Genomic DNA, 1,153,433 nt, shown 5'->3' with positions numbered 1-1,153,433 from the left:
CGGGAGGACGTTCGTAGTGGGGCGCTTAATAGAGCGTGCCGTGATCTTGTGTTATGATAAAATGTATGAAGTAAGCATAGGCGGGAAACGACGCGGCGTGATTCTAGTGTTGAGAGACGGAGGGACTGCTTGAGGGTGGTGACACTAGCTTCTCTTGAGTAACATGAAGTGATGAACCGAGCTGCACGATTTTGGATCGATTCCAATTCGATGGTGAGATACGACTGCCATGGGTGCCAGATGGATGATGCATACTCTAATTTTGGCCGCACAAATGTTTCATACGCGAGTTGTTTTATGTTAGGGGATGCAGATTTCATATTTCTTCTCAGGTAGCCAAGTGTGCGTGAAGTGTCGGAGCAAATGGTTCTAATGTGGGTGACCCAAGAAAGTATTGATGTGAGATGTACACCAAGATATTTATAAGATTTTGCAACGGTTATAGGGACTGATGAAATGCTGTAAGTGTGATTCGTCAAGGTGTGTTTGTGAGTGAAGGACAACGATTTGCACTTAGTAAGATTTAAAGGCATCTGCCATTTTTCACACCATGATGCAATAACGTCAAGGTCCTGTTGCAAAGTGAGGTTATCGGTAGGGCTACTTATTGCATTGTAGATGACACAATCATCCGGAAAGAGTCGCAATTTGCATTGAATATTGGAGGGCAGGTCTTCGATGTATATTAAGAAGAGTAATGGTGATAACCCGGCCCCTTGAGGGACACCAGATGTTACATCTGTTAAGGGTAACTGGATGTTATTGGCGGATGTGAACTGCGAGCGTCCTTTTAGAAAATGTTCGAGCCAGCATATCAGATTGGCAGGAATTCCCAGGAACGAAAGTTTCGCAAGCAGATGATTGTGAGGTACGCGATCAAATGCCTTAATGTTAATACAATGTTAATAATGTTAATACAATTTATCTCGTTTGTAAAACCTACCACTCTTCACGCGAATGATTCTTCTGAACACCCGGCGTCGCACCATTACCAAGACCGCTACATAATGCCTTTTCAAACCCTTTCAGCCAGTTATCAGCATGAAGAAGAGTCTGTAAGCCTCATCTCTAATCTAACAACGCGCTTATAAGACCCAAGAGACGCCTTTCTGCATCCCCGACTCCTGAAAGCAATGACATAAAGACACAACACGCTATTCTGTTCCCTCCTAAAGGCTCTGCCTCGCGAATATATCATCTTTTCTTCATGCTGAAAGGACTTCCCGGTCCGGATGAGAACAGTTCGGTCTTGTTGTAGTAGTTCCCTTTCAAAGCGAGCAAGTCCTACGACCCAGACACCGCGATTACCGTTACTGGGGGCATAATAACAACCTTGGCTTTGGTGGCCGGGAGAGATGAAAGGAAGGGGATATGATGAAGCACCCACCAGATGGTCTCTTTTCCGCTATTTGTCTTCTTCCTACTCCCGTTTCTCAGAAGGACTTCCGACTCTTTTAATCATGGCCATCCTTAGATCAGCGCATCTGTCTTGCTGAAATATCAAGCTGCTTCACCTTTGTGGAACATTGACCACGTGTATTGATCCCGGTGGTCCTCGTTCCACCTTCTGTCCACAAAATGGAGGCGGCGTCCCAGTTCGGCAACATAAGGAAGGTCTCACTTGCTTCGTAAAGCCAAAGAACGCCTGCACTTCTCTGCAGGCCAGAGGTTATTCATGGCAACACATTTTGTCTGCTTCCGTTTTAGCCCTTGTTTTTTCGCTCTTTTCTTTAAAAGGTTTATGCCTTCGATAAAGTATGCGCGCAGAAATGCTCCGTCACTTTTTACTGCAACATGAAAGAAAAATTGTTTCTGGGTATTGATAAGCATGAACACAGATATCTTTGCCATTGTTTCAGGCCGACATCATATCCATAGGGCTCTTTGTGAATTGGTTGCATTGCAGATGCACTTTACCACTATTTGCATCTTGGGCCGTTGCTGATGCCTTACACCACCAATAGTCCCCCTAACATTTGCATCCCTGGCCACTGCTCATACTTAGGGTTATTCGTTTTCGTGTTTTTCTTGGAAAAACTCCGAAATTCGGGTTTTTGGGTTAAATTTGGAAACTAATAATTTATTCGATTTGCTCTGTCCGGTGGGTAACAATTAGGGCTATATTTTGGGCTGCTTTCAAGAAAGTATTGCAAAATTTGGCGTTTCTTTGGTAATTTATTATTACTCGCAGTGAGAGGCAACGGTCAGTCTTGAGGAAAAAAAACATTTTATTCACGAGGGCTGGTCATCGACGTTCTACCCGTCCTTATTAACATACATAATCATCTGCATGCGCAACATCTCGGTTTCCATCCGAGACCTGTCTGGTCTCTACAGGTACCTTAGCTCAGAGAACGTTCGCTCAACGTCACAGCTGCCATTAGCTAGGCACAATAATGACAACGCTGCATTTGCTAGCCTTGGGTAACGCACACTTGCGTCGTTCCAATAGTCCACCACTTCAACACCTTCATTTGTGGGGCTTGCTTCCAGCAAGTACTGGTTAAACGCCTCGCGAAGGTAGCCTACATTGTCCATCACGGAAATAAAGAGAGCTCGGTAATCATCAAACGACTGACTCAGCAGCCGCTTCTGGAACGGATCGAGTACGGCTACACCACTGTAGTACGGCTCCCAGTTTCCACAATGTCAACTGGTTTTCTTCTTTGTCTGAGACGTTCCATTTCAAAGTGCAGTCCCATTTTGTAGAGATTTCGGCGCTGTCTTGTCTGTCTGTCGGCCGCCTTGGCCGCCTCTCGCCTGCGCGCCAACTAGAGGCACAGCAATTCCGTGGGCACAATTGTTTCAGAAATCTGGAAAAATCGGGTTTTACCCGATATTTTAGGTGCACGTTCGGGGTGCAAAAATCGGTTAAAATCGGGTTTTACCCGAAAACGAACAACCCTACACTTCGTTACCACCAGGAACGCAAAATTTCCGCACACTTTAAAAAAAAAACGTTAAATTCAGCCGGAAGATGGTAATAATATTACCCGAGAAGCTGACATTATATTTAATGACGTTTTATTGATTAGCCTACACGAAAATAACGGGTTGGTTTTTTTCACCCCAATTGTTTTCCCAGAATGGGGTACTTAGGCGAAAATATGCAATTGATGAAAAACGCTTTCAAACATCCAAAAGCGTGTAGTTTTGCTCCGAAAGTGTAGTTCTTTAAGAAGCTTCAGAATTATTTTTTCTTCAATATGGGCGAAAAAATTGAAAATTCTAACATCGAAATATGCTTCCAAGCAAGCATTTTATACTGCGTGTTTCAATTGGTTTGAAATACATTTCCATACTACCATTGTAAGAACTTCAAGGCACCGATGTCCTCACAAATAATAACGTTCTTATTCCAGCAAAAAAAAAAGGCAATCAGTAATCCTCACATTACTAAGTCAGCCTAGAGACTTTACAAAATAATTGATCCTAGAACATAATCAGAACAGAAACTGAAGTGGATGCTTTCACATGCAGTTTATTTTCTTTTGGCGTGTGAATTCCTCAAACTTGGGCTGAATATTTTATATTACAATATCCTCACAGGATCCGCTGGCTGGGTTGTTTCTTTATCGCGTGTTACGCATCAACGCTCGGTTAGTGCTGCATGAGAGCTCTGTATATGGAGGACATATGCATGCCAATCTAAAAAATAACGTACTATCGGGGACATATGTGGTATACTCCACGAGGCGGGAGCCGAAGCAACGGAAAACTGCATTGTAACGCCATCTACAGGCGGCATCTGGGATCGAGACAACCAATGCGGGACCTTTATTATCAGCAGGCATGTCGCTGGGCTCGTTTCAATGTTTCGCGCTTTATCTCGCCAAAATTCCGTACTTTTCTGTTGCTCCGGCTACCACCGCGTGGGGTGTACCACATTTCTAGTCCATGAGGCTGTGTTTGTTTGTTTGTGTGTTTAGCGCTGTATTTGTCCTTTTCTTCCCTTGGCCTTATGCCGTTGCGCTGCTTCACTAGATATGTCAGACCAACTCGCCCTCCAGTTCACGTTGTACCACATTTGTCCCCGATAGTATAGTAACAAGCGGCGCTTATTTGACGCATCTTTAAAAAAATTCTACAACACTTTCAAGAAAAGAAACGCTGCATGTCCAACGCATGCCTAGTGACCGCTACAATATAAGTCACGTACATTTTGCCAGTTATGCCACACCTAACAATGATTAACGAATTTTCCGCCAACATCTTTCATATCATTTGCGTCACATCGTTTCAAGTGTACCTCGGTGCCCAGCCTTCCCGCTGAGAGTGGTATCGAGGCACACTAATGAGACCTGTGCGCCAATATCTTGAAACTTGCTCTTTTTCTATTCTCTTAACACATTAGGAACCAGCGTACTTTAAAAAAAAAACTGTTTTGTTCTGTAAGATCTGAAAACTACAGATCCAGTGTTTCTTTTCAACTGATTCGCGCTTTTGTCAAGACCCCTGCCGATGCCCCCCCGCCCCGCCCCCCCCCCCCCCCCCCCCCCCCCCCCCCCCCCCCCCCCCAAAAAAAAAAAGAGCCAAAACGCGTTTCCTCTTTTCATTGCGTCATCTATCCCTGGTCAAAGTTCAGAGCGGTTGTTTGCCGCAAACTGTATCGTGCAGCATTCTGTTATAATTTTTCCGCGGCTGCATTTATCGGCGTAACATGCTTGTTTCAAGTTTACAGCTGCACGAAAGGTAAATGTAAACACTGGGTGCATTAAATTTTAGGCATTTGTCACTTTTTTGCGCTTTGATCAAGTAAATGTCACTGTACTTTTCACAGTACTCTGGGTCTTCGTGTACGCACAATGACGCTCGCTGTTCTAGGCCACGGATCTTATGAGTTAGCGCCTCATCCCCGAAAGCAGCCGCTATTTCGGCTCAGCGATGACTTAGAGGTCGCTGCTCATATCGCAACCGATCCTGAAGAATAGGAGGTGTGGATATAATTTCTCCGGATCCGTCAACAGAGGCAGACGAAGAATGAGATGGTGATTGTATACGGGCGCTTTCGTTGTAAATGATGTTGCGTATATGAAGATGCGTAGTTATGCACCGTGCTCACAATAAGAGCAGTTCCCACTACAACTAATTTATTCAATTTTCTGACTTCCTGTACATTGCAAGTGATATCATAGGCCACCATTGTAGCAACTATGACTAGCAACTATGACAGCGTTGATCCATTATGTTTTATAAAGCCATAGTCACTAACAGCGCACGAAAATTAAGACGTTTCCCAGCCAAAACCTTTTCCAGTTATAACAGTGCATAGGATGTGTCGACCTATCGGTTCCAGCTGCAAACCACTATAACATCCACATCAGGGGTGAATAGCCGTGGTGGCGGTTTTCTACAGAGATGTTCAATAGTGAACACCTGTAAAATCGATCTGATGACTGGAGGCTAGCGCACTGACCTTTTTATTTTCATAAGAAGCGGTACTAGTCATTACCAGCGCCTTGTCACGCAGAAATCAGCCGTTCGCAGGCGCACCGCCTAAATAGCGCTTGATGTTGTCTTTGGCTGAAGAGGACATTTATTCAGCACAAACTACAGAAGCAACTGCGGTGCCAGTATTGCCGCAAAAGACCCGTGTGGGTCTGTGAGAAGTCCAATCTCACCATCTGCATAAAGCGCGGAAGCTTCAATAAGTTTCACGCCACCAAATATAGTAGTGGGTTGTGCTATGGGGAGGATCCAGCGCCCAATAAGAACTACACCTGTGTAACTCTTGATCAAACTATGCAATCTTTTCGGGAGTGGGATTATTGCTATAAAACAGCAAAATGTGTCAAAAATTACTAAAATCCCGCCGATAGATAATTCTTGGTCATTACTGGGTTAAAGAAATGTGAACGAATGAAACCGGGTATGGATACACTCTTATGTGACCTATATGTCGATTGAGCAAAGTTGCTTTGTCTTTCTGGTCACCCTCGCGCATAACAACTTTCACACTACAGACATTTTTTTTATGCGAAGCATACTAAAATAGCCCAGCCCAGCTCCTCGAGCGCGGCGGTGTCGTTACCATTGACCTTTTGTGACCTCCATGTCATACCACGTGATGCGTGACGTCACAGCAGATGAAAAACGGGGGTCCAACTCGCGCCGTCGCGCGAGGCGTCGTGTCCAAGGATGACCACGTGGTGCGTGACGTAACGACATAGGCAAAACGGGGGCCCAGCTCGCGCCGTCGCGCGAGGCGTCGCGACCAATGTGTTTCCTTCTTCTGCCGCTAGGTGCGCTGTAGTGAACTCGTGATGCTGGAGCGGCGGTATACAAGGGGGTGCGCCTGCCTCTGCTAGGCGTACACGGGATAGAGATGCCTCCTGGAGACAGGGCTGCTCGTTGGAATGAGAAGAAAAAGTTGCGGCGTGCTACAGAGACTGATGAAGAGCGTGAAGAACGTCTAGCCAAGCGGCGTGCTCGATATGCAACTCGGCGACAATATGCTTCGCATCTGACTAGGCTTAACCTAAGCTAAGCCTCAGCCATTTTTTTCCTTCCTTCTCCGCATTTGCTCCCTCCACATTGAGCTTGTTATCTTGTTCGGCGGCCTGCAACTCCTCCCTCACCTCATCCTATCTTTATTCCTGTTTCCCCATCCCTTTCAGGGGGCGGGTTAAATTAGCTCCAACGTAATGACCGCAAGATAGACGGCCCCTATTTTCCCCTCTTTTCTCTTCATAATCAAATACATATAGCGCCATAGAAACGTGCATGCAACTTCTAGACAAAGAGCTTGCAGCAATGCCATCATCGCAGTGAAGGAACCAATCAGTATTGAATCATTAAAATGTGAAAATAACAACAGTGATATCATGCTAATAGACTAATTATACAAGTTGAAACTTAAAAAACAGGCAGAATGAACAATGACGAACGCCATGACTATAAGCATTACTGAGATAAATGTGGCTTCAAAATACAGCCTGTACTAAAAACTCTTTCTCTCTATGAATTAATGCCCTTGTGATGATTCGTTTCTTACTAATGGAACAACAGACACCATAGGTACTAATATACTATTCTTCTTGACTATTTTTTCTTCGACCCGTTCGGTGGCTCAGCGGCTTTGGCATTCGACTACTGATCCAAAGCTGGCGGGTTGGACCCCGCGTTACGATGAGGCTTAATACAAAAACTCCTGCTACATGTCAGCGCACATTGAAGAAATTCATGTGCTCTAAACTAATGCGGAGCTCTCCGCTACTTCATCCTTCATAGACCGTTTGACACTTGGGGACGATTAAACGCCACAATTTAGACTTTTATTTTTTATTCAGCTTTGGTGCCTCTGAATTTACAAACAGCTATATAGATACTTTCGTCTTTTGTGTATAAAAGTATTTTTACGTACTTTATAAATACGGCAGTGGCAATTTTGTGATAGTCAGTGACAAACTGCAATGGACCAAATACTGAAGTTTGAAACTTGCTACAAATCCAACAAAAAATTGAATGGCATTATTCGATTTTTGTTTTCATATGTAGCTAGAGGGCAAAAAAATCGAAAAACGCATCAAAAAGAAATCCTGGCATTCGGACTATGGCGAAAGCTAACGTCTAAGATACTGTTGGAAGACATTTCGCTCGTTTGCAGCATCACGCCCTGTTCTAACTCTCATTGCCCACCTGTGTGACAGAAAGGGTAAGTTAACTTCGCCGACAAATACGAAGGGGTGAACACTGCTTCCGAGATAAATCACAGAATGGCGAAGTAAGGCTTCCTCTTTGCAAACAAGTACCCTTACGAAGTACACTGTGCTGCGCATAAAACGCGTCCGATTTTTTTTTTTTTTGTATGTGCATAGCGCAAGATACATCCTAATTGACCACGACTTCCTAGTTTTTCTGTGTTTTAAAAGAAGCAAAGAACTTATTTAGGACAACTAAATACAAAAAGTTGTGGTAAATAAATTTTTCTGCTTCGTGTTATACCCTGTATTGCGATTTCTTTTGGGGTGTTTCAGTTCACTTAAAACTGCAAGCTAATGCATTATTTATTACCGAAATCATACACGTATTTTTTAGTCTCATGAGCTACCTATGCTCCCGTGTGGGTGTGCAAATTCTTCGTAACAAGCGAGGGTATTGGTCCTTTCATTAGAATGAACGTGTAAATTCTGTTATTTGTGCTGTTCTCGTTTTTTTACACCATTTGCTACATCAGGTACAAGAACAATTATTTCATGCAGTACGCAAATGAGAAAATCGTTTTTGATTTATGAAATACATAATTCTTGACAAACTCTAAACTATAAACTGATAGTCTATAACTTATGTTAGTAACTAAATAAAGCAAACTTGATTTTAACTCCTTGGTCTCTTGTTCTCGCGCCAGTAACGTGAATATTGTTCCGAGAGACGCACATAGTAATTACTCAAGCCAATAGTACTGTACAACGACTCGTGTTAACAGCAAGGTACTTCTAGAACAAATTACTCGAGGCAATGTGTGCTATGCAAGTGCAAAAAAGAATTCTGACCGAAATTTATAGGCTGCATGCCTTACTGAGACCGAACAGAGGAGCAAACTTCCGAATACAGCTAATGCAAGGCTGTAGGAACACAACGGCTGCATTGTTTTACAGCTCTGGAACAGATCCCACGTTCATTCCAGCAGATTTAAATTTTCTGCAGAGGCAAAAAGATCTGCGTTAATAAAGAATCAAAGCACTCAATTTTCCATTCTGCCCGGACTGTTTCATTTCACATATCTGGCGACAAATCATTGCAGAGAACTCTGCTATTTTCATTCCAGGTCACACTTCGACAAAACGCCACCCCTTTTCAGTAATGTCCCTATAAGGGAAAGCACAATAAATCAATACTTTCTCTATCTCTCTACGCCCCCCCCCCCCTTCCTCCTGCCATTCACTATAAAATTTTAAATGCGCAGATGGTGTCGAAAATTTCGCCGGAGGTTTTGAGTCGCGCTTATTTTCTCTGTGCCTTTAATTAATTCAGGTCACCCTGCAGTCGCTCTAATTAGGAGTAATGATGAACCGAAAATGAGTTTCTGCGAGTGGGCCGACGGACAGTGCAGGCCGGAGTGAATGCGAAGCGCTGAGCGACCGCGCAGTCAGCAGGCGGCGTATATAGCGCGTCTTTTATCCTATGTCTTAAATGCTGATTTACCGGGTGTACTGAACTGGACATTTTTTTTTTTCGTTTTGGGTGCGTAGCTCATCCAGTAGAGTTTCGTAGCATGAAGAATGCAGAAATAAATTAAAACAATAATTATAATTATATTAAGCGGTTCAGTGCTTTAGTGCTTTTAGTGCGCTACGAAGAGTGCTTCCAGCGTGAATCTACCTGCGTGATCAAAGAAGTTAATCTTCAGGTATTTAAAAGTATTATTCCTGCTTCTTCCAGACCACGCCTGCAACAAAATCTGGAGAAGCAGCCACCTCAAAAGTTTTCCCAATTCATCTCCAAACGCCAACCGCATTCTACAGTTCACTTGTACCCATACATATTTGCTGAAGTCGTAATGATTCCGTCTCTTTGAACGTGCTTGTGTTTGAACTGGGCACCTTGGATGATGAGAACGGTGACAGTAAACCAAGAGCTCCAAAAAGTCAGTGCACAGTCTGTAGCAAATCTCTGATACGCATCCCTTTCGGCGTGGAACAGAGGCCGTGAGTACTTCGCTTTGGTTTAGGGTTTATGGAGGTTTAACATCCCAACTTGACAGTGAAAGCGCTGACAGTGAAAGCGCAGTGAAAACCAACTCGCCCACTCAATTCCATTATTCTATTAACATCCCAAAGCGACTCAGGTGATGAGGAACGTCGTGGTGAAGGCTCCGGAAATTTCGACCACCTGGGGTTCTTCAACGTGCACTGACTTCGCACAGTACACGGGCCTCTAGAATTTCGCCTCCATTGAAATTTGGCCGCCGCGGTCGGGATCAAACCCGCGCCTTTCGGGTCAGCAGCTGAGCGCCGTAACCACTGAGCCACCGCGGCGGATGGTGAGCACTTCAATTTTTTTTAGTTAGTAAAGCAAAAAAAAACACAATTTAGTAATTTGGGTAAACGAGTCATCACAAAATAATAATTTCCGCATCAAATGTAAATGTCACGTTTATTTTTTTGTTTTCTTTACCTTAATTTTCTGTGTTTTGAGTCGGAAGCCTATCTTAAAGGACAACTCGGAAATTTTTCCAACATTTTAGGTACTGATCACATCACATTCATTGTAGCCATTGCCTCCGCCATAACAAACAGTGTTTCAAAATACCAAACAAAACCACTTTAAAACAGCAAAAAGAGCGAACCGAAACCATTACTGGGTTCGTTGCCAGAGACAATGCTCTGGTTGACGCAGACATGGCGTCACATACATCATTCAAAAAAGACTCGCAGACTCGTTGAATGGTTGAAATAACGACTGGACATGGCAGCCCACTTCATAAAAAGCATATTACGAGGCAATACAGGCCTTATAATTTGCAATTCACGTGTGAAATAGGTAATGCAGAACAATTACTGTCTCAGCGTCGCAAACGCAATGTTGCAAGCCGAAATCGACTGAACTGAGGCCGTGAAAACGGCAAATTATAAAATCGCTTTATTATAAGCGGCGATCTATATTATAAAATATCGATTGCAGCAGAGCTCACAAAGTTGGTGAAAAGCATTAAGATACAACGGAAAACACAAAGTAAAAGTTTTAGAATACGTGGGTCTCGAAATACCCCCGAAGTTACCCTTTAAGGCACACGTCAAACAACAAAATTTGCGCACCATTTTCAGGTGGACAGCCTTAAAACACAAACAGAAGAAGGGGGCGCAAGACGCCTCAGTAGGAAACTCATCTTTCTTTTTGGCAGTGCCGCACTTCACAAAAATTTCTAAAGATGAATGCTGCGCACGACAAGACAGTAAATGAGGCCCGTAGTGGATCGGCAGCTCATTACATTAGACCACGTGAGCTTTTTTAATGCGCATGAAAATCTCAGTGCACAAGCATAGGTTCAGTTTGCTTGCATCAGATCACAATCGGCACGGCCGTTATCGAGCTCACGACCTGGTACTCAATAATAGAATACCATAGACGCTGAGCCACCTCTTCTGGTTAGAGGGCAGAAAAAGGCACCACGAGCGGTAAGCGAAAGGAGCAAGAGATGGCACTGGGGGTTTACGTTCTAAAGTGACGTGCACTGAGAGAAGCCGTGGTAGAGGACTTCGGATTAATTTTGACCACTTGGAGTTAATTAGCGTCCAATAATATAGCATAGTACACGGACGCCTTGCGTTTCACCTCCAACGAAACGAGTCCGCCATGGACGGGATCGAACCCATGTCCTCGGGCTCAGCAGCCTCTCGGTCTAACCACTCAGCCACCACAGTAGGTCTCAAAGTAGAGAGAAAAAAAAATGCCCTGTAACAAAATAAAACTAAAGAAAACAGAAATCGCACTGCTCGGAATTGTAGGGAGCCTTCAGCACTCATGTTTCTTTTCCCTCTCAGATTAACCTTCAAGGTGAGGTCACTCCTCTTGGCATCACCATAAACAAATAACAAGGGCCGCCACGGTCACTCAATTGTTGTGGTGCTGGCTGCTTGCCTAAAAGATGCGGGTTCGATCCTGGCAGCGGCGGATGCATTTCGATGAAGTCGAAATGCTACAGGCCGGTGCTACAGGCCGATGTACAGGCTGGTGTTCAGTGCACGTTAAAGAACCCCAGGTGGGCTAAATTATCTGAAGCTGTCTAGTATAGCAACCCTCATTGCCTGAGTCGCTTTGGGACGACAAACGTGATAAAATCAAACCAAACCAAAACTTTCCATGGTTTCTGTCTCCATTCCCTTTATCTACACTGATAATTTGAGGACGGCATTTTTGCTGCATTCCATAAACAGCCTTTTGAGACGGAATGTTATACAGAACGATAGAGGAGCTTGTCTATGCTGAATAAAAAAAACTAGAGAATTACACAGAAAAGTATTTCGCATCCCTGGCTGAGTTTTCATTTAGAACCACCACTTATGGCCATTATCGTTGGCATCTTTGTCAAAACTCCTCATTGAGCTTGCTGCAATGGCGTTCGGAAATTACTCTCCATAGCGCAACACGTTGCTGACGGTATTGTAACGTTCAAACCAACACTGTTCGATATTTTTCCGTGCAACAGTCCGTTTCACTGTTCACGCTACTCTAATGCTCCCCTCAGCAAGCGTACGACATTTAACTCAGTCCCGGCCCTCATATTATTTGCCACCAATGCCAGCGAGAAATGGTCTAGGCTGCAAGGAACTTTCTTTGAGACCACATCTCTCATAAAGACACTTGTGAAAGTTCGCATTTTCTTCTGTGCACTCTGATTCAGGGAAATAGCACGCCTGCAACACTTCACCCTCATGCATCAGACTAATGGTGGTTTTGTGCGATATTTTTATGCTCTTCCCTTATTGCTGACACTTTCATTTGCATGTTACACCTAACTTGACAAAACTTGTTTGCTCCAATAGCCTGACCGGCTACTAGCTGTTGATCAAGGTAGCAAAGTAATTCAGCATGCGGTGACACCACAGCTAAACAGTTAGAAACGCCCTGCGTAGTTAGACGCCGTATAGAAAATAATTACAAAATAACATATAATTAAGACATAGTAACAGCTCATTGACTAAATAGGCAAATTACGTTTGCTTGTTAAAATAGCATTTTTTGAACAATAACTTCATTCAGACAGATTATACTGCTGTAATTTATTGTCTAGAAGCGGTGATTGCGCAGGAAAAACGCATGTCACTGCGGTGCCTGGATACTTATATGCAACTGGAATACTTGTAAGGCTCACGAAGCTTCTTTTATTTTTAAGTAGAGGATTATGCCTTAAGGGCCCACTCCGTTTATAAAATGAAGACGCCGCTACACCAAGCACTAGAAATACCAGTGCGGTTTCACTGAATTTTTTTCTCAGTGTACTTCGTAGTGAATACTGCTGGTAAACATCATTTTTACGGGCCCAGATGCATATGCTGCAATGGAAGTATACACAGTAATGGGCAAAACTAATGCGATGTTCTCCCGACATCGCTTATACCGGCCTAATGGCCTCAGATTTGCGCTCATACTCCGCTTGCAGTAGAATACTAATTTCCTGAATAATCTAGCAAATCCTACGGCATAATGTGCAGCAATATAATGACAGCCATTTAGAAGGAAATCTTGCAACGAAACTAGGAACTTCGTATAACTGGTCCTTTCAAGCCTTACTCTTCCTTCATTTCTTCTTCTCATCTCTAGTACCTACATTTCCTTTTCTTTCATTTTTGCCCAGGAGATCGCAGACGCATCAGAGCAAGAGAGCTGCAACGCCGCTGTGTCCTCGCAAGCGATTTGCCGCCGTCGTGGAGGCACGGTCACATTAAGCAACAAAGAACGCACAGCCCTTATGAAGAGCAGTAATAATCCCCCAGTGAATAACACCACCTTCAATGTCTCTGCCGCATTCCTTCCGATGTTGTTTGTGTTTTTTTTTGTCTTCTCTGTATTGTATTGGTCTTGGTGAATTTTTTTTTTTTTTGCCTCGCGCAATCTTCGCGCAAGTTCCCCTTAGGTTTGTGCTATGAAATGCATTAACTTGGCAGAGTTTCAGTGGGCTAGCGGCAAGGCTTCCAATCCTGAAAAAAACCTTTGTATTTGTCTTTGTCTGAAGCCACATAGCCCTGCTTAATAATTTAAATAATGCCGCGACTGCGCCGCGCCTTGTTTTTGAACCCACGGCGGCACGAACAGGTCAGCTTCGTAGGCTACTGCACCAGGCCACTACGCTATCACTCTTTTAACGTGATAGCGTTCAAGGCCCAGTTCTGCAGAAAATCCGGTGTCGGCGTTCTAGGCGTCATGGTTGTCAGTGACAAAATCACGAACATGGCTTTGGCAGGTTGTCCCCAGAGAACAACCTAGGACGCAGGTGAGCCACATAGGTCACGTGGCTTTGTGGCATCTTCACAACCTGCCCACCGGATAGTAAGCAAACTGTCCACCGTGGCAGGTGGCAGTTAAAATTAATGATTGGTAGCTCGGGAAGAGCAACCCGGGTCGCACAAGGCCCGCCGCTGGGAGCACTTCCCACCGCAGGGTAGTGGCGCATCGCTTAACCGCTGCGCCACTGCGCTAGGAGGGCTATGAGGAGCCCCAGAGATCTACAGGTATAAATGCAAAGCAAAAAATGACCTTCCGCATATATGAGATTTAACCCATTGCGCTATCGCGACATGCACTTAATGTGGGTCTTAGGCGTACTTTCGAATGTTTTCTAATGTTGATGAAGCTCTTTATATCTTTTTCTGATTGGATTGCACAGCTTATGGAAAACTAGAATGGTGGACCGGCACTATGAATCAGATGCTGCGAAAAACTCTTATATGCCAAATGGTTGTTCACTTGAGAAAATGCCTGAACAGACTGTCCTTAAACTGGAGTGGCACTCCCTCTGGGTGATGTGCTCAGCTTTACCTCCCGTCTAGAGCTCTTTTGCTCTGTCTTCCTGACGTGTTTTTCGTGGTGTTTCATAAAAGCATTGTAAAAAGTTCATATAAACCGGACATATTTTAAGTGTAAAAAAAAATTCAGAGGCCACTTAAGACTGCTCACGTGCTGTGAAGGTGAAAGCATTAGTGTGCCATTGTTATATTTGGACCTCGATGCAGGTAGCGCACTAGGAAATGCAACGAAGACGCGCCTCCCGACGCTGATTCCACAAACGCCACACTCGGACGAACACCTGCCACGAGATAGCCTCCAAGAAACGTATGCTACATGCAACGAGAAATCGTTTGTCGCCCCCCGCAATGTTGTATTACGAACGGTTTTTTGAGCAAAAATTTTTTTGAACAAAGGAAATGGCTAGTAACTTTTACACATCGTGGTGCACACCTCAGCCGTACCTTAAATGAACAGGTAAAGAGCCTGTGAAAGCATACAATTGAAGGTACATATGTCGTCAATTCGAATCCCTGTCACAAGCTCGCCTCCAACGGGACTACCACATATAAACTAAATGGAACGAGAAATCGTATCACACAACCCGGAACGCTGTACGATAAACGGTCGCTCATAGCTTTGGCACGAATGCAGTCGAGAAACTGGCGCCCCATCGGAGTCAACCAGTGTGGAGTTTATAAAGCGAATGTAATGATTATGATGGTCCAAAATCTCTCATAGCCTAAGTCGCTTTGGGACGTTAAGTCCCATAAACCATAAACCAACCAAAATTAGAGGCACAGGTTGGTCACTAGATGGCCTTTATCGCACTGCTGAACCGAAAACGAAGCTGCAAAAAACGTAACACGGTGAAATAGCCTTCCTTCGATATTCAATTCCTCCTAAAGCGCAGACCTATCAGGTTTCAGCACTTTCAAGATCCGTGGCACTATCGCCGCAAACACGTCTACACTCAGCTCGCCGAAGAACAGTACGAGAGCGAGTAAGCTACCGCTCACGGCAGCGCGGTCGGCGAGACACGTCAGCTCGCATGATTCTCCACTGGGTTCTAGAGGCAACAGAGCGTGACTGAACAGGAACAATGCCTCGTGGAGGGCGCTGCAGCCCAGAGGCGCCGGGTCACTGCAAATGAACCATGCCTGACCTAGGGTTTGGAATTCTAGGTTACGTCGCAAAGCCAGTGCAGAACCCCTACTCAGTAACAGCTGCTTCTGGAGTAGCTCGCTAGAAAGCGGGGAGCCCGGAGTCCTCTCTTCCTTACTTTTGTCTTTTTATTGTTTTTTGTCTTTGCAGCCGTCCATAGTGCATGCCAGAAGAAGAATGAGCTGCCGTGCCCCTGTCGACAGGTTGGTCTCCGTGGCCTTCGAGGCATCTCGCCAGAGGGTAGAAGCCTGACCCTGTGCGAGGAGGGACCGCACTATCTCGCTTCTTTTGCACCTTTTCATAGGCGCATTAATAACGCGCTGAGGAAAGGTGCTTGCGCTCGTGGAAGACACCAAATATGTCTAGCTTGTTGCCATCCTATCTCTTCATGCGGACATTCGACGCGACGTCGCCGCAATAGGCACCGGCCGACTATGCTCTGATGTTATGGTCATGACAAGAGCCCCTTTATTACACCCTACAAAGCGCCATATATCAGACTTATATATGTCGGAACTCTCCCAGAATGGACCTTCGGGTGCGTCTGCCGCCACGACCTGCAATAGCGACGTCATTTGAAGAAGACGCACAGCTTTCAGGAGTGCAAACAAAGAACTGCAGTGTCAAGGGTCTACTTCCGCGTCCAAATTAGACTTAGTGACTGAAGTGTTATCCTACGTCTTTGGTGACAAACAGAATGCAACTGACATTAGTTGCAGCACCCAGGCCCTTGTAATGATGGAAAAAGGGTCGCTATAATGTAATCAACAGCATGCAGCACTGCTGAGTAATGCATGATGTGATTGCTTTGTAAACTGTGAGGCGACGCATGGTTCCACTACTTTTATTGCGAAAGCAATACTAGTTGCACTTTCAGCCCGTCGCGTAGCGAGGCCGGTAGCTACCAAATTAGCATATCGGATTGAATTGGATTGGACTGAATTGAATTGTATAACCGATGCATCACCACAAGTCTAACCACAAGCACCACCACCAGCTACAGTACCAGCTGAACCATGGCGTAGCTACGGATATTGCTTTCGCAATTACCGAACTTAACCAAGCTAAGCCACAGCCAATTTTTATCGTTGCAAAGCCACAGTTTATTGCGAGAAAAAAATTATAAAAATTTTGTGAGCGCTGCAGATGCATGACAAGGCGATTTCACCCTTCACGCCACTCTGTGAGGTAGATCGCGGGATACACGCTATGAGCGGCCATGAAGTGGCGTGTGGTCAAATCGAGAGCGGGGCAGACAGTCAGCCCCGCTGCGCCCTTTTCCCGACTCGGCGGGTTTCATTTCCGCAAGGCGTGATTGCGAGATGTGGCCAGGCCCGGTTCATAGGACGCGAAGGAGAGCGTGAGGAGGGGAGTACAGTAAGGCTTTGTCCGCTCGTTATATAACGCTGACTGTGTCGCACTCATATGGCTGTGAGCGAAACTCACGTCCAAACACTGCTTGGAGGGAGCATTGGAGTCAGCGCAAGAAGAATGACGCGATGAAGAAGAAAAGAAGGGCAGCGAGGCTGGCTAGGTTTATTAACTAGGCTGCTACCATGCAGGCGCGAAGGGAGGGGAAGCGGAGCGAAAGAAGAGTGTAGAAGACAGAGCATACATTTGAATCACATCATCTTTATGCGGGGTCAATGAAGGAAAGCAGTACAAAACTTGTAGCTTATCTCTAGGCAGTCGCTCATACGCATAGGATATTTATACGCACAAAGAGCAACACCCGACTCTTGAGAAAAAATTGTATTCGGGTGTTCGAATTATTTTCTCACATTATTTTCAAGCAGGAAAAGCGACAACGACATCTGCCTTTAAGTAACCCAATTGAGAATGACTGCCGCATTTCAAGTGCCGTAAGCTTGCATTCGCGACCCTTATAAATGTAGCTGAAGACTTGCAACAACGCAGTGCCCAAAAAGGCACGCAATATAAAGCACGGTTTTCATACATACGCCCTGAAAAGTGGACAAGGCACCAACAACGCAGTGGCAACTGTAGTCAACTCGGAATTACACGAGATTACCAGCGCCTCACTGCAACCCTGCACGATAACTGAGGCTGAAGAAGCGGCCATCGCTCTAGCGGCAGCGGAGGGCTATCGGACTGCGCTTTCACTGGCAATTCTTACTGATTCACAAGCAGCCTGCCGCAACTATCTTTGTGGCACAGTCGGTCACAGAGCACTCCGCATACTCCGCTCTGTAGACTGCAAGACGCAACAAACACATGCAAAACCACAGAAGCCGATCAAACATAAGATCCTCTGGGTACCGGGGCACACGGGGGTGGCAGGAAACCAAGAGGCGGACAGGATAGCTCGAGGATATACTAACTACCGCGAATCCAACGTCAACGACCTTAAGGAATCCCTGCCAGTACCTGAGGAATACTCGGCCATACTCAACAGCTACAGAGGCAGCAGGATGCGGTACCCACCACCGCACAAATCTTTAAACAAAGAAGAGGCTGTCACATGGAGACAACTTCAAACGAGGTCATATTCAAATCTAAACACACTAAGTAAAATTCACCCCACACTTTACGCACACAATTGTCCGTGTTGCCACGAAAAACCTACACTGTATCACATAAAATGGGCATGTCAAAAAGTCGACGTCGCCCCAGTGATACAAAACCCAAGTGCGGAGCAATGGGAGGGTCTGCTCTCCACCGACTGCCGCGATGACCAGACCGGTTTGATACGGCGAGCTCAGCTGACAGCAGCATCCAGCGGAGCCCTCGAATAGGGGCAACCGACCGTTGCGGATGGACTCATCTGACCGCATAAAAACACTTGTGCTAGAGCCAAATGTAGATATCCTATCCTATCCTATCATACATAAAGAGACATTAATGAAAAATAGTGTAATGCAGTCGCATTAGCACATATGGTTTTCGCTTGCACCAGCTTTTCGAATCCTGAAAAGCCTCGTACAGCTGTCTCCCTGTGTTCGGTCGTAGCGAACAGGTCTCCATATCTCTTTAAGAGTGAACATAATCTTTGCAGAGATTTAATTGTCTTTTACAAGTGCTGTCTGCATGCAAGCATGTGCTCAGAATTCTTGCTCTCGAAAAAAATAGCGCCGACACTTTGCCAAGCTGCCTTATTTCTTTCAAGCTTTCAACCATGAACATTAATGTAAACTAATAGGAATACTCCGTTTCTTGTGCGGCACAAGAATGAGAAAAATTGCAGTTGTACTTTCTATATAAAGTGTTGCGCTGCGACTATATTCACTTACGTAGCCCATTTCTCCTATCCATGTGTTTATTTCCAATACACGCTTAGCCGCAGTCTAACTTAGGGCCTCTGACTGATTAATGGCCAGTCAAAAAAGCAGTTCGTAAGGCATACGCTGCTTGTGAGCTTCGCGACTATAGATACAATTCTGTGAAGCAAATGGCGCAGACATAAGAAAACAGAAGCCAAGGATATCTATGAACAAGGGAGGAAGGATGGATACGTCGGAGCTACAGCGAGGAAAGAAGCAGCCCCGACAGTGTTAGGTTTCGAAGTGAAACGTTTTATTCCACCGCTCACGCTGCCTGCAAAAGCGCTGACTTCGTCGTCTACAGGCGACGGCCTAAGCGTGACGCAAGAAGCGCTACTGCCACCCCCTCCCCCACTCTCCCCCCCAATCTAAAGAGCAATCTCAAGTGGATCAAATCTGGAGGAAGGCCAAAGTCAGAGATTGTGTGTGGCTATCGATGACGCGGTCAGTCTATTAGCGGTCTGCCGACGCTAATGCGGCGGAAGTGTTGTAGGCGCTGAGCAGTAGGAAGCTGAAAACGTGGTTGGTTGTGCGGAGGATCTAGAGGGTGAAACGCAGGGGTGGAAGGCAGAGGTACGGGGCGTCAGTCACATAGCCACATTTGGCGAGATGCTGAGACTCCCACGCTGTGCTTGTTTGCTTGCCCAGGAGCGCAACTGCTGAAAAACCAGCTCGTCTAATGTGATACGAACGTGCAGATGTTGCAAGCTACTCCTGAGTAGGGACGCAATATTGGGTGGGCCAACTCGCAATGAGTGCGCATCCTGAGTACACTGATGTTGCTCTAGTTTTCTCTGCTTGTCAGTATAGCTTAGACGAGAGCAAACAACTGCCACATTTTGGATGCAAGGTTTTCTGGCCAGCTGAAGGAAATTTTACAAAATTAGGGAAGAAAAAAGTAAAAGAACGTTTTGGAGTAGAGTTGCGTTACAGTTTGTACGTTGTCCATTTTTCCGCCAGTGATGGAGTAAGTGCGCAGTAGTACAAGCGAAGAAGAAAACAAGATCTCTGATGTTTTTGTTACTATGTTATGCTCGAAGTGTGTTCTATTTGAGTAAAAGGGCGACGCAGGATATTCACAAAATGTTCAACAAATCTAAGCATTTTCCTACTTTAATAAAATTTTGGCTCTAGATAATCTCTCTAGGGAAAGCTGCAGCACCAATACCGTTGGGACTTCGAAACGGTATGGTTTATCGCCAAATAAGCATTGCTCTGGCCTCGGCACATAAATTTCATTTCACCAGGTTACGCTTTCATAAAAAAAATTGCCGCGAAAGTTTTTTATGTTTATTGGTTGGCAAGCAATAAAATCGTCATGCGAGTTCAGGATAAGGTTTTGGTTTACTGGGGTTTAACATCCCAAAGCAACTCAGGCTATGAGGAACGCCGTAGTGAAGGGCTCCAGTAATTTCGACCAATTACAATTCTTCCTTGACTATTGCTCCTACGTGACCCTAACACAGTTCCGTTTCAGAAGCAACGAAATCACCTCAAGTATGGACAAAGCCCGTTCAGTTCACCAGTCGACGGGTCATCTTGGTTGTGCTAGAGTCTAGGTATTTAGAAGTCTTTAGGTTCTTAACGGTCTAAGAGCTTAGGGCCAAGCTGCCCTGGCGTTTCGGGGCGAATTGGCTTTCACCTACCATGACCTGGTTTCGCCTAAAATAATTATAACGGTAATCGAAAAAATCAGTTCCACTGCACTTCGGAACCAAACCAGAGACCCTGCCTCGAGCAGCTCTGCATTCGAATGAGCTTGGAGTAGGTGGGACTGCTTTATTGAAACATAAGGCTCGTTGTACCAGAACACCGCGAGACTTTCAACGAGGCAGTCTTCTCTTCAGTAATATTTGCTTCGTATCTTTTCCTTTCGATCACTAATCCATGATCTCGAACTTACTTTTAAAGCGGAGAAGCAACTTGGGCAATGGCTTCACAGCCGAGACATCTTGGAGAGCTTCCTCCGCGTTTTAGCTCTGCCCTTTTTCTGCTCCGGACTGCGCTGCAGTCACCAGCGACGAGCAAACCTTTTGTCAATATAAACCTCTAGACCAAGAATATCACCCGCACGAAATGCATAAGTTTGCTTCCGAGAAAAAAAGTAAACATTTACTAGGGCTCCTTTCCTTGCGCCGTAACATTTTGTATCCTGGCGGCATTCTCTTTCCTGCACCGTTTTCTCAAAAATGGTAATAGCGCTGCAATAAGACGTACACAAGAAAGACTGACACAGGACATGTGCTTTGTTAGTTTTTTTATTATTTACTGCAAAGCCAGCAAATATATCGAAAATTCAAGGCATGCGCAAAAAACACCGCTACGACAGGCATCAACAAAACCGTTCAAGGTATGATATCTCAGTGTTGAAAAGGCGGACCGCGGTATCACTCACGCAGTCTAATCCCCTCTTACTAATGTGGAATGCTTCCAAAAGCTCCCACGCCCTCATATCTCCACTACTGCCCAGAATCATTATCTCCCGAAGCCGTGGCTCACACTTCTTGCATTGCTGGCATCTTTCTTGCCCTGGCCCATGTTTTTCCGCACGATAACACACGAAGCACTCAGCGCAGTGCTGCGAAAGATGTACACCTCCTAGATTTGTTAGCGATCGTGCGTGCTCAGCCGCGCGGTCATTAACGCACCGCCCCGTTTGGCCCACATAGGCTTTTCCGCAGGTCAGTGGTATTTCATGCACCACACCTGTGCAGCACTTCACGCACTGCTTGCCATGCATTTTGTTGCAGCAGCTCTTTTTATCGCTCCCAATGCGCGCGCATACCTGGCCAAGCTTACGTGGAGCAGAAAACACGACCGGCACGCCATGTCGCTTTGCCACCTTCTTCACATTGTGCGCGACCCTGTGCACATAAGGCACCACTTCTGGTCTCACGGACTGTTTGTTCGGCTCAGTCGACTTCTGAAACATCGCACACTTCATTTTTCTTAGGAGGGCTTCAGCAACTGCTGTGATAACCGTGCATAACGAAGCGGATGTCCTGTGTCCGTCTTTCTTGTGTACGTCTTATTGCAGCGCTATTACCATTTCTGTCTCAAATAATGCAACATCTAGCCCAAATTGACGTTCTTCTAAACCGTCTGTCGAAAACCCAGGGCCCGTTTGTGTGTGACCACCCGTCGTCTTCTTAACTCGATACCTTTGTGTTTCTCATCGCAGCATTATTCATTATTCTTCTTTATGGCTTCATTTTCAGCTGAAGTGTTGGCGGACGTGCCATTCACAGCGATGTTTTGTTGTTCCCACACATCTCTTTCCGAGAGAGGAATGGGGAATGAGTCCGCCCGCATCCGAAGCCCAACGCTGCATTAAAAAAAAATAAAGCTGGTACCCATTACCTCACGACAGGGCTACTCTTTGTGAGGAAAATTATCCTGTTAGGACTATTTCTTCGAGTCATCGCAAAACGAGCAACGATGTACAGAAATAGAGCCATCTTGTGTCATTTCACACCATTTCCTTCTGTCATGTGGCAGAATTTCACTTCCATTTTTGTCAGCTGCTAGTGTAGAATTTGAATGCGGGACGCTACGTTGATAAATGATTCAAGCAGTTGAATACCTTGGACATGGGGTACCAATTGACAAATTTTGGTAGCAGTACCTTTAATTAGGGAGGTTTCACTGCACCCATTCGCTACGTTCAACACTGAATGTACCTCTTTTCAGTTTCATCAGTCATAATCATAATACTCTACCACTGAAACCGGTTGCAAAGTTACATTTGCCGCTTCCTCGAAATATCTCGCATTTTGAACGGCTCTCCTGCTTAGTTAGCGTTGTCAGCCACCTCGTAAGCCGGCGACATTGGCGTTCTATACACGCAGTAGCAAACCTCGTAACTTGTGTTATCTTTGCACAGCCAGAAAACGTATCGTGTGGCGGAGACTAGTGATAACAAAATAACACTGCCCGAAAGTACTCGCGTAGCCAGTTTTGCTTCCAACACACAGGCATCGGCTTCCTTTTACGAGGGTTGTTCAATAAAGATTTCCCCTGACCCACTTTCTTTGGACGGAGAGCAATGAAACTTTGCAGATTTATTAGTCCTTCTCTACATAGGTGCCACCCAGGGACACACACTTCTCCCATTTTTTTATGCATCTGTAAACACCTTGCTTGTAGAAGTGAACAGGTAGCTCCAAAAGCCATGTTGTGACTTCGGAAATCAGAGTCTCATCATCTGGAAAATGCTTACCCTTCAAATATGACTTCATTGTTGGAAAGAGGAGGCAGTCCGATGGTGCGAGGTCGGGTGAATAAGGGGGATCCGGTAGAATTTCAAAGCCGCAGCAGCATGCTTCCATCTGGGCAACATGAGAGTTGTGAACTGAGGCATTGTCTTTCAGAAGGCGGACACCTTTGGTGAGCATGCCACGTTTCTTGCTCTTGATGGCCTCCCGCAATTTCCGCCGCAGTGAAGCATAGTATGCCCCAGTAATCGTGGCACCCTTTGCTAGGAAATCCATAAAGACTACTCCGTGCTGGTCCCAAAAGACTTTGAGCATGACCTTGCCCGCCGAGGGCTGGGCGCGTGTGCCTTCTTTGGAGGCGGTGAGTCCAAGTGCTTCGATTGCACCGACTGGACATTAGTCTCCGGATCATAGTAATGAACTCAGCTTTCATACTGTGCAATCAGTCTGTTGAAAAAGTCCTCCTGGTTTCCGTGGCACATGGTCAAAAGAGCCTGGGAGCATTCGACTCGTTCCTGCTTTCGGAAAGGTGTGAGCAGCCGGGGAACCCAGCGAGCGGATACCTTACGCATGTGAAGATGGTTCTGAATGATTTTTTCCCTCGACCCCACACTAATATTGATATTTTGGGCTAGGTCTCGAACGGTTGCGCTGCAATTTTCTAAAATGGCGGCCTCTACTTGCTGGATAGTGTGTTCATCGATAATGGAGTGAGGTCGCCCTGCAATCGGAGCCGTTTGCACCAAAGTCCGACCACATTTGAATTAACGATGCCAGTTCTTTGCTACACCATATGATGGGGAATCCTCCCCATAAACCTGTTTTGTCTCATCGAAAGTCTCCCTTGGAGTGCGGCCTTTCAAGTACAGGAACTTGACGACTGCTTTGTATTCCACTGCATCCATTATCACACCTCACACCACTTCAGCACCTGTGAAAGGAAGACCGTTATTAGTTAAGAGTTGCACATTAGCACGCGACCTATAGGGACTTAAGTCATTACACATGCGCAGTTTCAGCATCCTGCAATAAGTAGAAGTGAGTCAGGGGAAATCTTTATTGAACGCCCCTCGTAGAAGCATCCTGTTTTGCGTGTGCAGAGATTTTCCTGCTTCAGTTGAAATTTGAATTTTTGGAAGTGAAAATTAAAAATTAGTTTTTGAGAAAACGAAATGGCGCAGTAACGGCCTGACATCTCGGTGGAAAACCGAACCACCCGTAAGGGAAGGGATAGAAGAAGGAGTGAAAGAAGAAACGAAGAAAGAGGTGCCGTAGTGAAGGGCTGCGGAATAATTTTGAGCACTTGAATGTTACCTCAAATTCACGCAATAAAGCACAATCTGGTAAGTTTTACTCTAGTTCTCTCGAATGCGCCTTCATTGAAAAGAAAATATATTATCGCTGCTACTGCCAGTTTCGAAATGCTCTAAAATTTGGGTCGCAGTCAAGCAAAAATAACATGGTCATGCATTGTAAGGACTGCAATGGCCTTGAAGCAGTTCTTAGCCATACCATTATTCTCTCCACATTAAAGACGAGACCTACGCTACGCGGGGGAAAAAATTGTGATTGGTCACATAATTCTCAGGGGCGAAATTGACATCACTAGACCTGGAAGTGCAACTACTCATTTCGATGTATCTTCATTGCGTCCGCGTCGCCTTCTCTAAACACCTCAAGGGAAAGATTTAACCACCAGCTGCATCACTGAAAAAGATGTCTGGTTGTGTGTAGACAGATGTCTAGGCGTTCGCAAACATAACTATGAAATAATGGGGCAAAACGTGATGCAAAGGCGTCATCAGTTTCAAATACCACAACACTGCCAACACATTACCCAATTGGGTTTTCCTGTTAATTGTTTATTTCTGATAACTCCAGTTATTCATTTCAAAAGTAGTCACTGTGAAGACTCCAGCTTTTCTACGACCCCTCGGCGCCATATTACAAAACTCGTAAACTACTTATTACAGGGTTTAAATGCCTCACTTTGTGTAGCCACCCAAAAAGAAATCTGATCATGCGTGTTAAAGCCTCGACCATCAAGGTCCGAGGAACACAGCAAACAACTTGGCCAAGACACAGCTCCTCACCGCGATCTATACGCTGTCGATACAAGTTCGTAGAAAACAGACGGCTCGTTTCAAGCCAGACTGGCGCCTCGCGGCACCATTTATCGGAAAACGCTGACTCCCAGACGGCGGCGGAAGGAGCTTGCAAGGGAACGAGTCAATACCTTGTCGCCTTGCCGGCTGACTTGGAGTACTACCGCCTATAGCACTGGTCAGATTGGGGCGTGGGACTGGGAATAGCGTGGGCGTCCAGTGCTTGCAGTTGTAGTGCCGACATTCTCCCTGCGGGAACTCTGGAGGTTGTTTTGAAAGCGCCTTCTGTCTGGTTAGCTATGGCCACCATTTCATAACGGTCTCGTGCATCTATAGACGTCTAGCACGCTTTTACATGTATGAGATAACTCGCAAGATCCCGTACAAGCACTGCGGTGGTGTGTTATAAACATCATCAAGTGAGCAAAAGTACTGGATCCACCTTTTAAACCGAAACCTCAAAGTCAAAGTCAAAGTCAAAGTGTTTATTTAGACAACTCAATGGTACAGTTGCCTAGGGCACCTTTACCTTATATCCGCACCGACTGTAACGTGCATGGGTCTGCCTGATTTATATGCATTTGTTTTGATGCTTGTATTTATTTCTGGTGCACCCTCACGGTTTCATTCCTTTATTCTGTCTATTTTCTTGTATTTCTCTGTTGTGTATTTTTTTTTAGGTTTCGTCATGCATTCTGCGCAATGCACGACGACCACTGAGACCCGACCCGTCCATTCATTTTGAAGTGATCTGTTACTAAAGGTTAAACGCATTACTTAAGGCAACACACGCTGAGAAAAAAATATTTCATTTCTTTACAAAATTCTTGCCAGCACGCAACTTCCACGCGAAAACCTAGAAGCCTAGTTATTGACGCTTGCGCGATATCTGCAGCAGCGTGGCGAGCAGTGCACGAGCATGATTAAGTAATCCAAAATTCCGCTATTCCGGAGGTGTTCACTTCCGCCCGGTACATCATTAACAAGGCCCCTTCGGGTGGGCGAGATAAAGCGTTGGAGAGGGCGAAATTTCAGGCTACCCCGTCCAGCCGCCATTTCCCTTAGCGAGCAAACTGCTCGCGGCATGTGCATTTTGGCTCCGGCTTTCAAAGAACATCGTTGGTCGAGTCTCACTGCTTCTGCCACGTGCATTTTGATCTGCGACGGTGTGCGGTGCGATCCACAAAAAGGTAGATAAACGACTCCGAGCAGGGATTCGTAACGGCGCTCAGTAATAACGGCGTCGTATCTACAGGTTGCTTCTTTGTAATCGACACTTGTTGTCTAGAATAGAATAATTACGAATGTAATCAATAGTTGTACCTTGCCAGTACTCACCTATGACGCATAAACTTCGTGTCTGATAAAAAAGCTTGAAATTAGAATGAGTACCACTCTACTACTCTACTAAAAAAAATGCATGTCTAATATAAAGGCACAAGAAGAGAGCACAATGCAGCAGTGACACGAGCGATTTAAAAGAGTAGTAGAGGCTCAAATTTCTGAACGCAAACGACAAGATTTTATTCATGGGTGTGAAGAAGCGGCTTCTAGCAAGTTTAAGTCGCAGGCGTTCAGTTGAATATATTTTAATATAATTTTGAATGTTGTCCGAGCAGCCACTCTGCACTTCCACCCGAGTCGAATGACGGCAAGGTGCATTTGCTCTAATTAGAGTGACATCACCTTACGCAGAACAACCAGTGATTGCAGGCGACGTCGACGTCGACAGAAAATCGCCCGTACAAAATCGTTTGCACTTTGTTATTCATGCAGCACACTAGTGTTTCAAGCTTATTTCTATGATCACTAGGCCTTTAGGATTCATTTAAAGAAAAAAAAAGCCTCCAAAGCTTTGGATCTGTACCCCTTTGATGATATCCTATCTTAAATGAAGCAAAAGAAACAAGCATGGGTAGGGCGTCTGATGCAAAGAGAAGATAGCCGGTTGTCCTTTAGGAAAAGAGAATTGATTTCAAGAGAGGGCAAGAAAAGCGATGGGGGGGGGGGGGGGGGGGAGAGTCAAGGACAGAGGTTAGGCAGTCTGCAGATATGAAGTGACAGGAGTTGGCACAGGACTGGGTTAATTGGCGTTCTGTGGTCGAGCCTCTCTTCTGCAGTGGACATGATCTAATAGTGATGTTGATAAGGCAAATAATCAACAATGTTACCGCATATGCTTGAGCGAATTCTTCGCCTGGCCAGATTTCCCAACCGTTAAATGTGACGCGCGACAGCTAATATAGCATTTTGACTAAAAGTATGCAGGCGGCTGAATAAAATAAATAATCCGATATGACCAGGGCGGTGGCAGTAGTGATTGTTTCCGGCGCACATTTTACGTCGCTTATGAGAAATTTCGCTTGTCATCTCAAACCCTGGTATATGTGAGCGACTCGCCGTCTAGGTTTCGGGGACTTTCTGCGTGCATCGCCCGAAGTTCCCATTGCAAACGTTGGAGGAAACCCGACTTTCACTGCACTCTGGCAGCAGGCTGCCATCTTCGTACTCAATGAATGAGAGTGCACAGGGCTACCTTTGAGGCTCTGCTACACGCAATGATCAGGTGGTCAGGTTTTGGGGGCGCTAGCTGCATCAGTCTCGTGTCGTTGCTGTCGTCGCCGTCGTCCCAACAGCATGACCTATTCCGCAACAATAAAGAGACGGGTATATACGAGTACATACGTACAAAGCTGCCTGTCGGGCACGGCCAACCTAGGATGGCTCTACTCCGGATTTCCCACTCCGTTGATGCCCTGATTGTGCAACTGAATTTACTGGAGGCTCTGACCCACACACTGGTGCACTATAGGTTTTTCTCAGTCACAAATCCGCCCACACATTCATGGGCTACAACCGTTATTTCTGTTTCTTCAGTGTCAGTTCAAAGGACTTTGAGGCGAGCGTGGCGTCAGTCTTGTGTTTATTTATCGAAACCGCCAGCGCAGATCGTTTGTCTAATGGCTGTAAATTTTAACGTCCATAGGCAATTTCTGTGGTTATTGAGGATTGAAAACCTCTTTATTATCCACAAGAGCAACACGTGGGTCCCTAGTACGGGACCAACGTGTTCTTGAAGTTTCGGCTACGAGTTGATTGTTTATAGGTTGGTTTATAGGGTTTCACGTCACAAAGCGACTAAGGCTATGAGAGACGCCGTAGTGGAGGGCTCAGGAAATTTCGACCACTTGGGGTTCTTTAACGTGCACTGACATCGCACAGTACACGGGCCTCTAGAATTTCGCCTTCAAAGAAATTCAACCGCCGCGGCCGGGATCGAACCCGAGTCTTTCGGGTCAGCAGCCGAGCACCATAACCGCTGAGCCACCGCGGCGGCGGGCTACGAGTTGAGTAGGGTGGTCTCCTGTTGAGTAGGTTCAGGGTTGGGGAGTGAGTCTAAAGCTGGGTTTTGCTAGCATGCCCCAACCTTGTGGTACAGCATGGCCGTGTTTCCACAATGCAAGAATTTAAGGGGGTATATCGAATGCTACCACATATGTAGTAAGTATGACGACGGGAACGTGCGAGTTTTCAGCAGCTTTCTGTTCGTGGGTTCTTATAGCTTGGAGAAGTGATTGGGCGGGTTCGGGAATGTGTCCCGTGAGGCTATATAATGAGCTAGTATTTTGGAGTAGGCTAGAAGTGGAGTGGCGTAGATCCGGCCGTCCTAATGGGTTGCTCGGGGGAGGAGGTAGCGAGCGTGTAGGCAAGCGGTTTTGTTGTTGGTAACCCACTAGTGACTCGGGGTCCTTGACACATCTACCGCGAATGAGTTAAAGGTTGTACACATGCTGAGGTGTGCATTGGAAGAGCGTGAACAGGGAATCGGGATCTTGCGCGGAAAAATCTCTACCGGTGTTCATTTGAACATTCCAATACCGTCAGCAACCTGTTGCGCATATGGCGTGTAATTTTTGAATGCCATTGCAGTAAGCTCAATGAAGAGTTTTGACAGAGATGCCATTGATAATGGCCGCAAGTGGAGGCTCTGAATAAAACTCAGCCACGGATGCAAAATACTTTTCTGTGCAATTCTCTAGTCTTTTTTTTTTATGCAGCACAGACAACCTTCCCGATCGTTTAATATAGTGTCACGTAGTGGTGACTGCAGTCCGGCGAGCAGGCAAACAGCGAGAATGGCTTATAAACGAAGCTCTTTACTTGGGCTGACTTGCGTCCGAAAAGAACTGAATCGCTCGGCGACGGCGTAGCAACAGGCATTCTCGGCGGTCGTCGAACAGAATCCCCGCCGCTCTCAGCCGTGCTGTTTTTAAAGCTGATAGCGAACTTTCGGGACAACGCGTGCAAAGTTACTAGAACATTCTGGAACAACCTAGAAGCGGCTCCACCTGGATGCAATCAAACGAGACAAATATGGTCGCTTTTTGCATCACAAATAAAATATTGATAAAGCGGCGTGCCGGCAGCTTTGAAGAATGAACATCAAAACACTGCAAAGGTTCGCGGCACCATAGAGTCAGTTTCCAATTATGTACCAATATTCCGGCACTTCGGTGCCTAGCGGCTTCCCCAAGTGTTCTTCACCTGCACCTTATTAACGCCTCATTTTATGATCTGTTTAAAAACTACGTTTATAAACCTTCCTGATATTTCAGAATCCGTGTAGTCAGGTTGTTAAAAATTTTATCACTGCAGAGGAAAAAAGCCAGTAATACTTTGTTGCTAGCTGCATAAACTGAGAAAACTGTTAGGCAATCAAAGGGAATAATGCGCTCAGTGACAAGTACGCGCTCCTGCTTCGGGCAAGATATAACTCGAAAAACATGCCATACTTTCATTATGCCTACTGTGTTCTGTAGAGTGCCCGGAGTTCTGCCGGAGCTGCACACACACGCATCGTCAACTCCGTCACTATACTCTTTGCTGATCTTCCTTCTTTTCCAAGAGGCTCTGAAATGCGCACGGAGTGCATGCGCTTGCATGTAAATAACGTCTACTGCACGCGATTTGTTCCTTTCTTCGCTCGGTTTAGCCCTCCTTGCAGCTTTGTTAGGTCATAACCTGCCATCAACAGAAAACAACTTTTGTCTGTGCCTTTGGGCGCTGGATAGCACGTTGCGCTTTTTCCTGCCTGTAATCTTCCGGAGACTTAATTATCACGCACCAACTCGCCTTCACGCTTCACGCTATTATGTACGTCGCGCCTAGTCTTGTAATACTAGTTTCGGAGTCTGTTTATCGCTCCATCTTCTTAGGTCTCCCTGGATAGCGCTCTGCAAACGTCGACAGATAGAGAGCGACAGCAGTAGCAAGCCGACCATCGAGATTTTTGTTTGTTTGTTTGTTTGTTTGCTTGTTTGCTTGTTTGCTTGTTTGTTTGTTTGTTTGTTTGTTTGTTTGTTTGTTTGTTTGTTTGTTTGTTTGTTTGTTTGTTTTTGCATGCCAGCTGTTGCTTCACTGAGCCGCTGTGATTGTTATCGCTCTTTGTTTTTTTTTTCCTTCATTTATTCTTGGCAGTAATTAATGTTCCTGCCCAGGGTATATTCGCTTACTTTTTCATGGATTTCTTCCTTTTTGCGTGTCTGCTACGGCGTTGCTTCTCCTTCCGTAACCACCCGGTCTTCTAGAGATGCCGAGCAGGCGTGTTGCTCAGCCACCGGCAAACGATCGCTGGTGAGGCAGTATGATCCGCTATCTCTCTGTGAGCATGTCCGACCTCTATTCCTCTCTCTCGCCCTCATTTCACGGTTCCTCTTCGATCCGCGTTGTGTACACTATCCTTTCAACTATTCGTGCCTTTCTTTTCTTTACTTCATTTCTATTCTGAAGCGTGAATTGAGGGTACGATGCTCTTCCGTGTCTTTAATGCTTCTCTTCCTTTTCAAGTGAAGCATTTTCAGCCCGTAATATCATCCATTGATTTAAGTGCAACATGGCTAGTTGAACAAAGGTGACATAACACAGACCGTTGCTTCAAGCCTATTTTGTTTTTCGCGTCCTTCGTATCGTGTTCCCTCACACATTATTCAACCAAAAGTAAGTTCGTGTAGTGACGACCAGCGAACCTTTTCGTTTTCTTTGCCACTTAATTCATTACTGCAAACAATTTAGCGACTCGTGCGCAAGCACCGGCATGGAGAATCGGGCTTTCTACGGCAAAACTCATGGACCGCCACTGCATCAAGGATGAGGCAATCCTCGTGAATGGGAGGGGGGGGGGGGGGGGGGGGGCGAAACGCTAAGCATTTGTTCTTGTAGCCGCGGACGGTGGAGTCTCGGCTGCAGGAAAATAAGCACGGGCGTTGAAAAACAAACGGAGAGCCTTCGTGCAAATCAGAATATTCTACCGGAGTGATGCCAGAGGCAGGCTTGCAGATGATGTACGAGGTCTGTTAGAAAAGTATCCGACCTTATTTTTTTTTTGCGAACACCTGATGGATATGAAACAAGCGCGCTTGCACCAGCAGACTTTGAGCCGTCGTGCGCATGCACGAATTTTTTCCCGCCTGCCGATAGCGTCAGTCGCTGGGAGGCAGCGTTTGAGTGACGTAGTGCGGGGTGCTCTCGTCGGTTTTTTAGTGCAAGAAAAATGGCGGTGCGACAGGAGCAGCGCTAATGCATCAAATTTTTCCAGAAACGGGGCGACAGCCAAGTGGAAACCATTCGGAATATTCAGACGGTTTTCGGTGATGATGCTTAGAGCAGCACACAAATTAATCCATAGTACAACTGGTTTAAAGATAGCCGCACATCGGTGGAGAGCGAGCCACGCTCCAGTCGGCCATCAACATGCCGAAATGGCCAGGTCATTGCCGAAGTGAACGCTCTGGTGATGCGGTACCGTCGTGTGACTATCCGAGAAATTGCGGAAGAGGTGAACATCAGTAGTTTTTCTGCACATTCCATTATCACCGAAGATTTCGCCATGAAGAGAGTTGCGGCGAAATTCGCGCCGAAGCTGCTCATGGTGGAGCAAAATCAGCTTCTTGTTGAAGTCTCACAGGACACACTGGATTCCACAAACAGTGACCGCGACTTCATCAACACCATCATCACTGGTGACGAGTCTTGGGTGTACGAGTACGACCCGGAAACCAAATCCCAGTCGTCACAGTAGAAGCATTCCACGTCCCCAAGACCAAAGAAGGCCTGCAAATGCTCAGCAACGTCAAAGTGATGCTGACTGCTTTCTTGGACTTTCGCTGTGTGGCACACCACGAGTACGCACACCCCAGGGTCAAACAATGACCAAAGAGTACCACAGGTGTGTCCTCCGTCGCCTACGCGATGCTGTGCGGCGCAAGAGACCGGAGTTGAGGTCAACAAGAAATTGGCGCATCCATCATGACAATGCTCCTGCACATTCCTCGCATTTGATTCAGATTTTTTGGCGAAAAACCAGGCTCCTGTAGTTCGGCAGACTTCTTACTCTCCTGATATGGCCCCCTGCGACTTCTGGTTGTTTCCGAAAATCAAGAGGCCATTGAAAGGAGCGCAATTTCAGACAAGAGAGGACATTATGGCTGCAACGACAGCTGAGCTAAACTCCATTCAGAAAAAGGCCTTTTCGGAATACTTCCAACAGTGGCAGCACATCTGGGAGAAGTGTCTGGAGTCCCAAGGAGACTACTTTGAAGGTAATTAGGTTTCCAACGCTCCAGTTATGCCATTTTTTTTTCTACGGCCAAAGGTCGGATACTTTTCTAACAGACCTCGTAAGTATCCAGCACGAGAGCCGCTCGACGGAGTAAAGGTGCACTGGTCACTCCGACAGCTCGGCAAGCTGCACCTGCAATTAAAACGCGAGATTAATTGCGGTGTTCTCGAACCGACTCAATGGCCACAAAACTTTAGGGGAATGAAACGCGATCGATATTGGCTAAATTGCGCTTGTCTGGGCTTCATCTTTGTTTCTTGGAGGCGTCTTTCCGTTTTAATATCAACAGGTGCGTCCAAAACCGCTGAACTCATTTTACTGCTGCTTTAATGTGCACAAGCAGGACGACGAGCTTTATTCCAGTGATCAGAGCATTTGGATGCATCCTTTATTCATATTTGTATTTTTCTGTTCTCTTCTAGCAATGCAGCTGATAATGGCTTTCGCTTGAGCGCTGAATTCTGTAAACGTTAGTAATACATGCAGACAGAAAAGGCCCAAATGGGCACCCTTTTTTTTCTTGTTTTGCTGTCTGTTGCGAATGGTGTCTTTCCTTTCCATAATGTGTGCCCTTTTTTTCCTTTGGATCGCAATTCTAAATGCAGTCTTCTCGCTCCTTTGCACAAAGGCAAAACTTTGTCGTAGTAGTCGAGAACCTAGCCCTCTTCCTCCGAGCTTGGGACCTACTTTCTGGCAGCGCAAATCATGCGTTTCACGTCACTGAGCACAGTCAGTGAAAACAGTGGAGAAAGTTGTTTTTGCTGAATGATGTTTTTCACATTCTAGGACTGCGTCTCGACTGCAGAAACAGGTTTTTGCAAAGCAGAACAAAGTTTACAAACCATAGCAAATGTACAGTTTCAAAATGTCACATGTATCTAAGACAGCTGTCCATTTTAGAACATGAAGTATACAGAAGTTAAGGGGAAAATACATCTCTTCTGCATGAATTGCTTTATTTCAAAAGCAGGGTCTATGCCTCCGGTAGCCATAAATATTCTGATGTATGCCTAATGCCACCGTTCTGTATTTTTGATTCCACCCATATTAACTTTGCAACCATGCGCAGAGGCGGGCGGGATTACAGTTATAATATATTTCCTAATAGACAATAGGTTTAAGCGTGAAAAGCAAAGCATTAAAGGCTCAGTGATGGTGGCAACTTTTGTTCAAAGAACTTGCTTAAAGAAAAAACGCTCATGTCTGCCACAAAATATAAACAAGCCTGAAGAAAGATATGTGGTTGCAAGTCTGAAGGTTCCCATACTCTAAAAAGCAAAGAAGGGTTCAGCTTCGCAGCAGCACAAGACGTGAAAAAAAAACCCGCATCCCGAATTTCATACATTGATGAAAACAAGGAAAACTTAATAGAATTAAGCATATTATGCTCTCTTTGAAAAGAGCAACAGGCCAATCACTTTTCAGTGAGTGATGCCTCGAGGATCTAGCTAGCTCACTCACCCTTCGCGCATCCAACGGCTTTCCTGTTCCTGAATAACCTATGAAAAATGCTAGTTTTACATGGCATACACAGGTGCTTATGATTGTACGGAGTGCACGAGCACGTATTTCACACTAGCCCATAATTCCACCCTGCTCACGTGCATTGTTCATCATTTCTCGCAACTTGAATTTAGAATTAATCGTTGCACTCATCGCAACCTGAAACTGAAGCTTTCGCAATAGCTTACTTAAGTGAAATTTCGTTAATTCATCTGCAATCACGGCTGACCTAAGAACAAACAAAGGAATAGCATTATTTTTTTATGACAGCCTCAATCCGCAGCTTACTGCTATTCCCGAGGGACTTCTTTTGTTGCGGCTTCTGCCACAATATCAGAATTCCGCAGCCAATTTTCGGCAGCCACAGAGGCCCAAGTTGTGCTAGAAAGAAACCCACGCCCACGTTTCCCCTTCCTTTTGCTTTACTTTCCGGCCAGCAAACAAGCGCTTTGCCGAAGAAGCAAGACAGCTGCCGAACCGTTCTTTGAAGAATTTGTCGTCAACAAATTTGGCGCACGACCAGAGCGCCAACATGCTTTCTTGCTTTTTACTGTTTCAGTGTCTCTGTGTTTTTGGCTTGTTAAGGAAAAATTGCCATTTATTTCGCAGGCTTCTCATTTCGTCCGGGACAATTTGTCTTCCTTTCGCAGCTGGCGCCAGTTTTCTGCGTTCTCATAATACTTCCTAGTGAGAAGAACGTGTCGCCCATTTGTAAGCTCCCTTCGCTCTACACAGCACTTTACAGCTTTCACAACACCTTTCTAAGTTGGCTCTAATTGACGTCGTCATTTCGACCCTAAATAGATTGATTCAGTGCGAAGAAAAAGTTTACTTTGAAATAAGTTGTTTCAGCGAATGACTAAAACTTCGCGTTTTTTTTTTTTTTCATGCGTTGAGACTCCTGCATAGTTCTTGCAGTTTGGTACGCCTCTCCTTTTCCTTTTCTAGTGCTTTCTTTAAATCTGTGCAATCATTTTTCATTTTTTAGGCCAGTTAGCTTCGACTTAGGCTTTCGTTTTCTTGCTGATACTCATGGAAGTGGCAAGCTACGTCATGCTTTATTATTTTCAGTTGGATATATGTATAAAGTGTCCCTGTATCGCCTTGGGTATCGAGCCCGATGGGACTCCCGTGGCTATATTATTATTATTGTCATCCTCCCTCTTAGCTTCCCCTTAAAAGGTTGACGGCATCGAATGATTAAGTTAGGCGTTGTCAGACCAGCTTTGCAAAATAAACCACCGTCTTGATGAGAATGACAAGGTTAATAAAATTACGAACGAAAGCTTGGTTGAAACTGAACGTCTGGGCAGCCTTCGGTAGGTACCAAACTTACGCATTTTTGTGATTTTCAAGTTTTAGTGTCACCATTGTCTAAGCATCAGCAGGCGACTGAGTGTTGAGATCCACGGAACTCTAGAGACCGCTGATGAGAAACTTCTTGGCAATGCCACAATGAGCTTGAACAGAGCCTACTGCTTCCGATCTTCCATAAACATGACTTTGTGGTTCAGCACAGACTAATTTTTGGGTGGGGCAAGAAATCATTTTCCACAGTGCGCTTTAGACGTCATGAAATTAGGGACGCATGTTTGAGCCAGAAAAAAGCCCTGAGAAAAAGTAAGGACATGGTGAAAGCATGCCCTAAATATCTCAGAAACCTCTACTGGCATCAAAGTAATGGGCAACCAATTCTGGTTTTAAATTTTCTTCGAATATGAACGGAAAGACAGTGTTGCGAAGGGAAACTGGTGCTTTCGCCATTGTCGTTAAGAGTGAAGAAGTGTGTGAAATTAAACGCTATATTAAATTATACTTCGTGGCTGGTCTTTTCTCGAATACTGACCTGGCTCACCTAGGACATATCACTCTTGAAAAAATGTGCACGTTTCGAAGCTCAAAGTACTGCTCCTAATGCATACAAATTAATTTGCAATGTCTAAATAGTAAATTGCCTGAAACTGCAGCATTTTTATCCTGGTGCTAATGTCTTCTTTCACGTAGTCACGCTCACACACTCCTGGTATTCGAAATGTAGTGACGTTTTTCATTTACTATACCATGTAAAACATTTCACCTGCGACGGTGGAATCTCATTTCTATCGACGAACCAATAGCTCGCGTTCTTTCTATAGAATTCTCCTGCAAAACAGATGACTATGAAATAATCTGTGATCAAGGTGGAGGAACATTACTCGTGGTTTTTTTTTGTCGCCCACCCATTGACGCATTTAGTGTTTTTCTGGCTTATTTAGAATTTGGCGCGCCGAATACGCTGGATGTCGTTTTTGTGGCCATTCCATTATCGACATGATTTGTGACACGCCCAGGGGACGAGATTATGACAATGTTCGAGCTTTATTGCGTGCATGTGCAGCATTAAAACTCTGACAAAAATTACAACTTCGATTGAAGTTATTCTCGACCTCTTTACTGCAGATTTACGCAAAAAGCTTTAAAAACAAAAAAAAATTGAGAAAAGAAAATGAAGGAGCAGGATAAACTTTATGCAGCGTTAGTTAAAAGTCTTCAACTTTCAGGCTTACTACTTTTTAATATGTTCCGTAACACAATAAACAAAAAGCTAGAGGAAGAGAAGACAGCTGCTATTTACTGTTTTTTTTCGTTGAGTGCTGGGCAGCCGGGAAACATCTCCAAGAATCTAATAAACCTAACAAACGAAATTATCATACAGGTAAATAACATTCAAAATGATGTACGTGAAATAACAGAAATAAGCATCCTGGCTGCCTTTAACGTGTGTTTTTTAATGGGGTCCCCAGTTTCTACTGCCTATTCAGCCCATGGGTTTCTTTTGGTGCGAAACTGTGACCCAATTTTCATCCATCCAACTGCTTACCTTTAGTATTTCTCAACCTTAAAATCAGAGCAGCTTTGGTTTTGCACGTATGCAATTTCGACCTGTCATATATGCAATTTCTGGCCTTTCCTCTTCTCGAGATCACATTTATAACTTTTGCATACCGTTAGGTGTCTTTCATTCAAAAGTAATGGCTGCCAGAGCGATGGCATTTTACAAAAATGGTCAAAAATTCGATGTGAAGAACTATCGCCTTATATTGTCTGTGTTTTCTTTTGAGCTTTGCAAAAAATTATTTTAAACCAACTAACTGTCTATATTTCATAAAAAACACAAACTGATTAACACTTTAAAATATCAATTTGGCTTTCTAACGCAAAAATCAACGAAACTCGCACTGTTAGAACATAAAAAGCAGATTTTGTTAAACTTTAAAACCTAAACTAGTTGCTATAGTGATATTCGCGGACTTCATTGAGGCTTTTCATCACTCTATTAACCGAATTTCACGAAAGAAATTCCTACCCTACGAAAATAAAGGGGCACCACTTCACTACTTCAGGTGGTACAGTCAGGTTTCACCTTGGACTCTATGCATTTTTAAATAGGCTTTTTAAGTTAGAACAGTGGTTTCTGGTCACAGCTTTGTCAGTGGTAGAGTACATAAGAATGCAGCTAAGATATCCTAACTATCCTTCTTTAATATCCTTCTATTAAATACCTAATTTTCTAACTATTCCTGTTAGGCTCCTTAGTTTTGAGAAGCTTGTAGCCCACCGTAAGTAATCTCCAAATCAGTTTTTAAAATTTGAAAACACTGTTACCCTCAGCGCTGTGGCCAGACAAATGCTGGCTATTTCGACGACTTACGTGAACTGGAGAGGTTGCTTTGCCTGCAAGGCTCTCGAAAGCCCATGTATTTTTGAGTGCTATAGCCATACTCTTCTGCCCACAGCAACGAGGGTAACCGCGTTTTTGAAATTTGAAAAACTGATATGGGTATCACTTTCGGTGACCTACACTCCTCTCAACAATTAAGGAGCCTAGAAATAATAGTTAAAAACTGAAATATTCAGTATTATGAAATAAATGGCGGCGCAACAAGGACACTAACAAGAGAGGGGACACCACATGCGCACACTACCAATTGTTTATTGCATGGAAAGGTGGCATATTTAAACATACAGCTCAGGCATGACACTCATCGCATTATCGCTCTTAACCCAACATGTGGAAAAAAAGCAGCAACATCAGGATAACAGACAAGAAATCTTTAACCTCTGCAGAAAAAACTAAAAGATTGTGATAACAGAACTTAGAGTCTGTTGTCCTGATGTTGCTGCTTTTTTTTCCGCGTGTTGGGTTAGGACCGATAATGCGATGAGTGTCATGCCTGAGCTGTATGTTTAAATATTCCACCTTTCCATGCAATAAACAGTTGGTATTGTGCGCATGTGGTGTTCCCTTTCTTGTTAGTGTCCTTGTTGCGCCGCCGTTCATTTCATCATGCACTAACTCGCCCCTCAGGCCATTCTTCTATTCATTATTAGTTCACCAGTCTACTTTTCTACTTGTTAGCATGTCTTACCTCTATTCTAATGTACTACACCGCTGACAATGATGAGCCGAAAAAAGTGATTTTCTTTCTCAAGAAGCCTATTTTCAAATATTGTGTAAAGACACAGGTGAAACACCCTGTATATACTCAAAAAGCACCAGAATGTACTTTTCAACAGTGTAACCTAGAATCAGATTGAAAGAGCTCATGGCGTCCCACTGGTTAACTTAATCGGATTAGTGCTTTTTTAGATACAAACGACATCGCGTATATTAAAACGAATATAAAGTTTGTAACCTATGCTGATGACATTGCTAACTGCATTTCACCTCACTTTTACTCGAACTTGTTTACTGGTGCAAATATAGTCCTATACAAACTTGCTCATTTGTCGAAAAAAATTCCTTGACTATAAATTTACGCAGTACTACACTGCAGCTCTAACTTTTGATACGAAAGATGCACATATTCCTGCCGAAAACAGCTGACTATTTTCGGAGTTTATTTCAAAATACACTGTTAACACGTTTTGGCGGGCTAGTTGGTTAAGCATGTTGAATAAACAGCGCAAACGACGGCAAGCACAAAGAGACAAGGAAACGGACGACACAGCGCTGTGTCATCCGTTTCCTTGTCTCTTTGTGCTTGTCGTCGTTCGCGCTGTTTATTCAAAATACACTCATTGGAATGAACCTGTCAATTTATCATCCAAAAACGTAGGTCATTTCATTGGTATATTAAAGCCTAATAGGCACAGTTTACCGATGTCAGTCAAATTATTAGCATTTCCTGCACGAATTCTATTGTTTATTAATTAAAGCCATCTTGTCTGTGCCACAAAATCTGAGGGAGACCTAAAACTGTCCTTTATTTCATAAAAATATTCTGGCGGCTTCGATAACCTTTTTTGCAAAGAAGACTGGGTACCCCTTTTTAACCAGTATAATATTGCCGAGCTATATCTCATATACAAATCCATGCTGTTGCGAAAATTTTATTTTTCGCTCCAGGTGCATAACACGACTCAATCAGAGATAGGCCCCGGCGCGGTGGCCGAAATTCGATGGAGGCAAAATGCTAAAGACCCGTGTGCTGTGCGATGCAAGTACATGTTAATTAACACTAGGAGGTCGAAATTTCCGGAGCCCTCCACTACAACGTCCCTCATAGCCTGAGTCGCTTTGGGACGATAAACCTCATAAACCATAAATTAATCTATTAGGGATAGCAAACCTGCGTGAAATTCAACGAACGTATGTCTCTCGTCCTCCTTAATTCTACAGTGTTCCTCATTTCCGAAATAAATTCGGCTATCAGATGCTTCACGATACTCTCTCTATGTTATTGAATTCATGCCACACATAACGAATAAATGTTACGAGCCTTACACTTACAAAATTGAAACTGTGTCATAGATGGGCTCTCGGCCTTTAGCCGCAGCTTCGGTCTGAAGTGCACTGGCCACCTACAACACGAAAAAAGCTGTACTCACAGCGGGAGTTATACCACTTTTTGACGGATCATGCGCGAAACCATTAAGCTGAGCTTCCACCACTGAGCTTATTCCAAGCGAGTCAGAACCTCTTCCGTCCACGCGCTAGCAACCCTGTGCGTTCTTCCAGTGGCAGCCACCTTCCGACCTCTCCCTCGTCTTTCTCCTACAAGTGTAGAGCAGAATATTACTCTTTCCACTCTTCTACCTGCTAACCCTGCCTGTGGTTGACAGATTGCAGGCGATGCACACAGCACTACGCCGCCGGACGCCAGACACTATTTCTTCATGACAGGGCCTCTAATGCTCACGCATTAGCAAGGACGGAGGAACAAGTCGATAAATGAGAAAATATTTTTCTGGGACGCGAATTTGTAAGAAAACCGAGCTTGCGACATTTTGAGAAATGAAACACTCGAACATGTAGGGTGGGGTTTCGGCTTGTGGTAGCAATGAACGTGGTCAGTTAATAAGAACAAATGGTCCTTTGCTCGTCGTGTACACCGAAATGCGTAGTAATTTTGATTTGCTCCTCATTTCATGAGCAAGAAGAGAACACCAAGCGAAACCATCCCAGGGAATAGTTTTGGTCTAGATATTAGTGCAGCGCGGAACCTTAGCGCGATGGTAACGTGAATGATGGTGCTTACCACCACCTCCATAAAAAAGAACAGCAGCTGTAACGCGTTGCCTCAAACAGTTAAGGCAGAAAAAAAATCCCCCCAGCGCACATGCCTGCCCTGAATCGAAAATGGAATAATTGCGCATTAGCTGAGCGCTTCTTTTTGCGATTACGACCGCCGCACCAGCTATTCAAGCATGCATAATTTTGACAAAATTGCGCAAATTATCGCCGCTGCAGCATGAAAGTACGGGCGGGTCCCCGGCACACCACAATAGCGCGATGGAAGCCGTGGCATGTACAGGCTAGCAGTTAGGGAGGTAATCGTTTCACGTCTTCCCCACTCCATTCACGCCTATGTGTGAGCAAAGAGCGAGAATATCGTTGATCAAGCTGTCATTCGCGCGAGGTCTCAGCGGCGGTAACGGACTCCCAGTTCTATTGGTTGCTGTCGCAGCCATGCGGTTCTCACACCCGAGGTTTTAGGGAGGCCGAACGTGTTTGTCAGGAGTCACGAACCTTTTTCTGCAGACCGTGTTTCTCGGTCTGTCCGGCCGCTGATGGGATAGTTTGAAACGGTCAGAGTGTGAGAAAGAAGCTCTTAATGATGCTGCTGGAGATTTTACCGCGGGTTTTCGCCTTACAGAGGGCGAATCAACACCTTGTCCTTAGAGGAACTGGGGCTCCTTTACCATTGCAAAATAGGGAACGGGCTGGTACAGCTAAAGGCAAAACTGTACGCTTAGTTTTCAACGGCCAGTTCTTTATTCGAGGCGCACCAACCGTTCACGTTTTATACTGGCCATTTCTTTCGATGCGGCTGCTGGCGCTTGGTTTTGGTGGGAAAGGCCACTTTCGTCACTGTAGCGCTGAACTGGCCGTCGGGCACAAATGCGAAGTACAACTGTGTTTCGAGTGCGCCCTAATAAAATTGCTGGCTAAGTGCGAGACATGTTTTTTTTTCGTCGGAGAAAGGGGTGCGGGGCAATCACCTAACCACGACAGCCATCACCTCCCTAAGTCGGTCACCCTCTACTCATCTCCTCATCCCTCTTCTCCAGTGCAGGGTAGCCAACCAGAACATCCTTCTGGTTAACATATCAGCCTCCCTCTTTCTCTTTATCTTTTATCTTTCTCTCTCTCTTTCTCTGTCCGCACACTATCTCACCACATATGATGACACCGCACATAACACGGCCGATTTTGAATTTTGCCTCCATCTAATTCCGGATGCCGCAGCCGAGATTCTATAGCACCATATTTGGTACAGCGCCGCAAGTCCAAAGGCACCTAGCCACCAATAGATACATATTCCTATCCCGATACTTCTTACCCGGAGCGACAAAGCAACGACTCAGTACAATCACTGAATGGGCATTGCAAGGGAAGGAAAAATTTTTGCGGCTTCAACAACCCTGCCGTTTATCTCGGCAACCAAGCATTTATGCACACAGAGGACTGCACACATATAAACAATCTTCAAAGCATTCCCTTTTTCCTTTATTCTTTGCCCCTATACGGTTCCGGGTGTAGCCAACAGCCCATCCATTTCCGGTTCTGCGCTATCAGCTGTCGTCTGCATCCGAGCAGAGGCTCGGAAATGAAAGCGTGGTAAGGAACTGACATCGGGTTCTGGAGTTACTTAAGGGAGGGGACGGTAGCTTTTCCTTTCCTAAAACGCTAACAGATTAGTTGAATCAGTGCTTGCTGATCAAGCACCAAGAAAACAATAGCAAATTTGCTACTAAGGCATGTTTCGTACTTCTTTTTCTAAAAAGTTGCACCAAGAAGCACCAACGCAAAATCAGCGAAATGATAGTAGATGGCACAGTGAGCTGTAGGACACGATAACGAGATTGGATAAGAATGAATGAAGGCAACTCTTCCGACTGCCAGAGGTCGTGGGATCACATTGCTGGAAGTGTCGGAGGACAGCGCGAAAGAAACGGTTGCTTCCGCTTCTTTGCTGCTTGTTGCCGTTGGTTCCGCCATCCGGAGGCCAGAGGGCGGGTCGCCACTGTCTGTGTACACTCCTTGCTTCCCGTGCACAATGTTTCCAATTAGGGTCCGGATCGGTTCCTTTCCCGCCGGCTAGTGGCTGTAGTAAATATCTGAGACGGAAGATGTCCCGCTTGAGATGTCCCGGTCTTGTGATTGCCCAGAATGAAAACACTAACATCCGAGATGCCCAGACGGAAAAATCAATGATTGGATCCCAACGTGGTATGTTGAAAAGCAACGAGAAGCATAAAATATTTTGTGATAGTGGAAAAGCCATGTGCGTTTTCATGTCACTGAGGAAGCTCTCTTCACCAATCAGAATATTGAAATGCACTTGAGGCAGTGGACTATTTCTTGATGGTGATTATGTTTGTTCTGCAGTAGTTGTCTTCTTTAATATAGATCCACATTTTTTTTCTATCTGAATGCCTTTGCATTAAAAAAAATTACTCATTAACGTCAGGCCAAATGCAGCCACACGACAAGAGAGGAAAGCTGATCAGCTTTCACAGAAACTTCCTTGATGAAGCAATATTCACCCTGGCCCGCTATTCGAAAGAGGGACCACGGATTGGACATGGCATTCCCTGTGCCAACCGAGCCATCAAGGACGGCTATCAAATGGCAGGGCGAGAGCAAATTGATCAAAGCCGCCTGATGTTAACTTTCCTTTCCTTTGTAGCCTTTTGGTTGGGCTTGATTGGATGCTAATGAGTAATTACTCCTTTAATATTCCTCTGCGTAATGAGCGTCAAATAATGTAAATTTTACTTTACCACGCAAGCTGTGTCAAGGTCGATAAAGGATAATGACAATCACATGTTGCTAAGCATTTCAGTGCTAGGTTGTTTACCGATCTAAGCTTTTAAAGATATAGCTGGAAATATGATGGTATAAAATATGCGTCTACTGGGGAGAAGAGAAGAATGTCAAGCTTTCTATAATGCGATGAAACGTACGGGGCTGTAGAAAGTTTATCTGGCGATTTTTTGGACTTGCAATATAAGGAAACCACGCAAAGTACCGGAGTGAAAAGCGACAACCTAAGTAGCTGGTGTTTCAACCTAAGCTGCTTCCCTTCTTCAGTCAACATTCCATCCTTTCTAGAGGCCCCCACGAACGTCGGAATCTAGGCTCACGTGTCAGATCCTTGATCTCCGTGGCTGTGATACCGACAATTATGCATCACGAATGACACCCGGGATGACGCTCCGCAAGGGCTCAGACACTGGCTAGTATATTTGGAAATGGGACGGAACAATTCCTAGCACTTTACACTGATGCCTCACTTTACCACACTGAGGCTGCCGGAGTGTCAGTAATAACCAAGCAAAGAGGCACCCTTGAGCTGGTTTCATCTTTCCGATCAACCGACGTATTATATCTCGAAGAACGAACTCTAATGCTAGGCATTGCGGACGCCTCTAGCGCAGCCCACCCCAGCACCCCAACACTCAGAGTCAGGGACTCACAACCAACCTGCTGAACCTGTCGAACGCTATACGGCATAAATTTTCCACCAGATAAACATGACACACACCCACACACACGCACTCACACAGACGCACGCACGCACGCAGCGGCACACAGACACACACACACAGACACACGCACAGACACACACACACACACACACACACACACACACACACACACACACACACACACACACACACACACACACACACACACACACATACACACACATTGACAGACACCCGCTGGGCGAATCGTCCGGATCTCTGAGCACGGAAATGAGTGCACCCGTCCGCTGGTCCGAGGCTGCACCAGACTGGCACTGTTGGAGGAGCTGTCAACCCAGATATAGAAACCGCAGTCATTAGATGCAAACCGCGCAAACTAGCTAATTATTGTGGCGCACGCACCACCCTTGTCACGCCACCCAGGCCACTCACCACAGTTGGTGGCAAAATTGTGGGGATCACCGTCGTATGCAGGTTGACTGTCGGGATATTGTGAGGGGCAGGGAAGGTGAAGCAGTGACGACTGAGGTATGCCCTCGTCTGCAGTGCGCCAGTCTGGGGTTTATTCTTCCGGTTAGCCTTCCTGCTTTTCCTTCTCCGCCCTTTCTTCCTCCTACTCATGGGAGTGCCCCATACCCAACTCACAAACTCCGCATCCAACTCCATACGCGCGCTTCCTGGGAGGCGGCGCTCACAAGCTCGTTACACGAGGACTAGCGAAAGCTTGTCTCCCGAGCAGGGTCGTTTGCGCCGGCCAATGGGATCCCCGACGGCGAATTCTAACAGGAATACAGCAACATTACTGTCTCAAAAAGAAAAAATATATATTTTTTCTCTATCACTCACTATTTCCGTAATTGACGTGAAAAGCCGTTCAGCTCTAACACTTGACCTCTAGTGGAGGTTGCGGTAATGTGCTTCGCTTTTTTCGTACTTCGAGCTGATTTCTTTTTTTCCTGTAGCACGTTCTTAGAGTGTATGCATTACTTTCAGAACGAGTTCTTCGGAAATAACTTGTTCAAAACTTATCGGCAGCGTTCTGCGTACCTTCCTCAGCTCAATGCTCCCTGCAAACTGCAATGCACACTTTGGAATTCATCAACTACCCAAAGCGCTTGAACCGAACGTCGGCTTAATGCTTCCACTAAGTTTTAATTGGTATTTTGACTATTTTCAACCGACGCTATATTATATTTTTTTTTGCGCCTGAGCGAGTGCTTCAGTAACATTAAAACTGCTATTAGTTCTGCAGTTTTGTTGGAAAGAACGCCGTATATTTTATCTCACAGTTAAGAAACGAGTGTGCGATAAAAAATGTGCTGCCAGCGCCCGCTATTGGCTTCTTCAAGTTTCTTCAAAATTACTGGAAGATTCAAAGAATAATGATTATGCCATTCTCTGTACCAAGCGTAATGCCAGTTCAAAAATTAAAGTCGGCTACTGAAGTCCGACAGCGATAAAATAAAAAATATCAGCCCGTTGAAATTACAGCTACGTTGTTCCGCGTAAGCCTCGTGCCGCTGAAAATTAGGCTCGTGGGTATCGCTTATATTATGACCAGTTCACAAGTGTTCATTCCTAGTATTTTCTCATTTGAGTTTAGAAAGAAGCCAAGCGTACTACCCCACCGAAGTGGTGTGTCTTGTAAAATAAACCCAGCCAATGCAAAACTGCTTTATATGTTCAATAAATAAATGAATACAACAGAACTACTTCAGCCACGTCGGCTTATTTTTCTCTTCCTAAGCCTGCTGTAGAAGGGTGCGCCTCAGTAAACGAGCTATTCTGGCTGCGGCAGTTTGGACAGAGAAAAACCCATTAAATCCGAGAGTGCAAAAAGGCGACTGCCAGCGCAGCATAAAAAAGAAGGCCAGCAAAAGGAAGCCCGTGATTACAAAGAAAGAGAGCAACGTACGTACCACAATATCCAACAGATGGGTGCAAAGACGAGGTCCAAAGGCTCCAAAGGAAGAGAGTGACGTCGAGGGTGTTCTATTGTTGGAAAGCTTGCACCCATTATCGCCACCATGAGCACCGAGAGAAAGAGTAGCCCACGATGTGTCGAAGACTACAGTTTGCGAGTGAGCAAAACAAGGAAGAACTGAAATAGGCGCAAAATGTACCGAAAATGAAAGGCAAGAGAAAACAGATTTCAATCCGGGGGTGGGGTGCTGGCCTCATCCGGCCCGGCTGCGTCCAAAGCGTTGCCCGAGTATAATATCCGCCAGGGTGAGCCCTTTTCCGCGATTACAGAAGGAGAAAGAAGGGGGGTAGTCGTCGACAGTTCTTTCGATCCGAAGCTTCCAACCCTCTAACTCTCTTCTTCTTCCCTCCTTCCCGCTTCTGATGCTTTCATTTTTCGCTCCGAACTGTGCGGCTTATCTGCGAGTCACCCTTCCGAAGCTCGGTCTGGGCTATATGCCGTTTTCGTCCTTTTTGCATCTGCTGTATGTGCTCGGCCTTTCTCAGTATGCAGGCGTTGTTCATTCCCTGTTACTCTTCATCACCTCCCTTTTTCAGTCACTCTCGCTCTTTGGTTCTTAAGATCCCTGAATCTCCCTCGCGGAGGTGTAGCCTTTTCTTTTTTCGGCCCCCTGGTTAGGTATTCAAATTTTATGTTAAACGGCACTTTATATGCTAACGAAATCTGGACAAAACAGGCTAGAACGTGAAGCTTAACAGCACTGAGATTTACGCGAAAGTATTGTCCATTTGAAGTGAGTGCTGGTTTGATGAAGCATTGTTTTTTTCTGTTTCTTATTTAAAAGAGTTCTCAGAATCATATTTTACAGGCTTTTTAGATACTGTGTTGTTAAGAGCCCTCTAAATCATATTTTACAGGCTTTGTAGTTACTGCGTTGTTCAGCGCTCAAACTCGTCTCGGTATTGCGTAAATGGCCCAGAGAACCACGCCTTGATTACCTCCGTCCCCGTACACTGCGCAGAGGTTGTGGCCGCAATGGGCTTGGCACAATCCCTGATACTCAGAGCAAAGTCAACGAGCCAAATTTGGCCTTTTTTTCTCCACAAACAGTTCAGCTTTTGAATTTGTGCCTCTATTAGTGCTTGCAATGAGGTGAAAATAAATCAATTGAGCCAATTTTTTCCACACTGCTTGCTAGCCACAATTTTCCTCCCAATTAATTGAAAAATAAATCGAATAAGCCAACTTTTTTAATTTTCCTTCTGCTTGCCGGCCACAACTGTCAACAGATGGACACTTAACGCATGCATAAGACTGGCTGTGCTGACAAAAAAATTGACGAACGATTATGGCAGTCGGTAATAGAATGCTTTAGCGCAGCTCTTCACGTATTTTAGGTCTGCCATCCTTCGGGAACTTCCCGTGTCAGCCACCTTCCAGCTGTCCATCCCTCCGCTTTCGTCAGGGCAGGTGGCATTTCGATCTGCTACTACCTGGGTGGCCTGTGACCTGTCAGATGGCGTGTTACGCACACTATGCCGACGCGTGGGGGCAGGTGTAATGTTACACTCCTAACCATCTTCCGAGACCTTCACGCGGCAGCCACGTTCCAGGTGGCGTTTCGCTATGCACATTACACGACTGGTTACGTCGACAACACCGACGCCATCTACGACGCGGAATGCAGGAACGAAAACCTAAGAGCTGTGCTCTGAAAGCAGAACGACAAAGCTGGCTTGTTTTTTCTCATTCTGTGCCTGCTGTGTTTATTGGTGCGGGGCAGAAAACACTTTCAGCATCGATGCTGATTTTAGCTGTGAAGGAAGAAACCATGCGCGTCCAAAGGGGCCATGAGAGACTACAGGCAGTAGAAACTGCAGCCCCCCCCCCCCAGCAGAAAGACGACAAGTGCGCAGGAGATGGTCCCTTCTACGCCCTCAATAGCACTGAACGTGATTCCCGCATAGACAAACCCATATTCCCTCTGCATACCTGTGAACAACCTGGTCCCTTTCCCTCGCAGTAGACAGCGCAATAAAAGCTAGATACTGAACAAAGCGAACATTCTGTTTGAGACAAAAACGCTCCGCCGAACAGCTCGGCTTTGGCAACATCAGCGTTTCCAGCCAGAGCAGTGTCAACAACCTCTATCATGGAAAGGACCGTTAGGCGCCGCCGGCAATTGACACGTGAATGCCTCCCTGCATTCGCTGCGTGGGCGAAAGGTGGGAAAAGAGAGGAGGATGAGCAGAAGCATTCTATGGTCTCATGGGAGCCACAGCTCTTTTGTACTGGACTAGAACGAAATGCTAGCCGCCTCGTCAGTAGTTCCCAGAGTGGCTGTAAATTTCGCGGGCCACTAGGTGCGCGTCAGCCGGTTGCTCCATAGATATTCATTCGCTGCAAGGGGTTGCAGAAAAATGTGACCCTGTGCGATCGAACGGGAAAGAGTGCTGCCGAGTGTCAGTACCTAAAAGCGTGCTGTTCTGTCAACCCACGTTCTCGCTTGCGAGTTTGTTTTGCTACTGAATTCATTTTTTGGACTCAAAAACATTAGAAATGGCGCGACGGTTTCTCATTGAGTTCTTCACTATTTACTCCCGCTTTTGACCCCTGTCAAGGCCCTTTCTGCTGAAAACTAAAGTATTTAGATTTAGCATCACACTTCATTGCAAGTCCAGAGGTAAATAAAATAACATTAAGAAAAAATGACGCTGCAACGAAGCATCGCATTGCTTTCGATAATTTGAATCCGTGTTTTTAAGAAGCAGAATGAAAAAAGTTATAATGCTGCCTTCGTTTGTTTGTTTTTTACTCAGGCTTCAGAAACGCTCATGACGACATTGTTTGAAAAGAAATTGGCCGCTTCAAGGAAATACCAGAAAAAAGGGCGAAACACTCGAGAGAAGTTGCAACATAATGAGCGAAAGCCGCAGATGAAGCTGCTAGCCACTTCGAGGAAGCAAGAAAATTACAACTTTTAAATTTCGCTAATGAAGGATTTTCTTTACGCTTACATTTTGTCCTAAAATTGGGAGATTTAGCACTGCTGCACTAAGATGCCTTGGTTTTATTTGAAGACGGGACCAACTAACAAACAATATTTTTTTTCTAGCGTAGCAGATTCTTCAAAACCTGAAAGACAAAGAGACGGGATATGGCTCGAGAGATATGAATGGGAGAGAGATCATGAAGAGAGAATGAAAACACGGACAAGAGAGGCTATACAAAACATGAAAGCTTTCATGGGTGCGAAATTGAACGAACCCAAGGTTTCCAGCCTTCGCGGAGCTCAAGAAATTCACACGTCGGCAAGCCGCAGCCCTCTGCGGGTCCGGAGGAGAATGAAATTATGGAAGGGTTGTAGAAGGGATGGAGTAAGAGTGAGAGAGAAGAAGTTGCTATAATCCGATTGAAAGGATTGCGGAGGTGCTGGGATTCCGAGGGGCTGTAATGAAAAAATAGAGAGTACGCTTGTGGACATTGCATACGAGCATCGACAGTTCCCGACTGGATGGTCAGGCAAGGGTGGTACTGGCAGCTTGGAGATTCAACTTCTCTTTTACTTCTTGCAATTTTAATTCTGACATTCTGACATTGTGCGCCACGTTGAAGGTTCGGAGCATTCGTGGATGATGAAACGTGGATATGCTCGTCAAGTGACATGAAGAAAAAAGCGCACTGCTAGCACGTTTTTTTCTCTCTCTCTTCCGGTTCATATGCCGTTCATGGTCGCTGAATTTAAAAATATGTTGTCCTCAAGAATAAACTTACATCTACATATCCGGTGGATCATATCCCAGATTTGATCCACCGCTATTGCAAGTTTGAAGCAGGTGGTTAATAAAATTACGCCAAAAAATTTAGTTTTATGCCCAGGGCTTGGTCTCTAAATTGCTCGACTGCCAGCTTAAGAAAAAGTTCTGAAAGCTAACTAGCAGCTTCACTACATTGCGTAAGCGGTGGAGTAAATCTATTCTACTTGATGCCTACAGCGATCTATTAGCTGAGAGTCTGTTGAGCAATGTGAAATCCTCTTTATAGACGACCTTATGGGTGTATTTGAACTCGTCGACCTTTTAAGAGATCTTCGTTCTTTCGATAGACCAGTAGAACGATTACATCCTCCTCCTTTCCTCCGTGGGCCCAAGCAAAGGCCAGCTTCAGGCACTGGTTTTTTCAAGATGGCGTGTAGTATGGCTACTGCACTAAAACATTGTGCTCTGGACTTTTGGACAAAATGGCCAAGGAGGAATTAAGGTGGCGAATGGTCTACCTCGACCTCCAACCAACCAAGCGCACCACATTCCACGCCTCAAACCACGGAGACAGCTTAGAAGCCGTCAAACTAAACAGGAGAATATTGTCTCCATTTCACGAAAACCTCAATAAGGAAGAAGCTATATCTTAGTGACAGATCCAGACAAACTCATATACCAACTTGTACTCATACAGCTTGTTTTTCTCTATCAATACCTCAATACAGAGCGCTAGTGTATCATCCGGCGAACACACTTAAATATATCATCGGGCTCAAGTGGTAAACCAGCACACCTAAATACACCACACTCATCGTTCAAGCAGTGGTCAGCAACACTGTCCAGCAATGATCGGGAATATCAGCGCAAGCTCATCAACTCGGTGAAGGTGGGAGTGGCAGCCACCGGTGTCCTGCTGTGAGAATGCTGACCACCAACTTGAAGAATATCTAAAAGAATCCAGAAGAAAAACAACACAAGGAAAAGAACAAGAATTCAAACTAAAATCTTGAAAACAGAGACCAGAAGCGCGACAGTATGAGAAGATGGAAGTTAGAGTGGTACGAACTTAGATTCCAGGATTTCATTCTAAGAGTGGATTCCAAGATTCCCAGAGAAGGAAAGTGAAGCAGGAAGCAGCAGAAAGTTAAATAGCAGATAAGATTAAGAATTTGCTTTGATACAGTGGCCGCAGCTGGCAAAAGAAAGGGTTAATTGGAGAGACATGGGAGAGGCATTTGCCCTGAAGTGGACGTAGTCAGTCTAATCATGATGAAACCTGACACTTCCAGAGAGAGCGGGGATGCGCGGCCGCGTTTACAACGAACGCCCAGCCGTTGGAGGACGGGTACTACGTACTCTCAACGTCACCGCGCACAAGGGAAAGCGTCTGCGCTAAGGCGAGCCAATCGAACAGTAAAGACAGCCAGAAAATGAGATAAGGCACACAGGCATAACTAGGCAACAAAACACAATCACGAAACATCAGACGAAATGTGCGAAACGGAACCCATAAGACGAAGGGGAAATATACAGTGTGCAAAGACGCGCAAAAAAACATGGCGGTAGCTCGACTGTACCACGAAGCGACGAGGCAAATGGCGATGTCTAGTGCGCTACATTGCACGCTGTCTTATCACGCAACGTAAGCGGACCTCGAGGAAAGAAAAGTGGAGCCGAGAAGGACAGGGCAGAAGAAGAGATGCCCGACGCCGACGACCGGCGCGGCAGGCGGAGCGGAGGAGGAATAAGTGTGTGCGCGTTTGTTCGGTCGAAGGAGATGGCTGAAAAAAGAACAATAAGAAGAAAGAATAAAAACTGTGCTCCACTCCTGACAGCATGAATGGAAGGCGTTTCATTGCATTGCGTGTCAGGGGGCACTGACGATGCAAGTCAAGGAAAGATAAACGGGAGGAGGACTGGGCGTGCGGCGCATGCAATCGCCAGCGGGCGAAACCGGTTTCACTGTGTTGGATAAAAGAAATAGAGTGAAGATGGGACGAAGGAAAAATATAAAGGCAAAAATGGCCTGTTGGTGCAGAGTAGGTGCGAAGAAAAGTTTGTAAAGGCTCTGGTGTTTAGGTTTTCTTTCATTTAGATGGTCTATTTTAGTGCAGCGTTCTTCAATCTGCAGTTCAGCTGGACATAATTTTGTTTAAGCGAACATTTCTTCGAAAGGCAATTTGCGATGGCAGTTGGTCTAAGCGGTGCCAGGATGAGGAGATGGGAAAGACAGTGACATTCAGGTTTAGAACGATAGACTGCTAGGCGAGATAGTGGATGTTCTTAACGCGAAGGTTGCAAAGGTAACTGCACAACACAAAAGACACCTCTAATGCACTAGTCTATGTTTTTGATTTCCAGCTTTTTCACGTTGAGAACATTAAATTTTTAGAGGGAGAAACCGGGGGGAAAAGCAGCACTAGACGTGTAGTTTGTTGCTTTGTGACTGTGTTATTTTGCTCAGTACCTCTTCTTGTGCCGTTTTATTTGTGCTAGTTCAAAGCGACTATGGTAGGCGACCAAAAGAGGTCAGAACAAATGTTCAGGTTTTAACAAGTTTGGGTCGGAATGACTGCTCACCAGCGTGAGGCGTTGATTTCAAGAATGTTTGCTGTCATACGCGGGACACATAATAAGAGCAGAACTGTCCGCAAAAAAAAAAATTACCTGATACATTAGCGCCTAAATTATCAGTTTGCCTGCTGAAGCATCGAGAGAAAGGTAGAGAGCGAGAAGAGTGGGCAGAAACGAAAAAAAAAGTTGCTATGCGACCACAGCACATGAACTCGGTTTAAAACTCTCCGAAGTATGATTACAGCCCTAGACAGTGCTGGGTTCCGACGAATAAATTTTTTTTGTCAGGAAAAAGTGCGCGCGTACGCTAGCAGTACTAAGTGAAATATATGTTCTCCGGATAATTACAAAGCCCGGTAACGCACTATATTAGCGTAACAACTGTGGGTACTGCCACTACGCCGTAGACATGCTTCCATGTCTCCTCTCTGGTTGCTCAATTTTTAAACAGCCATTCTTAATTATTGTGCGTGATTTGGGGGTTGCATCTTCCGACGTCACCTCTCTTTATTGGGCATCATCGTTGAAATCAACAATGAGTTCCATGGGACGGTAACTTTCGACGTCGTCTTATGTACCCTTGGCGATGACGTCGCAAATTTTGAGGAGCAGTCAGAAGTGTCTGCGTGATCGCAGAAATCATGATTACGTTTCCCGCAACCAAATGAAATTATCGAAAGTGTCATATGACTGATGACACATGATTTTTAGAACCCATCACAAGGGTTGTATGAGTAACGTTAGTGATCTGAGGTCATGTGATCTGAGAGTGGTCACGCTATGCCTTATTCCAACGCTCTACGCTGACGCCGATGCTCACGCTTGGAGAGAGCCACTGCCAAGTGCTCTGTATTACACAGCCAAACAGAGAAACGGGAATAATGAGGACAAATTTACTAATCCCAACCTGTTAAGAATCTCCAAGCTTGTGTGAAACAAGGATCGCAGAAGACTGGGTTCGTCTAGAAAAGCAGCATATCTACTGACCGCACTGTAATAATAAGGATAATAATAATGAGTTTATTTCCCTCGATATAAGGAAACGAGCAGCTACAAAAAAGTTGCTTTGTCAGAGACACGTCAAAGACTCGTCAGAAGCCACTGAGATTACCTTTTCTAGACACCAACATGATCACAACTCTGAGTATGCAAAGGGAAAGACATCCATGGGTCTATGCCGCGCCTGAATCTTCTGGCATCGCATGATTTCAAGCATTCTATTTTACACCACAGCTGCTATGACTCACTTGTTATGTGTCCAGGGCACAGTGGATGCAGTTGTAGTAGATCGCATGACCAACCCCTCCATATGCCTCGCGCTACCTTAATCGCTATCGGTTGCGGCGCGCTCTTATCCCCAGTCACGTAGCGATGCATAGTTTTTTTCACAATACGGTGAGTCCCGCGTGCACGCAGCCAGCGGCTAGTAGCGATTTGTGCAACCCCCGCTGTCATCCGTTGAGGCGCGCGCCCGTGAGACAGCGCCATACGCCTCGAAACGCCTCTCGGATGCTCTTCAAGAGCTCATGAAGGTCATGAAGGTCATGAAGAAGCTCCTGAGAAGCTGCCCTGTGACCCCACTCACCGCCCACATGAGAACCCACATGAGTACCTAGAAGACCCAACGACCTACGACCCCACTGAACCGAGACCGCCGCCACTGACCAGAGAACCCATTGACCACCGACACTCACACGAGAAACAAATACCCCAGCCCCTGCCGTTGGGTGTCTCCACGGGCCTCGACGTTGACTTCCAGAAGCCGGTGGCTCCTCAGTCTGCGTGGACCTGGCTTCACCCGCTCATCATCTCTTTCATCGTGACGGCAAGCCCTTCTTCTCTTCTCTGTTCATATGTTCTGCCACGCCCATCGTCACGCCCTGCTTGTCATCGTCTGTGGCATTCTTTTAGTTCACGCGATCGGGACGATCGCTTCGTGGCCCCGAGTCACGTGGCGGACTAGAAGACGACGAAGCGGGCAGTGGCATGGGCAGGAGCGCTCGTGCTAGGCTCGCAGACATTAGATCATATCATCGCCATCGGCCATGCAGTCCTTTCTTCATTGCTTGCCGTCACGTAACAATATTTAAGCAGTTCCAAGGAAACTAGCGAAAGCAACCGAACTGCAGCCCATCTGGACAGAGTCATGAAGGAAAGAATTAAGGGATGGGTAAAAGTAGCATGATTTTGATACTTGTTCATCGGTCATAGCAGCGCCAGCTGATCTTTAAAACTCACAGGATGATTACGTTGCTCGGTAAAGGCAGTCGTAAATGCAGTGCCGCCAAGATTCAGCCATGCTAGTTTGATAAAAACAAGGCCAGTGTCATCGCCGAAAAGTTTTGTTGCCTGGGAAAACGCGTTTACATTGAAACGAAGAAATAACTCGCACCAGCTGAGCTTTAATAACGTATTACATTCTGTCGTAATTGTGTTGTCGGATTTTTTTCCTCAACGAGGTGATGATCGATCGCTGCGCGGTAATAACGAATTATAGAGTATCGTAATGTTAGTGTGGGCTTTTTACCTCAACGAAGCCATGGTGTCGAATGGGTAGGCAAATATTTAGGTCCTGAATAGTTTTTCTGACGCAGCTGGAAGAACCAACACGGATGTGCTGCGATGTAAGAAGCTGTGTTATGCACTGTAAAAAAATGACGGTGGATTTTCGTAGTTAGGCCAGAAACGAATAGGTCCACTAGCAGTTCGATTTTCACTTCGGTTCCGGTGTTCAGATCTAGTGTTCACAGATGGCAGCTGTTCAGATAGAGACAACGCATTAATGTTCATATATGTGGAACGGTTCATTCTCTGCATTCGTAGATCCTTGGGAGTATTTCTATCACTCCTGGCGCAGTGATGCAGCGGTCAAGCGATACTCCACGGCCCTTTTATTGCAAGTGCTGCCATCGGTGTGGAACTTGGGTTGATTGGGGCGGTTTACTACCCAGGTTGTTCAACCCCAGCGCCTATTACGATTAATTGAGCTGCCTCCTCACACGGTGCATACGCTGCTCACCTGCCCATGTGAGCATCCTGCACACAAAACCGGCTTTACACAGATAGACACACACAACGGCCAAATGCGGAGAAGGGCCACTATAAACTCTAGCGCACTAAAACATTAACGGAAGCCGGTTCTCCACAAGAAATTATTAGTACGTAAGCACTAATCCGATGGGTACCGACCCCGAGCGAAATCGTCCGTGGTCTGTTCCTTCGTATGTTCGCAGCTGAGCTAGAGCAAGCGCTCCGTCCCGCTGCACTGTCCGCTCATTGTCGTCTTCTACGTAGCACCAATCTGTGCTTTCGCGCTGATTTGAATCTTTTAAACATTTCGTATGGCTCATTTACACAAAGCTTCATGCATTTTCTTTCGAACACAAATTCTCGTCATTTGATTGCTGCTTCCTGAGTAGGCGCATTGTTTAGCACCATCTTCGAAGTCTATCTAGCCCGCTTTCTTTTGTTAAACCTGTGGCTGACTGGACCCCATCTTCAGGAGACTTAGAGTGCTAAGGCGCCAAGTGGTTCCCCGACAAAAGGTTCACGCCTCAAAACACAGCCAGCCCTCTGAGACGCTTCAAGGAAGGTTAAGTATTGTGCTAGGGGCTCCTTCAGGAGGAGTTGCAAGGAAGAATGCCGGGAAAAAAAAACAGCAAGGCAGGAGAGCTGGCCTACCAATCTTGCCTGCAGCTCTTCGACAAAAATCCAGAGGCGTGTTCAGTAAGCAGCGCCTTGAATGCAAATGCTAGGAGCAGTTTTGACGTTAGTAAGCAGGACGTGGAGGTTAATGCAAAGGGCGCTCCGAGGAAAACGCGTTGTAGTTGTGCCCCGAAAAAAAACACGAAATTTACACGCAGCTTGGGATGCAGATAGGTATTCTAATTTCAGGATAACAAGAAAGCAACGCAAGCGCTCAGCGTTTATGCGCCAATTTATCTTGTGCTTCAGACTTCAGATGAGAGCAAGCCAAATTACACACGTGATTTGGTATGTTTACAACTTTCGTAGAGCGCTTCGAAAAGTTAAAGTATGCTTCGGAGCAGCTGGTGTCGGTGCAGTGCTGGAGCTAGTGGACACCCGTTTCTCTTGGTTATCTTCGCAGAACTCTTCTGTGAAGACCTCTGTATCAGTTCGACCTTCTTTCTGTAAAATGTGAAAAGAAGCCCATTCTCCCTTCGACAAAAAAAAAACGTGCTAACAATAACTATGTTTGTTATTATGAATTTATTTGCATACCACACTGTCCAGTTGCTTCTTTGTGGCAAAAAATGAGAAGTGGGAATTGACTGCGAAGAGACAGGATGGGTCAAAGGAGTAAATTGTGAATATTTACGTACCATTTCGGATTGCCGAGGTGGCGAGATGGAAGTCTGCTGACTGAAACGCGAACAAGACACGAATGGAGCAAGGAAATAAAAAAAGAAGTAACTGGGTCGAGAGAGAAAATTATTTTACAAAAATCAAAGCAAAAGAGAAAAAACAGACAGAAAGAAGCAAAGAAAAAGGGAAGGAATGATATAAGACAGAGGAAAAGGAAAGAAAGATGACAATGGGAAAAATGAATGAATGAATGAATGAATGAATGAATGAATGAATGAATGAATGAATGAATGAATGAATGAATGAATGAATGAATGAATGAATGAATGAATGAATGAATGAATGAATGAATGAATTATATCGAGTTCAACATATTAAATAACAGCCGGGAATGTAGTGGAACCCCGAGTATGCTTTGGACAGACAGAAATTCGCGGAACAGTTCAAACAAAATAAAAGTTCGTAAACGTGTCGCTCACATGCAATAAGCTAACCGAGATGTGCAATTTTTAAAATTGCCCAAGCGCTGGTAATTCTTTTTTTTTTTGCATTGCAGATGCATGTTTCTTTGAAATATTTGTTTTCGTAAATGGTGGAGTGTTTTTCTTTTTGGTGTTCGTAAATGGTGGAGTGTTTTTCTTTTTGTTGTTTTATGCCAAGTGCACAGTGCCTGGTGACAGGGGAAAAACTCAAGATTGAAATTAGTGGTATAGCATCACCTGCAAGAAAGAATGAAAAAAGCATTATTCTTCTTTCTCCCAATCTCCGTGACTGTTTGCCTGCTTTATTTGACCCCACGTTTGGGTGATCAAATATTTTTTATACGAAATGTCGTGTTTTAATCGACGACTAGCAAGAAAGACAGGAGAATAATTACGCGCCTCGTCTGTACAATCATTCGTTCGTGTGCTGATTCGTCTTAGAGTTTAGTACGATTCCCTGAAGAAAGAAATTAATGGGACTGCAAAAAACAAGTGAAGTTCTGTTCTGGCCTGCTTAAACTCCAACTGCTCCTTTCGAAGTAAAATCTTGAAGTTTTTATTCTTTACTACAACCTCAAATCAAAATTGTAGAAGCTCCTAATTATTGACCTAGAGGCCAACATAAATGCCCGAACCCCTATGGCATTCCTAATTGCTCCTCACTTTTCTTCCTCTGTCGTTTTCCGATATTAATAGACAGTCTACCTTTAATTCTTCAAGATAGGGTAAAAAGGATTGCAGACGCTATGTGCAAATCTTTTCATTTTTCATGCATGCCCAAGACAGATAATTTTGCTACTGATCTAGCGGAAAATAAATGAAAGCTGTAGTCCAAATGAAAGAACATCTCCTTGTAGCAAAAGGAAGGCCACAAAATGGCATCTCTGTTTTGTTTTATTTTGTTTTGTTTTTTCACAGACAAGCGGAAGCTTCTAATGTAATCCCGGTGTGCAACGTCCAGGCTGATCAACGTTGGGGCAAACGATACTGCTTTGGATGTTGTCATTATGACTGAATCAATAAGCTGAGCAATGCGGAGGCCAGCAAAGAAGGAAGGTTTTTGGGATGATTGATTATCTGTGTGATTTGTCTTAGTTTTCCTCCAATGGCAGATCTATTTGAGATCAATAATGTAACTTCCATAATAAGTGATAGCCTAAGATTAGTGCATTCACAATGAACAAGTACAAGAAGAAGCCGCATACTGAAGTATTTTGGTAGCAGCTCTCGAACTAAATGCAAAAAGATGAAATGTGACAGCACCGATAAAATAGTATTTACACACAGTAGTTATTCGAATATAGGGCATAACAATAAATAAATTATTCATTGGCTGCTAGCCTAAGTTCTTAAAGTCATTAGCACAGATCCGCATGCAAGGTATTTACCGCTAAAATGCGGCCCCCTAAATTTCACCGCACTCTAAGCGCCGCCAGTGGTCAATAACACATAAAATCCGAGCAACAAAGCCGCATTCTGGCACTCGTCCTGCCTGGGGATTTATTGCAGGGAACCGGAAGGCGCAGGCGAAAAGGCGATATACCAGCCGTATTTCCGCCCATCAGCGGTGAGAAAACCGATGCCATTCGATACAGCACTTCACCGGCGGCAGCGTGCAAGCGAAGCAGCGGTGGAATGCCATACGGCTGGCGAGGGAAAGGGCGCTAAACTTCCGACTACTGCGCCCTCCTCGGCGGCAGCGCGAGTCCCGTTTTTTTCTGTAGAGCCCAACGGAGCCCAGACTTCGAGCGGCGCTCGATCGGAGTGTCCGTAGCTGGGACACCTTTGTGCGCGCAGCGGGTTCGATCGCGGCATGCAGTTTGCTATTCCAGTCTCACTCAGTAGGCTTCGCCGTTGCGGTAAAGACGACGTCCCAGCGTGGTACGACGCACTTTGGTGGAGTGGCTCAACGTAAATTGCGATTCCCTGTGAAGCTTATGTTTCACACTTTTTCATAACATTCTGCAGCTGTCGTAGTGACTGGCTTGGTAGAACGTGTCATGCCTTATATTGTGGGTGTTTTATGATTTGTGGACTTCTCCGACCAAGGCTGGCTGGAAGGAGATATTGGTGTGTTTGCTGAAGAAAAGAGAAGAAAACTCATTCGTCGGTGCATTGAACCAACAAGTTTAAACCGGAATGCTCCAACAACACCAGCAAGTTGAGTGATTTATGTGAACTTAACAAGCAAGTGAAAGACGCACCTAATCGCACTGATTGCACCAGGAAGTTATATGTGCCTTTGACATCGTAGCTTGACTTGTTTCTTATGAAGAAAGCCTGAGAAAGGACCTCCCCGCTTTACGAATAGAAACTTAACTGCAGAGATCTAAGGAACCTGAAGATTCAGAATAACACACTGAACATACGAACGACGTCTTATTTTCAATTTGTGTTCATTATCAGCCTCTCCTGGATTCTTTTCCGTTGGGGCAAAAGGGATGCCCCTAATACGTGACCCTCGTGACTCGACGTGAAGGCCGGATATGCTCGTATCACTGTTGAAAATTATCTCAAGAAACAATGGTAAGGTCACTGTTTGCCTTCTTGTATACTGCTTCCATTATTCATGCTCTAAGCACTCTAAAACTGAGATGCTCGCAGAGGCCGATAGTGTTTCTTTTTGCGTGCATTACGTCTTGTATGCACAAAGTTCTGTAATAGCAGGTAGTACACTGTCTCTTTAACACCCTAGCTCAAGCAGTAATAAATGAAGACATTCGTAAGCCTTAGTCCTAAGGCTTCAAGATCCCTGTTGTCGCTTCGAAAAGCTTAGCAGATGCAGGATTTGGGAGAATGAGTGAAAATCTAGCTCCAGCTATTGTTCCCACAAAGACATTTTACAAGACTTAACTTCGAGGTAGTCGATCTATGTTTTTACCGAAAAAGAGCGCTGAGGCAAGGCACCAAGAAAAGGGGGTGAAAACTGTTCCATGGCATGAAGTCTTTTTGTTATTTTCACTGCATTTCTTCTTAGATGGCGCTGAAATGTCGCTTATGTAGAGTTTTTTTTTTTAACTAATAAAGAGAGTAAATTTTTGTAAGTCACCAAGCCAATGAACGATTGTAGCCTATGTCCAGTCTGCGTCAACTTTATTTGGAGCGCTTGAGGAATGTGCATCATGTATAAAGACTGAAAATAGAAAGCAGCCCATGGCTCCACACAAGGGTGACGCAGACTGTATATGCGTTCGTCAAGCGACATGCTGGTCTTGACAGAGTGGCATATACAAGCATGTAGCTTTTTCTATTCATTGAGAGAAAAAAATGCCGCTGCGACTTATGCATTTGAAAAAACAAATTGCGAATATATCTGCTTTCATGCAAAGCGTGTGTGAAGAAACAAAGAATCTAGCGGAAATGGCCTAAATTAGCTCAATAATACGTTCTGTGGTCATCATATACCCATCATCTTTCATCAGTGGAAAAATTAGTGTCTCATTTTCTTCCATTACAGTGAGTTAAAGTCACCGTGCGAAATTGGCATACATAATTAGCAAGAGTAGAAACTGTTGTTGTTTCCCTTCGTGAGCTAGAATCATAACTCTTGGCTTTCTTGCCTTACTTTCTGATCGACCCGCAAACAAAGAACTTTGTGCGGGGACCATAGCTTCGGCAAGTCCTGACCGACAACATCATAGATTCTTCGCCAGGCATGTGAAAGGCTCGCAAAAAAAAATGATCGGTACTTAACAACAGCTTTATAGCTCCATGAGCCACATTTATATTTACTCTCTTGCTGAGAATGGGCAAAACAGCACTTAAAGGAGCGAAGTGGCGCCGCCACTGATGAGTACTTACGAGCAAGTGCAGTAATTCCCGTGCACGCAGCATGGATTGTTGAGTCATGAGCAGTTTAGGAGGAAGTGGAGGCGCAAATAAGACAGGCTGCTGTTTTAGAAGCACTGTGCAAGCGTGTCAATAAATTGTTTGAGATCATCATTCCTCTCAGCATTTTCTATATTTTAAATATTGTAATGGCCGAGCTTAAACTTCCAAAAAAAAAAAGCCTTCAAATGAGCCATTTAGAAAAACTAGGCTGAAATAGGAAATATTCCTCCATTGAGGTTCGAGAATTGTACTTATAAGATAGAGTTTACTGGTAACAGGGCCAATTTTTATATATATATATATATATAAATGGTGGGCAAGTCGCAGAAACCGACAAATAATTTTATTGGTAGGCATTTGTAAAAGAAAGAATGGTTTCTTCTCAAAGTGCCTCTTTAAATTGCAAAGTCCGCTTTATAAGCACTTGCATCGTGCTTTCAAAGACTGTTTAAACTGAAAACGAAATAAATATATTGATGAAATGTCCGAATTTTTTTGTGCTATAGCGAACATTCCTGCCGCCACGATGGCTCGGTGGCTATGGCGTTCAGCTACTGACCCGAAAGACGCGGGTTCGATCCCGGCCGCGGAGGTGGAATTTCGATGAACGCGAAACACTCGAAGTCCATGTACTGTGCGATGTCACTGCATTTTAAAGAACACCAGGGGGTTGAAATTTCCTGGGCCCTTCTCTACGGCGACCTTCATAGCCCGAGTCGGTTTGGGACGTTCAACCTCATAAACCAAAACAAACCGAATAGTGCTCGCTGGTCAACATTTGCAGCGAAGGACGAAGCGTTCATGGAAAGCGCAAATTGAGAAGACAGGCTTCTCCTCATAATAGATCAAAAGGCGGCAAAGCACGCTTTACCGACAACTACAGTTTAAAAGCCTACATACATGTATTTCTTATTAGTATATATTAAGTGGAGATATTTGTCTTATGAACGCACATGTGCCCTGAGCCTGCTGTACATGCGCCCTGAGAGCGGCTTTTTGTTATAGTTTTGAGCCGCTAATTTTTTTTAAGGTTGCTGCTTCGTGCCGCTCCGCTATGTTGGTCAAGGCCCATTTTATTTCCCATAAATGCATTTCTAAGCCGCAGATTACCACCACACTTATTTGGTTTCTGCAACACGAAACAACGATAATAAAGGGGTGAAGGATCATAAGCAGGCCCCCGGAAAGGCCTACAAAGAACACTGAAATCATGTAACGCAGCTATACTTTCCCGGCATGAAACCAGCCTGAAGAGTAATGCCGCACCAGATAATCCTGCTGTACTTGATGGAAGCGCCGGCCCACAAGGCCCGGCTGGTTAGTAACGGTCTGGTTAGTTTATTTCTGCTCTTCACTACATTGTCCATCAAAACGTTCTTGTTTTTTGTTGCAACAAATCGAGCATAAAAAATGTGCGCACACGTAGTTTACCACATCAGGGTGGACAATATATGACGAGTAGTTAGCAAAATTATTCCTGAAGTGCGTTTCTAGTAACTGCTGGCAAAAAAATAGTCATCACACAGATCACGCATTTGCACATCATTGAGTATCGATGTTTCGAAGGGCGTAAGCTGAAACAGGAGCTCCCGCGGTGCGATATCCTGTTCTTGTATGTCAATGTCATTGTGATATAAGAAATGTGGGCATGGGGAATATTAAAGGCACGCCCAAAGGTATTAAGGTTATAATTCATCTCTTAAAAATCCGTTTATTTTGGTCGAGACGCAAAAGGTTTCTGCGAAGCAACTACTATTGAGAATTTTCCAATTGGTAAATTGATAGCTGATTCCGCACCGGCAGCTGTTTGGTCGTGGAATTTAGATAGACCTCATCGTTTTGCTTGACCTTTGTTTCTTCATGCCTTTCAGTGAAGACATTTTTTTTTTACCTTAGAGACCTGGAAGCTGACGGCAGAAACAGGAAACAAGTGGTGAGAATTCTGACGTGCAATTCTGAAGCGACTCCGAGTCGCCAAGATTTTTGAAGACCGGGGCGCCATAGACATTCGCGAATACAACAACGAACATTATTTCATTCATAGATTCACGAGACACACGTATGCGAATGTAAACTAAAATTTGTGCTGGGCTCCCAGTGGCAAAAGACGTCTCCTTGAATGACGTATGTGCAGTTAGCGGGAAACGTGCGTTTTCCCAGTGCAGCTTCCTTTCATATTTTCTCCGGGTAGAGCAATAAACAAAAAGTAGGCGAAGAGATAAGAAGAGAAAGTACTAAGAGGTTAGAAGATAGTACTAAGGGAACCACAAATAACACATTTCGTATGAAATGTGTGCGTTTTTGTTCCTTCCTTCTTAAAATATCTATCTGCACTTGGGCTTTCTTTCTCTCGTTACAAAGCAACGACCGCTAAAGGAAATTTTTTCTGGCAAAAGGAAACACAAGAGAAAAAAAAAGGGTATGACACATTCCAGCTACCGATACTCCCACGTCTGTTAACACTTTGGGCGCACAATGTAAAACAATGCCTTATTTTGCGAAGCAGTGCTCCTCAAAAAAAAAAATCAAATGCAGCAGGAAAGTACGAAGCAACATAGGGAGAAACAGTCGAAAATTGATGCAAAGGAGTCTGCAAGAGCAGAAGAAGGTGCGAACTTTGAAATCGCATCGTTCAGTCCGCGGCTTTTGGAGCTCCAAGCGGTACTCTATCTGCCTAGGAACTGTGTGTCCAAAGCTTACTCTGCTGAAATAGGATAGCACCGGGGATATACCTCGTGCTATACTTTGTACTACAACTTGTATTACATTTCGTACCTGGAACGGTGATGTTTTTACCACCAGACTTACGCATTTTTCAGCGCGCTGGCCTATGTGCAACGCCCCGGATGTGCTCAGACGCTTACCTTTTATAACCGCTAACCCAGTCCGTTCGACAACGAGGCATTGCAAGAATATTTTGTATCGTTGCTTTTTAACGCATGGCTGGGCGCGTTCACATTGTCAAGCGAAAAAAATGCGAGTGTCAGGATCTGCATTTCTTTATTTGGCAGGAATCATAGTGCAATCAATAAGAAGAAAGAAAAAAATACAAATAAAAGAAGAGGATCTTAGAGTCATCTTATTTTGATTAAGCACATTCTTTTTCTTCAAGATGTCATGGCATTGCCTTAGCAACTACAGGAAGCATTCGTCCATGAAGAGCTTTACATCAGTACGAAAATTTTGCGCTGGATATATCATTTTGTAGACCAGCGCAGCGCTCATGGCAGTGTCCTACCGCCAATATACCTCTGTTTCTTTGAAACATCAACTACTTTGCGTGATTTTCTAAGTGTTGCCAGTAGACCTGCAGCTTACTGTTGAGACTGAAGAGTTACCACTCTGTGGATACTAGGCCGTTAAGCATACTTCCATCATGTAATGCATGTCGCCAAATCTGCTTGGCTGTGGCACTTTATGCTCATCATAACGCAAAAAACTGCTGAATTAAACGAAAATACCGCCTATGGCTCAGCTTTCGAACGCTAATGTCACAGTGTTGATATTAAAAGTAACATTGAGTCCTTGAGGCTTGATTGTTGGAATTGATAATAACTATACTCTTTAAACATCATCATCGTCATATTTCTTCCTTGTGTTTACGTAAATAAATGCGCATCGGTTCCTGTACATGCATGAGTAGAGGCAGTGCAGATAAAATTGTTTCTCAGCTAAATCTTTTACTTTTATTTTGAATGTCTAAAATATACGAAATGTTGAACCTGGAAGATTGAGCAAGCCCATTGTCTGGCTTTGAAATATACATTTGTTCATGTATGATCCGAAGCTTGTTTAGCTATTTTTTTTAGTTTCACATTGCTATCCAGAGGCATGAGCTATGCGCAGCTAGTGGAGGCAGTGATTTGCGAAGTTGCATAGCAGAGAAAAAAAAAAATCTGAAATAACACGCGCTAAAGAACGCAGAAAAAAACAAGGTTCAGGCGAAATAGGTAATTGTAACTTTTAGTTCTGAATAATCCTTGAAGTGAAAGCTGAATTCACACCAACCTAAGCATTTTTTTCTTTTTTTCACCCACCCCCTCTATAACGCCCTAGGGCCCTGAGGGCATTATCACAAATAAATAAATAAATAGGCACCCACATGTAAAAATAGGAGCTATATAAATAACAAACAACGTTGTAAACGAGTTCGTTTCATAAGGCTAAATTTATAAAGCTTCCCAATCTCAGGCATCTCGGTCACATTACGACTCTAAGAAAAGCAACTTCTTTCTTTCTTAAAGAGATGCAAGACGCGTAGGACTGCGGGATTCCACATCCCGAAAAGCCACAGGCTACGAGGGATGCCGTTTTAACGGCATCGGATTAATTCAGACCACTTGGAGTTCTTTAACGTGCCCTAACATCGCACAGCTTACGGGTGCTTCTGTATTTCGCCTCCTTCAAAATAGGGCCTCCGTGGCCGAGATTGAACCCGCAACCTTGCGATCAGCAGCCAAACGCCAAAGCCACTAAGCCACCACGGCGGGTGCCAGAGTGCAGGCTTCAACAATCTGTATACTTTGTTTTTTGTTTGAATGGTAAACAATCCTCGTTCGCTCAAAAAATTAACAGAAACCATTATTTCGAATGTAAGCCTGCTGTCGTCAAAAGCCTTTTCCGTTAAAATAGCTAGCCATACCACCACGTAGTCCCATTTGCTCGTGTGCGCCAAGAAAACACCGGGTTACACTGGAGAGCTGAAGGCGGGAGGAAGACGACTCCACCTGTATTTACTATGCTCCCGAGTGGAATCACCGTTTCGAGGGCGTTAAAGGGGGGGGGGGGGGGGGGGGGGGGGCGGAAGCTTTATTCGGAACCACTACGAAACGCCAGTAAAAAAGGACGTTAGGAGGAGGGGAGTGAGTGGCCGCGAAGGCGGACGGAGTTTAATCAACGCCGAGCGCTTAGCTCGAGCCAGCCGGCTGAAGCAAGGCTTTCGCCACCCGAGCGTCGCGCGTCTCTGCGCTAACACCGCCACCAACAGAGCTTTCCGAGAACTGTTGCAAGCAAGAAACCACTTCCTAACACGCGTCACTAAACTCGTTCCCTTCTCTCTAGCTCCCAACGCTAGCATTCTGTTCCCTTTATTCGATCGCCTTTTCCTCCTCATTTCATTTTTGCTCTCATTGTCTACCGCGGCGTCAACCGCAGTAAGTTGCGCCGTCGTTACTGCAGGGCCGCCTGTAATGAACGGCAGCGCTACCCATCCGCCATATTGAAATCAGTGTTCCGTTGTCGCTACTCTCCCCGCCCGTCTTTTCCTTCAGTGAAAGCTCATGCAGAGTCATCTTATCTTTGTTCGCTTTTGCGGTATGCTAGATGTCTGGCTTCATCCGATACCCTTGCATTAAAATAGTGATTTCACCTTTATCGGGCAACTATTATAATGGTTTATTAACCATTTTAAAATCTGTGACACGAATGGCACGTTAAAAGGCATCAAGGAAGAGAACATTTTCCAACGCGTGAACATCCCCTATGGAGTGTGCAGCTTTGGTCAGCAAGGTCGAGTTATTTACTGCTTGGAAATCTCTTCAGCAGTTCTTCTTCATATGCACGAAAGAGTCTTGGAAATGTGACATCAAGCAGTCACTTCTTTCAGAAAAAAAAAAAACACGAGCATATGCTTCAACACGTGTGTGTACAAGATTGAAATAAACAGCTGCCCATTTCAGGTTTCGCCGCTACTGCCATTGCGCTACAGACAGGCGCGCAGTAGTGCTGCAGAGACGAAGCTATTCTGCACTAGAAACGGAACCACTGCAAGCTTAAAGGAAACATCTTACTTCCCTGTGAGTTTTATATTAGCGGCTCCTTATTAAGCATGTGTTTTAATTCGAAGTACAGTACCATGGGGAATGCCTCCATTATATTAAATCTACTTAGTTCAAGGCGTGGTTTGCCATTACTGGCTTTTTTCTCCGGTATATGGTTTACTATGTTGTAATGAGTAATTCCAGTACAAGGGATTCGCAATCGCTCTCGAAGAACTATCGACTCTGAATTAATAAAACAAGCATATTGTAGGTGTTGGGATCCCGTAAGCATGAATTCAGCCGTCAGTTCCAAAAGAGAATCCTAACTTCTGTATAGATATATAGACTTCGCTGCGTGCAGCATCCAGCTTGGGGAAAGCATGTTACTATTAACTGCACTGTTTTCATGTAGTGTGATTCAAGTGTAATAGTCCTTTCTGTGAAAAGACGCACGGACAGCAAGACAGGGTGACACATGAGAAGTGACAGATTAGTCGGGAGCTGAACAAGGCGTCTAGCTTTGTGTTAACCGCTGCAGCAAATTGCTTCTTGCATTCGTGCCTCGCGAAAGCTGGCTCGACTGGGCCACGAAATCCGTGCAGTGAAGCGCAAATTCCTCCTCTCTTTATGGCTGCCGAAGTATGCGGACAGCGGAGAAACCTACACTATACTGAGCCACGTGTCAACAGCGAAACCACATGTGTCAACAGCGAGACCACAAGAGAAAGAGTATGTGGGGGAGCGGTCTTTTAAGAACACTTTTCAATTCACTTCAGTATTCCTCAGCAGTATCACGGCTCACGGCTGTCACTCACAACGTGCGGTCAGCCCTCTACAATGGTAAAAGGATCATTGCTTTCTGCGTGAGGTTTCCCGCGTGCGAGTAGTTCGTCACTGGTCACAGCACGAGGCTTTTCATTCTGCTTCAACTCCAGGAACGGCATTAATTAGTGTGAGCCGTTAAAAAATAAACAAAACAATATTTCCCAGCCCATCCAGGACCGTTAATCGCGCTCGAGCAATTTTGCCCTTTCTCGGCGTCCCTCGGCTGCGGCGTTCTTCACGAAGCAGGTTTCACGCTCGGGCGCACTCAGCTGCCTCCATAGCCATGCGCCGGAGCATCTGTGCTTACGTGCTTCCGGTATCGTGTTACCGTAAGCGGCAGGCGTTAATGGTTCCGCACTGATGTGCCTAATTACTTCGAGGCAGTGGTGGCGTGCTTTTGTCAGTGGGGCCACGGATCGGAACAAGTGACCATAAACGATAACTGTAATCTTCAGTGTCGTGGTTTTACAGTTATCCAGCAAAGTTACTGCTGGGTGCACTGGACAGTGGCCAAGAGGCATATAATGAAATATTAAACGAATTGCTACAAAATACGCCAGCATATATGGCTTTTGTAATATTACTATGACTTAGATGGACGCCCGTATGAAAGTAGTAAAACTTTGTGACCAAATGTTTACCAATTCTTGAAATTTGAAAACTATACCATATCCGAAGTACTTGTCGTCGAAAATGCGTACTGTGCTCCCCACAGCACACAAAAATACCGGTTTCTTTCAATATTCAACGTTGCTTACGTCAAATTAAAGGGCTACGTACACAATTTTTTTTAGGGTGATCTGGTATTTGTTTCCTTTAAGGAGCACTACCAGCCTAGTAACATAAAAATGAGCTCAAAACGACAGTGCACAGCGTGAAAAAATAATTGCAAACCTTTTGGACCAGCTGTTTCGGCGTTGGTCGTGTCAGGGCTGAAGTGCACAATGACGTCATGATCGACCAGCTAACCTGGACTGCAACAATTCTTTTTTTTATGCGAAGCATATTACTAGAGGTACACTACAGCCCTTCGCCGTGGTTACGCGCCGTGCACACCACGTGCCACATGACGTCACGACAGAGGAAGATGAGGGTCCACCTCGCGCCGTCGCTGTGGTTGCACGCCGTGCAGACCACGTGGTACAGTGACGACACACCACGTGACATACCACGTGACACATGACGTCACGACAGATCGCCGTCACGCGCTGGGAGAGGGAGAACGATGCCATCGCCCAGACACCGGAATGTCCTCGAGCGGCATTCCCGCGCATTTCGAACGCGCGTTCACACTCGGTGTAGGTGAAACGCTCGCTCCACCGAGCAGGCGGACGCGGCTTCCGTGGCAATCCAGGCGCCCACCCAACGCGCGTCTCGGGGTTAGTCGGCGTTCCGCTGTAGCCATGCCCTTGTCTTCCCCCACGACGAAGGCTTCTAGTGGTTGTATTAAAATGATCAAGTATTCAACCAAGGAAAGCCATGTATTAACAAGCCCAGCCATCAATATGCTCCGCATCTGACCAGGGTTAACCAAGTTAAGCCTCAGCCATTTTTTTTGTTTATCTTGGTCTAGAACATTCCTGATAACGTAGGCGTCACCGGCAAGTACAGGTTCTTCCTATAACTTACCATTTGGTTCGATGACGTCCCAACGATTGCGGCAAAGGCACCTTTACTACAGTCGATCCGGTTGTAAATGCCGATTGTCTCCTCCGACAACATTTCAACTAATATTAAAATATGTTGCACTTAAACGCCTGCAAATGAAACTTGATAGAAAACGTCTCCTGACGCAATATCGTATCTTTGTGTTCGAAATTTTGCGCCTGCGTAACCTGATCTTCACCAATATTTTTTGTTAATTTACGGGTAAAAGAAGACATCTTAGTGTTTCCGGTGAGCGAAAGTGGCAACATCTTATCCCGGAAAGAGCATTATCCTGGCAAGGGGATGGTCTTGAGAGAAAAAGTAGCCACTTGAGACCCTTCATTGATGTTTTTTTTTAGGCAACTTTCTGCTTTTAATGCATCGTGAAGGCGCTGTCCGTATAGTCAGTGTTTGCCTGTAGTTCTATCTTGATGTACTCTTCAAAGCGATTTTACTTGTCAAAAAGAACATACAGAATGTAAGCTCATCAAAATTATATTTACTAGAGACGGCCATTCCTTCTTGAAGGCATTTTCCGGCTTATGGTTCAATCATCATGGCTTCGCGTTTTTGCTGGCCCTTTAAGTCGAGTTGTGCGTTTCGGAATGAAGTCTACAGTTTCTTCGGCAGCACAAGGCTGCGCAAATTACTAGTATACTACCCTATAATTCTTATTTTTATTTTGCGTCTTCTCCATCGGAATTTCCTATATAAACCCGCCTCTAGTGCTTTAGAGGCTAGAAAAGGAAGCGCTTAGACCGATATACTTACTGAGGTGAGCACAACCTTTATGTGTCTGAGGGAACCACTGCAAAGTCAGAGCAGCGCGAATGGACCATTCTACATGAACGCATGAGAAAACATCCCCGTGGCTCATGTTCAAGTCGTTCATTGTAGGTTACTATTGCACACATTCACTGTGCGCCTCTTCCTTCATTGTGCGCTTCACCCTCTACGACACTCACACAGGCATAGGACACCTTCTAATTCGAGGCATGGCAGCCGAAAACAGAGCCAAAGACTCACCGATTAACGCATCGCCGAATAAGCTTCTTCCCATATTCCCGAAATACAGCCTAGAGTACATAACCTTGAGCGTGGGCGCGTATCTGACGACACGAAGCGGATTGTCGCAATTTTTTGAACGCTTTACGCTGTCGGCTGAATTTGTGATGCAAGCGGTTGTTACCGCTGTCTGCACTTACCGTCAATGCATGCACCGCCAATTGCACTTGATGGTTTTTGCCACTGCAAATTTTCAACATTCACCTAAAGGAAGTAAGCGGCTAGGCAGTCATAAGTACAGAGGTGCAAATAACAAAATTTTTGAATGAGATAGAGTTTGAATTTGTTAGAATAGAAAAGTGTCACGGTTTGGCATGTGAGGCTGGACCATACGAAGTGACATATAAGCTGTGAGGGAAGCCCTGGTGGAGGACTCCAGTTTAATTTAGACCACCTAGATTTCTTTGAACTGCGCTGACTTCGCAAGGTTAACGGTCTCTTTGCATTTCGTCTCCATCTAAATGCGGCCACCGTGGCTGGTATTTTGTCCCCAAACCTTGGGATCAGCAGCCAAACGCCCGAGTGTGCCTTATATTTTGCAATGGCAGCTTCGCCGATGAATGTCTGTGGCCTGTAACACAGCACTGGCGGCGAAGACGGACTGCAGTCAGGAACTCGTGCTCAGGAGCTCAACGAAGCAGCCTCAGCGACGGAATACTTCCCTAGATTCTGCTTAGCACGAAATAAAAATTTGTGTTGTTATCTCAAGCTTACGCCCTTGGATCGCGAACATAATCTATGCTCAGTGCAAGTTAAATCTCGTTTTTTTTTTCCTTTCGCAGAAGCCACGGTTTGAGACAGCATAACGTCCCAAGAGCTTGCTTACAAAATATGCACGGGCAAAGAAGAGTGCCCGAAATCCAACGACTTACTCTGAGGCATGAGCGAAGGAGGCACTGCACACAAGACTAATTGCACAGCCGCTCAGAATCTCGCATTTATTACTGCCTCGCACGCCTGCTGGTCTGAAGATAACAAACAGCTTTTCTGTACCTCACCACTCCTCATGAGCGTGGCTGCCGGGCCACTTGCATTAATTAGAGAGACGAACTAAATGTGTGCAACCGCAAATGCAACCAGGCCTCGCTTTCAAAAACACGGTGGTAGACAGACTCTACCAACTTGTTAAATTAGAGGTGCGAGCAACACTGCGAAGAAAATATGAGTTGTAAATATTAATGCAATGAACAGCAAAACTATTTGTGTGCCCCTTTCAAAGGCGCATGCCTGGAAGCAGAGCATCCACAGCCGAAAAACAGAAACGCGTACACGAGATTTTAAACAATCACACCTACAGGGCTCCTGATGCTCCAGCCCAAGCTTCCAAGCTGTTAATAGGAAAATGACATGTTTCTCTTTCTCTCTCACAAACACTTGAGTTAAGTGCATTCGTTTAAATTTAAACGCTCTGCGTTAGCATTCCTTGCTATGCTGTGCTTCACTTATGAGTGCTGTGTGTCTTTATAGCTTACGGTATAGACGCCATGAGGTTTTTTGTGGCCGCTAGTAACGCAGAGCGCTCAGCATGAGAACTGCTAGAGGACACTAGAGGACACAGGCACACATTCTCACCGCCAGCTGCTTGTCGCCTCACGGCCCTTGTCTCACGTCTTAAACCATTATCAGGGTGACCTTGAATTTCGGACATTTGAAGGATTCGCCACTGAACATGTCAGCACTGAACAGGAGAACTACGCGTCGTGCCCTGTTCGAAGTTTTTGGAGACATGCACAACTTTTATGTTATCTGTGATTGCCCACTTGACAACACCATGGACATCTCTTGGCACTAAACTACGGAGTCGTATGGTGTTTAAGATGCCTCCAACAGTGCGGCAGTGCTTAACATCGCAGATTAGCCGACAGATCGGAAATGGTTCACCGAAGTCACCGTAAAATTGTCTTCATTGCGTTATTACTATAATTGTGTTTGGTGCACGCTTTACAGAAGAATTGTAACGAATGGATCGGTGCTAAGAGAGGTGTTCCCTACTGCATCGCAAAATGATTAAATTGGGTCACATAATTTGAACAGCACCCCTTCAGCGCCAAGGAAAGGAAACAATATGCTCGAGGTGTCTGCGTACTCAGATTTTAAAAACTCGGGAATAAGATATCTGTAAACCTGATACATACTGCGCTATTCCTGAATATTTTTATAAATAAATAACAGTTCTCGTTTTCAACGCTTGGAATGGCGACATATCCAGTAAATTGGGAATATACGCGCCCTGTTTGTTTTTTATAATCATTGTTTGCACAATACCGGAAGCGATTAGTTGGGACGAGTAGAAGGCATCCATCACTCTGCCACTACCTCAAGAGCTGGTGCCCGGTCGAAATAAAGTTAAAAAACATCATGCAAAAATATTTTGGTCAAAAATGCTGTCTGTTGCAAATCGGAAATACCTCAGCCGCAGTATTATATGAAGAAATCTTTGAGTAGGCAATCAGAGATTTATTTTCTTATGCCTGTGCGAGGCGTGTGATCACTTCAAACTGAACTGAGCACCCATGGAACGCATTGCTTTTCTACAAGATCAGAGTTATCTGGTAGCAGAGATTTCTATTCCAGTTGAAATTTACAAAACGATGTTTACGTGATAGAATATGAATAGGGATGATACATTAAAGAAGTTACAAAATACTCTAAAGAAGAAAAGAAACTGACACACGTTGCGCTTCATGGATAATGCCTCTCCAGGAAAGCAACAACGCAAAAACAAAAGTTTTTTACAGTCTACATCGACTACGCAACTCTCGCACCACTAAATATCGCTGCAAAGTGCCCGAAATAGAGTGGATGAAGTTCCTGGTTTTAGTACATCAAAACGTATTTATACAGACCACGAAACCTGCCTAACATTCAATGCCCTCTGCTCTTTTCATCGGACCCTAAGTTTATTGCATTAAACCACCACAGTGCTCGCACAGTTTCGGGAACTGTACTCTTTCAGCATCCTATGAGTTGCATCTCATATAGCCTCCTGCAGGAAAACAAAATAAGTGGTAAAACTTCTGTAAGAGGTCTGGACCAACATAACCGCACACAGCCAGCCCAAGAAGGACGCCTGCATGAAAAGCACTACTCATATGTGCGCGTCCACTTGTTTCCTTTCTTTTTCTTTGATATCCTTTCCTGCCAAACAAAGCAGAGAGTCTACTTCCCCACCCCTTTCTCCCCCGCTCCATTTTGGGGCAGCAACTCGGAGGAATAAAATAATGACCAGTGAAGGGAAAGCAGAGGATGATATAGAGCTTCCACACGGGCACTGCTCGTTAACTAACTTTTCCTCTTACCCGTAGAGTTGTCTACCTCACGCTGGTTGCTCCAGACCTAGCAAGCACTTTCTGTTGTATTCTTATCAGTCCCCAAAACTAGACACGCCAAAAGCATACTATACCCCTTAGCGAAAAGAGGATGTGCTAAAAATGCATTTCAAACATATTGTATTAATTTCATATTTATTTCGCATTTTTTTGTCCCTATGCTTAAACTGCAATACGAATGCTGTCTAAGTATACTAGGAATAATATTTTAAACGCTCTTAAAAATACGTGAAAAGTACATTTTTGCCCGCTTAGCATATTTATAATGCATTAAAAATATAATAAAAATATACATTAGAAATATACTAAAAATATACATTTAATACATTAAAAATATGTTTACTCGGGCTTAAAAAAAAGTCTACTGGGCGGCTCCATGGAATGACACGGGTTAATTCATCAACTGGAGAACAAATCGTACACGGGTATTTATCATTAATCAACAGGAGTCTGATATTATAACGTCACGTGATTGAAAGGGAACGGCAGATACCTACATACAGCATACCAAGACGACAGCGACACAGCAAACAACAAATCCTACGACAAGCGCTATACTTGGCTTGCCGTATATATACCCAGCGAAAGCGACGCACTATTTTGCACGGTGATACCTTTTTTTGCGCAAATACTGTGGGCTTCCAAATTATCGCAGAAGTACCCTACTGATCGCGTTCGAATCTGGGATTAATTGAGAACGGAATTGCTAGTTGAAACTTGCGTCAGGCACAGGTCAGGAGTCGAACTGTCAACCAACAGATACATGGGCGTGTAAGGGAGCCGGTCTGCCCTGCCACACGGGGTCCTTTCCGCTGGCTTATTCGGACCCAGAAGTACCCAAGGCGCTTTTGCTGGTATAGTGCTATCACGTTCTCACACGGAAATGTTTGAATGACATTGAGTGGAATGGCATTCGAGAATAGGAATGACATTCGGACTCGATGGACTGCCGCGGTGCTGCACGACACTTTCGAAACGCATTCGAAAGCCTCAGCTCGTTTTCAGTGTACAGCGACGACGACGACGGCGGTCACACTAGTCCGACAACGACAGTATATATCACGCTGAACAACAGCATGTAATTATAGTGAAATATCTAGTTTACTATAATATGATTCTAGAGGGACACGTTTTTCAGGCCAACGACACCGACGAATCCGGTCGGCGGACGGTCAGCCTTGTCGGCGGCTGAGCGAGAGCACGGTGATGAGGCGGCGGTGTGTGCATGCTCGCGCTTCTAAATGAGCAAAACGAACGGCTATATTTCACGTGTGCATACCTGAACACTCACCAGCGATAAGCGCTTGCCAAATCAGTTTCAATCGACGACGGCTCTGTTCCCTTCCGCGACGACTAGGCCCAGCGAGTTCGCAGGGTTGGATCTGTGATTTCGGCGGTTGTGAAGAGCGAATCACAAGCTTTAGCGAATGCAAATGGTCACCAGGTGTAGTTTTGGCAACAGTGACCTGAAATCAACTATTGCTTACATCGCAGGGCACGCGTACGATGAACGGGAATCGCCGGTGTGACCCAGACTGCCGAGCCGTGCTTTACGGCCAGCAGCAGTCGTCGCCGTCGCTAGCTTGTGGATAACAAGTTAGGCCGTTTCAGTTAAAGCGAACAGTCGCCATACATACTTCTGGATAAAGTAGTTTAAAAAAAAGTACTGGTCACGTCGGAGAAAGCCGGGACAAGAAGCGAGAAGCGCCAGTCCTGCGCGATGCCAACAACCCGGCTTTCTCAGGCGTGCGATCGCATCATCGCTTCCCACACATTGTAGCACTGCGTAAACAATCACGAGTACAACCAGTAAAAAAGAAAACAGATTGTTTATTAGAACCAAAGCGCAGATTGCGTTTTATGTTATGTAAACAAGCGATGTAAACAACAGTATGAGTGCAGTCGTCCTCATCGGCGCACTCCCGGGGAAATTTCGTGCTGACGCGGTTAATATTCATTGGCGTAATATTATCTTCAAGCACTCCCTTAGACAGAACACATGTAGCATCGTTAGATGACATTCGGCTGGAAGGCATTCGAAGCGCCCGTGTAGCAGGGGTATAAGTGGTGATCACCTTCCTGCTAGAAGTTACCATAAACGAAAGGATGACAAGAAAGGGAAAGATTTCACTCTTCGCTGAAACGTCATTTCGAGCCCTAGATTGTTCCACGGTAGCTTGAAGTGTAATGCAAATATGTTTACGCGGACAACCCATTTGTTAGAATTTAAATATACTTCAGACGGATTAATTGCGTATTTACGAAAGTACACTTTAAATAGATGGCCAGCACCAAAATGCGATGTCCCGAAACTCGATTTTGAGCATTAGATTGTTCAACGACAGCTTGTAGTGCGCTGCAAATATGCTAATGCGGACTGCCAATTTGCTAGAATTTCAGTGTTCTTTGGACGAATTAATTACGTATTTACGGAAGTACACTTCAAATACATTGACGACACGCAAATGCCATTTCCCGAAACACGATTTCGAGCACTCGACTGTTCATGGCAGCTAGAAGTGTGCAAAGACGTTTAAAAGGACTGCCCGTTTGTTAGGATTGAAATATATTTCGGATGAATTAATTTCATATTTACGAAAGTTCACTTTTAATACATTGACAAGATGCTAAAACTGCATACATATACGTTTACAAGGGCTGCCCGTTTTCTAGAATTGAAGTATACTTTCGATGAATTAATTTCATATTTCCGAAAATACACTTTTAATACACTGACAAGATGCTAAAACTGCATGCATATTTTTTCATGTATTTGAAAAGTGCTCGAAGTATGCTTTAAGTGAGGTATTTTTGGCACATTTTAAAAATATATTTCGAATACCAAGCATGAAACTTCAGAAACGTATTTCCTACATATTTTTAGTGAATTCATGAATACAAAATATGTTTAAAATACATTTTAAATAGACCTCCGTATATTCCAAACGTATTAGTTTTTGCTAAGGGACAGTTTACCGTGACCAAATGATCTTTCATCATAAATAATTGGCTGCACCGTTCGTGCGGTCTTATCCGATTGCCCGACCATGCACCGTCTGGTGGGTGTGGGGCCTCCAGACTCTTCATTCATCAAAGAAAAACTTGCGCGGAATTCTCTTAATAGTGCTGTTTGTCCGACACGGGCGATGGCGCCCACGCTCCGCGAGTGCGAGTTTTGGTTAGGTGGTCTTGGGCTATTTTATTAAACCGCCTCTTCGTTGAAGGTGATGGTCTTATCGGAGCCTTTATACTGTTATTTTTGTTTCGGTGAGTTTTAGACAAGACACCCTTATACAAGTTCATTACCACGCGAAGACATAACTCTACATATACCTCTTTCCTTGATACTTATGAAAGATGTCACGGAACAATGATAGCTACCATGGGTGGTTTTGAGCTATAAATTGCTATATTAGTACTAGTATAGACAGCATAGCATCATCAGCCGCTTATAGAAGCCTGAATAAACCAGTTAGTGCTTGGTCATATGTCTGCTACTTTTTCTTCATGCTAAAGTATCCGGAATTTTTTCACACTTAACATTACTAGTTTACAACTGAGACATTTGCAAAACACTTAATCCCACAGAAATTCAAAATGTACAGTCAGGGACAAAAGTCTCCGGACCACGTGTTCCTCAAACAAAGCTTATAGCTCTACTATCAGGCAGCGGATGGAGACCGCACATGTGGAGATGAAAGAACAAAAAATTAACTTTTACCTCCACAAGTGTGGTCTCCAGCTGCCGACTAATAGCAGAGCTATCGACTTCGTTAGAGGAACACGTGGTCCGGAGACTTTTGTCCCCGACTGTACGAGCCACACAATGTACTCAGAACCTACACCAAAGCACTCAAATTATTGCCTAACATATTTATTTTGGAGCCGCTTTCAGCAGAAAGAAAACTATACTTTCATAACCACAATCAATACTGAAGTACTTTATGATGCTCGAGCCTTCATTTTGTGTCTATGCAGTACGGTTTTATCCACTGTGCCCTGGAAGACCTTGTCACGAAAAAGTTTGGAGCGGAAACATGGAAGACGCTTCTGTGAGTCAATATCCTGAAATTCTGCTCTACATTAGCTATGTGGCCTAAAAGAAATGTGCCCTCCCTAAATCCTCACCACCCCTGAAGATGTAAACACCTCGCAATAAGTTGACGCAACGATTAATGGATCAGCACAATGTACTAGGTTAAATAACTCACTGTGTCGGTGCGAATCAATGATGCTGAGTTCGGAGTCAAAAACAAAACGGCAAGGAAGTGGAAGGGGAGGATTTTGAATGGAATTAACCCAGTGTTGTTTTCCTCGTAAAATTAAGCAAAATTGCATTCTAATATCAAAGCATACAGAAAAGAAAAAGTAAGATTCCAATTATAAGACTGTCTGTGTGCACGTTCTTTCGCACGCAGCGAGAAGTCCGGCATTGCTATGCACGGGGCCTCCTTCCTGATGCACAAGGTGTACACAGACGACATGACCCTGAAGCTGGTTGCCGCTGCTTGCGAGGTACTCGGTGAGTAATCTAACTTCTTTCTGCCGCTTTTGGAACAGCCGTAAGGAGTAGTCTTCTGTTATGACGTTATTTTCGCTGCATTCCCTGCTGCCGCACTGACGAGGCCGGTGGCGTAGCCCGCGTTCGACTCAGTGCAGAAGGCTCCAAATAAAAGTAATGACAAAACCTCTGCAAGACGTGAAAGCATCCAGAGCGAGAGGACTAAAACCCGACTCAACGATTTCGGCAATGTTCCTTTATCTGAAGGCTAGCTGTGGCAGGATTGTATGTATGTATGTATGTATGTATGTATGTATGTATGTATGTATGTATGTATGTATGTATGTATGTATGTATGTATGTATGTATGTATGTATGTATGTATGTATGTATGTATGTATGTATGTATGTATGTATGTATGTATGTATGTATGTATGTATGTATGTATGTATGTATGTATGTATGTACGTACGTACGTACGTATGTACGTATGTATGTATGTATGTATGTATGTATGTATGTATGTATGTATGTATGTATGTATGTATGCATGCATGCATGCATGCATGCATGCATGTATGTATGTATGTATGTATGTATGTATGTATGTATGTATGTGTGTATGTGTGTATTTATGTATGTATGTATGTATGTATGTATGTATGTATGTATGTATGTATGTATGTATGTATGTATGTATGTATGCAGACACATCTGGTCGGTTGGGATGACGTCACAAGGCAACGTGACCTAGGTGGCGGGCAGGCCACCTGTTTTTCCCTTCACAATAAGAATATTGATATTAATATTGGTGTTCATTTACACCCAGTACATCATAGGTTAAAGAAGCACACCAAAAAATCTCTCGTAATGACAACTTGACAAAGCCGCAGGCCTTCAAATCCCCTAAAATTCCACCGGATGACGCGGGAAATTCTGCAGAACGGAAGCCGGGCCGGAGAACGACTGTAATGTAAATTGTGTGATATATTTACTTTGCTTCATCCACACCTTTCAAACACACACAACGCACGGAATGCACTTGGTATACCACATTAATAGCATAGCAGTATCATGAATAAGAGAGCGTAACCACGATAAAGAATGTGAGACCAATCTGAACAATGCGCAACAATGGACACATAGTGCAAGCGCACCTAATTTCCATGTGGCATAACTACGCAAGTGCGCCGTTATGTTTTCTTTGTAGTTCTCATGTTTTGCTAAAATATACTCACGCAGACTTATGACATTGTCACAGGCAACATTTAAAGGATACGTCAGCCAGTCAAAAGTAAAAAAAAATTCAGGTTGTATTTTTCGCAACAATGCCTACAACATTAAAGCAAATGCAAACGCACTGAATTTACATTCCGTAGCAGCGCACAAATGAGTTATATGCTTTAATTATGAGATATTGCTAGAATATATCGTCATGATCTTTCACAATCAGAAAAGAAATAGAATTTCATCAAAACAAAGGAATACTACGATTTAATATTACAGGTTGGTCCAAATAAAGCGTTGCTATATGGCTATTGCGAACCCTAATAGATGAGAGCAGTTTACTTCCCTGAAACAAACACTTAGCTAGTTGCGTTACAGGCAGTTAGGGCAGCAGTAATCACAAGTCGACTTCTTTTCAATGTCTCTTAGGAGGGCTCTTGCCGAACAAAAATGAATGCCACAACTACACTGCCTCTAAAAGCCCATTACTTTGCTCCCCCCCCACCCCCTCTACTTGCCGAACATTTTGCATAATCGCTATTTATATCGTAAACTATGCTGTACTGAACAGCTAGGTAGTTTTCGACGCTGAGGTTACGAAGTCGGTGTTCTCTGCCCAAGGTCTGGACCTCGACACTTGCCTGGAGGCGTTCGGCGAGCACTTCCTGTACTTCTGCCAGCAGCACGGCTACGACCACATCTTGCGCGTGCTGGGCTCCAACATGGCCGACTTCCTGACCAACCTGGACAACCTGCACGACCACCTGGCCTCCACCTACCCCGGCATGCGGGCGCCCTCCTTCCGCGTCACACCGGGGCCCAGCGGACAGATCATGCTGCACTACTACAGCGACAGGAAAGGTAGCGCTTCTCTTGTGCACCGCTATTTCGGTTCCGGTGCGATATGCTTGGATATTTAAGAATGCTATTTCCGCAACGTTTCGTCTTCCTCCTGACTCAGCGATTCCTTTCCACTGCTATGTCTGCCCTAGAAAAGTGTCCCTCGATTGCTTCTGTACGTGACTGCCAGAGGATACTTCATAGAGTTACCTACGCAGAGCTGGAAAGTAACGTTGTAGCACTTAGTAGAGAAAGCACTCCACCAGGCTTGACAATACTTCTTGCATGCAGGTAACTGAGAAGGAGTGCCTCAGGGCTTAAAAGTAAACAGCAAGAAAATGTGCATTAGGTTCACGAACCGCCACACATGATAAAAAGGTTTAGCCTTACATGAGGTGCCTTATCAATGATGATAAAGGATATGGTGCTGCTTACCTGCGATTGGCCAGGAATAACGTCTAACCTCAGTAATCACCGGAATGATTACGCCGCCATGCTGACGCAAGCCAGAATACTATAAGTGTTAAATCTTAAACCAGAGCACCGGCATTGAATAAAATGAAGGAAACGAAGAGTAGGAATATGATGTGTTTCAGGAGAACCGAAATCAGTGGTTGTGTGAGCACGCATGTGTTGTTGTCAACTGTTATGGCACCGTACTTATCAGATATGTGGTAGCGCTATGGTGAGTAATAAATAGAATAAATTAAAAATTTAGCCACATGAAACAATTAAGTAGGATGAGGCTAATCACAGCCAGCACGCAATGGTGCTGTTTGTAAATGCAGATAACAAAAAATATTGCCTCAGTCAGACGTTTTTTCTTCTTTTTGGGCATCGCCCTGGCTATAGAAGTGCTGTTTTAAAGGTTATTGCCGCTTCTAGAAGGTAGAAGCTTCGCACAGATAATTTTGGCATTTTCGCGTAGTGCGACAGTTACTTTTATCGCGGTGATAAGAGTATTATCTTTGCACTGCACTGATGGTAACTAAACCGTAGCAGATGATAACAAAATACTGTATTGCGTATTCCCACGGTGTGGCATAGAATGCGAGGAGTCTAATGTAGGATGTTGTAGTCCATCAGGACACTGCACAACAGTGAGTACACGACGCTAATAGCGGTATGAAAAAAGTGTTACCTGAAGACCGCACTGCAGTTTGACTTCTGAACATGAGAACTAATGGGCTGACACCAGCGATGGTGGTTGGCACAAAGAAAGAAATGCTGCTACACCAGTACAAGTTGCGGTCACCGAAGCACAATTCAAATGTTAACAGCTCCTGTTTGGTATTTCTAAATTGTTTTGCTTCCTCAGATAATATTCGTTTACTTTATCACTGAGATCAGTAAAGCTGTCTTGTGGCGTCAGAACATAATATTTATTGCTTATCACCTATGTATTGCCTTGTTTTATTCATCGCTGGGCCATTAAAGGTCCCTTTGTCGCTTAATAACTTCCTTTGAGTTTCTTTTTACCGTCCCATATTCAGGGCTGCACCCAATTGTGCTAGGCATCGTCAAGGTAGTCGGAAGAGAGTTCTTCAACACCGAAGTCCGTGCAAACATCTCCGTTGTGTCAGAGTTCGGAGACAAGGCACACGTGACCATGGAAGTGACTGAGAAGAACACCGAAGGCAAGAGCTGCCTGCTTCCGAGGTACGCTGATATGTCACCTCGATTTCTTATAGACGGTGGTTTTGTATGAGAATTTTTTACTCGTGTGTAACGCTCGCTTCTGGGTTATATCTGGAGAGAAAATATTTGCAGCAATAACATCTTGGGGGCAAAATTCAAACGAAATAACGAAACCTGGGTTAGAAGAACGGTAATTTCGGCTAGATGGTGCATTATTTGAGACTGAAATGGCGTTAGCGCTGCAGCAAGACGTGCACGAGAAAGACTTACGCAGGACATGCGCTGGGAGAGAAATGTCCACGTCTTGAAACATGTATCACGTGAAAAAAAAAATTCATTTGTATCACTTGATTCTAGAGATTACGGCTGGGAACTCCTGAAGGCAGTGGCTAATTCACATTCATCATCATCACCATCATAAGCTTGACTCCGCCCACTGCAGCACGAAGGCCTCTCCCATATATCTTCAATTAACTAGGCCCTGCGCCAACCGTCCCAACAAATATACAAGTATTATATTTAAATGAGGTGTCCAGTTTTCATCTGTATGAAGCAGCTCTCTCAAAACAAATGCGCGTTCATAGCAGAGTGAAAGGACGGCATTTTACAGTGCAACATCGACTATTCGGGTTCAAAAAACGACCGACAGCGAAATTAAGTAAATAATAGTGAACACGTAGGCACGCAAAAAATAACAGATGCTTTTTAATTTAAAAGTAGAAAGGAATGAAAGAGAAACATTTGAGGGGTTGCAAAAGCCCAAAAGTAATGATAAGGCTCGATGGACAGCTGGGATGAGGTAGCTCCGACTGACGTGAGGCAAGAGTAACTGCATATAATTCAGATACGGTTTTGGTCTTTAATGGACTTGGCATGGCTTATGACTGCAATGGCGACTTCAAATACCTCATCACTTGCTGGGGTCCTCGCGGTGTTTTCTCGCGACATCGCGATTCTGTTGTCTTTCGATTGCCACACCACCTACCGTACACGAATTAGGAGTAAAAGCTACATGCTATAGATGTTTCAGCTGATGGCTGAAGCTAGCGCTGAACGTTGGTCTCTTGCTATCGCAAGCGGGGAACTTGGTTCTGATGCTTTTCCATTTTGTCCTCCCTGTTTCTCCACAGCAACGCGTCGGAGTCGCTGAGCAACCGCCCCGACGACCTTCCCATCGGGGTGCGAACAATGTGCGCGGCGTTCCCGTTCCACGTACTGTTCGGACGGGACTTCGGCATCTTGCAGGCAGGCAAGGGCCTCCTGCGTCTCGCAGGGCACCGCTGGAAGGATAACCGGGGACGTCGGCTCAAGTTCGATGAAGTATTCGAGATCACCAGGCCTGTCATCGAGTGCACTTTCGAGTCCATACGGAGCTATTGCAACCAGGTAAGTTCTCAAGAATGCGTTTGCATTTTCTTTTGCGTTAGATTTTGCGGGAAATAATTTTGTGATTCTCGACCAGCACCAAGAGTTCCTTCAAGATTAGCTTGAGAAAAACGGCAGTGTTGAAATCAAAATGCCACAAACAGAACGCTCATTGTTAAATGTCAGCCGGAAGTTAACTACGAATTCATTCACGGTCCTAACCTGAATGCAGAATCTAAGTTCACATTTCGGGCAAAATTTTTATTTGAGCACTGCGAATTCCCAGATGGCCAAAGCGAAATTATACATCGGCTATATATCCGCTTTCAGTAATATCCGAAGAGGACTCTAGGCCGCTGAAGGGACCAGTTGAAGCAATCGTGTCGCAGCCTTAAGGCGGAGCTTGCGTGTCGAATCGTCTTTTTTTTATTTTACGACGAGTTGAGGTAGAGAATATGAGAGTTACTTCATATGTGCACACTTTATAATTTTTAATGTACGCTCGCTTTTCGACTACCTCTCCTGTCCATACTGCCGCTCTAGACGCGCGGTGCTTCCGATGACCCTCTCCCCTGGTAGAGCATTTCGCCGCAGCTGCCGCGGATGGAAAGCGCTACATTCCATCGCTCCCGCTGTGCTTTCCCTCCTCCTTGCATTAAAACCACCCTCCGGATGGTTTCTGTGATAAAGAACATTTGTTTACGCATTCCTGTGTCCCCGCCATACCCTCCTCGAAATGCTTCGGCACGGCAAACAAGGACAAGACGTAGAAAACACACCACAGAGCGCTATGTGGTGTGTTTTCTACTTCTTGTCCTTGTCTGCAGGGCCGAAGCATTTCTCCTTCCAGGACAACAGCGCTTCGAATGCTTCCCATGGCAACATTCATTAGCTTGAGCCTCACGCTCTGGCCATTCTTTCCTCATACCAGGTTAACCACCGTCTGCTTGGCGGTTCCTCCGCACTCGCCACATCATTTTTCGTTCATGATAACTGCCTTCTGGTCACACCTTTCTACGCTCTCGGCACAATCTCCTCATTCTAGATTACTTACCCTCTGAGCGTTTTCAACTGCAAGTACCCACCTGACTCATATTTTTATGCTCTTGCCACGCCGTCCTCCTTCCCCAGTAACCATCGTAAGTTTGGAGACTCACCGCTCTCACCACACTCTCCTCCTTCTATGGTAACAACCTTCCGAACGGTTCCCGTGGCAACCCCTCTATGGTTGCGCCTTCCCAAGCTCCCACCATACCGTTCTGCTTCCATGGTAACCCTCCATCTACATCATGGTAACTACCTTCTGGGTGGTTCCCAGTTGAGCCTGGCAGATTTCTCTGCTCGAGTGATAACCTACTCCTTCCACGGTAACCACCCTCTGGACGGTTCTGGTGCCAACTACCCACCGGTTACTTATTCCACAGCTTAAACCACACCCTCCTCTTTCGACTATACCCACCCTTCGAGTGATTAGCATGCTAACGCGCCCACTGGTTACGCCCACTATGAATACTGTGAGATACTACAACCATTCCTACCTCTACTACTGCTCCTACAACGGCGATGATTCGAAACCGAGGAAAGGGCTCCTAACAGTCGCCGCTGTAAAACGAAGGCATGCTTCTCGTGCATACTTCACAGTTGATCATTAGCAGCACGGTAGTACACAAAGATCTTCCATTCACCTCGAAATAAATGACGCATAAGTAAGGAGGTAGAAAAACCGCTGAAATGACGACAGACAAGTCAACTGGTCCGGAGCGAGCCGGACCTATAGTGAATCGCGCACGGGAAAACACGACCATGAGAGTAGTCGACTATAGTAACTCTATCCCGTAGTGCGTGTACATTTCACGCGGAAACGCACCTCTTTACGTGGAACCTCCTTTTGAGCACCACAGTGACCCTCCTCGACCACGCTCATATAGTGTGCACGTTTTCCTGATCTCGGTGCTCCACGTTGCTTTCCGTTTGGCTACAGTTACCCCTGTCTACAAACGTCTTTTCTTCGGACGCTCGCCAAGTCCACCTCTTATCTTCGCCGACAGTCCACGAAGGGATTTTTTTTTTTGCTGCCTTTGCTTTTTTGTCTTAGCGTTGTGTTGCTTCCGCAATGTAGTCGCCCTCGAATCATCTCTGGTTTGCTCCAGTGGGCTATCTGCTCACTCCTGTTTCTGCACCACCGCTCTTCTTTCTGCAGAAATAGGCAGTCCGACTCGCTAGGTGCCTATTGTCCAAAAGGGGCGTCGGGTGACGTTAGATAAAAGCAACATAATAAAAGAAAGCGACCGCAGCATTGCGTTGCATGATTGCTCCGGCTCCTTTCTAGACGTCAGATTCCGCACCCCTCCCCGCCGTTTGGTCTTCTTTGTTATGCTATTGTAGCGCTTGTTGTTTTAGTATCTCATTTTTTGCTTCTCTAAGCCATGTGCTTCCAGAATGTGGTTGGGCTGGGGTCCCAAATTGTACGTGAAGCTTTCCTGGCTCCCGTCCTATCGCCAGCATCGAAAAAAATCATACGAATAATACTTCCTGTTTTCTGCAGCGAGAGGTGTCGATGCTCTCTATCTCCTGCTATGTACCTACCACTTCCTCTCCGCAAGTTTTCTAGCAGCATCAGTGTTCGACGTCAGGATCAAAAAGAGCCGTTGAAAGCACTGCGCAGCCACTGGAGAGAATGAATAACATGACCCATTGAAGCAGTCAAACTGCGATACTTTCGAGACAAATAAAATACCTACGACATCAAGTGACATGACGAATGCTTTAGTCGTTTTCATATCTCAGACACCATTTATAGTCTTAGAAAAATTCCTGGCTCAAAGCGCGTTGGCCTGCTAGATAGCGGAAATGAAGACTGCATTTGATACAACGTTGTCTAAAAACTTACTTCAGTATGCACTTCTTGGTAGGTACAGCCGAAATAACAAGACGCAGACACAGAAAGGAACACGTAGAACGTAGACGAAGCTGACTGTCAACTAAAATTTTATTGGAAAACCAGCGCTTTTTGTTTCCTTGTCAAAAAGATGTTGCTTTTATCTCCCGTGGGGTTCGTTCAAGAAGGAAATTTCTTTTCTTGATAGAGAGATTGATGGTGTACTAACGCACCGCTGTCCTGTTTCCCGTATCGCCAATGCCTCAAGGATCTCACGTGTCACTTGGTCTCCATACCTTTTCATGACTTGAACTTCATGCAACTTGGGCTCACACTTGCGCACTTTTTTTCCTTTTTTGTTTTCTTTACAATCTCTGCAATGCAGGGCTAGATTGCTGCTTGGGGCACCTGATAGCGATGATGCATGTTCCCTTATCCTATCATTAAGGCACCTTCCCGTCTGCCCTATATATTGTTTGCCACAAGCCAGAGGGATATTATAAACCACACCTTTGACACACTCGCTGAATCTTGTTCGGTGTGCGATCTGGCATTGCTGCTTCTTTTGCCTGTTGACTCGGGCACACATGCTCATTGCCTTGTTCGGTGCAGAGCAAACAACCCGGACCCCGTGCTTCTTGCCAATCTTCATGAGGTTGTGGGTCAATCCATGAACATACGGAACCACTGCTAATTTCTCCCTTTCATTGCCTTCTTCAGGCCCACCTTTCCTTGCTTGCACTCCTTTCACTTTCCGCAGCAAGCTTTCAGCTACGCTGCTGAGCATCGGAACGGGGTAATCCGCATGTTTTAGCCTATCAATCTGCCGCCGAAAACTTGTCTCCATCTGATGCTCACACGATTTCTTCAGAGCTGACAAGAGAGCAGCACTCGATATTGCCCTTTTCACGGTCTTTGAATGGCTTGATGAAAAGGGGAGAAACTGTTTCTTCGCCCTAGGCTCGTACCTCCAACATAAGTGTCCGGGTTGGAATTCAAGTCTTGTTATTTCGGCTGTACCCACCAAGAATTATGAACCAACTAGCTCAGTTTTCTACTCTTTCAGTATGCACAGCTTAATATTTAAAAATGCTGCTTCCTGTGTCTCATCCCTGACTCCTGAGGGCAGGTAAGCGCAATTGCTTTGACACCAAACTCTTCGCTACTGCTTTGTAGATTTTTTAGTGCTTTCAGACTTTTCAGACGCTAGAATTCTTTCCTTTTATGGAGTCTTAGCGTCCTCTTTAGTAACAGCTGCGTTATATAAAGTGTTTTGTAACCGCCTTGACATTGCGACTGGGACGAAAATAGACACCAAGAAAAATCAGCTGCCATTGGCTGACTGGAAATAGGTGACAGCTCTTTTGAAAAATAGAAGAAAAATTGATAACGATGTTAGCACCGCGCTTTTAAAAGGGCAGCCTTGAAAATGAGTGATATGGAAGGATGAAGAAAAGGTAGGTTTCAGAATTCGAAGATGCAAACATTATTCGCTCTTTGAGCATCTGAAGCTCAAAACACGTTTTCGAGAAGAAGCGTGACACGCTTGAAAAATCAAAAACTTGAAAAATGACATTAGTGTTCTCTCTAAAAAGCTCTATGAAATAAACTTTAAGAAGCGGACCTCCTACGTACCTTCGCTTGTCCTTAAGAAAGCCATCTATCTTGTTCACCCGTCGGGGGGGGGAAAGGGTTTTTTTATGACGACCAAGGCACTTTTTGTTTATTTCGGGAGTAAAGTGCCTGCATCCATGCTAGTTGCTCCTTTCTTCATGATTGTGATGTGCATTTGATGTTTACAACTGATGCCAGCTAAATTAGGCGGGAAATCGCTATTCCTTATACCGTGTGACGCTTACGACTTCAAGAAAATAAAGCTCTCGAAAGTACCAGCTAATCCTGGTAGCTATTCTTAAAAAGATGAACATCAAATTAGCGAAAGTTGTATCAAAAATACTAAAACCGATTAGAATGAACATCATTTCAGCATTGCATAAAGCTGGATGCATTCACTAAGAGATAAAATAAATATATAAGCACCACTTAAGTCCCAAAAGAGTGTGCTATTCCTCAAGAAAAATCGTCTGTTTTAGACCTGCTCGTTCATCACCACTGGAATACTCCATATGATGGTTATGGAGAATATACGGGACGTTGATTCTTTGCACCATTTTGTGCACACTTTTTAGGATTATTTCTTTCTTTGAGTGCTAGCAAAGCCAAGGGCCGATATCATACTCTTCAGTACGCCCTACTAAGTGTAATAACATTTTCTTTGCCATTCCAGAAGTTGTACAGTGTCGCCTGTCCTAAGGGTGGACATGAGAGCATCCGGGCGTGCAGCTTGCAGCATTCATGCGACATGGCCACGCATCAAAACAAAGCGGTGGAGGCACAGTGGAGCCTGGAAACAGTGTTTCGTGTCGTCTCCCACTCGCTTCGATGAGCGGCTGTGATTTATGCGCCGGTGTTCCGAACAGTGCCACCACGCCTTGCGTGTTTACCCTAAATTATGGAAAACCCTGTAGAAGACCAAATTATCTTGTGCTCAGTCACGCTTACATCGTTACCTACGTGCAAAGAAATGTCTAGAAAGAGACAGAGAGAACGATTTTACTTGAAGGAGCACCCGCTAGGAGCTGCCTTCAAAACCACCGCCTGCAAGAAAGCGTAATGAAAAGAGCGCAGCATTCTATAATTAAAAAATAACACATGTCAAAACATTAGCCAGGGGCCAAGTTAAAAGTTTCTTTAAAAGCCTCGTATTCGTTCTCCTGCTACCTGTGTAGATACCATACAGACAAAAAATCTGACTGTCCTTCGCCGCAGGTGTTCGTAGTGCAAACCAAGGAAGGCGTTCTCAGGACCCGAGTTCCACAAGCCAGCCACACGGAGAAGTTTGACGGCGAGGACAATCCAGCCTCAGTTCCACCGCCGGTGCTTCGTCTCAAGGGCCAGATGGTGTCGGTGGAAGAGACTCAGAGCATCCTGTTCCTGTGCTCGCCGCGCGTCAAGGACATCGACGACATGCGGCGCATGGGGCTTTTTTTCAGTGACCTTGCCATTCACGACCCAGCGAGGGAGCTCATTCTGCGCACTCATCACCACCGCGGCGAGCGAGAGCTCATTGAGAAGCTGGACGAGGCCACCAACCGACTGCGCATGCTCCAGTCGAAGCTTGACGAAGACAAGAAACGCACTGAGGAACTACTGCACGCCATCCTTCCCGCTAAGGCGAGTTTCCTTACGATCTCAGGCGTTCTTCGCCTGTAGTGCTTAAGAAGTGTGTACGACTGCACAGTGGGCATGCTAATTCTTGTCAGCTCAGAGGACAGACCGGCTGTTGACGAATCTGCCTACACAAAAAAAACTTTCCTAATATAGGTATCCCCCGCAATTCTGCCCGCAGCGTAAAGTAAGAAGCCGTTGTCAGTAGTCTCCAACTGCTAGAAGGCATGCCAGCGTTACAGAGATAAACCAAACACGAACATTTTCATTATATAATGTGGCTAGCCAGTCCAGCGCATTGTCCCGATATGCCGCTCATCCCTCGGCCCAGCTGCCAAGTAATTATGTTGCATGGTATCTTATGGGTGCGCTCTCATTTAACGGATTTTATTTCAATTCTGTTCCATGCCCGTTAAAACTCACGCGGGGGTTTCTCGGCGTGCGTTTTCTCACCACGGCGCACATGGGTTTCAGTAAAAAGGGGTTGGAAGGATCGACCAAAAACAGAGGGGAGCAGCGCTCAAGAGTGAGACTTCTGCAGGCGATATGCTACAGAACCAGTGGCACTGGCAGCGCATGAAATGAAATGCAAGGACAAAAATATGGTCGCCATTTGAAAGCGAGCGCGTCAGAGCGCGCTCCCGGGATCGTGTCGTTCTAACTCTCCCCTGTTTTTTTTTTTCATTGTCGCCGGTTTTGCTTCGCCGTTCACACAGCGCGAGAGAAAAAAGAATCCTCCTTCATATTTAATGACGACTCGGGAACCCGGCGAGAAATTTCGTATGCGATGCCTGAATGCTTCTTTCCTGCAACCCTGCGCGAGCTTTAAAAACAAAAAAAGAAAGGAGGTACGTCTTCTCTTCGTCAGCGCAGTCTTACAGGGCAGCAGGAAAGAGGTTTACAGCGCCGCTGTCTTTGAAGGAAAAAGGAAGAATATTTCTTGCTATTTGTTTCTTTTCCAACTGACTCTTCCTTCTCAGAATCGCTCACACATGGTCTCGCTCTTGTATCAACCCCCTTCCACAGTCTCGAAGGCAGCAGTACCAGTACAGATCCGTTAAGGACTTTGAGATAATAAAGCACAGTGAATTACTCACAACCTTCGACAAGGAAACGGAAACCGCCACTACTCACTTCTAAGGGGATGACTGTGACGACTATTATGAGTGCACCAACCGGCCACTTTTATCCAGAATGACATCCAGCATGAGTGAAAACAATTTTTTCCCCTATTCGCTAGCTCGTCTCAGCATCGTCTCAAAAGCGGAAATGCTATTAGAGTGCCCCTCATAGCGAGGGTGGAGATATGTGACAATAGATAGGCCAGTAGCTAAGCTATAAATTTTAAGCTTGGCTAACTAGCTTTAAGCTTTAACCTTTCGCGGTCAATTTATAACCCCTGCATGTATTGTATGCAATTACCAGTAGTTACTATCATGGGGACACTACAACGATGCAAGCATTAACTCTCAGAAAAAGCCCTCCACCAACAAGTGCCACAGTATAACTAATGGCAATGGAGACTCAAGCTACAACAAAGAAACGACGCCATCTAAATAGTCACAGATTTGGCCTCTGTATGCGTATCATGGGATAATATGCGCAGCGCAGCTAACGTGACCGGGCACAACAGGTACAAATTCCTGGTTTATTTTAAAAAGAGGACATCAAACAATGATCGCTCGGTTGAACGTGAACATTGCACACGTTAATGGGGATTTACTGAACGGCCTGCGCTATACTTTAATAATCCGCTTGGCTTCTAAAATGCGTCATCGCCTCCACTGTAGGCCAATCAACTTGAATTCGCCCCAGATTAATGCGTATTGCATTTCATTTGTTATTTATACTGCTTCCCTGAGGGCAACACATCTGGTTAAGTGTGCTCATCAGCCTAATTAATTTGAGTAGTGTCCATGTAAAAATGTTGACCACCCTGAAAGGCGTTCAACAGGAGTTCATTTCGTCCCTTCCTGCGCATCATCTCGCATTTTTTCTTCATTTAAAAACCGTCTTTTTTTTGTGAGCAGGCGGAGGATTTGCTGGTGTGCACACCGCCACAAAAGCACAGAGAAATTACTTCACGACTGTTCAAATTTTCGCCTCGGTCATCCTTCCAAACTGATGCGTTGATTTAGTATGAAAACGTGAGGACGATGGCGTCGTCTGATCCAAAAGTACTGAATACCATGCGAAATAAAGAACAGAAAAATGTGCCTTTTTTTAGGAAATTCTGGTTTCAACAAAAAGAAGGAAACGAATGCCTGACCGCAGCGTTTTTTTTTTCTAGAGTACATACTAGGCGTTTGAGAATAAAACACACATTCTTTTTCGCCAGTTGTCGTCTGCGTGCGGGAGCAACCGTATGAATTTCGTATGCAGAACAAACAGCGTCGTCGCTTCGCATGATTTCTTGAAAGCGCACTGGAACAAGCTCACGAGAACCATAAACTAGGCTGGGGGAGAAGAAATATCTAAAATTTAAGAAACCTAGCCCAAGGCGGAATTGTTCTGGAAGCCATTGTCTACGGGATAAAATTGTAGGGTCAGGAAAACGTTCTCTCGAATACATGTTTATCCACAGTGTAGTTTCATTGTCCTCTGGCTCCTTTGAGACAGTAGGCCAAGGGCTGTTGCGGCAGGTGACCGAAGGTGAACGTCTTCGACGGCTTTCAAAAAATATTTTTTTATGGATTGGCTCTCACTTTTCGTATATATTCGTTGAATTGAACCACACACCAAATTTTGTGACATATTATGAGTGGTAAGTTCACATTTGGATTTTTTTTCCCACTCCTGCCATAACTTCATACAAGGCTACTCTATGTGGAAACAAATAGCAAAAAAAACAGTAAACTAAAGAGCAAAAAAATTAATGAACAATTCTGTGCGTATCTCGAATGGAACCTTCTTGTAAACATGTTTACGGATGCTGTTGAGGGTCGCGAACGGACCCAATAAGGAAGACTTTTCCGTCCGCCGATCATCTAAAAGAAATATCAGATGAAAAAACCTCTAACAAAGAAATGATAATGCAGAAAAGATCGAATGAGCTCGAGGAGAGAAATTCAAAAGCAAAACATATGCTCACTTTTTGCAATATCACATTGGGACATTGTGTGAAGCTGTGCAAGCAGGCCTTTAAACTCATTGTAAAGCCGTTGTTTACATCGTGAATAAAAAAATGAGGTGCCAACCTTCGATCGAAATAAGTTGCTTTTGTTAGGAAAACGTGCCTTCTATGAAAATCAGGAAACAGTGGTTTTTCACGGCTGCCCTAGCCCAAGTCTCAAGCGAGAAATTTAGTCTGGTACGTGAACTACATGAGCACAATAAAAAAATAAATGACTTAGAAAATGCCGTGAGATAAACTGAAACAACTTTTTTCCATTGCTTAAAAAGTGAAATAGTTTCTTCTTTATATTCTATTCCACAATGAAAAAAAGAATGTTTTTCAACCTATTAAACTGAAGTGCACACTCTAATTTCCAAAAATGATATCGATGAGTGTCAAGTGACACAAATGTCAATGGCATTGCAAGGAACGCAGCAAGAATCACCGGAGTCTCCAGTTTATTCATTTGCAAGAGCATAAAATGTGGGAGGGATACGTTTATCGTTTCATACCGAAATGAAAACCATTCGCTTCTCTGAAGCCTAACCACATCATTAAAACTAAATGGTTGCGATAATACAAATCCTTTCTTATTTTACCTCCTTGATTGCCATTTTGCGGAAGCGAACGCAAATGAAAAGCGGCTGCATGGCGACATTCCTGCTTTCCGGTCGTTAGAACAATGCTCGCAGCTAAAATTCACGGCGCGGGGAACGCCACAATTCTTTATGCTAGCCAGCTTGCCGGAAAGTTTTAATTCAATTCATGGCGCTCATGCAGCCTCTTAAAAACACGCGAAACAGTTACAATAGTACATAGTTTAGTTAAAAATGTCAGCTTGTCAAGAACTTCATCTATTTCTTGCTCTTCGTTAGGGTTCCCGTACCCCGAGTACAAATGCTTGCATTCTTAATTTAGAATTACTTCCCTGACTCTGCTTTTCTTTTCTGAAGGCATGTATACGGCCTATGCAAATGACTCCCTTAAGCATGCTCATATCTTTCACATAAATAATTAAATCCCACTTTTTTGCAGCGGGGATGGAGCTTTTTTAAACATGGTAGCAGCACTGAGAAAACATAGGAAGCAGCATTCCACGCTAAAAACCTTTTTTGTGAGTTAGCGTGTATAGTTCCGGCTTCTGGTCGCTTTAAGCCTCTTTATCACATGTGCGTTCATGCGGACACTTTCTCGTTGTGGTCACTGGAGTAAATCTAGGACCACGAAATGGGCATAATTTCGGCTTACTAAAATGTGAGTGCATAGAACAGAAATGCTCATGAATTCACAATAGCTACAGGTAATTTTTGAAATACTGCAATTTCTTTTTAATGAAGCCCTGACGACACATACAAACCATTTTTTTACTTGTACTCTTACACTGCAGCAACCTTACGAGCAGCCGTAATTTTCTAGGAATACTTACAATTTGCATAATTTACACAAAACGCAAATGAAATGAACACATCAAAATTAACAACGCCAAGGAGCAGTTTCATTCCGCTAGCCAAACCTTAGACAAGAGGAACTGCCGTCGTCTGGCTGTTTCGCCCTGTCCAATATTGTCCAGCGGACCGACGCTCATCCTCGACCCTTGCTCCTTTTGGTTCGTGTTGCCAATAATCCCGCCATTCTGCCTCCTCATGACGAAATGGCCAGGGTAATTTCAAAAGCATTATTACTGTTTAAGAATCATAAGGTGAAAAGAGCTTTGCTAAGTGAATTGTCAGAGTTGTCCTTCCATTTGTTGAAATGTGCAACACAACCTGCGTCGAAAACCCTGAGACATTATAGTTAACTAGTGTTTGTTGTGCAATATGCTTGCGGGTAAAAATATGGCGCTTAATTTTTCAACGTTGACATTTGACGCAGCACTGTGATACGGACTGTACTGATGTTAATTGGTGCTTGCATAGACGATGCATATATACGAACACATGAACGGTGTCATAATTAAGACATGAAAAATGATTCAAGCTTCGATAACTATTGCTTTCAAAGATTCCTCGTGAAGGAAAAATTTTAGCGATTTCTCAAGTTGCACACATCAAAAAATTATTTGAGCATTTAGCAGAGTTGATTTTAATGTGACAAAGCAAACTAGCCTAAATAACGTGATCCTTTCTGCATAGCCTTCTAAACAGTTGCCCAGAATTTCTATCGAAAAACAAAACATTGCACATAAAACTACAGGCTTAGTTACGTAGCCTGGGGGAAGAAACCCTGCATCTTTGTCACGACTAGCGAAGCCATCCTGCTTTGCCCACATTTAAGTCGATCAGACGCCTTCTAACCTTGCTTCAGGTCGTTCTTAGGCTGATGGCGATGAGACATCAAAGGTCCTTAGTTTTCAGAACAAAACTTTGTTCAACGTGTCTTGCATATAGGACTTGCCTTCACCGGATTATATTTTCTACTCAGGATAGTTACACACAGTCCAGGTCTCCGTCATTCTATAAGGATTCAAAATCAGGCCCACCTCGCTCTCTGTAGGTAGCGAAGCTTCTCTGCCAGAATCTTCCCGTCGAGGCTGAGAAGTTCGAGACGGTCTCCTGCCTCTTCTCCGACATTGTGGGCTTCACGAACATGTGCGGAAGCTGCGTGCCTATGGACATCGTACGCCTGCTCAACAAGCTGTATCTGCAATTCGACAACCTCTCCCACATCCATGGCGTCTACAAGGTGAGGGGCTCTCTCAGCGGTGCTTACGAATCATTTCCGTGCTGAAATACGATTCAGCTGCTTCACTATGTCCTCTAGAAGCAGTAGCATTTCTATTCTTTGTCCGCATTCTTGACAACGAAATAATTTATGCAAAGCGAAAGTGTTGTAATTCCACTGCATTAAAATGTTTGTTTTTTTCAGTGAAGCCGAAAACAAACCAAATGCGGGAAACTGAGGTTTTTGGTTCGAAAGACTTTGGGTCTGAATACGGAAACAGAAAAAACTGGGACGATTGCCGACTGTAAGGCGCACTTCCGTGTCAGTAGACAGAGCCACTAAACTGAATGGTGGCACGCGCTGCTAATGATTTGCGCCTGCATCGTTGCTTACTGGTTTCTGCGGCACATACTGAAGAGTCTTACCGCTGAACCCGCCTTCATTTGCTTCGGCTGCACGCACTGTTGGATCATCGCATCAGTGTGGTTCTATCTCGGTTTTGACGGGATAAATACTTGCATCTTTTGTCTCTGCGCTCACACAGCACCCGGTATCTCTATGGCCCCTGAAGCAATCATGCACGAATATTTCATTCATGAGGGAGCGGGGTTGGGGGCAGTGTGCAATAGGCAGCAATGAACACCTCTGCGCATGTGATACGATATTCTATCGGCTCAGATGATCGGCAGTTTCCGGAAAATGACAGCGCAGTTATTGATTCCTAAAATTCATTTCCGTAATTACAAAAGGCGTTGTGCGAAATATAATAAAGCCGGTTGTAACTGCGACTACCGGTGTGTGATCCACTCATATGGGCATGGCCCATCGCGGACGCAAAACTTCGTGGCTGCCTGCGCAGGTGGAGACCATCGGTGACGCGTACGTAGTGGTGGCGGGTGTGCCGGACTTCGTGCAAGATCATGCTGACCGGCTGGTTGTCATGGGACTAGACATGATCTCCGCTACAAGGACTGTCGTGAACCCGGTCAGCGGAGAGCCAATTCAGGTAATGTGTGATAGTAGTAATTGAAGCACTGCTGTAGCCCTTAAAACAATTTATAAGACTAGGATCTCTCTTTCCTGCACGACATCGTTTCCCTATTAATGAAGGGTTTTTCGTTCTTCATTACTGCAGATCTGTGTACACCTTCTTCTAAATACTTTTTTTTATAAAAGCCATGAGTTATATTCACAAGCAGAGAACTTCGAATTCCTGGCTATAGGTTACAAAGTTCTTTCAAGGAGCTGATCCAATCAAGGAATAAAATTAAGCAGCCGATGCGAAAAGCTAAACCAAGAGAAGAAAAACTGATGAAACTGGAAGCTCGTAACCATTAGCATCTAAAGAGTCTGGACGCGCAATCCCACCTTTCTTCCAGCTGACAGGCTTGCGAGCTAATGATTCTTCGAGACTTGCTTTTTGCTTGAAGCGCCCTTTAAAAGCGTAAAGTGCAGTCGGATGAATACCACATCGAATAAGTAGTTTTTTCTACTCGATCGAAATGGTGAAAACTTTCCTGTGTTAATGGGAGGTGTTGCCATACCAAAAAAAAAAAAAAGGACGACCACCAAGCAAAGTGATATCGCCATCCCCAACGCACGAGACAGCTTTTCTGATTTAATTTCATCTACAGTCCGCCGCACTCAAACCCTCATGCATGCTATGCCTCAACCAGAACCAAAAGTTCAATACTTTTGGTATTGAAATTACAAATTATTGCAAATGATCTGCGTGGTGTAAGGGGAGAAAATTGTCAAAGTCTTTCAGAGATAGAGAAAAATGTCATCCGGCTACACTGGAACTAACCGTTGCTGAGGCGACCGTCAAACAGTTGGTGGGAGTCTGATTTGGTACCATACTATCTCAGCAGTCAATAACTTTCTTTCCGCTCAGTACACATGATGCTAATGGGCTTTTCCCTGTTCTCTGAAGCATTGTATGGACTCATAAATAGTCTTCTTAGTGCCCCAGGATTAAGCACTTTAAGAGTGAAGAAAATTAGGAAAGAAAAAAAAACATCTTATAAATTTTTTGCTCTAAGCTCTAGAACACAATCGTTAGAGAACTGACAATTTACTTTTTCTGCTAGTGCGGCAAGACCGAAAAAAAGGTAGGAACGAAAATGAAAAGAAGAAAATTTATGAAGACTCAAAATGTTTTCGCCGACTGGCTCAGCGATGCGCGGTAAGAAAGTTCAGAGGATTAATTTATACTAGTGATGGTAGTATAAACGGGCAGTTTATATTTGCTGAGTAAAAATCGTCGTAGGTTGCTTTTATTACCGCACTCGGTGCTTTTTATTCCGGTCGGTGTGTTCAGCCTTTAAATTTCTGTCTTGCCACTTTTCTCAATCAATGATTTTATGCGGAGCCATTTCGAAACCGTTCGGCATTTAACGCTTTCATCATACGGAAGTAGGGGAAAACGGGACAGCAGAGGAAAACTGCCCGACTGATTTTTAAAAGGCCAGTTAGGTCGCAAATTGGTGCTCACTTTAACACTGACACTAGCTTTGTTTGCAGGTGGGCAGGGTAATACAGCCACAGTAAACTCCAAGTTCTTCTGTTACTTTGTTTCTGGATATATCAGATGGTGATCGGTGAGCTTCTTCGGGTGTTATATGCCTGTTTCGTAAATAAGCCAGCGCAACTAATTTTGAGATATTCTCGCCATACGGCTAGCACCACGCATGGTGAAGAAGTGAGTAAGACTCTTACCGTTCTCCTAATGAATATCGAGTGTTATACAATTAGTTCAGAATCCGTTATGTAACTATCCGCAAGCAATGTCTGGCGTTAACACATATTTTTAAGCCTTACTAGTTTTGCTACCAGTATTTCACGTGGTGTCATTCACAAAAGAGTACGTCGGAAAGCTTGCGCCGTTCACTGATGACGGCACACCCATGTTATCCGGCCACCTATTTATCTTCTCCCTTAATAATGTTATAATTTTCATTTTGTGTATCGGTTCGTGGTATGCTGGGATTAACGTCCCGGAGTGTTTAGCATTGAAAGAGAGACACTGGTTAAATATTTAGTTTAACTTGCTTAGGCGAGGGATATGCTGCAATCTCTACGGCATCAGACCGGAAATACCGACCTACCTCCGCAGTCTGTTAGCCTTGATTAAGGCTATGTGGGTTCGACGTGAGACATCCTTGGTGGAGAAGGAACCAAAGTATAATGCCCCGCGAGAGCCTACAATTTCAGTACAATAATAGAAGGTGCCCTCAGATAAGCGCAGCCTTTAAGTGCTGCGATATTACCCAAGTGGACTGAACGAGTTATAGAACTGCGCATTTTATCGTGTCACTAGCCGACAGGAAATTCGTCCGCTTTATCATGCTAGTATTACTTGCGAGAAGAGCAAAGCACTGATATTTTCACACGTGTTTAAGCCTCCCCCACCGGTGTAATCTCGCGCCGTGCTCTTTTTCTGGTATGCGTACTGAGAGTAATTGACTCTTCATGCAGATGCGCATTGGCATTCACACGGGCTACGCTACAGCAGGTGTGGTCGGCAAGACGATGCCGCGGTACTGCCTCTTCGGCAACACGGTCACCCTGTCCAACAAGACCGAGAGCCTGTCTAAACCGTCACGGGTGAACGTCACCGAAGTGGCCAGAAGGTGAGAGCGCATGTAGCCTCTATTTTTTATTTTCTTCAGAAACTTTATTTTCCTATAAATTTTATCTTTGTTAGGCAATGCACAAACGCATGAATTGCTGACACATTGCTGCGGTTTTTTTTTTTGTTTTTTTGCCTAAAGGCACCTAACGAAGCAGCACTACATATTTGAAGACAACCTGGACGTGGGCGACTTCCCTCTCCGTTGTTACCTGGTCGACATTGCCTCTCGGAGCAGCACAGAGGCGCAGCCGGCGGCCGCGGGCGAGCAACCGGCCGACGACAGCATGCTTCTGTCCCCATCGTCGTCGCCCGTGCGCCGCTACTCCGCCGTCACCTCGCCGTCCTTAGAGGCAGACGAGGTACGGCTTTGCTTCGCGTGATCATACGTTACGTAGAAGGCTCATACGTTTTTGTATCCGCCACTGACTGCCAAGATTTTAATATGTCTTACCTCAGAGAGATAATATTTCGTCATGTGCGAGCAGGACACCGTAAGCTCTAAGGACTAGGGTACAGATGGAAATGTGCAAACCAACTTTTCTTTTTAAAAAATTAGGCGGAGGTGAGATTAAATACTCCACTCTCTGCTTAGCAAGCAAAGCTTGGCGTCGCTCCAGTGAAATGATTTATTATAATATGCCGCAGTAGAATTTACATCTCCGCTAAGGTCTCTTTTTAGCGGCAACAGCTAAAGCACTGAATGATCGATATTGTTAACGCAAGAACTGTTTCCTCTTCCAGATCGGTATGTTTATCAAGAGTAGGCTGAATTGCAGTGATACTGAGAGCCAGGCTATCAGCACTGAGGACAGGAGTAAAAACAAGAAAGGTGACAAAAAAGAAACTGCCTCGGCAGACGGAGAAGCACCGCTACCACTTCCTGCAGGCATCGTCTCCGCAGTGCTTAGTGAAGATGGTCCTAGAACAAGCAGCCCAGACCACCCGGATAGGTTTTCTACAGGAGGGAAGCATGACAAGAGCAGCACATCCACCGAAAAGAGTTCCTTCAAAGGCTACACTTGGAACCTAGAGAACACAACCAAGCCAAGAGAAAATGATAACAGCGCTATGCAGTCTCCACCAAATAAGAACTACAGCCGAGAGCACGACCAAATTAGGGAAACATCTCTACCATCAGTGATTGCTGACAACGACGCCGGTCGGCCTCGGTGTCCCTTTTCTAGGTTCCAAAACAGGGACCCTGCATTTCACGAAGCATCGCCAGAGACAAGCAGTGGCAGCAGACTACTAGCACCGGCTCTGGAGTCAACCGGTACGGAAGGCGCAATCAGTGGTGGGTTACACAACACTGCATCCTCAAGGGACTCCGAAGTGCGCAAAAAAGACTTTTTCTGGTCGCAGCACAGCTTTCCTTCTTGAGAGCTAGTGCGGTTTTATCTCGAGTAGCGTACTTCATCTTCGGTAAAGAAACAAAAAAGTACGAAGCCGTGTTGTGTCTGCCGTGCACGTGTGTGATGACTCTTGCCCGTCGCCGACAGCCTGATCACCCCCTGTTCTCCCTGTGCCTGGATCCTCGACGGCAATGACCACACTGGGTTCCTACGTCACCAAGTTCTCCACGACTACGTAAAGGCCTCACACCCGTACCACTACCGCACATCTATACGCAATAATTAGCCGCGACGCTGGACGAGATATTCGCCTATATTCAGGTGAACATTCGGAATATATCCTTCTCACTCCTTTGTTGCGACGGTATGCAATGTATGCTCAAGTGCTCTGTAATTGAATTGAAAAATTAAGGTAAGATGCATATAGTTTTGTTACCCGCACGAAACGCACTTGCGCATTTAAATCACCCAGTCCATATCTTGCATATGAACTGCGGCGATCAACGTCTTTCCGAGAACGCTCGCGACATATAGAACTATCCCGTCACCCTAACTATCCTCGCAGCCTCGTATGTTGCCGATAAACGAGCCACACGAATCTATTGTGTGCGGTGTTTCCTTTACGCAGTCGTCGCGCAGTAGCAAATACATTCATAAACTTATCACGCTTTGTTTTTTCAACATCAATATCGGCGTACCTTTTTTTTGCTGAAAGTGCTCGAAATTAAATTCATCGAGAGCAAAGAGCTACTAACGTTGATTTTAGAAGTACTTCTCTAGTCTTTGAATTGATTCTTGCTAAAACTGCACATCAAACACACTCCTTGTGCAAAGGAAAAAAATCGCTTCGTCATTTTAATGTGCACAAGTGTGAGACATTACCGGCATCCATTCACAAGGGTTTTCTTACTCTATGCATGAAACATTTATTTGATAGTTAAATCTCAACATATTTCTAATGCTTTTGTAATTAGGTGCTTGAACATGAAGCTTCTTCCACTAGATAACTAGTGCACCATCTCAGTCGGCAGAATACTCCAAATCCGTTCAGACAGTGTTTCCGAAAATCACTAATAGTTAGTGACCGTAAGAAGCACTCGCAATATCTATGAAGATGGCACGAATGCACTTGAGAGTGGAATAGCTCGGATATACTTACTTTAGAAGCCGGACTTCTGTTGCCCTCTTACGCAGGCCCTGGTTCAAAACTTACTGGCGCCGGCTGATGGTACCATGCCCTACTTTCTCGAACACGGTGACATCGCTCGCTGGTAGGAGTTTCCTTTCAAGAAACTGACAAGCTGGGACTGTAATCGCCTCTTCTGAGATCTTGTGCTCATCACGGTGCTTTGAATAAATAAGTGGCCTCATAAATTAACACAGACTGCGTACACCTAAATAAAATCGTCAATCCTGAAACAAAAAATGGCCCAGAGTGTCGATGCTTTTGTATTTCCTATTTTTTTTTTACAGTTTACTGCAATAGAGTTCTAGCATGGAGGAATGAGCGACGCACTTTTTGGAGGTGTCATGTGCGGTCGCACACTTCTGAGCCAGAAGGCTCTTGGAGATGCAGTTGGCTATTCATGCAAGCGCATCATGACCCCGCACCGAGCTATTATGCTAGAACTCTCTAAAGATAGCGAACGTAATGATAATTCTGTTTCGAAAGAGCAGAATGTTATTTTGTTCAGCGCTCCCCTGCTTCATATTTGGGGGTTGCCTCCCGCAAACACGGACAAACAGACGCACACGTTTAGCCGCGCACACAGGCTTGGCGTGCTATGTGAACTGATCGAAGTGTTGCAGACGTGCAGATTACATGACGATCTTTATATATAACCGTCACAAATGAAGACAGGCACATGTTGCACGCTGCGATCATAACATCAGTTCATTCTAATTATCAACTTTAGTGACGGTGGGTGCTTCTTTGACGCAGGTACAGCTCAGAACAGTTTACTTTGCTACGCGACGAGGAAGATGATGGCGGAGGAGAAACGCTTACGCAACGCGTTAGACAGAGATGTTAAATGTCGTCCGTTTTATTAAAAACGGGCACCGGTGGCCGTCGCGACCGCTTCTTATCGCGGAAGTTCCTAGGTGCATAAATAATTTTAATTCATTTTCTTCAGCTACCCATTAGTTTTTGTTCTGTAGAAAGAAAAACGTGCCAGCCGGGAATTTGGCGATAGAAAGTTTTTTCAGTTACTCGACGGCTGTCACCGCAGACGTGCCGAGAAGCTGTAATTTACCATCTGGAAACCTTGTACCACTTGCACCTCCTTACGTACCTACGCAGTCGAAGTATGCCTTGCCTGTGTACATCATATCCTAGCATGGGTGGTGACTTCATAAAAAAAAGAAGATGATTTTCGTGTACTGACAGCTGGACGTGATAAGGTAGCTGATGTCTCCGTGAAGTCCACACGACCCGCACAAAGACCACGTAGCTGCAATACACTCCTCCCTATCTCTCGACGCGGTTTTTCTTAACTAAAAACGCAACAGCAATGAGAATTTAGGTCACACCATTTCTCTCAATACATATTCCTGCAGAAGAATGCTTTCATAATAAAAATCGAGGTGATAACCTCCCAAGAAGTAAAAGGCCCGCATAACTCTTATTTTCTTTTTCCGTGCACAGTACTTAAGGGCAGCAACCGCCCACCTAGAATACACTATAAGAGTTTCAAGATGCAAAGTCAGCAGCGTGGCCACCGGCATTAAAAAGTCAGATGGCTTCATGATCCCTGCGTTAGGTGCATAATTTGAGGGTCTTTCTTATAGTACAAAAAAAAAATTCACAGGGCACTTCTCATAAAAAAGAGCGACGTATATCGAAAATAACAAACGAAAAACAATAGTGGGGAGCACTGCGCACCTCTGTAATTATTTCAACCATATACTCTGTAGTAAGAACCCGGTACTAATGGGTTTTTACTGCGCTGCCCAGGCGGGTGTCCAAGCTTCCTTTGCTCTCTGGAGAAGAGGGAGAGAAGAAAGCAGCCCGTTTTATGCTACCCGTGGGAACGAGAACAGCCATGCCGGACTGCACTCCCCTTCGGTAAATGCGTGCAGGCCTGTGATCACTAGATCAGGCGTCAGCTTCCTCGCTGACAAAATAAACAATACTGATAACATGTTAACGCTGTTTGTGACCACTCAAAGGCATCTAGGTCATTCTATAGTTGGCTATTGAGTACCTCGTCTTGTTGATGTCTTGGTTCCCATGGCCTCAGCATAAAAACTGCTCTACTTTGCTAGCTCCCAGCAATTTGCACCACATTGCTCTCTGGTACTTAACGGTCCGAGCTATAGCCCGCTCTGAGCACTGCTGTCGGAGCTGGGCGCGTTGCTTCTTCTGCGGTCGTAAATTTGTCGCCTTTGTCGCTGCCCATTCGAGCGCTGCTCTCCTGAGCATGTTTTCATCCTGAGGGGCGGACTACCGGAAGGCAACCTCTCTGCGAAAACGAAAGGTTCATGGGGTGGGTTTTATCCTAAAGGCAGCGAACCGACTCCTTCTCATATGCGAGTCGCGCTTGTTTTCATCTTTTACTGCCCAGTATCGCGAATTCATGACATAAGGTTTGTCCGCTTTGGAATCATTATTGCATGGAGCTTGAACATAAAGATTGGTGTCAACATGTTCTCAGAAGCCAACGCTCACTTTGGCGATCGAAAGGAAAGCGAACGTCAGACTTAAATCCGACATTCGAAAAATCATTATCATTTTCTGGCAACTTTTGCTGGACGAATTGCCCGAGATTTGTTAAAGGGAGACTGAAGCAGTTTTTTTGAAAATCGGGCTGGCAGCGGCATCCTATAGTTTTTCGTGCTGTATGCTCGTATATCGCATCCAAATAAGGCAAAAACAAGCGCGAATTGCCTTTTTTAGCCGAAATATGCGGCCTGTTCCGCGGGGCACGCCGCGCGGCGCGCCGCCGCCCGTGATTGGTCAAGAGAAGTCGTGACGTCACTTTGAGGACTGGAAAAGCTGCCGATGCGGATCCGGCGCTGCGATCCGGCAGATCGCAGCTTTCCGTGTCGTTGTAAAAGCGAATACGGCGGCTATTTTTTTTTTACTTACCTCCGAAGAAAAGGATACTACAGTTTGCTCATTCCACGTATCGCCTGAAACCAAAAAAGACAAGCAAAAATTTCTCCCCCTAGCACAAGCATGCGCCAGCGTCAAAGACGCGATGCAGACCATGCGTAAAAGGTGCCAGCACAACATGGCTCGTATTCTCGGAAAGGAAGGGGTGCGAACAATACTCAAGTCAATTGCCACCACCGGACGCCTCCTGGCTCGCCCGGAAGAGCGTCATCCTAAAGAAAAGGCCCAAAGCACTCTGTACAAAAAATCCTGTCCTCAGTACCCGGCGTTGCAGGTTGGGGCAAGAAAGTATTTCAAGGAAATGATGAAGGAGCACAAAGTTGGTGTCAAAATTAGCGAAGCGCAATGGCCAAGCACTGCGAGGCACGTGACCACAAGATATTGACGTAATCATTGTGCGCTGGAAACGAAGCCAAATACGCGCACAAGGCTGCTGCTTCACTCATGGCGCGCTCAGCAGATGCCAGAAAATATTAATCGCTGCCTCGGAAACGTTCGTACTTCCTAGATTTGCAGTTTAGGTTCAGTGAAGTAGTTTGTGTCTAAAAGCCAAGCTAGCTGCAACTCGCCCGCTGCCACAACTTGATGAAGAAACCGAGTAAGGTTGCGGTGTTTTTTTCCAAAACCCCGTTGGCATTCATTTCTCTCATAAAATTGCATCCGAAATCAACGTCCAACGCTTTCATTTCAATTGCTTAGCTACGATTGAACGACATGCCGCATATGAAGAGCTTCGATGCTTGCTTGCTTGCTTTGCTTTATTGTACTTTGATCTGCTTGCTTGCTTGCTTGCTTGCGCTTGCTTGCGCTTGCTTGCGCTTGCTTGCGCTTGCTTGCGCTTGCTTGCGCTTGCTTGCGCTTGCTTGCTTTGCTTGCTTTGCTTGCTCTGCTTTGCTTTGCTTTGCTTTGCTTTGCTTTGCTTGCATGCTTGCTTGCTTGCTTGCTTTGCTTGCTTGCTTGCTTGCTTGCTTTGCTTGCTTTGCTTGCTTTGCTTGCTTGCTTTGCTTGCTTGCTTGCTTTGCTTGCTTTGCTTGCTTTGCTTGCTTTGCTTGCTTTGCTTGCTTTGCTTTGCTTTGCTTGCTTTGCTTTGCTTTGCTTTGCTTGCTTGCTTTGCTTTGCTTGCTTGCTTGCTTGCTTGCTTTGCTTGCTTGCTTTGCTTGCTTGCTTTGCTTGCTTGCTTTGCTTGCTTGTTTTGCTTGCTTTGCTTGCTTGCTTGCTTGCTTGCTTGCTTGCTTGCTTGCTTGCTTGCTTGCTTGCTTGCTTGCTTGCTTGCTTGCTTGCTTTGCTTTGCTTTGCTTTGCTTTGCTTGCTTTGCTTGCTTTGCTTGCTTTGCTTTGCTTGCTTTGCTTGCTTTGCTTGCTTTGCTTGCTTTGCATTGCTTTGCTTGCATGCTTGCATGCTTGCATGCTTGCATGCTTTGCTTGCTTTGCTTGCTTTGCTTGCTTTGCTTGCTTGCTTGCTTGCTTGCTTGCTTGCCTGCTTGCCTGCTTGCCTGCTTGCCTGCTTGCTTGCTTGCTTGCTTGCTTGCTTGCTTGCTTGCTTGCTTGCTTGGACACGTCGAACCGAGTATAAAATCACTAACCGAGCCTTGCTGAGCACGTCTCAGGTGGTCTGGCCGCACCTAAGCTGAGGAGAGCGACACATGCTTGAGCCTCTATAAGGTTTCTTCAGGGGCTAAGTGAGCATGTTTCTAGTTTTAAAAGAGGCGCTTCTTCTGAATGGTGACACGCCTCTCATGCGCGAGAAAGTCGAAGGAACTGTGTCATGGTTCAGCCGCGCCTTTTCGACAGAAATCTCCAGAGGACACATTAGGGGCAAGCTCTGCATGTAGCCGCTCATACGAAAGTGCTTCGAGCAGAGTAAGCTTGCTTTGGCCAGCTTGAATTCTTCGTCACAGCAGCGCGCGCTTGCGCTGCGAGCTTTTGATCTTGCTAAAAACAGTGGAAGGAGACAAAGTCTCGGCCGTATTTGTTCATGGACACGAAAGCAGAGTAGTACCTCGTGTTGAATCTGATTCTCAAGGTCGGCCGACACGCTTTGAACGTCACAACGCACGCAGCACGAGAAACAACGCGCGCTGAAAGCTCGCTCGGCTGCGCCGAAGTATCCCCGGCTCCTCAACGTGACGTCACGTTGACCGACATCATGCCGACATGGACGAGGTTTCCCTCTTCACTGTTCTCCTCTCCTACGCACGCGCGGGGCGCGGGAGATTTGAACATCGCGTTTTTAATTGGTGATTGCGCCACTGTTTTAGCCAAAATCGAAAAAATAATTTCACAGACGTGATCAGCAATGACACTACTTCAAAACCCTAAAAAATTAGCTGATTCGAAAACCGCCTCAGTATCCCTTTAAATAAGAAGTTCACTGCTGTACTTGAGCATTCGAGTTGGTTCACGCTCAATCGGTTACGTCTTTCCCACAACTCTACAGACATACAAGTTGCTGGTAATCTGCACATTTCTCAATGTTCAGTGGCGGGGAAAAAGTTTTGATATTCGCTTTTGAATCTCGGTGCACTAGCTCGCAACATTTTTGGCTCAGAAATTCATCTTCACGGAGCAAGTTCAAACGTAAAGACTTCATAAAGCCCGCGCATCACTTGAGGTGTACATCACATTTGCTGATACCGTAGCTAATCACAACTTTAAATAACGGAAGAACAACAGTGGGGCTCCACACAGGCACTCCAATATAAGCATATGTCACGGTATAATGCTCTCTTCAGCAAACGATGCCCTCGCCCAATGCCTCCGTCGCGGCGCGGCACTGGTTAGTCAAACGCAATTATTTTGGTCCATCAGCGCGCATCAGTGCAATATTTATGCATTGTTTACTTTAAATTTTTTATTTTGGAGTTTATGCAGTCTCGCTATTTTTAATCCGTTACGTTTAAAGCAGTGGATAAATTTAATCGCCCTTAAAACATTTAATTTTGCTTGTCAGAGTAGTGCAAATAGCTTCTTATAAAACTGTTAAGTTCCGTGTCGGGAATAGAGAATAAAAATTCAAACGCTAGCTTCATGACTGCCTCATTCAGAATCGAACACATATGTCACCGATTCTTGCTGTTTTCTCTTAGAAGACGCGATTACATCAACCACTCCCTAAGTATCTCAGAAACTCGCAACCGGGCACAATTAGGATGATGTTACACAGCACGAGCTACAAATGAACAACAGAGGCGAACAGCAGAGGAGACTCGATTCTAAATACTCCTCGCAGGTTCCCACTGGTGAACGAATAAAGCGGGACATTCTATGGCTGCAGTAGAAGCCGCATTCACTGGCATGACATCGTTTCCACCTGGGTAGCCCGCCTCCCTGATTGCAACGCAGCTGTCGTCCTAAGCATGCTATGTGCAACAACACCAGCCACGCGAAAGGCGGCAATGCCACGAGGACAAAAGCGACAGACTCAAAGGGAGGAGGGGGGAGAGGGGGTAAGTTTGGCTGCTGTTGAGGGGCGAACATAATGGCCTACGTGATCGGTTTTCTACATTCCCCAGGGAATGGAGCAAGAATAGAAGGTATGGAGGTTGCTACAGCATTTGCCCTTGTTCCCAAGCAGGGGACGTGAGGGAGTTTTCGACACCGACGCCTATGCCGTTGTCAACGCACCACAGTAACGTGCATGGCCATGCGTTCCAGGAACACAATGGAGGTTTGGAAAATCTTTGCTTGGGACTAGGTGCGGGGCTTCGTTCTCTTTCTCCGCCTCTCAACCTATGTTGTTGCAAAATTCTCTTCACTAGAGTGCTGATTCACTTACAGGCACTCTCGGGGCAGGCGGAGCAATTTATTTGAAGGAAGCGAGGTGCTAAATCTGTGCACCACTTCGCGTAAGCCAAAGAGGACGTGTTTCGTTCTCGTGTCCGGTGAAAATTGAGTGCTATGGTGCTTCAATTTGGTAATGCTTCTTTTAGGTGAGCTTTTACCTAGCGAGGATGGGACTTTTTTATTTCTGTGTGTATATGCTTATGATTTCGCTTTCGTATTGTGTGTGTTGAATTCTCGCACAGCATTTTAGGCTTTAGATCCCAACCACCCTCCCTGAAGTCTCTTGTAGCTGTGCATATAATATCTAGGGTGGACCGGTGGTTTTGGAATTCGGCTGCTGATATCATGGTCATGGGTTCGATCCCGGCGTCGACAGCCGTCCTTTCAGGGAGGAGGAAAGCAAAAAATCTCGTGTTCTGCGCGACATCAGCGTGAGTTAAAGAACACCGGGGGGTCCAGATTGATCCAGAGCCCACAACTACGGCGTCCGTCACAGCCCATGTGGTGCTTCGGGAGGTCAAACCGCACAATAAACAATTAAAAATTATAATTCCTGTATAACCAACTGTGCGTTCTGTACTTGTGATTGGAGGATAACTCGCGACCTAATATTCGCGGGAGGGCTTGGGTCATGACAGTTTCCTCAAGGAGTTCAAAAAAAAAATCACATAAGAGGGTGCTGCCGGGGCCATGTCAGCCGTCACATGCACGCCTTTTGCCTCGGTTACCACAGCAGGTCTATAACCATAAAAATATTTAAACTATTCTTTTACCATGTACTTCCATTCTGAAGAAATAAAAATTCTGCTTCATTTTTAATCTTCAGTTTAATGATGTTCAGCGCTGTGTGTTCGTCGTCCTTTTTCAAGCCCTTCGCGTGTCCTCTGTTGCGCTCTGACATTCAAAATGCAAGATCAGCAAGTACGACGGTTTTTTTTTTTTTTTTGTCGAGCCACATTATTAAAAATCTCATGAACTTACGGCCTGAGCAATACTAGAAAGAATTTTTTTTTCTCTTTGCATACTAGACAGAGAGAAGATTGAGGTATGCGTCATACCTCCGCTACCGGCTTCTAATGAAGACTCTGAATTATTCAAAAAAAAAAAAACAGCAGGACACACTCTTGCAGTTTCTGGCTACGTTTGGAACAAAGAAGTGGCGCCAATGCCTTAATCTCTTTCCCACTTCCACTTTGCAATATTCGCGCCCTTGCAGGTTCATCAGGGTCACGTCATCGTGCATGTTGCTTTATAGAAACTCCACTCTCCATCAGAGAGGTCCCATCTACCTAAGTAACATTCTGTATGACTTGCAACTGTAAGCGGAAACTGAAGATTAGTTTATAAGTTATAATTACTTTCATGCAAATAAAGGCTTACAAAAGACCACACTCGTTGCCGGAAAGAAATTTCGTTATAAAGTGGTTTTACCTAGCTCTGTTACGGCGTTTTCTTATGTTTCCTTTTTCTTAACCTATTATTTGTAGCCTTGCGTTTCCACCTGTATCTTCCTAAGCACCCCCCTGAAAGTAGAGTAGCCTGTCAGCGGTTTACATACGCGAGCAAAGATCTCTGTAATTGAGAGTCCTTCTCACTCTCGTCATATAGGTATCAGTTAAGAATGAAAGGGAGCTCCACTGAAATATCATTTGTGACAGAAAATTTTGAAATGGGCCAGCAAACTTAAGCCGGGGAAATTTCAGTGATGGAGGCACTCAGGTAATAGGGATCTGCACCCCTACAGTAGTTCTGAATGCTTCAGCCTCACCTGATGCATGTTCTGCCTTCTCTATCCCTTGAGATGCAGTCTGGCGCTCGTCTTCAGTGCCAAAGTGAACAGGTTAATCGAATTATCCTCTAATTAGTTAACTAACTGAACGGCCCGCAGGTAAACTGATTACTCCCTCCCACATGCCAGGCCACCGTCTCCTCCGGTAAAGAAACGACTGCGTCAGAAAGGTGCGCGTTGTTTGTTAAGCTTTCGTAGGATAATTGAATTTTGCCACGTAATGTTTTCTTCACGAATACAACAAAAATATTGTGCGTTGAATGCTGAAACACAACAGAAGTTCCGACCGAAGGGATGTATTCTCCGGCATATTTTTCGTCGACCAAGCAAGAAATTAAATATCTTCCGGAGGTGTTGACTGTTTGAATCATTTAATTGAGGTTCCCAGACAAGAGGTAAGAAGAAGACATTCAAAGTTCATTCGCGTGGCCACAGCTGTACTGGGTGATTGCAGAGAAATATGTTTCGCACAGCAATACAGTACTGCTCAGGTTCGTCGAGCAGTTTCCTTGCACAGAGGCATACAGAATTGTTCCATATAGCTGGCAACCAACAGGATCCTCTGCGACAGAACAAAATATGCTTACTTTAATGCTTTTTGCTAATTAATCCTTAATGCCTCACATTTATAGACCTGGGATGCAAACGCGAGCCATCTGGCGATTCGTGCCGCATAGCTCCTAAAATTGTGAACAACACACAGGTAACAAGCAATCAATTGGATGTTGAGAATGAACTGAAACTCTGAGTTCAGTACACTGTCCGTATATGAACCACTATGGAAATATGTCGAAGTCTGGATTTTAGTAAGCATTTAGATTTTGCCTGATGCAAAGCTAAACCTGCCACCATATTTTATGGACAATTTCTTCTGTCCTCACGGTCGCTATTCACATATCTAACCAATAAAGTGCGGTTAAAGTGATTCAAAAACTGCTTTTTGGTGGTTCCTCGAAGTTTAATTTCACGATTAGCCAAAATTTTCGCGTTCATAACTTTTGATTTCCTAAAACGCGTCGGTTGAAAGGGCATATTATATTTTTCTACAGAAGGGGCCGCATTGAAAACAACTTTCATTGTTGTCATTTTCTTCTGAGACGAGCAGAGTAAAAAAGAAAGCTCAATCAAAGAAGCCGACAATCGAAAGGAAAAGCCAGTCCCGATCGCCACTTGTTTACATAATTTTCTCAATCCCTGCCATTAACTACATGTTACAAGGAGATTGGGACAGGTTTTATTAATTGGAGTTAAGCCATGCTTGTATGTGACACTTTATTCAGAAAAGTCAAGCGTTTTAGAATGACTAATTGTACACAATCAACTATGTTTTTTTTACTGGGTTCCGCATCAAGTTAGCAGTAGAAGTAGTAGACCTTTATTCGGCCATAATTTACAGGCCGAGCATGTCGACCTGCGCGACCAGAACTCGCTGTTCTTCCTCCCCTTCAACGCCTAGCCAGTCGAGGCAGATGGGAGTACATAGAGAACAGGGGGGGGTTATTGCCCACTGCTGAACAGCCGGGCAATAAAAGAGGCAATGGACCAGGTCCGCATAGATAAAGTGGCAGTTGGGACAGGAAGGGTCCGATCGATAGCGATAGCGAAAGAGGCGGGACGGGGTGATAACTGCATTCATTTGGATGTGCCGAAGAAGGCGAGACTCCGGCACCGTGAGTGATGGATGAGGGGAGGGTAAAGGCGTCTGTCGAGGTGGAGCTCAAGGTGGACCTCTTTTATGGTGCGGCACATTTTCCGCGCACGCCAAAGGGAGCGATGTCTGGATGCCCTCCCTACTGCTTGTTCCTAAACAATTCTAAACATTAAAAATGCGCGTCTGTGCAAAGCGACCAAAACTAAAAGCGCCTTATAGTGACAAAGACGGGACTATAGTAGAACCTAAAGCTCCATTAGTTCTTTGCCAGCGGCTTAAAACACAAACGAGACTGGACATTTCATTATTCACTGCCATTGTTTTCGAACGAAACAGGAAAATTGACAAAAATTCATATCTTCATCGTGAGAGTACCTATCTAACGAAGTCGCGTTGTAAGCCAACGTGTCCACAAGCACACGTACGTCACTCCATTCGCAGGTGGTCTAACCCAAAGACTGCACAGATAAAAAGTGTCTCATGTTGAACCTCCGCTACCAGCGTGTATTTCTCTCACAGAAAAAAGAAATACAGCTGTTAGTTTCTTGACATGTGCCATATCATGACATAGCAAGTGAACTAGACAGTGATCCCTAACACCTGGTAACAATAAAAGAGCAAACTTAAAATAATATTCTTATCTACCGCTTAACAAAACGAAGAAGTGCGAAAGCACTACTTCACGAGGTCTGAGCAACTCACCAAGTTTGACCTGGAAGGCGCTCTTGGCAAAGATTAAAAACAGCCCATGGAGGATGTACAAATATTCTCGCGATTGGGTTTGGAACCGGCGGTGCCGCGAACAGATCAACTTCGCTGGCCACTGCACGACGGCACTATACTATCGCCACAGCCGATGAAGCCTCCAGTTAAATGGCAACACTCTCGAGCTGTGCACTGTACATTGTCGTCTTCATCAACTTGCATCTGCGGCGCGAACACATCAGATCAGCTTAACCTTGATCTCAGCTTAACCCGAGTCTAATATCGTCGGCACTTGTGGCGACGACCCAGCAAATCAGAGCCATGAGCCAACTAGGCTAAACAAATGTTTTAAACCGTATCCCTTTTTTGTACTTGAAGAAAGTGTTTAGGAAAGCGTAGTTACAAGGAACAAAATCACTTGGGAAGGTGACAATTTTTTTCGCTTGTGCTGAAACTTTAATGCAAAGGTAGGTAAAAAGCAGGCTGGAGACAAGGCGGTAGGTGACTATGGCATAGGTTCTAGGAACAGTAGAGTTCGCAGATAGAAATAATTTACGGATTATGAATACCTTCTTCCGCAAACGAGCAAACAGGAAGTGGACGTGGAAGAGCCCCAATGATGAGACTAAAAATGAAATAGACTTCATACTGTGCGCACACCTTGGCATCGTAGAGGATGTGGAGGTCCTCAGTAAGGTCCGTTGTAGCGACCACAGAATGGTAAGGTCTCGTTTTAGCTTAGATTTGAAGAGGGAACGGAGGAAACTGGTGAAGAGAAAGGCTATTAACGAGTTAGCATTAAGAGGGAAGGTAGAGGAATTCAGAATGTCGCTGCAGAACAGATTTTCCGCTTTAACTGAAGAAGACGACCGTAGTGTTGAAAGAATGAATGATAATCTCACAGCTATCGTTACAGAGTGCGCCGCAGAAATAGGTGGTAGGATGGTTCGACAGGATACCAACAAGCTATCTCAGGAGACTAAAGATCTGATTAAGAAACGCCAAAGCATGAGGACGTCTAACTCCACAGACAGGATAGAACTAGCAGAGCTATCGAAGTTAATAAATAAGCGCAAGGTAGCCGACATAAGAAAGCTTAACATGGAGAAAATCGAGCATGCTTAAGGAACGCAGGTAGCCTAAAATCAATGAGGAGAAAACTGGCCATAGGTAAAAACCAGATGTATGCGCTAAAGGATAAGCAGGGCAATGTCATCAGCAATATGGATAAGATAGTTGAATTAGCCGAAGAGTTCTACACAAATCTATACAGTAGCGAATTAATCATCAAGTTACTGAGGGAGGCAGTCGAGCACAGAAATGGGACATCCCTCCAGTAACAAAGGAGGAAGTAAAGAAAGCCTCAGGAGGAATGCAAAGAGGGAAAGCAGCTGGTGACGATCAGGTAACAGCAGATTTGTTGAAGGACGGAGGAGAGATTGTGCTACAAAAACTAGCCACCCTGTATACGCCATGCCTTGTGACCTCGAGAGTATCAGAAGCTTGGAAGAACGCTAACATTCTCTTAATTCATAAGAAAGGAGACGTCAAGGACTTGAAGAATTACAGACCAATCAGATTATTGTCCGTTGCCTACAAGGTATTTACTAAGGTAATCGCTAATAGAGTCAGGACAACCTTGGACGTTAGTCAACCAAATGATCAGGCAGGCTTTCGTAAAGGATACTCGACAATAGACCACATTCACACTATCAATCAGGTGATAGAGAAATGCGCAGAATATAACCAACCCCTATATCTAGCCTTCATTGATTACGAGAAAGCATTTGACTCAGTACAAACCTCAGCTGCCATGCAGGCATTGCGGAATTAGGGTGTGGAAGAGGGTTATGTTAAAATATTGGAAGATATTTATAACGATTGCACAGCTACTATAGTTCTCCATAAAGTCAGCAATAAAATTCCAATACGGAAAGGTGTCAGGCAGGGAGACACGATCTCGCCAATGCTCTTCACTGCCTGCTTACAGGAGGTATTCCGGAGACTGGAATGGGAAGAGTTGGGGATAAGAGTTAATGGAGAATACCCGAGTAATTTGTGATTCGCTGATGACATTGCCTTGCTAAGCCACTCAGGACAAGAACTGCAAAGCATGATCAATCAGTTAGAGAGGCAGAGCAGAACGGTGGGGCTAAGAATTAACATGCAGAAAACCAAAGTAATGTTCAACAGCCTAGCAAGGGAACAGGAGTTCGCAGTTGGTAGCGAGGTGCTGGAAGTAGTAAGAGAATATGTCTACTTAGGGCAGGTAGTGACCGCAGATCCGGATCATGAGAGGGAAATAACTAGAAGAATAAGAATGGGGTGGAGCGCATATGGCAGGTTCTCTCAGACCATGAATGGTAGCTTACCAATATCCCTGAAGAGAAAAGTATACAACAGCTGTATCTTACCGGTACTCACCTATGGGGCAGAAACGTGGAGGCTAACAAGGAGGGTTCAGCTTAAGTTAAGAACAACGCAGCGAGCTATGGAAAGGAAAATGATAGGTGCAGCGTTAAGAGGTCGGAAGAAGGCGGAGTGGGTGAGGGAACAAACGCGGGTTAAGGACATCTTAGTTGAGATCAAAAGAAATGGGCTTGGGCAGGGCATGTAATGCGAAGGCAAGATAACCGCTGGTCCTTAAGGGTAACGGCGTTGATTCCAAGAGAAAGCAAACGTAGCAGGGGACGGCAGAAAGCTAGGTGGGCGGACGAGATTAAGAAGTTCGCGGGGATACAGTGGCGGCAACTGACAAAGGAGAGGATTAATTGGAGAGACATGGGAGAGGCCTTTGCCCTGCAGTGGGTGTAGTCAGGCTGATGATGATGATGATGAAACTCTGCACCTCCTACTCTCTTTTCTTATGGCCCACCTGACAGCAGATTTATTACTGCTCTATCACTTGCTTTTAGTGCATGCTACAGCGATTCAAACCTCTTCTGTCTGTCTCTATTGGACACGCTTATTGTGCTCGCATCTGCCAAGAAATTCAGGCGGAAGAATTTTATTGAAGCACTTGAAAGCAATCGAAGGAGCCTAGACTGGCACCATTCAATCTTCCTTTCGTTTCCTTCTTTTTGCGCCTAGAACAAAGACACTTGGATATGCTAATGGTTCCTTTGTTATCGCACGGCCCCTCAAATAGAACCTCGGAAGAGAATGGTGCAGCCAAAGAGCTCTCGCTGGCATGAGCAGGTAACTGTCTTTGAAAGCATCGATTTTCCACGCGCATTGAAGAGGACGTGTATATAAATCAACACGGCTGGCTCTGAGTGTATTTTATTACACATTCAGCGGAAATGCATGGCTAGAAAGCACCACGTATTAAAATATTAAGCATCTGAAATAGGTGAGCACATGAATAGCCGGAGCTACTGAACACATTTTAAACGTCCAGTTCTTCTGCTCTAGTTTACACAGCTGTCGTCGCTTGATCCCTAAATGCCTAGAGCGAATACGCTTTCGCTCTGTAGTTTCCTAAACTATTGTGTTACTGAAATAAAGAAGCATTCGCTCCTTAGGTGATGTGGGGCAAAAATTAAAAACGGGCGCTACTTGCGGATACACTGACATCTAGTTCCCGAAATTTTGATCGAGTCTCTCTTAGGTGTTAACTCACAAATGTGCATGCCATCACAAGCATTTAACAAATGTTCCAAAAATGAATCCATCAACCTAGCAGTTGCTATTTTTAAGAACTGGAAGTGCTCAACCATGTTTCGTGTACCATTCTTTGTCAACACATTAACAACCCACAAGTTCGGTCACCGAGAGATGTATGTTAGCCCCACGGCGAATTTTTCTAAGTAAAAATGCGGTAAGCGTTTTTCTGGTTAACTTTATTTCTATCCTCAAGTACCGATAATCGAATACCTAGCGCACAATTAAACGGCAGACATTCAATTGCCGAGAAAACACTTGAGCTACGAGATACGCTTTAGTAAGGGCACTCAATTTATTTCAACCACCAATGCATTTTCGATAATTAAGTCAAAATATGAGTAGACGGAAGTTTCCTGTTTCCTTTCGCCTCCATCAAAATGGCAGCCGCCACAGTTAGGATCCAACTCACGGCCTCAGGCAAAGCGAAAGCGGTTCTACTTACGCGAGGAAAGGTTGCCAACACAGCTACAGTTATAACTAAGGGCCAGTGATTAACAAGAAATAGCTGCGATACCTCAGCCTCATCATGTCTCAAGAACTGGTACCGCAGTGCTAAACAAGAACAAGGACGCAGGGTGACAAAGCTAACTTGGCGCCAGTTCAGTTATCTCCTTACATTCTCGTCTTTGACTAGAGCGCCTGCACCTGTTCTAGACTATGAGCCACGACGCCCATCAATGTGTACTGCCCAATTCCTGGTGTAGATGAAGAGACGACGATCGTAGGTGCCTCTGCCTGGATAGGAGAAAGACCAGAGGCAGCTACGTGGTGCCAGCAACTGACTCAGACTACGAACTCGAGACTTTGGCTGCACGCGGTTATATAAACCGTGCAGAGTTGCCTTCTTCAGGCTTGAAATTTGGGGGGGGGGACTTTCTTTTTGTTTCCTATATAGCTTCCCAACGACTTCGCCGCCGTCAGCAGCAATGGAAAAGATGAAGGCTTTACAAGCCTTCATTCAAGGTTTCGCCCGCATGCCTAGAAATGAACGGGGTGAAATAACTATGGACGAAAAGTCGGGCGGAAGAGCGAATGTTGCGTGCCCTGTGTCATGAAATTGATATAATAAAATTAAGAGTTACTGGAAAAAATCCTACACCTACGCGGTGATGCCGCACAAGGGCTGAGCTAGAAGGGATCTCTTAGACCAAAGCATCACATAAAAAGGTCAAATGTTTAGTTTACAGAAGGGGAAAAAAATATCCGATAAAAAAAAAAGAGAAATGATTCCATCCAAGCTGGCGACCACGACCTGGTATCCATGACGCCCTGGGAAACTATGGGACACGCAACACATGAGTGTGAAGCAGCAACGACATCGTGATTGTCAGGCGAGTAAACTTCAAAATGGGAGAGTTAGGGAACTGGCAAGGGGTATTTACAAAGCAGCGCAGTTAGCTTAATGCGACCTTACTGCATTAACACGCAAGAAATCTATGAGAACTTGCGGGTAAGGTTTCTACAGCCACCGAATTCCACTGTGAATACTTCAAAGCTAAGGAGAAAAAGCGTAGCTTGTTGGGCCAGTTGGTGCATGGTATGTAGTTGGTGCATGGTATGGTGCATGGCCAGTTGGTGCATGTTCTAAGGAGAAAGATCTAAGTATATTGGGGAGTGCAGTGGGTTAGGGGGAAAAAATGAATGGGGCAATGTTCTCATAACAAAGGGGAAGCATCCTGGCATTTCTTCGATAGGCGTTACTACGTTTGACGTCTAAGCTATTGAGTGTCAGCGTCCGATCCATATCAAAACACCGAAAGAAGCGCGCTTCATCATAGTGAACAACAGCGAAATTTACCTTATCCTTTAAATGTAGTGAATAGTTTTAACGCACCATGCACAGTGTTTGGCGAACTGTCTCTCTTTTCAAAAACGAATCTGCGCAATAAATATTAAAATGAAAGTTCATTTCGTGTTTCACTGGTCATTGACTGAGAACTGATTATAGAAAGGTGCATGGATTTCTTAAAATGGAGACTTCAAGATTACTGTCAGCGCGCACAATGCTTAGGCGTACTACACTTTGTACTTTAGAAGATAACATGAAGAAAAACAGGCATAGAATAATAACGGCATTGAAGTACAGGGATGGTGATACATGACGAAAGTCGGAAAAGGTTTTTTTTAGCGCAACCAATTTTAAACGCAAATATAGAATCCAACGAAAATTCCGCTTAGAAGGAGACTAGAGCAAGGTTTGCGCTTTTGTTAGTGCAGCTGGCAAGAAATTTTACTGCAGACAGAACGACTCCGGCATTTTATGGCGTCGGGAGCAGTAGGGTCTAAAGAAGGTCGTCAGAGTGATGGCTGGCAAAATAATGAAAGCCTCATCTCCGCAAAGTTCTAGCAACATAAAAGGACCATTCGCTCCATACATAGCTGTAATAGAAAGCTAAAGCTGGGAGACCCAGTTTCAGGAGGAGGATTGTTAGGGCTCTTGAGCTGTATCCGATGATCAGACACAGTTACGAGGTTTGGAAATAATAACTGCTCCGCGGAACCAGGAACTGCTGTTAAACTAAGACCGGAGAATACTGAATGGCTTTATTATCAAACTTTATGGAAGCACCGGGAATTGGGCCTTCCTTTTTTCTTAATTTAGTATTGCTACTGACGTTTGCTACCACATCACACATATATTGCAGTCCGGTTCGGCGTTTAAATGCATCAACACCATCATTATGAGCCTGACTACGCCCACTGTAGGACAAAGACATCTCCCATGTCTCTCTATCTTTTGCCTGCTGCGGCCACCGTATCCACGCAAACTTATTAATCTCATTCGCCCGCCTAACTTTCTGCCGCTCTCTGCTAAGTAGCGTGGCTTTTTGGGCTTGTTGGTACATTCTTCCAATACATCTAAGCTGCTAAGCTTGTCTTCTCTGGAATTCACTCCGTTAGCCTTAAAGACCTCTTAAATTCAGCATTCATACATTATTAATAAAAAAGTAAACCGTACAGAAACATCTTAAACAAGATAGGTGAAATAATTATCAGTATGTGCTATCGTGGTGTCAGGCATTGGACGCGCACAGAATATTAGAAGCTTAACTATTGTTTCAGACAAGCTCGCATCGTCGCAGACAAGCAGACAAGACGTCATAAATGCATCGCTCTTTCTTTGTTTATAAGAAGACTCTACAGCTTGTTCATGCTGCCGCAAAATCTCAGGCTGCCCCATTATCAACGATCTACAAAAGTAGTAACCACGGGAGCAGCGTTCTGCATGTTGCAGCATGAAAAATGCTTCTAACCTTTGTCAGAGCATTGTATGAAGAAGCCAGGAAATATTAGCGAGGTCTCACAATACAGCATCAGGTTTCGAAAATGAGAAACAAAGCTGGAAGCGCCCATTTTATTACCCTTCCACCTGTCGCTTCTAGCAAAACTGCTTACGAAGGGCAGATAAGGCTTAAGTTCTGTTAATTTTCAAAGCTGCTTCAGGTGCACGCAAAATAAATCGCAAAAAAATCTTAACTAGCAGCAGCTGCAAGTAAACGAAATTGGACACAAGCAGATTATCTTCATTGATGGCCGCACTTCACTTGTGTCTGCTCTTATTAAATATTCTTACCGAGGTGTGGAAAAACCCGGCGAAGGGAGTGCTTCTTTATTCCTTTCAAGTCGACACGTGGGCGAGACAGCGGAAATGCCATCGGAATGCAAAGTTGCCTGCCCCCCGTGTCACTTCCGACCTGCCTTACTCGACTTTGTGCGGACCTTTTTAAGGCGAGGTTCCAAGCAGTTCCTACGAAGTTGTTTCCAGCTGAGAGTGCTTTTCTGCGTCGAACTGAAGATACGAAGAGGCGGGTTGTGCTGGTGTGGTGGGCGTTCCTTTGCCCTTCTATCCCATTCACGATGAGCTTGCGTTTCCTTTTGACAGCCCACGCACTGCGTGGGCGATGGTTGTTGTGTGGGCTCGATACACAATTGTTTCAGTTCAGGTTCTCTCTGCCGGTTCATCTCTTTCTTGAGATGGACAGGAATGGTGCAAGACCTACGTGGATTGTAACATAGGGTAAATTTACTGGTATCAGCTAAAGTGCAGACAACGAAGAGCTGCAGAAGAAGGCTGCCAAAGAAGAAGGTTGTTTTATCTTTATCGTATGTCATCTAGTGGAAGGCTTAATGCGCGTGGTGTGTTTCGGTTTGAGATTATGCATTTAAATATCTTTGCCTGAAACGCCAGCAAAAATTGTTCATCATAATCCGCAAAAGTTCCTGAGAACTGCAAGGAAACCTGCAGTAGTCAGAGCACGTAGTGATTATCAGATACCGAAAGAGTATATATTGAAAGTCATCTAGACCAGCAATATCCTCTCAGATTTCATGAGCAATAAGCAATTATCAACGCGTAAAAGTGTTCGAGAAGCAGCAGTGAACCAATGCGAGGCAGCCACCACGGTGCTCACTAGCTTGTTTCAAACCTAACTTTAAAAGTACTCGGACAAGAATTAATACGATGCAACTTGCCGTGCTGTTCTAAGCGGGAAAACCGTAAGTTCAATCCATGCGCTGAAACTTTACAGCCTCTTTCCAGAGGCAAAATCCTCTCACGGAGGAATAGTAAGGAGGTTACGTTTGCAGTGGAAATATGTCTCTGTTTAAAGCTGCTACTTCAAGCGCCTTATGGCGCCTATCACAATGATATTGCCATTACTATTGATTCTTCTCGCCACCAAACGTATTCTAGTTTGTGTAGCAGTATATTTCGTACCTACTTGGGTTTGCCGCTGATACTGTAAATTCAATATCAGCCAAGTCCTTTACGAGGCTTCAATACTTAGCGTCGCATTACGTGACAACTAACCAGCAGTGGTTTGCACTGTTTTTAGCATAAGAGGCAGGAAAAGTAGCGAACAGTGAAATTAGGAAACTATCCATCAGCCCTCGGCGCCGTTATACCCAGCTAACACGAGTTTCGAAAGCATAATTTTGTTCGATGAGAGTCACAGTTTGATTACCTCCGCCTAGAATGCGCCTACGGGACAAGGAGCGCTGATTACACCGGACAGTAAACAACCATGCAGCGATGCACTCTAGCGCTATCTGCTGACGACTGCAGAGGAACTCCTACAACGCCGATTGATTTTCAATCTTGCGCGCCGGCGAGAGGCAGGGTGTTTTCGAGCACAGAGGTGTCGGTGCAGTTGCATTTTAGACGAGGAGCACTAGACAGCAGCCTGGTCGTAACGTTCAAGTTTTCGATTCAGAAATAACCTCAGGCAAGAAAGCTTGTTTGCTAAGCGAGTTCGGCAACTGCCGGGTCGAATGTAATCTGCGTTCGCCTTGTGTTTTACCAGATTTCATTAACACACGACTCTTATGTAGTAAGACAAACAAAAAAGTTATTTCGTGCCCACAACACAAGAAGCCACACATGAGGATCAATAGCTAACGCTGTATGGAAAGTTAAAATAGGATCAGTACCAAAAAGTTAAAAAAGTGTTGGTAGTTCTTGTTAATTTAAGTAAAGAGCCACAATCCTCTTCTTGGCAAAGCAGGGAAAATGCACATTCAGGGATCAAATGTTACGAATGAATATCTTTGTACTGTTAAAAATAATTATTTTGTCCATGCATCGCTTAGCAGTCAGCACGCAAAAAGGCTCCTTGAAATAACTTCAATGTACTCAATGGCATCTAAAAGCCAGCCATAGAGCCCTAACACTCATCTAGTTGTTCTGAGAGGGCTGAAGAAAATATCACTTTAAATTTGGCCTTCGGGTTTATTCTATTCGCACGCAGATCAGGAGGAATGCATTTGTTATTTGTTAACCCCGAGTCTTAGCCCACCGAATGCTACTAGCTCATGTCATCACTGTATATATACACCACTGCCTATTATAGGTAGAGCGCACGGATTTACGACAAAAGCCCCTGGTGTTAGACAGGACATGTGAAGAACTGATATGAACAGAGTGCCTACGGTCCCTGTTACAATATAAATTGCTGCTCATACCACATCGAGCTTTAAGCCAAGTAGCCTTAAGCATCCCAGTTGTACGGCAGTGGTAGCTGCTTCATAAACGCAGGTCTCCGATTTCCGATATTAAAATTTTGTAAAACCTGGGCACTGCATAAACTTTTTTATGAAAAGATCACATGAAGCAGCCATCACAAACAACCAACACGAAGCACTTTAGTGCCTTATCGTACCATGGTCGCATATACTAAATACATTGAACCTCAACACGCTCTGAAAATTGAAACCATGGCGCTGGGTTCCGGGAAGGTTAATCTTGGCCTCATTGTCTCTTTCTACGAGCCTCTGTGTGCCGCAGGTATCTCGTATCATGTTTCAACCACGCACTTTGATACCCACAAAGAGGCACCACAACCTAAATGAAACAATTTTGCAGTTCTAGACTGTATATTCGCCTAGCGCCTGACTGTCTGTGGAAAAGTAGGTTCTCTTTCAGGAGGAGCTTCATCTCTCTTTCTCTGACTCCCTCCTCGTGCTTTTGTGCCGCATAGCATAACAATACAAACACTAGAAGAACATGCCTTCCTCAGAGAGTCATAGGGTAAGTGGTTAATTAATACTTGAACGTGAAATGAATTGACGCCTTGACGCTAGTGTAGTTAAAACAAACGCTGCGGAATTCAAAGGCTATATATGTGGAGCAAAGCTTCCTTACAAACAAATCACCGTGCAATAAGCTGCTAAAGTTTCCAGCACGATTTTACCCGGATGAAAAACCTTTCAAGTGCTCTATCAATTACATGACAACAATCCACCAGCTCAAACAACCAAATCACATTTAAAATGACGTAAGATAAAGCAAATAGATCAAGATAATTACATGGGAGACACCCTCCACGTGAAATAGGATAATTATTAGCCACTCATGAAATTTGAGACAAGGGTAGTTGTCACCTACACTGCTCTAGCCTGTCAATACAGATCTCACGGTGTGGCTCGCTAAGGGTTCAGGATTACGCCTCCCCAACTTTCAAAAGCAAAGAGCGACACAATGATGCGTGACATCTTGCGCGCTCTATCCTGAACATCCAGGCGCCTAACCGGCCTACAGCATCTCCTGGACCTCCCATCACGGTACACTCCTTCAAGAATTGCTCTGTGCTAGGTGTGCGTGACTGGAACTTCAACGGAGCAATCTCCTTGTTTGCACGCGAGTATACCTAGCAGGAGTACCCGCAGCACGCTCATGTTGAGCGCACCGGGGCATAATTGCCTAGAACGTAAGCTTTAAATACACCTTGACGAAGGCCCAGAAAAACATGACACTTCATGCAGCAGCACACAATTAATAGCGCAGGACACAACTTAACAATCGTAAGATTTAGCCTTTCAATACAATACGGCTGTTTCAAAACTAATTGTTGTTCTTAAGGCTTCGACACTTTAAGGTTTCTTGAAGCTGGCTACATTTTTCTTCCCCATACGTTTTTGGCACCGAACTAGGTTGTCGCCGAGCCGCTTCTTTTCCTTCGCTTTGCTCAAAGAAGCGCTATGCTGTACTTTGCATCTTCATCAGTCATAGCCTCTCTTGTCAGAGCTTTAATGTTTTCATGACGTTCATAGATATTCAGCAGTGATGAGCTGAAAATGTGATGTTTGGATCATTTCATGCAGTATATAAGGCTTTGAACATACCGGAGCTGCAATCTGAATTTTCTCACAGATAGTAAATACTAAGTTAGCTCTGAAAAATCTTCTAGTATATCAGAAAAAAAAGAAGCTGGATGAAAGAGGCATTCATTGTACAGCCGTAGAAAGGAAAGAAAATAAAATATGGTTAAAACCCCTAGAATTTCTCGGCTTAATCTCTGTTTAACTTTCCTAAGTGTCATCCCAATTCGTCCCAATCAGCCACCGAGTGTTCCCATTTTAAGTTTGACGCCGTGCTACCCCACAGGAGTACCGTTCACCACATATTTCTCGACATGCTCAATGTCACACAGCGGGCAACCACTGCAGTCGCTTTCAGCTCTGCTTCGCTAGCGCTTACAGCATCCTGTCTGTCGTAATCCTGTAATTGCCGGGAATTACGTGATGGCAAATTGAAAATCTCCCATGGCTCAGCCACACTCTGTTAGGGGCATTAAAGAATCGCGTATGAGTAACGCACAGTGTTGAGTCACACACCCGGCTTACAGTTGCGAGCCGAGAGCGTTGCCGTCTCCTAATGAGGCAGCCCAGCGAGCCTCAGGCGAGGACTGCGCAACGCGGCGCCGGAGAAGTCTGGCGTGCTGAAACCCTTCATCTAAAGAGCTAGAAAAGGCCTGAATGCCTTGGGGCTCACGCAGAAGCTTCCATAAGACGTGCTTGGATCTATGGAACGTCTTTCCACATGCGGGTCCCTCTGGAGTAGGTCAAGATTACGGGGCTTCCCTGTTGGAAATAGAGGACAGCGTTTCGATTAGACTTGCGTAATAAGCATGGGCTCATGTTTGAATAAATGTCACAAGGTGTAAGGAGTAGCGCAAACCAAAAGGACGGACAAAGAATAGATACACATACCTGTAGTGTATGTATCTGCTCTTTTTTCGTCGCCTTGGTTTGCGCTACCCCTCGCCATGAATCACGCCCACAAACTTTCCCAAGTTTCCACCGTTCCTATATTAATGAGAATGAAGATTGTGATGATAAATGGTGTGCCCATTCTTTTCGGCTATCGTCTTCCCATTATACTGACGTCATTTCCATATGTAAAGAAGCAATGTGCTCACTTTTAAGCTAAAAACGCTTTAAGCAGTCAGTTAAAACTTTGCGCTATTTAACGCACTTCTCAAACATGTGCTCGCATGTATACTAATTATTTTCTCTCACTAATGTCATATTATTTGCTTTTCATTCATTCATTTATGAGTTCATTCATAATTGGGATTTTTTTGACACTCTGCAGGGGCCTGGACGAATGAACTTCATTCAGAAGACTTTTCATGATAGAAACCACTGAGAACGAAGTAAATTCACCTGGATCACTTCAGTCTGTAAAATAAAATCAAGAAAAACCTTACAATCTTACCCCAATCCTACCCGTGGCTCAATATGGAACAAGCACATCCTCCGGGATGTTCAAGCTAAGACTCTCCTCACCCCACTGATCCTCTTCCACTCTCTACTGTGTGAAATAGTTCACTGTCCGAACTTTCTGAAGATCACGGCATACACAGAACACATTCTGTAGACATTTAAGGTTGCCATTAGCTCTGCTAATTTCCTTTATCCCCCCCCCTCCCCTAGTTTTTCGGGGAGTGCTGGCTTCGCTTGGTCTCGGCCGATGAGCAACGAACTTTAGCGGATCATGCGCTCCTTTTCGCTCGGTCCTTGTGCGAGCGTTAAATAAAGCTGTTCCTCGTCCCCGATCCCAGAAGAGGCACACAAGATAATATTTAAATTTGCTGCCCAGCTTTACCATAGTGGCCGTTGCTTTCGGTGTAACGAATGTTACCCTATATTCTCTTGGGAAATTAAGATAAAGAGAATTTTGCGAAAGCTTTGTGTCGAGCTTTGTGTATAGTGTGGCTCAAAGTAATAGCGACCGAAGGGCAGAAGGAAAGTACTAAAAGCAAAAAAAAAATAATGCAGTTAGAAATGGACATTAGAGCATGAAAAAAGAATATATACTAATAATAAATTAAACACAAAAAATATGCTGGGATGGTTGTCGCAAAAACAGTTTTAGACGTGAGGCATTGTGCTGAGTGTTGCGCGAAAAGTGCACAGCAGGATTTTAACAAAGGTCGTGTGCGAATAATAAAATTGGAAGAGAAAAAAACGTACAAATCTCATATAATTCGAGCAGACTCTTAATCCTCTCATCTGCCAAAGAAAGATGGTTGATGGGATTTAACGTCCAAAAGCGACTCAGGCTATGAGGGACTGAGGGGGGGCTGACGATAATTCCGACACACTGTGGTTCGGCAACGTGTACTGACATCGCACATTACATGAGCCTCTATCATCTCGCCTCCATCGAGATGCGTCTGCGGCCGCCGGGATCGAACCCGCGTCTTTCGGGTCAGCAGCAGAGCACCATAACCAGCCGCTAAAAACATGTGAAAAATACTGAACGCACTTCCTAAATATGCTATGTCATCAGTCGTCTTTCTTACTCAAAAATATCCGTGGTCGTAAACGCCAATCTGTCTTAGAGTAGGGATATACGAAGTTTCTCCATCACCGAGTTCGCATTGCAAAGGCTCGAAAATTACATATAAAAAAAAAACATAAAGCGCACTGCTAGTGCTCGAAAATTTATCGGTTGCTTAGCGCCATCTTAGGGCTTTTATACGCACTAAACTATGACTAGTGTCGCATAACTTTATAGGGTTTACTTCCTGGTATTAGAACCAACTAAAACTGCCTCCATCCGAAGATGCTTTAGTAAAAGAAGTTCTGATGAATCCCAGTGGTTGCTTAAGTGTCATTCCTGTGAACATATACGAAGGAAATTCCGCATTTTATCACTTGTTTCTTCTTTCTTTAACCTCAAAAATAGTTGCTGCGGCATGCGAAGTTCTTGGCGCTGGTGGCTGAAAAACTCTATTGCCATTGAAAAAATGCTTGAAAAATGACATAAAACGGGGCATAACCCTAGCAGTGAACGTCGCTGCCCGCACTGTTTATTAAAAGCATATATCACGATTATGGAATTGTCTGGCAGCTACATGAATCGAAATGTAAGCTCGAAAAATGTTGAAGTGAGCAGTATCTGCGGGACTCTGAAAGTTTTATATTGCCCATAAAAAGCTTTACGGCCTTCTTTGTGAACGACAGCGACATTTCAGGTCGAATAGGCATGGCTCAGTGAAACTAGCAACAACACAAATAAACAGTAACACGTTCTCTCGTTGTTTTGCAGCAAGAAACGAAAGGAATATAAAAAAGTTTCTGCGCTTTTCGACGAGGTTTCCGGCTACTTATAAGTAAAAACAGACAACAAGTGATATCTTTACCCCGTGTGATTTATTCATTGGCCTTGAAGGGTTTTCCTTGTCTCAGTTGCCCGCCTAGCCTATGAGATATCACTAATAGAACGTTGCTGTGAAGATATTATCCCAAAACATTTATAAAAAAAATTTCAGGGATAGTACGCGCACTCTTTAAACCATAACAGAAACCACGATCTCTTGTCATCTGTATCTAAATATTTCTTCATGAAGTGTATTTTGCAAGCAATTACTTCATAAACGCTCCTGTTGTAACCTAATTTGTCTTAGACTTAGCGGACGACAGGATGAGGAGGTCGGAAATAGAATGCTCATGCCGGAAACGAGCTCTTAGGAATGAACATTCAAATAAACTACAACGACTGAAATACTGTTTAAGAAATAAAATTCAGCGAAAAGCCGGTTCCGTGGCACCGTTCTGGGTGCTGTTCGACTGTGCCAACACGCTGTTTCATCTGTTAGCACGCGTTTAGAAGGTGTCTGCTCCGTCGACGGTCCTGGAACGGCCTAGGAAATAACTGGTTCGGATGCTTCTCTCTCCTGAACATATGCTACGTTCATTCGGGGATGATGTTTCGTTAGACCGCTAAGCCTAAGACAGCTTCGGAATGCTGGCATCTGTAGTTGATGTCTATTCTGGATGTTAGTGATCGTGGCGATCTAAATCTGCTAGGTCACAGATCTGGGCCCTAAGTCTTGTATTCTATTAAGTGTCACTACTGCCAAGCAGTTCTCGGCAGATATAATACAAAGCCAACCTCACCAGTAGCTTACACAACCTCAAACTAACGATCTGCACTCTGAGCCGCAAATAAGAACAAGTGGCTTTGGGTGCGTAAGGTCACTACTGCCTATTCACGTGGTCTCTACAGTTACAACACCGCGAGCACGGAACCGCAAGAGACAAAAGAAACATTAGAATTAAAACGTTTTGGCGCGATATTGGGCCTGGAGGCATCACGAAGCGTACAGAGGAATCGGAGACACACAAACAATGAGAAAGAAACACGAGACGACGCACACCGCTGAATGAAGTTTGATTTCCCTTCACACCATGTATAAATAGAATGTCGCAGCACTCACGCGGAAATAAAACTTGAGCTGTTAGCGTTCTGTACCGGCTCATGTTTCGTCATTTTTTTTTCTGTGCTTCTCTAATAGTGCGCTGTGCACTTCATGAACCTTCCATGAAAAGCTGTGCCGTCAATGTGGACACGCAAGCTGAGAAGCGCCTTTCCGCGGAAGGCTAGCGCATGGGGACGGATCAGTGAAAGTCATCGTCGTTGGGTTTCCTAAACAGCTATCTTTTTTTTTTAACAGATATGCGCCTCTAGGAATGCAGCGAAAACTGATGAAGGTGGTATTTATAGTTAGCGATGAAACAAAAAAGGAAAGTCATGCATATCCGTGCTGACAAATTACTACTTTTTGGATTTCCCGTTAACCAACGATATAATTTTATATGCAGATGATACTAACGTTTTCTTTTATGGTGAAAATCTTAAACAACTTGAAATTATTTCTAATACTTGACTACTGGAACTTAGCACATGGCTTTTTCTAAATGAACTTGAATTAAATACAAATAAAACGAAGTTTATGTTGTTTTGTGCAAAAAATAAGCCCATATCCCATGTTGTGCGACTGTCGTTTCGAACTTCTGAGATTGAACAGGTTGAAAATCTTTCGTTTTTAGGAGTTACTTTTGACAGGAAACTTAGTTGGTCATATCATGTTAATAATGTCCGCATCAAGGTTGCAAAATCACTTGGCATGCTATACAGGCTTCGTAATCTGTTGCCCGTTTGGCTCAAGAAGCGACTGTATTTTTCTCTTGTTCAATCTCATATAAATTATTGTCTGTTGGTATGGGGAACTACCACAAAAACTGATCGCGAAAGACTATGTGCGCTCATTCGGAAAGCTGCACGTTTATTTCAGCCAGCAAATGGACAAGCTAGTGCTTCTGAGCTTATGATCCGCCACAATCTACCGTCTTTCATGTATTCATATCACCTGAAACTGAATCTGTATAATATAAAGAGATGACAACAAATTCTGCGGCGTTTTGTAGTCTGTACTTTGATAGAGATACCGGTTATTCATTGCGCCGTACTACCTTACTGACGGAAAGGCCAAGAACAAATTATGGTACACAAGCTATCGAACATCAAATTTCAAAGTTCTGCACTTCCTATCCAGATATAATAGCTACTGCAAAAAATGTTACATCTGTACATCAGTTTAGGCAAAGAGCACGTGCCTTATTGTGTCATTGATGTTCTGGTTTGTCTTTTTCGTTTTGTTTTTGTTAAATATTCCTATGTTTCTTCATGTCGCTATTAAGCAAAGTGCCACTTATTTCTCGCAGCTTGTGCATATGTATATTGCATGTAGAATTATGTAATCATCTGACCTGATCGTGATTAGGATGTATGATTATGGCGATATGGTATGTACTACTGCCTCTGCTGCGCCCGGCGAGGCCAAGACCTAGTCAGGAGACCAATAGTCTCCTTTTGTCTTGCCTCGTGGGCAATACTTGTATTGCCTAAAAAAATGAACAAATAAATAAATAAAAATCATGGTGAGCTAAGAGGAAAACATTTTTATTCACAAATACTGAGACGTGGTAGTGACATTATTGTACCAGCATCGTTATTGGCTGTACAGCAACAACTAAATAATTAACAACGAGATGTATTAATGTTGGCATGCTTAAGGTATAAAGGCCTACGTGACGACGTACGTAGAGCACTGGTATTTGTTTTTTAGTCGCTTTGGCAAAGTGTAACTACGGCCGAGTCAGCAGCATGTAACTAAATGTCGTCGGCAGTAAGGCGATGTAAACTCCTAAGCCCCAACGCAGCAGCGCCAGTTTCTAGAAGGCATATCAACACCCAAACCACTGCTGTCTACTATGAACGCAAATAAGTATCGCCTTCTTGGCATAAAGTCAGCGTGAAGTATACAGAAATTGTGCAAGGAGAACGAAATGCAGTCCTGGTGGAGAAGGCATAAACCACAAGCAAAAGAGGTTGGCAGCATCAAAAATTCAGGCAGCAGAGTAGATCAAGGTACAGCTGACCACGATGAAAAGAAGTCCGCAGTAGAAAAGAAAGAAGAAAAGGAGACGAAAGGGAACTGGAGCCATACTTTTGCCAATACCCGCGTTAGTATGCGCCGTGTTTACTGAGATCAACAGCAAAAACATCGACTGAAGCGGCAGTAAGACTTCAAGATCCATCCCCGCATACCCCATCTGAACTTTGAATTAAAGGCGCAGATGACACAGCTCGAGTACCACTCGTTGGAGACGGTGCATACGAGGGTTTGCGGCTTTGTGTACAGTGGAACAGCAGCAGGTCTGGCCCTGGCGTCCCAGAACGTGCACCCGCTCTCACGCCACCGACAGCATATTGACGATGCCCGGATCCTGATGATGTTCTGGCGACGTTCTGAACCAGTAGAAAGTGTTACCTTTGAGCGAGATTTGAACATACAAGCCTGTAGTACTCTACGGCTATCTGTACATACACCACTTGAAACGCAATGGCTCAAGAGCTGGCAGCATCACCATTTACGACAGGCGCACCGAAAAGCTGTTGTGTACTCCGTACGTGACAGCTGCAGACAGGGTAATTTTTACATATGAAGACATGTGCACCGTGAGGAGTGATCTCAAAGGACGAGGCACAGTGATGGCATGTGTGTACATTTCGCCAAACACAGATCAGCAAGATATGAAAAATTTCAATGTCAGGACGTTTAAACATTACAGCAAAACCAAAACGTGCGACGCGGCCAACTTGGAGCTACCCGTCACCATTTGCGGGGACTTCAACATCGACGCCAAGGAAACGCTGTGATTGCGAGAGTTCATGGATGAACTTCTCAGCGTCACGATGGCCAACAACCCTCTCCAACCCATCCCCACAAGCAACAGCTACATGAAGGCTTCTTCCCGCGACACGTAGATGCGGCAAGAATGCTCTCACATGGCATTACTCGTCGTTCTAGAGAAAGTCGCAAAAGACAACCAGAATGAAAGGAGGGAATAGCGGCTTGTTTATTGACCACGCTCAAACGTTATACATGGCAGCAACATACGTTTCAGAACACATGTATTATTGCATTCCAGGCGCAGCACGCATTACACCGCAACTTCACCATTTTTTTTTGTTGTTTTTAAAAAGCAGAAAAGACGTTGTGGGACACTCGAGAGGATACCCTACCTGCCGTCACAGGCACGCCTTTGATGCTGTAATAGGATTGGACCATACGCCCAGGAGGAATTGGTTACATGTCAAACACTGGAATAAATGGCATGCAGACGAGCAAATGCAAGCCTTTGCAAATGTTTAGAGCCCAGGAGATTTGCTTCTGAGCCACACCGCGTGGCTCATAATGCATGACCAACGTTCCAAACCTCGATTTCTGGTGCTGCTACCTCCGATGGGTAGGACTTCGACGAATGCTATAGGATCCACAATATCCAGCGTAAAAGCAAGCCCCCTGTGCTCTATGTTTTTCAACAAAGGTTCTACATCGAAAGTGGAAAGCCAATGGCAAGAAAGAATAAAGATTAACTCCTAATCTTACTCAATCGTAATCTGTCACATATCTTTTATCTAAAGCAACAAGGTTTCCAGATCTCTGCGCGTGTTTTATATGGAGCACAAACTAGTGCACAGTCATTTTGGCTTGCTTAACTCCAACAGTCATTTCTTCGTTTTCTCTTCGGTTGGCGTTGTGAAGAACCTGGGTCCACTTACTTATGGATAAAACACGGTCATCGCTTGCGATAGGGAGAATGCGTGGAAAGTAGCGATGCTCCAGTTTCTTTTCATTGGCCTACGGATGCATCACATTTGCAAACAATTTTTCTGACGATCCGTTAAAGTTTAAACATCTCCTCAGCGGGGACAATGCACGAATGTGCATTTGCATGGCAGTGTTTCTACTGCTCGGGGCTGGAGTCTCAAAGGGCTCTAGTCCAACTGGCGCGAGCAGCGGCCTTGTCCAGCGGGGTCCCGGACTAAGGACTCCACCTATATATAGGGCCATTTTTGGCCTGCAAACTCTCCTTTAGTTCATTAAAAAGTTTTCACCACCACCACTCGCGAACACTCAGTATAACGGATGTTTTCTACCTGTCGAGAGTTGTAGAGCGAGAAGGCAGTGCTTGTGCTTGACGAACTTCCACTTCCACGCAAAGCAAAGCCAAACAACAATTCGTTGTTTGAGAAAATCGATAGAAGTGGCTCAACAACTACAACCGTGTTAGAGGCGCGAAAATTTGAAGTGGGAAAAAATTGTGTTCGTAAAACAGGAGCCATTTTATCACACAATCTACATAAAGAGCTTAATAGGGCGGCTAATTTATTCCTACAGTATGCTTGAGTTCGATTTTGAAAACACTGGCTGCGTGTTTACTCTCATTAAATGAGGCGCAAACAAATACAGGCGAGGAAGAACAGCCGGCTCTACCTTGACGCATTGTTTGCCTAGCGTGCAGGGAGAGTACCGCCTACGGAGCGTTTGAACGCTTGATGATCGATTTCCTCAGGTACGCAAAAAGGGCGCGAAAATGGACAGATGAGGGACGCCCGGGGCATATAGACAAGCAGGGGTGTGTGTGTGTGTGTGTGTTTTTTTTTGTGGCAAACAAAGCGCAATTGTAATGCATTGGTATACAACCAGGCCTACTAAATAGATGAATTTTCGAAGAATCTCTCGAAAGAAAGACCTTGCAAAAACCCTAAGAAGTTCCTGCGGGGTGGAGGGGGGCACACACATCTGGAGGGGAAGCATGCAAGCTGCGCCTGGAATTCCATTCATTTCCATATTTATGCCGCCTGACAAGTGCACCTTAAAGACTTCGAGCAGAGAAAGCGGGAGAGTGACAACAGGAGCACCAGAAAGAGAAATAACAGAATGAAGCCATAGCCAGATAAAAATAACAATAAAAAGGGCATACATTATACGGCGAAACGAAGGAATGCACGGACGGTCTTCTACAGTCAGAAAAAAAATTCCTAGTGTATTGTCAAGAATTTGGTTTAGTGCCAAATGCAGGAGAAAGTATCGCGTTTTGCGCTTGGTCTGCTTTTGTTAAGGTTGACTGCTTTTTTGTAGCTTATGAGTAGCCATGAGCAGGTGCTGTCTAAGCAAAACAAAAAGTCTAAGTACGCAAGCACTCATGTCCACTGATTTAGCGTATCGCTATCCACTGTACACTCTTACAAAAAAGGTAATAGTACTTACTAACTTTTGGGATAGTAACTGGTTGTCACATATGTTAATACCCTGTTAGTAACTGCAGTTAGTAAAGGGAACGTTAGTCACGGCTGCTACCTGCAGTTAGTAACGGAAAGCAAGTAGTATTTACTACGAAAATGAATAGAAACTCGCATATGTTGCTGATTCATCGTATGGTGTGCTGGTGTGGCTTGTTAAATTTATGCGTACTCAAAAAACAAAAAAGCTTCACAGTCAATCTGATTAATTCCGGAATCCAGACAGAGCTATCAGAGCGTGCTGGGCGTAAATAACACAGTTAGGTTTAAGCTTATCGCGCACTACGTGTAGAGATTATGCGAGATTCAGAATGCAGGAAAAGCACAAATCAGAAAGAGTCACACTCGCGCACTGCGCTTGCCCATGCAGAGAAATCTTTCTCAGTTTTATATACTCTGTAAATCAGACTCTCATTTTCGGGCTAGTGGCTCTTACCGGCTGAGCTAAGATACCAGCGTTAATTATGAAGTTGAGATTGTAGAAACAGCTTAGTCCACCTAACCATAAGCCCCTGCAGATATGTTTAATTACAAAACCAATTTATTAGCGCGACAATCTGTGTCAGTTTATATTCTTTGACTTTATTTTAGGGTTAATGAAACGGTTCCTAACTTGGTAATAACTAGCGACCATAGGTAGTAAAAAGGTAGCAAGGGCTACTTTTACTAGCTATACCTTGAAGAGGGTAGTAAATAGCTGGTAAAAGGTAGTAAAACGAAGTCAGAGTTAATAACTACTGCACTTACTACCTTTTTACTAACTTTTTTTTAAGAGTTCAGTTGAAAAAAGCTCAGTTTCGAGTTAGGTGTCCCTCAATCAAGGGAAATGGTTTACCGCTTCGGTGGTCCCTAGAAGTTAGCGAATTAATTAAAACGCTATGAAAATCCAATCAGGAATTCCCGCCTTCATTTACAAGCACCAATGATGGCTTGAAGCAGGCGCTTTGGAGTGCATTAGCCAAGCAAAGGCACCTGCGACAAACAAGACCTTCTAGTGACACCCTGAAGCGATGTGCCCTAAGCTCAGCACGGCATCTCGGCCTCGACAATGTACGACTTCTAAAAAGAACAGTCCTTCTTATAGCCTCCCTGAGCTGTGCTGTATAAAGTGAGACAGAAAATCTCTTTAAATGAAAGAAAAATTTCAAACAAGTTCTGAAAACATGTAGACCACAGGCATATTCAATTTCAAAAGCTAGAGAACTCACGTTGAAGATTCATGCTTGCTTTCTCCTGCAACTTCCGTAGTAGGCGCAACTGAACAGTGCTTGGAAGGCATTCGAGAATCAGTCTTTAATGCTCCTGACTTATGTTGCAGCGGTATTTTCTGGTAGTTAGCTTGTTTCAAAGGTGTGCGGAGGAAGGAAACAAATTGCTTTCAGCATTTTACTTCCACGACGGCGTTAAAGTGGTCTCGTTCACAGCTACTTGAAGTTCCTGTATTCTCAGGAAGGGTAACGAGTTTTATTGTGATGACGTCGGAGTGGCCCAGATACTATAAATGTTAAGAATTCACGACAAGTACGCCTTCTCTCAACCTGCAATGAACATCACCAGTGGGAATGAACCTGCTGAATTCAAAGCCTTACAGGAAACTTTACAGGAAACTTTCAGTCGCACCTGGTACAGAATCAAGAAGAAAAAATAAATACAAAAATTGGTCAGAAATGAACACTTCCGTAATGGTCTTGGTAAATATGATACAAACTTAATATTATTTTTATAAAAAACATAACCGCTCTTGCTCAACATATTGTCTGCTGACGGCGACAATACTGGCACACCAAGTTTACAATCTTCGAATATGAATGCAAGTGTCACCAATTAAAGGATTCCTACCATCATTAAAGCGGTGTGGTGCAACGAAACCCAGACGGCACTCAATCGACTATCACCAAGAATTGTTCACCCAGTGCTACGAGACGAGGACACGAAGAAAACAAATACCACATGAAAGTATTTGTTCCTGTGATATTTGTTTCCTTTCTTTTTTTCTTTGTGTCCTCGTCTCGTAGCGCTGGGTCAAAATTTCTAAGCAATCAACCAACAATGCCAGACCAGAATCCACATTACCAAGAATCAGGTTTACTTTGCTGCGCACTTTTGTTGTAATAAAAATTCTTATAATATGTTCGAATAATATAGGTTGTGAGAGTAATATTTCCTAACACTACATCAGTAACATACATAAAATGCACTCTCTTAAGGTGGACGCAAGTGGGGGGCCATCCAGCGGGCAAGCAAAGAGACTGATTAAGTGGTTCTACGTATTCTTCAAAAGAAAGTAGCTTTTTTCACCCCACAGTCACCGTATCCAGAGAAAAGCCTTATTTACATTCATTCGCTGACACGCCCGATGCCCTTATCTAACATTCAGCGCAGATGTGAGAGCTAGTTTTCAGGTTGTTATTGTTGTTGTTGATGATGATGATTGCTGTGTTTACTTCTTTCTTCGCTTCTCTTTCGTCCTGCTATCGCGTGCCTTGGCAACGCATATGCGCATCTTAGCCTTCCAGATGCTGACGGGCCCCCAATGACTGCGTCCGCACCAATTTTCTTGATTAAAGGGTGGGCGTGCTAGCGTTGGGACGGACAGGCAAAGCCAAAGATAAAACGCCGGGGTGCGTCGGCACGTAGCGGGAAGCCGTGATAACGAAACGCTTTGACAGCCTCGGCAGAACCGGCTTTGGGGCTGTGACGCCTTCAACGAAAAAAGGATTTCGCTTTCTTTTCAGCACTGATTCTCTCAGTCGTGGCCTTTTTTGTGCCTTCTCGTTTTTTTTTTTCTTTTTCTATTTCGCTCGTTACAGGCAGGGTGTGTCGGTGTCAGTGTCAGCTGTGTGCCGTGGCGCGACTGTCGCTGTGCATTGTTCGCGTTTAATGAAATGTTTATCGACATCGCCTGAATCGAGATGAGCTCGTGACGGGATTTTCAGGAGACGTCAAGGGAATAAAAAAGAGGCTTAAGCATAGAACGACGCGTAACACTGTGCGCCCTCAAAAATGCGCTAAAGGGCTGGTTTCTAAGAATATCGTATGAGTAAGAGTTTATTCCCTCATTTCCTCTTCTAGCTCGTTTCTTTTACAACGCTTCTCTTTGAGGATTGTGAGTAGCGGGAGTTTGAATGGCGGTGACATTGGCGAGCAATCAGGGGCCACATTACTGTCGCTTTTTGCTTTCCGCTTTTTTTTTTTTTCTAAAGACCGTCGCCGAGATTAAAAGTGGACTTTTAGGGCCTTGGGATCTCTGGGTGGTGCGCAAAGTTTAAACTGTGCAAAAACAAATACGGGCGAAGGCCGAAAAAGACATTACACAAAGTGGACCAAGAAAGTATGCAATGGCCGTATCTTGATTCCTATGCGCTAGTTCTCGCACTATATGAGCTTCGTGCAGCACTATACCAACTAGCTAGAGATGTCATATCGACCTGCGAGCGATTATTCTTATTTTTACGTCATGTATAGAGCAAAGTAGTAAATGTAGAAAGTAGAGAAGTGCGAGATATTTCTTTACCATTCCTAGATTGCTTTATAAACACTCTTTTCCTCCTCTCGTCTTATTGGAATTTTTTTTTTTTTTTTGCAATCAATAGAACTGAAAACTTCATTCTTATACCACAAAAGCACTTTTTTTGCATGTGCAGAAGTCTTACTTTGACGGAGTTTACGCATTGTACCGACGTAAAGTTCACATTTTCGGTACTCTCTTAACGTAAAAAAATGTAATGTTCTCTGCAAGCTTAATAACTTGTTGCGAACCAGGTAAATCTAGTGTATCATCACTATGAACGAACAACAAAGCGGAACCAGGTATTGGTTAGCGCTTGGTTTCTGGCAAAACTATTTTTGCTCATGCATGAGTTATCGCAAGCTCTACTTTATTACCAAAGCTGCAAAAGCCGACTCACCGTTGAAGTCTTGAGCTTCACCTTGAATAAATAAACAAATTAAATAAATATTGAAATGTTTGGGATTATGACTGGCATAGTAATGGGAAGTAAAAGAGCACTCTTCTATCGCCGCAGCCGATCACGCCTCGTGCTAAACTGCTACACACTCTCGCGCTGTGCTTCGCGCATCGTCGTCTTCATCTACTTCAATATCGGCGCAAAAGGTCGGATGAGCTTAACCTCGATCAGAGCTTAACCTGAGTCTGATATCTTCTCCAGATGTCCTGATGACCCAGCCAAGCAAAACTAGAAGCCAATCGGTATAAACACATGCTTTCGCAGATCTACTCGGTTTAACTACGTTAAAACTCTACCATATTTTATTGCCACAGCTTGAAAATGAAGATGAAGTTGCCCAGTCCAGAGGCTGTATATAAGCTGGCGCGAGAAAATTAGCGGGAATAATGTGCGTTTTTCAAACATCGAAAATGTTAAAATAGATCCTAATGCGAATAAGTCTTGCTTTGCAGCCAAGTTTATGTGCAAAAGGGTTGAAAATTGGGCGAGTTGGTACGAATTCATACTGGTGTGGCACCACGGGGACACGGAGAGAGACAGAGTGACAACAACACAAGTGCTCACTAACAACTGAAAAATTTATTAAAAGCACAAAAAATATATAGACAAAACCTATGGTTACATGCACAGTCATAGCACGGTTACAAAGGTTACAGGCACGAACACACGTTAAATCACGACGAATCTACCTGTTATCATGGTTTAGTGTTCGTTGAAGATAATCAACCTCGGCGTCAAGCAGCAGCAAGGATGGCAAACTCACGCATACATCTGCCGACTTCCTTATGCGGAAAGCCTCCATAATCTCCCGGGAAGTCTTATCTTTATGCTTCCAGAGAACGCGTGTTTCCTTGAACAACGGGGCACACTTGTGGCTTTTTCAGGTGCGTCCCCGAACCCCCGTCAAGTGACCTGGCGTGCCTGTAACCTTTGTAACCGTGCTATGACTGTGCATGTAACCATAGGTTTTGTCTATATATTTTTTGTGCTTTTAATAAATTTTTCAGTTGTTAGTGAGCACTTGTGTTGTTGTCACTCTGTCTCTGTCCGTGTCCCTGTCGTGCCACACCAGTATGAAGTTTATGTGGTTTATTTTTTCCTCTCAGGATAAGGTTTCATGTTTAATATCTCTGCCGCAGCAACGGTATTCCGAATCGGGCAAAATCGAAATTCGTATGCACTAGACTTCGCTGCATGTTGCGATGTTGCGAAGCCCCTAGTAGTGGAAGTAATCCGAACTCCCCTCTGCTCCGTGCCTGATGTGCCTCGGATTTCGCACGTAAAAAGCTCTTCAAGAAACCTTACGCTCCTTGAACGAAATCATTTACAGCCCGTCTAGGCTGTATTAGGTCGATTAAATTCGAGTGTTCGAGTGAAAACAAGTAATCAAAAGTTAAAATTCAACGTTTTAGGCGCACATTTCACTCCGAAAGTTTTGAGTGAAAAAAAAGGTAATTTTTGAAATCATCTTTACGATCGTGCTTCTTATTTCCGCCACTCTATAAGCTCTTAAACGCGTTTTCATCTTTGCTGAAAAAATGTTTTTTTTTTCTATGACGCCAGATTCATTCCCGAAGGAAATGATTTGGTTACTTTTAACAGCAGCTGAACTAGAAACACATCTCCGTAGAGCTCGCAAAGCGAAAACACAAGTAGGAAGGAAATACTAAACCCTACATACATATTTTTTCTCCCTCATAGGCCATATGTTCACTTTAGGATCTACCTACGATGGTAAGTGGAACCGTAGACCTCGTTTGTCGGTGCAAAGCGCGACATAAAACTTGCACTCCCGAGTGGGAGGAGGGTCGGCAGGTGCCTTCGTGAGTGAGTAAAAAAAAGACATAACCCTACCTTTTCATAAGGCCGCCGTTGCGATGCTGCGACAGCTAAAGATTTATTTCCCCGACTGCCCGGCTCAGAAGCTCTGAGAATTCCTACACACTAGAGTCATGTTCCTTGCTCCAGGCGGTAATGCGAGAGAAGGCATTCGTATTTGGTCGAAGTACCATTCTGGTCTTCATCTTTATAAGTGTGTCTTCATAAGTGTATCTGATCTTCATAAAGCAGCCGAATATTTTAACTAAGCCGAGGCCTGTTTAATTAAGCCGCAGCCTAGTTTATACAGCTTCCTTTCCCACGTCTATTTAACGGCTGACAAGTCAGGTGGAAAGTACGCCTCATAGCGCGGTTGGAGATAAGTACGACTTGTCCGGAGTTTTTCTTTTATTTTTAATCTACCAGAAGGCTTATATTTAGCAAGAATCAGGGGGATAGAGCAGAAAGAAAAAGGAGTATAGACCAGTTTTGCTCGCACAGTGGCAAAGCTTCTCGATGTCGCGTTTAGTCATTGCCCACCTCCCTGAGAAAGTGTTTGCGTACAGAAACCTTCGCCCGGAATGCGCATAAGCGACGCACTTCGCTCCCCTCAGGTGAATCACCGCAATGAGGGCGCCAGTCAGCCATTAGCAAATGTTTTTAACACCGCCGAAGATGGACAGACGGGGTCAGAGCAGGGCGTCTATACAGTAAAGCTGCGTTAATTCTGGTTTCAGTACCGGAGAATATTTTACCTTAATGTCGAATAATCGAAATTACCGGGAAAAGTCATTATAAGGGTCCCCCATTAACATACCTCCATTTCTTGAAAAAATCTGTACTCGTTGATCTCTTCGTGTAAGAAATTTAAATCGAAACGACCATTAGGCAAACACTGTGAACCAAAACGAATTCCCTCTGGGCAATTCATATATCATCAAAATCCTTCCCAGACTGACTCGCGTAAACAAATATTACACTATATTTACACGCCTAGGATGTATTGCAACATGAGTATAGGCTCTGTGATCACACAACGAATCCTAACAGCATGGATCACGAGGCTCACGCAGCGTAAACTTAGAATAAAATGGCGGAAGACTGCATGAGACAAAAGGGCGTCTCATTGTAACTTCTCGACTAACGAATATAGCTATGAGTACGGTGCCTGAACACTTTGGTTGAATACTAGCGCCACTTGTGCTGCAGTGGCCTTGCTTCTCAGCTGCGCATTGACCATTATCATTACTCGACCTCCGGCGACCTGTGCACAGGAGAAATTCGCTGCCTGCCCTGATAATCCAAAGCGTGCTCAAATTTCTCCGCACCATCGGGAGTTTCCGGCCAAAGAAGAGTATGAACATTTACAAAGGCCGATAGAGGTGACCTGAATTCGTCACTTTTCCTCATTAAAGAGGTGTTACTCCATAAATATCCCGGGATCCTTTCTTGCGCGTTTACTGGCAGTACAAACTGTTCCATCCCATTCGTATGTCTACATTAAATGTTGTTTTGGTAAGAAAAATTTAAAAACTTTGAAAATGGAGGTTTTGATTTATCGAAAATCAATATCCAAGGCTTTTTACCGCAGCAGTGTTAGTCGACGCACTTTATACTCTTATATTCACTCACATCGATTTTCCTGTCCGTGTTTTCAATACCTGATGTAGTACTGTGTGTTACTATTTTTCCTCGCAAAAAAGTAGGTTTGACAGCGCCATGAAAAAGAATTTTCTCAATTCATTCTATCAATTTTCAGTGCTGTCTTCAACCTTGGCTTTCAAAGAATGCAAATACGCCTATAGTTCTGTTCATCACTCATGAAATCAAACTTTTTATTCTAGGGGTTTGCTATAACGGGAGATGTCTTAGATGTTTAGAGGTTCATATTTCATACCGTGAAAAGCACCTTCTTGCAAAATATCTCTTTGTTCTATTGCAAGAGCCAATACCCGGATGGTAACTAAACATAAATGAGAACACATTTACATGCTTACAGAATTACAGTGTGTGTCTAGTTTTTTTTTTTTTTTTTGCGTCGTGAACATGCCATGCAAATCATTTAGCGCGTATTAGGACTACAATAAATATTTGGAACATAATCAACCGAAGCCCAAATTCAGACGGTGAATTTGTTTCTTGCCGATAGCATATGCATTTAAAGCTATACCAAACTTTTTATGCTACCGCTGTTGTAGCTGCAGCAGCATAAGCAGATTAGCCGTACCAAAGAGTTTTATCAATTCGATATCCTGGACTTGCGACCGAAATTACCTTACACGTGGACTCAACTGGATTTGCCGGGAGGTATGCACCCGCCCCTGACCCATTTAGAGGGCCCCAAGTAGCACTAAGCTGAAATTATGTAATAGTACTCGATTTGCAATCGCCGTTGGCGGGGTGGTCCTGTATATTGAGATATGCCAGGTGACTAGATTGAACCAGTCACAAGTTTTTTGGAGCTGCAAACAACCTCCAGAGTTAGGATTTTGATTTCCTGAACCCAGCTGCAGCTGCTCAAAAGCCACATCATTTGAATTAAGCAAAACGAAGATTCAGACTCACTATTATTTACACTGAAGCCGCAGTTACAGGCCTCCATTAAATGAGGGCCGAACTATCAAATCATATCGCAACTAAGCACGACCAGGGCCAGGCAGGCATCCGTCAGTTTCAGTGTCCTGACAACCTTGTCATGAATTAATTTTTAGGCTTGTACGTTACTCTTTGGAATAATATAATTTACGCCCTACCCACTTCACCTGAGTACTGTCTACATTAAAATCGAAGCAGAAATTAACGAAATTTCCCCTTGGCTACAATACCAAGTTTACCAATTCGGTCTGCTTTTATTCTTGTATTTATACTCTGTTTTCTTGCACACTTTCGCGTGCGCAAGAAAACAGAGTATAAATACAAGAATAAAAGCAGACCAAATTGGAAAATGATGTCCGTGCTGTGAAAAAAGTAGTTCATGGATACCGATGCTTGTTTATGAGGGTGGATGAAGGAGCACACGTTATTGCTGAAATGGCACGAGCAGTGCATTGTACGGCGTGAAACTGGGCCACTCTGTTTGATTCCTTCGCAGCCAGTGGTACGCCTACTCAGGGCGAGTCCAGCCCAGATAAGGCACTTGCCCTTTGGTCCATAACGGAGCCGACGCTCCGCGTTCAGTCATACGGAAATTAATGGTGGCGCACATGGGGCATCCAGCTTTGTTCGGATCAAAAAACGACGCAAGAAGCTGGGTAGAGAGAGAAAGCCAAGGCCGGCATTTCATTATCCTCGGGACGCGACCCATTTATAGCTGAAATATTGGTTTGTACTCGCGTTATGATATGTTAAATATTGAGAAAGTCTATACTCTCAACGTCGTAGCCAGCGAAGGATCAATGTCCGTACTGTAGTGAACAATGTCCTTTAAACAGTTGTAATCACACGCTGGAAGACAGTTGCTTAAAATATAGGTTCTTTTTGTTTTTCTACTTGACAGATGCACCTTTAGCTTTACTTCATCTTTGTTGTTGGTTAGAAAACTTGGGCTAAAAGGGAATGCCCATACTTTCAAGTCGCTGAACGACCTTGGCGCTGACCGGGTGCGACAATGCTTAGCAGTTACGGGTGAGGGAATAGTAGTTTTTTTTTTTTTTCAAACCGAATCGAATGCATATAGTTGAGCTTTGCTGCCGAGTCGAACACGAATAGTGCTGCAAAAAGCTGTATTGAATAATAATCGAATAGTGGCAGAACCGAATCGAAAACTACTCAAAATATTTTATTAATATTCTCTACCTGTGCCGATATTCGCCGGCGCTGCGGTTCCGTGCTATAACTCATCGAGTTATATCTACGCTGTGAAACTACACAACACTGATCTCCACTAGGGGATATGCAATAGAACACCAATATAAAAACTCTATGCTCCCATTTTAACAACTTTATGCTCCCATTTTTAATACAGCAAATATGGAATCCATTTGTATTATTTTATGCCGTAGAAGCAGTTAACATGATTTTCGCAACACTACGCTAGTACTGCGTATGTAAGGTCATTGTATGTATTTTATTGCAATATACTCGCTGGTATTTGAACCATTCTAGTGTGTATGTAAAGTCGCTGCTGCCAAAATGGCTCCCTGACCTTGCCAAGTTGTGTTCACAGCTTTTTGTCAGGAAAGCCATCATCATTGTACCAATGTTGAAAAAATATAACTCAGTTGAAGGTCAAAACTAGGCACCAGGCGATCGAAGCACGAGGTCCCGTAGTGAAGCTTTCACTTCACATTTTGATCTGATTTGATTTGATTAATTATGCTTTTCACCACTGAGCTCTACCAAGTGCATAATATCAGACTTGCTGTAAAATTACCCTGCCCAGACATCACCGATGTATCTCTCGCAGGGCTTAAAATAACGATCTGTAAACAGTTAAAAAGAAACGTCCTGTGTAGAGCTGTCTTCTTTTGTTTACTGCGTATTTATGTAAACATATCAGCTCTCACTTCTCTGTAAAACGTCTCCGGGACCCAGTGAAGGCCCCAGTCAGACCTTTTAGTCCCGGAGAACATTACAGTGTACAAACATAAAAAATAACGTGGCCTTAATCAAAAACTGAATGAATCGCTGGGCTTGTGTGTCACTTGGTAGGGAAATATAGCATAAATTGTATTTGCGATTGCGAGCGCGCACGCGTGTGCTATGAACCACAACCAGCGTGGATGTACTCGTAGTAGTTCCTGAACTAAGGCATAGCCCCACTATCGATCAACACCCTGTTTAAGAATACAGGAAGCGTTCGAGGCCACTAGATACGGCCTGGGGTATCGTCTGCACCGTCTGACTGTGGGTTGCCCGCTTATCATGACGTTTGACGACTGTCCACCACGTACAGCTTGTCTGGGCTCTCTAGGTTGAACGACTGCCTTTGCATGCAAATTAAGCTCATGTAGCAGCATATCGGATTATACGAAAGCTTTGTGTCATTCGAAGAAACACCCAGCTGACCAAGCGCCTAGATATTGCCTGGGTGCATGTCAACTATCAACGCGCACTTATTTTCTTAAAACAGCGTCTATGTTTTTTGCGCTGTTTTAAGAAGCATGAACCATCAACTAGCCCACACGTCTGCTCTTGTAAGCACATTTATCATGAAGTTTTAAAGAAATATCAGCTCCGAAATGACGTCGCAAACATTTCATAATGATTTTAAAAGTACTAGCCAGTGGTTGACGAACGATCACCCAGATGGGTGCACTGCGAAATGTGAAAATAATTTTGCAAGGATTTGACACATTACTTTCCGTCAGCCTCACTCCCGCCTTTAACCCTGTCTGAGGATAACTCCCGCAAGTACATAGTGAGGTGCGTTAAAAGTAGATAGGCTTTGAAATAAACTTCTGTAGTCGGATATTCTAATCTGAGATGCACTAGACTGTTGTTAGGACGGAAAACCTGATAGGTGCGCTGTGAAATCAAAAAATAAATCTGAAAAATCATTCCTCATAAGCATTCCTATGATTTTCTTGTTCTCTTCAGTGGACCACGGCCATTCTAAATGTGATCGAAGCAATCTCCGAACAAGGCTGGATTTGCTATACACATGTTTTGCTGCTTTCCAGGGACGCCAACATAGATGCCAACAGTGACTAGATGCGGATGAAAACTGCGTGCCCTGCAAAACCTAAATACACTACCGAGAAATCACTTTTCGTTTCCGATCTCGGCGTTCCTCTAATCGTTTCGGTCAAATAGCGTACGTAGAAGTGTTTAACCTCTTGCTTCTTTTAAGCGACGTACGGATTGTAGGTGCGACCAAAGAGCACTTCTAATGCTTAAAGCGACAATGCAGGGAGATAGGAAACGTTTTATTTTATTCTATGGTTATGTAACTCTGAGCTTGGTACGCTGAAGTAAAGATTACGACCCCTTACTTGCTCCGGTTCTGCGGGCCCCTTCTTTTGTTGTTTAAACAGTTCATAAAATAAGAGCCAAGATCCGGCGGAAACAATACGGCTGAAGAGAAAGATTAAAAAAAAATAGACAGTGCTCATCTGGCGCCTCCTAGACCAAAAAAGAAGGAAGAGCTTTAAACCAAACCGGCTTTATTTATTGAAGTTGTAGCCTTAAGTGAAAATAAAGCGTTCAATATGCGGCTCACGGAGCTCGAAGGGCAATCGAGAAAAGGCAACTTCAGGGACAAAGGTGGGCAAAAAGACTGCCACAAGGCTGAAAGTAAAAATGCTGCTGTGGCAGGAAATAATCAGGGACAAACACGACTGTGAAGACACTTCCGGAAACCATACCTTGTTTTTTTTTTTCAATTAATTTTTGTCAACAAAAACGCCATCCCTTATCGACAGTGGACAGATAACGCGTCGGCACAGCCCAGTGCCTTGGAGACGACTCCCCTGGGAAGAGCGAACGGCGGAGACAAAGCAAGCAGACAAGAGCTCTCAGATCCCTGGCAGACAGGGAACGATCGGTCGATGGGACATCGAGGATAGAAAGAAGGAATGGAGGAGACGCAGGTCAAAGACAAAATCCCCGACAGGATAAAACACGTTGGCATTAGCGCTGTGTTCGAGTGCGGTGGTGCGAAGAGCTGCACAGCCAACCAGTGTGGCGGAAAGTCCAATGGGAGGGCAGTGTCTCCCGCTGGAGATATACAAGAGGAAATTACCTATACGCCCAGGGATAGCGCCCTGGGATTGTTCTCACGGTCATGATCAGCGGGGTTATAGCACGATGAAAGAATGACGGAAATGATTGCTAACTCCACGGTTCCTTTGTCTCCACGCGTCAGTTTTGTAGCTTTGGTTTCCACACCAGCAGAATGTGTCCTAACCGGGGCAGCTTAATTGGACGCCTCTTTTTTCTGGGCTTATACTCCTGAGCAGTGCTCTTTACGTTTGTTTATCAAATAGTTCCTGATAAATTAGAGCGGAAAGAGTGAGATTATTTATTATGTACATGTCACAGTGGACACAGGAGAGCGCATATTTGCCGAATTATGGATCAGTGCCGACGTGTGTCAAAACGTTTGCCTCGCAACGAAGTCAGGTTCATGAAAGAGAGCCATTGGTATTGTTAGTTATTAGAAACTAATGGCGAAAACATTTTTAAGGTAAAAGTTACGGTAACCAAGCGAAGCCCGCCAGTAACTTTTAAATACAGGTACTTTAAGTTTTGAAGTTGCGCTTTCCAGAATCCAGATGACTCCAGTTAATCAGGACCAGTCGCAAGAATAATGCGTCTAATTTTTTACGAGCGATGTGAGGAACTGCCTGAGCATCGTCTCCGCCCTGTCAATGTTTCTGTGTTTTCACGTAGAAGTACCTCGAATTTGTCACTTAGTGAAATGCAAGTACATGGCTGATAGGAGTCTGAGACTAACATCTAAAGAAATGTTAGCAATAAGTTCGATGAAATCTGGTGCATATGTTGCGACCAAGGAAAGTATTAAAAATGCAACAGATGTGCTCATATCCTGCTGAGACCAGGCTATGGCAAATTGGTCTATATATCAGACAACAGAATCGAAGGCGCGGCAGACGGGAAAGAAAATCTTGTGCCCTTATAAGTTTTTTATTGGCTATTTCTAGAACGTATGATGCGATGTAGTGAGCATCCTCAAAGTCGTATTCTTTCTTGCACATCAGCGTTCCTCAAAAAATTGGAATCGATACGATTATGTTTGGTGGCGACGGAAAAAAAAAAAGCAAGAGTACTCACCTGCATTTCAAAAGTATTAAACACTGTTAAGCACATATAAATCGTAACGCTAGAGCAAGGACAGACGAGCAAACATTTGAGTGATGTTAGTTTTAGTTGAGTTCGTGGTTCAGAAAGAAGGAAGGAATAAACATTCATTGAGAGAGAAGAAGAAGGCGTTTGGTAATTTTTGCAGTGTTGTAGATTTCCCAGCGTATGTAGACGAATGTTCGAAAAGCAGCCAAAGTTATTTCAAACACGTTTTGAGATCCCAAATTACCATATCCTAATTTTTTTTAAGGAATAGGTAACACAACTTCCACTCGAGGCCTCAGCCTGGATATGGCGTTTGTTTTTTACTTTCCTCAGAGAGCACTTTTCGAGGTGCTATACAGAAGTTTGCTTCCGATGTGTTACATGTACAACATTGCTATGCACAATGAGTCATGCTTCGCACTACTACTTCGACATGCTTCGCCACCTAACTTGGGTATGTGCGAAGATTATATGTTCGAAGCGAAGACAAAACGCAATAGGTCTTTCGAAATGTATGCGCATTCGGCTCCAACGCTAGGCTGCAGTCCATTGTTGTCGAGCAGAAGCATTAGCGCAACGCAGCCAAAACAAGACACAAGTCACCACGTCAGCGCTTTTATGCAAGGCCTGAGGATGACAAAAGATACTTTTTTTTCTTCTCTTTTATTTCTTCCCTGCTTCAGCGACAGTGTTCTGAAGCTCCCACAAAAATTTTCTCGGCGCCCTGTGCAGGCCGAAGGTTCACAGAGTGCACTGATTCGGCATTTTTATGTACTTTTTTTGTAGACAGTTTGTACATTCCTCTCTGAAGGCATTGCCTCTTTTTTATCTCTCGGGCGCGCTAACGACATTCTGAGCTGCTGCCCCATTTTACGCCTTTGAAAGTGGTTGGTGGCGTAACCAGTCAGTGTTTCGCAAGCGTGTCACCTACTGAGTCTGCTTTCCCTTTTTGAAGTATTAAAAGAAAATGCCGAAACAGCGATTGTCAGCCTAGCAAGGTATCTTTGAACGAAATGTGGAAAGTGAAACTAGCAATGTTTCGAAAATGATAGTAATAAGGGTGACTTTAATATGTGCGTTTTGCTGAAACACGTCAGAGTTGTAAAGAAGGTGTGAAACTTCACCACGAAAGTTTTAACTTTCTTTTGTGCTTGAGGAATGCCATAAAGATGATTCTTGCATCAGGCCTCAAATTTTAATGGCATTGTTACGAAGGCAAGTTTTTATCCTCTATTTTTAGAATTACGTTTTTTTACTATTTAAAGTGGTTCTGACAAAAGCAACTAGTTTCACCTCAATCGTATTATCCGTTCACTTCTACGAGAAACAAACGAGACCATGTTGGCGAGAACGAAGTCTTTTTCTATCGCGTCTCTATTTTCCCGTTTCTTGCCTCGAGATATGGCGAGTGTTCTCCGATAGCTGGTTCATAAAATTATTATGGAAATGACACAATGCAGAGGGAGTTTGATGACCGTTACATAATATGGTGAATGCGTGGTGTGCTTGGTTCAGTCTCGACGTACTATCGCGATGGAAAGAAACGCGAACAACACGGCTCCTACACGCTCCACTGTTCGAATTTCTTTTCATCGCGCTTTTACCTGAGTGATAACGAAAAGACTTTAGAGTCTCCTAAAGTGTTTCACGTACTAGTGTAGCGTCTTTTTGCTACCACTGAAGTAAAAAAATGCGAACAGCGGAGCGCCTAGGCTTCGCTCTGTTAGCGTTTCTTTCCATCGCTCCTGTACACTTCTGCTCTGGAGCCAATTCCACTGACCTCTCACATAGCGTAACGTCACCAGCCCGGAGTTCTGCTCGGCATGGTCTCGCACTTTTTTTTCTTGAATAGCGCACCGCTGTTGTTTTACACCTAACTCTGTTGAGGTTGCTTGAATAGCTCGTCTGTGTTCATTGTTTTACCCTTGGTCCTGTTGAGTTTCTCAAATACCGCAAAAATGCAATGCCATTGTCAGAACTCACTAGCCCATTTAAGACGCTCACAACGTCCTTCTCGATGCTACTTCAACTCTGCAGCGGCTGTGTAGAGTTCCCACTGGTAAAGTAGTTGATGTCCACGGCGACGCCTGTGGTTTCGCTCCCTTATATATTCGCACCGGCGACCAACTGCTATTTCTCTCTCTGTGTAGGAACGCGTTCACTCCAAAGGCCCGGAAGAGCCCGACATCTACTTGGAAGTGTTCGCCATGGCCTGAGGAGATATCTTGTCTGCATGGGGCCTATTTTTGAGGGTGGCTACATGTCTGTCAGTCTGGATATCATTTTCAGTGTAATTGGGTGATTTGCCCAGGAGTATTCAGGGGTTCTCATTTTCGAAAAATTACGGCGGCGCGTCCCGCGCTGGAGGTCCGATATACCGCTGTTTGTGCAGAATTAAGCAGAGATGCACGTTTTTCGAATGTAATGCAAGGCAAAAGTTAAGCATCTATCTGACACAAGCTTGTCACCGCCGTATAGAGATGAAGCTTATGTCTTTGGTATCCCACATGAAAGTGGTAGAAAAAATGCACGCACCAATTAAACTGCTGCTGTAAAAAACTATGCGCTGAAGCCGGTTTTTGTAACGCTTAAATTCTTGGAATATTTTATTCTGTCTTTTTTCGCTTTTCTGCCCTGTCTTTTATACCAACCTCTCTTGCTGAGACTGCTTGCTAATCAGGCCTGGAACCTAGGCGGCAAAGAGCCAGTAACCTGAAAAACAGCTTTAGGAAGACACGGCTTTTGTGATTACGAAATACCACACATCACAAAGCAGCATGGCGAATATGGTTACATTGGACTTAAGATTAAGTGGCCTGAATGCGAGCCACCAAAATGTGCCTAATAGATGGGACTGGTATTTGCGGCAGCCGATAGAAAGGCTGGTATTTGAGTAAAGAAGTTTATGTCCATCGTCTGCGTGCCGAGATGGACCATTAGATTGTTTAGAGCCTTTCAATCAATCAGTAGGAAAACTACCTCTCATAACTACAGTTGTGGATTAAGCCACGTCACTATTTTTTGCCGCGGTTTACTCGGTTATTACATGGAATGAACATTTGTTTTTTAGAAGTAAGGTTTAACTCTCAGTCTCAAAGTGTTCTTGTTTCTGAATAACGGCTTCTATGCTTCAATATTTCTGACACCAATTTAAGTCGGAAACTTCAACATAAAAGATTTTCGCTTCTATGAAGCGCCTACTTGATACCCATGCACAAAAGTTCCCCGATAAAAATTTTCCTTCCCTTTAAAGAAACAGGATATTCCTATAAGTACTGAAGAAGCTCGGTATCCTTTATTAGTATAGAGGCGGACATAATTAGAGGCAAGTCACTGCATTCTAGCAAAACAATAAGACATCATTTCAAGTACATGCATACACATACACTCCTGAAAGCGGGCTAAAACGCACAATGCCTGACAAGGCCCTTGGTACGCATGGAACTCATAAATCATTCTAAAGACTACGAAGGTAAACCTATGTACGAAAACAACGCAGCCTTGACACGACACTCGCGTATATTATCACTTTGAAATGCTAATTATTTGCTTTGTTCTGCAACAACCACCACACTGTCAATAAAGCCATTAATTGCAGTTTTCTCAATACTGTTTTCTTTGGTTAAAAATTTGCTTTGAATGATTCATAACTAATCTATCGTGACTAATTTGTCCTCATTGTTATAGCAACGTAAAAAAATGCTGGAACTTATTAACTTCGACATCCTTAGCTCTTATTTGATTAATTTTAAGGAATCAAGGTGCCCCATACTGCAAAACTCGGAGCAGGTATACCTAGCTATATGTGAATCATTCACTCCGTTTACGATGCAAACAAGTTCTTTAACTACAGAGACTACGATAACATAGTGGTTGGGCAGTTGCCTTTTACCTAACCAACTGCAAGGGAATGAAAGCACCATCCCTGCTAACAGGCAGAGCAGCAACAGAGAATTGTTGCTGCAGGGCCAAGGCAGCCCGGTGAGAGCCGTCGTTCGGAGTAGGGTAACAGCGAAGAACCCCAAAGTTCACGCGGTAGACTTGCGAGCTCACAAATCACGGCTGTCCACTGAGTTACGATTAGCGCTGTACGAAGGCACCCATGGCTGGGCTCATTGTCAGCCTTGGCCAGCGCATGGGCGGCCTGTATCACGGCTAAGAAAATAAAGGTATAGGAAGAAAGGAACGGAGGGTGGTACGTTATCGAGTGACGTCCGGCTGGAAACAATTTATCAACGCCGCTTTTCCTTATTAACTGCGCCAGCGCCATACTGTATGCCTCCTCTTAGCGAACTTCCGTACCACTCCTCTCAAGTCGCGGGTGCTGCGGACGTTAAAGGGTTGGGAAGGAGGGTGCGCTCGGGGTGCCCAAAAGGATCGTTCGTTGCCCGCTGAGATAGCAGAGCCTCCGCGGATCACACGAGTTTGTGCTGGCGCTGCTGCTAGCTTTTTTTTTTTTCGTGGAAGGCTGGCAGCAACAATGTGGTTCCCTTAGCATACCGCGCCAGCCCCGGCACTTTCCCCCAACCTCTACACCCTCGCAACATCTCTGGCACGATGTCTAAGCAGACTTGGCTGTGGAGGGAGTTTGCCTTTGAGAGATGTTCTCCGGGATTTTTTTTAATTCTTCATTCTTTCCGTAATGATCTTCCTTTGCAGTTCTTGCTTTAAATATATCAGTTAGCGGCCTTAAATATAGCAGCAATTAACGCCTTTCTAGGCTACTTAAATTGGCAGGGCACGCTGCTGGGGAGTGTACAAAAATTTGTTTCAATTTGCTTTTGCAGATGCGGCAGCCGTCAGCACAAGTAATATACACCTTCTACAGTGATTCATCAAATAGCTGGAGGCCCCGTTTTTGCATCAAGAATCTCAGCGCACGCTACGTTTCACCTAGTACTCTTACTGAACGGAAGGAAATGAACACTAGACATCTCTGAGCACCTACCATCGTAATGTAGTATGGACTAAAATCCCCGTATTTAGCAGTAAAAATAATTAACTTCTGTCCTTTATGTAGACAATACTCCCTTCCTCAACTTGCCCGCATTTCCAAAATATCAAAGGTGCATCATTTTTCTCCTCTCTTGAAAATTCAGTACATGTATGTATCATATCTCCTCCAAAAGTGTCACATTTCTTTGCCACTACCACCGTCAATTGCAAGAGAGCATGTCGAAATGTACTTAAAAATCATGTGTTAGTCGACTATGGCCCAAGTGAATGTAATCTCTGTGTTAGCGAATTCTTCCCGCTCTCTCCGCGAAGCAAGCCATCACATTTCAAGTGACTGCGCGAAAACAGAAATATTCTGCAGCAGAGGATTTTATAAATTTACTTTCAGAGGTAATTACTTAGGGAAATTTCAATCGCGGAAAAAATGGAACCCAGAAGTAGCACTCATGCAAGAATAAAAAATGGCATACTAGAAGTGGGCCCAGCGCCTAATTCGAAAGAAAAAGAAAAATGCCAACGCCACCTAAATTGAATACGGACTTTTTGATCCGTGATTACTAAACTTCATGCAGCAACCGACAATGCTCAAAAATAGAAAATAACATTTTAAGCCACAGTACCACGAGTAGTGTTTACAGCAAAAAGGGACAACCGTGAAAGAGGAAAAAATTTATTACAGAAAAAGCAATTTAGACATCAAGAAATGTCTCTCGTTTCCATCCGGCGTGCTTCCAACGCTCACGATGTACGAGAGATTTCTTTCGAAGATGAGTACTCCTCTGAACCCTTTTGCCTCGTTTCCGAGCCAGGGAGTTCGACTAGACTTGGCTGTACCCTATTTTTCCTCTTAGCTCTAGCACGGCATCGTTCTTCAAACATCGTCTTTCTGATCCCAACTTTCCCTGCTGATCCGTTAGTCTCATTCACTTCGTCGCTTTGACATTCCAATCTCGGACACGACAGACGCTCTCGAAAACGGTCTCTCCGGCTGACTACGTGTTCTTGCACTAACTCAGATGCTGCAGGGGCATTTTCTATTTATTTTGATTTATGCCGCCTGCATTGTTCGGATCTTTCCAAAGGGCTCTGCGTGTTCATTTGCGAGAGAAAGAAATAAAAATGCAAACAAGCTTTAAAGATTTTCCTCAGTGATTTGCTTTAAACAGACGTCACTTGTGCATTGTTTCGTCGCTTTTATCTATGTTGCTAGAAAGCAGCCTCGTTTAATTGAAGTGGCATCTAATCAGATTTGTCTTTTTTCATCATATACATGATTCATCATATCCATGAACACATCCAGTGGGTGAGGAGGCACACATTGGGGGACAAGTCAGCATCTCATATATTATATAGATGGTGCTGGTATCATATCAACATGGATAGGGTGAAACAACTGCGGCGCGAACGGCAAGCCCGAAAACATTAACAGAAACCTTTTAAGGTGGAGTTGCATGGTGTTAGGTGAATGTAGAGGGTAGGTCAAAAGCTCCTACGTCTCCACGCCGGCGGCAATAGCGGCTGTTCTCAGCCATCGCGGCGTAGGAGTCGGAGGCGCGCTCTGGCGCCTTCCGGGTACGGAGACAGACGCTGCGAGGGTGTTCTTCCCTCTATTTTTCTTGCTCTCTTTCATAAGAAAGGCGCGAAGAAACTGTACTCCACTCCAGCCCCTGCTTTCAGAGCTATGGAAGTTACAGGATTCCTCAACCGAAAGGGAAAGCTCAAAAACTTGACATGGGTGCTGAAGAGTTCTCCCAAAAATTGAGTTAAACATGCCATTCGATGTATTTTTTGCCCTCAAATAAGAATAGCATGCACAAACACATCAAAACTACTCGAAAACACCTTTAATTCTCGAAAAGAAGAGCGCCCGCAGCCCCGCCCGAACAGCGACTCTGGCTGCTGTCTGAGATTGGTCACAACCGCCATGCTGGTTACGCCGTTGACGCAGCCGATGCGTAAAATCTCCGCCGCTGGCGCTCCGTCATAGATCGAAGCTTGAGGCTTCAAAAATACTCTGGATTTTTCAAGTTTGCTAGTTTAGTAGCGGTTCCACACCAAAACAGACCTCAGTGCTAACGTCACGAAGCAGATTCCCGCTCGGTACTTTCTGCTGCCGGCTTGCTTCGCGCGCGACAAAGGGCGGAGCAACCATGTATTTTAATCGGCCATTACGTCGGCCTTCAGAATGGAGTCGACAAATTATATTTACGTTGATTATATGGTACCCAAGTCCAGACACCTGCGGCTTTTAGAATTCGACAGACTCTTGCGCTTCCTGACAAACTGTTGCTGCGCGCCTCGACGTCTGCTTCTCGTCTGTTGGCCGGGTTTGCTTAACCGTTGCAAGAAACTAGTAAGGACGCACCTCGGCTGCTTACGCCTTGAATTTCGTTGCGTTAAAGCGCTTGACGCGATAAAAATTCTGGCGATGACAGTGCTGGCGAATTAGTCTGGCCAAATGTGGACCCTCCTGTCTGTTCAGGGACATGTGAACCTTTGTGATGCAGGTGTGCTTGTGGGGGTGGTTGTGGCAGATATGCTTTATTGTTGTTTTAATAAAGAAAAGAAAGTTAATGTGAGTGAACATGAAGATATACTGTTAAGAAAGAACACCACTAGGCATTTCGATACCTAATCTTTAAACTCCTGCCGCCACTGTCACCTGACTGTACTTGGTGAATTTTGATCTCATCTATAACCAATGCTGCATGTGACGCCAGTGTTGTGAATAGCAAAGGCTATTAAAACGTTTCAAGGGCACCTTAAACTTTGACTTTGATACAGCGTTTTGAATTAGTGTTAGTACATGCTTTAAATGGAAGCCTAATTGAACAGGGATGCACCGATAAGGTTTTGACATCGAGGTGGCCTTTCTGCCCTGTGTCAGCCGCCGAAGCTGACTGCAGGTTCCTGAAAATAAATAGCCATGTAAAATAACTGTAGAAAACCTAGACCCGCATTCTCAAAAGCTCATAACAAAACTTTCTGTCCTGACTACCATTAGCCAGTTAGTCGGTCAGTCATGACAGCTACTTAGAAGACCGTTCGGACCTGTCTAGTCATGCGCCAACCTTAGCAATGAGAACCGTAGTGAACTCAATCATGCCAGCTCTGATTTAATTGTGTTTAATCAACTGCATCTCTAAGCCCTTTCAAAAAGGGGCGCAAACGCTTTCCTCATTTCCCTAATAAAAGGCACCAGCGCAGTGTTCCCATCAGTTCTTACTCCCCTCCAGAGATTTTGTGTCGGCTAATCTCATGGGCCGGCATTGCGACCTGGACGAAATTATCAGGTGTATGAGTCCACTACGCTCAATCCTTTAATTAATTCAGGTCATTCGGCACGATGCTAATGAGTGGTAATGAAGAAAATAAAATTTATTCTTTGACCACTGACCGCGGATGCCAGAATAAAAAAAAAAGCACAGTGTCGGGGATCGCTACAGCTGGGCCGCTTTGAAGAGGTTTCCCATTAAGCCGGACTGCTTGCTTCCATTCTGTGTGCGGATATGATGCCTAGCTAATAGGCTTAATTAGCTTGACCTAAATAATTAAGGGCTGTTAGCCGTTACATTACGCCACGAAGCTATAGATTAGAGGAGGGCGAACAAATGGCATCAGATGCCGGTTTGTTTTAGAGGTCTTTTAGGAGGCCATCAGAAGGATCAAATTTTTTTTCGCCCTAAGTCTTGCGTTGAGCCGTCAAAAGGTGCCCGTAGAATTGGCTGTTACATGCACTTGAAAGATACATAAATTTGATACCTCTTCACTGTTTTCTTTCCAGAGGGGAAGAACTGAAACAAAACGTTAGTGTTCTTCTTGGCTTTGCGCTCTAGTTATTATTGCTGACCAGTCTTCTCTCTTTAAAATTTAAATAAATGCCCCTTTACGATATGAATGTCAACCAGAAGAATGAGGAAGGGAATGACTTTCTCTGCTCCTTTGGACATCCTGATTAAGTGTTTATTGAATTTAAACTCTAATTTTTCGATTTTTTTTTAAACTGCTGTCCGCCGCATGCGTATTTAACAGTCCCATTCACCAAGCCTCACAGGCTACAGGTAGCCTTATTGCATAGCCAAACCAAATTTACAACACCTAACTCATGCCAGGATGGCAACATTAGTGACTGTTAAAACTATGTAGAGATTGTGCTCATGGCCAACTTGCACGTAACAATAATGACCTTGTGCAGCGTGCGCTCGCAGAACAGCATATGAAAAAAATTCAAGTACAGCGCCCGGAGATCATTGTTAAGTGAAGAATGTTTGGAAGAGATGCAGGCCCAATCAAGTATCGTTCGTGCAGGCAGTAGGCAAAATCTGTGGTCTGTGGGAGCGAGGGCACAGCAGGAAAAAAAATGAATATCTCGGACTTTTGTTGCAGGAACTATTGAGAGAGCAAGGAATACTATAGTCTTCCTGAAATTATATGAGAAATAGCTCCTTTCCTCTTCACATTACTACTTTCGTATTTTATTCCAGGCAAAAGTGTCCGTTTTCTGTAACAAATAACGAATCTGCAAATTTCCGTGACAATTTTTTTTCGTTTTTTTTTAGCAGAACATATACTAATTAAACTTATTAGCGGCGAAAATCAGGCAACAATTGCTGCTGCTGCCGGAGCATCAGTATGCCGCAGTAACTTTTCTTAGCGGACAGTGGGACATTGATATACCCACTGCATGAGAACATCCAAATGACAGAGCAGTAGACACTGCAGTAAGCGCAATTACTGTAAGATGAGCTCTCCGTGCAACTGTCTTAACGTCATGGTACCAAATGCAAGAAACTGCGTTTTTCCCTTTGTAACCTTACGTTACAAATGACTACAAACAAAGCCATTTCTATAATAGTTTTTCCCAGTTGTCTCTTACTTAGATGCTTTCTACAACTTTAAAGGGTACTGCGCTGCGAGGAATTGCACACTAATTCGTTCATCATAAACATGAAAGAATGTCTGGGTTATTTTCGGCTCACCAACAAATGGCACATTTTACGCGGGTCAGGTTAGCATATTTAGATCAGGTTACTCAAAATGGCGCAATCTTGAGAGCGCGAACTCGGACAAACAAACTGTTCTGCGGAAATGCGGATATTGCATTTCGGTGGAGGCGAAATGCTTGAGGCCCGTGTTCTGTGCGGCCAGTGCGCTTTGAGAATCCTAGGTGGTCGAAATTAAGAGCCCTCCACTACGGCGTCCCTCATAGCCTGAGTCCGTTTAGAACTGTAAACTCCATAAAGCCAACCAAACCAAACCGTGTGACTGCAACGTTTTTTAGCTTATTTTACGATTCCTCACGAACTGCTCTGCCTCCATGACGCACGTTCTTTAGCCAATAATGGGCACTTCCCAGCATTACAACTCACTTTACTATCGCTATCAAAATTCACTTAGTGTTTGAAAGCAATGAGCTGCACCTCACAGGATTCACTGATGCAATTTTTGTACACAAGTTTTGAGAAAGCTGAGTCTACACGCTATGACTGCTTGACCATTTCGCGCTACGAATAAAGCAGAAATTCCAGCGGTCAGCTGGACTATATAGAAAAAATCGCTCAGTGGTTAAGGCTCGCTTGTTTTCGGACCAGTGATGTTGATTTTTAAGCATTGAGAAGCACGAAACCTTAACGCAGTCAGTGTGACACAAGAACAACTCACAGTGGTGCTGCCAGCTGGGTGTTGCTGCGAGAGTACGCACGCAAAGCGCACAAAATCGAGAAAGAAAAACTCAAATATTCGAGAGGACTGGCTCTCAATTCTTTTAGGCACTGGCTAATCGAATAAACGGTGCTGATCAGAGCTGAACGCACGTACCGAGATGATAGCTGAGTGTGTTCTTTTATTTTTTCACCAGTTCAGAGAACAGAACTCAGCGAGCAGAGGGCGTCGCCACTTCCTGATTCCGGACTGTGTACGTGCCCGGCCGCCAATTCAGGGAAGGGTAGGGTGCTACACATGTGAACGCGCGGCTGGACCTGCCGAGCACGTACTTCTCATTTGGCCTCAATCTCTGCGCGCAATCGTGCCCTTGTAGAAAAAAAGAACGCGTTTCTGCAGCTGCTCTCTCCCCACATCGCATGTTCCCGGGCTCCTTTTTTGGCGATCACAGTTCAGTCCATGGGTCCGTGCAAACAAAGAGAATGCTTCGAGGCTGCCCAAAACAAAAGTGATCGCGAATCCCCGAATAGCTGTATTTATCACTTTCGATCGCTGTCTTCACTGCAACTTTGCTTCGTTCGAAGGTTTTTCTCTGTTGTTGCATATTATTTACGGTCAGAGCGGAGCAAGTTGGCGACGGCACATGCATTTTGCAGCGCCCGCCTCCTTATGGGGCAAAGCAGAGTGGTACTTAGAAGGGGGAAGCTGTTTCTTGCGAGCTGCAATACCATGCTTGCCTTCTTGAGATACGATGACTAGGTGTCCTTCGTCGCCTGTTATTGCGCAGAGTTCGTGAGAAAAGTGCTGATAGGTAAAATCAGAAAGGCATCCTTACTTAGTAAATTACGCTGGAAATATGATTCGTGGCATCTATTTATACAGATTTTGGTTGAGGGTCCGCGGAATGTATCAGAGGAGAACTAGTTGAAAAGAATCCAAAGTGGCGATTTTTTTCTCGCAGTTTCTCGAAATTACTACAGCTCACGAATGGGGTCTAGGCCTATGTGGCCAATATGAAAAGTGCGGAAGTTTAGAGTAAGGCTATTCTTCAACAGCATAGGAAATCTCTCTGATAATGATGCTGTTTCACAGGTTATTGGCCGCACTGAGTGCTTGAAACGGCAGAGGTTTGGTCAGGCGAGCCAGCTCTTGCAAAGGTTGGGCTGTAGTACTCGGGAGAGGCTTTATGAAGCGCTGGCTATTGGGGGTCTATTGTGGGTGCGCTTCCACGTCATATGCGAGCGTATGGGTAATTTTGTAGGAGGTGCTAGGAAGGCAGCATCCCCTGCAAATACAGTGTAGCGAACACGTGTGGCTGGCCCTAAAGAGTGAATGTATCAGGCAGCATAAGTTGAGTTTGCCTTTTGAAAGACCAATCAGCTCCTCTCCTTAACGCCACCTATCAGTGCTTCTAAACCATGCAACGTGGGCGTGTTATCAAGGAGACAAAGCAAGACGTATAGCCCCATTTTTTCGCAGTACAAAAAATCGTTGTGGCCATGTTGCCTTCATGAAGTTCTAAGTGGGTCTTTTTTCTTATAAACACTTCCATCATCCCAGATTACGTCACTGGGGAACGTATGCCAAGGGAGCGGGTCAAAAAAAGTGTTTGTCTTAAAGAGAAGGCGTCACTTCTTGTTTGGTTCTTCCTTTCCGCTGTGACAACTCACGAAAGTTTTTTAATGTTGGTAACGAAAGGCACTCTGAACCTTTCTTCTATTTCTGAACAGAAGCGAACGTATTATCAAGCGCAAAGCTGCCTCTTCAACATTACATAACATTTGCTTACGCTTAAAATTGTATCGCCCGTTCGCACACCCTCTTAGAACTTGAACCGCTGAATGCCGAAAAAGTTGCGAGATAGATATCGGCGTAATCTCCCGCCTTGGTGCTCGAACAATTTCAGAAGAAAGGCTCTGAAATTGCCTGCTTCGGCTGCCGGACTCGAGATAGAGAGAGATAAAAAACCAGAGCCGAGGACTGAGCGAATTTCAGTGACTCGGAAAAGGCTAGGCACTGTCTGCGCTACCCGCCTAATCCCTTTGTCGGTGAAGCTCAAAAGGAGCTAAATCCGACTTGGTGCGAGCAGCAGAAAGTTCTTCGTTTCAGTTAATTCTATCGCAGTCACTTTTTGCTCTTTTCCGAATGATCTAATATCCGAGATGTATGCAGAATTGAATGTAGTGATTTCATTAAGGAAGAATGAAAGCAATGGCGATAGGACTCTCGGGAAAAGTATAAAATAGTTGTTGGAAGTCCTCGGTGCCAGGTTAGCTTGCCAGAGCAATACGTAAGAACCTGTATTCTAAGAAACGTGAAGAAAAAAGCAGGGTGGCTAATACCCTAAAATAGAATAGAATCGGTAATGGTCTCGAGCGGAGGCAAGACGGCGGCGATTCAAAACGGATGAGCCCGGCGAAGGGCTCGATAGCGAAGCAGTTGTTTCTTCGGAGTTAATGCTTGCGTTCCTGGTAGCTTTACTTTATCTTTCAGCAGCCAGACGTTCTACCATACAAGAGTATCTCTGCGTTCTTTAGATCGATTCTGTTTCGAATCTTCTACCACTCGCTTTTCGGTGCGAGATCTGCAGCTTTTTTCAGTAAAAAAAAAAGCGGAACTGAATGTTAACGCGAAAAAAGAAAAATGAGCCACTGGAAAAAAAAAGACTTCAAAACTTGTCTATGCATTAACTTTAGGCCTCCAAATCTTGAATAAAACTGCGATAGCGGAAACAGGTATGCCACTTTCTGGCACCTAAACATCTTTTGCCTTCAGCTGAAATCTATGGGCAAGAGCAGCATATTTGCAGTTTATATTTCTGCCCCTTCAAGATATAGACCTAGTTAAACTTTTGGACATCATTCGCTCATTCCGCAGTCCTCACACGCATAGAGGCTGGCAAGGTTGCCGGCTTCAAACAAAATCTCTGCCTCTATTTTCGTGAATGAATTTCTGTCTCTTACAATGCTTAAATGGTTAATGCCTTTCATTTATGACTCGCATACAACAACAAGCTGCAGTGATCGCGGTGACGTTTCCTCAGGTGCTTTGCTAACGCACAGATCGAAGAAAATGTGTGCCCAGCGTTACCAATGTAAATTGTTTCCAGTAGCGTAGACCCTTTTCGCTCGGTCAATGTCGACAAAAACAGACATCTAAACACCCGTCGTCCATGAAACGAGGTAGTATCTCATTGAATGTCTAAACGACCGGAAGTTTCTATCTCTAGTGAGAAGTGAAAAAGAAGTAGTCGTAACTTTTTTAAGATCAGAGGTGCAAGGCAAGGAGTGCTCCACTCGATCCGAACCCGTGCTATGCCGGGCGACGTTTCCTCATAAACTGACGAGTGTGCCTTCGTACCGGCACAAGAATCACCACTACATGCATGCGGCGAGGAGAGTTACCGCCGCTCCGAACAAAGCGGTGGTGAGCCCGAGGGCTCAGTCCTCACGACGAGCTTGTAATGAGGCGGCTAGCACGCAAAGCTGGGTTCTGTTTTCAAAGCGTCCTTGTGAGTTGCTCCGCCGCAGTAATGATGCCTGTCAAAACAAGTGCCTCTTTGCGCGCGCCTATCTTGTTCACTTAGAGGGCGCTGAAAAAGCCTGTACGGCTCCTTGCACGCTAATGAGGTGAAACACAGCTTCGCTTCGGGAAAATGCGCAAGAAACTTCCTTTCCTATTTGTATTAAGCAAGCCCCGCCATAGCTACGGTGTGGAGGATCTCCCGTTGTACAGAAAGTTCTACACTACTACAGTGGTAAACAATCATTTGTAGTTATCATAACTTTCATAGGAGTATTCTTAACAGCAGCCAACGAGTGTAGGGTCTGCAAATCGAATGTTACTACTCTGGCAAGCCGTTAACCCTCATCATGAACACGCGATTACCCTCAAAGATGAATCAGGCGCGGCTGTGACCGACTCTGAGTGCGCTACTTTATTCAACGCAGCGTTCTCATCCGTCTTTACTAATGAAACCGAAACACAACTTCATACATCTAATTTACACTTTGAGCATGCTATGCCGGTAGTCGCATTCTCCTCACTGGGTATTGCGTCCTTAATTAGAAACATGAAAATCTCATCTTCATCTTGTGTAGACAATATTAACTCAAAACTTCTAAAGAACACTAGTGATATTTGTGCCGAGTTCTTATGTTTACTTTTTACCCAGTCACTCTCAACAGGACAACTACCGGACGATTGAAAAACTGGAAAGGTCGTTCCAGTCTACAAATCAGGTAACAAAGATTCGCCGTTAAATTACCGACCCATTTCCCTTACTAGCGTACCCTGCAAACTAATGGAAAACGTAATCTATACTCATATCATAAACTTCCTCGACTCAAACAATTTTTTCCATTCATCTCAACACGGTTTTCGGAAAGGTTTTTCTTGTGAAACGCAGCTAGACCTATTCATTGATGATTTACATGCTAATCTCGATTCTAACCTACAGACCGACGCCATTTTCCTGGATTTTCAAAAGCATTTGACAAGGTACCTCATAAACGCTTAATCCTAAAACTTTCCCGTTTGAACTTGCCCCCCGACATAGTAAAATGGATAAAAGAATTCCTGACTAATCGCTCACAGTTTCTCGTTGTTAACAATCAAAATTCTAATCCGCTACCAGTAACATCAGGAGTCCCTCAAGGTTCTGTACTAGGCCCGCTTCTATTCCTAACTTATATTAATGACTTACCGACCAATGTATGCTCTAATACTCACATGTTTGCTGACGACTGCATTGTTTATCGCACAGTTACTAACGCCTCCGACCCAACATACCTTCAAGATGACCTAAACCACATACAGGAATGGTTCGACCGTTGGCTAATGGAACTGAACCCTCGTAAATGTAAACGTTTGTCCTTCCACCGCCGCCGTAACCCGCTTGATTTCCCTTATGTAGTAGCTAACGTTCACCTGCAGTCCGTTTCATCATACAAATACTTAGGCGTCATGCTGTGTAACAACTTATCATGGGCTACACACGTTACTAACATCATTTCATCGGCTAATAAAACTCTCGGATTCTTACGACGTCATCTTCGCCACGCCCCACAACAGGTAAAATTACTAGCATATAAATCTCTTGTCAGGTCAAAGTTAGATTACGCATCGCCAGTTTGGAACCCTCATCAAGTTTACCTTATCAATGCGCTCGAGTCACTTCAAAACAGAGCAGCCAGATTCATTCATTCCTCCTATTCGTACGACATCAGTGTGACATCTTTAAAAGCAGAATCCAGTTTAGCGCCCCTTTCACTTCGTCGTCGTATTTCTAGCCTCTGCCTTTACCGTAAATTTTTCCATAGTTCGCTGCGCTGCGCTCCCTACATTGCCCCACCAGCCCGCATATCCCACCACATTCCTCATCCTTTCCAAGTGTTTCGCCCCCGTGCCCGTACTGTTACCTGTGCCGCTTCTTTTTTTCACCGTGTTTTTGTAGACTGGAACGACCTCTCCAATGACATCGCTACCATCTCATGCCCATCCACATTCGCCGAAGCTGTTACCAACCATTTTTCAACATAACACTTGTTCATTTGACTGTTTGTACCCACCCCTTATGTAATACCCCCAGTGGGCCTTTAAGGTATTAAAATGAAATGAAATGAAATTCCTTTCTGTATGTGGAAAAATAAGGCGAAAACAAGTTTAAGATGCATTTTCTTTTTCATGTGTTTCCTGCTTTGTCCTCGGGACATTTCCACCTATACTAAGTGAATATGAGCTTTGGACTTTATCATGGGCTTCAAAGTGGGCTTTACAAGTGGTTTCATCGCACGAGGCGGATTTAAGTTGTCCGACGGCGTAACGAGTCACTAACCCATCAACGCAACGATTAGCTACAAGGCCCTTTTCCCCAGCACTTCACCCCAGAAAAGCTGATCACCAGGCCAAGGAAGTTATTGTACCACCCATTCACAAACCAGCGGGGACCCGGCTGGGTATCGAACCTAGCCTACAAAACAAACGTTATATGAGGACATCGGGTAGTGGCGCTGTCAATGACGAGGCCACTACCTGCACAAAAATCTTGTGGTGCGCCCACCTGCAAACGTATAAAATGCTAACCCCACGTTCTCATCGCTTCGTGGAGTGAAACTGTAATAATAAGAATGCCTGAAAGAATACAAACGCACAGAAAGAGAATGGTAATGAAAGGATGAAAGGAGAAGGCATCCAGGTGACCACCGCTTACCAGACTGTGGTAAAGGCAATCTGCAAAACCAACAGGTGACAGCTTGAGATGACGTCATCGGTACGAAGGCCACCTCTCAATAGGGTTCAACAAATCAGTTGTACCATGTACAGATGCTAAAAGAAGCTAGGGGTGCGAAGTGCCTGCCGACAGCATTACAGGTACTACAATGCAGATGTGCGTACTATACTGCCTAAGGTAAGCGCGTGGCCGGGCCATGCAGGTAAAAAGTTGTTCAAGTTGAAGCGTTATTTTCTGTACCTATTGTTCCTTTGCTCCTATTTTCAGTCTTCCTTTAGGGTAGCCCTTGAATGATTAATACATAATTAATTGCACACACTCCAGGTTCTCGAGGACAATAAAGAGGACAGAGCATTGCCCTGTCGACTTGCACCAACGAAGCCACTTCCCCTAATGCGTGCAGGTAAGAACTAAAAATGAGCAATTTCAATGCTTTCTACAACTCTTGATTCTCTTTTATCTTCAATTCTTTTTTATTTTGCAATTTTATTGATGTCTGCACAATGCCTTCTTTTCCCTTTATATCTCTGCAATCATTTATTGTCACTTTGGCGCTCATTAAACTTTGGCCGCATCTTTCTTGTAGATATGTGTTATTTTAGAATAAACCAACAACAAGACCATCTTTTCTACTCAAATACAAGTGGACTGTTACAATTGGCAATGTATTTCACGAGCGTCTCTAGATGTTCCCAAAACAAAATATGGTTTTCCTGCAAATTTCTCATTATATTCTCTCGTTATGTTTGTATTGAGAAACTTTTCTCCTAACATTTCACCTGTGCTCCAGAAAGAAGCCTAGTGTTCTAACCCGTGTTCCTCGAGACGCAGCACCCAGTTAGGACATGAATCAGGCCGATCCGCTTTTGCAGAGCACAGGAAGCAAGCAATAAGCTTCTGAGCTCATGACGCTTGCATCGGCTTTGATCACATAAGACAGATCGCCAGCTGTCGTTGCTACTGCAAGAAACACTCCACCCTTCTTATGATGGCATTTCCAGCCAACGTCAAACGGCAGCACTTGGTACTCTCCTGAGACAACCGCCACAACAGGTCGTCACATAATCCACCCAGTTATTCGTGCGTTTCTTTTGCGAAGACTTGTTGCCACTATGTCGTGCCCATATCACGGTCATAGCTGTTAGCTGCGTCGGTGGGCAGCCTTGGGTTGAAGTCGAAGTGGACCATGACTTGCTTCCCCAGCTCTCATAACCGAAGTAGTTGGTATAATAAGCTATATATACCTTCGCCTTGCTTAGCTTCTCGAACCTGGTTCTTATTGCACTACTTTTACTTCATACAGGCTGGTTTTACTTTTTACTCTAAATGTGGCTAATTCTACGTCGACATTTCTACAGGTAGCTTGTTTACTTAACAGCTAATAAGTGAACGTCGCAAAATTTACAGCATATTCCTCCCACATTTACTCACAGCCTTTTTATTGGAGTTGGGTTGCCGGTGAAAGCCGATGAAGTCACTTTCACAAAGGGAATTAAGTGCCGTATATCCGTTGTATTCTAAATGTTATAAGTGCAACGTCCGATGACGTCAGGGCTCATGTGGACTTGTAACCTGTAACACCACTATTTCCACTTAAAGTGAAAAACGCTACGCTAAGACCGGAAAATTCGCCGTTTTTTAGAGCTCAGCTGCATGCATGCAAAAGCAAGGCTTCAACTTCCGTGGAAAAGGAGGGCAGTATCGTCATGCTAGTAGAAATGGTGAAAAAACACAGAGCTGAGAGCTGAGCTTAGTGAGCTGATTAATTTAAGTTCTACAGAGAAAGCCGTTAAGCTCTTTTTTCTAGGTTTTGCTTTGTTGCAGTAGTAGTGGTGGCGGTGGTGGTGGTGGTGGTGGAGATGGTAGTAGCAGTAGTAGCAGTCGGCGTAACCGGTGGGTCTCCGTGGATACCACTAGCAGGATGGTTACCGTCGAAGGACGAGGGTATAAGGAGAGAGTAGGAAGGCGTAGCCGGTGGACGAATACCTTTGAAGCAGGAAGGTATGGCGTGAGCAAAAGGCGCAAACGGAGTGCGGTTGGCCCGGGAACTACACTGAGGGTAGTTACTCTGGAAGCATGAGGAGGGTTACTGAAGGCGGAGGGTTTGGCAAGAGCGTAGGAATGCGTAACTGGAGAGTGGTTGCCACGGGTTCCATCTGGAGAGCGGTTACCGTAAAAGGAGCAGGGAGAGTACGAGAACAATAAAGCAGAAAATTGTGCTAGTTGGTAATGACCCATCTAAAAACGGCGCACAGAAAAACACGCAGAACACAGGGAGAACGGACAGGACAGGCGCTCTTGTCCTGTCCGTTCTCCCTGTGTTTTGCGTATTTTTCTGTGCGCCGTTTTTAGATTGAGAGTACGAGAAGAGCACAGGAATGCAGAGCGGGCGAACGCGCCTCAAGAGGAGAGGGTCAGTGAGGGTGCCACGAACGCCCAGATCTGCAGACTGGAGAGGAGATATGGTACCTCAGTACCTCGATCGACCTCAGAACACTGTAAAATATAAGTACCTTAGCAGCTCCAGTTACGTGGTGGTAGCCATCCGTGTGACCTTTTTCTAAACTTTTTAGAAGCCAATGGGCTGATCAGAGCGGACAACTCCCAGGAATACATGTTCAGTACTAATCTGCGACTCGAAAGTAAAATTTTCGCTCTGAGTGGCCCAAAGCAGGAAGGTTGCTTGTCCATTCGTTGTCGTTGCTTATTTGTTGACATTGCTCTACTTGAAGCAGCCATAATCGTTCCCCTGCACGAAATACAACCCTTGCAAGGTGAGGGTGAAAGGCGCACAGAGCAATCACAGAGGTATAGGAAAATGCTCTACCCTCGCACCTACTAAGCCGAGCTTAGCGTGTTTTCAAACGAGCATGATGCTTCCAACACATCGGACGTTGTTACAAACAGCGCTGTAGGCGGCGGACATGCACTACCACAAACGAAGTTATTAGCGGGCTGTTTGGCTTCCGTCGAATCGCCCGAAGCCTGGATACATCGCCCTTTTCTATCGCGTTTAGGGCATACAACAAAAAATCAACAACAGCTGAGATCTTTCACATCCCGTCTCGTTTGCAAGATGAGAGCGATTGTGAAAGTAGTGGTTTTGGGCCACAGTGAGCATTTTCGCTCTGTTTATACGCCAGAGGCAACTTACTCTAGATGCTATATTAAATCTAATTTGCAACGGTTTACTGCTTCAAAATATACAACGGGTTTCAGCATACCCAGTTATCTGGATGGGTGTCACGCTCCTGCTATCGAACAGAACATAGTGAATTCATTTCTTAAAGCCATCGTCCCTCTCACAGCATATTGGTTGTACTTAATTTGCAACCAGTTTTTATCCTTCATTGCCTGCCCTCGAATCTATCAAACGAAACAAGAATTTCCCATATTTGTCGCAGTAATTACAGGAGAGGTCAGAACAATGCCTGCTTCGCTGCTTCCGTAAGACCACCCTACGCAAAACCTGTTCTGGAGTTCAATTATTTTCTTTGATTGTGGCTCAAGCTTTTCCTTTGTTTTAATTTGTAATGTTTTGTCTACTCACAAAAAGATAAATAAAAGAAATGTCTTGAACGTTAGCAGAAAGAAAAAACTGTTACTCGTAAAGGCGGTTAATACAAGTCTCAAACATGCTTCCTTTTTTGCAGCAGACAAATATATCTTCGTTCAGATATTTTTTTCCTACTACAGTTGTTTAAAAGACTTTTGAAAAAAAAATTCTGATTATTTTGCAAAACTTTTTTTCCTAAATGTTCGCTTTTTTTTTTGGTGTGACCTAGCTCGTTTTAAGTAATGAGTAATAATGAGTTTCAACTTTCTTTGCACAAAACACATGAGGACTCCTGAGCAGTACTTTCCTATTTCCAGGCTTTTACTTTGCCTGTTAAATTCCGGTCGTTCTTATATGAAATGTTTAAGCAAATTCTTTCCATTCCGCAGCTCTGGGCCGAATGAGAAGGTTGAAACTGATTGTTTCTTTTCTCTGCAAAAACCGAAACATTGGCAGAAAAAAAAAAGAGCCGACACACAAAGTTCTCGTGCTCAAAAATGTCGTTGTAAAGTGCGCTTAAAACAGTTCTGCCCAACCATTAATAGTTAAGAGATTTATTCTGCGAAGTTGTGCAAATGAGTCGTTTAATATCCTTCATTCATCCTCGTCACTTCATCATGGCTTTGAAAACGAGATCCCATTAGTGGAGCTTCCAGATTGCAGCATATACGATCCACATAGGCAAGTCAGTGATAAGATTATTTAGCTGCACGAAGTAATTCAAAAAGAAAGGGCGAAAACCCCTCGTTTATCAACAACTGTATCGAATGGGGGAAATTTAGAAACTGCAAGGGACACTTCAGCTACTCCTTAAGGGTATATGACATGACAGGTAACTTGCTAATTCCCATATACGCAGAAGACAATTGTCTGCTTTACCTTCATAAATCCCTGGAAGTCCTCATGGCTCTTTCAGCCTTGTGGTGCAGCGGTTAAGCGATGCGCCACTGCCCTGCGATGGCAGATGCACCCCGTGGTTGGTCTTGTGAAACCCAAGTTGCTGTTCCCGAGCTATCAATCATTAATTTAACTGCCACCTGCCATGATGGGCAGTTTTCTCACTATCCGGTTTGCAAGTTGTGATGACGCCGCAAACTCACGTGGCCTAGGTGGTCCACCTGCCTCCACGGGGCCACCTGCCAGAGTCATGCCCGTTTTTTCTCGCTCACAACGCACGCCGACACGGACAATGGCCACACCGGAATTTCTGGAGAACAGCGCCTTTAACGCTACTGCGTTAAAATTTTTGCACACGCGAAATATTTAAGTCTGTTAATAAACAAACCAAGGGTCTTAAGAATTGCCAGCGTGCTTCTCTTTACTAATGCATTGCATACTTTCCTCCTGGATTGGATTGGAAATTTCAACATTAATATGGGTAGCCAGTCTCGTCTGTTTTCATTAAGTATGAAAAAAGGGAGGGAATTTATCGCTGTTCGTAATATGACGCTTTGGATACAACAGCGGTGTCGAAGGCTTGGTACTTCGTGACCCGATTTCCACCTACTCTTCGATGAAGAAGCACCGCTGTGTGCTCTCAGGAAGAGCCAGTTTTTGTACAGGCGAGCTTGCCTGCGCCATTCTGAACGCAGGATTTTGCACAGCATGATGGTTAGACATCATCGGTGCAGCGCATACGACGACGACAAGAGACACAGAAACAACGCTGAACCACCTTCTTAATCAGCCTTTAGCAGCGACAGGGAGTTGTTCTTTAGGAACGACACGCTGTATTTTAGCGGAAGTTAAGCACTGGCGGGTTTACACCTCTGCAAAACGTCCACGCCTTCAGAAACACACCGGTCGGCTTCAGAGGCCGTAGCCAGATTGGACACTTGCCTCAGCATCGTCAAGAAGTTCCGGTGCAGACCGTCCGAGTTCCACGGCGAACTTCGGCCCTCGGCTCAGGATGTGTTCCACTTGTTCCGGGCAGGACACATCACCTACTCTTTGCTGAACAAATAATTTACTAAGAGGGAGTAGTAAAATCTAAATCAAGAAGAAACTCATTCCCAGCTATTTGAACAGCTCTAAATAAGATAATTTAGTTTGTGTCACATTGTTCTTTAGTTCCTACGAACTTCCTACACCCACCCCCCCTTCCCCCCTAGGGGGCATGGTGATTACTTCAAGGTCGCTGCTGCCTTCCCAGGGATTCTTGTCTATGACAAGTTGAGGGTCGAGGGTAATTACGGAGCCACTAGGCTAAAAGATGTCCGAAAAACATAGGCAAAATAGCAAATCTACCGACAAAAAAACTCGTGTAGAAACCGGGCTCTGATGGTGAAATGAAGCGAAGATATTTATCGCGGAATGGGGCACCGCAATCGCAGTCACGATTCGCAGTGCCCAACCAATTGAAACGCAGTTCTCGTTTCGGTTGGTAACATGCACGGTGCAGCACAGCCGAAAAGAGGTGACGCCTCGGGGACAAAAGCGATGGAAGCTCCATCCGCGCCTGTGTGTAGAGGAGGGTGGGGAAGCATTGAATGGCATACGTGACCGCTTTTATCGATTTCCCAGCAGCCTGCAAGGCGCTGTGACGCCGCAGAGTTTGCTATAGCAGCCGCCATGGTTAGAGTGCCGAGACGAACGGAACATGAAAAAGCTTTCCACTTCACAGCTTTCCCTGTTACCAAGGTTATGCCAAAGTGCGGAAAGCGCACAATGGATGCTGCGAGAATGTTCTTCTGAAGCGCAGTTTGTTATATGCCTGGTTGCCCAGTGCTGTCTTGATATACCGCTCTCTCAAGACTAGCGCTGAACCACCTATAGCTGTGTAGGTATCAGCGCCCGTAAATGAAATTAGGATGTTTTAAAAATAGTATCTTTTCCTCTTTGCCGCAGGTAAGCGGCGCATTGACACTGACATTGCTTAGCTACAGTATGTCATGTAAGAGGTGGTACGTGGGACAAACACAATAATTATCAAAGAATAAATCATAAAGTGATTAGTCGGGAAAAAAGGGCATTTGACTTCTTATATACTATTCCTTTCTTTATACCAACTACCCATCACTGTCTTGTACACTGCGAGCGTAACACCTTGTACTTAAGTGAGAAATTCATCTCTGGGAAACTCTTTTCTCGTGCATCCGATGAAAAAATTGGGTTTTTTCTCATACTTCATGAGATTCGTTATCCCCGCCTTACCTTTACATTGCTACAGTTCGAGAAAATTTGTTGTAAACCAAGTTCATGTGTTCTAAGTTTCAACGTTTGTAGTTTCAGTGATTTCAGGAATATTCCATGTCACAACCGAAAATTCTCTCAAATAGACCCTAAATTCCTATTTACTGATCTTTTTTCCAGCAGTGGCTTGAAAAGTGTCCATTCGAAAAAAAAAAGGAGGCATAATTTTGGTTCCCAAGCTTCCCTGCAACTTCATAAATATACTATTGTCGCCAAATTTTGCCCTTAAGATTATTTGAGGAACTAAAATTTCCCGAATGAAACGCCACTGGTTCATTTACCTTTGATTTCTACATCTCACGTCTCATGCACCTTTCGAATGTAGACACAGGATTGTTTGCTTTGTAGTGGTGTTAGGGAGGGGGGGGGGGGGGGATAAATTGAAAACGGTATCTGGCTTGCATTAGCGATGACGGAGCTTTCTCTGCGATGCTAATGTATCTGAGAACTTTCCACGAGACCGTAAATTCTCTGCGACAGTAATATGCGCACAGAGCCGGTTGTGGGAGGTAGAACCGCCCAAGGTTTTGGTAGAGCACCACAAAGTTTTTGTAGAACACCCCAAAGGCTTGTAAAAGAAATGCTTGAAAAAGAAACCTCTTCCTAGAACCTAATGTATAGCCACCAATACAAAGGTTCTTCTCTCCTTTGGGGAAGATGCTCTAAAGGGTGAGGTAGGCCGTACATTGCCTACTGAATGTCTAATGACAGCTCTCAGTGGTGACGAACAAAATGACAAACACCTAATGAACAGATGAACTCTTTTATGAAAGGCGTTCCTCAAGCACGAAATATGAAGCTCGTATTCTATGACGCCACGACTTCTTTTTTTCTCATTCCCAAATACGGATAATTCTCACATTACAAAGCTATTACTGCTGCGAATTCCAATGCTGTGGGACTCCTTACTTATGCCGAGCTGCGCAATAAGGAGGCAATCCTTGTTTTTATCTCCAAGCAAACTTTTCATTCCGAACGGTCACGTGAAAACACAATGGCGCTCTTGTTCAAAAACCACAACCAGTGAAGCCTTTCTGCAGCCTCGTTTTGGCAAAAAGTAAGTCACTTGTTTGGCGTGCAAAGGCCCGTAATTTTTCGTCCTTGTTCACTCCGTTACGACGACCAACTGCTAAGCGCAAGTTTCCAGGTTCCATTCCACGGCGACTCTGTTTCGTTGAAGGCGGAAATGACAGCAGTCATGTACTGGTATTTCGGTGCCCACGAGAAACACAGTCGATCGACATTACTCAGAAGCTGTCCACAACTTCGCGCCTTACAACCCGTCGTATTACTTTCATGAACATAAACCTATAAAAAATTCTGCCTTCCACTTTTCATTGATCTTCCAAAGCACAAATTCATTATAATGCACTGCGTAGGTAAATACTTGCCTTTGCGGCTTTATTACTAGTAATGATGGTACACTATTGCAGTTAGGAAAATTACAAGAAGCAAGAAAACCGCAATACGCAAAATACGCAAAAAAAACGACTTTTGAATTTTTTTTTTTCTACGGTAGTTGAAACATAAATTCAGCACAAGGTTTAGCATCAGTTTTTGTCATTCCTGTGACCAATTCTGTTCAATTTGTGTCACCCACAATACTTACATATTCTTCCGGAAGCTATTTAGAACTTGAAGAAAATTGTTGATCGAATGAAAAAAACCTTATATAGTTTCTTAAAACTCTATAAAGCGCCTTAAATAACACAACCTTCATTGTTTTGAAATGCGGAAGAGAACGCCTCTGGAAAGAGGCTTGCAGATAAGAAAACAAAAAAATTCCAGCAAGAGGCACTTTTAGCGAAAAAAATGAAGGTTGTAAAGAGGCAAGAAAAGCATTCAATATAAAAGGAATGAAAAAGCAGTCAATTCTTCAAAAGAGATTTATGCTAGAAGACAAGCGATGCGTATTCTGCTATAGCCAGCAAAACTTTCCACCAGGAGCAGAACGTTGGACTGGTGCCCACTTTTAAAGTCAGCTTATAGATATAATGAAGAAGGTTGGGTCAACTCATGCAAGTCGACTGGAATAAAAATGCAGCCCGAAGCTATTGTTCGTGAACATCGTGCAAGTCTGGAAATGCCGCAAGTACTGCGGCAGCTGCGGGAATCTCCCGCAGCGCTGTTTCTGTATAAACGTATAGGGGCATGCTCTCAAAGGCCACGATAAGCGCTGGCTATACTCTCAAAACAACATAAATGTAGAAACACTCCGCCAGATCTGAGATCACGGCAAGAAAAATCGGCGCAGTCAACATGAAGATTAATACATTTCGGAAATGTACATTTGTCTATTTACTCCAAGTGCCAGCACTTGAAGTAAAAGCAAATCTGAACGCACCAAGCTATTGTCCCCTTGCACATATTTTTTCAATAGCTTCAATTTCACAATGACATATCCTAATTACCACGAAATGTTTGCGCGCGTTTCTAACATCACTTCATATCATAAAAGGGGCTAAGGTTTCCGCCTAGGAAGTTCTGTCATGTTGTAAAGCACATGTAAAGCCCCCATTTCAGCGTAAAGCTTGTAATGCAAACTAGAACGTCGTAGAAATGAAGTATAGCACCACCAGCAAAAAAGGAACTTGATTCGCAGTAGGTTTAGATTTATTGGAATTAATTTGTGCCACTAGAAGGCATAGTTTCTTCTGTTCATATCTATTGTAGTATAGAGTGGTGCTGCGAAGAAAATAGATGACTGTTCGCACCTGTATCTTTGGCAGTCAAGTTAAAAACATCGGATGAAAAATCATTTTCGAGTTATATCCAATCACCCCTCTGTTGCCCTAGCCTAGGCTACTGTGCCCAAGCAAGTTTCCTCAAGACACCACTCCACGTGATTCTTTCTGTTCCGACTACATTTTTCGGACATTTGTATTTACTCAGTCGTTCTTTGTAGCCACTACTTCCCGTGTGTCACTAAGAAGTTTTGTAATTTACGTGCTGCTTACCTTGCTTACTTCTCTTTCAGTCATTATCACTGTTTCTGAACACAATCACCGTGTCCATATGCAGGATTTCATTGCTAATGAAAGATCACCAGCACCTTTGTGTTCACGTATACTCTAACTTGGGAAGCATACTTCTACTCTTTAGCTGCTGCTGCCAGCAAAGAACGTCAGAGCGGCATCGCCTATTGGAATGTCGGAATTAATTAAAAGCTGCCAGTGAAGAATTCGAATGCATCCGTTGACAAATTTTTTCTCTGAAGGGTGCAGTTCAAACTAAATATGCCGTAAAACCATGCCTTAAAAGAAAAGTTGTGGTTTCCGTGAGGTAAAAAACGTGTCAAGTCAACTTTCCTTAATTTTGGAGGGCAACTATACTAAAGTGAGCTAAAATAGGTAGAAAATAACTAGAAAACGGTAGCTTCACCAGTTCGCTCTGACAAGAACATTTTCTCAGAAAGGTGCCCTTAAGCATGAAAATTGTCTGAATTCGATGTTTAGAAATGCTGCTAGAGGTATAAAAGGCAATAATGAATTTCACATCATATTTATCCCCGACTTTTTAGAGCAGGTTTTCATGCGCACATAACAAAGGCTCACCATGTTAAGCACAGGGACTCGTCTAATTTCTTTTAACACTGCATCTTGCGCAATTCGTGTCTTTTCATTAAATCCAACCATCCCATCAGCCAAAAAAGAAACGTTTGTTTCTGCGTCCGCTCTTACGTACCAAAAATTGTGGCAACAAAGAAATTACGAAAGCAGATCCGCTACTGCGACTCCACAGCAGCGTAAACTGATGACAGACACACGGATTATCCCCAAGAGCTTCCACGCTTGTATGATTGTGATGAGTGGGGCCACACGCACGAAACGGCCAAAGCTCCCATCTATGCGAACTCTGACACTTGAGATGATGCTATTATCCACCAAGCGGGCCTTGGCAGCCAAAATAGACGTCCTCCTAAGCCCATTTTTATATTTCTGAATGAATCCTGTAATACGGTTTGATTATTCATTCGTTTCGGCTGTTGATAGGCCTGTTCAGCGAAGATGCTTGGAGCATTACACACTGAGACCTTCGAAGTATTTGATTCCTGGATTAGGTAGACTGGCAGCAAAGCATTTACCTTTTAATCTTCAAGCGGATTTCACCAAGGTTGAAATACGATACGTTCAAAGGTGTATTAGTAGCACGATATAAAGCTTGGTACATTTAATAATCCTACACTTCTAGTTCTTAAAGCTAAACCCAGTTGCCGTGTGTGGGAGCAAGATAAAATCGAACGTGCTCAGTGCAGCACCTCATCTGTAGACCTCGCTGACAAAAGCCCCACTGCAGTTAACTCATGAAGGACCCAGTACTGCAGACATGCGTCCTCAATTAAAAGCTCGTCCTCCTGTATTACTGCCTTGTTCACTCTAATCAAGCAAAGCGCAAACTGTTTTCACTGCAGCACTTTTACCACTCCATGAATGGTCGCGTAGTCTACGCGTCCACGCTTAACTGGGATAACGGACACACAGTCATGCGAAAACCAAAGATGTGAGAAAACATGGGCAAAGTTGTCTTCGCCTATACTTTTTTTAGAGTTAAATGTCTGACGTGGCGTAAGATTTTTGATTGGCTGCGCACCAGAACGGGGTGGACCGTGGAGGTTTGGAATCTCAAGTCGACAGTCCTGGAGGACATTTTGGGATGGTTATATATGCTTTCTTGTCTGCTGGTATTGTCAGTGTACATTTTCACTTCTTGTGCTTTCAGTCCTGCCATCCCCTTCGGCTTAAGTGGCTAAGCCTACTTGATCAAAGGTCCTTAAATAACCTCCTTCGAGGTTTTTTTACCTCGTATTTCTTTCCCTCTCTTCGACATGCAGTTTGTATTTCTCTTTTTTTTCTTTGCCTGTTAGTTATTGTGAGCTTCAGAAAAATGCTTGGAGCATCATTGCGGCTACCGCGCACCGATCTGCTGAGGAAAACGCAGTGTTTCCTATGCACGTCATACGCATGATCATGACGACTATAAACAACGCAAGCAAGCACGCATTTGACGTTGAAAAAATGGATGGTGGTGGTGGTGCGAAAGCACAATTGTTTGCTGGTGTAAACTATCTCCACGTACCTGAAAGCGCGATTGAGGTGTTCATTGACCTAGGGAGCCGGTTATTCGCGTCTTCAACTTTTTCATTGTGCACATTTACTTAATGTACGCCGGCAGCCTATTCTCCACTGCGGGGTTTCTGCAGCAATGTTGCCAACGCGAACGCCTACTGCTCTAGTGCTGTGTTTCTGCCACAACGCTCGCCATGCCAACGCATGCAGCGCACATCTCTCTGTCACTACCGCCACATAACTCAAAGCGCGAATATTAGTTTGATAATGCTTAGTATTTGGTGATGAGGAAGAGGATGTTCAGTGCACAGCGCGAGAGTGTTGCAGTTTAGCACGAGGCGTGTTCGGCTGCGGCGATAGCCTATTCCTCTCTCGATGTAGCCAGCGCAGTTGATCTGTCCGTTCCGCCGCGGGTTCTAATCCGAGTCACAGATATGTATTTTATTTATTCCTATTTATTTATTTTACCTGGCAGAAACCCACAAACATTGCAAGATCTTGCTCCTTGTTTACCCATCGGAATAGCGGTTTCGCACTATTATGCTAGAAGTTGGGCCTCGCTGACCGCAAGTTACAAGATGCGCTCTCCATTATGGCGGTTATGAATTGTCAAAAAAGAATAAAACGTAAGCTATTACTGTATTTTCACTTAAACACTATAGTTTCCCGTATATTTTCTCGCAGCAATGTCTCCTTTACTAGCTTGTAGCAACACTAATATCCTGTTTATGCACTGCGCTTCTTTGAAAGCAGCGTTGAGATCGCATACTCTCTTTCGGCTCCAGAAGTTATTCCTTGGACGAACAGCGCGTTTGCATGCACTTGAAGAAGTTTGCGGCGGAAAAACACCTGCGCTTCTTTGGATAACTGTACTCAATGTTTTCTCAGCGCAAATGTTTCGCATACTCGCTGCTAAATTCTCTCTGCGCCGTTTCTTAAGTAAACAGCTCGTCACGCTCTGCTTCTATCAGCATTTTTGCGCGCGCCTGCGCTCCTCGATAAAGTTTTCCGCCGTCAGAGACGTACTAATGTGTGCCGTACTTCTACAAAGTGTCGGCACGCGTGTTTCACCCTAGAACACCGACAAGAGCAGTACATTCATTTTCGCGCCCAATTTGTGAAGTAGTCAAGCGTAGAGAAGTAGTCGCCTATTTATAAAGCCTGCACGTCTAAAAGGAGGCAAAGAAAAAGCCATTAAAAACAAGAGTTGAAACTTCAGATACCAAAAGCAGTAAGAAAAAGAAAAACATGAAGCAAAGATACCTTCTCAAGGCAAAGCAAAACAAGACCAAACATAGAAACAATGTTTGGAATAATGCAATAATTTTTTAAACATCACGAAGATTGTTTTCCACAGATCATAGTATAAGGACGAGGATGTGAGCATGTCGGTTCAAAACATGCAAATTTGCGCGCACTAAGCGGAGGGGGAGAATAATGGGCATCCCGCTCAAAATACTCGCTGCAATCGCAAATAACGACAGGAAGTGGACGCCGGAGAAGAGAGATAGATCCTACGAGCAGTTATTCTCTTTGAAGACTCCTATTCGTCATCCTCATGAGTTGAAGCAGTAATCAGCGTCGCGTTTGATATAGCAACAGGCGAATTGAGTTGTATGCTGTCAGTCAGTGTGAAGGCACAGGAGGAAGCTGCCAATGAGGAAAGGAAGGAGGAGCCAGAAAATATGGCACGTGGCCTCTTTATTTCCGTGACTTTAAATTTAAAATAGGACATGTTGATGCTACAACCTCTAATTGCCGAAATTATATAATAATCAAAGAAAAAAATCATTGACTTCATATTACTGTAGCAATGCTTCCACATTAAAACGTCAATGTCAAAATTTTATTGGCTCCACAAGATTTAAGAAACCGGTATGTTGCTAATTCATAACATTGACGTTCCTTCCATTTTTGGCACCCATTCTGAGTTGCGCGACAGTCCAAATCTAAGCCAACTAGCCATCTTGAAGGCCAAGGAGAAGTACAGAACTTCTTGCTTATCATATTTGTCCATATTTCTCCCACAAAAGTTGTGAATAAGAGGAGATGGTGATTATGAAGTGTAATAGCGCAAGGGCTTCCTTGGCCAAACAGTGCCATGGCTCAAGGTCGTTTTCGCCAACACAAGGTGAGATCAGACTCATTTTCCAGGCGTTTCACTCCAGATAAGCCGAACACCAGGCAAAGGCAAAGCTTCTGCCTGCTGGATACAGGTGGGCACGTGGCGGCACTGGGTATTGAACCCCGCAGCTCCCGCATACGCGAAGGATGCTCAAATAAGAAATGAGAAACTAAGAGTTCTTGGAACGCTGGCTTGAAGTCACATATTCGTTCCCCCTTTTCTTTCAATAGCTCTTTCACAGTGCCACCAAACTTACTTATCGGAAAGCGCTGGCTATACTGGTAACCTGCTTACATAGAGCTCTGCCTGCAAGTTCCACACCATAAACAGGAATAAGCCTATAAGAGGGTAAAAAAGGAGTAAGCTGTAATAGAGGATACAGGATAAGGGTCAGGATACCCCAAGTCCTCGGATAGATTTCGGTCACTAAAGATACGGAATGCGTACGATTGGCGACGGAAACCAATTCTCTCTTGAAAACATGCGAAGTTGTAGCAGACTTGTCGGAACAAAAAAGTGGCTGTCATCCCGTACCTCCATACCATCTCCCATAACCTTAGGAAAATAGGCAAGCGGGCAGGAGTGGAAGTGGTATTTTCGGCACCGAATAAGCTGTCCAGACTATGCAAGAAGGTCAACTCTGCCGGCTGTCAGGGTAGGAGCTGCACCACTAGACACCAGCGGCAGTTCGTTGCGTGCACAGAAAACGTGGTGTACTCCATTCCCTTGCCCTGCGGTCGAGCTTACATCGGCCAGACTAGGAGGTGCCTGAATGAGAGGCTCAGAGAGCATAACAACAATGTCAAGAACGCCTCCCGACACCTGGGCATCCACTGCCGTGATTGCGATCTGTGCAGAAAGTACGGGCCTATCTTTGAGCAGACCACAGTTCTGCGCAGGTGTGCGGAAAAAATCACAAGGGAGATCATGGAAGCATGTGAAATCTATATACTTCAGGACAATTGTGTCAGCTTTGCTTCTGTGCAGTTAAGTGCAAAGGAGCGTCATTTCTTAGAATTAATGCCCCAGTAACGGCTGTTGCTAAATGTTGCCCTTCCACGTGTTTTACTCTGTCTCGATAATGTTTAGGTTTTCTTGTTTATGACGTGGCCTGGTTTCGGCTCGACGGCCTTCACCGCTATCAAGGAGTAGCCAGACGTATCACCGTGATGTTTGTTTTATGTTTGTTCTTTTTCCACGAGTGCCAGTGATGCATTGCATAAATTTGGGCGCTTCGCATGCAAAATAAATCAGTTGCAGTACGGCGCTTTGTGGTGTGTGTCTTCTTTCAGTCCTTGTTTCATTCTCGTGCGCTCGTTAAAATTTTTGAGATGTGTAACCAACTAGCCCGCCAGTTCGTCCTGAGTGTAATAGAGCGCCCTCCCTTCTAGTGGCAGGGTATTCTTTTCAGGTTTCGGAGTAGATTTCGATCACTAAATATACAGTATAATTTCATTTGGCATCGTAGTTCTATTGCCGCTGCAAAGCGTAGTAACTTGATCCTGTTCGCAATGGGAGGAGGCTTTTGAACGCGGCACCGGAGGACCTGAGGTTAGGAAATGGAGGAGATTGAAACCTGGATTAAAACCTTCGTAATTGCTACAACTTCGCATGTTTTCAAGAGAGAATTGGTTTCCGTCGCCAATCGTACGCATTCCGTATCTTTAGTGACCGAAATCTATCCGAGGACTTGGGGTATCCTGATCCTTATCCTGTACCTTGTTCCTTAAAAGAAGCCCGCTAGCGAATAGCTTACTATTTTTTTCCTCCTTTCCTGTTTCGAGTGCATGTAGAGAAGACTGGACGGCAAGTAAACAGTTTGTCGCAGAATTCGCGACACCGGGCATTAGAGGGTTAAAAAACGTCTGCGAACGAGCAGAAGCCGGTATCTTGCCTATGTTTAAAAAAGGGCTTCTTAATCCCAGCTCGATGCATACGCCGGGCATTACCTCGGGCACACCGACCAGCAGTATACGAAGTAGAGCATTTGGTTTCCTGTTTCTCTTTCGTGTTCGAGACTGAAACTGTGTAAGGAAAGCAAGAGAAGGTTTCGTGGTAAAAGGTGATATAGGCTTCCTAATGAAGCCACTTCAGCTTGAGGTCAGGGAACATGAAGGCCGGGCTCGGCGCCTTGTTTACGCACGATAAAAGCGCTTACGCTTATGCCGGACGAATAAGCGCTCAATTGAGCGCTCCATTCCGAATAAAACTGTACGAGTTTGTCGCTTAAAAATTTGCGGTGATTTTGTGAACGTTCCAAGCTTTCTTCATTTTCATAGTTTTCATCCGAGGGAGAGACAGAATAAACATTTCACCCTCTTGGGAGCAGTACTCAAAACAGGACAACTCAAGCCGCTCCTAACAGCCAAGCCTCTTGATTAGCTTATATTGTTTTTGAGGCGCATCTGGCATAGAGAGCGGTCCCCAAGGAGACGGGGTCGAAGGGGGAGGGATATATTGTGGGTACGGCAATCGGAGAGGGGCAGGCCCACAAGTAGTGACAATTAGTAAGGGCTTCCTCACATTCAGTACCGTAAGACGGGTAGACGGTGAGCTAGCAGAGATGGCGGAATTAAGGAGAAGTAAATGTCTCTGTCTCTAGTTGACGAAGAATTGCTCCTCAAGACATAAAAAAAACACAGGCAAGATGACACACGAGCTCATATCTTTCCAATCTGGCTCATATCTTTACCATACTCTCTGCACTTGTCTCCAGTAAGCGGCTTTGCATGTGTTGAGGGAGGGGTTAGAAGGCGTAAATTTATATCATGGTGTCACCTAGTAGGCAATTAATCGCTGTGCATTGCTAGTCGATCAGAACAGTTTTCTATAGACGATGGGGGAGGTGGGGGGGGGGGGGGGGGGGGGGGGGGACCGAGGGTCTTAGTCATCTGTGGCGCTTAGGTTCCTGGTCAACGCGTTAACGCGCCCATTTTCTGAGATATCGTCATGCCCAGGGCCTCAGGTGATATGGTTGTGATGCATTGATGAAGGAACAATGCAGAGAATTTTAGCTTACGAGGGTGATACTAATCCGACTTAAAAATGTTGGTACGCTGATTGCTGTGCCAATGGTCCTTGTGGCGTGTGTGGAAAGTGGCGGTATGTGCTACTGCAAGATCTTTGTCGAGTGCCTCAGCTTATAGAGAGGAAGATGTCCGTGTAATAGAGGCGTCTATGATTGTGCCCGCAGAGTTGGTGTAATTCAAAGTGTCAGAGTTCTCTCGCGTTGAGGTAGCGTCAACGTCCGTGAATAGCATATTGGTTCTGTTTCCAAAAGGTTGGTGAGGTACCTAGCTAGGGTTGTGTATGTCCTAGTTTATGTAGGAGTCCATGTTTCGTACATGTATGTACATGCTTCTTAAAACAGCGCAAAGGACAGGGACGCAGAAAGAAGGGACACGCATTGCGCTGTCTCTTCTCTTCTGTCTGCGTCCCTGTCTTTTGTGCTGTTTTAAGAAGCGTAGACCACCAACTAGCCCGCATCTCTACCCTTGTATGCATGTACAGCTTTCAGAACTGGTGTTGTTTCCTGTCAGGGTGGCTGCATCGTTGCGTATCCCAGTGCCTGTAATACTCCTAGTCCAATTTGTGTCAATTGCAGTCGCCTGTGTCGATTTCACATTGGCCCTTTAATTATTTCCTCTACCAGGTTACAGTAGTTTGGCGATGCTAGTGTGTCTGGGGAAACCCAGGCCGGCCTTGAATGCGGCACGAAGCACAATGTTAAGATTGTTCAGTTGATTCTAAGTGAGACTTAAATAAGGGAGGTGGCATGCTAAACCACTGAAAATGAGGGAATGAAAGATGAAAACGGCACCTCCTTCTTTGAGGCCCTCGTGGCTGATTGCAATTTTTTTTTATGAGATGTGTGATTTGCTGTGTTTTGCTTCTAAATATCTTTATCGCTTGCGTGAAGAATGTATCTTGTTGGATTTGTAAGCCCAGCAGGTGAGGTTATGTGATCTGGGTACCTGGATTTCTGACGCGACGATTTATGATTTTTGGCCGGATGGTTAGCAGCTCTTGTTTCTAGGAGCCGCTTGGTACTCCTGCCTGTTCTGTGATGATGTGTATGTGATTCAGGGCCATTTGTAGGGTGTCTTGTATGTCTTTTAGAGAAAAGTTCAACGAACGCTTTGATGATTTGTGAGAAACTTTGTAGTATTAGGCCTAGTCCAGAAGGGTGGCGACTTTTGAAGCTTTTGCCGTTATGCCGCATAGCCCCAGGGAATTTCTACAGCGAACCTTTATCTCCCGTCCAATACCTGTAAGCTGCTGGCTGCTTCCAGTTTTTCATGTCGTTAACAGAAGCGATACCTGGAGTGCTACTAGCAGTTCAGATGGCTCATTTGTGCGAGCACGGCATCCCTGCTCCCCTTCAAAAACAGGAACACGCTGACATAGAGAGATATACTTATTCCACCGTGGCATGGTCTGGTGGTGGCGTACGTTGTATAGAACTAGGGCGCAAATAAGCGAACGAGTTGTTTCAGCACGGCTTACTCCTCCACTTAAGGCGCCTCGTCGGCAGGAGGAAGAATACACAACGGAGCCATCGGACAGACAGCTTGACCTAATGCACAGTGCATTTTGTATGCGCGCTTCCGGTACTATGGCCCTATGGCCATGTGGGCTTCTGGCCCCAGGAAAAAGAGTAAGCGCACTTAAACACTTGCATTGCTTTACTTTACGATTCAGCTGCCCAGAAAGCGCACAACGAAATTTAAAAAAAAATGGCTTTTTAAATACACTTATGAGCCACAACGCAATCGATTTCATGACGAACGCGTTTGACCAATGATGCATTTGTGCTGGATGAATATAGGACTCGCCCCGCCGCGGTGGCTCAGTGGTTACGGCGCTTGGCTGTTGACCCGAAAGACATGGGTTCGATCCTGGCGCGGCGGCTGAATTTCTTGAAGGCGAATTCTAGAGGCCCGTGTGCTGTGCGATGTCAGTGCACGTTAAAGGACCCCAGGTCCTTTAACGTGCTTTAACGTGCTTAACGTGCTTAGTCGCTTTGGGATGTTAAACCCCAATAAACCAAACCGAATATAGGATTCCTTCAAGAATTGGCGATTGCGTAGCGTGAGCAGGTTAAGTACATAAAATCAAACTCAAACTAAAAGAAGCATGTCTCTCCAGCGCATCAGGTCGGCAACAAGGACCGAATAAAGGAGCGTAAAAGAAGAAATAAAATGGTCCAGGCGCTGGTCGTAAAATCGGTCTCAGCCAATTGTCAACAAAGACCGCCGCTCAAATGTCCGCCGAGGTTCCGCAGAGAGCTCACGCAGCAGAAAAACCTGCTGACCCGGAAGGCAGCGAAGATGGGGCTTTCAAACAGAGGCCGATCTCATTGTGTCCACGCAAGGTTCAGTCCCCGGACAGGCCGAATGTATAGTCGTCCTCCCTAACACGACAGGGGCTACTCGAGCGGAACAAAGAGGCCGTTGAACAAAGAAGCGGAGCCATTGTCACTCTGCCCGCATTTCGTTCTTTTATTTCTGCAGATATCTCTAAAGCAAGGTCCTACGCGGGCACTAAACGACCCACTGGGGGAGCGGTCGATATTGAGTCGAGTGCCCCACGTTAAATGATATCGGCAGAGGTTCCTAGAAACGGCTCTGCTCTAACCGAGAATGCGCTCTCCCAGTGCCCATTAAGGCGTCCGCGCCTACGGACCTCAGAATAATAGCACGTTATCAATCTCTGGGCTAAGGCCACATCGAGCGCAAGATGTAGGTTCTGCACAAAATGGTTCTGACCTTGAATGTTGCACCCCGGAGTTATGTGCTTCAGTTAGAGCTGAAAGCATTGCACCTGATTTACCAGAGGGATAATTATAATCGTGATAATAAGGCACTACAAGGCGTTCAAGGCTTTTCACCTCGTTTTCACTTTTTTGGGAAACATGTTTCCTTATTATATCTATAAAACAGAATGATATGTCCAAACGCCCTTCAATATGTATGTATCCAGTAATATCGTACCAGCGCGTTTTTTCAAAGGGCACTTGTTTATTGACGCAAGCGATTTGCAATCTTAAATACTCGGTGCGAGCGCAGCAAAAGCATTGAAAGCAAGATTTTGCTACGCATCCGGAGGTTAGACTATTCCCTTCAATATTTTTTTAACAGTATCTTGCAGTGTTCAGCAGTTCCCTCACAATTAAGCTTTATGTCCAAGAAAGCTGGACTTCAATGAACAATTGCGCACTATTCCTCAGTTAACATGTCGTTTGTCTTGATGTATTCACAGCTGATCCGTTAACACGTATATTTCTTTCGGCACTGTTCCAGAACTACGACTTTTGCTTGCTGTAAAAAGGCTTAGAAGGCGGAGTTCAAGTGACAAGAAACCTTCTGACCCATTTTGGCCTCATGACATCCTAGTAGAGGCCCCGAATTACACCGTTAATTATAAAATATCTAGCTCCTCATGCCTCTTCCTCTCGGACGCTCAGATGGAACAAGTGTTAGCGTATATTTCCTGTGCTTCTTCTTAAATGCGTAATTATCTCATCTCCAATCACTTTTTTTCTGACGCGGTCTCTATTAACAAAACAAAAGCCTTATGTTATGCTACGATTCTTCTCTGTACAATAAGACATTATTAGTGAGAATATTCGCAGCTCACCATTATATGGATTCCGGGAGACGGCGGCGTTCTCCACACGCAAGTAAACTAGAGACGGAAATAACAAGCTTGCAAAAAAACGGTGCGTTCAGGTACTGCCACAAAAATGCGTGTTGAAAATAATTCCCAGAATAATTTGCAGCATTGGCAAAAACTGCACAAAAAAACTGCAATAAAGTAAACAGCTCAAACTAAATAGAACCGCGAACTGCCTACTGAAGCTGCCATACCAAGGACTTCGACATTCTAATCCAAGAAGAGCAGCACAGAGGGCTTAGGTGACCAGGCGGAAAATACTGACGCACTCCCTTGAGGCTTTTGCTCAAGACAGCCTCTTCCCCTGTTAACATTCCCATAGGCCAGCGCGTGAGTGCTATGCATCTATCAATATAATTAGACTAAATGCATACTGAGCATCCTAGATGCCGTATAGATCATTCAGAATGCGCAGAGAAGCCTGCTACATTATCATGTATGATCAGTGGCGCGGAATGTTTGCACAGTGCGGTACCGTATAGTACCGCAAGCCTAACGGACTGCGTTGGTTCAAAAATTGTATACCATCAGTGCGACCCGTACGGCAGAGTATATGTAAGGTTTAGTGTTCTCCCGAGACGGAGCAATCACTGCCACTGAAGTGTTCAAACCGCGCACGCGAGTGGCGTGATCCAGTCCGCTAATCCCCATGTGACACGTCATATTCTCACTCCAATCTCCTGATTCAATCCAGCAATCTCCACTCACACACGCCGTGCCCATTCTCCACTCTCCTCAACCCGTCGCCTGCCACCCTCGCATCGCCACCCTCGTCTCCTCTTAAAGTGGAAAGGGGTATTTTCTCTCTCCACTTTGCCGCCTTCCAAAAGACGCTTGAGACGGACACATTTTTCGGACGTGGAGGTTCCAATGCTAACGCACTAAAAATAACAGCACGCGAAATTCACAGATACAAAAACAGATCCCTGCGATGTGTTCTGCAAGATCCATAGGCTAGTAGACATGTTGGGGATACGGCTTTGTACAGAGCTCGAAGCAGCTGTCCAAACAAAAGAAGAGCGATACACGCGTTGGTAGCTGGCGATAGCCGCATTAGCCCTAAACTGAAGCACAAATACAAACCCAGGCATTAAACGGAGGCACCCACGAAAACTCAGCCAGTCACACTACGCAGTGACACCTAAAGTACAAAAAGAAAGAGATAAAGAGCAAAAATTAGGGCAAGCGGTATCATAATAGTTACAACAGCTGCTTGAATACTTATGCTGAAAAAAGGCGTTAAAGCCGAAGGTTTTTGGCTCATATCAGAGAAAACTGTGATACGGCCAGGGGGAGCAAAGAGACCATGAAACATAGAAAGGCAAAAATGAAGGCACAGGCGAAAAGCAAATACTCACATCAAAACGAAGTTAACGTTAGCATCTACAAGAAGAGTGAAAGAATGCTCCAGGATGACGCTAAAATTCCAATATGAAAATGAGAGTGCTGGTACACGGTTCTTAAAAGGAGCGCTGGTGACATATCAGACAGAAAAAAAAATCCTTGATTCCCCCGCATTTACTCGTTAGAACCAGCTTTATACTAGTAAAACCAGTAAAAGTTACCTCTACCGTTTCTGTTGAGAGCAACATTTCTTGAAAAATACTGAATATAATTCTTTCGTTTTTATGCTTACTAGAAATTTTTACCGATAGGCTCTGTCGGTGCAGAAAAAGGAAAAAGGAACCATTCCTCCCAAGAGAATACCAGGCAGTGTCTTTATATTTGGGCATGTAAATTAGGAGGTCGGGGTTGTAGACTGAAAGGAGCACCCGAGGAAAAAAATGGCTAGCAGTCAAGCTAATGGCATTCAGTCCGCGTGTAAATAGTTAACTCTTTCTCAGCTCCAAATGTCTAACGCCTTATTATGTGATCGAAAAAAAAACATGTACAAGGAAGCAGTATAAATAGCTATCATTGCGCTTAATAGTTTACATAGAGGCTACATGTAGTTAAACACGAGCTCTGCATAAGTGTTTAGGGTTTTTGCACTCTGCTTCCACTATTATTGCTTTCTATTTTGTACATTAGTAACGCAGGCACGCTAGCATAAAAACTTTCCTGTGGCATCCAGAACGAGAAAACATATCCCCAGGAAAAATCGCAGTTGATTTAGTTTTTTTATTTCCCTGGCAGAGAGGTGATAGGAACTTGATTGTTCTCAAGCGAAGAATTTCAACTATAAAAACGGAGGTCTTTCTATAAAACCCGGATTTTTCAAATGATGGTATTTCGCCTATCACAGGTTCTGTCGGACAGCTTGCTATAGTACCATGAATGGTAGTTTTTTTTCTTGGTGTGAGAGCAGATCAAATGTATACATCACAACATTCGAAGACATGTAATACTGCTCGCAGTCATAGTGTGTGCTTCGCCATTGAGACCAATGCCCATTACCGACTCCTTACTGGCTTGTTTAAAGTTATAGATAACCGAATCTGGTGTTGAGCCTCTCTATTTCAAGAGACAGCGCATACGCCGGCACGCAACTAGGTTGTTTTTACCTTGTAAATCACTTCTGATGTTCTGCAGAAGTGGCCGACACTTTCCATTCTTAGGTAATCCTTGAAATCGAAATGAAGGTTGGAAATATAAAGCTTGCGTCAAAAGTGGTGCGTTCAAGTGCTGCCGCAGAAGGCACAAAGTTGAAATGGCAGCTTGCTTGAATTTTTCTTGTTGCAAATATTATAGCATTCTATCGTGAAGACAAGATGGAATATCTGCCTCCTCAGGTAGCAACTCCCTATTAGTTTAAAGCGTCACAAATACCGTTTTCTATTGCAACGATTTATCATTAGGCGACCGTGAAGAACTCATGCTAATACATAACAAAACTTTCATATACCAATTTAAATTTCCTTTCCGCTTCAATTATAATTTGACATTAATCGACACAAACGGAACTGCTGAGAAAAGCACAACCTCACTCAAAATAACCTACTAGAAACAAATTATTCTATGGGAAAATAAAAAAAGACCAAAATAAAAAGCTCTCTTCAGTCTCAGTGAAGCATTGCTTCAAAAAAAAAGACAAAAAGGAAGCCACATTTTTTGAAGCCTAAATTATTTTGCGAGAAACTAGCCGTCCTGCTCATTTCGTCTGCACAGACAGCAGTTCCGCAAGATTATTTATTGCTTGACTTCCATGCTGCAAATTGCTTCATTATCAGGTCGCCAATTTATCGCTAGCAGGCCCACGAAAAATAGAAAACATAGAATGAAACGAAGTTGAAAAGCAGGGCGCCTATTACAAGGAAAAACTCATTCTCTTCTCCCTATTTCCCACCATTCGGATTCGGAAAGTGATTTCCAGAGGTGCTCTTTCATGACTACCGCATAGGAATACGACCTGTGCAGGGTTATTCTAGCTCCACTTTTATAACGAAAATGAATGTTCGATTACCCCACTGGGGCACTGTCAAAGTTGTTTTTTTTTTTTCCTTTCCGTAAATAGATGTAAGAAAGGCGCTAATTGAAACACCGCAATTGACAGTGTCTTTTTCCTTCCATTAAACATGTTCGATTCCGAATAAGCTCCTCTCCCGCATGCGGGGGCATTTTGTTGCTACTAAAATGGTGCAGCGGCTTCCAAACGTCATAATTCGTAGAATGTGCTCGATATGTTAAGCTTTGTTCTGGTGTAATGAAGTGTCAGTGTGGAATTTGCTGCTAAGTCTTCTTTGTATTAACATAAATGGGAAAATAACTTTATTGGCATGCGCTGGTTCGTTAGCCAAGTTAAATTAGAGCTATCATGCACACTCTTCTTTCATTTTAATGGACAAGTGCTGACTCTAACCTTCGCGCCAAGGTTACAGTCGGGTTCACTCCTGTCCGTGCACTTCCATGCGAAGTAATTGCTTCAATACAATCAAGCATAACGGGTTATGGCAGAGACCCTTTTTTTTTTATGGCACCTGCTGAGCTCTAATCAGGATACAATACGATGCCTTCCCCGCGGATAGCAGCTAGTGTTCGAGGTTATAAATGTGACAGATTTGCTTCTGATAGCGTAACGGAAAAGAAAAAACTTCTTCCGCTAGTTTTATTATCAGCCAGGCCAAGATATTGGCCAGTGTTGTCTACAGAGAGCAATACAAAAATGTACATCTGACCATGAAGCCGTAACACGCCGAGCGACCAAAGACCACTCTTCTGTGAAACATCTTTTGAATAATTGGAAATGAACAAAAAGGTGAACTCAAAGTAAGAGACTAAATGCATCCTCAAATGGCTCATTGGGCATGAATAGAAAAAGTAATAGAAAATAATGGCGATTAAGATATTTTTACAGAAGGCAGCAGTCTTTTATCGATTCTTTAGTCGTTTCGATGCATGCACATCATTACGCCAGTCGTTTCTTTGAAAACTGTCGAAAAGAAATGTGCATGTTACATAACAAAAAATAGTTATAACGCATATTAAACAAGACGGCATTATAAACTAGATGGCTGCGCCACCTAAACACTTAGTTTCGATAACACCGGAATGGTATGTGGAACTTAACGTCCTGAAGCTAATCACAGATGTCCTAGTGAAGGACTTTAATGAATTTCTACCCCATGCTTTTGAGTAGTTTGCATTGATATCCTGCACTTAACTGCTAAAACCGTCAGCTTCTGAAGTTTGTCTACTCAAAATATCCTGCCGCGAAGGTGGTTCAATCTCGCAACCTCACCCTCAACAGAAGCAAATAAAAAAAGTCTTCAGATTTCATTGCATAACAGTGAAGTATAACGTGAAGAGCAGTAATTAATACTTTTCTTCAAATTGTTTCAGTTGTTTAATCAAAGTTAGTTCAAAAATAATTTTGCACTGGCACTGAATTAGCAACAGAAAAAAAACGTTCAGAAAGAATCGTTCCCCAAAACACTGCAATAAATTAGGGTAAAGAGAAATAGTTCTTTGCTCGCTACTACTAGACATTGTGAACTTTTGCGGGCAAAAAATCGCGGTAAAGTAAAAAACAACATTAGCGTTTTCCTCGCGATGTTTGAGATGCTGTAAGACAAAAACAACCGTAATATTACATGTTAGCTATATAAAGGAAAGTGGACCGGTTTCAAGACGTTCACCGGAGACCCCATAAACTCTGACATCACAGAATCATGGCATGTGCGGCTGGTGACTCGCGACCTGGCCACCACTCATTTACTCACTACCGAGGCATGGATACGGGCTGCCTAAGGTAGAACTCGGAAAAACTTCGCAAAAGTAGCCGCGTAAGCGTGAAGATCGAGAGTAAAATTGAGCGAAACTATCGACGACAAGAGCATTATGATGTGCGAGCTCCAGACGCCTAAATCAGACAGACGGGTTAGGCTCCTCCGATTCGACACAGTGGTTACCACACCGTCTCTGCATCCATGTATAACGATTGTAAAGATGCAAGAAAAACGACAGAGGAGGCGTGCGCGATCTAAAATGCAACCGGTAGTAAGACAAGGCCCTGGTCTGCACAAACACCTCCAAGACCCGCTTGCATTTAGCATTGAAAAGATCAGTTAATAACATGTGCATTATTTTCTACGAACAAAAAGCTACTTAGTAACCCTGGAATAGGTGCACTGAAGTGAAGAAGTCTCTAGGAAGCACGAAAACAAATCTAAGTGCATAGTTTTTATTACGTCCAACAATCATCCCTTGACAACCATACACTACTGTCCACAAAGCAGAAAATCTGCTAACTAGTAGAAAAAGAATAGGAAACTGAAGGCCCGTGACGGCATACATATGGAGGAAGACAACAGTCACTGAAACCGAGGACATCATAGAAGAATAATTTTATCGTTTTATTTATAGTGTTTATGAATACTAAATTAATAGTGTAATCATTTTTTTACCTAGAAGATGCAGATTGGGATGTTGACGAAAAAACTGCTACATCCACGAACCGACGACCTCCATATGACGCGTGCGGTGCTCTGCCAACTAAACTACGACTGCGGTTCTTTGCACTCCTGATGTCATAACGAGGAATTTGCTAACTGGACCCAAACACTTATCATAATGCAACTAAATATATCATTTTTCCTTCATTAAAGAGTGTATCACTTGAACCCTTCGACCATTCCTGTGTTTTCTTCGGGGACGCTATGTGAAAGGCTTCTACTTTTCTTTGTTCTCACTGATAACTGTTACTGTTCTTTTCATTAGCGAGGACAAACAAAATCATTTTGTCTCAATATTTAAAATCAATCCCTAAATAAATCCTTAGTGATAATTTTCTCGTGCAGTCGGTGTACACGGGGAAAAATATCGGACGCAATGAAAATCAACACCAGCAGAATAACCTATTCCATTATGCACTGAGGCAGTATTATCATGGTGATACCCCAGGGTTTTCATGATCTCCAAGGGCGAAAAGTAACTGCGATATTCAATCTTTTCTCGAAGAAAGCCCAGTATTACAGTTATCGCTCTAGTACAGAATCTACCGCTTTCCGGCATGTTTCTCATTTATCTGCGATTTGTTTTGTTTCCCGTACTCTCAGATTTCTTGTGGTAATCCTACCAATCCTGACTTACTTTGCACCACGCTTGCTAGAAGCCGACGATTATAGACAGCAGTCCAGTACACCACTTATAATCCCTCTAGACGTGCCGATGCGCCAGCGCTGCTCCATTCGTTTTTCATCCCTGACTAGTTCACTGCGCTAAGAAAAGTTTTTATTTACATTTCTCCGCCGCCCACACTTATTTCTTCTTGTCCCAGCAGCTAACTCGTAGCTGAAGCGTGAACGGAAATCCATAAACGTCAGTGTTTAATACCACTCGCAGAGGTTGTCATACATCAACGCTTGAGCTTCTTGCGAAAGCGCCCTGGGCTGCAAATCTCCGATTCGCACGATAGGCCACTCAGTCATTAGGAACACCACAGAAAAGTGATATGCTACTCGAGTCGCACTACAATATCATATAACTAATATCTCACTCATTTTTTAACAACATGTTCGGTAACTTAGCAGTTGCTATAAATACTTATGAGTATAGGAAAGAGCTAAAACTCAATACACTATCAGACCTATTGACTTGCTCTGCCTTGAGGTGAAATGGTCAGCTGCATCGTATTTCTTGCTGCACATGACGTATTTGGCCACACGAGGCACGGTCCAGATTGCGCCCGCTACTCGCCTGTACAGTTGGGTAACCTTCGCTTTGGTCGGCTTGTCAACGTGGCTGTTATAGCTCACATTCCACAACACCGAGGGCGACGCACTTACAAAGTGCACCACCTACAGATAAATAGCGGCGATAGCACTCGTGCACAGACCTTTTGCTGTCGATTTGAAAATTCGAGGTTATCGCAATCAGTATCGTGCTCCTGCTTCGTATCGTTAATTGGTGTAATCCTGTCATATCAAAAAGAGTATATTTTTTGAGCCCCTTGCCCTATTTTGAAGCTTATATGTACGTACAGTCTTTGACAAAAGTGTAGAGCCCAGGGGGTTTGCTTCTAAGCCTCGCAGTGGGACTCCTGTAACATTCGTGGTAGTCCTACCCATTGGAGGAGGAAGGACCAGAAATCTTCTTACCTTCAGCAAATTTGGAGCGCTGGAGACGCATTACGAACCAGACAGTGTGCTTCAGAAGCAAACCCCCTGGGCTCCAAACTTTTGACAAAGGCTGTACATTGCCGACGCTCGTACGACCGCCCCCCAACGCACTTTAGATGCGTCGGTATGATTGGGCAAGTCTTTGCAAAGCTCTTCCGGCCCCTTTCCGTTGAGCTTCACCTTCCGCAAAGCTGTGTAATGTCCACAAATTTTGGAATGTGTCCCAAAGCGATTTCGTTTCGTCTATTTTGCTTCTTTTATATCCTTCCTTCAGAGAGCTGCTTTCTAGTTTTCAAACTTCTTCCGAAGTAAGTACTTTGAGTAAACAAGCCCGTGGCGCAAGGCTAAGAGGTTCCGTCCGATGACAGTAACAAGATATGAAGTAATGTAAACGCACGATCACATAAAGCAAACAAAGTTCCAAAATGAACCGAATGCGCCAGCGCATAAACATTTACGCAAGGACAAAACGTGCACTCGCCGCTATTACCAAAGACAGATAATTTTGTTCTAAAATATCAAGAATACACCAAAAATAGGAAAACAAGACACATAATTATTTGATTAAATACTGAGGAGTCATAACACGCGCTCCATTTGTGTGTGCCCCAGAGGCGAATAAGGAATCGATTATTAAGAATGAGTATATTGGGGCGTGTAAATATAAATTGTGATGTTCTGAAATGCGCTATAGACTACGAAGGGCAAAATGCTGTCAAGAACTTATAAGGAGGTATCAGATGCACGGGAGAAAATTTTATGTGCAGTGGTTGTTCAAGGATCTAGGAAAGTTGTCCTAGGGGTGTGGCATCGAATAAACACCCTTCGGAGAAAGATTTCGCTGTAGCGTAAAGCGCTGAGTCAAATACTGGCTCTAAGTGGACTATGCACTTGGAGAGATGATTGGCTGTCACCAGAGGGAGCACGTTGTGTCGGAATAATAAGGCGAATGTTTAAGCTATTTATGTTACTTTAATGAATGTAAATTTTGTAAAGGCAAAATAACGGTGGAGAGAAAACAAGCATCGGGCCCTAGGTTCTTGCTTTGGTTCTGCTGAGCCATACGTTCATGTCACAGTTGGCTGCGAAATTTATTCTAATATACTGATTCGTTTCTTCAAAATAAAACCTTAGATTTCCGCCGCTTTTCATCACCTCATTACTAGAGTGGCTTTTTTTTATATCCTTCCAAGACGTTCAACAAGGAATGACCGGAAGCGGTCTTGAGAATGGGGTAGTAATACACAAAAGAGCAGTTGTGGTAGGAGGTTTGTTATGTTCTAAAGAAGAGTCTTACAGAATGTTTAAAAGTTTCACGCAAGTGATGTGTAAGTCTACATGGTGTCTCGTCAGTTTAAGAGTACCAGACCCACATAAAAATGAAAAATTACACAATTCAAGAGAGAAACGGTGCCAAATACCGTAACATTGCTCCCTGTTTAGCTTCGTCGCACTACGGAGATATTTCTGAAGGGAATTGCTAATACAGTCACAGCAATCTGATATATAGAAAGAAAAAAAAAACTTTTGTGCGCTAAGTATGAACAATTTACGAATAATTCCAATTTATTTTCTCCACCAGTCGTCCCACGTAGCTGACAAATGTGGGTAAATGCATCACGATCATTAGTAGTTTAGTGAGTGCAAGAAGTTGTATGAAATGCGACAGATTTGTTTACGCGCGATATACGATATGCTAGCGCGCATCCTTAATCACTGGGTCACTCAGCGCTTCGCATTCATTAGTGGCCCTACCAGCGAATCGTTCCATAAGCACATTTTCCATCCGTCATTGTTGTTCATCAGAGCCACGGTCATTAGGATGAAATAATGAGTCTGGCGGGGAAGAAATTTCAGACACACACACACAGAGCGTTCACAATTCGGATGGTCGCCTCGTGTACCCGATTTAGCAGCAAGTCTCGGGAAAATGGAGCCATTGGGCATCAAAATTGCCGCGGAAAGTGCAAGGCGACAGGGTGCTCTGATAACACGATAATGAAGTATAAGATAAAATTAGGTAGAAAATGAAGTAATTCATTTGCATAAAGCACCGCCTATCATTTAGCTGCAAGTAATTTTCTACAGACGCAGTGATAATTACCATTCGAACAGAGCACGCTCCTTTTTGGCGTCGTGTAGGCGTCGTTAACCGCTACATTTAGCCAACGTCTGAAAAAGACGGGAGGTTAATGGACCAAGGACGAAGGACAAAGTAAGCGCTTTAGTAAAAACTGGCGAAAAAATAACATACAAACTGATGTCTCTTATACCTCGTCAGAAACTTGGACCCCTGATTTAAATAAACATCACTGTTGCTCACCGGTTTTCTCTCACTGATAAAAAAAATTTATTCTCGTACAGTCAATTTGGTCTGAGGTTCAAACTTTGTTTGTTTTCAAAAAGTTCATTAAAACCACCTGCTCCTGCTGGAGGATGCGAATTTCTTTCCTTACGTGAATGACAGAGAAGCAAGGCGCAAAAATAAACTGTATGCTTCTCGAAGCACTCTTGAAGGCTTTGCACGGAAACAAGTTTGAACAGTGCCAAAAACGACCTTGGCGACCCTGTTTTGCCCACCATGCCCAAATACGTGCAGACTACGTTTCCAATTAGGAAACCGTACGACAAACTAGGGCAACTCTATCTCTCGTCAATGTTGCGCACGTTTCCAGAATCCAGAAATCCCGCTCCTCAGCTAGCAGGCACAGAAACATTGCAGTGCGTAGCACTAGTGGCTGAAAGCAGAAAAGAACATCAAAAATGACAGTAGGCGCTCCTTCCAACCATCTACCGTTGCATTAACACGCGATCTTGCGGTAGAAGGAATGCGATTCTGTAGATAACCTTTGAAGTTGACGAGAAATAAATGAGACAGTTTATAATGCTAACTGCTGTTGACTCTTTCAACTGCCTTGTCATGCATGGTACTTACGTACCTATGGTCACAATTACTCTTCAATATATTGCCTATAAGAGGGTGAATAAATTTATGGACTGTTCACCGCGCCTTACGTGGTTGAAACTTGTTCCTGTCTGTTTACCGTCCTCTTTGTGCTTCTATATAATGCGTTGAGCTCAAGGAAAGATGTGTAACACACTTTTCGGAACGCACAGACATACCAAACGCTATGTTATTACAACAACGGCTATAATAAGCAGGCCCATTCTTCTGTCACCTGCGCTATCTACATCCATTATGAAAACAAGGCGCTCAGGTTCTGCGCTTATACGACGAGTACGACAATTATTTGCTTCTCTGCACGGATATTTTTCCGTCCTTTGTTATGGGCTCAGCGAAGAGCTGGAAATACGTGCCTGGATGCAGCGAAAATCATTCTCGTAAACAAGTGGACTGCGTACTCAAGCTGATACTGCTTCACACAGCGCCTGAGGGCGTAAACAGCGCTTGAACCCTATCTGCAGATGCGTAGGCTTGTCATATACGCACCACGTCTCATAAGAGCAACGCAAACATTGGAACGGAGTTGTTTACATCTGGCCGTTCCTGAAGCAATTCGGAAGTGTTCCATCGGCAGCGGTAAGGCTTTGCCTCTGGTCTGAGAGTGAGTAGGGCTCTATTCTGTTGCTGCGACAAGCACAATGTAGTACGCTTACTTGCCACAGCATGGTACACCTTGTGTTTATGGATGATGCACTCAGTAAACAACAAAGCGGAAACAGGCTCCTAGCAGAAGGAGATCAATTTCATGGAATGAGAGTGACCTTTGTTTCCGTTCGCTGGTTCGGAGAGTGCTATACAGTCCTGCGAAAATTTGGCAGTGTGAGGGCAAAGAAACCAGTGAATTAGTGCTGATGCTCTGAAAGCAAACATGCCTCTCGTGAAAATTGTAAGAAAAGAATTGTAGCGCAACCAAGCCGTACACAAGAGAGGACCACATACAATTCTTTTCTTAGAACATGCACCATCTAGCCCAACAAAAAGTTCTTCTAAACCTCTCGTGAAAAGCTCAAAGAAACTTTATGCGTGTTCTTCGAACCGCTGTTACTTCCTCGGCCGGACAAATGGACTACATTGACCGACATTTAGGAACCCACCCTTGCATACATCTTCTTTTTTTTTTTAATAACCTGGAAGTGAAACTGTTTCTATTAACGAAAAAAACATGAATTACCAGGGTAATTGTTTTGAAATGATAATCTACACTCCTTGTTAATAATAGAACTTATCCCAATTTGTAAGAACCTCAAAGTTCGACTTTCGAGAAGAAATATTTCGCCGACGTTTGAAGCGCCTGGGCCTGTGTGTATTTCGAAACCTTTTGAATAATCTCAGATTAATAACTATTATGGTAAGCTGTCTTAGTGCTAATTTTTAAGCTATATACTTCTTGTATCGGTAAAAAGTACTGCATGGTATGTAAGGTTAATGCCCCGATGCTCCGCTGGCCCATCGATGGTGGCGTAAGTTCCGGGGAAATTTCGACCACCAAGTGTTCTTAAACGTGCACTAGCTTCTCACAGCTGACGGGAGTTATTCCATTTCCCTCCTACAAAACGCGCGTGTCAGTGGTGGCAATAAATACCGCTACCTTGTGACCAGCAGCCCAAAGTGAAAGCAGCGAAATGACCGTGGCTGATTGTACTGAGTAACAATCGCCTGTAAGGGTAGCTCACCAAATATTTTTTTTTGCTTCCATTTCTCAGCACCGGAAGAACAGCGGCTCACTTTTTTTGTTGCAGACAGTTGTTCACGGTACTAATAGTCGCAACTGCCTCTTTGCTGCGCCACGTATTCACTCTTGTGTTGAATCTACGAAAATGCGTCCGCCATTTTATTCGCATAATTCGTTCAGCTGCAGTTCACATCCCGTGTCTGGAGAGCATTTAGACACTCTTCAGACCCCAGTCTCTTTCGAACCGGATTGTCCTCGTTCGGCAACACTAAAAACACGTTCGCCTGTTTGCTTGACAACACAAAATGAACAAGGAGCGAGGAACCGCAGGGTGCTTCGCAACGTTTCGACAAATAAAATTGTGTCTGGAAAGGAAGGGGGTAGCCTCAGTGCGCTTGCCGACGTTTCGACAAGAGGACTTACACGTCGTCTTTACATTACATTACAAGTGTGCTGTCGACTATGTGACGAAGGATTGTAAGATACAGTTTTCATAGAAGCCACGTATTCTCTGATTCTTTCATAAATGCATGTTCCAGTTTGGCAAGAGTAACTTTCTGACACAGATCCAGGCAATTCTGATCAATGATATCCGGTTCGTACGAATACCGCTTCCCATTTTTTTTTCTCCGTTCCTTTATTTTTTTATACAGCTTGGGGTGTTGACAAATGACGATCTATTGCGATAATGAAATTTTCTTATAATTTTGTGTTTCCCACTTTGCAAATAAAACAGGCGATTTGGTTTTTCGCACTGAACTGCAGACACTTTCTGTAAGCATGTCTGCGCACTCTAGCGGCAGTCGTTGTCATGTCTCCACCAGCCTTTCTTTGCCATGACTGGAACACGGACGTCTAAGCAAGCCTGCGTTTGAGAGACCTTGCTATCCCGGCTCACTGCTGAAGTAACAAACTGCGGCCAAAGTGGAGAAAGCGGCACCATCAATTCCGGCTTGGGGATAGCAAGACTAACTAGATGCCATTAATAATCTCACCCCGACAGAAGATATTAATGGCACACTTCCTTACAGTCGCGGCTACTGCAGAAAAGGATGGCTGCCCACCATGAAATCATTAATTATTCACAGTCTTTGCCAAGAATGCTACTGCATGCAAGAAATATTATAACTTGGTAACGTACAAATTTCGGGCCTACGATTATGCTACTCTGCGTAAGTCACATGTGCAAAACTGGCTGCAGTGACTGCAAGTCTACTGACAGCAGTGCTACTCCAATATTGCATTGTGCGTAAGGGCCAATGAAGATGCATGTACACTTTGTTAATTTTATAGGACTCTTTAGGAGAGCGAGAAAGAACTCTCTCTTGCCATGTGAAAGTGTACACTGGGTACGCGTGCAATATCTCAGAAAATGTGTGCATGTTATGATTATATGAGGGCAATGTGCCGTTCCCGACAAACTGGAGCTGGATTGAGCGCCAAGACAACCACTTTCGGGGACTGTCATATGTTATGAAAGCGGAATCAAGTATGAGGGGGTCACTATAGACTTTTACCTCTACAGCTGGGTGGCTTTAACTGAAGCATTTTTATTTATTATCGTAAGGTAACAGCATCCATTTTTCGCTGGGAACTTAGGATTTTTAAGAACAATATCTCAGGAGTCCAAACCTAAACAATATAGTTGATGTGTCTTGGCAGTAATGTGCTTACGAACGCGGAAAACGAAAAGAACGTAATATTTTAGGATGCTTAATTGTCATTATTTTATGTTGCCCTGTGAAAACTAGAAGAATAAATTCATACACCTCAGCAAATGCACAACACGACGAACTGCATAGAGGCTATCAAGAGTGTCAATTGGGCCATACGTGGGAAGCTTCAAAAAGACTTTGGCGTTTTTCTTTTCACAAGAGTATTAATTCACTAAAATCTAAAATTTATGCCGAATCAGGCCGCAGGCTTTTCTCACATGGCTCGATACAGAAGTCACTGTTTTTGATCACCCTATTTTAAACATGCAGCATATGTGCCGACGACATTCAGTGCAGGTGAATGTTAGCTATATGTTGATATGTTTTAATTTTTAAGTAGATGCTTGATAGCGAGCCTTGCTCCCCATTTCCATGCCTTTATAGATTCTAAGCGAAAATGTTTTCTGTTTTTGTAGGTTACGATTCTCGCCTCAAGAGGGTAGTTGTAAAATATTTTTCTGCGGACTATACTTCGGTTGCGTTATGAGAATACTCACCACTTTAGTACAGCGTGGTGTACCACAGTCCTAAACGGTTAACCCTGGTTTCTATAATACCGAGCTAACTGTCGTTCCAGCTCCTTCTTAATGACATTTTAGGCGGGAGACCTTCACGTGCGCTACCATATAAAGTAGACAGAAAAAAATGGCTGAGGCTTAGCTAACGTTAAGCCTTGTCAGATGCGAAGCATATTGATGGCTAGGCTTGGTAATACATGGCTTTCCTTGGTTGAATACTTGGTCATTTTAATACAACCACTAGAAGCCTTCGTCGTGGGGGAAGACAACGGCATGGCTACAGCGGAACGCCGACTAACCCCGAGACGCGCGTTGGGTGAGCGCCTGGATTGCCACGGAAGCCGCGTCCGCCTGCCCGGTGGAGCGAGCGTTTCACCCACACTGAGTGTGAACGCGCGTTCGAAATGCGCGGAAATGCCGCTCGAGGACATTCCGGCGTCTGTGCGATGGCATCGTTCTCCCTCTCCCAGCGCGTGACGGCGATCTGTCGTGACGTCATCGTGTCACGTGGTTGGTCGAGTACAGCTCCGAGTGACGGCGCGAGGTGGGGGACCTGTTTCTCATCTGTCATGACGTCATCATGTCACGTGGTGTGACGTCATCGTGTCACGTGGTTGGACGCGTACAGCCACGGTGACGGCGTGGGGCATAGCTCTAGCAATATGCTTCGCATAAAAGTAGGAACTGAAGAAAGACGCTTCAGAATGCCTACAGATTTATTCCAATGGCGTCGTAGCTACAAAAGAAACAAGTTCACAGCACGCAAACAAAACAGCATGTGCAGCCACAGGCCAGCATCTGTAACAGATCTTGCTCTCCGACAAAATAAAAAGCTTCCCAGGGACTGTGAGCTCTTGAAAAGCTGTTAGTAGGCGGCGCTTGGGTCTCGCTTAGACTCAAAAGCCAGCCTTGCGGTTTGTTATTTCCCGATACCCTGGTGAAAGAGGCTACCAACAAAAGCAGCAATAGATGAAATTGGGTTGATACCGGGTGCTCTGTCTTCAACTGTGCAATAGGGTTCCACGCGCTATATTTTCAACCTCCCATTCATAGCCAGCCACGAAGAAGGCATCTTTCATGTTGGCTCATAGCGCTCTTCTTCGCCTCTCTGGACCCTCGATTGGGACTATTGATCACTAAGCACCATCCCCACACCTCTTCCTCGACATGCAGGCCTGCTTGAAGGAGCTCGTCTATTGCGTTCGAGACCGCACGCAATGCTCCATCATTCTGCTGTCCAGAATACGTTATATACAGAGCAGACAGCAAGGGCGTTCTCTGATCATCTATGTCATCATCATCATCATCCTGACTACGCCCACTGCAGGGAAAAGGCCTCTTCCATGTTTCCCCAATCAACCCTGCCCTTTGCCAGCTGCGGCCACCGTATCTCCACAAACTTCTTAATCTCATTCGCCCACCTTTCTGCCACCCCTTGCTATGCTTGCCTCCTCTTGGAATTCCCTCCGTTGCGCTTCAGGCCCAGTGGTCATCTTGCCTTCGCATTACATGTCCTGCCCAAGCCCATTTCTTCTTCTTGATTTCGACTAGGATGTCATCAAACCGCGTTTGTTTCCTCTCCCACTCTGCCCGTTTCCGGTCTCTTAGCGGTAGACCAAAATTTTTGTTTCCATACCTCACTGCGCTGTCCTTAATTTAAGGTCAACCCTTTTCGTTAGCCTCCACGTTTCTGCTCCATAGGTAGGTACCGGTAAGATGCAGCTGTTGTATACTTTTCTCTTGAGTGATATTGGTAAACTACCATTCATGATCTGAGAGAGCCTGCCATATGCGCTCCACTCCATTCTTGTACTTAGTTATTTCGCACTCATGATCCGTTTAGCATGATCCGTCCAGAGATGCCGTATTTGACTTTAATTTCCGGTATATTACGCCCTTGAGTTCATCGACGTTCACGTTTTCATTTACCTTTCAGCACAGCAGTTTATCATTCACAGTTTAACCCGGCAGTTGAACCTCAAACACCTGAGGATGGCCTCTTGTTGACTGACTTGCTGACCGAAATTCGACCGACTTAGTTTCATGTATTTCCGAGAAAATCCAAAGCCCCAACAGACCGTCATAGGGTAGTATGGAAGGGAGTGCTCATGTGTAATAGAAATGTGGGTGATTTCCCGGCGATCTTCTACTCATTACGCAGCGGCACGATGAAACAGTGCAGCCTGTATGTCTCTGAGTGCCGTCCTGCACTTTCCGCCGGAAGACACACCTAATTAGACCTTCCTCTATGCGGGTTCCTGCGCTTGTTCCCTTTTTCCGACTCATATATACAGTGCGTCTTCTTCTGTAAGGGAACATTCGCTGAGGAGAATTTTTTTTATTAGCTTCCTCTTGCATGCCACTTGTGCCTGCGTCTGAAGGGCACCCTCGCTCGCTTGCCATATACACCCGCGCACGTCTGGCGGGAAGCTTCTTATTGAGGCTCTCGGTCTGCATGGCTTCATCTTTCCACAAGCTGACGTCACTTCCTGGTGGCATCGTTCATGCGATGCGAGTCACTGCTTCCGGCTAGCCCGTTCTCTGGTGCGTGTTGCCACTGCCTGACTGCGAGCGGAGAGGCCCTAAGAGCCGTGCAACTGTTCTTACTTTGTGTTGTCATTGTGCCAGCGTGAGCTCCACCTCACAAGGCAAGACTGAAAAAAGAAATGAAAAATTCCCCCTTTCCCCATACTGCAATCTTCTCTTTAGAGAATGCTCGTTACGTGTTCTTTCTAGCAACCAAATGTGCAACAAATTGAGCACTCCCACAGTAGTTTTATTTTTATTTTTTTGCTACGACGCGTTCTTATGTATTGCCGCTGTCAAAGGGAGTCTAAAGTTGGCAAAGTTACGTTCTCCGCATAATACCCTGATTAAACTTATAACGAAGCCCGTATTCACAAGAAAAGAGGCCTGACTTTGGACTTTCTGACACTTTGCAGGAGCGCTCATTTCTCAATCCCTCAGTCGAAATTTTTGCGCTTTTTGTAGCTCTGTAATCTAAAAAATTATCGTTAGAATAGACACGGTGCTTTCAAATAGTAAAGTACTGTCCCACACGAAATTCCCGAGCCCTGCGTTCTAATCGTAAAATTAAGATTATCTCCTCACTTTGAACCTTAGTAATTTTCTGCATCTTTTTTGTTGTTTTACTTGCCACTGGTACAGAAAACCATTCGCATGCTTAAGCGAGTTACGGGACATGCAGGAAAAGTAGAGGCTTAAGAGTGTCCAACTTGAAAATCATGCTTCAAGGCAAATTTTTTGTGGTACTCTCAGGCAAATAGACAAGATATTGTGAAATGCTGTTAAACAGAGCAACTCTTGTTGAATAAAGGCCATTTTTGAACAGTCAAGTGAGTAGGCGCAGAAAATGAGCTCACAATTGACCTTGATGACAGTGAACCTCATGAAACGGCACGAAAGGGTCCAAGTTGTTGGGAAAAAAATAGGCAGCTTTGACTAGCTTCTTTCGCTGAAAGCATTAATAATGTCTAATCTGTTATGCGTAATTCATCTCCGTTCCGGCAGAATAGGCTTCTCAGCTTTTAATCATAAAAAAGGGAGTAGAAAACATGTTACGCAGTTATCTTGGCGTGCACTGCAACCTCCACTTCATCACCCAGCGCACTTTCTTAAACATTCGCATTTTGTATAAACCAAACCTTATATTGTGGGTTTCATCATCACTCATAAAATGAAATCATGTTCTGCGCTTGCTTAAAGTGCTCAAACCTTAGTTTTTATACAATGCGGCGTTCATCGATACTTTCGAGTAAAACCATCCGCACATAAGTCCTAAACTGACGAAATTTTATAAAACTTCGTGCCCATTCAATTTGTCATGAAAAGAGCTCTTTACCGTGTGCCCTTTATAATTTTCTTCGTTGGTTCCTTTTGCACCAAAGCAGCCTCTTTTTTTTTTTGTCGGATGCATTACTTTCGGTTCTGGCTAGCAGCAGTCCGCCTTTTTTTCGTGAGTCAAAAATCGAGTACAGCCGAGTTTTTCTAAAAGTGTGTGTTTGAATTCTGTTCTTTCTTTTTTAGTGTGGTTAGTGCTGCGACATGTGTAGAAGTAATACAATATATCCAATGAGCCTCATTTTCTGTAGCAAACAGAATAACTTAATTTCATAAGCGAGTTATAAGAAGGTAAGCTCCATTAACACATTGCTTGTTACTTTACATGCACCATTTGTCTCGTTAACAGTACACTTTACCTTGTTTTACTTGATTTCTGCGCTCGTAATAGAACGGTACTCGCCTTATATTTGACCGCCGTGTACATTCGTCCTGACTGCGAAAATTTTATTGCCACTGAGAATAGAGATTTTGTCACTGCACCAACTGAAGATGATTTAGGGAGGCTTTCTTACTTTTGTATTGCCCTTGAAGCTACCAACGCCTGAAACGGTGATATGATATTTACAGTAATATATCCGCCCTGCTTTCAAGTGCACAAAGCCACTGGGGTGGACTGAATCACCGTTTCAACCTGCAATCTTTTAGCGAATAATTCTTATCTTACGCATCATAATCATGAGATGGGAATTGCCATCGCTGAACGATAAGCATTTGCACAGAGTAAGAAACGCACCTTTTCAAGGCTCTCACTAAGGTCATTATTACCGGGACATAGTGATGCATTTAAGGCTCTTTGCAAAGCGCCTAAAGTACAAACAATTGCGTATCTTTAAAGCAACCGCGTGCTAACTTCTACACTGAAAAGAGTAAAAAAGTACCACGAATTATTGATCTTTAAAGCAACCGCGCGCCAACTTCTACATTCAGAAGAGTAAAAAAGTACAACGAATTACTGATCTTTAATGCAACCGCGCACTAATTTCTACATTGACAACAGTAAAACAAGTGCAATGAATTACTAACCTCTAAAACAACCGCGCACTAATTCCTGCATGTCACCGTGGTCGCTCAGTGGTTAAGGCTCGACTGCTGACCTGAAAGAAGTGAGTTTAATCCCGGCCGCTGTGGTCAAATTTTGATTCCCTTCACCACGGCGTCCCTGATAGCCTGAGTCGGTTTGTGAAGTTAACCCTCCATAAACCAAACCAATTTCTACACTGAGAACAGTAAAAAAAAGTACAACAAATTACTACTCTTTAAAGCAACCATGCACTACCTTCTACATTGAGAAGAGTAAAAGAGGACCACGAAATGCTACCCTTTTAAGCAACCACAAACTACCTTCTATATTGAGAACAGCTTTGAGAACGAAATACTAATATTTTAAGGAACGGCACACTAACTTCTATATTGAGAACACGTAAAAAAGTACAGTGAATCATTAGTCTTCTAGCCAACCGCAGACCAACTTCTACGCAGAAGACGCTAAGCAAAATTAGAACAAATTATTATTCTTTTAAGCAACCGTACGCTAACTTCTACATTGACAACAGTAAAAAAGTACAACGAATTTTTAACCTTATAACCAACCACACACTAGCTTCTATAAATTTGAAAACATTCAAAAAGTGCAACGAAATAATAATCTTTTAAGCAACAGGGCACAAACTGCATGGAGAACAGTAAAACAAGTACAACGAATTACTAATGTTTTAGAGTACGCCGCACTAATTTCTACATTAAGAACAGGTAAAAAATTACAACATATTACTAATCTTTTAAACCGCACACTAACTTCTACATTAGCAATAGTAAAAAGGTACAGTGAATTACCAATATTTAAGCAGCGGCACACTAACTTCTACATCGAGAGCAGTAATAAAAAAAGTACAACGAATTACTAAGCATTACGCCACCGGGACGTAGCTTCTACACTGAGAACACTAAAAAAAACGTAAACGAACTACTAATCTTCAAATCAAACCACCCACTAACTTCTACATTCAGAAGAGTAAAAAATCTGGATTGCAGGAGGCAGAACAACGGCTCCCCGTCGACAGTGCGCCACTGACGATTGCAGACTCGCTGCATCAGTAATCAATCCACTGGAACACAGGTGACAGCAACAACCCCATCGTCGAACGTGGCGTCGCTAGGAAAGCACCACCAGCTCTCGACGCGCAGCCGGGCCTCATATAACACCAGGAAATATCGTTTGGCCTCGGAGGAGCACACCATGCCCTAGAGCTTCAAGGTTCTCTTGTCCTAGGTTGGCGCGGGAACCACGCCGCTATGCAGCCCCAACGAAGGATGTAAATTTCGCGCCTTTTTCCGCGCTGTTCCAAAAGTTCACCCCTATTCGTTTTCGTTATGCATTTGTTGGAGCCAAGAATTCAAGTCCAGACGTCTTTCTTAGGCTTTTCTCAGCTCCGCAGTTCAGGCTTCTACCCACCACCGCCTGCTCTGGTTTCGCGTTAGGGCTATTTTGTAGCAGCTGTTCTCGATCCCCCATATGCGAGGATACATGAGCGCAAAGAATGCGACCGCGCGTGCAGTTGTCGTAACTTAAAAGAAAAGAAAAATTAAGCCCCAGCAAATGTACACGAAGAAGCGATGCTAGATCAGCAACTTTTATAGCGTGGAGGAAAATGCAGCACGAAAAATATACGTTGCGGACGACCGTCTCTTTTTGTTTATAATCGCAGCTTCAATGTGTACCGCTGTTTTCAAAGGAAATTGGCTTCTGCACTTTGAACCGAGCAGAGGTTACTATGCACTTGCATCCAAACGCATAAGGTGGTAGGGGAAAGCCATTTAAAGAGGGGCTTCATTTATTCAGAGTTTTTTTTTTTATTCTTGGTCTGAACTAAGAACCCGTTGTGCTAATTACTCCTGGATAGCTTAATAAGGGCTGTTTATATGCTTCAGCTTCCATGTTGCTTTTATTGTTGCCGAGTGTTTCAAACACAAAACCCTCAGATACAGTGGCATCGCTATGAGCGACACTTGATTCAGGAATGACTGAGGGTAAACAGAGGATTATTATAACGGTGACACGGAAAAGGCTTGTGCTACGTAATGCTCGACATCAATGAACTTTGACACGAACTGCTGCTACACTTTTTACTGAATGTTAACGAGATGTATTCTATAGCATGCACACATTGTGAATTGACGCCTACATAGTCATTCGCACACGTGAAATAACGTGCACATCTCATGAGCCTATGACATTGATAATTTCCGTCGAAATCACACTCGCAGTGTCGAGCATCTACGTACATCACAAGAAGCCTTTTTCCTTGGATGTATGCGAAAAATCACGAGATGCACTACTGAGAGTGACAATTAATAATTTTGATCGCCAAACACGAAATTAGCTAGACGAATTTGAGCAATGGTTAGCACTGACTAAGCCCATCTGCTACTTCGCATGAGGCGAGGCCGCGGCCTTCGAATCTCTGCTGTGACACGTGACACCTGTATATAATTGGACGTGAAATATGAAATTGCCCTTTCGGTTTATGGAGCAAGCGCAGGTTACAGAATCCATGGCTGTAGAGATTAATTTGGAGCCCTTCACTATGGACTCTCCCATAGCCGGTGTGCAATCTTGCCCCTATTACGGGATCTTAGGTACAGTTCGAATACATAGACTATCTCCAAGAAAAAAGAGTCAACAAATAAAAATTTTCTAGCGCTTTTACCAAGTTTCCAACCAATGGCACGCTGAAATGCTCTCGAACAACAACTCTCTTCTGAATCCAAAGTTTAATTTTAAAGTAATCTACACGAATTTGACTTTCTCGAGCTGACGTTGCATTCCGCAGACAAAGTTCGTATGCCTCGGAACCGAATCGATGTCAATGACAAAGAGTTGGCGTAGTTTTAAACGTAAGCGCCTGCGTTTGCTCAATGATATTCTGCTTTTTGTCGTGTACAGCGTCATCTACTCTTAGAGTGAACACGCAAGCGTATGGCCGCGCTCTAAGGAGCGCCTGTGCGTCCATCTCGACCACGCATCAAAGCGAAGTGGCAGCACCACCTCTAAGACTTTCTATTCGTGTGGCAGTTTGATGATGATGACGTGGCAGTCGGCTCCTGTGCCAAGCAGCTGAGCGTTTCTCTCGGGTGGCATTCAGATTGTGAAAGCGCTCGATTCACCAAGTCCACCCCCTCCTTGCAGGTGCACTACTATTGCCAAGCCCGTGAACGTAGTTCATGTGCTCGATGGACGCACAATTCGTACAGTGAGTAAGAGAAGCACGTAACCTTTGAAATTCGTGCCTTTGATGGCTAACGCCGACAATACAATTCTGCAGAATGGTAGGCTTAAGCATGCGCCATCACGTCGCCACAAGTATTCGGTTTATTAAAGATTTCTGCATTGACCTATTCAACACGCTATCCCGCGTAATAAATCAATTATCCACAAGCAATACTAAGCTTATAAAAGCGTTCCATGGTTTCGTAGAAGCTGCAGCAGGATATTAGCTTCGTTTGTGTCGGGAATTCCTCCACTATGTCACCACTTCCGTCTTGTAATCTAATTTAATTTTATGCTGTTTCTCATTTCGATTAATTAACACAGTACCATGATAACTGTGCTGTATATTCCCTGAAGCGTTTCTGTTGCAGAAACCTCGAATGCTGTTTATCTGCCTGTAAAAAAAATGTAAATCACGGTAAAAAGTGACACAGCAACAGGGCAGTTCTCATGCAAGTCCTCCTGGCGTTTGCATGATACAGGCAAGATGTGTGCGATCATTGCCCTCTCGTCGTGAATCCATGTCCTTGACACATATAGGATATTTGCTGTCATTTTTCACGCTACCGTGGCTATTACAGTCTTGTCGATAATAAATACCACCAAGAAAATACAGGTGAAAGTGCAAATCGACGGATGCATTTCGAAACTAGAGGTTAAAACCTTAGTGAAGCGAAGAATTCTAAGGAGAAAAAAAAAACGTAGTTTATATGAGTGTGCTTTGAGTACTGATCACTCTGAGAAAGCAAATATCTTGGCTCTTTGCACAACCTGAGCGAAGAAATAATATATCGTTATGCGTCGATAGCCAGCCCTGAAAAAGGAAACAAAGCAACCTTATTTGAGTTAGGATTTGTGAAAGCAAACGGAGCGCACCCATTGGCACAAGCGAACTTTTTTTTCGGCGTCATGCAACAATAAAAAGCAGAGAGATACTGAGGCTTTCTGAACCTCTGCTTCTCAGTTACTACACAGGAGGATGAAACAAAAGGACAGGAAAAAGCTTTCGACTGCACGGCGGAGCGCAGATGTCAACATCCAAACCAGAACATCGAGTGTTAGGTATACAACGGAGGCCGAGAATCCCTTGTTAGGTGACAGGCTTTGCTTCAAAATTTGCTTTGCCTTCTTTCTAGTGTGAAAGCGCTTCTTAACGCGGTTCCAAGCGAAAATCTTTTGTGAAGCCTCGGAGTAACTCGGATACGCTCGAGTTAGTTCGGAGCAGTGTCGCGCAAACTGCAGCCAATGGGAGGAAGCTCGGGTAAGTTCGGTGGAGCCTCGCGCTAGCTGTAGCCTTGTGATCGTCAGGTTCCTTGCTTTCGGACCTTTTTAGCAAGAGGTTCTTTGAGAGGGACCTTGGCACCCTCCCATTGGCTGCAGCTTCCGCGACACTCCTCCCAACTAACCCGAACTTACCCGAGTTACTCCAAGGCATCAGAAAAAAATTTGCTTTGAACCGCTTTAGGAAGTGCTTTCGAACTAAAAAGAAGGCAAAGCAAGAGGTGCGCACGTATCCCTTGTTTCACACGTCTACTCAGTTTAACTACGTTGAAATCCTATCACATTTTTTCCTTTGCTCCATCATTATTCCCCCTCCTTTGCTTTTCTCAAAATGTGCCCTCACGATGGTTTTCAAACTGTCTAAAGGCGTAATTTCAAACTGCTCTTTATTCATTTTGTGTGAATTACCTCTCATACGCAAGCGTCATTTCGAGTGAGAAAGTATAGTTGAAGGTGAGTTAAAGACCTAAATTTGTGTCGTGCGTTAAAACGTAACCTAGAATTCATCACTTTTTAATAGACAATTAGGCTGTCCTTGGGCGAAATTAGAATGACCTGTTGGGCCATCTTGCTGTTAGAGCCGAAAATGTTTTCTTCCTTCATCCTAGTTAGTCACCTCTCACTTTCCACACCTATAGGGCAAGAAAATTTGGAATTTTCATTTTAATGCCTCGTTTTATTCCTCTGGTCCACCTTGAAAGCTGTATTTCAGATTTCACTCACGTGTGTCCAATTCGTCGCTGATTCTTTTTGAATGAATTGCACGTGGCTAGCCTTTAAGCGAACCTGAAAGGGCTAGGATTTTAAGCGACACGATCTGTGAAGTACTGTGAGTAACTTAGTTTTCTCACTACCTTATTTTCGCGTGCAGTATCGTACAGTCATGCTTCATTTGTGTGGACACTTTGATTCCCGAGTGAATCTCTTCGTAGAGTGAGTCATCCAGAATAACCAGTCGTGATGAAAACCAAGAAAAATATAGGCAGAAAGACGAAAGATGATTTGACAAAACGTTCTTGAGACCTTGAAGTGCATTACTACGGGCCCCAATTTTACAGTGAAAAGTCTGTCATTTACACGAAAGCCCTCGCTAAAAAACTGGACATGTGCGTGTGCTTTTCGACAGCTCCGCGTCATTTGCTGCCTCGCTTCACTTTTTTCAACCTTTCAGGACATCGGACCACCGATCGAAGATCAGCGCAGCGCACTGGCAGCGGCGCTCAAGGAATGCCCGATGATAGCGATTTCAGCCACGTTGGCGCCGATTTTCAGGACCGCTATTCGATCGTCTATTACTTTTTTTTCCTTCTTCTCTTCTTCGACGCCCATCGCGGCCAGGAAGACGACGTGAAGCGATGCGCACGGCTTGATTTTGCAAGGGAAGCGCTTCCGATTTTGTCAGAGTGACGCAGGAATTCTGCGTTGTTTACTGAGGGACAAACCGAGAAAGGCAAAAAAGAAGAAGCTGTAAAAGAATAAAATGTCGCACATTCTGTATCTACGCAACCCGAGAAATGAATACAAGCTAAAAGAGGTCGCGCTGACAAGTGCATTGTTGCTGAGAGCTGTCGGGATAGGGGATAACGCTTTGTATTGCATAGGAAAATATAGCTGCATGAAGAGCGCTGCCAGTGAAAATACAGCACGTCGTGCAGAGTACAAGATGCATAAAAGTTTCACATGAACAATGCGAGATAAGCAAGAGAACAACATGAGGCTTACAAAGACCGCCGGCATATACCTCAATCGGCGGTTTGTGGCAACCCGCTTACGCTGCATGGAGAGTTGCTGACGAGTACAAAAGCGAGCAGTCCTCCTCTGAACATCCATCGATCCCCCCCCCCCCCCCCCAGCTACGCGCAGCCCTCAGGCAATATTCTCTCTGATCTGTCGAACACGCCAGTGCAGCACTCGGGCTAACCTGATAAAGTTTCCTTGGAGCAGAGCAGATGGGGCCTCGCTGCTCCACTGATGCGCCTTGAACAATGTACGGCCTTTTACTTTCCTGCCACCTCGGATTCAACGGTGCCTAAGTGGTCCCGAAAGACGGCGGGAGGTCGAGGCAGCCGCGAAAGTGGGGCTGCGTCTCTCTGGCGCCAATATATCGACATTGTATGGGTATAGCCAAGCGACTCTATGAAGCTCTGGGCAATCGGTCTTGTGTTCTGCGCCCTCTAAACCGCATATGCCTGTAGTGATCATTCCTTTTCGACGTCGGTCTTCGCACTCAGGATGATTTGTACTCTAGGTGTGTTGCTATGTCTGTGTTTCCCCTCAAAGCAAAACAAAATAAATCATTGTATAGGTCGGGAAGGGCTTAATAGAAGAATTTCACCATTCCCGCTAAAAGTTTCGACACTATTTTAAGAGGAACCTAAGAGCAAGGTATGAGATTGCCCCGCTCACTGGCAGAGTGTCTCGTGCCTTTTTACTGAGGTTTTCCATGAAGTTCATGCTATAAAAAGACTTCTTCCCAAATACTTAACACAGCAGTTTTGTTAAGCTTGAAATCTTTTCAGCTCCCGTTCACGGCAAATTAAGGAGAGCATGTCCGGAAACTGCCGCAAACCTCAAGCCGGACATGAGAGTGAACCAGTGGGCGAACTCATGAAGCCTTGTCGACCGCAGCGCCGTAACTCACAGCCTAGTGGGAGGAGCGAGCGTTTTCCAAGTGGACCTTTAGTTCTTTTCCACGCCACCCACAAGCGCTTTCAGGAAGGAGTTTCCGCGCCCTGTTGAAGAGACAAGCAGCGTGTGTCAGCTAAGTCGCCTACGTAGAAAGCACCTTGGCAAGGAACGTTATCAAAAATGCGCCTCTAATTTTTCAGTATGGGGTCAGGCATTCATCGGGACCCAGGCGGCTTGCGGCAGCAGCTTTTAGGCGCGCAGTGTAGCATGAGTTACCGTATACAGAAATAAACGGTCGTCTATCGCACTCCCTAATAGGGGCAGGGTGTGCTCCCAAAGCCCAGGGACATATTTCTTTCACTAAATATAAGGAATGATTACTATTGGCAACGCAGGCATATTCCCAATTCCAAGCATAGTAACTTGATTGAGTTAGCAATAAGAGGCTTGAAACACCGGTTAAAATCTTGGTAACTGCAAAAACTGCGCATGTTTTGAATAGCAATCTGGTTTCATTCCCGTCAAAAGTATGCCGTACTTTAAATAAAATAAATCCACCTTACGGCTTGGGCAGCATACGTTGCCCCTATTAGGGAGTGCGCCCGACGGCCGTTTAGTGGCTCATGCAGTAATTCGTCTTTACAGTGTGGGCACTCCAGGTTGCCTATTTATCAGCCAGAAGCATAATATGCCGCACTATTTGGTTGGCATCCACACAGTGAGCGTAGATTGCGAACTAGACAAGAGACGAACAAGAATTAACTCCATTTGAATAGACGCATTCTATTTTTATGAAACACGATAGAGTGGATAAATATCGCTAAAAGAAGCACTTAGACTTAGCTCACAGTGCAGTTTGGCTTTTTCTTTCAGGTAGCGGAGAAGAGGACGCTTCGCCCAGTTACTTTATTTCTCGGTTTATATAAAATAAACGTTTTAACTTCCTCGTTATCAATGCAATTTTGTTTTCATAGAAGTTTTGGCTAAGCCTAACGTGTGAAGGTGCACTAGCAGGAACTAACAGGGAGGGTTATAGCAACGCGCTTTGCGTCCACATTCCGCCTGGGATGTCACTAAATAAACACGTTCTGTACATATCAAAACCAGATGACACTCCGCTAGCGCGCTCACCGCTCGCTCATCTTTTCTAACTGACCAATTTGCGAAATCAATTCCAGTGCGCTTAGCCAAGAGCGGGGCAGACCATGTTGGGCGCCTGACAACCATTCAGCACAGGCCCTTCCGTCGTTTTAGAAAAACGCCGCGATCATCACGCGCGCCGCGTCAACCGTGAAAGGGCCGACCGTTCTGATATGCTGACCAGTGGAGATGAACGATGAAGGCCGGAAAGTTTAAGCGAGGGGGGAGTTATTCCCGGTGAGCCCTTGCGGGGAGGGGAGAGGGACTTTGAGCTTCAAGACATTACTATGAGTCCCAGATGCGCAGTTTTGGCCACGGGCAATTTGTATCCTTTCCTTGCATGACTGCAGCTGCTGCAGAAAGGAGTTGGCGCATTTCGCCTCTTCAGACATCTGCAGTACGGCGCCGGGTTGGAATTGCTGCAGACCTAGTGCCATCAAGCAACTATGTTTTGTCTGCACGCTGCGGAGAATTGGCTGCGCTCGAGGTGCTGAAAGGGGATCCTTGAAAGTTAGCGTCAGCAAGGACACTTCAGAAACTTCCTGCTGCTAGTGTTTGGCTTTCCCTACCCGCTCTCTCCGTACTAGCAACTACACGCTTGACTGGGAATACGGCACGCGAGACTTGGCAGGACGGTATAAACAAAAGCTGCTTGATGTTCTCTGCACTGATCTCTTTTGTGTGAGCATGGCAGTGTACGCGATGTGTAAAGAAGCTGCATGACAGCCGCACCAGAAACGTATTACAATAAGGGATATTACACTTTTTATCCACACGTTATTGGATGGTGTGGGGCATCTTTTTAAAAAGAACGGAAGAAAAGGTGTATTTGTCACTTGCCAAAAATGTTAGCGACAGGAAGTCGCCTTCTGCACAAAGCAACTGAAGCCAAAGAAAAATGGCGACAAATATGTACTTGCCAAAAAAAAAACAAGGGTAATTTGTATGAACCCCGCGGCCGAAGTCAAGCGTTGCGGTAGAAATCTGGATCATGGCTTTTGCGTATCCGCGCAATAGCCTACCGGGCTCAAAAAACTCACAGGTAAAAGAAATTCAGCGCGTGAAATATTCCTGAAGTTCCGTTTCAAAAAAAAAAGAAGGGAGAGAAAGAGAGACTTTAATGAATGCAGGAGAGGTCGGCCTAGTTATAAACTTAGCATGTTACTCCAGGTGAGGGTGAAATACTGTTCCAAAAAACAGATTAGTGATCTCATTTTATCCAATCTGTAGATCACAGTGATTCTTTAAAAAAAATCACTGTGAATTACAGATTGGATAAAATGAGATCTTCAATGTCAAGATTATAGAGCGTGAGCCGAACGGAACCGGTGGACAACGGAAGGAAATGTCGTATTGAATTTTTTTTCTGATCGGGGTTAATTTGAACAATGTGAAACAATTCCTAAGGGGCATTACAAAAAGGTAAAGGTGATTTATAAAATGGTTTTGTTCTTTAATGCCAGGATACAAAAGCATGCACTATAAAGTTATTCTTATTTTATTTTTTCGCTAATATGTTACGGTCACCTTAAAGGCGGTGCACATTTCTATAATGAGACGCAATTTGCGCTCCTCGTAGTTGTCAATGTTCGTTCATCAATACGATTGCAACGGTTCGTTGAATGACTGCTGATACGTGAACGGGAAAGCCACTGACAGAGACTTAAAACGACCACGAAAGTCTCCTATACGTAAGAGGACTAATTCTCCGGGCCGTCCTCAATAACGGCTTCTGGTTAAGAGTGGCACTTGCATAAATAAGCACAAAACTGCTTAGGAAAGGAGCAGATGCCACATGGAGCATAAGTTCACAATACCACCGAATACTGTCTGGGATCATCACCTGGAATTCGGTACAGCACCCGGATAGTGCCGCTAAGCCTTGTGGCCTATAGCGTTTTAATGGCAGCCACTGGGTCATTCGCTTTCTTTCTTACGTTCCGGATTACGTGAAAGCGCTATTTTTTAATATTCAAAGTCATCTTCCACGTGGAGGCAGCCAAGGAAACTACAAGCGCTTTTCCCGAATTCGTATAAAGAGTCGCTATGGGAACATATAAATCATATTGCGATGCAGTTTCAAAGTTTATTCAAAAATACATGCAAAGCTTACACGTACACAGGAGGATATCGAAAGCGGTCCCAAAATCGTACACTGCAGTGCGACACCTTAAAAGAAAACCCAAAAGCAATAAAAATGAAGTTTATATAACAATACAAAAATATCAGTCGTATTTCAGACAAATACAATAAAATTACATTCAAAAATAAATACAGCAAATAATGTAGATTCCAACGACAGAGGAAAGCCCCAATAGATATAAAGTAGACTAAAATTGTACAAAAACAAATCAAAAGTAAAAAATGTGCAAGCGAACTTTATATCACATAGAGACACCAATGATACCGTTTTCGAACTATAGGCAACTGAATTTCATAATTAGATTACAGAGAACCCAACCGTTTCATTTCAATTCATAGTTTCAACTTTTGGTCATGCAAAATTATTGCGCGATGCATATCTCGTGGGGTTATGGCTACTCCGCTCTTGGAAATGTATATACTGAAAAAAAAAGGTTACGTTTTCCAACACATGATCAGCAAATACACCAATATGAAATTCTGTGTTGTCTGAAATACGGGGGATGTTGAGTATAGACTATAATGACATTAAAGAGGTGTCTCGAGTAAGCCAACTGATTACACGAACCGCTGAGTTCTGGATGAGCTGAAGTGCGGAGAGATTAGATGTATGTCTCCAAGGTGTTGTATAATAATTCAAACGAATATGAATGAAGGCGTGGTACAGCGTAAGTAGCATATGTGAACTGAAGTAATCTCTTGCCTTCCAGCTATGACATTGCTATTACTGCAAGTGAAAAAACAAATTAAGCCTGAAAACTTCGCTTCAGTAAGTTTCAGGGCCACGTTAGAACCAACATTTTTCTATACTTACACAGAAATATTGATTCAAATTTTATGAACACAAGTTGACAGAAAGAACTACTCCAAGGGATTCTTACACCGCGTATGTGATGTGCTTAGCGCTTTTTTACCGCATGCAATAACCATAGTTCAAGGAAGTTAAAAAAGAAACAGAACACAAATGTTTACGAAAGATTAAACCATCCCATCAAAGAACAGCGTAATGCGCCAGAAAATGTCGCTCGGTTCTAAGCAGCAGAATTCTTTAGCACGGCTTAACGTATGTTGGGCGCTTTCAATCAAGAGTAAGACGTGTTTTTCCTGCCTTCACGCCCGCGTGCCACTGAAAAATGCAGACTGTAAAGGTGGCAGCGCACACCTTCTGGGCGTGTACACCTTAAAACGCGCCAAAGGAGGCCGAAGCAATAAGCGCAAGGCCGAGGAACCAGAAAAAGGCGCGCGCTCTCGACGGTGCGTGTCCGTACTTCACCTTAGCCAGCTATAATTAAATCAACATTTTACGGCTGTTTTCGGTAAACAGACCATGCAGGCCCGTTATTCTTTATCCGCTGGCGCGTCGACGGCGCAGTCGCAACGCGCTAGAGAGATGCCACGCTGCCGGTGAAGCTTCTTGACGGATCTCCCTTCCTTTCTTCCCAACTTTCAAAGCAGCGCGCGACGCTCATAAGCACGATGCGTGACATGGTTAGCAATGAAGTTGCTGTCTCTCCTTTCAGCCGTCATCTCTTCAACGCTGGCCCGACAGTCAGGTCGGGGCTCTTATATGACAGGCTCTTTTGCAGACGGCCCATACGTCCGCGATAGTTAAGGGAGAAAGTTTGCACAGCTATGAAGTGAAATGAGCCCTATATCTGACTAGCTCAGGATGGTAACAACAGCTTCTCCGCATGTTGAACATGCGTGTAGCTAGCTAGCTGACCAACTTCGCTTTTTTTTTTTTTTGCGAGAAGGACGTCGGTGGAGCTATAATTTCCACCCCCCCCCCTTTTTTTTTTTGTATGTATAATGTAATGCCAGGTTAGGAAACAAAAAACGAGCCCTAGCACTATATTACGGCAGCGACGAATGCCCTTTGATTGCTTAACTACAGCACCAGTAAAAGCGCCAGCCTCTACGACTACTGGGTATTAAATTCTCTTCGACGTTTGAAAAGCAGGCATCTTGGAGCTTAGCTAAAAAAGAAATCAACTTTGGTAGCAAAACTACCCATATGGCAGGGATGACTAAAGCAAGGTTTCGCTTTTGAACTAGCATCAATTTCAATCATTCAGCGATGCTGCCAGTGAGTAGCTTAGACTGTGACAAGACGAGTCGGCATGGCGCAAAGCGCTGGAAGCTGCTGCACTCCCAGCATGGAGCACCTGCAACGTTTCGAGGAGCCTCCCGCTCTGCTTCAGAAGCTTCATGCAAGCTGACCCGCTCTGTTAGCTTCTATTCTGAAGATTTTGTTTTAAGGCAAGTTGCAGTGTGGCGCCATAGTAAGCGCTGCAAGCAGTTGTACGGATTTAGCCTCGCCTCCTTCTTGAAAGCCCATCGTAGCACGCAACTAACTTTACACGCAGGCGCTCACCGTCTCTCCTAGATAAGCGCAGAAGTGACTCCATTCATGTAGAGGTTGAAAAAAATGTGCGCACTACCCCGTGTCGCGTGACATGCCACGCAAAGGAAGGATGGCGCTTTCCCCTCTGCGACACACACCAGCTACCGCTCTTACCGTTGGTGGCGCCCCCATAAGACTATAGCCACTTATTCCATGCAGTTCAAGGGAGTATATAGTCTTTAGTTTGATCATTTCTCTCAATGATCTACTATGTATTCATACCACAGTGAATCCGCCATCACTAAAATTTACTAAAATTTGGAACCAACTGCCAGCTAACTTAAAAATAGGTGAATTGTCAATCGCCGTAATAAAAAAGTTTTTTCAGAGCCAGCAATATTCGACTCCGCTATAAATCAGTGCTTCTCTTTTGTGAATTCATTCTTTTATTGTTTGTTTTTGTCCTCCTAACTACTGTAAAATTTCTTGAGTATTTCGCTTTTCTTTGTATATAACTGCCGCATAACTCTTGTATAATACTGAGTTGTCTAGCTATAATATTTTTTGCACTTCCTGCATGGGTCCAAGTATAGCCGAGAAGGCTAAGGGCCCAGATGATTCACATGTATTCTTTTTACTAACCGTTTGAATAAAACTGATTTCATATGATCTGACTTGATTTGATTTAAAAGGTGGAATTCAATGTATTGATGACGAGCAGTAATTGATAACGAACAGCAACAGTAATTTGCAATGGTATTTCATTTATTATCGAGGCTTTATTAAAAAGGGCGGAACTAGTCACTGGGAAAATTATGAGCGGAGGCAAATGTTGATCTAAGAATGGAAAATGTCCAGATATTGGCGTGTTGCATCGTCGTAAATGTAAGAGTAATGTCGTAGCTTTATTCCTGCAGAATGCCTGAAGTCTGCCACTGAACTTAGTGATCTAGCGAAGCACGCTTTGTAAATTTTGTTTTTCCCTTCATTCAGATCTCAGTGCTAACTGGTGCATCTAGTGCATAGCAGCGGTCTGCGCACCCAGCTTCGTGCTATGAGAAAGTAGTCGAAAGTCACAAAGGCAGCTAATGCCGCAACAGCCTTAAAGAACGACAAAGCCCATTCTCACTACCACCTCTTCTTGCTTTTATCATCGTTAACACCACAGCACGTTTGGGGAACCACTTTCACCAGAATATACTTAATGCTGGGGCGCAGTAACTTTACATTTTTGTAAAAGATTTTTCTCTCCAAACACAAAGTGTTCGCAGGTTTGATTGGCAACGATAACAGTTTGGTGTCATGCCTTCTTACTCGAGCAGAATCATATAGAATCATGTAGGAAAAAGTAGCAGTAGGAACAACATGGGGAGGTTGACGTGGTTGTGCCTCCACTAAACCTGTAAAGAAAGATGTACGCATTGGAAAAGACGACGCTCTTCTGAACTAACAGTCTCAATATATGTAGCATACGCTACGAGGGTATGGTCTGTCTTTGCAGCATATGTTTAGCAACGGGGTAGTGAAAGATTGGAACAGCATAGCATTACGGTAAAATTTTCTTCTTTTTCTTGTGGTTTTTACCTGAATTGCTTAGTGTTGGTCATTAGAATATGTTTCGAAGCTCTAACTAGGCCCTTTCACACCCTCACAATGAAAACGTGATTGCTGGCAGTGCTTTGAAAAAACTTCATAAATAAATGGTGTGCGATTGTACCGGAATAGATTGTTTGTAGAATATAACACTCTGTTAATAAATGCGTGGTCCTGTGAATGCATCCTTGGTAGTCCTCTTTTCAATTAAAACAAGAAATGTCTTTAAGAAACATAGCAAACCCAATCAAGGTCACTGTGCACCACCCCTCAGGGCTCAGGCAGATTAGCATCTGCGAAAATGCACTACCATGCGAGCACAAATGGTCCAGGGAACCATCTTGCGTAGCCGTGTAGACGCAAGTGCATTGTGATATTGGGGTACACTTGAGACGATGTTTCTACATACGTACTGCCAGTTTGAATTAGAGGGTTATTAAAGCACACGTAATCTTGAGAATGTTAGATAATTGCCAAGGATGTCTTGCGCCACCTTTTATTCTGAGAGTTTCCTTATTCATATTCCAATCGCGTTTCTTTTTCAGTTTATTCGTTGAAAAGACCCCATTACAATATTTCTTCTATTTTCCAGCGATCAAACAGAGCAGTTATTTGACTACAATTGTCATATATGTTGAAAGAATCCCCATGTGTACGTAGAGAATAAAGTAATTATTTTGGTAAGGACGTAAACGCCACCCTTGTAAGCCCATATGTAAGGAAATGTATTTGCGGACAGCAAAAGAATCGATTAAACCAAATTTACCCGACACTACATTTACTAAAAGCGCTGGTATTTGAATTACTTATTTAGTTAACATAGGAAGTCTTCTTCCTTGATTTAGTCATTGCATCGATACTGCCGCTCTAAATCCTAAGTTCGGTGCAAGGAATTTAAGAAATGCATGCAGGACGCTGCTGTTGCATTTACTTTAGCAAATGTACTCCCATGGAAACAGGGGCGTCCGAGTGCAGCAGAATAAAAATATTTTCTTATATGTGTAAGTGTTTACAAGCATTGATAAACTAGCTAACTACACTAGCAACTGCACCTATTGGTTAACAATGCAGAACAAACACAAAAGAGAAACAAGAGCAAGTGCGATGTCTGTTCACTTAATAACGCTGTGCACTGCACCTCTGTGCAGCCCTAGAGGAATCAAAATACGCAAATGCAATCTCCCGCAAATTAAATCAGTAGTTGAGCCTGTGCTGTCTCACGCATGCATAGCAGCTTGTGTAAGAAAACATTACCTCAACCCTGGCGTAAGCTTCGTAGGTTTTTCCGACGTGTAGCATATAGCATTTTCTTTTCCGGGTACTTCGCTGACACATTAGGCAATGTGACCTCTCTGACTCATAGTTTTCTGCTGAGTCTATAAACTGATTCACCCTTACTAAGAACTTGATACGTGGCGGAGTTGTCGATGCTGCGTAAGTCTAAAAAGCCCAACTCGCCTCTTTACGACCAAGCAGCCCTTCCGCCTGTTTGGCCATGATAACACGCATCGTCCAGCGCACAGAAAAAAAAATATTCTTACCAGCTGCAAATTTGGTAAGAATGCTTTAGACAGGCTCACAGAATGGCACGCGCACGGTTGAAGTGAAAAAGCGGCAGCTAGCGGTTCTCGCTGGTAGCATTTAGGCGTTGCTACAGTTCGCACAAGAAAAGTCAGTGCAGCAGGCAGGCGACGGTGGGAGGGCATCATTGTCGCTGGTATATTAGTGACGTCGTCGTTACTATGGCGCTTCCCTGAAAACGGCTTTAGCGATGAGTAAAGAAAAACCAGATGGTCTACGCTATGACGCAAATCAACTACGTACACAAATCAGCCGTGCGCCTACACTCTTTCATCTGAATAGTTCTTTAACAGCAGAGTACTTCTATATTCTTTTTTTTTTTTGCTATTGCATTCTGTCGCCCATCTAAACGCGATGGGAAAGAACGTTGATGAGCTGCTTTGTGGCACGCAGTGTTAATGCGTCCCCGAGCCTAGAAACTCAGGCAATGCTTACGCTGGTTTCCCGCATGGTTAATTTTTGAACACAGAACAAATCTTTCGCTCGATGGCGCAACGCGATGCCGCAACGTTTGAGAAGACAGCGTTTTCTTTATACCTTGCATTTTTGGAGTAACTCGTTTTACTCGCGAAACCAGTGACGTTTCACTTTTCCTACTGCTCGCTGTAGAGCGTTGGTACTTGTCTGTCGTCTTAACTCAGAAGGTGTGCAAACTTCCCTGGAGTAATCGACGTGCTTTCAAGTGCTACACCAGAAGCCATTCCTTTAAAATAAAGGAAAACAAAGAAACGCTTTTAACCAAGTACCTTGTAAGACTGTCAAAATATGCGAACATTTTTATATGCTTAGAAAGAGCTGCCAGATAGAAACGGCTTTAAGAAGGCACCGGTAGTATTTAGATTCAGTGGGAAGTTATTTGTCGCTTTCTGTTGTTACGCGCATGTACTTCGAGAATGTTACAAAAGTCTAAATAACTGCGGCGGCGTTGTTAAATTACTAGTGTAATTTCTTCTTTTAGGACACTTCTTTTAATACAAGGCTAAAACTGGCAGCTAATGAGCGAATAGGCTTTTAAGTTTGACGTCTCCATGCATCGCATCGTTTTCTTGCTGGTCATAAGAAAGAATATCAGGAACATACGATTGATTCGTTGCGTTTCTTTTGGTGTTGCTGTTGCAGCAAGCCGCAAAACAATCTGAGTTTCTTGGTAGCCGACGCCTCGTAGGATAGGTTAAACCGCATCAAGCAACCTCGCCCACAAACAAAAAGGTGTTCCATGTGGTTCTAAAACGTAGGACATCTTTCATAGCGTGAGTACCATCAAAACTTTTTTTCTGAATATCCTTATTACTTTTATATCATGGCAATCCTGACTTGCTGACAAAGAAAGATACCAGTAGCGCTTTATGGGCACCCCTCAGGCTCAAGTTCGGGAAGGGAATGCGCTGAACTCACACGGTGTATAGCTTGCGGACATCGTATAAATGGGTAGCTGGCAGCGTAAATCTCGCTGCATGCCAAACAACTACATTGCGACACAAGCGAACACTTGCTATTCGGAGCAATCTGCTCCGACGTCCATTGATTTTCGATCTTGCGCGCCAGATCCGACGTGTTCTTTTCCTAGCAGGGAGCGTTGTTCGCGCCGTATTTACAGACGAGGTGCGACCGGCATAGGCAGGTCATTCTGTTCGCACCCTCAGGACAAAAATAACACTGCGCTGAGGAGACTCTTCGCTAAGCGAGTTCGGCCACAGAAAGGTCGAGTGAAAAAGGCGGACGCTATGATACTTTGGGCATGCAGAGTGTATGCTTGAGTAAATACAGCGCAACAAAAAAAAAGAATGGAAAACACTGCTCTTGCTTTAAAAACTTCTGAACGATCCGTTACGAAATGGAAACATTATAGGTTATCGAGACTAAATGATCTAATGCGGTTAATCTTGTAACCAAGCAGGAAAAAAATTCGAGGTTTGAGTGATAGCATCAACAAGAACAAGCACCTTTCTTGATTTTTTTTTTTGCAACACAAGAGGTTTTTTCCTGGCAGTTACGTGGTAATATATACATGCTGTATTATCTTTTACGTTCATCGCTTAACATTGTGTTAATGATATGAAATCAGACAAACGCCTTCAGTATGCGTCTTATCAAAGTTTCTGTTCTAAATAATCACTGTTATTAAATTTTCCTGACTGTTATGTGAAATCTTCTTGCAAATACAACAAGCGAGCGCATTACTCCTCTCTGGGACATCGCTCAGTGTTTTCCAAAAAAAAAATTAAATACTTCCTTAATCAGGTACTTGCACAGATTACGTCTTTTCACGGTAATTTCCTCGCCAATTCATAAACTAGGTGGGTTGCAACGACGCAGTATAGCGATAAAGTAACGAATATGCGTTACAAGAGAGTCCATGGAAACACAACAGCTTACTTCTCACGGATTGTTTAAATGGTCACAGTGAATGTAAGAATTACGTTGCTGATGTCATTGAACGATTCTGATATTATTAAGCGCCGCAAGCGACTGTGGTTTCTCTTTTGATTTCACTGGCCCTGCATACACTCCTAAACTATATGAAGAACGAGTGGAAATGACTCATGAAGCTTCAGATCAATGAAAAGAAAGTGTTAAAATTGGAATTCTGAATATAAAAAACTTGCCTCAAATTCAGAACTTTAAGGCTTTAAGATGAGTTTTCCAACAACTGCGCTAAATAAAATCATAACTGTATTCTTTCAGAGCGCCTGTGCGAGATAACTGCAAGGTATTTGTAGCAGTTTCTATTGTACTAATGTAAATTGAGCGTGCCATGTTTTCCTACCGCATTATTTTTGTACTGAGTTCCTCAACGCTAGATATTTATTTCCCCACAGTGGCAGGAAAATTTCGTGTTTACTCTGTTACTTAAGGTAAATTACCAGGCAGTTCCTTTTCACTCGCCAAAAAAAAAAATGAGGCATCAGTGATGACTAAACTTTCCTTAAAAATGGCAGAAATTTGAAATATATTTTCTTCGCACTGCACAAAAAGTTGCAATGAGATAAGAACCCGCACTAAGACATGCTGTTTAGGCCGACATCATCCGCTTTTCGCATGCACCACCGATTTTTAAAAAAGGCATCGATACCAACATCCACCTGCGAACTAAAAATTGGACATACACCAATCACCATTCTCCTGGATCATCGAAATCAGACGCATCTGAGAGAGAGAGCATATAGTGCTAGAAATAAAATTGTTTCTACCACGAGTATCAAGTGACCTTCGATTCGATTCCAGCCTGCATTTGACTCTGCCATGTAGAACAGCGTTGAGGAGAATAATTTGACATATCCGCAGATGGCTACTTCTATTGCGAGTAAAATACGCAGTTCGGCACGAGGTGTGAGTATTCGCTTCAACATGAGCAAAATATCTGAACATTCGTTACGTTTTTTCTCTGATGCTTTCGGTGATGACGCTGAAAGTGAATAGACAGCAATGATGTAGTTCCCTACAGCCCACACAGGAAAGTCGGGCTCATTTAGATGCCTGCAACCTTTATGCGGTCAGAAGCTAGTGGAAGTATGCGCTCGGTGCATGCTTAAGTCTCTAAAACAAACAGCGACTTAAGAACATCGACTGAAGTGCCCATAGTTGTGATCGTAACAAGTACTCGTATGCAGCGATTTGTTATCTTCCTTTTTTTTTCTGACTCTGACTGTGTAGGTATCGGAAAAAAGTACGAACGCAAATCATTATCGCTTTAGATGACATATAATTACACTTCCAAAATAAATATGTATGCTTCATTGCGGTATTTTTTATGGTAAAATAGTCCTTCCAACTATTTATTGTGGTTCGGCTGCAATGATCCAATTTCTTTCGTCGAATTAGAATAGTTCTGTTCGTACTTCATTGGAGCCTGCGCCAGCCTATTGGCGCAGAAGAAGAGGCGGTTCTAGTAAGTGCGCCGCAGACAGAAAGCTCGGTCTTCGCAAACACAGGACGACAGAAAAAAGTCACACCCCTGCGTGTCACTTCTTTCTGTCGTCCTGTTCCTGCTTATTTCGCCCTTTCCGTCATGCACTAGCCATCCTAATTTAACACTTTATTAGGTACTCGTCTGTACCTGACGCTGCCACCACTACTTCGTCAACCACCAGGACAGAGCACCGTAGAAAATCTGTTGCGGTCCTGTACAAAACGACCTCCACAAGCCTAATTGCATGTAACTGCTTGCGTCGAGCTATTCCAGGGAATCACTTTGAAAGCAAAATCTAGTTTTTGCACTCATCTAGAGGCACAAAAAAGGGAGAGGACAGTCCACATCAAGGAAGCGTGCGACAGCTCAAGCTTTACCGAGGCGTGCTGGCAAACGCTCCTAAAAATGAGCTTTCCCGAAACAGATAATTTATCTACCTGCGTATCAATCTCTCCATGTTACGGGCTACTCATTTTTTGCTTAACTCAAACCAGTCTTGTTTTCGTTCACCGGAAAAAGCCTACGCTTTACACAGAGCGCTAAAGCATTATACAATTGGTAAATTTTTCCTGCTTTTTACTGCCTGAAGATTTGTGTAATATCCACATGCCGACCAAAAAGAAAGGAGCGGCTATTTGAACATAATTTGCAACGCATACTGGCCAATACCCCACTGGGCACATGTGCCACTCCACCAGAGGCCAGCAACAACTTTCTCAAAGACCGCGCACAGGAACACCACGAACGAATGAACGTCTCTGCTGGGGCAGTGTCTCACAGGGAAATAATTATATCCCCAAAGAAAGATTCTTTTTGCAAGTGTTACCTGCATACGACGGAATATTCATGCTTCGCTTTCCTGGGCTATATTCTCGCTTCTTTTTTTAATCTCAATGCAAGTTTAGTGAATCTTTTTCCATCTTTTTATTTGTATTTTTGCTCTTACTCCGATGAATACAACGCATCATAGTGTGCTTTCTAAGGACTCCAATTTTTGAGAAACAGACCGAGGCATGCGTGTTTTAACAGGAGCATTTATTTAGTTTTTTTTCTTCAACTATTTAGAGCTACACAAGGAGCAGAATTTGGAAAATGCACCTATTTTTAAACTGACGAAGTCATTTCTCAACATCCCCAACGTAAACGTTGTATTAAGTTTTGGCTGATTCGCTTACTGTATTACCATCAGCAACAAGGCCACATATAATCAATTATTTGCAACCTTGCATTATGACTTGTATCAATCTCATTAGAGTGATCGCCGGTTTGGATACTGTGAAGAATAGATAAGCACACGGGGTTTTATTACACCATAGTTCTTGCTTGTTTGATGATCAGCCCTTCTTGTTGATGTTGACCTCAGCAGAAATGGCACATAAACACGCGGGGAGGTTGTCCAGGCTTTGGTGGATAATGCCAAGTAAAAACACATAGGCGATTGCGAGAAAAAGAGAGGCATCAGGCAGAAATGTAGAAACGTTAATTGTCTGAAAGTAATTTAAAAGAACAAGGAGGGGAAATAATTACATAAATATTAGATATCTACAAGAATTCTGAATAGAGAACAAGTGAACCTTCCAGTTATAATTTTCCAGTCGTAAAGGTATCCACAAACCCTGCTTAACGCGAATCCCATGGCGCTCGCACCAAAGAAAATAAAAGCTGTGAGTGACCCAGAGAGCCCATAACTCGATCGAGGCACCTCCGGAAAAATATTTTTCTGAAGTGCGAACCATCGACAAGGAAGGAGAAAATGTTCTATCGATTCAGCTTCCCTGCACCCATCACTAAGGTTTCTCATGGCGAACCCAAATCTGCGTAAATACAAATTTACATGGGGATTCTGCACCGAAAGAGCTTCATTGCCAACTTACACAAGCTTGATTTAGATGACCGAACATTCCAAAGGTACTTTAAGAGCTGGAAATCTGTGGTAATGAGCAAGGCATCATGGAAACTGACTGAGATATGTTGGGACCACCAGAAATGGGAGACCTCCCACAGCGCGAATGACAGAATATATTACAGGAGCCCTGAGAGCCGACCTGGCCAATAATTAGCCACCTAGTTTAAATAGACACCAGAATGACAAGGTACCCAGAAAAACAAACTTCTCTCACAGTGGGTGGAAGAAAAAGTCTAAGGGAACGATTCAAAAGAGCTTTTCCTGAAGTTTCAAGACAGACTAAAACTGAGAGGCAATCTGCAAGAATGAAAAGCTTTGATAAATTCCAAGGAATTTTGTGAGAGCCGAACCAACAGACAGGAGCTCTGCAAAGAATATAGGAAAAAAATCAGTGAAACGGATGTACAGACGAAACGCTGCAAACCGGCTCCTGCGAATATATCCCGGTCGCCGCCTTCTCACAGCTCACGGAGGCAGTAGCGGAGAGAACAAAAGAATACGGAAAGTTCTCTGGGTGATCCACTTAGGATGTTAGCTGGCATATATTTCTCATTGGAGGAGAAAATATGGTCGTGAAAGAAGCCCACGTCAACCTGCGTGAGGCAGGGCTAACCGGTTCTGCGTGAACGCAATCTGCGGAAATTGATACCGTTTCAGTGATTTGGGGAAAACTGGAGAGGTTGGGAAACAAAAATGTGTCTATTGACGCCGGGCGGCCGGGTGAAATTTAAGGACCTTAAAAATGTTCGTATCTTGAGAAGTTGGAGGTGGGAATAAGGGTCGGGAATACAGGCTTTCAAGTAAAGCAGAGTGTGTAAAACTGATTTTCGTAGCACGAAGCAGAGCCGTAAGGCACCCCTTACCAGTAAGACTACGGGCTGAAGGTTTTACTATGGGGTACCAGGGAACAGAACACAACGAAAGTCAAGTATCCCATATAGAAAACATTTATGGGTCGTGACGCACGCCGAACTTTTTACTGCCTGCTTATGCGCACAAAAACGATAATGTCTGGATGAATGGGGAAGTCACGAACAAATATGTTAAAAATCAATAGATCCTTGCGGCACATCTCTTGAATGAACAGTGGTAATATAATAGACGGTTCCGTCTACACGGAAGAAAAATCTGTCCGTTAAAAATTCACACATCCAAGCATATACCTACTGAGGCAGATGTAACTGAGCGAGCGTGTTAAGAAGGACCGTATCTGACGTAGGCCTTAGCGAAATCAAATGACACCAAGACCTAAAACTCCCTCTTGCGCATTGAGAGTCGGAGACGACTCTAGATTTCCAGTCGTGGACCATATACACCAACTGCGACAAAAGCGAATATTTGCAGAGCTGAGGTCTTTAACAGCATGAACATGCAGTATACTTCTGGTTGAGGATCCGCTTAGCATTCGGAACGTACAGGGTTCGATCTCTGGTGGCGCTGGGTACCCCCCGGTGTTGTAATGAGCACAAGCTTTCGCCCGGCGGGGTGTTCGGCTCTTCTGGGGTGAAATGCTTGTAAAAGAGCCTTCGGTCACCTCACCCTCCTTCGATCAAATATTTACCCTCTAGCAACTCAAAACCACCTTGTCCTGCAAAGTCAACGGCCGCCCTCTGTTGGGAGAGGCTGTTCAGACCACAGTGACAGGATTTGAAGGCGCAGGCTCCTTTTCCAAACCATGCAACCCTAGGAAGTCGGGCGCTGGGCTGGGGCACAGCTTATACCCATTTTGAGAGAACAGGTGAGAAAACGGAAGCAAATTTGAGTCGAACCCACCACCTTTACTGCTACTGGAGCATTTGGACACCACGCCCTAGTCTCTAGCGTCAATGCGCGTGGCTTCCTTCACGAAGCACTGAAAGTTATTTCAAAGATTTAATGAATGGAAATAATACTTAAAGCGCGTGACGCTGCTTCTGGTGGTAAGTACTTGGTACTGGCGGTAGCGCTTATAAAGACAGAAAAGAGGCGAAAAAAAAGCAGATGGCATGCGCTAGTTTCCTGCGTTATTTTATCATGTTACGTCTCGGTGAATACAAAGTAAAAGATTCTTGTTATGAATGTCATGCTAAATTTTAAAGATTAACGCTAGCTTCTAGCGCCTATACACAGGAATGAACTCATGCCGAGTTTAAAGCCCTTCTGCCATTTGCACACACATAATGCAGCTGCAGAGCTCGACTGTCCGCCAACGGGTAGCCACAATAAAGTGTTTTCAAGGTTTTCAGGACATGCTGCAAGCTCCCACAACGCCTAAGGAAACATTTGCTGATAGCAGCCATCCGGGCAAAACTCAATTTCGCTGCATGCTAATTTCATTAGGTTCAGCAGTGAAATTTAGCTGCTGTGCACATTATGATGTTTAAAGCATGCGCAATCTCACGAAAGGCTCTTGCGTACGCTTTGTAAAAGACGCCCTGTTTAGGACAGCTAGAAAGACGTGTAGCCAACGGCCCCTGCGGGATGCCTCCTCGAATCCCGCAGTGCGCTGAAAGAATGAGGACACATAGACGGGAGAACACCCAAACACACTCAGATATACGAGGTCTGTTAGAAAAGTATCCGACCTTTGGCCGAAGAAAAAAAAATAGCATAACTGGAGCGTTGGAAACCTAATTACCTTCAAAGTAGTCTCCTTGGGACTCCACACACTTCTCCCAGATGTGCTGCCACTGTTGGAAGTATTCCGAAAAGGCCTTTTTCGGAATGGAGTTTAGCTCAGCTGTCGTTGCAGCCATAATGTCCTCTGAAATCGCGCTCCTTTCAATGGCCTCTTGATTTTGGGAAACAACCAGAAGTCGCAGGGGGCCATATCAGGAGAGTAAGGAGCCGGTTGAACTACAGGAGTCTGGTTTTTCGCCAAAAAAGTTCGAATCAAGTGCGAAGAATGTTCAGGAGCATTGTCGTGATGGATACGCCAATTTCCTGTTGACCACAACTCCGGTCTCTTGCGCCGCACAGCATCACGTACGCGACCGAGTGCGAAGTTGTTGTACTGTTGTACTTTTTGGTCATTTTTTGACCCTGCGGCGTGCGTACTCACGGTGTGCCACACAGCGAGAGTCCAAGAAAACAATCAGCATCACTTTGACGTTGCTGAGCATTTGGCAGGCCTTCTTTGTTCTTGGGGACGTGGAATGCTTCTACTGTGACGACTGGTATTTGGTTTCCGGGTCGTACCCGAACACCCAAGACTCGTCACCAGTGATTATGGTGTTGATGAAGTCGGGGTCACTGTTTGTGGAATCCAGCGTGTCCTGTGAGACTTCAACCCGGAGCTGCTTTTGCTCCACCGTGAGCAGCTTAGGCGCGAATTTCGCCGCAACTCTCTTCATGGCCAAATCTTCGGTGATAATGGAATGTGCAGAAAAACTACTGATGTTCACCTCTTCCGCAATTTCTCGGATAGTCACACGACGGTCCCGCATCACCAGAGCGTTCACTTCGGCAATGACGTGGCCATTTCGGCATGTTGATGGCCGACCGGAGCGTGGCTCGCTCTCGACCAATGTGCGGCCATCTTTAAACCAGTTGTACTATTGCTTAATTTGTGTGCTGCTCTAAGCATCATCACCGAAAACCGTCTGAATATTCCGAATGGTTTCCACTTGACTGTCGCCCCGTTTCTGGTAAAATTTGATGCATTAGCGCTGCTCCTGTCGCACCGCCATTTTGCTTGCACTAAAAAAGCGACGAGAGCACTGTGCACTACCTTACTCAAACGCTGCCTCCCAGCTACTGACGCTATCGGCAGGCGAGAAAAAATTCGTGCCTGCGCACGATGGTTCAAGGTCTGCTGGTGCAATCGCGCTTGTTTCATATCCATCAGGTGTTCGCAAAAAAAAATAAGGTCGGATACTTTTCTATCAGACCTCGTATACCCACATAGCGATCTTCGTCATGCCCAAGACGCTCTCTAAACAAGAGGGCATTGTTTGCGTGTTAAGGCACGTGAGATGGCACCACAACACAACTCACCAGCCGCCCAGTGGCAGCTTAATTTGCATGCGGAGAAAGCAGCGCTGCCCCTAACTTTGCCCCGCAATTTCCATAGAACTCCGCCCGGCGGACAGTGAATGAGCGGGAGCTAAGGCCGCTCGCCCAGTTATGTACCCAGGAAATAGCACGAACCTGGGCGCATCCGCCTGCCGTAAGTTCTCAAGCGGAAGGGCACACCGGAAGAGCTTGCCGCGGTGAACATTCATTACACGCTCGCTCAGCATCTCGTGTGGCTGGCGCTCTCCGCAGCCAACGGCGTCGGGCAGCGGCTCTGATTACACATATCAGTCACAGCATACAAAGTTGAGTCACAAGTCTATTCCTTTCTTTGTCTGAGTCACTGCAAACGAAGCCAAATGTACAAGCTGCTGAAGCAAATGCGCGAAGCACGGGCCGCACGCTCAAGGCAGACATGCGATCCTGTACTTGGTCCGTGATCTTGGCGCCCGCGTCTCACCAGTCGGGCTGCTATCATCTCTGTAAGTGAATTCTGCAGACGCAGGCGGAAGAAATTGGGAGCAACATTTCGCCTTGCGTAAGCCGTTGCGCACAATCCTGAAGACGCCTCGGCTGGCAAATTGTTCTATCTTTCTGAAGTGCCGGGAATCCCATTTTTCAAAATGATGAAAGCCATTTAGAGAATTCCCAAGGATATTTAGCCATGTAGGCAAAATAGCTGCAATAAAAAAGTATCGTGTGACTGAAGCTGCCCATAATTCCTTTTAAAAAGCACAAGAATCTAAAATAAGGGCAAAATTATACCGTTGGGTGCCATTTTATGAATTTTGTCAAACCGAGCCCTTTTTCTAAGTTTTCTTTTGGAATATTTTTACCTCATTAACGCCCCTCGTGCAGAGAGCAAAGCAAATGCGCCAGATGAATCGAAAGATATAGAAGCACAAAAGCTAACAGTAGTGATTTCTGGCTCTTGTTGCTTTTTCTTTTCCTTCACTTCGTCAGAACAACATACAAAGGTAAATGGTATTTGTGCAAATATTCCAAATAAAGCTTGTAACTGTTCTCACAGCCCGCAAAATTTTAGAAGAAAGCGCCCGCGAGTTATTCGAAATATCGGACACGTTCTGATAAAAAGTGACGGCCGATTTAAGCGCGGTTAAGCCAAATGTCAATTAAGTGCGCTAGCCCGTTGATTTTCATTTGGGTTTCGGTTTCGGTTCATGGCTCGGTTTTCGGAGCCCCGCTCACTTCAAAGAAATTAACGAAGACACTTTGGAAATTCTAAAGTGTGCTTGGCAAAAGCCTGGTCCGTTCTGCCTTCCTTGCTTTCGCATCTGGTGACATGTTCAGTCGGCGCATGCGCATTCGCTCCTTGTTCTTCTGCCGTTTGGTGTCGGGGGAATCTGGCGTCCGCTTCCGCTTCCCCGAACCGCTTGGCGCAGAATCACTGGGCCGCTTCGGAGTCATGCGTCTCACACACTCGACCGCAATGAGATGTCTGGCGAAGGAGCGGCGGTGCAGCTGCCACCGCCGACGCGCGCGCGCTCATTCTGCCGCTACTGTATGACGTCATGGTTGCTATGCACAGCTACGCCCCCCCCCCCCCCCCCCCTGGCGCAACGGTTGCTAAGGAGGGGAGGAGGTTGCGCCGCTGCGCGGAGGCATTATTTTCCTCCTTGCGCGGTGGAGAGGCCACAGTTGGCACGATTCCAGCGCACGGACGGACACCACGAGTATGAGCAATATTTCGCCTTAATATCGGAGAAATCTGTGTGTGTGTGTTTGGGGGGGGGGGGGGGAGGCTCAGTGCTAGCGCAATGGGATAGCGGTGTATTCTGGATCAAGTGCGCACGGACAGAGGTTGATGAAGGCGCCGACATTCAAAACACAGCGCGAGAGAGGGGCAGTTAAACGCGCTGGAAACTCGGCTGCGGTGATGGCGTAGTTCAGTAAACGACAAAAAAGCGGCTATAGCGTAACGGTCTAACGCAGTGGCCAGTAAAGCTTATCTGTTGACGTCGCCACCGGCTCGAAAGCTACTCGCCACCATGAAGTGTTTCAATTTATTGTATTTTATTTTCAAGGTCAAGCAGGCTTCAAAGATCGCCGAATTCAGTGAGGGGGTGGGGGAAGGCGTCAGTGTTTTCGCACGATATGTTTTGCACATGGCTTCAGCGATTATTTGTCTCCCATAGGAACGTCGTGAAAAGTATTACGAATGTCGAAAGAAAGAAAGAAAGAAAGAAAGAAAGGAAGAAAGAAAGAAAGAAAGAAAAGAAAGAAAGAAAGAAAGAAAGAAAGAAAGAAAGAAGGAAAGAAGGAAAGAAAGAAAGAAAGAAAGAAGGAAGGAAAGAAAGAAGGAAGGAAAGAAAGAAGGAAAGAAAGAAAGAAAGAAAGAAGGAAAGAAAGAAAGAAAGAAAGAAGGAAAGAAAGAAAGAAAGAAAGAAAGAAAGAAAGAAGAAAGAAAGAAAGAAAGAAAGAAAGAAAGAAAGAAAGAAAGAAAGAAAGAAAGAAAGAAAGAAAGAAAGAAAGAAAGAAAGAAAGAAAGAAAGAAAGAAAGAAAGAAAGAAAGAAAGAAAGAAAGAAAGAAAGAAAGAAAGAAAGAAAGAAAGAAAGAAAGAAGGAAGGAAAGAAAGAAAGAAGGAAAGACAGACAGACAGACTCAGCTCTGAGCTGAGATCGAGTAAAAAGGAAAGATCCGTCACCGGCTCAAAAAGTGCAAAGCTCAAGTTTTTGTTTTTTACAATTCTGTGGAAAGAATAGTTTAGCTGCCTGGAATGGATGCTGATGTAAACTAGTTGGTTGTTCTCGAATGAATCAACCTTAGCAGCAGAAATGAAGACACAAAAAAGGCAAGCATAAGACAAACTGCCCATTTGTTGCCCTAGAATCTCATTACTCTATCATCGAGTTGTCCAGTTCTTCTTTTTCTTCCTTCTTTCTCCAGCCGAGCATCAAGCAATGCTGTCAGAGAATGTTTGATTTACTCGACGGGATACTTCGACAGTACGTTGCACGCCCTCCGGAAGTTTGACAAAGTTATCTGCTTACTGTTCGGGATACCGAGCACCTTTTCCTCATTGCTCACTCAAGAAAGGAAAACAGGTAAGCCTATTGAACAAGAAAACACTTTAAGGTAAGTAAAAAGGGAAGCTTTCTCTCCTGCTTAATGAACCTACGGGACAGAAAGGCTTTCAGCTTGTAATTATATGCATACTACCCAGAGAGAGTTAAAGAATTCATTCGACATGAAGTAAGGAGGTTGTATGACTTTTCTACCACCGCGGCGAGCGAGAGGCGAAATTAATTCTACAGCCTCACCCCTCCGCCCGACGAATCAGTCGCACTTAAAGGTGCACTAAAGAGGAATCTCAACTCGTCTTTTTGCCGCGGGAACTCGATCTACACGTTCCGAGCATTCTTAGAAACTTCGACTTGTTGCCTTGCGTGGCCGATTTTCCTAATTAAATCGAAATAACGTCCGGCTCCCACCTTTATTTTTTTAATTCTCCCCGTACGGTGGGCGGAGTTGACCAACGCGTGGAGTGCCTTTCAGCCAGCTCCGTAGAGGATTTACTTTCGCTTTATTTTGTTTTTTATGTTTCCGTGCATATTTAATTTCATTCGCAGATAATATAGCCGCAAAATAAGCCCGCAGAAATAAAAATACGCGCGGACTATTTGCTACTACGGATTACTACGCATTACTCCGCCGATGACAGCGCGGCAAGCCGCCACGGGACTGGGTAAAAGGCACTCCACGCGTTGCATGGTCGTACGCGTTGGCCGTACAGGGAGAATACAAAAAAAAAATGCGGGAGCCGGACGTTAATTCGATTTAATTAGGGATATCGGCCGCACAGGGCAATAAGTCGAAGTTTCTAAGAACGCTCGGAACGTGTAGATCGAGTTCCCGCGGCAAAAAGACGAGTTCAGATTCCTCTTCACTGCACCTTTAAAGAGCCGCCGCGGTGGCTCAGTGGCTATGGTGCTCGGCTGCTGACCCAAAAGACGCGGGTTCGATCCCGGCCGCGGCGGCTGGAATTTCTTTGGAGGAGAAATTCTAGAGGCCCGTGTACTGTGCGATGTCAGTGCACGTTAAAGAACCCCAGGTGGTCGAAATTTCCGGAGCCCTCCACTACGGCGTCTCTCATAGCCTTAGTCGCTTTGGGACGTTAAACCCCGTAAACCAAACCGAACCTTTAAAGAGCCCACTTAGGCTCCAGGACTGTTGGAAGCGTACTTCGGTGGTGGTGGACATAAAGCAGCCTGCAACTTTGCCTACAGCGAGCAGTTGAAAGCAGTAGCTTTCATTTACGATATGTTACAAAGCCGGTTCCGAAGGCTTTTACCCTGAAAAAACTTCCTCATTATGACTACAGGGTATGCGGGACTCCGTTTGGTCCAAGTTCACGCTGGTCCTTCCATTGAAGTGGCCGTTATACCCAACAATATTTAACTGGTATTAAAAATGTCATTAAATCGGCTGTAATTATTCTTGAATTTCTCTCCCTAGTCTTCCATCCCTCCGCCTGGGATTACTGCCTTGAAACTTTCTTTTCTAACGTCAAAGCCACGGGCGCCACAGCCATAACAGGCGAACAAGCACACGCAAGACAAACTAGAAAACCATGAAGCAGGGACACTTTCACAACGTGGCGACAACTTAGCCCAGGTGTAGAGGCAACGCGGAGGCACCGCCCTTTTCACGAGGTCGCAATCAGCGAAGCACGCCGATGGCTGAGCAGGGCGTGGTCCCCTTTTTAATCTCGGCCAATTGTCCGCTGTGTACGACATACAGAACAAGGCTGCATACTATGGATGGACTTTGTATAAAGGTCACGAACACAGACCGAATGCTATTTTCGAAGCGAAGTTCTAGTACGAGGGCTGCCCGCTCCCCTGTCGCCACCTGCCCTTGAACCCGGATCTTCAAAAGTTCCTGTTCCCAGCAAGCTCAGGCGTACACCATCCGGGAACCCTGGCGAATAGAAGGGAGAACATGACGACGAACCAGAGGTCAAAGAAGACCTCGAACTTAGCGAAACTTTCCATCCGAATTTTATGCGCCCTTGGCGCACTGAAACCGAAGTGACCAAAGTTTAATCGAACTAATGGCCTACTCCAATCGGCGATCCGTCGCAACTGTCCTAATACTCGAAGCGACTAGCTAGATGTCTACGAAGTCTATGGACCATAGCACCGCGGTCAAATCAGAACTCAAGATGTGGCTTCAAATCGCCCATTGAAAGACACTCCTCGGTTTCTTGGAGCAAGAAAACTTGATTTGGATCGCTGATCGCAATGCGCTATAAAGGAAAGTGCTACGTTCAATTCTTACCGTGACATCTCGCTGTGGTCAGTCGGTCGATCGGTCGGTCGGCATCGAAATGCAATCGCTGCGTCTGGGATCAAACCCATGCCTCTCGGCTCAGCAGCCGAGCACTGTAAGAACTGAGCCACGGCGGAGACTAAAAGCAACTGTTCAAACTCCATCCCTAGCTCTGTGTCCATAGCCTTTCTATGGAAACGCATTGATTCAGATTTCAACCATTATGAGCCTTTTGTCGAATGTTGGCCGAAGATTCAGACAACAACTATATGTGCGAAAATCGCAGCATAATTCTATGTGATACAGTTGAAAACCATGCCATGGAACGCTACTGCAAAAAAAAAAAAAGCGAAACTTTTCCAAGGGCGCATCTGCATGGAACCGCCACATGTTGCTCAGTGTTGAATTAATTGTATCCCCGTTAAAGCGCACAAGTTCAGTTGAGCCAGTCGTCCACCGCTCGTTGTTAAAGTGTCACGTTGAGCGAAGGGAAATTGCGGCGATGTTCTTTGCGCAATGTCATTGTTCACCACGGGGAAGGCGACAGCGCTGTCAGCCGTGGCAGCTAGCGGGGCGAGCACGTCATGGCACGGGAGTTGGCGCCGCCTGAGATCTAATTAAATAGGCTCTCACTGCTGGCGCCATGAAATGGGTTAGGCTCACCCTTTGTTCGTCGTCCGCGGAGGCCCTCACGAAGCGATCTGCACTGCGCGAGATGCGCCTGCAGTGAGCTCCCGTGAAGGACGGTAGATACCACAGCTTTCCTCGCGCAGTGTATAGGCATATTAGACAATCTGTTTCAGCAGCTTGTATGTTTTCCCTCTTTTGATGGGTAAAGAGAGTTAAGCCTGACACCGTATTTCCTTCAGCCGATTGTAAGAGAAAGTGGTTTAGGAGTATTTTCTGTATTATGTTGCAGCACCTAACGTACTATGCCCTTCTCAGTGAACAAACATCGTTTAATTCTTTCTCTGGCGCACATCCTATAATATAATGTGTTTTAGTGTTCGGGAGGCAAAATCGCCTTCCTTTGAAACATCAAATTTAGAGAAAACGGTTACCCTAGCAGTAAACATGCACCCTCTAAAGCTATCACTTTCTATAATGCCTGAAGAAATAAAAACATTACCTCTTAATTATTAGCGTTAGCAAGAAATTCGAGATTAACTTCGGTGCGAATTTCTTTTCCGAGCTCTAGGCGTCCCTTTGACGCTCTAGGAGCCGCAGCAGCAACGTACATTACACTATGTTAAGGCCAACACCACAGACTCCATGGGGGGAGGGGTGAGGGGTCTTCTATATTATGTATATAAAAAGAGAGAAGTTGTTTTCTATAGCTAAACATAATGATGCCCATCTTCCAAAGTGATTATTTTTGTTCAAATCCGGGAAGTCCACTTTAGAAGCCGCGCGCCAATACAAGCTTCCCGGCTTTGTGCTCAGCTTGGCAAAAGAAGAATTGTGATATTCGACCGCTCAGCGAAAAAAACCTTCACAGCCAAAGTTCGCCCGGATCCCCCAGGAGTCCCTGCATTGATCGAAACTACGCAATGGTGGCTTCCATGACGTCCCCGCTAGAGTTCAGTCATCAGGCGAAGGCGCATGTCGTAAAACAGGCTTACGAGTGGTCTGTTCCATGCGGTGATGTATACGCTCCACAGGGGATCTGGAAAGAAGTCGATTTCGTGCTGAGAGAGGAGTACCTTATCGCCTCGAGGTGTCGGATGCCGTGGTGTGACGTAAGGAAGCGGGCTTAATCCCAAGTAAGACGCTATACGACTGCTTGCGAGATTTTAAAAGGTCAACGCGCAAAAGCGAAAGGAAGGGCGAAACAAATAATGAAGCTTTACTCACAGCTTCATGTTACTGCCTTGCCCGTTCCTGAATACAAAAGTGAGAAGCTTTGAACTGAGCAAGTGAACGATGACATGATTTCAAAGGCCCGTATAAGGTATTTTGCAAAGGTTTGTCACATTGACAACCAGTTCATGCTGAGTTATCTAGCGTGGGGTTTATTTTGCAAGAGCTGAATTAGCTGTCGTCATTGATACCTTTTTCTTTGTTGTTCATTATCCCCTTCAGTTATGGCGCAGACAAGTGACTTCTTTCTGTGTTGGTTTTGGTTACTCCTGGAAAAAAAATCTGTCGCGAATGTCTCAAGTTTATAGTTTGCACACTTTGCGATAACCCGCGTAGAACCATTTCAAGCCAAGCAAGCGAAATGAACGCAGAAATGAGTCTTTATGAGGAATACCTCCGCGTTTCACGTAATGATCTGCTGTTCCTCCGGAACGTATGGTTAACAGTACGCTTTTTTTTTTTTTTGAAGGGGGAAAAGCTTCACTACGAGGGTCGGAGCCGAGCTTCACGTATGCCCCCCCCCCCCCCCCCCCCCCCCCCCGTTCTCTAGGACCGCCACTGCTTCCAAGGTAAGAAAACATGAAGTGCTTTTTCAGGTTGCGTGAAAAAATTAACTTACGCTAGCGCAAACCTCAAAGAGTCGAGCTTCGCGTATGCCGCGACCGAATGACGTCACGCGCAGCGTTCGACGCAGCCGCGCGCTACTGCGCATGTGCGCCGCCTTCTCACCGCCCCTACTACTGCGCTCGTTCCTCTCCTCCCTGCCGTTTGACCTTTCGCTGCAGCCCTCCTCTCCGCATTCCTGCGGGCAGTTCTAACCGCACCGATTTCCGTCTCCTCCTCCGCCTCCGTACAGGCAGTGTGTGGACGGCCGAACGCTTCCACCGTTATCGTGGTGCTCCCAGTGCATTGTGCGCTAACTGCGACAGCCATGACGTCAAACCAAGCAGAACTGAAGCTTTTCGCTTGTATATCCAGGCTTAAGCAGAGCTAAGCCACTGCCTAATTTTTTGCACGCAACAGTGTTTTCCAAAGCACTGAAATAATCACCTCTTTCTGTAATCAGCAATTACAGCAATCAGTCCGAAATGATTCAAAAGAGGTATGAATGACCTGCTGAAACCAGTGTAGCATCATGACGTGGATATATCCCGACCCGGTAGCAATTACACAATCATTTATCAATTGAGTTTTTTTCCGGGCTAGCTAGACATGTTCCTCACCGAAATCTGAAATATAACGCTTAATCTATTGAAAAGGAAAATGCTCCTGCTTTCTCTAATAAAGCGAAGACTGCAGGAGGAAAATTATGAGTGGCTTGATGCCGAAGTGTCGTTTTCGCGGATGGCAATACTTAGCAAATTTGAAGTGACGAAGGATGCAAACATTAAACACCTGTGAATATTTTCACGTAGGGGTGATGGCAGTCTGGCGGTCAGGAAGAGATTGAACATGGCTTCGACAAGAAGCTTTTTATTGGGCTGACGTGTGTCCACATACCACTGAATGATTCGACGGCAGCAATATCAACAAGCGTGCTCGGAGGTCGTCGAACAGAATGCCTGCCGTTCATGGCCGCGCTCAATTTAAAGCTGGCGAGGAACCTTCGAGATAAGAGACCAAAAGCAACTACAACAATCTGGAAAAATATGGCAGCAGTTGCGCGTGGCCGGGTTCAATCGAGATAGGTATGGTCGCATCTCGCATTCCATTTCTGCCGAAAAATTTGCAGAGACAAACAGTTTTTCACACAGCGTCAGAACAAAAATGAACATAACCATTTATACCTTAATACAAAAACCTGATACTCGAGATTATTCCGTGTTGCTTCTTTCGTGGTTGCAAACTTGCAGAATATTGGCGCATACGAAAATAGACTCCAGAAGAGAGAGAGAGAGACTCTTTAATGAAGAGCAGAGAATTTAGCCGGCGTTTAAAAATCACTGGCATGCTACTCTGCGTAGGGAGGGGAATTTGGGAGATAAAGACAGAAGGAGAGCAGAGTGGAATAGGTAAAAAAAAACGAAGATAAAATGCGGCCATGAAATGGGTACTAAGGATGCAATGGCGAGTATTGATGTAACCTATGGAGTGATGGAGTGCATAGTCCGTCAAATGGGCTGACGAAGTTCACTGCATGAAGAATGCATGAAGGTGACGTGCAAGTGAATTTAAAGCTTATCGAGATGTCCAATGTCTTTTAAATATGTGAATAGAAAAGTCATTGCAAGTCTCTGTTGCCAAAGGCAGGCTAAGGGACCTAAAACTTTGTCCATTGTAAGGGGCACTGAGCAGAGCTTCTGCATGCAATGTGCGTAGTACGCACGCTCGTTAGCATATGCAGGGCACTCAAGCAAGATATGTTCTACAGTTTCTATCGCGGCACAGTTGTCACAGTGCGGACTGTCCATTTGTCTAAAACGGTATCGTAAGCCGTTTGTATATGCAGCATTAAGACGAAGTCGATGATAAAGTGTTTCCAGATGTCGAGGAATTCTGGGTGAGAGTCTTGATCTAAGATGTGGGTCGATTGAGTGAAGAAATTGGTACTGATATGTCGGCAAACTCCAAAGCCGATACATTTCTTCGGAAGCAAAACTTTTGGCCACCTGGGACGCATCAGTTTTCGTAAAAAAAGTTCGAATGTATCTCCGATGTTGATGGCCCTTACGGGCCGCTTCATCTGCTTTTTCATTAGCCTGACTGCCACAGTGAGCAGGTACCCACTGAAATGTTATGCAGTGGCCTGCGGCAATAGCTAGATGATGTAGATATCCGATGTCCAGGGAAACTGGCTGGTGATTCGTTTTCTTCAGCAGGTTGGCCAGGATCTGGAGAGATCCTTTCGAATCGGTGAAGATAACCCAACGGTCGGCGGTTCGGCGCAGGATGTACGAAACAGCTTCCTTAATGCCGTGAAGCTCAGCTGTCGTAGAGGATGTCCTCCGCTGTAGCCGGTAAGAAAGGGCATGGCCTGTTGAGGGCACATAAAGGCCACATGAAGATGTTTCTTTAGTAGTTGAACCATCGGTGAAGATATGGGTGTGCTGCCTATATTCCTCCGTTAAGTAGGCGAGAGTAGTTTGCAGAAGCGCTGCCTGTGGCATGCGGCTCTTTGCATTCACACCTGGAACAAACTTCTTCACCTTTAGAGGAGAGAGTGTCCATGGAGGAAAGGCCAGAGGTAGTAGTTTCTGTGGCTGATTAATAGTAGGGATGGGCAGGAGCTGCACTGCCTGGCCAAAGCTAGAATTGCTGTGAGTTAGGTGGACACGGTGCAGGAAGTGCTTCTTCCCTTGAAGAACATGGCGGAGATGGGTACGCATAGTTTCCTGGGCGGCAATCACCTCTAGTGGGAGACATCCTGCCTCCGCTACTGTTCCTGATGCAGAGGAACCCTTTGGGAGGCCAAGGCATATTCGCAGGCAGTTGTTCCGTGCGGCATCGAGAGACTTATTGCTTGATGTAGATAATCTTTGAAACACTGGTAGACAGTAGCGCAAGGTTCCTTCAACGTAAGCTTTTTCAAGCAGAAGCATTGATCGGCAGTTGCTACCCCACCTTGTTCCCGCCATGAACCTAAACACTTGCGATGCTGCAGTGATCCTCTCGCGGAGTTTTTTGATCTGAGGTGTCCATGACAGATTATAGTCGATTACAACACCCAGGAATCGCTGAGATCGTACATATGGTAGCGATCGTCCGCCTAGGAGCAGCGGATATCGGGTCATCGTTTTTCTTGTAAACGCCATTGCAACACTCTTTTCTGGCGAGAGACGAAGACCTCTGGAAGCCAGGTACATCGAAATGTGCAATAGCGCTCTCTGTAGACGTTGCTGGGTGATGTAGCGCGAGCGTGATGCGGTCCAGATGCAGATATCATCAGCATAAATTGTTATACGGACCCCTCGCGGAAGGTTTCTTCTTATGTGTATAAGGGCAATATTGAACAGGAAGGGCTGAGCACCGCTCCCTGTGGTACGCCCCTCTCTACTGCGTGAAAGCGTGTTGGACCGTTTGGAGTGGTCATAAAAATTTGCCGTTCTTTCAAATAATGCCCAATCCATTTGTATAGCTTTCCTCCAAGGCCAAGACTGGCAAAGGCGGCGAGAATTGCATGGTGAAAGACAGAGTCAAAGGCGGCCTTGATGTCTAGGAAAACGGCTGTCGGGACGTACCCAGCATGAAGGTACTCCTCAATTGATGAGACGAGGGAGATGATATTGTCAGTCGCAGACCTGTTTTGACGGAACCCGTTCATTTCTTGGGGGAACTCATTTCGGCTTTCCAGGAACCAAGTTATGCGTTTGCAGATCATGCGCTCCATGAGCTTACCTACGCAGCTCAGTAGGGCAATGGGCCGGAATGATGCGTAGCTTGTTGGCTGCTTACAGGGTTTCAAAACAGGCACAATTTTCGCCAGCTTCCATTCCGTGGGGACCTCACCAGTCATCCAGGAAGAATTGTAATACTCCAGGAGTCGAAGACGGGAGGTGTGGGGTAGCTTTGCAATGGCTTCATAGGTCACCTCATCATGACCCGGAGACGTGTGTCTATTTGTCTCCGCGATAGCTGTGGATAGTTCTTCCATTGTGAAAGGCAGGTCTAACGCTGGCACTGCCGCCTTTGGGATGCCTGATTGACCATTTGCGGAGAGTGTCGAATGCGCTGACCCTGCCGACAGTAGCCTGCAGTATTCTTCTGAGACTTCTTTTATAGATTTTTGTTCGTGAAGGGAGAGTGCAGCGAAGGGGTGGAGTTGTTGAGGTGGCGTGCGCATACCTCTAACTATACGCCAAATATTGGTTACTGGTTATTGGTTACTAGGCCAGTATTGCCGCCGAAAATGCCGGCGTTCTTCATAGACACAAAAACTCACTTCTGAGCTGCTAACTACGTAATGTAATTCGGTACATGATTGAAAAGAATAAAATAGGATCAAAATACATGGGGTGTTTGATCCCTCCCGCAATTGCCCATTTACAAGTCTTCAACCAAAGCTGGAAAAAGCAACCTGCTGCACGTCTTTGAGGTTTGCGCTAGCGTAAGTTAATTTAGTTTTCACGCAACCTGAAAAAGCACTTCATGTTTTCTTACCTTGGAAGCAGTGGCGGTCCTAAAGGGGGGGGGGGGGTGTTGCCGCCCCCCCTCCCCCTAAAGCTTTTGCACATTTCCCCGAACATCCGTTTTCGGGCTCTCATAGGGTGAGATCTGAGATCTGATTTTTGACCTTAGAAATGGAAAGCGTTTTCGTCTGTGATGCGTCAAGCAGTCCCCTACTTTGTACGTTCACAAGTCGGCCCTGCCTTGCTTTCTTTTACTTTTGCGGCCGAGGTGGCCACGGCGCCGGTTGTTCGCAGGCATGTCGCGGGGCGGCGGCGATAATTTTGTTCTTTGTGTTGTTTGAGTGTGTTTTGTGTTGTTCTTTGCTCAGTTAAAGGGGTTTGTTAAGGATCGGGTTGCAGCAGCAGCATTCGGGTTGCAGCAGTGGCGGCGGCAAGACAACAGGGCGTATCCTGAAAATTTCTTCGATCGTTTCAGAGCCGCTTCACCGTGGAAAATTCTTACCCGCTAAAGCCGACACCAGGACGACCAACGTAAAGCCTGCTGCTGACCTGGCTATCCTGCTTGTCACGTGGCCCGGTTATCATCAAGGCAGCTACAAAAGGACCACCACCGATCATCGCCGTCACATTCGGGTTGCAGCAGTGGCGGCGGCAAGACAACAGGGCGTATCCTGAAAATTTCTTCGATCGTTTCAGAGCCGCTTCACCGTGGAAAATTCTTACCCGCTAAAGCCGACACCAGGACGACCAACGTAAAGCCTGCTGCTGACCTGGCTATCCTGCTTGTCACGTGGCCCGGTTATCATCAAGGCAGCTACAAAAGGACCACCACCGATCATCGCCGTCACATTCGGGTTGCAGCAGTGGCGGCGGCAAGACAACAGGGCGTATCCTGAAAATTTCTTCGATCGTTTCAGGTTGGTTACAGCACCTTTGCGTTACGCACGCTTCTGTCCCTTATTGTCACCGCCACTGCTATGCTCCCACTTGTAGCTTAAATGCTGTAATTCCGTTCTGCTAGTGCATTGTATTAGTACTGTTTTGTGATGTCTTCAGATGACGAGATTGCCTGCGCATCATGCAGCCTCCAGATTGTTGATGAATTTATGACATGCGCAGAGTGTTGTGAAAAATTTCACTTGGGAAAATGCTGCGGTGTAAGTGCAAAATCTTTTAAGCAGATGAAGAAAGTGACGCAGAAAGCCCTAAAATGTGCAAGCTGCAAAGACACTGCGACAAATAGTGATTTATCCAAACAGCCCAGTGATCTCACAGACCAGTTAACCCAGATAAACAGAAAACTGTCCCAAATACAGGTGCTGGAGTCTAAGGTCAATAAACTGCTCAGCTTACAGGACACTGTAAAGAGTATTGAGACATCGGTTCAGCATCTGTCTGATACATACGATAATCTGAATGTCAAGCTCGAAAAGCAGGATAAAGACATCAACGACTTGCGCCAACGGGTGGAAACACTTGAGCAGTCATCGGATACAGCAGACATTCGCGCAATGAAACAAGAAATGAATGATTTAGAGCAGCGTATGCGTCAACACAACCTTGAAATCCATGGACTGAAACCTTCCGACAACGAAAACCTGATGGATGAGCTTAATAAGATTGCTACCAAACTCGACCTGCCACAGCTATCCGACGATGACATTGAGGCACTGCATCGCTTGCCGCATAAAGAAGGGAAAATTCCGGCAGTCCTGGTCAGGTTTGCAACAAAAAACATGAGATCCAAATGGTTCGGAAAACGGAAAGACGTGAAAGACGCAGTATCGGGAATTTGGTTTCTGGAGAACCTTACCGCGACAAATCGGCGACTGCACTGGCTGACGAAAAACAAGGCGAAAGAACAGAGCTATCAGTTTGTTTGGGTGACCGAGGGCAAGATATTCGCGCGGAAGCAAACCGGCACACGCGCCTTAAGGATCTCAGCCGAAGATGACCTTGACAAGATAGCATAATCTTTTGATAGGACTTTTTTGCTGTTTATTTTTTTAATGATAAGATGTCTTATCATACTACCACTTCATTCAATAATTTAATGCGCACAGACAACCACTTCAAAGCGCAATGTCTTTCGTTATTTCATTTAAATGCCAGGAGCTTAAGAAACAAACAAAATGATGTCGAGGCATATCTATCCGTGCTGCAGTACCCATTTGATCTTATGGCCTTTTCCGAAACATGGTTTGTTGATGATTCTGATGCCATCTGCTTTCAGAGTTATAGGCACATCTCTGTATATCGTGAAAACAAAAGAGGTGGGGGCGTTTCCATATATGTGCGAAACCAACACCGTTTTGATGTACTCTCAAACTACACGTATATCTGTGAAGACTTTGAATCGGTAGCAATCACGATGTACAATGTTGTTGTCATTGCCATTTACCGACCACCCCAAGGCGCTCCTCAAGCGTTGTTTAATTTTTTAGATTCTCTTTTTGAATTTGTAAATAATTCAAAAAGGCACGCGGTAATTGTGGGGGACTTTAATATTGACTTGCTTTCAAATTTACCAGCGAAGACCCAGTTATTAGAATGTATGCTAGCAAATGGTTGTGAGAATATAATTGATGCGCCCACAAGAGTAACCCCAAGTTCTAGTACACTAATTGATCTATGTTTTAGTACCTTTTCAACGAATGCTACTAGATCTGGTGTTTTAAGCTCTGGCATTAGTGACCACTTACCAATATTTGCGGCTTTTCCAATACGACAGAGTGTTGTACATGAAACTGTTCATATGCGGTTCATAAACACGCAGAAAGTTGAAGCCTTTATGTCTGTGGTTGAGAAGGAGAAGTGGGAAGATATATACGATATTATGGATCCTTCTAAAGCCTACGATGTATTTATTACTAGACTGAAAAAATGCTATAATGATGCATTTCCTTATAAACCTGTGATTAAGCACAAAAAGGCTCGAAAAGAATGGGTGACTGGCGAACTTTACAAGCGTATTAAACACAAGGATAGATTATTTAACTTGTTTTTGCGTACACGTGATACAGTACTACTACAGGAATTTAAACAAATCAGAAACAAACTGAGCAGTGACCTAAAGAAGGCGAGATCAGAATTCTATGCTCGTAAATTTGAAGCTTGCAAAAATGACTGCAGTAAAATATGGAAAACATATCGCGAACTAACCGCCAGCAACGCGACTGGCATACCAGCTGAACTGATTCTTAATGGAAAGGCTTATAAAGGTGCAGCGCTTGCAGATGCATTTAATAACCACTTCTTAGACGCGGGGGCATCGACTTCCACTTTTCATGTTTCTTCACAACTCAGCTGTGAACTGTATATTAAGCAAACAATCAGCGGCTCTTTATTCTTCCAACCCACGTCAGAGGATGAGATTATTTCTATTATTAATTCCTTAAACAACAGTTCGGCAGCTGGCGAAGATGAAATAAGAGTGATACCAATCAAAGCAGTTGCTGAATTTATAGCAGGACCTTTAACACACATCTGCAATCGTATGTTCGAGACCGGTTGTTTTCCAGAAAAAATGAAAATCGCTCGGGTTGCTGTAATTCACAAAAAAGGACCATATAATGATCTAAGTAATTATAGGCCTATTTCGGTTCTTCCGCTGTTTTCGAAAGTCGCAGAACTTGTTATATATGTCCGTTTGACTAGCTTTCTTTCGTCACTGCATGTAATTACGAACTGTCAATATGGGTTCCAAAAAGCCAAGTCGACTGAATCCGCATTACTACGAGTTAAAAATAGAATTCTTAGCAATATAGAGAGCAAGCTTTTTACTGTAGGAATTTTTTTAGACTTTAGAAAAGCATTTGATTCTATTAAACACAACATTTTATTACGAAAACTTGAGTTATATGGAATAAGAGGTATTGCACACCAACTAATGCCTAGTTATCTTCAGTCGAGACTGCAGTTTACATCAGTGCACGGTGTTTCATCCGCAATGAGTGTTATAAAATATGGAGTTCCACAGGGATCTATACTAGGTCCTTTACTTTTCATTATTTACATTAATGATATAGTAAACATTCCTTTAACCAATGATATAATTTTATATGCCGATGATACTAACGTTTTCTTTCATGGTGAAAATCTTAAACAACTTGAAATTATTTCTAACACTTGGCTACTGGAACTTAGCACATGGCTTTTCCTAAATGAACTTGAATTAAATACAAATAAAACGAAGTTTATGTTGTTTTGTGCAAAAAATAAGCCCATATCCCATGTTATGCGACTGTCGTTTCGAACTTCTGAGATTGAACAGGTTGAAAATCTTTCGTTTTTAGGAGTTACTTTTGACAGGAAGCTTAGTTGGTCATATCATGTTAATAATGTCCGCATCAAGATTGCAAAATCAGTTGGCATTCTATACAGGCTTCGTAATCTGTTGCCCGTTTGGCTCAAGAAGCGACTGTATTTTTCTCTTGTTCAATCTCATATAAATTATTGTCTGTTGGTATGGGGAACTACCACAAAAACTGATCGCGAAAGACTATGTGTGCTCATTCGGAAAGCTGCACGTTTATTTCAGCCAGCAAATGGACAAGCTAGTGCTTCTGAGCTTATGATCCGCCACAATCTACCGTCTTTCATGTATTCATATCACCTGAAACTGAGTCTGTATATATATAAAGAGATGACAACAAATTCTGCGGCGTTTTGTAGTCAGTACCTTGATAGAGATACCGGTTATTCATTGCGCCATACTACTTTACTGACAGAAAGGCCAAGAACAAATTATGGTACTCAAACTATCGAATATCAAATTTCAAAGTTCTGCAATTCCTATCCAGATATAATAGCTACTGCAAAAAATGTTACATCTGTACATCAGTTTAGGCAAAGAGCACGTGCCTTATTGTGTCATTGATGTTCTGGTTTGTCTTTTTGTTTTGTTTTTATTAAATATTCCTATGTTTCTTCATGTCGCTATTAAGCAAAGTGCCATTTATTTCTCGCAGATTGTGCATATGTATATTGCATGTAGAATTATATAATCATCTGATCTGATCGTGATTAGGATGTATGATTATGGCGATATGTTATGTACTACTGCCTCTGCTGCGCCCGGCGAGGCCAAGACCTAGTCAGGAGACCAATAGTCTCCTTTTGTCTTGCCTCGTGGGCAATACTTGTATTGCCTAAAAAATGAATAAATAAATAAATAAATAAATAAATAAATAAATAAATAAATAAATAAATAAATAAATAAATAAAATCTTGTCTACGACTCATGCCCCCGATCCACGGCTAGTGACGCGTCGCCCCTATCACCAGTCAGCAGTCGAATCTCATCTTTGGCACGCAGGTTGGAGAAGTTTGTCTCTCCTTCCCCTCCAAACTTGCGGAGAGTGCAGTGGTGGGCAGGTTGGCCCGGTTAATTATAATACCGTTCGCTGTTCCTGGGATACATGCGGTATAGCTTTCCCATTTTAAACAATATCAGAAAGACAAACCTTCAGACACTTCAAAGTGTTCAAGCGCAAGCTCTACGAATCTGCCTTGGGCTACCTAAACGTGCCTCAACGGCAGCCACTATTCTTGTCGCTGGGGAGCATCCTGTTACTTCATACATTGCTGTTGAAACCATGAGAACACACATTCGGCACCTCACGCGAGTTCCGAGTCATCATCTTGCAGCTCTTCCCGTACTCAGACCACATACTGCATTTGCAAATGTAATTCAAGCTCACCGTGCCTATCTTCCTTCGCAGTTCGCCCACCCATCAAGATCATGCTCACCCATATGGAGTCTCCATGAACCCCGGGTGCACCTATCTATTCCTGGAATTAATAAGAAATCTGATTTATCATTGCCTGCTCTCAAGCAACTGACACTGCATCATTTGCATTTTAACCATACACACCGCATACATGTCTACACAGATGGCTCAGTGACTTCAACAAGCTCTGCTGGGTCTGTGGTGATACCGGCCAGGTCTATTTTAATGAAGGTGAGGACTACCTATCTCACCTCTTCAACTGGTGCAGAACTAGCTGCCCTACGGGCTGCAGTTCAGTTCATTAGTCAGGAATCTGCACATGACTGGACAGTTTTCACCGACTCTAAAGCAGCCCTTCAAGGCTTGCAAACTGCACTACGCCGTGGGTCACACGAACAACTCGTTGCCGAAATCCGCAAGCTCTACCATGACGCCACATTGAAAGGACATAACATAATTTTCCAGTGGCTGCCGGGCCACTGCGGCATTCATGGCAATCACCAGGCTGACGAAGCTGCCCGTTCTGCCCACAATGACGGAATCCCAGTTAATATCCCCGTAACGAGAGCTGATGCAGCGTGTGGGCTTCGTTCCTTGAGGCTGGAGCTCACACTTTCAGCGTGGAACTCTGGTGAGTTGTGCAACCGTCGCCTCAGGACCTTGGACCCTGGACTGCGCCTCCGTCTTCCGTGTAATGTAGCGCGTCGTGAAGCAACACTACTGTGTCGTCTATGGCTCGGTGTTGCCTTCACGAATAAGTATGCTTTCCGGATCGCGATGGCCGGCAGCCCTTCTTGTGTGAACTGCGCCTGTGATGAGACAATCACCCATATCTTGTGTGAGTGCCCTGCTTTTGTAGCCGAAAGACATAAGCTGCGACGTGCTCTGGACCGCCTGGACCCTCGCCCTTTCACAGAGGCCAAGATCCTCGGTCCGTGGCCACAACAGTCAACTGCCATCAAGGCTTACAAGGCACTCTTTCGCTTTTTGAGAGCGACTGCCTTAATTGACAGACTGTGATAATTTCCCGTTACTTCTCTCTTTCCTCTTTAATTCCCCTAATTCCCTTCCCCTGTGCAGGGTAGCCAACCAGAATCCTTCTGGTTAACACCCCTGCCTTTCCTTCTCTCTCTCTCTCTCTCTCTCGGCGTCAGTTAACGATCTGTCGCGCACAATATCATTACAGTTAGTCGGTGCCTTATTTCACACAATTTTACGTTCTACAGGTTTATTTATTTATTTATTTATTTAAGTACCTCAAAGACCCCAAACAAGTGGCATTACATGAGGAGTGGGTTTTACCGAAATATCAACAAAAAACGAACATATTCTGTACAATGCCAAAATCAATGTTCAAAATACGAATGAAACAGGCAAACAGCTCAGAAAATTAGGATGCAAAATGCTGAAATGCTTTCTAATACAAGAAAAAGAAAGACAAGAATAAAAGACAAGAAGAAGCGCTGAACGTTGGGTAAAAATTCAATAACTGATTAGAGTACAGTAAAAACCGCACAGTAAAATAAAGTGCAATAGGTAAACGTTAGAGGCGAACGGTACACGGAAACCTAAAATGTGTCTAAAGATTTTAGCTTATCTTTGAATGCAAGCGTGTCTTCTATTATTACAGGGGCATTTTGAAGGCCGCTCCAATCTTTTGCTGTTCGGATCAAGAAAGGCTGCACAAATTTTTGTGTTTTTGGGCAGGGTTATGACACCTGTTGACTGGTTTTGTGACGAGCTGATAACAGGGAGTGTTTTCTGACGTAGATGCTTAACGGAAATGAAAAGTAGAAACGACGAAAAAGGGCTAAACTGGCTGGTTTTCGACGGTGCTTTAATAATGGCAAGCTGGATCGGTTCTTCAGATCGGTTACACTTGTGTAGGATAAATAATCGCAATGAACAAATCTAATGGCGTGATTTTGTTAGTTTCTATGCTCTCAGAAAGGGATTCTTCATGTGGTTTCCAAATTTGGGCGCATTAATGTGGTGTAAGCTAATAATTGTACATGTGCTGGGGCAAGCTTCATTGAGCGTTTAAGATGGCCAAGTGATCGGCTGGATGCTGCAGTGATGTGGTTGATGTGCGTTGACCACGTAGGATCGTCAGACGGGTGTAATTCAAGATATTTCTATGCTTTAGTAGCATGCAAACGAGAACCGCAGATAAAACTAGCTATGGGGTATTAAGTTGGAGCGCCTATGGAAATGCATGACCTTACACTTAGCATTATTTAAAGACATTTGCCATTTTTCACGCCAGTTTCCTACTGCTACTGTAAGTCATGTTGTTAGCTAATACTGTCTTACAACAGTGTTAGTTATGCAACAGACTAGTAGTTATAAGGGTGCAATTCATACGTGAATGTCGAGGTATAGCGGTCCTGCCGTGCCCTCAAAGTTCCTTTTGCGCTTCATGACTGGCACTGTCATTCAATTTGAAATATTGTGAGATAAATATATCTGTTTTGTTTGTATGTTTTATGGGGGTTTAACGTCCCAAAACGACTCAAGCTGTGAGGGACGCCGACTCTACGGGCTCATAATATTTCGACCGCCTGGGGTTCTTTAACGTGCACTGACATCGCACAGTACGCTGGCCGCAAGAATTTTTCCTCGATCGAAATTCGACCGCCGCGTAAATATATATGAATTATATAAGCTAATGATTACGTGAGCAATATTCATATATAAGTCATAAATAGATATTAATTACATATGAATATTGTTCACGTAACCGTTGGCATTAAAAGCATGAGTTATGGTAGAACATCTTATCGTTCGCCATTGATTTTTCAACAAGAACGTGCAGAAAAAATGCTTTACAAATAGAGTGTAAATAAAAAAAATCGATCTGTCTATTTTTTTGTTTGTTTTTTTAAATACGGAAGTCCGTCCGCCCCCACTAGAACCTATCGCTGGGACCGCCACTGCTTGGAAGCAAGCATTTTTGGAAGCAGTAAGAAAGCTGTTTACACTCCTATGCAATTAGGCTTCTTTGTGTTTTCACTACATCAAGCCTAAAAAGAAACCATAAGGCGTGATAATAAAAAAAAGCTATTTAACTTGACTGATTTTTACTTCTCTTGAGCGGGATGAATCGGGCTATTTGGTGCAAATATCACATTTTTGCAAACGCTGAGAAAACATACACTAAGAAAGATGCGCTCGTCCCTGCCTGTTTTCTTTGTCGGTGTTGTTCTAGCGCTTGAAAAGAAAATGTGTAATTGGGTCAATTAAATGAATGTAATTCCTGTCTGCATGAAATGTGGAGTACAAACGACTGCAAGTGGTCTGGAGGCCGATCATTTTCCGCCAGTCTTTTCCGAACAAGAAAATCGTCCCATCGTTCTTCAACTGCGCAATGTGTCATTAATTAAAACACTAGCTAATGAGACACGCTATAATTTAAAAATAAATGTCCGAAGAATGCAATCACCTCTGGTATTCCTTCTCACTGCAAGGAGGCAGAAGACACAATAGAGATTTTTCCAGCTTGAACATTTTTTTTGCATTGAACGCCGCTTACAAGGCGATGATAGGTAATAGTTGGTTCTACATTCTGACTTTAAAACGCTACCAGTAGAAACATGCACACAGTTCAAAATTCCGGGGCACTTTGACTGTCTAAAGTGCGTAGAGGCGAAAGCGTTTCCCGCACCACTTTCGCTGCTTCTGTGGCACTGGTGGCGTCACATGCAATTGAGCACTAATTACTAAGTGATGAAAAATCACTAATTAATGGTTAATTATTGATTAATACCTGTATACTAATTAAATGCTAATTGATGACGCTTAAGCTTCGCCTTTAGGAGTGGAACGCGACAGCGTGTTGTAGCGCTGCCAGGGAGTCCACGGAACGCCACCACCCGTTCGGCGCGATGCCTTGCCATTTGAACGCAACGCTTTTTGAGGAAAGGAAATGGCGCAGTAATTCTCTGTCATCTCGGTGGACACCTAAACCGCACCGTAGAGGAAGGAAGTGGGAGTGAAAGAAGAAAGACAAAGATGCCCGTAATGAAGAAAATGAAAATTGTATTTGAGGAAAGGAAATTACGCAGTAACTGTCTCACATATCTCCGTGCACACTCGTCAAAATATCGGGGGGGGGGGGGGGGGGGGCACTTTTTTTTACCTAAAGTGCGGTCACTGATGTGTGGTTAATATGTTAAGCTTCGCCTCTAAGAGTGGAACGCGACAGCGTCTTGCAGCGCTGCCAGGGAGTCCATAGAACGCCATTGCCCATTCGGTTCTACGCCTCGCTCGTCGGTAAATTGCTTTTTGAGGAAAGGAAATGTATCTGTCTCTCATATCTCGGTGGACACCTAAACCTCGCCGGAAGGAAAGGGAGGAGGATGGCAGTGAGCGAAGGCAGCGTATTCACTACACGCGCCTTTGTTCATTCCAAACCATCGAGCTGGCATGGCGGAGTGGATAGCATGCTCGTCTCGCCCTCCGAAGACCAGGGTTCGATTCCCGAGCTCGACCAATTTCAAACTCGGTTTTATTTATTTATATGGCCTGACTAGACAAGTTAATTAGGTTAATTGGGTAATTAAGCAATTAACTAAGCTCAGTCCCACTTACTTGGAGCATCACTATATGATCCCTTCAATTGGTTGCATGGTTACTATTGATTGTAAAACATTTTATTCGCCGGGAAGAGCTTGGCAAGAGGTCGCGTTAAGTGGTCGAGAGTACATAGCCCTCGACGACTTTGTCAGCCCACTCCACCGCCAAAACTTGCGTTCTGGGGTCAGAGCTAGCCAGCACGGTTACTAGCCAAAGTACAATTGGCCCAGTTTGAAATTGGCGCACTGTGACGTCACGACCGTTTCGACCAACTGAAAAGCGTGACATTTCTGTCGACAACTGCTGCTTACAACGATGAGACATTAAAGGCGTTCGCCTTAATAGAACACAGACAATGGCCACAAGACAGGAGCGGTTGTCATGGGGTCTTTGAATTCCGTTAACCTTGTACAAGATCATACTGGTAGCACATTACACCGTTTATCAGAACACTGATTAGTTACGGAACGCAAATAAAAGAAAAAAAATGGGAGAAAAAGCAAAACAAGAGTGTCTAAGGAGCTGGCCTAAGCAAGGAGAGATATACGGGGTAAGAATGCATGCTTTCTAAAACCCACCACATAGACAGTCAATCGCCATGAACAAAAAGGGCTTAAAAGCAAGGGAATGTGGCCTATGTTTATGGCTTGAGGGAGAGAGCGATACGTTTTAGTAATTGCAGGAGAGGTGTGTTTATGATCTGGTCATGCAGTTTCTAGTGCCTTTATAGAGGAGATTGAGTGCCCGGCAGCGTCAGCTAGCCGACCGTTTCATTATGATGCCACCACTACGGAGGGTAGGTACGACATTGACAAATTGTACGTATAGCCTCAAGCACGGATGGTAATCGATAGTGTTCCTGCCTTCTCCGTTCCAGGTCTTTCCGCTCTCCCACTCGTTTCTGTACACCTTCGCCCTCTACACTGCCGCACGTTAGATGGCAAAATGAAGCAACACGTTCAGGTGTTGGCTGCAAACAATCTCCTGCCTGCGAGGCTCATCACCAATCGTAACTCACGCACAATATCGACTTACGGGCTCCCCCTCTTTTCTTGCCTCTTCGTTTGCGCACTCATTATCTGCGTATCACTAATGAGCGCTAAACTCGCTGCACGGCCGCAGTGCTGGTTGCCAGATGCCGGCCCGTCACCTGGCTCTGAGGACGGCGGCGCTGGTTCGCCATCAGGGAGCAGTTTCCTTTGGCGCAGCTGCTGGTGATCGACCGAACCCGTCTGCTGCGGTGTCCCGACATGTTAAACGAGTTGCTCCCGCTATATTCTGCGCGTAATCGTCATTTTTCCTGCCTGCTTGGAGTTTCCTGTACACCAATAATCTCCTGTAGGCTGCAGCTTAATCCTTTTAGTCAGTTATGCCTTCCTTTGTTTGCACTGCCAGCTCAATGATGCGCGTAGTTTATGACAGCGTCAGCGCTGTGCTAGCAGCTGGAGCTAACGACGACGTTAGATGTACCAGAACAGGTGGTTCTATCCATACTCACAGGCGGGAAAGTGGCTTGGGAGGGAGGTAGCCATGAAGTCTGCAGTGAGTAGTCACGTGTTTTTCAAGAACTCTTTCAATAAACTGAAAAGCCAATAGCACCTGCTATTCTCAGACCTGGTAAGGTTCATTCATTCAGACTTTGGAAAACGGAAGATTGGCGTAGACGTTATAAGCTGACAGCCCAAAATTACCATGGTCCTGAGTATGTACGTTTCGCAACGTTTCTTATGTATGTGTATTACAATGTGTGTTATTTGACTTCGGACACATTTCCCGGTCAAAGGTTTATTGTCGGCACCAAAAACTGTATTTCCCTGAAGATATCGGTCACTGCTGTGCTTTAACGTTCTGGCGGCCGCTGCTGCTATTTCCTAATAAATGTGTCAAAGTAGCTTACTTTAGAAAATGGTCAGAATTTCTGAATAGAAGCTTTTTTTGTTGGCGTCGCTCGACTTTAATAACCATGAAATTCGCACTGTTTGGACCGCAGTGAAGAAGACAAATACGACTGAAATACACGCGGTAAATTTTTCAGCAATCCAACGGCGCCAGAAAATACTCCGCCAGTTGAAAGCGCGAAAACAAGAAAGAAAACGAGACAATACGAAAGCAATAAAGATGAGTGTCATCGGTAATATTTCTATAACCACTAATTAAAGTAATCAGTGATGCCCATTTAGGTTTTGCTCCCAAAATTCCTTGGAGCACCCTGTTTTAGAATACGTTTAGACGAGCGCTCTTGACACCACTCACGGCTCGTTGCAAAATACTGGCTTCGGCTACATCGGGTGGGCACTAGGGCTTTCATTCCGGCGAAGACGCGCAGCAAATACGCGAACTGCATTCGTTGTCTGTAACACCACTGCGCGTTAGATCGTCAGGGTCAAACGCGTGACATTCACCGAGACTTACGCATCGAGATCCCGGCCGACCTCGTTAACGTCCAAAACGTGCATTAACCCCGGTCGAGCATTTGGAAGCGACGGCGTTCATGTACCGTTCCAAAGTGGCTTCAAAGGGTCGGTCACAGCAACAAATGTTGCAGCGGTTTGTTGCTCAACATGTACTTTGTCAGAAAAACAGCAACAGCGGTATATGAAATTTGTGTCACAGTGTGATAGCCGGGCTGTCAATTCTTTGACAGTATTCTATGTGACCTAAGTTTTTCTGTTGTGCAGGAGCAACTATATTCCTTATTTAAGACGCAAGCCTTGCACGCTACAATTGATATTAAAGTCAATGAAAAACTGTGCTGACCTTTAGTTGTAAATGGCGGACATGGTATGCATGCTGGACTAAACATAAGTGCACTTCTAGGTAAGCTATGAAGTCCATATGACCAAAACAAACAAAAATAACAAACTAGTTAAATCTTAATATCACAGCCTATAGAGAAATATGATGAACAACCTATATAAGTGCTGCTTCGCGAATAGGGCGGCACTGACGCTGCGGCGTTCCACCTCCATCGGCTTAACCAGGGAATGGGGGCCTATCGCCGTCACGGGAGTCATTCCGAGCCATCGTTCTGTACGGGGAACTTCCGCCCATTTGCACACGCCTGAGCCTCATTCCAACTGCGTAATCAAAGCGAGTGGTGCGTTATGGAAATCAGTCTCACGTTTGGAAAGAGGCATTGCTCCAAGCAATAAATGAATAAAGCAAAACGCAAGCACCGTAGGGACTGGTCGCTGAACCGTCAAAACTATTTAGGTCAGGGCATCGAGGAGATCAGCCATAGCTCCCCACGCTACGCAGGAACCAGGCCCGCACAGTGCTCATTCACTTCTCCAATGAACTCTCCGCCTCCGGATGCAGCTTACAGGCACCGGATACGAGGGCAAGTGGTGTCTGCGTGTGTGCATGTATGTTCGGTGTCGCTGTGATCGTAGTTCTTCGTTATCTTGAAGCCTTCGCTCGTAAAACCCTGGATAAGAATAATGTCATTTAGGTGGGCCGGTAAGCGAGTGCGCTAGAACATTTCGCAGTGCAGATTGATGATATTGGTGAACCTGTCCCATGAAAGCTTTGTACTGGCCCTTTCATTACGGGAGCTGGCTTGGCACAAAATCGACGTAGTCGTCACTAGGTGAAGGTACTCCAAACGATAATAAAAACCAGAATTCTAAGCAATGCGGTACCAAGTGTCACACAAAACCTTAGGACGTTGTTTTAATTTTGTGAGATAAGCTGTCGGTGCAACACAGATGTGACAGACAGAATCTAGATGCCGTCTCATTGCACGTAAAATGCTTTAATAAAAGAAACAAAATTAGAATGCGAATAAAATTGTAAAGGAGGCTACTTGCCCTAGTAGGCGAAGAAATACGCTTCGCAGTGTTCTCTATATGTTAATCAATTTTCTGGCTTATAGTTTCAGGGAAAATGACGGTGGATTTGCTTTGTTAGACCAAATAGCAATTAGGTGCGCAAGCACTGCATGGTCATTGTTTCACTTTCTTTATCTTGCTTTTGCATTGCTTATTATGCTTATGCTTTAGCATTGATTATATTGTTATGCAATTAAAGTGGTATATCAAGGGTGCTATGTGTGTTGTGTCTTTGCACGATACAAAAGAAGCACGTAAATACATGGCACGCTTATTTTGCAATGTTCTATGCATGGATATCAATCTCGGCGCCCGTTCTCCAGAAAATTCGACGTCGTTGCCATTGTTGTCGTCGTCATCGTTTTGCGCGGAAAAGCAGGTGTCCCACCTGCAACCTTGATCACGTGACTTTGTGACGTCATCACAACCTGCCCACCGTGGCAGGTGACAAACACGTGTTAACCGGAGGGTCACAACAACAAAAGGCGTTTCCGTGAATGTAGGCTTGAGTGCTCAAGCACTAAAAAAGTTACCTAATGTTAAACACCCCGCGTTAAAAATAATATACATCGAACTGCTCAACACAAAAGGTAGGAGATTGGGCAGGTGCAGACTCTTCATGCCTTTAAAAAAAATGGCTTCGCCTGTGATTACACCACAGGATTAGAGGCACGTCACATGTTTCAAGGCAGGGATTATGAATGAATGCATTTCCTAAATCAATATGACGTTATGGCCTGTTATAAGACAAGAGGGATTAAAAGAAAAGGCGAGTATTCACTGGCTTTTTTTTGCATGTTAAGTCTTGTGGAAAAAGCTAGAGCACGGAGAGCCATTCCTTGGGCTCGGAGCTGAGCTTTATCTCTGGTTTGAGAATGCAGCGTCTAAATGGGGGGTGGCAGGTTTTGCATAAAACCAGACCACCAATTAGTTAGTGTAAAGCCCATTAGGCTTTCGGTCCAGAGCACTTAGGATGGCTCCGTGCTGTACGGACTTGAAGAACGTAGTCTATTTAGCGGAGGGCTTGATGGTTGTGTGGCGGCACTGTGGTGTGAGGAAACGAATGCAGGCATAAAAGCACTGGCTTGGCGACCACGGGCTCATTTAGTTCATGTTTAGTTCATGCATCAGGTTTCATGATCATGACATGGCACTACTTGTGTGGTCTTTTTGCCGCGCTTATGTTTTTTTACTCATTCCGTGCTTTCGTCACATGGACAAGCAGCGCCCACAATCCCCTATTTAACCAAACTCTGCACTGTAGGCTGGGAATGAGAAGTTCAACAAACTGTATTGAAAGAGTAAATTCTTTACCTCGTCCTTTTTCTCTCAGCCCATAGGGCAGTAAAGGGAAATTTACGTTACAGTACTTATAGTCGGCATGCTGCCACGTGATGACAACTTTTATACTCGCAACTTCAAAGCCACCGGTAACATCGAACATCTTAGGGCATTTTATCAGATGTATTTCATGCTATGGTCAATTCAAGTAGCGCAAAATGATGTACGTGAGCATAGGTGGAAAGGTATGTTGAGCATGAATCATGCTAAAAAGCTGCACTTCTCTCGTGAAGTGGGCATGCAGCCTAAGAGTAAACAATGTGGTCTAAACGCCAGCCCACTACAAGCACTGCCAACCCATCAGTTCCGGGTACCGCGTTCCTGCTGGTAAGAAACAGCTTCTCCACGGCACTCATGGTCCCTAGACTCTTGCTCGCGAGTGTAGACGTAACTTTTATTGTTTTGAACACTATATTTACACGTAATGCATCTATTGTATCTCACAAACGCACGGTTAAGTGCTGCTTGCAAAGAAATAAACTAGTTCTCCCATTTCAAAAACTACTAAGCCTTGAAGAAGCGTAGCTTGTTGGACAAGTTGGTGCATGGTATGTAGAAAACCAGCGTTGTCCGGTGTACTTCTCCTTGTGAATGCGTCCTTTTCGCTGGTTTTCTACAAAGCAAGCTGCAGCAATACAAAAACGCCAGCCAGAAATCTTGAAGCTAGACAGAAGGTGCGATACTTTCTTTGTCCGCACACATCAAAGGCTATCGAAAGAAAGCTTCCGCGGCAAAAGAAAGTAGAAAGCTTCGAAGCGCGTCCGGGAAACACTAAAAGAAAATAGAAACGCTTAACACACAGAAAATGGTCTGCCAAATTGTCACGGTCCTTTAGACAGTCCTCCAAAGACGGTGAGGAGGAGCAGCAAAGACCATGTTCGTTTTTCCTCGAGGGCGGTTGACATCGCCGTCCGTGTGTGTATGTTCCAACGGCATGGCTGTCGAGCCTGTCAAAGGCAACGTAGGGACACTGTCTCTTTCCACTCAAGGAAGAGAGAGAGAGAGAGACAAAATAAATCTGTGGAAAGAGGCAGTGGTTGCTCAGAGGAAGGAGAAGCAGTTCACGGCAGAGAGCCGGAATTGACATGACTCTCTTGTCGGTTAGTGCCTCGAGAAAGGGGACTGAGCCAGACTGCTAATTTTTGTCTTTTCTTTTTTTCGTGTAAAACACACAGAGAATTCTGATCGCTTTCTATTTTCGACAGCTATAACACTGTGTGCACTGGCTGGGAGTTCAAGAGATGATCTTTAAGAAGAACCCTTTGAAACGAGTCCAGACAACGTCGTATTGGGGCGTAATATATCCTTGCTTGTTTTTCGGAAAACAAGACAGCCCCTGTAACTTCCACTCTTACTGAAATTTATTCTCCTTAAAACCCTGATATTCAAAAACTGTTAATAGCGTACTTGAAAGCTGCTTTCTTGTGTGTGTGCCTTTAAATTTAAAACGAGTTTCTGGATCCGTCAGCGGTTTCCTTCCTTCTCTTCCTCTGTAATCAAAATGCAATACCAGCCTAGTACCACGACAATCAACAAATACTGTAAAATATTATTTTTTTTTTTGGGGGGGGGGGGGGGACACCTAATTTCTGCAGATCACAACTTACAAGTTCCACTATAGCAGTCAGGACAAGGCGCGCACCTTGGCCTCCGTGCACTCCGGATGCTCCAATACCACTCTGGTACGGATCAAATAGTTTTCTCAGAAACATGCAATAAGATCCGGGCTACCGATAATCAGTACAGGAAGGAATAGGAAACTTCACAGGCGCTGACATAGAAGACGGTGCGCTCAGCGCCTCTGGTTTCTTCTGCGTTTATTTCTCTAGTAAACGTTTGTATTTGCGCTATATATGTCTTTTACATTGTAGCCAGTTACGTAGTACTTACAACGTTGTGCGCAGAGAGAAGCTCTCAGAAGCGGACAATATTTTGCCTTGTGCTTTCTACTCACCAGATCTTGTGTAGCACATAGTTGGTCAATAAATTTAAAAAAAATATAAACTGGCGTCGATTTCAGCTCTATGAGCTAGAGATATTGTAGTTAAAGGCTGACAAACGGCTTTCTTCTCGAGCGTTCCCTTTTGGAGCTGGAGGTAATAAGGCAAATTCAATTTTTCTACAAGCGCTATTAGTTGGAATAAAGCCTTAATAAGAAGTCGAATTGGGAAATCGCACAGCGGCTAGTAAGAATAATTAGCAGAGAGACCTACCAACCAGTTCAGTTCAGTGCAGTGTTCAGTGCATTTATTTCAGTCATGTACAATGGCTGAGGAGAAAGGAAAAAAAAGCCGCGCACGCGGCTTGACAAAGCTCCCATCTCCCGTAGCGGCTTGGCACGGCGATGACAGACAGCAGTAAAACAATAACAAGAGAATGCATGAAATAACAAATATGTACAATATCTTCATAACAGATCACCAGAATAGTCTCGGTACTGTTACACACACGCAAATGATAGTTTAATCACAGCACATGGACACTTTGTTTATTTTACAGTTGGATATGATTCATTCTTTTGTAAGAACATATTTCTGACAGCGTTATATGAAACGGAAAGAATGGATTGATTAGTGAAAGCGTTACTATTAAGGAAAGATGGCAACACATACCTGAGAGTTTGAAAACCGTAATTTCTGCGTGGACAAGGTACATACCAATATTCGTAGTGTCTTGTGTTGTGAACAGCGGTATTTTCCCGTAGATTCGCAAGGTCAGCAAAAAATGTGGTGTCACTATGTACCTGAGATTTGTACTGCTGAATTACACGGTACTGATGAATAACCCTTGCATCCATAATGCGGTATTTTGCAAATAAAGCACTCGTATGTGCTAAGTATGTGGCACCCGCAATTGCTCTGACTGCATTTTTTTGTAATGTCAAAACCTTCTGAATATTAGTTTGCGTCGTTGTACCCCAGACCAAGTGGCAATATTTAACATGAGAGTCAAAGAGGGCATGGTAAATAACAAGTTTTGTCCTAGTAGGTATCATGCACTTTAACCTTCTGAGTATGCCGACAACGCGAGCTAGCTTACTCTCCATTTGCTCGATGTGGTAGTCCCATAGCATAAATTCATTGAAGTGAACGCCAAGTGTTTTTACAACATTAGTTATTTCTATCATATTACCACCCAATACTAAATCTGTATGTACAGCCCATTTGACATTTTTAGCTCTAAAAAATATCGCCTTTGTTTTCCGTGTGTTTATTAATAGGGAATTTTTTTCAGACCATGAGTTAAGTTTGCCCAACACGCTGTTAGCCTTTTCTACTATACCATTCGCGTTGGTGCCAGACAGAAATAAAGTAGTGTCGTCAGCGTAAATTACGTATTCTGTTTCGGAGTCAATCTGTACTAAGTCATTAATATATACATTAAATAATAAGGGACCAAGGATACTTCCTTGAGGTACACCATGCTTTATTTTATTATAAGTAGAGCGATAATTATCTATAGAAACGTACTGATATCGGTCAGTTAAATAGCTGGTGATAAGAGATAGTGCCTTGTTCCGGACACCGTATGCAGAAAGTTTAAGAGTTTCGTGATGAATCCTATCGAAGGCTTTGGAGAAGTCTATGTATATTCCAAGGGTTATTTGTTTACATTCAATGTTATTTAAGATTATTTCTTATTGCTTCAGGAGAGCCATTTCAGTAGAGGACTTAGGTCTAAATCCAAACTGTCTTGGAGTTATCACGTTGTATTTTTCAAGAAAATTAGTAAGTCGTAAATGTATTGTTTTTTCCAAGCCCTTAGAAAAAATAGGCAATATAGACACTGGTCTATAATTACCAAGATCGTTTTTCGAACCACCTTTATAAAGAACAACTACTTTTGCTATTTTCATGTCCGAAGAGAAAATGCCGGTAGTCAAAGACAAGTTATAAATATAAGTTAAACTTGGGCAGATAATGTCCAAGACGTACATAACAGGTTTCATTTTCAGTCCAAAAGCATCTTCACTGTTTGTATTGTTCATGCCTTTATATATATTAAGCACCTCATTTTCGTCACAACATGTTATAAAAATACTGTTACTTGTATGATTCGTAATGTAATCCAATGCCATATTATTGTGTTCACTATCAACAAGTCCACTGAAATAGCTATTAAACTTGTTTGCGAGTGCGAGTCCGCTATAACTAATGCCTTCCATTGTAATACTTTCAATTGCATTTGTAGAGTTAGGGCTCAAGACTCGATTTAACCTATTCCAAACTTTCTTTTGATCGGTCAAGCCAGCGAACATGTTAAGGTGATATGCATTCCTCGCTTTTCTTAAAGTTAAGTTCAGGTTGTTTCGGTACCTCTTGAATGTTGCCCACGATTCTGGACTGCGACTTTGTAAGAACTTCTGATAGAGGGAGTTTTTCCTGGCAATCATTCGAAGAATATGCGAGGTAATCCAGGGTTTACGAGCTCGTTTTGGTTTCTTTACATCTTTGTACGGAAAACTGTTACGATATATACAAGCGAATATCTTCAGAAAACAACTAAACGCTATGTCAGCAGTCAATGCAGCAAAAACTGGTTCCCAATTGACGTTCATTATTTTGCGTCGAAATGTTTCTAACGTAGTTGAGGTGATCTGCTGTATTTTTACATTTGTTTGTTTACAGTTTGATTTTAATACAGGCACACTATTACATACGATGTAAACAGGCAGGTGGTCACTAATAGCATAATTAATAACCCCGGTTGAGAGCACATTTGTTGCGTTATTTGTAATCAGCAAATCAAGAAGTGTTGCTGTAGTGGGTGTTATGCGTGTAGGCAATGCCACAACGTTTACAAGACAATATTATTTCATTAGTAATGATAGTCGTGACCTTCTGGGTGTATTTTCATGCATATCGACATTGAAATCACCACCTATATATACAGTGTAATTATATTCAGTGGCAAATTGAAAAACATGCTCCATATAGTGAAAAAAGTTCTCAACACAACCATTCGGGGGGCGATACACAACAGTGAAGAGGTTCTTATTGCTACAAACTGAGAGCACCTCATAATCAGGTGTAACCGAAGTAATCTCATCAACCCTTTCACACTGAACACTATCAAGCACAAACAAAGAAACGCCTCCGCCTCTTCTGCTTGTTCTGTTTAGGAAGTAAGACTGATAGCTGAGCAGCTCAGGACAATCAACTTTGTCTTTGACCCATGTCTCAGTAAGCATTACCACAGAGAACATGAATTTAAACTGTTCAAGGAATGCACGTAAAATGTCATGTTTATCACGAACAGACTGAATATTCAAACATAGGACTGAAAAATGGTTAGTCTGACCCTGAACCTCATTGTTAATATCATTAGGAGAGAGGTAAGTATCACCCATATAGAAGGAACTAATTACAACCAAGAGCAGTGACTCACTGCAACAACTTCCTCAAATCGTCATCGCATCGAATCACGTGTGCCAGTTCCCCGTTCGCCTTTCGTACAAGCACTTTGTTGTTCCGGTGCCAGGCATACTTGTAGGCATTCGCATCAGCCCATTTCTTCGCAGAATCGAGAAGCGTTCTGCTCAACCGAGTCAGGTTTTCTACGATTGAGACCTCAGACTCAGACGTTCTGAGTGATTTGCCTTTCAAAAACCATTGATCTCTGAGCTTCTGGGAAGTGAAACGAACTAGCACACCTGGAACTTTGCCTTGTTTCGCGGGAAGCCTGTGTACGGCATCTACATCGCCTTCGCACAGCTCAGGAAGCTCAATTGAGTGGGCCACATCATTCACTTTTTCAAGCAAATTCTCACCATCTGACTCCGAAATGCCGTGGAATACCAAATTTTGCCGTCTACTCCTCCACTCCAAATCGTTCACAGTGACCTTCAGATGATTCACTTCCTCACTTCCTCATGATTCACTTCCTCACCGAACAGAATAATCGCAACTCGCATCGCTAGGGCCTACGAACGCTGATACTGAGAGTTCAAGGGATTCTCCACTCTTCAGTGTTGCGGAAGCTTCAGCAGACAGTTACCGCTTGCAAAAAAAAAAAAAAAAACTTTTTTTTTTATTTTTGCACCATACCAGCCATCGGTCAGTTGTGCGAATATCTTTTAATCGCCACTGTGCACTAGTATAAAGGATGTACTAGGAAACAGGACTCAGTAACCCATCTCTTTTGTGCCGACGGAACTGGTCAGTGAGTGGCGGGCCGAAGTAACCGAAAGTCGGGCGCAGCTGAACTGCGTGCTCCGTGGTCGACTCTTGGTTTAAGAAAGGACACAGAACCCCTCGCTTGCTGACATCATGATCGTGGTTTATGAAGCACTCCTAAGCGCGGGTGAGCTTGAAGATTTAAATTCTCTTCTTTACAACGCAGCGACCATAGTAATTTCGGTACATGAGCATTTTATTTTTCGAGCTTAACTTAAGCGTGAGACACAGTCTGAACATTAATCTCAAATTGTACAAAATAAATGTTTCCGGAAAGTAAATTAAAGTCTTATAAATTTTCATTTTGAAGACTGGCGATATTGTGAGAAAAAAAGTTCAGGATAAGCTGTTTTCTTGTTAGTGCGAAAACACTACTCCGATGGGTACACCCCGAGCAAGATCTTGGGATGCTCGTGGGCTTGCATCAAATTAAACAAATAATTAAAAATAAAATCAAACAAATATCCGCAACTGGGATTCCAACCCGTAGCGGCGCGAACAGATTACCTTCGCAGACCACTGCGTGAGAGCAACAGGGTACCGCCGCAGCCGAACACGCCTCGTGCTAAACGGTAACATGCCCTCTCGCTCTGCATTCCACATCGTCTTCTTCATCAACTAATGCTACTATCAAACTAATATTCGGGCTCCGAGCTATGCGGCGGTAGTTACAGAGAGATGCGCGCAGCATGTGTTAGCGTGGACAATGTTGCGGCAGAAAAAGGCACTATAGCAATACGCGTTGACGTTGACTACACTGCTGCAGAAACGGGGTACTGGAGCATAGGCCACATTGAATAAACTGGCAATGACGATCGAAAAGCTGAATTTGGCCGTAACTGGCACCCTGGGACTGTGGATACCTCAGTCGCGCCTTCAGGTATGCGATGGTGGTGTCTAAAAACCTGAGCTTTCGCTCAGTATTTCGTGCTTAGCAATGCTAAACCACCAACCAAATTTTTTATTGCGAAAGCAATACTACTTTCACTTTCAAGCCTTTGCGGTGCGACGGCGGTGCACATGAAATGACTTTTCGCAAGACCTCTGTGTGATGTCACGCCGAAGAGCTGGGCGACCATCTCGCGCCATCCGTGTGCGACGGCGGTGCATATGAACGGCGGCCTGACTGGATTGGATTGAATTAGATTAGATTGAATTGGATTGGATTGTATAACCGATGCATCACCACAAGTCTAACCACAAGCACCACCACCAGCTACACTACCAGCCGAACCATGGCGTAGGTACGGATATTGCTTTCGCAATTACCGGGCTTAACCAAGCTAAGCCACAGCGAATTTTTTGTTCATGCATTGCTCGGCAAGCGCATGTGTCCCTCGCGCCACGTTTTAACAGAAATATTCGCGGCTAATCTATTACAACAACAACTTGATCTAAGCGCACTGAAGAATTGAAGAACTTACTTCATGCTCTCAGAAGCTGTGAAGAATAGCGATGAAAATTTGCCGCCAGACTTTGTATCTCTCGCAGTGCAAAAGTGTGTGTCAGTACTTTTATCGAAGGAATAAGCACAGAAGCGCGGGTGTAACAAAAGCTGAAAAGAGTCTTTCGGATCTAACACGATGTTCTGTGAAATTTAGCCATTCCGAATTTTCAGTTCTGTTGTTTAGTTCGCGACATGTTTATAAAAATGTTTGATGCTTTTGTTGCCAGATGTGGATGCGACTGCCGTTGGGAAAGCGAATTTCGCCATCGTAGATATAGTACGCAAGAAAAAAAGACGCAAACAGAGATAGAGGGCCTAGTGGCTAGGTACTGCATAATCAATGACTCATTTCAATTTTTTTCTCTGGTAGCTTCCTGTTTTTTGAGTTCTCTGGAGGGTAGCTTTCTTCTCACACGATGAGTAAATAAAACAGGCTTCGTACTCATAGCCTGCAAGGTTTTTTCGTGAAGCAGTCGTCCACTTATACTGGAACTACTTCGCTTTTTCGACAAAAATACTGAGAACTTTTTGAGCCAGCTTACAAGAAGCACAATGGTACACTCATGACCCTGTTGATCTTGCTGCAACAAATCTGTCAATATTTGAACACAATATTTTTTAACTGATGCGTACAGTCTGCTTGCATGCTTAGCGATTGCGCGGCCTAATATCGTGTACCGATTTGGTTAATCAGCAGGGCTTAAAAATAAAGGTCCAGTGCAATGCACTGCACGTTGCTTGAATTTAGTCTAATGCCTCCCAATCCCTCTCAAAACAAAACAAGAAAAAGAAACATTTTCAAACTTTTATCGGCCAACGCACGTCACAGTATTCATGTTCCGCACTAGCGGGCAAGACCAGTAATGTCGATGTTTTCCTTTACGAAGAACCGTGCGAAGTCATGAAGCGTAAAAACAAGTGCAGTGTTTGAGCCGCGAGCATTGTTGGTGCGTTGCCTCGGTACCAAGAAGCGATTCTATGTGAATGAATTCCTGATGAGAAGTTATGCGAGTCTTGAAGTGAAATGAAACTCCATAGCGCTAACGCCTAAAGCTCATTCACTATTGAGGCTTTCAAGGAATGCGTTGCCTCACATGCTCATTGGATAGATCTAAAGACGGCAGGAAGAAAACTGGAAAGAACCCTCAATAGCAGGAAAATAGACTGAAAAGAACAGCTGGTCTGCGGTGAGGCACATTGCGCTTCTCAACAGAATAGCTCACCTGATGGCGTACGAGATGGGTAAATTGGGAGCGGAAGTTTGTCGCGTCGACTTTTCAATGTTAAAAATAGACTTACCTGCCAGAGTGAATGCGTTTCTTTTCCTTAGAGTAAAAGTGAACCACTGAGGTTGTGACTTTGGCTCTGTCCCACAATTAGACTACAGAAAGTATGGCACAGGCCACTGCGGCGCTGAATTTACCGTGTGTCCCAAAAATGACTGATGGATTTTGAAAATCAATAAAAAAAAGAAGAAATGAGATAGAATTGTATTGTTTGCAGCCTTACGCTTAAGAAATCAGAGAAAATTTTATCCCTTCAAAATTCAAATTTAGTTTACATTTCACCTCGATGGCTACGTCAACAAGCAGAACTCGCGTTTTTGGGGAAGTGAAAATCTTCGTATTGCTGAATCATCATCCATGCATTCACCAAAATTATTGGTATGGGCTGCGGTTTCATCAAAAGGAATAATAGGGCCATTTTTCCGAGAGCAACCGGTAAATGTTGTGGTATATTTTGGGATACTCGAAGAATTTGTGGCGATTCATACCGCTTCGGAGGACCGTCCGAACGCCTCCTGGTTCATGCAAGATGGCGCTCGCCCACACCGAACGCGTGCAGTATTTGATTTCTTGAACGAACATTCCACTGAGCGTGTGATTTCCTTGGATTACGACAAGCATACAGGAAGTGGCATAGCATGGCCTCCTTATTCGCCAGACTTGACTCCCTGCGACTTTTTTTTTGAGTTTGGTTTACCACCAAACTCCACAAACAATTGCAGAGCTTAAGCAGCTCATCTGTACGGCATGTGAGACAATTCCAAGTGACATGTTACAACGGGTGTCCGAGAACTTTTGCCTCAGACTGCGCCATGTCGTCGCAGCATCTGGTGGTTACAATGAAAATGTCATTCTTTAGTTTTTTTAACAGTCCTAGCAAAATTTTCATACAGGTGTTTTATTTTTTATACCTATTAGCACCGCTTGTTGGTGGAAAAGTAAACTAAATTTGAATTTTGAAGGGATAAAATTCTCTGATTTCCTAAGCGTAAGGCCGCAAACAATACAATTCTATCTCATTCCGTCTTTTTTTTTATTGATTTTCAAAATCCATCTGTCATTTCTGGGACACACGGTATATGCTCTAGAATATCTCACTGAGCGAAATTCATTCGAGGAGAGTCCTTGAGACTAAACCAATCATCTCTGCTGGTGTCGGCGCCATCAGTTTAATCACACGACATACGAGATGAACTGGCCGGAACGTACTCAACAATGCGCCCGACAGAATTATCCAAAACGTGGCGGGCAGCAGAAGGAGGCTTCTCAAACCATGTTCCCGCATCAGAAGAGAACAAAAGCTGTTGAAGCAAGTGGCACTGGGGCGCATACAAGAAGCAGATGTTGCCCCGTTTTTTGCCCTGCTGCGGCATAATGGTTTGTGGTTTATGTGGGTTTAACGTCCCAAAGAGGCTCAGGTTATGAGGGACGCCGTAGTGAAGGGCTCCGGAAATTTCGGAGCCCTTCACTACGGCGTCCCTCATAGCATGAGCATAATGTACACGTAGTTAGTGCTACACTGTTATGACTGTGCGTACTGCATGCGCCACTGACTTCGTCACTCACGTTTGTTGTCATAACTACCTCCGGCACGAATTCGCGTCCCACGTACACCCGCTTCAGAACCACTGTGGGCAGAGAGTTTATGGCCCTGAAAACGAGGGAACTGTCATAGAGTAAAGAAGCCCGCAATATCGCATGCTGTGTACTAACTATGCTGCGCAGACGTGATGTGTTACATTTGACCCTTAAAGTTAGCAGCATATGGCACCACAACGCAAATATTTCGCACGTGAGAGGAGATTCTGCCGAGAAAGGAGAAGAGTTAGGCTTCGCGCAACGCGAAGAAAATTGACGCTTTCTGTAAAAGATAATTCATGAAAGAGTAGCGTTGCAGTCTTGCGTGCGCACAGAAAAAAGTCAATGTCGCAGTTCCTTAACACTCAAATGGGCTCGCTTTTAGCTGAGGATATATTCTGGAATTCCTTTTTTTTTTGTGGCCGGTTTTTGTTATTATTTCAATGCTGCTGGGTGGCACAGATAATCTTTTAGCTAATCTTCTAGAAATTCTAGAGTGATTTCATTATAACCTGTGATTTCATTATAACCAGCAGTCCTTGAAATACTGAAAGCTTTACAGAAATCATGGCGGCTTCAAGTAACCAGTCTTACTTTTTTCCTTTTTGTTCTTTCTTGTACGAAGTCCAGGTGGCTTTTATCTGTTTTATTTGGACCCTGGAATCTTGGGGGAGATATAACCCCGCTAAAAAAATAATTGCATTACATGGCAGCGAAGGAAGCCCATTCCGTCGAAAGCGAAGGCACCGAACTCTATTACGCACACTGGTCTTGCGCAAACGTCCTTAGCTACATCCCCACGAGCCGCAGCGGTTAAGACATCTGAGCACGCACGCGGCTTAGTTGAGTTTGCCAACATCGCGACGAACAATGACTACGGCTGGCGAAGTTTTTATGACCGCGGTAAGACAACTTACTACTCTCGCCTCCAGCGGTCGTAAGAAAAGGGGATTTCGCGGCCCGGCTCTCTCCAGCCTGTGAGATATCTGTGGAACACCCAAGAAGCCGGGCGTCGCCTAGAAGACAGATAGTGTAACTACATATGCTCCACAAGGCGCCGCACTAGTAGAGCATCATAGCATCTGAGATCTGGCCTTACTGCCGTGCCACATCTTTCCACTAAACGAGTTGCTCTATCTGCGTTCTCACCACAAGCCGCCTTGCAGATTTCCATTCAATGCGCAGACCCTGTCTGCCCGTTTTTTTCTGCGGAGGTTATAAAAGCTTCTTCGCGGCCAATAAAGTGGCTGCTGTTCATCGCATAAGTGGCGGCATCTGGCACCTCGACAACCTGTGGTGGGCGCCTTGAATTCTAACGTGGTCTAATTTGATCTTCGCAGCCACAAAGTTGCCTTTTATTCTGAGCATGCATTTCTTGTGCGCCATTGCTTTTTTTTTCTGATATGTCTCAGTCTGTTCAGTTCAGTTCAGCCTATTCAGTTCCTGTTCAGTCCTGTGACACGAACTAGATAAAAGTCATCAGCAAAATTTCTTAGCTCGAAATAGAATCTGGCCACGTTTTTTTTTTTTTTTTTTTGGCATCATTAAGGATGAGGATGACTAACACTCAGAAGATTACATTCCCTTTTCATTCAAAAGTCAGGAAAAGAAAGTGCATCTAGAGATTGAGTAAACGAAAGAAATATTGAATACCGCTGAACCTTCACCGAATGGGGAAAGTTCAATTACCCCGGAGATGGGAAAGACATTTGCAACGATTTGTCAGTGAACGCAGTTGTCAGTGAACAAATACTGAAGTCATCAGCGCTGCTGAAGCAGGAGAGAGTAACAGCATATGCTGCAGTAACAATTCTTCAAATTTTTTTCGCCCGAAGATTCGGCATTTAATAAAAGTAAGCAGTTCTACTGGTGCGTTGTGAGAGGAAACTAGGATTTTTGATATATGCTTTGGTCCTGGAGAAACATTGGCATATTACCTTTCAGTGGTTCAGTCTACTTAATCTATGAGGTGCGACAGAAACGTGAGTACCACGTGACCAACCAGAATTGTTGTGATCGAGCATTCAAACGAATTTCAGCCCGGCAACTTGACGGCGTACATGAAAGGGTTCCCAGTTCAGCTGTCGCAGCCTATTAATGTCCGATGAAGTTGACCGATAATCAGATCGAATAAATCTCGCAGAAAGCAGAATGCACAAATTTATGTGACCTTTTTCTTAAATTACTCATCCCGATAAAATAGCACACAATTTTATCAGCTTGGCACGTTTTTATCAGCTTGGAAAATGTGTAAGCTGCATCAATGCTTATTGAACTGAATTTGTAGTTTTTAGGTGTTTTTTTAGTACCAGTGTGCCCAATTCAGTATAAAATTAAGCTGAGGGCTCAAGAACAAAACGTAATCTTGACGCAAGATGAATTTTGGGTTGCCAGGCGGAAGTGCTTGAAATGTATTTCTTTCTCATCAAAAACAGTTGCCACGTTCACCTCATTTAAACATTTCAAAAATGAAGAGGGATACATGTATAGAAGCTACGTTTGTTATCAATGCCGACTATGTAAAGTAGGTCAGCAACATTTTTTGCTTTGCGTTTGACAAAGCTGTACATCATAACTCTGAATCTCTCTTTGAGACGAATCCCGACGGCGCCCGATATTTCGACATGCCTCCCATACTTACAAAATTGTTTAAGTGGCTCTTGATCTTGTCTTGTAGGCAGCTCATGTCCTCATCAGTCTTAAGTTTCATAAAACTGTATTTTATAGTCTGCTGAACGTTTACAGTCCGCTCTCAGCTCATATTGAAATGGCCACTATGTGCTTGTTGCTAGCGACGCTCTTTGCGCTGACGGTAATGTTATCGCTAGTTTTTCTGGTCATGTAATCTTCGTGAGTGAGTCATTGTTTCAAGAATAATTTAAAGAGTATACCGCTGGTTACAACTTCTCCACATTTCATAGTCTTTCCTTTGTCGGTACTCGTATACTTGCATCAAAGACATAAAGCACGACCGTGCAGGTAGCCATGAAATAAGCTGGTCTTTGCGGTTTTTAGTTTGATCAAAAAACTCAGCACTTCAAAATTAAACTAAATTTATTTGAAGGGGGCAAGCATTTATGACAAAATCTGGTGGAGCAACATTAACCTCTACATATCTTTTATGAGCAGTGCTATTTAGCAGCGCCTTCATGCTTATAGAGCAAATAAAGAAAAGGCGCTGATAAATGCACGAGGGCAGACAAGTGAAAAAAAAAAAAAGCATTGACCTCCACAGGCTGGAGCCCATCTACTCAGAACACAGCTCGTTTACATCAGATGACGAAAGAAGCATGGCAGCACAACAACCTTGGATCGATATAAGCATGGCATGAGGGGGGTCACCGAAAACCTTGTCTGTTTTTTGCTTTTTGCAAGTGCTTGGTTCAACCTCCAACGCAACCGAGACTAGTGCATGCGAGGGTATGTCCTGTGAAGGACCTCAGGTCAGAGGTAAGTGTCCTGTTTCCCTGAAATTAATGATGACCACAGAGGTTCATCCAACCGCTGCACGATGAAAAATGAGGTGCTGACAGAGAGAGGGAGTAGGGAGCCGCGTTGTATTTCACGCCGCTTGGCGCCAGACTCATTTATTCCCACAATACCGTTATGGTCACGCAAAGGCCAGAGCTGGCGAGCACGGCTGACAGAATGGGGACGACAAGAAGGTCGTTCCAGTGAGCAGCACCTCAAATGCAGAGGCTGGCATTAGAGACGATGAAGAGAAGACCGCTATCTGAAATGCTGAAATTCCGAAGAGTTATTTCATTTGGGAGGCTCGGAACGCACATATTCTCTCCTTCACCTTTGCGTCGTCACTTCGGGCCACCAAACGTATCTGGTCTTTCGTACTGACTAATCACCAAAGTTGACAGATGTTAGCAATCTATTAGCCAACGTTTTACTTGGTCATATTCCTCCACATTCTTTAAATGTCTGGCTGTGAGTAGCGTTAATTGCTGATGCAGGAAGATACCGGCGTATTGTCTGCGAAATAATGTCGTTCGTGGATTTGGCGCCCCTGTATTGATCAGGGGGATCGGAAATGATCGCTTCAAGGCGGCATCTGCCTCGCCTAAGCCTTTGTGCGTTGCCGCGAGGAAGTGAGCCCGTTTTCCGTGCCTCAAGTGGTTACACTAGTTAAATCACCAGAAGATACAAACTGGTAAGAATGCGCAGGTAACTTTGTGTTTTTCAAGTACTCCGCATTTTGTTTCCGTGTCACGAACATTTCTGTTCTCCGTACTTCATCTCACCATGGCTCCAACAACGAGGAGGCAAACCAAATTTTGACGGGACGTTGATAGTCGAAAACAACAGAGTTCTCGTATTAGTGAGTGTCAGTGCTGCTTGCCGCAAATAGGAGTAAACTGATAGAAAGGCTCGAATATAGAAAAGGTAGAAAGGCTCGAATATACTACCTCTACGTTTGCTACTGTTTTAGCAAAAATCTCATGTATTGAGCCTATAATGGGTGCGAGAATATTGCTAAGTTTATTACAGTACGAAAATCCAATATCTAGGTAAATTAACAAAACTAGAACTCGGGCAGAGGAAACAAATGTAGTGCGAGATAATTTCAGAATTCTCAAATAAAAGATAACCGTCTAAGCGGACGAAGCCGCAACGAAAAGTTGAAACTGGCTCAAAGGTCAAGGCTTTGGCTTTTCCAGTCTACAGCAATGGTAGCGAGAAATAGCTGTGCGCAAAAAAACGCAAAAACAATGTTAAAAAATGAAAGCAGGGAAGGCCTTCCGGCTGACCGCAAGCGAATGAAATGGAAATGCAATGCGCCGTGCGCCGTCGCGCGGATATTCCGCAAGTGCTCGACAGCCCATTCAAAGGGCTGTCCATCACGTTTGGGCCTTGAACTCCTCCTTGTAATGCGCCCACTCATGCATTCTCGGCCAGACTCGGCCGCGTGCACTGGGGCGCGTAATGCGCTCCAAAAAACTCGGATGATGAAGTGCCGGACGGAAAACACAGATCAGAGAAAGAAAAATGCGCATATCAAACGCCGCGCCTAAGCGAGAAGGGAAATCTTGGCGAATAAGGCCCCTGGCCCTATTCATAGAAAGGACAGGGGTAAAAAAAGGAGTTTAAACGCTAGCATTGCAATGCTAGTTGAAAGAGAATAAAGAAATCTAAAGAAAGGCTAACAACTAGATGTGGTTGCTGTGGGTGTGGTTCTGGTCCTGCTTGCTTTGTTTCCAAATGGCTATTGAAGAAATGTCACGATGTAAGAACTTTACGCAAACACGAACCATGCACGCTGATGCGCTGCCGGGAACAAGCTGACAGTGTACTTTGCCGCTTTTGACGTTTGGCCATGATGGTTCTCACTAGATGGATAACAGAACAAGATAAGGCATCATTAAAATGACGTTATTATGGTATAATAGAGGAATTTACATAAAGAATGGAAGGCCCTTGACCCGCCGTACCTACGTAAATATGTAGCAGCTGAGAAGTTATAGAAAAGCTATACTACACCTGGAAGCTACAAATTTTCAGAATGCAGAGCCTTGGTCGTCAGTGCATTCGTAGCGTTGTCAATTCATTCCACAGCAATAAAATATCTTGCAAAATAGTATGCATTGCAATACATAAGCAATTTATAACAAACGTGCAATGAGTTCAAATGGTTGCTTTTCTTTAGTGTGGGACTGTATTAGTTGACACTTACTGCATGGACCCCTGAAGGTGCATTGACGAGATTGTATCTAAATAATGCATTACTGAGGGTCATTGCTGCGCACATCTTTAGTGGCACCAGCGTTAGCGGTTAAATGCCAATATGCTGCTTCGTTTCCCGGTTAGAATGGACACTTTTAGAGTCAATATGCGAAAACAGCAGTGTTCTTATTAAGAAGAAAAGCATCATACTACAGCATTATTTGAAGTCATCTTTTCGTGGTAGTGAAAAGTCCAGTCTCGAAAAGAAAAATAAACCAGATTCTTATGCTATTTTGTCTATGCAAACGAAAACATCTAAGGAAGGTCTTTTTTTTTCACACAGCGTCGTTCAAAGTCTATATAAGGAGAGCTGTTGACAGTGCGGCTTTACGATAGCGTGCTTTTTCTGTGCAAGAAGTCGCGATCTTCATCACTGACAGCGTGACTGTTACAAATACAAAAAAAAATTCCTATTCAAACATAAAACGTATCGATACCATTTATTAATAACTTCCGTTAATAACCGAGATATCGTTACAGGCAACGTGGCTTCCGCTTCGCGCCTCGCTAAGAATATACAAGAAAATAACCTCACCCAAATGAACAGGAGGGAATTTATCAGCGCAACACCGTGTAACCACTATATGTAAGGGAGGTTGGCTTTCTTCAAGGAAGACTTATGTTTCTGGTCGGCAGGAAATGTCATTGCATCTTCTGTGCAACGCTTTCAAGCCGTTTTGATTCAGAAACAAAACCGATAGACGCAGTGGCATAATTTTGTCACGCATTCGTGTGAAGCAAACGGCAAATTCAAAGCAATCTTGTATTTCAAGACAAAAAGTTTGGTTTTGTTTATGGGGTTTAACGTCCCAAAGCGACTAAGGCTATGAGAGATGCCGTAGTGGAGGGCTCCGGAAATTTTGACCACCTGGGGTTCTTTAACGTGCACTGACATCGCACAGTACACGGGCCTCTAGAATTTCTCCTCCAATGAAATTCAGCCGCCGCGGCCCGGATCGAACCCGCGTCTTTCGGGTCAGCAGCCGAGCACCATAACTACTGAGCCACCGCGGCGGTACTCAAGACAAAAGGTACAGCCACTTTTCAGAAAACTGCTCTCCAACCAGAACCGCCTATAAACAAATATGCATTATCACTCCTCAATGTGTGACCTCGGTTTATTTGTGTCAGTTAAACCACTTTCCATCACATGGTTACTATCAATAAATATCTACTCATGACGATAACCTCTAACTTAACCCACACGTCTTTGAAAACGCTCACAAAAATAAAGATTTTTCACAACTTGCTAGAGCATTTTCCACACTGCATCAGTTACTAAGCCTTCAAACGAAATTCCGTCGTCACACAACTGCATATTATTGATTGTTCTGCGTTAGTCGTGCCAATATTCTGGCCATGGCTAACTGAACCCTCTGGCTAAACGCATATTAAGACACTTCTAACAGTTTAATAAACAAAAGCGCTTGAAAATAATGGCCTATGGACGGATGGAAAATAATTTACAATTCCAGCACGCGCCGTTCTGAAGAGGCCACGTGCCAGAGAACGACTTTCAAGGTGCATCACAGCAGCGGTGGCATGGCGCAACTGCTTTTGAAATAGGTCTATTCCTATGATGCGTGAACACTAGCGTACGGTCACCGCCAGCGTGTTGCAGATCACAGCGACTGTGAGAGCACGAACATTGAGGACATCGATGAGCTCAGTAACCTCCAAATGAACCAGTAACCTCTCAGTAACCTCTAATTTTCATTCGCGGTCACACTCTGCCGTTCTAACTCATGGCAGGTCGAATATGTAATACCACTTGAATATGAATACCACTTTCTATGGTGCATTGTATGTTGGCATGACGCGCGAAATTTTTTTTTTTTTCTAATCTTTCTTTGTACTATTGGGGACGACCGACTCCAGGCGTACAAACCGCTTTCTAGGCGTATTGGGTGAGATCACTGCCACGAACGACTGATATAGTAGACATCATTAAAGAAGGCGAGTCCGTTTTCAAACGCAGCCTGCAGCCACCCGCTGATAACAAAGCTGCGCCATGAAACTCAAGAACAGTGCAACTTCTATCACTCAGAAGAGAAGCGGTAAGATGCTTCTTCGCGCTTCAGCAATTGCGGATTCGTCCTAGAGACTTGTCGCCTACAGTACATTACATCCGATTCACGGGTCACTGTCGCATAACCGCAGACGTCAGGAAGGAGGGTATAGATAGACGTTCCCCCAGCGTCCCCGGATTCCGCCGCATGAACGAATCTCACAAACACAAGTACAGCGTGACCTCGCGCTTATTGCTCTTTCTTGCACTTTTTTTCTCTTCTTCACAAACGGAAAACTTGTTTTCGAGTCGAGGAAGCACAGCGAATCTATTGATCCTTATTCTTCAGAGGACAACGCGCCGCGAGCTGCGACTGTTCCCGCTGACGACGGGACACGCGGGAAAGTACGACCGAATGGTTGTGTACAAAGCACGGGGAGATGACAGGCGACTGCATGACCTTTCCCTTTGGAGCTCGGGGGGAGTGTTTGTTCTCTGCCTGACGTGCACAGAAGCAAACGCTCGGAGCGAGTCGCCGACAGCGTCTGTTGACACGGCTAGCGGATGACAGAGGGTGCGCTGGAGTATGAACAAGTGGGGTGGAACCGAGACAACGAATGTCCTGTTTTCCCTGCACCGAGGGCAGGAATGTATCATGAGCGTTACATGTCAGGGCAGGCGCTGCCGAAGCAGTAAAAATATCTAAGCCAACTCATATATGGCCGGCTTGTTCGAACAAGCAGTTTCCTGCTGCTGTCCGCGAATAGCATTTGAACACCTTATCACAATGTGCTTTTCTGTGCGCTAGTGCAGATACGTGTGCGTGCGGATGATGTTGTGGGTGCGTATGGGAACATGTACAGAGGGCAAAACACATGCCTAGAACAACCAAACTCTCCGTTCCGGAGCTCCCAAAGCCGCTGCAACCAAGAAAGCAAAAAATGACGATGAAATTCTATGAGTTTTGATAGCCCATGTTAACATCCAGACCATTTTTAACCAAATCTAATCGCTAGTTATCGCGTGTTACGCCAGAAACACGCTCAGAGCGTGTTCTAGACATGCGTTTTGCCCTCTGTATGTACATGAGGGCGTACGCGTTGTGTGGCGTATCACACTTGAAAACTGTTTTCGTAACTCAAATTTTACGAGATAGGCTTTCCCGCCTGCTCTGCTGTGTGGTTTGTTGGCAAACGGCACTAGCATGGTAAGGGGACCGCTTGCTTCGCACGCTTGTGTAACGTTTTTTTTATTATTATTCTCACCACGTTGTGGAGCACCGGATCGAATGATTACAGTTATCTGTGATGTCAAAAGTAATTACAATGACGCAAAAGTTCTCAGGGGCGACTACAGACAAACAATATCTCAGAGGGCTCCATCCAGCACTTGTGGTAATTGGGATAAAATTAGCAGCGCTTTAAACTATAGGGTCAATGCGTCGTACTTCAGTGTGCTGTTCGTATACAAGGCGTTATGGAAACTACCATAATTAAATAAACTTGTCTTATGGACTTTTCTGTGCTAATTCATGCCTTTTAAAAGAAAACGGTGCAAAAACTGACGAACCGCTACAGTATAGGAATATGCACCCACACCAGCGCCCTAATCCCAATGCCGGCCTTATAGTCCAACCAATGTGCCTTAAAAAATTTTTCTCAAGTGGGAACTGCAAATTTTGAAATGTCTCTTTTTCTAGCAAACTTATATTCTGTTTATTTTGCGTAAATGGTGAATTGTTTATTAACTGCGTCCGCTAGCTACATCCAAACTTGTGCGTTAATATGAGCTGCTCGAATAAAAAAGATACCGAAAGAAAAGGACACGACCCCTCACCTCCTGAGTACTCCAGTGACGTTCACCCTGGATGGCTCAAGAGAGTGGCCGTACTGCCGACGAGGTAGTACCGAATCGTCATTATGCCCAGCATTCCGGCCATCATCTAGACCACGTGAACGCTGAACACCAACGTGCATCTGCATGAAAAGAAGCGTAAATATTGCATATCAGTTGGAATTTTCGCGTATGCAACTTGTCAAATGCACTGCACCAACACACACCGGCCTGCATTTCGCTTCGTGCATGTGGTGCGCAAATCACTTCAGTTAACAAAGTTGCAAGCTGAGATTTCTCCGTCGCTACGAAAAGTAAAGCTTAAAATGAGAAAAGGACATTTCTCGGTACCATTATGACAAAAGCAACATCAACACAGCATATTGTAGATGCTCGATTCGGTACGCAAAAAGATACGCATCCCTATAAAGATTAAATTCAATTAAATGCAATTTATTTCCCCGAAGGTTCTAGGAAGGTTGGGCTTTAAAAGCTTATTTCCAATCCCACTGTCTCCACACGGGGATCTGCGCATAGCCTTCAAAGTAACACATAGCAACTGCGGATGGCAGTAGGAAATAGAACCCGTTGGAGTGGATGCGATAGCAAAGTGCTCTCCTGCAGTGGCCAGTGAAGCTTATTCGTTCGCGCCGTTGTGGGTTCGAAACCCAGTCACAGCGATATTTATTTTACTTCTGCGGGTATCTGAGAGTGTTCTCGCACTGCAACAATACACCTACTGACGCACACAAATGTGATAGAAGCTTTCCTCCGCTACCAAAGCTGACCAAACACTTAATGCTCAGCTACCGAACCGTCTGTCCGCAGGCACCACTTCGTCAAGGTCGCTGGGAGAGCAGGACCTGGGTCGTGCGCTGGTACGCGCTTGCGCAAACACGGGCCTTCAAGAGCGTTAAAGACAAATTTGACACTTTAGCGTTAAGGCTCCCAATCTGCAGAAAATCCGGCGTCTTCGGCGTCGGCATTGTGAGCAAGACATCCCCACAGAAGCAACTTAGGTGGCCCATCTAAGTCACGCGACGTTGTGGCGGGATCACAACCGGCCCACCGGATTGTGAGCAAACTGACCCCCGCCCAAGGTGGCCGTTAAATTAATGGTTAGCTGCAAGAAGCTGGTCGGGACGAGCAATCTGGTGCGCACAGGCCCCACCGGCGGCAGCGCCTGCCATCGCAGGGCAGTAGCGCATCGCTTAACCGCTGCACGACTGTGCCAAAAGTGGTATGAAGACTCCCAGGGATGTGTGAAAGCATAGGATGACCGATTCCTGATATAAGGTTATCGCTTCATACCTTAAAGGCGGAGCGTAAATGTCTCCTTTAATTTTTTTTCTATTTTAGTACGTCAGCACTAAGGCTTTTAAACTGGGTGGAACCCATTGTCTGTTTCTCTGAAGCCAGCTAGACCTGAAAAAATAAAGTAAACATTGCCGTGGCTGGGTTTCGAACCCACGGCAGCGCGAGCAGACCAGCTTCGCTGGCCACTGCACGAGAGCACTAGCCGATGACGCCTCGTGTTAAACTGCATTCTCTTTCTCTCGCTATGCATTGCATGCCGTCGTCTTCATCAACTTCCATCAGCGAGCAATGAATCTAAAACGCACCGCTATCCCTGTGCCCTCTTAAGGTTCGTTAAGTGGCCCAAGAATTTTATAGCGTCGATCTTTGCCTGAAGCCTGACTTGGAAACCCCGGCCTCGAAGTGAAAGTGAATTGAAACGCGAAGTGCTAGCGCATATACATCGCATTTGGGCAAATAAGCTAAGTCGGCTGCAATTTTTGCGTAACTGCAAGTATAAACACAACTGCTGTGTTGAGGCCTAGCGGCACACCCCATGCGTGATTTCGCGGGGTCCACCCTCAATACAGGAAAGACTTCGCTTCGAGCTTACTAGGTGCCTCAAATACTAGCTGATGGCAATAGCACGAACCGAACGGGGAGGTAAAATAGTCTATATAAACATGAGCACTTCCAACGGTCTGCATACTTTTTCTTCCAGATTCAGTTCGTGATTCGCTCTTGAAGCAAAAAAATTGTCTCACTTCGAGGTTCACCCTTGAAGGAAACAAAAAGTCTCACTTAGACAAATTCCGTGCGCCAATGGTAACTATCAGATAAGGAAAAGTGACGACTGGTTTGGTTTGGTTTGTGGGGTTTAACGTCCCAAAGCGACTAAGGCTATGAGAGACGCCGTTGTGAAGGGCTCCGGAAATTTCGACCACCTGGGGTTCTTTAACGTGCACTGACATCGCACAGTACACGGGCCTCTAGAATTTCTCCTCCAAAGAAATTCCAGCTGCCGCGGCCGGGATCGAACCCGCGTCTTTTGGGTCAGCAGCCGAGCACCATAGCCACTGAGCCACCGCGGCGGCAAAAAGTGATGACTCAACGGGCGTCTGTCTACTGTCTTTCGACTTAAAACGAACCCTTCTTTGGGTTAGAAAGCTCCACTGATGTAGTCCACGTGACACAGGTGCCCCTCCGAGCATCGTATTCTTTCGGGCTAACAGCTTTAAGCGCGCATAAATGCCCGAGTCCAAATGCTGTCAGACGAGAGCACTTATCAGGTGCCTTGAACGCACCATCATCATGCTCGCCCCAAGAAATCAACTTTCGCCTTAACTGCCAAGGCAAAAACAATGGCTCAAAATGTGGCACTAACGCGCATCACCTGCGCTCATTAAAATGGCGAGTGATTCAAAAAGCTTGTTTGTTTGTTTTATGTGTGTGTACGGCAGGCTTTTACATGTGTGGTCAAAGCACTACTGAGCAGGCTATAGCGTTTCAATATTTCTCACGCATTTTCAAGAGAAGAAATAAGGTTTCATTTGGTTCATAGAGGAGCACACCAGCGGCATGTGTTAACATGGGCAAAAAGTACTTTTTCTTCGGCGTGTGCGCCGCAAACACCCAGCTTAGTTTTAGCGTCCCTACACTAGCTATCTTGTCATAAACAGGATAAACCGTGTTTTGGCTACGCAGGAACGTCTCATGATGGGAAGGAGTGCAAGCAATCGCCATTCAAGATAGCAACAGAGAAAATATCCAAATGAAATGGGCATATCAGTTGCAGAAGCTTGAGTGGAAATCTCATCATAACCAAGCACTTCCCCTTCGCCAAACAAAAGCTCAAGAGCGATGTCTAGAGCTGTAGTGATGTGGGCTGCGTGCCGATTGCAAAAGAAACTAAGTGTTGTCTATAGGAGCACCGCTGCTACACACGCTAGTAAAGCCCAAGACGTTGTATAAGTGACAGGAGACTGTCTCGAAATTCCCAGCCTCGATGGCAGAGTTCTAGTACATAGAAGCTTGGCCACCTGCTGCAGTAGAGAAGATGCCTTCGAGCATGTATCCTTGGAAAGCAAAGCTTGTCTATTTTATTGTTTTCAAAAAATATTTTACTGGTATTCGTGACCAGATAGAGAATAATATGAATTGTATTTAATTCGTTGCTACCACTGAATGAGACATAGCTGAGAAGAAATTTGATAGAAACACAACGGCTGCTCGTGTTGCTGTGAGAAAAGGGAAGTGACGTGTGTTCCTGATATCCCTCACCTTCTCCAGTCGAAGCCACTTCAGCCATTGCAGTACTATTGAAATCATGTCCAGCTTTCGTTGGCTTCTCAGCAGCTAGCTTCCTTGTTTGCCAAAAGAAAGCAACACAGTCTGAATGGGCACAGCAATGGTAGCTTAGGCCCTAACAGCAGGCCCTCTCTGACTGGGCCTTCTTTAAAAAAAAAGGAGGGAGTCGAAGGAAGTGAAGCTGCTTGCCAGAAGTGCATCGACAAACGGCTGCTTGAGGAAGTGTTACTGCCTGTTCAGTCATGAGGCAGGCATTTTATCGCACTGTGTGTCATTATCAGCATCATCATAAATGGTTATGACTACTACAAAGGCCTCTCCGAGTGGTCTCCAGTCCAGGAGTGGTCTCCTGGTCCTAGGCCAGCTGCACTCACGCCATCCCAGCAAAAGGCGCAAGCAATGTGCATGAACAAATATATCAGAAGAAAAAAGTGTTTGGTTTGATTATGCTTGAAAGTTTCACAGAACACTTTATCAGAAGTGCACTGGGACATTGCATGCGACACGCACACAATGTCTCAACAGCTACAGACAGCAAGTGAGCACGACGCAATCACACTTTCTTCTGCCTGCATTTTCTTCTTAGTACAAAACTTTTCAGCGCCACATAGCACTTCATTTTTCATCCGAAATGCTTAGTTGTGTGTTCTGCTTTCTTTCCCGTTTACACTATGCTTGTTTATACAATCAAGCGGCAGGAAATCAAATGTGCACGCATCGTGTGTGCACTGCGACGTCCAAGATCCATTCGGGAATTATAGCGTTAGCGTGTGGCGTTTGTTTACAGCCACGCCTCAAACGAGGAGCGGTGGCTGGTGCAACCGCGTAGCTCTCTTCAAACGTGAAGCAACAGCCGGGAGAGAAAATGCGCCCCAGCAAATGACACGCTTTAGGCGCGGACACAGGCGACATCACCCTGTTTGGGGCAGCATCACGTCCTGTTTGCCTTCTGGAGTTCCCCTCCCTGCTCTCTTGCAAAATGCAAAAATTACCGGGCTCCATCAGCGTAGCTGGGAGTCGTTAGACTCGAGGAGCGCCAGTGTGTGCATTCCACTTTCATATTCCTTTCTCTCTTTCTTCTCACCCAGCCCGCACGCTAGAGCGAAGATCTGAAGGAGGCGTCTGCGTGCGATGCTGGAATGGCTGCTGCATGCTTGGTGTGCGACGGTAGCATTAGCGCCCCTGGAGCACATGTTGAGAGGGCTCCGTAAACACCGTGCATTATTTCGTGACATTCTGACAAAAATTGCTCCCTCCTGAGTAGTGCGGCATCGTCCCATGTTACTGAGGCGCGACGCGGCTAAGGGCACGACGCATGCTGTAAACACAACGCCCGAAGTCGCCCTTCTTGGCAGCGCTCATTCAGTTGCTGCCATTCAGACCGTCTGGCGTAGAGGTTCCTTTCAGGAAATGACGTTGTTAACGCCTTGAAGCCTGCAAGTTGCGTTCAAGCTACGGTGGTTAAAGTAACCGGGACATGCGACTGTAAGAGCGAGCTTGTATGCGACTTTACCACTGATGAACACGTGTGAGGGCGTCATTTACTCAGTAACTTACTACAGGAGTTATCGCTCATACAGCCCTAAAAATAAAATTCCACAGGCATCTTGATCAACCTAACTTTGCTCAGAGTTACCGTTGCTGCGTTAACATAATTCATTATACAGGGAATTTATCGACCGATGTAAAAGGGAGGATGCATTCTCCCATGTTGATTCGCAAATTAGCAATGGATGTTTCTTAGGGGTACATTAAAAGTCGGTGACAAAATCGGTGGGAGCTTAAGAAGTCGTGAGCCGACCTCTCAGGTTGTTTACCGTCTACCAGATTCATAACTTTACTAGATCAGCGTACCGTGAGCACAACAAGAGCAGTAATATTCAAAGCAGTCTTGTTCTCCATTTTCAAGATGTATGACAAGCACACAACGCCGGTCCACGACGACACGCTGGCAGTACACTCAGAGTTGGTTCTGGAGTGCCTTGAGTGCTCCCACCCGTCTTCCCCGAGAGTCATTAGCTTGCAGATCGAAGGTGCCAGAAACATGCAGCAAGAGAGCGAAGATAATACGGAGACGCTCAATTTGAGGTTACTCGCAGTGGGAAACCTAGGCTTGAGCGTTGGCTTTCACTTGCCCGAAGACGTTAAACAAAACTACTCCAGGACAAAACTAGCCTCAGTGCACAGGTCTAACACTGAGAGTAACGCGTCAGTAGGAACGATGGGTGCCTTCTATGTGCCCCATAACGCACAGCCGTCGTCAGCAGTCGCTGTTAACTTGGGATTGCGACTTCAGGTGTTTGCCAAGCGTCGCGAGGCCAGTTGTGTATTTATGCCAGGAATGGAGCGAAACGGGTTTCGGAGGGCCGTCAGAGCTGGTAATCGAAGCGACACCTACTGCGTATTTTACCTAGCTGCTGACGATGAGCTACAAAAATAACACGAGAGTCCCTTGTGATAGAAATGACCATGACATTATGGAGCTTTAGAGGTTGCAGGAGGCGGTACAGTGGTTGCCCTCTAAAGTGGAATATTAGTGAGTTAAAGCAACCGCGCAAACTGCTTTCCGAACATAACGATTTAGCAGCAGAAATCTATTATTTTAAACGTCTCGCATGATACAATTAAGGCATCTGTTTGTATCTCTCTCTTTCTCTCTTTTTCTACTAGCTGTACGCGTGCCTGTACGCGAACAAGTCGTTCCGAGCGATATAATTCGAACAAACGACCGCAGTCGAGATGATATTTTTCTCAGTGCTCGGGTTCTTCATCCATAATGCTCTCCGGGGTGGGTCGACTCATTCCCTCAGGAAACAGCAAAATAACGCTCGGCGGACTTTCCAGCTAGATGACAAGCAGAACTGAACAGTGCAAAACTTGAAATTTCGACATCCGCTATTAGCATGCCGATTCGGCCAAAGAGCCCGCGTTACTATGCAGGGATTCAATCGGTAGAAAAGGCCAACAAGTGGCGAGGAACGATTTTGAGTTGCGCGCTGCGTAGAAGGCTGACGTAGTCGTAATGTGTACATCGCCACTATATGTCACTTTCATGGCACTGTAACCATCCTGCGGGCGGGCAAGGCAAGCTATCGAGTTTTTTTCACAGGTTCCTTGTAGAGCAAGTGCGCGTTTCATTGGCCCTTTATTATTCTGTTCACCTAAACAAACAAAAACACGTATTGTAACTCTGCCTTGGATGCTCTGTTTATCTTGTTCCGTACTTGACTAGATCCAACCCACTAAGAGAAAAATCGAATTCGGGTTTATATTTTTTCCTCTACTTTCGTTCACTACCGGATAATCACGCTTCGTTTCCAGATCCCTGCACTCTCCTGATTTCATTGATTAAAATTTTTATCCGAAACCAACGTGGCTGCAGTTTTACTCGAGGGATGATGAGATTGTGACTCGACGCATGAAACTACTCTACACAACAACAAGTTAAAACACTCGAGGGAGCGTAACGCACAAAAAAAGGGTAACATATTTTTGCTGCCCGAGCCAAACTGCAGACGTACAACTCGCTTAGGGCTGTTGTCTCTCCTCTTTGCTATTTTAGTTGTATCTCATAAAAAGGAAGGAGTGTCGATATCGAACGCGATACGGAGGGCTCAGCAGATCGGTTGAAAAGAAAAAAAATGGCTGTGGCTTAGCTTGGTTAAGCCCGGTAACTGCGAAAGCAATATCTGTACCTACGCCATGGTTCAGCTGGTAGTGTAACTGGTGGTGGTGCTTGTGGTTAGACTTGTGGTGATGCATCGGTTATACAATCCAATCCAATCCAATCCAATATGCTAATATGGTAGCTACCGGCCTCGCTACGCGACGGGCTGAAAGTGCAACTAGTATTGCTTTCACAATAAAAAGGGCCGTATCCGAAAAGTTAGTGGAACAAATCGCTTGTTGTAGAAACGTGCTGTCATTTGCGAGGGGTTCATACATACCTAGATCGGGCTGGCTTTCCCTGAAGCTAGAGTGAACATATCCGAAGGGCTTCTGCAAGGAAGCTAATATCTGGAAACAAAGAAACTAAAATCACTACCAGGATGGAGAACGCCAAGAGGCGGAGTTAGAAGGGTACAGTAAGTTCGGAGAAACATGTTGTTGTTCTTGTTGTCGTCGTTGTCGTTGTCGTTGTCGTTGTCGTTGTCGTTGTCGTTGTCGTTGTCGTTGTCGTTGTCGTTGCAGTTGCTGTTGATGTTGCTGTTGCTGTCGTCGTCGTCAAACAACTGCACTTGCCTACTCGGAAGGATCGGCCAAGAATTGGATTGCGCAGATATTTTTTCAGATGAATCTTTTCGTAACTACTATCCAGCCCTGAAGCCACTTATTTTCTTCGTCTTTCCTCTTCTGAACTAAAATCTGATTACACGTCTCGGGCGGGCGGAGAGAGAGAAACGCAGTGCAAAGCTTCTAACGACACTGTTTTCCGGAGGGGAGTTACGGTGCCCGAAGAAACACAGCGTGCAAATAGCGCCCTGCGCAAGCCAATGAGCCTCCAGTGAAGCCACTGAAAGCAGACGACAGCAGCGGTGGAAAGAAAAAGAAAGAAGCAGGACAGAAACGATTGCCGTGGAAGTAATGAGTTATTTTTGGGATTTTCAGAGTTGCGCTTTGGAGCTCTCAGTGCCGATATCTACGACAAAATTACCAGAAAAGTGAAGCAGTGAAATTATCTCGGTACTTTGAGTTCAGTGGTACGAATGGGAGCTGAGGCAACTGCAGGACTGCTGAAGTCCCAATTAGTAGCCGCTGCATCCCAACAGACGCATGCAAATGGGGCTGCTTAGTCGTATGTGTTCGCATCCAAAGCAAGGGTTTCTCTACCTCGGGCTAGTTTCCCAGGGAAATAGCCACTGGACATCTTGCTCAATGCGTGATTGCGGACCTTGCAGTGATGTCAGCGTCTTTCGGTTTGGTTCAGTATGCATAACGGATGCTTGCCGAAGTGGCTTGCGTTTTTCTTTTCAGCATTGTTTCCTTAATGGTGAAGTGTAGATATGTGCCGTTTGCTATTAGTCCTGCACAGCATCCTTGAAAACGTCAGAGAAGAAAAGTGCACTAAAGTTGATTTCATTGTTACTATCAACACAAGATATTTGTAATAGCAAAAAAAGTAACGCAAACCTTTTACGTCTCAGAAAAAGAGGACGAAATAATTTTCAGCCTTTTGCAAACTGAGCATAACGAGCGTTCATCGATCAATGAACAGTGTAGAGTAAAACACGAGTATGTAAACCAAAATTTAGAGGGCACTTAACTACCGTTAGCTGTGACAATGTGATAGCCTCAGAACTTCGTTTTGAGCTTCCATGCACGACCGCACATGCCATACAAGTGCAGCAGGGGGGGGGGGGGGGGGGGGGGGATTTCTCTCTTCCCTTTTCCACCTTCCAACCATTGCAGGCGCCAGGTTGCAGCTTTTTCTTTCGTGTTCTTGGCAGGTGGCTCTTATCATCTGCCAAGGCGCCACTTGCCATATTGCAGACGGCTTGTATCACACCGTTGGTGGGTGCGGAAACATGCGGCTCTTCTGCTATCGCGCAACAAAAATAGACAGCACATACTAACATTGAGTAAAAACGACTAGGTACCCTCAAGCCCTCAAGCTATGTGTGAATTGAGAATATGTTGAAAAAATACTACTGGACAGGCGGTAAACTCAGTGCAGTACCAAGATGTTTCCTTCATTGAGCTATGTCACTTGAAGTGGCGCACACAAGGTCACCTGCCGTACGTGTCCGCACAGGGACCAGCGCTGATCTTTGCTCGTTATTTTTATAGTTTTCTTTTCTGTCGCAAGCTACCGCTATTTCTATGTGCTAATGTGATCAAGGTACTCATCCAAATAAGGCGAAGCTCTTGAGATGTCAGCCCACTAATCTACCTCGTAGGCTATTGCAAGGATCACACAGATGAAGCGCAACTTAACAAAATGAAACTAACACACAAACACACATGGCGTTTTTCCAGGTGTATAAAGCTTCTTGCCGCTGAGAAATATTAACAGTGCCTTAGTCTTGCGTATTTCTGCGGAGGTGTTACACGAGGGCTCAAGCACAGTGGTGATCACTGCTACTCTGTGAACGGGAACGTGTCTCTTTCACGTGCACCACGCTTTTAAGACGGCCCCGCGTCGTCTGTTTTACACCGCATCGTCTCCTGCTTGTTTTCCTGATCCCGGAGAAGCTCTTTACCATTTCGCGAAGTTTTATTTCGATGGTATCGAAAAACAATCGCTCGAGTATTCACTCCAACGGTGACAACCACTGTTACACTACCCAGACTGAGGATCGAGCCCGGTATAGCCCTAAGCCTTCTTAATCTGCACGCATTATATGGCTCAAGAGGAGGAAACTCCGGCGTTGTCGTTGTTGTCCCCTCCAGGCAGTCCAAAAATTATCGTGGCCTCATGTCGTCATTGGCAGTGCCTACATTATCAGAAAAGAAAGAATAAAATGTCTCCCGCTATGGATTTCGAACTCAGGCCGGCGCGAACAGTTCAGCTTCGCTGGCCAGTGAATTAGAGCGCTGCGCCATCGTCACAGCGCAACTAGCCGTGCGTTGAACTGCCACTCTCTCGCGCTGGGTTTAGGTATCGTGGTCTTCATCAATTTCCAATCGGGTGGCGCGAACAGATCAGCTTCGCTGACTGCTTCACTACGCTATTATGCCACCGCCGCAGCCGTACGCCGTGACTGTGCTGTCAATACATTCGTATTCACAGCACGTAAGTAGTCTTAGGTACCCTCCGTAATTTTTTTCTAAGTTCTTCACGACAACCTAAAACAACTGTAGCTAAACATTAAAACTTCAGATTTTTCTCATACACCGTGTATGAACTTGAAACCTTTGGCTGCTCAATCGTGCGCAATAAAAGGCAACCTGACATATATAAGCCACAGAATGTGAAAGAAGGGAAAAGGAGACGTTATCGTTGAAATCACTGACCGTGTTGCAGTAGCTGCGTATGGACTCCGATGCACACTCGATGACGGGTCACACGATCTCAAAGACGTCGTAGAACTGACGACAGCGTCCTCGCCTCTAGCGGGGTCCGGCAACACGCAGGTATCCTTTTCCCTCCTAGAGGATCAGGACGTCTTAACCTAACAGCACGTGCAACGGGAGCGCCACGCACAGGATAGACACGCCTATGAGAAGGTCTTCGGGGTGGTTCAGCGTCTAGAACGCTTAGCTGCAATAGAAAGTATAAAATAAATCAAGAAAAACTGTTTGCATTACATGGCACGCAACAAAGTACGTACTTTTTTGTATTGACCTACGGCGTATGCTCGAGGAAGCAGTATTTTAGCCAGAGCAAGTATAGATGGAGGCCATCATATAAATTCTCGGCTTTGTGTGAAAAGATGAGTGATTTGTTGCGGGGTGCTGTTATTTTCACTCGAAAAGCGGGAGGTGTCACGTGGATTCGCATTACGTTCGACTCGTCAACTCAACACGCACAAAAACAAGTTCATCTAGTATGGCGTTTCTTCGCCGTATGATGCTCGTTCTTCTGTAATCTGTGTCTAATCTAAGGCGCCATTGAGACAATCGAGGGAAAATGAGTATCTCTGTAACGAATACGAAAGGGCATGCGTGAGATTAAACGACGAGGAAACCTGCATTTTCTGTTTGCAGCTTCACAATTGCAAGACGAATTGAGATGGCAAGAAAACTTGGTACGTTGTAGAATTTCGCTGACTGGCCGTGGTGATCAAGACCGATACTCGCGAATGGTTATCACACTTCAGTGCTCTGAATAAAATATTACCACCATAAGCGCCTACTTTTCGCTGTGTCGTTTTTACCGAAGAACATCCGTCAACTCACATAACTACTGCTTACCCAAACATACTGCGTAGGCGTCGTCAGCGAAGTTTTATTTCTTTTTACACGCGAGCACCTCTTGCCGCAGCTGAACGAAACGAGCTGAATGTGATGCGACAGGATGGCCCTTTAATAATTAAATCGCCAAGCTAACATGAAAGCTGGTATCCAGCTACGGGTGCCCTAATGGCTTGCGTACCCCCTTGAGACGGGCCGGAACGTGAGACGAAGGGCGAGCTGACTCAGTGGGAATTAGAAAGAAAGAAAGTAAGAAAAAAGTCTGATCAGCTCTGCTGCGAACCTACACCAGCACGTATACTCCCAAAGCGTAGGGCAGTGAGGGCTAGCGATGGGTTTTCCTTTCATTTTCTTTTACATTAAGGCGCACACTATTTCACACGTGGCTTCGGCTTCGTTTTTTTTTTTTATCTTTTATACCCCCGAGAGCTGAGGTAATAGGCGCACGCCACATTTCAATCAAGGAAATTGTCGCGGTCGCTTCACTCGTTCTTCGGAACGAAAATAAGAAATTCCCTGGAGAGGAGCCGCCTGCGCTGATTGGCACTTTGTCGTTTCCCGCTTTTGGGCGGAGGAATGAAAAAGGATCAATACAAGAAAAGAATTGGAAGAAATTACTTGCGTGCGTACCGTGCTGCTGCCAGCATTAGCTTTCTCGCCACATTGATCAGGCTGCAGGGCATCTCTACGATCGGTAACTACACAGCGAGCTTGTACCGGTCTTTGCTGAATGTCTCAGATTAAAATACATGTCCTTATTTTTCTGCTTAGAACTAAACATTTCGTATCTAACGTTGCGAGGGTCTCGGAGCAATTTGTATGGTGTTTGTTTTGATCGCACTAGAAATGTTATGAGGTTTGTGTGTTAGCTCTGCAGCCCTCAAGGAAGTAATCTAGATTTTTAGCTGCAGTGATTCGTTTCTTAGAATGCTGCTCTTTTTTTCTTCGCAAGATAAATGAAATACGAGATTCGCGTCACGAAATGCGCTTCTTTCCATAGCAGGCATCTTTTGCATACTACGACAAGTGAGCTTGAGAAACAGTGTGCACAACGCCTCCAGCAATGCCTTTAGCAATGGAAGTAGGAGAGCCATAAACAGAAGGAACTGCCGGGAAGTCAACGAATGCGCAGAAGGCAGTGCGCGATTCGTTGACGAGGAGGTTGACGATTCGTTGACGATTCGTTGACACACAAGCGTGCATTTTTTTTTTTTAAACCTGCCTCTTTGCTTTTTTGTATTCTTTTCTGCCTCATTTGCGCACGTTTAGATGTGCTCTAAGGAAGTCCGCAAGGCAGAAATGGTGCGGGAGAGGCAATCTCTATTCAATCCAGTCTTAATCTACCCAACTTTAATCAACTAAACGAATACGTTGCATGATCTAGCTGAATGTTATGCCCGCCAGCAATCAACATGGAAGAGAAATCAAGAGTAACAATCATAGTTCTGCAGGTTCTTGGACAGCAATAACAATGTATATACTAGTGGTAACGTTTTTCCTTTCTCGTGTACGTCAGTTTTGATATTGTTTTTTTAGGTTACTACAACCGCACAGAAATGTAACAAAAGCCATATATTCAAAACAAATTTCTTTCCCGTTGACGGTAACAAGGCGTCGAGAGTCAAAGCAAGAGAAATTTGTCACAATGAGCTGGCGAGTTTCCCTGCGGCAAGGATGGACAACATTCCTAAGGTCGAAGTAGCTAGCAGGCAACGTATTTTAAAAGGCTCCGGCATGATAATGGCCGTTTCTTTACGTGATTGATCATACTGTAACAGCAGTAATGTGCCGCACTGTTATCGTAAGTTCAGAAAAAGTTGCACAAACATAACAGCTATTAGCAACACCAATAAACAGCTTTGTGCTCCAATTGCTGAAGAAGATCACCGTCATTCAAGCAGGCTTTTGTGCGGTACCGAAAGAAAACACCGTTTGTACCAAACAAGGGATGCGTCATTTGTCGACTGACTCAGGTCTATATATAAGTGCCGGCGCATTGGGATTGGGCAGCCGGCTATGACAAATACAAGAGTAGTGGTAGCGCATATATTTTCACATTTTTATTGATATGTGTGCAACCAGCAACATATTTTATGCTCATGAAGCAAGAAAAAAACAGTGCCTAAATTTGGACTGAAGCCATGCGGAATTTATATGCTCCATTGACCTTCACGGAAACGAAGTAATATTTTTTATCCAGATTCTCTGCCCTGCACCGAAGTGCAGGTGTTCTTTGCCTTAACGGTAGAAGTGGGGCGTTTCTTAGGTAACCGCAATGGGGCAGAGTAGCTGCTTTGTGGACAGAAACCCGAAGAGGGAGCAACGAGATCAATATACGTGGTCGACGTTCCATAAAGATGAAAGAGCGTGATAAAGCAGCAAGACAGATGAGCTGATCTTCGGGTGGCCATGATTAAGAGAGTCGGAGACCCTTCGGAGAAATATCGTAGGAAAGAGGACAAGCAGCGAAAAAGAGATCACGTTGTGCCTGCTTAATTACACCTACTTTTTGTTATCGTTTGTTGTCGCCCAATCTAAGGTTCCTGTTTTGCTTCCAGAAACCGCAATCGTAATGTCGGGGTCGCAGGATTCGTTCGCTCTAGAAGGAAACTAATAATGTAGCAGGGAACTATTCACATCAGGACACGGAGCCCTTTCATCAGGTAGCAAAGGTGATATATTCGCGAGGCAGTGTCTTTATGAGGGAAGACACCAGCCGTAATGCTCCTTTTCGTCATTCCTTTCTGTGTGACACCTATAATAGGGTACTATAGAAAGATATCCCTGGAATCCTATAAGCGCATTCTTAGATTACAGAGGCAGCTTACAGACCCTGCTTTATGCGAGAGAAGGCCGAAAAGAGTAAAAGTAGTGCATAGCCGTCCTAGAGTTTGTGCGACATCTGATGATTACAATTGCTGATTGTTTTATTTGAAGAATAGCTGGCGAGAAAGGTAGCACAGTTTCTACTTTGAGCACACCCGGTAAAAACGTATCGGTATTACCTATATTATGGCCATATTCTCTCTTCATTATTACGCCCTTTTGTCACAGATTTGTTTCCCAATGGTGATGTATAACTACTTTCTGATCCATGAGCTACAGTTAACTAGGCATCGCATGTTTTATGCTCACAGCCAGATGGTGCAGCCTCATGACTATTTTATTACATTGCTGTTGTATAAATTGCAAATTATTTATTTTTTTCTTATTCACAAGTAGTTGAAAAAATTCACAGGGACACCTTATCCCATTACGTATTGGGAATGCGATAACATTAGAATCAGTTGATGCATTTCCATTTAACTTCGTGTCACTCTTTCATAGTTGTGTTTGCGGACCCCTACACGTCTATCTGCACACAACCAGACATCACGTGCCTGTCCTGTAGTCTTCTGGTCAGTGTTTTTCGTGCTGTTTCTTTTCAGTATTAATCTGGTGGTTAGATGGTGGTCACATGTATTTGGCAATGTGGTTAGACAGCTGGTTGTTAGACGTTTCCCTGAAAGCATATAGAGGTGGCGACATGGACGCAATTAAGACATCTTGAAACGTATAGTTATCATTTATCGTCTCATAAACTCACTTAGAGTCCTGAAAATTATGTGAGCGACAGACCATATTTTTACTTATAAGGCTTCTAATACTATCGATTTAAAACCTGTGTGGACCAAGTCACTGAAATTTGGAACTTTACAAAGCGCCCATCTAGTTTATTTCCTTCAGTCGTTTAACAAAGCTTAAAACATCCAGCTAAAATTAACAAAGAAGATATTTTTTTCTTCTTTTGAATTTCGCATGCGCTCTGGTAAATTAAATGTGCAGTACTCTTGTCGAAACGTTGGTCACAGGATTCGGGCATCCAATCCCGTATTTGCGCAAGTTGGTGCTTCAAAAATTTGCTTCGTTCATTTCTTTTTTACCGTGGATTACATGTCTTATGGAATACTATACTCGCGATTGAAATTATTTTTGTACAGAATGTTGCAGAGTCGACCGGGTTCTACGCAGATGCTTTTCGTAGAGCCGCGAACAAACCTAATTCTCCTTAGCTCATCACCAGTGATATCCACGATATAGAAATATTGTATTTGTTCACAGTGGCACCTGTACTATTTGATAATTCATAACTTTGCGTTGGCCTTAGGTTGTTGCATGTTGAGTTCGGTTTTGTTCGTAAGGTCTTGACGCCTGTCACATAAGCGCTTGCAATGCAAATGAAAACTTCAGTTAATATGCTCTTCAAGTCGTTGCTATTTGAAAACACTGACCATTACCATTTTGTATTGTAATCTCTCAAAATATTCTCCAACTTCTAACATTTTGCATGCCAACAACTGTCGCAGTATATGATTTTTTCCCGCGAAACCAACCAGGGCCCGCATGAATAAAAGATGTGACGCAGGTTTCACATATCGAACGACACATTCTGCCCTGTGTTCGGGCACTATCGCCTATTTTTACCCTTCAGCTCTAGCCTACCACGTAAACAAGACAGACAGAAATAGATGGTTTAGTTTGGTTTATTGGAGTTTTACGTCCCGAAGCAACTCAGGCTATGAGGGACGACGTAGTGAAGGGCTCCGGAAATTTCGACCACCTGTGGTTCTTTAACGTGCACTGGCAGAAAGAGAGCCAGGGAGGTTAACTAGAAGGATGTTTCTGTTGGCTGCCCTGCATTGGTAGAGAGGGATGCGGGGGCCAAATGTTAAAGACGGAAGGTGCGATGAGCAAGGGCATCGAGTAAGGACAAGCGCACTGCAAGATGACAATCTGTGGCACAAGCACTACACTCTCAAGCATCGAAGCAAGGATCGAAACATTTATCTAAATTCAGAAACTTTACATCTTTTCGAAGCGCATTAAACGTGTTTGCTTTTTTTATTTTTCTACAAAAAGCAAATACCTGAGATCCCTTCGTTTGAAATTACAGTCCATTTGATGACGTCGTTTTTGGCGGCATTGCGAAACGCTGAGTGGGCAAGTTTCTGGCAATATTTGTGTGCGGTAGAGGCCATCTTTTTTATCTTGAATTGATTACGTTCACTTAGCTATGAGCACCCGTAGCCTGTTGGGTCAGAATACTCAAAAAGATACTGTTAATATGACATGCGTCTTTTGCTATACCTCAAGCAATTAGTTTAACAGAGCGCCAGTGGCATCGCCTTTGGCTTCCACTTCTGCATTTCGCAATGAAATTTATTTTGTGAAGAATAGCACATTAAGGAATGCATGGCTTTTAAATAAGGATCTTCTTGCCCCGAGTTTTTAATGTTTATTTTTTCTGATTCAAGCTGGTACGTCTGATCAGTAAATAAAACAAGCCTTATGTGAACAAAGACGTGTCAGGACATCTATGCCAGCATTCATACACCGCATAAAATGGGTGTTCTTCTAGATTCAGATTGACAGTTTCAGCTAAACTTAATCACTAATGAAAGCGCTCGACTGAAAGCTTATGAGGAGCGCCATTTGCATACTGCGAGGGATGACGCATGCTGAAGTGTGCCGGGCCAATTTATTAAAGGAATGTTCGGTTGAACAGTCCCGAAAAAAGACAAAAACAGTCACATGCCCCCGAAATTCGCATCGAAACTCTGTCTCTTCGGCGAAGGGACTTTGTATTTCACCTAATCCGATTTTGAACTTCATCATAGACGAGTGCACATTCGCGGAATATTTTTATGCTGGTCTTGATAGATTTATGGGCGTAAAACAGCACGGACGTCAAAACTAAAACGGAAACAAAAATGAGAAACTCTTTTCTTCCGGACATCTGAGCCGATGACCTTCACTGGCGCAGCCGCGAGTTTAGCCGACCAAAACAGGCGGCAGCACAGGAAGTGACAAGAGTATCGGCGCTTCCAGCACATGCATATCGCAGTCACGAAAGCAATATCACAAATGGCTCTCCGGCAGTTATCTACTTTTTTTCTCTCCTTTCACCCCATAGTCCTACCCTTCACATAAAAAGTTGGCGAGAGCCTAGCAGTTATTTTGTCCTGATAGTGTCCCTGGATGGACGAGTTTGCTGCCTAACGTCACACGATAGGGCGAACTTAACAACAAAACTTTCGCACGGTTCGAGGGATTGCAGAAGCACTTTACGCCGGTGCTTGAGCATTAAGCGCTAAAAAGAAAGAAGGCTATAAAAGCCGCAGAGATGTCTAGGACGGCAAAGAAGTCTTGCACACACGCTGAGGTTGCTTTTTTGAAGCAGCGTGGATGACTCTCTGACCCCTTCAGTGCGTGGGTGCCGCGTGGTGGGGTCTCGTCCTGCCTCCGGCCGGAGCCATTTGACGATAGCGTCGCTGATGGATAGAGATGGATGCCCGGTAGAGTGGTCCTTCCGGCGCGGCCGCCGCGATACGAGAGACTTGGCCCCCTGATCGGACAGCGGCGAACAAATTTAACCCCGGCTCCAGCTGACTCGCTTGACTCTAAGCCCTTGCGTCCGCTTGCCGGTTCTTGCGGCTTCTCACTGGCTCACCAGCTGGGAAATGAGCTTTTTCGCGATGATCCCTTCTCAACCCGCGAACTTATTCACTGCAGACGTGAGCGTATATGCAAGCGCACTCTTGATCACGTCATGGCGGCGCGGTACTTCTTAGCCTGCTCGTACGGCAGTGAACGCTTTTATTTTTTTTGTGGCGATTTTTTACGTCGTGGCTATGTCGACTTACTAAAACAGTGACATCTGACGTCATACACACGTTCATTGAAGACGTGCGATGGCATAGGAACAACTGCCCTGTTATGTACGCATGGGCGCATGAAAGGTTTCCCGGCTGTACAGTAAACTCTTCTCAGAGGATGAGGCTGTCACCGCGCGTACAATGTTGGAAACGCTTCTCCCTTCTAAGAGACAAGAATATACAATATAAGGGTACTATGGAGCACTAAGTTGAGATCAGAAGTTCGCGGCAAGGCTGCGTTCAAGGCAGCGCCAGCGCGTCGTCGGGACAGTACGAGCGACGGTCCAGCAAGCAGGTTCCGCGCATTAGGAACCACCGTCTTCCTCTTCTTCAGCGGATGCCTGCACTGGGCCCAAGCTGGTCAGCTGAATTTCAAATTAGATATATTAATTACTTCAAAAGCAAGTAAGGCATAAAAAAAGCGGCCGTATAATGCGCAGCAGAAATATCATAGTAATTTGAGAAGCAACAGAGGAGAACTTGCTGTACCGACTGCGTAACCTGCAGGGAATGGCGAGCGACTCTTCCGCTGTTCACGTAAGAGCGAGTTGTTGCTGTCCACTCATGGCCGCGGTGGCCATATTTCGCCGAAGTAGAAATGCAAAAAAATGAATCGCATACGCCTTCCTCATGAAGCTGTACACAAAACTGAGTAGCTGCAAAATTCTGTTACCTGGAAGCGCCATTTCGCTTACTGTGCGCGCAAACAGAAATGTCACACATGGTTTGCCCATTTTATCTGTGACTCATTTTTTTAAGAAGCAGGCTTGGTAATCAGTATCCTTCGACTACGCGCAGTAATTAGTAAGCCAGCGTTTCAATTCCTACGCATTTGTGGCTTATCGCGAGATTCTTGTATGTTCTCAACTCTTCTGCAGTCCTTGTTTTTAGATAGGGTTGGCAATCCAACATCAGTGGAGTTTAACATGGTCATCCTATAAAGAAACAAGAAGTGCACGTACAAACCGATCTTCTTTTTTGCTGTAACTATCTTTGGGCTGCAAAAGTAAAGTACACACCCGCGCTTCCTTCCCAGCTTTTATATGCCATGCGATCTACCATGGAAAACGGCTAACTTCACCTTCGTCGTGTTTGCGTCCGAAGGTGATGCACGCAAAATTGTCGTGACCGCATTTCGCATGAAGGTTTTTTTTGAAGATTTTCGTATTACAGAAGTTATGACCGAACGTGAAGCAATATGGTCACTTTCCATTCGTACATCCGGTACGACCATTGTAACGTGGCATATCAGTCATTCTGCATGCAAGTATAATTTTACAATAAGACAGGATGAACGTAGAAAACTTTGGAAGAAAATATATCATAATATAATGTCCGTCCCTGACGCTTGCGGCAACACCAAACGTTATAAATAAAAAATGTTAAAGGCTACAAAAACAACAACAAAAGAAACATGGTGTACCCTACATATTCCTACCTCCGAAAAAACAGAGTAGGACAACTCAGCTAACGGCGCCATGAAAAGAGCATAACAAAAACGTATTCTACACAAGAGATAGTAGGGGCAGGTCACTAAAGGATGAAATGAAAGGCAAACAAAAAAGAGGAAGAAGAGGAAGAGGAAAGGCAGGTTGGTTAACTAGATGAATAAACCAGTTTGCTGCCATGCAAGGGGGGGGGGGGGGGGGGGGGAAGAAGTGAGGGGATAAAAAGATGCCAGAACCAGGCCTGCAAAGCGGTTGTGGATTATCTACGAGGTATGCTTCCCGAGCTCCGCCTCGGCTAGCAACCTTGTTTTCGTGCAGTTTCGTATTCTTCATCGAGCTTCTTGTATTCTTGTTTCTATTTTCGCGCTATCGCTTTCCGTTCGTATCTCTTTATTGATATCATCCCTTTGTATTTTTCAAGTCCTGCAACAAGCGCTCACCCGCAAATCGACGCAAGTATTTCACCGGCTCGTCACGTTTCTAAATAGAACTCAGGCCTCTTCTAGAAACACCCAATCCCGTTGCGACAGGGCAGAGTGTTAGTGAAGACATACTATAGCCGTATTTATAAGTTCGGATTGCCTTTGTTCGAAGCGGCTAGCGGCTTAATCTGCAGCCTTCTCAATATTTATTATAGGTTCTGAAAAGTGAGTGGGCCTTTCTTTCTTTCCTTCAGTTGAGCAAGTTCAGTTAGGTTAATCGATTGTGGCTATTCTTCAAAACAAGGGCGAAGCGAAGATATCACGAAAACAGATTTTTTTTTTTTTTACTTCTCGTACTGGATTTCTTCTGAGTGCAGTTCAAATCACTGAATGCTGCTTTGACTGGATGTTCTTTTCTTTAGTTTTATTTTAGTTACTTTCACTCGTCTTCAGAAGTGGGCTACTAAATTTAAATGCCATGCTTTTCAGTGACAAGCGCATTAAAAGGGGCACTCATCGCCCTAAGAAACCCTCAGGTTGCGCAGGCTGAAACATCTACAGCAATTTTCAGGGCACTTCTCTTGCTTTGCGCGGTATTCTGCGTACGCGCAGATGGCTGTATCGACATGACAATTCTTTACATGCAGTTTCAGACGACTCGTGCTAAGACCTTAAGTATGAGACCTCTACATCTCTGACTTTCTCACACCCAAGAATTCTGGACAAAAGCATGCTTGAGCGGGAAACCGTTTTTTAACGCAATTTTCTCATACAATGCAAAATTTCACTATAACAATCAATATATCCCCAGATCACCCGACAGCAGAATTGCATTTTTTCTTGTAATAACGTTGCTGCTGTCTTCAAAAATGTACCCCATGTGTTTTCTAGGACAGTCTTAACTGTCCAATGCGTTCGTGTTCGAAGAAATATTTTGCTTCATATTGGAAGAATGGATCAATACCTTAAATATTTCTATAACCGTATCTTACAATTTTTCAATTTTCAAAATTTTGTTCGAGAATGTTGGACATGTAGCATTACGCTCGGTCAATAAACTCTCCATCCTCATTCCTGTACGCATAGGAGAAACGCGATCGTCAACTCAGCCTCTAAGGAATTAAGTCTATGCACGTCTTCCGATAGTGGCTGCAGAGATTTTCAACAATATAGCACTTAGTTTACCACAGAAAAAGGCGCTGAGGTTTTCTATGGAGAGAATTTATTAGTGTTCCTTCGCTAAGCAGGCGTAAGTGGTTATTGGTGCTAAAGTACCCAAAAAAAGGCCATCGTCACAGTTCTTGCATTTTTGGAATCGAAACAAATAAATGAATAACAGAACAAACACATGGACGGGAACGTGGGGTGATAGAGCGACGCGAATTAAGAGCAGGCATTCCGCAACCTTCTGGCTCGTTCGACTGCGCAGGGTCACCTCCCTCTGCAGCCCGTCGCTGCAAATGAATATCGATGGCGCAACGAGTGCTCGCGCTCCTAGCGGCCCGCGAAATTTACAGCCACTGTGGGAGATGCACAGGCGGCTTGCGGCGGCAACACACACACAGATTCATCTGCTCACGCGCACATAACCGAGCCAGCGAGGCAACAACGCGTCCATTCCCGCCTAGGTCTAACGATCCTTTCGATGGCAGAGGTTCTTGACGCCGTCCTAATCGGCTGGAAGCGCTTATGTTGCCCAACTAGAGCTGTTCACTGTGGCTGTTTCCTGCGAATGAAATATTCGCTTTGTCCAGTTGCTCCGTTACAATGCGCAGACCGCTCTGACTGAGACCAACCAGCTCGTTCCCTGGTTCCGAAAGGCCCTGTTCGTTAATCGACGGGCGAGTCACTTTCAGTAATGCTCAGCTGTGAAGGGAACCATGCGGTGTATTTGTTTTCTTGCTGCGGTTGGGGCTGCAGCTTTAACTGTCAGCGGGTTCTAATAGCCACTTTGGGCATGGGTGCGTTTGTTGGAAAAAAAATGAGCGCTAAGCATAACATCAACATTTTAGCTGAGAAATTTGCGTAGTGCACAGAGAAACACGTGGACACAGAAGCAGTCGGGGGAATCGTATTTTTGTTCGTGGTTCCTGCACGTGTACAATTCATGATACGCGGCAGGAAATACGCTCAGCAATATCGCACCGACCACTCGGGCAGGCCTGCCTCGACAGCAGTGAGCTTGAGGTGTGTTATCGGAGTAGCTAAGTTTGCCTGGTCCTCTCCTGCTTCTCAAGCGTAAGTTCACGCCAGCACGCTTTAATGAAATGTGGAAGGAATACTCTGCACCGTTTCGAAAGAACTTTCAGGATCAACATTTCATTTCGGGTCACTGGAGCTTCTCATCGCGTAGGCTCGTAGTTGTAAATTAGTTTCTTACTCTAAACTTATTTTTCACAAAATGTGACTCAACTTAGAAGTAATAACCTAAACAATGCTTCGATTTTCAGCCCGAGCATGCTACTTTATCACAGGGTATAGCCCTGCACTCAACGAACACATGATACTGCGAGAATGAGGTCTTTAGTGCATGATTTCAGAGGAGTTCATAATATGAGGACGCTTCAAAATACAATGAACATGTCCTGCTTGTGCCCACCCGCTCCTGAAAAGTATTTAAGCACGTCAATGCGACACGAAAAATACACTAACTTTTTTTTAATTATGGAATCGTACTATGTCGCTTTGTTCCTTGCTGGTATTACTTTTCAAAGCCGAAGGTAGTTGCGCTGAACGCAAAGTCACACCGCAGAATGTCACAAGATAAGTCACTCAAAACTTCATCATCGATCGTACTCGTTCATGCCATCAGTTTCCAGTCGTCTGAGAAGCGTGTGGTTTGACGAACCTTAAGAAACACGTTAGTCAAGGATCACTATCGGCCTCCCTCCCTCTATGGTTGCAGCGATTTCTGGTCATATTCGGTTCTCAGGCCTTTCGAGCGCTTCTAAGATTCAGTAGTGCTTTTTATGTTAATTTTGCCTTCTTCCACGGTGCTGCCTCTTCAAAGCAATGCCGAGATAACCACTTGATTTTGTTAAAGATTTCCTTCCTTTTGCACAGCATGCACTCTTTTCAGGAGGAAGAGCCTTAATACTTTCATAGCTTCGAGACTACTGATAGAACACAGCTCAACTCAGTTGCGATGCATGTGACAGCGAACCCCGTTTACGTCACACTTGCCATGTTCTTGCAGCGCCACTGAGTCTCAGAGCCACCGAGCGTCTGCACAGTCACCTTGCAAACCTCAGCGCATGCGCACTAGCTGCGAGCACGTACCGGCTAGCACATAACCACTCCGTTCACCGTTGGCTGTTATTCCACACATGATTACTCTTGACTGTTAAATTTAACGCGTTGAACTCACGTGTGTTCTGAGTTGATTTCGACCAGGTGTAATCGGTGAGCATGCAAGTAATTTTCATCTGACCTAGATAAAAGTGCTGCCCAGTGGCCAGGAATTGACCGTGCAAACTTATGCTCAGTGCCACGAGGCCACGGCGACTCAAGAGTCGCAAGTCGCAGCCTGACTAAATGTTGTCTATCTGTGAAATAATTCGAGAGTACCCCTCTGAAGGTAGAAGCAGCAACCAGTTATAGGACGTCGCATGTAACGACCCCAGCCACACCGATGTCAATGCGCTCTCTATAAAACTACTTCCTGAGCAACGTAAAAGGGCAGTATACCGTACCCTCAAGCAATACAGTTTTAATGTTGGGAAACCCAACACAACATCAAATAAGCTATGCGGTGGCGAACTTTTTTCGTACTGTGTCTTCCCGCAAGTAAAAGCGCTTAATGGCAGGAATTCGCACTTCAGACGGTGCTTCCGCTAACTGTAAAGTTTGTGGCCAGCAAGGTGAATAAAATAAAAAATTATTTTCTTTATTTTTTCTTGCTTCACTGCAGCGAAGCTAACAGCAAATACCAGGCACTAAGTTATTTGTCGAGATAAAAAGGAAACGCCGCTTCACCACTGAACGTCGTCGCACTGACAACAACAAAAATTGCTTCCAGCCAAGTACGGTAACGAAACGACTTCTATCTCAGTGCATAGCGCCGCGGGCAGTCGAGGCGCTTGGGCTATTTACGCAAGAGTACGGGAGTGTGGAGTAAGAGCCGCATCATTCGTTCCCATCGGGACGAAACCACGGTCGACTAGACGAAAACGGCAGCCAGTACCGAGCCGCCACAAAGATCAGAGGCAGTAAATTTCGCAGCCCGATAGATGCGCGTCCGAGCGTAACCGGCATAAATTTTCATTCGCAGTACCCGAGTCCGCGGCGTTCTGGCTGCAGCCAGTGACCGAACTTCGCAGTCAGCCAACCAGCAAGCAGACCGCGCTGCAGCATATACAACGGTTACGGCGATCCATTTTGCACGAACTGCGTACGCACCACGCATGTCGTTGGGAATAACCCTGCAGCCCGTGGGGTTTTTTTTATTATTATTGTATCACTTCTTTCGTGCGTGAAAGTTTGCCCGGAAAAGGGGATATAAAGCTTATAGAGAGGGATTGGAGTTGAAAACGGCACGCTTTTGCCACAAATGCTAAGCAGTTGCCTGGAGAAGTCAGGCGTTGACAGCAAGCGGGACCCGCTTTCATTCTTTCGCGCTTGGACGCAAAGAGTTAAGTGGCAACTTTTTTTGTTAACTTAAAGTTTATCTACCCTTTCTTCCGTTGCTTACCGCACTAATACATCAAAATGCTTCGAAACTTCCTCGATAATGCCGATAAACCATTCGTACCTTTTCTACTAGGAACCAAAAAATATGGGGAGTCAACACAAGTATTTATACTCGTGTTACGAAAACTTTCGATCGCTTTCACTACTGCTCTTTTTTTCAATGCGAACAGTGCTCCATGGGACGCTACACTGTTGGCACCTTTTGGTGTAGTAGATACATCTTTTGGCATCTCGGTTTTTTTGAAAAGTTTGTTTTCTTACCCTCGAAGTAAACATAAAGCGGAGGTAATGCAAATATTTAATTCAATAATATATATCAGATAATGCAAATAATATAAATGTAAATTCTCTTGTGACGCTGAAGCCGTAAAAAGGACATTTCTTTAAAACAGTGGTTTACAATTTATTATTGGTAAATTGTTTCCCTCGAGACCACCCACTGCGCATGGCGCTGTCACTTTTTATTTGTTTCTTAGAGGTATCAAAAATTAAATAACCAACCACTGAGCTAATGCGTACATATCAAAAATGTTGTTAAATTTGGGGAGCAATAATCACTCGGTAGTATTTCGCGGAAGAAGCAGCAATGATAGTCTCGTTGACATAGTTCTCTATGTTAATGGGAGTGTAGTTTCAGCTACCGTTTCTATCAATGTTCTGAGCCAAAGAATGCATAAAACGAGAAAAAATGGCACACCTAATATTTAGTCTACTAGAACATTTTTATTAAGACGGTGGAAGCACTGTGCTGGAAAAACTTACCATCCTTAGATGAAGTGGCTCATGGCCTCGTGCGTACGAAAAACATTAATAAATGCTAGAACTATAGTATTATTTATCTTACGAAAATTTAAAAGGTTTTAAACGGTATAGACCAATGAGATACTGGTCCAAAGTTTGCATGGTTTTTACTGAAGTAAGCGATCATGAAATATCGGCTATTTAAGACTTCAAACTACCACGGAAAGGCGCGGCTTTTCGAAAATGGTACTTAATAATAGGACACACTCCCACTTAAAATCAAGTCACCTAGGAATGCGTAGAATATAAATATCTCCGCTGGACAGCCTCCATAGAATGCTAAAAGCGCACAATTTAATCGAAATATATCTATAGGGATTACGCAGTGACCGTAGTCCTCCACAAGAAAACTGATAAAGTGCCAGTCTGTAAAGGTGCCAGAAAAGATCGGATAATCTCCCCTCTTGTATTCACCGCATGGAAACAAAAGATATTCAGAAGGTTGGATTCAGAAGAGGTGGCGATAAAATTCAATGGAGAACAACTCAGTAACCTCCTATTCGCTGACAGTATTGCTTTTTAAGTAACTGGGGGAGAAACTGCAGCACTTGATAGAGGACCTAATTACGCAAAACTTAACTGTGAAGCTGAAAATTAACTTAAAGAAACCTAAAGTAACATGAAACAGTCTAAGAAGGTAACAGTTTACGATAACGAGCGAAGCATTGGAAGGTGTACAGAGAAAGGTATATCTAAGCCAAACAGTGACCACCGATAAGGGCCATGAAACCGACATAGCTAAGAGATTAAGAAATGGGTGGAGTGCATTTCGCAGATACTGTCAGGGCACGAACACCACCTTTTTAAATCCCCGAATAACAGATCGTACAACAGATGGTACTTACCAATAGTCGCCAGTGGGGCCGTAACTTCGAGGGTGACAAAGAGGGTCCAGATTGAAGTGTGAACAATAGAGAAAGCTATGGAAATTAAAATGGTAGTAGCTATGCTAAGATGCAAGAAGAGAGCGGATAGGTTTCAGAAACAGACACGAGTTAATTATTTCCCACTTGAAATTAAGAAGTACAAATAAACACGGACACTTCATGCAATGAAGAGCAAACAACGGTGGTGATAAGGCTAATGGCGCGGATTCCAAGAAAAGACAAGCGTAGCATGAAGCGGCAGAAAGTCATATGGGCGGATGAGATTAAGAAGTTTGCGGGGATAAGGTGGCAGCAGCTGGCGAAGGACAGGGTTAATTGAAGAGATATGGGAGAGGCATTTGTCTTGCAATGGACATAGTAGGCCATGAATAGCAGCTTGTCAATATCCCTTAGCAGGAGATTATATAATGGTTGTAGCTTACCAGTACTCACCGATGGAGCAGTAACTTCCAGTAACTTTGACGGCGATTATGCAAAAGAGCGCCAGAGCAACTTCTTCCCAATTATCACCAAAAGAAAAAATAGTCGCGACTCACAAAGACCAGGATTTTCATGTCGAGTGTTTGATGAACTTAGAAGAGAACTCTGTTAAGAACTGAACCTGTCCGTCTGATCTGGGCTCGAGGTATTGTAACAAAAGTCTGTTTCGGCGCCAACAATAAATGAGCAATCAGAAATCAGCGGAGAGGCGGTGGATATGCAGAAGAACATGCCACCGATATAAATGTAATTAGAATTGCGTTTTATACAATTACTCACGAAAAAAGTTCATGTGTCTGAAATAATTGAAATACAAGCAGCAATGTGGACGATAAATACTAACACGCTCGATGTGAGTTGCAACGCGCGAGAGGTTCTTCGCAACGCTTCCTAGGGGAGATAACAAAAAGAGAACAATACTGCCATTCCAAAAACAGTACACCCCCCCCCCCCCCCCCCCTTTCCCTCAGACGCCCGTCGTCTGGTCTTGGCACTAGAAAAGCGTTTTCGCTTCTCTAGGGACATCCCAACGACTTCTGAACTGTCATGATATTTACTGGCTTTCACAATGCAAGGCGATTTTAGAACTTCCTCGTGTTCGCTTCAATTTCGTATCTCCTGATTTCAGCAATGAAATAAACTGCGTCTACTAAAGCCATTCGGCGTAATTCACGACACCCAAGGTTGGAACAGGCCCTCAGTGAAGTAATAGTGTATGCTGTCAGAATATAATTGCAGTTCTTCCTGCGAAGTAAACATTTCTGTTGCGTGTTTTGGTAATCTGCGGTTATGTCTTCAGCCTCATCATGAAACCAAGCCCACGAAAAAGTGCACGCGCTGAGACCTTGTTTTATATGCGCGCATGTTACTGCCTTTTGAACGTGATTTCTCTTGTCGTTTGTTTTTATTGTATGCTGTTGCTTTTTGTTGTTGTTTTCATTCTGCGATATGCGCTGCTAATTTTTTACTTGTTTTGACGTAACCTGTTTATTCGTTTTTTTTCTGTGAGCTTCATTTATGTCTAATTATTAAGTGTATTTACAGCTGTATTTTTTGTTTCACTTTCGTGTGTAATCCACTCCCCTCTGTAATGCCCTCTGGCCCTGAGGGTAATGAAATAAATAAATAAATAAATAGTCATTTCTGTCACCAGTCTGTGACATATTACGGCTGGTCAGCCAATAAAGATGCCAGATGTGAGTCAGCGCTGTGTTGTGTCCCTGCGTGTCATTTTCTTCTATGTTCCGCTCGTCGTTCTGTAGTAATATAACACCGTCACCAACTCTACCACCAATTTATCTTATGGTGCTACTACTACTAGTACTACCATTACTATCTATGCTACTACTAAGACGAATCCAGAAAACGAGAGTTTCACAGCTGTCACTCTAAAAATTGTGGGAGGGAGCCCTTGCAAACTAGAAACAAAAAGAAGGAATGCTCCAAATCAAACCACACCCGCCAAAAAAACGACAAAGCAGTCCTTTTTCATGAGCCTCAATGGCATTCCTAAGCCTCAGGTCCTGGCCGGCCTTATCAGGATTTCCACAGCACACAAAGGGACTCTTAGCGCATAATTCCGGGACTTTACCAGGTGGCGGATGAAAGGAAGCAAGGGCTGCATCTGCGCGTGGGACACCCAGGGTTGTTAAGAAAAAAAAAAGCGGAGTGTGAGGTAAAGGAAGCTGATAAAGATTGATACGAAACGAACAACCGCAAGAAGGTTGAGAAACGCCGAACACATGCAGCAGAATAAAGAAGGAACGAACACCAGTCCGATGGCCCCGACCGAGCTCTGGAAAAAAAAAGACTGGCAGATAAGACGCACCGGGTCAGGAGAAAGAACCAGATGGGGCGCAGCAGTAGAAAGGAGCTGGTGGGTAGGAAGAGCAAGTCGGAGGCTATAATCATGGATGGCGCCATCAATCTACCCCCCACCCCCCTCCCTTTTCTTGCTATAATCTATGAAATGGGTTTACCCTAGCGGATATTATCCTTGGGTGTCGAAACATTTCTGATTGCAGCTGGCCGCACTAGGTCAGCTTTCCACAGTCCCACTGAAACTTTCTCTATTCCTGTTTCATTATAAGCTTGATGATGATGGTGATGATGTCCCCAGGCTTAATTATTTGCGATGTCTTTCACTTCTTCCTTGTTTTAGTCAGTCAGCCAGAAACTCTGCAGCCTTCGGTACTACGCGTGCTGCTGTATTTTCGGTGCGCATCATAGCGATAATCGGTGCATTCTTTCTGACAACAGAGTACCCTTGATTTTATTCTATTTTGGAACCTTTGGGCTTCGTCTTTACTGCCATCTGTCTGATAGCACGCTATGTTGCTATTTTTTTTACCACGTTCTTAATTGTTTTCAACATTTCCTTCTGTGTGGCACTGGCTTCTGACTTTTTATAACCTGGTAAGTGACGGATTTTTGTATTTTCCACGGCAGCGGCTAAAGTTGATCCTACATTCAGGCGCACTTTTCGACACTAGGTGTAGCAAATAAGAAATAAGGTGACGTAGCTGAAGTAGTTATTTTGTTCTAATTCATTTAGTTAACGTGAAGTGAAGCAGCTCTTATGTTCGCTGCACATTTTCTTGCATCGCTTCCATGTGGCAGCATGCTTCTTTGCAAGAGCAAAGAACAAAATACCGCCAATGCACATGCGGCAACTGGTCAAAAAATATGCAAGACCATGTGCACAGTTCTCTCAAACACGAATGTGTTATACTGCACCTAGCGGCGGTAGCTTTCTTCCTATCAATTTATTTAATTATGGGCTGAACTCAGTAGCATAATATCAATTTTCGAATCATGTTTTCATTTCAGCGAAAAAGAGTAAGACCATTGTATGAGGAATTTTCTAGCAATTTTGAAGAATTTTGGTACAAATGCTTGGTAAATTGTTTTGTTTTTGTTTTTATTTTTTGAGGAAAGGAAACGGCGCAGTATCTCTCTCACATATCTCGGTGGACACCTGAACCTCGCCGTAAGGGAAGGGAGGATGGTGGGAGTGAAAGAATAGAGAGAAAGAGGTGCCATAGTGGAGGTCGCCGGAATAATTTCGACCACCTGGGGATCTTTAACCTGCACTGACATCGTTGGGAAATTTTTTTTTTTCGAAAAAAGTTAAGGAAACACCAGCATACCCTAAAAAAGAATATCGGAGCGGTTGCTGTATGTTTTGTAATTCGCCTGCAGAGCGGAAGGAGCCGCCATCGCACTTGCCCACTCCACCATTGACAAAAACGTAACCGAAATTTGCACAGATTCACAGGCCGCGTACCGCCACTAACTAAAGGGCGTGGCGATGCCGGCAACACATCGCATTCTTGCCACAGTCACCTCTCTCGACCGAACGGTTACTCTGTCGTGGGTCCCTGGGCATGCCTCGATCCCCGGTAATGAGCGCGTTCATACGCTGGCCTGAGAACTCTCCTCCCGGACCCCGGATGATCAGGCACCCAACCCTGCGCAAGAGGCCCCATCGGTCCTCTCTCCATATCATCAAATCACTACATTCTACAAACTCAGCCGCATGACACTGCCACCACCCCACAGTACCTTGTCGCCCTCATCCAGCGCCACATGACGACAATTACAGACAGGCTGCTTTATTTCCCCCCACCGTCTCTCATGCTTTCACCCCACCTTTCCTCCTGATTGTACCACCTGTGGCGTGTCCAGATCCACACTTTTCCACTATCTTTGGGAATGCCCTTCCCCAAAGGCAGTACCCCCCATCCCCAATCCCACTCATTCTTCCTGGGAGGCTGCTTTACGGACCACTCAGCTGTTGAAAAAAACGGCTTTGGCTTGTAAACCATACGGTGGTAATTACTCATTCGCATCCACCCGAGCGCAGCATCGCTGCGCTCGGGTGGATGCGCATGAGTAATTGCTCCCTTATTACAAATATACTCCACCTTGGTGGATTCCCCTAAACATTTGGCCAAACCATAAGTACTTAAAAAAAAATTAGCGACATGCGCTTGTCATTAGTATATGTTTTATTCGCGTTGCATCTCTCATCATGAAGCAAAATATAAATTAATAATATGTCATATGAGGAAACACGCAAAGATGCCAGAAACACATAGCAATATAAGAAAAGACAATTACTTGCGAAAACGCAAAATGAGCCCCTTGGCGGCGCCGACCTGCTCAACTGCATCGAAATATTTGCAACACTACGCACAGCTACTGAGTGCTATAAAAACAGATTAACCTTTTTTTTCCTTTCCATGCAAGTTTGCTCCACTTTTCTCTAATTTGTCAAAGAGACGTTTTCTCCTTGATTTTACCCCCAGGAGTCTTCTCTGTCGAAGTCGTCCGCCTCTAATCAGTGGTCGGTTGCCCTCAGTCCAGGGCTCCGCTGGCCACTGCCGCCCGTTGAGCTCGCTGTACCAGACATTCTTGGTCTTCACAGCGGTCGCTGGACAGCAGAGTCTCCCACTGCTCCGCACTCGGGTTTTGTATTTTGGGGACCACGTCTATATTTTGGCAGGCCCATGTGATGTGATAGAGAGTAGGTTTTCCGTCGCACCAGGGACATTGTCCGCGTATATGGTAGGGTGCATTTTGTTTAGTATAAGGAGAAAACGTCTCTGAAGATGCTCCCAAACCGCAGGAAAAAGGACTAGAGTAAAATAAAGTTTTTCCTTCCTTCCTTCTAATTTGTCAACACAGCCTGCTCAGATAAAATGATCGGTTAAACCCTTTGCGTGTTTGCGTTGACGGTGTGTTTATACTCGGCAATCACTCGCTGTATGCTCTCGCCAGGCATCTCTCGCCTCCGTTAGACACTGCCGCTGCCTTCCCATCGGGAGAACAAGGGTGTCAAAGCGTAATTGGAGACGCTGCGCGCAGGAAGCAAGGAGTGCAACAGACAGCGACGACCCGCCAGCCCACATCCGGCTTCCGGTTGACGTTGGCAGCGGTGACAGGCAGCAAAGCACCGGAATCAATCGTTTCCTTTGCGCTGACCTCCGACTCCTCCACGGTCAGGACCACGCGACCTTTGGCGTTGTCTTCGCTCTCACTCAGCCAATCTCGTTATCGCGTCCCAAAGCTGGCGATGTCATCAGTTATCAGGTCGTTGCTTTTGGACCCATGCTTCTTTCCGCAATTTATGAGGAAGAAAAATAGCAAAGAAGGATGCCTCAGCAGCCAATTGCTCCACGCATCGCTTGCTTAGCGTTTGAGCAGAAGATTGCGCTTCAGCTGATGTGCTGCCTTTTTAGGATGTGGAAAACCGCCGCCCTTACTTCCGGAACTCGACATCCGCGAAGCGCCGTACTTCCGTTCCCGTGCCGCTGCGATTTGTGCAAGACAACGGCGATTTGTGCAAGACCGTAAATTGATGCGCTGTTGAGCTGTGACAAAAGCCATTTAGATGCAAAGTCTCAAGAATAAAAAACTGCGCTGCAGCTCGTCCTTGTGGATGGAGCCATCGATCTGAATGAGTGCTTGGTCGCATAAATTAAATGCTTGCTTACTCAGACACTCAAATGTTTGTCCCTGCGCCATCCGCTTATGGTATCTCACTGATTCAGACCCCTATCACTAAGCATATTATATTCCTTTACTGCAATCGGAAATAAATGGATAAGAGAAAAGAGCACTGTACAAAACATAACAGCAGGTACTATCGGGGACAAAAGAGGCATACTCCACACAGCGGGAGCCGGAGCAAGGGAAAACTGCGTTGCAACGCAATCTACAGGCAGCATCTGGGATAGACACAGCCATTGCGTGACATTTATTATCAGCAGGCATGTGGCTTGGCTCGTTTCAATGTTTCGTGCTTTACCTCGCCAAAATACCGAAGTTTTCCGTTGCTCCGGCTCCCTCCGCGTGGAGTATACCACTTTTGTCTCCGATGGTACTTTCATAATCACTTCGCTCTGTAGCTTTGGTGTTCAGATGCCGAGTGAGATGTCGTGGGATCGAATGGTAGCCGCTGGTGCCACTTTCTAGCAGGCGAAATGCAAGCACGCCGGCTCTGTGCTCTGTTAGTGAACCGTAAAGAGCCCTATGTGGTCGGAATTAATCTAGAGGCCTCCTCTACGACATTATTTATGGAACAGTACACCTTCGACAGATCTAACCTCGTATATCAAGTTCGATCCGTTCTGACGCCTTCAGAATCCGATTGTTCTCGAAATACCTTTATTAATACAATGTTCCCGGTCATTCAATTTCATTTCGATTATTTTACGCATAATAGGCGCTACTTCCACTCATAAAATGTTGTGACCTCGTTTTAAAAATTTGACAGGACGGTTACCATTCTTTAACACGAGATTCGGCTGTTAAGGTATATATACTTTACAAAATGCTATGGTAGAGAATATAACAGCAATCTCACATCTCTATAGTTCTAGAGCGCTCTTTTAATTTTCCACACATAGTCGCTTTTCGTCGAGGTCTGCTCTCCAGACCGCCAATCTAGAAGCGCAGCGCCTCCGATGATCCAACTTTCGGACGGCGCGTCTCGCAGCAGCTGCCGCAGATGGACCATGCTATACCCTTCTCCGCTCTCACCACACCCTCCCTCCTCTTTGCACGGCAACCCCGTTCCGAACGGTTACAGTTGTAAACATCCTCGGTTACGCCTTCCTATGACTTCGCCACAAATCCTCCTTCTATGGTAAACCTCCTCGTCCTTGCAGGGTGACTACGAACCGGATGATTTCCGTGGCAGCCACGTACCGGTTGAGCCTAGTTGCGCCATACCCTACTCTTTCCTGAATAACCATCCTCCGGTTGGGGATCCCTCCGCTCTCCCGATACCTTCCTCCTTGCGCGGTAACCACCGTCCGAGTGCTTCCCGTGGCAACGCACCCACCGGTTACGCCGAGGACTACGACGTACTTCTACGACGCAAAACCCGGGAATGGCTGCTTAACAGCTGTCGCTGTAAGACCTTTACCGCTAACCTCTGCTATGTTGATACACTGCTTTTTTTCAGCGTGTTAACAACCAAAATATGTCAGACACTGAATGGCATAATTCTGTTCATCATGGCTACCAAATGCCGCAAAGTAGGTAAATCAGTTCACAAATGCTCCTCATTGAGTGAGTGAGTGAGTGAGTGAGTGAGTGAGTGAGTGAGTGAGTGAGTGAGTGAGTGAGTGAGTGAGTGAGTGAGTGAGTGAGTGAGTGAGTGAGTGAGTGAGTGAGTGAGTGAGTGAGTGAGTGAGTGAGTGAGTGAGTGAGTGAGTGAGTGAGTGAGTGAGTGAGTGAGTGAGTGAGTGAGTGAGTGAGTGAGTGAGTGAGTGAGTGAGTGAGTGAGTGAGTGAGTGAGTGAGTGAGTGAGTGAGTGAGTGAGTGAGTGAGTGAGTGAGTGAGTGAGTGAGTGAGTGAGTGAGTGAGTGAGTGAGTGAGTGAGTGAGTGAGTGAGTGAGTGAGTGAGTGAGTGAGTGAGTGAGTGAGTGAGTGAGTGAGTGAGTGAGTGAGTGAGTGAGTGAGTGAGTGAGTGAGTGAGTGAGTGAGTGAGTGAGTGAGTGAGTGAGTGAGTGAGTGAGTGAGTGAGTGAGTGAGTGAGTGAGTGAGTGAGTGAGTGAGTGAGTGAGTGAGTGAGTGAGTGAGTGAGTGAGTGAGTGAGTGAGTGAGTGAGTGAGTGAGTGAGTGAGTGAGTGAGTGAGTGAGTGAGTGAGTGAGTGAGTGAGTGAGTGAGTGAGTGAGTGAGTGAGTGAGTGAGTGAGTGAGTGAGTGAGTGAGTGAGTGAGTGAGTGAGTGAGTGAGTGAGTGAGTGAGTGAGTGAGTGAGTGAGTGAGTGAGTGAGTGAGTGAGTGAGTGAGTGAGTGAGTGAGTGAGTGAGTGAGTGAGTGAGTGAGTGAGTGAGTGAGTGAGTGAGTGAGTGAGTGAGTGAGTGAGTGAGTGAGTGAGTGAGTGAGTGAGTGAGTGAGTGAGTGAGTGACAGTCACCCTTCATGCTTCACCATTATGACTTAGTATCTCACTTAGGTCAGCCAGATCCATGGACTGTTCCGGCTGGTTGATCCCCTCCTTAAATATTGGTAATGACCGCCCGTCCAACAACTGTATTAAGGCGCGCTTGGAACGAGGTAAGTACATGTGTTTGTCATGCCGAGTCTTACAGCAGCTTCCACGCAACAGCCAGCAAGGCCAATGCTTCCGCCGAAAGACATTACCCACAGCCGCTTCAAGCTAAGTTGATCAATAAAGAACTAAATAACAACAACGCTCGATGGATATGCCTCGATACCCCCGTTCCCGCTTTCCCCATTAAAAAAAAACGCTTCTCTTCTCCCCCGTCCTCCAAAAAGAGAGCGCGGATCTGGCCATCGGTGAAGCGCGAATCCGGGAAACATCTCCAGCGACATTAAGCAGTGCGTTTTACTGCACACCGCCCATTTCAAAGAATCCTGTCAGCAACCGGACGAACAGAGAAGCACGGTTTGCGGAAAACGGTGCGTGCCAGCAGCTCATCTGGCAGAAGTCCTGACAGACACGTGGGGCGGCCGTTAAATCCGGGGTGTGAGACACGCACGGCTCAGGCAGCAGCCAGTGCGACACACGGCCATTTAGCGCCGCTCGGCCCCCTGCGAATGGCAGCGCGATTAACGACGTTCTCGTTCTTCGTTCGCACGTCGGTGCGAATGGAACGGGGCAACCGTGTAATAACCGCCTCGCTAACTGCTTGCGTGCGTGAGCCGTCACCCCCATTACACTTTGAGGCGGTGCTGGGGACCCGCCTATACTTTGCTATGCAGTGGTGATTACGTGCGCAAGTTTGTCAAAATTATGCGCGGTTAAAGGGGTGGTACGGCCATCAGGAATTCTACGTACGGGCGCTGGAATAACTGCGTAATTACTCCTCTTTCAGGGCACAGTGGGACCTGCGCAGTGCAGGGGTTTACTACTTCTGAACTGTTCTAACAAGATGTTAATGAAGCTGGTGCAATGACGGCGGTGGCCGCCCTTCATTAAGGTGAACATCCTACTGAGACTATGCGCTGCACTAATATCTTCGCTAAAATTCTTCGAGGAGGCTTGGCCTAGATTTCAGTACTGGCTGAATGCCCATAGCAAAATCCCGCTCTTATGAGATGAGGGTGGTAATTTAAAGTACTACGCGTTGTGGTGCAGACTACAAGTTAACGACAGCACGCTCTAACTTGATCACCTCTCCTTCTGCCATAAGCCAAAGCTCCAAACTCACTCTATCATTTTAACCAAATTTTCTTTGGCATGAAAGTCCTGAAAAAAAATGTTTTTGGCCTCAAGCCCGTCTTTCCATCTCCCAGTTTTACGGTGGGTTATTTTTTTATAGGTACCTCGCACTGTCGCCTTGCTCTGTTCGCAACGATTGTTAATGATGAAAGCAAATATTTCTTTCCGCTAGATAAAAAAAAAAACTCTCGTGTCATTTTTGTATCTGTGGAGTAAAACCGCTCTTTGCCACAAAGCTCCAATACTGCCAATGGGCCAATCTGTGCCTTTTGCTGTGCCTTTTGGTGCGCATTTGCTACCCTCCATATTTCCGCTTCTGCCTACGCTTTCTTTTGCAAAAGTATGCATTAAAGAGACACTTAGGGCGCCACCGTCTCATTTTTGTTCTTCTAAAAAATAGATTCTTGGCTCCTTGGTAGCCTTGTTTACCATCGTTCAGCACAAACGGACAGCATCGCTGAGAAAGTGCGATATTTCTGCCCCACCTTTAGATTCAAACTCGCGTCGTCAATACCAAGAAGGACTTCACAATCACTCCTGCAAAAATCTGTCTTGATGTCGCCGCCGTATGACTTGGAAAGCGGCTGGTTGCGGCGGTGTGGGTTTTTAAGTTGATCATCTATGTGTATTATGTCCAAGATCAAAACTATGCAGCCTCAGCATGCGTTGAAATACTTTACTTTACCAGAAGAAAACTAAGCATGGCTGGGAAGAAACCGGGCTGTCTTTTCCCTACTTTTCTTACCTGATCGTGTGTGCCTATTGCTGCATTTATAAACTTGCTTAAACTCGCCAATAACAAATTGAACAATGAAAGGGAAAACAGGGGACTTGTCAACGTTTCCACAAGAGGACTTCTGAAAACTAGTCCTCTTGTCGCAACATTGGCAGGCAGCCTCGGGCTTTCTCTTCCCCTGATCACTTTGTGATTACGAAGACCCACCTGACCAACCTCTCTCTACTATGGACTTCAACTCGTCAAGTGTGATATCCTGCTGTAGACGTTCTTACATCTGCAATGCTACTTCGACGTGCGGAATCGCGTCAGTAGCGGCTGAGTGGCTTGCTCTGTAATGGTTCTAGCACGCTCGCTTCATTACTGTCAGTGGCGCGCCGCCTGCTGAACTGAAGACTCTCCTACTAATTAAATCGCTTTGCTGCCGGCATCGTCATCGTTTTCAGCGCTGGCATTGCTGCCGCTGAGATTGCCTCAAAAACGATGGCACATACCCACGGTGGGGGATTGGCCAGGGTTTGGTGCAGATCCAAACAGGAAAAAACTCATCCAGATTCATCTCAAGCGGCTTTTAATCATGCCTTCCCTCCGCACGCTGCTCTCTTCTTTTACCTTTACTACATACAACCAATACCATATGCGCTCTCTTTAACTGTCTTGTTCATATTCCTTGCGAATCTTTTGCTTTATTTTAAATTTGTTTTTCTTCGCTATTCATTAGCCCGGTAACGAACACAATTTTTTTTAATGGTACAGAAATCACCATTTAGTACCCATGCTGTCATCGGTCGGAAAAGAAAACAAGTGTTTGGACAAGCCCTAATCGCTTTATACTGGGCACCCATGGTCAGAAAACACACGACAAGCTCGACTCGTCATAAGCCAGAAATGAGAGTTGGCTTATGATGAGCGTGGCTCGTCATAAGTCCGCCACGGGCTATGTCTTGGTTTCCTGAAAGAACGGTAGATATGTTTCCTCTTGCTGGGACACATCTGAACCAGTCGCTTTCCTCTTTTTTTGTCTTTTTCACTTTAGCAGTAATATTTTATTATTAATAATCATAATAATCCACTTGAACCTCGCGTGCCCCATACCTAAGTATGTACAATAAAACTTTCAAGCCATATCAAACACAGAAAAAAATACAGACTTGCCCCAACTTCTCCGTAGGCGAGAAAGGAAACGGAATATTAATGTGGAAATAAACTAAAGATAACAAGAAAAGCAAACCACAGAGTTTATATAGCACCAGAGTATAAAAAGGGAGACGTGCCGACGTGCAAAAACTACGCAGGAGACTGAACGCCCGAAAAGAATAATGAAAGCAGAATTTTTGACCATTTACTTCAGACAGCTTATTTCAGAATAAATATTTCCACTGATTTAATCTTGAGTAGTCACAATGACGGCGTCGTAGTCAAGCGAACTGCAAAAAGTGCTGTAAAAGCTGTAAAGTTCTCTGCAAACCGACAAGTGCTTTTAGTTGCTCGACGCTTTCTTCTCGTTCGGTAGCGTTAAGAGAACGCAGAAAACTGGAGCCAGTGGGGAAAGTGAAACGATGCACCCAGCCTAAAAGTGAAGGCTGTGTCTGTTCGGAAACGAACGGCATTTTTTTTCTTAAACAAAAGCAAGCTGCGAGCAACAGAAACAAGCACAAAACCAATACAGGAAGTTTGCGTCCCGGTCATCCGGAAAACTTGACGGCGACAAATTCGCCAAAGAACGGATCCGTAGCTGTCTTTCTTTCCTTGGAAAAGTGCTTGTTTCCTGGCCGGAAACTGGAGAAAAAGGAGGCGGAAGCTCAGGCGTGGTATTTATTTTGAGTGCAAATTGGGCCTCCCCGCCGTTAATCCGTCGTAGAATTGAGAGGTCGCGTCACAAGCTTCAACAAAAGAAGTCTTTCGGCTAGTGCCTTAAGTTGTGCAGTGACGGTACAAAAAAGAAAAACTTACTAAATGATTCTATTCTTCATTCCCTCATATACCAACTTCATAGGTCACCGACTACAAGGGTACAATGCTCAATGAGATCTATCGTTGTCTTGGCTTTTTTTTTCTTTATTCTATGCAATTAATTCGCGCTTCATTTCTTTATGTACTTGCTTCGGTAGCATACTATAACACTCTGTTTTATCTGGGTTTTACTTTATCTCTTCTTCTACGGCCGCACCGTTTTCTGTGCACCAGATTCCTTCCTTCTGGTGTAACTGAGAGAGCACGCTGCACATCCATCTTCGTGTCCAGCTTTCTCGGGCAAAACTTTCCAAAACTGGAAAACTTTAAGACATTGTTATGGAAATCTTGAACGTCTTGATCAATTATAGTGATATGTAGCAAAATCTTTCTTTTGAAGTGTTTCCATCAATCGCATCGGAGAGTTAACCCTGCCCTAGGAAACCGATGAGGAATGCTTTTGACGATAGCAAAAATGTGAATAGAAAAACAATACAACACTGCCGCCGGGTAACCTGCGAATTTATTGACTGTGATAGAGAGATCTCACATTATATGAAAAAAATTGCGTTATTAAACGGTTTCCCGCCCAAAAATGCTTTTGTCCAGAATTGCTGGGTATGCAAACGACTAATGATACGGAATTACACTCGGCGAATTTTCTATCAGCATGTTAGAGGTCTATTTACTCATAATCTCATTACAGGCTTCTTGCTCTCTTCTGCTTATCTGCTCGCGCCCGTTTACTATTTACTCTCCTGTTTGCTTACTTCACCACGGTTTTTTTTTTTTTAAGTCTATTGACTCTACGATTCACTTTCGAGCCCTTATTGCGCCTTTGCCTTTTGATATCAAGTGTTTTCTGGCGTAATATCATGCGCAGATCTTGGGGCTTGCCATAATTTCTCTTATGTATTAAACGTTACCTCATTGACTCACTGGTACAGCATCACTATTAGAACAGTAAAACAAGGGTGGCATGACATAGAGCACGAGTTAAGTGTACGTAGTGCCCTTCGGGTTTTATTTTTTGTTTACAGTTCAGGTTGTAAAAATTGGGTGTTATTTCTTGAGGTCAAACGCGTGTAGAAATTGGGTTAGGACAAAAAGTTCTATAACTGCGGTTTTCCCCGGTAACTTTTCGCAGCAAAAGGCTTTGTTGCGAGAAATAACGTCAGCAGGGTTGTGGCTTGGGCTTGTTCGCCTCTAGCCTCTCCTCATTACTTCATAAACTACAAAAAAATAATGGGGGTTTCAACTGGCACAAGGCAGGGTTAATCGGAGAGATAGAGAATCTTCTGTCCTCCGGTGGGCGTAGTCAAGCTGACAACGATGATGATAATAGGAAATAGCAAGTTGCGCGAAAAGTATGTTTACCGAATCAAATATTTCTTTTTTTTATTTATTGCAGTTATTTCCTCGCCTTCACTACGATCTCCTGCGCAGCACTTCCCCGTCCATACCACCCCTGACTGCATGTGCTCGGTGAAAACATTTTTTCAAGAATGCAGCGGCCATTCTGAGTGCCCAAAAGGATTGGGCGTCGTCGCTTCCTGCCTCCGAGTGCTGGGATGCACGGGTGCTGTGTAGACGTCTTATAAGGATGTCCATAAGACGTCTGCGCAGCACCCACGCTATAGCCGTATGCTTCAAAAGCCTTTTTTTTTTTTTGCTGGTACATGAATAAAGCCACATCATAAATAACAAGCGTTTAGAGAGGTATATGATCGCCAGTTGAAGAAAAAGACTGCTCTGGAATAAACACAGTATACTGGATAATTTCCGTGGGCTGTTCACGCTTGCGAAGGAAAATGTGAATTAAATCCTGTTATGTTTTTCAATTTCTGGTGACTTTATCTTATATTGATCAATCAGCTGCCAAATCTTTTTTATATGCAGGGTGTTTCACCTAAGACTTTCTGCAGTTTTTAAAAATAAGCTATTTGTATTAGATGCGCGCTTTTTCTTGCATAGCATTGTCAGTGGTGTAGTACATCATAATTCAACTAAGACGTGCTAACTAGCAGGCTTGTTAACCAATATTTAATAGTTAACTTTTAAACTATTACCTTTGGGCTCCTTAATTATTGAGAGGCATGCAGCCCACCGTAAGTAATGTCCATATCCGTTTTCAGAATTTCGAGAACGCGATTATCCTCGGCGCTGTGGCCCAACAAATTTCGCCTACATCGCGCCAAAATACATGCGGTTTGAGAAGCTTGCAGGCAAAGCAACCTCTCCAGTGAACCTAACTCGTCGAAATAGCCAAAATCAATTAGCTTTAAGCGATAACATGTTCAGTAATATTCTAAATTGATCAACACCACAAAATAAATAAATAGATTAAAAAAAAAATCCCCTGTGCCCCTTGGTTTCTGTGGCTGTTGGCTTCTTTCATATATATATATATATATATATATATATATATATAAGCCTACCACACCCGGCTCATTTGTTTTCTTTGGATACAATTCTGGTTTAACCCTATGTTTAAAAAATATGTTCGAGGTGCAAGCATCCAGTCAAATCGGGCTTTCCTGAAAACGACGGGTCCCGCGTCTTGCTATGCCATTCAATGCTTGTTAAGCCAACAGTACGCTTGTGTGCTGCAAAGCAGCAAGTCTTAAGCTGTGTTTTCTTTTTTTACTTCTTTCACTAATGCAACTTATTTAAGTGCTATAGAGGATCGGCTGGGCGACGGGATAATTCATTGACGGCCACTGCACCAACGATGGTGCAATACTGCGGAAAGTGGAGGGCTTGCGAAACGAGACTGCCCACACACCATGTTCTTGTAGGTGCGGGCAACAGCCCTATCGGCTTCATAAAAACTAGCACGCGTGCTGAGAAAAAGAAATAACACGGATATTGCTTCCGAACGACAATTTACAAGAAAGATGATGCCACAGGCGTGTTCAAAAGCGATGTAGGGAGCCTGAGTGACAGCCCCCCGATGCAGCAGATGAGCATTTATTACTCTAACAGACAGTTCGGCAGGCCGCGGGAGTCTTCGCTACTGCGAGCAATTTATTGGCGTTCTCGAGCTGACAACATGGCGATAGAACTGCGGCGGAATGACTAACGGTCGCCAGTGTCGGAACAGCGGTAGTTTTCCGCTTCATCTGTGTTTCTTTCAGGCGTCCTGGAGTTATAATGCGATGACGCGCATTAAAAACATCTGCTTGCACTTAACTGCCGCTTAGTTCAGCACCACAATGAGCGATTAATTATAACTCAAAGAACTTCTGAACGCCACTGCCCGCTCATCGTCTTTTCTACCATGAATCCATGCTTTCACACTGATTCGAGAGTAGTGAACATTCCCTGCAGCTTTTCGGAAAGCAAAAATTCCTGTCTGCTACCAAACTCATATCTACATTTTAAATGCCATTTCTATAGTGCTGGTAGCACAGTGGTTTGGGCAAGTTGTTTGCTATCCATAATGCAGAAAGGATTCGCAGCACAAATAAAACGCACGCAGAAGACCAGGAACAAACAGCACCGTTCTGTCTTGTTTGTTCCAGGTCTTCTGTGTGTATTTTATTTGTGCTTCGAATCTTTTCTGCACTATTGTGCTGGAGAATTTTCATAGTGATCCCTTTAGTTACGTATTAACTACTCTGAAAGTAAAACAAATTAAGAGGCAACAGCGTTCATTAGAACCGAATCGCCACAAAACGCATGCACGCAAGACATGTTTTCAGTCAGTGCGACAAAGAAGAAAGATACGCAAAAAGCGTAGACGCGGCTATTGCAGAGTAACTTTGTGGAGCTGACGAAGTGCGTATGTTCATCCTTTGCAAAAATATTGGCGCTACCGCTTGTACTGAAGGTATTAGTTTGAATCAAAGGATGGCGTGGCTTTTCGGCCATATCCCAGTGCATCACAAGTCTTCCTTCGTAAATAAGAGCAAATTTTATCCATTTTTGTGAGCTGATGCCATTTCAAGCCCTACGCATGAGCAAAGAAATATTTCTGGCTATGTGGAATTGAATTGATGACATTTCTAAGCGCTTAATCAGTGGACCGCTGAAATACATCGCTCAGTGAAAAATTTCAATCTTAATAACTTGTATTAGAAAGAATTCCAAACGCAAAAAAAAGATTTCGAGCATTTTTCAGCTCAGATCACGGCCACAGCACGTTCATCGCAGATGCTCTAGAGTTGCACTATTGCCTGGCTTCCAGGAGAAAAAATTACCTGAGGTTTAGCTTTGGTTAAACCCGGTACGTTGCGTAAGCACAGCACACAGCGCGCCCGTCTAGCAGCCTCCTGAGCTCGCCGTTTAGCAAGCCGCTGTTCACGCTCTTCATCGGTGTCTTGGGCCCGCTGTTGCTTCCTGGCTGCTGCAAGTCGGCGTAGCTTCTCTTTCTGTTTATCGGGTAGTATGTCGAATGAATTCAGCGAGCAAGCGAACGCGCTTTACGCCCATTCTTCCCCCTCTCTCTCACATCTGGTGAGAGAGCAGCGCAACAGCGCCTCCACTCGGTACCGACGGCAGCTGCAGCGCGGCGTGCCTACCGCCACGACCAACCGACGGCTTGAAGTGGGGGGCCCATCTGCGGTCGCTCTAAAGGTCAAACGTGCCTACCGTCGTGGCCACGCGAAGAGGCTAAGACCTGGCGTAATATTGCTTACGCAATAAAACAAATGCTTCAGGTTGACTCTCAGCCATCTATGCACAGCTTTTTGCGCCTCATCGCCCATGTAGAACTTCGTCAGTTAACATTTCAACATCACTTCTCAGCTTTTTCTCAACGAAAAAGCTTTCTCAGCTTTCTCAACGAGGGAGAAAACATACTGCGTTTTCGTTTAACTTGACATATGGACAAAAACACTGTGTTCATTTAAAGATAAAAAGTAATTTACTATGCGTCAAAGCACCTCTGCTATGCGTCAAAGCACCTCTTTATTCAAATTACAAAGCCGCCACGGCGGCTCAGTGGTTATGGCGCTCGGCGGACGCGGGTTCGATCCTGACCGCGGTGGTTGAATTTCTATGGAGGAGAAATTCTAGAGGCCCGTGTACTGTGCAATGTCAGTGCGCGTTAAAGAACGCTAGGTGGTCGAAATTTCCGGAGACCTTCAATACGGCGTCTCTCATAGCCTGACTCACTTTGGGACGTTAAACCCCTCTAAACCGAACCAGACTACTTCAACGATCGCACCGTGGTTTGAAGCTGGGCTACTTGGCCTGTGCTTGCACGCAAACTGTGTACAAGATTTATGATAAAGAATTGAGAAAAAACTAAACATTGTCTAACTTTCTGCGTCGCCTTTCAAGCAGTGGTCTCGAAGTTAAGCATAGTTTTGATGAGAACAACCACCAGGCGCAGCACGGAGAAATTGTCGTTAGACAAACCCAGATGTCTGTCTTTGCTCATTACGATTTATACTTCGGAAGTAAACATTAGAAAATCTCTTCGTGCCCCTATGTTCCAGACAAATCTCCCACCAGCCCAACCCCCAACACTTTGTTCTCCACATTCGGATCACACTCCTTACAGCAGTCCGTTTTTTTTTTCATTACCATCTGTGTCCCTCCCCTGCATGCCCTCATTGCCCCGAGCCGTATGCTGATGCCTGGTTGCCATTACATCCCTCCGTTACCATAACCATGACCCCCAACGTGTCGTGTGTGGCTAGCCTCGGACCGGTTAACAGAACAGCTTGCCGTAGTGGCGTCACCTCAAAACTGCCCATGGGGCTCATTTATTGAAATCCAACGGTATGATTGAACCACGGTTAGGAGGCTAGCAGACTGACGGGCAACTTGCAGCGTTTCGACGAACTGCTCAGGGCTGCTCTAAACAGTAACATAGTAGAGAAACAAAAAAAAAAGTTGACTGAGTGGTTACCACTGTGTAATACCAGATTCAGCGACAGCTGTTAAGGTATCTTTCTCTCCTCCCCCAGTCCGCCGCTCTGACACGCAACGTCACCGATGACCTTCTCCTCGTGTGGTGCGCTGTGAATGACGTTTTCGAGAACTGTGGACGGAATACAGTGTCTCCAGCACGCCAGCCTAGAAGTATAAGTTACACTGTATATCTCTCCCTATAGGGCCATGTTACCACCGGCCGACCTCTCCACCTCTCATTAAAATTCCTTTCTCTCTATCTCTCCCTACAATCCTTCTCAGAAGACAGCAAGATCTGGTTTCGTCCTAACCGACACCACTTTCCGCAGTGAGTAGATTATTTTTTTCTTTTGGTTATCAGCTCCAGGTGTTCACCCGGCGTGTCCCTCTCGACCGAGAGGACCGGCGGCAGACGTGAGAATACAGACGATAGTGATGATTTTTTTTTCTCCCGGGCTTGCGCAAATTTTTACGCAAAGCGATGCACGAAGAAGCGTTAAAAGCTCCGTTAATAAATTTCGTACGAGTGGCATTATCGACTGTTTCGATTCCAAGCGCAGTCAGGAGAAGACTATACTGTGAAAATGTTCTAGGGGCGCAAAAAGTGCCATCGACGATAGCCAATCGCATGCCCCAGCAAAGCCCGCTCCTGATGCTCTGTAATTGAGTTCTCGCTTTCAGGAACGTCTAGAAAGTCGTGGGACGATGTTAGTCGAGCGTTCAGTTTCCATTTTTGCGCTGCACACAATGCTGCACACAATGCTAACACAGAGGCCAGTTTGTTGATCATCTTGCCAAACGTATGCGCTAAGTAGTATGTGTCGTCATGCCGTATGTCATTTTGTCCGCCTTGTGTTTTGTATGTAGCGCATACGTTTCGAAAGGTACTATACACCTCATCCTGACCCATACGTTCGAGAATTGGTCATTTTTTCACGACAAGCTGTACCTTTCTTGCCGGTATAAAAGCACAGGCGGAAATAATTCCTTACTTCACCCTACCAACACATGACATCATAGTGAAAGAAAGGCCCAAAGCCTATGTAAAATTGCATGCAATGCTTGCGAACACCTTCAATAACAAACGAGGAATACATACACACAGGAAGCAAAGCCTACGTAAAATTGGATGCAGTGCTTGCGACCACTCGCAGTAACAAACCAGGAATACATACACACAGGAAGCCAGGCTACACGAATGTAAACATGACATTTCACTGTTTGTAACTTCAAGCAGCGAAAACAAAGCGCATAGAGGATACAGGCAAAGACGAAGTACACTTTGCGCGTGCGTTCTGGAAGGGCTTAGCGTAATAAGAAAGCTGAACAACTTCTTCCACACTTGAGCAAGTTCTGAGCACACTGCCGCTGTTTTCGTCTCTTATCCGGAGCATTATCACGCGTATATATAAAAACATTCCAGACAGGCCAAAGAAGAGAGCTCTAAATCCGCTCGAATGCTGAAACTACGTCTACAAGCACACAACGTCTGCGGTGTTCCTCGTCTCAGGCCCAATCTGGCTAGCGCGACAGGCGGCGGTCCTCCAAGCGAATCGGCAGGGCCGCTGTAGTATTGACGCGTCCGCTTGTAAGTTCCTTTGGCCGCTCTCTGAGAGACAGCGTTCTCCGATAAGTGGTCCCGCAAGGCGCCAGTCCGGCTTGAATCGAGCGGTCTGTTCTCTACAGGCTGATATCGACAACATATAGACTGATCTCAGGAGCCTTGCCTCGGCCAAGTTTCTAGAAGTGTCCTTCAAACCTTGAGGCTGGAAGCTTGAGCGGGCGTGATGAAAGATTTCTTCTCCGATTTCTGCACACTCAAATATGTGCACTCTGTTATTAAGTTTGGCTTGTGTGAAACAGCACCGAGAGGTTGCAGAAGAGCTGTATCCTTTACATCAGCGTTTTTAGCTTTGAAAGAAAAATTGGATCGTTACTGGAAAGGACATAAAGGAGCAAAGGCATTACAAAAAGAGGTATCGAAAATAGCTGTAGAGGCGAAAATATGTTTTACCTTACAGGAACTGAACGTACGTGAGAAAAGGCCTACAAATTGTCAATTTCTGCTTCACTATGTACATATTCAGAACTTCCAAACATTCTAAACTCAATTAGCAGCCTCAATTATTTTCAAGAAGGGCATATCTAAGCCGCTGGTGCCACTAATTTGCAAGCAAAAGCGGCTCCTAGCGGCCTGCCATCAAGTTTTATCTCACAGACACCAGTCGCCGCTACAAAAGTTTTCGGGAGCGCCAAGACGCAAACTATAAGACGAGAATTTCATCGGCTTTCATGGCAATCGACAACGTTCAGTTATCTAAACAGTTCCATCAAAAGGGAAGACAATTTGAGGAAGTGGTGACTGTGAATTAGTTACGAGACTCAGTGTCAGAAGTATAGAGTGATTAAAACGCTGACCTGGAAACAAGTACATTTAATGGAGAGTGAACAAAGAGAATGGGTGCCGGCCAACATGCCTAATTGGAATATTTCAAATCGCAAAATTAAGTGATTGGCACATATCTCAAGAACGCTGTATTACAAATACAAATACTTAATTTCAACATCTAGGATTTTAGGGGTCCACCCAAAAATCCTTTTACTGGCTTGACAGAGGACTGCACCACTACATACTGAAAAAGCAGCAGCAACAAAGCACGGACAGTTGAACATTAAAAAAAGGACTATCGTGCATAAATAAAAATTCTGTTGAAAGGATTAAATAAGTAATAAGAATAAAAATAACACCAAAAATGCGCAAACACTGAAAAAGCAGGACAAATAAAAATTATAAATAACAATAATTTAAAAGAAACTTCGGAGAAAGTGCATACCTGGGGAAACTGCATAATCACGTCCTCATGAAAAAGTGTGAAAATTAACAAAGTTAGGAATTATCAACTTAAGCATCTGAAGATTGTAACTCATGCGAAAAGATAGCACGAAACCGAACAATTGTGGACGAAGGAATTTTTGAGCAGGAAACCGTTAATGAACGCAATTTTTTTTCAGAAAATGAATGATTTTGCTCTAACAATCAATATATCCGCAGATCACAGGACGGCAGCTGTACATTTTTTTTTTTCTGTTAACGTTTTTGCTTCCGTCAAAAGCATTCCCCATCGATTTTTCATGGCAGTCTAAACTGTTCGACGCGATCGATGGAAACGCTCTAAAAGAAAGATTTAGATATTTATCAGAGGAATAGACCATTAGCTTCAATATTTCTATAAAAGGATTGTACCATTTTAAAATTTTCAGAACTGTCTGAGGATCTTGGAATCTGAGAATCAGTAGACTCCGGCGTTCCGCAGGGCAGCGTCCTGGGCTCGCTCCTGTTTTTGATTTTCATCAATGACTTGCCTAACGAACTCAGTGTACCGGTCCGATTGTATGCAGACGACTGCATAATTTATAAACAAATTGGTACTCTGGAAGATCATGTTGAACTAAATCTAAATTTGCAAAAAATCAACGAATGGTGCAAAAGGTGGCAGATGGTATTAAATCCAAATAAAGCAGTTTTTATGACCATTACAAGAAAGAAAACTATCTCAAATTATAGTTATAGTATCAATGATAGAATAATAACCAGGGTCAATAAATACAAATATCTTGGATTAACACTTACTTCTGACTTACGTTGGAATTCCCACATAGATAATACATGTTCCAAGGCCTCAAAAGCACTCTGGAGCCTCAGACGAAATATGCATAGTGCAACCGCTTCAATCAAATGTCTGGTTTTTAAGAGCTTGATAAGGCCCATTCTCGAATATGGAAAAATTGTTTGGGACCCCCACACTGCATTCAATTGCTCTAAGCTGGAAAGAATTCAGCATCTCGGTGCTAGGTTTATATTTAATAGGTACCGACATTCTGATTCCCCAACGTCTTTGTGTAAACGTGCCGATTTGGAAGCGCTCGATTTTAGAACCAAATGTGACAGGCTCAAGTTTCTTTTTCAGATTATTAACCACAGCTTGAAAATAAACCATTCAAAGTACTTTGAAATTAAAACTGGAGAAATATCACGCCATCGTCACAGCTTGTACATACCAATGCCCACAGTCCGGAACGATTGCTTTAAATTTAGTTTTTTCCCAAGAACCATTAAGGAATGGAATATGCTACCAAACTCTGTTGTCACCTCACAATCACTTAGGGAATTTTTAGATAAGCTGCATGATGTTTTATTGTCTACATGAATTATATGCCAGTGTTTTATTTTTTGTATAAGTGGTGAACGCTTTATGTACCGAATTTTTGTGCCCGTTTCAATGTTTGTGTTTTTGCTATTTTTTATACCTCATTATCCACTCCTGTTATAGCCCGTGATCTGGGCTGACAGTATAAATGAATGAATGAATGAATGAATGAATGAATGAATGAATGAATGAATGAATGAATGAATGAATGAATGAATGAATGAATGAATGAATGAATGAATGAATGAATGATACCAGATGATGTTACGTGTTGAGTAATAATTACTTTTGGGCAGTCAAGGAACTTGATCATCAAAAAAATAGTCGTTATTTTTGTTTTCTTTCATAACATTTGTTTACCAAAAAATTATAAAGGTCATTAACTGGTGTAATTTTCAATTATGCAAAAATAGGATGAGTATAAGCCTTGAAGGGGCATCTGCAACGATACGAAGGACCTTTTTTTGTATTTTCCGCAACCTATCTGTTCTTGATCATGTCGTACCCCACACCAGGTGTCAGCGGGAGAGACGTGATATAAATACCGTAGTATAAACTAAACCTCTTACACTAAGTGGCAATAAAAAAACGCACTTTCCATAATGTGCCTGCTCATTTGGCAACTTTCATAGCAAAATGATCAATATGTACTTCCCATGACAGATTGTACTACATTATCGCACCTATGTAGTTTGTTGATGAAGCTATTACAATGCACTGGAAACCAGTCGTAAGTATAAGTAAAGACTTAAGTGGTTTGCTCTTTAGTGTAAAAAGTAGTACTGCTTTAATTTTTGTTGCGTCAATTTTCAACGAGGACTCCACTTCATTTGAGCAGTTGGCGCAGTTTCATTAGCTTTTAATGTCAGTCCGGTTACTGTGTTAGCCATAAAATGTATGCTCTGGTCACCTGCGCACATGACACATGTGTTTACAATGTCTTTAACGTAGATGTTAAACAGTGTTCATCGAAAAATACTGCCTTGCGATACATCATTATGAATGAATTTTAAATGCGCTGAAGAACTGTTCAAACCTGTTGCTGGCGATGCTCTAAATATTTTCTTATATGATCAATTGTTGATGAAAAAAAATACTCAAGTTTGATAGGTTAAATTTTATGATTTATGGAGTCGAATGCTTCGCAAAATCCACGAAAACCCCGTAGAGTAAGTTCTTTTTTCATAAAGAACTCAAAAATTTCTTCAGCGTTAATAACGCTGTCTTGGTTGATTTTCTTTTTGCGAAAGCAACCTGTGAATCGGATATAACTGTGTTCGCTGACAGAGCTAGCAATACGAATTTGTAAAAGCTTTTCAAATTATTTCCAATAAACTCGCAAGATAGATAGAAGTCGGAAGTTACAAAAATTGTTTCTGTCACTCCATTCAAAAAAGTACTGTAATCTTGGCAATCTATAGACTTTTAGGGAAGGCTCCAGAGGAAAATAAAAAGTTTATAATATATTCTAAAATTGGCGCAAGTATGTGAGATGTGTACTTAGAGGCAATATCTGGAGGTCATGAATGTCCTTATTTTTACTATTTTTTTACTATTTTTTTATAGATTGGAAGATCGACAGAACTTCACTGGTAGTAACAGGGGCCAAAAATGCGGTTTCGCTAACGTTTTGACTCATGCTGTTTAGACAATGGCTTGAGTGCGTACCGTCTGCAACGGGCAAGAAAGATATTATTAAAAGCATGTTCTAACTGAAAACTGAAGAGATGAGTGCCCCCTACAGTGATTTCATCCACTACAGGCTTTAGTTCTAAGTCCAGCAAGTTATTGCGCCATTTCCAGACAATATCAGAGTGGTTGGTTACTTCCTAGTTAAGGAGGTTACTCATGTGATTTCTTCTGGCTTGCCGCTTTATACCATTTGCTCTATTTCTCGCCGCCTTAAAATTCTTAAGATCCTCAATGTCTTTTGCTTTTACAAAGCGCTTACAAAGTACGCTTTTAATTCGTATCTCCTTCATGCATTCAATTGTTATCCACGGTTTACGCGCCTTTGTATGTTTTGTATGAACAACATTCAAAATAGAGCAGTTTATAAGCGGAAATAAAAATACCGTAAGCTTCGTAGACATCAGTGGCCTCAATGACGCTGCTTCAATTAACTAGTGACAGTTTATTGTGAAATATTTGTAACTTAGTTTTATTTTGGTATTGAATACGCATAGAATACATTTTTTCGGGTTTCTTACGGGAGCCTGAAAGATTCATTATTAAGTAAATTGACAGAATATTACTAAGATCAGCTGTCAGTATACCGAATGTTAGTGATTCATCACATGCATTAGTAATGAAGGTGTCTAGTAAGGTTGATGTTTCGTACGTAATACGTGTTGGCTGAGTTATGACATTGAGAAATGCGTTGGTCTCTAGTATAATGTGTAACTCTTCCTAGAGAGTAAACATTTCAATCAAGGTTATGTTCAAGTCCCCGCCTAATGTGCATACATATGATCATTTACCCAGCTGAAGAACTCGTCTATAAAACAGAGAAATTTGTTATTGCTTCCACTGAGTGGGCGGTATGTCACTGTAAAAAGCAAGCAATAAGATTCTAGCGTACGCACTTTGTAATCATCGGTTCAGGCGCTAAAGATGTCACCTAATTCCCATTTTAAAAATTTTTCGAGAGATCACAACTCCCTCTCCTCCCTTAGAGCCCGGTTAAGGAAAAACGCAGAGTATCAGGGCAAATTAAGAATATCAGAGTGGTTTTCATACAGTGTCTCAGAATTCATGACAACGTCAAACCTAAAGCTAAAACTGGCAAGAAAGGCACAGATATCATTGCTTTTGTTTTCATGCTGATCGAGCATCGAGATGGAGAAAGAGATGCTGCTGTTTGTTGTTGTTTTTTTTGTCTCAAAATAGATACCCAGCACATAAGATGTCAATAAATCGTAGTTTGAAGCGGTCAGCAAAGCCATGACCTCCGAGATCTAGTGTACTCCACTGTACTGGAAATTGCCGTAAGAATAAGTCAAACCCTTTTTCAAAGCGAAGCTTTGAAGAAATGTGAATCGAAACTGCAATAGGCATATTCATCGCATGGCATATAAATAATTTTTTCCACTACATCTGTGTGCAAGTTGTACATGTGATAGGGCACAGCACGAACGTCAGTAAAATGTAGAATCATACCGGGAAAAGACGCACTACAGGCTCTTTTAGCATATACATTATAGAAGTGTGCGCAAACCACGTTAATGGTAAATCTATCATTGCAGGCAGAAACAAGGAAAAAGATCAGAAAGCAGTGAACGCTGTTCTAAATGTCCACCTGTCAAATTTCTTAAGACGAAAAACAAAACAACAAGCAAGAGCTTGGTTTGGTTTGGTTTATGGGGTTTAACGTCCCAGAGCGACTAAGGCTATGAGAGACGCCGTAGTGGAGGGCTCCGGAAATTTCGACCACCTGGGGTTCTTTAACGTGCACTGACATCGCACAGTACACGGGCCTCTAGAATTTCTCCTCCGAAGAAATTCAACCGCCGCGGCCGGGATCGAATCCGCGTCTTTCGGGTCAGCAGCCGATCACCATAACCACTGAGCCACCGCGGCGGCAACAAGCAAGAGCCGCGATATTAACAAGTTTTCCTTTCGCAAACTTATCAAGTAACATTCTATTCTGACGGTTCGTGTGCTGATAATGGAAACTTTTAAGCAACTTTTGCCAGATCAGCCTCACAGGTAGCGTGCAGAATGAAAGAGTTCTCCCTTTCTCGATTTAAAATTTTTCCCTGTGACACCTACATGCATTTCCAACCCTTTTCCTTCGTCAGCTTTCGAGCTTTACACAGAAGCATCTTATTGTCAACTCGCGGATGTTCATTTATGCACACAAGATCGGTTGTGTAAAATTCAGGCTTATCATGCCTTCAGGGTTTTTTTTCCGCGCAGCCACAAGCAACTTTTCGTGACTAGTTCTCGGGGCAAACTTTGCCGCAGCATTAACCTACGCATTCCAAGTTCAGTTCTAACCTTGCACTTCACACAGAATTTGAAAATTTTGACACAAGCGCCGGAGGACATTAAATGCCTCCGCAGGACAAATGATAACAGGACGAAATTTTACGACGGCTAAGCACTGGAAACGTAGAGTTCACAGGGGCACTCTGCACAAAGTTGTATTCATTATCTCGCAGGTGCAAATGCGCTAGAATGCTCTGAGCCATTGTCTTCTGCACTTCAAATGGCTTTGCTTAGAATACTGACGCTGAATACATTTCCACCATCTGTGCTCCGCGCATAAGCTATTTGCGTCATGTGGAGTAACAACCTCGCTCGTCGAAGCGTCGAAAGTATTCACGAAAGGAGGCGCTTCTGTCATCTGAGATTCCCGAATAAAGTTGATTGATATGCTAAACTTTCCATCCCGAATAATTCCAAATGGATGAAATGCTGGAGAGACAACAATGTGCTTTGCTCTGCCTCTTTCAGAGTAGTGCTGAGGCAGCCTTTTTCGCAACCAACGCTCTGGATGCTAATGCGATGCACTATTTTCAAGTCAGCGAGCCGGATGCGGAGGCGTTGACGAAAGCTCGAGGCAACAAACGGAAGCCATACACAAAAGACTTGGGAGCAACAGGGCCAAAGTTCGGGATGTCAGCAAAGCTGGAGAGGCGTTGGCAGATTTAGATGCAGCATGCATAGCTTTATGCTAAACACTCCAGCGCAGCCTTGTCGCACTGCTAGTACGCTCAGTGGTACCCACGTACAAGCTTCTAATGTGTTCATTGAAAAAGTGTAGAATAGAAACATCGTTGCTTTATTTCATCATCTGAAGCATCCTGATTACACTACAGATATCTGGACAACGTGAAATATCAATACCCTCAGTGAACGAACCAGCGGGCTACATTTAGAACTCGTGAAGTAATCTAATCCACCTCTGTCCAGGTTTATCAACGTCGGATAACATTTACCCACAATAAGAACAAAATGAAACCTGCGACACAGACAAGCAACATGACGCTCGTCTGGATTAGAAGGTGACTGCATGCTTTCGGATTCCATCGAGCCAATACATAGCGCCTGAAATTCCGCCCGCCTTGCAAAAAAGACCAATTTCGTTCGACAGAGTCTCTTCATGCTGTGGGAGCTTGTTAGCCACTGAGCAAAGGCGCATCGGATGCCCGAGAAAAACAAAGAGAAGAAAAGGGGACAACGCACACGACGCGTTCTCCAGGGAGACGATTCCCAAATGCTGTCTTCAGCTCTTTGAGCACAGCAACGAAGCTTATGGTGAATTCCAGTCGAAGTTCCTGAGTTGTCCGCCTGCTCTGAAACATAGCGCCCGAATCCGGCAGGAAGCAACCACCTCAAATTTGCGCTTGGAACACTCGTGCTCCTGCCGTAGTGAGCCGGGGGTGCTCGCGCACCGTTGACAGAAAAAAATACGCAGCGTTCTCTGGGCTCTTCAGCGAGCGTTGTCAGCTATGAAACGACGGACTTCCGGTCAAATCCAGCGTTTTCGGCGCAGCCGTCCGGACTATTCCATGGAGCCATTTTGGCTGGCGACTCCTCCCAACCTTCCATCGAAACAAGTGATCCCCGATCCTGATCTGGCATTGGAATATCCGTGCTCCTAAGTGAACAGAAAAAAGTTGATACCGAATGTGCTCCGAATCTGCGTTTAGAGTTCGGATTCAGTTTTAGAGCGGCAATAAAGTATAGCGTCCATTGCAAGCGCATTTTTACGCCTAGCTCAATTGTATGCGGCGTGCTTTTAGTTCGTGGAGTGCAATTTGTCGTTTTCAACCAGGGAAGCATTTCTGATGGAGTGATGACGTCGCCACTTTGTGGCGCACTGCGACGGCTTAGATTGATAATAATCACTGTTATGAAGCCTATTTCCTGATTCTATTGACAAGAAATGATGGTCAAGAACAGAATAATTGCCAAGTGTTAAAGCTGTGCTGCGTGACGAACTCAGGGAACTAAGCGAAAATTTTCACCGTGCGGCTGTGTGCCGTTTACTAGTGCCTAAGGCCTACAGTAGAGTCTAAAATCTAGAGACTCTGTGGCAATCTTTACTACCACAAAGATACCAATGGGCGCATGGTCATGTGGCTGGTGCTAATCACGTGGCGACATTAAAGCCCCTCAAACGTCGTAAACTGGTGACATCTCTCCTCCTCCTCCTCCTCCTCCTCCTCTCGTTTTGATGCAGAAACGTCTATTCTTCCATCAAAAATGGCGTCCAACGCATACCTGCGAAGGCCCAGGATGGCCACTCCCCAACTGGAGGGAGAATAAAAGACAGAGGGGTGAATGCAAGGGGGCATTCTTCAAAGGCAGGCATTACTTTATCAAGTTTCAGGAACTTTAGGCGGCAATTCCTCTTACGTGACTGATCACTTGATGGTCTCATGAGCTGATATTGACGGTCTGCGCTCTTAATCGGCAGGCGAGGACTTCATATAACAGTTTTCGCTGTAAAACACACATCGTGTAAGTTTGAGTCACTTTCTTAGTGGTGTCTGCAGGGATGAAGATTATTCTATGGGACCAATGGTGCATACACCATGGTACAAAAATTGAATGTGTCGTCTTATTCGCTGCTTTATGCGCTGCATATGAAAAACTTCGATGTTGATAAAATTCTTGCTAAAAAACGTTGAAAAAAATGGCGGCTTAGCAAGCCTGGTGCGTGACGCGCCATGAGGCAAAACTTCGCTTCAGGAGCCATGACTAAACGAGTGTCTATCGTGCAACACCCCGTATACGTACAAAATCTCCCTCACGTCAGCTGACGCACCAAATGCTGACTTTTTTTCGCGCGCTGCAACGAAGAATAGCATAGAAGAATGGAACAGCCAATAAACAAGCTTTAAAGCGCTGCACATCAAGTTCGTCTATACGATGCTATCTTTTTTTAAAATTTGATAATGGCAGACCGATATACAGGCGAGTTTTGTCGTGATCTAAAAAATGAGCTCCAGTACAGGAAGTTTTCGCACTAAAAACAGTCGTGTCGTGACGCACGCGCCTGAGGCTTCCAGTCAGAGAATGAGGTAATGGGCTTAGCATGAATGCGGGCTTCTTCCCCAGTCTTCACGAAAGTGACATGTCGGGACGCGAGAAACACCATGTAGACGGGGTACCCGTGGATACATCAGCTGGCAAGCAGGCTATAGAGAGATCATAAACTTGCACCTTTCACAATACGACGCTGCGAAGAGAGTGCCCCAACTATGCGAAGCGACACGTTGCAGCAAGAGCAACTACCGGTAACTTATATGCGCATGAAATTGTGTTCGCTTCTCCTGAATAGATGCTCAATACATAGAAGGTCAAGCCGGAGTCAAAGTTTGGGGAAAGTAATGCTAGATTCTTCGTGCTTTGAAGCTTTAGCCAAAATTCAATCTTCGCTTTCTAAGTAAGTTTAAATTCTTGTAGCAGGAAAAGAGGCAAGAGCAATGAAAAATTTAACGCACACAAAACGTTGCCTCCTTGAAAGTCAAGCTGCGTTCCGTAACATAATGCCGCGCATTTAAATTACGCATCACCCCCAACTCTAGGTTCATTCGAATGCAGCACCGCTCACGACTGCGCCTTTTGTTTTGCATCGAAGTAAGCAACTCATCTCCTCTCCTTCCTATCTTTCGGGGCCGCTGATTTTACGCTTATTGTTTCTACATTTAGGGGGAGGGGGGGGGGGGGGAGTGCAAGATCATGGCATGCGAAATGCTTAGTTCGCTGTGAAATGACAGCGCAGCTTCACCCTAAGCCCCAAGGCCGCTAAGAACCTGCAAAGACTTCTAAAGGCACAAATCCTTCAATTGTCATGTCGACACGTCGACTGTTAGCAATCCTGTCGGTAACTTCTGGAGCCAAAAACTGACCAAGCAAGCCTATGATTGGGGTGTTGTTCGTTAAACTGGCCAACAATGAGTCGCCACTTACGGACACAGCTTAAAAATATCAGCGTCCCTATTTAAGTCATTAACCGAAACGGTACAAGTGAGGTTTTTACTTCAGCTTAAGAATTATATACACGTGTATTTTGGATACCCATGCGTTTAGAGCGTGCTACGTATACGTATACAATATTCATAGGCCAAAATTTCCTTCAGTGATCGGCTTAGCAAAGTTGTCTGAATTTTTACTGTATTCTTTTAACCCGGAAAAACAACGTGAATAAAATGTCGAATGTTCCACTGCATCAGCAAGCCCCTCAGCCACCATGCTTTGCGACAGCGCCCTCACCACCTGAATCGGGTTGTTGTGATGGCTTTCCGTCATATTTCGAGTTAAAAAAAAATAATAAATGGGCATCATGCATTTTTTAGCAGGGTTCGTTGCTTGCAGGAATACGAGAAGCATTCCTGCAAGAGTGCAGTGGGATTTAGTTGAGTTTAGAGTGCCGATGAGGTTTCAGGTCGCCAAATAAGTGGTACAAGCATATGCCGCAGTATTTTCTCTTCTTTTCTTTCTCTTTTTCTTTCTTCCTTCTTTCCTTTCTTTCTTACTTTCCTTGGCTTACACGATACAAAAAATGCATATACATTGGCATGAGCACCCACAAGCATGAGCACATTCGATACATCTGGCTTTTCGAAAGAGTGCGAGAAAAACGTTGGCTTTATCCGGAGAGACCGAAGCAAAAATTATCGAAGAGTGCAAAGTTCTCCAATTTTCCGAAAACTCTGGCGAGTATCTCGCGTCTCCCTTTCACTTTGATGAAGCCACACATAAAACACAAAATCATAAAGATAAAATAAGAGACTCTAGCTTCCTCGCTCGCTCGTGCACTCACTCTCTCTGTAACTCAAGAATCGAACACGTAGCTTTATTCCAAACTTTTCTTTCTTATTTTACTAAAATTACTCATATGTTGCAAGAAAACATTGCACCAAGGATATGCCAGCTGATTCTTCTGATTTAATTCATACTGACAGTCTTGCAACCTCAAAAGCCGGCATTAAACCGATCATCCGCGTTCCGGCATTTTCTTTCAATCGTTCCTGTATAAACCCTAGCGGCTATCTCGGAAAACCCATCATCTTAGTCAATTCATTGCCGCTTGTCCAGCCGGTGTCCGATTTCAAGTGCCGCAGTTTACTTCCGCTTCATTATTGTCTCTGGATACATCGGTTGTTCCCGACAATGTGCTATTTTCTCAACTGTACAGCTGTCTTCTCGTTGCACAGAGGTGATAGTCAGCCCTCAGCTGTTACAAATTATAGACCAATAGCTTTGACCATTTGTCCGTGAAAAATGATTGAAACAAATAATTAAGAGACGTCTTGCGTATTTCTTAGAACAAAATCATCAGAAGTCTACCCGAAATCCCTCATGCCACACCCTTCAATGAGGCCTTTCAGGTAGCAAGAATTAAAAATGGATAAAGCTGCGCTAACGATAGCTCTACCACCTTCGTAACACAACTCACTAAGCAAGGCACCATCAGTGGCTAGATATTTCAGAAGGAGTCACGGCCCCGGTTACTGTGAGAAGACAATTTTCAGTAACACAGACAGCTTAATTAGCTTATACGAGAGAAAAAAAATAAGTATGTGAAGCGAGAGCATCATTGCTTTTATCTCGAAAAGCAGCGACACAGTATCTTTCAGAAATAAGGTAAAACAACATCTGAAGAGTCCAGACGCCTTGTTTGAAGGCAATCTTAGTGGTGTTTTTATTAGGCAGAGGGTCGTAATAACAGGCAGAGTATGTGTGTTGGCCGTTATTATGTCCGTAATGAAAAATACTGAAAGCACTTTTATATTTATGCCCGACCTAAAGCCATTATCAAGAAGGCTACCCTAGCCTCTTTTGTTTACACCATTGATGTTCGCGCTTGCACATGTGCAAAACGGCCGTCATTGGAAAAAACATTTCTATTAGGCCATCCACCCGTTCAATCACACTGTTAATACAATGAAGATAGTCTATATTATAGAATTTTCGTCGACAAATATTGCTTCCAAGACCAAAATAGAATGGACGTGAGCGAGCGCGAGAAATATTTTCAAATTATGCATAAAAGCGACTTGAAAATTCTTGTATTTATAGTTAGGTGTTCATGCTATTGACACACCCGCAGGCCTGTCAACTGCTGACCGGCTTTTTCGTTCTTATCTCTTGCATCACTTTAGACGAGCCCATTCACCTCGGAAATTGCTGTCGGCGAAGAGTAATTGGTCATCCTCTTTCTTGTTTAGTCTCTTGTTGATTTTTTTAATGACGATGATGATTATGATGGTGATGATTCTGATGAGGATAATGATGTCAGCGTCGTGCAATCAAAAGCTTCCTCAACCTTTTATTGTCACCATTTCTGCCTGCGCATTTATTCTGCCACTAAAGACAGGAAGGGAATATATGTAACAAAAGGTGGGCAGAGTAATGAGACGAGATTTCCGTTGGCTTTTTTTCATCGTAAGATTGAGATAAATACACAAAGTGGGTAAGTGTCAGAGAAGTGCAGGAAATGACTAATACACACAAGCAACACAAACTAACCAGGTTGCATGGCCGACTAGCGTGCAAGTAGCACTACTTCAAAAAGGGGAATATAGAGCGACGTTCCTTCTTCATATGCCGTTGTTTCCAGTGCTCGGACAGCATAGCTTTAGTTTTTTGAGCAGAAATGTTTATTGTCTCCAGGCTGCCTACCACATGCCGGTCGCGTAAGTTGCGCCTGTTTGTGCAGACATGGTTTGGTGCTTGAAAACAAACACTGCTTGCCGTAAGGATATTAAAAGAGTAGCAGATCGGGGATGGCAGTCGACAGACTCACGCATCATAGATCACAAGTCCGCACTTTTGTGCATGTCGATGACAGGTGACAGACCCGAGCAACCAGGAGCGCCCTCTATGGGCTGTAATCGGAGGGCGTCAGTGCCAAAATCTGTTCTCCAAATGTAAAAATCTCACCAGATTTTCAAGAACTTATGCACCGAACAAGCAAACCAACGGCCAGATAGTAACTTGTTTTGAAACGAATGGTAAGCGCTCCCTTTCAGTGCCATGATTCGAGCAAGCTGCTTTGGGACCCTTAACGCAATATCTAGTGCAATATACTTGTGGTAATTTATCAAGCGTTGATTCTTCTTCGTTTTTAGGTTCGACGGAGCTGTAACCTTCCGGCGGGTGTTCTGTTCCAACGCTGAACAGCAAATCAAATTACTTCGAGCCCACATAGCCAAATGTGTGATAAGCTGAAGATAACCGCTTTTGTGGAGATTTCAAGCTGTGAAGGTCATACTGAAAGCCCTAGTATACTAAATGCTGTGTTTAGAATGTTTTCTGCGCTGACGGAGTAAGCATGATTGAAGAGGGCACATTACAAGCACGCTGCATGCTGCTGCCAGAAACAACTGGATGGAGGGGTCGCTGAGAAGGGCAGATAGTCGAGCAAGTTGGTCGATGAAGGATTTGAAGCTGTGATTTCTGGATGCTCGTTCGCAGCAGCGACAAACTTTGGCTGGAATGAAAGCATCCCTTCTGCTCTGAAAACCGTTCTCTTTTAGCGTAGGCATTTTCCGGTCACGCCTCACAGTGGTATTCAACATTGAAAGATCACGAGCAGAGCGCCCATTTTCTATCGAGTACAGACCAGTGTTACAATATGTAACTTGTAAATTCAGGCTCCAGTTACCGTGCACTTTTAAAAATACATACTGCAACTTGAACTTTCAATAACTCAAAGTTTTTTTTTTCATATTCCGACCTTTCTACGGTAGCTCGCTCGAGGGCGCGGCTCTCGAGCGAGCCACCTAAGCAAGGTTTTTTTCTTTTGAAACTAAAATAGTTTGCTCTTCTCCTCTTTATATTCCGATTCTGTTGACCAACGTAAGTCGACTGTTGAATTCTTTGTTTAGCGACAGCATCGAGGCAAGCGTCGGTCATAAAAAAACTAAATATCCGACTTGACAAAGATGCCTCTTTCATTACGACTTATGTGAGAATGCGCTTTTTGGTTTGACCTCTTTTCATTCTTTTTGTGTTGAAGAAATCACAGCTTCAGCTATTCAATTCTATAGTTTGGAATCCTTGCATTTAAACTACACGCAAGAAATTATGTAATCAAACAGAAATATCTGAATAAAAGATAATAACAAGTGCAGGGGAGATTCCTCAGTGTCACATACCTCAATATTTTTTCAGGCTTGGTGGAGGTATTTGAAGAAGTGCCCGAAAACGGTCTCCTGTTCGCAAAAAAAAAAGATTGAATTGCAGGCTGTCGCTGTTCAAGGAACCGGCATTAAATCATGCAGACACGCCTGCGAAAACTTTATATTTTACCCGGCGTTACCATCAAAAACGAAAAAGCAATCACTAGGTACAATCCTTCGAAATACCTTTAGCCACGTTCCTTTTTTGTCCAGCGACAAAACTGCGATCTGGAACTGGGTTTTCTCCTTTCAAAAAATAACAAAATACATACACAAGCCGGCGTGCCCGGAACCGATTTTCCTACGGAAACGAAAAGTGTAAAGGTTGATAAAAAGGAAAGTACGAAGGAAGCGAATGATACATTCCAGCCAACGATGTCTCGCTATTTGTCAGAACCTAACGTGTCTAGAAGGGGGAGGGTGCCTGGCTTTGCGAAACAGCTCGCAGCCTTGAGAGAACTAAAAAGTAAAAGGAATTGAAGCCTGCTGCCAGACACGAAGCAGTCGGGAATCGATAGATAGGCAGCAGCAACAGCAGTAGCATCAAATGGTGCGGTGACGGTACGGAATCGTTTCGTGCCATCAATTCCTCTTCTCTGAGCTTCGAGAGTCGGTTCCTGCCTGTCGAAGCATAGACCGTGCTTTGCATCAAAGCAGGATAGAATAGGATATTATTAACTAGACCAGGTTACGATAAGATAAGATAACATAAGATGAAGCTAGCGTAGCATAGACAAAATAGAACAGAATATTTTCTTGATTAATGTTTCTCGGTGCCCATGTACATAGCAAATATGACTTTATATCTTGTAGTTGCAAGCATGCACCGATGAAGGATGTGGAACGTTTTTATATTTCACGCGTACATTAAAGATACACAGTAGATCATACAATATTTCTCAGCTCCTACCAGGGGCACAAGCCAGAGCACCGGCATAATTTATTTTCATCTGTAATATAACGAATAAAATTGCCTATTTCTATGCAGTGAACGCGAACAGGCTTGCGGAAAATTGGAAGTCTCAAGAAACATCTTTATTACAATAGAGGCTGGCTGCTCCTTCCAAATGAACGTCGAAGCTCGGACGGTTGAGTAGCAGCGATGAGAGCAAAATCAGGTTGCTTCCGAATAGCAATGGCGTATTAGAATTGCTGCAACTGAAGCAATAACCCTGTTTAGTTTATTGCTTTATTAGGGTTTAACGTCCCAAAGCGACTCAGGCTATGAGGGACGCCGTAGTGAAGGGCTCCGGAAATGTCGACCACCTGGGGTTCTTTAACGAGCACTGGCACCGCACAGTACACGGGCCTCTAAAATTTCGCCTCCATCGAAATTCAGCCGCCGCGGCCGGGATCGAACCCGCGTCATTCGGGCCAGCACCTGGGCGTCGTAAACACTGAGCCACCGTGGTGGGGTCGCGACAACTTGTATATAATTTATTGCGGACAGTAATCGTAAAGCGCTGTAGAGAAAGCGGTGACATGCACTGCAGTTACTCAAGATTATACTGTTCACAGAACACTTATGATTTGTTTATTCTTTTTTTGCATTTATTTCTTAATGAATTATGCGGTGTCTACATTCTACCCTTCTCGCCGCTCCCATAACAATGCTTTGGACCTTTCGCTTTTGTTAACCTTCTTATCTACCTCGAAATGGATCATTCACACACGGAGTGACTTTCCTACAGCTTTCTTCGTAATATTATAGCACACCAGAGTTGAGTCCAATATTCAATAGCAGCAACGTTTTCACTGCGGAGTACTCATATCGTCTTGAACACTTCTTTTCTTTGGCCACAGTCAAAGCTATTTTTTCGGCAACAATTGCTTCTTTTTTTTTTTTTTTTTGCTTTGTGAGTTTGCCTCCTCTAACAACGGTGCAAGCGCAATAGAAGTTTCACACAGTGCGCTGAAAAGAAACATGAAAACGGGATGGAGCTATTGTCCATTTTTCGCGCTCATCGCTCGATCCAACACAATGACCCCTGGCGAGGGGAAGAAACACTGTCTAACTTTACGATTCCACATGACTGCAATCTGCGCTATGCAGGCGTAAAATTAGGCGTGGCAGCAGATACCTTTGAATTAGAGCCAAGGCCTCTGCTCAGGTCAAATATATGAAGCATCGCTGTCATCGCACGCCTCAGGTCCTGGTATAAGCATGCACAAAGCCACCCCAGCGCTCTTCGAAGCAGACAGGCACCGAGCAGCACGCATCGTTGAAGCTTTTCAGTTTCTTTTTTTTCCAAAAACACCGATGTTTTTTGTTGATCCTTGCTTCCTTTTATAAAAATGGCCTATAGGTTTTCTGCAGACTGCTTGTAAACTACATTTCTTTCTTGCAGGCATTTACTTTTGCCTGTGCATATTTTATGGACTGTCTATAGAAAAAAGTCCACTGAAAGTGTTTGGGCATAAATCAATAAACTGCCTATAAACTTTCCTATAGGATTCGGATTGTCAATAGACTAGTCAGTATGATTTGTCAGCAGAAAGTCTATGGACTTTATTCCCAAAAGACTAAAGAAATTTTCTTAAGGTTCCTCGTTTCTCCATTTCTCCCAGCGTCCGCACCAGCGTCAGCTTCCTCTCATTTTGCTACCTTTATGGCTGGCTGCCTGAAACGAATTACCACGCTGTTCCCACATATTGAGCTCGTTTGTCCATGGTCTCCCCCCCCCCCCCCCCCCTCTCAACGTCCTTCTCATTAACACGAGCACATAGCTCTTCTGTTTTCTGCTGTCTATGTCTGTGCCCTCTGTCCCATGTAATTAACCTGTCTGACAGGATGTCACATGATCCGCTTCAATGGCTAGCTGCTAGCTAGTTTAGAGGTCCCGGTACTCTAGCTCAGCGCGTAGTAGAAATAAACATAAAAGAAGCCATCAAAGATGACTGAAACAGCCTACCTTTGCCACGCGAATATAATTTACTGGTGCTCCTAAGTAAAACGGAGCACACGAGCTCAGAGAACCTTGCATTGTGGCGCGCTCTAGTAGCAGTGGCGCATGTACACAGTGTAGATACGCATGGCATATAAAGATTACCAGTGTTATAACTTTGGCGCACGCATTATTGGCGCCCCGGGCGAAGGACCGCAATTTTCTGCAGGCCCATATCCTGTTTTTTAGGGCGGATGACTTTTACGGTACATTAACCTGCGGTCCGCTGAACGCAAGAATCGCGTTATTCCTGGTTTTTTGTAATAAACCCCATAGTGGAAAGCCTGAAATAAGGAAGGTGGAGAGTCACGATGCAGCCAGCTTTTTTTTTTTTTTTTTCAGGGAAGGAAACGCAGCTTCCGATCTGATAGTATTCATGATAAAATAATTTACATTTCACCCTTGTTTGCCCGAACTATTTTATCTGCGGAAGTCTGTAACGCAGCGACGCAGCTTTACAAATATTTACATGACTCGAAGCGAGCGAAAACTATTTTCTTCGCATGCGACTGCACTATACTGTTTTCCACGAAACTTGTGTTCTCTTATAACGAAGAGTTTTTGGTTCACAAAGACTACTTTCCTGAGCGCTGTACATTTTCCAAGTGTTCACGTACATTTATTAGGGTCCCAAAGTACAAGTTTACGGTAGGGGAAATGCGACAGTTAATTTTCAATCGGTTTCTGGAACCCAGTTGTTCTTTGTGGTTTTTCCTACCTGTTATTCATATGGGAGACAAAGATATCATGGAACAAACCTCATACAGTTATTTCCAGAGTGTGATATAAGCTCCTGTCACTACCGATAACTTTTGGGTAACAGCGGTCGCCCATAGAAATGCTGTGAGATTTTTATTTTCTTCACCGTGCACGCATATTCACAGCACGATCGACTTTTTCACTCCCTGCTCTTTTCATCCCTTCCTCTTCCATTCCTTTTGCAAGGGTAGAGCATCAGCCAAGACATTAAGCCTTGCTAGCCCCGCTGTATTTCTTTATCTGTCTATCGCTCCATCCTTCGTGGATTAACCGCGATATTGAAAATGGAAAATTGGTTTTTGAGGAAAGGAAATGGCGCAGTAGTTGTGTCACATTTCGCCGGACACCCGAACTGCGCCGTAAGGAAAGGGAGGAAACTGGGAGTGAAAGAATACAGAAAGAGGTGCCGTACCGGAGGTAAATTGGTTTTCTGTGAAAGGAAATGGTGCAGTACCTTTCTCACATATCTCGGTAGACACCTGAACCGCACCGTAAGGGAAGGGGTAAAGGAGGGACTGAGAAAAGAAAGGAAGGAAGAGGTGGTAGTGGAGGTCTCCTGAGTAATTTCGACCCCCTGGGGATCTTTAACGTGCACTGACATCGCACATAACAAGGGCGCCTTTTGCGTTTCGCCTCCATCGAAACGCTGCCGCCGCAGTCGGGTTCGAACCCGGGCACTCCGGCTCAGTAGCCGAGCCACTGCGGCGGGTCTAGTGGATGGCTCCAGAATAATTTCGACCACCCTGTGAGTGCGCGTTAAAGATTTTTAGGTGGTCGTAGTGGAGGGTTTCGGAATAATTTCGGCCACCTGGGGATTTTTAAAGCGCGCTAACATCACACAGCTGACGGTCGACCACCTGGGGATCTTAACTCGCACTGACATCGCACAGCACACGGTCGCCTTTTGAGTTTCACCTTCATTGAAACGCGGCCGCCTTCGCGATCGAATTTGGATGGAAAACTCTCCCATAGCAATAGTGAACGCGGCACAGCTTGCTTTACATAAGAAGCAAGCAGAGCTTAACAGCATGCCCCCTTAACGCTCAGCTTCACGCCCTATAAACCAGCCCAGGCTCCCTCTTGCAATCTCGCCTTGAGGAAATTAGACCCTGGCTGGATCGGAAAGTGGGCGATCTCTGTCCTCTGCTTACGCTGTCACCTCACACCACTCTATGGTCGTTCACGGCCAGTGGACCACGCTCTATGGCACAGAGAGTGGCGTTACCTCAAGTGTGAAGGGTGAAGTCTCATTTTCGCGCAACTCGCGCGTTGCCACGTTCAGTACCTTGTTTTATTAAATTATGGCTTTGTGCACTTAGGAACCAGGACCATGCCTCGCTTCACAGTTTGCAAAACGATCACCCTACGCAGGATTCATGATTGGGGATGGCATTACCAGGGATTCGGGCTAGATTCTTCTAGTTCCCTTGGTTGCCGCCACATAGCGCATCGCTTTGAACATGGAAACACATCGCACGGACGCCATCCTTGACGTCAGAAAGAAGAAATGACCGAGTGGCCGCAGAACCGAACGGGACAAGTAGTTGGGATTAATGCCAATAGCTGCACTCTGTCTCGAATTTCTGGTAATTGGTGCTTTTATCACAGTATGAAGAGTCTTTCCTTCATTACCTAGGCGTCATTGCTGCAAATATTGTGAAGTTCATCCGTCGTGTCACCAAGAAGCGCGATAACACATCAGTCACTTTGCGAAATAGCGAAGCGAAAGCAGACTGCTCATTGTTTGTACCGCAGAGACCTGTGGTTCTCCTCGAAACGGCGTCGTTATTGCAGGTCGTGGCAGCGGACGCACATCAAGGTCCATTCTAGGAGAGTTCCGACGCCTACGCGCATCATATCTGGAACTGTGTGGCGTGTAATAAAGGACCTCCTCTCATCATCCTCCCGCCACATCGTAACCGGGCGGCGCCTATTACGACGATGTCACGTCGCATCTGCGCATTTAGAGCTAATATGGCAACGAGCTCGACGTGCTGCAGGCCGTCTTTCACGAGCTCAAGCAAATGTTCTCGCCCCGTTATCAGCGCCCCTGTACGAAGCCGTAAGAGCGACGCTGTGTGGCTGTTCCACGTAGAGGGGACACGCTTCGACTCTTCCACGAAGTGCCGCCGAGGTCACGGACAACAGCGTGTCAGCGGCGAGAAGGGAGCTCGTTCTCGCACTGAAGCGTACTGTGCAGATCTGCAGAGACAAAAGCGTCGACAATAAAAGAAGACCGAAGGCAGCGAGAAGACCGCTCCCCGCTCCGTGTAGCGAGTTCCATCTCCTTGTGTGGCCGTTCCTGAGTAGCGGTGCGGCAGTGGCACCGAGACATTACCGCGGCTTCCGGACCCTGCGTCGGACACGGGCCGTTTGCCGTCGACCGCTGTCGTTCGGCTGCAGCGCTCTCTGTGAGGCAGTGTTAACGCTCGGCCGCGCTTCACTGCCTCCGGAACAGCGGACCAGAAACGTGCGGGCTGACATGGCTTCGAGCCAGTGCTGCCGTGAGCGGGAGCTTTTGTCGCTTTTGGACTTGCTCCTCTCCACAAAGCCACCGAGCAAAATGAGGGCGTTGTTTCGAAGATAACAGCAGACGTTTTTACGGCGCAGCTGCATGATTTGACTGCGCCTGAAGAGCAGCTTTATTTCGAAGGACTGCTATTGCGCCATCTCCCATTTTATTAGCGCTGTCTTCTGCCTTTTTGTGAGAAAAAGGCTGTCTACAAACTATGCGCCAGCCTTTCTAATGATTTTCGGGTTGGAGTAAGGCGTGCTGAAGCATAGCTTGTCAATACGCGAGAAGGTGACTCAAGATCACTGTCTTTCTGTCTGCGTTATGTATATCCGCATGTATAATCTGCGCCTTGTCTTTCTGTGTGCACGCATACGCAAAGGCAAAGACATAACGACGTGCGCCACCGAATGTAAGCGCTGTAGAGAGAATGTACTGAGCCCAAGGTGTATTCCTGAACCATTGTGCGCAAAGCTGCAAGCCAGACAACTTTCACTGTCTTTTATTCTTTTGCCAACACTTACTCCGGCTTTTACGAAATCGAGGCACTTTCTCGGTGCCTGCCCCAAAGGAAACTACCCACATCAGTTGACACATAACGGCATAAAACTGCCACACTGCTAACTACACTGGTGGCGCCGCCTAGTGGCTTAACTGTAACATGTGGGACTGGACTAGCCTTAGACAAGCTCTTTGCTATCTTAGTCCCAGATAATACAGCTCAGCCGTGTGGCAGCGCCACCTGAGTGGTTAGTAGCCTCGCTGTATATGCATTCAATCCTGCAGAAGCACAAGCTGTAGCACTTTTTCAAATAGTGACCTTAGTGAATGTCCCGATGTAGTGTGACAGGTTATAAACTATAAATTATCAACAAACTTGATGCGCACTTGGGCCACTATAACTTACAAATTTGTATATTTTACAATGGCAGCTTCCGGAAACGGCCCCGGCTCCGGCGTTCTTGTCTTAACCGGGTGGAGTGGGTCCGTTCACGTCAAGAAAACAGTGAGTGGGGAAAGAGGAGGTATGTTCGCTACACTTCTCTCTCTGTCTCTCTCTCTCTCTCTCTCTCTCTCTCTCTTTTTTTTTCTTCGTAATTACTTCGCCCTGAGAGACGGCTACAAGTATGAGAGATTTTTTTTTCCAAACTTTTAGAGGATAGTATACAAGCGGTCCGCTTTTTTTTTTTGTACTATCATATGCATGTGTCATATCAAAATTAATCGAAATGTGGTACTCAGTGTCTCCGAGAACAACAAATGGTGCCGTTTGCTTCGAGTTCAGCCACATCTCGTTCGTAATCTGCACTGAATATCGTTGCACATAACTGTCCTGATGCAAACAGCCATTTTTGCTTTTTTTTTACTGCTGCGCCCAGAGGGAATGTTTCGCGTAGTCCATTACGATATGGCTTATGTTCCCGATGTTTATGAATCCTTATTGGCAATTTGAGCTCTAGCGGGAGGCGTCAGCGTCCGGTTGTACCGAAAAGCGCTTCTCTGCGTACAGCTAGCTAATTCCCCCCGCGCCCGTGTAATATGAACTACCTGAACGCACTAAGGGGATGCTACGGTGTAATTTGATTACGGGAGAGTAACAAAACCCAGCCCAGAGGACATTCATTACAGACATGGTTAAAAAAACACAAATTTCATTGCAAGAGATATTGCAGAGACACTAAAGCTGGCTTTATGCACTGGTAGATTATTATTACTGCCCGTAAAGCTGCGCGTACTTTACTGCTTAACGTGACCGTGCCGCAGACTTCTGTGAGTCACCTGCGAGGACATAGCGGCACTGCAGCTCTCTTGATCGCATGTTTTTGTTATCTTCGGGGGAAACAATGAAGGAAAAAGAAATATATTCACCGGAATGCAGAAAGAATAAAAAACAAGTTATGATGGGACCAGTGATTCAAAGTTGATAGTTATGTTGCAGATTTCCACCTAAATGGCTCCGGTTTATTACCCCGCATTATGCCGCAGGAGATGAGAAATTATTCAGGAAAATGGGATCCTGTCCCAAGCGGAAGGTCAAGGCATAGCTCAGGTCATTAGTGATGCCCGTATACGATGTAGGGAGGACATAACATTACTTTTGTACGTACTGCCACAGATACATTTGGGCTCACAGCAAATATTGCAGCACTGCTAGGCAGAAAGCACACAGATATTTCTAACTTCTGGTGCAGCAACTTGTTCATTTGCTGAACGGAGTATTGAGGTAATGGTTTATCATTTATGTAAGAATAAAAGAAGCTTCGTAAGACAAATAAATATCCCAGTTACATCCATGATTCCTGGGCGCGGTAGCCAGCTGCCATCATGAATGCACAAGCCCCACTTCTGGGCAATAAATGATGGCAATTATATGCTCTAAATCGCACGAAGGCATACATGCTAGAACTGAGTTTATTGAGCTGAAAAAATTATTTATCTATTCACCTCCTTAATCTAGCCATTTTTAAACGCTTATAATCGAAATATGTAGTTACTGTCTGTAGTTTGTACAGAAGCAGGAAAAAAACAGTATCACAGAAACTGCCTTTAGTGTGCTCCGACCCAACTGACACGGAGCTAGTAAGCTATTTCTCTCGTTTAATTTGCAGACTAAAGAAAAAAGAAAAACTTACACAAATCTCTTTCAGAGGTACGGTCTGTAAGGTGCGTTGCAGCCTCGATTATTGCTCATAGACAATGGTGGCAAGTAGGATTATGGACTGGACCGAATTATCTCTCGTAGATTTGCTGAGCCGTGCATTCCACGGCGATCATCATCGAGACGAAGCTTAATTCGGCATTAGGTGTGAGTGGCTGCATCTACCGCAGCCCTGTCATTGTGCCGCACTTAAGTTTGATCAGCCAAGGTTGCTTTTTGAGATTGCATTGTGGGGCGGAGTTGCATGTATTGTTTTGGTTGTTTTTTGCTATAATGTCTATGTCGCAGCTTTGACCATTTTGTTTGTTTGCTTGCTTGTTTGTTTGTTATTCGTATTTTATATTATATAACCATTATTTCTATTGTATAACCATTATTCGTATTTCATAGTATCTTTCGCGCTTGTCGTACTCCGAGATCCCACAAGAAGAGCCAAGCACCCGCTAAGAAAAAATATGCGCCGTGGAGGAAAGCACACAAAACGCAACGATTACTCATTTAAGACATGCTCTAAAAGACGCGCTATATACGGCGCCGACTAATTGCCCGGTCGCTCAGCGCTTCGCATTCATGCCTGCCTCGTCTGCCCGTCGGCCTCCGCACAGAAACTCATTTCCCGTACATCATTACTCCTCATTAGAGCGGCTGCCGCACGACCCGAATTAATTAAAGTCGTAAAGATAATAAATGTAGTTTAAATACTGAGACTGCAAAGAAATCTTCCATTCCTCACTTTGAAACTCTGGCGGACGGTGCTAGGAGAAGGAGGAGGTAGAGGGAGAAAGAAGGCAATGAATTATTTTTCCCTCCCTGGGCGAAGCATTACTGAAAGCAGGCGTCTTGTCTGCGAGTGACCTGGCATAAAAAAGAGCGAAGTTTTCTGCACTGCTTCATCGCAAAAAGAAAGGAAGTAAATTGGTCCGGACCCTTCACGGAAGCGGAAGAGAAGTCCCTTGCGGTTTGCTGAAGTCTCCTTGTCCGCCACTGTTAAAACCTAAATCAGCTGGAATTAGCGTGGCGTTGCGCAGAACGCAAGGGTTCAAGCGGTTGCAATGTTCCAACGACTTCCTAATTGCGGTCTTGGTGAGGAACTCCTGTGACAGGTCTCCACGCGGCATATAGGAGAGAAAACCTTAATCCCTTAGTTGACCCCATTCCCAACCCCTCGGAGGAGCAGTGGGAGGCTATTCTGCTCAGCGATGATCCTGACCGTCAGCACTGGCTGGTGGGGAGGGCCACCGCAGCAGCAGCAGCCAATGGACTACCGGACTAGGCGGCGCACCCACATGTTCTAAGAATATTGAGCAAATAACGATGTTTTCAATCAATCAATCAATCGTTCTGGCTTTCTTTCTATTTTTGCGCTTCGGAACCGCACAATAACTGTACTAAGCTCAATACTAAGCTTTCCGGTTTTGGTACTATGCGATTACTGTCACTTCGTTGCAACATATGCCACAGCCCACGAAGTGGAGGCCTCGCTTGCAGTTGCATTACCTACAATGGAGAAAAGCTGCAGTGCTTCAAGTTCACTTTTCTCTACCTACTGTTTTGCCCTCCCATGCGCCGATTTCACTTTAGTACAGGCGGGATTTCAATTTCCAAACAGTCGCCAAAACGTTTCGTTCTTTTATTTTCTTGTGATACGTTGACTTTTGAATCATTGAGAAGTGGCCGCTGTAAAAAAGCAGTAAGTATGTATGGTTACAGGTATACAAAGTCGTGCCCGGTTTATCGTACTGATTTTGTATTCCATTTTCGATTAAGGAAGCTAGGTTCACAAGCCGCAATTTTTCGTGTACTGTGACTGTGGTCGTACCTGCAAAAAATGCTTTTATTATGCTTCTACTTCCGGCAATAGGGTCATGCTAAATTGTCTATAGTCATTTCAGCGGGAAAATTGATGTTATTATCACGCCACACGAGGTATTAAAATAAGCATCAATTTTTTTAACACCGAGAGCAGCAGTCATGCATTCACGTGACATATATTTCTTCTATTTCACAAATTCAAAGAATATATACATAAACTGGCGCCTGTTACTCCTTTATCTAGCATCATGAACAGTTACAAACAGCAAGGAAATTTTGTACGAATCAGGTCCTCCAGAACATCTCATATAGAATGACTATCAGATAAGAAAATTGCTCAGGGGCAAGATGTCAACAAGCTAGCCATTTATACTCCAATATCACGAGCGAGTGCGCGGTACTCACAACTCTCCTATTGATATGCAAAATAAAACATCTCAGACTTTTTCACCAACATCGCGAACAATTAACGATCACTGCAAAGCACCCTACTCCACCCCCCCCCCCCCCACACCCCCACCCCCCCCCCGAGTTGATTGATTTTCAGGGCCACCTAAACGACGTCACCATGTATCATGACGAATTCTCGAGTATGACACTTCTCTCTAACTCATAGGCCCACGAATGCGGGATGGATGGATGGAAAAACTTTATTTTCGTCAGAGAGCATGTGCGGACGATTCCGTGTTAGATGGCCATCAACCCGTGGCTGACGGCGACCTGGGTGGCCCACTCCACGGCCCTGGTCTGGACGACCGGGTCTGAGCTGGCCAGCACGGCCTCCCACTGCTCGAGGGAAGGATCACGCATAATGTCCGCCGGTGGCGGTGCTATGCTACAGCTCCATAATACGTGGTCATAGGTTGCCAATTCGTGACACCATTTGCACTCCGGCTGAATGTCCGGGTAGATTTTGCTCAACACGTATGGGTTGAAGAAACATCTGGTCTGCAATCGGCGCCAGACGCATTCCTGCGCCTTCACCAATTGCTTGTCCGGGGGTGGGTAAATCCTCCGGTTAAGTCTGAAATGAGTAGTAATGTCATGAAAGGATACCAGCCCATCTCTCGTGGTCCTTCCCGGGACGTCCGGCTCGCCTACTCGGCTGACGAAACCTCGAGCATTCATGTGAGCCGTCTCGTTCCCAGGGTTCCCAGAGTGTGCAGGTACCCAGACAATTTCCGCCTCCGTAATCCCTCGCTCCGTGGCCCGATTCAACAACCGCGCCGCTGTGACAGATATTCTGCCCCTCGCCAAATTTCGGATGGCTGTTTTTGAATCGCTGAAGATCAGGTCAGCATTACTACTAGTCATAGCTAGTGCTATTGCCGCTTCCTCTGCAGTTTCTGGGGAGCGGGTTTTGACTGATCCAGAGGCGATCAAGTGGCCCCGCCCGTCCACCACCGAAATTGCAAATGCATCCTTGTTCTTATACTCGGCGACATCTACATAGACTGCCCCGTCGTACTTCCCGTACTTAGCATGTAAAGCTTTGGCTCTTGCCTTCCTGCGGTCCTCGTGATGTATTGGATGCATGTTCTTGGGCAAAGGTTTTATGTACAAGCCCTTGTGCATTTCCCGCCTCACCTGAATTTTCGTGTCACCGGCTGGAACGTCAACTCCAATGCCGATCCTTTCCAATATGTCCCTCCCTGCTTTTGTTTTTGAAAGCCTACCGAGCTGCATAACCAAGTGCGCCTCCCGTAGTTCTTCTAGGGTGTTGTGCACCCCTAATCCCAGCAGCCTTTCGGTAGACGCATTCTGAGGCAACCCAAGGGCCGCTTTATACGCCTGCCTAATCATAGCCTCCACCTTTCCTTTTTCCGCCGCGTCCAGCTTCAAATAAGGCGTCGCATACACTATTCTACTGAGCACAAATGCCTGCACTAGCTTACACAAGTCTTTTTCCTTAACACCTCTCTTACGATTGGCGATTCTCCTGATTAGCCGCACGGTAGCATTGACCGTATTTTTAAGCATTTGCAATGACTCGCTATTCTTCCTGTTAGTCTGCAGATACATACCCAGGATCCTGATCGTTTGGACCTCAGCGACCGGTACTCCCCCCACTCTCACCTCTAAAGGTGGTGGCGGCACATAGTGCCTCGCATGTATCCCTCTTGGTTTATCCCTCACCACAAAAAGCTCGGACTTGGGCTGAGAACACGAGAGTCCTGCTTCCCCTGCTAGCTCCTCCACAATATCCACCGCCTGTTGTAGAGTTTCTTCCAACTGTGCGTCACTGCCTCTTGTTACCCATAGAGTAATGTCATCCGCATAAAATGTATGTTTAAGTCCCGATATCCCTTGCAGCCTGGGTGGTATCTTGATCAGGGCGAGATTAAATAGGAAGGGCGATAATACCGACCCTTGCGGTGTCCCCCTGCCCCCCAATGGGAAGGGATCCGATTTCATTTCTCCGACTACAATCTCCGCAGTCCTACCCTCCAGAAACGATCTGATGTACCGGAAGGTTCTACCCCCCGGTCCTATGTCCGATAGGTTCCTCAATATTGCCTCATGGGTAACATTGTCAAAGGCCTTAGTGAGGTCGAGCCCCAAGATAGCCTTGGTGCCCGTGCCGTACCCAGGATCAACCACGTCTTTTTGAGCTGTAACAGGACATCCTGCGTCGATAAATTAGCCCTGAAGCCAATCATTGTTTCAGGTATCAACTCATTGTCCTCTACATAACCCTGAAGCCTGTTCAGGACTACATGCTCCATCAATTTGGCCAAGCACGACGTTAGCGAGATGGGACGCAGATTCTCAATGCAGAGCTTCTTCCCTCCTTTAGGAATAAATGTAATCCTAGCATGCTTCCACTCTGGCGGAATCTCCCCGGCCGCCCAAAATTTATTCATTAAATTCGTGAGTGCCCCCACTGACTTGAAATCCAGGTTCCTCAGCATTTTATTAGTAACCCCGTCCGGACCCGCTGCTGACGTGGTACGAAGCTGGCCCATTGCAAACTCTACCTCCGCCACCGTAAAGTCTGCATCCAATTCAAGGTTTTCCTCCCCCGAATAATCCGGCAAGCAACCGCCCGCCTCTCTGTTTATGTAACGACTTCGGAGTTCATGTATAAATTCCCCAATCGTGCCTTGATACCGATGCACTAACCTAGCCATTTGCCCCTTCTGCGCAGATTTGGTTGCCGCCGGGTCTAAAAGGTGCCTCAACAACTGCCATGTTTTTTGCATCCGAATTGCCCATTCATCCGGTCACAAATCTGCCCCCACTGTTTGCACTGCAACTCCAATGTGTACGTTTCGATTTCTCGTTCTAGCTTGGCCATCTTCCTACGGAGGACACCATTATGCCTTTGTTTCCTCCACCTCCGAAGGAGACTCGCATGTGCTTCCCACATGTGTAACAATCTAGAGTCAGCCGTAAAGCCCTCCTCCTCCGTCGGAACCTCTTCTGTGGTACTCTTCACGGCCTGCTTGAGTGTGACAATCCAGGCTCCTAAGTCCTCGATTTCCCCGTTCACTGTGTCATTCCTGTATTGCCGAAATCGGTCCCAGTCCGTCACTCGAGTTCCTTTCACCGTGTATTTGTGCTTAGCAGCACTAAATATCGTGGAAAGGATATAGTGATCACTTCCAAGTGGCTGTCCCGTGTTTACCCACCTTGCATCCCTGATACCATTCACAAATGTGAGGTCTGGAGAGGTGTCTATGCTCACGCTGTTGCCTATCCTGGTATGATCTAGCGGGTTGTTCAAGATCGTCCATCGCAGGTCCTAGGCAACCTGCCAAAGCTTATTTCCCTTCGGGCTGGCTCGGATGTAGCCCCACTCCGGATGAGGCGCATTGAAATCTCCCACCACGATGAGTTGAGACCTAGCCGCTAGCCGTTGCGTCTTTATCAGAAGGTCTGGCAAGCCCACCCCCTTATCTTTTGGAGAAGAGTACACATTAAGAACAAATAGACTCTTATCGTCCTTTCTTTTGGGCAAAATCTCCAGTAGGACGTAGTCCTCCCTGCTGCTATCTATGGTATGCTGAATCACTGTGGTGTTGCGATGGACTAACACGGCCGTGAAGACGCTCGATACGCCCCCTCGATCAATCTCTGGTGGTGTAAATGTCTTAAATCCCGGTAATTTCACCGAGCCGCTAGCCTCCTGCAAAGCTATAATGTCCGGCTTACTATCCAGATTTTGTATGTGCAACTGCAGGTTCCCCCGCTTGCGACGGAAGCCCCTGCAGTTCCACTGCCAAACCTCAATTTGCTGGCGAGGGGCCATGGTGAGGCCCTAGGTTCACTAACATCGGCGCTTGGCCGACTACGGGAGGCAATCTAACCTCTAGCATAGCATTTAGCTGTTTAAACATGTCCATTACCTGGGTCTGGAAACCCCGCATGTCATTGGTGAAGGCGTCAAGACGCTGCTCAATGTTGCCTAGTCTAGCTTCTATCCTGTCGACCCGGCCTTCCAACCTATCCTGTCTTTCTTCCAGTTTTCCTACTCTCTCCGCAAGGGTAAGCATGTCCTTCTTAAGACAAGTGACTTTAAATACTGGCTGCGGCGTGTCCGCCGCCGAAGTTTCTGCTACTCTCTTTGCCTGAGCTCCCTCATCTGCCGGAGGTGGCCTTTTGACCGTCCCCCGATTCTCCATTTTCTCCACTTCCATAGCTGTGTTATCGTCCACGCGAGAAACGTTCGCCTGCGCCGCTTGCTGTGGGGCCGGGGCCAACGGCGTCTGTACCCTTTCTACTCTGCCGGTTTTAAGCGCGCGTTCCATCTCTGCTATCCTAGCTTCCATCTTTTTGATAGTTTCGGCCTGCTGCAGCACCTGCCTTTGTAGCTCCTTCTCTCGAGCAGTCTCATTTTGGGAGCCCGCGTTGGGCCAGCTCACCTTTTTCCTCGTGGCACTTGGGCTTCGTCCATGACCGGAACCTTGCCCTCCTCCTTTGCCAGGCTCGGGTCCGGGCAGTGGCGGGAAGGAAGCTGACCGGTCCCTGCTCTTGCTATCGCCTCTCACACCGCTAGATGACCGCTTCCTGGGCCTCGAACGTCGCTCCTCCTTGCCAGTTTGGCTCTTGTCCTCGTTGCTCTGCTGCAGACCCATCGGCTGCTGACGGGCTAGGCGAAACTTGCAGTTCCGACTTCCCGTGCTGTGCGCCCCATGACACACGATGCAGTCCGGCGCGCAGGTCAGCGACTCTCCCTCCGGTGGTGCAGGATGTTCTTTCCCGCAGCGGCGACACAAATTAGTCTTCGGACGATAGCAAACGTCCGCCCGATGTCCCACTCGTCTGCAGTTATAGCAGGTCTCCACTAACTCTCTATATGGGATCACAGCGTACAGACAGTTCCAATAGATGACTTGCCGGGGAACGCGCTTCCCCCCGAACGTGATCTGAATCGCCTTTGACTTGCCCAAAGGTCTGGCATCCAAAATTTCCATGTCTTCATTCCTCTTCAAGAATCCTGCGCGAATTTCTGCCAGTGGGCATCCGTTGTACGCATTGTAAATTACTCCGCGCACAGAGTTCTCCGGCGCCGCCACGTACGCCGAAACCTCAAGGTCACGACCGCCCAGCTTGAGCGTCTTGACATTCGCATATGCCCCACTACGATTCATGCACGGCGTGCTCACCGTCATCGTGTTGTTTGTCTCATTCACCCGCACCAGGTCTTCTTCCACCGCAGTCGCGTTCGTCAGCTTCGCTGCCGCTCTCAGGGCACATCCGAGCTCCCTCGGCGTCACTATGCTCAAGTCCCAATTCTTGGGCCGGCACACAACCTTGAAATCCTTGGCTGGCATCTTCAGAAACGGTCCCCGTTTCTTCCACACCGGCGCTTTCCCCCGCTTGACTTGGGCTGCTCCGTGCGTCGGACGCCCGTCGCTGCCCGCCTGTTTCTCGGTAGGCCTACTCTCGGAGTGGTCCCCGTACACAGTCTTCTTGAAGCGATCTTGCGCCTTCAAAACCCAGGCCCATTCTCCCGCCTCGAATTCTTCGGGCGTTATAGATTCTCCCTCAACGGAGTACTCCATCATCTTTAGCCTCGCAAAGGCCCACAACCACAAGGCACGGCCCTGGAGCCCGGCGCCGCAGGCGTCGGCTCGGCCTACAGATTAGGCCTAATTTCGCCGCACCGTGGTCGAGTACAAATCGTGAAGAAAACCCCTAAAAGGGGGAACACTTGCCAAAATATGGTGTCCACAGGCACAGGGCAACTTCCTGCAGACGATCCCACAAAAAGCAAGACCAAGGCACAGCGCGTTCCACCGAAAAACGGTCTCAAGGCCGGAGCTCATGCGGAACACGTCCGCACAGCGTCCGCTCGGGTGTCAACCACCTTCTAAGACCACGAATGCGGGAGGTTTCGGTTACAACATACTGCAGCGGTCGAGGCGCCAATGTCCTATGCCGTCTCTTGTCCAGCTATCGTTTTCATCGAGCTATCCCTCTAGCACAGCTATCGTTGTAATAAATAAACGCCAAGCACAATCACCAAAGAGGCGTGCTGTTCTCACTGCGGAAAAAAAAATGAATAGGCACGGAAAACGAAGTGAGGCCAGTTTCCCTTTTAACTTCCCAGGGCCAAAAGCAAGCGCTGATAGCCCTGACGACCGCGGAACAAATAAGTGCTTGCACGAAAGAAAATTAAGTGAGGTGGGCGTGTGGTGTCTGCGTCTACCGTTGAGGCTCACGTTTTTCATGAGAGTCTATCCTGTCTCGCATAGACAGCAAAAGGAAAAGAAACAAAGCAGGAAGTGAGCCACTCCAGAAAGGAAACACACCCGAACACGGGAACTAGCGCAGTAGACGGCAGCAGTCTCAAAGCAGGTGAAAGAAGATTCACACGGAAAATTTAACCTGGAGGCACCTTCCTGTTAAGGTGAGCTGCAGTGTGCTTATCTTCCGTAAATAAAGCGGACGCATTCTACACACCGCAAATTGCTGGCCTTAATGAACACTTGTTAACTACGGAAGTTTTACATATCCTCTCTGATTTCACTCTGGGGTCCTACCTTTGTATAATGATAACAATTACTCTTTATTTTCCTCCATTGCTTCGTGAGAGCGAAAAAACTGCATAACGCCGGAAACAAAAAATAGTCTTGCAAGCATTTGCTCAGTATTAAGTACACAAAGCGATACCAACACCAGATTTGTTTTCTTGCTGCTATATAATAGGTCCGATCACCTGAATGTAAATAAAAGCCCAAATAGAGAGCAAACCCTTTCAGTTGTTTTAGATGCATAGCAGGCGTTAATTAAGAGCATCTGCCATCGGTTGTAGTTAAGACCATTTATTTACGAAAGCCAGAGGCACTACACTTGAAAAATACCGCTGGAAGACGCAGTAAATACAGACTACATTTTCTCAAGTTGTTTCAATGCGCAGCAATTCCTGTGAGGTAATTACTTCACAGGAACGAACACAGGCGCTCTGAGTACAATCTCTACTTCGAAAACTATCTTAATGCCGATTTATTTCTCTTCCTCTTCTCTATTTCTATATTCTATTCGATTTCTATTCTTCTTCTATTCTATTTTTCTTTTGGGCCTCTAGTATAGACTGCTTAATCAGCAAGCATTTATCGGCATTTCCCATTCCACTTCGTTTGACACAGGTGCGACAGTGCACGTGTGAGTAAGGCGTCCAGGTTGGACTCGGACACGGTTCCCAAAGTAAAACACTTTGCGGGGCTAGTTGGTTATGCATTTTCTTTCGTTCAAATTTAAGCAGCGCTAACTTTTAGGGCGAATACACAGAGGACACGACAGGACGGGCGCTGACTCCAACTATGTTTATTGAACACGTTTTTCGTAGAAGATATAAGAAAAGACGACCGTGAGCGCATGCGCATCTGCGACAGACCACAGAAGGAACGGCCAAGATGACAAAGATGACAGCAAAGGTAGATTAAGGTGAGCGAAACGCATTTCGTCCCTTATTTTCAAGCAATCTGAATTCGCTGGCATGCAGGGAGACAGAAGTGGTGCTGACACACATGTCGCCTCTTGCCTTGATGAAAAATGCTTCGGATAATTCCCGAGCTAATCTATCTTTGCTTCTGGTTAGAATTTTGATTTTGTCAAGCCGTGGCTCACAGTTCTCACCGTTTATTTCCTTGCAAGAACGGCAATGGGCGGGTAGGTTCAGGCATGAGTCTGATGCGTTTGCCAAACTTCGTTCATGTTCCCTGGCACGTTAATTAACACAACGCCCTGTCTGGCCAACGTACACTTTGCCACAAAGTGTACGTTGCCACAAGAAAAAACGGTTGCCACACAAGAAAAAAAAACGGTTCCCAAGGAACAAGAAAAACGCCCAAGAAAAGACCCTCACATATATTTGTCCTTGCGGAAAAAAAGCAATGACAACAAGCATGCCGTAATCAATTAAATCAACCTCACGGAAAACTCATTCAACTTTGAAACCAGGCCAAGTTCCTTTGTTCGCCTAAGTAGTTTAACGCCGCCTCCGCGGGGGGCCAGAGGCTCATTATTTATGCGGCCTCTTTACACGTGTGTGCTCCTCTGAAGCACGCGAAGCTTCAGAGGGTGCCGCCTGTGTAATGTCAGCGCGTGCCTCGCGAGAAGACCAGCAGTACTTACGACGGCGGTGGCGGGCTCTTTTCAGCGGGGCGGCTGCAGGGGAGATTGCACCTTCGCAAACACTCATTAAATAAGCTCCCGCCGCTTCTTTCACAAATGGGACGACGTGCCCTTTGTTTCTCACCTGCTGACGCGCCGTCGAAACTTTCTGCTCTCAGGTGGAGTGCCTAGCCAGCTGCTTGAAACCTGGTGTTGGACTACGCGGCCTGCCCGTTTTCAAGCGCGAGGGCGTATTGTATCGTTTAATCCACCAGCCGAAGAACGGGCTGCGCATGTCACTTTATTAAAGCTGAAATGAGGACACATCAGCATTGTACTTGCCCTCTAGCGGGTGGTAGAGGAAACTGATTCGGAAAAGGGTGCAGTCGGTTAATGTGTCTCTGTTCTGCTACTCCACAATAAGCCTGCGGAAGGGGGACGACAAAAATAGGGACATAGTTATCTGTTGAAAGCCCCAGGCTTCGAACGCATTGCAGGAAGGCACGGGTTGTGGCATTGAGGAACGGGTTATCGTACATTGAATCGAGAACAAAAATACAAACAGATCATCAAAACGTGCAGCTATAAAAAAAGTTGGCCCATATTATCAAAAAGGAAACAGCAGAAGGAAACAATGCCAGCTGAGAAAAGGCATTAGGGAGGAGTGAAGATTTTTAAGGTATATTTTCAAGGGATAATACTCCAACGCATTGTGCAGCTGACGTCATGTTCTGAATACACAAGGGATCGGATAATAGAATAAGCTGAACCAGGAGCATACAGAAGCTCATTCACACGTGTATACACTCATTACGCACACATGTACAGTTCAAAGATGTAACTGCACCTGTCAGTAAACGCTGTTCATCACTGACGGAGACGAAAAAAGAGGGGCGCCAAAGGACGATCACACATATGCTTAGTGGATGCCTCTTCCCCTCCTCCGCTTCACTACGCTGAACCTAATTTGGGCGCCTCCAGCTGAGATCTTTCTTAAAGCTTCAAAATGAGAAAATCAAAATATGCAGCCCAAAGAATGTACTTCAAACCTCCAGAAAACGGAACCTAGAGTACCAATGATTGGTATTTACAGGTCACACCACTAAATGACTGTAATCAGCGTCGCTTGTGACGCTGTTATCTCTAATAACTTCAGACACTACACCCGGAAGCCGCATTGTCATCGCACGGACTATCAGTGCGCGGTAGTTCTGGAATAACGCCGCTTTCTTAGCCTGACAGTGTGCCGGTCTAGACTAACAAATATGCTTCTAGACTAACAAATATGCTTCACAATTACAAGGCTCTACTCGGGCAGTGGGAAAGGCTAATAAAACGATCCATCGCAAATAGGCATCAATCAAATAGACAGGTACAACCAACTAGCCCACCAATTCGCCCTGGACGCACAGAGTAATATTTATTGTCTGTGCGCGTACACACACATTGGTTTACAGGCGTACGCGCGTCTCGTGTTTGATATTCAAGTGTCGGAGCGCTGCCCAAATGCGAACCCTTCTGTGATGAAGAAACGACTGAAATAAAGAGAAACAATTTTTGCCGAGATAACGGGATAGTTCATATCCAAAACGTAATACTATTTCAAAACATCAATCGATAAGTAGAGTAAGGAGTTGAATGAGATGCACTGAATCCAGAGAGAAAGTGGATTTAAGATATTTTAGAATAAATCTACAAATCTAAGCTAATCTGAGACCTTACCATTCTGTGGTCGCTACAACGGACCTTACCGAGGACCTCCACATCCTCTACGATGCCAGCGTGAGTGCACAGTATAAAGTCTGTCATATTTAGACTCATCATTGGGACTCTTCCACGTCCACTTCTTGTTTGCTCGTTTGCGGAAGAAGGTATTCATGATCCGTAATTTCTATCAGTGAACTCTACTAATAATTCTCCCCTGCTATGCCTAGAACCTATGTTATAGTAACCTACCGCCTGGTCTCCAGCCTGCTTCTTGCCTACCTTCGAATTGAAGTTGCCCATCAGTACAGTGTACTGTCATTTTAATTTGGTCATTGCCAATTCCACATCTTCATAGAAGCATTTCACGACCTGGTCATCATGTCTTGATGTAGGCGCGTAGGCCTGCACCAACTTCAGCTTGTACCTCTTATTAAGCCTATTGACGATAGCTTCCACCCTCTCGTTAATACTACAGAACTCCTCTATGTTGCCAGCTATATCCTGATTGATGAGGAATCCCACACCTAGTTCTCATCTGTCTGCTAATCTACGATAGCACAGTACGTGCCCGCCCTTTAGTACTTTATACGCCTCATCTGTCCTCCTAACCTCACTAAGCCCTATGACATTCCATTTAATACCCGCTAATTCCTCGAACAGCACTGCTAAGCTAGCCTCAATGGATAAGGTTCTAACGTTAAACGTTGCCAGGTTCAGTTTCCAATGGCGGCCTTTCCGCAGCCAGTGATTCTTAACACCCTCCGCTGCGTCACAGGTCTCGCCGCCGGCTTGGTCAGTCGCTTCGGAGCCGCTGGAGACTGAGGGCCGAGGGTTGATTGGTTTGTTCATAGAAGGTTGCGACCAAGTACTACATGTCTACTTAGGGCAGGTAGTGACCGCAGATCCGGATCATGAGAGGGAAATAACTAGAAGAATAAGAATGGGGTGGAGCGCATATGGCAGGTTCTCTCAGATCATGAATGGTAGCTTACCAATATCCCTGAAGAGAAAAGTATACAACAGCTGTATCCTACCGGTACTCACCTATGGGGCAGAAACGTGGAGGCTAACAAAGAGGGTTCCGCTTAAGTTAAGAACAACGCAGCGAGCTATGGAAAGGAAAATGATAGGTGTAACGTTAAGAGATCGGAAGAGGGCGGAGTGGGTGAGGGAACAAACGCGGGTTAATGACATCTTAGTTGAAATCAAGAAGAAGAAATGGGCTTGGGCAGGGCATGTAATGCGAAGGCAAGATAACCGCTGGTCCTTAAGGGTAACGGAGTGGATTCCAAGAGAAAGCAAACGTAGCAGGGGACGGCAGAAAGTTAGGTGGGCGGATGAGATTAAGAAGTTTGCGGGGATACAGTGGCGGCAACTGACAAAGGACAGGGTTAATTGGAGAGACATGGGAGAGGCCTTTGCCCTGCAGTGGGTGTAGTCAGGCTGATGATGATGATGATGATGACTACATCCGGGGGCCAAATCCTGTTCTGGTGAGGAAGTGCGCTGTCGGTTCTGGTCACCGAGATCAGGCCGCACTCCAGACCTGGTTATGCAATTCCATCGACATGCGGAGTATTTTTTTTTGTTCGCTTGAACACGGTGGAGAATTGCGTGGCACTGGGATTCGAACCCCACTCTTCTAGCATGCGAGGCGGATGGTCTACCTCTACGCCATTCCTGCCTTTTTTCAGCAGCGATAGCGATTTTTAGAAGCAGCGATATTTAGAGTACCCCCACCCAGGGGAAGCTAAAGGCATTGCTCGAGGCCTAAGGCAACATTAAACCTAACTATCAGTTCAGCAATAAAAAAAGCACCTGGCCAAAATGCCAAAATTTCAGCACTTATTTCTTCTAACACAGCTTTTCAGTCCAGATATTTCAGGCTGCCAGAAAGTTCGCCAGTCATTTTTCGTTATTTCAACTGCATATTTAAAATCAATTCCACGTCACAAGCCAACTGGTAAGTGATAGCTGGTATGATCCAGTCTGAAAATTAGTTGAACTTACGTTCTAGACGTCAAAGAAGCTTGTGCATCATTCAGCTCAACGAGCCGGCTTCGCCGACAGTCACTAGACTTAAAGAAGCTAATCACGATCACTTCAACAGTGTAGCCTTCTGCCTCTTATCAGTTGCGAACGGCGGCAAAAGCGAACTGAAGAACCTGCACGCGACGACTACGCGACAGGCACCTATTTCAGACAGCTCCCCTCCGGATACCATCTGCTGTGGAGCGCGAGCAGTGGGGTACGCCTTTGCAGAAGCTACATGCGACTGCGACTATGAAACAATGTGACTATGTTAGGGGGTGAAGGCTCGAATGCATCAATGGAGCACGGCTCCCTTCATGCATTCCCTTAATGCATTCCACACAGCTCCTTTGCTCCACCGCGCTCTTCCGCCTCCTGGCGGAGAGCCTGGCGCCATCTGGTGTATGCACATCAAAGCTTTGGTCAGGACCTTTTTTTTTTTTCTCGCGCTTAGATCAGGGCAGCGCCGATCCAGAACCAATGGAACCTCTGGCGCCACCTGCTAGAGGTTCCTTGAAGCTATTCTCATTAACGTCTTTTTTTGTTGTTGTTCGTTTGTGGACTTTGTGTACAGCAAGGAGGCGAGGATGCGGGACGTAGAATGCACTCCTTCATAAAAAAACTCAATAAAACCTGCATGCGGACAGTGCTCGGGTCGTGCAGTACAATGCTCGACTTTATTTTTCTCGCTGGTATTCTAGGCAAATTAAATGGAAATCGCACAAATTCCTCATAGGAAATGCAGTGCTCGCTGTCATGCGTTAAGGGTCAACGCCTTTCGTATTTCTCTCTGCCCGATAGGCTTCGTGAAGAAAGACTGCATGCGATGCGATGCTGGTGAACTACAAACCAGGAAAGAAGCTTCTCGTTTATAAATGTGGTTTGAATCAATTGTGAAATTTAATTGGACTGAAAATATCCGGAAGATGCAAACAAAAGGGCCTAGGATTCCTGCACTCCGTCGTCTACGGAGTTGAAAAAAAAAATAAGCAGAGCATTTAAGACTAATTGAGTGATTTTAATGCGAAGCATTTTTTCTTTTTATTTGATATCATACTTTTCTCTTCATTTCCAATGACACACCTACTCATTAGCATGCAGTCGTCATAAACTGGGTTCACCTTTGTACGCCAAGAAACGTGACAATGCACGGAAAAGGAGAATGGCTGTAAGACACGCTTATGTGGGTTCTCGCTCATCATCATCATCAGCCTGACCACGCCCACTGCAGGGCAAAGGCCTCTTCCATGTCTCTCCAATTAACCATGTCATTTGCCAGCTGCGGCCAACGTATCCCCGCAAGCCCCATCCAGCCACTTAACTTTCTGCCGCCCCCTGCTACGCCTGCCTTCTCTTAGAATCCACTCCGTTACCCTTAACGACCAGCGGTTATCTTGCCTTCACATTACATGCCCTGCCCAAGCCCATTTATTCCTCTTGATTTCGACTAGGATGTCATTAACCCGCGTTTGTTCCGTCACCCACTCCACCCGCTTCGGATCTCTTAACGTTAATCCCATCATTTTTCTTTCCGTAGCTCGCTGCGTTATCCTTAAGCTGAACCCTTTTTGTTAGTCTCCACGTTTTTGTCCCAAAGGTGGGTACCGGTAAGATACAGCTGTTGCATATTTTCTATTGAGAAATATTGGTACACTACCATTCATGATCTTAGAGAACCTGCCATATGCGCTCCACTCCATTCTTATTCTAGTTATTCCATTCATGACCTCAGAGAACCTACAATATGCGCTCCACCCCATTCTCATTCCAGTTATTTTCCTCCCATGATCCGGATTATCCTAATCCGGCCTGAGATGCCGTGTTTGTCTTAAATTTTCAGTATATTAGATAGGTGAGTTCATCGACGTTGACGTGTTCATTAACCCACCCCGAAAATCTACGCCAAAAAAATGAGCTCTTCTAACTCAAAAAGTCTATTTTGTGAAACACCCTGTATAGGGGTCGGTTATATTGTGAGCATTCCTCTGTCACCTGATTGATAGCGTGAATATGGTCTATTGTCGAGTATCCTTTATGAAAGTCTGCCTGATTATTTTCTTGATTGAAGTCTAAGGTTTTCCTGATTCTATAAGCGATTACCTTAGTAAATACCTTGTAGGCAACGGACAGTAAGCTGTTCAGTCTAATTTTTCGAGTCCTTGAAGTCTGATTTCTAATGAATTAAGATAATGCTAGGAAGGAAGGAAGGGAAAACTTTATTTACACTAATGGTTTTTCCTGCGGTTTGGGGCATCTTCAGAGACGTCTTGGTTCTACCCCCAGGAACCTTCTCTGTCGATGTCGTCCGCCTCTAATCAGTGGTCGGTTGCCCTCAGTCCAGGGCTCCGCTGGCCACTGCCGCCCGTTGAGCTCGCTGTACCAGACCTTGTTGGTCTTCACAGCGGTCGCTGGAAAGCAGAGTCTCCCACTGCCCCGCACTCGGGTTTTGTATTTTGGGGACCACGTCTATGTTTTGGCAGGCCCATGTGATGTGGTATAGAGTAGGTTTTTCGTCGCACCAGGGACATTTGTCCGTGTATATCGTAGGGTGCATTTTGTTTAGTATATGTAGGTTTGGGAAAGAGCCTGTTTGTAATTGTCTCCAAGTGACAGCCTCCTCTCTGCTGAGAGGTTTGTGCGGTGGGGGATATCGCATTCTTCTGCCTCTATATTTTTGTAGTATGGCCGAATATTCCCTGGGTGCTGGCGCGAGTTCCGCGGTCTCGTCGGATGCTCGGAAAGTAATGTATCCTCGAGCTATCCTGTCGGCCTCTTCGTTCCCTGCCACCCCCGTGTGCCCCGGTACCCACACAATTTTGTGTGGGATCTTGCAGTTTTGTTCTTCCTGGTTTTTAATTCTGTCGCTCGCTGCGAGGAGTATACCGAGCGCGTGACGACCTACCCTGCCATTCATCTAATTTCGGCAGGCTGTTTGAGAGTCCGTGAGTATTGTTAGTGACCGCCAGGTTCTGTAGCCCTCCGCCACCGCTAGAGCAACAGCTACTTCCTCGGACTCTGCAGCTGTGCAGCCTCGGAAAGACGCGATGGTCATTTCGCGTAAAGACGAATCGACCACCGCCGCTACAGCGATTTTGGTATCTCCTCCTCTCCAAGGCGCGTCTGTATACACGGTCGTGGCTTGAGGAGCGTATGTTTTCTCAATGAATTCGGCCCTAGCTTCTCTTCTGCCTCGATGGACTCGATGGAGGTTGGGATCCATGTTTTTTGGTATTGGAGCTACCTTGAGGGTCTTGCGAAGCTCGTCGGGGATCGTTGCCGTCCTCGACATTTCTCGCATCTACTCGCGGTATCCGAGCCTCTGCAGGAGCGCTCTTCCAGTCGTTGTTTGCAACAGCCTGAGTTTTTGCGACTCAAGCTGCGCCTCTCGTAGCTCCTCAAAGGTGTTATGTAATCCCAGGGCCATGAGTTATTCTGTAGACGTGTAGCGTGGTAGTCGGAGCGCTGTCTTATACGCTTTGCGTAGCAGGGCATCCGCTTGTTGTATTTCATTTTTGTTGAGGCACTGGTAGGGTAGGCTGTACGTTATTCGACTAACTACTAGGCTTCTTACCAGTTTTAGTGTGTCCTCTTCACGCATGCCATGTCGCCTGTTGGTGATGCGGGTGATCATGCGTGCGACTTGTAGCGTTGCTGCTTTCAGTAATTTAAAAGTGTGAATACTTCGCTGGTTGGATTGAACCCACATGCCCAAAATTCTTATGCTAGCGTTCTTCCAAGCTCCTGCTTTGCTCTAGGTCACACGGGATTGCGTATAAAGGGTGGCTAGTTTTTCCAGCGCAATCTCCCCTCCGTCCTTCAAGAGATCTTCTGTTACCTGATTTTCACCAGCTGATTTCCCCCTTTTTTTTGCTCCTAAGGCTTTCTTTACTTCCTCTTTCGCTACTGGCTGCATGTTTCACTGTTGTGAGCCACTGCCTTTCTCATTAACGATCTGATTACATTGGCGACTGTATAGATTTCTTAGAACTCTTGAGTAACTTTATCTTATCCATCTTGATTGAAGGACAGCACAGAAAAAGACGAGACACTTGAAGCAACACATGACGACCGCTTACTAACAACAAATGCGCTTATTAAAACCACTCGGAATAAAAACGAGGTAAGAAAAAAACAAAACAAAGAAACTAAGGAACAAAAACAGATCAAAGATTAGCTGTGACAGTGTAGAAAAGAAATTTCCTTTTCCATCAGCGCAAGGGATGGTTCACTGATCCACAATCTTATCCATATTGCTTATTCTCTGTCTCTTAACTCTTACCTACGCCTAGTTCCCTATTTTTCTAGGCTACCTCTGTACTTTTAGAGGATACTGGATTCTCTCAACTTTGATAGTTCAGCGAGGGAGTATTTCATCTAAAGAGTGGCTTCTTAAAAACTTCACACTGCTTAGAGTGAGCAACCTGAACGGACACCAGTGTTGAGTGATCTGGCAAACTCGAAACGTTTTTGAATCACAGCGCAGCCTCAAGTACGGCTGCCATTTTGAATGTTATTGTAATTTTGCTATTCTGGTACTGCAATGAGACTCTGAACAGGAAATAAAAAGGCGTGGCGTATATCTTGCGTGCTCGCCACGAAATCTGCAAGTCCTGGGTGATTCCCCGCACCTTTAGAAAAACTTTTATCCTTTAATACAACGGTGACGTCACCTGGAATTTTTGTGCCCACTGCTGCTGGTCAACACCGATGCCGTGTTTCGTTGCCAATCAGCCATATAATGCTTTCGGATTATCTACAGCGCCGGCTGTGCCTAAGCCCTTCCAGGCCCAGCGATTCAAATTGGTATCACCAAATTTAGGGGCCACCAATGCTGAAGTGAGCGTGAAAGTCCTGCTGTTTTTGTAGTAGTTCCAAACTGTAGCGAATTGTCTGTGTTTTTTAGTGGTCTTTCACATTACTGACGAATGCTAGTACTTAGGAGAGGGATATAAAAAATGTACGCTTTGCTGTCGCCATCGCCTGGTGCCATGACCTCCCTAGCACCATTAAGAAGGATTTTTTTTTTCTCTAGTCGCATGGAAGACTACAAGCAAGCACCACGCTAGCACGTTAGTAAATCTTTCGGCTAAACACAATTACAAGTGTGAGACTCGAGAAATAGTCGCTTTTAGGTTCAGTAAAAATTTTCTAAGTGCTCCAGCGCGCTCTCAAACGTAGGTCAGTTTCAGCAACAGAAAAGCTAGAATAGAAGCTTGGGCACGTTGTTAATTCATTGAGCAGGAACAGCACGCAGAAATACTGGGACAAAGGAAAACACACAAGGACAGCGCTCGTCTTTGCGAGTCTTCTTTCGTGCCAGTCTCAGCTCGCGCTGTTCTAACGAGACGCTCTCGACCCTAAAGTGTCTCACCTACTTCTCCTCCGTGCCAGCACTGTGTGGTCGTTTGTACAGAAACACTTATGGACTACCTATTAATGGCAGCTCACAATTTATAAATTACAAATACCCGCATCGCCCGTTGGGAATTATCGTATAGAGGGGTCAGGCACAAACAAAAGAGCTGTACACTATATACTTATGTAGGCAGTTCAGCGCTGCCAAAGTGTGCATTACACACCACGACTATCAGACTACAGCCGAAAGCTGGTAAACTTTCTGCGCCAGCAGATTAAAGGTTCGTGGCGTCATCACAGCAGTACTATGTTATAAAAGAAAACTGTGTAGTCACTTTTGCGGTATGATACTCTCTTACCAATAGAAATGTAGAATAGAGGTCTTCCTCACCAGATGGCCAATGAGGATTTCTGCTAGCCGCACATGTCACAGGGTATCAATATGGGCTTTTCATGCGTGTGATTGCATGCATGCGTCTGTTTGCATACAGCGACACAGCTGTCACCTCCATTGCACCTCAGGGAAGACGAAGATAATTGAGAGTTTCCTTTTCCTGTTTTACTTCACCGAATTATGATTTACCAGAAAAGTTAAGCGGAGTCCAAAAAGCCAGAGGTCGGCTAGCTCTTGAAAAAAAACTATCCCAATCTTTACAATTTCTTCAAACTTAAGTCTATGACCCCGAAGCACAGTAGACCCGCGCCGTCCAGGGATCAGGCCGCGGTGGGCCTGTTGATAGCCAGCCGGGACCAGTCACCGAGACGGCAACAACCAAAGGTTGTCGACGCGCACTGGTGTAGGCGGGTCTTCGATGCCCGATTTGTGCTCCGGCCCCCGCACTTCCGGAACTCACGCGCATGCGCGACCGCCGAGCCGGACGGTGGAAACGCAGCGCGGAACTAGGCCCCGAGAGCGGAACCAGCGGAAGTACAAACGCTGGGGAAGTCGAACAGCACGAGCCGCGGCTGTTCCCGGAAGGCACTGCACCACTCCAGCTGCTGGTGGTGCTGCACAAGCAGAGAGAGCACATGAGTCGCTTTGTGCACGCGAAGTCGTGCTGAGAGAGAGCGTAGCTACTTTGGCAACTTTTTGGCAACTAAAGTGTTGAGAGGCGAAAGCCGAGGACACTGTGCCGTGACGACTTCTGGCGGTTGTGAAGTCACACCGTTCCTGTGGCTATATCGATACCCAGATTGTACATCCTCCGGGGATCTTAAGTGTTAATTACGCTTAATTACACATTTCTCCATCTAATTTGGCACAAATCCTACGTTTTTCCGACCATTCGGTGACAATTTTCACTATACCGTGACGACTTCCAGTGGATGTGGCGTCACACCGTTCCCATGGTTATATCGACGTCCGAACTCTTCCGCCATTTTTGCCTATAATTAACTAATCAATCTACAGTCATCAAAATTGGCTACTAGGTTCATTTTTTTCTCCTCTATCCGAAGCAACACCTTCTCCCACCTTTTTTAGTTCCCGATTTAAACGCGTGTGACATGCTTTGTTAACGGACGACAGTATGAGCCATTAAAGGCTTTCTCCTTAATATAGGAACCCACAAAACAGTATTTGGCGCTCAGCTATTTCTCTCACGCCTGGAATTCGGAGAGACACTTTGGCAGTCATTTCGGTTGTGAAGCCACGTGTACCTGTAGCATAACTCAACATTAAACGAAACGCGTTTGATATCAACGCACGCTGGGGCGCGGCTGCTGTGTTGTGGTACATTGTGGAATTCAGCAGACAACCTGTGCTCACAAGTGAGCGCACCCGGCCGCGGCGGTCAGATTTCGTTGGAGGCGAATTTCTAGAGGCCAGTGTACTGTGCGATGTCAGAGCACGTTCAAGAGCCCCCGGGTGGTCAAAATTTTCGGAACCCTTCACTACGGCGTCCCTCATAGCATGAGTCGCTTTGGGACGTTAAACCACACAAAAACAAAAAACCAAAGCGAGTGCCAATCAGTAATGTCGGCAATTTCTTTTTCTTATAGCTTCGCACGAATGTACTTAAAGCCCTGCACCACTTGACGGTCTACTGCAATGCTTACTAGAGCTTATGTTTTGAGCTCACGTTTTCAGTAAACCTTAATTCATTCATTCATTCATTCATTCATTCATTCATTCATTCATTCATTCATTCATTCATTCAATCATTCATTCATTCATTTTCAAGTATTTCTTTGATAGCGTAGTCAGTGAGTGATGTTGCTCGATGGCTATCAAGCTTGACGTCACAAGCAGTAACTTCCAATAATAAATGGGAAAAGAATACACCAAAAATGCATCGTTACAGAATACGAACCCACTTCTCCAAATTAAAAGCCATCTTCGGGCAATTTACTGCTCCTTTCATCGGCCAAACTTTTATGTACTAACACGAGGATCTCTGTCAGCATACCGTCAGTCCAGAATGAAAAGCGAACAGGATAATTGAAAAGGAAACTAAGGAATCAAAGACATTAGCCGCAGCAAATGAAATACCAGCAGAGTCCATTCATAAGTTCTACTGAGCGGTCCTTGCGATATAGAAGTGTAAATCAAGTAGAACACTATTTGGTCTTTCTGATTTCAAATCGCCTCCTTTTACTTCCTTAATTGCAGTCGTGTTCGCGTTTCATTTCGGCCTGATGGCATGCACAAACTTTTGCCGTTACGCCGCCGTGCTCCGACCTAGTCGCGGACCTCACGGTAAACAAAATTTCTCCTTTTAGGCGTGTACACCACGCCACACCGCACAGAGCTTGTACTAAAATTTACATTCCATGACACGCAGCTCAAAATAGGAGCCCTTGGCGCGCCCTTAGCTGTATAAGCCTTCGCCCTCGATACAAGGAGATAAACGCGGTGTAAAAACGCTACTTTACGGGGGGCAAAGGAAACCACGTTGTGAAGTTCACGCTCCTCTGCTTCTTCGTATTCCCAACAGGGAATTTTTAATAAACTAAGAAACAACCACAGCATGCGTGAGATGATTGGAAAGGACAAACACTGTTGTGTTTCCTCTTCTGGTTCTTCCTGTCCGTGTGCTCTCAAATTATGCGCATATGTGCCGAGAGTAGCGCTGCTTCTGACAATCTCCTGCACCGTTCTTAATTTTGATTGCGTTGCCAAGGTAAGATACATTCATTCCCCTAGACTATACCACTGCCTTTTAGCAATGGTTTGTCATTTACCATTCGGGTTTTTAATATGTTGCTTTGTCTCCCCCTTCTTCCCCCGAGACGGCTAATTAATCACATTCAACTACTCGTAGTTACTGTACTCCTTACCTGTTTTTACTGTTTTTACTACGACCACTAACGTAGTCCTTGTCGCTGTCTGGCAGCAGTAGCCCTTGCGTCGTAAAACTATCGCTACCACCGCAAACTAGCAACATTAAACACTCCGTACGGTTTATCCCTCCTCCCGCGTTCAGCACTCACGTGTTTTTTGTGGTACATGCGTGTTCCACCGAGCACGCTCAGCAGCTGGCTGGTATCTCGGTATGTGCCGTGCCGACTCCCCAAGCGCTGTTCGAGCAACCGGAGTCGGTCGCAGTGTATGTCGAGTGACTTCCCAGCGGCCTTGAAGCAGCAGCTGCGGTGATATGGGCCACTGCCAAGGGAACTGTCCCACATCTGTTGGTAACGCTGCTGTTGAGGGCGAGGCTGTCGCTGAGGTCTCTGCGGCTGGGGCCTGTTGCACAGATCATAATGGAAGCGATGAAGGGGAAGAGAGTGGTCAAAGAAGAGCGGTTGCAGTCTGAGAGGCGTTAAGAGCTCACGTTAGTGGCGGCCAACGATAAGATAAAACAAAATCATAAGTATGACAGTAAGACAAACTAGGTCAAGCAATTATACTCCGAGCCTGCACAACATTTTTGTTATGTTTTTAACAACCCAAGGTCGTACCTTACCGAAGAAGCACGCAGTTGCCTTCAACCGCCTGCAATTTTATAAAAACTCACGGCTGCCACCAGTTCACGGCTTCCATTAAAATCCGGTGTGGAATATGTTATTAAAGTAATTACAGTGGCCAGTGGATGACGAACTAAAAAAAGCAGGCGATAGGTTTTTGATAGATTCGGTTCGATCTTGGACAAATAATTCACTTTTTTTTCATCGTTCTCTATGCTGTTGCGCAACGGTATCAATGTTCACTGCTCTGTGCAGTTACATGTAAATTGAACTGTTCGGTTGTTCTTGTTACAGTTGGAAAACACTGACCACAAACGCACGATACAGGAATACCAAAATGCCAGCAGTGTAAACAATTTCCGTGTAATTTACAGTAAACCACAAAGGTCAACGCCACAAGAATAACAACAGCAGGCTAAAATATGCACTGTAGTAATTATGGACCCCTCAATCGAAACAAGCATTCACGGAGAAATAAAGCACTCACCGAGGAAGTAAAAGACTACTCCCAGGCTTTTTTCCTTCCTCCTCGTTTAGAGAGTGAGAGATAGCTGTTTTGGGCATCCGACCACTAACATGGGGGTGGTCATTCAAAATCTCTGAGTGGTGGCCATCTGGTCACGTGACGCCACAACGCATATGCTCGAGAGTGCCACCTGCCCGCCCACTTGGATAGCCTTCTTACTGATAAGAAGGTGAACAAACGAGTTTTCGCTGCCACCTGCCACGGTGGCTTAGTGGCTTTAGCGTTCGACTGCTGATATCTAGGTCGCGGGTTCGAAAGTCGGCAACGGCGGTCGCATATACAGAGAGAAATGCAGAAACGACCGTGTGCTGTGTATTTTCAGCGCACTTCAATGAACCTTGGGGGTCTAAGATAATCTGCAGTCATCCACTACGGCATTCCTGTATTGCTCCGGCCCGTGTGTTGCTCCAACATTGATTTACAAATAATTTTCTGGTTTGGTTTATGGTTTGGTTTATAGGGTTTTAACGTCCCAAAGCGACTCAGGCTATGAGAGACGCCGTAGTGAAGGGCTCCGGAAATTTCGACCACCTGGGGTTCTTTTACGTGCACTGACATCGCACAGTACACGGGCCTCTACAATTTCTCCTCCAAAGGAATTCAACCGCCGTGGCCGGGATCGAACCCGCGTCTTTCGGGTCAGCAGCCGAGAACCATAGCCACTGAACCACCGCGGCTGTGGCGATATACTTTGAGTGTGGTGACAAAAACACCGCTCGCCGACAGAGAGTTTTAAAGTACAGCTACAGCCGCGAGCGGAGGCTGCAGCAGCGTCAGAATTGTTCTGGTGAGTGTAGGTTCTCTACCGCGCAATTAGAAAATGGTGCTCACCGAGGCATTTCCGGTTTGCGGACGAGCCCATTCTCGCGGGTCCGTGCTTTCATGCGCACCTGCGGAAAATGACAAGAATTGCAAGGCTAAGCAAAACAAACAAGCCGTGACCATTGACGCATTTTTACATTGCATGTTCTTGCGTATGTATACTTATGCCTCCACGGTGCTGCAGGAAATGTAAATAAAAAATAATAAATCTTAGCAAGAGCGTTGTCTGACAACAGACAGATACCTTGCCGGTCAATTTTTAGCACAAAATATCAGTCATACGCAACGTGTGTTTTCCAAGCCCATCATTATATTAAAGGGGAGTCAACCACCTTGCACCTAGAGCGTGGCGTCGTAGGTGGCTAGCAGGTGCAAGGTTATTGACGGCGACGTCATGGCAGTACGACTCCAGTGGTTGGAGGACCTCTTCCTCTCAGGGTCATTGACTCTGCATTCTCGAGCTGCATTCCACTATACTATCATTCGACAATGATTCTGATGCCTTCACTTTGGTGGCCTTATCTGTCTTTAGCGGTATAAGTATACACCGAATCCAAGCTTAATCAGACCGGAGTTCGTGAGAAATTTAATCGGATGCGAGCTTTTCCCGTCATTTGTGCAGCATGAAACAACTTGCGTCGTCTTCTGAGCAGCCGGCTGATAGACCAAAAGCGTACAATCAGATCAAGAACCATATGCAATCTTGGGCGAGTATGTCATGCAGGTTGGTGTATTCCCAGCACCAACTCCGCGCAAAGAGGAAACGAAATGCATGTTTTCCTTCTTCACGAAAACAAATTCAGGGGGCACTTTGGCTCTCTAAAGTGCTGCAAGGCAAAAGCGTTTCCTGGCCGCTGTTTGTTTTTGTTTATTTTTTTAATTTTCATATCTTGTTTATAATTTTTTTTGCTCCTTTTCTTAATTTTATTGTTTTTTATTTTTATTTCCACATCTTATCTTTGTTTTGTTTTATTTTTGTTTATTTTCTTATTTTTGTTTTTTATTTTCATTTTCTTGACTTTACTACTTTTATTTTATTTATGAAGCCCATGCATTCACTAAGATGCGCCTTTATTCATGCTGGAACCTTGAGCCTTTTAAACAGTGACGCCGAAAGGCGGACGAATCTGCCGACACGCCAACAGCTCGAGCGAATGTTCCACCAGTATCCTGGCACGCCAGACGAGCTCAAACAAGAGCTTATAAATACTTACATCCGCCCCGAACCAGCAATCAACCTCCCCTTCTATCAGGGCGCTGACAATCCCGGCCTAGACGCTCCAATCACTCTTGCGGAGGTCGAGCAGAACTAAATCGCCTCAAGACGACTTCAGCGGCCGGTCCCGACTGCATTTCAAATAAAATGCTTAGGAACCTGGACGACGCATCCATTCATGCTCTTACCGACTATCTTCAAGAATGTTGGGCCAGCGGTACCATCCCTCAGGAGTGGAAATGCGCGAATCTAGTCCTCATCCCCAAGCCGGGAAAACCACCAACCTTGGCCAACCTCCGCCCCATCTCTCACGTCCTGCGTTGGGAAGCTGATGGAACACGTTATCCACACCAGACTCTTGAGATACCTCGAGGACATCCATCTACTACCAGACGCAATGTTCGGCTTCCGCTCTCATTTAGCGGCCACGGACATTATGCTTCTTCTCCATCATCAGGTGGTCATGAAACGTACACTAGACACGAAAGTCATCGTCTGCCTCGATGTTGCCAAGGCATTCGACAACGTCCTTCATGAAGCGATCCTTCAACAACTTCAGGCTCTCGGTGTCGGACATCGCACGTATGCGTACGTCCGAGATTTCCTCTCCGACCGCACAGTACAACTAAACACCGGCACGGGAGATCCTTCCATCATCTCTCCAGGAAACCGTGGCACGCCCCAGGGCTCCGTGCTTTCGCCGATGCTTTTTAACGTTGCACTAATAGGCCTTCCCAAGCTACTCGGCGACATCCCTCACCTGCACCACAGCATTTATGCTGACGACCTTACACTTTGGATCACGCACGGCAGTGACGGCCAGATAGAGGAGACTCTCCAGACCGCAATCATACGGATCGGAGATTACCTCATGAAAACTGGCGCACCTGCTCGGCGACAAAGTCAGAGTATATTGCCACGTATCATTGTAGTGTTTATTCGTTCACGCTCAAGGCTGCAGGGAAGGGTTGTTATCACTTTTGTTCGTGAGGCGAGAAGCGACGAGACTAATCTCGATTGATCGCTGCCATGAAAGGCTGCATCTAGGTTTTTCTAGATTACTGTAGATGATCTTGTCCTGTTATCTGGAAGTTTCCTTGCCGCCTTTAAATTGAGCGATGCCGCGAGCGGCGGACATTCGTAGTTCGACGATGGACGAGCACGCTTGTTGCTTACGCCGCCACGGAGTGATTCAGTCCTTTTGCGGGCGCAAGTCAGCCCAAATAAAGAGCTTCGTTTGGGCTGACTTGCGCCCGCAAAAGGACTGAATCACTCCGTGGCGGCGTAAGCAACAAGCGTGCTCGTCCATCGTCGAACTACGAATGTCCGCCGCTTCCTTCTTCGTAATGTTGTTCAGGCGGCGGTAATCGACGCAAAAGCGAAGGTTGCCGTCTTTCTTTTTCACTAGGACGACCGGTGCTGCCCAGGGGCTCCTCGATGGCTGTATGACGTCGTCACGAAGCATTTCCTCAACTTGCTTGCGGATAGCTTGGCGTTCTAGCGGCGATACGCGGTAGGGGCTCTGTCGCAGTGGTCGCGCGTGTTCGTCTGTGACAATGCGGTGCTTGGCAAGCCGGGTTCGTCGCACATTCGATGCTGATGAGAAGCAATCGGTGTACCTTTGAAGAAGACTGCGTATTTGGTCTTGTCTGCTAAGGGGTAATGCCGGGTTGATGTCGAACGTGGGTTGATGGCCTTGGTCAGATGGTTCTACGGGTTGGTCGGGTAGGGCAAATACGTCTTTGATGTCTGCCAGCTCGTCGAGGAAAGCGATCGTCGTACCTTTGTTTAGATGCCGGTATTCTTCCGTGAAGTTGGTTAGCAACACCTGGGCTTTGCCATTTCGGATTTCGGCGACTCCCCTCGCGACGCCCAATCCTCGATCCAGGAGTAACTGTGTGTTCCCCTCGATAACGCCTTCGGCATTTTCGATGTCTACAGTACCTATGCCGACGAGAACACTTGATCGGGGCGGCACGCTCAATGCTTCATCGAGGACGTTTAAGGCAACGTGATGAGTCGCGCCCGTCGCAACAGGTATGGCTTTTTCCGTGGAAAGCTTGATCGACTTAGAACGAAGGTCGATGATCGCCCGATGTTCGTTCAGGAAGTCCATTCCCAAAATCACGTCTCTCGAGCATTGCTGTAGGATCAGGAAGGTTGTCGCATAGGTTATCCCATTTACAGCAACTCTCGCGGTGCAGCGTCCTGACGGCGTAATCAGGTTGCCACCTGCGGTGCGGATCAGCGGGCCATCCCAGGTTGTTGTTACCTTTCTGAGTCGGACAGCGAGTGGGCCACTCATGACAGAGTAGTCAGCTCCCGTGTCCACCAAGGCAGTTACCGCGTGACCGTCGACCGTAACTTCAAGGTCACTTGTTCGCGTTCTCGTAATGCCACGTATCATTGTAGTGTTTGTTCGTTCACGCTCAAGGCTGCAGGGAAGGGTTGTTATCACTTTTGTTCGTGAGGCGAGAAGCGACGAGACTAATCTCGATTGATCGCTGCCATGAAAGGCTGCATCTAGGTTTTTCTAGATTACTGTAGATGATCTTGTCCTGTTATCTGGAAGTTTCCTTGCCGCCTTTAAATTGAGCGATGCCGCGAAAAGTTCTTGACGAATCGTCGGTAATAAGCGCACAATCCAAGAAATCTGCGTATAGCCTTCTTGTCAGTAAGGCTGTGGAAACTCTGCGATCGCAGCCGTCTGCTGGGGGTCTTGGAGCCTCCAGCCATGACTTACGCCGCAGCAGTGCGCCGTCCTGTACCTCGACGACGGGACCCAAGCCCCTATCGCCCTTAGCCAGCTGCGCTGGAGCGCCGCCCTCTCGCCCCAACTCGCCCGTCCCACGAGCGTCGTACACGGCCGAGGAAATGCGTCGAGTGGAGAACACCCGACCAGCGCCGCCAACAATGCTTCCACTGCGGAGAAGCCGGTCACATTTTCCGGTAATGCCCATACAGGAGAATGGGCATCCGAGGGTTCCCTTACGACGTCCCACGACCCCGACCCGGCCAGCGACCAGCCGAAATCGAGGAGTTTTTGCGTCGGGAAGAATGCTCACCGCCCAGCCGCCTATCACGTTCCCCGTCGCCTTCGTCTCCGCGCTTTGTATCTCCTAGCCGATGCTACGCAGTGCGCGGACGCTCCCCCAGCCCCCGAAGGTTAAACTGAATAAAGTAGCCTCTGGAGGTGAGGTTGCTTCCGAGCGCAACTACAAAGATCCTCCATCGACGAACCCTACGACAACGACGACCCCTACGACGACGACGACCCCTACGACGACGACGACCCTTACGACGACGACGATCCCTACGACGACGACGATCCCTACGACGACGACGACTACTACGATGACGACGACTACTACGAGGACAAATACGACAACAAAAACTACGACAACACCGACGACAACACCGACGAGGACACGGCCAGACTTGAAGCTTTTACTGCTGCCCTTACACCTTATTAGGAACGCTAAAGGACTCTAAGCTCTCGAAGAATTCTCCGTGTTTAATTTCATTTTAAAGCATCGAGACGATGCTTCTTTGGAATGAGGGTAATGCCACGTATCATTGTAGTGTTTATTCGTTCACGCTCAAGGCTGCAGGGAAGGGTTGTTATCACTTTTGTTCGTGAGGCGAGAAGCGACGAGACTAATCTCGATTGATCGCTGCCATGAAAGGCTGCATCTAGGTTTTTCTAGATTACTGTAGATGATCTTGTCCTGTTATCTGGAAGTTTCCTTGCCGCCTTTAAATTGAGCGATGCCGCGAGCGGCGGACATTCGTAGTTCGACGATGGACGAGCACGCTTGTTGCTTACGCCGCCACGGAGTGATTCAGTCCTTTTGCGGGCGCAAGTCAGCCCAAATAAAGAGCTTCGTTTGCAAGCCTTTCTGGTGTCTTCCTGACCGCTGTACTGCCGTCACTACAACGTGACATCGTGACTACAACGTGACAATATAATCATCCCGTCCCCGGGACGACGCCCTCCAAAGATACATCCTGAGATCAACCTCCAGGTGCAAGGTAACCCGATCCCTCGTGCAGATCACATCAGGATCTTGGGCTTACACCTACAGGCCAACGGTAGCAACAACACCACGCTGCAACGCATCGACCAGTCGGTGGTACAGATCGGACGCCTCCTTAAGCGAGTTTCCAATAAGCATCATGGTATGCAAGAGTCCAACCTCCTGCGCCTCGTTCAAGCCTTCATCCGCTCCCGCATCACCTACTCTGCACCCTACCTACGTCTCACTCGTGCCGAAAGCGAACGGCTAGAGGCGTCACTCCGAAAAGCGTACAAGACGGCCTTGGGCCTTCCCATGTCCACAGCTACGCATAAGCTCATGGCTCTCGGAATCTCCAATACCGTGAGCGAACTTATTGAAGCAACCCTCACTGCCCAATACGAGCGGCTGTCACTCACACACGCTGGCCGAGCGGTACTGCAGCAAGTTGGGATCTTCCCGCCGAGAGCGGCCCCAAGTTATGCTGAACTTACCCCGGAATATCGCCAAAATCTCCGCATCCCTCCCATTCCCAAACGGATGCACCCGGAACACCATGACGAGAGACGGGCCGACCGTGCACGTCAATTCGAGAAACGCTTCAGCGGACGTCCGGACGTCACGTATACGGACGCCTCTTACCATCCCTCGAAGCCAGCGACGGTGGCGGTAGCTCTCGCCCCTCACCGCAGCTGGTACACAGCCTGCAGCATTCGCAATGCAGAAACAGTCACCGCAGCAGAGGAGGTTGCCATTGCGCTAGCGCTAGCTGACCCTAATACCAAAGTCGTCATCAGTGATTCTCAACAGGCTATCCGCAACTACGATGCTGGCCGTATCTCTTGCCAGGCGTTACACATTCTCCTTTCTACTGCACCCTCTTCCAACTCTCGCTTACTTATTTGGGCCCCAGCCCATGAGTCGCTCAGCGGAAACGCACAGGCGCACACTCTCGCCCGAGATTTCAGCTGCCGAGCAGAGTGTATGATCGGCCTCCCTGCTTCTTCTGACACTAATATCTCACGCGCTTCCCTACTCACCACTTACACGGACATACTACAGCACTACCGGCTCGAAAGATGTCTCTATCCTTCCGCACACCGTGATCTAACAAGACGCGAGGCTATCCAATGGCGCAAACTACAAACTGGCAGTTTTCCATACCCCCTCTTATACAGCAAGATCTTTCCGATAGACCCCATGTGCAAACACTGCTCAACTCCAGCCACTCTCATGCACATGGTGTGGACTTGTACACATTACAACACAAGCAACCCAAACACCCCAGAGACTTGGTAGTCTCTCCTGCGTACTTCCGAGCCGGCAGACCAACGCCGGCTTATCCAGCGCGCGGTGGAGGCCGCGACATCCCACGGGATCCCCGCCGACCTCCTCTAAGCCAGCTCAACCGGTCCTTAGACTAATCCCCTGTTCTGGGAGTAATAAAAGAAATCACCACCACCTGCCGACACTCCTGCCGACGCGTCTGCTAACGACAGTACGAGGCATTAAAGGTTTTCGCCTTAACAAATAACTGACCGCGATAGAAGTTCCGCACCCTGCTCCCATGTGCACTGACTCCAAAGCCTATCTGCGACACAGGCGTCCACGTGTGCCTTAGTCTGGTTCAGACTAAACAAGGCTGTCTTCGGGCCAGTAGGAAAACACAAAAGCTTCCGGTCAATGCAAAGAGGCACGCTTGCACTAACGGTGACGCCGTTTATGACGGATAAAGAACTGCATATACAGGTATCTCTTGGCCGCCGCGGAGGCTCAGTGGTCATAGCGCTCGGCTGTTGACCCGAGAGAGGCTGGTTTGACCCCGGCCGCGGCGGTGGCATTTCGGCGGACGCGAAATTCTAGAGGCCCGTGTGCTGTGCGATGTGAGTGCACATTAAAGAACCTCAGGTAGCCAATTTCCAGAGCCCATCACTACGTCGTCCTTGATAGCCTTAGTCGCTTTGGGACATTAAACCACTATAAGCCATAAGTCATAAGCAGATATCTACTGAAACAGAGCTAAACAGCGTCCGGTGTTGTCTTCGAAGAGAGATCAGGAGCAAAGGTCGAGTAGTCTCACGTACCCCTCCGAAGTCAGGCCCGCTCAACAGCACCTGTACCTGAAGACCTGCTTTGTCTAACATCCTGCGACAGTAATATTCTTACTTGATCAACAAAAAAGAAATAAATTAATTAAAAACTTCCCCTGTGCTCCTTGGTTTCTGTGGCTGTTGGCTTCTCTCATATTTATAACGAGCCCCTCATTCCCCTTCCCTTGTTTGCTTAATATCCTAGTTGCACGCCGGCTTAAACGCGAATAAGCTTAACCGCGGTTGCCGAACTTAACTGTGTTTACAGCAAATCGGGATCCGCTGTTACACAGCTCGCCACCGTTCTCGGCGCGATGATCGCCAGAGAGCAGCAGCATTCGCAAATATCTTATTAGGCATGAGATGCCTTTAGCTTCCGTTGCCGGCGTATCGCCGGTGACATTGACGCCAGAACTGAGGGAGAACCTGGAGGCGAACCTAAACGAGCATTGGGGAACCTTTTCGTCTGCCCCTGGTGCTAACGTGCTGCGCTAACGCCGCAGCAGCGCACATAATAGCAGCGTCTTCCTAGTCCTGTGTGGGTGAAGCCAGAGCGCGGCGCGAAGCGGCCTACGCTCCGTCCTGCAGCCCGAACGGCTCAATCGTTGAGCACTCGCCGCACCCGCGGTCTCGTGCGGTGCCACGGCGCCATTCTTCGGGGCGGCGCGGAGCCCCTTTTAAACAGCAACAGCTCTGCCACCCGAGTGACGGTACGGATAGTGATTGTGTTTGGCCGAGATGAGGCCTTGCCTTGCGGCGAAGTTAGTCTCTCGAATGTGCTACGCCAATACTGCAAGGCAGTTCATGCTTGTCTACTCTCGCCCGAGACAGAGAGAGTGTTTTAGAGCGCAACTCTCGCACCGGGATGGCGCTGCGGTCGCCGACGGGAGGGGACGCGCTTCTCATCGGCCCCTGCTATTATGCCAATTAACGCAGTGTTAATTTACAGTTACCGCGATATATTTGGTATCAAAGTGTGCGCGAAGGTGCGGGGCATCGACCGGTACCAGTTTTGACCAAGCGGTACGTGATTCTCCCGATTTACGAGGACTTTTCTCTGGTGCGGTGCTAGGCCTAGCGTCGGCCTACCACAAGTACGGCCACCGGTGGCGACGGGCCCGGCCGCTAGGCCTAACCCGACGACGAGTACGACCAAGATGGCGTCCGACATGGAAGTGGCCACGTCGATGGGAGACAACATAACGTCAGCGCCGAGCATCGGCAGTCTCGGCGGGCGTACGTCCATTGAAGTTCCCGGAGAGGACATTACACCGGAAGAAGCCGAAGGCTGGTCGGCCTCCGGCAAGCGCATCAAGCAGATCATGGCCGGCAAGGAAAACGGTGAGTCCACCGCCACTACTCGCCAGTCTAGACCCAAGACTAGGGCCAGTTTTGCTAAGAGAGTTGCAGCCTCGGTAACGAAAGCGGCGATGATGCCGATAGACATGCCGAAGGAAGACACCAAGATAGTTATGAGACCACGGGGAGGTCTCAACGTAGCGAGAACTGAGGTTTCAATAATTATGTCGGCCGTCATGACGGCGGTTCGAATAACGAAGGAAGAAGCCAAAGCAGACACCATCTGCACGAACGCGCAGCAAAACATCATCGTGGTCAGCACCCCGGACGAGAGGCGTGCCACGCTGTACTCTAAGGTCAAAACCCTAAACGTAGGAGACAAGGCATACGAAGTCAGCGCCTACCGAACGGCGCCGGACGGCACGGTCAAGGGAGTCATCCGAGGCATAGCCGTACAAGACACCCCGGAAGAGATAACCGAAAACATCGTGAACCCATACAACCCCCTAGCGGTGGAGGCGCACAGAATCGGCAATACAACCACAGTGATAGTACTCTTCGCTGGACAAAAAGTACCGAACTACGTAAAGTATGGCTCGATATTAGTCAGATGCGGGCTTTACCGCAAGCACTTTGACGTGTGCAGGCAATGCGGCAGGATCGGCCATAGAAGAGACGTATGCCCGAATCCCAATGCCAAAGTATACTTCGGCTGCGGAATCGTGAACCCCAGCGAGGATCACAAACGCGAATGCAAGCCCAAGTGCAAGCTTTGCGGGGGACAGCATCCAACGGGCGAGAGGGAATGCAAAAACAAGTACAAGATGCCGTATGTGGTCAAAAAACGGCAATGGGAACGCAAGATGGAAGCCATGCAGCAACAACTGGATCCGAAAAGCTTTCCGCCGCTGCGAGCGCCGTCTCCTGAGAGACCCCGCGGGGATTCGAGGCAGCGCGACAGCAGCCGCAAGAGGGACAACAGCAAGGGAGGCAGGAGCGCCAGCCGCCACAGACCGTCGCAGTCGGGGGAAAGAGTCACCTGGGCCCATGGAGGAAGGAAAAAGAGAGGAGAGGCCCTTTCCACACAACACCATGGGAGAAAAATGTGGAGGAAATCACGTGGTTTTTTTCGCGATCGGGAGGCCATCTTGTCCGGGCAGCTTAGCAACGGCGTCGTAGTTGCTGCTTGCAAGCCGGGCGGTAGCAGACGACCGCGGCGTAGCAGTTGCGGTGCGGCGTACTTTTCTCAACTGCTCGAGTTTGTTTTTGATCGGGCTCGCAAGCTTGCGTTGGCGCCGTTCACTCATATCTCAGGCGGAATTCGCTGCAAAGCTCTCGTTGTTGCGTGCATTCATCTCAGCGTGCTCGACCACGATCGCACGGGCATTTCGTCAACTGCGTCACTGCTCGGAGCCGTCGGGAGACCGCCGCTGCTTACTGAGGAGCACTCGCGCTGTTCGTTTACCAGTGATTCAATACGCCGGGCGCTAGAGAGGTCGTCGGCTTATTGCGCGGACGTTTCGCGTCCTGTGCGTGTGCCATTCGCGCTCCCGTTTCCATCGGCAGTGAAACCTCGTTGCTATTAGGCGTGCTCTTGCAACGCTCTAGTGACCGTTACTGGTGTTAGTGTAACTATTTTCGTTTTTCGCGATTGCGCTTGTGTGAGCAGCGGGGGCCATGACATCGGTGGAGGGCGATATTTTAAAGGAAGCCGCTGCGCTCGCTTTGCATGCTTGCACGCCCCTGTTATACGCCGCCGGTAAAAATGAAAAGAAAGAGACCCTGCGCTTAAACAATACCTTAGAGATTTTTTTTCTTTAATAAAGGCGAAGGGTTAGTTTTGTTCACTGCAATATCTACATAAAGATACGAATGCACACAGGATGCCGAGAACTTCATTTGTAAAAAACATTTATTTTCTCACAAAAAACAACTCGCACGAAAAAACGTGGCTATTTACAATATCTTCACATCATATACAACAACATAAAAGCTTCTGCTCTATAACAAAGTCATCAACTGCAAACAAATGACATTTGTCAAAACTTCAACCCCATACGCAAACCTGCGCTCGGCTGCAGATCCTTTAAAAAAAAAAGCACTTTTTATTTTCGCGATACCTTCATTTGAGGAGAATGCAAAGGATTAAAAAGTAAAGTGACGTAAAAAGGTCTGTTAATAATGGGGTGAACTGTGCCTAGAATTAAAAGGAGTGCCATACGCCGTGCGACGGTGAAGAATAAATGGGCACTCTTATTTTCGTTTCCACATTTCGTTTCCACATTTATTTTCGTTTCCAATAAATAAATAAAACATGTGCCCCCCTCGTACAAAATTTCTGGCTACACCACTGCTCGTGTGGAATTCGCGCGGCTAGGGGCCCGCGTTTCTCGCGTGTGCTTAGTTGTCCTTCGCCCACCGCAGTAATTGAAAGCGACGGTCACTTCCCGTGCTTACAAGAGTTGAGGAACAGGGAGGAGATTTTCGATACCGCACGAATGCCCTTCCCGGGCATCGGTGGCCGTCGTGTGGTTTCGCGCGACGAGGGGCCCACGTTTCTCGCGTGTCCTTCACCTCATCCGGTGAAGGCTAATTTCGAGCGCTGAGCTAAACAAGCAAGTATACTAGTTTCATCGAATGCAGCCTTCAACTTCAGAGTCCCAGGGATGGGCGTTGCCAAAGGGGGGCCACCGCAAGATGGGCCACCGCAGTAATTGAAAGCGAAGGTCACTTCCCGCGCTTGCAAGAGCTGAGATAAGTATTTTTCTCGGCTGCTACTAATTGTGACCAGGGCCGAGCAGTTGGAGACGGCGCGGAGACGACGCAGTACGAAGCAGTAACTGAAAGTAGCCGCCTGTCTCACACGGGTATTTCCGCTTTATTAACTTTTCCGCTGACGAACACCGGCATAGGGCGCCCTAAACCGGCCGGTAAGCAGCCAAGCGCCACCAGCGCGGGGATCTGTGCCCCTGCGGTAGCACGCTCCTTCGTTGGCTTTGAAACGCGCGCGCAGTAGTCGAGGGCGGGACTTATGCGATGACGTCAGCCCGGACAAGATGGCGCCGAGCTGGTTTCCGGCTTCACAAAATGTCACGTGACGGCCTCTCCTCTCTTTTTCCTTCCTCCATGCCTGGGCCGAAGCAGTCAAGGCTAACATGGCAGAGAAGAGACAACCACCGGCGCAAAACGCCACGAAGAAGTTCCAAGAAGAGAATGGAATGGTAATAAAAGCCCTAAGAGACGAGAACGAGAAGCTAAAGCAGAGAATCGCCGAGCAGGACGCAACCATCAAGGAAATCAACGCGAAGCTAACGACATTAATTGCGATGCAGCAACAGCAGCAGCTGCTGCCGAAGCCCGCACAAGAGAGGGAACAAGAGATAACCGAGGACGAACTAGAGGTCGAGGTGGACCCGAGAGCCACGAAAACGGCGGGACCGGCTCCCAAGAGGAGAGCCATAGAGGTCGCCAAGGAACGAAAGACAATGGAGAGAATCGAAAAACAGGACGTCAGACTCGACCGTCTCGAGGCGACCAGCAAGGAAACCAACGAACGACTTACTGCGCTCGCGCAAACGGTTCAGCAGATGACAAAGAATATACAGAGTACGATCCAGAACATGATGGCGCAAATGCAAGCACAGCTGCAGACGCAGATACAGGCACAAATGCAATGTATGGAAGCACAGATCACCGCCAAACTGCAGCAATCATGGACGGGACAGCAAGTACAGCAGCATCCACACCCCCAGTGAGAGACCTCTTGGTCTGGCACTGGAACTGCAACGGCTTTACCGGCAAGAGAGCAGTGCTGCAGCAACACTTGCAGCAACTAACGAGGAAACCAGACGTCATAATGATTCAAGAAACACACAGCGAAGAAACGCCGAAACTACCGGGCTACCGGTCGCACGACAGCCCGCCGAGCAAAAGGGACACGTCCAAGGGCAAGGGCAGAGGGGTCTGCACCTTCGTTAGGAGAGGGATCACCTTCGTGGAACACGAAATGATCGGCAGAAGCGCCATCGAACACTGCACGGTGGAAGTAATCACGGGAAAGAAGAGGAGGGAGAGCACTTTCCTGGTGAACGTCTACAGCAACCCGTCCCACGGACAACAGAAATTCAAGGCACTGTTCCACAAGGCAGCTTCAGTCGCGGGAAGCAATACGCTCGTAGTGTGCGGAGACTTTAACGCACCGAGCCAAGACTGGGGCTACCACAGAACGACGGTCAAGGGGAGAGCTGATGCAAGACGCCACCGACGTCGGACTGAACCTAATCACGGATCCGGCCTTTCCCACCAGGATCGGCACATCTGTTACGAGAGACACAACTCCGGACCTTACCTTCATCAAAACTGAAGGAGGATCAAGAGAAGCGAAATGGAGAAACACGGGCCAAGAGCTGGGCAGCGATCACTACATCGTAGAGGTCGTCATACTGCTCGAAGGCCAAGGCAACACCGGCATAAGAAAGCATCGCATTACAGACTGGGACGCCTTTCGAAAGGCGCTACCCGCGGTGCAAGAGGACATTACGGACATCGAGCAATGGGCGGCCAACGTCGTTGAGACGACGGAAGGAGCCACCAAAGAGCTAGAGACGGACGAACGGATAGACAAGATGGACAGTCGGCTGGCCCACCTGATAGAAGCCAAGCAGTCCATAAAGGCGAGGTGGCAGAAGCGACGAACCAACCGCAGTCTAAGGAAGAAGATCGCCGAGCTCAACAGGCAGATCGAGGTCCACTGCAGGGTGCTATGCACCCAACAGTGGAACGAGGCCTGCAACGAAGCCGACGGACAGATGCACAAGGGCAAGACGTGGAACATGCTGCGGCACCTCCTCGACGAAACCAAGACCAAGGGCCACCAACACAACAACCTGGCCAGGATCCTACACAAGGCAATCTGCGAACACGGGGAGGACGAGGTCAAGCGGCGCTTGGACGCCAAGTACCTGCCGACCACCCCCACGGAAAGACACCCGGATTACCAAGGCAAGGAGAACGAGACGCTAGATCGCGACATCCAGACCTGGGAAGTAAGAGTTGCCCTGCAGGAACTCAATGGAAGGTCTGCCGCGGGTCCCGATCGAGTGACCAACAGAGCGCTCAAGAACCTCAACCAAGCGGCCATCGAAACGCTCACGAACTTCTACAACAAGTGCTGGCAAGAAGGAAGGCTACCCAAGCAATGGAAAGCAGCCAAGACGATCCTCATCCCCAAGCCTGGCAGGCCGCCCAACATAGAGAACCTCAGGCCGATCTCACTCACTTCGTGCGTGGGAAAGGTCCTCGAGCACGTTCTCATGAACAGGTGGCAGCGTTACCTGGAAGAATCGGAGCTTTACCCAAACTCCATCATCGGGTTTCGGAACAAACTCGGGACGCAAGACGCCATGATCTTACTGAAGAACGAGATCATCGACGATACGACGGGCACCAAGGACAACAGAGCCGTACTCGGGCTGGACTTGCAGAGCGCCTTTGATAAAGTGAGGCACTCGGCTATCCTGGCCCAAGTATCCAGGCTAAACATGGGCAGGAGGACATACCAGTACATCAAAGACTTCCTGACGGAACGAACCACCGAAATCTGTGCGGGAGACCTACAGCTCGAAGAGAAGAAGCTGGGCAGCGTCGGAACTCCGCAGGGGTCAGTGATCTCCCCGCTACTCTTCAACCTCGTGATGATCGGGGTGGCCACCCGGCTAGAAAGAGTAGCGGGAGTCCGGCACACCATCTACGCCGACGACGTGACGCTATGGGTACCGGGAGGAAGCGACGGACACATCGAGACAACGCTGCAAGAAGCGGTCAACGCCATCGAGGAGCAGCTGGACGGGTCTGGACTCGTTTGCTCCCCGTCCAAGTCACAACTGCTGGTGATTCCCCCGAAAGGATCGTGCAGGAAAAGAAAGAATATGGAAGTCAAGTACGAGCGTCCCAAGATCACGGTCAAAACGGCGGGAGGACAGGTAATACCGGAAGTCGAGAAGATTCGGGTACTCGGGCTGCTCGTCCAGCGAAACCGAGTCAACGGTGAAACGGTCAACAAGCTCGCGGGCAAGGCGGCTGCGGCAATGAGACTCATCAAGAGGGTGTCCAACAGAAAAGCGGGGATGAAGGAGGAGAGCCTGACTAGGCTCGTTCAATCCTTCGCAGTTAGCCACATAACGTACGTGGCCGCCTTCCACAACTGGAGGCCGAGTGAACGTAACAAGATAGACGCCACCATACGTAAGGCGTATAAGGCGGCACTCGGTCTCCTCGGGAGCACGAGCACCGAAAAATTCATGGCGCTGGGAGTCCACAACACGCTGGACGAAATAGCCGAAGCACAGAGAACGGCGCAACTCGAGCGTCTCTCCGAAACGAGAACCGGAAGACAGATACTGCGGGACCTTGGCCTCGAACCGAGGGAAGGCAAGCAGCAGAAAGACGTACCTATACCAGATAGCATCAACGGAAAGCTCAGGGTCTTCCCGATCCCGAAGAACGTGAACCCCGAGCACAACAGGGAGCGGAGGTTGGCGAGGGCCAGGGCTCTCGTGGACCTCCACGCCAGAGAAGAAGGCGCCGCCTACTTGGACGCGGCAGAGTATCAAGGGAGCACCGACGCATACGCGGCGGTGGTTGTCGGGGCATCGACGGGTGCAACGAAGACCGCGGTGAGCGTCCGGACTCGAGAAGCGCACCGGGCGGAGGAGATGGCCATCGCCTTGGCCGTTTCCGACCCCGGATGTACTACAGTGTTGTGTGACTAGAACGGCAGTGAAGAACTACGCCAAGGGTAGGGTATGTAGTGAGGCCGCGCGCATACTGCGCAAGGCCGAAGACATCGGACGCAAGAGTCCTGTGGTGATCAAGTGGTTTCCGGCCCACATGGGCAGTGACGTGTCGGTACGCGGAAACGTGAACCACAACGAGACGGCCAACTCGGCCGCGCGAGGACTAACCAACCGCGCGGCTGCAAGTACGGCCGACTCGGAGTCCTGGTCGCGACGCAGTGCCAAGGACAAGATGACCACCTTCAACGAAATAGTGAAATGGTACAGACTGAACAGACAGACTATGCCGCCACCTCACCCGGGGCTTACCCGGAAGGAGGCAGTGTTATATAGACAGTTACAGACGGGGTCCCTGCTCACCCCGGTGCTAGCTAAGCACGTGTGTCCGAGTGTGTACGCGAGTGACATATGCAGACTGTGCGCGAAGGAGAGAGCCACCGCGGCTCACATCCTTTGGGACTGTAGCGTAAATCCGCGCGAAGCCAGCGAGAAGACGACGATCCCGCCTCAGCTAGAGGCTGCAACGAGGAGCTGTGATCATAAGACACAACTCAAGGCCGTCCAGCAGGTCTCGGCAGCTCTCGAGAGGCAGCGACCGAGCGAAACCGAGGAGAGGGGGGCGGCACCCCCAGGAGGGGGGCGGCGGCCCTCTCGAACCCGCGGAAGTAGCGAGGGACGTAACAAGACCTCAAGGAGCACAACGCACGAGATTGACGTAGTGGCCGCGTCGCGGTAAAAGCTTGTCCTCCCTGCTTGAAGGGAGCCTAACCGACTCTGCAGGCTTTCTAAATAAAAGTTGTTCTCTCTCTCTCTCACTCTCGCACCCGTTTCTGCGTTTCGCGGCGTCGCCGTCACCGTTGTCCGTTGTAGCCAGCAGTGGACTCCTTTTAAGCTGCGAAACCAATGGATCGGGAGCTTGGAAAGCAGAGGGCAAAAATGTTAAATTGGTTTTGGAGGAAAGGAAATGTACAGTATGTCTCACACAGCTACAAAACCAATGGAGCGGGAGCTTGGAAAGCGGTGTAAGATTGGTAAATTGGTTTTTGTGGAAAGGAAATGGCGCAGTATCTGTCTCGCACATCTCGGTGGACACCTGAACCAGAGGAAAGGCGCATAACTGCTCTCTTGGAACAGAGGACACCTCAATCGTGCTTTAAGCTACGGGGCGGTAGTGACACATGTGCGCTGCTTGCGTTGGCATTGGCAACGTTGTGCCAGAAACGCGGCGCTGAAGCAATAGGCCGTCAGCGTTTATTGTGTTCAGTGGCGTTGGCGTTTACGTTTTACACTCCGATCAATATAAGGAAAGAAAGTGAGCACAACTGGCTCCCTGGGTCAGTAGACGCCTGAATTGCGCTTATAGGTACGAGGGGTGATGAGAGAGAGAGAAATGTGGGCTAGCCGTATGCGTTAGTGCTGCCAACGGTGCGCGAACTCTGGCGATCAACCTTCAACTGCCATCTGCCAGGGTGGCAGGGTGGGTGCGGTCTTTAATGTATATATAAAGAGACAGGAATTTCTTGCCACTTATGCGGAAGAACATCTCGCTCCTCTCACTCGTAGCGCCTCCCACGGCTGTGACAACCTCGCGAAATACTTGCACAGACCTGTTGGTGCAGCAAGTCGAGCATATATTCATCTATTTCTCCGACCACAGAGCTTCCTTCATGACAATCAAGAACTGTCAGTGGAGTGTTTCTTGAAGAAGGGAAATATGTGAAAAATAACAATTTGTCTGTAATTCTACACGCATCTTACTCGAATTCTTTCCCTCAATCTATTGAAAAGCTGAAACAGTTGATGAGCTGCGCTCAAATTTCGCATTAGGAAGTAACGCAATCGTCGGCAATTTTCTTTTATAACGCAGTGCCTAGAGGGCAAGATACAGCTATTATATACTTTACCAATACCTCTCAAGCGAAAGGTGTGTAACCGCTGTATATTTCCAGCGCTCACCGACGGAGCAGAAACATGAACGCTAACGGAAAGGGTTCATCTTAATTTGAGGACAAAAAATGGCTGAGGCTTAACTTGGTTAACCCTGGTCAGATGCGAAGCATATTGATGGCTAGGCTTCGTAATACATGGCTTTCCTTGGTTGAACGCCGACTAACCCCGAGACGCGCGTTGGGTGGGCGCCTGGATTGCCACGGAAACCGCGTCCAGAGCACCAACCGATGGCGCGGAAACAGCACGCTCAAGCGCCGTCCGTCTGTTCTCGCTTCGGCGAGCGCGGCTTCAGCCGCTTATCTGTCTTTTCAGCAGCGTCCGCTCCGGCGGACGCAGTTGTTCCTGCGACGCGCGTCTTTTCTTTCCTTTTTCTCTTTCCTCTGATCTTTAAACTCTCCTCTATCTGCACGTGGCAGCGGTTGTGGCTTGGCTCGAGCCAGTAGGCAAGCCCGTGCACTTTTCCTTTTCATCCTTCTCTCAGTCGCAACCAACCAACCCACCGGTGGCAGTACACTCTCCATCGAGACGACTGAGAGGCGGCCCTGCTCGGCTGCCTGAACCTAATGACCCAGGTTCAGCCCTGGCTTAGCGAGCTCGTGTGACGGTTCAGACCAATGGGATGCCAGAATAAGGGACTCCACCAGTATTGTAAGGGGAGAGGCCCACTAGAGGCTGCTTCCCGGTCAACCTCTCTGTTAACATTATTAAATGCTTATCATCATCAGCATCATCACCGCCAGACCTCCCGCAAGCCATCCGCGCCAAGGCACCACCACCTCTACTACAGATCCGTGGTTCCAGAGTCAGAAAAGTCGAAAGCGGGGGCTATAACAATAAGCACTTGGATAAAGGAATGTCGACAGTGGATCCTTCTTGAGGACCGCTAAACCGTACCGAGTTGCTGGTAGGAGCGATCTCTGCGATACGAGTACAAGCATGTTTCTGCTCAGCCACGTTGCCGCCGGTGCAGCGCTGCTGACCTGGTCTGCTTGTAGGCTACCTCCGCTGCTGAGGCACTGCTGAATTCGGTTTGGTTTCGTTTATTGGGGTTTAACGTCCCAAAGCGACTGAGGCTATGAGAGACGCCGTAGTGGAGGGCTCCGGTAATTTCGACCACCTGGGGTTCTTTAACGCGCACTGACATCGCACAGCACACGGGCCTCTAGAATTTCGCCTTCATCGAAATTCAGCCGGGGTTCGAATCCGCGTCTTTCGGGTCAGCAGCCGAGCGCCGTAACCACTGAGCCACCGCGGCGGGGTTCTGCTGAATTCAATCATACCTGTACTTGGTATATGAGACAATAAGACTGACACTAAAGCAGCGCCATGAGTAGACCATTCACTGAAACGCTGACCGCTCCCAAAGCGCCGTACGTGGTATCTTGCATGCAAAACATAGGACAGAGCGCCGTCGTTCGACGTGCTCGCGGGCGACACCATTGCGGTAAGCTGGTAGCATTTGGTGCTGGGACGTTGCGAACTGGTCGCCTACTTTTCACGATGTGGCACGGACCAGACCTTATGGCAGGGACCGGGACGGTGTTGCAGTACGCTGCTGCTGCGTCGTCGGACGGTCCTCGAAGGCTTTGAAACCGCCGTCGGACGGCTGTCTATACACTGCCTATTTTAATGCGTTACTTGCGAAACGTAGTTTCATGCGAAAAGTGTACGTTGCCGAATCGGGCCAGATCGTGCGCCTTTCGCACTCGAACGCCGAAGTGTACCCTCCATCATCAGACGCTGCCATTTTCTCGGTTAACGACGCAAATCGAGATCGCAAGCTCAGTTCGCGACAACTATGGTTAGAGGCTTAAACGCGGCTTCGTCCGCCGTGTAATATAGGCCTAAGTGCCGTTGCCCTACTACGCGTAGAAATTGACCAGCACCGCCGAGCAACCACATTGGTCGTTACACGGAAAACATCACGAAATACGAGGACCAGACAAGCGACGAGACAAGCGCTTGGTCGGCCGAGCAGCCAGCCCTGCCCTGACCGGTAATCCAACCTGCCCCACCCACTGGCCTAGCCAGCGATGCCCAGAAACCAGCCTTGACCCAGTTCGACAGTGCCTCTACGCAATTCGTCTAAAGACAACCCTGGCAGGTAGACTGCAAGGCTGTCGATCGCTCACCTCGCTGCTGATGGACACGTCACGGAAGGTAGTGCCCACCACCAGGAAGCACCCGCACGATTTGCCTGGGGGCGCAGCGCAGGCCCGCACTCGGTTCCCGCCTTCAGCGTGGCCTGTGGGAGCGAAGAGCGGTCGGGGACAACTCGGACCCGACCACGGACGGAGAAGCCGCGGGCAGAACGACCTGGCCTCGAGCTAGGTTCCGTCTTCGTTGTCCTTACGCGTGCCACGAGTCTCGTTGTCTCGTGCCATGGGCCGTGGTGTTAATTGTCTCGTGCCACGAGAGTACCACAAGAATAGGCTGGCTGGCAGCGGATGATGATGATGACCTCATACTTAATGGCACATACCCAGGGCAGAGGATTGACCAAGATACATAGCGGATGCAAACGCACCCATGTACAAGGAGTGCACTAGAGTTTGTACAAAAAGTACGGAAAAGAAAAAAACAGTGAATTCGCATTCTAGCAGAGGAATCTACGTGATGTAATTATATATTCGTGAATATAATCGCGCACTGCTTTGAAAGCATATCCCTTGGAGCTTGCCCCGAAGGACAGCAGAATCGGAATAAATCAAGGAAACCCTAGTCGAGCGAGGCAGAGCAGCGTACCGCCGGCAGAAGAGGAAAAGTGAACTATGGACTCGATTTCGCCACAAGACTCACAAAGGTTGGTCATAAGTAACCCCGATCGACGTAAAAAAGATTTAGCGGCAGTATTTTACATTGCAAAAGGGTCATGGACACCTCACATTGCCTTGAACTGCAAATCTGCGCACTCCACAGAAATGCCAGGTGTTGAAAATCCGCTGCAGCAAGGAGAGGCTCATGGTTCAAGTAGAGGAGACAGTGGCTGTATTGCTGGCTTTGGTTACTCATATAGAATATTCTTGGACACAAATGTTGAATATTGAAAAATTGTAAGGTACTGTTGCGAAAATATTGAAGACAATGGTTCATCCTTCTAATGAGTAGCAAAATCTTAATTTTAAAGTTTTTCCATCGCTCGCATCGAGTAGTTATCTAAAAACGTTGGTTACGACTGTCGCAGGAAACCAATGGGGAATGCTTTTGACGAAAGCAAAAACGTTAATAGCACAAAAATTCAAGCCTGTTGACGGGAGATGCGAATATATTGGTTGTTATAGTGAAATCTTACAATATATGAAAAATTGCTTTCATGAACCCTTTCCTCTTCAAAAACGCTTTTGACCAGAATTGTTGGGTATGTGAAGGAAAATAATTGTTCGTGCAGTATCCAGAATTCGCACAGCCAATGTATTCTCTTGAGGCGCTTCCCAAGTAATGATTTACTACACGCAGTGTGTATGAATACGAATTCCTTTCAAGGTTGCAGTGTAATTCCACACCCTACATCGATGCTTGGTTGCTATCAAGCCTACCCTTTTTATTCAGAAAGCCTTTCAAAATTCATCATTATAGACTCATGCTAAAGAAGCTCTCATGCGTACTGGCGATAAACTGGCGTAGAAGCGCTATGCGTAGTTTAGCGAAGGCAGCCGTATATGTGCCATTGAGAGTCACCTGTATCATCAATATCTGACTCATCAGTAGTGTGCAGGGCTGTTGAACTGAAGGCAGGCACCAACCTTCAGCTCCACGCTAGAAGGCGCAACCCCAATCACAATGTTCACAACTGGTATGTCTGCGTAATACAGTCGAGGCGATGTTCTAGCAACTTGCGTTTGGTTTCGAATGAGCGCTACCATAAGAAAGGTCGGAGGATAATGACTCATGGTTTCGGTCTCTCCCGCAGTTTGACTTCACCGCCTTGGTGAGAAGACACGGGCGTCGCATGCGGCGACGCACAGTCATCTCATGTGGCAGCCATAAGAAAAGAGCAAGAGCCCAGGAAACGAAAATTTTGCATAAGCAGAAACTTAAATGAATAAAACCACTGGTATGAAACAACCAACTACTTCTTATTAAGTCATTTCTGTCCGCAATAAAGCTCTTCCTTTTCTGGCTCAGGCTTTTCTTCTTTTGCTCAGGCGATATTCCTTAGCAGGTATTGCTCATGAGTCCCATGTGTCTTTCCCTTCTACCGGGTTCGTATCCGGTTCTCAAGATAGTACATAGCAGTTGCAGCGGCCGGCACCCGTCTTATCTTTGCATTTGATTTTATCTTTATATTTAGCTTGTATGAATAGCTACTACTACTATTATTACTCCTCAGTACCATTTTTTGTCTATCTGTCTTGGAGATGGAAAGACGATGCAGCAAAGAGTTTCAGGTTCTTAAGCAGCAAATGTTTCTAAAATACGGGCGTTTGGTCTTTTTCTTTCTTATGTAAAAAAAAAATCCTCTATGTTCCCTGGTTTCGATGGCTCTTAGCTCCCGTCTCAAAACGAGCACCTCTTTTCCTTTAACTTGGACGCTTATATACAAAGCTTACATTATCCCATTCGCCTTCGTTCTTGTGTTGCCTAAGGCGCAAGTAGAGGCACTCAGTGAGTGCCCATCCGTTAAGTGGTTGTCCAGTGCTGTAGTTCGGAAATATGCCTATTTGACCCACGTACTGCCTCCGATGTGAAAGCGGCTGTTGCACCAATGACCGCGTCCCATGTCATGTACTATCGCGCTCAATATGAGTTGCAACGCACGGTCATCGACCGGGGTTCGTTCCGTGGTGTGCCTCCTCCAAACAGTCGCTCGGAATTCTGGGGGAAACTGCTGTTCCAGGAAACAACAGCACCCCCGCTCAGGAAAAAGTTTCTCCCAGAATTCCGAGCGACTGTTTGGAGGAGGCACACCACGGAACGAGCCCCGGTCGATGACCGCGCGTTGCAACTCATATTGAGCGCGATAGTACATTCTGCTTTGCCTCGAGCGCTAGCCTCAACACGTGACCTTACCGTGCAGGCCGTTCATCGCCTTCAATTTGGCGGCATACCGGAAGAGAATTCTGAAAAAAAACTGCAGCACCGTGCACAACCACAAAAGCATGCCAGCAAACTTTCCTGCACATCTTCATAGGCTAACATGCACCTCACTCATTCCTAAAGCATTCGCACCTACACGATCGTGAATTTGAAATAATTACCCTTACCTCATACACAGTCTCAACTATGTCTACATGCCACAGTTGTGACATTATTGGTGCATAAGTTCCCTTCAAATAATGCTACGTTTGGTCATCTCTGCAGCTTGCAATGATTGCCTTAAAATAAGTACCTTACACAATTACCTTGCACAATTAATACTCTTCCTTCACACTTGCCTCAAAATTGATATGTCCGTTAGATTTTTTGACAATGCTAACATGCTGATTCCTAAGCTAACATCAATTATGGTAAGCAAATGGTTTTCTTCTCGAGAATATCCCTCTGATGTTAATCACCTGCATGCGTTAAAACTGCTGAATCGTATAGGTTCGTCGATAATAACGTCAAAAACTTTTTGTTTGCTTAGTGATAGATACACCATTTTTGTTATTACTGTGTTGATCCTCACTTTATAACACGTTTTCTTGTGCCGCCACGGTGGCTCAGTGGTTACGGCGCTCGGCTGCTGACCCGAAAGACGCTGGTTCGATCCCGGCCGCGGCGGCTGAATTTCGATGGAGGCGTAATTCTAGAGGCCCGTGTGCTGTGCGATGTCAGTGAACGTTAAAGAACCCCACGTGGTCGAAATTTCCGCAGCCCCTCACCACGGCGTCCCTCATAGCCTGAGTCGCTTTGGGACGTTAAACCCCAGCAAACCGAACCAAGCATCCTAAGTGCCGTCAAAGGAAGGCTGACCATGAACGTTGCAAAACAGCTGCCGCTTCCAGGAAAGGTTTCTGGCATTGCCCTCGTTAAGCATGGACCCTCAACGCAGTGTGCAACGCTTGGTTTGCGGAACGGAGAGAGTGCAATCACGTGACAAGGAACTGTGCGCTGTGCTTCGCTGCGCGGCAAAGCACTCAAAGGTGCCGCATGAGACAGATTTTCCCCTGCCCCTTTTTGTACAGCGCGGCTCGCAAAATTGTGCTACATCAGCTAAGTAACCTGCGTCATGATAGCCCTAGAGTACGACGCCCTGTGTTCGTTAGGGCCATCACGTCCTACTAGTAAACTACCGTCTCACAATAAGAGAAAGACACTTTGAAGTCATCTGAAAAGCTTTCAGCTATTCTTCAAATTCAGAAGTGTGACCGAAACTTTGTTTTCAGAGGGTTTCTTTTATTTTTCAAAAGTGTTCAACGTGGTAGTAAACTTCGACAGCAGTAAAGCTGGAAGCGTTTTGCTCGGCATTTCAAAAAAAAAAACATTTCAGGTATATCTCGCCGTTGAGAGTATACATGCGAGCATTAAACGCCCTGCATGACCGGCGAAGCGCCGGAAGTAAGTCGTCACCACGTCATGTACGCGTTTAGGGCGGCGTTCGCATGCTTTTCTTCTTCGGCTTTCGAGATTCATCCGGAGGCATACAGGGTGTTTCACCTAAGACTTTCTCCATTTTTTTAAAATAGGCAAATTAAAATTTTCTGCTGGTCTTTATGGGAAATGTTGTATTCTGTGTAAATGAATATAAGGAGCTCTAAAAGGTACTAATTAACTCAATAATGAACAAAGATGAAATAATTAACTTTTTAATTATGGCGGATTAGAGGTTCATTGAAATTGTAACTGTGAGCTGCCGGTGAGGAAAAGCCATATCAGATTTTAAACGAAAAAAAAAATTAATTTCTTTGGCACTGCAGCGCTGGCAATTCTGGCGGTTTTGGACGCAGGAAACCGAAACCTAGCAGACGAAGCGCGCCATTATGGACGCCCACGAGTGACGCAGTGGTGGCGTCACCGGTCGGATGGAGCCGTCCGGAGGCGGCCGCTGCCGTTCGCGAAATGCTCGTCTGGCGCAGCGTCATCGACTCGTAGGCATCTGAGATATCGCCAACGCAATGCGGGCGCTGCTCGTCACGGTCCGGGCGCAGCGCTGACAGTCTGGGCATATCAGCTCTCCTAGGCTTCAGTTTTTGGCTACGAAAGAGGTGCAAGAAAAAGAAAACAGTTGCAAGCAAGATATCGGGCAAATGGATGTCTAGATTTTTTGTTTTGTTTTTTTTTCGGTAACGAGTTCCGGTTCTGAGGCTTGGCTTGCGCTCTTTGTCACATTTCTGGACGCGCCTTCAGCATTACTCCGACAGTGCCGTGTAACTTTTCGACTGCTGAAAAGGTGGACATTGTTATTGACTATGTTAATGCAAATGATAACGCCCCTCTGGCAGCACGTTTATTCAAGGTGAAGAATCCTGCTTCTCGTGTTCCCGCACTCCCAACTTTCAGGAGTATCTTGAATAGATTCCGTACAACTGGATCTGTGGAGCCGCAAAGGAGAAAGCGAAAAGCACCAGCAGCCGAATCACATGAGACAGCTGTAATAAGGTATGTCGCTGCGAAGCCAGAAGCTAGCAAGCGAGAAATCGCCCGAGCGACCGGTGCCAGTTCTTCCAATGTTAGGCGGCTGCTCTCGGTGCACAAATACGATCCTTACCATTTGTGTCTGCATCAGGAATTGACGGCCAGTGACTATGACAAAAGGCTGGACTTAAGTAATTGGTGCTTGAACCAATGTGATCAAAGCCCTGACTTCTTGCGCAGTATCTTGTGGACTGACGAGGCCCAGTTCAACAGGAACGAAATAATCAGTGTGCACAACGCACACTACTGGTCCCAGACAAACCCATATTGGCTGCGCCCACATCAGGCTCGCTGGTCGGCAAATGTGTGGTGCGGAATTTTTCGAGGTCATATTGTTTGCCCTTATTTTATTGATCGGAAACTCACCGGCAAGAGTTATACCGACTAGAGCACTGCACGGGCCTGAATTTGAGGCCCGAGCCCGGCCCGGGCCCGCGACCTGAAGCCTGAGCCTGGCCCAGGCCCGCGACCTGAAGCCCGAGCCCGGCCCAGGCCCGCGGCTTGAAGCCCGGGCCCGGCCCGGGCCCGCTAAATTATCGCTCTAGTGAGCCCGGCCCGGCCCGTGAATCCCGGAGCGAAGCCCAGCCCGGGCCCGGCCCGTTTCACAGTAACTGAGCAAGTAGACTGCTACTACAGCGATAGGGAACTGGCCGACAAAGGTTCTGAAACCGCAGTTTGGCTTAAAGAATGTTGGTTCTTTTTAACTCAGAAGGAAGTGATGAAGTGTAGTTCTCGCCAGGCCCGTCTTTTGGAGACTGGTCGCGTGTAGGTGGGCAAAGATAAACTCGGAAGTTCCGAGAGCCGAATAAAAAGGGCTGCATACACGCGTACTAGTCTCCTCTGCGTTCCCCCATGATTGTAATCAGTTATGTTCTGCCGCCTGCGAAGTATAAATATTAAAGCTGCGTAGCAAGCAGTAGGATGACATTTTTTTTACTGAACGCGATCTCACAGGTTGAGCTCATAGCCGAACTGGTCACCTTTCAGCAGAAACGAAAAGCTAAAGGGCTTGAGTATTTCATGGTATGTGCTTGAAGACCATAAGCGTCCTAAACTAATATGTTCTTCCCTAATGCATTTATAATAGTGTATAGGTATGTTTTGGGAACGCGAATGATCAATGGCCAATTAAGGCCGGTTGAATTTTACTGTTACTGCACCGCGGCGTGGAAATAAGGAAATAAATAAGTGAATGAATAAAGCTTAGTTTTTTTCTCAGCGCGTACTATAACTCATAGCTCAAACATGTCGCTGCTTCAAAGCCACAGTTCTGCACTTCACTCTGCAATATTGAATGAAAAGTCGGACACCAGCCGTTTCTGTACGGACAGAAGCCTGGCTCGGGCCCGCAGCTTTAAGCCCGAGCCCGGCCCGGGCCCGCAACTTCAGGCCCGGGCCCGGCCCAGGCCCGGCAAAATAAATCATGTCCCGGCCCGGCCCGCGGGCCGGGCCGGGCCCGGGCTTTCGGGCTGGCCCGAGCCCGTGCAGTGCACTAATACCGACTACATTTTAAAGAATTGTGTGTCCGATTTCGTTCCCGAGTTGCCGCTGAACGCCCTGAGATCAATGTGGTTTCAGCATGATGAAGCACCTCCACATTCTGCGTCCCGGGCTGTGCAATTCCTTAACAGCTCCTTCCCCGAACAGTGGATTGGGCGCGGCGGACCAATTGCCTGGCCACCACGTTCGCCATATTTGTCCCCACTAGATTTTCTTTTTGTGGGGTTACATAAAGAGCAAAGTGCACGAATCGGAACCGGCGAGCCTCGACGACCTAAAACAAAGAATCAAAACATCACTTGAGCATGTCCCTCAAGAAGAGAGAAAAAAAAAACTCAGTGAAAGATCGCTTGATGATGTGCATAGCAATGCAAGGAGGTCATTTCGAGCACATACGTTAAGGAGACTGATTTGCAATGACTGTTTCTGCATAGTCGGCTTTAAGATACACTACATTTTAATAAACTACTCTTTAAAACCGCTCTCAGTTTACCGTTCCGATGCCTATTTTCATTTGTCGTCGAAGGAGAGCGGCATATTAAGAGTTATTTTGTGTGCAGTGATCGAAAGGTTTCACGATAAGTCTTGTTAGGGAAAAGCATGCACATCAACTAATTTCACTGCGAAGAGAAAAACCATTACAACTTCTTAAAACTTGGTGAAAACCTTGTCTTGCTCTTGAACGTATTTCAAGAAAGAGTTCAGATCCTGCTTGAAGTATTGAACCCCTGCGCAACAAGCTTGTCGGTCAGTTGCAAGCAGCTGTTCACGCAGTGCAAACTAAAAGGAAGAAAAATGTGGCGGCGTCACATGAAATACCACGACGACAGCCCAGGGTTAAGCACAGAGTCAGACAGCCGATAAGCTGCGGCGCTCAACGATGACGCTGCGTCAGACGAGCATTTCGCGAGCGCCAGCGGTCGCCTCCGGACGGCTCCGTCCGGCCGGCAACGTCACGACTGCGTCATTTGTGGGTGTCCCTAATGGCGCGCTTCTTCTGCTAGGTTTCGCTTTCGTGCATCGAAAACCGCCAGGATTGCCAGCGCTGCAGTGCCAAACAAATTTTTTTTTTTCGTTTAAAATACAATATGGCTTTGCCTCACCGGCAGCTCATAGTTGCAATTTCAATGAACCTTAAATCTGCCATAATTAAAAAGTTAATTATTTAATCTTGGTTAATTATTGAGTTAATTAGTACCTTTTGGAGCTCCTGATCTTCCTATGCACAGAATACAACATTTCCCAAAAAGACCGGCACAATATTTTAATTTGCCTATCTTTAAAAATTGTAGAAAGTCTCAGGTGAAACACCCTGTATATCCATCAGCCGTTGCCAATTAGTCGAGCTCTCCTCCACGCTGGCACAAAACCAGTTGTGCGCCAAGTTTTTACGATTATTGCAAGTTTCGCAATCACCCAACCATATCAACCACTTGCAACATCACTGCAGCCAAGCGCGTGGACACGCGGAACAATCGTAAGGGAAGAGATAACCAATGACGATAATGGCGGTAATGATCGCCATCACCTGTGCTTTCATGGAGTCACTACCTGCGCCCTGAAAATAAGTGCAGTCGGAGACAAAAGTCTGCGAACCACGAGTTCCTCAAACGAAGCCGACAGCTCTGCTATTAGCCGGTGTCTGAAGACCACACTTGTGGAAGTGGAAGTCAAAATTTGAATTTTCATCTCCACAATTGTGGTCTCCAGCCGCTGGCTAATATTACAGCGATCGGTTTCGTTTCAGGAACACGTGGTACACAGACTTTTGTCCTCGACTGTACATACCGTCATCTGTTATCAGTGTGCCAACCTAGACTACAATGACTGCTCTTGTTTATGTGGCGTCAAGTGTTATTAGTGTGAACACCTTAGGCAGCGACTGCAGTTAACGCATGCAAAAACACGTTAGAATTGTCATGTGCAGCCATGCGACGGCAATTTTATTATTGGCCCAATCAATAATGCGAGAGCATTAGAGCCCACATTTCTCAAAATTGGCGGCATTTCTCACGAAACTTGCTGATTTGTCTAGAGAGGCCACATGACCTTGTGACGTCATCACAACGTGCCCACCTTGGCAAGTGACAACCGGCCCACCGTATTGTACACTGTGGCAGGTGGGAATTAAACTTGATTGGCAGAGAAAGGCCACGTGACTTGGTGACGTCATCATAGGCTGCCCACGGAAGAAAGAGAAGCAAAAATTGCGAGAAAATCCGGCTACAGGGCACGTGCCATCTTTTGTAAGGTCAACAATAACAGTTTTTGGCTTGGGCTAGCGAAGAATGCCCATTTCCTTAAGCGTAATTTTTAAAAATCAGGGGAAAAAATGACACAGAAATACTACAGTAGCAACAATGGGGATCTAGTGCCATCGCATTGCACGCTTAAGTTGCGTTAAGTGTCCCTGAAGTTTTTTTTACTATATCTTCTTGTTCCTAGTGAAGCAGCGCTTGTTCATCGAATTTAGTTTGGTTCAAGTCATTCTTATGACGCCCATTCGAAATAAAAAAGAAGAAAAATGGCAATGCATGATCCGTCTAAGGCGTCAGACGATCGTATTACTGGCTTCGCAACAGTGTAGATTTGAATTTAGCTCGCAGAGGTTGAAACTTTTTCGTTTGTTTTTGTGTACATGAACATATTTCCGGCGAAAATTCGCGTCTTACTCGGCATTAGCTCCAGCGTAAACTTCAGCGCAATTTCGGGACAACACTCAGCTCATAGCGTTTTGCGCCTAAAACCTCTATGTTCGGTGCGATGTCAGTGCACGTTATACACCACCTGGCAGCTGAAATTAACCCCGAATTTTCCACTATGGCGTTTCTCATAGTGTGCAACTCGGAGGCTTCAAAACCCACATAGACAACCCGCTCTGAAGTTTGCCGTGTCGATCACAGCGCCGCAACACAGCGAAAGGAGCAAGCACTTCTTGGCGCACCCATAGTGCCCTCTGAGGGGACAAAATGCCGTTATCAATGCACGCCGCTTATTAATAGTGTCATGGTCATACCTATTAGTTTCTTATGAAATAGATTATCTACCGTTACTCAACTAATTGAACGAACGCATGATATATCTATCGCTATTAGTCACCATAAACCTGCGACCACATTTCCTTTGACTTTTCGAAAGCATTTGACCGGATATCACACACCGAACTAGTACTGAAACGAATTAACTTTAGCAACTGGCCCCATCTCAGATTGGATTAGTAACTACCTCATTGACCATGCTCAGTTTGGCGAAATTAGCAACGCGAAGTCCGCGACACCAAATGTATCAGGTGTATCACAGCGAAGTGTTTAGCTGCGCTACGTGATTCTTCAGTACTAGGCGTCTCAAACTGGCACCATCTGAAACAATAGTGCTTGCATATATAACATTCGTCAGACCATTCCTAGACTAGGCAAATATCGTTTGGTTTCCTTTCTTTGCCATGCTGATCAAAAAGCTTGAAGGAGGACAAAGAAAGGCGTTCAGATGCATTTTTATCAAATACAGGTTAACCGACTGGCCGACATGATTATTCGAACATGAAGGACTGCAAACCCTTCGAAACAGAGCCAAACTAGCCGCCTTAAAAGCATTTAGTATCATAAATCATGCATAACCTATTAAAACTGTATACCTCAAGGTACAGTGCAGGATCCCAAACGAGGCAAACACGTTATAGCCCCGCTGACACTTTCAAGTGTCAGCAGGGTTATAAGGTCGGGAGTGTCCACTGCCGCCAGGGGCACTGGCGTAGAGTTCTCTGGTGCGTTTTTCCCGAGCAGCGCGAAGCGCGATATAAAGTTCACAAATGACTGCATATTCTTCTTTCCGAGAAAGTCCAATACATACAACTGCGCCTTCGTAAGAAACCTAACACTGCAATCGACTTTCGCGCATTGAGAAGCCACATAGCGTGCCTGTCCACGACTTACCTGGCTGTTTCCAAGCCGCGGACGAGCAAACGAACGCGAAGATTTGCGCCCTCCGAAGCAGACGTAGCGGTGGCGGGGAAAGCGGCGCAGCGTTCTCTGCTCGGGAGTAGCACACTATCGCCAATCTCTGTAAGCCAACCCCCCTATCGGCAGTCATTTGCGGCTTTACGCCGCCTGTGCGCCGTAGCTCGCGGTTTTGGAACTACCCCTACTTCTAGTTCACTGTACTTTCATGGTTCACAGCACGGCTTGTCAACAGCGTGTTTCATACCTCGAAAACAAATGTCAGTCTTCGGCACTGGCTACAAATGCGCGTGCCCTCCTAAAAGAAGTGATAGCGCTGGGTGACTGGGCATTATGCCTGGGCGCGCGCATGAAGCGCTGGCGGCGATTAAGCCAGCGCTAAGTTCGAGCCGCTCGGATAACATTCTTATCTCAGTCCAGTTTCCAAGCGATCAGCAATGCTAGATTTTAGCAACACTCTGAAGCAATCGCAGCGCCCTCTAGTATGCGCCTATTGAATGCTCGCTGTTGGAGCCCGTGCAGCCAGTCTGCTCGCGGCACACCAGCGCGCATTTCGAGAACGTGCGTTCCTCCAGTCAGGCGGTTAGCAGTGGGCGGATGCCGCGATTCAGTTCCAAGAAAGTCACCTCGACCTGCGTTGCCAGTTACGTCGCATCGTCAAGGACGACGGTCATGTGCGCTACCACACATTGCTCGAACTAAAGCCATCGCCATCACCGTGCGAACGGGGTTTTGTCGTGTGCGCCCAAGCTGTAAAGCCAGTTTGGAGATAGATGTGTTCCAAGACGTCTTCACGAAGCCCGCAATGAGTGGAGTACTGTGAGCGACCGTACTTTCGTTCGCTGCCCGCTTGAAAAGACTTCGGTGGCCGTTACTGAAAGCGACTCGCCGACGACTGTTCACCGCGACGCACGCCGACTTGGGCCTCCACATTACGCGGAATGTTCGAAGACGTGATGCAGAGTATCGACGCCAAGGACCTCAAAAAACTGAGCGTCGGCGTACCCATCGCTTCGAGCGCAATCAGTGGCATCGATGCGCAGCTGCAGGGTCACGACGGCGGGAAGGCTGTTAACATCAGTGACGACTGCCAAGATGGTTCCACGGACGAGACGTCAGAAGTCGGCGACGTCGAGGTGACGCGCCGCGGGTCGCCGGTGAGCTGCTGCTGCGGCGACAACCGTGGGTTCAATGTCCGAGACACCCAGAGGGACGACATGACCGGCGTGGTGGTGGCCAGCGGTGGAAGGTGAGGCGAACTTGTGGGTCACTTGCGACTCGGGTGAAAACACCTTTTATCTTGGTCTAGTCTTTCCACAACCGACTTAAGTACTGCCGCTGCATGGGCGCGATATCGAAAGGTTAGCTCGCGTCAAGTACTGCATAAAGATTTTCTTTTTTCTTTTTTTTTTACTTACATGACAGTGCGGTGACTCGTAGAGCACATTTCTTAAAGCTAGTAACTATGAGCGACGTTCAGGGGTGGCTTTTTTTTTTTACTTGGCAGTTTTAGGCACCATGGTTTCGGGCAAAATATATTGAAAAAAAATTTGTAAAGTCTGCGAATGCGTTTATCGAATATCGCTAATATTTCCTTCTATTAGTACATTGAGTTTAGGACAATCCTCCAATGAGGAGCAAGTTTTGTATCAAGGATGTAATTTCGAATTCGTACCCACCTGAGCGCAGCAGTATGGCTACCAAAAAAAAAGCTACAGTTTTCTTATCTCAAACTTAAGGGAGTAAAAATTCGTCCCAGTCCGGGGCTCGAACCTGGGACCCCCCACCTGTGCGGGGCAGTTGCTCTACCAACAAAGCTAACTGGGACGGCTTGAAGAAAGCAGGGTGAGGCCGAAATGAAGTCAGTTGTGGATACTAATGAGTTATACCCTTTATATTTCGTTTCATGCCTTTAAACCTAGCTTCAACGGGAACATCTTTCAGAAGAATGACTGCGCAGAAAAACTGCTACGGCTACGCCTTTGATCCCTTTCATATTAGAGGGACCTATAATCAGTTTGAGCGTTCAATAGACGACTACTTCGTAACTATGTGTGGCAGGTACATTTTTTGTTTCCAAACGGGTTTATCTCTCGTCGCATAATATCCAGAAAGTCGTCTTCCCTTTTAGTATGGTTCGATTTATGGGGTTTAACATCCCGAAGCGACTCAAGGTTATGAAGGACGCTGTAGTGAAGCACTCCGGATAATTTCGACCACCTGGGGTTCTTTAACATACAGTACACGGGCCTCTAGCATTTCGCCTCCATCGAAATGGGACCGCCGCTGTAGAATAGAAATAACCAAAATATTCTTTTCAGCAAACTTTTTCTTCCCTTTCATATTGGAAGTATCTGTAAGGGAAGTGTGCGTGTCTGATTTATTTACCTCAGAAATCCGCGCCTTCTACGCGTGATTTTTACCGCGGCAAGTCCATACACATCAGTAATGCTATCAAGCGCTGCTCGAAGGCGTCGTTGCACCCCTTTTCTGACCTTCTATCGGTCACACTGTACCAAAGCTTTGTTTTTCGGTTTCTCTTGTCGTGCTACGGGTTACTTGGGGGACATGTTCTTCAAAACCGTTACCAAGGTTGTCAGCGTGTCGTTCCAAATTATTGTTGACGTCTGATTTTAGTCGACCAACCGCCGCCGCGGTGGCTCAGCGGCCATGGTGCTCGGCTGCTGACCCGAAAGACGCGGGTTCGATCCCGGCCGCGGCGGCTGGAATTTCTTTGGAGGAGAAATTCTAGAGGCCCGTGTACTGTGCGATGTCAGTGCACGTTAAAGAACCCCAGGTGGTCGAAATTTCCGGAGCCCTCCACTACGGCGTCTCTCATAGCCTTAGTCGCTTTGGGACGTTAAACCCCATAAACCAAACCAAACCAGTCGACCAACCTAAATGGTCACTGAAACTCTTCGCGGCGCAGCCTCTGACGCTATGCCGCTCCTCACGGTACGTCTTGCACGCTGGCGCCGACAGTAGCGCGCCCGTCGAGTAGCTTGAAGCGCAGGCGATTCTCGAGCGATCGCATGCCATTTGCATGCTTTTTTTTTGCGCTCGAGTAAAGGCTCGTGAGCGTCCTTTCTGTCGTATGGCGACGGGGATCTGCGTTTTGCTAATTCCCACCTGACAACACCCCAAAAGCGTCCAATTTAAGGCTCGCACAAAGTACTTACTAGTTGGCTAGCGTTCCAACTCCAGAGGTTTCGGTGACCTCGTACGACGGAAACGCCAATACCGTCGCAAAATTCGCTGCGCAACTATCGCTATGAAAATTGCCGCCTTTGGGGAAGTTAGCCTGTTCGAATGCAGAAGGTCGTTGTTCGTACACCCCGCAGTTACTTCTGTTAAGTTTGCGCGTGTGGGCGAGCAGATAAGAAAATATCAAGCGTGACAGTGGAAAGCGGTTCGCACAGGAATCAGCTTGTAGCGAATATGTGCGCCCAGAAGCGACCGCGACTACCGCCCGAGTCCGTTTGCGTCGCTCACGTTCATCGCGGTAAAAGAAAGAACTTTACTACCGAAAAGATACCAACAGTTTCCCGGGTGAAGGTTGAACTAGACGTTTGGAGCAAGAGCTTGTGAAGATAACGTGGGTTCATGTCTTACAATACAGAAAAATTGGAAGAGGCAGGCGGCATTCTTTCAGTTATGGATGAAGCGTGGCATCCGATGATATATGTCGTAAGAGATGCTTTCTGGCAGTTGACCTCCTTTTTATTCATCAGTTTTCGCCAGCGTTTAAGAGCGTCAAGAGATTTTGATTTGATTCAAGAGCCGCGCACTCTACCCCTATGTAGAGTGCGCGGCTGAGGAGCCTACATTGACCAGGTTTTCACAGCTGTCCGTGAACGACTTTCCACGGCGTCTTTCTTTGCATTCGCTTTCGGACGCACAATCGTTCTTATCGCGCAGAGTTCAAGCACCCGTTTGCTCTGCGACGCTCACCTTCAGTGCTACTGCCGTTCCATCGCAGGTTCCCCTGCCTGCATATCGGCCTGACCGGTCTCCGACTCAACCGGAGGTACTTCCTGGCCCTGGACTTCGTGGAAATCAGTGGCAGTGGGGGCGATGGATTCACTCCGTACGACTACACAGGTATGCGCGAGCGTAAACATTCCTAAATAGGGACACCGAGAATCTGGCGACGTTGTACTCGTACACCGCCCCGCAGTCGGTTCTGTGAAACTGTGCCCGACAAGGCGTTGCCTAGGGTGCGCAACAAGGACGGAGGCAGCCAAGTTAAGGAAGCACACGTTTGGGAAAAGGCGGAATGACTTTAGGAGGAAGGCTCCCGGCAGAGCCAGCAATCTTCTTCTTCTTCCTCCTCCTTATACTGGCACATACCCACGTGGGGAGATTGGCCAAGGTATAGTGGCATAAATAAGGAAATTTCCATAGGATTACGACAAAATATAGGAGCCAAACGTGAATTTTGAAAAATGTATTCATGAAAATCGACAATCCAGCAATCGCTTCTTCTTCTTCATCCTGTTTATAATGGCACATACCCACATGGGGGGGATTGGCCAAGGTATAGTGGTATAAAGAAGGAAATTTTCATAGGATTACGACAAAATATCGGAGCCAAACGTGAATTTTGAAAAATGTATTCAAGAAAAACGACAGGAGAATATTTGAAGTGAAATAACAAATAACATTATGGCGAAAAAAAAAACTCCAAGACTTTTAAATGAGTTAGCAAATCAACCTACCAGTTGCAATTATGTAATCATGGAGATTCCCACAAATTGAACCCAATGCAAATCCTTTGGCGCTCGCACCGAACGATAACAACACTGGCAGAGATAACGGGAGCTCTAACCTGGAGAGAGGGACCTCCAGGTAAATCTTTCTCTGAAGTGCGAACTTTGGACAGTAGAGAAGGAAATGGTCCACAGATTCAACGTCCCCGCATGAGTCACATAGGTTTGTCGGTGACCACCCACATCTGCATAGGTATAAATTTAAATTGGGAATCCTGCACCGCAGTCGCGTCATTGATACCTCATACTGCCTGGTTTTACACGAACGGACGTTCCATTTGTACGTTAAGTGCTGATAATCAGTAGTATTTAGTAAGGGATCGCGTAACCTGGCTGATATGTGTTGGAACCGCTGAAACCTGGAGATCGCCAGCAGACTGAAATTCGGGACGGGATGCGTTACTGACCCGTCAAGAGCTGACCTTGCTCTGACATGACCACTTCTTTTTATGCGAAGCATACTACTTTAGCTACCACTTCAGCCCTTCACTGTGGTTATGCGCCTCCAAATCACGTGATACATGACGTCACACCACGTGACACGATGACGTCACGACAGTAGAGAAACGGGGGCCCACCTCGCGCCGTCGCTGTGGTTGTGCGCCTCCAAATCACGTGATACATGACGTCACACCACGTGACACGATGACTTCACGACAGTGGAGAATCGGGGGCCCACCTCGCGCCGTCGCTGTGGTTGTGCGCCTTCGAATCACGTGATACATGACGTCACACCACGTGACACGATGACGTCACGACAGTGGAGAAACGGGGGCCCACCTCGCGCCGTCGCTGTGGTTGTGCGCCTCCAAATCACGTGACACGATGATGCCACACCACGTGACTTGTTGACGTCACGGCAGTGGAGAAACGGGGGCCCACCTCGCGCCGTCGCTGTGGTTGTGCGCCTCCAAATTACGCGACACGATGATGCTTCGCATTCTCCAGGCTTAACCAAGTTAAGCCTCAGCCATTTTTTTTTCTCTCTCTAGCAGTCTACGTTTTACGCATTGGCCCCTGTGTGCGCGTGCCGGCTACGAGTTCATGCGCGTTCACAACCTATATCCGCAAGAAAGATTTGCTTTCCAGCAGCTGTGGTATTACAGCGAAAATCTGTTAAAAGAGGCCACCTGCAATGGGCGTCAGTAGACTGCCACAGCACTAGACGAGTACTCCTCGTCGTCTTTGCGGCTCTGGGCGAAAGGTCGCACGGGGCTGCGCTCTTAATGGTTCGTTTGCCGGTTGACCGTAGATTCTGACGGTGGTGTTGTAACAAGATCGTGTGACTCCCTTTCGAAAAAAGGTTTCACAACCACCGCCTATTTATAGGCGGTGCACATCTCACGAGCTCGTGGCTGCTTCGTCCTCGCTGTGGCTTAGAATGGAGGTCGTGCGAGACGTGCAGCTTCTTCGACATGACAGACGTGAGACCGTCCGATCAGCCGCAATCAGCAGCCGAAATTCGGCGTGCTGACGATTGAGAAGATAAGTCGGAACGGTAAAATCCAGCCTTTCAAGTCCCTCCGCTATGAAAGGGTAGTTAATTTCAGCATTCTAACAATGATTGCTTCATAACTGCGTTACAAGCACACTTTTTCCTTTTTTTCTAATTAGTCTTACTCTTGCATAATATCCGAAACAGTTTCAACTTTAGTAAGGAAATAACCAAGAAATTTGTCTTTTTGTGCAATGAGGTAGTTCCTTTTCATATAGGAGGGTCCTGCTATTGAGGCGAAACCCACACCCGTTTGGAGGTAAAACCAAACATCGTAGCAAGATGAATGCGACGTATTTTTCGGGTCTGGCGCGAGCGTAAAAGGGAAGAATTCGAACAAGCTGCCCTCCGTGTCCGAACTCTCGGTGGAGCCGCCTCCTGCTAAAAACGTGTGCTGAAGGATTAGGGTTCGCCAAGTGTAACCCCCCTCCCCCGAGAATGCCATGAGAGCCAGCTTTGAGCTTAATTGTTCGTGTTGAGCCCTAGCTTATTCGTTGTAGTAATTTTTAAGCCGATTCAATTAACTACTCCCATCGGCGTATTTTTGCCAAATTTTAAATTACTAGTTTTCTACTATTGTACCACGTCCAATTCTGCATCCGAAAGCTATCACAAACACTGAAAGCAAAGCATATTAGTTTTCATTTATTTTCATTCATAGTAAGAGAAAACATCAAAAATAGCATCATTTACACCGATTCCCTGAGTATGCTCAAAGCACTGCACTCCAGAAATGCTGCTGAACCCATAATAGGTAACATCATACATAACATTGTTAAAATCACAAAACAAAAACATAACATTAAATTCTGCTGGGTTCCTAGCCATGTTGGAATCGCAGGTAAAGAGAAAGCAGATGTATGCGCTGCACAAGCCCGGAATGGCCAAATAAAGCAAGTGAACATACCGCACAGGGATTGTTTAAAGTTTATCACCAGTAAACTCAGAAATAAGTGGCAGGCTGCATGGCAAGAACACATAAACAACAAACTACATTCTGTGAAACCAATTTTAGGGGAATGGCAATCATGTAGGCATCAAGAACGTTTTACCGAAGTTATTTTATGTCGGCTCCGCATTGGACACACCCACCTCACGCACAGCTTTCTACTAACCAAACAGAACAAACCTCTCTGTGACATGTGTGGTGCTGAACTCACTGTGAACCACTTTTTAATTTCATGTATCAAACTAGAAGAACTAAGAAAGAAATATTTTACAACATTTTACAGGGAAAGCATCCCTTTACACCCCACGTTACTTTTAGGTGATCGAGCACTGGTTGACATCTCATGTATTTTTAGGTTTCTCAAGGAAGCAAGCATTTTAAACAAACTCTAAGTATAGAAAGCTTCACCTTTAACAAAAACTCTAACCTTGTGTTTGGCGCATCATAGCCTCAGTTGCTTTTGCGCCATTAAAATCAATATAACTAACTATTTTCTTTCATTATTTCATCATTTATTTTACCCTTAAAGGCCTCTGTTGAGGCATTACATAAAGGGGGGACAAAGCAAATGCAACTGAGAATAATACGTTAATACAACAAAACATAATGCAATACAACAAAATGAAAAACGATACATCACAATACAACGTTGGTCAATAATGAAGGGCGCAAGGCTGAATTAGGCGGTAACAACAACAACAAGAAAAAGAATAAGTGTAACTGGGTGAAGTTTGAGCAGTGTCTTTTATTCAGTACAGTGATTAATTAATGCCTGTCGAAATTTAGTAGCGTCGCGCTCGTTAACAATGTAGTCGGGTAGCAGGTTCCAATTTTCTATTGCAGTTGGAAGAAAAGATTTATTAAATGCCAAGGTCGATCCATGTATACGTTGAATGCTGAGGAGGTTAAACAGGCGGCGCGATGTTCTGATGGGAGCTAGTAATTCTATGTCGTCCCTCGTTATAGCTGCCTCTGACGATGAGCCCCGCCTTCTTGCAGAGCCGTACTACGCACCCCGACCAAACAACCTGCCCGGGATGCAGTGGATGGATGGCATACTCTACTTTAGCCTCAACTCCATCGCCAACGGCGGCCTGCAGGAGAGCGGGGTACGTACTGAACTGAACTCTCTTCTCGTGTTCAACACACCCGAATGTGTCAGATTCTTTCGCTATATTTCGGAATAAAAAAAAATGCAGGGGAGCCTAACTATCGCTATGCGATGACGATGCGTTAGCATTAGGTCTTCTCTTTGATTGAAAAGCTGTTTTCCGGCTTAGTGTATTATTAAGCGAAATTTGATCGCCATTAGCTGATTGGTCCTGAATCTTCCAAAGGAGCAACCAGCCAGGCTGCTCCCGTGGCAACCACGATCAGGTTGCGCATTCCTCTGCACACGACAGCCACTTTGCCAACTGTGGCAGGTTGTCGGCCGGTGGCAACTGGCAGACGGTGTTACAACACTTGCAATGTCGAAGCCACTTTTTCTTCAAGGCGGGGCTTCTAATTCTTGCGCATTAAAACTGCCGCTTGATAGCAGTGAGTTTTCAATAATCGCTCTCCTAAACTGGAAGCCTGTGGAGTATATTTCGGAAAACGAGGCAGCTGGTCACGGCCATTGGACGACTTGTCGCGCCGTGGCCCATCGTAAACAGCGATAGAGTATTTTTGTTCCAGCCTGGTGGTCGTGGCTGTGGCTTCTATCACCATCTTTCTCATTTTGCCTTTTCCTCTGACAGACCACTCTAAAAGTGGGCGGCGAGTACGAGCCTACGCTTCGCCTGCTGGAGCTCCGCGACGACCAGTGGCCATCGGGCAGCTCGGCCATACGCTTTCCGCTGCGCGGCACTGCTTTTCTCGTCGTCTCCCTCAGCAGCGAGGTACTGCGGCGCATCCTCACACGTGCACTTGCATGCGTGGAATCGTGTAGGCGGGGTAACAAGCTAGTTTTTGTGATGTGAATACTCGGGCTTCTGGCATCCTTGGCACGTTTGCGGTATGCTGCCAGGACTACCGAGCCATTTTATTGATGCGCGGTGCCAGGTACAGATTATCTTCTTGTCGCAATGAATTGAAATTGTAAAACCACGGTAGAAGCCTAAAAAGTATTGGGAGTCGCAGCGTGTGAGTCAGGCTGAAAGAAGTGTGAACGCTCGTTTGAGTAGGGGATAGTTGTAAAGTAAGTGCCTCCATAGAAACATGAACATGATTTTGAGGCATTCCGCCTTTTTCAGCCTCATATACACATAGCCACTGCCATAGCCTTTCTTTTTGCGTTTATCCTGTAATCAATCACATGTAGTGAACACTACATGTCCCCGTCGCCGTAGCTCAGAGGTAGAGCACCGGACGCGTAATTCGGAGGTCGTGGGTTCGGATCCCAGCGTCGGCATGTGGTTGTTTTTTCTTCTGCTTTTCTAATCAATTAGCTTTAAGCGGTAACATATTCAGTAATATTCTAAATTGATCAAGACCACAAAAAAATTAATTAATTAAAAAAATCCCCTGTGCCCCTTGGTTTCTGTGGCTGTTGGCTTCTTTCATATTTATAACGAACCCCTCATTCCCCTTCCCTTATATGCTTAACCACTTAATGAGGAACTGCATATTGGGCTAGTTGGTGTTGATTCATAATGGTGGTCCAACAGCGCAAGCACACACAGCCAAGGAAGAGCCTGTGTATTGCTGTTTTGCTGTTTTGTGTCTTGTCTCCTACTTGGACTGTGTGTGTTTGCGCTGTTGAACCACCATTATGAACCACTTGATGATTTCAGATGCCACATTGAGTCCGTTTATCGGTCTGCTAAGTTTATTCGAAAAACTTCCGTAAAACGCTGTCTCTTTCTGCTCCTCATGCATGCTCCGCGAGATGTGTGCCATATGCTGCCTTTGTAACTTGTGCCAGGGATACGGTGGTCGGCGGTCTGTTGCCCTGTTTACATGCTGCAGTTTACGCCCCTCCGTTATTTTCTGCAGGTTCGCACGAGTAGAACGGCAGTGGCCAGCGAGTTCCTACTGGTCCGTAGGTCCGAAATGTCCAGGTGAGTTCACATTCCGTATATCGCTGTAGATGCCGAAAACCGCTTGGCAAAAATGACGAAGGTGCACAGACGTGAAAAACCCGGGCCAGCATCGATGTCCTAACCTTGTCTCGTGGGTTTTACTTTTATTTGTTGGGAGCCTCGACATCTTTGCCCAGCCGAGGATGGTTGCAGAGGTTAGCTAGCATTATTAACCATTTCTAAAATACTTGCTCTTAATCATTACTAGATATTACAAAGTTCTTTTGTGCCCTCTACACCAACATGGGTTAATCTCATTATTGTAAACTTTTGCACAAAACAATATTTCTAACTTGAGCTTGGCATATGATGGCCTTAGTCGCCTACGTGCCATGCAATCCAACACAACACTTTTTCTGCGCATTTTCGGCTGGTTTAGGTTCTTGCATAATCATGTACGAATAGACCCAGATTTGCAGCCTTTTAACGAAAACTTCAGACAATATTTTCGAATTCGACAGTGATGCATCAAACAAATAATTGTCGCCGGCGTCAGGTATTTTTTCCTTTCAATGAAAGTGCTTTACCTCGCTAGTCACTTTTATGAGTACTGCCCTAACATTTCTCAGTGTGACTGTTCATTTCGTCGTACTGTCGCTGATATTTTAGTACTTACAGCTATTACCTTTAAATGACCGTTCTTAGAAGGGCTCGCTACGATTAAAGTCCCTTCTCCTACGCTTTCAGCGACCAGTGTCTGATGCTAGCGTTCAACTTCGTGCACCAATTCCTATAGCGGCAGCCTCGTGGTTAAAGGGTTTATTCTTTTAAAAAAAGGACTAGCATAGCACCCGATTTGACTAGTCTAAACAAATACTCAAAGGCGCCTGCATCATGTAATCATGCCAAAAGAGATTGTGTACCTAAACAGGCGTCATGTGCAGTAATGGCTATGTCTATATTCATGTTGTGTGCATGAGCGAAACGAGTCGAAAGCAGTCTGTTGCTTAAGTATTTGTGTTCACGACTTTTTCGCACTGTTGAACGTTACATTTGATAACCACAAGTTTGTTAACGCTAAAGAAGGGAGCACAAAAATGTCATAAGCACTTGTCGCGCTGAAACTGAACTTGTACACACGAGCCACTCTTGGTTAGATACTCAAGCGGTTGCAGAACTTGATAGATATTACGTGAAAACTTCCTAAATATCTACTTCGTTTCCACACTTAACTCCAATTTTAAAATCGATATTTATGAACTCAAGAGACACAACACTTCGTTTTCTTAGTCGTTCATCTTTTTCGCGAAGTGAAATTATACGGAGCTTGAGAGCAGCGTCAAAAGCAGCATACATGGGTTCTCGCACAGCTGCCGCCCTCACGGTTCGGTCACGTGTCACGTGACACTCGTGATAATACAGGGCTTTCGATGTCTACCGCAATGGACGAAGGTAGGGCTGGGCAACATTGTTATGGTTAGTTTACACGCAACACAAATAGCCCGGAAGTAAAGGTTGGACAACCGCCGCCATAGCTGAGCTGCTAAAACACTGTGCGCGACATACGGAGGTTGTGGGTTACGATACCAACGGCAGCATGTGGTTCTTTTTCTTGTACTTTCTTCTCAATTTTCTTTCAGGCATAGAATGATTACATTAATAATTTTCCGCAGATAAACACCCCAACTTTTGAAACAAACATTCAACAACGCTCTCCTTGGTTTTGGTGTCTGTTGTCTTTCTTAATATGTAAAACCAGGTTATTCATAAGATTGAGTAATTTCACCTGGAGCGGAATTGTATACGGGCTTTTCAACATAATTTGATTTTAAGGTGTGCGATAGGCGCTTCTACACCGCAGGGGCATCGATTACTTGGTGCAATCTTATCTCGCTATCCTCTCAGTTTCTCACGCTTACTCCCCATTTGCTCCTCCTGCGTGCTTATTGGGCGCCCCCAGGAGCCGCTTTCCATCGCAGTCACAGCAGCAGCCTGCGCAACAGGAGTGCTTCCATAGTAGCTCGCCATCTCGCGGCGTGTTCCTGGAGTCGACTCCCACGTCTCCGCCCGCGGCGCAGCAGCCAGACTGGCGTAGGCTGCTCGAGCTGCGTGCGGGCAGGGCCGCAACTGCCAGCAGACTCTTGCGCATGGCCGCAGCGACGCCCAAGCATCCCGGCCTGCAGGTGAGAAAACATTGGTTGAAACTGAACGAGATAACACACGTCGAAGATAAGCTCAGACACGGACAAGCGACGAGACGAGAAAGGACTGGCGAGACACGATGCTGAGCTAGAGAACCTTCTAGAGAACCTTCTAGAGAACCTTCTAGAGAAGCTTCTAGAGAAGCTTCTAGAGAAGCTTCTAGAGAAGCTTCTAGAGAAGCTTCTAGAGAAGCTTCACCTCTACAGAAGAGCCCCTTTTCTGGTGTTTTATTCTGGCTGTTATACTTAACTGTGAGACCAACCCAGTGGCTTATTGGCTAAGGCGTTCGATTGCTCAGCCCAAGGTCATAAGGTCGAATCTCCGCCACGGCCGCCGTATTTCGATAGAGACAAAAGGCGAACGATGTCGGTGGACTGTAAGATGTTAGTGCACGTTAAAAAAAACTCCAAGCGATCTAAATTAATCCGGAGCCCACCACCACGCCGTCCCTCGTAGCCCACGGGCTGCTTCTGGACGTTAAACCCTCCGTGTAACCCCATATAAATGCGAAGCTTTCGAATAAACCAGCTGATAGTTTAGCAGCATTCCTCGCCTGACCTTTTTCGCCCCTTGCCCATATTGCGCATGGATGATTCCACACATCTGAGGGTTGCGCATAGCGTTCTGTTCTGGAACGATGCTGAGCGGCCCCCTACAAAAGCGTAGCAATATCTTATGAAGCGTGTTGAAATTGACTTCGAATTTGACTTGTAGAAGCTGGAAGCACACCTTGCTGCGGAGTTATACCGCAGATGACCTTTTGCCATTTCAAAATGGGATTTAGCTCACCGAAATGAAGCCTGCTAACGGAGCGCAGGGCAACAGGTTCACATCAACATCTGTAAGAGTGGACATACGGAAGAGCCGCTATTATCTAGAGCGCGTAAGTTGACCATCTTGACGCGAAAATCAACAGCAGAAAACCGCGCACAAAAAATCAGCTCGTAAACCGAGGAACCAAATAAAAAAAATCAATGTACTCATTTTATTGTTTTCTCGTGTTTATCTATAGCCTCCGTGAAAATAAAACGGAACCACGCATCGGTTTAGTATTCTCTCATGTTAAGCACGTGAGGTCGGAAAGTTTCCGTTTACGCGCCATGCAGCAGCGGCAGTTCATAGCGTACACCGTATACCAGGTCATTTTTTAACGCTTAATTTTTATTTTGAACACTGGGAGATACATCGGTGCGGTCTGGGCATATGGATTGCACAACAAGGTGAATGTGTTATACGTGGTAGAGTTCAACGATTAGACGATTAATTAACCGCAATGAACTAATCAGCTTTTTTATTCCTACTCACGAATACATTACATCGAATACGTACAGCCAGGGTTGTACGTGTTCCAAGCCAGCCATTCGGGTTCTGCCCGGTTGAACTCCCTGCCTATCCTTCCCCTCTGTCGTTCTTTACTCTAACGCCTCGTTTAAACGCCGTTCTTCATACCACGCAGGCGCTGCCGACGGCGCCGGACCCACTGTCGTCGAGTGGCGTGGCCTCCGTCCGCACCGTCTACTCCAAGCCAGCGGTGCACGACCACTTCTCCGGCGGCGTGTGGAAGTCCCTGCCTCCTCAGCCGGCGCCGCAGCTTCCACAGCAGCCCATTGGGTCCGGGGCGTGGCACTCTTCCCCGACTAGGCAGCACAGCTGCTTGGCTCCGGGGGCGCATCTGGAACTGGGCGCTCTGCTCCAGGGGATGCAACTGAACAGGGAGGTACGTGAAACGGTACCGTAGCTACTTTTGTAGTGTCAGATATGCCACGCCCTCCCTGTATATTAGCCTTTTTTTCTCATGATTACGTTTAGGCCGCTTGTGGCACCTCCTGGACATTTTATAATTGAATGATTATGAATGGTGACAGTATAACGAGCCTCACCAGAGATAGTTTGTTGTTGTTGTTGTAGCCTATGACAGAATGGCACATACCCACTCTGGGGGATCGGCCAAGAAGGGCAAAGCGTAGAGGGCGCTTTCTTGTAACAGTCGAAACTGGGCATAATTGTGCCTTCACAACCATGTCTTCTCCTCGTAGACAGCGACGCTGGCCCCTGAAGACATATTTCGATGGTGCTTTTGATGCAACAGACCCTCTCCCCAGTCGCAAGGAAAAACTGGGCCATAATTTGTTAACGCAAAAGAAGAGACATCTGGGCTAGTTGGTACAGTGAAATAATGAATAAACAGCGCTAAAGACGAGGACGAAGAGCAAACTAGACGAGCCCTGACTCGCAACTAAAGTTTATTGAAGAAAACAGAGAATACATCCAAGCCAAGCAGCACCAAAACCACACAACCATCAAAAACCAAAAGACCATGTCATGCCAACGCCCTACACATGCCCTGTTCAAGAAATCTAACCTCATTATCTGTTAAAGCAATGGTAGGGTCACTGACACATTCTTCCGTAATCTCATGATATGTTTGGCCTCTGATTTCCCGGTTGATCTTTGCCGAAGCTTTAAGACACCATGGACTCTTCGTTCTGCTTGCTCCTCAATGCGCACTCTTCCGCGGATCGCTCAGGCGCTGTCGTCACTGATCGAGCAGCAGAGTGGCCTGCCTCAGCAGCAGCAGCAGCAGCAGCAGCAGCAGCAGCCGAGGTCGTTGCTCTTTGGCTTCGGTGGCCTGGGGAGCGGCTCGCTGCCGCCTGCTGAGCACCGAACGCCCGTGCCTCCATTCGGCCCAGGGGCCTCGACAACTGCCGCGACGCACGCGCTCCGAGAGTGCTGGTCGCGCAGCGCCCCTCCAAGCCCGAGCACACCGCCGCTGCTGCGCTATGACCTGCTGCCCTCCGGCTACGTCCACTGGCTGGCGCTGGCCAGGAGCAGCCTGAGTAGGCCGCCACACACCATGACCTTCTCTGGTGGGTGCACGCATCTCTTCTCTACTCGGGATGGGCAAAAGCGTTGCTAATAGTGCACACTGCGGAGTACGCTTCATCTAAGATGCAGAGAGCTGGCGCAGAGCTCGGAAACACTCGCGAAGCCACTATCGAGCGTCTAAAAAGACTGCTAGCGTGAACAGTCCGTTCTACAGGAATACTTTCTGGCGAATTCATTAACGCATCTTTCAATTCTCAGAAAGCTGGGCAAAAAAATACAAACATGGGAGAAGAGAAACAGCGTGTGTGCCGTATTCGATTGTCTCCCGTTATTGTACTCGTACTTTTGGGCAGTTAAAATTTCTGCACAGACACCACGCGGTAGATATACGCTTTAGCGGAGTGGTCCAATATGGCAGAGATAAACGAGTAGTCATTATTCGTCTCTCTTGATGGAGTCTCGGGCCCTTATGATGGCCAAGGTGGAGTGAAAGCTGGTGCTCATTAAATAATGCCTCCCAAACTCTTCTTACTGAAATTCTGAGTGGTCCATGTCAGTTTAGTTTAGTTTATGGGGTTTTAACGTCCCGAATCAACTAAGGCTATGAGGGACGCCATAGTCCTCGGCGGTCGAATTTCGATGGGGGCGAAATTCTGGAGGCCCGTGTGCTGTGCGATGTCAGTGCACGTTAAAGAACCCCAGGTGGTCGAAATTTCCGGTCCATGACATGTCGGCTGTAGAGCGCTGGCGTAAGGCAAATCCGCAGAGTGACAAGCATGGTTAGTTTGCCTATCCGAAACAGGCAGCAGTTTTTAAGCATGAAATTCTTTTAGCTCCCGTTGTCGGCAGTGTGGTGACGTCACGCTGAGACCAAGAGCCAACATCCGGGCACTGAATTCCACACATCCGGGAGCTGAAACGAGAGCATCCGCGCACCGTACGAGATTTAACGACTCATACGTGATCTGTTAGGGGCTCTGAGAGAAGGCCGCTTAGAGCAAGAGGGGAGCTCCAGGGCGAGAAGGGCTTTGGGTGGAAAAACTGCTTCCGCGCCGTCCCCAAGTATGGCGCCACGGTCCCACACTCAGGCATGTAAAAGACCGGCCGCTGGGCCTTCAGCTCATGACGTTTCCCCCTTTGGCAGGCAGATGTATACACGCTCGCGGAGTATTCGAACGCGCTGCATATACATTCTTGCCAGGCCTGCGTCTCGTCGTGTCCGCGTACGCTTCTGCATCGTCCTGCATTTCAATGCCGCCACCGTCACAGCTGCTTAAGCCGAGCAATGGAGCCTGATGAAAGGAGAGGTAGGAAGCGTCTTGCGGAAAGCGATCGCTTTGCGAGTGATACGACACAGCAGAAGACTGCTCGCCCCGGGCTGCTGACAACGCCATGGTTATGCGGCCGCTCCCGAAAGCGACAAGGCCGCCACGGTTCGCGGCTGCCTACCTAGGCCCGCACTATTGCAGGCGATCGCTTCGACGCAACAAGAAGAGTGTGGTGTGTGGTGTCTTGAACGCTAGACCCATTTCAAGACTTTGACTAGTACCATCTACAACCAATGTGTTATGCCCGTAGACATTTCATGCTTACTCTACTCTCGGTTACGGGAGAGGCAGAGATTTTTTGCTGTATTGGAATTGCGTGTCTACAATGGCAACTGTGCCTCTTTCACCGCAGCCCTCGACCATGCCCAGCAGCTGCATCATGAACACCAGCATCAGCAGCAACAGCAGCCCATGCAGGACATGGGTGTGCAGACTGCCTATCCATCAACAGCAGCGTCAAGCGAGGAGTCCGAACAGGGCGCCGGAGACGCCGTGAACCCGAACCCGATCACCGCTGCTCTTTCGTTCAACGCGTCAAATTCCGGCATCTGTTTCGCGCCCTCTGCAGCTAGTGGTGGCCCGCCTCCCAGCTGCTAGTTATAGGACTACGCTTAAATGTTGTGCAGAATTTCTGTAAAGTAACCGCGTGTTATACCTTTGCTCTGCTAACCAATTTTTGTTTGTTATGCTTAAAGAATCTCCAAGAAAAAGCGAGTTCTCTTTACTTTCTACTAAGCCTTTTTTTATTGCTTACAAATTATATCACCCTTTTAACCCAAATATGAATTTCCATTAAATTACAGTTCGCACTTCGTGCATATCGCAAGCGACTGTTTGCACGAGGGCGTCTTTTTATTTGTTGACAGGGCCAAGAGGATGTTAAGTTTTTAAGTTATGCGCGTTCGCTAAAAGTTTTCTTAAAGCACATAACAATGCCCCTTTCTGGGATTTTATAAAATATCTTACGCATACGAGTCCCCGTTTTTGTGGAGAAAAAAAGCCGGCCCGCACGGTGCAAAACATATTCGCGCGTGGCATGGACGTCATCCGCCCATGTCTGCGCTACAACAGTAATGAAACTTTTACTGTTTGCGAGGGATCTGCAAGAAGTTAACTTGTCTGTTCAGTTGATGAACAGGGAATTTTTCCAGAGTACGGACGAGATTTGGTGCATAATGTCCACTCCCCGTAGGGGGGGGAAGGGGTCTTAATCTCTGGTGAGGTAAAAATGGCATGGTCTAATTAAGAGTCTAACTAGTGCAAGAACAATCTTATTCTAGTATAAATTCATATGTGAATAGTCCCAGCACCGTGTAACGGGTCTAAGACTAATTATACGGGGTAGTCTATTGGCGACAAGTTCCAAGTGTCATGTTAAAAACTACGGCCAACCCAGGACTGCAGCAATTCGGGTTTGGTTTGGTTTTTGGGGGTTTAACGTACCAAAGTGACTCAGGCTACGAGAGACGCCGTAGTGAAGGGCTCCGGTAGTTTCGACCACCTGGGGTTCTTTAGCGTGCACTGACATCGCACAGTTCACGGGTCTCTAGAATTTCGCCTCAATCGAAATTTGACCACCGCGGCCGGGGTCGAACCCCCGTCTTTTGGGTCAGCCTACTGTAATTCATTGCAATTCATCATTTTAGTTGCTTACCATCATAACATTGTTATTGACACTGTGGTTGTCGGGCTCTGCCCAGTTTTTTCACGTATTGACGTCCCGAATACTTCTCGTAAATTAGTATTTCGTCTCCTTCTCTAGACACTCCTACAGATTAATTTTCACGTTCTTCCTATGAAAAACCGTATCCTCTGCTAATTCCCTACAGGTAGTTTACATCCTCATGGGCAGTTCTTTGGCAACTTTATTACACGACTCTTGCATCACTGTTGCTACTTGCACTCAAATGTTCTCGTAAGGGATTGTGTTAAGCGCGAGTGCTGCGAAGCTTCCGAGCCTCTATAGACATGGCAATAGGTAATTAAACCAATTTAAATCAACTCCATCAAAGGTTTCTCCCAAAATACATCGGAATAACAGTCGACTTAGTTTTCCAAGTTTGTAGTGTCCCTTTCTCTACATACGCTGGCTTTTTTTTTTTAATTCAACTGTCCCTTTCCTTTCAGGTCGTGAGGCGTAGTGTAGAGAGAGTTGCGATCTTTTCAAGCACTAGGCCGCAGACAGTTTGCATCCACGAATTCCCCTCTCCATTGCCTGCGAGGCCTACCTCGTACTGAGATTTCAACTGAAGACTCTTGTTTCCAGGCTCCGTGGTTGGATTCACTATTGCACAACTGAGTTAGGAACTTACCGGAAACACATGATTTTTCGTGCTGTTCGAAAAGGAGTGGAAGACCGTAGCAGCATATGAAAACTGATCGGCAGTCATAGCCGATGACAAAATCTATAAATTCATCGAAGCGAAGCCCTGGTGTATTCAAAGTATGTAACATTCTTGATGCCGTCACAGAAAGCAGCATACGTAAGTAGCGCAAGAGCTATCTACATCTGCTGGCTAAAAGCAGCGTGGCTTACAAGAGACAAGTTTCATGGTTGGTCGGAACATCGCGGAACTGTGCAGAAAGTATTCGAAGTTCAGGCCATGCTTCTACTTGGCCAGGAGCACATATGCGTACAGTAGCTGATCTTACGTTGGAGCGCTACATTTGACAGTATGGGTTGCCAGTCCATACTCAAGGGAACAAATTTACTCAAAATTTGTACGCGTAGGGTGCAACGTAAGTACACGCAGGTAAGTTCCAAAAGTTCCAAAGCTACCAGGTCTGAATGTAGCCCGTTATTGAACAGGCTCAGTAACAATAAAATCAATGCCTGTTCTTCGGAAAGTTTAATCGCTTGGGACCCAATAGAAGCCGCACTGCGGGCATTATAAGCCAACCCTGTCGCCTGGGAAAATTTTGAGAAGGTATGGATAAAGTCTCCATGGAGCGAATGGCCATGCTTCTTCCAGTTTCATTGCAGTTTGCGGCTCTGTGGTCGCGTTAGTGTGGCAGCGCAAGAAATGGCTACATCGCTCTAAGCGCACACTCAAAGCAAAGTTATACTCTCGCATACTCAGCCTAGCAGGAAGAACGTAGAATGTTGCAATAACTGCGCAAAGTAGATGCCTTAACTAGTTCATATTGAGACCATGAAGAGACAGGGCTCCTATCTTGCCCATTAGGAGCCTAGAAGCAGTATAAATTTCTAAACAGAGGACTACAACCAACAGCACAACTACAACGCGTCAGAGGAGAGACACCGTACACAGAGCTGTGAAAGCAACTTTTTATTCCGCTTCTTCAGGTTCATTGCGCGGAAAGGTTTCGTTTTGACCACGCGTGAGAATTATGAATCCAGAAAGTTCGCAGAGTTGAATGCGGAGCACTTGGACCCGTTGCAGGACGTAGCTTCCGCCCGCTTCCTTCTGCAATGAAGCGATGCCTTCTCACACAATCATCACTGTTGTGGTGTCCATGCGCCAACGGTTAGAGCTTTAGCGTTGAGCAAATTGCACATGCAAAACTTTAGAATTTAAATATATATATATACATTCCAGGAGTAAATCAGTGTAAATTAAAATTGGCTTCTATAAGTCCAAAACGTGCTGTGCTGTAGAGTGGTGTGTCATCTACCATGCGTTGAATTGAATACAAGATATTAAGAAATGCATTGAGGAGATGCCAATTAAACGTTAAATCCCCCTTACGTTCTGTACAACGTCACCGCCTGGGCACAAACGTGTGGTGCCAATATCACACTCCTTCATTTTCCAAAGAAGGAACAGGTGGGCGCTGACGTCATCGGCGAGTTCGCCGGACACCTGAATGCTCTGCGGAAGCGAGCTACGCGCTTCAGAACGTCGCCGCAACTGGGCGCCTTCAACCCGCACGTGGCACGGCAGTAAATCAGGAAGAAGACCATCTCCGGGGAGTAGGCTTCTCTCCGACCGGGCAGCCAGATGTGAGAGTCGTCCGCGGCCATGGTGCCGTTCCTGCGCTCCACTTCCGCTGGGCCGAAGGCGGCGGCTAATGCCACTTCCAGAGCGGCTATGTGGTCCAGCAGTCTGTAGTTGTCACCGGTGCAGCCTATCTTGCGTTCGTAGACCGAGAGGCTGGGGCCACGTATCCAGCTGCGGATATTGCGCTGGGCGTCTAACCGGGTGCCCCGCTGATGAAAAAAGGTGGACAGAAAACACGAGAAAATGTCAGCAGTTTAAGAGAGCACAGCGTATGTTTATGGTTTTATGGGAGATTAACGTACCAAAGGGGCTAAGGCTAAGAGGAACGCCGTAGTGAAGGGATACGGAAATTTCGACCACCTGCGATTGTATAAAGTTTACATCAGTGGACACCTATTCTGCGGTACTGTTCTCTTTGGCGTGCGCAACCACTGAAAGGGCTTATCGAGGAGCCGCGTTACAGCTGGAGCTTTACTTGAAGTTTATCTGGGATAAGTTAAGTGGCTGTCAGAGCATAAAATACTCGTGCTCTACGACTGGCTGCTGATATTACCCCTGTGTGCCTGTCCGGTGGTTCATAAACATGTCACCCATAAACGTCATGTGAGCGGGGAAAACAGCAGTAATAACAAAAATAGATGGACACCTATTCTGCGGTACTGTTCTCTTTGGCGTGCGGTCTGTAGCGATGGCGTAGAGGAAGAAAATCCGCCTCGCATGCGAGAGGAACACGGCTCGAATCCCGGTGCCACCGCAATGCTCAAAAAAATTTAAAAAATCTGAATGCTTATGGAATTGAACAACCCGGCCTGAGGTGCGGCATGACCTCGGTGACCAGGGCCGACAACGTCTCACCAGAACAGGATTTAGACACCCTGGCGTTAGTGCTCTGCCACATCCTCCGATATGAATGCACCATTTAACCCCCGGCCATCAGTCCCAGCAGCTCCGGAGCAACTAAGGATCTCAGGATCTCGCTGCAGAACCGATATTCCGCTCTGAGGACGACAACCTTAGTGTTCAAGCGATTAATGATATTTTACGCATATCATTACGATGTGCACAATAGAATTGGGCGGAGTAGTTAGGATACTGGCAAGATCTTTCAGGAGAAGAAAGATCTGATTAAAAATGCAAGCGTGAAAACCTCCAACCCTGTAAATAGGACAGAAATGGCAGAACTGTCACAGCTAATCAGTAAGCGCAAGTTAACCGAGACAAATATTGCATGGAGAGTATCGAGCATTCTGTAAGATATAGACGTAGCCTAAAAGCGTTCAAGATGAAACTACCGTGATTATATGGAAAAGTTCGATCTGCGGACTAAGAGACAAGGAGTGGAGTGTCATCACCAGTATAGATAACATAGCTAACGTAACCGAAGAATTCTACACAGATCTGTTGGCAACTATCTCGACATCAGCGCCACGCTGCGCCTGCACCTCTAACTAGCCCGATGAGAATCGGCATGTGCGGAACAGCGTAGTTTGCTCCATTGGATCCGCCGACATATTCAGAGTTTGCTATCAGGGTTTTCCTGCAAACAATATCTTAAGAGAAGTGCTGCGTAGGCGTTTGCACGCAAACGAGATAGAAGAATCGCTAGGCGTCCCTGCACGGGATTTCTGGCGCCAGCAGTTGACAGAGCACCGGAGCAGAATGTTTTCACGTTGTACTGGACCACTTTCAGGACAATGACAGCGCAGTTCTTATCAGGCAGGCATCCTATATTGCTAAAAATATTAATTGCCTGGACTAGAAGGGCCTATGTAAACACGCGGCGCTTCTATGAAACATCGTGGTGAATACGCTGCTAAGGGGCACATTTCAAGCGCGCAGTTCAGTGCTACACTGTCTCAGTAAATTCGGGCCTTGTTACATGTGTATAGGTCATGTTTTTATGTGTATATGGTCATGTGTTTTGTTATTCACGCAAAACTGGGAAGAGGCAGGGTGACATGTCGATTGCATTCTTTTTCTTCTTGCGTGTGTTGTGTTGTGTTGGGTTTATTGGCGCATAAGCAGCTTTTCTTTTTGCACTTTAATTGATTCATGCACTTGATGTGTCTGGAATCACGCAGACGGAAGGTCGGCAAGCTTAGACTAGAGTCGGACGAAAAAAAAAATTTATCATAGAACCCCGACAACGAGCAAAAATAATTTCTTTTTCTTGCAGAATTGCAATGTGGTAGGTCAGATCGAATCTGAAAATGGCGTCCAGAGAAGACTGGCCAATTTTCCTGAACGCACACAACGTACAAAAATAACACACACCACAACCCTTGCACAGAAAACATTTAGTGCCTCTTGAAACTAAGCTATTAGAGTTACTGCGCAAGAAACCGGTTTCCTGCATGTAAGACGCTTAGCATATAAGAGTTAAATGATGTTCCAGCGGAAATCACGATGATATTGGCAACGGGAGGGAATATATCCTGCTGGCTTTTTATATCCTGCTAGTTTTATCCTACAGTGTACACAGTTACGCTGATGATGATAATTGTCACGTGACACCACGGGCGACCTCACGCGACAGCAGCAGCCACTTCATGGCGCAGCACGCGTCCTTCCTGCCCATACGCTGTTGGCTCCCATTGACTTGGAAAGGACTCCTTGGAAAGTTGGGAGCGATGCTGAGAGCTAGCACGAGGGCATTATGCGATAGCCGCCGCGGTGGCTCAGTGGCTATGGTGATCGGCTGCTGACCCGAAAGACGCGGGTTCGATCCCGGCCGCGGCGGTTGAATTTCTTTGGAGGAGAAATTCTAGAGGCCCGTGTACTGTGCGATGTCAGTGCACGTTAAAGAACCCCAGGTGGTCGAAATTTCCGGAGCCCTCCACTACGGCGTCTCTCATAGCCTTAGTCGCTTTGGGACGTTAAACCCCATAAACCAACCAACCATTATGCGATATCATAATGCCCTCGTGCAGTGGCCAGCGAAGCTGATCTGCCCGCTCTGCCGTGGGTTCGAAACTCGGTCGGTCGCGACAATACTTAATTTATTTCTGCGTGGACTGTTGCTATGCTAGGTTTCTTCATGGCCGCCTTCAAGGTCAAGCTTCACACAAACTCGGTGAGCCGGCTAGACCTCGTGAAGTAGAGTTTTCGATCTAAAAGGCTTCGCGCTAGATTCGGCGACCAAAAAGATTGCGAGGACACTTTGGCAACTAAAGTGTTGAGAGGCGAAAGCCGAGGACACTGTGCCGTGACGACTTCCTGTGGATCTAACGTCACACCGTTCCCGTGGCTGTATCTGCACCCAAATTATACATCTTCCGGGGGCCTTAAGTGTTAATTACGCTTAATTACACATTTTTCCATCCAATTTGACACAAATTCGGTGTATTTCCGACCATAATGTGACAATTTTCACTATGCCGTAACGATTTCCGGTGAATGTGACGTCACACCGTTCCCGTGGCTACATCGACTTCTGCGTTATTTCGACGCAATTTTGACATTTTTGACTATAATTAATTAACTAATTACTCTACAGTCATCAAACGTGTCTTTTAGGTTTATTTTTCTTCCTTTATCTGAAGCAACCATTCGTTTTCTCCTATCTTTTTTAGTTCCCGAGTTGACGCGCTACCAAAGGTATAACACCCTCTGCTAAAGGACGACAGTATGAGCCAATAAAGACTTTTGCCTTAAAAATCATGCCGTGCTCTTATTGTTCTTGTTGTTTTTTTGCGGCAGCTACGTAAATATTCCGCAGACAAGGTAGGCAGAGAATCGGCACAACGATTCCGAATGAAATCAACCTAAGCAAGCGTCCTCTACAAATAGTCACAAAGAGGCGATTTCGATGCATTCCACGGCGCACCTTGAAGTCGAACGCCTTAACTAAGTGCTTGGCGACCACGAATCCGAGCCCGCCGTAGTTGGCTGCCGACAGCGAAACGTCCGGGTAGAAGAGTGGCTCGGCGAAGGCGGCCATCTGGAGGAAGAGCGAGTTCCACCAGTAGTCGTACTGGGTCAGCTGCGAGTAGGACAGGTGCCGGTGCTGCAGCGACTCATCCCGCGGCCAGTTGGGCAGCCGGCTCTTGTGAGCCTTGGCCGTCTCGATCCAGCCCTGCACGGCCGTCGAGTAGGACAAGCGCTGTGCCTCCCTGTTCTTGGCGCCGCGTTGGTCGGACGCCAGGCCTCTCCGATTCCGCAGGGCAACGGGTAACGAGGCCCGGACGGCAAAGGGAAATCCGCGAGCCGCCTGGTGTCCAATGGCACGTGTCTCGTGCACTTCGGTGGCACGCAGCGCTTCTGTGAAGCTACGCTCGTGGTAGGCTGCACTTGGCCTGAGGTCGACACAAAAACATTGCCAAATGTGTACACACTGCGGGGTATGGGCTAACACTTAGCGAAACCTATCGCCATGCTTCCACCTATATTTTGCTAATGCCTGAGGCTTTTGTAAAAACGTGGCACAACGATCACACGGTCAGGTGCCTGGCACTGGTAACGCAGCTGAGTGTTGACGGCCTATGCCACGCAAAATTTCATATAACAGCTTTCGTTGAAAAAAAAATGGGTCACATCTCTCCGGGCTAGCAAATGACCACTCTCAAGAATCCACTCTCCATGGTCACGTGTTTCACGAGGGTCTGGCCCGCGTGTGTCTAATACAAAGCACTTTCAAGAGGTGAGGGAAGCGGGGCGTTGCAAAGCCTTTTTTTCTTGCCCCGAAACAAGGCGAAAATTCGTTCCCGTATTTCTCATTTGCCGCACGTGATAAAGATAATAATTCTCAAGCACACAGTCATTATTGTTCACAAAGTTTGTGAACAATAAGTGTGAGAAATAAGTTTGTGAAGTAAACTACAGTGCTGCATTTAAGTGTATCCATCTCTGTATCATCCTCATATCAGCACGATTGAGATGCTTGTGGTACTAATAAAGCACTTTTTGACTCCTATGTTTCCTCTTTCCTTTTCTGCCGTGGTCGTCACAAAGCGGTTTCCCGATGCTGTTTTAAGACTTAAAAGACTGAAAAAATTAGGCAAAAAATAGAAGAAGTTTAACGCAGTAGTAATGTTCTATCGCACCCAATACCATTTCTTTACACGAAACATAAGGTCAAATGTCCCCGCCAATGGTAGACAGTAATGCAGTTGGTGCCCTTCGCTGGTGCCCTCGTGCGACCAGTCTACCTTTGCAGACGCTGACCTAGCCTGAATAAAACTGCCACCAACCCTCTTGTTTGTCTCGAGTTCAGAGCACAAGCCAACAAAATCTCTTCAAGGTCCAATCGTTTCAGGGTTTCTTCATCGGTGACATTTTTAACAGAGGTGCAGTAGAGCGGCTTGCTTTCGTCGACCAAAGAGAAACACGCGGCCGTGGACGCAGCTCCCGCAAACAAGGCGAACCACCCTTTACGAGGCGAGTTCGGCAGCCTCACAACATTGCCAAGAACTACGACACCCACGACGGCGAGCCGGATGAGTAAGCACCCTCAGTTTCTTCGTGCAATCATGCGCTCATGTCCTTACAGGGTGATAGATTCGGAATGCCTAGCGACCGATAAAAACGCCTCAAATCCCTTTCGCCTCTCCTGCCGCGGTGGCTCAGTGGTTACGGCGTTCAGCTGCTGGCCCGAAAGACGCGGGTTCGATCCCGGCCGCAACGGTCGAATTTCGATGGAGGCGAAATTCTAGAGACCCGTGTACTGTGCGATGTAAGGGCACGTTAAAGAACCCCAGGTGGTCGAAATTTCCGGAGCCCTCCACTACGGCGACCCTCATAGCTGAGTCGCTTCGGGACGTTAAACCTCAATAAGCCAAACCAAACCAAACCCTTCGCCTCTGTAACTCTTCGAAGGTGGCAATATAATGAAAGAATGAAGTTTGTAATATCATTCATTACTATTTCTACTGCAAGTATTAAAGGGCAAAATAAGCCGAATTTTCTACAAGTCATAGCGGAGAGCCCAGCATAAGGTCCCTATTTTTGCTTGCACTGCTAAGCAATGAATAAATACACAAGCTGACATGAGGACGGCCTCTAAAGTAAGGGTTGGCCTTGGCTCTAAATATCTTTTTAAAGGTACTGTATAAGAGACGTCATCGAGCAAACATGAATTCAGCGCATTTCTTTATGCTCAACAGATTCGGAAACTTACAGTTCAACAAGGCGGCCGAAGCTGGTACCATCATTTACAGCACTTCCGAGATCCGGCTTCCAGGCTTCGAACGTCGTAGCGGCCACTATAGCAGCACCCTCCTTGCGAGCCGCGTCGTCCAACCAGGGCGTTGATCTACGACGGTAAAGGTGGGACAAAACTGGTTAGAGTAGCTAAGCAATACAATGGTCATCTTTTGTATGATTCACGACTACCGCAACTAAATGGTTGGTAAATGCTCCTTCGATTCTGCGCAGATGGAATTCACGTTATTCATGACAATCTTTCACCAAGTTTCCCTTTGATCATTAAAATGAAATCATCAGCATCATCATCGCATTTCAGTATATGCATGCTTCAGTAGCACAGTAGCTAAAATGTGTATTGCAAATGCGCTCTCTCACTATGCCCACTTATGTCTTACACATGCATGTTGTTCTGTCGCTGGTGCCCGTTCAGACTCTACGCTCATATATCAAGCACTATTTCCAGAAGGCAATATGATGACGTAAAAGTTCTCATGCTGGTGATTAACCATACCGATTACTTCATCGTCCTTCAAAGGAATTTCTAAACGCTTTATAAGGAAATCTTTCGATTTTTGATGGAAAGTTGGTATGATATACCGGGTTTAACGTTCTGTAGCGGCACTATTTAATTTCTTTAAAACACTATTTAATTTCCACGGAAATGTAGGAATGAATTCAATTGTGTGTGTTAATCTTGAAGTTTTTTTTTTATTTTACACGTTCTGCAGTAATATTGTACTTCTTTTGTATTTGGACCCCTCACTAGCCGTAAAGGCTATGGGTCCAAACAACAGTTTGTGTACTGTTTCTGAGAATAAATAAAGAAAAAATTAAAAAAAAAAAGGCTTTTGAGCGAAGCCGTAGTGGAGGGCTCCGGATTCTTTAAGGCCGCCTGGGATGCTTTAAGTCACTCCGGCATTGCACAGCACACGGGCGTTTTTGCATTCCGAATGCGTCGAAACGTAGCCGTCCCGGCCGGAATTGTATGCCGCTTTCTTGGGTCAACAGTCAAACGCTGTAGCCACTGTTAGCGAGGCACGATATAGACTGAAACCTCATATGGGCTCATGATGGTCTGTCTAAAGCGGCCTGCAGGAAGACATGCATTTTCAAGCTGTATAAAAGAAAAGATTTGGTTGCGCTGCAGCACCTTTTAGTTTTCGTCATTTAATACGTACCCAACCTCGTTCATGCCTCGGCTGTAAAAGGTAGAGACGAACTCTAGAAACTGCAGTGAGTAAAGAGTTTTTCATAGACTTTTTGCTTTCATCAAAGGCAAGGAAGTGACTGCGACAACAGTACCGTGTTCGCGTCTTTAACCGTGCTCCCATGCCCACTTGAACAGTTTACCCAGCAATCACTGTAAAAGTTATCAGTGGGCCGTCTTCGAGGTATTTATAAAACGCAATGATTTTCGCTTCTCGAAAACTGCCGCCATAAAAAACGTGTGCAATCATTTCCAAAACCTTGGACACGCGAGCAAAAAGAGCAAACAACAGGAGATGGTTCGCGCATGCGTACTGGAGCAGTCCGATCGTAGTGCTGCGGATTTTCTCGAGGATCTCCTCGACCTGCTGCATCCCCGTCGTGCCCAGAGACGCGTGCGCCCTCTCCAGGAACAGCTGCTGCCGGAAGCGGCTCTCTGCGAGCGTGTAGCAGTCGATGGGTCGGTTGGCCTGCGCCAGCACCACGCTGCCGTACGACGCGACGCCGCCGTCTAGCGAGGCGATCACTGAGAACTGCTGCGCGAACCACCAGCCCAGCGCGTAGAGCATGTCCTCGTTGCTGCGTGTCCAATCCAAATGGAGCAAAGTCAGTCATGTCTTTACCCCTATGACGCCACACGTGCTCGGACACTCAGCTGCAATCGGGCTTTTGAATTATTATGCCCACATGTGTGTATACGTACTAAAGACGTATATGTGCTGAAAAACTAATGAAAATACACTAACTACTACTAAGCCGCCGCGGTTCCTCTCGTATAAGTACTCTTTTTGTTGGAAGTCTGTGTCGTTTGAGCACCAGCACCAAAGCAATGGCGTAAAGTGTACCCGTCAGCAAATCAAGTTGGTCACCCTCCTTTTTACTCAGTAGAATGAAATCCCGCCCGACCATTCAATGTACGGCAGCTGCTCTGCACGCAAATGACAAAAGGTACCTGCCTGTATCGCCCGAAGAGCCCGTTCATGGTCGTTGCCAAGCTGAGGTCATCGGCCAGTATGTAATCATCGGGCTGGAACCGGTGCGGACTCATGTGTTCGTTCAGGTAGCTGAGCCACATATCGGAGGTGATGTTTGTCGTGGCAAAGGACGCCAGACGCAATTTAATCTGGACGACTGTCACGCCGCGTCGGGTCTGCTTGTCCCTGCGCAGAGACACGGGATAAAAGTTGCGGTTTAATCGGGCGCTGATGACGAAGCAGAAATAAAGCTCTCATGCCATAGCGTTCCGTGCAGCTACTCAGCGCTGCACCTGTGTCAAATACCAAGAGTGGATCCCAACCACGAAGAATTGTATTAATCTTCGCACCACTGAAGATATAGGCTAGTGCGTTGAACTCTATTCGAAGACCTTATCTTCTAACTCACCACCAAAATTTGCAAGTTCCTCACTTTCAAAAATCATATCTCGCAACGCTTTCCGTGGTTTGTTTACGGCATCGCCGGTGTCGCCTTTTGTAATATACCGTGAATGAGAACGAGAAAAAGGCGTGTGTGCAGCCTAGCAGTCGTTACTACTCCGTAAGTGAAAATCCTGAGTATTTTCTTCAGTTCGTGTGTACATTGCTTTTCATTTAATAGCTACTACCCGTAGTAGCCGCAAAAGCAGCAGCGGGACGACACAGTTGCGCCAGGTTGGTAAGTACTCCCCACTATAATCATCTTTCTGCCCATTCGTACATTTCATTCTTGTCGCTAGTAGTTTCGTTAATGACTGGATAAAAAAAGGCGGATAGTCCTGGCCGTTTCCTTCTTACCAGTTTACGACGCTACGGCGGTTGAAAGCCACCGTGATCCCCTTAGCTTAGGGTCGATGCAAAATTGAAGAGTTGGCGCTCGGGCTTCTCGTTAAGTGAGAGTGTGTACAGTTAAACGCACCACGACCCGAATGCACCTCTACAAGAGTGCCAAAGGTACAAACTCGAGGTCTGGTGGCTCGATGATGGCGTGCATCTCCTTCTCGAGTTCCAGTAGCCTCGGGATGCGAGCGCGGGCGTCCGTGCTGGCGCCGAACACTTGGTAGAAGACAGACGCGTACTGCGTCAGGCGGTTCTGGTGGGCCGAGACCTGCTGCTGGCGGCGCCACTTGTTCATCTTGACGCGGTTGATATATAGGCTGTACCTGCAGGAAATCGCAATCACGATACTACTCATCGTCATCACCACCATCATCAGCCGAGTAGAATCCACAACAGCACAAAAGCCCCTTCAAATGATCTCCCAGTATTTCTGTTCGCGCAAGCTGGAGCCTTGGTACTCCGACAAGTTTCCTAAGCTCTTCGATCGATGTGACTCGTAGGCAACCCCGAGAGCGCACATTTCCTTCTCTTGACATCCAATGGGACCCTCTAGTAGGTCACTGACAACTGCCAGTTGTGTATACGCACCTCGTGTGGTTGGGCAGCTTGCGCAAGCTCATCTCGAACCAGAAGGGGACGCCCCAATTGAGGAGCAGGTCCAACAGCACGTTGAGCGCGTGCCTGCCCATGGAGCCGTACTCGGGCCAGCGCAGGCCCCGCTCCCGCATGAAGGACACCAGCTGGCGCAGGCTATCTGGGCCCGGGTCTATGCACGCCTGGTACAGGGCGAACGCCCCTGCGGAAGACCGGTGAGCGTATACCATTCCCACGAGGCTTGGCATACAGAGGTTTACGAGGGACCGAGCAGAACGACATCGCCGCGGTGTGCCGTCGTTGTACATCGCAACCGTAAACTTCTGCTCTCGCCTGCTGGTCATTGTGAATGTTGTCTAGCTGGACCTGAGCTATTAAGGGTGCAGCAGCCTTTGTCAAAAGCACAGAGCCTCAGAGGTTTCCTTTCCAGGTCGTGCAGTGTGGCTCCTTGTGCTTCGCCAGCGCTCTATATCTTTTGACGGGCAGAAGAACCATAGCCCTAAACCCTCTAAAGGTCAGATCTTATACGGATGCTACAAGAACCGCTCTACACAGCTTACAAGCAATCCTTCCGCCTCTTTTAAGAAAGGCTGTACGTGAGAGCATAGAGTGTCATCTTTGGTCCTGTTGTGGCCCAGTAGGGCTTGAAAAGGACATACATGAGGGGGGTACCCATTACAAATATTGATGTTCCCTCTTCCCCATCCCCCCACCCTTTTCCTCTGAGGAGGCGAAGCCTGGGAGCTGTCCGTGTTTGATAACTCAACGCAGTCTACGCTCAAGAAAGGAAACAGCAAAGCCGATCTAAATCATATGATCTGGAACTGCCCGCAGTCCCTACCCGCGAGTCTATTCATTACCGACTCTGATCACTGGGAGGCTCTATTGCTCAGCCCCGACCTGGGGACACAGATCAAGCTCCTCCAGCTGGCTGAAGACGCCGCCGCTGCCCAAGGGATAGCGGCTGCGTTTAAGCGGGAGGCGACTTCGAGTCGCTCCTCTATATCCGCTGGCAATTAAGTTTCACAACAACCACCACCACGTCCGTTCTCTATAGGCAAAATGATTTTGCCTTGACGGAGGTGTAAAGGCGGTCTGTGAGACAAGAGTACGAGCCGTAATGTTCTGATGGCCACACAGTTAAGAGAAAACATCGCGGGAAACCCTTTTCAAGACGTGTACTGCTGGAGTGAAGCAAGCTTTGGCTGCGATAATAAAGCGACAGACGCGCATGCAAGATCGAGAACAGGCAGCATGAATTTTAGAATAGCGGCATCCAGTGCGATGGCTCCATGGAATTACAGTAGGAGGGTGAGTGTGGCAGAAAGCGACTCAGGGAAAAACTCGGCATTTTGATACTCACGACCCTTAACTTCTAACCGCGCAATCAAATAACTTATATTTGTCTGACATGACCACCCACGTCAACACCACAACTTAGTAAAAACCTGACGAGATTGTTTTTTTTTTCTAAGCATAAAAAAAACGGCCAAGTAAGAATTGGTGAAGCAAAATGTGCTATAAAGACGTAAATTTTTGCAGGACAATTTTTGCGGTGTTTTGCAGCGCAGCCGACCAACTACGTGAGCATTGGGATGCAATGCACTGCTGAGACGCAGTGGTAAACGGCGGCGGCTATGCGTTTCGGCTTGGGCGTGCGGGAGAAATGGCGCCAGGAGCGTGCGCTACAACGACTGCGGAGCTGTTTACGAGAGACAACGGCGACGCCGCGAAACGCAGGAACGGGCGCCAAAGAGCTGCGCTCTAAAATATTTTTGAGGAAATTAGAGGCGCAGTAACTAGCTTCTCGGTGGACACGTCAGCCGCACCATGAAGAAAGTAATGAAGGTGGGAGTGTAAGACTGCAGACAAAGAGTTGTAGTGGAGGGCTCCGGATAACTTCGACCACCTGAGAATGTTTAACGTGCACTTAAATCAACCCGCCATGGTGGCTCAGTGGTTAGGGCGCTCGGCTGCTGAGCCGAAGTTCCCGGGTTCCCGAAACGTAAATGGAGGCGAAACGTAAAAGGCGCCCGTGTGCTGTGCGATGTCAGTACACGTTAAAGATCCCAAGGTGGCCGAAATTATCCCGGAACCCTCTGCTCCGACATCAAGGCGGACTTGTACCATATGGTATGGGCCTGTCAACGAAATCAAGCGGTCACTGTCAATAACCAACCAACGCAGGAGGGGTGGGAGGCAGCTTTGACCAGATCGGATGAAACGAGTCAAAAAGAACTCATCGAAAGAGCGCGGACAGCAGCCTACGCCAATGGGGTTCCGGACTGAGAGCTCCACCCGCCGCTACAACCTCCTGAACAATTTCATTAAAATATTTTCACCACTACCGACACCACTTTCCTCTTTTCTTCTCTCACTCCCTTCTTTATCCGTTTCATTTCAGTGCGGTTCAGGTGTCCACAAAAGAACTGACAATTAGTGTGCAATAACTGGGACCCCCTCCCCCCCCCCCCCCCCCCCTCACCAGCATTGCGGCCTTAGGCGGGCAATGCATCTAAACGACGAAAAATGCCTACAATAGACTGGTTTATGGTTTAGGGAAGTGTAACGTCGCAAAGCGACTCACGTTATGAGGTATGCCGTAGTGAAGGGCTCCGGAAATTTCCGACCACCTGGGGTTCTTTAACGTGCAATGACATCGCAGAGTACACGGGCTTCTAGAATTTCACCTCCATCGAAATTCGACCGCTGCGTCCGGGATCAAACTCGCGTCTTTCGGGTCAGCAGCCAACCGCCATAACCACTGAGGCTCCGCGGCGGCGCGTACAATAAACCATTCTTATTGTCAAGTATTAATTGCAAGATGCGCACCTTCGAGTCTTCTCTTCGTATTCAGGTACGCGGCACCCCTCATCTGCCACAGTCGTATCATGTCCGTGGCAGTGTCCGTGATCAGCTCGCTCTTCCATCTGATGGAGCCGCACACGTGCGCTTCGATGTCTTTGCACGGATCGACGTTCCGGTCCAGACGGCCGATGATTTCGGAGGCCAAATACTGGCAGCCATCGGAGGTGCAGACCGAGCTTCGCTCCAACTTCCGGGCTCCCCCGTACCACCGGGGCGCCAGGAGCGCCGCCATTGAGGCGAGAAGCAGGCCGACCAGAACAGCGCACAGCGCGACTGCTTTCCATGGGACATTGCCGTTCTTCCTTGAGTCGCCTTGAGCGCCTTCTTGCGCCTGCGTCAACACCATGTGGGTTAAATAAGGTAGCATGCTCAGGGCAACCTTCTCAAAAGGAGCAAAGGTCTCCAATGCTCATCAGCCAGCAACGGTCAGTGAGTAAGCAGTGTGCTCATAAATATTCTACTAGCGAAATTGAAACCAAACAGTGTACCAGAAATGTTTCTTTTTTTACTGAACTGTCAGCGACGTGTTCACTGTACAATCTCGCAAGGCTGACACCTTCTTCGGGGCATCAACTATGAAGAGGGTACCACCTAAGCGCCAGAAGTACAGCCATAGAGGTCAGAGCCAGAGGAGTGTTCAGTGCGCAATGACGCCTGAAATTTAGGTTTCTACACCTCGGGAATCCCCCCCTCACAGTTTGCAGCTCTCGAATCCAGACCAGTGGGAGGCGCATTGCACAGTTCTGACTCGGACACAGATCCTGGCCGTCACAAGAGCCCTAGGAGTCGCCGAGTGCCACGGGCTCATGGCCACTTGATGGGGCTATACCCGCACACCATCTGCTACTTTTTTCAACGAAAATCAAGTTTGTCCTCCTTCTACCTTCGGCCATGACATGTTTTTTTGTGATTCCCCCAACTACTGGTTGGTTGGTTGGTTTATTGGGGTTTAACGTTCATAAGCGGCTCACGCTACGAAAGACTCTATAGTCAAGGGCTCCGAAAATTTCGACCACCTGGGGTTCTTTAACGTGCACTGACATCGCACAGCACACGGTCCTCTAGAATTTCGCTTTCAAGCAATTCAGCCGCCCCGGCCGGGATCGAACCCGCGTCTTTCGGGCCAGCAGCCGAGCGCCGTAACCACTGAGCCACCGCGGCAACTATGACACGTGGCACCACATGTACTGTAAAGGTTTATAGTGGTTTAACGTTCATAAGCGGCTCACGCTATGAAAGACTCTGTAGTCAAGGGCTCCGAAAATTTCGACCACCTGGGGTTCTTTAACGTGCACTGACATCGCACAGTACACGGGTCTCTAGAATTTTACCTCCATTGAAGTTCGACCGCCGCGGCCGGGATCGAACTCGTGTCTTTCGGGTCAGCAGCCGGGCGCCATAAACACTCAGCCACCGCCATGGCGAAAATATATGTATACCGCAAAAGGTCAGCATGTTTGCAGTATGACGTATACGGGTACCAGTGGTTGATTGCCAACAATACAGCTGACCAAATAAAGCTCCGTGAACTAGCTTGTCTATCCTGAGAGATATCGCGCAGTACTTCGATTAGTGACTACGTGTTCTTAACGTACTACATTACCGTACTCACTGACTACGAGTCATTGAAAACCACGTCCAACAGATGGCACACCTTGTTAGCAGCAGCCTGTACTTGTAGTGGTGAGAACCAAGGTGTCTGCAATTTTTTACATCAACATCTTTAATGTGCAGTGTCAGTGCACGCTAAAGATCCCCAGGTGGTCGAAATTATTCCGGAGCGAGATGTCCGCCGAGACGTGAGATAGATACTGCGCCATTTCCTTTCCTCAAAAACCAATATTCAAAAAATAATGCGGAAAAATGGCGATGGATGCACACCCGTACTCACTCATTGACCCATGCATGTCCTTGTAAGTCAACTCAATCTGATTATCTTGTGTTCCTGTGCTCTCTGTTTGGGGAGTGTTCAACGTAACATTTTCGCCCGCTGATACCAGTAGACAGCACTTCAAGACTCACCAGGGAATGCAGCCTCTCCATGACCTCCTCGTCCAAGGCGTACTGCCCACAAGGGACACCGCGGCGGGGCATCTCGGCGCTGCCCGCAGAGTGCTTCCTTGGGGTCACGAAGCCGCTCCGCAGGAGTCGGCTCAAGCGTCTGCCAGTAGCGCTGCTCTTGGTGTTCTCTCCTCCACTCGGCGCCATTGGGTAGCGTTGTGGCTTAAGTGGTGAAGAGGCGCTTGCCATGGACGGCTTCAACGAAGCGTTCTTAGACCCCACTGAGTGATTGCGCGGGTTCATGGGAGGACTGATGTCGATTGCAGGGGGCGCCGCCACTGAATTGGTTTTGGCATTAGCAGATTCGTGCCATTGACGATGAGGAGCCGCGGTGCTGGTCCCAGAGTCCATGCTCGAAACCGCCTTGGTACCATCTGCGGGAAAGCTGCGGCTATTAGATGTAGCGGGCGCTGCCACTGACGCCGGCTCGGCCGCGTTGTGCATGAGCATCTCGGACCGTGATGTTCTTCGCAAGCCTTTTCCTTCTTCTGCTCCGGATGACGGGGCGCGAGAGACATGCTGGGGTAAAAGCACGCGGAGGACGTATCACTTTTTCTTTGTCACCAGGTTTAGCGCGCGCTTTTGACTCTTGCGTAGCGAAAAAAAGTTAATCACTGACGGATATGGTGGGAGCTTGGAGTTCTAGGCAAAAAATAATCATAGAAAATTCGAGTTAGAATAAACAAAGGACAGAGAAAAGATGGGTCAACCAGCTGCGGTGACTCAGTGGTTAGAGCGCTCGGCTACTACTCCGCAGTTCGCGGGTCCAAACACGGCCGCGGCGGCTGCGTTTCGATGCAGGTGAAACGCAAAAGGCGCCCGTGTGCTGTGCGATGTCAGTGCAGGTTAAAGATCCCCAGGTGGTCAAAATTATTCCGGAGCCCTCCACTACGGCACTTCTTTCTTCCTTTTATCTCTCACGCCCTCCTTTATTCCTCCCCTTACGGCGCGGTTCAGGTGTCCGCCGAGATGCGAGACAGATACTGCGCCATTTTCTTTCTTCAAAAAACAATTTTTAATTTCAATTTTTAAAAAGATGGAAAAACTGAACTCAAGAAAATATTACACGGGAAGTTTAACAGTTATATTGAATATATAAGAAAACGGCACAAAAGGTAAGGTTGGCTGAAATGAGCAGTGGTATTGTGATGACGCAGAATGTTGCCCAGTATTCCGTTATTTTTCTGGCCCATTCCGACTAGTAGAGTCCATTCTATTATAATTTTCCCTCTGATATGTGCTGTGTGTTAGGACTATCATCATCATCTGTTACTGAGAGCTAAACCTGGAGTTCTGTGCTTTATTGGAACGATTTTGTTGAGACGCCGAGACATGTGGTTCAGGATTTCTAAGAACACTCTCTTTCTACTCTTTCTCGTAAGTAAAAATTCCGCTGTTACTGCTTATCAAATATGCCGTAGCGGAGATGCGCAAATTATCACGGTCAGCTTCTTTCCCCTTTTTGTGTAGCCATAGAACGCGAAGTGTGAGGTTAACCGGAGCAGCTAAGCAACCAGTCGTGCGGCTAGATTTATGAATATCTCAGTCTTTTATAAGCACCGTACCTCCCAAGCCCCTCAGCTTGTGATTACAGGTTAATCCTAAATGTTAAATTTATAGATCGATTTCGTTATCACGAACCAACACGGGTAGATCAGGCACTCTGTCACCATAAGCAGCAGTCATGATCACGATGGTGATGGCTTCCGTTTATAGCTCCGAAGCACTGACTTGCTTAAACATAAGCGGTGCAGTGCCGTATAGTGACAGCGATGCTCCCCTTTACCTTCCCCTCCTCCTACTCCTTCGTAAATGTTACTCTGTGCAGAAAGCAAAATGGTCGTTCATGCTATTGCTGCGTGAAAAGGAACGTTGGTAAGAAGTCCGCGACATAGGGCGGTTATGTTGAGAGTTCACACTCTTAGATATGCATTATGTGTAGGGTCAATTTGTCCAAGCTAGGCTTCAGATCGACGCAAAAACGCGACGCCAGAGACGAGAGCAAAAAAATTTGCCAAATCTGGCCAAAAACCAGGAGATAATAAGTTCCGGTGTGATGCTTCTTTGCACACCAGCGCAATCGACATCGACTGCATGGAAAGCCACATATCCGAATCCGAATCCGAAGCAAGCTTAGGCTGTCAGCCACGCCATAGTGCCTCACACAAATTTTATACCGGTAATTCTCAGACGCTGCATCTGCCCTGTTACGGCGACGCAAGGCTCGAGCGCCGGGTGCCAAAATCTGCGTTCGATGAAATGCAGCGTGCTTTATCGGTGCCGGCGTACCATGCAGGGACGCTGCGTCGTCATTCACGCAGTAGTGCAACAATAACTTTTTTTAAGCCTGAAATGGCTTTAGCGCTCGTCGATGCGCCAAGGGTGATCTTGGCGCCAGAACGGAGGGAGAACATGGCGTCAATCAGGAGAACGCAAAGGCGAGCCTAAACGACCTTTGGCGAAAGTTTGTCACCCCCTGGTGTCTGCGTGCTGTGCTGCCGCGGGAGCAGCGCATGCGTCAGCAACAGCGTCTCTAGAATGCGCTGCGCCACCGCTACTGCGCATGCGCAGGCAGTAACTGTCTCACATATCTCGGTGGACACCCAAACCGCGCCGTAAGGGAAGATAAAGGACGAATTGAAAGAAGGAAGAAAGAGGTGCTCGGTTTAGAGAAAACTTGGTTTTGAGTAAAGGTCCCCAGAGGGTCGAAATTATTCCGGAGACCTCCACTACGGCACCTCTTTCTCTCTTTCTTCTTTCACTTCCACCTTCCTCCCTTCCCTTACGGCGCGGTTCAGGTGTCCACCGAGATATGTGAGACAGATTCTGCGCCCTTTCCTTTTCACAAAAACCAACTTAATTTGAATTAATGGGGGAGTAACATATTGGCAATAAATGGTTTGGTTTGGTTTATGGGGTTTAACGTCCCAAAGCGACTAAGGCTATGAGAGACGCCGTAGTGGAGGGCTCCGGAAATTTCGACCACCTGGGGTTCTTTAACGTGCACTGACATCGCACAGTACACGGGCCTCGAATTTCTCCTCCAAAGAAATTCAGCCGCCGCGGCCGGGATCGAACCCGCGTCTTTCGGGACAGCAGCCGAGCACCATAGCCACTGAGCCACCGCGGCGGCTTTGGCAATAAATGTTTCCATCACCAGGCGCACTTCGATGTGGGCGAAACGCAAAAGGCGCCCGTGTGCTGTGCGATGTCAGATCCCCAGCTAGTCGAAATTATTCCGGGCCCTCCACTATGGCGCCTCTTTCTCCCTCTCCCTTCTTTCACCCGCATCTTCTTCCTCTCTTCCTTTCCGGCGCTGTAGAAGGGTCCGCCAATATGTGAGAGAGTTATTGCTCCTTTCATTTTCTCGAAGCCAATACTTTTTTTCAACGAGATGAGACAGTTACTACCATTTTCTTTTAATTATTAACTAATTTACTTTGTATTGAACGCAATGATGAAAGAAAGAAGAGAGAAAGGGTCACTATAGTGGAGGATTCGTAATTTTGACCATCCGGGGTCTAAATTTTAAATGCCTGCCACGAGTTCACATGACCTTTGCGCTTCTGTTCTCCGCAGGTTCAGAGTGGATATCGCCTCATTAGTGCCATGGTCAATATGGTTGAACGTCGTAATACAGAAAGCGCCGGTAAGTATGTTTCTTGAGCACCAGTTTCAATAATGTTGTTGTACAGACAAAACTCTTAGCGGATGCTATTCTAACTTCTGACAGCATCCATGAAGCAGCTTGTTCAATAGCTTAGAAACTAGCCCCTTTCATTTTACTTTCATTACACGGTGCTTCCGCTAATTTTGCGCAAGCTTCGAAAACAAGAGAAAGCACTGTACGAAGATCCGACTAGTGCTGCCGTCTTGGCCAAGTCACCATAGTTGCTTAAATGTGTCTCATTTATTAGTAAACGAAATTAAATTGCCCAACTTTTCAATCGTGAACGTTATCGCAAATGTTGAGAAATGCATATTTAAGTTACTTTCTTCAAAATAACAAAGTAGCGTGGTTCATTTTCTTTCCGCTTAAAATAACGCCTCTGAGATTTGAAAATTGTCGCGTGACTATGAGTGTCTTGACACGAGGAGCCTCGAACACATCCTGACTTGCGGCATATTTCAATCGGCGATCCAGAGCCAGTTTTTTTGCTCAGCGAAATTAGTAGTAGTAGAAGTAGTCGTGGTTTCAGTAGTAGCGGCCAGGATCGAACCCCCCCGAAAGACGCGGGTTCGATACCGGCCGTGGTGGCTGAATTTCGATGAAGGTGAAATTCTAGAGGCCCTTGTGCTGTGCGATGTCAGTGCACGTTAAAGAACCCCAGGTGGTCAAAATTTCCGGAGCCCTTCACTACGGCGTACCTTATAGCCTGAACCGCTTTGGGACGTTCAACCCCAATAAGCCAATCTCTTTTCTCGCTAACTTCACTGATTGTCATCATCTCAATCCTCTTAGTTCATGCTCAGAGCTTCTGAATTTCAAAAAAAAAATAAAACCTCCAACACCCACTTACAGTTTCACTTTTTCTTGCATACTATTTACGTCCTTGTTAAGACCGCCTTAACAAAGATAGCAATGGCGCGTTGGGCCAGTGTCCTTGCAACTCCATCGCTGCCTTCTCCGTTCGTCTGTGTGGCTGACTTCTTCCTCTTCGGCACCGCAAATGAGGCTTTTCAGTTGTTTGTGGCCTTATTCTAGAGATGTAGGATTGTTCAACGAGTGCTCTGTTTGAAATTTTGCTTGTGACATTTCTACCTTCTGCTGGAAAAAAAAGTGGCATATATATAGCTATTTTACAAGCTCCCTTCACCGTGAAAGCATCCAGTCTAAGAAAGACCAAAGGACCGAATCGACCTAGCTGACATAACGACATAGGGCACATTTCTTGACAGCGCCCCCTTACCTACCCACCTAACAAGCACTCTTATTGACCAATAGCTTGACGCGGGGGTTTCTGATTGGCCAAGTGGATAGTGCATCAGGATCCCCTACCTGGAAGTTATCGAGTATTTCATTGCCGACTCTGTTTACCACGAAGTAAGTGGCCCATCGTCAAACATAATTGCGCTTTTGAAAAGACGGGACAAAACAAGGACGACACAAACTCTCGTGCGTGGCCCAAGCAGCTGCCGCATAAATATAATGATATTAATTGTACCAAAACAATCTGATCAGTCTTTGTACCCAGAATGAAAACTAACTTGCTTATTACTGCTTCTTTCTTTCTTTTTAAGGAAATCCTGTCGACAGCATTGTCAAGATCCTTGTGTTTACTACTAGTATCCTAATATTCTCTTCGGTGTACATTGCAATTCAGAAGGTGAGTAACAAGGATTCGCTGTTATTCCCTAATAACATCTGATAAAGAGAGCCCTGTATTAAGAGAGCCCTGGTAAAGACAGCCCTGGTAAAGAGAGCCCTGGCACTTTCACAATCAAAAAACAAGAAATCATGCACTTAACGCGTGAAAAAAAAAAAGGCTTTATTAGGTAGAACATTAACAATATGTGGCGGCAAAGCATTCCATTCGCGAACTGTTCGCAGAAAAAAAACGAATAACGGAGTACGTCATCTTTAAAAGGAAGTTCATAAAGCTTTAAAGTGTGGTCCCTTCGTTTCTAGACACAGAAAGGCGGCTTCAAATATTTTGTTCCGTCTATACTAGTCTTGCAATAAAAAATGTTACGTAAAAATTTTAATCTCAGATTTCGTCTTCGAGTTTAAAGTTCTGGTCACTGAAGATTCCTTTTGCTTTCTGAGATACTGAGTGTCCTGGAATAATTTCCAAGTACAAAGCGAACTGTCCTATTTTGAATTATTTTCACTTTATCAATAAGTTCTTGTGTGTGTGGGTCCCAGCACACTGAGGCATATTCGAGTACCGTGCGGACGCGAGTAAAAAATAGCTGTTCTTTGAGATGCTTTGGCAGGTGGCTGAAATTTCTTCTTAACAAACCTAATATACCACAGCTTTTTTTACGACGTAATTAACATGCTTTGACCACCTCAGGTCAACAGTAAGATAAACGCTTAAGTATTTAAAATTCTGTTTTTTTTTTTCAAGTTTGAATGGTTTATAGTGCATATATAAGAAGGGTAGGAGCGCTTCCTCGAAAAGGTGACGTGTACACACTTTTTAGTATTCAAAGTCATGTCCCAATTATTACACCATACGGCTATCCTATCTATGTCATCTTTCAGGCTTTGCACATCAAGTGAACTATCTATAATTCTATAGATCCCGCAGTCGTCTGCGAGCATTCGTCTACGAACATAGTCGTCTATGAACATAGTGGCTACCAAAACAGTCCGCTGCCTCTCTGATTTCTGAAGCAAATGGGTAGGGTCGCAGTTATTTTTTTATCCAACTCACAAATCCCAGGATGTGGACCCCATCACTGTTTTTATCTGTGGATTCCGTGTCACCTGGCTCAGTTACGGCGTATAACTGCAGTGACGTCATGCTTTCTGACGGACAAAAACTCCTCACTTGATCATTTTATGCTAATTCACCCTTTTTCCGCATAGTCAAAAATAGTGCTGCGCCGGCACAGGTGAACCTTGCTTCTTATGTTGCACGCGATTCAATCGGTGCACAGATATAACCGTAAAAAAAGAGAGCTTAAAAGTAAAGAACTCAGCGAAACAAGGGGCATAACTTGAACGAAAGCATCGGTCAACTTCTGTGCTTTAAACTAACTGCGCTTGCTTTAAAACATTCTCACCTGACTAGCTATTAAGTGCGCGCGTTTCTTGTGACATAGTGCCTGCTACAGGTCACAGTGCATCCTGCAATGCGGCCTTAGATCTGAATATAAACCACTGCTCTCACCACTTTCCTCCGCCTTATTTTGTGTTTTCAAAAGCACCACTAACTCTTGAACCTACGCAGCATGATCAGCAAACCATTTTTTAAAAAAACTAATCCCCCCCCCCCCCCCCTCCCCCTACTTCACCGTGAATACTGTTGAATTCGACAAGCGCCTCACAAACTTCCCTCAGCTAGAATGCGACGTTCAGTGACAATGCTTGGTGATGGCGTTTTTGGAAACTGAAGCGGCAAACATAGAGCCATCAGCGCAAGGACACATTCTGCTGATGACTACAAAAAAACAGCTAACGTCAAGTGACACGTGTGTTTCGTTACCGCAGGGGCTGAAATATCTACTCATTATCGATATAGTATGGTTCGTCGTCGTGTCATCGTTGGACATCCGTATCACAGCAAAAGTCGCTCTTTATATGACCGGAGTCATGAACGAAAAGGTAAGCATGTTTTAGAGCGCACCTCTTTGGCGGCCGTTCCTGCGATTCGCGGCGTCGCCGTTGCCGTCGTCGTTATCCGTCGCCGTCGCCGTTGTCAGTTGTAACCAGCAGTGGACACCTTAGTCGCGCTTTAGGCTGCGAAACCGATGTGGGAGCTTGGAAAGGAGAGGGTAAAATTGGTAAATTGGTTTTTGAGGAAAGGAAATCGCAGTATCTGTCTCACACACATCGGTGGACACCTGAACCAGATGGAAGGCGCATAACTGCCCTCTTGGAACAGTGGACACCTCAACCGTGCTTTAAGCTACATGGCGGTAGTGACAGATGTGCGCTGCATGTGTTGGCACTATAGCCATAGGCCGGCGGCGTTCGTTGTGTTCATTGGCGTTGGTGTTGACGATGTTTTACACCCCGATCATTTTAAGCAAAGACACAGAGAAAAACTTTATTTGAAAAGGAATTCGGAGCACGCCTCAGGGTCCCCACACGACCCCACTGCACTCAAGTGTTTATGTTCCTAAGGTCCATAACACTGGCAGCCCGGCTGGTGGCGATGGTCTGCACGGCCGGGTCCTCCGAGCGCAGCAGGATCTCCCAGTCCTCCCATGTCTTGAGGTTCTCGAGGTCCCGCGGGGGAAGGTCCGCCGGGCATAGGGAAAGGATGTGGAGGGAAGAAGCAAAGGGCTCTGGGCATAGGGCGCATGCCGGAGTGGGTAAGGAGGGATGATAGTGGGCTAGGGTAAGGGGTGAGGGGAGAGAGTGTGTCTGTAGTCTGCGCCAGAGTGTTTGCTTGTTTGTTATCTAGGGAGGAGCGGGGCGGGGGGTAGAGCTGGCGTGAGGCTCTGTAGGCCTGCGTCAGCTCGCTGAATGAGTACATGCGCTCCTTCGTGAATCCCCGATCTGAGGCCACCTGAGCCCGGTTTAAAGAACCTCGGGCTAAAAGGTTGGCTGCCTCGTTTCCGGGATTCCCGGAGTGCGCAGGCACCCATATCAGTTCCACTTGGCGGGGTTGGGGTGCATCGGGCGAGTCCAGTATGCCAAAAGCAGGGACATGGAGTCGGCCTCGAGCAAAATTTAGAATCGCAGTTTTCGAGTCACTTAAAATGTACCGGGCTTCCGTGCGGGTGATAGCAAGTGCAATTGCGGCTTCCTCTGCAGCCTCTGGGGAGGTGTCTGGAGGGAGAGGTAGTGTGAGGAGCAAAGGAACTGAGCATAACTGGCTCCCTGGGTCAGTACACCTGAATCACGTTTATAGCTACGTGGGGTGATGAGAGCGAGCTGTGGGCTGCATGCGTTAGCACTGATAACGGTGAACGAACTCTCGCGAACAGCCATTAACTGCCACCTGCGAGGGTGGCACGATGGGTGGGGAGTTTAGTAGTAGTAGTAGTAGAAAACTTTTATTTAGATCTTTTAAGAGATTCGCGGATTCGAAGCCTCCGTCGTCTTTCGTGGCGCCGGCGACTTGAGGCTTCTCTTCAGCAAGGTTGGGCCCCTAGTCCAGGGCTCCACTGAGTCGCGCTGCATCAGTAGCGTGCCGCACTAAGGCCCTTTGGGCCGCGAGCTCGCTGCTGGTGAGCCGGCTCTCCCATTGCTCCGCACTCGGGAATTCGTGTTGGTGGAATGCTTTATTTCGTTCGCACTCCCATGTGATGTGGTATAGTGTGGGTGTGTCGCCGCACCAGGGGCAGTTTGCTCTGTATTGTGTTGGTGACATCTTGTTATAGATGTACAAGTTGGGGAAGGAGTTTGTTTGTAGCCTACGCCAGCCGACTGCTTCCTCCCTCGTGAGGGCTTTGTGTGGTGGTGGGTACTTGAATCTAGTCCCTCTGTATAGTTGTAATGTCTCTGTGTATCCCCCCTCGCATGCTAGTAGCTGAAGCTCCAGAACATCTGACATGCCTGCTCGGTATGTAAGCCCTCGAGCTAGGCTGTCTGCTGTTTCGTTCCCCGCTACGCCTGTAGATATAAAGGCAAGCGGGAATTTCTTACCACTTATGCGGGAGAACATCCCGTTCCTCTCGCTCTTAACGCCTCCCACGGCTGTGACAATCTCGCGAAATACTTGCATAGACCTCGTCTTTGAGAACCAGGCATTGGTGCAGCAAGTCTAGCATTTATCCATCCATTTCTCCGACTACAAAGCTTCCTTCAAGACAGTCAAGAACTGTTAGCGTAGTGTTTCTTGAATAAGGAATATGTATGAAAAATAAGTTCTCCGTAATTGCACACACATCTCTTGCTCGCATTATTTGCCTCATTCTATCGGAAAGCTGAAAACGCTGATGAGCTGTGCTCAAATTTCGCATTAGGAAGTAAAGTAATCGTCCAGAATTTTTTTTCATTGGGCAATGACAGCTAACGATATGTCGTGCTGCCTACTGCGTTTATACGCAGTATGACGCGCTTTCCAAAGCCACTATGAACCTACTATGGCTTCCCTCTTGTACCACATATCCTCTATCACTATGAGACTGCATTTCTTATGAAGCTTTAGTAAAACGGACTTGTGCAACGACGCTCCAGTTAGATGGTCACCACACAGCAGCTTCACGGACTTCCTGCATGTAGCTGCGTCTTATGGCCCGTGCCGCAACTTCTTACATATTTTATCTTATTTGGTGATTTTTCTTTTTTTTTTTGTTTCCAAACAGGATATCGAATCTGTTATCCAGCAGCCTTCGACATTTCATAACAATGTAAGTAAAAAAGCACTTGGAGTGCGTGCGTGCATGTATAAGTGATCCCCGTATTCGTTTGGTCTTCTATCTGCACGTGGCAGCGGTGGTGGCTTGGCTCGAGCCAGTAGGCAGGCCCGTGCAATTTCCTTTTCATCCTTCTCTCAGTCACACAATAACAACAACGTTTGGATAGAAAATTAGCGCCTATTGCGGAGGGGAGGGGGGGGGGGGGGGGGGCGTGAGGGGTGTATAATAGCTGGATGCAATAAAAAGGCACGGGAGTTCTTACTAAACTGCTTCGAAGCTGCCTGCAAAGTTTAATTAATATCCTCCTTCAAAACCACCTCCGATATGCGTCAGGTTTATCGCGCTGCCATTAGTGCTGTTATTTGCGTACTCAGACTGCTAGGCATGCTAGCGCCCACTGTGCAGAGAACTGTCAGAGCCGCGCATCATCGTATTGCCGCGATGAGCGTTCCGTCATTTCAGTTTCGAAGATAGTAGCGTACAACACGACAAACAGGCGACGTCTGTCTGTGTCTTCGTAGTACCATGATTGAACTAGCATAACTATTCTATACATTCTTGTTTCCTAGAGCCAGCATTTACCTAAAACATAACTTATAAGAGCCGCCGCGGTGGCTCAGCGGTTATGGTGCTCGGCTGCTGACCCGAAAGACGCGGGTTCGATCCCGGCCGCGGCGGCTAGAATTTCTTTGGAGGAGAAATTCTTGAGGCCCGTGTACTGTGCGATGTCAGTGCACGTTAAAGAACCCCAGGTGGTCGAAATTTCCGGAGCCCTCCACTACGGCGTCTCTCATAGCCTTAGTCGCTTTGGGACGTTAAACCCCAGAAACCAAACCAACCAAACCATAACTTATAAATAACTCTGAACCACGTGGCTTGTTCAGGAAATAAGAAGTGACTCGGAATTAGCAGATAACTATCAGAGTTACCAGCAGGGCAAGATAAACTGAAACACACGATTACTTACGCTAATACGTAGAGTTGTAGAGTTGTTTTGTTTTATCTCGGCCGTTTTTCTCAGCCTAAGGCAGCAATGAATTCCAGGTCGTGCACGCGAGATTAGCGTCCATTTTTGCGTCCGCATTGCAAAGCTCTCCTGAGCACTACTTCAGGTCCAAGCTCGCCTGAATAGCAGTAAAGACCATCCATCATTTTAGAAGTGCGCGCTGTACATATGGCCACTAGCCCAGGAAATCTAGACAAACGCTTCTAGTTTGCGCGGCTGCCACCAGGTTCCGCGTGGCGCTGAACGCTCAAAATCACCGCGGGAATTTTGAATGTTTGATACATCCCTTCGATTTTCTATAGCCGCCGGAAAGGGTTGGTGAGGGTGCAGGAAACATTTCATAGGTCAGATTTGGAGTGAGGAGGAAGAGTCAATCATGGTAATCGCCACGTTCCAGTAAAATCTGTCGGGGCTATCTAGTTTTCTCAAAATTTTAAGTTTAAAGGTGTAGAAACACCAAACTTTCAGATGCGTGTTTTTTTCTCTTTCTTTGAAATTGTGCGCATTACAGTATTGTACATGAGACACGACGTGGAATTCCCTTGCGCCAGCTGAATAATTGAAAACTGAATTTTTTTTTTTTATCCTGCCGTTTCGATTTCATTTTCAACAGCCGAACGAGAGCTGTAAGGTATCGGGCGATTTGGTGTCGTTAGTGATGCAAATACTTGGATATAATCGCTTCTTGCTAAAATTTTGTGCGACCAACTCTTGGGCACGGTTGCGTACTAGTTTATGCGAATTAAAACGAAGAAAGCAGCGACCATACTGCAGTTTTTGTAGGGCTTAAGTGACCTAAATTGCCCGTTACGTCACAACCGTCGTTCGGCCGTTCAAGCTACACCGCACATGTCCAGCATTCTTGGAGAAAAATTTTCAATACTGGAATATTGTACAGCACTGTTACGGATATATTGAAGGTACTGGTCCATTCTTCCGATTCGTAGCAAAATCTCTTTTTTCTTTGTTTTTCCATCGCTCGCATCGCGCCGTTAAGACTGCCATAAAAACCAATGGAGAACGTTTTTGACCATACGAAAAACGTTAATAACAGGAAAAAGGAAGCCTGCCGAGAAGAGCTCTTCGGATATACCGATTGTTACAGTGGAATCTTACAATATGTGAAGAAATTGCTTTCGTAAGCTGTTTCCCGTCGAAAAATGCTTTTGTCCAGAAATTCTGGGTTTGGGGAAGAAAATTAAGGAAAAAAATTATTTACCTCGCTGCGCATGTTCTCTAATGTGCTGCACATCATTCCATAGGCCCAACACACAACTAAAATTTGATGTCTGTACTCCTTTAAAATATCCCAACTGAATTACTCTAGGAGTACGCTACTGGCACCCAAGAGATGGCGCTAGTTTCTTAATGACCAGGAAAATTGGGCATGTAGGGCTACTATGGGCAAACGGGAGTAATGCACTTGTGCATCCGTTGCACCCAGCTTTTCACCGGGTGTGTACTGCAATTTCTTGTTGTGTTAACCATTGCAAAATACGTGAATATGGGAAATTGTAGATGCACACTGCTGAGCTAAGGACTTTTTTTGTTGCTGTTGCAGTCCTTCATTTCCTTTGCTGAGACCACGTACCAGGTGGTTAACCTGTGTGCAAGGGTGAGAATTATGCTTTTTAGCGCGGCGGTTTTGAATCTGCCATTCTTATTTGTAAACTAGAATGCGTTAAATCTTCTGTGTGCAGCGTGTAAATGGCATTAAAAGTTGAGATGCTTCAACCTGTCACGAGTGAAACACGATTTAAGTGCACGGCCTGAATAATTACCCTAATTCATTTTGTGGAATAAAAGAAGGGCCCAGATTGACATAGCTTTCAAGGCTCCGTATGGTCCGCATGGTGCTCAAATGCACATGCGAACTACTACTTGTGCTTGCAAGGCTTCCGACTTTTGAGAGTACATTCCAGAAGAGAAGTGAATTGCCGATTGTTGTAAACTGTGTGTAAAACTTTTAATATCGCCTATTATACAGGTAAAAACATCTTGATATTGCTGGCATTTATATGCTTCAAATTTTCGATTGTTCGCCACTTCTATGTGTTGTAAACTTTCTTCAGTTTCTCATCAGCAAAGCTGGTGAAAACGTGAACGCATCCAATGCCCACCAAATAATCAAAAATGGAGATAATTAATGGTTTCATTTGTAAAACGTGGCCATGATTTGTGTAATGTAATTACATTCAAGATACGCCAAAACATGTTGTATAGAGTGAATGTGGTCACACATTTGGACATCGTTTGTAAGGGCTATTTTGCTACCGAGGATCGGCTGGAAGATTATGCACGTTGTTAGGGAGCAAGAATGAAGCATATTTTCACTCTGTTTTGTTACAATGGCACGCCGCGGCAAATGGTCGGAATTCCGGGGTTTATTCCGACAGAATTTCGCTCAGTAAACTTTCGTGTCACATTTCCCTTTTTGTTATTTTCGACGAGTACTTTTGTAGTTAAGAATCTTTGTCCTTTATATACCCTCTATGCTATGTATGTTCACGCGAAGAAAGTTTTCTCAACTCCTTTTAATTTTCAGGTCTACATGCTGTGGTGCTTAATACTGTGCTATTATTCATTGCATAGAACGCAATCATCCGAAGATGCGACGCCTGCCGCCATTTGAACACCCACCAATATCTCTAAGCTTCCGACAGGGAGCTACAAGTATCAGCTAGCTTCGATGAAATTTTTCTTCATGCGGAAACCAAAATAAATGTTTGCACACACCACCTTCTCAACCCCTGTCTCAATTCACACCGCAGGCTGGGCAGCAAGCTTCCTCTTAACAAGTAACCACCCCCTTATCTAGCGCTTCTAATAGCAGAGCGCAAAATACACCACCAGCGTTATGCACTGGCCTGCTATTATGCTCGCACTAACGCGTTTAAATTTCCTGTTTTTCGCCGTGCCATATCACGCTGTGTTACCAACAGGTTCTCGCAATCACCAAAATTGTACAAATTTGAGCTTGTTTACACGATAGTCTTCACTTGTTTCTTGCTAAGGGTGCGCGAACGCTACTTTTTCCAAACCGAATCGAATACGAACAGTTCAGTTAAAAGCCGAATCGAATACGAGTCGAATATTTTTACAAATATTCGTTACGTTTGCGAATAATCGTACAGAACGAGCAGTCGTGCGAAACAGCGAAGCGCTATCGGCGGTGCTACGGTACGGTACTGTAATTTACGGAGGTATACAGCTATGGCTGCTAAAATACGCGACGGTAATCTGCACTACGGGGCTGCAGCACGAACTCTGTACATTAAATAGATGACCGACATGTTATATGTGTAGGAAAATTGCCCTTGGATTTCGAGGACGAAAGAAAACAAACTATAGCACTACGTCGCAGTACATGTGGCTGGTGAAATTTATGTATGAGCTCTTGCCTCCGAGAATGGGCATAGAGGAAGAGTTTTCTGGACATTCCTGTCGAAGAAACATACCATGGGCCTTATTTGAACTTAGTGCCGATTATTCGATAAGTATTCGAAAACTTGAGAACATATTCGATTCGTTTCGAATAAATTAGAAAATGCCCTGTCTAGTTCGCCCGACGAATCTAATAGGAAATATTTCTTTCGATAATCGAAACGTTCGAATGTGCACACCACTATTTATTATTGTTCCTTTGTTTTCTAAAAGCCGCCGCGGTGGCTCATTGGTTATGGTGCTCGGCTGCTGACCCGAAAGACGCGGGTTCGATCCCGGCCGCGGCGGTCGAATTTGTTTGAAGGAGAAATTCTAGAGGTCCGTGTACTGTGCGATGTCAGTGCACGTTAAAGTACCCCAGGTAGTCGAAATTTCCGGAGCCCTCCACTACGGCGTTTCTCATAGCCTTAGTCGCTTCGGGACGTTAAACCCCGTAAACCAAACCAAACCTTTGTTTTCTAAAGCCCCCCTGTTCGGGGCCGAAGGCACGCAGTACGTAATAACAAAATATACACTTCACATAGCCCCGTTAAGTGCATATGCATATGCAGCTGTTGTGAACTAAAGTAATGGCAGGGAAAATGAACGAGTTTACCTATCGTTTCTCTGCATGTCTTTAGAGTATAATGCCATTAAGAATGCAAAGAGCCAGTCGTTTATGTGGCCAAAGCTTTTGTAGCTTTTCAGAGAGGGGAAGGGAGGTGCAGAGAATACTAGAAACATGTTTATTGGGCTTTTACTCGTCAAGGGAGAGAGAGAAAAGTTGAATAAACGCAGGTGGCAGTGACGCACGCCGTAGAAGAGGGCTCTGAACAGAGAGCAATAGCGTGCGAGGAGTACCATATTTCCGGCGAAGCTCCGCCATGCAACCCCTGGGGACCCCTCCCCTCCTCTCCTTCATTTCGTGTCTATGAGGACCAGTGAAATGTCGTAACGCCGAGAAAAATTACAGGTAAAGCCCAGTTGGTTTACACTACACAGGGGAAGAGAATGAAGAGAAATCAGCCCACAAAAACATGTCGTCGCGTACATTTTATGTACTGCTCTTCCTCACACCTGCTCTATCGTCATTTTTGCCGGCGCTATACATGTTGTGCATGTTGTACTTTATATCGCATGCAAAGAAAAAAATCTGAGTTGTGCAAACAATTTTTTCAATGAAGTCCTGTGCTACGTTCTCTGGCAGCCCTCAGTTAGGTAAAAGGAGCTTTTGGAGGCGGTTGTACAGATCGGAATACGACCTTTTCTCTCCCACTAGAAAATATGTTTCTTACGGTTTGTGTAGTCTCTAGCATTGCCTTTGACACGAATTTCTGCGTTTGACTTAGTGTATTCTGTGTCGCATGCGGGACACAGCTCTTATATTCGGCTTGCCGTCTCGCAATAAACCAGTTGTGAGTGCATGCAGCGTTTGTTCGCGAATGTGTGTGTGTGTGTGTGTGTGTGTGTGTGTGTGTGTGTGTGTGTGTGTGTGTGTGTGTGTGTGTGTGTGTGTGTGTGTGTGTGTGTGTGTGTGTGTGTGTGTGTGTGTGTGTGTGTGTGTGTGTGTGTGTGCGTGCGCGCGCGCGCGCGTGTGTGTGTGTGTGTGTGTGTGTGCGTGCGCGCGCGCGTGTGTGTGTGTGTGTGTGTGTGTGTGTGTGTGTGTGTGTGTGCGTGCGTGCGTGCGTGCGTGCGTGTGTGTGTGTGTGTGTGTGCGTGCGTGCGTGCGTGTGTGTGTGTGTGCGCGTGTGTGTGTGTGCGCGTGCGTGCGTGCGTGTGCGTGTGCGTGTGTGCGTGTGTGTGTCACATTAGGGAAACACACACACTTGCAGCGTTGTTCTTGCACTGTGTTATGTCCGAGGCCCTACCAACCGGGCGGCCGGCCCCACGGATCCAGACGCTCTTGCCGAGGCTCCCCAGAACTATGCCGAAATTGCTAACCTCCACAGAGAAACGAGACGCCAATCCCCCACCCTGACTTCAATCGAGCTTGCTCCACAGGTTGCAGACACACTCTATCCTTAGCCATTCCAGACTATCACTCATCACAGACGGGGAATATGACCCGCCTGCCAAAATTGTAACCAGGGAGAAATCGCAACCCATATGCATATCCTCTGGGGTTGCCCGTGAAACCCGCCTCTGCGAACCTTACTGCCCGCTTCCTCCGAGGAGGGATGGTTGGTTGGTTGGTTTATGGGATTTAACGCCCCAAAGCGACTAAGGCTATGAGAGACGCCGTAGTGGAGGGCTCCGGAAATTTAGAACACCTGGGGTTCTTTAACGTGCCCTGACATCGCACAGTACACGGGCCTCGAATTTCTCCTCCAAAGGGATGGGACCAACTCCTCAGAACACCACAAAAAACCACCCAACTGGCCCTCGTCTACGTAAACCGTACCTGCCCTTCTGACTATGCGTTTCTCCAGAGCCCCGGCTCTTGCCTCCCTGCGCCCCTTGTATAGTTCGGGGTGCATGTTCCGGGGAAGCGCCAGTACCGAGAATGCCCGACGCAGCTCATCTGGGATAATGCCCGTTTCGTGAATTTTTCGAATACTGTCAGCATAGCCCAGCCTGGTCGGCAGGGCTCTGCCCGTTTCGGATAGCAGTAGTCGCTTCTTTTGGGCTATAAGGAACGCCTCATAGTGTTCGGCGAAGGTATTGTGGATGCCTAATTGGAATAACTTCTGAGGGGAGATGCGTGTGGGTAGGCCGACAGTGGTCTAAAAGGCTTTGCTTAGGACAAAAGGCTTAGGACAACCGTCTGTTCGATGTGTTTTCGTGTAAGGTTGTCGTTGGGCAGTCTGTATATGAACCTGCTGATCGCCAGAGCTCTCACTAGACAGACGGTGTCTTTCTCTGAGTCCCATCTTCCTGTTGGTAGCTCTGATGATCATCGTAGTGACTTGGCCGGTGGTCACGGCAAGGCGCTTGAGCGTGCTGTCCACCTTGTGGTCTGACTGAATCCACATCCTGAAGATTCTTACGATCTCACTTCTGGTATGCCTTGCCAATCAGTGCTGATGTTGACGGACTGGCTTCGCTTGCCGTATTTGCGGCGATCGATCAGGATGACTTCAGATTTCTCGGGATAAACAGGTTAACCCTGGCTCGCTGACATACTGCTCAGTGCAGCTTGTTGCCTTCTGAAGTATGTCAGTCTTGTCTTCCAGGGACCCTCGGTTGACCCGTCCATCTTAAGTTTCATAAAGATAAGCCCGTCGCTATTCAAATGGCCAACCTCCACAAATAATCTGTCTTTCACTGTTCTCGGCAATGGCCATAAACACAGCGACGGTCACAGAACCTCATAAAAAACTTTTCACCCACTTTTTTGTTCTCACCCTCAAGAAGACTCGCTAAGTACACTTCACTAAGAAAAGCCCATCTGTCTACCAGCCCTGGCGTACAGCCTATCAAAAGCAACGTATCAGAAACTGACGAAAACAGCTTAAGTCGCATGCTATAGCTTTAGACCTGGCGGCCATCCTCGTTCTATTAAAATCAGTCTTCTCAGTTTCTCTAGCGTGGCTACTTCCTCCACCAATCCAGCTGCACCACCCACTACCTATTCTAACGTCTGTGAAAGTACCACGCAGAAGACGACAAAATGGGCGAGAAAGCTGCCAAAAAGCTGCAGTTAGCATCTTTTCGCAGGATTTGGCATGGAGCTATTCTTTCTGCATCCCAGATTATATTCCTACATTCTTTGCTGAATTTTTGGCTATTGGAATGGCCCTACGCAAAATTCCATGTCATGCCTCACACGTTATCATCCTCGCTGATCGTATGTGAGTTTTAGTCTCCCTTGAAGCTTCACAAAAAAAATTTTTGAGCTGTTTCCTGCGATTTTTTGTCCCATCCACTTTAAATAGGGTCCGTTTTGTCTGCATTCCTCGCCACTCAAACGAGGTGGCTGATTACTTAGAAAGGTCGGCTCTTGACGGGTCAGTGACACATCCCGTCCCGAATTTCAGTCTGCTGGCGATTTCCAGGTTTCAGCGGTTCCAAAACAAATCAGCCAGGTTACGCGATCCTTTACTAAATACCACTGATTATCAGTACTTAGCATGTAATTGGAACGTCCATTCGTGCAAAACCAGGCTGTGCGATGTATCAATGACGCCGTTGTGATGCAGGATTCCCAGTTTAAATTGATATCTACGCAGATGCGGGTGGTCAAACCTATGTGACTCATGCGGGGACGTTGAATATGTAGACCATTTTCTCCTCTAGTGTCCAAAGTTCGCACTTCAGAGAAATATTTACGTGGAGGTCCCTCTCTCTAAGTTAGGGCTCTCGTTATCTCTGCCAGTGTTGTTATCGTTCGGTGTGAGCGCCAAAGGATTTGCATTGGGTTCAATTTGTGGGATTCTCCATGATTACATAATTGCAACTGGTAGATTGATTTGCTAACTCTTTTAAAATTCTTCGAACTCTTCTTTTTTCAACAAAATGCTGTTTATTATTTAACTTTAAACATTCTTCTGTCGTTTTTCATGGATACATTTTTCAAAATTCACGCTTGGCGCCAATATTTTGTCGTAATCTCGTATGGAAATTTCCTTGTTTATGCCACTACACCTTGGTCAATCGGCCCATGTGGGTATGTGCCATGTCTTAAGAGGAAGAAGAAGAAGAAGAGGAGGAGGAGGAGCGCGGGCGAAGCTAGGGTGCCATGGGGCCTTGGCGCCTGCCCGCCGGCCGCATCCTAGTCGCGGCCCTGTTCCTGTCGACTTCGCTCGGCGCCACCGACGAGCCCCAGGAACAAGCTACCGACGCCAAAGAACACGCGGCACAAAAACGTACGTAGCTGTAAGTGCTTGGAGGCCGAAGGCGCTGATTGCACTTCCACAAGCCGCTTCAAAGTACTAAGAAAATGCAGATGTGGACAATGGTCGCCAGCGACCGCCTAGATGTTAGCTACATGCAGTCTTTAAGTGAACACAGCAACGCCCTAAAGCTTACTTTTAAGGTGTTTCGTGGCCTGTACGCTTCAGTACAGAACCTTTGTTCTTCAATTATTTTAGAGCGCAGTTCTTAGGCGCCCGTTTCTGCGTTTCGCGTCGTAGTCGTCATAGTTGTGGCGTAGGCGTCGTCAACGTTGTCGGCGTAACCGGTTGTCCAAGTAGCAGAGCGAAACTGCCACGGGAATATCCCGGAAGGTGGCTAGCAGCGTAACACGACACCTGCCAGAGGTGGCAGGTGGCGTATGCAGAGCTGCACTGCAATTTCACATTAACGACTGTCGTAATCGCCTGTCAATTCTTTTTCTCTTTTTCTTACATTGTTCTTCCTTGTTCTGTGCAGCAGTCGGCCAGGCGCAGAGCGCATGAGCCTCACCTATGGACACCATACTCTCCAATCACTGCCCGCGTACTGTGTGACCACACCAGCTAAATCAGGAAAACAATTCAGCCTGCCTACATGTAAACCATTCAGCGGCACTATTGCAGCGTTAGCCCTATAAAAGTATCACAATGACTCAAACAGAGGCCCTGAATTTCCTGAGTGATTCTCCTTTTACCGTCCAGCTCAGCCGGTGGAGAGACTAGACGTGCAAACCAACGTGACCGCGCCGCAGACAGCCCCCAAAGACGATGGTCCGCAAGGGTCCGAACCAGCCAAGCAGGGCGCAGTGCGTGGCCAGAATGCGGAGAAGGAGCCGCCGCAACGAGTACGGCCCAAGGAAGCGGGCGACCACGTAGGCCGAGAGGACAAAGACAAGACTGGCACCGCGAAAAGACGCACTCCGGGCGAAGCTCTACAAGGTAGGCCATGCAGAAGGTCCTGACATTTACTGAATCCTCTGTCTTATGTAGGTGGTGTATGTCATTCGACGTGCAACTCAAGATTGTCCCGGACGCGTATGCATCAGTCATACCAAACAGGGCCAGGGGTAGGACACTATAGCTAGTAACGGTTTGAAATACTTCAGCACACCCTGGTGACTTAAGAACTGCTGACGGCTAAAGATGAATAATACCTGTGCATGCAAGCGACGCCAGAAGCAGCAGAGGTGGCCGAATTTTCTGAGGCACCAGAAAACGAAGTTGCTCTGTTTTCGCAGGGCGATGGTTCGGAGCCCACTTGGGCATGCATTTTCCTTTTTTTTTTAGCTGGGTACCATTGCTATGCCACCTTTCGCATGACCACGCCGACGAATTTTTTTTTTTTTTTTTCACAACGAAAACAAAAAGGGTCTCGGTGGTGGCGATGGAAATGAACTCACATGGAGGACGGCCTGATCAGGCGTTGGATCAAGTTGGTCGCGGCTGTCGGCCACGCTCTGTTTGCGAATGATTCGACACATTCCAGATAATACGCTTACATCATTTTTAACAGTCCTGAACGCCGCAGAATCGGCTGCACGTGATCATAACCCGTCACGAACAAAGTGGTTAGTGTGCCGGTGGCAGTATTCATCGGCGAAAATGCTTCGCTTTGATTGTGATGAATCGTTTATGGAGGTTTAACGTCCTAAAGCGACTCAGGCTATGAGGGACGCCGTGGTGAGGGGCTCCAGAAAGTTCGACCGCTTGGGGTTCTTTAACGTGCACTGATATCACGCAGTACACAGGTCTTATTATTTCGCCTCCACCAAAATTCAACTGCCGCGGCCGGGATCGAACCTGTGTCATTCGAGTCAACAGCCGAGTGTCATAACCACTAAGCCATTGCGGGGGCTTTCAGTTAGACATGTCGGAGCATTGACAACTCAGTGACGGCTGTGTGACATCTGTGTAGACTGTTATACATGACACTTTTAGTGCTAGGCGGTATGGTAGAATTATCAGTGTCTATCTCAATCCCCTGTATTTAGAAGCGCAATGTTTGCATACTTGTTTGTAAATATAGGTACTTTTTCTTCTTTCAACATTTCTCACTAATTTATACCTATCTTGTCATATAAATAATTCACTGCGTCTCGTTCACAATGTCCAGAATAATATCTAAAAACAGCATAGATGGTTGTACACACTGCACAACGTCATTGTGCTAGCCGTAGGGTGCACATGAAAAGGCTTCGTTTATCTTAAAAGCCCTCATGCCGCTTTAGCGCACCTATCTTCTGCGTAGTTCAACCAAAGCACAGCGTAGTCAGACCGCATCTTACTCGGCAGCGTAAGGTCCTCGTTCTGCAGAAAACCGCCGTAAGAGTTGCCGTTGGTGTTCTTGCAACCGAAAAATCCGCATTGGTTGAAAACGTGGCTGCGTTAAGACTGAGCTCCGTGTACGCGAAAAAGTAAGCGACGCGACGAGGCGGCGCGGCGACGACGGCTGGCTGTCGCTCCTTCGCCCACCGGCCAAGCTCCATGCATAGCGACAACGCGAACGCGAAATGGAGACGACGATCAGTGTTGCTGGCATAATACACCGCAAAGCTGTTTGCATTTATAACAAGAGTCACATTATTTGCAAGGATTAAAATTTTGGGCAGAAAAATGTCAATTAAAACGTGTTTACAGCTTTGTCATTGTATGTCATTGCATGTCATTTTATGTTATTGTCACGGGCGCCGCCATGTTGCCTGAACGTGGGGCGCACACCTGTTTGAACCTCGCGCGCTTTCTGACCTCAAACGACGCATACTCGCTAAGCCTAGCAGCACAGTAAACACAAGCAATCTGAAAATCTGGGGTGTTTTATCGCTAAAATTTTGTGGTTGACGCAAGTTCAGAGAAAGCGAAAGCTTCGTGAGCATTTAGTTCGCCGTGAACGTGGGGCACAGCGTAGCGACAACGACGAATCGGTGGTGAAGCAAGATTCCCGGCCAGAGCCAGCGCCATCTTTGCCAGAGCCGGCAAGAGGCTCGGTAGTGACGTACGCTGCCAGATTAGCTGCTATTGGCTAATCGCGTTGGCAACTTCTGGGCGACGAGCGAAATTTTCTGTGAGTGCAGATCCGAGCGACACGACAAGCGACACGGGTATTTCGCTTCGCGCGACGGTGCCGCTCGTCGCTTGCCGCTGTCGCGTTCGCGTTCGCGTGAGTTTCCGCGTACATGGAGTTCAGCCTTTAAACGTAAAGCTGCGGATTTGAAAAGTGATTAAAACATTAGAAAAGGGGTGATTAGAATCCCGCAGAATGACTCAAACGTCATTAGGAGATGTAAGTATTTGAAGTAAATCAATTGCGCTCAAAGGAAGTTGGGGTAGTTTAGAATCCAGCCTCTTACCCTTGGTTTGCGAGTCAGACAAGCTACCGCTATGGGCTATGTAGGCAGGCTCGTAAAGTCTGGTTAAAGCGGGGCTTTGCATATATGTCACGTGGTCTTTCACATAATGATTGTCTGTGTGAAAAAGGAAATAGTGCCCTTGTCAGCTTGGGCAAAGGCAACCGCTGCCGCGTCGTACCCTTAATGGCAGAGGTTAAGTGTCCCCCCAATTTTTCTCTCGCCTCTAGAATCGGAAACGGCTCCTGTCGCGAGCTCAGACACTACTGGTTCGAGCAGCGATTCTGGACCGAGTGAGCCTCGCTGGAAGCAGCCCGCGACAGCTAAGATAGAAGAGGTGGATGCAACCGGTGGTGAGGGTGTCTTGGAATACGAAGAGGAAGACGACGACCTCCTGGACGATTCAGTGGAGGCCGCCATGAGGGGCTTTCAGCAGCTTAAAGAGGTCCTTTCGGGCTGGGATCCGAGCGGCGAAGGCACAGGTGGCGTTCGGGGATTCGTGAACAACGCCCTGCGCTCACTCTACGCCGTCGTGACGTACGACTTCTGTCAGGCGGATGCCGACTTTCCGGAGGCCACAGATCCGGACGACAAGACGCCGCCATCAACCTCACGACAAGGACGAGGCCAAGGTATTCTCAAAACTGATGGCAAGGTCCGGTACGTGAACCGAGTGAGACCTCACGAAGTCGGGCTATCCGCACCAGTGTTCGCTTGCGATGATTATATGGTTGCAGCTGGACGAGTTTGATTATGTGCATAGTGGAACATCACAGACACGGCACAACAGAAGAACGGAGCCTCTGGTGTTCTGAGTGTCTCCCTCAGCTCACTCGTCGCTTATCTCCTTACATTAGACTAGCTGAAATGAATTCTCTACCTCTTGACCTCTACAAATACCACATACTCAGTTACCCTGGTCCTCGCCGCTAAGGGTCTGTGACGTATACCATGACAACACGCGCATGCATTGAAGCTATGCACGCGCCAATCAGTCACTGCACTACCTCCTACGCAAATTTAGCACCCCCTCTCCCCCGTACTCTATTCCTGACAATACTGGGCCGTTCCTCCTGTTGCAAACGCCCAACACTGTGGCCTTCTTTGGTGGGCCACCTCACACGTGCCTCGGGAAAACACCACACCGTAGCCGCAGAGCTGTAGCCTCAATCAACCAACTTAACACTGCGGCCCGAATCTGGACCGCGGATTATGCCACCTCTCCCTTATTCTGCTGTCCTGTGCTTGCGCTGCCCCACTGCACTGTAAATAGACAGTGATGGCGTACGACACCCTCAAGCTCCTCTGCTTCAGGCACTCTTCCTGCCTTCTGAATGGGGCTTGGCCGCCGTTGTTACGTGCGCTTCTTGCAGAGCGGAACTCCAAGAGCATGCGTCTGCGTCTGCAACCCATCCGAAGCAGATTTGTGTGGATTTATATTACTCATAAGGTCCGGTGAATAATAGGCCGTGAGAAATGAGAACTTACCTTGCGGAGGCAGTGTGATTGCAATGTACAGTCGGGGTCAAAAGTCTATGAGCCCCTCTAAGTTTTGAGCCGTACCGCGCTACATGAGTTGAACGCCTCCTGACGAAAGTTTTGGCGTCGGTCTCGACAGTACGGTGTCGGTTTTGCAACGAAGTGGAAATTGGACATTTTGAGATTCCTAATATATTCTCATCATCGCCGTTGTCTCTGAAATAACGTGTAGCTTTAAGCGCCTGGCGGTCTTTGAGACACATGATAGCCTCTCATTGCATGATCGCGTTTCCCCTACTACCACTGTACACTTACTTCGAACCGCTAATACACATATGTGCTCACTCGAGTGACAGCTGCCGAATACTGCTCTCCATGAAGCAGAAGCGGCATAAAGAATTTAATCACAGTTATCAGTGCAGCATAGAAAAACGTGAGGCGCATCGACCGGCCTCCTTGATACTGCATAGAATAAAACCACACTAAGAACGCCATCATTCAAGTACTGCACTTCCGCACTGCCTTCTGCTGCATGGTGTCTAGCGATGAATTTACGGGAAATGAACATTCTGCTTAGGGAAGCAAAGATTTTGTTTTAATCGCTGTCCATAGTAATGCTCCAGTACATGGGCTCTATTGGGTTCTGTGCATTTTCACCTTTCCCATAATCCGGACAGCGAGTTTCCATATTAACGAAGCAAAAATAAAAGCAAACAGTTTGGTTCTTAAAAAAAAATTGTCCATGATTCGAGTCTTCATATTAACGGGGGTCGTATTACTGGGGCACGACTGCATTTTTTCAACAGGTAATAAGAAAGGAGTTGATCATTAACATCCACCCAAGCTCCGCCATACGGCTACAAAAGAAATCTACGCAGCTTCGACTACAAACAGACACCTACCCAAGCAGAGCCATGTATCACAAAATGTGGCCGAACAGATACGCGAAAGAGTGCGTGTGGTGTGAGGGCTACGCCACAACGTACCACGCCACCTGGGGCTGCGAAAAAAGCCCTTTACTACCAAAGGTAAATAGCCCTAGTCTAGAGCAGTGGGAGGCCCTCCTGGCTGACTCCGACCCGAGCACTCAGCTTATGCTGGTGACGAGGGCCAAGGCAGCGGCGGAGACCAACGGTATCCTGGACTAGGGAAGACCGACCACTGTAGCTCCACACCTATCTATCCCCATCCCCCTACTCCCTAACTCTTCCTTTTGAAAAAAAAATAAATAAATAAATGTTTTTACTACTACTACTCCCCAGAAACTTAGTTGTTGCAGAAAAATTCGCCCCGGAGTCTGTGTTCTAACCTAGGACCACCGCCTCACCTGGGCAGCCGCTCTACGAAATGAGCTAACCGGGACGGTAAGCATATGGTAGGGGGAGAGCGAATTGATCAACACGAAGGGGGGAAGTTCTTGGCCCAATGTTTCATTTGTTCGTTGTTTTTTTGTTTTATTGGTCTCTAAATATTGGACCAACAGTTATTCACCAAGTGCTCGCCCTGCGCGTACTACAGAATCGCCGGCATAAAATCTGAACGTGGAGAGCCGGCATGACGCCCCCTGACGACTCGTTCCTTCTTCTCCGTCGCAGGCGACGGAACCGCGGTGGCCGAAGTGAAAACAGCGCCCTCGTGCGCCGGTACCGGTGCTGGCCGCAAGGGCGGCCGCCTAGCCGACTGGCGCCTCTGGAGGCAGGCTGGACGCAAGCCCCACACTGCCGTGCTGTCGCGGCTCGCCTGCCTCCTGGTAGGTGCACTCCAAGCAAACTCTTGTGTGCAGAGATTTTGATGCTAAGGATATCAGACAATTAATGGCGCTAGGCAAAGCCCAAAGTTGGGCAAGTTGGATAACGTTCATAATGTAACACCAGCGCACAAGGAACAGGCTCGCTGATACATAGATTGTGACATTTCCTAATATGATATGCCTCCATTAACGGCCAGGCAGACCTCTCCATTATCCATTAAAGTCTCTTTCCTCCTCCTTCCTTCCTCTCGCGTATGCGCTGATCGCGATGTCTTAAAAGTATGAGGGTGCTAGAAAAAACCGGTGTGCAATTTTTCCCCTTCTGCTCCCCCCCCCCCTTTGTCTTGCGGAGCTGTGGAGCTGTCCATGTAGGGCAAACGGGGCGATGCCTCAACGTTAGGCTGGGTGAACGCTGTAATTCTCTAAAAGATCATTACGGGAATCTTCCTGAGCATTGCCGAGAATGCAGCAAAAAAGAAGAGCAAAAGGGGGAAAATTGCACACCGGTTTTTTCTAGTATCATAATACTTTTCAGACATCGCGATCAGCACGTACGCGAGATAATGGAGGCAGTTAATATTAAGAAATGTCAAAATCTATGTATCAGGGAGCTCTCTGTTACCATGGAAGACTGTGAAATCGATTTCTTAGCCTCAGCATTGCACTGACATCCTTTTTGATAACGGATTTTTTAACTGATTCTTCCACAGTGATGAGTGGCGCCTGATGCTTCAATTCCATTTTTTCCTCTGACTTGGGTGGTTCAGGGGTCCGCCGAGATATGTGAGACAGATACTGCGCCATTTCCTTTCCTCACAAACCAATTAACCAATTTATCTGACTTGGGCTTCCGGGGAGGGGCTGTGTGTTTTTGTTTTTGTGTTTTTAAAGTGACTTTTATAAATTGCGTGTTTCAGCAATAAACCCCAGTTGCGAGTTAGCGCTTGTCTACGTCGTTTCGTTTCCGTGCCTCGTGTTCCTTGTGACATCATGAATTAATGGCGCCTCTGTCTGCAGCAAGTCGCACACTATTGGAGTGGCGGGAAGCACGAAGCCTATGAACGCCTCCATGCCTTCTTAGAGTTAACTGTCTGGAGCTATCTGTCATCGTGGCATATAAGTTTGCCAATAATCCATATAGTTATTACAGTTAACTGTTTGGCGCTATCTCTCATCGTGTCATATAAGTTTGCCAATAATCCATGTAGTTAATCTCCTGCACACGGTTTGTTTATTAAACTAATTAAGGTCCATCTGTTTTGTAAAGCTAAACACCTTCTTATATGCACAGTTAAGGTGCAAGAACCATAAGTTGAGTTACTTGAGTGTGAGACTATTCGAGTTGGTACCAAGCCACCGCGGTGGCTCAGTGGTTATGGTGCTCCGCTGCTGACCTGAAAGACGTGGGTGAGATCCCGACCGCGGTGGTCGAAATTCAGTAGAGGCGAAATGCTAGACGATCTTGTACTGTGCGATGTCATTGCACGTTAAAAAACTCCAGCCGGTAGAAATTATCGGGAGCCCTCCACTACGGCGTCCCTCGTAGCCTGAGTCGCTTTGGGACGTTAAACCCTATAAACCAACTTGCTCCACCAGGAGAGCTTTACGAGCACGAATTCTTCAATGCGAGACATCAAAATCATTGAAACGAAAAAAGAATCTCAAGGGCGTCCGTAGCCAACTGTATAAAAGATATATGTGCTTCTCATCATCAGAGATGTAACATTAAAAGGGGACTGAAGATGTTTTCGAAGGGTTTTAAATTTAATGTGTGTAACTTGCAGGTAAAGTATGCGAATTCTTTTTGTGTTTGCATTTGAAGTCGTGACGTAATCGGATATATGGTGAGAGTTCGGATAGTGGTCGGATATATGGTGAAGTGAAGTGGTCGGATATATGGTGAGAGTTCTCCTCCTCTCTATGAAGCCATTGAACTTATTTCAACTGTGCACGAAGCAAAGTGCTTACAGCGCGCGCTATAAAAATGGACTAATAAGACTTAACGTGTTGAGGGTTGCAGTTAGCTGTCGTAGTTCCATCGTAGTCCTTGTATTATACCGAACGCTTATTCCTTTAACGCAACCTCATAAACGTCCATACGGATCTTCTTACAGCTTCTTAATAAACCCTAAGATAGTATATGCACCAGCCACAGTAGATCCAGATCAAACTATAGCGCTGTAAAAATATCCCCCGTTTAGGGAGAAGCTGCTGGTAGATTGTTACCGAAGGCTTTTCGTAATCTGTACAGCATAAGTGCGAAAAAATGATTCAGTCTTCGTATAAAAGAATACGGAGAGGTATTGTAAGAGTAATGCAAGCTACGTAGAATACAATACACAAAGATGTGCACACCGTAACGTAATACTGGGCAGTTATTTTTTGCAAGCGTCTGTTCCGTAAAACCGTCTTTTGTTCTTTTTTGACTGGCTTTGGCAGCTGACGACGATGCACTGAGACGCAAGCATACAGGGCACTTCTGTAAGCGTTCTGTAATTCCTATAATTGCAGTACAGTCGCCAGTAGAAAAGGTTAGCACTAGTGGCGTGCCACTGGAGCGGCTGATAGCAGCGCTCGGCGCTGCGGTTATGAACACGCCAATAACAAAAGTGCCAGGTGTGTTCGCAAAGCACGACGCTCCGCCAGCCACACGATGCCATTTTCGCCACTCCGGTGACGTCATTATGCTAATCTCTTTTACCCGCGACTGTGCGTAATTATTCATATGTGGTGGCTCCCAATCCCCATTTCTGGGGCTCTCATGCAGGGTCCAATAGCGCTTGTCCCCTGACCTCAGTTATTTAATTTATTTCGACCGCAGTGATTGCAAAAAATGATGAATACTGATTATTAGGTTAAACTTCGAATAGCCCTTATTATAATTAACCATATTACTACTGCCTTGTGTGTACAATATGCAGATGTTCATATGGATAGATTGGGTGCAGTTGGATGGACTAGTAGGATGCAATTGCTAAGACCAAATGGGCTTACCAGTCCACAGAGACTGATCCAACTGAGTGTCTAATTAGAACGTTAATACCAAATATGGTGGTGCCAAAGCTTTCGCGCTGTAATGCATCCATAAGGTAATACACCGCTCGGGACACAGTACACACACTTTTCAAGGCCTCGTTTGCAAGATACCAAGAAAATATCAACAAATACAGACGAACTGCCTGTTTTCCGTTTTACGGCACATTTCGCAGCCTATTTACGGACAAATCCATAAAAAAAATTACGGAAATTTTTGCGGTATATGTTGGGTATACTGCAGGAAGTACAGTGACGAAAAACAGGATTAGTAACTGTCGCAAGGTCATTCTTGTACTGTCCAACATGCACTGCAATCATATAACAGATATTTGGAGCAGCGAGCTGCGAGTAGTGCACGGGCTGCTCCCTCTTTTCTCTCAGCACGTCAAGACAATTCTGGCGTGAAATGGCAGATAATCCAATTTCAGGCTTAGCGCCACTAAACATGCTTTACTTGTCTGCCCCCATTCTGCTTCGCAGCGAAGGGCGGGCTACCGGCTCTACCCGGTGCGCAAGCCGGCGCAGTTCTGGCCGCCGAGCGACACCTGCACCGTGCTGTGCGACTCGTGCGAGTGCGACTACGACGAGAACTCGACGTGCGCCAAGGCCATGCTGGCCTGGAAGGCGCGCACGCCGGCGCCGGTGTACGCGTTGTACGCGGCGCTACACAACTCGCGCGTCCTGTGCGCCAGCGCCCTGCTACTGAGCGTGCTGCGAAAGCACTACGTGTACCGCACTGTGCTCTGCGCGCCGCTCATCATACTCCTCTGCATGGTGGTCAGTACTGCGTGCGCTCTTCCTCCTGGTCATTCATTCCGGCTCCTTAATTACCATTGTCATTGACGCGTAGATGATTTCAACCAGACACGTGCAGCAGCTGCAGCAGCTCTGGTCAAGCCACGTGCTTAGGTATTTTCCACTAAGGGCTGCAGCTAACGTGTAGTACTCAGACAGCGCGAGAGTTTACCTGTAAAGGCACTTGTTTTCTTCTCACGCACCAAGCTAATGGTATGTCAGAGCAATAACAATCTAAGTGATGCATCAGATATTTCAGGAAACCACGCTACTAATTTTAAAAGATACGGTTCTGGAGGTAAAGATAAGCTTTTTGTGGCGTAGTAATACCAGTGTTGATGGCCGTCAAAAAACGGGCGAATCATGTTAACTAGTACAGTGATTAACTAAATCCTAGTAGATACATTTTAACCTGTTACCGATAAGCGCCTTACTGCAATTGGAGATTAGTAGCCGGACGTTAAGCAATAGCCATGTCAGTCTTTAGAACTTCGATAACTCGATTACCCTCGTCGAACGACACAACAAATTCGGGCCATTTTTCGCATCGTTCGAAAACCGCGCTCCTTCCGAGAGCGCAAAGCGAAGTCCATCGAATGGCAGCACTCCGTGACGCACGTACCACGTGACAATCTCTGCCCCGCCCAAGCTGGAGCAGCGGAGTGGCGGAGAGCCGGCGGCATGAGTGGGGCACAGATTGTCACGGAGTGCTCCGATTTGATGGACGCCGCTTTGCGCTTCGGTTAAGACCATTGGTGTTGTTCAGCGTACGCTAAAAAGGACGTATGTTTTTCACCCACACGCTCGCGGACGTGAGTTTGTGTGTGCAGGCCGACGCGCGTGCGAGAGAGAGCGAATATGTGTGTATATGGACGTGTATGTGTTCCTGTACACGTGTACGTGCGTATGTGTCATAGCAGCAGTACGCACTGACTGCAGCATTTCCTTCCGTTCACTGTCTCTTTGCAGACTAGGTGCCTGTACATTATCATGCAACTGAGGCGCTACCTCGAGAACACCGTCACACCAGTTGCACACGTAAGTGTCTTGAGTTGTACCCAGTGTTGTGCGCGCTGAGAACATGGGCAAGAAAACCAAGCACGCTCATTTTCTGCTTTCACTGGTGCACGTCGCAACAGAAGTGGGTGGTTTCCAAAGATACATAGAAACGGAGACACTTGATACTGGAGCCGATCACTGTCTTCTGGTAAATGCGAGCTGGCCACATAGGGCAGGTGGTGGGGCGTGTCGGCTCCATCCGCTTTGAATTGGGTATTCCCACTCACATGACTTGCTCGGCAGAGGGCATTTCTCCGCTCATATCTATACGTTTCATATAGACGTGGAATCAGGTTCACCTCAAATTAGGTGCAAATAGGAACCCGTTCACTACAGTCTAGTGCTGCCCTAAAGCTTGGTTTGATAATTTTATGCGCCGCATATCGCAAGGATGAGACCTATCATTCATACCAAAATCCGTTAGCACCTCATCAAAGCACTGTCAATTCTTTTTTACTTGTTGAGCGTTTGGCGTTTACTTTCTTACTTCCATTTCTGATTTTTTTATTGTTGCATCTGCATCCATTCCTTTTCGCCGCTCTAATGCCTTTTTACGCTGAGAAGCACAATAAAATAAATATGCATCTGTTTACTTATCTTCTATACTCTCAAATTCAACTCAATGAAGAGACTACAGTGAGGCAGGGGAAGAGGGACAACAAGTAAAAGCATTCGCATTAAAATCGAATGTTCCAGTGTCATGGACAGCGGTAAAGGAGGCACAGAGTTGGCTCTAATTGTTTGATGTCCTTGCTATGAAGGAGTGGACATGAAGACAGCTCTGGATAGCGGCAGAAAGTGGTTACCGCCTTGAAGCGTTTATGCGATACGTACAGTGGCTGAAGGAAGAAATAACTTGAATCTGTGAACATCCTAGATCTGTCTACCCTCGTCCTGTCCTTTTCTGCGCTAAGATTTTTTTTTAACATCACCAGTAAGAGTCTGGTATGAATTACATATTTAGTAAAGGCACAAACGAAGGCATTTAGTCGAGTGTTTGACGAAATCTCGTCTTCTCCTACGAAGATCGTGAAATGATCTTCGTGAGTCGTGAAACGGTGTCTGCTAGTCCAACGGTCGTTCTTGACGCTTTAGCATTAGAACCTTACGATACTTATGCTCTCGGGATTTGAACCCACGCTGCATTAGACCACTCCGCCATCGACGCAGCCATCCACAGCGAGTCTTTATATTCTTCATCAACATTCATCCGCTTCCAAATGCAGAACCACACGGGCACTTGGACCTAAAAAAAAATGGGGGAAAGGGCGAGGGAGGAGGGCAAGGAAGCGCCATCGGACGATCATGAATCAAGTCACAAGGCAAGACAGGAAATTTCAACCGCCAGCACCGTCTAACGAGCATGGAACAAGTTGCAGCGCACGATTGGACATTTAAACCACCGCAGCAGGGCAACAAATACCTTTAAATGTCATTGGCGCGAATTAATTCAGTTCGTCAACATAAAGCTATCACGAAACCTGAGCCCACCTGCTAACGCGCTCCCTACGAGCCAATCACATTGATCGCCCGCGTATTTTATTAATGAGGGCCTAAAATGGCAAGAACAGGCTGACTGAACGAATCAGACGCTGAGTTTTCCAGATTGATTGGCAGGCAGCTCTCACCTGTGCCTTTTCGTCCGCAGACGAGGGACTGCTCAAACCGGCACAGTGAGGATGAAGACGCGGGTGTGTCAACCTTCGAGAGACACCGCCTCCGCGACGGCGCGCTCAACGAAGAGGTGAGTATAGATGCTGCCTGAACCTGTCTACCCATTCCCGCAGAAACATCTGGCTGCGTCAGAAGATGCGTACTAATAATAGGAATTTGGAATACGGATCAGAATCGTTTTTGTTGTTCAAGGCGCGTTACAACCGCATGCAGGCAGCTCGGCGACGAACAGTGCGGCTTGCAACATCCAGCGCAGCTCTGAGTGCCTGGAAGAATTCGTGTCACAGCCCCCTCGAAAGCTTTGCGAGCTCGGGTAAATTCTGTCAAAACGGCTGAGCAATTCAATTTAGTGAGCGCATTTTGCTTTTTTCTTCCTTCCTCCGCCCCTCATTATTTCTTCTTTCTTCACCTTTTTTTTTTGTCTGTCTTGCTCTCCTTATTTTTCTCGGTCATGCTTGCTTCTTTTATTTTATGTCACGGGTATGTTAGTGGAGGCCATACCGCCGCGCTAAGAAGCCGAAAGTAAAGATCAGCGCGACGGAGCGAATCGCCGTTTAGTACCGCTACCATGCGTCACGTGACTTACGTCGACCGTGGACATGTACACAGTACTACAGGAGTACGCTGTCTTTTCGCGATCTTCAGTGGCCGCCATTTTGGTTGCATTGCGTTTCCTGCCATTGCAAGCGACGAAACATGCCGCAGTCGTCACGATGCGCGCAGCAGGCATGGTCTATCGCCGATTCCGCTCATTACACACCCCAAACACGAGCAAGCCTATGTGGGAGCTAAAAGGGCGTAAGATGGCCTCTAGCGCACTCCCTTTAAGGGACAGTACACATGTTGCTCAAGTTCCGGGGTAGATTTTGAGCACTAAATATACGGGGTGCTTACTCTTGGCAACGAAGGTATATTCCCATTGCAAGGCATAGTGACCTGATGCAGTTAGCAATGGCTGGATGCTTTTAAACGCGGCACTGGAAGCCTTGGGGTTAGAAAATAGAGGTTGAAACGCCGGTTAAAATATCTTCAACTGCTACAACTTCGCATGTTTTGAAGAGAGAATGTGTCTCTGTTGCCAACCGTAAGTATTTCGTATTTTTAGTGATGAAAATCTACTCCAGGGATTGGCCAGCATACCCTGCTCCTTAAAAGAAGTCCGCTGAAGGACAGTTTACTTCATTTTCACTCCTTTTCGTGTTTATAGTGCAGCACCAGAACTGCGTGGCATGAAACGTTAATTAGCCATGCAGCTATACACCACGGCAGACTTTTTTTTTAATGAAAAAATAATGGAGCATATATTTGACACGTTCTGTTCCTGCTTTTTTTTTCAGCATCCTGAAAAGCACGCCGAAATCTACACTAATAAATTAAACCATACGATGTCGTCGCTGCAGACTTTCTGCAGCTTCATAGAGACCACCAGGACCTACTACAAGTCCAAGGTGGGTGCCGAACTCGTCCGAGTGTATGCGCGCTGTAGTATTGCATGTGCTGGATTAGCTGGCGTCCCTGCTAATAGCTCAGTGACTTCGTAGGAGAAAAAGAACGTTTCCACGGACGATTCCACTTTCTATGATGGCAGGAAACGAGACAGCAGCTCTCACCGGGCTTTTTTCTACTCCCCACCCGATCAGGAACCCGAATTTAATCTGATTTATACCTTCAAAGATGTCACAAGACTATCATCGCCTTTACCCTCGCCCATGTAAAGGCCTCAAGAAGGCGGATGAGCGGCTCCTTCTCCGCCTTCTCACCAATACATTGGTGTGCCCGGCAGCCCTAAAACATTTTGACCCTCCTTTAACGGCAGCTGCCCGCACTGTAGAGCGGTGTCTTCGGACACCTATCACATGGTGTGGGTCTGCCCCTCCAACCCGGCTGTTCCCTCCATCCCCAACCCAACCCGGGAGGACTGGGAGGCGACCCTGCTCGGCTGCCACGACTTACAGGCCCAACAAGCCTCAGTCGGGCGCGCCCGGCCACCGCCACTGGAGTCCCATACTAGGGACCTCCACCTAGTGCTTGTAAGGATGGGTCCCTTACGGGCTGATCCAAACATACCTCCTGTTCCTTCTTAATAAATGTTTTCACCACAACCACTTTATATGAAATCGCAGGTTCGGTCATCTGATCCACGAAAACATTTTTTTTTTCTTTTTCTGAGGGAAGGAAAGGGCGCAGTAACTGTCCCACTACTCGATGGAACCTAAACCGCTGCGTGAGGGAAGGAAGCACGGCGGAAGTGAAAGAAGAAAAATAGGTGCCGTGGTATAGGGCTCCAGAATAATTTCGACCGCGGCCGCGGCGGTCGCGTTTTGTTGGAGGCGCAATTTAAAAAGACGCCCATGAGCTGTGCGATGTTAATGCACGTTAAATATTCCTGCACCGTCGCCATTTCCTAAAGCATATATTTGGACGTGTTACGGGAACAGTAGTAACTTCGGCTTACCTATAGCTTGAGCGCCAGTCTGTACACGCACTCTGGGGTTCTATTCGCACAAAAAACCCACGACTACGCACACACTCTATTTACTCGATGAACTTTCATTGTCTCTTGTCTTCTGCCCTCTTTATACATCTGTCCATTTCTCTCCCTGCCTTTCCATTACTCTCCTCCCTCCCGGTTGATTGGTGTGTGTCTTGTTAAGTGAAAATTACTGAGAAGGAGAGATAAAGAGAAGTTGTTATTGAAAAGAGGAAAGGAAAAGTAACTGCACTGTGATCCCCGCAAGTTAACAGAACTTAAAAACTCAGCGGAAAAAGATTTGGTTGCTTTCCTCACAAACCATGTTCGGAAATGCGGCTGTAGGGTGTTTTAAGGCGGATTCAAGGCGGATCCACATTGGCTGGTCGTGGAGGGCGCGCGACAGGTTTAAATCGATTTGTAACGCTGCCTTCCCACTTTCCTAGTGTTTCGGAACCGTAACGAATCGACCAATCGTTCGCGACTCGCAGGTGTGAATGCGTCCTTACAGAGCAAACCGCTAATTTCTTGTTTCCCGAGATCGCGGAGTTCGTTTCCTTTCGAATCGAATCTAATGAGAGAAAGGAGGAGGGGGGAAAGGGATGATGTGGGGAGGCAGCTGCGTCGCATCGCCCACCACTGATTCCTTTAGATACAGGACAACAAAGCATCCTTCGGCAATAAAATCTGTTCAGGTAGAATTCCGTATGACATCATTCGCAACCCACACTGACATGGTTTCACCTTAACACGCGCGCTCTTTTTTCTTTTCTTTTTTCCAGATCACCAACGCTCTGCGCGAGCTGTTGGATGCCGCGTTCCGTCTGCAAGAGCCAAAAACATAGTGAGTACGCGTGCCGTCCTGATTCCTCTTAAACCCCGCATCTTCGGGGCCTTTGGGAGCGCAGTCGCACGCGAGCTGAAGCAGCTGTCTACTTCGGTCTATCGTAATCGCTATTCAATATCAAATTAATCGGCTTAGCTACTACGTTCACTGCTGGACAAGGACGGCTTCCAGTGATGTTTTACTAACACTGCCAAGCACCAGCCATGATTCTTGCAAATCGACCTCTCAAAATGTTTTACCACTTTCCCACCTGAGTTTCTGCCCTTCATAACTACACTTCCCTTCTTTCGGCATCTAACGCATGTCGCTAACAAACTACTGATGACCTGTTCTTAGCTTGACAAGTCCTGCCCAGGTCCAGTTGTTCCTGCGCATTTTATTTTTTGTTCTCTAGCTAAAGCAGTTCTCTGTCTGTTAGTGTTATATCTACCATTTTATTTGATACCGCTCGCTGGGTTGTCCTTAGCATGTCCTCACGCCTTTTCGCCAGCATACAAAGTTTCGACACAACAAGTGAGGCCAGAATGCATTGCTTATATATACTTCCTCTTTCAGGACCCTCATTAGGCTGTAAACTGTAAAACCCTGTAGACACCTGCAAGTGTTCTCTTTAACTTTACACGTATCACGTGCGGTTCTTGAATTGCATCTTAGATGACAAAGTATCAGTAGCCTTTCTCCGTAACCCTAATCGAAGTACGAAGAACGATTGCACTGACACTTTGTTTGAGCTTGACTTCGGCGTGCGATCTGCAACTGCGCTCTCCAAACCCCGCTCGTCTCCTCCAGGCGGACTAACCGTCAGCGAACAGGCGTGGCCCTCTTGCAGCCTGACCCGGACGGGAAGCTACGAGATCTGGCACTGACACAACCGGATCCAGGACGAGTGGATGGCGATGCGGACTCCTTGCGCACCGGTCTGAGGTTCTCAAGTGCTGGGAAACAGAAGGAACGGGACCCAGCTGCCGAAATATCGGTCATTACGCTCCGGCGAAAATGAATGATAAATTTATTTGCTTTGTTTACTTATCTATTTCGTTTTTTTTTTTATTCAATGCTTTATCTGTCTGCATTTTTACTGCCCGCGCATTTTTTCCCGTCCGCGGGTGGACCTCACAGCAATAATAAAAAGCATTCATGTGTTAATAAACGTACACTGTACGTACGGCCATCACGTGACCCGTGCGCTGCCGAGTGAAATGTGCTGGTGGACGTTGCTAGGGGAACCATAGGACACACCACAACTATCCGAAATGCTTTGAAAAAACGTGCCGTAAGTGGGGCGTTTTTTTCGCAAGGAGAGCTGGGTACTTTGGCCCGCAGTCATGGTAATGGCACCTGCATCAAACTCTACCCAGAGGATTTCCTCAACATCTGCTGTCCCAAACTGCTTGGTGCACGCTCGGGCGTTGCTATAGCAACGGAGACGCTAGTCGCTCTTGCCTGCCTGATTGGTCAGGTTGGTGGCCGACTGAAATGGCGGAGCCTTTACTTCCGGCTTCAAAAGAGATGACATAAAAGGCTGTCCTAAATTATTTCTTTCCTGAATTGCCGTGCGCGCTCCACAGAAGCTATTTTTGGATGATGCGAGGAATAGCGCGAAGTGGTTGCGTCACAGTGACGAACATAATCGCGTTTTCAAAATTCTGGAAATTGACGTCGCTGCCGTTAGTGCCCCAGCTACACATTTCTGGTCACAGCCTACCTGCGATAGGTAAACGTTAACAATAAGGATTAATTTAACCAGCTTGAGAGTACAGGCACCAAATGTTTGCTTGCCTGTTTTCTTCTTTCGAATGATTGGTTAGGCATTATTATACGTAGATTACCCCGTGACATTCCCCAATTCCAGCTCAAAAGTTTTTAAATTGACTTATTCGCGGTCCTGTTTTAATTTCAGTTTCATCGACCGAACGATGGCTCTGGCATGTAAGAAGTGTTTAAGTCACGTGAGGCGTGAAAATGTGCAATATCATCGCTAATAAGTAGTCTTTATTCACTGCAGCATTAAGCCCAACTGCTTCAAAAGCTGAGAAGACAACAAACGACGTGTCAGCGCTTGTACTGCAGTTTTCTTTAATGTAAATATTTCTTGCACGTAACAACGATCGTTCGGTTGATGAGTCGAAACCGAAACATGAGAATAAATTCAATTATAAGTTATTTTTCGCTCGTAGACGAATACGACGGGGTGGTCCAAGTACCCTAATGTATTTTGCTTCATTACATAGAAGAAAACGTGCAACTAAAGGCGTTTGTAGTCATTTTACATGAGGCGCCTCTTTTCTGGTGCTTGCCGCCACTGGCATTACTATGTTGCAGTAGCCATTTTTATACGTCGAAAAGCCTATTTTCAAAACTTGCAGAATTCGCTGAAACACCCTGTATACAGACGCCTGCTTGACAACCGGCGCACTGCCTTTGTCTCCAGATCTCGCGAAAGGCGTACCGCGGAAAGTGCACTCACCCGCACGGCACGTTCGGTGCAGCGAAATATACCCGGTGTTTCAGCGAACACTTTCAAAAATTTTCAAAAATAGGCTTTTTAGGGTAAAATTATCGCTTTTGGAGCATGGTATTGCCAGGCTTGGCAGACACCGAAAAACCGGTGAATCATCTTAACAAGTAAGCTGGTTAACTCATTTCTAATAATTAACTTTTTACCTGTTAGAGTTAGACGCCTGGTTGCAATTAGAGGTCTGTAGCCAGTCGTTAGTAATAGTCATAACAGTTTTTAGAATTTCAAAAACGCGGTTACCCTTGGCGCTGTGGCTCGACAAAATTTGGCTTTTTCGACTAGTTACGTGCACTGGATGGGTTGTTTTTCCTGCATGCTTTCAAAAGCGCATGTATTTATTGTAAAACTTTGTCGAGCCACAGCGGCGAGGGTAATTGCGTTTTCGAAATTCTAAAAACTGATATCGCTATTACTAATGACCGGCTACAAATCTCTAATTACAACTAGGCGCCTAACTCTACTGGTTGAAAAGTTAATTGTTAAAAATTAACTAAGGCCGAAAGTTGGGCTAGTTGGATAACGTTCATCATGAATGTTAAAAATTAGTTAACCAGCTTACTACCTAAGACGACTCACCAGTTCTCTGGTGTCCACCAACACTACTATGCCGCAAAAGCCGTATTTTTACCCCAAAAATCCTATTTCTTAAAATTTTTGAAAGTGTGCGCTGAAACAGGATTTTTCAGCCTTTTCCGGCTCTGAACCTTCGGTCGAGCGCTCGATTGCAGCGAAAGTACCAGCGAATGAATGGCTGGTTCTGGGTGCGACTGAACCGCTGATATTAAAAATCTTAGTTGTAATAAGTATGAAAAGCCGTTAAAACGTTACGCGAAAAGTCATGTCTAACAAGCCCTTTCATTCCATGGTGTCGTACAGGCTCTTCATTTTTTTTTTTTTTTTGTAAATGGACATTTATTGCAGTAGAGATTGAGAAATCTGGGAACTTTCTGGTTTAGGAACACAAGTGAGCTCGATTAGAGCGGCATAAAGAACCGCTGGAAACAGGCGATCGTATAGTGCTTCGTGCGCGTTTCCGTGTGCGTGCGTGCGTGCGTGTGTGTGCCTAAACGCCCCTGTTGAACAAACTTCTGTGTGGCAATAGGGGGCCGCAGCTTCGCAGGGGGGCGCTGCGGACGCCAGTGAAAAGCGCCCTCTCCGACCGACTCCGTATTTTTGTCCGGGCAAACCGGTCACCCCTCCCATTGAGTAGCTGCGCGCTTTCCCCTGAAAAAAAGCCAGTTCTGCACGTACTTTGCACGTGTTGGCCAGCCTGCAAATCTCTTTGTGCAGTCCCGAGCTTTTTCCCTCGTGCTTGAACGCTGGCGAGCTTCAGAGGATTAGCAAAATGTACAGGGGCGCTAGAAAAAAATGCGAACAGCACGGCGCCCACGCGCTGCGCAGTCGGAATTTATCTTCAATGCGTTTTTATCTCGGTAGTAACAAAAAGACGCTAGAGTGGTACATTATTGTATCACGGATGTCTCTAGCGTATTTGTGTTGCGAGCCAAGTATAAGCGTGCCGAAAATAAATTCCAACAGCGGAGCGGCACTCCGCTGTTCGCATTTCTTTCGGTCGCGGCAGTACGCTCTGAGATGTAGGTTAAAAGAAATAGTGGACAGTGAATTTTTTTTTTTCGCTGCGAACTTGAAAAAAGAACTGCTAGTGGATCAGGCCCACTACGTGAAGCAGATTGTTGACGAAAAAGCCGGTACCGTAACGGCGAAATGTGTATCGCAAGTAAATGACGAGATCATTTAAGACGTGGAATTCGAGGTAAATACCATTTTTTTTTTTGGCACGGCCATCTTCGCAAGATGCTTAATTTCGTTGGGTGACTGAGCACTTCGGTGCATGCAGGTTTGTTGGCCAAATAATAAGGATTTTGTTACGTGTTTCGATGAATAATGATGGAAATAATTTTTATTTTAACTTAAAATAAAGTGGCCTTAAGGCGACACGCGAGGCTGAGGAGAAAAACGAAAACACGCACGAAATGCGCCTACCAGCTGCTTGCTATATACGGCTAAGAGAAAAAATGCTCTAGTTTGTCAATCGCTACAACGGAGATAAGCGGTTCGTATATTTATTTTAATTCCGATTACAGCGCACGCGCATCCCCAAAACAATTATTTGCAGAGCCATCGCTCATATGCAAACGCTCATTCATGTGCAAGCAAACATTTTGATTATTTTTATTTTTTGAAATTTTTTACATGTAAAGCAACTTCGAAAATTGAGCCCGGCGTCACAAGTCGGAACATTCAGGCGATCAATGACCTTGCCTCACACGCGTCTGCATAATGCTGCTAGCTGCAGTCAGTCTCCAAAATAAAAAACGGTAAAAAAAATGAGTTTCGTTAGCGCGTGCTTTACTAAACACTGCATGCTTAGTGAATTACAGCAAAAACTGCGCAGAAATAATATTACGCGTGCGACATACCAAACGTGTTTAGTAACAGGAAAAAGCTTACTTCACCCTGCCCATAGCAGTTATCGAGGCCTGCCGTTTCTCGTTCTCATCCATTTCATACGCAACAATTCCGGACAAAAACATTTTTGAATAGTAAAAAATGTATGACCGCATTTTTTTTTCATATACTGGAAGATTTGACTATAGCAATCTCCCATCGATAGGCTTGCATTTTTTTTTCGTATTAACGTTTTTCCTATCGTCAACTGCTCGATACGAGCGATGAAAAATATTTAAGATTTTGCTGCATATAGAAAGGGTGGACCATTACCTTCAATATTTCCGTTGCTAGCTGTACGTTACAATTTTCCAATATTATTTTTTTTTTCCCAAGAATGTAGGACATCACCAGGAAATCTGTAGAATTACACGGGCATTCCTTGGCCGTTGATGTTCAGAGAACTATTGTGACAGCCGCACACACAACCAGTTTCTCCACTCTTAGAACGTCGCGGAATTCACAGCGAGCGGCAACACCACTTTTGTGCGCCCGCGAGCAGGACGGCACGTGCTCACAATGAAAGAGAGAGTGCCAGCTGCGCGAGCAGCACGCGCGTACCAGCCGACAGGCTGCTGGCTCAATGCGCTCCGCCGGCGACGTGCCCGGACAGCAACGCCAAAATGACCGGCAGGGGAGAAGTGGCGCTGGTGCAGTGGCAGCAAACTTCAGGTGCGCTTCCTGGCAATACTCCGTTTATTTCCGACACGAAATGGAGGTCAAAGAAAAAAATAAAGTGTTGCCCGTACTTGCCCCCATGAAAACGAAAAAAATATCTGTCAGCAGAAACAGCTGTTTGCCCTGAGCATGAATCGGCCCCTCACTTTGCCATCTCACAGCGGTCGCCTGCACTTTGCCGTGGAAAATTCCGATGACCTGGACCTGCAGACAACCGGGTGTGGCTTCGACGCAAGCCAAATTTAGAGTCGCACCGGCGAAAGGAAATCGCAAGCATCATAGTGGGGCATTGTTTAATGAAACTGCCCTGTTGCTTTCGGTGTCTTACCCTCTATTTTAGATGTTAAAAACCTTATACATAAACAGTACGCGTGCTTTAAAAATCCTCGGCCTTTGTTTTAAGTCTATGATGAAACTAAGATGAGGCCATCCTTACTGAACGGTCGGAGCTTCGATGTCATTGAGGCCAGTAACAGCGAAAGTTGATGTCACGTTTGCGCATTGGAACTGACAACAATCAATCACCAGATATAAGATGCAGATTTGGGGGGAATGTTGGACTTCTGGGAATTGTTTCAGGATCCTCGTTCATAAGGATCTGGAAAATAGTCAGCTGAGACAACGATAAGTGCGGGTTAACAATTCTGAGGCATAAATTTCAAATAAATATAAATAAGCACTCGTAGCATGACTGTAGGAGGTGTCTCATGCGTTAATTACTAATGAAATTGTCTCAAGTGTCACAACGCCTCAAGTTAGAACAAGCTGCTTTAAGTGTCGCAGCGCTAAAGAAGGAAAGGTCAATACAAACAATTTCCGTTTAGCACAAACCTTTCTCACAGTACTGCCAGTGATGGTGGTTGGAGCTAGTTGCGCTCTGTCAAAATTATCGCGCAATTTCATGTGCCTTACTTGCAGTACATGTTTAGGACATACACCACATGATGCCGCTGCCGGGAAAAACATTGTACTGAGCTCATGCCGATGCCTTCTGTTTGCTTTCCTGTCCACTATATGGCTATCACTTTGGGTCTCGTGCCTTTTCTGCAAACAAATATATTAAGCAATGCATCACCGCCTGCATTGGGTGACGTCAGCTACTTCAGCTGCTTTCTGTTCCACTAATATAACAAGGAGTGAAAAACTGGCGAAAATAGGATTAACAAAAATTTTGGGAACATTCTGAGCACAAGTTGGCGACCCTGTTTCCTTTTCTTTTTTCGGAAAAGCCGCGCGAACACCTAAAGAAGGGGGTTCGCTGACCTCGTCCCAACAGCCCGCATCCACCTATTCACGAGTGAAAAGGAGAGAGCAGCCGGTCTACCATAAATCTCACGGGCGCGTAACAAATAAAACCGGGGCAACGGACAGGACGGTGTCTTTCTCTAGAAAACGCTGTCTGGGGCCACCCGCTTATTCCTCCAAGCAGCGGCCTAACGCTGAGCAGTCTTCTATCACGCACCAGAGGAACAGCATCAGAGACCATGATCGCGGTGGCCACAGTTCTTGCGTTCGCAGCGGTGGCCGGTGGCTTCGCTAGCGCGGATGAGAGTGAGTTTTTTTTTTTTCTCCTTTTTATGTCACTTCACTTTCAGGTTCACGTGTGACTTCGCACTTTTTTGTTCTTTTTTTGCATGCGCGTGCGCGCACGTAATCATCCCAGGCTTTCGCAATACGACAGTGCGTTTACTATGGAAATTGGGCGACAAGGCCGCTAGATGCCAGGAGCGGAGACTTGAGGCGGAATGAAAAAAAATTGCTTTATTAGCGCAATGTTAAGCGGTAATCAAGTCAGTGGCTTGCTGAATTGATTCCAAGTGATTATCCTAATAGGGCGACACCTACCAAGCGCGCCGCAAGGATAAGAAAGTGTGACAAAAAGCGGAGGGGGGGGGGGGGGGGAGGAAGAGAGATTGGATATAGGAGAAGTGACAGGATTCCAAATTAGTGTAGAGGGAAGGACAACTGGAATATGAGGGGTCTAAACGGAGATTGTACAAGTAACGTTTACTGTGCAAGACCGTAGTCGAACATGCTCTTCTTCCATTCTTTCTTTAGTCTGAACCTTGAGTTACAGAGGCACAAGTACGCGTAGAACTGGTTCCTAGTTTGGAAGAAGGCGGTATCAAGGGAAAAAATTTGCTCCCCTCCTTCCTGTGTATGGAACGCATTAGTGCTCTCTTCAAGCGGATTGGTAAATGGGGTGCGGACAAGGGCGTTTGCTTGTGCACGGATCGGGTTCTAGAGCTGTAAATGCAAACGAGAGGAAGGAAAAAGCGTGTATTGGGGAAATAACGTAAGGTGATGACAAGACGGTTTGAGATAAGAGGACGCAATCGACTTTGACAGTTCTTGTAATGTGTGCAAGAGACAAACAGTTGTTTCTTAATACGCAGACACGCTATCTACGGGAAAGCAACTAAGACGACAGCTGGAGACGCTCATTTGGAGCACTCAGGTTAAAATTTTGATGATAAATTGCTAGCTTTTAACATAGGGCACATATAAGTGAAGTTTACTGAGAGAGGGCACTGTTCTGCAGCGGGCTTAAAAAAGATTTTTTTTTATATTTCTTGCATCGAACAAAACACTGCATAACAAAAACGCTGCCTGTAGGAACCTACAGCTAAGGGCTAGTTTTGGTTTCAGGTCACTTGTGTTCATGAAGACTACAGGCACGCAAGCGGGAATGTAAAAGCCGACAAAATACTAGCCGGTCAAACATATGAAGCTTGGCGCGAGCATGAAGAAGTTGCCGAAACAGGAGATTAAAAACGGAAGGCGAGGCAAGGACAACAGCCCTTGAGTTCGAGCAGTTGGCGCTTTGTTTAAACTGTGACATTCTAACGTGTTTCGAACCATGCAGTAAAGAAAAAAAAATAATACTAACCAATACTATGTACATTTCTCGCCAGTTTCTTATTTGATCACGCAGTTCACAAAATGTTCATTAAAACTGAGAGCTAAGAAACATCCTGAAAAATATTCAACAGTAGTAAGTTATATACTTATGACGTCATTACATTAGCTGCTATTTATAGTGTCCTTCTGGTGCGTATTGTGGCTGCGTATTAAAAAACTCAGCACAAAACTGTTAAGCACCGCGGACACGAACACAGTGAACTTTCCAAGTTTGCACGGAGAAACTCATATATAACAACAGCGAACGGCGCATCATAACAAAATCTTAAGCCAGAGCAGCCGACAGTGGGGCTGGCGTGGCGAGCCCCCTTTGAGTGCTGAACGGCTACTACAGGACAGCTAGGATGTACTTACATGATAATTCCAACCGACACCCAAAACTCTAACGGAACTTCGCCCCAATTCATTGCCAGTTCCGCCTCCACGTAGAACTTCTGTTTAACACTGCATGCGCTATACCTTTTCCAAAGCAAGTGCGGGAAACATGGGTCGCAGCAGGGTCTGCTGTGAGTAGAAGGACAGGGCGCACTGCAATGCTGGTCGGGCGAAATAAATGACGATGCGCGGTGGCTTTATAGCTTAGTTGTTTACAAAGTGAGGGGACAGATACCGTCGACCCGCAGCAACATACGCACGATCGGCCAACGGCGCAGGGTGCGGCGTTCGCGGTCCGAGCGCAGCTTCTGCCGAGGCGTACCACGCGGGCGGCCAGGGACCCCTTTCGCAGCACCTGATCGTGGGAGGCGAGAACGCCGGACCGCTCGAGTTCCCCTGGCAGATATCGCTTCGCCGCCAGATACCCATGATCAACCTGGACAGGGGACACACCTGCGGAGGCTCCATCATCAACAGCCGCTACGTGCTCACCGCAGCCCACTGCGTCAGCGGGTGAGCGAGCAACCATCCTCCGTGGGAAAGAAAAAAAAGAGGAAATTTTCAGAGCATGTTCCTTAGTCATTACTTAAATTAAGACAGCTGACTGACTGACTCAATCATTGATTGATTGATTGATTGATTGATTGGTTGATTGATTGATTGATTGATTGATTGATTGATTGATTGATTGATTGATTGATTGATTGATTGATTGATTGATTGATTGATTGATTGATTGATTGATTGATTGATTGATTTCCCTTGTGAATCAGGGGCTGTTCTGCAATAGTCATTGAAAATTCGATAATTTTTCCCCATTCAATTATATCCTGCACCATTCCGTAATTGAACTCGTTGACAAATGTATAATGTCCTTCCCATGTTCTCAATTTTCCATGTCCTGGCAGTTCTTTCCCGGACATCACAAACATAGCCCTGCGCGAACTATGGTTTAGAATTTTGATGAATAATACACACTTTGGTATTCTCCTCTAACGTCAGCTCTTTCGCACGCCTTAGTTGTCCTAGCTTTCCTGAGCTTTTATTTATGTGTGGAGCACCGGACCGCAAGTCTCCGATGCTCGTTTATCGCTAAAGTCTATGTCCTTTCCTCGTTTAATTTACTGTGCACAGATTTGCTCTTTCCCTTCCTTTTCTTTATCTCACACGTGGGATAACTGATATAGGTTGGCCGCTTGCCGCAGTGCGGTCGATAATCACCTCAACATACGCGGTCGCATGCTCACGTACATGTATATACATACATATGCACCCATCGATAGATTAATGTCGCCTGAAAAATGTATTTGTAACTTGTAAAGACCAACGAGATGCGGTCAACGCAACCGGTAATACTAATGTCGAAGTTAACTCACGCTGTACTGCTGGCACCAATACGAAGGATCTTCAAAAATGGCGTGGACGCAGCAGGACCAAAGAATGGACTCATGACTATTGTAGTCTCAACGCATTCAGGGTCGATGGTGAACTGCGCCTCGGTGAAAACATCTAACCCCACTCACGCAGAGAAGGCAGCTATTGCATTAGCTGTAGCATCTAACCCCAACGCCGTTGTGCACACTGATTCCCAGAACGCCTGTGGCAACTTCAATAACGGATTAATTCATAGGTCAGGGTTGTCATTTCTGACTAAGCATCCACCCAACCAAGCCTCAGTCATGTGGTTTCCCGGTCACCTGGAACTACCAGGAGGAAACGAAGCCGCTCACAGGCATGCCCGAGCTCTTCTATACCGGGCGTCTACCCCTGATGACCATGAAGGGTGCCGCGACCTGATAGGTTTAGCAGTGTATGCTGACAATCTCGCGCCATACACAACAGCCAGAAAGGAGTACCCAACACCACACAAATCCCTCAGTAAGTTAGAAGAGAACACCCTTAGGAGACTACAAACCAACACATACCCAACACCAGCTAACTTACACCAGTGGTACCCTACACTATACTCTCCGCAGTGCCCACACTGTGGAGAGGTAGCTAACCTCTACCATATGGTGTGGGCATGCCAATTTAATCCCTTAGTTGACCCCATTCCAAACCCCTCGGAGGAGCAGTGGGAGGCTATTCTGCTCAGCGATGATCCTGACCGTCAGCACTGGCTGGTGGGGAGGGCCAGCGCAGCAGCAGCAGCCAGTGGACTACCGGACTAGGCGGCCCACCCACATGTTCTGAGAATATTGAACAAATAAAGATGTTTTTAATCAATCAATCAATCAAAAATGGTTTCTCGCGAATTTTTCACAGCCATTGTCAGCCTAACTCAAGTTTTCCTAACGGGACCCAGACACCCCGTGCTGTTTTAAACGCTATACACTTCGTCTTAATCAGGGTGGCTGCCCAGCTAACTATGTTCAAGCTACTTCGTTTCAAACATTAGTCTTTATTCCTGTAAAGCGTGCTCTACCTGCATAAAAAGTACGTATGTAGACAAAGCAAACTTCACGAGTGTACGCTATTTCGTATTTAAGCCCCGAGCTGAATGGTCGTACGTTAGGCTTTACAATCCCACAATACAAACGTGATGACATAATTTTGACTTCGAATTCCGCTAAACATCCCACAAGGCCAGGAAGCCCTATTCAGCCGATTCGAGCTTGGCTTTACATATACGACGCGCTACCTGCACAAAATTGGAATAGAGTCACAGCTGTACCTCGTGTAATACACCAGAGAAGACTCTTCACGTCGAGTTTGTATACATTCACTATACACTTGGGTGCAGAGCATATCGAATGGCTGTGAAGAAACTCCACTCGAGCCCCATTACCTTGGAGGGTCTCTCGGACGCCTTAATCGGTCAACACTCGGCGAGTAGCGAGCAGGCACTACTGCAACATTTTGTGTGATACAAGAATGGACACTCGTCTATGAAAGGGTGCCCGTCGAAGAACCCGCATGTGTGTACAGGAACTGCGTGTTGTACAGCCTTGGTCAAAGGTCTTTGGGTCATATATGATTTGCTTCTAGTGGAGCTTTAACGCATCCATAATGACCAAAAGGTCTTAATAGTGACAAGGATTCTTCTTACCGTGTACAGAATTAGAGCTTCAGAGATCTCCCCGAAAATCTCCACCCTACATGCTTTCCTGACATTATCCTCCCCACCCCACCTCACATTAACTCTTTCTCTCATACGTAAAAGAATTATCTTCAAAATGTCCCACAATGACATGACGTGTTTTATATAGTGTGACAGAATGCAGTCGCCAGACGAAGAGGACGTCGTACTGTCGCGCTGGTGTCGACGACGACAAGAACGTCGCAGCTAGTGCTGGGGGTGACCTGGATTTTGCGTGCTCCCTGACTGCGAGATGTCGCGCCTGCTGCTGAGTTAACTCCCGTAATATTACCTTGTAAATATGTTTTACTAAAACTTGTCTTTAATCTTTATGCTCCGTTCTCTTTTCTAAAACTCCCCCTGGGCAGTAAGTGACATGTTCTGCAAAAAGTAAATATTCCCGCTGTGCAGCGGGAATATTTGCGTCCTTTCTGCTCGCGTGAAGTAAAGAAACTGCAAAGGAATGCGGAGTCTCGGGGTTACTTTAGTGTCGCGGTTAGGCCTTTGTTCAGTCTGCTCCTGCGTTCGTGTCTGTCGTAGATGAGTGGCCAAGAATTCAGACACGCCATCTGTGCCAGGTGAATGCGTCTTCCCAGCAGTGCTCTGTTGTCATGGCATCCACTTCGTGATGACGTAATAGCCATGGTCCTCTTCCATTGTATTAGTACTGAAAAAAAAATAACAGATAACACTTAAGAACAGCCAGGAATGTACAGTCTTAGAGCACGAAATATTCGTTGGAAAAACAATATGCGAACGACAAAGTTTGCGGAGCAGAAGCATTGTGGAAGACGTTGCAGAGAGGCGTTTGCATTAGAAAAGCATTTATGGAGCTCATCGGCTACGCAAGCCTAGACGAACTTTTACGGATGGCACGGGAAGAGGTCTTTGTTCCAGGACGCCATATGTGCCGATATTCCCAAGCTTTCAATGCTGCACGTCTCTTTCTTAAAAGAAAGGGAGAAACCTTACAGGCACTGCTTCCGGATGCGAAAGTTCTACACTTTTTCTCCCTTATTAGGTTACGAACATCCCGGGGGGAGGGGGCGAGAAGCCGTTTTCGTAGTTCGGCAGATGGCGTGAGCTAGTCCTCCTGTGTACGTGGACAGAGTTCCGAGCCCTTGGAACACATAGAGCCAGAGAGGGCGCTTGTTAGATGGGCATTGTTTAAAATGGAGGCTGTGGAGGCCTTTTGGGTTGACATTTCATGTAGTGCGTGTGGTCGGCTGCCAAGAGGAAGTTGGTTTGTACTCTCCTGGTGATCACTTTTTCAAATAAGTACGCGCTTTGTTACCTGCAGTAACAACTGGTTGTGTTGAAGCGAATCAGGTGATCTTAACATTTTAAGGCATTGTTGACATGCTCGACTTGTTGAGTATGCCTTTATTTTTCACCATTCGCTCCTACATGCAAATACGGCAAAGCATAAACTAGCAATGTTATTATACAGTGCAGTGAGCCCCAGAAGAAACTCAGTGCACGACGGCAAATAAAAAGACGGTCATGCATCACCACCCGTAAACGCAGAAACACGTTTATTACTGTGTACCCATTCAAGTTTCGTGGACCTGAAGCATAGTGTAATTTAGCAGAGTATCGATAAATGCCTGTTTTTTTTTCCTATTCTGGCCTTATCCTTTTCAGGCTGCTGACTTTTCCGTCAGACTTTGCCATAACAGTCGGAGAGCAGGACATCACTAAAAAGGACGACACCGACGATGTCGTCTACGTGAGAAAGGTACGGCCTTATTTCTAACCCCTCAGTGACATTTTGTACCCACCAGCACCATCTTGCAACCACAGAGCTTAGCATTTGCATGCAGTTTGACAGGCTGAAGATTATGCCTCCGGAACAGCGACAATCAAGCAGCGCAATCGAGAGCTTTCCTCTGATTGTAATCACGTTTCTTCGTAACAGTTTTGGAGGGTGGCACGTGATGAGATGTAAATTGCATCCGTTCAGCGGATCGGTTGCATTCCGATATAGTTGGCAGAGAGGTGGATAATGGATGTAGAAAAGGAATGTACGGAACCTTCCGGCGTGTGAATCTGGTTTGAACGCTGTAGAGCCATGAAAAAAATCCTGATACAGTGCTTTTCAGACGAACAGTGGTGTGAAGTACTTAGGTTCTGTGAGGACGGTGACATCACTTATACCGGAGTCTTTCGCAGGTTTGTCGCTACATAATTATTGGAAACGCACAATAGTAGGGTTAAAGTCAGCGGTAGTGTCCTTGTAAAATTGATGGGCAGATAAAACCAGAGCTCTCTGATATTAGATCTAAGAGCTCTGGAGTAAACGAGGCTCCTGAAGCAGGAGCTTTATCAATAGAATAACAGATGAGCTGAAGGACAGATAAAGACTGTCATCAGTACTCCAGAACCAAAAGAAGGAGCCCCAAAAATGTTTTTTTTTTATCTTTCTCTCGACTTTTACTTTTGTTCTTCATTTTGCTTTTTGTTAAGCTACTTAATCGCTTCTCTGCGCACCTACTCTTAACGCTGATCTCTCTCCCCCGCGGAACTTCATGTTCCTAGTGTTCATTTCTCCTCGATGTTTGTTATTCAAAGTAGGTATTTCATTATCCAAATTCTGTTCTTTTGTTGTGTCTTGTACATCTTCGTTTTCACATTGCTTGTTGTTCCTGAGTAGTGGTATCACTTTTCATTAGCTTCTTTTATTTCTGAGCCTCCTAAACTGGACGTCAAAACTGCTGCTGCAAATCGAATGTCTGGGCATAGTCAGGCTGCAGTCGAACAGCTTTTTGCCCAGGCAACCCTTCCAAAATTGTGTATACGTCTGTAGGAAATAAATTAAATTGAGTTGAACAAAATCTTAATTCCTTAAGCTAGACAATTTGAATATAGGTATTATATTCAGTAGGCTTTTTCTTTCAAATCCTGAGGTTGGGGATCACAGAGGTGCATCATATGAACAGTTTTAGTCATTCCTCCGTTCTTTGGAAGACTGCGGCTCCTGTTTTCTCTTAACAGTCGTCCCTGTACCCAACTAGTATACAAAGGAGCCTCCATTCACTTAAAAACACAAAAACATGCACACCTCAGTACTGAAAGGCTTCAGAAGGGAAAGTAAGACTCATGTGTACAAAGCAGTTGCAGCTGTGAGAACCGGGAGTTTTTGTAACTACTCAACTTTGAATGCGGGTAAGGTGCAGGCGTTGCCGTAGTAGCAGCGCTCGTTCATGAAAAAAGGTTTCAGTGCACACATTGTCAATAAATTTCGCTTGAACATTGAAACATGATATCATGGTGAATTTTTATGCGCCTAAGCAACCTTCAGGCTCTGCAGCCAGACGTAGTGGAGGTCTCCAGATTATTTTTGACCCCCTGGGCTCGAACCCGAGACTTCGCGCTTAGTAGCAGAACACCACAGCCACTGAACCAGCACCCCGGAGTCGACGGCAGCTATACTCACAAGACTGTTCTAGCTGTCTTGATCTGTGTTGGAAGCGATGGGAAAACTTGCCGATAGCTTCTGTATTGTGCGGCTGGAGGAAATGGTGGACGTTGCTGCGGACTCGCGTTGTTGTCCTCTTGAAAGTTTCTCTTCTGATTGATCATTGTGCCCAGTGTTCTGAATCTTGTGGTGGAACTTGTTTGCGAATTTCACGTCGTTTCATGTGCGGACTTTTCCTGCCTTAATCTTTTGGTGTCGGTTTGGGACAGGTCGGATAACTGGCGCGGTGTTTCCCACTTCAATGGTGCAAAAATAAAGAAGCACTGGTACTCATCTTCAACTACCTGAATTCTTTTGTGCACCCTGGACATCTTAGTAGTAGGTATGAGTTGGGAAATTGTCTGCATTGTGTCCATACTGGAGGGCAGGTTGCACCGGTGTGTCCTTTAGCATGATACGGTTTGTACTGAAACGTCGCCGTCTGGTAAGGGTTCACAAAACATAATGCTTGCCTCGAAAGCCAATCTGGCGGTCTACGACGTTCCACTGCGCGGACTACCATTACAACCTGTCCTAAAATATCTGTATATTCCCTGAGGTGCGCATACATGGTGCCCAAGTCTACCCAATGGATCACTCCTTTACACGAATTTACAAAGGCGATCCCCAGGCTTCGCATGTTAGGCAGTAAGTGCAATTTTTCGCCAACAGCAGCGTTTTTATACGCGGCATTCCAAGTCTTGAATCCAATGCCTGGCACTCTGTCCAGATCACCAAGCACCCGGACTGGGACAGGAGCAGCCTGGACAATGACTACGCGCTGCTGGAGCTGAGGACACCCCTGGACTTCGAAGGGAGACATAAGCACCTCATGCCCGTCTGTCTGCCAGAGAAGGACCAGAGCTTCGAAGGAGAGAACTGCACCATCAGCGGATGGGGACTCACCAAGGACAGTCAGTACACGAGCTTTGTGCGCTTCAGTATCGTATAACATGCAACGCTCTATTTTACAGCAATAGTTCTACATGAGTTTTTTTTTTTTCGTTGCGGGTTAAACGGTATGGTTATGAGGAAAGGAAAGGCACAGTATCTGTCTCACTCCAGGCGGGCACCTCAACTGCGCCGAGAGGGAAGATGTGAAGGAAGGAGTGGAAAAAAAAAACGAAGAGAGGAAGCGGCGCCGTAGTGCAAGGCTCAGGTCTGATTTCGGCAACCTGTGGTTCCTTAACGAGTACTGAAAAACTGGGCCACTGATGTGATAATACGTGGGTTTTTTACCTCACGAAAGACAGCGGGGGAGGTGTTGTGCAGGATAAATGATGCGCTGAACTTAGCAGCAACGGAAGGAATTGGTCTGGAGTTGTTTCCATGAGTAGGCTTCAATCTTTGTTAGGGAGAGGCGCAGTGGAGGGAAGTGTACAGGGTTGAAGCGCTTCGGTGTGAGTGAATATGTCTGTACGATCTCTGTGTTAGACTGTTCTTGCAATGGCGCCCGGCCGGCGAGCCCTCGGGGGCTGCCACATTAACGCGCTCATGACCATGAAGAGAAACGTGTCCAGGGGTCCAGGTTATGTGTGCCCTGTGTATTGCGGTGGCAGGCAGTGCGTTGAGCATACGATAGGCGGCAATGACCAAGCCTGCCGCGAAGGCTAGGCAGGTCGTCTGTGAATCGCTGTGAGCGTATGAGCGTTAACTCAGCCCTGCGCCGAGACTTACAACCGCGCCGCAAGCATAGTCACACCTTTGCCCTATTTCGCTAACTTCATGCCTCGGGAAGCTCCTCGAGCATGTTGTGTTAGCGAGACTCACAAGTCACATGGCGGACAACAATCTTTACCCGCATAGCATGGTGGGATTCCGCCCCCATCTATCCGCACAGGACGCCATGCTGCAACTCACACACGACCTTTTTGACCCGCTTCTTCCAGGTCACACCAAGGCAGTCTTAGCTTTGGATCTTTCCAAAGCTTTTGATCGCATTGAACATCAGGCGATCATGACTGCCCTATCCCCATTGAATGGTGTGCGCACGTACGCCTACATTCAAGCATTCCTCACTGACCGCACAGCTGAGATACACTTCGGCCCTTTGTCTTCCCCCTCCTACACGCTTCAGAGTATCGGCACCCCTCAAGGGTCCGTCCTTTCCCCCTTTCTCTTTAACATTACCCTCATCCCCCTCGCCCGAAAATTAGCAACTATTCCCCACCTGAAGCACACTCTTTATGCCGACGATATCACCCTGTGGACCACCCACGGCAGTGACGGCGGCATAGAGAACACATTACAGGAAGCAGCCACACTCACCCAAAATTATGCACGGACCATCGGACTGTCTTGCTCCCCAGAGAAGTCCGAACTGCTCCTCATCCGTCCTAAGAACCACCGCTGTCCCCGCTCCCCCATTGTCATTGAACTGAATGGTGACCCGGTACCTGAGGTTGGCACCCTCCGTGTATTGGGCCTGCACATCCAGAACGATGGCAAAAACACCACCACCCTCAAGAAACTCAAGCAGGTTGTAGGCGCGATATCGCACCTCATCCGAAGGGTTTCGGGACATCACAGAGGCATGAAGGAGCGCGACCTATGTCGCCTCATTCATGCCTTTGTCCTCAGCCGTGTGCTGTACACTACCCCATACTTACAACTATCCAAACATGACATAAATGCTTTGGATGCTTTGATTCGCAAGGCATTCAAGGTAGCACTTCATCTTCCCCTCAACACACCCACAGACAGATTACTAGGCCTGGGCCTCCACAACACGATCGGGGAACTGTTGGAGGCCCACCGACAGGCCCAATACATCAGGCTCACACAAACCTCCACAGGTCGGTATATCCTGGACTCCCTCGGACTCAGAATACCGGCCAACGACCCAACCCTCCTCGCCATCCCACGACCCCTTCACCAGGAGCTCCTCATCAGGCCGCTCCCGAGGAATACGCACCCGTCCCACCATGAGCAGCGCCGCAGAGCCCGTGCGAAGGCACTCCATCGAGCGTACGGCCCCGAGCCGGACGCCGTATGGGTGGACGCTGCCTGCACGGGTGATGAAGCGACAGCAGCTGTGGTGGACTCCTCTTTATCCGCCCTTCTCACACTACCTCTCCCTCCAGACACCTCTCCAGAAGCTGCAGAGGAAGCCGCCATTGCACTTGCTATCACCCGCACGGAAGCCCGGTACATTTTAAGTGATTCTAAAACTGCGATTCTAAATTTTGCTCGAGGCCGAGTCCATGTCCCTGCTTTTGGTATACTAGACTCGCCCGATGCACCCCCGCCCCGCCAAGTGGAGCTGATATGGGTGCCCACGCACTCCGGGAATCCCGGAAACGAGGCCGCCAACCTTTTAGCCCGAGGTTCTTTAAACCGGGCTCAGGTGCCCTCGGATCGGGGATTCACGAAGGAGCGCATGCACTCATTCAGCGAGCTGACGCAGGCCTACAGAGCCTCACGCCAGCTCTACCCCCCGCCCCACCCCTCCCTAGATAACGAACACGCAACGCTCTGGCGCAGACTACAGACACACTCTCTTCCCTCACCCCTTACCCTAGCCCACTATCATCCCTCCTTTTCCACTCCGGCATGCGCCCTATGCCCAGAACCCTTCGCCTCTTCCCTCCGCATCCTTTCCCTCTGCCCGGCGGACCCTCCCCCGCGGGACCTAGAGAACCTCAAGACCTGGGAGGACTGGGAGACCCTGCTGCGCTCGGAGGACCCGGCCGTGCAGACCATCGCAACCGGCCGGGCTGCCAGTGTTATGGACCTCAGGAACATAAACACTTCAGTGCAGTGGGGTCGTGCCCCAAATTCCTGGTACAATAAAGTTTTTTTTCTCTCTCTCTCTCCCATCCACCAGGCTCACTGCATGAGATTGAGCAACGCCATAGCCAGCCAATGCACGCTCTCTTGTGGTGTATGTACATTGCTAGGTTTTATCAATAAGATCCCCAGCTTCCGCATCCCTACGACACAATAAACTCCTCGACGAACCCCTCATACAGCCATCGTAGTGAAAATAAAAACACCATTCGTCCGGTGCACGCAGGGTCCGAAGGGGGCAGGATCCCAGCCAAGTTGCAGAAGGCCGACGTGCCCGTCCTGAAGCACGCCACGTGCCGCGGCTTCTACGAAGGCATCAATGAGGTCAAGGAGGAGACCATGATCTGCGCTGGGCCCGAAGAAGGGGGCCGCTCCGTGTGTCAGGTAAGCGGTGAAACAACGCGACTTTACAGCCACCCTGATTTTTTTTTAATAATATAGCGCGAGCGTCGACCGAACTGCTGGTCAGCGCCTTATAACGGCGATGAGCGTGCAACAAGGCGAGAGTTCGCGCACGCGCACGATGGCAGAGCGTCGTCTGCTACGCTGTTCCGAGCACGAGGACACACGCCCTGCCACAATATGAGTTCGCAAGCTCCCGCCAAGTCGTAGAGCGCATGCGCATGATTAATATGTGAGACTGCATGAGGTGACTTCTTTCTCTCTCTCTCTCTTTTTGTCTTTTACAGGAGGCCAGCCTGGGGATGCAAAGTTATTACTGTCTACTTATGTACTTTCCAATCTATTCATTACGCTGCTGCCTTGTAATGGTCTCTTGGGCCTCGTCAAGCTTTTGTGTAGCTTTTAGCCCAAGAGGCCATCCAGTTGTTTTCTGGAAAATAAATATGTATTGTATTGTAACTGTAATAAGAAAAAATAAAAGGAAAGAAATATAGCAGCTCATTGAAACCATTGCCTGGATCGCGGTAAACGGGGTTCCAACCGATGCCTTTTTGTACCGTCGAGACACTGCAAGGCTGATAAAGAGCTGGTTGGAACCCCCTTTATCGCGATCCAGGCAATGGTTTCAATGTGCTGCTATATTTCTTTCCTTTTATTTTTTCTTATCATAACTTTGCATCCCCAAGCTGGCCTCCCGTAATAGACAAAAAAAAAGAGAGAAAGCAGTCACGTCTCATGCAGTCTCACATATTAATCATGCGCATGCGCTCTACGACTTGGCGGGATCTTGCGAACTCATATTGTGGCAGGGCGTGTGTCCTCGTGCTCGGAACAGCGTAGACGACGCTATGCCATCGTGCGCGTGCGCGAACTCTCGCCTTGTTGCACGCTTATCGCCGTTATAAGGCGCTGACCAGCAGTTCGGTCGACGCTCGCGCTATATTATTAAAAATCAGGGTGGCTGTACTTCGTCTAGAATGGCTGATCCACGGGTGGCCATCACGGCATCGAGGCTTCGGAGCCATTTCAGAACGGCTATGGCCGCTGTGGCCGCAGGAAAAATAGTTATGCTAAACGGCGGCTGAACAGGCACACAAATGGCGCAGTTGTCCTCACCCTGAACGGATGCGGAATACTGCGCATACACACAGTGGTCCCATGGCCGCGCGGATGTGCGCAGGGTGACTCCGGAGGACCGCTGCAGTGTCCTCGTGCGGATGGCCGGTACGTGCTTGCCGGGCTCACATCGTGGGGCGTCAAGTGCGCCGCGCCCAAGCAGCCGGGAGTCTTCGCCCGGGTCTCCACGCGCACCGACTGGATACGCAGTGTAGTCGGCGAGACACCCTGAGAAGGCCCCTTCACCTCATGCACCGCTGCCCGGTTTGTACGGCCGCAGCTGTGCGGGTTGTACTTTTGCTGCTTTTATGCCAAGTCCGACACACGACGCTACATCCATGCATAAGCGTACATGAAAGATGGAAGCAGAGGCCCAGCTGGTTATACAGTAGATGTCGCAGATATATTCTCAATGTGTGCGCTCCGCTCCGTTGCGACTAAAAATAAACGCAATGAATAACCTCCAATTGTCGTAGCATTCCTTTTTCTCTTTTTGTCGGAAGGGTGGAAGGTTGGGGGAGCCATGTCATCGCACAGAAGGGCGAAAATTCAGAGCTCTTGCCGTGTTATATTTCATCGGCACATCCGATTCGAACGTATTCTTTGAGTCATGAACTTTCATTGACTCCGACCGAATTTTCACGTGGGCCACCGAAACTTTTCGGCTACATCGACGGATAACGTCACCTGGACCACGGCGACACCACTCTTGAGCCGGTAGGCCCATTTTTTGGACTTTTATCGGACTTTTGAGTGGCCACCTGCGGCCGGGAGCGCTGAGCCTAGCGTAGGCCTAGCGCGCTCCCGGGGCGGGCCCGTGCGGTGCTTGCGTGTCTAGACATCGGCCAGCATGGAACCCCGGGACGCTGACGACCCTATCATGAATGAACCTACCCGGACCTCGGCCCAAGGTTCGGCGAATATTGAAGGTACGGGGGAATCTCCTGCCGCGTCGCCGGTCAATGCGAGCCCCGGACTCGGGGACGCAGTGACCGAGGCCATGGAGACCTCGCCACCGCAGCGGGACGACGGGGCCGACATCGACCCACTGCAAGACGAAGACATGGATCGTTGGGAGCTTGTTTCTTACAAACGGCGCCTAAAAAGGAAAGGCTCGAAGAAAGGCTCGAAGGGGCCAGGCGATCCCCGGGAAGAAGCAAACAAGATAGCGCCGACAGCCGCAGCTGGTGGAGCAGAGACGCAAGCGAGTGGCGTGCCGCGCTTTACATTAAAACCACATCTGGCGGGAGCGCAGCGGCAGATAAGGCCACGTCCGCCGCCGCTACCGAAGGATGATATCAAGATCATTTATCGCCCCAAGGGAGGCCTAAAAATCAGCGAAATCCGTGTCGACCAGGCAACGCAAGCCCTCGTCGCGGCCAGCGGAGGAAAGATCAAGGAAGAAGACTTCATCATGAGACTCCGGCCCGGATCGAACATCATGATTGCGAGCACGCCCGACCTGGACATCGGCGACGTGCTCAGGAAGATCGAAAAGCTCACCATCAATGACCAGACGTATGCGACCAACACCTATCCAGCCCTACCGGACGACCTGAAGCGTGCGGTAATCCACGGTGTCATGCCGGGGCAATCACCGGCCCTACTGAAATCGAGGCTGCGGCTTCGATCCCAAGGAGTGAAGATCCTGGAAGCGAGAATGCTGGGCAAGTCGGAAACGGCGCTCATCACGTTCGACGGCCCGTATATCCCGCAGTGGGTCATCTACCGCTCCGGAGAATTCAAGACCTACCCATATCGTCCTACGAGGCAGATCTGCTACGTGTGCGGAGAGCAAGGTCATCGTTCGGACGTCTGTCCAACGCCGAACACCAAGCTCTGCAGGACGTGCGGCACACACGACCCACCAGAAGGCCACCCGTGCAAGGCCAAATGCATGGTGTGCGAAGGCGACCACGTCACCAGGGAGTGCCGTCGACGCCTCAAGACTACTGACGAGCTCCGGGGCAGCACGACCGGCGGCCGGCAGTCCCGGAAACAACAATGGCAGCAGCAGCAGCAGCAGCCGCAGCAGCAGCAGCAGCAACAACAACTGACGCAGCAGCAACAACCGCAGCAGCAGCAGCGGAACCCGCACCTGAGTCGAGAGCGCCGACCCAGGTGGCATAGCTCGGAGCGGGACCATGGCCGCTCCTCGAGCCGAGGCCCTAGCACCGTGCGAGATCGCAGCCAGAGCCGATCCAGGGATGACTCTTTCCCGCCGCTCAACCGGTCAACGGCCAAGCCGAAGCAGCAGCAGCAGCAGCCGCCGCAGAAACAACAGAAGAAGGGCGGCGTCAAGGTGAGCTGGGGAGCGGGCTCTCCAAACCCACTGATTCCGCACTCGGAACAAGATAATATTACGCGTAACTCGAAAGAAATTAAAGCACTAAGAGAGGAGAATGCACATCTCCGAAAAAAAATCGATGACCTCATTAAAGAGATGCAGGCTCAGAGAACAGGGCACGTACCGCGGCCCCCGACCCCGGCGGCCGAAGTGCAACGATCTCCAACCCCCTTAGCAGTGAACCCCGAAGAATTAAGAGCTTTCATGCAGCGCATGGATGATTTCATGATTCGGACCGAAGGACAGTTCCGCCAAACTCATGCAAGATTAGATGCCATGCAGGTCCAACTCAACCTGTCAGAACAGAACGTCACATTACTACAGCAAAAAGTTTCGTTGCAGGACCAAAGTTTCCGCAACCACGTCAAAAGTCAAAATACGCAACGAATAACAAACGAGGCCCGGGACAGGCTCATACACGAGCGCCGTTTCGGAACTGAAGGCTCCAATCAGAACAACGCCCAAAACCATGGCTAAACAAACTACACTTGAAATCTGGCAATGGAACTGCAGGGGGTACCGCCAAAAGCAGGGACTCCTAATGCAGTTTTTACATACGCAAGGCTCCACACCCGATATAATAGCTTTACAGGAAACTAACACGACACCGTCACTCAGGGGATATACGTGCTACGATAGCGGACGCACGGCAACCTTGGTCAGCAAAAAGTTGGTAGCCATAGCCCATGACCCAATTCCCAACACCAAAATTGAACACTTAGTGACGGAAATTATTCCCAAAAAGAAGCGTAAGGAAAAGAGTGTCTTTATCGTAAACCTCTACAGCCCGCCTCGCCAGCGGGACGCGAATTTTGATACACTCTTTCTAGGGGCCAGCAAACTTGCGAAAAGCAACTCGTTGCTCATTGTAGGCGACTTCAACGCTCGCGGACAGCAATGGGGATACCCCACTAATAATCACAAAGGTATACAGGTCGAGGACGCGGCGGAAGCGATCCAATGTACCCTCTTAACAGACGAACTTCAACCCACGCGCCTTGGCACTTCGATCTGCCCGGATACGTGTCCGGACTTAACGTTTGTCAGGGGAGTGAAGCACGCAACGTGGGAGAATCTGCTGGAGAATCTAGGCAGTGACCACTTTATCCTGAAGACCACGATAGCAGCCACCAACATCAAGCGCAAGCTCGGCACAGCCAAGATCACCAACTGGCCGGCTTTCCGCAAGGCTTGCGCGGACCTGGAAGGGGGGATTACTTCCATAGATGAATGGTGCCAACAACTTAAAGACATCCAGAAGCGGTACACTCAGGAAGTGGATCGCACCGAGCAAACACCAGAGGTGGACCCTCGGCTCATCAGGCTATGGGAGGCACGTCGAGGACTCACCAAGCGCTGGAAGAAGCAGCGCTTTAACAGGAAGCTCAAGCTCAAGATCGCAGAAGTCACCAAGATAGCGGAGGAGTACGCGACCCAACTGGCCAGGCAGAGCTGGCAGCAGTTCAGTAGCTCGCTGGACGGCACCCTCAGCACGGCGAGAACGTGGCGTATACTCAAGACCCTCCTCGACCCTACCCAAACCAGGGCCGAAAGCGGGAAAGCTATCCGCAGACTCGTCCACACCTTCGAGGGTACGGAAGAGGAACTGCTAGATAAGGCCAAAGAGAAATGCTACGGCACGACCTTGCCTGCGGCATACGCGAAACCATACCTGGGGAAACCGAACACCCACTTAGACAGGCCGATCACCAGGGAAGAAGTTTTCGCTGCCATAAAGGCATGCACGCGCAACACTGCGGCGGGAGCAGACAAGATCCAGAACGCACTCATACGCAACCTCAGCGACGAGGCGGTCGACCAACTGACCACCTTCCTCAACGGGCACTGGGCCGCAGGAACGGTTCCTGAAGAGTGGAAGCATGCAGAGGTCGTAATGATCCCCAAACCGGGTAAGAAACTCCAGATCGAAAATCTCCGACCTATCTCACTCACCTCCTGCCTAGGCAAGCTCTACGAGCGAGTCGTTACTCGGAGGCTCCAAAGCTACATGGAAGACGAAGACCTGTACCCCCACAGTATGTTCGGCTTCCGAGCCCACCTCTCCACCCAGGACGTCCTCTTACAACTCAAAGAGGAAGTCCTCACCAACGTCCCGAGCGTAGGCGAGAACGTGGTTATGGCCCTGGACATCAAAGGAGCCTTTGACAACGTTAGCCACACGGCTGTAATGGAAGGACTTGACAACCTCCACTGCGGCGAGAAGATTCACAGCTACGTGAAGGCCTTTCTCTCCAACCGCACTGCAACGGTTGGGCTCGGAGACCTTCGCAGCGCTAAATTTTCGACCCCCAACAAAGGCACACCTCAAGGGTCCGTCATCTCGCCACTACTTTTCAACGTGGCCATGATCGGCCTCGCGAGACAACTCGAGAAGATCGAAGGCATACAGCACGCAATATACGCTGACGACGTCACGGTCTGGGTTACCACTGGGTCGCTCGGCCAGAAAGAAGAACGACTGCAAGCAGCGGCTACCTGCGTGGAAGAATATGTCAGTGCACGGGGCCTCGCCTGCTCCACTGAAAAATCAGAACTCCTGCGAGTCCACAAAGGGAAACACAAGGAAGGGTCCCTCAATGTCTCCCTCGAAGGACAGCTAATTCCCGAACGAGACAAGATACGAGTCTTGGGAATGTGGCTGCAGAGCAACCAGCGATGCGGCCATACGCTCGGCCTTCTCAAGCAATCGACCACTCAGGTCGCCAGAATGATCACGCGCGTGTCGCAGAAGCGGAGCGGCATGCGAGAGGGGGATACCCTGCGCCTGGTTCAGAGCCTGGTGGTCAGTCGCGTGGGTTACGCCCTCCCGTACTTCAGCCTCAACAAAGGAGAAGTGGATAGTGCAGATACCATACTCCGCAAAGCTTACAAGACTGCCCTGCATCTACCAATGACCACCTCCAACGAAAAACTACTGGCTCTTGGAATTCACAACACCTTCGAAGAGATCAAAGAAGCCCAACTGGTCACGCAGTTAGCTAGGCTCCAGCAGACTCCTACGGGGCGCTCGCTCCTTAGGCGACTGGGGCTAGGCCGAACTGCGGAATTCGAGAATCGTACTGCGAGCATACCGGACGCAATTCGCCAGACGCTAAAGGTTCGCTCCCTTCCCCGGAACATGGACCCCAACTTGCATGCGGCCCGTAGGGCAGCCCGGGCGAGGTATGTACAACAAAATCTAGCTACAAAATCCACAACGGTATACACGGACGCGGCTCCGTATACAGGAAGCTCACATAACAGCACAGTGGCGGTAGTTATTGATTCGAACTTAAAGGAATTAGCTAGCGCCTCAGTGAGGGATTGCACGGTAACCGAAGGGGAGGAGCTGGCCGTAGCTCTAGCGGCGGTAGCCGGTTATCGAAGCAACATGTCCCTTACCATCCTTACAGATTCGAGAGAAGCGTGCCGTAACTACATGAACGGCCGCATAGGTCGCGCCGCGCTCCGGCTCCTCCAGAGCGCGACCCCACCAAAAGTCACACACAGCATTTACTGGGTGCCAGGACACACCGACATAGCCGGGAACGAACGCGCCGACGAGGTAGCTCGAGGGTATACGAGCCGAGCTTCCTCCCAATCGGACGATCTACCCGACCGAGTCAGCCCTACGTACTCAGACATTCTGAACTACTATAAGGGGGTACGGATCCGCTATCCGCCGCCTCATCCTGATCTAAATCAACTAGAGGCAGTGTATTGGCGAAGATTGCAGACAGGAACATTCCCAAACCTGCATATCCTTAGCAAGATTTACCCGACGCAATATCGGGACACTTGCCCGTGGTGTGGTAGCAAACCATCGTTGTACCACATCACGTGGGAATGCAGTAAAAACGACAACTTTCGCAAAGACCCGAGTGCAGAACAGTGGGAGAGCCGGCTCTCCAGCGGCGATCTGGGTTGCCAACAAGGTCTTATCCAGCACGCCCAACGAGCAGCGAAGCTCAGCGGAGCCCTGGAATAGGGGCACCGACCCTGTGAGAAGAAGGAAGATGGACCTCTTCTTTCTCGTCTGCTACTAGCACCTTTCTAGAGCAATTAAAGTCTTTCCTACCTACCTTCATTGACTTTTTTTTTTTTTGAGCCAACAATTGAGATATCTAAACGAATGATCACGCTGGAACGCCATCATCACGGACTCCCAGGAGATGGCGCCTCAACGTAGTGTGGCACGAGTCAGAACTTGGAGGAGAGTATCTTACTTTTGACCGCGATAGTACATACATATAGTATGTGCCCATGGGCACGCGTCTCTCCCATTGTTTGGTTTATTGGGGTTTATGTCCCAAAGCGACTCGGGCTATGAGGGACGCCGTAGAGAAGGGCTCCGCAAATTTCGACCACCTGGGGTTCTTTAACCTACACTGACGATGCACTGTACACGGGCCTCGACCAGTTTCCTGCGACCAGTTTGAAAGCAGTGAAGAGACATCTACGCCAGTTGCTGGGAGCCTTAAACCTTTTAACACTCCCTCGAAGCTTTTTATCGTGTTGGCCTCGCCCTGTTGGGACATTTCTCGACGTCCCACTAAGGCGATAACTGAATTGCAGTTTTCATTGGTTATGGGTACACATAACGCGTCCATTATTTTTATCTACAAGTTGCGCTGCCGAAGTTGCAGACTTTTTATACAAGATGGTATCCTCCGTCAAGGTACTCCATGACAATTACCGTCAAATGGGGCCGCTACTTGGTGTCCACAATCAATGACTTCCTCTGCTCAGGGTCCCACCAGCACAAAGCATATATTCTATCAACTCGATATGACAAATTGTAACCGTCAAAGGCCTCCAAAGTGAGCCATTATATGAGGTGTTGGGTACATGAAAATTTTCCTTAAATCCCTCAGCCAAACATTGACTGGCATGCTCTCTACCTCGACAAGTGTTTGGGACATGACTCCACATACCTTATTTACGTTCTTCTGTTCTTGCCGCAACAGCACAGTCTTTACCGTATTACCCTTTGTATGGCAGGCATCCTGTATTGCACATGAGCCTGGACACATCAATACCGCTTGCTGATGAATTTTTATGGTGCAAGAGCATCTGTGGCCAAAGAGCGCCATGGCACAAGGTTTTTCTTCTTTCAAGGTGGATCAAAGACCCATTTCCCAAGCATTTCTGCCTAAAGAAGCCGAGCAACAGACAGGGGAAGCTAGCACCCATTGCATCACCGGTAGGTATCAAGCAGCACTGGGGTCGATACCGCTTGCCGAGTGTCGTCACTAGCCTGACTGGCGCGCCAACTTCCCCACGCCCGCCTCTCCATGTCGGGAACCTACGACAGCCTGTCCAGGGATGTCCACATCTCTCCAGGTCGCTTGTCCTCATGTGGTGTCCACCTTGTTGTGAAGGACTCACAGAAAAACTCCTTTTCCCGTACAGTGGCCATTTCAGCATGCTTCACAATGTGACCGACACGACGCACGAAATTGCCCCGCTGAATTCTCCGACATCATCTACCTGCAGCATGGCTTCAAGTTATCCGGCTTCACCAGTACCACGAAGGTGATCAGCACCCAGTTTAGCATCAGGAAGGTGATTTTGTCACCACATGCTAGTGTCACACCAATAAGTACGCACAAACAGAAAGACTAGCGGTTCTCATACTGGGTGCTGCTTGCCACCAGCTCTTCAGCTGTGCCTGTGCCTTTAGCTCTACTGCAAAGCAAGGTATGATATGGCGAGGAAGGGGGGGGGGTGACGCGCTCGCCAAGCTGCTGCATTGGGTGCCGTTCACCCTAGTGATGCCACTGCTCAACGCATCAAAAAAATGTCATGAGGTGGTCCAGAGAAAGTGTTCAAACTGAGCACCAGGCTCAGCCTCGCACCTGCAAGGCTGTGCTGGCAAAAAAAGCAAAGAAAAAAACCAGTGTGTCACAGTCAGTTTTATAAAAACCAAATGATAGTTCCACTTTCCAGAAAACTCTGAAGAACAGTCTTCTGTAGCATGAAATGTTATCGACAAGTACTCTAGAAGGAGCAAGAAGAAGAAGAAACAGGAGTCCTCATATAAAATGTTCTTGTTCGTGTGAAACACCTAAGAGTTCAGCTATGGAACTACAGCTGCAAACCCTCCAGGAAGAAGACAAATTTGAGATGGCATATATAAACACTATATGTGCACTGCACTAATGGGTAGTCCACCCATCCCTCAAGCGGAAAATTACACCTTTGAGGCCTTGTTGCAAAGGGCTACAACTTGCCGTAGAGACAACACAATCATATAAATCTGTTCCATATAAATCACCTCTGCACATATGGTATGTTCGCGCAAGTTTTGCACATAACACTGTTAGGGCGACAAGAAATGCAAACAATATGCAAAAGCCAAGAACAGGTTCGGTATGCATGAGCAATGTGGAGACCGCAAGTTATCATTTAGCTTTTAGTTTTGCACTTGTGCAACTTTGTAGGCCATAACTGGCAGGCACCCCAAAGTGTTGGCAACAAGTATTGAGCACAGGCACCAAGGCACTGTACAGAAATGGTGCACAGCAGCAATACGGAAGCACAAGCTCCCAGGATGAAATAAAGAGGGACACAAGATGCTCGTACGACCACAACAGCACCTACGGGAGAAAACAGAACACCAGTGAACAAAACTTTGTAGGAGATAACAGGCCATTAGAGACTTTACACCACCAATCAGTGCTAAGTAGAGCATTTTAAAGTTCCAGTGTCAATCCTTTATTTTAATTTTTTTTGCAAGCACAGAAAGCGGAAGAATGGCTATCAAAAAATCAATAAAGCTACTGCAGGAAGCAGCAGCACACATTTGGTATTTCCTAATATGCCACACAGCTCCACAAACACTTCATGAGAGTGAAAGTACGTTTTATCTGTACAGCTACAAAACAAGCACGAGTGTAGCAAGTGCACATGTTTGCACTTCTTTTCGTCCTTGCTGCAATATAAAACAAACAAAATGGCACACAAACAAGCCCAATCCCTCATGCAACCAGCACTGTTCTCAAAACAGCAGTTACAGGTTTCAATGTAGAACTGCACTTCCCCAACAAAAGAAATGGGACAAGGAACAAAAGACAAGTATAGCAAGAGGTGTCAGCACAAACCCGTGATCACACAAACTTTGTCACACACAAGAGAAAGCATGCCATGCCTGAGCAGTCCGAAAGACTTCTACAGTTTGTAGAGACTAAACGCAAATGTTCATCACAGAAAAGTACCACAAAGGTCCACAGTGCAAACGGAACTAAGCTGCACAACAAAGAACACACTCGAAAGTAGAACAAAACCTAGGAAAAATAATCAGAGAAACAATTGTACGCCTCTACACTTGCAGCCCTTCTACAAAGCGCCACTAGGGTTACCAGTGATGTGCCTTTTTTGTGGTGAAAGATTAGAAAACATCCCCGATGCTTTACAGCACTTGCAGCAACTGGCTGTGCCCACTACCATGCTTCTCTCTCAGCAATATTCGACTATTGTGCTTGCTTCAGGCATCTCTAGGCAAAGGGTGTGTTTCAATTCCCTCCGGCATAGAAAGCATATGACTTCACGCTGTAAACAGACAGCTAAGCCCCTCAAGGCGCTCCTTTTCACTATGCTTTGTCAGCTTTGTTAATTACAAGAAACGGCAAAGTTCAAAATTTCCATGTTTCAGTATCTAAGCAGGCTTTTCTCAGGAGTATAGGGCAATTCTAAATGAAAATTTGCCTTCAGCTGTACAAATGATGTTCTCTGATTATAGTTCAAAATATAAAGGTAATATTGGCAAAGCTTTATACTGCAAAGCCAGCAATGATGGAGACCATACTCAGTGCCTTTCTGAAATGTCCCTTTTGCCATTGGGGATAGAAACGAAACCTGCCCTTACATGGCCACTGTCCATGTTGTACTTGCCTTAAAGCCATCTAGTCATTGGGGGACTGGAACACAAACTACATTTCTCAACTCCATTCACTGAAAGCTTCTCTTGAGCCTTCAGCAAACACTGTAGTGGGACAGTGTGTGCAAAAAAAAAGATGTTACGTTTCTGTTCTCCCTTCTCCAATGGGAACCACAAAAAAGTGATCGATGCAAATCACACGGCCCTGTGCAGCAATGTTTTACAAACCCTACCAATGTACCAATTGAGACACAAAGGCCCTTACACCTTCTTAGTGTAGGCATTTCTTATTGGAGATTTTTGCACCAGAGGAAAAAAAAAGGGGGGCCTTTCTCAGTTCTTCAGTTCTCCTGGTCTTACTTCCTGAAGGCATGAACTGACCTGCAGTGCTAAAGTTGCCACAAGTCTGCACACTGCAACACTCCAGATCCACCAGACAGTCCACACCCAAACTTTCAACCTCTCAGGCCAAGAGGCTCCCTTGGCAGTTAGCCTCAAGCACTGAATGCCACCGCAGGTGGCGAGAAAGAACACGGAATTAAACCAGCCACACACACGCAGCCACCTACCTGAGCCTTCCAAGTATGCACACACACACACTCAATCCAGTACACATGCACATGACAGGGGCTGCGCACGCACACGCACATGTTCCGACGGCACATGCTCAGTGCCCCCCCCTCCCGGCAGCCGAGAGAGGGAACAGGGAGGAAAAGGATGACGGGGAGGCATAGAAGAGACGAGGGGCGCTCTCTCAGGACATCATCTCATCCTGGCTGTGCTCGCAGGTGGGTGGTGGGCATTGTATCACTGTCTCACTCATGATCCCCTGCAAAACACCAAGGCGCTTAGATCAGTTCAATCAATGGGCGCAGTACTCCGCACAACACGAACGCCAGGTCACCTTCAATAAGCAGAGTTCCTCCGTGTCTCATGTCCCAGATTAGCTCTACATATAAACTGGCTCCGTTGGCTGCCACTTCCTCAGAGAGGGACAGACAAGACGAACACCAAGGACAACACTACCCAATTTCCATTCTCAATCGACTTCTGTCTACGTCAATGTTTGTCTAGCATCAAAAGACACATTTATTGCCGGAAAAATTTTTTTATTTAAAAAGGAAACTTTTCTGCTTTCCCCTGCTGTCACACAACTCCAGACATCAATACCGCAAGGACTCTCTAAGCACCGTCTGAAAGCAAATGGTGGTGCTGCCTAACATCAGGGATCTGCAAGTGAAAAGCGGTCTTGACGGCTCCACAGTGTGCTGGCGAAAATAGCATGTGTTGGTGATATGCCTGCAATAATTAAAACTCAGAGATAGTAATTCGTATTTTCAGTCAATTCAAACAAATACAAAAAATTTGATTGGCCTGCTATATTTGCAATGCATTCTAAAGCAGCTTACAGCGGTTTCTCTTAACCCCCGGCCGACTTGGACAAGCCAGGCTTGTCGTAAGTAGACACATTTCTGGCTCACGACGAATCCAGTTTGTCATGTTTTCTGCCACTCCGTGCCAGGTTTAACCCTTCAAACACTAAATTAATTTCCAAACAACGTACCAAAATTGCAATATTTTTTTAAGTAGTCAATTTTTTCCATGCAATTCTGATTTATTTCACTAGATTTTGGTAAAAAGTTAAGCAAAAATTAAAAAAGCAAAAGCTGCTCTTTAGAGCGGCTTTCCTTAGTAATGGGTTACAACATGCTCAAATGCACCGCGTATATTTGATCCGATAAGCTGTAATACACTGCAAAGTGCATAGACGTTGCTTCCTCCTAACACGAACAAGGTCTCATTATTAGTAGCTAACGGTAACTGCCCAGAACACTTGCTGACAGATAGCAGCAGAGGTATTAAATGACCATTTTGGTACCATTTTGAAACCAAAAAATATGTTCATTAGGGGGTTAAATTCCCTAAATTGAAACCTTCTGTCTTGCTCCAACTCTCCTAATGCGCGAAAAAATGGCGGCTGAAATCGCATATGTCTGTTTTGCGGCACCGTGCGAGGTGAAAATTCAGCCCCTCCAACAGGTTAATTTGGACGCAATCAAATGAGGAACTGTGTCAAGGTTCAATACAGCATGCAGCACAGCATTATGATGATAGGCAATGATAATAGGCAGTGATCGTCTGCTTTTGAATGAAAACTGCGCAGCAGTGGCGATTTTTCACTGTTCCGTAATGCTGTGCTGCATTACGCATCGTAATGCATTACGCATCGTAATGCAGCACGCATCGTAATGCAGCACGCATCGTAATGCAGCACGCATCGTAATGCAGCACGCATCGTAATGCAGCACGCATCGTAATGCAGCACGCATCGTAATGCAGCACGCATCGTAATGCAGCACGCATCGTAATGCAGCACAGCATTACGGAACAGTGAAAAACTGCCACTGCTGCGCAGTTTTCACTCAAAAGCAGACGATCACTGCCTATTATCATTGCCTATCATCATTTACCAATCACCCTATCACCCTATCAATTAAATTTATTATGGTACGAAACTTTTTCTTAACACATTTGTAGCTACTCGATTTGACCTTCAGATAATTCGGATGTTTGTTTCAGTCCCTTGAGGTACCAATTAATGTGGTTTTACTCAATTTGGAAACTAGTGCATAACTGTTTCAACCATACAACCAGTTGGAGACTGCTGACTGAGTGAACGTATCAGTGCCGTTCACCCATATTTTATGCTGTGCTAACACTTTAAGCTAAAATTTGCATAGAGAAACTGTAGCGCCACCGCTTCGGCTCGCGGAAGACGACGAAGCGGTGGGCACGCGCAGGAGAACGCCGGCTCGCGCAGTAGAGAACGCTCTGGACTTCGGCCTGGCCAGACGCTGCCGCCGCTGCTCTGTCGCTACCTCTTCTAAGGCAGCCTCAAATAAACGTGGCCGTGGTCGCCTCCTGGGCGACCTCAAAACTGGCCTCCACGTCGTGGTGACCCGGAGAGCCGCGCCTTCTATCCCAGCGGCGTCCGAGCATGGCAAGCTGGCAAGACCTGGATTTCGATCCCCCGCTCCCAGCGTTCCGGCCTGCAGGCGTCGGCGTCGACGTGGAGGCCAGTTTTGAGGTCGCCCAGGAGGCGACCACGGCCACGTTTATTTGAGGCTGCCTTAGAAGAGGTAGCGACAGAGCAGCGGCGGCAGCGTCTGGCCAGGCCGAAGTCCAGAGCGTTCTCTACTGCGCGAGCCGGCGTTCTCCTGCGCGTGCCCACCGCTTCGTCGTCTTCCGCGAGCCGAAGCGGTGGCGCTACAAAACAATTCAAAAATACCCTTTGTATGCGCAGATATCCATAAAGCAAATCACACTTAGCAGTCAACAGAATGCAGTAATCAACCGATAGAGACCAATTTCAATTCTGGTCTTAGTGTCCCTTAAAGGCCCATTCCCAAAGTTGCAACAATAAATAACGGGGAAAAATCTTGCTCACGTCACTCACATAAAAAAAACAGTATAATCAAGGAAGAAAACCGTACACCTTTCTCTATGTGCACCAAGAAAGAAGAAAGAGAAAGCAGTGCGAAGTGCTGAGGAACGGTGCTCACTGGATCATGGATGCCAGACTGCATGGGAGTGTGAGGTTCACTGTCTTGCGCTTCCTGGACGGCGGGGCAGCCAACACGGGCAGTGGGGAAGCCAGGGTACGGGGAGTTTGACTGTTCGCACCCCGCTGGCAACTCTCCAGCTGCAAAACACCCCGTTGCCCCCGTGTGGCCACTTTAGCCTGCACTCCAACCTTCTACGCAAACCTGAACCCCGTCACTGCTTACTTCGGCCAAACCGAGACAGGCAGGAAGCTTTTTCTCTGCAGTGAATAGGGCAACTTATACTCCTTATGCAATACCTCAGGTGCCAACACAGCCAACTAGCAACGACATGTAGATCGACGTGCAGTTCCCACTTGCATTAACCTTCAGCAACAATGACCACCTGTTACATTACTCCAACCCTTAATTTGAGCAGGATGTTAAGCAAGTTTGCTCACAGAGTATAGAGGTTTTCATCGTATTAAATCAAGATAGCCAATGCTCATGTGGTCATCTACGAAGCTTAATCGAATACCAAGCAATCAGGACTTACCCTCGCTGTAGATAGGGCTATATTGAAACTAGAGACTGGACTCTTCAGGTTAAACACTTTTCAGTTTTGTAGCTCGTTTCTGACCAAAGGAGAGCATCCTTGACATGCTCGCCACAATTAGCTGCCTATTCAATACCAGTAAAATTAAGGAAGTGCTGGAACGACAGGTGTGGTATGGTGACGGTATCACTATATTAAATACCATGGGTTACGAATTTTGACACAATGGTGCAGATCACAAGGCTCTCCCACCTCACAAAGCACAGCCAACTAGCCTGCAACGTAATAAGCCACCATCAATGCAAAACCATGCACAAGAAGCACGAAAAAGAGCCATGTTATGGCTTCCACTACAGTTCAGCAGCAGTTCCGTCTCTGCCATCAGCATGCAGGCCACACAGTGCACGGAAATCTCATTCTACACAGGGTGTAACCAGACCATGAACAAGTTTTTATAACTAAACTTCCCCCAATGTTTGTCTCTTAACCCGATGAATTTAATCCTACATTTTACTTCTTTTTTTTTTATGGCAGCAGGATTTACATTCTGCAACGATAGCTCTTAATACGGACACTCCTGTGTTAATTACTGGTACACGAGTAGGTCGTGCCAACAATAAGGCCGATAAAAACTCCATTCTGACCGCTCAAGGATATCAAACATTTCAATGAAAAAAAAAAGAATTCCCAATCTCCCTTTTCATTGCAGATACCAATAGTAATTAATGAATGTTCCAATTCTCTTTCTCTCAGTCATAAGCATAAGCATAATTGGTCGTCAGCTTCTAGACTGAATGTCAGGTTGACGCAGTAATGACTGGCACTGTGGAGGCTGAACTTCAGAAATTGTTCTTACCTCGAAAGAAAATTGCTCTGATGAAAATCAATTAGATGCCAATAAAATTGTCCATCAGACGCGAAACATATCATTCTAACGACCTCCATGTGACATTTCCTGCCAATTACACAGCAATATATACTTTTTTTTTAAACACGAGATTGTTTTCAAATATTTAAAAATATGTTGCAAATTGTGCGGCTTAACATCCCAAAGCAACACATGGACTATGAGGGATGCCATAGTGGAAGAGTCCGGATAATTCTGGACCATTTAGGCTTCTTTTTAGTTAATTGCTTAATTAATCAATTAGCCTAATTAATATAGAGGATAATGAAGAGGTCAGAAGAAAAGAAAAGAAAAGAACGTGGTCAGTAAGTTATATTCCAGTTAAAACATTTTTGCAGGTTGTACACAAGTTCCAAGACAGGTTGAACAAGTCTGACCAATTGTCAAAAAACAGTTAGTTGACACTTCGAAACCCCTATGGGTTCCTTGTTCACAAGGAAACATTCCGAAGCTTTCCAAAACGTTCCGGGTTCCGAAATGTCGACTATTTTTTGACAATTGGTCAGTGACCTAAGACTTGTTCAACCATGCTACTACCTGACCAGACGGCGTTCCGCCAAACCCTGGATTACAAGTCCCAAGACAGGCTATGAAGATTTCGAAGGACTACAGAAACCAAATATTAGCTTGCATGTTTTCTTCTTTCAAAAGATGCTTTTGACGATAGTGTACAGAGCACGCTGTGCTATTCACCTACAATCCCAAAAAATTTATAATTAAATTTCTTCTTGACGCTGTTTTGGTTTCATGAACCAAGTTGAACTTTAGGTCATACGAGGCAGAAAAAACGGCAACATAATGCTGTAAATTGGTAAATGGTTTTTGAGGAAAGGAAATGGCGCAGTGTCTGTCTCACATATCTCAGACACCAGAACCACACCTGAACTGTGCCGTGAGGGAAGGGAGGAAGGTGGGAGTGAAAGAAGAAAGAAAGAGGCGTCGTAGTGGAGGTCTCCGGAATAATTTCGACCACCTGGGGTTCTTTAACGAGCTGATTCATCATTTGTGGTAATTCTAGCCCTTGAAGAAGGCTGGTTAGGTGCTGCAGTGAGTTAAAACTAGGCATCAGTGTTTATATATTGCAGTTTTTTGTGCTCACACGACCTTAAAGGGGGATGAGGGTCTTGAAAACTTTTTTTTTATTTGTTAACATATCTTTCTCAAACTTAGCACCTGGGTGTATCATTGAATGTTGATTTCGAATATGCATTTAGATTTCAAATATCTCAGCTGGAAGGAAATATATGGCAAAATAAAATATCCTAATTAGGTCATTTCTTACGGGCCTTTTTAGTAATTTATCAGTTAAATAAACATTTTTAAAGAATAAGCACACATTTGCAAACTATAAATAAAAAACAAGTTTTCAAAAACAAGTTTTCAAGTTTTCAAAAACAAAAATAAAAAACAAGTTTTCAAGACCCTCATCCCCCCTTAAGTTCAACTGCATGTCACAGCCATAGTTTGGTTGATGAAACAAAAACCGAAACAGCACAAGAGAAGAATTTCAATTTAAATTATTTAGTCGTTATAGGCAAATACCATGCATGTATTCTAATATTTAATGCTTCATTGGAAAGAAGAAAATATGTAATAAGATTAGGTGCCTATAGTCTTAATACTGATAAGACACAAATATTTAGATCTCTTTCAAAAAGAGCATAATACAAGATCAATTCTGTGGAGATGGAGAATTCTGTGCAAAAAATATAGAATAAAAATCTGTGACTTTTTCTGACTGACATTTTCTTGTTTTCCAATACAAAAGAAAAATGCTCAAACACTCTTCAGAGAAATGTGGATCATTAAGGGTATTTTTTTCTTTAACATTATGATCACTGCCTAGTAAAGCACTCGTCCGCAAAATTCAAACAACAATCCCAAGCCCATCATTTTTCTTTTTTTTAAGTAATATGAAGCACTACTGTTGACAGCAAAGAGCCCAATTCTCCCACGGTCGGGAAGAACAAAGCACAAACTCTGGTTCATTTGGCATGGACTGGCTCTTCAGCATAAACTGAGCATGTCAGGGAGAGCAGTCAGACGACCCTACAGACTTCGTTGCCCAACGCTGAGGAACGTGGCCGTGCAGCTACCTTTGGGCGATGCAAAAGGGTTCGCGGCTGTGGGGAAGGCTGCCGTGTTGTGGGTGGGTGAGCCCAGCTGGTGGAAGGCCTCCATCTGCTGGGTGACAGCCAGCAGGCCACCCTCGGCAACCGTCAGGATGGCCCAGATCACTTCGCCAAACACCTGCCCAGTCAGCGTGCACATCCGCCACTGGCCCTGGGAACAGAGGAGGCATCGAGACTGAATGCTTTCTCCCAAAACAAACACTGCACTTGATGAGGGCATACAGATTTCTTCAAGAACGACACACACGCAGCTTAAACATTAAAGGGAACACATTACCATTTCACTCCGTAAGCACGAGTAAAAAGCAAAGTTTTCTCCTTCACTCCAGATAGTTTTCCTCTGGACAGATGATGCCCACGAGACTTTTCTACATCAATGGAGAAGCGACAACACAATTCATTTTCGGATGCAAACTGACTGTACCCTTTCATACTGCAGCTAGCTGCACATTAGTTTAAGCCTACAACAAAGCACACTGCATTGTGCCTCATAAAAATGGAGTGCAATACAAGCACTGAACCATCCGTGCAAGTCAGCCACGGATACCCTAACTGCTGCCACTGATGAAGAAATGCCAGCAGAATTGCAGACCACACAATTGAAAACTAAAACAAGTAATGGCCAGTATTCTCTACTGCTGATACATGTGCCCCAAAAGGATCCTGACAGCACATCAGATGTCCATCCCAGATTTCGCCTTTCACCCTTTCTTTTTCCCGTTTTCCTCTTTTGTTCATCCTCCTCTTCTCTTATGCTAGGCTAACAACCAGGCAGACCTCTCCTGTATTCACTAATGTCTCTCCCTCTCATGCTCGCACTTTAGCAATCCATGCAAACAGTGCTGTAGAGCAGTTCATTTTCAAGAGAGGTTAGCAAAGCTCCTAAACAAACATGTGTAATCTGTTCTAGACACTCAAAGTGTACTCCACGACATGGGAAGTGCCTTCTTCAACGTGTATGTACTTGACATCATACAAAAACAACAGAGCAGCAAATTAGAACTTAGGAATGTGATTTACAGCATGCTTATAAATTCAGCCTCAGAATCAAGTCTGAAGTCATGTGCGAGAACCAGTGACACAGACGAACTCGCATGGACTTGTGCAGCAGAGGCCAGTGACTCCCAGATCATCGGCAGTGTGCGGCCTGCATATCTGCACATAACGACAGCAATTCACTGGTGTGCTGGGTTATGAGTAAAGGCCACTATAATGTCTGCTCGCAGAAAAGGTAGCCATGTGCTTGACTCTGCACATATTCCACAAAAACGAGCAAAGAGGGACCAGTCACAGGCCAAAGCTGCACAGGTCCACACGGACTCCCCCACGCACAGTAACTCACTCAGACCTTTTACTAATTCATCACAGGCTTAGTGAGAGAACGCAGCACTGCTTGAACGCCCAGGTATGCGGCCTTAATTCTGATAACACGCAAGCAGCTGCAGCAGCAAAACGAAATATGCTTAGCTTGTTCCTCTTTACTTCATGTGTCAGTGGTGAGTAAGCTCAATGGCCATGACACTATAAGCCCTAAAAGTCTAAAATCTTTCCTGGTAAACAACTGCTTTGAGCATCTCAAGAACAGCCACAAGAAAAAAGAAAAGCAACAGCAATACAAACTTCAACGCAAACTTTACCTGGTAGACGCCCGGCTTCCCAGGGCTTGACATTTCCACGGAGACATCAGTCGTGTGGCCTGGCCGAAGGGATTCCACATTGACTCTGTTCATGTGTCCAAGGTGGTCACCACCAACAAACTTGAGCGAGCAGTCAGGCGGCCAGTCAGTGTCACCTGAAGGAAAAGGGTATTGGCTTAGCGAGCCACACTTAGCAGGGGCGTAGCCGGGGAGGGGAGGGGCTTCATCCCCCAGCCCCCTCCCTGAAATTTTTGCGAACTGTCACGCACCGCTCACCAAAACCACAGGTGCCGAAAGACATCTGGATTTTGTCACCTACAATATCTTTTTCAGACTGGAAAATACATTTTGCCGCGAACATTGCTAACTCTGGTTGGATTTCGTGGCAACGCCCACACACCTGGAGTGACGTAACGCAAAGAGCCTCATCCCAGCACAAACTTTCAAGGGCCTATCAATGGCAAGTGGGCTCGCCGGGGCATATCGCGGTGGCCGCGCAGTCTACGGAGCCACGCATTTCAATTCCGAAACTTAACGGGTATAAAGTTCTCATAAAGTTCTGACGCGAAAGCTGCACTGAGATTTCAAAAGTCGTGCTTTAGATTTTCAAATTGGGAACTTCAATTTATTATTCTTACATTCTGCACACTTTGCAGAACTCCTCATTTATACATGTGCTTACTGTTGTGACTACAATTTCGGGGCAATTACTCGCAATACATGACCGCTGACAGCTGCTGCAGCGGAGTACACTGCAACGAAGGACAGCGTCATTGAGATCTTTCCCTGGCCGTTGCATATGTACAAAAATGTCAAGGTTCTTGAACAACAAAGATTCAATAAAATATTTGTCCTCTACTGGCTCATTTCATAACCTTTATGTTTTTCATATCAGCGGCATGCACTGCTTTGCTCGTTTCGGACTGATATTTTCTTTGCTTATCAAATACGCAAAAACATGGAAGCATTGGTATCAGTTATGTCTGCCATGATTTTTAAGACATACGAATACATTCTTCTACTTTAAAAAAAAATGCGTATTTCACTTTTCTCTACAGTGCGTAGCGTTATTTAATACACAATGACACTGTCAGTGGCAATGCAGTTATTATTCTTGCATTTGATCCCTCCCCAAAATCTATGAAGAGGCCGCGCTGCAACATGAGCCCCCCCATAAAAAAATTCTGGCTACGCCACTGACACCTAGTTACCAGCAAAACGAGCCATCGGCAACAGTAAGTAGGGCAATAGGGCCTAAATGACAGAAGCCGCCTGCTGCTGAAAAAGGTTCCAGCAGTCACGGCTGTTCAGACATTAGTATTAATTATACAAAAAGGGCTGCAGCCAGGCTAAATCTCGCTAGACAGAAAGCATGTGGCTCACGCTCAGTATGACCGCAACACTCTGGTAATAACCATAGTGCCATTGAAGTTTTACAGCACTTCACTAAAGATAGTTTGCAAGTGATGTGACAAGCACCATCTTAGGCCACACAGGGTAGTTTCTGCAGTGCATACAGGAACTGGTCGGTGATAAGCAGATTAGCAAATTGCCCAGGCTTTTGCTGCACTTTCTGGAGCCAAAGAGGGCGGCTGCTATGACGTCAGTGCAAACTATGTACAGCCTTTGTCAAAAGTAACCAGGCTGCACGTTTTTCTTCTCACTCGTATATTAAAGCTATTATGCCAGCCCTCAAGCTCTAAATCTCTGTATGGGAAGAAGAACCCCTGCTGTCACTTCAAAGAACTTTTTGATCATTAGGGAAGCCGTGAGGGCTCTGTTATACGAATGAGAAGCAAACCATGGAGCCTGGTTACTTTTGACAAAGACTACATCTTTGTGAGCACTGAAGAAATTTACACTGCTATTCTATATCTATTGGCAGCCAGATGCATAGCTTCACCACCACCAGGCTGCCACTGCTTTGTGAAGAAAGGACCACACCTTGCATGTTGCAAGTCATACTTAGTGTCACAGCACACCAGAACTTCCAAAGAACGTCCATCAACAAATTACCCTAGTAGCACAGTATGTTGCTGCAATGTTGCAAAAACATTGCCAATGTTGTTGCAACGTTGCAGCAACATACTGTGCTACTAGGGAATTAGTGGTTGCAGTCAAGGGGTGCCCAGCGTTATTGACATATTAGCGCAGAGTACAGAACACACGCATTCGCCACTCCCAAGTAGAACACTAAGGAAATAAAATATGGATAACTTTTTTTTTTCTTCCGAGCGCACACATACCCGCTTCCATTATGCATTCGAGGCTTATCAAACTAAGAAACGGCGTCCGATTGGCATCTACCTGAAATAATAACATTTGGTGCCCAGAACTCTTTTTACGAGCGGTTATTGATGGCAAGCGAAACATTTAACTAAAAAAAAAGATAATAATGATGAAAGCTGCGGTTAAATTGCTTGTCAGAGCGGCAAACTACACTCTTCCCTTTGCCGATGACCCTACAGCACCTGTCTCATGCGTGAAGTTAAGCTTATCGCAAGCAAAGGAGTTGACTTCTCACTTCACTTCCCACGCGCGCAGGGACGGCTCAAAAGCGTGCTCGAAAGTGAACGGTCGTGACGCAATCGAGGGCAGCGCAGGTAAATCTTACCTGTGTTCTGTATCCTCCACGTCTTGACAAACCTTGTGTTCGGAGGCACGGCTTCCCCGTCCCCAATGGTTACATCCTTTATGAGAGTCATGGAGGGGCCATTCTCCTTGGGTGCATCGATATCAAAATACGAGCACACGGCCGCCTGAAGGTTCCTGCAACGACGGTAGAACACAAGTCGAGGGTACGGGCCATCTTCAGCTTGCTAGTAGCCCCATCGAAACAACGTGTTATGACAAGTCAGTTCTCTGCTTATCGCACAAGAAGCAAGCGCTCGTATCACTAACGGTACAGGCACGACACGGGCAATGCAGCGTAATTGCAGCTGACTGCAGAACTGCATTTGTGCTGCAACGAACGCTTTAAATACACGGCTTGCCTATCAGGACCGAGAGCAGAACAAATAAGTTTCTCGCGAATGCGTTCACAGAACACTCACAGCCTATGCTAGAGAGGTACGGAAAACCCACTGTTCTACGGTTCAAGCCTGTGCAATCGCTGGCATCACGGGATGAGTAATGCAGGAGAGCCTAACCCTAACGCTAGAGCTTAAATGACAGACTGTCAGCGGTTCCACGAGGCGCGCGATTAACGGGACTCACCAGTTGTTCATGTCCAGAAAGAAAGCACATTCTGTAGTGTTGAGCTGGTAGCCGAGCACCTTCTGAAGTTGTCCAATTAAAACATCGCGGTCGGTAGTACCTAGGCAGCTAAACTGCTGCAGTAAATTAAGGTCCAAGTCACTGTCAATATCCATCGCCGCCAGTGAAATGAGCGCTACCCATCAAGAACAGAACGCTGTATCCCCACGCCGATGCGAGCGACTCGAAAGCCCTTTCGTCAACCGCATATTATTCGCTTACAAACACAGACCGACGCCATGACGGTGCAAGCGAAAGATGACGTATGAACCAGAGCCTCCTGGGTAATATTACAATTAGCCACGTGTTGCTGTGACGATTACATCAGCTGTAACCGAAGCGGGAAATCTTAAAACACCAAATTTCCACGTCGTCGCAAGCTACTAAATGCCCTCATGAGCAGGAACCGACATGAAGGAGACCTCTCTGCTTGAGGGATATCTTATTGTCAGTCAAGATTATCTTGGTTTTGGTACTGAAGCACGATAGGGCAACAGCCGCCTCCTCTGCCACTAACGCATTCCCAGTATCAATCGATGCTAGTCACTTTCTCCCCATTACTATCAATGACGGCAATGACCGAGGCGCCATCACACCCACAGGCTGCGTCGCAGAAGGAAGGTTATGTTCCCCGGCGGATCCCGGGCGAGATTATTCATTATTCTTCGAGCTCTATGTCTTCTCATTTCTTTATCATGCTCCGGGTGCATGTTCTTGGGTAATGAGGCTGCTCACAGCCACGCTTGAGAATTATACTCTGGAAGTGTCCCTGAGTGGGAATAAAGACCCTCTTATAGCATATAATGAAATCACAAGCACCTAGACTGGATAGGAGAATACTGTGAGGCCCCAAGATGACGGGAATAAAGGTCATTCATTCAAGCTACGAAACGATTTCCTTAAGTACTGCATTTGCTGCAGTAGAAAGTTCTTGTGAGCTAGTTGGTTCATTTCAATGAAAGGTCAGACTGCACGAAGAATATGACAGGTCAGGAAACATAGAAACGAAAATGACACCATGGTCACAGACTTTCCGACTGTTTATTCATGAGCGAAAGCACGTTATATATAAGTGAGGAACCGAAGTGCGCAACCATCTTTGTAATTAGCACAAGTACTGATAAAAGGTTGCACACAGAGATTGTACTATCCTGTTTAGGGCAAACAAAACAAAATTGTATCACAGCGGGAGGTCAGATTAAACAACAGCGCATGCCGACTGCCTAGCCTCCTGTCATCTGGCCTCCCGCAATGCGATTTTTTGTGTTTTGCTTACCCCCCCCCCCCCCCCCCCCCCGCCAGAAAAAGAAAAGTATGATCACTGCGTGCTACCTTTTATTAGTTCTTGTGCAAATTACAAAGGTGGTTGCATGCTTCAGTTCCTCACTTATAAAGCAAGTGCTTTCGCTCATGAATAAATAGTTGGAATCCTGCACCTGTGGCGTCATTTTCATTTCTGTGTCCTGTCCTATTCATGCAGTCCTGCCTTTTACTGTATTCGTTGTTCAAAGTAAACTGCTTCCAATGCAAAATGCATATATCACCCAAGTTCCATATCACAGTATATTTTTCAGTTCCACTCTGTAGATCACAACTACGTACAGATGAGTAATCAGTGAAACACCAAGTTTGCGACCCAATTAAAAACAGGAATAAAGGCAAAGACGAAAACAAATTGCCATGTTGGTTACTCTGAACGCCTGAGTAATACACCAGTTTTTAAACGAAATTCGTCGCTAGATTTCAAGAAGCAAGTTCATGTTCGCTCTGTATCCTCAGAAGAATTGAGACACAGGCAGCGGTAGTCTGTCATACACGCAATTGTGGACTGTGACAAACAATCTGGAATGCAGGCATTAGATACAAGGAAGTTTAGTTTGGGTACCTACAAATCCCGCGCCTCTAAGACTTTCATGGTTATATGCATGGTTTTTTACCCGAAAGACGCGGGTTCGTTCCCGGCCGCGGCGGTTGAATTTCTTTGGAGGAGAAATTCTAGAGGCCCGTGTACTGTGCGATTTCAGTGCACGTTAAAGAACCCCAGGTGGTCGAAATTTCCAGAGCCCTCCACTACGGCGTCTCTCATAGCCTTAGTCGCTTTGGGACGTTAAACCCCATAAACCAACCAACCAACCATATGCATGATTTTTGTAGGTGCCCACCAAACTCGGATGATGTTATTTGCACTGTTAGCCGGACCTTCATCACAACTTGCCCATATCATCAATGTCTGCCACAGTGAATATCAGGCATGCCATTGAGTCGGCTGCTTTACTTAATGAGCCTCGTTAACTTTTCTTGACATTAAAAGGCACTACACCTTTGCCCCTATTAAATGCCAGCATCTCCACTAATTACTGCTAGCAAAACAAAAGAAAAGAATCAATGTAAGCTATTATGCAAGCATGAACAGCAGGTTTTAATAATGCCGTAGACGAAAAGTAAGTTGACTTGCTTTTTTACAACCGGAAATAGCATAACTGCATAAATAATAACATATATTTTGTGCCGAGCACTAGTAAACTTGATGTGAAACTTTTACAACTATCGTAAGCAAGAGGCATATACACAGCCAAAGAAAGGTTTTGCAGTTTTCAATGAATTTATTTTATTCCCACAGGAGATTTCAGTTCAAACAAACGAGAAAAAAAAAGTTTGACATGAATGCCATGAATGCACGGACACTGATGAAATGTGACTTGTGAAGTCAGCATGCAAACTGGGGTGTAAGCCAATGCCAAAGATGTCGGCAACGCTAACTGGATACCAGTGAAAGTTCATTAGCAAAAATGCACATAATGAGACAACCAAGACAGACTGTAAACCAGCATTGGTTGCTAGTTTTTTGATGAATCAACACACCTCAGATTTTGCTCACTTATGGCCACACAATAACAATATTACATTAAAAAAAAAAAAGAGAGAGAAGAGCTCGTTTTCTGACATCTGCAGTCATTCACACTGTGGGCTATGATCACATCACTCACACACACTGACTGAGAGGTTCACGCACACATGATGAAACATTGGCTGGATCTCAACTTGACACAACAACCATTCCTTAGCAAAGAGCTGGTTGGCTTCACAAGCCTAAAGAACCAAGAACAATGCAAAGAAAATAACCTAAATATGCCATGTATTAATGACTGACAACTGTTTTTGAAATAAGGTATGCAAAATGCAGACCTTGCATAACCTACAAAAGTTGGAAATGTGAAAGAACCAAACAGCTTCGTGAAAAGTAAGAACTGTACAAAGAAGGGGGTACCCAAAAACAAGACAAAAGTGTGGGATCCACTTAATGGAAAAGACGTGAACCTTCCTCGCACCGCATATTCTCGAGATGGCTTTCAATATATACTAGAATCCGCATGTTAAATGTAACTTCCTGCAAGTGCAACGCAGCAATTTACAACCTTTGGGTCATGAGTTAACAGTCAAGCATTGAAAACAAATGCACAAGTTGTTAATTTAAATTATTTTACAGTTATAGAAATAAAAGCACAGTGCAAGGACATACTGGTACCCTCCACAACATTTTCTTAGAGTGCCATGTTTGAATTCTGCAAGCAACATGAGCTGCTGAGATCTAACACAAACAATAATTAAGGTTTTATCTAATGCTATTCATTACTGCAAAAAGTTTCTAAAGAATTCTGTGCTGTGGCGCCAGAAAGTTTTAAACTACACTGTTTGCAGCACCCACATGCCCGTTTGCACAGCAGTGGGGCTTCATAAATAAAATTGTGAGGATCTAAACATGGTGTCTGTTGCACTAAGAGAGAATCTGAAATAGGGACATTTTTTATAAATGATACAAAATTTCCGTGTCGTCTTTCCATTAAGTGGACAGTACACTTCATTTCGCTGTTGGACCAAAGCCAATCAAACAGCAAGCACTGTACACATGTGGGACATGAGCCTCTCAGGGACTTGGTACATCACTGAGAGGTTCCAGACATGCCTGGCATCGCTAAAGGCACTGCAAGAGCTTTTCATGATACTGCCATCAGCTCATACGTAGGGCAGCATGCGTGGCGTATGGAGGGTTGTTGTCATATCGTACGTTCGCCATCTTCAGTGTGTCACACCAGATGCCACAGATGTCCCTGCAGTATCACATGCCAACCGCTGCACGCTCTGAAGAACATTCTTACAAAATTCTGGACACACCCAACAAATGGCAGCACCGCGAGTGCCAAGTCCTGTCTGAACGTCCTGCTTGTCTCCACACTTCATCCCCCTGTGGGCCGGTGCGCCGGTGTGCGCCGGTGGGCTACAAACAACCACTTCACTCGCCCTTGGCCTCCTCAGCAGCCTCGGGGGCACCCCCTTCGTTGGGCGGCGGCTCGGCCTCATCGGTCGCGGGTCGCTCCTTCTTGGAGCGCTTGTGCTTGTGCTTGGAGGAGCGGCGCTCCTCTTCTTCCTCGTCATCGCCGCCGCGGTGGTGTCGGCGTCGCGACGACCGGTGTCGCTCCTCCTTGTCGCCCCGGTGCTCGCGGTGCCGCCGCTCATAGCGCGACTCCTCGTACTCGTCGTCCGGGCCACCCCGGTCCCGCCGCTCGCGGTCCCGGTCTCGGTCGCGGTCACGCTCCCGTTCGCGGTAGTATTCGCGGTAGCGGCGCGACTCGCGCCTCTCCTCGTCGTCGTAGTCGCGGCGCGACGAAGGGCGTTCGCGTTCCCGGTCGCGCTCCCTCTCGCCGCGGTCCGGACGGTCCGCATGCCTGTCGCCACGGTCTCCGCTGCGGCCCGACCACGTGCTTCCTCCACCGTCGTCCCCGTACGACTGGCCGTAGCCGCCGGCACCGTTGTAGTAGGACGAGCGGCCGTCATCGTATCCGGAGGAGCCGCGGTCGCTGCCGCCTCCGCCACCACCTCCGGCCCCGCCGCTTCCGGGCAGCGGCGGGGGTGGGTGCGTGAACCGTGGCGGCGGGAAAGCGCCGGTTTCGTAGCCTGGAGGAGGTACGCCTGGAATCATGCCCGGGATCGGCGGCGGTACGCCGAGCCCGTCCAGGCCCATGCCCATGTAGCCGGGCGGCGGCATGTGCGTAGGGGGCAGGGTGATGCCGCCCATGCCTTGGTCCCCAGAGCCGATCACCTGCAAGGGGCCGATGGGGAAGGGTGCTCTAAGCTCATTGCATGCAACGGCGAAGGCCGTAGAGCGCAAGCACAAGGATACACATGAACAACACACAACGGGAGGTGACTTCAGTTTGCCACTACGATCAGTTAGCGAAAATGCAATACTGCGTTCAGGCAATGTACCGTTTGGATGCATTTCCTGAATGTTTCACCGAGCAGAGGCAAACTGAAATGATCCACAAAGATGTGACGGGACAAGAGAGCAGACAAAAACAAAGTAGAGCTGTGCAGAGAGTGGGAGAAGGGAAATCAGGACAGACACAAGTGTGTATGTAGGCCATACTTTGGGTGCTACAACAGGGACAGAACAACACAATGAAACAATGTGCAGTGATCGTTTAGAAGTATAATAGAACATCAGACTACTCCAACTGCAGGAGGAGGAGACTGTCATTTAAGTAATAAACTCAATGGTAATCAGTGATAAAAGATGCTATTCCTAGTAATGCTGAACTGGCTGGATAAATGTATGCCCAGCACAATGAAATCCTCAAGGAATCTATCAAACAAATGCAAAAATATATGCGATAACTTAACTGCTGCATGAGCTAACGCAGCTCGGCTGTACGGACAACCACATGGCTTTAATTTTTCTTATTTGAGACTGGATGTAAGCACTACAGAATGTTGTAAAAGAGAAGAAACAGTTCTTCAGGACAGCACATACATTAACAGCTAACCAACAACTACTGCTGCTGAAACCTCACCGCATCAAATCTCCCAACTGCTCCCTGTACCTGCAGGTCACTACCCATTCTGGCATTAATAAAATCTTGGTGATACAAAAATTGCAATGCAGATCAAAGAAATTATATCAACAAATGAGAGTGAAAAAAGTTTGAACCTAAGGCTTTGACAATCAGTGAGCTTTATTCTTGAAATCATACAGGCCATTATGTAACAGAGCAAGAATAACAAAGCAAGAACAGCAAAGGCAGGGACTGTCCAGTAGACATGACAGCTCAACCCCTCCAATCCCATGTCTATGCGGGCAATGATGAATTATATCACGTTACAATAGAGCAGACAGGATGCTACAGCCTGTAACATTATTCTTTCATGTGTCATTTTGTGCAACCAGTCCCAGTTGTGCACAAAGTGTCTTGGAAAGATAAGGTTGTACTAGCAGCAGCAAGGTGGGTATTATTTAGGGGTGTGCAAATATCAAATTTTTCGAATACGAATCGAATACGAATACTTGGTTCCGAATATCGAATAATCAAGGACAGACGCATTTAACCACTACAAAACATGTATTTGAGCACCTAAGAACATCACAGTTCAACTATCAGTGCTGAAATGAGCACAAAAGGTGTGTGTGGCTGCGCAAAAAGTATCAAAGTCTCGAACATTGTTCTTACAAGAGTGCAAATATCAGAGAAGATGGCTAGTACACAGCATTGATCAAGGCTAGCTTGCCATAAGCACAAAAGCACGTTGCTGGGATGAAGATAAAAGGTTGTCGTGAAGGCAAACCGTCTGCTCCACATGGTCATGCAGAAGTAGTTCCCTTCTAGCTGAAACGACTTCTCCAGCCAAAGAAAATGCCCTCTCAATTGGCACTAAACTGGCACGTATTGCGAGGTATTTCGTGCATAGCTCTGACTATACCAGCTCGCAGGTATAGCCACAAAGAAGCTCACCAGCCCAGTCAGCTACTGTATGGCCCAACGCTACGCATTGCTACGGGCGCCGCCATGTTGTTATGTCTCTGTCGATAAGACTTGCGGACCGCAATGAACGCCAGTACTCGGAATAGAATATTTGGCTAGATACGAATATTCGCGTCGTGTCGAATATTCGAAACAACACGAATACGTGGATTTCGAATCGAATACGAATACTAAAAATATAATATTCGAATTATATTCGAAAATTTCGAATATTCGCACACCCCTAGTATTATTGCAAAAAAAAAGGGAAGCTTGTTCACTTTGGAAGTTGCCACAAAATGTTACTCAGTGCCAGCTTGCTCAATAACCTAATCGGGAATGCATATTTAACAACACACCACAGTAAGAAACATAATATGGACACGAAAAACTCATTCAGAGATGTAGTCAGAATAAACAAACAAAAAATATCTAGAGTGAGTGTGGCCTTCCAATATCTCAGAGGGCAGGGCAGTGCAGAGCACAGCATTCAGATATACTATGTCTTGCATAGAAACTCTCTCACAAGCATATAAGTACGAGTTTTTAATAAAACAAGAAAAAGAACCCTTTTAGTATGTTCAAAGCTATGTCAGCTTTTTTTTTTCTTCTTAAACACGTGCATGAGCTGTCAAAAGTGCAATAATTAAAGACCACAATTACAAACAACTAGCCCCGTTCAAAGCCCTCTTAATACTCGATATGATTGCATTATACTCTCAATGGGCTTTTCAACAACATTATAAATGAGTCTGTCTAGACAAATCAGCAGAGCAGCATGAAGATTAACTTGAAGGCAAGTTGATGCTGGTTGGAAATGTTTATTTTTTGCACGATATATGTGATCCGATACACACATAAGTGACAGAAACATAAGCCTTTAGGTTGTAAACTCCCTTGAAAGTTCCCGTATTTATGCTGAGCTAGAAGAAGCTAAAGGCAGGAGAAATATAAAAGTTGAAAGGCAGAATGGGTGGGTGGTAAAGAGCAAAGCAACAAAGAGCGACGTTTACTACAAAGGTAAATAAAAGCAAACTGAAAGCCTGAAAGCTAATTTCAACCGTGCTTCAATGATTACTAGACATGTAAGCATTAGGACTAAACAGACCCTATTGCACACATTTCCATGCGATTGTTTAGTGCAGGTTAGCAGAATAACTGCATTATGCTGATGCTTATTTGGCATTTTAAATATAGGGGCAACAACCCTGAGCGATCTGGAAAGACGGGCAGCTTTACAGCAGCCACTTAGAATCCCGAGTATTTGAAAGAAAACTATAAGCACCAATCTGGCATCAGAGGTCAAATAACAAAAATTCCTTTTAATACAGCGTTGAAGACCTGACTGCTTTGGAAAGCCCTATTTAGACACAGAGTGGGGCCAGTGGATGAGGCAACAAAGAATAGACGAGCAATCACTTACTCAGCTGCATTAGCAACGCTCATCACGCATATGCTGCTAGCACATGCTACAGTTGGCAAGCCTGTCTTGATTCTGGCCATAGCTGCAGGGTATTTACAACAGGCTATGTGCGTACAGCACAGGCAGCAGCCACAGTCAAATCATGCTGCATACCCTAACCTTAAGCCTAGGCTGGCACTGCACAAAGTGAACCCTACTACGAGGAGCATGAGGAGCATGCCAGAAAGAGGATAGGGAAGGAGGGAAAGCAAAGATTCAGAAAGACAGGGATGGGGAATAGCTGGCCTCCCTTCCCCAAGGAGAGAGGGAGGGGGCGCACCTGAATGACCCCTTCCTTGGCGGCGCCCGGCCGCCGGCTGGGCAGGGATGGGGCGCCGCCGCCAATGACGTCGATGCTGCCCGACATCTTCCGCCCCGGTGGCGGTCCCGCCTTCTTGGAGCCCAGTGGGGGCACGCTGCTCACTCCGGTGTACTTGCTGTTCTCGTTGACTGGGGGGATGGGCACCTGCAGGGGAGGAGGGGGAGGAGGGCCCTTGCTGCTGCTGCCAATGCCTGCCACTGGCCAACCACTCAACACCTCTCCCCCAACCATGAACAACACACAGCACTCGCCCAACATCTTTTCTCACTAAGCCCAAGGGCACTTCCGCAGTGAGAAAAGCGGCCAACACTTCGCGGTATTTCTGCTAGTCAGCTCAGCAAGTTGTTAGCACAACAGTGAGAGGAGGTGAGATGCAACGATCACAAGCGCTTCTGGTCTTTTTGCTTTTCATACCCTAAGTTTTGCAGCGCAGCTGTATATGGCCCTATAACCTGGCTGAGCGGCATTGTTGCAGGGTGCAACCAGACCATGTAACAAGCCAGAGTGCTCCTCACGTGCCCGTGGCTGCTTCGTCTTTTTCATGGCTCAGAGCAGAAGTTGTATGGGCGCACGGCACTGGTTTCAGGGGGACTTTCAGCCATTGCTGCAGAGGCACCACCAGGCCTTGTGCCCGGCATTCACAAATGTACGCCTCAACAGGGTCTGTTTGTGTTCATCGCGTCTGCAGTTGGTGACAGAGAGCCGCACCTGCCAACAAATAATAGATTCAAGTGCCTGCCAAAGCAGTATCACATGCTTCCACTGAATGCAGGGAGCGAGAAACTTGTATACCCTCGCACCCCATTTATGCGAACACGTCGCTTGATACAAGGATGATGCAACTGAGGCATCAAGGGGCCCATAGTGAGCGTGTGCATCGACGTGAACCGCACTTCCTCGATCGATCAAACAGGACAGGGCACTCAACGTGCACATGAAACACAGACTGCAACATATTACCGTATTTACCCAATTCCAACGCGCCCCCGATTCCAACGCGCACCCAATTTATGGCACCAAAAAAAAAAAAAAATTTTCAAGCCCCGATTCTAACGCGCGCCCGATATTGGTAATAAAAAAAAAAAAAACTACAAGCCCCGCTTCTAACGTGCATGTGACTTCCACGAATGAAAATAATTTGCAACCGTTTTTTTATTTTAAGGGGAGATGCGGGTGAAAAAACCGCGATTTTTTTCGATAAAGTCGATTTTGTATTTTCTTGCGTTTTGTATTCCCCCAAGCCTCTTCTTTTATGTGTAAAAAAATCAAAGCCGATAATCAATGGGAAGTTAGTAAAAAATACAATTAAAGCACTCGCGGTGGCTCGCGAAAGTGCGAATTTGACCGAATTTCGGGAACGCGGCATTTCGCTCCACGGCGTCGCCCGCTCTTGAATATTCGCGGGGAAGTAGGCCTACCCATCGTCTACGAGAAGCCACTTCGGCAGCGGCGCATTCTTGATAAAAATACGAAAAAAAAGATGTTTCCCGCCCGTGTCGAGCGTCGCGACTGGCCCTTCAAATCACGTGGTACGATCGGAGCCGTTCCATTGGCTACGAGCATTCCACCGCACGGTCGGGCGCAGACGCTCTTTCTTCGTTCTGCCGCCACCGAGACGTGAACCAACGCTTCTGCCCGGGTTTTTCTCCTATCTCCGCTATGGATGTGACTGAGAAACGAGATTTTCGCTCACGCAATTTCCTGACAAAGCATCAGTATAAAGGAAGACGCCCCAAGCGCAAGCGGAGAGCTCCGGTTACGGGAGGTTCGTCTGCTGCTAGGCGTAACTGCGGCAACGGCGATGCTTCTTGCGGAGCATCGATGACTTCGTCAGTGCGTCTGAGCGAAAGATAAAGATCTTCGACTGTAAAAACGGGCGCGGGAGCGCTGTTATCTGTGAGATCGGCATGATGCACGACCTCGTCAGCGGCGCGGCGTGCCCCGCCTGCGGACGATGTAATCTCTGTCAGAGAGTCGGCCGCAAAACAGAAAGGAGTCTCATCGTTTTTGGAACTTTACCGCCGAAATGACGCCTTTCCGATAACCGTTGTTTCATCAACATATTCTTCGATCCGCGTATCTTGATCGTGCAACGGCAGTGTTGAGGCGTCCGCCCGCGGCAGTGCACGGGATACCGTCGCCGTGAACGCGGTCCGTGGTCGCTGAGCACGCGACCAATGACAAGCGCCACACCGGTTGAAAACGGCTCCTGCGACGCAGAAAACGACGAGCAAACGTGCTCCCATGTTTCCAGCAGTTAGTGAGCTCCCACATCGTATAATGGCGATGACGATGGGCAGCTATGGGGCAGTTTCGGTTTGCACTCGAATCCAACGCGCATGCGATTTTGAGACGTATTTTCCCCGAAAAAAGGTGCGCGTTGGAATTGGGTAAATACGGTACTAGCGTTAAAATGCACACAAAGGACAGAGAGCAAAAATACACAGGGCAGACGCCAGACTTCAACAGCTGAAGTCTAGCGTCTGTCCTTTGTATTTTAACGCTAGTAATATGTCACAGCCCAACTTTATTCTTTAATAAGCACCTGAAACGGGTGGATGTTGGCAAAAACCACATAGTGCTTGGCAGGAGCAGTGTGTAAGTGAGATTTCTTGCCATGGTTGCAGTTTCTTAGTGAGAGCACATTGAACGAGCACTACAAGATCGGTCTCCTTGGTGCCACAGAGGAACCCCCCCCCCAGACAAGGACGAGGTTGAGCACATGCCCAAGTGTACCGTTCAATCACAGATGATAACCCAAAAACAACAGCTGCGCTACAATAACGTAATACAGAGTATCATAACTGTCCTGTGAGTTTTTGCCTTGTCCCTGTTGTGCTAACAATTTTTTGAGCATGCTGCAAGGACTAGCCTACCAACAAGGTTTACTTAAAATGCCTGGGCCGGTAAGTTAGTATGACTTGCAAGGTTAAGGCAGTGCAAGCAGGATAATCACAATAAAGAGACACTTTAATAACAGAGACTCATACTTTAACTTCGATCCATCAAGGCATCGATCCTTAGGGACCCGAAATGCTCGCTAATTAGCTAAAGCACCAGAAGCGATTGTGGCACTCAGCTGCAATGAACAATGCAGTGGCACAGTCTCACCACCAGCGCCATGGGTAAAGAAACTGTGAATCTTGCCACAGCTGCATAAACCTAAAAGCACGACACGCTTCAAGATATAGGCATACATATTAATGAAATAACTACTGTTTTAAAAATATCCGTCTGGAAATATACTTAAAAGAATCAAATTTTTGGCCACTACTTTCAAAGCACAGCTGCTACATAAATGCAGAAACATCCAAGCTCCTTTGATGCCACAAGCGATTGTTACAGAACTGCTGGCGCCTCCCGAGACTGTCAATGCAATAGCCTCATGTGCAGTGTCAGAGGCCATGCAGCACAAATTCTCTGAATCTAGCATGTTTCAGTGCCAATGTATTCCACATTATCTTGACAGCTAGCTGGTCAAATGGCACCGCATTGCAGCTGCATACCACATCCACTTCCGCTGCTTCAGCCATTCTGTGATCACATCAAGTGATCGAACCCTTGAGCCATCAAAGCCATAGAGTTTCTTACTATTACCTAGAGGGAAAGCTGGCAGCCCGTCTATGGGAGTTTGCATGGCGACCCCTCGAGACCACTTCAGCCACCATGGGCGCTCAAAGCATCATGAGGCGGTGAGCTACTTGTTGCGGAACTGCAACTTTTGGCCGAGAAATAATAGAAAAATAAAGCTGTTCAATAACTACAAACGTCCTAACATTCAATATCTTGTCTAGTGATTGCTACAAACGAGCAGAAAAGCATTTAAGTGCAAAGTTTGCCCAAAATAAGAGACGACTCGCTCTCCTATTGGCCAAGTAATGAACACTATAAAAACTAATATTTCGTAATTAACAAGCGCATTTTTAAAAGTAAATATGTTTTAAAAAAAAATGTTGTTGCTTAGAAACTTGAATGGCATTTCGGAGTTTTTTAATGGCATTTCGGAAAAGTGAAACCTTTTATTGGCGTCGTGTGTCTAAGCGTTTTCACTACTATGACTTTTGCACACTGCGTTCGCGCGAAAGTCGTCTGCGCACACACGAACAACGTTTTCGGAATGAAACTTCTTAGTAGTGCCACTCTGTGTTCCCGAAAAATTACGACTGTGCCGCAACAAGTAGCTCACCGCCCCATGATGCTTTGAGCGTCCATGGTGGCTGAAGTGCAGCGCCGCCAGCTTTCCCTCTAGGTAATAGTAAGAAACTCTATGATCAAAGCTATATTATGAGCCCTATTTTGCCTCCAAACTTTTGACCATGATGTCCGGACTATTTCAATCTACCAAGCAATAGATCCCTCTAAACGTATAAGAGAGAGATAAAAAAAAATTTACACAGCTCTTAATGAAATTTTAAGGCAAACTGACAATGGGCATAAAAATGACTGAAAGCAAACAGATCTAGAACAGAAAAGCACTTTTCGAACACAACATTCAAAAGCTCAGTAGAATGTGCTTCTAAAAAGAAATCTGTGATTCAAAAGCCAGCAGCGCCTTTTGAGATGGCGCACAATTCTGAGAGTGACTTCATAAGGGCATTTTTGTAAACAGATGTACAGGTCACGCCACAATTAGCAACAGTAATGGGCCAGCAATGTGCAAAACTTCAAACATTCAGAAAAAAAAAATTAAAACAAGTCTGCGTACAATTGTAATTTATTACACTGCCTAAACAACAACCAGAATATCTATTACGCAGTTTATAAAATGCTCTACAATACTAGGGGAGCCTTGCTAGTCACACCAGGTACAAAGCCACTGGATAAATATAGGTGAAGCAGTGGAGGTGAGAAGAATGGAGGGGGGGGGGGGGGGGGGGGCATAAAGAGCATTTTAACAAATCTTAAATCTCTTTTGTGCATGGCAGTGCACTGACAGGTGAATTTCCTTCCACGAATATTTTCTTTAAGCATTTCTGGACCGGTACAGTTACTATAATCAATCAGGGGTCGCTGGAAACCACCACACAGGTTTCTTCATCATACCACCGATGAAGGTGAAAAGCAAAAACGGCCGTGTGCTGTGCGATTTCATCCCCACACTGAAGAACTCCACGTGGTCAAAATTAGTCCGGAGTCCACTACAATGTCCCTCATAGCACATATGCAGCTTTGGCACGTTAAACTCCACACACTGCAGCATAACAGCGTTATACCCTCTCCATTAGAAGACTCTGACCTACACTAGCATTGTACAATGCCTAGGATGCTCTTCCCAGTGAAAGTGACCGTGCTCCACTTTAGTTTCTCTCTCTCTCTCTTTACGCACCTAAATATGCATTCACTTATGCACAATGTTCACCTTGTTCGCATGGTTGGCCTTGCCTGCCATTCTGAACAAATGCACGAAACTCACTGAATACTACCATTACATATATGCAGGAAAAGCAGTGAGTGTCACCAGAGACCTGGACTACCCAATCTGAAACAAAATTACTGATGCACAAAATTTTTCTACCATACCGTTATAGCAAGTGAAACTAGAAATAATGAAAACTAGGTCTTCAAAATCCCTATCAGCTAAAACTCCTGCTCAGTTACTTGCTGTCAAAGTGACACCGAGAACAACTTCCTTCAATGTCTAACAAAAGTTAAATTCAATTATTCAGCCTCTTGCAGCTATGATGACGTCTCTTAGTCAGCAAAAGGCAGACTTATGGCTGAAAATGGAATATCTTTTCCCGTCACTCGATTCAATCTTATGACGCTGATGATGGTGTTGAGTTTATTATGGACTTCGTTATCAACTATAAATGGATGCCGGTGTAGTTCAGCCCCAGAGATCCATGCACAAAAACAGCAGTGACATAATCAGAGTTTGGTTGTAAAAACGTCCTGAGGGGGCGGTACGTATATTTAATTTTTTGCCCTTTTGAAACCAGCTTCTTTGCCAATATAAATGCGGTAATCGATAATTAAAGCCAATTTCAATTAGTTCTCAGTGTCCTTTCGAGGGCAAGCAGTTGCCACCTGGCCACATTCACACAGCATCTCACTGCCACAGCTAGGTGCCGCCCTGCCTTGGCATGAAGGTGTAAAATGCAGCTCCACTACAATCCGTGGCTCTGACCAACAAGCTGCGTGCTCTGTCGGAACACAGAGGGCGGAAGTTCTGACCAACAAGCTGTGTGTTCGGTCAGAACACAGAGGGTGGAAGTTTTGACCAACAAGCCGTGTGCTCTGGTGGAACAAAGAGAGAGCAAGTTCTGACCAGCAAGCTGCGTGCTTTGTCGAAACACAAAAGGTGGAAGATTTCTCTCCCTCTGAGCAAGAGCATCCCAGAGCAAGCTAGGTGGGCAGCGTGTTTTTTTAGCCGTGAGCCTGCCTCGAGTTCTTGACACACGTGGAAAACTCCACAGGCACCCAGCACTAGTAATACAGATAACACACACAAAATTGTGCCCCGTCACATGAAACTGGCAATTTCCAGCCAGCACAAACAATCACAGCGGTCGCTTAGTGCGGTCTACGGCTGTCACGCATGCACCCGCGGAAGGTAAAGCAGCGCAACAAGCGTGTACGTTACAAGTCATCACAATCCGAGGAAATGTCGTCGGCACATGCAGTTAAAAGGCGATATGCAGTTTTTTGTCACAAGCGCAACGGAACACAGGCCATGAGGGTTAAAAAGCAAGAAAAGCGCACGACCCCAGACTAAATCAGTGGCCTACACTGTCGCAGTAAATACCTTTGCTTTCACTCCCGGGTCCATGCTAAGAGTCGTCAGAGTCTTCTCACTATAGCACAAGCTGTGTCCTTCTCTTCCGTCTTGCTGAGAGAGGAACAGCAAACTGACAGTAACCACTTCACACGTCAAGACAGCAGTATTCTTCAAAATAAGCTCAGTTACTCTTTCTACAAATTGGTAGACCTGCTGCGAGTCCGAGAGTGGATTATTGCTGGCAGTTAGGTCACCCTACGCAAATTTCTTGACTATCCCTTAAATTAACCTTATAGGATTGACTAGACACAGCAGGTCAGTTAGTGCTGAATATGTAGTCACAGGCACAGCTCTATTAGAAGTAGGCATAAATTAAGTAGCTGTGATGGGGAGGTGTGTAACAGATATAACACAGAAAAGATTTTGCAGAGAACAGAATAGAGAGACACATGCAAGTGCAGACAGGATAGAGCAGCTTCAAAGGAGAACACATAATGAGCTGCAGAAATCACATAAAAGCACAAAACTTCAGGAAGCGCAGCGTCAAATCACTAATGAGCCAGGCAATGAGTGAACGCATCACAAATAACAAGCAAGAAACATCCACAATAAGAAATCTTACCATGCAGCTGGAAACAAGAATCTCTACACTACAGAAACCCCCAGCAGGTTTAAAATGAGCCCAAGAAGTGATGGTAAAAAATAAGAGAAGGGTTACCAGCAATCTTCAGTAACCTCCAATAAGAGCAGTTTTGGCCCCATGAGAAATTAAGTTAAATTTGAACTAGTAGAGGACAAATTATAGTGCAAGATTTGCTACAAAAATTGGTGCTACAATAGGCAGAACACATAAATTTGTCATAATTTACTATTTAGTTTTTTTTTTTTTTTGTAGCCAAACGGTCATAATTTGGCAGCTGGTTCAGTTACAAAGGCTACAACTCCAGTTCCTCCATATATGGCATCACGATGCAATTACCTGATATACTAGAAGCAATATTTTTAGTCTGCCAATCTGCAAAAGCTGCACTGTCTTAGGGACAGTGTCAAATGCGTAGCTCCATTGCTCATGGCAGGCACAAAGATCCAAGTTTTCAACCCTTTCGCGCCTTTGTTTCCGCAAGTTTTGATGCAGCAATGTGAGCTGTAACTCTTAAAGACCTGATTTACAGACAAAAATAAGGGAAGAGACTGTTCACACCATTCACTACCACACGCAAGCAGTTGTTAGTCTGGGTTAGTTGCAAGCCGTGTACAAAAGGTTACGAACTAATATCAAACCTCTACACTGACCAATACCATAGCATTCATACAACGTTAAGCCCGGACACTCCTTTATGATGTTTTTTTATTATTTACACAGTAAACTACAAAACTACAAACTTCCAGCTGCATTCTGACGAACAACACGAGCCTCTTTTTTTGAGCTGCACGTGCAGTAGAAACATTTCACTCCAGACTCACCTGACTGCTCAAAATATCAGTACCATATCAGCTCCTGAAAATTTCAGGGCCACTGATAATTACTGTATATATGTACTTTTATATACAAACTGTATATACGTATATATGTATGTGGTTCTGATGGGGTCCGGCGCTTAACGGGACCGGCACTTTCTTTTTTTTAAACTACAGTGGAGCCTGAATCATGCGCCCCTTTTTTACGCTGCGACAAAGATTTTTATGACGAATTAGTATACCCCCAGTGAATCCTTCAAATAAATAATGCGTTGAAAGTATGCGTGATAGGAAGCGCACCCGACTACCGGCACGAATTAACCGCATAAAGTAAAAAAGACTGCTAGATCAGTTTACTGGCACAAGTCACGTGATTCTAAGTTAGTTAAGATCAAGATCCTCCAAAGGTCTGGCGCTCGATTGATCGACGGTTCGGAATGGTGCACTGCGCGTGCAACCCGCGGCCGTCAGTGTGAGGTGGCGTTTGCCTGGCCTGCTTTTCGGCGCGCTTCACTGTCAAAGGCCTTGCGGAAATCAATTATATGTTAATTTACTGTGAGGTCATTGTATGTTGGTGAAATGGTAACAAGATTAGACTTTTTACGATAAACCCCAACTATATTCAAAGCACTTTCGGTGCGGCTACGATGCGAGTGTTTGCAGGCAATTACAGACAGTCAGCTCCCAGCTTAACGCACCCGCGTGGGCAAATTATGCCCACATAAAACAATATTTTTGGCTCTTTTTTTCCCAGAGCCCCGAAATACTGGCTGCAGAGTTGGGGGTGCGGCCCTTTCACGAGGGTGGCCTTTACGCGAGTATATATGGTACCAGCTATTAGTAAATACCAACAGACTGTTACGACGGCTCAATAGCAGTAAATAGCTAAGGCATGGCAAAGTTCTGAGGAAGAAAGTGTTAGAGCAAAAGCAGCACGAAAACAGCTAGAAAATGTCGAGCAAATCTAGCAGGCTCATGCTAGTGGAACGCAAGTTTGCTAACAGGCAGCAGGCAAAGTTTTACTCATGTCCAAGAACAACTTCACCCAGAGATGCTTTCCATTGCGAAACTATACACATCAAATTGATAAGTTATCTAAAAAAAAGTTTGTTCAAAAAATTCAAATAAGACCCCTGGAATGTTTCATGCCCAAAACCAAAAGCTGCATAAGACAAACAGGCGTTTGTAGTTTTTCACATTGCTGAGCACGTGCGATATGCTTTAAAGGAAGCATGGTATGACTGCATCGTAAAACTCGGCATGCTGTGTTCTTCCACGCTTAAATACAGATAGGCATAATGCAATAACCAATATATATTTTTTTGCTGCGCCGCCCCTCTGTCCGCTGCAAGCACGCGTGATTTGTGGCAGTTCAGTGACCTGTAGGAGACGACATAGAAGAGAATGTGCCATTGCTCTGCGAGTGCACCGGACTCTGCGGCAGTTCTGTCTACCCCATTCTGGCACAACTACTGCAGGAACTGAAACCAGAACTTCCGGTGAAAAACAGTGTGTAATAATTATCTAAAGTGCACAGGGCAGGTGTGCTCAAGTTCTGTCGTTTCAAAAGGCCCCACGCATTGTTACCAGAAAAAAAAAAAGACAGCAGAACCCGAAAACTAAGTGTCCCTACCGCTTTAACAATGCCTTCCGGAGAGAGACATCTTAAGCCCCATTTTTTCCAGTATGCTGCGTGTTAATGACATCCTAGTCGAAATCGAGAGGAAGAAATAGGCTTGGGCAGGGCATGTAATGCAAAGGCAAGGTAACCGCTGGTCCTTAAGGGTAATGGAGTGGATTCCAAGAGAGGGCAACAGTAGCAGGGGGCGACAGAAAGTTAGGTGGGCGGATGAGATTAAGAAGTCTGCAGGGATACGGTGGACGCAACTGGCAAAGTACGGGGTTAAATGGAAAGACATGGGAGAGGCCTTTGCCCTGCAGTGGGTAGTCAGGCTGATGATGACGGCTGCGTGTGTGCAAGGTAACATGGAGATAGAACAACGCCGACATCACTGTAGGGTTACGTACCAATGCGATGGCGCCTGTGCATGCAATACAGCTTATTGGCGATTCCCTTAAAAAGGTGATAAGAGGCTACGCATTGGCGAGCACGGCACAAACGTATCAGTGTAAAAACTGAAGTGTTTAGGCTAGTGCGTGAGGGATGTGACGCCAACAGCTGCTGGGTCGTGACACAACTGGCACAGGAACGTGTCAAGCTTCTGAGTTCCATTGCTCTGTCCTTCCTCCCAACCCTCGACTGCACCAACTCCACACAGGCCAGGATTGCCCGAGTCACACGACCTGAATAACAGCCTCAATGGTCAGCAGTTTCATGTCATAGATTTGGGCAAACCCCATCACCAGTCAGGGATGACTACAGAAGTGCACAGGCTTGCCAATGGCAGAGGCTACACTGCCACAATGTGACGACCTCCGAATGAGCCTTTTCAAGGAAATTCAGACTAATGCCAAGGAAGCAGAGAGCTTGAATGCTGAAATTTCATTGAGTCCAAAAACACCATTTATATGCGAGACAGCTTTTTGGCGAATTGCAGGCTATTTGCAGAAGCCGCTGCAAGCTTGAAGTTGTTCTCCCTGCTCCAGAAACCTACAGGTAAAAGGCATGAGAGGATGAGGCAAGAAACACGGGCGCTGCACCATACACTCTCGTGAAAACTGCCACACACAGGGGGTAGATGGCAGCACAGACTCACCTTGATCGGAACATTGTTATCTGACCGAAGCTTGCGTTGGCGGTCACAGTAGATCTTCCAGGTGTCTTCATTGAAACCGTAGTTGAAGTAGTCAGTGATGTCAGCACCTGGCTTTCGCCACGGCTTCTCCTCGAGAGACTCGATGTTGAACTCGTAGATGGAGGACCCGTTAACGAGCCCCACCTCATCTACGTCGAGGCCCTTGGTTTTGCCCACACCGGGCACTCCCGAACCAGGCCCAAGGTTGTTGGCAAAGGGAGGGCCCCGCTTAATGTTCAGGTTCACCGTCTGGGTTGGGCCCGGGTAGCCGCCGTAGGGCGAGGCTTTGAGGTCACGAATGGTCACCTGCATGGCAGCAAACACGCCAGCTTGATAGGTGGCCTCAGCCGGGCTTGCTGTTGGAATACTGCTGCCTCAAAAAAAAAAAAAAAAAAGGCCGGTCATAGAGTAAACTTGATAATGCTTAAAGGTGCACTGAAGAGGAATCTGAACTTGTCTTTTTGCCGCGGGAACTCGATCTACACGTTCCGAGCTTTCTTAGAAACTGCGATTTACTGCCCTGTGTGGCCGATTTCCCCAATTAAATCGAATTAACGTCCGGTTCCCGCCTTTTTTTTTTCTAATTCTGCCTCGTACGATGGGCGGAGTCGACCAACGCGTGGAGCGCCTTTCACCCAGTCCCGTGGCGGCTTGCCGCTCTGCCATCGGCGGAGTAATACGTAGTAGTCCGTAGTAGCAAATAGTCCGCGCGTATTTTTATTTCTTCGGGCTTATTTTGCGGCTATATTATCTGCGAATGAAACTATTTATTCATGGAAACCTAAAAAACAAAATAAAGTGAAAGCAAGGCCTCCACGGGACTGGGTGAAAGGCGCTCTACGCGTTGGTCGACTCCGCCCACCGTACGAGGCAGAATTAAAAAAAAAAGGCGGGAGCCGGACGTTAATTCGTTTTAATTGGGGAAATCGGCCACACAGGGCAATAAGTCACTGTTTCTAAGAATGCTAGGAACGAGTGGGTCGAGTTCCCGCGGCAAAAAGACATGTTCAGAATCCTCTTCAGTGCACCTTTAACAGCACAATGACTCAGTAGCAGTGCAATTGAAAAGTTGCCAGTGGTCCCTGCAAAACAGTATTACTGCCCATGAACACCCTGTATTTAAAGATGCACGAAAGAGGAATGTGAACTCCTCTTTTTACTGCAGGAACTCGACTTACATGTTCCGAGCATCCTTAGAAACTTCTAATTATTGTCCTGTGCGGCCGCTTTCCCTAATTGTCCCTAATTTAAATCGGCTTAAACGTCCCGACTCCCACCAATTTTTTAACTCACCGCTGACAGTAGGAGAAGTCAACAAAAGGGTGGAGTGGCTTTCAGCCAGTCCCGTGTCGGCTTGCCGCTCTGCCATCAGCGTAGCGATACGTAGTGAACGGTGAAAGCAAAGAATACGCAGGTATTTTTATTTCCGTGCGCCTAATTTGCTGCTATGTTGTCTCTGACTGGATCTATTTATTCATAGAAAGCTAAAAAACAGAATAAAAGCGAAAGCGAAGCCACCACGCAACTGCCTAAAAGACACTTTACGCATTAGTTAACTCCTCCTACCTGCAGCGGTGAGTTGAAAAAAAGGACAGGAGCCGGGACGTTTCATCCGATTTAAATTAGGGAAATCGGCCACACAGGACAATAATGCAAAGTTTCTAAGAATGCTCAGAACATGTAGAGTTCCCGTGCTAAAAAGACAATTTCATATTCCTCTTTAGTGCACCTGTAAATGTGCCATCATGCTTCCCAACATTGTTGGTAAGTGCCATAGGTTGAGAAAAGGCTACATTCCTCCAAGCTAAGAACAATTATGATATTTATTCCATATCCTGCACTGCATAAAACAAATAAAACACAGCATGGCAAAGCGGCAGAAACCATATTATAAGCATAAGGCATGCAGCAGTATATGTATTTGCACATAGTGCAGGAGGCAATGCGGAAGCCACGAACAGAGTTCAGTAGTTGCAGAGATTCAAACAGCACTGTGTTCAGACAACCATGCAGCCAGAAAATTTAATCCCAACACAAGCATTTTGGACAGGCAATGTTTCATACCCAAGCCAAGAGCAGTGCAGTTTTACCATTTCAGACCTTATTTATATAATGGTGTAAACAAAACTTGCTGCTTTAGCTAAGAGTGCGCTAAGCCTAGCAGTTACCTCTTTTTTTCATCTTTGCTTCAGACAAATTCATAACTACTATTCCCAATATAACTGTGTAGTTTTTCATGTTGCCTAGCAAAGTAGATATTTTTCAAAACAACTTGGCAGCACATGCAAACTGATTTTATATTATCACACTATATTCTGGGTTTCTTGTATTATCTGCCGCTAGGAAAAAAAAAAAGTGATTGTGTGGCTCCTTGATTGTCTCTTTCCTTCACTTACAATTTCACAACTGTCACTACACATTTTGCAGCGGCTGAATTTCGTTGGAGGAGAAATTCTAGAGGCCCGTGTACTGTGCGATGTCAGTGCACGTTAAAGAACCCCAGGTGGTCGAAATTTCCGGAGCCCTCCACTACGGCGTCCCTCATAGCCTGAGTCGCTTTGCGACGTTAAAGGGGCTGCGAAACACTGCTTGGGGGGATACCGGCTATATTTCAGGTGGATTCTTTATGTCACACAGATGCTGACTTAAAAAGAATTGCAGGAATCGATGCACAGGAACGGGAGTTATTCAATGAAGAAATTTCAAAATACAAGCAAACAAAAACGCTGCCCTCAACTCGATTTTGGCGGGGCTTCCCACTCCTATTTCGCTCTCCCAATGACGGCACCTGGCGCAACCAATCAAAACAGCTTGCCAGAGCACGTCGCGGAAGTTTGTACTCCATGGTTGCCTGCTCTCTGTAACTCGTTCATGCTGAGACTGGCAGCGTCGTTTCCATGCCAGAGCCCCTGGTGGTGTATTTTTATTTTACTTGCTTTGAAGGGCTTTTATCTAAGACGAACAAGTTGTTTTTATTGATCTAATATAAAACACTGACAGGTGACAAAATGTGTCTCTATTTATTCACACAATTTGCAGTATATTTACTGTTTGTCCAATCATCAAGCTCGCGCCAAGTGATGTCATATCCGCGGCTAAAACCCGCCACTGTGTGGGGACACCATCAGAGCCATGAATTTGTTTTGGGGGAGGACATTAAAATATTAAAAAACAGAATATATGCGGTATTACTGACGCTAATAGCACCATTGTAACTCACTGTATGCGATCAACAGGCAAAACAGTCAACTAAGATTGTGTTTCTGGGCCCCTTTAAACCCCATAAAAACCAACCCAAACATTTTGCATAACTGCATACATACCTGTAGAAACTTATCAGTGGATGTTTCACATTTTTAACCAAACAAATCAGCTCTTTTCACCTGCACAGGCTACTTTGGTGGAAAATTTTTTCTTCAATCCAAATGGAGAGCATCGCTTGAATAAAAAACGACTTTTTACAAACCCCGACATGAAACAAACCTAGAATGACATGTACTAGCTTATCAAGAATGCTATATAAGCTTTCTAGAGGAACGCTATTTCGCCATCTTGATGGGCATTTATCGTAGAAATTTGAGGAAAGCAGCGCGGCAAGCATAGACAACAAGGCAAAGAGCCTCATAATTAAAAAACCGCATAACAGATGATGGAGAGAAAGGTTAGTCGCAAACATGAGCACTGAAGCTTTCGCCTTGCATTCTATGCACTCAGGCTATGTGTAGCCGTTGTACATAGCAAGTTCAGAGCCACAAGCTCTCAACGGTATTCCCACTGTGTATGCTTGCTATCCGGCTGGTGAAGCGGCTTCATTCTCACTCAGCCATCGAATGAGCTACTTTGTGCAGGCTGCAGACTGCAACAAGATGCAAGCACACTCAATGTAGTGCAGATGAAAGCCCTTATCAAAACAATGGCTATCAAAACAATGGGGAGCTGAGGCAGCTTAGACATGCGCCTTGTCAACACGGCCGTTGATATGTTAACTGTCAGTTTTCGGTTTCCAGCCGCGTTTCCAGTCTTTGGAAGTGGCTCCTCTGATCAGTCAGAGAGCTCCATTGCAAAGACGTCATAAAAATGACGTCGTGGCAGTTAATTTTTCGCAGGCACTTTGGGTGTGGAAGGGTTTTGGTATTTCATTTGCAAACGTTCTGAGCAACACAACCACCTTATCGCACAGAAATGCCATGAGAAGAGTTGCCGAAGAATAATCTATCTGTCTTGCTTAGTTTTGATATTCCCCGGCAGTGTCCCTTTAAAACACTCATGACATTAAAAGACAAGACACTGTGTCACCTTGAGCAGTTTTTTTAGGATGCTATACGAATAATAAAGTGAAAAGGACACTAACAGTCTTATCAGAACACATTATATTCTACAACTACATCATGATGTAGTAACTATAGTGCTATCTATCACACAGAGCTGGCCCAATCATGACACGCTAATTCATGGTGTCACATTTGGTGCTAGGAATTCGACTGCTCTGCTTTGAAATGCAAATTTGCCCACTGAACTGTGAGCTTCCCCGCTATAGAAAAAAGAAAAAGATTTCCGTTCAAAACAAGGAAATAAAAAGTTGCCAGGCATGCTATCATTCAAGTGCACATAAGAAACAAAGTGGTAAGCGTTTTTTGCACTCCAGTTATGTGTACAGAGCTCCTGTTTAGCTGTTGATTAAAAGTGTAGCGTGAAATACTCTATTTTACGGTGCTGCGGCCCCCTTGCATTTTGGCACAGCAAGGACGCTTACTCCTGGTGTGTTTGTGCATTACTCCACCTGGTTCTGGCTCTACTCTTGTTTTTCCCCCAATAATCTCTCCCATGTGCACCAGGAAAAAGCAAGGAACTCTCAAACATGCGCACTTCATATACTGTACTGCCCCCCCCCCCCCCCCCCCCACCCTTTTTTCATGAGGTAACGAAAGAAAAGGGAGAAAACTATCAGAAACAACTAGCTCTGAGAAGCTTTTGAACATATGTCCTAAGCCACCAGCCAAACTTAGCACTGGTTCATTTAAGCTAGAGATGAACCCATTGCACACGTTGACGCTCATACCAGTATCAATTCGGTTGTAATAAATATGGCACAAACTACCGGCACTAAAAGATAAGAGACGGACAAAAAATTCGAGATCACTGCAGTAACCCCCATAGAAGCAATGCGAAAGCAATGACACCGCCTCATTTCAAGTTGCTTTTTTTTAATTGGTTCCTTAATTACACACTTTGTTCACAATTGATTTTAATTCACCTTATTCACAATTATTTTGCAAATAATTCACAGTTAATTCACCCCTTTTAAAATTTCATTCAAATTTGGTGCACTTCTGCTCTGGCCCCGCCCACTTTTGGAACATTTCTGGCTCTAATTAATTAACTATTCATCCCAGTTCTAAAATTTTTTTTGCACATCGTCCTTACATCATCCTCTTTCGATTACAACCATTCGTTTGACGCTACCTCTTCTGAGCTGCCCACAACTGCTGCCGACACATTTTGCGGACATGACCCTACACACATAGCCTAGTAATGCTTTCGCATTAATAAACCACATACCTTACAGTCTGGCCTTAGGCGCGCACAGAAGGCCATATGCACACTACTACTGTGCGCAGTTTTAAAACTATGGTGTTTAATGCCTCTTCCTCATAGCACAACACCACCCTTCTGTAATGCCTACTTGGTTCTTTCATGTAAACACAAAAAACAAGCATGCCTTAAAACCATGATGTGCAGTGTGTTCATCATCGGTACTTTGCCATCACTCACTACGCTTAATAAAGAACTTGATGAAAGTTGAATGCAATGAGATCTCATTGATACGTTAAAAAAAAAAACACTCGGAGAAAAAGTACCGACAGCTGCATCAATTGGAGAAAATTGAAAAAAAAATTCCCTCGGCGTAACCACCTGCTGGTTAGGGCTCAAAATTTGCACAAAGGTGGCATTTGGTGGTCAGTTTTGTTTTATATTATGTTTGAGTGGAGAACTTGCCTGATTCGGTCAAAGTTAATCAGAAATCTTCATCGTGTGTGACGGCAAACCAAAACTGCAAGCTTTTGCAGTAATGATTACCGGTAGCGCAATCATGCACCCTCCAGACGAACGAGCACTCTACTGTGCAAGGAGGCTGTGGAGAAACTCATGGGAGAAGCGCAAGGTGTGGGGAGGGGAACAATTATTTGCAACAACGTTTTCTGCGTTCATTTTAATAAAATAGCTGAGAAAGCACTTTTAAACCAACTGCGCAGCCACTTTCACCCTTCTTGCATTTCGCCGCAGCGCCCTGCCTCAATGGTAGAGTACTCGTTCCTCGGGCGGGCAAAGATGGCGCTACAGGTACGCCTGCTGCGAAGCCGTTTCAGTCAGCCGTCACCGCATACAATGAAGATTTTCGATTAATTCTGACCGAATCAGGCAAGTAGCCTATCCAAACTAAGTGCAACACAAAACTGACCGAAAAATGCCACTTCAGTGTGAAATTAAAATTAGAGTAACTGACCACAAGAGTTATGACAATCTACAAATTGCCGAATTTTAGCCCATTCAGACTCATATTTAATATGTGGACCCTATGGGAAGTTTTGCGACTATGACAATCTACTAACCGTCGAATTTTAGCCCATTCAGACTGTCGTATTTAATATGTGGACCCTATGGGAAGTTTTGCAACTGGTAAGATCAAAGAGCTCTCGAGTGCCACCACATCACACTAAAACGCAAAGTTGCTGCTTCCAAGAAATCAAACCTGGACATCGTCATCATCGTCGTCATCATCATCCTCGTCGTCATCGGCTCCATCAGCAGCATCCCCATTCTTGTCAACCTCCATTGCTGGGCCTTTAGCTTCACCGTCGGCCTCCGCAGGGTCCGTGGCTCCACCCTCGGACTGCTGTCCCTGCTCATCCTCACAGCTGAGCTCCCCTGCTTCCCTGTCATCCTGCAAAGGCAGCCAGAAGGGGGTCAGTTTCTACTCCTTGTTACTCTACTACTACTACTCTACTCTTGTGCCATCTTTCCAAAGGCTAACAACAACAACTACAACTTGGCATTCTCGGACAGCATTGCCCAAAACAACTAGACAGACTAGACTAGAGAAAAAATGTGCAAAAGCGTGCTATCAAGTCATTTCACTCGCTACCTCAAGGCACCTTTCATTAGTCGCATAAATCATGTTTTGCTTTCACGGACAAGTCGCCAAGTGTGAATAAGACCATAATCAACCATATCTCGTCACATATAATTAATAAATTACTGCCCAGATCATATTGTCATATCTCCCTTCACCGTACACTGTCTCTTAGCAACAGACAGTTTTCTTCAACATGCAGATGCACCTACTTTTTTGAAAAGGAAGCAAGCTGTATAATGCAAGACACCTGTCACAAAAGTGACATTTGCACCAGTTACAGACACGCTTCGTCGACGCTTTCACGCAGGCTGCGTTAAGAGATTCGTACGGCACAGAAAACACGGACAGAAGTTAATACACGGTGAGACAGCTCCTGGCACAAAAACTGAGGTTCTTTGCTTGGTCCCGTCTTATTTAGATCAACTTCACAAAGAGACTTCGGCGATACTTCAGTACATAACCGAACACAGAGCTCCTTGCCTACAATAACAACACAAGAGCGCCTTTCCTTCTTCTATGCTACAGGAAGCCAGTAGGCGAGAACGCTACTGGCTTCCTGTACCATACTGCACTGCACCGCATGCTTTTATACGTAAAATGCTCTTAACATTCTCTAAAGTATGGAGGAACTGGCCTACGTTGAGGCCGTGCCCAGACTTAATGGCAATGAAGAAGATAGTGGCTTTAACATGATGTGCTGTAGGCTGACGCCACCAACGAGCTCAGATCTGATTAGCAATCAACGCAGACTCTCTCAAGCACACGCTGAGCACATTACTGCTTTGCCCAATAGGCGAACTATTAAGCTTACACATAAATGATTTTCAGACACACACACAGGTTTTTGTAGCAGTATAACCTGTTACAAAGGTGCTCCTTAGCATGCGAACAAAACTATTCGGAGGAGCGCGAAGGGTTACCCGCGGCCTGCAGCGTCGCGAGACAGAAGCTGTCCTGACATCGCAGGCAGTGCGGATTTTATTCGAAGTTTCCGCAGGCTAGCGCTATTCGCCCCACTTATTCATCACGAAGCGTTCATAAACGAACGGCCTAGTGTTAACCGGCCCTTGCATTGCCGTGGCACTCAAGTTGGTAGACCCAAGCTGAAGGTTGTGCGTACCTGTAGCGTTTCATGTTTATTTTGCACAAGCGTTGAATCATCCGCCTGTGACTTCGGATCATCGCCCCCTTCATTCGATGCGCCAGCGTCTGTTTTGTCATTATCACCGTACAACCAAGCATCATCGTCCTCTGCGGCAGCCGCCATTTTGCTCATGCATGGACTTCTGGATTGGATGTGGATCGGACTCGGAGCGATCGGACCGACTGGCTTTGCGGCATTGCACGTGCGATGCCGCTGGCCACCGCCGCCAAAAGTTTACATTACATATAAAAAAAAGTTTTCCACTGTTAGAGTCAAGCTTATTGTAGACTATGTTTCCAACTTTTATTTGGCCTTCCGTCGTTGTTGTAAAAGAGTTGCAAGTGTGCTGTGTTGCGTGCTTAAAAAGCGTGCTTTGGTGTGTTGACTGTTGACGCTTTGACGTTTCAGTTCGCGTTCAGCACCAAACGTTGAACATCGTTGACGACTGAACGCAGCTAGCATCTCGAAATGCTCCAAGGCGTTGTGAAACTGTCCTGCTCTAATGTACGCCACCTTATGCCATCTTAAGTGATCTCGGTTATTGTGATCAGTTTCGCGTCTGCGGCATCGCAATGAAGCTCGTAAGTATATCGCTCATTTTGGCCCCGCTTTCTAGCGAACAAGTTGTCTTCGTGGTCACTTCTCTATCATCTAACCACTGACCCTTTGTGATCCTGTTCCAGTTCTGTCTGAGCAGCAACCCAAACAAGCCATGCAGCGTGCTGAAGTTCAAGAACACCCTCATCATGTTCGACTGCGGCCTGGACGCAACGTCCGTGCTTGGCTTTTTGCCGCTACCGCTTGTCCTCAGGTGCCAAACGCCTCGCTGAATTTCTATCAAACGATCTTCCTTGCCCCAAATCTAAGATTTGGTATCCTGTCAACTTTCGTCGTATAACTTGACCATCGCATGACCGAAAATGCCACCGTGCTACACACAGCTGCCACGATTTCATTCCATCCACTGGCTCACTCATTAGGGGAAGCTACTCACTACTGTTTTGCATTTGCGCAAGGTACACAACGGCCACTGTTTATGAGCCACACGCAGAGCTGTCACGATTGCATGCCATCCACTGGGTCAATTGTTAGGGGAAGGTACTCTCTCGTGTTTTGTACTTGTGCAAATTAAGCGCTGTTTATGAACAAAGCAAAGCATATATGTCGCTTCACACAAGCAACAAGTAATGAAGAATGCAACTACACAGGGACCACTCTTGATGCTCGGGTTCGACCACTGCTTTTGCAGGGTTGTCCACTCCTAGCTTGCAACACGTGAGAGATGTGGCTGCACTCTGCATAGGCGTAGAGGAACCTAGAACTGATACTTTTTGTTGTCTGCAGCTTTGCTTTGATACACACATGCAACGGACACACTGGCACTCTGAAGAGTGCAGCCATGTCGCTGGCGTGTTCAACCTAGAGGTGGACAACCCCCCTCTCTGCTGAGGACTAACCCTCGGGCTACTTATTCAAATTTTGCTTATGTTCACCCATGGTCTCTGCACCTGCAGTCGAAAGTTATGCAACGAAATGTTAGGAAAAGTACTCAATTTCACTCCCGTCAGGGTGGATGTTTGGGCGAGTTGGTTGCTCATGATGAAAAACTGTAGCGCTCGAGACGAGGACACAACGAAGACGACAACACATGCGCTAACTTTCAACTGAATCTTTATTTAATGCACAAACATTTTTTAAATACTGCGCAAGCATCAAAATATCTTCCCACGAGCCTATCACACCGCAAGTCACTTTTCACATTTTGTACCAGCCATCCAGTAAGATGACAAATCCGTACTCTGTGAAACATCAAGGTTGTACAAAGAATCACACCAAGAAATTTGTTGACTGTGCAGAAGGTGTTGTGTATTCCTTGCCACTGTCATGTGGTAAGGTGTACGTAGGCCAAACCAGGAGGTGCCTAAACGAGAGGCTACGGGAGCACAATAGGAGTATAGAAAATAAAAAAGGTAATCTTTCAGAACACTGTGAGGAATGCAAACCGGATGCATGCATGCCGAAGTTCGATGAATGCCAGGTGATTAACAAAAGCAGGAAACAGCTAACACGGGAGATTGTTGAAGCAAGACGAATAAAAAACTTAGAAGATAAGTGTGTAAGCATCCCATCTGTATATTTATCAAAGAAGGAGATGATTTTTCTTGATGGCTGGTACAAAATGTGAAAAGTGACTTGCGGTGTGATAGGCTCGTGGGAAGATATTTTGATGCTTGCGCAGTATTTAAAAACTGTTTGTGCATTAAATAAAGATTCAGTTGAAAGTTAGCGCATGTGTTGTCGTCTTCGTTGTGTCCTCGTCTCGAGCGCTACAGCTTTTCTTCACTCCCGTCTTTGGATGCAATCTATGCAGCCTAATTGGCAGTCACAGTGCATCCAACTTCGTTCATTTAATTTTTTTCATTATAAACAATATCACCACACAGTGTAAACCTTGAGCGATTTGCCTTGAATGCGTGAAAAATAAATTTCACCAAAGTCTTATACCACAAACCTATGGCAGCAGGCGTACGTGCATAGCTAGCTTTTCTGTTGATGACCCTCAAGCTAACCTAATGTTTTAAATTTATCATTCCTGTTGAAGACTTAATCCTCAATCAAAGCTACTTTTTTAAAATTATTCGCAAAAAAGAGGAGAACATGACAGGTTTGTCTTGATTGCCTCCTGTTGAGACCCGTGTCATTTAAACCAGCCTGTACACACTTTCAGCCAATATTCTATGTTCTGCTCACCCAGCACCGTCGTAACTTGAGCTCCCTATTTACTGAAAACAGCTAATTGCCTCATCTTTTTCTGCATCAGCATTGCTCTGCCATCTCTGGGCAGAGGGGCTTACAGAACATAAATGCATTGCAACCATCATTCTAACCCTTCAACAGTCAGAAAGCAACGGTGTTGTGTGATGGGGAGTGATGCTTTACAGTGTAACTTAGATACTCTGAGGACTCAGAACTCTCAATGCTCTGTCTGAATCATTTTCCTTCCCTCCCTTAGAATTCTTTCTGTTGTCTGTAACAGGCAAACAGTTATGTTTTCTACGTTACGTGTTTTACTGAAGTCTGTTTCTTCCTCCTGATTTCTGCTTGTATATCACAGTCTCTATTTAGCTCTCTAATCTGCACTGCTTCTTTTCTGTCTCTAAGAGAGTATACAAATAATGCAGTAGTGTATAAACAGCCCTGGTGTCACTTAACGACTCTATGCTGTATATGCGGCATGACTTGAGTCATAGATGGATACAGACGCACTTTATTCAGTCTTTTCACCCTAGTCTGTGATGCCACATCATTAAGTAACAGGTAGGTTGTTGGTCACTGCATGCAACTTTTTACACAAAAACATGAGGTAAGACAAGGGAAAAGAAAAGAGCGCGTCCCAGTTATTATAAATTGGTCACATTTGAAATTATATGGTCACACCAGTACAGTTGGCGTTAGGCTTGAGCAGTGCGGAGCAGGCTACGCAAACTAAAATTAGACAGCAGCTGTTGGCTTTCTGGTAATGCGCTTGTGCTCACCGAGCTTGTAAGTTTATGTGGCTCTGCTTCTGTGCAAGCAATGCCTCTAGAGCCTAGCAGCTGCGGCTGGGTGTTGCTTTGTCTGCAGAGCAGTACGGTGCCCAAGTGCTGTACGCAATTCTGATGTCAAAGAGTAAATATTATTTCTGTGTGATGCAGGGGAATAAAAAGCCATTGCTTGACTGCATTGTACCCTGTGCACTTTTTTAAAAAATTTCGTTTTTTCCCCCGTGCTCATTTCAGCACACGGCTCTCAAACTTGCCCCTGTGGACTCCGAGAGAGGCCGGTGATGCCCAGTTGGAAGGGGTATGCTTGTCTTGGCTTTGGCTTTCAAATTTTTTTGCACTTGTAAACGTGGCTTGGCTTTATTTGTGCAGGAGTTCAAGGAGGCAAATGGACGTGTGTTTGTTGACAGTGCTCCCGAGTTCTGCCTTCCAGAGGTGAGGACATTGTTCACTGATGCAAACGTCTATAACCCAGGTGAAAATCTTTCCCAGCTCAACTGGTTTACGGAACAATTTCCAGTTGGTTCCAGTTGGTTCCAACTGGAACCAACTGGAAATTGTTCCATAAACCATTTGGGCTGGGAAAGATTTTCGCCAGGGTAAGGTACTTGTGACATATTGGATGAAGGATACAAAAAAAAGCTTTCGTGTTAGCCCATTAGCTACACTACTTTAAAAGCCAGTGCACCTAAATTGTATTAAATACTTGTTCATGCTACATGCCTTGCTAGCCACGACCACATGCAGAGAAGTGGTGAACCATCTGTGCACTTTATGCAGAGATGCTGCAGAGATTAGCTTTCTGTTATGTGCACACGTGGCTCAGTGACTGAGGCATTCAGCTGCTCAATACAAGGTTGTGAGTTTGATCCCAGCTGTGGCGACAGAAGTTTAATCAACGTGAAGTGTAAAAACGCCTGTGTACTGAGATTTCAGTGCACGTTAACCCTGTGATGGTCGCGTAGTGAATGCATTGGATAGAGTTGGATAATTCATGAATGCTAAGAAGGATAAAACGGCCTATGTACTTGGGCACATGCAGTGTTGTGCGTCTATAAACTTTATTAGTAGTGACGTCTAAAATTCTTTTTGCCTGAGCCGCTGCCTCGTTTGTAATGAAACCGTGCACGAGGCTTGCACATTGCGGTAAAGCAATCATAGTAAGTTTGACAGCAGTACTTACCTGGTTCGGCTGGGCGAACCTCCAGTCGTTTGTGCTGAGATCGAGGAACCGAAATCACCGGCATGAGTTGCCGCCTTCTTTGGTGGCGGTAGTGCCATCTGTTGTCTACAGAGGAAAGTGCCACAGTGTGAAAGGCGCTGAGGCGAGTGTTGCAAGGTGTGCAAGTTCTTTGATGGTGCCACCGCTGCTCTTCGGTGGCAACCTAGTGTTGGATGCTTTTCGTTCCTTGATGTTGCACAGATTATCGCTTTTTAACTCACTATGGTAAAGGTGCGCAGCACTGTACAATTAATCAATAACAGGGTATTCATGATCATTTTGTCACGTACTGATGTAGCAGTGTAAGCACTAAAATTTTTTGTGAATTTGCCAGTAGGATTAGCTTTTAGAGTAGGTGACATTTCAGCATGACTCTTGCATCTCTAACAGTGACACTTCCACTTTGCTTTCATGAAAATTTTGAGAAGTGCAGTTTATGGAAAGCTGTGAGGATTTCGTCATTTTTTGCAAACTCGAATATAATTTTCGTTTCTGCCATCCGTATCATTGTGATACTCCAGACATTGCTAAGTGAAAGGGCCTTGGGTGAGCGAAATTGTTCTGGAGCCCTCCTCTGCAGCGTAAGCCTCATAGCCTGTGTGCAGCTTTGGGATGTTAAATCCCACATCTCACCGTATACCACTACTTCCAAAAAGTTGTTTGCATGGCTGGTGCCTTATTTCAGACGGGCCTCGTCGACTTTGCCGACATTGATGTCATCCTCATCTCTAACTACCAGTCTATGCTGGCGCTTCCCTACATAACCGAACGAACTGGCTTCAAGGGAACCGTTTACATGACTGAGCCTACACTTCTTATCGGAAGGTAAGAAAACACGGGCATGTACTTCGACCTTCACTCCTTCTGTAATAGATCGCTCTTTGTTTGAGCAGTGACACATTTGCTGGGAAAAAATAATTGCACTTGTCTTTTGGTGGCAGGTAAAGACTCACTTTTTGCCCTTCTTTCTTCAAAGTAGAGGAGTGGAGTGAAGCTTTCAGTAATACCTTAAGATATGAATTTACTTCAGATATAGCAGCACTGTTTATCTCGTCAACACAAGCACTCTTTCTAACCATAGACAAGTGCATGACTTATATTGCCTTCGCATGCTGTACATTGGACTACAAACCCAGCACTGTTTCTTAGTACAGTTAGTTTTTGTGTCTTGACCAATTGTGGCTGATCTTTATTGTTTCACTCCCTGAGTGATATTCCCTGAAATGCCTTCACCTCATCACAGTTACAGAGAGAGATCACTGCCTACCAAATTACCGTCAGTGTAGTTCAGTGTGTTCCTTGTGTGGTTTGCAGCTGTGTAACCAGCCATGCAGTTAGCTGCATGATGTTCCCAGAGCACAAGCAACACGCTTTATTAGATGTCGTTAAAGGGGCACTGAGGACAGCCTAATCCAATTTTAATGCTATAGCATTAAAAGCTTCATCAGAGAAAAAAACCTCAGCAGTGTTCAGTGTCGTCTGTCGTAAAATTTGCTGATTCGTCGACTGGGTGTGTGTGGCACCACGAGACTACGTGAAATGGCTGAGTTGGCAGGTGTGCTGACAGTTGCAGGTGCGCTGGTCGCGTGACTTTTGCAGAGTGCAGTGTTCAGCTTGGCGTAAGTTGGCAATTGCACATGGTCATGTGCAGACGTGTCTAGACAGCTCTATGTATCAGGTTGGGATGAAACGAGAATCAAAGCTGCGTGTGTCTGCCGTAGTGGAAAATTGGCGCAAGCGAAGAGGGAGGGTGGCCACGGAAGTATGTCGCTGAAGATGGAGTACAGGGTGGCTGCACAGGCTCGCCTTAGGCGGTGAGCAGCAATAGCGCAGGCCAAGCGGAAATCAGACTTAATGCTATTGCATTATCAACGCGTGATGCAATTAAGTGTCCTATAAATTTTTGTTCTCAATAAAAGTAAATTCTCTGGCTCTTTCTGTGCATGTTATTTTTTTTTTTTTTCTGGCATGCAAGAGATGCATTTATTGCTGAGAAAATTGCATTTAAAACTTCTCCCGCCACTCGATTCAAGCTTGTGACATCTGCATCTAGAAAGACTCCGTGATTACCATTCTGAATACAATGGCAATATAGCCTAGCTTCTGGGATCCGTGCCAATAAAACTGTCTATGCACCGCAGCTTACTTCATCAGTCAGTGGTGGCACCACCTCTATTTCATTTTTTGGTATTTTCTAGGTTACAAAATATCTATGTTCAGCAAACGTAGCTTCGTTGTCATTGCAATGCAGTCATTTATCAATGCAGGCTAGCTTCGGTTCGTCCTTGGTGTCCCTTTAATGATTATTATGCGGAGCCGAATGAGAGAACAGCACCAGTGTTTTCTTCTCGAGGAGTCGGCGCAAACTGCAGCAGTTCTTTTTTTATGTTGGCTTGTTTGCAACGTACAGGCAGTTTATGGAAGAGCTTGTCACCTACATTGAAAGAACTCCAAAGCCAAGAACAGCCACCAAGTGGAAGCAGCAAGCACTCAAGTGAGTTCCTTCATCTTCTGGAGCTTTGTGCCGATTGTTTGTTTGTTTTTTTATATTCTGCATGTAATGAAAGAGGAGATATCGCTCTTCTCCAATGTTTTTTTCTTGCTGTCCTTTCCCACCAGGTTTCTTCAGCTTCCCTCACTTGACCTGGGGAAGCCAAGGTCCTGGCGCCAGCTTTACAGCATGCACGATGTGAACAGCAGCCTTTCCAAGGTCAAGGTGGTTGGATTTGCCGAGAAAGTGGTGAGTAGGGGCAGCTTCTCTCATTCGTACGGGCATAAGTTACGCGATGCCTCTTCAGAGTACACTGTCAAAGGAAAAAGAGGATGCCGATATCAGAAACTGCTTAAAGTTGTCAAGGAAATTGAATTGGTCTTAGACCAGAACTGTGGTTTAACTAAAGCTACTTCATAATGCAGTTGTGTTTGCCAATGCTAGGGCAGCCTGTAAAAAGTACAGTGGTTAGAAGGAAAAAAAGCATCAATTCAAGCACTCACAAATTTCCTATTGTGCTCCTAGCAGGAAAATTTGCTGTGATAGCAATACACGGACAGGCAATAAACTCCACTATTGTTCTTGAGGAACCTGCTGTCACTGTTTTTTTTCTTATTATTATTATCATTTCTCTATCTCTCTAGGATGTCTTTGGCATGGTTCAAGTGTCTGCGGTCAGCTCTGGTTATTGCTTGGGCAGCTGCAACTGGATTGTCACTGCAGATCATGAAAAGGTATTCAGCTCATTAAATTGTTAATTTTCTCTTTCGGCATCAAAGCTTTCATCTTTCGGCATCTTTCAGCATTTTTCGGCATCTTTGAAAATTATGTTCTTGGTTTCCTGTTTTCCTTTTTTTTTCTTTACGTTGTTCTGAGTAACCTCTCTGTAGAGAAGCCATGCTTCTTTACACGCACTGAACGTATCGCAGCACATTCTCTTCAAATTCGTAAAACCACCTGTAGAAACACATGCTTGTGGAGTGGGGTGCACTTTTGGATGAAAATTTGGTGTATTTTCACTACTTTTTGTTGTTCCCTTTTGTCTTAGTCGGTGTGACCAGTTTCTCAGCATGTAGGTCTCTGCTCAACTCTTTTAACTCTGCTTAGGCATTGAGTTGTGTAACTGCTTGGACAACTATTTTTGCAGAGCACAGTGTCATCAAAGAACTGTCCTAAAAACAGTAATGAGAGGTGTCTCCTCGAAAAGCAGAGTCCTCTTTAGTCCAACAAGCTCAGGATGGCCCTAGGGGCTTTGCCATTGACAAGTTGCTCTCCAAGCAGCCTTTGACATTGCGCTGCTCTCCTGCCTTGGTGCAGATTGTGTACATGTCTGGGTCGTCGACACTGACGACTCACCCCAAGCCCATCGAGCACGCACCCTTGCGAAATGCCGATGCCCTCATTCTGACCAGCCTGACGCAGACACCGCTAGCCAATCCAGACACCATGCTTGGAGAGTTCTGCATCACAGTGGGTGAGGGCACAGCGATTCTGCTTCTAAGATTTCCTCTTGTGACTGTGACGGTAGGCTGTGAAGAAGTTCTAAGGTGGTGGCTCAGCATTTTTCTTGTTTGCTCTTTATAATCACTCTGAATGTGTTTTCACTGAACATACATAGTTAGGTTACCCTACTCTTGTAGAAGCTGTGGTAAAACTTGTTTTCTAGTTCTGCAGTAGTACATCAGTGGAGTTCTGAAATGCTGCTCTAGGTCATGTTTTTGTCCTTCTTCAGAGAAGTGTTTGATGTTGCTCTATTTGAAGAAGCATTTGTGCACTGTCGGGATTGTGTAGCATTGTTACGCTGTATGTTTTCATTCATTGGAAGCTACAGTTGAGCCCATGCATGACAGGAGTTCGACCATTGCTTGTGCACCTGCAGTCAAACATTTGTGGAGCGCAGTACTACTAGTCTGGTACAACTCAAGAACAAAGTGGCAAATGCCCCTCATCCAGCCAATGGCATTGACCGACTTTCATGGCATAGCAGTTCATTCATGGCTAATCCCCTGTCAGCTGTGTTAGTCTCTAGTCTGTAGGAGATTAACCACCTGTTAACCCATATATGCTTAGCCTCCTATACGTATTATCCAAAACAGCACTGGAAGACCTGGGCAGAAGGATCAGACACACACACACACACACACGCTGTCTCATCCTGTCCTTGTGTTCCAGCATGGTTTTAGATATGCAGAACCAACTAGCCCAACAGGACGCTTTGTTATCTTACATATAGGGTGCCGCTTTTTTGTGCATTAACTCTAATAGTTTATTGTGTAAAAGTTTGCGCACACTGGCTTAAATTCAAGAGATTTTAAACTTTTCTTGCACAAGGGTTGTATTATGTACGTTTAGTTTTGTGCACTGCGTGCGTTCAGAATTTCAGTCTTCTCCAGACTCCATTTCTTTAATTCAACCCCAACGACTGCATTGTAATAATTCTGGAAGAAAAACAAACCATTTTTGAGCATTTTATTTAGGAAATCACCACGCGTGATGAGAAATGTGATTTTAAACTTCGTTGTCGAATGTTTGAATCTTTGTTACACATAACAGGTAGAGATTTTGCCTAGTATTCTACATTGTAGCTCAAAAGCTCAAATTCAAGAGATTCTAAACTTTTCTTGCACAAGGGTTGTATTATGTACGTTTAGTTTTGTGCACTGCGTGCGTTCAGAATTTCAGTCTTCTCCAGACTCCATTTCTTTAATTCAACCACAACGACTGCATTGTAATAATTCTGGAAGAAAAACAAACCATTTTTGAGCATTTTATTTAGGAAATCACCACGCGTGATGAGAAATGTGATTTTAAACTTCGTTGTTGAATGTTTGAATCTTTGTTACACATAACAGGTAGAGATTTTGCCTAGTATTCTACATTGTAGCTCAAAAGTCGATCATGAGAAAAATATTTCCACCAATAAAAGGTTGATTCTGAATTGCGAAGTGAAATAATTTAACGTTGTGTGTTGAAAAATATTTTAATTTTTTTGAAATTCCTGAAGTTTCGGCGTATATCGGTTAACCGCTACGTCATGAAAATCGGTCGATGCTGCTGGCTGGACGACCTCGCGTCGAGAGGCATTTTCCACTTCCCTTTGAGTTGTATCCGACTCTCGGCATTGTAGCTTGTACATAAGTATAAGACTGAAAGATGGGTTGCGGCATTTCCAGAGACGCTGCTGCACCATACTTGTGGTCTTCCGTGTGCACTGGGGAGGCAGGGTAGCTGAATATTTTCAGCTCGTTCTCCGTGTTCTGTGCAGCCATGACTGTGAAGATGGGTGGCAATGTGCTCATCCCATGCTACCCATCGGGCGTGACCTACGACCTTTTTGAGTGCCTCTCTGGTCATCTAGAGACCACCGGACAGGTCAACGTGCCCATGTACTTCTTGTCACCCGTAGCCGAGAACTCTCTCGCCTATTCGTCCATACTTGCCGAATGGTGAGTGGGTGCCAGCATCTTCGAGACACCCGCTTTTCACTCGCTCTCTCTCTCTCTCTGTCGCGAGGTGGAAGAGAATGACTTAATTTATTTACTGCATGTCCTGAGCTTACTGTTGTCTTTTAGCCTGTTCTAAGAGTGAGCTTTATCTCAGCTTCTATTTCTGGTTTTCCAGTTTCCACATTGACACAATGAGTACGGCATTCTGCTACTGTGCATGGTGCCCCTGGTTCGAACCTGACAATGGCAACTGCATTTCAGTGGAGACACCAATGTACAGTGGTGAGCAGCCTTGTCTAGAGCGCTTGAGCAGTGCGCACTTGGTAACAAAAACCGAAATTAGAGAGCAGCCCCTCATTACAGGGCAAAGTTTTCGTGCCTGCTTTGTTTACGAGGCTATCTGGCGCTACTTCCGTGCAAGCGTTGCAGCTGGACCCTAGAGGCTGCCACAAAATCTGGATTTGTTTGCAAGGAAGTGCACCGCCCGAGCACTCTAGACAAGGCTGCTCACCACTGTCACGGCCGCTCAATGGAGGCGCACTTGGTGCGGCCCGCCGCGTCGCGCCTCAATGGCTGGGGAAGCGCGTATTGGGAGAAGTTCAAGTTTCCGCCGCTATTTTCCGCGGGGGCGCCACCACTCCGTGAGAAGCCGCCGACGCGGAAGGAGTGCGCTGGCTATGTTGGCGTCTGTGTTTTCGCTGTAACTGCTCTGCATGACCGCGTGGTTCTGCTAGTTCTGCGTGCTTTTCATCGGTGTCTGTTTCAACAGCGTCCTAAGCGCATGCGAAACCATGTCACGCAACTGCTGCGTGCCGCTGTGCACCACAAACGCTAGAAAAGATCCGAAGATCGGTTACCATGAGTTCCCGCCGAAGCAGCAAGCTATGCAACATGGTGGTTTCAGCCCTTCATCCCTATTTTGAGCAATGTCCGGAGTTGATTTGCGAGAGAGAAGACCGCAGTCACACCGAGAACATCTGCAAAGCCTTTCTAAACAAACTAATGCAACCACTGCTGACCGATTGGACAGGAAACATCAATCTTACAATGAAAAAAATCATACTTGCTCATAAACCTCTTCCGAGGAAAGTTCTTCGCTTGTAAAATAGGCTTGAATTCCCTCGGTGCATCACGTGGCTTCAAAATAAAACGAAAAACATTGGCTGAGCCTGCTGGCGTCTGGTTGAATTGGTTGTCTTGTGTTGTTTCTTTTGCAACAGTTTGTGTCAGCAGTATATTTACGAGGGTAATCCCAAAAGTGAGGTCTCCAAAGGGCTGCGGCCGCAGGGAAACTATATGCGTGGCTGCTCGCTATACTGCTGCGTTCATTGTTCCCCGTCTTCCAAACAAGCCGACTCAGCGCGAAAGGGACTGTCAGTCTTGGCACGGCAACCATTGGAAATGGAGCTCCCGTTTGTCGTTACCGCCAGGTGCGAAGTTCACGCAAATGGCGTTCAACCAATCGAAAATTATCGCCAGTTGAAGGTAGTGTACGGAGAGTCTTGCATGGATGTTAAAAACTTCCGCAAGTGGTGTAGGAAGTTCGCAGCTGGTCGCACTTAAATTTACGACGAAGAAAGAAGCGGGAGGCCGTCAATTTCTAATGAAACAGTCGCGAAGGTCGAAGAAATGATGCGGCAAGATCGGAGGATCACACTCGACGGACTCTGCATTTTGGTTCCTGGCGTTTCTAGAAGCACTATTCATAGGAGTTTAACAGCAAAGTTGAAATATCGGAAGGTGTGCGCAAGACAGTTTGCGCGAATGCTCACAGACGACCATCAACAACAATGCGTTGACTCCTCCCGCGAATTTCTTCCGTGTTCTGGAGATGAAACGGAGATATTTGTATTCTATTTTTACGGGTGATGAAACCTAGACATTCCACTTCACGCCTGAGACCAAACAAGAATCACATGAGTGGCGGCAGTCATCTTTGCCCAAGCCGCGAAAATTCAAGCGAACACAGTCTGCCGGCAAAGTCATGGCAACTGTGTTTTGGGATCAGTTGGGGCTTCTTGGCTCCTGGCACCACAGTAAACGCGGACAGATATTGTGAGACCCTTAAAAAACCCAGACGGGCGATTCAAAATCGCAGAAGAGGAACAACGCTTGCCCCCACGTTGTCTGTCAAACCATCGCTCTCCTAGAACAGTTTATATAGGACGTCATCAGCCACTCACCCTACAGTCCAGACTTGGCACCAATTGACTACTACTTCTTTCCAAAGCTAAAAGAACACTACGCTGGAAGGCGCTTCACTGATGATGGCGAAGTGAAAGATGTGGTCAAACGCTTCCTCAACGGCAAAGCGGCGAGCTGGTATGACATGGGCGTACAAAAACTGCCCCAGCGTCTGTAAAAATGCATAGACCCCCACGGCGATTATGTGGAAAAGTAGAATAATGGTGTCCCTTTTAAGTGATTTGTAATTTGCTTAAAATAAACATCTCTTTCGATTCATAAAAAAACTGCAGTCCTTAATTTTGGGACGACCCTCGTACGGGGTGGTACCCACTTGAAACTATTTCCAGCGAAAACGGAGCAACAGGCTGAACTATATGCTGAACGTTACGACCACAAACGTAAGTTTACAAAAAGTGCACGTTGAATAAGTGGCCCGAAACCTTGTCCCGAGTTCAAGATTGTAATATGTAATAAGTTATTGCAGTGGTTGAAACGGCCTTTACTGAATGGGTGGCCGCTCGGCGAAGCGCACTTCTGCTTCGATTCTCGGTGTAGACGCACATGCGATTTGGAAAAGCGCAGTGATGGTGACAAGCCGCTATCGCGCTATCAATAGCAAACTTGCACGTGGCATCACCATAATGTGTGAAACGCAGCTCATAAATGCTAAAATTATAAAGCGCCTAACGCGCGGACGCCTAAACGAAAGCACTGCCTCGGCCGCTGCGCACAGCTCTCCGCCCGGACTCGTCCCGGAGCGGTGGCGATGAGAACTAGGCGCAATACGGCTCTTTCGGGCGACGCGACGGGCCGCACCCAGTGCGCTCTCCATTGAGCGGCCGTGCCACTGTACTGATGCTTTGGTGCATATTAGATAGTCAGAATTAGTCGAAATGCATGCAGAGCCATCAACTAAGGCATGCCTCTTGCCGCCTTGGCTTTGACATGTAAAAAATTATTTGTGTATTTGCTTTTATTTTTTTTTTTTTTTCATACAGGGGACATGCAGGAGTGCTCTATCTGCGGCACCGACTCATGTCAACTTTGTTGTAGTTAAAAAAAAAATGTTAAGAGCCACAGACTTATGGATTGTGAATTCCAGTTTAGGCTCCAAATTTTTGTTACAGAAGATTAGCAAATATTACATAACTTGAAAACCTTGGAACTTTGTTTCCAGGACCTAGTAGTTCTATGAACTGTAGCAGATATATTAAATTAATTGACCTAGACTTGTTGTTGTATTTAAAGAGGAAAAAAGGTCATTCTTAATTATATACTGTACCTAAAGATGTTTAGCATTTTTTGGCGTTGTTGTAAAAATCTTGCTAGGAAATTATTAGCGTAATACGGAGTGAAAACTAAGCTGGCAGCACTACTTGCTTAAAGGGGGATGCGGGTTTCCGGGATTTTATTTTTTCACACAGAGCAATGGAATTTGGCATGCTTGTTAGAAAGTTTTGGCATTCTAAATTTTTATATGCTTCATTGTATACCAACCTTGCAGAAAATCTGGCGTGACATTAATACGTAGCTGAAGGTTGCAGTCACTCTTAAGTTTGATCAAAAGGAATAGTTGATGCAGTGACGCCCTCCAAATATTTTTAGCAGCCTGATATTTTTCTACACAGAATGTTATACCCCTGCTTGCATAATACACTCATTATCGTCATGTCAAATTAGTGACAAATTAAAAAAATGAAAATCAGTTCAATATAGGAACATCGCTAACCAAAGAATTTTTCAAGGAACACAACCAACAAACCGCATGAAAATTTATGAAGCCATTGTCATGCTGCTCTGTCTGCAAACAGAGCAGTCAGGTCAAAGAAGACTTTTGAGAAAACTGGCATTTTCACGGAGATTTCAGCCAGTTCCTTGCTACCTGCAGTCACAGAAACATTTTTAAATATCACTTCCGGGCTGTTTCTCGAGAAGATTTTTCGCGATATAATTAGAAAGAGCTTATAGATACAAAACCTGGTATTTGCTAAAATTTGATTTTTTTCAAGATTTTTCGTGATTTGAAAGCCGCATTCCTCCCTAAGTACTCAGCTTGTCTAGATCACAGTATATTTGCACGTATCTTTTTTTTTTGCACGTTTTTTTTTTTCTCCTGCCATAGCGCATACAAATTGCGCTGCAGTATGTATAAATAAAAAAATAAAAAATCTATTTTTTGCTAGGATGCTTCAGACGTTGCAAAACTGAAACTTCAAGTTTTTTAATATTTGCGATATCCAACAATTCTTCTTGATTGCAAAAGTAGAGGTTGTAGCCACTTGTCATTTCACCTGTGCTTGGAGAAGGATTGCAAACCTGACAGGTTGTTGGAGATGCACAAGCTCCAAGCACATTGCACCAATAGTTGAGATGCAAGGAAAGAAGTTGCAAATAGTTGTGCATAGCAGTTTTAAGGTGAACCATTAATTGTATGTCTTTGTGATTCTGGCTCAGTTCGATTCTGGCTCAAACGTCGGGGGTTAGTCCAGAGATTCTGTAGTGCCTCACTGATGGAATGTAAAGCGTTTGAGGCTAGGCCTTGACAAAAGTTGCTGTAACCTTGGGCCTGAAAATTTGTTTTCTTTGTGTTGCCTCTGGCTTCGAAGGAGAGGGAGTTGCCGTTTGTCCATCATCTTTTGCAGTCTTGCAACAGTGCTGAGCTCTTTCTTTTATTTTTTTATTTTTTTCCTATGTTAGTTCAGCAATATCTGCAGTATTACTTAAGAGGCAGTGATACTGACATGCCTAGACTACTGTCCAGTTGCCGATTTGCTCTGGCCACAAAAACTACTGAACGAGAATGACTTGCTCTTTGTGTGTGGTGGATGCTTATATTAACGATTATCCTTTTCTCTTGCTGACATATTGCAGGCTGTCTTCAGCCAAGCAGGCCAAAGTGTATATACCGGAAGAGCCGTTCCCCCATGCTCAGTTGGTGCGGGGTGGCCGGTTAAAACCATTCTCCAGCATCAAAGGTGCGGTGCATCTCTCTAGACGCTTCGATTTCGATACATTGTGGCTTGGTCTTACGAACCAGTTATACCTGGTGTTCTTGCTGTCTTCTTTTTTTTCAGCCGAAGGATTCACGGCTGATTTCCACACCCCCTGTATTGTATTTGCTGGTCATCCATCGCTCCGGTTTGGTGACGTTGTCCACTTCATGGAGCTTTGGGGGCCGTCTCCAAACAACGTAGTCATATTTACAGGTACAGTGATCAGCGGTCAGAATGTATGATAAAAATTTTTAAAAGTCATCGTGTAAGAGAAAATTAGACCGACTTTTTTAATGTTTTTCATGTCCTCTGTGCAGAACCTGACTTCAACTTAGCAGAAGCAATTGCACCATTTCAGCCAATGGCAATGAAGGTTGGTTTTATTCATATTATGTTCCTTTTGTTTTTGTTTTGCTTTCTTTTTTTCTCTCCGCAATTTCTTTTTACATGTTGTTTATTTGGCACTGGAGCCAGGAAAAACAAGTTTTGATAATTCGAACTCGTAGAGAACGAAAAAAATTTCTTTGTATTAAGAGGAGCTTTGTTATTATGCTTGACGTTGGCAGAACCAAGCCGTCAGTTTGAATAAACTGGATACTCGAATTAAGCTAGTTGGAGTGAGCGGCAGTCCACTGTAACATCTCCTTTGATTCTGTCTGTTTTGTGCTGTAGGCTGCAGGGATGCACTCAAGAATAATATAGTTCACACGACAAAAATATATTTTTAATTTGTTTTATAATCACGACCTGGCATATTGCATGCACGAAATGGGTCCTGAAACATTCAAAGCATGCCAGTAAGCTTTCCCACTTTCTAGGTCACGAGAGGCAGTGGACATCAAAGACAGTGCAGCTGTTTCCTGCACCTGTTTGGAATCTCTATCATCACTCATGCCTCCAGCATCGTTTTTCAGTTTTGGTTTCATAAACATCTAGATTGCTGTTGTCAAGCAATGCACTTCAGTGTCATGAAGCTGCTGTTGCCAAATATTGTGATAACCTACTGTGGTGGAGCGATGTGCCTAACCTATTAGTAGCCCTTTGTAAAAAGATAAACTGAAATGCCGATATAGGTATTTATAGCTTCCAGTTTAGAGCCAGGGACAAGAGAAGAAGCCTCAGACTTACAGAGGAGCAAGTTTCGATCATTGATTGCTACATTGATACATTGCACTTTCTAAGCGCAGCTGTGATTTGAGATCCCACAAGCACCGCTCCTTTATATCGAACAGGTTTTACAACTTGAATGTTGTTGAAGAAGTGCCAAAATCTTTTGCTTGTAGTCATTGTTTCATTGTGTCCATAGAGGGAGTGCACCCCACGTATTTACATATCTGGGGTGGGACGCAGTACTTGCGACTCGTGAAGTAAAGGTTGACTCCATGCTAAGCAGTCATGTGCACAGTATAAATTCCGTGACCCTCACTTAAATCACACGTTCACTTTATCAAATTTTAGCACAGCGAAATTTTGCACTGTTTCAGAAATTAAAGAATGCAGCTCAAAAACTGGTTTTCTCTCTCTTGGTAGGGTAATTGCAGCATTTAAATGCTCATAGATTTTAATGGGAGCTTTTAAGGGCAAACAGGCTTCTTGCATTAGGTCCATGCAGACGATTTCATTGTACAGTGAGGCTCTGCTGTGTTCAGACAGTTGTTTTATTTATTATATGGTTCCAAGGATTCCATTTCACAACCCTTAATCGCCTCTTTTCCTTAAACCAGACGCATCGAACTTTTGAAAAAATAAATTCATACATTCAGTTACAAATTTTTTCCTCATATCTTTCCCAGGGTGACATTGTAGTAGGATACAACTTAAAAAAATGGCAGTTAACACTGGCTCACGGTGTGCAGCGTACTGTATTGCTCCGCTAGCCAGTCACAAAAGTAAACAAAATCAGCTATTTGATGGTTAATTTTGGGAAACAAACCGTGTATCAAAATTCTAGAGCTTAAAACATTTTTCTTGCGATTAACTTCTTGTTCAGGCGACAAGAAAAGTTTTAGCAACGGACTACTTTTTTGTCGTGGATGAATTCTATGCAGCAGTCCTGAATGTGGGTGGGGCTTCACTGCAGATAATTTAAGTTAGTATATCCGACTGTAGTTTCAAAGGTTTTTGAGAAGCTGCCTCTCACTAATACGGCCCTCTAGCTGTTTCTATCAAATCCAGTGCATGGTGGCAGCCCGCTCCCTATTTTTCGTGCAACATGAGTGAGTAATTTTGCATGCTGCACATTTTTTTTTATATTGCGCGTGTACCTGTACGCAGGCCCTGTGCTTCCCCATCGACACGAGTCTCAGCTTTGTCCAGGCGAACAAGCTCATCCGCGACCTGAAGCCCACCAACCTCGTCCTTCCCCTGCAGTACACACTGCCGCCCCTTCTGCAGCCACACCGCAGCGACCTTGTCATAGAAACGGTGCGTACTTGTTTAGGCTTAGCCGTTCTGTTACTCTATAGCGGCACAAAAACACTCCCGACTGTTCGTTGTGCATTACCAAAGATCAGTTGTGAGGGCAGTGCTCTTTTTTTGTCTGTTTATTTTTCAAGAAAATATTTCGCATCTTGCTTTTAGGCCTCTTTAGGAAACTGGTACAGGTGACCTAATGACGATGCTGACTGCATCCACTCCAGTGGGAAACTGCTCATCCTCTGTGTTTACACTTGACTGTCGGTAATTAAAATTTGAAGGCGACAGTAGATTTGTTCGAATTAGAGGGTCTTTTTAATATGCGTGATGGTGAGAGGTTTAAAGCTTCAGTTTAAATAAATTAGAAGTTCAAATGGAATGAATTTGAATTAACTAGAGCCCACTGTATGTCTTTAATATTTGTTAACACATTAGTGAAGCGGTCTTTCTCTTAACAAATATTTTCATGGTGAGTTTCATTTCTTGACTAGGTTTCAGACTTACAGTTGCGACCGCACGTTTAATGCATTGGTGTAGGGTATAGTTGGTTCTCAGATCTGTGACCGTAATTTTCCTTCTTCCTGTTGTTCTTGCAGGAGTGTGAAGTGCAGACTTACACACGGGGCAGCATTGTTCACATTCCAGTGCAGCGGAGATATCAGAGGATTGAAATGAGTTCAGAGGTAACCTAAATCTTTTTTTCTCTTCTGTGCTGATATAAGTTTGTAAACTTTTACTCTTTTCCAGAGACATGTTCAAGTGTGCATGTTTTGTGACCATATTTCAGTAATGAGCCCATCACTAACCAGAAATTCAATAATGATTTCAGACTGAAGCTCATGCTTTGATGGTCCATGTTGTGCGCTAGCTGATTTGCTTTTCTTGCTGCAGTTTAAAGTATTTTTAAGAGCGTTAGCACTTACTCATCATGTTTCGAGATTTCGTGGGGTCTGCTACCACCCTGAGATCACGGCGCCATCTGTGGAAGTAACTACCCATTACGTTTCGAGATTTCATGGGGTCTGCTACCACCCTGAGATCACAGTGCTATCTGTGTCAGCAACTAGAAAACAGCACATCTCGCACTGAGATTTGTAGCGCCATCTACAATAGCATTGTAGAAACAGCCACCTGCCGCATGCCAATGATGACGTCACGGCCCAATATGGTCCAAACAGCTAATGCTCGTTACTTCAGCGTCTTCCGGATGGTGGCGGCCTTTTTTTTCTTCTTTATTTTTGATCATCCTTATGTGTGAAATGTGATGCATGTTAGACGTAATTGTGCATTTCCATTTTTAGCTGGCTTCTTCCCTGGTGCCTGTGGAAGTGAAGTGTGGACTAGGCATCGCTACACTCACAGGTGCACTTCATGTCAACAACAACCGCTGCGTGCTCAAGGTGAAGTAGCTTTTATTGAATTAGAACCTCATGTAGAAAATTGAAAAGTTGGAATATTTGAAATTTAGCATGGTTTGCGAATGGTTGCTGTTACTTGATTCAATTTTCACTGTACTTTAACGGCTTTAAGTACTTGAAATTTTCAAATGTATTGAAAAATTTGAGTAACAGTTCCAGAAATTTCTTGTTTACTTTAACATGTCGTCATGCGTCGCGTATATTCAGAACAGTGCCCACTGATTAAAATTGACATTGTCTCGCACTGGTACGGCAGTTCGTCATGAAGTTTGTTGCCAACATCAGCAGACGCAAACATATAGTAATGCAATATGCTGCACTTGTATACCATACCGTTCACCATATTGGTCTGATCGAAAATAAGTTGGTTTCATCGTTTCCGATCGAAACTATCAGGAACGTTCTGCTGGCAGGGCAAGCTGCACAGAATAAATTACTTTATAGCAATCTTCAGTAAGCTTATTTATCATGTAATCATTAGTTAACCCTTTGAAGGTTTTTGCCGTATATGTACGGCGGCATTTTTCTGTCCCGCAAGGTCTTTGCCGTACGGGTACGGTTTCGATCTTCCGTTTGAAATTTTGCGCCAAAAGAACAATGCGTGCTCACTGCGGGGTGCTGCCACCTCTTAGGACTTACAAGAAGTGTTTGAATTTTGTGCTGCCTTCTTATGGAGATAAGCAGAACTTATGTCTAGCTTTAGCGCGGCGGCACAGACTGCGGCAACACCCCTTTTGTAGTTTTGGTTTCGCCGCGTGATCGCAACGGAGTCGCGCGAAATTTGAGTTTTCTTTTTGTCAGCACTATCTTGCAGGGACTGCCGAAGTTGATTTCTATCTTTATTGGCGCTGCTCTTAGCTTGCTTATCACCGTTGCTCGCGAGGTATTCTCGCCCTCTGTGGCAACGCGCCTACGCGGTTTCGATTCCGCCGCGGGATAGCAACGGAGTCGCGCGAAACGTGTTTTCTCTTTGTGGGCACTGTTTTGCAGAGGCGGCGAAAGTTGATTTCTATCTTTATATTGGTGCTGCTCTTAGCTTGCTTATCACCGTTGCTATTCTATTCTATTGAACATTTTCCAGTTGTGAGTGATGCTGTCACCAAAGTACTGTTCCTAATTTTTTTTTACTATTTATTCTCGATTATATACATTTTGTAGATTCAAGATCCGCAATAAAGTAATTTGACCACCTGGGAAAGTTTTCTTCAAAATAATTCGACCCTCAAAGGGTTAAAACTTTCATGTTGTACTTTTTATATTTCTGGTACATTTAGTGTGCTTCTTTTGAGGCCAGTTTATTATGAATATGTATTTAATAAAAAACAAATCTAAAGGTTAAGAGTATATGTATACAGAACTATTCTCTTCAATTTGTGCACAATTTTCATCACTTGTAGTCAGTTGTACTAAATAAAAACTTGATATTAGCATGCCTGTAGTCAGAAGTTTAAATTGGTTACCTCAGTGGTGGGTTCTAGTGGTTGCAGCATCCGCCTTGCCTGCAAGAGGTGTGGGGTTCGATCCCCAGTGCTGCCGGGTACCCATTGGTGATACAATGGGTACTGTCTTTTTCCTTGCCTGGTGGTTGGCTTCTTTGGGGTGAACGCTTAAAAAATGGGTCTCTGGCCCCACATTGAGTGGACGATATACACCTTGTGCCATGCTGCCCTTGGGCCATAAAAATGAGTCATCATCATCAAGTTAAGATTGGTCAAGTGATTCAGGAATAGTGAATATGTGACAATGGGCATAATTCATTACAGCCATTGCAGAAGGATTCAAGTGGAAACAAGAAATGGAATGGCCAGACCCCTCCAAAAATCTACACTTGGGGCAGCCTGGATGTTACAGAATTTGCACGAAAGCTAGACAAGGTATGTCTCTGTTTTTGCTACGCACTTAGAAGCTGTAAACCCATTACGCCTGTGACCCACCAAAAAAAAACGGGGTGTCTCTAGTAAAATGTCCTGCTCATAAGTACGGGTCTTTTGTTAGCTATAGTGAAATTTTCTGATCAGTTTAAATACACTACCTTTAGAAGAAAAACTAACTTTCAGTAACATTCAGTACTGCATACATCTTGTTTCTGAAAATTGGAGGAAAGGTGAATGGACAGAGGAAGAATGCAAACAGACGTGATTTTTATTCTTCAAAACACATACTTCTGTGTACAGATTATGAAAGTGGGCCCAGCTTTGCGGTATGTAAGCAAGCAATAAGTTGAAGGTAGCAGAGCAATAGCACACAGCTGGATTCGCCTAGAAAGTGTGACTGTACAGAGAAGTAATGTGCAGTGAAAACAGGGTGTCTACCAACCGGGAAAACCGTGAAAACCGGGAATTATCAGGGAATTTGGATAATCTGGAAAAACTCAGGGAAATCTCAGGGGATTTGTGCTTATATGAGGGAAAAATAGCTGGAGTTCTACATAAAAAAGAATTAAAGGCGCGATAATGCTGCCTCGTGTAAACGATGCGGACTGGCATTCCACGGATTGTCCACTGCGGCGTTACGCGTCCTCTCCTCAGCGAGCGCCGGCCTCCGACGTTGTGCTGTCAAGTGGAGCATCCCAGCAAGGCGGCAAAAAGCTTTGCGGCGCCAGCGGAACTTCGAATTTCGAAGCGTACTGTCCGGTGCTTCTCCAGCGCTGTGGCCGACGACAGAGCGCGCGCTTCCTACGGTTCGCACGTGTGGTGTTCGACGGCCAGCGGCCTCCCCTTGTTTTCCTGTGTTTCTGAGTGAACTCTTCCTCCCTGCGCGTCTCCCTGATGGAAGCGTCCATATCTGCCGCAGGGGGTGCACACACGCGATGCAGGCAGCGCAGCTTTGGGAGAGGGGGAATAGTTTCTCACCTTATCGCGATCTGGCGACGCTGGCGAAGCAGCGAAGTCTGTCCGTACTTAGCTGCGCCGTTTTGAACCGACTTAGTTTTTATGACTGCTGTGGTGCCGCAGACAAGCTGTGTGCGACGCGTCAAGCATGACAGCCTTCAAGTGCACTTTCGTCCAGGACTGGATGAATGCGAAACATTGCGAGTTTGCAGCCTGGATTAGGCCCGTCGAAAGTAACCCAAACGCAGCGTACTTCGCGCTATGCAGAAAGCAGTTTTCGCTAAGCAACATGGGAAGACGAGTGGTGACAAGTCACGCTGAAAGTAAGAAGCACCGACTGGCCATTACCGGAGCCGGGACACCCTCTGTAGCCTCATTTTTGACACCGCCGGCCACCGTTGTGACCAATGCTGAGCCAGTGCCGTCTGTTTCTGCGCATCCTTCAAGTGCTTCAACTACGGCGACGAACGTCCAGCCCGACCGTGCAGCAAAGGATATCGTTCAGCGTGACTTAGAAGTCGTAAATGCTGAAGTGATGTGGTGCCTCAACGCTGTTATGACGCACACATCACTCTGTTCTGCCGCGACATCAGCTTCTCTGTTCCCTTTGATGTTCCCATCATCAGCTACAGCCAAGAAAATGCAGCTTGGCAAAGACAAGGTAGGATATAATATTGTCTATGGCCTCGCACCTTTCTTCAAGGAGAACCTCATGTTGGAAGTAAGCCAAGCCTCCCACGTAGTCGTGGTGTTTGACGAATCGTTGAACAAAGTTGCACAAAGAGAGCAAATGGACGTGCTGGTTCGCTTTTTGTCTGATGCAGAGCAAAGCGTCAAAACGCGCTACTTGACGTCAAGCTTTCTGGGGCGCACGGGGGCGAAAGATTTGGTGTCCGCTTTTAAAACTTCCACAGATGGACTCTCCCGATCAAAAATTCTTCAGATCTCAATGGATGGGCCAAATGTAAATGCAAAATTTCTCCGTGAGATCAAACAAGAACTTTGTGAATCCAGCGACGGCCGTCGTATTCTCGAAGTTGGTAGCTGTAGCCTTCATGTTGTGAACGGCGCTTTCAAAACCGGACACGCTGCAACAGGTTGGCAACTCGTGGAATTTCTTCGGGCTTTGTACAACTTATTCAAATGTGTGCCTGCACGATGCGCTGAATATGCACGCATAACCGGGAGCAACATTTACCCTATGGAGTTTTGCGCTGTGCGGTGGCTTGAAAATGTTCGTGTAATTTCAAGAGCTATTGAGATTCTGCCGTACCTAAAAGTGTACGTCGAGTCGTGCCGAAACGAGGATAACTGACCGACCAGCTCCAGGTACTGCGTGGTCGAAACAGCTATTCGCGATCCTCTGCTGTCTGCAAAGCTCACCTTTATGCTTGGCATCGCGGAGGAACTGCAGCCATTCCTGGCTGAGTTCCAGACCGATTCGCCCATGCTTCCATTTCTTGGCGCAGCATTGGAGAACCTTCTACGATCACTAAGGAGTAGAATAGTGAAGAAGGAAGTAATAATGGCAGCTGACAGTCCTTTGAAGTTGATCAAGGTGGACATGGACCTGACTGCGAACGTACTTTCGACGCCCAAGGTTGACCTTGGGTTTGCTACGAAGAATGCGCTCCGAAAGGCCCCGAAACTTTCAGATTCGGCTATCTTGGGGTTCAGAAGGGACTGCACCACTTTCTTGAAGAACTGCGCCAAAAAGATCGTGGAGAGGTCGCCGTTGAGGTTCAAGCTGACGAGGGGATCGTTATCTCTGGATCCCGCATGCGCGCTGGTTCCCGATCTCGGGGAACGGCGTCTAACTGATGCACTTGAAGTTGTAACGGAGCACCAATGGATAACAGGAACAGAAGCTGACTGGGCGATGCGGTCCTACAAGCATGTATGCTCCCTAGCCTCGACGCAAGCGACATTGAAAAATTTCAATAGGAGCACGCATCGGCTGGATGCCCTTTGGGCAGGCATCTGTGGTTCGAACAAAAAACTCTTCACGTTTGTTAAAATGATTCTGTCTCTATCGCACGGAAATGCGTCTGTCGAGCGGGGATTTTCTATTAACAAGGAATGCCTTGTTGAAAATCAGAAGGAGCAATCTTTGGTCGCCCAGCGAATCGTGTATGACGCCGTAATGTCAGCTGGAGGAGTTGCCAACGTTCAGCTGACCAAGAGGATGCTCCAAATGGTCCGTGGGGCGAACACACGGTGGAAAGAGGAGCTGGAGAGGACGAGAGCAGAAAGGGCTGATGCACTGAGGAAGGAACGGGAAAGGAAGCGTGCCGCCGCTTCTGTGAAAGAGCTTGAGCTGAAAAAACAAAATGTTGGCTGATGCCGAGATGCAAGTGTCCCTCATCCAAACTAAAATACTCTCTAAAACAGTGAAACAACACTGAAGCGTTGTGCACGAACTTGAGGTTGACTTTTCAGTGTTACATTGAGGTTTGTCACTCTTTCATTTCTACAAACTAAGATTTCTGTAATCTGCAGTTCATCTGAATAGACTTGCTGAGAGAATCACACCATTGCGGTTACTATCAGTAGATAGAAATATCTCATATTTGAAAGTATTTCTTTCTGCATGCATCTTCCTTTTATTTTGTATTTGAAAATGTTCAATTCAATTTGCAGTTTGTTTTAGCATTTTTTTGAAGATATTTGATTTGTTATGCAGTTTGCTACTCTCTCCCTTATGTTTTTTTTAATGAAATAAAAGCTACTCCTTACTATTCAAATAGGACTAAATCGTTCTTTTTATTCTTTTATTTTGTAGCATGCTTACTGGAGAGTGATACCATCAGGCAGCTTTGTGTCATGCTATTTTCGCATAAACCAAAGTAATGTGTCACTCAGGGAATTTAACAAATGCACTCAGGGAAAACCTGGAAAACTCAGGGAATTTGGAAACTTCAACTTGGTAGACACCCTGGAAAATCATTATTGATAGGCGGAAAAATAACACTACATATGCTAATGTGGTGAGCTCACATAGAGCATAGCTTTTGCATTGCTTCCAAACACTAGGCTATAAGTAAATATCCAGGTATACTGAATATCACATATTTTAATAATATACATTCTTTAATATTATGCATTGTATAATTAAGTGCACAGTTTTTATCCACTAACTCAATAACCTCACAGCTGGTTACTGTGTCAGCATAAGAACAGTAAAACCCCGTCGATACTTTGAGAGTTCAAATGAATTCCCAGCTTCTACGTTCAAAGTTCCAACAAATTCTGATCATATTCTAACCAAATGCACACGTAAAAACGTGCAAGTGGGCTGAACCCGAGGGCACGCGACGTGAAGGGCTGGAATGGCCATCACCCGTCATGGTGGCTTCTCTGCGGTGCCCAGTTGGAAAGGGCGAAGCATGTAGATAATGACAAAAGCTGCGCTTACATATGAGCGGGCTGTTCCCAACACGAAGAGTAGGGATGTAGTGGCTTCTTCAAAGTGCATTAGGGCAAGGGGGCAAAGCGTATGAGAACTGCAACATGTGCTTTCATATGAGTGGGCCGGGTGTGAGGAACGCAGAGCACGAACGCTGTAGCAGCTTTCCTGCAGTGCATTGATGCAAGGGGGGGGAGGGACAATCGTGGCCCCTGTCACAAAAACCGCTTCTTTAGTATCATGTGTGTCATCGAAACCACGGCTTTCTTTCTTAGCGCAGATGTTCACTGAAGTGCACTTGACACTTAAGGTTACGCGATGCTAACTGGCGAAGCAGAGAAGGGGGGGAAGCATTCCCTACCAAGGACAATGCAAATGCAAGCACTAGAAAAGGAGCTATTCAGACGTTTGCCAGTGAATGGTGATCAAAATTTGTATGAAGTGAAAATGTCAGTAGATGCCTGTGTACCTCATTCAGCTGTTACATTTCTCAGAATTAGATGATTTGGTTTGTACGTTTTCCTGGAGGATGCGTCTTTCCCTGCATTTTAAAAGAAAAATTTTTTATGCATCATTGAGGTTTTAGTGTGTGTGGACATCCTTAATTCAGTCTGTTTTGAGCATTTGCTGTCAGAAATGCCTGGATAATGTTGCGCAAAAAGAACTCGGCTACTTCACTTTTAGAAAATAGCAGCCAAGTTATATCTTTGTCATTCTGAAGCAGTGATCGTTTTTTGTTTAATTATGTTTTTGCTTTGGAGAAGCCAGAGATGCTAATCACTTGTGCTTAAGTCACAAACTTGTGTCTTGCCTTGATTGCTTATTTTTTCTGTTTTTGGCAGTTAACATTAATTCAAATAAACAGTATCTCAGTGTTTGGATTGTGTAGAAACTTTTCTTTATACTTTTCCCAGGCTGGATTTACTGACGTAAAAGTGGAGAACACTTCATCTGGCATGATTGTTCACTTGGTAAGTGTTGCCTTTGTCCTCCTTTTTTTTGGGTGCTTTGCAGCTGCCATGGAAAAGCTTTTATGTTTTCCTTACTTCTCTTTCTGCTCAGCCAAATGAAGACACCATCATTCAGGTGGATGAGCACTCAACACACGTGTTCTGCGAAGGTGACTATGCTGTCCGAACTCAGCTTAGGGATCTTCTGCTGCAGTGTCTCAACAAATTTTGAAAATATGTGCAAGTAATAAAAAAGACTGTTATATAAAAAGTAATAAATGGACTGTTCTTATTGCCAGACTTGTTTCAACCATTGGTATTAAATGCCTGTGTTTTACTGTGTTGATTAGTTCAGGAAAGCATATGCGTGGCTGGTTAGTGTAGCGGGGTTTCTGTTTAAGCACAAAGCAGTACCAAAAACATGCATGTTGAGGTTAGATAAAGCATTGTGTTAACCCTTCAGCAGTGGCAGTAGTGTATATTTTACAGGCACCGTGGTGAGAGTTCTGTGGCAGTCCTCAAATTCTATTTTGCACCTGTTCTATCTTAGTAAGTTGTCATGCATTTTAGGTTTCAAGCTTCAATGAAATGCTGCAATGTGTAAATTGTGTTTAGTCTGTGCATTGTTAAAAAAATTTTTATGTGATGCAACACATTTTGTAGAGGACATGGAATGTCAGTTGTCATTGTCAATTGCATGAAAAGTTTTGGAGGCTGTACAAACAGCGTACAGTAGAATCCCGCTATAATCAAGTAGCTCGGACGAGAAAAATTTTGTTTTTTTTTTCGCCATCGTGCTGGCTCAATGATTATGGTGCTCAGTTGTTGACCCGAAAGACGCGGGTTCGATCCCAACTGCAGCAGTCGAATTTCAATGGAGGCGAAATTCTAGAGGCCCGTGTACTGTGTCATGTCAGTGCACTGTAAAGAACCTCAGGTGGTCGAAATTACCGGAGTCCTTCACTGCGGCGTCCCTCATAGCCTGAGTTGCTTGGGGCGTTAAACCCTAGTAAACCATAAACTACAAAAATTCTTTACCATATCAGGATCTTCAATATATCAGTTGTTGGTGACTATGCTGACTGGCTGCTTACTAAGCCCGAAGTGTTGGCTTATAAAACAAACACTCAGAAATACCTTACATCCTGTTCTTATTGTCTCTTCATGTGATAACTATTTATCATCAGTTGTATTTATCACATGTTATCATGTTTTCAACATTGCTTAAGTCTTCTGGAAGTACCGCATTTACACAAAGACAATGTGTCTACAAAAATAAAGCGAGTTTGATTCCATGTGAAAACCAAAGCTTTCCATTATCACGGCGTCGCCTTCTGTGGCTTCAGCATCATTTAAGAGGCAGTAAAGATACGCGCGCGCGACAAATTTAAGTGCGGCAAAACCGCCTATGCAGTGCCACTGTGCCTCCACATCTTGCCGCTGCTTCCCAATGCTTCGCGCTGCCGTGCTACAAACGCACGTCCTTTTCATCCCCTTTTTATTCCTCACTGCGCTTTTACTGGCTTTCCTTTCTGAGCGAGCCGCGCCGCCTTCTTTCTACGTTCAGAGCCAGCTTTACTTTCTCCGTGCGCGTGGCGCGCTTTGCCTCACGGCCTCAAAGTTGGCTTCTCCTTACGTTTTTGAGCTTTGTGGTGAAGCCACCTCAACGAACGCATTCGGTACCTATTTGTCTCGAGATCCCAGGCTTCGCACGTGCCACGATGTCATCATTCCGCGGGAGCTACATTACTACGGCTAGACGCTCTTTACTATAGCGCTTTCTTCGCAAAAAATATTTACTACAACGAAAAAAATATAGTCATCTATGGAAGGTGAAGTGGGACCACAGCTTCACTTTACTATACCCGAGTTTTCACTATAACTGAGTTTACTATAGCAGGGTTCTACTGTATTTGGAAACAATACTTTCGAATAGCTCAAGAGCATACCACAACTCGAATTCTCTCCTCCAAAAGTATTCACTCGCTCACCAAGACCACGGGCGGCTCTACTGCCCATGACAACTTGGCTCCCCAACTGTCACAAACAGCATTGCTGGTGGCAGAGCAGGCTAGTGTGGAGGCTGCCAGAAATGCTTTTGCAGCTGCAAGAACTAAAATGTGAACTAAGCTTGTTGACTTGAGCTACATGCAGCGTACACATACTGCACTGGCAAATATGAGTTTGTTATTGTTGCTATAATTTGATCGGATGTAGGTGCTTGAACTGAGGCATTGGAACTAACGCTCTCAATGTATTTCAGACATTTAACTGCATTCCATTTTCTTCCCTCTAAAGCGTCACTTTCAAGGTATGTGCTTTGCGATCAAGGTTTGAACTAACGGGAAGTAAATGCTGCTATCTCACTGTTTCTGTCCTAAAAACTTGAGCTGTTGGATGTTTGCAAAAAGCACAAGTAAGCCTAATGTAGCAAAGCAGAAGTTTGGGCAAGTTGGTGGATATTCATGATGAATAATAGCATGAACTAATGGGACACGCAAGAGAAAGTGGGTGCTTGTGATGTATTCTTCCTCTTCTGTGTCCCATTAGTTTGCATGTTTTTTCATCATGAAAAAGTGTAATGTAGACTGCCAGCACTCACCTACCAGTCAGAAACGCGGATGGCCAACAAAAGGGGCTGAAAAACTGAGGTGAGTATAGCAAGAAACAAAAGAAAAAATAGACACGTGCACTGTTAGAGGACAGAAAGAAAGTAGCATGTATTAGGGGAGAAAAAATAACTGCAACTGTAGTACAAAAAGCATAAAGCTGTTGTTTAGTTCGTTAATGCATCGAAGTGGACAACCGGTTAACAGGAATGTAATTGGAGATTTGTGGGAGAAGCTTCTGTTCTGCAGTAGACTTCACTCAGATCTCAGTTTTATGCTGAAATACCTTCAGCAAAGGGCTTTAGTATAAAAACTGTTTTCGGTAGTTAGCATTATATTGTGAATTTACAGATAAAAATTGCCTCGACATTCTCTTTGACATGGCATTAACAGACTGCAGCACTGTGGGAGTCCATGACAAAACTCAAAAAAATGCCGGGCTCAGCTCAAATGCAAAATGGCCTTCTCGTAAATATTTTGTATTAAATGCTAAGGACACTGTGAGTATCTTAACATTTGTATTGGCAGGCTGCTTTTTTATTCATTACATTACATTTTATGTGTTGTTCATTAATAAGCCAGGTAGTCAGAGTTCCTTTCTTCTTTTTTTTTTTGTCATTTTCAAATAGAAACGTGAAGATGGGAAAGTGCAGCCTGAACAGGGTCATACACAGAAGCAATTTTTGATTCATTTCATCATCAAGATGCAATTCTTAAGCAGTGTGCAGAAAAGGGGCAACATACGACCCGCCGCGGTGGTTCAGTGTTTAGGGCGCTCATCTACTGAGCCGAAGTACTCGGGTTCGAACCCGACCGTTGCGGCTGCATTTCAGTAGAGGTGAAATGCAAAAGGCATCCATGTGCTGTGCAGTGTCAGTGCACGTTAAAGATCCCCAGGTGGTCGAAACTATTCGGAGACCTCCACAATGGCACCTCTTTTTTCCTTTCTTCTCTCAGTCCCTCCTTTGTTTGTTTGTTGGGGTTTAACGTCCCAAAGCGACTGAGGCTATAAGAGACGCCGTAGTGAAGGGCTCCGGAAATTTTGACCACCTGGGGTTCGTTAACGTGCACTGACATCGCACAGCACACGGGCCTCTAGAATTTCGCCTTCAAGAAATTCAGCTGCCGCAGCCGGGATCGAACCCGCGTCTCTCGGGTCAGCAGCCGAGCGCCGTAACCACTGAGCCACCGCGGCAGGGCAGTCCCTCCTTTATACTTCCCTACAAGAGATGTGAGACAGTTACTGCATCACTTCCTTTCCTTAAAACCAATTTTCAATTTTTTACAGACAATGTGTCGTACTGTGGCTAATGAATGGCTCAAAAAAAGTGTTTTTTTGCAGCTCAGTATACTAGAAACTCTAGATGCCGCGCTTTTTTTTTTAATTTTGGTGTGAATTTTAAAGTGAAGCCCACAGATGAATTATTTAAATATCGCCGTATTTTTTCTAAATTATTTAGCCCAAAACGGGGTCCGGCCCATACGCAGGTACGACCCTTACACAAGATTATATGCTAAGTATACAGCATGGAAAAGTTATTCAGTGCAGGAAACGTGCGCTAGACACCTAACTGCTCACAGGTCTGCGAGAAGAAAAACCTTAGTTCATTTTTCTGGTGGTCTGCAGGCTTGTGCCCGTGTACGAAAAGACCAGAAATATTTTTGAAGGAACAGTCACGAAACTAGGTCATAGTGTCTTGGACATTTATTTAGTAGTTGTTTATGCCTCAGGCATAGCTCTTGCAAACAACTACAAAAAAATATCGGAGCTGGACACAAGCACCGACACACTACTTGAAAAAATTTACTTTGAAAATAACTGCATAAAAAAAATTGCCTAGCTAGAGATAACTTGCAAACATTCTAAAAATGATATACACACAGCCAATCAGCTAGGTTATGAGGATTTTAGAGTATTAAGAGCAACACACGCACTGGGAAAGTTGAGATAGTTGCACGTGTGTTTGAGGGCTGTGTGTCATATTTTAAACACCAAACTTTTTGTTGCATGTTTTCTTTCAAATGATGCATAAGACATCAGTCAACATTAATCACCATGAAATTTGCCTATGCCCAGTAATTAAAGTGAGTTTTCTGTTGTGTAGTTTAGTTGCAGCATACAATCGCTGCTTCGTCATCTTCTTAATTCGCTCAAACTTTCATGCCAGCATTCTCCGAAAGCTGGAATGAATGAACAAAAAGCTGTTAATCACTTCTTTTTGTTTGTCTCATTGGCCACAAACTGACTTGTAACATATGGCCATGCACCAGTTGGCTGCTAAAACTGAATCTGAAGACCAGTATCATGTTTACAAAAGGCCGCCGCTGTGGCTCGGTGGTTATGGTGCTCAGCTGCTGGCCCGAAAGACGCGGGTTCGATCCCAGTCGCGGCAGTTGAATTTCTTTGGGGGGAAATTCTAGAGGCCCGTGTACTGTGCGATGTCAGTGCACGTTAAAGAACCCCAGGTGGTCGAAATTTCCGGAGCCCTCCACTACGGGGTCTCTCATAGCCTTAGTCGCTTTGGGACATTAAACCCTAATAAACCAAACCATGTTTACAAATATAGGGCACGCTCGTGAACTTCGGAGTGACCAGGGTTATTGTCTGCACCACTGTCTGATATGATGCGCGGTTCGCTTACGTCGTATGAAAACTGGCTTCTATGTAGAGCTGTTCAGGCAGTCCAGTTTGAACAGTTGCATTTGTGAACAAGTGTAGTGCATGCGGAAGCTTGTCGGGCTGTATGAGAACCTTGCACTGCTCGGAGAAACACCCAGCTGAGTGAGTACCTGAATGTTGCAGGGTATGTCTAGCATTCCAACACGCATTTATCGTAACGTGTTAAAAACATATCAGCTTCAAAACTGTGTTGCGTAGTTTTTAATGCTCCACATAAAAGTACTCTCCAACAAAATCTCCATAAGTGCACCATGAAATGAGAAACTAATTTTGCAAAAATTTGTTTACATTTGTTTCTATGGGCCGTGCTCCTGGGAGCTCAGTACCCCCATGCTGGGCTATAGGCACGGCATGCTTACATTTTGGCGTTTTGAAAATATGTTACTTTTGAATTAAATGATGTTCTGCACTTACACGTTCTGTTTTTCAATGTACTCGGCTTTTGTTAATGAAAGGACAAACTCATAAGCGTATACTGCGAAATCAGGAAAGCACTTACTTTTGTTTACGTGGATTCCTATGGGCTGTACTGCCACCGGTCCCACTTATGGTCCCTGCACTCTAAATCCACTACTGACGGATTTCCGTGCCGAACAGTGCTGCTGTGAACCTCAGCCATGAACGATCCTTCAGTTCCAGGCAACGGATCGACATGACAAAGCCTCTCGCCTCCCAAGAAATTGGTGGGGATGATGGAGTTTTTATTATAAAAATAAAGAAAGGGAGAAGATAAAAGTTGTTTGCCAGTCCCGGAAACTGAAAGTTTAGCCCGAGAGAAACTGCCATATATGTGAGAGAGGCGTGGCGAATTTTACTGCGGTTGCTACAGCTCTGTTGTTTTCCTATTAAAGCGGCTCTGAAACGTCTGCTGAAGAGAGTACATACACTCGCTCAATCACTACATCCTGTCATCATGAACATCAGAGCCAAATAATACACTTCTACACGCATCAGGGAATCCACAATCGCGCACGAAAGTTGGTGGGCTCTTTCCAGTGACTTCTTCATGCTCGCGCAGTTATGTGCTTCAGTGTTTTCAACGTCAGTGCCAATTTATACCACTGTACGCTGGCGGCCTATGCTTGGTGCGTTCCTGCAGCAGTGTTGTCAAGGCCAACGCGTATTATCCACGCCAACACATGCAGCGCACATATCAGTGTCACTACCGCCACATAGCTCAAAGCGTGAATATTAGTCTGATAGCATTGTTATTTGAAGAAGGTAATGTGCAATGCAGAGTGCGAGAGTATGTTGCAATTTAGCACGATGCATGTTCGGCTGCGGCGATAGCATATATAGTGCTCTCACTGGCCAGGGAAGTTGATCTGTTTCCGCTGTCGCTGGTTCAAACCCCAGTCACAGATATTTATTTGATTTATTTTTATTTATTTCACTTGGTGCAAACACAAACACCGCCAGATCTTGCTCAGAGTTTACCTGTTGGAATAGTGCTTTTGGACTAAAATTGCTGTAGGATATTCTTGAAGCGGCGTCTTTTACGTGACAGCGAATACAGCTCGTTCGGTCGAAAAGCCGTCCGCATAGTCGGCATCGCATGTCAGAAATAATTGGGGGCTGTGTAAAAAGATTGTATCGCGCCAAGCATTTGCTGCAGATTGTTCCGAATGGTATGATATGAGTCAGCATTTCGTGCAGCATAAACTCACTTCTTAAGTTAAGAGCCTAGCTCGCGGCAGGGATTCGAACCGGCGACGTATAATCAGGGGCTGCGTAAAAAAGATTTATCATGGTAGTTTGTGGTTCTAGTGATTGATGATTGATTGGTGTGTGATAGGTGATGACAAGTTAATTAAATTATCGTAATTAAGTTTTCAGCACCAGGCAGCATTAAAACCAATGCATCCATTGATTGAAAAATTCCGGAAAAAAAACCTAATCCTCAAGATGTCAGTTTAAACCCACCCCGCACCCCCATCGCCCCAATTTTTCTAATTATCCTAATTCGAAAATTCGGCGGATGGTTTGAGAAATCTTATTTTTGAAGAAAGGAAATGGCGCATAATTGTCTCACATCTCGTTGGACACCCCAACTGCGCCATAAGAGAAAGGGAGGAAGGTGGGAGTAAAATAAGGGAGAAAGAGGTGCCCTAGTGGAGGGAATAATTTCGACCACTATGTGGTTCATTCACGTGCGCTGACATCGCACAGCACACAGGCGCCTTTGCGTTTCTCCTCCATAGAAACGCAGCCGCCGCGGCTGGGTTCGAACCCAGGATCTCCGCTCAGTCGCCGAGTGCCCTTACCATTGAACCACCGCACCGGGTCCGAGCACCGTCTAAGGAACGCGCTCGCTGCCGACAGTCAGGGACAAAAGTCTCCGGACCACGTGTTCCTCAAACGAAGCTTATAACTCTACTATCAGACAGCGGCTGGAGACCGTACTTGTGGAGATGGAAGAACAAAAATTTAACTTTTACCTCCACAAGTGTGGTCTCCAGCCGCCGACTAATAGCAGAGCTATCGGCTTCGTTAGAGGTACACGTGGTCCAGAGACTTTTGTCCCCGACTGTACGTGCATGGCGGCGATCCGGTGTTCGAAAAATGGCGCCATGCGGTTAGGTGGCGATATCTCCCGAGATTTACAGAACTGCATTCAAAGTTTCAAGAAGGAGATGGGCAGTTACAAAAGAAATGAAACAACCAACCCCTTTATTTATTGGGCACGGTGGCACCAACCCTCTATATATCTATCCAATTGTCTGTCTGTCTGTTCTCCACGGCCGAAAAACGAGATGGCGCCACCAGTGCAATCGCTGAGATATGCTTATTTTGTTTCGTCGTCGCCGCAGACGATGCAAATATCCGACTTCTGCAGCGAAATCTACATTGTGCACGAACTTGCGATTTCGCTGTGGTGGTGCTCCAAGGAGGCACAGAGACGGACCTTGAGCCGTTGCCTAGCAACCGCCGCAGTTGGAGGACGCCGCGCGCTCGCCGCGCTATCTGGTATGGCGTCACACCCACGTGGTCACACCACGCGCCTCGCCGCGGAGCCGCCGTTTGGTATGACGTCACACCGCTTGCCTCTGGCAGTGCCCCGGGCGCTGAGGACAATATTAAAAGTAGAGCAGCCTGGGAGGCCCTTCTACGAAGCGGTCCCCGCCGACCAGGCACGAGCTGTCCGCCTGGCGGCTGAAGCCGCGAAGAGCCAATGTATCTTCGCCAGTCTTTAGTCGCGGCGGTCCCGGCCCCCGTCCCCTAGGCCTGCGTGCCTGGACGGGGAGTAGGAGGCCTCCTACATCGGTGGAAATAAAAGTTATCAATCAATCAATCGCTTCGCCAGCTGTGTCCCATGCCTGTTAAGCCCGGTAGGTTGCGAAAGCAAACGAGGCATTGGTCGAAATACCTTATATATACACATCCACACGTAATCTTCTCTCAGCGAGAGGAAGGGAAGGAGAGAGAGAGCAGCAGCGGCGTGGTTACCCTGGGACTGCGGCGACGAGCCGAGCTGGTCTCCAGTTTTCTCTCCGCCGGCGTCGCCGTCAAGCCTCGTCCGATCATCCAGTCGGTGTAGCTAGCCGAGAAAGCGTACTGCAGAGGAGGCGAGCTAAACGAGCCGCTGAAACCGAGGAGCAACGAGAAGCTAGACTTGCGAACAGTTAAAACCTCACCAAATTTTTTTCGTTCCGCACGTGATCTAAAGGTCAACTACACGTTACAGACGTCGTTAAGCTGTTGAAACCGAAAAAAAAAAAACGTCAAGACGAAACTGAATTATTTGGTGGCATGTGCAAACTAATGTTAACGCATCATTTGAAACAAGAAAACACGCAAGCAAACATTTGGTGCCTTAAGGCACCAAGCACACAGAACTGGTGTATCCTTTTCCATCCTCTGCTCTCGCGATAGCATTATTTGCCAGCCATGATTACAAGACGCCAGTGATATATCCCCAGAACTTCCTCAGCGAACGCGTTTGCCGTAAGGAGCATGCGCCCTACATGAGGCCGTTCTGAACCGATTCTACAGCAAGTACTAATCCGGCCTAGTGTGACATGATTAGTATGTCTTTAGGACTTTCTGAGGTATACTCCACAGGTCACTATTGGAGAGCTTTCAGGACAATGAAATGTGGGCGCCAGTCGCTGCAATGAGAAAACCATTCCCTCTTCCTTCTTGTTGCAACTCTGAATTCAGACCATAGCGACCTGCACATTGTCGATTCTGCAGACACCCCAGAAAAGCCATCCCGACAGCAACCTCAATACTGCTCAGGCAGCCGCGTCTACAACTGCTACATCGCAAATTACATTTCAGGCCAGCCCATACCTTAAGCTAAAAATAGGGAAAAATTTTTTGTCGCAGTCTTTTCTTTGGAATAATGCGCTAAACTGCTGAACATGGACCACCAGGTCACAACCCAACTTCATGCTAACTCCACGCATTAATACCGAAGACTGCGAAAACCAGGCACCACCATAACATCAACGAACAGTCCTTCCAGGACTGTTCATATACAGAACAGCGAACCATGACAACGAACTGCCAGTCTATGGCTGCTTTCAGATGCACAGAATTGAGTGCCTCAAGGCTGCACTAGCTAAATAAACCTCTGTATTCGAAAGCAGTCAGTTCTGCTCCCTTTAGCATTCCTTCCATACACACTGGATTTGGAATGAAGGTGGCTGCCTAATTATCACAGAACAAGCACCTTTGCAGTACTCAGTGTCTGCAAAACCGTTATCAGTACTAAATTTAACGCTTCTGCAGCTGACAATCTACAGGGTACCATGCATTAGTGTTCATCATCAACCTGACTACGCCCACTACAGAGCAACGGACTCTCCCAAGTCTCTCCAATTAACCTTGTCCTCTGCCAGCTGCAGCCACCATATCCCCGCTAACTTCTTAATCTCATCCACCCACCTGAATTTTCTGCTGCCCCTGCTACGCTTGCATTCTCTTGGAAGGACATTACAGAGGTACTGAAAAGTTGCTGCTGCTGCAACATTTATAATTGTGCTGAATATACTTAGCAGTAGGAACCATTCCCTTTCCAAGCCAGGCGGCTGGTGGAAAAGGAACACAGTCCTCTAAGAATGTTTTGACTTTAGTCTTGCCAAACGAAATTACATGGCAAAGCTGATACCAAACAGCCACCTAGAAGGACGAGGAGGCTGTTTGCCTCATAGTGGAGAAAAAGCGAAAAATAACCACACTGTGAAGTTCAGTTACGCATACTTTTTTTTCGTGTAGTTCATTCGTGCTGAATGTTTATTGGCGAAGTTAACAACAACAAAAGGATGCCATAGACCTCACACAAGTAACGAGCGCAGCAGCTTCCTGCACGTACCGCATCTTCCATTTCATTTCAATCAGCTCGATATGCAATTCCTTGTTTTTCATGTCCTTGCATCTTAAACGAGCACTTCAACGGTGTTTTTTAACAGTTAGACAGCACTAGAACGTGTTTTTAAGACGCTTGAAAAAAAAAAAGTATCCACACGTTCTGCACGCCTCTGCCCTTTTTTCTTTCTTTTTTCGTAATGCACAATTGTCAGAAGTGGGCCACAATACACGTGCAATGCCTCGCATGCGAAAACCACCAGCCTTCTAGAGAAAGGGAACTAAAAAAACATGCAGGTATGCATCTTCTACATGGCATCCAAATTGCTTTCAGAAAGTCAAGACAAAGTCCAACAATTGGATTCAGCTTTAGCCGACCAAGGAAAAATAAACAAATTAGAAGTTCAGTCCAGAAATAGATACAACTAGTCACACTTGACAACCGTTTTTCAGCCCCCCGACCCACGAAGCAACAGCACAGTTCTTGCAAGTCCACACTGTCCAACGAGCACGCACATACATCCTGAAACACTGCGCGTCTGCTCTTCACAGCGGTGCGTCCAGTCTGTCATTGGTCATCAAGTCCAGTGTTTTGAGTCCATTGTTTTCTTCTTTTTTTACAAGTCCTAGGAGTCCCAAATTCCGACAAGTCAAACAAACTTGAACAAACACAAGGAGTCCATCCAATGATGCCAGTTCAGGTTGATTTTTTTTTTTCTCTAGTCCCTTCTTTTCGGTAAACCCACCGACTGATAACAATTTGTGGTCAGTTCCATTTTCCCACAAAACAACGAGGAGGTCCGGGAGGCTGTGCAAAGTTCACTCACTTGCCCCCAATCCTACTAACAAGAAAATAAATGACACAAGAAAAGCAAGAAAAAGTATCCCAGAAAGTCCACGTGTGTACCGCCACCTTATCTTTTTTTTTTGAACATTTTGCCCACCATAACCATTCTGTCTTTCTCTCTTTTTTCTTTTTTGCATTGCGCTGCGTCAACAACCGCATGACAGGAGTCGAGAACCAGTGAGGTAGAGAAAAAAGAGAAACAGAGGGGGAATTGAAACCACGCGCACAAGCCATATGAGAGAGCAAGAGTACAACGGCAAGCGGCAAGAGGGATTAAAAGCTTGTGGGATGGGAGGGAGAAATCATTGTTGCCAAGCTTTAGACAAGTGGCGGCGGCAAATAAACCTAGAAAAAAAAAAATGGTAAGAAGCTCCAGTTTACACATTGCCCCCGCCAGCCCAGCCTGCCCCCCTCAAGACATGCTAAAGACTTTCCCCTCTTCCAACTTTGGCAGGAAACTCCGCGACAGTACCTCCCCACCAGAATCGACGGCTGTTGGTTGGCAACCGTGCAGCGCAAGAACAAGGTTGTAAGAGGGCACGGAGAGAAGGGTGAGAAGCACTCTGTGGGGAACAGGGTTTACAGGGATAGAGAAGAGAGGCCCATGGTCCTTGCCTCAGCAGAGGGCAGCACAACACGCGAGGTGCACGCGCACACAACTGCACACGCACGCACGCACACAGCAGAACCACACAGAACAGGGCGTTGTCACCGCAGAAGACGATGAGCCCCTGGCACACAGGGCGTGTCACTGTGACGTTTTCCAGTCATCGTCGAAGGGGTTTCCGTGGCAAAAAAAAAAGGGGGGTCTTGCGAAGGGAGAGGGGGAAGAGAATGCCGCCGAAGAGGGCTCCGCTTCAAGAGCTGCCTCACCTGCAGAAAGAGGTAGAGCAATGGGCCTTGTAAGGTGCAGCACTACAACACGTGCCAACAAGGCTGTATGTTTCAGCAGCTAGGTACACAATTCTCCACAGTGCAAAATTGCAACACTTTTTCTTGTGACGCTGCTCGCAAGTTAGCTGCCCTTTGAAAGCGCACTTCTCTGAACAATGCAAACGCAGCTAGAAACCGAACACAACTTACCATGCCTGTTGATGGTGGTACCTCGACTGCATGTGGTGGTTGCTTGTTGGCATGGGCATCTGCTACAAGGGCAACAAGGAAAAAGTCAGACACATGAATGCGAACCCACTGGGGTGTGCTCACACAGCTGTAATGCACGTTACCTTGTTGTCCTTCATCGCTTCTGCAGCTTTCAAGTGGTCGAGATTGGGCAGCAGTCCTGGCTCTGCTGCATGAACAAAGAGCACGTTTAGCATCTCCGACAGCCGACCGATGGCAACTCTAGAGAAGACCCAAGAATTGGCACAGCCTGCCACTCCCAAACACCACATGCCAGGAGGAAATGTGCTCAGTTAAAGGGAACAAGGACAAGTTGAAGATAACTAATACAAAAATGTTCTAGCGACAAAGAGGTTTTGCTTTCACTAAAAAACGGATCTTTTATGAGCTAGAAACGGTTAAAAAAAAAATGAAAGACGGGTATCGCCAACACCAGCTACTCTCGCAAGAAAAAGTGCGGTGAGGTGAAGGCGTTTTATGGATACCTGACGCTAGGCTGCACCTCCACTTCCACTGGGAGACTATGGAATCTTTTAGAGTTTTGATCAAGTAGCAGGAAAAAAAAATGTTTCATTTTCATATCCAATTTTCTCAGCAATAAATGCGTCTTTCGCTGGAGAACAAATATCAACTTGCAATCCTTTTTCCACCAAGAACAAAAATACTGAAAAAGGGAAAAAAAAGTGTCCCTTTAAGGTAACCTCTGTGCATCACCTAGCAAACAGCGAACTGAAATTAGATGGTCAGCCCCATGTCCTCATGATGCCATACCTCCTAGTATAATGAAAGTGCAGCACCTCATGGTGATCTGCCTTTCACCACCACCCAATTTTACAATCCTTTACTGCAGTACACAAAAGGAGTTTGCCATTACTAAAGAAAACCACTGCACCGACTACAGTCAAATAAGAAAAAATCTGGCATTGCAGAGAAAGCCAGACTCATGCATTTACTTCCCCCGCTGAGAATGCTAAATCGTGGTGCTTTATAATAAAAAACACAGAATTTCCTATTTCTACCCACTCAGGTGCCCTATTTAACACCACTACAATGAGAACGTTAACAGACCATACATATAAAGATTCAGGGTCAGCTGGTACTAGCTACTAGAGTAAGTAATAATGAGAACTGGAATTCGGTGACTGCAATTGTAGGTATGTGCCTTCATCCTATACGTGCTTTCCCTTTACATCTCTCACTTTACCCCAGTGAATGACGACAACAAAGGCCCCAATTTTTTTTTCATCACTTACTCCGATATGTTCATGCCTGAACCAAACAAACTCATGAGGCTCAGAGATGAGTCAGATTTAGATTTCATTCAATTTATTTCAATACAATGCACAGGTGCCCCAAAAGTAAAAAGCAATATTCTCAATATGTCTCGATTTGGCTGTTTCATTTTATTTTTTGGGCACCTGTACAGTGAAATTAGCATATCAGGTTGGATTTTTTTTGGGGGGGGGGGGGGAGAGGGAAAACGGTACTAATATGTCTATGCACACAGACTTACACACTGAAATGCAGCAAACCACAAAGGAACACCAGCTACTAAGATCTAGCAGCAATGAAGTTCTTTTGAGATGACAATCCCCCCCCCCCTCTCCAATTAACCCTGTCCTTTGCCAGTTGCAGCCACCCTATCCCTGCAAACTTCTTAATCTCACCCGCCCACCTAACTTTCTTCCACCCCCTGCTCCCCCCCCCCCCCCCCCCCAATCTCCAAATAACCCAGTCCTTTGCCAGTTGCAGCCACCCTATCCCCGCAAACTTCTTAATCTCACCCACCCACCTAACTTTCTTCCACCCCCTGCTGCGCTCTCCCCCCCCCCCCGGAATCCACTTCGTTACCCTTAAGGACAAGCGGTTATCTCGCCTTCGCATTACATGCCCTGCCCAAGCCCATTTCTTCCTTTTGATTGCGACTAGAATGTCATTACCCCGCGTTTGTTTCCTCAGCCACTCTGCCTGCTTCCGATCTCTTAAAATTACACCTATCATTTTTCTTTCCATAGCTCATTTTGTCCTTAAGTGAATCCTCTTTGCTAGCCTTCGCGTTTCTGACCCATAGATGAGTACCGGTAATATACAGCTGTTGTATACTTTTCTCTTGAGGGATATTGGTAAAGTGCCATTCATTATCTGAGAGAACCTGCCCTATGCTAGGTAATTACTTTATCAGTATTTTGAAGTCTTGGCAAAGGAAATGACTGCCCCCTTCCCAAACACTCCAGTTAACTAACATTTCAAAAGACAAAATGAAAGAAACACAAGAGAAGGCCCAGAATAACAATGAAACAAAAAGACTAACACTCTCTCCTGCTTATCAGAGTGCAATGCTTGAACTGTATGGATGTTTGCAGCCCAGCTTTAATACCAAGCTATAGTACTGCCACGTCTCAAATCTCAGGCTCATTCTACGGACAAATCTTAGCAATAATGCAAGGTCATGTGATACAAAGTGAATTCTTCTCACAGTTGTTAGCCAGGTAAGGTGCTGCTGCCTCATTAGACTGCATTATGAATTGGGCAATGGTCACTATTAATCCATACACTGCTTACCAACAGGATGACATCATTCGGCAAGCATCATTCAGTCTGCAATAACACCCCATCAGAGACAAGGCTTGGCAGTGTCAGAAGCCTGTACTGTGCCCAATGGCGCATTTGTAGGCATATTTGCCGGCATGAAAAGAAAGTGTTCAACACAGGGTATCGACATGTGCTAGGGCAACAAATACCTCAATGGTGCATTTCACTTTGCACCCCTATGAAACAATGGCACTTTTCTGCAGAAGCGGGCAAGAAAATAAAAGTCTGCCACTTCATTTTCATTAAGTAACCATGCACACACACACACTAAAAAAAAAACTGCATCTTTACGAGTGCCCTCCTATGAGCTAATGGCAAAATCCTGCACACGACAAAGCTGTTGTCGCTGAAGCTCTGCTCAGCACTGGGGACAAATGCCCGAGAGCAATATGCGCATCAAGTGAACGAATTCAGACTTCGACCTTTATGAGGGCTGTTTGCCAGCTGCGTCCACTGGTTGTCTGGAGAGACGACAGTGCTCAGTTATGTTGGTGCAGACATGACAAGTGCAGGCACACCACCTGTGCTTACTTCCCATTGAGGTAAAAGTCGACACGAGCTGCAGTTGCATCAATCACCTCACCTCTGCTACTGCTTCCAAGGCTTCAAACAATCACTCTGTGCTGTCTAGTGCAACGGCACCCAACTATGAAGATGACGTCAGGCACATCCATTTCATATACCAGCATGGATGCGTATTTGAGCGCTCATAAAAGAGGCTCCCTTTAAAACCCTATGTCAGAAAAATGCCACTTCACTGAATGTGGTGGCTGGCATGAGACTACCAGAAAAGAGGGAAATGTCAGAAGGCTTGCGAGTTTCTTGCCTGATCACAAACTGACAGAACAGAGGGGCACCATAAACACGTTGTCGGATGAGCATCTGTGCAAGCCCTGAGCATGTGTCTGCAAGATTCAACTGCAGAGTTAAAAAGTCCCCCAGCACTAAAAACAGTCATGTGATAGAAACGTTCATTTCTTGAGAAATATTTCATGTGAAACAACAGTCACATTCAGTTTAACAGCTGCGAAGAGAATGCTTGTGGTTCCACACAAAATCAACTAACCATTTTCAAACCTTTGACTGACCTGACTACCTATCACGCTCCTTCCAAGCAATCTGAAAAATGACAACTGCTTCAGGCTAAAATTTTGAACAAATATGCCCATGTGACGAACAGCACTTTCCGTGTTTTGTGGAACTGGACAATGCTCACTAGTCTGTTTAAAACAGGCCTACACCCCTCTCACAGCACATTCACTCTGAATGAATAGTACCTTCATAGTTTAGAAAACCACACCAGACTGGCTGCACATCATGGCAGAGTTCTTAATGGAGAGCATGTGACAGCATGGTGGCGGACCCCACATAGAGTCAACAGTGCACATCAGAGAAGGTGGTGATGCGCAGATTAAAAATGTGCGCAGGCTTTACTTTCACCGCGTTCCTCATCCACCAACTTGGCAGCCACTATATGACATCGGCTATCCGTAGAAAGCACGCAAATGCTCAGACAACCTGCTCTACCTTGGCTGCAAAGCAACTGAAAATACACACTGGTTATACAAAACACAGGGCACTTCCCGAAATCACACAGAATAAAATGCACAACTGCCTACAACAAGCGCGCAAACATTACAAAATGCCGGAAAGGGAGACACAAGGGATGGGAGCCAGACCTGGTCCTCCTGCAGGAACCGAGGGAAACTCCCGCTGTTCGTCCTCCTCCTGGCGCTTTTCATAGTGGAGGAAATCGTCAAAGATGGACGTGGTGTGCCTGAAGCCGTGCAAGATTTTGAGCACTTGGCGGCCCTTCTCCGGCGGCACCTCCTGGGTGTCACGAGAGTTGGTCACTGGCTTGTTCTCGTTGTTCTCCAGCCGGATGTGCCGCAGCTGCGAGTTGGGCACGTCCTTGACGTACACCCAACGCACACGAAACTGCCCCTTCCACTTGTCCTGGGCCCATACCGACGAAGAGGCCGTGTAGTCCACCGGCGACACCATCTCGGCCATGCCACAGAAGTGGCCCGAGCCATTTACGCTGAAGAACAGCAGCACGGGGCCCTGCGCGTCACGGTACGCAGCATCCAGCCGCTTGTTACCATGCTCCGTCGAGCACCAGATGGAGTACTTGATGGACCGGTGGATATCGTCCTCAGAGTAACTCTTGATGATGAAGTACCGTGCCCCCTTTGGCTCCAGGTCAAAGTCCTTGGGGTTGTAGTTGTTCTCCAGCCGCAGCTTCTCCAGCACGGGATGCGTGTAGCTGCTCTCGGGGGGCGGTGGTGCCTGGCTTGCCCAAGGCGCCGCACTGCCTCGGGGCTTGCCGCCATTCTTGCCCTCCCAAGTGCCAATGTCCATTGGGTGCTTGCTGGGTGCTGCTGCAGGCAGCAGCGGACTCTTGCTCTTCACCGCCTTTGGCTTTGCCGGCTGGCTTGCCACCGATGCCCACGAGAGCTTCTTGTCACCGCCAGCCAGCTTCTTGGGGTCCTTGGCATACGGCTCCTTGGTTGCAGCAAAGTCCTTGTCACCACCAAGGGCCAGCGACCGCAACCCCTGCTCGAGGTGCTTCAGCCCCCGGTCCATGCCCGTCTGGTCATAGTCCCCGCGGTAGTACTCTTCGGGATAGCCCTTGCTTGCCGCCGCTGCTGCCGCTGGCTGCCCAGAGCTGGCCGCTGTCCCCCACGTCGAGTAGTCGCCCCCACTGCCCGGGAAGAAACCAAAGCCCTGGCCATAGCCCGCAAAGCTGTTCTGACTGAACATGCCAGCGCCACCGTCAACGTAGTGCTGCGGCGGCTGCTCGCCACCTGCCCCCATCTGACCCCCGTAAGAGCCGAAGAAGCCAACAGGGTCACCACCATTGCTCCAGGCACCGTCACCAAGGCCCTGGTTCAAGTAAGGAAAGGACATGGACGCATAGTAGCTGGGGATGTACGGTTCGCCAAGGTTGGATGTGGACAGGTGGGGCTGGTAGGTCTGCTGCTGCTGCTGCGCCGCTGGCTGGGGCTGCTGGTTCTGGTTGCGCCACGAGTCAAACTCTTCATCCTTGACCATGTCCTTCGGGCCGTTGCTCACTGTCGGGGCAACCAAAGTGGTGGCAGTCAGAAACCAAACCAAAGCACATGCTACGGAAGAGGTGCTGCAAAAGCTGACAACACGCAAGTTCAAAGTAAAGAGCACAATGGCAGAGCCAGCAGTTTCTGCACAGTCCACTCAAATAAAATGCATTCAATGGATGCTGCCACGGCTGCACTGACACAAACCACTAGGCACCATACCTGCACAAAGCAAAAAGTTTTTGCCCAGCTGTACAGAGTGCCCAAGATTTTCTCAGGTGCCGTTTAAATAGAGATGCCCTGAACTGACCCCCAACAGGACTTTTCCAGCTTGCATTAGTGCAATAAATACACACATTTTGAAGCTTGCCATGTCAGGCTAGGGTAGAGAATGACACCAATACATACATCTGTTACTTCCAGCAGCTCTACATGCCTGAGTAACTAGGCAGTGCTAGTCTCTATTGGACTATACGTGCTCTAACGTCTCCTAGACCCGCATGAGCTCCCTGCATTCAACGACACCCATAGCAGCAGCACAAGCATTTCCTTGGAGTACATGGCAGCCGTGTTCCAGCATCTCTGCCACTATTTTCAGCGCTACACTATATGTTCCTCAGCCAGTATAGTCTGCAAACACCAATAGCAATTCACCAGGAAGCAATTTACATTGCCTTCTAGCATTGTACACAGAGAGGCAACTGGCCCAAGTGCTGCAATCGATTCATTCTTTGAAAAAAGCTGCGAGATTCGCATCAGTTATTTTTACACTCCAATCCCATAGGCAACCTTGATCATCAGTGCATTCTGTGTGCAGTGAACTTCTCAAACCTCAAACAAAATTACGGCGGGCACTTGACTACTTAAGTGCTTTGAATGCAAAAGCAGTCCCTTTCTAACTACGCACTTACTCCTAAGCATACAAGATTCACCTATGTTCGCCAAAAAGCAACGCAGTTTTGTGGCCTACGGGTTGCATGCTCACCTCGCAATCTGAAAATCCCGGGTTGAATTCCCCGCACCTTTGGAAGAAATTCTATCGTTCTTTGATACCACAGTGATGTCCTCTGGAATTTTTGGGACCACTGCAGCTGGTCAACACCGGTGCCGGGTTTCAGTGCCGATGAGCCATACAATGCCTTCCCATTAAAATAGAAGCAAGGTGCTACTATGCAATCACAGTCTATTCTCATTAACTCTGCTTAACTCCATGCTGCTGCCTTCCAGCTGAACACCTATGTTTGAAATTGTACGCCGCAATTTACAAATGAGCCTGCAACAGCCTAAAACCGTTTAAACAATACAATCAAAAAGTATGAAAAGCATTTCTGAACTGCAATGCACATAGCTGCATGGTGCAAACTTAAAAATCCATCTCAAACTTTAGTTTTCTCCATCTTGTTGGGCACCTAGCTGAATCCTTTAATGCCCAGTGTTGCAAATTCGCGACATACTGTTTGCACCCATACCCATTACTACATGAAGGCGGGATAAAAAGTTTGATGTCAACATATGTTGTTACAGTAGCCAATGCATCCTCGGTCAAGATGCTCGGCACCACTGTGAGGAAGCTGTGCGAAGAAAAAGGGCGCACAAATGTGCGACTTCTGAATACCAACTCCTCATCTCACTTTCAGACAACTTTTGCAGGAGAATAGAAAGAATTTGTTATATAAAAGCAGTTTAACTGTTTCTGGGTCTTCGAGCTGACCTTTCAGACAACTCAGACTACTGCACAAAATAGAGAAAATGACCTTTATCGCCAATTCCCAACACATGATCTCAAAATTTTTTTTAGTGGCACTAACAAATTTTTTATTTGGCTAAGAAACATAGGTACATTAGACAGATAGCAAAATTTGGTGGGTAACACTTCCTTATATTAGGCATGAAAATGTTAACCAACTAGTATGTGTTCTTGGCAGACTCCAGTTTATGCTAGATAATGCTGACTGTGATTAGCAAAGTGTGAATTAGTCAAGCAGGTTTGAGAAACATTATGTTGCAGCTCTCAACCTGCAATGAATTTCATCAGTGCTGGCTGAAGCATGACTGAAATCAGCCATGTAACTGTCAAAAAAAAAGAAAAAGAAAAAGCAGTTCTAGCCGTACTTTTTGGAGCCTGCGACTGCCATAAAGGCTTTGGTAGATAAGGCCATACAAGATTTCGGCCAAACAAGCAATTACCTGCATACAATGAACCTTACCTTTATGCACCAAAGCAACAGCAGAGAAAAACCTGATGTCCTTCCCTACATCAATTTTACTGCTGACAGAAAATGTCATGAACTGGCTACCACTACAGATTAATGGACTGTGGCAAGTACAATAAAGTAAATATTCAGCACTTTTCTCGACAGAGAGTGGCCAAAGAGAGTAAAACGATGTGCACGATGTTGCCTATATTATACTCCTTACAAGTACCTGAGCGGAACTGCAGAGTTCTTGGACTGTTGTCATATCAATATTAACACTTTGACTGCGCCTATAGGCCATACTCATGCCATATAAAAAAAAAATTGCAACTACCTCTAGCTTCACATGCTATAGTCAGATACAACTCAAGAAAGATGCTGCAAATGAACTTCAAAGAAGCCCCCTCGGCCATAGCGCCGACCGATCCCCTAGTGTCAGGGGCAACGAGCTAGCAGACTGGGCCACCTCTCTGGCGTCAACCGTTGTGGCTGTCGCCGTTGCCTGTGCGCACCCGCATACACATGACCGTCCTCAGGCTTTCGGCATCCACCTAGACCGTGAAACATTGTGACACCCCCCTGTCTCCAGCTCTCTTTCTGTCCACCCCAATCTCTTGTCCCTCTCCTAAAGGGCCACGGCCATTTTCCCTCGTACTTCCATCGCTTTGAAGTCCGTCCTTCACCTTACTGGCCATGCAGTAGAGCTGTGGGGGACGTTCTCCATTATCTACGCGCCTGTTCTCTCCCCGGCTATCCACACTCTCCCCTCACGACTACCAGTCTTTATCTTCCCCTCAGTCTCGTGCGTTGCTTATTCGCATTGCTGTTCGTGTTTCTTACTTCCTTTCAGCCGCCTATTGTGTTTATTCCTGCATGGATGGCCCCGCATGACCTGAAATGACTGAGCTTCCCACGTGTCATGTGATCGGGGGCACCATATGGCCAATTTTAGCAGGCCGTGGCACTGCCCCTGCCTCACAGGCATGGGGGCCTTGCTGTTAGCTCACCATGCGTGCACCTGAAGTTTTTGTTTGTTTTCATTTGTATTCTTATTTTTTTAAATATTTCTCTAGTGGCTATATTTTACGTTCTTTTACCTATTTTAGTTCTTTACTTTTCCTTCTGTCCCTGTTTTTCTCATTTATCTTGGTTCACTTTAGTCTTTCTCCAATTTTTATATACCCCTTCTGCTTTCTGAAGCACATTTATCTCCAATTTTTTTTTCTCATTTTCTTTTCTCACCTTCTCTAACTTCCTACAGATCCCCACACCTTCCCTCCTTCTAGCCACCTTTGAGCATGTCGGAAGCTCTTGGGCACGCTGGACGCAACCATGTTTCTTCTCCTTTTTTAATTACTAATCCTTTTGGGGCCTCTCTGCCCCACAAACCACCTTTGCCGGACCACAATTTGTGCCTTTTTTCCCTTCTAATTGGTTTTTCTTGAATTTTCTCTCCGGCGTTGGCCCCTTTTCTTCTACTTTCAATTGGTTTTGCCTGCAATAACCACTGGTTAGGTGTGAGCTTCCCCCCTTTTTTTTTGTACTTCTCGAGAGCTTTACCATAAAGGGGCAATAACCACGGCTTAATCTGACTGAACACGATGTCATGAAAAATGGTCGAGACCACTGGCTGGAGGGCCTCCCCTCCGAGGGGCACGTGCTGCTTCCTTGTTGAGATGTATCCGACATTATCAAGACGTGTTACTTCTAGTCAGGGTAACGCATTTGTCAGTGATTTGTCAATGTTTGCCAAGCCCATCTCAATTAGCCCTGTAGCCATGACCAGCTTAACAGAGTAACTTTAATTCCTTAGGCTTTCATAGTGAGGGGGGGATATGAAGTCGTGCCATGCACTAAAGTAGATAGAACACAACAGGCCCCTAACTCAGAGCCACAATGCACAGGCGCAGCTAAAATATTGTGAAGCATGCTTCGGCGTCCGCAATTTTTTCACACATTCTGTAGAGAAAATATTTGATGGTTTGCTGGGCTCATATGAAAGCCCAACAGCGGCATGTGCTAGCATATAAACAACTTCCTAATTTTCACTACGTAAGGGATGAGAAGAGTTTGGTAGCCAAAGCGTGCTCCGTAATATTATGACCACACTTACATACATCATGTGTGCCTTGCCTTTTACAGCTTCTCGAAAGAGTCTCTGCATGTTAAGCTCTCCCCTGGAGAGGCAAAACGGAAACGCCTCTGGAAAAGCATCGCATGCATGACGCCAGCATGTGCATCAACAGACCAAATTGTATCATCACCATCATCATCATCAGCCTGACTACACCCACTGCAAGGCAAAGGCCTCTCCCATGTCTCTCCAATTAACCCTGTCCTTTGTCAGTTGCCGCCACTGTATCCCCGCAAACTTCTTAATCTCATCCGCCCACCTAACTTTCTGCCGTACCCTGCTACATTTGCTTTCTCTTGGAATCCACTCCGTTACCCTTGAGGACCAGCGGTTATCTTGCCTTCGCATTACATGCCCTGCCCAAGCCCATTTATTCCTCTTGATTTCAACTAAGATGTCATTAACCCGCGTTTGTTCCCTCACCCACTCCGCCCTCTTCCGATCTCTTCCCACTCCGCCCTCTTCTGAGCTCGCTGCGTTGTTCTTAACTTAAGCTGAACCCTCTTTGTTAGCCTCCACGTTTCTGCCCCACAGGTGAGTTTGGTTTGGTTTATGGGGTTTAACGTCCCAAAGCGACTAAGGCTATGAGAGACGCCGTAGTGGAGGGCTCCGGAAATTTCGACCACCTGGGGTTCTTTAACGTGCACTGACATCGCACAGTACACGGGCCTCTAGAATTTCTCCTCCAAAGAAATTCTAGCCGCCGCGGCCGGGATCGAACCAGCGTCTTCTGGGTCAGCAGCCGAGCACCATAACCGCTGAGCCACCGCGGCGGCCCATAGGTGAGTACCGGTAGGATACAGCTGTTGTATACTTTTCTCTTCAGGGATATTGGTAAGCTACCATTCATGATCTGAGAGAATCTGCCGTATTTCCCGTACCAAATTGTATGCCTGCCACTATTTTAGCCAGCTTACAAGTGAATGTGCACATCAGAGTGAAGGGCACTACATTGGGATAAGCTTCACCCAGAGAGACTGAGAAGCAATTTACTAAATGAATGCAATGCTGGATAAATTATCATCCGAACTCTAGACAGGAATAAAAATGTACTTAAAAGTGAAATCTTTCACAACTCCAAAAGCAGAAGCAGCTCTTGGTAGATATTTGAGACTTTTTAAGCGAGAAGAACGATGAAGTATGTTCTAGAGCCCTGCAATATCCTCCTATAGCCTTGCGTAATAACCACTAAGGTCCACAAGGTGGTAGGCGTTGGAGAATGATCAAAATATAGTTAACGGGACACAAAGTACAAAGTGAAGTCGGCCTGTACTGATAGATTAATGCTTTGCAAGAACTACTTTTGTTGAAAAATGTTATAACCTAGAAAATTAAATTCCGATACACTGCTATAGGCCCTTTTCATGAACTAAATAAGATTATCGTTACTCTGAGGGTAGGCCTCACCACTAATTTCTAACCAGTGACTACGGAGACATTTTAATCATGATGAGGAGTCCAAATCAAAAGACGGGAAAAATTATTCATTTTTAGACTGAATTTTCTATGCAATAAATGCATCTGTTACTGCAAAAACTAAACGTTACCACAAATAGCCAACAACAGATTTTTACTATAGAACAAAAATTCTTGACTAAGCTGTCCTCAGTGCCCCTTTAGAGTGCAGAAATGGCAGGAGGTTATAGATGGCATGCACCTGATATCGCAGGTGCCATAATGGTAGACCATGTACAGCTTCTAAAACGCATCAGAGCAGGCAGCGATAAGTACTGGGTAAGCATGCAGCCTTTTACCGCCATTCACAGGAGTAAAAGAGATTAGCCAGAGGGTAGGACTTGTACACGACTGCAAAGTGACTACCATCTTCACACTGATCTGAAGGGGAAATTGATAATTTAGTGGATCTGCCGGTGGATACATAGTGCCTATGGTGGCAAACTCTATATATACAGCTTTTGCTCCTTTCTTGGATGACTAGCCACCATTATATCCAAGTCTGAATGTAGTATGCAACAACACCTTCGCTCGGAATGAACATCTGCAGCTGACATCCCCCCCCCCCCCTCATGTGGTACCTTCGGCACTTTCGGATCGCACTTTGCATGGCCAATCGCCGCCTTTACAATGAGCGATATGGCGGCGGACGCTTTTCCATTACATTTACGTCACAATGCCTTTCACCTCGCGTTATCAACGCGCCCTGTCAGCCAGTAAGCATTCCGGTCCGTTATCTTCACGTGCGGCCGACTCTCCTGCAGTCGCTAGGTGCCTGAGTTCGAGAAAAGCGGCGTTTATCTCACGTCGGCGGCGGCCAACCCAGCACCACTCGGCAACGGGGCAACGTCCGTTGCCAGGCCGTTGCCATAACGCTTCGGATGACCGGCACTCTTCGTCGGCTCCGTGCATCACATGTCGCCGCCGCCATCGCTCGCCCAAGGGGCGCCAAAACGGATGTGGGCGCACCTTGGACGGATGGATCTGCCACCGCGACACGCGACACGTATTGTCGCGACTTCCGACGCAATAAAACCTCGAAGGCGAACGCAGCGTTAACAGCGTCTCCGAGTGGTATTCGGGGACGGGGTCGCGGTTCGGCAAACAGCTGGCGGCTGCGGAGGCGGCGTACTACGATGCGCAGTGAACAACTGCGCGCAGTGTGTGCCGCAAGCGTCAACGCGTCCGCTTCAAGCGGCCCTACCGAGCCAGCCTCCACCCGCACCAGCGTGCCAACGGCGGTCGCCGTCCTCTGCTCGAGGCGCCGCAACTGTTACGAACACAAAAACGCGAAAAGGTCGCGGGGATCAACGGCAGCGAACAAAATTGCACCAGAAAAAGCAAGGCGCGTTTTAGGCTTAGAAGAAGCACAACACTGCTCCACACTTGCACACGTGTGAGCAGAGGGACGTCGCAGCATTGTGGCCATTGTGGAAACGCCCAGAAGCCCAATGCGCCCGTAGATGACACGCACTTATCGTCTAGAAGCAGCTCGGGACGCTGCGTGGGTCGAACTGCCCACCACCACAACTGGGCGACTCAGCAACAGGCCGCCACACAGATCCTCACCTGGATTTCCTTGACTTTTCATGCGTTGCATCTCCAGGAATCGGCAAAACGTGAACGAAACCACGGAAAGGAAAAAAAACTGATCGTTCAACTGTCAGCACAAATGCTGTCCCAAAGTCTTCACGTCCCGGGCCCCCACAGAGCACTTCAGAAAAAACACGAACGTAGGGTGGCCATCTTGGATGTCGTTTGAACACTGCGAGACATCACACAAACCACCGTTGGCCGTTTTGCTTCGTCTTTGAGGATAAGTTAGCGGTGCGTTGTACTCCTCCTGGGCGTGTCTCCTCTTTCCGGCAATTTTTTCCCGCACTGCTCTGCGTATGCAGTCCGCGGATGGGCTACAATTGTCTTAAAACCACCACATACGAAACACGGGAACAATGGCGGCTCCTCATGTGCCCGACTCCCGCCTGAGATAGTCACGTGGAAACAAACGTCACTGCATGATGCATCCAGCGATTAGGCCTCGTGCCTGGTTTTGTTTTCGGGTCGGGTGCCATGAAGTGGCAAGCTCGGCTGCAAGATTCTTCCACCGTGGCGCAAATGGCAAGATATGGCAAGCAACGATGGTGACAAGCACAAAATCAACACGGGACAGAAAGAGGAACTCACCTCCTCATTGGCAGACAATAAATGACACGGCGACAGCGGTTTTGCAAAATGATTTGCAGTTTCAAAACGATATCCGCACCTCGATCTAAACACTCGTAACTTCTAAATACACAAATATATTAAGTTGAAGTAATGTTTTTAGAAGTTCCAGTTATTTTTTGACTCGGCTACCACCCATGACGATAATGCATATTCAGGAAAGTTTCATTTTTTGAGGCAGTCAAGGTGTTGAAAGACGCGGAGAGGCTTTGAAGGGAGTACAAATCGCATCGTCATATACAAAGCACATCGTCAAATCAAAGAAATCCTGCCTTGATCGGCATGCAAATCTGAAATCAGGAAACTGGGGCACGTGGCACACATATATCAATTTCCTAGAGGGTCCAGTGATCTAGAGTGAAAAGTTAATCTTCAGTGAACTAGGAAATAGGGAATAAAACGAAACCAAGTATCGAAACTTTACTGGATTACGTAGACCCATGCGCAGATGCAACTTCACTTATCTTTTATCACGTGGACAGCAGCGAGAAGTGTGCCCGGTTTGTCGGAGGAGCGACTTGCTGGGGCTGAATGCATGCAGTGAAAGAGTTGCGTGGTTCCAGTTACAGGCACATCGATGTCTGGCATGGCGTTATACCTATATCCCTAGGTTACACCATGGAGGTCCCATGCATGATTTTTCATCCGCTAGCGCATGATTCATGCAGGGACTTTACTTGCATATCTGCGCGAAACTTAAATATAATTTAAATGCGCAGTTCTGTAAGAAATTTTTGCGCGGATGTTTGCAAGTGTGCCCTACTAAACAGCAACGACTAGATGAGGCGACATCCGCGGCGAAACTTCGGTGCCATATGGCGTATCCTGCACATGGCCACATACTTGCATGTTTTCTTCTTTCAAACGAAGTGTTAAACATTACAACGGATGGATCACCGCGTGGTATGCGCCTGCGACCACTCGATAATTTATAACTGAAATTTTTCTGTTGGTGTTGTTTCGGTTTCATCAGCCAAACGATGGCTGTGGCATGCAGTAGGCGTTTCGGTGACATGGCAGTTGAATGAAAAAGAAACTGCAGTATAATCGTTTTTGGCACCAATTTAACTTCTTTGGGCTCTCCTCACTGAACCCTGGCCAATCCCCCGTCGTGGGTATGTGCCATATGCCATCAGGCTACAACAACAACAACATAGTTTTCATTCACTACAACACTGAAGCCAGCTTTCCAGCCAGCGGAAATGTATTGCACTTCTCGAATAAAAAAAAAATATATTGCAGTTTTTTTTTCATGCGCCTCACGTCACCTAAACATACCGGGGGGGGGGGGGGGGGGAGGGGAGGAGCTTCCGGCAATAAATTTCAGTCATAAAAGGTGAAAGGAGAGAGTCGGTCCCGCCTGTGATAGCTGTCCATGGTGACAGCGTACACGTGATGTCCATGGTGATATCTAATATTGCTGCGCGCGCGCATGCGCAGCAATGCCCGCTCCCATGGAGGAAAAAAAACTAAGGAGGGAGCGTGACGTCACGCGGCCAGCGTTCGCAAGCCGAGTGTTTTGAAGTCGTTTTCACCCTCAGTTTTTCGCTCTCCGAGTCTGTCCTCTTTGTTTTGGTTCTAGTATGTTTTAGTGCGCTCGTATGCGCGACCCGCGGCGCGGGCGTCTACAGCAAGGAAGTTGATCTACAGATAGTCTGCCGCGCTAATCGGCGCATGCGCGTGCGCAGCGGGGCTAGATTTTACCGCACGCTATCACGTGGTGCGATCACGGGGGGGACACACTTTCTTTTTTTGCTATATCTTTACTTGTAAAGGCTAGGCTTCAAGGTTGTCGCCGGACGCTCCCTCCTCAGTTTTTTTTCCTCCATGCCCGCTCCATGGGCCACCCACTAAAACATACCGACCACAAAATATTAGGGACTGCACGGGAGATCAAAAACCAGGGGAGGGAACGGCCATGAGCATATATGGCCCACATGGCTTGTGAAGGCTGGCCGCGTGACGTTGCGCTCTCTCCCGAGTTTTTTTTTTTTTTTCATGCACCTACTACACATTGAAGCCATCGCTCAACTGATAAAGCCGACACCGAAACAACATTAAGAAAAAATAATAAAAACATTTAGCGTCCGTAGCATAAATTTTGTTTCTCTCTTAGTCAATGTAGGACTTCAGCTGAACGGAAGGAATTAATATGGGTACCAGGTCACCAGGGAGTTCAAGGAAACGAGCGCGCACACGCTTCGGCCCGAGCTTTTCTTCCCCGGCATCCTTCTACGTCCTCCCTTCCTGATTCTGGCTCCCCCTCTCCGCTAACGACATATTCAGAAATATTGCAACATTTGCGCCTTGAAAGGCAGACACTCCCGAGGCCCGCTAAGGGTCTCAGTAAATCAGAGGAATGTCACCTTCGCAGGCTACAAACTATGTCTTTCAATAACCCAGCTACGCTTCACGCCATTGAGCCCGAGTCCTTTTCGGCACAGTGCAAATTTTATGGCCAGAAGGCAAACTTGTACCACATGGTATGGGCTTGTCAGAAAAATGACAGCATTGAGATCATAAATCAGCCAACGCGGGAGGGCTGGGAGGCGGCCCTGTCCAGCTCGGACCTCGAGGAACAACGAGCCCTCGTCGCCAGAGCACGGGCAGCGGCTTTCACCAACGGCGTCCCGGACTAGGGACCCGATCAGCCTTCCCTTCAACTAAGGCTTTAATAAACGTTTTCATCATCATAATCTGCCGTTTATTTGGTCTTTTATTTTTTAAAGCCTTTATTGAATTATATTAGCGCTTACGCTGTTATATTCTTGTTATGTAAGATTATTTTGTGCAAGAAACGGCGCTGTCTTCGCGTTGGCGATTAGGCCAGCGGTGTCCCAGTGGTGAAGGCGTTCGTCTACCGAGCTGGAGTACCCATGTTCGAACCCGCCCGCGGCGGCGTCGTTTCCATGGAGGCGGAACGCAAAAGGCGCCCGTGTGCTGTGCGATGTCAGTGCATTTTAAAGATCCCCAGGTGGTCGAAATTATTCCGGAGACTTCCACTACAGCACCTCTTTCTCTCTTCTTTCACTCCCACCTTCCTCCCTCCCCTTATGGCGCGGTTCAGGTGTCCACCAAGATAAGTGAGGCAGATACTGCGCCATTTCCTTTCATCAAAAAAACAAAGGCCACCTGTGTACAGTGCACGTTTTAAAGATCCCCAGGTGGTCGAAATTATTCAGGAACCCTCCACTACGGCACCAGGGCCGCCGCAGTGGCTCAGTGGTTATATGACGCTTGCTGACCCGAAAGACGCAGGTTCGATCCCGGCCGCGGCGGTCAGATTTCGATGGAGGCGAAATTTTTAGTGTACTGTGCGATGTAGTGAACGTGAAAGACCACCAGGTGGTCCATATTTCCGGAGCCCTCACGATGGCGTCCCTCATAGCCTGTAGTAGAACTTTTTGACGGGTTAGTCGGTACATCGACTTCAAAGAATGTCGTACGCCAAATAAGGACGAAACAGGAAGAAAACACAGAATAGGAAAGAGGCGCCTCTTTCCTGCTCATAGCCTGAGTCGCTTTGGGACGTTGTCCCTCATAGCCTGAGTCGCTTTGACCATCTACTGCGGCACTTCTTCGCTCTTTCTCCGTTCACTAACTCCGATCCTCCCTTCCCTTATGGCGCGGTTCGGGTATCCACCGAGATGCCAGATAATTACTGCTCCATTTCTTTCCATCAAAAGCCAATGCATTCTTCGGTTCGATCGCGTTCCCAGCACACGATGGAGTGCGCTCAGGGCGCACTGTTCCTGGGTTCGGCGGCCGCGGTGTTTGCATGAAGGCGAAACGCATGTATAGGCGCACGCGTGTGCCTGTGCAAATTTAGTGCACGTTAAAGGAGTACGGACACCTAATTCTGTTTTCTACACGGATTACAATGCTAAATAATTTATAATCGAATGTCTTTCTCGTGCTGTTTTAGCTGTGGGTCCAACAGCCGAACGATCGATGGCTAGCTGTGACGTAAATAGAGGTTATAGGTCACGTAGGCGTGAAAAATTGCAGTATAATTGCTTCTGCATACGTTGTCATTCCGGCTCTTGAGGAAGACTAGCTTCAGCAATCGTTTGGCTTGTGAAACCGAAACAACATGACATAAAAATTCGATTATTAGCGGTCGTAAGCGAATACCACTTGGTGATTCATGCATAGTAGTATCTTACGCATCATTATAAAGAAGAAAACATGCCACCAAAATTAGCTGTCTGTACTCCTTTAGAGATCCTAGGTGGTCGAAATTATTTTGGAGCCCTCCACTACGTGCGGCACCTCTTTCTTCTTCACCATAGCGTTAATATTGCTTCCCTTACGGCGCGGTCCTGATTGTTGCGAAATGGAGATTTTTTTTTTGGGGGGGGGGGGGGGGGGGAGGATATGGCGCAGTATCTGTCACATATCGGTGGACATCTGAACCGTGCCGTAAGGTACATACGTACATATGGTGGTGATGTCCACGTACAAAAATGCTTCGTACCTCCTAAATGGCTTCTACTAAAAGGGTTGCACAAAACAGCCTTCACTGTAAAAAAATCAGGGGACACTTTGGCTCTCTAAAGTGCTGCAAGGCAAAAGCGTTTCTTGTTGTTGTGACTGAGAGAAGGATGAAAAGGAAATTGCACGGGCCTGCTACTGGCTCTAGACAAGCCACCACCGCTGCCACGTGCAGATAGAGGAGAGGTAAGAGATCAGAGGAAAGAGAAAAAGGCAAGAAAAGACGCGCGTCGCAGCAACAACTGCGTCCGCCGGAGCGGACGCTGCTGAAAAAATCAGATAAGCGGCCGAAGCCGCGGTCGGGCGCACTGTTTGTTTTTATTTACTTTTTATTATTTATATTTTTTGCTCCTTTTCTTATTTTTATTCACATATCTTATTTTTATTTTTGTTTATTTTCTTATTTTTATTTTTCGTTTTCTTGACTTTATACCTTTTATGTTATTTATGAAACCCATGCATTCACTAGATGCGCCTTTATTCATGCTCGAACTTTGAGCCTTCGTGGCGGAGTGGTAGCGTCTCCGCTTCAAATGTCAAAGGCCGTCGACACGGCTGCCGACGCGTCTGCTAACGACAGTATGAGGCATTAAAGGCTTTCGCCTTAAAATGACGCGATAGCCTACACCATCGCCTGAAGGAGGCGATACCGAAACATTGAAAATCGTTTTTTGAGGAAAGGAAATGGCACAGAACATCTCGGTGGACATCCGAAACCACGCCGTAATAAAACTGCTTTTCCGATCAGTAAATAATCCAACTTAGGCATCAGCGCACAAACACACAAAATAAATTTAAAAAGAAACTAGGTAGTGGCACATTTCACACCTACTCAGAGTAACGCTACTCAGAGCACATACACAGCGTAGAGTTGTAGTAGAGTCCTGTTGCTTGGCGCTAGCGTTCTCCCTCCCCTCCACTAACTCCACTTAATCGTCAAACATGGCTGCCGGCGCTGTCGACCTGCATCGTATGAGCTGGGAAGGTTCGTATCGTAGATGAGATACCTCGTCATCGCAGTTTACGCGGCAGAATTGCCGCCTGCCTTCGCAAAGCACAGAAATGCGGAGAAGGGCACTTTTTTTCTCACCTCTCAGTGCTGAATGATTATTGCCAAACCTCAGAATGATGTGCTGCTACTCTGCCGGTTCGTGCCGGAAAATGCGCTCGCTTGTTTCAGTTTCCTGGTGCATGTGCGACGGTCTGCAGCTTGTAACGTAAAACTGATAACGTTGCTCAGAGTGCCCCCCCCAAATTTGCCTGTGTACCGATCACTTTCGCGCTGACATAAGAGCATTGACACTGTTGAAACCAACAGCTGAAACCTCAGCAGGTTTCTATGTTGTATTTCGCACGACCTCGTGTGAGTCGTGCTATATTTCTTGGCCCCATATTAAAGCGTTCACAAAACACTTCGTTTTTTCTTACAGATGAAGTAGACAGTAAGTAAATGATAACGTGAAGCTTGCTCTTTCGATACGCCCGCGTGTCTGACTAGCGGTTTCCTTCATTCCAGATGCACGGGAAACACTGCGCCAGTGGCGAGAAGAGAACGACAGGAGATCAGAAGAGACGGTCGAGTTGTGGCGCAATGTGATCGCCAAGCACATTAAAAAACTGGGGGACGAAAGTAAGTCTAGTTATAAAAGTACGAGCCTGATCGAGGAGGTGCTACGAAGTTGTTTTCGATCTCACCACCGCCGTGAATCCGTTACAGAATGGGTCGTCTACGAACAAGTGTGCATAGCCGCTTTGGACTGCCATGAAATGGCGCTCGCAAAGGTAAAAAAATGCATGTACCAACGTCGCGTCAAGAAATGAGCTTAACACTTGTTTTATCTCCGCGCATTCTCCGCAGGAGTGTTTAGACAAGTTGGATGAAGAGTTCCCTGGGAGTTTACGAGTGAAGAAGCTGGAAGCCATGCAGCTTGAAGCGCTTGAAAAGTAAGTTCCCGGAAACTCTGCCTGCATTTATTTAGTCACGTTCTTGCACTTGTTATAACATGGAATAAACACAGCTCAATGAGAGTGGGAAAAAAAGTTGGGTTTCTGCTGCTGAATTGGCACGAAGGTGACTGTATTCAACTTGTATGGTCATCAGCATGCTTGTGTAGAGTACCTCAACACCGCCCTGACACAAGCAGAGTGGAATTTTTAAGCACGTACTTGGTTCTAGCTACAGTGTTGGAACTCCAGTAAAAGTGCATAGACATAGGATTTGTCCTGGTAATTGCACTGTGCCAGTAATAGAGCTGCTTGGCCAAGATTTCACTTTCTTGTGCTGCTTTTGTGTGCTGATGACTGTACGAAAGCGTGCAATGTATAGGCACACACTAAGTGCTTTTCTGCTCACCCATAAGCTATGCATGCGCTTAAGTAAGTCTTTCATATGTAGAAATTATTAGCCATGAAAGTGGTTCTTAGCCTGAGGCGCTTTGGAAGGTTAAACCCCATAAACCAACCAAGCACCTGAAGTTTACGTAGACTATAGCATTTCCTTCTTGAAATAGTAAATTAATAAATTGGTTTTTGAGGAAAGGAAATGGTGCAATATCTGTCCCGCATATCTTGGTAGACACCTGGGGGCTGTAAGGGAAAGGAGGAAGGTGGGAGTGAAAGAAGAAAGGTGAGGGAAGGGAGGGAGGTGGGAGTGAAAGAAGAGAAAAATTCCACCACTGGGGATCTTTAACAGTGCACTAACATCACACAGCACAAGGGCACCTTCTGGGTTTTGCCTCCATGGAAACATGGCTGGTGTGGTCAGGTTCAAACCTGAGTACTCTGGCTCTGTAAAGGAGCGCCTTAACCACTGAGCCAAAGTGTTCGATGCTGTTTTGTGCAGAATCAAGCCATTGCTACAGGTGACGTCTAGAGGAAGTATTTATGTATGCGTCGTTCTGATGGTTGGGTCCTATGAGCGCTGTAGCTCCCCTCTTACTTTCCATGAATTCCGCTTCCCTCGTGTCTGTCATTGAAGCCTTTCATGGTTTTGAATCTATTGTGGACATAGCCGCCGCGGTGGCTCAGCGGTTATGGTGCTCGGCTGCTGACCCGAAAGACGCGGGTTCGATCCCGGCTGCGGCGGTTGAATTTCTTTGGAGGAGAAATTCTAGAGGCCCGTGTACTGTGCGATGTCAGTGCACGTTAAAGAACCCCAGGTGGTCGAAATTTCTGGAGCCCTCCACTACGGCGTCTCTTACGGCCTTACTACGGCCTTAGTCGCTTTGGGACGTTAAACCCCATAAACCAACCAACCAACCAATCTATTGTGGACAGTCCCACAAAGCCTCTTGATCTTTCCTCTCTGCCGCAGGTATGACGAGGCGTTCGCGCAGTACGACTCCCTGTTGGTTCAGGACGAGGCTAATTCTGCAGTGCACAAGCGGCGAGTTGCGGTGCTGCTCTCACAGCAGATGGTTGGGGAAGCGGTGCGCGAGCTGAGCGACTACCTGCGCCGTTTCATGGGCGACCAGGAAGCCTGGCTTCAGCTGTGCGGGCTGTACTTGCGGGAGCAAGACCTGGCTCGCGCGGCCTTCTGCCTCGAGGAGCTGATCCTGTGCAACCCACACAACCACCTATATTATCAACGTTACGCTGAGGTTCGTACCTACTCTAGTAGAATGATCGCCTTTCGCTTAATTCCACAGATGTGCAAGTTTTCATTAATGCCGCTCCTTCTTTTAGTCTCAATGAATCATCTTTTTTCACACGAGAGTTAACATATGACACACAACACAACAAATTTGTTGCATTGGCCATCATTTATCTCGACTGACTGAGTCCCTTTCTAAAAGCTGTCGCTGGCGACTCATCTTGCATGATTACATGAATGATTGGCACTTTTATTTTACTCGTCCTGGATGTATGTTAATGCTTGAAAAATATGATGGTGTTCTCTACACAACTGAAACTCCTTTGTGCCCTGTTGACCAGAGCAAACAACTCTTTTGTTCCTCTTTTTCTGCAGATCCAGTACACAATAGGCAATATGGAAACAATGGAGTTGGCAAGATCATATTTTGCACAAGCAGTAAAGTTGAATCCCAGCAACATTCGGGCACTTTATGGGCTATTCTTGGTGAGTGTTTCATCTTTAAGTGTCCAGAAGTACAGTTTCAGCTATAAAAACTGAAGTTTCTATGGTGAGCCTACCCACTATGAGAGGTTAGGCACATAAGTTCTCAATTGTCTAGCACATATGTGATAGCAGTAAAAATTGTAGGTCCCAGTCTTTGGGCTTTGGGATCCTTGCCTTTGTGCTAAAATACCACTGCTGTAACGGAGCAAAACTTTGTTGTTTTTCTTTGTGATTGTTACTTTGTCCCCGTTTTGTGTCTATAAACTTTTGTGCTTTGTTTTTGTGTGGTATGCAGCACATTCATTTTTGTTGCACTAATTGGTTGGTGGGAACACACACACAAAAAAAAAGAACTGCCAATTCAGATTATGTTGTATTGTTTTAAATTACCAACAGTCACAGGATCAAGTTTAATATATGTGGCGAACCATTGGAAATTGTGAGCACATATATTTCTTGGGGAAAAGTTGTCCTGGTAGATCCAGGCCATGAAAACAGAAATTAGCATGAGATTGAGACCAGCCTGCTGTGGATTAAGCTGACACCCTGAAATGAATAAGAATGGCTTGCTGATAATGCATCAAAGGAAGGTAAACGTAACCAGTATATTCTGTCAGTTATACTATACTATAATATACTCTCTCACATGGTGGAGTGACATGGTTAGGGAGTTTCGAGAAATAGTGCAGTCTTGGGTGATACAGGCTAGGTGTGACTGAAAGTTGCTGGTGGGGGCCTTTGGACTTGACGTAGCTGGTGATCATGATTAGAAATGGCGGAAGGAAATCGTGCTACTGTCAAGGGCTTGTACTGGCCGGCACTTCAGCCTGCAAAAGCACGAATTTAGTTTGTAATAAGGGAGCAATACCATAGAAACTTCATAGTTAAAGAAAAATTCATCCTGGTCCAGGGTTCGAACCCGGGACCACCGCTTCACTGGAGCAGTCGCTCTGCCAAGCGAGCTAACCGCATATAGCATATACAGTAGCGACCATATAAGTAGAAGCCGCACCTTGACTTGTGCGTTTTGAAAACAGCTGAAAAAAATGGCACCTTCTCTGCAGCAAATAGGCATGTCACGTCACTGCCCTTTTTTTTTTTGCAGGCTTCCAGTCACATTGGCTCACATCCCAAAAGTTCTGTACAGAAGAAAAAAGACAACCAGCGGTACGCAGCTTGGGCTTCTCAGCAAATCACCAAAAAGTACCAGGTGAGTGGCCAAGAGGCCAGCAGGCCAGTGGGAGCTTTTGGTGGCGTTTCTTGCAAAGGAGGCATTGAGATATATGTGCATACTTAACGGATATGCTGTTGAGAGCAAAAGTGGTTATGCCTTGTGAGCTTTGGCTGACTGCATCACAGCGCCAAGTTTTAGGTGTTTTCTTTTCGATAAGCAGGAACGAGAGAGATATAAAGAAATCTCACATGCCTACAGATAAAAGCAGTCCTCTTTTCGCTTGTTTTGACAGCAGGTGTGGCCAGCAATGTTCAGTCTCACTAGCAGCAGCTCACTAGCAGCAGTGAAAGAGAGTTGAGTCAAAGCTTACGTGGTGTACACCATTTTTGCTCCTGGCAGCACATGGCACGGATTTTTATGCTACTGAATAACATAGGAGCCCTCAAGATGTCCTACTGTGTACTAAGCGACCCTGTTCATGTCATACTCAAGGTTCTTCACCTTTGAGTCAGTCGCTGGCACAGTTGTGAAAACTGAATGCTGACATGTGGCCCGAGCTGTCTTTTCTGTTACTGTTTTCTTGAAGGTGTCCATGTAACTGAAGGTACCTAACCACACAGATGTCTTGGCCTTTGAAATTGTGTTGAAATGTTTCATCGTAATTCTTTACTTGTTTGCACATTGTGTGCATATGACTTGTGCCAATGGCTGTGCAAGGAAGAAGCTCTTGCCATATGCTTGCCACATATTATTTATTTACATCACAGAGCCTAAGAGGTTGCTCTTTGCACATGTTGATAAAACTGATAATTGAGCTAGTTGGTGACTGTCCATTTTTTTCAAATAGAGCAATGTATGACGACAGGCAGCACTGTTACGTTATTCATTCTTTCCTGTCCGTTTTGCTTTCAACAAACTGGATCAATGTACATGGTTATGCTGTGAATATGGGAGTGGTTTGTGTATGCAGACACTAGTTATATGCAAAGGTGGGCAAAAGATTAGCTCCAGAAGTAATGACGTGAACAGGAATAGTCAGAAGGCCTCACAGTTCTCCTATTTTGTTGGCTTCTGTGATTAAGCTGGCATACAAGTTTTGAAAAACATCTAAACATGCTCTATTTAATTGATCAGGACTGAAATATGAACACAGGAAATGCACATGAATATAGTCGAACCTCATAATGTTTGTATGTTAAAATTTTGTTAAAATGCATGCAAGAGCAATGCAGTTTAGTCAACCGAGGCGATCCTTTCTACTACAGAAACAGGGAGACCTTTTCCAAAGTTTAACAACATTTCAAAGGCGCTCGCAGCGATTCCGGAGGCCACAAAATAAACTTGGGAGACACTTAATGCGATAGCATAGAGATCCCCATTGTTGCTACTTAGGTGTAGCTGAATCCAAGAACTGCCATTTTTTTGCCATTTTTTCTTGCTTCTCTTATTTAATTTATTTAATTCCCGCCTGCCACGGTGGGCTCACGATGTGGTGCTCACTATCCGGTCGGCAGGTTGTGATGACATCGCAAGGCCATGTGACCTCTCCAGACCAGTCAGCGAATTTCATGACACACACTGCCATCTTTGCGAAATGTGGACTCTTTATCGCATTAAAACTGAGCGCCAGTTAGGGCGGCTTCCCCTCATGACAGCTGTGTCACGTGGAAAATGGCACATCGGAGCAGAAGCTATCGCTGCTTTCGCCACCTCCGCGACGGTCAACATGAGTGTAGGATGGTTACTGGAAGGCTAAAACCGTCCATATCCCTGCTTTCGGGGCACTCTAGGCAGGTGCAAGAGGCTTGGGCGTGCAATGACCACCTGGCTACCAACCATTCATGACGCTATATTTTCCGTGGCACTGTTGGCACATGTAAAAATGCAAACCTTGGTGCAAATGCTTGCCACACCACCACCACTCACTTGTGTGGTGCGGCAAAGCCTGCTGCCTGCCATCCAAGCAGGCATCGCTTAGTGCAGGGCAATTCAATACATTCATTTTGTGGCCGACCACGTTCAATGTATAAAGTAAAACTTGCATGCATTTGTTATAATTTGTGGAGGGGTTTGATATGCCAATAATTCGTACTGTCTCTGTTCTTTATATCGAGGTTTGGCTGTATTCTGTTCTATTAGTGCCACTGTCTGATATTTCAGCAGCCATATGGTCTCGCCCATGCTTTGGAGAAGCTGTCATTTCACGCCAGTCAACCAAAACAAGTGCTTTGTTTGGTTTGCAGGAAAGGCAGTGTGAAGACTCCCAAGTGAAACTGCTAGAAAACATGCTGACCACTTTACAGATCAACTGAGGACATCGCTTTGGACCACCCACCCACTTGCTACATGCACACCTTGTATTTATACGGAAAGAAAAAAAAAATGTAGGAGCATATATATGACATTTGCATAAAGCACTCTGTGAAACTTTTTTTTTCTGCTGTTTTACAAACATTTGACTCTGGCCCTCTCTCGGAGCATGTGGTGCTGATCCTAATGACATTCGATGGATCACATGTATGTACAGTCCAAAGCTTTATGAAAGGGAACATGGAAGCATATGGCAGATGGCCTCGAGTCCTGCTTGTGGCGATGCAGTGGCCCCTTTTCACAACATGATGGAAAGGGTTCCCCTGTCTGGCTCACACGCCCATTTCCACTTTGTTTTCATGAGCGGCTGCAGCGTATTGCCACAAGTAGGGCTTGAGGATATCTGCACTGCTCCCATGTTCTCCTTCAGCTTTTGACTGTGCCAGTGCGGACAAAAGTAAACAGCACGCTATCACCTTTCCAACATTTTTCACGTGTTGCCTAATTGAAACTAGCTGTGATAAGTGCAGGCTGGTAGTGGACAGTAATGTGCTTCCTCATGGACAAATTATTTCATGTCCAATAGGGAAGGCGTGAATGCAATTACAACGGAATAGTGTGCATATTACGTCACTAGAAATAAGAGTACCTTATTCTGACTATTTTGTAGTGCACCAGCTGAATACTATACGAGAAGTTTGAGCTGAGGCAGCGCATGGCTTTGTCACCGAGACCAAAAATCAAATCTCAAGCTTTGTGTGTTGTGGTATACTACTCTTGAATTCTGATTAAAAGCTTGAAATACTAAGACCAACTTGGCTACTGAGCATAAGGACTAGAGTTCAATTCCAGCCACGGTAGTGGCATTTCGATGGAAGCAAAATGCAAAAGGAACCCGTGTGCTGAGTGGTCTACAGTATTCCACAGCCCTCTGATGTCGCTTTGGGACATTTATCCCCACAATTTACAATGAAATAGGATCATTACGTAAGCACTTGCAGCTCTAGCACTGCTAACGCTAGATGTGCCAGCCCTTTGCCATGGCAGGAAACACGTTTGGATCATCTCACGAGTGGAAAAGAGGTGTATTTTTCACTTTTATGAATATGCTTGCTGAGGTTTTCTTGCAAGCTACTGTGGTTGACGTGAGCTGTCTTACAGCAATAGAATGACTTTACATGCATTGCGAGAAAGTTTCTTGAAACACAACAATTTATTCTCCATTCCAATAGACCTTGAAATGAGACAATGCCGTTGAGTGATTCACGATGAGCACCTGTACCCTCCAAAGCTGAAAATGTGTGACCTGGAAACAGCAGGTTAGGAGAAAAGTGGTAAGAAAGGGTTCAGTAGCAGAAATGCAGGCTGTGTAATGCTGCGGTAACACTTAAAAGGCCGTGGAAAATTAAAGGGACAAATAACAAGCCATTGAACACAGCATGATGAAGTAGCAACATCAATGCATACCAGACATGCCAGCAAACAATACAAATTGAGAATTGCGCCACAATGAAAACTGACCACTATTTATGCAATCCAAAGATTTCTAACAGAACCGCAAAGCATTCAGTGAGAATCTAAATGGCTGTCAAGGAAAGCCTGAGACAATTTTTGTCTGAACAGCACCAGTTACAATGCAATTGGTGCCAAACAGAACTCCGGAATACTTCCCACTCTCCCAAAGAAAAGATGGAATTCTAATTTGCACTGGCTGTTTTACACACAGGATACTGTGAGTAAATTAGCACATTTCAGTTTGAAAGCAATGGTCGAAGTGTTGAGGGCTTCTGGATTGCCTCCTATGCAGCTGCAGCCACGCTCATCTCGGCATAGCTTCCGAGTGGCTCTCCGCACTTGTACACTGGATTGTGGACTTCAAATGACCATATATGACCCTTATGGTGTCATGTCAAAGGTATATGATAGGTTCTCTTGAATATCAGTAAGGCATGGCTGCAGTGGCATGACTACATACCAAATTTTTCGAAAAAGAGTTCATGGTGGTGGTGTGACTGCGTTATATATATCTAAATTAGATCAGCATACTGCTGTGCTGTATCAGTTGAAGTGTTGGCTGTCAGCTTTGTTCCTGTTAATATAGTGCTAATAAAAAAAAAAAGAGTACTTTCAGTACCTACACAACCTGAATTTAGCACTGAATTAAACATTTCAGCAATAGACTAGGAAACACAAGGTAAAAATGGCCCCACGGTCTTCTCGAGAATGATTCAACACCAACAGGCCATCAACGCTTCGGTACAAAACTTTGAAATGGGGGTAGGGCTCTCACCAATGTCAACTTTTCGTGTCTTCGGCTTTGCCTCTTGCACCTGTGAAATATCGGTCCCTGAACTTGTCAGCTGCAGATGACATGACGGCACACGATGTCTCCTGTGACAAATGAAATGAAGCTGCTTTTACATGATGCAGACTTGCACAGCAGAAAAGTTTAATCAGCTTTGGAGCTTGGTAGCCATTAACCAAGAAAACTACTATGTTGCAACCCTGTTAAGAACACCTACACACGTCACACCCACTGCATTATCTTAGCCGCTGTATAGCACAGGGCTGCCGAGCCCAAGGTCACAGATTTGAATCCAGACGGCGCCAGCCTGCTCTTCCAAGGGAGGTGAAAACAAAATATGCCTGTGTTCTGTGCAATGCCAATACCCATTACTCCAGCGCGGCACAGCAGCCGAGGCTGCGAAATTTTTCATGGAACGCATCGTCCTCCGCCATGGCGCTCCAGCACTAATTATCACGGATAGAGGCACCGCTTTCACTGCCAAACTCTTGGAATCCCTCATGCAGCTGAGTGGCACTACTCACAGGAAAACAACCGCCTACCATCCCCAGACGAATGGCCTGACCGAGCGCCTCAACAAAACTCTCGTCGACATGCTGTCCATGTATGTTGACGTTGAGCATTGATCTTGGGACGATATCCTGCCATATATTACTTTCGCGTATAACACGGCTCAACAGGAAACCACGCGGAGGACGCCCTTCTGTCTGTTGTACGGCCGCGAAGTGTCGACAATGTTGGAAGCAATGCTGCCCCATGATGGCCGCGACCCCAACGTTGGCGCCGAGGAGTTCACGCTTCGCGCAGAAGAAGCTCGACAACTTGCAAGAGTGCGCATCCTGAACCAACAAGACCGTGACGCCCGACGTTACAACCGCCGCCACAGACTGATGACGTTCGCCCCGGACGACAAAGTGTGGGTATGGACCCCCATTCGACGTTGTGGCCTTTCCGAAAAACTGCTCAAGCAGTATTTCGGCCCCTATCGAGTTCTCCGTCAGCTAAGCGACGTAACCTATGAAGTTCTCCCGGATGGGGCTTCCCGGACTACTCGCCGTCAGCAGAGACGAGAGATTGTTCATGTAGTGCGGATGAAGCCCTATTTTTCGCGAGACATTCAGTGACTAAGTGCTGTGCGTTACTCTGTTTTTTTTTTTTTTGTTTCTTTCTCCCTATTTTCTTGTTAAAGCATCGGGCCGATGCTCTTTCCGAGAGGGAGGGTAGTGCCGCGTCTACAACAATAGCCGCTCGGCGGCTGTTCAGCACGCAGCTCGTGCGCCACGCTGTTCGCTGCTGAAGAAGACGAAGCTCGACGTTCCATCCTGGCCGTCTCGGTGTGCGCTGGCATCATCTCGGTGTTGGCGTTCCTCTGCCGTCTGGACGCGGCGCTACCTGTACCAACTGCTACGTGACACTAACAGCCTTCCACTACAGCTTTGGGAGGCAAAAGGGATTGATAACTGACAAAAACATGTCACGAGATCATGGTGAAAGTTAAGATCTTGCCTCATACTGAAGGAATCGACCGCTGTAATTTCAGAGAAACTAGGATTTATCATTTTAATTTGGCTCTGAAAATTGCATGAATGAATGCATGGATGTTACGAGCATCCCCTGTGAAATGTGGTGGTGGCAGGTTTCACCGTGCTCGGCATTGTTATTCTTTATATTTCTCTAACCAATCTATCTAATGGCACTATCTAAAAATTTGCCATTTTTCTTTACATATAAGTTCTACTGACTTTTACATTTGGCAAATTTTTAATCCTGAACTTGTATAAAATGAGCTGAAGTGTCATCCTGCAGTGAAACTTTGCCATTGTTTTATTCCATCAGGTGACCATATCTTGTATATTCAGTGCATAGTGTTTCTTTTTTTCTTTCAGAAGCAGAAGCGTTCATCATATTTTATTATTGTTTACACTCTCCACAGTGCCTTGTGCCTGTCGATGAAAAAGGTATGCTCCCTTTGAGTCTCCAATGAAGTGTTTGACCCTCTGTTACTAGATGGCATCAAATTTTGCATTTCTTGGTTGATGCAAAACCATAGTCCACTAAAACTGTTGTTGTTGAGGCGTACATGACTGCCTTAACTGCCCTGGGTATGGAAACTCAAATAGATGCTATACTATACTAAAACTGTCCAGTTACACTCTGCTGGGTTAGACTGTATTAGGTCTCGGTTCATAACTTTTGCCGGCATGATTGCGCTGGTCATAGTTTCCAGCATTGGGATACATAAAAGCAGCTGCATTCACCGACAGAAAAATTTTCAGTGAAAAGTGTTTACAGTCCTTTTAACAAAACAGTCGCGGAAGTGGGCACCTTGGAGACTAAGGTTCCCACTGTGCAAAAAAACAAAAAAAAGTCCTTAAAATTCAGTTGTAAGTCTCTTCAATCCCCATATACCGTAGTACCTACTCACACTGAGAGATCGACCCTTGCGACAGACACATGTATCATTGAAGAGAGAGTGGATGATGCTTACGTCGGGCTCGCTCGTTTTCTCCATGGTGATGAGCAGTCGAGACGAGTGCTTAGTGAGCGACTGCTCACTATAGGTTATTAGCTTAAGGCAAGGGTGCCGTGGAAGGATGGCTTCATTGAAGCTGCAAGAAAGGAAAGAGATAGAGAATCCTGTTTTGAAAATCAAGATACAATATATAGCAGGGTTCGGCAACTAAACTAAAAAGCACAAAGAATGCCATGCTGCCTCACTACAGAACAGAAAAGTGCTTCATTATGAAGTTATTTTTCCAGTAATCGCAGGCTTTCTAAAAATCGTTTCAATCAGGTGTCAGCTGTGAGTACTGCAAAGCACCATTGTGACAGAGCTCTACAGCTTCCGTGTGACATGAGGTCCCATGCGAAGTGAAGAGGCACAGATGCTCACTCTTCGTTGTAGATGGGCATCCAGAATACCAGCCTCCCATTGAGACACAAGTGGTGGGCACTGAAGTTGAGCAGGTCGCACATGACGTCCCTCAGGCAGTAGGACACCTTGGATGGAATGTGTTGTGCCGCTCTGAATTGGAAGGCAGAAAGATGGGAGGCAAGTCTGAGAAAAACTGAAGGGGACACTTCAGCTCTGCCATAAGGGTATTACATTACAGCGTTAAAGGTGCACTGAAGAGGATTCTGAGCATGTCTTTTTGCCGCAGGAACTCGATCCACACGTTCCTAGCATTCTTAGAAACAGTGACCTATTGCCCTGTGTGGCCGATTTCCCCAATTAAAACGAATTAACGTCCAGCTCCCGCCTTTTTTTTTTAATTCTGCCTCGTACGGTGGGCGGAGTCGACCAACGCATGGAGCGCCTTTCACCCAGTCCCGTGGAGGCTTTGCTTTCGCTTTATTTTGTTTTTTAGGTTTCCATGAATAAATAGTTTCATTCGCAGATAATAGAGCCGCAAAATAAGCCTGAAGAAATAAAAATACGCGCGGACTATTTGCTTCCACGGACTACTACGTATTACTCCGCCGATGGCAGAGCGGCAAGCCGCCACGGGACTGGGTGAAAGGCGCTCCACGCGTTGGTCGACTCCGCCCACCGTACGGGGGAGAATTAAAAAAAAAAGGCGGGAGACGGACGTTAATTCGATTTAATTGGCGAAATCGGCCACACAGGGCAGTAAATCGCAGTTTCCAAGAAAGCTCGGAACGTGTAGATCTAGTTCCCGCGGCAAAAAGACAAGTTCAGATTCCTCTTCAGTGCACCTTTAATGAATTGATGCCCATATATTGTATAAACTCGTGTAGGGGCCGCACTTTATTTTCAATTAGGGTGTGAATTTTGGAGGTGCGGGGCCCATACACGAATAAAAAAAAAGGAAAACCATATTTTTTTTTCTCTATTCCAAAACAGAGGGTGTGGCCGATACACGAGATTATAAGGTATGCAAAATTAGTCGTTCTTTACAATCATAGATCCCTGGAAGTCCTCGTACCACTCCTGGCGCAGTTGTGCAGTTGCCCTGTGATGGCGGGCGCTGACACCGATGGGGCTTGTGAGATCTAGGTCGCTCGGGAAAGCAACCTATCGTGCGGTTTGTTTACCATCTGGTGGATGGTTATGACAATGTCACAAGGTAATGTGACCTAAGTGGCCCACCTGCCCTCTAAAGTTGCTCCTCTGGTGATTTTTTGTGATTTTTACGTGGATTTTTTGCTTACCGCCAGCAACGCTGGCATTTCTGAGTAATGGGGTGCTTAATGCTGTTGCGTTAAAAATCTGCAAGCTAATAAATTCATACACTTCACAAAGGTGAATGAGTCGCATTGAGAGCATGACCAGTTAAATTACTGGGGTGCACGGCTGGCTTCCCATGGCGGTGCTCTTTGTGCCATGGAAGTCTACGGAGCAACCAAGGTTTCTCGTCTTGCCCCCGATAGCTTTGCAAGGATGAAATTACTGCACAAGCTTTAACTGGCAGTGCCAATGATGCTTCTCAAATTCACAGCCAGACTGCCCTGTACAATTTTAACAAAGGGTGTGTACCACCAAAGCAAGCCTGCAGAAAAGAAAGAATTCATGGGCTAGTTTTAGAAAAAACGAAACAGTTTGCTCGACGGAACGTCATCAGTTATATGGTATTGACATCAAGGAAAACTTGGAGATATGCTGCGTAAGCAAAGTGCACATGAAAGGGACCCTCTAATGCTGTTGAGTGATCCTGGCTGTGCTTCAGGTGAATTCTTAATGTAGTGTCCAAACAGATTCAAAAACCAACGCACACTAAAAGATGTTGAGACAGAAAAATCCAAAATACATGCAAGCAGTGTGCTACCGCAAACCTGGTTATTAAAAGGCTCTAATCTCTAGTCTTACTTTCCCAGTGACGCGATTAGGTGAACAAAGCGAAACTTACAGGTGGCCAGGAATGTCGTAAGTCTTGCGAGTGCCAATCCTTTCTGTAGCCTCGCGTATACCATAGGGCGCTAAATGAGAGGCAATGGAACATCACTGTTGTCAGTGTTGCACAGCACGGTTGCTGCAAGGCAACAAAGAAAACATACTTACGATCGGTGATGATGGCATCGAAGCGCATTTCTGTTCTCCATAATGGCAATGAAGCATCAGCTACCACAACCTCCACAAAGCGCTGTTCGCACCCGTACTGCTGCAGGTTCGCTTGCACACTCTCGTCATCCGCTCTCCGTTTTTCATTGCACCGACTTGGCTTGGCTAAGACACATGGAAACGAAAAGAAGAAACTCGCATTACCCATCACAAACTTGAGCCATGAGGTTTTTGCTCATGGTGAAGTTTTCTTACGAAAAATGAAGGCTTGCTGCAAGGAGCCTTGATTAAACCAACCACATACGCAAATTTTGGACTGCACTGTTACGAAACAAAACTCTGAGTGCAACTATTCATGACAATAACACATAAAATAACAAGTAGCGCTAACGGTATCACGACTTTTTGTGTGCTAACACTGGCATAAAAAAATACGCCAGATATTTCACGGAACAGACTACTTTCAAAATGACAGAATTAGCTGCCATCTTACAAGCACAATGATATGCAGTGATATGCAGGCGGCAAGGCTGTTCTACATCACACAGCCATGACGCTGTACTAGTGACCACTACTATTTTTCCATTGAGGGTTTGCTGTTTTGCAAGGCTCTTATTGCTCAATTTCTGAACACTAAAAAGAAGAGATAGAACTAGATAGAAACAGAGAAACAAAGACAGGAAAGAGGAATTGCAGAGTTGCGACTCGTAGAAGCAAGACAGCTGCCTGTTTAACGAGAAAGTCCCTTTCTTTCACTACTGTGTTAGTGGCGAAAAGTTTCAGGCATGAAAAATTATGAGCAATGTGCACTTGAGCCCCAGTGCTCATTATTTTGGTGCAGGGGGTTCAAGCTAAACTAGAGAAACTTTGGCCATCTACCCTAAAGTGGATATGAGTACTTCTATAGACTGAGGGTTCTCTAACCAGGATCTGTGGAACCCTTGAACTTCATGGATTGCTTTTCGGGTTCCCTGAGCACCTGGAGCCATGCATGCCTCAACTCCCACCCTTCCTTTAACCACTCTATTTCAGTACTGACTATATTGCAATTCCTTGTGGCAACAGAATGTATCACTATACAGCCAATCATTGTTAACTTTATCTCTCAGTATTTTTGAGGGGATGTGTATTCACATGCTCTTTTTTGCATACTAGGCAGGAAGTGACAGACGTCAAGACATGCAGGCTTATGGGCACATACTGAAAGCTGCTGGGGTTTCCCAATGTTAATAAGATTGATAACCTCTGCTTTGGACCAAAGGTAACACTGGCACCTGTAGGCATTGCACAGGCCTTGGCTTCACAAGGAAGCCATGAACCTTGCACAAGCAAAATATGAATATTATGGTTGGCTACCTGGTCAGCACAGATGAAATGTGTACCCAGCAGTATACTCAGTATACAAAATTAGTCACTTACCTTTCCCATGGAGGAGCATGTAGTCCAAGTCTGTACCCAAAACGTATGCTCCAAAAAAGGCCGCAGGGACTAGGAGACTACCTATAGCGAAAGAAAAAGAATGAAAAAAAAAAGTGCGTTATCGGACACACTGCACACGCTGATACAGAGCCACAGTGCAATGATGCCACAGTCACAAACAAATCAACAGGATCAATGAAGCTCGCCTGACGCTCTCATCACCACCTGTTTCTCTCTCTCTCAAAGTATGAGCAGTCTGCTCATAAAACCTCTTCTCCCCTTTAAATTACAGTTTTTACTATGTTATGCACTGAGGTCGCTTGACCAGTCAGCTGTTCGTTTACGGTCACAACAACACTATCACAAAGTCAGGGCAGCCAAAAACCGAATTCTGAAGGTTAGCAGGCCCAAATGGTACTTTCCAGCAACTGATCGTGTGACCACACGCAGGAAGTAAAACTTTCCAGGAGTCAACAATGTGACAACACAGATAATGCATGCTTTCAAATGTTGCTGCACAATGTTCAGCTACGATTAACTAGAGTACTGATGAAATCAGGCATTACCAAGCCAAAGGCAGTGCCCCAATGAAAAGTCCTTTGGGATTCACTGATATGTACTCTGTAATCTTTATATAATCTGCATGTAATCCGCCCATCCCTCATGTAATGCCCCACAACCGGGGCCTTTGAGGTAATAAATAAATAAATAAATAAATATGACCACAAAACGGCAATAGTGGCCCTAGAGGACATCCAGTGTATTTTGCAATCATTGGTTGGTGAAGTAATTCAGCAATGTGCATACACAAGGCTGAAAGATGCTAGTACTGTGGACTCCTGCTAATTTGAATTTGCTTGATTCAAACAGCCCTATAAACATTGTGTTAAAGGAACTACGAAATGGATTCAAATTTGCGGATAAATGTATTCACTGTGTAGAATGAATGCTTATCAGCATTCACACTTAAGTATGAGTCATTGGAACGAAGCCAGTGATTTATTATCTATTTCTAAAAAACAATGTTTTTTAAAAAATGTGCGCCGAATGATGTGCGAGCGGTGACGGCTTTTGGAACTATTTTTCTAAACGGTAAAAATCATGACTATGGTGATGCCATGGTGAGCGACAGGAAGCCCGGCGCTGCCATTCACTGCCAGCATGACATCACAGCTATATACGTCCGCTAGGGGGACAGCCGTCTGCCCTGCAGTCATCTCTGCGGCCGCCAAGCGCGATCGGACTACGGTCCCTTAGTCACACTGAAACACATTCCGCTTTCACACATTCTAGTGCACTTATGTACTCCTGTCACGTGTCTGATAATCAGATGGTTCACATTCAATCACCACAATTTTGCTGAACCATAAGCGTCTTTCTCCAAAAGAAATGAATGCATAGGTCTAAGAATTCAGACAAAATCAGTGGCTCATTGCGCTTCTAAGCACCGCTCATAAAGTGCGCGAAGAGCTGGAGCAAACTCACCGAGTTCCCTGAATGCAATGCATGTCAAAGATCAAGGGAAAAATCACAGAAAGCATCTAACACTCAAATACGCTACTGCAATTCATCGATGAACTATGCTGAAATTTAAGCTGAAATTTCTTTTTCACACATAACACTGTTCTGTGAAATGGTACCAACAATGTACAATTGTAGCAAACGCTCGTTAATTCGAACTTCAAGACCGCAAAAAATGCTAATATTATCGACTGACTCTAAAAAAGGTGTCAATAACTGCTTGCATAATGGTACATTTATTTGGTGAAAGAGTGGGCAATGGTTGCCTGATTTTAAGATGAAAACGGTGCGACAGTGACTGTTCTCTATGTTTCCATCAATGCTTTATTGCATGCTGGGAGCATCGAAGCAGTGCTGCTCCAAAATCATAAGGGCCTCCCGCATATTTCACAGTGCGAAGCCTTGGAGCTGCACTGCTATTGAGTCTCAACCACGACAAGCGGCACCGTCGTGTGTGAGGAGACTTTACCGCAAGAACAGCGAACAGCATTTGATGAGCCGGTAGTTTCAGCGCACTGGAAGAATGAAACCATGCAGATGTAAGAGAGCGCACCGAAAGCAGTGAGAGAAAAAAAAAAAATGGGAAAGAAAAACCAGCGATGCACCAATATGCGTTCGAAACGGAGCACAGCTGAGTTAGGTTGGCTGGTGATGCTGACGGGTCAAGCAGGCGTTGCTGCGGGCTGGCGCGAAACATAGAAAATTGAAACTGAAACTAAGTGGTCAGACTGTTCTTGGAGACAGGGCCATCCATTTTTCATCATGTGTCAGAGGTGCATGAGCGACTCTGCAACTTGGAACTTTGGTTTCAAGTAGGGCTATTTCAGCGATCTCTTGCCGCATCAGTCAAGCCTGGACGCGACCTGCCTTGGGGAGCCCGTTCGAATTAACCCGTGTGAGACTCATAACGTCCGAATTAGCAAGCGTCTGATACCAAAGACTTACAGAAGCGATGGCCGGGACTGAGCCGACAGCTCGAATTATCCAGATTTCCGAATTAACGGGGTCAAATTAACGAGCTTCTATTATGGAAGGACATTGTTTAGCACAGCTGAGGAATTAAATTTTTAACATGAGTTGTGTGAGGCATTGCAGAGACTCCCACTAAGGATCAGGTATTGCCGTATGTCACATTTGCAATCTACAATGCGGTGCAGGGATCAACACACCTTACACCGTTTCATCTCATTCAGAGGCGCAAAAGTTCAGACAACTGCTCCACGACAGTTACTTCACTCCACATGCTGAGCAATTGTATCAGTACACTAAGGAGACTTGTAAACTGGCCCAGGAGTGCATTGGGTAGCAAAAGAACACAGATGTACACTGCCAGAACCTTCTTCAAAGACAATCCCAGTACAAACTGCGCTAACAGCATGGTGCCAAACGTTTCCAGAAAGTGGCTCATCAGCAACTTCGAACCATACAATATCTTGCAACACATTAACAGTAACATTGATCACAAAGCTCTTATGGCTGGTGTTGACAGCCTTGCTGTTCACAGGCTTGCTTAGAGACTGGAAACGTATGCATAAAGCCCAGCTTCATAATGTGAAAAGTACTTTCACACTACTTCCAAGGGTGCCATTTGCCTTCACTCTCTAACTAGTGCCTTCACTCTCTAACTAGTGCCTTCATTTGCCTTCACTCTCTAACTTAACACAGCTCCAACCAAGAATCTAGTGTGAAGCCTCGGACTAAATCGGGTAAGCTCAGGTTAGTTTGGGGGAGTGCCGTGCAAGCTGCAGCCAATGAGAGGCTGACCTTGCCCAAACCTAGCAGGGAACAGCCTATGAAAAAATAAAATAAATATTGCCGTGACTGGGCTGCAAACCCGCAGTGGTGCGAACCCGCAGTAGTGCAAACAGATCAGCTTCGCTGGCCACTGCATGAGAGCACTGTGCTATCGCCGCAGCCAATCACGCCTCAAAATAAATTGCAACACACTCTCGTGCTCTGCACTGCACATTGTTGTCTTCATCAACCTCCATCGGCAGCGTGAACAGATCAGATCAGCTTAGCCTCAATCAGAGCTTAACCTGAGTCTAATATTGACGCCAGACGTGCCAACAACCCAGCAATGAGCCAACCAAGGTAACCAAACGATTTCGCACGTCTATTCGGTTTAACTATGTTAAAACCATACCACTTTTTTTCCTTTCTCAAATGCACTTTTGTTTGTCCCTTTGTCCTTTTGTTTGTCAGTGTACCTTCAAGCACTTTTTTTTTCCTCCTTTCTGCTTGACATGACTATACAGCAGACCCTCAGTGATATGACCATGGTTGATACAAATCCATTAAATTACATGGCTGAAAATGCACTGTTTAGAATGAGCACCGGGTGCGCTCGAACAACACTTTCCTACTATAAATTATGGGAACACATAAGCCGTGACAGCATGTGACCACCCACAGGCACTAAACGCTTCCCACACATTGCCGATGAGCGGTCTCCAGTCATGCATTCCGGTTTTTGTTTGTTTCGGATGGTAAAAGTTCAGGATGACAAGAATATTTTTCTTGACCTCGTGAGAGTCGTAAATCAAGGTTTTACTATAGTTTCATCAGCCTTCAAGGGGATAAACATGGTGTCATTGGCCAACACACTAAAGAATCATTGAGAAAGCAAATGCTTTCCCTCTCAAAAACAAGCACCATCACTGAGCCCGCAGCTCTCCATTAGAATGACCCTTCTCTTATTTAAGCATACGACAACATGATACAGTATAGATACCACGAAACAAACTATGTTTACTTTCTACCAACACAACACAACAAAGAGATGACAAAAGATACATACCAGATCCAACAAATGGATCCAGGATTAGGTGGTCCTTCTGAACTCTGGCCATGTTAGCCATTATCACAGACAGTGTAGGGTCCATGGACGTATTGGCAATAAACTTGCGCGTCTTGAGAGCCAGGTGACTCTTCAGAAACCTCTGACCATCGCAGACCTTCAAACGGCAAAAAATACAAGAACTGGTGAAATCATAAATGAGCCATCATATCAGATGTAGGTGGCAAAATGCTACACTGCAAGGTTTTGCTTGCTAATCATGCTGCCACCGCACAAGTTACACCACCAGGAAAAAAACACAGCCTGTTAGTGACACATTACCTATCACTGAATTTAACCAAGTTCAAGAAATCAACTTATGTTCTACACCAAATCCCGAACACTTCAGAGAGACCAATCACTACTCACAAGCAGGTTACCAATCAGCAGTCGGCATGACTGCTGGTACACTCAACTATGCATACAGACAAAAAAAAAGAGGCTAAAGCTACAGGTCTTGCAGTAGTTTAGCTTCTAGTACTATAGTTTGGTCTATGGTTTATGTGGGTTTAACGTCTCAAAGCGACTCACACTATGAGGGACGCCTTAGTGAAGGGCTCCAGAAATTTCGACCACCTGGGGTTCTTTAACGTGCCCTGACGTCGCACAGTACACGGGCCTCTAGAATTTTGTCTCCATCGAAATTCAACTGCCGCGGCTGGGATCTACAGCTTCTAAATCTAGTTCAGTTTTGCAATGCTAGATTAGTACAGGCTGCATTCCACTATAGCCACATGTGTCATATAAAATAATTTGCATGGTGCAATTAACAATGTTTACAACTGGCTTGTGCCTGGTGGCACTCGTGAACACTCTCAAGGTTCAGTTACAGTACACTTAAATACCCCCAAAAGCAGAAGGTTAGACAGCCGTCATTATTGCTCAGTTCATAGAGCATCGGACGAGAAATTAGGAGGTCGTAGGTTCGGATCCCACTGGTGGCACGTCGTTGTTTTTTCTTCAGCTTTCTGACCAATTATCTTTAAAATTATTATTACCCACCGGCGGCATGTGGTTGTTTTTTCTTCTGCTTTTCTAATCAATTACCTTTAAGAGATAACATATTCAGTAATATTCTAAATCGAACATCAGCACAAAATAAATAAATTAATTAAAAATCCCCTGTGCCCCTTGGTTTCTGTGGCTGTTGGCTTCTCTCATATTTATAACGAGCCCCTCATTCCCCTTTCCTTGTCTGCTTAATTGCTTAACGAGGGCCTCGGTTCTGGCAGCCTTGATGCCTTAGGAAGCATAAGAGGGTTCCCACACAGCTTCCACCCTCGCCGTTCGATGACGTTCTATGTCACATCAGCGGTTACTCAGGACGTGCTACGTCCGCCGCTTAAGAACGTGGGTGACGCTGGTGAACACTCCCAAGGTTAGGTTATTTGTAAACATAAATACCCCCGAAAGCAGAAGGTTTGACAGCCATCCCCGTAGCTCAGCGGTAGAGCACCGGATGCGTAATTTGGAGGTCGTGGGTTCGGATCCCACCGGCGCCATGTGGTTGTTTTTTCTTCTGCTTTTCTAATCAATTACCTTTAAGAGATAACATATTCAGTAATATTCTAAATCAAACAACAGCACAAAGTAAAAATCCCCTGTGCCCCTTGGTTTCTGTGGCTGTTGGCTTCTCTCATACCCTATTATCTGCCATTTATGAGTAGCATAGAAACACGTCCCCTGTGCTCCTTGGTTTCAGTGACTGTCAGCTCCCGTCCTGTATGTCATAACGAGCCCCTCTTTTTCCCTTCTCTTGTCTTGCTCAAGATCTGCAAAAAGCTTGTTTAAAAAATAGCCACATTCTGAGGTACCGTGTTAACATGTCAAACTGACTGCATACAGCAGCCATACATGATTGGTTGGTTTGTGGGGTTTAATGTCCCAAAGCGACTAAGGCTATGAGAGACGCCGTAGTGGAGGGCTCCGGAAATTTCGACCACCTGGGGTTCTTTAACGTGCACTGACATTGCACAGTACACGGGCCTCGAATTTCTCCTCCAAAGAAATTCAACCGCCGCGGCCGGGATTGAACCTGCATCTTTCGGGTCAGCAGCCGAGCACCATAACCACTGAGCCACCGCGGCGGCACTCAGCCATACATGAGAGAGTGCGCATGCACCTTCTGCTCTGCATTTGACAACTAATCTATTTCAATGTATGCAGCTACTGATACAAATTCATATTAGAAAGGACTACTACTGAGGCCCCTTAGTTATACCCAAGCCTACGCTGCGGAAACACATAACCAGCCCCCTTAGCAAATGTTGTGTCTTCACTGAAACTACAATGCTGAGAGAGGCTTCCAACACCCAACAGGTATCTCTAGATTCATCAAAGATTTAAGATGCTGCATCGAGACAACCTGCACCAGAAGTTGGCTCACATGCTGTTTACCGCTCGTCAGGGAAAGTGACCGAGCATGCAAGTTTAAATTTCTGTAGTGGAACTGTTATACGTATTATACGCTGACGACACCACAATTTATACCTCAGATTCAAGCGTTACAAATCTCATATCAAAACTTAATCATGACCTGAACAATCTTCTATCTTGGTGCAATCAACACAGTTTGACCATCAATTCTAGCAAAACGAAGTTCGTTGTTTTCAGCTCGCATCAACGGCAGTCACTTTCCATTCCTCCTGTCTCAATCGGTCAGTATCTAATAGAAGCTAGCGATTTCGCCTTATTTCTGGGTGTGCATTTGGACAGCAATCTAAAGTTTCACAAACACATAACCAGTATAAAGAAAAAAATGGCATACGGTTTGAGAATCCTTATTAAAGCTCGTTCGTATTTTTCTAACAGTACATTAATATCATTATATTATGCATTTATACATCCACACATCAGTTACTGTATAGTATGTTGGGGAACCACGTATGCTACTCATCTAAGATCATTGCAGATAATTCAAAATCAAGCCATTCGTATACTTACCTACAGTTCTTATTACACTGATGCAGCCTTCATTCTTCAGGATCATAACATCCTCTCCGTATCACAGCTTGTTAGATATTCTCTTGGCATTCTCATGTACAAACTTGTCAACAATCTAATCGCTCTTCCTCTCATACCACAGTGTTATCTTGTAAACGCCAACATAACTCGGTTCGCACTCAATAACAATATTGTTCTACCTAAAGTACGCACCAATTACGGGAAACAGGCAATTCATTTCTCATCAGTTGCTGTTTGGAACACTATACCGATAGAACTAAAAAATGCTCCTTCAATTTTCAACTTTAAAGCACACTTTAAAAGATCAATACTTAGCAATGAGCCCTAATTCTGATTAATTTGTTTTCATTTCTTCCTACATGCATTTTGCACTGCTTCATGATCTTCATTATAATTCAGTACGACATCAGCTTGCTTAGTTATGTACAACTTTATATATTTCGGTGGTCCTTTTTAATAGCTTTTATTTCTCTCCCATGTGTCTGCTTTAATTGTATCTCATACGTGTATATTCTGTTTTGTTTATTTATCTGATCTGTCGTATGCTGTTAAATGTTTTACTAGATGTATTTAATCAGGAGGTCCCATTACAGTCTCTGACTTCGGGACCTCCTTCTGCATAATAAGCTGTACTCTAAAAATGTATCAAGAAATAAAGACTGATTCTGATTCTGATTCGCACATTAATGAATTATTACATTTTTTTTTTTTTTTTACATTTGGAGCTCCATGCATCCTACCGGGAATAGGCACCGGCACAAGGCGCATGCTACCTGTGGCTGGGTTGAAACTACCTTGGACTTTGCAAATAGGTCGACCCCATGGATAGGTCAATCCCCCAATTTCAGATGTTCATGTTTAGAGCAAAAATGTTGACATATACAGAACTGAACCTAGTTATTGAATAGTGATGTACACATGCGCACCTGAATGCCCACACATTGCCATGTATCATTGTAGTGCTTGTTCGTTCACGCTCAAGGCTGCAGGAAAGGGTTGTTATCACTTTTGTTCGTGACGCGAGAAGCGACCGGACTAATCTCGATTGTTCACAGCCATGAACAGCTGCATCTACTTGTTTCTAGATTACTCTAGATGATCTTAACCTGTTATCTCGAAGTTTCCTTGCCGGCTTTAAATTGAACGATGCCGCGAGCAGCGGGCATTCGTAGACCGACGATTGACGAGCACGCTTGTTGCTTACGCCGCCACCGAGTGATTCAGTTCTTTTGCGGGCGCAAGTCAGCCCAAATAAAGAGCTGAATCACTCGGTGGCGGCGTAAGCAACAAGCGTGCTCGTCAATCGTCGGTCTACGAATGCCCGCTGCTCGCGGCATCGTTCAATCTAAAGCCGGCAAGGAAACTTCGAGATAACAGGTTGAGATCATCTAGAGTAATCTAGAAACAAGTAGATGCAGCTGTTCATGGCTGTGAACAATCGAGATTAGTCCGGTCGCTTCTCGCGTCACGAACAAAAGTGATAACAACCCTTTCCTGCAGCCTTGAGCGTGAACGAACAAGCACTACAATGATACACGGCAATATATTTAGTGAGTTTCGAAAACTCCCAGTTTTCTGTCATGTCACAGCTTGAAAAATAGCACTCAATATTCAGGTATATGTACCACTAAAGGTACGAGTGCTTCATGCCCCCAAATAGCCATTCGCTAAGGTTGCACTGATCCATGGTATTGAATCATTCAATCATTAATTACATGGACCGCCACTACTGCCTTTCCTCTGTAATTTCTCAAATAAAAAGCTTAAGGCATCAACTGTGCATAGGTACGTCGCTTACTGGTGTGCACATATCGGGCACTTGTGACAAGTCAGTGGAAAGAAAAAAAAAAAGACAGCTAATTTGTGTAGTCTGCCAAATGCCAATTAGGCATGCTAGCATTTTGGTTTCCACTCCAGTTTCGGTTCGAGCCACGGTTTTCAAGGTTCTGTACATTAAAAGATCACTAGGAGTCCTTATACCCTTCCTGGCGCAGTGGTGCAGCGGTTAAGGGGTGTGCCAGTGCCCTGCGATGGCAGGTGCTGCCACTGGTGGAGCTTGTGGGACCCAGATTGCCTTTCCCGAGCAACCTCTCGTGACCAATCATTAATGTCAATCAACTTGTCATGGTGAGCAGTTTGCTTGCAATAAGGTGGAAGGGTTATGACGATTTCACAAGGTCACGTGACCTGGTTGGCCCACCTAAGGCTGCCCACAACTTGATGGGCACACACAGAGAACGCACAAACTGACCGACCGCACTAAAGTGAACAGCACAAGGAGGTTTGTGGCGGTTTAGGTAGCTCACCCAGCGTCCGAAGAACACGGCATGTGGCTTCTCAGGGATGCAGTTTGGCACAATACCATAATATTCAATCAGGTGGTATATGTGGTCAGGATTTTCCAGTTTGATTGGTCCATTCAAAGGAAGGAAATCGAACTTCTGAAAGGGAACAAGACAAGAAGACACTGCTATTTTAGAGTAATACTGTAAGTCTAAAAAGAAAAGAGAAAACACCCAGCCTTTTTGCTGTCCCCCAGGGCAAAGAAGTGCCAACAGCTTTACTACATCTGCAAGGAGAATGTCCACGCCCCAAACTCCCCAGGTCCTATGACCACAGATGTCACATTGTGCTACACTGCTTGCATGGCTTGGTGTGCACCTCCAAAATAGGTTTCCAAAACACTGGCACATAGGCCACAAGCATGCCTGTTCTACATCATCAACAAGCTGTGTCTTACCCTACCTATTGTGGGGATGCACTCGTCCCCTGTGGTTCGCTTTCCCGCATCCTCAACTCGTTCTCTGTGGTTAGCTTCCCCACAATGCACCCTCCTCAGTTGTGTTACTTTAACTAACAGGGGAGGGCGCTCGCGTCGCAGCGACACTAGCGCCACGGATGGCGTGTTTGCTGCGCGTGCGCGGGGGAGAGACGGGTCTTTTCTGCTCGGCATCGGGGAAAGCGCATGGATGTGTCGCACGCAGCTCCGCTCTTCGTCGGCTAGCGAGAACCCTCGTGGGGAGGAACGTTCACCCCGCATCGCATCTTGCCCGGCCTCGGAGTTTTCCTTTGCCCTACCGTGGGCGAACATTCGCTCGTAACCATGCTGGTGAGTCAGACGCCCTCGATTCCTCAGTGTATTTTGTTGCTAGCTGGCGTTATTGTTGTAGCAATAAATGCCTTGTTTGGGTCAGCCAGTGTGTTGTTCCTTTGTTCCCGTAGAGCAAGGCCCGCCGTGGTTGGCGTGCGCTCGGTAGCGTACACGATCATGGGGCGGGATCCGTGCGATTTTTAACTGGGTCAGCCGCGGTTAAATGGGGAGAACGTGTTTATCTCCCCAATAAAACCCCCCAATATATATATTAACAAAAAGGTGTTTATTGGCTTTAGTCCCAGCCTTTTGCCACCATGGCAACGACGCATGACAGACAAGCCAGTACCATGACTGCCCATGACATTGGTGCAGCACTTTTTGAAAATACCCCATTGCCAGCCCACGCAGCCCTGACCGAGCTGTATAATGTTATCAGTGGCCACCAGGTGGAAGCGATTTTTCGATCATGACATACTGTGATGGCAACATCGTTTACTGTCCCTCACACAGTTATGGCAGTGAAGTTATTTTCATAAAGTTGGTTCATCGCCAGTGTGTCCAGGTGCTGGTTGCTGTGCACCCACACTTTTACAGTGGCAGCCATACTCAAGTTCTGAGCAGTTAAGCCTTGAAGCAGATATAGTTGCTCAAAATGTACTGTGTGGGATCCACAATCTGAATAAATTCTTGCTAAGCTTTCATGGGGTCAACAAGCTGTTGATGATGCCAGTGAACATGTCATTCGAGAAAGCAGACACCTGTAACATGTCTTGCAGCTGCTATTGTTAACCTAAATATTGCCAACTTTGCTTTTCCAATTGCAAGATGGTGCTGAAAAGTTTCTAGATAACTCAAAGCAAACACAATCCATGGTGGCAATGGGCTAGTTTGCAAAAAAAAAGAGGTAAATTAAAAACGCAATGGGTCAAGCAACATTAAACGGCATGACACTAGGCATTCAGAGACTACAAGGCAATCTTTTTGCAAATGATATTTCCACTGTAAAACTATTTCATTATTCTTTTTCTGGCAGTGGCTGTATGGACACAATCGTAACATAGAATAAGACCATAATTTTTGCAACAGCGCTACACAACGAGGACAACGAGCAAAGAGTGACACAAAGACGGCGCCGTCTTTGTGTCACTCTTTGCTCGTTGTGTAGCGCTGTAGCAAAAATTATGAATCAGTACCAACTCGCCAAGACTTCCATTCTTCTGTAGAAAAAGACCATTCTGTTGCGCTATGAGCCAAACTAACCATCAGAGAAACGAGTTGTCGTGATCTAGTCAGCTTCATACAGTACACTATACTCTCAAACAAAGCCTGCTGCACTTATTTTGGAAGTTATGCAGAATGAAATGAGCTACAACCAGCATCACACGAATGAATACAAATGAAATGTTTATAATGTAAACCATCAGAGAAACGAGTTGTCGTGATCTAGTCAGCTTCATACAGTACACTATACTCTCAAACAAAGCCTGCTGCATTTATTTTGGAAGTTATGCAGAATGAAATGAGCTACAACCAGCATCATACGAATGAATACAAATGAAATGTTTATAATGTAAATTTGAACCATCAAGAACGTTTTGTAAGCACGCACTAGGTTCTAGACATAATTTGACGTCAGCATTTTTTATGTGCTTAGTGCTCCTCCCATTCACCGGTGGACGTTTTTTTATCTGACACAGATTATTTGGCCAACTGTACCAAAGTGAACTTGTACAGGATGAGCAAACCTAGCCGCTTTCTATTTTTAATGCCATTTTCAAGGTCCCACTGCAGGTACAAGGGCACCGAATTCACTCTTCCCATGACTTTAAAGGGAAATAGAGGGAAACCTACTTTGGCCTCTTTTTGTAGATTGCCACGTACTAATAACAAAGAAAGTAATTTCGCCGAAAGCTGAGCTTTTGCAAGCTAGAAAAGGCCAAACAATTAAACATTGGTATCACCACCATTAGCTGTCCTTGCAAACAAACCACCGTGATGTCAAGGCCAATTTTTGTATGCGAATCTACGAGGGTACGCTACACTGCCATTTACTTCCAAACGGTGATCATGGAGTTGTTTTTGGTCTTAAAGTCACGAGCTTGGATTGAGAGGCAAGGAAGAACAAAGTCCCAATTTGCAAATCCGATTTCTCACCAATAATGTCTTTTCCGCTGCACAACAAACAACACAGCCAAACAACCGAGTTACACTGAAAACAAAAACTGTATGGAGCTGTCCGTAGAGTGCCTTTCTCTCTAATGTCTCTCGCCGCCGCGGTGGCTCAGTGGTATGGTGCTCGGCTGCTGACCCGAAAGACGCGGGTTCGATCCCGGCCGCGGCGGCCGGAATTTCTTTGGAGGAGAAATTCTAGAGGCCCGTGTACTGTGCGATGTCGGTGCACGTTAAAGAACCCCAGGTGGTCGAAATTTCCGGAGCCCTCCACTACGGTGTCTCTCATAGCCTTAGTCGCTTTGGGATGCTAAACCCCATAAACCAACCAACCTCTAATGTCTCTCACTGCTGTGGGACTTTATGCATCGCCTCATGCTACGAAGAACCTTTGTATCCTTGGAAGAGGATCATTTTAATCCACCAGCAAACGGTTCCTGCACAGTAATTAACACCTGCTTGAAAATGATACTGAGCTCAGAGTGCTTTCTGGTTATTTCCAGAACCCATTTTCCCCTGCTAAACGCTCGTACAAAAAGAAGGAGAGGAGAAAGATAAGAATGTCATAAACGCAAAGAAGAAAAGAAAAGGCAGGGAAACTGCCTTCGGACAATGCAGCAGCTTACTTCTATCTTTTCAACTTTGACCTCCCTGGGTACTTTCCTCTTGCCAAAGACTTCCACGCTGAACTTGAAAGATTGGTCTGCACCGCCATAGGCGTCCTGAAACGTAATAAATACTAAGTACCACGAAAGGATTTAAAGCTGACTTTCGATGCGGCAGAAAAGAGGTACCAACCCAAAACTTGGCAGGAAACTTTTTGACTTGATCACAAACATCATCGATATCTCCAGCGTGGGCCCAAAGTTCAGTGATGGTCCTATGCGATAATAAAAAAGTTGTTCGTGTGACAAGACACGCTGGTCACGATTACAGTACGTACAAGATCAAAAGTGTATAGTCAATATCGACCACACAGCAATGCGTTTGATCAAGGTGAAAAATTGAAAGCGTTGATTGCGTTTGAATAAAGCCATGAAAATTAACCAACTTTATTCACTAGTAAATTTTTGTTTCAGGCTAAACCACAACATACCGTATCAGCACGCTCCGTGACGCCAGTTTCCTTGCGTCATCTTCTGACGGCAGCTCAACGATTGCGTACGGCTGAAAAGGAAAAGTCGCAGCAGTGCTAGTCCGGTCCACTTATTTGAAGGCTTAAAGTAGACAGGTCAGTACCTCTCCTTTCGGTTGTTCCAGGAACTTGACAGTGACACCGAACATGGATGCAATCGCATGAAGCTCCTGAAAACAACAAGCAGCAATGTCAGCGGTCAGACAGAAAGCAACGGTTTGCAAATGAAACTTACGGGCATCCTGAAAGGCACGTGCTCGTGAGCGAACCATATCAAATATTTTGTTCCCTTTCCGATCATTTCAGCAGCCGGACCACATGCGCGAGCACGAACGTAAACAAACCCCACACTCGACTATGACTTGAGCTTGGCTTGGCTTTTGCATGCTTAGCGCGCCACAGTTTAGTCGATTCAGTTGGAATATACTGACTTAATGAGTTGGATGTTTCAAAACTAGTTCATACTCCATGACGCAGTTTTTTCCATGACTGATTGGTTTGGTTTATGGGGGTTTAACGACCAAAGCGGCTCAGGCTATGAGGGACGCCGTAGTGAAGGGCTCCGAAAATTTCAACCTCCTATGGTTCTTCAACGTGCACCGACACCGTGCAGTACACGGTGAAGTCCAGTCTAACCTCCTTCCTGTGGCCGAAGATTAGAGAATTTCGTAAAAGAAGGAAACTCTCTCCATAATGAATTTTGTTACCCTTCCCTAGCAGCATTACTGAGACACGAAACATGATTAGGCAGTGTGGTCGCGGGCACAGTAACCAGGTGATCTTGGTAACCGGCACAGCAAACGGCTTAGCAGCCCTGATCTGACGGTCTCTCCCAGTATGGGGGACGCAAAGCTCTTTACTGAATAAAATGTCTACCACCACCTGTCAACCAAACTTCTATTTACCCTGAAAAACAGAAACAATGACATCAGTGAAAAGCAAGCGTTCATCAGTGCTATTTGATCTAAGAGTTGTGTGCATGGAGCTTATACTTAATTTGCGTGTTCAAGACCAAGCGAGTTCAGTTTATGCGCCATTATTTCACTGTGAGGATGCACGTGCTTTTACCATGTCTGAAACCTGACACTACGATGCATCATCACTGTAGGTGATAGCCATGTTCTTGGGACACAACAAAGAGGATTTTTTTTCTTGAGCCCTAATGTCAATCCAGCCACGCTGAATCGCTTTCGTAAAATGGATTCTGAAATGAAAAATTCCTTACAGTCACACATCATAATATGCTGTAACAAAGCCACACATTCTCATTTCAGTTTATACTAGAACAAGCAATATAATACAACAACAGACAAGTTCTTGCCAGGTAGAAACACACAAGTAGGAGAAATTCAAAGGACTGGTGCAAAGCAAGGAAGTAGATCAGGCACAGAGAGAAGGAAAGCAACATAACGGTTATGAAAGAGGAAACATACTAAAGTCAATGTGTTGACTGTCATTGCCCCTATAGGTAGGGGATGAAGCTGATAAACATTTCTTTCTCTGAACATCTAGCAACACTACGAGATGAAGAAGACAAGTCATCCCTGCTTATTTTTCACAATGGGAGCGAACAATATTGACAGAAGCGAAAGTAAGCTTCCGAAGATACTCTTTTATTGTTCCTTCCCCCTTCTTTTGCTCCTGAGTGAGTCTCCTCCCTCTAGTGAATGCCTTGAGTAGCACAATAAAATGAAAAACAAGACTTGCAAATGGCATACAAACATGATAGACATGATGTCTTTTTCGCACACCCGCTCTGCACATACACACTTTCCTCCTCTACCTTTTCCCATACTCCACTAGGTGAAAACAAAAATGCCAGCTCATAGACTGCAAGCAGTCTGAGCTGCAAAGTGGTAGCTGCAAGTGCAGGCCTGCCACTCCACATGTGCAGCTGGCTCCCCGCCGAAATGCATTGTGCCTGCAGCGTTCACACACCGGTTTTCAACCAGCTTTTTGAGTAGCTGCTGAAGTTTTGCGCTCTTGCCAGCGGGTATCACATCTCACAAAAAAAAGTAAATCGATGAAGAGGCCCAACATACTATGAGCACTGTACTTGAGGCAAAGAGCCTACTTCTTGCACAAATGCCAACAGTTTCAACACATAATCAATAGTTCGATGAAAATACGTCTGGTCAGGCATTGAGTTACAGGAAAAAGAATATGGTCACTGATCAAGTCAAAAAATTTTTAGACGTTTCGGAACCTCGTACGGGTTCCTTGACCACTTTGTGTGATCAAGGAACCCGTATGAGGTTCCGAAACGTCTAAAATTTCTTGACTTGGTCAGTGACCGTATTCTTTTTCCTGTAGTTTCAACACATAAGTTGCCATACCTTTTATCAAAGGTTCCCTTAGCAGTACTCTGCAAATTTTAAACAGGAATAATAAAAAACGATGGTGCATTGACATTTAATGCAAAAGAATAGACCACCTGCAGCTATCTTAGGCCACTGAAAAACAAACAACTAGAAATTCAGGCACAGACACACAAACATGCCGAAATAGTTTGCTCTTATTCCGGAATAACTGGGTGTGTGATCCTCAACTTCTGGACAAAATGTTGCCACTGTTCCAAAGTGAAAGTCATGACGTGGCTGTGGCCGGGACGATTAGGGGTGTCCTTACGCACAGGCGCCACCATCATCTGGCCACTTTCATCACAGCTCACGTGTGCCTGACCTCTGCTGAGAAGGAAGGACACATGGAAAATGTTTTCGCAAGTCTTGCCAAATGATTGCGGGTGCAGCACAAACTCAAAGTATGGCACTGGCTTCCCTAGGCGCTTGTACAATCGCTGGAGGATGCGGTAGATCTCGTCCACACGGCCAGTGGTTGTCTCCTCAGCAGTCTCTTTCACTGAGGTGAGCTGGAAGTACAAGAAAAATGAGAAGGGTTGGGTAAATACCAATACATGCCTGCAAACTTCACACGCAACATAAAGAAGCAATACATTTGTCTAATTCCTGTTCAAATGCTAACAGAACCTGGGGTAAGAGATACGAGATGTGGCATGGACAGTCTTAGCTAACCTTTGAACACCAAGTTTATATATTTTATTTATTTATTGATCATCATACCCACAGCGCCATTGTCTGGCATTACAGTGGGGGGGTTGAACAAAATGTACAAAAATGCTACCTCATGCAGGTGGTTACAAAAAAAGAGATAACAATGAGATAGAAAGAACACGGAATTATTATACATAAAAAAAATGTCACAGCATGGAAGAAAATGAATCATTTGATAATATGGACACTACTTCCTCAGGCAGCTTGTTCCATTCCGAAACCGTTTTAGGGAAAAAAGACATTTTAAAAAGGTCAGTCCGGCATCTGTAGTCTTTAACTTTAAGTGGATGATCTCTTCGTAAAGACACGTAATCAGGGTTGGCTATATATTTGGTTTTGTCTATTCCAGTTCTAGAATGAAATATGTTATGCAATAATTTTAAACGCAGAACTTTCCTATGTTTTTGAAGGGAGTCCCAACCCAAAGATTTTTTTCGCGCTCGTTACACTAAAATATCGGCCATAGTTATTGAAAACAAAACGAACGGCCAAATTCTGAACTCTTGTGGTTTAACGTCCCAAAGCAACTCAGGGTATTAGAGACGCTGTAGTGGAGGGCTCTGGAAATTTCGACCACCTGGGGTTCTTTAATGTGCACTGACATCGCACAGCACACGGGCCTCTAGAATTTCGCCTCCATCGATATTCGGCCGCTGCAGCCGGGATCGAACCCGCGTCCTTCAGGCCAGCAGCCAAGTGCTGTAACCACTGAGCCACCGCGGTGGGGCTGAACACAAAGTGTGCACCAAGTGTGCCGTTTAAGACGCGAATGGCACTGTAGGCAACACTATCAAACTTCGCTCTCTATAAGACCTCAGTTTTATAAAACAGCTTTATATAAGCTCTTTGCCACGACAGCACAGTCTATCTCTGGAGGAAAAATTAGGCTCAGTGCAGTTCTTGCATGTGTCCTCTTGGATACTGTTATGAACGGGGTGCACACCAGCCAAAGAAGATTAAGGTGCAGATTCCATCGACTGGGACGACCACGGTGGCGGCAACTACAGCGGCAATTTCGCAGGTCATTTGACCCCACGATGACCCCCCCCAAAAAAGGATGACTGGCTGGGAAGTAGCTTGTGGAGTTCTTTCCACGCTCGGCTCGGTGCGAACAACCTTCCCTTTGGTTCCCTGCAAGAAGCGACCGACGATGGACAGACGACGGGAAGAAAGGAACGGTCTGACCGGAGCCGGCTCGAATCGGAGAGAGCCAGCCGCAGTGGCGGCCCGTGGCGCCAGCACGCCTCACCTGTGTTCAATATACACGTGCCGCTTGCAGTAATGTTGAACCACAGTGCGAAAAAGCTGCGAACTTGTGTTTCCTCCTAGCCAGTTCCCACGCGTGGACTCTGCAATGAGTGCCTCTGCTTGCTGTGCTGCGCCGATCTGTGCATGTTGAATTGGCCACCGCCTGGTGAAGGGGCAGAGCCTTTGGGTATTTAACCGGCGCCCTAAGTGAGAACGAATGCTCTGGGCCTTGGCGACAACGCTCATCCAGTCGGTCGGCGCTATGAACTTTTAATTCTTGACCGTTTGCTCTTTTGTACAATATGTAATTAAGTTTCTTCAAAGTGTCAGTAAACCTGTTTGTGTTCTTGTTCCAAAATGTCAACTTCCATCAATCCTTGTCCCTTATCCGGCCCAACTACGCTACCCTGCATCACAACTGGTCATGCTACCCGAGCCGTAACAACTTGTGGCAGCAGTGGGACGCTGCTACCCGACCCGTAATAATATCCAGTGATTCCACAGCATCCTTAGGTTGGCATGCCGACAAGCTGCATTTTGGCAAGTGTCTCCGAGGAAATCATGCACATCTGGCCAATGCTAGATGACACCAGGAATGCATTAATATCTGCCTCAAGGAAAGGGCCAGTTTTTACTGTGCAGGGAGCCGACTTAGGGGTATTGCAAAGGGTTTACACCATCAGCTATTGTGGCCATTGCGGTGTCCAACAAAAAAGCAGAGTGCTCCCACTAGTACAGGGTGGGTAGACGGGATGTACTGCTATTGGTTGGAGTGAAGCACAAGCAACTGCCTAGGAGAAGCAATGCAAGAGAACTTATACCGTGAATACTCGAAGGTGCTGTGCTGCTTCCATGCAGACGAAAATGGTTTACAAACAGGAACACGAGAGGCGATGGGCCTTTTCCAGTAGCGTGCCTCTCATGCAGCCGTCAGTTGCAACTACTAAACTACCCTGCAGAAGACGACTTTGAGGCCATTTTAAATGCCTGTACACTGGTCACTTAGGCTTACTGTTGGGCATAGTCTGGCTTCAGTGCTGGCTTCATCTAGCCAGAGCAGATCTGCATGACCCATCTATGAAAACATCTGCTATGCTGTACAGTGTCAGTGCTGCACTTAACAAATATAATCCCATATTCAACCAGCCGCGGTGGCTCAGTGGTTAGGGCGCCCTGCTACTGAGCAGGCGAAACTCAAAATGCGTCCGTGTGCTGTGGGATGGCTGTGCGATGCCAGTGAGCATTAAATATCCCCAAGTGATCCGGAGCCCTTCACTGCAGCACCTCTTTCTTCCTTTCTTCTCTCACTCCCTCCTTTATCACTTCCCTTATGGCGCAGTTCAGGCAGATGCTGCGCCATTTCCTTTCCTCAAAAACTAATTCCAGTTGTCTCACTTCTAGGTGGACACCTCAACCGCGCTGTAAGGGAAGGGCACGTAACTGGAAAAGGGCTTATTTCAGGTACGAAACGGAGAGAAGGAAGCCGTACGCATCTCCCCCATGTTCCCTTTATACACCCGAGTGCAAAGCGCGCGCTGTCGAATGTCACGGGCGTCTCAGAGCCATTAATCGCTTTCGAGGTATGTACTACGGGCGGTGAGACTTGCAATGGGCCTATATTCTGGTCTTCCTGGTCCCTGCTTTCTTGGCCTCCGTTAACTGGAAAGGCCCACAAGCTGCCGCTACACTACACAGCCACCTGCAATGAAGTGCGTAGAGACGCTGCCTTGTTTTTCTCGTATCTGCCTAGGGCACACACAGCTTGCAGTCAGGTTATGCGTAAGAGTGACAAGCCTTCCATAATGTCCTACTTAACGTCAGGAACAATCCTAACCCAGGCAGCCAAGGGCAGCACCACTGATCCGGAAGAAATGGATAGAATTACCTTTTTCGGAAGTGTTGGAGGCCTGTCCGGCGCGACTTCGCGCACTGTAGGCGCTCGCCGCACCTTGATCGGCACATCGCCTGCTGAGCCGTGCAGGTACCAGAAAGGGGCGCTCGTCTTGAGAGATCCTGCAGCGAAATCCGCTAAATTCGCCCAGGCTTTCATGTCCAACGTGCCTGCGTGCAATGAGCTTGACACCACGCTGCGAACTCGGGCCGCGAACTCTTCAGGATCGAGAGTCTGCTCGGGCAACGCGGCGGCGGCAAGCTTGCGCCCGTGGGACGAGACCATACGCATGAGTGTCGAGTCTATCGCGGCCTCGTGTGTACGCGTGACAGTCTCGAACAAATTTCCCGCCATATCAATTGCCTCGGTAAGAGCAGAACTGCTCACATTTTCTTCCTCGGCTGTTTTGTCTATGAGGACCTGGTAAGCGTGGATCAGTTCCCCCTGCCCCACCTCATCGTCGCTGTCATCGAGCGTTTGCGAGAAGTTGTCATCGTCTTGCTGGTCCGCCATCTCGTACTTGAATGCGTCGGAACCGCTGGAAACGCACACACATGCAAAAAGCTGTTGTCGCCGTTGTTTCCTTCCGTCTCGTTGCGCGCCTAACAAAAACGAACTCGACAAGCACCCAGGCTTGACTTGGATTCAAACGTTTCTGCTTGGACAGGATGCGGATGCGGTGAGGTGCGTCCAATCGTCCAATCATACGCGGCGCTTGTCTAAAATGGCAGCGCCCATCCGCCCATCCTTGCGGTTTTGTTGTGGTTGAGTGGTCGAGGAGCTGAAGCTTGCCACGTCTTTTTTGATGTTTACCATAGTTCAGCTAGCGCCTTTGGCGTGAAAGGGCCTGTTGTCACTATGTGCGAACCAGGTAAATTACTTCTACAGCTGAGTTTCGATCTCCTTGAAAACTACGAACATATTTCACGCTGACTGTTTCTCCCTCCAGAAAGAAACCCGTCTCCCCCACCAGAGTTTGTAGAAGCGGAGAAAAGCTTTGAAGCTGTCAGAATTGGTGATACAGTGTTCAGCCAACGTTGGGTATTTCAGTGTCTCCTCAAGGCCATTAAAGTGAGTCGATGTCTTGCATTCGTGCTCAGTATTTTCTGCTTCCGGTGCAGATTAATTGCAGCCGTCAGGGCGACGTGACTCGGTGACAGAAATGAGCTGTCGTATTTTTGTATTTTCTCTCGCAGTATGTTACGTATTTTTGTTTGCACCCTGTGCCGTCGTGTGTGATGTCATTGGTTTCGTCTCGTGCTTCAGGCGGCCGAAAATGAGAATGCCTCTCGCGAAGGTGAAGAGCTGCCCTCGGAGGAAGAGGTCGTGGAGTTGGATAGAGAGATTGAGGAAGACCTCTGCACACTTTGGGACATGGCAGCCAACTCAGTAAGTACTGAGGCCAACATACATGCATGCTCTGCATTTCACTACGTACAGAAAACCTGTTGTCACTTTTGACAGTTCCACGTTTCGCACTTCAGTGGCATTATTGAGCATCAGACGAAATTTTCGCAGGATGACATGGGGTAAACAAAGCTGAGGTGCGAGATTGCAGCATAGCTGCTGCTCCTATCATCTCGAAAACAATCTGTTCATGAGCATAACAAATCGAACGTAACAAATTACTTTGAAGAAACGAAAGTTATCGCTTTAAGCTAGAAGCCAAACTGTAGAGTCCCGTTTCTCATATTGGCGCTCAACTGGTTGAGTGGTGATATTGATCTTCCCATGTTGCTCTGAGAAACTGGTGGTACAAGCCAGTGCAAAGCACAGTGCTGAGTATTGCTGAGATGATGTCAGCAGCATTGTGGTTATTATCTGCTGCTGATTGGTGAAATGAGTGAGGGATGTCTGGCAGTTGTAGAGCTGACGTTTGTAGTGTCCCGCTTGGCATTGTACAAGTAGTTGCAATGGCTTAACGGCTTTGATGTTTGGCTGCTGAGCCCGTGGACATGTGATCAAGTTCCAGTCACGGCAACGGAATGCTAGAATCAGGTAAAATAGGGTCTTAACCGAAAATGAAGGCTCAAGGTGCAAGAATTGCGTAAAATTGGGTTTTACCTGAAAGCAAAGGGTGATGTCTCACAAGTGTCAGTAATAAAATGCCTTGCTTTTAGAGTTGTGTGCGTATTGAACAAGGAGGGTATGTTAAAATTTGCATATTTAAACATGTGCAGGCAGTCCGCTGAGTTAGAAATGTTGAGTGTTTATTTTTGAGTTTCGGTCACTTGTGATGACTCTGCTAATGCTGGCTGTGAAAGTTAATTTTTTTTAGGAAAAAAGAAATGAAGAAGGTTGTTACTCTTTATATTGTCTCAAGCATAAATGCCATCTGGTTACTACCTGGTGTGAGGCATTAGGATAGTCAAAGTAGCCAGCTTGTCAGCTAATTTTTATTCATGCCAAGCCTGTCAGATTTTCTTTCTGAGTGATAATTATTCTGGTAAAATAAGCGTAGCTGCATATTGGGTTATAGCCGTGGTATCAGCTGCTTTTTGCTTCTTTTTTTTGCAGGATGTCGCGCACTTCCTGCATGAGTTCAAAGCCCTTGAGATTTTCCTGCAGATTATATCCACTTCAAAATCACCCCGGCTTGTGGTGAGCATTGATGTCTTGCTTTCTATTCTGACTTTTTTTTTTTAATTTTCATTTGATGATATTAAAATTTTGCAATTTTGTTCTTGGTGACAGTTTTTGCAGTGGAAATTCAGTTTTTTTTTTCTTTTCTCTCACCCATTCTTGGTGGAAGTTGCTACAGGATGGCGGTAGTTTTAAAGTGTTGAACAGTTTTCCAGAGCTGAATTAGCATTTGTTAGCTCAGTGTTACGTCTTTAGCTGCATTGTTAACAACTCGCTATGTCGTAAAGCCATCGTAGTGAGAAAAAAATCTCAGACAAACTTGTTTACCACAGGCTTTCTTTTTTACCTCTACAGATTGCTCTCCTTCTATAAACCTTTCATGATTGATCTAACCTTCGACAAAACCTCTGCTTGTTGCAGCATGTGCAACCATTTCTGTCTAGCTTTTTCCGCTGAAAATGTAGGTATGAGCCATGGCTCTTATTGCTTGTCGGATATTTATTTCATCTCTGCTCTTGCAGGAAATCCTGATTGGAATTTTAGGGAACATGGCTGTATTTCCTGACCTGAGTTTGGCTCTTTCTCAAGAGGAAAGCTTGCTGTAAGGAAAAGCAAAGAGCTGTACACTATCTGCATGTCTTCAGCTTCCCTGCTGATGTGCTGTTTTTTTGCAGGCAGATGGCCATGCAGCTGCTGGGAGGGACGGACACTCCAACTCTGCTTCAAGTGCTGAGGTGAGAATCAATTTTAGAACGCCATTTTATTTCAGTTGGACTTGCTGAAAAGAAAAGCAAAGAAACTCGGGTTTCTAAAGAAAAAAGTAGTCTGGGCAACTGCACAACAGACTTTACTAGCTTTACACAGCAGTACGAGAGTAGAAACTAAAGTTACAAGATAAGTTAAAACCAGGCAGTGCACAGTAACAAATATTACATCACAAAGTATATATTATACCGGGTGTCCCAGCTAAATGTAGCCAAACTTTTAAAAAAGGTGAAGTGTCCTAGTCCAGTGAAATCAACTCAGGGTTGTTCATAGTCACGTGGCCTAGTCTTGAGTATTTTTTTTTGCTCTTCAAAGTTAATTAATTAGTTAAGATTAATTAGCTCACTTTTTAATTATTGACTTCAGGAAGAAAGTGTCAATGCAAAAGTTTTAGATCACCTCGAAAAACTGCTAGCAGTGCTGTTTCTGTCAAGTTACGATTTACGTAGCTTCATTTATTGGCCTTAAAAGAAAGTTGTCACGTGACCAGCTGCTCGCTCACTTCTCTGCCCCAATGTGCACCCAAAGTCTCATCGAGGAGAGGACTTCAGAAAAAATGGATTTTATTCTTTAAGGCGCGTCTTGGGGCGTTGAAGTGGCACAGTTGTCATGTGGAAGCTTTTTCTTATTGTGCGGGTTATGGTTAAAGGCCGGTAAAAAAACTACTTTACGTAAATATTACTTTGCTGCAAATGTCTCAGTAAGCTGTTTCTCAAAGCGATCTGCAACTTTTTCATTGACACTTTGTTCCTCAAGTCAATAATTAAAAAGTTAGTTAATTAAGCTAAACTAATTAGTCCACCTTGAAGAACGAAAAAAATACTGCAGACTAGGTCACACGACTCTAAACAACCCTCATATGGTTTCAGACGGCTAGGACACCCTGTGTTTTTTAAAAGCTTGGTTACATTTAGCTGGGACACCTGGTATATAAAAATACATGGATAGCTTTTCCTGTGAAGGAAGTGCATTGGCTTACACAAGAAAAAGACTTCTTTAATTAAGCTATATGTGGCCAAACTGTTGACATAGCTGTACTGTGTATCTCCGTTTAGATATTACTAGCAACACATCATTTGGTTCACACCTATTCTCCAGATATGAGCTTGAAGCACAGTTGTAGATGCTAATCTCAAAGGCATTCTGGTTGTACTCACACCAGATCGGTGTTGCAGCAATGAATGGACTACATAGGCTTGTGAATAAAGTAAATGCCACTTGAAGAAACCTCAGGGGACCTCCATGAAAATGTTCTTAAAGGTGCACTGAAGAGGATTCTGAACATGTCTTTTTGCCGCGGGAACTCGATCCACACGTTCCTAGCATTCTTAGAAACAGTGACTTATTGCCCTGTGTGGCCGATTTCCCCAATTAAAACGAATTAACGTCCGGCTCCCGCCTTTCTTTTTTAATTCTGCCTTGTACGATGGGCGGAGTCGACCAACGCGTGGAGCGCCTTTCACCCAGTCCCGTGGCGGCTTGCCGCTCTGCCATCGGCGGAGTAATACGTAGTAGTCCGTAGTAGCAAATAGTCCGCGCGTATTTTTATTTCTTCGGGCTTATTTTGCGGCTATATTATCTGCGAATGAAACTATTTATTCATGGAAACCTAAAAAACAAAATAAAGCGAAAGCAAAGCCTCCACGGGACTGAGTGAAAGGCGCTCCACGCGTTGGTCGACTCCGCCCACCGTACGAGGGAGAATTAAAAAAAAAAGGCGGGAGCCGGACGTTAATTCGTTTTAATTGGGGAAATCGGCCACACAGGGCAATAAGTCACTGTTTCTAAGAATGCTAGGAACGTGTGGATCGAGTTCCCGCGGCAAAAAGACATGTTCAGAATCCTCTTCAGTGCACCTTTAAGTAAAAGTTTGATGGATTGAAATGATCATGGAGCTTTTTTTTTTATGATTGCAAGTAAATATCATGCGTTCAATTGATTCCCGAAGGCATTTCATTATAGTGAGAACTCGTGACATGTATTATGTACTTTTTAATTAGCATAAAATAAATTTTCTGCTGAGCTTTGGCATTTAATGTTGCTCAAAGCATAAAACACTCTGTTACTCAAAAAAAACAAATGCTATTATGCTGCCTCATGAGATGCAATTGCTATCTGGTCGCGGCTATGCCTATGACACAGCCAAGTGTGCTTCTAATACGTACAGCTATGCTTTGACTACGAGTCAACTGCATAGCCATGCCAAACTAAAGCAGATATAGTGCCCGCCAGTTTTTCAAGCAAAAATATGGTGCTGCAGAGGTTCATAAGCTACGAAGTTTTGGAACTGTCGTGTCCAAAGCTTTGCAGATGGAAATTTCTGCATATCTGCTAAAACGATGCATTCTGACCTGAAAAATGAAAATAAAAAAATCAGGAAGGGAAGACGTAGCAACTATCTTGTGTGTCGGTGGCCACCTGAACTGCTCCATGTGAGAAGGAAAGAGGAGGAAGAGAGAGAGGTTCCGTGTTTTTGCTACCTGCGCAGCACCAGCTGTGGGCACTTTGCTTGGCCATTCAACCGTATGCTGTGCGAGGGTCCAGGGAATGGGACAGTGAGCTCGCAGGGGGTGCTGCACAAGCCACAGAACTGTGCACTCAGCTGTTCCCGCTGTTAATGATTGCCCCTGCACATAGTGCTTTCCAAACTGCTTGCTGAACTGCAGATCGCAGCGTGCTGAAGCGCATATGACTTAAGTATTGAATGCAGTGGCATTTTGGTGGGTAATTTTGTCAAGCGTGTGTGGTTGAAAAGTTTTTTCAAGTAGCATTACAGTTGTACCATGTTATAATGAAGTTGAAGGGCCCGGGGATTACTTCGTTACAGCCGTAGCTTCTGTGGTGTCTTGCGAAGTGCGTGTGACGTCGCATTGATAGCTTGTCGCCTATCGCATAGACGATGCTCTAGTAGGCGATGTCATGCATAGTAGGTACTGGGTGTGAATTTGGGTGCCAGTGAAAGTGTGGCAGTTTTTCTGGTGGATACAAGTCTCTCTTGCCCTGATTCTTGGCTTTTCCTGAGGTAAAAGCCTGGCCACTGGATTGTGAGCAAACTGCCCACTGTGGCCGCTGGCAGTTAAATTAACGATCGGTCACTTGGGAAGGGCAACCTGGGCCGCACAAGGCCCATCGCTGGGAGCACCTGCCATCGCAGGGCAGTGGTGCATCGCTTAACCTCTTCACCACTGCGCCACGAGCGGTATGAGGACTCCCAGGGATCTATGAATGTAAAGTAGAGAACGACCTTCTGCATATATGGTCATTAACACACTACGCTATTGCATCATACCCTTAAAGGGACACTGAGGAGAGCACTATTCATATTTTTTTTATAGTAAAATCCGATAGTTCGGCATGTCATGGCTTTGTTGCCACTTGGCCGGCAGCGAAAGATGCATTTATTTCTAAGAAATTTGGATTCGAAGTTTAAAAAGTTTTTCCCGCCGCTCTGATTCAAACTTGGGATTCTCCTATGACGACACAGGACTAAGTGACGTGAAACATGACGTGCCCATGACATACCGCAGACTCCGTGATTTCTGGCGGCCAGCAGTGCGGCCTAGCAGCAGCCGAAAAGAAAGCTACCGCCAGCCGCACGTTGAAGGCATCTATCGGCTATTGCGGCCGTCGCTATAGTCGCTTCGATTACGTTTGCACTGGCATTTCGCCAGCGTTACGATGGATCTCGTTCTCGAAGACGTCAACGAAGTTCTCGCAAATAGACACCTTTAGCATACCGTGTACCTTGTTACCGCTAGCGGAATACCGGGAGCCTGCCTACAGCCGGAAAACAGGCGCTGATTGGTCCCGATGCTTCAGGAGCGCGCGTAGCTGCCGGGTACGTGGCGCCATCTGGCGACGTCAAGGACATTTGCGCATGCATTGGCTGCGCCTCAGGGATTTGTGGCTTCTCGGGTCCTAGAGTTCCTAGAACCATTGGTTCTAGCAACACTGTTTTGTCCTATGACGTCATGACGCTTGTGCTTGCGAGTTTGGCCTGTGGCGGTGATACCTGTATTTTGGTTCTTGCTCTTTTCTACGTTACAAGAGCTTTGTTTTCAGTATGAGTGGCGTTTTTGTAATCAGGAGCTGGTATTCTGTCGATACAAGCCAGCTTCAATTTCTCCTCAGTGTCCCTTTAAGGCGGAGCTTAAGTGTTCCCTCAAATTTTTTATGTGCACTTTCAAATATTTTATGTTCTGCACTCCTTTGTGGGCGCTCGCCTGCATGCCCTGTAAATAAATAAAATGCTGCTGTAATTTGCCTCTTTACTTACATGATGGAACTGCACCATGAACCGCAGTGTCCTGTCAAAGTTTATCGTGGCACTGGAGTCTAATTTGGGGGTTCTGGCAAAGGTGTCGAACTTCCTGAGGTGGCTACTGTACCATTGTGGTGGGGTAGCTAGATCTGGCATTTTGCTTCTTTGCAAGTGGACTTTGTACAACAGTTCTGCACATTTTCGTGGATAATTACAGTCTCATCTAGAGTTTACCATTGCCAGAAGTGCATGTTACGTACCTAGGAGTGCTGTGACAGTTTCAAATAACCGTGCTACTCTAAGAATTAAAGTTCCACATGGTCGTCGCTTTTTTTTTTCCCTCCAGGCTTTGCCACACATGCCTGTCAAATGAAGAGTCGTTGCCATTATGGCTTCGAGCCATTCAGTCTTCTGACAGTTGCCTTTCAGGCATAACATTCATCCTGGAAAACTCCATCAATGGCAAGTTCGTCTGTTGTCATGCCTTGTTGTTTTTCTCTTTCTGCCTAGCACAGCAACTGATCATCATTCTCCTCTTCATGGTGCAAAGAGTGCAAGGTCGCAGAATTGAGCCTTGTGCATGGCGGCTGCATTTCAGGCGAAAAGAACCCCAGGTGGTCAAAATTATTCCAGAGCCGTCCACTCTAGCATCTCCTGTATCTCATATGCAGATTTGGGATGTTAAACCCCATATACCATACCATTTGTTATATGTTCTGCAGCAATAGCTGTCTCGTGGATTTTCTCCGAGGGAAATGTCAAAATCAGTGTTATAGTCGCAACATGCTCGTACAAAGAGCGGTGTTGTTGTGATCTGCCAAGCATATGCTTAGCAGGTAGACAACTCTTTCTTAAAAAATTGGGAAAAAACTCTTGATGGGCCACTACACAGCAAGCTAACCTCTGTTATGCGGAGGTTGCCGTCACCAGCCTTAAGGGGAAAAAAGGGTGCACAGCTTGGGAGATCTTACATCGGTTTGTTTGAGGGCAGCCTGCAAGGAGATGTCCATACGATTGTCACAATGCCCCATTCCATGGTGAACACTGTTGAGGAGGGACATGAAAGTGTGAGAAATGTTGTACCGACTGCGAGCAACAGAATTTTGAATCCACAGCAGCAGACAGGCAGTGTTCCCGAAGACGAAGAGAGAGTGAGAAATAGCATTTTTGGACGCACCGCATCTCCCACTTGAACTGCTAAAAAAGTTGTCACTGCTCTAGTGTGGTTCTTGGGCACCATGTGCATACTCGCGAGTGATGACAGGCGCGTACAACTGGCCCCTGGCAGTGGTAGCAGTGGCATGCCATGCCATAGTTTCCTTTTGTGAAGAGAAATATGGTCACTGTTCTTGAAGAGATCTTGTGCTTTGCTGTTGGGAGATGTTTCATGCAGTATACTGTATGAGTGGAGAGGTTGAGCATGCTTCTCTCTTCGAAGTGTTCATTGCAAGTTTTATGAGCTTGCATTTAGCAGAAAGAAGTGCCACAATGTCAGTATTTGCTTTTTCTCTCTCATTTTCATAGTGTTGTAGGTACGAATTGCGCACAAAAGACACACACAAGAAAAACACGAGGGAGACTGAAAGAGCGCAAACTATCAACTGGTGTTTATTCAATTCAGTGCCGCTTTATAGGCAGTGTGCACACGTGCCTACAAAGAGGGGAAGGAGAGGATAAGGAGGCAAATCAACCCTGCGCGACAATCTATCAAAAACGCTCCAAAAAATTATTTTCCGCGTTGTACAATGAAACGGAGGTGTCACTCATACATTTATCACCTCTTGCCTTGATGTGGTATGCCTCTAGAAGTTCACGGGAAACTTTGTCATTACTCTTGCCCAGAATTCTGATATTATTTAGCAGTGGCTCACAACCGGTGCATGCAATGCAATGAGCAGGCAAACTTGCTCCTTCTCTATTCCTAATTGGACGCTGATGCTCCCCTGCGCGTTCATTCACGCAGCGTCCTGTCTGGCCCACATACACAACGCCCGTGGCGCATTTTACGAATTGTGCCGCATGCTTTATCATGCATGCTCTTCGTCGAGCGCCTTCCGCGCTGATCCTTGGGCACAACCCGGCGAGGTTGCGTGGCGCCGAAAACACTAGAAGGACGCCATGCCTATTTGCCACTTTTTTTATGTTGTGGGCCACCTTGTGCATATACGGGATGACCGTAGTCTGTCTTCGCGGCAATCGCTCCTCGTTGTTGGCGCAGTTTCCTTTTTTTACCTTCCGAAGAAGGTTCTCGGCCACAGCTGAGATGACCTCGCAGGGGAAGCCGGCTGAAAGCAGCCTGTTTATCTGATTATGAAAGCTGGTGTGCATTGCATGCGGGCATGACTTCGTCAGAGAAGATTCCAGGCACGAGCTAACTATGGCTCTCTTAACTATCTTCGAGTGGGCTTCATAGTGGGCTTCATATTTTCATAGTGCTTGTCATAATTTCAAGATTGATTATGATGATCGTATAACCAAAGCTTACAGCTTCAAACTTGTGAATGCCCCATTTCATTTTTATTGACATATTGGATGCGTAGATGTCACCTTGCCGCTGCATGGTAATGTCACCTCTAAGGTTATGGAGGTGCGAACATCTCTAAAGGACATACTGCCATTAAAAGGCTATAATAAGTAAAAATATCCTTAAAAAAATGGGTGACTGGGTATTGCTCGTTGTTAAAGTAGCTGGCTTCTAGAAAATGCGTTGCATTTTTTCATGTGTCGATTTTGTGTGTTCGTGCATTAAGGTCTTGTACTGTGAAAATACCTCGATTGAAAAAATGTATGCGTTTGATTTGGTTCTTTAGACTTATAGGGAAGCGCACCTGAAGTTTGCTTCCACTGCACCAGCGCCACTTCTCCCCTGCCGGTCATTTTGGCGTTGCTGTCCGGGCACGTCGCCGGCGGAGCGCATTGAGCCAGCAGCCTGTCGGCTGGTACGCGCGTGCTGCTCGCGCAGCTGGCACTCTCTCTTTCATTGTGAGCACGTGCCGTCCTGCTCGCGGGCGCACAAAAGTGGTGTTGCCGCTCGCTGTGAATTCCGCGACGTTCTAAGAGTGGAGAAACTGGTTGTGTGTGCGGCTGTCACAATAGTTCTCTGAACATCAACGGCCAAGGAATGCCCATGTAAATCTACAGATTTCCTGGTGATGTCCTACATTCTTAGGAAAAAAAATTTAATATTGGAAAATTGTAACGTACAGTAACGGAAATATTGAAGGTAATGGTCCACCCTTTCTATATGCAGCAAAATCTTAAATATTTTTCATCGCTCGTATCGAGCAGTTGACGATAGGAAAAACGTTAATACGAAAAAAAAAATGCAAGCCTATCGATGGGAGATTGCTATAGTCAAATCTTCCAGTATATGAAAAAAAAATGCGGTCATAAATTTTTTACTATTCAAAAATGTTTTTGTCCGGAATTGTTGCGTATGAAATGGATCAGAACGAGAAACGGCAGGCCTCGATAACTGCTATGGGCAGGGTGAAGTAAGCTTTTTCCTGTTACTAAACACGTTTGGTATGTCGCACGCGTAATATTATTTCTGCGCAGTTTTTGCTGTAATTCACTAAGCATGCAGTGTTTAGTAAAGCTCGCGCTAACGAAACTCATTTTTTTTTACCGTTTTTTATTTTGGAGACTGACTGCAGCTAGCGGCATTATGCAGACGCGTGTGAGGCAAGGTCAGTGATCGCCTGAATGTTCCGACTTGTGACGCCGGGCTCAATTTTCGAAGTTGCTTTACATGTAAAAAATTTCAAAAAATAAAAATAATCAAAATGTTTGCTTGCACATGAATGAGCGTTTGCATATGAGCGATGGCTCTGCAAATAATTGTTTTGGGAATGCGCGTGCGCTGTAATCGGAATTAAAATAAATATACGAACCGCTTATCTCCGTTGTAGCGATTGACAAACTAGAGCATTTTTTTCTTTTAGCCGTATATAGCAAGCAGCTGGTAGGCGCATTTCGTGCGTGTTTTCGTTTTTCTCCTCAGCCTCGCGTGTCGCCTTAAGGCCACTTTATTTTAAGTTAAAATAAAAATTATTTCCATCATTATTCATCGAAACACGTAACAAAATCATTATTATTTGGCCAACAAACCTGCATGCACCGAAGTGCTCAGTCACCCAACGAAATTAAGCATCTTGCGAAGATGGCCGTGCCAAAAAAAAAAAATGGTATTTACCTCGAATTCCACGTCTTAAATGATCTCGTCATTTACTTGCGATACACATTTCGCCGTTACGGTGCCGGCTTTTTCGTCAACAATCTGCTTCACGTAGTGGGCCTGATCCACTAGCAGTTCTTTTTTCAAGTTCGCAGCGAAAAAAAAAATTCACTGTCCACTATTTCTTTTAACCTACATCTCAGAGCGTACTGCCGCGACCGAAAGAAGTGCGAACAGCGGAGTGCCTAGGCTCTCCGCTGTTGGAATTTATTTTCGTCACGCTTATACTTGGCTCGCAACACAAATACGCTAGAGACATCCGTGATACAATAATGTACCACTCTAGCGTCTTTTTGTTACTACCTAGATAAAAACGCATTGAAGATAAATTCCGACTGCGCAGCGCGTGGGCGCCGTGCTGTTCGCATTTTTTTCTAGCGCCCCTGTACATTTTGCTAATCCTCTGAAGCTCGCCAGCGTTCAAGCACGAGGGAAAAAGCTCGGGACTGCACAAAGAGATTTGCACGCTGGCCAACACGTGCAAAGTACGTGCAGAACTGGCTTTTTTTCAGGGGAAAGCGCGCTGCTCGCGCAGCTACTCAATGGGAGGGGTGACCGGTTTGCCCGGACAAAAATACGGAGTCGGTCGGAGAGGGCGCTTTTCACTGGCGTCCGCAGCGCTCCCCTGCGAAGCTGCGGTCCCCTATAATCTCAAAGCGACTTTGGCTTTGAGGGACGCCTGAGTGGAGGGCTCCAGATAATTTCAACCACTTGGGGTTCTTAACATGCACTGACATTGCGCAGTATATAGGCCTCTAGCATTGACCACCCTCGACCGGGATTGAACCCACGTCTTCTGGCTCAGCAGCCAAGCGCCATAGCCACTGGGCCACTGCGGCATCCCATTTGATTTTTGTGTACCTGATGAAATATCAGAAGCAGTGTCTGCAAACTGGCTAGAAATTAATGATTTGCATTGAGCCAAAGTTTTATTCTTTAAATTGGCAATACTTGCATCTACTAGATGGCAGCATTGTAAACATTCTTTGATGTTTGGTGCTGTGTGAAATGCAACCGCGTTAATGTGTGCACGCCACAAAAACTGCAGAGCCTCTTTGAAGATATCTCGTCTTCCAAGAATGGTCTGTAAAACTTATTGTAATAGCAAAGAAAAGAAGATGCCCCCTGGCTCTAATTATACAACTCAACTAAACGAATGAATGAGTAATACCTTCTAACAACTGACATGCCATTTTGTGGAAACCTTGGTGCAGTTTCTAGAGAAAAAAAAATCATTCATGGAAGCATGTTTTAACTAAACGAAAAAAGCAAATAATAAAGCATTGTGCAATAATAATAATTGTGCATTGTGTCCAGAGGACTAAAGCTTGTACCTAATAAAGCTGTAAAACTTTCCTTGTAGGGATCTTGTTAAATTTTCTGCAACTAGGACTTTTATCGGTAATAAAGATTGATGCAGCCGTCTTGAATTTTCTCTTTTGAAGGACCTGCTGCTTCTGATGTTACTTTTTTGGTAACTGCACCTTTTAAACTTCATTTTAAGAGCAAATTGGGATCCAGTTTTTCAAGGAAAACCATTCCACAGCCGCACGGTGCAGATGAAGTGAGATGCAGTGAAAGCCTGATGCACCATTCATTTTTGTTAGCACAGTGCGCATTGAGTGAATGAAGGCGAATTTGTGATGTGATGAATTTGTGATGTGATTTGTGAATTTGTGATGAAGGCGAATTTGTGAATGAGGTGAATTTTTAAGCAGCTCTCACTCAAATGAGTGGTACCATGTTCCCCACTTCGTAAAGGACAGCCTGGAGGACAGCTGTGAAAGATCTCGAACTTTGTCCTCATTTTACTTGTAAACTGAATTTAATCTGTGAGTAAAACATTTGTGCAAACAGACCCTGGCATCTGAAAGAAGGCAGTGCTATCATTTTGCAGTGATGTACTATTTGTGTCAAAAGAAAACTGAGCACGGTTCCATAATAAGATGGATGAACGCTTTTGGTCATTGGCAGGAAAAATTGTTTTGAGATGAAAAAAAAATCTAATCTGAGTGCATATTATTTGTGTAGTAATAAAATTCTGGACCTCCCGACATCCATGTGTACAAGTAATCGGAGAATGTTTTGTGCATCATCAACCTTCTTAATTTGCTGTTAAATAAACTGAATTCATTCAAAAGAAAACTAAGCACGGTTCCATAATAAGATGGATGAACGCTTTTGGTCATTGGGCAAGGTCAAAGATCCAATCTAACGGCACGATTCTGAGTACTGTTTTTAGTGGGAAAGAATGTGGATAGGGCAACTGGTTTACTGATTATGGATGTATGCACACTTTGGACAGAACTGAACATCTCATATCAAAAGCATTTGTTTCTTGTCAGCGAAGCTGCAAATGAGCACTCATGTCCACATCCCGTACTGTTTGAGTGTTGGTGCAGGAACCCTGGTGTTTGGCGATGGCCAAACACCAGGGTTCCTGCACCAGCATCTAGAGAGGCAAAAACACGAATAGCATAAATACACTGGTGGGGTGCACAGCAGAAATGCCAAAGGTTTGTTTACATCTGACCATCTGCTAGGCTGTTATTTTGATTAGGTGATAAAAATTGAGTTCTGAGTATGAGAACATACGCTGCAATTAATAACAAAGCAATTTTTTTTTTATTGTCTGCATCTCAACTTATAGTGAATGTGATGCTGCTCTTGGTGGCCCCTGGAATTTCGATGGTTGTTGCACGCCTTTTAATTAATAGCCACTAAATTCAGTGGTCACTGAAAATAACTGTCTGGCAGCAACTGATCCCCATTGAGTTTGATTGTCATGTGGGGTTCGCGAGCATTTGAATTACCCGTGTGACAGGATTTCGAAAAGAAATCTGATTAATTTTGCTACAGAGTTCACTGCAGCAGGAAGTGACACTTTCAGCATTCAGGATAATCGCAGTGAATTCTCTTGCGGAGCAATCAGTGCACAGATGGAACCCCCCCATCTCTCTTATGCACTAGGGTGAAACAAGGCAACATCAACAGTACAAATGTATCTTTGCTGCCGTGTCTGTGTTTTGTACATAGAGAAAACTTTCAGTGCACTGCTACCAGTGCCATGTTGTTTACCATGTTGTTACCTCTGCTGCTGTCCCCAGAGGAATTGCTCAAGGTCACACTGCAAGTCCTGGACTGTGTCTTGGATGAGGATACCGAGCTGTGTGCATTGTGTGTGAATGAAAACTTCATTGATGCTCTGTTCACTGCTGCCAGCTACCTAAGGTGGGTGTACCACTTATTGTGATCAGGATTGGGCAAAACATTCTGTCCGCTGCTCAGTGAACGTGTCAGTCTGGGCTTTTAGGAGGCCCACCGACTTGTTCATCGGGTTTGAGCTGTGTGCAGACTTGTATTTCTTGCGGTTGCAGCTCACGAGGAAAGTACGATTCTCTGGATGCGTTCTGGCACCTGCTGCATGTGATGGACTTTGAAACGGATGCCAAAAAATTTATCTGTAAGTGCCGCTCAGAACGTTGCTTTTTGTTTGTGGACAATTGTTTTCTGTTTACTGTTATTTCTTTTGATTTTTGATCTGTTTGGTATAGGCTTTGACATGTTGAGAAAGTAAGTGCAGCATAATTAGCAGGTAATAGTCACCTGGATGAAATATAGTGTCATGAATATTCCAGGGAGCCAACGAATTAAAGTGAACGTACCGAGGTCCTTGCACAGAAAGCGTTGCATCAGCAGGAGAGAGCTGGCATTAGCACATACATGCGTTGTCATTCATCACAAGAAACCTCACAAGACTTGGGAATTTTCGTTGATGCACAACTACAAAGCCACCATAGCTAAGAGAGGTGACCTGCCCCACAGAAAAAGCAAAAACAAATTAAATGCCCGTCACCATAGCGCAGGCTGACACCTCGTCAACCGCAGTGCAGGTGATCTATTTGCAGACTTTGTCTGCCCATTTGGCATGTACAGTTGTGTGTCTCTTTCTGCAAGCTGCCCACGAGGTACATAAATAAAAGGCGTAACTGTTGCCTTACCTGTCAAGAGAAGCATGCGACCGTATTCACCAGTGGGGACCTTATTACAGGGAAGCTATTAAAGCTGTCGAAATTTCTCCGCACATGCTTGCCATCATTTGACAGCACTAAAGATCATAATTCTTGCCATTAACTACAAACCAGAACCTGGAAATTGGTGTATGATTGAGCTTGTGCTTTGGTTACGGACGTGAGAGTGGTCCTTGGTTTTTGATTCTGATGACAGCAAGCTTTTACTAAGCTCAGGCTGCTCAGACATCGGAATGCTGTGCGTAAACTTAAATAATCAAATAAATCAATAAAACTGGAAGCTGATCAAATTGGTAAATACTCACTGTTTGCCAGTGCAGGGACCACTAACAGATAGAAGCAGCACAGAGCACATGCACTGCACATAGGACACACAGTACAATGCATGCCTTGTGTGTTTCTTTGTTCCCTGCATTGGCAATAATGAGGACCTACCGGCTAGACAGATTTTCAGCTTTATTTCTACCTATTTCAAGTGCAGTGGTCTTTTATAACTACATGCGCATGTCATGCAAGTGTGTTCTGTTTGTTAGCAAAAAGTGAATTTTATAGTAAACCATACACATTGAAATTGATATGTTCATACGTTATGAGCTTTTTGCTTACTTTCTGATTCATGGGCTGTTTTAATGAACATTTATCTCATGAGTTTTTTTGTCATCCTTTCATTACGAAGCAGTAGGCCATTGATGTATAACCGCGCAACCGGTCCTTGGACTGGTCCCCTGTTTTTGGGAGTAATAAAAGAGATCACCACCACCACCATTGATGTATAACCTGGTCCTGCATTTAATTTGCTTGCAGAGACTAAGGAATTGCAAAGTTTTTCTGCAAGTGAGGACTGATACTAGTTATGCCTTGAATGCTGGCAGTGAAGTCTGATGAGAAGTTTTTGTTGTGCTGACGTGTGCCGTCGTTTCCTTAGTGCCACGTAATGAGAAGCTGGAGTCCCTGTTGGTGGACTGGCTGCAGGGACAAGAGGGATCGCCACTGCCAGCGAGGGACCACTGGCGAACCCTAGGTTCGGCAGTGACGCTTGTCAGCAGTGTTCGGCATGCCACTGGCAGCCAGATTGAAGGTAAGGAAATGGCTTCTTACTTTCAGGTACTGGCCGACTTCAACCAGACCTTGAGGGGACAAGAAAAAGTTAGGTGTCCAGAGTCCGAACTAAAGGATGCATTTAAAGTTGGCAGCAAATCCAGGTTTTCACATGGCTGCACTACACATGTGCGCCTTTTCTTCTTTTCCCTCTTCTGTGCTTCACTGGTTTAAAACTGCCAGCTTGTGGTGCGTATGCGCAGTTCGTAATGGCAATGGCTGGATGTGGCAGCTGCAAGTGCACACCTGACACTCCGCATGTGCAGTTGATGCCTCACTGAAGTGGATCATGCCTGCAACAGGCACAGCGATGCCCACTTGCATTCAACCACTTTTCTGTATTACGCGCCGCTAAGAAGGCACCACATCTTGTCAAAGAGGCATATTAAATATTTGTTTGCTTTAAACAGTTCGTGATGGTGGTCTTTACTTGCACTCGGAAGCCGGTGCCACATTAACAACCTTGGATTGTTGATGTGCACTGTGAGGCTGGGCTAGCATTGACTGTGCACTAAGAACTCTTGTGTGAATCTGAGTGCAGGCTTACTTGCAGTTCTGGATTTTGCTTGTTGTTGTCACCGCTGCTATCCCACTACAACTGTGCAATATTGCGGCCATTAAAGCTTTCATCACTTAATCAGAAGCGTGCTAACAAAACTTTTTGCACCCGAGAATGTTGCCAGACTGGCCAGCCTGCGTGTTGGGACCAATCACGGTAGCGAGCGATGCGACAGAGAAAGTGCTGGCTAGTCGCAAGCTATCTTTGCATGCTTCGCGAATGTGTCCTTCAATTAGCCGTTACAAGGTATGGTGCGACTTTTCTGTAACATTGGATGGTTGTAATTATGTAGAGGGTTCACTCTACTTTAGTCATCCTTTGCACTTGTCTGGTGTTGCTTTTCCTTAGTAGTTATGTGTACATGAAGTGGTATGCTTTGGAACGTGCCCAGTGGGGTTCTAACGTTACAGGCCTCACAACTTTAAATTTTGTCCATATTTATCACCAAAACCAGTGGAGACTGTGATATCTGCCTATTAGCGGTTTGTTCTCATTCAGACTTTAGAATAAATGGCATTTTAAGCTTGAATTATAATTACTTTTCTGACCTCTATACATAGCTTGTAAACCAGGATCTGGCAAACCATGAGCACTGCGAGGTGTATGTTTCTATTATCTGCTTATAGAAACCTGTTCTGGCTCGCACTGCCAAAGCTACGCTTGGTTCACCATCAAGGCATCTGTGACGTCAGGTGCAGGCAATCTTTGAAAAGCACTGGCACCTGTCAAAACATTTAAACAGAGTCAAATTAGCAGTTCACCATATGCAGTTTGCACTCATTGGTCTCGCATTCTCCACTCATTGAAATACAACCTGTGCAAGTTACATGTAAAAAGCACGTGCATGTTCTTTTTTACTATATGCTTGCTGGCTGCTTGGACTGCTGAAGACTAAAACTTCCATGGAGCCGCCGCGGTGGCTCAGTGGTTATGGCGCTCGGCTGCTGGCCCGAAAGACGTGGGTTCGGTCCCGGCCATGGCGGTTGCATTTCGAAGAAGGCAAAATTCTAGAGGCCCGTGTACTGTGCGATGTCGTTGCATGTTAAAGAACCCCAGGTGGTCGAAATTTCCGGAGCCCTTCACTATGGCGTCCCTCATAGCCCGAGTTGCTTTGGGACGTTAAACCCCAATAAACAAAACCAAAACTTTCATGGAGGCTAATTTAGGAAAGGTCTAACTCGATACCACTCAGCAAAGTGCACTGAACTGCTCGCCCATTATGTACTGCGTGACCATGGAGCAGGTATAAATGCCGCTGTAGCATGGGCCATTTTGCGTTTGTCCTCGATGTGAAGATTTTTCTGGTGCATACTTTTACGTTGGCATGTGAAGAGGACAGCTTCTTAATGACTGTACAGAAGCTGCAAGCACTGTTTAAGCTTAATATATCAAAGGCAGTATTGTGTACTAACTTAGTGCACGGATTTTTGGGCTAGTAATTGAGATACAGAACAAAATTGCTAGGAACACGACACTATGACTTGGGTACTGTGTGAAAGTTTGTAGAAAGTAATTGCAGCACAACAGCAAGCCCTTTTAAAACTGTGCCTTTCTTTTCGTGGATCTATTCAGTCGTATAGCTGGTGAGAAGAATCCACCTTTCAACTGAATTTGTGATTTTTTTCAGGTGTGTTGATTAACCAAAAATATTGCCTAATGGATGCTGTTAAGCATTAGGTGACCAAAAAGTTTAATGTTCACAGTGGCTCTTCTGCGATTGTAGCTTAACATATGTGCAAAAAATTTCATTGTAGATGATGGCCTTTATGGAATGCTGAAGGAAACGTTCTCTGCACTCCAAGAATGGCTGGAAGAGACACAGTCATCTGGTCACTCCAAGTTGGAACGGCCTGAAAGCATTGATGAGACATTCCACTTGCTGCACAGTGCTCTTGAACAAGCATTGAGTTTAAGTGAAAAACAGTGTACAGGATGAAAATAAATTGTTTTGATGTGCAAAGCTTGGCTTGAGTGTGACTACAGTTAATTTTTAGTTCAGCACAATGGGATTCGTTACTTACTTGAAAAGCACTTTAAGACTGCAAGGCACACTACACTGCACCTTCTCTGGATGGAAAGCGAGATACAGTATTACAGGCATCACAGATTCAAGAAAGCGAAACTATGCACCTGTTTTTACAGTCCATTCAATCGAGAATTTCATCAGAAGCTTAGTATATTTATAATTATTGGTTAATAAAGACACGATCTTGAGCTTCACTACCATTTTCTTTTTTACGCAATTCAGACAATCTCGTGCTCTGAGTTTGCAGCACGAAAACGCGTTTTTTTTTTTTCTCTTAAAATTAACGAAGCGGGCGTAGACGCACAGGCAGAAGCATACACGCATGACATTGAGCTTCAAGAGCTATACACACTCATACTTTATACATGACGAAAGAAAAACCAGTGCAGTTAAAAGAACTTGACACCTTCACTACCATCGAAAGTCATCAGCTCAGCCTTTCCTTGCTTCTCGAGTGCTTGCAAGGATAGTCGCAACAAATCCACATCGAGACCAGCGAACTCGGTGTCGGCTGTATCGTCGCCCTGTACGAGCTCGTAGAAAGTGCACACGGAGTTGAGGTGTCCTGTGGCGTCGGCCCAGTCGTAGATCAGCTTTCCCCACTCCTCGGGAGATCGCCAGAAAACGTAGCAACGCGTCTGTTGCTTATCCGTCCAGGCTACCTGGCCTTGCGATGACATCGACTTCAGAATCTCCCGAAGAGCGTCCGCCGAAAGCTTTCGAGATATGTCCTTGTTGTGGAAAAGCGGCGAAGCCAGGGCTTCGGCGACGTCTAGCACATATCCTTTGTGTGCCCGGTAGTAATTCAATATGAGGTTGCTCCAAGCCTCTAGCTGTTTCTCTCTTGTCGCCAGCGTCGGCTGGAGTGTGAAGAACGGCGGAAAGTTGTACTGCCACGGCCACTCGAAGTCAGTCATTATGGTTTCTTGTAAGTTTCAAGCTAAACTTAACGGCATAAAAGACAAACAACGCTACCACACCGACACAGGCACAGGGCAATCACTCCACTGTCAGCGGGGATAGCGGGGCGGGGATGCGCTCGTGGATTGGCCTGGATGGGCTTCTGATTGCTGAAATGCTACTGTATGGCTTTAATCATTAACTGCTAACGTTGTTACAAGTAAACATTTTATTTAGTCTGCAATATAAAATACCTTCACAGTACAAAGGCAGGATTTTAAGTACTGCGTTTGTATGCTAGCAATTTTTGTTTTGTGATATTGTGTAAATGATGTTACCATGTTACCGGTATATTTCACTGCCTATGTTGTAGCCGTTCGGTTTGCCGCGGCCAGAGCGGAGCTGGCGGAGCGGAGCATGCTGAAAAACAGGTGTCGCTGAAGAAGGAAATCAAGAGGAGTGGCGTGGTTTCAGTGGTTTTGGCCTGTGCGCGACGGAGCGGAGTTTGGTTGTCGTCGATAAAAACTCACGTCTGTGCCGCAGCGACGATGACAAAAGCATGATGGATTCAACGGTGAGATATCGGGCCGCCGCATCGATTGGCTGCGACACCGTCGCCGTCCGCAACTCATGTGCTAGGAGCCGTATGAGCGCTGCCGCGAGAATTAGCGTTCGTGAAGGAGCCTTGACCGGTGCTGTATTTCGTGCTCGGAGCTGGCGCGTCCTGAACGGTAGGAGAGTGGCCGTTTGGCTGCGACCCGTGTTAGTAGTATAACGCCGAGTAGGCGCCTCTTCACCTTGTCAGTATCGATCAGCTGTGTCGAGCATTTCTGGTGTCTCGGTTCTCTCTAGAGCCGACCGTTTCCCCGCTTTGGTCGTTTTGATTGATTGGCTCTTTAATATCCCCGCACCTTCGTATCGTCACGTCCCGCTCGCTGTGCGGTTGCGGCCCAAACGGCTTTGCATACGTGCAACTTTTCTGTAGTACATCATGGGTAAGGCGGTCTCGGGACCGAGGAGCCGCCTGAGCAGCCAGCTGTGTCGACCGCTGCGTTTTGTTTATTGCTTCTCATTCTCTTTTCCCCCGTCTTTCTTTTTTGCAGAACCACTTTAAAGAAAGCCGCCCTGTCAGCTCGTCCGGAGGTAAGGGACGTCTTTGTAATCTTATGATGGATTCGCGCCATGTGAAGCGACAGGTTCGAACGAGCGCTCGCCTGCAGAGCTCGGCGGTGCGCGTGGCTCCACTTCTCAGTTTCGGCTTTTCGCGCCCCGTTGAGCGTTTTCCTTCTTCATTTGTTGAAACTGGGCGCTGCGATGCTTCTGATTGCTTTTACGAAACACTGCTGCATAAAGTTCGTGCCATATTAGCGCATTGCGCTCCTGGCTGCGTCAATTGCAGCCTAATTTAGTTCCGCAGTCATTATCTGGCAAAATAGTGCACGGTCTCTGTTTACACTGGTTCCTCGCGGCTCCGTTAGAAAGTACTGACAGTGCTGGAGTTCAGGCGTTTCCGTGTTCCTGTTAACCGTCATTACGGTAGTAGCTGGCCTCAACGGAACAATGTAGTATAGTGCAGTAGTGCACAGAACAGTACATCAACTCGCTAACGATTCAAACCTAATGTGATGACTGCGGCCATGGTTTAACGTGCTTGATGCAGGTAGCTACTTATTCGCAGGAGCCACATCAGCATCGTGATTTACAAAATAAATCGGCCAGGTGAATCTGCCCATCTACCGGTTTTCACTTTGACACCTGAACTTGTCCAAACGGATGTGGTGACATTAGGTTTGGTTTCGTTTATAGGGTTTAGCGTCCCAAAGCGACTCAGGCAATGAGAGGCGCCGTAGTGGAGGGCTCCGCATAATTTCGACCACCTCAGGTTCTTTAACTTGCACTGACATCGCACAGAACGTGGGCCTCTAGCAGTCACTCTAAATTTCACACTGAAGTTGTTAGAACTTGCGTTGTGTGATAAGTATACTTCAGTTTTCCTTTAAAGGGGCTCTGAAACACTTTCCCAGGAGAGCACGTCATCTCGCTCAATCGCTACATTGCGTTGTCATGAAAACCTGAGCCAAATAATACATAGCTTGCACCGACGTCACATCCGGTGGCAGTCGGTTGCGAGTCGGCCATGCTGCCGAACCACTGTCAGGCCGCCTCTAGCTTTCCGCTGCCTGTGTTAGCTCGCAACGTGTCGGTTCTCGTCCATCCGTAGATTCGGTATGGTTTTGTGCGCCACCCTTGGCTGCTATGACTGTAGCGGCAGCTCCAGGCGAAACAAGAAGCCGATTAACACGAACTTCATCTGCATTCGCAAGATAATCGCAGGCATGCAAGTGCGAGCGCTCCATGACACAGTAGGAATCTGCGCGAGCTGTGGCTGGCTCGCATTAAGCGCGATGATTTGGACCCCGACAACCCAAATTTAATTGTGTTCGGAGTGCACTTTGTGACAGGTAAGAGGCTTGTGTCGTCAACTTAATGTTTACGATGTAGCGAACCACGACGGGCGCGCCTGATACCGCCTAGGCCGATCGCTGCCGTAGCGCCAACGACGACGAAGCGTCGCTGAAAGACGAAGTGCCGCCGCTCTGCACGAGATCGCTTGGGTTGGACTGGCCGTCTTCTGCGCTGCTCGCCGTTTTGTGTCGCCCGCTGTGAACACCACGCCTTGCACCATTTCTGCAGAAACCCCCTTTCAACGAAAACGTGGGAAGCAGTGGCTACACTCTTGAATGTTGCTGTTTTGATTGACGCCATCTAATTTGTCTGAAAACACAAACCCAGACTGGGTCCCGTGTCGCTGCATCCTAGCTACAGGAATAGGCAATCCTTTTCGGATCGCTGCGACCGCAGCGAGCAATGACGGCAGAGAAAGCGGCGTGCCGAGGCCGAGCTTTTCGTCTCGTTGCTTGCGCATCGCAGACAGACCCACCTGCTGTAGAAATCATTGTGTGGTCCCATTGATTCGAAGGCTTTCATTTTTTCCAACTTCACAAAGCTGGAAGGAGTACACGATATCCCCCGTGGGCCACTTCGAGGAACACATCAACGCCCATCGTCGCGTCGACTCCCGGTCGCAGCGTGTACGGATCTGTATCGTCAATAATTTTCACTTCGTCTGCGTAGCTACACGCGCCGATCGAATAAATTCAGACCAGTAGCCTTCACTGAATGGTTCATTCCTCTGTGGAGTAGGCATCGCATTCGAAAGGTAAGACAATAATCCAAAGCGTCCGAGGAGTGGTCCGGCATCGCAGGGCGGACGGGCGGGGACGGCCGAATGGTTCGGCAGCATGGCCGCAAGCGCTTGATGGGGGCGGAAGTGACGACACGTGCAACCTATGTATACACTTCTGCACGCAGCAGAGGACCCACATTAACGTGCGAAAGTCGGCTAGCCCTTCCCGGCGACTTTTAAGTTGATAGGTGGCTATTGGTTAGATTGTTTCAGAAGTCAGGCAGCTACCGTGGCCGCGGTCAAGGAGCCGCGTGCGTAGCTCCGGCGGGCCAGGAAGCTCCGCCCCCGGGGGTGTGGCCGACGGAGGAGCGCCGACCTTCCAGCGTGGAGGAAAGGGAAACGCGCGAAGACGCTTAAATTCAAAATCTGACTACAGCTAACTCAGCTTCTACAAAGCGCATTAAAAAAAATTCTTGCTGGACAATATTCGTTAAGCGGCGTGCTTTAACATCCCAGGCATACCGCAACTTTTTTAGAGCCCCCTTCAGAACGGGTTTTATGTTGCATCAGGGTCAGTATGCTGGCCTGATGAACTTCAGTTCTTGTTTTCTCAATGGTCCCAAGTTTCCCTGAATCAATATTCCAGAGTTGTTTTGTGTAAATAGGCAGCTGTTTAAAAGTCATTATTTTTAAGGACTTTTTTTGAAGGCATCTTTTTTCTGTACTTTTCAGCCATTTGTACTGTGCTGTGAATGAAAATGAAGTGTGCCTGTTAGGAGAAAGCTCACACATCGTTTTAATGCACCTTGTGTGATTCTGAGGTAATTATTGACTCTAAAGCTACAGTCTTGGTTCTCCTTTGTCATGGTGGATGATATGTTCTGCTGTTTGTCTTAGACTAAAGCAGTTTATAGATTCTCTTGCCTCAGTGGTGGAAAGTGCAGTGACAAGTGTAGCAGTGCTGCTGCATATACGTTCACCTTTCTCGTGGTTCGAGCGAGTGTCCTATCAACTGCATGCTTGTGGTGCATGTTATCAGCTGTGGTGTGTGGAAGGACTCGAATCCCTACTTTGCCTTTTGTATTGTTTGTCTATTTAGCCTCAACGTGATGAATGGACTAAGCAATAAAAGCAAAAAGAGAAATGCCTTTCTCACCCATTACTGTCTCAGCCACTATAGCGTCTTGCTTCGGAGCTCGAGTTTGCGGGAAAAAATCGGTTTTGAAGAAAGGAAATGACGCAGTAACTGTCTCACATATCTCGGTGGACACCCGAACCGCGCCGTAAGGAAAAGGGATAAAGCAAGGAGTGAAAGAAGAAAGGAAGGAAAAGATCCGAGTTTGCGGGTCCGATTTCCGGCCGCGGCGCCTGCGTATCGATGTGCGCCGAGTAATCCCAAGCCTCCCATAACAGAGTACCTGATGAGTCAGATGTAGCCTTGGTACAAGGAAAAAAAGATATAATAATAAAAAGAAAGCGAACACAAAACGTGCATTTAAGCCAGGAGCGTTTCATTTTTGGTGCATTCGAATCACTAGGCCCTTCGCAGTTGTCTTGTTCCCTGCTCGTTGGGCGCAAAAAGCCGTTAATTCCTTTAAATTTGAACGAGCAAAAGTGCCTTCCCTGCCACGATGTTTGCCTTCGTGACGCTACAATGAAGTTTAGTGACCTCATGGCCTACTAAGCGTGATGGCTTATATGGACATGCTCCATGATTGGGTTAGCTGCCTGTTGCGGTGCCGTTAAAAGGGGCAGGGGTGGCGTCCGTTTATCATTTTCAAGATTTTTCGTGCGTTGCATTCTAATATCCACTCGTCACGCTGGAGAAACCGCCTGAGGACCAAAAAGTATCTTGTTTTATAATCTTCTGTGTGCTTGTTGAACTATTTGCGCTGCTCAAGCAACTGGCTTGCTTTGCCGCAAAATCGTCGTGACTCTTGCAGGAGAGAGAATGGTGAGTCACCGGTTTTGGTTGGCTTTTGCGCCGTTATATACCTTTGCAAACCTGTTTCTGACGGAATCTGCGGATTTGGTATCCTCGAAAGGTAGTATATCTAGACTGACTGCATATGAGTTTTCATATTAAGTCTTCACTTAAAGTTACGGCCGACATGTTTGGGTATAGAGGCTTGCTTCCACAGTGTACGCGGGAACCGGTTCGCAATAAGCGGGTTAGCAACACACTTCAGGTTTTCGCTGCTCTTTCTGGTCCCAAAGATGGCGGCCGCTATTTTTTTAACCGTTTAGATTTTTGAAAAAGAAGGCGCTGATAGTATAGTGAATGCCGCCTTCACGGAATGTATATTCGGCTCGGCGGACACAAGATAAGGAAGTAGCGGTAAAAGTTAATTAATTAGCCAAATTTCTTTAATTATTTTTTTAACTTTTCACTTTACGCTGCATATTGCAATAGCTTAGTTTTAGTTTTATGGGGGTGTAGCGTCCCAAAGCGACTCAAGCTTTGAGGGACGTCGTAGTGAAGGGCTCCGGAAATTTCGACCACCTGGGGTTCTTTAACGTGCACTGGCATCGCACAGTACACGGGCCTCTAGAATTTCGCCTCCATCGAAATTCGACCGCCGCGGCCGGGATCGAACCCGCGTCTTTTGGGTCAGTAGCCGAGCACCATAACCACTGAGCCACCGCGGCGGCTATATTGCAATAGCAATACTGAAGACTAAAGATTCAAAGCTAATGCAATTTGCAGCATGCCCCTAAGTGCAACAGATATTGAGATATTCGCGATTGAATTTTCAGCCTTTTCGGATCTGATTCGCGAACTGAACGCTCAGTGTGCGCCGGAAATCCCGCCCATGATACTACGTAAGAGATTCACGAAATGATGACGACGAGCAGCACGCGCTTTTTTTTTTTTTGTCATTGGCATCGAACTAGGAGGCACGTTTCCTGCGTTAGTGACTTCGAAAAAGCAGCCCTTTCCGCTCTGGCTCGACCAATAAAGGAACAGTGTGCAAGTTGTTTGCTTGTGCTCTATTATTTTTCATCCAAAGTAATTTCAAAAGACGAGAACTGATGTCTGTTGCCCCGTCGTTTATCGGTGGCTAGGTTTTATGCATCAGTAATGCTCAAAGCGCTTGCCTTCAACCGCCACGCATGCCATGAATCTCTCCTTCATGGACTGCAGCACTCGTTTCACAACCTGCGGGGGTATATTCGCACATGCCATTATGATTGTTTCTTGAGATTTGCCACGTCTTCGGGTTCAGTTGCGTAGACTTCGTTCTTGACGTAACCCCAAAGACAGAAGTCTAATGGAGTTAGGTCGGGTGACCTTTAAGTGGCCAGACCATGATTCCACCGCGCCCTATCCACTGAACGGGGAAGTTGCTGTCGAACCAACCCCTTGCACGCTACGAGAAGTGCTCAGGCGCCCCGTCGTGCTGAAACCACGAGTCGTGGACTTGACTTAACGGTATCTCTGACATGAAATCGCTGACAGCTCCACTTAGAATGCTCGCTGTGTATGACTTTGCTGTTAGATTTTCTTCCAGAAAGTACGGCCCCACTACTCGATCTGAGTAAATGCCACAGCAGACATTCACTGACCACCGGACTTGGTGGTGGTGTTCCCGGAGCCAGTGCGGGTTCTGATCAGACCGGTAGTAGGCGTTGTGTACATTGACTTCCCGGTTACGGCAAAAGTGGTCTTCGTCCGTCCACAGAACTTTCCTAAAAAAGTCTGAGTCTCCGTCCCATTTGATCAGCGCCCAGATGCTGAATTCATATCCCTTTTTATAATCGTCTTCACTGAGATCCTGATGCAGGGATATGTGGTAACGATAAAAACTATGCTTCCTGAGCACTCTCCAGACTGAATAGCGGTAGGATCCAACGGCCTCGACGATGTGACGGAAGCTGGCTTCGGGGTATGCACGAACGTAGACGAGAACATTTATCTCGAATTCTTCATTCAGGATAGCTCCCTTTGCCTTCCTTGAATGAAGCACAGATCCTGTGGTCCGGAACAGTTTGTGCATTTTAGCGAACATCGGATGTGACGGAACCGGGCGGCCAGGATTCTCGGAGGCGTAGAGTCTTGAGGCGAGGCGAGAGTTGCCATTCGTTTTTACACAGGCGACAACCATCTCCATTTCTCAGTCAACAAGTATCGCGGTTGCAGCTGCCCTGCCATTCCAGTGCGCATTCAGAGTTCATATATGTATAGTTTTGCAGCAGCCTTGTTCGTTCTGTTAAGAGAATAGACAGCCGGCAGCGGACCAGTGGAGATTCCAGTGAAAAATAATAAATCGCAAGCCGATAAGCCACCGGTCCTTTCTTGTCCGAGACAGAGGGGAAAGGGAAATCTTGCGTGTTATCACCGTGCTGCTTTTTCGAAGTCGCTGACGGCAGGAAACGTGCCTCCAAGTTCAATGACGAAGGAAGAGCGCGTGCTGCTCGCGGACTATGCGCTCTTCTCGAGCGCCTGCCTGTCGCAGTCGGAGCTAGCCTTGGTGCCGTCGGTTGTCGTCAACATTTCGTCAATCTCTTACGTGGTATCGTGGGCGGGATTATCCGCGGCGCACTCTGAGCGTTCAGTTCCCGAATCGGATCCGAAAAGGCTGAAAATTCAATCGCGAATATCTCAATACCTGTTGCGCTTAGGGACATGCTGCAAATTGTATTTGCTTTGAATCATTACAGTCTACGCTGCATATTGCAACCCCAATTTTGGAAAGTGAGGAGTTAAACAATAATTAACTAAACTTAGCTAATTAATTAACTTTGACCGCTATTTCCTTACCTTGTGTCCGCCGAGCCGAATATAAATTCCGTGAAGGCGGCATTCACTATACTACCAGCGCCTTCTCTATTAAAATATGTAAACGGTAAAAACAAAAAAACAAAAACATCCCGTTTATCTCAAACCACTACCAGCTAGACGGCCTACCTGCCGCTGCTCATTGAATGGCACTCATGATGCGTGGTGGTAATCTAGCCACGTGTGGTTCGATGGAGGCGAAATTCTATAGGCCTGTATACCGTGCGATGTCAGTGCACGTTAAAGAACCCCAGGTGGTCGAAATTTCCGGAGCCCTTCACTACGGCGTCCCTCGTAGCGTGAGTTGCTTTGGGACGTTAAACCCCCTTAAACCAAACCAAAAGTTCCAGCATGTTCAGGCAGAACAACTCTCAGCGCTTTCGCAAACACGCAGCAGGAACATCACCGCGCGACTCGGCATCTCCACCGGTCGCGCGCGAAAGTGGTTAGGAAACTTTCGAAAGCCTCTGTATGTACATATTTTCTTCTTCTTGCTAGTGCTATGGTTACTGTTGAACACGAACGGCTTCGAATCAAATGAGCAAAAAAAAAAAAAATCTGAATTGACGGCCGACATGTTGAATGCACCGTGGTGCTAATTAATTCGAACTTCCGGTTTATTCGAACTGATCATAATGTTTGGTGGAGCTAGATTATTGAATTTCGACCTCGTGCGCTTGAGGTGCTGTCAGGGCAACCTTTTCTTCTATCGGGATATACTTCGGCCTCTCTCCCCCCGTGGAGGCTTGCGGCGTCTCTTGCAGGAAGTATATCTCGATCACAGCCTCGGTGCTTGACATTTGTCGCACTCGACGGCCGACACGCCTATTGAAGGCCACGATAGTGTCGAGCCCCACTCGAGATACCTGTCTGGGGTGAGAGCGACTGAGAATGATATGGGCCGCGAATGTCTCTCGGATGTTATTGCTCCGTCGAGTGACTCACTGACGCACTCGTTCTTGCTGCGGTGGGAAAAGGCGGTCTCTGCTCTTTATGGAACTGGCGTTTAGGATCGAAGGTGCAGGCCATTTAAGATGCTTAAGGCCGTAAGTTCTAACTGTTAATGTCAATATTTTCGGAGTTGATGTTACACGTTCAGCTTTAAAGGTGCACTGAAGAGGAATCTGAACTCGTATTTTTACCGCCGGAACTCGATCTACACGTTCCCAGCATTCTTGGAAACTTCGAATTATTGCCCTTTGTGACCGATTTCCCTAATTTAAATCGGATTAACGCCGGGCTCCTGCCTTTTTTTTTGTTTTTAATTCCCCGCAGACGCGGGGGGAGGATTCGACCAACCTTTCACCCAGTCCCGTTGCGGCTTGCCGCTCTGCCATCGGCGGAGTGATGCGTAGTGATCGGCGAAAACAAGGAGTCCACGCGTATTTTTATTTCGGTGGGCCTAATTTGCAGCTATGTAGTCTCTGACTATAGACCTATTTATTCGTGGAAACCTAAAAGAAACAAAATAAACGCGAAAGCAAAGTCGCCACGCGACTGTCTGAAAGGCACTCCATGCGTTGGTCGACTCCTCCAACCGTATGCGCGGAATTAAAAAAAAAAAAAGGCGGGAGCCGGACGTTAATCCAATTTAATTAGGGAAATCGGCTGTAAATCGAAGTTTCTAAAAATGCTGGGAACGTGTAGCTCGATTTCCCGCGGCAAAAAGACGAGTTCGGATTCCTCTTCAGTGCACCTTTAAGGCCTTAAGCTCTAACTGTTAATGCCATTATTTTCGGAGTTGATTACGCGTTCATATTTAACGTCATTATACGAAAGTCACGATGACGGTATCGCCTGCAAGCCAGTATAAAAAGCCTGATTATAGACAGTGCTGGTGAGGACGAACTCTCGGCAATGTTTTGCGTATGTAAAATAAAAGTTATTTTGCAGAAAATGCCGCTGTTTCTCTGTTTACAAGTCGAAGAAGTAGCCATAAACTCGCGTCTCGGCACACAAGCCGAGAGTATTGGTCAGAAGTGCTGATAAAAATAAAGGCCGATAAAGGCAACGGTAGGTGCCTCACCTGACTGAAAGTTATGAAGAAACCATTTGCTAAGTGATAGGAAGTTGCTTCTAACAAAGTATCATGATTGGCTGCGGGTGGAGTGGGTACGCATTGCTCGGGCGAAGGAGTTGTGGCGAACTCAGTAGGTCGCGAAAAGGCAGTTAGGCTAACGCCATTAAATTTCATTGTGTGGCACCGCGCGAATGGCATAAAACTTAAGGTATTAAGCTCTTAATGACATTAAATTTGTCCGTGTGGCACGGGTATAATGCTCTTGCCACACGGGCACAAAAAATGCCATTAAGCACCTAATGCCCTAAGTTGTAATGCAATTCGCCTGTTGCTACACAGACGAAGCGTAATAGCATTCGTCCTAATGCCATTTGCAACCAAACGAGTTCGCCCTAACTCTTTCGACCTGCATTCTACGTAGGAATGGGTACTGTCATGCCATATATCTCAGAGGCTATGCAACACCACCGTACACTTCATAACGGTCATTGCGGAGTCCTCTCACGAAGTTTGAAAATTTGAATACTCAGTTTTCTTTTTTATCCTGCCGGTCAAACGCTACCATATACCGAAAGACATCCAGAACATCAATTTTGTGATGATAATAATTGAATGGAGCCATTTGGAACAAAAACCTTCAAGGATGTGCAATTTGGCATAAAGTGCCGGAACAGAAGACGAGCCGTGGTGGATCAGCTGCCATGGCATTGCGCTGCCTAGAACGCGTTGGCGCGTTCGATCCCGGAAGCTGGCGCCGCATGAATTGCTTACACTGTAAACTTCGATCGCCGCACAAACTAGTCCGAAGCCATGCCTCGTCGCTGAGAGTTGCTTTGGCACGAAAACACCCATTAACTTGAGTTAAAGTTTCATTAAAATGCACGAACATACGGGAGAGCCCCCTGGATTGGCCTTTTAAAGAGTCATGCGCCCTCACGCAGCTGCATTGCGTTGTAATGGACGCTCTTCCCTTAGCAGCGCAGGGATATCATAGCAGGGAGAAGCTTGAGGCGAGGCTGTGGGCGGGGCCTCTGCGCGTGCGCAGCCGGCGTCCGGTTAACCGGGATACGTCTACGCTAACAAGCCTCAGGCACGCTTAACTAACGCCACTTAAAACGCAGTGACGTAAGGCAGCAGGGCTCCAAATAAGACACGGAACAGACAAAAAAACAAAAACAAAACGTGCGTTTTCTCTTCTATGTCAACATCGCTAAAAGGGCTTTTCTTTTCTGTCTTTCTGTATAACGGGAAAAAGCTAGTGAACAAGCGAGATCTCTGCAAGAAACTGCAAAAAAAAAGGGAGACCGCATATTGCTTCTGAATTTTATTCCTTCCTCGCCATTTATGCGGACGACATCACTCTACGGTCGCCTGGTGGCAGCGTTGGACAGTTAGAGGACGCCCTACAGGAGGCAGCATAAGCGGTACGTAAGTACGCTGATGCTTAGGGGTGCACCCACGAAATCAGAGCTCCTTCATATCCCGGGGGACAAAAAATTTGCGAACAAAATTCAAATACCATTCAGTCGAGGGAGCGGTGAAAACCTCCACTCTACCCTAAAATCCACCCCAGTGCACCCAATAAATTTTTTACCACCACACCTTCCTCGTGTATGATAGGTTAAGAAATAGAAAACGCCAATTTCTCCAAGTAAAACCGGTTCACTGAAACCTCTGATGTTGAGTAACTTCTCCGAATAGTGGTGTTTCAACAAACCAGGTGATAACACTGGTGTGCGCAGCGTCGTGTCGGTCGTTTTTCGTCAGCAGTTTTTTCCGTTCCTTTCTGACAGGGATATCTTATTTTAATTTTATTTTTTACCAAACGGGGTTTACCAAACTGTGGATATAGGAGCAGTTTGTACTAGAGGCCGTTTTTCCTCCGTAGTGTATCCACTACTCAGCACGGTCGTGGTCGTCGTCATCATCATCACCAACAGCAGCACATCTCCATTAATAGTTTCTCAATATTACCTATAGAGAGAAAAACTGGCTGCACTGCGCTTAATCCACCATGGAGAGGCGCAGGAATGCCGGGAAGGTGGATGTTTCTTACTTGACTTGGCTATGGTTGGACGTGAAATGTGGATTTGGCCGTAACAGTACGACTTTTCTCGAGGCAAACCTCGAAGAAATACTGCGGAAGTTTCCATACCAGCCTATAACAGCAAACTTTCACCAATTGCGTTAAATTTATTGGCATGAGAAACGCACTTTTCACGTTACTTATAATCTACGCAAAAAGGAGAGCATCTAGGCGTGGCGCGGCCATCGATTCCGAGGCCGAATCCAGGTTTTCTGCCTTACACAAGCCGAGCCAGATACGGAACCTCGTCTTACCTGCATTCGAAATCCACAATGGAGAAACTCTCTTTCTTCTTTCACTCCTACCTTCCTCCCTTCCCTTGCGGGCGCGTTTCAGGTGTCCGCCGAGATATGTGAGACAGATACTGCGCCATTTCCTTTCCTCAAAAACCAGTTTACCAATTTAACTCGCATAGACGGTGGCGTCAGCTTTCCCTCTAGGTTATATTGCGTAACTGCCTGAACACAGCTGCTCTGAGCACCTGTTCCAAGTAAAATCCGATAGCTGGACTTTTTGGGGCTCGGCGGCGAAAGGCATATATTGCTGAAAAATTTGGACGCATATTTTCTTTCTCGTCAATCAGACTCACACTCCTTACGGTGGTAGCGTCTAGCGCGCTGGCGACTCCGTGATAGCGCCAGGGAAAGAAGGGCGATGTGTCTATATAGCCCCAGAGATCCGAGAAGAAAAACAAGCGCATGCGATGTCACTGCAGTTTGCTTGTGAAAATGGCCCGTGTCGGCGATACCAGTCTTTCACTTTTTACTGCGTTAGCAGTATAGTCCTGTTTCGGCGAAAACCCGCTGTGTGTCAGCCTGGGTGAAGCCCCCAAACCCAGGGCAAGCTCCGGACTCAGCAGGTGCCTCCTCCGGATTATCATCATCATCATCATCAGCCGGACTACTCCCACTGCGGGGCAAAGGCCTCTTCCATGTGTCTGCGATTAACCCTGTCCTTTCCCAGCTGCGGCCACCGTATCCCCGCAATCTTCTTAATCTCATCCGCCCACCTAACTTTCTGCCGCCCCCTGCTACGCTTGCCTTCTCTTAAGCGATTGTCTTTCCTTCGCATTGCATGCCCTGATCACGCCCATTTCTTCCTCTTGATTTCGACTGGGATGCCATTAACCCGCGTTTGTTTCCTGACCCACTCCGCCCGCTTCCGATCTCTTAACGTTACACCTATCATTTTTCTTTCCATATACCTCGCTGCGTTGTCCTTAACTTAAGCTGAACCCTCTTTGTTAGCCTCCACGTTTCTATCCCATAGGTGAGCACCGGTATGATACAGCTATTGTGAACTTTTCCGGGTACCCACCGGTAAAAATAGATCGCCCGTGTACCTTCGAGCCTGCACCCACCACCCACCCACATCACCCTCCAAAAGCCTTTACCCGTCAGAAGCCGACGGCGAAAGCAAATTCAAAGGTGGTCAACGTAAAAGCGAAGCATGCAGCCGATACTGGTAACGTAGATTTATTGCATTACGCCCTGATGTCAGCAAAGGCGCGTTCGAGCATTGGCGAAGTTTGCGGGCGGCGGTACGAGACTTATGCGCGCCGCCGCAGTCATTTGTGGTGATGCTGACACCTACTGCCGGCGACAAATTAGGCTAGAACTCTGGGGTCAAAACCATCAGGTTGCATTCGAGTAAATACGGTAGGAGCGCCGTCACCGGTGGCTTTCGGCGTTCACGCACGGCGGCTGTCTACACTCTAAACACGAATACGCGTGTATTGAAGGAAAATAGGGAGTAAGCTGTCTTCTAGTGCACTCTATTTTATAAAGGAGAGAGTGCGCTATTGGAGAGCTTACCCTCTTTTTACTGTTTTTGGGGGGGGGGGGGGGGGGGGGGTGTAGGCAGCGCAAGGCAGTCGAGATCGGCGGATATCCACGGTGTTTGATGCCGCCTATTCGATTTATACAGGGCGCGTCTGGTCGACGTGGTTGTTTAATTATAGCAAGTCCCGGCGCTTCGCAAAGCCGCCGCGTCTCGCCGGTATAGGCTCCCAAAGCATCGCCGGGTGGCGCTGCTGCGCCTGATGGGCAGCGCCATCTATGGGAGAAAAGTAAAAACTGGGGCGCTGCTCGCTGCTCGCGCTGCTTTCACCACGCTTCTTTCCACGCGCGCTTTTTTGCACGTGCGCGCGCCAGCGCTGTCGCGATGTGTCGCCTGCATGAGCCACAATACGATCGTTCAGACTGACGCGCAGTACTGCAATGCAAACTTAATTAAAGGAGGGAAACTGATTAGTCGCGTCTACTGTGTGGAGCAGACGATCGACGATGAGGAGGCCCATTTGACTGTAAAATGCGTTTCTCGAGTGAGTATTAACGTCGTACTGTATGACATGTAACTAGAGGTAAGTCCCCTGTATAATTATGTGCTCGAAATATGCGAAGTACTATCAGCTCTGCGAAATAAAGCGAGACACTTGTTGATCGTAGTTGTCAGTTGTTGCATGCGATGCGCAGGGCGACCCACTTACGTGCGAGTCGAAAGGACATGCGACCAGGCAACAGTTCGTCAACATTCTACTCCACCTTGGGGAACCCCTAAACATATGACCACCATTGTTCGCACTTGCAAGTGCGACCTGCGGGTCGCCTTCTCGCTTGAAACGAAAACTCTCCGGAATAACATTGCTTGCGCGCTTTCGAGAATTTCGTCTGCTTTGACCGCGTCTCCTGCACTCGCGCTCGGTGCGATTCGCAATGCACTACGGCGACCAGGAGGATGTCGTGACGGTATTGATGTGCACCGCAGTCGTATAAGCGTCATGATGACAGCGACAGCGGCGCTCTTCTCAGGGCCGGCCTGCCGCCGCCGTCAGAAAAATACGCTAATATTGTTTGTTCGCGTTCATACCAAACCCTGGAGTAGAGCAACGTCAAAAATGAATCATTTTTGAGGATCGTTGGCCAATACCGAGCTGCTGGTAGAAGTGATAACTGCGATACAAGCATATTTCTTTTCCAAAGCCGCTTTGCTGATGCCCAGTGCTGCTCGCCTGTTGTCACCTGGCTCCGCAGTTAAAGGCATCACGGAAATCGATCACGTCTTTGTTTTATTATGTGACGGTGAACATAGTAAAACGGTGACGCGAGTAGCACCTTTATTACAGCGCTGGCCAGTTCCGAAGTGCCCTCAGCTGCAGCATCGCGATGCGAAATGGTTAGGCTTAGCGACGACTACGGCAGCGAGGGAGCAGCGCAGCTCGTCGCCCGGCGTGGCCGCGGGCGACGTCGTTGCCGAAAGCTCGACTGTCCGCGGACGGCGTCATTGCCAAAAGCTCGACTGTCTCGCCGATTAGTTCAGCGGCTTGCGACTCGCAGTCGCAAGGCTGGAAAATCGAGCAGCGAGCGACTTGCCTGCGCGTCGTCTGCCACTTTTTTCGTGGATGGTAGGGACAGACTCACTGGCTCTCCGAAGAGCGCGGCCGCATACTCGCGTGTTCGCGGTAAGAGTGGATCACCGTGTACATACGCTTTGGTTTTTACATTACGGCCTTCGTACTACCTCCTTTTTGCTTCGCCGAGACCGCGTCTGTCAACGCGAAGATTGCGCCTCGCGCAACTCTCCCGTCGCGCGTGCACACAAAGCTAGCAGGGCGTCTGCTACGGCGCCGCCCCGAGTTTCCGCTGCTCGCCGCTGCGGCGCTGGCGTCGCGCTCCCAAACTTGAGCTTGGGTTCCCTATTGAGCGCGCGCGCGCGGTGTGCCGCTTCCCTCTTCCCGGCACGCGGACCACCTGCGCGCAGTCGGTGCAATTTGCCAAGTGAGTCACGTTGCTGCCCCCTTCCTCCTGCACCCACTGTACCCGAACACTGGCGGTTGTCTTCCTAATGCCCGTTGCCTTGCAGCAAAGAGACGCGCGAATAAAGTTCTCCCGGGGTTCGCGCCACTGCGTGCAGTCCTTGTCTGTGCCACTCGAAGGGACAGCTACCTGTGTCCGACGTTGACGGTGACGTCGTGACTGTTATGCACACCGTCGCACTAAAACTCCTCCGTCGGATGTCGAAAAATTTTCTGATTGGTTGAGACAGTGATGACGTCACAGGAGTCACGTGACCATGAAGGGCCAATTACAGTGCGCCGCAAAATTTGGTAATTCATCGCCAGAAATCGGCATCGCTGTTGGAGAGGGCAAGAATAGCAGGGGGAGTCTGAGTGGGCGGATGACGTAATAACTAAAAGCACTTTATGGCCGTGAGTGGGCCGCAAGTGGGAAGCCTAGGAACGACTGCGAGAGCATTTGGGCGCAACTTGAATTTTCAAGTTTTTTAAAAAGCTGAACAGCCGCCGCGGTGGCACAGTGGTTATGGTGCTCGGCTGCTGACCCGAAAGACGCGGGTTCGATCCCGGCCGCGGCGGCTAGAATTTCTTTGGAGGATAAATTCTAGAGGCCCGTGTACTCTGCGATGTCAGTGCACGTTAAAGAACCCCAGGTGGTCGAAATTTCCGGAGCCCTCCACTACGGCGTCTCTCATAGCTTTAGTCGCTTTGGGATGTTAAACCCTATAAACCAAACCTAAACCAAACTAAAAAGCTGAACAGAAAAAAACGAAGCTAAACAACGGCAAATTGCTTGCGCAACCAAGTCGCATAACCAGGCAAATCGGGGGCCAATTTTTAATCCCTGCGTGTTTTACTGCCAGTCTCTCGCGCTTTGCTATAGATGTCTTCATAAACTTCCAGCCGCGCGCACTGGATCCAGAACATACCGATATTGCATTGCCCTCTTAAGGTGACTTACGCGGCCCCGTAATTATGAAGATTGGTGCCAACCACTGGCGTGCACAGAGAGGGAGCAAGGGGTGTAGTGGCCGCTCCCAATCGGGATTAGGGAGGGGAGGGGGGCGTAAATTTTATCCCCTACCGTTCCTGTGACCCAGAAGACTTAAGGCACTGCGTGTGATGAGAAATGCAATTTTAAGGTTGGTGTTAAATTTTTGAAGCTTCACGAGGTTAGTTTAGTTGATAGGGGTTTAACGTCCCAAAGCAACTCAGGCTATGAGGGACGCCGTAGTGAAGGGCTCCGGAAATTTTCTTTAACGTGCATTGACATCGCACAATACACGGGCCTCCAGAATTTCGCCTCCATCGAAATTCGACCGCCGCGGCTGGGATCGCACCAGCGTCTTTCAGGTCAGCAGCCGAACCACTGAGCTGCGGCACGTTGAAGCTTTACCACACGTAACAGGTAGGGCCTATTAGGCCTATTATCGTATGCATTGTAAGATTGCTCAGAAGTCAGTGCTGAGAAAAATATTTCCACCATTAAAAGGATGATCCTAAATTGTGAGGTGAAATAAACATTTTATGTCGTAAAATATTTTAATCTTTTCAGATTTATGGAGTTTTAGCATATATGGGTTAAAATAAGTGCACACAATTTCATAACGCATCACATCATGGTGGCCGAAAAAATGTCGGATATCCGATATATAAAATTTTTGAACCGAGTACGCACCGAATCACGGCAGATGTAACCGATTCGCATTCGATATATCGGGTGTGCGTTTAGCGGTTGGCGTTTTAACGAAATGGTGTGTACAAAGCAGCGCATGCGGTAAGTGTGGGGGTTCGATCCTCAGTGCTGCCGGGTACCCACCGGTAATACAATGGGTAACATGCTTTCCCTTGGCCTGGTGTTCTGCTTCTCAAGGGTGAAATGCTTGGGAAATGGATCTTCGGCTCCCCTCCCCTTGTGTACAAAAAAAAAAAAAAAATCCTTATAACATTGCGCTGTTTGGCTAAAGCTGCCCTTGAGTCATTAAGTTTCAACGTCTTCATCATGTACTATCGGTGACAAATCTGGTATACTCCACGCGGCGGGAGCCGGTGCAACGGAAAACTGCGGCATTTTGGCGAGCTAAAGCACGAAACATTGAAACGAGCCAAGTGAAATGCCTGCTGATAATAAAGGTCACGCACTGCCTGTCTCGATCCCAGATGCCGCCTGTAGATGGCGTTGCAACGCAGTTTTCCGTAGTTTTCCGTTGCTCCGGCTCCTGCCGCGTTGAGTAAGCAGCTGTGTTGAATTTCTCGCCCGGATAACGTAACCCCCCCCCCCCCCCCCCCCCCCCCTTATTTCTCCCCCGTGTTTCCCTTCTGTGTAGCGATTCGCAAACGCCGCTACCCCGTAAACCGTCATTAGACGTTTGTTGACTCGGATATCTGCAGGGCCGCCTAAAGTCGCGTGTTCTGCTTCCCTTCCATGCTCTGCGGCAGATAGGGCGCGCGTTATCCGCAAATAAGTACAATGTGCAAACTTCCGTGCCTTCCTACACCTCACCACAGTGTATGCGGGGCTCAAGTGTACCTAGCCCGCACAGCGTGAAACAACAGACGCCCCATTTTTGGGAATGAGATCACTTCACTCAGTCCCGCAGTTTGTTGGCTCTCGGGTGACCGGAAGCCACGGCTGTCGCCAGCTGGTCAGAAGCGCAGTATTATACCTCTGTATCCCGGATACTTGTCGCGTGTTTGAGCTGTTGAGCGTCGACCGGCGTATAAACCAGTCAGCTTTTTTAGCGTGAAATCGTAATTAAGGCCGTTAAGCTTCCGGATGAGATCGTTGAAGTGTGAAAAGCGTGGAGTGCGAAATAGTGCGGTCATTCCATCGCTAACAAAGTGTGAAACAGAGGTGATAACGTGGTTTAGATCCCGGCCGGGACGCCTGTGAGAAGGAACAAGCCCGCCGCAGGTGAGCTCTGTTTACCGCTACTTTCGTGTCGTCACGTCACCAGTGCCAGGCGCTAACTGCGCATGCGCATCGCGTTATAAATAGCGGAGGTGCATTTGTAGGGTTTTACCGTGACGTTAGCACAGCTTGCCTGACGTAAGCGGCCCTGCCCGGCGCCAACCCTGTCCGTGCTATCCATGCCGCTCCGCGCGCATGCGCAGTTAGCAGTCGGAGGTCCATGTACAACGGTACAGGTATAGCGGTAATAGTGTATTAGAAAATGGAAAGTTTTAGCATTACGTTTACCGTCAGCACTGCCGCTTTCCGCGAGTCGCCAAAGCGCATGCGCATTGGCAGCTGGAGTTTTAGCATAACGTATACCGCTACCTCATACCGCGACCTCGAGCCGCGAACAGAGCATCGGTAGATGGCTGATAGCGGCAGGCCCCGAGGAACCCGTTACCGGTTATTCGGGACAAGCGCTTCTAGTTCCCTTGGCTGCCACCACGTGTCGCCTGGATTTGAACATTTTAATATGGCGCGCTGACTTCATCCGTGACCTAAAAAAGGGAATAGACGCTTTACAGCGGCGTATCATGGTGGCTGCCATCTTTGATCACGTGATCACGCCGCCATTACTCGCCTCCTGACCGCTGGGCGTGCGCCTCGTCGCGACGGCTGCTGCGTCTGATGTTTCGCTTCCGACAGGCAGTGTTTCGGCTGATACGGTTGTAAAGGAGTGGGAAGACGACACTGTGGTTGGCCCGAAGCTTCGAAGGACATGTGAAAACCCCAGTTTGATCACTTTAGGCGTGAAAACGTGATCGGGCTTCATGTCGCGAAGAGCCGCTGAGCTCTCCGCCTGTTCGAGGAAACGGGTGGATTGCCTGAATGCCGCTGAAGGCTTTGCTTGATATTTTTTATTGTTATTATCTAAAACAGCAAGGTTTAATGACCCTACGGCTGCGCAGGTCGTTGTGGTATTCTGTACATGCATGCAGGCACTACTCTAAGACGCTCACATGCACATCGTACTCATTTGTTTACAACCTGTTAAAGGTGCATATGCAACCTAAAATATTTTCTGTTGGTTTGCTAAACAAAAGAAGGCGACAAAAATAAATAAGCAAACAAGTTTTACCCAATCATTTAAGCAGTACCATGCATCAAGCAGCCTTCACAAGCTGGCATGCAATCGTTTACAACGATTCCGCGATATAATTGTTATAACGCGCGCATGGCAGAGCGTTCACTACACGAAGTTCACAATTATGTCCGCCTCACATAGTATAAAACTGTGGTACGCTCCATGCTCGATATGCGGACATGAAAATGTTCGAGGTCTCGTTGGTTGTAAGTAATCAGCCGGAGTCACTTCTAGTGACTGTCTCGCATGGGTCGCGAGGAAGTGACAACCGTAGAGCACAGCAGCCGTAACACAAATGCTTTATTCCGATTGTGGTCCACGAAAACCGCGCTACTTGGAGCGAAGTTCAACAGTAGCACCAAGACGTGTGTAATACACGAACTGACAGTAAGCGTTGTCCGCTCGCACGGCTATGCACTGCACAATATGCAGTAGCGGTATAGGAGCGTAAGTCGTTTTTTTTTTTTTTTGTGACGTTTCGGTGGCGGGACAGCTTGTTCATGCGGCTATGCTTCGCACTTACCCTCGCAGATTTTTCAAGATCGAGACCTTTCTTTCTATATTCGCTGTCCTGCGCTGGCGAACATGTGTGTTGCGTTCGCCCGTTCGGAAAGGGTGGCTGCCCAACGGGCGCGAACAGGGGCAGTACGTCCTTGTGCAGTTCGGTTCCGTGAAGCTCGCAAACGATCGCATCCCGCCCCTTTAACTGTTTGTCGCAATATTTGCAATCCACAACAGAGCATGTATTTCCTCTTTCCACATTTGCACTGGTGCATCGAGGCACACACGCCGGCGACTTACGAGGCAAGTAATGACGCCGTGTTCTGAGCGCACCTGTGGCGCCATCTGGTCTCAAACGGAAGAACTGCGCGCTGTAAACGGTCTATAGCACTGCTGGTACCGCTTACCGCGCCCCGCCACTGCACATGCGCATATCGCCTTGAAGGCGCCAGATGGCGCCACGTTCCCATCAATAGCGCGATCACCTGCCGCGCCGGGACCAATCAGCGCGCGCACAGTGGCGGGGCACGGCACGCGGTAAGCGGTGGCGTAGCCGTACTAGTCGCCATAGCCGTACGCGCTGTGCTGAAGGTATGTAATGGCCGAGTGGCTGCAGGACGGAATATGATTGGTCGGACGGAATATGATTGGTCACTGTGTTTAGCGGCACTGGCCGGGCAGTGTCCCGAATTCCCGGTAATGTGGCCCGTTGTTGGGGCCTGTCGATACCGTTATACTATAGCGGTTGAACTCTCTAGTACAGCGTCATTCAGCCATATATTAAAAGTAATGGTATACGGGTAGCAACGGCAGAGCCGACGTTTAACTGCGACCAGGAGTAGCGTGTCGGGTAACGGAATGAATATGTGACGTTGAGGGCCGCTGGTTGTGCGAAGTATTGTTCAAGACCCTTTCGCTTATATACGAAGCTGTCCTTACCGCGAAGGCGAAGCAGCTTGCGTTCCTTGGAAGACGGAAAGCCGCTGAGCTCGTCGAAGGACGGTGCACCCGCGACGCGTTCTCTTTAGAAATCGACGCCGCGATTTGCAAACAATGAAGCCGACGTTGCGTCACAGGACCTCTCCTGCCGCCCGCGAAGAGAGGGAGAGCCACCCGGAAGAGGACGCTTGTATACAGCGGCGAAGGAACGGCAGTGCTTTTCTTACGCGAAGCCTGCTTTAGGACTTGGAGGAAGAGGGGGACCGTGCACGTCTTTGCGGGAAGCACCGCAAGGCCCGAACGATCGCCGTCTCGTGTTCGGACCCAATGACGGCAGCGACCGCGGCTCAAGCCCCGCGTGGTGTGGGAAGTCCAGAAAGCCGACCTGCGTCAAACAGCGGACGCTTTCCGGAGAGCGTGCTTTCGACGTAACGGGGCTGTGCGTGCGTGCGTGCGTGTTTTCGAGCTCTAGGTATGTACAGGGTGTTTCACTTACACTTTACACAATCTTAAAAAATAGTTTTTGATTAGGAGAGCCCTTTTTTCGGCATAGCATTGTCAGTGGTGCAATACATCAGAACACAGCTAAAACATGCTATCAGGCTCGATAGTTAATATTGAATAGTTAACTTTTTAACTATTACTGTTAGGCTTATTAGTTATTGAAAGGCGCCTAGTCCACTGTAATAAATATTCATATCAGTTTTTAGAAATTCGGAAACGGCGCTGTGGCCCAACAAATTTTGGCTTCATCGCGTCAAAATACATGCTCTTTCGATAAGCCTGCAGGCAAAGCAGCCTCTCCAGTGCACGTAAATCGTCGAAATAGCCAAAATTTGCTGGGCCACAGCGCCGTGGGTAAACGCGTTTTCGAAATTCTAAAAACTTACTTACGGCGGGTTACACGTCTTTCAATTATTGAGGTACCTAACAGTAATAATTAAAAAGTTAAATATTCAATATTTGTTAACGAGCCTGCTAGTTAGTATGTCTCAGCTGTATTCTGATGCACTACACTCCTGTCAATGCTGTGCCGAAAAAAAAAGCGCAGTTCCAACTCAATAAACATATTTTTGAGAATTGCATGAAGTCTTAGGTGAAACGACCTGTATAAATAGTATATGACTGTTGAAATGTGTGACGCAAATGGGTGAAAGAAAAAAATTACGGAGGGGCACTTATAAGACTGCTTGCGCGCTTCGAATGCGAAATTAAAGATTAATTAAAGATTCCTTCCTTTCTAATGGCAGGCCTACTCATTAGCATATATAGTCGTAAGGAAAACACACACACTTGGTTCACCTTCGTTCGCCAAGAAACCGGTTTTGTGGCCTATATCGGTTGCATGCTCGCCTCGCAATCTGAAGGTCCCCGTACCTTCAGAAGAATTTAATTTTTTCTTCTTTGCTATCTTATGGCATGAGCGTAGCTGGAGAAGGGGGGCGGGGGAGTCGGTGTCAGAACACCCCCCGAAATTTTCTGAGCGCTGCGTCCCCCCTCCCCCTCTCCTTTCGGCCTTTTTTTTTTCGCCCATGCTATTTACATACCGCGTCGATATATTAACGAAGTGTCGGTTTGTTGACAAATATGGCTCCCTTTCTAAAAACCAGATAGCGCCGCTAAGCTTTCTTTTTTTATCGCCGGTGGCGTATAACAACCTCTGAAGAATATTTCTGGCTATGCCACTGCTGTCTTATGGTCGTTTGTTGACAAATATGGTTCCCTCTCTAAAAACCAGATGGCGCCGCTAAGCTTTTTTTTTTCTCGCCGGTAGCGTATCACAACCTCTGAAGAATATATCTGGCTATGCCACTGCTGTCTTATGGTCCCGGTGACGTCATGCGAGGGCATGGCGACGTCACTGAGGTATTTCGTGTCGTGGACGTCGCGACTGACGTCAGCTTTTGTGCTGACGGCACATATAAGGCTTTGGCCTTAAAAACAAAACAGTCGGAGCTGATACAACCAACGGGGATACTCGACAGCTTGGGTGCGCATGTTGGCAGAGAGTTAACCGCTGTCCGTACTCCGGTATGCGGTCGACTGTCGGGGCGATGTGTGGCGTGATGGTTAGTTTTTCTCAGGCCACACACGCGAGCGCTCCGGACGTCCTCTATTGGCGCCCCTAATGAAAATCGACGGTTCCTTATCAGCACCGCGAGCACACGGGTCTCTCGGGTCTCGCGTGATGTCCGCGATAACGAAGCTTGTTGACCGTACTCTTTTTTTTTATTTTCCTGATTTGGAGTCTCGGTGGTGCTATAGGTTGGCTGCCCCGTGGCTTTTGTGTTGTTGATGTATACCTGGAACTTTCGTTTATTTGTGGTGCGTGGTATGCGTTTCCTCTTTCGGGTGTTCCGAGTAATACCGGTGTGACCGTTGCGGTGGCGCGAGGCAATTCTTGCGGCTCGCGGGTTCGAGTCTTTTCCTCGACCGGTCGGCGCGTGTCACGGCGGGATTCCACCTCGCGAACGCTGGTCGCACTGCATACCAGGGATCTGACCTAAGATTGTTTTATTTATTTATTTAAATATACTGTCAATCCCCAGAGGGAGTGTAACAGGGGTGGGTACAAGAAATTTTTTTTTTTACAGTATTGGTAACAAAGTATTATACCAGAGACAATGCGGCAAAATCGATTGGTCACATTATTACAGTACGTGTCTAAGGGTATGTACAAGGAATTGAAGAGGCAACGCAGAATACTTACTGTGTTTCAAAATACATACATAACAATGGTAAGTACACAGTTCGTGAAATTAGTATCATAAAATACGTGCAAGAAATGAAACACCAAACACTGAAAGCAAAATGATCAATGTAATAACGACACATAAAATAGTTTTGCTCTGCGTTTGGCCACAGTAGCGCTTCTTCTACAAGCTGGGTAAACTTATCAGGCGAGCTCTGTTGTGCAAAATAGGCAAACAAGAAAAATAGGCTTTTCGAATTAGAAGAGCGCTTTTTTCGGTGTGTCATTGTCAGCGGCTAGCGCATCAGAATACAGCTAAAACTTGCTGACTAATACGTCGGTTAACTATTATTGAGTAGTTAACTTTCCTGTTACTGCTAGACTCCATATTTATTGAGAGAGGTGTGTAGCCCCCCCTCCCCCCCGCCAGTAATATCTATATCAGTTTTTTAGAATTTGGAAAACGCAGGCACTCTCGGTGCTGTGACACCTCGCATTAAATAAGGAGGCTAACAGTAATAGAAAGTTAACTATCCAATATTAGTTAACCAGCCTAGTAGTTCGCAAGTCTTGTCTTGGCTGCATTCTGATGCGCTACACCACTGAGTGTGCTATGTCGAAAAAAAAAGCGCTCTTCTAACTCAGAAACTCTATTTTTAAAAATTGCGCAACATTTTAGGTGAAACAGCCTGTATCTTTACCCCGAGCAGTAAGGCGTACTGGTGGGACGTTGCTTCTGAAATGAGCGTTCTTGGAAATCTCGGCCGTTCCCCCACGATCGCCCGTCTCACCCATTCCGCTTCTTTAATTAGCGGAGTTGCGTTCGCGTTTCTTTTTTCCGCTACGAGGTGCGCCGGTTGCACTGGGATTGTGAAACATCATGGTGGTATAGCTTTCCTGCCTATAATGGGACCACAGAAGGCCGTGACTCCGTGCATTTTTGTATTGTCATAGAATAACCCGCACGTTTCATCCCTGCAGCCCCCCCCCCCCCCTTTTTTTTTGCAGGAAGACAACAGAAAAGAACTATGTGTGTGGGTGTGGGGCAGGGGGGTCGGTAGGGCAAGACCGTAGCCAGAGGGGGTGTTTAGGTGTGTCAAAACACCCCCCCCCCAAAAAAAAAAAAAAAAAAATTAGCGCTGCATTCTCCTCCCTCCTTCTTTCGACCTTTTTTTTCTCTCCCATACTATTGACACGCCGCGTCGATATATTAATGTGTAAAGTAAGAAGAGTGTCGGTTTGTTGAGAAAAATGATTCCTATTCTGAAAAGCAGATGGCGCCATAAGCTCTTTTCCTTTGGGTGCCTTGATGCTCGTTCGGCTCCTTTTCTTTTCCAGCGGCGTATAACACCCCCCTGAAAAATATTTCTAGCTACGCCACTGTGTGTGTGTGTGTGGGGGGGGGGGGGGGGGAGGGGGCGTGGGCGGGAGGGTATGAATGGAAGCCGCCACGTGTTTATGTCGATCACATTTCGGGGCCCAGGGGGAGAGCAGTATCAACTTTTTTGACTACTCCTCGATATATGTGTGGTAATAATAGAGAGGAGGTACGCGTGCGATCTTGCGGCCACGTTTACGAAGCACACTTCCCCGAAACTAATTCGGGCGGTGCCGTCCTTGCCGCGACGGTAAAGTCACACCGGAATAGAGGCCAACCTATATAAAAGACAGAAGAACTCCACCACCAGTGGCCTGCGATACACTTGTCCCTTATTTATTTTCCTTGTTTTTTCCCCGTCCGCGGTGCCTAATGGCTCGCTCGCGCGCGTGTGCGTGTCGCGCCCAATCGGTGCCCGTTAATTTGCCCGCAACGGCTCGCTGGCTGGGCACGCGCCGGTGGCTCCTACACGCGCGCGCGCAGACGCCAGATCCGCACCCAAGGCTGCCGCGTCTTCTGGCCCTGCTGCCACATATTTCCGCGGCCTTGGCGCGCGCGTGCCTAGCGAAAGGAAAACCCGAGGAGGGCCACGTGCTTTTTCTTTTTCCTCGCTGACGCGCGCGCGCGCGCGTTTATATATGCCGCCGATGGCGGAGGGTGGGGGGAATCGGCCAGGCGACGCGGAACGCCTTTCGCGTACGCACATACGCGGCCGCGTATACGCTGCTATGCGCGGTGTTTATACAGTCCGGCGGAAGTATATGGTCGCCTTGTGTACGCGCCAGCGCCTGTTTATACAGTGAGGGACGACCGCGTGGCGGATTACGTACGTTGCTCTCCGCGGAGGATCGGCGTAGAGTTTCCGTGCAGCGGCGTTGTGCTACACATCGGAGAGGAGCTGTGCGGGCTCGTCCGGTCCGAGGCGAAGAGAGGATCAGCCACCGTTGTGCAACTCTCCCAACGTGTGTCGATTTTTGTTGTCTTTCGCCCCCCTGAGGCCCCATGGCGACCGCAGTGTACGTGCCTGTGGCGTCCGCTCGGAGTCCGGGGCTCCCGAGGGGTTTGTTAAGCCTTCTTCGCCGAGTGCGCTCTCCCGATGTTCTTCCCAGGGATGAGTGACCGCAAGACGCCAGACGGAGTGGCGACCTACTTATCCCTCCAGCTCCCGTAGGGCATTATGGGCTCGGTGTTTCGCGCATCGTGCACCTGCGAGTGACATGGGCGCTTGGCGGAGTGGTGTGCACAGCGGATAGCGTATCGAGGATAGTGGTATATCGCGATGCCGGAAGAGTATGGAGGGAAAAAGGGAATGAATGGGTTTCGTCCTCGTCTCGCGAGAGCGGTTTAGCGTCTCTCCAGCGCTCGGGCGGAGGGCTGGAGAAGACGGAGAAGTACCGTTTGCGACTCGAGCTGCGCCGTAAACTAACGCCGCGCACGTGTCGTCCGGCTTTTCACGGTTGTGCACCGAACTGTAGCCAAGTACACGGCTGTCGCGGGTGTCTCCTGCCTGGCGTAGGATGTTGTCTCCATCGCGTTGTTCTGGCAAGATCTCTCTTCCGACGCCGTATCGGGAAACGTTTGGCGGCGCCACTGTGTACGTGTGGAGAGGCTGGACTCGTGCCGACATCGTGCGTGTTTTGTTTTTTTTTGCGCTTGCGCCGGTTTGTTGGGAACCGTTACTTTCTGCGCAATTGGCGGAGCTTCTCTGTCGCTTGTCGCCTCTTGCCATCTGTCTACCCCCTTCCTGGCCATCTTCCGCAAAGTACCCATCGTGGCCGGTTCTGAATGGTTTCCTAGTTGGTATTCAAGCGTGTCTACAGAATTGGTGTTTTTAGCCGCTTTACACGAGGAAAGCGGCTCATACGGCTCGCTATAGGTACACAGCGAACAAGCCCGGACTAATATGATTCCTTGAAACGTGTGCTTACCGCTGTACTACATTATAAGCGAGCGCGACACCTTCCATGAAAGTGATGATCGGGCTATTCGGTAACCCGTTCAACACTTGCAGTGTCCTGGCGCTTGTCCTGTTGCTTCACGTTCTTTTTTTGTCCTCCTCCCATTTGCGCCTTTCTGTTTCAAACATGGCTACGAACCAGCTAGCCCAAACCAAAGTACTTCTAGTGCAGCGTGAAACCTCCCTTTGTTGCGCCGCTTTTTGCACTGGCGATGTAAACTTCTTCTGTCGAAGCTGCCGTTTCGCCGTCTCTGAGGCCATCCGTTGCAGCAGTGACAGAGGTGGAATTATTTTGTGAAGAAACGAGACATGGACTCCGTGCAATTAGTATCTCCCCATTTCCTCTCTTCTCGGCATCGCAAACATGCTGGAAGCTGCCGACACCAAGTGTGCCCCGTGCATCGCTACTGGTGCGGCACCAATGCGCGATGCCGTACGGCACCTCTTTTTATTGAACTCCGAAACGACGTGCACCTGATTCGCTTCTGAAGTAGGGAGGATGCGTTCGTCACATGACGGCAAGTTTGAAACGAGTCGAGCCTGAGGCGAGCCGCATCACCTCAGATAAGCTGCATACCCTTACAAAAATTTTTTAGACAGTCTGTATTGACCGTCCATAGACTTCTGTCTGTATAAAGTCTATAGTCTCTTTACAGACAAATCCTAGAGAACAGTCTATAGGCAATAAAAATGCCGTAGACAGTGTATAGACAATCTATAGATTTATAGCCGTACACTTTTTGTAGATTTTGTCTATAGACGATGAATATACAGAAAGAAATATCTATAGAAAGGCAATAGTCTACAGAAAGTCAATAGTCTGCAAGAAATCTATAAACTGTCTATAGACCATTTTTGTAAGGCTCTGTTGCGTTCCTTAAAACGAGACAATTTCGGTTAGACAGTTAACGACAGCCATTTATTTCAGAGTACGGACACACCTTACAAAAAAGTTTTAGACAGCCTATAGAGTTTCTATAGACTTCTGTCTATAAAATCTATAGACTGTCTACAGACAAATCCTAGAGAACCGTCTATATTCAATACAAATGCCGTAGACAGTCTATACACAATCTATAGGTTTATGGCCATACACTTTTAGAAATTCGATGTAGGCGAAATTCTAGAGGCCCGTACTGTGCGATGTCAGTGCACGTTAAAGAACCGTAGGTGGTCGAAATTTCCGGAGTCCTTCACTACGGTGTTCCTCATAGCCTGAGTCGCTTTGGGACGTTAAACCCCAATAAACCAAAACAAACCAAACCAAATTTTTAGTAGACTATAGTCTATAGACAGTCTATAGACTATGAAGAGACAAAAAGCAATATTTACAGGAAGTCAATAGAGTCTATAAGAGGTCTATAGACTCTCTATAGACCATTTTTATAAGGGATTACTTATGTCCCATAGGGCGCTCGGTCGTTTTTATTCCTGGCTTGCATAACCGACCTAGCACTGCCCTCTTTCGCAACAGGTCCAGCGACAGCGTGACGCGAAAAGGAGAATGCGAGCACGTCTAATCAGACTGACTCCCAGGTCAGCGCCGGAGTCTTTTATATCAAAGGGTTGGATTACCGTCGGGTCGTTCCTTTTGCCTCTGATGACGCGGGTTCCGGAGTGCACGTTTTGTGTGCCGTCTACTTCGGTTATAGAAGGCTTTAAATAAAGATCGCGGTGACAGGAGTGGCGGATGTTAGACTGGATGTATGAAAGTGAAGGCGGGAGTGTATCCTCGCTTCGGGGTGCCCCCACAGCTTGCGAAGTTTGTTCCGAGTGAGATAGTTTCGCGTTCCCCACAGAGAGACGCCCGGGGGCAGAGCGCGGGTTGCGGAATCGTTCACGAGCCGTTGCGCAGTACAAGGACGAAGGCCGCGTAGGCTCTCAACAAGTCGCTCGCGTCTCGCTTTCGTCGTGCGGTTAATCTAGGTTGTTAACGCCGCCCCGAACGGGCCGCCGAGTGCTTGTGCGCTCGTGTCTCGAGTTTGTCGCGCGGTGTTGAGCGGCGCCACGGGTTAGGCACACTGCAGCGCAGCTTGACGTGACATAAGCGTTAACAAGTGGACAAACGGCTATTACTGGGCAATTTTGGTATGCTTCGGGGGACCTGCACGATGTCTCAACTCGTCTGTGACGCCATATAGTCACCGTTCGGCTGCTGAAACTGAAAGCGAAACATGAGGGAAATAAGACGAATTATGAATTATTCGCTGGACTTAGGCGAGTTCCGCGTTGCTATATGCTGATCGATGCCTTATGCACTCTAAACAGGAATTAATCTACTGTATATGGGAGTACAGAGGGAGTAAGTTGACCTCTAGCGCACTCTTTTCGGGGCAGAGTATGCTGTCAAAGTCCCGGGGTATAGTTCGATCACTAAATATACGGAATCAATTCTCAATGCAAAGGAGGTGTGTTCCCACCGCAAAGCGTTGTATAGTAAGTTGATGCAGTTAGCAAGTAGGGGAGGCTTTTAAATGCAGCACCGGGTGTCTTGAGGTTAGCAAATAGAGGAGACTTGGACATCGGTTAAAATCTTAGTAACTGCTAGAACTTCACATGTCTTGAAGAGGGAATTTGTTTTCTGTCGCCATTCGTACGTATTCCGCATTTTTAGCAATGGAATCACTAACTCACTCGACCGTTCACTCACTCGACCGTTCACTCACTCGACCGTTCACTCACTCGACCGTTCACTCACTCGACCGTTCACTCACTCGACCGTCCACTCACTCGACCGTCCACTCACTCGACCGTCCACTCACTCGACCGTCCACTCACTCGACCGTCCACTCACTCGACCGTCCACTCACTCGATCTATCACTCGATCTATCACTCGATCTATCACTCGATCTATCACTCGATCTATCACTTGATCACTCGATCTATCACTCGATCACTCGATCTATCACTCTATCACTCGATCTATCACCCGATCACTCTATCACTCGATCTATCACCCGGTCACTCTATCACTCGATCACTAGTCGCCAGTGTGGCTCACCGGTTATGGCGCTCGGGTGCTGACCCGAAAGACGCGGGTACAATCCTGGCCGCTGCGGTCGCATTTCGATGGGGGCAAAATACTAGAGGCCCGTGTGCTGTGCGATGTCGGTGCACGTTTAAGAAGCCCAGGTGGTAGAAATTATCCGGATGCCTCCACTGCGGCGCCCCTCATAGCTTGAGTCGCTTTGTGACGTTAAACCGCGTAAACCAGAAACTATATCTCTCGATCATTCGCTCGATCACTCTATCACTCCATCACATCCCTCACTCACTAACTGCACTAGTTCACTCGCTTCAGTGACATCTCGCATGCGCACGCACAGATACACCAGGAAGTGACGGGAGTGGTCCTGTCAGGAATAACTGACGCCAGAAGGGCGGCTGTGGCAGTGAGGTTTTACCTTTTGCGTATACGTAGTTCGTCGTGATCCTGCAGCAGGCTGTCATTCAGACTTTTTTTTTTTGCGGAAGCAATACTACGCGAGTCGCCGAGCCATTTCGCGGAGCTGACGAAAGGCCATACTGCGCATGCGCGAAGAGCAGTGACGTCACACGGCGCACAGCTGGCGCGCCGCCGCCGTCGTTGCGTGGGTAACTCGGAGGTGCCGCCGCCGCTCTCGCCAGTTGCGCATGCGCAGTAGCGGCGCATAGCTAGCGTGCCGGGGCCGCCGCCGCTGCCGCGCGCTCTCCATCGCCTCTCTCTCTCTCCTCGTTGCTTTCGCAATCCTCCAGGTTTAACCAGAGCTAAACCACTGCCAATTTTTTTTTTCAATGGAGGTGGTGTGAAACAATGGGCAGTACAAGTTTCAGTGACAGTGAAGCCCCGTGATCTTCGCTCGTTAGAGCTCCGCTGAAATCAGTAGCAGTCCTCGTCTCACTTGCTTGCGAACCAGAAAACAAACCAAGACGAGCAAAACAAGCGGGTAAAATGAGCCGATACAGCAACAGGAAAGTGTAACTAGAAGAGGCTGACAGTCTAATTGGCGAACAAAAACAGCACTGCGTGGTACGTTCTTGCAGAATTGTGGCCGAGACAGCACAATGTGTTGGCCCTCGCGGCATCCATCTGCCAGTGACGTATATACTATTGCGAACACGGCACGGCTCATGGGTCTGGCTGTGTTATCCTTCTTTTTTTCCTCCTTCCGCGTTCTTGGCGCACACGCGCATTTCTTTTACGCACATTGGGGAGCACGAACGTCTGTTTTCCCACTCTGCTGCGCCGTGCTGTTGCTAGGGGATTGCCGAGCGTGTGCGCTCGCGGCGATGCTGTTCTCTTTCTTGCACCAGTGTACAGGACCTAAGACTCTCCACACTTCTTAAAGATAGGCTTTTTTTAGTTGGAAGAGCGCATATTTCGGCATGGTATTGTCAGCGGTGCAGTACATGAGGACACAGCTAAGGTATGCTAACTAGCAGACCGGTTAACCAATATTGTCAGCATGGTATTGTCAGCGATGCAGTACATGAGGACACAGCTAAGGTATGCTAACTAGCAGACCGGTTAACCAATATTGAATAGTTAACTTTTTAACAATTACTTTTAGGCTCATTAATGATTAGGCGGTGTGTAGCCCACCGTAAGTAATGTCCATATCAGTTTTTAGAATTTCTAAAACGCGGTTACATTCGGCGTTGTGGTCCAACAAATTTTGGCTATATTTCGCCAAAATACTTGCGCTTTCGAGAAGCTTGCAGGCAAAGCAGCCTCTCCAGTGCACGTAAATGGTGGGAATAGCCAAAATTTGTTGGGCCACAGCTCCGAGGGTAACCGCGTTCTAGAAGTTATACAAACTGATGTAGATATTACTTACGGCGGGCTACACCCCTCCCAATCATTAAAGAGCAGAGTAATAGTTAAAAAAACAACTACTCAGTATTAGTTTTCCAGCCTGCTGGTTAGCTCATCTTAGCTGTGTCCTGATGTATTCTACACCGTTGACAGTGCTATACCGAAAAAAGCGCTCTCTTAGCTCAAAAAGCGTATTTCTAAAAATTGTGCCAAGTCTTAGGTGAAACAACCTGTACAAATAGTGTATAGTGGCCTTTTTCATAGCTCGAAGGGGGCGGATCCGACGCGCGGCTGCTGCATCGGGGGGCAAGAGCACGCCTTGAGGATCGTGGTAACTCTTCGACCAATTTGTGCTCGTGGTTCGTTCACACTCGTTGATGCGCTTTTTCTTTCCCTGACCAAATCGGTCTCAGCTTAAGTTAGTGAAACTGTTCTCGCGCCCGCCTTAACTTTGGTCAGGCTTATGTTATGATGAGCTGCCGCCCAGTGTCGTGCATTTATTATTGTATTTCAAGACACCGCCGACTCGAGTGGTTCTAGCGTGGAGGGGCGTATTTCGAATGCAAGGAATGCTTCGAGATATTAAAATTTCCAAACTGTGTGAAATAGCAAGTGAGAATTAGTGGCTGTGCTGGTTCCTCGAAAGAAAGCTAAAAGCAACACAAAACGCGCCTATCTTTTGAAGTTAGCAGTAAGCCAGCAAGGAACAGGTATTGCAGGTACGAGATTCTCGTATACAATAGAGCAACACTAGAAAACACGGTATGGTTCACTAACAGTCAGCAAGGCTCATGAATACTAAAAGAAAAAGTGGACATAATACAGCAGCACGTGAAAAATCGAACTCACATCCAAAGTTAGAATTCGTGGGGCAGACGTTATCCCAGTGCCGTATAAATGTTAATGATGTAAAAGGTAGGACTGCGCGAATGGGACAGGACAGATGAAAGAGGAAAGCGAACACAGCGCCTGCGTTGTCGTTTTCGTTCTTCTTTCACCTGTCCTGTCCCATTTGAGCACTCCTACCTTTTTTTATGGAATGAACCAACTAGCCCGCAAGAACGTTCTATCCCAAGTAGCTCAGGTTATTGGCCCAATATTGGAAGTGTATCGGGAAAGGCCGGTCCAACAAGGGACCAGAGTAAAACCATCCATTTCCAATATTGGGCCAATTACGTGTGCCGCTTGGGATCTACCACAAATAGTTCACGCTTTTCTTTTTTTTCGACAGCCGCTGGTTCTCGCTCCACTACCCGAACACTTTTCTGAGCGTTTTTGTATTTCCTTTATTTGCCCTGCCGCTGTGTTATGGATGACGGCTGCACTGTGATCTGCGCCCTTCTGATTACCAAAAGGGTGTCGCTTGTCGTCGTTCTTTCGCATCCTTCCAAACCTTCAGGCAGACGACAGCGTCAATATTTTGCGTTTCTTCTACGGCTACGAGTACAATTGACCGTGGCCCGTTAGCGGGCCGTGTGCAGTGCAGTGCTGTAGCAACGGGCTGGGCGATATGTGGAAGCGGATGCGCCGTCACAGGAACTGCAACTCGCATAGACGGATGCGCAGCACGATAGACATTACGCCGCTGACGCAAGAATGTCCGCATCCGCAGATATCAATTGGGCGGCAACACGATTTCGGTGCAACGTTCGTAACTATATCTATACCGTCGGTGCAGATTAGTATATGGGAACACGACGAGCTGGGCTTCGTTCCAAGTAAGAGGAAGATTGGTTTATTGGGGTTTAACGTCCTAAAGCAACTCAGGCTATGAGGGACGCCGTAGTGAAGGGCTCCGGAAATTTCGACCACCTGGGGTTCTTTAACGTGCACTGACATCGCACAGCACACGGGCCTCTAGAATTTCGCCTTCATTGAAATTCGGCCGCCGCGGCCGGCATCGAACCCGCGTCTTTCGGATCAGCAGCTCAGCTTCATAACACTGAGCCACCGCGGTGGGGCTAAGAAGATTGTAGTACATAAGGAACGTAGTAAAATACATAAACAAGACGATAAAGCTACACCGTTGGCGTCCCAGATGCTATAGTTTTATTGTAGTGCTCTGTCTCCAGCACTAAATCCTTGGTCAAACTATTCTGCATTCTTGTTGAGCCAGCCTTTTTTTCTCTCGATTTATTTTGTCTTGTTCGTATTATACCTTCTGTGTTTGTAGCCGCCGCTGTGGCACAGTGGTTACTGTATTCGGCTGCTGACCCGAAAGACGCGGGTTCGATGCCGGCCGCGGCGGTCGTATTTCGATGGAGGCGAAATTGTAGAGGCCGGTGTACTGTGCGATGTCAGTGCATGTTAAAGACCCTCAGGTGTTCTAAATTATCCGAAGCCCTCCACTACGGCGTCCCTCATAGCCTGAGTCGCTTTGGGACTTTAAACCGCATAAACCAAACCAATCTTCTATGTTTGTTCATGTTGTCTGTAAACTTTGTAAGGTGGTGTCTTGAAGTCTGAAGCACTACTATTTATTACTCTACACTCTGTAAAATTGTGCCTTGAAGTGTAATGCCTTCTCTTTCTTTTCCTCTTATGCTCCAATGTTGAAGTCAATGCTATTCTTGTATGTGTATCTGTATACTGTATTTATGTATTTTTATGTGTATGTCCGAAATTTTTTGTTGCGACTGCAACGAGATTTTGCCAGTGCGGGGTGCCTGCGGCTTTGTCAGGCTGTCGACGTGGCAAATTTTTCTGCAGGCCTCCAACGTCTTGTGTAAGCGACGCGAATAAAGTCATTAATGCTAAAAAAAAAAGGGCAGAAAGAGCTACAGTTCTCGCGCTGCACACTTTGGAGGCATTGCAGATACGAAGGAACTTGCAGAATTTTAGAACGGCGTGGTTGTGGCCGGATTAAACGTTTGCGAACGCTGTTGTGTGCCTTGTAGATTTGAAAGCAATGCCTTGAAATCCAGCAGATTGCGGCTGGTGCGCTTGCTTCAGGCACACGCGGCAGCACTACAAACGAAGCCACTCGAGGAAATGTGGGAATCGTATACGAAGCACTGGAGGCGAAGTCAAGACTCGATTTTCCGACGCCTGCATTATGTCGTTCGACGGACGCTTCGGACGAAGTTGGTCGCTTCTTCGTAGGAAACTTGTACCTTGTGGGTCGGCCTGAGTGATTGAGGCAAGGAGGTGAGGCTATAAGCGGAGAGCTTTTTTTGTTGTAGTTTTGGCTGCCATCTGCACACTGAACACGAATACGCTTATGTGGGAGTTAAACGGGAGTAAACTGTCCTCTAGCGCACCCCCTTTGATAAAAGGGATCCCAAGTTAGCGGGATCGATCCGGGCGGCCGAATTTTGATGGAAGCGAAATGTAAAAAGGCGTCCGATGTCAGCGCACATTTAGGAACCGTGGGTGGTCTAAATTAATCCGGAGCCCTCGACAACAGCGTCCCTCAAGGCCACGTGTCGCTTGAGAGGTCAGTTGCCGCATGGATCAAACTTTGAACATAAGGTTTGAACTGATTGAGCGGATCTTTACTGAAGAAATGGAAGTGCTGGGTAACTTGCCGTTGGAACAAAAGTTTGAGGAAGTGTGAAGAAGGCATTTAAATGGTAAATCTGTCCGATGTACAGTTCCAAGGAAAGCACAACTTTTCGATCCTATACAGAGCTGGCAGTTGGGAGGAGACGTGTTAGTGTCAAATTCGGATATCGTGCTGACAATATTTTCCGGTTGCTGCATGAAAAGCAGGGAAACAGTTGAGGGAACTCTCATATGTCGTGACATTGACGGCCGTGATTCATATTCAGGAAACAACATTGGGGGTTGAATAATTAGCGTCCAAGGTTTAGTTAACTAGGTGAAAGTAAAAATGAGAGAAGTTTTGAGGGTTGATGGCTGAGGTCGCAAGTGCAAGGCTTAAAAGCAGTTGTTACTGGAAAAATCCAATGACTCTAATAAGCAAAGCCCTTCGAGTCTATACTTTTGACAAAAAAATTGAGGGGGCACTTTGGCTGTCTAAAGTGCTGCAAGGCGAAAGCCTTTCCTGGCACACTGTTTGGCATTGACTGCGAGACTGTTTGTGCTGTACTAGTGCTTTATTTGACTACACACTTTGACTACACATTAGAACTACACACTTTGACTGCCGACTTTGACTGCTTCTTTAGCACGACTCTCTCTCTGCTTCGATGAGTTCGGTTGTAGTCGTGGCTCTGTTCGCAGTAATGAGGTATGTAATATGGTCACCCACGGCCGCCTTACGCCACCTGTCGGAGCGGACAACTATTTTACTTGTTGTGTGCTCCAAAGGGCGGCGTCATGCATCTGTGGATGACCTCATTACTGCGAATCCGCGCACTCTGACGTCATAACCATTTCGACCAACAGAAAAGCGTGACACCTCTGATGACAACCTTCTGTCGACAACGATGAGGCGTTAAAGGCTCTCGCCTTAAAAGCAGTACTTGGTGACGGGGAATTAACTGTCGGCGCTGTGTTGTAGAGGGAGGGCCGCCGCGTATTTCTGCCGGTATACAGGCAGAAATACGCGGCGGTCTGTATACCGGCGGAGAATGGGGGTGTTCAGGTTTGCATCTGCGAGACGGGAGGACGGCGGTGAGTAAATGCTTCAAACAGATGACCGCAAACGAAGTGCATTGTCGCAGGCGCCAGCGCGGATTTTACGTGATTGGAAGATGCATCAATGCAGTGTTGCAACTGTCATCGTGACTTCCGTGTGCTTTTCGACGATTAAATGAGTGTAAAAAGGCGATTATACACCAGTGAATGCATCTACTGCCGCTGAATTCGTGTTCGAGAAATGAAGGCGTGACCAGTGCCGAGTGCGTTGCCTTCATCACTTTCTCGAGTATCCGCGGGCCCGCGATGCTTGCGGTGCATTCGTTTTGCGCGCTATCGTGTAGACGGCTGTCGTTTGGAGTTGAGATTGTAGCGTGCGACAAACGCGTGACTGTTTCATAGCTCTGAATCAGCGCCAGGGGTGGGGACGGACGCGGAACGGGACAGCGCTGTTCCGTGTCCGTTGTTCGCTCGTTTCCTGTAGTTCCGTATCCGTTCTCGTCCTGGGCGTCGTGTGAGAGCGGTTGAAAAGTATCAGTCAGCACTCGTCATCGACCTCCGTGACTGTTTGCTCCGTGTTTCCGAATCTGAGAACAGCCTCGACTGCATTGACCACGCCCCCTTTGTTCATGTGGAGCCTGTATACTTGGGCCCGTGCGTAAACGGCAGTGGAAGTGTATGTGACGTTTAAGTGTGGAGGACCAAACGTGTGGTTCGTTTTACGACCTAAGTGCGTGGTAAAGTATAGTGTGCACCAAACCGGACAGAAACAGAGAGAATGACGGGCGCTGTGGCTTTACGTAAAGCCTTTGGATAGCGGCGCGCACTGATGTTCCAAGCGCACGTTACGAACGACAAAGGAGGCTGGGCCACAATATTAGATTTTCCGTTTTCTTCTACTTTTGATTGCTTTGAAGCCGGCTAAAATGGGATGACATACGCGCCCAGCGCTTGTGACGTCCAGTACCAAGCTAGAGGCTGCGTGCGGATTTGATACCTGTCCTCGGTGGCATAATTTCTACATGTAGCGTTGACTGCAAGAACGCTCTCGGGTACTGTGGGTTTTTGGCGGCCGTTGATAAAGAACAGTCCACATCGGCGGTCGCCCGAACCCTGCGCTATACGGTGTGTCCGAAAGTGAATCTGTCTGGCGTAAAAATGCGTTATTTTTTTTTTCTTCACGAGAGCGCGCTCACTAAATTATTGTGCTATAGCTAGATGAGTATGTCCAATGCGTACTCCACCAGCAGTGCGTATTCACACCTCTGGTGGGTATAATGAATTTCTTACCAACATCTGATGTGGCGTGTTGGTTGGATTCGACTGCTTCAACTGCGGATGCTGCTTTTGTATGCGCACGCTGTTGTATAGGCAGCTGGAGGTGGAGTTACAAGCGGTGCTTGTTGCCGAGCGCGCGGCGTTGATGGATGCTTGCGCGAAGAAATTCCCCCGGGAATTGCTTGTCTGCGAAGCTCGTAGAGGCGCCCGTTATGTGGCTTGTTGGCGCTGCGATTGTACGACTGGCTGCACGGCCAATCTGTCCTAGCTGTCGCATGCAGTCATTCGAGGTACGCGAAGCGCGCCATTCCGCTTCTCGAAAATGTGGCACGTCTTTCGGAGCCGTGAGTATACCGTTTCCCGGCTGACTTCTCGCTTCGTGGGCCCGTTCGTTTTTCCATGTTTTTAGCTGTCGCAGAACCTGTATTGAGAGACTGCTCTAATAAGAACTCGCGATACATATTCTTCACGGAGCCGCCGCGGTGGCTCAGTGGTTGTGGCGCTCGGCCGCGCTGACCCGAAAGCCGCGGGTTCGATTCCGGCTGCGGCGTTCGAATTTCGATGAAGGTGAAATTCTATAGAGGCCCGTGTATGCTGTGCGATGTCAGTGCACGTTAAAGAACCCCAGGTGGTCGAAATTTCCGGAGCGCTTAACTACGGCGCACCTCATAGCCCGAGTCGCTTTGGGAGGGTAAACCCCCATAAACTCCGTAAACCCATATATTGCGTGGTGTCATTTGTGCGTGGCCTGTGAAGTTTCTTCGATGGAAACCGTCCGCAGGAATCGCGTGTGTACGGTATTTCATAATTCATGCTCATCATGCTCATCACTGTGCTGCGAGCAGGAGCATGCAGGCTTTCCATGCGACACTGTGTTAGTAGCGTTACTTCGCGTGTTGTTTTGCTATGCCCTTGACGTGAAACTAATTAATGGTTAATGGATATTTTTCTTTTTTGCCGAACGAGCACCGTCGGCATACGTACGGCATGCAAATTAAAATCGACCCCTTAGGTGCCACTGGGTGGGGAGGACGTCCTTTATCGTACACTTAAAGGTCAATACGCAGGCTTTTTTTTTTTTAATATTCACCAGCGGGAATTCGGCCGCTAGGGTCAAGACTGAACGAGCTAACTCGTTCTCAGTAGCCTTGCACCGCTACCGCGCTGTCACACTGCTATCGATCTCGCCAAAGGGAGGGGTCGAACGATCCGGCATTCTTTTTGATCCTCGCGCAGTATACGGAGCTTTTTCTTGCCCGAGTCCGGGCGGAGTCCGTGATATACGGCGACGTGACTGCGCGGACACAGTGCCTGCGTGTTCGTATACGCAGAGGTGTGCTCGGCATAGGCAAGGAGCTCCAAGTGGTTAGCTGCTACCGCGGCTTCCCGTGCGTTTTCTACGAGTGATCCGGAAACATGACATGCAGCTTTCCTCGCTATAAATGCGTGATATATATGTGTGCGCGTGCGTGCGTGCGTGCGTGCGTGCGCGCCACACTTTACAAGATGTATACGGCCGTTTCATTTTGCTCAGTAAAACAATTACACCACGTTATGCACTTCAGTTCAGTTAATAGTCGCAGGTAAGGTTAAACGAGGTATCCACGTGACTACATAACCCAGCATAGAAAGTGGTGCTGTGCATGTAGCTGTGATATAATCTTTATTTAAAAATCGGTATTGAATGAAACGGAACGTCCTGTACGCCTGAGGGGACGTTGTCGAGTCGAATATCATTTCCTTGTCTTAAATCGTCAGTGGCATGCGTGGATAGTGTCAAGGAGTAATACAGCCGAGCTCGCATGCACATTGTTCGAGGTCCATAGTTTAGTTCGCGCCAGTAGTTGCGTTTAATATTGTATACAGCGGATCCCTCGCTCAGTTTCGGTGATGAATCGTCGCCGCACCGCTTTCTTCCGCGTCCCTGTGCATGCCGGCCGTCCGGCGTCGAATCCTTTCTCTTTAGCGAGGTCGATTCACCGACCGGCTAAGCTGGCAAACGCTTTTGCCCGAGGAAAAATGAAGATAGGAATTTAAACTTCGTGTGCCCGGAAACAGAAGGACGTTCGCCCTTTCTTCTCCTTCAGTGCGGCGCGCCGAAGCGGGTGATTGCGCTCGCGGATTACCCGACTTCACCCGGACCACGAGGCCCGTAATAAGATGGATCTGTGGCGGATCAGCGCCGCGCGCGTGTGCCTAAACGCGTGCGTGGGCGAGCGAAGGCTCGACGTCACGAAGTGGGGCGGCGTGTCGCGCGCTGATCGATGTCTCTCTTGTTTCTCTCGCCTGAACAACTCTTTCTCTCCGAGCTCGCCTCGTGCCCTGCAGTCTCCGCTGTGTGTGCGTGCATATATACCCATGCGCTAACGAGGCTTGCGCAGCTGTGTGACCCCGCGTTAACCTATACCGAGTCGGAAGAGCCTGCCCCCCCCCCCCCCCCCCCCCCCCGTTTTTTCTACCGGCAGCTCTTTGTGTGTATGTAGACTGGGGGGTGGTCTCTAGAGAACAGCTGGCGAGACGTTGATCGGGGCGAACCGGCGACGTATTCGTTTCTCGCCTGACTTGGCCCGCTGAATTTTTTTTTTTTCATTTTTGTTTGTGCTAACCTTTCCCTTTTTATTTTACCCTCTTGCTCAACTCCTTCGTTCGACGCGCGCGGAATGCCGGGGTCTTTATGCATGGCGGCTGACCCTAATTTGGCTAAACGCTATATATGCGCGTTCGGTGCGGCTTATACGTGTACCGAAATGTGTGAGGCGATCGTCTCGAAAGCCGGCGCTGTGTGAGTTGTGCTCGCAAGCTGTTGCGTTCGCGGATCTCTCGAGCACCACCTTCAAGGGTGCCGTCCATTAGGCCCTCTGGAGGTCTTTTGCGCGCTAATGCTGACCTGCTGCTGCTGATGATGCTGTTGCTGCTGATGATGATATTTTCAGATATTTAATTACGCCGCGCGTGCAGAAAAAATGTTGTCGGGGTGCGGAAGTCACCTAGACAAAGACACTTTTTTGTACAGTGTTAGTCCACAAATAAGTTCGAGAGATTTTTCTTTCTACTGTACAGTACAGCGTCTTGAAGCCACCGTTTAATTTTTTTTTTAATTTCTCGAAACAATTATTCCCTGTTTCGGTATATGTGACAGGAAAACGAGTCTCAGTCACGGCCTAATTTGCACAGCCTGAATGTTGAAGCGTGATTCAGCACCCCCCCCCCCCCCCCCCCTTTTCCGTTATTTGACGTCGATGAGTGTGGTTTGTTAATGACTTGAAGAATTGGATAAAACAGCGCAACGGAAGACGAGACAAGAGAAGGACAAACACCAGCGCAAGAGCTTGTTCTTTTCTTGCCTCGTCTTCCGTTGGGCTGTTTTATCCAATTCTTCAAGCATGTACCAACCAGCCCGTATTTCGCCATTTCTGTTGCATAACGTGCCGACGGGGGTGACATTAGCGTTTCCTTCTACTTTGACGATACGCAAAAAGTCATCTCGGCGTTTCGGTTACTCGTATATTGATCCCGTCGTACCACTGGCCGGCGGTTCCTTGTTTTATTTTTTTTCTCCTTTTGGCGGGTGCTGTCGAGTCGGCTCGGTTGTCCAGGTCCCACGATGCCAGACACGTTCGGCGCGTTATCACGCGGACTTGCATGCCGCTCATTGCATTCGAGGGTCGCACGGCGCGCTTCTGGCCCCAATTAGGCGATGTATGTACGTATATCTGAAGCCGGTTTTCGTGGCGCACGTATCACTGACTACATTCTCGGTATTGAGCAATTCCAAGAGCGCAGTGTATACCGTTGCACTGGGGCCGGGAGTTAAGGTTTGTACATCGACATATAGCCGGCATTGTATGAATAGAAAGTTCGAATGTGCGAATTAGATAAAATGTGCTATAACAGGGTGGTATTGCGCTACCATTGTCCGCTAGACTGTGTCGTAAGGCTTCGTCGATGGCATATCCGTGGTTACCGTGGCTGCGTGGTATGTTCGCTTCAACGTATGTATAAAGCTGCTCCTTGCAGTAAAAGCTTTGCAGTGCTGTTGACGTCATTTGTTTGTCTGGTGGCCTCTTCCCTCAAAGTCATAACTTTTTTTTTTTTTTTTTTACACTGGATATATGGGTCACGATTTTCTTGCGTTGCTCCGACATTGCGTCCTTCTAGCCTTTATTTTATTTTTTTTTTTGGGGGGGGGGGGGATTTTCCGAACGGGCAAGGGACTTAAACCCGTGCGACACATAATGCGAGATAGCGATCACTACCAATCAAGACTGCTCCTCTCCCAGGAACGGCGGCTAACCTGAATTTATTGCCACCCCCGAACTGTTTGCCACATAAACAGACGTCCTCGGATTGTCACAGCCCTTTTTCCCACACTCCTTCATTCTCACAAGCAAGCTTGCGAGCCATCCTTTTCAAATGAATTGCGTTCTGGTCGAGTTCGGCCAGCGAAAGAAATACAATAAAAACAAAATCTATTTTTTCGTATACAGCCGGCATCGTGTCGGAGACGTCACGCCATTCGAAGCGCCTTGTAGCCGTTTTCGTGCCGCTGCTTTTGAGAGATTGCTCGGTGGTTGTGCCCACCGTCGCGGAATGAATGCCGGCGCTTCGAGGGAGTCTCGGTGCACGTCAGCACTTCGATCGGCGCGTCGTGTCACGCGTTTGTGGGGTCTGTGCAGGATTTGTACCGTCACAAGAGCCGTCGGCGTGGCGGATCGTTCGCTACAATAGCTGAAGGTCGTGGCTCTTGCTTTCCGTCGCGTCCTTTTGTGCGGCGGCACTTGTTGGCATTTTACTGGGGGAGAGTAGAGGCGCTCTATCATACCGGTACAGTGATCTATTGGACAGACACTTGCAGGCTAGCAAAAAGGTTTGAAATTGAATTAAAAGCTATCTCTCTTTATATATGTATTAGAGAAGCCAACAGCCACAGAAACCAAGGAACACAGGAGAATTTTTTTATATTTATTTATTTTGTGGTGTTGATCAGTCAAGAATATTACTGAATACGTTATCGCTTAAAGGTAATTAATTAGAAAAGCAGAAGAAAAAACAACCGCATGCCGCCGGTGGGAACCGAACCCACGACCTCCGAATTACGCGTCCGGTTTCGGAGATCGTGGGTTCGGATCCCACCGGCGGCATGTGGTTGTTTTTTCTTTTCTTTTCTAATCAATTAGCTTTAAAAGAAAACGTATTCAGCAATGTTCTTCACTGAACAGCACCACAAAATAAATAAATATAAATAAATAAATAAATAAATAAATAAATAAATAAATAAATAAATAAATAAATAAGTAAATAAATAAAATTCCCCTGTGTTCCTTGGTTTCTGTGGCTGTTGGCTTCTCTAATATATATGAGACCCTCATTCCTCTTCCTTATTCTTCCAGTCTCTCTCTCTCACACACACACACATATATATATATATATATATATATATATATATATGTTGTCGACGGAGGCGCTCCGGTTTCTTGAGACAAGTGCACAGGCGACGCCGGCCGTTCGAGTCCTGCAGCGGCCGCCATTCTCCGAGCAACGGCGACCACGCTCCCCTTTCTTGGAAGAGCAGCGGGAGGCCCAAGAGGCGCGGAGCCACATCTGGACACCGCTCGCCGGTTGCCGTGGCCCCCTCGACATCCGGTCGGAGAGAGGGACACGGGCAGTGCCGTACGAACTCGCTTGCGGAAAAGGACATGCGTGCTGTGCTCCGTCTTTTCTGTGTTCTTATGTAACCTTCGCAGGCTAATAAACCTGCCCATTTATTTGTTTTATCTGGACGTTTGTTGTGTCGACTACATCAACTACATCTTCAGAAGTGGGATTGAGACTGCCTTGCAAAACTGGCGCCTTCACCGAGAGCTTCGACCACGTAAGCCACGATGATGCTCCGATCGAAGCCAACGACGGAAGGTCCTGCGAGCAAGGTAGCACCACGACCGGGCCTTTCAACGGACAGCGACGCGCCCAACGATGTGGGGGCAAGGGAGGCGGCACTCAGCGAAAGCGATACTCTACGAAACGACGAGGGGCAGTCTAATTCAGGGCGGGGATCCATGAACGCCGACATGGTAGACGGACACGGACTGGACAACCCCAACGGAAGAGCCCCCGGGGCCTTCGACTTCCAGGCGCTGATGCAGGCTGCGGTGCAGACGGCAGTACGTGAGGCCTTGCAGGGAGCAGCCCAGCTTCTGCAGGCGGCTCAAACGCCACATCACCCACCAACGGGAACATCAAGCGTCGTGGATGGACGACTGGCCACGGCAAGCGCACAACTTGTGCCAAGTTATGACCCGTCATCTAACGACCAGCCAACAGTCGAAATGTGGCTGAACAAGGTAGACAACCTGGCTGCAGCGTACGGTTGGAGCGACCAGCAAACGACGTGCTTCGCACTCACAAAGCTGCAAGGTGTTGCCAAGACGTGGTACGACGGCCTGACGAATGTCCAGCGCACTTGGGCAGAGTGGAAACGCGAGTTGAAGAAGGCATTTCCGTCAGCATCCAGTTTCCAGCACACCTTCCGGGACATGGAAGCTCGCAAGAAACAGCGCCACGAAAGTATAGAGGCGTACTTCTACGACAAGCTGGCGAAAGCAAGGCGCTGCAATGTAGGCGACCCGGCCTGTATTGAATACCTTATCACTGGACTCGACAATGAAGATCTTGTGCGGTCCCTCAGCGTCAGAGACTACGCCAGCCCCGACGAGTTGCTCAGGTGCATGAAGCGGCTCTACGAGCGTACAGAAGTCGTAAAGGAAACTAGAGCCAAGGCGCTGTATCAACCGCCAGCTATTCGGCACCCTCAACGCGTCTTAGGAGGAAACAATTCGTCACCAGCAGCGCCTCAGCTTCAACACTGCGCTGGTGACAACGGATCGACGAGGGCTCCCCGACGAAAATTCAACGACAAAGGCGAGCCACTTTGTTTCAATTGTTCTTCATATGGACATTTCTCGTCAGCATGTCCAAAACCTCAGCGTAAACCGCGCTGCACGAATTGTGGAAAAGCAGGCCATGAGAGCAAAGACTGCTATTCGAGGAAAGGCTCGACAGCCAGCGACACAGCTAAAACAGCCGTCCTAGCCCAAGAAAGCAGCAGTACAAGTGGCAGCATGGTGCTAAATCAGAAGTACTTCATGGATGCCAACGTGAATGGGAAGGCGATCAAAGCGTACATCGACATGGGCAGCCAATGCTTAACGATACGAGAAAGCGAAGCGGAAAAGTTACGTCTCTCTTATGAAGCACTCAGCCGTCCATTCACTATCAGAGGGTTCGGAATGGGAAAAACAACGCCCCTGGGAAGCTTCGAAGCGAGGTTGACGGTGGACCAGGCTACGGCCGACGTCAAGGTACACGTTGTCCGCGACGAAGTGCAGGCTGTCCCATTGCTTGTCGGTCAACCCTTTACTGAGCAGCCTCACATTACGGTGGTGCGCCGTAAGAACACCGTGCGCATTTTCGAGGAGCGTAACGGGTCGGAGGACGAAGATGGAACTCTCACCAATCTTGCTATACCGGCCCTACCTCCGCGACGTGTGAACTTGTGGGCGAAGGAGGCCGTTGTCATACCTCCTAATTACGTCGGGTTCATTGCGCTTGGGAGTGACAACGTTACGCACAGCGACATCTTCGTTCGCGGCAGGCTGCACGAGACGAGCGGCGGGTATGTGCCAAGCTGCGTATTAAGAGAAGATGAACAGGGCGAGATATGCCTGCCCGTGGCAAACGTATCCGAATCTCCTCTGATTGTCGCTCAAAACCAGAAGATCGCGAGAGGAACGTTGTGCATGGAAGAAGAAAATACCGAACCCTCCCTGATCGCAAACAGCAACGAAAGAAAACTGGTAAAGGCGATCTCGGGTGAAGATTTGACGGTTGGCACAACGATTTCTGCCACGCAGAAAGAGGCACTCGTCGCAGTGACTAACCAGTACCGCGACTGCTTTGCGACGTGCCTTTCAGAAATCGGGTGCACGGCCGCGGCGCAAATGAAGATTGAGGTGATCACCGACGCTCCTGTAACGTACCGCCCATACCGCCTAGCCTACTCCGAAAGGCAGGCTGTGAGAACAATGATTGACGAACTCAAGGAGGCTGGAGTAGTAACGGACTCTAACTCTGCTTACGCGAGCCCTATCCTGCTTGTTTCAAAGAAGAATGGCGAGAAGCGGCTTTGCGTAGACTTTCGAGCCCTCAACAAAATAACGAAAAAGGACAGGTATCCGCTTCCGTTGATTGATGACCAACTTGACAGGCTACATGATAAACGACTGTTCACTAGCCTAGACCTTGCGTGCGGCTATTATCAGGTGCCAATTGATAAAGAGAGCCGAGAGAAGACAGCGTTTGTCACTCCGGATGGACACTACGAATTCACCCGCATGCCATTCGGACTTGTCAACGCACCGAGTGTGTTCCAGCGCATGGTAAACACCGTCCTCGGCTCCCTTAGGCACACGAAGGTCATGGCCTACATGGATGACCTGCTGATTCCATCGGCTTCGTTTGAGGAAGGATTAGACAGCTTGGGCGAGGTACTTGAGCTCCTTCGTTCGGCTGGTCTCACGCTGCGCTTGAAAAAGTGTTCCTTCTTCCATGAGAAAATTAGCTACTTGGGTTATGAAATTGCCGCATCGACCATCAACCCTGACAGCCTCAAGTTGATAGGAATTGCAAATTTTCCTACACCAGCAAACGTCCACGACCTCCGACGCTTCCTGGGCCTCTGCAGCTATTTCCGACGTTTTGTGGCTGGATTTGCCATGATAGCCAAGCCACTTACGATCCTGCTTTTCAAGGGAGAAGAATGGCGCTGGGACGACGATCAAGAGACTGCATTCAGGCAGCTACAAAGACAGCTGATGAGCAAGCCAACGCTGGCACTTTACGCACACGGAGCGAGAACGGAAGTGCACACCGACGCTTGCAAGGTCGGCCTCGGAGGAGTGTTGTTGCAAGAGCAACCAGACGGCCTCATGCACCCCGTTATGTATGTTAGCCGTAGCACCACGCGAGACGAGGAACGCTACCATTCATACGAACTGGAAGCTTTAGCCGTTGTGTGGACAATTGAGAAGCTTAGACCATACCTGTACGGAACCGAGTTTCTTGTTGTTACGGACTGCAACTCATTGAGAACTGCTTTGTCAAAGCGAGATCTGGTGCCACGTGTCGGCAGGTGGTATCTAAAGTTGCAAGAGTATACGTTTGATGTAGAGCATCGACCAGGAGCTAGAATGAGCCACGTCGACGCCCTCAGCAGGGCTCCTGCATCGGAAGCTGAAGAAGTTGACGTTGCAAGTGGCATTAATGTCTTTGTAACAGAGCTCTCCAGCGAAGACTGGCTAACGCTAGCACAGAAGACGGACGTAACATTACAGTCGATCGTGGATTCCCTAAAGGGATCATCAGAGACGAAAGAAGCTGAGCGCATCAGAAAAGAATATGTCCTGGTTGAAGGCAGGCTTTTCAGGAGAACGTGTGGCAACAACGGCGACGAGCGTCTGCTATGGGTAGTGCCACGAGCGGCACGTTGGCAGGTCGTGAGACGGTGCCACGACGATGTGGGTCACTTTGCAGTCGACAAAACCATGGCCTTGCTCGAAAGCAAATACTGGTTTCCAAGAATGCGCCGTTACGTGAAGCGACACATCTCGTGCTGCTTAGAGTGTTTGTATCGAAAGGTTCCGTCCGGAAAAAAACCTGGAAAGCTGCACAGCATCGAAAAAGTGGCCGTGCCATTCGACACCATTCATATGGATCACTTGGGCCCATTTATCCGCAGCAAGAGTGGCAATACACACGTGATTGTGGCAGTGGACGGCTTCACTAAGTTTGTGCTCATTCGGGCCGTGCGAAGCACCGCGTCGGGCTACGCCAAAAGCTTTCTCAGGGACATCGTCTCCATATTCGGGGCCCCACGAAGGTTGGTTACCGATCAGGGAACTGCCTACACCAGCCGAAAATTCGAGCACTACTGTAAGACTCTCAGCATAACCCACGTGAAAAACGCAACTTGCACACCTCGTGCCAACGGACAAGTCGAGAGGTACAACAGAATGATAACCCCTGCGATTGCCAGCTTATCCGAACGAAGCGACGGGAAGGACTGGGACGAAGACGACTCCATTCACTCTGCTTTTCAACTTTCGCCCCCGGAACATGACAGGGGACTCAGTTGACGACGAAATCGCACTGGAGCTGGACGCCAGTATGCTGAAACCAAGAGAGAAGGCCATCGACAACATACGCCGGGACCAAGAAAGCAGATGAAGCGAAGATGCACACCAACCGAGGGCGGCTGGAAAGGAAAAGGATGGCCGACTGTTGTCGACGGAGGCGCTCCGGTTTCTTGAGACAAGTGCACAGGCGACGCCGGCCGTTCGAGTCCTGCAGCGGCCGCCATTCTCCGAGCAACGGCGACCACGCTCCCCTTTCTTGGAAGAGCAGCGGGAGGCCCAAGAGGCGCGGAGCCACATCTGGACACCGCTCGCCGGTTGCCGTGGCCCCCTCGACATCCGGTCGGAGAGAGGGACACGGGCAGTGCCGTACGAACTCGCTTGCGGAAAAGGACATGCGTGCTGTGCTCCGTCTTTTCTGTGTTCTTATGTAACCTTCGCAGGCTAATAAACCTGCCCATTTATTTGTTTTATCTGGACGTTTGTTGTGTCGACTACATCAACTACATATATATATATATATATATATATATATATATATATATATATATATATATATATATAATATTGGGCAGTGCATGCAATGCTTACAGGTGCTCGATGCTCAGGGAGCGGATTCCTACAGAAGTCTAATGAGTGGGGGCTGGCAGAGAATCTGATGGGAGGATTATGAACTGTTCGGGAACAGGGTGGCCGCAGCTGGGGCCAGGATAGGGTTAATTGGAGATATATGGGAGATGCCGTTGTGTTGTAGCGGGCGAAGCTGGGTTGATGGCGATGAGGTCTTATTGGCCTCTGAATAGTTGGCATAGTAAAAACAGCGCGGCTACAGGGATAATGCCAACGTTATAGCAACCAGCCAAACTTAAGGCCTCAGTATAGGCTCCCGAATGGTTCATTTTTACCCGCCGCCGCCGCTTACGTCATGATGTCTGTTGTGTCCCCTTATTGCTTTTGTGTGTGTGCGCCCCCGCGTCCTCCTCCTAACGACAGTTCGCATCCTCCTCCTAACGACCACTCAATCCTCCTCCTAACGACCGCTTGCCCCTCGTCGCACGCTGTCGCCGGATGCCCCCCCACGGTGCGCCCCCGCACCCTCCTCCTGTTCTGGGAAGCCACTCCCTGCCGTGGACGCTTCTCCACTCCCTCCTTTCTTCGGGCGGCCAGTTCGGCTCCTACCTCGGTCGACGCTGGTCGCACCCTCTTCAGCTTTAAATAAACGAAGTCTAAAAGTACCGTGTGCGTCTTTCGCTGCATTCAACACAGCGACCGGACACGACAGTGGCGACGAGAAAGTGGATTCGACCCGCGCTACGCAACGCTATTGACAAGCCATGGCTACGCGAGGGTTTCCCAATCAGATACCAGAGTTCAACGGCTCATCGTGGTCATCGTGGGTTGGACGCCTTCAGTTCTACTTTGAAGCTAACAACATCACAGACCCAGCCTTGAAGAGGGCCAACCTGCTGACGCTGTGCGGGGAGCAGACCTACGATACTGTCTGCGCCCTTATTCAGCCAAGCACACCAGCGGCAGTGTCTTACGACGACATCGTATCAGCACTGCAAAAGCACTACGACCCGAGGCCATCAGAGGTCTACAGCCGGGCTCGCTTCCAACGACGAGATCAACTGGGAGGAGAAACTGTGAGCGCCTACGTAGCCGCGCTCAAGAAGCTCGCTGCCGACTGCAATTTTGGAACGCTGTCGACAACAGCTACCGGGCAGGAGGGAGACGCAGCTTCTTCTGCTAACACCACCATGCTTCCCTTGGACGTGATGTTACGCGACAGATTTGTGTGCGGACTGAGTGACGAGTCACTGCAGCAGCGCCTGTTCGCTGAGAAGGACCTCACATTCAGCAAAGCTTACGACATCGCCGTTCGAGCGGAGAGCGCCGGTCACCAGCAGAGAGGGATTCGCCGGAACACCGAGCCGGTACACCAGACAAGCAACCAGGTGCGCAAGCCTTCTGTTGTTGTAAAATCGGTCAAAAAGGCACAACGCTGCTGGCGGTGTGACGACCAACACAACCCCCAGGGATGTCGATTCCAGTCAGCCACGTGTAATTTTTGCCACAAGCGAGGGCATATCGAAAGAGCATGCATTACGAAACGGAGACTTGCCAAGATAAAGTCACCTTCCCAGCCTAATCACAGCGTCAACGCCTCAGAGAATACGCCGCTATCTGATCTCCATGGAGCAACATCAGCAACACCATCTGTGTTGTACGACCTGAACACCATGAATCTCGGCACGCGACCGAAGATTTTTACAGAAGTAAGCGTACATCACCAGCTGATTAAGTTCGAGGTGGACTCCGGCGCAGCCTGTACTCTGATCAGTGAGGACACGTTCCGAACTTCATGGCCATCTGACGCACCCGCCCTGCAACAAGACGACACGCACCTGCGAACGTGGTCAGGACAGAATCTGCCACTATTGGGCTCTGCCAACGTGCAGGTTAACTACAACGGCCAGACCCATACGCTACCTCTGCTTGTTGTGAAGGGCACAGGATCAAGCCTTCTAGGGAGAAACTGGTTTTCTCCACTAGGCGTGATGATATGCGGCATACACCAGACGCCGAGCCAGAACATGGTTGAGCAACTGCAAGAGAAATACGAAAGAGTATTCTCGGAAGAGATTCCAGGAAACGAAGGGCCCCCGGTCACACTGGAGTTGTTGGACAACGCGCAACCCAAATTTCTGAAGGCCAGGCCGGTGCCGTTTGCTCTCCGAGATTCAGTTGAAAAAGAGTTGGACAAACTGGAGCAGCAAGGTGTCATCGAGCCGACGCAGCATTCAGAATGGGCCACACCACTTGTCGTAGTTCGCAAGAAGAACGGAACCATACGCCTCTGCGGAGACTACCGGAGCACCGTCAATCTTGCGACTAAAGCGTCCTCTTACCCGCTACCGACACCTGAAGAAGTATTCAGTGTACTACGTGGCGCAAGAGTCTTCAGCACATTGGACCTCACCCAGGCGTATCAGCAGCTGAAGGTGAGCGAGTCAACTGCTGAATTATTGGCAATTAACACACTGAAAGGCTTGTACAAAGTCAAGCGACTGCCTTTTGGCGTAGCTGCAGCCCCGGCCATATTTCAAAAATTCATGGAGACAGTGCTTCAGGGCATCCCAGGAGTTTGTGTCTACCTTGACGATGTCATCATCAGTGGCACTTCCACTGAAGAGCATGCAGTGCGCCTAGAGCTCGTTCTCGAAAGGCTAGCAAACGCTAATTTGTGCATAAGCAAATCGAAGTGCTGTTTTGCGGTGCCAGAGGTGCAATTTCTGGGACACCGAATTGATGCGGAAGGCATTCACCCTACCGAGGACAAAGTGCGAGCGATCACAGAAGCACGAGCTCCAACAAACAAGCAGGAGCTACAGGCTTTTCTCGGACTCTTGACGTTCTACGACCGGTTCTTGGAACAAAGAGCTACCGTGGCCAACGACTTATACCAACTCCTTCGGAAAGATGTGACATGGACATGGTCGCCACGCCATCAGCAGTCATTCGATGCCCTGAAAGACCTGATTCGAAGATGTACAGTCCTCCGCCACTACGACGAAAGGAAGCCTCTGCTTTTGGCTTGCGACGCATCACCGTACGGAGTCGGCGCGGTTCTATCGCAAACTGACGAGCAAGGAAGGGAAGCTCCCATCGCCTTCGCCTCACGTACGTTGTCGCAAGCAGAACGCAACTACGCGCAACTTGACAAAGAAGGGCTAGCCATCGTCTACGCGGCGACACATTTTCACCAGTACATTGCCGGCCGGAAGGTGACCTTTATAACCGATCACCGACCGCTATTGGGCATTCTGGGACCACAAAGGCCTATGCCACCAACTTTGTCTCCGCGAATGACACGTTGGTGCATCAAACTCTCAGCGTACGACTACGCTCTGGTCTACCGCAATGGGAGTAAACATCAAAACGCCGATGCGCTAAGCCGTCTGCCACTAGACGCAACTGTTGACGAACCATTTCCACCAGGAGACGTTCTGATGTTCGAAGCACTGCCAGAACCTCCGCTTACAGCAGGCACAGTTGCAGCATCTACGCAGAAGTGCGCAGCTCTCCGGCTAGTTTACACAGCTGTTCAACAAGGCAACGTGCATAAACTCAAAGGGGACAACTTCGACGCTTACCGCAGGCGAGCTACAGAGTTGAGCACCCATCGCGGCTGCATCATATTTGGGTCCCGAGTTGTGATGCCGAGAGAACTACGCGCACAAGCTATGTCTCTCATCCACGCCGGACATCGGGGCATCGTTGCAATGAAAAAGTGTGCCAGAAGCTACATGTGGTGGCCTGGCATTGACAACGACATCGAAACAGTGGTGCGAGAATGCAAGCCTTGCCAGAGCAGCCGGAGCGCCCCGCCGAAAGCTCCTGTCCCAGAATGGGAAAAGCCAGACACACCATGGCACACACTGCACATTGATTTTGCAGGACCAATTGAGGGCTGCACTTTCCTTGTGGTCGTAGATGCCTACACAAAGTGGCTTGAGATAAGGCAAATGGGACAGACGACTTCGGCAGCAGTCATTGACAACCTCCGATCACTATTTGCAACGTTCGGCCTGCCGCGCAAGGTAGTGTCGGACAACGGAACACCGTTTGTGTCTGCGGAGATCCTCAAGTTTTATCGCGACAACGGGATCTCATCAGTTACATCGGCCCCCTACCACCCAGCGACAAACGGACAAGCCGAGCGCTACGTAGCCGAGCTAAAACGCGCCCTTGAAAGAGATCAGACAGGCTCGCTGCAGCGCCGCCTTGCGCGCTTTCTCTTCAAGCAGCACACGACGGTTCAGAGCACAACAGGCCAGACCCCCTCGAAAATGATGTTCGAGCGTGAAATGCGAACCCAGCTCACAGCCATCCTCCCCGAGCCAAAGGCAGAGACGTTCCGGGAAGAAAAAGCAATTCCGCGCTGCGGCACGCTTAATGAGGGGCAGCGCGTCCTCGCCCGACAGTTTCTGAAAAAGCCACGCTGGGAGGAAGCTACAATTGTCAGACGCATAGGCCTGCGCTCTTGGCTCGTCAACATACATGGCACAGTAGCACGTCGACATCTCAACCAGCTGCGTAGATTTACGACGCCGTCTGAGAGCTGTCCGCCAGCGGAGAGAACACGTGCACCATTTTCCCACATAGCCTGGCACCTCTTCCCGGAAGAAGAGACTTCGCCCAGGACAGACCCAGGAGACACAGCGAACAACAGCCAGCCTACAAGTGTTTCTCCCCCGAGCGCACAAAGCCAGCGCGCCTCCACGCGTGAGCGCCGACCCCCTGCACGATACCAGGCAACTTTCTAAGGGGGAAGGAAGTGTTGTGTCCCCTTATTGCTTTTGTGTGTGTGCGCCCCCGCGTCCTCCTCCTAACGACAGTTCGCATCCTCCTCCTAACGACCACTCAATCCTCCTCCTAACGACCGCTTGCCCCTCGTCGCACGCTGTCGCCGGATGCCCCCCCACGGTGCGCCCCCGCACCCTCCTCCTGTTCTGGGAAGCCACTCCCTGCCGTGGACGCTTCTCCACTCCCTCCTTTCTTCGGGCGGCCAGTTCGGCTCCTACCTCGGTCGACGCTGGTCGCACCCTCTTCAGCTTTAAATAAACGAAGTCTAAAAGTACCGTGTGCGTCTTTCGCTGCATTCAACACAGCGACCGGACACGACAATGTCTAAATAGACCCTCATTTCAGTGTCGTAGCTACCGTCATTGCCGCCGATTCTGTATTGTGTCTACAGGAACTGTTGCGTCTGAGAATTACAATTTTTTATCCGTCTCTAATAAACATACGACTTGAATTCTGTATTATGATATACCGGATATAGATGCGTGTTTTTTATTTTTGCCCCGCCGCGGTGGCTCAGTGGCTACGGCGCTCGTCTGCTGACCCGAAAGACGCGGGTTCGATCCTGGCCGCGGCGGCCGAATTTCGATGAAGGCGAAATTCTAGAGGCCCGTGTACTGTGCAATGTCAGTGCACGTTAAAGAACCCCAGGTGGTCGAAATTTCCGGAGCCCTTCACTACGGCGTCCCTCATAGCCTCAGTTGCTTTGGGACGTTAAACCCAAACAAACCAGATGCGTGTTTTTTTTTTCAGTGGACTTTATTCACCGTAGTGGGTCTCTCAGGAAGCGCGTGTCTTTAAAGGTTAAAAAAAAAAGTAAATTGCGGTTGGATGCGTTCGCTCAGTCTCTGTCACGTTGTCGGTCGTCCATTCTGCTGAGGTCGTGTTCGATCTGACGCCGAGAAAAGTGCAGCGGAGGAAATGTAGGGCGTCCGCCTGCTGAGCCGAGCTTGCGGATTCGATTTCCGCTCGCGCCGGTCGCTTCTGGTTGGGCAAAGCGTGTTGGTACGTTCACAGAATGAGGTTTCTTCTTTGTCTGCGTGGAGAGTGGAGAGAGGGGGGGGGGGGTAGGGGAGCGACGCCAAATTAGGGTTCCCAGCAAGCCGCGGCGACACTCCTAATGCGGATGCGGCGTCTTTTTGCCATTTACGCAAAGAGCACGGGTTATTGAGAACAAGACACTGCCACACTTTTCACCCTCTTTCTTCGGGGCTGGTGAAGAGGTGATAGTGACTGCCGCTGCATCGCTCTCTTCCTTCTCACTCCCTCCTCTCTTGTGTGCACTGCCAGAGCTCCTTGGAGCACCCACCAACGCAAATCATGCGGGCGCCTGTACTTGATGTGCAGCATTCCTTTTGAGCTTTAGCTTTAGCTTTAGGTTTCGACATACTGCACTTAAAAATTACTTTAGGCTGTCCGTTATAGACTGCGGATGGACTGGGATGAACGGTAGTCGGAGTGCAGACAAACTGTAAACTTACTGTAAACTTACTGTAAACTTACTGTAATCTTACTCGAAACTTACTGTAAACAAACTGTGAACAAACTAGACGCACTGTGTATGGACTGTGGATAAGCGGTAGACGGACTGTAGGCAAATTATAAGCGGACTGTTGACAACCTATAATCGTAGACTACTGCGGACAGACTTTTTTTTCTTTTTACTTGCCTTGTGCGGATCGCGTCATCTGCAGGAGGAAGGAGCCTGCATGCTGCCTATTTTCACGCGTTGCAGCAGTTGACGGTCACCCCTGTACTGTAACAATGTCCGCCTTGCTTTTTTCGCAGACTGCTCGACTCCGGCGGGGCCGGCAGCCAACCGGACCCTGGGCTCCCAGGGCGGAGGACCCACGGCGAGGTCCACGCCACTCGGCGCCTCTGCCGTCAGAGGTGGGTTTACATGTGTGTGACTGTGTGCGTTTGTGTGTGTGTGAGAGAGGGGAATGTGAAAAGGGATCGTGTGATTTATTTCGCGCTACGCGCGATCACACCACAACTATGCTTCATTGAGAGGGGTGCTTTTTGTTTTGTAGTGCAGGAATGCGTTATTTGGCTTTCACGTCAAATTCTCAGTCACTCTTGCGTCCGCTGCAGCGCGAAAACATTTTTGCGTCCGCACTGCCCGAGCTCCAGTTCCAAGCGCACCTGTATGTAACAGTACACAGCACTCGTCTTATTGTGGATTCTTTATTCTTTATTCAAGAGTTACTCCGCATTGCCCGAAGGCCTTATAGCAGAGGGGTTACAGATTGGCAAAAAATACATCTTCACTTGCAGAGAACACTTGCATTTCGGAAAGCCGGTTCCACTGTTGCACCGTTTTAACAAAAAATGAATTTGCAAACAAGTTCGTCCTGGTACGGTACTCTCTAATTGTACGAGAATGCTCATTAAGAAACTTTAGCACAAATGGTGGGGCCACTACTCTCTCTAGGTAATTTTTATCAGCTCCATGAATGCCGGATTTCATTTCGGAGTTTCGTGTAGCTGGAATTAAACGGAAACGCCCAATTGAGCGCTCGCGCCTGCTGCCACGCGTGGTCTCGCAGGCGCTTGGTGCTCTGATTGCTCTCTGGGGGCCGCGGGTATGGAAGTACGTGTAGTTGGGACAGCCCTAACCAGCAATCCCATAGGGCCTCGCTGAAAGGCAGCGGCGGCGACGCGCAGGTCAGCACCTGCGCTCGGTGTGACGTGAGGAAATATGTGCACATGAAGCGTGGAGGTATAACACGAGTAACCTCCTCAGAATGGAAGTCGGAAGGGGTGAGGGGGTGCTTTAAATTGAGGGCGTTTGCATGTCCACACGCGGCGTGGCTAAATAGCTTCGAGAAGCGGACTTGAGTCGTGGAAGACTAAATTTGCATTCGCCTTACATATGCATGGCTACACTGGTTGGCGGAATTGTGCCTGTTTGTGGAAACGACGTCGCAATTATACACGCCTTTCTGCGCTTTACGTGACTCTTTTACTATACTGTTATGTTTTCGTGCACGCGTAGTATACCCTAGCCAAGCATGTGCCGACTTCGCGGTTTATGGGGGTTCGCTTTATTGCACGCGTGCGCTCACGTCGCGCTTTATAACCGCAGCGAAGAGTTCATCTAATAGGCTCTTGCATAGATGTAGCGTAGACGTGATGAGCTCTTCGCTTTGGGCGTTTTCCTTCTTTGTGCTTGATTATTATTATATTAACGCAGACTGGCTGGATGGCCCGGAAAGAAACCCTTTCAAACCGTACCTAACCAACTCTGAGCAAACGAGCAATGACGACATGCGTCTGCCTCGCGCGCGCCGGCGCCTAACGTATAGACTGTCCTGTGGTGGTTTATACTATATACGCCGGCCGGGACTCTGCTTGCGATGTTTGCGACTCAGTATGTGCGACCATGTCCTCTTAAAAATTACGGAGGGCACTTAAAGCTATACTAATTAAAGGCTTTGAATTTCAAAAGCACTGTTTATTTATTTTAATTTCGTTATTTATTTTTATCTTTCTAATGACGCACCTACTGATTAGCATATAGTCGTAAGACAACCTTTGTTCTCCTGGGTTCGCCAAGAAGCGAAGCGTTTTTATGGCTTGTTTGTTGCGTGGTCGCTTGCAACCTGAAAGTCCTGTAGGATCACTTTCCCGCACCTTCGGAAGAGATCTGTTTTTCTTCGATACCACGGTGACGTCATCTGGGTATTTTTTTGGGACCACTGCTGCTGGTCAGCGCCGACGTCGGGTTTCGTCGCCGATGAGCTGTGTAATTATTTCCCATTATATCCATGTGGCCAGCAGGATTATAAATTTTGAGGCTGAACTGCTGAACTCAGCGTCGGTAGCGGAGAAGGCCGACGTTCATCCCGGAACATTGACTATACACGTAGTGTATACGGAATATGAGTGCAGGCCATAAAACGAACTTTTTACACCTTTTTGTGATTTTACGTCTGACAGGTTTCTCCTCCGGTTGTTTAAATCCGTCGCAAAAACAAAAAAAAAGCGCACGGCTTTTTTGAACGCACTTGGCGCTGCGCAGTCAGTTTCTTGTACCTGGCTTCATAACTTGGTTACTTGTTTTCAGCCCTTTATATTTTGTGTTGTATATTCTTTAAGTTTTCTTTGATGAAAATCCCCCCCCCCCCTCCCCCCTCTATGTAATACCCGCATGGGCTTTTAGGATATGGGTTTAAGGTTTATGTGGGTTTACCGTCCCAAAGCGACTCAGGCTGGGACGCCGTAGTGAAGGGCTCCGGAAATTTCGACCACCTGGGGTTCTTTAACGTGCACTGCCATCGCACAGGACATGGACCTCTACGTTTAGGGTATTGAAATAAATAAATAAATAAAAAAAAATTCATGCAAACATCTGGCACCAGTATGCATGTATACGGTTGTTACTTTTAAGCTGCGGTTGTGATTCGTGCGGCGATCGCATGTTATGAAAGCGTGGGCAGTTGGCTCTGCCGCTGGAGCAACCGCTGTGGATGCAGAGTGCGTCTTCAAGCACTCCTCTTGGCCATATATAGGCGGATGTCTGAGGTCGATGTGAAGTTAGATGAAGGCTTCAAGCGAAAAAACTTGCACGTCTCGTGGAGAGGACCGGCGCATCTGTACGCCTAGTGGCTGTCAAATAAGATGCACGACAGGACAGCACTAACATCGTCCTTACCCCGAACACTGGAATCTGAGGTCGAGAAGGGATAACAGGCCCATACACCTGATGATTTGTTTTTAATAGCGCAAGCGCACTTGTACCGATGGGCGCCGTAACTAAGGTGTTTTTTTTTTTTTTTATCGGCACAAGGTACAGTCAAAGACCCCTTTTAGCAAGCATTTCACCCCAGGGAAACCAAGCACCAGGCCGACGAGAAAGATTTGTACCTGTTGGGAAGCCAGTCGGTACCCGACGGCATTGGGGATCGAACTCCGCACCTTCGGGCTCAGAGACAGCTAGCGCAGAGATGAGCCTTTATTGCTGCCATTTTTCCTCAAGTCCAGCCCTTTACAGCGTTAGCAGTAAAGTCTTCTTTCGGCAGGTGACGCCTCCACCTTCCGGACACCACCCTGCGGGCCCGGAAGGTGCCTCCTCTGAGGCATGCCCACTAGGCCTTTTATACTTCAGCGCAGAAGTAATAACAGAATTAGCTGTTTCGTACAAACTGCACTGTTCCTCTCGTATTGGAGCTACGTGTATGTGTGCGTGTTCCCGGGTACCGCCTCCCAGTCCCCCCGGTTTACGTTTTTTCAATATTAGTTTAGGCCGTTCTCCGCCGCGGGGGGCAGAGGAAACGAACAGAGAGGAGGATAACGCAACGTTGATGAGCCTTGTAAATGTGACAGCTGGTGAGAAGAATGGCGTAGAGCCGCACAAACCTCGTCCGCTCTATTTCCGGCGTTTTTAATTGTACTGTCTCGCGCAGGTGACGGTACTGAGGCGACGAACCTCAGGCGAACGCGCGTTTGAAAACTGATTTTGTTATTGGCGGAATCTGTGGAGTCCGCGAAACAAAGGGACGACGAACTACGGGCAGCGTTCGTGGAACCGGGCCCCATATTTACACGCGTCATTGTATACTCACCCCGCCAGCGCACTCGGTGGTTATCGCGATTGTTTAAGAAGAATGTAAACCTATGCCCATTCTTTTTCTCGCTGCTAATTTTAGTCGCCGTCTATTTTTCTTTACTTTGTTTTCTGCGAACCTTTGCGTCTTTATTTTCCAGTTTAAGCTGCGTTTCACCTGTTCGTTGAGCGCCGAGGATTTCCGGCGAGTCATTTATTTTAAACTGACATATAGTTTTTCGACGATGATGAATTACCGTTCATTTTTTAAGGGGTCGCAGGCTTTATCAATTTTTTTTTTCTCGATAAAAGTGTATTGCGCCCTGCACTTCATTGCGAGCATTTCGCTGTGTTTAGGTTACGTCCGGTTTCGCTTAGCAATGCAGTCATGCGTAGTTCGCGAGCTTTTTAGTCGCCGCCTGTATGCACCGGGTTCGGTTTAATATGACGATTCTCAAACTGATTCGATTCCATTTTTGAACGCCCCGCTCTCCGCCATTGGTCGAAGGGTGGCACGCCCAGCCTTCGCTTTTCGCTATTGGCCGAAGCCCAGGCCGTGGTGTCAATTCAGCTAAAGCCGCAGGGCAGCATATTAAAAAAAGAAATTAATTGATTTGGGAAATAATCGTTATGTTATGCCGGCCGAAGTTTCCGAGTAATTTTTGCTAACGCAAGACATTATCTGTAATTACATGCTTGCTTTACCGTGAGTACGACTACACCTTAGGGGCATCATTCACGTCGTCATGGCAACAATCGGAATGGAGATTATAGCCCTTAGCGCACAGCGCGTCGGCTCATGTAGCGTAAAGTTTATTCGGGGTTACCCTACAGCTTTTCGATTACACCGCTGAACTAAGCGAAATACACAATAATGCTTCGTTTTTTTTTTTTTTCTTCAAGCTGCCTTGTTCAGAATAAACCCCTCGCCCGCGCCGTGAGGGAACGGATGAATAGAATGAAAAGGCACTTGCGAGAACAAAGCTTATATGTATAGGTACCGCCTAGAAGACTGCAGGCCGCATGGCTATCGCTTTTGAGCTGTGTGGTAGAGCACTCGCGGCAGCTCTCAATTTTTAAACATCTCTCTATCGCGAGGAGGACCATCTATCTATCGGGCACCGCGTTCTAATCACAAAAAGGCCACTCTCGCTGACAACGGAGCCTTTATAAGCTAGAAAAGACAGAAAAAAAAAACCGAAATACAAGTGTTGCCATCACCGGCCGATTTCGTAACGAAAGTGCACGCGTCGACTCCTTTCTAACCGCGTATCCCGGAGGCTATGCTACACCGCCATTCACATTCAAAACGGTAGCAGCCTGTTATTTTCGGCAAGGATGTCATGAGTTTGAATCGACTGGCGTTAAAATCGAGAAAGGTCGAAATTATTCCGGAGATCTCCACTACGGCATCCCTTTCTCTCTTTGTTCTCTCACTCCCTCCTTCCTCCCTTCCCTTACGGCGCGGTTCAGGTATAAGTGAGATAAATACTGCGCCATTTCCTTTCCTGAAAAACGAGTTCACCGATTTTTTTTTTCATTTGCTGCCTGTCAAACGTCAACGCTGCCAGGGAGAGCCAGGGAGTCGATTTTTACTGAGATCAGTGATTGGATGGAATGGTCTTCAACGACCTTTAAAGAGGGCTCCGCTGCACGGCTGAACATCAAACCGTGCATAGCCCGAAGACCTTTTTTTTTTTTTTTAACCGAGTCTGTATACTCTGTGCATCGTCAGGAGCGTGGGTGCGGATTGAATTGAGTAGAAAAAGCAAAGTAACAGGGTGGTCGTATTACAGTGTATTGAAAAGAGAGGACATTAATTAAACGAGCGTATGCAGGATAAAGGAGTGATACGCTGTATTATGGTATACGCGGAGGTTTTCCATTACGGCTTAAAACTGCGATTGAATCAGGGCACGCGCGCTCTCGCTGTTTTCAGGAAGACGTTACGCGTTATTAGCGTCTCGTTTCGTGTATATATCGTCCCTAAAAAAATACAAATGCCGTTCTTCCCTGCCGTCCATGTGCGTGGACGCCGAAACATCGCCCTCATCAGAAGAGGCCGCAGCCCGCTCTGCCTCTTTTTGTAATTTTTCCGGAATGAGAATTTGGCCCGAAATTAGGACGCCGCTCGTCGTGTACGGCGTGTTATTCCTTTTTTTTCTCTCTCTCTCCCTTCCTCGTCAATCATCCGGGCTGTTGCCGCAGCGCTCGGTAGTTTGTGTTTGCTTGTTTTCGCTTCTGGCTCTGTTATTTTGGAAGTTTTTCTGCAAAGTTTATTTGCGTTCTCTTTTCCTTCGACCCGCGAGTGACCTTTCTCGAACCTTTCTGGCTTTTAATTTGGATTCTCAAAGCCGGGACCATGTTTTTCTGAGGAAGAGAGAGTAGGGGGGGGGGGGGGGGGGGGGTTAGGGGATATGTTTCCGTGGAGCGGCTGGCTACGCCCGAGCGCGCAGTCGTCTCGTTGTGTTCGTGGGATACACTGGCATTCAACTGGCTACGCCATGCTGCGGAAACCTTCCTACCTGGTGAAGGCAGCCTATTGTGCACATGAGCTCATAGTGTACCGACTGATGAGGAGGCGATGGTTCTGATGGTAATTTCTAATGACACGCCCACTCATTAGCATACAGCCGTGAAGAAACGTAAACACTAGCTTCACCTTTACTCGCCAAGAAGCAACGACACTTCCCTCCCGATTCTTAACTGATGCGCGTGTTATCTCGCATTCTGGCGTTCAAAAAATTTCAGACCAAATTTTTGTGCGCTCAAAGGCCTGTTCATTGCGAATGCTTTCCCTTCGTAAACACTTTTATAATCGCGCGAAATTAAACAAAACAAATATGAATGGGCAGCACTCATGTCTCACGACTGCCAATTTGTTTCATTCGTCTATACGATAATAGCCCTCTATTGTTCTTTGTACCAGTTAGGGTAGTGTACTGCGAGTAGCGGTAGTGATGGCGGGCGTAACAGGAGACGCCACGTGATATGGAGTCGCCAATCATGCTCGTATCTACCCACCAGCAGTGGCCGCCTTTATGCGGTACTGGAGCCAATCACAGCGCTGGTAGAGTGAATGAATATCACGTTAGAGAGTATTGTCATTTCGACCTGCTTTCCGCTGCCGTGTTCCGCTCAGCCGAGTACCAAACTGCGCCTTCGCAGCGATAGGGCCGTCTGCGCATGCGCTGTCTGCGCCTGGTGGCAGCCGACCACCGACCGCCTTGTGCTTAGGCTTTCTATTTCGACCCCATTGCGCTAGAAGGAATCTTCTGTTGTTGTCACATTGCGGGCGTTAAGGAGTGGATTTCATGCTGTGACGCATCTTATATATTCTCTGCTTAACCGGTAGAACATTCTGGTAGTATCCGTCACGTCACCTGTATATCGACTTTTAGTATTTCGTATTTTATCGCTTTCGTATTTATCTGTTTTAAACGAGGGCCGCCGCGGTGGCTCAGTGGTTACGGCGCGAAAGACGCGGGTTCGGTCCCGGCCGCAGCGGTAGAATATCGATGGAGGCGAAATTCCAGAGGCCCGTGTACTGTGCGATGACAGTGCACGTTAAAGAACCCCAGGTGGTCTAAATTTCCAGAGCCCTCCATTACAGCGTCCCTCATAGCCTGAGTCGATTTGAGATGTTAAAACCCCATAAACCTAAACCTGTTTAAAACGAGAGCTTTGCCGAGGACGGGGCGGTGCATAGGTTAGAAAGGCGCGTTAAACGTTACCAGGAATTCGGTACAAGCTCTTCTAGTTCCTCTTGGCTGCACCACGTGGCGCATATGGCTTTGGGCATTAAAAAATAGCGCGTTGACGTCATCCGTGACGTAAGGAGGAGCATGATCGAGTGGCTGCTCAGCAGAACGTGATAGGCCGTTAGGCTTAGCGGCGCTAGTTGGGCGCTGTCTCGAATATCCTGGTAATGACCGGCCTTTAAAAGTGGGTCGGATTCGAGATAGGGCGCAGCGGGGTGCCTCATTTATGCTGATCGCGTAAGAAGGGCTCCTGCGGTATTCGCGCAAAAAAAAAAAAAAATTGAAGGCTACGCCGACGAGTGGATAACGGTTTTAAGGGCGGTGCTTAAAGGATAATTAAGGTGTGACTGTCGAGGAACGAGTCTTTCTTTTTTTTTTTTGTGCTAAGTTTTAAACCTATCCGGACTGCTTTTGATACCTTTTCTCGTTTTCGCTTCGCTTCGAGGTCGCAAATAAGCGATTGCAGACAAGGGCTCATTTTGATGCTGGCTGTATAGAGTCGATGTCGCGTCCTGTTGAGTGTTTCTATGGTGCTTGAAACGTCATTAACCAATTAGCCGCTTAACGAGTGTACTCAGAAGGGCTATGCGAGTACCTGAGGGACGGCGATACACGGACTTAGTGCAGCAAAAATGTAAGTGAACAGGTCGCGTGATGAAAGCGGGTAAAAACAAAATCGCTGGTTTAATTGTATCGTGTTTTGTCTCGATTATTTTGTAACTTACACACCTCGAAGCTGGTTTCATTAAGCGCGAGGCAATCTCTGTAGCATGGCTCATCCATCTCGAACTTCGTCGGCGCTGTCTCGTGTGCACTCTGGAAATACTTTTCGATTAACGCTCCTTCTCATCAGGACCGGATTAAGTATCGCCTGTGCGCTAATCCGAGGACCCGGCGTACGGGACACGCAGGGAAGCCTCGTTAATCTCTTCGGAAATGCGGAGGGCATCCGAATGTCTCGTATTGCGGGCGCTAATTGTGTGTTTCTTGTTCGATTCGTATTACATTTGAGAGTTTTCCATTAAGCGTATTCGAGTATTTCTCGGAAGTAATGCGATCGTTACGCGACACGTGTATGAACCGTTCTCTTCGTGGAGCTGGTTCAGCTGGGGGATTTCTAGTTGTGTGGCGATGTTCCGATTTCGAACACTCTCTCATTGTGTGCTACCTTAGCGCGCATGTTTTCGAACTTTCTTCGTGAAGTTTCTAGTCGTGTGCTGTAGTACCTGTTTTGCATCATTCTTGTCATGACGACAGAAATAGAAGCGCTCTTTCTTGGAGCCCTTTTATTTACGTCCCCTTCTAAACGGTACTGCGTGTTTTAAAGATATAAGCCAAATTTGTTTACTTCCGTCATCGACCATCGTTCTTTATTGTTTAATTTTTAGGATTGTGGATTATTGGGTCTTAGACTCGGTTTTTAGCTGTTTTTTTCGTTATCTGGATATTCATATTCGATTAATCTGTTGGCCTATCGCTTCGCTTGCCCTACCGATCACCACCTCCACCAACGCTGCGTAGGAACAGAACGTAAAGGTCGCTTTTCCGCATAACTCTACTGCAACCAGTTTACTGCTAGCGGCCGTCTTCCAGGCGTTTCTTGAATGTTGAGCATGTAAGGTAGAGCGCGAGTGGTGATGCACCGCAGCGTTCGATGTAAATTTCTGGCGTTAGTTCGATGCGGTATACAGCGTCCGAGCTGTCTGTTAATTCAGTGGTTCGATAGTGTGTCGTCCAGTCGCCTTCGTGATTGTTTTAAGGTAACCGCAGCAAGGGACATGTTGCGCAGCCGTATGGGGACCGGCTCTCCTCCCTCTGTGTTTGAATTGAATTGAATGGAATTTATTTTTCCAGAACAACTGGAAGGATTTCCAGGCAAAAAGCTGCTTTCGCAGCTTGACTAGGCCCGGAAAACCGTTAGATACAGTGGCTTCGACATGCAAGGTGATCAAAATAAGCATAAGAAAGATACAACAAAAGGAGAACAAAAGTACACACTATAGAATACAAGCAATGAAATACACTTACAATGAAATATACATACATTAAAGCGGAATATACACACCAAGTTGTATGAAATGATCAAAATTTTAGAGAAATGCACGAAATTGTCTGTGTAGATCATAGTGCACCTAGAGAATGAGAAGTACATAATGAGTGCAAAAAAAAAAATCACATGTCGACAAAATACCGTCGCAGTTGTTTGAATCTGAAATCTGTGGTATGTTTATATTTGTTGAGTACATGCGGAAGATTGTGTTGCAGTGTTTGGAGTTTATAATTAGTCCTAAAATGAGGAACAAACCAAGTAAACGTGCTGCGGGTATTAGCAGAGGTATGTTTAGTTTTTAAGGACGTTGTTTCTGTAATAAAGGCCTTGTAAGAACTGTTGGAAAAAGAAAACAAACGTAGCATCCGGAAGTCGTACATGTGGTCAATGCTGATGATGTGATACAATGGAAAGAGAACGTTTGTTGGGGATAAGTAGTGTACGTTTGCGATGTGACGAAGGGCTTGTCTCCCCCCCACTCAAGAGTGGTATAGAAGTCGAAATACAGCCGCGCTCAGTGTTACTTGCAACACGAAAAGGATGACCGGTGCTTTCTTCACAGAGCGATGAGAGCTGGGTGGGGGTGAGAAGTTACGCATTTGTAGGTACCATTCTAAAGGGTCCGGCTTCCTACGAGAGTACTAAGCGTAGACGGCGCTCCGGTCACCGCCGGCGTAGGGTGCCCTACGCTGGCGTGTGTTGCAGGTCGTGCTGAGCACGGCTGTTCGTCGAAACTGGGCGGTCACGGGGCACCTTGCAGAAGGCGAGCGCGGCATCCAGGCGGGCGCGATTGCGCAACGCGGCGAATATAGTCGGTCGCTGCTGCCTGCGTCTTCGTCGCCCGCGATGCGCACGTGGGCTGCGGAATCGATACGAGCCGACCTTTTTTTTTTCTCTCTCTCTTCTTACAAACACCCGGCAAGAGACGGTGCCCGGCCTTGCGAATGTCACCTACTATGTATAGCTTAAATTATATACGCTACCGAGCACCTTGTCTGCCGTCTCTATATATGCGACAACTCCGTCGTTTCTTTTTTTTCCCCCTCGAGTTTGCTGTTCTTTTCAGACCCAGAGCGGTGCATGTCCTCTGTGCAGAGCGAGTATTCCTTCGCGCGCCGAGATTGTGTTGTTTGTGCTACCTTTCGGCTCTTTCTCTGGCTTCAAAATATCTTGCAGCGGCCGAGTCCGTTTCGTTCGACGTTCCCGTGTATTTCGTTCTGGCTCGCGGCCCGTCTGTATTCCCCCTCCGCCTATCCCCCTGTCTACAACGGCGTCTGCTAGTTTCACTTTGTCCTGGTGCTCTCCAGTCATTCTGTATTCCATGCCAAGCGCTTCTGCATGGTTCGTGGCATTGAATAAGGTAGTGAAAGTGATCTCCTGGGAGCATTTTAGAAGCTCCGGGCGCGCCAATCATTGTCCAGAACTACTCCCTAGTTGGTTCCCGGCTCTCCGTTGCGTCAGCCGAGGTGCAGAAACGGTCTGTGTGTGCGCGCTGAAAGAATACGTACCGCTTTTGAGCGCTGGGTAGTGCGTTCTTCAGCTCTGGGTCTCCGACACTGTCGCGCAGTCGCATACACCAACGAGAAACGTGAACTGTTTGAATATCCCGCGCTCTCTGACGTCGCATATCCGTGGCACCCAAACAACCCTTGCTCGCTATGCCTAAGCAGCTGTCCAAATCCAGAAGGAAATATAATTTGTGGTGCGGGCATCATGAGACAAATAAGTTTCATGCGCCATTCATTTACCGTGAACGTGAGACATCCGCCATGTTGCCCGACTATGTCCGGTGTTGGTGGCCGCGCTATTCGCCGGTTTTGAATTGTGTCGTCCAATGAGCGAACGAACCATAGCCCGTTTTGGTTCTGCGCATGCGCCCTGACGACCCGCTATTCTATGATCACCTTAATTGAGAGTAGCCGGCTCTTCCTCATCACCTGCGTCCCTTTGCAGACTGGTCTGAATGAACAGCGCGAAAGCTCTGCCGGGAAGTGCGCCATAGAGTGCAGTTGTATGTTTTGACTTTGCTTGTACGTCGCAGCTGTCACCAGTTCGCTCAACGCTTGAACGCGACTACGCTGGCCTTCCTCCAGTTTCGCAGACATGGTTTTAAACGCTGCAAGTTTTTTCGCGTCGTCTGCTTTCCCGCTCATGCGAGCAGACAACACGGGCGCTAAGGGACGCGGCTCGGGAAGGTGTAATGTATATGATATGGTATAGTTATTTATTACTGTTACAGCGCCCACGAGGCATTAGAATAGAGCGATCGACAGCGTATGTCTGACACTCAACATGGCAGCAGGGTGAGGCGTCGTAATAAAAAGCTCTCAACAAGGCTTCGTGCATCACTAACTCGGAACATGTCTACGCAGCGCGTTTAAATATACGGTTGCAGACGAAGAAACAGATTGTCGCTCCACCGACTTCTAAAGGGACATGCGGATGACATCATCCAATTTTCATTCTTTTTAAAAATCGTTTTTTTTTGTGTGTGTGTGTGCCTTTTTCTGGCTATGTTGACGTTTGTCAGGCAGCAGAAGACGCATTTATTGACGAGAAATGTGTATTTAAAAATTTTCTCGCCTCTGGGTTCAAACTCGTGACGTCACGGCCGGAAAGGACTCTGTGGTCGCCATTTCCTGATTTCCTGAACCGTGATCCTGATTGACCGTGTAGCGTAGCTTCAAGGATCAGTACTTAATAAACTGTCTTAAGCTCCACTTTTAGTGGTATTAGCTTGTCTGCCATTAGAACGCGATAATCTGCCGTATGCAGGTAAACTTCAATTTGTGACCAGTATAGGTATACCTATGTATAGCGGCATGAATGACAGTTTACCAATATCCCCCAAAAGAAAAGCATACAATAGCTGTATCTTACCGGTACTCACCTGTGAGACACAAACGTGGAAGCTTACGAAAAGGGTTCAGCTTAAGGTAAGGACAACGCAGAGAGGTGTGGAAAGAAAAGTGATAGGTGTAACTTTAAGAGACCTGAAGCGGGCAGAGTTGGTGAGGGAACAAAAGCGGGTTACTGACATTCCAGTCAAAATCAGGAGGAATAAATGGGCTTGGGCAGGGCATGTAATGCGAAGGCACAATAACCGCTGGCCCTTCAGGGTAACGGAGTGGATTCCAAGAGAAGGCAAGCATAGCAGGGGGCGGCAGAAAGTTACGTGGGCGGATAAGATTAAGAAGTTTGCGGGGATACGGTGGCCGCAACTGGCAAAGGACAGGGTTAATTGGAGAGACATGGGAGAGGCCTTCGCCCCTGCAGTGGGCGTAGTCGGGCTGATGATGCATAGCGGAATGAACTCGATGGCATTTTAAAACGCAATTCTGTATTCGTTACCGTATTTCCTTCCTGGGGCTCATCGATCATTCTTTTCTCTTGCGAAATTTCCCGGGCACAAGTAAAACGGACACACCGCCTGTTCCCATTAGCAATCAGCGCAGCCCTGCCGGTACGGTATTAGCATGTTTGATTATCCGGTCTCTCCGAGGAAGGCGGAAGGTTGTCTTTTCTTTGCTACGACGCACACGGCCTTGGATTGCGCCTTATGTCGAAAGTACTGTGTAAACTTTGAATATTCAAAGTGGGGCTGTTCGCACGCGCGCACACTCTGCATGCATAATCGCGTTGTTCGATTTCGATTCCTTATAACTCGGTTTTTACGTCACTGCTTTCGCTTGCTCTTTCACGCGTTGTGATGTCGCATTTACCGTCTAAAGTACTCCTTATTGGCTGCTGTTATTTTAAAACCGTGTTCATGTGGTCGCTGCGTAGAAGGCCTCGGATAACTTTTAAGGCGGAAGCCTTTAATGCCTCATCGTTGTAAGCAGGAGTTGTCGACAGAAATGTCACGCTTTTCAATTGGTCGAAACGGTCGTGACGTCACAGTGCGCGAATTTCAAACGGGACCAATTGTACTTTGGCTAGTAACCATGCAACCAATTGAAGGGATCGTATAGTGATGCTTTAAGTAAGTGGGACTGAGTTTAGTTAATTGCTTACTTAACCAATTAGCCTTTCTAGTCAGACCAGATAAATAAATAAAACCGAGTAGGAAATTGGCCGAGCTCGGGAATCGAACCCGAGCACGCTACCACTCCGCCATGCCTGCTCGATGGTTTGTAATGAACAAAGGCACGTCTAGTGAACAAGGTGTCTTCGTTCACTCCCATCTTCCTCCCTTCCCGTTACAGCGAGGTTTAGGTGTCCGCCGAGATATGAGAGACAGATACATTTCCTTTCCTCAAAAACCAATTTACCGACGAGCAAGGCGTAGAACCGAACGGGCGATGGCGTTGTATGGACTCTCTAGCAGTGTTGCAAGACGCTGTCGTGTTCCGCTCTTAGAGGCGAAGCTTAACATCTTAACCACACATCAGTGACACAAGCAGCAACACCGCGCTTATGGCTTTCGACTCACCGCACTTTAGGTCAACAAAGTGCCCCCCGGAATTTTATTTTTTTTTTGTCTTCGTTTGCTCTGGGCTTCCGTAGACGTTTTGTGGGTTATGCTGTGCGAAGTAAACATTGGGTGTCGTGTTGGGTATTCGAAGTAAATGTAGTGTAAATAAAATATGCGGGTGGAAAAAGGGGGAGGGAGTGTTTAAGTTTCAAGTTATTATGTAGCCGATGAATAGCGGAGCAAACATAAATACGGCCATGAAAGAAACGCGGCCGACGTCTGATACCCGCAAGCGCGCTTCGCCGCATGCATGTGCTGCGTAATGTGAAGCCCCTCTTGCGGGAGTTTTATTAATTTTTTTTTTGTGCTCCTTCGGCCGAGGTTCTATAACGAAACGAAGTGAAGAACAAGAAAGTAAGACTCGATTGAGGGCGCCGGTTCCTGTGCAACTTGCTCAGATAAAAAGTTGAAACGCTGAGTTTTATTTTTGTATCTGGTTTGCTTCTTCTTGTTCCAGGCAGTGAAGAACAAGCTTGCGCGAAAGCCAACTTTCTACAGTGCCCGCGTAATACGAATCGCACTTCCGCGATTTCGAAATTTGTCCGACCGAGAAAAAAAAAAGCTAACGTCGCCAGTGACGCGAGTTTTTTTTTTAAATTTATTCATTCCGCAGATATACGGTTATTTGTCGCGCTGTTTTCAATTCAAAACTCCCTCCTCCCCATATTTGCCTCGGAAAGAAAAGCAATGAGCAGGGCTCTTGGCGTACCCGTCACGTGGCCTAAATAAACAGTGTGTCGCAATTCGTATGAACGTGGGGGATATCAATGTCCCCGTCACTGCTGTCGTTGCTGCCTGCTTTCCTCTCCCGCTGTTCCTTCTGCCTTCGCGTTTAAATTGAAAACCGTGTCTTCCGCCTATCCTGTTCTTGCGAAAAAAAAAATGCAAAGTCAAGGCCGGAGCGCGGTCGACCAAATCTCGACCGTGGCTCGAGCGCTTGGCGTGGCGCAATGTGGGAGGAACGGCGGAAACTGGAGAGTCGGCGCGGGATAATTTCTTCCCCCATAGCGCAGCCTTGAGCGCGCTGCCGATAGCTCTCTTGCGCCGCCCCCCTACACTTTGTACTACCCCTCCCCCCCTCCCTCCCCTTATTTTCCTCTGCTTTCTCTTGCCTTGTTTTTGTCCTTCCGCGTCGCTCTGCAAGTGGCGGTAGTTGCTGCGACGAACGAGACGACTGCGCATGCGCGGCGCTGTCGATGCGCGCGCGCCCCCTCAGCGACTTGTGGGTCAGTTCTGCTTTCGCTTTCTGTGCGTGCTTTCGCCTGCGCCTCCGTTTCGTGCACATACGCGAGTGTGTCGCAGGCTCCGACGAAGCCGCGCTGAAACCTCTATCTTTCTTTCTCCCGAGCTCCCGTTCCATCTCAGGCCGGAGAGTGCCAAGTATTCACGTGTGCAGCTCTGATTTTCGTTTGTATTCTCTGTCTCGCGTTTACCCTTTTCGCCCGCTTGGTCGACGTTTTAGCGTGCCTTTCCGAAGCTGCGAGCGGGCAAACTGAGAGGGCTGCGGAGTCGCAAAAGAAAGAGGAGCGTTTATTTTGAGGGCTCAGTTCCATTCGCTCTTCTTGTTTTGCTTGCGATATATCTCCCTCCGGGCCGAACGCTGGCCTTGGTGGAGGCGGGTAAAAAGATAAAAAAAAAGTAATAATAATAATGCTAGGAGCCAGTTCGAGAGAAAAATTGGGAGCTCTCTAGTAGCTGGCTCCAAAATTTGGAAGCTCTGGCGAGCGTGTACCCCCCGTTTATCTTTCCTTGTTCCTTTTTTTTTTTTGTTCTCCGCGCGACTCTCTACAGAGTGCCTCTCGGTAATAACGGTGCATGGAAACTCCATACTATACGTGGCTCGCGGCCCTCTGTCGCCGCCGCCGCGCTACCTGGCGGCGATCAGCGCCTCGGGGAGCAGACGACAAAGACTCGCCGCGCTCGGGCTTTTGTACCGGGAGGCGGCTGGCTCGCATTGTTCGACGACTCGGGGCGCCTTTGCGCGCGAACCTCGCATCTTGCCCTGGCCCGTAAGCGGCGGTGAGTGCATCTGTGTGTAAGCTCGACATTGGAAGCCTGCCGATGCCCTGCAGTATATCGACGCTTCTTCTAGGAACGTCGTCGTCTTCCGTAGCGCGCTCGCCACACATCCCGGGACGTATTTTGAGGCGTATCGACTCCGAGACGAGCGCTTCGAAAGGGCGCTGCCGCGAAGAAGTTGCTCCGACCGGCGAGATGCTTCGTCGGAGCTCTGTTTTCCGGAGGGTCGGGCTTGGCTGCTTTCTTTTATCTTTTTTTTTTTCGCGTCGCCCAGGTGAGAGAGCGCGTGCGGCTTTCGTTTTGCGGTCCAGGCGCGCTCGCTCAGGTTTGGTTTCGATGCCGATTCTACCGGAAGCATTCGTTGGTGCCGCTGCGCTCCGTTTTGGAGTTTAGTGCTCGGACCTGCCGCTGTGCGCCTGCGCGAACGGCTTGGTGGCGCCACGTGACGTCCTTGTCACAGCAGCTGCTGTGATGCCAGCTGTTGTAGTGTGTGTCGAGCTCGAACACTCTACTCTGACACGCGAAGAAAGAAAAAAAAAAGTAATGCATGAATAAGAAAGAATGTTTTCGTTGCGCACCTGTCGATGAAATATGGGAAGGTTATGCTGTTGCACGCTGCATCGACAAACAAGACGCCGCGTAGTTGGTTGTGACACCGATACCTTGTCCCAGCCTGATTGCGTTGGTGACAGTGATGACTGTAAGTTGGTCTCTTGTTATTATTTTTTTTTTGCTGATGTCAAGTGTTTATATTAGACTGTTCGCAATGTCATGTAAAGTGCTTTGCCATGCTGCTTTGTCGTTTAACCCACGAGTTTTGCATGTGATCCTGTCAGTTTTGTGTGCGGCTTGTTAATTTAATTACGTAATAATCGATTTTTTTTTTCTAAAGAGGTCTTGCAGATTATGTCACGATATCGCTGTTGTTCGCCACTGCCCCTTGCGAGAAAGAAACGCGACGGACTTATAATAATGCATCGTTTCTGGAAAAAGTGCACGTTTTCCCAACTGTTGTCCGCTTTCACTACTCCGACAGCTCGGGCGACCCAGGCGGTGTCAGTGGGTCACTCAGGTTTCTCCGCTTTAATTGGTGCGGGCGCACGCCGGGGCTGGGCCGGTGTCGATAATTGTGTCCGGGAGCATTGAGGATGAGGGGGGTGGGGCATCTACTACGCTACTGCGCCCATCACCACTCTACGAGCTGCAGACGATTGCGCCGCGGCGGGCAGCGGAAGGATGAACAGTGGCTCCCCCTGGCGGCGATCGCCGGAGCTCACGCGGTCGGCTTCGCTTTCTGTCGCGAGCGGCTCTTTGCGGCCGGGGAGCTGGCGAGGGAGAGAGGGCGGATGGATCCTCCCGTTTGAGGGATGCGGCTCAGGGATGCTGCCCCCACTCGCGGGAGGAGGAGGAGCGGCCGGATAAACAGGGATCCGGAGGCGGGGGATTTAGGGAGAAAAGGGGCCGCGTAGGCGGCGGCGCTTGCCTGGGCGCGCTAGGCCTGCCGTTGCTTTCCGAGTGCGTCGGCGGTGGCGGCTGCTGCGGCGGCGGCCCTTGCCTGCTCCGTGGAGCCCGATCATGAAGCGGGGTTCGAGTGAGCACAAGATCGCCAAGAGACCCACGTGCATAGTTGGAGGCGGCTATTCGTCCGCCCGAGGTGTGTGCGCGCGTGTTTGTATGAGTGTGCATGACTGCGTGTGTAGAAGTGGTAGGTCGGTGTCCGAGCGCCCGTGCTTTTCGTGGGCTGTGAGAGCCTTCCCGTGGCTATTGGTAGACCGTGTCGCTGATGGCGCCTGGTGCTCGGCCGTTGTGTGCGTTTGAGCTTGAAAACCTTTCCCTCTAGTAGTTTAATGCAGTGCTGCATTCGGCTGCATGTGGTAAGGATGTTAACGCGTGTTCATCGCTTGCGTGGCAACAAACCGCAAACCATGATAAGCTTGTTTTATGCTGGCTGGATTTGGCTGACTTTTTTAGGCCATGCTTTCAGTAAGAATTGGATATACCATAGTTGTATACTGGTGGGCAATGTCCGCTATCGAATGCTACCTATTAATTCACTTCTCTTGTGCTATTGTTTTCTCCTTTTGCATTACTTATTCATGGCATGATTTATTGCTGTAGCAGTTATGTCTGCTTATGAAATGGCAGTTTTGTAAACATTTGGCGCATGTTTCATTTGGTGCATTTCTTGTGATAGTACTGCTCCGAGCTTTTTCAGCTTGCATGCTGTTTTATCTGTTGATTCATATGTGTAGTTTCCACTCTCCTATATGTCGCTGCTGTTCACTATTCCTTGATTGTTCTGGTCAGCCTGTATATGACCTTCATAATTTTGGCCTTCAAGCTTCGAACTCGACGAGCCTTTTGATGTTTTGCAATGAAAATAAATTCAGCACTATTTTTTTTGAGGGACTGGCACAAAAACACGCTTAACATGTGTGAGTTGAATGCAATACTCTCCTCAAATGTACTGGGACTAAATTCATGTGCTTTTGGTCATGAGTGAATATCCTGCATTTAACATACTTGGGATGTCACACACATTCTGGTGTGGCTGTTTAGAATTGTGGAGAGGCTGCACAGCAACAATAGTGTCTTTTGACTTTGATGGGCTACTTTACGGTTGGCCATTCCAGAAGGTTCTGTGAGGTGTTTTTCCTGTTTATACTCTGATTATCGGTCTTGCGGAGAGGTGCATCTGTACTAAAGTATTGGCATCTGTTGGAGCATGAGGTCCATTTAAAATCAAATGTCTCAAACCTGAGTTGAGGATGTTTACATTTATAATAGGCATTCTTTGGTGTATTAGTGACAACAAAAACAGCTGGATGCCTTCAGTAGCATTCTATGATTGTGCATATATTTGAAAAAAGAAGTATGTAGTGCAATGCTGCTGCCTTTCTTCAGAGCTGGCTACTCATTCAGCTTAAGGCATTTTAATGCAACTGTATGTCTAATTTAAAGGAATCAGCAAGGTAATAAATAGCATGGAGAACCTAATGCAGTGCAGTATATTTTGGCACATTATGTGAGGCTTTACTCAGATTTCAGCACTGTAACTGGATTGGGATAGCCTTGGCTTGTATTGAGTTCATAAGCTGTATGCACTGAATAGAGAGAATACACCAAATGGCTATTAGATCTGCTGGTTCCTTTCTATTTTGTAAATGCATGAGGAATTGCAATAAACAACGACACACAGAAGACAGGGCGGGCAAATAATTTTATTTGGAAGTGGTTGCCATGAAATATTGGACAAAGGTTGGTGCATGCGCCCAAGGACACATTCACAAAAATGCATGATAATTGCACGAAAAGCACTCAACTAACACTTTCTAGAGCAAAGAATAAATGCCATTTGACTTCCTTATGACTTTACAAAACAGAAACCAACTTGGTCGTAACATCTATTCCTAAAGGTTCCGACCTCTTTTTTTTTTTAAGGAAGGGTACAGTCATCGTTAATTTTCACTCGCATCTGTATAATAATGTTTATCACCTCTACTATTTTCCCCTACTGTGCAGCATAGATTCATTAGCAAAGACATCATACCAGTTCCTTTGTTTTGTTTTGGTAGTTGTATTTAGGAACTGGGTAGTAAAGTTACATGTTTGAAAGCATTTGTTCCTTTTGATCAACTCAAGTGCCGGTTGGTGCAGCTGTAGTTTTGTTGTTTCTTGTGGTTTTTGGGAGTTCACACAGAAATTGTGTTATAATAATACATATATGCTAAAAGCTGGAATGAATGGCAGAAGCATTTTTTCTTAACATTTTTTAACATGTTCTCTTGTTTTCTCATTTTAACGTATCAGTGATATGTAATATCAGTGATATGTAATATCAGTGATATGTAATATCAGTGATATGTAATATCAGTGATATGTAATATCAGTGATATGTAATATCAGTGAGTGATACGTAATACCACTGAGTGATACGTAATACCACTGAGTGATACGTAATACCACTGAGTGATACGTAATACCACTGAGTGATACGTAATACCACTGAGTGATACGTAATACCACTGAGTGATACGTAATACCACTGAGTGATACGTAATACCACTGAGTGATACGTAATACCACTGAGTGATACGTAATACCACTGAGTGATACGTAATACCACTGAGTGATACGTAATACCACTGAGTGATACGTAATATCAGTGATACATAATATCAGTGAGAGATTAAAGGGACACTGAGGAGAAATTGAAGTTGGCTTGTATCGACAGAATACCAGCTCCTGATTACAAAAACGCCACTCATACTGACAACAAATCTCTTGTAACGTAGAAAAGAGCAAGAACCAAAATACAGGTACCGCTGCCACAGGCCAAACTCGCAAGTACAAGCGTGATGAGATCATAGGACAAAACAGTGTTGCTAGAACGAATGGTTCTAGCAACACCAGGAACCGAGAAACCATGCATCACTGAGGCGCAGCCAATTCATGCGCAAATCTCCTTGACGTCGCCAGATGGCGCCACGTGCCCGGCTGCTACGCGCGCTCCTGAAGCATCGGGACAAATCAGCACCTGTTTTCCGGCGGTAGGCGGGCTCCCGGTATTCCGCTAGCGGTAACAAGGTACACGGTATGCTAAAGGTGTCTATTTGCGAGAACGTCGTTGACGACTTCGAGAACGAGATCCATCGTAACGCTGGCAAAACGCCAGTGCAAACGTAATCGAAGCGACTGTAGCGACGGCCGCAATAGCCGATAGATGCCTTCAACGTGCGGCTGGCGGTAGCTTTCTTTTCGGCTGCTGCTAGGCCGCACTGCTGGCCGCCAGAAATCACGGAGTCTGCGGTACATCATGCGCACGTCATGTTTCACGTCACTTAGTCCTGTGTCGTCATAGGAGAATCCCAAGTTTGAATCAAAGCGGCGGGAAAAACTTTTTCGACTTCGAATCCAAATTTCTTAGAAATAAATGCATCTTTCGCTGCCGGCCAAGTGGCAACAAAGCCATGACATGCCGAACTATCGGATTTTACTATAAAAAAAATATTAATAGTGCTCTCCTCAGTGTCCCTTTAAAGGAATGCTGCAGCTCAGTAAAAGGAGCGCTGGGCAACCACCCCCACAAAATGCTTTTTTTTATCAACGCAATAATCTCAACAGATATGCTGAGTCAAACGTACACAAAATTTTTTAAGCTTTCAAGATGCATCAAGGAGGCAATGTATGCATTAGTGAAACTTCTATGTCGTTGCACAGAGATGAGGTAGCATGCCTTTGTGATGACTTGTATATGTGGATTCCTTCCTTATTCCCGTATTTCTTTTATTTCTTTTCTAGCTTCGTCACGCTCAGTAAATTGTTTCTTCTTTCATCTGTATAGGCCCTGAGGCTAGCGGGGAAGAACCTCGTCTCTCGGACACACAGAGTACCACATCTTTATCACCAAAAGTGAGCCTTAAATCTGTTTTCCATTACTCTTAGCTTACTTTGAGGGTTTCTGATTTTTTTCCCTCTAACATTCTTCATAGCTCTTGCTCCTAAGGAGAGTTCGTGTGCTGCTTCATTTCCCCCTGAAAGTGTCTTATAAAAGTCAGCTGATTTTCATGAATGGCATCATTCACAAGGATATCAAAAAGGAGAAGTATTAGTTAAAAGAAGAAATTATCTCTTTCTGAGAGAAGTAGATGGTTCATTACTATGGACCTCTTGTCTTGAAGAAAAAGTGCTCATCATATTAGTAGCATGTAAGGTGTAAGTGCCTTTGATATTAACATAGATATTTTCTCTGCTGGCGACTTCTGGATTTTCAGCAATCTAACTGTGACTTTTCTAAGGGGGATATCATGGCTGGTGACTCGTCCCAACTGTCTGCGAAAATCGCCAAGAGGGAATCGTACAAGGTGAGTGTTTCATGTCTTTTCAGGTTTCTGCTTTTAGCTGTCATATTAGCCTTATGAAAATTCACAAAAAATCACTATTGAACACTTGTTCTTTATGTTCAGTGCATGCACTTTTTTTGACAGTGTAGAGAACACTCTTGCATTATTGCTGAGTATGCTATCCTAATTTGAACTCCAAGATGCTGTGGCAGCTTGTTGCAGGTTTTAAGGGTGGGAAATGCCGCCTGAATTAGATAGGGCGCTCTGCATTATATCCAGCTGCATCTTTTTTTTTTGATGCAATTGGTACATGAAGGTGGAATCAGTGCAAGACCTGACTGTGTTGTTAAGCTCCACTTTGCATTATTATTTTAGTATCGTATTTATTTGTTGATTTACTGATTGATTTTTGAGCATATAGCTGATATTTTCTTGTAGGCCATGATTCAGTGCATTTGCTCACGCATACAAAATAGTAACTGCACACAGACTCCTTCGTTACTGTCATAGAGGCTTGATGCTTTGGTACTAGTGTGGGATCAGTAATGAAAGAAGTGTTTTGTGGTACATATTACCCAGATGGCACTGTGATCGTTTAACTGTGCTACTAAAAGCTGCTGGCATGGGTAGCTTGGTTCTTGAAAAGCAAGGGCACACTATGAGCGGTGAGTTACGAGCACTCAGTTCATAGCATTCCATATCTTGGTGTGTCGGGCATGGCACAACACGAGCAGAGATGAGAGTGACCTCATCTGAGCTGGCATGCTTGTGCTGCAATATATGCAATGGCAGGTTGCCAGGCATTGCATCTGCTTGTATTGCCAGAAACGATCCCTGTAGCAATCTGCTTATCTCTTTCTCGTTCACATTGCCAGTGGGTGTGACTGCCCCTGCTGTCTCTGTGGCTTGCGCTTGTACCAACCGACAATAACTGAATCAGTTATATATTTAAGTGTAACATGTACGCTGTTTTACTTATACTTTAACTCTGAGTAGTTTTGTGAAGGTGTCATGTTTTGTATGTGAGAAATTGCTTCCAGGATAGGGTGGGAATTTGAGCTGTTGCCTGAAACACTGCAGGCACAGCGGAAGCACTATCGATGCGAAAAGAAGCGGGTTGCCATGGAGCTGTCCAGCACGTTGACGGACCCCTCCATCATTGTGCTGGCTGACTGGCTGAAGGTTAGGGGCACCCTCAAGGGCTGGACAAAACTATGGTGTGTGCTCAAGCCGGGCTTGCTGCTGCTCTACAAGACCCCCAAGATTGCCAAGGTCAGTGCTCCTGGAGCAGGGGCTCATGTTAATCTTTAGGTTGCATCGCAGCGGGGTTTAATCGTAGTCATCTGTATGGAAAAAAATCATTCTTGCATTGGTTGTGATGAAGACCAGCACTTGATAGTGCTCTCATAAAAATTGCTGCAAAGTATTTTTTGTCATGTTCTTTGGTTGTTGCTGCCAACATGTAGCCTTATCACTTTGTGTTTGCTATGTGAGATGTGACCCGAGAGCTGTGGAAATGTCATGGTCATGCACAGCATTTTCTGCAATGTTTGGGATTGTTGTTGGTGTTTTAGGTGCCTTTTGTCAAAAGTTCGTTGCCATCTGTGAATTAAGTATAACCGAAAGCGATGGCCAATCTTGACTCCTTCTTCCGTTGAAGCACTTGTTACTATGGCCACCACTGAGTTGTGTTCTGTGTAGAAATAAGTTTGCTTGTATTTACTTTAGAAGGCTTCTGCTGACCTGCCCGTTGTAGCAGCAGGCAGTACAGGCAGACGGTACAGGCAGGACACTGTTATTTTCCATGCTTTTTCTAGCCCTCTCTAATGTATGTCCTCCTGCCCTCAGAACTCTCTTCACCACCATGTGACAGTATCTGTTCTGCAGTATATAATTCAAAGCAGTAAGTGGTCCAGAATCTTGGTGGCTTTTCTACAAGAATGCGCTGGTTCTGGAGGCAAGTGTGCAAAAATAAGAGGTGAAGCTGTGATTTAGTTGTGCTGTACTAGATATGCCGCAGTAACGATTTTTTTTGTTTTTATCAGCTTTGTTATCATTTTTTTGTTTAATGGTGTGTTCCAGTCGGGAACCTGCAGCAGAGCCCTGAATCTGAGAAGGAGCACAAAATCGTCTCGGCCAGTAAGAACTCAGGATTTGAATCTAAATTGAGCCGCTGCAGTTGCTTAGTTATTATGGTGTTCACCTGCCGTCCTGAAAGACGCAGATTTGATGCTGGCCGCGGCGGTTGTATTTAAATAGATGCGAAATGCTAGAGGCCAGTGTGCTGTGCGATGTCAGTGCACATTAAAGAACCCAAGGGGGTCGAAATTATCCAGAGCCCTCCACTACAGCATCCCTCATAGCTTGAGTCGCTTTGGGATGTTAAAACGCATAAAATCAAACCAATCTGAATTGCCCCTTCCAGTACGCCTTTCGGTTCACAGAGCAAGAAAACTTGCTATGGGTCACTGATTGGAATATGCCAGTATGACTCGCTGCTCTTAATCAGTTCTTCCCGCTTTGGCATTGGCTTTCCCAGCTGCTTGGCAGTGGCAGTTTTACATCTTGCCCCCCCCCCCCCCCCCTCCCCTCCCCCAACCCCCTGCTTTTTTTTTGACATGATAGCTAAAAGGCCCCGTTATGCAGAAATTTCGCATCTTCATTGTTGGCGTTGGCGGCGTTTTGAGTGATAACTAGGGTGGTGTAGGGTGGCCCAGGCAGCCACCCCTTGAGAAGCAACCTAGGCGGGCTGCATAGGTCACATGATCTTGTGGCTACATCACAACCTACCCACCGTATTGTGAGCAAACTAACCACCCTGGCAGGTGGCAGTAAATCAATGGTTGATCGTGAGAGGTTGCTCGGGCAGGTTCCTTGATCACTGTGATCAGATGCTGTTCTGAAGCACATTCTTTTCTTCCTTCTGCAGAGTAGCCAGTGGGTTGGGACTGTGTTGCTGAATGCATGCGAGCTGATAGAGCGGCCCTCCAAGAAGGACGGATTTTGCTTCAAGATCTTTCATCCACTTGAACAGTCCATCTGGGCATCACGGGTATGTTGTCTGTGGCTTTTGTAGGGCCTTTCTACATATACCCACATAGCTTTGTGATGCAGCCATTCGGTGCATGTGATGTGGAGTTTATGCACATGATCTGGGTTTTAACTGCCCTCTTTTGCTCTTGCTGGGAACCACAGGGTCCTCGGAACGAGGCCATTGGGGCCCTGGTGCAGCCTCTGCCAGTGAGCCACCTCATCTTCCGGGCGCCCTCGGAGGCAGCCGGCAAGTGCTGGATGGACGCCCTGGAGCTCTCGCTGCGTTGCTCCTCGCTGCTCCTGCGCTCCATGACGTCGGGACACCTGCGCAGCAGCAGTAGTGGCACTGCGACTGGGGGCGGGGGAACTGCTCGGGACTCCGCCTCTGTGACTGGAGTCGGTGGCGGGGCCGAGGCGGAGCTTTCGATGGTGGCCAGCACGCCCACCACCATCCCGTCGCAGCAGCGGCACTGGAACGAGAGTGACCTTGAGAACCACTTCAGAGACCAAGGTGGGTGGGCATTGTGGGGAAGTTGCTGGAGAGAGACAGGAGTTTTAGGTTCGGGCGCATTAGTGGTAAAATAAATTTATTGAGCCAAAAGATAGAGTTTCACTGGTGATGTAGAGATAGGAAGGCTTCAAAAATACTGCTATGGTTAATGGTTTGAGTACCCACCTTGTTTGCAGAAAATTCACGGTTCGTTCGCCGGTGATGCTGAGTACCCAGCAGCTTCCAATGGGTGCTACAAGTTTTCCTCTGTTCTCATGCTCAGCATCTCTGGGATGAAATGCCTGGGAAATAGGTCTTCGACCAAAATTTGTGCAGACCAAAACATATTAGCCATGACACTGTTTGGCCAAGCTGCCCTTCATTAAATTATCATCTTAGCTGTAGTTATCATCACCATCAGCTTTTGGATTTGAGTCCAATAATAATTTGTTAAGCAGTTAATCTGGACCTTCTAGTGTACAGATTCACAAGTTATAATTTCAAGTAGTCACAACAGTGCGGCCTCCAACCTCCAAGATTGGAGGCCATGGTGCACTGCCACCACTAACATTTAGTAAATGGCCAGATTTATTCTATTACAACTTTTTTTTTTTTTTTTTTCATGCGAAGACATATCATGTGACAGTAATATGGCGTTCTGTTGCAGAGTTCATCTCATTGCATGCATTGTGCAACACATGTAGGAATTGCTTGGAATTGCTTGCCCAACAACACTTTATCATCTCTTGTTTGATCAGTCTCTAATGCTGGAGATCACTGCACTGTAATGGAGGGTGGGATTGTGGCTGTCAATGCAGGAATTTTTTTAGCAACTTTTTTTTAATTTTGTTTCGACATGGTGAGAGCACCAAGAGAGCATTTCTGCGCTTTGTACACATAGAATTTAGTCTTAGTCCCATGAATTCTGTGATATGCCCCGAGTAGGGACGGTCTGGTTAAATGGAGTAATTAATTACCCTTTAGCTACCGAACACATGTAGCATCCCAAGGGAATAAAGTGGTTTTCATGAATGAAGCCCTCTTGATTCTTCAACTCAAAATTAGGTAGGTTACATTGGCAGGTTTTCTATCTAAACTGCAAGCAATTAGCAGATAGTGAACTCATAGAGATATGTGTTAATCATGAGAAAAGAATGGGGGAAACTCATGGAAACTCGGATCTGAAGTGTTGACGTCTGCATAGTGGTGATTGAAGTGGGGTGACATGGAGAAGCATTGAATAGCCTGTGGCTCCTGCATGTTCCTATGTTTTCTTGCTATCACTGCTGAGCAGAGAAAGCACTTTGACAAAGACAAAGTACTGGAACCATTACGATGGATTGTTTTGTGCATAAAAATGCAGTGAACTGCTGTAATTTTCACTGTGCCTGATAGCAATCGATAGAAACTTATTTAATTGAAAGGCAGGCTAAGGCCATCCTTAAAAACCAGGCTAGCGGCCGCAGAATGTGTTGCCCTGCAAAAGGCCAGCATGCAGTGCAGTGCAGTTCTTTATTTGCCCCTTTATCTCAGTGCATGTTGTGTGCGTTTTCTTCCTTTTTTTTTTCATGCCTGGTCAGAGATATTGAGCATCATGAAAGCACTGCAGTTAGTTTAAGAAATTTTCCAAGCTGATGACTACTGTCCCTGATTGCAGATGACGGAGGTAGCAGTCCAGGCTGAAACCTGCATGCTAATGGAGTGCTTTATTGAATAGCATTTTCAAGTCTTTTTCGAGTGTTTAGGCCATTTCCTTGAAAGTGCACAGTAACGGTATGCAGTGCCAGTTGGGAGGCCCCCTTACATCTAACTCCAGGTATAATGCCTCTGTCTGCTCATGCCTCTCAACACTATGCCATGCTGTAAACGCCGTAGTGAAGTGCCGTGTCTGGTTGGTGTGTACGTTTGCAGTGTAGCATTTTCTGAGTGAGCACCTGTTTGGTGTGGAGTGCAGACCTTGGTGACGATGCACCCACGGACGACCAGCGGGATGGCACCCAGAGCCTGCGCTCGAGTGACACCGACTCCGAAGAGGAAGAGCACCAGCGGCTGACTGAGGACAGCGGGGAGGTGGAAGAAGTGGAGGAAGAGCCAGAGACACCCTACCAGGAGGAGGGCAATGAAGAGCTGGGCGTGGTGAGTGAGCCTGGTGGTGGTGGCAGTGGCACTTTCTCTTATGCTACCCTCTTTTGTGCAGTGGGCTATTTACTTTGTCTTCAGACACTAGCAGAACTACTTGTAATGAGTGGTAAAGGATTGAGCTTGTGTAACCTATGTCGCAGCTTGTTCAGGCTTGTCTATTTTGGACAAATCCCCATGGGGCCCGTGTTTCGATTGTTATAAATAGACGGAATGGGGGGAGTGAAAACGAGGGGGGGGGGGGGGGGGGGGCACAGCGCTATAACTGGATCTTCTATAGGGATCACTGCAACAGCGCTGCACAGGGGGGATGGAATTAAATGAAAGGCTGAGGAGGGGGTGTAGGGGGAAGGCCAGCAGATCACATCACTGAGCGCAGTTAGAGTAGGGCAGGCAAGTTGGTGTCCACTGTAGAGGTTAACACTTGTCTGAGGGTGTAGCGCTTTCTGCTAGTTGAGGGAGGAGGAGGGCAGTTTGAGTCTGCGCATAGGGCTGCACTGTCCAGCATGCTATGCTTTTATCTCATCTTCAGACCATCACTACACCGACATCTCCAATCTAAAGATTACAGAAAAGTGCTGTCAGTGAGAGAACACTTCTTTGCAGCCTTGCGTTCCATGCACTATATAGCAAGTGCTCTTTCCACAAAGCTATTTCTTCTTTTTTTTGTCCGTCTTTAGAATGACTTGCACACAGATTAACTCTCGGGAAGAAAGCCCAGAGGTCTCCTAAAACTAAGTATTGTACTTGTGTTAATCATCTAATCATGGGTGCTCACCCATTCAAACACATGCAGTCTGCAGCAGTTTGACACTGCCAAATAGCCGAATTAACCACGGTTAAGTGAACAGTCCTCCCTCACAGATCTTCACCATAGCTAATAATGAACTATGATGGCCCCCTCACCGCGTAGTTTTGCTTTGCAGAGAGCTGTATATGCGATGTCCCCCAAAACACATGCGACAGTTCGCTTATGGGTGAGGGGGCAAAGGTGAAAGCTTGTAGAGGAGGCCATGTGCTCGGCTTTCCTAGCAGGTGTGAAGGAAAGCGCAGTGGAAGCTGGGAAGGGAGAGAGAGGTGGTGTGGCCTTGGCTGTGGCAGAGATGGGGTTCGCAAATGCCGTGTATATCCGTTGAAAGCTATACAGCATGCACGTGCAGCTAAGTCTTCGTAGAGTTTAGCACATTGCATAAAGGTTGTGTAATTTTTCTGAGCTTTGCCGCCTGCCCACGGTGGTGGTTATTGGTGGTCTATCAGCCAGCTGGGCCCAGCTGTGCGTCCTTTCGGTTGGTAATGGGTGGCTAGCCTGTTCGTTTTCTTTTCTGGAGATGTCTTGACGGTTCCTGTGCAGCTGTGTTTTCCCATTACTTCCCTAGAATTGCTGCTTCTGTTTTCAAATGCACGGAAACTAACTCTAGGGCCGAAACTGTGCACTCGTGTGCTGCTCGCTGTTTGGGCGGTGAAGCCTTCCTGACATGGGTGCCGCTGCTTGAGAGGAGCCACCATCACAACTGCGTCACACTGCGAGAGAGGCCACGGATGGGACCCTTGCTATTGTGGACAAGTTTTGCTTCGAGATTCCCGATAGTGTGCATGCAGAGTTGGATTTTGCGGAACTGAGAAAAATTGTCATTGCTGCACAGTTTTCACTCAAACGGCAGTTTTCACTCAAAGCCATTGCACCCCCCCCCCCCCCCCATTTTTTTTGTAATTAAATTTTGTAGCTTTTTTTTTAGCCCCTTGATGATTATACCATTGAATCATTTGGAGTTTTTTTTATTATTAATTGATGTCATGTAATGGAGTTTCATTGTATTAAGAAAACAACGCATTTTTGACAATTTTTTTCAACCACGTAATCAGACGCTGCAGGTTGAATAAACAAATCAACACCACCCATACTTTATGATGCGATAATGATTGCGATACATTTGGTGAGAAAAGGTTCCAAAATACGATTTATGTGCACAGATATTGACAAAGAAAATTACAATTAATGTCGGATCATATGAAGGTAAACTTCTGAGTATGCAAACAAAAATCTTTGGTCCTTTGAAGTATGAAATAATGAAAGCCTGTGTAATTCCGTCAGCCTCTGCAAAATTGGGGTTTTGATGATATTAGGAGCACCTGAACTCCATGAGCCCAAGCGCAAACAGTTTACCTTAAAAGAGCTTAAATTTCACTGAACTTGTGCTTTTTGAAAAGAACATGCTTCAGCAATAACAGTAGTGTTCTGGCACCAAGGGGATCAATTAATGGCAGAACAAGTGCTTGCCCTCTTTCAGGGGCCACATCTGCTACTGTCTCCTTCTGTGTGTTTCACCATCCTGGCAGCAGATGAAGTGGTGTGCAAATTTACATTGTAGGCAAGATACAGTTGTTTTGTGTATGTGATGAAAATTCTAGAATCCTGTCGAGAAGCTATTGTTCAGTGCAGTAGTGCTTGCCTCAGCGAGCTGTACTGTGGTTGAGTGTTACAGCAAACTGCTGCAAATATACAGACAGTAAATGCAACACTGTTTCTTTTTGTTTTGTTTGTAGAAGGAGTCGCAAATGTGTTTCTCTTTTGAATGTGCAGGCAGGGGATGCAGGCCAGACTGAGGAGGTGGCAGAGGAAAACCGCAGCCTCATTTGGGCCCTGGTGAAGCAGGTGCGGCCAGGCATGGACCTGTCCAAAGTGGTGCTGCCCACATTCATCCTTGAGCCGCGGTCCTTCCTCGACAAGCTCTCAGACTACTACTACCACGCTGACATCCTTTCCAGGTGAATGCTCATTGCCTGCCTTGTAAAATCTCGTTCTGCTTTTAGAAGCAGAATTGCATCCAAAAAGTATCTACCGGGCATTTACCCTTGTGATAATGCGAATAGTATCAGTGATAGCAGATGTGCTGTGAAATGTTGACGAGACCAAGTGCTTAATAGTAACTCTGGACAGGGGAGTGTGTGTAGGGGTGTAAGGTAGGCATGCGTCCTGCTTGCAACTGTGTGTTATGCACAGTCATTCATCCATCCATTATCTATCCATAGAGATGGAGAAAGAGATAAGGCGAGTGGGGAAATGTGGCATTGGTGATCTTGGAGCAGCTGGTTGTAGTAAGGAGTCAATGAGTGTAGGGGGTGGTGGTGTGACACTTTTTATTAACAGCCTTTATGTTAGGCATTCAGTACATCCTGGGCCAAGGCGACGAGGGCACGTTGCAGTCTCAGATCCAGGGAGGCGAGCCAGATGGGCCACGGTGGGGGTGGGGGGAAAGGATAGGCGGGGGACTGGAAGGCTGCGTGGCACTGTGTAAGGCAGTGTTCTATGTCTGCAAATATGTGTGGACAGTTTGGGCACTGAGGTGTGGAAGTGTGCCGGTACAGATAAAGTTTGGCTGGTGTATGCAGTAGATTGAACTGTATTCGGCGAAAAATGCGAGCTTCACGAATCGATAAGGATGGGTGCGGTGGCGGTAAATCAGCTAAGTCTAATTTTTGCTGCGTGTAGTATTCGTCGACAGTGCGTCTGTAAGCCCTAACCGCCTGCTCCGTCGGAGGGCTCGTCCATGGGATCCCCTGCGCCTGGTGTACAGTTTCGCAGGCAAGCTGGTGAGCCAGCTCATTGCCGGGGATGCCCATGTGACCAGGGATCCATCGATCCATTAATGCATTAAGGGCGGCATCTAAGGCCGATCGGGTAGGGAAAGGGAGGGCTCTTTCATGGAAGGCACGCAGAGCTGCCTGCGAGTCTGTATAGACAACGTATTGGGGGGCGGGGGGTAGGGTGGCAAAGTATGTGATGGCATCGGCGATCCCGTGTATTTCTAGGGCGAGCGTGGAGGGTGGGGAGGTGTATGGACCGGTTGTGTGAGTGCTGGTTGTAGAGAGGCATAGGTGGAGGAATCAGTGTAGTGTTGTGTTAGAGTTTCATGATGCACAAGTGGACGTTGCCACCCAGATTGACCTTGAAGTTTAGTGGGCTGACTGTGTAGGTTGCATGATGTGCAGGTTGTAGGATGATGTGCATGCAGCCGTGAAGGTTGCAAGAAGGTCACCTATACAGCTGGCACTATGAAAACCAACGGGATTGAGTGTGTGGTATGACGTGTTGCACTCTTGCACTGTTTCAGTGTTAGGTTTCAGAGGTAATGCTTTGGTTGATAGAGCCTGCAAGGCACTTGGGAACAGTGTGCGGAAAGTAGCTTAGAGTCAGATTCACTGCCATAAACATTTTGCAGCTTTCGCTGTTCTGAGGTGCTGATCTGTGAGGTCTGTTTAGTAACATTTAAAGCAGTATTGGCTTTCAGCACAGCTTTGCACTTTTTGACAGTAGTGCGATTATTGCGTGTACATATTGAAACATCCGTTGATACAAAACTCGAATCAGACGTCTTTGAGGTGTTTCCAACAAGTACTTTCCTGTTCTGAAGCAAATATAGATTTTGAAAACTGTGCTACAGCTTCAAAGCTAAACTGACCGCATTTGATTTGTGAACCTAAAAATGCGGAGTTCTACAAGGAATCCGATTCATATCGGTGGGTCAGTTTTGCTGTCAGTTTCGCAATACATCTGCAAAAAAAACAAAACTTACTACTGCCCACTATGGTATTGAAGTAATTCCGAATCACAACTACAATTGGAATTGCTTTACTTGCCAGGTGGCAGGTTTCCTACTGTCTTCTTTCTCCTGCAGTTGTGCATTAAACCAAAAAAAAAGAAAAGAAAAAACTTAAATGCGAACAAAGTTTCAATGTGTGAGGCAAGCAGAAGAAACGTGTGCATACACTACAGCAAGCACGAGGGCCCTACGTCTCTGGTGGCATCTCGCAGTTTTCTGTCTCATGGCGTCACTCCTTCGCAAGGACCCTGTGTCTTGACAATGGCTTGATGATAAACCGCTTTGATGGGGTGACTTGGCAACAATTGTGGATGGTCCAGAAAGCACGTCGGTGGCACGGCACTTGATGGCTCGGCCAGATGACTGTGGTGATGCGGCCTGGTGGAATCCCTGGCCGTGGATATTCGCTGGTTGCTGGCTTCTCTTCCTCAGGCGGCCTCCTTCTGTCCTTCTGATGTTCCATGCAGGAGTTTTCACCGTGAGCACTCACTCGTCTCTTGTGCGAGCAGTGCTCTCTCAGTCATGATTGTCTTCTACGCTAGGCTTCTTTCTACAGAATGCTTCGCCAAGACTTAACGCTTCGCATTCTTGCCACCACAACCATGAACACACTACACCTGTGGTTTGCGTTTGAGTGGGCCATTACTGGTAGTGTGATCGATGATGATGGGACATGTGATCTTGCTATGTGATGAGGCTTCAAGGAAGATGCCTGCTATGGGAGAGTGCTGGTCTCGTCAGCAGCATCTCTGTCGTTGTGTGACAGGGCGGTGCAGGAGGATGACCCCCTCACTCGGATGAAGCTGGTGGTGCAGTGGTACCTGTCTGGCTTCTACAAGAAGCCCCGAGGCCTGAAGAAGCCCTACAACCCCATTCTGGGCGAGGTGTTCAGGTGCTGCTGGAGGCACCCAGAGACGGGCAGCCGCACCTTCTACATTGCCGAGCAGGTGGGGGTGGCTTCTCTGCCTCGTTTCTTCTCTTTGCTTTGTGTCCTGTTATTCTCCTGCTTTTGGTTCTGATGACTGAGGGTTAATGTCGACGTCAGTTGTACAGTGTAGCAGATGAAATACCCATTGACTAATGAAAGCAGGACATGTACCTGAAGCCATCACTGTTATGTTGCAAGAAATTGTGTTGAAGTCTACAATTTGGTAACTGTCTAACTGCTGTTTTTACAAGCCTATATCTCTATAACAAAAGTGTTTTTTAAACTCTGTAAATACGCATGTTCAGATGTATTTACACATACGCATTGTACCTGGACACATCGATATATGTACAGGGTGATCCCAAAGTCACAGAAAAAGTAAAAGTCCAATCATTCAAAAAGTAAAGACGATAGTGCCATGCAGTTTTCACAGAAGTGCACAGAAAGACATGGGATTCTTTTTTTTTTTTTACAACGAAAAATTTTAGTGCCACATTTGTCGCTGAAAAGTGGCGCTGTTGCGACACTATTTCAATTACTGAGGAAATTGAAAGGCTAATACCAACTTTCAGTGGGAATAAAATTTTTTGCTTGGAAAACAAGTTCCTACATTTTTCCAAGCATTTCTGTGAAAACTGCATCGTGATGCTTCCTCTGCTTTTCGAATGATTGAACTTTTACTTTTCTGCGACTTCTGGGTCACCCTGTGTATGAATAAAATTTAGATTGATGATCACACTTTGCATGAAAGTTTTACTGAAGCCTTGTTCACAACATATGTAGTTATATTCTGAACTCAAATTTTTTGTCGGTTTTGCTTTTTGTAGTTATTAGGCTTTGCTGGCCAAAATGCTCTTTGCCATACTAAAGCTAGCAGTGCAATAGGCTGATGGTGTCTTCCCACAACTGCAGGTCTCCCACCACCCGCCCATTTCCTCTTTCTATGTGAGCAACCGGCCAGATGGCTTCTGCATCAGTGGCACCATTTTGGCAAAATCAAAGTTCTATGGTGAGCCCTCTGCGTGGAACACTGCAGCTTGCTCTGACATTTACACATAATGAGTTGAACGATGCATTCAATCAATATTGACTTTACAGATTTGTTTTGAAAAAGGAAATACCGTATTAAACGCGTGTAACGGCTGCACTTTTTTTTTCCGGATTCAAGGGCCAATTTTCAGAGTGCGGCTCATGCATGCGATGTGCGAATTTTTTTTTTTTTTTTTTTAAATTAGAAATTCACCAGTCAGGAAATGAGTGACATTTATTCTATGTTTAGTAGTCACTCGCAGAGTATTTCGACTCTGAGCTGGTGCTGTGCTTTGGTGCACACTAATCCCAAAAGACGCCACACAGCATGTCCGTTGTCAACTTGTAGCCTTTGTTCCGCACGTCCATCACATGGAGCAGCTGTTCTTCCAGTTCAAGAAACTTTCACGTCTTGCCTCGGAAAGCGCACTTTTTGCTGCTTGTGTTTCTCAATGCAGCCTTTTGGTGCACCATGATTGGACACACTTCTCGAACACGTCGAATTTCCTGCCCGCCGCACGCTTGCTGTGTTCGAGAGCCAACTCCCAGCCATGTAGCTACTAAAGTGCTTGCCCATCGTGCTAAAACTGCAATGCTCGGCAGTAACACGTGAAAACCACAACCACTACGGTGGAGCGCGGCGCAACACGCCAGAAAAGGCAGGAGCTGGCGATACTGATGTGGCGAAGGAAAAAGTTGACGATGATGATGATGACTGCGGCCTTGGGCGCCATCTATGAGGCCACGGCGCGTGCATTATTCCCGCCTGGGTCATGAAAAGTTTGGGTGCGGCCCTTAAACGGATTTATTTTTTTTTTAAACATTTCCTTCGGGAGAATGGGGTGCGGCCCATACATGCGCTTATACGGTAGACCTACTTAACTTGATGCTCTAGTTAGAAACATCTATATAGTATACTGCCTGGCTGTTTCAAATTGTTTGCACCCACACGATGACAGCTGCGTTATGAAGCAATACATCCTTATGTGTGCCTCCCACCCACCACTGTTAATGAAAAATAGCCTGAAACATAGGTTTTGCTTTGATTAAGTGTTTCATAGTAGTACTCCATTTGTCTTCTTTTTGGTGTTAACCTCAGTGCAGTGCTGAGTGGAGAAAAAACACACAACTAATGACTTTCTTTGTCATCTTGTATAGTCAAAACCTGTATGTCTTTAAAGGAGGCTGACAGTGTTGGAAGTGCAGCTTCTTATTGCTGCAAGAACTAAGTTGAGTGGCACGGTCAAGCAGCCCAGGAGTAAAGGATAGTGAAGAAGACAACTTGTGGGGTGAATGCTACCTAGTCCTAGTGCTTGCTCAACCTTGGTGCTCCTGCCCTGTGGTGTTGCCATGCTTACCCATCTCCCAGTGAATGAGGCTTAGGCACAGGAAAGAAACAAGTGATTTGTTCCTTACTGCTTGTCACTGAGAGAGCTGACCATGTGCTTATGAGGCACGTGCCATCTGATGCTTTGAAGAGTGAATGGCAAAACTTTCATACAAGGCTGAGCTGAATGGTGTACAGTCAGGCTGGAAGGAAAAACAGAGGCCGTCCATATGATCACAAGACAATCTTTCACTTCATCTGCAGTGAGCGGTTAGTGTGATTCGTATTTCTGCTCAAAGGTTGCTGCGAAGTGTGTGTTCATTAACCAGCTGTGCATTGGTGCCCACTGCACATTTGAGGAGTGATGCCCAGCAGTGTATGTGTTTAAATCCAGCTTAGTGGCACATTGAGAAAGATGACTTATAGGAAACACTCGTAATGGACAAGGTTCTCACAGATGACTATTTTGGGTTGAAGGAAGTGCATTTGACGAAAGTATTAGGGCTCATGAGAAAAGGCGTGCTGCTTAGAAATAAATACCAGAATTTGCTCTACCTCTAGTTGTGTCATATGGCCATAGTTTTTTTTAAATGCATAATAAGACATAAAACTTTTCAAGTTGTCTTTAGGGAAGACCCATGGTCCTAGGTAATCTACGTTTTCAGTAAATGTACTTCTTGCTTGGCGTGTCGTGGCACCATCATGTGGCACCCACTGAAAACCCCCGTTGCATTGTGCGATGCTGGCCCAGCAGATGGCGCCATAATGCAAGCACAAATGCGTTCGCATTACCGCGCGTAAGTTAACTTAAGTGCCTCCTTGAATTTTTGTTAAACGCCAAATGAATAATTTTTAATAATCTTCCATTATTGTCTTAACTTCTAGCTGGTTTTCGCGTGAAGATGTTTTGCAGCGCACAATTGTAATGTGTGGTGCCCTGTTGCAGGCAACTCACTGTCGGCCATCCTCGAAGGCACGGCACAGCTGTGCTTTCTGACCAGGGGCGAGACGTACACCATCACCATGCCCTACGCTCACTGCAAGGGCATCCTCATGGGCACCCTCACCATGGAGCTGGGGGGCAAGGTGAACATCGTCTCCGAGAAGACCGGCTACCGCACAGAGCTGGAATTTAAGCTCAAGGTGAGTGAGCACTGATGGCAGTGTAACCAGCAGGGGCAATCTTTTAGGAGGCATTTGTCCTTGAAACTCCTAGGTCCTTCTGTTGTTCTGTATTATTCTCTCAGTGTGTTCTCTCTGTACACATCTATTATGAATTATTGCACAATGACAAGGCACAAAGAGGCCGACAATGTGGCTGCCGGGTAAGAAGAATTGCCATTGTTGAGCACTGGACAATTCTTCGAACTTAGAGATAATTTGCTGTTGTTTAACAGAACTATTCAGCGTCAGTAATAATTAAAGGAACTTCACTCTCGCAGAGAAGATCATGAAAACGAAATAGCACCTGGCACTGAGAAAAAAAAAATGCAGGTTATTTAATTTAATCTCTGAATAATGTCATCGCAAGATGTGACTAAGAGACTTTTTATGTAGAAATGTTTACTCACTAGCAGTTAGCACATGTAATAAGAAACCAAATGCTGGGGACAGACAAATCCTTAGGCCATGCTGTGACCTCATGTATAGGTTATATATAGTATGTGGTAAATTTTATTTTATCCTGCTCTTCCCCTCAATTAATATGGGCCCTGCTTGCAAGTTTGGTGGGTTTAATTTTAAAAATTGGAGTGTGCAAGCAGTTCCTTGGTAAAACTCTTATGGCATGTAGCTGATGTGTCTTTTTCAACTCTCCTTTCAGGGAGCTGAGGAGTTCTCGTGAAGACTTTGAAGTACACAGAGAATTTTACTGATCTTTTTATGTCATGTTTATTTTGCACCTTGCCTACCCTCAGGATTATTAAAGAACGCACTTGTGACCCGTTGCTGCAAGCATTTCCTCAATGTGATGAACGTCTTGTATTTCTGTGTGAGGTGTACAGGAGTACAATGTTACGGGACGGCGGGCCCGCGCAGAGAAAGCCACTGTTAAGGACGAGGTAGCAGCATCCCACCGCTGCCACCAGTTTGTTAAGGACGAGGTAGCATGGTCGTGTGCCGGAGAGGGAATGAGGGACGTCTGAGGCGAGGCTGCTGGAAAAAGACAATGAAAGAGAACTTTATACAGCAATTTTCATATTTACTTACAAGTGAGCTGCAGGAACACTGCATCACGACAGCTCATCAGGAGATCATTCAAAGACAAAGAGCTCATCGGCCGTGCCGCTGCCGGGGTTTTTAAGAGTTCCCTTCCCTAGGGTCCCTAGATGGGGGCCGGGCCTGCAGGGGAAGGAAGTTCTCACTGGCACCAATCACAGACACACACGCACTCACTCACTCCCGAGAGATCATGCCGTCGTCACGCGCTGGGAGAGGGGAACGATGCCATCCACGTAGCGCAGACGCCGGTATGTCCATGAGCGGCGTTCGCGTGCATTTCGAACGCGCGTTCACACTCGGTGTACGGGAAACGCTCGCTCAACCGGGCAGACGGACACGGCTTCCGTGGCAATCCAGGCGCTCACCCAACGCGCGTCTCGGGGTTTGTCGGCGTTTCGCTGCTGCCATGTCGTTGTCTTCCCCACGACGAAGGCGAGACGTAACACCACACAGGAATGCAGGGGTCCCAGGAAAACACAACCAGCCGCGGCCATTCTCTTTTGTTTCCTACCTCTTGCGCTCTAGTGCCACGCGCTCTCCCCTCGCCTCTTCTTTTATTCGCCTAGCGTAGCGTGCTCTTGGTCAGCGTAAGTCTAGCGCAGCGCACTTTTGGTCGGCGTAGGTCGTATCCCGTAACATCTTAGTTTTTATTGACCAGTGTCATGGGGACAGCTCTTGTGGTAATTATCGAACCAATGCTGGTGCCTGCACCTTTTCCTGTTCCTGGAGGAGTGGAAGCGTGCACGTGATTTCATGCCCCTTCATGTTTCCTCTGTGCAGCCATTCCTGGGTGGAGCTGAATTGTGCAACCTGGTCGTGGGCAAGTTGAAACTTGGCAAGGAGACCCTGTTCCTCATCCAGGGCCACTGGGATGGCCAGATTTACCTGCGCGACAAAAGGACACAGGTCTGGGCATCAGCACGACAGCCTTGTCTGCTTTTTTTTTTTCAGTATTGAGCAAATGTGAGGAAATTTTGCTGTCTCATCTGGGCTTCCAATTTTGTGGCATTTGCCGCGAATAAAAATCGGGGGATGCTTTTTAGTGCTTATGCATAGGTCAGAGTGTATTCTGCAGCATGGTCAGATAGATGCATTGGAAGTTGCAATTACCAGAAAAAAAAAAAGGAAGAAAAGAAACCATGAGTAGGATTAAAAAAAAGAGGGAACATGTTGTTTCCTTGAATATGTGCACTCTGTTGAAGATCTTTAGCCGTGCTTATTTATTAGAGCTGCTTGTAACACAATGGCTTTCCCTATCTTTGTGCAACCGTTCATTAGTGTCCATAAGTCACAGTAGTGGACTGCCTTTTCAGTTAATGTTGGCATTGGGAGTGGTAAGTCTTAAAATGTCCAGTGGGGCCTGGAAGAGTGGCAACCAATTCAATAACTCCTGAAAGATTATGGAGTCGAGTAGGCTACTTGCTAAAAATCGGCTACTCAGATTAAAGCAGGAACTCAATCTTGAGCACATCTAGGGTGGTGTCTTGAAGATGGCCTTTCCAATGTTCCATAGGCTATAGCAGTAAGGTTTAGGTCGGGGGTTCTCAAACGGGGTTCTGCGGGCTGCTTTTGTTGGTTCCAAGAGCAACCACACTAGCCTGCCCCCCTCTCTGGTACAGTACTTTTGGCGGGCTGTGTGAAGCAGACACAGTACCTGATTTGTTAAAACCAATTTCAGAGTGTTAGCTCTTGTTAGCTCGTTCCTCGGTTTCGAGTCGGCGGCGTCCGCAGTACAAACCCTGGGAGTGCGCCAAGATGCTGCATGGCAGTAACGGCACCACATGCTTATGTTTTGATTGGAGTGCCGGTGCCAGTGGCTTGCCTGGCGAACTTGGCAGCGTTCCTTGACACTGCCGCACCCAGCTGTGCTAGTGCATATGATTAGAGCACTGGCAATATGGTGTGGAAGGGGCTTGATGCACAAGGCGACGCGTGTTACGAGCACTAGTGTGGCGATTGAAAATGTGGGCCATGCCGCTGTGCTAGCTGAGCCCAGACAAGACAAAAAAAATGATTGTGCATCTCATCAGGTGTTTTTCCAGGCGATTCGATGATGTTGGCAACACTGGACTGAAGTTTTGCCACTGGCGAGCCCATTTACACCGGGAAGCCAGTAGGTGCAGAAATTAGAAAAAAAAAAAAAAAACGCTGACATCAATTTGGTGCAAGAGCTGGGAGCGGCAGATAGCCATTGAAAGCTGGACAATGCTTCACATGGTTGTGTGCGCCGCACAGCCATCCGTGTGTGCAAGTGCGGTGGAACGTTTATCTGGTGACTAGTTTTGTGCGTTCTTGTCCTGGGGTTAGAGGTCTGAGCACGAATGAGATGGGCACTGAATAAAAAACCTGAAAGCAAGGAAACAAACAGGTATGCACAGGTATGCACAGAAATTCGATAGTATTGGCGTCCCTACTTATCTTGTCAACTGGATTCATGCTTATCTTAAACATAGAAAACAATACGTAGACGTTAATGGCTGTAGATCTAACGATCTTCCAATTACTTCAGGTGTACCTCAAGGCAGCGTCTTAGGGCCACTGCTTTTCCTAATCTATATCAACGATCTGTCTACTTTCATCCCCGGAAATGTCTCTTTAAAGCTTTTTGCAGATGATTGCATACTTTTTAATACCATAAATAACCAGAACGATCACTACATGTTGCAAAATGCGCTTCTAGCTGTTCATCAGTGGTGCGTAAAATGGGATATGCAACTAAACCTTGATAAAACTGTTCTCTTACGTATTTCGCGCAAAAAACATTTTAGTTCTTTCTCTTACACCCTGAAAAATCATTTAATCCACGAGGTTACACTATACAAATATTTAGGGGTAACGTTAACTCATGACTTAACATGGACTTCACACATTGCAGACATTTGCTCCTCGTCCTTTTCCAAGCTTTGCTACTTAAGGCGGAAGCTTAAAGATGCCCCAAGTAAAGTTAAACTCCTTGCATACTCAACATTCATTAGGTCCAAATTAGAGTACGCTTCGGTATTATGGGATCCATTCACAAAGAAAGACATATACAAGATAGAGATGGTGCAAAGGAAAGCGGTTAGGTTTATTTATAACAAATACAGGAGGTTAGACTCACCTACAACACTAATGAAAACCAACCATATTCCATTACTTGAAGTACGCAGAAAAATTTCCCGTCTGTTGTTTATGCATAATCTTTTAACACATAAGCTAAACATACCCCGCCCTGTAATTCTCAAACAATTGTCGCGCCGAACACACCATTCACGAATTCATTTGCTGGAACCCATTTTTGCAAAGACTGACTCATTCAAGCACAGTTTTTTTCCGCGGACTGTTTCCGACTGGAACTCTCTTCCCGAGGCCATTTTCCAGTCCTCAAATTTTAGTAAAGCTCTTGAGAAGCATTTTCTCGAGTGAATGAGCGTTGTATTTTTGTTATTCTCCTCATTGTTTGTAACCCCATGTATTTTTCTTTGTATTTGTCATTTTCAATGCCTTGTATAGCCCCTCCTGCATGGGCCAATCTATTGGCCTGCAGTATTATGAAATAAATAAAATAAATAAATAAACAGCACAAAAAAAACAAAGGGTGCATTGACAATCAACACCGAATGATTGTGACACTTGTGAGGGCAGATTGTGACGCAGAGTGGGGAGAGTGGGGTTTCTTATTGCACGTTAAAGGCTTTTGGGGTTTCTTGAGGAAAAAAGTTTGAGAATCCCTGTTTTAGGTAGTCTGCACCTTGCTGTTTTTTGCATTCCTTGTTAAAGACCAACAGAGATATGCACCTTATCACTGGACTGCTTGAAATAAATGGGCTTTAGGAACTCATTGCCTTTCTATTTCAATTGTTTTATGTGGTTTTGTGTTGTATTAAATGGTACTGAATCAGAATTAGCGTGAGATGCAGCTCATATCCTAGCAGTCAGCATAACAGATGAAGCATTTGAGACCAAACATCAGCACTTGATCTTGTCGATTCGTCACTGATTTTCTTAGGTCCTTTGCTAGCAATATGCTCTGTGTGAGTGAGCTGAGCTTTAATGTAGCAGCATTGCAGCTGTTCCATTATTAGTGTCTGTTTATTACTTTGCGCTGAATAAATCTTTAATGTATATACTCGCTATTCTCTGGAAGCTCGTTCATCATCATCCTCACATCCTGTATTTTTTTATTTTCATAGCTGCCTATTAGTGGAGTGGCACTGGCATATTGCTAGTGTCCCAAGTTGGAACTGTGTGTGGTCTGTTACCCCAATTGCAGGAGGAGCAGGTGCTGTGGAACCCAACCCCAGATGTGCGAGCTAAGCGCCTCAAACGTTCTACCGTGCCTGTGGAGCTCCAGCTGGAGTACGAATCTGAAAGGTGAGGCTGGTTCCTCTGTATCCACGCTCATGTGCTAGGACGTGCTCCGCAGTTTGCATGCTAAGTGCTGTGCCTGGTTGGGCGCTTATAGTTAGACTTATATTTGGAATCAGATTTTTTTCGATCACCAAGGGCTGTGAGCTGGGACTTGTATTCAGAATCAACTTGTATGCAGCAATATATGGTAACACTTCTGGCCAGAAAACATGCCCTTCAAGAGAGCTTCCCCACATCCTTAGCTCACCCCAGAGAGTAGCTTCTCAGTGCTTTTGTGTGAAGGTATGTGTAGGAAAAGCAGAGCTCATTTGTGCCAGCCTGCACACAACGCAGTGATCTAACATGGCCAGACCTCTGAACTGTAAGCTCATTATGTGCTGCACATGGCCTCCAGTGGACAAAAAGGTGCACGCAGAGTACGCCTTCCAGTCAACTAGGCGCTTACACAGTCTGATGGAAGCCCGATTTCTGTCATTCTGTGATTGAGAATTGTTCAGAGGTGCAGCGGTGGTGCATGCTGTTCTATGTTCCACGCAGGATGTGGCAGCATGTGTCGGCAGCCATAGTGCGGGGCGACCAGATGGCTGCCACTGAGGAGAAGACGATCCTCGAGGAGGCACAGCGCAGGAGCACCAAAGAGCGCCAGGCACGCATGGAGCCCTGGGTGCCTCGTTTTTTTGTCCAAGACTTGCTCACGGGTGACTACCTCTACAAGCATGCTGAGTAAGCTCTGTTGCGTGCTTGCCTTGTTTTTTTTTTTTTTTTAGCAGTCGTGTGCATCGATACTTTGACAGAACTGTGTCAGTAGATTAGCACTTTATGACAAAGAGGGTACTCCTGCTGGAAGCAGAGCTGTTATAAGCTAGGAGAGATTAAAAATAAAATAAAGGTATTGCCAGCATTGGCCATTTTCAAGAAGAAGCTGCGATGATGCCTAAGCAGTTTTTTGCTCTTGGATCCCTGTTGCCAGGCTACACTGCCATTCAATTCCATTCAGTGATGACTTCTCCCTTTTAGTCTTGATGACACAAGTTTAAATCGAATGGTGTGGAAAAAAAAGTTCCATTTTTGCATCCAATTTTTTGGCTACCGATATGTCTTTTGCTGCCGGACAGGCATCAACGTGGCCAGAGAGAGCCATGGGATATATTTTTACTGAGAACAAGAATTTCATGAAATTGTCCTTGGTGCCCCTTTGACTAGCTTATGGCTCCGTTTAACTTTGACACTAAGTGCTCGAAGATGTAATTCTACACTTCTCCGTGAAATGGTGTCTGTGAATCCGATATGAACTTAGCGGTTTTTTTTTTCTTCCATTTCCTTGTGTGCGAACACAAGGGAGCAGCCACCACTGAAGGAACAGTTCTGGTTTGCTGGAACGCCAATGTTGATTTGTCTACAATGAGTGCTGTGCATTTAAAACATCTTTAGGAAGTGTTAAAGATAGAGGCAGCTTTTTTTATTCACTAGATTTTTTTGCTCAAATTACAAATTGGTCTCTGGTATGGGCATGCAAATATTTAAATTTCTGAGTACAAATTCACAACGAATAGGGGAAAAAAAAAAGGCTTCAAATCTAATATATTGTAGTGTAGGACGTCTTCGAAGGCGCTGCGTTGCGAGCGGCTAGCGGTACAGGCTCGGTTCAGTCCTGAGGCAGCGATCAGTCCCAGCGGCAGCGATCGGCGCTCACGGACGAGCATCGGCGCCGTTGTCTTCGTCGTCTTCTTCCTTAAGCCAGCCGCCGAGGTTTATGGAACAATTTCCAGTTGGTTCCAGTTGGAACCAACTGGAACCCAGCTGGTTCCAACTGGAACCAACTGGAACCAACTGGAAATTGTTCCATAAACCATTTGGGCTGGGAAAGATTTTCGCCAGGGAGCCGAAGGCCTGTCTTACAATATGTTCATTGTGAATGAAAAAACAATCAAAAAGATGAATAGGGAAATATTTTTCTTTAATTTTATGGTGTATGGTCTCTTCTACTGAAATTAAACAAAACAGCATCTTGTGAAAGGTAAAATACATGATGTGCACAGAAATGTATACAGGTTGACACAGCTTCACAGTATGCAGCCTGTAATGTGGTCATGCAAATTGAATGGCAAAATGAAATTCCTGAATTGCATGGCAACTAAAATAGACATCCATACCACTCAGTAGAATTTCGTTAATTCGGACTTCGAGAGACAAGGAACCAGAAAAAGTATTCGATTTATCCGAAGGTCGAATCATTGAATGCCTCATCCCTTTGTAAAAAAAAAAAAAATGACTGCTGGACTGCTGCGAGCTTAAAAAAGTGGTAAAGCTTTGTGAGAAGGCTGCGTGCACAGACAGCAAACAGCACGTGACAAGTATGTAGTTTTGGCATGCTAGAAAAATGGAAGTACTTACAAAGCTGTCACAAGCTAGGGGAGCACACATTGGTACCAGAATGGCAAAACTGCTTATTAAATGAAGAAATTGCCGGGGGTGCGCCATTTGGCATGCAGGCATCTGTGTGGCCAATAGCTGCCGTCGCCGCGGTCTGAGGGTAGCGATCAGAAAGCGAAAGTATGTGGACACCTCATCTCGGCCCCTCTTTGGGAGCCCCGCGCCAAATTCTGCAAGTGGGCTTTCCCGCAAAACGAGATGGGAGTGTTCTCGCTAGAAGAGTTGTGAAGGTGGTAGGATGAGTTCCATGGGTGTTTTGTTTTTGTTTTATTATAATTGTACAGTTCAGCGACCTGGCTCGCCATGTCATGCCATGCGTGCGTTAAATATGAATGCCAGGAATAAATGAAAAACTGCGCGCTTTTGCATTCCGGCTGTTCGAAACGGGTAGTCGGCCATCTTGATTTTATCAGGTGCTGTGTGGGAAAGCCCACTAGTGGAATTCTGCATGAGGTTCTAGGCCAGCAGTGTGCTGCGAATGGGACTCGCCCACGTGATAAATGACGGAGAAGAGAGCGAAGAAGATGCATTTTCCCAGATATTGTGGTTTTGAATCAACTGGATTTATGCTAGTCTTGGTGTAGTCTTTTTCTGTGTTCCCATCCTTTTTTTTCTTGCTCTGATATTTAAATTAAAATGAATACTTCTGTACATCGAGACCAACTTTCTGTTCCTTTGAATTTTTGAAAGTCAGCGGTGTTTGGTTGCTGCCAAGTTTTCGGAAATTTTCGAATGTGCATTTCCAGAATTGTACACGAACCGAATAATAGCTATGTTCAACTTTATTCGAAATTCCCATTACTTCCTTACCCCTGGCCCGTGATGCTGTCAGACTGTTGAGCTCTGCGTCTTCTCTCCTCTCGCCCTCAGCTCTCGTCCCTGGGATCCCCGCAACGATGTGGTGCAGTTTGAGAGGAACGGAGTCATCCAGAGCAAGACGCGGCACCAGACGCCCATCGTGCCCTCGGGAGGCAGCCTTGTGAGCATCGAGGGGAGTCCCCCCGAGCCCCAGGGAGGCTTGCGCAGGCGCATCCTGCACTCAAGCCCCCGCCAGGCTGCCGCTCACCTCGGCCACCGCCACCACCATCACCACCACCACCACAGGCAGCAACAGCCGCCCGGCTCTGGGGTGGCCGGCTCCAAGAAGGAGCGGAAGAAAAAAGTGGGCCCAGCCATGGGGCTGGCCCACAGCGGTAGCTCCTCAGCAGAGCGGGGAGCCTGCTTCTCTTGCGATTCGACCGATAGCGAGGGTGAGCTCCAGCTTGCAACACGCAGCTACTTGGTTTCCAAAGAATACAGTAAAATCTCGTTACAAGAGACACTTGGTTATAAGAGACATTTGAAAGTGGTTTGGTTGGTTTTCCTATATTTGCCATGTTAAGAACATCACATGTAAGAGACATGGTTACAAGAGACACTTGGTTACTAAGAACAACTTTTTTGGGTCCCTAGAGTAAATTATTTACTATGTAGAAGAGACACAATCCAGATATGCTCACGCAACGTGGCCGACATCGTACCAACTCGTATGCGCTTCACTTTTCATTCCCTTGCCTGGATTCATGTCACACATCACATAGCTGCGATTACTGTCTCATTGCTCCGAAATTACCATATCACAGACTGTGTATCCTCATGTAGAGATAGTGAACTTCCTCCTCAGCTACTTCACTGTTATCCCGCTGCGGTGGCTCAGTGGTTATTGCGCTCGGCTGCTGACCCAAAAGACCCAGGTTCGATCCCGGCCACGCCAGCCGAATTTCGATGAAGGCGAAATTCTAGAGGCCCGTGTGCTGTGCAATGTCAGTGCACATTAAAGAACCCCAGGTGGTCAAAATTTCCAGAGCCCTTCACTACGGCGTCCCTCATAGCCTGAGTTGCTTCGGGACGTTAAGCCCCAATAAACTAAACCAAACCAAACTTCACTGTTACAGCCCCGATGATGTATTCAATGGGATGGACTCATCTAGTCCAACTCCTCAGTGTTTTTAGAATTTTTGGTTACAAGAGACCTTGGTTATAAGAGACATCTTTCTCGGGTCCCTTGAGTGTCTCTTGTAACGAGGCTTTACTAATGGACAGAGGGGAAAATGAAGACAAGACCTACCCCTCTAAGTGGTCCTCTTGATTCAATAGCCCAGCACTGGCTGCAGTGTCCCTCGTGTCATGGGCCTTGAATCATTGTACTGGTTTCCTACTGGAGCCAGAGTTCCGCGTTTGTTTTCTGCTCACCGTTTGCGCCACTTTTTGCCAAACACAACCGCATGGCTCCAAAGCATCCACGCATTGCAGAGAAGCTGACACCTCTGTGCCGTTTAGCGCTTGACTGCTGCTGAGTGTCCATTGGTTCGTCTTACTATTCTTGCGCTTTGAGGGCTTTCTTTCTGCCCTGGTGCCCATTTTTATTGAAAAATTGTTTCTGTACAGAGGACAGGCAATTTTGTCCTTTCTCTGTTTTTTTTTTTTTGGAGATGACACCACTCGCCCACGTTGCGAAAAGTTTGTTGATAACATGTTGAGATAGGTCTTGCTGCGGCTGGTACAGTTACTAACAAGCTGTCTCAATCACTGAGAGCATCTTTTCCTTAGAGTGAAGCAAGGGCAAGAGCCAAAAATAAGAGAATTGAATGAGCACTTGCTTTAACCACTGCACCAAGCATGGCTTCTGTATGCGAGAGTGGTGTATTTCCCTCGTAGCTTATGATTTGGAGAGAGAGCTGGCGGACCTTCGTGCAACTCCGTTGTTCCCATAGGGAGCATATACAGTGACTCCAGGTGGGTCAGCAGAATCTGCTGACCAAACAAGAGGAGTGCTCCCAAGAGGCACTAATGGGGTGGTGGAACGCTTCGGCCTGTGGTCAGATTTTTTTAACTAAAAAGGTGCTCATAACTAGCGAGGCTGCTGCTGTATTTCTGCTCATATGGATAAGCAGAAATCACGTGAGGCTGGGGAAAAAAAGGAAACTTCAGCAAAAGGTTCCCGAGCCTATTTAAAAATGGCATCAGCACAATATAAGTACCTTTGATTAATAAGAAAAAATGGCTAAATAGGTTTGGTGTGCTGATGCGTTGTATTTTCTCAAAAAGTTCGCCGCGTGTGCTGTTTGTGCGATCAGCATCAACTGTTCAATGCTCTGACAACATTGAAGGCCTGCGCAAGTTTTTACCTGCTTGGGGCTCATTCAAGCACTACTTTTTTGTTGTTCCTTCGCTCCCAAAAAATTCCTTGCCTCATAACTTATTTTTTGCGCAGCCATTTGACCTGAAGTAGCGGTTTCTTTGTTCTGTTCATTGAACTTTACATATACTAGTACTTTCTTATATATGGAATCTTCATCTCAGCAGTGGGAAACAAATGCGCATACAGCCAGCCCTTATGAAGCCCTGTAATCCATGCCGGCGCATTGGACACTCAGCAAGTACCTTTTGAGGCTGTGCAGTACTAATTGAACTCTCACCCCCTCATGGAGGCCAAAATTCTCAGTGTGCAATGCACGATAAGAGGTGCACGCTGCATCAAAGGTGAAACATCGCCACAATAGAGGGCTCGTGAAACAAGCATTTTGTGTTCATGCACAGTGTGCTATGCCATCTTATCTGTGGTCTATCATGCATTAAAAAGAGATTGAGGACAAATGAAAGTTTTCTTGTAACAGTAGATTATCGCTTTCTAATGACAGAGGCTACTTTCACTGACAGTGGAGCTTTTATAAGCAAGAAAAGACTAAAAAATGAAATACAGGTATATTACTGTCACCAGCTGTTTTCACAAGCAAACTGCTTCTGAGCAAACATCACCATAGCCACAAAAGTCCAAACAGTTGATTTTTACCAGGAACAAAAAATAATATGAAGCTGTCCTCAGTGTCCATTCTTATTAAGGCCTATGGCACACTCGTGTGTGCTGGTTCACATTTCTACAAGAATGGGCGGAGTGATTTCAACGGCAACGTTTATTGTTCTTTTAGGGATGCGGCTGGCAAGGTAGGTTTCCTGTCGTACCTCAAGTTTAATTGAACCGCACTTGCAGTTTGCTTCATTTTCTGCAATTTCTGCGATTGAAACGAACCGTTTGTCAGTGCATGCCCGACATCTGAACATAAAAAAGTTCTCCGTTGATGCTTTTAGCACTACGAATAGTGCTTATTAAGGATCATTTGATTACTTTTCGTTTGGTTTGTAGCAGTATCCGATATTTGAAGCCTTAAGTTATTGAATTTTATTTTTCCATAGAGAAAGAAAGTCCATTATATCTAACCATGCCAGCTCTGGTAGTATACTGGCTGGCATTGAAAGCTGTCAGTGCTTTTGAACTGCCTGCACAGAGGAGAACAGGCTCAAGCAATAGTTTCACTTAGGACGCAGTCACATCAAATCTACATCACTGTTTCCTATAGGCCTCGTGTATTTTGTGTCCACTTACAATGTAGTGGCTCATGGAGACGTCACGGTTAGCATGTGCCTATGATCACGCACACGAAGCTGAAGGGCATTTTGTAAAGGAGCCACGAGCTACGCCACGCATCGCAAAGTAGTTTCACCCATGCTTCTTATGCATAGGTCGTGCTGAATAAATTAGTACTGATAGAACTCTGTACGTGACGAGTATGCTTGGAGATGGTGACGCGTGTAGAAAAAGGGTAACCTTGCAGGTGCACTCACCTTCCTGTCGTCGGGGGCGTTGGCATACCCCTGCTGTCCCCACGTCTGTCCCATTCACATGGGCTGGTGTTCGACTGGTCCGAGCTGCGCAGGCGTTCTGATGACTCTGTCACGTGACTAGTGTCCAGTGCGCCTTACATTCAGGAAGTCAGGCTGACGAGGAAACTGAAGACAGCTGAGGCCCTACAGTTGCAGAATTTTCGTGTGTGCCAAAGGGCTATACCTGTTCTCTCAAAGCAGTCCCAACCTTTCCATTTTGCCCCTTTTTTAAGTACCCTTGAGGCTCCACTAATAGCTACGAGGCTGCCTCGTTGGCAAACAGAAGTCACGGACTTCTCTGGTCCTACATGAATAGGAGCTTCTTTTTATGCATTCTTTTATAAAATGCATCCGATATCACCCTTTATCAGGTAGGTGGGCACATTTAAGCTGTTCTCAGTTGGGCGTACTGCTGCTTCGAGCATAGATTTTCCATGGTGTCACGAGGCATGTTTTAACAAGGTTTTTCTATTGAATTAGCAGAGATTGACTACACAGCTGATGTGCATTTGAGTGCTGCTGAACAGTTATGAAAACAATGCGTGCAGTTTTTATCAGATTTGAAGATAAATCTGTCCGGCTACGGTACTGAGACTCAGCATCGCTGCCATACTACGGCAGTCACGTACCGAAATGGTCCAACTGCTAGCAGATGATATCAGTTCTCGTAAATATGGCATTTGTGATACCAATTTCATTCTATTTTAGTGTTTCTTTCGCTTTGTTAGCAGGGGTGTGGCTTTGCTTCATCCATTGATGAGTGACGGGAAATACAAAAATGAAACTGAATTGTTTCATTACTTGAATGGATTGATGGTCTTTTTGTACTGACAATAGAAGCTATAAGGCCCCTCTCATGTAATAATTGAATCAATACTAATGAATAATATCTAATCATTCTTCTCTTTTCCATTCTGCCAAAAGTCACTAACGCGTTACGATCGTGGTCATGCAATGCTTGGTTAAATACCATTATACCGACCCAACTGGCAAGGGAATGTCAAATCGACGTACAGCATGAGTGGCAAAGCATTCAGTGGCTAGCCAGCCTTTCACATTTGTTTGACCATAGCGGTTTGTCAACAGAGCACTTATTCGCCCTTCTCTGAACGTAAAGCATTAGCTGTCTCAGGAAATGGGGACCCCATTGAATATCCCTCCCTTTTTCTTTTCTTTTTCCGTCACGGCCAGTGTTGGCAGCAGAGGCGGGCAAGGGAGTAGCGGCGCGGTTGGGCCTGCAGCCGGGCCGAGCGGTGGGCGTGGGCGGCAGTTCCATCTCCCAGTCCCTCGGTCATGCCCTGGCCCCGCTCCAGCGCTCCCTGGACGAGGCCAACGCCACCCTGAGCACGCTGCAGAGGCACCTGGAGCACGTGCTCTTGCAGCAGCGGCAGCTCGAGCACCGGTTGAGCCAGCGCAGCGACGTCACCTCTGTCGCCCTCATTGTGGGCATCCAACTGGCCCTGCACCTTTTCCTCTGGGCCTGGTTCCCCTCCTGATTGCGCTCCGCTGCCCCATCCACAAGGACAGAACAATACTCCCTGCCCAGACACACATGCTGAACGCGACATGTAGTCGGAGTGCAGTGGCAGTGCGCCATTTGTTGGCACCGCCACAAAAGCATTGTCTGCGGGTACAAACATTGTCACTGCTGCTGAAAGCTTGGGAAAGGGTTTTTGTCCCTTAGGTTATTTTGTACATAGAGACAGTGGTTTGTGACATCTAGTGTGTCACGAATGTGGTCACTGTACTGCCCAGTGCCACTGCCAAGAAAGTGTGCTTTCCGAGGGAAAATATTCTGCAGGGTGAAGAAGAGTGAGGTATGCTGTTCTATTGCAGAAACAAGGGATGTGGCACTGTGCTGTATGGTGCCGACTGTTGTGGACGAAAAGAAGAGCTTTGTCTTCCGGTGTCAGTGTGCTGCGAGTTTGGGAGGGGGAGGCCAATGGGAGCAGTGTTTTCTGGCATTGCATCTCTTGTATATAAAAAAAAAAAAAGTGTTGCTGTGAGCATTGCTGTGTGGCAACCATACTCGTCAGCACAACTAAGACAAAAGTTGCTTCAAATGCTTTGAATGTGCTAGTAGCTGAGAAAACAAGTCGAGTGCTTAAGAAGTGCGTGGCAGTCTTTGTAATAACATTACCGTAGTTCCACTGTGTCACACATGTGGGCAAAAAGTGCTTTCTCCATGGAAGAAGTTGTTGAAATATAGAAAGTCTTTCAGAAGTAGAGCGTTAAATTTGAGCAAGCCGGGCGCTGAGGGAAGCACTCAACATTGATTGTTGTTCAGTTGTCATACTGCAGTGTGGAGCTCAGCCAAAAATGACTGCCATCGGTATTGGCAGCACTTGGTCTTAGCCTGGTTTGTTTTCTACCAGCTTGGCAGGCTAACTGTAGAAAACATATTGGCCTTGCATAACCTTGTTGGTGATAAAAGGAAAAAAAAGAAAGAGAAGCTCTTGTGGCTTTGAACTAACTGAAGTGGGCAATAGCAGGTGCCTCCCTGCTGCTATGTTTTGCCTCCAACTCACGCAGTCTGCCTTTTTGCATTTTCTTAGGTTGGTGTAAACAGGATTACACTTTCTCACAATTATTGCCGTGAGCAACAAAAGCATGCATGTGGTGAAGTCCAGACCGTGATTTTCTAGCGATTTTTTTTCTTCATTATCTGAGCTAAAAGGCCACCGCATGCCTGTGCAGTGCAGTTTATCAAGACCATTTCAAGATACGATTCCACAGAGCTGAAACGTGTGATGTACATGTACCTCAAATGTGAAAATGCACTCACTTAGTTAGATGCAGTGGCTGCCACGGCCAAATTCGTGCACACAGGCACCAAGACTGCGTGAAGTGCACGACTGTTATTCATGCATATGCTTGCCACGCACTGCTAGCATGCACCCGTGCAAAGCATGCAAGAGGTTTTTGGGGTTAATGGAAAACACCGCTGCCACATTGCCAGTGACCGTTTGTTTAAACCAGGCTTTGATGCATGAGTGTGCTATTGGACAGAGAGTTACGTAAGCAAAAGAGAGAGAGAGAGAGCTGCGTGAACTATGATGGAGTCTGTACCATTGTTTGAGTATCAGTGTTTGAGCAGAAGTAATTGAATGGTGAACACATCTGATCTACGGAATAACACATCTGATCAACGGAATCACTGTCCATATAAGCCTAATTGTGATAGTTTTAATAGCATGTTGCATGTAGTCGTTAGCAAAAAGGCAGGCAACGCTTACTACTGCTTTTGAATAGCTGTCATGGGGTGCAGCAGTATGGCCGATCGGATGTGAATAAAGTTGGTCGGCTCGTGCATGTTAGGATACAAGCTAGTAAACAAAGCATTTGCAGTGGTGTTTGCAATGTGTGATGATAGCTCTCAGTAGATCAAATGAAACTGAGCAGCAGGAGATGTTTCTGGCAGCCAGAGTGGAGTCCACAGCACTTGCACACTTGGAATTGGCATCAACAACTGCACATATGCAGGAATTCTATTACTGTGTTGCTTGGCTTACATAATCATTGGATAAAAAGCCTTTCATCTGCCTCGGACGCAGTTTGAAAGAGATGAAGGTTTGTGAATGTTTCAAATATTTCCTTGCAACCTTTATGCATTTGCCCTTACTGGGCTCAAGCTTTGTGTTTGGGGGGGGAAGTTTCACTTCAGAAGTTGGGAAGTTCTATTTGTTGTCACACCACCTGCCCTGAGTAGCCATGACAGCTTTGGCACTGGAGAACTGTTTCTTTCAGGCTCCCTGTGCATGATTTGGAAAACTGAATGTCTCATAGTAAGAAGTCAAAATAATGAGGCAGGTTCGATGAATGGCTAATCCATAGACATTTGTGGGAAAACAGCTTCTTTTACTTGAACTCTATCCTGCTGTCCTTGTGCAATATTGCAGACAGATTAAACTTGGCTGGAACTGTGAGACATAGCTGCCTATTTGGGCAAAAAGGATATGGTCATTTTGTCGTCGCTCCTTTTTCTGCAGTTCTAAGGTTTTAATCTGGCGTTTGTAAGCTTTTAAGAAGCAGTTTGATTTTGTTCGTGCCACGCACCAACTGCATGCAACTACAGACAGGAAAGCAGCATTGTTCAAGAGGTTTCTGCACGTCTCCATCCTTGTGAAATGATTCGAAGGATCATGCATGCATATTTGTTCAAGCCACGCATAACTGCTTGCTCGCGAGTCAGTCCATAAGAAGCTGCAAATGCTTTTTTTTTTTACAAGCTTGCTTCAATGCTGTTGTGTTGTCATAGATCTGCAGTGAAATGTTTGCGCAGGTCGTGAAGGGGATAATGTAAGTATGTGATTTTTAAGGTGAGCAGACTTGTAGTGTTTAGATTTGAAAACTTCTTACTCTCTCCTTTGCTGCCATGTCATCTGCAAACTTCACTTCAGCAACCAGAGTTTAGTGTACACTAAGGGGCACATTCCAAAGGACGTGTGCTAGATTTTTGATAACTCGAACAGTAGTTTTTTTTTCTGTGGGAAAATGTTAACCAATCTATGCACAGTTGCAATAGAATGGCTACAGTTGGTATGCTTTGGGTTGGCACTTTGCTGTTGAAGATTGGAGTAGATGGGTTCCCTCCGAGGAGAATGGACAGCGGATGATGGTTGCCAATTAGTGCTGCTGGGTTTCTCCAACTTATGTGTACATCTACCTGGCTTGAATGGAGTATCTCTGCTGTTACATTCTCGTCAGCACATGCTAGATTGCATGCCTCTGGGAAGGTTTGACAGTGGTTGTAGCTCAGGGCCTTTGTCGGGTGTTATTAATCACGGTTTTTGCAGAGCAAGTGTGTATTGAGGCATTGTGTGTGGAGCTTCTTGGTTAGGTTAGCTAGTTGATGTTGTCAAGCCCAAGTAATCTTGGTTTTCTGTGTCCGAAGTACTTTCAGTGCACGGGAGTCTGTGCTTGTAGCCTGTTTATCCTGAGTGGCAGTACAAATATTTACATACTGCATATCAGAGGGATCTGTGCCAGATATGCCTACAGAGAACAAGACAACATAATGTTTAGTCTCTTCTTTATCTGATATGTGACATGCTTCGCAGCTCTTTATACCCATTCTCAAAGTATGCTCCCCAGTTGAAGATAAAATGAACGGCAGGTCTTTCTTTGTACAAACAATTATTTTTTTTTGTGGTAATGGGAACAGGGAATGTTGTAGTTACTTGACTGCACAATTTCAGTTTTAGAGAGTTGGAGAAGTTTTTACATTTTGTCGAAACTGCAAATTTGAATCTTTATTTAAAGCTGGCACTGTTTCAGTCAACTGGTAGATTGCACAGCCACGGGGTTTCATGTTATTGTAGTCTCGTTTAGTTATGACCTTATTCCCCACTTTCTTATTGTAAAATGCCGGCACCTTTATTTTTTGGCAGCCAACAGAATCTGATAATGAACTATGAGCTATCATGTTTTGTATTGTAGGTGTGTGTAATGTATACCAGGGAAATTCTTCCTGCTGATGTGCAAAAATATAAAACTGTTTACGTACTAGTAAGACGCTAGTGATGTACTGATAGTTGAAACACAAAATTGAAGTGCTCTTTATGTATTTACCTCCTTTTGCGCCTCTATTTTTATTCTGTGCACATGGAGGTGTTGCATACAGCTGTAAATGCAGTTGCAGGTTGGAGGTGGCTGAGTATAATCTGTGCTCTGTTGGCTTTATAGGTTACCCTGTTCTGTTCTTTTGTTTCGAAAATGCAGAGCAGCTCCCTCTTCAGCAATGGAAACTTAATTGGCTTGCTGCTGGTCGCCGGCCTCATATATGTAGTTTTCACATACACTTGCAAGTCTTCCCTTGAATGCCACTCGCCGTTTCTCCGAAATACTTGACTGCAGTTTTGCAACTTTCCTAATGCTTGTTACACCTCATACATGTCTGTATAATGGCAGCAGTAACTTACTGAACTAAAGCATGCTAGCATTGTATCTTCAGCTCAGTACAGTTGTAGCGTATAAAACAACTCGGGATGCTCCTGGCATTTCGTTAGTACGCTTAGAAGTTGACATTGTCTACTCTGATAGAGGATTGAAAGTTGAACTTGTTGCCATATGTGCACGCTGGATGCTGGAACGGCAGCGTGTCTGAGGAAGGCATACTACTGGTCATGAACGATAAGCAAAGAGAAGTGCACACTTTGTCTTGCTTCTGACACAAGAGTGGCCTGAAATGATCTTTGAACCTCACACTGGAACGCATTCATGACTTTGTTCATGTGATATATGAAGAGCTTTTGGGGAACTTGCAATTTATTTTACAGTGAGGCGCTGTCGAAAAAACTGCGGCAAGCCCAATATGCTAGTCGTTCAAAAAATGGCATTTGTGCATAGTGTGGCTACATGTGACCATGTTGCTGAAACATGCTTCTCTTAAGAGCACAGTAACACCACATGATGTTTGTAAATATTTTTTTATGTCTGCATGTATTGTTGTTTTCTATTTTGCTCCAATTTTTTAGTCTGAATCTTCACATTCTGTTCAGAAACGGTTGTCTGTAGTACTGTACCTATTTGCTGTGGCTCAATATTGCTTACTTTTACATGTTTTGTAAAAATGTTGTATTCTCCTGTAGGCGCACATCATTTTGCATCTTTGTGCCATGAGTTACAGTATTTGCTGTGCAGTCTGTCTGTTACCTGAATTTACTTGTCGGCATTATGGGCAAACGAGCATTTATTTTATTACTGTCTTGCTGTGTTCATATTGCTGCACCATTGTTGACTGTCTCGATCAACTGTTGAACTTGGAAGGTACGATTTTTACAAGTGGCGTGTGTAGCTGATCAGGTCGACGTCTCTTCACGGTGATGCTGTGTAGTACCGTTGGACATCTGTCGAGTTGTTTTTATAGAGCTGGTTACTGTAGCATGTAAATAAAGAAGACGTTACGAGCAACGCGCGCTGTGTCGGCCCCCATTAATTTGTATGCGGGTTCCTTTTGCTACTTTCGCCGGAAGCACTGGAACAACATACAGCTAGCAGCCTCGCCTCAACCGTGAACCTACGGCAGGTAAGCTGCGCAATTCGAGCGAGTAAGTAAAAGGGCGATCGCACGTGGTGAACGAACCACAAACGCCCGATCGAGGCAGCGCCGCTACGGCTCGGCATGGTCGACCGACCTTTTAACACCCTCCGCGATCATCCGACCGAAAATGTAGCGCCTGCAAACAATGAAACCGTGTTTATGTTTACTGCGGCATATTAAAATATATGAGGAGTGCATTGCAAGCGTTGCGGTGGTATAAAATGTAGAAATTTGTTAAATTTTGTAATAGCGCCAAGTGAGCTCGGAAATTTCGAGCGAAATTTTGAGTTCAAAACTTCCCTAGGCCTACTGTGTACTGACAGAGCGATCCCCGACCAAACCTGCGTTTCTGGTGATCAAAATATGTTTAGCAGTCTTTGCAAGGACGTACCAACGATTTAAACTTGTCTAGATTGATAGCGTGAAAAATGTTAGCGCCTGTGTGCACGGGTGGCAGTGCCGAATGCGGCGAATGGCACGGTGCTGTGAGCTGCGCTGTGCGATTGTTCGTCTGGGCTTCGTGAGTCGCTCGCCTACCTGACAGTTCCATGTATACTAAATTCGTGCTACGAGTTTGTGGGAACTTTAGAAGACTATCTGACTAGCATCGCGGGACCTAAGGTGAGTGCCTGGTTGGAAAATAACATCGAACACAAAGTCTGACCGGTGTCATTTGCGACGGAACGAAGATGTCCCGACTGCATCACCTTTATCCCTCCATCTTTTCGGAACGTTCTTTTCAGAAAGTACAGGGGAAGTTTTGCAAAGCATGACGGTTTGTGCATTGTCACGTAGCAGCGTATCGTCTAGGATGATGTAAAGGTGAGATAGTAGCTCCGATTCGTGTCAAAATGTGGGATGAGTGAAACCAGGGTTACGGGGCCATACCTTCCTCTCGTTAGTTTTTGCTGTGCGAGACACTCGTGTTTGCGTACATTTGACGAGTGTTCAGTCACGCATAGAATATGGCTTGATCGCTCGGGTTTAGTAGTAACCGTGGTGTCGGCATGCCTCGGCATTCGTTTCTCGCGTCGCCAAATTGCCTGCGGAGCATGCTCCTGAAAGTGGCGGATGTGGGAGATGCATTGAATTACACTTGCCCCAAGTTGGGGCACAGTCTGCTGCAGTGTTCTTGGACGTCAGTCGTTTTTATCAGATGTGGTTGGGATTATTCATTGATTAAACATCGAATCTGTTGGTCGGAATCGGGCTGTTGCCGTGTCGATGCAGCGATCGCTCAGTGTTCTACTTCGTCCCCGCTTTTTACGAAGCCTGTTCGCGCTAGCTTCTCGCGATCTTGCGTGTCCCGTTTCTGCGCCAGCGAAGCGTGCCGGCAGTAGCGCCGTTCCAAAGGTCTGCGGAGTTTGTCTCTCGGTGAATAGAGTGACAATCGAGCCGTGTTTTGTGTATTTCCAGGCCCGTCGCCGCCGCAACCATGGTGGTGGAAGGCCCTCGGAGCGGCGGCCGCTACGCCCCGTCAACGGGCATGACTGCTCGCGAACTATGCGAGAGCGACGACCAGGCCACGAGCCTCATTCTCGATCCCTACCTGGGCTTCGCCACACACAAAATGAACCTCAGGTTAGCGTCGGGCTGTCAACGCAGCCTCCAACTGCCTCTGCTCAGTGTGCGCTGTTCGCCGCGGCAAAGTCTGTGCGCAACATCGCGCACTGAACTTGCGAGCTGAACCTTGCGTTACCTGCTTATGAACATACATTTTCTCATTATACGAGCAGATAGGAACACTGTTTCTGTCATTTGTTGCCGTGTTGCATTGGAAACATACATGCCACCGTGAGGTACGAATTTTTGTTTTGTCCTGAACTTCGTGCCTGTCACTCTATGCAGACTTCGTTACTGAAGTCGTAACAAAATCTGTGTAGGATAAAGCAGCTTGCTGCTTTAACTCAGCATGTCCACACAAGCACTACTCGTTTGCGCATTAGGGGTCTGTCTTATGAATTGCTGTTGCGTGTTTGATAATTTCAGGCTTATTTGTTGCAAGTGCATTCATAGATTCCTGTGTGCATCTGGAAAATCGGAACCCTCTCTTAAATATAGGCGTGTGCTGTGCCATAATTGAGCTACTTTTCATTCAAAATTTGCTCTTAGTGTAGGGAATACAAATTGTGCCCAGTAAGGTTATTTTTGCACCGAGCTATAATACTCTGCTTGTATCTGCCCTGCAAATTGATTTGTGCACTCTGCGAATGCGTTTGTATCTTTCTTGCACTTCTAGCGGTACCGTTTTGTAAGTATAAAGTTTTATTGTTTTTGCTGGAACCTCAGTATTTGTCTCCTGTGAAAGAAAAAAAAAATGCCGGACAATTTGCATTAATTGACATAAATGCTTGGTGCTAAACATTATCTGGTGCATTGCACCTAACTTTCTTCTGGTTCCGTTTAAAAGCCTTGATGGCATTTAAGCTCAAGGTATTGCATTTTCTCAGTAATCTATTCTTCTGGTCCCAGGTTTCGCCCTTACAAGTCCCACAAGCAGGAGTTGCAGCAGCTGATAGCAGACTTCAAGACACACAATCAGTATGAGAAGGTGTTCTCCAAGTTGACGGACTTCGTCCCGGCCTCATTTCTCACTAAGGCTCGGCAGGGTCCGTTCAAGGAACACGTGAGTGCTGTCCACGTCCCTGCTTCCTGCGTGCATGTCATGTGTTGATCATCCATTTCTGGAGCATGAAAGCTGTGAGCAACTGGCCGGGCTTTTATTAGTAGTTGTCATGTGAACTATGCAAACGATACAGGAGACTCTGAGGGGCTGAAATGGGATGGGAATGAACTTATGTTTCCTAGAAATGAAGCTCAAAAGCACGGACTGATTGGCAAGTTGGTGTTGTACTGCAGACCACATATGAGCGCGCACAAACAAGGACGAAGAAGGACGCAGACAACACGAGCGCTGCGTACTAGAAATGAAGCTCAAAAGCACGGACTGATGGACGAGTGCTTTTGAGCTTTGTTTCTATTACATTTTCTCTCTTCCATGCCCATATTGACCGGTTGATAGTTATCTTTGCAGCTGTTTTTCATCAAAGTACTGTCCAATTAAGTGTTTCTATCTCATTGGAGTATTTCTTACACAATGTCAGTTGATTTGTAAAATTTAATGAGGAAGAATTCTCAGCAGGAGGAGTTTCTTCGGAACATGTTTTTGTTTTAATAAACCCTGTGTGGCCAATGTTGGCTGGTTAATGGTACTTTCATTGGTATGCTGTATTGATTATAATAATGTTGTCCGTAAATAGCTGATGACTGCCGCCGCGGTGGCTAAGCGGTTATGGTGCTCGGCTGCTGACCCGAAAGACGCGGGTTCGATCCCGGCCGCGGCGGCTAGAATTTCTTTGGAGGAGAAATTCTAGAGGCCCGTGTACTGTGCGATGTCAGTGCACGTTAAAGAACCCCAGGTGGTCGAAATTTCCAGAGCCCTTCACTACGGCGTCTCTCATAGCCTTAGTCGCTTTGGGACGTTAAACCCCATAAACCAACCAACCAAATAGCTGATGACTATGATGCTACAGGCAAAGCAGACACCAAAGAAAATGCCTTTGTCTAAAGGACGGACTGTGCTGTTTTAAAGGGCTAACTTTTGTGTAATTAGGTGCAGCTGCCAACTTCAAAACTTGTTCCTTTTACCATGGTTGATATGTGAGGCTCTTTCTCGAATGCAAAAGGGCAACTCTAAAGGTTTTTCAAAGATCTTGAGTTGATAGTCTCGTCACGTTCCTTTGAGACCCTTCTCTTGCAACACCAGACCGTTTATCAAAATGACCAGTGGTACCATTTTGAAATAGTGAAAACAGCAAACTGAAACCGAAACTCAGCCTATGGCTAGGGGCAATGCCTTATGTGACGCAGCCACAACATCACAATCATTACCAAAAAAACACATTGAATGACTGAAGTAGCGACTGAAAATGGTGAGTCCTTGGATAAAATACCTGGGATGACCTAATACGTGCCTCAAAATTTAAGAGATTAAGAAGTTTGCGGGGATACAGTGGCCGCATCTGGCGAAGGACAGGGTTAATTGGGGAGACATGGGAGAGGCCTTTGCCCTGCAGTGGGCGTAGTCAGGCTGATGATGATGATGATGAATACATTTCTTAAAATTTTGTTAGTGAAGTAGGGAATGCGTATTAATGTGCGGGGAATGTTTGTGACATCGAAAATGCAGTGTTGCTCGTAGAAATTGTCCGAACTGAGGCCACGGAAATGGCAGATTTTAAAATCAATTCTCACCATAATGAAATGTTGCATGGCTACCAGACTTGGGGGGGGGGGGGGGGGGGGGGGGGGGGGGACGAGAGGAAAACCTAAGGCATCGTAAGTTTTATTAGAATATGGTTACCTCGAAAAACCCTTGGAGCTACCATGGTGTCATTTTAGTGCGTCTTAACTGAAAATCCTCGCGCTTGCATTCATGCTAGTGAGCATGTCATCCAGGTGTCGGACCGTTTCTTCACACCTGATAAAGGTGAAAATTCTGGGTATTCTTTTATCATGCCGTTTATCTTTTATCGTGCTGTTTTTCTTTTATCATGACATGTTGCTTGCAGCACATTGTGTTGACCAGCAGTTGCCAACATTAATGAAAACTCATTTTGCATTTCAGATCTTTCGTTACCTTCGCATGTTCGACAAGGAAGCTGGGTTTCAGGTCATGCGTTGTGACCGTTACTCAATGGAGGGCAATGTCGGGGCAAAGATATGTGCAACCAAGAAATGGTGAGCATTTGCCTAGATAAAAAATGGGGCTTACTTATTGTGACAGTTTCATTTATAGTGAATGGAAACGGCTGATATCGTAAATTACTAGTGTAAATAAGAAGTCCAGAATCTGCCATCTTTTATTCCATTTCTTTGTTGCAGGATGTTTTTTGGCTAGGTCCCATTAATGGTACCATTTGTGCTTTCTTTCTTATACCCATGCCACACGCACACAAGAAATGGCAGTAAATGCTTAAGGCCTTAAGTTTGTTAATGCCATTATTTTCGGAGTTGGTGCTACACGTCCACTTTTAATGCCATTATCGAAAGTGACGATGACGATAACGCTTGCAAGGTAGTCAAAAGTTTCATCTTAATATAAACATTCCGAATGAGCAGAATATATCGGGAATGATGTTCAGATGTAATGTAAAAACAATTTTCCAGAAAATACGGCTGTTCCTGCTTTACAAGTCGAAAAAGTAGCCATAAACTCGCATGTCAGCACATAAGTCGAGAGTACCAGTCAATAAGGCTGGTTAAAATGACGCTCTTCGCATCGAAAATGCGGTTTAGGTGCCTCATCTGGCTGAAAGTTAAGAATTAACCATTTTATAGTGGGCTAGGCAGTTGTAACTGACAAAGCTGCATGCTTTTCTGCGTGTAGAATGGGAACGAGAGTACACATTGCACAGGCGAATGAGTTGTGGCGAACTCAGTAGGTCGCGAATGGCAGTAAGGCTAATGCCATTAAATTTATGCGTGTGGCACCGCACGAATGCCATTAAAACTTAAGGCAGTAAGCACTTAATGGCATTAAATCTGTCCGTGTGGCACGGGTATTAGATGCTCTACCCCTTCCATCTGTCAAGGACAAATTCCTTTCTTGAGTTTCCCTCTATTTCCCTAGGGATAAGGGCTTTCCTTGCAGGAAGTTTTTTTTTCAGTTGATGATGAAACTTTCTTTATCTTGCGATTTAAAATGATGTATAATTAGGGCCTTCCTTTTTGAGGTTTTGTTTTTTTTTAATTCAAGGATGAAAATAATAAAAAAATCCATACGTTTAGGTTTTGCAGGTCTTATTTTTACAACAAATGAATTCATACTACTAGCAGTTCTTTTTTTTTTGGCACATAAAATACTATTTTTGCTCAATATTTTCATGAACAGTATAGAAATGGCAGGTTGCACTATAAACAACTGCTGTAAAGAAAAAAATGAGTCGAATCTCATTATAACAAGCACAGATGCAGGTTGCTCTAAAAAACTATAGTAAAAATATTAGTCAAATCTCACTATGACAAGCACAGATATTACGAATTATTGGCTATATCGAACTGTTTAACAAACACATGCGTTTCTTAATTTATATATTGAATGTGGTTTGCCATAAAACGGATATATCAAACTACTGAACGCCAAGCTACACCCTCTCGACTAGCAAGCGTCAGGCTTTGCCTCGCTGCATGAGTGGCTAGTGGTGGAGCGGCAAACGTTCACACCGTGATTGACGCTTTATTTTGCATTTTCTATCAGCACTTTTGTTAGCAAATACAGCTGAGAATAGCTAGTAGCCAGGCTATCAGCAATTGTTTGTGCCTGTGGCACCTTTCAATAGTGTCCTGGAACCTGTGACATGGTTGGTTGTAGATTTCCAGCAGCTATCCTTTGCTCACTTTGTCTGTCACGGAGCGGGGGTGGTGAAAACAGCTATAGCTTTCGTCCTGGCATCCGTTTTTTTACACGATTCCGCTGTCATGCGAGGAAGCCGCCCTAGCTAGCAATTGACGTGCTGCCGCCTCATGCTGTGGTGCTGTTCGGGGAAGCCAACCTAACTGGCGTTTGCCGCTTGGTATTTTGCAGCCTCCAAAATCGCAGGGAATGGCTTTGAAATGGTGCTAAAGCTACGGAAAAGGCTTCTCCCAGTTGTCGTTCTTTTGCTTACTAAATTTTGCTTCTCCAGCATTAATTTTTTTATGAAATTTGTATTACAAATTTCTAAATCAAGCTGCTTTATGATTTTTTTTTACCTATTCGCTATAACAATGTTTTACTGTACATTTTTTTTTGCCGTGTTAATTACCATCTCGTGCACCGCATTTCTGCATCCGTGCAGACCTTCCTGCCTTTGTACTCTGCGAAAACATCCATTCAACATCACAGCGAACATTTTAAAGGGACCATGCAAAGAATTAAAAGCCGCTTGTAAATGTTAGAAGTGATGCTCATAAGCATTGACACCAAGTATGAGTCTTCGGAACTGAGCCGGCAGTTTATTATGAATTTTTTAAAATCGCGTTTTTTAAAATTCGCGGGCCGTTTGGTGTCTTCGTAGGGAGCCATTTTGAAACCAAAATCGGGAAAACAGACGTCACTAGTCCCATGACGTCGGCAGGCCACCACACGCTGTCATTCGCTCGAGCCGCGGCAGCTGCGACGTCACGGGCACACTTCCGGTAGCGGTGAAAATCGTCTGCTCGAGCCGCCGCGCGACTCCCTGGGGCAAGTGCGAGCCAGGGCATTGCCTTCACGCATATGTTTTCAATTTACCTCTGCTGCCTCTTTCTGTCACGAGTTCGGGAGCCAAGAAAGCGCAGAGACCGGAGAGACGCTGCTGACGCACGCTGCTCCTCCGGAGTGCGACAACCGGAAGTCGTAAACCAAACGTCAGCGAATGACGTATTCATGAGCGGAGCCCAGTCCCGGAGCTGTTTTCTTTATTTTTTTTCATGGTGCCTCGCGCGTACGAGTTGAGGGGGGAGAGGAGGAGCGTGATTTTTAATCGTCTATAACTTCATTGTTATTGATGCTAGCTCAAAAATTCTTGCGCTGGGGTGACAAGTGATGGATTGCCTATGTTTACGTAATCTCAATTAATTTATTGCATAGTCCCTTTAAGCACTCAAGAGCCTTGGAGTAGGCTGTCGTTAGCAGGGTAGCACTTGATACATTGATGCCAACAACATATATGGTCAGTATTTGTGTTTTGACTTCTTGCTTCTATAATGCATTTTTCGAGTTGATCCTTGAATTAAGCCATGTCATGAATAATGACAATATTCCATGACTACAGCTGAATGAACGGGACAAGAAGAAGGACACAGGCAGAGACACAACGCAGCACTGTGTTGAGTCTCTGCCTGTGTCCTTCTTCTTGTCCCGTTCGTTGCGCTGTAGTCATGGAATATCGGAACCAACTCGCCTCAACAACTTATCTTGTCAATAATGACAAGCATTAGAACAGGATTTAAAATTGTTAGTTAAATAACCCCCCTCCATGGGAATAAGGACAAGATATCCACTAACTTTTGTGTGATGTTCTCAGCCTTGTGCGCCGAAAACCTAGGTTCTCTAGAGGTGCATTTTTGGGTAGACATCAGGTTTAATCTGGGTTTACCCGAAAACAAAAGGGCCCTACGTATAATACAGTTGCATTGGTCATTGTTGTGTTGAGGGTTGATGTGGAAGACTGTGCTGCAGCCATCATAGTGTCTCGTGCTACCTGACCACTGTACAGGTCAACTGTCGTATGGCTACATTTAGATGAGGTGGCGATCATGGTTCACTGGTAGGAAATTCTCTGCTCTCTTGTCAGTGCTTGTTGAACCTAAAGCAGTCCCCGTGTGTTCGGGGTGTGCAGGTACAAGAATGAAAAGATCCCTCACCTGGTGGGCTGCATTGCGGAGCTCACGGAAGAGGAGGAGTGTCAGCTGCTGTGCCCGGGCAAGAACGACTTCAGCGTCATGTACTCGTGCCGCAAGAACTGTGCCCAGCTGTGGCTGGGCCCAGCTGCTTTCATCAACCACGACTGCCGGCCCAACTGCAAGGTGAGTCTCCTGCGCAAGGGTGCTTGCAAAGGCAGCCACTTCAGCTTCGACACTGCCTGTGGAGCAGTCATTTAAAGGCGCTGCGAAGAGGAATCTGAACTCGTCTTTTTGCCGCGGGAACTCGATCTGCACGTTCCGAGCATTCTTAGAAACTTCGATTTATTGCCCTGTGTGGCCGATTTTCCTAATTAAATCGAATTAACATCCGGCTCCCGCCTTTTTTTTTTTTAATTCTCCCCCGTACGGTGGGCGGAGTTGACCAACGCGTGGAGTGCCTTTCAGCCAGTCCCGTGGCGGCTTGCCGCTCTGCCATCGGCGGAGTAATACGTAGTAGTCCGTAGAAGCAAATAGTCCGCTTGTATTTTTATTCCTGCGGGCTTATTTTGCGGCTATATTATCTGCGAATGAAGCTATTTATTCACGGAAACCCAAATAAAGTGAAAGCAAAGCCTCCACGGAGCTGGCTGAAAGGCACTTTACGCGTTGGTCGACTCCGCCCACCGTACAGGGGAGAATTAAAAAATAAAGGTGGGAGCCGGACGTTAATTCGATTTAATTAGGGAAATCGGCCACACAGGGCAATAAGTCACAGTTTCTAAGAATGCTCAGAACGTGTAGATCGAGTTCCCGCGGCAAAAAGACGAGTTCAGATTCCTCTTCAGTGCACCTTTAATCTGATGGATTGAAGCTGATGGGTGCATGTACATCAACCCAACAGTTCTTAGTTGTTACAGAAGTCCATTTTCAGTTTCAAGAAATGCTTCGGCGCGGCAGACAAGGACAAAACGTAGAATAACACCACAGAGCTCCATTTTCATTTTCAGTGTACGCATACTGCCTGAGCGTAATGTATATGAGGTGGCACTGAGATGTCTTCAGGAGAGTTTATACTCTTAATATGATGAGATTCTGCAAAATATGCATGTTCAATCCTGTGTCGATGATGTGCATGTTCTATTTCTTTTTTCTTTTTTTTTCAAATTTTGCATCACATTCAGTATTCTGAAACACTTTTTAAAGCTTTAATGCCTGCTAGCTAGTTAGTGTACACTGTGTTGTTAGGTGCTCTTGCTTTGTACCCATGCTGTGTGTGGAACTTCCCCTGGTGTTTAGGGCATTATCCACAGTCCATTGATGGAGTATGTCATGGGTAATAATTTCTGGGGGCGAGGAGGAGCTTTCATTGTCACTTTCCTGCCTCTAGGAAGAGTGAAAAGGCTAGGCATTTAATTTTCTAGCATTTAGTTTGTTCCTGAGCCTGCCTTCAAATGTCCTGTTGCAGTCAAGCCTCGATGTAATGAACCTGGACATTATGAATCAGTGGCTATATTGAACTGTCTCCAAGTATCTTTAACAAACACATGCAGTTCTGCTTCATATATCGAATGCGGTTTACTGTTAAACGGATATATGGAAAAGTAGAGTGCCGAGCCGTGTCCGCTCGGGTCACTTCATGAGTGACCGGTGGTGGTGCGGCAAGCATTTGTGCGTCGGTTTACGCTTTATCTCACACTTACCAACAGTGCCACAGAAGGTATAATGGCATGAACAGTTGGTTAGCCAGCTGGTCGGCACCCGTTTGGGCTTCTAACACCCATTGATAGTGCCCTGGAGTCCGCGGCGTGGTTGGTTGTAACTTTTTAGTAGCCATCCCGCGCTCATGTCGACAGTAATGGAGGTACTGAAAATGGCAGTAGCTTTCGTTCAGGCGTACCATTTTTCACGCGACACCGCTGTAATACGGTGAAGCCACCCTAGCTGGTGTTTGACCTGCCGCCGCTGCATGGTGGTGGTGCTGTGCGGAGAAGCCAACCTGACTGGCATTTGGCACTCGGTTTGTGTGGCCTCTGCGATCGCCGCTAACGGCTGCTAATGCTAAAACTTTGGGAAAGGTCTCTCCCAGTTCCTTTTATTGACTAAGTTGCGCTTCTTCTTGTTGAGTTTATGGTGATGTTTTACACTGCGAATTTTAACTGTGTCAGACTATTTTGTAATTTTTATCTCTTTGCTGAAACGAGTTTTGACTGTACGTGCTCTTGTCGGTGTTCATAAGAGGGAACATCACTTGGCATTGCTGTGGCCTCATCAGAGGCAATTATCATGTGCCATTCATGGTTTCATTGGTGGTTTTTAATGGACCATACGTGTTTTCTGTGGTTCACAGTTTGTGTCAACTGGTCGGGACACGGCATGTGTGAAGGTATTGCGAGACATAGAGGAGGGTGAGGAGATCACCTGCTTCTATGGCGAGGACTTCTTTGGCGATGGCAACAGCTACTGCGAGTGTGAAACGTGTGAAAGGTGAGCAGTTTCACTTGCTCAACCATTTCTGGTTTGATGAGGACTAGAATGTTGATGGCAGGAAAGGGAAGGGTGTTGTTAGTACTGTTCTGTGAGCTGGGCTGCTCTGTTATTCAGTTGTATTGTTGATTGTTTATATTTGCAACACAACTGAGATGTGCAGTATTGTTTCACCAAAAGCCGAAACTTGCCTAGGCCTTTTTTCACAGACAGGTAATTGGCATTGAAAACTGCTGCTGCTGTTAACAGATAATATGTTAGCCGCAAAATTCTCATCGCAAGTACAGTAACCAAACTTCAAGACAAAAGCAAAATCAAGGTCTTTTAAGAGTAAAAAAATAAAACAAAGAACCAGAATTGTAAAAAAAAAGTTACCTAATCCATGTACAGAGGCAAACTTCTTATGATGCATAGTGGTAAAAAAGTGCAAATAACGATTGGCTACAACAATTGCCACCTGTTTGCAGGCGGGGGACGGGGGCGTTCAGCACCAAGAAAGGCCGCCAGCAGACGCTGATGGAGAGTCGGCTGGCGTACAGCTTTAGGGAGACGGACAACCGCCTCAACCGGTGGAAGCAGCAGATCAAGTCACCTCAGCACAGGCCCCAAATGCAGCCACAGGCACACCACCAGCCAGGTACACTTCCGTCGGGCCATGCCGTACATCTTGGTGCACTTTCATGTAAAGTCTCATTGTACACCTCAGGTCAAACCTGCAAGTGTCATCTCTAGAATAATTTCTGACTGAATTTCTTCTTTTGTGCTGTTTCGGTTTCAGCAGCCAGATGATGGTTCCGACATCAAAGTGGACTCTAGTTCATGTTAGCCGTAAAAAAAAGAAAGAGAACTGGAATATTAAAGCTTCTTGTTAATTTTACTTGCCATTTTGGCTATTGGGGCAAAATGGCATAAAAATTGAATTTAATTCAATCACGATGTGGTAAATTGGTCACAGTTTTTATGTCTCAGGTGACCTGAAGTCACTCTTGATGTCACAGCCACTGTTTCACTGTTTAAATCGAAGCAGCATGAGGGAAGAAATTAAAAAGTATGAATTATTTAGCAGGCATAGGAGAGTTTCATGTGGGGTTCCATGTACAGGTTGTTTCACCCGAGACTTTCCACAGTTTTTAAAAGTAGGCTTTTTGAGTTAGAAGACCGCATTTTTTGGCATAGCATTGTGAGAGGTGTAGTACATCAGAGTTTAATACGCGCTAACTAGCATGCTAGTTAACTAATATTGGATAGTTAACTTTTTAACCATTATTTTTAGTTATTTTATTTTAAAATACTGCAGGCCAGTATTTTGGCCCTAGCAGGAGTGGCAAACATGAAATCGTACAAGCAAGATGAAAATGAAGTCACCCGCAAAACTGACAAACAGAGGCAATGGAATGGCATAAAATTCAGTAGCTCAAGTGGCGGTAATTGACAAAATAGAAGTTGAAAGTGATCTGTACATCAAGGTAATAAAAACGTCACCAATACAGCATCAAAGAGAACTATAAACACACGAAATCAATGGATCATACCATCAACACAATAGATAATGCTGCAGTGCCTGGTCAAAGTTTGAGGATGCAATTAAGCTTTCTGGAAGGCAATTCGTCAGAAATTGTCCGAGGATAAAAACTGTGCATAAAAGATTTTGTTCTTGCAAAAGCTGGCTGTTAGGTTCTTTAATTATTGAGAGGCAGGTAGCCCAGGGTAAGTATTATCCGTATCAGTTTGTAGAATTTCGAAAATGCAGTTACCCTAGGCGTTGTGGCCCAACAAATTTTGCCTACATCTCACCAAGATATGTGTACTTCTGAAAAGCTTGCAGGCAGAGCAACCCCTCCACTGCACATTACTCGTCAAAAAAGCCAAAATGGAAGTTCGTACACAGCAATCAGTACACAGTATTTCTACAGTAAAATATCAGTGGTGTATGGTGTCATTAAGAATATTCATTTGACCCGAAATTCGTATCATCAGGGGTGGAAGTGCTGCGCCAATTGCGCCAAGCTGCGCCTAAACGGCAATTTGCGCCCATTGCAAGTATACAGAGCCAAATTTAGCCGAGTGTTATTGTCGGCTGGGCAACACTGGGCGCTTTCGACGAAACGGATGCAACCGCATTCGCATCGACAGTCAGATTCGCTCGTGGTGGTCGGTGCGGTTGTCACGAAGAGCTTGTACAAGCATGAGTAAAAGTACTGTTAACTATTATCTGGTAATATAAGTTGAGTGCGGCCGGTATTATGAACTTACCTCACATAGCAAGCTATAATTATTGTACAGACAACAGATACCAGGTTCACTGGCATAATTTGTGAACTTTTTTCAGTAATTTAGGTCTCCAAAAAGAGATGCGGAGATTTCGTGAAAGACGTCCTAAAAAAACTCCCTACACTGTCGTGCAAACATTGACCCCCACTTGCACCTGTCGACGCAACCCCCGTCCCCGCGGGATGGTATGATGCCGCGTGCGTAGCTCTAAGCAATAAACGCGCAGCAATACAATCGCAGAGCCAGCAGTCAGGAGCCAGTGGAGATAAACGCGGCATCCTCACGATAGGCCCGGCTGACTAATGGCTAACCGCCGGCAGTTTGGTTGTTTAGGAATTTGGGCGCCTTGTCCTGGAAAAGCAACCGCCAGCTCGAGTGGGCCGGGTAATCGGCGCGCTAATTTGACAAACGAATTACGAACTTCTTGCACATGGAGCTGCCAGGGAATGGGCACCGGGCTTACTATACCGTCGTGCTCGCACCTCGCACCCAGTTGACATTGATTTGGCTTGGCTTGGCCAGTTACGTGGTTACACCTTCACAGCGGTGCGGCCGGCGCCCCTCACTGCTCGCACCTTTCACAGCCGTACACCACAACGCGCTCACGCCGATCTTCCACAGCCTGCCTTGCGTGCATGCTGGTGCATTTTTTTTTTTTCATATAGTATGCTTGGGTAGTAAATTCTGGGTGTGCATTTACATGAGGGCGCAAATTATGCGAGTAAATAGGGTAAGTTAGCCCCCTCCTTGTTTGTTTGGCTGCGGCAATTTTCTTAATTTTAAAATCCACCGGTTCGCGGGCATTGATTCTTTTTTCCTTTTTCCGGTCCTGACATAGTATGTTCAAGATTCTGCTGCACTCTTTTGGCGGTTTTGACAAACTGTCCCTATTATGTTGTTGATGTCTTTTTTTTTTCTGAACTGAAATTTGTAATAGGTAATGTACTGCAACTACTGTTTGTAGTAGCTGCCACATGTCTATATTTTTATAAACTCTAGCAAATATCTTAAGAACAATTGCAGTCCTTTTAATTAATTCTGGCCTGTGGGATCCGTGATCAATATCTGTGCAGATTTTGGCCTTGTTGCAAACAAAATTGCTCTCACTCGCATTTAAATGTCGCCAGTCTGCTGCAAAAGTGCTCCGAAATGTCCTGCAAATTGCTCCAAACCTGCTCCAAAATGGGAGTTTTGCTGCTCCAAAGCTGCTCCAAAGATTATGAGTTGTTTAGCTGGAAACGTTTAGCCAGGCCATTTTATTGAAGGGCTGTTGTATTTTTGTGTTGTTCCCTTTTCTTGGTGCAGGTGGCAAGTCAGCTCGGAAAGCACTTTCTCGACATAGCAACAACCAGAGTAATCGTCTCACCACCAGGGCAAGTGCAGGTAAGGCACATTGGAACGCTGGCACTCAGTTCTTGGCTTTCAGAGATTGTTTCAATGTTACATGTACCCTTGTGTTTACGGAAGTGCACAAGTGGTATATGATAATGTTTTTAAACTTTTTACCCTTTCTCACTGTGGAGAAGTGATGACTGCACCCACTTATTAGTCTTTGTAGAGGGCTGAGTCACTAAAAGCAGTAGACCGTGTACAGTACGGCCAGTGTATAAGCTTAACGTCTTGATGACTGCCGCGCAAAAGGAAGAAAAACGAAAGAGATGATTGTTAATATTTTAGATGAGTATCAGTGCTTGTCCTTGTCTACTCTTCCGTCCTTAGTCCTGTTTTTAATGCGCTAGCACTAAGGCATCCAACCTTAAAAAAAAAAAAAATCTCTTTGAGTGTTTGAAACCAGCTAGGCCTGCAGAAATAAAATAATTATGGCTGCGACTGCGCCACGCCCGAGTTTCGAACCCATGGCAGTGCGAACAGATCAGCTTCGCTGGCCACTGCACAAGACCACTATGCTGTTGCCGCAACCGTTCACCCGTCATTTTTAACTGCCGCACTCTGTGCTGTGTATTGCAAGTTGTTGTCTTCGTCAACTTCCATGCGTGCACAGTGGATCCGGAACATAACCGCTATCACAGTGCTCTCTTAAGGTGCATTAAGCGGTCCTAAAATGTTGTTATGTGCAACCACTAAGGTGCGCGCATCTCTGCACATCTGGGCACCTGCCAGTAAAAATGCGTTTTGTCACCTTACGAGCCTCCTCCCATCACCTACCTTCACCCTCTCATAGCCAGCACCTACCAGGAGGTCACGTGACGCTAGAATCAGAAAGCGACGACAAAATCTAATTGAAAGACCAATGGGAGGGTGATGAATATAAAAGGGAAATGTACAGGGTCGTCCCCTTCTAGCGTGTACACGTGAGCGGCATGGCTGCAGAAGCCCCAGCTACATAGGTCCCGCTACCGATTTTGCCGATCTTTGCCTAAAACAGCCTGATCTTAAAACCCCAGCCTCAAACCGTAGGTGAAATGAAACGCAATGTGTTACTTCGCATTTGGCCAAGTAAGCTAAATTGGCTGTAATTTTGTTTGCACTGCAGTCACTACAACATGTCAACACACCCAATTTGCCACTGTAGTACAGTAGAATCTCGCTGGTTCACTTTCTAAAAGATGTGAAGAAAAAAGCATGTTATGCAGAAAAATGTATGATCCAAACCTGCAAAGATTTTGGACAATGTTACTTAAAAGCACAAAGACATTTATTGACACTTTCACTCTATAAAAAGGTTGGTCAGCGCTTCTGGGCGAAAGTTCTGAAGAGCTTTTATGGTGCTTGTAGGCATATTGATGCGAGGTGGCAAGCCAAGGAACAGAACGACATGATCACAGGTGAAATATGATTTAATGGCTGCGGGCCTAGTGAGTGCGCCCTGTCCCTGCCACTGCTCGGTTCTTTGTCTTCTTCATAGCATTCCCAGGGCCACTGAGTGATTGTCCTGATAGATTACTTGAATTCTGAAGGATGATGTGACAGTGAGCATGGCCAGAAAGGAAAGAAGGTGAAAGGCTTGCCACCGAGATGAACAAAATATGATCAAAGGTTGCCCCCGGAGCTTCAGGTCCAGTGTTCGGTCGCCCAGAGCCGAAGGTCAAGGTTTATGGACTCGCCGGACAGCTTGGGCGGGGATGCTGTCTTGGTTCTTGTCGTCGTCGGGTCTTAGTGTGTCTGGTCCTGGTCATCATGTCTTGTGGGCGGGGCTGGGGACAGGGTGGGGGAAAGCGGCTGGTCGGTTTTGGTCTGTTCGAATTGGGGTTGAGCCGGGTGGCAGAGTCTAGGTCCTCTCAGCCGCCAACGAAGGCGAGCAGAAGGCGGCGATGCTTCAGGGACCAGGATGTCAGTGTATACCCCGGCACCTCCACCAAATGATTCAAGGTGGCAAGCCAAGGACCAGGACGACATGATGACAGATGAACTATGATTTAATGGCTGAGGGCCTAGCTCGAGCGCTGCATCCCCCACCGCTGCCCGCTTCTTCATCTTCATCCTTAGCAAGGAAGAAACTTAGTAACCTGTCCAGTCCGGCGATGGGAAAAAGCTGAGATCACTTTGGGGTCATACCACCCCAAACATCCCAGACGTTGCGCTCAACTACCTCCGATTTGTCCAAAAAAATTCATGGAAACTTATCACAACGTGCGTACTAATACCCCTTTCACACGGGCAGGTTTAGTGACACTTTCACGAAGTGCACTTCTCCAGAACGAGTGACACTTTCGGGGCGTGCTGCTACACGGATAAATAAAGTGTCATTCGGAATTGATGGTGGTGACGATGGCATTTCAAGTAAGGCACAAAAAATATTACTTTTCGCGCTTCAGAGCTTTAATGTACAGTTAATGTACAGTAGATTCCAAACTGCAAGCAATTTTTTATGATTATCAAGGAGCTTTGTGCAATATTGGTGATTACAAAAAAGGCTTCGCAAGACGAGACAAGCCAGGAGCAGTGCTTCACTTTTTGAAGCATCATGGCGACCCACGACGATAACGTTTCTGCGCAGCTGACGCCCGCTCTCTTCTTGCATCAGCCGCTGCTCAGAACTCCATGTTGCACACACTCACTGCACTGACAAAGAACCTCGTTGGATTGCAAACACTGCACTGTTGCACCGTCACACCGAAACGGTTGCAGATGGTTGCTATACGGTCGCCATGCTAGCCGCCATAGCCATACCGCTGCGGCTGCCTAAAATGTTATTGCAGCTGAAAACAAGAATGTCGGAATATGTGCAGTATATATCTTTAATGGCAACGCAAATAAGTTTACATGAACAAGAGGGTAAAAAAAAATTAGCTGCGTTCAATAAAACGCTATTTTTATTGCCGACGTTGTACTCTAATTTCGAAACGTTGCTACCGAGGCTATGCACTTCGCCCCTCGGGAAAAGTGAAGGGAGTTCCCCAAACTCACTTCTTGCCGAGTGTGTTCAGCAGCGAGTGTCATTAAAGTTCATCGTGTGACACGATGCGAATGACACTACAGGCGAGTGTCACTCGTTGAAAATGACACTAAACTTGCTCGTCTGACAGGGGTATAATTTAGGCCTAAAATATTTCTGCCCCTAAAAATTTATTCATGAGGATAGCTCAGATCATGTCTTTTTGGACAGTATAAACTATTTCTCAGAATTTAAATAAAATATAAAAAATTGTACTATTTTGACATTTAAAAAAATTAACTTCCTCTCAGAAATTACGAAATGGCTGTCTTGCTTCGCTAGATGTCTGTTACCTATAGAAAGTGTTATAGCTGATGAAACTGAACATGTCAAAGGGATATAGGCTACTGAAGTACAAACGATGGCGAGTTTAGTATAACAGATTATTGGCTTTCATTTGTGAAGTTTCAATCAAGATTATTTTTGTTTAAAGCGAGAAAAAAATTTTTAGAGCTGAGTTCTTGCGCTGTTAGTTGTGGCGTCTCTTTGGTTCCCTTTACCGCAGAGCATAGCACTGTCAACACTGTGGCTAGACGAAATGTATGGTTCTCGTTCCGAAGTGAAGTTTCCACGGCAGGCAGGCATCAAAACATTGTGTAGTCGAACAGATATTTGTGGGGAAAGATTTTCTTGACGCTGCCACGGCGGCACATGCACAAGTGAGATTGCTATTCAGTGTGTTCATGCGGCACTCAGTCAGTGTTGACAGACGTGTAGAGGACGCGAGGAGCAGGCAATGCTGCTTGCCGGTGTTGCAGTCCACGGTATGTTTAGTCACTCGAGATTGAGGCGCCTCTGCACGAGCGGGCTGCGCTCACCGCCAGCGTGTCTTGTGTTACTCGGAACCGTGGTGAGGACTTCGTTCCGTCACGTGCGCTCCAAGGCAAGCGCTGTCCGCGATCTTATTGGAACATGAATAAAGGACTGGTGTTATGATTGCTGTGCTGGCTGGTCATTCCTTCCTCGTGGTCGGCGTGAGACAGCGCATTGAATACCTTTGTTTTTCTGTTCTTAGCTGCTTGGCACCAAAGCGGGCCCATTCAGACTTCGAAAGCAAAAATGGTCTGGCTTCTCGCATGCCACCTGCAGTACGTCATGTGATATGGGCTTTAGCTCTAGCCCTGCACAACTGTGAGTGCAGACTGTAGTGTTTATCTGGCTGTAAATGTTGTGTCATGCCAGGTGCCGCGCTGTGTGGTGAAGAAGCGTTAAAGAGACGACGCAACTTGCGGAGTGAGAGATCAACTTCGTAAACTTTTTCTCCCTTTAAATAAAAATCATCTTGATTAAAACTCGAGAAATTAAAGGCAATAAACTGTTCTACTATACCCGCCATCGTTTGTATTTTTACTTGGACGGCGTCAGGGTGAAATAAGCAGGTGTTCATGTTTCAAAACGAACTTTTCTGAAACTTTAGTATTTTATTTCACTTCGACATATTCCGTTTCATCAGCTGTAGCATTTTTTATAGGTAAGACATCTAAGGAAGCAAGATGTCCATTTCCTAATTTCAGAGAGGAAGTTGATATTTTTTTATGTCAATATAGTACATTTTCTACAAAAGATATGTATTTCATCCAAAAATGTGTGATCTGAATCATATCGAAAGCAGGAATCTGTGCAGTCTCATTATAAAATTTTTGGAATGTTTTCTCAAAAATTTGATTTTTTGCCTATTATTGAGCGGTCCCTTTTTCACAAAGCCTTTTCGAAATGTTCAAATTACGCTGACCTCATTACTAAATTTTTTGTAGCAAAAATATTTTAGGCTTGCACACGTTGCGATAAGTTTCCATGAATATTTTTGAACAAATCAGTAATGGTTGAGCGCAATGTCTGGGACGTTTGGCATGGAATGACCCTTCGTTGTCATCTTTGTCATTTTCTAACGCTTTGCCGCATCGCTCATATCCGCTGTGTGGAAGTTACTGTTGTAGTTGACTGCCTCTGCGCTGGTGCTCTTCATTTCATGTACCCACAGGCTTGGCTCACTTGTTTGCTCACTCCTCATCGTCGTTTGTGCATGCTTTGCCCCATTGCAGATACGCGTAGTAGTGAAGCCACCCTGGTGGCTGACTTCTGTGGGCTTTTGCTGATGTTGCGGGCTCCTAGGCACTGCCCGCTTGAATGTTAGCGTGCTGACGATTGCTTACTAAACATAGCAGATGATAAGAATTTGGTGAAATTATGAACATGCTTACAGGAAAATTATATTATCCGGGTATCGCAAATTGTGGGGTTCAATGTCCCGAAGGGACACATGACCATGAAGGGACACATAAGGGACATCATAGTGAAGCGCTCCAGATTAATTTAGACCACCTGGGGCTCTTCAATGTGTGCTGGCATTGCACGAAGCTCTCAGGCTTTTTTGTATTTTATCTCATCAAAATATATCCGCTGCAGCCTGTATTGAACCCATGGCCTTATGATCGGGGACCGTATGCCAGTGGCACTGAGCCACCGCTCAGTGGTTTCCATGTTATTTGTGAATGTATTAACCGGAAGGAGAACAGTGCAACTTTATGGGACATTTTTACTGCTCACAATTTTGAGCTTGTAACCAGGAAATTGTCTGAACTCTGAACGCATCAGTGAGGTTATACTCTAAATTCTAGTCTTGCTGCGCACTCCGTCTCGTAGCCTGTTTAGCATGCCGTTTTGTTTACTTAATGCCACTTTTTTGTCTCCTGCATCTTAGGTCACAAGAAACCGCTGGGAAACACTGAAGTATTGCAGGAACATCAACAGGTCCCTGGCCACATGGGAAAGAATGCGTCGTCTAAGCCTGTGCTAGCAAATAAAAATTCTGTGCAGTCATCACCTGGCAACCCACCAGCCCTGGCCATCAAGGAGACAGGCTTGAACGGCACCCTCCATTCCACAGAAAAGAGCGACGGCGTCTTGAAGGTGAACGGGGCTACCGTTGCAGTGACAGTCGTGACAAGGGCTCGAAACCAGCAGCGGACTGAAAACAAGGCTTCAGCAGCCACCAAGAAAGCACAGGAAGCGAAGCCTCTCGAGGTGCCAGAGTCTAAACCTGTGAAACTGACATCTTCCTGCCTGACCATTTTGGGGGGCTCTTCACCTGAGCCTCCTGTGGATGTTCATTCTGAAGCTCCTTGTATTGACTCTGAAAAGCCTTACGAAGCGACATCTCCTGAACTGGCAATCGAACCGGATGAGATAGTCTCTGGCAAGCCATCGTGCCCTCCAGATTTGAGCAAATCTGCTGAGATAAAGAAGCCAGCGTCAGGAGTGAAGGAAACATCAGGCCCTATGCCTCCAAGGAGGGAAAGACGGCAGCCCAGACGATGCACTCGGGCACAGTCAACAGATCAGGCCACTGTGCTGCAGGGCAACAGTGCAATCGTAGAAGAAAAGGCATGCATATTGTCTGAAGAGAATATGGACACATTACTTTCTGCTGCAGAAGAGCAGAAAGAGGAACCAAACAAGATTGAAGGAACAGGCGAGTGCAAACCAAATGTGGTTGCGTCAGAAGTGGGCGCACCAGAAGGGGGTGTCACAAAGGTGACTGTAAGGGATACAAGTACTGTGGAACCTATTGAACCTCAAGTGATGCAAGCTGAAGTGATTCAGCCTGAAATGATTGATGAAGAAGTGGTTCAAACAGAAGAGAGTCGAGAAGACCTGGTTCTAGGAGAGATTTTTGGTGCAGATGTGTTCCAGCCTGAAGAGATTCAGTCTGAAGTGTTCCACCAAGAGGTACTGGTCCAAGAGGTCACTCGCGAAGAGGTGATTCAGCCAGAAGTGTGCGTGCCAGAGCTCAATCAGCCTGAGGCCGACCAGCTGGAGGTGACTGAGCAACTGCCCGAACTGCCACAGATGGCACAGCTCTGTGATGAGGAACCTGTAGTTCAGATACTGGACACTGCCATTCTCGAAGCACCCATGGTCACCGTGCTGCCAGAGAGAACGCAGCAGGCAGGCAGTGCAACTTGCCGAGAGCCACTAGAGAGGGTGAAGAGGGAGCCAAAGAGAGAAACACCAAAAAGAGAAGCCAAAACTGATGCAGAAGCGAGGACCACACCCCGCGTGCGGGCCATTCCTGCTAAGAAGTCACTGCCACCACCCACAAGCCAGGCCAAGGCACAGACAGTTGCTGTGCCACCTCATTTGGGCTGCCTCAAGCTGACGATACGCCGGCTACATCCACACGCACGTGGCGACACCTCACCAGTGTCTACAGCACGTCGCCGAACTGTGTATGAGGTGCTATCACCTCCGCTTCTCTCTCCTGAGTCACCACGCAAGAAGAAAAAGAAGAAGAAAGACAAAAAGAAGGCAAGCGAACATCGAAAGCATGCCCGCAGGCGAGAAGAGAAGCCGTCCCCGGTGACCGTAGGGGCTAAGCGTATCCGGCTCATCTTGGGCAATGATGCAATTGACATTGACATTCCACCCAACAAGTGTAAGAAGCGCTGTTGACAGGCTGTGAGTGGTTGCAGCAAGTCGTGGACTAGACTGCCATGTGATGCAGTGGATTTATGAAATGTGTTGTTTGAAAGGAAACTGTGTTGTGGACTCTGCTTCTTGACATTGACTTCTGCCCACACGGTGAAGAAGTGTTCTGCAGCACTTGCTTACATCTGGCTGTTGTCATTTGTTTTGCATTTTCTGAGTACTCTTGGAAGCAGTAAAGAAGTGTAATGAATAAGTGTTGTAAATAGCATGCACACTGCCAGTGGTGTTTGAAATGAAGGATCGCAATGGAAAGTTTCTGTTTTGTGGACAAGTTCCGTTAGCCTGCCGGTTTCAGGAAACTGTTGGAAACAGGCTCACTAAATTCTGTGCTGTGTGATGCCTTGTTGGCTCTTATAGTAAACTGTCTGATATGTCAATGCAGGAATGAGCACAAAGTGATGTATTGCTCAGTATGAGTTATGCAGTCGTGCTGGCATAGTATTTCCTCTTCCTTTTCTTGTCGATCCAAACTGAACATTGCTGCCTTCATTTCTGTTTCAAAGGTGACTGCCTATTTTTTGCATCACTTGTATTTATTGTTGTCTAAATTATTTACTACACTTTCCTACTGGATGGAGAAAAGCACTGTGAAGTTAGCAGCCAAGGAATTTCAAGTTCTTGTAGACATGTGGATATTGCAAATTAACCTTTTATGCCTTCTCTTGGCGTGATCGCATACGTCTCAAAGCTAGGCCTTCCTGTAATATAAATGTTTAAATCACTTGCATTTGGGGTGACGTGATATGCCCGCTCTGTTTTATTTAACAGTGCACTGAATTTTCGACGGCGAATAAAGTGAATTGTTGGGCCAACACCTGCGGCCGTGTTTGCAATTTGTACCCCAGGTGGTCGAAATTTCCGGAGACCTTCACTACGCCGTCCCTCATAGCCTGAGTTGCTTTGGGAAGTTAAACACCAATAAACCAACCAACTTGATCCTTTCCATGGGCATCCCACCGTTGGGGCATTCCATCCTGTGTTGCGACTCGCGAGTCGTACCTGTTTTCAACCAATTGTAGGTGCATGCATTCAGGTCGCTGCAATTCTGCTGGGTCAGTTTTTTTTGTGTGGACGTGCATCTTGCGCAGCAGCACTAAACACGTGCAAAAACGGCCAAAGCGAATCTGGTGGCCAGGTAGCGCTGAGGAGGCCTTGTATTGTACCGACTGTTGCGCAAATCAGAGAAAATCGAAGAAAAATTCTCTCGGCTTAACCGCGCGTTTGTTCGGGCTCAAATTTAGCACAGAGGTTGCATTTAGTGGTCAGTTTTGTTTTATACTACATTTAGGTGGGGTACTTGCCTGATTCGGGCAGAATTATTTGGAAATCCCCATCGTCTGTGGCGACGGAGAACCAAAATCGAAAGACTTCGCAGCGATGGTATGCGTGGCGCCATCTCGCAGCCATCGGAGAAACGAGCTCTCCACTTAGCACAGCTGGGTTTCTCCGGTGGGTGCGAGATGGCGCTACGGGTACCATTGCTGCGATGTCTTTCAGTTTTGGATCGTCGTCGCCACATACGATGGGGATTTCCAAAACATTCTGACTGAATCAGGCAAGTACCCCACCTAAATGTAGTATAAAACAAAACTGACTACCAAATGCAACCTCTGTGCGAAATTTGAGCCCAAACAAACGCGCGGTTAAGCCGAGAGAATTTTTTTTCGATATTCTCTGATTTACGCAACACGCGATATTATCATCATCATCTTCTTCTAAATCAAAACATGGCCGCCGTCGGGGAGAGCCTGATGCTTGAAAGAGGTAGGTGTGGTTGCAGGTTTTCGTGCGCATTTTATTGGAAAGGTTAATGTCGGTCATTTCAGCGAAATGGGTTATGTTTATCCAAACGCTTATGCCTGAAACGAATCCGTAATGTAGCCTTGTGTCAGCTTGGCGCCGCGCCTCTCGGAGCGGAACCAGCTCATTTGCTTCTGCTTGTGTACGTGCCGCTTTAATTTTGCCTCCTTTGTGCGCGCTCTGTACACATTCGAAGCAATATTTCCGCAGATTTTTAAACTTCGGCATTCCGTAACCATCGCTAGCGATTGCGTCTTGGGCAAGCTAGAACCTTCGAATAACTAACAGGCGCTGTCACTCGTTTGGTTACCTTTCAGACATCAAGCGGGCCTGTGAGCTGCTTGAGAAACTTCAGCGCAGTGAGTAGCACATGACAGCACATACCAATTGTTGGACCGTTGAACATGCACCGTTATTTTCTAGTGTTTTATTTGATTTGCTTTTGTTCGCGTGGCGACGTGATGTAATAGTTGACCTACATACCATGTTCATTTCCTGTGCTGTGTGTATACTATAGTGTACTAGAATATTCTAGTACACTATAGTGTATACTATTTCTTGTCGGTACGTCGGTCCATGTTATTGCTTTCAGCGTTTAAATTGAGTGCTGACGAGCGCGTAGCTGACATGCAATACGCTCCTGCGCACTCGTGCTTGACAGGTGGCGAAGTCCCAGCGCAGAAGCTAGCCGCGCTTCAAAAAGTGCTTCAGAGTGAATTCTGCAACGCCGTGCGAGAAGTCTACGAACATGTTTACGAAACTGTCGACATCTCGGGAAGTCCGGACATCCGAGCCAGCGCCACAGCCAAGGTGCGTCTTGCATACGGGCGGCTTTTACTGCTTACTGATCACGAGAAATGGGTTCACTTGAGCACCGTGGCTGCTCGAAGTAGACCGAAATATCTCTGTGCTGCTCGTGAATCTTGTGTCATGCATTTCATCACAAGCTTTGCTGTCACAAAATACCAGTGCTGTTATGTCACCCACTTTTCTAACGGGAATTTAGATTCCTAAAGTGACACGTAAGGGTGAAGTGAGGCTTCGGACTGTGGTTCAGTTGCGTGTTACCGAGATTGTCATGGGTAATGTGTCTTTGTTATCAACTTACATGAATCTTGTTTGCACGATGGCAAAAAAGATAGCTGATATGAAGACTGAAGTACTTAATACGAAAGCTTAGGCAAGGTATTCCGAGATTACAAAACATAAAACTGAGCAGGGGACAAGTCACAATAGAGAAGCAAACAGGACAAGCTCTGACTAACAACTGATTTATTAGAGCGAAACCCCTTTCCTTCAAAAGCAAAACGCATGCATGACAAACACTCAAAGCACCACGCCCAACGAAATCATCTTATCAAACCAAGAAAGTGAAGCTCTTTCTTATACACGTGTAGTGTGTTAGTGAGGCTTCGATACACCTGTATAAAAAAAAAAAAAAAGCTTCAATTTCTTGGTTTGATTAGACGATTTCGTTGGGTGTGGTGCTTTGAGCGTTTGTCGTGCATTCGTTTTGCAGTTTTATGCTTTGTAATCATGTTATACCAACTAGTCCCTCATCACTCACTCTAGGTATTTCTTCTGCTTTGGCATTGAGGCCACAGCCTGTAATGATTTGGGAAGAGCTTAAATAGAGTACCAAAATGTATATGTTCTGTAAGGGAAGCTTTTTTTGGCTCTAGCCTGCCTTGCACAAGCTTTTGTCGGCTACTTCAGCTGACAGGTCTTTGTCACTAGGTAGGAACCAAAAGTTGATTTTGTATCTAAAAAAAGTATGTGACATTCCAGCAACACATGACTCAGTATAATTGGTGGCAGTTCAGTGCTGCTATTACATTGTTTCCTGGCCTCTCTTGCACATGCTTTCTGCATTGTTTTGCTTCTCCTTCCATTGGTTTCATACTGTGCCCTTCGCATTCCAGCTGTTTGATCTGTGGGCAGCGTGCCAGCCTTTTTTATGACATTCCCTATGTATGCGATGAGAGTGCCGTATTATCCTCGGGCCGTACTCTGGAATGACCATTTTTTGGATACTGCTTCCTGTGCGCTTCTCTTGTGTGGAAGAGCAGAATGTTGATAGAAAGGCTGCTGGGTAGGCAATCTCTTGCCAGCATCTGTTTGCTATCATGTCTACGCATTTGTCTACGCTAACAAATCATCGTCACCTCTTTTTCCCGTTACTTCAGGTGTACCACAAGGCACAGTGCTTGGACCCTTGCTTTTTCTAATCTACATTAACGATCTTCCCTCTAACGTCAACTCGAACATCTGATTATTTGCCGACGACTGTGTAATCTACCGCCCTATTACCAGCAGAACTGACTCTGACACCCTCCAAACTGATCTAACCCAAATCGAAACTTGGTGCAAGCATTGGCTAATGTCCCTTAATATTACTAAAACATGCATGATTTCTTTTCATCGCAGGCAATCCCATATTCCCTCAAAATATATTCTTTTCGGTTCTGAAGTATCATCTGTTCTTTCCTGTAAGTATCTTGGCATCACCTTAACTCATACCCTAACATGGTCTTCGCATATCACGAACATCGCTAATGACGCTAACCGCACCCTTGGCTTCCTACGTCGAAATCTTCGTTTTACTACCCCTTCTATCAAATTATTAGCTTATAAAACATTCGTCCGACCTAAACTAGAATTCGCGTCAGCAGTATGGGATCCTCATCAATCTAACCTTTCTATAATCCTTGAAAAAGTTCAAAACCGCGCTATCTGTTTTATTTATTGTGACTACTCTTACTATACTAGCGTGTCCTCTTTAAAATCCAGAGCATCCTTGCCTAACCTTGAAACTAGAAGAAAAATATCTCGACTATGCCTATTCCACAAGTTCTATCATTCACCTTTAGGATCATCTATCATATCAACAGCTCATCGTCCTTCCATCAAGACCTTCCATCAACAACCACATCAAGACCGTATACCCACCCGCTGCAAGAACAACATCTCATTTCCGTTCTTTTTTTGTCATATCATCTCGGGACTGGAACGATCTGCCGCCGGAAGCCGTACTCATCGTCAACTGCATCGACTTCAAGAAAAAGATTGAGGCCATCCTTATGTAATCAGTAATCTTTATGTATCCTGATCTTTATGTACTCTGTAATCTTTATATAATCTGCATGTAATCCGCCCATCCCTCATGTAATGCCCCACAACTGGGGCCTTTGAGGTAATAAATAAATAAATAAATAAATAAATAAATAAATGTAAACAAGTGCATAGCTACAAATACAATACTAATTTATTGAATCTGTTCTGGTATGCACTGCTTCTTTTTGTGAGTTCACAATTTTTATACATTGGCCCTTGAGGCAAGATTAATACTGCTAAGAAGCAGGCTCTGTAATCTTTCCTGAAAAGTGCTCAAAGTGTTACACCCTTTTGCAAGACGTACAGCTTTCCGTATCTTTAATAATATCGCACCAGTGTCGACTGCCTGGTGCAGTGGCACTGAGGCAAAGCTATGCGGAAATCGGGGGAGGGAACGAGCATGTGCACTGATCATGCTGCTGGAGTGAGCATCATCTGCTTGGCTGTACTGCTTCGTGTGAAACAACTCCCATGAAGCAAGTTTTCTGGTAGATTTCCGAGAGCACTTGCTTTGCTTTCTATCTGCTGCATGTTTGTGGCTCTGGATTGGTGCAAATGCATAACGTTCCAAGCATGATGCTAGAGCCCGGTTGCATTTGCGGGTAGCATAGCATCTCGCAAGCGTCTGTTTTAACTAAACAATGCACCAATATCGAGGGTCCTCTACTATGAGTTTTTCGTAAGTGACGATTGCAACTTGTTTCTTGGGCATGCAAGGATGTTTATCGCAAATGTGTGCCCATTTCAGATGTCACCCACACTGTATGCAGCGCAAAAAACACTTGGTCGCAGCATTTTGGGGCTCCAATGCAGAACAGCTGATGATGGGTTGTGGTTGCTGCGGAACAGCCTAGCAAACGACGCTCACTACAGCAGCAGGAATAGTGGGCATGCCCTTGCCCTCACATTCTTTCTCCTCTCCATCTTCAAGCGCAGCAGTGCCGGACAGTTGAGGCTTTCGCAATATGAATAAAAATCCCGAAGGCTGTACAATGAGGTGTGCAGAGGATGTTCGTGTTGATGAGACATGGCATTTGGGTTAGCTAGCTGCATATGAGATGAACATGAATGCATCCACTTGGAAGCTCAGGTGTACTACATTGCCCCATCCCTCCCAATGCAGGCAACAGTTGCAGCATTTGCAGCAAGTGAGGGCCACGCGCACCCGCGGGTCGTGGAGTTGCCCAAGACGGATGAGGGTCTTGGCTTCAACGTGATGGGAGGCAAGGAGCAGAACTCACCCATTTATATATCGCGGATCATCCCGGGGGGCGTGGCTGACCGTCATGGGGCCCTCAAGCGCGGTGACCAACTGCTCTCGGTCAATGGTGTGGTGAGTCCTGCTACCTTTCTTACCAGCAATCGTTGCCTGAAGTGGCGGAAGCTTTCAGGGCCCATTGTGAACTATGCTGAACAGTTGTCAGCCAGAAGTTTTCTTTTGGGAACTATGTGTGGCTCTTAACTACATTTATGCAGCTACTTTTTACACATATACTTAATTAAACCATTTTTAGCTTGCTTGCGCATGAGCGATACTTTTCAGAAATTCCTTTGTACTCTTTACAGGCACCAGCTGGCTCTACATCTTATGTTTTGCTGACAAAATTTTTTTAACCTTAATGTTAGAAGCTTTAAGAGCTTTGATGTACCAGTGGATACATTCACAAATTTTAACTTCCTAAATTAGCAGCTTAGGTTACATTCATTGGAGTTTCGAACTTCTTCCGTCCCTCAGGTTTGATGCATTATGGCCTTGATGGGTGCTGCACTGCAAAAGCTCCGACATAATAAATAGTGCAATATTGATGTGGGGCCATTGTTTGTTTATTTTGCTGATTTCGCAACAGCCTAAATTGGCAAGAGTGCATTTTTTTTGCGTGTTCAGCAAGTTCTGTTTGTTGTGCGATTCTGCTTTGGGTGATTGACCCTTCATATAATGAAGTTTTCGGCTCAACCTCCTCTTTCAGGAGCTGAACACAGGAGCAGTACAACATTTTTTGCCTCTTCTGCCTTGTACTATTAGTAATGACAGTCACTTTGTGCTGTGCATGTCTTTTCTTGCTTTTGTTTGTAACCAAGCACAACAGCTTGTAGAAGTAAATAATCGTAGATCTGTCTCTAAATTTGAACATTTGTTGGAAATGTGTAGAGTTCGAATTAAGTGGAACATTTTTTTAATACAACTGATGGTGACAGGACCAAAGCATCAATTCGAATAAGCCAGAGGTTGGTAGCACAGTGAGGCAGCATGATAAGACGAGGAGAAATGGAGCGGCAACCAACAGGAACGTGTCGCACTGCCTCACTTCGCTGTGTATGACGAACACACTCAGACCAAAATACCAATGAATTGTAAGTCTGAATTAAGCGAGTTTCACTTAACGAGGGTCATTGTTATGCCTTTATTCTGATAGTGACTGCCATAGTATGTTGTATCGAGGCACAGCACCTCTATTTTGCCACCCTATTTTTGTTCATCTTCCGTGCTTGTGCTGCTGCAGAGTGTGGAAGGCGAGAACCACGAGAAGGCAGTGGAGCTCCTGAAGGCAGCCCAAGGCACGGTCAAACTGGTTGTCCGCTACACCCCCAAGGTACTGGAAGAGATGGAGATGCGATTCGACAAGCAGCGTGCCACTCGTCGTAGGGTAAATGCCTCCTGAATGCACTGAGGCATCCAGGAAGCAGTACACAACCCGTGTGGATGCAAAGGTGCTACATTTGCACCTTGCTTGCCCCTCGCTCTACTGACCCTGTTGTCACAAGGAAAGTGGCTTTTGACGATATCATGCGACGTGCGACAGTTACTGCCCTAAAGGAGCTCTGCAACACTCTTATTCACTTTTTCCTGTGTTTCTTTTTAATATCTCACCATCCTTTGTAACCTTCATGCTTGAGGGTGGCTTGCATGTGTCTTTGAATGGGAAATGTGTCAGTGGACCCCTTCTTTTTGTTGCACGAGATGGGAGGGGAATCCAGAACGTGAAAGTAAAATAAATGCGTGGTGCAGCACAGTGACGCGTGATTGGTTGAAGACATGTCATTTCAGACAAGATTGTGGCATTGACGAAGGGTGTTGCAGGGCCTCTTTTATTTCATGGAGGTCTGAAGCATTTGGATTCATTTCTAGGCAGTGAGGCCGCTGGGGCCCTAAGGATGGCAGCTTAAAGGTAGAAAGGCCAACACTGCATGCTACACTACAAGCCTGTTGCCTGTGCTTTAAAAGCACAGTGGACATCCTCTTTTTATGCTTTGGGAAACACATGAATGTTTAATGTTGAGGTGTTTGCGTTATTCCACACTGTTACTGCCAGATGATGCGATTACCAGGGAAGTGAGGGGTCTAACTGGAGTTCATTGCCAGTGAGGTTGTCCAAGGTTAATTTGCTCATTCTACTGTACTGTACTTGTGAGTTCAGCACTTTTGGTTTGTTAGGAGTTGGAAAAGTTTCTTGCTTTGACCTTTGCTTTCACCTGTGCTTTGATGAATACCACTGTGGGATATTGTTTTCTAGCCTTTATGTGCTAAGCCCCGTGAAATGTGTTCATCTACAGAGGGGCATAGTGAAATCTTTGAAGTCTCTTGATTCATGTCAGGTATGCTTCCTAATCGAATGTGTACTAATGCTGGATCAGTGGCAGGTAACTGTCAAAGTTAAGACCACCTGACTTATAGCAAGACATTTGTTCTGCTAAAGCATCTGTGATTGTTGCTCCCCTGCAGTGCTAGTATGTTTTTTGGGAGAGGGGTTATGCGAGACTTCTGACCCATGTGCAACGCAGCTTTTTTTGTTATTAAATATAATTTGTACTGATGAGGCTGGTTTGTTTAGGCCTGCCTAGCCAAATTGTTATACAATGTACTTCCCTTAATTCGAACCTGATTCAAGTTCAACCACTTTCGGCATGGATAACACAATTGTGCTCAAACATAGGGAGTTGGCCAACAGTATCGTGAGTGATACAGGTAATAATTGCATTTTAACACTTAGTCAAAGGAACTCCAAAATCTGTTGTCAAATTGCATTACTGACCAGGCTATGCATAAGATTCTTCATTATAATTTTTTGTAACTTTCAGGTTAAAGTTTGTTACTCGGTAGAGATTCATACTAGTGAACAGCGCAAAAAGGCGGGACAACGACAAGACAAGCGCTGACTATCAACTGGGTTTATTGAAGGACGGAAGGGTATATATACGAAAACATAACACAAAGAAGTAAGAAGATAGTGTGAAAAGGGCCGTGAAAATCAAAAACTATGTCACATGAGAAGTGATGTATATGCTAATTCCTTGTTGCTAAGTGTCACGGGAGGATTGCCGATGCATTCGTCACCTTGCCTGTGGATGTGATGCGCTTCCATTATTTTGCGCGTGAGCTTATCTTTATGGCGGAACAGAACTTCGGTTTTCTTGTACTCAGGTGCGCACTTGCACTTTTTGCAGCGGAACTTTGTGCGTGGAAGCCCGCCATTTTGTTCCGATTTCCTTTCTTGCTCCCTTTCATGTTGGCATTTGCACTTTTCACAATGAGCGGCAATGTGGCTAAAAGGGTCACTTTTCCTTGTGTTTTCATGCTCCATGAGCCTTTTGTTTAAGCATCTGCCGGTCTGCCCGACGTAAACAGCGCCGCAAGAGAAGGGAATTTGGTACACTACGTTTTCTGCACATGGTACAGAGGGTGAAACATGGCGTACCTGGCAGCCTTTCTTCTTTTCTTCCTTTGCCTGTGCAACGTACTTGCACATGGAGCTCAGTTCGTGGGGAGCTCCGTCCTTCAATAAACCCAGTTGATAGTCAGCGCTTGTCTTGTCGTTGTCCCGCCTTTTTGCGCTGTTCACCAGTATGAATGCATTCCAACTTGCCCAGATCTCAGCTTTACTCGGTAGAGCCCACTAAAACTCGAAATGCATGGCTACTGTGAACTAGCAACTAGCTAATTTTGTGCACAAATTTCAGAAAGCGTATCCTCGCTTTCCTCGCACGTGTATATGTGGGCTTTCATGCAAACTAGCTTTTTCTTGGAACAAGGCTCTTTAGAAACTCCTGTTAATGTGTCACTTGTTCTGGGGGCAGGCACTGTGATGTGAAGGTCAGTGTTATTCGCAATTGCACTAATGTAGAGTACAAGTTTTCTTTGGATGCGGCTGATGTGGGCATATGTATCTGTGTGTACTTTAGTACAGCCACCTCAGAGCGGTTTATTACCCGTAAATGGCGCGATTTTGCGTGCGACACTTCTGATGAGCTGGTTTTAGCCCACATACTTTTATATTTAAGCTCACTGCAAGCAGACCCCACAGCCTACAGGCCTCTTACTCGCTTTTCATATGGATTGTGGTTAAAACAGAATGCTGGGCTTGGCAGCTGTCCTTATATAATTAACAAAGGGTGATGATGTGCAAGGATAAAAAGATGAGGAAAAGCTATGTGGCTAGCCCTTTTGGTGACTCTATTGCTTATTGTCAGTGCATCCACTTGTTGTTATGTAGTCCGTCGTTTGAAAAGTTGCTAGTACTGATTTTTTTCTGCTGCTGGTTTTATTGCACTATCTGTTGGTAGAGGGGAGAGATGCATTCCAATTGAAAGTAGTGGAGATTTGCTAGCAGAGGGACTCTCTGCAGCTGAGGCAAGTGTGTAAGAAGGTATTTGCTGAAATCTACTGACAGCACTTTGCTGACGTAATGTTGCCTGTACTAGTAATGCATTTTTGTTATGGTATGTGCCCCACTTTGCGGCCGTGGTAACATCGGGTACTAATACTGTGCAATGTTATTTCATTTTGTTATGTCTTGTCTTATTGTTAAGCCTGTGTGGTTATGTAGCTGTGAGAGAACATGATTGGATTTCACCTGACATTGCTGTGGTAACATTACGTTTGCAATGCCTTTACTTAGGAAACCTCATTTGAAAGCATGGTACTCTGTATTATTGAGCTCACCATGCCATGTGAACTACTTACTACAGTAAAAGCTCGTTAATTCGAACTTCACGGGACGGGGAAAAAAGTTCGAATTATCGGATGTTCGAATTATCGAATGGCCGCGAAAAAACTGACAAGAACCATTTGCATTACGGTATATGTATTGTATTTACTTGCGTAACGAACCCACTAGCGTAATGAACCCACCCACCCCCAATTTCTGCTTAAGAATTTGAAAAAAAAAAAAAGCGTCAGTCGTTAACGCTTCCCTCTGTTTTGCACCGTCACGGTCCACAGCGCATTTCTTGGCGGCGCGCCAAGATACTGCGCAACGATAACATCATGATGTGTTTACTTGAGGTTAGCTCTAGCAAGGAGGGAAGCGAACTTGGCAGAGTGCAAACGCTTGTCCAATGGTGCAAGCCTCGTTTTCAGTACGTTCGTCTTATCATGCCACGGGTGATTGGGGCGGACGCTGTCTACTGCCACTCAATCATTGGAACGCACGATAGCAGCAAACGCCTTTTGCAGCGAATGATGCTAAAAGCCGGCGTCTTGATCGCGGCTTACCGCGCGCTTTCGTTGGCGACTGATGGGTGGAAGGATGGACGACACTCGCAAAGAAAAAAAGTTTTTCGCACGTAATTTGTAGCGCCCGTCTGAAGTCATAGCCTTTCATGGGCGTTGGTTGGGGCCGCGCAGACACTACCTATCTGTATTTCCGAATTAACAGGGCTCGAATTAACGATTATTTAGTTACGAGTTTCGGAAGTTGTGCGGAAAAGAGGGTAGGCAGCCGCCACCGCGGCCTCTCCAACCCCCCGGCGCCGCCGGCCGCCGCATCGGTGATGGCACCATTTAGGCTTTATACCAACTCTTCCACGGTTTTATCTGGTTCTATGGTTTTATCTGGTTCCATCATCTGTGCCCGTTTAGGACGTGCGCAGCATCTAACTATGCGGAGGTGCTTCTTTTTTTTTTGGGGCCACGTGCTGTGTGCCAAGCCGCTCAGACGTGGCGGCGCGTAGTTCGAATTATCCGTAGCGGAACTGACTCGCTTTCGAATAAACGGGCTTTTTTATACACAGATCTCTATGGAGCTTGGCCGGACCAAGTAGTGTAGTTCGAATTATCTGAAATTCGAATTATCGAGGTTCGAATTAATGAGCTTTCACTGTATAGCATTCTGAGACTGTCTTGTGAAGCTCCTTATAGTTATTCGAAGCACCATATGTTCCAGATAAATGTGCAAGATGAGGCCATCTGTGGCCCTAGAAAAGAACTTTACAGTAACTGCTGTCGTTCGAGCCTTTGCTGCAGTTCGACGATACTCTAGGGTGTGTCGGAGGGAAAATATTACGTATGGTTTGGAGCCCAATTCAGTGTAAACTTGCCATGTGTCCCACATGCAGCCTAGGCCTTCATTGAAGATGAGCAGAGAACACTGTGGACTGCTGCAATGCACACACACATGGAGGCTATCCTTTTTATACTGTCTGTAGTACTGCAATGTTTGTTGTTTTTTTTTTCTGAGGGAAGTGTTTTGCATTCCAGGTGGAAATCACCCAATATGTGTTTTAGACAGATAGCACCCATTGTATGTTACCTACGTAGCTTTAGTTTTGCATTATTGTTGACAGTAATAAGGTCAACTTTGGCCGTTCACTCTGTATGCAACATTCAGACCATCACAACTTTACGGTTCACTATAAAGAGCAATACAGATGGGGTGATTCATAACCAGAAGAAATTCACTGTCTGTTGCTGCAGATGTCTGTGAGGATGTCAAATGCACGGTATGACGCTGCATTTTCTGTCTGTTATTCTTTATTTTTTATTCTAAAAAGCCATGGCTGCCCCATCCTCCTCATTTTTTTTTTCAGTTAATCTTCGCAATATCTTAATAATGACTGATGAATGAGCTATTTGTAGAATTCAGAAGAACTGAAATCTCACCTTGTGCAATGTACTTTTCTGCACTTTTGTTTCTGTCAATGCACAGTACTGGGCAATTTGTTGCTGTACCATGTACATTGTCGTTTTCAAACAGACCGTAAAAATAAATGTAACAATGACAGTGCATTTGGTATACAGTGATGTGAATGTAGCAATTTTGTAACAGGGATGGCTTTTCACACAAGACGACAGAGTTGGACACACATTTTCTTTGCATTTTTTCAAACATAGCTTCCATTTATTTTTATTTTCAAGTCCTACATCTCACTTTCCACACATAAAGCTCATATATATATATTATGTATATGTACCTCTTTTGTATTTGCAAGTTTACATTGTTTGCATTTTGCGAATAGTGTTCAGTCCTTTCTTTAACGTTGTATGAAGGCATTTACGTGGGAATGTATGAATAAAACAGAAAAACCACAACCTAGAGCAATGTCGTTTTGATTGATGCAAAAGCAAAGGTTCATTGTCTGGTCAAGTCTGATTGTCCCCTAGAGCGTCTAATGGTTGGATTGTTTGCCATAAAACACCCCAATATTGAGGTACTAGTTAGAGTGTAAATATACTTTAACAACACAACACAGATTTTTGGCTTTTGAATACCGTATTGTTTTTGGTAAGCTTTACGAGTGATTGAAATAGCTGCTGACATAGTCATCATCAACATTGATAGCGTGTATTGCTCGTCATGTCTGATTTGCAGAGCTAGTCTGCAGTAGAGGAGGTGTCGACTCCCTGCTAAAAAGGAACAGTAATAGAAAGCCTCACAGCAACATCAACATTGACACCAACAGCCAAGGACTCATTTCGTAACATTTAATTCATTGGGCAACACTTTCTAGGAGAACAGAATAATGCAGGCAAGACTCAAACCTGGGTGTTCTAGGCCAACGTTTGAGGAATGGCTGCATCAGCTGAGCTGTGCTTATTTTCCCCATGAAAAACTATACATTTGCTTCAACAAACCTTGTATAATCAAACATGACGTAATAACAATGGGGCACATGTACAAGAAACATTTCTCCTAGGGACAGCGGCAAAAACCCAAGTCCAAAATACAAGACATTGTGGCGGTCTGGGCCGCTTCTAATATGCTTCACTAAGAGAGAAAACGTCCATAGATGAATCGTAGTAATGACCAAGAGTACCGTATATACAGCAGATGTACACGTAAAAGTAACACCCAGACAGTTGCAGATAGTAGATAGTACACTCACATTATCACATTATTTTGATGTGTTTCGTAACAACCATGTTGCGCAGCATGAGAGAAAGAAACATTTTTTTATCATGCACACATATATAGTATTTTTTTTTTTAGCTGTGGCTTATTACTCGTTAGACTAGTTAGTTCAGGCTGTCAACTGTCTCAACATTTGGTTATTACTTGATGGCCTTGATGGTGGTGTCTGGATTGCATGGCCATGTTTTGGCATTTGACAGTTGTCTTTACACAGTTTTTGTATGACAGGAAAAGGTTGCTTTTGGGGGAGGGGGATCAGTATGCAAGATGTGGACATTTATGGTGCGCGAAAGCTTGGTGCAAAGTGCTTTTTTGGTGAACTGTTGTTACATTGATGGCACCGCATTTTACAGAGTAAGACCAGAGATCAGGTGTTGAATGTGGTTTACAGGTTTTCTTTAAGAGAAGTCAGTCTTCATTTTAGCCATCCTTTTCGTCTTATGCTAGGAAGTATAAAAAAGGTTCTTGCTTTTAGCCTGCGTTTAAAGTCTATAGGGGAATGACAAAAAAGCAACATTCAGTCGTGTAACTGGTGCAAAAGCGGCATACTGTAATAGCCACATGAACAGCATCCACTATGTCTACTTGTGCCGGTGGTATTTACAGTTTATATAACAGTTGACCTCGATGAGCTTAAGTCGAGTTCTTCACAGGCTAGAAGTCGTGACACACGACAGATGACAAAACACGGAAATGGCATAGTTGCAGTGCCTTTTTTCTTTGCAACCGAGATCTACGTGTTCCTAGACTGATCTTAACTAACGTGGATGAGCTTTGCATCCGTTGCTCTGAGAAGGCTTTCTCCGACGAGCTACTCTTACACTGTGCACTAGGCTTTACAACTGTCTGACCACCTCCGCTTTGTGTATCTACACTAACACTGTACACCTCTCGGATTAACAAGGCAGTTTATCGCGCGCTACTATCCTTCGCTGCGGCTAGCTTGACGACAATGGTAAGTAACTGTTAATGCGAAGACATAAATGCAGGCTGACAAGACAAACTGGACACCGCACGGCAAGCAACGGACAAACAACTGTGCTGGGTTTCTAACGCAGGATCTTGCATAAAACTAAACGTTCCTCGCGGAAGGTTCTTATGCTAAGGTCTCTGACTCCCCAGTGGCCGGATCACGTGCAGGGCGAGTTAGTTCCAGAACCCTGTGCTTGGAAAAGCGTTCTTAATTTTCCCGGTGTTAAAAATTTGCAGTCATGGGAACTGCATGGCTAGGTGGTTTGTAGCAAATGTGCAGTTTGTGCATCACAGTCAAGCTGCAATTTGGGAGACCCTAGGTGCATGGTGGCGTCACCTGTGCATGCGAGGACGCTGATGAGCAGGTCACATCTTTCCTCTCAGCGGTGTTTTCACAAAACGTAAAAAAAAGACGCCGACAGCGCACGGAGCTTCCTGCAACGAACTGAATAGGTTTGATTCGGCATGCGCAGTTACCAGACGCGAAGTGCCAGGCTACCGTTATGTTGCTGCATTTTTGAAGACTAACGAAAGAATTCCTGAAGCTCAACTTGTCATGTAATATTGAACGTCCTGGGGATGTCCTCATATGGTCCGAATGTCTTCATCCAGAACAAGATGTCCTGAGTATATTTTGAGTGCACGACCAAACGTCCTTCATAAAGATGTCTTCAGTTTACACATTGCTGGACGTCGCAAGGATCAAACGTCCTATATTGCAGGTCAGTATTGTGGCATTAAACTCAAATCAAGCCAGCTTAACTCGCGTACGCACTCTCGATACATACAAACTGCAGATTTAATTGAAAAATGTATGTATAATAGTGATGTAATAATCATCAACTCAAGAAATGTTGCATCTTAAGGGTAAATTTATTGACTCAATAAATGTGAAACCTTGAGGGTAAATAATATTTGCTGCTTAACCTGGCCGTATGTACTGCATTTTTCTGATGGGGATGAACTCAAAAGGTTTGGCGAATTTGTTTTTGTCATAATTGACCACAACTGAAACACAAATAAAGCTGTTTCGGAATTATTGTGGACACTGCTGAGAATAATTGAACAAATGTGCATTCCATTCCCAATCATCCTATGTTCTGAAAACAGATTGAAAGGTCATGCGGGGAAAGTTTGAGGTTGTCCTGAGGCCGCACAACATAACGAGACAAGGACTTGTGGACACCCTCAGGACAACTAAGTGTCCTCAAAAATGCATCCTCAGGACAAAAACTACATCCTGAGGACATCCTGAGGATGCAGTTTTGTTTGAACTGTGTTTAGTAGATGTGGCGGCATATGTGCTAATGCTTGGTGGCGCGATATGCGGCGAAGTTTAACAAAAAAAATTGCCCTGTGCCTTTCTTTTCAATCTGTACCATGGTTGCAGAATTGCCGAGCGGGTAGGGAAAAGTGTTCAGAATACTTCAATTACCTTTTTTTTCCTTCATGTGAAGATGTAATAAATGATGTGTACTCTTTCCGGCTAAGTGCGACAATCAAATTGACACACGATAGTTGCGCTGCAAACTGAACTAGACTCGACACGTGATTCTCAGAAAGGAATATGATGGCAGAACAATGCCCCATTGCAGCGTAATGTGCTTTTCTCCCGATGCCATTAAATGTATTGATACTGCTTGCTGGCAGGTCCGTGAATATTTTCATTGGCTGCGTCCTTATTGGGACTGAGCCTGAATAATTTAGTGAAGGACATTGGCCATCATTTCAAAAGAACGCAAATCGTACTTTTATTCACCACATCGCAGTCACTATTCAAGTGCAATGTGTCTACAAGTTTTGCCTAGTAGTACAGCCGTTGTCAAAACTATGCAGTCCATGTACCGGGTTTGCTTCTGGACCATGCACTTGGGCTTGTTCCGTATCGTAAATGTTCCATATCTCTCAATGATGTCGGGAACCTCGCCCATCCAAAGCTTAGGTTGTACGGGGACACTGGGGAACCCTAACATCCGACTTAGAAGCAAACCCCTTGGGCTGTATGCTTCTAACGGAGGCTGTACGTCTAATCGTCGGCTCAAAGCTCATTCACTTCACGAGCAAATGCTACGCCATAGCGTGTGTTCATGACATCACATGTCGACACTCTCCACATGCTAACGTCGATATAACATAAGGTCGACCTTGCGTTATGCCGACGTTAGCGTGTGGAATGACGTATATATGCTCGCTACTGCGGAACTCTTGCTTGTCCATGATCAGTTTGGGCTTTGATGACCCGTCGTTGTGCATGCTCCGGTCTCCCGCATTTAGTGCGCTCGCACCTCGAACGCTGTAAAGTGTAACAGAGCCCGGTGCGCGCCGGCGCAAGGGATGAACGTGACGTACAGTGAAACGCAACATCGGCAACGAGTATTACAGTAACATAGATTTGGGGCGGGTGGTGCAAAAACGCTGGAACAGCCATCTACCGAAGACTCCGACTACAATACGCCACCATCTAGCACCCGTAGGCTAGCGCGCGGTAGAAGCGGATATTCTAGCGAGAGCGAGATTGAAAGACTTGTGGGTGTGTGTGTACGTGTCCTCTTTGCGAGTTGAGAGCGTCGCCGCCCACTCCGGAGCACTGCGGCGGGCGCGCTGCGACCCCGACCAGATCGGAGCAGGTAGCGTCGGGCCTGTGCGAGGCATCGCGTGGGGACGCGAGGCCCCGCGCCGCCCTGGGGCGCCGGGGTTTGATCCGGGCCGGAAGCCGACAGCGTCCGCCCGATGATTACATGTTCACAATCACACTGCTACACCTACACAGTTTCGTCTACGAACACTACCACTACTGTTATGATGCAAAGCAAGCAATCTGGGAACGTTGCGTGCGGGTCCGTAGTATCACTAAATACTTTCCTCGCTGCAAAACAGTTCTGAAATATACTGAACTGAACTGTGCGAGCGAAATTTCGTCATGTAGCACCTCGAGCCGACATTTCGCCAAATATAAGCGGGCGAAACTTCAGTCAGATATGGCGCAAATTTTGTGGATCGCAATTTGGCAAGTCGTCAACAATGCTCAGCACTAGTTTGAGATGAAGAGAGAGACATTTATTCCATGTTACGTGTAAATTAACTTTGTTTTACTAATTGCTTTCTCTTCTCACGCCTGTTATGTGTCAGTCTGAGAAAGCAGTCTTTGGAAATAAGAAGTTATTTTAGAAATTTGTGTACATTATTATAAAAGTATTTGTAAATAAAATCGTCGACAAGGCGCGTTACGCTGAAATAAATGACAGCTCTTTGGTGACGCCGCTACTCACTTTTTATCCCACTGATTTGAAGAAACTTGTTAGCTTCGTGTCTATAGCTTAATCTTGTTTTTGAGTAATTAATCGTCGCAGATACCAGATGACGTCTCACTCGCCGCGTCTACCCCAGCTATGAGACGTTTAGTGAACAGAACCTGCCTACGCGGCTTCCCAGATTGCATGCACGTCCGCCGAGTCTATATATCGGCGTCGGTAATATGTACAGACTGTGCTGGGAGTTGTGCTTCGTCATGTGTCGTTACCACGAGGTAGGCCGTCGCACCTCACTTGTGAGGCTTCTACACAGAAGTGCTGCAACATCGAACAGGCACGCCCAAAGAGCACGCACGCGTCACCATCCCTCTCTCTCACATTCACACAGTCAGCGTGCGGTGATAGATAACTAATGCACAAAGAACAGCCCGCGCATCGGTCGGTGGGCTCCCACGTGCAGAGGACGCTTTACCGTTAAGGGGCACGCGACGGCGTGTCACGCCACGTGGACTTGGACAAACAACACTGCAACTACTACAGCTCGGACAGTCTTGGTGCGTGGTGTGCTACGTGGTGTCATTGTTTACAGTACATGCATGTGTGCGGGTTGTGGATGAGTATTCGCTGCCGCCGCGGGCGTTTTATCACAGGTTCCTCCTCTACATGTATTATACAGCTACTTGTGACTGCTGCCTGCTGCATGGCAACGACGCCAGGCGTGTTGTGGGGTTTCGCCGAGAAGTGTTAGCCGCGCCTACTGTTTTCGCGTGTGCACTACGCCTTTTTGTTTATACAGGTCCGAGTACTGTTCTTTTCCATTGGCTGGTGGGCCGCGTGAAATCGGCCGAATGGATGGTCCAATTTGCGAATAACAGTTGGTGCCGACACTCACGGTAATGATCGCAGCCATGCTGGGCTGTGGTGACAGGGAGGGCAAACGTTGCACATATTGCGCCATTGGAATGTTTTGTAACCGGTGAAGGAGAAAATTTGGGTTCGCGTTTTGAAGAAGCGGGAAAAAGACGTTTAGCATAGCGGATACCGGACCGGCGGGGTGTCTACTACGCATGCGCAGTGGCAGTCGCGCGCCCCCATGTGGCCCGCTCGCACGGTCGTCTGGATGTCCTATATCTCTAATTATTACTATAAATCCTGGATATTGCAGCGTCGGAGACTAACAATGAAGTTTAGTAAGGTTTTTGTATTAGTTCGCCATCAAGCTGGTTCGTTAAGAAGTTGCAGGCCTTGGGACCCTATAACGGCGTACATTGCCTCCAGGCGACACCCCTGTCTTCCACTAGTGCAATGGAACAGCTGTTATGATTCATGAAAAGTGGTGAGCATAAAATGGCTGCTTGCTACGAGGTATTCTGTAAAGTTCGGAAAAAATGCCCCAAAATGAAGCAGCGCTACGAATGCTGGGAATACGGGGGAAACGCAGTACTTAACTGGCCAAGCTTTACATATAAAGAAAACGTTTGGGGTTCCCGCCTGGAACGCGCGAAATGTCTGAAGCTCGCAATACTTACTGCGCGTTTTTGCCGTGAATTTATAAGACATATTTGTTGACGGAATTTGAACATCTACAAAAAAAAAAGGGCTATACCGATAAATTCTATGGTAGTCGCGTACGCAGCTACCAAATTCTTACCCCTTCACCAGGCACTACAACCCGCAGCTAAAATTCTGGTCGTTTATGCTAATGAAATGAGCGCTTGCCGAGGGCACTGGCCAGACATCAGAGCCGGATGTTCGCCCCAATCGTCACAAACGTTCTTGGGCACATCAGTTTTGCAAATAAAAGTGGTATCGTGGAGTGCGAAATTTACAAGGCTTCAGGGATTCAGTACCATCATGTGATGTATTAACGAGGGCGGGTAGGCATAGATTTAAAGACCGTATAAGCTAGAAGTCTAGTATGAAAATTCAAGTTTGAGGTTGAAAAAAAAAAAAAAAAACCATAGATGGGATGGAAGGAGGAAACAGGGTTAGAAAATTCAGAGGCAGGCATATATCCTCTGCCATTGAACACGGTAGACTGGAAAACGGATGAAATGCAACTGTTGTCGCACTTTGCACCAGGCTCTACAGCACCATATTTACCGCATCGTTGCACACACCACACACACGCACGCAGCGATCGGCACATCGTATACCATGCACGGCGCCAAGCAACAGCAATCAGCGACAGATGAAGACCATGTACAAAGGCTGCGCTTTTAACGTCAACCGCACAGCTCAGTATCAGGTGTCACTTCCGTACTTTCGATATCTAGAACGCGTGCCTTTTGTAGTATAGCACCGCTCAGTCACGACTACGCACTATTTAGTGGAGCACACACGTTCAGGCACTCGGAATCGGTTCGACCCAGAGCCAAGCGCCGCTTTCCCGCTGACGCCATGTGCCGGCTTTGAAACTCCCAAAGCGTGTCAACACAAGTAAACTCGGGAATCTCGCGCGAAGCCTTTATGTGTGCTGCAGATGTTGCTGAGAAGTGCATAACGTACTGCGTGCATTCTTTCAGTGATTGTTATAGAAGAAATGTTCTCCCCTATACTTGCTTTACTTTCGATAACTTTTGGTTATAGTTTGGTTGAGATTTAGTTTTGGCTATTCGATTCTGTTCACCAGTAGATTACATGGTTTGCTTTATCTTTTCAGTACTCAGTGCTTTCGGTGTAGCAGTGATTCGCGTCGTTCTTGTAAAACCGAGGACAAATTTGAACAAGGCTGGGCCTTGCTTCCGCAACTGAACTGTTCGATTTTGAGCTCGCACGTTTTTAAACTGTCCTTGTGCAGCCAAAGCAAGCGGCTTACTCAGTAGGAACGCGCGGCAAGCGAGAATTGGCTCGAGGACGACCCAGATCACTATTCTGGCAACTCTCTTTAAGCACACGGACAGACATACACCAGCATCTGCAAAAAAACCAGCATAGAAACATCGTATAACTTTCATGTCAGACTCATGACATACGGTGCGGACGTCGAAATAACGACGACCTGTTTACCTCTTGTCACAGGTCGCCGGCAAGTCAGTCTATTTCGCACCGTCGCAGTGCCCGTGATCCGAGAGAAACACCGCCATGCATTCCAGACACCACGGAGCCGACGCCGACAAGCCTCTAGACCGCTGCAACTCTTCCTTCAAGTTCGGTCACGCGTTTTGCTGTCGTTCGCGCGGGAGCCATTTTAAACGCTATATTGCTTTGTTTCGTGGTATGGCCATGCTCACATCGACGAAGTATGTATGTACACGAGGGTAAACTACGGGGAGGAGAATTAGGAAGGGGAGAGAGTCCACATCTTTCGGGGTATATGCTACACTTGCTACTACGCCGCGGGCCGCGGCGGCTGCCTCATCACACGTCGCGCAGCTCGCCATTTTACCCCCCCCCCCCCCCCCCATCCTACCCCCACTAATCACTTTTTCCAGTGGGTCGAGCTATGCACTTACGTATACACCAACGCTTTAGCTTACTTTTCGTCATGCTCTCGCAGGCAGCACCTAGTCCCACAGAAGACACTAGCGTGAAACAGGCCATTAGAAACAGTGAGAACAACGAAACGTGCGTTTCGTAGTTTGCCTGTTTAGCGAGAATGTCTTTTGCATTACTGTGCATATACCATCCAGCGTAGCAAGGAGTTATTCTAAACGGCACAACAAGACAAGCGCACTTACGACGGACGGCGGGAGTACCAACGTAAGCTTTCCTCTTGCTAAAGTTTTGAGCGTAATCGTGGCCGCCCGCTTCGTATTTTAGACTTTCATTGAATTTGGAGTGAGCGATCCTCAGTTCGTCACTTACGGTGCATCAGTCACGGATGGAGGAGTACTATAACGCGATTCATCGTTGTTCTTGCATCAACTGAGCTTTTTGATTAAGTATCAAAATAGGAAGACGAGGATAATGGGAATTCCCGTTTGCGAGATCACTGCACCGCTTCGCGCTTCCCTTTGCCCTCCGACATGATGTGATAAACAAGAAGCTCAACTCTCTCATAGTACTGGCTTACTGTGTAAACATGACCTTTCATTCAGCAGCAACATTTACGCATAAAACTCAGTAGGCCTTTGCAACTTTTTGTGTGACAAACTCGACAAATATTCCAAATATTTACTTGTCTCCACGCCGATTACTCCAGTAGCTACGACTATAGCTGTCGCTTTCCAATATGAGAGCAGCTGGGAGAAGTAAAGTGAACAAAAAATAATTCAGCTCGCATTGCCAAGTTCAGTTCTGCCATTATGGTAGGCGGCATTTTTCCGCTTTGGAAAATACCTCACCAGAACTTCATCGAATGAAAAGATGTATTCAAGCGAATGGGTTGGCGTCCACCATTGGCACAGAAACCTTCTGGCTATGTATATACCTGCGCTTATCATGATGCCTCTGGTCTTGAAGAGGGCGTAATTGGTTGCAGGCTGGCTGGCTTAACCGCTTCTGAAATTGCTGGACTCCTTTCTCAGACGGCACCCACCTAGAAGTCTAATTCAGCTTTTTTTTGTGTTCCAACAGCTTTATTTGTTTTTCGAAGTCAACGCTTACATACTTTCCTAGCACCGTGTGAGTGTTGCAGCATATCGCGACCGGCAATCCGTTACTGTGAACCGCTTCCGCGAGGCGTCACTACGTATGCGCACAACGCCGTGAGGGCACCAGATGGCGCCACGTTTCTGTCAGCTGCATGCGCGCCTGCCGCGTCCCGACCAATCAGCGCATACGTAGTGGCGCACCGCGGAAGCGGGTCACGGTAGCGGATCGCGCATCACGCTATATGCTATAACTCTCTAATGGCTGTTGTCTATACCGCGGCTGGTTGGACCCTTGTTTATTACTCATACCACTTCGCATTGTTTTCAAGCCTTACCAAACTGAAACACGCGTACAAAGCAGTGTCTGCAATAGCGCATGCAAGTTGAACGAAGCTGGCACGACCTGCGTCTACTACATAGTGATTCTGGAGGCAGCCGCGGCAGCCCGCCTCACACACTGAGATTAGAAGGCTTTCTTGGAAGGAGGTCAGTGATGGCACAACCACTGTTCTTTTTCTTCTTTTAATCCGCGTTTCTCCTCATTTTTGTTTGTTTAGTTGAAGTGTATCGTGTTAAATAGCAACGGAACCCTATGAACGGAGCCTGGTGGGCTGGAGAACCGTGTGACGTGGGCTGTCTGCGTGTTTTGCTATACACATGAGCGCGACCGTTCCTAACACGGCTATGTACGCCTACCGTTTTGTTTTATTCATGTTAGTGTTAACCTGCGTCTTACCGGAATTCCAACACGGCACTTCTTATTCTTTCGAGTTGCTACAACTTAAATGGTTTCATCTTGTTTCATCGTGCGTATGTTTACCTCGCATTCTGGCGACGTACTCGCGAACGCTAACTTTCAGAAACATTCCTTACTCATTCTCAAAGACTTCGGCTCTTTCAGGCTTTGCTGCGCGAGTCTTGCTATGTTTATGAGGGAAAAAAGACAACAAAAACTACTAACATTTACTTAAACGTGCTCTAGAATGTCTAAGATGTCTCTGTCTCGACATGCAAGTAAGGCGGCAAACCACGAATCCCTAGATGTCGGCTGTATGTGCAGTTATTTCGCTATCGACACCAAGGCTGAACTGCTATGCCTACTGTAATACTCACCGGGTCAGTTCGCACTTGAGCTTATTATTATTCGAGAGTTAGCACTGCGTTCACGCCTATCCGCAAAGCACGAACATAGAGGTTGATGCCAGATGCACGCTTCAACGACACTGCCTCGTTTCGATAAGTAGAACGCAACTCGGCTGACCATTCTTTAGAAAAAAAGAAAAACGTATAAAAACAAACTGGCGTCGAAACCTGCTCCGGCTACGCCATGAAAAATTCTCACGTTTTAATTTTTTTTTGCCTTCTCCCGAGATGTTTGCAACGAACTCGTCATGTTCGACGCAGTTCTTCACAAAAGCTACTTGTGTACTTGAACTGAGTCGCGCGTGAATTGATGTTAAGTAATGTTAAACCTAGAGTGCATTGTCCACACAGTGCCGGTACACCGCATGCGAAATTACTGCTTTTAAGATCCTTTTGCTTTCCGGCACTGAATTGTTTAAGACTGCTGTACGTGCCTACAATGTTATCATCGTGGACGTGTCTTCGGTTGGTGCAGTTTTGCTTTCTTCCTGAGATTTTGTTTTCCTTACCAAAGGAACCGAAACTAAGGCCTTTTCAAAGTGAGCAGGTCGACCTGACCCTGTACACCTTCGGTGCGATTCACCTTCTGCGTTGCCGAAGGGAAAAATAATAAAAAAAAAGAACAGAGAAAGGGTAGCAAGGAAAGCGAACCGAGTGATCACGGCGGGGTCGGAAAAGAGCCGTGACTGGCGCAGCTGCATGCGTGTGCGTCTGTCTCTCAGCCTTCGTCATCGTCGTCGTCTCTGTCGTCTCCGAGCCGGGCGCTTCGTCTTTCCCCATGCCGCCGACCGCGGTGGTCGCGCCGTGCGTCCTGTCGCCGGCGTCCCGTTCGGCGGTCGTCGCGGTTCCTCCCTCTCGTCTGTCGCTCTCGTCGTCGCCGCCGCTCCCTCCGAGTTCGGCTCTACGGCAACTCGGCGCCGCCGCCCACGTCTTCGTAGTACCCGTCCGCTGAAAAATGGAAGGGAATTTCCTAGTTTCTATTTTACCTAAGTAAACGCAAGCACCACAACCACCACCCAGAAGGATGAAAAAGTCAGCCTGACTGCGGAAATAAAAAAAAAAATTGGCTGTGGTTCGACACGTCTGACCCCAATAAGACAAGCGAAAGGCTAGGCTACGCCTGGTTTTTCGCTGCAATGCAGCTTGTCTCCGAGCTATATCAGTCGGATGATCCGACTCTGCTTTCCTTCTATTTAGTATAGCGAGGCTTTGCCAGTCAACTACTTGTTATTTTGTCCCTCTCCACCCTGAGCACGTAATTCGGCGAGCGGGGGCACAGGTGTTGCTCAAGGCGAGGGAGGCAGCAGCGAGAAGCGAGCGCAGCTGCGGTGCTGGAGCGAGCGAGTCACGTGATCTGACGTCATAGCCACACCTCCGCCCCTTCTACTGGTTGAAAGTCATTGTCAAGCGGCTTTGACCTTGAGCTTTGCATGCGGAGAGTAAAGCTCTAATATATGCCACGCGGCAGAGGTTTGCTTCTTCTTGAGCGCAGATGTCGTGCAGGCAAAGCACGCTTTACAGGCAAAAAAGACAGTTTGCTATTGTGCATTTTTATTTTTTTGTTTCATAGGCCGGCTTCACTTCACCTCAGTGTTGAATGTCACAGCAATACCGCATTTCGCACTTTTTATGAAGTGGAATATTTAACATGATTTCGATGACAACACCACGTGCACCAGACACGCACAAACACTCGTATTCCGCACTTCATCTTCGTTTTAGTAACACCTTTATTAGGGGAACGTGGAACGTAGGGAAACCAACTTAACGAATTATGGAAGCGGTGCGTTAAGTTTTACGAGACGCCAGTGACAGAGAGAAAAACGAGGGAAAGCTAGAAATAAGAGCGGGATGGCAGGATTTCACCAAAATGGTAGAAGGCGCTTCTAAAAATTTCATGAAACAAGCATTTCCACTCATCGCTGCAGCGATCGCCAGCACCCTGAGTGTTCGAGCCGAACCCGTCGTTCGGCCAAGAAGGATATTCGAAAAACGTTTTACGGACTGACGCCGTTGAGCAACAACTGTAATCCGCAAACAATAATAGCGCGCCGAATGCTTTTCAGGTGTACTCTTAAGCCACGCTGCCATGGCAGTGAAAGCATCGAATTCTCCGTGATTTTCGAAATTCGAGATGAAATCGGTTGCCGGACTACTACCAACAGCACGACACGTCAATAAGGCTAAGAGTTTTTTTTAGTATTTCCCTGGTACGCGACTCTTGTGTTAGTGAAGAGAAAGCGCTCGTATACGCACCCTTTATTCTCCGGCTAGAAGTCCCTCTGGTCGTAGACGTCCCGCGAAGGTTCCTGAACCCGTTCCTCACGGGTTTCGTACACCGGGAAGTTTGTCTCGGCCGTGGCGCCGTACGAGGTCTGGCGCTGGAAGGACTGCTGCTGCTGTTGCTGCGTTGCACTGTTCGCTGTTGAGTCCTCCTTGGAGCGGAAAGGCGAATAATAAGTTATCATTATGCTTGAATGACCGGGCACGAGAACATATTATTCTCTCAGAAATGCGTCAGATCCGAATAACCTCCCACGTAACTGTAGAAAATGTACGAACTGCGTCCCAGCCTTCGACGAGATCTCCATACTAGGAAAAGGAAAAACAGAGATGAAAGAGAAATACTGGAAGCCTGTCACATTAGGCTGCAAGTAAGTGACACGTGAGTCAGTGCACCGTCACTGTCGCTTACGAATAAGGAATTTAAGTTAATGGCAAAGAGTGTACGGGTGTAGGAGCGAAATCAACACAATTTTAAGGCGAGAGCCTTATATGGCCCATTAGCAGCGAAGCCCGGAGTCGTTGTCGGTGTCCCGTAAAAGTGGTCCCGCAAACCCATAAAGACGTCATAAGAAAATAAAAAAAAATAATTCTTCCGAAGGTGTGGGGAATCGAACCAGGGACCTTCAGATTGTGGGGCTGTTGAGAGAATTTTAAACGTGCTAAGGCCTGCCAGAAAGATCTGGCAGGTTGCTGCTGTCAAGGTTTCGGTGAATGTCCCAGTAGTTTTGGTAGTGTTTTGTCGAACCATGGCAGTAAAGGAAAGGCCACAAAACCGCGTCGCTTTTTGGCGAAACGGTTCTGTATGAGTGTACGAGTTGCCTGACGACTGTATTCAGATGAGTAGGAGTGTCATTAGAAAGGTGGGGAGAATATAAATATAAAATTAATGCTTTCGCCTTCAAAGCACGTAAGTAGTCTTACGTGCTCTCCTTAATTTTTTTGTCTACGCATGGGTTGAAGGTGAGCGTGTTTTAGGTTACATTCCACGTTGGTGTCTTCTGCGGCTGATACGCACGCGTTGTTTGGCCACCTTGGTAGGCTGTCTTTCAATAAAACACCAGTTGTTAGTCCAGCACTGCCCTGTGTACTACTTCTTATGTTCCCGTTTTCTTTGCTGGTCACATCATGTTTGATCCACAACAACTATCCCGCATAATTACCCTGGTGCTGCGTTATCATCATCATCATCAACATTAGCCTGACTATGTCCACCACAGGGCAAATGCCTCTCCCATGTCTCTACAATTAACCCTGTCCTTTGCCAGCTGCAGCCACCGTATCCCCGCAAACTTCCTAATCTCATCCGCTGACCTAACTTTCTGCCGCCCCCTGCCACGCTTGCCTTCTCTTGGAATCCACTACGTTACCCTTAAGGACCAGCGGGTATCTTGCCTTCGCATTACATGCCCTGCCCAAACCCATTTCTTCCTCTTGATTTCGACCAGGATGCCATAAACCCGCGTTTTCTCCCTCACCCACTCTGTCCGTTTCCGGTCTCTTAACGTTACAGCTATCATTTTTCTTTCCATAGCTCGCTGCGCTCTCCTCAACTTAAGCTGAACCCTTTTCGTTGGCCTCTACGTTTCTGCCCCATAGGTGAGTACCGGTAAGATCTTATACGTTTCTCTTGAGGGATATTGGTAAACTGCCATTCATGACCTGAAAGAGCCTGCAATATGTGCTCCACCCCACTCGTTCTACCTCAATACGTGCTGCGTAGGCTGCACGTATTCTGCCAAGCTTTACAAGCGGAGCAGTGTGTTTCGAGGAGTACCTTGAAGGCGTTCTCGAGCGGGTTCCACGAGGGTCCCTCCTCCTCGCGGGGTGGCTCCGCCCACGCCTGCTTCTCTCCCGACGCAAAGATGGCGTAGAAGATGACGCCGCCGAAGTGGATCAGGCTCGCAATCAGGAACACTTTCTCCCAGCGGGACGCGTCATCCCCGCCGTGGATCTGTTCGGTGAACCGGGTCGGAGTACATCGAGGATTAGCGGTCACACAACGGATCATTGACGATTCATTGCACAAGTTAATGACTACGTGGTACAATGACCGGTCATCATACGGCTTCTCAACTGGGATTATCTAAGGACGTCCAATTCAGAACATTTATCAGTAATCAACGTTGTGATTTCCCGAGACGTCCTGTTTGGCCAAAAGCGGAACATGCGACAGACTTCGAGGATTTTAGCTGCAGGCGGAGCTGGTCTTGCAAAGGCCTTTCGGGGAATCTTTCGCTCTAGTACGGCGTTTGGGCACTTACTCCACACTGAACGAGGTTAATAGCGAACGAAGTCTGGCTTCTCATTACAAGTGCAACAGAAACCAAATGAACAAGACCAAACATTTTTTTTTGTATGTGCGTGTGTGACTCGAGGTTGCCAGAATGTCTTAAAGGCGTCGTTGTCGCGTGACACGTACCTTCTTGTCAGTAATGTACTCCACCACGATGGGGCAGAGCATGCCGGCCAGCGTGCCGACGCCATTGGACAGCCCCATCAGGATACTGGCGTACCGCGGGGCGATGTCGAGGTGGTTCACATTGAAACCTGCGGCCGGCGCGCACGAGGAGCGATGAGCCCTAGCCGTGCAGTGTTTTAAACTGCAGGGCAGTTAGCTTTAGATACGGAGCCTCTTAGTGTCCGGATATGACGTTTCATGGCGAAGCATATAACTCGTCTCTTAGCCAATCAGAGTGCCAGTTCTGCATCGTGACGTTGCTGCGGAAGCATTTAGTTGCGACATGCTATACGAACGAGTATGGCAAAGCTATTTACTTTGACAGCCTTACATGCAGCTATTGCTGTATGAGAAATTATAGGTAAAGCTGTTTGTGATGTCGCAATACGCCAAACGCTAACAAGCTGCAGACATCTTTGAATGAGGGGAGTGGGGACTATCCTTTGTATAACTTTTGTCTTGCAATTCCCGCCTTTAATCTTTAAGTTTTTAGTGCGCGCCCTCTGTCCCCGTGACATAGTGGTCGATGGACACTTAGAAAACTCATTTCATTGCCGCTCTGTTTCCTTTTTTCGCCTTTTTTCCCCTACCCAAGTGTAGGGTAGCCAACTGGGCATCGCCTGGTTAACCTCCCTGCCTTTCCGTTCATTTCTCTCTCTCTCTTGTCTTGCAATAAATTGCGAAAAATGTCCGAGAGGATGTTCTTGCAAGAGAACCGACCCATGCTCGGTTGAAAAAAACTTTTCGCCTAGCTCCTAAGGACTATAAAATCGCGTCGCTCTGCGTCCATACTTGGTTCATGTTACGAAGTCTCTTAAAAAAAAAAAAAACGCAAGCACGAGAAAAAAAAAAAGAAAACGTGCATTAAGGATGGTCTACAAGTCACGCCTGCGCAGAGGGAGCAGGCACATGCTCAGATGCTGCTCAAGCACAGATAGACTATCAAGTGCGTCTTTATGAATGCATGTTGAGCAACGTATGAGTTCCGGGTCTTGGCAGGCAAAAGTTCACTTGCCCCGCAACTCTAGACCTCATTTTTTCTCAATAGAAAATATCCAACAAAACAAAAAGAACACTCCAACCTGATATGGCGAAACCACTGAAGCCCACGGCCAGGGTCAGGGCTGAGATGGCCACTGGGGTGCTCCGGGTGTATCCCACCACCAACAGGAACACGGCCTCCATGCCGAAGCCTGGCACGGGGAAAGGGGGAAGAAAGGGAGAGCAAACATGCCACTTTTGTTGTCATCACCATCATCATCATCACAATCATCATCATCATCGTAACTACGTCCACTGTCCACTCTTCCAATTAACCCTGTCCAGTGCCAGCTGAGGCCACATTATCCCCGCAGACTTCCGTAGCTCATTCGACCGTTTATGTCAGCACTGACATTATTTCCTCCAAGTTTTCGTAAGTTGACGCACAGTAACTCTCTCTTTCTGTTCACATATTACGCACCTTGGTGGGACACCGTGAATAGTAGGCCAGCACTGCATACTTTATTAACTGCCAAGTCAGAATTGTCTAGATCGTTGAGCCATCTCGTCAAGAGGGTAAAGACTGATGCTATCATTACAGGACGTAGCCCTACGTACTGTAAATGTCAGCAGTGCTTTACTGAGCTCGTGTGTTTCACATAGCTCTAGCCGCTTCGAAGATGAGTGGCCTAGACAGTCTGGACGAAGCTCATTTCTTCGACAAAAGAAAAGAGGGGGGGGGGGGAATGGCACTGTGGTTTTATGTTTTGTCACTGAGGCAGTTGAGCACAGAAACCAAAGCGCGCGGGCACTACGGTCAATACAGCGCAGCATGTCCATGTTCTCGAAGTAATTGCGCGCGTACCTCCACAGTTGAAGATCTTCCTGACGACTGTGGTGCTGAGTATCTGGCGGGTCCGCAGGTAGTCCGCCAGCTGGCCTCCCAGGGGCACCACCAGCGTCATGCACAGGTGGGGGAGGGCGCCCACAAGGCCCGACTGCGGAGCAGGAGGGCAGTCATGGCGGCACGAGTCGATATAGTATAACGCCAGAGCGAAAGCGGCCACCGCGTTCTTGTGCGCAACCTCTCTGCGCTTTTTCTAACCGTTGTGGCCACCATCGTGATGCGCCTACTGATAGCCTACCGCTCCGATGCGGTCAATATTCATTGCGTAGCATTTTGGCAACGTCGATCTTTTCTGGTCGACGTTGGCCGCCATTACTAAGAATATGGAACTAACAGGCAGTACTATTCGCCGTTTCTAAGAACAGCGCGTTCAGACATAAAAAACAAACAAACTCAAAGGACGGTTAACGAGTGTGTAAAGTGGATGTCTGAGTGCTGGTTGTGGCGCCAGAGCAAATAATTTTTATTGCGTTCGGTCTAACTACTATGCTTGAGTGCATGTACTGCAACGCGCGTCGCCTTGTGCCCCATGCCCCTTCCGCAGAGTCTCTCCGGCTTTCTTATCACGTACAGTCTTTGCCAAAAGTAGCCAGGCTGCACTGTTTGCTTCTCATTCGTATAGTAGAGCCCTTACAGCTTCCCTAAAGATCAAAAAGTTCTTTTGAAGGTTAGTACAGGGGTTCTCGTTACCATACAGGGATTTAGAGCTTTATGGCTTGCATAATAGCTTTAATATACGACTGAGAAGCGAACTATGCAGCCTGGCTACTTTTGGCAAAGGCTACATAGACGTAGCCAGCTACAGAAGCGTCTTGGCGCGCTGCCAAGTTCGCCAAGCGAGCCACCGCCTCCGGCGCTCCCGTCAAAACTAACATGCAACATCTTGGCGCTGTGCCAATGTCTGTTCTGCGGCCTGCACGATACTGAAGGATGAGCTATACAGAGCTAGCGCTCTAGAGATATTATTCTATTCGAAGGGGGGATTTGCTGATAGGAAAAGACGACAAACACATGGAGCAGCATGTGGAGAAGAAGAAGAAGAAGAAGGCAGATAACTACCAACGGGCGTGGGCAGCTGAAGAAGGGGCACCGATCACCCAGCTCCTACAAATCCGTCTTTTTGATGAAAGTTTTCCATCTCCCTCTCAAGCAGGACACTCGTGCGCGGGCGATAAGCGAAGACGAAGAAGCGCAGCTGGCGCACGGTCTTTATCGCCCTCCTTACATTTTGTGCTGCGGACGACGCCGATGTCGGCCGATGGCGCGAAACTGAGGAACGAGTTAAGTAGAGCTAACGGTCTAAAAATTATTTTTGAACAGATTTAAATCTTAAAAAAAAATCAGATCATTGGATAAGCAGACACATATGCATGAACGTGTGCAGTTAGAAGCGTGGGCTTGGCACCTTTTTGCGAATGGGCTAGAGAAACCAATGCGCACTCACAAAAGATGCATAAAAAGAAGGAATTTCATTTTGGTTTTCTGGCAGCGTAACAGAGCTTAGCTCAGCGTCCGTGGCGACATGTGGTGTGTCTGAGAGGGAAACTTTTTCACTACATCTCGTGCTTCTTCCAGTTTTTTTTTTTCGGACAGCATTGGACACCTTTTTGCACTGCTTAAATGATAGCAGCTTAAAAAAAATGTATTTCATGACTGAAGGAAACTTTGCTGCAGCATGTGCCGATACCCGCGAATCTTTCACGCCCCGTGTGATAGCCATGCCCTGCATACCTTGTCCACTTCGAAGTGGAAGACCTGTCCAAAGTACATGGGTTGCGATATGATGAGCAGGTAGAAGGTCCAGCTGCGGCAGAAGTTGGCCACGATGATGGCGTACACCGGCAGCGACGTGAAGATGTTCTTCCAGGGGGTCGTCTTCAACTGCGCACAGAGGCAATGAAAAGAGCGTTACTTCCGACGAAGTCGTGAATTTCAGTGCGATCGCTATGGCTACGCACGCTTACAAGTTCACGTTTTGTCACGGTAATATCCCGTAGTGCTGTACAGGTTAGAAAACGGCTCGACTAGGCATAATGAAATAAATTTTGCCCTGTAACACCATTTAGTCTCCCTTTTGTTGTCATTAAGCCTTCTGCAAGCTTTTATTCTGTTGGAATAAAATGCACTGCAGGACATGTTAATGCTCTCAGGGACACGTGCCGCTCCTCAATGCTTCGTATTAATAGGAACTACATGGCTTATGTGTAAAAAAACAAGCACACCGTCTTCGTAAGAGCGCACTGTGCAAGAGTGGGACATCAACGAGTGCCTCACAAGCTTTTCCATTGTTCTTACTCAGAAAAAAGAGAGATCAAAGCGCCCTCAATAAGTCAAAACTAAGGGCACGCACAATACAGGAAATAGTGTTACACAATGTAGGCAGTGTTACATAAAACCACAAAGGCTTGTTCTTCCTTGTTCAGTGTCGTGGGACTTCTGTACCATACAAGAAGGCGAGCAAAAGCTGCAGCAAAGCAAACCCCGCGTGCAGGCACGCACGCACGCCAAAGTGGTGACATGCAATGCAACTGCGACAAAAGGCCTTGAATAAACACTCATCTATTTACAAATACTTTTTTCTACGAAGCTCAGTGTGTAAGTACGTGCGTACTGAGTAACCGAGTGTTGTAACCCGAAAAGAACTCTGCGCAAACGTCTCTCGGAGAGCACTACCGTGAGTGCGGATGTTCTGTGTTCAGCAGGGTAGCAGCTAAGTTCAGCCGCAGAAATTGCACTGAACGAGAACTGGAAGAATTCGGTATTGCTAGAGAGGTGAGCTATCAGATCAAATCAGATCAAATCAAGTCAAATCTATTTTTTTTTTCAACATTAGTACAATGTTGATGGCTTCCCTGACAAAGAGTTGTGAACACAGCTTGACAAGGTCAGGGAGCCATTTTGGCAGCAGCGACTTTACATACACACTAGAATAGTTCAAATACAAGCGAGTATATTGCAATAAAATACATACAGAGACCTTATACACACAGTACAATAGTTGAAATACAAGTGAATATTGCAATACAATACTTGCGCTCCATTCATCAACATAATTTAGCTATAGAAAAGAGAAAACAGTCTGCATAACAGTAAAGCTGCGCTACAAATGAATGGAATTAGTACTATAAAGCGCTGTACACGTGAGATGCCGATGAGGAGGCAAACAGCACACTCACTCCGTATGTCCAATCACAAAATCAAAACTGAGTACTAAGAAAATTGCCCAGCAACAAATATGTCGTGCTATGCTTTACGAGTTAGGTTAATGAAACCAGAAAAATATGTTTTCAGCTTGTTTATCAGATTCGTATTTTTGGGATAGTTTGGCTACTTTCGCTACCTTTTTTTTTTTGCCAGCAGCACATTGTTACCGCAGCGGACGGGAACAAATTGAAGAATACCAGCTCTGACAGATAAATAAGTCTGGTCACCCACAGTCAGTTGGGAAGGTATGCCTGGTTCCTGGCATTGCTCTTAGCGTTAATTTCCTTTTGAAAGGGTACCGAAGCACCCTCCGTGCGCGCTGACGTTTCTTCTACTATCCCTCTTCCCTAAAACCTGTCAACGCGCTGGTATGTGAGAAAAGCCAGGGAAAGCGCGTGCTACAATCTAGCTACTCCGTCTATCATACCCCATTAAACTGTGTATTTTCGTGTCGTATATACTCTTCGTGTATCCGCACACGTGACCGAGCTGACGTATCGTATCGGACACAGAAGCCAGCCAATGCCGACGATGAATTCTAGGTGACGCAAGGAAGGCTATTCGTGAGGCAAGATAAGCCAAGAAAGATGGCTGGGAAATTGAAACAAACACTGTGAAGGGATGGGAACACAATTTCAGGGAATCGTTATTGTGCGCTGGAAGTTCGAATATCGTGAGGAGGGAACCCTGAATGCAGCAGCCCGCCGCTTGTCCGCAGATCGCCAGCGATCGCGAAGAGAATAAATATATACACAAATAATCCGCGTTCCAGAGACACATACCGGGTGTTTTTTTTTAGAAGGTACAAAATTTTTAAAGAAGATAAATTCCTTTAGATTTATTTTAACCCTTGGGCTATACTGAGGGCTATGGTGGACGCCAGGTAAGAAGCAAACTACTTTAATTAGTTCGCTGATTAACTGAATACGTTAATTAACTTTTATATTTTTTATTTTAGGGGATATGTTCTATTAGCATAATTGGAGATCGTCTTCCAAACAGTCCAGCCAAGAAAAAAAATTAATGAAAAAATTTTTTGCGCGCGTAACGAAGCGAGAAAAAATCACCCTGGTAGGCAGCTTCACACTGTAACCCAGCGTCTATGAGCGCCTGTGACGTAGTTCGCTCCGCCCTGCGCTTTGTGTCAGTGCGTTTTTGTTCCAACGCGGCATTCCGTGAGGCCGCGGAGCGAAGCGAAACAAGCAGCGATAGCGCAGGCCGCCCGTTCGGGCTTCAGGTGACGTCAGCCGTGTGACGCAAATTGCAGGGCGGAGCGAACTACGTCAGAGGCGCTCACCGCCGCTGAGTTACGGTGTGAAGATGCCTACCAAGGTGACTTTTTCGCGCCTCGTAACGTCCGTGAAACATTTTTAATTGAAATTGTTTTTTCTCGGTTGGACTGTTTGGAGGACGATCTCCAATTCTGCGAATACAACATACCCCCTAAAATAAAAATTAGAAAAGTTTATTAACGTATTTAGTTAATCAGCGAACTAATTAAAGCAGTTTTCCGCTTGCCTGGCGCCCGCCGTAGCCTGCAGTATAGCCCCAGTGCTAAAATAAATCTAAAGCAATTTACCTTTTTTAAAGATTTTGGACCTTCTAAAAGATAAACACTCGGTATATTTGACGGTTCAGGGCCCCGTAAAGTGTTACTAAACTGTCTTTGGCCCTGGGCTGCAGCATTCTTGGAAATACGAAAAATAAAATTCTATTTAAAATTCTAATCAGTCGACTTAAACTGGACAAACTCTCGCTTCATTCCTTTCTTCCTCCTTGCTGCGCCAAAATGTCCAATGTCATTAGCCGCCTCACACATGGAAGTAACAAATTAGGCTGAGCTTTTTGTTCTCAGCCCACGTGCCCGACCCTGGAAAACATTGCACGGTAGCATGACCCAGAATGACTGCGAATGCAGAAGACTTAGTTCTGTCATACGCGCAACTCGGATAGCCAAGACGCATTGATGCTGTGGGGGAACACTGACTTGCGGAGATTGTAAAACAAAGTTTATGCTATACGCTGTCCAACCTGGCAATAAACCAGCGTCTGATTTCATGCCGTGTGAAAACAAAGTGTTTGCAGAGGCGAACAACGACTCTCGTAAAGCTGGTTCGTTGATTTATAGCGCAGAATTCGCAAAAGCGTTATGCATGATAAAGAACACGGAAGACAGTCTTGTCTGAGACAGCCAGCAGGTCGAGCATGCACTTGAGGGCGCCCTAGCCTCGTGCGTCGCGGTGCATATTTATTTTGAATAGTAGGTGGCGCAGAGAAGGTAATGGTAAAAAATGATTTCTTGACGTCTGAACACAGATACGAAACACAGGCGAGGATCAGGCGTTAAGTTGTTTTGCCTTATATTGGCAGCATCGTCATTTGGAAAGGAGCTGGCGCCGACGTCACTCTCTGATGGTGTCGCCACACAGTGGCGGGTTTTTAGCAGCGGATATGACATCACCTGGCGCGAGCTTGATGACCGGACAAACAGTAAATATACTGCAAATTGTGTGAATAAATAGAGACACATTTTGTCACCTGTCTGCGTTTTATATTAGATCAACAAAAACAATTTGTTTGTCTTAGATAAAAGCCCTGCAAAGCAAGTAAAATAAAAATACACCACCAGGGGCGCTCCGGCATGGAAACAACGCTGCCAGTCTCAGCAACATGCTCAGCAAGAACGAGTTACAGAGAGCAGGCAACCATGGAGTACAAACTTCCGTGACGTGCTCTGGCTGGCTGTTTTGATTGGTTGCGCCTGGTGCCGTCATTGGGAGAGCGAAATAGGAGTGGGAAGCCCCGCCAAAATCGAGTTGAGGGCAGCGTTTTGTTTGCTTGTATTTTGAAATTTCTTCACTGAATAACTCCCGTTCCTGTGCATCGATTCCTGTAATTCTTTTTAAGTCAGCATCTGTGTGACATAAAGAACACACCTGAAGTATAGCCGGTATTTCCCCAGGCAGTGTTTCGCAGCCCCTTTAATGTGTTCAATACTAAAATCAGAATTGCCCGGCCTGCACCGTGGAGGAGTGATAGTTGAAATTCATCAAAGCCATAAAGTTCCGGTTCGCGAGACTTCGTAAAAGACAATTTTTAAGCAATTAATGATGAAGTTCTTTAGCGGCTTTGTAGGCGAATTCCTTCTAATATCTCCCTGCCCAAAACTTCGGCTGACCTAAAACGCAGTGGGCGGACACCTTGGGTACAGTAGATGACACTGTTTTATACTTTCATTCGTATTTTATCGCCGTCAAAGCTTATGGGAATGAGGGAATAGAATCCACTCGTCTGAGTATATAAATATACCGCTCATCCAGTTTTTTTCTTCTTTCTGTCCAGTGGCTACGCCAGTTTACAGTAGGTGCTCTCATTACAACGCGGAGCAAAATATTCTTGAGATAAAACTGTAAGAGGTTCGGCAAAATAGATAAGAACATAAATGCGATGCCTAGCATGAAAATTAAGCGCCAAAGAAACGCCCTGACGTATACAACATTGAAGAGCATGCAGTACAAGCGCGCTTACCATACATTACGCGGACGCCAGACTTAAAGCGAACTTTTTAAACGTGACAACAATTCGTCGGGGTTGGGTTTCCAGGGCGCATTATGGCTCCAGTGAAAGCGTCGATCGTCGCTCGGAGCTCATTGTTTTATCGCGACACTGCCGTTTAAAACTGCATGGACAGAATGAGCGGTAATGTTTCCTGAGAGGTGAAAAAATAAAGGAACCAAAAAAAAAAACACAAAATCAGCGATCGCGTGGCGGAAACGGGGCCCAACAAAAGCGTCTCTGGCTGGTTTAACACGGCGCGTCCCCTCCTCTAAAATTTTAATACATTTCCATAACCTTTTAGCCGAGGCTTCGTGGGGCGAGCTATGGGCGCGGCATAAAAGGAACGCAGCGACCCTCCTTTTTTACATCCATTAAGGGGAGTCTCTGATGGAGCTGTTTGTTTTCTTCGGTTTTTGCGTTATTCTTTAACTCGTTTGTGTCCTTTGTGCGTGGCTTTTAAAGAGCGGAGGAGGAGAGGCTGCTGCGAGGATAGGAACGACCTGTTCCTCCTCGCCATCTTCTTGCGCCTTCTTTTTTCGCCGTCGCTCGCTCCCGTTCATATCCGCTCAAGTCTTTGTGTCGCTGCCCGGTCGGCGCGTGCGGCGGGACGCACAAAGGAGCCGAGGCTTTTGGACCGGAACGCGGAGGGATAAGGCGGGGCACGGCACCCGCATTGGCGTGCAAGCCAGTGATGTCACGACAAGCGTGGTTTTCGAGAGAAAGCTGTGTGTGGTTTTCGCGCATGCCTCGGGGGTGCGAGTCGGGAGTATGCGAAAGCTACGCAGCAGGGGTACTATAGTGTTGGCAAGCTGTAAGGTTGAGTTTGAGCTCAGTGGACTAGTATTGATTGTAAAACATTTTATTCGCCGGACTAGTAGCCGTCAATTGCTGGAGGAATTTGAAATCTAGGGGAATGACATTGATACAGCTCAGAAGTGGAGAACGAAGAAGTGCTTCGCCATCTTGCTTGTGACCGCTCGGCAGCCTGGAGCAGTCCTTCTGTCCTAAATTGTGTAGCGCATAATATTCGTGTCAATATTTCTTGTTTAGGAAAATCTCGAGACTTTGTGAGCCGTAAATCGGTTTGCTGGGGGAGGAATTTGAAATATAGAGGAATAATATTTCATGTTGATGAAAATTTCTAGACTTTTTCAGCCGTAAATCGGTTTGCTCTGCTCATACGCCATCTTTTGGTGAGACTATAGTCGTTAAAGGGGCTATGAAAGGGGTTCTAATTAAGTGGCGGTATGCCTATGATGTTAAAGGACGGCGCTTCACAAATAACCTCCAGAAAGAATTTTTTTGAAGCGCTTTGTAGAAGCTGAATTACCTGTAGTCAAAGTTTGAATTTCAGTGTCTTTACGCCTTTCCCTCTCCTCTCGTCACTCTTTCCACATTGAAAGGTGCGACGCTTTTCCGCCGGCCTCACCGCCAGGGGTGGAGCTTCCTGAACCGCCGAAGCTGCGCCGCTTATTGGCTGCGGCCATGGTAGCTGCCTGACGTCTGAAAGAATCTAACCAATGGTCATCTCTGAACTGGTATACGCAGAAGCGGTGCGACGGAGGAGGGTGCGAAAATGAAAAAGTCGCCTGAAATGACTTGCTAACTTTCGGTTGTGGTTTTGGGTTCTCTCCTGAGTATAGATGTGTATTATTTGGCTCAGGCGTTCATGACAACAAAATGCAGTGATTGAACGAGTTTATAAGGTATTCTCAGAAGGTGTTCCAGAGCCCCTTTAATGCTTCCAGTTGCGAACACCTTATTGTGTTCAAAAGTTCGTCCGGTGTTTATTTTAAAATTTGAATAAAGAAAAAACGGTTTTACGTTGTCGGTTTTCACTCTGTTCGCTTCTTCGCGTTGCCAGCATTTGTGCCACACATTACCAGGATTGCGATACAAGCGACAAGCGCTTCTACTTTCCTTGGCTGCCAAGACGTGGCGCATGGCTTTGAATAAAAAATAGCGTGCTGACGTCATCAGTGACGTAATAAAGAAAGAGAATGAACGAGCGGCTCTAGAACAGAACGTGTTGGGCCATTAGGCTTAGATGCACAGGCTGGTTGCTGTCCCGAATTTTTTCTAATGCTGCGATGGCACTCTCTGACCATAACATCATTGATTTCTAAACATAATTGCTTCTATTAGTCCTTTATTTTGCCAGGACCCTTGAGTGGAGTAAGCTTACTCGGAAGATCGAAACACACGGTTCACTGTCGTTTGTAATCACAGTTGACTTTGTTTCCTTGCGGCGAGTGGCCTGAGCTACATTCACCCCCCTGCGCCACATTTGAACTATGGCTGGCTTTGTAAGGAGGCGGGGAAGGGGGGGGGGGGGGCTCTCTGGTATCGCCAGATTATTTGCCTGGGATATGTCGTACCTTAAAACATATGTATTCACTCTAAAATAATTCAAGAAAATTATATCTCAGTATCAGTAAGACAAGAATTAGTCATGAAACTGAAAGGCTCATACATTACACACAGTCTCGGGCTTACAACACTGTTGTGCGTTACATGGGCGGAATGAACCAGAGGAGCTTTCTTACGAGCTTTCTCTTTGCAAAAGTCAGCGTTTTTTATCATCTGGTAGTACGTAATATAAATTATAAGTTGAAAAACTGCAGGGCCCATGGTTGTTTACACAGATTTTGCCATCACGCTTCTCAATCTTGTGAGCTGTGCTTGCATAACTCCTCTAATCGTTAATAGCTTTCCTCCTTAGAACCTCTCTTTGACGCTAGCTCCGGCACCGTAATCGTGGTGCGGGTCACTTTGTTTGCTACTGCAACGGTTAGAAGTATCTGAAAATTTTTTTAGATTAGAGTTTCGTAGCTCTTACAGTTTCGCATGTCTCAAATGTTAAAGGGACCGACAAGTGACCAAAACGGATTAAGTAATTGACTTGAAAAGACCTTACATAATATTCGTAGCATCGGGCATGGTATTGCCTTTGAAACCAGGAAAGCTATTTTTAATTCGGCCCCGAATATAGCGAAAAACGAGATGTAGTGCTGTTCGGTGGTGAATATTTGTTGATATCTCTGTGCTGCACCGTTTTACCACATATCGGGACACATAACTAAGCCGTTGCTGAGTGCACTATATTTTCTTTGCATGCTTGTTATACTAAATTAGTGTTTATGTCATCTTCTGGCGTTTTCTGACGCGGAGAAAGTTCACCTTAAAGAGCGGCATTTCCCTCCCACCGACCAGTGGAATGGCGGAAAGGAGGTTATACCATCGCAGGATGGCAGAGGGCATTAGTGTGTTGTACGCTCGCATAAGTAAAAAGTGCTTATAATATCGCATATATCAGCATACAAACAGTGCAGCAGTTCTGAAAGCATGTGCCAAGACTACAATTGCATTGTCTAACGAAAGATTGCTTTCTTTCCCCGCTGTCGCATTAATTTCGATCCCATAGTGTGGTCAGCGTCCGATCGCCATTGCACTCAATTACCGTTGTTCACAGCATCAATGTAAGTATGTATGTTCAATGCCGCCTGGCAGGCAGGCTGCTGTGTGAATTTTAAGAAGAGAGACCTCGCTAAATTATCACAGGTGAGGAGAAGGCTAATTCTAAAACAACAGAATACGGCTTAATGCCGAAAGGTAGTTTATGAATTTTTTTTTTTTACAAAGCTGAAAAGTAATTGGATCAGGAGGAGTTACAGATAAAATGAAATAATGGTCTCCACCACCAGCAGCTATCCCAGCAAAAAACCGGCCGGCCCTCGGAGCTTTTAGTGAAATCTTTTTCTCCTCCTTTTATTTTTCTTTTCTTCTCGCTTCGTTCTTCACTCTGAAGATGGCCTGGCCGAGGCATGAAAGAATTATTTTATTCCTAGAGGTTGGTCCTGCGGGTAGAACCGAATAGTGAAGTTAATCGGGTTGTATTTACAAAGCAGTGGATTGCTTTTTCTGAAAATATGTTGGCTGGTTCGGCCGAAATGAGGGAGTAGTTGTAGGTCTTGATAAAGCCGGTGACTTTCGGGTGATATATGATGACGGTCGTCTTCTGCAGTTGACGATAATGCGGATGATTAGGAGGATGGATTAATGCTCCTGGGGTCGTTATGTTAAATAAATGGTAGCTAATTAACCAAATGATAAGACGTTGGAACTATGTGCTTCCGACAGTCGCTAAGTTTTGATGAGAAAATTTGACGTTACGCAGCTGTGAGGCCCAAGATTGAGGTATTGTACTTGTTCGACAGAAAATTCATTCCTAAACTATTTCTTGACGTTTTTAACGCAAACGCCATTGGATCGTACACTTACCAGGCATTCCGTTCCGCCAAGAGAATTAGGGGACTTAAAACCAGTTCCCATTCCTTTAAGAGGCGTATATACCGAATGGAAATAATGAGTTAATCTATGCTGCTACGAATTCATAATTTAAATGAGTGTCGCTTTGAGCGCTACGATTGTAACTGGTGTTTCTTCATTTTGTTACCAACAAGTCTGTGCTTATGCACGTGCGCTAAATGCGTATTTATTTATCGAGCTCTCAATGTCAAAAAAGGAAGTTCCTTTCTCAAGAAAGAAGTATTGTCACGCACACCAAGGGGAGTAACTGCGAAAGGTTACGATCACGCTTAAATTCTCTTTCTCTCGCTCTCGATTGTCTGTGTGTGCGCGTAAAACAACGCGCTCCTTAGCGCGGAAAACCGAGTACGGCCACTCCAGTGCATGTATACAGACTGCTACTAGAACGCACCCCATGATATATCCGCACCAGCGCGCAACAGCGCCTCTGCAGAGGATGAGGGGAGAACTTGCGCGTCTTCTCTCGCAAAGAGCCTCCGGCAGTGTAGAGAGGAACAAGAGGGGGGGGGGGGGGGGATAGAACGGCGTCGGCCGTCGCCCGGATAGCGGCAGCAGCCGCGACGGCATAAAAGCTCTTCGCAAATGGAGTCGTCACGTGAACCCATTTGGAGACGCCACGGCCCGCCGCGGCTGTAGCGCGCACGCGTCAGAACAGCAGAAAGCCTCCCCTCCTCCTCTCAACTGAACCTCGCGTCTGATGCGCTTCCCGACTCTCACTATCTACGCTCTGCCCGCTCTGTGAGCGGGAGAGAAAAGGGAACGGTGCGGAACCCCAATCGGAACTCCCGTTTTTTCTTTATTTTTTAAAACAGCGGGACCCGCCGTTCTCTCACCGCGCTTAGAGATGAAGGACGCCACGAAGCGGGTATACGGCGAAAGCTTCGTCGTGTTGGTTCTCGTTTCTTTGTTTTCGAGGAGGTACATTAGGGATGAGGGGGGAACAAGGGGGGAGGGGATTCCAATCCTATACTGCTAGGGAAGGGGATTTGCGAGTCGCGGTTGCGAGGGAATCCGCTCTTGCGTCGTCGCCGTCGTTGCGACGATGTGCGCTCGGCCGACTCGGTCGGCGACGATGGGTTTTTGAAAGCGCCGACCCTGGTTCGCCCGCTACGTAGACCCGGATGTAGAAGGCCCGGTTGTTCGTGTGGTTATGTTTGACGTTAGAGAGGTTCCGGGCATTCCAGGTGAATGCCGGTCTCGAAGTTGCTTTGTTTTGTATGTAATGAGGCTTTTTTGCTACTGTTTTGGACATTCCATAGCATGGTCAAGGGAATCTCTGTCCAGCCTGTATGTTAAAATAAGAAAAAAGTTAGGGTAACCGCATGAAGCAATGTCCCTCGCGACGCTACGTATGATGGCGATGACCGTCGCCTACCTCTCTTGCCGATACACCCGGACAAAGCGAGGAGACTTAATGTGCAGGACTATAATGTACTAGATATGTACTAGGGCTATATCAGTATGCATGGGGAGTTTCAGCAGTGCTGCTTCGTTGTGGCCGCTTCAGTGTTGAGTCAGCTTGCGTTATCAGACGATTATACCTTTTTAAGACTTTAAACAGCATAAATATCAATAAAAGCAATGATTCAAATCCACATTTGGTAATGATTTGCATGCTTAATAATATATATGGACCCGAGAAACCCTGCCCAGTTACGCCTAACTGCATTTCCGAGGTGCTGAAACCTGTAACGAGTGAGAGACGTGCCCTACAACATCCTCTTTGTTCCAAAGCTCTTACCAGACTTTTTATAGTCTGGTAGGATTCCGAAGACCTGCCAGAAACCTCAACCACGCAGTAAAGGATGGGATGAGAAGGGGGTGAAAAAAGAAAGAGAGAAAGAGATGCCTTGGGGAAGAGCTCCGGAATAATTTCGACCACTTGGGGATCTTTAACGCGCACTGACATCGTACAACACACGGGCGCCTTTTGCTTTTCGCCTCCATCGAAACATGACCGCCGCTGCCGGGTTCGAGTTTCCCGTATATTTGTGTGTGCTCGCGCGCGCACGGAGACTACATGCAACGCCTGATTGCTAGGCGCCAGTATGAACATGGGACCTCTTCCAGCACTTTCCTGGACCGATGAAGGCTTCTTGAAGTCTCCGTGAAAAATGACAGCCAGAAAAATGACTAGCCATAGCGCTGCTTAGCTAAAATTCGCAATGAGGTGCTGTGGGGTCTTGCAGAACTATAGTCAGTATATAGTTTTTTTAGTTTGCCAAAAAGTTCTGTGACGGGAAGCATTCAGTCGCTGCAAAACACTGACACGTAAAAAAATAAAAAAAAAATAGGCGAAAGTCTCTCGTAATGTCCATCAATTAAAGAAGACAATGAGAATTCTTTCAACTTTTCTTCAGAACCCTGGCGTCTACTTTGTTTTCCTCAGTCGGGCGCTTTCATATTTTCCACAGCTTCATGAAAATGTAAAAAAAAAACGGGAGTGAGGGGGTTCCTGCTTTCAATATTTGATGCCTTCGGACAAGTGTGCGCTGGTTTTTGAGCATATTCTTTTTTTATTATTTATTTTTGACTACAGCTTTTCATACTGACGCTTATTGGCTCTAGCAATCCACGAGCGAGATCCGATGGCGTGTGCTTCGGCGGAGGTATTTGCTAAGCTGTAGCAGAGGTGCATGGGGAAAATAAAAAAAATAAAGCAAGGATGTAGGGAGAGAGAAAGGCAGGCAAAAGAGGGAAAGGAAGACTGCATGAGGGAAAGAGAGAGAGAGAGGTCCGGGTTCTATGGGGAGGGAGTGGCGGCAGTCGCAATCGTGGAACTGAGACCTCCGCGACTACCCGACGAGTACGAATCGAAAGAACCGTTGCATAAATCATGGCCTCCCTCGGCGCGCCGTGTTGACTCGAAAGCTCCGTCTCTACACAGGCCGCCTTCCGGAGTGGTGCGGTCACAGCAACAGTCGCTTTGCCATCGGCTCTGACGTGTGTGCGAGCGACGTTGTACTGTCTCTATTTCTGCACATTTTATGCGCAGATTCTTGCTACAACGACGTATCACATGGACGAGATGCGAGCGTGAACCTACCGGTGCAACGTCGGGTTAACGCGGCGGTTTAACCAGGCATAATGCCTTATTAAGTATCCTGCCTTTCTTTTATTCTCGCGTTATGTGCAGGGTGTTTCACTGAACTAGGACTAAGGCTTAAAAAAAAAAGTAGCTCACCGCAGATGTCGGAAACCAACGGCGTATTGTTTGCCGTTACATGGCGCAGCTCAGATTATTTTTTAAATGTCACCTAATTAGTGCATTAGGTAGGATTAGTTACTCAAAACGTGTCATATTCGTTTTAGGCCCCAGAGCGTATCGTGAAAGTTTAGATGGGGTTCAGAAACAGCCGGTTCATTTTTGTACCGCAACGTGCCCCTACAAGTTTTCTTTTTTTACGTGTTCGCTCAACTTATGGGATACGTACTGTATATACGATCCGAAAGAAAAGGGGGGGGGGGGGGGGGGGCGGGAAGAGAGAAAGGCAGAAAAAGAAAAAAAATTCAAAGTCAGTAATAAACTGGTTGACTACTTTTTTTTCATTGACATTTATATTGGAGAACCTACGCAGGTTTTTGAGCCTCGCTTCAGTTTCCAGCATAACACTGCTGCATTTTCAAATATCCTTAATTTCCGTTTCCAGTTCAAGTTCAAATAAATTTTTGTGTATGCATTCACCTCACTAACGTATTTCCGAAAACGGCAGCTCTTCTTACTTAGAAAGCCAACCCTATGTTGAATGTAGACTGAAACTTGGTCGACGCCGCCTACACGTATTTAAAACTTCCTTGCTAAGTTGCTGCCGAATAGAAGTTGCAGTGATCGTTTGTCCTTGCACTCAAACTTAAAGACCGGGGCACGACAAAGTCCATCTTGTTTTGCGAATGCCGCTGCGGAGTTCGGTGTTCTCACATTTACTTCACCCGTTAATCTTATAGCGTACCCTTGTACCCCTCCCCCTTTTTTACCTGTAGAAAAAAAAAAGCGATCAAACTTTGTTTACTGGTGCACACCACGTTGGCCGCCTACGTACAGTGAACGGGCAACGAGCTATAGCGACACTGCGCAGGCCACAAGAAAAGTAAGCTTCCTAGTAAGAGTCGTGGAAAAACACGCACTCTGGGCAGGACGGCTCGTGCGTGGGTGGTGTGAAGTTTCCCGAGCTACGCAGGCTTAGGCCGAAAGAAAGGGTTATTTCATCGATCCGTGCCAGAGATGGGAAGGGGGGGGGGGGGGGGGGAATTTGGTGGGGTTGCATGCACTACGGCTATAAACGCTGCGCGCTCATTGATGTCAAGTGAGAGGCCGCTTGGCAACATTTTCTGGGTGAAGCGCGTACGCCTCATAAGAAAGAACGAACGGTACAACGAAGCAAGACTTTCCGGTACCACTGAACTGGTGGAAAGCTGCATAATAGTTCAGTGCAGTGGGTAAGACAAGATTCAGTTGCTTCTTACTCAGTCATTGAAGCACATGGGTGGAAAAGAAAGAATTAGTGCATTCTGGCGTTTTTCAGCCGCGGGTCAGCTGAGGACGAATGACTGCGGCTATAATGCGAGTAGTGTATAGTTGTCGGTTTCGTTTACTTGTTTCTGCTCAATTTTTCATACCGGCTTACCGTTTATTTTTGTTTAATTATAGTTTGATAACTTTGAAAACCTATATTTTGCCACCTTTCTTGGTTCCCCCAATTTATTTGCAGGAAAACAAGAACTTTGTGCACAAAAGTGCAAGAGCAGGAAGGTGGCAGTCTGGGCATGTTGGTGATTCATGATGGAAATGTACGGCGCAAAAACAGACGAGGACACAAGCAAGACACATGGAACACACGGTTGCAAGTCAGCGCTCGTGTGTTCCATGTGTCTTCCTTGTGTCCTCAGAATACTTTTTTGCGCAGACAAAGACGACACAATAAGACAAGGGAGACAGGACGGAGCGCTCCGTCCTGTCTCCCTTGTCTTATTGTGTCGCAAAAAAGAATTCTGAGAATGAACCAACTAACCTCACAACGCATATTGCTGGTATACCTTGCGTCCTCGTCTGTTTTTGCGCTTTATATTTCCATCATGCAACAGCAGCAATTTCTAATTAGGTTTCGGAAGTACAGTACTCGTTTTGTCATCTTAAAGCGATATTTGAGCGCTGTAATAACGGTGAATAATCCGTCGAGTGCATTAAACGAAAACGCTGGTGATTACTGCAATGTTCTTTTGTTGCAAATTTGTACAGAAAATTTCCGTGCAGCTGTATAATAGTTCTGGGGCACTCTAGACAAAACCTTTTATCTCTCTCAGCAAAACAATCGATTTCGACAGGAAATTACTGTGAATGGCCGAATATTTCGTTTTCTATATTACTAGGAACCCGAAAAGTTCCTAACTCGATATAACTAGTAACACGCATTCTCAAAATTTGTTTCCTTGCAGCCGTTTTCTTATCTATCAGTTCGCATCGTGCTCTTCTCAGAACTTCACTCACGAGGACAAACACGAAACATCGCAGCATGTTCCGAACTCTTTATTTCTAATTTTGTAGCTCAGTATCGGTCGTTTGGTGCAATATTATTGAACCAAACGACTGATCGCCCACACAGTCGCTTTGAATTCTACTAGTAATGTCCGCAACGCTTTCCAGCACTGATCACTGATCACAAGATGGTTTGGTTTGGTTTATGGGGTTTAACGTCCCAAAGCGACTCAGGCTATGAGGGACGCTATAGTGGAGGGCTCCGGAAATTTCGACCACCTGGGGTTCTTTAACGTGCACTGACATCGCACAGTACACGGGCCTCTAAGATGGAGAAAGATATGTTAATCACACCTTACAGCTCTCGATTCACTACATCGCTCCGAACTAGCGGTGTCTCGCTCACGCGCACCAAAGAAGCCTGAGGAGCGCGCCTCTCGTCTCTCAAAAAAGACCCTGAAATGACCGACAACGGACAAAGCAGGTGCAGGGAAAAAGAAAAAAAAAACTCCGAGAGAAGCTGCCACGCGACGCCCCGAACCAGGCGACGTAGCCGAAGGCAGCGCTTATACAGCCGCCAACTCGGCAATATTTCATCGTTGGGTCGGATGATGCCGCCACGCTTCCAAAACGAGGACGGACGACCTGCTGAGACCGAGAGGCGACATCAACAACAACAAAAACAAAGTGGGTGGGGGTGGGAGGGGTCGGAACGGAGGACTGAAAGATGCGCATCGAAGCGAGTCCGGCCAAGCAAGACAGAGCGCGGCGAAACGGGAAAGTAATAACCTTACGAGCGTCTTGTAAAAAAAAAAAAAAGTGCCGAAAGAAAAGGGGGAAAAAAAGTGCAGGGCGAAAAAGGCTGCGGCGAGACAGCCAGCTAGTAGTCTCAGTCGGGATGAGGCAGAAAGCGAGAAGAGGGGGGGGGGCTGCCGACTCGGAGGAGAGCGTTGGGCGGCCAATGGAGGCTTTTAGGTGGCTTCTCGTCGTCGCTCGCTTTGCGACGTCAGCCCGCCTCGCTCGACGGCGGGCGCTCCCGTCCCTTCTCTGTGCGTCTCTCTATGTGTGTGACGCAGCGGTCGTCCCGCGCGTATAGCGTCGCGCGTCGACTGTCGCTCGCCGAGTGCAAAGACCGGATCAAAGCCTCCTCCAGCCTCCCCAAAGCCCGAGACGCTTCTCAGAGGCAGTTCGGGACGTCGAGAAGAAGAAAAAAATGCACTCAGAGGGAGAACTCGCGTCAGCTAGCGGCGACGCTCTTTCATCTTTGACTCTCTGGTGTATTCTTTATTACGCGAACCGCTTATGCAGGTATACTTCTTGAACGGGTATTTTTTTATTTAACTTTATTTTGCCCGCTCTGGGATTCGGCTCACCTCTCTGTGAGAAAGAAAAGAAAAAGTGCATCCTTGGTGTAATTTTTCGCCGCAATATTTATTGCTTCTTGCGTTTCTAGGCCCTGCCTTGGAGCTCGGCTTCTTACTTTTAAGCTTGCTATCTAACTTATTCAACATCCCCAATTTTATGCTTGCATCTACTCTATACGTAGGCCCTTCGTAGATTTTTGTCCGATGCAATACATCACTTCCTTTTTTTTTTCTTGAGTCTTGGACCGGTGGGGGGCTGCGGAGGTTTGTACCGTAACGGTGCAGGCTTTTGGCAACGAGTGTAATGGTGACAGCGTGCGGTACTAGCAGCTACATGATGTAAGAATGACGAAGTGAGAAAAGACGACGGCCGTAGAGGAGGGGGATGGATGAATGGATGGGGGGCCTGCTTTGAGAAAGAGTGACACGTTATAACCGCGGCGCCGCAACGCCATCCGCCTCTCCCTTCCTCATCGTGCCACCGCGGCGTGTGAGGAGATTATTCGGCGGTTCGGACGGAGTTGCTTTATTTCATTCATCTTACTTTTTGTTTATTCGGTATGTCAGTGTCTGCAAGGGTCTGAGTCGCGCGCATTATGTAACGGGCTTGTATATCAGGGCAAGGAATATGAGATGCCGCGTATCCCTCGAGTGAAAAGTGGCGGCACAGAGCTCTGCGGTTGGGAGCTGTGTGAGTGTGCATGCTCTGTCCGGAGCGTGACAAAACGCGCCTGTTGAAGAGAAAGAATGACTCTTTCTTCTATGCTTCTGTGTGTTCTGAGTGAAGGGAACTAAGATTTTTCTTAATCGAACAAACACAACGTGTCGAGAAATCATTCAGCACAATTCGCAGGTACTATCAGCAACGAATGAAACGCGAACAAGAAAAGTGACGTGGCAACACAAAAACAACAACATATTAGCTCCTGGATTAGAAATACAAGCGAGGTTGAATAGCACATCTAAAGAAAAGTCTTCGCGCCTTCAAAATAAATATAGTAGGAGCTAGTATAGAGCTCACCGCGGCAAAGAGCCGCGTATTTTGCAGTCCGTGGTTCGGTTGTCTTGTTCGCGTTCATTTCTTGCTGATAGTACGTTTCATCCCGTCTGAAAGTTGTCAAAAAAAAAGTCCTTGCGAGGCTTAGCAGAAAACTATGCCCAGGAATCTTTTCCCTATCGCAAGCAGCGTTCTCCACGCCTTCCCTCAATGCTAGCTTGGTACTGAACGAGTTAGTTCATTTAAACTGAGATTACCAGCCCGAAAAAGGTGTGTTTTTCATTTTCAATGGCTTCAGCAGCGTTTCAGTTTCAGCTGTTTGTTTACCGCTTTGAAACGAGACCCCCCCCCGGAACAAACCGAGACACAAAAATGTACAATGTAGGTTCATGAACCGCCTTATTTCTGGCTTCAACAACTACTGAAACTCTTTTTGGGCTCTCTCGTTTTGTCTTGCCCTGTCCGATCGGCTCTGCTAATTTGCTGGAATCTAACGAACGCCCAGCTCAACGCGGGTAATACACGTAACGTCGACCACTCACGTATCAGCGTACCGCACCTCACCGTTTTTAGCCAAGGTATCCTGGCCAACGTGTCCTCGTCTTCTCTTAAACATGAATGTCGGCCTTTGTGGACTCTCAGTTTCCGACGACAAAATATATGCATTCCCGACGCAACAGAAACCACGGCGGATCGACTATAAATAGACGCACGGAAACGCAGGCATGAGCCAGGAAGAACGTTTCGGCACTCCTCGAAGCTACTTGATGATGTCCAGCCCCAGTCGGTCAAGCCCAATGATCACTAAAACTCCCTTGAACGTCCTAGGGATGTTTGGGATGTCCTGCGGACGTCCATTGGCATTTCAGTGCCCGTTGGGAGTAGTTTTTGCGCTACTATCTCAGCGCTCAGCGCTCACGCTCCGTTTTCGGTTCTTGAACTTACCTCTTCTGTAGATATCAATCGCAAATACGTAACTGCGTGTGTTATCTAGTTCATGTTCTTTATTTACTTGAATGCATGACATAGCATTAACAAAAATACATATAATGAAATAAACAACATATTCGGGCAACTCAAAACACGAATGCGTGAGAATACAGGCGCAAAAGAGGCCGTTGTAATGGCTGGTCTGTCTCCTATACAGCGCAGATCATAGAACAAATAATGGTTTATCACAATGTCCCCTCCCCACCTCTTCCAAATTCCTCGCGCGGAAATGGAAGCTTACAGTAAAGACAAAACAAGCCAAACAGGAAAGAAAAGTGGGACTGAATTCACGATGTGCTCATTTAAAGAATGGTTCGCTCATACTTGAGAATTTTTACGATGGCCAGTCGTGAGAAACGGCGACGCAATTGCAGGACACCGGCCATTCGCAAACCTAAGCTTCCCGCATGAAGGCACAAATGAAGACGCAGCCACAATCATGAATGACGTCACATTTGATCAGAGAGTTTCTTATTAAACAAGTTATGAAACTCCGCATCAGAATCAGGCCGTGACCAGCGGCTAGATTCTGAAGGTGAGCAGACGGAGTCTCCGTCTATGGGCTGCTCACTCAACTATGGTGGCGCACTCTCTCAATCATGACGGCGTTTTGAGCAGCTCTGAGCAGTTCGTCTGGATGCCGAATGTGGCGTGACAGTCGAGTAACATTCAAGCTTTCGACAAATCAGAATGCCGGACTTCGCAACTGGTGCGATCAAGGATCTCCGATTTTGGATCCACACAAGTAAATTCAGTATAAGACTTCTTCACTGTCAACAACGGCCAGCGCCGAGCTTGAAATAGCTGATTCCAAGCGACATTTCCAGCGAACCCCAATGTTGCCAGCGAGCCCCGAGAGTGGCTGAAAGTGGCTGGCGCAAGTTCCGGTCAGTACGCTGAGACTCACCGTTGGCGCAGTCTGGACGACGTTTCCGAGGCTGTTCTCTATGTAGATCAGCTCCGCCTGGCTGATGGTCGGATGCCTGCTCGGCTTCTCGAAGGAAAGCCACAGCCAGAACACGTACCACGTCACGCCGAACACGCCTGCGTGCCACAGAACTTCCTTAGAATCGTGATTTAAGTAGCTGATGCGGACCGACAATTCGGACCCAGTCTTGCACTTAGTAAAACTTCGAGCAAGGAGACCGTCTGCGCATTCGTGATGGGTGCTCCCGCGCATGCGCAGAACCGACTGCTAGACTTCCACGCGCTACCAGTGGCGCCACCATGTTGGGAATGGATCCTCGACCCGTAATAAATTTGCACTAAGGCGTAAAGTATTCAGGCACCACAGATGCTTTTGAGCTGTTGAAGGCAATGTGTGCTTTGCTTTGCTTTGAATGACGACCACATTTTCTGAAGAAATGGAAAGCCGGCTATCACGGATGTGCTATTTTTTTGTGTGTAGAATGCATTCCGTAACGAAGGATACTGAGAATTTTATAGCTTCAGCCGTAGCTTGGGTTGTAGCTGCGGTTTTAAGACGCATTTTACGCAGCGCTTTACAGTTGCGCTTGCTTTTATTTACTCAGGCTGAGACGTTTCCCCAGCGTGCAGCGCCGGCGTATCGCAGGTTGAAGCAACAGATACAACTCCTAATGTTATCCAGTAAACTATTACCTCCCTCCCGTGCGTATTCCACAATTATGAGTTCAACCGTGACTACACTAAAGAAAGAGGCAGTGGCAGAGCCCAGATGTAGAACTTCAGACTCAAAAGAGCTTCAGTGCTTCATAAGTAAAAGAATATTGTTCTACGTCTCCGTTCTCGTCCTTGTGGTGCCTCGATGACATGGATCCGTACCAACTCGCCCAATTTTCCACACTTTTGAATAATGTTCTTTTGTTTATTTCCCAAATTCTGGAAGCTGCCCTAAATAGAAAGGTCGCGTGCATCGTTCCTTTGTGCTTATTTTATTAAATGCGAATTTCTGAAAAACCTTTTATCAGGGAGTCCAGATGCACCGCTTATACTGAAACTGACGATGTCTACTGTTTTGCAGTGCAGTATATTTAACCTTGTTACGATTGCCGTCTAACCGAGAAGCACGGCTAGCTTTGTCCTCTCCAAAAATACTAGCACTGGTCAGCTTCACGATAAGTTTTTTTCTGCGAGTTATATTTGACCGTGATGGGTAATTTACAATGCCGCTTCTAATATCAGATGACCGCTTTTGTCGTAGTGCTTACTTCCTCAAAAAGCACCACAGGACGCTAATGCCATTGGAGCAAAAAAAAATTTGACCCTGGCGGAACCGGCCGCATACTGAGGAGGCAACCATAGTCAGCATAATTCAACTATTAGTTCTCTTGTAGGAGATACTATTTCAATCCTATCTTCTGCGGTGCCGAGTGCCAGGTTGCAGGGATATCCGGGCGTTGCTTCAGCTAATAATGACGAACGACACAGTAAGAAAAATGAAATAAAATTAGGATATAATAGGTGCTCTATCGCTGAAAAGCAGTGCCAGTGGAAAACACCACTGCCCAATAAATGATGGGTGTCTGCACCGTGGAGTACACTCACCGTAGAAATAGAAGCAGGCCTGCCACCCTACGTAGTCGGTTAGGATGCCCGAAAGAGGCATACCGACGACGGCGCCAGCGTATGAGCCTGGAAGAGGGAAGAAGAAGAATGATGAGTGGCGTTCCTTAGTGGAGAACGTCGCACTTGGCCTATAGAACGTGACCTTGGGAAACGCAAAACAGAAGTAAATGTTCTCGCTACCATGCAAGCCCGTGGTTTACTAATCTCATCGGAGCGATGACCGCGTTTCTAGACCTCTCAGCCTTTTCTTTTTTTGTGTGTGCAAAAAAGAAGTTTGCTCTGCGTGGCAGTCACTGACTGTTCTTTCTTGTCTTTAGACACTTGAGGATACGAAGGTTGCAGCGCTCACTCGCTACATCTTCCTCTGTACTGTTTTTTTGATGCTATGATTGCCATATAGAGAAACCTTTTATTTATACAAGAAGGGGAAGTTTAGCATACGCATCTTCTAAGGGACGATTGCATAAATTAGCCAAATGGAAATAATCTACGTGTGAAACCGTTTAGCGGTTGTTGCTCGGCGTGAGTTCTAATCGCGGCCGACTGTAGGCGTCAGTTCGAAAACGATCGGGCATAAGGGCAGTGTACAAAATCGCTACATTTATAAACATATAATTAACAAATCATTGCTGTAAGAGCTGACGAGCACCGATACCATTATCCTGTGCTGTGTTTCGCGCTTCACTGGATTGTCACGGTTTTGATATCTGCATACTAAAACAGCAGAAAAAGCGAATGATTATCCGTTGCTTTGCGCAGAGACATTGTTTCAATGCAAATTCGCATTTGAAGCTAACCTTCAGCATGTTGTTTTGTTATACCCGTTATGGCCAGGTTGTTTTGCACGCAGTTGTAGTTGAACATGTTTAAAAATGCCATTATGTGCCGGAAGCGCTGCTCCTAAAAAAGAAAAAAAGAAAGTAGGAGAGAAGAAAACCGGCGCTCACCACAGAAGGCTAACGTGGCTAGTCGACTCCTCTCCAAGGGTGGCGCCCAGTGTCTCCAGATGCCGTGACACGCCGGATACGTGACGCCCTGCGCCGGAAAGAGACGGAGCGATGTCACGGCGGACAGGGCGAAGAATATCTTCACCAACTTCCTGAGCTGCACGTGCGAATTTTTAGAGCCTGCTAATTCAACGCTGCGTTGCCACTGGCAGCAGGCGTGCTTCACTAACGCAACCTTCCCTAACAACCCGGTGGGACGCAGGGCCGAAATAATATTTCCACTAACAAGCTCCAGTGCGCCCATCAACAGAAACTGCTGCGACACATGGCGACATCGGGAGAGAAGCGATTGCCTTGCTTTCACCGCCGGAACTGAACTGAGGCTGCATACTGTACCACGTGTTTCAGGGAAGACTAAGTAATTTTCAAAAATAGGCTTTCTGTGGTAAAAATATGGCTTTTGCTACATAGTATTGCCAATTTTGGCGGACACCAGATAACCGGTGAATGGTTTTAAGTAGTAAGATGGTTAACTAATTTCTGATAATTAACTTCTTAACTGTCACATTCAGGCAGCTGGTAGCAAATTAGAGATTTGTAGCCGCTCGTTAGTAATAGCCATGCCAGTTTCTAGAATTTCAAATACACGGTTACCCTCGCCGCGGTGGCTCGACAAAATTTGGCTCCATGGTGCAAAAATACACGCGTTTTTGAAAGCATGTAGGCAAAGCAACCCTTCCGTGTATCTAACTAGTCGAAAAAGCCAAATTTTGTCGAGCCAATAAGCTAATGGTAATCGAGTTTTAGAAATTCTAAATACTGATATGGCCATTACTAACGACCAACTACTAATCTCTCTTGCTACTAGACGCCTAACTCTAATAGTTGAAAAGTTAATGATTAAAAATTAGTTAACCAGCTTACTGCTTAAAACGATTCACCGGTTGTCTGGTGCCCAGTAACACTGGTAGCACTATGCTGAAAAACCATATTTTCACCTAGAAAGAAAACCTATCTTGAGAATTACTTTGAGCCTTCCCTGATACACCTGGTATACGCGGTTGTTGTCGTCATTCAAAGAGATGGACGAGCCAGCCACTGACTGGACGGCGAGTATACGGAAAATCGCGCTAAGCTTTCGATAGCTACCTTCATGTTTGTACAGAAACCACGTTACACGCTACGCGACGCAAATGAATCGGTCGGTGAAGTATCAGCTACCACGTGCGAGGGTCTCTTCTAAACGCTGGCCGTACGGGCGGGAAATGCCACTCGCATACTTGCGTCTCACATTTGCATGAGAAGCTGTTTCTGCCTCCTCAAGCAGCCATATTTTCACATCTCTCGCAAGTACCACTGAGTGATCGCTCAGAAGACGACCACGACTGTGTCCAGACGCAGTTACCGCGTCGATGAATAACGCTGCCGCCGTTATGGCGACCCCGGCGCGAGCAGCGTCCTGCTTATTTGCGCGATTACGCAAACATCTCGATAAGGCCACTGCTCCTGCCAGCCGCCGCCTGTGCGAGTTATTCGGCGTCCGGAACAACCATTTCCCTGATGCGATCGGGCATGCTCCCCGAAGACTGGGCCAGTGCCTGCGGAAGGCAAAGGAGGGGGGGGGGGGGGGGGGGGGGGGGGTAGCAGGGAGCGGACCGAGGCAACCATCGCGACCGGCGTCCGCGCTGATTGCTACGGGCATCCATATCGCCCAACTGTGGCGGGGGACGATGTGGAAGGGAGCGGCCTTTTCAGAAAGGGGGGGGGGGGAGCGCGACGGAGTGTGTTCGTGTAGGAGCGATATGATTGCTGCAGCCGAGATGCGCCGGGCTTGTCTCGCGGGGGTGTCGGTGCTCGCCCGAGCGGCTGCGAGTTGCGCAAGCACACGGCAAATGCCGGGAGCCTTCGCGTAGCTTATGGCCTAAATTGCGTCTTCGAATGTGGTCGTGGTAGCTCTAATGCAGGCGAGTGAGGCATTGCGTATGAGCTGGCGCTCCGTGGTGTATGTCTCTCGGTGAAAAGCTATTGTGGTGTTCGCGAAGTATGGTGTGCCCTTGCAGATAGAACCTTTTGAAATTAGTTAATAACGTACACCGATCGTTCTTGCGACACCCGTAATAACGTATACCGATAAGTCTTGCGTACACAAAATTTCCTTTTCAGCTGTGTAGCGGAGTGTTCGAAGAACCATTCAATCATTACAATTCTGCAGCGAGACAACCTCTCCCCAGCCTTTTCAGGCGCATTGGTCTTTAAGAGTGCCGTGAGTGGTCCACTAAGCGGCTTGAAAGCAGACCGTGTGGCCCGAAAAATTTCGGCTGAGACTGTAGTACATTGAAAGGTACGGTGTACCATGCTACGTGTGTGTGTGTGTGTGTGTGTGTGTGTGTGCGTGCGTGCGTGCGTGCGTGCGTGTGTGTCACTTCAAATATTGGCGCTTTTCTAATTGTGAAAGGAGAAAGAAGTTCCAACGACTGGTGAAACAAGCAAACGTATAAAAGAACGAACATTTACTCACCTCAACCAGACCCTGGAGAATTCGGACCATCATGACCATGGTGAAGCCAATCTTGGCCGCTCCAGGAATGAGCATGTTGAGAAACGCTGACACAGCTATAGCGGTGCCAAAGACCCTGTGCGAATAAGTGAAGAAACAAGTCGTGCAGTCAAGAAACTGGAACAGTTATTCGCAGAGCCGGATAATGCCGGACATTGCAATGGAATAAACCACGTGGTACGTACTTTTATAGTATTTCTACGAAATGTGCACCGCCACTAAGGCATTGTCCTGACAAAGCAACGCCATTAATGTTTTCAAGACAACCTGCGAGAGCTGCACTAAGAAAGATAATCCAATACGAAAGCTACACAAAGCAAGCACGTAAAAAGGAATGAACGCTTGGCGCTGTGAAGACGTTTGAGAGAACATGTGCAATATTTTTAGTTGCCGATATAAAATATTAAAACCAAACACAATACAATACAGTGTATAATATAGTACACGATGCAGACTGCAACACATAGCTAGAAACTGAACAAACTACAAAACAATATACGGCTTTCATTTTGAAACTATATCATCATGCATGCGCGTTCCTCTTAGTGTCGTTGGGAAGAATGAGTACACCTTGAGTGTTTGTTTTAAAGAGACAGGGAGGACAGATGCACGTTGGCCTGCATCGATAGGTGCCAATAGCAAACGTAAAATGCGAAAAGTAGCTACCCAAAGATGATTAGACGAGGGACTCCAGAAGCAACTAGGTCAGGAGATGAGTTATAATCGTTGAGAACGACACAACGGGCCTGGAGTTTTAGATAGTTATTTATCCAATTGCGAATGATATTACTAATGGTTAATGATGGAAGTTTAACAGTCAACAGTTAAAATGCATTTTGAACCCCAGAAACGATGCATATACTTAGTTGTAATCAAACTACAGTATTTGCTACGTAATGATGAAATTCAACTAGCTGTGCTATGGCGTGAAAAAGTTATTAGACTCAAGGTATTTAAGTAATTCACAATATATTATGCCCGAGAAGTCTGCAACAGATTGATATCAGAGATACGCGCTTGTTGTTTTCAGCTAATTTTCGTTAGTGTATTTATAGAGAGTGCCCTGACTTTTTTGGCCTGATACGTCCGTACGAGCTCATACGTAGCCACCTTGGTGGGTTCAGGTATACAAAGTTAGTCGAAGGCTTCTTTCTTGCGTTACAGAGAGCAGTCTGGGAAACGGAGGAGACTTTGTACCTGTTGGCGGGGTATTTGGCTGCAAGGAATCCGCCGGGGACCTGCGTGATGAGGTATCCCCAGAAGAATGACGAGTCGATCACTCCGATGGTCTCTGGTGACCAGTCGAACTCTGCTCTCTGCACAGAGACAGAACGAAAACGAACTTCGCTTACTAGTTATGCGGCCTCCGTGACGCCGACAAACACGACCGAACACACTCGTTTATACAATGTTGCTAAGTCTAAAACGCTCAGCTAACTTTAAAGAAAGGGTGAAGTTATTGGCACAGAACATTTAGGAATGGGGCGAAAAAAAAGAAAAGAAAAAAGGAAAAGAATGAAGTGTGAAAATATTTGCTCATTTACCACTGCATACTTTACTTTTTTTTTTCGTTATAAATTTTGTTCGTGCTTTTCGTCTAAATGTTTTTCTCTAACTTTAGGGTTTCAGTTCTTCACAGTGTGGACAATCGTCCTTGCAGGTGTGCGCAATGTTTTCGGGAACACAGCGTCAGCACCTTCTGACTGTAATCCCAGCAGCACCATATAAACCCGAGGGTTCTGAAACACTTTTTGTCCAACCCTTGCTAATTTATTCTCAGCTTCCTGTTGTTGTTGTCTTGTATGTACAGATTTTCCCGCGTTGTTGAAAACAGAGCGTCATCGCTTGCCTGTTTCCGTGCGCGAGAAAAATAAGACTCGTTTACGAGCCGAGTGATTTTTGTAACAAAAATGCAAAGAATGAAACGGGTGAGAATAACCAAATGGGGAGAGTCGGACTTCCTCTTTCTCTATCCAGCGCAGTTTAGATGTTACGCGAGGAGAGCTAGAACCATATCGGCTAATGAAAAGACAGCCGCACCGACGAAGAAAGTTTTAGCCCTGGTAAAGACAACAAAGATGGCTTAATAATAGTTCAAGCTTATTGAATAATATCTACACAGTATACCTACAGAATACTTACAGAATCTAAGGATTAGCTTCAAAGGATAGTTGCACAATAACAAGCAACTAGGCCAAGCTTTCACGCGATTAAGGTGCAGCGCAAATGGAATGAGGCTGGAAAAGAAAGGCTCACAATTGTTGTAACCCCCCGTCCCCCTTTTTTATATTATGCTCGTTTGCTCAATAAGAGAAGAGGCGTAGGTGAGATATCAAAGCAGTCAAATATCGAAGAGTGCCCCAGACTGTCGAAACAAGCTAAGCATGCCCAGTATTGTGGCCAGGGCCTGCAGCATCCGTAAGAAACTCCCTGTTTGCGCGCTGGGCTGAATTCATTCCAATGGGATGGTGGTGCTTTGAGCAGAAGGTAATTACTGAACTCTCCTTCTTACCGCGGGAAATCGATCTACATGTTCCGAGAATTGTTAGAAACTTCGGATTATTGTCCTGTACGGCCGATTTCCATAATTTAAATCGGATTAATCGTCCCGGCTCCCGTCTTTTTTCGAACTCGCCGCAGACTGTAGGAGGAGTCGACCAACCTTTCAGCCAGTCCCGTGGCGGCTTGCCACTCTGCCATCGGCGGAGTGATACGTAGCGATCGGCGAAAGCAAAGAGTCCGCACGTATTTTTATTTCCATGGACCTAATTTGCGGCTATCTGGCCTCTGACTGGGTCTGTCTACCGTCTGCGGCGAGTTCAAATAAAGGCGGGAGCCGGAACGTTTAACCCGATTTAAATGAGGGAAATCGGCCGCACAGGACAAAATTTCGAAGTTTCTAAGAATGCTCGGAACGTGTAAATTTCCCGCGGTGAAGAGACGAGTTCAGATTCCTCTTCAGTGCACCTTTAATGGTAACTAATTCTCCGCCTCTCTTTCTTTCTTTGAAGTACGAAACTCTGAAATTAATACATATATAGGTCCATCAGCTCTGTAGCAAGTTTTGCTTAGTACCTGGCACGCTCGCAGTCCTCGAGAGTGGGCGCCTAAAGAGTTCGCGGAATTCGCAACGTCTTCGTCGTTGCGATGGCACCACTTTCATTAGGAAACGAGCGCTGCTGCGTCGTCGCGGTGACTTCAAACACGAGTTCTCGCACTGGCATTCGCCACTTCTTTCTTAGGTACGTCTAAAGAAGCGTGCAACCACGGCAACCTTGTGCCAGTGTTAGCGCGTAGTTCGCGAAATTCGCAACGTCTTCGTCGTTGCGATGGCACCACTTTCATTAGGAAACGAGCGCTGCTGCGTCGTCGCGGTGACTTCAAACACGAGTACTCGCACTGGCATGCGCCACTTCTTTCTTAGGTACGTCTCAAGAAGCGTGCAACCACGGCAACCTTGTGCCAGTGTTAGCGCGCAGCCTTCATATTGGATTCCGAGGCCTATTTGGCTATTTTATCAGCCAGGGGAACACATGAGAGGCGCGTCATTGACTGGATGTTAGTTGTAGATGTGCAGGTAAGTATATGGGGAGCATGAAATGGGGGAGGGGGGTGCTGTGTGGAGTTCAGGGAGCCAATTTAATTTTTAACTCTTCATTACCTTGCAAAGGCATTGAAGTGGTCATGTGTCCAGAGGAAAACTACGTAGAAAAACGAAGCAAAACAGATGTTATGCTTACGGGACACACCTGGGGAGCGGCCACTGATGAAGTGTTCTTTGTGTGCTTCGACCAGATTCAACCCCGTCGTATTTGGCGTATTCTTAGACAAAGGCAAAGGAAATAAACAAAAAAGGAGCTCGACAAACTTGTCGGATATAAATTAAAAAAAAAAAAACTGAAGCAGAAGGAATAAGCTCTTTCCGTTCTCCTGCGGCTAGGCCGGATAAGTGCTCGTGTAAGTGCCGCAATTGCCGCGAGCCGTAACGGTTTATAAACCGGGACGACCAACGCAGCTGACGGGGCGTTTGTAAAAACTCGCGTCCTTTGCTGAAACTTTATTGGGCCTCAATGTTTCTGAGCGCACTGCAGTCTAAGTAGCGCTCTTGTTCGGAAGTCGCGTCTTTGTCACTCTCCTCACGTTCATGTTTCTTTTTGCAGTAATCCACCATTCTTGAATGCGAGAGCCAGTCCAACAGCTAGCTGCCGAACAATGTGCACAGGAGCAGAGCTTAATCATAAAGAATCTTTTTGGGAATTTTTTTTTATCAAGGATGACTCGCTTTATGGAAACTTTTGCCCTAGAACGAAGTTGTTCATATTAACGGGGCACCACTGTTTAAATAACAATTCTTTTTGTTTCCTTTCTATTTCATTCTTATTGTCCGCCGTGGAAGAGTGGTCGACGCCGGCGATAGCTGTGTGCGGCGTGCAGGTGGCGAGAGGGTCTTCGGAACGCGGAAGTCACGAATAAGCTTATTATCTTGGCAGGCTGACAGCGCAGTTACGAATTGAAGCGTGATTCTCTGAGCGACCTCCGCAATGCACCACTCTGAAGTGTCAGGCCGCGCCTCTATGCAGCAAGGAAATGCAGCTTTTTCGAGGTTTGCGTGCTCCGAAAACTCCTGCATGTCGCTTTAGCGAGTGAAGAAGGACGAAAAAAAAAAAGAGTGAAATGTGATTGTTATAATTATCTTGCTGTGGTTCCGTACGAGTAATTTTGTGTCAATTTAGACGGAAAAGCAGCAGCAACGCACCTATACGTCACGATACTTTGATTTGTCTACTTCAACACGGACAGGATCAGGGAGCGCGCGATTTACTGGTTTGTTGTATGTATCATTCAGAGCCCTTCATGTCAGTCTCTGATGGGACTCACAGTATCAAATTAAGAAGAAGTATAAACCCCCAAAACAAAACAAAAAGAATTCCCAGCAAGCAAATGCAATAGGAGGAGGAGGAAAGAAAATGAGGTGCGAAATAGGTGCCGCGGAACCGTAGGGGCGGGTCGCGGCGAGACCCGTAATCCGGGCGGGCCTCGGGTCCCTTTGGGGACCTGAGATTGTCCCTTAATCCCGCTTAATCCGGCCGCGAATCCGCGGCGTGACGAATTGCAGGGCAACCCCCGCGCCCAAGCCGGAATTCGTTCCACCGATGGCAGCTCGTGCTGGCAAGGGCGCGCGTCTGTTGTGCTCTCGTGAAAAGAAAGAAATGAAGGTGGGAACCGAAACAGAAACGTTTCGTATTCTTTGTGTGAATTTTGTGCAGTCTCTCGTGCATTCGAGTCAAGACTTTTTTTTTTTCTTTTTCTTTGCAAGGTATCTCAACATATCACTGCGGGAATCCTCAGATGAACAGTATATTTACTTCGTGTTTTTAACAGGAATGAATTGGGCCATGGTTTCCGAACAGCTTCTATTCGATAGGTGCCCAGAAAGCAAACCTGAACGTCAAAAGGCAAGCTTGGTCGGACAAAAGTTGTTCTGAGTAAAAATGTTTATAACCTTTTCATAATTCTCGTTGCGCCCCAACATTTGTATTTCTGTGCTATGCTGTTGTGTGATAAATAAATAGGGGAAAAAATTGCAGCCACTTATCCCCAGGTTACGGCGAGTGATGAGTGTCAGCTGGATCGCTAAATGATTAGCACAATGATGACGCCATGCATGAGGCTTCGATGATTCTGCTTACGTAATTGGATGTTTATAATGAGTAACACTGAACTTGACCATATGAACAAAAATAAACGCGGCAGCCTACGAATGATTGGGGTGGATTTGTGGCTGAGGGAAAATTCCGCATATACTCGACTAATGGACGCACTTTCTTTTATGGTTTTGATGTCTTGTGACCCTTGCAGGAAAGCGGCATTTTTAAGTGCAATTTTTCAGCCATATTACACCGCATTCCTGGGAAACTACATCATTGTATCTTACAGTTTGACGCTATATCTGGCGCATAGTTGCAGTTATGTTCAAGGTTCTTCATTTGTCTTCCTGTGGTCGTTGTTGGAGCCTGGATCCTCACTAGGTTACTCTTTGGGGATCACCTGCCAGAGCCATGCCCGTGATTTTTCGCTCTCAGTGCCGACGTCGACAACGCCTACACCTGATTTTCTGGAGAACAGGGCCTTTAACTCTATCGCTTTAAAAACGAAAGTACTGCCAAACATTGGTGACCAGCCAAGGCCCACCGAGACCACGTGACCAGAGATGATGATGATGATGCGGCATATCCTAGACAGCGCCCTCTCCAAGGCACACACGTCCCTTGTGGCCTCTACCAACTTAAAAGTTGATGCTCTGATAGCCTGCGTATAACTTCGCGACGTTAAATTCACGAGACGTTCTTTTTGGAAACCATGAAACCGCATCAATTTTTGTTGCTGTATGCCGCTGCGTCTGCTCTCGAAATGGGGATCGACACACAATCGCCGTCATGACGGACAATTCGTGCGACCTCGTCCGCGCGGTGATTGCCCGCTATTCCTCTGTGCGCCGGTAGCCATTGGTAGATAATGTTGTGGCCTTTATTAATGGCAGAGGGATGTAGTTCTGGGATTTCCACGACCATTTGTTCCACGGCGAAGAGCAGCTTGTAAGCCTCGGAGAGCTGCTTCGGAATCAGTGAAAATAGACCACATCTGGGGACTGTGCTGACTGACATGCTCAACGGCGACACGAAGAGCGGTTAGTTCTGCACCCGTCGAAAAAGTCTGGTGAAATGTCCTAACTCTTACTTTTTTAGTCCTTGCGGGGATGACCACGGAACTCGAAGAACTGACGGGGGTTATTGAGTCGTCGGTGTAGACGTGCAGTCGGTTTGCGTAGTGCTCGTGGAAATATTCAAGAGCGACTTGTTTTAGCCCTCTAGTCGATAAATCGACCTTCTCCCGATGCTTGGCATTGAAAGAAGCACACGGGGTTGGTGCAGGCTCTATTGTGGAGAGGACTGTCCAGAAGCGGTGTAAACTTGGACGGCAGAATGGCGCGATGTACATCAGTGGTGTTTGTGAATGATGTACGCGGCCTGGTAACAGGAACACTGGCAAGATGGTGAGAGGGAACCCGGGAGATGTACCGAAAGTGTGTCCTCAGGGCGTCAATTATTAGGTAGGTAGTGAATGGATTCTCCTGGGCGATGAGTACGGGTGCTGCCGTAGAGGCACATGTCGGCAATTCAAGTCCGGAGAGCTTGAGCCTGAAGGCTTTGTAGACTTCGTATTTTTGTTTTTATAATGTTTCCAAGTGCAGACAGGCTGTACCGAAGCGATCTAATGAATAATAAGCTGTAGAGCTTGATCACTGACTGCACTGACACTCCGCACGACTTTCCCCCAAGAAACGCGAGAACGTGAGCAATCGCTGAAAGTCTCTTTTTACATGTATGAAATATGAGGGATGTATGATAGATTTCGGTTGATTATTACTCCAAGAAAGCGGTGTCTTCTTTCATAGGGTCTCTGACAATTATACATACGGTGTAATGAGACATTTTCTTGCGTGTAAACGCAAAAAGCAAGCACTTTTCGGTTGAAATCTGCAGGCCTTGAAGGTGGAGGTAGGACGTAACATACTTGACGCCTTTTGGCGCCTCGCTTCAACTTGTGGGCACGCACTGCTGATGCCCAGATACAGGTGTCGCCCGCATAGATTGAGAGTTGCGCCGACTGTGGTAGTTTTGTATAAGATTGAACAGCGTTGGGCTTAGCACTCCACCCTGTTGGGCTCCACGAGAAGTGAAATGAGATGTTGAGCCATCCCCAGACTGCACAAAGAGAGATCTGTCGGATAAATAACTGCGTATCCAGCAGAATACGTGAGCACCAAGTTAGGCAGCTGCCAGAGCTTCCAAAATGGCCTGCTGAGCTACGTTGTTAAATGCGTCCTTTATATCCAAGAACAATACCGCGGTCAAGCGCTTCAGATGTCTTTGCCGCTGGACGGATGACAATAGGCCTACCACGTTGCCAATTAAAGAGCGTCCACGTCAAAACCCGGACATTATAGCCAGATCTATATGGTAGCGCTCCAGGTACCACTCAATACTTTTAAGCACGACCCTTTCCAGTACTCGCCGACGCAGCTAGCCAGTGGAATTGGACGGTATGATGTCGGGTCAAGAGGTGATTTGCCTGGTTTCAGGAGCGGAACCAGACGTCTGGACTTCCACTGGTCTGGAACGAGTATGCGTTGAAAACTAAAAAGTGTGCTGCACATATATGCATATAGGTCTGGAATTCTTCATCCCAATACATAGCTAAATGAAAGTACCTCAACAGCCCTCACTGAATCTTGAATTGCAATATGATAACCACTCTGTGAGTTGTTTTTTTTTTAGTAAAAGCAAGATGCGATGACATTGACCTCCTCAAACATCGATTGGGGGATATAAATTTCGAATCGCTGCTTCTCTGATCGATGAAGCAATGCTATCACGGTTATGCTAGATTGCGCAAGTCATCACTGGGTGCTGCTGCAACAGGGATCTGCCGTTGCAACGCAAATGCGCTGCGATATCACGGCTCCCAAGCGATCGCGCCTTATGTTGCAATGCCGCGCATTGCTGTATCAATAGAACGTTGCGACAGCAATGTACGAAGAGGATCGGCACTCTGTATGATTGCTTATCGTATATATAGCCTCTGTTGCGTCTTGCGTCTCTCATAGCCTCAGTCGCTTTGGGACGTTAAACCCCATAAACCAAACCTATATATAGCCGCGCAGTTCAGGCTGGCCGGCTTCCGATGTTGCGAGCAAAGATATGTACGAGCGCTCTGTGAACTGGTAAAGGAACCTTAGCGAAGCTGAAGAGTAACGATGATGAAACGAGAGCCTACCACTTTCAAGCTCTGAACTGGGAATAAAGCTGCATAAGAGTGGCACATTGGAGAAGTTGCTGAAGATAACGGGAAATGCGCATGTACGTAAGAAAAGAGAAAGAAGGAGAGATTATTTAATGCAATGCGCAGAGGTTTGTTTAGCCGCACACCTAGAAAATGGTTCATCCAAATGGCAAAAGTTTTGAATGAATAATAATTTCCTGCGAACAAAAAGATCAAAATCGAGAAAAAAAGAAACAAGGGCAGGTACGAATAAACAAATAAAGAAACAAAAAAATTGGAGTGGCTTAGCTCAGCTATGCCACGATATACGTAGCGAAAGCTACCTTCGCGTCTCCACTTGGCAAGGCGTTCTTCTATTTGCTCAGGCGTCTCCGCCGCTCATTCACGCGCGGCACCGGCGGGCGTAGTCTGGCCGGCGCGGCTTCTCGTGCGTCGGCGGCGGCGAACTCTGACGTCATGCGTCGCGCACCTGCTACCCCTCTCTGGTTTCGCGCATGCGCACTATCGGCCTCCCGGGCTCATGGCGAAATGCTCGACTGGGTAGCATAGTGTAGCTCTCGCTACAAAAAGATATGAAAAACATGGGCGAGTACAGTATCCACAAATATGCGCGAACTATGTAGGGTCTGGTGGCGTTTGCATTAACGACAATTTATGCCCAATCGGTTGGAGTTGGTAAGCTAGAGTCGCAGCGCGCTAGGGAGGCACAACTTAGAGACAGGGGGAAGGAAGCTGTACTCGCCTGTGTCTCCGAGTTGTTGGCCGTCATCTTGACGATGGCGACGCCCATGTTGCAACGGATGCCGAAGGAGATAAGGAAGCCGAGGGAGCTGAGCAGCGCCACCGTGAACCGCTTGGAGAGGTCGCAGCAGGGGCAGTTGGGCTCCAGGTAGCGGCGCCAACTTTTGCCGCCCTCGGCACTGGGCTCGGGCCCGGGCGCGCCGCCGCCTTCGTAGTACTCCTCCTGGAGCTCGTCATGCTTCATGAAACCCTTTTCGTCCTCCTGCTTCTTCAGCCGCCTGCGCAACAACCGACCAAAGTGGCGTATTCAGTGCTCGTCCTCGTCATATCTCCCTAGCAGCTACTACTCTTCTCCTTCAGTCGGAGCATATATGCGCATCTCTGAACTGCCGGAGGATTCTTGGTAATGAAATCAATCAATCAATCAATCAATCAATCAATCAATCAATCAATCAATCAATCAATCAATCAATCAATCAATCAATCAATCAATCAATCAATCAATCAATCAATCAATCAATCAATCAATCAATCAATCAATCAGTCAATCAATCAGTCAATCAATCAATCAATCAATCAAAACAAACACCTGGACTGGTAAACTCATTGGCAGAACTAAATTTTGTAGTAGTTTCTGCGATCAAAGGCGAACCCGGATATTCCAAATTCGAAGCGGTTCGCTAAATAGATATATCGGTAATTCGATATATAAAGAATGGCAATGCATAAGCTTATCTGTATGAAAAAATAGATTGCATCAACGCTAGTGAAACGCTTTGTGCAGCGACGTGCCTCGTCGACGCGCTGGCAACGCGCCGCTCGCGAGGTGTTGCTAGGCCTAACCTGCTTCGCATGGTTGCCGCAGTCGATAGTGCTATAGAATTACCCACTGCCTACCATAAGGTGTCTAATCCTGTTACCAGTGCACTTATAGATAGAATAATCCTGCATTAAACTTACGGTGTAGTTAGTTTCCCCAACCCTTTGGCAGCGAAGTACACCAGACAGGGGCCACCGCTAAGCTTCAGGTAGGTTGGCTTTGCCGCATGGCAGTTGTGTATTGTGAAAATTGAGTACAGGAAATCGATCGCCACCCTCAAGCACACCCCACGTTCACCTTGTCACGCGGTTTCCCAGCGCTAGCGCTGCCAGCAAGAGCCCAGGGTCGAGCAACTGATCCGACTCCACGAGCGAAAAATGATCAAAGAGTGCCGTTAGGAGAAGCGCCACTCGCAAGGGCACGGCGCGCCATTCGGTATCTCGAACAACCGTAAAAATTCGAGCTTGATATACTGTGCAAATTTCCCATTATTTTACATGGAATTTCAAGGGGGTAATCTGTGTGTTCAATACAGCCAATCCTTCGAAATAACTGGGTTTGATATATCTGGGCTGTACTTGCTTTATATTCACCCACAAAATGATTACTCATATACAGCAGATAAGAAAAAAAAACATTATGAAGCAAGTCCCAGAAAAAATTAATTTCGGTCTTTTATCTAACTAAATGACGCTCAAAATTTTAGGCCCCTCCGCCTGATTTTAGAAAAATATTAAACACAAAAAATATGGGCCCCACCCTACTGCATAGCTCAGATAGACGCACCTTCCAATATTTTGGAGGTACGCGTTGTTACTAATTCACCTGCTTATTCAGATGGGATTATTTAACACAGATGCATCACTGAAATACAAATGCTCATGCTAAAGCAGAGTTACTTGACTATTTGCGCACTACACGTAAATTTTTGTTTATTCACATCGCTCCCGCACTGCAAATGTTTTTTTTTTTTACCTTACACTGTATTGCATCGAGATAAGCAGTCGGCCAGCCCATTCTAATCAATTTTCGAGCTTTGTTGAGACTAACGGCAAATGAAGAAAACGCCCGGTAGATGCTTCTTCGGAGCCGCTGCATCAGTTTAGTTTAACTAATGGTTTGTTTTCTGTATTACATTTGCAGCAGCCGTGTGTTACTTTTGACGAATAGTGCCGAATTTTCCGCCAGTGCATTCGTGTAGTAATTTTTTAGAAACCTGTATTCATTGTTTGCTTGACTGCAGCGCTTTGATTAAGAAGTGGCAACGTTGTAGGCGGGGCTAGAATGAATCGATATCAGGGGCGCTATGCCGGAAGGCCCGAGTTTGGCGCTCGCCCGAGTTTCATCCGAGTTTGCGATGACGGCAGTCAGTGAACGAAGATAGCGCGGAACGTGCGCAGGCAGCGGACAATAAAATGTAGAGATAAAGCCTCGCAAAGACGATACAAGCGCACCCTGCGCGCCTGTTCACACTTCAAACACCATACACTGCGCAATACCAGGCCGCAGCGCTACCTGAAGTTATCAGCGCCATGTCAGCAATCGCGAAATCGTGACTTCTCTGCTACCTATCTGCACACTCGCCGCTAGCTTTTTGACACGCCTTTTCGGGCGTGTCAAAGGCGTGTCTTCTCTTTCAGGCTCTATCTGTCTCTCCATTTCCGAAGACGAACAGTGCGCACTAGGTGCACTCTTGTATCAACCCTTTCTCTTCTCTCGAATACGTTAAAAGGCAACAGATAATATTATGAACATTTTGTACATTTCCAAATTTATTTTAAAATCTGAATCCAATAAAGCGTTGTTGAAAAGCATAGCTTTAGGAAATTAACAAAGATTTGACACTTTCTGCCGCTAGTGGCGATAGTGAGGCCATTGCTTGCAGCGTGGCTTGCATGGAGGTTTTTCTTCCTCCATGGTGGCTTGCATACGAACTAGAGCGGCAGGCATGGCGGCAGCCCACCCTGCCGAAACCGAGAGCTCCTGCGCTGACACGCCGCCGGTAGCGCTGCCTTCGACTGGAAAGACTAAGCAACTACTACACGCTAAATCTGTCCTATTTTTCGGCCATTGCGATAATATTGTGACGAAGGGAATGGGTTTATTTACAGGATGAACGGGGATATGGGAGCAAACAGTGAAACGGTGAACGGCCAGCGTCGAGCCAGTCCCAGTCTCGAGTACGCGCCCCTTCGTCGTCCTCTTCTCTTCCGCTGCGCCATTCGTCTTCTTCACTTGCTCCGAAGCGCGGCCCGGCGTAAGTTGCCTAGCAACCCGGCATAAGTTCCGTAACAATATATTTTCTTGTGTCGTATATCAAAATATAACAGTCATGCATCTTCTGGCTTGCATAATACCCAACAGCAAAAAACTTAACTGACTGCACCCCCCGCTTCACTGCTGCTCTCTGCAGTGACCTCAGGTGGAGTTCTCCGCTGCTACGGCCGCTGCCGCACCCCGCTATGGCCAACCATTGCGTTTAGTACGCTCTTGGCGAATCTCAGCGGTAGAAATTGGCCGTGCGAGCGGCTTTGATGCGGTGTGGGAAAACAATTGCTGTTTGGCTGTATTCAATTCAATGATTCAATGATTCATTACGTATGCCTGTTGTGTGTGACGCCTCTTTAGTGCACTGCGGATGCGAAGAGCGTGCTACCCAGCGACACAACTCATCATATATGTCATCAGACGGTGAATAAAAGCTGTGAAGGTGGTGGCGCGCGTATCTGTGTAGTATTTGTTTACGGCGCGATCTTCAAGGTTTTGCGGACTGGTTTTGTCACTAACGGCGATCGCCGTTGTATACCGCAGTGACATCGCAATAATATCGTTCGGGCAGATGAGGGATCCTGTTTGCAATAATGGAATCGGACTTATAACAGAGAAAGGTGTTACGGTTGTGAAGTACGCAGTGCTTGCGTGCTGGAAATTACAAACTCTTTATTGCACTGGGTCCAGAGCAGCGACCGTTTGTCGATCCCGAATGTGTTTGACACATTGATGCTGAGCTTTATCACCGATGAAAGCACGGCCAAGCCAAACACCTGTGATGCCATGTTGTTAGAGTAGGACGGCCTCCAAGCACCGTTTTCGTTGTCGTGGTCCGTCTTTGACGCCTTGCAAGCAGGTGTGACGCGCCGTCAGCGTTGTGCTGTGTCTTACGTGGTTGCAACAGGCTATAGTGTTGTGGAATCTTGGTATGCGAGCGAAGAAATCGACGGCTGTCGCCACGTTGCGTGTCCTTCGCAGAGGTACTTAGATTAACCAGCGATGACGCCCGTTTTGCCTGTTATATTTCGATGGTCAACATCGTCGATGTCTGTCAGCAATCAGCACAGCCGCGCAGCCGCGCAGCATACCTGTAGCCGGCTGGGATGTTGGGAGTGGCCCACCCATAGCGCGTACGCCTATAATTTATGTACGCCATGCCGGGGGCGTGAACAATGGTTTTGATTGACAGGTGAACTCGGAGCTAAACTCGTGAACGGTGAAGTGCCCCGAATTCATCTCGGGACTGTCATGGCGGCAGCAGCAGCAGCCTGGCTCATCGCTTCCTCTGACGGCAAATGTCAGTACGGCCGGCTGGACCCGTTTACTGCCATGGCCGAGGACGAATTCCAGCGACATTTTCGCCTCTCCAAAACATCGGTACGATGGTTGTGTAAAGAGTTAGGCGACGACCCACGCCTGCGGAGAGTGCGTACCGGGCCTCATTCGCTTTCGGTCGAAGAGCAAGTCCTCTGCGCCCTCCGGTTGTTCGCGACCGGGAGCTTCCAGGGGAGCGTAGGCGCAGACCGCTTTATTGGATGCCACCAAAGCACTGTGAGCCGCTGTGTGAGGGACGCCTCTGACGCGCTTATCGACGCGGCTGTGCAGAAGCGATGGTTCGCTTTTCCACACGACTGCGGCCGAGCGTGCGTATGTTAAGGAGCGTTTCCTTCTGCGCGGCGGCATCACAGACGTCGTGGCATGCGTCGACGGGACTTAACTTGGCGTAAAGGCCCCTTCGAAGTCCAGCCCTGACGTGGCGAAGGCCAACTATTTCACGAGGAAGGCACATTATGTGTTGAACACAATGGTTGTAAGAATGCTCTGTTTTTGCTTTCATGCATGTCACGGCTTATGGAATGTTCTCCCATTTATTAGTGATAGTGGTCCGTGTACTGTGCAGTGTCAGTGGATGTTAAAGATCCCCGTATGGTTGAAGTTATTGGCAGCCCTTCACCATGGCATGCCTCATCGCTTGGGTTTCTTTGGGGCATTAAACCTCAAAAACCGCTTCCGTTTATCAGTAACTGAGCAGTTTTACACACAGTGTAGATATTTTCTTGTTTTACCTCATGTTTGCGCACGTAATAGCTGCAGGGACTTTTCCAGCTATTTCACGCATGCATTTTAATCGGTTTTTAAACGGTAGCATTTGTGTGACTTGGCAGATTGCATTCTTATGCAATATTCATAACCGCAAGTCGCAATAAATGTTTCACTTTGGCTGAAGTGGAAAAGCTCCTGCCGGAAGCACTGGCGTCTGTAAGGCAGGAAAACTGGCAAAACTGTTGTGTTCAGTGGAGCAAGTTGAGGCTGAAGCATGACAACGCGATATGATTGTTGACGCTGAAATTGAACCGGTTGTCTTCAGCATTTCTGACTCGTGCAACTCCTCCTCTGATGAGTCGAGCATCGATTCCATTGATGAAGACTTGAGTGGCATCGAGGAACTTGTCTGATTTCGAATTGATGTGTAATACACATGTTACCGAGGAAAGAGAGAGGACTCATCGGCTTGCTGTGATCACCTTTGTGCATGTGTTGGTGGCAATGTGAAATATGTGTGCATGTTGGTGTGTGTGTTGATCAATCTACCGAGGAAATTGTTACATTTCCATCATATCATTGCATCATTGCAATTCGTTGCATCAAATTGTATCGGGCAGTAACTTGTAGTGTAGGTGGTCATGTTAATAGTGTCTGTAAAAAAGTAGAATTTGTAAGGGAGTGCAAATAGTACTTTTTCCAATTAGAATAGGTATACTGGTACACGTCGTCAATGTGTGCTGTTTTTGGAAGATTAATTGTAGAAAAATACGGTGGAGCTTAATAAAGCGTTGTGTCAATTATTCGGAAAGTATCTGATAATTTTAGAGCAAATTGGATTCATTGAAAATAATTTTGAACATATACTGTTTGATTCGTTCGACTAACTGAACAGAAATTTATTCAGTTATGCTGTCCAAAATGATCGAACATTCACAAACCCCTAGGCATTGGCCTCATTTTGTGTGTGAGGGTTGGGAATGGTATGTATGGGTGTCTGATCTTCATGTCCTGAAAAGGGATTCCTAGTTTGGTGTTGTCTTGCATTACTGTCAATATCTGGTCGTTTTGACATGTTATGCAGTGCCAGTGTTGAGGTAGCCAGTACTGTATGTTTTGTCCTTAATTTTTCGGAGGTGTGGATGATTTCAAGCTGGCTCTTGCTCAGTTGAGTGTGAATTTGTTTCGAGTCACGTCCTTGTTAGTACATTGGTCAGGTTTTCGTTTTGTCAAATAGTGTTGTTCGATGGCTCCACATTTTTTTTTTTCAGTTTTGGAGCACTTGACTGATTGTGTGTTGGTGTACATCCACTGCACGTGTAATTTAATTTGTTTGCACTGTGATCCATGCCACTGGCTGTTTCCAGAATAAACCATTTATCGCAAACACTGGGGGTGAGCATTTTTTATTGTCGTGTCTCATTTATTGTTTGCTCTTTCGAAATATTTTTTCCTAGCGTTGTACAACTTTTTCTGCATTCTTACTTGACGCTCCCACAGCTTGGAACTCTTTTTATCTGGCTGCATGAAAATCCTGCCTGAGTACCTTCTGGTCTTCTAGGAGAGCAGGGAAATCGAGCCGAGCTGACTCTTGAGGCAGTACTATTTTCTGTCAGTGTGGGAATCAACACTATGTTCAAAATTTAACACTTAACACGGGAAAACAGGCGATATCGAGGTGGTGTATGCAGGGTGTATGGTGTATGCGGTATGCATTAAATGAACAGATGCATGCTGTTCATTTCAGAACACGGGATAATATTCAAGCGATTCTGAGCAAAACGAGTTTTCTCATTCAAGTCACGCGAAATTCAACTTACGATGAAAAAAAAAAAATGTGCGAAAAAAAGTTTAACCGTGCGGGATTTGAACCCACGCACTCCTATTGCCTGTCGACTTTCCGGAGCGACGCGTTAGACCACACGGCCACAAAACTCGGCCACAAAAAAAAAACACGGCCACAAAACAGCGCGGAGTGATACACCTCTCTTTATTTATTTTTTTGCGGACTGCTTCCGTAGCCTTCACAGTTGCACATGATGTAGCGTTGGTAGCGTTCCCTCGCGGTACAAAGCAAAACTTAATAATGCATGAATCACTCTAAAGCGCTTTAAATCCAAATCTTGCACACTATAAAATGCTTATAAAGGTGTACTAAGTGCATTATAAAATTCAACAAACCTCGTTTGTCTAACTGCACACGCAATGCACTTGGTGGAGCGACACACAAATGAAAAGTGCACCGGCGGTTGGGTCACGTGACCCTTTCTTTGTAGACCGCCCAAGAAGCCCATGAGGTGGCGCCGATGTGATGATAAATCACGGAATATATCCAGATAACCCAATGAAGCTCGAGGCGTGACGAGGGTGGGATTTTGTCTTGCTACCATTAGTTCACTCATCTGAGGGCGTCGCCAGAACTCGGGAAGATTCCGAGTTTCAGCAAACTCGGGCCTTCCAGCATAGCGCCCCAGAACACATTTTTGCGGTACCACTGTTCTATCATGCTCGGAACCTTTATGCTTGGTACTTCCAGAACTTTTTCTTGATCTTCGTTTCGATGATAGGTGCCAATAGAAACAGTGCTCGTGAGCAGAAGATTTGTCGGTTTCTAGAAACTTCAAACCTCTTTTATTTTTCACAAGCAATGCGGCCAAAAGAGCGGTGGAAGCAGATCGTGGAGGCGTCTTTGCTCTTATTTGACTGAGAGAGAGAGAGAGAAAGACAGAGAGAGAGAAAGACAGAGAGAGACTAACGAATAAAGGAGAGGTCTGCCTGGTTATGGACCTGGCATGCTACTCCAGATGAGGCTAAAGTATCATGCCTGATTTGACTGATGTCACAAAAGAACTGGCTGCCTCCCATTACCTATTTCTCTCATGAAGATTTGAACGTAAACTCTGGGTTTGCCTACTATTCGTGACATCGATCTTCTGCACAGTACAGAATAATGGCAGAATAATGAAGTGCTAAGTTTACGCTTGATCGATGAGAACAATAACCCATATGAGATGAGCAATGCGAACGCTAGACATAGCGCAAGCTTAAAAAAACAAACATACAAAAACATTATTTTTCGTTACGCTCTGCATTTAGATCAAATTCAGTCATAGCAATAAGCGTTGCGATGATATTCTGAGGCATTGATAAAGCTTGTTGGGCAGACTCAGGGATCTATATCGATTACCTTCGACGTGCACTGTGTAAACAGGCCATGAATAGCGAAACGGCATTAATGTTTTTTGGCTCGAGGAGGATATATCTAGGAGCCCCACGCAGTTATTTGTGCCGCTTGTAGGTCAAGGGTTACCTTTTCACTGCGGAAGCTATAATGTTATAGGTTTGGTTGCAGTAGCAGGGAAGGCTATTTTCAAACTTGTTTGTCTGCTTATTTTCAGACTGAAACATTAGATGGGACATAATATCAGTCACATAGTCAGAAAGTACGCTAAATATAAGGGTGCACATCAAAGCTGATTTGCGAATGCTTTGTTTCTCCCTTGCGGAAATAACTTCCAATAGTGCAGTCGAGAGTGTTAACAAAATAAGGCGTAAGTTATTATTTTCACAACGCTCATAATTCAGTCGTATCGAGCTGCTTCTAAGAGTACATAGTTAAACGGTTGGCTGTGTTGTACAAATACAGAGAAGTGAGGCGGGCGGATAATGAACTCCGCGTTATTTGCCATTAGGAACACTGAAAGTAGAAATATATCCATTATCACAGCGTAGCCTTTGCATAGTATGGTGCGTTGTATGTGTACTAAGTCATTACTCATTAGAATGGGCTGTAAAATGTATATGGCCGGAATTAAAAACACTGAGACCGAAAAAGCGATCGGAAACAACAGGTTAGAGATCAGATGTTCTTCGAATGCCGCTTATGCAGCATGCGAGATAAGGATACTCAAGATATTTCAGGTATAAGTACTTATAGTTGCATCTCTTCAGCCGTTATTATCGCTTGTTTGCGTCTACTGGAGCCCCCGTGATGTTTCGGGTTGTTAAACTGCACGTTTACCACAGCATATCAGTGATGGTGATAATGGTGATGATGGTGATAGCGAATTTTTATGGCGCAAGGGCATCTGTGGGCAAAGAGCGCCCCTGCGCAAGGTATATTTATTTGCTCAAGGTGGGGTCAAAGACCCATTTCCCAAGCATTTACCAGGCCAGACAAAGCTTGGAGCGATTGTATCACCGGTGGATACCCGGCGGCACTGGGGATCGAACCCCGAACCTCCTGAATGCGAGGCGGATCCTCAACTACTAGTTGAGTTGAGTTGTTTCATGCTACAGGTGGGATTAGCCTTGCTTATTCTGCAGGCAATTGCTCTACCGTAGCGTCACTTATATGTGACCACTAGGTCCTTACCTGCGGTCCTTACCGCAGCATATCATTTGCCTCACAAACGTACAAAAGATTGACGCAAAAAAGGGGGCGAACACTGAAGATGTCTGCATAACAAATGGAGGGGGATGGGAGGAAATTGTATTAAGGAAAAGTACGAAAAATAAGAGAGAGAGAGAGAGAGAGAGAGAGAGAGAGAGATAAAACCTCAGGTTGCACGTGCCTGTAAAGCGTGTTTTTTTGCAGTAAGGTTGTATTTGCAAACATGCACGCTTTACAGGCGCCTTTGGATGATGCAACCGACTCGACCTGGCCAACGCTTCCCGAGCGCGTCACCAAAGGCGTATATTATGTCAGGCTAGACTGATAGGTTAGCGTCATTAGATAGCAAATATGTCATTTTTACCGGAAACAAAGCTTTCATAAGACAGAAAATTAAGTAAACGCGAAGTACATGTACGGTTATCTTGCCTTCGCATTACATGCCCCATGTAATGCGAAGGCAAGATAACCAACCGGTGGTTCTTAAGGGTAACGGAGTGGATTTCAAGAGAAGGCGAACGTAGCAGGGGCGGCAGAAAGTTAGACGCGCGGATGAGATTATGAAGTTTGTGTGATTACGGTGGCTGCAACTGACAAAGGACAGGGTTAATTGGAGAGACATGGGAGTGGCCTTTGCCCTGCAGTGGGTGTAGTCTGGCTGATGAAGATGATGATGATGAAGTACATGTGGCGCCGGCACGTGCACATTCGTACAACTGCGCCTGGTGACGTATTTATGCGCGTTTGTTTCTTTTCCGCTTACAAACCACACGAAGCAATCCACGATCGGACACATCGCAATAACCACAGCGGATTCAATCACAAGGGTCATTTGCGATCGCACTTACTACGCAATTAGTCGGCAGTCACATGTACACAGGCGGTGCGCGCACCAAACCACCCTTAGGCGTAGAAGGGTACCTACTCCAGTCTCGCAGGAGATTTCCACGAGTTAGCGTGACAAGCTCAGCCGGAATTCAACCACCAGTTACAAAGGACAGTAGTCGTTCGGTGCCCAGCTTTCGCCAGTAGCAAGCCAGATAATAAGTCGTAGTCAAAAGTTCACAAACGTATAACAGATAGACGATACAGAGCAATTACAGATCACTCATAAGAACAGATTCAAAGCGATCTACAAAACAATGCAACAGATGCGAAGCAATAGTTAACAGATGCTTCATTAGAGAGTGAAACCTTCCACAAATAGTGTGCAAATGCACGAAAGAGGTTAACAAAAGAAACGGAAATAGTTCACCGGGCGCTGCAACAGTCGCCAATGTACGCGTGCGGCAGGGCGACAAGTAGTCTGTTCTGAAGTCTGCGGTTCGTCTCTATAATTTCATGCACCCACGGAGCCTAATTTGACCGTACGAGTGTGCTACAGCGAAACGCAGCGGCACTCGATGCAGCGGAGAGCATCTGCCTTTCTATAGGGGAGGGGGGTGTTGAAGCGGAATGCACTTGCACCTTACAGCAATAAGCTCTGCTTAATGTGTCGGCTTTCTGCATCCGGCCCCGTTGCAGGTCTTTGGAAAGAGGCGCCTCTGGTCGGAGACCTTCATGGCAAATGCGTCGTAGAAATGGCATAACTGTGCTCATTTTTCGCAGGTGGGTTGAATGTGCAAGGTTTTTCAGACTTTCGTTTGCGATTTTCTCAGCAACGCACTCACCTTTTCGTGCAGAAAGAAAACGTCGGTAGTGAACCCGACGAATTATCTATCTATCTTGCCGAGTTTGATATTTTGCTGCAGTGTCTCTTAGATCAGAGAGGTGATGCACAGTTGTAGAAGAGGCGGAGAAAAGAAATTGTCTCAATAGCGAAATTTCTGGACGTTTTCAAAGAAGATAAAGAAAAAAGAGGATAAAGAGGCCAAATAACCTAAACAGTCGAGATATGATTCTGCTTTGCTTCACAGGGTGGAAAAAAAATAGAAATTAGCAGCTGATGAACCAAGAAAACATTAAATCCAAGCTCACTTTGAGGAAACTGCATAGCGTATCTCTCTAAACATATGACCTGAAAGGAATGTCGACCTTTCGAACCTTTTCACATCACTATAGGCTCGTGTCATCTCGCTGCGGTGCTTCGGTAGCGGATGGCTCTGAAGCCAATCATGCCAAAAGGAAAGCGCCTGCCTCTCAACAATATCAGAAGCGTGGTCGCGAAGCTTCGTGTTTGTCCTGCCGAGACCTCAGGCTTTACAGACCGGGCCAGTTGCCACTCTACATAAGATATACCATCGTACAAAATGAACTAGAAAGAAAATTGCTCGCATGAAAGGTCACGCAGCCTCAGACGTTCATTGCATTGATATCCATACTTATCGTATTTATTTTCACATACACTGCGAGAAGCAGGATGAACCAACTCGCCCATCAGAAATTTTTGCTGAAATGCATGAAGGTTAGCGAAAAGAAAGCGAAAAGATAACTCTACTACGTGCTCATAACGAAAATTTCACTCATCATCACCCTTATCATCGGCCTAACGTTTTTCACTGCAGTACAGAGGCATCTCCCATATCCCTCCAAATAATCCTATCCTGTGCCTGTTGCGGCCACCTTATCCCCGCAATCTTCGTAATTTCATGCGCCGACCTTACCCTCTTAAACACCCTGCTACGATTACCCTCGGTTGGAATCCACGCCATTACCTTAAAGGGCAACTGCACCACTTTTTGAGAATTTCGCGATATTCGAGGATTCAAATCTGTATAGGCTGTAGGTAAAGCATGCCAAGTATTTCTTCACTAGCATTTAAAATAGTAATGTAATCGACGATTGAATTTTGCGCTTCTCCTCAATGCACTAGAGGAGTGCGGGGAAGTTCAGTGTGACGTCACGGAAGGTATGATTTCAAATTACCGCTGCCGTCAGCCACACCCTGCCGTGCCTCGTTGGACGCTGCCAATCAACTCGCGGCAGGATTTCCCTTTTGGTGGCGTTAGTTTTTTCGCTTCAAAGCAGGCGTTTATGCGTTGGCAATGTACCGATACCTTCGATGACGTCATCATGCACCCCCCCCCCCCCCCCCCACTTGGCATTGTGTGCTGCAGAGAAGCTTGAAGGGTGTCGTGATTTTAATCGGCGATTACGTCCCTATTTCAAATGCTAGCCCAAAAAGACTTCGCATGCTTTACCGGCAAGTTTCGCACATTCGGCCCTTTTAAGCTAGTCGATTTCGAAAACCTATGCAGTTTCCCTTTAAGGAACCATAGGTTGTTTTGCCTTCGCATGATGCCGATTTAGTTTTCATTCAGGATGACGATGAGCACATTGATTGTATAGCTCTCTCTCTTTCTCTCACTTTTTTGAAAGAAAAAGCGCACTTTGTAATTCAGCAGAGCCATCATGTCTTGATATTCAGCATCTGAAATGCCCTGACGTTCAGCACTTTTCCTGATCGAGGGAAAACCATCTTCCAGGAATATACGTCTTTCACACAAGCGAATTCATTTACAACATCAACGAGTGACACTCGCCCTTATTGTCACTCGTGTATAGTGTCGCGCGATGAACTTTAGTGACACTCACTGCAGAACACACTCGCCTCGAAGTTAGCTCGGCGAAATCACTTCACTCGGCTTGAACACTCTTCAGGCTGTCCACGTGCGCAATCAGTCTCCCTCAGAGGCGAAAGTTTTGCGAAATGGCGGCGTGGTCTTAGTTCGGAGAACTGCCGGCATCGTCTAGCCCAAGCAGGTGGGCGCTCACCGTCTGTGCACACAGCTGCCGTGCACTACTGCAGTTTCATGACTAGAATTTTCGCCTCACAGAAGAGCCGCAGAGCGAAAAAACGAGATTGGTGAGTCATAAAACGCATTAAAGTGTAGTGAAGGAAAAAAAAATTCAAGATAATAATAAGAGCACTGTGTTGTAACTACATGTTTCGTTGTGTTTCTTGTCAGGTGTGATTTTAGCTTTTCTGTACATATAATTATTTGCCCTGTGAGAAAAGTCGGGAAATATGTTTTTTACTTGCAAAACGAGGCCGTATAAAAGCCCAATATTAACGGAAGAAATAATCTAAGTTGAAAGTTTGCGCACGCTACTCAGAAACATTGCGCGGGTATTATGCTTGCGAGCTGTCGTTGAAATCAATTCCAGATGACTGTTTTTATTCCCTGTGTAATACCATGCTACCAAAGAGATATTTCATGAGGCGAAATCCCTTCGCTGAAACTGATGCCAAATTTCCCTCTTTCTCATACATAAGCTAGGCACTCAAATGACGACTCAAATTTTTCAGCAGTCAGTAGTCGATCAGATGTTGTAGCGTATAGAAGATCATCATTCTCAGCGCAATAAAAATTTGTTATCGATTCGAGCACCCTGTGGAAAGCTCTCGACTGCTCAGCCGAAGTCGCTATAGCCAGTCGCAGAGACAACAGCAACTCAAGAGGCAAGGGCATGGACACATTTTCCTTGGAGCCGCAGGGCTTGTCTCGAACAGAAATACCCCGGATAGCAGCGTTGAGCCACCCCAGCGGATTCCAGCTGCACCGCGTCTCCGCAGCAACGCTGCTCCTAACGAAACACGGCACATATCCTCCGCGCCCTCGCCTCTGCTCTCGGAGGCCCCGGTTATTGAGTACGCAACCGCGTTTGTCTTTGTTGCTGCTGCTGGCTGTCACCGTAGTGCTCTGAGTCGTCGATTGGCTTTGCGAGATACGTTCTCCGACAGCCGGGCCTGGGCGAGAGTGCACGGCACAGAGATTGCTTTCAGGGTGGCGGCGACGGTGCTTGCGACGCGCAGCGCTGTTTCGTAACGTTGCGATGTTGCGGAAGCATGCCTTGGATCGGGTTTGCTATAAATTTGAAAACGTATTATCTTACGCTGGTTACATTGTGCAAAAGAAAAAAAATGCATTGTAGAGAGTTTCGTTAGTTGTTTAAAGATGTTTCATTGATTTATTTTATTTGTTTTATTTATTTGAACATACTGTTAGTCCCTTCTTGGGACTGTTACAGGAGTGGATTTATAAATAACAAGATGCAAGTTAACAACACAATAAAACAAAAGCCAGCAATCAGGTTTAAAAGACAAGAAATCAGCATTCATATGCGGAATCACATCAAATGAAAAACAGAAAACGGAAGAAAGCCAACTCTGGCCTTCAAAACATGTGTTCAAACACGTATCAAAGTATTCATTAATACAATCATACATTTGGTACATAATCGAGTGAGCAAAAAAAAAGCAACATAAAACCAATACAGACTATGGATGGTCATCAGTTCTGGCTTGATGACAAAACTGATGAGACTGCAAGCTCCATGAATTTTTCTAAGGAATGCTGCGCAGTTATAGATTTATCTAGTTATATATTTATTATATTTTCACAAATAAATTAATCCATTCGCTTCGCTATTAGGTATTCTGGTTCACGGTGCGCGTATCTCTTCCTAAACACAATTACAGTATTTTATACCTGGAACTCGCTGAATGAATGAATGAATGAATGAATGAATGAATGAATGAATGAATGAATGAATGAATGAATGAATGAATGAATGAATGAATGAATGAATGAATGAATGAATGAATGAAATTGCCTGCCTTTAGGTCCTGCGTTCAGATAGTTCGCATTGATGTTCTTGTACCTCTCCTAAAACGGTGCAATAAGGAATGTACCTCTCCCTCTGTCCTTTCTCCGTGTCGCTCCTCTCTTTCTTCCCTTTCCCTGCCTCCTTCCTGTCCCTTTCAATTCCGCTGGCCTCAGCTCAGATGTCTCAGGCTTCGTTAGCAACTGCCGCCGTTAGGAAAAATTTTTTCCTTCCATTTTTAGATTTGTTTTGAACAAATCAGTAAGAAGAAGACTAAGAGTGATGGGCTTCACAAAATAACAACTTTCCGCAGTGCGCATTTTCGCTTCGTTCAAGCACAGCATGTTGCCTTGCTCGCGTAACGACTATGTCATTATAGCATACCCTTTTATGTAGGCGACCTTTTTTGGTTCGCCCACGGTAAGCATTTCGCTCATCTTAGTTGCATCGCGAACTGTCGTGGTGCTGATGAGAATTTTAAACACGCAACTCTAGAAATGATGCTTTTATTATTCGCCTCTCTCAGTTCCTGCGTTTTTCCGGAACATAATTTTTAATATCTTGCGTTGCATCTGCATATTACATCGCGAACTGTCGCGTCGCGCGCCTAAGCTTACAGACGGCAGAGCACAGCTGCCTGCTTTTTAACTTGAGTTTATTGATAAATAATGTCACACCGCCGTCTCCTTCTGTATTAAAAACGCAAGCGTAGTCAGCGAGCAAAGATGTCAAGAATATTGCTTCCTTTTATTAAGAATAATGTCGCTGCCGTGCGCGTGTATCCTGCCTTGCAAGAACTAGTCCCATGTGCCGAGGAACGCGTGAAATTAAATTCTGTGCCAGCCTTATTCCTATGCAGTTTTTATGCCGCGATTAAACACTAAAATAGTGAAAACTGTGCTTTCTTTATTACCTGACATGTTTACAGTACTCAGTCAAGGAATCAACTTTTGGCCATTGAATTACTTAAAAGCCGTAATGAGACAAGACATTTCAGTTTCTAAGAACTCTGTGCTGCGCGATAGCAGTGAAACATCAAAAAGTCAGAATTCCTGAACATCCGCTCGGTATTTACGATCGGCTGGCGTCCGAATTTTTAATGTTACTAAATGGCAATTAATGAGTTTTACAATATTACGGGTTGCAGCAAAAATGATACTTCGTTTTTTTTTTTTTTTTCATTCTTTGAAGTTATTACTACCGCTGCCTGCGGACGCGTTTAATAAAAGGCAGAACCGAACGAATCACCGTGGCGCATGACACAATCAGCGGCTGGAACCTCCCTTTCAGTGGTTAGTGACTGGTCATTTAATCAGACCGCCGTCTTCGTCTGTAACATTCCCGCTTTCCTTAAACCCCACATCTGGATTTCCCACTCCAAGCAGGCCCCTTTGCGTTTGTGGACGTCGAGCTCAAGTGCTCATATGACACAGCAGAATCGTCAAAATGTGCTAGACTTTACAATGCCCTGAGGCGAAGAAGTCAGACTTGCATTTCTGCTGCTACTCCTTCTCACCGCAACCTTTGGGCTATAAGATGCCTAAGCGTTACCTTGGTTATAAAGGTTCTTCCGACATTTCGCAGCGTATTATACGTGGGGTTTACTGTCCTAAAGTTGCGCCTGGGATATGAGAGAAACCGTGGTCGAGGGCTCCGGATTATATTATCGACGTCCTGAGATTCTTTAACGCGCACTGACATCCCTCACCACACGATGGCGTCTCGCCGGGATTCGATCCTGCAATCTAGGGCTCAGTATCCAAACGCCATAGCCATTAAGCCACCAAGGAGGGTGACGTCAAGCAGGGATCGGATGGGGAGCTGCATCATCTTTATTCGGTGTGCACTATGTTGCTATCAGGGAAATGGTCGCTAATTCCGTTTCAGTTCTTCATCGCATATTCGGGGACTGTTAGCGTGGAGTCTTCGTATTTTCATCGGTGTACCATGGGGGTGTCAGATTTTTTTGGAACTTGCAGCGTCCCGCCAGTCTACCTTTGGAAGCACTACGGTTGGTTGTGTCGTGTCGTCACAATTTCCGTTCGGCAGTACGAGATGCGCAGCGTCCTCTATAAAGAGTGCCTTTCAGCCAGTTATACCTAATGGAATGGGCTGGGGCATTTTATTTTTAATCCTTTCACATTGTCTCAACACATTTTTGTAGAGAACCGTCTAGCCGGTGTGAGCAGAAGTCTACATAGCGTCACAATGCGTTAAAAAGGACTAGTGTTTGACGTCTGAGATATATTTTCAAATGCTGGCAAAGCTTTTAATTTCCGCAAAACAATGAGCACCACTCGGCGCTCTTAATGTAGCGCCAAAATGTTCCATAGCAAAAAAAAAAAAAATGTACTAACAGAGGATTAGGAAAAGTCAGAAGTGGTGGAACCTCCAAAGTTGCTCAATAGTTATTGTTATATAACCTCATCGTGCTATATGTAATTGTACAGATAGTTCATTTTTAAAAAAAATAAAGTCATGCCCGTGCAGGGGTGTGTAAGCCACATCGACGGTGACGATAGCTGATGCGCGGGCAAGTGATGACAGTGTATTTTTTGAAGGTTGTGCATGCGTACATTTAAGTATTTCTACCACTGTGCCTCTGCGCACTATTGCATAGGTGGAGAAGAGCAAGAGTTTATATATAATTCAATTGGACATCAGGGAACTCACTTCTGCAGCTGATGTGTTGACTGAAGTAGGAAGGAAGTAATTCATGCATGTTTTTGTAGGCAAAACATGCAAAGTGCTTTAGTGAGCTGACCGAACTGAGAAGACACGAACAGTCAAAACGCATTGACTGTTATCGTTCTAAAAGAGGGCAGCAAAACATTGAGAATTACCTGGGAACCCCCAAGCGACCCTTCAAAGATGTATTAAGTGACGTGCGGAGAGCTCGTCCCGGGCCATCGGAAAACACACCGATGCCTTGGGGTCCCAGGGCTGTCATACCGCCACAGGAAGTGGAATACAATGGCCTATAGCCGTCGCAACGACTCACAAAGCGAATAGCACCGAAAGAAGCGGTCCGGCTAAGGCCAGAAGAAGCCGTGAACGTGTTAAACAAAGAGCCTGGTTTCTGTCCTTGCTGGAAAAGCCTTTAGACCGCTGTGAGGGGAGGGACTCGGGCCTCCACGGGGTTTCTACTCCCTCGGGAAGTCGGAGCCTTGTTTTCCCCATAGCGGGGAAGCGAGTCCCAAAATCCGCAAGGCGAGTAATTTACAAAGATAGGGAGAAAGAAAAACAAGAAAGAAGAAATTCCGCGTAAGGTACGCTGAAAGACGGGCCGAAGGAGAGGGGAGAATAGAGTGGAATTGAACGATACAAAAAGGCCCGCAACCTCAGTCGGTGGAGTATATATACGAGAAAAGAAGGGAGGGAGGGGGGGGGGGGGGGGGGGTACGATCCATCAGCGCCTGTAGAGCGGAATCCACTTTCGGGGTGCGCGCCTATGCGTGACACCGTGACGTCATCTGCATTCTGAGTGGAGTCTCAGCGCTCTCAGGTGGCGCTCTTGTTTCGCGCAGACAGATCGGAACGAAGCTTGACAGGAGCGGCGTTGTGCCTCTGGAATTTTTTTTTTGTGATACTCTTTTTTTCCCTCACTTGTTTCTTGCTTCAATCGATGTAGTACCGCTGCTTGCAAAAGAACGCTTTGTCAGGAGCGCGTGTTCTGTTGTGATCTTAAAGGTTAACCGAATGAGCCGCACATTGCTCGCTCGGTTTCCTAGGTACGTGTGTACATTATTTTACTTAGGTCCTGTTCACTTGTTAGAGATAGTTCGCTTTCAAAAAGCACCACGTATTGACTCCAGCTGAGTAATAGACTACGTGGGCAGTGTCTATAAATTTTTTTGCTCTCTCAAGGCCCGCATTTTGTTTCTATGACATTTTTTTAAAAGTACATATAAATGTACCGGAAGCAAAGCAACCACTTGAGAAAGTTATGTCATACTCAAAAACAAAGGCGATGCGACCGGACTAAGCGACCTTCTTATTCGCAATAGAACTGATTCCTTCTCTCTTCGTTTTTGGCTCACGTAAGAGCAGTGATTGCTCTCGAAGGGGCTAAAGCTCTTTTAATCAAGCCGTACAGAACGTTTCACCAACTGTTTTTAATTGTTTTGGTTTTCTCGTTTATTGGTACCACGTCTATTTTTTTCTGTTCGAGAGGAAATGAATCGCCACCGCCGTCCTAGAGGTGTCCGAATTGATCAAGATTTCGTTAGATGGCTGACTTAAAAAAAATTACAATATGATGATTTAAACTGTGTTAAGGTCAACTGCTGATCCAAGGAGCGGGCGTAAGTGAGTTATATTCCATAGAATCGGACAGTTGATCACCGCTCTTGCAATTGAACTTAATTATATTCAGCCTCAAGATTGTTTAAATCTTTAAACAATCAGAAAGAGAATACATCGTTTTTTTAGAGGGTAGGGGGAGGGATTGAATCATGTGCATCATGAAAGTGCGTGAAACAGCAAAATGCAAGAATAATTGCGCGCAGGTTTCATAACAAGGTATCTTAAATCTGCGCGAAGTGGTTTCGTATGCAGTTAAACTTTCTTGTGGATGTGATTTGATGTTCATACGTTCGGCGTGCAGTCAACTGCAATGAGTCGTGGCTGGGCTTTTGCAGCTTTGTTCAACGTACTTTGTAACCTTGTACAGGGTTATATGCAAAACAATTATTTGTATTTTATATCGCAATCATTCCTCACACCAACGTTGACGAACGAAGTGGCTCGCAGCATGGAGCAGAGAAACGAAGAGCCTCATCCGGATGATGGTGGCAACCGACATCTACAAGTCATCATTGAAGGAGGGCCAATCAACTTGCTGCTTATAGCACGTGAAAACTTCACTTCGGGTTCTTCGCCTATGCACTGAAGGAAAGGCAGTATTGGCCGCCGCGGTGGCTCAGTGGTTATGGTGCTCGGCTGCTGACCCAAAAGACGTGGGTTCGATCCCGACCGCGGAGGCTAGAATTTCTTTGGAGGAGAAATTCTAGAGGCCCGTGTACTGTGCGATGTCAGTGCACGTTAAAGAACCCCAGGTGGTCGAAATTTCCGGAGCCCTTCACTACGGCGTCTCGCAAGTCGCTTTGGGACGTTAAACCCCATAAACGAAACCAAACCAACCAGTATTTCAGCCTAACAAGAAGCTTTTACTGACGTCACATTGTCCAAATGGCAGTCATATAAGTGGCTCTCTATTCAAAGGTGCAAGAGGGTGTCATTCTTTTCAGGTTTGGTGTTTCGAAGCACAAAAAACTTACCATTCCAAGCGGTCCGTCTTTTTATAAAGCGCATACTATGTCTTGCATAGTGAAAGCTTGTTTTGGATCAGCGTTTTTGTCCGGCATACGTTGCGATTCGCTGGTAGTACTTCTGATGCGCAAACTCAAATACGAAATCGACAAGTGTGATTCCATCATGAGGACTTGCATTTTTATACATTCGTCTGCTCTGAGCGAGAGATATCTGCTATGGGCACCAAAATTGCGTCTCTGAACTCTCACAAAACAAAAAAGGAAGAGCGGCGCATTTTCCAGTGCCCGGACAACCGAAAAGCCAGGCCGCCAATGACGGTGTCAATATATATAAGGGAGAGGTGCGTCGGGGTGGGGAGAACGGGGGCCCGAAAGCATTGTAGCTATAGAGTACAATTTAATTAACTCTGTCCCCGCGGTTCAGAGCGCGAGGAGGGGTGGTTGCGGATGCCAGATCAGCCAAAAACAGCGAAGGGAAAAGGCGGGAAAGAGAGTGAGAGATTAAAAAGCGGCTCCGAATGACAGCGCTATGCTGCTTTTGGGGAAATAGGGAGGGAGGGGGGAGAAAATGAGGGAAGCGAGGAGCGCATCGAGAGCGAACGGCGCTGCGAAGAGAGGTGGCCGCCGCCGTTCATCCATTTATGCATAGAGACCCCGTGGTATGAATGCGATAAGGATCTATGGATGGGGATGTTCCGGACACGGGAAAAAAGGAAAACAGGGCGGCGAAGCCAAGGGGAGGGGGGAGGTTGATGGGGCGTTCGCGGCAACAAGGGTCGGAGGAAGGGGACAGTTGGGAAGGGGGATACTCGGGATGGCAGAGTGTATACTTCCGTGGCTCGACAGAGGGCGACACGTTCAGAGTTCTCCCATTCTTTTCGCTCCAGAAAGATTCGCCCACGTTGGGACAGAATGCCGTCAACACGATCTCGACTATTCTCTGTTGTTTTGTGTGTCACGCTCTGTGGGTCACGGTGAATGCCGATTTTTAGGAGGTTCGTGTGGTACAGGGCAACTTTCAGTGAAAGTACAAGCGTAGTTGTAAGCTTAACTGCTGCGTTGATGAAACCTTGGCCTTTCGGGTAGAGCCGTGGCGTGCGGAGTCTGTGATGTTCAATCACTGCTATGCGTTTTTATTACGACGCCGTAGCGAACGCTGTGTACAAGATGAGCGACGATTTTTCTGCGTGGTCTTAGTGTGGTTGCTAGCCATTCTCATTGGGGTCTTGATTTGTTTAGCACTGGAACATGGGCACTCACATGGCCATTGTCGCTGCCGGCTATTTGTTTCCGTTTGTTGTGAAGACGTACTGAAACAAGCCTCTCTTTTTGGTGAATGTCGTGGAAATAACATAGAAGCTTAAAAAACATTAATTACCGACTGCGTAACGAAAGTGAAGAGGATAGCTAGTATGCGCACAATTAGTTTAACGATTCCTCCACCTGATTAAAAAAAAGTGAACGTCACGCAGCAAGAATATTGCAGTGTTGACTAAGTGCAGTTCTCAGTCTGGCTGCTCCGCGTCATCAGAATTTCACACTTTCATTCGTTTGGAAACAAGCAGAAGTATAGGGTCTTGGCAACCCAGTTAGTGACCTCGTTTCTCGCACATAAAGAATGCAACAAAGCCTGAAGATTTCGTGTCTTTGGAAAGCCTGTACTAATGCTTGGGCAGTCGATTTTCTCCCTAAATCAAGCATTTTGGCCTTTATCGCGTCATTTTCTCAACGCATATGTAGAGTCGTGCATTTGAAACAGCTGAGTCTGTAAATGGTGTTGTGTCGAGTGCCTATGCTGCCGGATATCCGTCGCATCACTATTCTAAAAACTAAGCCCATGGGCGGCACCAGTTCTGACATATGGCGCCGCTTGGTGACCTCACGATCGCAGTGTTGTGCGACATGAACACCTAACGATGACCTCAGAGATCCGAGCGTCTACTGAAGCCTAGCAAATTATGTTATAAGAATTGCAAGCTGGGCTAGTTGGTTGGTTGACATGCTTGGGTGGTTAACAGCGCGAAAAAACATTAAGGACAAAGGAAGAGAAGACACGACGAGCGCTGACTCGCAACTGAAACTTTATTAGGAAGAAAGGCGTCTAAGGAAAGAAACACGTTACACTGCGCATACCCAGGTGTTACAAAAAACAAACAAACAAACATGAAAATGAGTTCATAGGATTATGACAGCTCTCAAGTGATATTTCGGCAAAGATACGTGAATTCTTTCTCATGCAGTACAACCGAAGGCCCATTGACACATTGCTCTCCCAATTTTTTGATGTGGAACGGTCTCACAATTTCGCGGTGAGATATCTGATTTCGGTGCTTCCAAACAATGAGCGTTGCTTGCAGTCTTGGTGAGCAATCTCGTTTAACTTTATTCTAGGGTGCGGGTCAAATATAGTACGGGTTAAAACGGGTTGAGCACTTTCCAGAATTCTCTTTTTGCTCCCATACTCCCATATAGAATTATTCGTGCTTAGAGCGTACGACAGGCCACAGTCAATACAAACGCTCGGTAGGTCAGCTATACCAACCGAATTGCAGCAGGTTCTAGACTCGCAGTAAACAGTTTTATATTCGCTTGGTATTCAAACAACAACGAAATTCAATTTGTGGCCATTGCCTAGGTCCTGCCTCGACCTTACTCCTTATGTAGTACTGGAGGCGTAAGCCAGAAAAATTCTTTTCATGATTAAATTTTTTCCCTCTTGATAAGCCCCGAATTCGACATCGCAGCCAGCGAATAACATTGCTTTCTAGCTATTAAGCTTACGTCACAATGTACAGCCTTTGTCAGAAGTTTGGGCCCAGGGGGTTTGCTTCTGAAGCACACTGTCTGGTCGTAATGCATCTCCAGCGCTCCAAATTTGCTGAAGGTAAGAAGATTTCTGGTTCTGCCTCCTCCAATAGGTAGGACTACCACGAATGTTACAGGAGTCCCACTGCGAGGCTTAGAAGCAAATCCCCTGGGCTCTAAACTTTTGACAAAGACTGTACGTCTCATCCTGACGTGGCTACCAGCGATAGGCAAGGAAAGAAAGAGAAAATCTGAATTGATACGCCAGAAATTCATGAGCGACAACCTAAAAGTGCCACCTTACACTTTTCAGAGCGAAAGCTCTACTTCATGACCAAAGCTGTGAAAGCCGGGCCGCCACTGAAGCCTTCACCTTTAATAAATAAATAAAAAAAAGTATTGCCGCGACTGGGCTTCCAACTCTCGGCGCAGCGAACAGATTGGCTTCGCTGGCCACTGCATCATCATCATCATCATCAGCCTGACTACGCCCACTCCAGGGAAATGGCCTCTCATATGTCTCTCCAATTAACCTTGTCCTTTGCCAGTTGCGGCCACTGTATCCCCGCGAACTTCTTAATCTCATCCGCTCACCTAACTTTCTGCCGCCCCCTGCTACGCTTGCCTTTTCTTGGAATCCACTCCTTTACCCTTAAGGACCGGCGGTTATCTTGCCTTCGCATTACATGCCCTCCCGAAAGCCATTTCTTCCTCTTTATTTCGACTAGGATGTCATCAACATGCGTTTGTTCATTGCACGAGAGCACTATGCTATCACGGCAGTTTTTTTCTTCTTTAGTACATGGAAGTACACCAACCCTGAGAGGCTGCAAGATCGACTTAACCAGGTCGCATCCCGCAACCAGTCATACGCAATCACACCAGCATCCTGCTTTCACTTTGCCCGCAGATCCAAATTCCGGGAGACACATATATGCATAGAGGAAAGTGAGCCAGTCAGGAGGTCGATACTGCGCAGCGTGCACTCCCCTCATCATCGCACACTGATCTCTGAACAGAGGCTTCGATGAACGTGACTGTCATGCGGCTCTTCCACGGGCTAAACAGTGCCATGAGCACTAAAAGCTGACGTGGAAGCTGAGAACGTTCCACTGTAGGCAAAAATCTGCTGACACAAGCCATAGTTCACTGAACACAGCACCAAAAGTCCCCTTTCCCCGAAACCATGTTTTGCCAGGTAAGGTCGACGTGTGAGGTTAAAAAAAAAAAGGCCTACGCTGTCGCCGCAGCCTCGTGTTAACCTGCACCACACTTTCGCGCTGTGCATTGCACATCGTCGTCTTCATGAACTTCCATCTGCGGCCCGAGGAGATCAGATCAGTTTAACCTCGATGAGAGCTTAACCTGAGTCTAACATCGCCACCAGACGTGCCGACGACCCAGCAAAGCAAGACCACGAGCCAGTCAGGCTAAACACATGATTTCGAACGTCTGCTGGGTTTAACTACGTTAAGGCCCTGTCATTTGTTTTTTAAACTTTACCCGGGAATCACATCTCTGGGTCCTGCTTGAACTGGTAGCCGACGTTTTCTTTAACGAACATCTTCGACAGTGGGGACGCTGGGGCGCACTTCCTGCGCTACACGTCGCTTCTTGCTCGTTTTCTCGAGGCTGAGCTGCCCGTGAGCTGAGAGTCGAAAACTTTGCTCGAGCTCACTTCCGGCGAACAGGAAGCGGCGGACGTCAAGTAAGCGGCAGCTAAGAAGAGAGCAAACAGGAAGTAAGCACGCGGAGGTTGTGAGCTTCAGGTATTTACTACGTCCACCGAGTAATACCAGCAGCGCAACGATGCCCAAAGAAAACAAAAACAAGGAAAAAGTGCTGCAGCAGCAGTAGGTATGCGACGTTCATAATGCTTATACGCGAGCTAAGTATAGGGTGGATACCATATATAAAGAGGGGGGGGGGGGGGGGGGGGGGCGGCGACGCCGGAGGCAGGAAGCAGCAGAAAAGCTCTCGCTATGAAGCGGCGCGTGTCAGGACAACGGCGAAGCCTTTTCCAACATGCCGGAAGCCTTACGAAAAGAACGTATGCATGAAGCCTTCAGCCGCACCGGAAGAGCACCTGACCCAATGGAGTGCTCACTTTGGCGAGTAACCTGGGCCGAGCTCGTCATGCATTGTTCAACGGGTTTGTCCCAAGTGCATTAATCATAGTGTATTAGGTTTTTTTTTATCTATGTTTACTGCATTAAAATGGGTTCCTTGATGCAGCACTGGCTATTTTTGTCTACTAAGTGTACTTCGGTTGCTTAAGTGCAATAACTGAGTAAAAAAAAATGCGTAGGTGACTCTTCTAAGAGTACTCCTGAGATCCGAAATGCGCCCACGTATTAAAAAGGTAGAGGGTGCGATGAAAGACAGTACATGCCTTGAATGCAGCGTCTTTTAAATAATAAAAATATTCCGTCCTAGTCTTTCCCACTCTTGTACTACCCCACATCAGGAATGCATGCTTACATATAGCATCTAGTTTCGTTGTCGTGCTTATGCACGTACCGAGCGTTGTCAGTAAACAGACCGACGGGGCCGTACTGGGCGCCGTCGCCGATGGAGGACGGCGATCAAGCGTTATGTTTCGACGCTATTATTACATCCTCTTGTAGGATGTTATAATAGCGATAATGTGCTAATAGGATGTGATGTGATTGAGCATCCGCGAAGCTTTTCTAAGCGTTCGACGGCATCAGCCGCGCATCCTACCCGCTGGCAACTGCCTGCGTGTATACGCGGTTGCGGCCACGGCTTTGCGGAGCTGGCGCAGATGCGGCTCCCGCTAGGAAAAAGCTAGAATGTTTCCAAGGAGTTTGTTTGGCCATATCGTGAGGATATTATGCAATCATAAGCTGGTACAAGTTATTTCTTGTACAGTGTATTTTGTGTCAATTTTTTCTCTCCCCGTTTTGCTTCACTGCGTACGATATATGCGTCAGTTTTTAACGATGAAGCTGTTATTCTTGTTGCATTAATCGAAAGCTACCACATGAGCAAGCGCCCTCTACATCAACTTCTACGCACTTCTACGACCTCATGAACGTAGCAGTAGTATGTTCATGCATGCATGCATGCATGCATGCATGTGTGTATGTATGTATGTATGTATGTATGTATGTATGTATGTATGTATGTATGTATGTATGTATGTATGTATGTATGTATGTATGTATGTATGTATTTATGTATGTATGTATGTATGTATGTATGTATGTATGTATGTATGTATGTATGTATGTATGTATGTATGTATGTATGTATGTATGTATGTATGTATGTATGTATGTATGTATGTATGTATGTATGTATGTATGTGTACGTGCGTGCGTGCGTATGTATGTATGCATGTATGTATGTATGTATGTATGTATGCATTATGTGATGGTACCTCATGAACTTGGAGGGCATAGCCGCAGTATTATGGTAAGGCCTACTTGGTCAATCAGTACAGACAGGATGTGTAGAGCAGAGCCCAGTCTTACTGTCATCAAACTCAGCGTTAATATAGAAAGACTAATCTTTTTAAATTAAACCCTAACTTTAAAGTCATTTCTACAACATTTTAATGCAGACCTCACTAGCCTGCTATTACTAACTGACTGGACAGTGTTACGCCCGCGTTATAGGTATCGCTCACTTTGCGAGCCTATCTGATCTCCCGTGCAGATTATGCTGTAAGAACAATGAAAATCGACCAAGCATATGCCTGTATGAGGCTGGATAACGCTAGAAGCGTCGGCAGCAATACAACGAATACTATATTGTGCCTAATTTGCTCAGTGAAACAAGGTTGATTAGAGTATATGACGCATCCCAGTGGCTGGCTTTAAAAAAAAAAGGAACGTCATGCTCAACATCCTGCAGAAGCAAGAAAATTTGGATACTACTGCCTCTGTGTTGCGACGTGATGATGGCATCCTATATATTCGCGCGTGGATGAATGAATAAAAATAGCCACTTGTCGGCGCTAGTTCATGTAATCCGTGTTCTTTGCCTCTGTATGTTTTGCGTCGCACAGCCAAGCTCAAGTTTCCGCTCAACAGCGGATACACCAGCCATCAAGAAATGAAATGAATAAAGGATCGTGAAAATCCATCAAAGAAGCAGGAAACATGTATAAATATTCTACTTGTTGTGAATGTACGGATGCCAAAATGCATTTACCTCCCGTCTGACCCACTTCACTCGAAAGGCACTGGAACAGGAGTCTGCAGAGTAGCGCTTGCATCTGTGATGAATGAAATAATTCCTCGTTCCCTCTGAGCACTTACCAAGGAGCTGAGCACCGCATTCTGAGTATGTAATAGAAAAGCAACATTCGTGTCTCATATATATATTCCACCGCCTCCATTCGAAAGACTGTTTATTTTCCCTTTTCGTTACATTTACGCGCTAACAGCGGCGCTTTGTGGCATCAATTTTTACTCAGTCGTTTATCGCCACTAACAGCTCGCAAACTCGCGCCGCGAGTGCGACTTCTTCGACGCAGCCCGAGAGAGAATATACGAGCCCGAATGCGGTCGCCGACGCTCTTCCATCGCTCGCAGAAAACGTCATTCATAAATGACGATCACTTCGAGCGCCTCGCACTAGGAAGCGAAGATTCGCGCCAGGGAGCTAAAAGCGGCGCAGACTCCAGTAGTCAATCCTGTTGCGAAAAGGAGGAGAAAAAAAAAAGTGAAAAAGAGGGGGAAGAGATACGACCGACAGTTAAGGGAATCAACGTGACTTGAGGATTTTATGGGCGCCTTTCGACAGAGGAGGGCCGGGCGAAGGCGGTGCGTGACCGTGTTATTACGTAAGAACGGCGTGCCGCTTTGGGGCCGCTCGATGCGAAGGGCGAACCCGTATTCACGGTTGTCTTATATACGCGAGGGGTTGTTACCTTTCCCCCTTCCTCGCACCCCTCGACCACCTTTCTGGCTGCTTCCTTTTTTTGTTTTATTTGTGTTGCTTAATGTCACTGTGCCCGCCTCGTACACACTGGTCGCTGACATAGGGGTTGGATACATTCAAACCCGCTGGAGGGGCACAGTCCGAAGCGGTCGGGGAGCGCTGGAAAGGGGGAGAGGAGTAGCGGTGGTGGTGGTGGTGGCAAGCGTTGCTCCCTCCTTAATCTCGTGGGACGGTTCTATATGGGGCCCGCGAGGAGGGAAAGAGGAGGAGTATGTCCTATAATCCCCTTTAATCCTTTCCTGAAAAGCACTCCGATATTCCCCTTCCTATTCCCCTTCACCGCGCCGTCCGACATGCCCCCCCCCCCCCCCCCCCCCCCCCCCCCTGTTCCTCTCTTTTTAAATCCATGTTTTATGTTGGATGAAGCTCCGCAATGCCCTCGAACGACGTTAGAGACGGCGTGGAGCCCAGCGACGACCGCAAAACGCTGACCTCAAGTCCCGGGCCGTCAGAAACAACGTTACGCTGAGAGGGCACTGAAAGAAAAGGAAAGAAAAAACAAACAAAAATAAAGTAAGAAAAATTAAAAGAGAAACTAAATAAAGAAGCGGAGAGGGAAAGATTGCTCGCTTCGGACTCGGGCGCTGCACGCTAAAGACTGCGTACATGTACAGGCTGCCTTGGGGACGGGAGGTGAAGGAGAACGGAATGTGGATGTGAGCTTAAACGTCTACACGTCATGCTACTCATTTTTTTTTTGTTCCCGTTTTTTGTAGCCTGCGTTCCGGGACACAGAAAGCGGAGGTGCGTTGGAAGGGACCTGGCAGCGGCGGCGAGTGGAATATGGGGAAGGGATTTCGGGAGCCAGGGATCAAGCACGGGGGAGTTCGGGAGGGCAGGAGCGGCGTGAAGGCGCTAAGCCCCTGGCCGTGAAGAACCTGCGAGACCGCGTCGCGTGCGGTTGCGGGGCTCTGTACGGGCGTCACCGAGATGAATGGTCGGCGGAAGAGAGCGAGTGGGCTAGGAAGAGGGAGAGGAGGTCGCGCGGCTGTCTTTCCGTCCGGGCAGTTCTCTCGAATGAAAAGCGCGGCGTCACCCGCTGTGCACGCACTTTAGATGGCTACTCCTACCACCGGAAGCTTTTTTTTTTGTTAATCTTGTCGGGGTTATAACGCTGCATCATTTACTTTGCATGAATTTAATGAATATTGAAGTGAAGAACATTGGTTCAGTCGACTCCACGGAAAACCCGACCGCACAGTGCCATTTAAGAGGCGAAAAAGAGAGTCGTTGATACACGATAACACAAGAGAATGAGCAGACCAAAATACGACAAAATAAGGCGGACGCAGAGTGCTTCCGCCTATCTGTTTCCACATGAACAACCGACTCAGCCAGACCACTGCTTTCTCAATGCATGAATTGTGAGAACGAGGTAATGTTATTGCAGAACACTCACTCTCCACAAATATATGATAAAGTATACTGCCATGGGTTCAACGTCGTCTTCAGCAGCGTGGCGCTGCAGACTACAGGAAGTTCGTTAGCTGGTCATACCGTTATCTCGCGTGAATCTTCTGCATGAAATAATGTAAGAAAACTGCAAGCAACAAAAATAAAGTTTTAGCATCGTCCCTTATTTCGCTTCCTCTAGATTCTCGTAAATATATATGCCCGCTTGCGAACTAGATAGCATACAAGCAAGATATTTTTTTTTTGTCTAATTTAACTCAACAAACAAGATACGTCGATGAAGAGCGTAATACGTAGTAGGATAACGGACACGTACTACCACTCATCCCTTCGCCCCTCTCACCCGTGCTGGGTTGCAAACTGATGTATTCTTTCGGTTAACCTACCTGCCTTTCCTTCTTCTCCTCCTGCTTCTCCTGCCGCTAAATCTCGCGTTAAACGCTGGTAACCGTTCTCTGAGTTTTTTTTTTCTTTTTTTTTTCAAAATGGCGACTGGTACAAATTCAGCGGCCGTAAATTTCTTGCATGGCCCGGTGAGATGAACGTAACCTTGTGTCATACAGCTACATTTGACATAACTTTGGCGTTCAGTGCACGAACTGCGTATAGCTCCTTGACCATACGCGAATGTGTCACGCTTGCTGGGCCTTGACGGATGCAAACAGAAAGCATTTGCGCACAGGATTGGTTAGGCGAGAAGTAAAACGGGAGCACCTGGCCAAGTACCTGTGTTGACGACCGGCCAAGACGTCGTCCACCACGTGTAACGGATGTTTTCCAGTTTCTTTAGGTTTCTTTGGGTCGGGTTTCTATCGTCTTTCTTCCATTCCTTTATCTTTTATTATTCTCAGTTTTTACAATTCGCACTTTGGTTCTAACAGGGCAACGCGTGTCGTTTCCGTATAAAAAAGGAAACCTTCATCACGAAAGAGGTTGTCACTTCGCGCTTTTGTCATTCCTTTTGTGTTCGTCAGGACAGTGTATAACGCTGTGCACGTATTATGTACAACTAACTAGGCCCAGTTGTGGCATTTTTCGCCTTCTTCAGCTCTTTCACCAGCCCGCTTCGCGCAGCGGGCAAAGCACGTATGGTTAAGTGAAGCTCTATCAAAGAACACCACAGAAAAGGGCCAACTTTGCTGACTCATGTTTGTGGTAACTTAATTCACATTAATCAGAAATGACGCTGCAGGCTTGTGCAAACCCACTCTATATACGACACCTTATAACTGGGCCCGGATGACTCGAGTCATTGAGAAGAATTGCGTTTCCAGTCTGGACGCAGGTTCGCAGTTTCGAACCCTGTCTGAAGGCCGACGACGCCAAGAAACCGTATCTCAGCTTGTCGTCGCATATACAAAGAGTTTTCTCTGGAAGATTGGGAAAGCAACCGTAGCAGTTCTCTCTGCAATAGACCTCGAAAATCTTTTAATACCTTTCTCGAGTGCTGCCACTATGCGAATGAAAGGGGAGCGCTTCAAGATAATTTTGAATGAATAGACTCCTGCCCTTCTTTTGTGCACCTGGACGAAAGTCGTTACAGACCAGTGCGAATACTCTTTTTTTTTTATGCGAGACACGTCTGAAGACCATGCCACGGATTTGTCTGACACGTCTGCTAGCTAATGTGTTGTGGAAGTGTCCATTACACTGCGAACAACGCATGCTGGTCATTGCATTCTAACGTTCCTATCTCTCGTCTTTCCTTTCTACCTGCTCCTCTCAATCCTCGTTCCCCTTCCGTTTCCTCTGTGTCACGTAGTTGTCGAAAAACTCGTTTCTCCAGCCGAACTCTTTACCATTTATTGCTTTAAATCTTCGTTCCTCTCTCTTGTCTCTCGCTATGATTTTACTTGGAGAATACGAATGGAAGAGCACTGAAACCCAACTTGAAACAACAAGAATGCTGTTTCGGGCCGAAAGCGATTAGAGAAACGATCCTACCAAGCCATACTCCAGCTGTCTGAGTCAGTGCGGGGTGACTAGATACCAGAATGATAGCAACGCCATTCCCGTCCTCAGCGAGGCTATACAAGAATGCTGCAAGCACTCTGCCGTCGAGAGACATTGCTACGCGCCGCTCGAGAAGAGAGGAAAGAGGGGGGAATATTTAGAGCAACAACACAGAGGAAGACCGGCGGTGGCACACTCAGCAATATCCGATCCCCTCTGTCGGAAGAGAAGGCGTCGATTGAGGACGTCGACACCCGGCGTGGCGCTCCCCATCCTCTCGTACCCTGTATGTATACACACAGTCGCCGTGGCGACCCACCCAACACACGTACCACTGCTCGCGAGTGGGAACTGCGTCCAGGCGCTTGTAACTGATGGAGAGGGTAGAGAGGGAGGGAGAGGGGGCTTCGAGGCCGAACCGGAAATGGACCGCTTTGAGAGGCGGAAGTGAGAGCGGCCGGCCCCGTGCAGACGCGAAGCTGTGCCGCGGGAGATGCGCGTGGCGCCTGGCGACCGGGGGTCTGCGCTGCAGAGTGGCGGCGAGGTCGTCGGTCGGGGGAGCCGAAGAGCTATCCGTAGGGTGCTGCCACTAGCGAATATATTAGCCGGACTAGAAAATTACGCTATTAACCTGTGTCAGGAAATAAAGAAAGAAACGAAACTAAAAACGTGAGCTTAATGTCGCCGAACGAAATATGAGATGCCGGCGAGCGATTATTGGAATCGATTCGTTTTGTTTCTGCGTGGGCAGCATGTGTACGAAAAAACGAGAAGGGCACTGCGAATCAGCAATGGAAAAGCGAAAATAGAAAAAAAGTAATGGTGGCGTTACGTGGCACAGACGCGATGTGTTTATCATTCATGGCGTGGCTACGTATCTGTGTGACTGCAAACAGCATCGTTTCTCGTGCGTACGCGTACATTGATATAATAGCAGGTGTATTTCATATGGAGCGTGTGTGATGCAAAGTATTATGCGCATAAGAATTAGAAGAAAGTTATTTCGTGCGCGTACGTGTGTTTCGCGTTTCGTATGTGTGTAACGAACATATACAGACTCCCACATGTGTTCACCATCGTCTTTGGGGCTAATTTCTTGCCATTCCCTGTATTCTAATGACTCTACACCAAGAAATTGGGGTTGGCCAGTTCTTACTCTGAAGAACAGCAGGCCTGAACTGTGAATGAAACTGAAATTGCGATTTCAATACAAGCTTTGTTTTTTAGAGTATTTGAACCCTCACAGTATGAATCCAATAACGGCGGTAGATGTGGCGCAAAGTGGCAGAGAGCTTTGCAAGTTTTCACGCCTGTTACCACGAGCATGCAGTTAAGAATGTTTATGATCCAGCCAGGCTTGACCGCGTTGGAAGTTTACGCTGAGAAAAGCTGTTCACTTCTTTCTCTCGTTATTTCAGCCGCCGTGGTGGCTCAGTGGTTATGGTGCTCAGCTGCTGACCCGAAAGGCTCGGGTTCGATCCTGGCTGCGCCCGTCGAATTTCGACCTAGAGGCCCGTTTACTGTGCAATGTCAGTGCACGTTAAAGAACCCCAGGTGGTCGAAATTTCCGGAGCCCTTCACTGCGGCGTCCCTCATAGCCTGAGTCGCTTTGAGACGTTAAACCCCAATAAACCAAACTAAAAAGCATTTTTTGTTATTTCCTGGCTTCTACAACGCAAAGAGAAACAGCGTGGCGGATGTGCGTTTAGAATATCAGTGAAGCAGCTAATAATATAGACAAGGATATCGTGTTCGCACGTTTATTTCACTTTGTCAACTATTTGGTCATTTAATGCCTCGTCGACTGACCCTTTCATATGGTCTGTAACAGCCAGGTGGCGATTCGGCAAGATGGAAATAAGAAGCCGGCTAATCGTGTTTCTGATGAGACCGAAGCGGGACCGCAGTCCGTCCCGTTCGAGTCGCCATTACAGCTACACCGCAGGTTCTATAGAACGCCTCCCGCCACATTGTAGATCAATGAAACACCGTCCGCAATCCCTCAAAGCCAAACGTAAGACACGCTTTAAACATTTGAATGAAGCTGGGCGTGCCAAAACTAAGCAGGCTTTTGGCAGGAACCAGCATGTTCAGCCAAAAAGCAAATGATCAGAATGCCGCCAAGGCATCGCAGGATGCGTTCGAAGGTAACGTAAGCTTTTCTCTCCTCCCAACAAGATTTTTAGTGGCGTGCCTTGCAATGGCTTGGCAAGTTATAACACCGTAACACAACTATTTTAAAATAATTGAAAAAAAAGAGAGAAAAAAAAACAAGACTTAGAACAGAGGCTGTGAACCTCGCTTTCCATAGTGCAAAACAATTTTTGGTGCACAACGTTTTATTTTTGCAAACCTGCCAAAAATCTCTGTATCCATTTGTAATTACTCATTTAGCATTTCGGACGAGTACCAGCAATGAGATCGGGAAGTCGCTTCGCTATTCCGACGCAATTTTTTTTTCGGCTCAGGCTTAAGCTAAATGTGCAACATGAATTAAAGCTGGCTGTACTAAGTGGAAGAAAGACACAGTTCTCTTTCTGTTTCCAAATCTCGCCACTGGGTGCGCACAGCCCATGCAGTGCATCAGACGTTCATGATAAGGCGTATGACCTTCAAGAAGGAGACATAGCATCGTTCGAGCGCACCAACAACTTAGAAGGTTAAGGAAAGACAGCAGCTATAGGGAAACGCAGCGGCAAACTGCCGCATTGGCACCTCATTCCCTGCTCTGGTGGTGCCTTCCCAGCCAGCGGGATGGAGCCGAGCGGGCAGACAGCGACGTTGGACCGTGTCCAAAAACGGGAGGTCGGGCACGAGCGAGCAAAGGAAAGGGCGGCACCACAGGGGTCCGGGGGGGCGGAAAGGGCAGTGGGGAGCAGCGTGGCCCCATTCCCTCTTTCCCTCCCCGCGAGCAGCGCTCGCTCCCTTTTCCCGCTCCTGTCCTGATGTCATCGCTTTGATGTGTGTCCCCATTTTGCGAGCTCGAATGTGTGTCGATAAATCGATGGCCGCCGGGAGATTATGTCGCGGGTTATTGAGAGAGCGCTGCGCGCGGGCGGGACGGCGGCCACGGGTCTTCCCTTCCTCCCTATCCCGCTCCTCCTTTCCTTCCCGTCGGATCCTCCGCCGTCCTTGCTGTGGTTGCGAGGGCGACTAGCTGCTCCCTTCTGCGTCCGTCGGCCGGGGAATGATGATGAAGCCGATCCCCGTCCTCCCTAGCTCTATCACCAAGCCTACCCCTACGCAACCCGCCCTCCCTCTCCCATCCCTTGTCCTTTTCTCCCTGATCTTTGCGACCGCCGGCCGTTTCCGAATGAGAAAAGGCTGCGTATCGCCGTCGGACGTAGGATGCCGCAATCCGGAGCGCCTGCTTAGAGCGGCGGGGGGGGGGGGGGGGGGGGGGGGGGGGGGCTTTAAATCGAGTTTACGGGCGGCTCGTTCCAATATTCTGTATTGGAACGAATATTTTCTCTCTATTCTCGTCTCTTTTTTCCCTCTTTTTTATGTACATTTATTCCGGTCTGTATTCTGTGCTGGGTTCTTTCGCTGGGCAGATCTGGAGAGACCCAGTTTCCATACACGTCGCGAGTGCATGATAAACACCGCGCCACTCCGGCGCTCTCTCGTCGTATTTAGGGCGTCTCTGGACTTCTTCATCGATGCTTTGCTCCGTGTCTTGCTGTATTATTTCGCAATGTAGAGCTGTCTGACGCACAAGAGATGTGTCTCCTCAGGCCGCTATGAAGAGCTCCATTAAGTTCCTTTGCTTAGCCCTCCCGTTTCCGCTGCAGGGTTCCACGGGTCGCGAGACGCTTCAAAAAATGCTATATTTATCCCTAGCTTTCAGTAGTCACTCCTCGCTGAACAGTCGTTAGTTTTGAGGCGTAGCAATACTGGCTGTTGTGTCATAAATACACGCCGTTTCCTGGCCTGATAAAGTTCACCCCTTTCCTTTGCTTTACGAATGTCTGAACTGCGAGCGTTTCGTCTTGTCCCAGAGCCGTTTTGAATAATTTGGTCTGATTCGAAGCTATTGGCCTAGACCCCTCATGAAAGTCCGAAACGTCGTGGTTTGCTTAGCCTGCCGTCAGTTTAATCTTAGGAAACCTGCTCTTACCGTGCAGGAAGAAATTCCCTGTCAGCACCGTAAGGATCTTACGCACGCCACATGGTTTGTCATGAGACGTACGGCCTCAGTAACTAGCTATTGCGCCATCGAAAAAAAAAAAAACTGTGCGAACGCACGCAAGCGTAACCACACACATGCGTAAACACGGACACATTCGCACGCGCAGCCACACATATTTCGTCAGCGTGTACTCACTTGACGAGGTCTGGTGGTGGCAGGTTTTTGAGGGCCTTGATGGTCGGCATCTCCAGCGACTCGCCGCCACCATCCGGCAACCGTCTGCACGAGAGAAAAGGACGTTATCTTAGTAGGCTTCACACGAATGCACTCAAAATGGCGTGAAAAAGTTGGGCTTGAAATGGCCACTGAAGGCGACAAATTTTTTCATTTGAATGAAAATGATCTTTAGCTCTGATCACAGTTACCCGGATCCCTCAAGACCGAAAAAAAGCATCCTGTTGCATACACCACGCAACTAAGATCAGGTACGGTGAAGCTGCTGCTGTTCATGAAGTCCAGCACTGTTATAACCTGGATGCGACTGGACACCGCAGTGTGGATATACCTGCATCCGGCTCTTTCGCTTTTTTGGAGGGCCGCCCGAAAATTGTCTCGGATGAAAATGTTTCGCACTTTGCTCTATGCGTTACACGCGAAGTAGCAAAAGAGAATTTTCCTTTGAACAAAAGTCAAATGAGGTGGTGAGGATATCCATTCGGATTATGGATGGTCATGACTGCAAACGATAGGGATAATTGAATATCAGTGGAGGAGGCCTTGGTCGGGGACTCGGTGGTAATCGGGCTGAACGTGATGATGATGATAATAATTACGATGTTGAGGATGATGACACACTCGAAAGGGGAAGCGCCTATATAAAACGTATGCAAGAAGAGGGCTTAGTCTAGCTGGTTGGTGCAGTCAGCGCATGCGTCTGCGTTCTCTTCTTCCGTCCCGCCCGTAAGCGCTGTTCAGTCGTTTCCATAAAAAACATACGTAAGCGCAGAGGAAACTACAGAACACAAGCTCAAAGAACTCATGCCTGGCCGTTTATTCCTTCAGAGAAAACAGAATTATGCACGAAAAAGAGTGTTTGAGACATGGCGGAGCATACTTAAGTAGCCGGATTTTGCACAGTGGTACTGATCGGCCTCGTCACCGCAAATGTAGTGTTCTTTGCTGCCGACGGCAGTACCTCAATACCCAGCTCATTGCCGAAGCAACGTTTTGTCAACGCTAGCAAATCACGCAGAAACCCTTTTACAAAGAAGTTAACGTGAATTGGGAAAACTTTCGTATTCTCCAGTTCACCAGTCAGTTTTTTAAGCATGAAATGCTTTTAGCTCCCGTTGTCGGCAGTGTGGTGACGTCCCGCCGAGACCGAGAGCCAACATCCGGGCACTGAATTTCACTCATCCGGGCACTGAATTCCACACATCCGGGAGCTGAAACGAGAGCATCCGGGCACCGTACGAGATTTAACGAGACTCATACGTGATCTGTTAGGGGCTTTGAGAGAGGGCCGCTTAGAGCAAGAGGGGAGCTCCAGGGCGAGAAGGGCTTTGGGCGGAAAAACTGCTTCCGCGCCGTCCCCAAGGATGGCGCCGCAATCCTACACTAACGCATGTAAAAGACCGGCCGCTGGACCTTCAGCTCATGACGTTTCCCCCTTTGGCAGGCAGATGTATACACGCTCGCGGAGTAGTCGAACGCGCTGCATATACATTCTTGTGAGGCCTGCGTCTCGTCGTGTCCACGTACGCTTCTGCATCGTCCTGCATTTCAATGCCGCCACCGAAACAGCTGCTTAAGCCGAGCAATGGAGCCTGATGAAAGGAGAGGTAGGAAGCGTCTTGCGAAGAGCGATCGCTTTGCGAGTGATACGCCACAGCAGAAGACTGCTCGCCCCATCCGACAACCCCATGATTATGCGGCCACTCCCGAAAGCGACAAGGCCGCCACGGTTCGCGGCTGCTTACCTAAGCCCGCACTATTGCAGGCGATCGCTTCGACGCAACAAGAAGAGTGTGGTGTGGTGAACACTAGACCCATTTCAAGATTTTGACTAGTACCATCTACAACCAATGTGTTATGCCTGTGAGCATTTCATGCTTACTCTACTCTCGGTTACGGGAGAGGCAGATATTTTTTTTCTATAGACTTCTGAAGTATTTTAGCACAGCAAGACAAAGGTTCCTCGGTTTTTAATAAAAAGAACAAATATTAAAAAGCAACACAGAGGTTGCCTTTGCAGGAAATGTAGACTTGTAACAAGAAAGCATTGTTAAGCCAAAAGTTCGCTCATCTCAGAACAGGGTACTGAAAAGCACCCACAACCATAGAGTTCGCCTTCATAAAAGTGAAACATGGCGCAAAGCAAAGTTCGGACACATTGTGTGCCGTGTGTCGGGAACTGATCTCTTGGACCGGATGGTTCCCTGCACCGCCATTGTGTCTAGTCACTTGATTCCTGTTGAAGGCAGGGATTATGCAAACAATCTGCGGAGTCCCTTTTAAAGGGCGAGAGCCGCAGTCTGGTGCGGATTACTTTTTGTTCGAGATCGGATTATCGGAGGCTGAAACAAAGGAGACTTCGGCTTGCGAATACTCCCCGAACATTCCCCAATCCCCTGGGGGCAACGCCGATGACAGGATAATCTGTCGAGCGTGTCGACGTAAAGCAAACGTAATCTCTTCGGCATACACTCGGGAAGGTCAAGGAGGAAGCCCCAGCTACAAAGCGACAAAGGATGATGACTGTTTCTCTTTCTTTCTTTCTTTCTTTCTTTCTTTCTTTCTTTCTTTCTTTCTTTCTTTCTTTCTTTCTTTCTTTCTTTCTTTCTTTCTTTCTTTCTTTCTTTCTTTCTTTCTTTCTTTCTTTCTTTCTTTCTTTCTTTCTTTCTTTCTTTCTTTCTTTCTTTCTTTCTTTCTTTCTTTCTTTCCTTCTTTCTTTCTTTCTTCCTTCCTTTCTTTCCTTCTTTCTTTCTTTCTTTCCTTCTTTCTTTCCTTCATCCGTTCTTTCTTTCTTTTTCTCTTTCTTTCTTCCTTTCTTTCCTTCCTTCTTTCTTTCCTTCCTTCCTTCCTTCTTCCTTTCTTTCTTTCTCTCTTTCTTTCTTTATTTTGTTAATCATTTCACTAAAGTTTAATGACAAAGAAACAATCAACCGAATAGATTTAGTTAGAACTGGGCGATATATTGGTTCCTGAACAGCTAGAAACAGCTAACTACAAAAATGAAAATAGGATAGATTGAATTTTCTTAAGACGTTCTTATACAACAGCGGTGAAACGTGGCCGCGGTGGAGGGAGGCTCCCAGTAAGCAACATACAAGTTGTGAAAACAAGAATTAATTGAAAAAGCAGACTTATTATATAGCCGAGTTATGCAGCGTGTGAAGACGAAAACGACTAGGAAAGGCAGAGAGGCCTGGAGCTTTTTCCCTTAGCGTCACGAAATTGCAGGTCTCGCGCCAATGTTTTTTAGCCAACTTAAATATTAAAATCGTGTTGATGACAGGGAATATTCAGTATCATTTAGATAACCAGTTTGATACAATAAAACACTTATAAGCCCTTTAATTTCTGTCTTTCTTTCTACACAGCCACTTATTTAAACTGCGTGCTGCAATTTTCTGTTACGTCGTATCAAGCGTCACAGCCAGCGTTACGATGACACCACATTTCTACCGTTGTCTTCTACTACTCGATTCTCATTCTTTCTGCAGTTGGAGTGGTCATGCGGTGCCTTTTAAAGTGAAAATTCTACTTCATGACCAAAGCTGCATCGCTGAAGCCTTGACCTTCACCTGGAATAAATAAATAAACAAATAGTGTCGCTATTGGGATTCGAACCCGCGGTGGCGTGAAAAGATCGGCTTCGCTGGCTACTGCACGAGGGCACTATGCTTTCGCCGCAAACACCTCGTGTTAAACTGCGACATACTCTCGCGCTGTGCATTGCACATGACCGCCATCTTCATCAACTTCCATCTGCAGCGCGAACAGATGAGATCAGCTTAACCTCGATCAGTGCTTAACCTCAGTCTAATATCGTCGCCAGACGCGCCGACGAACCAGCAAAGCAAACACGAGCCAGTCAAGCTAAAACTGCTTTCGCGCGTTTACTCGGTTTGGCTACGTTAAAACCCTACCATTATTTTTTTTTATGGTGCAGTCGCAGCACGCGCATTGTATGAGAATGGTGAATAGCATAGCCGCCATAAAGTGTCGCATTCAACCGCCGCAAGTCTGGGCCTTTCTTTGGAAGCATACGCCTCGGAAAAGCACTGCATGCTCACGCGCCGGTGTACTCTCGCGCTCACTCCGTACACACGTGGCAACGTCTCCCTGTCTCCGCGCTCCGATGGGCGAGAGCGAAACATGGGAGAGTGTCAGGACCATTCCCAGTCGTCTTCACGCGGAGTCAGTAAATAAGCGAGGGTGCATCCCGGGAGATGAGGAACGTTGAGGAAGGTCCACACGACACGAAAGATTCGCCGGGAGACGTGAAGATGAAATGAAAATGAGCTACGCCGGAACGACCGGAAAAGAAAAAAATTAAGAGAACTCATATATAGATCAGTAAGAGCGAGGCGCACAGAAGAATGGCACGCGACCCGGCGGCGCCTGATGAAGTTTCCCTTCGCGCCTGGTTAGCTTCATTGTGGCGTGGGAATAGGGCGCGCTCTGGTCGCCGGCTAAGCCGATTAACGGGACCGAGGGGAGGCGGCGGCTTCGGCTGAGAGGCGGGGGTAGGGTGGGGGGGGGGGGGGGGGGGAAGGGGGGGGGTTCTTTGTCGCGTTCAGGGGAATAGGAGAGAGGGTCGGGGTTCGGTCGTCCTTGTGGTGCGCCACTGCGAAGCCCGCCAAGGAGGTTCCTCGGACATGTTGTTACGTGTGATGGTGCTTGAGGTGTCCATACGCACGGACACCTCAAGCACCGTCACGTCTAATGAGCATTCCTACCGGTATACCGACACAGTGATGTCAGTGTACCGGCAGGAATGCTCCGCTTTGACTTGTGTTTAGTGATTTTAAGGGATACCGGATCAAGGGATGGAAAGTCCAGTCTCTCACAAGCAGATGCACTGTGTGCATCAGGGTCTGCATGCTGAGCTGCGTCTATAGGCGCTGATTGTATGCTCAGTATAAGTTGATGCATTCGTGAAGGCAGGCAGTGTATTAACTGACACAACCGTTCCGAAGCTCGTGCTGCGGTGAGTTCGACAAAATGAAATGTAACGCTGTGTGTAGTCACGTTTAATTTTAAGGGTTGCAAATACAGGTAGTTGGTGCGTAAACAATAACAAATTAAAACAGCGTGAAGGAGAGGACGGTAAGCAAAACGCTGTCACGCTACGTCATTTTGAAGTGTTTCGCTGTGCGCTGTATCAGCCTTCAACAATAAGTTCTCCGCTGCTGTGCGGGCTACGACTTGATGCATTGTGTCTAAAATCTAAAAAAGATTTTTCCTTACCAGGGCTAATATGTGAGAGCTATAACTATCCCGATAAAATTCCTGGCCGCGTTCTTTGTAACACCAGGTACAAAACAAATGCCTTAAATATGACACAGTATTAATTAAGGAGACACTGCGCACACCACGGCGCATTTGTGTATTAACGTGAGCGTTCAGACACGAAAAGCTTGTGCTCTCATATTTTTCCCAGGCGAGGAAAACAAACAAACAAACCCTTTGCCATTTCTTTCCTGTGTTCACGCCAAAAGCAAAAACTGTGACCATGACCAAACTCTTGCACGCCAAATATATTTGCAACGTCCTCACGAACAACAACAGCTGATTAAAGTGGCCCACCACTCATATCTCGCGGATAAACAAAGCTACGACTACTTTAACAGCCCGGCACAAGAGCACGACCAGAATGGCTATGAGTGCGTTTTGCGAAGCAAAACAGTGCGCACATACAAAAAGTAACAAATACATGCAACGAAGTGAGGAACGCACGGCAAACAAATCGGGTGAGAGCGATGTTGTTTCGCTGAGGGTTATCATGGTGCGGTTATTGCAGTGCAGCTTGGTGAGGCCATATAGCTACAGTCAGTGCCTCTCTCGTTTGCCCCCCCCCCCCCCCCCCCCCTACACTCTCCTATTCTTTTTCCGCTCTTCAGAGCCACACTCAAACAAAGGCTTTGCACGTGTGGAGCAGCGTGCGCGGCGGGCGAGCCGGAACGCATTAGCATTAAGAGGGGCTCGCATTAGCCAGCCGCGCACTGCTGGGCCGCATGGTTCCTCTTCGCCTCAGCCGCCTTGCTGCGCCCTTGTTTCCAAGCGGCGTCGAGCTCCGGTCACGGGAGTCCCTCGACGCCGAGCGTCCGTCAGATAACAGGTGTGCCGCCAGCGTACAACACCTTCCAGCGAGACACCGCGATACATGTTCGCGAAGCGCAGTCGTTCCCGAGTCGAATCAAGAGAGTAACAGCGACAGAGCCGACAGCGAGGGAGTAAAAAAAAAAAGGGAAGGGTGTGAGGGGGAACTTTTGGGCAAGGGCAGGATGATACGTGACCTGGAAACGTTCGAGGACAGAAAAGCAGATGGAACAATCCAAGACGATGAAATACGTGTGGGCTGGGACGATCCTCGATGCGTGCCTTCAGTGAGAGAACAGGTAAGAGCCGTCGCGCCGGCAAACGGACTGAAGGAGGGAAAGAGAGAGAAGAAGGGCGGAGAAAGAGCAAGAACGAGGAGGATGAAGAGAGCGAGGCGAGAGAGCGGAGCCGATCGTGCCGAGGCATCCTACCCTCGGGCGCCTCGCCTTCTGACGCGTTAATCTTTCGGGATTCGCTCCCTAACGAGCTAATGGAGTTTCGATGTTCGAGCGTCGGCGCGAACCGCTTAGTCTCCCCTGCAACCGGCGTCTTGGGTCCGTCCTTCGTGTTTTCTCTTTTTTTGTTTTGGTTCCTTTTTTTTGGCCCGCGGAGCTCAGATCAGTGATGCTTCTCAGCCTGCTGTATAGTTCTCTGTTCGCTCGTGACTCGGTGACTGCTTTTTCTCCTTTCAGCTTGTTGGCTTAAAAGTGACGCTGACACGCTTTCCCTTTTTTTCCTTTTTTCCTTTATCCTATTGGGCCCTCGTGGGATGGTGATCTCCCCGGGTTTCTTTCGAGCATCCTCTTCGGATGCTCGTGTCCCGGAGGCGTTGCGTGTCGACGTGCGCCGGCAGGTGGAGAGCGGCAGAACTCTCTTGATTATGCGCTGCGTGAATGCACTACTTGTGAAACGCTGCGCATGCGCGGAACAACCCACGCGCTTAAGCGAAGCGTACTCTCTTCAGTGTAGTTGCGTGGCTGTCAACATCTCCCGTCGCCAATCGTATTCCGGCATATATAATGAACGCCTACAGGACTACTTCAGTGCAGCCTGCTTTGCCATCCTCGCTTTCTATTTCTATCTTTGTTCTTGTTTATTTTTTATCCCCCGCGTTTCCGACGCATAATTACTTCCATCGCCAATTTCTGAAGGGGACCGAAATATGCAGTCGCCGGTATTTTCTGTTTTATTATTATGCATACCCTGCACTCTCATTATGCGGACTCATAACGCGGTACTTCAGTCAGTGTTGGAAAGTCAGCCATTTTCTCTTTTAATATGACTCGCGCGTTGGGGAAACTCAACTACAGCTCGTTATAAGCTGGCCTTTATATTTATTTAGTTTTCTTTCGGGATAAAGTTGCTGTGAAGGCTTTAAAACACTGCACGAAGGAAATCTGAGATGAGAGCTTCGAGTGACGTTCCTGATTGAGATGAGATTTACATGCTCATACCGCGGCCCGAGTCCTGTCGAAGTTAACCGAAACACGATAAAGAACTTTTAATGCACGTTCTAATTGACGTACCTAATTAAGAAAAAAATGTTATGCTCAACTTCCAGGAGTGCGAAGTTTGGAGGCGGCTGATGGAATGAGCGTGAATTTGTTCTTTCTTTGCCCCGCTGTTCGCCTACAAACGTTGCAGGTAGTTTGAAACACTGGGTGCACCGGGTAAATAAGCACAACATAATGAGCAAATTTCGTGTTCAATAAAATGAGAAAGGATTATATGGCGTTCTGTGGCGCACGAGGAAACAGGGATATTATGCTCTAAACACAGGATTAAACGTGCTCAACGTCCTGAAATCCTCGAATTTATTCAACATGCATACTTCCCATAATAGCTTTAAAGTGAGTGAGGGTCTCAAAAGTGCACTGTTTTCAAGGAATAAGTTAGGGATCAGTAGGGAAGACATTAAGATATTTATCATTAAGTCACTTAAGTTTCGTGCATTTCTGGTAATTTTTCGATGTAGGCAGATGGAATGTGTGGAGCCGCCAGTTTATTTGCTCCTGCTAGCCACAACGCTTCAAGCTGGGCAAAAATATGTGGTGCCTTAAATTTCCAGAGTACGTGAGAAGTATGTAATTGGCTGAGTAAAAATGGCGTGTAGTGTATTTTAAGCGCTAAACACTTGTCGAACGAGTCAGGCTGGAATCACCAGCGTGATGCATGATCGCAGTGTCCTGCAAAGCATAATACGTATGTTTCTGGCCAAGCACGCATGGCTTGTTACGACGTGCCAGTAATAAGGCCTCGAAGGAAAAAAAAAAAGAGCCATGAACTGTTGATCCCGTTGGTTATAATCGGACACAATTTCTCAATTGGGAAACCAGGGTGAATAGACTAGATCACGAGAATATTTATTAATTACTGCACAGAAAAAGAAAACACCGCTTCTGCCCTTGAGACCACGTGTTTTTGGAGTACTATTGTTACGCGAAACGGAACTAAGGAAAACGTATTAACACATCAAGAAGGTGCGACCATTTAGGATGCTGACTTTGTCCCGCATACATGTTACTAACCATCGCATAACGCTTTCCAATATAAGACTTCATCTTCCATGGTTCTCTTGCAGGATTATATATTATGCGACTCCTCCATAGCTTGAGCGTGGGTCCACTAGTGCTTTCTTGCGTATTGAAAACCTTATATTAGTGCCATAGTACACGCTGAGTTTCCAAAGTGCAAAGAAAGTGGCATCACTATGAACCGCGAGGACCATAGCAACGACCGCGAAACAGGCGCAAACCAGTGCGACTACTCTTTCATTTTTGATCTGACACTTCTTATTCCGTGCGCTACTTGATAACCTGAATTTCTTTTCTTGCAGTCTCTGGTCGCCGCGGTGGCTCTGTACTTATGGTGCTCGGCTGGTGACCCGAAAGACACGGGTTCAATCCCGGCCGCGGCGGTTGCATTTCGACGGAGGTGAAATGCTAGAGGTCCGTGTACTGCGCGATGTCGTTCACGTTAAGGAATTTCAGATGGTTGAAATTATCCAGAGGCCTACACTACGGTAGCGTCCTTCATAGCCTAAGTCGCTTCGAGACGTTAGAGCGCATAAACCATAAACTTTCTTGCCGCCTTTCTTATAGCAAAATCTGCGACATCATCAAGTCACGTATGGGCATGTGGTCACGTGACAGGAGGTACAGTCTCGTGGCAACGTTGGTGTGCACGCGATACCGCCACTGCACCACGTGACCAGACTTGGACCAGTGACGCAAGATCTGCGGTATTCGTACAGGAATAGCCGAAGTCACAGTCACTCGCCTTCCCGTCCACACTGGCTGCTTCTGCTGGTCTGCTGAGCCCCAAATGACAGAATTCATTAGATGGGCACTCTCCGACCACGTGACCTATCTTCTTGCGTGTCTTCAGTTTAGAGTACTCGGCGCACGGTTTTCCAAGTTATTTTCTCATCAAAATCCTGAGCCATAAAAATAACAAAGCGAAAACAGTACTCACCGACTTTTCCTCTCTCTCGCTTATTATATGTCCCGTGAAATTAAGGAAGAAACGCGAATACAGCTAAAAAATACGACGCTAGAGTACAAGACAGACGGAGCGTGTCCTCTTGAATTTGCCTCGTTGCGAAGTTAGAGAGAACGTGAGAGGGAGAAAGAACACCACTTCGAGCTGTGCAAAGCGCGCACGTTCACCACTGTTTCGCACATAACGCGGTCGCAAGAGAGACTACGCTCGAGCGCTACGTCTGTCGCTGCGAGTCATCGGTTGCCACGGAGACCGCGTCGCAGACGAGAGGTGATGCGATTTCCTAGCGGCGGGACAGCGCCAGCTCCTCTTTCTTTCCTCTTTTCGGTATATATAAAAACGAAAGAATAAGAGAAAGAAATCAAGAAGAAGAAATAATGGGGAAGGAGAGAACAGGGAGAGCACGGAAGGGAACATTGGCGAGGGAGTAGGGAATGTGTAGGGAAGAGGGCTGGAGAGAAGGTAACCACTTTAGCGCGAGATTCTTCCGATCTAATCAAGCCGTGCCAAACTCGGTTTCTCAGCCGCTGCTCACGCAGCTTCCAGTCGCGAAGGGAGGCTGGGGAGAGGGGAAATGGGGAAGTGGGCAAGAGGGGGGGGGGCAGTCCAGTTCGGAACGGGTGGAAGAGGGCGCTGCCGGCCCGGAGTGCTCGGCGCGCAACCGCCGCGCATCTTACCGGAATAGAAAGACTTGGGAATGGAAAAGCGTCGAGGGGAAGTGAGTAGTGGGTTGGGAGAGGAGAAGGGATAGGATAAATCCTGCGACCGACTGGAAGGGGAAAGGGACGAGAGGATGGCAACAGCAAGCTCAATATAGAAAGCCTCGACTCCGGAAAACAAAAAAAAACAGAATGCACCGTTGGGTGAAGCACGAAATCCCGAACAACGAAGAAAAGGAAAGAGAAATAGCGCAGAGGGGCTCGCTTTACAATTGCACGCTCCTGTAGTGTGTGCGTGTGTGCGTGGGTTCACGTGTGATAGGGAAATAAAAGGAAGAGCGGAGCCCAGGAAAGAGGAACACACAAGAAGCTTGGGGAGAAGTAAATTAAGGAAGCAGAGTCCCGAGAAAGGGGACGTGGAAAGAGAGGGAGGGCGTGCTAAGACGCTGAGGTTGCGTGGAAATGACTCCGGCCCGAGAGATAAGACAGCTTTTAAAGATTGATTGCTCTGCCCCGGCTCTGGCGTTGTTTGGGTCGCTCGATGCTGTTTATACATGTGCGGTTGCTGGGAGAGGCCGCGGAAAAAACAATGGGGCTGCACGGGATGAAAACGATGGTGGGAGAGAAAAGTGAGAGGAGGTTGTGACACGTCTGGTGTCGAAAAGATGTGCCACATACTCTGCCACAGAATAGAAAGCGAGGAAAAAGAAAAGAAAGTGGCAAGGGAAATAAATGCGAAAAGCAGCTTGTCGGGGAAGATATCTCTTTTCGGAAACGTCTTCATTCACGTTATTTTCTTTTCAATAGAAATAGAGTATCCGGAAAGCACACTACGGTATTGATTTTCAGATTGAGCTTTCTTTTTATTGTTTTCCTGCAGGCGAAGAAAGAGCATTCGAGGCGGGTCACATGCAAAGCGCAGTATATCCATATTGTCTAAAACTGCAGGCGATTTCTTGTACTTCGGACCTGTTCAAACCTTTATAAATGCTTCCTATCAAAGCGTTTCCTGGAGAGGCTGTGCGAACTCTGGCGAACTCTGAATATTTATTTTTGTACTAGGATTTTATGATCGTAGAGCACTTTTGCAAGAATGCGGTTATTTTTCCACAATATAAACTGCGAATACCCCCAGTGATGAGAATAATGCAAGTACAGCACTGGTGAAGCCGAATGCTCAAAACGATCCACTAAATTTTCAGGCACATCAGACCTAAAATAAACTTTTACAGACGAATGTAAACCAACAAGAGCATATATAAGAACAAACAGTTTAGTATAAGATTTTCTTTTTCAGTGTTCAAAGGCAGCAACTTGCGGGATTGTATGTAGGCGAACTGCTAAAAAAGTTGTTTTAGTTTTAAGAGAGTTGCTATAAATCCTAAAGGTGTATTTGTTGCCAAAAAGCGCAGAAAGCGGGACAGGTTTTCCAGTGTACCTCTTTTTCAACAGAAATTTAAGCCATGAAAGGGCGCGGGTGAAAGGAAGTAATGAATTTTTATATTCAAATACTCGGTTAATCTGTCAGGGTAGCACACCGAGCAAAAGTGGCATAGGAAGCGTCACGCGAAAGTAGATGTTCACATGTTGAGTGCATTCGAGGCAATCACGTGGTCGGTTTTACACATTAACTGTGAAGTTAATTAATCCTTCTCATTGCATGTTAGCATGCTGTACATTTTCTTACTCTTACTAGCTGGTTCTGACTTTTCGTAGCGAAAGGTATACTACTACAGCTGGGACGCATTTCGCCGTGAGCCTCACAATGACCTTTAAACGACCTTGAGATAAGTCACGGCTAGTGTTGCTATGCACATATACCTAAACATGTGTGGTCCACTTAGTGGACAACCTTTGACCTTAAACTTTGATCGTCATTTTTAACCCTGACCGCTGATTTTGACATTTGACGAACTTTGGCCTTGCAAGAAGTCGGCACAGGCAGTGAGAAATCAACGTAGTAATCACGTAGTGTCACGTGGTTCAATTCACAGTTATAACCAGAGCTGTGCGCTTGACTTTGACACTACGGAGGAAGAAAAGCACGCTGAGGGGGCGCACGTATAGTGAACTACACCTTCGAACATTGCGGCAAGCCGCTTCTAGCCTTCGCTGCGTGAAACTCGGTTGAGCAGAGTTGACCCGCTGCCAAACCTTTTATTACAGACAACATGGTGGGTTTCAGTCGGATTAATTTCGACCATCTGAGGCTAAGTAGCAACCTTTACAAAAAGAAAGTAAGGAAGCGAAAGGCGAAATAATTGTATCACTCCCGGTGGACATCTTAAGCTTACCGTTGCGGGTCGGATAAAAGGAAGGGCGAAATGAGCGTACGAGAAAGAGTGTTTTTAGCATAGAGTTTCTTACTGTTACCTAGAGGGAAAGCTGGCGGCGCTGCACTTCAGCCACCATGGACGCTCAAAGCATCATGGGGCGGTGAGCTACTTGTTGCGGAACAGTCGTAGTTTTTCGGGAACACGGAGTGTCATTACTAAGATGTTTCATTCCAAAAACGCTGTCCGTGTGTGCGCAGACGACTTTCGCGCGAACGCAGTGTGCAAAAGACATAGTAGTAAAAACGCACAGACACACGACGCCAATAAAAGGTTTCACTTTTCCGAAATGCCATTAAAAAACTTCTTGAAGTAACTAAGCAACAACATTTTTTTTGAAAACATATTTACTATTAAAAATGCGCTTGTTAATTACGAAATATTAGTTTTTGTAGTGTTCACTACTTGGCCAATAGGAGAGCGAGTCGTCTCTTATTTTGGGCAAACTTTGCACTTAAATGCTTTTCTGCTCGTTTGTTGCAATCATTAGACAAGATATTGAATGCTATGACGTTTGTAGTTATCAAACAGCTTTATTTTTCTATTACTTTTTGGCCAAAAGTTGCAGTTCCGCAACAAGTAGCTCACCGCCCCATGATGCTTTGAGCGCCCATGGTGGCTGAAGTGGTCTCGAGGGGTCGCCATGCAAACTCCCATAGATGGGCTGCCAGCTTTCCCTCTAGGTAATAGTAAGAAACTCTATGGTTTTTAGGGAAGGTCTCGGGATTCATTTCGCCCTCTATGCTTCGTTAGCATGCACTCACATCGTAAAGCAGTCGGGCATGCAAATGTTGCCGCAACGGCCAGGGTTCGAACCCGGGACCTAGTGCTCAGCAGCCGAACGCCGCAGCCATTCAGCCACCGTTGTGGGTCTCAGGTGAAATTCCCAACGTCTTAAAGCGTGACCGTCTTCGGCCATATCTGAAGTGATTTGTGCACACGACTGCTTTGCGCTTGTGTAAGTAAGAAGTTGAAGTTGATTTTATTTACTCAGTAATGAGAGGAAACATCGAGAGAAAAAAGCTCCATTGAGCTTGACAGGCTCTCCAGCCCCAAAAGGACAGAAACACAGAAACACAAGGGGACAGAAACGCAAATGCGAGCGTAGCGGATAACCAAGGGCGGAAATGGCTGTGCAATCAGTAAATGTCGACAAATATATAGATTGCGCCAAAAGTAGATTAATCGACCATATTAATAAACGCATAATTGTATTTACTATAAAATCATGCGCTAGCCGCCGCGGTGGCTCAGCGGTTATGGTGCTCGGCTGCTGACCCAAAAGACGCGGGTTCGATCCCGGCCGCGGCGGCTAGAATTTCTTTGGAGGAGAAATTCTAGAGGCCCGTGTGCTGTGCGATGTCAGTGCACGTTAAATAACCCCAGGTGGTCGAAATTTCCGGAGCCCTCCACTACGGCGTCTCTCATAGCCTTAGTTGCTTTGGGACGTTAAATCCCATAAACTAAACTAAAGTAAAATCATGCGCTATTTTTTGTACTCAACATAAAGCGTTGTAATGAAAAGCTTCATCATTCAACCGACATTATGATAGCTGACAATTATCTCACGGCCTATTGTCGCCCTTCAACACCCCACGGTTAAAGGCAGGCGAAATATTCGAAAATATATCACAAAACTTAAAAAATTTTCTGAGAAGTTAGGGGCAAAAAAAAAAGTGATAACGATGGAGGTCAAGCAGGCAGCCAGATATGTTTTTCTGAAGGGGTCCAAGGTGACTTTCTGTATTAAGGTGGAAGGGGGGAGGGGGGGGGGGGGGGGTTGATAAGCGGGTAAGATAAGCCTTCATCTTTTCTCTGCGTTACATGACACAAAACGGCGGCCACTATGAGGTTGGTGTATACTCTCCTCTACATGCTGGAATGAGTGTCAAGCTCTATGCAAAATGGAATGGACCTTTCTGCATGCCGCCTTCCTTTCGGGATGGAATTGTGGCAATGACGTTCACCATGCATTCCGAGCCGCTCCTGTTACACGTCGGCCCCGTCGTTCTTGATACGAGCTTCGTTTAGGAGAGCGGCAGTGCGAGCGGTTTCTCTCCGAGGATACCCTTCCAGGGAGGGAAGTCTCTCCTCCGCCTTCGATTGCGCGCGGCGGCGGCGCATCGTCCGCGCCCCCTCGGCCGCAGTTCTCTTTCATCGGCGTCCGGGCTTTCGCTCCGCGCAGCGTGGCGGTGGGCCGTCCCTGCGCTTTAATTATGTCGGCTTTAATCAGCGCCGCCGGCGCATGGCACGAGCGGGAAAAGCGGCCGCTGCCTTATCGGCCCGTACGTCAGCGCCGCCGCGTCATTCAATTATTCACGCCAGCTTGCGTGCGTGAAGGGACGCTGTCGTGGAGCGCGAGCTTGAGCTGATAGGGTCCGCCGATGACGTAGAAGGATGCGCTCGGTTTTGCTCGTCTTCTTAACGCTCCTCACACTTTTTTTTTGCGGTGTTGTTGGTGCTCCTCCTGTACCGGATGATGAGCCATGCGCTGCGGGAGTATGGACGCTTGCCTTCTCAGAGAGGGTATGGGGTAATCATTGGCAGGGTTTCTTGTGTGTTGCTGGAGGCAGTGATAACGCTGCAACGTTAGCGTGTCTCACGAATGCTGGACTAGACCAGTAAGCAGTGATTAACGAAACCTTGCAGGCATTGCAGCAGAGCTTGAAGGTTCCTGCTGCTACAACGAATCATGAGCCGTACGGTACCAAAGTGTGCAATGTTCCTTGCTGGAGGAGAGTACGCAGCAGCCTTAGGTAACGCTGCTTGCGTAGTGTTAGGGCTTATAATAGCACAGCAGTCTATCATGCATGCTTAACTAGCAGCGCAAGCAAGGGCTGATGAAACCTTGCAGCCAGTACGGTATAGCTTAAACACGCCAGAAAACTGAGCCAAAGTGATTGCAGCACACGAAGCAAAACTGATAAAACGCTCAGCAGTAAATCAGTGCATTAAGCAGTTCATTACGTGATCATAAAGACGGGATAAGGCAGTGCTTTGAGGGAAGAAGGATAAAGCTGCAAGTAGAAATGTTAAGACATTTCCTGAGAAAACTTAAGGGTGTTGCCAGATGAACTTCGAGTGTGTGTTGCCTGATAGGATCACATCTTCGGTGTTTAAAATAGAACAAGTTATGAAATTATTTCTTTCATAATTTACAGCCAGTTGACAATCGGACTGATGTATGCAATTCTTGACATAAGAGGCTGCATTTCCCTGAACTCCAAAGCCATCCCGGAATACACTGCAGGCGCGCACTCTGAAGACTTGCGTGGCACTAGACAGCACTAGGAATAGGTCTGTCAGGTGACCCATTTATTGGAAAAAAAAAAACAATTAAACAGAGAAGAGGGGGTGGAGTAAGGAGAAGCTAGACCAGCTAGGCATTGAAGAAGCAGGAGACAGTGCTCAGAATGAATAATGTGTAGGTTAATGCAGCGTATATGGCTGAGAGCGCTTCGACGACAGAAAATGTTGGACGAGTAGTTTTTGCTTTATTTACTTGCTTTTCCTTTATTTACCTGACTTACAGCACCTAGTTCAGGTGCTTGTTGTTAACCCAAAAGTACTTACTTAAGTTCAGTAAAACTCAGTTAAAATCCAGTTAGAATTCAGTGCGTTAAGCCAGTTAACTGGAAGTCTTGTATGCAAGATTTTCAATATTGTTTAGGAAGTGAACGACAGGTTGGTAAAGGTTAATGGTTTACAGGGTTTAACGTCCGAAAGCGACTCAGGCTATGAGGGACTCCATAGTGGAAGGCTCCGGATAATTTGGACCGCCTGGGGTTCTTTATTACGTGCACTGATAAGTCACAGTACACTGGCCTCTAGCATTCCTCCTTCATCGAAGTACGACCGATGCGGCCGGGATCGAACCCACGTCTTTCGGGCCAGCAGCCGAGCGCCATAACCACTGAGCCACCCCGGCGGCTCTACAAGGTGGTAAAGGCAGTAATGAAGACCGGAATGAAAGTAACTTTTCTGGCAAGTAGTGCATGTTTATTTCAGCACAACGCTGACTCTCTCAATAAGCTGTCGAATATGCCATTGCCCAAAAACTACGCACGAGGCAAGGCTTTATTGTCGCTTTTAAAAGGCAACAGGCCGCAGTTTATGCGCGTAGTAATAAAGCAATGTTTATCCTATCTTTTAATGGTAACGAAAACTGCGTCCCAATTTGAAGTGCGCCATTCAAAGTATTTTTTTTTGTGCTTCTTCAGCCGAAATGGGATCTGCAGCCGAAATGGGATCCTGATATATTTTTTTTCCATGGCCCAACATGTGTAGGCAAAGCAGAAATTGGAGGGGCACTTAAGCTCCGCCTTAAGGGTATGACACGATATCGTTAATGTGTTAATTACCATGAATGTGTAATTGATCATTCTCTACTTTACATTCATAGATTACCGGGAGTCCTCATACCCCTCCTAGAGCAGTGGCGCTGCGGTCAATCGATGGGCCACTGCCCCGGCAAGTGGCATTCTCAAACACAGCCACCGGTAGGGTTTGTGAGACTCGAGCGACCTCTCTCGATGAAAAATTAATTTAACTGCCGCCTTCCATGGTGGGTAGGTTTTGCCCTGCCACGGTGGGTGGGTTGTGGTGACGTCACAAGGTCATGTGACCTAGGTGGCAGGTGGGCCACCTGGTTTTTCACATACGCCGCCGCCGACGACGACACCACGGTGTTCACTGCTGAACGTGTTCCTTAAAGCTATCGCGTTAATAGGTAGGCGGTCTCTTAACCTAACCTACGCAGCGTTCTTCGGCGGCACGCTCAGGGCTCCCGCGCGGTCAGGGCCGGTTTCAGGTTTTGAGGACTGCAGTGCGAGCCTGCGGGACGACCGAGGAGGGGGAGGGTGAGGGGCGACTGGGGGACCGGGTGAGAGAGGGTACCGTGGGCGGTTTAGAAGCCAGCCTGCAGCAGCAGCAGCCGCCGCCATGTGCGCGCCCATCGATCGGGCCGCTCTGCCGCAGTGCACGGGAAAGGTGAGCGCGCACAATGGCGACACCGCGACCGCCGACGACGACGATGACGGGTCCGCCCGGGACATGGAGTCACGCGGAGACGGCGCTCGCGCGGTCTAAAAGGCGTCGCGGGAACCATAACTGGGAGTAATGGCGCGCATGAAGATAAGCACACGACACCAGCGCTCGCTCAAATCGAGAAATTCATTTTAAAGCACTGATAATACCACTAGGCACGCGTGGAATGCAAAAATTACGAGGATGCTTAATTATCATCACGCAATGACAATGCGTTAGCGAAGAAGTGGGTTTCCGTTTTAACGTATTAATCAGCGAAATCGGATTGGCATCGGCTGGCTGACCCTCCACCGTGGCAGGTGGTTGGCAGGTCACAGGGTTGGCAGGTGATGCGCCACGCTACGCCGGACCCTTTTTCTTCACTCCTCAGGGTGTCAGAATTCGCAGGCATGAACCGCTTTTGGGACGATGGAACTGTGTAGGCACAAGTTGACTAGAAGAACAGCGAAACTATGGTTTAACGTCTCCTTCGGCCTGCCCTTGTCCTGCGTTGTTCTCCCTTTTGTGAACGTCTTTTCTTTTTTGGCTGAGAAAAATTGTATTTAATGTTTCCTTGAATCAATTTGAATGGCCTCACACCAAAGCTGTGCGTCATTATCAAAACTTGCTGCTTGTCCAAGTTGTCAACCGACCATCAATTTCCGCCGCGGTGGCTCAGTGGCTATGGTGCTCGGCTGCTGACCCAAAAGACGCGGGTTAGATCCCGGCCGCGGCGGCTGAATTTCTTTGGAGGAGAAATTCGAGGCCCGTGTACTGTGCGATGTCAGTGCACGTTAAAGAACCCCAGGTGGTCGAAATTTCCGGAGCCCTCCACTACGGCGTCCCTCATAGCCTTAGTCGCTTTGGGACGTTAAACCCCATAAACCAACCAACTAACCAACCATCAATTCGCCGTACTGGTCCAAGTAAGGACGTCGAGAGAGTGCTTGCCCTTGCGTGGTCACGGGCGTGATCCTCCAATTTCTACAAACTCTTCCTCCGCTAGTAAGAGTGAGAAATCTGTATGAGTTTCCTGTGTTGCCTTATGATTAACGCCAATAGCAATCGTTTCGTTCTGGGAAATGTGCTTCAATGGGACGCCTACCATGAACAAATAATACTTTCACATAATACACATAATACACATACACATAATACTGAATGCATAATACTTTCTGACGGCGTTAAGAAACTGTGCACTCTAAACGGAAAGGTGTAAAAAGGGTGTAAAGCTGTCCTCTAGCAGACATCCTTTAAATAAGGCTGTGCTAGAGGACGACTTACTCCATTTTTTCTCGCATATAGATGTACTCGTGCTTAGAGTATGGGAGCAAATTTCTCAGATATTATTCTAAGTTGAATCCCAGCTTCGTTGGTCAATGAGAGAGAAAAAAAAAAAACGTTAGCAGTAGTCCCCGAAGCCATGAGAACAGTAGTTTCGCACTAACCCTGCGCACAGCAGACCGTAACACCAACCGGCTGTCTGTGTAATAGGCTCCGATCCTGGTTACTTGTCTACTCGTCAAAAGTTGCTTAAAATTTTTTTAACAGCCACTTTTTCTCGCAAGCGTTTGAGTATGACGGCTTTAGGTGGGATGCCTGTGGAACCTGTACCGTACACTATGCATTCTCATAGCCTGAACCATGTATTGTGATATAAACTTGACCTCAAAGTCTCCAGAACCTGAGCCAGCATGGGAAGAAACTTATGAGTATATGTTCATAAGCTTTTACGAAACAATTTTCAAGAACGAGAATGTTTGGCCATCATTTGGGCCATTGGAAAATTTCGTCCCTATGTCTACGGTCGCTGGCTGGCCTCTCTCAAAGACCCGTCAGGCCGCCTAGCTCGCTGGGCTCTGCGATTGCAGGAGTATGACATTCATGTCATTTACCGCTCCGGCCTCAAGCATAATGACGCGGACGCTCTTTCCCGCTCGCCGCTACCTAGTGCTTCATCGCCTGCTCCTGTGTCTGCTTACGACTTGTCCTCGCTTGCCACTGCCGACATGTCAACCGAGCAGCAGAAAGACCCTTGGATCGCCAGTCTTATTAACTTCCTTTCGAGTCCTACGACTGATAATTCGTCCCGTTCTCTCTTACGTCAAGCCCGTCACTTTTCTATTCGGGACGGTCTCCTCTACCGTCGCAATTACCTGTTCGACGGACGCAAATGGCTCCTAGTGATCCCCCGCCATCTACGCACCGACATTTGCGCCGCTTTTCATTCGGACCCACAGTGTGCCCACGGCGGCGTGTTGAAAACCTACACGCGTCTGCGTCTTCGATTCTACTGGCGTGGCATGTACCGCTTTGTTCGCCACTTTGTGCGATCTTGCCCATCCTGTCAACGGCGTAAATGTCCGCCTCACACCTCGCCTGCTCCACTGCAACCGTTACCCTGCCCTGCCCGCCCGTTTGACCGCGTTGGCATAGACCTCTACGGCCCCCTCCCTCCCACTCCCGCTGGTCACCGCTGGATTATCGTGGCCGTGGATCATCTCACACGTTATGCTGAAACGTCTCCATTACCATCTGCCTCCGCCCGCGATGTGGCTTCCTTTCTTCTAAAGAACCTGATTCTTCGCCATGGTGCTCCTCAAGAACTGCTCAGCGACCGTGGACGCGTATTCCTGTCTGACGCTCTTGAGGCCCTCCTCAAGGAATGCCGCATTATCCATCGAACCGCTTCGTCTTACCACCCTCAGACCAACGGCCTGACCGAGCGTTTCAACCGAACCCTCAGTGACATGCTGTCCATGTACGTCGACGCCAACCACTCCAACTGGGACCAAGTTCTTCCCTTCGTCACCTACGCATATAACACTGCGACACAAACCACCACTGGATTCTCTCCCTTCTTTCTTCTGTACGGCCGCGAGCCCCCCTGCACGATGGATACTCTTCTTCGCTACCGACCCGATATTTCCGAGTCCACGCCACTGTCCGACGCTGCCAGGTACGCCGAAGAATGCCGCCAGCTTGCTCGCTTGTTTACCACGCAGACGCAGTGGCAGCAAAAACATGACCGCGACACTTCCGCGGCCTCTACCTCCTACCCTGCCGACTCCCTTGTGTGGCTCTGGGTGCCTCCCACAACTCCCGGCCTTTCGCGGAAACTGCTGCATCGCTATCATGGTCCCTACCGGGTTCTCAAGCAAACATCTCCGGTCAATTATATTGTTGAGCCTGTTGCACCCGCTGCGGACTTGCGTCGCCGTGGCCGCGAAACCGTCCACGTCGACCGACTGAAGCCGTACTACGACCCCTCTGTTCTTCCTTCCCCTTAAGACGCCAGGATGGCTCCTTTTCACCCGGGGGAAACTGTAGTGTGCCAAGTGTGACAGGTTCCGCTACCACCATGCGCCGACACTGCGCTGCGCCTGACGACGACGAAGTTATGCGCCGACACTACGCTGCGCCTGACGACAACGAAGTTCCCCCGCTCTCTTCTCTCTTGGTGCTGGCTACGCCCGTCTACGCTGCCAGACCCTGCACAGCGGTTCGGTCTCTTGAGGACGCCTAATAAACGCACCCCTACAATCGCTGTATTCTTACGAGGAAAAGGGATGAGGAAGTCGTCCCTACCTGGCTATTTCTGCATTGCGCTCGCAATTTATTACATTTCTGATAATATTATCTTTAAATATGCGCAGCTCCCGAGGCTCGGAAACAGCTGAGAATAGAAAGGACAAAAAGAACTTAGAAGAAAAGAAGCTAAAAAAACGTGGTTTTACGAAAAGTCAGTTTTTTTATACATTATTTATTTCGTCCGCACATCAAATATTCTCTCCGCGTGCTCCCAGCGGCAAACTGCGCACCTGCCTGAACGGTAAAACGGATTAGATCGTTCCACGTTTTTTTGTTGCGCCTTTGTTGCTGGACGAGAGCCGGAATTGATGCGATCTGGGCATGCGCTCGACCATTATGGAAATTTTCGAACGGCACACTATCTCGTTACGCTGCCCACTCGTGTCCCTGGCTCTCATTAACCCAGGCCGTTACCATTATCTCTCGCTTCGTTAATGAAAGCCCATTCATGGAAAATGCGCTGTATTCATTGCCGCTGAGCTTATGAGGAAGTAAACAAAAAAAAAAAACATTTCTGTCATCGTGCTAACCCAGTCAGCACAACAGGCGGTACACTTGCGCGATCTATACCTGCATAACCCGACGCAGCAGTTTATTTCGCTTTTGTGTTTTCGAGGTAGCATCTATATTCACGTTAAACAGTACGTGGCGTGTAGCACCGCGGGCAGAACGAACTCCCAAGTATTTCTCCCACAAGTGCTAACCAGTTTCAGCGTGGTCTTGACGAGTTATGGTTCAGCCCTCCACAGACGAAAACGTCGAAGAACAAAAACAAGGCATGCATTCTCAAGAACAACAAAACTCAAAGATTCTTGAAGGATGAAATTACTTCCCTGTTATCACGGTCATCCACAAGCGCTGTGATTTTAGCAAAATAGCTCTGACAGAACCTAACAGCTCGCCTCACTATGCGAACGTGCATAGGAAAATATCTGTAGAGGTCTTGTGCTGGAGGTCTTCTGTGTCGACGCCAAGCCGACAACGCCGACAGCGGATTTTCTAAACAACGCGGCCTTTAACGCTGTAGCATTAAAAACCGGAACAGTGAATTTTAATATGATAACTCCATTGCTCCCATCAAGGTTTTAAAGCTATCTCCTTGCTGCTTAGATGAAATTTTAGGCTATGCGATGTGGTTAGATGCTACATGCGCGCATGTTTGATATTCCGAAAATTGTTCCAGACATCCCTTTTATGAAGAGCTTGAGTGTACTTGTGCGTATATTTGCGCGCCTGTTCGTACATGAACACTAAAAGCGTTTACTGGTGCCAGCTCCAGATCAAGATGCAAAATATTTCCTCGTATTTGTGTGAAGGAATGAAGCTGAAAATTAATCGAGTCGATGCACTGTATCCCGGCTTCAGACGAATGCATCAAAGATGCGCACGTAATGCGGGAGATCTCCAGCGGCTTCGCTGGCAGGGTCACTCATGCTGATCGCTTGTAATAACGATACAATGGCGCCGGCTGGGGCAGGGATCTAAACGAGATAGAGTAGGATAAAAAAGAAGTAGATAAGGCGGAAGAAACCGTACACATGAATGAGAGGAAAGGCAAGCGATCGGCGCGCACAACGAATCAGGGAAGGTATGCAGCGGAAAGCCGGGGGGTCGGGTGGAGTGCTCAGACCGGCGCTGGTCGGGTCGGGTCGCACCGTGCTTTGATGAAAGCGAAACCTTATACTTCCCCCGTCGCTCACCGCCGCTCGGTCTTGCGAACGCGGGACATGCGCAATACAGAGCGACAGCCAATGCCGATTCGTGTGTGCACGATTTTTTTTTTCGGTCAGGCAGGATTAGATTTTGTCGCGTTTTTGTTTGCTCCTCTTCAATAGCTGAAGGGCTTCCGGCGAAGACTGCCCCAAACTACCGAAATCAACTGAAAACGAAAATTCCTGGCGGCACTGAAGCCTCTTTTTCTTTTTACAAATGTAGTAGAAACAGGGTCTGCTGACGGAAATTTTATTGGTTTTACAAAACACGGCACCCAACGCAGGGCTTGAAGCCTGAGCACACTTTTTGAGAAAGTCTTGCAAACATTGCTTACTCACCCCAATCGTCATTACTGTATGCTGTAATTTTCTAACGGCATGTGCTATGCGAGTTTTTACCAGAAACAAGCTTATTTGGTGATTGATCGTAATGCTTTGTGCAAGGGCGTGTAAGAAATGCGTGATCTGCGTGTAAAGTTAAGAGAGGTGGTGCAGGTTTTGCATCTCACTAACTTTTATTGCAAAGCCCATTGACAAATGCTTTTGTCCAGAATTGCTGGGTGCGTTAAGTCAATTTTGTGGTCATGATAGAAATGCAGAAACTTAAAATAAGTTTTCTTTAGTCATATTTCGTAATAAACGAGAGTTCTGCCCAACTGCTAGAGTTAGTAGAGTTAGCCGAAAAATATGCAATGAGTAGGCAAATTCGTATCTAATTTTTTGTTGCGGATTGTCGGGTGTCACATTGTTTATAAATATGGCCACCTGAATCCTTCCGCGAGCACCCGTTAAGACGTAGCTCGTGAAGCACTTAAACCTTTGGTTAAATGCGGGGATCTTTTTGAAAATTCAAAACCGACCGTGTAAAGCATTGTTTTAGCAGCTACAGCGCACCGATTTTCAAGCCGGGTTATCTCGCTACACAATATTTTCTTGAAGCACATTTGCAAATACTAAGCGATCATTTACTTGTCTAGTTCTCGTTATAATTCAGTTTCTCCTTTCATACAGAATATGCTAAATAAAATATAACGTTGTGTAAATAGTATTCCAGAACAACACAAAATCTATGCGGGCGAGCTTAATGTGCGACAGCACTAAATACGTTGGCGTAAGGGAGAGCGCTCGTCCTCCGTATATTTCCCGTACGTCCACGTCTTTCGCGTTGTTGCTTAACGCTGCGTACAAGCCTCGCAATTATATTTTAATGATTGACGCGTAAGGCCGCATTCTGTCTACGAACACGAAGATACAGTTAATTTAAGTAATGAGTCCGGTTTCTGTGAATCTGCCAAATAATATAGAGTAAGACTAATTCACTGTTGCACACTTTCTCACATTTCAAGCCACTGAATAAACTGCAGCCAACTTCGAAAAAGTACACAGTGTGCGGCTATGGGCAGGATATTTTTCCCTCGTCATTCCATAACCGCACGTAACATCGCGCTTGCATACTGTGTTTGCTGATGCCATCCTAGCCGCAAACAGGTAAATCACACGAATAAAAGTTAATAATTTTCGTGCTAATAAGAAGGTACAATACGTAGCATGCTTCCCTTCCATAAGCGCTAATCTTCCCTGAAGCCCACTTTCCACCACTCCCTTTTCCTCCTTCCGCTCCCTACACTTCCCCACCGCCTCCGTAACCGCAACAGCAGAAACAGCCTCCCTGTGTGCTTCATCCAGAACTATTGCTGCGCCAGGCGCGCCGTATCTGCTCCCACACGGTCCACTGAACCCATGAAACCTGATCGAGCCGCGCGCAAGCCGCAAATTCTGTTTCTTTATAACCGAGTTGCCCCCCTTCCTCCCTTTCTCCCCGTCATATCCCCCGTCTCTCCCTTTGTTCCCCACGCACCAGAAGGGTGAACGCAAGATGAGAGCAGAAAGAGGTCCAGCTAGACTGAGCAGACTGCACGCTTTGTTTTTCGTTTCCCTCTCGATTTTCTTTTTCCGTTATATACGTGTACGCACTCGCGTGCTTCTTTACACGTTTATAAGGAACCGCGCATTTTCGGGGCTCATCTTTCCGCTGGACTGAGCTGAGACGACCCGACTGTTCCGGTCCTTATTCCCTCCCTCCCGACTGACCCGTTCTTCCCCAACATATACTACCTCATTCTTTCTCCTTTTCTCTCCTTTACTTGTCCTAAGTACCTTTCTTTTTGCTCCTATTTGTCATTCCAGGGCTTCCTTTCATTCTTTAATTCCAGGCCATCGCTCCCCAACCAACCAACTCGGACAGACTACCCCTAGTCCCCCTGAGCTCCCCTCCGCTGAAAAACAGTCCTGGCTCCCCGGCGGCCGCACGTCACGGTGGTTTGCTCGGAACTCGGCAACTTCATAACCGCGCACTTTGCACGCACCTTGACAGGATCCGCTCCCCGCTTCCACCGTGGCCGGGGGTGAGCTCCGGTGGAGCGGCAAATGGTTTGTACCTTTTTTCCCGCTTTCCCTTTTTAATTATATATGTTTTGCATTTTTCCGCGAATAGAAGGTATGGGTGCATCGATACGAAATGAGACGTTCGTCGACACCGTTTAATTAACGACGCTTTTGTAATTGTTAACGACAATCGTGTGAATGAAAAAGTATAGACTCTGGCCTATGTCTGGCTTTTCTCTCATGTGCAACGATGATTTGTGCTCTTGTTTAACGAATGAATAGAAGTTCAGGAGTGAAAGGTGGCGGAAGTTTATAATTTATTGCATCTCCATTCCATTCCGAGCCTAGAAAAGAGAATCGCTGCAAAACACGAGTATGGAGGAAAATAATTCAGTTCAGTATAAAAAGAAAAGTACGAGCAGTGGAAGAACATGTTTAGCTGGGTGGTACGTTTTCAGGAAAAAAAAAAAAAATCTGGGGCATAGAGAACTGCATGCTCTTTATGACAGCCACTGAACTGTAAAGGAGGAAATAAAAACACGCGGTAAATTAACACTAAAATGTTACTTGCAATCCCTTTCTTTGTTTCTCGCATTGAGTATTAGTGGCCATCGCTTAAACCCGACTTTCACGAAAGTGGTGGTAGCGTTATGCTGGTTCCGTTGTGGGGGCGATCTACGAAATCCAGTTATTACGCGGAAGACCCCAAAAAGCATGACCGGGACACAGGAGAATGCAATGATATTTAAGGACAAGAAGTCACACTTGTCAGTGCAATGCCCTTTCTGCCGGTGTGAGCTATGCTATTTAGGGATTAGGGTACGAGCATATGTGATATCAAGGTATCGGAGCTATAGATTTAGATTGTAGGAGGCTTATGGTTTGGATATAGCAGCTGTGGGATTAGGATATATGTGCACTGCTTTTCTGTAAAGAAGAGGGTCAGCAGAGCCGCTCGAGCTCAGTCGTATGTCTTCAGCGCGTGCTCCTTTTTTCTTAGAATCAATTTTCTTGACAAGGAGCAGTAAAGTGTGGGCTGCAGGATAGCTGGTATCATATTTTACGCTAGTAACACACCTACTGAAACAGAATAAAAAAGAAGAATGTAACAATATGCTTTGAAATAAATTTCATAACATCTTTTAGCCGCCCCTGCGATATGTATGTGTGAAGGCTGTTTGCTGCACACAAGGTCGTGCGTTCGAATCCGTCTGCAGGAGGTAAATTTTGGTACAAGCGAAGTGCAAAGATGTCCGTGTGATGAGATTCTGGTGCACGTTAAGGAGCCCTTGGTGGACGGAATTATTCCGGAGCCGTGAACATTAACCGACCGAAGCGATTGTCTTGTGGTTAGGGCATTCGCCTCGGATTCGGGAGGTGCTGGGTTCGACCCCCAGTGCTGCCGTGTACCCACCGATTTTCTAATGAATAAAATATTTTCCCCTGCTTGGTGTTCGGCTTTTCTAGGGTGAGCTGCTTTGGAAAAGTGGCTTGGACCATGAGAAAGTATGGAGCATGAGTACTACCGACGAAACTGCCTCGTCAGCTTACTTTTCGGGTAATTTCAGAGCTCTGAATGCCATTTTTCAGCTAGCGTTTATTTCCTTTAGGGAGTAAGGGGACGGGAAAGAGAAAAAAAAGAAGCGTGGCTAGTCCTCACATTAAACTTGGCCAGCTTAAAAAGAACCATGTAGCTTTCGTTCACACTGTTCACAGACATTTCCTCGAACGACGACTATTTTTTTTTTTTTTTGGCTGCGCATGCGGGGATTGTTGTTAGCATTTGATAAACCACGGCTCGCTCAAAGACGATACAAGCGAACGTGTTGCACGGGCTAATTTGAATGCGAGAAACGAGCCCGTTTCGCAGCGTCTTTTTTCTTAACTCTGTCGTTCTCTCGCGAGGTCTCGCAAGAGTCGTTCCTGCCGCTATAGCATTGCGCGCAGAACGTGATTCCTTTGCCCGATTGCAGACACATTTGCGAGCGCGTTAGTTCATTAGTCGTAAGCTCTCGGTAGTCGACGGCTTTTTGCGGGGACGGTTGAAACAGTAGCGACGCCGAAAGAATTACGCCCGTTTCAGAGTTCTTTTTAACTCCGATGGCAGCGATTACACTAACATCCCTATTTCAGCCGCGGCCAGTGCTTTAGCGCCAAGACCCGGGGCGGTGGGTGCTTCAATGCCAAGGTTGATGCTCCGAGATGTGCGTACGCTCAGTTCCATTGCCACGTGTGACTAAGAAGCGGGAACATAAAACGTAGTTGCAGGCATGTCGGATTCACCCATCGTATTTCCGCATGTAATTCACGGACCAAGGAACACGTTGCAGGATGAGGAAAGACAAGATTGCTTTCGCCTTTGGCGTGCAAAGTCGTAAATACGTGAAGTTACCAGTTTTAGCTTATACTCGAGAGCAGCTCGGAGGAAAAGAACGATAATATTCTACCATCTTTATTTAACTTTCTGTAATTTCACAAGCATATGCGCCGCGCAGATCCACACAACACAAAGATAACATTGTTTCTTGCAGTGCATTGTAACCGTATTGCAATGGCTATAAAATCGGGCAATAGTTTTACAACGAAACGACTCTGTTTCACATCCTTCTCATGATTTTGCTTCCCGAGAACATCAGTTTTCTTAATGCGAAAGCATTACTTCACGAAGCCTAATCGGGTCACAGAGTTTTTTTTTTTTCTGAAGCTTTGACCTTCAGGGTGACCTTTGCGAAACCATAAATAAAGAAATACTGCTGCGACTGAGATTCGAACCCGCGGCGGCGCGAAAAGTTCAGCTTCGCTGGCCTCTGCGCGAGAGCAGTATGCTATCGCAGCAGCCGATTGCGCCTCGTGTTAAACTGAAACATACTCTCGCGCTGGGCATTGCAGATCGTCGTCTTCAACTAATGCTGCTATCGAACTAATGTCGTCGCCAGGCATGCCGACGACCCAGGAAAGCAAAACCATGAGCCAACCTAGCTAAATAAATACTTTCGCACGTCTACTCGGCTTAACTTCGTTGAAACCGTACGACTTTTTTTTTTCGACTGGTTCCAATTCTATGAGGCACATTTATCACCTAATATTTCAAATATTCGCATTCTTTGTCTGCACGTCATCGCGCCGCTGCTTTGCACTCTGTTTGACCCCACTTGCATCTTTTCGGAAGCTACACCTTTCTTTCAGAAAGTCGTAGTAGTCTGAGTGATTTAGACCGTCTAAGAGGAATGGGCTTAAACCATAGCGAAAATCAATCGTTAGTGACGACATGTTTACATTTAATAGGGTAAAGTAATTCACACCTATTTTATAGTGAAATCTGCTAAATGAGGAAGACTTCTGTTCCTGTTTCAGCGTTAACTCTTACTGCAGTTTTGAGGCGTAGTTTGCGTTGATGTCTGCTGTAGTGACGTAACGCATGACGTCACGACATTAGCGTTACTCGTAACCGTCCTGTGAATTTTTACTTTTTCCTTCCTCGGCACTTTTTTGAAATGTGAAGAAAGCCCAACGATCGTGATAAAATATAACGAAGACACAGTCACAGATGCGGCTGTTCTTCGAAATTTGGTCTCCGATATTTGGCCAGATTTCTTAAACTCGTCCGCCTCTCCTCGAACTCCTGGTGACGCGATCCCGGCGCAAGTTCTTTCTGGCTACAACTCAATTTTCGTAAACACAGATGGCAAGGTATTCAATTTTAAATCAGAATCGTCACCCGCCGATATTGCTGTTTGGCTATACACGTTCTTGTGCTAACCAATAAGTCGCAGTTTCCAGTGGTGGCGACTGTGAGCTCAACCATGTATTTGCACGTATTACAGCCCGTACGTGTTCCATCCCCGCCCGCCTTCACCCCTTAGCGTATGGTATAACGAAATATTATTTCTGAGTAACATATTGGCAACCCTAATAAAGCTTGGCGCCAAGATATGGCAAGGCATGCTCGGCATCAACGAATTGCCGTCAGCCTAGAAGAAACTGCCCACAATCGGCGCAGTACACCATGTACTGCAGGACACCCAACATAAAATGAAATTTTGCTTTGAAATCCTTCGATTGATAAAAGTGCATTGGAGATCTGATGCAGTGCGGATTGACGAAACTGCATCAGACGGGTGTTATTGGCTGTTATATGTTCTGACCATTTTATCATCTTTTTTCAAGACCTCGAACCACTTTCCAGGGAAAATGCGACAAAAAGCTGCAAGCTCGCTGAAGAGAGTCACGCGTTGCATAGCATCCCCCTTGCTTGTCTTTCCTCAATAAAAGCAAGCGTAAAAGAGCCCCTTAAAAATCTATGCATTTCGTTTTCATCTACAACTCGAACACAGCCAGATCCACTGCGATAAACATGGGCTTGTTGAAGTATCCTTTTAGCACTTCTGCGGAGCGTCCATCAGAGGTTGAGGCAGTTGCGAGCGACATCACTGAACAGCCGCATTCTCGGAAATAATGCTTACATCAAGTGCGTGTAATACATGAGATGTACTCCATCTGCTTTGTCTATGCCACCAATGTCACGGCTAGCGTTAACGGGATGTACACTTCTGGCATGGAGGAGAGGCACTTGTGTATTATGTTCCACGATTACGCTGCCCAAAAGCTACGTAAAACAGCAGCGAGCACAACAGAAGGGCCGTGAGTGTTGTGCATTATGACCTAGTACTTTGTGCCACTATTTTTGCCGCAGCAGATACGAACAAAGTTGTCCAAAGCTGAACTGCACCGCGCTCAGTATGCGGCATCCCATCAAATTAATGTCGGCAAGGCACTGCTTTCATTTTCATCCATTTTACAGCTCATCTGACTGTTCCACTTGTGTATCAACAATCCCATTGATAACTATATCTGCAATGAAATGATATTCGGCCACCTCCTCATCGCAAGGAGTCGTATTTCACTTCGTAACCAGCACTCTTTCTTTGGTTCAGGCCTCGGCATTATCCTTCATCTTCTGTGTACTGCCTGTCCGCTCGGAGTTTAATATATTTGTTTTCATGGAAGTGATTTCCGCCGTCTGTCAATCTTTCTCTGAAGCAAACTCGCAAAATTTATACGGGACAAAAAAAAGACCTCTTCAACACTCCTTCGTCGCTTTGATCTATCCTTGTCTTTAGGAAGCGATTTCTGCAGCGTATTTTTTGTCTCTTTCGTTCCTTTATCTTCCCATAAGCTTCGGAATCAGGAGAGCTCCCTCTTCAGGAATCCCGGCTCTTCCCTAGACGACTGGGTCACCCCCTGAAGCGGCGCGCCAAAAACGAATGACTGCGGCGTCGGCCATGTTTCTCCACCTCTTGCGTCGGAAAATTGCGTTTTGATCGCTTCCACTCTCCCACATACTCTTACTCTTCTTCTTCCTCATCAGACCGCCTTCCCTCCGTCATCTCTCTCCGTCCCCCGGGTCCGCTTCGCTCTCACTGCCCTTCCCCTTTTTTACCTCTCCTCTGACTCGCACACTTGGTTCTCTTTCCGTATCTGTTCCTGATTCCCCTATGCCCGCCGAGGGAGCCAGGGGAGGAGTAGGGAAGTAGGGTAGGGTGGCGGAAAACCGAGCTTCGGTCGAAGTCTTTCGAGGCAGATGCAGTATTGGACGGGAACGAGGGTGAAGGAGGAAGAACAAGGGAAGAAGCGCTAGCAAAGTGGGGAAAAGCAAAAAAGGGAAATGGGGAAAGCGATCTGAAGAAGTGAGAGAGCAGCAGCAGTGATGGCGGTTGTAGCTGGCGCTTGAACGCCTGGAGGAATAAGCAGCCAAGATGGAGAGAGGAACAAATAGAAAAGAGAGAAAGACGGATGACTAGACGGAGGCGGAAAGCGAAAGAGGGACGTAAGAAAAAATTCGTTGGGCGCAAAATCGGCCGTTTTTCACTGATTCTTCCCCTTCTCTCCCTAACTTCCTTTCCTTCGTTTCCCCAGGAACAGTTCCTGGGTCCTTTCTTTCCTTTGCTTCCTCGGCGTCCCTAACGTAGTGAAGAAAAAAAGTCTTGCGGGGGTGGTGGATGTGCGGCGGTTGGGGGTGGGGGGGAGGCGCTGTCGCGACTGCGATTGGAGGACAAGGTGCCAAGCGGTTGCCCTCCTCCTCTCCCCCGGTGGGCCAATCAGGACCAGCAGTTGGCTGTCGCAGCGCGCGCAGAGAGACAGATACGAAAGAAAAGCAGGGCGCTGCGAAGGAGAGCGCCGCGCTGCGTCGCTCGCAGGAAGACAGAAAGTAAGAAAAAGAAAGGTCGACGCAGGAAATGTTTTCGTTGTTTCGGAGTGGTAATTTTCTTGTTTTTTGTATTTTACGTCGGGCTCGAACTGCGCAGGAATCCAGTTCTTCCTCTTCTCAGCTTAGTCTTTGTATTGAGTATTTTTTGTTTTCATCTTTTGTCGCGTGTTTCTGCTAGCAGTGCAAGTCGACAATGGACGCTGAGCTGTGAGCTTGCAGGGAGGGCGATGATAGAAAGGACACAGACAAAAGACGGAGAAAAATAAAACACGCGATTCGCAGAGGAATCTTTTTTTTCGGATTTGGGAAAGCAAGCCAAATATATTAAAGGTAGCCTAGCGATGTAGAAATATCCAAATCGGTGAAGGTAAGGGGCGTGTCGCCTTACCCGCGACTCTACGCGACAGAGAAAAGTGGCTCGAAGACTCTGAGGCCTGCAACAAATTGTAACTGCAACATGTGTGCCGCGTATATGACATATGTGCTGCGCGTCAAAATGCCTCCACCGTCGCCCCCGCGTCTGCGTGATTATGCGAAAGCTTCTACGAGCGGTGCGCCACATATTCTGGAACTGACTCGCTGTGCCGTCGCAGAGGAGCTGGATGAATGACTGCTCTTTTTTCTGCTCGAATAGCATTGTCGTCGTTCTTCTCTATGTATGCCGATTTGATGCCGATCTGTGGGACGTGATCCATGAAGTAATTTTTTGGTCCGAAGGAAACAGTGCAAATTATGTAGGTCGCAGTTCCAGCTAAGGGCTGGGGAGTGATTTGCGTGTTGCGGTGTTCTTTAATACCTAATTATATTTTAGTAACAAGTGGTAGCTTTTAAACTTGGTTGGCATTGAATTGAGTTACTTGCGTCCAATCCATTCTGGTCTCGTGTTCAGCAGCTAAGCATATGAGACAATGAATGACCGCGTCAGATATGTGTTCTCGTAGGCCGTCATGGGGGCAATGCCCATTTTGACTCACGTAGAAGTTCCCACGGGTCAGCGAAATTTCATACACTACCCCGCTGGAGGACTTTACAACACACTTTGCATGTTATTGTTTTTTTTTTCTTGCACTCATTCTTACCATTTCCATAGATTGAAATGCATGGGCGTGAAATGGAGAACGACGAGAATCCTTCGCCTGTTTGTGACCTCCTTTGCGTTATGCAAAATCTTGTACACGTATGAAACCACCCTGGGTTAAACGTATTTTGCTCCTACTCGCATTTTTCTTCGAGCATGAGCCCCTGGTCACTTTGAAGCAAGCCTTCAGCCACACTTCTGTTAACCACGCCTGTACGAAAATCATCGCCGCCAAATTAAAGGTTCATAATCTCGCGACAACACTCTCTGTAAGGATTCAATTCAATTGAGTGCATATAGCTAACCGCACTGGCATGTGTGTGCGTGCGTGTGTGTGTGTGTGTGTGTGTGTGTGCGTGCGCGCGCGCGCGTGTGTGTGTGTGCGTGTGTGCGTGTGTGTGTGTGTGTGTGTGCGTGCGTGTGTGTGTGTGTGTGTGTGTGTGTGTGTGTGTGTGTGTGTGTGTGTGTGTGTGTGTGTGTGTGCGTGTGTGTGTGTGTATGTGTATGTGTGTGTGTGGGTGTGGGTGGGTGGGTGGGTGGGTGGGTGGTGCATATAAATAGAGTATGTATATTGTGCGTGTGCTAAATACACTCACTTGAAAAAACACCCTGTATGTTTGGTTTGGGTTTGGTATGTGAGGGTTTAGCGTCCCGAAGCGACTCAGGCTATGAGGGACGCCGTTGTGAAGGGCTCCGGAAATTTCGACCACCTGGGGTTCTTTAACGTGCGCTGACATTGCACAATACGCGGGCCTCTAGAATTTCGCCTCCATCGAAATTCGACCGCCGCGGCTGAGATCGAACCCGCGTCCTTCGGGTCAGCAGTCGAGCACAATAACCATTGAGCCACCGCGGCGGCAACACCATGTATGTATACACAGACACATATTGCGTCCTCTCGAGTAGTCGGCTGTGCAAGCACTGCCAAAGCTGTTTATGAACGTACAAAAGCTTTAGGAAGCGACTTTTACCTTTTGCTTTCTCCCTGCCCTCAGGACAAACTGCGCATAAGTTCATCCATGAGCTAACACTTTAAACTCCATGTTTGAAAAAAAAAAAACATACGACCTCACACAAATTAAGCGCTACTAGAATTAAATACTATAGTCATAAATTTTCACTCAATAAATGTGCGAAAAATATAACATTTTCTTCTGAATCATCATTCATAATTATCTGCATGCAGCTTCATCTCTCAATGGAGTACAGCGATCATTTACGTTGATACCGCAGCAGTATTCTGTGCATAGTTCATGGTCAGAAGTCTGCCGAAATATTCACGTGCTAAAAAAAATGCAACGCCACTGCGACTGTAATATTTATTAGTGCGAAAGAGCAAGACATAAATATAGACCGAAGGTGAAACGCAAACGCGGTCTAGTAATTACCTTATGAAGTTTCGAATTCAATTACATGGAGTGGAAAGACCGGCTTCATTAAAGAACCGCTTCTATGTGGTTTCTGTTTTTCAGGGCGCAGCAGGGTGCCCACAGAACATCCAAAAGATCAAGGCACGATAAGCCAGAGTTAATGCACCTAAGTGACTGGCGAGATTCAAGCAGGTTGCGAATTGCAGGAACAAAGTGGTCCGTTGCGTGTTCTTTCTTTTCGGAGCGAAACAAACTGCTGAGCTCGCCCTGATAAGTAAGTTATACCAGCGCAATGGTGAAGACTGTTATGAATAGCTTATTTCTTCTTGGACATATTTTTTTTATTATTTATTGACTGACTGACTAAAATAGCAGCTGCTATATGTCCCATCATCGGGCTTGTAAGAGCGAGCTTGCACAATCTATGTATCAATAAGTTTAATTTCGTTAATGCTGGCGGAGATTTTTTCTTCATATCCTTATGACGAATGCCTGAGTTGTGGTTAGTGAGAATCTTATAGCTCTTTGGATACTCTCAAAATTAGATTTACTTACGTGCCTTTGATCAGAAAAATTGAGATCAACAAGTAAGCGGATTAATATTGCCGCGAATTTCTATAATGTTTGTTTGCTCATATTTAGAGCTACGGGCTTGTGGCTTTACCGCTTTGTGGCGCGAGATAAGACTAGGTCTTTCTCAAGTGGTGACAGCCACGTGCAAGTGCTTCTACGTTCGAAAATGTGGTTATTTTTGATGCATTATTTCGAAGGAACTTTGTCTGTTTTAAATTGATCGCGGCCGAGAGCAGCGGTGATTCCGTTCTTCGGCGACCGTCAAGCACACTCGTTTCTATCGCCGCCGCCGAGTTTTCCAGTGTTTTGTGGGCGAAAGTCAGCCCAATAAAGGGTATCTTTTGGAAGCCTTTCGTTGCTTTCCTGACTCCCGGACAGCCGTCAACACTACGTGACATGTGGCGGAGGTGATGGGTATGCCACGAAGTTCTTGCAAGCCACTGAAGCCGTCGCCTTTTAGGACTGCCCCCTAAACATGGACTCCTACCGGTCTGTACTCTGTAGCAAAAAGAAGCTGCAACTAAGGCCGGAGCTTCGACAACGAAGCTTCGACAAGGAAGCTCGACAACGACACGACCGGTACAGAAAATGCCGCCACCGCCCAGAGAAGTTATTACTGCGTGCCCCAGCCGTGGTGACAGCACCCTGAAAAGCCGAGACCCGATTCCAAGGCCAACATCCAATGCGAGGACACGAACCACTTGCCTTTCAGCGGATGTCGACGGTCGCACGGTAATCGTCAGTGGACACAAGAGCAGGCTATACTGTCATCAATGGGCCATTTTCTGCTCAGCTCAAGGTCAACAGCTCTAGGCGAAAGCATTGCGACGCAGGCTTCCTGTCGCGAGTCCCTCTGACACGCCACCGAAATAGGACCCTTAAGCACCAGCGATTTTGCATGGCAGTAGCGCCTGGACCCTGAGCTACAATGCCTTGTCCAGCCCCTGGAAGCCAAGGCAACTTGTCTGGAGTGTTCAAGCGCCAATTTTAATCCTTCTTCTCACAAACCGACGTCCTTGTAAAGAAACATTTCGCACCTTCCAAGACCGCCTACTTTACTGTTGTGCCTACAAGCGTTCGAGGAGAAATCCTCGAGGCTCCACATAACGAGCCGATAGCTGCACACCTAGGGTTCACACGCAAGCTCCGACGAATTCAAGGCAAGTAGTACTACTTGTCACGTTTATCCACCAATGTCGCGCAATGCGTGAAAACTTGCCGTGGCTGCCAACGACGATAGACGCCACTAACTAAGCCAGCTGGACAAATGAACACGATACCACTACCTACAAAGCCCTTCCAGCAGGTTTAAGTGAATCTGGTCGGCCGCTTCCATTCGTCAACATTCAATAACTAATGTATCATCGTGGCAGCAAAAGCACTGTCAAGTGGTAATTCTGCAGAAGTTGAAAAATTTTTCATCGAAAAGATACAGTTGTGCCACAGCGTACCAAAAGTTCTTATCACTTAAAGGGGAACAGCATTTACGGTCGTCCTTACCAAAGCCATTTTCAACAACAGTCACACCGGCTACTGGCGAAGAACTGCACCAACAGCAGACCAACGGACTAAAAGAGCGTCTCAACATACACATGGCGGACACGCTTTTTATATAAGCACGTCGACACCGAGCACAGACAAGACAGATCACTTTACCCTACGTGCTCTTCGCCTAGAAAAACCCCGTCCAGAAGATAACCCGGTCAATCGCATTTCACTTAGTATATGGCAGGGAGGCCACGACAACGCTCGACCCGATGTACTGGTAAGTCAGTAAGTCTACTTAAGAAAGGTAGTGACCCCAGATCCGAATCACGAGAGCGAAATAACTAGAAGAGTAAGAATAGGGTGGAGGGCATTTGCCACGGCATCTCACCAATACCCCTTAGGATAAAAGTATATAACAGGTGTATCTTACCCATACTCACCTGTGGGGTAGAATCGGAGAGGCTAAAGAATAGGATTCAAGGACAAAGCAGAGAGGTGTGGAAATAAAAATGATAGGTGTAACGCTAACGGACAGGAACAGGGCGCCGTAAGTCAGGGAACAAACGTCGGTTAATAACATATTGGTCGATATCAAGAGGAAGAAATGGGCTTGGGCAGGGCATGTAACCCGAAGGCAGGATAACAGCTGGTCCTTAGGGGTAACGCAGTGGATTGCAAGAGAAGGCAAACGTAGCAGGGGGCGGCAGAAAGTTAGGTGGGCGGACGAGGTTAAGAAATTTGCGGGAGTACAGTGGCCGCAGCTGCACAGAACAGGGTTTAAACGGTGAAATGATACGTTCCTCTAGACGGCAGATGGGAGCCAGCAGAAGACCTTTCGGCCAAGTACAAAAATTTAAAAGTAGTAGTAGGAGCGTATAAATATCCAGAGAAATTCCTCGCCGACGACTGCCCAAATCAAACTATGTCTAAGTGCCATTTGATGTATGACGCCATTTGAAGCGCGAGTGCGTGATGATATTGATCGTAACCTTGATTCAGATATATATTGTGCTGCTCACGTATTGAACTAAACGCCATCATGAGGCGTTTCGGCACGCTTCCTAACGCATATAGACCCGCATCGGGGAACATAAAGGAAGATCACAGAGAAAGAACTGTTAGACGTATGAGGCTGCAAAATCACTTTTGCACTTTCAATGGAACACCCAGAGTTGAAATATATACTTCTATCAACGCTGACAAACCAAACTTTAGCTCATGTATCACGAGGTTAAGCAATCCGCCAACAGTTAGTTAATGTTGTTGCATTTTCCCGAAAATGAGCAAAGTGATGTCAACAGCGACACCTAACCTTGAGTTCACTATTTCACTTCGATGGTTTAATCCCAAATGATTTCTTTCGTTCATGTTTATATCTCACTTCAGGTAGACATTAATGATAATGTTGGACATAGGCGCGCATGGATTCATTCCTACATGCATTTTGTGCTAGTCCGCTTTTTCGCAATGAAATATATATTTAACGACTAAGAACCGACGTTTCGAAAGCGAATATGCCGCGCAATTGCGAACTCTCGGCCCTCTGCCTGTGTTGCTTAGTGGCGGACCCCAGCTAACTCCATGACACAACGAGCCCGATTCTTGTCCCGAATCAAATGAAAACTATTAAATTAATTACAGTTTAGAAACTCATTCCTTATTGTATCAGCCCGCTATATATCTGGGCAAGATATAGACGATATTCAATGGATCACATAGCTTTCGCTCCTATTGCTATTATACAACAGCTTGGAGGTGAAGTTGAACTCATTTTAATTCGTCACAATTACAGCTACAGCTTCTTGCTCATCAGTGATACGCCTTGAGGGGAAGGAGAAAGTTGTTTTTACAGTTCTTTTTTTTTTAATCAGAAAACTGTCTGACCATAACGCTTGCTGACGCTTCGACAAGAATTACAACCCATGTCATCGACGTCTTGAACTTCCCTAGCCACTACGGTGACTAAGCGGTTAGGGCGCTCAGCTACCGAGCCGAAGTACTCGGGTTCGAACCCGACCGCGGCAGCGGCGTTTTGATGCAGGCGAAAGGCAAAACACGCCAGTGTGCTCTGCGATGTCATTGGGCTTTAAAGATCCCCAGAGTTCGAAATTATTCCTCAGCCGTCCACTATGACACCTCTTTCTCTCTTTCCTCTATCACTCCCTCCTTTATCTCTTGGTGCCCACCGAAACGTGCGACGGTTACCGCGCCTTTCACTTCCTGATAACCAATCATTCAACTTCACGTGTTCAAGGGGCGGCCTTTTCGCAGTGGGCGGCATGCATGAATTCATACCAGTCCGCTTTCAAACAGTGACCTCCGAATCATAATTGAGAGCAAAAGGAAACAACAAAAAATAAAGCAATGAAGCTAACAGAAGTCGAAGAAGAAATGAAGTCTTCAGGTTGGCAGACTGCGGCCCGTCGCGCAGCAGAGCTCGGAAGAAACCAGCGTACGTCGGAAATCTGGCAGATTGAGAAAGAACGAGCCGCACGGCCGCCCTAACGACCGCTGAAAGCCCCACAAGGGCCGTCATCGAAACCGCAGCGCTTATAACAGCCAGCCACGCGTCGGCGATACACGAGGGGGAACGCGGCTAGATGCCGCAAACGGAATCACCGAGAAAAAACAAAAAAAATGAAAAGAGCGAGTTAGAGAGGGAGCTCGACGTCTGGGTTCCAGTTCGGAGGGCCGTCCCGTGTGTCGCTCTACCGCAAGAGCTGTGCTATCTTCCGGAGAGTAGCCCAATTTGGACAGTAGACGCGCGCGAGCAGAGAAGAGGAGAAAGAGCATCAGTTCTCACGAGCAAGAGAGAAAGCGAAAGAAAGGGTAAGAAGGCGCATGGAAGGCAGTAGGAGGCACGTTTCAGCGCGGCTTCCCCTTTGTTTCTCTCACCCCCTGCCTCCTCGGACTCGTGGATCCTCGTCACGTAGCTTTCGTCGTCGGCACGTCCCGGGCCAAACGCGGAGGCCAGGCAGCCGGCGTCGGAGCAGCTCGCGCACGGAAGCGTGGGATGCAGGCCAGACACGTCGCGTCGGTCTCCTCCTGACTGCGCGCGTCCCGGCGCCAAAGGGTGCGCGGATCGGCGATGGCAGCGCTTCGAGGAGATTGGGCTCAGGGAGGAGATCACCGGCCGCTGGCCGCGGCTTGCCTGATCGCTGCTTTATAGAGAGCCTCGTCGGAAGCCGGGGATGAAGAAGACCCTTCCGCCGGTCTCCATCCGCTCCGCTACGATGGATTGCGCGGCTGTTGCGCTTACGCGCCCTTTGTGGTAGAGCGTGCGCAGTTTGCTGGTGATGATATAAAGGCGTGTGATGTACTACACCGCTTGCACTTTACTGACACGAGTATGTGACGGGGAACAGAGCTTCAAGCAAAGCGAAGACGAGATCATGGGATACAGCTAGCGTCTGAAAACTGCTATTACGTTTCTATATGTGTTTGTGTGTGCCTTGTGCTGCACTGCCACACTGCCTTGTGCCGTACTCCTGTTTCTGTTCATTATGCGTTGTTTGGAACCGAAATGAATCGATTTTTGTTGGTTTTCGAACAAGGAATCTTTTGTTTTTTTTTTGGATGAGTGAACGCTCACTGACCCTGTCGATACGCAGGCGATTCCCTCAAGTTTGTGCCTTCAATATTTCCAGCTTGCCAGCTGTCTATGTAGATCCTTTATTATTTTATATGGGATCCAGTTGGCTTATCAATCTGCACTGATAGTGATATTCAGTCTTGCGGTGCGGACAGCAATGCGTAACATATGCAGTTAAAGAATGCATTTGTCCACTGCAATGCCGTTGTTGCCGTTTTCCCTCGAGAAAGGTATTCGACCAAGCGGCTAGGTGAAAAATTGTGGCGCACGTCGTATGTTGGAACAACAGCTTACTTTTTTCACACAGAGCATCACGACTACAAGCACTTCACTGCTCATTGGTCATGCATGTGTACGTATTTTCACAATTATTTATAAGGAGAGGGAGAAGAAAGGAAGATAGAAGGGGAGCAAGAAATCAGAATGCCGGGAGGAAAGAAAAAAGAAAGATGAAAGAGTCGTGGAAAAAGAAAGGTAGAACGGGGGAAGAAAATCAGGAAAGAAAGAAGCAAAGGAAGAAAGGAGGGAAAAGAAAAGCAGTAAAGAAAAGAAGGCAGAGAGAAAAAAGGCAGAAAGAGACAAAGAAGGAAAAGGGAAGAAATCAAACATGCACTTATTTCAATACGGTAGAATTATAAGCCTTATCAGGCCATAATTCGCCGTCAGTCATAAAATTCGCCCATTAGCCTGAGGTAGGTGACGTCACCAAACTGGGGCATTCCCACTGGCTGGAGGAAAGCGACGTGACCAGAGCGGAAGTGACGTCACTTATGGTGAAGGCATCAATAGATGCAAATGCTGTCGCATTGCCAACACATGCTGGAGTTAGGTGTCCCTGTGAATTTTCATGGCAATATGCTATATTAAAACTTCCTGTTGGGCGAATTGGTAGTTCATCTTGATCTAGAAGGGTTTATAGCGCAAACAAAGACACGGACAACAGAGACGAAACACACACACACAAGCGCTTCGTGTCCCGTCTCTCATGTCCGTGCCTTTGTTTGCGCTATAAACCCTTCTAGAATGTGCGATATGAAAAGAAGGCCCCCCAGCGTCCTGTTGTCTGCAAGCGATAGCGTGCACTGCGTGGCTCAAGACTCCAACGCTATGTATACCGCCCTGTATCGGCGGTACCCTTTGTAAAATTGAACAACTCGTGGTGGGTAAAGAGTTGCGCCAGCCTAGATGACGGCGTTGCTGGCGCGCTTTCTGGCGCTAAGAAGCAACACCGCGGAAACTGATCTCTCTGCGCGCAGGAGAAGTCGTGTAGGCGGCAATTCCTCGCCGCCGTGGTCTCCTGCATCGCCTGAGGCGCCGGCTTCTCGCATAGCACGTGCGCGTAGGGGGAAAAGTTGAACGTCACGGGAACGCGGTGGGCGAAGAGCACGGCGGCCGGGTTTATGCGAGAGCGGAACGCTCATCAATGTTTCATACCGACGGCTGTTCTCGGCTCGTCTTTAAATATTTAACTCGCCTCGGGTCGGTACGCGTACGAGTGTGTGTGTGTGTGTGTGTGGAATAATTCTGCATGCGCCTTGGAATCCTCCCCGCGCTAGGTTGTCTCAACTGGAGCGGAGAGGATGCGTTTCGGTTTAGGCTGAGTTGCTCAGCTGTGAAAGAAGGCTGAATTTTTGACACGGGAAACGGTGTCTGACTACAGTGTTCAGCGTATACAAGGTGGTACTTCTCCCGTTGGCTAAAAACACGTTGGTTACACATACTTCTGGGCGCGTGGAATAACTCGGTCCTTGTGGTAGGGAAAAGTCACAGCACGTTGATATCTCGTATATGGGCAGCAGAAAATAAGCAGCTGTTTGGTAATTGTACAATTATGTCACTGATATGATAACTGAAGAGTTGAATTGAATATCCTCACATGGACATTTGTGTGGGTTGATGCATGTTTCGCTGCTTTTTGTCACATAAGTATCGAATCTTGTTTCTAGTACGCGTTAAGTTCGCTTCTTGGCTGAAGCTTGCGGTTTTTTGGCCATTTACCGGACATTTGGAACGAAATCGCTATCCCGGATTGTGTTACTCCTTCGCGCGGGGCCCATGACCGCAGTGCGCACTGCCGTTAAAATCAAAAGTACAGAGTGGCAATGTGTATGTGTGTCGTGGGGAACTGGGAGCTGGTATTTAAGCAGGGTATAAACGTGTAATGCACCTTGGTGCTACAAATTAAATCCTTTTCATAACATGCGACCCCTGCACTTTATTTTATGTTAAAATCTACTTTTGCCGAGCACGCTCAGTTGTCTACAAGTTACTGAATGAGGCAGAAATAAGAACACTTTTGTTTGATATTGGAAACTGGGGCCACGAACAAGGGCAAAATCTTTTTGATCCTTAAGTTGCTTTCTGAGGAAAATTTCGCAGTTTTTCTAGTGTTTTTTTTTTTGGTTGGTTGGTTGGATGCACTGCGCACCGGAGTAGCTAATGAGAGACGCAACCCTAGCCGAAAAGTTCTCCGACGGCGAACGAAGTATTCTGCGTAATCCTTCACTGTAACCCCAATCCCTTCAAAGCTAAACGTGAAGAACTTTTACGTTAGGTTGTCCATCTCTCCCCTCATGCAAAACCCTCTACCCTTGGCTGTTTCTGATATTGAAAAAAAAAACAAATAAATAAATACAACTATCTGGTGCTCAGAGTCGTCCGGTTTCTGTATCGCTCCCAAGAACCGTTGGTGGTACTTTGACTCAGGACAGTCCAAGCTCGACTACAAACATTTTACAGCCGAAAACATCAGCCGAAAAGCAGCCGAAAATGGACAAGCACAATAAAAAAAAAACACTGACACTACACACGCTGAGAACAAGGTGTTATTGACGACCCCATAGCATCATCGATTTTGCAATGTTTCATTGCGCTGCTTTTGCATAGTTTCCACATGATGCCAACTAGCCCAAACAGCAGTCATCTTGGGTCATCCTCGTTTTAATTATCGTTAGTTGAGTCCGTTTACCTGCGTCTTGCTCTTATTGCTATAAAAAAACTTATCTAGTGACTTCAAAAGCACCGAAAGCACCACTCAGGTGAAAGGATGAGATAAAGAAGTTTGCGGAGGTCTCTAGGGTGGCCGCAGCTGGCACAGGACAGGGTGAATAGGAGAGATATGGGAGAGGCCTTTGTACTGCACTGGGCATAGTCAGGCTGTTGATGATAATGTTCTCTGCATAATCTAAGCCGTCGGACGAGTGCTTAAGTATTTATTAGAGAGGGCACACCCGATTGCAAGAAAGCGTAGCCTCTCCGTTCCTGCATCATTACGAGTCTGGTCACAACCGCGGCGTAACAACACTTCGCTCAGGAGACGGCCACTCCACTCGACGTGGCGGTGTGCTCCCCCCTACCGCCACCGCGATGGCCCCTAGAGAGAACGAAGCGGATGAACGTTTGTCTTCATCCCGACCGAGCGGCGCGCGCACGGCGACCTTATGCTCGCGCTCTCGGTCGTCTCGTGCCGGGAAAGAGTACAGACGCCGCTCTTTCATCTTTCAGATCGGCGCCGCAACCGGTCGTAAGAAAGTAATTGGAACAGCGCGAAGCTGGAGCGGCCGCCGACGCAGACGCCGCGTGGGGGCGTCGCGGTCGTTTCCCCTCCGGTATCGATGAGAAATAAGTGATGCCGCGAGATGTTTGGCTTTCCTCCACCCATACGCACACTTGTTGCGACGGCGCACGCGCGAACCCTGCACTTATCCATGCTTGGACAGCATCTGTAATGAAAAGGTCGGCGAGCAGCGGCGTTTCAAGCTTCAGTCGGTTGGGAACACAAAACGAAACACCTCCTTTCCTCTCTTTGTGTCCGAGAGTTTATCCCGCGAAAGAGCGACTTGCTTGCGAAATGTATCGAAACCAAGGAAGATCAGCATGAGAGAAAGGGTGGTGGGCGGCGGTGTGTTTCGAGCGTGTCAAGCTCTTTTTTCTCATTTCATTTTTTCTTTTTTCAATGTGAGGCCATTGTTTTGAACTGCAACGTGATACTGCACTTTTCAGGGTAATAAGGAATCAAGGGCGGCGTTGATTGTACGAGATCAAAGCTGCGCTTCAGACGAAAACAGGGGAGGGTGTAAACACACTCTTTTATAACCGTATGCGATCTGGCGAGGCGTAAACAAAAGTTTCGAATCGCTTTCTAAGCTTGAATCTGGCCCGTTTGTGTAAGAGCTCTTTACGAAACGATGAGAAAATTAGCTTTAGCAGAGGCTGTTGACATTTAGAAATGCCTCGTATCAGTTTAACGCTCGCTTGCGACTGTGTGAAGGTCTTTTTTCCAGAGTAAGTTATGAGCTTGTGGTGTAAAATTAGTGCAAATTGCACTCTAGTGTGGAGTGGCCCGAGAAGCAGCCCTAAAATATTAGCCCGCTCGATATGATCGCTGAGGCCGGGCAGTTCTCTTTTGCCGCCACAGAATTTACTCCTCAGCTTAAGCGACAATCGGCTTAGTTTATTGCAGGCAAGGAGATTATCGTATCTTGAAAAAAAATATACTGAGGGCACTTGAGACTATTTACGTGCTTTGAATGTGAAACCACTGCCTCAACTTAAGTGTTTAATGTATTTAGTTTTTATATGTATTTTAATTAATTTTTTGTGACCTTGCAGTACCAACACATTCGAAAATTTTATTTAAACTTTGCATACGGAGTAGCCACCACATATGTAAGTGAATTGCTTTTAAACTTTCGTACCACGTGACCTTCCCCTAGCCACACCGTATCCAAGCCACTTCATCTCAAAGGTCCAGGGTCGAAGTTCGGGGCTTCAGAGACCTATCGGCTTTTTCAGGATTGCTAGTAAAATAGTGCTTTCGAACTGAAAGGAGCTCCAACATGAAGCACTGCATTTCCGGCCGACGTAAGGGCGCTGCTAAGACTGCAGTATTTCTGAGATTTAGACTTCAAAACTGCAACGTATTTTCGTTTCTGAAAATGGAGTCTCCATTTATTCCATACTTATAATACCTTCAATTCTCATCTGTGTTATATCCATTACTAGTCCCATTTAGGTCTCGGACTTCAGGACCTCCTCATTTACTCGCATAGTGCCCTTACGTAAAAATTTCATTAATTAAAAATAATATGATGCTGGCATATGTCTTAGGCATATGTCTTAGGCAGTTGCTTGTGAAACAAGGCAAGTTGCAAAGTTGATTTCTTATATGTGTTATAGGTCAGAGTGGAGCGTGCAGAAGACTCCACTTCGCTCTTACGGTCTTACTTAATCAGAAAGTTACAAGAGCACTGCGTTCAGGGCGCAGACAAAGGGAGTCGACAGGAACGTGGCAAGGTACGCAAATGAATGTGAATGATGAGACAATTCCGACACTTGCGCCATGATGAGTGGATCACAGATTTGTGACGAGATTATTGTGGCTGAGTCTTCATATCCTTTCCTTCCAGTCGACAAACGAAAACGCTGAATAAAAAGAAAGCATGCCCTTTGAGGGCCAAAATACCTATGCGCTGCAAGGTGTTTTGTGAAGGGGCCATTTTTTCTCGCTTTCAGTCAAAAGAGCTGTAAAACAGCTCTTATTAGAAACACTTCGGCTTTGTGTGACGTCACTTTAACCTACTAGCCGCTTGAAGCACCTCGAGATTAAGCAATTCGCCGCCTTCATATCCGTCCAGTGACGCAAAACAGGATATCCTCGAATGCTGACGCGTAACATCAGCCATGAAGGCTTACCACGTACAGTCTACGTCAGCCCTGTGTAGAGTGTTAGAGCAGTCGGCGCCACGCAGTTAAAAGTGCAATTAAAAAGCAATCCTCAGTTTGCGGGCGAATGGCGTTAGCCCACCTTGCTTGCAGGTTCATGTGGCTTCACTTCCGCGCAAGCGTAGACATTAAAAGCTTGACGCTACGACGAGGTGTCGACTTTTATGCAGGGGAGGGCAGGTACAGCTGGAGCGCTGTACACAAGGGTGACGCAGACGGTATACTCCTCTGTTTTCTGAAGGCAGCACGATTTTGCGACTTGCTATGACAATGTCGGACACCTTTCGCGTCTTTCGATCACATCTTCCATTATCTACTTTACTATTCCCTTTTCGCCTCTTTCCATTCCTTGTTTCCCGTCCCACCTTTCAGAGTAACCAGCTGGGAAGTTTTTTTGTGGTTAATTTTCCCCTCTTTTCACAGCTTTCTGTCTATTTTGCTTAGAGACGTGATCATGTGGCGATGACGACAAGCAAGCCGAAAGAAGGACTAGGGCTTGGGAGCGAGCTGTCTACAGGGCAAACTATGGCCCCAACGAAGGGAAGTAGCTGGACGATCATAATGACACGAACGTTTCACAGTTTTCGCGTTAAAAATGCCAATAGTTGGGCGAGCACTATTCTCCGGAACATGTACAAGTACATGCTATACCTCGGTGGGGGCGATGTATTTTAGCTTCAATTAGTTAAAAGAACCATGCGTGCTTAGTGCGGTCTCCCGTGCTATGCATCTACCAACAAAGGAGCCTTTTTCGCTATTTCAGGTTTCAAGGAATCCATGTTAAGTGCGCTTCCGTGATGTGCTTATACTTTTCCTGTCCATTATACTGCCTCCACGCGAATTGAACAGGATTCAGTAAATTATTTTGTGGCGTCCTAAAATGTCTATGTAGGCTTTTCTCTCCCGCGACTCTATCTTTTGCTCACGTACCGCAGTCTTCACGTGCTGCGCTTATCATCGCGAGCTTTTTGAGTCTCTGACATTATCTCTAACCAACTGCCGTTATCTCACAACGCCTTATCGCTGCCTGGCGCCTAGTTGCAGTCAGCATCCTTGCTCTAGATCAAGTCACAAACAAAGGATTACGACGCCACGCCGAATTAGCCACGTCACGAGGGCGCGCGGACCGGAGTGTGAAGGGGAGCAAGGAAATCGCGTTTGGGAGTAAACAAATCATCCGAGCCGGAGCGCGCAAGCCCCTGTCCGAGACGCTCGGCGGTCTGCAACCTTGTTAGTCGGCGCGCTCCCCAAGAGGGAGTCATCCCCTCGATCTTGCCCCGTCCCCCACTAACTGTGGTCTGGGCTCCAGACCGCAGCTGACAGCCGAAGGACGAAATGAATAGTATCATACACGAGCTAGTCGCGATAATACGTATAATTTTGACGGAATCAATGAAGGAGGAATTTTGCGAACCCATGGTCGGCTCCAAAGAGCTGGGACGGCTAATTTAAAGGGTGATCAGCCCCGAGAAAAACTGGAGGCGGCATTCAAGCTCCGCCTTAAGGGTACGACGCGATAGTTTTAGTTGGTTAATGCCCATGTATGCAGAGTTTCTTATTCTCTACTTAACAGTCATAGATCCCTATGAGTCTTCATACCACTTCCTGGCGCAGTGGTGCAGCAGCTAAGCGATGTGCCACTGCCCTGCGATGGTAGGTGCTGCCACTGGTGGGACTTGTGCAATCCAGGTTGTTCTTTCCGAGTAACCTCTCGCGATCAATCATCATTTGATAGGCAGGTTGTGACGACGTGGCATGGTCACGCAACCTGTAGGTGGCCCACCTGCCACCTGGGCTGCTTCTCCGGTAAATTTTCGCGGATTTTTCGCTCACGGCCCAGGAAGCCGACGCCGTCCTTTCTGCGACACGGGGCCGTTATCGGCTTCGCGTTAAAATGTGCTTCACAAAATGTTTGCCGAATATACGTCATGAGAGAGAGAGAGAGAGAGGGAAAGGCAGGGATGTTAACCAGAAAGGATTCCGGTCATGATTTAAAGTACATTGATGAGTAGGCTGCTTGCAGTTGATTTATTTATTTAAATGGGACAGCGATGATCAATTTCGCATATATAGGCATTAACCCACTGACTCTATCGCGTCTTACCCTTAAGGCAGAGCTAAAGGGTCGATCCCGTCAAGTTTCTTGCCACCAGCGCGTACTCGTACGCTATGGGGACACGTTGCTGCAGTATGGGGCTGCGGCACGCAGGCCACCAATAAGAGAAAGAGCTCGCCTGAGCTAGAAGATGTGAATCGTGGTACAGAGTGCATTCCTGCGAAAGTCTCGTCCAGTGATCGCCAATACGCGTTCTTTCTTTACCTCGCACACATTAAAGAAGCGCTGTCATAAGCGCTCCTCATCTTGGAAAAAGGTAAAAATTATACGATCTCTTTTTTTTGTCTATTAACGTTTCATATGCTCTAGACTGCAATGACATCAAGAAGGGGTTGAAATATACGATGGGAATTTGTTTATTGCTCGTTCCTACGCCAATTTTCTGCGCAGTCTGCATGTGCACAACGATGCTTTTTACAATCCTAGTTCCTTGTTCAGAAATCCACAGGTCCCCTTTTTGTGCACTCTGATGTCAAATCCATTTTCCATTTACTTCGGACGCCACATGGACTAGACGTCATACGGCTCAAACTCGGGCACTCTTTAGCGTATAAATCATTCATTCCTCGTGCGTTTACTGCGGGTCATTATTTATAACCGGTTAATCAGTATACACTTAACATGACACTATGAGCATAAATGTCTGTCACGACAATTGCTAGCCGCAAATTTTACCTTCTGGTAGTAGACGGCGTTCGCTTTTAATTTCGGCCTGATAGCACGCAGAACTATACATCGCAGCGCCCCATAGTGCGGGCACGTTACGCAGTGGACACAACACCGTTCAAATGCGGTGGTCAATATAGCGCAGCGTCCGGCAGTGAGCCAGAGTGGAAAGTGCGCGGGAGAGGCGCGCGGGCGCCTGTTCGGTGGCGGCGCACTGACGTCTATTTCTGGAGTGCGCGCCGAACGCGCTCACGCGCTCGCTCTATCGAGCGCCGCTGGGCCGCAGACGCCCGGGCGCCTCACTCCGCTTATAGCCGCGGTGGCTGAGCGGGTCTCCCGAATCGATGGCTCGCTCTGGCGCAACGACGCCGGACACGCGCCCCCAGTGTTCGCCGTCCATTGCCGTCGTCCCCGTCGCCGCGCGATAAGGAAGGAAAGAAAAAATAAACTAAGTGGACGGTCACGTATTGTGACACGAGTTTGTGCGTCAGCTGTTAACGAGGTCACGCTGTGTGAGAGAGACACGGCAATGCGTAAATGTTTGAGCGATTAACAAATCACGCGACAGATTTATGTGACCTCCGGCGACAATGGACCGTGTGAGCAAGTGACAGTGGGTCGTACAGATGGCAAAACGCTTGTCTGTAGAATACGTGCTGGGCTTTTCGAGCTTAACAAGCGATATCTAACAATAAAATATGGTTAAAACTGGTTTTGATGTACGTATGTGTCGTTAAACTCATAGGATTTCATCGTCATTTTTTGCCTTCCTGGTCTGCGGAGCTGCGGAATGCACAGTTCGGTCGTTCTAGAGATAAGTCTTTTGCCCACTCTGCGACTTTTCTAAAAATAAAGCACACCCCCCCTCCCCACTTCCCTACATTTCGTGGACGTCTTCCCCATGAAATGGTGTCATCGCTTAGGGTGTCAACTTGATTCGTTATTGTGACCGATGACGTGGGTTATCTGGCCTTCCTATTTGGTGTCGTTATTTTATGTGGAGGACCAATATGAGAATTCAGAGTGGAGGGGTTGCGAGAGAGAGAGAGAGAGGGGGGGGGGGTGTTTGGCTTTAAGAATGGACGCACTAAAGGAAAGGACACAATGGTGCATCGCGTATGTCGTGGGCTTGTGGGTGCAACTTGCTGCCGACCCGTGCTGCACGGAAGCACAGCAGCTTCCTACAATTTTTCCCGGCGATGAGGTGGTGTCATCACTTGGTGTCTGCAGGAAGGCTTTGGTGCGCACACAGACGGCTAGACTAAGGTAGTGGCCTATCAGATCCGTCACTATTCTGTGGTTTGAGCGCAACTCTCCTCTTCAACCTATATTACGTTGGTTTCTGTACTTGGAGACGCCTCCCGAGCCGCCGGCGGAGTCTGTGGTGTCGTTTGACATGAAAATTGAGCGAAATACAAAAGGGCAGAAGTGTTTTTTAGCACTCCTCCGCTAGGGCTCTTACACCCAGGTGTAGCGCTATCCACTGGAGAGCATTTTTGTCTGCGGTCACAGCGATATCAAGCACCACAATACGAGGAAAGGAAATACGTGGTGACACAGTCCCACTCTTGGTGCGAATTTAACCACCCACGAGAGAAGGGGGAATGTAATAAGATTGGGGAGACAGAAAGAAGTGTAGGTGCAAGACGAATTCACCTGAAACAAAGCATCCGCTATTTTGTCTTCACAGGCCTTCAGAAGAGGAACGATTAATAAAGAAGCGCGTATGAGCATATGCATCCCTTCAGCTGGAATACCGTTCCTTAAGTCACTGCCACGACACACCGAAGCGCTACCCCAGCGAGGTAAAGACCTGTAGCTGCCTGTAGCTGCCTCGGCCAGCCTGCTCGTCAGGCTGAGACACTCCAGGCTGCGAGGTCTGCGGCGTATCAGAGATGCTGTTTAGGCCTGGTGGGTGTTTAGACACAGAGAAGCATCAGGCTGTAGCTTATTAGACTACCCGGAACCGTAGTTCGTCCACAGTTCAGCTTCGGAGTGTTCAAATGAGTTCACCGATCTCTGGATGAACGCACGTGAGAGTACGAAGCTTGTCGCGCTGAGATCTATATACACTCCTTCGAAAATGACAAGGTGTCGGCTGTCCTGAGTATCAAGGTACTGTCATTAGTGTGGGAATATTGTGGAGAGAACAAGCAGCTACACCAAGGCTACAAACAACGGGCCAAATATATTGGGTAAAGGGTCTCTCGAAGAGCCTCTGCTATCAAATTAAGTTTTCTGCTCCTTGCTGTCTGCAGCGATACCTCTTAATGAGACTTCCCTCGGGATGAACTGAATCGCAGAATTTGACGACGCGGGACCTCCGCTTTGACCTGTTGGCATGCGAAGATGCTGTGCAGTTTGAAATGGGTGCTTTCGGGAACTAGCCCCATACTGATATATGCATTGCCAGAGCGGACCCTGCAATGGACTCTCTCATCGGGTAGAAGAAGGCTTAGTGCAGCTTTAAGCTATCAATTCTTGCTCAGGAACGTAGTGTTGAGAGCAACTGCCACACAGACAAGATAGATAACAATACATGCTCTGCCTTGACTCTTACCTGTCTCGTCCCAGTTATCCTTAGGGCTGCGCTCTATACGCGGGTCGAACCAACTAGACCACGCGTCCATCTCAATTACCAAGAGTGAAGCAAGAATGCAAGGAGTTCCTTATTAATTTACAAATTTCGCCTTGGTTTGCATCAGCCTTTGCATCGTAAAGGTTTTGATATCAAAAATACTTCTTCGTACCGCCAGTCGTCATTATAGTTTTATGAATAAAGAGAAAAGGCCAGTGACCTGACCCGTAGATGCATCCTTCTGCTCCCATAAGGTGAGGCGATGAACTACGACCGCACGTATGCAAAAGACCACGCGCCCATACCGCTGTCCCAAACAGTCACGGAGGGAAAAGACGACGTGGAGTGAAAACACAAATTCACACGTTTTTTGCGAGGTGAAGAAAATACCGCGGAATGAACGGAATGGGTTCTTTATTTCGAAGGTGAAGGTAACGCTGTAAGGAAGACCATAGGGCGAAAGAACGACACAACAAAGAAGGACTCTTATTTTGCTACCTCGCTTTCCAAGATTGAGTCACCAACTAGCCGAGCTCCAAGTTTTATTGAAGGGTTCATTACCGGTTAGCATGACAACTTGTAACCTGTCGCACTAGTAAAGTAACTGTGGTGGTATAAATTATTGCAGAGGTAGTGATAAGCAACTCGTATGGTCTAAGTTGACTACGGAAAATCCGCTACGTATCCGCTACGTTCCTGCTCATTGCTAATCATCACTCTCTCGATTTTGGCACTTAGAAGTCCATTACTCTGTACTTTGCTCGCTGTTGTTCTCGTTGTCTACTTGACGTTGTATCATTTGTTTGTATTCACTCTGCTCCTTCACTTTTTGTTCATTGTAAACATCTGTATCACCTCTCCCATACCCTCCCCCCCCCCTTTTTTTTTCTCTTGTCATTTTTTTTTGCACTTTCGTACCTTGTACCACTACTTCCGTGACTACCAAAAGGCTGTCGGCAGTATTCTTGAAATAAATAAATAAACATTATTTCAAGGAGTCAGGCTGATCGCAATGTACGCAATGAAGTCAAACCCGTAATTTCTACTCTAGCGGGGTCGAATCATTACTATGTTGCAACTCTTTGACATTCATTTTGTTACCACATGAAGCACAACCAAAGGACAAATTGGATATTTGCGCCCAAAAGTAGCCAAAGACAAATGACTTCCAGAAGGCGTGAAGCAACGTTGAATCACACCAATGCGACGACCGTATTGGCTGCAGAACCTATTGCGAGCGCCAACTCTCGCTCTTGTTCCAGTCAAGGCACTCCATCATGCAATCTGACACGCACCGCCCTCAGGCGTCGACCTTTGCTGCTTGCTCTTTCCCGACCTTCGGTCCGCGCAATTGTGCCGGAAACGCGGGAAACTTGATCGTAATTGCGAAGCTTGTGTGAAGCAAGCTTGGGGGGAGGGGGTCTTCAAAGAGAGGGCCTTTCTCTGTAATCACATTACAGTCGAGCGGTGCAATCGACGCCGCATGCAAATCGAATCGCATCGCTCGGCACGCGCACTAAATGACGTTCGATTTCGAAGCTCCGCGAGGTCATCCTCCGATGCGCTGCTATACGCTTGATAAGTCTGCGTTCGCGCTCCCCGCTTTCGGACTGTACATATGCGCGTTCTCTGCAATACGTTTCGTGGGCTATACGTGTTAGTAACGCCCGACTCATAATTACTGGAACGTCATTAATTATCGCCCGCCTAATTGGCTTTCCTAGGAAACTTTCTGACGGGTGATACCGGTTGTGATTAGACCCGTGAAATTAACCCGGGGAGGGGGCGGGGAATTGTAGAGTGACTTGCTCATTTGTTGAGTAGTGTAAATTTTGATTTACAACTGTTTGTGATTATACGGGGGAATTAATCGAAATGTGTTAGCTTTAAGCCTAATAATAATAAAATTTTACGAATAACGAGTCGAATTTTATGGCCTGTCTCGATAGATTCAAACGTAATAAAACATCATGAAAGTAGCGTCGCATCACATCGAACAGATTGCTGCCACCTCGATTCTAGGTTGACATTAAAAGTGGCCTTCCTTAGCGATAGTTTCGAGCCAGATTTAAACTACGACGTAGGTTTCGATATCCTCATGAACAAATACCGATCAACCTTTTAGTCATATCTTGTTGCTCGAGAAAATCAGCGAATTGGGTGAAATCGAGTCCATTGATACACTGTATGCAACCTTCAGGCTGCACGAACATCGGGTTCAAGATTTATTTGTTCAAAGCCTGGCAAGGTTTTGAAGCCACTTTTCCCCGTTTCACACTATTCGCGCTTTCCAGACCTTAACTGAAACATTGGTGGAAACTGCTAATAAATAATCGCTTGCAACCTAATCCGTTCATTGTCCTAGAAAACTGCAATGTTTTGAAGCACCAATGCGCTTCTATTCGAAACTGAAGTTCAGAAAGCGAGCTTCGTTTTAATCGGCCAGTACTGAGCAACTGCTGCGACAACGACTTTTTGCTGTTCATTTAAAACAGTCTTGCATTGACTGTCCTTCGAATTTTCTTCTTCCAGACTTAGCGGCATCCATTCGGCCAAACGCAGTCAGGTTTTGTGGGAGTTTCCTCGTATACTGTCCATGTTCATCGCTACCAAACTGTTCCCAGTAAGGCAAAAAAACATTCGTGGAGAACATACATAGTTTGCACTCAAAGCTTCATGTGTCAGACAGAGCTAAAGTATAGAAAAGTTAGATAAGAAAGTTGCGTTGACTATCTTTTCGGGGTGTGCAGTATCTTCGCCGCCTTTGAGAGAGTTAACAACTATACGCTCGACCGCTGAGCGGTAACGACGTCAGGGATGTTGAATAATTTGGTCGTCGGCATCTATTAGTTCATCTTTAAAAGGCCTCATACGGATATGCAGAAAAGGAACGTAAAGATTTCGTAATCAAAACTCTGAGGATGGAGGTGGATTCAGGAGCGAACATTCCTGCTAACATATGCAAAATTGATGAAAGGCTGACGTTACGGATTCATTCCAACCAGAGCCGCATGTTTTCAGTTCCGCAAACGTGTGTCGCGGCAGCGGTGAAATTAAACGCACTTTCTCAGCATTTTTTTTAAATACTTTTATAGCAGCAGTCTACGTTGTGAACACGCACCGCACGTCCATTCCTGCTATTTATTTATATATTTTTTCATGCAGCTCAGCTACCCTCAGACGGGTCGTTCCGGCGGAGCTTGAGCAGGAGAATCTCTCAAATCTGCTGTGTTTTTCGCTTGTGTCTCAGCGCTTTTCGCGCATTCCTTTCCCTGATACCTTGTTTCTTCTATCTTTCCTTGGGGCTATATTTTTTTTTCTCCTGCGTTTGCTAATGCATTGCCATGTTTTCTTTCGTTGCTTTGTGTACCTTTTCTTTCCTTCTTTCTTTCTATCTAGCTTCCTTCCTTTCTGCCTCAATGCTTCTCGTGGGAGGAGGTTCTTTGGAAAATAGCACTCAGCGATATGAATTCGTGGCCGTGAGGGTTTTGCTGGTTGCGTGCCCATACGCGGCGATCGCTTATGTCTCGTGTGTTATACGTCTTTCCTTCCTTTTATGCGTGACTCTGTGCCGTGTAATCCGCTGAAGCACTCACGCTCTCTTTTCCGCCCTCTGCTGTTATTCTCCTGCTGGCGGTTCCGCATGATGACGCTCAGAGTCTATGTGATAGGAGTGCTTTGCTGTAAGACGGTATCGACGTATACGTGTACCAGTCTCAAGGCGGGGAACTAGTGCTTTTAGATGTTGAAGAAATACCTCGAAAACATAACAAAAAAGAATAAAGTACCCTATAACGACAAGACGTACTCTGAATACCAAGTCTTCCTTATTAAGTCTAGCAGAGACGTTTTTTAAAGCTAGACTATCAGTAGGTGCGTGAAAATGGTCCGGTAAGTACCTATAATGATAAATTTAGCATTTGCCCCAATTGCCGAGGTTTTGTTAGTATATTTCAAAGTCAGAACGCTCTTTGTGTGTTAGTGCGTTTCTTTTAGCGCTATTTAATCAAGATCTAAGAGCGTGCAGTAACTAGACAAAACGAGAAGATTTAATAAACTAGAGCTCCTGGGTGACCGAGATGCGGGCGGTTTACCGCTTGTCTCGGGAGGCATCATGGGAACTTCAAATAAACAGGTGAGGGCTTAGGTTCCGAGGTGCTCCCGCAAACAGCTGCAAAAGACCTTATAACCTTCGAAATCACGTAGGATCTTTAAACCTTCTGATTATATTGCCTACCATTCGACTTGCTCTGTTTAGAATTTACGCAGTAGTTTCGAGTGGACATGCACACCACCCGATACGCAAGCCTAGAGTTCCTCATAAAACACGGTGTGCGGAAAAAAGGTGGTTGCCTTCGCTTGCCCTAGTTTCTTTTTTTTTTTGTCTATCTATAAGCATGATAAATGACTGCTAAGTTTGGTAACACAGCTTTTCTACAGAGCGATATATACGCAATGTAGTAGTGACTGCTTCCTGGTGACTTTGTCATCTGTCATCCTGTCCGATCAATGATACTAATTCAACACAATAAAACATTTCAGTAGAACGCGGTCGTAGCGGGTCGATATATAACGGGGTCTAAATATTGCGTGCACATTTAGGAAGCTTGGGGTTGTTTAGTAATGTCATTAAGCTAACACGAATGCTGAAGATACTAGTGCTTGGTTATCTCTACGCAATGGCCCCTATTGCACCATGTGCGCTGCAACTTTCGCGTCTTAACATTACTGTCGTATTAATTTATTTGATTAATGAATGAATTAGTCGATAAATCACCCAGCATGTTGTTTACTGTTGAAAACGTCTAATTTCTTCTCCCAACGTCACAACCTGTAAGTAACAATGAATTTGATAAATGATCGACACAGATAATTGAAAAGGGCGCGAGGGAGACAATTCGAAAAATGCTTGTGTGCGTCACAACGAAATGTATTTCTATTTATATGCCTCGTTTTGTAATACAATGCGACGTTTCGCTAAGTCTTGCCTGTAGGCATAAGGTTTGTTGATTTATTGTAGAGCTCCTTGTTGCAGGCCGAAGTAATCGGTGCGCTGAGTTTGATAAAGGCCATGCTTCGAGTGGGACGACTAGGGCAGTTTATTTTCTGCTCAACTGCGTGCGACGCCTGTCAACAGGAAAGTGGCATGCAGTGGCCGTGTATTTATTTATTATTACCCTGTTTTCTTTGTCTTTTTAATATTGACGTTGCTGGCTGTGGCCCGCAATAGTGGCCCAGTTTTTATGGCGTTTCATTTTAGGGCCCAAGAGCGCTGGATTGCATCTCGGCCACAACAGCCTCATTTTCACGGAGGCAAAAGAAAAAAAAACGCTGCATGTGCATGCGCTGTGCGATGTCAGTGCGTGTTAACCCAAAGTGACCGAAATCAATGCGGACCCTTCCATTACGGCGCGCTACAAAGACCACTTTATTGTTCTGTTTTAGAACACCGAAATCCATTCTCAAATTCTAGAAACACGCAAACCTAGACGCTCCTCTAGTTGATTGGGATGCACGTCAGGAATGGCCGCCGTAGTGTGGGATGCTGCACGGATGCTGTTAAGTTTAGATTCCCAGCTAGATCATCGCATTGGCTTGCCCTGTATCACTTTTTCTCCGTGATTCTACGGCGTTATTATGGGGTATTTCATGATTTGTGCCCGTCTTGACGACTGAACTAGAAGTGCTAGTTGGGCTAGTTGGTGCATATTGTCACGGCTAGACAGTCGGGACGGCCAGGACACGTTTTACTGTGCAGCGTCAGGCAGCAGCGGACTCCCGAAGGGACCACCCAGAAGAGACGACGAAGAAGAAAACACTGCCCGCCACCATGGCTAAGGCTAGCCAGAATAGCGGGGAAGGCAGTTCGGCCGGGAGACGGCGCCACGAGAGTGCCCACGAATGTGGCATTGCTCCCCCCTCTGGAAAGCGCCGCCCTCGGCGCGGCAGGTCGTGTGGACCGACGGCGGCTCCCCCGGGCACGGGATTTTGGCACACGAACACTTGCTGTTCATGGGGTGCCCGTGCAGAGGGGCAGTAGTCCTGGTGCATGGAGCAGTTATCGTCGACGGGCGCGGAATCCACTGTCTCGGCCGTCTTGACCTCTTGTGCGAGGAGGGAGAGACAGCGCTCAGTAGTCTGGACAGTTGCTACTTCCAGTGCAGCAGCACGCGGTCGTTGAGCGTTCCCGAAACCGAGGCGTGGGTACTCTGTCCGACGGAGTATTCAAGCGACAGCGTGTTGTGGTTGGACAGCAGGGCGAGTGTGGGATTCCATAAGGCGGTTCTGGCCGACCACCATCTCGACGGGCGCGCACGCTGAACACCTTAGTCTTCGGCGCCCGCAGGTAGAGACGAGTGAGCTGCTATCGGGCGTGGTACGGCTTCATTCGTGCGACATGCACAACTTCGGACGTTGGTCGTAGAGAGGAACGAACAGTCCCCTGAGGGAGAACTTCATAGTTTACCTCGCCGAGTTGGCGTATTACTTTATAGGGGCCAAAGTACCGCCGAAGCAGCTTTTCAGAGCGCCCTCGTTCGCGGATTGGGCTCCACACCCAAACGTTTTCTCTGGGCTGGTAAGTGACATCCCTGTGGCGATGGTTGTAACGGTGAGCGTCTCTTGCTTGTTGATGCCGGATATGTGGCCGAGCAAGTTGGCGGGCGGCCTCAGCTTCGTGAACAAAGCGGTCGGCCCCCACGACAGCGGAGTTTACACTACCAGGAAGAAGCATTGCGTCGAGCATAGTCGTGGCTTCGCGACCATGGACTAAGCGAAACGGTGTGAAGTGAGTCGTCTCTTGCAGGGCAGTGTTATATGCGAAAGTAACGTAAGGGAGTACTGCATCCCAGTTGCGGTGGTCGTCGTCGACATACATGGAAATCATGTCGGCGATCGTCTTATTTAGGCGCTCAGTGAGTCCATTAGTTTGCGGATGATAAGCCGTTGTTCGTCAGTGGCTGGTGCCGCTGAGTCGCATAACTTTCTCTGTCAGCGCCGAGGTAAAGGCCGTCCCTCTGTCAGTTATAACGACCGTGGGTGCGCCATGACGAAGCACGATGTTGTGCATGAAGAAGGCGGCAATTTCCGCAGCTGTTCCACGGGGAAGAGCTTTCGTCTCACAGTATCGACTGAGGTAGTCGGTGGCGACCACAATGTACCGGTTACCCAGCGAAGACTCCGGAAAGGGGCCGAGTAAATCCATGCCGACTGGGTAGAAGGGAACGTGTGGTGGATCAATAGGCTGCAGTAGTCCGGCTGGCTTAGTCGGTGGTGTCTTGCGACGTTGGCACTCGCGGCAAGTTCTGACGTAACGCTGTACAACTGCAGCAACCCTGGGCCAGTAGTACTTTTGGCGTATCCGCGCCAAAGTGCGGGAAAAACCCAGGTGACCAGAAGATAGGTAGGTCATCATGGCACGCCTGCAGGACTTCGTCGCGCAAGGCCGCAGGTACGACGAGCAGATAGACAGCTTGCGTCGGGTGGTAGTTTTTCTTATACAGGACGCCATCGCGCAAACAGAACGACGACGGTCCACGAGAGAAGATTCGCGGTGGAGACTCAGCGCTTCCTTCAAGATACTCAATGAGAGGCCGTAGTTCACTGTCGTCTCTTTGGTGTTGAGTGAGGACGGACGTGGAGACGGCGCCGAGAAAAACAAAATCGGTGTCGGGATCAGCTCGGTTGTCCTCAACAGGAGCACGAGACAGACAGTCGGCATCACTGTGCTTCCTGCCGGACTTATAAACGATGGTGACGTCGAACTCTTGAAGGCGAAGGCTCCAGCGTGCAAGCCGCCCCGAGGGATCTTTGAGGTTCGCCAGCCAGCACAGCGAATGGTGATCACTGACGACTCTAAAAGGGCGGCCGTATAAGTACGGGCGAAATTTGGTCACTGCCCACACAATTGCCAGGCATTCTTTTTCAGTGGTGGAATAGTTGGCCTCCGAGCGTGACAAAGTGCGGCTTGCATATGCGATGACGCGTTCGAGACCATCCTGCCACTGCACAAGGACCGCACCGAGGCCGATGTTGCTGGCGTCTGTGTGCAGATCAGTGTCGGCTGACTCGTCGAAGTGGCCAAGGATGGGCGTACTTTGCAGACGAGTGCGGAGGTCTTCGAAGGCCTGTTGTTGCTCCTGGCCCCAGAAGAACGGTTCGGCATCTTTCGTGAGGCGGATGAGGGGCTCAGTGATCTGGGAGAAGTTCCGCACAAAACGCCGATAATAGGCGCAGAGACCCAGAAAGCGGCGCACAATTCGCTTATCGGTTATTGGCACGGGAAAAGCAGCGACAGCGGCCGTCTTATCGGGGTCAGGGCTAACTCCCTTAGCGCTCACGATGTGGCCCAGAAACTTCAGCTCCTGGAAAGCGAAGTGACACTTTTCGGGCTTGAGGGAAAGACCAGCCGAACGAATTACTGCGAACACGGCACGCAAGCGCCTCAAGTGCTCTTCGAACGTGGCGGAGAAGATGACAACGTCAGCCAGGTACACGAGGCAGGACTGCCATTTTAGGTCGGCAAGCACGGTGTCCATCATCCGCTGGAAGGTGGCAGGAGCCGAGCACAGTCCGAAAGGGAGCACCCGGAATCCGTACAGACCATCCGGTGTAATAAAGGCGGTCTTTTCCCGGTCGCGCTCGTCCACCTCGATTTGCCAATAGCCACTACGTAAATCTAGCGACGAGAAGTACGTGGCGTGGCGTAGCCGATCCAGGGAGTCATCAATCCGTGGCAGAGGATAAACGTCCTTTTTAGTGACTTTGTTTAGACGCCTGTAATCAACACAGAACCGTAGGGTCCCATCCTTCTTCGCCACAAGAACAACAGGCGATGCCCACGGGCTCGTAGACGGCTGTATCACGTCGTCCTGGAGCATTTCTTGAACTTGCCGGCGAATGGTGTCACGTTCCTTCGAAGAGACCCGATAAGGCGGCTGGCATAACGGTCGCTGGTTTGCGTCAACAATAATGCGGTGCTTTGTGATCGGAGTCTGCCTGACCTTGGAGGTCGACGCAAAACAGTCGCGGAAAGATTCGATAATGCCCTCCAGGCAGCGTTTCTGATGAGACGGGAGGTTCGGGTTCACGTCGGTCTTTATGGGAGTGGTCGGCGCCTCCACTAATGCCGGGATTTCGGACAACGCGTGCTGTCCCGCGAATTCACAAAGTTCTTCGAAATACGCAATAGCCGTTTTTCCAGGCAAACACTGAGGTTCAGAACCAAAATTGGTCACCAAAAGTTCGGTTCGCCCACTGTTCAATTCAATAATTCCGCGACTACACACACTTGCCGACCCAGGAGCAGCGAGATGTTGGTTTCAGCGATGCCACGAGTGCTGGGGCTGTTATCGCACTCTACGGTAACAAACATGCTGGCTCTTGACGGGATCAACACCTGGTCATCACAGACGCACAACTTAGCCCTGCGTGGCACGGTATCGTCGTCGACAGGGCCTTGGGTGGAAAACAACACGATTAGCTCCTGAAGATTAATGACGGCACCGTACTCCTGAAGGAAATCCAAACCGAGTATGAGGTCCTTGGAGCACTCGGGTAACACAGCAAAGCAACCAGCGAAAGTAACACCGCGGATCTGGATTCGCGAAGTGCAGACACCAATCGGAGTTACGACATGGCCACCAGCTGTCCGGATTGCGGCCCAGACCAAGGAGTTAGAACCTTCCTCAGGGCTGTGGCTAACCGACTGCTCATTACAGAAAAATCGGCGCCGGTATCCACGAGTGAGGTAACGTCATGGTTGTCGGCGGATACCGGAATTTCGGCGGAAACCAGTCGGTCGCAGCGCGTCGTTGATGTCGGGTCACGTCGTCGTTGATCGGAGCGTCGCGGCGAATCTTCGGGTGGAGGCTCTTGACACGTTCCATTAGCGGCGGCCCTACCCCCGGAGGACGCCGTCTTCAGTTTTCCCGATGTGGGGACGCGCCTCTGAACTGGCCAGAGGACGACGGGCGGCCGGGCGAGGAGAACCGCCTTGGGGATGGCGATCGGGACTGGCGTCGCTGCGGGGTCGAGGACTGCACGTTATCAGCCAGGTACAGCTCGATATCCCGGGGTCTTTCACCGTAGCGTGGTCGAGGTGCGTCAGATGAAAACCCCCTTAAACCCATTCTGCGGTAGGGGCAGTGACGGAGGATGTGGCCGGGCTCCCCACAGTGGTAACAGAGCGGCCGATTGTTTGGCGTACGCCACACGTGCGCTTTGCACATGGGGGGCCTGAACTCCTGCTGCACGGGTGGTACTGGCATGGCAGGTACTGGCAGTGATGGTACTGGCACGGGAACGACGGGGGAAAAGGCTTGCATCGCTGGCCTAGGACTTCGTAGTGCTTCGCTGTACGTCATAACGGAGGGCGCCGGGTGTAGAGCGGGAGGCGGCTGCACAGCTCGTCGGATTTCGTCTCGGACCACGTCCGTTACGGCAGCGACACTGGCCTGTGGAACTTCAAGATGAAGTTTCGCCAGTTCCTCGCGAACGAGGCTTCTTACAAGCTCCCGAAGCTCCTCGGCGGGCAGCGACGTAGGCGTGTACTGGGAAGCGGCTGCTACAGTAGCCTGACGTCCGTAGTGTGCGCCTCGTTCCTGCAGAGAGCGCTCGATACCTGTTGCCTCCCTTGTGAAGTCGGCCACTGTTCTTGGCGGGTCACGGACCAGTCCGGCAAAGAGCTGCTCCTTTACGCCGCGCATTAGGTGGCGCACTTTCTTGGCCTCGGGCATAGCAGGGTCGGCTCGATTGAAGAGACGCATCATGTCCTCAACGAACATAGTGACGCTCTCATTTGGCTGCTGCGACCTGGAGTGCAGAGCGACTTCCGCCTTCTCTTTTCTTTCACTGTTGCCGAATGTCGCCAGCAACTCACGCCGAAAAACTTCCCAGGTGGCAAAAGAAGTATCGTGGTTCTCGAACCAGATCTTTACCGAGTCTTCTAGCGCGAAGTAGACATTCCTCAACTTGCGCTCACCGTCCCACTGGTTGAAGGCTGTCACACGGTCGAAACTGGCCAGCCAATCTTCAACATCTTCAAACCTGTCTCCGTGGAACGTCGGCGGTGACCGGGGCGCGTGGAGCACGAACGGAGCGTCAGCTCCAAGACGTTGAGTGGTCTGGCTACCAGTGGTTGTTGTCATCTTCCGTGACGGTTTTGTCAGGCCGCCAAACTCTGGCTGTAGGCCGAGCAGGCGGCGGCTCACTTTGTGCACGGGGGTTGTGTCTACGCCCTGCGAACTGGCTTCAAAGGCGTCTTCGGAGTCAGTGTACATGGGACGTACCCAGCACCTCCACCAAATATGTCACGGCTAGACAGTCAGGACGGCCAGGACACGTTTTACTGTGCAGCGTCAGGCAGCAGCGGACTCCCGAAGGGACCACCCAGAAGAGACGACGAAGAAGAAAACACTGCCCGCCACCATGGCTAAGGCTAGCCAGAATAGCGGGGAAGGCAGTTCGGCCGGGAGACGGCGCCACGAGAGTGCCCACGAATGTGGCAATATTTTGCATCCTTATCATCAATTACTGTACCCGTAAAGGCCCAAATGGCATTTCGTAAGGGGGTCGTATAAAACGCAGGAGATGGCACTTTAGCACTAGCGGGTGTTTATCCCGATTGTCCTTCCTCCCCAGCGCGCTGGATTGTTTTGCCAATGACAATGAAGGATACGCAAACATTTTCACGTTTGCTCTGGTACATTAGCCGTTATGTGTGTGGCAAATCACTTCAGGTTTCCCTGAACAGTTAAAATTTTTCTTTTTTTCGTGTGTGGAGAGGACAAAAATAACCAGAAAAACGTGAGCCAGAAGCAGGATTGATGGGAGACAGCGCTGACGATGCGTGTCGCGTGATCTGCACAGACCCCACAGGTGCGCACATCGAGGCGTTGACGACAAAAGGCCGAGCAGTTCGATCAACAGCGACAGGTTGGGGGGACGACGTATAAAGCGGGGACTACGCGAGGAAGAGGTGAGATGGTCACCGGCCTAGGCGGTACCAGAGAGAAGCCCTGTCCCTGACGCTGCAGCAGTAAGAAAGATAAAAGCTCGGTTCGTATACAGTTGAAAGTAAAACCAGACGTGAAATTGCTGTAATTTATAAACCTTGTCAGTGCGCAGTGAGTTCGTGCCTATTGTTTTGATTCTACGAGGTTTCACCTTTTTCCTCCGCCTCCGAGATGTAAAACAGACTGCACAGGTAATATGAGTACTCTAGAGGTGGCCGTACACTCTAAACACAAATGAGTAAAAAGGGATTTAAGTTGTCCTCTCGCTCACACCATTCAAAAAGCGTATGTGACGACAATTTACTTCCTTTTAACTCTCATATAGGTGTATTCGTGTTTAGAGTGTATACGGATGATTGTGTGCAGGCGGGATATGCCTTGCTGTGGGTTGGTCGGCAGGGTTTCCGCTTGCAGTGCTTAATAAAATGGAAACATTTCTCCTACTCCTCTTCCGCAGGGCACTAAAAAGTTCAAACATACTGTTACGAAGACGAAGAAGAGGGCAGTGGCCCGGGACGGAGCGCTCGCGCTAGGCCCGCAGCCATTAAATTATATTATCACCTTTCATCATGTCGTCTTGTTCCTAGGCTTTCCACCTCGTATCAATATTTCAGTCTCCTTTCGCTGCTCAATTCGTGTACCATCAAGACAAACGTCATGCCCATTGTCCAATGGCACGTCTATTCTCCTGCGATGGCACAGCACTGTTTCACGCTCGTTGAAAAACGTGGACATAGTACCAATTTTTATAATAAAATAATGATCTTATCCCATATTGACACAATTTAGGGCAGCCACACCATGCACTTGCTTCTCGGTTTTGCGGATGAAAGTTTTACTTCCTTTTCCATAAGATGGCTTGCGACTAACCGTTCCTTTTTTTTTTTTTTCCTCGAGAGATCTGACTGAGGGATTCCAAAATTTAACCTCAGCCACATAATCATTTCAAGACCCTAAACGGATCTGAAGATAGGCGAAAAGAAATCACTTTCTGATAGCACTCTGGGCGAGATAAGCGCAATTCCCTAAATCCTATGTGCGCGCACCCTCCACCATTGCTTACACGGGGCTATTTTCAGTGTCAAGCCGTTGCAGCATCGCGAGAAAAAATTCCGTGCTGCCTTCAAACGCGCCCGCAAATATGGGAGAATGCGGAAAAGCTAGGTCGGCCGGGAGAGGGCATAGCAACAAATGTTTTAGACCCTCGCCGCAACAAGCTTCCTTCCGTTATGTCGTGATAGCGTGCCTCGACGCCAGCCTAGCCTTGCGGGCTGTACGCGACATTCATTTGGGAAGGGGGGGGGGGGGGGGGGGGGCACCATTTTAGGAAAAAGACAATGACTGAAGGCATTTGGGATGTGCATGTAAAGTTTGTAAACTCTTACTTGAAATATGACACCTGGCAGCAGTGCTATACAGCTTTTGGGCAACACAGCCGTTAATGCAGCCTTCCACTACATAGGATAGGCGCAACACTGCGTCTCTGCGTCAATATGCCGTATATCGTGATGGCGACGGGGGGTATAATGGCATCCCGAAGTTCGCCACGCACGCGGTAATGGAATCTCCGGAAAAGCTCATTGTGCGCTGCGAGTGCAGCCCTATAGGCGACGATACTTTTATGAAAAAACTTCGTGAACAGAACTACATATCGTTATGCAAGCATGTAATGTAAAGAGAGGAAGTAGCGTTAGCTAGTTCGAAGTGAAAAAAGACCCGCGGTTCTAGTGACGCACTCTGAAGCTTTTGAAATTTTGCCATCCTTTAGGAGGACGGAGCGGTTCAATCGAAACTGTTACCTGATACCTGCTCATAAATTGGTATGGAGTTCTTGCTTAAAGCATTTCCCGGAAAACAGGAATCGCTCACACACGCACATTCTGGGTTATCCGACGTCGCTGTTGGAAGAAATATTCCCCTGGGATAGAACGATGCTGTAAAGGTCGCGAAATGTGGTCAATAAAAAAAAAATTGTTTCGGCGCCCCTCATGGCTTTAGTCGCATTGGGTCGTTAAACCCCCGTAAACCAAACGAAACCAAACTTCTCATTTGTGTTGAAACAAACTGCTCTTGTTGCAATAAATAGAAATTGAAATTCATACTGTCTGCGCCTTTCGGGTAGCAGCGTATAGACCTGAGACTTGACTGTTTTAGTTGCCTCAGACTCGCACGCGGACGCGCCCGTCACGTAGGTAACTCGTGCATCATTCCTGTACTGTAATGTCGACATTCTGATATTGGACGCAGTGACCGCTTAAATTATTGGAGCAGAATTACTGAACATATACTGCTAACGCAGTAATAATGTAGTATAGACAGTATACGTCCCTAGCGTGTAACAAAATTTGTTTCTTCTTTGTGCTATTGTATTTATTGGATGAATACAAGACGTCCACAATTCATGTCGTTGACCTCAATCAAACAATGAATCTTCAGCGGATATAAAGAAGACATGGTCTTGTTCCGCGGCTCGTAACAAGCACGTTTGGACAATGGGATAGAGTTTACTTTTGTTTTTATCGAAGTCGCGTGCTATCTGAGTAGACAGTAGCACAGCGCGCTTCTTTGACAATAAAGTAAACCTGTAGGGCTTTTCTACTTACAACTTAAAGAAACAAAGCAACCATAAAATGAGAAAAAAAAAAGCGAATGTGTAACTTTCCTCCGAGCTAGAACATGCACAGGGGAAAGAAAAGTGCTGTATTTTTTTTTTCTGTGGTATAACATTAGCCATTCACGGAAAATAACAAAAAAGGGCTCTTTATGGGCTTTTCGGTCTCATGTAAGCCCGCGTTGCTCGGGCTTGAAGCGTCGACGATGGTGGACATAAACTCGCAGGTTGTGCCGAGGCAAGAAAGCGCTTCGCCTGGTCATCACGGGGTTGCTTCACGACTCGTTTGTAACGGCCGCGTCGAAAGACGCAACGTCCTTTTTTACGAGCGATAACGGCCAGCCGAGAAGACCCATCATACGCCCAGCAAAAAAAAAAAAAGAAACGTTAACGAAACAAAAACAAGGCAGGAAGTTCATAGAGTGACCCAAATACACGAGGGTAAAAAAAAAAAACAAACAAATACAACGTGAGGAAAGAGACGAGAGTTAATGAAATCACTCGCCACGAAAAGACTGACGAGACGGAAGGTGGTCGAGACGCTAAGCGCTATAAAACGGGCGCAACACGTTCTCTTCGGCTCCCCTCGTCCCTTAAGCTGACCTGTACCACACGAGCCGTCCTCAGGCTGCCCTGTCCTCCGGCGCCCCGCTGCGGTGATTAACGACGACAGAACGGCTTAACTCGTGAATGTCGCCTCGGGCCAAGGTAAACAGGGTGGCATCCTTCCTCGACTGTTTTTCGTCCCTTTGTTGTATTTTTTTTTTTCGCATCTTGTCTTCCTTTTTTTTTTTTTTCTCGTTGGGCCTTCTCCAACGTAGCTTCGACTCCTTTGCCAGTCGTATATGTCTTTCTTTACCGCATCCTTCCGTGGCGTTCTTCCTCCTGTCGTCCCTTCGGCCGGGGAGCCTCCGGCCCCTAACACGATTAATCTGTGGCTTCTGCGGTCCTCGATTCCAGGGATCGTCGGGTGCGGGAGATGTCTGCTGTGGCATGTGATCCCTGCATGTAGAGAGGCGACAACCTACAGCGACGTCGAGTATGCAGCTATGTTCAAATGAGGTGTTGCACTCAAGAGGTGATGAGCTTTGGTCACACGCTGTCGATGTGGATCTAGTTCGCCGTTCTTTAACTTGAAATTAGTGTGCAGTTTTTAATGTTTTTCAAGCTTTTCTGTGTCGTATCTCACTTCCCCCTCTGTGTAGCGTGTAACATAGTCGGTCGGATGTGTACCTAACTCCTAGGTCGACCTTTTACCATGTGACATGCTTAACTTTTTTTCTTTTCAAGCGCGTGCGTTCAAATAACATGAATGAGAGTCTTGCTTCTACATCTGCAATGAAAAGAGCGAATAAAGTTTTTGCTGTGAACGTGACATGTTTATCCCCGTAGTATACTGCGTTTCAGCCAAGCCTGCACCCAGTAATGCTGTTGCGACGTATTTTTGCAGATTCTGGTTGTGTAGTATACGGTAGCACAGTCTTTGTCAAAAGTTTGGAGCCCAGGGGGTTTTCTTTTGAGCCACACTGTTCCGTTCTTAATGGATCTCTAGCGCTCCAAATTTCCTGGGCATAAGAAGATTTCTGGTACTGCCTCCTGCAATAGGTAGCACTTCTATGAATGCTCCTGGAGTCCCAATATAAAGCTTGCAAGTGAACCCCCTGGGCTCTAAACTTTTGACAAAGACTACGTCAAAGCTCCGAATTCATATCGGCCGCCTTCGTTGTCTAACTGCACTGATGTAGCACAGTACACAAGCCTTGTTGCATTTAGCCTCCGTCAAAATGCGCGCACCACTGTTGCTAATCGACGCCGCGACCTTGGCATCAGCAGCCAAACGCTGCAGCCACTGAGCCACTTCGACTGGCTTTCTCGGAGTCTGGCAGTTCCCCGAAAGTGTCGATGCTCTTGCCAAGTGTCGTCGAAAGACAGGCTCTCATTGGTCCGCATGCAATTCTGCGCACGGTAAAGCCAAGTATTTAGGCTTACTTCCAACTCGTCCAGTGAGGGTCCACAACTCGCCTTCAGCCACTACACTAACTACAGGAAATACAGCTACTGCAGTAGGGGCATGTAACGTTCTTGTCGGCCATGATTTGCCAAGCACCACACAAATGGCATGTGAAGACAGAATATTTCGCCTCCTTTAACGATCGTCGTCATCAACATGATCACTTGGGAACTATCAAGTGAAGTTTTATTTTGTAAGCAAGCTCAAGTCGTCCCCTTCGCAAATAACAGAAGCTCACCAACTAGCTTAGCATTGCGTTCGCCCAGGACGCGCCAAAGTTGGAACATAAATTCAACTGCAGACCTCCTCGTTACATGACGACTGCGCTATATACTGAGCCATGAGCCCAACAATTTCTCTTGCACTACGAGAAGAAAAAAATGCTAGTTTCACCTACAAGTCTAGAGTTTGCTTATATAACACTGTATATCAACAAAAACCGAGGCAGGCACACACATGCCGCAAAACGACGCTACCATTCGGGTTCTTGACATTGCGCAACATGCACACCACGCATCAAAACCCACTGCCAAAAAACAAAACAAAACAAAGACTGCCCTGTAAGCCCCACCTGCGCCAGTCCTGTGCTTGTAGCGCTAACGCTCCTGGCACAGAGTAGCACAATGCGGGTGTCGAAAGGGGAGAAAAGTTCTGAATATGCATGGTGTCTCACCTAAGACTTTACAAAATTAAAAAAAATGGACTGTTTGAGTCAAAAGAGCGCTTTTTTTCGGCATAGAATTGCCAGGAATATACTGCATCAGAATGCAAGTGAGAAGTGCCAACTAGTAAGCTGGTTAACTAATATTGACTAGTTTACTTTTTAACTGTTACCATTAGGCTCCTTAATTATGGAGAGGCGTGTAGCGCACTGCAAGTAATATCCATATCAGTTTTTAAAATTTGAAAAACGCGGTTACCCTTGGCGCTGTGACCCATCAAATTTTGCCTACATCGCTCCGAAATACATGGGCTTTCGAAAAGCTTGCAGGCAAAGCAACCTCTCCAGTGAACCTAACTCTTCGAAATAGCCAAAAGTTGTTGGGCCACAGCGCCAACGGTAATCGCGTTTTCGCAGTTCTAAAAAACTGACATGAATATTACTTATGGTGAGCTACACGCCTCTCAAGAATTAAGGAGCCTAAGAGTAATAGTTAAAAAGTTAACAATGCGACATTAGTTAAGCAGCCTGCTGGTTAGCACATCTTAGCTGTATTCTTATGCACTACACCGCTGACAATGCTATGGCTAGAAAAACGCTCTGCTAACTAAAGAAACCTATCTAAAAAAAATGTGCAAAGTCTTAGTTGAAACGCCCTCTATAGCTAATCGAGAGTTTGGGAATGGTTGCAATGGGCACATGACAGTGCGCAAGCGCAGTGGATGTTGATTGGCTGTACTCATCAAGTTCAAATTATTCAGATAATGTTATTATAACAGTGATTATACATCTTTTTACTATTTCAGGCTTATTTTTACTTCCAGCTACACGAAGCGATGCAAATCTTTCGCATTTCTGTGCTCGAGTGAGAACCTATTTGCGTTTCCGGTTTCCATTTCCAATTTCCCCGCCGTCGTTATGACGGCAGTAGAACGTGCAGACCTGTATAAGTTAACGGCCATACTAGGCGCAGTTCAGACAGCGGTGCATCGCTGCGGAAACCCTACAAGCCTCGACCGAGCCGGTTTAAAATTTCACCAAACATGGGCGGCCAGGACGAGCGCAATGGGGGGTCACTGCTACATGAGACGGGGCAACCATGGACTATCCTCAAACTTTCCCTCGGCGTAATTGCTCCCTTCGTTAAAAGCTAAATATGAACTCACTGATGAGAGTTGGCATCAGCGAGGGGAAACCCACTAACTCATCAGAAGGAAACTTGCAACCATCTCGGTCCCGTCGTTGGCGACCGCCGTCATTAGGGAGATAGAAACCGGCTTCCAATTGAGGAGAATGCACTCTGACATTTCCGGTGTGCTGAGGTTCATTGCGTTCATTGGTTCATTGCGCTAGATTCGGTTACAGGTATTTTTCATCGCTTAATTTCGGAAGTTATAATAGGAGTGAAACCTTACACGTAGTACAGAGGCGAGCTGCGTTCATTGGTCTCTTCCATATACCCGATGTCGATGGTACCGCCAGCTCACAGCAGTGAGGGCACAAAATATCGCACGCCTTCCATGCAGTTACTAACGCGACAGCGTTTAAAAGTCTCGGTCAAAAAAGTCGGTCAAAAAAGTCGGTCAAAAAAATTCCGCGCATTGGCTGAAGGGAAATGACGTCACCGGACCGGTAGTGACGTCATTCCGGCAAATTATCAACACCTTTAATGCTATCGCACTGCCAATGCATAAGCTAATTAGGTGTCCCTGCGATTTTGTTTTCCGCTGACACTATGTTCCTTGCTTCCTCTTTCTTCTGCTCTGCGAAATTACATTGTAATAAAAAATTCTTTATGGAATCATTTATTATGCAACTGAAAGACGGTTCTCAGTGCTTCCAAATCCTCTGAGAAGCGCAGTGCTGGCCTGATTCTTGATATTTTGTTCAAAAACAATTAGTGTGAATATGTCGCCATTCGAGAATTAGTCCGCAGCTTTCTTCAACGTGTCGGCTGACTTTGACTGGTATGGACAGCGAGATTAGTAGGTCAGTCTTTAGCCGCAGGGGGCCACTGTCGAACCAGGTTTTCAACCTGATCTGGTCAGACTGTAATGTGCATTGCTGCGTGAGAGGTATAGCAGCGCTGCTTTGTATTCTTTGTGCGCAGCGTGCACCACGGCATGACGTGCTGCATTCCCGACAACGTCAAACCTCCTTGGAATCCACGAAACTGGAATGTCATGTTGTAGATTCGTTGCTTTCGTACAGATCTTGAACACCTATCAGTGAAACATTGAATGCTCGAAATTACTTCAGAAAAAAAAAAAAAACGCAGGAACGTCCTCACACATTCCAGTAGTGTATACCTGAATGTGTTCTCGCGATTAGTAGCGTAGATATGAAACAGGATGAATTGCTTCGGTGTTAATATTAACGTATCACTTTTAAGTGACTTCTGAATTGAAGGGGAAATATTTTGAATTTCCAAACTTTTTCAGCCATTCATAACATTTTCTTTGCCGTTCGTAGCGAAGTTTGTTTTATCATATGTTACCACTTTATGATAACAATAGTTGCTTAATATGCTCTTCATTATTTACTAGTTGCGCAGTTAAAACTCAGGTGCTGCGGCTTTTCGTGCTGCAGTTAAGCCTCATTTCCTCTTTTCGCGGGAAGTGGATAAAATAGTTTTTTAAATCAGGGCCTCTCAAAATCGGCCGTACATTTTATTCTTTTTTTTTTTTGTGGAGCTGGTGTTGCCCGGATGTCATGGAGTCCTTACACATTCCATGTACCTTTTATATTTTACTTTATAGCTGTTCTAACTGCATCGCATGCATGTAGTTTATGCTTTAGTAAAACAGTATACCCACAAAGCAGTACGATTGCTTAAACAGCTTGCATAACTCGTACTGCCATTTTCATCCAACAAGCACGCGTTACTTTATACTACAGGGCACCAGCACCTTAAAAGCTTTTACTCTGCAATGCCTTAACGTATACTTCTTAAGTACTTTGCCCAAGGACGGACGTTAATGGCGTCTCTAGTACGTGAACTGACTGCATTTTGATAGCATTACATGATTATCTCGCGTTGATATAGAGCCCTAAGTAAATGTATATCTCTCCCATCGCAATAAGCGTGGAGTTGTGTTGGCACTGGCGTTTATTTGCTGACAGGCTTACTGCTTGTACTGATGTCTTCATAAAGCGTGACGCCAAAACATTCAGGAACCTGCTGCGCTAGTTGTTCTGCAAGTAAGCGAAGCTTACAAAGATATAAACAAAAGAAGAAGAGTGAATGAAGTTCTTAATATCTTCTCCGTGTGCCCTCAATGCTTCCACACAAGATATGACTGCAAACAAAAACATCGTGCTAAAAATTTACATAAACCAGAAGCAACCGACGACGTTGAGACTGCCGCAGACAAGCAAGCGGAGAAAGCGAAAATACGAAATGGAGAAAAGATGAAAATGATGTAGAACACAGCTTCTCGAAAAGCAATGTCGGGGCGCCGCTGATTCAGAACGCGGCGCCTCCGCGACATCAAAGGGAAGTAGTGACGTTCACTGCGGCTTCATTCTCCGCATATTTCAGCTCCCCTGCCTTGCTGGCGTCGGCGGCGCCGCGAACGCTGGTGATGTAAGAGAGGGGTGGCAACCGGGAACAGGGGAGGAAAGTGGAGGGGGGGGGGAGAGAGAGAGAGAGAGAGAGAGAGAGAGAGAGAGAGGACGCTGGCGTAAAGACTCGTTCCACGCATGTTCTCCCGGCGCCCGGGAGCAGATATTCTCTCGCATTCCGGACAAGACAGGCGACATCTCACTTGTCGTCGGCGAGCGGCCCTCTGACGCCTCACTCGGTCGTTCTTTATTTATCCACTGAGCTGCCTCTATCGCGCGTTGCTTGCTCCGTGTTGTGAGTATGCTGTGTATGTGAGTTTGTGTGGTTGTTTTACTGCGAAGCAGCTCATGTGAGCGCGTACGTAATTTGTTCCAGACGTTTAGATATCGTGCATTGCTGTAATGCTGTAGGCAAGCGGGTGAACTCTTTCGTTCTCCGGTGTCGAGTTGCAGTGTAACGCTGAACATGACAGCTTTGCAAGCACCGCTTGGGCATCTAGTCTTCTCATAAATCATGCCAGTGAAGGTCTGGGAGCAGCAGAAACTGTCTTCTGACTCATTACATACTCGGACCTGCAAACTTAAAAAGGTATTAATTCCTTGCAGTCTGTATATAGGCAGGGCCGACGCTGCTTAAAAAATAAAAATTTCGACATCATGCTATTTCAGAACTGTCTCTGCGATTGCAAAAAGTGTGTACTTTCAAAATGTGGCTGCGTAGGTGATAGCCTCGAAGAATACATGGACCTCTATGGGAGCCTCGTTGAGAGGAGTGAAACGGAAAGGTAACGTGTTTGCCAAAAATAGCCGGGACGCCTGATTTTCTCCTCACCCGTATAGTCTCGAGAGGTGAGGACAAGAGTTATACTATCCTTGCATAAGTTCAGAACTTAATGAATGGCATATGTACTCCGCTATATACGACTGAGAAGCAAACAGTGCAGCCTGGATACTTCTGGTAGACAGACAGTACTTCTAGCATGGGGATTCCCCTATTGCATGAAGGGTAATGAAATCCACGTACAGCTCGGATTAGAGTCTAAGCTTTTTCCTTCCCCACGCGGTCACTGCGTTTTATCATTCGTTTTGTGTATGTGGGCAATTTTTATGGACTTTTTTTTCTCTCTCTCTCTGACTCTATCATGCTCGTAAGTCTTGTTCTAGGAAGTATAGTCCCCTCTTCTGAATCTTTACCATGTCTACCAATCATATTTCTTCATGGCTCCAGAAGATAAAAGATTACTTCAAAATCTTTAAAGGTCAACAGGTGAGGTCGATAAACAGCTCTTGCACTAAACTGATCAGACACCAATAAAGAATGCAAAATGTGGCTGTCTAGTATGCACGCCAATCTCATCAATGAGCACCCTGGCTGGGTCTACGGGCCACGCTGCGTGCGTATATACTACGTCTGCATACACAAACCTAGCGTGTCCAGGGGCTCTGTTTCAAGCCCCCGATATCTCGGCCCGCGCGTATCGTACGCTAATAGCTGAGTTGCCAGACAGCGTCGCTAAGCAAAAACAGAGCTCGCAGTCTAACTCCCCCCTACCTCTTCCCTCCTCCGTTTCGTCCGCCCTTGTATATTTTCTCTTCCCTCGTTGCGTATCGATCGACCGAGATCGCTGTGACGCCAGACGTTCAGAGTGGAAAGAAGGATGCATCCAGGTCCACCCCCTTTCCCACCATCGCTCTCCATTTCCAACATTGTTGCTTCCTCCGACGAACAAAAGAGCCGTGCTTCTTCCCCTGGAGTCAGCGTCGCTGGCTTGTGTTTCAGCGAGTCGGCCAGACGCCGCAAAGTGATCCGAGCTCCGGAGCGGTAGAAAGAGAATGGGACTAACTGTAAATAAAAACAAGACAGCCCCTGCACTGAATGCCCGGTTGGCCTTTGTTCATGTCAGAGCCAGTTTTGGAGTCGTGCTTGCGCAAACGTCTTTTGTTCCACTAACAACAATTTCTTGTTTACTTCTTTTTAGTAAGAATTCCCTGTCCTCACTCTGTACGGCGATAGAGTTTGTCCCATGCCATGGTGAGCGATTGTGTCCTCGCTGTCCCCACGGGTGAATCTGGCCGTACATTTCCCATTGGACCTGACATGAGTGTGTCGTTCTTCCCGCTCTCGGTTTGCCTCATGGGTGAACTCGTAACTTGCTGTGTACATGCAAGGGCGTCCGCAGAATTTTTTGCAGGGGGGGGGGCCCCATTGGTTGTTGGCGCCGGAGGGGGGGGGGGGGGGGGTATGTTCGTAGCAAAAAGGCACTATTTGCGGAGTAAATTTATTTATTTATATATAAATAAAAAATAAGTGAAATACACACATGAAAGAAAAACTACAAACAGCAAATTAAAGCGTAGCTAGGAGAGATACATTGGAGTTTATCAACGAAGAAACAATTAAAATTAATAAAAATGCAAAAAGATACTGTCACTTCGTGGAGAAGAGTGCTCAGTCTTGCTGCATACGGGTTCTCGACTCACCCGGATTGATGACCAGCACACAGCACAATATGTTCACAAACACGCAACTACAATCACTCAGTCAGTCTTCCATGAACAGCAACTGTAGGCGCCTCGGATTTTTCTGGGTGAATCGCGTGATTACACGGGTGATAAATTCATTTCTGTGCTTCATTATACGTTCTCGGTGCACACTCATCCTACACATTGATTGGAAAAACTGTTGAACGCGTACGTTGAAAACAAAAGATGACTATATATACAACGAAAACTTGTTTACAAGATAAATGCACGCTCGCAGCTTCATACACCTCGCTCCATCTTGCTCGCGCATCCGCACAGTCGAGCAACCGCACACACACTGCTCGCCGCTCGTCGTTTTCTCGTCCGCTGTCTTGGTTGTTCTCAGCTCCGTTGACAACCGGCCACTAAAAACACCGAAGCACAAACACAGAGGCGCGCGCACGTGCAAGGGCTTACTTGCCGCAATATCCCCGAATGCGCACTTTGGGGATGAAAGGAACGCCGCGCGACTTCCGAGGAGAGGGACACTCGCCACTCCGGTCGGAAATTTTGTTTTTGTGTTTTTCTAGAGTTCAGAGCCCCAAAACGACTCAGGCTATGAGGGACGGAGTAGTACAGAGTTCCGGATAATGTCGACCGCCTGGGTCTCTTTACCATGCATTGACACGCACCGTACATGGGCGCTGTTGTGATTTGAGGCCCAGCCAGAGGTGACAGGCGAGCCAGGCAGGCGCCATCGGGCTGCGTTGACCAAAGGCGCTGGTTTTCGGAGAAGACGCAAGGAACGCTGGTGTGGGGGCGCCTCTGGAGACTGCGTCGCTGTGAACAAAAGCAACTGCTAATCCCCTTTGCCGAAGATTCTGAAAGCGACTCCTCTACCGAACTGCGCTCTCCCGTGGATCGCAGGAGACAGTGAGCGGCGGCGGCGCCAACTCATGGCCCGCTTGGCCCTGAACAGCCCGACAAAGCGGGGGTGGACACGGCTGATTTGTCCTACCCTCCTGAAGAATTCATTGGTGGCCGGCGTACGAACCTATCCTGATTATAGCGAGCGACGAAGGCGAAAACAAGATGCCCTGTGCACTGTCTGCCTCCGTGTCGCTATCTCTCTAGAGATCAAAGAAACAGACACCCGTCTCAAGAAGGCTTGAAACACATGCTCGCCGGTGCCGCTCTATGTCTGCAACAGGTCGCCCTTCAGCAGAGCTAACGATGGCGTGGTTTGAAAACGGCGGAACGGCGCGCGCCCGGACGTGGCATTTCGCAGATTTGACCCAAAGCGTGGAAGCAGGGCTGATTTTACCCTTTTGGCTGAGCGCACCGCCGCCCCTGGCGTGCGGCCATCACTCACGGTTCGAGTGAGTGATTTTCCAGGGGGGTGCAGCCGCCCCCCCTTGCCCCCCCCCCTCCGGACGCCCATGTGTACATGAAAGTTTTTGCTTCAGGTGTGAGGTGATTTTGTGTTGGCCTAACTAGCAGCAAGAAGCTATGCATGCTTGTCGGTTAGTCGGGACGCGCGCAACGAATAGCCGACTTTGGACGAGCGCGAAATGTGACTGAGCGTTTAAGAACATGGTTGTCGATTACGGCTGCCCGTTTCACTCCGAAAGTAACACAAACTGTGTTTCCTTGTTCAGCGAAAATTCAGTTCCCATATTTTCTGTACACTCCGTGCAACATCTTTTATTCACCTGGGGTCAAAAGAGAGTTTTTGTTTTGGCTACGCGAGGGCACAAAACTTATAAAGAAATCGGGTCTGGCTAGATTTGCTGCTGCACACGATAATTGGAGAGGAGGTGGCGTGCTTTGTTTAAGGTACGAGTGCACGCCATCTAAGCTCGCTGTGTTAACTCGTCTGTATGAAAATGAATCAGCCGTATCAGCTGCCTCAGCTCGTAAGAAGGCCTCTCACTTGACCTTAACATACGCTCACTGCGGCGGAACACTAACCGCCGCTATGACAACGGAGAAGACGAGAGAAAGGCTATTTGACTGAGGTCCAAGCTGCGATCATAGCCCTCGGTGACAACACAACACTGACCTTTCACTCAAAGTTGTCAGGATAGCAGAATAACTTGCACTGAACCCTATACACCTAAAACCTTTTCCACAATCATTTCCGTAATAATATTTCTATCCGACTAGCATTTGAGACGACTGTCACTGTGTAAATGCTCTAAAATACCGAAATTTATTGTAAAAAAAGAAGCTGCCGTTTTGTAACAGTCAAGTTTATGTCACCAGTACAGAGAAATTTATCGCAAAAGCTATTGTGGTCGACATTGCACTTTTAAAGCGGGAGCTGAGAACGTAGTTACACAAGCGGCGATTTCGCAGTCCGACGCTGTGAGCTGGGCTGTGTCAGCGTTGACGATTAGTCAGGGGCAGGGTTGCCGTTGGGAATTTTTGAAAAAGAGCCAGAACTGAAGCTAAAAGTAGCCAAAAGTAGCCACGCCACCTGATCTTGGCGCCAAATTTGTAGCCAAGTAGAAAAGAACCATTATTATAAGCAACTTTTATTAATGAACAATAAATAATATCATTTTTAATCAACACAAAAACTCGAAGTAAATAAAGAGCACGGAATTTTGGGCCTCTTGCTCGGCCTTCAAGTATCATGTACGTTGCAAATAAATAAAAGTTCAGTCCGCGTAGTTTATCTAGAGTAGATAATGTTCTTGCCCGAGTAATTTTGGCACATTCTATTCAACAACTCAACAGGAACGTTAAACGATGATGCTGTTTTTTCTTGGAGTCGTAGCCCAAACTTGATTCGCAGAATCGCCATAAGCAAGTCCGGCTTCATTTTGTTACGGATCTCTGTTTTCGTCAAGTTCACGCAAGAGAACACGCGCTCTGCATCAGCATTAGAAATTGGAAGGGTCAAAATTTTCAGTGCTCCTTGCGCCAGGTGTTGAAAAGGGCATTCGCCGCAAGTGTCCTTGTACGATGCCGCTGCGTGCCAGAAAGTCAAACATGATGCGCGATCAAGTGCACCCCTAATTCTCTGCTGCTGGCGTATTTCAGACTCCGGTTCGTTGGAGGCATATATGCGTCGAGGACGCGCGCGCGCATCAAGGCGACCAGGACAGCAATGAGGACAGCAAAGCTTGGAAATAATTGTTCTTTTCTGTTCTAGCTTGCTATTGTATATGCAATATAAAAAAAAAATTGCTAGTAAGTGCGCCAAAATAGAAGTTCAAAGTAGCCAGAAAGTAGCCAAGGAGCCAGCGGGAAATTTTCATCGCCAGACGTGGACGAAAAGTAGCCAATTTGGCGCAAAGTAGCCACCAACGGCAACCCTGGTCAGGGGTTATATAGAAAACACTTTATTAGCAAAGTGCGCTAGGAAAAGTACTAGGCTTATGGTACGAGACGGACCCTGATATAGCGACTCTCTGCCTAGAACAGCTGAAGGAGGGGTTATGTTGCCACAGACTTGCGCAACAGTTACGGTCGTTAATGTTGTAATTAAGCAAAACGTTTCCCTCATTTTAGTTTTAGGCCTCTCAGCCGTTTCAATTCGGAAAGAAACAGTGAATGTGGGATATCGTAAACACATACTCTTTCAAACGGTGGTGGAGCTTTAGGAGATACATACACGTAAACTAAAGTTAAACACAGCCCAAATGTCCATTACTGCGATATATGACGCGTTCTCTTGGAAAAGGTAGCAATGGCGGTTCTGTGGCTACGACGCTCGAGTTCTGAGCATAGGATCGCGGTTTCAGCATCCTAGCCACGGGGGAAGCATTTTGATAGAAGCAAACAGCCGTAACGCCCGCGCACTAATATTTCGGTGCACGCTGTGTAACCGCAACTGGTGCAAAATCTATCCTACCCTCCTCTACGGCGTCACGCGTCATCCACATTGTTGCATGGGCACGTAAGCGATCTGTTACCCATTGTCCAGATCGCAGAACTGTGTGTTTTGGTAAAGGAACTTATATAAGACGAATACCAAGGGTTTGTCCCATTCCGCTACACTTATCAACGTCAACGTAGGGCAAGGACTGAAAACGCAACATTGAGCCTTATCATCCGAAGAGTCCGAATAGTGAGCGCAGCTTGTTCATTGACACGACAGCCCTCGTCACCGCTCAACAGCATAACATCGCCGCATGTTTACTCATAAAAACAGCAGAATTGGTTCAACAATATACCATATTATTATCTTTCTCTGTGAATGTTTTCAGTCGCTTCGTTAAGCCAGCTGGCACCGCTCAAATATGCTGACATCGTTTGCGTAAGTAGCTTTTTGACGGTTGATGTTTCATTAAACCCCAAAGACTTCCGTGAAGCTCTCATATTCGAATTATAGCAAATAATGTACCGTCGTCGTTATGTAAGCAGTCAAGTGAAAATAGCCAGTTATAATAAAAGCCTTCTATCGATGAGAATAACTTGATACAGTTCTACACGAAATGTATTTTAGCTTTATTTGTGTTCGACACTTCTACGCGACAAACTCTGTTTCAAAGAGCAATATATATCATAAATTACGATAAGCTTCCTGTTACGCCAGATTACGAGTAAGCGCAGAGACTTTAAAGCTGACAAGCTCTGAAATCGGTGTCAACTGCAATTTCATAACTACGGACTGTGACCCATTCAACGTCTATACAAAGCCCGGTTTCTACAGCCCTGTAATAACACCAGCCAGTATGTCTTAAGCTTTTTTCCTAGCATCTCCCAACATGCTTAACTTTTCGCAGCCTCTTCATCATTGTCTTCAATCTCCAAAAATATTAACCAAATCTTCAGCTTGAGTTGGTTAGACGACATTCGTCCGAATATCCCTTAGTGCTCGCTTGGGCATCTTAGAAGCCTCGGCCTCTGGAAACGTCTCTCATTTTTGCTGACTAGAGTTTTCGGCAATAAAATTACGTAAGCTTCGCCGGATGGTCCTCGTCTCCTTCGCTGTCCGGGCAGAGGAGGCTCAAACTCGCTCATCGCACGATGACGATTCCCGGGGCACCACAACGGGCCGTCGCGCGGCAGACGGCGCCGCTGGGGAGAGGGGAAACAAGGCGCCCGTTCCGCTCCCCAAAAGGGGAACAGCAGCGAATCCCTCCCCCAACTGTATCCCCTGCTTCTCCCAACGGCGAAAAATCAATGGCGCCGTCTCTGGCCCGGGCCGCTTCCTCTGGCCAGCGAGCGACCCAAACTTGACTCACTTTACTCCCTGCTTTGGGGCTCCCCCTTCTTTTCTGCTGCAGCAAACTCTCTCTAGACCTCCGTCATCCGTTTTCCCCACTTTCTTACATTTCCCCTTTAGTTTTGCTTCTGCTTTCTCCGCAACAGCACAACCACACCATGCTGCACTTTCTGTCTGCCTTCCCCCGCTCCCTCTTCTGAGACAGAAAGGCCCCGTTGCTTGCTCTCCCCTACATCCCCACAATCCCCGCCATCCCCACCCTACTCTCTCTCCCTCGCAGTTGCTCCGCTGTTTCCCTACACTTCCATGACGGGAGAGAGCTGTCCCGTGGGCTGTTGGGGCCCTCGAGAGACCGTGTGTTATTCCTCTGCGCGGACAGAAGTGCTTTAGGGATAGAGGGACGCGAGGGAGGTTGCAGATGCGGCGCGGCAGTGTAGTAGTGAAAGTTCTTCCCTGCTTTCTCTCTCGCTTCTGCGGGTTGTTTCGCTCGCTGTTTGACGCCATTTCCCGATGATGATTTCGTGCTCTTATGGTGCCCACAAACGCGTGCTCTGTAGCTGCGATTAGACTATCTCGTTTTATGCGCCAAGTACGTGTGACAATAGCGGGCGTCGAGTGCTGGGAGAAGCAAATGGCGGAAAGCGAAAGCGACGGGATAGATGCGGCAGTTATGTCGGAACGCACTGCCGACACGTTTTACGAAGACTGAGTCCTGCTGCATGTCTTGTCCACACATCACAAATTACATTGTCTCTGCAAGCTTCATCCCGTGTTGTATTTTTTTAAATGCTCTGGGATGTCCACTACCTCTAGCGACAAACTAAACAAGCAACCTTCCTGCCTTAGCAGCAGTGATCTTCCAACTGCTAACAGATGGCATCCACTGAAGCTGTCTTTGTAAATCCGTCCAACGAAGCGGAACCACAGAAGCGGAGAGCGCATAGTCAAACAGAAAAAAACTCTTCATTGTCATTTTTCTGTCGTCAAAGAGACGTGGCGTCGCATAGGATTGAAAACAATAAAAAAAAGGATCCAAGTAGCGGCAAACTTGCGACCTTTTGGTCGCTCCTGACCAGAGACATCATCTATACTGTCATATATTCTATTTTACAAAACATTATTTCTCCCTTTCTGATGCCCGCAACCTCTTACAAGCGTCTGGAGGACAACGTTGTCGTCGCTTCAGAAAAATGTGCGCTTTTAACTTCTAACGTTCCCTTTTTACTTCTCTCTTTTTCTCACTTCTTTCGTTTTTTCTTTTTCGAAAGCATCGAGCCTTTTGAGCATTCGAATGCATGTTGAATATCAGTTCTGTATCCACCCGGGCCATCACTGTGCAAATTTATCCCGCTCACATTCAGAGCACTCAGCGCATTTTGCGCGTACGCAGTTCGTGACCAATTATTTTCAACTCCCCCCCCCCCCCCCTTGTATTTGCAATGAAAAGGCGGTATACAATGGAAATGAAAGAAATGACAAAGCGCTGCACTTGAATCGGGACCGAACGGAAGTCCGCAAAAGACAGCGCTCGTTCCCGGTTCACCCTTTGTCCACGCCATCCCGTCCTCTCCCCACAGCGCCGCTTCCGGTTCCTGCCTCTCGACGAACCCTTTTGTCCCTGCCGTTCCCTTTTCCAGCCGCTGCTCCCTTCGACAACGCGCGCTCTGTAGATCTTCTGCTGACGCGGTCGTGCATTTAGGCGCGAGAAAAAATCCCTTATGAGGGATTGAACTTCCTGACTTTGATTAGACTTAAGGAAGTCAGGCGTTACGAGAGTACACTCACTCGCTAGGTATTTTGCTTTATTTGTTATTTAACATCAATATTTTTTATTATATAAAGATCTGTTCTCTCCCGGTTAAAATAATTGACAGTGGTTGCTGCTCTTACAGTCACCCCGCTCCCCTTTCCCGAATTGCTCCGCGGTTGCTCTCTATGTGTGGTCTATCCCTAACGCACATGTGCAATTCCTGTACGGTCAGCAGGAGAAGGCTGGTAGTTTTAGATTACGATACAGCACGCCATTTACCGTAAACAATGTCCCTCCGGTAACTATCTTTGTGATCTTTGTGAAATGTCGCCAACCATTCCGTTCCCATTTGTTGGTCCTTTTAGACGCGCGTAGAACGTCGAAGTCCATGGGCCACCCTATGCTCCTCACCGCTGTCGTTGTGCTGACTACGCGATGACGTCATCGAACGCCGATTAATCACGCCCCCTCGATATTGCTCACCGGTCAGGGTCGATCGGTCGGCCGCGGGGTCGGTGGTCGTTGTCGTCTCGCTTAAGTGGTGCGCCCCTCGTGCAGTGGGGACGAGGCACTCCTGTTGACTTTCCCTCGCATCCCCCTTAGGGAAGAGCGTGCGCAATTTCCGGCGACAGAAGCAAACCACTCGGGTCGCCGCTAGGTTATACCGTCAATCCCGATCCGGGCTCGCTTCGCTTTCCGGACACTGCCCACCTTTCTTTCCTGCCCCGGAGGAAATACGAGAGGAAAGTGACGACAGCGAAACCTGGCGGTCGGCGAAAGAATCGCTGCGCCCACTAAAGCTAGGATCATATTACATCTGGGAGATAAATGAGATGGAAAGAGGAGGTGGAAGGGGGCGCGGAGATAGCTGTGATTTTTTTGTGTGTGTGTGTTCTGTGTTCGTGGCATGCGCCACTTTCAACAAGCGGCTTATTTTTATAGTGCCGTGCAGCCCCCCTCTTCCTGTTTTTCGAGTCTCGATGGCTATGGCGCTGCGCTGCTGAACGCCAGTCCACGAACTCGGTTTTCGCCGACAACGCCGGTCCCATTATAAAGGATGCGAAATTCAAAAGCATCCGTTTATTGGCACGTGAGAGTGTACCTACAACCACAGCTGGTGGATATTAACAGGAGGCGTTGGTGTTAACTAGGCTTGAAAAAATGTAGGTATACAACCACCTCTGTGGCACCCGCCACTCTGACGCAGGAAGGCATCGGACGAAATGTTAAGAGCTCAAAATTATTTTCATGCCGGGGAGGCATTGAGGTACTTCATAAACCGAATGCATGTGCAGGAGTAGAGTGTACAACGTTGATCTCGCTTTTGGCGGTCTTTGGCCAGGGGGTAGTGAGAGGGTGGGTAGGGAAGTGGGTCTGAGTTGTATTCTTTTTTTGTGCTATGCGATACATGTGGAGAAATTGCCGACATCATATCGATTAACGACCAATACCACGTGCCCATTAACTTCACCACCATCACCGCCAGTCCCCAATTTTTCTGCAGGCATCATTCACAGTCAGGGTTTGAGTTTTCTGCTTTAGATGGCCTACTTATCTATTAATAGCAGCATTTTATTCGCTTGTTCTTTTATCGCGCGACTGGATATTTCTCATATCGTTTCCAACAGTTGCCAGTCTGTCACATATTTAATTTACAAGACGGCTTTAGCGGCCTTAAAACAGAGACTGGTACTGGTACTAAAGGTCACAAGTTTTACTAAATCAATGAACAATTGCCTATATTTGTACGCAACCGGCCCTACGATCAAAAAGAGCCTATAAGATCAGACTTTCTCATTAATCCAGCTCTTCATGCTTTCGAAATTGTGCTTTTGCAATTTGCGAATGCTTGAAGAGGATCCACCAACACCTGCATGGAATGCAATCGAACGTCTTCTTGCTGCAGGTGACGTCATGGTCACGTGACCCGCACTCGTCCCTTGACCTCACCGCCAGCGGTCGACGCAGATCCCAACGCCTGGAGTGAGCATCTAAGAACTTCACTGTAAAACAATAACTAATACTTCTCCTTCGTACATTAGCCCCGCATTTCGCTTTTTAGCGCAAAGACACGCGACTACTGCGCCAGCGGCAGACTGTGAGCATTAATATTCAGGTTGCCTCACTTCACGAGACGTTGCGACGTACCTAAACGAGAATAAATTGCAGCGGGCGTATAAAAAGAAAAAAAAAACCACTGGATGATAAAAAAATGACCCTGGAAAGGACGGAGAAGGCAACAGGAACAACCTTAAGCGTCATGCTACACAAGCTCCCGGCGCTGTGCTACAGAGTAGTGTACATGCAGAGCGAATCAGATGCATATCCAGATCTCCTGCAGCACTTTCGGTGCTTTTTTTCTGCTTTAATTGTCTTTGTTGACGCTGCTTTTGCATTACCGACGTAAAAAACCGTCTAGCCCAAAGCACTTTTATTTTGGCGCAGCTCCAACGTCTGCTTCGTTGAGCTCACTGAAAACGAAGACCCAGTCTTGGAACATTTGGCACAGTCAGACTGCGAATTTAGCACGAATCGTGATAAGGAGTGCTGCACAGCCAGTCTTTGTTTTTCACAGCGGTAGTAGTTAGTGGGAGTACCCAAAAATGTACGCTACTATGCCAACGAGGTTACTTTAACAGCACACTCGTGCAATACTCATGAAAAAAAAGCTACTCCTCTTTTTTTAAGAGTCAATAAAGAAAACGAGGAAGGCTTCAGTTTTCTTTTCTTGATTAACTTAATTTAACTCACTGAAGAATGAAGCTGAGCAGTATGAGCTGCATAATCGCTTAATCAATCTCGAAGAAGCGTAAAGGCTAGAGCTGACGTTTTTCGTTTCTAGTACGTTATTTCATATTATTCTTCGGTAACTGCACTGCCACCTGTCACATATCGAATCCCTGTTCGTTCAAGTCATTGGCTGGATATCTAAAAATTTTCCTAGCTTCCGCAAATTCTGGCCTAGCGAACTCTACACTCTTCACTTGTCCATCTCAAGTACAGTTCTCTAGGCTGCACAACAGAAAAATAAAAGCCTGCAAACCACAACCCGCACACTTCTTTCGCTCCGACCGTTTACATCTCCTCGTTGAATTTTGAAAATGTTTGCAAATAAACGGACCCGTCAAGCCTAACTCGCAGAGTACATCGCTTTCCAAACTTTTCGCGGTGACACATGTTGTGCCTCAGTATAGTGCAGCCAGGCGCATTGTCCGTCATTTGCAGGCGCACTTCAAAGATGACCTTTCGATGGAAACTCGCTACGGCGGCTACTGCTTCTCGAGTGAAAACCGAGCCAAGATCGTGATCGTGTTTAGAGCTGTGTTACATCAGTGAGGCCTCAAGTATGTTCCTGATTTATGGAGCTTATTTAGTATTCAAGTGCCGCTACGGTGGAAGAATCGCAGGCACAGTCCGCAAGGCTAACCCCACCAGTAGCTTGCAACAACCTCAACCTCGACCTCCAAGAACCGAAACAAATAAGATCTGAAAACTGAGCGATATCCAGGCAGAAAGGTGCACTACATTTCGCTACTTGTAACAAAATGCATTCGGGACCTTCAAGGCCAACTTCCATACGCAGTTACGAAGTGACCGTTAGTATATATGCCTCTCGAAACAGCTGATGATGAATGTTTCTTAAAGATAGAAAAGGCGCCACTAAATGTGACCTCCTTTCCCCAACGAAGCCGAAGTTCAAAAAGTTTGCAGAATGCAAATTTCTCTACTTTGCGTACTATGAGCTTTATTTTCACTTTTCTTGCTTTCCAGTTCGGTCGTCTTGTTCCTATACTTCTCACTGGCAACATTATTCAGCCACTTCCGCCCCGCCACGGTGGCTCAGTGGTTACGGCGTTCGGCTGCTGACCCGAAAGGCGCGGGTTCGATTCCTGCCGCGGCGGCTGAATTTCGATGAAGGCGACATTCTAGAGGCCCGTGTGCTGTGCGACGTCAGTGCACGTTAAAGAACCCCAGGTGGTCGAAATTTCCGGAGCTCTATCACTACGGCGTCCCTCATAGCCTGAGTTGCATTGGGGCGTTAAACCCCGACCAACAAACAATCATCTACTTCCTATACTTCAGGCTAACCACTAACGGACACAGATGTCCTGCTCTTTATATTAGGCCTTTTCAGGCGCTATAGCACTGAACTACAGCGATACTCGCGATCTGCAGTGTCCTTTCAGAATGGCTGCGTTATTTGCCCGCTGTACATGACACAGGAGGTCGAGCTGGCCTTAAGCTTGGCGCACAGTTCACTCGCCTTGAGATCTGCGCAGACGCCCCTCGTGTAAAGGGCGACGACTGTGTCCTTACAGCCTTCGTATTTCCGGGACGTGAGCGTTCGAGCTTGACATTTGGCGTCAGCTGCGCTAGAAGGTGTCTAGACACGATCTCTTGCTCTGTGACAAACTGTGGAGACAATTTTTCGCCTAATTGCGGTGCGATGTTCACAGCGACAGTTGTACAAGATTCTCCACGGAGCGAAAGCAAACGCTAAAATCCGCCATTTCGCTGACTGACAGTGACCGTCAACGTCGTCACAAAATTGTGATGCTTCCACAACTGGTGGTCAGACGTCTGTGAAGAGCAAGAAATACAGGGGAAAAAAATACAGCTGTAACTATACAGCTCGTTTCATCTAAGATTTTACATAATTCTTTAAAATAGGCTTTTTGAGTTAGAAGAGAGCTTTTTGGCACAGCATTATCAGCGGTGTAGTACATCAAAATACAGCTAATAGGCACTAACTAGCAGGTTGGTCAACTAATATTGAACTGTTAACTTTTTAACTACTATTGTTAGAATCCTTGAATAATGAAAGGCGTGCAGCTCAGGGTATGTACAATCCATATCAGTTTTTAGAATATCGAAAACATGGTTACCCTTGGCACTTTGGCCGAACAAATTTTGCCTGCATGGCGCCAAAATGCATGTGCTTTCGAGAAGCTTGCCGGCGAAGCAGCCTATCCAGTGCACGTAACTCGTCGAAATAGCCAGAATTTGCTGGGCCACAGCGCCGAGGGCAACCGCATTTTCGAAATTCTAAAAAAACTGATATGGATCTTACTTACCCTGGGCTACACGCCTCACAATAATTAAGGAGCCTAATAGCAATAGTTAAAACATTTACTATACAGTATTAGTTAACCAAGCTGCTAGAGTCTTAGCGGCAATCTCATGTCCAACACCGCTGACAATGCCATGCCGAAAAAACCGCGCTTCTATAGCTGAAAAAACCTTTTTGTTTTTAAGTTGTGTCAAATCTGAATTGAAACACCCTGTAGATAAATTTAGAGGCCCCAGAAACAAAGAAGTCTTCAAAAAATCATTCCAATGTAGCACTTGGTGTGGAATAGGCGCATGAAAATAATTATGCAAGCGAAAGGCTTTTCCAAGCTGGTAACAATGGTCTGTGATTAATAAAAAAATGCAGATCTATGTTAGGCGTATTTTGAAGTTTAACGTCTCACATGTTACACAGCTGGCAAGGTGTGTGTGGTTTTTTTTTTTCTTTTCATCTATCTCTTCTAGGTGATTTTTGCCTTCGTCTTAGGCTTTTGATATTCTAGGAAGATAAGCGGGCTTTAAATTATAACGAAACGTCACGAATTTTCCACTCAGTCACCAAAGTAATCGACGTATCATTGCCTTTATCCTCATCATTTTTTTTTTTCCAAGGAAAGGAGCAGGAAATGGCTTTCATATCATGCATTTTCACATAAAGCAATCGCTTCCCTTTGTTACTCCACCATGTGTCTGGCCGGCTTTGAAAGCGTGTTCTATAGGACACTCTGCGAAACCACAGGACATTTCATGAAAGAAAAGGCGCGATCCAAGCCTCTGCTTCTTGCTATATTATCTACTGTTTTGAACTAACGACATTTTCGACTATGCCGACATTTATAGCAGACTTCAGTGTGCGTGCCACACCTCCTAACACTCCCTCAACTTTTGGTGATCGCTGCCTAACACTGGAAGAAATAAACGGTTTCATGAAAAAAAAAAGTTTTTTTTTTATATTTGAGCAATTTAACAGAAGCACAAATCTGACCATAGTGATTCGGGTGAAATGACGGTCAAGGATCCAATCACCATGCATTGTTTCCAAATGTGTGACAATGAAGACACTCAGTTGTTCTTCTGTGAGATCAATAGACCTATAATTGAAATTATCCAGTAAGGGTGTTCTTTGCTTTAAGCAGCCATGTCACCTATACAGCGGCGTTGAGCCCTTTTATATCCCTCCCACAGTGCTTGTCTCCCGAGCGACTCGCATATTTTTGACTGCCGTACCATTCATGTGCTACGAAAACCGCACTATGGCAGTGTAAGATTGAAAGAAAAAAGTAATAAAAAGTACATGTGCAACCGCATCGTCAAGTGTCTCTTCAGCGCCTCAAAAATACTTTCACTCTGGGTTTCTCAGCAGCAAACAAAGAAGCATGTTCGATCAGTGGTCAATTTGTGTGTATTTATGCTGCGCTGAGCACAAACGCTGGCTTCACAAGGTCACAATTCGCAATTAGGCTCAGCCGTGCAAGCAATAAATAAAGCAAATTTCCTGCACTGTCGCAATGAATGCAAGTGTGAAAAAGCTGGCGACTGTCTCAATGCATTGAGAGTCAATAATGGGAGCGCATACATCTTCACTTATGATGAAATGTTTAATACCTGTAACAAGCACAAAATTTGGGTCACATTTGAGCTGTAGAGTAACCATTGATTCTCTACAACTAATAATGATAAATTCATCACCCACTAGAACGGTTTCTGTCTTGTTAATATTCTTTCTTCCTGTTCCAAGTAATTTGTGCGACAACACTAGGCATTTTTGGCCGAACACGGGGCGTTTGTATCACGTAGCCACATGAAACTGGTACTTCATAGAATAACATGTTGAAGCTGAATAAGGTGACCTCAATAAAATTTTTGACACCTACAGGCCAAAGTTAGCCCAAGGATAAAGCAATTTTGAAATAAGGAACCCATTTAGAAGTATAACATCTAATTTCGAGCAGCCCTGATCTAATATATTTAGATTGGAAACAGCAGTGTGCAGAAGCCGTAACATTGAACTGTTATTTCTTTCATGACAAATTTGCTCGCAAATTACCTCAAGGCGTGACTTCATACGTTCAAAGCTATCTTTCTGCATCGGACCACATCTTATCACAAGGTCAAGGCTCACACTTTTCACACCAAACTTTCGTGCTTCGCTCAAATAGCGGAGCGGCGTCCGTCGAATAGAACCTCCGTGCACACACGGCCTCCTGACTCACCCCAGCTTCTCGAAGTTCGTCGACGACTCCAGGTGGTAGGAATCGGCGGAAACCACGTGACCTGCGTCGTCATCGCACGACACGCTCCTCTGCAACCTCAGCACACCCATTTTCGAGAGCCCGCCCGCACATCCGTAGCACTGCTACAGCACAGTGCACTCACAACGACAACACAGCAGCGTCATACGTTCCCGGTTCGAGCAGCGATCACAGCCTAGAAGTGTGCACCGCTCTGGCGGGGGTGTTGTTGGCCGCATATGCGGCAGGCGAGACCCCGCATGACAGCAGAAGCTGCCTACGTTGGTTTTTCCTCGCTTTCCAACCGCCTTGCGTGCTCGGGGAGAAACAAAAAGGTCCTCTACGGCGGCACCTGCTGGCTCGACATTCACGACCCAGTATCGTCACTCGTGTAGACCGTCACTGCCCGTCACGTTTTGTGTTTATTCGCTTCGTTGTTCCGAAGCTACGTCACCAAGCCCGCACTTGCACAGCGTCCACTCAGCAGCGCTCGCCAACAGAAGGCGTTCTCGTAAGTCTCCCCTTACCCACTCTCTCTCTCTACTCTCGCTCCCTTTCCAGGTGTGCAGCTGCGAACAAGAAAGCATTGTTGTCGCTGTCGACTCTGCTGTCCTCGGCTTCGGGTTTCGCGCGTTCACTGTGAACGCTCTGTCTTCGCCCTGTCTCTGTCTTGAGGCGGGCTGCGCGGAGCGGGGTTTGCTTTTGGGAATGTTCGTTAACGCACTCGAGTGGTTGTTGACGTATAAAGGTGCTGCGCATCTCGTGAGTGCTGTCATAGAGTGAAGTGAAACTCACCGGAGTTCCGCTAACTCGCTTGGTGTTCAGGCGTCAACCTAGCTCGCGCGCTGAGATACGTTTCAGTGGTCCGTATTTATTAATTATATATTCATTTCCATCCTGTTTCGCGTAGCGGCTGTTCGCACTTTACACCACTTGCACCTTTACCCTCGCAATGGTTTCGCCACCTGTTATGAACCCGAAAAGGAGTAAAAGATTACTTGCGTTATTCTTAAGACAGCTGTGGATACACTTAATCGGGTGATTATACCGCGGAGCTCGAGTGCGGAGATTTTCGCAAGGCATGAAGGAGGCAGCGCCTTGCTTACCGCACGAGTGTATGTACAGTATTTGCCAAAAGTAACCCGGCACAGGTGGTTTGTTTCTTAGCCGCGTAGCGAAGCACTCATGGCAGCCCTTGAGCTCTGATTCTGTTTAGAGAAAGATTAGACCTTGTCCTTACATTATGGCACCGTTCGGTCTTTAGAGCTGCTGCAAACATAGAGTTTCTTACTATTACCTAGAAGGAAAGCAGGCGGCGCTGCACTTCAGCCACCATGGACGCCCAAAGCATCATGGGGCGGTGAGCTAATTGTTGCGAGACAGTCGTAGTTTTTTGGGAACACAGAGTGGCACTACTAAGATTTTTCATTCCGAAAACGCTGTTCGTGTGTGCGCAGACGACTTTCGCGCGAACGCAGTGGGCAAAACCCATAGTAGTGAAAACGAGACGACACACGACGCCAATAAAAGGTTTTACTTTTCCGAAATGCCATTAAAAAACCTCTTATAGTATTTAAACAACAACATCTTTTATGAAAACATATTTACTTTTAAAAGTGCGCCTGTTAAGTACGAAATATTAGTTTTTCTAGTGTTCATTACTAGGCCAATAGGAGAGCGAGTCGTCTCTAATTTTGGGCAAACTTTGCACTTAAATGCTTTTCTGCTCGTTTGTTGCAATCATTAGACAAGATTTTCAATGTTAGGACGTTTGTAGTTATCAAACAGCTTTTTTTATTATTTTTTGGCCAAAAGTTGCAGTTCCGCAACAAGTAGCTCACCGCCCCATGATGCTTTGAGCGCCCATGGTGGCTGAAGTGGTCTCGAGGGGTCGCCATGCAAACTCCCATAGACGGGCTGCCAGCTTTCCCTCTAGGTAATAGTAAGAAACTCTATGGCTGCAAATGCTCCGTTATACGTTTGAGAAGCAAGAACCTGTTGCTCGGTTACTTTTGGAAAAGGGGGTACGTCAACGTCACGCTTTTCGGTGCCGTCCGCAACGCTTTTCGGCAGCAGTCTGAGACCGTTTTAGTACGGGAGCACAAAATCCCGATCACAGATTTCGCCGATATTTGTCTGCCGAAGCCTCTGTCATGACATTGAGGTTGCTCGGGAAAAGCGACCCCTGAGTTTCATAAGCCCCACCGGTGTAAGCATCTACCATCGCAAGGATTGGCGCATCACTTAACCGCTGCACCAATGCGCCAGGAAGGGCATGAAGACTCCCATCTGTCTATAAATGTAGAGCAGAGAATGACCAACTCCGAGTGTATGGGCGTTAACCGATTAACGCTTTCACGTTATACATTTAAGGCTGAGCTTGAGTCCGGTTTCGCTGGTCTTTGTCTGAAGGCTGCTTCATCTTGCAAGCCGAACCTCGAACCGAAGTTAAAACGGAAACATTAGCGCACCTAATTCGCATTTGTCCAAGCCATGCTAAATCGTCCTCCATTTTTTTTTTCTACAGCTGTGTGGCCACAAGGAGAAAAACTTGCCCTGAAACAATTGATCAATACCGCGGAACCATTTTACGTGCCCCATACTTGAAAGTTGTCCTCAGTGGACTTAAGCAACCCACTACTGTGAACGCGACTCAAAAAAAGAAAAGTAGGAAAGGAAGGCAGGAAATGAAGAGCACAGGCGCATGCAATGAACCGCAGCGTCATTCAAAGTGGTTCGGATCAGTGACTTGCCTTCAGAAACTAGAGGAGTGTTTTCATATCAGTGTGAGCTGACATACGGTGGGCGCGATGTTAGAGAATCGTTTGCACATATATAGGCCTGTCGCGCCGAGGCGAGGATGCTTTGGAGGGCGGCGGATTTTTCGAGCTGTACTTGAGCGAGTCGCAAATAACGTGGTCCACGCATTGTGTAACAATCAGCCAGTGCAGCAACCACAGTCGGATACAAGTTAGGAGCTGCAACACCTGGCCACTATGGAGGTTGACCGGCACTAGAATGGGATAATTCGGGACGCCATCGTTGAAAGCTAAATGAAAAAAAAAGCACTCTTGTTAACAGCAGCAGTGTTTCTGCCCTTTTCAATCAGTGTACTAATTGACAGCATCCCAAAAGGTGCGTGCATTTTTCTTCTGGATAATGTATCAAAGAATGCATGCACTAAGAACTGCATGACGCCACGAAGGAACAGCACACGGCAGTGACGATACCGATGGCGGTTAACTTGCTGCTTTTCCTAAGCTGTATCGGTGTATAATGGAACTTCAGATTAACGGTATAACATATAAGCTACAAGCATGCAACGCTGGTGGACAGAAAGCCATTTTCTAAATGAACTTTCGCGATCACCCTGCGAACCGCATCTGCCCGCACAAAAGCTATAGAAAGAGCAATGGTGTATGCCCAGGGGCTACAGAAAACTAGAAGGAGCCAAGATAGAGGCGGCTCTCTAGATGAACCTGTCGGCTTCACGGTCGGCGGGGCAAGAGGTCGGCGTGGGTGGGGGAGGCCAAGCAAAGGTCAGCGGAGCAAGCGAGCAGCGTGATGAGAGCACGCGGCTCTTCCAACGAGACGGGAGGCTAATGCTCGCCACGGCGGCTTTGCGGGGAGGGCCAGGCGGTGGACGAGGCGCCGCATCCTCCTTTCCCTTCCCCCTCATCTCTCTCCCCCGCATGCGAGACCCGGTGCCGAGACCACCTGTCCGATTCCCACGACTCCGCTCGCTCGCACCCCCTTTCCCCCTCTCGCGTCCGTCCCAGAGTTGAAGAAGGCTCTAGTTGTTCGTACTGCTCGTTCGTCTCGTCTGTTGTTCGCCCTGTCTGTCTGTGAGGTGACTCTTCCACGAGCTGGCTCACTGGCAGCTCTTTGTTTTGTTTTCTTTTGGCTTCTTCCTCGTGCCTCCACCGCGTGTCGGTGTTGCTGCTCTTTCGCTGGATTGTATTCCCCGCATCAGCAATGACGGGCTCGTTTTGTCCTTTTGGCAGGCTCCCATTTGGCGCCCGTCAGCCAGTGAACCGCACTTTCTCTCCCGCTTCCCTTCCCCCTTCTAGATACTGACGCTGCGGGCCAGCAGTGCAACTTGTATGTGGTACAAGCTACTGGCTATAGTTGACCGCATTTTGGAATGATTCTTTTTCTCAGTCTTAATTTTTTTACCTTCTACCGTTGGTAACAACGAGGCGGGTGCGGAAGGCGCTGTTGAAGTGTTAAAAAGTACACTACGTTACGTCATAGCGCAGTTCATTTAAACGTCATTGCTGCTATTATTTTTACCTTGTCGCTATAAGACCAGACAATACTTTAACAGGATGGGAGGAGGGGGGGGGGGGTGGAGAAGAGTACAATAAATACTAATACCAGAAAACTAACCGAAAGATTTCCGCAGTAAGAGGAAAAAAACAAAAATAATACATTGAGTTAATTGTTGCAAAATTGTCAAAGGACTTTATTCTGCTTATTCATTGTCTTTTTTTCATATAAAGCAATCAGTTTTAGGTAGTTTTATAAGGTACAAAGGAAAGCAGACATCATTTTGCATGCCTAGTGCTTCACGTAGTGTTCTGCGAGCACTTTTCGATGTTTAGAACAACGGGCAAACTCGTACAAAGGATTACCATCAGAACTCAATTTCCTTATTTTTTGGTTCGTTCTGCCCACGTTTCTAGCCAACACGACCAGCATTTGTAAACAACAGCGTCGGCAGCAATTGATTCCTTGGCGCTACGCGCCTTTCGAAAGGCGCAGTCCCAAACATCCCCGCATCCCACGGTGTTTCCACAAGCACGTACGTCTCTCAGCTGAAGCGAAAGCGAATCATTTGGCACGGCAGAAAAGCATTCCGGAAAGTCCTGTTTCCATTCCAGGAGCAGCTTGAAAAAAAATCGCGTCGCAAGCGCAACAAAGCCTAACCTCTCCTCATGCCATTCTTGAGCGCAGCGCTCTTCTGCGCAGCCAAGTGTTCACGCTTTGCTGTTCGGTCAAGAGAAAAGGCTGCGTCGGCGGTGGCTTTGACGTCGAACGCAATAACCGCGAGTCTCCGGCTAGAGTGTCGCGCTTTATCCTCTCTTCCCGACTCTTGACGCCTACTTCGCCGGAGCGCCGAATTAAATTTGGCACGCACGGGTTCTCGCCGCCGTCTCTTTCATGTCTTTTTTTTTTTTGCTGTTGTTTTGTTTGACGCCTTCTTCGAGACGTGCCCACTTCAGGTAGCGACGAGGCCCCGAGGCGATAGATCGACGTTCATGGGCCGACCAGCTCGGCGTTGCAATATAGAGCTGCCGAGCAGTAACGGGCACGGCTGCTGTGAGTGTCACTAAATGAAGACCGCAGTGAGATCGGTGAGCTTCGGAGAAAAGGGGCTTTCCTCTTTTAGCGACGTACAGTCCGGGGACTTAACATGGGCACAGTTCTTTTAGACTGTGCCGTTCAATGGCCGCTTGTTTCAACACCTTAGTAAGCAACTTGTGAACAGCCAATTCAGCGCCTAAATTCTTCGCGATAGCTCAATAAAACGCAAGACGCGTGTTTTCTCGTTTGCCAAGGCCAGCTTTCCTCAACATTATCAATAAGCATTATATGTCCGGCGCCAGTAGCAAACAGTACTTAACTAAATATAGGGATATTTTCGCTTGCGTTTCTGAGAAAATCATGAAGAGCAGTGAGATGCTACGGGAATATGTTTGCAGTGATGGACAGCTCTTCCTAAGCGTTGCGAAACCTTACTCATATTATATTCCTTGCCCTCACATCGACGACATTTCACGGCTGGGAAAAATAAATGGGATGTGCCGAGAATTCAAAATTAACGTCTTAATTTTGGACGCGCGACGTCATGCGGCATGTGGTGGCATCAGCGCGATCTAAAAACATGTTTTTTGTGTTTTTTTTTAATTTCAGAGTTCGCATGAGGTCTGCGCACACGCGTTCATGGGATCTAGAATGTTGATTGAAATAGGTTATGGGCGCTTCATTATAGCTGCATAGTTCAATGGCGTTCAGGTATGTGAATTCGCACACGTCGAGCTCGCTTGCTTGCGGTTCCCAGCGTAGTTTGAAATGTACGGCCTAAAGAACCGGTGTTTTTAAGTGCGGACAACTGATTCTCACGTGACTCGGCCTTTGGCCACTGAGAGCTGCATCTATATTTATGCTTTCATAAAAAAAAAAAGCAGGGAGCGACCGTGTGCGGGAGCGACCGTGTGCGCACGGAACGCTTGACTACAGTCGCCAGTACAACGAACTATAGGAGAAAGAACGTTGTATAAGCAATGTGCATGCGGTATCCTCGTTATTCTCTTCCGTGTACAAGTGATTCCGGAACTAACAATTCTTCCATTTCTTAACCCGTCGCTCCAGAGGTGGAATAGTCCAAACCATATCAAACTACACTGCGGGAACGTAAGCGACTGCTGAACTTTGTGCCGTTCGCTTAATATTGCGATTCATAACAGTGGCAAACCAGCTTTAGCCGCGCATATTTTAGAGCAATGAAATATTTTGTTAACAATGATGGATGACGAGGATGCTTAAATAAATGATAAAAGGTTCGCTGATCTAATGAAATCGAGGAGTGAATGATGAAGTGGCCCCTGTGTCCAAGCGGTATATGAAACAGGATTGTTCGGCGAGAGACCCGCTGCCGCCAGGGGCCGAATTCTTGTCGGCTTCAGCGCCGAGCATACCCACAGCAGGTTTATTAACTATTCTTCTCGGCCTGTAACCTGTCCTTTATACCGCCGCTGAAAGGGGTCGTTAAGGAAAGTAAAGTGAAATAAAGTGAAGAATTTATTCGACATGAATTAATTCACGGCGACTCAAAAAACATTTGTCAGAGTATCTCAGAAATATAAAATAAAAAGCGTTTCGTTTGGCATTAATGCATGAAATATGCATAGAACCTGGTAAGGTGACCAAAGTGCGACTAATGTGCACCCTTCCAATGGCTACCCGGGCACTGCCCTATTTAAGCTTCAGCGTTGTAGAGGTGGGTATACAGGCTCATAACGATGCCACTTTTAGATTTCCACTCTTATGATTCAGAATGCGTCTGCTTATGAATTTTATCTGTGCTCCTACGAGCGAAAATATTTAGTGGGGGCCCGATTACAGAGAAGTTCGGCCTTATATTATATCAATGCATTACCCCGGTTATCTACTCCATCTATGATGGCCTCAGTTGCCTATGTGCCATAAAACCCTACAAACAAGCAAACTTTTCAATGGCTGGCAGTACCACAGTTTCCTGAAGCCATATGCGTTGTCGATCTGCACTACACGGGGTTAGTAAAAACAACAGACAACTCAAGAAAACGGCCCAAAGCTGTGTCTGAGGTGCTTATTCATAAATTGTAACCGATGAATCACCCAAACGACAGCGACAACTATTGCAGACAAGAGTTCCTGCACGATACATTCATATAAGCTCCTGAATCGTGCTCCCAACCGAACCGCCAAATCCTGGCCCACAGTCATTGGAGGCGTGCGCTAAATGTGCATTTGTGGCCATGAAAATGTATGAATGCATTGCAACTTTGCGTGCGCTTTACACAGCTCACAGTATGCCTCATAATAACCAGTTCCCGAGACGGCTAGCCCATTACACTCTGCAAAGCACTAGCAGGAAGGCAGGCATACGCCCGCGCAACGTCAGAGCTGTCGGAGTTAATGTCGTTTAATAAAAGAGAAGAAGAACGTTGTTCGATTAAAGAATAAGACCACGAATATTCTGCTCTGCTAAAATACGCACGCAGAGCGCTATGCACACAGATAGAGCAACACTGTGGGCAAGGGTTATCCTTCTCGCACTGACATCTGAAGACGAATCCACTCAACGAGAGGAGCGTCAGCTTCAATAAGCCACGGGTACATGAAATGTGCATAGCATTCAGCAGCCTGGATCCATTATTCAACTGCCTTAAAAAGGAAAGCAAAAAGTGGTACACCACTGTTTTATGGGCTCAGCTCAATAACCCTTCATCCCTGCCACCTGTCCAGCACCCTGTTTCACGCGCCGGCGTCTCTAACTTCACACGTCTCATCACCCAAAAGGCGATCCAACTTGCTTCCCGTCAGCGAACCAATGTGGGACCGTGTACAGTTGATAGGGCTAACGCTGCGGGCATATCATGCGTTGCACGTGGAGAACTCTTGTGACTGGCTCGAAGTGAATGGCTCATGTGAAACCGCGAACTATTAGAGCTATCGAAAAGCCCTGACATGGCAAAGATTATGAACCTATCAGAAATGTGAAGGGTAAGGAAATCGATGGCAATTTCCAATGCTTAAAGGGTCAGTCTACTCACCGAGATGAGTGTATAAATAATGGCATATTCTGGTAGTTGGTACCCTATAACATCAATAACGAGGGGTCTGCGCCCGGTTTAGGCAGGAATTTATATTTTATTTCGGCGTTAAAAGTCGCGTAAAAAAACATGGTGGCGACCCCAAGCGTTCATTTTCTTCAAGAAAGTGGTAGTCTTTTTTTGTAGAAGCATAAGTGAATATACTATGTATCATTTGTATGCCCCAATGTCAGAGAAACCCACGTTTTGTTCTAGTAAACTGTAGAAGGCGTACCGCTCGCTTTTTCTTTAAATCACATGAATATTTATAGTTACACGTACGCAAAACGCAGGCACATTCCCACTTTTTGTTCAGCGTATGCTAGCAGAGATGCAAAAATAAACTCAGCCTATAGTGGCGCCATCTGGTCGTCAGGACGCGAACCATTGCTGTAAACAAACCGACTCTCCACTTAAGCCTAGGAGCGCCAGAATCGTCACTCTAATTATTAAAATAAAGCAAATTTATCTTTTATATGTTTTCTTATAGGCGAGATGAGACGAAGCGAAAGACAGGCGCCCCATTTATGGCCAGTGAACGCACTGAAAAAGGCAGCAACAACGAGAATTCAGTCCGAAGCGAGAGGTCCGGCTTCGACGGGCGCCGCCATGTTTGTCGCCGCGCGGCGGAAATCCAGATGGTTGCCAGATGAGACTACCATCTCATACAGATGTGTTCCCACATTAATAAATTCTATTTTAAAATGTTCTACCCCACTCCTTGGCACCACAGCTGGCTAAACGGTAATTTGAGTAAAGAGCTATCGATTGCCGCAAAGAAAATATGGTCGATAAAATTGAGTAGACTGACCCTTTAATGAGTGTTATCCATTTGAGGCTGTTAATTTGGGAGAGTTATTACCTGAAAAAGGCGGACTTAGGGGTAGTCAGGGGTCACAGCCCCCCTCAAGCAAGAAATTTCGCATAAAAAAGCCATGCTGAACCACATTTTTTTCGAGCAAAAAAATGCTGCAATTACATGGTTGAAATGGGACCACCTCTATCGACCGCCCCCTCCAAGACCGACCCACACATCCGCCCTTGCTACTGGACCATGTAATAATAGCTGCTTTGTTTGTGATTTGATTCGCTTTCGCTTTCGTGATGGTATAATATTTTTTCTTGTCTGTGCTTTACCGCTATACGTTCGTCTGTGCACGCTTCCAGTCTTTCCACTGTTGCCTTCATAGTTTCGAGGACGCACGACTCCAGGCGAGCTGGCTAACGTTCAGCTCAACTCTTAGTGCTAACATTCAGCTCAACTCAAAGATTAGTGTACACTTTTTATGCATCGGAAGAAAAATTTGGTTATTGAAGAAATTTCTAAAGACGATGAATCATGTTAACAATAAATAGCTGAAGAGATTTGAGACGTTATCACCTTTGCTTAAAGTTTTTAATTACGCAAAAAGCTAGCGAGCGAGAGACAAACAAGGGGAAAAAAGAAAGACTGGGAGGGTGGCGAGCGGGAATCGCCTCTGACCCGTTAAATCTTTCCCTCCAGCAATCCAGCATGTCACTATTCAAGCGCTCTGGCATTGTCACCTTTTTTTCCGGCCACCGTATACTTTTCTTCCTCCGGATTCGTTATTCAGAGTCGGTCAACTCAATTTTCGCGTCCATTCGACCCTAAGAACGCAAACAGCAGCGACGATAGATTCGTCGAACCAAAACTAAACTCCGACTTGGCAAACTCTGGAGGGCTTGGTTCTCTGGAACATGAGCGAGATCAAACTGCACTTATTTTTTTTTCTTCCTTACCGTATGAGTGCGAGAAACAAAATCCAAGCGTATATAAATCTGGCTTGAGGCAAATTTGGGTATAATTTCTATGATCGTCTAGAAGACTTCTAACCATCATTTTGACCATTTGTCTTTTTCTGCACCTCACTACCATTTGCAATACAGTCGTTAATTTTATATTTCTTCTAACTTCAACTATCTAATTCTTCGCTGAAGGGATTCTTGTGCCTGCACAAAGGAAGAGGAGCCGGAAACTAAAGCTGGCCCTTTTCTTTTCTTTGTTTTTGCGCTAAAGATAGCCGTTCAGAGGGAACTATTCTTCGGAACTCCGCAAACGGTCCCGTCTTGATATCTACCCTTCCATTTTGTTGCTGTCCTCATATCTGTTCACCGAAGGCACGTTGATTTTCCGGCACACTCAGAGGCAGTGCATCTCAACTAAAATAACGATTCCAAGGAGCAGTATAGGCGTTGGTAATAAGAAAAAAACATCATAACTTCAAAGCTTTCGAACCAGTGAAGTTTGCTTAGGGGATGATCTAGGACAAAGGTGTAGTAGCATTTAACCGAGCCTTGTGTTCTGTGACGTGCAGGCATTTCTCAGAAATATCTTCCTTTTCTTTTTTGTTTGTTTATCTTTTTCAGTGAACCGTCAAGGTATTTTGCAGATTTTCTTCTTTTTTCTTCTCTTCTGTTTTATCCTTCTGTTTCTTCGGTCTTCCATCGTTCAGTACTTTCTACCAAACAGGCAGTCTTTTGTGTGCTGTCCATTTAAAAAAGAAACATACTGAGCCATCCCGCATGCTAAAAGATTTGTGTAAAATGATTTCATTTCGTTCCTACATTCCACATTACTTTGTATTCGCTTCAGCTTGAAATTGTTATCGTTTTATGCGATTCCACCACTTGCAAGAACAGAAAAAAATAATAAAAGCCTTAAAGACACAACCAGAAGGATGGCGTATGTAAAAGAAAAATGTCGGTCGATTTGGGTGATAAGGCCAACTGCAGATATGTGTGCTAGCATGACGTCAGGGAGAGAGAGAGAGAAAAGGACGGAAAGGCAGGGAGGTTAACCAGGCGAAGCCCAGTTGGCTACCCTACACTTGGGGAGGGGAACAAAGGGGAAAAAAGGAAAAAGAGCAGCAAGGAAATGAGTTTTCTAAGTGTCCAGCGACCACTATTGTCACAGGGACAGAGGGCGCGCACTGAAAACTTAAAGATTATAGGCGGGAATGCAACCCCGAGTCCCTTAAGAAATTCAGGAGCGCTTTCACCGCTTTCCGTTCTCTGGAAGGTTGTGTCCAAGGCCCCAGAACGTTGGACTCTGTTAAAGGACGCGAGTCCAAGCGGAGCAGACAAGCAATTAGGAAACCGCGCTCTCGCTCAAAACGAGGGCAGACACAGAGGAGGTGGCTGATCGTTTCGTCACAACCACACTGGTCACACGCTGGAGAGTCAGCCATTGCGATGAGATGGGAATAGGCGTTTGTGAACGCCACTCCCAGCCACAGGCGGCACAACAGCGTAGTATCACCGCGGGGGAGGCCGAATGGTATATGATGTTGGAGCAAGAGGTTGAAGTGATGCGAGCGAGGTGTCCAACCTCCAGGGGCAGACCACGACGTTACAGTCAGGTTTCGGGCGAGCAGTTGAAGGTGCCTTGCTGCGTCAGCTCTTGTCAGTGGTATGCGGACAGTGTTGGTTGTATCGTGAGCCGATCGAGCAGCATCGTCAGCTAAGGCGTTACCAACAATGCCGCTATGGCCTGGTAACCACTGGAAGATGATTTCATGATCTTGTTCGATTGCCTGGTGGTGCAGATATCGTATCTCCGCTATAAGTTGCTCATGGTCGCAATGTCTCAAGGCAGATTGAAGACATTGTAGGGCAGCTTTTGAATCACAGCATGACGTCAATTGTCGGTTGGAGCTACGACCTGTACTAGGTGGTACCGGGTTACCACCTAATTACCAATCCAGCTTCATCTTCCGTTCAGCTACTGTGCAAGCATCATTCGAATCACGTTCTCCTTCGAACCGCTGCTGTTCATTCCGCTTAGTTCGGTACGCTTAGAAGCATTTCTGCCTAATGAGTGCCGTTAGGTTCTCGCCTGGTTAACATCGGTGACACCTTGGCAAGTAAGCCACCCGTCGGGCAGGCGTGCAGTGGCGCATTGACACAAGACAGGTGTTATGGCAGGTGTTGCCATCTGTAGGACTTGGGTTGCTTTGGCTGGGTTGCGACCCAAGTTAGTCTTCCCGAGCAGCCTCTCACAATGAAATGGCTGCCGCCTGACACGGTAGGCAGGTCAACAGCGTGCCACAAAACCGGCGTCAGACAAACAGACAGACAACGCCCAAATGCGGACAGTGGCCAAAATAAATTCTAGTGCATTAAAAAACTACTAAGATGTACGCTGTCCTGATAGGAAAAAAAGAGGCCTTTATATAGCAACGCATGAGGGACACAAATGTACCAGGACCACTTGGATCGCACGAACAAAAAGGGCGCATTATTAACCAGGGCCCGCACCGTAATCAAACTCATTAGGACTCTGCCCAGCAGGCGAACGCGGTGGTATATACCCTGCCAGCACCCTCTACTGCTTAGGAAGTTTGCTACACAGCAAACGAAAGAAAAGTTGCAACGACATCCACCAATAATAGAAGGCTCTTTGGGAATTTTTTTACCACGATGCTGCTTAGCAAGCCCTGTGGCTCGCATGAACCGTTCTGTGTGTTCTTTCGACTTTCACCCCGTTGTCTGTAGCCCTGCTGTCTAGTTCATTGTATTTTTACCGTTCAGGATTAGGCCGGCCAACGCTGTTGCTTCAAAATGAGCGCACTATGGTTGAATACAACTAAAAAACGAAGCGAAAAATTTCTCTCAAAAGAGGTTTTCCAGCTAATGGCGTCGGCCGAGCGTCATGACGTCGTGGTTAACCCCCATGTCCATCTTCTACCGTGACATCGCAGGTGACTGGACGATGTAAGGGGATTAATAACGGATTAACCTTATTAAATGTGACGTAACGACAACTGGTCGAAGGCATTGGCTGCAGGCCGTCCTTTTGTCTACTTTTGAATGTGGGACTCCGAGAGAAAATGATGCCACTCTTACAAAAATTTCTTTAGACTGTCTATATAATGTCCATACACTATGATCTTAAAGTCTATGGGCTCTCTATATACAAATCCTATAAACTCGTATAGAGTCATTACATATCCTTAGATAGTCTATAGACAAACTATAGTTTTATGGGCATACATTTTAGTAGACTTTTTCTTATAGAGTGTGAATAGACTAAGAATCGATAAAATTAATTATCGGTAGAAAGTCAATAGAGTATATAAGAAGTCTATTTCTATAAGGACGATGACGACTTTCTAGAAGAAGAAAGGGAAGTGAAGGATAAAGCGATGTACATGCAGAAGCATCTGCGTAAACTGCATTACTCCCTAAGCAAGACAAACTCACGCAACTATACTGATATGAAACTCTGGCTTTATGCAACTTTGTTGCTCTGCCGTGGTTAACTGATCAGTGAAAGCCACGGACATAATAGCGAAAAGTTGGCAAGACAGACATACTTTGTTTTTACACCTAGCGAATAGATATCGAAAGTAACGCCCATAGTTAGCCGTCATATTTCTCACACTCCGTATATGTATTCTTTACCAACTCCGAGCAAGAATCTTGTAACCTTGTCTTGTTCTCCGAACTAACCCGAGCTTACCCGAGTTATTCGGGGTTCGGAGCAGGTTAGCTCGGAGCAGCGTCGCGCATTCTGCAGCCAATAGGAGGAAGTTCGGGTAAGTTCTCTAGAGCGTCACGCAAGCTATAGCGCCACCTAGGTCACGTAACCTTGTGGCGTCGTCATAACCAGCCCTGGCAGGTGGCAGTTAAATTAGCAGTTAAATTAATGATTTGTCGCGAGAGGTTGCTCGGGAAGAGCAACATGGTTCGCACAATCCCTACCGGTGACTGTGATAGAAACAGCCACCTGCCAGTGAAGTGGCACATCATTTAACCACTGCGCTTGTAGTGGTATATAAGGACTCGCCGCCATCTATGAATGTTAAGTAGACAATGACCATTTCCTCGTACATGGGTATTAACCCACTAAAGTTATCGCGTTATACCCTTAAGGCGAAGCTGAAGTCTCCCCTCCAATTGAAGAGTGAACTCCTGATTTCATACATCTACGTTTAACGTAGTTAAACCGCTACCACTTTTTCTTTGCCTATTTGTTTACTATCTATAATTTTGGAGTGAAGTTCTACACTTGGTTACTTATCGCATTCGTTTCCAGTGCTTATTAACTTATTTGTACGTTGAAATAGTCTTTTTGACTTCATTTTGCTGCGCCCCGTTAACCTCAGCAAAATGCGATTGCCGTGAACGCCCTGAAATTTATTTTATGACTCTTCTTTCTTTTTTTACAGGAATTCCAACATCCTAGTATGGGGCTGCTGTTCCTAACAGAGGGTGAAAAGAGGAAGGTAAATTTTAAAAAGAGGCCGAAAAACCTGCTTGTGATGTTTTCCCCGCTGTGTCCGGCCATCCAGACTTCACCATTCCAGTGAATCGCGTTATTAAGAGAAAAAGAGCCCAGCGTGCGCTGCGGCACCAAACAGCGATCAGCCGTTCTAGGCACGTCGTCGCCCCCAACGTTAACGCGCGTGGTGCTCGACGCCAAAAAGGACGGCGACGATAAAACCATGCACTACCCTCAGCGACGAGGGTGCGGGCGAGAGCCATTTCGCGGTGGACGACGCTTCCCTTCTTTCATTCGTCATCCAGCTGAGTCAGCGAGCGGCGAGAGAGACTCTGCAATTAGCGACACCTCGCCTCAATCTCGCCGGAGAGCCCTGCCTCATCTCAAACACGGGAGATGAGATGGCTCTAGTGGGTTTCTTTTTCCTTTCCATCGCTATTTTCTTCCCTCTCATTCGTTCTTTCTTTTCTTTTTCTTGAGTCGTTGCTTCGTACTTATTTTTTTCGCCTCGCCATTCCGTTTTGTGGTCGAGAACGGCCTGAGGGTGGAGGTGAAAGAAGTCCTCTTTTTTTTTTTCCTTTTTTCATGTTTGTCTGCGGAGAGTATACGGGATCTTGGTGCTTTTTTCTTTTTTTCATTTTTGCCTGACCTGCCTGCGCTTGGCTTCGAGCTGTCTTGTGTCTTTATTCTGCCCTGGGAGCCGCCAAGACAGCCGGGCAAACACGGCGCAGAAGGTCCTGACCGTTAACACGATGAGTTTCGAGCGCAGCTTCACTGTATCCAGAAGAACCCATCGAGGGATTTCATTTGTAGGCACTTTTTGAGTGAGATTTTCCTTTTCTTTTTTATTTCACCAAAAGCGTTCAGATTGTGCTCCAGTGATGTTTGCCTTTCCATGACTCCCCATAGTCCTGATAAGCGGGCTGTATGTTCCTTTGTTGGGCTATTTCTGCTACACATACGCCATCATGACCTACAACAATGAAGTCACTGTAAACATTCACTGAGCTGACCACTTTGAATCAATATCGGCGTAATTGTGAGCAGTTTATGCCAACTTCGGAAAATCTAGACAAATTAAATTTTATATACCTTGAACTCATTAATGTACAGATGGCGCCGCATCAGTGGTTATACTGCATTAGTGCTTATATTATTTGTCATTATTTTGTAAGTTCATAATATCAGAATCACTATCTTTTCTGAGATCACATCACGTTGATATCGTTTGTTACCAACGCTATCATCGCTTCTTCCACCTTTCCCCTTCTCCTCTATACAGTATTTTCTCGCGTAAAGGTTTGGTTTGGTTTATGGGGTTTAACGTCCCAAAGCGACTAAGGCCATGAGAGACGCCGTAGTGGAGGGCTCCGGAAATTTCGACCACCTGGGGTTCTTTAACGTGCTCTGACATCGCACAGTACACGGGCATCTAGAATTTCTCCTCCAAAGAAATTCTAGCCGCCGCGGCCGGGATCGAACCCGCTTCTTTCGGGTCAGCAGCCGAGCACCTTAACCACTGAGCCACCGCGGCGGCTTTTCTCGCGTAAAGAATGCACTCCCATAATGAACGCATCCCCTTATTTTGTAACTCAAAAATTGCTTTCTTTTTGCTTAGCGTAATGCATGCCCCTCATTTTTTTTTTAGTGCACAGTCTAGTGCTAATGATATAGTCAATGTTAGCAGGCGCCTTTTACTAAATGGCGAAGCAATTGCACAATACTAAAATGCGCCATTTGTCGAACGTTAAGATTACCATACCTCGCTACCGGACGAACAGCCAATGAGAATGTTCCGCGAGGAATCCGAGAGTCAATAAACTCCACGCTTGGACACAAAGGGTTCGCTCTGTTCGATGTTCCAGGCTCCACGCTGAAAGCTGTGAGTTCTGATGCAGTGAACTCTAGAGCTCTCTTTGAAAAGTACGGGCCTTACGCGAATTATACGAGCAGCTTTAAGACAGAGGTCGTTGGCTATATTCTAGAGCACGGAAACCTTGTTGCACGGTGCGTCGATATTTATTTTGAAGGTGAGCCGTATCGGACGAAGTGTTTAACCCGCCCGACTACTCTTTGTTCTATTTTCACTGCTTCATTTTTTTTTCTGTATGCTACTCCCCGCGTGATGGACACAACTTCCGAAATATTCGTATATTTTTTAAGATATACATGTACGTTCATTATGCGTGTAATTATGGTAATACCCCGCAATTAGGGTTTTTGGGGGCAATATAAATGAGTAACTATCTAAATAAATATGCCATATAGGTTTCAAAATTTCTCAATAATTATCGTTGGCTACTTCAGTCTACACGTTATCCTTGTGAGATCAACGCTAAAAACTGTAGCTACCAAAACTCATTATCTATCACTGTCTGTGCGTGCTTCTGGTTTTACCGCATTATTGCTGCATTAAAGGAATAATAAGGTGAGGCAGAAAAAAGTATCAAGTAGTTCGTCTAGCAGCACCCCCCTCTGATATCCGCTCAGCCAGTCAATACTCGCATGTTTTCGAATTCATCCTCTAGTTTCGTAGGGCACTACTTATTTTTACAAGAATTCGTCTATCCCTTAGCAAGTATGACACTTTTACCTGCTCATTACGGCTAAAAACAAAGTCTACATAAAGAAAGTTTAAGCGCCAGTAATTAAAAATTTCGCAACTAATTGCATAACCAACATATTTTTGTGTGTGTGTGTACGTCTGCGTGCGAGGGCATTTAGCTGGGTGAGTTACCTGCACTGTTTGTCTTCGAATGCTTGTCTCGTAATTTCCACCATCAATGTATATTCTTTCAACCCCCCCCCCCCCCCGGGCGTTAATAAAATAAAGAAAAAAGATGCTGATTGTTTTTCTCGCGCGAGTAATCGTTTCTGGAGCCCAGGAGATGCAGGCTTGCTCAAAATCGCCCTGCGACAAATCCCGAACACAGCCCGAAGAGCCGAGGACGACCGAGTGTGCCTGCGGCGCCTCCAGGCAACCGCTGTTTGTTTCTCGGGGCAACGAGGATGAGAGAGAAAGTCGAGAAGGAAAGGGGGACGGGAGGGTGTCTTCACCATTAATGAAGTTGGTCTCCGCTAGAGCGAAGCTGAATATTTGATTTCCTCGGTGGCTTGCTGCACGCCACGCAATGCAACACCCCCTCCACCCGCCTGCCCCGGTTGCAATCTATCCTCAACCACCAGAATGGAACGCTACACACTTCTTCGCTTCTCTCTTCTTTTTTTCTTCTTCTTTCCTTCTGGGCCCCCGGCGAACAGCAAGAGTGGCGCAAAAGCAAAACAGTCTGGGTCATACCAGGTAAACAATCTGCGTCTCCGCCGAGCAGAGCGGAAAGATTGGAAATTAACTAAGCAAAGAAAAATGACGAAAGGCGCCAGTGCGAAGCGCACGAATCATTTTCATCGCGGCGAGATGGAGGGGCATTGCGCGAGCAGCACTCCTGGGGGAAAATGTGAGCAAATGCGATTCTGGAAAGAAAGAAAGAAAGAAAGAAAGAAAGAAAGAAAGAAAGAAAGAAAGAAAGAAAGAAAGAAAGAAAGAAAGAAAGAAAGAAAGAAAGAAAGAAAGAAAGAAAGAAAGAAAGAAAGAAAGAAAGAAAGAAAGAAAGAAAGAAAGAAAGAAAGAAAGAAAGAAAGAAAGAAAGAAAGAAAGAAAGGAAGAAAGAAAGAAGCGACGAAAGAATGAAAGAATGAAAGAGTGCACAAAATCTATGACAGGAAGAAAGAGCGGGCTAAATGTAAGAGGGAAAGCATGCCAAAGAAAAGGAAGTGGAAACAACGACGAGACATAGAAACAGTAGAGCGCTCGAAAGTGTTACGTAGTGAGAGATAGAGAGAGAGAGAGAAATAAAAAAGAAAGCGAAAGCAAGGAAGCGGCTATAAACGCGTTGAGGCCGCATACAGCGAGGGGCGATCCTGAACCACTCTGCCCGAAGAGCTTAATGAGAAACGAGACGCGAGCGCCGCGGTTTTCCACTCTTCTTTGTTTACCCATCGCGTGGATTGCATCGTCGAGAAAGCCAGTGAGGCGCGGCCGTGCGTTGCTTGCAACGCACGGCGGCTGTGGCTTGCAAAGAAGCCCGCACACGGGCCAGTGAGCGGCCGTAGAAACGGGTCAGGAGGTCAAATCGACAGCAGCTGCTGGTTTGTGTTCCGCTCCACTTCACTGGTTGCCATTCGCCAAAAAGTTTGTCCTGTCTACTCTTCTCAGTAATCATTTAGTTTTTTTTATACGAATCACGTGCTTACTCCCTATTTATGCGACGGCGTTAAGGCTCGTATTCTGCTGGAAATCTGCCGTCGTCGTCGGCGTTGTGAGCCATAAATAGGGCCACCTCCAGACAAGCGAACTATGTGGGCTACCTAGGTCACGTTACCTTGTGACGTCATCACAATCTGCCCACCGGATTGTGAGCAAACTGACCATCCTAGCAGATTGCAGTTAAATTAATGATTGATAGAGGGAGTTTGCTCCGTAAGAGCAACGTAGGTCGCAGAAGACCCACTGGTGGTAGCACCTGCCATCGCAGGGCAGTGGCTCATCCCGTAACCGCTGCAGGATTGCGCAAGGAGTGGTATGAGGGCTCTCAGGGACATACAGATATAAAGTTGAGGATCACCAATTCCACATATACGAGCATTAACTCATTAAGCGTCCCCTACAACTTTTGGCTCCCATGTCTGTGAACTTGCGAAACGAGATAAAAAGACACATCTCTCGACGATCTCAAGGGAAATATAGAATAATCGCGTGCAGGCTACCAAGTCGCGGAGGGGTAAGCTTCTTCTATTGGTATCGATATACAGCAATCGCGTCCGAACATGTTTTGCTTGTATCTTATCGCTGCTTTTCTCGCCCAATATGCACGTACGTGCTATCAAGAAACATAGTTTTGAAGGCCATCCCCCGCAGCACAAATCTGCATTGCCTTACTGCCAATGACGCTCTTGTGTCTCATAATTTTAGTGATAGCTCGCTGAGAAGAAGCGCCCTTTGATCGTGTTGTGCAGCCCCAAAAGCCATCTTGCTTAGCCCCCCAAGTTATGCTTGCTAAAAGAAACACAAATAAAGAGAACATGCACCCCTAGAAACCATTAGGACATCTCTTCGTTCTTGTCCAGCCATTTTCGTTGTCGATCGATTCCCTCTGTATACCTGTACGGTTACGACGCGTAACCTAAAACTGAAGCACTCCGCTAAACAGCGTCGTTGCTAGCCGAAGGCAACTTCGTTCCCATTGATTGAGTAGTCCAACCCCCACCATGATGCATTCGCAGCGTCTTCCTCCAGACCTGCGCTCTTTTTGCTCTTTATTTTTCTCCAGCCTAGTTTATTCACGGCAACCAGGGCGTGCGTGACACTCCGCCGTCTAGCCTGCAAGACTGCGCGTAGGCTTTTTTCTCCGCCACGCTCTCCCTTGGAGTGTCGCGCGTCACGCAACGCTCAGGCAGCGCGGGCTCCGGTTTTTTTAATTTCGACGGAGCAGACCAAATCGTCTGCTTCTGTTTCCCTTCCTGGTTTCTTCGACTGTTTTCCCTGTTCACCCTCTACAACCCTCGTTTTGCTTTCCACGCTTTATCCTTGAGCGCCCACAATACTAAAAACAGAAACGGAGGTAAGAACATTGCGTTACGTAGAGACGCGAAAGAAGCAGACGAAAAGAAAACGCGTGCATGCGAAGCAGCTTCTTTTCTCGGCGTGGGCTCTGGCCAGCAAAGACGACGGACGGCTAAGGAGAATTAAAGAGAACGAGACGAGTCTGCGCTTTATATGCATACGGGAGAGGGCACTTACAGGTACGGGGAAGAGAGAAAATGGGGGAGGATTCGGCGCGCATACAAAGGGACCAATCGCTTGCTTAATCACGGGATATGGTCTCCGACGAAGACGTAATGGAAGCGATCGCTGAGCCCTCCAAAGTCCACGTGCACGTACGGGGGGACAGGTGGGGAGAGATACAACGTAACAGTAAGATACGCAGAGAGATAGAGAGAGAGGGGAGATGTTTCTGGGGATATTACAGAGAAGAGCACAGCACAAAGTGGTGCCGCGCAATGGTGCACGCTTTTTCTCCGCACCCCATGAACGCAGCTATTCCCTGTTTTCCTCCTCGAGTTCGATCCCTCTCCTCCCTATGCTGCCGCCGAACGCCGCTTCCACCCCGCGACGCGAGGGTCGCGTGTGTCGAGTTCAATTTGCGATCTCATTCGTCGCCCCAGCCTCGCTTCTTTGTGCCCGCTGCGTGCGCTGCTCGCTAATAGATGATACCCACGCTCGCTGGCGCACTCACAACCCCGTGGCAGAGGAACCGTGTTGCCCGCTTCCCTAGAACAGATCGAGGATCCCGGGAACGCATACTAGTGAAGTGCCCATACCCATTTCTGCTCTCCATACACGACTATGCGCAAGCCTGTCGGCGTCGGAGAGGGAAAAAATGTGGCTAGAAATGCTCGTGCGAGCCTGCTTCTGTTCAACACTGTTCCTGTCCTCAAGTGTGGAATGGTACTGACAGGGAGAGCTCCTCTGTTGTATTCCGAGAAAAAATAAACCTGTTTATAACGCTTGCCAAGGGCCGTATTTGTGTATAAACTTACTCTGATGCAACGGGTTATTCTATTTACTCCACAACACGAACTGTGGTTATTATGCATTACAGTTTCCCGTCCGAGTGTGGAATGGCGCCAAAGTGGTAAGCTGTTCTGTTTTTTTTTTTTTTTTTTTCAAGATTAGAACTGTTCTTCGCATAATTCACATCCCTCATATTACAGTGCGGTCCACTGTAGAAGGCCATGTAATTCTCGTTGTTCAAAAAATCCCTTCTTATATGCACTTTTTCACTTCTGCACTTCTCTTACAAAACGGTAGTCCGAAGCCAATTTATTTATTTACTTACAGTACCCCTAAACACCCTCTGAGTTGAATTACATCAGGGGGGGGGGGGGGGGGGGGGGGGGGGGCATTGCATTTTCACAGACAACGCAGGATGTAAAACAGCAGGCATATACAGAGGGCATAGTGCCACAGAATGCATCAGAATTATTAATAGATGCAACGTCTCTTGGTAGCTGATTCCAAAGTTTAATGGTTAAAAGCAAAAGCGAGAATTTGAACAAGTTATTCCTGGAATGCGGTAGATATACTTTAAATCGGAAGTCAATATCTGGCGAGCTCAAGTCCGATAGGAACTTGCGTGATGGTTAGCAGTTGCCGTTGCTTCATCAGTGAACAAAAGTCGATCGCATTCTTCCAGGCAGCGCAAGGTGTGTTTCGAAATGTTGCCGTTCTCTGTCAGGATCACATTACCAAGATGATCCAACACCTTCTATACCGGACGGACCGTCCACACTGCGGACGTGTCACTCGAATAGCTGAGTGCTTCTTTTCCTTTTCTTGCTTTGGGACAGAATATTTTTTTGGCGAACGCAAGGTGAGACAGACAGTCACGACACGCATGATATTTCCCCATCAACAGCGCCAATCAATTTTTGCGCGATTGTCATACTGCTCACGGTGATAACGCAGAACTTTTTTTCTCGCAGAGACACGCAAGAAAGAGATTTACGGTCTCCATGATTTGGCAGCGACATCACCTACACTAGACGTCGCTTTCCGAAAGTTCGTTTTGCTTGCGCTTTCGGTGCGGCCACTTACGTACTTTGCCGTGCTGTTTCTTCTCGACTTATTGAGCTGACTGAACACGGAACCCTCCGCGTAAGCCCTGATGCTCGATAACTAACTTAACATAGACAGTCGCGTTAGTGATTTACAATGAAATCTCTAACAAAGCTTAGCGCTTAATGAGAAAGCTTTCAGAACGAACTAAAGGAACACTATTCGCTGCACGTTCTGTTCGGTTGATCTAATGAACGCAGATTCAATAACTGTGCTGCATCGTATTTATTGAACCAGTTAAGGTTGTGACGTACGTATGCATAATGTTCCGGAAGATGAAAAGCCTGACTGGCGTCTGGCAATGTTGCCATGAATGTAGCGAACAGCATATTTTGCGATCCCAATATCATTCATCTTACGCGGCTCTGTACGTCAGTTATACAGGACGGCATTAAAATCACGAGAGCCTCGTAGCCTATGTCGCTCTGGGGCGTTAAGGCCCACCTACCGCACCATTCAAACATGCTGCGTATGCGCAGATATATAGATCGAATGGACACCGTCAGAGCTCAAGTTTGAAACTGAGTCACCTATGCGTCTGCGCCTGACACACGTAAGCAATGCACTCACCTACAGTCCAAATAATTTAGACCGTGTGACTCTACTTTTTTTTTTTTTTTTTGGGGGGGGGGGGGGGAATTACGTTCGCCTTACGCGACCCATATGGACGAAACCTCGTCTTTCTGTCTGAATGCGAATATGTTGTAGCTTCCGCCTCCAAGCCTATGTATATGGCTCTGAGCGCAACTTGTCGTCGGGAATCATTTGTAACCTCATTTGTAACATTATCACCATATTAAACCTCTATGCTTACAGACTGCTGCGCGTGTATACAGTTGAGCAAAAGCGCCATGTTGACACCATTTCATCTATGGCTCCTTTGCATCAGTCCGATTCACCATATCCGCATCGCCACAAACCACAATGGGTTTTACCATTCACAAGAACTAGCTACGGTCGTCAAAGACTTAATTACCAACTACCGTATTTACAAAACCAGTTAATTGAAGCAGGCGTAAACCTCCGTGAAATCACCATCTCCTCTCTGCGTAGCATGATTGTTCATTTGGTTAAGTGCTAATACATCAACTCCTGTTTTATGAATTACTCTCCACCCTTTTTGTTATTTGATGACTGGTCGTCTACTGTGCTGATACCCCTTTTTCGTTGCTGATACCCCCTTTTGATTTCTGTGTATTCTGTTCGGTTACAGACATTGCTTATATTGATGTTTTTGTTCATCTATGACTTGATGTTCAATTTAGTTCTTCGTTTTATGTTCTTGATGACTTGATGTTCAATTTAGTTCCTCGTTTTCTGTCACTGCCGTCTGAACAGGAGAGGAGAACTCCGTCAAGCGGATAGCCGCTTTCTTTCTCCCCTCCTCCATCAAATTGTATTTTATTTGGTGGAAATAAAGCATTATTATTATTATTATTATTATTATTATTATTATTATTATTATTATTATTATTATTATTATTATTATTATTATTATTATTATTATTATTATTATTATTATAACCTGAATCGTTTCGCACCTAACAACTGCTTTCTCGTGTGTCTAGAAAGTGCCCTTCTGCAATACATCCAGGTCCTTGCGTGCCATTCGCAAAGAATCGTCCAGCTACGAATTCTAGGCGTAGCGAGAAACCACCTGAAGCATTTGTCATTTGCTTGGGAACAGTAAAAAGTCACGTTGTTGTTGTCGTTAGTGGCTGTTTATTGACAAAAATAACAATGAAAGGAAAAGATGTTGCTAGCCGCGGCATCTGGCATTGAAACTTGAAGCGATTGAGCTGTGGCTAGCGGGAATAAAAGGACTGTGAGAGGACATGAAAAGGGAAAGAAATGGGGGAGCGATAATAAAAAACCCTAGGAATAGGGCGGCGATGTGCACTATGTCTAAATACAGCATATGAAAATAAAACTTCATGTCTGATCTGCAGAGAACGGTTCACGGCATAATGAGCGATTATTCCTTGCCTCGTATTACCGCTACGGTTTGGCCTGGTGATTTGTTTTCAGGACAGAAACACCAGAATTCGCATGTCTATTGACCTTCACCACATATGCCGTGAACCGTTCTCTGCCATTCAAACTTCATGTCTGAATGGCAGAAAATGTTTTACGGCATACGTGATGCAGGTCAGCAGAAAGGCGAATTCAGGTGTTTCTGTTCTGAAAACAAATCACCACGCCAAACCGTAGCGGTAATGCGAGGCAAGGCAAGCACAGATTGAAAAGCGGGTGCGCGATCAATCAATGATTATGTTTGCAGGATCGCACTCGTCGTTCTGGTGTGGCTGACCTGACGTCAGAGAGGTGTGAAATTGCCGGAACGCTCTTATGCTGGAACATGCGGTTATGGCTGATTTCACAAGCCTACGCTGTAACCACGTGTTCGCTTGCGTAACGACTCTTCATTGCTTTCGAAACTGGTTGGCGCAAACATTGAGTGACGGCAGCCCTCCCCTGACTGAAGGCTGGGATAGAGTGGCAAATCTTGAATGCACACGGCTTATATTTCGGGCCCTTTGTTTTTCTGTTTTTTTTTTAATTCGAAAGGTAAAAATTGGGCGATAATTTTTTACTTTTAATTCGGGTACGAAACGGGTTATTCAGTGAAATGTTTCGAAATTTCGGAGTTCTTTTTTTTTTCAGGTCATCTCATGCAGCAAAAGACAACTTCGGATCACAACTCGTCTATTTTTATTTTTAAGGGAATACAATTTTTCATCTTTTCCCCATTGTTTTGATAAGCCATATAAAAATGTAAAGTGCACTAGAAAACTGTTTACCGAATAAGGTATCTTCTTTTTCAATATAATACAATTATGTTATCACTTTCATTACCATCTGCTGTGCAGCTCCTCCACGTCCATGTAATACCTGCCTGCCTTGGTCTGTACGCAGCGAGATCCTTCATTCAACATCGCAGCTGCCATTTGAAAAGCAAACAAGCAGTCTAGGAGGACGTCGTTAGCGTGACTAGCGCTTGAAACAATAGGGCACATAAGACGTCCAGTCAGTCCATGCTTGACCCCTCGATTCTAAAATGTACTTTACTAAATTGATCTCAACTTGCTCCATGTCATGAACGATAAGTGGCAAGCGAGGCTTAAAATCTTAAGCTAACAAAAAACACCGATATTCAGTCAGCACGATATATATCCGCTAATGTTCAATTCGCGTATTCAGTTTTGTTAACTGCTATACTGTGTCTTTAAAAGGTGAATTTTCGGGTGGAAATAAAATTTTGCCCTATCTTTCAGAACCTAGTTCAGGGTACAAGAGTCGGATAAAATCTGATTTCATCCAAAACAGAAGGGCCTTATTTATGTTCTTGCTGTTGTTGTTTTATTTTACGGATCCCAACGGGTAATATTCTTGTTTTACTTTGTTTCGATTCGCATTATCTCAGTGAGCGAGATGTTCAATAACTCAGTGTAAGTACCTGGTGTCACCTGGCACTAGATATAACTGTCCACAGTTTTCAAATCATACAAAAAAATTAAACTTCAGTTTCTTCATGCGATTTGAATTATCATTTCTTCATACCCGTACGCAATAATTTTACCTTTTTTTAGGCATAATCCACTCGGATCTCCTGGCTCCAATAAGCTGAAGAGAAAATTCGTTAATATTTTGAACGCAAAATAACTGGCCCCGTATAAGGCTTCATTTCGACTATATTATTTCGGTTTCGTGGAAAATTGTACGCTGAAGTAAATGTGCGCACCAGTAGCCAAGAGTCTGTGCGTGCGTAACAACATTGCAGACGCTTCTATACCAAGACTTTCTTTAGAAGAGAAGCTGTGCTTAGCTTCGTATCTAGTACGCAGTCTAGTTCGTTTCCTTTTATTTACTTTATTTTCGTTATATCAACAGCAGAAGTATTTAATATAGAGTGGAGAAGGCGGCTCTGCCTAACAATACCAGGCTACTCTACATAATCACTTCAAAAAAACTACGAATAAGTTGTTGTAACGCGCAAGCCGGTCGTCACGCCAATTCCGCTTTGGTCTGCAGCATCCCGTTGCAGTAGGTTTGTCTATAGCCCTCTCCTTAACGATGCTAGAATATTGTGTGCAAATCAAACGTTCATGAAAAAGAATAAGGGTCAAAAGTAAAGGCATGCATACTAAGTGCAGGGTTCCCAATTAATTTCGGTCACTGCTTGTGTTCTAGAATGTCCGCCGGTAATTGTTCATTGCTCAGCAAAACGCGCGCGTCCCTACTCACATTTGATTCCGCGTCCTATTAGACTATAAGATTCTGAACCGTCGCACCGGATTCAAAAGAAAAAAAGTTACGCCCATCTGCGGAAAAATCATCGTGGCCTTAACTCCACACGCAAAATTCAGAGAAACAAATTGGAGCGGAAACTTAAGCTCTCCTTAAGGGTATGCAGCGATAGCGTAACGGGTTAATTCTCATACCTATATGCAGGTCATTTTCTACATTGCATTCATAGATCCGCGGTAGTCCTCATATCCCTCCTGGCGCAGTGGTGCAGCGGTTAAGCGATGCGCCACTGCACTGCGATGGCAGGTGCTCCCAGCGGTTGGCCTTACGCGTGGCCCTGGTTGGTCTCCCCGAGCGACAAATTATTAATTTAACTGCCACCTGCCACGGCAGGTAGTTTGTTCTCTATCTGATGGGCAGGTAGTGATGACGTCACAATGTCCCGTGACTTAGGTGAACTACGTTCCTCCTAGGTTGCCCTCTGAGCACCAGCTGCCAGAGTCATGCTCAAGATTTTTCGCTCACAACGCCGACAACGCCGACACCACCGGTGGTCAATGTCGACGCCGGATTTTCTGGGGAACACTGCCTTTAACGCCATTGCGATAAAAGAAGGAGGAGACGGAAGAGCTTAACCTGTTCCGTAGAGATATATTGGTTTTGTCGAGTGTATTTAAAACAATGTTTCGTGGCCTGTTTCGAGAAACTGAGTGGGTGAGCGTGAAATTATACTAATCAGAGGATGGATCAATATGTTTTCTGAACTCCAGGAGAGCGACACGAGAACAGAAAAGGTCGCCAGGGTGAGCTACAAAAAAACATTGTCTTCGTAGTAAGAGGATAACATGCAACACAACATCGCAGACAAAATAAACGCAGGGCAGCGTCATTTAATTCGTCACAAGTTTCAGTGGGAGTCAGATTTAGAAAGACGGCAAACGTGCTGATGGCAACAAAGTACGCCCATTGCCGAGCAGTGGACTACGCGATAGAAGCTTAGCGCACAGCGTTTAATAAATCACTCGGACGCTCATCGGTGCTGCACCACTGGATCATAATGGTAGTTGCCATCTAGATACTCCAGCTGAAATCCACATACACTGTCAAATATAATGAATGAATCAGATGAGTCAGTGAAATATACTTGGCCTTCTATCGAATATAATGAATGAATGAGTGAGTGAAATATTCTTCACCTTACAGGTTAATTTTTAGGCCTTAAGGGGCACCTTGTGCTATGTGCAGGGTTTGGTTTCATTTCTTTTAGATAGAAAAATGCGATAATAGTAGCGCTGATTCGTTTTTCGAAATTTGGTTTGAACCAAGAAAGGGCAGTATCATTGACATGCTCATTCCAGTAAGCTGGCTGTTGGGTATGAGTTACACTGGGTATAAAGGAAAAAACAAACGAAAAAAAGAGCACGATGTAACTGGCGTGCTGAAACAACAGGATAGGTGAGCAAGTAGTGCTGTTGTGTTGTCGGAAGCATTTTACACCGACCTCAGACACATGGCGCGCAGAACGGGAGACTCCACCTCATCGCTGATCGTCGTCTCCTACTGCAACGCCGTCCTATCGCCCTTGCATTTTTACCTCCCTGCCCGACCACTTATCTCCAACTCCATTGCCTCTTTGTGTGTGTGTGTGTGTGTGTGTGTGTGTGTGTGTGTGTGTGTGTGTGTGTGTGTGTGTGTGTGTGTGTGTGTGTGTGTGTGTGTGTGTGTGTGTGTGTGTGTGTGTGTGTGTGTGCGCCTGTGTGTGTGTGTGCGTGCGCACGACAGTTATTTTTTTTTTCAAGTACAAATGTAACTGCGACTATTAGAGCGTTAAATACAGATACAAGGTGACACTATCCCCAGGCTGGAAAGGGGCTTCATGAACACTACTTTACGTTTGCCCGCCAATCAGTCACTGCAATCAAGGCAAAAAACAAACAACTAAAGCGGTCTTGTGATTAGAAAAGAACGTTTCAGAATTTCGTGATCAGATGGCCAAATTCACTACTCATAATCTCTACATTTTGTAATGCGCGGGTGTGTTATCCTTTAAGGTATTGTATAACAAAAGACGGTAACTTATGAACTATCCACATGACACAATGAATAAGCAGCAGAGGCTAGTGAAGGGGCAGACAGCGGTCAACTTGGTGAAGTTTGTTTTGTAACAGTGTACACATTACTTTTCACCGCACAGGGGTTCAGAATTTGTAACCTAAAAGGGCCGATAATTCTTCCGCAAGGCATAATAACTGCTGCAAAGAAGTCGAAAAGTGTCTTTAGAAATAAGCCCTGAAAAATGTTACCACATTTTCCAAAGAAATGAAACCCTAAAACTCCAATCCTTAGCTACGAGCCACGTCGTAGTCGCCTGGGAGTTTTTACAATTCTCCGAAATCAGTACCCGAGCGGTTCTGCATTTATCTTTTATTAGTTTGTGCCTTCCACTACCGAGAACCGAACCCACGTCCTCGGTAGGAAAACATCCACACCTGCCTTCCGGAGTGAATTTTAAAGCGATAGAAAACAGTTTGCTATGTTTCTGGACTCAGCGCCGCTGCGTGTCAAGTTATTTTTTATAAATAATATAGGATGAAATCCGCATATGTTGAAACATAGTACCTACGCTCGTGTTCCTGAGAACTTTTTCAGGACAATGCCGGTTTTATGCCTGCTAAATCATCATTCAGCAAGTCTTCCTCTGGGACCCGACGTGTCAGATAGCCAGCGTCAATTCTGGCTAGCCAATTCTGTCTCAGCATCGTGTTTATTACCTAGTTGTTCAAGGCGTGCAAAACAGTGCTTTTGCATCAGTGCGAAAACAGTTTTTTTTTTTTTTCAATTCGTAGGCGCCCATGCCCTAATCTGTAAAAGGCACATCAGAAATGTTTACACCCCAGGTAGCGCGTTACTGTCTCAGTAAAACGAGCCTAGCATTTTTAAAACTTCCTTTGCCGCATGTGTAGCTCATGAACGCAGTACGATTGAAACGGAATATCTATACGCTTCCTGCCGAATTAGTATCATGTGATGAAAAATCGCTTTTCCTACATCACAAACTACTTGTTTAGAAAAATTGCTCCGGGTCTCAACCATTAATTTACGGAGGGATGCGGAATTAAGCTGAACATCTCGTTCATGTTTTCACCATGGTATCAAAAATTACTAATTTCTCCTCTCGCAAGCACTTGTTCCCTTTTTTAACAAATTCTTGCCCTTGTCTGGCTTACGGACAGCAGAGAACCTAACCTAAAAAGCGTTCATTATTGCTGTCCACCAGGGCTTAAAAATTCCTTTATAGTTCTTGTTCTTTTGGTACAATAGCCTAATTATATAAAATAACATTAATTTCAGCTTAGCTGCATATTTCACTGTGTTCTCGCAAAAAGAAACTTACTATCGTCTGCCAACATCTCTTCCGCTCAGGGAGCAATAAGAAGCTCCCGTTGCCTTGAAAAGGACATGTAAAATGACAATATGTGTGCTGAAAATAAGGCATGCCATTGTAGCTGTCAAGAGTTACAGCAATCATTCGAGGATGAATAAGCATACAGAATATTACGAAGTTTGAGTGGATGTCAATATAATTAGCACATAGATATAATGTTATCAGAGCTCTCGTGCGAAGGCAATTACTTCAGACCGACGTCGACCTGAAGGTCGTTAGTAGAGAAGGCAAGCCAAAGACGTGCATTAAGAGCCCTGGATTGCCTTACAACCGCAGATTTTTTTTTTATTAATGGGCTGGGCCGTAGAAAGTGCAAACGGAAACGTTTGTTGGACAAAATTTGCCATGGAATATGAAATATTCCAAATCACACAAGAATACAAAGTGCTCTAATTCACGAACGCAGGAAGTCACTCGAGATACGCAGCGAACACTCATGCCGCTGTGAAAATCATCTTTCTCTAACGATAGGGCTTACCACTAGAATCACCCGCGAATATGTCACACCGGCTATAAAAGGTGTGACAGATTTGTTGTTAACGAATACTACTGTTAGTTAACAACTGCCTGTAAGCGTCCTGGTTCTTCATGAGGGGAAGCGCCTAAGCATTGCCCTTTTCGTTTCATAACTATAGAAATTCGGGGCACACGCATTTTTCAACGGAAATTTGTTAACGAAAGCATTTTGTTTTAAATAGATCGTAAGATTAAACTATAGAAATCAATATATTCGCAGAGCAAAAATGGTATCCATTAGTTCAGGTAAGGGGCCATGGATGTCTTCTTTATGAAAGAAATTCTCGCCATTTACTTTTTGTATTTGTATCTTCATTGCAGATTCTGCAGAGCTTATGTTCTTTAGCATGAGTGAAGGAATCAGAACTGGCTGCTATAACCAAGGTGTCATGTAATAAAGTGGCAACAACAACGTTTGTATAATATGACCGTGCATGAAGTCACGAATATGCATCTGCACAGAGCCATCTGATTTTTGTAAGCTGAACAAGAATGAACCCCTGTCCCCAGAACTCTTCCAAATGCTCTCTAGTGCAGATGAAAGCGTTTATATCAGCTAAGTGTCATACAACTATACATACTGCCCTGGTTATTTTCTGCGCCTTTAGCCACCGCTCGACGAAAGAGCCCGTGCGCCACTAGGGGTCGCCGGTATCGACTGGTGTGCGCCAATGGCCCACATCTTGGTGCCGTCCCGTTTCAGTCTGACCCCCTTTTCTGTCTTTCCCCTAACCTTCTTTCCCTACGTGCCCTTCCCACCCCCTGCCCACTTCCCCCACCCCCGCCCTCACCCTCTCCACTGCGGCGTGCTCCGTCACCCGTCCAAATCAGGACCGTCCGCCGCCATGTTTTGTGCCGTGGGGAAAGTTAATGCGGACCAACCCGGGAGCGCTTAAAAAGGCCACCCCGCATTGCGGGACAACGTGCTAACGCTGTCAGAGAAATCTGTCAGTTTTCTTCCCCAATAGCTTCTCCTTCATCGTTTCTTCTTTTTAAGGAGCCAGTACGTAACATTTTCTTGTTGTTGTTCAGCATAAAGGCGCAGTACAATAAATGAGGAAAAAATCATCAGGAAATCGGAGGTGAATATTCATTGGTCAATATTCTGACCACTACAATGTGTTGAAAGAGAGCAAGCGGCTTTTTGAAAGCCTGAGCGCCATCTTTTATGAAAGGTGTATACAGGAAAAAACGAGTGTTACGTCATTATGTCCTGAAAACAAAGTCATTCAAAATCAAGGAGCTCCGAAAATTCTCGCTGTAAACGAGTATTCACGATTTCTCAAATATTAGGAACGCACGTTAAAAACGCTGGAGGGCTCGACAGTAATCATGCCTGCGTATACAGTACACATGTAATGGGCACCCAGTCGCTCGCTAACAGGATCACGAAAAAGGAAAAACTCGCACTTACCCAGGTCCGTTCATGCCTTGATCAAAAAGGTTGCCTCTTCCGACCCCGAGAGGCATCTTCGACTTCTTCGGGGGGGAGCCGGACTCCTCGCAAGAAAGATGAGAAACTTCGGGACTCTCCTAACTCCCGCCTAGAGATTCAACTTTTGGGTACCCCTTCCCGTTTCTTTTTTTTTTTTAACTTGTCTTTTCGTATTGCAGTAGCTTTCCGCAGGGTTAAGATTGTCGAGCTCCGTGCTCAATTATGTGCTGGCGCCAGGAGACAGAAACTAGGCCCGCCGCCGCCACCACCCGCCTTCACCGTGGTGGCTCAGAGTCCTTCTAGATGCGTCGACGCTTCCATCGAGGACGACGCGAGGCCTGCTGTCGTCTTCTACTCTGGCGTCCAGTCTGCCGACGGCGACTAGTAGCGCGTGCTCACTACGATATGACCCGGTCCCGCAGCCGGAGACGACATCGGGAAACTTCACTGCTTGGCGCTGGGCTGCGTCTTAAAGAGCCCTGGTCAGTGTCTTTCCCTTTGTGTTCTGCGCGGCGACCGCGCTCAGGCTGGGACAGGCACAGGGCGAGGATCCGGCGGTTCCGGCGCTTTCGCGGTCCGCTCTCGTGGCGGGCAAGACGAAGGCGCACCGAGCAAGGCCGGTCGGACGGCGCCGGCGGACCGAAGACAGCGCGACCGGAGTCGATCTGAAAAGAGCCGCGCGCCGCCGGAAGAACGCGGGGGAGGAGGACACTGGGGGGCGAATGGGACCGACGGGAGGAGAAGGAAGGAACTCCCGCGCTCGGGGCGCGCGGGATCTCGAAAGGAAGAACGATCGACGAGGGTAGCGATCGGGAAGACGCGGCAAAGAGGGCGGGAAGAGGAGGACAGCGCGGAGAGGGGAAGAGAATGTGCGGAGGGAAGAATGGGTGCGCAACGCGAACGTCGGCGGGGCGCCGCCGGCGCTCGTGGCGATGACGATGGCGGTGGCGGCGGCGGGCTTTTTCTCGCGACGCCGGTGTTCGGCGGCGATGCGTGGCGACGGCGTTCGCGACGACGCGGCGGCGAGGAGGCTGATTGGGAGAGGAGGGGTCGCGGAACCGGGGGCGGAACCGGGGCTGCGGTCAACGCGGCACTGTCATTGGGCGAGACAGCCGGTGACGTCGCGGTCCGAGGAGTGATGAAGGTGGAGCCTGGCCACGACGGAGAAGTCGCAGCGCTTCTCCCGCCGGCATCGGTGTCACGGAGATGGCGGGAGAGGAAGAAGCGATGAGAAGGAGCGGTCGGCGGGGGAGGAAAATGGCGCGCTCAGGTAGCGAAGGGGAAAAGGTACGTGCGTTCGCGACGCACGCTGTGGGGCTTCTGCCGCCGGGTTCCCCCGCTTCCCCCTCGCGCCATCTCTGCCCGCGTCCGTCGGAGAAGCCTGCCGGGAAAAGTTTCGGCCGGGACATTCGTCGTCTGGCGGCCGACGGCGTTGAAGCGCAAGCGATTTCACCAGATCGTCTTGCCTGTTGTGCCACCGGAATGCAACCCTGTGAAGCCGCTCCCTTCTTGGCCAACTGTCCGTCGCTGATAAGTTTCCCCGATCTTGGTGGTCGTACGAGTGGTTGACTACGGTTTGCTTCTCTTCACGAGTTGCCTTGTTGCTTTCTTTCACTGGATTACCTCCCGACGAAGTAAAAGTGCCAGTGTTGTGTGCAACTCTCTCCGCTGAAGCACTCTGCTGACGGAATTTTTGTTTTCATCCTCGGCAGTCTGTTGAAGATATTTCCCATGCTCAAAGGGAGTCTGGTATACAAGCCATTCCGTGTCTGTGCTGTCGTATTTGCCTTTCTTTACTGCGTGCGTGTTATTACTGACTTGTCGTCCGATGCAAACTATCGTGCTTTTGTTTGGAAGCAACAAGCTTCTATTTCTCAAAAACTAACGAAACTAACAAAACAAAAACTAACAGCGACAGAATACTTTGCAACACACCTCTAAAATTTTTAAATATGAACTTGCGTTTCGTGCGCAACATAAAAGTTACGTTTTGGAAATTAATAATCTGTGAGGTAGCCAAAGAAAAATCAACCTCTACCTTGCAGCAAATGCAAGTTTGCACTACATAGGGGCTAGAGAAATGAATGTCAAAAGTATGGAGGAAATTAAACTTTAGAGCTAGCATATCGATACTGTCTAAAATATTAATGTTTGTTAAAGAAGAAAACTTTCAATCTCTTATGTAAAACGTGTCTTGGCCTTGAAATCGCATTTACGTAGCTAAACCAACCAAGGAAATGCCCTTTTTTTAGGCTATGAGCTAGGCTATGAGCAGGGGATGTTTTGCTTTCGTGGCTGATGAAGACCAGGCCACCAATGTGCAGGCTAAAAAGCAAGAAGAAGAAATTAGCAGCAAAACGATGCGGCTGGCTGCAAACTCGCTGGCACGAGACCCGTAGCGGTCATTGCAGACACTCATCGGGCAAGCACGCACATATAACAAGAAAATCAGAAGTGATGTAAAATTCTGCATCTCGAATGGAGAAAATTTTCAAATAAGGTTTAAAGTGTAAAGTGGGTGCAACAGTTTGAGCATTCCACGAAAGGATATTAAAAAATGAAGTGCTTCATGCCTTTTTTCTCAATGACTGATGTCGAATAGCTTCTGATTGTTTTGACGTCAGCGTGTAACAGCAATATCGCATGTTGCTTGCGCATTTAAGCAATCAGTAACATATTTCCTTGTTTCGTGTGCCGAAAAGGCACCTTGTGACTTTTCACTACAGCTGTTGAGGTGTCTTCACCTAAGTAAATTTCACTTCACAAAAAAGCAAGCTTTACAGGCGCTTTGTCACCAAAAAGTTTGATTGATGATGCAAAAGCTTTTGGGTGTCTAAGGTAGGATGATACCGGGACATACAGCGAAACAGATCAGTAGATCAGATGAAATGCTTGCAGTAATCATCCAGATAAATCGTGTACCATGCTTTCATTCAGGAACTAATGCTGCGTTTTGCGGATAAACCATCCGGTCTCTTGAAGGTAGGTATTGGGTGCGTTAGTGCTTTAATGCAGCGATGCAAAATGTATTATTTGCCCTTAGCTTTCATGACGTTGATTTGAAAACCAAATGTTGCGCTATCATCCTTATGAAATTCAAAAAGCATGAAATCATGTGCAATTAACTTACCAGGGAGTGCTTAGCTTATAGGCCACTGCCAATATTCCTCACTGTTGTCGCCTCGACAGCCACATGTGTGCTAACCAAGCTTTTTTTTTCCTTACCTTCTCCTTTATGACATGTGTGTTATGAGCATGAAAATCGTGGCAAGCAGATACGGGCATTTCAACATAGCAAACGGACATGCGATTTTCATACTAGTTTTCGAAGTTCATCGGGCGCAGTCTCGTTTGCAATGCGAGAATTTTGTACGCAACAGCGAACAAGGCTGCACAAAAAGTAATTTCTATTAACACTAAGTGCATTATACGAAAGCTGCACCGTTTTTCGTACAATGCATTTCCAACTAGCTTAGTTCCACCGGGCAAGCACTTCTTTACTAGGAGTATCGCGCTCAACGAAGAGAAAATGTTATGTGTACGGCATGCAAGGGCAGCAGTTATGTAGAATGACCGATGGCAACTGTTAGGCTTTCTCGCAATATCAGCCCACTGAACCTTTAAAGGGTATGCTTAGTCACGCTGAAGCAGCAGCCTCCATCTGTTAGGTGATTAAATCGCAGTTTATCTTCCCTTCATTGCGAGAAAGGGTCGCATGCCATCAGCAAGGTCTGACTTTGTTTATACCGTTTTCCGCACTGAGCGGAATAATTCAAGTCAGGCGTACTAAACTGACAGCGAATAAACGGCGCGTATTCGATGAACTCTAGAGCTACTGTTAATGACTTCCCGCCCACAGTCCTGCGGTCGTTCTCCACGACGCAAAGAACCGCGAAGGCTAAGCTGTATCTTTTATAGTAAACTCGAGACCGATTTCTCTAGCTTGCATATTATCAGAACACAAGAAAGTTTTCAAGGCTTAGCAGAAAGGTTATTGCCTCGTTTTAGATGCGCGGTTGGCGGTTGCCTACGCCATTTTCTTGTCTGCACGGAGCTTGCGGGAACTCTGGTAGTATTGTACAACAATCGTGCGTGTTGGCATACTGGTTTTTCCGCACTATTTCGCCACAAAGAATACGAACAATTGTTATATTTTTCGTTCCTGTCCAAAGGAGAGAGCTACTTATGCTATTTTCGTCCCGCTTTAGTGACACCGGGATATGTAGTACGTGTCGTGGTCCTCCTTTACAGTCGCTGATCCATCTCCACTCTTACTGCTGGCTGGCTGCACTTACCTCATATGCACGTTTCTTCCTCATTTTGGTGAAGTGCCTTCTCATTGCATGTCTCATTGCACAGGTGGCACATATCTGACAGTCGCGCAGTATTTGCGCCAGAGCTTGCACTGCAAGAGTCATTATATTAATACCGAACTCCTGAACAAATTCACTGGAAGAAATAGTTTCCTATTTATTTGGACAGAAACTTAAAAAAAAACAATTAATCATGGCCGAAACATAGTCACTGCTCGTATAAGGCGGCAATATTCCTTCTTTTTAACCATCTTTCACATTTTACAGTACATTCTCTTCGCAAGCTGCATTGAACCTCTCTAGTCAGCGAGCGTAGAGTTGAATGTCAGCGCCGTACCCTTTGCTGTGGTCAGGTCCCAACATTTTTTTGTAAATAAATATTAAAATTTGTTCTAATATAAGCAGAAAACTTTTAACATTTGGGCGGAAGTATAGATAAAGTGTAGCGAAGGATTTGTCCTGATTGCGTGAAAACTTCATGCTGATTTTTTTCTCATTCCTTATAGCTATTACAGATACTATCTATCCGCCAGAAGGCTTCACTGAAACTTTAAAAAAAAATTATGATATGGCAATTCACAATCGTCGTAGTGTGGAGGATATGAACGCTTGCGGGTTTCTTACTGATTTGTTCTAGGACCTTCTCGTCTTTCGCCGGGGACTTGGAGCTCGCGCACTCCGAGGTCAGCACGCGCATTACGTTTCACCTCGGACCATTGCTGCTATACTTCGAATGCTTTAACACGCACGGAGCTTTGGCTTGCTTGCACCTCTTTCCGACTGCGAGCCCTGTTCGCTCGTTCATGCCCTCGTCTACCGAACCGGAGCACCTGGGTTCTAACCCGACCCCGGCAGCCGCTTTCCGATGGAGGCGAAACGCAAAAGGCGCCCGTCTGCTGTGCGATGTCAGTGCGCGTTCAATGTCCTCAGGTGGTCGAAATTATTCCGGAGGCGACCGCTATGGCTCCACTTTGTTTTCTCCTTTCTTCTTTCACTCCCACCTTTATCCCTTTCCTTACGGCGCGGTTCGGGTGTCCACCGTGATACGTGAGACAGTTACTGCGTCATTTCCTTTCCTCAAAACCAACTTTCATTTTTCATGTGGCGCGTACTTCGGCTGAGCCCGACGTTGTTCCTCCATGCGACGACTGTGAATAGTTTCCAACTAGCCCAAATATTAGTCTTACTAGTGCAAAAAAAAAAATTGGACGTTTGGAAACGTTTGTAACAGAATGCGAGTTTGACATGAACGGTCACAAAACGTTGTAGCAGCTGCACTACCATGCATGCAACCCCGTACTATAGCCTCGTTTAAACAGTTAGGGCTATGGCTTTGGCTAAGGCGGTTAAACGTCCCAAAGCGACTCAGGCTATGAGGGACGTCGCAGTGAAGGGCTACAGAAATTCCGACCACCAAGGGTCCTTTTGACATGTGCTGACATCGCACAGTACATGGACCTTTAGAATTTCGCCTCCATCGAAATCGGACTGCCGCGGCCGGGATGGACGGTGCAATTTCAATGGAGGCGAAATTCTAGAGGCCGGTGTACTTTGCGATGTCAGTGTCATGTCATGTCATGTCATGTCAGTGTGTTACTTTTTTCTTTAAGGTTTTCGCCATTCATCGCACTTTTCTAGTTTCAGTAACTCTAAAATGATTGAAAGTTTATTGTTCCACACGGGAGCAGCTACAAGCGAATCTGATAGTAGTGCGTTTTCAAATATTGAAACAGCCAAGTGAATGAATATATAAAACCGCGTTTACGTTGAGTGTTAAATTCCAGCTATAAAGTTTTCACTGCGTTCGGCGTCAAACACAGAAAATCCTGCAGTCACCAGAACCCGCCACAAAATTAGCGCACACTTTGCAAAACATGAAAGATAAAAAGCCAGTAAGCTACATATGAAGGCAAACCGGACTTCATAGTTGAACGCGCAAAAGTGCTGCTGGCGCTAAAAATACTTCATTCAAAAGCACGCAGTCATTTGACCGAAATATAAAAGATCACCTAAAATAAGGACACATTTTAGTCTCTTTCATATCTTTAGTATAGCAACAAAACATTCCTTCACACATTCAGACACACACGTACACACACACATACACCCCGCACGCATGCACACACACACGCACACAAACAATGTGGGAACACTGCCTGCATAATAATACCGCTAATTGAAAGCATCGCATAACAACAGGCTGGTAGACAACGACCAATGATGAGGTGCAGAGATTAAGATTGTGAAAGAAAAGAAAGACGTCGTGTATGACCATTGCTGTTCTGTTCTCATTAAGACGCTCAGTTGTGAAGTGATCAATAGATTTTTGGTTACATTCTTGTTACCTGCGATATGATGAGACGCTGAGTTGACAAGCGATCAACAGATTTTTGGTTACATTCTTGCTACTTGGGATATGATGAGCTTGAAGCTGCGCTGCGATCTAAAGGCACTCACTTCACGCGTTGTTTAGTGTAACATGAACGCATACTTTGGGCATCACTCATAGTCATCAACTTTGCAATAAAAATAGATATCTGCTGCCTCGCAATGCTTGTTTAACAACAAAACTAACCCTCTGATTGTCACTATTAATAATTGTGATTACGGCCACTAAATATCGCCACTAATTTTGGCGATAGCTAACACTGACTATTGTTGAGCCATTTTTGCAGGCATGAATCGTAATTGGTCGATTTCGTTTGTATTAGAGCTTCTGGAAGAATCAACAATATTGCTCGGAAATCTCTGATCGCCGCCTATACACCATGCAGGGCAGTGTCACATCCTGAAATTTCACCTGAAATTGTACTGCATTGTATAGGATTCACAGAGAAACCGAAGAGCGCATTTTGCGAGGCAAATTTGCGGCTTCCCTCCGCATTTTCGAGGGTATTCCCATTGTAATTATCGGCGTACTTCTGCAAGTGGTTGAGCTCAGACTTACGTTTAGTTAAATAGTGTCTAAAAATGAACATAAATTTATGAATAATGTTAACTTTCCTTATGGCGAGCGGCAGGTATGAACATTTATTCATAACACGCGTTTTCTGATGAGAGTCTCAACGTTTCAGTCTTATGCGTCGATGCAGTAAACGAACACGTGGAATACCGAGAAAGTCTGAATTCTCGATTCGCTCCGAAGCAAGGTACGAAATTCGTTCAACTGCAATTTTTTAGCACAACGAAAAGAAGCGTGGATTTCCGGGCCCTGGTGACCGACTAGGTAGTCTAAGTTATTCTTGTCCCAGACCTAACCCTTCGAGATAAACGGCTGAAGGAGGACAAAAAGTTGGGCAAGTTGGTAAACATTCATGATGGGTTCCAAAGCGCGACAAGACGGAGACGAAAGGAAAAGAGCACACACGACAAGCGCTTGTCGTGTGTGCTCTTTTCCTTTCGTCTCCGTCTTGTCGCGCTTTGGAACCCATTATGAATAAAAGGTTGTTACACGAGTTCTTCCCCCTGGCGTTAATGTTTTCAACTACTTAATGAAACTGACGTATTTTACATTCAGAACAATCTAGAGTACGGATTGTAAGGCGGGTGACGAAAAGCAGCCGCTCCCCCTTGTCTACGGCTGCATAGGAAAAAAAAATGATAGGGATTTAAAGTAGTTAAACCGAGAACACGTGCGAAAGCATGTGTTTAGCCTAACTGGCTCATGATTTTGCATTGCTGGGTCGTCGGCACACGTCGGAGCTAGAAGTTCAGCGCTCATATTCTTTTGCGTTCCTTTTCCTTCATCTTCCATGCAAAAACCGTCGGCGAGGCTGAGAGTCATGACCGCGCCCTCACAACTGAATGTGGAGAGTCAAAGTAAAGTGCTCGGGTGCTCGCAGCAGCTACTGCCGGCAGACATCGCCAAAAAAGAACTCAATAAGGAAAGAAATAATGCGCAGTCCATCGGAAAATGAACGGAAGTTGGTGCAGAGGGTCAGCTGGGGGGGTGGGCTCGCGTGACTATGGACGCCCACCGCCTTTGCTGCTGCTGCGTGCTGTCCGCAAATACGGGCCACAACCGGGACCTTTCCGGCCTCCTCATCCCCCCCCCCCCCCCCCCCCCCCCTGTGTTACCTGAAATAGTTTCGCTGACTCAGGCCCCCGTGGTCACGCCATCGGTCGGCCGCCATTTAATCGGGCGAGTCGTTCTCCGCGGCCACCCCGCGTGTGCTGAGGGATCCCTGCCCCCTGGACGAGAATAACCGACACGCACGCACATTCGCAAGCGGGAACAAGGTGAAGGAACAACATCTGCTTCGGATACAGAGTGGAGTTAAACGCATGTTCGATACGGGGATTCCAGCCAGGGGTTGTGCAGGTTTCATGGCAATCAAGGTGGCTCGAGAAGCGCGCTGTTATTGTTTTGCCTCGACGAGTTTTTGGTTCCTAAATAGTGACCTTTGCTCAGAAAATCTGCGCGACTACAGCTCGAATGTCTTTTATTTTTATTTTTTTTATTTCGGAATACACTCACTCCCATCTTGGGATTTTTACAGGAGAGGGCAAAACATACAAATACAGGTTCAGTGCTATTTTTTTAAGAGTAGAAAATAAAGGCAAAACATGCAATACAAATGGCAATAATAAATAAAGCAATCGTGTCATCAAACTGATGATGTCACTTGATTACAATAAATACACTGAGAAGATTACTGTAATACAAGAATACGAGCAAGGTTATGATGAGAGGAATTAAAGGGACCATGAAAAGAATTAAAAGCCGCTTGCAAATGTTAGAAGTGATGCTCAGAAGCATTGACACCAAGTATGAGTCTTCGGAACTCAGCCGGCAATTTATTATGAATTTTTAAAAACCGTGTTTTTCAAAATTCGCGGGCCGCTTGGTGTCTTCGTAGGGAGCAATTCTGAAACCAAAACCGGGAAGATAGACGTCACTAGTCCCATGACGTCGGCAGGCCACCACACGCTGTCATTCGCTAGAGCCGCCGCAGCTTCGACGTCACGGGCACACTTCCGGTAGCGGTGAAAATCGTCTGCTCGAGCTGCCGCGCGACCCCCTGGGGCAAGCGCGAGCGAGGGCATTGCCTTCGCGCATATGGTTTTAATTTACCTCTGCCGCCTCTTTCTGTCGCGAGTTCGGGAGCCACTAGCAGTGCCTTTTTCGACCGCCCAAGATGAATACGCCTTGCTGTGTCGTCGGCTGCAAACCCAGTGACTGGCGAGGTGTTGAACACAGGCATGTTACTCCTAGAGACGTGCGTGAGCGAGCAGCCTGGATGGAGCGCATCGGACTGCCAGCGTCGCACGTACGCCGAAGACTCCGCGTTTGCGGTCGACACTTCGCACCTGACGCTTACTACTATTACCCAGCGCTCGTTCGATAGTCAGGCATGAATGTCAAGCAGCTGAAGCTTCGACCGAAGTCGCTGCCGACACTGTTTCTTCCCGCCGGGAAGGTGAGTTTCCAGCTTACAGCGATCGGTATGGACGTTTACACGATATGATCTGCGATGGAAGACAATTTTATCTACGAGAACTTAAAAAAAGGTGCCGCATTTACTTAGGGCACAGGACGAATTCGAAGCGTTAGCTGTCGCGGAGGGCCTTGGCCTGACGGCTACGTACTGCTGCTGTTCACATTCGGCTGCTGCTTCGACATGCAGACTCGGTCCCGACCTTCTTTGACTCTCCCGTCCGTTTTACGACCGTAATACCGTATGTTCCTTGTGTTCTAAGTCGGGCGGCGCGATTTTGCGATCCCGCAGCCGGGTGTCCAACATCATTCGAGAGCTAGGCTCAGTATATGCACGGTGTTTCACACCAAGACTTGGCAGCATCGGTGTGACGGCCGAACCAGCGCACAAAAAAATAAAACATTGTGTGAGCCGGGAACAGGTCCGGGTCCATTCTGCCAACTAGCAAAGAAACCCGACGCGCGCCGCAATCCAAGAAAGCGCCGAGACCGGAGAGACGCTGCCGACGCACGCTGCTCCTCGCGAGTGCGACAACCGGAAGTTGTAAACCGAACGTCAGCAAATGACGTTTTCATGGGCGGAGCCCAGTCCCGGAGCTGTTTTCTTTATTTTTTTACGGTGCCCCGCGCGTACGAGTTGAGGGGGGAGAGGAGGAGGGTGATTTTTAATCGCCTATAACTTCGTTGTTATTGATGCTAGCTCAAAAATTCTTGCGCTGGAGTGACGAGTGATGGATTGCCTATCTTTACATAATCTCAATAAATTTGTTTCATAGTCCCTTTAATGTACAGAACTCTCAGCGAGGGTAATAAATTTGTCTATGGTGCGCTGGGCTGCGACTGATGGATGCAATTGATTCCAATCTAGAACAACTTGTGGAAAAAAAGAATGTTGGAAAGTATTACTGCGACAGAAATATTCTTCAAGGGTGAGTGCATGCTTGTGACGTGTTCCTCGTGTAGGGTTTATACGAACAAAGTCTGTGGGAGACATCTTTAATGCATTATTAAGAAGTAGATACAGAAACTTTAAACGGTGTAATTTGGCACGGCTGGTCAGCGTGTGAAGCCCTGCCGTGCGTAAAAGAACTGTGGCTGAATGCATGCGGCCATAGCAGTTGAAGATAAAGCGCACGGCTTTCCTTTGCACCATCTCGAGCGTATTAATGTTGTTTTTAGTGTGGGGGAACCAAGCTATGTTGGCGTATTCTAAGACCGGACGGATAAAAGTGACGTAAGCAAGAAGTTTTGTATCGGATGTAGAATGACGAAGGGCCCTTTTAAGGAAAAATAACTTGTTCAATGCTGGCTATGGTTTGAACATGCGTAGTCCAGTTTAAGTCAGAATTGATGACTACACCCAAGTATCGATATTCGGTCACACTACGGATATTCATGTTATTCGAAGAATACACATAATCTAATTTACACTTTTTCTTTGTAACAGACATAGAGACCTTTTGATCCCTCAATTGACAACGCGTCCCAGTCCTGTTCCTTGCGTTGCTTTAAAATAACTGAAAATTTTAACAAATCAATGGTGACATCAAAAAGAGTAATTTTTTCATGCATTAATTGAAATACCTGCGACACATTCCAACCGGAAAGATCGATGCTTTTACTCACGAATCAAATTCGCCTAGGGTGATGTCAAGTGCATTGTAAGACAAGTCTGCGTATCGTGCCTGCCATTCTTTACCATCACAAGTCCAGATTTCTTGGAAAAGAAAGAAGATTTCGTGTCTTACCCGCAAAACACACTCTATATAGGACCAATGAAGCTGCGAATAGCATTTTTATTTTTCGACGCACTTTTGAATTTGGCCTGTTTTGACATATTAGCGCGATATAACGACAAGGATACCGCTAAACGGACCTGTTCCTTCTAGAAAATACCAAGAAGTGAAATACAGATGCCGCCGTCAGAGGCCAATTTCGCAAATAAATTGCTTGCCTCGACACCAATTTTTCCGAATACCACAGTTCACTTCAAGCTGGCGGTAACCCGACTCTCTCGGTGTGAACGTCACGATTTTCGACGGAGTCGCGTGATTATCCTTGAATTCAATTTTCTGAGCAATAAATGGGTTTTTGCTGGCGTACAATTCCTAACATTCCCAGAAACAGCCCAAGAATTCATTTTTACTGAGAACAATAATTTGCTGAAATTATCTTCATTGCCCTCACGTACGCGAAAATTCTGGACAAAAGTATCCTTGAGAGAGAAACTGTTTATGATAGCCATTTTTTCATATCAAGTATGTTTTCACAATAACAATCAATATATCTGCAGATCACCCGACGGCAGTCTTGTATCTTTTCTATATTAACGTTTTTGCCATCGTCAAAAGCGTTCTCCATTGATTTTCTATGGCAATCTTAACTGTTTGTTGCGATCGATGAAAACACTTTAAAAGAAAGACTTTGCTACATAGAAGAATGGACCATTGCCTTCAATATTTCCATTACAGTGTCTTGCAATCTTCTAATTTTCAAACTTTCTGTCCGAGAATGCTCGACATGTAACTAGCGGAAGAAATAACTTCAGCTGTCTTTTTGGCACTATATTGGCAACGGCGTGCTGATTATGATCGCGGCCAATTTTTTCGTCACCCCGCGAACGCGTGGCAATGTTTTTTAACAGAAGCAGAAAAAATTTTTCCAGGTATAGCAGTCTTCTCGAGGCCTCGTTTAATGCTTTGTGATACATAGCACTTACTACGGTAATCTTTTCTGCTAGTGGTGTGTTTGTTTTAGTATACCCATCTGATATTGCTATTTTTTCCGAAGCTTGTCTGTAACGAATAGAAAATATCGATTTTTATCTGCATGAAAGAGCTTTTGATGTCATGTACAGAACGGGATATGGATCACTGCGACAATGATAGGAAGGATATTGAACGTGAGTTTAACGATACGATTTTGCTTAAGTGATATTTATATTGTATATTTGGGGTCCAACCTACGAGAGACTCCATGGTGAAAGGTTTCGGAATAATATAGGCCACATTGGGTTCTTTCGCGCACTGACAATGCGTAGCACACAGGCGCTTCTGAATTTTGTTTCTGTATAAACGTGATTTTGTTTGTGTTGGTGTCGTCGGCTGGGTTCGTGATGACTTGTTGAATACATTACTTCTGCGCATGTGCGCGAATACTTCTAAATAACTAAGTGAAATGATTTTCGTGTTGCTGCGCGAGGCAGCTATTAAAAAGAAGACCGGGGTTTTGTCACAAAACTTTGACGAACCAACTTGCCCATTGCACTCTTCCGCTTGATCGAAATACGGCCGCACCTGGTGGGATTCCATTCGTAAACCACCATCTCTACGGCATATCCACTAAGCCACTACGGATGGCTCGAACTTAATGACACGGGTAATATTAATGCACACGTTCTTACAGTCTGCAAGAAATCATTGACAACACAAAGCAACGAAGACGAGGCGCAGTAAAGTACTCTTGACGAACCATCGCGAAACACTGCGCATCACATGCCGTACTATCCCTGAAGCCACAGCTCTTGCAAAGTATACGGAAGGCGGCTCTGTGTCACCGTTTGATTATTGACCGTCTCGACCACCGGGGCTTTATCACCAAGTTACCAACAATCGCCCAATCCGTATACACATTCACGATCAGCTGACCACCTGAGTGAGTCTAGTGTGGTGGCAGACAGCGCCAGATGAGCGAGTGAAAGCTCCTCCGGCGACACATGACCTATGTCAACGTTTGTGACCAAGGCTATATATATTGACAGAAATATTGACAGAAATAGCAACCTGCTCATACGCTTGCTCCCCTGGCTGGCCGTTGACACAGGCGGAGCGGTGACCGTTCGGGACGCATTATGCATCACCTGGGCACTTCTTTTGTCCTCTCGAAGCCACACTGACATCATCACAGACTGCTCAGGCGCAGTACGCAGTCTGCGACGTGTTTTGAACTCCAACTCCTATCCTTCCGTCCCTGCTTCTCTCTCGCTTTCTCACCCCCTCTCGCCTTTTTTTTTTTTTTTCACATTTCCCGAGAGGAGCAATGAAAGGGTAAAATGGCAGAAACACCTGCACCGACGCAGACCACCTTCAGGTCAGCTGCTGGATGTAGAAGACTGGATCTTGAGGCCGGACAACCCGATCTTGCTGGACTTCCTTCGGCAAAGGAGCATCTATCTTTATCGGTAAATTACTACTTTATGCCAGAAGGCAAGCTACCCCAATAAAAAGAAAAATCGTCTTATTGTCAAAATGTTTTCTAGCGAACTTTGTTTCTGTTGACCAAGACGCTCCTCCTCCTCCTGCCTTCTCTAAAACATGCGTTTAGCGAAGCATTAGACTTTTTACATGAATGGTTATTCAAGAACAAAACTGTTCTTGACTTTCGCTAATAAAATAACTAATACACAACTAAAATCAAAATAGTTTTCCACCTAATCAAAGTAGATACACTTGAAAGTTTATAATAGAAGTGCCGAAGATATATATAATTGCGATTTGACGCCAAAATAAAATTAATCTAAAGGAAAAACACTGCTGAAAGCTTTTCATTTCTTTCGCTTGAAACGAGCTCTGCTTCGCTGAAATCGGACCCGCATAGTAAAAGTGGAGCGGTTGATGCTTTCTTTGTGCTTTGAAGAGCACGTAACAGAGCTACCTGCCTGCATAGCCCGCTTAGAGATCTTTATCGCGAAAAAAGGCAGCACAAAATGAAAAGATGCAAGTACAGGCGCCTAACTGGCGAAGAAATGGTTTGCCTGGCTGGAAAATAGAGACGTATAGCTTTATGGTTGACTGCAACCTGTCTCGAATCCCTACATAAAGATACAATCCGTCCTCATTTCAGTTTCAAACAGTAACGTCCACCGTGCTCCCAACGTTCAACGTCGTCTCCTTAATCTGTGTAAGAGGCCACTCTTGTGGGTCGATTTCGCGGCCGTTCTTACGGAGTCGCCGACGGAGCGCTCAAGTACCGTGAAAAAAGAACGGGTAACACAGACGTCGTGCGCTCATAAAATATTAACGGCGCATGGATCTATGCTGCTCGCATCGCAACTACATATACGTAAGCGATGCACTGAAGCGTGTCTGTGTATGATCCCGTCGTAAACGCCCTTTTTTTTTCTCTCTCTCTGGTTCGTTTTCCAGATCGAAAGCAGCACTGAGCTACCAACTGTGTCCGTCAATATCAGTGGAGCTCCCCTTAAATTATAAATCTCCCTCCTTTCGAAAACAGTGATCTCATCAGATGAGGCAGTGTGACGGAATAAGGAAAAAAAAAAGGAATAAAGTGCTCGGTCCTGTCGACTGGTTCTAACGGGGCTACTACAGACAGAAGAAACAGACAGAAGGAAGTTAAAAGAAGAGGATGTGAAATGAAAGAGCGAAAGAAAAAAGAGGTAGGGTTTTACCGCAGCTAAGCAGAGTAGACGTGCGAAAACATGCGTTTAGCCCGGTTGGTTGATGGTTTTGCTTTGCTGGGTTGCCGGCACAACTGGCGACGGTATTAGACTCAGGTTAAGGTCCGATCGAGGTTAAGCTGATCTGATCTGTTCGCACCGCAGATGGAAGCTGATGAGGACGACGACATGCAATGCACAGCGCGAGAGTGTGTTGCAGTTTAACACGAAACATGATCGGCTGGAGTGATCGCATAGTGCTCTCGAGCAGTGGTCAGTGAAGCTAATTTATTGGTGCCATCGCGGATCCGAAACCCAGTCGCGACAATACTTGTTTTATTTCTGCGTGGGTTCTTGCTATTCTAGGTTTTGCCAAGGTCACCTTCAAGGTCGAGCTTCACACAAACTCGGTGAGCCGGGTAGACTACGTGAAATATAGTGCTTTCGCACTAAAAATGCGTGTCTCCGTAACCATGTCCACCGAAGCGACAGCGACGCCTGCTTCAGCCACAGATACCGCAAGCAGCTACTGAGCTCAGCTCTCGTTTTAGACGCAAGCAGTTCGGCGCTACTTGATGACGTTAGGCGAGGCCATATTCAGTCATGATGTGAGCCTGAAATTTATGAGGTTGTGTATGGCTACCCCTTGTAGAAAGCAGCACAGTAATTTGTTGTGCATGCTTAGGCACAAAAATAGGCACAAGTTACCTGCCGGTGGTTGCCTGCAGGTGACGGTGCGATTTCGAATCTCAGAGAAGTGCTAATTAGTTCGTTAGGTATGTTATACTTCGCGAATTTTGTATAAACTTACTTCGCCGCCCCAAATTACTGGCAGAAGTGGGCCTTAGGAAATACCTCATGCATGACCATTCGACCATGTCGCCAAGTGATTAGCCCACATCGTATGTCGAGTACCACAAGTTTGGTGGCAATGCTCTTAGTCAAGTATAATCTTCCTGGTAAGCGTTGCTGAAATTTACGAAACGAATTCCAATGCGTACCTTTCCAGCGCAGGAGCAGTTACTTATATCTGAGTACAAGGAAACGCATTTACATCACCAAACGCGGTATGCCATTTCTGAGCCACAAACCTATCGCATCTGCGTGGCGTCAGCTTCGCGCGACTTCAGTTTTTTGCGATTTCAGATTCTATCCTTGGACAACCTTATCTATTCTCGCAGAAGAACGTGCGATCGCGAGCGGACGCCTTCCACACATATGTTGCTGTCGCGCTCTGACCAAAAGAGCGCAGAAAATGACGGCTCGCGCTCGTGTGAACCTCAGGGAGTCGAAACTGATCACCTGGAGCTCTACACAATGGTGACTCTCATAGACCACTTGCACCTTCTGGACGTTAAATCCCGCATATATCATACATGTCATACCTGTAAAGCAGAGCTATAAAAAATCGACCCAGTGTAAAATGAAATCTTCACATTTAAGCGGAGTACAAATAAAAGGACTCTAAGACGTGCAGTCCTCCTCGGTGTCTTCGCCACTCCATAATTTCGGGTGATTAAGAAAAGAAAATTAACCTCGGGCATACAGTCGTTCTCGCCAGTCGCTGGTATTAAGTTAAAGCTGGAGCGCGCGCCATCAAAGAGGAGTTGGATCTATCAGCTTTTTCCTCTGACGACAGCTACCCATGAATAGGTCGCGCCCATCACTTTGTTAGTTGTGGTAACCCGACTTGTGGTAGCAGACAGCCCGGCAGATAACGTACAGCTTTGAGCACAACCGAATACCTAAACCACTGAGCCACCGCGGCGGGCTTTGAAGAGATGGGAAGTATTATAGAGAAGCTTAACGTAAAAGACAACCTAATGAGCGCTGCTCCCGCAATCTGAAAGGATGTACAGGCGTTAGGAGATGTAAAGGCAATAACCATAAAATTTCGAGGCCCGGAGTTAGGTGTCAAAAAGGAACAAAAGCACGTTGTTATCAGTAGGCAGATCAGCCAGAGAGCAGTGAGAGAAAATGAGCAGCTATTAAGCCCTTTCCCGAAAACATCCTACTCACATTAGACACGGACGACGAACAAATCACAGGGCCAGGGAACGCCATCCAGACAAAATATTCGTGGAATATGCAAACCAGGTGTGATGGTAGAGCAGCTAGGCAAGACACTGCCGTAGGAAATTGAGAAATAATGCACCTACCTGTCAACTTGTGCCAAAAGCTCCGCAAATATACAATTGCGATTGCGCTCGCTCTATGTTACTTGAAAACCCTCGTTCTGATGCGCCATGCTGAGACAGCGTAAACATACGGATAAATTAAAGGCAGATATGCCCTGTGCTTAATACATAATGTGCTCGAGAAGCTTACTACACATCAAAGCTAAAGATATAACTCTGTCATTTACAGCAAGTCTCCTATCTTTAGATTAAAAAACTAGAATTGCAATCACGACCTTATGGAACCTTGTGGTCCTTGTGGACTTTGTGTTCTTGTGGAACTAAGGGCATGTCGAGATATGTTTTATGCGAAGCATACTACTTTAGCTACCACTTCAGCCCTTCACCGTGGTTATGCGCCTCCAAATCACGTGATACATGACGTCACACCACGTGACACGATGACGTCACGACAGAAGAGAAACGGGGGCCCACCTTGCGCCATCGCTGTGGTTGCGCGCCTCCAAATCACGTGACACGATGATGCCCCACCACGTGACACGATGACGTCACGGCAGTGGAGAAACGGGGGCCCACCTCGCGCCGTCGCTGTGGTTGTGCGCCTCCAAATCACGTGATACATGACGTCACACCGCGTGACACGATGACGTCACGACAGTGGAGAAACGAGGGCCCACCTCGCGCCGTCGCTGTGGTTGTGCGCCTTCAAATCACGTGATACATGACGTCACACCACGTGACACGATGACGTCACGACAGTGGAGAAACGGGGGCCCACCTCGCGCCGTCGCTGTGGTTGTGCGCCTCCAAATTACGCGACACGATGATGCTTCGCATTCTCCATGCTTAACCAAGTTAAGCCTCAGCCATTTTTTTTATAAGTAGGTACAGTGCATTTACATAATGACTAACAATAAAGAGAGAGCGATGATTTACAGTGTTAGTCTGCATTCAGTGCTTCTACGTTGGATGCAAAGCCCCAGTTGCTGGAAAACTTAGCCTTGGAACTGCCAGCGCAATATCGACGGATGACTGGGTGCTGCAAAGACTGTCATGTAGTCAGATATTCATAGAATCTAATAAGGCTTTATCCAGTCGCAACCCTGCTCGTTGTTCACGCTGTAGTGTACACTATGTTCCAGGCCATGATATTAAAAACTTTGAGCTCACTGCGGCGACCGGCACTGAAACAGTGGGAAAGGAGAACGTCCGCATACTGTATCGACGTCCGTGGCTGTTCTGACGTCCATGTAATATATCGACGGCCATGACTATTTTGACGTCTAAGTGTATTTTTTCGTGTTTTTCCTGTTTAATTAATGAACTAATTGCACCTCATCAACCAAATTTTTCCCACGGCAACATTTTATCACGCACTATCGGTCACAATCACACTTTCACACATATATCTTTAGAGAACGACTTAATCATGCGGACAAAATTGCGGACACTTTTTGCTGACAAGCCATATAATGCTCTCGCATGAATAACATGCCCTTTGTACTCATTATGTCATAAGCTCGAAATGTCAGAACCTCGGCGAATTTCGCAATCAAGCTATCTCTACATATGTGTCCCTCGCTCGCTCGCTTGCCCTGCGGGTCTAGTACAAATGGCCTCTAACTAACCACATGCTTCGCTCTCTCTCTATCTCTCACTTTTCGCTCTCTATCTGTCTCTCTCTCTCGCACACACACATGCTTTCCCTAAACACCGCATTCACAGCTCCATCCATTACTCGCGCAGCGGGTTCAGCGAGGCACGCTGCTAATCGGTGTCCCAGCGAGAGATCCGCCGCCCGCTGTCGCCAGTCCCGCCGCCCCGCCGTAAACGAGCTCGTAGACACGAATTTCTTCGTAGCTGTCGCGCCAACTGCACAGCGTACCAGCCTGCACACATACACGCACAAGCGCGTACACAGACGCAAGTGACAAACGGAAAGAGCTGCTGACTTCTGCTGCAACGCTTCCGCTTGCGCTGCTTTGGCGTTGGCACAAAGTGCGGCTAATTTAAACCAAAGGCGCTAAGCGATCCTTTGTCGGGCGCTTTCACTTTCTGGCAGACAGGGTTTATTTTTTCTCTCTCTTCTTTCTTTTGCCGTTCGCTCCGGCTTTCTATCTTGATTTCCGTGTTGCTTAAAGGGAAAAGAAAACTTCTCTTATCTTGTCCGTGTTAATAAAAATGAAAAAGACCTACTCCACACAAAGGCTCCTCGGTGGGCCTAAAGGTTATCTATTTCTCATTTTTTTACTTTCCTTCTCCAATTCTTTTCAATGATTTTTTCGGTGTACAATACCATTACTATTCCTCTCTGTACATGCGCCACCTCCCACCTTTCAGCCAAACTTTTTGCATCCGCGCATTTTCCGGCTATTTCCCTTTCCGTACTAAGCTGGCACGAAGCCAATGTCTTATGAGTGAGATAACTACTTGCGAGTAAGAAGTTTGCTCCTCAGAGCCAGCACGGAATTCGCGCCAATTGCAAGTTATGCAGGCGTGAAACACTTCCTCCTCCTCTTTGACTACAATTTCGATTAGAATAATTTCTTACAAGCGGCCGATCCTTCTCTACGCGCACAGTTCAAAACGATTTATTCGTAACTACGACTTACTGGAACAAATGAGTGAGCTGACCTAGGCTTAAGCCCAAATCCCAACAAAATCCGATAAACTTGGAATTACGCTGCTGCAGCCCACAAATAATTCATTCCCTCGAAGCAATTCAGAACCGTGCAGCGCGTTTTCTTTCTCACGACTACAACCGTCATTCCAGCGTAACAAGCATCAAGTTATCTTTATCGCTAGCAAGTTTACAGACACGTAGGGATATCGCACTTCTTTGGTTACTACAGAAACTAATATACAGTCGTCACGCGTCCACACTACCACTTACACGCCCAATGCGCACTTCACATCGCCTACATAATAATCTTAGCTTCCAATGTCTATTGGGCCGAACACTCTCGTTTAATTCTTCTGCTTTGCCACGTGCTATCAAGTGTTGGAATGATCTTCCGGATTGCATTGCTACCATACGTGACCCACTAATGTTCAAAAACGAATTGACCACCTTTATGCATCCATGATATAGTACATAAATTGTGTTCGTATGTAGTTTGTATCCATGCAGTGCCGCTATTCGTTTGCTGTTTTTTTCTTCTATGCCAATATAATACGGTTTTCTTTCAAGTGCGTTTTAATAATTGTTTGCAGTCCAATGTATTTAATATTGTTTACTTTTATGCTTTTGTCTGCTTTTGTACCATCTTTTGTCTGCTAAATATTGTAACCCCTCCCCTCACACAATGTTCCAAGTGTGGAACCTGTGAGGTATTTGTATAAAAATAAATAAATAAATAAAATCAAAAGCTGCATTCGTTAAACTTTTTCTTGTTCTATTTCATAATTTATGTTCGCAGCTCAGCACCTTCCCATGATCATTTGCAGTATTAACAAATCAAAAATAAATAAATAGACAATATCTTCATGCGTTTAACTGTATCAAGGCTGTAAACCTGACGGACATCGTACGTTGACAGTCTTAGTGTCAAAATTCATAAAATTTTATTTAGTGCACACTAGCACGCGGCGAACATACATCGCGCAGAAAGAATTTGGCCTTATTTGCTCAGTCGAGGAGAAGTTAAGACTCGCTTCTCCGACGTGTGAGAATACAGATCGATGTAGGTGTTTTTACCTGTCTTCGACCAGCCCGAGCAAGAAAGGAAATGCTGTGTAATATATGCGAGACAAGTTTCTTCAAAGAACAAAAGATCAAATTCTAGAACCCCTTAGACGGCCACGTAAACGCTGGGGACGGCAACAAATTGAGAGTAATCGCGCCGATCAGCCCTACTAGATCTCGTTAGTAGTAATGGTAAATTATGGCTCTGCAAACGGAGTACACAAACGACGCCGTGTAGAAGTCTTTCAGCGTCTCTATAGCCGGACGCGCGGAGCTGATTAGGAAGCCAGCTTGCCACCAAGTCAGTGTTTTTAACGCGGGGCTAATCCATTAGCCCTGTTCCCTTTCTGCTTTCACCCTCTGCCGGGGTTCGCCGGAGATGGGGGGCGGGGGGGGGGGAGAAGGAAGCGTGAACGAAAGGGTCACGCTAACGCGTGGATCGCGCTTCGCTGTGCTTTCAGCCGAGCCACATATACAACCCCTCCGGGCCGGCAACTGCAGCTCATTTGCATGAGCTCCGAAAAGATTGTCGCCGCGCCTCGAATGCGACGATGCCATTGTGAGCGCCCGCCCGAATCTGTTTTGTACCCCGTTGTAGCGACCCCCCTCGCTACCACCCATTTTTCCCAGTCGAGCTGGGCGTAAAAAACAAAGAAATGAACGTGAAAAGAACGAAAAAAGCAAAAAAAAAACGCTCCCTTTAAGGCTTTATCGCGAGCCCTGTCCGAGACCTCTGCTTTCGAATGCAGTGTTGCCTGACTCTGTTGAGGGAGAAGAGAAACTGCGAGGGGAGAGTAACGACTTTGCGTTTCGGATTTGCGGTCTGGCGATAACGGTTAGCACTACTGTTGCGCAGTAGGAAGCGAGACAGTCGCGCACGGTTTTGGACTCCACTGCGGTGGATTCCGAACTGCGATGAACTCACGTACATGTGGGGCAACGAAAATGAATGGTCCAGACAGCGCTCGTACTGGTGGCAGTGACATAGAAGACACGTGAGAAGGCAGTGAAGCAGCGGAGAGACTTCACTGACAAATAGTGTTTTATTACATGCGAAAACAGTTATTCAGTGCTGAGGACAACAAAGATCAAAATGATATGGTTGGCAGAAAAAGATTTTCTCTAACTTTCCTTTAATTAGTTTGTATTTGTTCAAATTAAACGTGATGTGCCATATGACTCATTGTACCGCATCTTGTTCAAAAAGAAAGAACACTGCGTCCTGAACGGGTATAAACGCCAAGACGAACAGGGACAGCGCAGGGCTATATCATAACTAAGCTAAAATACATCTAAAACCTAGTCACAAGATTTTACGATAGACGCAAGAAAAGAATAAAAGCGTAAAACTAAGTATGTCTTGAATTGCATGACAGAGGTGACTGGTAGATAAGGGGATTTCCCTTTACTAGCAATATCGTTTGTGTACCTCAAGAGCCTAATGCTTTTTAAATTGTGGAGACTCAAGATAAATGCAGTTTGAGCATTATACGGCACGTTTAGAATCGTTGCAACACTCACGCGTTAAATTAGGTGTGTATGACACCAGAAAAAAATTCAGCGATGGGCACCTTGTTGGTAGTAAAAAAAAAAAAGCGTTGACATTTCTATTCTAGTCACGACAGATTTGCACCTTGAAAATCCACTGAATTTTGGGGCATATGTAATTACCTGTCGTGTCAAATTTTTTGCATTGTTTAGCCAGCAGACTGCAGGGACTTGGCTTTATTCTTAGTTTCTTCTCAAAGTTGCTACCGTTGCCTTCGATTCAAGGTATAAACTGCCTTTTCCCGCACCTTAACTGTCTCCTTGAAAGCGTGCACTACCGCTATCACTACAGCATTGCAAAAAAGCCAGCTTTCGCGGCATTCCAGAACAGCGTTTTAACATATCCCTTGCGGGTTTGCCAAGACATCGGGGAAGATAATTTGTTGGTTATCAGATAACTGAATATATGGCGTGACATATACAGTATGCAGACAGAAAACATGGTACAAATAAAACTATAATAACTATACGATTTTCATTTAGAACACAGCAGGGCGGCTTCCGACGACATCCGAATTGCTTTCAGCGCGTCATCATTTGTCGATTCTAGAGTTGGAGACTCAGTAGTAACGTCAAAATAATAAGAAAAAGCATCAGTCGTATTAGCTAGCCGTGCAATTGTTCAAAGACTGCGGTGAAAACTAAAACGCTAGTAGCATTCTCTTTTATAGTCCACGACACAGCATTGCCTACAGTATGAGAGATCAGGATGAACAAGCGAAATTAATAATACCGTCACTTTTTCGACCTCAGGCCGTGTGACAAGCTTCGGAGTTTTTACGTTATTTGCTCTGGTTCGTACTTGCGAGAGAGTTTCATTCGATCCTGGGCGCCGCAGAACACTGCGAATAGTTGACTATAACCAGCGGTTACAAGTACGAAATATTTGAAATAGATTAATTGTAGTTAATTACTCAATTAATTTTATATGGCTCCGCAAGCGAGCCAGACACATCTTTATGGGACATCGGTCACGTAGGAAAAAAAAACGCGTTCTCCGAAGCTACTATTTAACTAAAGAAATGATTGGCGCATTGCTAACCGAACAAATGAACCTACTTTTTGCTGCAATTATTGCTTGTTGACTAGTGCAGTGCTTTCTAGAGTCGCAGTCATTTTTTTTTATATCATGGCCCTGTGCCAGCGGCGCAGTTTTGTGTGGTGGCTGCGTATGTTTATTGCAACACCGTCATAACAAAACCCCTCTTCTCTCGATTACTATGAGAATTGTTGCATACCGCTAAACCAAAGCACCCGTTGATAACACGTCGCGCTGACCCCAGATACCGTGCATTCACATTCACAGACAGCCACAAACATTTAAAAACTTTAGGTTTCATTCGGTGAGATAAGCCGAAGAAAAGAGTGCCAAATATGCGAAAAACACAAGCGGAATTCAGGGAACTATGTCGTCTTTTGGGATTGCAGTTGTAACCTCCTAGCAATAATTGTAGCACGTACTGAACTGGAGCTATCATTAGGCCTCATATTTAAAACACATTTTATTTTTATTGGTTGATTTACAACAAATTGTTGATGGTGCTGTGAGTAACATGTTGACAAAGAAATAAACATAATCTAACTTATGTGTCACGAAGGCTAGCTATTTTTTCGTACGTGTGCAGGTCATTTTGAATACCTTGCAGTGTTCCCGCTTCTGCTCAGCCCTCGACATCAATCAACAAGCAGAAAAATAAAACGCGCTATGCATTATCCGCAAACAGAGCTCAGCCTCCACCGCAAAGGCATTTAAGTTGAAACAAATGCGAGACAGAAGCAGAAACATACAGCCGCCAATGCCACGGCGAAGCAGCGGCCGCGGGCATGCCCTACTGCTGCAGCTATCGAGGCCGGGAGGTCGCGCATACAACACGGGCCGACTACGAGGGGCGGTTACCTGTTCCGACAACACGTTTCGCGGGGCATGGTCGCCAGCAGAGCCGAGCCAAGCCTCCTTGAGCGCGCTGTGGCCACGAAAGCCACGCGCCGCGGCTACAGCTGGCTAGGCTGCGGGCCGGAGGGTTGGCAGCGGGGCAGGAGGACCAGCCTGGCACGCGTACGTGGTTGAGGGAGGGGGAGGGGACACGGAAAAACGCACGACTCTCCCGCGCTCGGCGGCATCGGCCCTGTCCCTCGCACCGTGCCTACCGCGTCGTCGGAGCGTCCCCTCGCTCCCCAGGGTCCATTAGGCAGATTGGCGCGCTCGACGCGACACAAAGAGGCACGCAGTTCAGACCCTCTCTCAGTCTCTCTCTCTCTGCCTCGGCTCCCTATCAGCCCGCCCTTTTACTCCCGGCGCGAGAGCGATGGTTCGATCGCGCGCTGTCCTGCCACGCGCGCGCGGAGGGCGACCGACACGCGAACTCGGCCCGCTTTTGGGTGCAGCCATTTTGGCACCGGCATCGGCTTCGGCGTCGTCACCAGCGGCGCTTCGTTCGGCCGTCCCGCTAGCATGGCTAGCGCGGGGTGGGCTGATATTCCGACGGACGCACTTTCAAAGATGACACCGTACACCTTTCTGTGAGGCGGTTTCTGTGAATGCCGACGCGTGAACCCGGTCGCTCGGGGGTGGTTGCACATATGAATCTCGCGTAACAGAGAACTTGGCTGGTGCATGCTGTAGAGATCGCAGTTTCTAACCCTAGATGCCTAACAGGCACAGCTTTTGGCATTTGTACTCGGTTCGTGATAGGTCAACGCCTCGACTTTCATCTCACTAACAGCTTTTGCTGGCCAGGGCGCGAATTGAACTGCAATGATATTTCCGAGTATGGTTAAATTCTTTGAGCGCTCTTTCAAGCGCGACAACTCTGCCAGTAAGCTCAGCTCTCACAGGACACGTTTTACAGACCTACATCACCTTGTCGTAGCTCAGTACCTCTAACGGTGTGAACAACGAGGTCATGTGCCTGTCTGCCTCCTGAGGTAAAGGCTGTATGATTTTGATGAGGTGGTCAGGTCATTAGGGGTAAAAATGCATCAACTACCTTGCACAGCTTCTGCGGTAAAGATCATTTGTGCTCCTATCCTCTCTTTTTTTTTTTTTGTAGTATGTCCTCACAATAGCGGGCCAAGAGCTCTGCACATATGGTTTGACTGCAAACGCGACCAGACCACTTCATACGGCGAGGACCACTTTGGTACCATGAATATAGCTTACTAACGTGGTCAAAACAGGCTTGACGTGGTCACTTATAGTGTCTTTCACGCTGACAGCTTTTAACTCCAGCACAGTTCTCTGACTTGCTCTAGCGAAAGCGTGATATAAGAAGCTGAGAAGTAAACATACAGGCGTTGGAATTTCTCGATCAACAGCATGTCTCGTGAAAATGTCACCATGTGCGCCACACAACAGGCAGTTGTTAACGAAAGGAACTACCGTGCGAATAGCGTACCACCCCTGCAGATCTCAACCACAGCGTGTGTTTCAGCAACACAGCACCAACGCAACTACTGGCCTTCTAGCCAGCATGGTCTCCATAGTTTGTATTCGCTCCAACCCCTCCATATTAGCAGGAAACGGGAGGATTGCCCTGAGGAGCTGGAACATCTAAATCTACCCATGCCGGAGGAGCTATCGATAGGCGACGCAAGTTCTGGCCTCTGTAGTGAAAAACACAACCCTATCTCTGACCTGAGACGGAAGAAGTTCTTAAACAACCTTCAAGAAAGGGCATGTCGTCGCTTCGGCATCCCCGAAACTCCTTCCCACATTTAATGCCAGGTCTATTTGGAGCTGCGCACAAGGAAGTTGACGCAGCTCCCTTCTGTGATCCGCCAGGCAATGTATGGCTACTGGGTACTTCACACAACACGGGACAACGCGGCCATCGTTCTGATGGGCAAAGCTCAAGCAATCTATTTCGGAAGGCCCCAACAATATGCTTAATGGCAGTCGGCGGCGAACAAAGCAGCATCCGTTTAGGCCGCCGTGGCAACGCTGGAGCCACAGGTGCCACGAGCAAAGTGCATATAAAGGTCATGCAGCAAAGAACGTTCTTCGATTCAAACAAGTTCCAACGTTGACCTCATGGTCGTCATCATCAGCATGACTACGCCCACTGCAGGGCAAAGGCCTCTCCCATGTCTCTCCAATTAACCCGGTCCTTTGCCAGTTGCTTCCACCGTATTCCCTCAAACTATTTAATCTCATCCACCCACCTAACTTTCTGCCGCCCCCTGCTACGTTTGCCATCTCTTAGAATCCACTGCGTTACCCTTAAGGACCAGCGGTTATCTTGCCTTCGCATTACATGCCCTCCCCAAGCCCATTTCTTTCTCTTGATTTCGACTAGGATGTCATTAACCTGCGTTTGTTCCCTGACCCACTCTGCTGCCTTCCTGTCTCTTGACGCTACACTAATCATTTTCCTTTCCATAGCTCGCTGCGTTGCCCCTAATTTGAGCTGAATCATTTTCGCTATCCTTCACGTTTCTTCCCCATAGGTGAGTACCGGTGAGATACAGCTGTTATAATGTTTTTCTCTTGAGCGATATTAATAAACTGTCACTCATTGCCTGAGAGTACCTGCAAAATGCGCTCTCTCCCAATGCACCCCCCCCCCCCCAATTCTTTTCTTCTGGTTATTTCACTCACGTGGTACCTCTAGGTACCGTGTCTATTAGAGAAAACTGGGTGAACAAGCACAACCACGAACGAAATGATGGGTTTTCAGAACACGTTATCGACGATCCAAGCGCAGACATCACAAGTAGCAAATTAGCAGCGCGACCAATAATTTCAGTCCGCTCGCGGCGCGCATGGGCACGGCGTTGTTATATAGGCCATGTCTGACCTACGTCCTCATCGAAACTGGCAGAAGTCGTCGGAGACCTTCTAGCGAGCGCACTCGCCTAATTAGTGCACCGCCATCGCGGTGCCGTCTAAGTCGCGGGCTGGCGACTACATGCACGCATCAATATTTTGTGACGGCTGTTAGAACAGCTTGCGCAGCTGACGACCGGAGACAGCCGGTTGAGTACGGCATTCGCACATCTTGGTATTTGATATGATGATACGCCAAGACATACATCGATAGAACTAACTTACAGTCTCTGCAGACGCTAACGGAACTTTAAAATCTGGCACTATGACTACATTATTTTCCTCGACATCCAAATTGTTTATTACAACAATATTTGTGACAAGTGCTTTCTTAAAGACAAACAGGCATGGGTGTGGTATAAATAGCAGTCAAGAATTTTCTGCCTGGATTCCGACTGGGAAAAAAACAATGCTATGCAGGGGACCCTGAGCAGTAAAGCCCGTGTGAATCGAGTCGTGGGCGCTCTCGAAGGCATATCATGTGCACGAATGTCCCGCGGCAGCTTGTATCTCATTTCTCAAATCCCGTGTGCAGTAAGCTTTTGTTAAAATAGCCACAGTGAACCTACAGCGAACAATGACTCGCACGTTTGCCTCTCCATTCACCTTATTTGGCCTATTCACCTCCATATTTTCCAGTGACAGGCTTCGGAGACCAGGGTACGAAGTAGTGTGAGGCCGTCGACAGAGCCGTTCCTCGCTTATGAAGACAATAAAGTCGACTCTGTCGGGCCCCATTTATGATCCACCACACCGATGAAGATGGCGGAGTCATAAATAATTCAGTGACAAGTACACCCGATGCCATGGCAATGATACCGCAGTTGATGCTGTACACGTGACATCACGGTAGCTAGCACCCACTGGACACGGTAGCTAGCAGCCGCCAAAGCCCGATAACATTCCTCTAATGAGTGTGTTCAGCGCAGAGAGGCGACATTCACATGTATTCTGGAATTTCTACAGGCTTGATTTCATCGTCGAATTTTTCAGCACTTGGAAAGCATTTTAAAAAAGCCTTTTCATCCATGGTTCCATATCCGCTTGCATATTCGCAATACGTGTGTGTGTGTGTGTGTGTGTGTGTGTGTGTGTGTGTGTGTGTGTGTGTGTGTGTGTGTGTGTGTGCGTGTGTGTGTGTGTGTGTGTGTGTGTGTGAGTGTGTGTGTGTGTGTGTGTGTCTGAGTGTGCGTGTGTGTGAGTGTGTGTGTGTGTGTGTGTGTGTGTGTGTGTGTGTGTGTGTGTGTGTGTGTGTGTGTGTGTGTGTGTGTGTGTGTGTGTGTGTGTCTGAGTGTGCGTGTGTGAATATATGCGCATGTGCACGTTCGCGTGTGTATGACAGTGTGAGTACGTGTATGTGTGTGCGTGCGCGTGTGTGCATGCTTTCTAGTCAGCCTTGTACAGCTTCTGTTTTCCGTTTCTGTCATTCTCTAGTCTACTAGTGGAAGAAAAAAATCTGGATGTAGCGAGAGAAATAAAGAAAGCACAAAACCACGAAAGAGAAAGGTCCCCTTTGCAAAACCGAGGCCCGCGAACTTCCCGAGTGGCTCGTCGAGAGGCCGTCTGCTCCGGGCAGCCGGGCACAATGTGCAGTGGCGAATGGACTGGGCACTCGACGGGCGCCGCTGCGAGCGTCACCTATCAACCCGCGCTGTTCTGCCAAGGCGGCGGAGAATAATGGAGGCCATTCCGCCCCCCCCCCCCCCCTCCCCGTTCTCTCACCAACACATCTCTCATTCTCTTCTGTGCGCACAACTACAACATCGTATACACCTCGTTTCGGGGCTGCCTCCAAGACACGGGCAGGTGCTGAGCACCTCTGAAAATAAATAGGCACACGTTTCAGCGACTGTGGGCCCGACTTCGGGGGAAAAAATAATGGGGCTTTCTTGCCCCAAATAAACGGTGTGCATGAGGAGAAGTTCTTCCAAGGCTGACTGCCGCTAGTCTAAACGAAGGGCACAGGCGTGAGCCTGCTGAAGATGCTTCCCTTCTTCTTCCTTTTTTTTTGTTTTTTTTTACGGCTAGTGAGGGGTCCAAATACAAAACAAGCAGAATATTACGGCAGACCGTGTAAATAAAAAACTTCATGATTCACACAATATTGAATTCATTCCTACATTTCCATGGAAATTAAATAGTGTTTTACAGATGGCGACAAGTTATTTTTTTCTTTAACTTCATTTGGGATTTCATTCCACACATAGGCTCCGCTGTATTCTAGGAGTCTCCGGCCGTACATATTGTAACAAGGTGGTAAAGTAAATAGATTGTTAGTTGCAGCTCTTGTTTGTTTCATTGATAATCTAAATAATTTAAGGGGCAGGGGGTTGTTAGATTTTATTACATTGTTTACTATTTCAGCTATTATCAGTTTATATGCCATTGATAGGGGTAAGATACATGTCGTTCGAATAAATCCTTTTTTTTACATGTCCAGCATTCTTGGATAAAAATTTTGAATATTAGATATTGTAAGGTATTGTTATAGAAATACTGAATTCAATGGTCTATTCTTGCGATGTATAGCGATATCTTTATTTTAGAGCGTTTCCATCGCTGGCATCGAGAAGTTAAGACTGCCATAGAAAACCAATGACGACAGCATAAACGTTACTAGCGAAAAAAGTCAAGCCTGCCGACAGAATATCTGCGGATATAATGATTGTTGTAGTGAAATCATACAATATTTGAAAAATTTACGCTCATAAACAGGTTCCCATCCAAAAATGCTTTTGTCCAGAATTTATTTATCAATGCTGCCAATCCCATTTTCAGGGATTTTTACAGGAGTGGGTTTTGGCCGCATACAAGCAGTCGACCAGGCATAAACACTATTGCAAGTATGCAAAAAGGACAGTGAAAATTATGGCGACAATGGAAAGAGGCATTGAAAAACGGCAATACAAAGATAACGCATGAATAATCATAACCTTCTCACTACGAATTTTCAGCGAGAATTGTTGGGTGTGCATAATTTCATCCATTCATTTGCCACCTGCCGTGAGGTGCTTCTTTCCTGCGAATTATTGCTGTAACGAGGAGGTGCATAGCAAGGTATTTTATTCTTGGAGAAAGTTCGTTGACGCTTGGTATGACGGCTACCTGCAATAACTTTAAAGGTTGTAATGCCCACAGCGCCCCGGACGGCCAAGGTTTCAACTCAAAGCCTCACGCTATAACATACGTAGCATGCGCCCAAATGCAGCTAGAATCTGCACTCTTCATGCTGAAGATCTCAATAGCACTTTGAAATCTTTAACCGATTTTCTGTAATCTTCGCTAGTCTTTTTTTTTTTTTTTTTTTTTGGGGGGGGGGGGGGGGAGTCAGTTGCACTTCAGTGTGATTTTGTCTCTGAGAATGATTACGCTTTCTCCAAATTGAAACACTGCTGCGAGCGGACAAATTCCCATTTCTTCCCGTATGCCTCGCTTTGCCCACACACTACCACCCGAGGCACACAGTCTCTGTGCTGCAGGCTTTTTCGGTTTGTGATCTACGGAGGAAAAACACCTTCGCACTCCACCTTTGAACACTTGCCTCCAATTGCCTCAAAGTTTCCAAATAGAGGAATGGTTAGTCATCATAGGTATACAGTTGGTACCGCCCTCCTGGCTCATTCCTTACACGTCCATTAAAGTAATGTACAGTTGCATCATACACACTACGGCAGCAGCGCTTCTCCTATTTCCAGTACGTTATTTGTTCCAGAATTCTCCAGGGGTTCTTCTTGGTACCATAAACCAGTGGGCTTAGGCTTCACCTATCGTTTTATTCCTCTTACGAGATTTTTACTTTTCCATCTATCCGCATTGATGTCCATATCTGTTCACCTCCTTGTCTGTTGTGTAAATATACCCATCTGTTTATTAACTCTGTTCATACCCGTCTGCTTCATTTCTTGCCTTACCTTGCGTTCACAAAGGATCCGACTCTGGTCGCCTATAACAGGATTGGTAGAGCAGATACACAATCAGATAAAGAGCCGCGCTTTTGGAAATGTGAAGCGCTGAGCACCGTCTGTTGTCCACATACTGATAATCTCGGCGACGTAGAAAACACGGCCAGTCCTGTTTTATTTTTTCGACTGGTGGAGGCTCTGAAAAGGGAACAGCGCCCATACAAATAGGATGCCGCGTATCCTACTTCAGTTTTTCTAGCAGGACGACGTGCTGTATACTAATACAACAAACATCCCCGCCCTAAACGCCTATGCATGATGTCCAGAGGGAAGCGGCTGCTTGTAATCAAGATAAAAGCCTTCTCATCAGCGCCATTCAACGTGCAGCCTGGCATCATTCCTTACCTGTTGTCATGCACTCCATGTTTTAGATTACTAGATTGCAAAGACGGCTGAGCATGTTACGTAAATACTTTCAGCTGTGGCATTAAACCTCAGTTTGGCGCCACATCTTGCGCCACTACGTCATGTGACCATCTGCTTAGCTTTAATGGGTAAAAGCGAACGCAGTCCGCTAAAGCATAGGTGAAACCACGGGGAAAGCAATAAACCGTCCTCTGGTGCCCCTGTCCTCATATGCAAGATGTGCACTGCTGAGATTGAAAGAGTTGAAGACAACACAAACGGTTAAGCGCAATCTGTCAAACGTGATTTTATTTCATTCAAGTGGAATGGCATCCTCCGGTCGCGCTCGCTTCGCAGCTGTGACTCTCATATTTGTTAGTGGTTTCTTGCGTCATCGCCGAGAGAAGATACGTCGCATTTTTTTAATGCAATAGCATTACTTTGCTTGTTATGCGAAAACCCCGCCTCTATCGGAAAGCCGTGGCAGGCACGCATGACAGAAACGCGGCCCGTGGATGACGTCATCACCCTACCACCGCCGTCCAAGGAAGAGAGGGGAACACTCCTCCTCGCACTGTAGAATGCGACTCTCAGTCTTCGCCTCGGCGGGACAACGCACATCACAAAAATAATGGAAGTTTGTAGCCGCAGCTGGAAACAGGTTTGGGGGCTCCCCTCCTCCTCCCCGGGGTGGCTATACAATACCCCTTCAGTCTGATAACAAAACAGATCACGCTCAAGATGCGAGTTGCTCGCCTCCTCCGCCACATGCATCGGGCGAGAGACCATCCTGCCTGGCGATGCGACCGACCACATGTCAACAGTGGCGTGTCGCCTTCGCTGGATACGCTAGGAAATACAATGCACAACTGTTGTATTCATGTACACGTGGCTAGAGATTACACAAAAGGGAAAGTCTCAACCGCCAAGGTCAGTTAGCTTTCAGCTTTCGGGCAGTGAGCTTGCGGCGTTTTGTAGTCGCTCGCGTCTACATCATCAGGCGAGACAGCAAAGCGTGGTCGGAGGCGGCAGTTCACTGGCGACTAAGTACGAGACCATGGCAACGCAACGAAACGTGCGAAGCGAGCTGTTGCAGCCAAACAACGGTAACCTCGCAAGTCCGTGACAACTCAGCGACAAACAATACTCTCGCGTTCACAAATCCTGGGAGTTGCTTAAGTGCCCTATTGATTTATAATTTGCAAAACATGCTGCGCAAATTAAACAAATGTTGTAAAAAAAATGGAATGGCCATATTTTTGCATCTTAGATTTTCATTCGTGTTTTGTTTGGGCATGTCAGAAAGAAGAGAATGGGTGAAGCATGCATAATTAAGCAGCGAATTTTGTAACCCTTTTTATTAGTTCGTTCTTTCGTCTCTAATCATTATTTGTGGCTACAGTTTTGGACGTCAGGTCTCAAGCAAGCAACGGATGTCATTCGCCACCCTTTACATCGAAGGGAGCGTCGGCCGTTCAGTGAACGAATAAAGTAAATAATTTTTACAAAGATACCGTTTCAAGTGCACTTAGTAAAATATCCTGATTAATATTTCTTCAATCTTGAAAACAAACTCAGGGCAGCAAAAATAAAATAATCAGATGAAGAACATGAAGCTCTTGTACGTGTCCTCTTTCGTGTCCTTGTCTCTTTTTTGGCGCCAAATTTCTGTTACCTGTTTTGTCACACCTTTTGAATGCTGTATTCGTTCTTTTTCACCGCCACCTCGCACAGCTTTGTCACCCTTTCAAGCACAGACCCAAAGTTATTGCAAGTCTTATCGGCATCCTATGGGCGCACTTAGTGCAGAAAACATCTGTATTTAGGTAAATATTGCAATTTTCATATGATATCACAGTTTCATGAACTTTCCAATTTCGCACCCCACATGGCGTGCGTTTGTGGGTGAACCCACAACGGCTGAAATTAGGCGATGGCACTACCCCCTCCTTCCTCCTGTCCTCTACTCTTTTCCTATCCTTCATATCAACGCAAACGCCGCGCGTAGTCACTTCGCCTTGATTCCGCGCCGTTACGCTTACACGCTACCAACTTGCGACACACACAGTCTAGGACAAAAGTCTCTGGACCGCATGCTCAGTAAACGAAAACGATATAGCTCTTATCCGGTTTGGTTTATGGTTTGGTTTATTGGGGTTTAACGTCCCGAAGCAACCCAGGCTATGAGGGACGCCGTAGTGAAGGGCTCCGGAAATTTCGACCACCTGGGGTCCTTTAACGTGCACTGACATCGCACAGCACACGGGCCTCTAGAATTTCGCCTTCATCGAAATTCGGTCGCCGCGGCCGGAATCGAACCCGCGTCTTTCGCGTCAGCAGCCGAACGCCGTAGCCACTGAGCCACCGCGGCGGGTTAGCTCTTATCCGTCGGCTGAAAAACCACACTCGTAGAGGCGAAAGAACAGGATTCTTGCTTTCACCCTCAATATTGTGGTCCAGTCACCGGCTATATAATGGAGCTATTGCATGGTTTCGTTTACGGAACACGTAGTTCGGAGACCTTTGCCTCTCACTGTTCGCGCTCTGGGTTAAATCGATTCGCACATCCTTAATACTGTTGGGCAACCGCAATGCTTAGCGGCCAACAAGCATTTTGCATCGGGGTAACATTAACTTTGGTACTTTCTAAAAGTAAATTTTGCGAGAAGAATTAGGGCAGCCGGCTAACCAAATTCTCTCTTATTGTGCTCAGACTGAGGATATCTTCATAACAGGGCTTTCAATTATCCTTAATAACTGAACTCCAACGACACTGTTTCGGAAACAAAAAGAACATGTTTTGCTTTGGGTGGCCAGGATAATATACCACTGCCGTGCAAAAGCTAACATAGCAGTGACTACCACCGCCCTCTCTCGAAGCAATACATGAGCCCTCCGTTGTTAAACAAGCCCTGAGACACGTGGCTCGTTCAAAGCGCCCCAGTCCATGCAATGGAAGATTCTAATTGAGGAAACAATTTTGTAAGAGCACATTCGTCTTGTCGAAACTTTCTCCAACAAAAATACAAAAGGCAGTTCGCTTTGTCCGAAGAGGAAAGATTAAAACAAAAATAAAGTGACCTCCCTCTTTGCGCAGGCGCGGATGTGTGTGCTTATAGCGAGGCAGCTGTCACGACCCAGTTTCATTTGCGTTCTGTTCAGCGTATTGCTGATGGCCGTCGTGCTATACTTTCCTCCTCGCCTTTCCGTTCTTCCTCCCCGCACTGCGAGCCTGTTCCTCTCTGAAATGGAAACACAGATTTGGGGTTTAGGCTTCGTAATCTGATTTAGGACGATGTAGCCGCTCAGAGTCCGTTCGAATTGAAGGCCGTCAGGAATACGAACTCGGCTGTTTTCTTTCCTGTTCTTTCTGTCGTTTTGAATCTAATGGGATACGTATCACTTGATGAGCGTAAATCTCCAACTGTTCAATGACTACAAAAAGGAAACGATAAAGAACAAAAAACTGCAATTGGCGCGAAGAGCGCTGTAACACAAATGCATGCAAGAACCCCCCCACGAGGCGAACATCTTCGCTTCGTAGATTTGATGCATTTCCAGCGTCTTTGCTTTTGTTTCTCTCTCCCTAGATTTAGCCCTAACTTGGGTTTCATTCTTGCGATCTTGTTACATTAATCTACCGAAAAGCTCTGAACCTGATGGCTTTCTATCTTTACTCTTCCGCTTTCAATCTGGACTGTAGTTCGTTCAACTTTTCTGTCGCTCTGTTGATCCAGGGCTTAGTTTTTGGACTACGTTCTTTCAGTATGAAATAGCCAGTCAGAGGTGAAGGTGGCTTGTCTCTTTATCCTTTTAAGTTCACTTGTTTCCATGGTGCAGTGTGCGTTTGAAATAAATGAGGAATGAAACGTCGGCTTTTATATCTTTTCCGGGGAAGCGGGAATTGAGGCATCTTTTTTATATACACTTTCAATACCTCGCCTTTTCATTGTATTGTGCCGATTCATACATTTCTTATCTGGTTCAAATATATGGCTCTGTGGTAAAACATTTTCTATTCGAACTCTTCATAATGCGTTTCCTAAAGAGTAATGAACGACTGGGAGTGTCGTTCTGGCCCTTATTGCTGCTGAAGCTCGGGTATATATTCGAAACACGCGATCGAAGACAGAAGACAACCTCTGTGAACTCGTTAGATCAAGAGATTGATTGCCTACAGGGTAGAACTGCTATTCTCGAAGCGCTCTCTTTCTTACCTTATGTATCATTACTAGGTTAGTAGCCATGCGCTAATTTCTTTTTTGTTCTTCGTGAGAGAACTCCCGGGGCTTAAAATGATGCTTTTTCCTTCGCTTTTCATTCACATTTATTTCGTAGGGTGCACGAGAGAAACCCATGCTTTTATTCATTAAAGTCTCTCTCTCTTTCTCATGCTTATACTACTCGAAAAAAAGCAAGGTTGTTGACAATGTCGATCCAGCTTTATTGTTCGAGCATGTAATCTTTCTGCTCACTGTATTCTGATCACTTCTGATACGCTCGCAACTTCGAATTTCCAGGTTGTAAACTACACAAGTGCGCACGACAATGCAGCCGTGTCTTTTCATCTAAAAAAAAAATACCAAGCCCAAACACACATGGCAACATCTATTTGCACGACTGCTTGCTCCTGTGCGCACTATACAAACGGATGGCACAGAGACGAGTCTGCCTTGATGTAACAGATAAGGAGCGCTACACTGATGGCCTAAGCAGCCAAGAGTGCCTCGTACTGATGTGCTTTTCCTTAACGCACGGGCGCAAACACTGTTGGCGATGCTTTAATGCGAGAGAAGCATTTCGAGCAGAGGTACGTCCTAGACAAATACGGGCGCGATAAAGACGGAATCTGCCAGCGTTGCTTCGTCCTTCTGTGCTCTCGGACATTCAGCCGAGCATTCTCCGATGAACGCCTCTCCTCTCCTCATGAACGTCTACTCAAAGCGGGCGCCAAGTAAACGTCTAGATGAAACACACAGAAAATGGAGACGTCGTCAACTGGGTCGTTGGTCTTGCGAGGAGTCATTGTTGCCTCGTGATCGTTTCCAGGCCGGCCAGTGGAGTGTGCGGACAAAAAAATAGGGGCGGAAGATCGATGGCTCAATTCATTGGGTCCCAAACGAGAAACCGATCGAAGCCATTTAGAGCAAGAAGGAGCGTCACGACCACGATTCGGACCTTCTTTCATCGCGGCTGTTCACGTGGCTGCGTGTTGTGGCCGTAAATCATCCCCGTGGCATCGTGGACTTGGAAAGTTTTGGCACTGGTCATGTTCCTTGAGCCGTGTATTTTTTTCTTTAATGGGGAGGAGAGATTGTAGCAGGGTTTTATTATATTGTGTTCCTATGCAAATAGCACTAATGCGATTGCCAAGCCAGGTGGTTTATAGAGTAATGGCTGCGTCCATGCGTACTCTGTAGGCCGTGGGCTCGTTTAAAGGTATATGTGTAATTGGTATATTGTCGTGATGGTTTATGTGTAATTGGAGAAATCCCAGGACCCGTAAAGACGCAGAAGTGACGCACGCCTCATAGCTCAGTGTTTCTGAGCGGAGACACGGAAACGAGAAGCATGCGCCCCTTGCAACACGTTTCTCAGCGTTACGCGCACATGAATTTTTCAAGGCGATTTATTGAAAATCTAAACTCTTTTGCCGTGTATCTCAATACATAGAAAGCTCAATTCAGGAACCCCGGTTTCAGCGAAGTTTAATTTCTACAAACTCCCACTGAATTGCAAAACGAATGCCTTGCCATGAATCTTGTATCCACAAGGAATGCGCGCAAAAAAAAAAAAAAAAAAACCCTGCCACGCTCGGGTTTCTACTTCAAACTCAAATTTTGAAATAAGTTCCACCTCGATGGATAAGTTGGGCGCAATCTTGGCAAACTTACATACTGAGGTTGTTTTTTTTCTTTTGTGTTCGTACTTGTATCTCTCTCTTTTTTCTGTTTTTTGCAGGAGACCAGCTGGTTTTTTTGAAAGCCCTTTCCGAGAATACCGGGCCTTCCTGGAATACTTTTATTGACGTCAGCTACGAAAGTGCTTCGTCTCCAGCTTTTGTGCGTCACGAAAACATGCACGACTGGTCGTGCTTCGCTGTAAAAGTTCGCGAGGGACCTCAATGGGAGCCCAGCCAGCGGCGCGGGCCACTGGCAGCCCCGTCCACCGCCGAAACACACTTCTCCGCGTTGAGTTCACTCGAACATCGATTTTCGCGCGCACTCCCCGTCATCAGGGCCTCTATCAACAAGAGAGGGCAGGGTAGAATGGCCCCGGTAAGAGATGAAAGAAGGCAAATAAAGAGAGACAGGAAGAAAAAAAGAAAAACCTAGGACAGCTTACCCCGCTTTTAAAAGGGGCCCGAAAAAGCAACCGAAGCTGGGGGGAAAAGAGAAATGGGACGCCATTGTTATTCTACGGTCGCCGTTGAAAAGTCGCTGATGGAGGGCGACAGGGAATCGGAAGAGGTAGCGTGGGAGGGTAGACAATGGAACGAACGAAAGCCGGGAGGGGAGAGAAAGCGGGGTCTGATGGAGCGAAGAGGAGACTGAAAAGGAAGGAGGACGAGCGAGGCAATTTCCACCGCGCGCACCGCTCGTCGTCACGATAGAGCGGAGATGACCGTGAGTTTCATTGTTTCTGCGAGATTTGAGCGCTCCTTTTTAAATTGGCCTTGCTGTTTTTGCCCTCTGTGTCCGACGCGTTCCTTCATGGGCTCCTAGCCGCGATCTCGTTCATGTCAAAGTGTAATAGTGTTGTTATGAGGCTCCAATAAGTGCATTAATTGCGCAAATACAAAATCGGTGTCTGAAAGAATCGAATCGTCGTGACAAGACAGAAAATGTACAGCCACTTCTCACTTCCCGAAGGAGGCCCAAAAGCGTAAACTCCTTTACTTCAGAGGAAATGGTGATTTCATATTTAAACAAGCTAAGGTAGTCTACGACTGTGATTGCGTCTGTGATTGTGTCTGTGATTGTCATTGTGATTTGAAGATCTTCAGCCTTAGGCCACAAGTTATCGACGTCCCGCACTTACTCTTAAAGCAGCCGCATACGCCCAATTCACAGCCAGACGTATTGTTTGTGAACTACAGAAAAAAAAATTGGCGGGGGCTTAGCTTTGGTTAAGCCTGGTAGGTTGCGAAAGCAGTCGGAAGAGCGCGGCGCGCCGTGCCAAAAGGCCGCCGTTTCCCGACGAGCCGAGTTTGTAGCCCGTCTCTCGCTCCTGGTATGACGTCACGCTGTAACGTCCCTAGCGCCTCAGGCGGGAGAAGCGCGGCGCGCCGTGCCAAGCGGCCGCCGTTAACCGACGAGCCGTGCTGGTAGCTCGTCTCTCGCTCCTGGTATGACATCACGATGTGACGTCACTATGCATGGTATGACGTCAGGGGTAATTCTAAAGGTCAAACTGGCCTAGTGGCCGCCGCTACGCTAAAGGCCGTTGTTGGGGGTAGTATTGCTTTCGCAATAAAAAGCGATGACATCCGATCCTTGTTCTTGGCGTGTTCTGGCCGCATAGGTTTTCATTTCGCGAAATATCCGGATCTCGCATTGCGTACTTACATACAGGTATACGTCTAACCTGACCTGTCGCTTGCCCTTCTTGTGCCGCCTTCGTGCTTAATTATTTTTTTCATTTGTCGGGCAGTTTTTTGTGCAGTGCGGTGAACAGTGCGGTACTAAAACGCTTGCCAGTGAGACAGAAAATAACACCGCCATTTATTTGCGTACGACTCAACCAGGACCGTCAAACCCTCCTGCCCCTGTAAAGGGTGCATTGCTGCGTTCGAAAAGACACTACGTGAAGCATCCTTATTTTTAAAGGGGCAGTAAAGGGGAGTATTGATCGGTTAGCGGTATGTTATAGCAAATATTTCATTTTCCTGAAAACACAACTTTGAAAAGCCATAAAATAGCCTAAAAGCGAATTACACGTGGCGACATCACTCGCGGATTCCTGCAGCTTCGCCGGGGGGTGTGTATTCTTCACCACTTCGATTGGTCCAGCGCATTCTTGCGCAAAGCTATTTCGTTGTGAATGGGAAATAACCCATCATCCAAATGTAGGAAAATTTGCGCCGAGAGCCTAGCGATGGATTCCAGGAGTCTTATAATAAAAACTCCACTAATTGCACGATGAACAGATAGACGAGGCAGAAACACTGGCGTCGAGCCTTTCACCTCTCATTCTGTGCGCAGAAACAAATGCTAAGTTGGGGTTGGAAAAAAATCCAAAAATGAAATTCCACGTCCCTTGCCCCGAGGTAATAAAAATAATTTGAGGGATTAGTCGAAGATACTTCAGTAACAAAAAAAAAACTTTGGTATCCAGCGCGACCACCGCCTGGAGAATGCGATGGCCGTTCAGCGGATTATTAGGTCCTGAGAAGGAACGTAAGTAGTCCACGGCGTGAAGGGCTAAGATATTGTTACGGCGAAGTGGAAGTGGAAGACGAAGTGGCCTCCCGCGTGAAAGGGACGAACGAAGTAGAAGAGGTTGACGGGTCTCCCTGTTCGCGTTGGGCTCCCTCCTAGGAACTATTCCTTCTACACCCCTACCGCTTGTAAATAAGTGTAAATATTATTTCCCCGTAGCATCCTTGGTGGAGGTGCGACAAGACGGAACTACGCAGAAACGCTATTTCCTGTCCAGAGTTGTTGACGACATCCTGCGTTCATGTTCTACTAAGCATAAAATTGCCACAGCATACCACCCGCAGACAAACGGGCTAACCGAGCGTTTGAACCGAACATTAATGTACGTCTATGTACGTCTCCCCCGACCACAAAGACTGGGATCTCGCCTTGCCTTATACGGCGTTCGCTTACAACACCTCCCGGCATGACACAACTGGCTACTCTCCGTTCTATCTCTTATACGGGAGACACACCGTCCTGCATTTGGACACACTCGTCCCATCCCCTGAGCGTCCCGTCACCGCCTACGCCCGTGACACCATTTCTCAAGCTGCAGACACTCGCCAAATCGCCCGTAGTCGGCTCCAAGCGCCCCAGCAAGCAGAAAAGTCTATGTGCGATAATCGCCATCGCCGTGTCACCTACGAACCGGGGTCACTCGTTCTTCTGTGGTCCCCTTCCCGCCGCGTCGATCTCTCTGAGAAACTTTTGTCCCCCTACCACGGTCCTTATCGTGTTGTGCGTCAGGTCACCGATGTCACGTATGAAGTTGCTCCTCATACACCTGCATCCTCATCGTGTACACCACCCACCGATATTGTTCACGTTATGCACCTGAAGCCCTACCACGCCGCTCCTCTATCACCGGCCTAACGCCGAGACGGCGCTGATGCCACCGGGGGTCATGCTACGACGAAGAGGAAGTGGAAGTCGAAGTGGCCTCCCGCGTGAAAGAGTCGAACGAAGAAGAGGTTGATGGGCCTCCCTGTTCCCCGTAACATTATATTGTTTAAGGTGATTAGAGTTCGGCTTTTGTATAGATCTCCTGGCCCGCCCGGTATTTGCGATTGATCTTGTCCGTGGAGTGGTCTGTACAAAGGTTGGTCCGGCTGGTATTAGTGGAGGGAGGGTTGCCTCAGTCAGGCTTGCTGTATGGCTGAACAGAAAAATATAGAATAGTTAATCTGCCCTATTTACCTATGTGGAAGGTAACTGCTTGAGAAAAATATGGCTTTTGCGGCATAGTATTGCCAGGGTTCGCGGACACAATAAACCCGGTCAATCACCTCAACTAGTAAGCTGGTTAACTCATCATCATCATCAGCCTGACTACGCCAACTGCAAGGCAAAAGCCTCTCCCATATGTTTGTACAATTAACCATGTCATTTGCCAGTTGCGGCCACCGTATCCCCGCAAACGTCTTAACCTCATCCGCCCATCTAACTTTCTGCCGCCCCCTGCTGGTTAACTAATTTCAAATAATTAGCTTTTAACTATTAGAGTAGGCACCTGGTTGCAATTAGAGATTTGCAGCTGGTCGTTAGTAACCGCCATATTAGTTTTTCGAATTTCGAAAACATGATTACCCTCGGCGCTGAGGCCCAACAAGTTTTGGCTACATTGCGCCAAAATACATGCGCATTCTTCCCAAAGCGATCCAGGATATGAGGGACGCCGTAGTGAAGGGCTCCGGAAATTTCGACCACCTGGGGTTCTTTAACGTGCACTTACATCGCACAGCACACGGCCCTCTAGATTTTCGCCTTCAACGAAATTGAGCCGCCGCAGCCGGGATCGAACCCGCGTCTTTCGGGTCAGCAGCCGAGCGCCGTAACCACTGAGCCACCGCGGCGGGGCCTTTGGAGTTAGTAGCCGAGCGCCATAACCACTGAGGCTCCGCAGCGGCGGTTACTACTTTGTAGCGCGAGAGTCAGCGACATCCGCTTTCGAGGAGAACATGGTATTGCTTATTCGTTATTATTTGTTTTCTTCTCTGGCCGTATGCGCGGGACGCCACTATGCTGTCGGTTTTGACGTGATTGTTCCCAAGACACGTTGCAGTTATGCCTTCAATGACATCACTGCATGCTGACAAACTTATCACTATGAATACGGCGAAATGTCTCTTGTTTATTTCGCAAAATATATTGTCATGACCCAGCTCTTTCCGCAGTCTGGATCCGGCCAGCGGTGTTTATCTAGTATCGCCGTGATCATATTCATAAAGTCAGCACACCACATCGCCAAAGATCAAAACCTTTGCACACGTTCTTCTTTCAGGCAAGTAACGACCTTCAGCTTACACGGGCATAAGTGACCTACGACGTCTAAAAAATGCGACAGCTAAAGTAATACTATGGTGCCTACCAACCGTTGTTTTGTGCTTAGAAGTTCTTTGGAGTTTTTGTTTTTTTTTAACTTCGCTCTTTGTGGTATGAATATTGTGTTGTTGATTTTTTAAAATGTTGTTCGCTTGTATTGTAATTATTGACCCTCCCCTGTGAAATGTACATGTGCGTGTACACTGAATGTAATATAAATAAATAAGCACTGCGTGTTCCGGCAAAGCCGACGTCGAAACACCGGCAAGGGAACCCTTAACGGCTCTTGTTGTAGTGTGAGAATACTCAAGATCGAGATGGTCACAAGGAGATTGCTACGGCGTATTTACGCAACAGCTTTTGTAGTGCCCAAAGCGCTCCTGTGAGGGGAGAGCGCGTGCTAGATACTAGTCCGTGGAGCCCTCCGCGACTGAAAGACCGACAATGCAACAGCAATGCTTAAGTTGCGCAGAAAACCACAGCGCACATTACGCTATCGAAATGCACTTCGACTGGCTGCTTTTATGTCTCAAAAGACTGATTACGCTGTTTGTGCCGCTTGGGTGCTCTCTGCAAGGATGGAGCGATCAGCGGTAGCGATGTCGTTAGCGTAAACACCGTAAAGCCAAACAATGCCATTTCGCTTAAGCAACGAGAATGTCTGAAGACAATGGTTTCTGAATCACAACCGTTTAAACCGCTGCCGATTACGGGGCTGAAGTTGTCATATCACCAGAGCTTATAAGCAGGGCCCATCCCACATACATCAAACGGACAGGAACAGTGGTCGGGTAGGGTACATGAGACGACTCACTATTACCGCTATAGAAATTAAACCATCCATTAAACCATTCATGAAAAGCGCCCACAAAGAGAAACGCTTTAACGTGTCTAGAACCATTTTTAAAAGTTTCTCTCAAGATTCCCCTCTTCTTCTCGTATCTTCAAATGATGGTATCTTTTAAAACATAATTCTCGTTTTGCGCGTGGTTTGCCTTAAACTATACTTTCTCATAAAGTGGTTCTCCGGGCGCGCTTCTCTTCCGGCGAGCAAACAAGGCTGCCCCGACGACCGTGTGCCATCGCGAACAAACGGGCGCACAAAATCCCGCAAGAAGAGGCGAACCTTCAGAGACACAAGAAAGCGTCGTTATTTCCGGAATTATATCGCCGTCACTTCCGCTCTTTCCACACAATCCGGGACGAACAAACGTCTTAACTTTGCCGCACAGACAATGACGTGGCAAAAATGAAAAAGAAAAAGATCAGTACTCTATCTGCGCTCAAAGCTACCAAGACAAGAACACAAAAGGCATCAAAACGCAAACAAATGGAGAAGAAAAGCCTCTTCATGACATCTGCGTCGCCAGCCCTACAGGAGAGTAAACAAGGCAACGGCAGACCTGTACGTGTATAAACACCGCGTTCGGCGTCATGAAGCTGTCGTTTCCGAGCCCTTCTCGGTTCCTCCTCCTCCCTTCTCTACGTACGCTTCTCTTTCCCCTTCTTCCACTCCTAACCCTCCCTTTCGTCCTTACATCACCCTGTTGTTGTTCATGTTTCTGTTTTCATCTTCATCATCCTAGCGTCACTACTGGTCGTGGCGTCGTCTTCGTTGCGGGCAGAGGAAGCAGCGCCTTTAAAGGTACCCATCAGAAGGCGCGCAACGCTCGCTTGCCTTTTACAACCCCGTCGTCTCCCGACTTCCTGCTCCCCTTTTTCACTCCCCAACTTCCCGACGCCTCGAACCCCGCCATTCTATCTGGATTCTCATTTAGCGCCCGCGTTCTCAGTTCATAAAAAACGCATGACAGCGGCGTGGAGACCAGCCTGGCAGGAAAATAGGGAGGCAAGTTGGCGTGGCTCAGCGTCAGAGCGTGGATTAGAAAGCCAGAAACCAAGCCAAGCCAGTCCAGGCCGGACCAGACCAGCACCGAAGCCAGGCCAGGCAAGCAGGCAGGCGGGCTGACGTCCTGCGCGTATCTTTGTAGTACAGTTAGCCCCTGCACCCCCCCCCCCCCCCCCAATCTCCCGTCAAAGCAGAGGCACCGGTGTCCCGTAATCCCCAATAGCCGAATATGGGAGCCGAAAATGGCCACCACACCCGCCCCACCTTTTCGCCACGCGGCGTCCTAACCTATTAAGTCCTCCTCACACGTGATTCCCGCTCAGCCCACGTGGGCTCTGGCCCTGCTTTCCCTTTCCTTTTCGTGTAGCCCACTACCTCCGAGCCAGACTCCAGCATACCGCCGCGCTGTCAGACACCCCAGTGCTCGGGGTCTGGCGGCGGTCGCGGCAGTCGGGGGTTCGAGAGTGAGAAGGGAGACGGTAGGTGACGGGGAAGGGAAAGAGAGGGGAGGGTGCGGCTGAGGGTTCCGGGCCCCAAATGTATCCGGCGTGCCACGCGTGCTGCCGTGACAAAGGCTCTGTGGGAGTCGGGGGCTTCGACACGCGTTATAAATAACACTTAGAGACGGAGCTGCTTGCGCCGACGCCATCCCTGGAGTATATACGCCACCGTGACTAACCACTCGGATTTCCCAGCTCCTGCCACCCCCTCCGCCCTCCCGCTATTACCAGCTAGCTGCTCCTACTCCCGACCTTCCTCAAAGCCCCTTTCCTCATAGAAGTCGCCGCCACCTTTCTACCTCGTTCAGTTCCTCCTCCCTTCTCCTCCTCATCCACGTGTTCGCCCCCTCGCGCTCTTTCATAAATAAGGAATAAGGTGCCGCCGCTCGCTTGGCGTTCGTCGTAGAGTACATAAAAGGGCCATAGGCCTTTCGCTCTCAATATCCGTGTGGCATTAGTTTGCATTTTCTTTTTTTTTTATTCCTCTTCGCGCCGCCTTGACTTCCTGGGAGGCACCTCCGAAGAAGGTCTTTGTGTTTAGACCTGTCGGCAACAATCTCCGGGCGACCGGGTAGGATAACCAACTTTTATGACGTGTAAAAATGAATGCCTATCTATATTCATGGGTTGGACGGAAAGCAGAGTTACTGTGGGGCAGTAAATGATGACTTGGTGATTGCTGCTTTTCATCATTCAGAAAACTCCTACGAACCTGTAGTTCTGCGGGCTGCGGATAAACTGAAGCTCCTCCTATATTCCTTTCCTCTGGATGAAGTAGGCCTGTCTTTATTAGTTTTCCTTTTTTTGGTAGTTCTAGCTACACTTTGTCAACGAACTCAGTTTTAGTTCATGTATAGCTTCAGTGTTCAGAACTTTCTTGTGTTGTTCGTAGTATGAATCAATAAAGAAACCTACTCGTGCTGGAACAAGCATCGCTTCTGTTATAGTTCTCGTCTCACACATTTTTTTCTCAGACGTACATAAGGGGAAGCAAATAACGATAGCAGTGTTGGTACCCTTGCTTTATGTATCACAACAGTAAGAGAAAGAAATATGCTTGCTTGGAAAAAAAAATGCAGAGAGGGCGGCCTGAGTGTTGACTGTCTGACCGGCTGCTGTGCACTGTTGTAAATGGGAGGAGGAGGGGGGGGGGTGAAAAACAGTTATGGTCGGCGAAGATGATGATAGAAGAAAGTTGCGAATGTGCACACATAGCCAGTGTGCCTGATAGAAGGAGCAGCCGAACGAACTGAAGAGATTTCCAAGCGCCCGGCCAACCGCGATTACATGGACAGTCTCAAGGATGTCGCAAGGGGTACCACCTCCGGAGTCTGCTCGCCATTTGTGCGGAAATGTAAAATGGTGCAAACAGTTAGTCTATGTAGGAAGTTTGTGCTGAAGGCCAAGCCGCATATTAAAACTTGGTTTTCGATGCAGCCTTTGAAGGGGGCTGTGGCGAATGCCTCTTTGATCCAAGTGTCTCGCTCCTGTTGCTCATGCAGACGGAGGAGGAGGTAAAACTTTATTAAAGTGAAGGGGAGTTGTGCGAGCTTATGGGTGGAGCCCTCATTCCAGGGCTTCACTGGCTCCAGCTGCCCTGCGGACCTGTTGTATGATGGCCTGTTGGTTCTCCAGGTTATCGCTGGTCAGCAGCGCCTCCCATCGCTGAAGGAACGTGTTTTCCGTCTGTAAAGTGTTTGGTATGGCCCCACATTCTAGGGCGGGATTGGCACCAGGGACAGGTGTCGGAGTATAATGTTAGGTGTGAGAGATGTAGTCTACGGAGGTTTGGAAATGTGTTCGTCTGTAACTGCTGCTAAGAGACGCCATCTGGGGTGTCCTATTTCCTATGAGGTGGCAGGAAGTGTTTCCTTTGAAGACGCTGCAACTTGAGGCGTTCGTTATGCCTAGAAGGTAGAGGGGTAAAAGCGGGCACGGTTTGTGGCCCCGCTCGGTTGATGATACCTCGAGCTAGAGCATGTGCCCTCTCATTTCCACCCAGTCCCTCGTGGCCTGGGGTCCAGGTGATTTGGCGGTGCTTGGTGAGGGGTGTAGTGCCCATGAGTCTGCTGACGTGCTTGGGAACTCGGCCTCTCAGGGAGTTTGAACACAAGTGTTGGGAGTCTTTGATCACATGAGCGCAGCCCTAAAACATTTCGACCCCTCCTTTAGCGGCAACTGCCCGCACTGTAGTGCGGTGTCTTCGGACACCTATCACATGGTGTGGGCCTGCCCCTCCAACCCGGCCATTCCCCCCATCCCCAACCCAACCCGGGAGGAAGGACTGGGCTCGGCTGCCACGATTTACAGGCCCAACAAGCCTTAGTCGGGCGCGCCCGGGCGGCGGCTACCGCCACTGGGATCCCAAACTAGGGACCTCCACCTAGTGTTTGTAAGGATCGGTCCCTTACGGGCTGATCCAAACACCTCCTGTTTCTTCTGAATAAATGTTTTCACCACCACCACCACCGCTTGGCCTTGGGACTCGTAATGCCTAATGCAATGGCCACGGCGGTGGCCTCCGCGGCCGCTGGTGTTTCAGGTTTTGCAGAAGCAGTGAATAGAGTGGAGAAGCGGTGGTACACTGCCGCCACTGCGTACTTCTCAAGATCCGGGTATGCTGCGACATCCACATAAACCGTATGGCATTAAAGTAGAATCGGGGGCAGGTACGGGCTGCATGGGAACGGACATGCTGAATGCAAAGCATAAATTGCCTGCAGTGATGGTTGCCTGCAGTGATGAACAACGCTGATTCATGAAGACAGATATAGGGCAGCTCGCATACGATCTCGAAAACTGAAGGCGCTTTCGTGCACCATCACTGCAGGCAACTGCTGCTTTGCATTCAGCATGTCCGTTCCCATGTAGTCCGTACTGTGCCCGCGATTCTACTTTAGTACCATACGGTGGCCTTAATACGATAAGCAGCCTGTTTTCAACATGAGAGATGCTAAAATTGTTTGAACTTGAGAAATCAGTGCCGGTAGAGTACATTCTGAAAAAAAAAAAAAACTGCGAATTCGCAACGCACTTGTGCACGAGGCGCCTTAGCGGGTTGTGCGTAAACTTGTCAGTTACATGTGACATACAATGAAACCAGAGGTTTCTGGAAGTTAAGAGAACCAAATAATAACTATTCTATTCTTTTTCAAGCTTCGTCACTGGCTAAGGCACCGCAATGCTTTCGTTATCACAGAAATGCAGCATTCAGTGCGGCGGTTCATAAGAGTGAAACAGAATCGAGTGAACATTTGAATCGAGTGAAGTGAGCCTGACCTTGGACATCATTATATTCTTTCCAGCAGCATTGCCACCATCAGCTGTTATAGCAAAAGGGACGTCGCTTAAATTACTGTATCATCCTTATCCCGCATCCTGGCCTTCTCCCGCCTCCCAGCCGTTGCAGTTCTATCACAAGCCTATTTCACATGTCTACCCCACACATGCCCATTCCCTGTTGGAAAGAACCCTTATGGTTCAGAATCTGCAAAAAAAAAAAAACAGTTAATTTATTGTGCTCCTAGAGCAAAAAACAGGCAGTTGCACCTCCCCCGACAGGCGGCTCAGTGATTGTATATTCTGTCGATTGTGAATGCACTCATTATCCCGTATACATGAAGCCACACGTATGACGACAACACTGGGAAGCCCTTTACACCAAAAGGAACGCTTAACCTCCGCAGCTGCGTGCCGTGGCTCAATACTCCCTGCACTAACATTACGCTCGACAGTGCCAGGGAAGTATTTAGCTTAATGTCTTCATCTTCATTTCTTTTATGTTCTTTTTACTTTCCGCTAGTTGAGCTGGATCCTGACAGCTACAGCAAGGGAGTGCTTGCACTTCCCAACGACGTCGCGCTTCCTACGCGCACCGCGTACAGAGAGTGGCGGAGAGAGTGAACAGTGCGTTTGGCGCTTGCATCAGCCGAAAAAGCGGTGCGCCAGCGGCAGTCGCGCTTTGTATGCCGCGCGGGTGGCAAGGCGCCTGCATACACCGGGCGTCCCTATCGGGAAGTGTGGCCCACGCTTTTTCGGATGCCCCACTCTCCCCTGCCACCCATTCTTCCCAGCCCTCGGGAAGCCGAGGTGCGCATGCATATTGCATCGTCGGCGGCGCGCGCTCGGGCACTCGAGCGACCTTCTCCCGGGAGACGACGCGGACAGACGGCGAGCGGGCCGGCGCGTGCACCCACTCGTGTCCCACTCACTGCCGGCAACAGGCGCGCCTCCTCTCCCTTAAAGTTCCTCCTCCCCATTTTCCCCACTCTATGCAACCCTCCCCTCCATCCCTCTTCACTCTCTCGCACTCGGCAGTGGCGGTTTGAGACGAGCTAGTGCGCTTTGCTCCAGGAGAGGCAGTGAAAAACGAATACAGGACAAGAAGACGACGCGCTCAAGACGCTTGCACATTAAGTATTGTGTTCGCCGGCACTTTTGAGTGCCACCTCTGCACGTGTTACATTGTTGAACCCTTGTCTGCTAATCAGTGTTCTTATTTTCCTCCTCTTGATATAGCGTGATGACCACAGTGTACCTGTGATTGTTCCCTTTTTTTATTTTTTATTTTGCATTGCTCTTTTAACAATTGTTTTGCCTTCTTCACTGTTATATTTCAAATCTTCCTATTGTTTGTGATTTCGTTTTTTGCTCCCCTTATGTAATGCCCCACCTAGGGGTCCTTAAGAAAAAATAAATGATGATGATGATGATTTTGGGGCTAGTTGGCTCATACTTTAAACCCGGAAGAAACAGCACGAAAGGAGAGGATGAAAGAGAGGCACACTTCTAAGAGTGCGGACTCTTCACTTTATTTCTTGGCCATCTAAGAGCTGAGACACTGAATACGATGCGTGTGCCCAGCCTCAGAAATGTACTGACAGCTGAGTTGGTGCAAAACACGCAAACACACACACAGAAAGAGAAAATACTCACAGGCGATCATGCAGTGTGATCGGGCAAATCTGAGTTGGCAGGTTCGCTTCTACGTTTAGGGTTTGTGGTTTCGCTGCATCTTTTCGCTTTTGCACGACACGATTACCGTTGGCGTCGAAGTCGCTGTTACTCTGTTCGCCGAACACGCCTGGTCGCCGCGCCGTAGTTGTGATGTACAGCACGTTTGAGGTGCACACTGAGATGCGAGACAGTTTCTGCATATTTCTTTAACCTGAAAAAAAAATTATTTGCGGATTTTGCAAATATACGCGCCCTAGAACAAACGGATGAAAGATGACGAAGACGACGGTATCTAAAGCACAGTGCAAGGGGGCGCCGGTTAAATGCGGGGAACAAAATGCATCGGCGGCGGCCGTAGATATATTGTCACGTGGTAGTGACTGCAGTCCGGCGAACAGGAAAACAACGAGGATGTCTTCGAAACGGAACTCTTTATTTGGGCTGACTTGGGCCGCAAAGAACTAAATCCCTCGGCGGCGGCGTAGCAACAAGCGTGCTCGGCGGTCGTCGAACAGAATGACCGCCGCTGTCGGCCATGCTCTTTTTAAAGCTGATAGCGAACATTCGAGATAAAGCTTGGGAAGTTACTAGAACATTCTGGCGCAAACTAGAATCTGCTCCGTCCGGATGCGATCAATCGAGATAAATCTAGGCGCGTCTTGCGTCACAAACGAAGCGATAAAGCGGCGCGTCGGCAGCCTTGAAGCATGAACAAACAAACACTACAAACGAACGCTACAATGATTCGCGGCAATATTTATGTTTCTATTAGGAATGTCATTCGGTCTTTCGGTAATGCTACATCAATCACGGTTAATAACTGGGGGTCCACAGATATGCAGCAGATGCAGACTTTAAACCTTGATGTGGTGCTGACACTTTCTGATGGCGTCACTGTCAGCAATGTTTGCCATCTTTCGGCTGTCTGTGGCATTCAGTGCCCCTTTTTAATTCCCGCCCTTGTGTCTCAACTTCCACAAGGTTGGTCACATGCGTCCTCACTGTCGCACCCCTGGTTGTGATTACTTCCAGAGTACTGGCCGCTCTACCGAGGAGTGCGCATTGTCCCACGCTGACAAGCTGTGGGATGGCCCTCATTGTACAAATGACACCTTCCAGGAGCATGTTATGAATGCTACACAGCTTCTGGACGCTGCCGGTGACCTGTCAGCAGATGCACCAGTATCTACCAATATCAAGTGTCTTCTGGTTTGATTTGGTTTGTGGGGGTTTAACGTCCCGAAGCGACTCAGGCTATGAGGGACGCGGAGTGAAGGGCTCCGGAAATATCGACCACCCGGGTTTCTTTAACGTGCGCTGACATCGCACAGTACACGGGCCTCTAGAATTTCCCCTCCATCGAAACGCTACCGCCGCGGCCGGGATCGAACCCACGTCTTTCCGGTCAGCATTCGAACGCCATATAACCCCTGAGACACCGCGGCGGCCTCTATTTTGCACCCTGACGCAAATATGTACAGTCGGGGACAAAATTCTTCAGCCGCTGTCTAATAGTACAGCTATAAGCATCGTTTGAGGAACACGCGTGGTCCGGAGACTTTTGTCCCTGACTGTACGTGCTCTGGCCCAGCCCATTTGTTGCTGAGGGTTAAGGAAATTAGCCTGTGTTTGGGAAAGCATCCAAAAAGGAGCCTTTCATCACTTCATCAAAAGGGCGTACATCTGAAGACTTTCCGGGTGGCGTTCAAGCCCCTTCACATGCTGCGAGAAGAGCCGCGTTTACTTGCCTTTCACCGTGTGATGGAAAACGCTTTATATTTTTTGTACCAAAGTTGAAGCTTCCTCTAACCACATGACATATCCTTGATCTCTTCTATGAGGACGGTTTCATTAACAAAAGACCAACGCACACGTCTGTTTGGGCTCATTCCCGCAATTCAGGATTTCATTTTCTGGTTTTTTGATGCTAGATATTATGCCAGTGACCTTAAACAGCAATAACTGCACAAAGAAACTTCATCTTCCCGGTTAGTGTGTTCATGGGCCTGAAAGGCTTGTATTGTATGTCATAATGCACTGACACACATTCCTTGTTAGCTCCTTGTCTCTCTGGCTTGAAAAATCTTTCTCGGGTGATATGTCTTGGCATGCTACTGCAACCGCACCAAACATTAGCCTTTCCGAAGATAATGGTGCTTATAAATCCAATTTCCTCGACAGCGTCCCATCTTCGTCACTTCGTAGCTGTGCTCTTTCAGTTTTGAGGAACTCCTACCTAAGTATAAATTCCTAGCTGCATTTCACGATGTGCATTATTATGTAGACCCTAGGCATGAGGGTGCATCCATTCACGCTTTATGAGGAATGCCCAGCCTTCCTCTAAAGTTTGCGAGCCACTGGAAACATTAACGTAATTCTGTCGCGCCTTGCCTTTGAAAAATGTTGTCAGTAAAAATGCCCTTTTTCTGTGCTTCGTTAATTGTTCAGACGCGGCTGCGCACCACACATGCTACGGCGGAAGGGGCCTGGGACCGGTGACAAAAGAACACTGCTCACTCGTCTACCGACCCCGAACCGAATAGCGCTTACATGTCCAACGACACAGCGCCTAAAGCTCAGCGCTGGCCCCACTAGCATTGAACTTCACAACATGCATGACATGCTGCAGAGCATCAACTCCTCCCTCGCTGACGTCACTGGTGGTCTTACGTTCTCCCTATGCCAAACGCCATAGTACGAGCTTCGCATGTCTGGGCCATCATCTTTTCTCCTATTCTGTGTGAAGTACGCCTACGAACACTGAACTCCGGACTCGCGCACTTGTAAACGGCACGCCCATACAAAATGAGGATAGAAGAAAGGATGGATTATAATATATAAGTTGGAGACAATGTATAAAAAAAGGAAGAGGAGAAAACAACCGCACGCATCAGCACTCTCGGCTACCGCTGCCTCGTTGCACCGCCATCAGAAGCCAATAACGTTCGGTCAGGAGTGAACTGCACAAACACGCCGTGGGTGGCAGCATACCCTCAGTGTGAGAGGGAGTACGGGACGAAGGGAAAACGTTCCTCACGCACCATGCTCTATATGCTTGTGAGAGCGGGTGTGCGTCTGTGCGTGCGTGTGTGTCAAGTTCAATGGCCACGGCGGCTGCCTGCTGCCGCCCGCAGACGTGTGGACTGACTGGCAAATACGAAGCACCCCCTGTCCTTATACGGACTGACATATACGGAGCCTCACTCACAGCCTCTCTCTCTCTCTCTCTCTCTCTCTCTCTCTCTCTCTCTCTCTCTCTCTCTATGCATTTCCTCTCCTACCCAGCTCCCAGCGGCCGGTCACCAGCCCCGTTCTGTGCCCGGGGACGTTGGCAATCAGAGCGCTCCAGCAAACGGAACTGGAACGCGAGGGCGCACGGTCCCAGTGTCAACACGGGCGCGCGCCGAGGACGTACACACACACGCTAGCGAGTCATCTCGGAGGGTCCCCAAATGCGTTCTGCTCGGCCGCTCGGCCTTGCGAGGTGCGCAGCTATAGCAACCCCGTGGCTGGCAGGTTGCGAGCGGTGCGCCTGTCTCTGTGTGCTCACACAGAGAACAAAAACGGGGAGAACGGGAGGGGAAAGATACATCGTATGGACGCAAATTTAAGCATGCCCACACCTATTTATTTTTTCTTTTACGGTGGTATCTTTATCAAGTGGGTGTGGCAGGGTTCGCGGCATTGGTAACTAGTGTAAGAAGAAACGCAGTGACGTCATATACCACAGGTACAACGAGGTTTTTGATCTCACTTCCACCAGCAGCCTTTGCTGCTGGTGGAAGTCGGTCAGAGCTCAGGATGAACGGTCACAAACATGTCCCCATTATTGCGTTAAGGTGACATTTCGGTAGCTGTCACTTTTGGGCCAATGAAGAGCGAGAGGCTGTATATGGCAACGGGAAAGAAGAAGAGGCGGGTGGAGAGGAGGAAGAAGTGAAGACGGAAGGTTGAGAAGTTGAAACAATAGACCATTTTCTCCTCTCCTGCCGCCGCTTCGCATTTCAGAGAAAACAGTATTTGGAGGTCCCTCTTTCGAGGTTAGGACTCCCTTTGTCTCTACCAGTTCTGCTCTCGTTTGGTGAGAGCGCCACGGGATCCTCGCTAAGCACTACTTGCGGCTACCTTCATGATTACATCATTGCAACTGGTCGCTTACCCTGTTAACTCCATATAAATTCCACCTCATGTCCAAAAACGTATTTTATTTTATGCCTGCTATATCTAATTTGTTTATTTATTGAAATATTTTACCAGTTCATATATATTTCCTCATTTAAATCATTCTGCTATTCTACTTAGTTTCTTTTTCCCCGCGCATATCCCTCCTTGGCATTCACCAACGTACTTTGGCCAATCCCCCCGCGTGGGTATGTGCCATTTTCATGTGGAGAAGAAGAAGGGCCATTTTCATGGGGAGAAGAAGAAGAAAGAAGAAGGTGTGTTTACTGCGGAGAAGAAGAAGAAAGTGTGTTTACTGAGGAGAAGAAGAAGAAGGTGTGATGAAAAAAGCGAGATTTGCTTTTTATGTCCCGATATTTCGATCCATTTTCTGAGAACTGAACGGTTAAGTCTCAGTAATCTGGGATAGCGTGTGTGGCCGTTTGTGGAAGTCGAGTAAGCATGTGCCCTCGCACAAACGCCAAAACAGTCCCGTCTTCGCATTCTTGATAAGACGCCTGCAATGGAGCCTTGTGTGCGTTTTAACGACGAAAGTGCTCAGATGTACGCCTTCTGAAATTCAGTGGACAAAATGAGGGAAAGCGATAGCAACTGCCAGATGCTTAAGTTGCTGTCTTACGGCATGTAGAAGGGAGCCGCTATGAAGGATACGATAAAGGGAGAAGTGTTCTTATTGAGAAAATTGGCAGGCGAGAAAGGAGGCGTTGACAGGGAGGAGGGGACGCTCAGTTGTGGACCGACGGACTGCGCCGTGTAAGCCGTGCCAGCTGCATATCTGGCCACACCATCCTTGTCTCACGTTTTTTCGTAATAACTTAGTATAATAATTGGGTAGGGACACAGGTTCTGCTCATGGTTAAAGAAGGCGTCCCAAACTTTCTGTAGTCAAGGCACTTCGTTTGTCGCGGTTGCTGCAGGCAGTTCTGTGCCATGGAGAAGCTTTCGCTGCTGAGGTAACTCCGTTCCCTTTTGGCTCCAGCTTGAAAGCAGTTGCAGATATATGTTTCTTTTACCAAATCATTCTTTTGCGCCAAAGTACCTTCCAAAGTATACTGCGCCAAAGTGTCTCAAGTCCTTTGAAGCGACCGTGGCCGGACATTCGTCCAAAAAAACTACAGGGAATGTTTACTACAACTGAATCAGGGCGAACTTGAGCAGGGATTTGTGCTACGTAGAACACGACGATGATTCACCTAATAAGCTTCGCAAATGAAGACGTTAATTGCATCCCTCCATTAATGAATTAATCAATTCAATTCAGAACACTTATGTATTCCATCGCGGAGCACCTTCTTCCACGTCTTCTATTCAGCTTCTTCATTCAAATCCACCTGGATTTATGGGCTCAGAGAGGAAATGCGGGTGTGACGAAAGTTAAGGTCTCAAATTCAGATCTTAGATACATTCCTGCGCTAGTGTACAGAGCGCCTTTAAGCTAGAAAAGCAATCTCGACCTTCACCAGCGATATGGCGGGCGGCTTTTTCTCTGGTCTTCGTAGGAATGCGCATAACTTGTGTAATTTTAGTCAGGGGGGATAGTTGCATTCACATGACAGTCTAGAATGTTCGCTTCCATAAGACTACATCAGTATTCAATATTCTCCCCACTAGAGGCCATGCACTTTCGCCAACGATGCACTAGTCTATACGCATGCAGTCGTCGACGAAGGCGAGCGTCTAACTATCGCAGTTAGGCGCCTAATTGCAACCGTAGATTTGTAGCCGGCCGTTAGGGATAATCATATCACTTTTTCTAACCTCGGGAATGCCCTTTTCGAAAAGCTCTGGCCTCGAAGCGACGTTCATAGCCACGCGTGACTATGTGCGTATACGTGCCACGTGACCTTTTCTGTCTCATGGCTTATAAAGTTTCTCAATACAGTCGAGCCTCGTTATAATTAAACGGTTTATAACGAAATAATGAATATAAAGAAGTAATGACGATTCCCCTTTGGAAGCTTGGTCAGCACGGGCTATAACGAAGCTGCGGATATAACGAAGTAATTGCCGGGCCCCTTCAAATTCATTATAACGAGGTTCAGTAGTATTACCTAGAGGGAAAGCAGACGGCGCGGCATTTCGCTCACCATAGAGAGGTAAAGGAATGCCGCGGAGATTAGGTTTCTCAACTGGCCTTACTACTGATTCCACATAGTAAAGTTTCCACACCAATCTAATACATGCGTTAAATTTATCAAAGAAGTGAAAACGCGCTATCAAATAAAACAATTTCGTCTACACGTCGAGGAAAGCATCGCGGCGCAGCTGCTGACCCAGAGGCGGTATCAGGGTTTTCAGCCCAACGATAGCCAAGCCAGATAAGAAACCTTCCCTCTACGGGATTCCCGCGTGGGATTAAGCTCTTTAAGAAACTCCCATACAGAGTGGAGCCAGATTGCCCTATAGATAATACTGAGAAACGCTATGCCTCAGTCATGTTGCGGAGCTCACAGCTGCTCGCGCTGCTCCAGCCCACACAGGAGAAAAGTCACGTGACAAGTGTGCCATGAAGTGACGTGAAGGGTTTGGAGTTGCTTCGTTAGAAAAGGACGCGCGACGACGAAAAATTTGTTTTGCCATAGTGCCCAGGGTAATCACGGATTCGAAATTCTAAAACTAACGGCCGGCTAAATGTTCTTATTGTAATCAGGGGCCTAACTGTAATAGTCAGAAAGTTAACTTTTAGAAAAACGTTGGCCAGCTTACTAGTTAATATGATTAACCTGTCTTCTCACGTCCGTCAACAGTGCTGTTACAGTTCTTCAGAAACTATCTCGATATCACGAAACATTAATTCTTTTTTTAATTTTGTTCACCTTCGCTGAAACAGCCGGTGTCAGGTTCAAAAGAAAACATCCGACAGAGGTACGTCTAGTTGGGAAGGGAATTCAATTTAAGCGAAACAAGAAGGCCACTCGAAAATGAAGTAACTCTTCGCTTCGGAACCTACTCCGGTCCATCATCGCGTGTGACTGCGGGCGAGTTACAGCTTGCCTTTTTAAGCCCTCGTACAGCCACCCGTATTCTTGTACGATGGCCTGCACTGACTAACGCAGCGGTAGAGGAGGCGCACAGTTGCTGGATGGGTGATTCTCAAAAACGACGCGCTCCCGGAAAAGAGGCCGTTATAAATCTTCATTTCACTGCGAATTCCTTCAATTCCGTTATTTAATAACATATTTCACTCGTCAGACAAAATTGGTAAAGACACATAGTACACTGTAAACAGAAAGGAATAATAAGAGAGTATCCTCTAGCACACTCCCGCTAGAGGACAGCTGTACTCTAGCGCAATCCCGATTGAGGACAGCTTACTCCCGCTTTACTCGTTTCCGTTTAGAGTATACTTGCTAAATCGGCCGGTGATGGCGACACAAGTACCTCGCCTTTCTTTTTTTCTTTCGTAGCTTATGAAAGCTCCGTTTCCGACGAGAGTGGTCTGTTTGTCATTGTAACGAGGTACCCCGTCGATCCATGCAGGCCAACTTCAATTCGTCCGCCACGCCCCTTAAAAGTGAATCGCTCTTCTTCCTATCCTTTTTCGTTATCTCCTCTATCTGTTTTTCGCCTCCCTATCTTCTGCTCTGTCTCCGTCTCTTCCGCGGGCCACAACTCAGGTGCTTAAGGTAGGGGACAGCAGTCGCTGCTGCCGACACTCATCTTTTCCTTCAGGTTTTGTCTTTTCATTTATGTTAATGAAACGACAGCTTCCACCACCTCTAGTCATCAAGAGTGACCCTAGATCATACATGGTAAACGTCTTAGTAATACTGACCCGAAGCGGACAGAGAATCACATGACATGCTGAGTGGAGGACATGGGGGCAATTCGCTAGAGAATAGAATATGCGCTGTGCTTACGAGCCAATCCACAAGTACACAATCAAGCTGATGCTATAGACATCTCAACAGTTCTCATTGGCTAGCAGGCCAGCGCGAGAGTTTTTGTTTACTACATACGACGACGCCGATGCCAATGTGTTCGCCACTTAGACCACATACATTACATCCAGCTTTATCTACAATATTGCTGTAAGTTAAATTGACATCGAAAAGCCCCCGTCCCCTTCAACCTCCGGTCATGATTATATAGCGTCGCCTTCGTAGAAAGCGCACCCCAAAGCTGCAGTGCAGAGGAACAATCGTCCTGGTATACGGCTTCGCCAGCGCAGCCGAGGCCGGCCTCGAGATGAGTAAGGGGCCGGCCGTGTCTGGCCGGGAGAGCAGCTAACGAATGGGGACGCTCATGGGAGCTGACAGGCGGACTTGGAGCGCTTCAACGGGACGCCGCCGCTCTGAGCGGGGCGGGAGAAAAGGGATCCCGTTGCTGCTGCTGCCGCTGTGCCACCCCGCTTCGTTTGCGATCGGCGAGTGGCGCCAGTGCGTTCCGTCAACGGGCTCGGAAGTGGTTCCGCTTTCCACGGCGGCGTAATAAAAACGCGCTGACGACGTGCTAGGCAGTGTGAATGAGGCAGTCCCGACCGCCCCGCCGCCTGGCGGCAGGGTCGCGTTGATCGAAATACCGGCGCGATGCGTGGCGACCGTCGGCACTGTAACAGGCTCGTGCGCGCTGTGCGACGATGAGTCAACATCGGGGTCAAAATATAGTTTAGATCGACACTCTAAACGAAAAACGGGCGAAGTGGGTCCAACTGCAGCATTTAGTCCTTGCGACGAACAGTTCGTCAGAGGGGAGAGTAACCACGTGGGTGTTGATTCCCTGGCAGTTAGTCTCTTTGGAATAGTGCTTAGTCCTTGAGGGACTAATGTCGTCGACAAAGTAGTTAGTCCCTTAAAGGACCAACTCCTGTACCCCTTTTACTTCCTTTCAGGACGAGGATTTTCTCTGAGTTTCCTTCGGGGCACTGAGCCGCGCAGTGCCAAACCTATATACGGTTGAATCGGTTTATTGGTTTGGTTTATGGAGATTTTGATATCCCAAAGCGACAGCGGCTATGAGGGACGCCGTAGTGAAGGGCTCCGAAAATTTCGACCACCTGGGGTTCTTTAACGTGCACTGACATCGCACAGCACACGGGCCTCTAGAATTTCGGCTCCACTGAAATTCGACCACCACGGCCGGGATCGAACCCGCGTCTTTCGGGTCAGCAGCCGAGCACCATAACCAGAGAGCCACCGCGGCGGCAGCGTGAGTTTTGAAAAATGCATTGTATGTAAATTACCGGCTTGTTTTGGAGGTCATGTACGCGGCATAAGCGCTCGGTGACCTGTACTGTGCATGATGTAAGCGTTTTGTAGCCAACCTGGAACACCCTTCTCAGGGACCCTTTAAATCGCCGGGTGGTCTTGCATCGAGCCAAGAGCCTCGTGACTGGCAGGCCAGCCTACAACCCATTATGCCACTTCCCGTTGCCTTTCTCACCTGCTTCACGAATGAACAATAGTGCGTAAAAAAAAAGCTCGAATTTTCAGCAGTCTGAAAAAAGTAACGCCGTATAACTTGAAAGTTTCGACCGTGAACTGAAAAAAGCAACGCTTTACTAATATGCACCATCGCGCGGCACATTCAGGAGGAGGATTATAAAACTATATACTACGCTTGTCTTCCTGAGTGGAGCCCTCAGTCCCGGGCTTCATTTGCCACCGCGATTCTTCAGGACCTCCAGAGCAGCTTTCTCTGGTCTTGCGGGTTCGTGCCGGTCAGGGCGGTCTCAATAAAAAGTGCCCTCAGTCCATGGCCCCGTCAGCCACCGCTATCTTCTCGGCACGCTCGATGAGGTAGCGCTCGTCGGTCGGCTCCGTGCTTGATAGGGCACCTTCCCAAGAGGAAGGGGTGGGGAGGGTTACAGGTATACGACGCCAGCGGGTGGCGTTGTGCAGGCCCAAACGGCATGATGCAATGTAGGTCGGTGTTCTTGGCAGCTAGGGCATGTGTCCGGATAGAGGGTGGGGAACGGCGAGTGTTTGTGATATAGGCTGGGATACGTGTGAGTCTGAAGTTGACGCCATGCCACAGTTTCGGCATTGGTCGGTGTTACACAGCATTCAGTGTAAGTGACCCTATACGAGATGAATGGCAGCGCGTTTGCACGTTTTGTAGTCTACCGATCGGCAGCTTCTCAGAGTCGCGGGCCGCCTTGTTGGCGGTGAGGCCGCCCAAGAGTGCTAAGTTTTCTTCACAGCAAAGCGTCGATTACAATAAAGGCTGCACATACCTGTATATTGTTTTCCTCTTCAATGAGCAAGAATTTAGTCAATATTTCGTGGAATGCACGTTTCACATTCGTCTCGTGACCAGTGTCTGTGAACGGGAGCTGAACTGTTTTCTTTTTTTTTTTTTGTTGTTATGTTATTGATTACACCGCTAAGCTACAAGTCGGCCGCAAATGCCAAGGGCCACTTACGACATGATATGCTGCCATTTTGACAATCGTGGTCTGAGGAGGTCCATAAACCTATCTTAGCAGCAAAATCCGGCACTGTAGAATAATCCTCATCCTCGCATGAGTACACGAAAAATGCTACTTCGACTAAGTGCATGTCATTAGCCAAGAGCTATACGTTCGCGCGATGGGAAACGAGATATGAACAAAGCACTCGTTGCAGCGCCCGCATATCGGGACGATCGAGATTTCCCTGCAGAAAATGGCTGGGTGCACGCACGGGCAAAATTCGGCACGGTGTTCACTTTAAGAACGCCACTACGTCGCCACTTTGCGCACTATATCGTGCTTCACCGGCGCACGGATCTTCGCCTGGTCACAAACAGCGCGGGCAAACCTACCCGCAACAAGGCCTGCGTCATCGTCGCTGCATTTAGCGGCGGGCTAATGAAGTCGCAGAATGAGATAAACGACCCAAACGGTGACCAAACTTAAGCGCACAACGCCCCCTTGGTCACCGCTGTAGGGTTAGCAAAGCCTAATCACGAACTTCGAAGATAAAGAAGTAGAAGACGTAACATGGCGCAAAGCTGACGCAACCGTAAAATAAGATACGTGGCTCGTCCACGGGGGGCCGCCATCTTCTGGATCTCGCACAAGCATCTGCTCCCTAGTTATCCCACACGGGCGCGACCAAACTATACCGAGATCATTTTTTGAAATAGTCCGTAACAAGGAACTCGAAAGAGCGCAAGCATGTACTACGTCGTCCGCCCGGAGCGGCCCGCGCAGAAGCCCCATTGGCAGCAGCAGCAGCATTGCTGTGGCACGCGGTGCGCGTGCAACGGCGCGTTGGCGCGCGGCAGGTGCGGGCGCGTGACAGTGCGGCTCTCGGAGCGGTCCTCCCGGTGCGCCGCGACGGCAGCAGCGACCGCAGCAGCAGCAGCCATGCAGCCGGGGCGCGGCAGCCAGTGGACCATCAAGCTGCCCTCGTCCGACTACCTGCTGCCCACTGCCGCCGGGGGACGCCACGGCAAAGGCCCCAAGGCGGGAAGCGGTGGCGAGCCGCCCCCGTGGACGGCGCTGCACGGCTACGTGCAGCTCATGTGCCGGGACAAGCGCACAGGGACCGGACAGCCGTCGCAGCAGCAGCAGATACAGCAGCAGATCCAGCAGCTACAGCAGCATCGCCACAAGCAGCGCATGGCGCCCGGCACAACAAGCTCGCCAGCTGCCGCCGCCGCCGCGCTCGCGGACGTGGTCACCGCGGGCGCCTATTACGCGGCCGCCGCGTCCCCCGGGGCAGCGACTGCGGCGACGGCCGTCTATTGGCAGCAACAGCAGCAGCTGCAGCAGCAGCAACCGCAGCACGAGGACGCCTACATCTCGTACCGCGGCACCGCCGCCGACGCCTTCGTCTTCCAGCAGCAGGTGGGGACCAGTCCAGCAGCACTCCGTCCTTAACGCTCCATTCGGGAAGTAGTTCATTTCTCTTCGTCGGGAGCCGCGTAGTCTCTTCGGCAACGAGGGATAACGAAATAGTTTTTTTGACTGGAAACTCTGAGCCGGGGAAGAGGACAGCTTCCTCTTCCCATCGGCTTTGAGAATCCCCACAAAGGCGATTCGCGTGAAGTCTCGCTTTTGAGGCTGCCGTATGGCTGTAGCCAATGCGAATGCAGGTGTACTGTGAGATTTCTTTGCGGGCTTTTCAAGACTGATCCCCTGAAATGTTATGGCCAACGCTACGGTGCTGGTCGGGCTAATGCGTGAAGCGGCAGGTTCGTAAATGTTTTGCGCGTTGTCACGCTGTGGAAGCAGAGAAACAAAAAATAGCTCGAAGGTCAGCGACTACAATAGTACTCTTGATGGAGGATGCCCTGCATATCACGGAGTTATGCATTACGTAGGGGTATCTTATTCTTTGGTCATGTTTCAGATTTCGAATTCTCTGAAAACGTGTACAGCCAGTACAGCAGTGTGTGCATCTTAAAAGACGTCTCTGATGATCATCGCAATGTAGATAGGTGGCGCGGCATTCACGCTGGCAGAAGGCGGCGGGAAAAATGGCGCGGTCATTTACCTTTGCGACACAACTCCCGTCACGCGCTTTTCTTCGTGCTATCTTTTCTTCAAAATCGTTATCCTGTGAAATGTTTGCGATTGGTGCAGGCGCTGTTGCAGCAATATTAATGGTCAAAATTAGCAAATACGATCTTATCCGTATCGCCTGTAGGTACACTATGCTGTTCCGGCTTTATGGGCTGAAACATCGACCGGATTATCGCCTGCGCGTCGAGGGTGGACTGGAAAGCGGCTTACAATCAGACTTGTTCTTTCCAGCAACGAGAGCCTCGTCGTAGGCGCTGTGTGTGTATTCATGTGGTCACTGATCGCTTGGCGCACGTAAGCAGAACAACCGCTGTCTGCAGGTCTTGTTGACGCTGTGCTGAGCTGTATACGCATTTCACTGTTTCAGCAATATGAAATTCGAAACCGAGAAACATAACACAGCGTAAATGCTTTGTTTCACGTTTCGTAAAATTCTAAACCTAAGTGCAAATCACGTTGCAGAACTTCAGTTTCGCGTTCAGTCATGATTCCAGAACAGGGAGTCGCCCGTTTCTTAGGCCACGGCCCCAGTAAGGATGTTTACGCGTCAGCTTGGGCTTCCAGAATTCTTTCGCACGTTAGCGCCCGCCAGCACAAAAGAACTGTGCAGTCCTGTTAGCTCGGAACTAAAATTGGCACTGCACACAGGCGCTGAAGACAGGACAGACCATAAGCGCTACTTTTACCAGGGAAACCGGGAAAACATGAAATGACGTAGAAGGAAAGAGCGGCGCATTACGAGATTTACAATGGCCCAAGAAGCACTGCGTGCCGACACCTGACAGTGCCATCTGACAGCTCCATCGAGAGAGCCCTTACGCTTGTGTACCTCGATACTCAATACGCGTGCGCCCGCTTAGGGTGGCGACAACGAGGTTATTTTGGTTCCCGGAGAAACACAATTTCATGCCGCTGCAATACTGCTGCATATGTGGCAGTAGGTTTAGTACGGACCAAGACATTATGCTATACAACTGCAAGGCACGGAAGCCTTAGTTCACGCGGCCTTCTATCCACACCACAGCTCATAAGTATTCGGGGGCCAATATGAGCGTCTCCGTACCAACACATGGTTGTCATCACTCTAGTTATGCGCGCGGCCTGCGTTATTAGTGGTAATAGCCGTTACTTGCGGATCTGTTACCGAAAATTCGAGCGCTCACTGCGAACAATAAAGCGCGAAATTGAGCTCCAACTCGTTAGTTTTAAGCTGAGGTAGCTCAGCTCATCTATGTAGGCTAACTGCACTTCCAAAGGGATTTTCTTTCGAACCTAGCAGGTACGGCCAGACATTGATTTATTTACTACTACTGCGCCTCTCGAATGCTCTACACAGGGCTGACGCCAGGGAGAGCGTAGCACACGCTTTATTCAAGCCCCTCAAGAGAAAACTGTACAACAGCTGTATCTAACCGGCACTCACCTATGGGGCAGAAACGTGGAGGCTAACAAAGAGGGTTCAGCTTAAGGACAACGCGGCGAGCTATGGAAAGGAAATTGGTGGGTGTAACGTTAAGAGATCGGAGGTGGGCAGAGTAGGTGAGGGAACAAACGCTGGTTAATGACATCCTCGTCGAAACCAAGAGAAAGTGGGCTTGGGCAGGGCATGTAATGCGAATGTAAGATGACCGCTGGTCCTTAAGGGTAACGGAGTGGATTCCAATAGAAGGCAAGAGTAGCAGGGGGCGGCAGAAAGTTAGGTGGGCAGATGAGATTGAGAACTTTGCGAGTATAGGGTGGCCGCAGCTGGCGAAGGGCAGGGTTAATTAGAGAGACATGGGAGAGGCCTTTGCCCTGCAGTGGACATAGTCAGGCTGATGATGATGAGTTCAAGTCGCCATCTTCCACAGCTCGATACGCGGCTTTCACCCTTTGCTGCGCACAGGTTAACGCGTTCGTGCCTTGGCGGGAAGTGCGCGCCAAGAATGGCTGCTTCGCGGTCAGGCAGGCCATGTGCGCCGACGGGGATGGATTCTACGCGCCCAGCGACGACACTGGCTTCGCGGCGGCGCAGCAAGAAATGCACTCTTTCTACCCGTTCCTGCTCCAGGAGCATCCGCAGCAGCAGCAGCAGCAGGAGCACGAGTGGGCGCAAAACAGCTACCTGCCTTACGATGACGACGCTCTCGGCGCCAGCGGTCAGGTATGTAGCGTATATAATGCTAATGCGTAATACGTAGCTAATGCGTACTGCAGCATTTCCTTTTCGTTCGTACAGATGTCGCGACTGGAAATGTCCAGCGGTTGGACTTCTCGACTTACAAAAAAAAACTATAAAAGTATGCCAAAGTAATTTTTTAAAAATCGGCTTTAACCAAAAGTGACAGTATTTTTGATCTGCATGCTACAGCTTAGCACATTCAGAAAGAGTTGCACTCATTGAAATGAGAAAATTAACAAGGTAGGCAGGTTAGAGGCGTGGTGAGACGGTGGTAGCACTAGATTAGCGTAGTTGGGCGTTTTGAGGAATTGCTCAGGGCTGCGTACGTAGGGCTTCACGTATACGGAGCGCTTTCTCCGCTGTCATCACACTCCTGGGACACATTAGAATACTGACGTGGAACCATGTATAAGCGTCACAAGGTGTTGACCGCGACGATTCTATGGCAGTGCAATAGCAGCCACTAAATCACTGGATGCACGCAGCCTCCCTCAACTTAGCGGTAGCATAAGGACCCAGTTTTTAGAAGTTCCACTGGCGTTTTTTTCTTGTACGCTTTACCTTTTAACTTCCATTACTTTTGTAATGGCGATAGCGCCTTGCAGTACGCACATTTGTGCGTTAATTACTGGAAAATCGACCGTTACATTATTTCGACACGTACAAGGTCCCCCCCCCCCCCCCCCCCTCCTCATAAAAAGAAACAAACTGCGTTCTTAAATGGACCAGCAAAGCTTTGCCGGGCTTAAAGCCAATTCGAGATAAATGAAGGAGCTAAAGGCTCAAAATAAAAAGCATGCGAAGCTGATCTGTTCGCGCATCCAAAGGTTCGAAACCCACTGGCGGCCATAGTGTTTTGCCATGAAATGTTATGCATAGTTGGCCGTTAAGCCTGCTGGCGGGTTGCCCCACAAGCCTCTGGCAGGTTGCGACCTGTCAGAGGCTTCGAACATGCAAACATCAGCGAAATTTGAGACTGGTAGTTATAGTGTTGCGCACTAAAAGCTACGAGTGTGCAAGGTAGCAGCCATATCTATTTTTTAATGATGACTTTGCATGGCTGGTCGCTGAAGCCAGACCTAACACCAGGTGGCAGTAGTAGTATTGGATAAACATGGGCCAAGGTGACGTGGACACTACTTACGAACGTCATTCGCAGTAGACTGCAGGTAGTGCACGCTTATTATTCTGTTCTACGCTAAGCACGACGCGTTCACGACCCCCAGAAATGACTTAGTCAAGTACTTTCCTACGGGTGCAATCGAAACATGACGCCCCCATACACCAGCCCTGCTTTCGCGGTAAAACTGTTGGTGGCGACAGAAAAGTGTTTTCGATAGGACTCTGCCAAATTTTCTACATGGCTGCTCAGTTATTGCTTTAATGGCTGCTGGTTCAAATTTTAACGCGACGATTGTGCGATTTTGACGAGAGTGTTAAAGGGCCCGTTGTCGGCATCGGCTTTGGCGTCGTGAGAAAAAAATCACGATAATGACTCTGGCAGGTGGTGCCCAGAGAGCAACCTGGGAGGCAGGTGGTCCACCTAGGTCACGTGACCTCGCAACGTCATCGCACCTTGGCAGGTGGCAGTTAAATTAATGTTTGGTCGCTTGGGAAGATTGACCTTGGCCTCAAAAGGCCTAACGCTGAGAGCACCTGCCATCGCAAGGCACTGGCGCATGTCTTAAACGCTGCACCACTGCGCCAGGAGGGGTATGAGGACTCCCAGGGATCTGTGAACGGGAAGTACAAAATGACCTTCTGCATACATGGGAATTAACCCACAGCGCTATCGCGTCATACCCTCAAGGCGGAGCTTAAAGGAGTATAGAAAGTTAACTTTGAGTGCGTGTTTTTTTTTTAATTTGTTTTTGCGATTTTTTGGCATTCTCCTACGGCTACCAAAATATTTTAATCGAATTTCTTTACCGTGCTGTTTCGGTTTTGACAGCCGTACGATGACTGTGACGTCAACTACACTACAACGCTAAAGACAGCCTGCCTTAAGAGATGCAATCAAAAGTAATGTAGAAACAGCGATTATATTGCAGTTTCTACGCCTCATGTGACCTATAAGCACACGTTGACGTCAGTCATCATTCGTGTGTTGAAACCGAAACCAAAACAGCGTGACAGAAAAATATGATCATAAATTATTTCGCGGTCGTAGGCGAATACCACATGTTTCATGCACAGTAGTGTCTTCAGCTTGCCACATGCCACCAAAATTAGGTGTCTATACTCATTTAAGCGTCCCCTCCAATTTTTCCGCCCCGGACGACTCGCGCAGGGCGACGGCGACGCTCCGGTGTACGGCGGCGGTGCCGTTGGCGGCGCCCCGGAGGACTTCGACGTGATGCTCGAGGAGCAAGACGAAGTGGTCGCCATGCTGATCGAGGTGGACAAGCGCCACGAGAAGCACCTGGCCTTCGAGCGAGTGCTTCAGCAGCGAGAGTCCTGCTTCCAGCGAAGCAGGTGGCGCACCACCCTTCCGCAGCTGCAGCTGCAGCGGCAGCGCTTCATGAGCGCCGCCGGCTCATCGGACTCCGTGGATGTGTGCGTGGATGCCGCGCTCTGGCGTTCCGTCTCGGACAGCAGCCTCCACGACACCGTCCGTGGCGAGCGCAGGCTTCGCGCTCCGCCCACCAAGATTCAAATTCGAGCAGGCTGCTGCAACTCCGCGCGAGTCGCCGCCGACGACGACGACAAAGTTTCCGCCACTGTACGAGTAGCGGTCTCGCCGCCCCCGCCGCGCACGACGACTCCGAGCCCCACCGCGGCCGCCGCCACACCGAGTGCGTCTTCGAGTACAGACTGCACCGAAGCAGCAGAGGGGGCCGCTGCGAAAGCTCCGGAAGCAAAGGACAAGGACGGAAGCCACGTCCCAGCTGAGTCAAAAGATGGTGGGGAAGCTCGCAACGAAGAAAAAGTAAGCCCGCCTCCTCAAAGTCCCCGCCCTCCGCCGTCGCGGAATCAGGAAAAGGAAAGCGTCAGCGTTCATCCGACCACGAGAGGCAAACCTCTGCAACCACAGGAGCCCGCGGTGTCTTCCCAACAGCGAAAGGCCCAAGACTTCAAGCGGCCCGCGCACGCCCGGCGCGAGTACCACAGCACCCGTCGCTACGAGCCCGACCAGGCGACGCCGCCTTTGATGGGCAAAGCGCCCGGAGCCGGCCGGCAGCCCAAGACGGAGAGTCCGCTTCCTCAAAAGGGTCAGTGCAAAGAACCCGCCGGCAACAACCGACGCATCAGCCCCTCGGACGACGCCTGCGCGAGGGGTCAACAGCAATCTGCCAGAGGCGGTTCCCATTCGGCCGGTCGTAACCGAAATCGCTCCAACCGTCAATCCAACAACGGCCACAACCAGTGGAATAAGGACAGGGCGAGACCGGACAATCCGGACGGTGGAAATCGCGGCGGGGGTGTGGCCGCTCACCGCAATCCGACAACTTACGGCTGCCAAAAGGCGACTGGAGCTTCCAGACTGGCAAGTCCAGCCGATACGAAAGCAACTACGCCTCCGCCGCCTCCGCCACCGTCTCGAGGACGTCATTACAACAACAAGCAGAATGGAGGCGGACAAACGCAAGCCCGGAGGCAGTTTTCTAACACCAGGCCGGGTCCTCAACCGGTAACCCCTCCCGCCGCAGCAGCGACCGCTGCCCCTAGGGCGGCAACAGCCTGCAACAACAACAGGTCTCCGACGAATAAGAAGGGCCCGGCCACTGGCGATCCTCCGTGCCCATCGCGAAGATCCCGCCGGCAGCAACACCAACAGAAGCAGCGGTCGGACTACAACCAGCCCCGAAACAGCCGGGTTAACGCTCTAGCAGCGGACACGTCTCCGCGGCAGGGCTCCCGCGATGGACAGCGTTCTGCACGCGGGGGTGTGGCCGACGCTTCGCCCGAAGGTGCCGACAACGATCTGCCGGACGATGGGTCGCGTAGGCGCTCCATGTCCCTCAAGGGACTCTGGGAGAAAACCAATTTGACCATTTTTCGCCGGCGGACGTCGCAGTGAACGCGATGCATGTTTCCACCCCCAAGGCCGCCCGACTGCCGGACTGGAGCCATTAGTTTCGCCTGCATCAGCTGGCAGCCAGGGTATCTGCTGCCGCTTCCGGTGTGACAGTAGTTCAAATCCGTGTTACTTGATTTTAAGTGTATCGCTGTGCCCAAGGACTCGTAATTAGCTCACTGGCAATTTTCCACGAACTACTGCTTGCGTGAAAAATATGGCAGAAAGCTATTTTACTGCGGACGGAGCAATAGGTAGAGCTGACAAGGATGAAATTGAAGGCCCTGACTGTCCGAGCGCGTCGGGTTTTGCTGGCTTTGCATGACACCTCTCCTGTACATAACTTAGGTGTTTCATGAACCTGCTCCTCCAACGTTCTGTGTAACGGTGGTTTTTATGCATAATAAAACATGTTTCCTCCCAACAAGGATTCAGGTACTGTCGCCGAGTTGTGTGGAAGGAATTGCAGATAATTTCTGATGAAGGCTCCAGTGAAGCTGCCTTTGTGTGAAATTTCGTACACCTTATGTGAAGCCCCGATGGCTTTTAAAGGCGCTGAACGTAAAGTGCATGTGAACTACTTATCTTGACCTGACCCTGTTGAGCTATATTCACTGCGCAGAAGAGACTACCTAGAAACAGCGAGGATGTGTGTTGTTCCTTTTCAGAGAACGTCGCATGTCCAATCTCTTCTCCACGGTAATAGAGCCTGAAAAAACTAACCTGCACCGCCTTTGGCGCTGTGAGCGAAACGAGTTTCCATCTGCATTTACCAGAGTGCTTGCATGCTGGAGTCGAGGTTACAGGGTAGACTGCATTTTTTCATGCATTTTGAGGCATACATATATGGCCAGTTTCCTTGGCAACTCCTGCACACAGCTCGCCAGGGTTTGTTTCATTCCTTATTTCCATTTCTTATCACCAATGCAATTAATGCTTTATACGGAATGCCTGATGGCTTTTATCCCCACCTCCATTTTTTTACTACCTGCAGGTGGCGTGTTACGCCGATGACTGCGACGCAGAATCCACGAACGGTTGCTTGAGAGCTGCGCTCTAAAATGACACATCCAGATATTTCAGAGTGAAGACAAAACATTGCCATATTTTTATGGAAATTCATTTTGAAAATTTGCGAGAAAATGAAATGACGCAGTAACTGTCTCACTTGTCGGTGGACGCCTCAACCGTGCCGTGGTGAGGTAAGAGGGGAAGAAGGGAGTGAAAGAGGAGACAGACAATAAATTGCATTAGCTGAGTGGGAGGGGCGGAACCGCTCATAACACAGCAGGTCAACGCCGCCGGATGACCAAGAGAGCAAGAGGCGCCGCATTGGAAGGTTCCGGAATAATTTGGATCTCGTGGGGAGGTCTTTACCGTGCACTAACATCGCACAACACCCAGGCGCCTTTTGTGTGTCACCTCCTTCGCAACGCGTCCGCCGCGGCCTGGTTCTATTCCGGCTCAGTAGACAAGCGGCCTAACCACTGAGCCACCGCGGCAGGCCCATATTTTTCTGACAGAAACATGTACTCAACTATCATCTTTGTAGCAAACAGCAATGTTAGGAACGGCGCATATTTGGCGCTCCTTTGATTCTCACTTTGCTTCTATGTCCTCAATTAGAATTTGTTCTGCATCTCTCCCATTGAAATACTTTCGACGAGAGTCTTCATCACGTAAGCGTGCACGATGCAGCACGCCAGGTATATCCAAAATGCCTTACCGGGCATCGCAGTACATTGATTCAGGCCACGCTGTCATCAAGTGACGATGGTGTTGTGCGTGTCAGGCATTCAGTGGTGCGGGTTCGTAAACGACGTGCGTAAATAACTTGGTGCTATTTTGAGCCCGCCCGTGCATACGTTACTTGAGAAGGTCTGGCTGTGCTAGGTGCTGGAAAACGCTTTATGGAGTGAAAAACTGTTAGGACGAATATGTTTTCACAAAAAGCTCGTTATTCATCTAAATGTCGCTGTCTTTCGAACACAACACGTGACAGAAGTCGTTGTCGACAGCAGACATGCGAAAATATCTGGTCCAAACAGCCTTACGCATGTTTTCTGCGTCTCGCACGGAAATAAAATAAAAAAGTTCAAAAGAATTGCGCAGGAGTGAACAAACCGCTCATCTCGCACGAGGTAAGGAAGGCGCATGCACAGTTAAACGTGCCAGCGTTAACAATGCATGTCACGTATGTACCTTTCTTCTTTTGCCCGGGTGCTACTGAAGAATCGGCTGAACTCTGGGACCAAATTTCTAGTTTTGCTTTCGACATTTCTTTTATGGCTGAAATGAGAGTGAGTGCAAGCTCCAAAAAAATCGAGTGGGCCCGCTTCCCCACTTGGGTTTCGAGAACCGCGCTGTTCCACAGTTACTGTACACGCTAAGCACTAATACGCCTATATGGGAGTAAAAAGAGAGTCAAAAGGGAGTAAACTGTCCCCTAGCGCATTCCCTTTGATAAAATGGGTGTGCGCTAGAGGACCGGTTACACCCTTTTTATTCCTTTCTGTTTAGAGTGTAAAGCCTTCCTACGCTGGAGCCTACAGTAACACTAGACTATTCTGGCTCAAGTGCGGGGAGGGTCAGGGGTGTTTCCCATGGTTTTCCTGTACAACATTTCTCGCTTAGGTTGGAGGTGGCGTCCGCCCGCCACTCGATCTGTTCTGTGTGGGTCTGAGCTCTTGGGCGCGGCGTGTATGGACGCGTTCCAACTAGGCTAGCTTCAAACCTTTTCGGTATCCCTGCTTTTAACCCAATCTGGAAATGGTGATGGTGGTGAAAACATTTATTAAGAAGGGACAGGAGGTATGTTTGGATCAGCCTGTAAGGGACCGACCCTTACAAGCACTAGATGGAGGTCCCTAGTATGAGGCCCCAGTGGCGATGGCCGCCGCCCAGGCGCGCCCGACTAAGGCTTGTTGGGCCTGTAAGTCGTGGCAGCCGAACAGGGCCGCCTCCCAGTCCTTCCGGGTTGGGTGGGGGATGGGGGGAATAGCGGGGCTGGAGGGGCAGGCCCACACCATGTGATAGGTGACAGAAGGCACCGCACTACAGTGTGGGCAGCTGCCGCTAAAGGAGGGGTCAAAATGTTTTAGTGCTGCCGGGCACAGCAATGTATTGGTGAGAAGGCGGAGAAGGAGCCGCTCATCCGCCTTTCGTCAGGCCTTTACATAGGCTAGGGTAAAGGCGATGACTATTTTGATAGTAGGTTGTAATATCTTTGAACGATAGACCCGATTAAAATCGGGTTCCTGATCGAGTGGGGAGGAGAAAACAGCTCGGTGAGAGAGCGCGCGGGCGGCTGCGTCTGCTGCCTCGTTTCCTGCCAACCCCTGATGAGCAGGGGCCCATATAAGGTAACGGTGTGTGGGGTCTGTATCCCGTATGCAATTTTGGCAGATTCGATAGGCTAGGAAGGGAATGCAGACTTGTTTGACGTTCCGACAGGCCCCTCGCGAGTCGGTGATTATGTATTTTGAATCGGAATGTGTGGCCGCGAGAGCAATCGCGACCTCTTCGGCTTGTGTTGCACTGCTTGCTCTGAAGGTGAGGCCGTTAACTGTGTTGCTGTTGTGAACTACCGCGGCCGTGTACCATCCCCCGCGGTGAGGACCGGAGGCGTCCACGTAGCATACACCTGTTTTGTGGCCATAATGTCGGGCTAGGGCTTCCGCTCGTGCCAGGCTCCGACCATTATGGTCTTCATGTGACATGTTTGCTGGAAGAGGCCGCACGTGGAGGGCACGTCTCCACAGTTCTGGGATGTGAAACATATCTTCTATGGGAGTGGTGAGTTGGGTATGGAGTCGAGCAAGAAGTGTTTTTCTCGTGTACGTGGATTGTCTAATGTTTTGCGCACATCGAGCATCTGTAGTATTATCATGCACCAACTAGGTCCAACAGAAGTGTTAATGGAGTGAGCAATGGTAAGGCGTCGTCGGATAGTAATGAGGATAGGTTGGTTAGTTATTGGAGTTTACCGTCCCAAAGCAACTCAGGCTATGAGGGACGCCGTAGTGAAGGGCTCCGGAAATTTCGACCACCTGGGCTTCTTTAACGTGCACTGACATCGCACAGCACACGGGCCTCTAGAATTTCGCCTCCATCGAAATGCGGCCGCCGCGGCCGGGATCGAACCCGCGTCTTTCGGGTCAGCAGACGAGCGCCGTAACCACTGAACCACCGCGGCGGGGTGTAATGAGAATTACCGCTGTTGTCGCGCAGTTCGGTGACCCTCTGCTTGGTGGGCAAGGGCGCAAATCCAGTTTCATGTTTGAAGGCCGCTGGCTTGGTGGTTGTGCGTTCTCGGATTGTGCCATGCAGCGAAATCGGTGGAGACAACAGCACTGACGGCCTTGCGCGATTACAGGAATATTCGCTTAACCTTGGCGGTGGCGGCAACGAAGCCGGCGGCGGTGATGGCAGCACGGACGGCAAGACGAACTCTTCCAAGAACTGGAGAACGCGCAGCTGAGGCACTGCTAGTCACCTGAGCGGCGACGGTGTGCGTCGAACGTTGATTCTCGCCCATCTCCGATGGAAAGGAGGAGTATTGCCGAGTAGAGGGCGGTACCGCTCCGAGGCTGAACCTCGGATCCGATCTGTGGGCATTGTGTGTGAGTGGTATTTTACTACGTATGCTTTAAGGGTAAGGACCGAACATTTGGATTCGGACGTTGATTCGAAATAATGCATTATTTTCCACCTTGCAACTCGATGTTTGCCAGACTAGCTTCTTTTACATGCCAACAGACAAGAGGAACCGTTGGAAAATTATAACAGGGGGCCTTTGGTCTCTTGTACTCATTGCTTACGCCCCACCGCGATCATGCGATGAAGCCAACCAAACTAAAGCCTATAGCGGTTGCTCTCACCTTATGTGTTTCGTGGCCGAAGGCTTTGCGGAAACCAACTGTCTCTTAATTTTAATGACCAGTTATTCTGCATAGAGTGCACTGTTAAAAGGATTGCACTTCTTATGACAGACAATAACTAGTTCCAAAGCAACGTCTCTAGCAGCTTCGATGCAAAGACGGTTAGGCCTAGCAACGCTTTGTGAGCGGTGCACTGGCTGCCAGCCGGCGAGCGGCACGTCCCCGCAAAAAAACTCGTCGCTATGACGCAATGTGTTTTCGTCTATAGGTCACTGATTAGCCCGTCTACTGCGATTTTTATACGTCGAATTATGGACATATCGAACTGTTAGCGATCCCCTGTGACTTTATTTATTTGTACATACTGCAGCCCCTACAGGAGCTGTCGCAGGAGTGGGCATATACAAAACATCGTAGATACATGTCAAAACTATAAAACATGGTTGCAAAAATTAAAACACTAAAGTTGAAAACATAGACAGCACCACACAAATTCGATATATCTAGGTACTACTGTACAGCTACAGTGACCCTTCACTGCTTTTTCCCCCGCTCTTACGCGATTAATAATCCAAACAGTCTTACCTAGTTTCTGCCGCGAATTCGTACAGATAGCGCCATAACCATTGAGCCACTGCGGTGGATTGCAGCTTGAAGAGATCTAATATCAGGCACAAAGTAAAGGGGCCCAAATTTTGAGAACTAAATGCACATGTGCACGCCCTAGCGTGTTTTACTGTATAAAGAATTACTGTGCACACTATACCTGGACGACCTTAATTGCGCCCGTGCGTACATGCTATGAGAGATAATTTTTGAGATCATTCGTAGTTTGCTCTCGCAGAAAAAAAAAAAAAAGTGTACGTCCGAATATATCATCTCTGAATCCGCAGCCGCCGAAATACGTATCCCAATAGCTTCCTGAGACGGGGCAAAAAAAAAAAACAATCGGGGGACGCTTAAGCGTTATAGGGTCCCGTTCTCATCGCCCACTCAACACTCACACAACGACTTAATCCCTAATTAGCACACTCATAATTACTGATATAAGCATCAGTGCATATCTCTAAGACAGTAAACAAAGTCGAATACCCCACGCATTCACTAGGTTCACCTTTTTTCGGTTTGAATCAACGAGCCTTCGTGACCTATAAATCTAATGCCATAAGCTGAACCCAGAGTGTGGAATCAACGGCCGTAGTATCCAAAACCATATCCATAACCCAAGTTCGGTGTTGGAGACAGTGTCAGATATGAGGTTCGTCAAGTGCCTTTTATTCGGATTTACCTGGCAAAAGCTTTTGCTAAGGTGCGTCACGATTTTTGGTTTGCAGTCTTGGAGGGCGCAAACATTAGGGATGGCTTGCTTATAGGCATAGAACTGTGTTATGAAACGTCCACTACGAGACTGATTGTTAATGAAATCACCAAACCTATTCCATTTCAATATTCGGTTCGGCAGTAGGACTGCCCGCTATAACCTTTGTTATTCGCTTTATATCTTGAGCTCCTATGCCTTAATGTCATAAGAAAAAACAGTAATCCATGGCTTCTTGCTATCGCAAGGTGAAATGAAAATTTTGGCTTACGGTGATGACGTTGCCATTTTCTGTTCTGATAAAAAGAGCGTGCTCGAGGTTTTCAACTGAGCAGTTTTGTGATTATCCGGTTGAGGCTCTTAACCTTGAAAAATCAAAGGGGTTTTGGCTAGGACACATGGTGGGACTCCAAGGACTTACATTTAGGCGTTGCCTTGCATCAGTATGACAATAGTGGGCCACACTGGGATTCTCAAATATCGTCCCTCAGGCCACAAACACAAGCTTGGATACGTAGGGACCTTTCTGTGCTTCACAAGCACAAGTATGCAATATCTTAGTTGCTCAAGTCAATACCCACTCAAGTCAATGCCCACTGCGACCACTTACTACCGGAACGGGACGAATCCTCACTGGCTGCTGTACTCCAGTGGTCTTTCAAAATTTTGGTGCGTGATTTTCGACGGCGCTCTAAAAAAAGTAAAAAATTACCAAAATACGCTTTTTATGGGCAGCTTCCAGTCTAATGGACAATACACAAACATATCTGGCACATTTGTGGGACATACATATTCTGTAAAGTGTGCAAAATTTATTTGACTTGCACTCAGTAGTTCCGTAGTATTCGTTGTTCAAATTGAACCGTCGTTGCTAAATCGGAGGTCTGCAGATACAGTACCGGACCACTTTTTGGAGTCCATTGATAATAAAAGCGCTCTCCTCTAATCCGCGTATTGACAATACTTGCAAAGTATGTGAAAAAAGAAATAGTATCTACAGTGTTGCAATGCGAACAACTCTGGCTATTTCCCACTCCGGCCTTGTTGAGAAAGTGTGATGTGAAGCCCTAAGTCTATATGAGTGGGTTTCTTGGTGGCGCTGTATTTTAAATAAAAGCCGAAAGAGCACATTTGCAGTTCCCACACTAGCCAACACTCCAAGGTCTTCGATGACCAGACCCACTTTCTGGGTTTCATGACGATGCCTGTCACGTTCGAAGAGCCCCAGCTTCTGGCTCGATATGGACAGCATCCTCATCAGTCAACTCGGGAGCTTACGCTCAGACAGTACAAAAATGCGCAGTTCATTCAACGAACGCCTCGAGCTTCAGCGTCTTCAGCGCAGACACTTCGCCATACCTCACTGGAAATTAGACACCCCAGACACCGTCTCCTGGCGGCAGATATAGACGAGCACTTTTCCAAACCTCTATAGACAACAACTCATACACCCAGCATTATACGTCGACACCTGTCCCTGGTGCCAGGCTCGCCCTACCCTCTTGCGCATTTCGTGGGGATGTGGGGCCGAACCGAACAATGTACAGACGCAATACACGTCTTTTGAACGGTAGGAGGCGCTGCTGACCAGCGATAACCTGGAGGACCAACGGGCCCCCATCCAGCAGGTCCACAGGGCAGCTCAAACCAATGGAACCCTGGAATAAGAACCTCACCCATAACCTCGATCAACTACCTTTGTGTTACTAGAGATTTTCCTTCTCCTTCTCCTCCTCACCCGGAGCAAAGTTCCGTCTGCATTCATCGCCGCGAAACTGATCCTCATCTGTAACGGTGGCGGTGCGTTAAATCCATTGTACTGGCTGAACACCCAACGGTTCATCAGTTCGGTTGGCCGCAGCAGCCGCATTTAGGAGGAGACGAAATGCGGCCTCGTCCCCTAACACATTCATCGCCGGCACCTGGTGGCAAAAAAGACAAAAGAGTACAGTGAACAGCAAAGAGGAGGAAGAGGCCATTGACGACCTTCGCTGTTTTCTCCTGCCCGTGACCCAGAAATAACTGCGTCCTCAGACCTTCTTCGGTATGTATGCCTGTATACCTCTGAAGTTAAACTGGTACTCTTAGAAAGTTCAAAACTGATCCACAGCGTGTCCTGGTCCTCGTCGTAATCTCAGGTCTTGCGACATCCTCAAGCTCGTTTACGTATAAGCCTTCAATCACCATTTCTAACCTGTGTTTAGACAATGAAGCCGCACCCAGCAAACCGAATTCCTCTTAGAGACGTCTAGCTAGACGTCTCTGAGAGGTTTGTGGTTTGCTGGGCTCTCAATTGTGCGTTCATTATGGATAACATTCGCAAACTCTGCTACCCCCGGCCAGCCGCGCTCTTGTTCTGGCCTCTCCTAGGCACGCAGGTCAAGTTGGCGCGCTGAATATTTAAAGGCACTCATGCAAAACTTGTTGCTGGGCTATTTCGGGCATATTTTTTTCCCCTGTAACGAGTACAGCTCTACAAAAAAAAGAACAAAGTGAGACACACTTGTGTTCGTAATCTTCTAATCACTTTGTCCGGTGTGCCTCGCTTGTGTTCATCTTTAGTGGCGTTTTACTCGTTAACAGAAAAAAAATATATATTTCGTAGCCGCTGCGGTGGCTCAGTGGTTATGGTGCTCGGCTGCTGATCCGAAAGACGCGGGTTCGATCCCGGCCGCGGCGGTCGCATTTCGATGGATTCGATATGCTGGAAGCCCGTGTGTTGTGGGATGTAAGTGCACGTTATAAAACCCCAGGTGGTCGATATTACCGGGAGCCGTCTACTACAGCGTCCCTCATAGCCTGAGTCGTTTTGGGACGTTAAAATCCATGAAACCAAAACCAAGCGAAAAATTATTAAACACGTCGACCAACACAATTATAACATTAAGCGTCGGGGCGTAAGAGCACAAGCATGCACTATCTTTATATTGAGGCTTTCTGACATTATCAGAGAACGGCGCTCAAAATTCCTGATCGGAATGCGTCGCCGACGATTCCTGCAGCCTCGACTTGTGATAGCCACATGTGGTGCAGGCTGGGAGGCGGTTATTAACAGCGTGCGGGACCCTGACAAGAAGCGAGAGTTAAGCTTCCAGTCATTTTTAACAAAGGCCGGAGCTACTGGATATGTCGTTGCCTGCCGAGAAAGTCCCGGGTGACCGCAATTCTCGTAGAATCAGCAGCATGACCTTTTTCGATGTCCTTGCCCCGACAAGGCCTTTACCACGTCATCAGGCTATCTCAAGGCACCGACAGTGAATGACTGTTAGCTTACCTCTGACAGTCAGTAGGCCTCTTGAATTGGGAAACTGCGCTCTTCACGGGAGAAATATTGTAGGCAATCCGCCACACTACACCTTCGCACCACCAGCCCCACATGAAAGCCTCCTGGTGCGACGGTCGAGCTCCAGAAGCATTTGAGGTGCGCTAAACTTGGTCCCCGGTCTATATCCTTCTTCCTGCTTCTACCCCCCCCCCCCTCCCCCTCCCAAACCCGTCCACCCTTCTCAATCCTCATTATCGGGCAGCAGAAAATAGCGTCTGTATCCCCCCAACATATTTGCACCATAATGATCAGCTGCTGCGGCAGGAAATGTGCTGGCACTGATTGCCGTTAAAACAAATTAAATATTATGTCACTCTACCAGCAGTTTCTACAGCGCGCCTCAGGCTTGCTACCCCACCCCGCCATACCCTCCCCCCCCCAAAAAAAAAAAAAAAGAAAAAAGACGGCCAAGAAGCATTTGATAGTCTTTGGCCTCGCTTTGTTCACTGGGGCGCAACGTGTCTGCCTGGTAAGCTCGCCACTGCACATACGAGTAACGCCGCCGACAACGCCGGTGGACATTACAAGAGTACTGCGGCAAGCTGGAGGATAACCCTTGGCCAGGCGCTCTATCGTTCCTGTCAACATTTTGGAGCTCTGCACGCAACTTGAAAGCAACGAAGGGCAAAATGGCATTAAATATTAAAGTAAACGAGGAGTTGTAAAGCCGCGGAATCTCTTTCCACCATATTTTGCGATAAGCCGCACCGAAAAGCCTTTAATTAGGTCATGGCCGTAGTATGCATAGCGGACTTTCTCGGCTCTCGCAACACTTCTAAAATGAGCATAGTGGTGTTCTGAGCCAGTTGGTAAAGCATGTTTAAGGGAGGCGTAGCGCGAAAAAAGACAGGGACGAGAGAGACACAAGACACAGGACCAGCGCTATACAGGACCAGGGAAATGCTTGGGAAATAACCTTCCATAGCGCTGGCCCTGTGTCTTGTTTCCCTCTCGTCCCTGTCTTTTTTCGCGCTACGCCTCCCTTAAACACACTTCTAAAATGTATACTTTGCCACAATATAAGGGCTCTGATCACTCAGTCTTGTCAGACCTAATCGTCCTCGCCTCGCATGCGGGAGATACGGGGTTCGATCCCCAGCGCCGCCGGGTACCCACCGGTGATGCAATAGAAGCATGCTTTCCCCTGCCTGGTGCTCGGCTTCCTTAGGATGAAATGCTTGGGAAATGGGTCTTTGACCCCACCTTGAGTAGAAGAAATAACCTTCCATGGCGCTCTTTAACTGCAGAAGCCCTGGCGCCATAAAAATTCAACATCGTCATCAAGGTTTCATTAACCTTGTGGCTTGTGGCATGTACCAGACACTCTTCACGGCAATTGTTCCGGTCAGGCACGGAAGGTGTCAATTCAATTGACAGACTACATCATCACCGACTCGCGAGGGGCCTGTCGGAACTACGAGTTGGGCTGGGCTCCCCCGCTTGCCTGGCGCATACTGGAATATAGCTGTCGATCTGAAGATCCAACTCCACGCAACCTGATTTGGGCCCCGGTCACCAGGGCCTCCAGGGTAACGAACAGGCCGATCAGGCCGCCCGCGCACTCTCTCCCCGGGCTATCTCCCTGTCCTTGGAAGGGTACTCCCAATCAGACAATCTGGCCATTACATTCAAACAAATCACCGATTACTACAAGGAGGAGCACCGGCGCTACCCGGCCCCTTGTAAGGGTCTGGATCGTGCTGACGAGCGCCTCCTCATCAAAATTCTCACTAACACTGCACTGTGCCCGGCGGTGCTTAAACATTTCAATACATCCTTTGATGGCACGTGCCAGTTCTGTGGGGAGGTGTCTGACACCTTCCACATGGTTTAGGCGTGTCAATCTAACCCATCTATCACCCTCAACCCCAACCCCACCAGAGAGGACTGGGAGGCGGCCCTGCTCGGCTGTCAAGATCTAAAGAGCCAAAAGGCCTAGGTTCAACGGACGCGGGCGGCGTTGCTTGCCAATGGGGCCCCGGAATAGGGGCTCCACCTAGTACTGTGAGGGGAAAGGGCCAATAGGGTCCTACCCCAATCACCTTTCTGTAAAAAAAATTAATTGCCCATAAATGTTTTTCACCGCCGGAACATCGCTACCAAGTGACAACCGCAGTGGTGGCCTAGTAGTTTGAGCATCCGCCTTGCATGCGGGAGGTGCGGGGTTTCGATCCCCAGTGCCGCCGGGTACCCACCGGTGATACAATGGGTACAAGCTTCCCCTGGCCTGGTGCTCGTGTTAATCAGGGTGAAATGCTTGGGAAATGGGTCTCTGACCACACCTTGTGCAATGAAGACTACCTTGTGGCATGGCGCTAATGGGCCAAAGCTGCCCTTGCGCCGTAAAAATTCACCACCAAGTGACAACAGGAAGTTGCCGTTTTGTGCTCAGCGTTAGCAGGTCGCAAGGCAGAGAATGAGTCAGAGCGAGATGTCCACAGAACAGTTATCGTTCGTGCAGCAGGGAGAATCGCAATATAGAGCAACTGCAATTCAGACATAAATGGGCATGCAGGGAGTTATATTTGGCAGAGACTACTATACACAAAGAGATCTGACAACAAGCAACAAGCTAACACAACAGAGAGGCAATAATATAGTAATTACTCATTTACCATCCACCCAATTTCAGCCCTATACGGCTACAAAGGAAAGATAACAGAAACTTCGCAGTTGAAGAAAGTTTCTTTCTGGTCGGGGGATTAAACCCAGGACCATCGCCTGTTTGAGGCAGTTCCTCTACCAATAAAGCTAGCCCAGAGTATATTTTTCTTTACTACTGACTCTGCACCAGAGCTAAAAACAGAGAGACCACATACAAGTTCTAAAACAACGGCCACACTTTGGCTTTCTCCATGAGGTGAAAATCGCTTGAGAACAGCCTAACCGTCTGAGTTTAGAGCCTTGAACACACCCCGAACGTGCGAAATATTGTGAATAAAATTCGCCCATACCGAGTGTGCATCAGCATCGGTGTGGTGCGTAGCCAAGCGTGTCTTATATATGGTGTTCATACTTAAGGCCATAAATATGTCGAAGGGCACGCTCTCGTCGTCCTCTGCGAAAACAAACCGCATGTCGTTCGGCGTGTATGGCCAACTCTTGCTTTAATGTGCGGTTCATGATGCTCCAGGGAAGAACTGGAATGTATAATGCAACTGCACAAACGAAAAGAAGGACGTGGTTTAATCCTGGTTTGCGACCAAATAGCCTGTCAATCGTCCAGGGAACAAAACGCCCTTTTTCCTGGAGCCAAAGCATACCCCTATGAAGTTCAAGAGAAAAGTTTTGACAGAAAGTCGAGGAGGCAGTCTTTTGACCGTTTCCATAACATCATTAGAGGCAGACAGACAGTATCTCGAATGATATGCTATAGGCACTGGCATCATGGCATCGACGATGTCCTTGCATAATTTCTTTTTGGACACAGCACAAGGATATTCCAATGAAATTTTGATCTTCAGTATTTTATAAGCATCAACCACTTTCCGTAAGCCGCCCCTTACCCTATCCTTCCAGCACTATGCGATGACACAAAAATTGGGCCAGAACATCACATAACCTTACTTGTAGCACTGTGAGTATGTAAGGAAAAAATCATGCTGGGCTCGCAAGAACAAAAAAAAAAACGCGAAATAATGGTTCATAGAATAGAAGAGTCAGCTAAAGCCCGCCTTTGTCTTTGTCAAAAGTTTAGAGCCCAGGGGGTTTGCTTCTAAGCCCTGTAGTGGGACTCCTGAAGCATTCGTGGCAGCCTTACCCATTGGAGGAGGCAGGACCAGAAATCATCTTACCTTCAGGAAATTTGGAGCGCTGGAGATGCATTACGAACCACACAGTGTGGCTCAGAAGCAAACGCCCTGGGCTCCAAACTTTTGACAAAGGCTGTACATGGAGTAATAACACATCTTTGCCCCTAAGAAAACGTTACAAACGGTTGCCCGAGCAAGCATCGAAAGATTTCTGCTACCCGTTTTCATTGTTTCTTTCCTTACACTTTCGAGTAGTCTGCCGGGCTCTCGTAATGCTGCTGCCCAGGTACTACGCTGACCAAGACGCTATAATAGATGGTAGGGCGAGAGCGAATTCATCAACTCGAAGTGGGAACGGTGTCAACGGTGTCATGTTTAAGGAAACCACCAATATGGAGCAGATTTGTAATTACTCATTAGCACCCACCCAAGCTAAGCCATGCGACTTGAAAGCAATACAGCTTTCACGCAAGCTTACTCGTTGAAAAAAGATTCGTCTTGGTCTTGGAACCAAACCTAGTACTACCGCCTGTCCGGGACGCTTGTCCGGGACAGCTGCTACACCAACTAAACAAGCCAACATGGCTAGCACATGGTAGGGGGAGTGCGCATTAATCAACAACTCGAAGTGGGAATGGAGTTCGTCCAATGTTTCTGAGAGGCCTCTTGGTTAGCTTAATTTGTAGAGCATAAAAGTTTGCTTGAAAACATAACTTTTCTTTGTAGACGTATGGCTTTGTTTGATATGAGTAATAACTCCTTCATTACAAATTTGCTCCCTCTCGGGAGTTTCCTTTAAACATTCGACTGACAGTGAGTCAAACACTAATACAGAAGGTAATCATCAGACACTGCCACAGTACGTGCATTGACTTGGGTGGGCCCTTCCGTAGGCGTTGGCTTCCTTATCAGAGCGCACTTACCCGCTAGTTCGAAGCGCGTAAGGACAGCGACGTGTTGACCCGGTCAGAAACAGAGGAGGCGAAGACTCCGTAGCCGTGTGTTAGCGTTTTCTTCAAATCATCGAAGCTGTGGTTCTACGACGCGGACTGGCCAGTGGCACTAGCGCTCTACGTTTACAGACGCGCCGTGTCTGTCGTTCAGCTCCAAGCTGGGGTGCACATAAACGCAACCTTGACCGTATTGAAAGCCCTCTCACCATCCCGTTGGTGTGCGCTTCCGTTCGTGGCTTGTCGGTTTGTTTAATTAATGTGTGAAGATTTTGTGACACTGGCGAACTTGGCAAGTAACAACTCATACCTGCGGTGCATTCGGTATTCAAAGCATGCTTTTTCACCATGAAAGGGTAAGAAACCACAATCCAACGGGCCGCAAATTACTTCGCATAATCTGCCCAAACCACTCACTCGAAAGCTGGCGTTCCGAGTAAAAATGTCGTATTTTAAGCATGAAATGCTTTTAGCCCCCGTTGTCGGCAGTGTGGTGACGTCACGCCGAGACCGAGAGCCATCATCCGGGCACTGAAATCCACTCATCCGGGCACTGAAATCCACTCATCCGGGCACTGAAATCGAGTCATCCGGGCACTGAAATCGAGTCATCCGGGCACTGAAATCGAGTCATCCGGGCACTGAATTCCAGTCATCCGGGCTCTGAAACGGAACATCCGGGCACCGTACGAGACTTAACGAGATTTAACGAGACTCTCTAAGCCCTCCTACGCGACCGGCATGCAAGCAACGGTTGGTCTCCAAACGAGACAAAAAATAACTGCTGCCAGTGCCTTCTCAATGTTTATCAGGATATCAGTGGAGCTGTGGGTTTGATAATGCACGGAATTATAATTTCCGATTTCTAATAAGATGCAAAAAGCACATAAATGCCACGTTACACTTCGTTGTCATACGTGATCCGGGGGAGAAGCGCTGCGTTCAAATGGCAAGGCATCGCGCCGAACGGGTGGTGGCGTTCCTCCCTTCCTTTACGGTGCGGTTCGGGTGTCCACCGAGATGGCAGAGAATTACTGCGCCATTTCCTTTCCTCAAAAAACCTTGCGTTCAAACGGCAAGGCATCGCGCTGAACGGGTGGTGGCGTTCCTCCCTTCCTGTACGGTGCGGTTCGGGTGTCTACCGAGATGACATTAGGCCCGTAAACATTTCATGCTTACTCTACTCTCGTTTACGGGAGAGGCAGACATTTTTTTTTAAGCATGAAATGCTTTTAGCCCCCGTTGTCGGCAGTGTGGTGACGTCACGCCGAGACCGAGAGCCATCATCCGGGCACTGAAATCCACTCATCCGGGCACTGAAATCCAGTCATCCGGGCACTGAAATCCAGTCATCCGGGCACTGAAATCCACTCATCCGGGCTCTGAAACGAGAACATCCGGGCACCGTACGAGACTTAACGAGATTTAACGAGACTCTGTAAGCCCTCCTACGCGACCGGCATGCAAGCGCCGGTTGGACTCCAAAGGAGTCACAAAAAATAACTGCTGCCAGTGTCTTCTCTATGTTTATCAAGATATCAGTCGCTGTGCGTTTGATAATGCACGGAATTATAATTTCCGATTTCTAATAACGCGTGCAAAAAGCACATAAATGCCACGATACACTTTGTTGCCATACGTGATCTCTTAGGGGCTTCGCGCATCGAAACAAAGCCGCGCAGGCGCACAGGGGCCCGGGGGAGAAGCGCTGCGTTCAAAGGGCAAGGCATCGCGCCGAACGGGTGGTGGCGTTCCTCCGTTCGGGTGTCCACCGAGATGGCAGAGAATTACTGCGCCATTTCCTTTCCTCAAAAAACGTTGCGTTCAAATGGCAAGGCATCGCGCTGAACGGGTGGTGGCGTTCCTCCCTGCCTGTACGGTGCGGTTCGGGTGTCCACCGAGATGACATTAGGCCCGTAAACATTTCATGCTTACTCTACTCTCGGTTACGGGAGAGGCAGAGATTTTTTTTTATGCACGCAATAGTACATGTCCACTTTGACTGGAAGCTGTCGACATATAGGAAATATGAAAACTGCATCGCATATACCCAGCAATTCTGGACAAATACATTTTTGATTGGGGAACCTTTTATGAACGCCATTTTTGCATATAATGTAAGATTTCGCTATAACAATCAATATATGCGCACCCGACGGAAGTCTTAAGTTTTTCTTTATTACGTTTTTGGTATATAGTCAAAAGCGTTTCCCATTGGTTTTTTATGGGCGTCTTAACTCTTCGATGCGATCGATGGAAACACTTTAAGAAAGAATTTGCAGCATATCAGAAGGATGGACCATTGCCTTCTATGTTTCCGTAAAAGTATCTTACAATTTTCCAATTTTCAAAATTTTTGTCCAAAACTGTTGGACATGGTTCATTCATGGATCTTTATTGATAAGGATGGCCTGAGGCCTAAGCGGAGGAAATGGGAGGGTTAGGAGAAAGGACGCGAGACTCTAGCAGAGCACTGAGATTGCTCTTGCCGTCACACCGGGAGGCCTTCAAGTCTGTCTGTTCTTGAGCGGTATTGCGGTAGGTCGTCCAGAGTAATATCGCCCGCATATACTGGAAGCCATAGTCGTAGATTTTGTCTAGCTCTCATGCGAGTTTGGTCGTGACAATCGTTAAAGAGGATAATATGAAATGGCCAGCCATCTGGTACGGTTCGCAAAGCAGTGCGCCTTGCGATTTGCCTCGATTTGGATTCCATAAGTTCAGATATTGAGAAAGGCTTTGACCGAGTTTATTACGCTGGCTCCAAATCCAGTGTGGAAGAGGCGCCCGTGTGCTGTGCGATGTCAGTGCACGTTAAAGATCCCCAGGTGGTCGAAATTATTCCGGAGACCTCCACTACGGCCCCTCTTTCTCTCTTCCTTCTTTCACTCCTACCTTCCTCCCTTCCCTAACGGCGCGGTTCAGGTGTCCGCCGATATGTGTGACAGATACTGCGCCATTTCCTTTCCTCAAAAAAAAAACAAACAAACAAGCGCTAGGTTACTGATGGTGTCAAACGCCTTGCGTAGATCGATAGCTGTCAGTGCGGGCTTTTATTGCGGAAGCAACACTACGCTAGTTGTCAGCGATTTCGCGGAGCCCCGGAGAGCCCCAAATGGGCATGTGCGAGGAGCGAGTGACGTCACATGGCGCACATTTGGAGAGCAGCGCGCAGCCTACATCTCTCTCTCATCACCCCACATTCAGGCGTCCACTGACCCAGGGAGCCATTATATACGCACTTCCGTTCCTTAAAATGATCGGAGTGTAAAAAAAATGTCAACGCCAGCGCCAATAAACAGAACGAACGCCGACGGCCTATCCAATGCAAGCAGCCCACATGAGTCACTACAGCCACAATTGAGGTGTCCACTGTTCCAATAGAGCAGTTATGCGCCTTTCCTTTGCTTTGGGTCAGTGGACACCTAAATCGCGCTTATATGTACGTGGGGCGATGAGAGAGAGAGATGTGGGCTGCAGGCATTGGCAACGCTTGCCGCCAGAACGCGGCGCAGAAGCAATAGGCCGTTGGCGTTCATTATGTTATTGGCGTTGGAGTTGACAATGCGATTGCCGCGCCGTTGCTTCCGCAATTCTACTCGGGATGGCCATTGGCCAAACCACAGCCAATTGTTTTGTTTTTTTTTTTTTCACGATTTGCGTGTTCGATTCAGGTTAGTGTTGAAGGTACAACCTTGTAGTTGAGGGAGGAAAAGCCAGTCTGGTATGAGAGGAAGTAATCAGAGGCGTCGATAGTAACGTGGCAGTCAAGTGGTGAAAATGCGTTGCATCAGCTTGCAGACAGTCGAGGTGAGGAGACTGGTCTCAAGATGGCAAGTTGTGTGGGGCGTTTTCCAGGTATGGTAATGACCTGAGTGCGTCCAATGTGGTGGTAATAAGAGAGCCAGTTTGCCAGTGGTGTTTGATGTGGTCGAATAATTTTACCTTAGAAGCCGTGCTGGTGTTCCAGAGCATACTCCACGTGATGTCGTCTTTACCGGGAGTTCACTGAAGTATTGAGGTTGGTGCGACATAGCGATGTGACGTTGTTTTCTTGGCTTGAGAGAGAGCATATCCAGTTCATGGAGCCAGTCGAGTTCGTGGTGAAGGTGTCGGGTGGGGGCGATGTGGTGGAACGGTGAAAGACTGTGCGGGCCACCTCATGTTTAGGTTTAGGTTTATTGGGGTTTAACGTCCCAAAGCGACTTAGGCTATGAGAGACGCCGTAGTGGAGGGCTCCGGAAATTTCGACCACCTGGGGTTCTTTAACGTGCACTGACATCGCACAGTACACGGGCCTCTAGAAACCTCATGTTTAATAGGCTATGAACACTGCCGGCTCCTTTCTACTCCGCACTGGTAAGACTGTTATTAAACCTCATGTTTAATAACAGTCTTACCAGTGCGGAGTAGAAAGGAGCCGGCAGTGTTCATGGCCTAGAAAACTCTCCACAGCTTGAACGAGCTACAGAAGTCAAGGAACCTGCTTCTGCTGATGTGTTTGGCATAGCGGCGGGATGGCGGGTTTCGGCCTAAAACTTCCGCCGTGTGGCGACGTAGCGGGAGCAGCCTCTCCAGCAGCGGACGCAGCACGTTTACTTCGCGTATTTCGCGCTCAAATTGTAAACGCTCGCACCATGGAAACGCTTCACATCCTAAGCACTAGATGTCAGCACCTCTCACCGTGACAGCCGAGGTTTCGAATTAATCTTTGTAATAACTTTTTGTGTCCCTTTTTTAATCGCAGTAATTTCTATATGGGCAGGTGAATTTATTTTACAATTCTGTTCTCAGTCAGTGCTCCTGTACGTTGCTGTTCTTATCGGTTCTAATGCTCAAAATCTGCGGCCATGTTGTGAACGAAGCGGTTTACTCTTGATCGCGTTAAACACGTTTTGTGATTTTAATGTGACATCTTGGTCTTTTCCCCCTGCATTACGTGTTAGAGCCGACGAAGATGGATAAAGTGGACCTTCTCTACAAGAAGTACGACGTCCTGGCGTCCGCTGGGGACAAAGTTTCCGAGGTTAGCCCACTCTTGCTATGAATGGTGGATCCAGCGCCCGCCTTCAGACATTAGGCCTACTCAAACGAAAACGCCGGCTCTGCGCTCGTTCATTGCTAACTTTCGTTAAATTTCTTTGCTAGACACGAGTGAGACGCACTGCACATTTCGCGTGTACCTAGCTCAAAGCTGATACTTGCTTCTTTCCTCGGCATGGCTGGGTGACGTGTGCTGATGCCAATTGGTTTGTCTAGACAAACTCTAGTAAACGTCCAGTTGAAGCTTTTACAGTTTCTTCTTTCTCGTATGACCTTTCTGCCTTATTTTTTTTTTCCTGCAGCACGAGAGCGACTATTTGGACATTTTGGAATCAGTCAAGGGTACGCCGAGTGAAAAGCGTTTGGCATCCCAGTTCATTGCTCGGTTTTTCAAGAGCTTCCCACATTTGGCCGAGAAGGCCATTGACGCCCAGTTGGATTTATGTGAAGATGCTGATGTTGCCGTAAGTAACACTGTTTGCCATGTCATTGCCCGGGAAAGCGCCTTGCATGAAATGTCTCGTGAAACATGCCGTAGCCGCAGCTCGTACGACCTCTACCGCTATAAACCTTGCTGTAAACATTTTCAAAGGTTTGTAAAGCACTTTCTCGTAGTTTACCGTTTCATTATTAATAGCATAAGTGGAATCTATCAGTCCCATGTCTTGTCAGTGAGAAGGAACCATTCTTGAAAGAAGCTTTTTAAAGGAGTACACATTGTAGATGCCTCATGCATGCAGATACAGTATAAACCATAATGCAAGAAATGAGGGAGAACGCTGATGTAAACGAAAATGATGTGCGTGTCGTAAAAAAATTATGCAGACAAGTCTTTCAGTGGCCTCGGGTATAATTTCAGTACCACAGGTTTCTGTTCTGGTTGTAGATTGACCTGTATAATGATTTGGACTCATTCCGCGATGTGCAAGTTATATAAGGCTCACAGCCATACATCTAGCAGATCATCAAAGCTTCTCATACAGCGTTAGTATGTAATTTTTGAATTCACTCATTACCACTATACTTGCCTTGAACACATGTGCTTGGCTCTCACAACTACCATCGCTGTGGAGCATTGCCCGTTAAGTCCGAGACGCCAGCACAGTTCACCTGTTTTCGGCGTGTGGGCATTTGAGCTGTAGTGGCTACATGCACTATCAGCGCATGTATCATGTTGGCTCATATCGCTCTCAGACTCAACAGCTGAAGCCCCACAACACTGATGTCTGACAGTGGCAGTGTGTTGTCTAAGGATATGCCTGTTCATTATGGATGACGCTTCACTATATGCCCTTGTAAATGAAAATATCTGCTTGGATACACTGTGGCTAGTTCTGACATCGTGGGCCCCTGTACTGGTAAGATGCCTAGATAATTCTGAGGTTGACCATTTAATTGGCAGTTGGCTGCCGCGTAACGGTTCGTCTCCGTCACGATTGGGTCATGGTGCCCCAGTCAAAAAATACATGGAACCAGCCTAGAATATCATTTCGTCAGGGGGCTGCCGCAAGATTCTGGGCAGTGAAGAACGCAAAGCACGGAGGTGGATATGGCTCGCACGCTGCCACAGACGTGCAGTACTTAGCGCGTCACCATTTTTGTCGTCACAGTCATCGCCGTCGCCCTCGTCGTCGTCGTTTGAAGCAATATCCAGCTCAAACACAAAATCCGAGTCACTGTCAGAAACAAATTCCATGTCGTCAACAGCGCTGCTTTCTGTACTACTCCAGGAAGCAGCTCTTTTTCTCTGATCATCGCCGCTGCCGGCATTCTTCATGTCAAGCACCATTATGAAAACAGTTGCCAGTCAAAACACGTGCGAAGAACACAAAATGCAGATTTTCGTGGAGAACTATCGCCCTGGGATGACAATTTCAACCAAAGCAAAAGACGAGCATAACTCGGTGGCCGAAACAGCGGCGAATTGGGCAGGACGCATGTGGCTCATCGTTGGCGGTGCTGGTACAGACTCCCGGGGCGAGTACAGCTCGGAGTTCGCGGTTAAAGGGTTAAGGCTCGGTCAACATAACTATGTTGACCTAGCCTTAACCCTTTAACCGCGAACTCCGAGCTACAGTGTGTGCAGTGTGTGCCAGACTCAGCTTTCACTCGGTGTTGCTATCTTTGCCAAAATCTCTAGTTTACTTGCTACCTCTTCGATGTGAGCAAGCATTTTGCTTTTTGGTAGTGGGGCCAGAGCAATCTGTTGTATCAGCACTTCTGTTGTCCGTTTTTCTTTTCCCTCTGCCGTATTTTATTTGAGACTGACTGCTGCACGCATGAACACGTTTCTCTGTAGCTGGCAGTTTTCCTAGGACTGAAGCCTGACTGCTTCTGATTGTGCAGATCCGGAAGCAGGCAATCAAGGACTTGCCGAGCTTCTGCAAGGACAGCAAGGAGTATGTGCCGAAGATAGCGGACGTGCTGGCCCAGCTGCTGCTGACGGAGGACCACACTGAGCTGCTGGTCATTCAGCATTCACTGGTGACCTTGGTCAAGTTGGATGCTCGGGGCACCCTGGGTGGAGTGTTCTCTCAGGTGGTGGCCGGGGAAGACCTGGTGCGGGAGCGTGCCATCAAATTCCTCTGCGCCAAGCTGCCTTCCATGGGTGCCGAGGTGCTTACCAAGGAAGTGGAGGAGTTCCTTTTCCAGGAGTGCTGCAAGGTGAGTTGAATGCTGGTGTCCTCTCGGCATTCTCTTCACCACCATTAAAGATGCTCTAAAGCGGAACCTGAAATCATCTTTTTACCGCGGGAACTTGATGTACACTCTCCGAGCATTCTTAGAAACCTTGAATTATTGTCCTGTGCAGTCTATTTTCCTGTCAAATTGAATTAAAAGTCCCGACTCCTGCTTTCTTTTTAACTCACCTTCGAAAAGAGGAGTCAGCCAACATGTGGAGTTCCTTTCAGGCAGTTGCGTGGCGGCTTCGCTTTCGCTTTTATTTTGTTTTTTAGGTTTCCATGAATAAATAGTTTCAGTCGCAGACCGCATAGCCACAAATTAGGCCCACAGAAATAAAAATACACGTGGACTCCTTGCTTTTGCCGGTCGCTACATGTCACTCCACCAATGGCAGAGCAGGAAGCCGCCACATGGCTGGCTCAACGGCACTGCACGCTTTGGCTGACTCGTCTTCTCGGAGGCGGGAGCCGCGACATTAATTCGACTTAATAGGGAAATCAGCCGCACGTGACAATAATTCACAGTTTCTAAGAATGCTCTTCTGTACACAATGTGCTGGAAGGCAGTGTTTTTTAAAAAAGTAAGATGTTAGTTTGACTCTTGTGCCAAGCAGCGTCTGTGGTCATATTTTATTTGAACTTTTGCTGTTTCCTGAGAGGAAATCTGTTGTTTTAACTCATTTGTTGGAAAGTTGTGGATATGCAGCTATGGAAGGCTATGGGTTGCCGTGTTGCAAGGGAGCTTCTCACTCATGTGCCTTGACATTTATGTTGTGCGTGACATTGGTACCACGAAGTAGCTTCAGTGTTTGGTTTATGAAGAGTTCTTTCCAAATGTAACTAAGTTAAGCTACTGAGCTTAGTTACAAGCTTGTTCATGTTACTTAAATGCAATTAAGAAGGCTTTATTTTTAAAGGTTCCCTGTGGTCAAAGATGTTATACTTTAGTGGTTGTCGGGCCTGGCTAGAGGGATGTTTGTGGGGGGAAGACGGGCGACTGTGATCGTCAAATAATGGCTTGATAATGACCTGAAATTTGAAGCAGTGCAGGATCTGTCGTGCAGCAAGCAGTTTGGCTACCTTTCTGGCTCTCACACTCAGCTCTTGGATTTCTGAAAAAAGTTGCTCTCACTTGTGGCATAACAAGCACCGCCTGTTGCTTACACTGTGTGCAGGTGATGCAGGACGTGACTGGGCAGGAGTTCACGAGCCTGATGCAGCTGCTGTCGGGTCTCAAGCTTGCCAAGACCATCCCGGGGCAGCAGGCGCTGGTAGACCTGGCTGCAGAGCAGGCCGACCTGGGCAAGCCACTCGGGGAGAGCGGTGGGGCAGGGGATGCGTCCTCCAGGCCAGAGGCCCTCGCCAAGCTCGTTCAGTGCATCCGCCAAGCCCTGCCCTATTTCTCGGTGAGCCAGACTGTCGTGACCTTATGGCAGGTGTCAGTGCAGTGGGTTCTGACAGCTGTAAAGGAAAGCTTGGACTGCATTTCAAATGGGTGTACATCAGCAAGGTTCCATATCGATGCATGATAAGGGCAACCTTAAAGGTGCACTGAAGAGGAATCTGAACTTGTTGCCGCGGGAACTCGATCTACACGTTCCTAGCATTCTTAGAAACTGCAACTAATTGCCCTGTATGGCCGATTTCCCCAATTAAATCGAATTAACGTCCGGCTCCTGCCTTTTTTTTTTAATTCTGCCTCATACGGTGGGCGGAGTCGACCAACGCGTGGAGCGCCTTTCACCCAGTCCCGTGGCGGCTTGCCGCTCTGCCATCGGCGGAGTAATACGTAGTAGTCCGTAGTAGCAAATAGTCCGCGCGTATTTTTATTTCTTCGGGCTTATTTTGCCGCTGTATTATCCGCGGATGAAACTATTTATTCATGGAAACCTAAAAACAAAATAAAGCGAAAGCAAAGCCTCCACAGGACTGGGCGAAAGGCGCTCCACGCGTTGGTCGACTCCACCCACCGTATGAGGCAGAATTTTAAAAAAAAGGCGGGAGCCGGACGTTAATTCGTTTTATTTGGGGAAATCGGCCACACAGGGCAATAAGTCACTGTTTCTAAGAATGCTAGGAACGTGTGGATCGAGTTCCCGCGGCAAAAAGACATGTTCAGAATCCTCTTCAGTGCACCTTTAAGAGGTGGCAAAAGTACAACATGGGCTAAGAAACAAGCTAATGACGTCCTAATTAAAATCAAGGGTTGTACTTTTGGGGACAAAGTTCTCAAGGACATGGACAACAGAAGCTAATAGCTTCGTTATTAGCTGTTGGGTTAAGACCGCACTGCGTTCTTAACATGTTATTAAATGTGAAAATCAAGTGTGCGATCGTTCACATACTTGGCGCCGGTGCACCGAGATCATTTTTCGTGTATCCTGGAGTTTTTGTCCCCGAAAGCACATGGTTGGGACACGGAATGTGGAGAACAGTCAGCCACTGGTCCCCTGGGATCACAGAGTGAAGATTCCTCAAGGGAAAAAAGCATAGCAGTGGACAGCACCGAGTCAAATGGGAAGTTGAGGTTCAGGAACTTGCATGGCTAGACAGTAAAACCTCGTTAATTCGGACTTCTAGGGAACAGGAGAAATGTTTGAATTATCCGAAGGTCTGAAGAAATGTATAGCCCCCCCAAAGAGTGCTCAAAACTGTCCACATCATGGTGAATTTATCTAATGATAACCCGACCTTTGGTTGTCTTCTTTTGAGACTAAAACTACGCGGAAGCTGCGATTTTTCGCAGTTCCGTCAGACTCCGTACTTTTTGCATACTGTAGATAATGTCAACGCAAAAGTACACCAAGATAGTAAAGGTCTCCAGGGTTTCCTTCACGATGTGACGGAGTAGCAGGGGTGCCTTCTCACAAGCGACGTCGTCCCATCTCCTCTGCACAAACTGCGAATAAAGATTGGCAAGTGTATAGTTACAGTAAGAATGAAAACAGAAGTCCCATGGGAGCGGAAGCGGCGTAAATGCATCATCGGAACAGATATTAGTGTGGGCTTAAAAAATAAATAAGAAAAAAAGTGCCCTGCCCGCACCGCCATAGGAACAGATATTAGTGTGGGCTTGAAAATAAATAAGAAAAAAGTGCCCTGCCCGCACCGTCTTCGTCATAGGAACAGCGAGAACAACTGGACCAGTGCTACAGTTATCGGCATTCAGACTCTGCGCAGCTGGCCTATGCACAGGCGATAGCTGTGGTTCCCGCTGCTACGCAAAGGTCAGGAAAGCGAAACTGAAACTATGCGTCCTGCCATTTTTCTAGTGGCGGTACCCTCCGACCATCGGCACGCCTGTAGTTGCATGCAATCATAGGTTTGCAGGCACAACCGCGTCATGCACTTCAAGCTTGAGGAAGGCTATTTCTTTGATTGCTTGCTGTTCTTGGTCACATTTCAACATGGCATTGCACCAGGATCCAGTCCAAACTAACCAGTGTGAGCCTATCTGCATCCGAATAAACGAGTATCCAATGCCATACACATGCATGGGCATTGTCTGGGATCACACTGGCAGTACGGATTTCCGAATTAACGTGGTTTTACTGTAGTGGGTGCAACTCGCGCAGAACAGTGCTAATTGGAGAAGACGGTGGTAGAGCTTCTTGCCCTGTAGTGAACTTAAGACAAAAGAGGTTCGCTTTGTTTACTTGGTGAGGCAAAGCCAAGGCTTAGTCCTTTGAATGTTTTGTTGCTCTCTCTATTTTTTATGGGTGTTTAGTGTGCTGCCCCTGACCTTTTCCCTCGTACATTCTTTGTGCAGCCATATGTGTCTTCAGCCAAGTTCGTAGCCCACCTGTGTCAGCAGGTGCTCCCAGGCCAGGTGGCGACTGATGAAGAGACCTTGGAGATCCTCAAATTGCTGGCCGAAATGGCACCCTTTGCGTCAAACCTCTCTGCAGAGGATCTGCAAACCTGCCTCAAGCTTGTCTTTGACAAATTGCTGGTGAGCATCCACAAATTGTGAAGTCGTCAAAACCTTTATCGGCATGGGTGACACTGTATATATACATGTTAGGGCTGCACAAAGGAAGGAAAAAGCCACCCCCTACTGTTTTAATTCAAAATTTTGCTAAGGCAGGCATAACGTACTGTATATGCTTGCGTAATTTGCGCCCTTGCGTAATTTGTGCTCCCCTAATTTATTACCCAGGTTTGTGAAAAATAACTTTTACTCGCATAAGCTTCCTGCTGCGCCAACCCACCGGTACCCACGCTGGTGCACGCAAGACTTGCTCGGGAAGATCGGCGTGGCCGTATCGCCATGAGCGGCAATGGGACGCTGGCCACGTCTCTCTAACGAAGATTCCACTGCTAAGGCCCAGCTAAAGAGAAATCATACCTGATGCATGCGAGAGGCGAGCACGACCGGCTTTTTTTGGGCAAGAATGCAAGACTAGGATGCTTGAACCAGCGTGCCTCGAACACCTTGATAACGACACCCCCCCCCCCCCCCCCCCTTTTTTTTTTTACCAAGATTCAGCAACACGAAAGTGGGAATGGGTCAGGTCCAGCTGAATAGCAACTAAGGAGATAATGGTAATATATATAAGAGGAAGAAATGACAACAGTAACGGCCACACCGCAGCGCATTATTTCCTTAAGAATTCAGAAGTCATGATGCGCAATCTACAGTATAATGTACTGGCACGTATATGTTGACCTTTTCTTTTAAGATAAACATTTGAAATTGGGCTATGGGGTTTCATGCATCAATCAAAAGTCCCATCGTTTCCCCGATCTTCAACAGGAACTGATGCCGCTGCCTCCTGCGGGTGAAGAGACCGAGAACTCCACGGATCAGCAGCACGAGCCTGAGCTTCAGCTGAGCCACGTGGAGTGCCTCATGTACAGCTTCCACCAGCTGGCCAAACGCGATCCCCAGTTCCTCACAGCCGAGGAATCCGCCGAACGGCTCAGGGACTTCAAGCTCAGGTAGGCCTCCAGCTTCCCCCTTGTGAGCCAGAGCTCCTAAGCTCAATTTCCAGCACTAGAGCAGCAAGCGTGGAAAGAAATGTTACTTTTGGATAACCTCATGATGACTCATGTTTTAGTGTGCCGGGGACGACCCAGGTCCTTCATCAAGTGACAGTCAGATGGCTAGTTTGTGTGGCCTACTTCACAATTATCCTCAAATGCCCAGCATCGCATTGTTGCGCATGTACAGCGATTTCAGTAAGTCTTCAGCTATGCCTTTTGCGTAACCTTGGCAGGTTGCAGTACCTTGCTCGGGGTGTCCAGGGCTACATAAAGAAGCTTCGCTTGGCATTGCAAGGGAAAAAGCCTGCGGAGCTGAAGACAGACGAGGTATGTTGATTCACATTGTTTGCTTCTTGTTCCATGAAGGCGTTCAAGCTGTGTCTAGTACGTAGTGTCCTAAAATATTAGCTTTAGAACATTGTGCAGTCTTATTTATCAGCAGTTGTTCAACCTTACAAATGGGTAGCAGAACTGCAGAGAGGTGCACTCCTTTGCAAGAACACCTTTAGAACACCTTCCCTGGTACCATGGTGACGTCATCTGGGATTTTTCGAGACCACTTTTTGCAGTCAGTGACGACAGCACCGGGTTTGGTTGCTGATGAGCCATGTAATGTTTTCGCATTTAAAAAATTCAGTGGTGTCCATCGGTGAAAGGACAAAGTGTAAGTTAAATACCAAGTTCAAGTCATACATTGTGTTTGGATTTCATAATTGCCATCCATTCGGAGGGCTGTTGAGTTGTTTTACAGTCGCCGACCAATTTTTTGAACTCAGCGGGACCTGGAAACTGATTTGAATTATTGAACAGTCCGAAAAATCCGTCAACTTAAAGAAAGAAAAAAATTTCTGCGAAAAACCGGTTTCAAGATCGCGAAAATCGCTGCTCCCAATGTTCCGCCTACAAGCGATATTATTAGACTCTGAGTCATAGTCATGCTTTCGTCATGTCCGCACCCTACCAGATCGCGGTACCAGAGAGTGTGACGCGGCCGCAAGTCATGCCGCAAATGAATACACTCGCGGCACGGAGAAAGAACAGTCAGTTTGCATGGGGCGATGACGCTCGCGAAGACCAAGAGGTAACCCATGGGTAACCCACGGGAAAATGCGTGAGTGCCTCCGAATGCAGTCCCCCCTCCCTACCTCCTCTACCGCATTTGCTGCCCCGCACAACGGCGGGCGTCGCCCAAGTCTCAACGGACACTGCAGCTGTCCCGCTGTCCGACTGTACCATTTTCAGTGCGCTCGCGCGCTCTTTGTAGGCCATCTCGATGGCAGCGGAGAGCATCTCATTATCTCAAATGGCAACGGTGGAGAACAAATACCGAAGCCCATCCAAGCCAGTCCGATTCGCTCCGTCAGCCCCCGCCGATTCCGTCTAAATCCAAGATGGCGCCTTTCACGGTGGCACAGAACGGGTTGGTTGTGACAGCAATGCCTGTTCACGTCTCACAATCTCCACAATATTATTGGTGTCTATTTTTGTCCAAAAAATTTAACTTTTAGACTCTACAACGTCTGAAATATCGGTCATGAAAATGTACACGTTCCTATAAAGTGCGACAGTTCCTCAGCAAAGTCCAAAATATCGCACAAGTCCGAAAAATGGGTCGGCTACTGTAATTTACAACATTTTAACCATGATGTAGACAGTGGCCTATAATTATTCTTCTTGTATCCTCCTATGTCGACTTGGCTGCATTTGTTTATGTCTTTTTTTCCCCTGTGCCTAGAACAAACTCAAGGTGGCTGCTCTGAAAACCACGTCTAACATTAATGTGCTCATACGGGACCTGTTCCACGTTCCACCGTCTTTCAAGTCAACCATCACGCTCTCCTGGAAGCCTGCAGCCACAAATGTATGTTCCTGACCCTTTGGCTCGTTTGCTTGACCTGAAAATGGTGGCAACTGGAATTAATGGTTTTTAGAGGGCAGTTTACAGTTGTGCTGAATGTTCAACTTCGTTTTCGGCGAATTGTGGAAGCTTTTTTTTGTCTTTTTTGTGTGTAAAATCTTCAGGGAACACATTTTTTGTGTTGATTCTAAGTATGCCATTTAATTTCATGTGAAACAAGTCCTTGTGCTCTTATGTAATTTGTTATATAAGTTTTTTGCAGAGAGTTAAGAAATTTTTCTGTAGGGAACTTGCTGAAATGCGTGCCATTGCTTTGTCTTGACATAAGGAATGCAGTTAGCGTAAAATGGTAAAATGGATGATGGTCATCCTGCCTATCATTAGATGTTGAATTGGGTTTCGAACTTGCCACTTCAAAAATGGGAAGTGAAGTTTGTGTCAACACTGTGTTTTATTGTGTATATGTACTGTCGGCTGCAAAAAAAGTAAGGGCCATCAGTTAGAGTACGTCATGTTATGCATGAAATGATACATGCCTTCCCCCAGATGCGCTACCGCTTGTGTAACACGAAGAGAAAGCAATGGCTTTAACAAAACAGTGTCAGGTATATTTATAGGCTTCTTGTTCTTGGGCCCGTGCACTGTGCGATGTCAGTGCACGTTAAAGAACCCCAGGTGGTCGAAATTTCTCGAGCTCTTCTACGGCGCCCCTCATCGCCTGAGTTGCTTTGGGACATTAAACCCCAATAAACCAAACCAAACCAGCTTCTTGTTCTTGGATAAAATTCGATTTTGTCTGTTTTTTTTTCTGGCCCAAGCAGATTCATAACACAAATGAAATGAATAAAGATGCACCTAACGAAAGGTAGCTTGCTAGTGCAAAAAGCTAAGGACACCACAAGGAAACGAAGGGATGCATTCTAGGATGGTATTTTATATTAATTGATGGTGATTTGAACTTCTTTTTGTAGTGTTTGCTATCCGTGGTGTGGTGTTGCCTTTGGATAAGTTGGATGATTACTTGTTGGAGCTCTGCAAATAGAACATAGGTCACAGGTCCTGACCTGTACCAGTGCTGTTGTGCATTGCAGTTGACTGTCGTAACGTTGAAATAACTTTTTATTGCTCTGTACAGGTTCCTCCAATATGAAAGGAAACAAAGTTTGAATATTCAGTTATGAGTATTCATTTAAGTCACGCACACTTTTTCCTGCTTGCTGACTATTTTACCCCTCGTCGTATAATTTTTCAGTGGTCGTTTACAACTTTGGGGAAGAAATAACAAAAAGAAAAATCGTCTTTTTATGCAGACTGGCTGTTCCCTTTTGTATTGGAGGGACCTGAAGTAACAGGTGGCACCCGCATTTTGCCCTAAAAATTTAAATGAAGTCTAAGGCAGTTTCGGCCGAGCAGCGGGTAGTATGTGCCGGTGCCCGTTCCTGGTAGGATGCATGAAGCTCCACATGTGAAAAAAAAATTATTAGTATGCAAATCAGCTCCGAAAATGAAAATTCAAACTGTACGCTGTTTACCTGGCTCACTCTTGCTGATGACCTTCACGATTTAGTGGTAGATACCACAAGAGCAAACTCTTGGTAACCTCTAAAGCTCGTCGTACTGGGATCCGAAACCATAGACCTCGGCAGTTAGGTTTGCCCCTTGCTATGCTGGTCGGCTTGACTGCACGCGAGCGTGGAAGGCACGAAGGTGCACTTTTTAATTGGCTTTAATCTCTGCTGGCTTTGCACGTACCGCGATGCTGTACCGTGGTAAACTATGTAACGAAGCATTCACAATAGACGTAATGTTCCTCTTTTGGCTAGCCAGGGCAGCAGAAGCGTCGACTTATTTGGCCCGCGGCCATTAGAGTTGCAAGTTGGGAGGTCAACTTATATACACACCAGAAACAGAGTGCCATATTTGTTAACAGATGTCATAGGAATCGTGAAAAAGGAATTCTATGCCCTGTTATTTATCCAACTTCTTCTTCCCTTCTTTCAAGGAAAAGCCGGCTTCTGACAATGCTCAAACAGTTCCCTCATCCGGGTAAGCAGCCATATGTGCAACGTATTCATGCATGCGAAGGTTTTGTGCTGCTGTGTTCAAAGAAGCACATGTTGGAATTGCCTAATATGCTTACACTGGGCTCATGCTGCTCTCTCTCTCTCTCTCTCTCTTTCTTTCTGCTTTTCTCAAAGACTCATAAGGACACGCTTTGCAATATCATTACATATTTCTTGGTGCTTGGGATGTAGACAATGTTGGTTGTAGACTTTCTCAAGACGAGACCCAGACACCAAATAGCCGCATAGAGTGTGATTTGAATCAACAGTAAAAGCTCGTTAGTTTGACCTCGTTCATTCAGACCTCTAGATACTTCGAACTGCCACATCCGTCCCAGCCAGCAGCTCTGAAAGTCTATGGCATAAGACACTTGCTGATTCGAACGCTGTGGGTCTCGCATCGGTCAGCTCGAACGGGCTCCCAAAGAGAGGTCACGGTCAGGTATGACCGGCGCAGCTAGAGATCGCCGAAATAGCCCTGCTCAAAACATGAATTCTGTTTTGCGTAGTCGCTCACGCACCTCTGACATGTGTGCGATGGCAGGTGTGCAAACAACGGGCGGCCCCTTATCCATGAGCAGTCCGACCGCTTAGTTTCGGTTTCACTTTTCTCAGCTTTGCAGCAGCCTGCAGCAACGGCAGCTCACCCAGTCATTATCAGCCAACCAGCTTAATTCAGCTGAACACAGTTTCGAACACGATTGGCGCATCCTTTGGCGCAATTTCTTTGGCTTGTGTTCGCATGGTTCCATTCTTCCACCAATGCACCGAAACTGCGCGCCCTTCATGTGCCGTTCTTGTTTGTTTGGTGAAGCCTCCTCACACGTGACAGTGCTGCTTGTGGTGGGTTTGATACGTAGTGGGGGGGCGTCACCGCATCGTATCATGAAGGGTGGAAGGGTGCGGGAGGTGGTTGGGTGTTTGGAGCAGTTCGGCATCGACACGCTTGACAGTGTGCACACAATAAAGCATAGATGGAAACATGCAAAAGTCATTGCCAATTGAGGATACAATTTTTCCCACAGCTGAAAAGCGGGCTGCATGCTTCATTCTCCTATTCCTTTTACTATGCCATTAGAGCGTAAAGAAATTGCTTTGTTGGAATTTCCTCTGTGAAGTAGAGGCTGTTTTCATCTTTTGCTTTGTGACTGTCAGTTTCGGAGTTTATTTAAAATTTCAGAAATTCACAACACACATTTACAAGCTTTTCTTCAGTGTGGCATCGATTTTGAGGGGGCACAGGTTTGGTGCTCAGAGAGCAAGCAAGATGGCGGGAGTTTACAGCATGCTAATGACATGACCTCATAAAGCATGGATGTATTTGTGCATATATTGCTCAGGGCTATTCAACCTGTGGTGCAAAAATTTTTGCCCACTATTATGGCATGCTGCTTGCATCCTCTAGCATGTTCCAATTGGCGATCCGTAGCATGTTTTCTTGCTCCACAAACCAAAGAGCATGCTTCAGTGGATGATTTGGATTCAAGTCACGAGCTCTCTATGGCTTGGATTGGAAAATTTCAAGTGCATAGAAATTGTTGCAGATTGCAGCAGCTGCTGGAGTACCATGTCTCGTACTTGTGGGTCCACGCACCGCTAAAGTGTAGCCAGTGTTGCATTTGTACAAATGCTTCCTGGCATCGCACTACCGTCATTTGCTTCAGGTCTATGAGCCTGAAAAATTGCTCACTAGTAGATTCTATTCTGTGCGTTGTTGCAAAGAATGGGCAAGGCACAGTTTTGATGTCTTTGCCCTCTTATGTTAGGTCTTTACTCGACTGATTGCTGTGTTAGCGGCACTGCTTAAAGCACTGGGAAACCAGTGCATGCCTTTTTCTAATGACTTTCTTTTCGCTAGAGTATATGCATTCCATAGCGCTAGCACAAGCACTCTTGTCAGTGCCTCTTTGTAGCAGAGGAGATTGCACACTGTGGCTCATGCATGCCAGATGAGCCTTATGGAGCCCCATAACCCTTTCGAATTCACTGTGGGCCTTCCTTGCTTCTCAGGGCGAAAGGAGAGAAGCGGCGCATCACTTTCCCCGAGGACGCGAACAAAGGCACCAAGAGGACACCGCCCGCATCCGCATCCAAGAATGAGCGGGAGCTCTACAGTCCACCGGGCGGGAAGTACAGCACCAAAGTACAAGGCTTTCAAGGTGAGCAGGCTGCCTGATCGCGAAAGAACGAAGACGCACCCAGCTTGCTGTGACCACTTGGGTTGAAAGGCTAGCCGCACTCGTTTGTTGCTCGCTCTTGGCATTCTGCTGTGCTGGTAATATTCAACTTGAGATCAGGAAGGAGCGAGCATAGACTGGCAGTGGCCTTGCTTTCACACCTTTAGCATTGCTCTTGTGGTAACCAAGGTGCATTTAATCTTAATGAGCAGGAAGGGCTGTGTAGTGCTACATTTTGCATTTTTTTGTTTTGTTTTCATAATCCACTCAAGAAGAAACTTAATCACAGCTTACAGATCACAAGTGGAAGATTAGCAGCTTTGTTGTGGCATCATTGCCTGGTGTCAGGCGGCCATATTACAAGGCAGAGAAGAAGCTTTTCTGTTTCTTAGTGATGCTTCATGCGCGTGCTAAAGAAACCTGTGTGGTAGCTTTATGAAGGGTTGTGTTCGCTGTCGATTGTGAAGAGATCTGTCTCACATTGCCCCTTTTGATTCTTGCAGCACCCGCAAACCGAGGCAGTGGCCGGGGTGGCTTCAATAAGTTCCGTGGCGGGAGCAGAGGAGGTTGGCGGGGGCGGATATACTCGTGAGCAGTCGAGGGCGCTGGGCTACGCATCTTCTCACATCTCCACTTGCTCCCCCCCCTCCCTCCCCACCCCCCCCATCTCACACATGCATCATTCGCATTGCCAGCATCCACTTCTTTCATCGTCAGCATTGCCCTCCTCCCTTGTTTTGCTGTTGATATCTGCATTGCCTTGCCCCGTGATGCCCATCTCCTTGCCTCGCTTCTCGTCCAGTTTACAGGTGTGTCAGATCATGGTGAGGGAGAGCAGGCACTGACAGCCCAACCACCAGACTGTGTGTACAGCTTTTTTTCTGTTGTGTATGTGTTTGTGTGCTTTTGAACCTTGTCAACTTGTTTCTGCCTTTTTAGGGCATGTAGATGCTTATCTTATTATTGCTGATCTACTGAATGTATACTGTGTGCATTTGTGAGTGGCAAAGCTATTTGAGGCAACTTAGCAGCAGGGTTTGTGGCAAGTGGCACAAACTGCTGTTGCTTCTTAACAGAGAGAGCATAGTCGGGCTCATGTATGTTTGTGTAGATTTTGCGCGGTAACTGTGTGCGTCCAGTTGGGCCTCATGTTTTGATTCAAGTTTTATTACTCCTGGGCACATCTGTGCTTTCATTTTCCAGAGGCATCGTTTTGACAGGCACGTGTTTTGGGGGGGCATCCTTCACAGCTTGCCATTTGAATCTTCCACCGGGCTCAACGCCACTGATGGCACAGAGCATGAGTTCCCTTTGTCGTGGCTGTGGTGCTTGGCAGAGAGGTTTTTTTGTGGTTGGGCCAACCTGTAAATAAGGCTTAGGTTGTGCAATCTGATTCATGAAAGGCTGCTTTGTTTCCTGTGTGCTTGCTTTCCTTCCTTTACAACAATTTACATTTGCAATCATTTAGAGCATCATGAGAAGGTACTCATCTTCATCAAAATTGATCGACTTGCCATAAGCTCAAGGCACGTCATTCTGTGCCTTGCTAAAATGCACAGGTTAATAAAAAGTAGGCCTCCTTGTTTCAAGTGCACCGATGTGAGATGGGAAGAGGTGGGAGACTGTTGACTGTCAACGACTGCACAAGAGACGATGCTGCTCCGGCCGCACCCTGTATGTGGCCTGTGTGCAGCGGTGGCACCGACGAAGTGATCTGCTGGTTGGGCTGGCAAGCAAATTACACCGGCCAGTCGTCAGGGTTTGCCGAGATTGCACTTAACGTATCGGGAGACAAAGGCTTCCTTGCTGGCAGTTAACAAATTTTGTGATGCTTCCTCCCGCAAGTTGGATGGGCAGTTTGTATAACATCAGAATAAAGTGTTTTTAATTAAGCCCAGCAGTTTGTCGGTTCCTGGTGAAAGTGTGTATCTAGTAGGGCTTGTGTGCTCAGAAAATTAAGTTCTTTGATGTGTATCTCACATTGTATAGTGCTTGTCACTTTTTGCAGGTGTTGTGTGTAATTGTGTAAGAGCCAGCGATGTTGGCCAAGCAGACTTGAAATGCAGTTCACATTAGGTGATAATGAAGACCCCACTTTCAGACCTGCTTTATTTGGTTTGCATTCATAAATTTATCCCACAAATGATGGCACAGTAGAGTTCGGAACCAGTCATACCACTTGTACCATTTGCTGTTGGCCCAAAACTTGCTAGAAAACATGTGACAAGACAAACAACTATGTTCCAGTGTTCATTCTTTGTGCACCAGTAGCATTTTCAGTGTAATTTTGTTTCTCCAAACCATTACGTTACTTCAGAGCAGTGACTTACAGCGAGGGTGATTGCATCAAAGAAGGTGCCACTGAGCTGAGCCGAGGAAGTAGCAGCAATTAAACTATTGAAACTTGCATTGAATACTTCCAGCCATGCTTCTAACACATCTGGGACTGGGTGCCAGGTGGTTCCATTCTATGTGATATGAACGTTTTTAATTTGGGGAAAAGGCTTTCTCCTGGTAAAGGTTACATGCTGTCAGTCTCCAAGAATGTGTTTGATCAGCTGCACAGAATACATTGATTCCAACAACAACAAGGGGAAGGTGATATCCAATTAAGTTAACTGAAGGAGCGAGGCCTTTACCAAGGTTCAGTGACGTGTGTGACTATTCCAGTTCTATTTGACAAAGAACATCATGGGTCTAAACAATTTAAAATAATTTCACATGTTTAGTCTGATGCGTTTAGAGTTCAGCCTACTAAATTTCAGTGTCTCGAGGGGAAAACACGAAAGAGGTGATGTCATCATCACAAAGTGAGGAGGCATAAGGGTTGTATGTGCCTGTCATATCTTCTCATTTTCGGGAGTTGTCAATGGGCTTTAAAAAAGAAAAACGAATTGCCGTGCTCAACTTGGTTGCTATTTTTTTATTAATCATTGTTCACAGTGCCATTGTAACACATCGTGGTGGTTAAACCATACTTGGCAGGTATTTTATTCTTTTGTACCGGTTTATTCGTGATTATGCATTTCTAATGCTGAGTTGCGTTGCATCGAACTCTACACATTTTCTTTTTTATCGTGGATCAGGGGCGTCTCGTGCATATCCAAGCTCTACCAGCGCTGCCTTGACTGCCTTGTACACCAGAGGGTCCTCAATAGTCACTGGTATCTGTAAAGAAACATGTTTCATGAGTGGTGCAGGTTCTTCCAAAACTAATCCAGCCAGCAGGCAGGAGCGATGCTAGGATGTGTTTCAATTGGGCATGGTGCTCTGTGATATGCAAGCAAACTACCCTATATTAGTATAAATGTTGCAGCATTATAACCTTACATAAATAGAAACATCGCCTATGCTGCTCCAGGGGTTCTGGGTTTAACCCTTCCCCTTAAAAAAAATGTGGACCAAAGATTTTTCTTCTTGGATGAGTTTGGAATACCAACCCACACTGCATGACGAGGGCTGTGAGACTTTGCAATACTTGAGCAGTACCATGGGAGTATTACTCAAAACAAGCTATACCTTCATGGCCCTTCGGTTTCATGGCTGTCTGCAGTGGGGCTCTCCAATAGTGCTGGGGATGGAAATCTAAAAAACCAGCTGAACCCAATGCATTTGAGGGGTTTCTGCTCCAGCAAATCGGATCTGTTGGTCATAGAGACAAATTATATCATTGGAAAAGAGCAGTATCCAGTTGGAAACAGTTATCCAGCCTTGAAAGCTCAAGTTAGTCTGGAATTTCAAAGTGCCAAAACTGATCACAAGTTTACAGAGATTACATAGAGTACTATTTGCACAGTCATTTGTAACTATAGTAGGATACAAATAAAAAAAACAGTAAACTCTGGGCTATGGTCCGCAGCGTCTTGTACTCCGCTAGCCAATCAGAACAGTACACGAAATCAGCTGTTTAATGAACCTTGTTAGCAAAATTATAGAGCTTATAAATTTCTTCTTGTGATTGGCTTTTTGTTCAGGTAACAAGAAAAGTTTGAAAAACTGACTACTTATTTGTGACGGAAGAATTCTGTGCAGCGGCCCTGAGTATGGATGAAGCTTCACTGCAGACTTAAGTTGTATCCAACTATAGATGCAGCTAGGTTTCTCTACTGGCTGGGTCTGGTAAACACTCGTGTTCATGTTTAAAAAATACAAGGGAAAGGCAGGGAGCAACGACTGGTGCTGCTGTGTTCCCAAGCATGGAAGACCATTTTTCACCTTTGCACTGATTCCTTCAGTCAAGCTTTGCGTTCATTCTCTTCCTGTGTGTTAACGCTAATGTCAATACTTTTCTACTGGCCGCCAAGCTTCTGCACAATGACATTGGGAATCTTAGAACAATTGTTGCCTGGAGCAGCAATGCTATGCCACTTGGATGGCACAGTGTTCTTTTCAAGGGGATTTGGGCATCAGTCATGCACATGTACTGTCACACTTGATATGACTTGCTATGATATGTAAGCTTCGCATTTTAGCGTAAATTGACGACCCTTCCCACAGATCATCCAAGTAGCACGAACAGTTACGAGTATTTTGTTCAAGGGGATTTGGGCATCAGTCATGCACATGTACTGTCACACTTGATATGACTTGCTATGATATGTAAGCTTCGCATTTTAGCGTAAATTGACGACCCTTCCCACAGATCATCCAAGTAGCACGAACAGTTACGAGTATTTTGTTCTTTGCATCGGCGGCTGAATGCATGCATTTGCAGCACCACTAGTCTGGTACTGCTTCGAAAACAGCTGCTAACACATCTCGTGCATTGCAGTTAATATTGAGCATGACTTTACACGCCTGTCAAAGGATCCTGGTAATGCAAAAAGCAGACCCTTTACTTTTTGCTGTGTTGGACGACAAACTTGCCAGTCTACTTCTCAAAGTGGAAGTGGCTTGGTGCAGTTTTTAACAGTGCCTTAGGTGTATGTCGCTAGTATTCAAAGTTTCTGTTGAAAGTTTCTCAAGGCAGGCACAGTTCCGCAGCCAAAACCACATAAGAGTTTGGTAAGCTTTTTAGCTTTTTTTTTCACGTGAAAGGTAAAAAGGAGTCTGCAAGCAGGAAGAGTCAGCAGCAAAGGCATAAATGTTGACCGAAATAAATTTGAAGGACCGGAGCACCGCGAAGCTCTTTTCCGCACCTTGACGGCCTTCCCTCGAGCGAGGTCCGAGATGGTCTTCCTGGGTATCTTGCCCGAGCGAGTCTTGGGCAGTGCGGGCACGCGGTTGCAGAGGCTGAAGGCCGCCACAGGACCTACGTCGTTGCGCACCAGTTCCGTGACCTCCTTCCGAATCTGCTCCAAGGCCTCCGACTTCTCTGTGGTGGAGGCCAAATACAAGTGTACATGCTGCTTTCAGACTGGCTTAATTTGGGCATTTAAAAATATTAAATATAAAACAGCCTCCTCCCCTCCCTTTGAAAAGCGGGCGAAATCCTTAAATTTCGCATACATTTCTGTGCAGTTTTTTTTTTTTGCCATTTGAGCTAGTGAAAAGCGAAAAGAACATTGCATGGGATTCAAAAGCAAGATGATGATGTGGCTATACCCTCTGCAGCAGGTGGCCCAAGTTACGTGTTGTGCTCCCAGCCCACAATGTGCAATACCCAGCAGTTAGGCACAAAAGGTGGGGAAAAAAAGGGGGGGGGGGGGGGGGGGCAAGATTGGTGGCGCCATCTGTCGGTAAGATGGGCAGCCATGCCCTTCAGCCGTGAGGGACGTTGTGGAGTGCAATTTAAAGCTAAATGAGCAGGATGTTGTCTCAAACACGAACAATACTGCGTTTCAGATCTCTTCTCTCCTTCCTCATGTACATCTCCTATGGTGTTCCAAAAGCCTGCCCTGAGTGAAAAGGGATCAGGACCTTTCACTTGCTTACTAGCACACAAATACTGAGTAAGTAGTGGACGGCGGGCGTTGTCGAGCTTTATTCGACCCACAGCCTACTGGGGTTGGACCGTCCCCGCTCACTGAAGCATCACGCGCTTGGCCGTGCCTCGCCATTAATAATTCCATTCTGCCGGATGACTCAGTCAAGTGCCGGTGCGAAATATGATGAAGCACACCATTAGAGGCCGCCTCCAAGCGAAATTTGAGCCAGAGCAAGCTAGCTATTAACTCAGTACTCGCAGCTTTCATTTTTAGCGATACATTGCTCGTCGAAAGGCAAAGATAAACGACGCCCGTTATTTGTGTGGCGAATAGCGTGCGTCGCGGCCGGTTAGATTGAAAAGACTGCCATGTGATGTGGCTAAGCCTGACGAAGTCACGTGGATTACCTTGTTACGGCCTTACTCCGCGTCGTGTGACGAGGTGGCCGAGTGGTTAAGGCGTTGGACTGCTAATCCAATGGGCTCTGCCCGCGTGGGTTCGAATCCCATCCTCGTCGAACTGATTTTCTTTTTCCACTTTCTCCCCTGTTGCTTCAATGTACAGGCGCGAGTGGAGCTGCACTATTTAAGCGCCGTTGTATGCTGGCATTACGTGTTCCACCTCTCGCGGTTGCTTACCCGCCCCGCACGTGGCGTCTCTTTTGTTTGTCTTAATGCCGTTCGCGTGTTTTCGCGAGTGAAATTCCGCGTATATTTGCCTTGTTACATTTATCTGGGAATGATAACATGTGGAAATGAGCTAAAGCAGTTATGTCGTACTCTGTGGCGGCGTCAGACAGTGCGGCAGATTCGAGACTAGCGCGTTTCGTCTATCCAGCGGAACATTGAAGTCTGCTACAGGAGTTTAAATAAGGCTTAATTGTTAAACGGTGATATTCGTTTTGAGAAGCCCGAAATAATCCCAAGTGCTCGCACATCGAACTTCCGCGCCGCAAACGTACGGTTTCCACGTGGCCGTACACATTGCAAAGGGAGCTACACGTTCATTGAGTCGTGGGTAACCGGTGGGTCACTTCGTGTAATCCTACTGTGCGGCGCAGGGACTCGGTACATATCAAGAGGAGGGGAGAAGCCTCCTCCCCTCCCCCCCCCCCCCCCCCCCCAAAAAAAAAGAAAAAAAAAATTCAGGGGGCCCCTGGTTGCCCCTCGGTCTCCAACTGTTCGCGCTCAGATCAGATTTCACAAAAACACCTTCAATTCTAGCACATAACTAATGTAAAACATTGTTGGTGAGCTAGTTGGCGGCCATAACTTAAAGGTTTCGTTTGAGTAAATAAGCCAATCATGTACCAGCAGAAGTTGACTGACCGCTTTTCATGACCATGATTAAACTGAACGCAGTACGAGACTGTGCATGTTTATACTGCGCATAAAGTATGAGTTTTATTTGCAATAAACAAGTATACCTTTGAAGTGTAGAAGAAAAAAAAATAATATATTACTTTGACTGTATAAAACGTGGGTTTAGCCCGCTGCTAAAATTTGGGCGGCCCACCGTGGTTTCGCACAATACTTCGTGCACAATAAAGTGCCAGCCATCTTTTTTTTTTTCTTTTAGAGCCTGCGGAAAACAAATGCCAGGTTCCTATTGCCATATGTTGCCGGTTCCAATAAGTTCGCTCCGCGGAGGCTCACTCGTATCGCACCACAGAAAAAAAAACTAATTTACCGGTGGGCCACAACGCACAGGGATTCGGGCCTAAAAATTGTTTTCGCAAGAAACTCGCTGCACTGGTTATTTTACCGCTAACTTAGAATATACTTCGGAAAGAAGGGAAGGCAACGCAGACTGCGTGTTTTCGCATGGCGCACTGCGAGACGGAGTGGACATCAACTGCGTGCGCGCTGGCAGGTGCGTCCCGAACCACGCTCCTCGAGGCCACGGATCGCGGCAGTGCGCAACGCCATGCTAAAAAATCTTCGGAGATACCACAATGCCTGTCTGCCCCGTGCTTGTGTCTGCTGTTTTAGCGACTGTCAACATGGCGAACAAGTTTACCGCTTGGCAAATTCATGGTAAATCTTAGGGCGAAAAAAAAAAAAAAAGCCTTCAGAACGCTGAAATTAAAAAAAAAAAATAAGACAAGCTTGCGACGAGGATGGGATTCGAACCCACGCGGGCAGAGCCCATTGGATTAGCAGTCCAACGCCTTAACCACTCGGCCACCTCGTCAGATGGAAAATGGCGCCTTAAAAGGCCTAGCCTGGGGAGAGACTACGGATCTCGAAAACTGAATTGTGTAAAAAATGTACTATTCTTTCATCCCTTTGCTATGAAACTGTACACAAAGTACGTCGTAGAAGCGCTAGTGCGCACGGCAGCTGAATATGCTCAAGAAACAGCTTCATGTGGCCAAGTTCGAGGAATTCAATATGGTCATTAAATGCACACTTCTACTCGATAGAGCATTTCTTCCTGTGAAATCAAAACCGTTGCACAACCCGCGTTTCGTTGCTGTCTCACCACCAGACGCTTCGGGCTTTTAGCGCTTTAGCTTGAGCGGGCATCACGCATGGAGCGACTCCACGCATACTTCCTAGGCGCACGCGCCTGCGCGCACGAGCGTATGCTGGAGCCGGTCTGCGCGGCTTTCCCTGATTCTTTTCTTTATGGCTTGCAGTTCTTTCAGGTCGCCTCCCAAATCCTTTCTTCACGGCTCATGTTCTTTCAGCTCTCTTCGGCTCTTCACAGCTTGAAATTCTTTGCAGGAGAGGAGGAGCGAGCCAGCACAGGAACATAAAGATGCTGAAGTCCCTAGATCAGCTGGTCTAGGGACTTTAGGAGATGCATGTCCCGACGCCTGGCGCGCGGTGGCGCAAGACGCGCGAACGCTCGCGCGTATGCCTCGCAAGTCGAGAAGGGACCGATAGAAATGAAATGGTGCCTCATATGAGAAAATCGAGCAATAAAGTATCGTAAAAACGAGGACTTGCTATTTTAATCTGGCGTTACATGGACGCACAGGCGGATAAGGCTGAATTCTTTAAATCGGGTGGCGGGCTCACGGATAGCCGTGACTCGTAACGAGGGATTGAACATTTCGGTCTGAGCCGAAAAGAAAAAAAACGGAGAAAGTACGCCGAATTCAGTTTTCGAATTCGGTTTTAACCGGTAAACGTCAGAATTCTTTGCATGCAAGGCATGGATCGCTGGCTGTTGGATGCGAGTTACATTCGGTCAAAGCTGAAGCGATCAGTCGGTCAGCAGGAAGCCAAGGGCATGATACGACTATGGTGACTATAATACGACGATGGTGTTGCTGCATAAGCAGCGCAGCTGTGCGATTTGAGCTATTGATTCGCTAGCTCACACGCCTCTGACGACAGGGAAGCACCATCTCCTCGCCGCCTGTTAGCTAAGCGCTGTTGTTCATTATCGTCACCTGCAGGTCAGTCAGCTGCATGCGGGGCACCGAGACGAAAGTGTGCATGGGAGCCACGAAGAAGTATGTTCTGGCTACCACGACAACTAGGTAGCAGTTGTTTCATCAGCACGCAGACCACGTGATGTACCGCCACTGCTTTCAACCCAGTTCGACAAGAAAACTAACATGTCAACCCGTCCTTAGAAGTAAGCTTCAACTTGTGTTTTGTTCTGCCGGCTATCTCATTTAGATTGAGTTGCTCTTTTAATAATGACTATAGCGGTCGTCTACAAGCACAGCTCCAAGTACTGCCATTTTCACGCTAATTACTGGTAAATAAATTGTTCGTGACGACAAAAATACCGAGATAGACTTTAATTGACTTTTGACCGCGCAAGATTGCTGCATTAAATCAGCGAAAAAAGGCAGTGTTTCATTCGTCGAAAATAACATTCGCCGAAAAAAAAACGAAACTTGGATTCTGAAATAAAAACCGAAAAAAAGTGCACCGAACTTTAAAAAAATAAAAATCGCAATGTCCAGCCCCTACTCGTAATGTTTTGTACTTAAACTGGAGACTGGGAACGTTCCTCTTCGCCTTCAGCGCGAGCCATTCCACGACACCCTGCAGAGTGCAGATGAAATTTCACTCACTCCTTGATTTTAGCCACCAATCAGATAACCTTCGCTTGATGATTATTTTTACCCGTTTAAAGTCCATTTTTCCTACATTGTCTTTAAAAGTTCTAGAAGTGTGTGATGAGAGGCTAGTTGGTAAGACATACTGAAGACACAAAACTACGCAGGAGACAGGACACAGAAAAGAAGCAGACAGGACGAGCGTAGACTAACAACTGATTTATTGGTTCCTTCCTTCAATAGCATGCGTTGCTCTTGAAGGAAGGTTGTTTTCGACCAATAAATCAGCTGTTAGTCTACGCTCGTCCTGTCTGCTTCTTTTCTGTGTCCTGTCTCCTGCGTAGTTTTGTGTCTTCAGTATTGTCTTTAAACCCCAATGCTTTATATAGATCAGCCCCGTTGCTTTCAGTTGTAGGGTGAAGCTGTTTGCAGAATAAGGATCAAATGTTCATCCACATCCCTGTTTTCCACATACTCCTCTCTGTTTAACTTTTTCTTAATCGATAATTCCTGAATCCCCCCCTCCTCACACACCCTGCTGTCCAAATATTTGCTTGTCAATTTGCTAGTTCGCTTTCTTCATTTTGTGTCGGCATTCCCCATGTAAAAGTAACTGAAAGCTTTCCTAGCACACTGCTTTTTCCTCATTTCTCTCAATCGCTTATTAAATTCTATCTTGCTCCTAGCTTCTGTGCTCCTTAATAATGCCCATCCCATGTCACCCTGTGCCCCCTGATTTGGTGTATTGCCATCTACTCCCGAAGCAAGCCTGCCTATCCCACGTTGCTTGATTTCTAACCTTGCTTGAACCTCTGGTCTCATGCACAGGACCGCATTACCGAAAGTCACACTAGGAAACATCACCCCTTTCCAAATCTCTCACCACTTCGTACCTATTGTAATTCCACATTACCCTGTTTTTCATGACAAATGCATTCCAGTTACATATAGTCGTCATATATTTTTCATGCTCTGTGAGATGCTCAGTACCGTTATTTTGCACACCCCAAGATACTTGTACTAGCCCACCAGCTCTGGCGTGACCTCCTGTTTCATATGCTCGCCGCTCTCATTATCGTTTAAAATCATGACTTCCGATTTTTCCTTAGTAAATTTCAGACCTGATCTATCTCTCTCCGTATCGCAGATGACCATCAACCTCTGCAAATCTTCCTTGTTTTCAGCCATTCTACATCATCCGCATACATCATTCGTGGCAATGACTGTTCAATCCATTTTCCTTGCTTTAAAAAATGAAAGGTTGAAACCAAGTCCGCTCCTCACTAGTTGGTCTCTATCCTTGTAGGTGCAACATGAACAACCAAGTTGACAGAGGACACCCTTGTCTAAGTCCTCGCTCTGTCTCTAGAGGCTCTGATACATTTTTTTCCGCATTTTCAAGCACTTTGTTACTTTTATAGATATATTTTAAAGGATTAATTGCTCCTTCTTCAACGTCGAATGTGCCAGGTATAAAATGGAACGGCATGTTAAGGCGACCAATTTTGAAAACAAAAATAGCAAATAAGAATTTAATTTTTAAACATGCAAATGCCGCGAATTGCATACCAGAAATTACGGTATATTTTCTGCTGAAGCGCAGACGCACAGCATGCTTTCATTGACAAGCTAGTTGGAGAAAATTTTGGAGTTATAACCAAGAACAAGCCGCATTAATTAACGACGTTGCACTATGCGCATGCGGCGACTCAAGCTTCGCTCTATAGAGGGAGAGAAAACCGGACCTCGTCTCCCACCTTCCTCATCCCCTCTCCTGCACGACCATGCTACCTGAGCCGCAACAATTGGTGGCAGCGGTGGGATGCTGCTACCACGACTTGTACAGGATGACGAAGTTACGGGAAGACATGAAGAAGAACTTTATACAAATGAATTTACATATATACAAAGAGCAACTGAGAGAACGTCTCAGTAAGAGAGTCTCGAAAACAAGGAGCAAAGCTACATGGCGATGAGCTCGATGGTCAGGAGCTACTCGGCCGTCCAAGGCGCCGAGTTTTATAGCGTTTCCTTTCCCTGGGCTCCCTAGATGGGGCCCGGGCCCCCGGGCCCGCCGAGGAAAGAGTGTCCTGAAAGTTCACTGTGGCACCCATCACACACTCTCTCAATAGGGAACACGTCCCCGTCACGTGTTGGGAGAGAGAGAAGGATGCCATCTGCGTCGTGCAGATTCTGGAAGGTTCTCGAACAGCGTTCCCGCGCTTTTCATGTGGTCGCACGTGCAGGGTCGCACGTGTGGTTGCACGCGCAAGTCCGCGCGGTGTAGGGGAAACGGTCGCTGACCACTTCTTCCTGGAAGACGGACGCTGCTGTCAAACTTGATGACTGGACCCGGCTGACACCCGGGCCCCTTGGAATGTCTAGTACTGCCGAACGTGGCAACTAACTTCTTCCTGTATTGAAGGGTACACTGCAGAGCTGGCTGACTAGATGCGGGGTGGATGACTGACGCCGCTTCCGTGGCTAATTCAGGCTTTGACCCCGCGTGCCTTTTGTGACTCATCGGCATTCCGCTGCAAGGCCGATTTTTCCTCACGAAGGCGAAACGTAACAACGCTTAACCTCGCTTCAGTATAGCCTTCTTCTGCGAAACGCCAGTGCGAGATTTCGCGGCATCTTACACAATAATGTTACCACGATTACAGATCCGCAAAGGAAAAGAAAAAAAGTGTGTGTGTTCGGAAAACTGTCGTAGGATCGCGGCACTCGGAAGAAAGCCGGAGGCGAGCCTTCTTATGCAGTACCAACGCGACAGCTGTGCTGACTGGGCTGTATGGGTAGCTTCGCGAAGAAACTTCATTCTGAGAGCCTTCAATGCCGAGAAACTTGATTCAATAGCGGCCTTAATCTGTTCTGCTTCGTTTTTTTTTCGTTTTTTTTCCCCTCCTCTTGAAGTAGTAGTAAATCACCTGCCGCTTTCAAGGAGCGCAGCCCTCGTTCAAATCCGGCCCGGTCACCATACGATGTCGGACAGTTTTCATCTTGCACTCAAAAAGCAAATCTCAAAGAGTTTCTAGCTGCTCTTTTATTTACAGCCAGCGCTGTTAATGGTACGGCTGCCAAACTAAAGCCCCGTGACTCTAGTCAAGCACGTCCGCGCGAGAAGGGGAGCGAGCCGGCGCCAGACACATGTAGACGCATGCCCCTTTTCGACAGGCTTCCAGTACTCTACAGTCAGGTACAACTCAAGTACGCCTTTCCCCGTCAAAGGACTCCCTTCCAGCCAATAGCTTCGGCCTATTCTCATGAACCTGCTAGCTTGACAATGAACCTTGGTGACGTGACAGAGCACGAAGGGAACTATCCCTGACAGTGGAAGGCTGTCGCACTAGCAGGCTCATGAGAATCGACCGACGCCATTGGCTGGAAGAGGGCCCTTTGACGGGGAAAAGCCGCTTCGCACTGGAGTCGTATCCGACTATAGCGACCTCTAGCGCTAGCTGCACGACGCGCGGCCGGTTGCAAGAAGAGGGTCGTACCACTCGTAACTGTTATCCGGAATGATGATGCAGTATACATGCAACGTTGCAATGCTATTCTTGAAGCTTCCTCAGCAAACCTCGCACAGGCTTGCAAACGCTTTCTTCATTGTAGCGTACGTGCATATGGACGTATCCCTGTTTATCGCCACGTGAACACCGTGTATAGGTGGTATAGGGCTCCTTGTAATTGTAAATTGGTAAATTGGTTACTGAGGAAAGGAAATGGCGCAGTATCTGTCTCGCATATATCGGCGGACGCCTGAACCGCGCCGTAAGGGAAGGGAGGAAGTAGGAGTGAAAAGAAGGAAGAGAGAAAGAGGTGCCGTAGTGGAGGTCTCCGGAATAATTTCGACCACCTGGTGATCTTTAACGTGCACTGACATCGCACAGCACACGGGCGCCTCTTGCGTTTCGCCTCCATCGAAACGCGGCCGCCGCGGTCGGGTTCGAACCCGGGTAGCAAAGAGGTGCCGTAGTAAATTATTCCGGAGACCTCCACTACGGCACCTCTTTCTCTCTTTCTTTCGCTCCCAACTTCCTCCCTTCCCTTACGGCGCGGTTCAGGTGTCCGCCGATATATGTGAGACAGATACTGCGCCATTTCCTTTCCTCAAAAACCAATTTACCAATTTACTCCGGCTCGGTAGACGAGCGCCTTACTACTGAGCCACCGCGGCGGGTTCCTTGTAATCAGGCAAAACCTGTTTTAGAGCGCAGCTCTTAGGCTTTCGTTCATGGATTCGCTTTGTCGTCGGTGGCGGCGGCGTGACCTAGCGAAACGCCACCTGCGACACGCCATCTGCTACGGGGAGAGCGGAGGAACGGACAACAGGAAGGTGGCTGTCGTAATCGTCTGTAAATTCTTTACCCCGTTCTTGCACCCTGAAGAAATTTCTAAAAAATCGGGTTATACCAGATTTCTACCTGAGCGTGTGCCTTCTAGGGAATTTATTTTAAACCACAGAAGGAAAAAACGCACTGCACGGAGTACATTACCATTTTTGAGAACAAAGAGGGCGAGTGGGACTTCTCCCTTGATCGGATCTGGTACACCGATGACAGCACACTCCGCTATGCCGTCGTGCTTCATGATGGCCTTCGTGTCAAGAACCGTTCGTTCGGGTCATGCATGAAAGACGCAAAAACAAACAATCTATCTGCATAGGCACCCACAAACATTACATACATTGCGTACTATCGGGGGCAAAAGTAACAGACATCCCCCCCCCCCCCCCTCCAAGTTCCGGCCCGTGCCACTCTGCGTGGGGGCGCTATCTGACAAAATACTTCTGGTGTCGAGACTGGCGCAGTGGGCCCGTTTCGACACAAGAAGTGCTTTGTCAGGTGGCACCCCCACGAAGAGTGGCACGGGTCGGAACTTGGAGGGGGGGGGGGGGGGGGGCGTAATGTCTGTTACTTTTGCCACCGATGGTACATACGTTAAAACAAGTGGCGTCATGGGGGCTCGTAGGTCCCTCTTCAGCATCCCCCTTGTTCGCTATCAATCTCATACGCATGATCATACCTCTTCAATCTGTGATGTGGACAGGCGATGGCCAGCAACGTTGATGACGTCATCGCTTCTCGAGAAGATGCTGACGTAACCATTCTTGTGCAACATGCCTGTGTCCATGGTGTCGTAGTAACCCTGTCAGAGAGACCCGCTGCGTTCAAACTCGAATATCTTCCACGCTGAAGGCCCGCGTAAACCGCCGCGTCATGCAAGGTGCCTCACCGGGTATTTCTCGAAGTACTTGACAATGAAGACGTCATCCGCTCTGAACAACGTTGAGAGGGCTCCTGGCGGCATCGGCAATCTGCACAGAAGCCGACATATACCAGGTGTTTCAGCGAACACTTTCATGAATAGAATTTTCGGGGTATAGATATGGCGTTTGCAGCATAGTATTACCAGCGTTGGCGGACACCAGAAAACCGGTGAATCGTATTAATTAGTAAACTGGTTAACTAATTTTTAATAATTAACTTTTTAACTATTGCAGTTAGGCGCCTAGTTGCAATTAGATATTTGTAGCCAGTCATTGGTAATAGCCATATCAGTTTTTAGAATTTCGCAAATGCGATTATCCTTGGCGCTGTGGCTCGACAAAATTTGGCGTTTTCGGCTAGTTACGTGCACTGGAGGGGATGCTTTGCCTGCATGCTTTCGATAGCGCATGCATTTTTCGCACGATGCAGCCAAACTTTGTCGAGCCACAGCGGTGAGGGTAATTGCGTTTTCGAAATTCTAAAAACTGATATGGCTATTACTAATGACCGGCTACAAATCTCTAATTACAACTAGGCGGATAACTCTACTAGTTAAAAAGTTAATTATTAAAAATTAGTTAACCAGCTTACTACTTCAGACGATTTACCGGTTTTCTGGTGTCCGCAAACAGTGGTAATACTCTGCCGCAAAAGCCATACTTTTACCACAAAAAGCCTGCTTTCGACAATTTTTGAAAGTGTTTGCTGAAACACCCGGTATATATAATGAATGTGATCATCAAGATCTTTTCAAACGAAACCGCTCGAAAGTTGTTTTTTTTTTCTGCCACAGATCGCCGATTTTTTCCGAATTGTGAAGAAAAAAAACTTTTGTCGAGCCTCTGGAAATATTGTTCAGCTGCTGCTTTGAGTTCATCACTATCCTGAAGTTTGTATTACGGAAGGCGCTGCTTCAAGTATCGGTAAATTAAAAAAGCCGCCGTGAGCAAGGCCCTCAAAAGAAGCTGGTTGTTTGATGCCTTCTAGCCCGCATTCCCATGTAAAACGTACGGGCTTACGGAATGACGACACGGACGAACAAGGAACAAATGCGACATGTACACTTCCTTGTGGAACGCGGAACATGTGGGCTGGGAATTTGTCCACAAAAGCAGCAAAAGATTGTCGGTTTTCCTCTGAGCTTTTCCTTGATGACCTCGCACTGGTGAACAATCAGGGCTGTGCTGTCATCGTCACTGTCATACGCTGTTGTCATCGTATTTGATAGTAAAGCAGCAGAACACCATCCTCGTCCGAAATAAATTGTCGCAATGACCTTGCTTGCAGATATTGTCAAAATTTGAACGTTCGTGCACTCTTTTGGTTGCAAATACATGGTTTCACCTCGACTTAAAAGAGCAACTGCATAGGATTTTGAAATCGACGAGCTTTAAGGGGTCGATTGTGTGAAACTGTCAGGTAAAGCATGCGGAGTGCTTTCGGGCTAGCATTCGAAATGGTGACGTAATAGCCGAATAAAATTGCGACGGTCTTCAAGCTTCTCCGCAGCGCACAGTGCAAAGTGGAGGGCGCATGATGACGTCATCGAATGTACCGGTACATTTCCAACGCATAAACGCTTGCTTTGAAGAAAAAGCCTATCCCACCGAAGGCAAAGCCCACTGAGCGTTGTTTGGCAGCATCCAACGAGGCGTAACAGGCTGTGGTTGACGGCAGCGGTAATTTGAAATCTTACCTTCCATGACGCCACACCAATCTTCACCGCAGATAAGGAGAAGCCTGAATTCAATTGTCGATTACGTCTCTGTTTTAAATGAGAGCGCAAAAGCACTTGGTATGCTTTACGTATACAGCGTTTACAGATTTGACTGTTAGAATATCGCGGAATTCTCAAAAGATGGTGCAGTTGCGCTTTAACGGCTGTCCCTGGTGTTCCTAACGGAAGCTTTCATCGACATCCGTCATGGCTAAAGTTTTGTGCTGACATCACTCAATTTTTCTTCGTTTTATGCCTCAACATTTCGGGCACAAAACGTGAACATACCCAAGGATAGTTTGGTCATTGCTAGTGCCCAGTTCCGTGGTAACCTGAAAAACCGTCACATGCTTATCACAGGTATGCCTGCCACGTTGAGGAACAATGTTTCAGCTATTTCTACTGGGGTGACCGGCTTGTATGCCAGCTTCCGAAAACTTCCTGCATTCCCCAAACAAGTTGATCGCTTTTTGAAATTGACGACCTATTTTTCCTCTACGCACTCCTCATGCGCGCATGCATGCTTATTTCGTGAGGTGCTGATGCCCAGTGCCGCCTGGTACCTGCTCCGGCCAGGTGCTTGGCTTTTCAGGGAGAAAATGCCTGGGACTAGGTACTTGGACCAAGTTGCATTTTTGCAAGCCGTTTTGTTGTCTTATATTTCGTCAAAAATTAGCACACATGGCACGACGCTCGAGTTATCCTTTACCTCAGCATTCGTCACCTAGCGACCTCCAGCGGTAGCTGTGCGACGCGCGGCCGATTGGGAGGACAGGGCCGTGTCACTCGTAACTGTTACCCGAGAAAGATGACGCAATATATACGTGCAACATTGCAATACTATACTTGGAACTTCCTCAACAACGAGATCCCGCACAAGCCTGCGAACGCTTCCTTAATTTTACAGTAAGTGCATATGGGTGATCTTGCTATGTATAATGCCACGTGAACACCGCATACACCATGTGAATTCAGTTATTCACCTTACACAGGACAGGTAGACATGTCAGTAGCCTTTGTTCAATATCTTTAAGTGAATCCCCCAATGCGGAGTAGATTTTGAGAAAAGGGAACAACAGAAATTACGACAGGAGGTATGTGAGTAAATAATGAGAAATGCAGAACAGCTTCTGCGGTATATGTAAGGTATCGTTTGAGTATTGTGTTCACTGGTACTGTATATTATTGGAACCCTGCATATACCTAAGCAAAATGACGAAGGGAGGCATATAAACGCTTTCGCATCTCATGTTCTGCGGTTGTGAATTTTTTTCTGCATTGAATTTGTTACTTCTCATAATACTGAAGGGACCTTTTGCTCTTCATGTCTCCACTAATAAACAGAAAGACTACATCAGCTGAAGAAGCCGTTCGAGCACTTTCACGACGCACGGAGCTGCCTAATTTTGCACAGTGCCTGCCTTTGCTCATCGACAGCTGATGTGCGCTTGTATTATCACAGCTGTTGTGAATATCGATTAAAGAATGCTCCAAGTTCGCTGCACTTAAGAACAAGGCCCTGCACTGAATTCGAATTCAGCTGCAGGCGATCAATTCCAGCAGCCCTAACAAATTTTGGAGCGCTGTTAAACCTAACACGCTTGTGTCTCCATGTAGCAAGAAGGACAGTGGTTACGTACAGAGTTGAAACTTTTATAGAATTACTCCCCTTATTTAACCAGTGGCTATTGCTTCGGCATGTGAAACGGCCCGCTTGACAAAGAGGCTCACCTGATGGCCACGTTTCCCAGCTGGTTGGGAGCCGCTTCAAGGCCATCTTCCAATAGAACCTTCACTGCAGCAGCGAAAAAGAGACATTTTACCAATAGTAGAATTTTGTTTATTAAAGTATGCGCGGGGACCTCTATAGCCTAAGTTTGAAGGGCTTTAGTCTAGCCTCGCCCCATCCGCCCCTCTTAATTTTTTCCTTCTTCCGTACAGTGAGTCTGTCCGTTTAGAGGAGGCGAACTCCTTTATTCTTTATTCTTTATTCAGAGGTTACCCCGCAGCGCCCATAGGCGTTACAGCAGGGGGGTTACAGCATTGAAAAAAATACATCATCGTGGGTACAGCACACCTGCATTTCACTGAGTCGATTCCATTCGCCAATTGTTTTAACAAAAAAGGAGTTTGCATAAGTGCCAGTCCTTGAGTGATACTCACGGATTTTGAGACTATGGTCTGTGCGTATATATATTGAACTTTGAGCCTCCCCCGCATCTTCTGCAATTCCCTGTTCTAGCGCCACGGCCGCGCTCTCCATAATGCCCTTGCAGTTCTGCCGCGTGGCGATCCCACGCCGGCCAGTGGGCGTGCCCTTACACAGTCACTCTTCATTGTGCGACGTTAAACCCCATAAACCAAACCATAAACCGTGGCCTGAAACAAGCTTCAGCTCAGCTGAAGTTCGCTTCGAGTAGCTTCGATGCTCGTCTCATGGTTTTAGTGCGGAAGCACTACCCCACAAGGTCAAACCGGCTCTCCGACTTGTGTGAAGCTTGACCTTGAGGGTGACCTTGGGCAAGTCATAGATAAATAAAATGAATATTGCCGCGACTGAGATTCGAACCAGGGCTGGCGCGAGCAGATCAGTTCCGCTGGATACTGCACGAGAGGACTATGCTCTCACCGCAACCTATCACGCTTCGTGTTAAAACTGCAACGCACTCTAGCGCTGTGGATTGCACACTGTCTTCATCAACTAATACTACTATCAAACTAATATTCGCGCTTTGAGCTATGTGGCGGCAGTGACAGATAAACGTGCGCTGCATGCGTTGGCGTGGACACCGTTGTGGCAGAAAGGCGGCACTAGAGTAGTACGCGCTGGCTTTCACAACGTTGCTGCAGAGACGCGGCACTGGAGTCTGGAGCATAAGCCGCCGGTGTACATTGGGTAAATTGGCACTGACGATGAAAAAGTTGAAGACGCGAATAACTGGCTCCATGGGTCACTGGACACCTTAAGGTAGTACGTGGTGATGGTGCTCACCTGCAAAAAACTGTGCTTTCGCACAATATATCGTGCTCAGCAATGCTAAACCGCCGGTCTCTTTCCTCTTATCTCAGACTTTTCCGAAGTCCTTAATCTGCAAGTAGTAGTACCACGGCCGATAGATACAAAGCGCAAAGCGAGGTGCGCTTTGCATCAAGCGGCCGTGGTAGTACCTTCCTCCTCTTTTTGTGTGCTAAAAACGGTGTTGTATTGGCCCAGTGACTGCGACGCGCTCGGACCGGTTGCTTTAATTATATCCCCTGGGTCTGATGTATGCGCATTAATGCGAGTACGACGTAATAAGCCAGTAAGTATGGCTCGTCGCCTCACCGTTCCATCCAGGAACTGGCAGGCCGGTCGCCTCTTCTGGAACCTGCGTAGTGTTGCCCAGGCCAATGCACGTGGACGTCACTGGCGAACCTGTCTCTAAGAGGGACAAAAAAAAAAAGAGTGGTAGGGTTTTAACGTAGTTAAACCGAGTAGTGTGAAAGCACTTGAGGCAACACTGCCTCAAAGGCAACCGCGTCATCATCAGTCACTATCGGCAGCCGTGCGCGGGGAGTGCGTGTGTGTGTGTGTGTGTGGGGCGGGGGGGAGGTTCCGATTCCACGCGTTGATGGAGCAGCTGCGCAAGGCCTTCACTGCTGGCGCTCCATCAAAGGTTCAGGCTTCACACATACCTCGGAGGGGGGGGGGGGGGGGGGGGGGGGTGACTATTTTATTATCCCAGCTAACTTTCATGAGTAACTTTGAATATGCTCGCTTGGGTGCTCGGAATGGTACAACACGATTTAGCAATGCCTTACCACATAAATATATTGCCGCGAAGTTTTTTAATTGAGAAGAATTTGTAGTGCCAATCCTTAATTTTTCGACGATTTAGCCTCGACAGAATACAACCGGGGTAGAGTTAATGTTCTGGAGATGTGCCTGGAAGAAGAATAAGAGGAGGAAAAATAGCCTCGATAAAATGTAGATAGGCTTCTGCGGGAGCTGCTCCGCTCGAATGCATATATACGTCTGTAGACAGTTCTCTTGGAATACTTATATTTTGTATGCTAATGCTATCTTACAGTACTCTCTATAGGTGCAACTCCAGCTGAGGCTGTGGAATTTCGCTTTCTCTCTTTGGTCTGTGCATGCAGGGTATATAGCATGAGCGTGAGTATTATTTATTTATTTGCAAATACTGTTTGGCCGTGGGGCCGTTACAGTGGTGGGGCGTGACACTTGAGGAGCAAGATTTTCACTTGCAATTGTAGAAAAATACAAAGTTCATCTTCATCTGCACAATTACATTTCTTGCAACGTAATGCGTTATTTTGCAGAAGCAGTGTTAATTCACTTTAAGCGCACGGATCAAAATATGTGGTCTTCAACACAGCGTTTTCTCTCCATATTCGTGTAGGCTGAACGACAGAAAAGACCGGAAAACTATGGTTTCGTTTGGTTTATTGGGGTTTAACGGCCCAAAGAGACTCAGGCTATGAGAGACGCCGTAGTGAAGGGTTCTTTAACGTGCACTGCCGTCGCACAGTACACGGGCCTCTAGAATTTCTCCTCCAAAGAAATTCAGCCGCCGCGGCCGGGATCGAACCCGCGTCTTTTGGATCAGCAGCCGAGCACCATAACCACTGCGCCACCGCAGCGCAGTGGTTATGGTGCGCCGCCGCAGCGGCTCCCCGGGAAACTATAGGCAGGCGGTTAGTCTCAAGCACGGTTTGGTCTGGGAAATCGGCTGGTAACTTTTCCGGGCGTTTTTGACCAAAAGGAGCAGATAATCGGCACACTGGACGATTTTCCTGAAATAGCTGCAGTTTACTGCAGGCAGTATGTCAGTGTTCGACCCCGGTACGTCCTCACACGAAGTGCGTGGTCTGTACCGACAGGCTGCAACAGTGGTGCGTGGTTCTGCGTTTGGTATCGTCCACAACCTGTGCTGTTAACACGTCGCCCACACCACGTGACGGCATGCGAGTTCCTCTTGCACTGTGCACCCACTCACCGGTCTGCCACCAGTTGTCGAGCGCGGGCACCCCGAAAGCCTTCTGGGCCCAGTGCAGCGTCTCCTGGTCGCACCGCTCGCCGGCCAGGAACAGGTGCCGCAGTCTGCGTTGTGGCGGACAGTCACAAAGCAGCTCGCCTATTGGTGGATTACTGTGAGCGCATTCTCTTACTGCAGTCTGTCCTTTAATATTTGTCTCTCTGCACGGCCTGTACTGTCTCGGTCCTTTTCTTTTCCTTGGGCAACGGGGTGACTCAAGTGTCCACCGCGCAGGGAGGTTGCAATGGTTCCCGAGGCCGGTTTCCTTTTTAAGGCGAAATACTTATATGGCCTACTAACAATGAAATCCGGCGTCACTGTTGGCGTCCAGTGGTCCGCAAACCCCCCCAATCACGTCATCAGCAAAGAAGAAAAAAAGCTTCCGAAGGTGCGGAGAACTGAACCAATAACCTTCAGTCTGAGAGGCGAGCACGCTACTCATAGGCCACAAATTTGTGTTGCGGGTCAGTGAATAAAGGTGAATCTAGTGCATGAGTTGCCTTCAGACTGTATGCTAATAGTAGGTGTGTCGTTAGAAAGGAATGAACAAATATAAATAAAAATTAATGTTTTCGCCTGCAAAGCACGTAAGTAGTCGTAAGTGCCCTCCGTAATTGATATCTTTAACCTATAGCAGCCTCACCCACTCACGTATCGTTTCCCTCAAGAATGGCCACAGGAGGAGGCTTTTAAAACATCGTATAAATGCACAGAGTTATGAAGGACGCCGTAGTGGAAGGCGCCTGGCTAATTTCGGCCACATGGGGTTCGATGACGTGCACAAAAGCCCCTGTACGTCACACTGCAGCGTTTTCGCATTCCGCCTCCATCAAGCTGCGCCCGGAGATCGGATCCGCAATCTCGTACCGGGCATGCACATTGCCACAGTCGCCAAGTGCTTTAAATTCTTCTCGAAAAGAGTTGGAGTTCTGGGTGAGTGACGCCACCTCGTTCTTGCAGACGTGGTACTACAGCACGGTTAATTCGCTCTTAAGAACGAGCAACAGCAGAGTATTGGGTATACGTCGCCTGCCGAACTACTGTTGAACACTTCGGTTTTAAAGGCCTCTTGCGCTTACCGTAATGGAAGTTTATTAGTCAGCGTTACAGAGACGAAATAAAAAAAATCATGCAAAGTTAATAGTGTGGTCCGTACTTTTTTCCAGGAAACTTCTTCCCCATCTGTCCTTCAGGATCCTGTGTGGACGAAACCAGACGCAAAGATTAGCTTTAGCAGCAACTGCTGGCAGCGATCATATGGCGAGGACTAGCTGACGCCAGAATTCTTTGGTATCTTTCGATTTGTGGAGCGATTCGCAAGAGTGCATGGTCAGTGGTCGCATAAATGGCATAAATGGCCGCTATTCCAATGCTGTACAAGAGTATCTTGTATTGCACTGCGTCTCGCGAAAAGCATGCGTCGCAAGTTTGGGAGAAACTCGCAGTTTCGAAGATTTTCACTAAGTACTGTCAATTAAAGGCTCTGATCGGTTTACGCGCGATAGCACGTGTGAACTTTGAAAACATGTGATTATCCGTGTGGTTTCTTTCTTGCTGACTGTGATCGTCATGCTCACAAGATTCCAGAACATATCACCGTTAGTAAAGAGCAGAAAACGCATGAGCTATTTGTCATGAAATCGGCCATCACCCACTGCCTCTGTGACAAGATGCTTAAAGCTTAAGCGCAATATTCCAAATTATTTCTGCTGCGAAACAAATGCTCCTATATTGTAGCACAGCAGTCCACACACCCATACGGCGCACCCTGGAGTATACTTGCGTCTTTTAAGAGCGACCTAGGGCTCGAAACAAGACCTTATCCTGCGTGCACATTCGAGTCGATTGTTGATAGTGCATCATGTTTTTAAAAGCTATATCCGGCTCACCAAGCAGAGACATTTGTCATAAACGCACAACAGAGCGCATCTTTCAAGCGCTCTAGACAGATCTGCGGATGACTTGTACATGCATGATCCGGATGACGCAATTGCTTTGCCAGTTTTGTGAGGGCAATAACTTTGATTGATCTTTTCGCCTTTGTTTCGTTCTCGCATTCATTAATCTGTTTAATTTTGTTGGTCCGTTTATTTATTTTTACCCATGTAGGCACATCGACAGCCCCGGTCAAAAGTCTACAGGCCATGGGGCTTTCTTTTTGAGGACTGTAGTAGGACACTTGTGGCAACCTTGGAGCTCGAAATGACTGGAGGAATGAGGGCAATAGCTCTATCAGATTTTACACCCCCTTCTGAGGTTTGGAGCTTCACGTGTGCCGTAAATGCCGAACTAGACGGCTCAGGGGTGAAAGGGAGTAACATAACATATATATTTATCCTTGTCTGTTCGAACCCAACAAGGACGCCGGCGCCAACGTGCGATTTTTTTCTTTCTTTACCGGATCGTCACTATCATCATCAGCCTGACTACGCCCACTACAGGGCAAAGGCCTCTCCCTTGTCGCTAACACTTCAATGACCGCTTCGACAGGCCAACTTCAGTTTCAGTCCCTTTTTCTCCGGTATCGGCGATACGTCACTTCGCGCATGACCATGTATCATGAGAAAGCATTGCTTACAGCACTGGAGGGTTTGCGCCGTAACGTACACTGCAGCAGCAGCAGCCAGGCCACCCGAGCTGCACTCACCTCCTTGCGTATGACCCTTATGGCCGTGGGTGCGGTGAACATGGCGCAGACTCCATGGTCGCTCACCACCCGGAAGAAGCTGCTCGCGTCCGGGGTCCCCACGGGCTTGCCCTGCGACCATCACTCTCATTTCACTGCAGATTCGCGCCGCGCGATCATGTAATGCTAGCCTCAGACACAACATTTCAGTTGGCGCTTGTCTGCGCAGCGGCGAAGTTTGTTGAAACCTCACACTGGCCTCGGGCATAATTACCGGCTAGACATGGCAGACCAAACTCGTTTCTTTGCCACTGCTCGTGGCGCACGGCGTTGCTCCTATTTTTCGTTATGGCGCCATTAAACACTCCAGCCTTGTGAGTAAAGTATTGCTCATGCGAGCGCATGGATGACGAATACACTGAGCCTAATGAAACTGACATCACCGTAACGAGGCATCTGACTAGAAACGAGCACCTGGAGGACTGCGTGCACACCTCTTGAGTGTCCCTTACAAAAAATTGCCTTGCCCTCCTTTTGCAAATCTCTTAAAGTCACTCAGTGACAGCTATTTTGTTTTTGTTTTTTTGATGTACAACACAATGACTATTAAAGGCTTATTGAGGTTTTGTCGAGCTCTACGGAAAATAGGCCGTTGCGTTTATAGGACAGCCTTTCTAATTCTCGTTGCATTGCCGATCTGGCGATTATCGATTGAGAACACACGCACAAAAACAGTACATTCTGTGAGCACTACGTACACTTTCTGCTGCGCTATTGAATAGAAAAAACATACATGCATGGAAAATATATACTGTAACATACTTATAAATACAAAGACTAGTGTGGGACAGGTAAGGATGTAGAAAAAATTGTCCCACAGCGCTGTCCTGAACCATAGTTCTCTCGTCGACTTTTTGTGCTACAGTCGTCACGGTGAGAGAGAAAGGAATTTTAATGAGGGAAAGGTGGAGAGGTCGGCCGATGGTAACATGGCCCTGGCCTGCTACTCCACACAGGGGAAAGGGAAGAGGAGGAAAAGGAAAGTGCGAATGAAGGCTGATGATGGCATAATACAATGAATTTCTCGGGTGATGTCTACACACACACACACACCACACACACCACACTGGCTGGCACTCGCATCGCGGTTAGTAGACGCACATAAAACTCATAAAACTGGTGTCAGCAACACAAACACCGACACATGTCATTAACCATGCAGGTTGTGCACAGGCGTCACGGTGAGATTTATGTGTGCACAGTACCCTCCAAGTCTTACATGGCTTTCTGACTGCGTCTCCAACGTCAGGATAGTTGATGTCGAAATAAACACTAACTGACCGACCTGAGCATCATTCCCTGAAAGCCAGACAATGCAGACATCTAGGCTAGTTTGTTGACGATACAGTATCTGCACTATCAGACGAAGACAGAAGAGGAGCCATAATTTGTTAATGCCTAGCCTGCCTTAGCGTTTGGGCCGGTGCCTTGTCTCATGGTGCTTTCCGAAGGCGACCCGTCCTAACTAGTCGTCCCGAACCGCCACCAGTTATCTATCGTTCCGACCTAGATTAGCCCTCACCTCGTATAGGACGGTGGTGACTCCCTTGAGGAGCGGTGCGTAGCAAATGTACGAGTGTCCGACCACCCAGCCCAGGTCGGAGGCGGCCCACCACACGTCGTCGTCCTTGACGCCGTACACTTGCTCCAGCGTGTAGAGCAGGTTGACCGCGTGGCCGCCCGCTGGACGCACTACGGCCTGCGTGTATGAGCAACACGCGACTTCGAAAGACGTGCGTGTCCAAGTTTGATTCCGCTCCAAGCAGCTCAGCTAATCGGCCCAATATTGGCAATGTATTGGCAAAACTGGCCATGCAGAGGATGAGAGTGACACCACCCATTTCCAGTATGCGCCGATAACGTGTGCTGCTTGGAGCAATTATTGAAGTATTGGGATAAGCAGCGCTTGCAGATGGGGCCAGCGAAGGAGCGACCCCCACAACTGCGCAGTTTGTGTGTCGCTGTCCCTATCTGCGACCCCCACAACTGCGCAGTTTGTGTGTCGCTGTCCCTATCTGCAAGCGCTGCTCATCCCAATATGTCGAATTACGAGCTGTACCAACAACTTACCCTTCTCAAGTTATTGAAGTACAACGCCACAATTTCGTCCATGAAGGTAGCCGTGTGCATGCAATGCATTCGCTGCAGATCATATTTCATAGCGTCACAGTTGCTTGACGGAGCGAAGCAGCTGTCACCTGTGCTGGATATTGGTCGAGTACCTTGCATCAAATCAGGACGGTTGAAACCAGGTTTACTGTAGCAGTGTTGCATGCCAACAGCCGAAAGGAACACGCGCTAACGGTTAGTTAGGCTAGCCTGAAACAACCACCCCGTTTAGATTAGCTGTCATGATGGATAGTTGAAGTGAAAGATTAGTGAATACGTCTGGACAAAAACCGCGGCATTTTGATCTCTTTCAGCAGAACTTGCTGGTGAAAAGAGAGGTGTATTGCCGCGCGTGCCTTCCATACATGTGCAAGTTTAGAAATAAATTAAAAAAAGTTGAAGAGGGTAAATGTTTACCGTCGAAAAAAGGCTTCATTTTACATTTCGATGAAGATCTACTTTGACGCTAGTGTAGGTGTTAAAGAACCGCCTTGTAAGACATTTCCCGGTACATTTTATTTGATGTTCTGTTGGATTCATTCTGTAAGTTTGATATTTGGTGTAATTACGATAATTCAAATTATCTTCTTCTATACGTTAAATGTTTGTAATAGTGTAGGCAGTGTTAACTTAGAAGTGAGGGCATCTGCGCTTAAATTAGTCCATATTATTTGCTATAGGCTCTACACAGATCTAAAAGCTCCATTTTTAAAAACCTGCGCTACTTGCGTACTCCCCGAGCGGGAAATCTGAGAGAGCAGGTACGTTGTCGCGGAGCTGTGTAGCTCGTTTTCCGACCATATTTGTTCAACGCCGCCGGCACGTAGACTCCTTCGCCAAGGAAGGCATTTCTCTGGAATCACTGCAAACGCTCAAAACAGTTCCGACGGTGTTCGAGATTGGTATCGGTGTTTTAGACACCTTATCTGGAAAGTTCGTCGTCGCCTAGTGCGCGGCCGAGAGCAGTTCACTTGCAGATATACTGTTTGTATAATTTTTTTGGTTTGGTTTGGTTTATTGGGGTTTAACGTCCCAAAGCAACTCAGGCTATGAGAGATGCCGTAGTGAAGGGCTCCGGAAATTTCGGCCACCTGTGGTTCTTTAACGTGCATTGACATCGCACAGTACACGGGCCTCTGGAATTTCGCCTGCATCGAAATTCAGTCGCCGCGGCCGGGATCGAACCCGCGTCTTTCGGGCCAGCAGCCGAGCACCGTAACCACTGAGCCACCGCGGCGGCGTATAATTTTTTACTACATCGTGCACGTAGAGTTTCTCTAACTAAAAAAATTGTGAGGACACTTTGGCAGCTAAAGTGTTGAGAGGCGAAAGGCGAGGACACCATGCCGTGACGACTTCCGGTGGATGTGACGTCACACCATTCCTGTGGCTATATCGATACCCAAATTATACATCTTTCGGGGATCTTATGTGTTAGTTACGCTTAATTACACATTTTTCTATCTATTTTGACACAAATCCGACGTCTTTCGGACCAATCTGTGACAATTTTCACTATGCCATGACGATTTCCGGTGGATGTGACGTCACACCGTTCTCGTGGCTATATCGATGTCCGCGCTATTTCGACGGAATTTCGACACTTTTGCCTATAATTAATGTACTAATTAATCTACAGTCATCGAATTTGGCTTCTAGGTTCATTTTTTCCTCCTATATCTGAAGCAACCATTGGTTTTCTTTTATCTTTTTTTTTTAATTCCCGAGTTAAAAGCGTGTGACACGCTTTGTTAACGAACGACAGTATGAGCCATTAAAGGCTTTCGCCTTAATATAAAGCATATAATATAACAGCTTGAATAGCACTTCGGTTCCTGTGGATAGCAAGCCTTCGTGTTTTTCTCTGTTTGCGTTTAGGTGGACTTGGCTCATTTTGAAAAACAAAACAAAAAAACTCCTCATACGTCGCTTTCTGCACACATCAATTCGCATTATTTCATTGTCACCTTTGGCAGACCCGTCGTTCCGGAGGTGTAGAGGATGTACAGGGGCTCCATGGCTTCGATGGGGACGCATTCGGCAGGCTGCGCAGACGGCACGGCTTCCTGCCACACTTCGTCCCGGCCAGCTGTCATCGGGATGTCCTCCTGTTTTTCAGAGGCGCACGTGACGAAAGCATGCATAAACATAACCAGAGATCGCAACGAACCAGATATGTTAAGCTGGAACGTAATGTACTTGTAATGTCGAGCTAAACCTTTGCTCGCAGATGCTGCTGGTCTGACATGTGGATTGTTATCAACATCACCATCAAAATCATCGGCCGCCTTATGTCTAGCGCGGGTCATACCTCTCCTCTCTCTCATCGATCTCTAAAATCAGCCCTGTCCTGCCCCGGCGGCAGCCACCCTGTATATCAGCAAATGTCCCTCCAACCTCATCTCTCCGTCTGACTCTGCCGAATACTGCTCCGTTTCCCTTCCCTTGGTATGCCCTGTGTTATCCTAGTAGACCATTAGTTATCGGTTGTCATGGGTGATCATATAGGGAAAAAGGCGCAGTAATGCGTTTGCCTCACGACAGTGATGCTTCCGAATAACGCTGTGTCATACTTCGCACTTTTCAAACTGGTTACATTCACAACGAACGAGCATTACTTCGTTGGAGACCGAAGAATAAATGCGCAACGCACTTATTTTAGCCTATTCACTCCTCACAGGTCGCACTGTAGTTAAGCAGAACAAAAAGGAGGGGGGAGAGGACTTATGCGTGCTGCCCGGAGTGGTTTTTGGGGTCACTGTTTTCATCAATGTCAAGTCGTGACCCGTGTATTTACGCCTTTATTCGGAGCTTCGCGAAGCCCACATTATGTGCAAGAGTGTGCTGCACGTTCAGATCTGATGAACGCGCTATCTTGTCTGAAGCTGTAGCAAAGTGAAGCTCGATGTTGCCCGGCACTTTTCACCAATTAACGCACTGTGCCTTATTTTACACATCCATGTAAAAAACTATCCGCTCGTATTGTGCTGGACAACGAACAAATCCTCTTTCTTGAGGCCTGAATATACTATGTAGGCGGACAAACGTTTGTTTTTAATGGAAACGAAAAACGGTGCCTGAAAGGGTTATTCGGCAGAAAGCGCGGCTATCTGCTCATAATTTTATGCAGTCGCTTTACTTGAGCCCGTGCATTGCCTTGCATACTCTAAGCAATGTTGGGCTGAGTGGCACTCCATTCACTCTGTGTTTAATATAGCGTTTGAAACTGTGCCACCTTGCGTAAGACTGATACGTGCGAAAGCTGGAAGAAGAATAAGTGGCGAAATTTTAAGCGACACTTTCGTCCTTGCCTGGCCAGGGCGCAGGAAGATGAGGCACTTCTTGGGCTTGTATTCCGAGATATTGATGGCTTCGTCCAGGATCGTCTTGTAGGGGACCGTCCTTTTCGGTTCGATGCCGAAGTTGGCCGACAGGCAGGCGTCTGCCTGAGGAGGAAGAGGACAAGAAAAATTGCTGCATTTAGAGCAAACATTACCGCTCAGTGCGACGATGCACCTTAATTCAGGACAGCTTGTATGCGTACGGTCCATACCAGAACTGCTAAATATCTCATTATTTTGTTCTTCGTCTTTATTATCCTCATCACCAGCCTCACTATGCCTACTGCAGGACAAAGGACTTTCGCATATCTCTCCAGTTAACCCTGTTCTGTGCCAGCTGCGGCCACCCTATCCCCGCAAACTTCTTACATCCGCTCATCTAACTCATCCGCCCACCCTTGGAATCCAGTCTCTTACCCTTAAAGACCATCAGTTATTTTGCCTTCGCATTACATGTCCTACCCAAACCCGTTTCTTCCTCTTGATTTCGACTAGGATGTCATTAACCTATGTTTGATCAATGACCCACTCTTCAACGTTAAACCCCTGATCCACCTCTAAACGTTGCTGCAAACTCGTTTTCTGCAACTGGAGTGAAGCTCGTACACAAACTCTGCCCGTGGCGAAAGTTTCTCACGATTACTGCTGCGGAAATCACTCTAGAAATGCAGCAAGGACATCTGCGCAAGAAAGTGGGTAGCTTACATGCGGGATAACTCAGTGTCCTGCTGTTTGAGAAAGGAGCTTGATAAGACACGGCAAGGTGTGTCATGTAGCGTGAGTCCCCGAACTTTCTGAACTCTCGCCAGGTTTGTATCGGAACACGATGGTTCAACTTTGGCCCAAGTAGGTACGTACAAGCAAACAAGAGGTGCTCTCTGTACCGTACCTGTTTGATGTTCTGCACGCAGGTGTTACGTAAAGGCTTGTAGCACAGTTTAACTACAACTAAAAGAAAAGAAGAAGTTTCTTAATGCTGCTTTTGACAAAAATTATGTCACTTTTAAACATGCGCAGGCTAAGGAGAACCGCTCACAGTCCAGCCTCACAGTTCAGGGTGTTTTTTCTTGTTGACAAACAAGTGAGATATCAGTTTTCAGAGGTATAAGATGGGGAATGTTGCGAACGAAAAAGAGTTTATTAGAAAGGGCTAGGCAGTAAGCGTAAGTAAAACTAAGGTTTATTTCATACTCTGGCCGTGCGGAGTTAACATTCCTAAGGACAGGGGTGCTGGTATACTGACGCGGACACTAAACGTGGGAAGATGCCAGGCGGGTCAACGGGGTGTCCTGACCCGCGCTCTCCCTAAAGAGACGCTACAGTATACTTTGAAACTGGGATGTGAACCTGTGCAGCCGTTAGATTAAATAACATGCAAATGACGGTAGCGCAGCTTTGACACAACTGCGCAACGCTTATTCATTTGTTACTGACACGAACGATATGCAAGTGTCGTACCAAGCACGATTGTTTGCGAGTCTGGTCCGTGCTGAGTATTCAGTGGATGGATACTCCCTTGTGCTGAAGTTAGACATAAAGATGGAAATGAGGGCGGATTCTTCGCACTCTCCAACCAATAAAACTGCCACATAAGGACACAGAAAGAAGGTCCCCTGTGATGAGTATCCACATGTGCCTCATTCGTGTCAACGGCATTTTTCAAGCGCAAAGAAGAGCGACCCCGCAGAGCTGACGTCAGGCTGCATTTTGTTGCTAATTTGGCACTCCCGCCATATAGCAAAAGTTCAGTAGAGCAAACTGCTCGTGTTTGCCTCCATACTCTAAGTAATGCTCTTAATTAACCTCATATTAAGTCTAGTTTTAGGGTGATGCGCGTGTTAATGAGGCGTGGATTACGTCTTGAGCATCGCGGGACTAAGAATAGGCGTGATTTTTCGCTATCCAAAAGATACTGAGCCGGAGTACCCGGGTTCGGACCCGATCGCGGCGGCCGCGTTTCGATGGAGGTGAAAGGCAGGAGGCGCCCATGTGCTGTGCGGTGTCAGTGAATATTAAAGATGCCCAGGTAGTCGAAATTATTCCGGAGTCCTCCACTACGGCCCCTCTTTCTTCCTTTCTTCTTTCATTATCTCCTTTATTCTCTCCTGTGTAGACGTAAAGACCTTACGTACCTGGGCGTGGTTGATGCGCACGGCGAGCTCCTTGGCGGCGAAGCCCCCGAAGACGAGCGAGTGGACGGCCCCGATGCGGGCGCAGGCCAGCATGGCGTAGATGGTCTCCGGTATCATGGGCATGTAGATGACGACGCGGTCGCCCTTGTGGATGCCCCACTTCTTCAGCACGCCCGCCACGCGGGACACCTAGGCCGGAAAAGGACTTCGTCAGGGACAAGTCTGAACACTCGGGACATCTCTGCAACCTCGTTCCAAGAACCTGAACACTTTGAGGAAGGGCTCACATTTCTTGCACTGGTCTCATGACCTCTTAATTTGTGTGAGAAATGGGCTTGTTTGCGCAGTGACAGTCTTACCTGAAGTTCCGACCTGACTCTGCGTAATTAGCTCAAGAGAACTGGCCGATGTTCTGGAATTCAGTTCCAGTCCAGGCAAATTTATGGACGTTGTTTTTTCTGCGTTGCTACGATGACATCGTGTAAACATTTCAAACGTGTCTATATTTATCGCGAAAGCACAGGTTCTCCACTTCGACGCAACGTGAGTCGTTTGTTTATTTATATATTCTAGTCACGTGTGAGTGCTCGGCAAACCACTCCGTCAAAGAAGCTAGAAAACATGGGCCTGGACTGAAATCAACACATTGACGGCGTCCACATTGAAAGTCCAGAACGGGAGACGTTAGACAGACGGAAAGAGTAAGTGAGAAAAAACGCATTTCTGCTCCTACAGTTTTGGTTGAAAGTATTTAGGCCATAGGGTTCGCTTTCGAACAGTATACAGTAGGGCACTTATCACGAAACCCCTAAGGCTAGAAAAGTCCGAAGCAGCGGCGACCTCCTCCCTCGGCGTTTTGGAACTTTTGATGTGCCGTAACTGCACACGGCTCTCAAAAGCGAACTGTGCGGCCTAAACGCTTTTGACCGAGGTTGTATCTGATAGCGATTCAAGGAATGGGTCGCGAGCAGCGTATGCAGCGGATAGCACAGCCGCAGCCTGTTCACTTGGTTATTTTTCTTCGCTTCGCAGGAGCAGGTTTCTGGGCGGGAGACTTTAAGATGGACAAAGTAAAGCGTCGAGGGACATTGCTGAACAGCCTTATAAAGAAACCAACGCCAGAACACGAGCTGTGCAGATTTTCCTTAGTAGATCAGAAAACGGGATCACTGTTTTCTCTTGCGATTTTGGCGTGACTTGAGGTTCCGTAGCAAAGAAGATGTGCGGCTGGTGGATAGCATTTATCTGCTCACCTGCTGTTGGAGCTCCTTGTAGGTGATCTTGGCCACCGTCCCGGTGACGGGGCTGTCGTAGATGATGGCCACGTTGTCCCCTCGCCCACCCTCCACGTGCCGGTCGACCGCGTTGTAGCACACGTTGATCTCGCCGCCTGGAAACCTGCGCGAGGCAATTAATCGATACCGTGCGATCCAAGCGGCTTATTAACTGCTCTGCCCTTCCGTCCAGTGTGGTGTCTTGGTTTTGCGCTGTCTTCCTAACCACCTTACGCATTTCGTGCAGGGCAGTATAAGGGCGGAGTGTATGGGATAGGATGGATAAAACTTTATTGCACGAAAGGAGGCAGAGGTCTTCGTCAGGAGCTCTTGGGACGTCACGACCTCAATAGCTCGCTCCGTGGCCCGGTGTTGCACGACTGGATCTGAGCTAATCAACGCTGCCTCCCACTGTTCGAGATTAGTGAGCTGCAGTTCTTTAATGGAGGGGGGGGGGGGGGGGGGCTGGTCAGTCCCACAAGATATCTAATATGTTGGATCGGGCACCACATCGTCTGCATAAGAGAGAGTGTGTAGCAGGGTACATGGCTGCGTACAGGGCGGGGTTAGGGAGGGAGTGGGTCTGGAGCTGCCTCCATATGACCTCCTGTTGGCGGGTGAGAGATTGTGTGTCCGGAAGGGAACACGCCAGGCGAAAGTACCGGGTGATTTCGTGGTGTAACCCTGCGGTCTCTAACAAAGCAGAGCTCCAAGAGGATTTGAGGGAGCCCATCCGCCCGGTAGGTAAGGCCTCGGGCTATGGCATAGGCTTCCTCGTTACCTGGGAGGAGGAAGGTATGAGCCGGTGCCCAGATAATCTGGGCAGGGCGAGGGAGATTGTGGAGTGAGGACGTGAGGATAGCGAGAGCTGCAGAGGATATCCTTCCTTTTGAGAAATTTAAGATAGCAGTCCTGGAGTCACTGATTTTGTATTTGTCGCTGGTGGAGGCAAAAGCCAAGGATATTGCGGCATCTTCATCTTCCTCCAGCGCGGCAGTTATGACAAGAATAGTGCAAAAGGATAGTCACTAATTGGCTGCTTGATACACAAACTCTTACACAAATTACGTTCTATGAGTGCGAAAGCATTTTTTTTATTTCCTTTTCATTTATATCTTATTGTTCCCTTCATTTCTAATGACACACCTACTCATTAGCTTAGGCTTAAGGCGACGCATATACTAGCTTAACCTTTGTTCGCCAAGAAGCAACGCGGTTTTTTGGACAATGGGTGACGTGCTCGCCTCGCAGTCTGAAAGTCCTGGCCTCGATTCCCCTCACCTTAGGAAGAAATTTTGTACCTCTTCGTGCGGTCACGTGGTTTTTGGAACGCCACTTTATCTGGCCATCGAGTTCCAATGCCGATGAGTCATATAATGCTTTCGTATTAAATTAATGCGGAAGTATATCCGTATATCCGATCTAATTCCCACGTTTCGAATAAGTACTAATGGGAAAGTGTATGCGATCTAATTACCACGTTTCTAATAAGTACTTTGTAATTACTGACATTCATTTCCCTTACAGCGTCTGCAGTTCAAGTCTGCCGTTTGGTTCAAGTTCGGTACTTGAAATTATCAAGTTCAAGCAGTTTAAATATCAAATTCAAGTACCGAGGTTACCGACGGAGTGTGTAACTTCGTCAAGTCCAGCTTATGTATGTGATTAAAACAGTGCGTTCGAACGATGTGTATTCGGACATTGCTTCGAGTCATGATAGAAATGTGCTGGTGCAGATGGAGTTGGTTAGCGGCTAGAAAGCTAGCCCGTACGTTAGTTACGTACAGTATCTAGCTGCTTTGTTGGACTGGGAACCGTCAGTTGATACCAGCAACGTAGCCTCCAGACGGAGCACAGTGTTTAGTATCAAAGTAACGCTTTATTTTAGCACTTGTTTTGGTGCACAACCACAAGACTAACACACACTGCTCCTCCTCCTCTCACACCCTGTAAGGGCTGGCGCGCTCACCACTTGGTGAACGGCCTGCGGTGGTCGTCGATGACGCGTATCCACTTGCGCTCCCAGACGAGCCTGCGGGCCACCTCGGGCCAGAAGTCGTCGGGCTCTTCCAGCGCCGACCGGTAGGCTTCCGCGTACTCGCTCCCCATGATGGGCGTGCCGCGCCAGTGCTTCTCCACCAGCGAGCGGCCGTGGCACCGCCGGCGGCCCCATGGCAGCGACGCCGGCGGCGACCAACGGGACGCGCCGGGTCTGAGCACTGGAAGCCGCCGGCGGACATGGCCCATGCGCCGGAGAAGCGGCAGCATGCTCGGACCACGCTGGACTCCGCGCCCTCGCTTTCTTCCTCTTCCTTGCTGCTTCCTCCTTGCCACAGCCACCTGGCGGTTCATTGTCGTTCGACAGCCGAGCACAATGTCACGAGATCGAATCCCGGCCGCATTAGACGCATCTTGATAGAGGCGAAATGCCCGGGTGTTGGCAATCCCTGTGCTCTCCACTATACGGAGACTCTTATACTCCCCTTGCTTTCGTGCCCTGAACCATATTCCTCACGTCGCGGTTCAGGTGTCAACTCTGAATGCAATAATTGCTAAGCCTTTTTTTTTTATTCACACAACTAGCTATAACCAGGATAACCAAAGTCAACTGGTCCGAGTAGAGAGAGAAGTGCGATTGTACGAAGGATCGCATGTGAAGCAGAAAGACAACCCATATAAGTCTACCTTCAAAAAAAAAAAAAAAAAGCATGGAATTAGACTCCGATTGGGGCGGTGATCTAAACCTTAGAATTGCGGTCACTTTCGTATCACGGCTGAAGTTAGGGCAACCCCGACCCGGATCCTCCGAAGCGCAACTTCCTCTCCACGGGTAAGACCGCGGGGTAGGGTTACCGCACACGCAGGGATCAGAGCACATGTGCGGCGCCGGGGGTGTTCTTTTCTTGTTAACAGGAGGCTGGTGTCAACCAGAGTGAGTTCAAGGGAGTAAGAGTTTTCCTCCTCTACGGAAATGGAGCACAAACATGGCGCTACGTTTGAAAACCCTCATTCGCTCATTCTCACAGCCGTGTCAGCGGCGGAGAAAGGGGGGGGGGGGGGGGGGGGCGAAGTGGCACGGGCTCTTTTTCTCTTCTGCAAACACGGCAGGTGCACTGGGGGAGGTGGCAATGAAAGGACTAGGGAAAAGCATAGTTTTGCATTTTCACTTTGTCGAGAGTACAACAGTTAGGTTTCCAAATTCAGTAAAAGCGTATCGTCGGTAAAAAAAAAAAAAAAAGTTACCAATTTCACGCGCATTGCCATGTCAAACAACACGACGCGGAGATCTGGCATTATTTCCGACGACATGCCTCACGAGTCGTACATCTGCGCCTGCCTCGAATCAAGGTGGAATGTGCACTATTAGCGCAGCGTGTTCATTCATATCCCACTCACTTCAAGAGCAAATATAAGTTCCACGAAGTCCAACACAAGTAATATTTTATTTATTTTATTTGTACATACTGCAGCCCCTAGAGGGGCTATCGCAGGAGTAGACAGATACAAAACATCGTAGATACAAACAGAACTCAGAGGCATGGTAGCAAAAATTACAACACCAAAGTTGAACACGTAGGGAACACTACACAAATTGAGTGCGTGGGGAACAGTAAGTAAAGAAATCAAGAGATTATCAATTAGTTATGGCAAGCATAAATCTATCTACTTGGAGGGAATGCAGTGGACCGGGAAATGCGCTCCAATGTTCAATGGTACGCGGAAGGAAACTGTTTTTACAGCTGTATGCTGCAAAAACGTTTTTTTTTTTTTTTTTCGGTAACAGGACCTATCAAATGTGCGTGCAATGACGATGATGGGCTAGTCAACAAATACTGGACAAGGTGCTCTCGAGTGGAGATGACAACATAGAAACAGCCAGTGGCTTCGTAGGCGCGCCGAAGGAAAAGCTGAACGATATTAGCATTCTGAACTGACAGTCATCATATTGGCTCTCAGGACAGGTCTGAAGAGTAGAAAAAGGCTTTGAGCTTAGGCTGAGGCCTGTACCTTAGCCTGAGTTGACTGCACAGCTAAAAATTCCTTTTCAGCACACGGTATGAGATTCGCATTTTCTATACAGACTTCGCGGTGATATAAAAACCATATAAAATTGCAATGAATAAACAAAATATATATGCCGCCGCGGTGGATCAGTGGCTATGGTGCTCGGCTGCTGGCCCAAAAGACGCGGGTTCGATCCCGGCCGCGGCGGCTAGAATTTCTTTGGAGGAGAAATTCTAGAGGCCCGTGTGCTGTGCGATGTCAGTGCACGTTAAAGAACCCCAGGTGGTCGAAATTTCCGGAGCCCTTCACTACGGCGTCTCTCATAGCCTTAGTCGCTTTGGGACGTTAAACCCCACAAAACCAAACCAAACCAAACAAAATATATAAAAAAAACAATACATACAATAAATAAGCATTACACTTACATTAGGGCGTTCAGGTTAGGAAGAGAGAGTATTAATTTCGCTGGCATTAGCAATACTTGGCGAAGTATACCCGAAATAAAAGACTTATATAAAACATCGAATGTAATAAAAACGGGGCTAATAAGCTACGGCAAGCTTTAAAATTAATCTATGAAATTCTGTCATTAAGCCAACTAAAATGTGACCGCATACAGTGTGCACAGTGGTAAATTTATGACCATGACTCTTTTTAATGGACAACGTA

At 46.5% G+C, this 1,153,433-nt stretch overlaps 26 protein-coding genes and 2 non-coding genes across 46 annotated transcripts; 16 read left to right on the top strand and 12 right to left on the bottom strand.

The window, feature by feature from the left end:
- Positions 1-59,142: 59,142 nt before the first annotated feature.
- LOC149371406 (guanylate cyclase soluble subunit beta-1-like) lies at positions 59,143-101,651 on the top strand. Its single transcript, XM_089585165.1, has 13 exons — positions 59,143-59,901; positions 77,810-77,883; positions 78,250-78,353; positions 80,182-80,421; positions 81,894-82,059; positions 83,169-83,424; positions 89,111-89,515; positions 95,118-95,306; positions 96,145-96,291; positions 98,763-98,917; positions 99,059-99,278; positions 99,661-100,592; positions 101,466-101,651. Exons 1-12 carry the CDS (start codon positions 59,899-59,901, stop codon positions 100,297-100,299), a joined length of 2,598 nt encoding a protein of 865 aa, XP_089441291.1. The 5' UTR covers positions 59,143-59,898; the 3' UTR covers positions 100,300-100,592; positions 101,466-101,651.
- Positions 101,652-352,692: 251,041 nt separating this feature from the next.
- Positions 352,693-354,712, bottom strand: LOC149371405 (uncharacterized). Its single transcript, XM_089580016.1, has one exon. It carries the CDS (start codon positions 354,710-354,712, stop codon positions 352,931-352,933), a length of 1,782 nt encoding a protein of 593 aa, XP_089436142.1. The 3' UTR covers positions 352,693-352,930.
- Positions 354,713-367,146: 12,434 nt separating this feature from the next.
- LOC149371404 (uncharacterized) lies at positions 367,147-391,359 on the bottom strand. Its single transcript, XM_089580001.1, has 5 exons — positions 391,329-391,359; positions 391,108-391,220; positions 371,620-371,678; positions 369,789-370,041; positions 367,147-367,364 (listed from the first exon to the last, which is right to left on the bottom strand). Exons 1-5 carry the CDS (start codon positions 391,357-391,359, stop codon positions 367,257-367,259), a joined length of 564 nt encoding a protein of 187 aa, XP_089436127.1. The 3' UTR covers positions 367,147-367,256.
- Positions 391,360-402,450: 11,091 nt separating this feature from the next.
- Positions 402,451-419,469, top strand: LOC149371403 (uncharacterized). Of its 2 annotated transcripts, XM_089585163.1 has the most exons (9): positions 402,451-403,237; positions 405,968-406,089; positions 410,201-410,310; positions 410,941-411,081; positions 412,178-412,242; positions 414,164-414,386; positions 415,862-416,122; positions 416,933-417,272; positions 418,912-419,469. In XM_089585163.1, the coding sequence occupies exons 1-9, from the start codon at positions 402,930-402,932 to the stop codon at positions 419,154-419,156; spliced, it is 1,815 nt and encodes a 604-aa protein (XP_089441289.1). In that variant the 5' UTR covers positions 402,451-402,929; the 3' UTR covers positions 419,157-419,469. The 2 variants fall into 2 exon arrangements, with proteins under 2 accessions (XP_089441289.1, XP_089441290.1); XM_089585164.1 differs by lacking the exon at positions 410,941-411,081.
- Positions 419,470-422,325: 2,856 nt separating this feature from the next.
- LOC149371402 (membrane metallo-endopeptidase-like 1) lies at positions 422,326-437,658 on the bottom strand. The gene is made up of 9 exons (XM_089579992.1): positions 437,170-437,658; positions 435,112-435,478; positions 432,274-432,481; positions 431,808-432,008; positions 430,828-431,031; positions 430,187-430,450; positions 428,637-428,771; positions 426,348-426,816; positions 422,326-422,730 (listed from the first exon to the last, which is right to left on the bottom strand). The coding sequence occupies exons 1-9, from the start codon at positions 437,656-437,658 to the stop codon at positions 422,326-422,328; spliced, it is 2,742 nt and encodes a 913-aa protein (XP_089436118.1).
- An 880-nt stretch (positions 437,659-438,538) lies between these two features.
- LOC149371401 (uncharacterized) lies at positions 438,539-450,924 on the top strand. Its single transcript, XM_089585162.1, has 7 exons — positions 438,539-438,585; positions 440,788-440,857; positions 442,450-442,535; positions 444,368-444,481; positions 447,136-447,180; positions 449,757-449,810; positions 450,788-450,924. The coding sequence occupies exons 1-7, from the start codon at positions 438,541-438,543 to the stop codon at positions 450,845-450,847; spliced, it is 474 nt and encodes a 157-aa protein (XP_089441288.1). The 5' UTR covers positions 438,539-438,540; the 3' UTR covers positions 450,848-450,924.
- A 5,372-nt stretch (positions 450,925-456,296) lies between these two features.
- LOC149371400 (uncharacterized) lies at positions 456,297-473,770 on the top strand. The gene is made up of 10 exons (XM_089585161.1): positions 456,297-456,423; positions 457,153-457,389; positions 460,025-460,426; positions 462,869-463,023; positions 466,540-466,836; positions 467,824-467,892; positions 469,562-469,657; positions 470,925-471,035; positions 472,840-472,901; positions 473,734-473,770. The coding sequence occupies exons 1-10, from the start codon at positions 456,297-456,299 to the stop codon at positions 473,768-473,770; spliced, it is 1,593 nt and encodes a 530-aa protein (XP_089441287.1).
- A 6,283-nt stretch (positions 473,771-480,053) lies between these two features.
- LOC149371399 (trypsin-1-like) lies at positions 480,054-494,015 on the top strand. Its single transcript, XM_089585160.1, has 6 exons — positions 480,054-480,120; positions 482,145-482,379; positions 486,590-486,683; positions 489,133-489,316; positions 492,418-492,575; positions 493,774-494,015. Exons 1-6 carry the CDS (start codon positions 480,054-480,056, stop codon positions 493,939-493,941), a joined length of 906 nt encoding a protein of 301 aa, XP_089441286.1. The 3' UTR covers positions 493,942-494,015.
- Positions 494,016-494,341: 326 nt separating this feature from the next.
- On the top strand, positions 494,342-496,533 carry LOC149371398 (uncharacterized). Its single transcript, XM_089579981.1, has one exon. The coding sequence runs from the start codon at positions 494,560-494,562 to the stop codon at positions 496,531-496,533; it is 1,974 nt and encodes a 657-aa protein (XP_089436107.1). The 5' UTR covers positions 494,342-494,559.
- A 5,423-nt stretch (positions 496,534-501,956) lies between these two features.
- Positions 501,957-516,239, bottom strand: LOC149371397 (protein ILRUN). The gene is made up of 6 exons (XM_089565654.1): positions 515,926-516,239; positions 515,324-515,478; positions 512,710-512,864; positions 511,037-511,223; positions 507,499-507,638; positions 501,957-504,764 (listed from the first exon to the last, which is right to left on the bottom strand). The coding sequence occupies exons 1-6, from the start codon at positions 516,078-516,080 to the stop codon at positions 504,690-504,692; spliced, it is 867 nt and encodes a 288-aa protein (XP_089421780.1). The 5' UTR covers positions 516,081-516,239; the 3' UTR covers positions 501,957-504,689.
- Positions 516,240-518,547: 2,308 nt separating this feature from the next.
- Positions 518,548-543,925, bottom strand: Fip1 (Factor interacting with poly(A) polymerase 1). 3 transcript variants are annotated; one of them, XM_089565650.1, is made up of 6 exons: positions 543,730-543,925; positions 542,226-542,417; positions 535,436-535,780; positions 531,288-531,371; positions 524,501-524,686; positions 518,548-521,062 (listed from the first exon to the last, which is right to left on the bottom strand). In XM_089565650.1, the coding sequence occupies exons 1-6, from the start codon at positions 543,883-543,885 to the stop codon at positions 520,256-520,258; spliced, it is 1,770 nt and encodes a 589-aa protein (XP_089421776.1). In that variant the 5' UTR covers positions 543,886-543,925; the 3' UTR covers positions 518,548-520,255. The 3 variants fall into 3 exon arrangements, with proteins under 3 accessions (XP_089421776.1, XP_089421777.1, XP_089421778.1); XM_089565651.1 differs by lacking the exon at positions 531,288-531,371 and having other exon boundaries at positions 543,730-543,923; XM_089565652.1 differs by lacking the exons at positions 524,501-524,686; positions 531,288-531,371.
- A 9-nt stretch (positions 543,926-543,934) lies between these two features.
- Positions 543,935-570,954, top strand: IntS9 (integrator complex subunit 9). Its single transcript, XM_089565649.1, has 19 exons — positions 543,935-544,334; positions 544,437-544,564; positions 547,533-547,596; positions 547,668-547,730; positions 549,203-549,342; positions 550,928-551,011; positions 551,137-551,257; positions 551,653-551,742; positions 552,326-552,482; positions 554,274-554,454; positions 559,513-559,616; positions 559,716-559,847; positions 559,952-560,007; positions 561,909-562,058; positions 562,646-562,732; positions 563,351-563,449; positions 565,231-565,341; positions 570,619-570,675; positions 570,767-570,954. Exons 1-19 carry the CDS (start codon positions 544,326-544,328, stop codon positions 570,884-570,886), a joined length of 1,953 nt encoding a protein of 650 aa, XP_089421775.1. The 5' UTR covers positions 543,935-544,325; the 3' UTR covers positions 570,887-570,954.
- On the top strand, positions 565,369-569,231 carry LOC149371395 (uncharacterized). Its single transcript, XM_089565653.1, has one exon. It carries the CDS (start codon positions 566,447-566,449, stop codon positions 567,611-567,613), a length of 1,167 nt encoding a protein of 388 aa, XP_089421779.1. The 5' UTR covers positions 565,369-566,446; the 3' UTR covers positions 567,614-569,231.
- A 10,179-nt stretch (positions 570,955-581,133) lies between the features above and the next one.
- Positions 581,134-596,647, bottom strand: Ythdf (YTH domain-containing family protein). 5 transcript variants are annotated; one of them, XM_089565647.1, is made up of 5 exons: positions 596,224-596,647; positions 587,494-588,888; positions 583,327-583,391; positions 583,184-583,242; positions 581,134-582,973 (listed from the first exon to the last, which is right to left on the bottom strand). In XM_089565647.1, the coding sequence occupies exons 1-5, from the start codon at positions 596,252-596,254 to the stop codon at positions 582,970-582,972; spliced, it is 1,554 nt and encodes a 517-aa protein (XP_089421773.1). In that variant the 5' UTR covers positions 596,255-596,647; the 3' UTR covers positions 581,134-582,969. The 5 variants fall into 5 exon arrangements, with proteins under 5 accessions (XP_089421773.1, XP_089421772.1, XP_089421774.1 ...); XM_089565646.1 differs by having other exon boundaries at positions 583,184-583,245; positions 583,327-583,388; XM_089565648.1 differs by having other exon boundaries at positions 583,327-583,388.
- A 5,600-nt stretch (positions 596,648-602,247) lies between these two features.
- LOC149371392 (ER membrane protein complex subunit 2-like) lies at positions 602,248-609,054 on the top strand. The gene is made up of 8 exons (XM_089565643.1): positions 602,248-602,356; positions 602,888-603,001; positions 603,089-603,153; positions 603,230-603,315; positions 604,685-604,970; positions 605,339-605,449; positions 606,555-606,659; positions 608,867-609,054. Exons 1-8 carry the CDS (start codon positions 602,314-602,316, stop codon positions 608,933-608,935), a joined length of 879 nt encoding a protein of 292 aa, XP_089421769.1. The 5' UTR covers positions 602,248-602,313; the 3' UTR covers positions 608,936-609,054.
- Positions 609,055-610,127: 1,073 nt separating this feature from the next.
- LOC149371391 (tRNA (guanine(10)-N(2))-methyltransferase TRMT11) lies at positions 610,128-632,469 on the bottom strand. Its single transcript, XM_089565642.1, has 14 exons — positions 631,635-632,469; positions 631,504-631,569; positions 631,361-631,431; positions 631,063-631,144; positions 630,891-630,986; positions 627,308-627,442; positions 621,999-622,155; positions 617,678-617,758; positions 616,259-616,423; positions 616,107-616,176; positions 614,132-614,263; positions 613,727-613,847; positions 611,224-611,324; positions 610,128-610,239 (listed from the first exon to the last, which is right to left on the bottom strand). Exons 1-13 carry the CDS (start codon positions 631,698-631,700, stop codon positions 611,229-611,231), a joined length of 1,338 nt encoding a protein of 445 aa, XP_089421768.1. The 5' UTR covers positions 631,701-632,469; the 3' UTR covers positions 610,128-610,239; positions 611,224-611,228.
- Positions 632,470-633,792: 1,323 nt separating this feature from the next.
- Positions 633,793-638,260, bottom strand: LOC149371390 (non-structural maintenance of chromosomes element 4 homolog A-like). The gene is made up of 2 exons (XM_089565639.1): positions 637,604-638,260; positions 633,793-634,268 (listed from the first exon to the last, which is right to left on the bottom strand). The coding sequence occupies exons 1-2, from the start codon at positions 638,120-638,122 to the stop codon at positions 633,915-633,917; spliced, it is 873 nt and encodes a 290-aa protein (XP_089421765.1). The 5' UTR covers positions 638,123-638,260; the 3' UTR covers positions 633,793-633,914.
- A 40-nt stretch (positions 638,261-638,300) lies between these two features.
- Positions 638,301-657,103, top strand: LOC149371389 (protein saal1). Its single transcript, XM_089565638.1, has 11 exons — positions 638,301-638,480; positions 638,559-638,680; positions 638,876-638,998; positions 640,127-640,210; positions 640,714-640,793; positions 640,867-640,926; positions 645,565-645,680; positions 652,563-652,686; positions 652,833-652,918; positions 654,412-654,564; positions 656,898-657,103. Exons 1-11 carry the CDS (start codon positions 638,468-638,470, stop codon positions 657,077-657,079), a joined length of 1,143 nt encoding a protein of 380 aa, XP_089421764.1. The 5' UTR covers positions 638,301-638,467; the 3' UTR covers positions 657,080-657,103.
- A 394-nt stretch (positions 657,104-657,497) lies between these two features.
- Vps25 (vacuolar protein sorting 25) lies at positions 657,498-658,236 on the bottom strand. The gene has a single exon (XM_089565640.1). The coding sequence runs from the start codon at positions 658,084-658,086 to the stop codon at positions 657,559-657,561; it is 528 nt and encodes a 175-aa protein (XP_089421766.1). The 5' UTR covers positions 658,087-658,236; the 3' UTR covers positions 657,498-657,558.
- Positions 658,237-658,436: 200 nt separating this feature from the next.
- On the top strand, positions 658,437-769,472 carry Orp8 (Oxysterol-binding protein-related protein 8). 7 transcript variants are annotated; one of them, XM_089565628.1, is made up of 18 exons: positions 658,437-658,643; positions 659,173-659,212; positions 713,401-713,502; positions 734,809-734,876; positions 735,239-735,328; positions 736,388-736,579; positions 738,237-738,359; positions 738,503-738,851; positions 740,785-740,966; positions 743,551-743,735; positions 746,337-746,517; positions 747,411-747,507; positions 749,801-749,997; positions 751,855-751,980; positions 755,327-755,427; positions 755,962-756,147; positions 758,728-759,107; positions 763,750-769,472. In XM_089565628.1, exons 1-18 carry the CDS (start codon positions 658,629-658,631, stop codon positions 764,052-764,054), a joined length of 2,919 nt encoding a protein of 972 aa, XP_089421754.1. In that variant the 5' UTR covers positions 658,437-658,628; the 3' UTR covers positions 764,055-769,472. The 7 variants fall into 7 exon arrangements, with proteins under 7 accessions (XP_089421754.1, XP_089421755.1, XP_089421758.1 ...); XM_089565629.1 differs by having other exon boundaries at positions 658,438-658,643; positions 735,263-735,328; XM_089565632.1 differs by lacking the exon at positions 658,437-658,643 and adding an exon at positions 658,685-658,800 and having other exon boundaries at positions 735,263-735,328.
- Positions 769,473-769,555: 83 nt separating this feature from the next.
- On the top strand, positions 769,556-792,420 carry Hmt4-20 (Histone methyltransferase 4-20). 3 transcript variants are annotated; one of them, XM_089565635.1, is made up of 9 exons: positions 769,556-770,221; positions 771,017-771,181; positions 772,073-772,226; positions 774,228-774,340; positions 777,964-778,150; positions 780,315-780,451; positions 780,919-781,088; positions 784,028-784,105; positions 789,820-792,420. In XM_089565635.1, exons 2-9 carry the CDS (start codon positions 771,036-771,038, stop codon positions 791,568-791,570), a joined length of 2,736 nt encoding a protein of 911 aa, XP_089421761.1. In that variant the 5' UTR covers positions 769,556-770,221; positions 771,017-771,035; the 3' UTR covers positions 791,571-792,420. The 3 variants fall into 3 exon arrangements, with proteins under 3 accessions (XP_089421761.1, XP_089421763.1, XP_089421762.1); XM_089565637.1 differs by lacking the exon at positions 769,556-770,221 and adding an exon at positions 770,274-770,422; XM_089565636.1 differs by lacking the exon at positions 769,556-770,221 and adding an exon at positions 770,507-770,953.
- Positions 792,421-793,319: 899 nt separating this feature from the next.
- Positions 793,320-804,825, top strand: veli (L27 and PDZ_signaling domain-containing protein veli). The gene is made up of 5 exons (XM_089565626.1): positions 793,320-793,370; positions 793,724-793,765; positions 794,068-794,216; positions 797,644-797,853; positions 799,022-804,825. The coding sequence occupies exons 1-5, from the start codon at positions 793,334-793,336 to the stop codon at positions 799,178-799,180; spliced, it is 597 nt and encodes a 198-aa protein (XP_089421752.1). The 5' UTR covers positions 793,320-793,333; the 3' UTR covers positions 799,181-804,825.
- Positions 804,826-813,298: 8,473 nt separating this feature from the next.
- On the bottom strand, positions 813,299-1,014,711 carry LOC149371384 (vesicular glutamate transporter 1-like). Of its 2 annotated transcripts, none has more exons than XM_089565625.1 (15): positions 1,013,730-1,014,711; positions 893,543-893,626; positions 857,731-858,007; positions 849,342-849,460; positions 848,106-848,220; positions 845,588-845,675; positions 844,620-844,706; positions 843,001-843,137; positions 823,910-824,059; positions 822,137-822,269; positions 821,373-821,483; positions 820,252-820,379; positions 819,607-819,783; positions 817,803-817,981; positions 813,299-816,494 (listed from the first exon to the last, which is right to left on the bottom strand). In XM_089565625.1, the coding sequence occupies exons 1-14, from the start codon at positions 1,013,783-1,013,785 to the stop codon at positions 817,817-817,819; spliced, it is 1,827 nt and encodes a 608-aa protein (XP_089421751.1). In that variant the 5' UTR covers positions 1,013,786-1,014,711; the 3' UTR covers positions 813,299-816,494; positions 817,803-817,816. The 2 variants fall into 2 exon arrangements, with proteins under 2 accessions (XP_089421751.1, XP_089421750.1); XM_089565624.1 differs by lacking the exon at positions 1,013,730-1,014,711 and adding an exon at positions 981,810-982,105.
- Positions 1,014,712-1,074,729: 60,018 nt separating this feature from the next.
- On the top strand, positions 1,074,730-1,082,264 carry LOC149371383 (uncharacterized). Its single transcript, XM_089579957.1, has 4 exons — positions 1,074,730-1,075,404; positions 1,077,359-1,077,361; positions 1,077,968-1,078,225; positions 1,080,534-1,082,264. The coding sequence occupies exons 1-4, from the start codon at positions 1,074,730-1,074,732 to the stop codon at positions 1,082,262-1,082,264; spliced, it is 2,667 nt and encodes an 888-aa protein (XP_089436083.1).
- A 17,956-nt stretch (positions 1,082,265-1,100,220) lies between these two features.
- On the top strand, positions 1,100,221-1,117,189 carry cass (apoptosis inhibitor cassowary). 3 transcript variants are annotated; one of them, XM_089565607.1, is made up of 12 exons: positions 1,100,221-1,100,344; positions 1,101,433-1,101,512; positions 1,101,832-1,101,993; positions 1,103,876-1,104,193; positions 1,105,389-1,105,619; positions 1,107,983-1,108,165; positions 1,108,970-1,109,154; positions 1,109,433-1,109,526; positions 1,110,935-1,111,060; positions 1,113,060-1,113,103; positions 1,115,131-1,115,279; positions 1,115,801-1,117,189. In XM_089565607.1, the coding sequence occupies exons 1-12, from the start codon at positions 1,100,317-1,100,319 to the stop codon at positions 1,115,887-1,115,889; spliced, it is 1,689 nt and encodes a 562-aa protein (XP_089421733.1). In that variant the 5' UTR covers positions 1,100,221-1,100,316; the 3' UTR covers positions 1,115,890-1,117,189. The 3 variants fall into 3 exon arrangements, with proteins under 3 accessions (XP_089421733.1, XP_089421741.1, XP_089421746.1); XM_089565615.1 differs by having other exon boundaries at positions 1,100,278-1,100,296; XM_089565620.1 differs by lacking the exon at positions 1,100,221-1,100,344 and adding an exon at positions 1,100,489-1,100,507.
- A 1,171-nt stretch (positions 1,117,190-1,118,360) lies between these two features.
- LOC149371379 (acyl-CoA synthetase short-chain family member 3, mitochondrial) lies at positions 1,118,361-1,148,878 on the bottom strand. The gene is made up of 15 exons (XM_089565623.1): positions 1,148,739-1,148,878; positions 1,147,486-1,147,674; positions 1,145,324-1,145,458; positions 1,143,980-1,144,120; positions 1,141,426-1,141,602; positions 1,139,865-1,139,975; positions 1,138,374-1,138,414; positions 1,137,179-1,137,282; positions 1,135,504-1,135,599; positions 1,133,910-1,133,973; positions 1,130,427-1,130,508; positions 1,130,217-1,130,339; positions 1,129,688-1,129,787; positions 1,120,436-1,120,611; positions 1,118,361-1,118,465 (listed from the first exon to the last, which is right to left on the bottom strand). Exons 2-15 carry the CDS (start codon positions 1,147,606-1,147,608, stop codon positions 1,118,370-1,118,372), a joined length of 1,569 nt encoding a protein of 522 aa, XP_089421749.1. The 5' UTR covers positions 1,147,609-1,147,674; positions 1,148,739-1,148,878; the 3' UTR covers positions 1,118,361-1,118,369.
- On the top strand, positions 1,121,600-1,121,681 carry TRNAS-GCU (transfer RNA serine (anticodon GCU)). The gene has a single exon. It is a non-coding gene; the product is annotated as a tRNA-Ser (tRNA).
- Positions 1,123,276-1,123,357, bottom strand: TRNAS-GCU (transfer RNA serine (anticodon GCU)). Its single transcript has one exon. It is a non-coding gene; the product is annotated as a tRNA-Ser (tRNA).
- Positions 1,148,879-1,153,433: the final 4,555 nt, after the last annotated feature.

The sequence above is a fragment of the Amblyomma mixtum genome, chromosome 1, assembly GCF_055824585.1.
Source record: "Amblyomma mixtum isolate Tamu chromosome 1, ASM5582458v1, whole genome shotgun sequence".
NCBI classification, from domain to species: Eukaryota; Metazoa; Arthropoda; class Arachnida; order Ixodida; family Ixodidae; genus Amblyomma; species Amblyomma mixtum.
The sequence above is the reverse complement of the archived record's forward strand: the minus strand, read 5'-3'. Positions and strand labels throughout refer to the sequence as shown.

Coding starts and splice junctions, on each gene's coding strand:
- LOC149371406 (XM_089585165.1), top strand. Junction 83,425..89,110: donor TACGGAGCTATTGCAACCAG/GTAAGTTCTCAA, acceptor CCTTCGCCGCAG/GTGTTCGTAGTGCAAACCAA. Junction 99,279..99,660: donor CGTCCTTAGAGGCAGACGAG/GTACGGCTTTGC, acceptor TTCCTCTTCCAG/ATCGGTATGTTTATCAAGAG.
- LOC149371405 (XM_089580016.1), bottom strand. CDS start 354,712: ATGATGGAGTACTCCGTTGAGGGAGAATCTATAACGCCCGAAGAATTC.
- LOC149371404 (XM_089580001.1), bottom strand. CDS start 391,359: ATGGCACGAGACAACGAGACTCGTGGCACGC. Junction 391,221..391,328: donor CAACGAGACTCGTGGCACGC/GTAAGGACAACG, acceptor TCGCTCCCACAG/GCCACGCTGAAGGCGGGAAC. Junction 371,679..391,107: donor ACGTGTCCATCAGCAGCGAG/GTGAGCGATCGA, acceptor CATTTTCCGCAG/GTGCGCATGAAAGCACGGAC.
- LOC149371403 (XM_089585163.1), top strand. CDS start 402,930: ATGTTCGAAGACGTGATGCAGAGTATCGACGCCAAGGACCTCAAAAAA. Junction 414,387..415,861: donor CCAAGCATCCCGGCCTGCAG/GTGAGAAAACAT, acceptor CATACCACGCAG/GCGCTGCCGACGGCGCCGGA. Junction 416,123..416,932: donor GGATGCAACTGAACAGGGAG/GTACGTGAAACG, acceptor CGGATCGCTCAG/GCGCTGTCGTCACTGATCGA.
- LOC149371402 (XM_089579992.1), bottom strand. CDS start 437,658: ATGCTCATGCACAACGCGGCCGAGCCGGCGTCAGTGGCAGCGCCCGCT. Junction 432,482..435,111: donor TACGAAGAGAAGACTCGAAG/GTGCGCATCTTG, acceptor GGTCTTCCGCAG/GGGCGTTCGCCCTGTACCAG. Junction 432,009..432,273: donor AAGCTGCCCAACCACACGAG/GTGCGTATACAC, acceptor GATTTCCTGCAG/GTACAGCCTATATATCAACC.
- LOC149371401 (XM_089585162.1), top strand. CDS start 438,541: ATGTGGTTCAGGATTTCTAAGAACACTCTCTTTCTACTCTTTCTC. Junction 440,858..442,449: donor TCGTAATACAGAAAGCGCCG/GTAAGTATGTTT, acceptor TTTCTTTTTAAG/GAAATCCTGTCGACAGCATT. Junction 444,482..447,135: donor CCGGAGTCATGAACGAAAAG/GTAAGCATGTTT, acceptor GTTTCCAAACAG/GATATCGAATCTGTTATCCA.
- LOC149371400 (XM_089585161.1), top strand. CDS start 456,297: ATGGGGCCTTGGCGCCTGCCCGCCGGCCGCATCCTAGTCGCGGCCCTG. Junction 456,424..457,152: donor AGAACACGCGGCACAAAAAC/GTACGTAGCTGT, acceptor TTTACCGTCCAG/CTCAGCCGGTGGAGAGACTA. Junction 472,902..473,733: donor CTGCAAGAGCCAAAAACATA/GTGAGTACGCGT, acceptor GCCCTCTTGCAG/CCTGACCCGGACGGGAAGCT.
- LOC149371399 (XM_089585160.1), top strand. CDS start 480,054: ATGATCGCGGTGGCCACAGTTCTTGCGTTCGCAGCGGTGGCCGGTGGC. Junction 482,380..486,589: donor GCAGCCCACTGCGTCAGCGG/GTGAGCGAGCAA, acceptor TATCCTTTTCAG/GCTGCTGACTTTTCCGTCAG. Junction 489,317..492,417: donor ATGGGGACTCACCAAGGACA/GTCAGTACACGA, acceptor CGGTGCACGCAG/GGTCCGAAGGGGGCAGGATC.
- LOC149371398 (XM_089579981.1), top strand. CDS start 494,560: ATGGAACCCCGGGACGCTGACGACCCTATCATGAATGAACCTACCCGG.
- LOC149371397 (XM_089565654.1), bottom strand. CDS start 516,080: ATGGATATTGACAGTGACTTGGACCTTAATTTACTGCAGCAGTTTAGC. Junction 515,479..515,925: donor TTTCTGGACATGAACAACTG/GTGAGTCCCGTT, acceptor CCGTCGTTGCAG/GAACCTTCAGGCGGCCGTGT. Junction 512,865..515,323: donor GTGGAGGATACAGAACACAG/GTAAGATTTACC, acceptor CTTTTCCTTCAG/GTGACACTGACTGGCCGCCT.
- Fip1 (XM_089565650.1), bottom strand. CDS start 543,885: ATGAGCAAAATGGCGGCTGCCGCAGAGGACGATGATGCTTGGTTGTAC. Junction 542,418..543,729: donor ATAAACATGAAACGCTACAG/GTACGCACAACC, acceptor CTGCCTTTGCAG/GATGACAGGGAAGCAGGGGA. Junction 535,781..542,225: donor ACGATGATGACGATGTCCAG/GTTTGATTTCTT, acceptor GCTGCCATGCAG/GTGACCATTCGTGACCTCAA.
- IntS9 (XM_089565649.1), top strand. Junction 549,343..550,927: donor CCTACACTTCTTATCGGAAG/GTAAGAAAACAC, acceptor TGCAACGTACAG/GCAGTTTATGGAAGAGCTTG. Junction 560,008..561,908: donor TTCAGCCAATGGCAATGAAG/GTTGGTTTTATT, acceptor ACCTGTACGCAG/GCCCTGTGCTTCCCCATCGA.
- LOC149371395 (XM_089565653.1), top strand. CDS start 566,447: ATGACAGCCTTCAAGTGCACTTTCGTCCAGGACTGGATGAATGCGAAA.
- Ythdf (XM_089565645.1), bottom strand. CDS start 596,254: ATGCAACGCATGAAAAGTCAAGGAAATCCAG. Junction 588,889..596,223: donor GAAAAGTCAAGGAAATCCAG/GTGAGGATCTGT, acceptor TTGCCCCGACAG/TGAGCAACGGCCCGAAGGAC. Junction 583,246..583,326: donor AAGCGATGAAGGACAACAAG/GTAACGTGCATT, acceptor TTGCCCTTGTAG/CAGATGCCCATGCCAACAAG.
- LOC149371392 (XM_089565643.1), top strand. CDS start 602,314: ATGGCTGCCGGCGCTGTCGACCTGCATCGTATGAGCTGGGAAG. Junction 603,002..603,088: donor TAAAAAACTGGGGGACGAAA/GTAAGTCTAGTT, acceptor AATCCGTTACAG/AATGGGTCGTCTACGAACAA. Junction 604,971..605,338: donor ATTATCAACGTTACGCTGAG/GTTCGTACCTAC, acceptor CTTTTTCTGCAG/ATCCAGTACACAATAGGCAA.
- LOC149371391 (XM_089565642.1), bottom strand. CDS start 631,700: ATGATCGGAAAGGGAACAAAATATTTGATATGGTTCGCTCACGAGCAC. Junction 631,570..631,634: donor ACGTGCCTTTCAGGATGCCC/GTAAGTTTCATT, acceptor TGTTGTTTTCAG/GAGCTTCATGCGATTGCATC. Junction 611,325..613,726: donor AGAAAACGAGCGAGCCCGAC/GTAAGCATCATC, acceptor CATTTGTCACAG/GAGACATCGTGTGCCGTCAT.
- LOC149371390 (XM_089565639.1), bottom strand. CDS start 638,122: ATGGCGGACCAGCAAGACGATGACAACTTCTCGCAAACGCTCGATGAC. Junction 634,269..637,603: donor CTCCAACACTTCCGAAAAAG/GTAATTCTATCC, acceptor TTGTACTTCCAG/CTCACCTCAGTGAAAGAGAC.
- LOC149371389 (XM_089565638.1), top strand. Junction 645,681..652,562: donor CCTGGAAAACTCCATCAATG/GCAAGTTCGTCT, acceptor TGCTGTCCCCAG/AGGAATTGCTCAAGGTCACA. Junction 652,687..652,832: donor ACTGCTGCCAGCTACCTAAG/GTGGGTGTACCA, acceptor TTGCGGTTGCAG/CTCACGAGGAAAGTACGATT.
- Vps25 (XM_089565640.1), bottom strand. CDS start 658,086: ATGACTGACTTCGAGTGGCCGTGGCAGTACAACTTTCCGCCGTTCTTC.
- Orp8 (XM_089565628.1), top strand. Junction 746,518..747,410: donor CCTTCTACATTGCCGAGCAG/GTGGGGGTGGCT, acceptor CCACAACTGCAG/GTCTCCCACCACCCGCCCAT. Junction 749,998..751,854: donor AGCTGGAATTTAAGCTCAAG/GTGAGTGAGCAC, acceptor TCCTCTGTGCAG/CCATTCCTGGGTGGAGCTGA.
- Hmt4-20 (XM_089565635.1), top strand. CDS start 771,036: ATGGTGGTGGAAGGCCCTCGGAGCGGCGGCCGCTACGCCCCGTCAACG. Junction 771,182..772,072: donor ACACACAAAATGAACCTCAG/GTTAGCGTCGGG, acceptor TTCTGGTCCCAG/GTTTCGCCCTTACAAGTCCC. Junction 781,089..784,027: donor ACAGGCACACCACCAGCCAG/GTACACTTCCGT, acceptor TTCTTGGTGCAG/GTGGCAAGTCAGCTCGGAAA.
- veli (XM_089565626.1), top strand. CDS start 793,334: ATGGCCGCCGTCGGGGAGAGCCTGATGCTTGAAAGAG. Junction 793,371..793,723: donor GAGCCTGATGCTTGAAAGAG/GTAGGTGTGGTT, acceptor GTTACCTTTCAG/ACATCAAGCGGGCCTGTGAG. Junction 794,217..797,643: donor GAGCCAGCGCCACAGCCAAG/GTGCGTCTTGCA, acceptor CTCCCAATGCAG/GCAACAGTTGCAGCATTTGC.
- LOC149371384 (XM_089565624.1), bottom strand. CDS start 981,919: ATGGGTGTGCTGAGGTTGCAGAGGAGCGTGTCGTGCGATGACGACGCA. Junction 844,707..845,587: donor AGCCACGTTAGCCTTCTGTG/GTGAGCGCCGGT, acceptor TCCCTCTTCCAG/GCTCATACGCTGGCGCCGTC. Junction 820,380..821,372: donor CAGTGGTTTCGCCATATCAG/GTTGGAGTGTTC, acceptor CGCCGGCCGCAG/GTTTCAATGTGAACCACCTC.
- LOC149371383 (XM_089579957.1), top strand. CDS start 1,074,730: ATGTACTACGTCGTCCGCCCGGAGCGGCCCGCGCAGAAGCCCCATTGG. Junction 1,078,226..1,080,533: donor CTCTCGGCGCCAGCGGTCAG/GTATGTAGCGTA, acceptor CGACTCGCGCAG/GGCGACGGCGACGCTCCGGT.
- cass (XM_089565607.1), top strand. CDS start 1,100,317: ATGGCAAGTTGTGTGGGGCGTTTTCCAG. Junction 1,100,345..1,101,432: donor TTGTGTGGGGCGTTTTCCAG/GTATGGTAATGA, acceptor ATTACGTGTTAG/AGCCGACGAAGATGGATAAA. Junction 1,101,994..1,103,875: donor GTGAAGATGCTGATGTTGCC/GTAAGTAACACT, acceptor CTGATTGTGCAG/ATCCGGAAGCAGGCAATCAA.
- LOC149371379 (XM_089565623.1), bottom strand. CDS start 1,147,608: ATGCCCATGATACCGGAGACCATCTACGCCATGCTGGCCTGCGCCCGC. Junction 1,141,603..1,143,979: donor GAACGACGGGTCTGCCAAAG/GTGACAATGAAA, acceptor TCATACACGCAG/GCCGTAGTGCGTCCAGCGGG. Junction 1,138,415..1,139,864: donor TAAGGGTCATACGCAAGGAG/GTGAGTGCAGCT, acceptor TCGTCCACACAG/GATCCTGAAGGACAGATGGG.